We start from the raw sequence: 948,518 nt of genomic DNA on the forward strand, positions 1-948,518 counted from the left end.
TGGTGAGCTCGCTTCTCTCTAAAGTGAGATTCATACTTGTGCATCAGCTCTATGCAGAGCCTACACACGTGGCCTACGCCATTGTGAGTGTTTATACTTGTGTGGTAGTGTGTCTGTGTCACTCTGCGGATACACCTCCAAAACACTATTTGGCGTTGGGGTTTCTGTGAATTGCTGTAAAGTTTGGTTGATTTGAAACACACATTAAACACACATTAAACATGGCTTAATAGCAACAATGTCAACCACAAGTACACAAATCAGCTTCACTATAACTCACAGCATTCACAGACAAAGCACTTGTCTTTTGCTGGACACATTTTCCCCAAAAATATGCTAACGTTTTTTTTAATGTTTTTAGCACTAGTCTATGGCATTTTACATTGTATAAATTAGCCCAACAAAGGTAACGTTACAAAATTGGTCTCCATTACAACTCACAGTGTTTGCTGACAAAACAACTGTTTTATACTAAACAGGTTTTCCCAACAAATATAACAAACATTATTAGCACCAGCCTACGGTATTTTACATTGTATAAATTAGCCTAGCTACCAGAGATTTCCTCCACTCATATGAAGCCAGGATCACACACAAGACTTAAAATGCTATTTTGTTGGGGCTTCTGTGTCTTCACAATTTATTGTTTCTTACTTGTGAAATAAAAGTAAATAAAAGTTTTTCACTGAGAGAAATGGTTTGAGATTACAGAAATAAACAGGAGGTCTGTGCAACGTGTAGTTAGTTACCCTTCTGGGGTCATGGCGTAAGGTACAGCATAGGCTCTCTGTCCATGCAGAGTCTATGCCATAGGTACGGTATCGATTCAACGCAGAAGTAAAAATCCTGCTTAAATCCACACTCCTAGTCTTCAGCCTCAATTGACCCTGACTCAAGTGAACTTCACTTTAGGCAATTGACATATGGCTAAGTCCCGCCCTCAAACGCGACGAGCCAGTCATAGTGTGTGCCATTCCCATACACTCGGACATTCTCTGCCTGGACGTCCATTGAAATGCATTACAGAAAGTTTGTTCGGTTTTATGAGCTTTTTCGGAGATTTGAAGTTTAAAAAATGGTCAAACGGTGTGCATGGGGTACATGCAGCTCCGACACAAGGTATCCTGAGAGGCTGGGCGACGGGGTGTATTTTTTACACTTTAAACCACATCTCAACAGAGAAAAGTGTCTCCTTTGGATAAAGTTGTGTGGTAACGTTAGACCACAACATCAACTCAACGTGAATAAGATTAACAAGGATGTCTACATCTGTTTTAAGGTAAGTCAACATTGTGTTTGAGGCAACATATTGTCACTTTGCTGGAAAGAAATATAAAGTTATCTTTAACATCTCTAGCTAACGTTAGCTAAAGTTAGCCTAACATTAGCTCCTAGCTGCGTTGTTCATCATGTCAGCTTGTTTGCTGGGAGTTTATTAGCCTATTTTGTTCTAGTTTTGTACTTTGGTGATCGTACATCATTGTTAGCTGTTGTCCAAAGGGCTCTAGTTAAGCTAACGTTAACTTCTGGAGCTTAGCTTCATTAATTTATCTGTAATCGCAGAGATAACAAAGGTTGGCAAACGTTATGCTAAATGATTCAGTGTTAATACTGTAGCACCAAACTAACAGAGAGACACTCTTGGTAAAGATGGTAAAAAGGCCGTTATCCTTTTCTCATATTCTGAGCCAAAAACCTGAACTTCAGTGGCACTTAAATTTGTTGTCTTTGATGGCAACGGCACCGAGATGCGGTTCACAAGCGTACACGATGACCTATAAATTTTGACTTGTAATTTAAGCTTTTCATTGACCTTCTCAACAATAAAATGATTAATATATCCTTCCAGTGCATACAGTAGTTTAGGCCCTTTTAGTTACTTCTCAATGACATCTGATCGTTATGTCCCCAAAAATCAACAATTGCCTCCTGTGAAATGCTGTGTACTGTGACACCTGCCATAGCGCCCAGTCACTGAATGTAGATAGTTGGTCTGAGTGAGTGGAGGGGGGCGTGGCTTAGCCATAGGTCAATTCATAGAGAGCTTCTTCTAGAGCCATAAAAGGCTTTATACACCAAAAAAATGTTAGTTGCCTTAAGACTTCAGGGACAGTAGTTTACAGATCCGTTTCGAGTCATCTCGTTGCAACAATACCGTATATGATGCATCTTCTACATTTTGGCGGTGTATTTAGGGCACGTGTCTATAGTGTTTTTCTTTGGCAGAAAATGGTGGCAGGGCACTGGAGAGCATATCATAAAAAAAGTGTTCCCAGTGCTTTTTTTAATGACACAGTGCATGTGGGTTTTGTTTCTTGGACAAAATCTTTGTGTTAATGTTGCATGGCTAACGTAATGCCACGTTAGCAGAGGGCTGACTGCATAGCTAATAACAAGGTTACAACAATGTATACAGTGATAAAAATACAACATTCAGTGTCAAGCTGAAATGCTCCCACAAAGAGGCTTTTCCGTCTTTGTTGTGTTGGTTTCTGAATTACATCATACAGCTCAGGAGAGATGCTTTAGGAGTGACAGGGACGCCACCAGCTCCTTTCTGAAAAGTCTTGAGATTTTCACCTAGAAGCTCTAGGAGCTGCTGCACAAAAAAGCCAAAGCACTTTGAAAACAGACACTAGATACAGCCCCTTTTCTCTAGGCAGCTGCGTGCAGCCGCATACACTCTTCTTACTGGGAACAATTGAAAAAAAGACACTGATGCTCAGAAAAAAAAAAAACAAAACTAGCGGACACAGGTCCTTGGACTGTTACTGCCCTGCTCACTATTTTCTCGCCATGCTTGCTTATCTTACACGGCAGCTGGACTCTCATGTTATCACAAAATCACCCAATCATAAGATCACATGAAAATCCATCTTGTCAGGCTTCAAGTAATGTGCAGTGTCCCTCCAGGAGCTACTGGCAGCTAGGTACAGATGGCATGATGACACAAAGAGGCGACTGTTGGTTCAAAACAACAGTGGTGGCTCCTAAAGAGGTTAGCGTAGATGCTCCACTACATCAGAACTGGAGATTAGTTCTTCACTGAAAGAAGAGCAAAGAACGACACTGAAGGCTTTTCTTGATGGAAAAGATGTTTCCTTGTTTTCCATCTACTGGTTTCAGCTTCCACGAGAGACAGTGACAGATGGTTCCAATCACCTGCCAAGTACTTTTTGAAAGTGCCTGTCCTTTACCAAACATTTTCCAATGACAGCCTCTTAGATGGTTCTGTGTAACAAACCATCTGGCACATTAGGTCAATGTCGCTTTCAGGAAGAACCCACTTTCTCCTTAAGTTGTAACTGTTTTTCAGAAACCAATGCCACTGGTCACCTTTGGTGTCTTTATTTGGGTTCTACAAATATTTAACCAGTAAAAAGCATTAAAAAGAGTTTGCAACTAACTCCATTTGGGTTTTCAAACTGTTGGCAAAACCTCACAGCTTCATTGAGCCTCCACTTAATGAAGTGCGTAAAAGTGCATCTTCGGTGCCACACAGTGCAGCTGAAGTGGAGATGCAATTTTGTCTGACTTTTAAGTACAGAACTGGTTGTTTGAATAAGTACAGCGTTTTCTTTCCTCATGAAAACCTTGTAACTTCATTTGAGCTTGATTTTGGTAAAATAATAATATAATGACACAATACAAGTATCTGACCATTAATAAGACTAACATATAAGAATAACAGTACCGCTTGATGGTGCTGTGTTAAATTATCTTAAAAAATTGGGGGGGTTATTGTACAAAGTAGCAGTTTCGGACGTCACCCAACAGCGACATTAGGCTGCCCCACTACTCACCTGAATGCTAAGCTGCCATTTGCTGCAATTGCTGCTGCCACCACTGCACTTCACTGGCCCCACCTCCACCCTAAGATCCACCTGTTGGATCCAAGACAGCGGTCCCAGAGGGAGAACTCATTATCATCACTCCCCAGTCCCAGCTGTGTGAAGCTTGGTGTATCCTTGTGGGGAGCGACGAGGTCACAGCCTCGATGCCAAATATGAACTCTGCACATATTCTTCACTCACACACATTCCACATGAGTTGAATAAGTGAACTGGTGTAGTGGTGGCAGCTCTAAGGTTACAAAACTGGGGTGTGAACAAAAGGTCACAATTCCTTCAACCAACAAGGGAGAGGGCAGGAAAACAAAAAAGTGGGGCTCTACCTTCTTTCAGCAACTATTATGACACCCTTGAGCAAAGCAGGGTTGCCTGCTCCCACTGTGGCAGAATATAAAACTTTAAGTTGTTTTTTTTTTTTTTCAAATCTCACCTGTACCTTTTTGTTTAGTCAGTTGTGAATCACCAGCACCTTTCACATGTGGTCTCCTGCTCTGAGAGCTAATGGGGAAGTTGGCCCAATGTGGCCCCCAGATGTTCATTTGAAGGGTCATTTGCTGTTGATGTTGTATTAACACAAGTGTTTTAGTTGACCGACCCAACAGTGATTTATGATCTCCTGGGAATTCCAGGAAATTGTGGTGAACATGTAATTGCAGGGGAACATTTTTAGCTCCTCGCAGTTCACTGGACATTGTTGCCCGGTCAGAGGTCTGGCAACCAGCGTGGAACTTCTGTCAAAAAACAATTGTTGGATGCCTGTGGTGCCATGGCTTTGATTTCTTATTGATATAATCCTAATTAATTAGAGTGACCAATGTAGTTTCACATAATTAATGTTTACATACTGTTCAGTAGCTCATTCAGTCCAGGCGGAGCCATGAATCACACAGTAAATCATACAGAAAAGAAGGAGAAGTGGAGCCTTTGAACCACAGAGTAGTCCTGCCTCTGCACCACCTCCGTCCTCCTGCACTATTTCCTCCAGGTGTCCGTCACACAAAGAGCTGCTCTGTGAGTCAAACCATACCTGGGGTTATTACAAAACAGCACTCCCACAATGAAACTCTTTGTCCAGGTGCCGTATGTTTCGGCACATTCAAACAGAAAAAGTTTGAATAAAATAAGAAAGGATCACTCTACAATTCACTGCTTGTAAATTCAGTAGGCCGTCTCTGTTTCCTGTGGAGAAAAAACACCACTAAGGACACATCTACAATGAATCACACTGGCAATGTTTTTGCCCTGATTAATTTAGCGAGACTTTAACCTTTACACTTTTTGTTGACGTTGATGGTACCGTAGGTGCTGCAAACAATTGTGTTTCCACCTCTTGACAAACTGAAAGCTCATTGTAGAATTTCAACATAAAAGTATGACAATACACACCACACAGATAATGTAGTTTTGGGGCAGTTTGCAGCCGGTGGATTGCCCTCTCCGTGTTGGGGGAGAGTTACTGACTCAAGAGAGGGAGTTCAAGTATCTCGGGGTCTTGTTCACGAGTGAGGGTAGAATGGAGGATGTAGATGTGGGCACTGGGCCGGTCCATCGTGGTGAGGAGGGAGCTGAGCCAGAAGGCAAAGCTTTTGATTTACTGGTCCATCTAAGTCCCAACCCTCACCTATGGTCATGAGCTCTGGGTAGTGATTGAAAGAATGAGGTTGCGGATACAAGTTGTGGAAATGAGTTTCCTCCGTGGAGTGGTTGAGCTCAGCCTTAGAGATAGGGTGAGGAGCTCGGACATCCGTGGGGAGCTCAGAGTGGGGTCAGTTGAGGTAGTTCGGGCATCTGATCAGGATGCCTCCTGCTGGAGGTGTTCTCCCACTGGTGGGAGACCTCGGGGCAGACCTAGAACACGCTGGAGGGATTATATATCTCATCTGGCCTGGGAATGCCTTGGGGTCCCCCAGGAGGAGCTGGAAAGTGTTGCTGGGGAGAGGGATGTCTGGGGTGCTTTGGTCAGCCTGCTGCCCCCGCAACCCGGATAAGTGGATGAAAATGGATGGATGGATGAAGTATGACATTATCTGCAAAAGGTTACACTACAACTTGTAGCACAAAATTCTCCCTGGGGCCCCTCCCTGCATCCATAGCTATTCATTCTGATGTCTTTGTGGGTCGTCGTCGTCGTCACACGGGCACCCTGTTTACTTAGTTCATTCCCCTAGTTCAATACCTCGGTGTAGCTGTGTTACAAAAATGCACTGAATTTAGATATTAAAGATGTTGTGGTGTATGACGACAGAGAGCCTGAAAAGAACCATCCTTGATACATACTGCTGTTGTTAAAACATCATGGTTACTTTCTAAGGCTGGTCTGTTGTTGTTGTGGACAAGCTGGAAAAGATCCTGCTGAGGTGCAAACATGTTTCAGACTAACAGAGCACTCTGGCCTGGATATAATTTATTTACAAGCTGAATCAATTATTTTTTTAGTTCTAAAACAAATCAAAAGTCCTCAGAATGTCAGAATGTCTGAAACTAATCTGCTTTTGTTAGACTCTTAGTAAAGCAGTATTCACTCTTGTTTTTTTTAAGATCCTGTTGAGTGGTACAAAAGAGAAAACAGAACCTATTACTGCACAAACTGCGTGGAGAAAAAATAGAGAGACTAATGCATTTCAAGAATCACTTTCATCTTCACATCTTGCCTTTTTTTTCATTATTTAGACAACATTTTAATCAGCACTGGTTTCCAAAACAGAAGGCAACAACGGGGGTTTAACACAAGTCATATCTGACCTCTTGTGCGACCTAACAAGAACCAAGCAATTTATCTGTTTATTTTGCTAATCGAGAGGAAATCCATTTCCATGTGTGTGACCAGTAATGATTTGGCTGTGCATGCCCTTGGGGAGGTTGAATTCATCTAAATCCCTCTAATTAATTTCCTGAACATTTCTAACTCACATCACATCTGCTGGGACAAACAGCCAATCAGCAGAGACTTAATGGGATCTGTATTCGGCATGGAATTTAACATTAGTTTAATGAGTGATCGGTGTAAATCTGATTTCATTTGTTTTTTTTTACTTTGTCAGTCTTAATTAAACGTGGTGGTCCTGTTGCCCAAAGGCTTTTTGGGTCACACATGGCATTAAATAAATAACTTTCAGTGGTGAGAATAATGTGAAATTTTTCTTCAGAATTATTGCTCTTCACTGCTAAAACATGCTGTCCTTAACAAGGTGAGTCACGTCAGCTGTGACTAAACACCCCCATATCCAACCTCCTAATGTTGGCTGATAAGAAATAACAGAAAACTTTTTGCTTTGCCAAAAACATTATTATCTCCTATAATGCATTTTGCAGCCAAAAGGTGAAAATAGAAGGGCTCTTCTGTGTGGAGTTTGCATGTTCTGCCGGTTAATGATGGTATAAAACAGTCTTTCAGTTTTTCAAAGTATTGTGAGTCACTGCAACCATGAGAAATCCTTGAGCACACAGTCATAAATGTGCACACAAAATATTAGGCTGATTGGTCCAGTAGCTTTCGATTTACTGGTCCATCTACATCCCAAGTCTTACCTATGGTCATGAGCTATGGGTAATGACTGAAAGAGTAAGGTTGCGGATACAAGCAGCCAGTTTCCACTGAAGGATAGCTGGGCTCAGCCTTGGTGAGGAACTCGGACATCCAGAGGGAGCTCGGAGTAGAGCCGCTGCTCCTTTGCATCAAAAGGGGTCAGTGAAGGTGGTTTGGGCATCTGACTAGATCAGGATGCTTCCTGGACTCCTCCCATTAGAGGTTTTTCGGGCACGTCCCACTGGTAGGTGGCCCCAGGACAGACCCAGAGTACGCTGGAGGGATTATATAATTTGTCTGGCCTGGAAACTCCTTGCGATCCCCGAGAAGGAGCTGGAAAGCGTTGCTTAGGAGAGGGAAGTCTGGAGTACTTTGCTCAGCCTCCTGTCCCCGCAACCCAGCTTCGGAATTAAAATGGATGGATGGAAAGAATGGATGGTCCAGTCGTTTGTGAGATTAGATTAGCTGACAGATACACAGATTCACACACATATGCATGCACACACACAACCAAAGGCATGATCCCCAGGCTTAGGCCCGCAAAGATTATAAATCATTTGGGTATGAAAACACTACAGATTATGCTTCAGAGTTCTCATGGGGAACATCAGCAAAAAAATCATCTACACAGTGTCTCAGTGACTGTCTAATAATCCATAACATTTTGCATTCAGTTTGCTGAAAAAGCAGAAATTGGTTCATAAAACTACAGCGACAAATAAAACAGCCACTCTTGGATGTCTTATACCCACATACACTGTGTTCTATTGTGCTTAATACAAATACGGCACGCTTGCCATGCTACAGTGTAGGCTATTTCCTTTTAACTCAATGAACTCCATCTGTTCATGCTAGAACAGGAAAGAATAGAGAGGAAGAGACTCCCCTCAAAGAGCATGTTATTTTATGGTTAATTATTGTACATCACTGAGCCTCAGCACTTGTGTTGGACACAGAAACAGCACTCCAGATTACTGTAATCAGACTAACAGCTCACAACACGCCAACGAAGGATTCTCAAAAACTGAAAAACAAACTCAAATGAACACAAAACTAAATGCTTAAATCTCCAAGACAACTGTAAAATAAAGACCGTGAGAGGCTGGTCATGGTGCCGCACACATTCAGCATCATCATTAAAAGCCCTCAAAGCCTAGTAAAGCGCTGTGGTTCAAGATAATGAAGAAATATGACTGGTTTAAAACTGACAGCCTAATGGCGGCAATAGTAAGCAGTTAACCACCAGCTGCCTCAGTTCCATTTTATACTCAGCATTAAGTGAATATCGTTTTGCCAAATTTATAAACATCTTCTGATTGCTTCCAGAGCCCCTTTTTGCTCTTCCCACCAGCGTGGAATAACACGCCAAATTCACTCATTTGACGAATGATATGACGGATGAAAAACGTTTACTGTTTGGTACCTCTGGGCTGGTGACAGAGAAATATGAAATTACTCCAACAACAGCAGAGTCATAAACTCTCCACAAAACCTGTTAAATCTGATATGAATTTAATTTTAGAGGAATAACCCATTCATTATGTGTGATAGCTTTGAAAATAAGCAGTTGTGGATCAAGCACATTCAGCCCCTCAGGCAAGCTTTCCTGCCCCGCCAATTATTATCATATTATCTCACTATATAGTCTCGCTCTGAAGTTGTCGAAATCTGATGCTTTGGCAGTGACTTCCTTTTACGTCGGAATGATACGTGGCCTGTCGCTGTTATATTTTAACGGCACTCGGAGGTGTCATGTGGAAAGGCAGTGGGACAAAAATTAAAGTTAAAGTGGTGAAAGTCCAAGTGGGGCAGGTGGGAGGGGCAGTGGATGGGTCCAACAAACACTGACTTTCACCCGGAAGAGTGGTGTTTTCCTCCTGTAAGATTATAAAGCCAAACCCTGTTCTTTTTTCCCCAGACCCAATCACGTGCATTTGTTGTCTAAACCCAACCATGTGCGTTTGTTGTTGAAGGAAAAGAAACAATCAATTTGCGGTGTTTTGAAAGAGACTGTGTATAAACGGCATTTCCTGAGAAAACGGAAGTGTGTTTTGAAAGAAGACACTCCATGTAACAGGAAGAACTTGACATGGCATCCCAAAACGTCAACAACCAATGCGCTCTGAGTCGTCATAACTGGACGTGGAAAGTCCATGATCAAACGTCGATATGTGACGAGATCAGAATGAGAATGTGTTGGTTTTTCTACTGCGTCCTATATGGCTTTTGCCTTTTCATTTTCTCTTGCTCCATCGCTCTCCACATCCACCCCACTCCATCATTTCCCTTATGTTCAGGGGGATTTGGTGCCCCCTCCTTCTGGGTGTCGCACTATGCAGCCCATAGGAAGATCCACCTTTGGACATAAGTGACACTATACCATACATTTTACTGTGGGATTACAATTCAGATGCTTTTGATACAACTGTTCTACTATTCTACTACACTGCGTATGTTTGTTGAACACCTGGGAGGGTGTTTACAAGGTTCCCCCCCCCGTCAGTCTTACACTCTGCCATACATGAACAGCATCAACACTTTTCACTGTTGGTCTCAATGGAAACTTTGTTCTCTTTCTCCTCTGTCTGGTTTGATACACAACAGAGGCAGTTGTGCGTGCTGTTTTTGGGATTTCTCCTCGCATGACGAAGGTTTGTGGCCTCGAGCTAGTTGCATGGCTGTGGATGGCAGAGCTTGACACAATCAAAGGCATCAATTACAATCAGGCGTGTAATGGGGCTATCGCCATTGTTTGAAAAAGAGCTGATTTGCAACTTTGCCTTAAGAGAAAAAAAGGGAGGGGGGAGTTTGACAGAAGACACATTTTTCGTGTGAGTAGAGAGACTCCACACGTGTGTGTGAGGCTGGATATAAGTCGCCTAAGCAGATGAAAAACACAGACACGTACATCTTGGCAAACAATGAATCGCAATGTGGTCGTGTCTGTTAATTTTTTTAACAGCACTGAATGTATTCCAGCCAAACAAACACTTCATCATTACAACAAACTAAAAGTGAGGCAGTTATTTTACTTCATCAGCTAAAATATTTGAGCGTTAAATGGTCTGTGCATGCTCATACCTCTGAGGGGCCACATCCAAAGGCATTATCAAGAGTCTGTCATTTGAGCTGAATCCAAAAGAAAAAATGTTGATGGTAAAAACGAATGCACGAGAGATTGATTTCAGCTTTAAAAGCCATAAATAGCATAGCTGTGTAGAATTTCCTTAGATGCCTTAAAAGAAAACTTTCCCCCAATGACCATTTGTCAATTACTCACCCTGTGCTACCTTAAATTCCTGAAGAAAACTCGCATGCCTTGGGTGAAGAAAAATCCAGAAATAGGAGAAAATTCTTGATGAATTGAGGTCATAGGCGAATGTGTTTAACAACAGCAGAACATTATCAAAACATCCGTTCACAAACTCTCACACAACACATACAGTATAAGCCAAATCTCATTTATCCAGTCGTATGCTCAGTACTTCCCAAACAGGCGGAGAACTGAACAGAGACAGAAACTTTCTAATCTATGCTCCTGTCAAAGCCAGACTGCATTGTCAAAAACGGATGCTCTACTGCTGCCTCAGTCAGTTTGTACTATTGTGTTACTTTGTTTGAAAGTGTTAGTTTGGCTTCAACAAAGTCACAAAATGACACAAACAAACTAACTGATCAAGGCAGTGGAAGCATGCAGCTCTCATGTTCAGCAAGTTACTGTTTTTGTCAGTGAAGACTGGCTTTGATGAAAGTAAAGATAAGTTTCTTTCCCCCATCTGTTTGGGAAGTACTGAAGATTTGACTGCCCGAGTTGTGTGAGTATTTGCCCAAGACTTCAGCTCATTAAGAATTTCCTCTGTTTCTGGATTCTTCGTTCACCGTGGAGATGTGCAAGGACAATACAGTTTTCTTCACAAAGTCAATGTAACACTGTGTGAGCTATTATACAAAATGGTCATTTGGGGGGGGGGGGGTAAAGTAATACTTAATAACTTATTAAATTTTTGATATCAATGGACGGATTAGTGTATTTCTTAAATCACATTTGGAAAAGTATTAAAAGGGGAAACGTGCTGTCTTTATCAGAATAAACAGCCCCCAGGATTCATCTGGAGCTCAGTCAGACCCACTGGTAGATGTCCAAACCACAGCTTTGAGAGACTTTCCATTGGAATTCGTATCGGACTTGTCAGGGGGCCTCTAGGCTGGAACCTTGGTGCTGAGCGTCCTGAAGCCTATTTGCAAATTACCTCCTTCACCAGAGTGGAGGGTAGAATAACACACAGCAGCCTCCTGTCTGTCCAAGACCCAACTACCTGGGTCAGCTACCGCAGGGAGAAGAGATATGGAGCAGGACCAAGGGGGAGGACGGGGGGTGTCAAACTTGGCTAACCAAACCCTACTGATACGAGACCTGTTGCTCCTTCCGCGCTCACCTACTGGTGTCCCATTTCTGTTATTATGGGAGTTTTTTAAAGGAAGTGTCCAGAGTTGTTAGCAGCAGACGTTTTAGTGGTTTTTGACACGGGGGTATAATAAAGCAGACTGAGGTAGACTTGAGCATGGTGTTCGTGTTCTAGATTTGCATGATGGATGGTGGCAGTGGCTGAGTGGGACAGGTTGCCTGCTCTAATGGGTCTCTGAGGAACTTAATCAGCCATTCCCGCAGCGCTAAGGATAAATAACAAGCTGGACATTTCTGCTGCGGGGCGGTCCGGCCAAGAAAGAGCTGACTGATGGCACTCCTGCAAAAAATAGCCAGAGATCCCTTTAGCAAGATAATCAGCCTAATCAAGAATGACGGTTGAGAAACACACTCTTAAAATACATCTATCTGTGTGAATCAATCTGTGTGCCCTCACAAGGCATCCAAATCTGTAGTGAAGGACAGCGTAAGGTGTGTCGTTCCTGGTCAAACTACATTTTTAGGCTCTAGACAGCTTGCACAGCTACGTAATATCTGAAGAGCTCCACTGCAGTATGCTCAGTGGAAACTGGCCAGGGTGCAAAGAATTAAACTGACAAGAGCTCTCAGCATAAATATCTACTTAACACAGTGAAGTGCAGCCTTTTTAAACACTCAGACACACTGTTATCCAGGTTTCTCATGCACATGCTCTTATGGGTTAGTGCATTAACATGATTGGGAACAAGAGTATGGCTGTGGCTACTTGAAATAAATGGCAACAGCTGTCAAGAATATATTGATGGAGTGTTTAGAAATGATTCTACAACAGATGGTTGGAAACAGCAAAAGAGGAGAGCAGAGTAGCCTGAGTCCCCATGGCTAATGAACTCACAGTAGAGAGTAATATCTGCAGCATGAGCTGATGAACTGAGGAAAACATTATATATGGTCTACTTTAAATAGTGGCGCCCCCAGAAATTTTTCATAGTGGTAACAAGATGGGGTCACTGCAAATCTTGAGGTAGCACACAAAAAACCAAACTCATAACTTAATTTCAGGAATTTGCATTTGCTGTTGAAGTAGGCTAGTTTAAAACTATGTCAACATGGAGAGTTAAGGATGTACTTTGGTGTCTTATTTTACAAATAATATTACTTATCTGATGTGCATAGACTAATACCAGTGTAGTTTTATTGGGATCAATCGTCCTTCAAATAGGCCGGTTGTCCCTTTCTTTAAAAAGACAAATATACAGCTTTAATTTGAAGGAGTACATTGATTGTAAGGAACAAAACATGTAGGAAAAAGCCTTCTCGTATTTAGGGGAGACTCGTTGGTACCCATAGGACCTGTTTTCATTCAGATATCTTGAGGTGATAGTTTAGTAGCGGGATTTATATTTCTGCGTCGAATCAACAACATACCTATGGTGAAGACTCTACGTTCATGCACGTAGCCACAGGCTTGGACTAATAACATTAGCATGTTACATTTGTTTGGAAAATGTTTTTAATATAAGACAGTTGTTTTGTGAACCTTGTGAGTTGTAATGGAACTGAATTTTGTAACATTACCTTCGTTAAATGTTACTGTTGTCCCAGGCTTAATATATGTAGAGGAAAAGTCCACTGGCTGCTAAGCTAATTTATACAATGTAAAATGCCATGGTCTTGTGCTACAAACATTAGCATGTTGTATTTGTGGGGAAAATGTGTCCAGCAAAAGACAAATGCTTTGTCTATGAATTCTGTGAGTCATAGTAAAGCCAGTTTGTGTACTTGTGTTTGAAACTGTCTCTATTCAGCCATGTTTAATATGTGTGTTTGAATCAACTTAACTCCACAGTACGCGGATAAGTGTTTTGGAGGTGTAAGTGCAGAGTGACACAAAGACACACCACCGCACAAGTATAAATGCTCACAACAGCGTAGGCCATATGTGTAGATTTCGGCGTAGGGTCTGCAAAGAGCTGTCTCACAAGTATAAATCCTGCTTCAAAGGAACCCCTGTGGAAAAGTCCATGCCAGTTGTTCATTAGCATTATTTAGCCCCTTTTTTGACAAGCTATGCCTTCATGGCACCAATGGATGCTTTAGGTTGTCTAGTTTCACAAGACATCAATACCTTCACTTTAAAAATGAGTGTGCCAAGGCCTCTTGAAGACAGTAATATCAGCTTCCAATTGTAAAAGTGTGGTCCCCCCGTCCCCCTGGGGCCACCACTGACTTTAAAGCTTAAATAGAGTCAAAACTGTAGCAGATAAAACCACCTACTCAGATCATGCTAGCCTGTAGAGGATACAGTAAAGATATTACAGACCTTTTCCTTTTACCTGAAGTGAAATATGCAACTAGAGAAACACTGTTGTGAAAATGTCAAACTCAAGCTGTGTTTAAGAAATTACAGAAGCTCCAAGAGAGAAACTGTGTATTGCAATCTAATCGTAAACAGTAATTATTGTAAATACAAACACTTTGTGGGATGACAGTTTTCTGTTTAATTTGTTGTTCGGTATCCTGTAATAATAAGGTAGACAAGCTCCAACAGCTACTGCGCAGAAAGGGATTTGAAGACAAATCAGCTGTGTACAAATCCTAATTATTATTTCTTCTGACACACTTTGCCTCCGCAATGTAACACGCTCTAATGAAGTCAAACTCCAGTGGTACTAATTTTTCCTCTCTGTAGTTTCAGAGACTTCCCCTGAACATATTTTTTTTTGATGCTGTCATTTTCTGTTTCTGCAGTAGGGTCTTGTTGGACCCCTAGTATACCACCTTGTATGTCAATGTGCTCTCCAGTCCACCATCATCCAAGATACCAGGTTGAATGTAACATAAGCTTATAAGGAGATCATTTCCAAATGAGATGTGATAAGGAGAGCAAATTTGTTCTTCATGTTAGCCTCTCCTGACTGAAGCTGATGATCGTTGGCATTCAAATATTAAACTTACTTTGTAATGTTTGGCTCTCTGATCCATGTAGGCTAGAGGTTTAATACAGATTGTGTAACGGAGAGATGAAAGATGGGCAGGGCAGTGCTGTCTGTGTTTTAGGCGGGGGTGGCTGTGCTCCATCAACTTGGCCACAGCACCGCACAGATGGGAAACCTGCCCAGATGTAGAGGCTCTGCAGTTGCATCATAAATCTCTTGGCAACTGGTGTCATAATGGAGGTTCTGATGAAAAATTGGTGGTGTCCAAATATCTAAATAAAGCCACACAATGTCATGAACTTAGCACAAATTGAAAAGCAGATAAGAGTTGTGTACACTGATGTGACGCTGACGTTCCTCTGTCACAGTCTGAATGATACAATATGCTCATATCATTCTTTCCACTGCTGTATTTCAGTGTCAAAGAATTGTCTGTTTCCAGCCAAGTCTCCATGTCATCCCATCGTGTAGACACATTTCCCTCACCATCTCTCTTTGGACCACATCACCATTTTAGGCTTTGTATTTAAGTTATTGCGTGTTGAGAGAGCAGCCTGACAACAAGACCGATGACTGAAAAGATTGCTCTGACGTGGGTGTGAGTTAATTCAGTTCTGTCACAAACACTTACATCACATGGCAAATGGAGACGACAATACAATCTGACTTGGCGGTAGACTTCTCCTCGTGGGAAGACTCCCTGCTGCAGCAACACGGCAGAACAAAGTGAAAACACGACACATGATGAATAACATGCAAATAATCACCCAGTTGTTATTACTTAGAAGTTAACACCATCCAAGGTGCAGAGCTAAAGCAGGTGGAGGGTAAAGTGAGGAGCCTCCGGCAGCAGCTGCAGCTACAAGTAGGAAACACATCTGCAATCAGATTGGATGTGAGTGTGAAGACCTTAAATAGCCTCCAAGTCACTGCAATAAAATGTGATGGTTGAGACAGTGGTGAAGTAGCTGACAGCACACTGATGTGTGACTTCGACTGTCCTTCCAGAGCAAATTCATTCAGGTTATAAGTAAAAGTGACTGCTAAGCCCAGTCACAAAGTCTCATCACGCCCTCTTCATATCTGAATCTGTCTCTGTCTATGTGCTGCCTGTCAGCGCTGCCTCCAGTCAGACAAGTACAAGTTGCATTACACCCTCCTTGCCCTTCTGCTTCAATATAAAGTTTGGTAGATCAGCTGAACTAAGTTGCTCACAAAACATGGCAGGTAGTGTAGTTGTTGAATAGTACAGTGGCTGAAAGAGCTCAATGCACTGCAACACTCACCAATTTGACCATGTATATGCATATCAGAAAAATGCAATTAGAAGGGTATTGGTAGTTCATTATTAATGAATATTAATTAATTAATTTTCCTATTTTAAGTTGTTATGTGTTGAGCTCGCTCGCCATCCATACTAAAGAATGCCAATATCAACTAGGAAAGGAGGAAATAAAGAAGCCATGACAAGGCAATTAACATGTTAATAGCAGAGTATGAAGGTCCAACCACAGTAAATGTACCAGTTTGATTGTTCTATGCTAGTCAACTACATAGACAGACATCTGTGAATCTACTGGTTAAAAACTTGTTAGTTACCAACTCTACTGATCTGACTCGTTGAGATCAGTAGAGTTGATGATGATGATGATGATGACGTCGAATACTGCCGCTTTGTCACGCTCCTACTCTCTGTGATATTGATGCCAAGGCACCCTTTTGTGTCTTTATGATATGCACTGGGCTTTCAACTAACTCCAGTGGGAACCCATCCATGGCAGTATTTGACACTGAAAGCAACTGACGTGATGTGAAGTGCAAGAAAACCTGTGTAGGTTTAAGGAGGGGAGGTGGGTCAAACTAAACCGGACTTTCATCCAGGAGTCCACAGTTTGTGTCCAGTGCTACTATAATATACAGTTACAGTACAATATGCAATTTACATATGGTCAGCGTGCACTGATATCAGTACAAATGCACTTATTTTAAACTGTACAAAACTGTAATGTGTTGTTTTGTATCGCAATCAAAGAATGGACTATATCAGTATAACATAGAACCCTCATATGAGACACCTGCATATTTATGTAATATGTAACATATGAATCTTCTTTAAACTTCTTAGGCAACATGTTTTTTTCATGACAATTAAATTTGAATTAAAGATTAAATGATTAAATTAAAAAAATTCTAAATAGAAGTAGACATAAGAAATAACACATAGGTGCAAGTCATAGAATTCAATTCAACAGACATGGAACCTCAAAAGAATTTCTATCTAAGTTCACTACAAGAACAAATTCACTGTGAAGTAAGTGATGATGAGGCCAGGCACACACAAAATCCAACCGAGTGGAGAGTCCTCCTGGACATCAGGGAGGACTTGCTGGCCGACCTCCTCAACAAGTTCCAAGAGCAGTGGGAGAATGTCTGCGACCTGACCCCTCCAACCAGTGAAACAACACTGCAGTTGGAAAGGATCAGCATAATGCTCAGAGAAACCCAGAACGATCTTAAGCAGCAGGCAAGCAACAGTGAGGACCTGCATGCTGAGCTGGAGCAGGTCAAGGGAGAGAAAGACACCCTTCATAAAGACCTGGAGGAAATGAAGTTGGAGCTCACTGCTGAAAGGCAGTTGGAGAGAAAGACGTCTCAAGCTTCTAAAGAACTGCAGAAGCTCACCACCACTTTAACCTATCTGTATGCCAAATTGGAGCAGATGAAGGGCTAGAAAGAGGCCCTTGATAAAGAGGTAGAGGCAAAAAGGTTGGAGGCCTGTCGTCACATGGAATTCCTTGCAGTGGCTAAAACCAACACTAAGCTTCAGTTAGAAAGCCAACTGGAATTTGAGATGGCGCAAGCTCAGAAAAATCATGAGCAGCAGACCTCCATCATTAAGGTCCTGCAAGCTGAATTGGAGACGGTGAAGGGAGCTAAGGCAGCCCTTCAAATAGACATGAACGCTCTCTCCGGAGAAGGCTAAAAAGCCTCTGAAGAGATCCCAGACCCCTCATCGCTTACAGATGGAGCATCAGAGAGCAGAGAGCAGAGCACTAGCAGCAGCCTTAAAAAGGGCAGAGGAGCTGCTGGAAATTGAATGCCTCAGCTTCACGCAGGAGAGGGAAAAATCCAGAGCAAACAAAAAGAGGACAATAATAAGCTCACGGCTCCTCTAAAGGCCGCTGAGAGGAAACTTATTGTCCTACATCTCCAGTTGCAGAAGGAAAAGGCTTACCTCACTGCACCACTGGAGATGACTGAGAGCAACCACAAGAACTTTGTTGTTGCTCTCAAGAGAAAATATCAAGATAAGCTGCAGAGTGACTGTCTCCGATGGCAGCAGGAGAAAACCTCCCTGCTGGCTACATCCTGGCCGCAGTGGCTGCAGGTTTGATTTTAACCTGCAGCCCTTTGCTGCATGTCATCCCCTCTCTCTCTCCTTTCACACTTCCCAATAAGATAAGATAAGTTTAGCAGCTTCACTGCCTATCAATTATAACTCTAATTTGTGTGTGAACAACAGTGTCTAGGTTCCACCAAGACTTGAGCTTGGATTACTGGAGTCAGAGTCCAGAGTGCTGACCATTACACCATGGAACCAGAGTATTTTCTCAATCTACCTGAAGTTGGTTCTTTAGTGGACTTTAAATTAAGGATTAAATATTAAATCATTAACTTCAGATTTGAAACATTGTTCCAAACTTATAAAGTTAAAACCCTCACCCAGAAAACAAGTAACATTTTTGCCACTGGGGCTCGTCTGGGATTTGAACCCCAGCCCTCTCGCACCCAAAGCAAGAATCATACTCCTAGACCAACAAGCCATGTGAAAACAATTGTTTCTGCAAATTTTGCTGAAGGACATACAGCCCCAGTCTGTCCTCAAACTGCATAGCTGGCTTTGGGGCTGTCCCATCTTTCCACACTTGGCTGAGTGCGCTTGGTTGCGCACACACTTTGGTGACGTTTTGCCACGCAGAACATACATAGTGTTCAAGCACTTATTAAGTGGCCAAGTACACGGGGATATTTAAACAAAATTGGGACAGATTTGACAACACCCCTTACATTGCGCATTGGATGTTATTCTCCGTGAACAAAAACATGATCCAGTTTAGAAAAGGGTGTAAAGAAATCATTTTCATGTAGGGATGAGAAAAGGTGTGGATAATCAGCAGGGATTTGCAGCTGTGATTTATGTTGAGCTGATGTATGTATGTATATGGATATATGAATATATTTTCATGTTGGTACATGAACAATTCATGATATTTCTATTACATGCATTTAAGAAAGTCAATTAATATGCTGGCATATATAACACTACGTTGGATATCTAAAGGAACGTTAAAGGTTATTAATTAGTGAATAAAAGGGGAAGGATTAAATAAATTAACTACTCTTTTATAATATTTGTCATGTTCGAAATAAAGACATCAATCAAAAGAAATGACGGAGCAAACTACTCACCTGTATCCATCAGCTGCAGTATTTTTAGCCCCAGTAAACAGGTAATCGTTTTCCGAATTGGAACGTTTGTTCCGTGGTCCCTATTTCAGATAAATTCTGTGGTTAGTAAATAATTCCAGGGCAAAGCTTGATGTGAATTTCCTCACCACAGACACATTAACAAAGCTTCCTAACATGTACCATCATGATGCTATGATATGAACAGGACTATGATATAAAGTTAAATTTATAAAACATTTTTCTTACATTTAAATTTCTTCGGCGGCTTCTCAGTCGAAATCCCGATGATGGCAGACTCACTGAACTGTAGTGGGGAGAATTCACCAGCATTGATGCATTGTGGGATTTATATTTGGCCAAATACCGCTCAGGTGCGATCTTACCGTAAGTGTGGGTAAAGTACAAATCAAGCGCACTGCACTTTTGGTCGTTGTAGAAATGGGATACACTTGTGCAAGTGTCCAAGTGCATAAGTGTGATCATAATGGGACAGGCCCTAAGTCTCTTTCTATGGCGCCACTACTGAATTCAGCTTAGTGATACCATTGGACGATAGAACACATTTCACACAAAAGGTTCCACCATAGCTTGAGCTTGGATTTGTCAGTAATATCAGTCAAACATGACTGTTCTATTGTAGTAAAATTGCTAAATTATGTGACTTTGATATCATCAAGTTACATCAGCTTGAGGTTTAAATGACTGGTTTCCATAAGACATCAGGTAGCAAAGTTGTTTTACATCTCATAGGATAAACATACAATACAACACAAACTACACAGCCACTTTGGAACCCTGTGGGCTCGTCCAGGATTCGAACCCATCTTACACCCTAAGTGAGAATCATAGCCCTAGAGCAACGAGCCACATATAGTGTGCCCTCTGTAATTTTCACTCAACAAAAGACCTCTCCACTTTGTCCTTGGCTTGAAAGCAGTCTTTGGGATGCTTTGGGATGACTGGACACATTTCACACAAAAGGTTCCACCAAGACTTGAGCTTGGGTTTGTCAGTAAAATCAGTCAAACAAGACTGTTCTATCCTTATAAATCTGATTCAATTATGTGACTTCAGTTTCATCAAGTCACATCTGCTCGAAGTTTAAATGACTGGTTTCCATAAGGCATTACACCTATGACATCAGGTAGCAAAGTTGTTTTACATCACATGAGATAAACATACTACACAACACAAACTACGCAGCTACTTTGGAACCCTGTGGGCTCGTCCGGGATTTTTACCCGGGACCTCTCGTACCCAAAGCGAGAATCATACTCCTAGACCAACGAGCCACAAAAAGTGCTGCCTGGGATGGTGGTCAGTTAAGCACTTTTTCAGTTTATGCCGTGTACTCATCCGCTGAAGGACATACAGCCCCAGTCTGTCACTGAATTGAAAGCAATCCTCAAGCTGCATAGTTGGCTTTGTCTCTTTCTATGGCTCCATTGCAGAATTCAACTTTGTGATAACATTGGACCAAAGAACACATTTCACACAAAAGGTTCTACCATAACCACCATTCCACCATAACTTGACTGTTCTATCGTAATAAATTTGCTTAAATTATGTGATTCTGATTTCATCAAGTCACATAAGCTTTAGGTTAAAGATCTGCTTTTCCAAAGGCATCACACCTGCAACACAAGGGGGCATATCTGTGGCACATAACACTTGATAAACATAGCACATCACTTAAGCTACTTCTAAACAATGCAGGCTCGTCCGGGATTTGAACCCGGGACCTCTCGCACCCAAAGCGAGAATCATACTCCTAGACCAACGAGCCACAAAAAGGGGTGCCCGGGGGGTTGGGCAGTTGAGCGTTTTCCCAGTTTATGCCATGTACTCATCCATTCACACACCCATTTTCCTCCCCTGTCCTACCCAGGTTAGGTCTCAGTGGAAGCAAGCTTATCAAAGTCGCCCCCACACCACCTCTGCATTCTCCAGGTCTTCTTTAGGATCCAGAGGCATTCCTAGGCAAAATGGGATATGTCATGGTGTTGTCGACATGTAGGTGCAGCGGATATTTTCAGACTTCCTCTATCCACAGAGACATCCTGTGTAGGAAAGCCGTTTGGATGGCGTATGTGCATACATCATCTCATTATTATGGTTGCTACCCAAAACTTTGGCCATGTTTTACAATCGAACACGCATCGACTGCTAAGGCCCTGTCTTTCGTTTTCTGATAATATAGGAAAACTTTAGCAGCTTTACTGCCTATTAACCATTAGGCTAATTTGTGCTCATCCGGGATTCGAACCCCAGACCTCTCGCACCTGAAGCAAGAGTCATACTCCTAGACCAATGAACCACTCAAAGTGTGCTTTCTGCAGATTTTGCTGAAGGACATACAGCCCCAGTCTGTCACTGAATTGAAAGCAATCCTCAAGCTGCATAGCTGGCTCCGTCTCTTTCTATGGCTCCACTGCTAAATTCAGCTTTGTGATACTATTGGACAATAGAGCACATTTCACACAAATCGTTCCACCAAGACTTGTCAGTCAAATCAGTCATGCATGACTGTTCTATGGTAGTAAAGCTGCTTGAATTATTGAATTATTTCATCAGGTCACATCAGCTCTAAGTTTAAGTAACTGGTTTCCATTTGGCATTACACCTATGACATCAGGGAGCATAGTTGTTTTACATCACACTGTAATAAACACACCACATGACACAAACTATGCAGCCACTTCTGAGACCCTGTGGGCTCGTCCGGGATTTGAACCCAGGACCTCTCACACCCGAAGCGAGAATCATACCCCTAGACCAACGAGCCACGTTAAAAGTCTTTTTGGCAATTTTCCCTCACCGAAAGACCTCTCCACTTTGTCCTTGGCTTGAACGCAATCTGCAAGTTGTATGATTGGCTTTTTCTACGACTCCACTGCCGGATTCAGCTTTCGGATGCTTTTGGACGACTGGACACATTTCACACAAAAGGTTCCACCAAGGCTTGAGCTTGGATTTGTCTGTAAAATCAGTCAAACACAACTGTTCCATCCTAATGAAGTTGTTTGTGCGTAAAACCGAATCATGCTACTTTGATTTCATTAAGTCATATCAGCTTTAGGTTGAAAGATCTGCTTTCCTAAAGGAGTTACCTCTGCAACGATGGGGAGCATATCTGTTTCACATCACACTTGATAAAAATGGCACATTACCACAGCTACGCAGCTAACCCTTAAGGGCTCATTTATGCTCCCTTTACGTACGAAAATGTATACGTCCGTTTCAAACGATGTTACCGTCACTGCCCACATACTTCCATGCGCCCTTTACGTTGACATGGATGTTAACCAATATATCCACCAGGAGGCAGCCCAGCGTCAAAAGTTTATGACAACAACAAACTCAAAAACAAACATGGCGACTGTGGAGGAGATATTGATAATGTACCTCTTGCATAAAAGACAAAAAAAGAGGCAGCATTGTAGGAGGCGGTGGTCGGTGAGGCTGTTAAATACATCGTGACTGGAGGACGGAGAATTCTTTTCTCTAGTACTGCCGATGAGAGAAACTGAATTGTTATTTCTTCTTCATGTCTCACTAGAGCTACGTATTGGGTAGTGACAGCAACACTGCCCCACGGTTTCCGGTGGTACTGCTCCGTTTGGCCCGTATCTATAAGCTTTATGGAAATGTGCAGAAAAACAGACGAAATGAACGTGGAGCATGGACAGAAGGCTCCGTCCATATCCGGATCTGTATTTAACGTTGAGCATAAATGGGCCTTAACACTGAGGGCTCGTCCGGGATTTGAACCCGCCACCTCTCACACCCAAAGTGAGACTCATACTCCTTGACCAACAAGCCACAAAAGGTACTGCATGGGTGGGTGCTCACTCAAGTGTTTTCCTCAGTTTATGCTGTGTACTCAACCATTCACCCGTGCATTTTCCTACCCTATCCTATCCAGGTTAGGTCTCAGTGGAAGCAAGCTTATTAAAAGTCACCCACACATTTTTATCCTCTTGTGCATCCTCCAGGTGTTCATCAGGGATCCAGAGGCATTCCCAGGCAAAATGGGATATGTCGCGACATGTAGGTGCAGCGGTTCTTTTCAGACTTCCACCTTGGAATATATGAGCTGCCCAACTATCCATAGAAACATCCTGTGTAGGAAAGCAGTTTGGATGGCTTACGTTCATCCGCGATCTCATTGTTGTGGTTGCTACCCAAAAGTTCGGCCATGCCTTACGATTGAACACCCATCGACTGCTAGATCCAAGGCTGTGTCTTTGGTTGTCCGATAATAAGAGAGAAGTTTAGCGTCTTTACTGCCTAGTAACCACAACTCTAAATGGTGTGTGAACAACAGTGTCTAGGTTCCACCAAGACTTGAACTTATATTACTAGATTCAGAGTCCAGAGCGCTGACCATTACACCATGGAACCCAAGACAAGCATGCATGCTATTAATGGTCTCATGAAGACATGCTTCCCATTGCACCAAAGTCAATAAAAGAGTCATTTCTCTGTCTACGTGAAGCTGTTTTTTTTTAGCGGACTTTAAATTAAGGATTAAATATTAAACTATTGACTTCAGATTTGAAACATTGTTTGATGAAACTTTGCTTTGCTTAATGTCTGAATGCTACTTTTCACTTATCTTCAGTGGGTCCCACCCCACATTGGAATATATTTGATAAATGATGAAATCTCATAACTTCCCTGTCAAAACAGTGAAAGATTAACCACATATGTTAAAGTCTTTTGATGAAACCAAGTTGTACATTTAGATATGCAATCTGTTCACCCTCATTGTGGCTCCTACAGTTGAGGACCTCCGTTATGGCTGTCAGTGTGTGTTAAATCACCTGGAATCTCACCTCTCTGTAGGTCAAATGAATAATTCTTCTCTATCATTCTATTGCATGACATTGATCTTCTGGCAGCAGCAAGTACTGCCCAAAAGAGCTCTGAGCCCACACTGGATCACACACAACTCACCTATAAATAGTGTCCCACAGAGTCCTTCACCCCGAAGCATGCATGCAGACCATGTGATGGTCTGAATGGAAATCCAGCTGTCTGGAGAGGAGCCTGTTGTTTTGACAGTACGCTGCTGAATCTTCACATCTTGTCTCTGTCTCTGGAACTAATCAATCCTGACGCTGCGATACGCACAGGCCGCACCTGCGTCCTCTCAGGCTACCACACACACACACACACACACATAAGGTATATACACACTCGTGCATGCACGTAATTCTACACACACGACAGTTTTTCGGCTCAGAGACCGCTGCAGTACTGCCTCTCCACATCAGTGAGGGCAGACGGAAGACAAAGTACATTCTGTCAGATGTAAAAAAAAAAATTAAAAAAATAAAAAATTTCCTGAGATGTGTAGATCCCAGCTGCCAAAAAAACACACAAAACGGTGTGTTCAAAAGGTCTTGAGGGTTTGGCTGTTAATAGTACTCTGTAAATCCTCAGGGGTGGCCATTTTGAGGAGATGGGGATCTGGGTTGTGTCTCTGACTCCTTTTTTCATGCTAACACTGTACACCTGCACAAGCACACATGACCGCTCATGCAAGATCACACACACATGACTGTGGAAGCTGGTATATGTTGGAATAAAGTCCAAACAGGGAAATAGAACAGAGTGGTTCCTTGCCAACTATTAGTCAGAACCCATAATGGGTTTTGGAGGATTCCTACATGTCTGCACTGACATTTGGGTGAGCATTGGCACTGAAACTCTAAATTTGAGTTCTGGGAATCACATGCATCAGCAACTTCAGCTTCAAACTTTTCGAAACCAAACACATATTACTATGTACTCTTGTCAGTAGGCTGGTGTGAAGGCTACAAACCAAATATAGAGTGTTCTTGTGTTGAAGAGAAGATTTATGGCATGGATGACAGGGAACCACCCAATGTGTTCATTTCCTGCGGTGTGCCAGAGCTCTGTCTACACACACACACACACACACACACACACACACTAATTTCAATGATAATATCAAAAACTCATTCCAGTAGGGTTTTATTACACTGCATATCTACATGTACAAGTAGTCCTTAAAGCGAAGGATTTGACAGTGTGATTTTGATGAATGTGTTGTCATTTTACGGGACTAAAGTTAATGTGGCCAGGATTCATGAGAGGGGCTTTCAACTGTGTTAAGCTTTTATTAGGACTCTTAAATGCTATTAGTACATATACATTATATATGCATAAATGCGTATAAAATTGAGTTTCCAGAAGCATGTGAGGAGAATATTAATTTCATGTGTTACCACATATTACTGTAGTGGGATTAATGTGGCAAGGGGAGAGGGAAAATCAATCTAACTTTCATGTATCTGTTCATTTAACTTAAACATTGCACTACATTTAAGTAACACAGTGTCCCGTCATTGGTCAATGTTCTGTTATTATGTTTGGGTTGGTCACTTGAAGAGTCTACAGCATGGCTATATCCACCTTATTTTTCACGGAAACACGGAGGCAAAACAGAACGCAGCCAGCTTCCGTTTTTTTGTGCGACACTTCCGGTCCAGCACTCTTGACCACTGTGTAAATGGGAATCTTGTTGAGTTTAGCTATATATATATATACGTATATATATATGTATATATATCGCATTTTTCACATCACTATATCACCGTTTAGACTAATCTGGTGTTTGTAAATTCTATAAACACAATGATTGAACAAACATTACTATTTCTGTGTGTGTAATTAATAACATGGTTATCGTAGATTAGCTGGGCTAACCATTAGCTGTTAGCCGTTAGCCGTTAGCGGTGTCTGTAATAACTCAATAAACGGTCTGTGAAAAAAATATTTTTTTCCAGTGGATGTCTTAGTTACAACATGATTGAGCTAACTGGAGTAGTTTCATGTCGTATCCGACAATGGGAAGCTTTTAACAGATGACGTCCTGATGGTAGCTTTGCTGCTGCTATTAGCTGTCCCTGTCAGCTGCAGCCACTGATGCTTTCTAGACATTGTGATTTCCCAAAACTGAATAAATACCACGCATAGCAACACAAAACTGTTTTGCTAGCTCGATCATGTTGTAACAGCTGGATGGTTGATGCGTACATGCTGATTCAGGTGCTGTCAGAGCCGATCCGCGCATCACTATGGCTTAATATTCAACTCAGTCAATAAAAACTGAAACCCGTCCTGTGTTACTAGTGTATGTCGCTGACAGAAAGAAAGAAAGAAAAGGAAAAAAAGAGAGAAAAGCAGCGTACACCTCATATTTATTTCTCACAGTTGCGCACACGTTTGGCTGGCATGCAGAAGCACCGTCTGTGTGTCTGTGTGTCGAGGGTGCGAGCCGCAGTTTCAGCTGCTCAGGTAGAGAGGCTGTGTAGCCCGGTGTGTTTTTTCACTGATTCGGTTCTGCGGGTTCTCTGCTGGTACACTGGAGACGGGGATCAAGCAGTTTGTCTCACTTGGGATAGATTGTGCTTTTTTGGTTCATAGTTTTTGATTGACGTGCGATTTATTCGCGTTTAAAGGGAATTATTTTACCGGCAATTACCGGATAACGTAAATGTGGGCACAGTTATCTAAATACACAGACTAACTAACTAACTGATTGACTAACATAAACAATTGAAAACTGAAAAAATTAGCTTGCACCGTTAGCTCCGGTAAGGGAAAGCATGAGGGAAAGCAGCTGACCGGAAGTCACACACAAAAACATGGAAGTTGATCACTATTTACTTCCGTTTTTGAAAATAATGTGGATAAAATAATGGATGTAACTATTGTGATGTCACCCATTGGTTTGTGGACTCTGTTTTGAAACCTCGAGTTCAACATTTTGGCTGTGGACAGCTTGGTTTTTTGAAGCCAGAAGTGACCATTTTTGGACGAGAGGTTGGAGCGATGCCTCATAGAAACCCGTCACTCGAGCAACCCGCCCTTAATTATGCATAACTTTAAGCCTTAACAAAATGTAAATGGGTGAGTTATATAAAAATTCACTCCCTGTACAGTCTTGTGAATGTTGAAATAAGCCACAGAGACCAAAACGGTATTTTTGATGCCAGCTGGGAGACTACCTTAGACCTTGGTGTTTGACTAACCAGTCAATTTGCCAAGAAAAGTAGTGGGAGCCATAATAATGCCTCAGTGAGGCTGTAGTAAGGCACAACAGTTATTTGAGCTAAATGCTAACTTAAGCATGCTAACATGCTCACAATGACAAAACTTTGCGAATGTTTGGCAAGTAAAATGTTTACCTTGTTCAGTATTTTTATAGAACATGTTAGCATGCTATCATTTGTTAATTAACACTAAAAACAAAGTACAGCTGAGGCTGGATATTGGATAAATTAAAATTGTGATCCGACTGCAGCACTAGAGGAAAAGTCAAGTGATCCCCAAAGTCATTACTCGGCTGTGTTCTGGCTCCATGGTGCCAAATGTGAGGCAGCTTTGGCCTTTTTAATTTCTAACAAATTTGGCCCAGGTGTAGATATTACAGATACAGGTCTATTCCGGTTGACAAACGGCAAGTGGATAAAATGGCAACCAGCACCAAACACAGGCCCTGGCCTGTTTATGGCTGCTAAATCTGAGCCTGATTATGCATTGTAAACATGTGCCTATCCCAGCTGAGACACAGCTGATGGATGAAACAGCAGCCAGCACCAAAACAGAACTCTCAACCATTGGTGGTTGCCAAATCTGGTTCAACCCGATGTGGGCCTACTTATTTCTTCCAGCATGCCGAGTTTGGGCCGATGTTGGGCCAGTTCATTTTTGACAACAGCCCAGTGAAGGCGGTGTCTGCAACTGGAATTGGGCCAGCTGATTTGGCCCGATTCTGGGATGTCATTTATGCCAAATCTCAGCCAAATATGACAAATGAACGCAGCCCAATTAATTTCATCCGGCTTGCCGTGTTCAGGCTGATTCAGGGCCAGGTCATTTTGGCTATCTGGGTATGATTCATCGTCAGGGCACAATGGATATCTGTACCAAATGTTATGCCAATCCATCCAGTATTGGTTGACATATTTCAGTCTGAACCAAAAATTGTGGACCAAACAACAGACCAACATGACTATGCTTGTTAGCCACATAACCTAATAAGCTGAATTACCTACTGTGTTTTGAGGTCAGAGTGTTGACATTTGTTGAAAAAATCTGTCAAGAAAATTATTATACTCATAAAAATTCCGTCATTACATCTTATTTTGATAGTGGTGCACTAGGCTGACCCAATATTGGCAACATGTGTTTCTTTTCACACGATAATTACAAAATAGTTTGTGGCCCACAAATGTATCACAGCGTATTTACCCACAGTAAAATTTGACACAATAAAAGGCTCAGGAATCTCCGTCCTTAGTAACTAATGAACACCAAGATTGTATTTAAAAGACATACAGTAGCTTCTGTTACTGGGTAAAATAGTAGTAGATATTGCACAGCAACATAACACCAAAGAAAGACAATTTCCTTTCTGGACATCAAAACACTTCAATAATATGAAGCAGAGTCTCATCTTAATGCTTCTTCTATCAAGTAATAACAGTGGATATTGGGTCCAGAAGGGAGGACTTCTCAGCATCACGCACAGCTATCCACTCTGCAGTGCTGTGAGCGCACGGCTCAGGCTCTTCAGATCAAAGTGGTGATAGTTCATCAGCAAATACCACAAAATATTTGCTTGATAACAGCGGGCAGATTTATCAGATCAGAGTGTAATAAAACAAATTCCTTTCTCCAAGCCTGAACTCTCTTGGATGCAAGAGGTGCTAGGCACAGGGAATCCAGGGTTTATCAAATGCCATAAAAGAAATGTGAATATTTTGCAATAAGAACAGGGAATCAAGCTGCATGAGATGAGATTTTCTCCAAGGGAAGACAGTATATTTGTATCTCATTTTACTTTACAAACTCAATGCTTTTTTGGCTGTAAATTATAAACTTGAATAAATCCACACTATATCGCTTTGGGTGTGATGATGTCACTTCACATTTATTTATAATTCTTCAGATGATTTAATTAACAGGCTACTGCTGCACATAATAATGGTGTCAATGGGAAAGGATCCTTGACGTGATTTATCATTACCCCTCTAATTCAAGCTGCGCTCTACTAATAACAACTGACAAAATTAGATGCTTGCGTGAACACTCAAGTGCTGAGAGGTTTACAGGCAAATGAGGACATGAGAGGACGGAAACATCTCTGTTTGTTTAAAGGCCACTCTGACACTAGATCCAAATAAACTAATAAACTCAACATGTTTCTGTTAGGTTCGTTTTAGGAAAGCTTATACGAGTGTTAAAGCGGCAGTTACATCTTATAGCTAGACTTGATCAGAGAGAATTTGAACCGTATGTGGTGAAGCTTCATGGCCAAAAATTTGGTCCATTTACTGTATTTTGAAAATCCTTTAGGACAAGGCAAAGACCATGTCTGTGAAACTGCTTGAACTTTCAACATACTAATACCCCTCTCAGACAACAGACCCTTATGATGCAGGTCTACTGAAAGCATGCTTGTGCTTTGAGGTAGATGGTAACATCAGCATGCTAAAATCCTCACAATGACGTAGGTATGTTTACCTTGTTCACCATCTTAGTTTAGTTTGTTAGCATGCTAACATTTGCTATTCAGCAGTAAACAGCTTTAGAGTGCTGCAGTGATGATGTTTGTTTTGTAGGCTGATGCTGAAGTTAGCATCGCCCTGGTTCTCCCATTAAAAGCCAGTAAGATTTTCACATTGAATTTTGGATTCCTGCAGAAAATAAGCTCTATGGCAAACAAGAGTTTATGATACTGCAACATTTTGTTCAGCAAGATAATCTTCACAAATTGAGGCATATATTGCCATCGCCAGAGGTAAAAAGCTGAAGGCCAAAACACACCAGCAGTGAATGCCACACGTCAGAAAATTTGCCAATGTACAACGCCACAGCGGCAGCAGCTAGACATGCATAGGTGCCCCTGGATGCACTGCCCCATGGCACTTTGGGCCACTGTCCTATTTCCAGCCTGACCGCCCCAAGAATTAAATGCATTTTTCCCCCATTCGCTCTCTGCTTGTACTGTACATACTGGCTCCTGTAGCAGCTCTTTTTTTTCTGCTCCTCTCCTCACCATTATGTAGAAAGAGAATTCTGTAGCTGAGGAATAAATGAGGAGATACATGTTTTGCACTTTTTTCTCTTCTATGAGATGTGTGTCTATGATTACCAGGATTCTGCTTGGTGCTCTGGTGATTACCTAATGCTATGCAGCTGTGTGATTGGGAATGGAGGTTACTTCTGCATGTCTCACCCTGCTTTTCTGTCTTTTCACACACTGAGGAAGACACTTGTCGAAACCGGTCTGTGTGTTTAACCGTCTGTAACAGTGAGGTATTAAAAGTTGCCTACGAAGGACACCGAGTGTTGCTGGCTTTTTAAATGAGGAGAGACTTCTTGCGTGAGGTTCGAGAAATATCCCGAGCTAAATGACCCACAATGCTGTCATTATAAAGACAATGGGCAAAAAGATATTGGTTGGTGAGTCATAGCTCTGAAGACTGGCTTTTCAGGTGAGAAATCAAGTATAATGAGGGGGCTCTCTATGACTTTAAGCTAATGCAGAGGTGGAGGAAGTTCAGCTCTTTCAGTAAAAGTAGTGATAACTTTGCGTGGTCGTCTGTTGACAAGCTGTAGTGTGACGCCTCCAGTGTGTTACAGGCTTCACTGGAAGCATGTCACACGACACGAGGTAGCGCAGTGGCACTAGTTAGTTTTCAGCTAAACATTGGGTTATAGCCTATACAAACTGCATTACAGTTGCATGACTTGTTAACAACTGCCTTTTTTAAGACACCTAAGCCTCAAGATTCGTGAGGGGGGTATTTTTTGATGTATTTTATGTCGTAAACCAAACATGAAAGTGTCTTCAGCTTACTTTAACCACAGACCTTATTTAGGCATCTAACTAAAACCCATTTACTGAAAAAAAAAACATTGACTTTAAGACAAGGGAACCAGGAGTGCTGAAATACAAACTCATTTCCACATTTAATGACTCATTTCTGGACAACTCTATAGTACAGCTGATGGGAATGTCATAAGTTATGCTAGTATAATATTTAGTCATAAATTGGACAAATGAAATTACAACTTTGATAACAATCCCTCTAGTAGTTGAGAAATATTTCACTCAAAACCACAAATGTTAGCCTCGTGGTGCAAGAGGAAAAGTTAGGGGATCACCATGAACATCTACCAAAGTTTGGGCCGATCCATCTAGTAGATATCGCACAGGTTAAGTGACGTCTTTGCCTAGCTGATGAGAATTATTAAAGTGATTATGGTTAATCCTCTGGGGACCACAAATGTCTGTGCAAGGTTTCATGGAAAGTTTCAGATAGTTTGAGATATTTCAGTCCGTCCCAAAGTGGTGGACATACTGACGTTACTATCTTTGGAGCCCCTGCTGCTTGCATGCCTTGAAATCCTTTTGGATGGTGTAAAGGCTGTATCTGTGAAATCACTTGCAACAACTAAAACAGTACTCTCTGCTACTGCTGCAACCATCATGTCCAGTGTCATACAATTTCAAAGTCAGCAGGCTTTTAAATATCATATGGGAGGAAACCCAAAGCCTCCTGAGGCCTACAGCAAAAACTGAAAGCACGTTGCCTCGGTAGCGTGACTCCACAGCCCAACAAATCAGCAAGCTTCACTGTTTCATTATTTGTCAAGATAAGTGAGGCGCACCTGTGTTATGAGAAGAAGATTCAAACTGGACTAGACAGCGCAGGCGGCCTCTGTGCATTCCAGTCCAATAAGGAAAGCTGGGCACCATGGTGAGCTCCGATCATGGGAGCAGACCTTCCATGTAGACATGTGAGAAACATCACAAGGCAGGCTGCTTCGTTCTCAGGGAAGGGCCTTTTGCTTGTCAGCGGGGTCTGAATTGTGGGGGCGGCTGTAATCGAAACACACCAGCCATATGTAGACACTGTGCTACCCCTTCCATATGGGATTATTTACATGTCGTCTTTGTTGTTCACTGATCAAAGTGGAGGAGATCCATTTGAGTTGATTTTATGACACATTTTTGCAAATTTGCAGGGGGGAACTTTAAATGCCCTGTAAAACCTGTTCCACAGCATGCGAGACCACCCCATTAAGTCTGCTATCCCACATGAATACAAAGGAAATCTGACTAAGGTCTGTAGACGTTGCTACAGACTGTGAAAAGGAATGTGTGTTTCTGAATGGTGGTGAATGCTACAAATCCATATGATATCCATAAATTAATCTTAAACCAACATCTACTGTCAATGTAAAAAAAACAAAACAAAAAAAACAAAAAAAAAAACGGCTGCGCGGGAACCAAAACAAAAGCAGAACACCATAAATTTATTGTGGAAAAAAAAGCAACATTGGGAAGAAAAGAAGTCTATTCTGGCACATTGTTCATCTTTATATTACAAAAAGGAGAAAAAGGCTACAAATCTCGATAATTTATACAAATACAACAACTTTCAAAAATAAATCTTTAATTTAGTAAACGCTCTGTGAACAAGTTTCTGCAATAACCCACCGCTTGAGATCCCTGAGCAGAGACACAGAGTTTTTTACATCTTCACTCAAGCAATAACAATGATCAGTGTTTGTTCATAAACACTTTATATACACAGGAGAACTTAGCGAGCTCTTTGACTATAGGGTGTGTGAGGTGCGGGGGCAGGAATGAACTGTCATTATCTTACCGGACATATCACTAGTGACCATCACAGTCAAAAACAGAACAGTGTTGACACCATTGTGACATATATTCAATGTTTTATCCTCCACTGTACTCGTGTACATCACATCTGCCAACTTCCTTCATTTTACATGTAAAAAACACAGTGCCAGCTGGTTCTGTTGCTAAGGTAACACAAAGCAATAACTTACAATGTATAAACTAAGGACACAGATAGTTCAGGAGGTTTGTGGCCAATGACAAACAAATGATCACAAATACTGTACATATTCTTATTTCCCGCAAGGTGCTGTTTCACTTACCGTATGCTGGCAACAACAAACAAACAGATAGATGTTAATTACACAGAATATATACAAAATGAGACCTTAAGACTGAGCTTTGACATTATGGGAAATACTTCATGTGACGTACCAAACTTGCTCAGTATCTGAGCGTCTGCTTTAAGTCTGGCTACTTTTTTGCTGCAAGATTTTCTGTATACTATATATACAATGTAGGTATATATTAGGATTCATTTATACAAACACAATGAAATTAGTTTTATTCCAACAAAAAACATAGGCATTAAAACATTTCCCTCAGCCGTGCTATATCTGTGATGAAAAGGTGTGCATCGGCATAGCTTTTTGTATTTGGTTAGAAGAACTCTCATCGGTGTAAAAGCTCCAGACGTGTGGGGAGACGTGTACTCAAGACTTAAGTACCTGCCTCTTTGTTGTCTGTGACTTCCACAGGAAGGTTTTTTTTATATTTCCATTCATAGCTTTTTACTGTTGCCGACAAATGAGTTACCATGGTGACTTGGCTTCTTTGCCAGTGCAGAACAAGAGGCAGTGGTGGTAAAAATTGTCACCTGTATGCTACTGTACACTGCTAGAGAAGATTCACACCTTTTATAATAAGGCAGTACAATGTGAAAAGAGTCCCATTTCCTTTGCTTTTGAGTTTTCTTGCCAAGACATACTGTTTTTGGCAAAGTCCAGCCTTCGTGGAGCTTTTAGAGGATATTGTTGTGCTGTAATGGCTACCATATTAAATTCCCTTTTTCAAGCTTTCACCAAATATCAGGACATCTGCTACAAATGGTTTGCAATGATGGTGTGAATTTTCATGTCTTTATGATGAAGTGTGTGTAATCTCATGAGGAAAAAACAAAGTTTTAGATTGAGATTTTAGTAACCTAAAAACTTAATTTGGTGATTCTGGATGGTATCCAAGTCTTCATATTGCCTTTTTTCCTTCATTAACAAGATTGAACATCTGATAAAACTAAGAACTTCATTAAATGGTGATTGAAAATGCCCTCAGTGCAGTGCTCTGAGATTCTTTCCTTTCTTTTATATTTTATCTCACACTGCTCAGGGACAAATTTCACCCTTTTGAACTACAATTGCTTATTTAAAAAACCCTAATTCATCACAAATGTTGAAGAATGTACCTATGGTCTCGCTTCAAGTTCAAGTGCTCTAGTTATAAAACAAAAAAACAAGAAAACAAAAACGTGGTTCCTGTGAGAGCACTTATTTTGAACAAAGTTCTAAAGAGTCCAAATACCACGCAGCGCCTGCCAAACTGTGAGCAATGCTTCTGCTGCTGGCCTGAGGTGTATGCAGAGCTCAGGAGTTATTAGGAGGGCTGTGCTGCACAGTCATGGCCTCTCTGAGCAAACATCCTCCCTGAGTCTCTTCCGTCTTTCCTGGATGAGAAGAGCGAATGAGGAGCGTGTAGGCCGTCCTTTTTCCCCCCAGGTCTGGCGTACAGATGGCAGGTAGGCGGGCAGGGTGAGCTCAGGGGCTCATGGTCCTCAGGCCCTGTTTCTCCATGATGTTCCACAGCTTACGCAAGTTGGACTGGGTGATGGTGTCATCCGGTTTCAGTTGAAGTGCTCGGAGGTAATTGGCTTCAGCTTCTTGCAACTTCCCGTTGAGGTGGAGGATCGCCCCCAGATTCATCAAGGCGGCAGGATACTGAAACCAAAGGAAGAGAAAATCTTAGTATGAAACCGATCTTGTCCTAAAATGACTTAGTACACCTCAGGGTAGCTTTAAGCTTTGTTCTAAAGATACACCGTATTTTCTGTTCCAGAATAGTAACACAGGAGTCATACCATGTCACTGAGACATAGGTACAGTTACTATAAACACAGTGAGTCAGCTGCTCAGACATAGTAAGAGTGGGCTGACTTACTTACACTAACAGTTATTTACTCACTACTAATGGTCTGTTTAGAGAATTCATTTAATGAAAGTTTTAAATTTTACAACATCAAAGACGGGATACGATACGATACGATTAATAATGCAAGTGAAGTCTTAAGTATTCACACTATGGGGGTATACATAATTTAACAGGGAACTGAATTTGACCAGAGATGTTTTATATCACTGAGCCACAGCCAGTTAATTGTCTGGGCACTGGACACCAACACACACACACACTTTGAACAGATGTTATTTCTGAATGTTAGAGCTTTAAACACTTTAAAATGGGAATTTTATTACAAAACCAGGGAAAATGTCACAGTGGATGTCTACATTAGTTTATGGAATAAACAGTTATTTTGTCCTTTTAAATAAAAGTCACATAGGACGAACATTTGGTCATCCTGTGAAGCTATACAGCAGACCAGTACACGTTACTGGTTCCTGTTTGTCAGATCACACAGACTGCGGTGCAGTGTTTGGAGTTTGGTAACCATGCTGCTTTGCGTGTCCCTGTGTCTTCTCTGTGGCCACAGATGTCAGAGGGAGCAACCACCACTTTGAAGTGGGTCTAGATGAATATACTGTAAATTCCTTCTGGTGCCAAGGGGCACTGCGACAGGCGGATGAGTCATGACGACATAACTACAGGAAAAGTGTCCAGGGTGCAATCACGGTAAGACTGTTAAGTATCCTGGCCAAGGGAGGGGCCACATCTGATCTCCATTTTAGTCCGAAGTGTGGAAAAGATGTCTAATCCTGTAGCGAAGCTACTGTTTTACTGCTTGAGACTATTGTAATTTCTGTAATTGCAAGTCCTAGGAAACGAGGAATGTTTAAATAACACAATCTTGGTAAAAAATGGCCAATCATGTGGTTTTACTGCAGTGTTTGTGACTTTTTCTTATAATTATCACTCCATACATCATTGCCACATGGAGTGGCACATCATTATGTCATTCTGACATTTACTGATGTGCTGTACCACAAGAGCCTTAATTTATTTCTCATGGCTATTAACTAATCAAGACTAACTGCGGAGCAGTTGCATGAGAGAATGGTGTTTTCTATAAATGTTATGAGAAATCTGTGGAATGTTATGAGAAGTGTGTGGAAATGTGAATCATTCACAACAACAGCAGTGCTGCTGAAAAACAGAGACAGAGCTTATTAACAAAGACTAGAGTCTACAGCTGTGCTACGTGGCTCTGTGAAGTGGTGCTTTGAGCTGAATGTTACTGTAACAATGTCAGTGTTAACGTTGCTGATGTTTTAGCAGGTTATGATTTGAGATTAGCATGGTAGCATTTGCTATTTAGGACAAGACAGAGTACAGCTGAGGCTGATGGTATTGTCATTAGATGTGCCGGTTTTCATAAAAGTTGGACAAATTTACCTAAAAACAGCACTGAAAAACAAGTGAAGGGATTATTCAAGTAATTAAGATTCATCCTGGGGGGAACATGATTGTGTCCAATAGAATATTGTGGCAATCCACTAAATAGTTGTCAAGACATTTCAGTCTGAATCACAAATGTCAACCTTATGGTGGCACCATACAACAAGTCAAGGGATCACCAGAGTCATTACGGTTCATCCTCTGGGAACCATGAAAGTCTGTACCAAATTTTCTGCCAATGCATTCATTAGACCAGGGGTCGTCAACCTCTACTATCAAAAGAGCCTTTTTTTCCCCTTTTTTTTAAGACCACAAATAATAAAAATCTGTGTGGAGCTGCAAAACATATTTTTAATGAAGGTAAAACGACCTATTAAGTCTAAATTTGCCTAAACTAATAGTCTAAATGAGTATTCATTAATATGTTTTACCACAAGGTGGCTACTCTGCAGGGCACTATTTATGATTTTTGGTACTTTGCAGAGCTGGCAGCAAAAGCAAACAAATCTGTCCACACAGTACTAAATTCTCTATTTTATTCCGAGACTTATACTTTTTTGAATTTGGCTAACCAGCTAGGAAGACTCAAGATTAGCCACTGCTATCGAGGTTCGGTATCGAGGCAGTAGATGTATTACGCACATTTTAGTTGCTGAAATGTTAAAAAAAAAAAAAAATTATTTGGTACAGAGGCTTCACATTTTTACAACTGGAGAGTGTAATAATTTCTTAAGTCCTACAACTTTTTAAAGCACATAAGATTCATTTAATATCTTTTTCTACACAACAAAAATCATGTTTTCGAACCAAAAAGACAAACAACCACAAATGACTATTTGAACCTAAACACTTCCCATACAGTACATGTATTGTAGTTAGTTTGAAGTTTACTCTTTGTCATTAGTTTATCCATGCAGCGAGAATACCTTTTCAGAGAGGTTACCAAATGCAGACAGTTTCAGATCCTATGGCCATTTATCTTGCTTTGTCCACACCGTGGGTTGTGTGAACTGCCCTCCTTTGCTATACTGTTCCACTCTTGTCTCACAAAACTCTCAAAACATCTCTCTGTTTTTCCAATGTCAAGCCTGGATGAGTGATGCTCCATGCATGAGAATTTCAATGGGAACAATATGTCCAATAGTGCTGCTTTTCTCATAGGGAGAATTAAACTGATGAATAAATCAAAGGGACTCGGGGATAATCCTGTTGTCCCTTAGAGAGACGCCACTTTTCCCCTCCACACATATAAAACATGCAACACATGCCTTGGGTAAAGTAAAGGCTGGCATGACCAACACTTTAACTGTTACTCACTGACTCCAAATGTTGTATTACCTTTACATACACATATAATTATGTTAATCCCATAGCAAAACAAAACGTCTTCCCTGCATTTCAATTATTGTTCACAGGAGCAGCCAGAGTTCTTGACTTTAATGGTCGGGGTAATTCTGTGGCTGTTTGTGCAATAAATTACCTTCTGTTTGACCCACCATTTGAAGGTCAAACCACGAAATAACGCTGGGGGATCAATTTGCAAGTTGGGGGATTTTTACTGCTCAGAATAATCCTAGCCAAAATATATAACTGTTTATACATATGGACATAGTTGAAAGTGACAGTGAAGGGGCCACACACAAATACTGTATCCACAACATGTAGGTGACAAGTGGGTGTATATTGGCAAAAGAGTGCTAATGCTATTCTGTGGAGTTGGTGAGGATCCAGTGTTAAGTGAACTGCGATGATCTCAGTCAAGGGCGTAGGTTTGGTTTCAGAAGACTATGAATCATTTATTATTAATCATAATAAATTAGGATTAAATTTGTATTTGTTACTGGCCATAATAATTTTCATAATACCAAAACATTTCCACATTGCTCTAAACATCTACCTTATAATTTCCTTGATTGATTTTTTTAGATAAATATGTTATTTATAAAAATGCAAACTACCATTTCCAAAGTCAGCAATGGACCTTTGAACTCAATAAATAATCCTTTATTCATATATTTAACACAAAGAATGCTACCTTTTACTGCCTTATCCTTGATTGTGAATATTAGAGTAATTTTTAGGAAATTATCTGTAAATAAAAACAGCTAAAATCACCGTACTTAACACAAAAATGCAAAGGAGGTGGGGGAGCTTTTTCAGCTCTAAGAATAGCATCAATCAAACAATCACCACTATGAAGGTAGGACAGCTTGTACGTTGCCTGAGAAGCCAAATATCTCAGACACAAAACAGAGCCTGCAAATCACTCGTTACTGCTTGTAAAGCTTAACTGCTGTGAACGCACAGTAATAACTCAAGGCGATGATAGATGAAGATGACAATGTTAACATTTTGATCAACTCAGAGCCTCTCCCATCTGGATTTTTGTGGCTTGGTGTTTTTTTGGTTGATGAATCAAACTTAAGTTGTAAAAGTGATGGAGACTAAAAAAAAGGACTTTGAAAAGTGGGGGGAAGATGTACCCCCCCAACCCCAGAGAAAATTACGCCCTTGGCCTCAGTCTATTTCTACGAGGTCAGCTAGTTCATATGGTAACATGACACCACATAAATGTCACTAATTGATAGAATAACAAAGGTCAGCTAATACCCAGCTTGCCATGCGGAGAAACAACAACTGTACATCTAACTGCATGTGCTGATCTGATGGCCTGGAATGTTTCAGTGAGGATTCAAGCTTCTTGTATCTTCTCTTTAGCCTGAGGCAACAGACTGAATTTGTGTTCTCACAAAACACACAATGGAAAGTTTTCCCTTCAGCCCCCTTCATAGATGCACTTCAAACCTGAAATTATCTAGACATTACCCGGAGGAGCTATACGTGAGAGCACAAATGAGCTAATCAGTTGGACCGGGCATTAAACTGACTTTACCCTGCCAGCTTTCTAGTACAAAGTTCATGTAATGTGCAATTTGGCCCATGTTTGAATACAGCAGGTAATTGTCTGGAGAATTCACAGCAAGCGAGTGAGCATGTTAATGATGAGGCTCGCACAAAACTGGAAGAAACAAACTCTCGAGGGTGAGGAAGAAGGGTCATCTGCACAAAGATGACAACAAAAATGTCTAACTGGTGAGATTATGAGATTCTGGAACTTCTGTGGGTAAGGGCTAAAGCCTATATTGCAGACAGACAAAAGAAACGGCAAGAGACTCTGTTGTAAATGACCAAATTAAAAACCGGCTACGTGACAGCGATGTAATCTGTATCATGTCCTGCCTCTTGTATGCTTTACCCAGGTGCCACCCCTCGCCTACACGAAATGGAGTATTTCCAGTAGGCGAGAATGCTTCTGACACAGACAGTCCCTTGGACCTGATTCTCAGGACACTGTCTGCAGATGATACAGACTGTAGGAAAGGCCATTGGGGAGCAAACTTTTAACAAGATTTTTGCCAAGAATCAATGTCTGTCCAGAAAGGAGTAGGTTTTAGATGGATGAGAGATTGCCAAGATGGGTAAGAACAATTCTAAAATGTGCTTCAGACTGCTAGGTAGAAAGTCAACAGACTCCTGGTTTTCCTCTCAGTGCAGCTCAAAGGGGTCTTTTCTTCTCTGCTCTTGCAAGACTTATCAATTCCTGAGTTTAGTCTCCTTCCTTCACTCTCCCCTGTAGACTCCCCACCTTTCCTCACCAAAGCCTTTTCCCCTCTACTTCATATAGCTCTAAGACTTTTGTGATTTATACCCCTACTTCTGCATTCTTCCTCACACTTGCAACACTCTGCAAAACGTTCCCTTGTCAAAAGCTTTCATTTTTTCCTCATTTCCTGCTGCTCTGCAACCTCTCTGCCTGCATACCCTTCCCAAACCTGGCATGTAGCAGCAAAGGCACGGCCAGATGTGGAGTATATTAACCTAGACCGTAAAGCAACATATGCTGTAAAGGCTGAAAGAGTAAAAAGTGAAGTTAGGTTGGGGAATGAACAGACCATAATGACTTCAGATTGGGATTTAGGCACAGAGTATCTATACGGAATGAGGAAAGGTTGCACAGATCTAACAAAGCAACTGAAGCATCCCTTGGGATTTAGCTCGCTTAGATAGAGGGAATTGTAGGACTAAGGGACTAAATCCTTTGAATGGAGGGAATTGTCTTCTCTCACTCAGAGCGAGCAAACATATGTGCTTAATATAAAACACCAGTGTCTTTGGAGAGTGAAGAGTCATGCCGCAGTAAAGCATGACACGACAAATGAAGATGGACAGGGTACATGGCTTAAGTCAAGTCGCATCGGAAAGAACAAAGGATAATGGTAAAGAAGATGGATGAAGATGCTAAATTATAATTGTGCCTCAGCTGTAAGCAATACAAATGACAAGAGGCATCCAAGCAAAAGTGACCAAGTAGGGGCAAAAAAATTGCCTCTGTGTTTGGATGTGGACATCAAATGCGTGTTTGTACAATTACACATGCCAACAAACAGTCATGTGTGAATTGAATAGATATGGTCCCGTAGAATTGTAAGGAACACAAACATCCTCTGCACGTTTTTACAGAAGTACATATCCATCTGGAGGCGGCACAGCAGTGGTCTTCTCAATGGCCAAGCCTGTATCCTCACAATAACTCCAACGGTCATCTGTGTTAAGCTAGCAATAGTGTTAACCCAGACTGGTGACCTAAATTTACACTGACTCTCATTCATTGCATGTTGGATAGGATTCAGCCCCCATGACCCTTAAAGGTTTCCTGGGTCCAGACCTTTGAATCTGCCCATCCTACAAAGTTCATGTTGACCGATTTGTCTGGCATTGTAACATGATATTGTAAGTGAAAATAGAGAACAACCAATGAACACAACGGAGGGACTCAAAAAGCCAATCAGTGCCTTGGGTGGAGCTGCCACAGTTTTTGAGCTGTTTTCAAGCATTGTCTGAGGAATTATAACAACAATGGCGAAGGCTATAGCCAAGATAGGTTCTGCCGTGGCAATTTCAAATTGCCATATCTTCTCAATATTGCCCAACATCGTAATTTGTTTTACTTTGTTCCGTTCTGCTCTTAAAACCCCTGCTAAACAGGTATGTTAGCATTGCTACGCATCAGTGTGGACTTAGAATGACATTGGTTCCAGGCAGACACGTTGGCCTCTAGTGACTGGTTAGGGAAAATTTAATACTCCTCCTTCATGGATATAGGTTAGAGAGGACACAGTGTCAGACTGAGGATGGAAACGGATTTTAACAAGCTGACAATTTTGTCATCATTTAACCTTAAATGGACAAGCGGGTAAAGAAAATGACTGAACCATTAGAAAACCATCCAATACCTTTTGTTGTTGGACAAAACATATAAATCCTCCTACAAAAAGAAGCTTAAGCTCCTTCTCAAAGTGAGTTCCAATTTTTCAACAAAAATCCAACTTTTATGTATGAGGTTCTGCAAGCTTTGAGATAAAAACAAAGTGAGCAATAATTAGATGTGAGAACATCCTTACAGCACAAAGAGGAGTGTGTACCTCTTATGAAAGAGAATTCATGGAAACACTCCCACAACTCACCTTAAACTCTCTTACATTATTTATGTACGAGTTTGCACTGAAGCAATGTGGAGAATTATTTTTCTTACATCTGGGTTTAATTAGATGTTAAAAATATACAATTCTTTGGCAAAAGTTGAATGCTACACCGACACTGAGTACAACAAATGGGACAGCGGCTCAATTTCATGGTTTCTGTGAAAATCTTAAATTTTATCCCTTTGTTATACTCAACTTTTTTTGTTTTGTCTTTTTGTTTGTCCTTGTTTGTATATGTTACACTGGGGGTTGTGTGCATGCAAAGCCAAACTTTATTGTCTGTATAACACTGTCCAGATATAGTTTGATCATTAATCCTGAACTGATTTCTTCTAATCAAGCCGCAGGAACAAACAGGGTGACCACATGGCAAACATATTTTGCTTCCTCTGCGGCCCTCACTTAAACAACTCGACCCCTCCTGCCAAAGCTCTCAAAGACTGGACCCCACTCATTTTCAAGATGTCAGACTCCCCTCACTGAGTGTTGTTATCATTATTCTTTTCAACCTACGTACCCTGGCCTGTCCTTTGAAGCTGTGATGGATGCTATGCAAACAAACCTCTGAGCTCAGTGAAAACCTAGCTCTCATTTTTCTGAGACACACTGACAATGAAGGCCATTGTGACAAGGCAGACCAGGCAGTAATAATATTGGAAAGCCACCCACACTGTGATTGCACAGTGTCCATCAGGGTAAATAGTAATAGGGGTGATTAGCTAGTTGTGGTTGTACTCACATTGGGTCTGAGGCTTGCTGCTTGTCCGTAATACTTCTCGGCTGCCTCATTCAGGCTGGCTTGTCTGTGAAGGGAAAAAAGAGAGAGAGGCAATCATTACTCATCTTTATTGCTGCTGGCTCCGTATGAGGCCTTGAACCCTGCATGTTTACTGGCACTCAGGGGTCACTGAGAAAATAACAGAAGGGAAGAGTATGAGGGATGAGAAAAGCCGATCCAATCGCCTGTAGGTCTCTCGTTCGATAGCATCTTTTGCTTGATAACATCTGTGCTGAGCAGTGCAGAGCAACCGCTTTCTGTTTAAATTGAACCTTGAGGTCAGGACATTTGGCTTATGGGGCACTTGAAGAAAACTCATCATCAAACTGAGGCTGATCAGGAATATTCGCTGTACATTTCTGTTTAAAGCTGGTGGGGGAGGAGTGTGGTTTGAAATGCTGGATGTATACTGAGACAATGAAGGAATGCAAACAGCGTGGAAACACAAAGTAATTCAATCATACTATCATAACAACCGGGACAGCAGAGTAGATGGTGCAGATGCACCGAAACCTGCTGCATATGCCACACTGCGACAGAAAGGATTTTTGGAGCAGATGGCTTATCGGCATGAGTCCCTGGAACCAGAAATACTCCATTCCTGAGGACATAGAACCTGCAGTCAAGACAGGATGTCCTATATTATGCTTTTTTATTTTCTTTCATAAGCCCCTGCTCTGCCTACTGTTATACACAAACCTGTGGCTCCTCTGTCACAAGGCCTTCCTGTTATTAATACCCCCATATCTCAGAAATCACCTTTACCTTTATAGTACACTGATGCATGCTTTTCACTGATGGTAACAATTGTCTCATTGCAAACAGTTTAACTTTGACGAAGTCAAGGACAGAGTCAACGACGGCGGGCTGTGGAGCCCCTTAAGTCGTAATGATCAAAGGAAGAGAGGCCATTGGAACCACAGTTTCATTTAGGCTGTCGCGGTCTATTAAGGGATCATCATCCATGTGGTCCCAGATAAAAGGCAAAGCTTTTATTTTAGGATTGCTAGATCAGTGGCCCAGGTAAATACATAGGATTTATGTTCATTCTGAAAGACATAAGGCAATCTGTTCTAACGTTCTTTTTTTTAATTCTTTCTTCATTAATGAGTAGACAATGCATGTTTTTCAGTTGCATATAACAGGGTAAAGCTTTAACAGCTTAAATGTGGATTTTTCTTGGGTCTTATTTAAAAAGTAAAATATCACGTGCAGAAACTGTGACTCTTAAGTCCACCATAAGTTTTGAGTCAAGTGGTGACCCTAGAAACTGTCATTTAATACTGATTACTACAAAGGAATGCAATCTGATATCTTGTATCTTTAACCACTGGGCTAAGTGGAACAAAACACCAAGCGGCCACAGCCATGTTAACAACTCTTGAAGACCGAAGGCCTTTTTTTCTTCCGAATCGTTGCACGTCTAAAAATAAATACAACCTCAAATTGTGTCAATCGTATATGCAAACTGAGTCTGGCACTTTTGTCAGTCATCAAAATTTTCAGAACACATTAGATTTTCTGCATTTTTCTCATCCCTCAGAAGCCTTTAGAAAACTGTTTGACCAAACATCAGTGACGAAAATGTGGCGGCGGGACACAGCTGTGACAAGACAGAGGAACAAGGCTCACAGAATCATTTCATAACTTAGACAGCTCACTTTCAGCAGGTCAGATAGTTACACAACGAATAGAACAATGAAACACATCGAAATTAGTGTGCAAAGTTTGTTTGTTTTTGATGATGATGATGATGATGATGATGATGATGACGGGATTAAAAAAAGAATGCATCCGAAAAAGACTGACTCGGTGTGAAAAGGCCGAATGCTAGCATTCTCACAATGACAAAGCTACCATGCTGATGTTAAGCAGGTATAATTAAATGTTCACAATCTTAGCTTAGCATGCTAACATTGGCTAATATGCACTTTATCTCTATAAAAATAATAAACAAATAAAAATCTGCATATGTATGCAGAATCTCTAGGTGAAGGTCCAAGACTGGTATCATAAGCGTTTTGGTTTCTGTTAGTAGTCTGCTTGCAGCCAAAGTAGTATTGATCAATCACGTTTGAATGGCAGGCAAACAATCTGTGTGGAGAGGCGGAATGCATTGTCTGAAAATAGATTTTTGGAACCCACTGACTATCGTCCGACAATAAGTTTTGTATGGCTTTGTATTACATTTTTTTCCCGCAGATATCTGCTTATAGAGATGAGCCAGAATGGTCGGTGCACAGAAAAGGAAGTCTGGGTACAGTGGATCAGCCTGAAATATTGGCCCTTGGCAAACAACCAGTGGTTTGTGAGATTAATATGCACTAAACACAAATAGAGCTGAGACTCATGGAAATTGCTGGACTGATGGACATTTTACTTAAAACCACATATGTCACCTTCACAGTGCCTCTAAAGTCAAGGGATTACCAAAGTCAGTAGGATTCATCCTCTGGGAACTATGAATGTTTGTACAAAATTTCATGTTAATCCCTCAGATAGCTGTTGAGATCATTCAGTCTGTGACCAAAGTGATAAACCAACTGACACTGCCATCACTAGAGTCCTGCGAACATGACCTACAAACACAGTTTTGACCTTAAAGAAGTTATCCTACATATTATCCACTTGCATACTTCAGAATAACATAAGAACATGCCACTGCTGTTTATTTTTTTAGTACGACTGAATTTTTCCAGCTCTGTTTCAAAAAAGCATTTTACATTCCAAAGGCGATCCAGACATCGACTCGAGTTGCTGAATTTGTCCTGAGATTATAAATGTGGGTTTCACATCCAACCACAACCATATGTTTGTTTGCCAGCAAAATATTTAGAAAGCACAACCTTCAGAGGAAAAAAAAAAGTGCACAAATCTAATTATATAATATCATTATCACATTTATAAACACATTATCAGAGGAGAACTGGAGCGCTGCCACACCATGACCAAGAAGGCAGCGAGACCTCCTAAGGCTCCTCTGACTGTGGGTTCTGAGAGGGCTGAAGACAATGGAGGCCAAGTATGTAAACCACCGCCTGGGTTTAAACCCGAGGAAGAGTTACTGTGAGACTACAAGAGCGCAGGAATACAGAGAAGGATGGGAAAATGGAGTAGGAATGAACAAAAAAAAAAAAAAAAAAAAATCCCCGGAGGAAAGGAATTCTTGATCATATTTCAAATCATCAACCCAACCACTGATCCTTTTACCCTGACATCTTGTTGTCTGGAGATGGTCTATTAACCCCAGACATGCACAAATCACAGCACTGACAGTGAGCGTGACATTGTTGGATACTAATGACTGAATGAACAAATTGCATTTTCAGCAGCAGCCAGATATTTGTGCTTAAACTGCAGCCGTCCCATCTGTCTCGAGCACAGAATTATCTTTTTTTCTAAGAGTAAGATTCTCTTTGTTGCAAGACAGACATCTCCCCTAAGGGCACAATTGTATGTGAAATACCTAATGTAACTTGCCAAGCAATATATTCTTTATATTACCATTACAGGGTTATAAATTTAAACCAATTTATACACTTTATGGAAATTTGGACAGTCAAATATACACTGGCATACCTAACATCATGATATGCTTGTATTATACAAAGTTATCGTTCAGATATGGTTTATTATATTTTTATATGAGACACATGCTTTGAGTCAGAATCTATAAGGTGAACTATGAGTGCATAAACTGTTCTAGTGTGCGTTTTTTAGAGATTCGTTTTCCCATGACTGTCTGTGAATATACAGATTTAATGTTACTGTATTATGTAACTTTTGGCCCTGACTGAGATTTGACACATTAACAGGAAGTGCATCCCCACTGGCCTCACCATTAACCAACCTTTCCTGTCCTACATTCACACAATAAACAAGACTTTGTTTAAGAAAAATGTTCAAAGGAGGCAGAAGGAAATTATTAGTTTGGAAACTAAAAGGTCAAAACTCAAGGGCTCAGGAGGGCAGTAAAAGACATTTGCACGTCTGACAGCATCTGCCCCTCCTTTTAATCTCTTCCCTTCCCCCATTTAGATTCACTTGTGTCCCCACCAACTGAGGGCTTTTCCACGTCTGCGTCCAAGACAAACACATAAAGAACATGAGCTTTGGAGAAGTGAGACCCCATGCCAAGCAGGCAGAGAATAGTTCAGCCCGAGCACTGCTTGCTCCTCTTTAGCCGTCAGGGGTCTGGACCCTGGAAGAGGCTCTCAATACTGAAAACTGTTGGAGGTGAAGATCCTGCGTGATCAGACTGGTGGAGGAAGAGCTATGCATATAGCAGCTGGGTAACAGTCCTATATAGAGCTGTGCAGTAAGGCTGTGGTCTTGGGTAAAGCAGCACCAGACTCTGTTGATTCAAGATATGGGTAAATGATCTTAAAGGAATACTTGGACATTTTAGGAAACTCTTGCCAAGAGTTACATGTGAAGATCGACAGTACCACCTCAGGATAGTTGATAACAGTACCGGCGAATCTCAAAACCCAATTCAATGCCATTAAATTACGTTTAATTTAAATTTTATTATTAATCCCTGATGATGTGCCTCCAATGCAAAGCACTAGTCTATGCGGGTTCAGAAGATTTGTGGGCGGGGAAACTTATATCAATATATAGCCTACAGTATATTAACAGATTTCTCCTCCACTGTTGTTGTTATTTAGCACTTATACATGTAAGATGTGACAGTTGGTGTTTGTGGTGGTACCGCCCTTCCCCCACCGTGGACAGCTGGGTAGAAAGTAAAGGCCCAGACACACCAAACCAACATCAGAGAACCAACAGGGACGAGAGCCCCCTGCTGCATCACCTTAAGTCGCTGTGTCTCGGCCAAAAAGTTGCACATGAACACACCAAACTGATGGCCAACAAGTATGTATGTCCTGCGCCTGTGTGAGAGGACATACCCGTCCACACAAGCAGACAGCTGTAGTCCTCATTCAAAAAAGGAAACCGGAAGACTGTCTTGACGCTAGTTAGCCAGTTAGCATATTAACAACACAATCCAATGTTGGAAGAACAGAGCATATTTACTGTGCGCCAGTGAACAAAAACACAAACCATCAGGAAATGTTTCTTCTAAAGAGTTCAATGGCTAAAGAAAAATAATCTTACTTCATATAACAGGTTTGTTTCGACCTCACTCCCTCTTGACTTTAGCTCTTTGTTTACATACCTCACTTCTGTTTGTCCTTTCTGAGCTAAACTGCCATTCAGAGTGACTTCATTCTCCGACATGCATTCAAAATGCTGAATTAGCAGAAAAAAGGCCAACTAGCGCCAACAGTGCAGGACACATTGCACCAACAAGGGCCACAGACACTCACTAACAGCCCAACTTTGACGGATGGCTGACTGACGGCTTGGTGTGTCAGGGCATTTAGCCAAAGTTGAACATTTTTCAACTCTCTCAACCACAATGTGCAGTGCTTAGCACAGAATAGCAGGCATATATGCTGCCCTGTCAGGTCCAGAAGAACTGCCCAGTATCAACAGTACTGGAGAAAAATTAGTACTGTCATGTCTTCAGAATTTTGGCATCGACTTGGTGCCTAAGTATCAGTTCTTGTGACATCCCAAATTGTGACTGTGGGCTAAATACGAAGCTACAGCTAGAAGGTGATTAGTTTAGCTTAGCATTAGGACTGGAGACAGGGGTAAACAGCTACATGGCTCTGTCCAAAAGTTACCACAATCCACCCACCAGCTCTTTTAAAGCTCAATAATTAACATGCTACATTTCATTTGTTTAATCCATACCAGGACTGCAAAGTGTAGAAATGACACATTTGGTTTTATAAGCAGGGGCTGCTGTCATGCGATATCAGCAGAATGAGAAGAACAAGAAAATCCTCTGTTAGGGTATTCCAGCTTTGGAGTGCTGATGCAATATTGTACTTTGCTGTTACCAATTTGAATGAATTCAGTAACAACTGAGACCTGTTGAAAGCAGTGTATAGCTCCTGTGATATTAGCTGAGTTCATTGTATCAGTGGGATACTGGATTTTATTTAGATGTTACTGCTATGGTGTCTCTGCAGCAGTTTTGCTCTTTGCACCTCTGTAGTTCTTTTCACCACGAGGAAAATATTGTCAAAACTCCTGATTTCTCTGACTTGGAATTACAACTGCAAACATTTTTCTGACTTGATTGCTCATAATTAGGCTACTTTGTGAACAATGTGAATGTGGCATATATACTTGGCTGTTTCCTGGCTGAGCGCAGTAACCTGTACACATCCCAGCATGGCGTTTTTCCATATAGGTTTTTTTAACCTTCCAGGCAGTGCTGGTGGGCAAACTCTGCTACGTTTGGATAGAGCCAAGCTAGCTGTTTCCTTCTGCTTCCAGTCTTTAGGCTAGCTAAGCTAACCAGCTGCTGGTCTTGGCTTCATGAGTGTTTTTCACCTACCTCTCTGAAATAATAAGAATGTGCATATTTCATCAAAAATGTCAAACTATTCCTTTAAAGACAACTACTTCCTGTCAGCAGGTAGCAGTCATTTAAAAAGCCCCGCGTTACACATGATGTGTTAAAACAGGGAACTCTCTACACTGGGCCATACTGTATAATTTTATAGGTTTATTCAGTCAGTGGGGCAGCATACTGCAAGTTGGCACATGACTTTATTTACAATTTTCCACTCATGGCTTGTGTTCAGAAACACAACAGCTTGTGGGCTGCTGAGGCTTTGCCGCTCAGGCTCATCAGCTGAACCTTGCACTAATTTGGAAGCAGACTTTCAAGTATGAGCCAGGCCCAGCAGAGAAAAAGTGAGACAGAGTGAGAGGGAGCTATAGAGGGAGTGAGAGAGAGCATATGAAGATACATAGCTGCACAGCACGCTAAGACAAACCAGCAGCTCTTGGGCTGGCAGTGCAGCGAGAAAAGAGGATTACAAAGTACAGCCAAGTAAATCACACTGGCTGAGGAGTAGTGTAAGCCCCTGGATAAACCGTGCAGACAGTAGACCTCCCTCTTTCATACACAGCCTCCTTTCTCCTCAGCCATGGAAAACTGTGGGCCACCCAACTCATCTACAAATACATACAGTGTCTTTGTGCATGTGCTGGGGCTATGGAAATCATCAAAAACAGAATCGTTCCAATCAAACACTCACCTGAGCATGTGGGCTGCACTGAAGACCACATCAAACTCCCTGCTGTCGAGGCGCGCGGCTTTCTCTGCCATCTCCGCCGCCTCCAGCAGCCGCGACTCCTCCAACAAAAACTGACCTGGCAGGGCAGGAGAGAACAACACCACTGTTAAAACGCTAAGGGATCACCACGGAGGCACAGAGGGATACACAGTCTGCAAGTGTTGCCTTTGGCCCTGGTCGAGCAACAGCCTGGTCTGCCCCTGTAATAATATGCTGAAACTCTAGATATGAGTACAACGTACCATCACTCTTTGGCCATATCTCAGAGCCATTTGTTCAGACAAACCGACCTTGATATATCTGTTTCTTCAAGATGGAAATGTTTCTCCCAGGAGGTTTGTGTCTCATTACGGGTGCGGCTGCGTTTAGAGTCGACCTCTGTGGACCCACAGAATGAGATGGGAACACGGGAGCCTGACAGGGCCGTGAACTGAGGGTGGACTCCTCGGTCAGGGGCGGGGCTAGAGAGGAATTAATACCCTGTTGACATTGGTTAGCCCCGCTACTGTACCGGGATGCTAAACCACTATGTGAACCTAAGCATATTTTCCTTAATAACTGTGGATGAAACTGAAGCCGTGAGTACAAGCCTGAGGTGATGTAAACTGAGACTTCAGACCATGACTGAGTGTAAAACAGCTCCAGGTTGCAAACACCTCCACAGTTATATGGAGGGTTTATGATATATCAAAGCACATGTATGGGTAATAAAGGACAGACAGCCCCTGCATCAATAAATGTGGGAGCCCCCCTATATTTTACAAAGCTGTGTATACAGACTTTGATACTGTAATTCTTGTTATCATGTTACAGCATGACTTTTAAGGGAATAGTGGAAGATCTAGTTCTGAACACTGAACCGGTTCCAGGACAGTGGGAGACCTGGGCTTTGGGGTTTTTCTGATGATTTACATTCAGTTAGTATCGAAACCACATATCCAGCAATACATAACACCATTTTGGGTTTGTTTCTGTGCTAAATTGTGAACATGTGAAACTGTAAACTATTAGCAGCCACCCTAATCAGACTAAGGTGCTGTAAAATGTATGGTTTGTGCCTGAGTTTGCAGAATGTGAACGCACAACCTTTAATTACTTGTCAGTTGCACGTCCATCTTTATCCTGTTCTTCGCCTCTGTAATGACACTCTTTCCTTGTGTGGATCAATATGGTCCAACTCAATTTAGACAGAGTTCTTAACCTTTAAAGGCAACAACATGGACATACAGTACTTCCACAAAATGCAAAAATCCACCATTTATCTGGTGTATTGATCTCTTTAAATGTCACAAACAAGTTGGTGCAATAGTAACAAGCTGACTCATCACTTCGTCATAAACTTCTGTGTCAGACAAGGTTTTAAAGGCTTTTAAATGAAATATTTAATTAACTTCTCAGCTTATTCAAACTTAATCTTATATGACAGTAAATACAAGAGGTGACACTGCAACTTTAAATCATGTGTGAGTCACATGGAGATCATATAAAACAAGAGAGACGCTTAAATTGTCACGTTCCACATTTCCATCGAATAAAAGAGAACAATCTGAGGAAATCATCCCCTCTTGTTACGATCTTCCACTAATCACGTACGGACTGACACCGCAGCTGGATAGAGGAAGGGATGGCGAAGGGGTCAGACAACACTGTTGTCTGTACAACCCCTCAAAGTGCAGAAGTTCCTGCCTTTGTGCACACAAGTGCGGCGTGTTATGTGTTAAATCGACAAATAAAAGATTTGAGGATGTGAGAATAAAGTCGGGATATGTCAAATTAAAAGTAAAATAAGAAATAAAGTGATGCTTACCATAATGCATGTAGCAGTTGCCCTTTGTGGGATCCAGTTGGATGGCCTTCAGGAAGTACCTCTCCGCTTCTGTTTTCTGCCCCTGAGAGAGACGGATTAAACACAGTGTCATTATTGTTTCAACTGCTCCTCAAACCTACTCATTATAAAAATACCGCGCCCGGCTCAACGGCCAAAATACCTTTGTGTATACCTAATGTCCCTCTCCAAACCGCAGACCCACTTTAACAATAAATCTTAATAAATAGACATGAAACACATGAACCGCGAGTGTTATTCTTTCAAGCTCATGTGTCCTCCTGTCAAAGTACACACCGTCGTGCTTGGCACAGTGGACCAGACGGGGCAAAGGCTCATTCATTACACACTTTTATCTGTGCAAATAACACTTCCAGAGCATAACCGCAGGTTGCCGGTGTGTGTGGCCTGACCGCTATGAAACAAGACAGAGAGTAGTGTATAGAATAGAGTGAGAAGGTGGAAAGGAGAGAAGCGGAAAGGGACAGAATGTGAGCATGATCATATATCTATAGGGATCTTTAGGTTCACATAAGCACACAAAGGTGCATGGCACACACACGCTAATGGTTTTATAAGTGTGTACAGTGCTGCTCTAGCCTTTAGACAGATGAAAGAATCCATACTGGGAGCGTGAGCAAAGCATGATGAGGAGAGGCATCGCTAAAACCCCGTGGACCTCCAGGGCTCCCCTCAGGTCCTTTAGACTGTGACACGTAACCAATCACAGCACAAACAGAACAGAGCAGCTGGCCAATAGTTGTGCCAGCTGGGACTTTGACACATCCCTGCTCTCAGTTGGGCACCAGATGCCATCTGATCAACAATTAACAATGCGCACTCATCTATAAAAGCTGATTTTAGCATTAACAATGCAACCATTAGTGTGCATTTCAAGAAGCGATAATGCCTTTGCATGAATAAAACATATAATGTTAAACTGGAGTTGTGCCAAGTCTACAAGGGCTTGAGGTAAAATGCCAAAGCATCAGAAATAAAGATGAAGAAGGATTAAATTAAGATTGCATAAGCCAGGAAAAATAATGTATATGAACTGAGTGTGAAATACGGCAAATTGCTTCAGTTTAGTCAAATACAGGAACGGGCTCCAATCCAATCAGTACAGTGTAGCATTAATGACTGTATACTTAGTGGAGCGTATACGTTTTCAGTGAGCTGTAGATTCAATAAATACATAATTTTCTAATGTAAATATCTGAGTGGGGTTTCCCTTGATGCTGCGGAAAATCGAGCCCTTGCTAAGTATATGTTGAATAGAGCTGTTGGTGTCCAAGTACCGATCACAGCTCCAGCCTGAAAAGCATCATCTCTGTGTATTTTCATACTCGTATTCGCAGATGTAGGAATGTGTATTTTTGAGGGCCAGCTGGTTTTATAATAACACAGGTCTACGTCTGTTTTTTAAACCTCAGAATTAAGCTTTCACACATTGAAATGAGTTGCAGTTGTGAGTAGATGGAGGATTTATATTATGACAAGTCTAAGTATATTAATGGATGCCATGCCCGGAGTTAGATATACGGCAGTTAGGAGTAAAGAAACAGTAACAAGTTACTCATTTCTCATTAAACGTCTTAAAAGAAATGTTACTACACCTCTTATTAATCCCCTGAGAGGCAACACTACTTGTTATATGACTTTACCCCCTGAAACTGGCAACTGCATCCTCTTTCATTTTCAAATTTCTGGATTATAATGCATTTGGCTCACCTGTATGTCTCTATGACTAATCATGAAACCCAACCATTATTGTTTTTCTCTGGTAAGTCAATCATGGTGGTGCTTCCAACCCAGTGTGAGTTAACGCCGCCACCATCGAAGGTATGACCAGCACTGCTCAGGACAAGGAGAAAAATGATCAGGTTTCTCTTTATTCAACATTTTTTGAGCCAAAGTTCTGCGACCCAACCTTTGCTGTGTAAAGTTTTCAGCTTGGATCAGGAGAGGATAATGTCAAATGTAATTTAATAAGATCTCTGACAGTGCCAATCTTCTCTGTCCATATAGTATGTGTTGTGTGTTTGAACAAGATGCGTGTTGCCCAGTGGGGAAAAGGAAAAAGGGCATTGCCAATGTGTTGCACATGCCTGGCTAACTAACACTCTGCCATGAACAGACAAACTGAAACAAAAAAATATAGGTTCTGGATCTTGGGTTGGATCTTCAATGTTGAAATACCCATCAGGCTCAGTTGGATCAGGTGGTTAAGGCTCGGGTAAAGGTTGGGTTCAGGTTTCAGTTTTAGGCCTCTGCAAAACTCTAGCGTGTGCAAACAAGGCTAAAGCAGGATTTATACTGAGTCAGCTCTATGCAGAGCCTAAGCAAGTGGCTTACGCTGTTGTGAGCATTTATACTTGTGCCGTGGTGTGTCTGTGTCACTCTGCAGTTACACCTCCAAAACACTAGTTGGCAGTGGTGTTTCTGTGAAGCGCTGTAAAGTTTAGTCGATTCAAAACACACCCAGAATACACATTAAACATGGCTTAATAGCAACAATTTCACTATAACTCACGGTATTCACAGTATAAAGGCCATTTGCCATATTATGATTCATCCTGTCAACAAGGGATTAATGAGTACACTGTTATCTGTATCTGTTCAATCAGATAAATTATTTGTTGGCTTATCTGTACTCCTAGTGGGCAGGTTTAAATAGAAATGGGGTGGGGCTTGGCCGGAAGTGGGTTAGATCTGACGGTAAGTTTTGATTTTAAGTCTGAAACTGATACAGGTTGATCAGAAGCGGCTATATTATTTATTAGGAAACTATTTACAGAACAGACTAATGACACATTATACTTGGATGTTACTCGCACGTGTAAAAAATACATTATCAGTACTGGATACTCATTTCATCTGAGTGTTCGGCTCAACCCTACTTTCAACTCTTAATAATGTGGACGAATGAGATCGACTTTCAAGGGTAAGGGATCATAAAGGCAAACTAGATTTTCTCCAGTCAAGTGCCAGACTATAAGAATGGAAATGCATGTGTAGTAATTTGTTCGCAGGACAGGATTTTTCTTCGTAAAGTGGAACCTATATACTGGAAAGAAATAATAATAACTGTATGTGACATGAGTGCTAATGGAGAGCACATAGCTGAACTGACAAAGACAAGAATCAGCGGAACCCTAAGCCAGGCTGCTTGCTGTCACCCCATTTCTACATTTCCTGACATGACAACGCTTCCTCTTTGTTGAATTGAAAGCACCTTGAGGCCGCTAGCATGGGGGTGGGGGTGGAAAACACAAATACAATATAGGAAGTTAATAACGAAATGCCAACAACCTTTCAAACCACACTTTCCATTAAATATATCCACTTCTCATTCTAGTCAGCTCATCGTGCGGATACAATATCTTCCCTTTTGTCACACACATGCTGAGCTTATTGGTGCGTGCCTCACACTTCAAATCTCCTGATAACATCAGATAAACTGCAGATGTAGCTCCGGCTCTGCGGTCGCCGGGGTGATTATGAATGAAGCCTGCATCGTATTAGCTGCGGAAATGACGAGTAGATGACTGAATCCAATACTGCAAGCATCAGGGCGGCCGTGTCCATCTCTGACCTGCGGTGTGTACAGAGAGCCCGAATCACATTCTGATCCCTGGGGTGTCAGCGGAGGTGTGGAGGGGTCAACGCAGCCCGGGGGACGATACTGATCTTAGTTATTAACTCTCCCTTCCTCCCGTATTTTGTCTCCCCCTCATCCACACATCACAGCGACTCGTAACTCTCTGCCCCTCAGCTCAGCTACCAGCTCAGCTCCACTGTCTTCCTCTCACCGTTCTCTGACCCTGCTGCCATGCCTTATCTCGCTGTCTCTCCGCCTCTCCCACAGGGATCTGAACCTCAAAACCCCTGACAGTATCTGAAGCATCTTCATCACTCACAGTGGTGCCATGGGGAGAGTGGAGGTGGGGGATGAAAGGAGCAAGGGCGGGTGGGCAGGTCAACTTTATGCGCTGGTTTTGATCATGCTTAAATGCTGTTGTCATCATGCAAAGAGGCCACAGCTACAACAGGAAGAAAATACATAAGCCTAACTTCGAATTCATCGGTACAACTTTCCAGCACTTTTCAATATAAAAACTTATTTCTCTCACAGTTCTCTAATGGATAAAGAGGCTCTAAGCTTGTCTAAACAACTAAGTTCCCTCCTCTGATGGCATTGTTTGCACTCACAGGATCACGGGGGCTCAAACTCTTCTATCATCCATCACGGTCAGAGATCTACAGAGATTCATCCCTGCAGGTTTGAGCTCTACTTTTCCCCAAAATCAATAACACTTTCTTAAATAAAATGAGTTTCTCTTCACGGCCCACTGAATTCTTCCCTGAGTCCACTTCAACAAGTCTTAACAGTCTCCTCTAAAGGATTGTGTTGTTCCCGTTGACTGTCCTCGCTGACAGTGTTCGCTCTCAGACAGTTTCTGATGTCCAGTGGCTTTTGTACAGAGAGGAATTCATGTCAGCTTAACAAGAGACTTTTATTTGAGGTGTCAGTTGAATTACTCTTTAAGCTGACCATCAGTCTGACTACCGATAGCAAAATCAATCTAGTATAGTGCTGTGGCTCAATTTAATTTAGACATAAAATGATCTACAACCCTAAGAATACTTCACTGAAGACATGCTACCTAATGGCATTACTGAGCCCACGAAGAAGCATTAACGTAATTATCAGATTAATTGAGTAGTCTGACATTTTGCTTTGTTGCCGAGAGTTAGATGAAAAGACTGGTACCACTCTCATGTCTGTACCTTGAGGGAGCACAGGGTTGGTTGTGTCACTTTTTACTTTCATCTGAACCTCTCAAAAACCGTGTCCTTAATGAAATCCCTTTCAAAGTCTAATGAAAGCAAAAAATGTCAGGTAGGAATGAAGTGGCCTTACTCTCCTTAAGCTTATTCTGTTCAAAGGTATGGAGTGTCAAATATGGCTTATGCACATGTGACAACCATCGCCATTGTGGGGTTGGTTGTCACACAATATGGGTTTGGTATTTATAGGCAACAATATAACTTAAAGAAATCAGCTTAATACACTGTGTGAAAGCAGAAAGCCTATTACGCAAAATAATTCACATAAGATAATGACTGTCACTGAGCCATGATGCAAAGAATATGGCATTTAAAAATGTAGTTTGGTGGCTGCAAAGATACAGAGCTCATCTGACTTCTAAACTAGCGCATGCTGTACTCTGAGGGCTGTCTCAGGGTGGAAAGTACACGGAAAAGCTCTTAGACACTTTCGTCATGTAGCCGGCAAGGTAATGAAAACAAGCATACCCAGGAGCACTGTGAAAGAAGTCGAGGGGATGCTGAACTGTGGTCCATCTAATGTAAGTCTCTTGATACATCCATGGTTTGATGATAGAAATTGACATACACAGTTCACCATGGACTTCATACGCTAATATTCACAACTTGGATTAATTACCTCCGCCAAGGAGGTTATGTTTTCGCTGACATTTGTCAGCAAAATGACTTGAAAAGTTCTAAACGGATTTTGATGAAATTTTCAGGAAAGGTTGATAATGGGACAAGGAACAGATGATAAAATGTTGGCGGTGATCGGCTGAAGCGAAGTGGATAAAATAATAAAATGGTGGGGAATCCGAGCTGCCTGGCGGAGGTCTGCGCTCTCCGAGTGCTCTATTTTTTTTATGTAAACCTCCATGCATTCTTTGGATCGATGGACCCTTTAACAGTCTAAAGAATATAAATAGTTGAGGGACGAACGCATATTCAGATTTTAGGACCCAGCAGTTTCTTTTGTTCACTATGCCAGAGTTGTCCGGTAAATCTGAGGCCATTAAGCTATACTTTGGTGCTTATGGTTTCCGTTGATTGTACTGAACGATTGCATTGTGGAGAAGCTTCATATTTACCCTACAGACTCTACAGACAGTGGTGTCAATCTTCTCATCTAACTCTTGGCAAGACCACATACAAGCCTATTTCCCAAAATGTATTTTTCAAGCATATTCCTTTACTTTTCATATGCCAGAAGTTACCAAGCCTGTTCAAGAAATAGTGAAGCAAATAACCTTTGTTAAAAAACACAAAGTGTCATTTTTACACAGCTTTTTGTACACATTAAAGAAATCAGATACAGCATGTTAATAGTTGAGCTTTAGAGGTGCTGATAGATGGATTTTGTCATACACCGAGCCAAGCCAGTCCATGTGCTAAGCACTGACCAGCTGCTGGTTGAAGCTTTGCATTTGTTGCACAAATATGAGAATGGTATCAATCATCTGATCAAGCTCTCAGCAAGAATGCAAACACGCTTATTCCTAATCACACTATTTCTATCTAAGGGCTTAATGTAAAGATTTGATGGAAAAACTCACAAAAATAGTCAAGACATGCCGGAAAAAAAAAGTTTTTACCAGTATGCTGAGGTAAATTATGTGTGGGTAAAATTCTTCCACACATATCAGCTGTGAAACACAAAAACTCATAATTTTGGAAAGACTACAAATGAAAAAGAACTTGAAAAAGACTCTGTTTCCATCTGGGAAATGAAAAGGGACAGGGCCAGGAAGACTGCAGCCTTTCAGTGGAGATCCAGATCCCACCGCTTCAGGCTATTGAGCACACTTACTACATCCTTTCATTAGGGCCCAGACTGTGAGAGAGACGGTGGTGTCAGCTGAAGAGAAGGCCTCCACCCTTCTTTTGACCGTATGTGAAACTCTTCCTCTAATTTGTTTATTTCTCCTCTGACAGTCTCTAACTGCTCCTCTCGGTCAGCTCTACTCCAAACACGCCTATCTCACAGCGATCTGCAACGGATGACTGTATGACCCGACAACATGAGCACCTCCTCGTAAACTCTGCGACTATGGAAACTGCTTCTCTCCTGAGACCTCTCCACATAGACGGGAGCTTCTTTGGTCAGTGAAACACAGGTCAGCTGTGTGACCCTGCAAGGATATTGTCTCTGTCCTGGAAAATGCAGAGGTCGATTTCTTTCTTTACAGCGCTCAGAGATTTCAATTCCCTATTCCCCAGAGCAACGTTGCAAACACGCCAACTGCCTGATATCTGTTTTGCTGTTGGTTCAAAGTTACAAATGCAGTTTTTGAGCTACTTTTTAAGAGCTAGTAACAAGTTACATGGACCAAAAACGGGACAGCCAAGACAAGGTTTTTAATCAGGAAGTCCTTTTCCCATGACAGAGGGGAACATCTTGAGAAACACAACGTGACAACCTTCCTTCGTTCTCAAGCGCCACTCTCTTCCAATCTTTCCTCTCTCACCCGCACACTATTGATTAACTGTAGAGACCTCAGGAGGACATTACTGCCGTCAGTAAAGAGCTGGGGAGAGGTGATGAAATACGAGGGGAGATGAAAGAGAGTGCAATAAAAAAAGAAAGTGAAAAGAATTGAGAGAGTACAGGCAGAGTATGAGAACGGGTTCAGGGAGGCATTAAGTTAGACTGATGTCACCGATTTGGTAAAATGGACTTGCACTGGTATAGGGCCTTTCTAGTCTTTGACCACAAAAAGCACTTTCACACTACGTGTCATATTCACCTATTCACACACACATTCATGACAAAAGGCCCGTTTCCACCAAACACTTTCGGTATGGTACCTTTGGAACCAAAAGTAACCCTTCAGACATGGTACCTAGACCCTAGCGCTTAGACCGCAAATAGTACCCTTAAATGTGTCCGGGGTTGTTGTCACTCACTGCTCTGTCCAGCACTCACTGTATTTCCTCATTATCAGTGACACAGATGGAAGTCTGCGCCTTGTTTATCGTCCACAGAACGAGGCTGCACGCCGACATTTTCAGAACAGAATAAAACGGTCTGCAGTGAGAGTCTCTCTCAATGGGATATTTAAAAATAGTGGGTTTGTACATGTAGTCCTTCTCAGGCAAGCTCGGGGGTTTAGTGTTGCCGTAGCCCACAGGAACCACACTCCACAACTTTGTGAAATTTGAGGTGTGCTGATGGATTCACGTCATGAACTCATGCATTGAGTAACATTACAAGTCAACATTCCACCTTAAAAGTTGCCAGCAGTCTCCGACTCCAGCTGCTACGCGAGGCAGCATAACATTTTATTTCATAGTTACAGTTTACTAATAAAACTCTCCGCGGTATGAACAGTGGTTACATGAGCCTCAAAACCAGCCACAGTTCGGCCTTGAGCAGAGTGACTGTCAACGGCTTTCAGTGTTCACAGTTCCACCTTAGGTACCCCAACAGAGGGGTGACCAAAAATGGGGACGGTACAGAACAGTTCCATTGGTACCATCCACAACTTTTCACAGTGGAAACTGAAAAAAGTGTACCGAACTGAACTGAACCGTACCGTACTGCTCAGTGGAAACGGGTCTAAAATGATCAAAGTTTTACCGTCATAGCCAGGAGTTTGCCGTAGGTGAGGTGTGCTGGAATGTGGTCCGGCTTGGCTCGCAGGGACTCTCTGTACCAGTGTTCAGCATCAGACAGCTTGTTTAGTCTTATGTAGGCCTCTCCTGTGAAAGCAAAAGTGAGAGTCGAGTCAGGGGTCACGCTGTCAGAGGTTATGTCATCACACATCTTCCCTTTGTTCAGCTGACGGTTTCAATAACAGAGCTGCAGTGAGATTGGACCTCAATCCAGAAACCATTATATGTTTTGACATACTTGTGTAACAACTGGCACTGAGCTAAGAGAATGAAAATGTTAAGCTTTGTTTTAGAGCGGCACATTCATACTGCAGAGACAATTTATAGTCTACTTTCATTTTTAACTGCAAATCTTTGATACCCAATCAGAATACTTATTTCTTAAAAACTGAAATTGGCAGAGTTCAGTGTGGCTTAAAAAAACTATGGAATATTACTGAGTTTATAACACACTCCCTCGCTCTCGCTGATCTGTCAGACATCATCCAATACCTCCCCCACCGCCTGATCTGACCCTCTGCCTGCTAACACCTGAAACAACAATAACCTCCCTTTCATAGCCGTCCAACAACACGTGTATTATTGCAAGAATTTGACAACACCGTCTAGTAATGGGACACAACACAGTTTAAATCAACATTACAACATATTTAGGGAAAGAAACAGAACATATCCCAGTTGTTAAACTTTCACTTGAACTGGAGCGTCCATGTTGTTTAGACTGGAGTGGACTGACACTTTAATTGAGAGGATTAGGACTAATCACTTCCCTGATCGGTAACTGATAAGCAACAGGTGTCACACGACTAATCACAACTCTGGGACTTTCTTTTAATGATTTGAAAACACTCTTTCTCCTTTTACTGCGAATGAGTGATAACGCTGTATAATAATACCTCTAACACACACAGGCATGTTAAAAGCATCAAATTTAAGACGTGACTTCCTTTCATTGGGAAAAAAATTAGAGCTCCGAGCTTAAGGACTTTCCCCCTCGAGATGTAGAGTGATACATGAGAATATATTTTCAAGATGATATCCATCAGTGCAGCCTTATGTTTCAGATTTAAGTGTTGGAAATCCACAATATTGTAGACACATAATCACAAATGCTCTTGTCAGCAGTTTACATCAGCAAAGAGTGGATTAGAGGATGTCACAAATTTGGAGATAGTATTTAAAGATTGCCATATTCCCACAGCCAGCTTGTTGTGTTTTTCAGTCCAAACTGAGATTTATACTATTTGACAAGTGCAATGCTGATAACTTTAGTTTAACAAATCATCTGTGTATTCAATATACAGGATTATCTGGATTTCAGAGATTTACCACCATCCCTACTGGTGCATTAAACGACTTAAGAAAATGTACAGGTCTGTTTTGACGTGACTGTTTCATTAGTTAACAGATTTTAAAGCAGCCAAAATAGTTGTCTCGCCGCCCTGGCTGCAGACCTCTCTATGAGATTAGCACAAATATCAGCGCACAATTAGAAGTGACATCGAATCCAAGGAGCTGAAAAGCAGCCCCTCGGAGTGGAACATTCCTCGGCCCACCAGAGAGTGCTGGAGCGAGACCAGCAGGGTGCAGATTACCACCCAGGTCTGCCTCTGATGAAAGCTTCTGCTCCTTGGCGTCTGACAAACAGCATGAGAGCAGCGCACTGAGTGAAAACTGGAGATAGATATGAGCAGGTGTGCCAAATCAGTTCAGCGAGGAAACAATCGCTAAGCCGCAGAAATCGCAGATCTCTGGCACGGTGCCTCCGTTACAGACGCAGCGCTGCTCCTTAACGGTGACTGGAGCTTTCATCAACGTTTTGACATAATCTCGGTAGCTCTGTCAAATTGCATTTTGCCAGCACACAAGCGAACCTGTGGCACTACCAAGTCTGGATTACAGACATCCCAGGTTTCAAAATGTCTGTGTGTGTAAGTAGCAGCATGTGTGTGAGAAAGAGAAGGCAGGAGGGAGACGGAGAGAGAGAAAAAAGGTAAAAAAAAAAAAAAAAAAAAAAGCAAAGAGAAAGCAGCTATAATGAGCCTGAAAGCAGCTGTTCTACAGCTGTAATCTAACAAGCTGGCTTGTTCTTGAAGTGAAAAGCAAATTAACTCTGTTTAACATGATATTGTAAAGCTTACTCCTGTCTCAAAACACTGCTTAATAGCTTTAATTCAAGGCTCTTAAACAAGGATTTCACTGATATGAACTGATATAAGTGGTTGTTTGCTGTATCACTATCCAACACTCATTTTAAACATTTTTTGACAATTACTTGTATTCATACATTCATTTTCCGTAATTGCTTATCCTTGTGAGCATCATGGGGGGGTTGCTGGAGCCCATCCCAGCTGACACTGGGCGAGAGGCGGGGTACAGATCGCCAGACTATCACAGAGACATCCAGACAACCATTCACGCTCACATTCACGCCTACGGACAATTTATAGTCACCAATTAACCTGCATGTCTTTGGACACCCGAAGTACCAGGAAAAAACCCATGCTTTTGGGGGGAGAACATGCAAACTCCATACAGAAGGGCTCCCCCAAACTTTTTGGAGCATATCTTAGCCCTGGCTTAACCTAATAAAAGGTTGCAGAAGGCTAGATTGACCTTAACCTAGTTTCCATCTTCCTATCTAATAAGCTAGAGCTTACAGTAAGCCCCAGGTTTAAGATTCATGACTGGAAATATGAACCCGAGGTTAACATCTTCTGAATTCTCACAGCACTAGTGGTAGAACAAATGTTTGATTTCCTCTTTTTTGCTCATGAAAATACTGAATCATTAATACAGAGAAATCTGAAATCGTGACAGCAATCATTCTGTTGGTTATCTTCCAACTTTAACTTTCACAAGTGATTTTAACCTGTGTTTTTGTGGCAAATTCCCAAAAGGTCTGGGATACTCCTGCTCCACAATGAGTATTAGTCACAGACTGTATGAAATAAGGGATGTAGCTACCGTGACATTACCCACTGGTTTTAGGCCTCAAGTTCAGATGTCACCATCTTGGTTTGTTGGAGCCAGAAATGACCATAATTGGACAAGAGGGTGGAGCTGTGGGAGGAGCGAGGGGTGGATTTGACTCCTAGACAGTAGCGATACTTCACAGACTGCTTGTCAGCTCAGTTGGCCCTTAAATATGCATACCTTTGAGCCTTATTTAAGTATAAATGGGTGAGTTATATAATTCAACCCCCCTAGAGTTGAAATTAGCTGTAGAGACAAAAAACTCTTTTTTTACTTAGGCTGTAAAGATGTTATTTTTGCTGTAAAGTTGGGCATTTTCTTGCCTCTTGAGTCAGCTTCAACTGACCATTTGAGGAAATGCAGTTCTTGGCATTTCTGCGAAGGTTTTATTTTTCAACCTCGGATATTTCTGCTTTGTGCTAGCGAGCCCAAGACTATCCAACATTCAAAGCTGCACGTGTCAAACATCTAACCGGGCTGTAAGCACTGGCCTTACTCACAATTAGTAATCCACTAATGCTTACTGAAAGTTTGGTTCAGTTAAGATGCTGCCTGGCCAATAGAAACAAAAAAGGTTTGTTTTAACAGACCCAGCACAACAAAGTAAAACAAAAACATATGATGTAAAGCAGCCAATTGCTCCAAAATAACCCGTCCCGTCAGTTCCGCTGTCCGACATTCTTCATTAAAAACAACAGATTTTATGCTTGTGCTCTTGAAACAAAAGCAGCACTTACCCATCATGTTGTAGAGGCTCTGTGGTGCAAATTGTCTTGGCATTTTCTGTATTGCTTCTTTAAACACTGTGAGGGCCTCCTGTGAATGAAACAAACAAAAAAAAGAAGGTGGGGGATGTTTGCATTAGAGAGCGGAGAGACCCCACCAGAGAAGCTGGCGCTCTGGTAACTAGTCATTCCTCCCCTGCAGCCGAGGCCCTGACACTGTGAATACACAGCGTGGAATTGGGGGTCGCTGGGAGGCTGGTTCATACAGAGTCGAGCAGAAAGGGTCTATCCTCAGTGTCACGGCTGTTAAGACGACTAGAGCGGTGTCACATATTGACTCTGGTATGTATAGAGTGCAGGTCCAGTGATTCACCTCAGAGTCCCTCAGAATTTAAATGGTCGAAGGAGCTGGAACCTCTTTATTGCTGAAGCAAATGTTGCGGTTAGAGGTTGGAGGAAGTGGGACTGCTCCCTTTCTCCAGCATGCCAACAATTTATAAAAGCCCTTATTGAATCTGCAGCGCCGCTGCTTCAGTCCTGATTGAATCAGCAGCATCAGTGCTTATGTACATTATAAATGTGCAGCATTGGAAAACCAGTTCCTTTAGCCAGCACTGTAGGTCTTTAGGGGCGTGAAAGAAAGCAAATTTGTTAGAAACAGCCCGAGGATTATCTGCACAAAACATTGTGTCCCCTATGACACAAGCAATCCTGGAACATGTCCATATAAAACTGAACATTTTCTCAGTGTCCCAGAAGCTCCTCGGGCAACTGCCTGCATCTTATCTCAATTCACTATGGTTTTACATTTTCTAGCATGTACTGCACGTAAAGGAGCAGCCTCTGAGTGTGAGACAAAGGGTGTTTGCAGGCATGTTTCAAAATACATGAATGTGAGCCAAAAAAGATTTTTGCATGTAAACTACAGCAAATGAAGTCAAAACATTTTATATTTCATATACTGAGGGGCCAACATGTACATTATAAAGATAAAAAACAGGATTTTGAAGGAATGTCATCTCCACATAGCACATTTATTTCATATTGCAATGAACTTAACTGATAAATAACATTATGACTGTCTCAGCATATCTCTATTTACCAAATTACACATGTAAGTTAAGGAATTTAGTGTAACTTACGTGCTGAAATATGTATCTTTAAGGTTTTTTTTTTTCAAAGCAATATGTGAGCTGTATTATCTGGGGCCTGTCATGATGCCTATTTTTGCTCGATGATATATTATCCCAGAAATAAATGCGATAACCAATATTACTGTACTTTTTGCCACTGATATAATGATAACATAACAGCATAATAACGCAAGTACATCCTCTCAAAGAGCATTTAACTTTTAATTTTTAAGAATATTCAAACATTGGAAATGGAATATGAAAAAAAAACATTTAAAAGGGAGAACCTGCTAGGAAAGTATATAAAATAAAAGTATAGTACCTTTAAAGGAGCTGACTGAAATTACTCAGTTTGAGACTCGATACAAAATTTGGCCAACAAAACCAAGTGATGCCTCTTGGAACTAATAAAAAAAGCTTAGTGAAACTCCGGGAACACCGCAGTTACCTCCATAATCTAGCTGGCTCGTTGCCAGGGTTTTGGCAAATTAACGACCATCAGGACTGTGCCTTTTCCATTTCAAAAGTGCAGCTGCAGGCTATTGTTTTTACCTATGAGAACTTTGTTTGAGTGAAAAAAAGGGAGATTCATAACGCCAAAGTAATGGTCAGGAAAACCCTGTTATTTACTCTGTCATCATGCTGGCTGAAATGTTGGTGACATTCTTATGTAAAAAAAACAAGCATCTAAACACAATAGGCAGTACTGAGGTCAGCAAAATGATCCAAGGTCACGTCTATATATTGTGCAATAAGTTGATAACATAGTTATCGTGACAGGCCTAATTTTTCTACAGTTTGAATCCATACCTCCTGGTGTCCCTGCTCATGGAGCAGCTTGCCCAGGTTGTACAAGCAGCTGGTGACTGAGCTCTTGTGTGCGTGGGGATCCTTCAGGTTCTCATCTGAGATGTCGGCGCAGGTCAGGAAGGTGCGCTTGGACTCATCTAGGCGACCCTGATTCATCAGGATGATGCCCGTGTTCAAGTAGGCCGCTGTTGGAGAAACAAAACATGGAGAATCGTGACAGTTCTGGCTGAACACTTGAGGTTCCCTGCCTTACCTGATTGGATCAGCTGTTTCCTTCAACTGACTTATGTCAACATATTTATGCCAGTGTACAGTGTGGCCACTATAACCTGACTCTACTCAGTGTCACTCCACTGATATGTTCATGCTTACAATGTTAACTACTGCAGTTTCCTCCCTGACCCAAATGTCCTCTATATGTGGTCATTTTTTGAGTAAAGGTGTTCTTTAAGGGGAAACTGGGTCTCTGAACAGAATCCATGTTGATGACTGGATTCATTGAGTGCTTGCTCAAAGAGAAGAGCCTTTTTTGCCAAATCTGCAAGTGTCTCTTATACCCCTTTTCTACCAACATGGTTCTGTTCTGATTTGCGCACCTAATTTTGGACACTTCGGAGCATTTTGGAACCTGAAAAGTAAGTTCCAAGCTGGCGTGTAATATTCTTTTCTATTCTGACATAACTTGTTGGACCATGCTTGTTTTTTGGATAAAGACAAATATCTGTTTTAACAGAACAAAGCTTGCAGCTAATCAATGTGATTCAACATCCAGCTACTACTGTTTCATTCAGTTGTGCACTGTGCAACACCTTCCATTGTTGACGCCTCCTTGATTACAACAGTTTTGCTAAAACCTGATGGAAACATAGGCTAGTTCGCTAGATAGCACCAAGGTTTCAAGAATCCTGAACAGAACCGGTTAGCGAACCGGTCCAAATAGTTTTACTAGTTGTGCACTTTTCACTAAGTGGCTCACGTAGTCACTTTGTCTTTATGATTTCTTCTCTGTTGTATATTGCCTATGTTTGCGAAAATGGCTATATAAATACATTTTACTTGCTTACTTAAAAACCATTGCTAATTGGGTGGAAAAGTGGTGTCACTCATCTGAAGCCTCAGAGATCAATGCTGCTGAAGAGATGCATAATGATAATTTCTATATGTATAACCCCTCTGAGGCGGAATGATGAACCACTGTTGGCCTTATTAATGCTTTACTGTATATCCGACCTTTGCATGCATCCTGTGAGACACTCTGGATGCTTGTTAAACTTTTCTTTGAGTGGTCAAAGACAGCATCTAATAATCGATATGTGGCTGGAGAGTAATTAGTCTCTGTAGACCTGTCTCTCTAAACAACTCCCTATCAAGTCTGTCTGTTGGAATAAATTAACTTGATCCAGCAGATCAATCTGGAAGGCTCTTCTATAGGGTGTTGACGTGTAATCAAGTTAAGGCGGAGTGGATGAGAATCAAACAGTTGTTTTTCCATCAGACACGTTATCGTCTTCCTCTTCTGTCCTTGGAATTTGTTATCTTAAAAGCTCACATTATTTAATTCCACATCCTTGCACCTCACAGTTTCATCTGTGCTGCATTGTGTTGCATCAGATGGTCAAAATATAGGCTTTTTCTCCATTGCATAGATCTGCAATGACAGCAGAACAGATAAGAAAAACTACAGAGAGACAAAAGCAAGTTTTTTCCTATTTCGTCCGCCTTCTAAATTGATTTCCTGTATGCAAAAATGTGACAGAAATCAATAGCACTTTATCACAAAACAGCACAGCTCTGCATATTAAATCAAAAATGCTACAGTTTGCTCTCGTTTGCTCCCAGTTAGGCAGTGAGTAATGGTTCAACCTTGAAAAACGCTTTTAACTGTCACATTGTAATTCTGCCATCAACATGTCTGCTGCTTGAGGTAATTAATTAACCTTGTTATCGGCTATAACAGATTGGATAATTGCACGCTAAATGGAAATTTTCTAGTCTAACCGCGATCTTGATTAGGTCGATAATTAATCCAAGGGAAGAAAGGAAGAGACATTTAAGATTCTCTGTTTTTCTGTCATTGACTGATGCCTGGAACAATGGGGAGCTAATTTATTGCATGATCAGGTAAGATTGTGAGCGATTTGTTCTAATCAACCTGCTGACGATGGAAAATTTAATTCCAGCAAAAGCAGTTAAATTGTGGCTAATTCTCATGGTGGGGTGATGAAGTATAGGGAGCCAAAAACTGAGAGAAAGAAGAAGAAGCAGTGAACGTAGGAGGGATGAAATGAAATAGGAGCGTCATGGCCTGAATTCATAATAAATGACATCATGCAGCTGCCTGATCTGTTGACATGAGTCGGCTTTGAAAGCCAGTCAGACAGCTGCATTGAATGTTGAGTTCAGTTGTATACCCACTGCCCTTTGCCACCTATTCCTCTCCCTTCACATGACCACAGCCTGTATGCACTGTTGCCTGGACACAGCGCAGCCACAACCGCAAGAGCTGGAGATTGTCAATAAAAAAGAAGAGCTGTACTTACAAGCCAGAGTTGGCCGGCTCCCAATGGCCAGCTTATAGTAGTAGAGCGCCTCTGAGAACTTGTTGCTCTCCTGTAGCAGCAAACCACTGGAGCAGACAAAAGGAGACACAGTACAGGCAGTTTAGAGCTTTAAAGAACGTTTAAAAGTCAAAAAGCCTCTGTTAGGATTAGACGAGTACACGGGCAGCTGATAAAAGTGAGGAGGAAGATTTAGATCTTAGCAAACCACAGACATTTGAGCACACATTTGAGTGTGAGGCTGTGGATGTTTTGTGTTTCCCCCTCAGGCTAAAACAGCATCATTAATAACCTTGTCAGACAGACAGCACTCTGGGGAATACAAGACAAGACGGCACTTCCTCTGAGAGAAACGCTCTGATCAATGGACACACGCATGTAAAAGGAGAACTCTCACATTTGTCGCACATATTCCACAGTCACTCAGCTATGAATGAAGATGCACTTTAAAAGACAACCAAGTACACAAGCACAAAAGCGCATTGACAGCACTTAACAAAATCAAAAGGCAAACACACTTGAGCATTGAGAATAAGAAAATAAAAATTACAACACCAACTCACAGGTTATACAGCATGTCAGCCATGTTGCTGCGGTAATAGAGGGCATTTCTGTACGCCTGTTCAGCCTCCTCCATCTTGCCCTGGCTCTTCAGGACGTTTCCAAGGTTGCCCCATGCTGATAGCGGGTTACAAAAGAAAAGGTTAATCAAACAGAATTAACTGTGAACACCTTCTTTAATTATTTTTTCAGAATCTTAAAAGCTCTTGAATTAAAGCAGCAGGACAGAACATTTCTATGGCAAGTAATCATATTCTTTTGTTATTCTCAGCCACTTACTGACACGGGTTCAGTGGTTTTCTTTAAATTCTAAAGAGAAAAGCATTATGGGTAAAGAAAAATGACGCACCAGGGGAGGTGTGAGCCAAAAGCACCAGTCATTTCTATAACAGTGTGTCTGAAAAGAAGACCACCACAGTGCTTTTGCTAAGCTAATGGCATTAGTGTTGAATGGCAGGGTGAAGCAACTGACAGGTGAAAAAAGGTTGCTGAGAGCTTTTATACATTTTGCACAGAGACTGTGGAGTGTGAAATGAAATGTATGGGCAGAGTGATGGTGGCCAGTGTTGATTGCTTTGTAAAATAATACCATCACTGATCTGTTCTTAAGGTTTTTCTTTTTACAGTCTGCACAACAGAGATGTGGACTAGAGTCACATGACATGTATTTCAGTTAGACTCTGGTCTCAAATTTGATGACTTTAGACTCAACAAAGTCAAAAAAGACTTGCAACTTGACTTGGAGTTTAACACCAATGACTCGTGGCTTCATTTGGACTTGAGCCTTTTGACTTGAAAATACTTGATAGGCCAAAGATTAATTCAAAAGTGTGCCGTGAAACAATTCATTTACTCTTAATTCATTGCCCTTCATTTTCCTAATCTACTAACGCAACGCATCCTATTCCCAGCACCCCCAGGTGGTCCACTTAGCTTGAACCAATCCAACAACATCCAATCACATTGTAGTGGAGAACATGCAGACCTAACGTTATGTTACTGGCCGCCAATTGGAAAAAATAGCCCCTTTTACACTGCCAGATTTTCTGCGAATGTTGCTGGAAAGCTGCGAGCATTTAGACCCACAGAGCCAGATCGGCGAGTTGATCCGAGGTGCCCAATTTTCCGCCTCGTAGGGGAGACATATTGGCAAAACGCTTTTAGTTTAAAAAGTCCGAGGCGGCCTTCCGCAACAAGAGGGGCTGTTGATGACTCCGCACATGTGAGCCACTGCAGTGGATGAACAAGAAACAGCTGATAGCAGGAATTAGCGAGCATCTAGTAGCAAGAGGGAAATGCAAACCTGACAGACACTGTAACTGGGGAGACAAGGAATTGCGCGCCCTCATTGTCCTCGCAAACAAAGAGACCATCAACCGTCAGATGACGGGGACGGTGAAGGACGGGCCAACTTAGTATGAGAGAATTGCCGAAGGACTGACCAGACGCGGCTTCCCTCCCATGTCAGTGGTTACGTCACACGCTGAACTACACGTTTTGTTACTTGCTCACGCCCCCCATTGCCCTGAAAAAGGTACATTCTGTATAAACAAAAGTAGGAAGGCGGCATTTTGCTGCACTCCCCGATTTTGTTTTTATGCTGCCAATGCTGAAAGAAGACTGATCGGGCTTTCCTGCAAATTTGCATAATTCCTATTTAAAAAGAGCTAATGATACCAAGGATAATTTTGTTTGTGTACAAAAATTACACATTGGTCAAAAAAAATACATTTCGACGAGCAAAATGTGCAGGCTGAAAATTACAAATGGCAAGGCAACAACTTCCAACTTTGTTCGGCACTCAAAGTTGCACAAAGAACGGTAAGTTGAAGCTAATATTAGCATAGTAAGCAAGCTAATGCTTAGCTTATGTTAGCTTAAAAGCTAAATAACTTTTTAAAAACCTAATTTTAAGAAATAAATCCAATTTTTACAAAGCATTTATGATTTTTGTGAATTTAATACATCATTAGTCTACCGTTTTGGCATTACATTTGGTAAAGAGCACATTATGACTTTAGGACCTGGGATTTGATTCAGGACTTGACTGTCTTGAATTGAGACTTTAGTGCAAGGACTTGAGACTTGAGCAAAATCATGACTTGGTCCCACCTCTGCTGCACAAGCGTGACAATAATTATGATTAAACTGATTCAATGTGTCAAACAGTCATTAAATAAACATAGACAGGCCTAATGAAGTCATTGTTACATTATTTTGTTTCTTCTCGCACCTCACAGTGCTGGCTCTTGATGCTTTTGTTGACACGTGTTGAAAGTGCTAAAATATGCAGCGTGCTTTTAAGTGACGTAATTACAGTATTTAGCTGTGGAAAATCATCATCATTATGGATCCCTGAAGAATATTCAGTATATACTGAAACAAGCAGATAAAAACAACCCGAGCATCCCTCATTCGACTGTGCTTCCAGTTACGCACAGATGAATTTATAAAGCATCTTTGTCGGATAAGAGTTCCTTTGTGCATCCTGAAATTTCACAGCTCAAACAATCCAATGAGTGCGCCTGTGTTTGAGGTTGGGTTCTGCTCAAATCTCATATTAGCTATAATGAATGTGAGTCGGGACATTGCTGCTGCTCTGTTTCGGCTGATGGCCTGCCAAAACAAACAGCTGTCACGCCTCAGCTCCGCTCTGAATCTGAAAGGGAAATTAGCTAACACAACGTGTCCCCGCTGTTGCCTTGCGAGTACCCTGCCCTGCTCCCCTCCTCAGCAGCTCTGACAACTTTGCTTCGGGTGGGGATCTGTGTCTGATGACCTTGAATACGAAGGCTATTGAATATTTTATCTGCTGTTAAAGGTGCCAATCAGAGACGTGTGATGGTGCCCTTCCAAGTGAGATGGGGCATTGGTGTCATAAAACAGATTGCATGCTGGGTATAAGATGATGTGTGATAAAGAGGTACAGCTCTGCTGTATTCCTTGCAACAGTAAAATAAAGTGCTTTTTTGAAGGATAAATTTAGCCTTGAGTAGTACAACTAACTGACTTGTACTCGTGAGCACTTGTATATTCTGCGGTGAGGCTGAGTGATGAAGAGAAGTCATTTTGAAGCAGCTTGACTTTGAATTATTCAGGGCGGCAGTGGAGAGACAGCACACATTATCAAATTCAAAACCGTGCCTAAGAGCTTGCTCGCTATTCAGACAGCAAAATATGATGGGTGAAAGAGGTTTTGGTGTGGGAATGTGTAGTAAAAGTGTAAAAAAAAGTGTGTGTGTGTGCACATGTTGGAGCTGTCGCACCTCTGTGCATGCTGATTCAGAATGAAAGAGCCTTACCTTTAGCAGGATTGACATAAATCCCTGACTTGTAGAGCATCTCCTCATTCTGCCAGTCCCGGTTCCTCAATACAGTTTTGACACTGAAAAGAAGAACCATGGCAGCGCTGCAGTACACCAACATGGCCCTGGTGGACCTGCGCCGCAGACGAACGTACAGAGACCTCACCCCCACCGCCACCAGCAAGCAGAAGCCCATGCTGGGGATGTAGAGTACTCTCTCTGCTATCACAAACCCCACATAGAAAAACAAGTTTGTGGCAGGGAGGAAAGGGATAGCCAGCAGGCCCAGAGAGAATACCACGACATTTTCAGTGGTGGGCAGTGAAGTCCTGCTCTCATAGTGCTTTTTGGTACCATTCTGTGCACTGTTAATGCAAGCGTCTGTGTTGGAATTGTTCATATGTTCGTGATTGTTGTATTGGTAACTATGTCCGTTACTGTTCCCATTTCTGCCATTGGTGTAATGATGCGCTTTGCCATTACTCTCCTTGCCTTTACCGGTGTGGTGCATCCACAGGCTGAACCAAGCCAGCAGGAGCAATGCAAGGTAGAAGCCCACCGTGTGAATGTTCCTCCAATCAGCAAGGCTCCTGATCAAAGGCAGGGCGTCCATTGACCAATCAAAGCTGAGCATGTCCGGGCAAAGTAGAAGCCAGAAGTTGACAGCAGGAAGGTAGAAAAACGTCAGCGTCCTGGTGAGGAGCGAGGGGGAGTCGGCTGCCGGGTTGTCAGAGTTGGAGAAGTTGGGCGGTTTGTTACCCATCCAGTAGAATCGGCAGGCCAATAGGATGGCTCCCCAGGCTGCCAGCAAAAACACATTCAGCAGCAGGTGGACGTTCTTTCTCTGGAGGACAAAGAAAACACAGGAACAGCGATCAAACCCTCAATCTGGTAGAAAGGAAAAGGAACAACTGTTGAGGAAAATATACTGCACATATGAGAGCATCGAGCCAAACCTAGTTTTCTGGGTGGTTATAATATTTATGACTCGAGGACCCTTACATTTACTCTGACCAAGGCTACGGATTGGAAATTGATCAAAGGAAAGCCTGATCTTACATCACTTCAGCTCAAGAATAACATAGCTACTACATGGTCTCAACAGTATAGCTGGATAATGAACAAATCAGTTGACTCTTTAAACCACTTTTTAAGCCAACCAAGAATGACAAAAAAATCACTAGCTTTTATTAAAGCCAGAACATTCACACTGAGTCAATTCATTGATTGTTTATTAATGAAGGTGACCTTACATCGGGACTTTCCACTCATGCATACATTTTTCCTCGGCGGCCTCTATAGACATATCAAAACAAACACAACCATTTGAACTCCATTCATCATATTACAGACTTGATATTAAACACTTTCCCAAATGCTGTGTGGGAACGCTTATGAAATATTTATAGTGTGTTTGGTTGTTTAATACTTTGCTGGCGGAGCTTTGAAAAATGGCTGGACATATTTCGCCGCAAGCATGTTCCAGTGTTCGGACCAAGTGACCTTTCTTATTGTGCTCATGTTGGAAATTCAACTAAGAAAAACTTAGAGCTTTTCCTTAAATAAGCAGCTGGAGCACGTACAGGTCCTGCAGTTTTAACTTCGTATGTGCCTCAAAAACACATAAAAAATGGGAAATTCAGCACTACAGAGCCCAACAAAACGTAGATGATCAATACATGAACTACGCAGCAACGTCTTGTTCTATTAGTCTCAGCAGTCTGAATCTAAATCTCCAGGGCATCACAGTCAGAGATGTTTTCTCAGATGAATTCCTTTTCATTATTTAAAGCTAAACCCAAGGCTACAATGGCCTAACCTCACATTACTTTTATATCAGTGGATGTGATCTTTCTTCATCTCCACATACCAAAGGGAGCAAACATGTCCCATCTGTGATTATAAACTTCATACCACCACTGCTTTGGGGGTATACTATTGATTTCCTCGCCTGTCTGTTGTCATATACAGATTGTATCAGCGAAGAGAGGCTTCAATAACCTCTGGGGACATCTGACTGCGGGGGGAAAAGCTTTGTTGTCTGCTAATGATCGCTGCTAATGCAACGAGCTACAGCTCAACACCCAGGCAACAGGAAATGAGACTGGGTGCACAGATGACAACACCATGACAGCTAATTACAGTATTTGCTGTGGTGCAATGGAGGGGGTAAACACAGTAGGAACACCTAAAAATACAATGCAATCAAACATGTTTATATGTTCAGTATGTTTACTGAAGCTTGGTAGAAGAACTCCTCCTCAAAATGATTCCTTGTTTTTGCAGGCAAGGAAATTCAGTCACTCCAGACATACACTTAAGAGCTCGGTAGAGCACCAAGTGCGCTTGTGTGGCTGAAGTGGAACAATGTGGATGTGAATACTAGCATACTGTATTCACAGTGGTTATGGAAATATCACAAACTTGAAAAAAAACCTACTTGTATAAGGTCAGCTCTGTCAAAACCTTCAGGGGAGGCCTGACAACTACCCATGGTGCAGTATTTTATGATGATAAGCCACTGCTGAAGAAGTTACTCGGTCGCTTGGCAACAAAAGGTCATCATTTCAATCCACATCACCATTTCTCATTAATTTGAGCCACTGTCAAAGGTCAGCCCCCCGACACAGTGAAGAAATACATTTTATATAGTGAGAATATATCCATAGAATTATGAGAAATATTACCAAATGGAGCTTAATAACACTAAATTAAAAGTATAAATCCAAAGTGCCGTGCAGGGACCTAATGGGTGAACCATTTCATCCAGTCAACCATAATAAATGTGCTATAGCTGTAACCCCACTGTGACAGTGGATGCTGTAGCATATAAAGAAAAGACCACAGCTAGGCAACCGACTACAATACAATACAACAATGGAGAATAGGCCAAACTATCATCATTATCTCAATGCTATTAGAAATAAAAACAGGAAAATTACAAACATCTGTTTGGTGTGCACAGATACGACTGATAACATAATGCAAGGTTCCAAAAATGTGAGCAAAGTGGGGTTTTGTCATGTGAAAATTAAAGGGGTGACTGAAACTGTGCCAGTTCAAGTGAAAGGCTAGAGCAGAAAGTGCATGGGAGCAAAAAATTACGTTTAAATGTTCTGGTTAAAAAAGAAATAATAATTCCTGTTTCCTGTTGAACAAAGAATAATACCATGACTATCTATCTTTTTAATTAGCCCTCAGTGACACACAGGAATGCAGCATCTATGTTCCTGCTGACTGTGGGACTAACCACTGAGGCGTGCTTAAAACAAACACATGAACACATCCAAAAAGACTAGATGGGATGTGTCCTTTAACTCAAGTTCAAAGAATAGTTGACAAGCTTGATACCATTTTTCTGTACAATAAATATAAAGCTACAGCTAGCAGCTTTATCTTAACTTAGCATAAATAATTAGCATAACAAAGTATGCTATATATCCCCAATGTAAAATACACCATGTATTATTTTGTGTACTTAGATTTTTGTTCGGAGTTAACAAACATGCTATAATGTGTTCATTTGTGAGATTAAGAGATGTTGGTATGATGCATTTGGACAGAGCCAAGCTAGCCGTTTCCCAGTGGTCACTCTTTGTGCTAATCTAAGCTAACTGGCTGCTAGCTGTCGCCTTTTAACAAAATGTCACACTCCTTCAGTATTTGACAAGATGACCATATTTGATTGTCTTCTTTACTGTTATACCAATCCTGTCTCCAAGAACTTATTTCCATATGTTTCTTAATGATGTAGTTGCTGCAATGTAATTGCTGCCCTGCTACATTCATGTACCACGCAGGCTTCGGACAATGGTGGTTCTGGAGGATTGTGGGCGTACAAAGTGCAGGACCTTGACACTAGTACTTCAGGTTTGCCTCCTGACTCCTGTCTAAGGTTTAGGCAACAAAAATACTTTGGTTAACGTTAGGAAAAGATTGTGAATTTGGTTAGGCTACATTTTAATGAAAGACAAAATAACTAAGAGTCCTGTCTTAGGTTTCAGCAACCAGTGCACTTCAGTTAAGGTCTGGGATAGATTGTGATTTTGGTTAAATGTTAATAAAAAAGGTAAGAATAATGCTATAATCTCTACGAGTGGATACTGTTTGGGCGGAAAACATTTGAAATATGTTGTCAGTGAACATTTTGCTAAAAACTGAAAAAATATTTTTAGTGAACATTTTATTGATTCGTTCAGTATCAGCATTTTTGCGACTTGCAAGATATTTTAGTTTGAAAAATTTCTTCATAATGTTACTAGCAAACATAATTTGCTTGACATTACGTTTCTCTAAAAACACATTTGCTGTTTCAAATTAATTGTACATGAATATTATTTCTAGGGCCAGTTCGACGTAGCCTACATTTTACATATGAGGTCTAAGGGTGCTTTCACACCTGCCCTGTTTGATTCATTTCAACTGACCCCAAGTTCGTTTGACCCCTAAGTGTGGTTTGTTAGGGCAGTTTTTTTTTCAAAATTCTGAAAGCAACCAGACAGAGATCTTCTTGAAGAGGCGGCCTCTGTCTGGTTACAACCGAACTCTGGTGCGGTTCGTTTGTGGTGAGATCGTGTTCCGATCTTGATCCAAACCAACTGCAGTCACATTACACATTGTTTGGGTTAAAAAAGCATGAGCATGTTACAGTCCTGGAGGATTATTAATGTGCGGCTCCTCCTGTACTGCCTTAATATGCACATTCAGCTCATCCAATGCATCAACACATTGTTTTCTAGATGGAGCCGCGCCTTGTTTTCAAACTGTGCGGTTCGACTAAAATGAACAATGCAAGCAATATAGTCCACGATGACCAGCGCTAAAATCAACCCGCGTAGTCGTCGCTCCATTGTGACATTAAAAAGTGTTGCATTTATCTTGCAGTGTAACGTTTTGTTTACTTCCAGGATTTTTCCCGCATGGAAATTCTGACCAATCAAGAGCAGCGTTCTGACGCAGGCATTTGATCTGGTCCACTTGTAAATGCTGCCGTGAGAACACGAACCAACTCTAGGCAATTATGCAACTGAACAGAAAGTCAGTCCCTGATTCCGACCAAAGCAAGCGAAGTTTTGCACCCTAAAAGCTACCCTAAAATAACAATGAACATACACTGACCAAGTAATACAAAGTTCCAAACAAGCAGCTACAGCTGATTAGTAACGAGTGCACAAACATGCTCATCAAGTATACTGTAACAACTCCCCAAGGATATCAGTGACATTTAAATTGATCAATCCCCCAAAAGTACCACTCCCTACTACAAACTAAACTAAAAATCTGTCATGTGAACTTCATATGAACTTTTGGGATGGATTTAAGGATGGATGGAGGGGAGGAGATCATCCTCTTCAAATCTGACACACCAGGTTTCAATGTGCACTTTGAGTCAATCCCTAAAATCACCGGAGTGGAGTCCTGTGGCCACTTTTCAATCTGAGCAGGTGAGCAGAAACTCTACAAAGAGATGAAGTGGACTGAAGTGGTCCGTGAGGCCCAGGGGCTGTACTTTGTGCAGACTTTGCCAGTGAGGCTTGCTGAGCAGTGTTAATACATCTCAATCACTGCTTCAGGGAGATCCAGCTTGGATTTACGAGGCTCTTCTACAGGCTCTCAAGTCCCCTCTCCAGCCCAGGCACGGGCTTATGAGACACAACCTCAAAGTTAATTTAAAGCACTCTAGAGGAGAGAGTGGAAGAGAACTTTCCTCTATTTTTAGAGTGAACAGGTCATCCAAAATTGGGTGTTATATGCATGGGGCAGAATGCCAGCTTCCCAGCCAGACAACACCCTCCTCTGAGCTAATTTCTGTGCTGTTTATGGCCGATTTGTGCAGTACCTTTGATTCTGCAAAGCAGCTTTGTTCCTGCTGTGATGAGACCACCGTCCGTAGGGCAAGGAGCTGGCATGTGTGTTTCATGTTTTCGTGTATACACCTCTGAAGTGCTGACGACAACCTGGCACCGCTCCCATACATACTCATACCTGGCCCTGTGACAAACAGATATGTCATCCTGACTCTTCCCAGACGCAGCACAAACTCAGACACCACCACCTTAACCACATCCACATGTCGACGCTGAGGACCGAGGCGCTGTTTCATTTACATTCTTGTGCTGCACTTGCACATTGAGATTTCCCTCTTTCTATGCAGAATAAAGTCTTTGGGCAGTATTGAGAACATAAAACAATCCTTTGATTGCACCTCAGCACACATTTGTAACCCCACTGCTCCTCCTCTTGGCCTACTTTTCCAACTGCTCTGACTTTCTAAGGAAAATAAACGTGAAAGCAAAGACGTGTACAGGCAGCAAGCAAACAGGAAGTGCTCCAGAGATGATCTGGAGGACACATTACTGGGGGGACAACACAAACCCTAAGTCTATTATCTCTTGAATAAACAGACGTGGATCCTCCATAATATGCCTGCGGTTAAAATGTCTACCATTCAAAAGCATAAGTTCAGTTACCAGCCAGGCAACGGCTCCCCGGGTGCTGTAGCTCTATTATGCAGGAAAACCAAGGCATTCTAGCTTTGTGTCTTTTGTTTTTAATCCAGTTTAGTAAGAAATAAGTGATTTAGCAAAACCCCATAGGAGGCACGGGGGCAGTGTTTTTCTTTTTCTTCCCTTTTGTGTCTCAGGCGCAATCAGTTTAGAATTGAAACAATTTAGCTTTTATAAGCCAGGCATGTGAATAAAATATCCTTGGAGATGAAATGCAAAACAAGCCAATTACGGAATCCCTGTTTGTGCCTGTGCCTGCCTTTTTCCCCTCCACACTTTGATTAGGTTGAATTGACTGAGTAGAAATCTCGATCTAAAAAGTTTTTTTTTTTTTTTTTTAACATCCGCCAGGGTGTTGTGAAAGAGGGTTTGTGGCAAAATAAAATAGGGAGACCTGAGAGAGAAATTTAATTAATTAGTTTGGAGAAAGTACGCCATTCTCTGGCTACACAGCCCTGTTTTGCATAATTGGCTGATGCACACACCATACCATTTTTCAACAGCATTTTAAGAGCCATCCATCACACGACACATCTAACTAGCCCATCAAACTGCAGCTCCATGACTGGCTCACACTCCAGCGAGCACCTCCGAGAAAATCCTGTGAAAGAAGAAGTGGCATGTCTGACCTATCCCCTCCTCTTCATCATTACTGAGATCAATTGTCTGCAGAGGGCCTTTCATCAAGATCCGGCTTCACATTGATAGACTTGTAATGGAAGTGAAAATGAGCTCTGGGTACCAATCAGAGAATATAAGCACCTTCAAAGCCTTCAAACACACACACACCTACAGAGAGCTCAAATTCAGTAAGAGCGCCAGATCCCCTTAAAAAGTCTGCATAAATTTTTCTATGGGTTTGATGGATGGAAATACACTGTGTCCTTGTTCTTTGACCGCTGGTTCAACTAATCAAGCCCGTGGCTGATGGACCACAAATTCACCACCTATCTTTTCTCCCTCTTATCAGCTGCAGCTGGTGTGATCCCCTCCTCTGAGATGGTAAAGAACCTTTGGTTGTAAAAACCTGGTTGTACGCGGGAAAGACAAGATAAGAGCCCGACTATTGCACTTCCTAACAACGTGTTATGGATTGCCAACAGCTGGTGCATGTTTTTAAAATGTGATTAAGCTGATGTCTGATAATTTGCTCTCATGCACTGAATATGCAAGCTGTTGCATTTTGTTTTGGACAGTTTTATAGCCATATATGCTGCAGTGACAAATAAATTGGGGAAAATTTTCAGCCTAAAAATTTCTGACTTAATCTACGGACTGTTAAATGTGTTCAGTTAGAGTTAGAGATAGGAGTTAAATCAATATGAAGCTAAAGCCAGTAGCTAGTTAGCTTAGCTTAGCATAAAGACTGGGAACAGGGAGAAACAGCTAACCTGGCTCTGTCCGAAAGAAACAAAATCAGGTTACCAACACCTCTAAAACTCACTAAATAACATGTCATCCGTCTGGTCAGAAAAAAGTGGATATTTCTTTGCTGGGCAACATAACAACCTCTCAGGGATGACAAAACTCCATGTTAGCTGCAAGTTTTTTTTTTCTTTTGTTGAATTAACACTATAAGCGACAACGCAACAGCATGACCAGCTACACTGTTGCAGAATCATTGCTGAAGTGTTCATCATCATGGCCTTGTATGCATCTGCTACAAAGCGCCTCAACTGAATGTCATCTGAAGCTATTTATTCATTTTCTGTAACCGCTTATCCTGTTGGGGGTCATGGCGGGGGCTGGAGCCTATCCCAGCTGACACTGGGCGAGAGGCGGGTACACCCTGGACAGGTCGCCAGACTACCACAGGGCTGACACTTGGAGACAGACAACCATGCTCACATTCACACCTACGACCAATTTAGAGTCGTCAATTAACCTAGCCTTTAAGTTCTGGACTGTGGGAGGAAGCCAGAGGACCCACAATGACACACTGAGACTCCACACAGAGTCAGTGTGTCATTGAGTCTCTGTGTGGAGTCTCAATGACACACTGAGACTCCACACAGAGGGGCTTCCCACGCCGGGGTTTCGAACTGGGAACCCTCTTAATGTGAGGTGACAATGCTAACCACTGCATCTCTATGCCACCCTCAAGTTATTCAGTTAAGAAAAGAAAAAAAGTATGTTTGTGAAGAAAAATACCCACGCTTTTAATCAATGCCTAAGTCCAATTTTAACATCACATTTCGCTGCCCCATTCCACCAAAATGCACATAAAGCTAGCATAGCATCGGCTAATTACATTAATCAACACAGTGCCAAAGCTAAAAACAAAAACACATGATTCATTGACACTTCCTTGCATCATTGGAACACTGAAAAAAATCGACACCAGTTCAACTTATACGTGTAGCGCATCACGCTTAACTACAGTGACAAGTGTCGGGCGTCAGTTTATAGCTTCATGTCACTAGTGTGTCATTCTTAATGTGAACACAGCATTGGGATGGCGAAGGCATGACCCGCCCTACTCTGCCTCTGACTGGCTTACCCTGACATGCTTACCCTAAACAATCCCACTCCTCTTGCCTAAACCTTACCAACACAGGCAACAAGTATTAGCCAATCACAGGGAAAGTAGGGCAGGTCATGCCTTCGCCATCCAAGGAAATAAGAAATTAGCTTGCTAACTGTTCTCCCTGTTTCCAGTCTTTGTGCTATGCTAAGCTAACCGGCTAGCTTCATATTTACTATTCAGATATGAGAGTAGTATGAATCTTTTCTAAAACTAAAAACTAAAACCTCTAAAACTTGGCAAGAAGTGAATAAATATGCTAAACTTTATATTTAAATAAGCAGCACTGAGTTTTGCAAAATGTTAAGCTGAAAGGTGACAGGCGAACTTACTTGCCTCAGCAAGTGAACACCCAAGAAATGTCTCTTTTTTCTCTTAATTTTTCCACAAACTACTGTATGAAAAGAGGTTCTAGCAATTTAGATCTTAGGTCATTCCAAGGCACATGCAAAAGATTCATGTTCCTAAATTTGTCATGCAGCTAAGATAAGCTACAAGATAAGTGCTGTCATCACTTTAGGATAGATAACTCTATAAATGACTGTGTAGGTGCAGTACATAGTTTACTTAGAGGCAAGAGGACAGCTAGATTGCGGGCTGAGTGGTGTGAAAGGTCACGGAGTCAAACCCCACAGCGGACCTGCCTCACGCCGCTCATGATCAAAGCTTTTAACCCGTGTGAACCCATCAGAAAACCCACAGAGTCAGCTGGTCTGGCTGGCGGATACACTGAGCACAAAGATGGGAGAGGGAGAAAGAAGCAAAGCCCTGGAAAAAGGCCAGTGATGAGCAGGAATCCGTTGGAGATAAAAACAGACTTTTATTGACTGTGAAACCTTAAAGATAAGAGAATTTAAAACACGCTGCTTCCAGCAGTGAGGGGGATATGTGCGAGGCTACAAAGGAGGGAGGAGAAAGTGGGAAAGTGCGGTGCCTAAATCGGGATGAAAGCCACTGACAGGTGAAGTTTCTGTGCTAAATGTGAAAAAGAGAAACACTTTCTCTTTTACGTATTACTGCCCATCTCCAAAGACCTACCGTGAAAAAAGAGCTGGAATTTAAATGCACGTGGCGAAAGCAAATAAATCCAAGCAAGAAAATTTCCGACCAAGACGTCACAAAACACGCCAGCTCATGCTCCCTTGGTCAGCTTTTATTAACCATAATCATTGAACCAACACGGGATCCATTTCTTTTGAAACCTTCACTCAACATTCCAGCTCGACTCACTTTAAACACACTTATTTTAGATGTCCCAATCAGGCTACGAAATGTCTTCTTTTCATGCTGGAGCCAGATGATCCTTGTTTAGGGGTCACAAAGGGTCTCCTTCTCCCAGTGCCATAATCACAGTACATTTATTTTGTCATCAGTGGCAATCAGGCATCTATAGATTTATAACGGCATAGGAAAAACATATCTCATTCTGTCAACCAGACGGTGCCTCTGGGGGGGGATGAAATCTGAACTTCTGCTTGAGTTTAGATGAAGAAGCGTGTTATAGGTAGGCAGGAGGAAGATGAAGGAGTGCCCAGGGCAAAGAACATAAACAGCTAATCAATGCAAAATCCTCTACTTTGCCAACTTCTCAGTGGTTGCTGAAACTTGAGTTGATAAAACGTACGGAAAAGCAACAAAACTTCTCGCTATATTTTCCAAAAGTTACAACAGTTTGATCTCTTGAAGTTTACCACACGCACCAACTTGACCTGTTCGCTCGAAGCGGCAAGAAAAATTTTGTTTTCTGTTATTTTTCGAAGTGCATTTGCCGAGTCACACGGCCACATCAAGGTCACACATGGCGATTCGTTTAAAGTAAGTGAAAAGCCCAGAAAATGAAACAACTCTAAATTCATCTTCATTACTACTCAATACAAACTGAAGTCATATTCGGGAAAGGCAAAAGCGTCAGGCAGACCAAACAATAAGGACATAATGACAATGGAAAACCGAAGTCGACTCAAACCCTTAACATTTCATAGGAGATATTTATTGAGTGAAACCACAGTAATGGTTTGAAAAATAAACGGAGTGTTCCTTATTTCTGGTCCTTCGTTTCCCGTATTTATTTGTACTGCAAGGGCCAACTAGACTGTGTGACCACTACTGCAAATTTGCTGTGACAAGATGCTGATTCAAGCTCTACGGAGGGGAATGAAATGTGGGTTGGAGGGAAGTGCTTTATGCTCCGTGCTGCTCATGGACTCTCGACAAAATAAATAAATAAATAAATAAATAAGAATGTGCTGTTTCCGAGGCATGTTGTATCTAAATTAGATTAGTCCTGTCCATGCTTGGATTCCCGGTCATTACTATGCATTTGGGAGATCAGAGCCATTGTATTGCAGGGTTTAGGGAGGCGGTAAGCTCCTACAGAACATGCATAAATGAGGCGCACAAAGCCAGAGCGAGGGTCCAAAGCCAGGCAGATATACTGTCAGAGGGATGTCAGATGTCGAGAATTGCTCCGATTGCATTTTTTCCCTGAACCACTTTTTGAAAATAGCTCTCTGGTGTGTCATGTTACGGTTGACCACCATGTCTCAGTGACAGCATGCCATTTGTTGCTGTTTATACTGGCTGGTAACAAGCACGAGAGGAGCTCAGGAAACGTAAAAAGATGACTTGCGGTGTGGGATGATGACGAACAGCAGAAACAAGCTTCAACCATGAAGAAGCCAAGGTCAAGATTCATCATCAAATGATAGTGTTCCTCTTCTTACCAGTGGAACCTTGATTTTTTTTAGATAAATGAAAAGCAGTCCGATGATTTGTCTCTAAGGAACAAGTCCACACTTACACACATCAACTAACAACATGAAAACAATGTCACAATATGAAAGGAGTCACTTGTAATGTTGCACCTGCAGAAAATTATCACCCTAATCTGCACGTCTGATCCGCTGTATGTAGATTTACAGTGAGTTTCAGCTCATTGTTTAGCTCTCTGGCCACAACTTCTCTGTTTTGGTTCACTCTCACCGCTTTCACAGCATCATTTTTCAGCCACAGCGGGCAGCTATTTCCAGTGAAAAAGCTCCAAAACCCCACTGTACATTTTTTACTCAGCTCCAAACAGCAGACAGACAAAGTTTGGAATTAGCTGGTGAACATAATGGAGCATTTATCAGCTTAAGAGACAGATATTTACATAACTGTTGGATGTGTAAATAAGCTACCGTTGCTAACAATTTCTCAACTTTTAAGGTGATGATGTGTCAATTTTGTGTTCACAATTTGTTAATGCTGGCCACAAGTGGACAAATAAATCAGTTATTACATGTTTAAGTGAAACAGTGCATTGAAATAAATGCCAAATTTAACACGCTAACAAGCTAGCAATAACAATCAAATTGTTTAGCAGCTGTTCATGTTATTTTTCACCAAAATTAGCACATATATGCACACATACAAAGAGACAACAGACTGCTTTCACATTGCAGCAGATGAGTATGCCTTTCTGTTTTTCATTTCTTCTGGTGTGTAATGTTTAACGCCATGGAGGTGCCAGAAATCAGGTTAGTAAACAGGAGAAAGCAGCATGAAGGCCTATCAAAATGTTGTGTTACTCCTTTTTTACATTATCACTTACTTATTTAGTCTGTCTCTCGAAATCTATGCCGACTGAATTTTGAACATTGTTTGAGCTCTGCTGAGACGAAGATGGACAGTATTTTGTGGCGGCCTATTATTGCATCATGCCGGCAAATGAGTCAAAATTAGCGCATCTGCCCTGGTGTCATATTTCCATTACTGCCGATCAAAGCTGATGCTGGAGCCAATAAATACCCTTAACTACAGCCGAGTCATTTGACCATGGAGTAAAAGCAGATTGTAACCTTTTCCACAACAGACAAAAGTCAGATATTAGTGGGTGTTAATGGGTTTTTGTCAAGTGGAAAAGGGGCTGAGGTTTGTTGTGTTATGCTATTTTGGACTAAACACAAAGTACACCTTAGGCTAAAGGGGAATGTCATAATTTTACAGACATGTGGTCATACACCAGTGAGCATTGGACAAATAAAAGTTTTGACCTTTGAAAATTGAATTAAAAATGTAACGTTTAAGTTTTTACAGATCGTCCTGAGGGGAGCATAAATGTCTGCACAAAATTTTAATAGCAATCCATCCAATAATGGCAGATACATTTCAATCTGGACCAAAGTGGAGGACAAACAGACACTGTAATCCCTCGAGCACCTCAGCCAGCATGGCAAATTTAAAAGAGCAGGGTGGTTTAAATATAATAGGACGATCTTCCCTATCTGCTCACTGTGTTAAAATATAAATATGACATTTAGTCAATTTGCTACAAGAATAAAACTGAAGAGAACATAACAATAAAGGGTTATACAAGTAATAATAATGCATTATTTGCAGTTTAGACCGAGCCCTTTGTTGATAAGAAATACAAGGTGAATACACACATGCAGGTGGTGCTGCTCTTTTTCCAAAACTTAATTAAAAACCTGGAGCTTTCAGAGAATATCCGCCTGGTAGAATTAACTCAGAATCCCAAAAGGGCATTGCTTCATTTGTAAAGGAATGGAGCCATAGATCAAACTCATAAAATCATCCCAGAATCATAAAAGTCACTTAAGGACCATGAAATTACTTTAATTTGTAGTTTTCAGCAAAGATGTAAATCAAAACTGGCCAGAGACAGAGAGGAATATAAAGCGCACCCAGGAGAGACAAAGAGAAAGAGAGAAGGAGCCTGAGAGATCTGACAGAAAACCTTCAATGCTGTGAGAATACGCTGGCAAACATCTTTCTGTAGGTCTCAGAGTCTCCATATGCAGGATTGAACTCCCACAAGGGCATGATAACTCAATTCTACACCTGTACGCCTGGAGATTACCAATGAATCCTGGGATTGAGAGAAGAATTCCCAGACGTACTGGTGGAGAAATCAAGCACCTGCATGTCTCCTTTTGGTGCAATCTCTCTGTGACAGGATGGTGAAGGGTATTCACAGCCAGGATATTAATGCATTATTAATCCTGAGTTGGATATCATGCCAGAGGGAAAACAAACTGTTATGCAAATGTGTATACATAATATAACTTTGTAATATTATGAGTCTTGAAGGGAAGTTTTAAGCTGAGTTAATGTCGCAACATCAAGCATTGGTCACAAATAATGACAGGATTTAATCAATGTGACTCTCAACGCTACTGAACGTCTCTTCGCAGATCCCATTGTGGAGCAGGATTCTTTCCACAATTTGCATCCATGTTTACAACCGAAAGATTGTCCCGTGTGGCTTCGCTTTACCACTGCGATAATCATTCCAGTGTGTCACAGAGGAGAAATTAGAATTGGGCGTGGGCCAGAGTCCATTTAGTCCACACGGTTGACTGAATCTTTAAGGACAAAAACTGCAACTCAGCAGCTAAACAAGAAAGAATTTGAAAACAATTAGAGAGTAGTGCAAGAGCAGAAATGAGGGGAAAATAGCTAAAGAGCAGCACTCTGTCTTTCATGGCTGCATTAACATGCCAAAAGGGTTAGACTGATAAACTGGGATATAAAAAAGACAAGAAGAAGAACTCAGTGGAAGATTTTGGGAATAATTCTGGACCAAAGATGCACCAATCTTATCTCAGATTTATCATCAACAATTCACAATTCAATTCACAATGTCTGTCCCTCCCTACACCAGATGATAACATGAGTCTCACATGTTTTAGCTAGATAACATTATGATTTTGAATTAACAAGTTCTGAGATCCTATCACAATCTTCATGTGACAACAGAGCAAATCATTATGACTCCACATCCTCATCTTCCCAGAGCACAAGCCCATGGAGACATAATGCTGCCCATTATGTACGCTACACAGACTCATTTTTACTTTTCAGACCGGCAGATATCTCAGAATAAAAACCCCATCTTTAATACACACTGCCTACAGTTATATCTGTCGCAGCTACAGCATGTATCTCAGTCATTTTCAGAAATAAACAGAAATGTAAAACAACAGTAATGCAGTTACAACACACTAATAGGTGTAGCTCAGCCCATAGGGATCAGTGGGTCAAATCCCCGTCAGGACCAAATATAGAGCGTGGACTAGTAGCTGTAGAGGTGCCAGTTTGCCTCCATATAATGCATGTAATGGTCCTGTTTGTACATGTGTGTGTATGACAACAGAGTGAAAAAATAATAAAGTACATCATCTTTCTTCTTTATGAATAAGTATTTAAATGAGGAGAAGAGAAGAGAAGAAAAAACAAAATGTGTGAGGAAAATGAATGACTACACGTGTATACCTAAATGCCACAAAGCAGCCAAAGTGCTTGTCACAAGCAGCCCAAGGCAACACTCCCAAGCCACCTGCTCTGTCTAACCACAGTCTAAAGCCCCAGGCTCTTCAGTTTAACATCACACACGACAGAGAAAAGCAGCAAATCATCTCAAACAAGAAGATGGAGTTAGGGAAAACCTGGCACCCCTGCTGGAAAAATACGGGAATCCTTGAATCTAAGAAAGGTTGACGACATAATACCTAAACATTTTCCTGTATGTTCAGGAGAAGATTGCTGTTACTTTTTGTCCCAGCAAATAATATTGTATGTGTAAAGTAAATGTTGTTAAGAACATTATCATATCTTGCCTTTACTGCTGTGACCATATAGCTCGCTCTGTCGTTTGGTTTGCTGGCTGATTTGTGGGTCGGTCCATAAAAATTTCCCCACCCTCCCACAGCCACGGGTTTTGTGCTGTGGCTGAAACTTGGCATTGAGGTTTGTGAATTTACACTGCTTTAATTTAAGTTGTAATTGAGAGCTTTTTTTCCCCTGTCTGCTTGTATAAAGGTGTGAAACATTACCATTAAAACCAGCACTAATAGAGGCAAAAATTGTAGGCCCATATATAGTATATTTGTTTATTTATTTCAACAAACAAATTCGATTTTAATTGCCATTTTCATGTTAAAAAAAAATCCCCTAAATATATTTTTCCTAAGCCTTCATAAGCCTCTGAGCATAACCATATGTAGAACCCAATAACAGAGGTTTAGCAGCACTGTAAGGAAGGAGACGCACATCAACATGAAATATACTACACTTAAATAAAGAATAAATGTTGGAAACCATTACTAAACAAATAAATAAATAAATAAAAATGAAGGTTTCATATGTGCTCAGAGAACAACCTCTATGACTCACTGAAATCCCATGATTAATAAACAGCTACAGCACCAGCTTGGTTTATGAGTCCCCAGCCTGTGCATCCTAAAATAGAGCATCCAGCGTCTGATGGTTCATGGGGAGCGACAGGCCGTCTGACGGAGGAGCATCACACAGACTCTGCCTCCTCCTGAAAATGTCTCCAGCAGACTCTCTTTCCTTCCCTCTCTCTGTCCCCTGGCTGCCCCGTCCATTAACGTCTCTCCCCTCCTCTACAACACATTTTTTTTTCTGCGTGTCTTTCGCACGTGTCCCGCTTCTCTTCAGTTCTCGCCCCCTGTGCTGGGAGCGCCAGCGGTGATGATAGGACCTCTGCTGCAAAACGCAGCGGTCTTTTGTAGCAGCATGCAGAAGGGGAATTACTGCTGGGACTGAATCTATTCAGGTAATAGACTGGACCGCTCTGCCTTTAGGAGCCTTTGTGACTATTACAGGACGTGATGATAGAACTTGTAGATAGGCCTATATTTGTCTCCTTTGTTTGTTGAAAGTGGCAGTCTGCCTGTTCCACATCTGAATGATTTCATTTCTCTCGTCCACCGGAAAGATTTTGGCAGCAGTTTATAGTATCTGGTGGTGCTTGTTTTGATTGGGATTTCTAAAAGCCATATTTACAGTGAGAAGTACACAAACAACTAACATGAGAAAAATCCCAAGAGTACTGTAAATCTGTTATAAGGCTTTGAGCTGCTCCGGTTCTCATATTCATTGTTTCGTAAAGCTCAATAAAAAGATAACTCTAAAACTAATAGAGTTTGTGAACAACTCTGCACTGTGTAAAATTATGTACATAATCAAACTGTATTGTTTCGAACAAAACACTTCTTTCAGTTCAATTAGAGTAACAAAACTATGCAATTCAAAGAGAAAGAAAAAAGAATAAAATGTAGATTTATTCTGAAACTGCACTAAATGTCCACATGAGGCCTAACAAATGCTTTGACCCTTTTGTTTTTACTGGTATAGTAGCGGGAAGTCTCAGTAATGCAGCCCTGGCTGACTGATTTTACATGCCAGTTTATTTGCTGAGACCATAAAAAGGAGCCATAAATAGTAAGTATGGTCAGCAACTGAAACAAAGGCCCAAACTATATTTCACTTGTGTTGATGTACAAAACTATAGTTTGCAAATCTTTGAATATAAAATAACAGTTGAGTTAAGAACGTGTTGGAAGAGTTGGTCCAATGTGGTTCAGGGCTGTCCAGAGAGAGAAAATACACTGAAGCATGTCTCAGTTAATTAAAATGAGGTGAATTTCTTTACCCTGAGTTTGTTATTTGATGTAATATCTCTGCGTGAATCAATTATCTCTTGTAAGAGCTTAATGATGCTGGGAAAACAGACAAACCAGCAGATCTATACAGGCATCCATTAAGACAACCCAATGCTGCGGGACACTGGTGCTGCAGGACATTCCTCTCCAGGACTGAGGTCTTACATAACATGCCACTATCGACATGCTATAAAAAGAACAGGGTATGTGATCATTTTCAGTGAGAAGTTAAGCAAGGGGTGGTGTGCAATATTTCAAGCTGCACGCTGTATTTCACTTTTGTTTTTTATACTGACGCGAGGCTTTGTTTCAGGGTTTGTTCACCCTTTTTCTCTCCGCTCCCATCTTCTCACAGCAGGCACAGTCAGGGTCACTGTTCTGGCTGTCGCTGGCACCCTGCCTGTCAGGTTCACTTACGCCTGATGGACGGTAGGCTGAAGCAAACCCAGCTCGAGTCACTTTCTATCACTGTGGTTGCGCTCGCCTCATTTTACCCCACAGCGAAGACATTCAGGGGTCGAAAGACCTGTTCAGTCATCTGTGTTTAGAATGTCTTCACTATTACCCTGCTACTGTATGTCTTATTCTGCAGAGTGGGAGACTAAAGTAACAGCAGCTTTTTATTAAGGAATAGTTCGACATTTTGGTAAGCACACATATTCCCTTTTTTGCTGAGAATTAGATGAGCAGATACCACTCATATCAAATATGTAGCAATTATAAGCAGCTGGTTAGCTTAGCTTAGCATAAAGAGTGGACACAGGGTGAAACAGCTAGCCTGGCTCAGTCCAAAGGTAACAAAATCCTCCAGCTAGCACCTGCAAAGCTCACTGATAACAAGTTATATCTCGTTTGTTTAATCTATCCAATACCTGACGAATAAAGAATGATAAATGGTTGTACAAGACCATCCTCCCCCCAAAACACGGCTGTACAGGTCGTCTGTGCAGGACACTTCTTATGTCCTACATTTTTGTTTATTGTTAGGCGGCGACCTCTAGTGGCTGCAAAAATTATGACAGGAGCAAAGTAGGAAACCAAGTGACATAGTATAATCAGCAAGAAAGTCCGTGTAGGGAGGACGTCGAGATGGATGGATGGGTTAGAGAAGCACAGGACTTTCACCCAGTAGACTGATGTTCGTGTCCAAGTTGGCTTATTTTAATTTACCGATCAAACTTAAGTAATGTCCTTAACTTTTGTTTGTAGCTGAAGTTACGTAACAAATGCACTTATTTTAACCTGAAACATGATCTTTTTTACTAGACCTAACCAAGAATTTTTGTTACTGAACTGTGACAGTTTCACAAAGTTAACCACGTGTTTAAAACTGCAACTCTTACACCAAAAACACACCAGCGGCAAAAACTGCACGTAAAAAAATATGCCCCTATTATTTTTAATGCACAACCCCACACTGGCAGCAGCTAGACACGTCGGCGCTCCTGTACGTGCCACCCTGCAGCAAACTTACGCCACTGTCCTATTTCCAGCCTTGTCGTCCCTGGAACTGAAAGCATTTTTCCCTCACTTGCTCTGTAAATACCAGCTCGACACCTCTTGTCACAATGGATGTATAAAGAGAACTCTGTTGCTGTCTCGTGTGACAAAAAATGGATGACGAGAGACTCGTTGAGGTTAAGAAATATCCCGAGCTTAATGACGCACGATCCCGTAGTTATAAGGACAATGGCCAAAAAGATATTGCCTGGCAAGTCATATCTCAGGAAACTGGCTCTTCAGGTGAGAAATCAAGTTTAATTTAAGGGTCTCCAAACATGATTTTAAGCTAATGCAGAGGTGCAAGAAGTATAGATATTTCAGTAAAGGCAGCAATAACTTTGTGTGGTCATCTGTCAGTGAACTGCAGTGCAACGCCTCCGGTGTATGCTAGGGGTGGTACTTGACATGCATCAAACAATGTGCCACAGCAGCACCTGTGTTGTAAGCTTTAGGCTACAAGCATGTGACGCTGGTACATTCTAGCTGTCATATTTGTCATTTTGGGAGTCATTTGCAAACAACGTATTCTGTCATTCAGGTATGAGGACATGTTGGGTTCATGTGTGGGACTATTTCTTGAGCACAGTAATTTCCTGGATTCTCCACTGATTGCCTGGTGAGCTTACAGCAACAACAAGACTAATGTCTAGCTATTTCACCATGTTTCCACTCTGTGCTGAGCTAAGTGCTGGCTGTATCTTCATATTTACCATGCAGATATGAGAGTGGTATCAGTCTTCTCTTCTAACTCTGAGCAAGAAAGTGACTAAGCACGATACTGTCAAACTATTCCTTAGAGTTACACAACCAACAACATATACCTATATAACCTTTTGTTTTCTAGAAATGTGTTTCCATTATGCATGCCTCCCACTGCCCATCTCCATATCCAGACCAGAAGCGGTGGTGTATATCCCCAAGTGAGAGGCAGGTGGGTGAGGGCAGGGGGCACTAGCTGAGCCCACCAGGCCCAATCCATCACACGGTGACAGGAGCCATTAGAGCATGGAGGAGCATCTGTGGAGCCCCAGGTAAGAATGTATTGGCAGGGCTGTGTTTCCTTTTACCTCATCTAATACACAGCAAGGGTATGTATGGATGTCATATTTTTTATGTAGGGTCTATAGCTCACACACACCTCAGCACGTAAACATGCACTGCATTCATGCATATGTTCAGAGGGACCCCCCATCTCTCATCTGGCCTCCCTTAGGTCAGGCCTCACCGACCTCACCAGCACCACCACACCTGAGCTCCCAGGTAAACTCTGTCAACTCTGTCACCCTCCAGACACAAACACACACACAGCGTAAGCAGTGACCTTGCGCTAATGGCCTAAGTGTGAACAGAAGACGGGAGGTGTGAAGAGATAAAGTGCGTGAGCTTGACATTCACTAAGGGCCAGCTGGGTCTCGTCCCAGATTTGAAAATCATTTTCAAGCAGCCGCGTCGTCTGACGTTGGACTCAAACAAAAGCAATCGCAGAGGAATGTCTCCAGTTTCTCTGAAGACATATCTGAGCCTTTGTGTGCTCAGGAAGTCCTGATGGATGTACAGCGTTGACATGACATCAGCAAGATAATTCCTCTTTATCCAGCTTACACTTTCCAAGCATCAGATTTCTGGATAGTGTTTTCAAAGGGTTGCTGAGTGTCAGCCCCTCAGGGACTGTGGCTCATACTGTACCTGCATGTTCACAATCAGCATTGTCTGCCCAGCGTGAAAAGAACTCACTGACACTTTCTCTCTGGTTGAAAATGTGGACAGGGAGTGTAGCATTATGTGGGCAGGACTGTCAAACAAAAGAAGAATGGATCCTCATGACTAAACAGAGCCGCACTTCTAAAGAAAAGGAGTCAAATTGTAGAGAAGATGTTTACATTGAATTATAGGGCAAAACAGGTCCTGTTTTTCCCATCACCAGAGCCTGCGTTCAGGCCAATTACACGGTCTTCAATTGTCTAAACATTTATTTTATTGGTCAACTAACAAAGAAAGAACACCTCAGTCCTCAGGAAAGACAATTTACTGCATTATGCTATGGAATAAACACTGTGAGATCACATTAAAAAGCATTCCTTCCTAAACTAAATTAGGAGCCCTATTGTGTTTCAGTATCTCTCATTGAAAATGAGCCTATTAACTAATGCTGTGCAGGAAACGCTCTCGTAAAAAAGCACGTATTTTCCACATAAATTTGCGGTTTACGCGATTGCCAACACTGTTACATTTGAACGCTGTAAACTCATTGCCTGGGAGTAGCTCGATGCATAAGAACACATGGCCATAAATGCTTTAATCAGGCACAAAGGCAACTGGAGAATATCACCACTGTAAAGGTCAGATTGAGTAAACAATTTAATGACAGGGCTTTTTTTTCCACTTTTGAAGACAGCACATGTCTTGGAGAGAAGTAATTAGAGCACACAGTTAGCTGTGGATTTACACTGGCACGGTTATCAACGCTGTGAGTGCTGGTGGGTTCAACACTAAACATACAGGCTAATGACTGGAGGGAGGGAGAGGAAGGGGGGTAATGCTTGTTAAAAGGTATATCAGAGATTACGGGTCGCAGTAGGTTAAACTACATCCTAAAGGACAGGCCTATCTGTGTATTCTGTGTTTCAAATGGAATCTTCCACTTAGCCGTTATCAAAAAGCGGTCATGTAGGTTAAAGGCGCTGATAGCGCCGAAAGTCACACAATGACACCAACTAAGTAAATGATAAGAGGTGGTGGTTACTAGTAACTCATTGTGGCCTGCCAGGTAAAATTACTGATTTTATCAATGGAGTCTGGTGGCTGTGGATGGGAGCAGCAGCATATACTATCTAAGCCTCCTTAAAAAAAAGGAGCACCTAAAAAAATAACATTAGTTTAAGTGTTTCCTATATTAAGATTATTTTATCACCTTAACTTGCCTTCAGACAGCTCTTTCCGACGGGAACAGAAGCTTTTTCTGCGATCTCTTCGAAGCCACCAGACCATTGACAGAAATAGTAATTTTACCTCACAGCACATGGGAGTTGCTGGTCTACCACTGGCTCGATCATTTAGTTGAACTAAGGTGGCGTCCACAGCAGGAAGTGGGTTTATATGTTGCAACAACACTGTGCAGAAACCTATGTCTGGTGACGTCATAAAAAGTTCGTAGAATGGCTTGGGAAAATAGTACTTTTAGGCCAAAACATCCACATTTAGACCAAAAATTTAAGTTTTGAGTTTGAATACAGGATGATTAAAAAACCTCAAAGATAAAAAAACAAAAAAAAACCACCAAAGCCATCCCTTTAACACAGGCATATTCTGTAAGAAAGAATTGTTTTGACTATATCGTGCAGCACCAAGCCACCATATTTTTCTTGCAAAGGTTGCACTAGATCTCTTCTTAAAAGCTTTTCCCAAGGTTTGGATGCTAGAGAATGCCAAGAGCTTTGACTCCAGCGCCACCGTTAACCCAACATGTGCTTATTCAATTACTGTCTCAGCACTATTGTTTCTCTCTTGCCATCTCTCTCTGCTCTTTAATTCTTTCAGCTGGAGAAGTTCCTGTGCCGCTGACATGAACACGAGCAGAAGTAGTCAACTTGTATTAGCTTTTACGCTGAATGCACTGAATAATATTCACAGAATCTAGTGGAGATTATAAAGTTGGCATGCACTTGTCTAATCCCTTTAAGGATTTTGTATTGCCCAGGGACAATTAAATTTGATGAATGGAAGAACTGGATCCATGTAAGCTCTGAAGCTGACATCACACAGACAAAAGCCTGCGAGAGGGGACTCATGCACAGTACACAAAGTAATTATGGTGTATTCAAACTGACATTATATTCTGACCTAATTTGAACACAGCATGCTTTAATGTAAGATGCCTCTTTTTAAACAATTATTTATCCTTAAAGCGATTGTTTTCTGGGTTTATTTTTTACATATGGGTAATTGCAGCCCATGCTTCTCCTCTTCCAAGCTCCACTATGCAACATATAACCAATAAATCAAGATAATATCCATGTATTACCTCCTTCCCTCTGATTTGTATGCAGAGTGTCTACAGTTAAGGTCCCGATGAAATGAGTTATGAACCTACATGGAATTACAGTGAAGCTCCCCGTCTCGCCTGCCTACAACCTTCAAACCGCACACAGAAGCCGTAATGACACAATGGGAGATTTGCAGCAGATATAAAACTCTAATGTAATTGACTGCGTGCCACAATCAGATAAGAAGGCCCATTTCACCATTTCCAACGTTAAATGTCAAATGACTGCAGCTGAGCAGAGAGCTCGGTGATAAAAAGCAGCGCCGGCCCACCGTGGCCTGTCAGTCATGCGGCAAACTGGGCTCTTTAGTCCAACTGAAGAATGGGTTTCATGTACTCAAACAAGGAGAAAGTTGCGACATGGTGACAGTTACTTTGTCATGCTTTTATGCAATTCCCTCTTATCAGAGAACATTAATGTTACAGCGCTGCTTTTCCATTCATACACTTCAGCGTGGGTGACCAGGTTTGGAGCCGTAACTGGAGGTAGGGAGGTGTATTTATTGTCACTGTGATTTTCAGCTCCGTACACAACTAATGATCATGCAGGCGGCTGAAGGCACAACTCGCCCTGAGGAATAACTCCCTTTGCGTATCATCAGTCAAAGTGACCGCCTTCCTCCGCAGAGACAAAGAGAGACGAATGTGTACACTGCCGTAGTGGACACAATGCACACAACACTCATGCATATGAATCTATGATCACAGAGCGCCGTTACATTACAGGCGGACAAGAAACCTCCCAAGTTAACATGATTGACGTGATGATGACAGCTCTCTGTCCGTGCGTCCTTTTATGTTGTCTGCGGTGCGACTAAATGACACGCTAGGATAATGACAATTGTCAGCTTAAAGCTGCATGTCAGGAATTTGAAGCCATATGGAAAAATGTGCTGCTTTACAGTCTTTTCCAAACAGAATGAACAGTTTGTTGTTTTGCAGAGTGTTTCCAAAAGCGCCTGACAACCCACGCAGTTCCTTATTTGTTTCCTCAATGCAGAGTAACCCACTGTGAGTTTTCCTCTTAGCTGCAAAAGAAGACTATTTCTCTTTTCAGACTCTATCTAGTGTGTTAGTAGATTTGGTCATTATACCAGAGTTTGTTGCCGGTTCACTTTAAACTTGTTGAATATGATATTGGCTTTTTTCCCTCCACATTTAATTGTGCACAAGACTGGACTAGGATGGCTGCAGTTAGGGGTGGACCCATGATAGCGATATTATCACGATACTTAAGTCACTATACAATATTATTGCGATATTGCGATATGCTGAGTATTGCGATACAATATTTTGCAATTTATTACCTTTTTTCCCAACTGCAAATTATTTCCCCAAAGGAAAACTCTGTCAAGATCAATTTTACCTCATAAGAAAAAGTTTTCACTATGCTCATCTGACTTCAATCATCTTTATTGCAGCAAAAAGTGATGCAAAGCAGAGAGACTGACCAAAACCCTCATAAAACCACAATCCCCCATTCTTGTGCTGCATTTTTGCAAAAGGTCTGCAGTGTTTAATCCACTGTGACTTAGTGTTTGTAGTATTCCCAGAATATTCTCATAAGACACTGCTTGCAAATCGCATGTGTTATATCCAAGTCCTTCTATCCTCCCATGTTAACAAAATATCCAACATAAGTCCAGACGTTTGATTGAAATGCCGACGGCGTGTTTCTGATTTCTGTCTCATGTGCCTCCACCTTTGTTTTGATGAACTTCTTGCCAAATGCTGCTAAATAAGACCTCTGCCGACATCACCAGGAAAAAAAACATCAGCACCATCTAGTGGACTGAAAAAGCGATTGAATTTATTATTCTAGTACCAAAAGTTGTATTGATGATGATGATGTATATAATAAAAGATCGATACTTGGCGCCCATGTATTGATACAATATCGCCACGGAAAATATCGTGACACTATGCTGTATCCATTTCCCCCTACCCCTAGCTGCAGTGTACAATTTTAAAAAATAAGGGCGTATGCTAGCAGCCTTCTATGTTATCATTTTGTTAAAGGAAGGCAGGGGTTGGTGTCAAGGGTCATTCATCATTTACCTTAGTAAATAAATATAAATATATATATATATACATATATATATATATATATATATATATATGTATATATATATATATTTATATTTATATATATATACATATATACATATATATATATATATATATATATTTATATTTATATATATATATACATATATATACATATACACACACATATATATTTTTCTAACGTTTCAGCATCAACACTGAAATCATTATTACTGTGAATCTTACAAATGACTGAAGTGATGAAATCTTTTGTTACACTGCTTTGACTAGAAATGGCTGAAGAATTTCTAACATCACAGGGGGCTTAGGATAAAGGGTGTAAATCTTTGAGGCTAATTTCTGATTTGGGGCTATATGACTAAATTTAACTTAACTTGCTGTCGAAGAATTTTAAAAGGCTTTAAACATCTGGCAACACAGGTTCCATCAGTGGCAAATATTTTCCAACCTTGAAAATATATCAGATAATGCTATCTTGCACTTTGTGATGCACAGAGATTCATGCTTTAGTCTTCTCTTGTCTTGACTATTGCACTGCCCTTTTAACTGGACAACCCAAGAATTTAAAAAGATTTTAGCATCTTAACACTGGCTCCCTGTCTCCTTTAAATCTTATAACTAGTTCATACGGGTCTGAATGGTTTATCACATCTATACTTAACTTGCTCTACACTCCCAGCTCCTGTCTTCTCAGGGTAATTTAACACTAGAACATTAAATGCATACCAACAATGAAGACAAAGAAATATGGAGAGGAACCCTTGACTCACTACTGACCAAAACTGTGGATCAACTTTCCCGTAAATGTTTGCCATGAGACTTAGAATTTTAAATTCCTTCAAGAAACATCTTAAGACTTTTAAATCTTGCTTTTTGTGCCTCAATTATGACAATCAATAATATTGTTACACAAAAACTACACAGCATCAGAGAAAAAACCTTTATCAGCATTAGCACTCTGGAATTCAGAAGCTACACTGGATGTGCCGCGCTGTGCTGTAGCAGAACACATCTGCCCCCGGAGACACTGGCCAAGTTAGTTAACCACGATGGCAAGCCATGAAAGAAATCTGTAGGGCTCGCTCCATGCCAGAAGTGTAACTATCTGCCAGTCTGCGTGTATTTTTTTTCCCGAAGACAATTGGATCAGCAGGCTTTGTGGATTTTCGATCAAAAACTTGAAAAACTGTCAGCTATGAGGCATCATCTCCCTCGGCCCTCTTGGCCCTGTTTCCTCTCTAGTCTAGCCATGCCTGACAAGCCATTAGAAGGCCTGTCTGCCTGCGGCAATGGATGGGCCATACTCCAGAGGACACAGGGAGTCAGATAAGGCTTAAATCATGAGAGGACAGCGTGGAGAGGACAGCAGCAGAGGCCCTCACTCTTCATTTCCACACTGTGCTGAGCAATGAAAGGGAGGGGGTAGACTTGCTCTTCAATTAAAACATTTTTTTGCAGTCTTTCTATCTCTAAGTTTCTGCCTCTTCTCTAGCTGACCCCATCCCTCCTCTCCCCCGCGGCATATCTTTAAGTGTTGTTCTTTGCCGGGGCGTGTGAGAGAGCCACCCTCTCATTGGCTGCTCCGGAGCCCTTTTGTCACGTTTGTGCACACGTCTTGTTGAATTTGTTATGATGGGTTGAGAGTTGTGGATGTCACACTGACTAGACGGCAAACAGTAAATACTTCTGACAGGAGCTGTTGGCGAAAACGGGCTACTTGATAGCTGAATCCTTCAAAAGCAACAAGACAATATAAAATGGACATTACTTTTTGTTATCTCAGCTATTTCTTTTGAAAAATGTTTTCATTTTCTTCGCTTTGCCTTGCTGTACGCAATGTGAATATACAAGCAAACACACACACACACACACACACACACACACACACACACACACACACAGATACTAACACACACACAGTCTCATATATATATATATGAAAGAAGAAAGACCCTGAGACATAAAGTGATTTGTTCCAGTGCTGTAATGTGTATCGTGGCAAACAGCTCACTTCTCATCATTATGTTTTAGAAAGACATCATCTGTTTTAGAGTGATAAACACTAATGGGCCAATGAGCAGTTAGCTACTCATTGTCACTTCGGGTTTGGTTTAATTAACTTCTTATTGGTTAAACTGGATCTTAATTTTGATGTTTAGAATTTAGCCTATTAGAGTGAGTCTTCCCCCGAGGCAGAAAGAATTAAGCAATAAAACTCCCTCCTACCAATTACTATAATGATTTTTCTTTACCATAATGATCAATTACATTCCTCTCAGATTACCTATCAGTAGATGCATTAATAATCATTTATGGGTATAGCTATAAAACAGCAGTAGTGTTTGCGCCTTCTGCACAGACACAGAAAAATGACTCTGTTTGCTTTCCTTTCCCAACATGTGTTTCCTTGGATTTAATGGAAAACATGATAATCTGACCCGAATGACACAGCTGTGGATACATTCGCAAATGTTTTTCAAATTATTTTGCAAACAAAAAACACATATAGGGCACACAAAGCACACACCTATACGTATCAGCTTTCCAATTCTGTTTGGCAGATTCAGGGAGCGGGTGCAGGAAATGGGATACATGTGAAAAAGCAGCACTGTGGGGCGAGAACAAACTGTTTACCTTGTAGAGGAGCATGATGACCTGTCGCAGTTTGAGCTTGTGGAAAACACACACGTCGTACAGCGCCGACACGGCCAGGACGGTCACTCCGAGCTCCTTCCACAGCATGCTGCACGCAGCGCAGCCCAGGCTGCCCAGGAACCAGACCAGGAGCCTCCAGGGCCCGGCGTGGCCCCGCAGCTTGCAGTGACGCATGTAGCACAGCAGGGACAGCAAGAAGAACAGGGCAGCGCCTTCATCAGCCCGGCCCACGACGCCCGCCACCGCCTCGGTGTGGATGGGGTGAGAGGCGAAGAGAAGGCCCGCCAGCAGGCTCCACAGGCCTCCTCCGAGCAGCAGGCGAGCCAGGGAGGTGAACAGGCCTGTCACGGCTCCGTGGAGGGCCACGTTAACCAGGTGGTAACCCCAGGGCTCCAGCCCACCCACAGCATGGTTTAGGCGGAAGGAGAGGGTGCAGAGGGGCCGGTAAGACTTATGGCTGCCGCTGTGTGTGAGTAAGGTGCCCCAGAAGTCATCGTAGAAGATATTAGTCCATGGGGTCTCTGGAAGCAGGTCCTGATTAGTCTTGATTGCACGGCTGTAAAGAGAACAAATAAAGGTCAGAGAAGGACACAAAAAAACACAATGTACATACTTTAGATGGAAGGATCAAATCAATATTTGATACAGTACTGAACTCGGACATTTTTGTCAATTCAATTAATGTCACACTGCTTCACTGCCTGACCACTTTCCGCCCTGCCACATTCAATCAAAGTGCTACCTCTGAACCAGCGTTTATGGTATACACTATTTCTACTGGCAATGCACAGCGGATTCTCTGTGGAGGATGTAAAGCTATTCTTTACCAGTGCGGACTAAGCAGAAAATATAGGTTGCCATGAAATGAAACTTTGCATTTGCTTACAGCTTTACCCCGAGAGAGTGCGGTCATGTGGCATTCACAAACAGAAAATCAGAGGGCGAGCTCTGAGCTCTGGGCAGCTTTGCCACCGCAGCCACAGCTCTTACAGCTGTGGACTCGGGGGATTAAGCAAGAGCACCACGCCCTTTAACCACAAGCAAATACGGGCACGCAGTAGGGGAACGCCATGTTGGCAAAATGCAGCTCGGAGAGAAGGCATCCTGTGGTGACAATCGACATGGCAGCTCAGGGTTTGTCTGGGGACGACGCAGCAAAACAGAGAGATATGTCGACGGTTGAAAACATTTCTCAACAACAAATGTATGCTTTCAACCTGTCTTTGCAGGCTTAGTAAGGGGCTGGTTCGGCCTCCCCTCCGTCAGGGATGAACCTGCGTGACCTAACCTAATGCTGCTACATCAGCCACAAGCTGTGCGTGTCAGTGGCTGAGGAGGACGGCCAGCAGGGGTCAAGGGAGGGGGAAAAAGGGAAGACACGTTTCTCTCTACAGGAGTCCTTAAATGTTCAATGTTTTTCCCATCTTTTCTGTAACATTCTGAGGTGTCTGACAGAGTGACAGGCCTCTGCTGCATTCAACCCGGGAGAAGTCAGCGCAGATGATTTGAAGGCAACAGAATGAGCCTCCGCAGAGACGTGACGGTTGGCAATCGCAGAACAGAGGTGTTGTAATTAAAGGCGTGATAGATGGGACATGACACGTGATAACAAGACAAGAGCACCGGGTGGCAATGTGTCGTCACGGCAGTCACAATTAACACAGTCGGTTCAAAGAAATGGATGGAGGAGAGGTGGGAGGGAGCGACAGACAGCATGACGAGAAAATGATTCATTTGATCTGTGAGAAAAATGGAACAAAAAGGCAGTTGACTCAAGAGTAATGAACTGCCTCTTAAGCCGTTCTGAGGCTCTTAAGCATAACACTTCACCCTGGCAACTGAGTCTCTCAATATCAGAAAGCTCATGAGGAGTTTGGTGTAGCGCAGCGGGGATTGCAGCATTCATCAAATCACAAAATGAATCCTCCCTCTCTGAGAAGGGCGAGCAGAAATAGCCCATCTTATGATGGATCTAAGGGAAATAAATACTACCTGGCCTCAGGATGTTGAAAGGGGCATAGAAATAATCAGCTGGGATATAATAGAAATGCCTCAGATGTCAGCGAACAGATGATTGGGTTTCTCCAGCTTCTCCAGTCAGACCGACGCAGGCTCCAGTTCTCCACCGGCCGGCTTAAGAGTCCGTAGCCCAACTCTCCACTTCATGACTCAGATATGCCAGTTTATTTTCTCTGGCCCATTTGTCAAGTGAGATCTTCATTCCGCCGCAAGATGCTCACATAAGAGGCATTATGGTTCAATTACATCTCAAAGCCGTTTTGGAGACAAGTGCGCTCTTTTTCCACTGCACAGTGCGGTGGAGCCAGCGAGGCCAGATACATTATATATTGCCTCAAAACCACACCAGATTTTTCTGGCAGCGAAGCACACAGACAAAAGCCAGTGCCACTCACTCAGAAGCCCACTGCGTTTACAGCCTTGGCTTCCTGAGTCGCCGTGCACTGAGGTTTGACTCTCAGATGGTCTCCTGCCTATAGAAGCAGGCGGGTACCGAACGCACTGTGGTTGACAAGCAGAGAATCAAGGAACACAGAGAAAGAAGGAGGGGTGTAACCTCTTAACCCGCTCTGCAACAACTACTGCGAGCACATGAATGGGAAACACCTACAGCTGAATTAACACATTTGCATCATAGTCCAACTAGTCATGGGCGATCTTACCAATCTGTGCCAAATCATTACTCCATTGTTCTTCATCGTCATCACATCTTACTTCTCGACCAGCTATAAGAGGCCAGCTGGAGAGGTAGATTGAGTTTCTGTGGCTGCTTTTGCCCATTCCTTAGTAGAGCTGGAGGCCAGGAGGACCTCTCTGTGCTCTGCAAACCTTTTCCAGCCGGGAGCACATTCCTCCTACCGACCGCGCGCCGACTCCCAAAGGAACAAGAGGATCGTGTGGCCACTAACAAGAGGAGCCCCTGAAAAACTCTTCTACCTCCCATTACTCTGTCTGGATCATCTAATGCTTGCTGCCAGCCTCAAATCCCCCACAACTTGAGTGGATTTCAATCTGTCATCAAAGCTGGGTTTCCATCCAAATGTAGTGCAAATTTTAACCAAATTTTTCAGGAAATCGGCAAAGGAAAATGCAAATTTGTGCACCACTGTTGCGCAAATATTGAGAGTTGGTTTGTCGAGATCAACGGTGGCGGGGGCATATTGAACACATAATATTACAGCTATTCACTCTTGGAAGAGTTCTGGAATCAGTGCTGTGGGCATAAGCGTGATAAAAGCCATCTACTAGAGACACAAAAGAAAGCTTGCAGTGGCCTATGCAATGATAGTTCACCTTTTACCGATACATCAACTTTCTACCTCTCCCAGGCGCAAAAACGTTTTTGCGATACTTGGGAGACTTTTTTTTAACTTTTGCCATTCATATTCAGGTTTTTATTTTATGCACAGATTAAAAATGTGCATAAAAGAGGTGGATGGAAACAGTGGGTGGTGTCACAAAGTTCTATCCGTGTTTAGAAAGTCTTTGATTATTTAAGTAAGTGCTTGTTTACTTATCTAAATACAGTATGGAAAATGCAGGTGAGATAATGCTAAGTAAGCTTTCTGTGCCTACATACTGTGCACACTGCACTAATTGGAATAACTGCAGTGAACCCAGAGCCCCGACAAATCCTCAAAGCACTTCCTCATGCAAACATTTTTCGAAAAGTGTTTGATGACATCACCAAAACAACGACGTGTGATCACGCTGAAGAGAGGAAACAAAGGCAACATGATGTCTGTTGTTCATTTCAAAGGCCTGACTAACTCCTCTCACAGCTTCACAAAAAAAAAATCACTTTCACTCCAACACTTCAGAAAGCACACGCAGAACAATGAAAGCAGCCCATTTCTTGTACAGTGCAGTGACTGTTTCCAGGCTGTCAAAAAAGCTGTCAAATGTGTAAATGATTCTTTGTTTGGGCTCAAATGTTTCCTTTTTTTAAAGACAAAAACTGCCTTGCCTTGCCCCCAAAGAAAGCCTTGCTTTTGTTACTCTGCTATGTAATTTAGCATTTGCATAAATGAACATCTAATGAAGGACAATTGCTTACACAGAGCTGTAGACCATGTAATTATAAACCCAGAGTAAAACAATTTCCTACGTGGGCGTACCCAGAACCCTTTTTGCTGAGTTCAAAAGCATTTCCATGAAAAATGCTCCCGCTATCTCCTTAGCTGAGAAATAATCATACAAGAGCTAACCTCTTTACCCCTGGAACAGTTTCACTTATAATGTGAACACACCAGCAGGGTGGAGAAAACTGCAATCACTACAGGATCCCTTGAAAAGAGGCGATCTGAAGATTGATTGGAGTCTAAGCGGCAGGCGCACACACAGGAGATGAGGCTGGGATATTAGAAAGGAGATTGAAAACCAAGGACATGTCATCGGGATTTTCCCTTTACAACTACTCAATGAATTTTGAGATGAAGCCGTGAGTGAAATGGAGCTTGATGACCACAATAAAACCTTTTTAAAATCCTCCCAAGCCTGAAGGAAAAGCACATAAAAATAGGCAAACTATTCTCACCAAAGAATGCATATGCTGGGGCATCTGTCCGCAAATCACACAGGGGGGAAAGTATATGATTCATTTGGAAGTGAGAGACACTTGTGGCTGAAAATATCAGGGCAAACTGAAGGACATGCAACAAGTATGGCGGGTGACAGAAGTGCAGACTGACTTGTTTGGATAATGAAACACTGAAGCGAAAGTCGGCCCTTTCAAATACAAGGCAAATAAAGATTTCCATTTGCGACAGCATGTGAAAAGAACATCAACTCTGGTGGGAGTTTGGGGAAAGTGATCGAAGGTCTGCCAACTATATGTCATCACCCGGCTTCAATATCTGAAAGAGGCACAGTGGTATTTTTAGACTGCCCACAGAGACATCGGGGTAGCCCGCTTAGTGTTTCCGGCAAGCTCTTTTGTCTAATGTTTCTTCCCATGGGCATGCTAGCAGGTCATTAATGGCATACCTCCACTGCACTTATGGTACCTAATATAGAAAAAAAAGTATTTTTCTACAGCCAAGAATACATATTCAGTCCGTTTCTATACTAAAATGTTGTATAACTATGGGAATAATTAAAAAAATAACATCTTAAAGGTCCCATATTGTAAAAAGTAAAATACCCATGTCTTATTTAATACAAAGCAGGTAAAGGTGCTTTATAAATACTGTGAAAGTATCGAAACCCACAGTCCACAGAGAATTGCACACAGCTCGTTATCAGAAAACTGTGCATTGAAACAAGCCGTCAGGATTTCCATGAATTTGTGATGTAACAACTTTACAGACTGTTTCAAACTTAAACTTTCTAAATGGGCAACTTTTTATTTCCTGTTGGAATGTTTGCAGTGTACATGAATGACATCTGCTGACAGGAAGTAAACAGGGACCCAAGCTGTTGCCCAGGAATACAATTCCAGTCTAACCCTCTATAGAGACAGGGCGCATTTAAGTCCCGCCCCCACCAAAGGATCTCCCCTGACTTTGAATTGCATGAAGGTGTCTCCTTGTCATTAACATCTGCTAGCAAACAATACAAAAATACCTAAAAGCTGCTTTGTGGTGGGATACACTACCAACACGGCAAAGAATACGAGCAGCCAAACCGAAAAACTCAGCTTTTAAACAATAAGATGTAAGGCATCAGCAGGAAGATATTGGAAAACTGTGATATCCTTGCACTCGGTATGCCTACATGCAGCAAGCTTTTTGTTAATTTGGCCGGACAAACTGTCATGGTTGAAGCTTACTGAGCTATGTCAGGCTTGGTTTTGATCTCTGTTGGGATAAATGTTAGATGATGATGTTAAATGATGATCGTACCAAACATTTGTTAATATCGAAGTATTTCACTACCGGTCATTCAGTGGGATCATTTCTTTAAGATAAGCAAGACAAAGAGAAAAGGAAACTGAGAAAGACCAACAATATTGAGTTTGTTCATGTACGTTTTTCCTCTCTTGTAGACATAGGGTGTTAAAATAAACCTTTGACATGCTGATATCTAATGTTTTTAGCTAGCTAAAGGCATTTTGTTAGCATTTCAGCCATCAGTCGTATATTGTGGCACGGATAGATTTCCCCTCCAGTAGGCATGGCTTCCCGAGTTTGACGTGTTGGGCTGCTTCTCTATAGACGAAATCACAATGTTTGTTTACAAAACTTTCAAGGTAGAAAATCCCAGTGTCACGTACATAAAATGGAATGGCGCTGAGCAAACGCTGCTTAAATTAGTTAGTTTTTAGCCTCCTAAAGGAAGGTTTACGTGTACACAACATATAGAATGTTATTACCACATTACCTTGCCGTGAAACAGCCCTTTCTGAACTGAAGCCGATATCTCAAAGCATCAGACTCATTTGACAAAAACAGTAATCTCACTAAGCAGGATACAAAGTTGTTGGTCTACCACTGCCTCAATTGGTTTGAATTGCAAGGTAATGTGGAGAAAATATTCCAACTATGGATACATTTAAACTGATACTGATTTTTTTTTAGGTGGCGAAAATACATTTTGCTGCGCCCCCCCCATTCACAGCAGTACATTGTTTAGCTACTGTGGCAGCAGATTTGGTCTATCACACTTAGCAAAGCAACACGGTACATAAACTAGGCACAGCAGGAACATCACACAGACACACACAGTGTTTTACTATTTATCTTTAAACGTTACAGCTACAGCTGAAAATGACAACAGAAATTAAGAAGTCTGACGAATTCACGTATCTCTGCATTAAAATCATTTGTCAGTCGTCTACCTGGAAGTGATTATTGCTGTTAGTGTAACATCACGGTGATTCAATCTATAAAGATAGGAAGTGCAGCAACACTGTCATTGCAGTCATTACCCCGGCTGTAGTGACAGTGCAAGATTGCAGATGTGTACGACCTGGAAACTCTGACCAATCAGAGCAGTCTGACCTTTTTCAGGAGGGAGGCTAAAAGGCAGGTGCTAAAACAGAGTGTTTCAGAGAAAGGTTGAGGACAGGTACATACAGGCAAACAGTCTGAGAAAAATAAAGTGTTTTTTGAACATTAAAGCATGAAAACATGTTCTAGTTGAAACCTAAAATACAAGTATTAACCTGAAAATGAGCATAATATGGGACCATTAACATAATTTTAATAGCCTATTTAACAAAATATTTACGCTCTCAAATCTTTTCATGAATTAAACATAAATAATGTCCTATTTTGTGCCTTTAGGCTGCTGTGATTAATGAATTCAATGGCATCGGAAAAGCAATCCAACTCTCAATAAGCTCATTTGAATACATCAATTATTAATGCACGGGGTGATGGAGATGAAATGCACAAAGATGGGGGAAAATAATTTTCAAAATGAGAGAGGGGGAAATCACTATTTTGGGGCATAAAACAAATAGCTTCCTGAAGCGCTGGGATATGGATGAATCCCGCCAAACACTAGTAATGGACGCCAAACAAGATAAAGTGCAATCAAGCATTAACATTTTAAGACCAACTCAGCCAGGGAGGGAAAAAAGCACCTGGGTCCCGTTCAACATGGAGGAAAAAGTCCAAATTTGTTTTGGCTCACTCCTCCCATTACTGTATCTCCGGGCTAAAAGGTAATTAATAACTCCAGTATCAGAGCGTCGCCGACTGTTTTGATATTTTAGCTTGAACGAGCGGGAAGCGCAGTGAATGAAAGATTAGGAAGGCTACAGAGGACAAACAGAGAAAGCGGTTGTGGGGCAGCTCACTGTAGCCAACACACTACCACTGAGGCCTCCGTAAAATCCCTATTGTGAAGAATGAATGGCTGCTTTCTTCCTTTTGACATATGTGATTAGTAAGCCCATAATAAAAGCTCTTAATAAAAGAAAACAGCCTCAGGGAGCGTTGAAGAGCACACACAAGATGAATTTTTTTTGTATGGCAATTTTTTTTCCATCCAGGCAGACAGCTCACGCAATTTCATTTTAATTTACTGAGCTGAAAATGACCTTTAGAGTAACCTCTAACATTTTTCTTAATCTTTTTTTCTCGTCAAACTAATAATACATTACTTTATAGTACCAAAAAAAGAAAAAATCATGTCTTTTTTCTACAGCTAGTGACGGCAAATGAAGCTGGGGGTGTTGCACTATTATTCCAGGCTGTGGACACCTGATGCCTCCTCTCCATCATTGTAATTGATGAGGAGCAGGAGAGTAAAGACAGATGACATGGTGGCGATGGACATAAAGGACAAAGGTCATTAATTATGGGCGGATCTGGGCTGAATCTACTCAGTGGTCCTAATGGAACAATTCTTCCTTTCAACTGTCTTCATCATCAGTGTCAGCGTTATATAAGCTGATTTTTTCAGTGTACAGCAGCCTTTTTTTTTTTACCTCGAACCACTTCCTCCAAAGTTGTATCTCTATACAGTATGATGTGGTGTAATGTGGTGCAGGTTTCTCCAAGTTGGAACATATCCATTCGATCAAGATAGAAGCACTTCGTGAGTGTAAAATGGATGCACAAATACAGGACTTGTCGCCTCAAGCCCTGCTGAGAGTGTGTGTTTTTGTTACATTCTTTATCACACTGCAGACCTGCCTGCATGTACGCCGCACAAAAAGGGATCTCAGTAAAAGCTCACTAAAAAGGATCAAAGTGTTTTTCAGAGTGCAACATGCAACACTGTGTCCAATTCATCCAGCAGCATTCCCTAACTAAGTGGAATAAGTCCTTCCCTTTAGGGAGGGTATTTGCATTGCTCCACTGGCACAATCATACACACTCGCTCCATTTCATGGCACAGCAGACAAGCAAACACAAGGACACTGAGACACTGAGTCTGGAGCGGGGCAGGCTCGTCCAGCGCCGCAGCGTGTTTAAGCTTGGTGAATGCCCGTGCCTGCTGTCTAGCATCCCTGATCAGCCCTTTGTGCAGTATGGGATGGGCACAGTAGGGCATGACCTGAATGCTGATCCTCGGAGCTAACCAGCCAGCGAGCAAACCAACCAACCAGCGAGCCACACTTCTCTCCAGCCAACCGGGGCTGGCAGAGCAGGAATCCTGGCAGCCCGGCATTGAATCTCATGGTGTAAAGTTGCCAGGGGCACGCATGAGACCTGCTCAAGCCTCTGATGCCCAGCAGAGGCCTTAGGGCCACGACCCTGTGTGATAAAGCTGTCTGGAAGTCTGTCGCTATTACTTTCTGAGCAACTCAAAACATTACACCAACTTTTGCATCATATTCTATAGTCTAAAGAATTCAAAACTTAATTAAAACAATGGCTATGAATGTTGTTGCCTTCTTCATGTTAAAGCTGAGAAAAGTACCACTGTCCAAACCAGGAGCACTCTGAGCAAATCACCTCACTGTCAGAGTGTGAAGTTGTCTGATGTTTATGGCGGATTCCAGGTGTAAGATCCAATTACAGGAGCTGAATGTGCAGAGCGCAGCAGGGTGATATACACTCTGATTATTGTATCCAATAAATCTGTCAGCAGGTGCAGGGCTGTGGCGAGACAGCAGAGAGCTGCTGGGTCGCCCCTGCAGGCCTCTCTCTCACACACACCCCCTCTCTTTCTCAGGCACTAACTCTTCTCTTTTCTTCTGTCCAAATAGAAACTGTTGCTTTGTGTGCGTCACTACTTCTATTTTCAACAGGCTGCCTGGTTGGGAACGTGTGGTGGGCAGTCAGAGGAACTTTAGGCCAAATCGTTTTCATAAGAGTGGCATGAAATTCAGTTGGCACCCTGCACTTTTAAATACCAAAGTACAGACACCTGTATGAGTTCAGAGCAATTCATCAGGTGACTGTTGAGATACTTCAGCATGGACCAGATTTGAGGGACCATCCAACACACAACCTGACATTGCCATCTCCAGAGCCACACTAATGTAGCCAACAAAAACATTCAGATAACTGAAGACATATGGTTATGGAAAGCACAACAAGCTAACAAATCCCCACTTGATCATTCCTAGGAAAAAGGAATAAAATGCTTTAAAATTTGGGATCTGCCAAAAAATCAATCACTAGAAAAATACTCAACTTAGCAACATCTACTTCAGAAAACTGGAGTAATTGTGGAAGTAGTTAAAATAGAAAAGTTGACTTTTTCCTTGAGAATCCAAAAGAACAATTTTTTTCTTCTTATAAACTTTGATATTTTAATTAATTTACTTGACCGTCTTTAATTTGTTTGAATTCCTCTAATGGTCACATAATGGTCACCAAACTGAATAATCAAATTTCTCAGTGTCTTGTCAGGCTTTTTATCTACTTTAAAACCAAAGTGGAAAATTTAACCAAACAGGTTTTTATTAAATCAACGTCACAGCCCAACAAGAATCAAGAACAAGGTCTTTGTTCTCAAACTCGTTGTACCTCCATGTTTCCCCTCAGCCTGACCCATGTCTAATGCTGCGGTAGTCACCCAGGCTGTGTTCGGAGGGGGCCACTCCGAGGCACTCCTCCTCACAACAGGAGGGCTTTTGTCATGCTCTGACCTTTTCGGCCGCGTGGTAATAAATGCGTTTGATTTGTGCCTCCTCTCCTGTTTAGAGTGCCTCTCTTCCACACACAGAAGGAGATCAGCGCAGGGGAGGCTGCTCTTCCTCGGCTTGTTGCCGTGTTGCGTGCAAGACCCATCCGGCCTGGCCTGCCACTGGGCCGTTTAAGCATTCTGATTTGGGCTCTCCATGGATGTTGACCCATGGAGGGGTTCAGTGAGACCTGCGCCAGATGAAGGGGACCAGCAGAGTGGAATGGAAAAATCCTGTGCAAGCCAGAGCTCAACAAATGAGCGAACGGATGGCCTGTCCAACATTTTGCCATCCTTCTTCCCAAACTCTTTTTTGCATGGAGGGGCTTTACGAGGCAGAGCAGCCCTGAAGGATGAGCCTGAATCATGGCACATCACCGCAGAGGCCTCTGCTCACTGATGTTTATTGCATGGGGGCTTAAGTGCAGGAAGAGCCTTTGAGAATGCCAGCGGAGCAGAAAGGAGAAGACATCTTTAGTGCCCCGACCATCTTATATCTGCAGCATTTGAAACAGCTGCGTCTTGTCCCAGGTCTCCTCACAGCTATAAAGCTCTTGTGTTTAAATCTGAAGAGTGCGGGAGGACTCCAGGAGCTCATCCTCCTGCAGGCGTTGTGATTAGTGGCTATTTTCTAGAAGCCCTGTGCAATCAATCAAAAGCAAACAAATATAAGAGAACCAATCAGCTAAAGGCACTAACAGCACAGGAGAAAGACAGATGGAGCGCAGGAGAAAGAGAGCAATTGATTACTTTGCTCTTTGCTCAGATCACACCGTCATTAGCTTTGTATAAACCCCTAATGCAGACTTCTCTGCTCACCACAAGGCAGCAACCTAAACACAGCATGAAAGGTTATTTGGCGAATTAGGGCGCACGCACATACACAAAGAATCATTACATTAATGAATGGCAGCGTTCAAGGATGCAGCTCTGAGCGATCTCATTAGATACTATCACAACAGGCCAGTGTTCTCACACTGCTCTCAACCGAGCCTTTTTTTTTTTTAACTCCCCCATTCGAGCTCCAGTTCCAAGCCCTAATTGAAGGCACATGTAGACCGCTCACACAGAGATGGAGAGCCCCCATCGACAGCCACGTGAATGTGTGGATGTGTGGAGGCTGTCAGTGCTAACATGGAGAGACGAGGGGGTTGGTGCTCCATCAGGGATCAGCGAGGTCTTTCTGTGACAGACTGGACTGATGCAAAACTGATAACTGATATTGCCGCCTCATTAACTTTTGCTTGATCTCAGATAGTCAGGGCCAATGTGAGCTGGTGCACAGAGGGGAAATCAGGCTATGGCATGATGCTAATCTGGTATTTATTTCAACTTAAATTGGAAACGGAAATCTAGGCTTTAAGGGGTTGACACTTATATGTTGCAAAAATGGATGAAAGATCAGCTCTACTGTAGGCTACCACTTGGTAAACAGTGTTTACATGTACAACTGAACTATGATCAGAGAAAAACAGATTCATATAAAAGGAGAGAAAGAACGAGGACTATACATCAGGTCCGTTTCCATGGCCTAAAGCCTCCTATTAATGCAAAAAGAACCTAAATATCTCCAGCGCCGCCTGCCATTGCGTGAGACACTATCTTGTAAACCTATAAACATGTCCAAGAGGAACCCAAATAGCCTCTTACGTGTTTTTAAAATGCTTTGTCTTCCACATGGTGTCAATTTGCATTTTTGCGTAGGAGCTCATTTACTTATTTAAAATTTTATGGCCACCAAAATCACACAAACCGCACCGCCTCCGTAACCAGCGCCTGCACTTTTTTACAGACTTTGGATTTCCTTACTTGGTTTTCCCATTTAGAAAGTGCAGAATCTCTCAAATACATAAAAACAAGTAAACACAGAAGATTATCCCATGTGTTAGAATCATTACTGAAGAGCTTTTTATGTGTTCACCACGACACGCAGCTCCTCTTTTATAGCACGCAAACTGTCACATATAGATATACGATATCTTCCCAATATGGCGCAAAATAAAGTAACTCAAATGAAATGAAATGTTTCAACACCAGCGTAAAAATATATGAGACATTCTGCTGTTACAAATTCAGCGTACACGCATCTCATAATAGGTCTTTGTGCCCCGAAATGGACAAAAATGGAAAACCTCCTCCATTAACAGTAATGTTTCCTCCTGTGTCTCCATGTCTCCTCTCTATTGTATTGTCACTCCTGTCAGAGCTCCACAAAAGACTTTCCCCAGCTAATCTCCGTCTCTGAGTCAATAACATTCAGAGGCAATTTTCTTCACTTCCCATTGTCGGGCTAAATTGAATTCCAAACTAAGACACAACTTACACTGCGACCGTCAGCACTATTGGATTTTCTACAACCATTTTGTTCGGCACACCCAAAAGTTGGACTGAGAAAATTCCACACTGTACATATATACAACACTGGAAATAAAATATTAATAACAAACTCAGATATACTGCGAACACACTGATGAGGCTGTATCATAGCTTTGAATTACTGTGTGATGTAGTGAACAGTATCAATTGGATAAAGTGAGCAGTGATCAATGAGTTTGGCTGAGTCTCCTCTTCTGATAGCAGGTATCACACAGCAGCAATCTATAGTTTCTCTGTCCTGACTCCTGAGGGCAGGCCTGGTTGTTAGTCAGATAGCTGCTTGTTTTCTTGTTCCTAACTGGCTGGCGTAAAGGATCGGGGTCGTGTGACTCCACAGGGAGGGTTGCTTAATTTTTCCCTGAGAGGTTCGTGTTGAAAGTGAGAAACAGTCCCAGGTGTTCATGAAATACCCAGTGACATTCAGTCACTCATTTATTCAGTATCCTTATCCTGTTAGGGGTCGTGGGTGTGCTGGAGCCTATCCCAGCTGACATCGGGTGAGGCGGGGTACACCCTGGACAGGCTGCCAGACTATCACAGGGCTGACACATGGAGACAGACAACCATTCACGCTCACACTCACACTTACAGGCAATTTAAAGTCACCGATTAACCTGACCTGCATGGACTGTGGGCGTAAGCCAGAGAACCCAGGGAACATAAACCCACATTTCAAATTAAATCTGACTTATAAATAAAAAACCCTTCGACAAAGTTGGACGTATGGGCAGCACGCTGGCCTCAGAGGTTTTGAAGCTCGTATTTTTTTGATGAGAGGTTATAAAAGTTTGGCGTGACCGAGATCTGATGTTACAGAGAGTTTGTGGCAATAAAATGATGCTCTGTAAAGCGGGTTGAAAATTTTACATGGGACAGATAGATATTATGAAAAGAATCAAATCCAGATCTCTACATGGAAACTTTTCAAACCCACCAATACCTCAAAAACTTACTTTGTAAAAACTGTGTTAAATACTACAGGCAGCATGGTGACCTGAATGAGTGAAACAAGGGAGGAAAAACAGTGTTTTTTTTTTCTTCAAGGCCTCTGGTGAGGCTACCTAAGAGGTAGCTGTTCCCCTTTGATGTCTCCACATGCTGTATCCCTGGTTAGCGGCAAAACAACAAAGCACCATGTGGTGTGGAGGACTTATTACTTGAGTGGACCGGCATTAACGACTGTATGTTACGCTTCACTCTCGCAGGTCTGCGCAGGCAAGCACAGACAAATAAATGCCATCCGTTGGGTAAACCAGAGCAAACTACTGAATGATTTCACGAGGTACATGAAATGACATCCCTTTTACAGTTTCAAATGGTTACAATGAAATCCTAGTAGAAGAAGGATGGGGATTTCATTAAATTTACATCATTACCATCGTGCATGCCTCATGTTAATAAAGTGTCAGGGTGGTACCATCGCTACGGGCCTTGACAGAAGTTTTCTAAATTAGCGAGGCCTCTGGTTTAATGAAAGAAAGAAGAAAGAAAGCTCCCTGACATGTGTGTCAAACATCAAAAAGCTCCACTCTACAGATAAAAAGGGAAGTTAATAAGCCTCGAATATAAAGATTTATTGATGCAAAGTCAAACATGTTAGCGGACGTGGAGACAGAGGGACATATATTACGTTTTAAGCGTAGTATCCAGACTTCTGACGCCTGTTTTTTTGCCTCTTTAATTTGGTCAAGTATGATAAATATGTCTACAGGTCTGATTAAAAAAAGGCCCTTTCTGGGATTCATGTGGTCTGGATGGAGGTTACTCAACCGCCAGGGACCCCTGGGACTGAGGTCTGCTCTGTACGGCTGAGTTGTGTGCCATTAAAGCATGCATGAGGTTTTAATTTACTAATAACACTTGCATTTCATTTAGAGCAAATTTTAGAAACTGCACCACGTAAACAACAAACCCTCACTCAGGAAAAATGTTAATTAATTAACTCCTTCAAGCAAGAATCTCGTTTAATTTCCTCCAATCCAATGAATTTCTCCACATCATCAGTTCAGTTCAATAAACGGCCCAAATTGTCAGCAAAACCTCCTGAGCAACATGAAATCAAAAACCCCTTTTTCTCCTTCTTTACTTAGGCACATTCACGCTGACAGAAAGACTCGCATTCATCGCATTTCTGGAATACTTGTTGGTGGCATATTGTAGGTGGAGTGAACAAAGCTGAGGGAGTGAACGCTGAGGCGCTGGGCCCCAAGATAGAAGGACAAAGGGCCAGGCAGAGCTCAGGCTAAGTGAAAGGGCCCTGACAAAAGGCTGAGAAGAAGAGGGCCCGGGTTGGAGGGAAAGGAGGCAAAGCCGGGGGCCTGTGTGCCCACGCACCGAGGCCCCGAGTCTTGGAGAGCCGCTGGAGCACGACCATGTGTGGTCCATTATCGCAACCGGCAAGCACTGAACACCACGCCTCCCTCAATGGGAAGACGGATGCCCCCTTGCTGATTGCCCCAAAACCTGGTAAAAAAGGCTCCAGGGAACAAAGGCACCCGCCCTGTTGGGAGAGAGCCATTGAAAAAGGTCGCAGGAGCATGCCTGGATGGGTTTACTCTTCTGTGGGATGGACAATGGAGCTGACAGGTGCTGGAGGAAGACAGACAAGGGGACAGAGCGAGAGAAAGGAGACGGATGGGTTTGAGTGTGGAGGTGGATGACGAGGAGACACTTCTCAGAAGCAAATGGCTCCTGAGGAGAACACAACACGTATTTATGTCCTACATTTTGAGTTGGCTTGTTTATTGACGGAGCAAACAATGGATCCCTGCCGAGTAAACGCGGCGATGTTGAATTGGTAAACAGTTCTAGACCAAAATGTTGCCAGCGGAACTCTCTGCTGTTTGTGCTTATCTGTTTATAATGACGCCCGACACACAACCACACTCACAGTCATTTAACAAATATGTCAATATTTCCAGCCTCACGCACTCAAGCAGAAGGACTTGTCATAACATGAGAATAAAGCCGTGACTCATCCTTCCGTTTATTCATTTGTCTTCATCCGATCTGACTGCGAATGCCGCAGCCCTCGGGAGCAGGAAACAGATGGAGCCATGTCCTTCATCAGATCAAAAAACAAAAAAGCCAGGGAGGCAGTTCAGGCCCTTCAGCGCCTCATCTGAAGCCTCCACAAACACGCAGCCTCCGTCTGCGTCAGCTGCTCTCAGCACTGTTTCCAGGTCAGCCGCCAAAAGGGGGGGCAGGGGCCAGGCAGCGTTTCTTCTCAGGAAACCTTTCCTTAAGGAATTAGGGTCAGTGGCTCTGCTTCGATGACCTCCCGAGTACTCAGGATCAGAGATCAGGGGAGAATGGAAGGAAGAAGAGGAGGACACTTACGTCATTCCCTGTCCCCCTCCCGTCTCGCCTATGGTGACCAGGTCTCTTACACAAGAGGCTTTAGAGCTGCATTATCCGCCGCTAACAGCACATGAGAAGGGGGTTCAGAGAGCAGCGGGCTGGTGATGCCGCTCATCAGACACTACATTACAATCCCTGTCCTGGATGTCCAGCAGGCCATATCTCACAACTGTCACTACGTATCTGTCAGTGCAGAGCATGTACGGCATATAAACACGCACGCTTCAAACAGCACTCAGCAGCTTGTTACGCTCTGTGATGGATGCCTGGGAGTGGTCTGGATGTGCTGGAGAAGCTTAACAGTGCTCTCCTTTCCACGCAACAGGCCGTGTTTGAAATCAGCTCAGATAAGGTTAAATAAACTGCAACACGCAGAATGCTTTTTGCTCCAGGACAGAGCGGTGTGTCTCACTGTTGTGAAATATGATGCTTAATGTTATGCAGCTGTAAAAGCAACTCTTTTTTGCTCTCATGGTAGCATTTAAGTGATAAAATGAAAAAGTCAGTCTAACCGTACGTTCACACTGTGAGTAACAAGATCAACAAGTCACCAGAGGGCCATTGAGAACTGAGAGAGTAGAGTAACTCAAAATTGTCCAAGAAGCCTGCAGGCAGAGAAAAGCCACCATGTGTGAACCTTTCAGGGACATGAGCTATTAACAGCCCAGAGATTTGCACGCTGTCTTTGTTTCAATGTAATATTCATAACAAACAAGTTTACCTGACAAGTGGGAAAAAGACAGAAGAGAATAGCAAACTGATGTTTTCTGAAAAATACATACAAACAAGTGACTTTACCAGCTGCTACAAAATCGCAATGGCTGTTAGTGTTTTCATCTCGCATGTCTCTGTGTGTGTGTGTGTCATTGAGGCAAAACATGGTCCTGGAGACACCTTTTGTAGTGGGAATTACCACAGACGTCCTTCTGAATATTATGCTACTTGTTTATATGTCTGTCTGTCAGTGACCGTGCAAGATACAGCCACAAAACTTTGCAGGTATGTACCTGAGCAAGGGGGCTGGTAGAAGGGGACAGGAAGTGGGGAGGCGCCATTGCCTCTCCCTACTTTACACCCCTGATCAAATGGCAGCTCTGAAGAATTAAGCCAACATGGAAGTGCCAAAAACTGCAGTTCCTCTAATGGCCACTTGAGGCTGGCTCCACAAGTGAGTCGACATGTTTACAGCCTGGTACAAAAAACAGTTTTGGTGTGTAAAGTTACTAACAACATTCATGACAATGAATGATATACCTCACCTGTTTACATGTTATTAAGGCTTCAATTTACATATAATAAAGGAGGGCCTCTTGATTGACAGGCTGTCTGCCTATAGGGTCCTCAGCTTCTCAGTCAGATCTACCCTTCGCTCCTCCACAGCGCCAGTCTCATTCAAATTTGACACTTCAGGCTCCAAAAAACCAAAATGGTCTCAGCCAAAATGCCAAACTCGTGGCTTCAAAATGGGACTCCACAAACCAAAGAGTGAAGTCATGGTACCTAAGTTCATTATTTTTACAGTCTATGCCCCTGGCCCACCTTCATTTTAAGTCAATGATCGCATAAAGATCCTGCACAAAACGATGATCTCTGATTTTGGTTTATATTCAATTAAAGCTTCCTAATTGGAGTTTCCAGAAAGTTTTTACTACAGCTAAATTCACAAATCAGCAAAGTCAGTCTATCAGCTGATACTAGCTTTTTGCAGATGTATAAGTATCAGTGTCTGTGTCTACAAAAATTGCCAAACCAATTCATAATTCATTAGCTAATTCAGGAACAGGGTGTCCTTTACATAGTTTGTCCATTAGAAAGACCTGACAAATTGATCTTTACACTGTTAAATGACTCTTTTGTTGTGAATCTTGGTCACAATTCTTAAAAAACAACCGAGGGATCTGTATTATGATTATGTGATTGGTTGTATGTTTATCATATTGGATTATACACACACTGAAAGAGTCAAGCAGCAAAATAATGTAAAAACTAAACACATTAGCTCAAATAAAAGACAATGTATTTTTCTGTTAATTACGTTTAAAAGGTGGGGCCATATCATAGTTAAGAACTAGACATTATGTACTTAGGAAAGCAGATGTTTCTTTGTTTGTAGCCCTCCTGTTGCCAGGCTAGCTAGTTTGTTTAAGTCTGTCTTTTGGACCTACTCAGCCTTAAAGGTGCTAACCTACACGTAACAATTTAGGTGCTGTTTTAATGGTAACTAATGTTTCACTTTAGTGTTCAGTAGGAAAGATTCCCAAAAGTATTAGTCTGGTAGTCTTATTGTCAATAAGCCTATTTACAAAGATATATGTTGGAAAAGTAATAATTTCTTACGATAAAAATTGTCTTATATTAGAATCAGTATGATAATACAGCAAAATTCTGTTGGACCGGCTCCACCCTCATAGGAGAACAACCCATCTGGCTCACATTGTGAACACGCTGTGAAAACAGAGGTGGTGAGAGCTGATGAGACCATCATTAGAACATCTGGAAAGGAAATAGCACTATGACAGTTTAGTGGCTTTGTCTGTTAAACTGTGTGGTCAAGCAGTTAAACTCCCCTGATGTGTGGGGCGGATTCTTCTAAAACCAGCAAAACACAGAAACAACACTGGGTGAACAAACGAGAGGCAGCAAACAGGCGTTGTGCAACGTCGCTATGGGTGTGACCACCCAGGTCCAGCATCTGGGATTTAGTCTGGAAATGAGTCAAACACAATCCGGCACTGTGAAACACAAAGACTACCCACATGTTCTTCCTGTGGTGCGAAAATCAAAGCTCTTCCCTCTAAGATAAATATCACCGACAGAAATATCACACAATCTTTCATCATCAGGCCAAATTTGGAGAGGAAACAATCATTTTGCAGCGTGTGCAAACATGTAGGCTAATTTCCAAACATCTAGGGATGTCTGAGGAGGAACAATAATGTGATCACTGCCAACAGGCCTCTACTCTATCTGTTTCCAGTCACTCTAACCTTCACTGCAGAAAATCCTTTGGCTTATTTCTCCCTGGACTGTTTGAATTAGCCTGGGATACGGAGTATCACGCCATCACGACAGGAACATTCAAACAAGTGAAACAGAGCCAGCTACGTGGAAACCCTCCACCCGAAAGACAAGGTGATAAGTTCATCCTTATTCAGTCTTCTCCTCTCACCGTCACTCCGCTCCCACCTCAGCGCGAGATAAAGACACGACATCTAGATATAAACCGAAAGAAGAGATCAAAGATGTTTGAGTTGAGCCGGCCAGAAATACCATTCTGAGGTGAAAGTTGCTCTCCAAGCATTTGTCCAAGTAACAAACTGTCATTCCTAGTATGTGCTACTGAATATAATTGGCTGGGAAGCCCTTCACAAAGGTATATTTTTCATCTTGCAACACCTCCAGCTATATTTCAGGCACAGCCCTCAGGCATATGCAGAATATTAATAAATCAGGACAAAAAATCATCCAGAGTGCTGCTTTTGGATGTTTCCTACACACTGGGGAGTAATTTGTTATTGCAGGTGGCCCCTTACAAGCCCAGTGTTCCTTCTCAAGTATCCCAAATAAAGAAAACAAAGGCTCTCAGATTGGAAGTGCAGCGTTTTCTTTCTTTGCTCTGCACAGAGAGCAGAAAACACAAAAAGTGCAGCCCCGGATGATTAAGTAAATAAGGGTTTAAAAACAATCTTTCACAGTTTTTTGCTTTCTAAGATGAGGCTGATGCCAGGGCTTGTGTGGCAAACACTTTGCATTCGTAAATTCACAGATGTAGATTAGTCTTTTTCTCCCATAATCCCTTTGTTGCCCAGAGGAAGGGATTTGTGGGTCAAGTCTGAGGGGGTGGATGGGTTTAGTCTGAGTCCACCTACAGCAGTATGCAGGGAGAAGCTACGAAGCCTCGACCAGACAGGCAGGCAGGCGAAGCATCCGTGCCTCTGTGCCCCCTCCCCCACGTACACACACCCACACACACACACACACACACACATGCAAACACACGCAAACACACACATGCATACATCTTCCCTCAGACAGGCCAGGAACAAACCATAATGGCACAATGACCTACAAACCACAACCCCACGGGAATTATTCACAAGCTTTTAAATCAGATTCCATTAAAAGTCAGCTGCAGCAGCAGTGCAGGGGCGAGGGGGGCACGTACCCCACCCCCGACCCTGAACCCGTGCATTCTAACACACCATCCTTTAATGAGCTCAAAACAAAAGACGTTCGCTGGTCATGCTGAACACTGCTGCTTTGTTTCAGACATACTGTATACTGGTGGTCCAGTCAAGGGATTATAACACAGCTAAAAATATACTTTCAAAGTAAAAAGAGAAAACAGAAAAGTTTAAAGCAGAACAAATTAGAATAAGAAGAAAACTTTCTTTCTACTGTACATATCTTTTTAATTCTGGCTGAGTTATCATCATAAATGTAGATCTTATTATGATAAGATAAAAGTAAGATTTAAGTAATTAACCCAACTACACCCAATTAATCCTTAGTTTAATGGCATGTAACTTGAGATAAGAGAAAAAAAGCAGTCCCACATAATGCAGATGAGTCAGTAAACTGTAAAGACTTGTAAAATCTAAAGTTATTCATCATGACTCGGACATTTACCAAAGCAGCAACTACAGCTCAGACTAAAGCAAAACCTTTTTTCTTGTTTCTCGTCTCCTTTCAAGATTTGTAACTGAGAATTGAACCTGAGTGAAGTCAGCCAAAAAAATAAAGTGTTGCCTCGGTTTTACATGGTAGAAAATACCACTCTGCCTTCACACCTTTTAGTCATGGACATGTAATGGACTGTGAAAATAAGTGTTCATTTTTTGTTGTTGTTTCATGTCTTGTTTTTATTCCTCCTCTTTCTGAGTATGACTGTTTGATCAGTGATGGATCACTGGTGGTCAGTCCATCCATTCATCCATCCATTCATCCATCCATGCATGGACGATTTCAACTGAGCTCAAGCTGGGTGTAAGAAAGCATAAATACCCTTGAGTATTGCAATATTACATTTTGTAATACTGTGAAAATTCTCAAAACCACAATCGATTTTAAATTAATAGTTTACATGTGAAAAATCGTGACAGTTGGCGCTAGACCCTTCAGCGTAATCTACTGTCGACCATTTGACTCTTCCACTCCAATGTAACAACATATCGCCAGCATTAACAAAGTTTTTACAGTTTTTTCTAAACTTAGCTTTTAAAAAACTGCAATAAATCACCTTGCTTAAAGTATGGCAATGTATCAAAAAATACTGAATCGAAACACCTGTATCGTGATACGTATCATATCGCTAAATACTTGGCAATACACACCACTATAACATCAGCATGCTAACATGCTCACAAACAATACTGATATGCTAATTTTCAGCAGGTATAATGTTACAATGTCCACCTTCTTAGGTTAGTGTGTTAGCGTGCTAATATTTGCTAAATAGCCTCGAACACAAAGATCAGCTGCGGCTGATGGGAATCTCATTGGTATTTTGTGCATTAGACAAACTGAAGTTCTAACTTGCTGATAGTACAAGCTGTGTGTGACCTTTTATTCACAACTACAAATATGAACCTTGTAGTAATTAGGATTCATCCTCTGGGGAACATGAATGGTTGTAAAACGTGCCATAGCAAATAAAGAGTTGTCGAGATATTTCAGTCTGGACCAAAGTGGTAGACCAATCGACATCAGGGGCAGAGTAGGACAGGTCCTCACAAAATGTGTGTGGGATGATGCTGCATTTAAGACAACTCGGAAGTACAGTACGGGACAAACGCTGTCCCACATTGATTCAAAACAGGATGCACCATTTACTTGCCAAATATGGGACAATCCTATATCCTCAGTGGCAACACTGAGACCAATATTGCCACACTGATAAAACATAAAATCAAATATAGAATATACTGTAGTTTTATCATGGTAACTTTAATTAACAGTGTAGCAGCAAGGCGAGCTAGAGTCTGGTTGTAGCATGTATTACTTGCAAGTGATAATACTATAAATACAGCTCTCTGTATGTAAATAATTTGGCATTTAAGGGAAAAAATGTACATGAAAACATAAAAAAATACCTACACTGGCTGGCTGCCAATATTGTACATGCTTAACTGATAGACCACCGTGTTTCTGAATAACTCATTAAAGTAAATACTGCTTAATATCATACAAATGATTTTCACAAAATATGGTATTAAGCCCATGTTGTGTACATTACATAAACTGGAAGTGCAACTGGAAACAATTAACACTTTTACAGCTCTTTTCATTCCAGCTGTGTAAATTGCGCCTCTGTTTTATAGAGAGATTATGAAACAAAGCAGCTTGTTCACACAGTACACTTTAGGCAGCGTATGAAACGTCAGCAACCTTGAATCAGTCAATAAATGGTGACCACCTTCCAGGTTTTCTGAAATTGTTTGATCATTCACACCAAAAACCACACAGCATCTCAGGCTGCCAATCCCTGATCCAAGAAATACAGTGTTTATGATTCAATTTCCTCTCTGGATGGAGACAAAAGTAGCACTACTGGTGTAAGAAAAAAGCAACTTACATACAAACAGCCTAATTCCTCTTGCTCTCAGTGCTCTGATGGACCACCTGTTAGACCTGATGCTCATTAGGCTGGAGACTGGGAGGCCGCCATGGGGCTGTTCTATCAAACAGTCAGACTCATCCTGGAGGAATCCGGCTGTAAAATGCACTCTCACTGGGAAATCACTCAGACGGGCTCATAAAAAAAGCACACACAAGCGTTTACTCACACCAGCTAGCACACACAGCCCCACTACGCCCCAAACAAACACACATTACTGAACTGCTTTCCAATGAACGCAGAGGCAATCACTATCACCAGTCCTGAAGGACTCAAGGCCCATTATCCAGCAGGTTTGGATTTGATTTTCTCTTCGGGTGGCTCCAGCGTGACAAGTTGCTGGTGAAAATAGATTATCTCGCCAGGGAGTAAGAAATAACTTCCTTCAGCACAAAGTAGATGATGTCTTGTAAACATTTTGCACTCTCATTCTTCTGATGGAGGATATGTTGTCAGTGCTGACTGGTTTCCAGCACTTTCAGAATGTGTGACTTCCCTGTAGGTCTGGGTATTGTTTAAAAGGTTACAATACCAGTACCCTTAAAGTGATCGCATTACCAATAGAGATCATTCCATAACTTTTCTTTCTACTTCATTTGATACCCATTATGCAACACATTCTCACTCTGACCTTGTAACATATTGATGTGCTTGGTCATGGACTTTCCACGTCCACATGATCTGTAAGGTACCCTGGGTGCGTTGGTTGTTGACGTTCTGCCTGTTATATGCATTGTCTTCTTTCAAGATACACTTCCGTTTTCACAGGAAATTTAATGTTAACATACAGTCCCTTTCAAAATAAATGCAGTGCGCTAGTACAACACTGCGGACTGACGTTTTTTTTCCTTCAACAACAAACACACATGGTTGGGTTTAGTCAACAAGCACGTGGTTAGGTTTAGGAAAAAACGATCTTCAGGGACACGAACACTGCTCTCTTGGGTGAAAGTCGGTGTTTGTTGGACCCATCTACCACCACTCCCACCCATCCCCCTCAGACGTTTGCCGCCCTAATTTTCATTCTTTTCCCACCACATTTCCCCCTGACACAGCCTGGTGCCCTAAAACTATAACGGCAACCAGCTGTGTATCATGTCGATATTAAAGGACTTTTTTTTGTTGGTTTCTGACGCTGCAAGTCACTGCCCAAGCACCGGATTTCATCAACTTCAGAGTGAGACCGGGCTCCATCATCTGACTTTAAGCATTCAGTTGTGTAAAATGCCACCAGATGCCACAGGCGTGACGTATAGCCATACTTTCGACCATTCTGGTGGTGTCTCAGCACATTGAACTGCCCACTATGTCAAATACATCACGCCCAACTTCTCCACACCATTAGACTATGTGTGTTCTTGTTGCTGGGGTAGTGGGCTAATATCATTTCCCATTAAATCCAAGAATGATCACCTTGATTGGCTGCAAACAGAACTAATCAAATTGTCATTTTCGTTCTAGATCTGGATACAAAAAGGATCAATGGTATCTTTGACTGGAGATTTTTGTTAGCATGTGTCTGTACTGGGTTATTTTTGTCGATACCTTAAAGGGATCAAGTACTGATACCATACCTACTTCCCTGCATGGGCACATATCTATCAGACATCTCAGTAAATATCTGCTGCAGAAGAATGCTTTCCTAAAACCTAAAAATCTTTACAAAAATGTGTCTATTCAAAGACGTTTTCACTGTTTTAAATCTATAAGCTAAAGACATTACTTCTTAATATAATGGTTGTTAAGATCTCAGGTTTTTGACCTCCATAAATCATGCTTTACCCCACATTATTTAACTCCACTTGAAAAGGCCACAGCTTAAGAAAGAGGTCATACTCATATAAAAAATAGCTGAGATAGCACCACTCTGCAAGTCCCTTTGTCTCCTGTGATTACCCCTAATTCCTCTCACCAGAGCAACCAGATAACGTTAACCTCGCCTCAGATATTTATAGGTGTTAAATGTGCACATGCTAATTCTTTACATCATCTGGTGGGTCGTTCTCTATTTATGTGATTCTTCTTGGGGAGCCAGCATCTCTGCAGCCAGATTGTGGAGGATGTTAAGTCTCCCGCAAACTACTCTGAGTCTCGGGATCAGGTTACACTGTTTTACATGAACACGGGAAGTTTTTCCAGGGGTAATGAGAATCTGTGCCAGCCCAGAAAAGTGCAAAGCACACTCAGCGGGCCCCAGGGGCAGACAAAACAGCATTAAGTATTAAGGCTGCTTAAATGGAAAGAAATTCACTGTGTCAACCCAATTTCCTCATGACGGCGCGAGGAAGCCATAATCTCAAAAATAACATGTTGACAGAAGGTGTACATTCATCTCGCTACCAGTTCTGTGGTAATGACCAAAACGGTGAGGTGGAAAGAAATTACATTGGCTTCGGTGTGTGATTCTATGACTCACAGAGGCAGATTAGTAATGATGAAATATTCAAGACTACTGTGGGAATGAATAAACTGCCATTCCCATTCACCTGATGTGGCATCTTATTATAGTCCAGAATAGCAATATTTGGGATGAGATATGCTCTTTAGTGCTACAGAAATTATTTGTCAAATAAAAATTATCATTAGCTATTGTGATTGATTGATTTTCATTTAAGAGGCAAAATTGTGAAATATTTTCTTTTTTTAAGATTCTCAGATGTGAGGATTTGCAGCTTTTTCAATTTTAATATATTTATATTGCCTACATTTAAAATGTCGCCTTGAGCTCTGTGCAATTGTGAGAGGCTTTTTTTTTGTTTTTTGTTTTTTTACTATTTTCTGAGTAGGCAGTTAATCAATTAAACAACTCTTTAATCCAAAAGCAAATTAAATGATAAAGAAAATGATTAAATCAGCCTTGAAGCTATTTCAAACAAGCTAACAGTCAGTGTAAATGCTAATGTTGGCATGCTAATATGCTCTAAATGACAATAGTTACATGCTGATGTATGTTCACTATCTTGGCTTAATGGTTAGCATGTGACATATGCTAATTAGGTCTGAACACAAAGTACAGCTGAGGCTGATGGGAGTGTCACTGCTTTTGCTGGTGTTTAGTCATAAAATTTAGATCAGGTCATGGTGCCAGAGGTAAAGTTAAGAGATCGACAAATAAAATTATGACTCATTCTCTGGGGATCATGAATGTCTGAACAAAATTTCACAGCAAGCCACTGAGTAGTTGTTGAGATATTTCAGTCTGGACTAAAGTGGTAGACCAAACAAAATCAATATCCACAGAGCCATGAGGTTAGCATGGCTAAAAAGCATCAAAGCAGCTGATTTGTATGGTATTACCCAGCCTTAGAGATAAATACAGAACATTGCAAAACGTGGTGATATAAGCCGACATCAGGAAGTGTGATCAGCAAACCACAAACACAACACTGAAACACTGAAAGATCAAACATGAAACACAGACATAAAAAAAGGGAAATAATGCTGCTGGTAAACACAGCTTTCTCCTCTATGCAGTAGTCATAAAGCCTTATTAGTTCAATGTGACGTGAATTCTTCCAGAACAACACCTGCTGTGACGTCTCTACGGGCTATTTATGGCACAGTCCCTTAACTACACAAAGCTCAGGTGTTCTGCAAATCCTATGCCATCAGTCCAATCAGCCTCAGAAAGCTGCATGGGCGTGTGTTTTTGATTACATATCTGTGCATGAGCGAGAGACAGACTGTCATCTCCAGCGTACCGCCACAACAAATCAGCACCAGCGAGCCCTTAATGCACTGATGTGTGCAATTATGAGCAAACTGCCTGCTTAATGATGAAACGAGGAACACAGTGAGGGTCGAAACATGTTGAAGAGAAAAAGAGACAGAGACGGATCATGTGAGACACAGCTGCATGCAGATGTGAACAAAGCAGTGGGGTATTATTACATGAACCTGCTAGCATGTCAGATCCCTGATAAGAGAGTTCAGAGGAGGACGGCCTTCTCACAGGAGAGATTTACCGGCCTATCTGACCTAGAAGAAGTCAGTGAATTAAGAGTGGGAGGACGAACTCTTTTCAGCCTCCTGCTTACTGAGCCATATACAATCCAGAATTACTGTTGGGTCAATTTCTGGCTACACATTGCATCTCCCTTTTTAAACTTGACTTACGGTTCAGTAATACATTTGTCTTATTAATATAATTTTTTATTGGCCTCTTTTTTTCACGCTGGTACTGTAGATTAGCTCAATGGATGGCAATGTTGGTTACTGATCTGCTACATAAATCCAGATCGCAATATAACAACTAAATGGATTGCTAACTGCAATGACAGTTTTACATGCACGGCCCCCAGAGGATGAATCCTACATACTTTGGTGATCCCCTGACTCTATCTTAAGTGCCAAAAACTGTCAACATTTGTAATATAAAGTAAAATATCTTAACAAGTAGCGGATCGATTGATGTCACATGCTATATATTCAAAGGCCCTAGAGGATAAATTATAAGACTTCAGGGATTCTTCTGACAACCTAGGCAGCACTTTGTGTTACATGCTTATTAGCAAATATTAGCAGGCAAACAAGCTATAGACAGACAGACAGACAGACAGACAGACAGACAGATAGATAGATAGATAGATAGATAGATAGATAGATAGATAGATAGATAGATAGATAGATAGAGCATTATACTATTGTTAGCATAGTCACTGTGAGCATGTTAGCATGCTAACAGGCTAGACTAAGATAAAGGGGAACTTGGCAGATAGGTAGACAGATAGATATTTTTGCTAGCATTGTCACTGTGAGCATGTTAGCACGCTGATGTTAGCACTCAAAGCACAGCTGCCACATTCAATAAATTAGCAAAATTGCTGTCAACATTTTCTGTCAATCAATTAACTGACTAGCCATTTCAGCAATGAAGGCAAGATACTTCACAACAATGGGACTAAACCACGACCATAGAGGCTCATAAATCTGAGCTAATTCTAGTCTCTTATGTGTCAGTGCAAAGAGCCAAATAGAGGAGGACTCATTTCTTGGTTTTGTTTACCAGAGCTCAGATAATCAATACAGCTATTGTCCTCTGTCAGCTATTTCTGCCACTGTAATGAATGACTCTGACCACACAGCTCCAGCCAATACAGCAGGTACATATTTCCTGGGAGTGAGGTTGGAACAAAATGCTCATCTGTCAGTTTATCTACTGACGTTCAGTTCTGGCTCAGTATCTTATCGTTGCCCAAAAGTAATGGTGTGTGTTGGTGAACCATTGCAGAATAATGAAGTCACTTGCAGCGGATGCAATGGAGACCTCTGCTCTCTGCCATGCCTGTTATGCCAGTGCAACAGAGTGCATTCCTGGAGCTTGGCAGATATTAAAAATTCAAGTCACGCAAACTGGGTTAAAACGCCACACAGTGCACACATTTAGTTCGACTCAGTAGCCAAGGGTTCAGGCCAGACTCTTGCCTTTTGTGGCACAGAAATACACACTTTAGCACTTAAGAGTGTCGAGGAAGCTGTGGCCGTTGAGAGTTCCCAGCAGAAAAAGACTGCTCAAATCAAAAGATGAAGGCAAGAATGTATTCATGATGTCTTGTCATTCTTGAATGACACTTGGTGGTTTATGGTGAAGGACGTCGGGGAGAGGACTAAACACACACGTCAGTGGTGTGAAGGCAGACATCATCCTCTGTACTGCCCTCCTCATCACTTCTATAATCCTTAGGGACGGCTTTGAGGGTTGCAAGCAAAGGACCTTCGGTGAGAAGCCTTCAGCAGCAGCACTCGAGGTGTACTCACAGGTTTTTATGAGGTGCAAAGTGAGGTATTATTCTCTCCAACCCCTCAGCCGCCTTTCCTTACAGCGAGGAATTCTCTCTAAACCCCAAAGAAAAATACTTGTATATGGATTTTTATGACTTGAAAAGTGTACTTGCAATTGACCTATCCCCTCTTTTGGCTAGGGAAAAGCTGAGCTGGAACGGGATGCTGCCAAATCCTGCACTGCGTGGATTCTATACTGTACATGCAAACAGATGGATGAAGCGCTACGGCTGGTGTTCAAGTCGGAGCCACAATCCAGGAAGAAAAAACAGGCTCACAACATCTCTGCAATAGTGTCCTTCAATTGTATTATTCATGTTATCCCAACAAATTATTCAGGCCTTGCCCCAAGCAAGTGCCAGTATTTGGCTGAATTAATGGACACAGTTTTTCCCCACATATCGGGCATTGTAAGCCGCAATCAAGCTCACATCCCAAAGATGTGAGCTCATCTTTTTCCAATAGAACAGAATTGTGGTTATTAATCTTTGCAACGACGTCTAATGTGGGATTTGAACTACACACACCACAGCGCAAGTGAGTGATGTCTCCATTCCTTTGTAGTGGGACTTCATGTCATGGTATACCAAGAGACTTTGTTTGAGATCCACATTGCATTTTATGTCCTTGATATTACTTACAATGATGGGCAGTTAAAAAGAGTTATTATCTGCCTGTAGTATGGAAAACCACATGGTCAAACATATGGCCAGTAAAAACAAATGGCCTGTGTCACTGAGTTATGTTTTTTTTCTAATAACATCACAAGTGTAGAGTGGCAAAATGGCTGGTTTATAGCCGAGGCCTGAATGAGAACAAAGAGCTGCAGCACCATTTCCACAGCCTCATCATGTAGTATTGATCTTCCTGTGGGTCATGGACCCCTTTTTTCCCCTCATCCCTCCCTCCACTCAGCTACGCCTCAGGACTGTACTTGTCATCTCATTTCACCGAGCCAGCAGGGGGGCTTTAACAAATCAATTACCAGTCTCTTGCTGGTTAGCTCTATTAGAGGCCACCATCGGCCCTTGGTTTTGGGGCAAAACACTATGTCAGCCAATGCTGCTCTATGTTTGACTCATGGAAACCCGGGAAGCTCCGCCAGCGCTGGCTGACAAAGGACTTGTACAGTTCATATCATCTCACAGAGAAATAGCGGTTTTTAAGAATTAGGCTGGCAATATTCTTTATTGTTCTCATTTGTCGACAAATCCTCAAAACAGACCAAAACCAACAATAAACTGATCCAGCTAACAACTACTGTCTGTGTAGTCAAGACCGGGTATATCTCTGTGCCATAGAACGCCATTGTTGTCCAAACACTTGACATACTCCATCTTTACCATGAGAATGGGCACTGCAGTTTAGTTGATTTTCAGTCCCATGTGCACCGTCCTGCTGTTGTTTACACTCACGAGAGCACCACAAATGTGTATTAATTCTCGACTATGCAACAAGTACACTATTTCCTCCTGTAGCCAGACCACCTCCACAGTGCTGTGTCAGCACCAGAGAAAGGACTGGAATCATGGATTATAACTCTACCATAGAGGAAAAAAGTGCTTGGGCTTGTTTGTGTTTCTTTAAAACAATCACAGTCATCCACTGTGCCCAGGATGCAGTGACAATGCTCTTGCAAAATAGCGACAGGGGTGAACATGTTTTGGTGGAACATTTGTACATGGTGAAGAGGTGAAGGCCGACTATACTCAAGCTCTGGAAGAGCTCAGTGGACACACTAAAACCACAGACGATTTATTAGGACGATATCACAGAAGCTCATGTGAAGTGGAACGGATCAGTAGGTTTGTGAAGTCACTGTCACTGGCTCATGCCGCTGCCAGGGTAAAAGATGTGGTAAATCAACTTTGACTGGCTGTGTCAGAAAATGGATCAACACCTGGCATGACAGTCCTGCGAGATGGAGTCTCACAGAGTCGTTCACAAGTTGTTTTATTCGTCACAGATCTTTATAACAATTCACTGAAACAACACAGCAGGCATGCCTCATTGCATGATCCAAATCTCAGTCAAAACTTGCTGTTTTCAGTGTGTAAGTTTCTAGCCTGGAGGTTTATAGCCGCAGTTTACATCTGGTGAGTCAGACTACTGTATTTATGTAACCTTTACAAAAAAATACAGTGCCCAGCTGTTTAAGGAAATAACTAAAGGATACATTTGTTTTGTATATATTTATTTACATTTTCAATATTCAAAAATGGGCTTAGGGCTGAGTGCCACAGAGTTTTGAGGAGTGTAATGCCAGCCTTATTCTTTAAACTTCTAATATACCACAAAAGACAGGATCAGGGATGTAAACGATTAAAAAGATCATATTTATGACTTCAACGGATGAAAAAGTATGTAAGACATTAACTTGGATGCTTAGAATGAAGAAAATGGTAGACACTTTTACGTCTGAATAATATATGATACTGCACATAATTTGGTTCAGTTTCAGAAACAGCTCAGTGAAAAACAGCAACAGAATAATTCCTCTGCACTAGTCAATGTCAGCCAAACTTCCAGTTCCTCACAATCAGAGAGCATTCAGGGAAAAATGAACAGGTACTTTTTGTTCATTCTGAGCCAGGCGTAATCATTTCATGGCTTTCCGTAAAGTAGCAGATGATTTAGCTTTACCAAAACTCTTGAGGCAACTGAGCTGAACACTGAGCTGGTGTTTTTATCCAACTCATAAATCTCACAATTATCTGACTGGGCCTATACTGTATACTGCGGACGCTGGTCCCACATAAACAGCCTTAAATCCTGCTCAAATAAACACAGCCCCAACAGCCATAAACACATCAGCAACTTGAGCTAATAACCCAAACCGAAGCTGCTGAAAATAATGCAAGCGAGTACGTGCTGTCAATCCCAGCAGACATATACTGAATGAGGAAACAGTGTTTACTTTTGGCATTCAGTTGACTGCTGCTGGAGATATGCCGGGATGTTTGTCCATAGTACTGGGTCCAGTTATGAATGATTTATATAAGTTTCAGTACATGTTTGTGTATTGTTGGACTGCCTCACTAACCTGCATTATTTTCAGGCACCAGGTTTTTCTGCTTTCATTTTCCTGCTAATAAACTGTAGTTGACCATCTAAGTATCTGCTAATGAGGGTAATAGAAAGGAGCATTTGTATTCCATAAAAAACAATAAAAATGAGGAAAGCAGCTCAACATATCAAATGTTTATAAAGCCTTTCTGTGATAAGCAAAGGCGAGTGTTCCAGCAAAACTAATGTTGGCTACTGCACAAAGCTGGCAGGAAGATAGACTCATAGATCAGCCAAAGGTTGCACCACACACAGCTAAACTTGCATCAGAGCGGCTTTATATTGGATCGACAAGGTTAAAGCTCTCCCGCTCTACATCTTACATCGGGGTCTCGTCATACTGTATCCAGCATTTTGATGAATAGTGTTTACTTAGTGCTTTGAGACTAACAACTCTGGATTCATTATGACACATAAAGTACCGTGATGTATTTATGTAGCGAGCAGCTGCCCCTTATTTGGTTAGCGTTGCTGTTTGTCCTCAACAAGGCAACAACTGCTCTGCGTTATCTGCAGACATGAAAATATTTAGAGCTGAACATCCAGGTATACATCAGGTCAATGGCACAAAGGTTTATGAATATGCAAGTGACCTCTGCTTCAAGGTTTAGAGCTGTCAGAAAGCGTAACCGTGCTGAGGTAAAAACATTGTGCATGCACTATAGAGGAGAACTGGGTCTTATCTCCAGCTGGGGTCAGGACAAAATGTCAATTCTTTGATCAGTTTTTTAAATAACATCAAGATGTTTGACCAGTTTTGATGCACTTTGATCTCAATCATCAATTTTTTTTTGGATGAATTCTCTGATCAAGATCAAATGCACCTCACATTCAATGTTCTTTTGTCTTCTCATAACCTTCAGTCCCTGTCTAAACATATACAAATATTTTCCTCTTTGTATTAGCCTCCCATCTACAAGCACACAAAGTTTTACGTCACTAAAACAGATTATTTTTTAACACCCTTTCTAAGATGTAGGTTTTTCAAGAGTCCTGTTACTTTGAATCGGTGGAAACAAGCGGCAGCCTCCAAGGCCTAAAAATGAAGCCAACATGGAAGTGCCAAAAACTGCAGTTTCATGAATGGCCACTTGAGGCTGGCTCCAAAACAGAGTAAATCCCCTGGATCCCCCTGAATTTTGTCTTGAAGTTATATACATTTAAGGGCAGGACCACTTGTGTGACAGGCTGTCTGCGAGGTGTTGCCACAATACAAGCCAGATCCACCCCTCCCTCCTCCACAGCTCCACCCTCTCCTCCAAATTTGGTCACTTCTGGCTCCAAAAATCACAGATGGTAACAGCCAATATTCCAAACTTGAGGCTTCAAAATGGGAGTCCACAAAGTAATGAGTGATGTCATGGTAGCTACATCCATTATTTTATACTGTCGATGCATGTGTAAAACAGATCATATGGGAAACAATGACAACATCTCCTTAATTCACACATGCCCATTGTTGCTGTGTGTAATGAGCATGTGCCAGAAACAGTAAAAACAACGGTTTGTTTGCATTCTGTTAGCACTGCTTGGTCTTATGACCACTTTACACTCACTTAGGCCCAATCAAAAAAACCCCCCCCCCCCCCCCCCCCCCCCGTGTACACTACCCCTTAGCCCTTGCCCACTATCCCTTGGCCCTCGAAATGAAGCAACGAGGGGTAGAGGTTGAAATCTTTCCCTAGGAACTGGGACAACACTCACTACGTCACCGTGACGGTTACGTTCAAGTATACGTAACTATTTTAAACAGGAAGCCGTGAGACATCTACATTTCCAACCGGCATCTACAATGAAGTCTCCAGTTGAGTTCATCCTACCCATCACATTTGCAGCATTCATTAGAGGACTTCTGCTAGCTAGCTAATTAGCTAACCAGCTAACATTACGAGGCAGCTGGCGTGTTATCGTAATGTGAAAAATCCGACAATTTTGCAGAACAGGACAGATGATAGATGCCAGATAGTGCGAGCTAGCTAGCTAGCTAACAAGCAACCTGATGACAGTAATGTTAGCTAGGTGGCTAGCTTTCTGTCAACTCCAATCTAGACATTGTGAATAGCAATAAAAAATTGTTATACCATTATCTACACAAATACACAGTTATTTGAAAACGTTTTTACATAAGTTCCATGTTTATTTGGGAAATTATGCGTATATGTATGAACTTTTTTCCCCGTCTCCTGCTCACTGGTAGGCATGGCGACGTCTACCCCTCGCTGGCAAGTCAGCATCTGAAATCCCTCGCTCCGAAGGGCTAGTTTCATACCCACTACCCCTCGTTATGCCCCCTATGCCCCCAAGGGGTAGGGCTAAGGGGGGGTATTGGGACGGACCCCAAGTATTACTCCACCACGTAATGGACGAACAGAGGCATCTGCTGTGCCTGATGTTATTTGGTCCACCTCAGTGTCTCAGTTTTGGATCATCAGGACCAGTCGAACCAGCAGATGGTGGGACAATTTTGAGAATGGGATTGTTGGGATGGTGGAAGGTAAACGTTCTCGTGTCCAGAGCAGCACTCGTACCTTAGAGTAAACTCGTTCATCCTTATATTGAGGGGAATCAACGGTGACGAGATCTCAAGTGTTTTGAAAAATGTGGCCTGTACAATTTACTACCTTTGTGACGAGGGGAGAATGTGGGAGACAGCTAACACCTGCGAGTGTTTGGAGTCGTTTTTACATTCTTGTGTGTACAGAGATGTTTTGTAAAATAAAGGTCTGGTGGACAGATTCTTTTTTTTTTAATGAAGGAGAAAAGTATCAAACATATATACACATGTAGACAGGGCCTCAGTTTAGTCAGGTATCCTAAGCGACCATTATTTTTAATTTTTGCACATTGTCGCATGCAGAAAGAAAGGCATGGATCTAAATACAGAGAACTTTAACAGCCTCTCGAGCGGGGACTAAAAGGTTTAAACTCTTAATCTGGTTTAGACCGTGGGCGTCTACTGCTGCAGCAGCTGACTCACCCTTGGGAGTCCACTGACAGTTACACAGAAAGCCTCCTAAGTCAGACAAATCTGCAAATAATTAAAGCTTTTGGGGGGAATCCTGTTTTATTAATTAATATATCTCAAATCGTTTTTGAGGATGCAGCTGTTTAGATGAGAAAAGCATGCAGTATCATCCATCTGTTACACTGTTTGAGCTACCTCTGCCAATATTATTATTATTACAGTATTATCTGTGGGGTTCAGATGAGGGAACCTGAACGTAAGAATCTGTTTTTGATTATTGTGGACAACATTGGAACTGTGATGCATGTATAAAAACCTGGCAACGCAGACCTGTGGCTCTTCTTCAGCTCTGCTCGGGTTTCTACTCCCCACAGTGTACCACTCACAGCCATTCATTCTCAGGCCAAGGAGACAACGATTAAATATATTTGAATTCAGATGAATAGCTTAGATTGTAAACGGGAAATGCAATACTGTGAAAGAAATGAACACTGTTGGCTTCCAAAAATAAATAAGCAATATTTCATACAGCTATTATGTGCATCAATCCGATACTGGACATGATGTGAGCTGGTGTCTGGGAGACAAGGTCTTGAATATTTAAATGCCATGAGGTCATTCATAATGATGATTATGTGTTTATGGCAAAGCTATGAATGTGTCCTTTCCAACAATACACTCACACAGACAGTGTATTGTAAAACTATTAGGCCTTGGCACAATATTGCAGTATGACTGTCAGGACATGAGCCAGAGTAATGTATCGAGGAAGTGCTCCACAGCACATCATTTTAAATTTTAACATAAACTATTTCCACTTCAAATATTGATTTTTGGAACACAGCAGGGGGCCTCGCCTTGTGTGGAGCGAGTTGTGCAGACCAAGCATTGCTGAATCACAGCTCTAAGATGGGAAACAGTAATTGCAAAGGGAGAAAGCCAAGATTGCAATTTAGTGTAAAACACAAACTAGTCATGAAAACAACAGCCAATTACACTGGGAAAAACAAACGTGTTACTGTAGCCAAACTGAGAACGAGGGGTAATTGTGTGTGTTAAATGAATGAATACAGTAAAGATTAATAAAGTAGCCATGGATGCAGCTGTAACAAGTTGAGTGGTCTAATAATACCAGCAACAGGGCTGCACAATTAATCAGAGTATTAAAGGAATAATTCCAATTTTTTTGAAGTGGGGTTGTTTGGGCTACTAAGCCATAGACAGTATATTACATTTAGTGGATGTCAGTCAGCATGTTCCCAGTTTGGAGAAGCAGGCTGGAGTCTGACACGGATGCTAAGCAATCCACTGCTGTGGAGAGGTCCGCAAAAAACACTCACTTTAGCCACCTAAAAAAGTCCCACCTAAGATAATCAACATCAGTTTAAGTTTATGCTATATCAAGAGTATTTTTACTGCTGTACCTTACTGTCAGGCAGTGATTTCCAACTGGAAAATTAAGTCGTTCCATCATTCTCTTCAAAGCCAGACACAGGAGCTGCTGGTCTACTGCTGCTTCGATTAGTTTTTTGGTTTGTTTTATTGTGTGACCTTGGCGTTTAAAAGGGTTAGTTTGGATTCCACAAAGTCACACAATAACACAAACTGACTAACTGATCGATGCATGGTAGACCAGGAACTCCAACGTTTAGTGAGCTAAAATTACTGTTTTTGTAAATGGGGTCTGGTAGCTTTGATGAGAGCATAAACGGGGAACTGAAGCTGTTAACGACTCCCCTGTCGGAATGGGCTGTCTAAGAGGCTATATACATGGCATGTTTTTGCGCCATCATATTCATTGTTTTTGATGTAGACATGCGGCAGGCGCACTCAAACACCACAGTGGCGCTGTCGTGGCACGAACGCATTTTAGAATGCTTATTATTCAGAGTGCTAAGGGTGCACCTTGAGATGAAAAGTTAATCATTTCAGTGCAGGCTATAATACGGTGATAGTTATAGTCGCTTCACCGTAGATGCAACCTGCTCCGTGCCCTTGAAAGTTGGCACAGAGTAGCGCTCAGCACCCGACCTGGTGTTTTCCAGACAGTTAAAGACGCGGCATGTGTACAGCCCCTAATGGAAATGTAAAGCACTTAAAATACTCTCAATATAGCATACACCTAAACCGATGTTAATTTATTTAGGAGGGACTTTTTATAGGTAGCTAAAATATGTTTTGTTGCTGACCCCCATACACAACAGTACATTACTCAGCTTCCACATTGGACTCCTGCCTGCTTCTCCAAACGGGGGACATACCGACTGACATCTACTGTATGTAATATACCATCTATGGATACGAAACCTATACAACCGCACTTCAAAAAAACAAGATATCCCTTTAACAAACTTGCAATATCTAAATTGCAGGAGCTGCAATATGAAGGTAAAATGTGTCACAACATACCATTATAAATGAAGCACTGCTTCAGAGATGCCGCTGCCTTCGAAATGTATTCCAGACATATGGGAAAATGCTTCCCAGCAAAAATCACATCATCATTTTTTTTGTAATATTTTCTGTGAAAATGAAACACAAATATTACCACTAACTAAAACTGAAACTCAGTGGAATCACAATATCTGTCGAAATTAACTGTAATATGATTTTTTCCCAACATATTGTGCTCCCTAACTTGCACAACAGGGACAATCTCACTGACTAACTCAAAGAACTTTCTCTCAGATGCTTCTACATACTTTTGATCAATTTGTATGTATGTTTCTACTGCTCTGTTCTTTGCATGAAAAGTTGAGTTCCATAAATATTTCTGAAAATGTTTGCAAAAAATAACAATCTATGAAAGACACGAAATTTTGTCTTGAAAACAGGAAACAGATCCTTTATACATCCACAGAATTCAAATTTCCGGGTTTCCAAAGACCCTCCGTTTGCTGATGTCGAGCTGTTACCGCAAATTAAAAGCTCATTGAGCACGCAAACATGCCAGCGTGCTTCCTGCCAACTCATCTGTTCATTGTGACAACCTGTATCCATCATTCATCCGCATGATTTACAACCAACCGTCTCCAACAGTAGAGTGTGCGATACACCATAATCTCCTACATAAATCTGAACTGTACTTGTTGGCCACATGCAATACATCACATGCAAAACACTACACTTTTTGTGAGGTTTTACTTCCTCATGCACATACAAATGTGTGCTGCTGTGACACTGCAGGCAAGAGACACATAAGTCATTCATTTTCCGTTATGGATTTACACTTCATTGGATGAATGAATGAATGAATGAGCTCTGCAACGGCTGCAGGAAGATATTAATGAAATCCTTATTCACCTAATAAGAGCCAGCCATCTGTGTGCTCACTGGGAAACTATGGTGGATTGTTCCTTCCCTCAAAAATCAATAACCTGTGAATGAGCTGCTGGGGGTAGATGCTAGCTCCGGAGGAGAACGAGAGCATGAGCCGCTGGACATGCGGTTCAGGAGGTGACATATCCACAGCGCTGAGCAAGGTCTGTTGTCTCCCAGCCACAGGGCCAGGTCTCGAGGGAGCGAACGAGCCCACGTGGCAGGTACCCTGAGGCCTGCCTGCTTTACTCCAGCTGTCATGAGGGAGAGTCATCAGCTCCATCAATCAAGTGGAGAGATGGGCGCGCTGCATTCGCAAATGTTTCGTAGCAGTGCTAAATGAGAAGCGGAGGCAGGGAGAGCAAGTCATTTAATCTAGTGTTTAGTGCTGATAATGTATTTTTCTTTACCAAAGTCTTGGAAATCTGCCAGCAGGGTGAGATAATTTCACCTCTTCCCACACAGAAATCGACTCCTCACAGGAAGTTTCATGGTGTAAGTGTCATTCTCTTCATCGCGTAATTTGTCTTTTTCCCAGATAATGGCGCTTGTTTCTAGAAAATAAAAGATTAACCCCCAAGCATGAGGCTAAAACATTTGCTAAGGTGAACACTGTTTTGGCAGAAAAAGATGGTTTGAGTGACAGTTTATTTGAACAATCATGAGCCTCGTGTGTCTGAAAGTTCGGGTCTTCATCTGGGGGACTCCGGCAGTCACTCACACAAATGAAAACAAAGCTGGTGAGCCAGCAGGGCCCGTGGATGAATTCCCCTTTAACTGCTTCCTAATTAAAACAGCCGCTGATGTTTCTAACATGTGGCGGCGAGAAATGTGTCTACTACACAGGCTGGACACGTTTAGAAGAGCCGCTCGGGGGATCCGGTGTGGTTTGGGGCCCTCTTAACATCTCATCAGGTAAATTTTGTAAGACCCCAAGGCAGCCGGAGTTCACAGTCAGGACAACACATGCTCACCACAGACAGAAACAGATCAGCCTCGAGGCCTTCACAGTCACACTTAAACAATCAGGGATCAAACCTTCTATCTAACGCCATAATGCCCCATCAGTCATTCCTCCTCGCCAGCACCGCTCTTTTCTCCATTCTCTTTTGCATACCCTCAATCTCTCTCAGATTATAAATTTATTTTTCTAGAAAGTGCCTGTCTCATTATTCTGTCAGAGGAGCTGACAGCGCTTCTCTCCAGATCCTCAAACCTCAGGGGCTGGTAAAGGAAAAACAGTTGCGCACACTTTCTCCCAACCCAAACTTCCTCCCCGGCTCAAAAATAAACTCGGGCCAATTGTGTGTATCTCCCCGACGAAGAGGAAGACCTCACTTGGCAAAGCAGCCGGGAGGGGAAAGTCGCATATGCGGAAGGTCAAAGATGAAGAGACGCACCGTGGCCACAGATACTGAGGGTCAGCGCTAAGCCAAAATAAACCACTGAAATCAACCCTGTAAACCATCATGATTCTATCAATCTGTCACCAGCGTGATTTTATTCGCGATGACGGAGAGAGAGGGAGAGTGACTGAGAGAGAAAGAGAGTGCACGGGAGAGTTGGCTCTGTCTGTGAAATACAATACAACACAAGCTGTTCTCCATCTGGAGAGATGTCAGACTCGTCTGCCGCACCGAGCCATGACAAGCTACATTAGAACTAGTCAATTTACACCGCATTTGATTGGATTTGTTAATGCCGTACATATCCAATCACAAAAAAGATATGGCCCTTTACTTAACATGACTAATTAGAAATAAAAATCATTTACTTTCGCAGCTCTACAGGTGTAGCTCATGAGGAGAAACACAAGGAGAAACAGAAGCATAAAGCCAGCACCAACAGTAGGAACTTAACCTACATATATAACTGGCTTCATTCTTTCATAACCCACATAGCCATTTAGCGAAAAGCCCCCTAAGGCTGAGATTACAGCTCTGGATTGGATTCAACTCCTGCCCTCTCTCAGTGTAGCTATTTGATGAAAGGCTTGGCAAGGGTCACATCCAAGTGTGGTGGGTATTTTTTTTTTCTAAACTTACTTAAATGAAACTATACGAGGACCTGGGCCAGACTGGTCGTCTGGTTGTAAATAACCTGTGGTGTCCCAGAGGGTGGCATACTGCAGGCTGTTGTGCTTTGCACGCATTTTGCAGAGTACTAAAACCACGCACTGGGTTCCCAGGGTTCAACAGTATCAATTAGAGGCAGCTTGTGAAAAGATGTGCTTCCTCTGTTGCTGTGGTCTGGTCAGAGGTAGGAAGTGAGGGAAGAGAGAGGGAGGAGGTGACTCCTACAGCCGGGGCTGTTGGGGTCCACAAGAATTCAGTTTCCTCTGTCAGCTCGTACACAAGTCCACAAGAAAGAAAACAGTACCTCTACACACACTTCACCAGTCCCTTCCTGTTTCCTTACTCTTCTCTGAGGTGTACAACCTCTTTACAGGTACCTCAATTCAGTGACTTGAGAAAACACGCAGCCCCAAGAACAAAGGCCACCAGGGGCACTTGTTTCCGTGTGTCCCGGTGTTACAAGCCTGAGGGGAGCAGCAGGTTACCCACAGTGGCTGAACAGGCCAGACCACAGGCCCTTCTGTGCTGCATTTGACTCACTCACCACACTTAGGAAACACCAGATACTGTAATCATACTTGAAAACCACTTTAACCACAATAATCACACAACTGAGAGACACGCCAACACTCGTGTCCTTTAAGGAATGAACCTGAACTGGAGACGAAGGGCAAAATCACTAACAGATGATGATGTCAAATTGATAGGAAATTTAGCACAATATCTTGTTCCACTGATGGCCAGCTGTACAGTGCTATAAGACGGTGTTTGTTTCCAAAGGGATAAACAGTAGCATTTGCCAGGTTGATCCAGACAACAAGATTTAGCACACAGTAATCTCTGTCAGTGCCACTGTGTTAAAATAGACCCAACAAGTCTTTCCAACAAAACGATTAAATATGTTGTCTGTAACTGCCCTTTGTGTTTTCTGATCCACCACCCCTATTGGCATGATAACATATTGTCAACACCTTCCAAAACAGTTACAAATCAATCCTGAAAAATAAATACATTTTACAATGTGACATTTTATGATATGGTGAAAGGTTGGTTAGGTTTCAGCAAAAAAACGACTTGGTTAGGTTTAGGGGAATATCATGGTTTGTGTAAAAACTGCTTCGTCGTTAAGGTTAGGGGAGCTTCGTTGTCAGGGTTACAGTCATAAACACATGGTTACGGAATGGTCGCGGTTATGAAAATATATGTCATTTCAAGGCACTTGCTGAATCAACTCTTTCTGTCGTTCTTCTTGGGACGACAGTCTCAAAAGTCCTCAGTGGGGAATCTTCCATAGAGGAAAATGAGTGCTGCTGCTGCTGCACTGATTTGACCCACAAGCCTGCTGTCAACAGCTAAATGAAAATGAAAGAGAAACTGAGACAAACTCTGAGAGGCAACACATGGCTGATAAACAGGGAAGTACTGTAACAGAGTGGTAAGGGAGTATACCACCGCACTTCAGAATATGAAAGCAGCAAGTCAGGTTATTCTGAAAAGTTATAACTGTTAAATCCATTGCCAATAACACCAAACCCTCCACAGTGAGAGCACCAACATGTCAGTTTGCAATGTAAAATATGTTTAACCATTCTTGATTTTACTTTTTCATGACTAAAATATGGCGTATAATTAAAAAGCAACACCAATTATAAATGACAAAAATATGGCGAACATTCTGTCAGCTTTGGCAACCAAAAGCTGATGGCTGGTTTCCAGCTCTACAACTTGTCAGGCCGCATTTCCCAGAGTACACTGACTGGCTCATCATCTTTCCAAAGAAACATCCATGCCACCCAAAACTAACAAGTTGAGCTGGCATATTCATAACACAAAGAAGCTTCTGTTAGCTCAGAATCCTCTGCCCTCTTTCCTCTGTCTCGCCACTTGAAAACGCAAACCCGGAGCACGCACGACCGTAATGAGTTCACCCAATTGGTCCTGACAGGTTTGGTCCATGAAGCTGCAGCGGTTTTCTGCTCTGTCCAAACAGTGAACACTGAGGTCTTGCTTCTTTGTCCTTCATAAACAACAGAGCAACACAACCAGCGCTTAATTCCCCTCTATTTAGGGACAAATGGCCTCCTTCATTGGGTCCAGGGAGAACAGAGGGACCACACAGCCCCTTCTTCTTACAATGGACAAAGGCACTGCCCCCGGACCAGCCAACTTGTGTCATAACCTTATCGAAACGAGCCAGTGCTTCTTGTCAGAGAATAAGGCCACCGAGATGGAGAGGCCCGGTGAAGAGGGGTAGCCTTCTCCTCTTCCTTACTGAAAAGGGCAAACTATAGCATCCCTGTTGGATATGGGGGACAGGGGAGTTTTTGTTTCTAATGGCTTGGGGTTCTCTGCTTACACGTTGTGCCCCCTCTCATCCACAGTGCTGTTAATCCCATTAATATGAAGAGGGCCAAGAGCCTGAGAGTGGCCACGGCTTAAGAGCCATCAGCCAGCATTAGCCCTCGAAATCCAAACCCTTGTCTAGACCCATTAACAACTTAGCTCGGCAGAGTCAAATCATTTGAAACCCACGTCTAATGATGGGAGCATAACCTATAGCCCGCATTCACCCGTCAAAACACTGTTGTCACGAATGCGCGGACCTGACACACCAGATGCGCCCTGTTATTTGATTATAAATCCCACTAATCTCATGCTGTTGGTCAAACAGCACATTTGATCCATCATTTTTGACTTAGTGTATTCCTTGGCTGCTTTAATGCCTTTCACGCATTATTGAGTAGCTGTGCTGAACGGCTGCCATGCAATACTGACCATGTGAGGGATTTACTTATTGGATGATTCAGTCCGGTATTAAACATTATTCCCATTTAAGGCGATTATTATCGTGTGTGTGCAGGTCTGTCTGTGTGCAGTATACTGTATGTGTGTGTGTGCTACTATAACCACATGATGTATTAGGAGAGATAATCTGTTGGCTTTTAATTAAATAGCCAGGCAAGGAGCACTGAGAATACCCAAATAGGACTAAGGTTAACGTCTTGTGCAGTGCAGCAGAGACAATCTCTAATGCCTTGGTCCACCAATAGGCAGCTAACATCTACATATGGCTACATTTCTCATTCCACAGCATACCAGTCTGGTGATTATAAAGCATTAGAGCCTGATTAATGCAGCTTTGAAGCAGCTTGCCTTGACTGGGCTGGAGCACAGCAAGGGCTTTCAAGAGATGATGGCCATGGTGACTGCTCACGAGCAGCTTTCAATCACACAGTGAGAACAGTGACCGAGTGCTGGAGTATCGCACATGACAATCAACTGAAGCGAGCAATCAGGCGAGTGATTCAGCTCTCTACAACCTGCCACACCTATTTAGTTTCATCATCAGATAGCAGTTTGCTCCAGCAATCAAAGGGAGTTACCTTCAGCTCCATGCTGTGTAATCAACTCGTCAAGCCATCACAGGTAGTTAAGACTCAGGTGTGTATCAAGTTTCGAGTCTAGACATCATCTGGACCTGGAGGTTACAGGTTTTCAGTGGCGTCAAAGGAGCACGTTGGCTGTGTAAAGTGTCAACCAGGATTACTGTGAGTGAAAAACTTGGACTGCTACTCAGAGGTGCACCACAACCTGCTACTGTTCACACACTAATCAGATGTGGGCACTTAACAGTTGAACAAGTAGAGTCCACGGCCATTTGCTGTTTGCTGTTGTGCACTGCCTGTAGACCAAAACAAAGTGTTTCATGAGCCACACCTCCCTCTACCTCTGCTCTCCAACACCGCCCACCCCTCGCTCGCCTCATTACCTATCTGCGTGAGTAGCCGAGCACCGCAGCACCTCCACGGACTATTACATCCAGACGGTCCTGGTGTTTCCTCTGCAGGCTTCACTTCACTCAGCTGCCTGATAAACCTGCTGCTTCTTCCCACATTACCCTGAATAACAAACCAGGGCTCGGTCAGGGCTCGGTGCTCCGGTGGGTTCCAAACGGAGAGCCGGGACTAGCTGGGAAGCTAGCGGAGGCTAACTGGCTGTGCTTCCATCCGGTCATGCTGCGGCTAACGGTCTGCTAGCCGCTCCCAGCTAACTCCTGTTTGTTATTCAGGTTAAAGTGGGAAGAAGCACTCCATAGCTGTAAGTTACTCCAGTAGCAGGTGGCAGCCGACTAGTGGTAACTGCTAACACTAACGTTCCTACTCTTCTACATGAGCCCGCCAGGCACGGGCTCACGGGCTCGTGAGTTAGCACTAGTCGGCTGCCACCAGCTACTGGAGTAACTTACAGCTATGGAGCGTTTCTACCAGCTCTTCTAGTTATTACATTTATTACAGGTACCATCATGCCATCTGCCATTGCTCACTGGCTGTAGCCTTTTATAGGGAGGGAGGGCCAAGGTCTCTGAGAGGAGGGAGGAGGCGGCGATTCACATGAACGTATATGAACGTGCAGCCGGACCGGCTTGTAAACAATGGGCTGGAGATCAACACAGAGAGAGAGTGTGTAAGGTCATGCTAAACTCCAGAAGAAATTACACCTCTAGTTCTTCACATAGTGATTTTTTAATTCCTTCAGTCTAGAAATGATGAATTTCGCTTATTGCTCCTTTAAGTAAAGGGTGCTTTCAGCTACATGCAAATCTCACAATGACAATAACATGCTGAAATTAAACAAGTGTAATATTATAATAAGTGTCAATAGTTTTGCAGGAGTTTGGCCATAAACCAAAGTTTTGGGGAAACTGGAATTTTTGACTGGAACTGACTTTTTCTCACTAGAGAAACTGGCTGTAGCCTTTAGAGAGGGAGAAAAAGTCAGGGGATAACCAAAGTAATTAGGATTCATCCTCTGGGGACCATGAATGTCCTTAGAAAGTTTAATGGCAGCCCATCAGATAGCTGGTGGGATATTTTAGTCTGGACCAATGGCTGCATATAAAAATGGACAACACATCTCCACCTTCTTCCACACTACAAAAATGAAGCCAGAATATCCCAGATATGGCCACTGCCATCTTGCGCTGGCGATGTCATTTGGAGCTAGAATCTGCCCAGTATCACCCGTCCGACCAATCTTGAGCAGCGCCACTGATCACAGGTACCCTGACTAGCACAAACAGCTGTCAATCATGACATCGTACCTTTTTTTTTATAGCATCAAATAACTAATAAAAGCCAAACTTATCAGAAAAATGACCACCTGAACATACTGCGTGATATGAATTCCTTAAATGAATCTTTGAGAACTTTTCCTTTGGAGGGGGCGGGGGTTATGACCTTTACTGCAGCCTGCGGGGAGTGATCTAAATGTTTTGGCTCCACTTTGGGGGAGCTGTTACGTTGTCCATCTTTATCTTTGACTCTATGCAGTTGAGAGCCACAGAGCCATGTCGCTAGCATGGCTAAACTTATTAGCGCAATAACAATCACTGTTTAGGTTGACATGCATTGGCCTTGTTTTTAATCTTGTAGCTGGGATAACAGACTTCAATTTTTGTGTTTTAGTGAAGCAGTATGCTTGATTGAGGAACCACAAGATCCAGGTAGTGCCTTTTCCTGTGGTTTTTTATGTCTATTTATCTTTGGCATTTCTGTACTGTAATTATGACGTATTGGTCTCACCAAATCTCCAGAAAGTGATGCAAAATATTTCTTTAGTTTCTTGTGGAAAAAAGGCTTTTCAAACTTTTCACTGTAAGAGCAGTGAGGGAGCAGCTGGAAGGAGAAAGTTCACTCAAGCCTACCACAGATCACACAGTGGAAGCTGCCGTCCCATTCAGGGCCACACAGCAGTCCGAGCAGCTTATCTAACTGTTTTGACAGTCACTGAGAAACCTGGTGACCCAGAATGGAAAGGTAGGTAAAAGGAAGTCCACGGTTAGGCAACAGGATTGCAGTGTTCTGCTGCGATGTGTGCATTTCCCCACGTTTTACATGTTAGGAAGTGCACCAATAAAACACTTTCTCGAATTTAATCGCTGTTGCACATTTTCCAAATATGCAGGTATTTCAGATTTTTCCTTTCTGCCCTCACCACAGGGAATGCACTACAAAGTCCAGCATTTTTAAAACGAACTTTAGGAGCTGAAATTCAATAACCAAGATACAGTATAATGAAGTCTTATTCTGGGCCTGATGACAGTGAGGGAGAAAAGGGAGCATCATATCTAGTCAGCTGTTTCCTATTGACCTAAATATGAACTCAGTCCGTCCAAGGCTCCGAGGCTTCAAGTGATTCTGTAGGGTTTTGCGGGCAGGGGAAGCAACTCACAAACATATCAGAACCCCTCATTAATGGTATTTTTAGAAACAAATGAATTTCTGCCAGGACAGCTTATCTTGCAATTGTGGCGAGGGTGAAAATACAATTTCTACCCTCATCGGCTATCTGTTGGAAAATGAGAGCTTAGGAAAATGGAGATCCAATCTATCTGTGGTCAGACACTGAACTGATGTTTCCGGGCTGGTGTAGCTCAAGTAAAGAGGGCCACAGTATCGGCACATTCTAACGAGAGATTCATCCATTTGTGTGCAATGACTAGATGGCAGGAGATTAGTTACTGTTTCAGTGACGCTCTGGCATTTTGAGAGAAAAATGAGAAAAAGAATTGGAATGAAAAGAACGAAAAGAACTTTTTACTTTTACAAGTTTGTTGACAGCTACTGTGTCTGGAATGTGAACAGTCTGGAGTTGGAGCACGGTAACTGTGTATAATCTGTAAACGTTGGTCAGAAATCACAAACACTGTCTTCCCCTCATCTGAGAAAATCTATCAGAGAATAAGTGTGGGGCCAACAAGATTGGGCAGGATGCCTCCCACATATCTCCTTCCTCTCCTGCCAACAGATTGTACTCCCTGGTGATTTGAGAGAGGAAACGCAGGAACATCATAGTTTCCTCTCCTCCAGACAACACATCCATTGCACAATGAAAATAGCCAGTACCACAATGGTCATCAGTGATTTTTATCTTTTGTTTGAATTTTTATTTGTCATTTATCTGCAAAAACTGATTTTATTGACCAGAGACACTCTACTTACAGTGTCACCTTTAAAATTGCTATAGCCTTTAGAGTGTAAATCTAATATTCCAGCCTGGTCTCACTGCCAGCGCGTAAAAATACACCACTTGGGCAGTAGCTCTGGCGCCATTATTGTACTGTTTAGCATCTGTTTACCCCAATACATTGTCGACTCCAATGTAAACCTATCCGTGTCATCATTAGACACTCAGTGGACGTAGTTTAAAAAGCATGAAGGTTCACTCAAAGTGGGCGGGAGTGGAAGTGGATGGGTCCAACAAAGATTGGACTCTGACCCAAGAGACTGGAGTTCGAGACCAACAAACGTGTTATGGTGTTTGTGCCATTATAGCCATGTGTTTTTTTTATAGCAACACACAACTGCCTTTTCAAGTCGAGTGTTTCTTAGCGACATCTGTGATCTTTTCCTAAACATAACCAAGTAGTTCTGTAGCCTAAACCTAACCACAGACCCCGTTTGTGCCACGAGAAGTCAGGTGCTTCTTAGCAATATCCACAATCTTTTCCTAATCATAACTAAGTAGTTTTGTTGCATAAACCTATCCACCAACCGCTAACATGAGTCACCTCAGTTGACTAACATCAGCCACAATCTATGCCAAACCGCAGATCCCTACTTATCGCCGACCCTTCTACATCAAGAAACAATGCAAAAGGCTGCCCTGGCTTTGTTCAGTAACATTGGGGCTTCTGCCCAAGCAGCAAAATATGACAAGTATGGATGAGGTGACGGTGATATTCATTCTCCTTTCAGCTCTGTTTTGTCCTACATCAACTCTCGAAGGGAAAATGTGATCCTTTAGCTGCTAAATGTGACCTTATGTTCCCTAGCTAGTTGCTAAATTTATTTGTCTGCTGTTTGGTGCTGAGAAAGTAGAATAAAAGGCGCTTTTAGAGCTTTTATGCTGAAAACAGATGCTTGTTGTGTCCGCAAAACACTATGAGAGCAGTCAGAGTGAAGCAAAATGATAAATTTGGAACCTTAAAACCAAAACAATTAGCTGAAAGATGCTATAAAGCCAATGCCCTGTGGGTTCGTAACTATAAGCAACTCCTTTTATATTACTTATAGCCATTTGATCCACAGTTACTCTAAAAATATTGATTTTCGGCACAAATACAATAATATGACCACATGTGCTTTTTTCATGAGACCATCTTCACTGACTCTGTTACGTGCTGTCTGTGCCATTGGGCACTTTGATGTCTCCATCCTGGCAACTACAGGCAAACACAACATCCTCCATTTGAATCCACTTCAAACCTTCCCCTTCAAACTGCAGAAGGGAGAAAAACCCTAAACTGCTTACCAAACGGGACCATCTGGAGGCAGTCGCTGGATGATGGGAGCTGGAGGACTGAAAGGCTGGGGGGGGTTGTTTAAGGGAAGGCAGACAGAAAAAGAGAGCGAGAGAGAGGGAGAACTGAGCAGCTACGTCTACCAAACCATGTCGTGAGTCCCTCTCTGCAGGCAGGACAGTAATTACAGGGAGCAGACAGAGAGAGCCTGACTGGGAAAAAAAGCGGAGATACTCAAACTGCTGGGTTGCCGCCCTTGAACCCTCAACATAACCGCAACCAGCCCATCCTGCAGTATAGGCCATGAGAGTAGGGTTCCAGATCAGTGCACTGACATACAGAGCCAAGGAGGAGGCAGCCAAGGGCACAGACGGCGGCACAGCCTACGTCAGGCCAGGTAGGTCAACACAGGCTGGCTTCCACCTCACAAGGACCACACAGAGCCTTCAGAATGTTAACACAGGCACATAAGACTCGAAATTGAGCTGTGTTTGCCTGTGCATCTCTGAGGAAACTGCCTACAATACATGATAAATAAATAAATAAAATTACACACAAAAACCCACCAAAAATAAATGAATAAAGATTCACTACTGTTTTTTTTCCGTAACCCGGTTGGTATGATCATTAAACAACATGAGTCATCGCCCAAAGCACTGTGTGGCTTCTTTGCCGTCATCGACTCCAGAGCTCACATCAAACTGCATCAGCGTGAAACGTTCGGTTCTGCCCCCCCATCCTGACTTCTCTAATAAAGCTTTCAGGGCATGGAGCAGAGCGGCGTCTCGCCTTTACCAACTGTCTGAACATTATAAATCATCGGCCATGCCCAGGGAGGCAGCGTCCTTCAGCGTGACCCGCAACCTTCACACATCCTCACACAGTCAAACATCACACCAGGGCAGAAAAATGAGCTGGGTGCAGTTCATCACATCCGTCAAGCTCCTGACAGGGAACGATAATCCATAAAACCAGTGTGTGGGGAGGCTGAATATACCTTGAAAACAGCTCAATGTTTTCAGCTGTTAAAAGGAGAGAGTGGCTGCTTTTTTGACTTCACTGCTAGTGCGTTCACCTTGTTTAACCTGTGGCATAGTGAGGCTGACACCCTCTGGTCGGCTGATCGATTGGTTGGTCAATATGCTTTTGTGCGACCGAATTCTCATTGGTCCGACAATCACTGTTGTTACTTTCATAAAGCTGTGTCCACCAAAGCTTTTTAGCTTAAATGCCAAGCGCTCTTCCAAAACAACGCCCAGTTGGGAGCAATCGAGTGCTTTGGAGATGCAGCATTTTTTTCAGCTGACATGCATCTGGTTGCTACCTGTGAACTCAAAAATGCTGGCACAAGGTAGAGTACTTGCTCTGACCCTTCACTAAATCAGTGATTCTCAACCATGGATGTATAAAGAAAAAAGGATACAGCATTGGAGGCGGGGTCCCGTTCATTCCTATGGAAGCTGCTCAGTGGTGCATGAAGCCAAAAAAGCCAAATTACCTGATTGATCGCCATCACTTCAACACTTTGTGGCCCGTAGACCAAGCACACTAGAGACTTCCGCCAACCAAGCCAGCTGCTTCCGCTTTAACGCTTTGCTTTGCTATGTCATTACATGGGGGTTTTGACACTAAAAAAAATGTATCAGCTGATTTACCAACGTCACTTTCACAATTTAAGTCAACGGTCATCATCCAATGGATGTGATTACGCTGTATGGCCACTATGAAGATTGGCTTCAAAGCCCCGTGCACCTCCTCAACCAGAGGTCCGGGAGCTCCAGGGGTCCTCAAGGAAGTTCCAAGGTGTCTCCAGAAAAATGGGCAATAGTTTATTTTCAGTGTTTAATTCACTATTGAAGTGAGATCAATGTGGATAAGAGTCATAAGAGGGACTATTCTAATAATAGGTTTCACATCCCTTTACTGTTATCTCCTCCTGACAACCATAGAATTCTGGTCGTATCTGACCAACAAAGTCTTTTCAGATGTCTTATGAAATCTTATAAAATGGAGATCCATGACCTAATGTATATTAATTTAGGGGTCCTTGAAATGAAAAAGGTTGAGAATTTTTGCTTTAGATGAAGGGAGGGCTGATGCACGTATGGAGAGAGGACGGACCCGCCTGTCTGTGCTATAAGTACTAATTTTTCCTTGGGCATGTCACAGTTGGTCTTTGTGGTGTCTGTCCCACCCCTCTTCTACAGTGGATGACAGTGGCGAGAGCAGTTATTTACCAAAAGTTAAACCTTTTTCATCTTTCGGCAACCAGAGAGAAAAAAAGCAAACGTGCGGGATAGACACTTCACTCCTTGTCACACTGTTGGCATTTGTAGCATGTAAATATGCAGAACTCAAAAACTATGATGGCTTTAGGAAAAGAAAAGTTTTAGTAGAAACAAAGCTACCAGGTATTTTTTGAACAGTAGCTGACTAAGATTTTCTTTGGTTGAGTACAGCCCTTTGGCACAGAACCTGTGGCATACATTTTGCCACCTGCAATCAAGCTAATACCATGTGAATGCATTCACCAGACTTTGCTCTTATACTGCAGGTTCCTAGCGTGCAGGCTTACAGCAAGTCACACAAAATTGCACCAGTAATTCTCCTCTGACATTTATCTGGGCTCTACTATTCCTTCACTCAGCCCTAACTGTAGATTACAGCAGCAGCAGAGATATGAACTACATGACGTATGATTCCCATTTTCCAGTGCAGGTGTCAAAGCTGTGTATGTGTTAATGATGAGTGCGTCCAGGGGAGGGAGAGGAAATGCTCCCCAGGGTGATTTGGCACAGTGGAGCAGGCCACTCTTCTAGACTGTCGTTTTTATCGAGGGAGGGGCCATGACTGACTGCATGGTCAAAGACTGCATGCATGGGATTATGTTTTTACAGCCTGGAGGATAACATTTCGTAAAACACACATGTAAACCGTTTCTTCCCTTTTACTGTGACCTCCTGATGGCCTTGGTTACTATGTAGGGAATGCATAAAGTTTGCCCAAATGAATGTGTAACCAGTCAGCTCAGTGATAAGAAGTAGGCTGTGACTGAGAGTTTTTTGTTTTTCTCGGACACTGCCTTCACCATGATAAGAATACATAGAGAGAAAGCAACACATCATTACGTATTCCACCGCCGTACGAGACTACCAGCCAATCAATTAAAAACCCTCAGGTGTTTTTAATGCCAACTTTGTAGCTCCTAGACATTTTACATGCACCCATACACACGCCACAATTTTGGATCCTAACTTTTAATCACTTGCTGAGTTAAGTCAATGCATTAGTTTCACAGCCAGAAGCAAAGAAGTAGCACAATCTGTCTTCTCACAGAGAGAAATCAATGTTCCACTGTGACAAAATATCCATGTTTAATTCCTCTGCAACTATTTCTCATAAACATTCAATGGAAGCCACAGAGTTTTCTTTTTCTTTTAGATACACAACAAATAAAACATCAAATACGGATCTTTCTTTAGAGCTAGGGATGTCAACTGTTTGGCCTAACCATTTATCAATTGAAAAATGTTATGCATGTCTGTCTATTGGTCAAGTTTGCCTCAGTTTAACGCACTGCACACCACCAGGGTCTGGTGGGCGCTAATGTTAGCTAGCAGCACTACTCATTTGATGATTACTGCTTATAACACCGTCCTGACCCAACAGCATTGCTATGGAAACAAGGTGGCCACCCTCCAGTCTCCCCCAACATTGCTGCAGTCTAAGCGGCCCAATTCTGAGCTGCACATCCCTTTTAACATTGTTCACTACTGTTAGCTCTGTCAGTGCTGTTAGCAGCATTAGCACTGCTAGTGGTGCTAACATAGTAAACAGTGCTAAAGGGATTTTTCCATTGGGTTTTGGGTTATTAAAGAAAATATGCTCTGTCATCTCTGAAAAAAGCTAACGTTAGGCTAAAACCAAACTACACCACGGTTGCATAATGTCGCCAGTCATTTAACCAATCATTTAACCACTTGTTAGCAACCACCTTTTTTAAAACACCTAAAAGCTTCAAAATTCAAGAGGGGGTGCTTACTGATGTATTTTATTTTGTAGCCAAGGCTGACGTTAGCGAACTAGTAGAGACTAGATGGAAGGCAGAGGGTTAACACATCTAATGAGCTATCAGCAAAGCCAACAGAAAATAAAATAAAAGGCAAGACATTTTCATCACAGGACATTAACATTTCCCCAACTCTACATGGATAGCACTTTGAAATGTAGCGCTAAAGCTTACTTAGTCAATGAAGCACCAAAAAAAGATAAAGGCCTCTCGAATTTCACATAATTTTGCATTTTCTTCTTAAAATGAAATGGTTAGTTACCAGTTAATGAGTGTCGGGTTATTGAAAGCAAAATTAACAGAAAGTGACATCCCTATTTTGAGCACAAGACCTCACATTCTGAAATGCTGATGGCCTTTGAGTTTAAGAAAAAAACATTATCTGAATGATTCATAAATTACTGTCAGACTCACAGTTAAAATAAATCCTACCCACGAGCTGCAGGGTGTTGGGTAACGGCAAGCTCGCAGTTTGATTTATCGTCATTCACACATTCAGCATTTTCCATCATGACAGCTTCTTTACCATCACCGAGTCACATCAGCTTCTTTTCTGCTCCAGCAAAGCATTAGCATTAGTTAGATCACTCTGTGTGTCCAGGGCTGTTTTTCCTGAGCAAAATTACGTATCTCTGTCGCACCCACCCTTCCTCTATCTCCCCCCCTCCCCCCGGCTCAGCCCAGGGGGACAGGAGACGGCTGCTAATTGCGAGCCAGAACCAAACGCATGGTGTTAAAAACAGATAACGCTGGTTGACAGATAGCCTGCAATAAAAATCATGTCAGACACACAATACGTCAGAGAAAATCTTACAAAAAAAAAATCCCCAGCCAGGATTGGAGAACTCTGTCAATCTGTTTCACAAGAAGCCTGAAATAACTTGGATCCAAACTCGCATGATAATAAATAACATTATGTTAACATCTCCTCACAGAATATCAGGGTTGGGCTTTCTGTCTTATATTAAAACTTGGAGGCTGGAGGCTCCACGCAGCAGCAGCTGACTCTGCAGCAGCAGCAGCAGCAGCAGCGGTAGGTAGCCTCTCACCTCTGCACAGCATTGCCACTCCCTGACAGGTTTATGGACACAGAACACCATCTTTCTTGCACATGAGTTTGCCTGAATCACCTGACCATAACACAAAGTGCAGAGCGACTCTACCACACACAAAGAACTTCAGCGAAAAAGGCCTTTGGGGATGTGTTGAAGCAGGAAGTGTTCTCCACACACGGCTAAGTTGTAGAGGAAATACACCACCAGTTGCTATGGAGGGTGTTAATGTAGTGTTTGTTCAGTAAGCTGTGTCCTCTGGGTGTGTTTTAAAAGCTGCACCTGTTTAACAAACTGCCGGGGCAAAGCACACAGAGGATTACAAACTGCACAATAGTGTGGTGAAAACAGGTGTATTCCTTGTATCTATAAATATGAGCTCATTATGAGTAATCCTTAAAGTAAGCAGCAACACAGCGGTGGCAGGGAAACCATGGCTCTGACCTACATCAAGGCATGGATGGTGCATAAATGAGCCCGAGGCATTGACAACCATCCAGCCATCAAATATCAAACGGCCAGCTATGAGTAATGCATTACCCCCGCAGTTACAGCAGCAGCGGCTGAAGCCATGCACAAACTGATGGTCTTGAGTGGAGGAGGAGGAGGAGGATGACAACTTACTGCCTATTTTTAAGTAAATTTATAATAAAATACTTTGCTCAAAGTTTCAGCAGGCTGCACACTCGCAGCAGTTGGGCGAAGGGACTTCTGCTGTGAGGTGAGGAGACATATTCCTCCTCTAGAGATCAATTATTTCCTCGGCTCAACTCAAGACTTAGAGCAAGTCCAGAACCTGGAGACTGCAACACTTTGCTCTGAGGCACAGTGCCTATTTACTGCTGCTTTCACTGCTCATCCTATTAAGAACTGCAGGAAGATATTACTGAGAGAATGCTGCAGGAATGTCACTGGAAATGTGAAGATACTGTATGATCATGATGTCTCAACACACACACAAGTGTCTGCAGGAATGAAGCAGTGATTTCCAACTTGCTGACACACTGTAAGACACTACAGATAAACAAGGATAAACACAGCAGTTCGATCACTCTCCAGTAACAAACTCTATTGATAAATTGACACTTTCCTGAAGGCAGGCTGGTTGTGTTAATTGAAAAGCCCACATGAGTTGCTGCTGCAATAAAACGCTGCTCACTCAGAGTTACGGCAACATCATGAATGAAGCCTATCATCATTCATGTGCTGTTGCGTGGAGCTGATAAGGTCCAGGTGAGGACACACAGTGGGGACAGTGACGTTAGTAAAATGGGGCTGGATGTCATTCATTCACTCAAGTACCTGTCATCGTAGCAGAAATCGGCGCCCAGAGTGTTGACATACAGGACCAGAGCCACGGCGCCGCACAGCAATTCTGCAAACATTTCTCTGCCCCTCACGCACGTGGAGAAATTATTAAAAAAAAATAAGAAAAAATAATAAAAGAGACAAAGATGTAAATGCGAGACAGAGAGAAGCAGCGAATCCCGATCAGTTCCCTCTCAGTCCCCGTCTTTGTCAGGATGTCTCTGCGAAAACAAGTCCGTCTCTCCCCCCATCATCCTCGGCGAAGTGCACAAAGTGGATAATCCATAGGTGGCTTTCTCTCTAACCCATGTTGGGTCCGAGCTGCGGAGCTTTTTATCCTGCGGGGAGTTGGGGCAGAAAATAAAACACGAGCAGCGTTTGGTGAATCTGTGACAGCACGCCTTCCCGACACGGAGGAGGATCAGCGCTCTGATGCTCAGCGGCCGCTGCTGGGTAAACGTCGGGAGGGAGAGCGCTGTCAAGGCCGCCATTTTGATATATACAACTTCCGGTTGGCTTTTCAAAATGAAGCTCGCTGATTAAAGTTGCATTTTATCAGCAAAACTTGTGTCAAATTAAATAAGAGAAATTGTGATATTAGGACGCTTTCTTACAGTTTCATTAAAAATATCTTACAATCTTATTAGAACAGAAAAAAGAAAAAGTAATGCGTCACTAGCATACATTTTATGCAATGATAGCATGTAGTCTATATTTCACATTACTTACCACTGAACAAAATTCTGCCTTTTGTACATAAATACGTAATGCTGCCACCCATTTTAAATCACCGAATAATCAATTTCTGCTTTATCTATTTTTTTAAACTAATTTAATATATTGTTACATGCTAATCTCACCCAAAACAGCGATTAAAAAAATATATAAAATAAAGATTAATCATAGAAATGTATCTTTATTACAGTTTCCACACAAAGTCACGTTTCTAATACTTAATTTTCAATTTTTAATCGTTCCTATGCTTTAACACCGATTTAAATTTACTCCACTTCCGCTCCTGCTCGTGCTGTCTCTGTGCAATTGACGCAGTCGTGATCCAAACGCATGTGGTTAGGAGATCTCCCGCGCATGCGCACTGCCTCTCCTCCGGAGCTGGGGATAAATCACACTACATGATGCTGAGACCCGTTGGTAAGGGTCATTTACTACCACTAACAGTAGTCCATAATATGGAGGTGGTCCTCAGAGTGACGTTCAGGGACATTTAGGAGTTATTCAGGTGGGTCCTATGAATTCTCCGAACATAATCATGAATATTAAATTCCATTTGATTGTTATTTCCTTCCTCAGGGGTTCCCACCTTAATGAATGTATTATTATTCCAGCAGAGGTGCCACTCTCCTCCTCTACCAACAGCAGCGTGGAGTACCTGATGATAGAAACTATTAAGTATCTGTTCATGCTTAATTAGGATGCATAATAATTAAACCCTGAAGCTGTATAAAGTGAAGCAGCATTGATGTAAAATCATTTAGTGTGTTGTGAATGATTTTAGTGAATCCCAGAATTTTTATTCTGATGCTGATCTGGCTTCGATAATCTAAACATAAATGATCACAGCTGCAGAAGACAGCGGCTATAAAAGGAACATTGTGTGTGCTTTGACTTCTGTTCAGTGAAAAAAGGGAAAGGGATGATGTGCTTTTACTAGAGATCATAGTTTTGTAAGTGAACTACTGTCAGTCCGCTGACTAGATCCTGTCCGAGCGGAGGCCGCTTTGATCAAAAAGACTGGTTGTCTCATTAAATCATAAAAGGAAAAAAGTTTTCCTTCAGCTGATGTGAAGAATCTGTGACACGTTCATCACACTGGCTACTAAAAGTCTTGTCAGTGTCATTCCAGTAATTGCTTCCTATTGCTGTAGGTTTGATCAGGCTTTGAAAAAAAATGACTGCACACAGTATAGCTGGCCCCACGGTGACCAGTAGAGGGCTCACCGTGCATGATGTCTGTGGGGAGAACTACTCAGTCATTATTTCAGTCTGTGCTGAACAACTAAGTGCATTATCCTTAATTAAAATTGCATCAATTATCCAATTATGAGCTTATTGTTCCAAAGTGACCCATTTAAAACAGTGAGAGTGAAATAATACAACGAGAGGTAACTTCAGTGTCTGGTTATTATTATACTTTCCTAGATTGGATCTTGTGTCATCAATTTCAGGCTGAACAACATGCTTTAATTTCCAAAAACAATATGCAGCATATTAGATTCAAAGCCTTCCACTCTTCATGACTGTTAAAATGTTCTTGGACTCACCTTCACAGAGGACATTTTACACAGCAAGTAAGAGACGAGCAGCAAGGAGAGGAGGAAAAAAGAATAATTGTGAAAGTGCTCCGCAGACAAAGCATGAAGCCTTGCCCACAGCATATTGATTCAGGGTTGTTTCAATAGACAGACCCCATCTGTCAGCGCAGACTTCAATGTAGCCTTTCACAGGACAGCAGCAGGACACTACCATGTAACACATTTCAGGAATTAATTAGAGTGATCACAGCAACCGGCACAAGGTTTTTGCTTCTGGTCTACAACTCGCCGAGGACTGATTAAATATCCAAACATGGATGTTCCGACTGTGTTTTCACATCAGGCTCAGAGCATGTGAACATGTGTTTCAATGCCTCACTGTTTTTCTCTACAAAAGGATGATTTAATTGCTTGTGCTTTATTTTCCACAACTGGCAGCAGTGGCAAGTAATTTACTCCAGTGCTGCACTCAAGCACAATTTTGAGGTACTTTACTGGAGATAGAAATGTTCAGTTGATGCCACTTTGTGCTTCTACTCCACTACATTTCTGAGGGAAATGTACTTTTTACCCAACACATTAATTTACCAGATATTATTACATGGATGGAACAGGCCTACTGTGCACAGGCCAAGAGACCAGAGTTTCAGGGGGCCTTCACCTGCAAAATGTCACTTGAGGAGACACATACCAACCAGGAAGAGTCACAAAATGACCCCAAAGAAACATAAAATGACTACAAAGAGACACATAAAGATCAGACAGAGAAACAAAATGACTACAAAGAGATGCGAAACAACCACAAATAGGACACAGCAACAGAGTGCCCAGCTGCATTCTCGCTGAGTCGCTATTAAAGTGTTGTTCATGTACTCATTACCACGGTTATGTCACCACAGGCTTGTGTGTGTCTGCTACCTGCCACAGAGAACTAATAAACGTCATTAAAAGTTTGTGTTTGGACATAAAGTATCTGCTTGTGACTCCATTTTAACATTACATTTCACTGCCCCATAGCAGCACAACATACAGAAGCTAGCATGGCATCAGCTAACTATGCTAAATAACATAGTGCCATAGCTAAAAACAAACCATATGATTGGCTGACGTTTCACTGTGTCATTGGAGTGCTTAAAAAGTTGTGGCCAGCTCAACTTTTGTTTGTAGCGTGTCACATCCATCAGCAGCGACAAGCATAACTTTGTGACTTTGTGTCACCGGCTTCTATTGAAACTGAATTGTCGTCTGTTGCTGTGTCTCTCATAGTGTGAAAGAAGCAAAAGAGACAAAAAACTTCAACAGAAAGATGCAAATGGCTGCAAAGAGCCAAAAAAATGACCACAAAGAGACACATAATGACTACATAGAGATGCCAGACGACCACAAAAAGACACAAAAAAACAGGGAGATGGGTAAACATTACAAAGAGATGCAAAACAACAAAAAGACATAAACAATAATATAGTCTGAAGCAATTTTTACACAGAGATCCCACTAAAGGCCTCCGTTGGATTTTTACACAGAACTTAATGAGGGTGGCATCATTCCGCCCCGGTGTGTGACTATAAACTGCTTAGTGGCTTTATAGAATCAAAAGAGGCATGATGAACATGACATGTAACACAGCAGCGCGGGCCTCATAGTGTGACATAAAACATATGCATCGGCAGCAGTTTCTAAACAACAACAATGGCATCAATATGGCAATAACAATTATTTACCTTCCCTGTAATATGATGACTGATCTCGTCCTCTGCTCAGAGAGTAAGGAGCTCCTGAATCCCATTGTTTTCCCAATGAGCAGAAATGTACTGTTCTTCTTTTTTGAGTTAGCCGCTAACTGCTAACATCTACTTTCAAATCTCCCACGTAGGGTGCGCGCATAACACGTCATCAAAATGTTACACCCATTCTGCCCATGGTCCCATCCTGCAAGCTCTGTTTCAGTGTTGTTACTACCTCCCGTGGCAGCTTAAAGACCAGACCAATCTGTCCACTGTTTCACAATCATATTATGTACAGAACATCAAGGCACCATAATGTGCGATATTCCAGGCTGTGTAAAAGGGGCTTGCGTGTCTTGCTTAAATATAAAACATGAATACTTCTTACACCACTGACCCCTGAATCATGTGGAGAAGGGAATCATGTTTACATTATTTACCATTTCTACAGCAATGCAGTGAAATATTGCTAAGATTAAAATGCTATTTATATGATATCAAATTTAATGTATTTAAAGTATTTATACTGGAACCCCTGTGTGAGGGCATCACTGTGGCTGTACATTATGAAGATAAGTTCTCAGCTTCACACATGTAAAGTGTCCACTAAAGTGAAAACACGTGTAAGTGTGTGTGGGTGAAGGAGAGAGAAGAGGGGGTGCTGCGGGGTGCTTCAGCCTGATGTGTGTGACAGAGGAAGACCTCCCTGAATGTCTTTGGATCCTGGATGGTTTGAAAGAATTACAGGGACACTGCTTTGGCTGTCAGATAATTACAGGTTCAGACCCACGTCTGAGGGCCAAATCACTTCTGCATGGAAAAAAAAAAGAAACGAAGAAGAAACGCAAGTGTGGTAAAACAGAAAGTGATGCTTAACGCAGGCTCTCTTAAGTATGGCTTCGCACGAAGCCAAGAGGCTTAATCGACTTTGTGGGTGTTTTGGAGGGACTGACATTCAGCAGAATATCAAGCAAGATGTGATGTGTGATCTGGATCCCTTCACACTTCTGCTTTTCAACCTGTACTCCCAAACTCTCCGGCAATCAGGAAAAACACGAGATCATTAGTTTGAGGCTGCGAATACTCATCTCGACACAGCTTAGTCAGCAGTAAACCATCATCAGCAAATTGCTTTTCACTTCAGAGTTGATGGCGCAGTCGGAGAGAACGTAACGCTGACGGACAGATCGAGTGGAGGCGGAAGAAGCATGTGTCTGTCAAACAAGACGCAGTGGCATTTCCATTAATATAATTTGTCTCTTTTTCATTAGGGAGTTAGCAAGTCTATCCATGTGGCAGGTCCATTAACTGTGACGGGGCTGGAGCTGGAGGAGCAGGAAGTTTGGTGGACTTTGTGCTGCTAAGAGAAAGGTCTTGGGAGATTCAAACTGTTTGGTTGTGTGACATTAGGAAGATTACACTGAACCTGGTCCTACTGAATATACAATATATGGAGATAACTGCTTGCGTACACTCATACATACGTCCTCCACCACATCTCCGTGTGCGATGGTGCGTAGAGAACAACATTTCCAATTTAAAAAGCAATTAAATTCCGAGAAGAGAATCAACTGTATTATCAAAGCACCCAGCTGCAGCTTGCTATTATCTTTGGCATGAACCTGCTTAAATCAGTGGTACATAACCCAAGGTTCTTTGGCTGCACTATTTTTTTTTCTCCCTTCAAGTAACCACCACCATCTTAGGAGTCTATCAGCTCAGTCTGCGTCTTGCTTTGAACCCCAATGCCCCCTGCAGCAGCAGCCACGCTGCTGTGTCTCTCACAACTCTAAGCAGAGATGGGAAAGTCTTGATCTTTGGCGAGGAAGGGAACCCTGTCTTTTCTCTTTTAAGTCCTAAGTTCTGAGGCGGATTCTTGTTATTTGCCGAAATGAAAGCAAGCTGGAGAGAGTAAGCCACGGATGAACGACTTTGATTTTTTACCTTCTTTTACCCACACATCAGCCGCCACCTCAACTGATAAGTAGCAGAATTCAGCATTTGCAATGTTAAAACATTCACGTGCGATGAGAAGCTCCAAAGGATCAGTGCATGCATTTCACAGCGGCAGAAACGGTTCAGTTTTAATAGCCAGCAAGAGGCAGGAGGGTGATTATTTATGGCACCAAAACAGAAAGGAAGGAGAACAATAAAAACCGCCTGCAAGAACAGAAAACCAACCGATCATCCACAAAATGAACATTTTCCACGCTGCATTTCAACACTTTGTATGAAACCTGTTATATTAAATGTCCACTTTAATTTCTGTTATCATTAGCAACACAGGATTCAGTAACTTCCAATTCTCTTTTTGATTAAGCCCCAATTCTCCACAGGATGAAAATGCCAACACAGCAGCAGCCTGCTATAAATAAAAACAATGGATCTCAAAGTAAAGTAAAGTAAAGCTGGAGCTCAGCATAGCCAAGAACTCCCATCTGTTTATACTATACAGACATAAGCATTGTCAGAGGAATGCTGCGGCTTTTTTTTCAGCATGCCATTTTTTACTGTTAACCCAAAGAAAGGGGATAACTGCAACTGATCAGGAGATGGCTGTGGCCGTGTGGTGGTGGTGGTGGTGGCATGTTTCCCACAAGTGCATGTCTAACTGTGCCAGTCTATACGTGTCCTGCCAACCGCATGCCGCCTGTGTCCTTTTCAGCACGGTCGCAGACTACAGGAGCACTCATACTCATCTGCATAATGAAATTACCCGGAGCAAGGTCTTTCCACGGATGAATCAACGTCTCCACTCCAGAGACAATCGCTGAAACCTCTGTTATTCCTAACCTCTGCCTGTATAACCCATGCTCGCAACTGGCAGGTTCTACTGCACATTAGCGCTACATGGATTTGTACTGGATCCTTCTGTAACCTTTAAATAAACAAAAAGGACACTTCTTGGACAAAGGATGTTTGTGTGACCGCATTTCCATGGAGCACAATGACCCATTGCTGCAGCAAGTTTTGTTTTTGCCCCTGCAGATATTGGATGCAGCCAGACATCTTGGAAGTAGCCTTCCTGCTCTATCCCGCAACAAAGAGTCAATAAAGCTGCGCCGTGGTCTATAAATAAGTGACATAAAACGGAGAGATTGCTAAAACATATTGTAATAAAAGACTATTTTAAGTTGCACACAGAACGCAAGAGGTTGATGATTATCTATAAAAACTGTTTGATCTGTAGCAATAACCTAGAATATGAATGATCACTTTAATGAGGCTCAATGGACGTCTTAAGCTTAGGTAGCTCATCTCCTCTAAATCCTATAAATATGTTCAATAAGAGGATGTTTACAGCCATTTTAACGAACACACAGCTTCCCAAATCTGTCCCAGCAACCTGAGCAGGCTGTGATTCCCAGAGCAGTAGTTGTGTGGGTGTGTATGTGTGTTTAAAAAGTAGGATAGTGTACAGCATGTGTGCCAGAAAGACAGGTTGTGTGGGTCTGGATGTTTTGCACCCACACACACATACAAACCAGCGTGTCTGTTTATAAGAGCGTGTGTTTATACATCAATCCCAGTCGTTTTTGATGTGTAACATTTGGTCCTCAGCCCGCCTCTGATGAGAACCGCAGCTGATCGAGGTTAATGTGTTCTGCAGAGGATCGGAGCGGAGAGGCGAGCCGAGGGATCCTTTAAAACGTCAGCTCAGGTCTCCTCTGCCTGCTCCTCCTGCTCTCAGCCTCCACTCCTCTGTGTAAGTGCACACCAGAGGAGGACTTACTATGAATAAAGGTCTTGTTGATGTTAAGGAATTGTGTATTTTTTGATGTCATGTCTTGAGACAGAGTTAGACAGAATTACATGGTCACCGGGCCCCGTCATGAGTCTCTTGGCTCGGCTGCAGTTCGGCAGATGTTTGAAGGAGCGGCGTTCTCTGCAGATGACTTAGACAACCGGTGGATGGAAATAATGGAGCTTGTTCATAAAATGCCAGTTGCTAAATATACCTCCAAGAAAAAAACATGTACAGCTTTTTAATTTTTACAAGAGGCTTTTTTCACAGCAGACATTTTGACATATCATAGCAGGAAAAAGTCTCCACACACAGTTCTGGGAAGACGTGTGATCAATCAAATTATGAGAAAACACCTCTGTGGGTATACCACAAGTGTGTAGGGCATTTAAAGCAGCTATGATTAATATTTTTTTTACAAGAATATGTGATGAGAATTTGATGTCATAATGGCGATGAACCACAGAGCATTATCACCTGACTCTGCAGTTCCCTCTGCTCTCACCTGAGCTGTCAGAAAAAAATTGCTGTCATTTCACATTTTTGCAAACCACGAATATGTTACAGATGCATGTTAATACGTATCCTATCAATGTTACAAGTGATAATATATAAGCTGACTTTGTCATCGGGAGGTGGAGGGGATGGTGGGCAGTGTGTAACCTAGGTGAGATGCTTGCCAAGTTGCAGACGCCTGCAGACTACTGTTCGAAACCAGCAACAATTGTTTTTCTGCAATCCTTTGTCTCCATGTGGCATTGGTAGCACCAAACCTGGGTGTTTTTACCGACACTGGCAATGTTTCCCAGTGGTGCTTCCCAAAACAGTTTGAGCCACTAAACCTGGGTGTTTTTCACCAACCTGTCCCTGCTCTTCCAGCAGCCTTTGTCCCTCCAAACGTGGCTGTTTTAGCCAAAACAGGATCTTTTCCAAACCATTACCAAGCAATTTTTGTCCCCCAAGCTAACTACACCTTCACCACAGCATTGTTGAAAAACATAGAGCTTAAGTGTATTCACTACAAAATAATGTACCAAAGTAACGTATCTGTGTATGCACAAACACAAACATTTTTTTCCGGTGATTGGGTTGCAGCTCTAAAGAGTTTTTAAATGTCTTTCAGCTCATTGTTTTCATTTTCTGGTCCTGAACTTCACTGTTTTGGTTCACTTTCACCACTCACAGCGTCGTTTTAGACCACAGCAGGCAGCTGTTTTCAATGGAAAAACCTCTAAAATCCCACTGCGCAATACCTGCTCAGCACCAAGCAGCAGACAGACACAGTTAGTGAGTGGCTGATGAACATAGTGGAGCATTTAGCAGCTAAAGAGGCAGACATTTCTTGATAGATCTAAGATATAAGTGAATTTTACATGAGAGACATGACTCCAAATGAAGGATAAAGTTGTTGGCTAAAAAGGCAACTACCGACTAAGCTTGGCACATCAACTTCAAAAAGTCTGGTCTCACTGAAGTACATAAAATGACTATGACCCAACGGAATGCCAATGGAAAGTCACTGGGATCCTTTGAGGTGAACCCAACAAATTCCCTGTTTCAACAATGTCATGCAATGGGCGGTGGTTAATATTACGACCCTATAGGCAGTAGAAACAGCGACAAACTCCATGTAGGTAGGAGGCTGGGGTGGTGGAGGAGTCAAACAACTTAGGACCTTCCAGCCTGTTCTTATTTCAAACTCGTCAGGTACTGCTGTTTGTCAGTGATCTGGGTGTTTGATACTGAGGCTAGAATACCATTGCACAGGCATGGACTTCTGAGTCAGACACCAGTGAAGACAGCTGTACTTTCATGTCGGCATGAATCATGGCCTGGCACCATCTGTGTGTAACAATGGCATCAGGGGCAAACACAGCCAGACAACAACGCAAGTTATTGGACAAATAGTCCAAGTGGGGTGGGCAGGAGCGGTAGTGAAAGGGACCAACGATCACTGACCTTCAAAAGTCAGGGATGACTTATTTAACTTTAAGACTTCCGTACTTTATGTACTTAAGTCACGTGATGTTGCGTCCTGTACGTAACAATTGTACTTATTTAACTAAAGCCACAATCTTTTTTAAACCTCACCAAGATTTTTTCCCCTTTTAGACATAAGCAAGCAGTTTTGGTGCCCAAACCTAACAAAACTGCGAACGTGTAATTTAAACACATTATGTTCCACCGTCATGTGATGTGGTGTTAAGAGATCATGGTCATCTTACATATTTCTGAGAAATGAGTTTGACTTAAAAGGTGATAATATGTCAGTGTTGTGACGACAGCTAGTTTCTGCCACCCTCATGACCAACAAAGCAATTAATGGTAGTATTCAATTACTGTATACGTAGGGCTCTTTCACACCTACCTCATTTGGTCTGCACTTCTGGATTTTCCCATTCGATCCAAGCCAATATTTCAGGTGTTAAACCTCTTCATGAACCACAGTCTGGATCAAAAAGCTGAAACTTGGTCTGACGAAAAGAAGTGGTCTCAGCCTGGATCAAACTGAACCACGGTTTGGTAGGTTTCTGGTGTGAGAACATTTTTGGGACCGTTTAGACTTTCCGACCAATTACAGGAAGTTTTGGCAAGCTATAGTTAAGTGTAAAGGGTAGTGTCAAGCCTCAGTGCGTAGTGTGTGTGTATGTGTGGTTTAACGACAGAGAGAGTGACGGTGGCAGTGCTCAAAGCAGACAGATGTAGGCATTCAGAGCAGAGGAGAAATTAGCAGTAAAGTTGTCAAGTGGTTGTAAATTTACAGTGAAGGTTTTTAGTTTGTCCACGGATAACACAGTATAACAAAATGAGCCGTGGTAGCATATGGAAGAGGAGGAGATGACTTTTTAATAAGTGAGTTGGAAAAATTTCACAAAAACTGACACCTTTCAATCATTTTCCAAGAGGATGAGAGTAAAGGGATACTAGAGGACCAGAGAGCCCGTCTACACACAGGTGTGTCATGTATAATTCTTTGGTGTGCTTGCACAATTGCAATGTGAAACCAGAACTAACCTGATCAAATAAATGAACACTAGGGGTGGAAATCGCCGAGGACTTGTGATACAATATTATCATGATATTGCGATATGCTGAGTATTGTGATACAACATATTGCGATTCCCCAAAGGAAAACTTTATCACCATCAATTTTACCTCATAATATAAAGTTGTCAGTCTGTTCATCTGACTTTAATCATTCTTATTGCAGCAAAAAGTGATGCAAAACAGACAGACTGATCAACACCATCATAAAACCTGTCAGAAATACTGCTTACACCTGACAAACTTAATTGATGGCAGATTGTATGCCCTCTGTGAGGCCAGTGAGTGAAAACACTTAACATGCAGGTATCCCGCTAACTGAATGGCAACACCCATGTTAGAAGCGTTGTCTGTTGCAGGAACAGTCCCCCATTCTTGTGTTGCATTGTGCAGGAGGTCTGCACCAGCACCATCTAGTGGACTAAAAAAGCAATTGATTTGTTTATTCTAGTACCATAAGTTGTATTAAAATGTATGTTTGCAAAAATTAATGATGTATTCGTTGTCCGTGTATTGATACAATATCGCCATGCAAAATATTGCGATGCTATAATGCTATTGATTTTTTCCCCCACGTCTCATAAACACTGACAAAAATGCCAATCTTGGTTTGGACTTCAAGCACAACACCAGCCAGCTAATTCTACGCTAAACATTTAACTATATGGAATGACTCCCCAGTGTTTTGTCAGACTTCATACAGTGGCTTGCAGGAACAGTGGGACCGACTGGGAGCCTTCCCTAATTTTTTCCATGAATGAGTTGATAGCTAGGAGCAGCCATAGATGCTATCAGAGAGGACTCACAGAAAGTTGATTGAATTGAATGAATTACTGAAAGATGTTCCTGGCGAAAGAGGTTTTATTGTCTGTCTTTTGACAATTATCGGTCAAATCAATTTTTATCAAGATGTTCTCCTGAATGTCATTAGCATAGGGAACCAATTTAGACTGCAGGCTTTGCACATAAAATCAAAATCAAATGTGAAGTTCTCAGAGTGGTCTCATGGTGTGTCTTGCATCAGCAATAACTCCGTCAACGGTGCACTCCTACGCCGTAAACATGCTGTTTGATTTATGGTGGGGTGAGCACATAGTGGAGAGTGACTAGTCACTGAATGCTAATGTGCCAAAGTTAAGCCTTGCATACAAATGTCTTAAACCCCACCCCCCACCCCCACCCTCACCCCCACCCCACCTTTGCCAACACACTTCTAGCACTATTTCTCTTTCTGCCCTCTTCTCTTTCTCTCCTTTGTGCCCGCTCTCCTGCTCTCACTGTCGCTCCAACTTACTTTTCTGCTCTCTCTTGGGAGACAACACGCAAGTTGACAAATTGTTGTTGGGCCGCTCTCATGCTTTTCTACGTAGTGGAATAGTTTCAGCGGTGAAGACAACACGCAAGCAAGTGGCTCCAACGTTTTCCTTTGTTCTCCTTCTGCTTTCTTTTCCTCTCAGCTCCAATAGTGTTCAGAGCCAGATATTCACATGGTGCCTCAGTGTTGAAGTGGAGCCACACACCAGGATTTCAGGCTGGGTATATGTGAAGGAGACACACAGAAAACTCTGTTTGGGGCGAACAGAACTGCACTTAGGCTGTAATTTGTCCATATAATGTGGTCTGGGGGATTATGTGCTATTATACATCAGAGGAAACCGATGTCTTTTACACTGGTAATAATGTCATTACAAGTATGAAAGAACAGAGACGAGTGTCATCAGAGACAAACAAGCAGGATGAAGCACATCAGGCAGAACATGTTCCGAAATCAGCTGTTTTCCTGCTAAATACTTAATGAGTTTCATGTGTCACAGATTCAATTCTGGGATTTAGTGACATACTGCAATGATTTTGTCCTTTCCTGGTGTAATGCACACCACTCTGGGCCCTGATCAAACATAACATACTGTAATACCATTTCAATTTGTTGTTCAAAGATCAAAGGAAAAAGCAGTGCCAGATTCAACTGAGTGGAAGTGACACATGACAGTGTGCTCTACTAGTGCTGCTCTTAGTTATTGTGTAGCACGATGACAGATCTCAGCGACAGTTCTGGGCCGCTACCAGTGGCAGATCTTCCTGTACCCACAGGCACAGGTGCATAGGTGAGCAGTTGATGAGGTGGGTGTGGTAGACCGGCAGGAGTGGGAGATGTGTGGATAGGTGATAGGCTGGCAGGCAGGTGTGGAGGAGAGGCGGGGTTGGTGGAAATTTACTGGGTTAACTGAGAGAGTGGCATTTATGGCAGGTCGGAGGTGCACACTGTGACATTTAATTTGAAACAGGAAAGGTCGGCATATACTTTCACCATGACTTTTGCTTACAGCGCCAACCCTGCTGTTGCAGTCAAGCCCAAAATTTCACATAAATACATGTTAAAATGGAGAATTGTGAACTTAGACACAGTCACACAGCAGAAGGGAGCTGCTTTCTCTGGAGCTGTACCCACTGATCAAGTTCCTTTTTGCTCAATTCAGCACAACTCTTCCTGCATCAGCTCCAGTTGGCCTTCCAAAGGCTGCGCAGCCATTATTGGAGCGCCGATATTGATAGCTATTAAAATGTCCTATAAGCACCAATTACCAAAAGGGGAATTTTGTCATTGTGGTGGTACCTTTTCCGGCATCGCAACATGTAATATTCACCTTTCAATTAGTGTCTTATTTTCACCTTGTCATAATGGTGGCAGCACCCATTCTGACGGTGTAACACGTAATAGTCACTGACATTTTATAAATATAAGGCTTGTGTTATACAGATACGGCCTTTCCTTAAACAAACCGATGAGATTATCCTCTCTTTCCTCCGTCCTAAACTGCCATTTTGACCACAGCTTGCTTGTTAGCTAGCTAGCTTGCTAATTCCGCTATGCTTTTATGCTAACGTCACAGAAAATGAGCCAAACCAAGTTGTCACTCATCTGTTGATAGCAATGTGCTTTCCTATGCTGTGACAAGAGTGTGTGAAGGAAGCATTAACTTGTTACATTTAACTCATGTAGTGACTGGCTAGGTAGCTAGCTTGCCAATTCCACCATGTTATCATGCTATACGGGTGGGGAATACAGCACTTTTTTATTTCAAAAGAGCAATGGCCAATGGGGAAACACCAGAATTAAGTCATGACTCACTCTGACTAGTGGTGTAACTTCACTTTCTCACTCACTCATAGACAGACTTCCGCATTGATGTATTAAGAGACCTGGATGCAGCATTGGCTGCAGGCCCCATTCATTCCTATGAAAGTTGCTCAGTGGTGCATGAAGAGAATTGAGCTCTTTCCGCAGTATAAAATTACGTGGATGATCAGCGCTGCTTCCACATTATTGGGCCCATAGAGCAGGTGCACCGGAGACTTTGGGCCACAGGCCATGGCCGAGCATGCCCGAGCCTCTGACTTCCAGTTTAGTGCTCCGCTAACTTGAATCGGGATAAGATAATTTAATCTTGCAGCTCTTTTAGACTTTCCAAATGTTATTAGACTGAATGGATTAAATCTTAATAGTGGAATGAGTAATTTCACGGGGGTTGTGACGTTCAAAAAAATGTATCCATTGATTTATAGACTTCTCTTTTATAATGAAAGTCCATGGGAAAAAAAAAGTCTTTTTGGGCCAAATGGCATCATGTGACAGACCCCGGAAATTACATTACCACTGTTTGGCCACTAAAATATAAAAGATCATACTTAGGGATGCACCGAATATTCGGTAATCGAATATATTCAGCCGAATATTGCAAAAAAACACACATTCGGTATTCGGTGGAATAAGTGAAAAGCAAGGCTGAATAATAGCGGCGTGTTTTGATAATGCAATCAAACAGCGTGCGGTGACGGATGGAGTGAAATGTCGGCAGTTTGGCGATATTTTACTCCGTCCGTCACTGCACTCACATTTAAAAATAGCTTTGTTTGAGCAAAATAAATCATTCAGCACACTGTGCGAGTACAGATTTCAACCAGCAGCAGAAACGAAAGTCGAATCCCGCCGGTTGTGGGTTGAACGGGGGTCACAGACACAGACAGGAATGTATTCCTGTAAAATACAGCGGCCATAGGCTTACCGGCGACGGAGAAGTCCGGCTCCAATAATGTCCTCTTCTTGGCGTCATGACTGCCCAAAAGTACCTGGACAGCCGAGCCGTGGCAGCACACAGGTATGTGATGTGTCAGAGGAGAAACGAGCCGTTCGCATTTCTCTCTCTGTGGCAGGTAACGGTCCACAAACCTCACCGCACTTTAGGGACTGTTCTTTACTTATGAAGGGACTGTTCTTTACTTGTCAGGGGAGGAGGGTGGCTGGTTGATTTTTATTTTATTTATTTATTTTACTTTGATCCCCCATGTTAATCACTTATTGATGCTGTTTTTGAAGTATGAATAAGTCAATAAGTAATTTATTCCATTGAAATATCATTGATGTATTATAGAAAAGTGATTTATCTTTTTATAAATGACAAAAGGCGCATCGGCCTCATTTTCGCTGTGGTATCGTGATACTACTCAGAACCATGATATTTTCATTGGTATCGTACAGTGGGATCCAATTTTGGTACCGTGACAACACTAATCTGGAGGGGGTTCATCTGCAAAAACTAATGAAAAACTAAACAACGATATTCGGTATTCGGTACCCGTTTAATTTTATTCAGCTTCGGCCACAAATTTTCATTTCGGTGCATCCCTAATCATACGGGTCCATGTCATTGGTTGGCCAGCCCATTGGTTCGACATCCCATTAGTCCGACTGCTTGCGGCGGGCGTACGGTGCGCCGCGACCGGCTTGAGGCGGAGCAGGCTCACGGCTTATGTGTTTGTCACTTTCTTTTTCATTTTAACCCACACCATGATCTTTTCCTGACCACCTGAAGTGGTTTTTGTGCCTAAACCTAACAAGACCTTGACCACAGGGCATCATGATGATTTCAGAATGGACTTAGGAACAATGAGTTTGATATGTTCGGAACAATGGGATGTCGAACCAATGGGCAGTTCCCAATCATACTACTACTACTACTACTACTACTAATAATAATAATGATAATACTACTACTACTAATAATTAATATTATTAATTAGGGAGCTGCTTTCTCTGAAGCTGTTCCCACTGATCAAGGTTCTTTTTTTATTTATTTTTATTTTTATTCTATTCATATACACATTATTAGTTATTTATTTAGTTATTTAATTATTTATTGGAGAGGCTTGTCTGGGATGCAGAATGTCCTTGGTCTGGCACTGGCTGCTCCTCTGCAGCACACATACATATGAACAACAGCAGAATAAAGAAAATATGACCCCTGCAACTTGAGAGACTGGAAATGTGATCGAGCCTGAAAGTCTCAATGTATCAAGATGTACATAACCAGGGTCTGTGCATTCATTTGAGATGTCTTCAATGTCTAAAATCTTATCTGACAAGTCTGAGTTCCATGGCACATTTTGTAAAACAAGCTGAGGACAACAGCATATGGGCTCTCTGTGCAGTGGCGTTTGCCAGCTCACGCAATGCGAGACGAAGAGATGACAGATACTAAACAAAGAGCTCGAGCGCTTGAAATACCACAATACCACAAGCAGCCTCGACATATTTTCCGTCAAATGTAATGAAATTGGATTTAAATGTTGCATAGACACATGAGCATCTGCCAGGCCCAACGTACATGGACTCAGACTGGGAGACGATTTCATGTGATAGGTCAGCTAAAAAATAAATGTTTTTTCTTCTTTCAGAAAACTAAGAATGTGTTTTCAACTCCACTGCTATTTTGGCGTATCACAGAGCTCTAACTGAATGTTACAGCAGGCTATTTTCCACCATCATAATTTCTGGTTTTCAGTGAAAAAGAATGGGGTGCAGCAGATGTTGTTTGCCACTGATTGCCATTATTCCCACTGCCCAAAGCTGGCAAGCAGTCCATCTGGAGCACAATGTTTAAAAATGAAAATCAGCTCTATATGTGCCCCTAGAGCAGATATTAGACTGTACTGTGGTGTACTTCCAGCATACTGATGCGATAAGTGCAGTAGCCCATTATTGTTAATCAGAATTGAATCAGTGACAGGCAGGAACATTGTAAAAGAGAGAGCTTATTTAGAAGTGCACAGTCCATATACAGAATCCTTCATCGTCAAAGCCCTGGAGATAATATGCAGAGAGAAATGGCTCCAGCTCCCATCTGAAATTACAGAGAGTGCTCTGATACTGCAGCTCTGCAGCCTCATATCACAAATAATGACCATGAGTGAAATTCCTCCACACGCATAATGATGTCTTTTGTCCTCGCTGCGCTTCGGGCGCCGTGATATTTCAAACTGTTTATATCGTCAACTAGGATTACACAGACCCTTTGCTCTGCAATTCCACCACACTCCCCTGTGATATAGGATACAGTGTCACTGAGGCTCTAATGGGCCCTTTAATCTGCACATCCTTTCAACAGCCCAGCCAGGCGCAGCAGACATGGGTGGGGACAGATGTGGAGGATGTCGAGGAAAATATTTTGACTGGCGATAAACAGTGGCTTGATAATGTTTGGACATTTTTCTGCAACATTTCAATTTTGAAGGAGATTGTGTTGTGCAGGTCTATGTGTTTGTTTGAGTTTATTTTTGTCTCGGACATCTGGAAGTGATTCAATGAAGAATTTTAACCTTTTATGTACTGAGATCAACAGGTTGTTGTTTTCAGTTCCTTTTATTTAATTAGACGTTCTAATGTTTTTAATAAAGTGTGCAACTTTTACGCACAAACATCAACCCACAACTCTTTCATAAAGGTTACATCCCATGCAAACAATATGTGCAGCCCAATGTCATATAACGTGATGTTTTGACTCACCTAAGTGAGTTGCCCACTGAGGTTACACTGGGGAATTTCCCACAGGGAATTTCCCTGCCACTCAGAGGGACCCAACTTACCCTCTTCTGTCCAGGGGATTTTGTCCTTATTATAATCCACTAAAAAGTGTCTGATCTTATATCCATCACCTTACAGGCACACACGCACAGATGACAAAACTCTTCCTAACCTTGTCAACAGATCCTTGTCAGGTTAAAATCTGCCGATCAATCAAATGTTTTAGTTGCAAGCTTTGGACAGTTCGCAGCATCTGTCATGTATCATTTAGTACTTTTTCCAATGCACCTGTCCCTCAACCTCTCCTTAATGCTGGAAGCCATGCAAACAGCAACAAGTCCATTTAGCATATTTTATGATGGAGACTGATGAGGAACAATTTACCAGCCCGTTCTCTTTCCCAGGGCGTCAAATACAGCAGCTTTGTCAGTGGCCATCGGCGTCTGATTCCACCACACAAGGCACCCTTAAGCGTCTGTATAGGACGTACCAGGCTTTCAACGAACTCACCACAGGGCTGTGGGATACATAGGAGTCTTAAAACGTCTCTTGTTGTGTTATTGGGTTCCAAAACAGAAGGAGTCATGGCTCAAATGGCTGAAATTTTATGGCATACCAGCCACCACTGCTCATTAACGAAAAAAAGACAACTATGGTTTAATGTGATAAGATGAAAGAACTGGATGGGGGTGATCATCAAAAATGCTCACATGTGCAGCACATACTTCATATCAGGTTAGGGAAACAGTATTAACTGTTGTAGGGATGAATAAGGTTATGTGTATTAGGGGTTATCATGTCCACCTCATCAAATTGGGGAGTTACTAAGAGGAATATTGGATTTCTCCTTTTTAGAACATTAGCTAATATTAGGTTCGATAGCAAAACAAACGGGAGGACACAGTTCAAGTGTTGTCCTCCCTTGTAAGATTGGCATAGAAATCAACCACAAAGCCAGCCAACCCACCTTCAGCAATCCTGTTTAATCACGCTGCTCTGTTTCCCCAGACAGAACACCTAGAGTGCGCTCTGCCATTCCGAGAGTGCAGTGCTCTGGATCCAACAACACTCCAAAATTACGTACCGTCCTGTTTGTACCAGAGTACGCTCCAACACTCGGAATCAGTATTTCCAAACACACAACATTCAGAGAGACTCATACCATCTTTCTTCTTTGTCTAAAACAAGCCAACAGAACTTGCTAGCTAGCTAGCACTAGCTAATTAATGTCTGTGCCTAAATTCACAGTAAATTTGCGGTGTTGTACCAGAGTAAGCGTTCATTTTGATAGAGAATGTGTTGGGTAGATGGGTCAAACAAACACAGAACTTTCACCCAGGAATGTTCAAGTCCCATGTGAAACATTTAGTTTTGGCTACGTAATGTACTGTAGATAAATTTGCATGACATACATGTCACATGACAGTTGTTAAGTTACTTGAGTCATACTTTTCCTGTGAACATGGAAGTTTATTTTGAAAATGCACTATGCCTGTAATGAGCAGAAATGGATACACTGTCCCTGAGCATCCACAACTGACACTACAGGGGTACCTAGAGCATCATAGCTTGAAGCAAAGGGCCACTGACCAAGCTGCTGTATTTGATGAGCCAGGAGTGATTATGATGATGTCACCAGGATCTAATGAAAGACACCATTGAGCTGCATTATGGCATTCCAGAGTTTTTGACGCTTGGTCTATACCAGAGACTAAAAGCTAGGATAGCTCAGCCTCTGCTGCTCTATTTTGACCACTGTCTTGTTTTTCTCTCTCTCCTTTATCGAAGTGCAAAATTGCTCTACTATCCCTTTAACATAAATTTGTTTTCAGAACTTCGAAATCTGGAGAACAATTACATTCTCTCTAGTGTTTCTGAATATTAGACAGCTACCAGAGACTGTGATTATTTAGATTAGTAACAAAGGTCACAACGGTGATTAATGTGACTTAAACCATTAAACCAATGTCAACAAAGTGGACACACCTTATTAAATTGAACTATTATCACATCAAACACATTTATTGGTTCTCATTAAGTATATTCTGTCCATGGATAGATGGTAAATGTATTTTCCATGTGAAATTGGCCTGGTTTCATTTGCTATAAGAGTCTGAGTGTCGCCAATTCATCAGTGGGATTGTTGCTGTGAATACTAATGGCAGACTGTGTATTCCAGACTTTGCATGCGTGGAAGCATTATCAGGTTAATGATGATGATGATGATGATCAGTGGGTGGATCAGCCTTGAATTTTTCATTGATAATTACGCAACAAATCATCGAAGCAATTTTCCGTCCTTTCACAATCATTTAGAGCAGGTTAGGCAAAGTTCAGTTTAACAAATTGTTTTCATAAAGGGAGGAAGAATAATAGATAAACTTAATGAAAACACAACAGAACACTTTGTTCCACCTCTACTCAAAGTCATAACAGACATTATGTACACTTCTCTCCTTGAAGGATACCTGCAGTGTATGGCCAAAAGTATGAGGACACCCCTGTGTTGTTTTTTAAAATGGTTTGGGCTAGGCTTCTTACCTTTAGTTAAGTCTAAGGACAATACTGTAGGCGATGACCCTTTTGACTGAAATTAATGTAAGGAAAAATAGGTGCAGCTCCAGCAGATATGATGTGTGTATTACAATATATATAATAGTGTTTCATTGTGCAACACTAAAGCCAAATACTGGGTGGACTTGATGTATTGTTGCCCATATGCGATAAACACTACAGAGGCCAGAGTTCTGGATGTTGGAGATGCAGGAAACACACATACAAGTTAAAGTGTCCACATACTTATGGCTATATAGTCTAACGTTCCATTGGGAGAGGGCTTAATGTAGGTGGCCTTCACCCTGTGCTTCTCCCTGGCCTTTATTTTCCTCCCCAGTCCTCTCATCACTTCTACTTCCAGCTCTCTGTCAGCTGTGGTTGTTGTCCTGAACTCGCCACTCACAGCCTGTGAGTGTGTGTGGCTGAGCCTCGTGCTCTAAACACTGGTCATTTTCACTCTCAGCATGCAATAATGCCACGAGAGCAAAGCACAAAGAAGCCGTTCTAGCTGGTTTCTCCTTTTTTTTACTGGAACGGAGAGAGGGAATGAAATTTTGTACAGCGAGACGAAAACGCCTGCTATTTTAGAAATCTTTGGCAGCTTCAGAAATCGGGACACAAGGCCTTCCCTTAGGCTGTGTCAATATGTGTGTTGCTCTGCGTGCCTAAAATTAACTAGCCCATTTGTTTTGGACAATGACCCGTTGCTTTGAAACCATGAATGAATGTGAAAGTCCTGCCATGTACTAATATGATACGGAAACTTTTTATGCCTTTGGAGCAGGTAACTAATGTGTTTAAGATGTTGAAGAAGACCTCTGGCAGCCAATAAGACTCATTTTCCACTCTATTTGTGCAACAAGTTCTCCACTTTCCACTTCCCATAAAGAGTCTCTCTTTGGTTCCAGCAAAAGTTGTCAAGTGTATCTCTTCCAGTTTTCTGACTTCTTCTTTACTGCTGCGTCTGGAGGCAGTGATGGAGTTTGTTTACTACTGCCAGACACACAAGCACAGTGTTGCCATTGTATATCTGCGTGCTTTGCGTGAGTATCACAACGGGAGAGTGCACACTATTACAATCAACAGGATGTGACAATGCAATGCCCCAAGTGGCCCTCTCTCTCCCGGCTTTAAACCAACATGCGAACATCTTGAAGTGCTTAATCTCATCAAGGCTTCTTTTTTCTTTCTCTTCATGCAGCCGCTCTCCTTTAGAAGTGGCGGGCCGGCTGGACTGAACACACTCCACCCATATGCAGCATCCCAGAAAGTGTGGACTGAGGCCTGTGAGAAACCAATTAGCCTCTGGCTAAATCCTTTGATGATAAGGAGCAGAGGTTTATCCACACAGTAGGGACAGAGCAGAGATACTTTTGAAGCTGGAAAAACAGCACCTCCTGCAGGAGAGACTGAGTAAGGAAAAAGGGAAAATGAAGACTGAATACAGGTGTAGTGTTTTGGACGGATGAATTAGGACTGCAGAGAAGAAGTGCTCCGCGGTGACGCAGTAAAATTCACATCCAAATACTGAAGTGAGGCTGTAGAATATGGAGGAGTTATTTCTCACTGGATTCATAATCACTGCCAGAAGTGTTTCTTTTCCTGCTCCCAGCGTCCCAGAGAAGAGCTTAGGGGCAGGCAATCAAAAGGAGTCCCAGGCAGAGGAAACCTGGAGACAGGCTCGTCGCAGTGTGGAAGCTGCAGCACTGAGGTCACAGATCTCTCTCCCATCCCACACACTCGCATTACAAAGCCACTGTTCATCCATAAATCTCCACCGATCCAGCCATCTGGAGCCCATCCTCACACACACAAACCCCTCTCACAGGCATTGACCTCACTCGCACAAGTCCCATGTACAACAGCCCAAGCATGATATCACTCCGCTTTATCTCATTGTACAAACATAGGCTGATCTGGGCTCACACGTGGAATTTCTATGTTATAAAATACAAGTACAATGCACACATGCATGCACACGCCCTGCAGACAGTGAACCAGAGGCAAAGGGGGTTGTGCATCAAGCAGTGAAATGACTTAAGAGCGGAAAGTTCTGCAAAGCCGAGCATCACATTTCCACGCTTAAAAGAAAGGTTTGACTCCGTAAGCTCAGCTAGACACTGGCTGTTGGGTTTGAGTAACCCACAGCTCAGCGTGTGTCAGGCAGATATTGGTTTACCCCGGATTCAAAGTCTCCTGCTAGTGAGCTACATTTCACTCTGACAGTTCGCAGTTCCATGTTTCATAGTTTCAAGAAAAGCAAACAGGTGCAGGATCCTGGCTGTGCACCAAGACAGAACACATGCAGGAATGTTAGACTGTTGCTCAAAATAAAGCCTCTGAACCGTCATATAAATAAAACTACTATCCGAGGCAGGAGCTTTTGTGAAAGCAGAGCTGGTTTAACACATGAACATCAGAAGGAGCCCACAGTGTGACAAATGGATGTGGGGATGCTGGAGCTGGTACTGGAACGCTGCTCCAGGATGTTGTTGCAGCGCTTAGAGATGTACAAAACATTCCACGTTCACTTTCACCTGGCCTCCTAACACTACGGTATTTAAAGTGAAGGTTAATATTAATGGTCTCCATGGTGCAACTAAGCATTTCTACCACAACATAAAAAATGTACATTTTGACCAAATTATTTTAATGGAGCTTTAACTGTACAGTTACATAATTAGAGTGAAAAATATATACACTGCATTATCCTTCATATTCAACTTTGTCAAATTGCCCATTTTGAGCAGTTTAGCTGCCTCTGAAACTGCTTAAAGGGACAGTTCACCCCCAAATCAAAAATACATATTTTTCCTCTTACCTGTAGTGCTATTAATCAGTCTAAATTGTTTTGGTGTGAGTTGCCGAGTGTTGGAGATATCGGCTGTAGAGATGTCCGCCTTTTCTCCTATATTATGGAAATGGATGGCACTCGACTTCTGGTGCTTTAAGTGGCCAAAAAAATACATTTTAAAAACTCAACAGCAATGTTTTTGTCCAGAAATCATGGCCTGGTTACTCAAGAAAATGTGAACAAATCATGTAGGATCAATTTTCTTTGTACCGAACTACACCCACCAACTGTATCACTGCCCAGAAGGAAGCGTGCATACAGCTAGCTCACTGAACTAGCAAACACTACAGCTCAGGCACAGAGGACGCCATGAATGTTTATATTTTGTACTGTCGCAAGCATGAGCCTGTCATCCATTAGTAGATGCATGCTTCCTTTTGCACAGTGATACAGTTGGTGTAGTTTGGGTGTAATATGTATTTATTTATTTCATTTTTGGGTCAAATGTCCCTTTAATCATGAATGGCAACCCACAGAGACACCAGCTTTCATAGGTGCTTTCTATTTTAGAGCTATCTTCATATGAATGAACAATCTGTAGGCAAGGGTACAACAGTTCAGTATCGAAAGCATTCTCACTTGTTTGTAGTCTGTTTGTAGTCCAAGTTGGAACAAAACGATGGAGTAGCAAACAAGAGTGGCTGAAATGCAATTTTTAAATGGCTCTCATCAAATGATATTTTAGTTTTATAAATATGTATCTGCCTTTAATATACAGATATCTGTTTATAGAGATAAGCCAAATGTTATCTGGACTTGTCTCAAGTTGCTAATTAAACTGTTGGCACAGGAAAAACAAAATCTTGGCCAGCATATCCACTGGCTACACCAGAACCCTTTAAATATTGGCGGTTGCCTCCAGAGGCTTCATCATCATCAGACCAATAGCTGATGGGCTCTGAGGTTGTACTGAGTGTTACAGGGAGACATTTTGTAATTATGATGAACTGACCTTTTGAAAGACAAAGAAAAACATACACGTATGGACAAAGTTATACAACGACAGCATGTTAATGTTGCTCATTAAAAGCAAGCAGCAGCTCATGTGACACATTTGACAGACAGGTGCACCTTTTCTCTTTTATGTATACAGTACTATTATCATGAGAGAGCTATTGATCGAAGAGACCCAGTGAACGATGAATAAACACTGATGTAAATGGATGTAAATTAAATGCTAATGCCGTACACTGATGCCTCCTGAAGTGAGCTGACCTGTCTGATCTGCATTTGGAACAAACCCATCAGGATTCAGCACTTGAGGTTGTATCTCACACACAGAACAGACACAGTGACATTTAAAGGACACGCACAGATGAATGTCTTCTCTGCAGTAATTAAGCCTTCACAATGGGCTCTGTAATTACAGTAAATGTTACACTGACTGATGTATTATCTCTCCATTATGTCTGTATTTGCATGTGTGTGTTTTTATGTATTTGGGTGGATCTTTCTTTCTTTCTTTTTATTAGGATCCCCATTAGCACCAGCAACAGCATCGGCTATTCTTCCTGGGGTCCAACATACATACACATACACATAAACATTCTCACTTACACATAACAAACACATATCCAAACATACATTTACACATAACAAAACAAAACAAAGCAACGACAGCTCCCGTAGTAATAAACAAACCACGCAGGAAAATATAATGGTCATCATTTAACGGACATCACAGACTTACAAAATCCCTTAACTCATTTTCCACATTCAGATTTCATTCCGTACTTCAGTACTACCTTAAATAATGTAATATTAATACACCAAAAAAAGAAAATCAGTCTGAAATGACCTTATCCTCGTATTTTGCCCACATTTGACACACATTAATTCCAAAAAGGGTATACACTGACTGCATTTCCATTCAAACTAAAATTATTCCAATTTAACAATATGAAATATGTTAAATCATAATTCATTAAATACTAAGAGACACTGTTTTAACTGCATTTTGAACCGATCTGTATTACTTTCATGAGCAATATGAACTGGCAGAGAATTCCAGCCAGCCATAGCTCTGTACAGAACTGTTGTCTGTATTATACCTCTTCTCACTTTCTGCAATATGAACCTCCTTTCTGATGCACTTCTTGTTAGATAACTATGTTGAGCAAAATGAGACAGTAATCTTTCATACAATAATTTCGGTGCTCTTGTCACAAGTATATTTCATAAAAAAATTAATAAAGCATAGGTAAACCTTTGTCTTATAGATAACCAACCCAGACTATCATGCATGCTGGTCACATTGGTTCTATAAGAACACGACAGCACACAGATCAGCGTTCTAACTGGCGCCAAGCAGTTCTGGAAAAACCTGAGCTACTCAGGTCGATTATTACACACATCCGAAGCAGTTTAACATCATTTGTGTTCAGCTAAGTTTTGTCAAGCTGAGTCTTTTTACCTCTGTGTTTGGTCTCCACTAACTCTTGTTGATAATATCTGGCTCTTTAGCTGCTAAATGCTCCACTATATTCAGAAGCTAGCAGGGGTGGAGGAAGTTTTTTGGATCCTTTACTTACATTAAGAACTAATACAGCAATGTAGAAATTCTTCATGCCACCAAGTAAAAAGTCCTGCATGAGAAATCCTACTTACGTAAACATACTTGGAACCAAGCTTAAAGGTCCAGTGTGTAGGGTTAGGGATATATATTGGCAGCAAAAATATTATATTCATAACTATGTTTTCATTAGTTTAGAATCACCTTAAACTAAGACTCACACTGTTTTCATTACCTTAGAATGAGCTTTGCGGAGTCCGCCGTGTAGCCTAGAACAGAAAAAACCAAACACTGGCTCTTGATAGGGCCATTCGCATTTTCATGTTAACAACCAAAGTTCTCTAACACAAGACGTGGGAGAAGTTTCAGCTTGCTGCAATCTGGAATCGCCCCACTAAATGTCACTAATTCCTAGTTAGTTTTAACTTCTGTATACACAGTTGGGTAGCTCAGTCCAGTGGTTACCAACCTGGGGGTGAAGCCCACTCCAAAGGGTCACAACATAAATCTAGAGGGTCATAAGCTGTTAAACAGGAGAGGCAAGACGAAGAACAAAGTTCTGCTCTACACATTTTTGATTGGACACATCTGGATGGAATTTCCTTGTTTTTGGGAAATAATAGACAGTTTTACCCCTCCGGGCATTTGACAATTATCTGGGGATTGCAGTAGCTCAGCCCATAGGGACTTGGTTTGGGAACCAGAGGGTTCAAGTCTCTGTATGGACAAAGTATGGAGTGTGGACTGGTGGCTGGAGAGGTGCTAGTTTGCCGCCTGGGCACTGCCGAAATGTCCTTGAGCAAGGCACTGAACCCCCAACTGCTCAGGGCACCTGTCCAAGGCAGCCCCCTCGCTCTGACATCCCTCCATTTAATGCATGTATAGGTGCTGCTCTTGCATGCGCATTTCAGGCCTGTGTGTATATGACAGTAGAGTGGAAAAAACTGAATTTCCCCTTGGGGATTAATAAAGTATATCTTCTTCTTTTTTCAAAAAGACCATAACATGTTTAGACTAGAAATCACTCTTTGGAGCTGATATAGCTGAAATGTGACAAGGGGCCCTAACTTAGAACAAAGGAATACTTTGCACATGTATTTCCAAACAGGTACATAGGAGAGGGATGAGCAGAACACAACTTGTAGACAATCAGGCCTGAAGAAGGTCTAATTACTGAAATGTTGCAGCATTAAAATCGAAGGTGCGCTACCTTCACACTACTTTGGTACTACGGGTACAGCCGGACAGTTTCTCCCCTACTGTCAATCATTAGCTTTCTTTGACTTTTGGCAGTACAGTTTCTTTTCTGATGTAGCTACGTTGCCTTTTATTTTGATTCATGCACCTCTTTTGCCATGTGTAAAGGCAGATACTCCTCAGCATGTAAGTATGCAGTGTATTTTCCTCTAGTTGTCCCTCATCAGAACAGCTCAGACAGTGGGATATTTGTGGTCTCCTGCATTCGAGACTACTGTATTAAAAAACACAGTCATGGAGACAGTTACTGCTGAAATTAGACACTACTGCAGCTCCAGGAGGCTGGATATGTGGACGGACCGTTACTATTGCACTCACAGGACTCAGTTAAAGAGATATGTGGAAAAATCGATAAAAAAGAAAACACAAACGCATCTGTAATTCAGCTGTGTGTTTGAAAAGTTTGCTGCACTGTGCAAAGAAGTTCCTCTCTGTCAGGCTTTATTGCTGCTACAGAAAGATACATCTACAGCAGTGACCCATTGTAGTGGTGTAACATCTATCCAGAGAGAACCCGCAAAATCAATAACAGCTCCGCTGTCTTTATTTGTGATGAACCAATTCTCACAATATTCAAGCCTCAGGGGGATGAAGTCAACAAACCTCTAAGATTTCTATTTAGACCAACCCAGTGTTCATAGCCAAAACCACAATCCAGAGGAAGAGGATTATTTGACATGCAAACAATGCAGCAGACAGAGAAGGGACTTTAAATCAGAGGCCATGTGGGAGCCATCACCTCTCTCTATGGCATTGCCTCATGTCCATAACTCACCACTCATACTCCCATTCAGCAATCGGCTGTCTGTCTCAGAGAACATGAGATAATGTATCAACGGCCTGTATACACATGAGGACATTCAGCGTCTCTCCCAGCAGGTTTGGAAACACCAAGGCCCCAGGTGTGATTGTTTATGAAGCAATTATGTGACAAAGAGAATTCCCCCTCTGTCAGAGACACTGTCATCCGGTGGCCTCCAGAGCAGCAAGCTTTACACAGTAATGGGCCACTTGTGATGTCTGCGGTTCCCCTGTGATTTGGGCTGTAGTCAAGAAAAGTGTTCAGCTGTATTATGTATGCAGAAAACTGGCAGGTGGCTCTTTTGACTTGTCAAAACCATGAATCAACAATATATCTCTCCAGTATGAATATTTAGCCAAATTGGGTTATAAAAGGTCCAAACAGCAATTGATGAATCATGATTCAACCTAAACATCACATGCAACATTGGAAAAATACTGCCTATTAAAGCTTCAGCTGTAGAGTTGATTTGTTGCAGCTTAGCCTTTAATGCAATACAGGAAATTCCACACAATGAAATCTGTGAGCCCATCAGCCGTAAAAATGAAGGATAGATGCATGTTGAGAAACATCTGAGCTGACCTGCAAAAATGCAGTCTGGTCTGAATATACTGTACTGAGAAACAATAAAGGTTGTGATGGTCATGCTGATCCACATGAAAGAGCTTTAAAGGGCGATAACCATGAGCATCATTGTCCCAATAATAATGTTTTCTGTCACTTGCCTATCTTATGAGCCAAATACCAATATATCAGTGTATCATCCCACACTGACTCCGAGACAAACTTGCTGGATGCACATCACCTCAGGAAACTGACATTTTTTGCACTCCGAGTCAATTCTTTTTCCTCTGGCACTTTCAGTGATGCGTAATCTTCACACAGCTGTTAAAATCACACAGCTCTCCTGCTGTTTATATGTTGTGAACTCATTAACAGTATTGTAAATGTTTGATTAATGCTCCCAGAGTGTCTGTTAGCTTGTTGGTTCCACTATAGATCCCCCCTGCCCTTTACAGAGGGCTGAGAAATAAAATCATTGAATCATAAAACAGTGCTGTTTTCTTCTCGTGAAATCCTCATTCAGCCTTCTTGAAAACGATTTTTGTCCATTAAATTTCTAATATCTGTCAGCACGAAGACAGTTTAGCAGCCAATGCCAGCTCAGCTCATCGGGAGTTAACAGACAGACAGCTGGTTCTAACAGAGACAGATGGACAGAGGTAGGAGCTGTGTGGATTGAGTGAACTGAGCCTGTCGGTTGCATTTACACACCCCTCATAACTGGGTTTAAATGCGGATTCCAAGTTGACAGCAAGAATAGGGCTCTGTGAGGCTGCACAGCCAACACATTCTCACTCCAACCTCGTCAAATATCGACGTTTGATCATGGATCTTGCATGTCAAGATACAATGTGAAAGGTACCTTAGGTACATTTGTTGCTGACGTTCTGGGACGCTATGTCAAATTATGTCTGTTAAATGCATTGCCTTCTTTCAAAATACACACGTTTTCACAGGAACTATAACTTTTACATACAGTCTCTTTCAAAATAAATGCACTACGTCAGTTCAACAACTCAAATATTAACGCAACGCAATATTATCGTGATATACAGAAAATTTTAAGTAATAATAGTTATAAGTCAAATTCATCTTCATCTTCAGCTATGTTTATTTGTCTATTTTTTGGGGTGGGTGGGGGTGCTGGTAGGTGGAGAGGAAAACAAAGCGAGAACGAAACAAAACAGAAACAATTTCAGAGGTGCTTGATTATTTACACAATATCATATGTGTATTATTAACATGATATCAGTAATTAATTTTTATAAATATTACAGCTATTGCTGATGTTAGCTAGTTTACCAGGTATAATGTTTACATTGTTTACTCTCTAGGTTTGGTGTGTTTGTATGCTAACATTTGCAAGTTAGCGCTAAATACAAATATGGATCATGATATTAAAAAAAAAAAAAAAAAAAAAAAAATTGGACAAATTAGAATTTTGTCTAAAAGTGTTGTGATTAACCCAAGTTCCTTTCATTACCTGTGACTGCTTATCCTATTCAGGTCGACTGGGGGCTGGAGCTTATCCAAGCTGATACTGGGGATAGAGACAGACAACCATTCATGCTCACATTCACAATTTAGCCAACAGTTAAGCTAACTATGAGATGGAGCGGGGGAAAACCCATGCTGTCACATTGAGAACATGCAAACTCCAAGCCGGCCAGCAGGCTTAAACCCTCTTTCTGTGAGGCGACATCATGCCACCCATAAACCTGAGTTGAGTATAAGAACTAAACCTGAGGGGGACATGAATGCCTAAACCAAATTTAAGGTAAAGTCAGATCACCAAAGTCATCAAGAATGATTGTCTGAGAACCTTGACTGTGTGTGCCATGTATAGTGCCAATCCATCATAAAGCTAAATGTTGAGATATTTCACTGGAGAGGTGAAAACCAATGGTCACAGAAAAGGCAAATGAGTTTAACAGCTTCTCATATATAATTCACCACCAACAAACTTTGTAGGTGATTTGAGGAATGAAGAATCGAATGCACACATGCACATGCAAAGATAAAGAATCCCAGTGATGAATCTGTCCCATCTGCCGAACTGAAATTTATCTGACAATAACACGCAGATGTTAATTGGGAGCATTAAAAAACTCCAAGCTGCATAAATGAAAAATAAGTAGCTGTTCCTGTCCCTGGGCTACAATACCTCAGAACTGTTGGTGCAGATAATCATGTATTCTCTGTAGAGAACATAAACCTCATGACATAAATAACGATAACATAATCCAGATCCCCAGTTTCATTCGACACATTTTTGACAGCAGCCACCAAACCCTGGTGGAAAAGTATGTTTTAATAATCACTTCATGGAATCAAAGAACAACATCTGGTAGAGTACTGCCGGAGCCCCATCCACCATCATCTGCGAAACAAGCTAAATTACACAAAATCATCCACAATATGGGGCTCACGTGTTTCTGATTTGATTTGCTTGGATGCACATACAATTTGTCTCAAATTCCCCAATTAGAATTTATCTTCTAAAATGAAAAGGATTGCAGTTGTGTCTGTTTATGTCATGCAAAAGGCCAGCCTATCAGGTTAATTAACAATCTGCGGCTTAATAGCTTCCTACGAAAGACTGTTTCATACTACTCACACCATATACTCCCAGACCAGTTCTCTTCCTTCACTTGTCTGACAACTGGATTACTGTGAGCTCCCACAGCCTTCTCCCACAGCTCCCCATACACTCATCATCCAGGATACACTGGGTGTGGAGTTACAGGAACGACCGGAGGCCAAAGCAGCTTCAGGTCAGCAAAGTAATTTGTAAATTCCACCTGTGAATGCAAGGTGTAGCTAACGAAACTAGCAATAGCTTGTGACCCGTTTAGATTGTAGAAGAATTAATAGAATTAGTAGAACTGTAGAATTTCCTGTGTGTGTTGCCTCACGCTGATCTTCAGAGCAAAGATCAGGGCATTTTTGATGGATACAGTAGGTATCTCCTTTAAAGCCACATGTTTGCTGTCATAAACACACAACTGTTCTCCTTCAACACACAGTCCGCACAGCATTGTGAATGAGTCATTCACAGAGAAATAAATGAGCTGCTGCCAGCGGTTTCAACTTACGATACGACAAGGAGCATCAGCGGGGGATATGAGAAGAGCTGTTTTGCATTTCAAAAGCAGTTGTTTTGAGGAACCTTAACTTGAGAGTGACATTTTGGGGGTGAACCACATGTCGAAAGCGCTGTTATCCATAGAAAGAGGATGTCAGCATGGATTTGTCATGGCAGGAGGTTCTGGATGGGATATAGGCAAAACCCTTTCAACCTCGGTATGAAAAAACATATACAGTTTTTCAACCACCAACAACACATGAGTCATTGCATCACTTGTCACAATTATGAGTAGGCAGTGTGTTAAACCTAACATTTCGTCATGTACCACATTTTTGGACCATGTCTTTCCATGAAAAACGAGTGCACCAAAATAAAATATAAAACAAGAAGAAGTGTTTTTTCCAGAAAGAAGGCTCAAAAAAGCTGGCCCTATTTTGAAAGCCCATTTTGAAAGCGCCTATAGAATATGGTGACATCTTTCCTGACACTTGATAACATGCTGTGCTGTGTAATAATGAGAAAATGTTGAATTTTGACACAACACAATATTCGTCATATTACAAAATGTTACGCCAATATCCATGGATGACATGACCATCTTAATAGCGTTAGTCAGCTTAGCTTGGTTAGCTCAGTTTACATTCATGTCTATGAAAACTTGGATGATTCACACACATCTTCCCCACGGCAGCACAGAAGATCTGTGCAATCAGCACAGTTTCAAAGTGGAACCCTAAGATTCACCTTTCAGTATGCGGCCAAATGTCTCCCCTTCTGTTCCTGAGTTATAACGTTGAGTAATGGTCAGAAAAGTGTTTTTGCAGAACAGTATGATGTCACAGTAGAGCTGACCTTTGACTTTTTGATATAAAATGTCATAATTTCATCATTATATCCCATTAGACATTTGGGTGAAAATCTGTCATAATTACACATGAATTCTCGAGTTATAGCCAAAAATATGTTTTGTAAGGTCACAGTGACCTTGACCTCTGATCACCAAATTCTAATCAGTTCATTCTTGAGTCCAAGTGAACATTTGTGCCAAATTTGAAGAAATTCTCTCAAGGCATTCTTGAGATATTGCGTTTACAAGAATGAAAGGGATGCAAGGTCATAGTGACCTTGACCTTTGACCACCACATTCTAATAAGTTCGTTGTTAAGTGAACATTTGTGTCAAATTTAAAGAAATTCCCTCAGGGTCTTGAGGTATCGCATTCACAAGGAGGAGACTGATTCAGGTTCACAGTAATCTTGATCTTTGACCTTTAACCACCGAAATCTAATCAGTTGAGTCCACGAGTCCATGTGAACATTTGTGCAATATTTGAATTAACCACCACCAAATGTAACGTAGCTGTGGCTTACAGAAACATATAATGCAAACACTTTTTTCTGGCAAATGGGTTGACTAAGTGCAGGGAGTGTGTATTTTGGGAAAAACTGGACTTCGGGCATTTGTTGTTGGGAAAATGGGCTGTCAGCAAAATGGGACTTTTTTCATACTACTGGGGTTTCAGAAATTTGGGTTGTCCAAACAATGGACAGTTCATGCTATAGGTGGACAATGTTACATTTGTTTCCTAGAAACCAATTTATACATCACTCAAGTCTTTTAATATTCTTTTAATATCAAAACCCACTCCACAGGATGATTTATGCAGCCAGTCACAAAAGTAAAAATCTGTTCGGAGGCAGGGCGCTCAGTGTCTGACAAACAGATCAGAGCTCAGATGATTGCACATGCAGAGAGAAAGCAATGACTCATAATCAGTAGCCCCCTCGCTCATTAGCTGTATGTGCAATACATCACAAGTAGAGCTGTGTATATATTTAATCCAGCTCAAATGGTGCAATTTCCTGTGTTTAGGAGAATTTAATTTCACACTAAACCCTTTGCAAAGTAACAGCCTTGGGGGTTTATATTGTTTCTGTGTGTTTCTTCTCTTTTTCCTATACAGCTCCCTATACAGCTTTTGGTTGAAAGGCTGGCTGAAGACACAGAAAAGCCTCCAAACACACAACGTAGAATATTTTCTACCGAGCCTCCAGGAAATCATCCATATGTTTGGCAGACTAATGTGAAGGGAAAAAATAAAATAAAACCACAGAAAACCTTTGGGATGATTTAGCTAGACTATACCAGGTATCTTTAGTGTGAATCTCCATTGTGGGGCCTAGAGCGCCGTATTTATGTGCATTATTTGAAAAGCAAAGCCGACACCCAGACATGATTTACCTTCTCACCCCGTGTGTCTGTTTGTCTCAGAGTTCAGCAGATGAGCTTCTCGTGAGCCAAGTTTTATTTTACTACACACCCAGATGTAACACATATCAGCCCATCTCATCATTTATCTCTGTGTTTACACATAACAGTCCCCTTATCATAAACTTTGGCCATAAAACATAAAGAAACTGTTCACATGCGATGCATTATTAGACTGCACTCTGGCTTTGAGTTTTGAACAGATGACAGATAACCAACTTGAAAGAGCCCATATTTTCCCCTTTGCTTTGATATTGATGCATTCCACCCTCATCACTGTGGCAGGATGTTGAAGAAAAGGAAAATTAAAAAGATGCTTACTTACATGTTCAAATGTTGCAGTCAGGGCATAATAAATCAACTATAGGCTATAAATGCACGCTTTTCACAAAAATATGAATTCAGTACATAAAAAAAAATCACTTTTTATAATTTATGTTTTAGGTAATAAGATGCACATTTCATTATGGAAACATGTTTTTCTTTGATATAACCTCAAGCAAAACATTTGGAGCAAAGTATTAAATCCATGTGAAAGCAGCCTGTAACCACAACATTTGTCAAAGTTAAAGCTCCTCTCCAGACACGTTTTCAAGTATGTTGCTTATACTAAAACTAATATTTTGTCGAACATGGTTATCTCACATTTAAAAGCTGTGAAAATGGGCAGGAGGCAGATTTACTCTTCACCCCCACTGAGAAATTTGCTAGCCATAAGTTTCACTTTCAGCTTCAGCGCTGCTCTCACCACAGGTTAACCAGTGAAAAAGTAGTGTGTATCAAGATGGCTAACAGCATTACAGGACACACTGGAGAGTTTCAGCCATACTTGTTTGAGCCTGAGTTAGACGCAGACTAAAATTAGGAGTCTGTTGTGCACCAAAACTGGCAACTAGCAGACGTATCAGAATGCTAAGTCTAGTTAGCATCTGTTATTTGCTAGCTTGTAGCCTAACTAGCAGTGGCTGACATCGCGTTACGCCTCATTTCCACATACGGAAACGAGGCAACCGTAAGTCCATTCATTCCTATAAGAATCTCTGTGATATCAGATGTGCCTGTGAAACTCTTCTCCTCCGTAATATTTCAGTCCAGAAATTATGTTTAAAAAAAAAATCTAACTTTTGCAGTGGATTTTGAAGAGACCGTATGACAGTGTGCTAGCTTTGCTAACAGGCTATTTTCTTCAATCCAGTTGCCTGTTGATTGTCAGGTGAGTTTTTATGATTAAAAAGAACTTGTTCATCTAGTTTTAACACATTGTGAATCTGAGTAATGTTATTCTGCTAAAATATGGTTATGCATTATAGACAGTCAGATTGTCGTTATGACTTGTTCAGCCGATCATACGTCTTTTTAATGAAATATTTAACAAAACATGCCGATATCTGTCCTGTTTTTGTCCTGGTAATGTTCCAAGCGCATGTTCCAAACCAAGGGATGGCAAAAACAAATTAGCCTCTCCTCTACGATTACAGGTAGTTTCTATCGGGTTTCCATGTATCCATAAAGAAATGCACTTCCTTGCGTTGGACACTAGAGGCGTCATCTGTATATTTACGGATCTATGGACACCAGTCACAACTATGAGGATTTTGGTAGATATAGAGTAAGAATGCTCCAGGGTTCAGTTAACATCCAAAAACTGCAGACTCTACCAAGTTTGCTATCAATTCTTTCACTATGCTAATATTAACTGTCGCTCTCTGCTTTGACAGGTCCACTCTGTACTCAAGGTTTCAGTTTCTTTGCCAGTGTTGTGTCAAAGACTCTTATGTTACAATATGTGCTTCTTGTATAAGACTTCAATTGGCTTTGGTATTAGTGACGTACCTAATCTAGCTTGCCCGGCGTATGTTTAAATCTCAGATTTTAGGAAAGTGCACAGACATCGTGAAAACACCTCTCTAGTGACAAACTTTGTACAGACACATGTCAGTATAGTCAAGGTCAGACATTTTAGGGGACATAAACATAAGAAAAACACATAGAGGAGGGATTTAAATACACCCTATACACCCTATGGATCTTGGTTTATCAGACAAAAATGGCAACATGGTGGTGCAATGGTTACTCGTGGGGAGTTTAAGGCCTGGGAGGAGCCCTTCTGTGCAGAGTTTGTATGTTCTCCCCATGTCAGCGTGGGTTTCTCTGGGTACTCCCACAGTCCAAAGACATGCAGTTTAGTTTAAATAGTGACTCTTAATTGGCCATAGGTGTGAATCTGAGCGTGAATGTCTTTCTCTATGTGTCAGCCCTGCTGTATGCGATAGGCTCCAGTCCCCACGTGACCCCTAACAGGAAAAGCGGCTACGGAAAAGGAGCAAATGAATGTATCTCAAAATGTCTGACATAATGGCCATATGTCACAGTAACAACAACAAATAAATAAAAATCACCAGTTTATTTCTTATGTCTGTATTCAGAGAAACCAAAAACCCAACTGCAGTCCTACTTTAAAAAACAACTGAAACTGTTTTATGCATGTTCATCAGAAATCGTCACTATTCCTTTTCTGCTACTGGATTTATGTAACAGCATTTGAATTTCTTGAGAACAAGCTTTTTCCAATCTCCATGTCTGGAGCAGGGATCATACACGTTTACAGTCTGTCATAACAAAGTACATTCAGACTTAAAATGATCTACTCAGATGGTAATGACAGCTTCGAGTAAGACAACAACTGCTTGTCATATGTATGGTGAGCCCACACGAGCGTCACAGCGAGCCAAAACATCCCCTTCTCTGGGGACTTCATGAAAAGCCACATCGCCTTAGTGTTACCATCTGAAAGTCATTGGCTTCAAACTGACAGAGGTTTTGCTCTCAGTAACTGACATCTTAAAAGCCCCCCGAAACGTTTTTCTTTTAATGATCAACTCATGCATGGTAGCTGCAACACAATATCCCACACTGGTAAGAAATGATTTAGAAAAAAATTTGAGAGTATGGTCCCGAAATAAGAGCTAATGCGCCTATTAGAGCAGTGAAGAGTCTTTTTGAACATTTTCCTTTACTCAAAGCTCCCGCTAACCAAAGTTAGGCCTTTAATTATGTGTCTGTAAGGATGGTTGGCATGGAAAACATCAATATTGATTCTGTAATGTTGAGCTGGTGTCGCTGTAAGCATCTCTGCGAAGGGAACATGAGTGCTCTAATATGATTGATGTCTGGCTCTCAGATACTTTCAGTCTTCACTGCATGGCGAGAGCATGCTAAACAAAAAACATGAGCGTGTTTAGGTCAGTTAGAGTCTGGCAAATACTACACATAATGTTCCCACCACCATAATATTCATATTGATGTTTTCAATCTGGCACCGCTTCAGGACTAATGCAACAAACAGACTGCCATAGCACATATGTGTGTTTTTACTGTGACCAGAATTAAACTGAATACTGGCTGTGCAATGCAGTGTCCTCAGGGGGGGTTATTAGCCCCCAAGTTGCACTGTATGTTAATATTGTTGGAGAACAGTGACCCATGTGCACAACTCATCACATCGATTCAGAGGACATCTTTGGCCTATAAAACAACAGTAAGCCTGGAACAAATCACCAACACTAATTTGTGTACTGCAGAACAAAAGACGAACTTCCCATTAAGCAATTATGCTAGCATTAAAGAATGTCTTTTGTTGTTGTTGCTTGCACGGTATTATTGTAACAAATCTTCAATGCATCCTCATCTCGCTGACCCCTTACTGTAAAGAGCGAAACAGGGCTTGCATGCAGAACGCAGCCGGGCCTTTCCACCCAGGTACAGTCCGAGAGAATTTATCGACCATGTGGTGAGCACATTCATACAATACTTCATCATGTGCTGGAAAAGAGGAGGTTTGATTCATGGTTTCTTGCTCAGCTTGATGGCTCTTATCTTTTTTTTTCTGACAGCGGTCTTTGCTTTTCAAAACCAAAACAATAAAAACTGGAAACACATGGCGAGATGGAACAAAACCAAAATGACCTGCTGTGCTCTCCTCGTGCAGCCACAGAAGAGCATTTGTTTTCAAATGCCTTCTTAATTTATTTATTGAATCATCGTGTTCAGTGTATGTTTGAGGTGAGCAGAATGAGGTAATCTTCAACTGAAGACGTAGGGGTTATAACGTGATTGACGGAGGAATTTGTTTCAAAGGTTAGAAGATAGATTTGATTAGTGATGTATTTATTTAATTAAGTTGTGCCAACTTGGGGAAAACAACTGCAAGTGCCAGAGGCCCTAAGATCATCTGTATACAGTAAACTGAATGTAGAAATGCCTCCACTGTCTCTGAAACGAATAAAAATGAATATTCCACTAATGTTCCTGTTTACATGCAGCCATGCATACCCCCAATTAAAGCCCTGTTCAGACCAATGAGTCGCGGCAAGATGATACAGTTTTAGAACGTTGCAGAGAAAAGTTGCTGCGGTGTGAACTGGCCGGTCTGAGCTTGACTTAAGCTAGCTAATGGTGTCACCTACAACTCAGCTGGTCAAAATGCCAGCAGCTGGTTTTCGAATGTAAAGCTGGTCACCTGTTTCTATAGCCAGTCAACTTGTCCCCACCGAGCCCTCTGTTTCAGTGCCAGTGTTTGATGGTGGGTTCGCTATTGCTGCTGTATGTGCTCATGACCCCCCCACAAACATACATTTTCATTTACTGATTAATTGGCGCTGGTTGCTCATATTATTGTGGTGTATTTATAATGAATACAGTCCATCTGATGCTTGTTTTATGCTTTTCGCTGTTCACTGTAGCCAGTATGTCACTATCACTATCCTCATTCATATTTTAAGAAGCTACAATCAGCCACAACCGAAGCATGAAAAGCTGGAAATCATAACGGAAATACAGAGTGGCTGGAATGGTTGGAGTTGCTTGTACTATTGTGCTTCTTGACATCATAATAGGATGTTTTCATTTTTTCAGCAGTGTTAGACTTGTTCGACTATGCGAACAAAACCTCTCTCTTTCATTAGGTGTTGTGATATCTGTGCATATCCAAAAACCTATTGATATCCAAGTCTCTGATAGTGTCATCTTCTGAACTTCTGGGCATGAATCACTAACCCACAGCCTTGCAAACTGTTGACTTTGTTGGTTTGTGTACAACATATAGAGCTGACGTAAACAGACAAAAATACACGTGCTGCAAACTGCCATAACCCCATTCGAGATGCACTCTGAATGTGTTGTATACATGTCCAAACAATACTGCTAAAGCCTGAATAATACTGACCAATTCAACCAGGTCATACTAAGAAACTGTCAAAGCCTGGGACTTGGGCAGTGACTTGCGGCGTCAGACACTGACTAGCAAAGCCATCCTTTTTTTTTTTAAAGATATTTTTGGGGGCTTTTTAGCCTTTAATGGATAGGACAGACAAGTGTGAAAGGGGGAGAGACATGCAGCAAAGGGCCACAGGCTGGAGTCGAACCCGGACCGCTGTGGCAACAGCCTTGTACGTGGGGCGCCTGCTCTACCACTAAGCCACCGGCACCCCGCGAAGCTGTCCTTTAACGTTGGCATGATACTCAGCCGGTTGCCATTATAGTTTAACGGTGCACAGTGGCGTCAGGGGGAAATGCGGCGGGACAAAAACAAAAGTTAAAGCGGTGGAAGCCCAAGCGGGGCAGACGGGAGAAGTGGTGGATGGGACCAACTTTCACCCAAGAGAGCGTGTTCAACGTCCAACATGTTCAACGTCCAACGTGTTCAATGTCAATTTGTGGTGTTGTATTGATCTAGTACGTTCATTTTGAAAGAGTCTGAATGTGAACAGTAAATTTCCTGTGAAAATGCAAGTGTGTTTTGAAAGAACACAATGTATGTAACAGGCAGAACTTGACACTGCGGGTCAGAACGTCAACAACGAATGCACGCAGGGTACCTTGCACATCGTATCTGGACGTGGACTGAGTATGTGTCGGCAAATTCCATGTCTTCATCGGAAAATGTGTCATTCAGAAAAAGGCCTAACTCAGAATATCCAAACAGTATATGCTGTTAATATGACCTGTGTCAAATTCTGTATTTTGTCATGGTTGGAATAATAGTGGAATGTTAGTGTGCATGTAAACATAGTCATTACAACATGTCTGAATGTACATTAGCTTTCAAAAGTCAATGACTGAGGGCACATGTATACTGTGTTTATTCGGGTCCATGTCATTGGTTCGACAGCCCATTGGTTCGACATCCCATTAGTCCGACTGTCCGCGGTGCTGAACGGTTCGCGGTGGGCGTATGGTGCGCCGCGACCGGCTTGAGGCGGAGCAGGCTCACGGCTTATGTGTTTGTCACTTTCTTTTTCATTTTAACCCACACCATGATCTTTTCCTAACCCTAACCAAGTGGTTTTTGTGCCTAAACCTAACCAGACCTTAACCACAGGGCATCATGATGATTTCAGAACGGACTTAGGAACAATGAGTTTAATATGGTCGGAACAATGGGATGTCGAACCAATGGGCAGTTCCCGTTTATTCCTCAGAGCAGGAAACACATATCATTTATCCAGCTAATTTAGTCTTATGGCTATAAACTGTTGAAATATTGAATAAAAATGAAGAAATGCCATTTAATGTTTGCCAAAGTTGTTGCAATTATTAATTTCATGTCTCATTTTTAGGTATGTTTTGGGAGGTTAGTACTGTCATGACAAAAATGAGCCAGATGACAAACTGGCTTTAAACAGAGAAATACTTGAAAAAGAAGAATAATCTCATATAATGAAAAGATTCTTCTCAATTGTTCAAACATATTATTTCAGCATTAAGCTTTTATTGTTTCTGGGATGTTTTTTATTAGGATGCACCTCAAGGGAAGGATGATGGATGATAATCAGAGCAGCACTGTGGAAAATGTGCACGAAAAAGGTTTCAGGAAACAGAAAATACATCTCAACATCCAGAAACACTACGTTTATTTTTCCATTGTCGTTGTGTTTATGTGAACTCATGCTGGCTGTTGAAGGAAAAAAGAGATAAAAGTGAGTTGAACAATAACAATCACATTATTCAAAGGAATGAAGTAGTCCAGAGTAGAATGGACTGATGTACAACAAACTAACTTTCCATTGTACTACAGTCATCTGCAAATCTGGATTTGCCGGGTATGAATCATGGTGGATCTTTAGATTTTATTGTTTTGTTTTGTTTATAGATTTTTCTCTTTTTTTTTCTCTGAAACGGAGGATTTTTTTGTTGATTAAAGCCAAAACAGACTCCTCCACCATCAGATTATTGTTCCTCACAGTTTATTTCCTCGCACTTCCTCTGCCAGAACTGGAGCTTGTTTGAGGACAGGTCCAAAGTGCTCCCAGTACTAGCAACACTCAAACGTGATTAATATGGTGAGAGAGGCCAGCACAACTCCGCCATTAACAAAACGTAAGGAGCAGAAACTGAAGTCAAGAACGTGTCATCCATCATGGATTAAAAATGACTTCATTTTAGGTGATTACTTGGAGGGGTGTTGTGTGTGTGCTCCGCATAGCTGGACATATTTCTTTCCCAGCAGACATTTATTACATTCATTTCAATTGTTTTATTTCAAGGTCAAATGTAGAGTATGTTTAGAATATGTCACTGGATATGCTGGACCAGTGAAAGTACGAGTAAAGGAATGTAGCTCTGCTGTTTCCGAGGGTGAAAGCATGAAAAATCATGAACGTCAAATTAGCAACAGGTGATTTCTGTTACACAGTCATACATCAACTTAATTCTTTTAATGTAGCAATTCCTGGACACACTTCCCAGCTACATCATGCCCCATGGATATATTCAAGTTAAATTGGGTTATTTGTAATGACTGTAGCTGGACATCCATTCTCTGAGTCCAGAATATGAGTGGATTAATTTACAACTGGAATCAGAGTGTCACCAGACATTACATTAAATCAAAAACACATTCTTTGTACATAGTTTAGCACCTTAAAGAGGATTTAAAATCAATGATATACACATTTGTAAGGCAAAACCCCTAATTATTTTTTTCTATTGCCTGCAGGCTTCATTGCATTAGATTCTCTTCACATTACACTCTGTAGTAGAGGAAGAACAGCCCCTATAATTCTTAACTTGAGAAAGTCTAAAAGGCTCATTAATTGGAAAGTGGGAGCATTTCTCTTGATATTACATCATGGTCATGGGTGCTTTGTTATTGTTTTGAGACTGGCTCAATAATTGCGCACAGAACACCTCTTTGTCTGGGATTTCCCTGTAGAACGGAGGAGTTCACATTCATCATGACTCACACAACACCGTTTCAAATTGACTTTCCCATGAGCGAACTGTAAGAAGCCAGCCGAAACTTCCAGCTCTGTAAAGCCACGCGGACGTCTACATGGTAATCTAGTGAAATAATCCATAACAAGTACCAGGATACTTCACACGCGGTCTATTCATAGGAACATCTGCAACAGCTCCAGGATGTGGGCTAGAGAAAGGCACTATAGTTAGATTTATTTCAGGGCAGACTGGAATTGCAGCTAAGTGGCTTGGGTTTGAGATAGAGACTTGTGACAGCTCTCATTTCACTTCGCACTTTGACAGGCGTAAAACACATCAAACATTCAGCTTTAGTTGGACTGAATTTACTGTATAATGTTGACCAAGATCTATATCGTTCACTATATATCCCTTTTGGCTATGAATATAATACCCCGAGACAGTCCAGACCCCCTGAGGCTGAAAGGTCAAACCATATAAGTGTTATGTTTTTAAAATTGCTTTAACTGAAGTAAACAAGCCACTCATGGTGCACTTAATCCCTCACTGCGGCAGTACTTGGATGAGTCTCTTTCATGGCATGAATGTAGACATTTTTATTCACAGAATATTTTGTTCTGCCAACCGCCATCCTCTGCAGCCAACAGCAACTTTTCAGCACCTCCACAAAGGATCCCTGACGTTATGTCAGCGTAGCTAACTACTATAGCTAGCCAGCTGTCAAGGGTGTAAAATAAATTTACAGTGCCTCTTAAGACTTTGATGGAGCTGGCCAGTGTTTGGCAGTGAGGCCAAAGGTAGTAACATAGAACACTAAAGTGGTTACTTTTTTCAGTAACGAGTTGTATGAGGGATTACAATTTAAAATGTAATTGCATTAGAGTTTGAGGTCAGCTTCTTTGCCGTCTTACTGTTGGATGGTTATAGTGATCTCCCTGCGTTCAGTGGAGATACCATTGTGATACACGTTAGCTTGGCACAAGAGCTGAGGTGATGACAAAATCGTTCTCATTCCCAGGTTATCAAACATCAACACTTTGTTGTGGCATCTGATGATGATGCTCAAGGCACCCTTTAACGTCTTTATGTGGGCTTTCACCTAAAATGACATCCATTGCAAATCCGTGGAGAGTGGAGGTTCGTCATTTTTACCCAAACCATGATCTTTTCCTAAACCTAACCTTAAATATTTGGTTCCTAAACCTAACCAGAGGTTTATTTGAAAAGTGTATAAATGTAACACACAGAAACTGAGGGGTAGCCTACCCAGCGCGTCATAGTTTGAAGCATAAGCCAATGACCAAGCTGCTGTATTTGACAAGTGGAAAGTGAAAACGTCTGGTGGAGGCAGTTAGCCTCTACCAAAACATGAAAAATGCAACTCCAATAACTCCAAAACAGTCTTAATTACATGTCGTGTCTTATTAGCTAGCTTCCCCTATGTTAGCCACTATAAGCGTGGAGAGTTAGTCAGCTGGGTTTTGTTGGAAGGTGCGTGAACCCAGAGCTTAATTGTGAAAATAAGACAATTAATAAGAAAATAAGCTGCATCTAGTGACCAGAGCTGACATTAAGCTAGCTGTTCATAATCAGTTAATATCTCTAAACTGTGAGCAGCAGGCTGCATGTTAAGTCAGTGTCTCAAATAATGTTACTCATTGTACATTCCGTGTTTGGAGCCACTCAACACAGAGCAGAGGTGTGTAGGGTAATTCTTAGCCCCTGCGTCATCCATGAAAACATGGAGCATACAACTTGTCAAGTACTACCCCGTACTTTAGCAATTACTTTTGCTGTTATCAGTACCTTTTTTGCCTAATAGTGGACATAAGATATACAAAGTTAAAAAATAGACTTCATCTATCCATTTTTATTTGTTATACAGGGCTGGGTCATGGGGGCAGCAGGATGAACAAAGTAGTCAGGACATCCCTCTCCCCAGCAATGCTTTCCAACTCCTCCTGGGGGATCTCAATGCGTTCCCAGGCCAGATGAGATATATAATCCCTCTAGCGTGTTCTGGGTCTATTCCGAGGCCTCCTACCAGTTGGACGTGCCCAGAAAACCTCCAACGGGAGGTGTCCGGGAGGCATCCTGATCAGATGCCTGACCATGTCAACTGACCCCTTTCAACATGAAGGAGCAGCAGATGTGTCTAGATGTCTGAGCTCCTCATGCTATCCCTAAGGCTGGGCCTACCCTATGGAGGAATCTCATTTTGGCCACTTGTATGCACAATCTTATTCTTTCAGTCACTACCCAAAGCTCACGACCATAGGTGAGGGTTGGGACATAGATGAAATGATTAATCGAAGTTTGCAATCTGGAAAATGCTTCACCACAATGGTCCGACGCAATGCCCGGATCACTGTAGACGCCACGCCAAACTGCATGTCCATCTTATGCTCCATCGTACCCTCACTCGTGAACAAGACCCCAAAATACTTGAACTCCTCCACTTGGGGTAGTAGCTCTCTCCCAACCCAGAGGGGGCAATCCACTGCATCACTTTATCTAGTTTTTGAACATATCCATCCTCTGATCCCAATCCAAGCAAAATCAGTGACCCACTTAAATCCGATGAGTTAAAGTGTGGCACCATCTGCCACCCCTAAAAGCCTCTTGGTAACATTTTGTGTTGGCAGGAGACTGTCTCACTAAAGATTCAACAGGACAAGAACAAGACCTCTTCAGGGCTTCCGGTCGCAGCAAGAGAAGCAGAAACACTAACCAGGATTAATGGCAATGCTCTCTCATCTATAAAATGCTGCACATACCACTACACTGTTAAGCTCATCCAGAAAACATCTTTGAGTTATGGCTCACTGGTTGACATTTACAGTTATTATCTGAAGCCAAAAGTTAATATATCCAATTGTTTTATATTATCTTTTAGGTTCTCCTTTGGATGCATCCTAAATCATGACTCGTACGAATAACAGAATGTTTCTGGTGTAAAAGAGCACTCTGGAAAATAGACTGACTTTATATAATGCCTTGCTGTGATGTAGCCTGTAATATACGAGTTGGGAAATCTATCAAATCTAGTGCAGGAATAGGACATATAATGGATAACGTCAGTGAAATTCAGCTCTAGTTAGAATCATATCCATGAACTACAATTTTGAAGAGACCATTTGATCAGGTTTAAATCAACATTTACTAAAGTCTGGTGTGATTCTTGTGTTAATTCACATCTGACAGACCAATGAAAGTCATCCTGCACTCAGAAACCCAAGTATTTAAGTCTCCCACAGGACGGTTAAAATAACGACCTGCTGCACATCAGGTTGTGGAACCTTTCTTTTCTGGCCTGCCCGTCAGTCTGACTGATGCCATGGCCTTCAGAGGGCCTGGCAAAACACGTGGCTGGTACTTCTGTGGTATTTGCCTTCTGGTCGAAGCAGACATTTACAAGATGTGCCACCCAGTGAGAAGGCAGTGCCCATTCATCACAGTGATTATCAGTGGGAGGTCCAGTGTCTCCTTCTCTGTCTCTCTCACTGCATATCTTATCCAGCAGTGTCAAAAGACACATTCCTTATGACTCTCATGTTAAAATGTACAAGATATAATATGGCATTTGGTCCTCAGATCAGGTGTAACCATAATACACGACCTATGCACTCAATAATTCACCCTAAAACCAATCCCCCACCTTTAGAAGTCAGAGCTGTTTTACCCCCCTGCAGACAGCTGAAGGTCTCTGAGGCTTCTGAGCTATGTGTACCACACTCTCTGGTTTACTGACTCTCGCTATGCGAAAAAGATTGCGTTTTGGCAGGAGTGCTGACAGAGGGCCAAGGTGGAAAGAATCAGTAGGAGCCTGTCTGTGGAAAAGAAGCTGTAGCTCTAAACTGAAGCCCCCTGATCCCTTGAGGAGGATACAGTTCTCACCACACTCTTATTCTGCGGCGCTTCAGGGTGATATTAAACTTATTGAGAGAGCTTTAAAACCAGTTACATTATGGCAATTCTCACAGGGGAAAGTAAGTATGATGCTTCTCCACAGCTTTTAACAAAAACTGCAACTAAATGTAAATGAAATTCACCAGCAGAAACCTATAATATAATATGACATGATATTTGTAAGTGAGAAATCCAGCTGCATGCTCTCTGTAAACCAAGAGAAATAGAGATTTCTTTAGTAATCCGAATGAGGTAAATACTGTGTAATGCAGCTTCTCAAAAGCAGGAAAACATGCACTTCCATGTCAACAAAATTTAAGAGTTAGGATCTTTGTTTGTAGCTCTATCAAAATTGTTTGTTCAGCTGTACTAGTGTATAATTTCCTCTTGTCATTTGGCTTTATTTACTGATTGAAAAATGTCTGATAAGTAATATAAAAGACAGAATACTGGATTTCCTATCTTAGTGTTTGGAAACCACAGCTGGATTCGGCCACTGGACAAAGTATTTACTGTTCCAGAGAGAAGCAGGATTGATATATAAGTATCATTTACACTCGATAATGTTCTTTGCCTAACACAAACCAGAATGGAAGAAAACTTGCTTCTTACCATAAGGTACAAAGCTTTGTACTGTTTTTCTTGTGATTTTACAGTTGAATTTTAACACAAAATACCATCCATCCATTTTAATCTCCTTAACTGGGGCCAGGCTGCGGGGGCAGCAGGCCAAGCAAAGCACCCCAGACATCCCTCTACCCAGCAAACCTTTTCCAGCTCCTCCTGGAGGACCCAAAGGCGTTCCCAGGCCAGATGAGATATGTAATCCCTCCAGCATGTTCAGGTTCCTACCTCCTACCAGTGGGACGTGCTCAAAACACCTCTAACGGGAGGCACTCAGAGGGCATCTTAATCAGATGCCTCAATCACCTCAAGTAGCGGCTCCACTTTCAAGCTCCCTCTGGATCTCCAATCTCCTCACCCTATCTCTAGGCTGAGCCCAGCTTCCCCGTGGAGGAAACCCATTTTGGCCACTTGTATCTGCGATCTCATTCTTTCAGTCCCTACCCAGAGCTCATGACCATAGATGAGGGTTGGGACGTAGATGGACCAGTATATCAAAAGCTTCACCTTCCAGCTCAGCTCCATTTTCACCCCGATGGTCTGGTGCAGTGCCCGCATCATTGCAGATGCCGCACCAAACCGCCAATCCAGCTCACACTCCATTCTACAAAAACAGCAAAAACAGAGCAACATTAACATTAATTTTGAATCACGTCTCGCCAATTACTGAATATATCACTCTCTTTTAGCTCTGTTTTTGGTCTACACCACTTCCTGGAGGAAATATCTGGCTCTTAAAGGTGTAGTGTGTAGGATTTAGTGGCATCTAGCAGTGAGATTGCAGATTACAGCCACCTGAAACTTCTCCCATGTGCCAAGGGTGTAGGAGAACTGAAGTAGGTAACAGCAAAATGAAAATGGCCTTATCTAGAGCCAGTGTTTGGTTTGTCCGTTCTAGGCTACTGTAGAAAAACACGGTGGACTCTACGTAAACGGCTCATTCCAAGGTAACAAAAAAACACAGCAATTGTTTTTTTCAGGTGATTATAAACTAGTGAAAACATAGGTGTGAATATTATATTCTATTTATGCAATACATCCCCTTTAATCCAACAAACCAGACCTTTAAGTGGCCAATGCTACACTTTATTTACCCGCTAGTTGGCCACTTACAAGGCTGATGAAAGAGGGAAGATGAAACAATAATTGAGGGCTGGAAAGTCGTAAAAAAAAAATGAGCTCAATGTGGTTATAAAGCTCTGTAGAGCCAGGGATAATTCTCTGTGGGTCCATCATTACAAGCAACCTGTTTCACATACAAGTGGTCATGTGATCCACTGCTAATACAAAAATATTGATATAGTGGCTTTATTGTCATTAGACTGTCATTAAATGACATCTATTGGTTGCCATCTAAAGTCAACATTTTACAGATTATTATTATCACAATCATGACATGTCCAATATTTCTTTCATGTTATGTCTTTTAAAATCATTTAACTTGTTTATAGTCACTAATTCTTGCAAATGCTTTTATGCTTTTGCAGCAACAGTGACATGATGCCCGATGGCTCAGTTTTTTCTTTCACTCCCTGTACTGAGAGCAGCTCATAAACTATTTATTTTGGCGAAAAGTTGCCAAGCAATTCATCCCAAAAAACACTGAGACATACACAGAACTTCTGAGCAGCCTTTCATTTTTCTTTCTTGAACACAGAAAAAAACTGACAGATTTTTTAACACTGTACTCACAAACACCCTATTTTAAAGAGAGGGCTGTCACATCCTGGGTTTGTTGACCAAATACTGTGTGCCGATGCACACAGACACATGTGACACACTGCTGACTATTGGGGAACTTCTCAACCATTTCAAGATGTGCAGTGCAGTCTGAGGCATACTCTGTGTGCTACATTAACATGCACTTTACTTCATCGTGTTCACCTCTTTAAGGGTTTCCTTTTGACACATACTTAGTCTTTCAGCAGTGTGATTTTGATCTGATCACCCTCAAGACCCAATCAGATTCTTTGTTTGTTCGTGATAGACCCAAAGATCATTTACATTTTACTGAAACAGACAACAGAGGAATGAGACTCGTACATAAGAGACTGTCTGACCAAAGAGACCGGGCTCGCTACCAGCTTCAATCAATCATGTATTTATGGCCAGTTCTGAGAATATTATGGAGTTGGAAATATATTTTTACATATTTACCACCTTGCATATTTTTCTATATAACACTAGACTGGTTTGAAAAGTTTAAGAGACACCACAGTCTATGGGAGACACACAGGAGGCCCTCTATTCTCAGAGGTCAAAGGCTGATAGGAAGTTAAGGGGTGTTAAAATGTTGCAAGACATAGTATTCTGTTTTATTACCAGATACACATAAACTCAAGTCTCAGTGTGCTTGCAAATATGTGTTTAATTGCTTTATTGCAACATTGTATTCAGATTAAGTTATAAAGTGTGGTGCACTGCCAGCTAGTTCTGCCAGAGCATGTTTCATTTCACTTATCCACCTACTGCCTGTTCTAGGTCACCAGAACCAACAGGCACATGTGGGGGAACCTGTCAGGTTTCCGCTTTATGAAGGAAAACCTCTGATGTCATCTTACTCTCCGGCCCAAAACTATCACCTTTCAACACACAGCTGGGCAATGGACCAGAGATGAGGGGGAAATGGCTGGAAATCTGCTGCACGTAAGCGAGTGTAGCAGATGAGTCAGTGAAGACTGGATAATTGATTTCATGAGGTGAAGTCAGGTTGTTGAGGGAGTGAACAAACTGTACCATCAACCTTTTTAAAAAAGATTTTCTTTACTATGTTTCTACGATACTGAAAAATATACTCTATTCTGATAACTCAAAATAAAAGCACAACAAAAGCATAACTAAAAACAAAAATAGAAAATCCAGCTGTGATAAAATTCAAATTTATCATTGTTCTGGCAGGACGTGTGAACTACGACCTTTATGACATGACAGAGGGAGATGGTGCTTTATTCTGGTCTCTTCTGTGGTTAGACAGCAAAACAAGTCTTAGTTTGGCTTAACAACAATTTCAGATGATTTATCCTAAGACGGGGCCATGGCATGATTGAAATAACACCCACAACTCATTTCTGCAAGCAGCATTTATCTCGAAGCTGTGGAGGCCAGAAAATTGGCCTTTTTTCTTCCTCTGAGTACAAAATTTGACTCCTGTGGGTTGTAAAATGGGACTTGTGAAAAGCCTGAGCCAAATAAAAGATAAAAAGATAATGTTTTCACTCGCACAGGTTATGGAAGCTGCTGAGAATAAAGCAGCTGGGACACATTTTTCAAACACCACACTTGGTAAGTAACAGGGGAAATGATTCTGCAAGGCTCAAGTGTTCTTTTACAAAATAAAACGTGCTTTATTGTGGGTCTGAAAGTCAATTTGCTCCTTCAGATTACAGTTCATTATGCTGGAATCAGCGGTCGGTTCAAGGATAGAAAGTGACAATATTATAAGGTTGAAGTTCCGCTATACTCAAAAATGTGTTTTTCTTCTGGTTATGTCCTTTAAAATGTCTGACCTTAGATATTCTGACTTGAATCTGTGCACAGTTTGTCACCAAAGAGGTGTTTTCACATTCCTCTACAGAAGGGGTGATGTCTGTGCATTTCCCTAAAATCTGAGATTCAAACCAGGTGAGCCAAGTTAAGGTTAAGTTAAGTATGTCACCAATATGAAAGCCAATTGATGTCTAATATGGAATACACCTATCAACAAGGTGACCGACTTCAACACAACACCGGCAAATTAACCTGAAACCTCCAGCACAGAACGGACTTGTCAGTACAGAGAGCAGAGTTAGCATTAGCATGTACCCCTTTTCCACCAAAATTAGCATGTGTATGCAGGTTTTTTAACACCCACTATAGACACCACAGTAGATGAGTATACCTTTCTAGTTTTTTGCTGGTGTGTCACGTTCAGGCCAGAAAACAACTTAGTAAACAGTAAAGCAGCATGGAGGCCAGTGAAAATGTTACAATGGTTACTTATTTTTTTTAAAATATTTTTTCTCTTACTTAGTCAGTCTGCCTTTAAAATTCACTGCCAACTAATTCAAGATTGATGTTTGAGTGCTGCTTGGAATGAGAAAGACAATATTTTCTAGCAGCCCATCACTGCATTTCGCTAGAAGAGGGGCTAAAACTAGCTCGTCCATCCGTGTGTTGTATTTCCATCACTGCCAATTGGAGCCAATCAGTGTAAATCACTAGTTTCATCATGATAAGATGTTATAATGATTCTCTGGACAATGATATCACAAACACGATATCTGCTGATATAATTAAGCCTGCCGGTCAGGTGGTTACGTCATGTTTTCTGAGTATTTTCTCTTACAACAGCATTGTTTACATACGGCATGTGCTTTGTCTGTTGACCTGTATTTTCTCTAAAATCCAATCCTGAAAACCATCCTTGGTTGCTTGCCATTATCTTCCTGGTGCTCTTTGGTGATACAGAATTTCAACATTAAGGCGTATCCTAAAGATGATTATATGGATCAGTATTTTCACTATGCATCTAAGATATTGGATTGTTGAGTCATTTGTCCCAGGTTTGAATGTTAACTACAACCCTTCTCATTAAAGCTAGATGTTAGCGAGTGTTAGTGGTTTTTTATGCAGTGGGAAATAGGCTGTTTTGACAGCAAACATGGTGGAGTGTGTAGTTTTTGGATGTAAACTGGACCCTGGTGCGACCTTCCACAATCCATAAACTTCATAGTAACAGATATTATTGTATGTTTCACAAACACCGATGTGGTGTTAGCCACTGCCAGCTAGCCTACAAGTTCACAAAGAAAAAAAAAAAAAATGCTAACTACAATTCTGAAACATCTGCTAGTAGTCCATTTTGGTGTGCAAGAGACTCCCTTACCTGACTCTGGGTCTGACCGAGGCTCAAACATGTTTGTCTGAATTTCTGCAATATTTCCTCTAACACTAACACGCTATCTTGATGTGCACTGCTCTTTCACTGATCAAAATGGAAAGCAAAACTTACCACACACAAATTCCTCAGTGACAGAGAGAGAGAGTAGATCTACCACCAGCCCCTTTACAGACTGTTTTGACTGTTATGTGGGAAAAACAGGTTAGACAAAGTACAAGTAAGTATTACTTTACAACATGTCTGGAGAGGGACTTGAAAAAAATAGTTTGCACATAGGAATATATGGAATATTTGATACATTTGCCAATAGTTATGTATATGAGAAGAGCAATACCACTTCCATATGTAGCCTATAGGCCCTATACTTTAAGCTAGTGCTAGCAGGTGGGTAGCTTAGCTTAGCTTAGCATCGAGAGCAGAAGTGATAAAAGACAGTTAGCCAAAATGTTCTAGCACGTTTGACCAGTTAACTTGTTAGTGTATATCTAGTTTGTTTAATCTGCACAAACACCAGAGTAGCTCCGCCAGGTGATATTATCTACAGGCTAACTGCAAAGATGATAAAAGAGTCTGTAAAGGTACACAAGTGCAGTGAGATAATGGGAAAGTCAGTGTGGTCAGTGTGAACACATGAGAAAACCTGTGAAACAATGGGAAACACATGTTCCCATAGTCCCATGGGGAGGGGACTACGGCAAGTGGTACTTACATGCAATCATGTCTAATGGCATGAGTCCAGTTTTAAGAGGGAATGGAAATCCCTGATGCAAATGTACAGTAAGGCTGAGTGCAGATATTCAACACTGGTGACCAGAACAGTTCCTCTAATTAGTTTCAGGTAATGTGTTCATCATGATGGAATCCACAGAGAATAACTGGGGTGGATTGGTGACACAACAATGGCAGCTTTGGAAGCTTCCCATTATGTCACACATGAGGCAAAATATTCTGGCCCTCAGTGTATCAGCAGCCATCCTGTAAATGGAGCGTGTAATAGCTTGTCTCGCACAATAAGACTGCGTGTGATAAGAAGAGATCGCAGCAGTACGCTTGCTTTGCATGCACAATACCATGTTTCCAACTTGGCAGCGGTCAGGGGCCAGGTTGCCACATGAGTGCGCGCCAACCATCACCACATCCTTGGAAAATAAGTCAGATTGGTCAGATCTTTCATCGCTGTAATGTAAAAATACTTGGAAATAGTAGCATAGAGAGGGAGGACATGAGGGATGAAGTTGTTTGTGACAGAAGTATGCCACATGTGGTAACATCAAATTAAGCGTAGCTCCAGGACAACATCAGCAAAAAAACAAAATAAACATTTTCCACTTTATATTTACTCTCCCAAACCAATGTAGGAAGCATTTGCATTTCTGTCTGAATAAATTTCCTCTCACACACAATAGCATGAATGAACAGCACATTGGAGTATTTTCCCTCTTTTGCAGAAATATGTAGATAACAGAATGGAAGAACTTATCCATCATAAGATCATTTCTACCACTTAGCAGCGATAAATTAACCATGACACTTTATCTCCATATCCAGAGCTCATTAGGGTGAGCGTTTGGCTGCAAATGAAGTCCACAGGTGCAGAGCTTTAACAGCATTAACCTACTTTAGAGTGCCACCTACAGGTTTTAGTGAGAAAGTGAGGCTCCCATTCAAAGAAACCATATGAGAGAGATGAAAAAACTTAGATTACAGAAAGGTTCATTCATTAGGTTAGTTTTGTTAAATAATTTCTGATGGATGTTTAAAGTATATGCAAGGTTATTTATCATTGAATATAAAGTTAAGACGCTAAAGTCATCTTGAGGCTGCAACTGAACCATTGCCAGTGAACCTGAAGAAAAGGGACACAAATGAAGCCTGAGTGCCAGTTGGGAACCTCTAGGTGAGCATAAGAGCAAACACACTGTATCATAGCTGTCTGAAGTGGCCTAAATTTGGAGGCCTTGTAGGTGACAGCAACCCTTCGAAGTAGCTCTGACCTACATGAAAGTTTTCAATTGTTTACCCAGACTGCAGAGGTGCGATGACAAAAGTTCCCACTCTTCATAAAATCTCTCTGCTGTGACACAGAAATGTGAATGAGTTTTCCCCTGGCACCGAAACCCAAGACTGAAAGCACAAAAGAGCACGTATAGACAACCAAACCCCAAACCCAAAGCCACAGAGATACACAATGACACAGCAAATGCCACAGTTCTGAATGGAATAACTGTCCATATGCCCAGCCACTGGCATATCTCTGATCACCACCACATAGCGTGATCCCAGAGGCACTGAAAGACCTCTAAAGCAGTGCCACAGATGACTCCAGGCCCCCAACCACACACCCTCCCATACTCTGAAATGCAGAGCAGAATGAAACTCTCCAAGTGTGATGTCACTCCTTCCAAGGCCTTAAACCAGAGCAATGCGGTGACACTCTCCCTCTCCTCTCTGTCTTGCCACTCTGTTCTAGTTCTCCTCTCCGCTGGTTGAAATGGCTCCCAGAGGTCCTGTGCTAGTGGATCTTTGCTCGACTTTAAAGTCTGGCTGTACTTTCCTATACCCATGTGAGCCTCATGGATGATAGTGTTGAAAGAAAAGTGTCCCTCTTAAGAAAACTTGAGGAGGCAATCAATTATGTTCTTTAAAGCAAACACTGTACTGTGAGAAATATCATATTCGCTGACTATAGAATTTGAAACCAGTGAGATCAAACGGAGAATTAGCACAACAATTTTCTTGCTCTTGTCTGCTTCACTCATGCAAGAAATTAGTGCCATTCCAAAGACCATTCGTCAGTGTCTCAAAGTGTAAACACATCTGGCTCCAAAATCTCAACTGGAGCATCGCCTCGCGTGCATCTGTTTGCTGCAAATCAGCCTTTTAAAAACAACTTGAAGAGGAGACAGTCAAAGCTCAAGGGTCCTCATCACCGCCACACATGTGGAACATACATGTCGTTTCAGTCGGTGAAGTCGGGAAACTGGAACAGACGTGGCCTGGGAGAGTTTTTACACCGACTTGGCTGCTGTGCAATGGAGCAGACACTTTTTTTATGGTACATTATGAGACTGTTCCCCCTGTAGATTAGACCCACTTGTTATAAGACTGGGTCCAAGCTCATCTGTGCCATTTATTAGACTATATCTGTCCAGATGGACGGTATAAAAACCTGCTGCAGTATGTTGGAAGGTCAGTAAGTATAATATTAACTTCTTCAAAAGCAGCTGATTAAACATGAGTATCCTGGTTTATAGTGGGAAAAAACTGGTGTTGAAATGCTATTCATTTAATTTCACTGAATCCATTAGAGGTCCTTTACTGCCCTCATCCGAGGGTCATTGGTATTACAGCTGCACAACAATTTATTATCTCCTTAAAATCATGTAGTAACGTGAGAAGAAGAAATTGCCCAAGTTAACGCCAAGTCAACCAGCTACAACACTGAAAAGCTGCTTACACAATAAACCACAGACCCAGACTAATAAGACAATATCAATATAATGTTCATTCTGCCTGTATAGTACCTTTTTTTTTAGGAAACCTACAGATGTTGCATTAATGATGGGTCCTCTCTATTCAAGTGTCCCATTATGACATGACAGTGTTACAGTGAACCTGCTTGCACAACACCAGGACCCTGAAACTGAAGCAGCTACATGGAATTCATTCATTTTGTTATTTATGGTTTTCCAACTGTGACATGTTAAAATGTTTTCCACATTACAAGCCTATGAGTTCTTTTACTTTTTATAAGGGGGTAGGCAACCTGTGGCTCCGATGCTGCATGCGGCTCTTTAGTCCCTCTCCAATGGCTCCCTACGGCTTTACTGGGCTGCCAAAAATTGGGCTGCATGGAAATGAATCACGCTTATTTTTGAACATTTTATTTTTCGTAATTCTTACAATATCCAAAATGTGTAACCCATGAGCCTAGAAAAAAAATTAAAAATGTTTTAACATTTTGTCATAGCTATGTCTATGGCCTTACGCCTTTTCTCTAAATTTTGCAAAACATCAAGAGCGATGGCTTGTCTTGAGTCTCCTTAGCGAAGCTAGCTGTGGTTAGCTGTGGTTAGCTATGGATACCAAATCCAGAAAGGAAAAGACTTGGAAGCAGTCTTGGACAGATTTGCTCACTATCACAGGGCTGACATATAGAGACAGACAACAACAACCATTCACACCTACAGACAAGTTAGAGTCAACCTATCCCCAACCTGCATGTCTTTGGACTGTGGGAGGAAGCTGGAGTACCCAGGGAAAACCCCCGCTGACACAGGGAAAACATGCAAACTACACCACCATGCCGCCTTGCAAGGTACCAAACATTCATAAATACCTTACAGCAGAGTAGCCACATAATGGTAAAACATATCAATGATTAGACCTATTGGTAATGTTGATAAGCTAATTTTGACTTAATAAGGCTGTGTTACCTTTATTATAAGACTCAGATATATTTTGCAGTTCCAGACAGATAAATTTTTTTTTTTTTTTGACAAAAAATGGCTCTTCTGGTAGTAAAGGTTGTCGACTCCTGTTTTAATAGAATAAACTTTAACTTGAGTAACTTTTTTGATGCAGGCGCTTGTAATGGAGCACTGTCATATCAAAATGTTTGATATGTAGCCTGTCAGTGGGCTTATAATTTGATGTTTGTCTGTTTATCCTGCTCATCTGGTTTCATGCTTTGTTTAAGCAGACTATCCCAAATAACATTCTTACAAAATGTCTACATGTCAGTATACAGTAGAGTAGAGTATTGCATATTCCATACTGTAGGCTATGTTGAAATATGTTTTGGTAATTTCCCCATATTATAATAACAAAGATGATTATCACGGAAGACGTTCAACAAGTTTTACTCAACAGATAAAAAATATAGAAGTAGCCCCGATGCTTTCATGGGAAAAAAGTTACCGGCCTGTCGCAAAGAACTTCACAAATTAATTTTGAGTTATGAGACTAATAGGCTGTTAAAATCTGCATGAAAGAAAACATGTTATCATTTAAAGTGTTTCTTCTGTAACTTTCTGGAAGCATATCCAAATCAGACACGTGCTAGTCCTCGTTTTGGGGAAAGGTTTCCCACCTCAAAAGTCAAATCTTCTCTCTCAGATTATAAAGATAATGGGCTTGGGACATGACAGTTTCTGTATGTTAACTTGGAAAGCAGATCTGAACACTGATGTTACAGAAAAAGAATGGGATCATATTTGTGAAAATATTCCAAGGATATTAAGAGACAAGATACTTAATGGTTTTTATTGGATCCCCTCCAGACTGTTAAAGCTTTAGCTCAGGAATGCTTCTTCTCCTCCTCAGGGAATGTGATTCAGAACTATTATATAAGGGCTCATGAACGTATATAAAACAATACCTTGACTAACTTTGAGTTTTGCCCAGGGCTGTATGTTCTCAGTGGCCCATAAATGACACTTCACTGTGGAGCCAGGGACTTAATTCAGACCAATATGATGGTGGGGAAGTTAATTATAATGAGAAACTGGAGGAAACCAGGTGAGCCCTCTTTTAAGGAATGGTTCACAGAGTTGGTAAAAGTTGCATTTTATGAACAAATCTCTTTCAGTTGTAAGGACAGGACAAAATACACGTGGCTAAGTGGAGAAAGAACTTGGAGTACATTGCTGGTGTGGATGTACCTTGAAGTTAGAAAACTTTAATGAGGTGATGAGGCTAAATCGGGTTCATGTCAAATGTACATCATGTTCCCAAAACTGATTGCCTCTTTAATTGTGAACAGGGAAAAAAAAGACACAACCCTTGCAACAGTGGAAAAGAAATTGTATAATTAGAATTTGATGTGCATGCAACAGAAATGGAACCGAAGAAGGATGAATACTGAAGAGTTTCAGAAAAGAAATGATCAGGAAAGTCGATGTGAAACAACAATCTGTAACAAGCAATCAAACAGGGAAACAAAAGTGGACACTAACCTGTCCTCAAATGTATGTTCCTGGGTGAAACTAGCTTTTTTTAAGTTAAAATGTTGTTTGTGCATCTGTAAGGTACTGTCTGTTGTAATGCTGAAAAAGCAAAAAAATTAAATTATAAAAAAGGGGAAACTATCACAACTTTTTTTTAAAGGACTAACTATTTATGTATTGTTATTTACCCATTTTTATATTATTATTTTATTTAGTTATTGCGGGGTGTTTGTTTCCCTCTAGTGTATGTGCATATATTTGATTTGTTAACACTCTGTGACATTGTTTATGTAAAAAAATTAAATTAAAAAATATGCAAAAAGTTAAATAAAATATTAATGTAAAAAGGTGTTTCTTCTATGTTTGGCATGTGAGAAAAGTTGTCTTCTAACAAAGAGAAGAAAACTAAAAAGACAGAAGGAGGGAGGAAAGAAGCCTCTAACTTACTTCGCCTTACTTCCGTGTTGGTGTTGCTATGGTTACCAATGATGACTTTGCTAAAGTCCCTCCCTCAAAGTTTGCTCCGTCAGTTCTCAGTCAAATTCCTGCACTCACACCACTTCACTTGTAAACACTGAGGTCAACCAAAGCGGATAAAGCTGACACAAACCGAGTCAATGAATTCCTGCCACCTGAATTTCCACCTTTCATTCACCGGTATGTACAATTAACTTACTTTAACAGTTAACTAATTAGCACGTTAGCTAAACTAACTGACAGTCTGCGCTTTGCTTTGCTGTTAGCTATACGTCACAACTACTACTAGCTGTTAAAAGGAAGTCCTTCCTAGTTGACGTTAATTTAGTATATGTAGGCTGACGTTATAAAGCTATATGTACACAATATGCTACTATAGTGTGAAGGCTTTATCTGCCACAGGAAGTTTCACAGTGAAAGAAAGTGTGGGCACAGGGAAGGAAGTGGACGTTTTATCTTGTTACACGTGTGTTTTGTGAAACTGGAACCTGTTCTCTGTCCTTTACTGTTTATTGTTTTGCTTATCACAAGCCTCCCTTTCTTCTATCTGCATTATGTTTACATATTTCAAGCGTATACGTAGGTTTCTAGACGTTTCTGGTGTAATAGTTAAGCAGGCTTGACAGGTGTAACAGGGAAATTGCAGTCTTTGACAGACAACCGCCAGTAGCTACAGATGGCGATGGTTGTTGTGATATGTGGAAATAGTCGTGATCTCTCTCCAGGAAGTAACTTTTAATTTGGCGGCGTGAAGTTACTTGTTATACCTGAAATACCTCTAGGGTGTCAGACAAATTTGGGTATTCCATGAGTAACTTTGAAACACCATCCCTCGCCAGATTTGTTGTGCTGTGCAGGATTCTTTTGCGTCACAATCCATTACTGCAGGCTGTGAAAAGTAAAAACAAAAAAAATTCATTGAAGTTAGGGACCGTCAAAAAAGTGCAACAATATAGGTCCTAGCCTAGATAGAAGCTGTTCTACAACATGAACACAACGCATGACAGCTGTCAAAGCAGCTTCATCTTTTATTGTAGCTTTTGAAATATTAGGTAGGCTACTTTTTTGTATCATAGATACTTAAAACCATCTGTATCATCTGGGTACATTTAAACACAATGTTTATTTATGTATTTCTAATAAATCATGCCACATATTTCATCAAGATTTTACTCTGTAGTTTTGCAATTCACTATAAACAACCATTACATTTAATTGCAAAAGACATAGCTTTATTTGTGCCTCTTTAAGACCTGGGCTGGTCTACATCTGTTGTTCTCAAATGGTGTGCCATGATGCAAATCCAGGGTGCTGTGGGATTTTGCGATTACCATATATTATTATTGCAATATTCAACTTGGCCTTTACAAAAAGTTTTGAATGAATTCTTAATTGACTGCATCAGTATATTGTGTTTCCTAATAAAGCAAACTCTACCTAAATTGATTTGATTTAATTTAAAAAACCTTCACGGGGAACCTATTTGTTGCTGTTTGCACGTGGTAATTGTAAGTGTGTGACACATCACATTATCTTACATTATTTCCCATTCAATGAGGATGTCTTATTGGAGCTTTGACAAACATTTATGTTGTGGTAAGAGTGATAACACATGTTACAGAGGCTATTATGCACAGATATTAATACAGGTGTGCCTTGAGATTTTGGCTTGCCTTTTGGTTTGACTTGGGCAAAAAAAAGTTTGTAAACCACTGGTCTACATCATGTCATAGAAGGCTGACATTGTTAATTATGGTCTTTTTTTTTTTAAGTCAAGCCATTGTTGTTGGTAGTGACTTATGCAAGAGTGACTTTTTTTTTTTTTTTTTAAAGTCAGTGCAAAAGAAACAAAAGAAGCGTCTTGTGCAGAAACCTGTTGTGGTCACGACAGACCACAACCTACATTTGTCTCTCTGTAGTCCTGACCACAGTGTCAGTGTGTGCTTAAAATGTAGACAAGCATAACTCATGTCTATCAAACAGACTGAATCTCCTGTGCATCTATTCTGGTGAATGTAGTGACTATTTAAGACTGTAGCTGCACAGTCATCTGTCAGCCTGACAGATTGAACTGTTCCAGGAGTTGTCAGGCTTTTATTAGTTCCTTTGTGTTGCTTTAAACACAGTTTAAATTTCTGTTTGAACTTATATTGCTTCGTCAGCATTATGTGCTGTAGCTCTAACAGCTGTTCATGTCAAAGCCTAAACTAGATAAGGTAACTGTATGCAAAGCAGTAAGCTCCAGCCTTTAGAAGTTGGATCCTAGGAAAATGACAAATGGTACAAATATTTTTGTATTCCCTAGCTTTATAATTGAGTTATTGATTTATTTATTTAGTGAAGTGCGACAAGGCAGTCCAGTGTTAAATTAGGTGCCAGATGTGGTTAAAAGTCTTTCCATTTCATATCTGTGTGGAAGTATGTACACTGGCAAAAGCCCTCTGAGTGTTTATCTTGTCTGATATCCTTTTACTGTAGTCCTAGGTCACTGACCACCTGTCTAAATACACTTTACAAGTTTTAACAAAGGAGCTGTACACCTCTCTGTGGCTTCTGGCCAATAGAACAGTCTGTGAAGATTAGACAATATTATGTATAATTGTGTCCCAGAGCACAAAAACACTACATCACTCTTTCCAAACACCCATTCACCTTTAGTTCCCTTTCTTATTTCCTCTGTCATGCTTAAGCGTTGTTGCTCACTGTGGGTTGGTGCCTTTCCTCATGAGGGTTGTCATGCGTGGCAAGATGTTGCTCAATGTTTTAGCTCAAACTTACGAGCATGACATATTCAGAAATAGCAAGTATTTCTTAAAGAAAATTTGTAAAAGATAATAAGTTCTCACACTTTTTAAGTACCTCTTTGAAACCATGCTTTTTTTTTTAGAAACATTTAGATATTTTTAGATGTTTATTTTGTTATTAAGATCTGGTATATCTTCATATAAATAAACAGAAGATACAAACAGTAAAATCAATTTAAATTTAACTACTACTACTAGAATTGTAAGGTGTGTATGTCTTGTGTCTTTGACCCTGCCTCTCCTCTGCCCTTCTACCTGCCTACATACATGTCTCTTTACTTCCTGTCTGTCTGACTTATGCCAGTCCCTCGTGTCTACATTTGCGTGGGTCAACACACACACTCTCTGATGCTCTTGCTCACGAATCGACTGTGCCAACTCACGGCGCACAGCAGCCTCCAGAAGCCAGTCTTCCAAACCAGCGCACATGTTGTTTCCCCATGAAACCCACCGCTAAGTGAGTTCTATCAGTCAATATTTCCAGGAAGACAAGACCCTCCTCATCATACCACAACTTTCCTTTCAGTTTTGGGTTTACTTGTCAGATGACATTAGTCTCAACAAGGCCCATCGCCCCTGAAGTAAAGGACAAGAGCAGCAGATGTACAGCACACCGTGGGTCATGTTTAACATTGTGTGACTAAATGTAAATCAGACTGATAATGTGTGTGCGAGACGGCAAAAGGGCAAGACAGAACATTAATGAACATACAGGTTTACATAATGGCACTCACTGGCTGTTTTTGTAATGTGAAAGTACAATTACCAGGATAACTAATTAAAACTGAATTAAAGTGCCCTTCTTAGGCACAAATGCACTAATCAAATTCTCTTAAGTCTGTTTATTTAATGCATGTTTATTTGAGTTATTTATGTTTTTTAACAGTTATTAGAGCTCAAACTGAAGACTCTCTCTCCTGTCTCCCTCCTAGGTTTCATCGACTAATTAAAGAGGCGGTTGCTAAGAGATGACAATCTGTGACATTGGTTGGAGCCTCTGATGTAGAGCAGCCTGAAGCTCGACTTCTCCACCATCTCTTTTCTCCACACCTCTGTCTGTAACGTGGCTCATGTGAAGGACGCACTCATATCAACAGACTCACAGATACCATGGCAGCTTTTCCTGCTCCTTGTGCCACCAACAATGCCACGACCACCACGGTGGCCCGAACTGCATGGCAAAGGCAAGGCGGCAGCGACGAGGTGGATAAAAGTGAGAATGGGGACGTGGGACAAAACACTATCGTGGAGAAGACCCATGAGTTCTTCCAGATGTGCGACATCGAGAGCAAGGGCTTCATCACCCGACGTGACATGCAGGTGAGGATGACTGATGTTTTAAAGTATTGTAAGGACTCACCTTCTTGCATGAACTTAGTTAAAATGATTCAGTGATTTTAAGCTAGGGTTTTTTCTGCCACAGAAAATGATAAAAACACTTTGTTACTAACTTATAATTACTTTTGGAGACAAAGCCAGCGCTGCAATTTTTAACATCCACAGTTTACAGGGCATCGTAATACTTTTTAGAAAAAAAACTCCTCATTCATCCAGAATGAGCATTAAACACAGGGACACTGTGCACTCATTAATGATGCTAAACAGACGCAGAGAGGACACATGTACCTTATTCAAAGCGGCATAAAAGAGACTGAGACACGCGGAAGCTTTGTCATGACACTCCTACACTCACATTATTGTGCAGATTCACTTGCCCCTTGGATATTCATCCCTGCCATGGGTAATCCTTTGATGAAGCACTTGTAGCCTCTCGCTCTGAGGAGCATAAATACACAGAGAGGAAGGCTTTGATCCCGTGTTTATGATAATGGATTGGAAATTAGATGGCGAGCAGGACAGCAGTCCGGTCCTTCTCACTTCTGTTCTGTACTTAAAAGCAGCACTTGTTGCTGTTAGTTATATTTGATTTACACTTTCCACTACTCCTGTCAAAGGTTGCAGATGATCTGACAAGCTAAATAAGAGGTACTGATGACATTTATGTGCACTCTTGATCACTATTTTGTTTCACACTCTGACCATTGATGTGCTGTTCTACTGCTTGCTGACATAAGGGATATGTTCTGCCCAGATAACACACTTTACAAGAACAGCTGATGATCCTATGCAGATGCTACCCGTTCCCCGTCCCTCCCCTAGATTGTATGGGGTTGTCTCTGTCAACATTTGCAGCAGAGTAAACAGGGCATAAAAACCCAAGCTGCTTACAGAGGTGTGGCTGTGTTGGCTTTTGTTGGAAATGATCCAGTGGTTACTGTCATGGTCAGGAGGTTTTTTGTCACACTCTCACGTCCCTTCTTGGATTAACCCTTTGGTCGAGGGGCAGCTGCTACTCCTCCTCCTCCCCTTTCAAATAGTAGCTCAATCTACCTAGAATATTCCTTTAACAGTCTCACTTGGGCCAACATCTGTTCCTGTGGAGCTACCCAGTGGTCAATCATTGAAGACCGTAGCTGCTCTGAGAAGATCCCAGGTGTTCATGTGTTTAACTGTATGAGTGTGAAGCACTGAGTTGCTGAAAATGAAGTGTGTCCATTAGATGTTTTCTGGTTAGCAGAAGAATGAGAAAGAGGCTGTTTGGAATATAACTCACATCTGGTGCTATTAGGGCCAATTTAGTCTAATATTGACTGGTAAAAATATCTGGGAAGGAACCACCAACTGTTCCGTTACACACGACAGCCGCTGCACTAATGACTGTCCTTATAAATCTCAAGTAGCAGTTGTTATAGCTACAGAATTGTTAATGTCCTTGAGGCTTTGTTCATGCCAATAGCAGCTGTGTTTTGTGTCTTTTTAAATAGAGGCTGAACCGCGAGCTCCCTCTCAGTGCAGAGGAGTTGGAAAATGTATTTGATACCCTTGATTCCGACGGCAATGGATTCCTCACCCTGGACGAGTTCTCCTCTGGCTTTAGTACGTTTTCAGTCTGTTTCTACTTAAAATGATGCTACTATCAGTTGTAGGTGAAGTCTGGTGTTTTGAATGTGCGCTCAACCTCTTGATTTTTTTCTAGGTGAGTTTTTATTTGGTCAGAAGATTTCTGTAGAAGAGGGCATGGAGGAGAAGAACTCCTGTAAGAGCCCAGCTGAGGTCCTGTACCAGAGCCAGTGGGATGAGAGCCTGGCGAGAGGGGATGAGGAGGAAGAGGAGAAACACTTCAGCATGCTTATGGAGAGCCTCGGAGCCAACCATGTCTTTGAGGAGTGAGTACTGTACCGTGTGTTCTTGTGTTTACAGCATGTTGTCAGGTCTACGTCATATCTTTGCACACATTGTCGACGTCTGCTTTGAGTCTACACTACATTTTAAGTGACTTAGCCTGAGACTGTAATCAGCTGTGCAAACTAAACAAGAGTTGGAAGTTTCCACTCTGAAGCAAAGCTGTTCCTGAGCTCCCTCTCTGAGCAATCTGTGCTCCCCCTCTCTGACCAATTGAATGTTCAAATCTGTTTAATGTAATAAGATACGATATTTAAAAGCATTCACAAATGTATCTGAATCATTTGATACAATATTCAAAGGTCATTAATAACTCTTGTTGAGGTCTGTTTAGACATTGCTTAGCTAGACTGAGAGATATACTTGATAATGACAGGATCTTGTGAAATGCATGACTAGACTCACCTTTAGCAAACAACTCCAGCTCAATAAAAGTAAACAGTAGTGGAGGTGGATGCCAGATTTACACATCCTATTGGCTTCCGCCTAGCCGGTTAGCTCCAGTTGACATTTTATATTAGTTCAGTTTGTGCAGCGCTAACTGATATTGATGTTTGCAGGAGATTAAGTGTTTGTAACTGTTGAAAAGTCTTTCAAAGATTTGTTTGACTTTCTGTACCTTATCAGAGTTAACAGGCACATTACATTGTTGCGTATGGAAACATAATTATATACTTTTTACCTTTCTGTCATCACACAGTTTTGATTGTCTCACAGCTGATTTTAAGGCAAATGGCAATACATGAATCATTGTTTATACTCAGTATTTTGGTGTTTTGTCAGTGCATTAGCTGCAAAATCTGGAACACACAAAAGCATTCAAACCTTCCGACTTTTTGCTGCAATAATAAATTGATTTTTCTTTTTTTTTTTGAACATTTATTAGAACAAGTTCCTTGACAGAGTCTCACACATTATGACAAGTATCAATACTCATATTGGTATCAAACTGACAAAATACAAAATACAAGGACAATCAAATAGCAAAGAGGTGAAAGAATATTCTTTGTAGGTCTAATTAGTACATCTAACCCAGTTGAACAGAGACAGTATTCTCACCTTTCCAAATACATTATAACAGGTGACCATTTTTCAAGATACAATTCCGTCTGGAGTCGAAGGTTTGCCGTTATGTGTTCCATGCAATTTACATCCTTAAGCCTTTGAGACCACTGGTCCAGTGTGGGTGGATGGGGCTTAAGCCAATTTACTGTGATCATTTTATGTGCAATCAATAAAAGAACCCTGAGCATAAACACACTATTTTTCCCTAAATCCGTTAACGATACAGTACCCAAAATTAGTTGCTGTGGTTCAATTGGTCTGTTTAAATTCAAAATCTCACATATTTGTCGCTTCACATTCTCCCAGAATTTTTGCAATTTAGGGCAATCCCAGAAGATGTGGGAAAAGTCCCCTATTATACCGCAACCCCTCCAACACAGTGGGGAACAGTTATTATCATAACTAGCTATTACCAAAGGAGTTTTGAAATATCTTACTCTCAACTTCCAGCCAAATTCCCTCCAAACTGGGCTGCTTAAACATTTCTGCCAGGGCACCCAAGAACTCTCCCACTCCTCGTCAGCAATCATGGCATTAGCTTCCAATTCCCATTTAGCTTTCACATCAAGTGTATCCACTGATGTATCCATATGGATCCTGCCATATATACATGATATTGTGTTTTTAGTGTTCATCTTATTCTCAGCTATCTCAATCCAATATTGTTCAAAATTAGATGGAACTTTTTTAATTTTGTCCCACTCTTTGTGTGTCATCAGGTAATGCCGAATTTGAAAATATCAAAATAAATCCTTAGAATCAATGCCACACTTTGCTTGAAGTTGTGAGAAAGCCCTGAGAGTCATTCCTTCGAATAATTGATTTATTGTGATGAGGTCCTTCCCCGCCCATCTAATGAAACCACTGTCCATTTTTGCTGGCAGGAAGTCACAGGCAGTAGTTATTTTTACGCCTTACTTTTGAATTTAGAAAGGGAAGGATTGAGAGCGATATATTTTTTACTGAACCTTGCTCTATATGTACCCATTTTGTGTCCATATCTAATCTCATCCATGAAACCAATTTTCCAAGTTGTGCTGCCCAGTAGTAACTTCTGAAATGCGGCAAGGCTAATCCACCCTTCTCCTTGCGTGCACAGAGGACTTTGAGTCTCACTCTAGGCCTTTTGTTCTGCCATATGAATTTGGAAACAAGCTTATCCAGAAATGTAAAGGTAGATACAGGAACACTGATAGGTAACGCATTAAAAAGAAATAACAATCTTGGCAGGACATTCATCCTAATAGATTCTACCCTCCCAACTAAAGACAAAGGAAGCATCTCCCATCTTTCCAAGTCATTTTTGATTTGAGAAATAAGTTTATCATAGTTTGCTTTATATAACTGATTTGAGGTATGGGTCAGAATGACTCCCAGATACCTAAAGCCCCCTTTTGACCACCTGAATTTCACCTGTCTATCCAAGCACGTAGGCCAGCATCTTGTTATCATTATTGCTTCTGATTTCCCCTCATTAACCTTGTACCCTGAAACCTCCCCATAGTCCACCAGGCATTGCATAAGAGCCGGTATAGATGACTGTGGAATAAATTGATTTTTCAAGGCAAAAAACATCATGTCCTTTTAAAAACCACAATAATCTAGTAGCTGAGCTGCTGCCTGTATGTTGTTGTGTCGGATTGTTGCTCTGCTGGAATTTTAACCCACGTCCTTGAAACAGTTTTTCTATTAGCTTTCTAAAAAAGAATAATGAATTTCTCATGAAACCTCATGACAAACACTGCAAATGTTATTAAAGAAATTGACTTTGATGCTGTACCCTTAACCCAGGGGTGTCAAATATACAGCCCAGGGGCCAGAACCGGCCCGCCCAAGGGTCCAATCCGGCCCTCACGTTGACTTGGCACACCTAATGTTGGTGCACATGTGAAAGCTGAGAGGTTTCAGGAGATATTTAAAAAACAGTGAATACTTTCTGTGGTCATATTTAAAGATATTAAACATGGTACAAAATATTGTCAACCAGCAGCTTCAGTACAAAAGGATCTGTATCCAACTTCTGTCTTAAAACAATATGGGTGGAACCGTGCTGCTGAGGCACTGACAAAACTTCAGGTTGTAAATGATTTGTAGGGCAGCTCATGACTTAAGCTACCTCTTCAATAGCTTCCACTTTGATGGAAAATTATGAAAAACATCACATGTAATGAAAGTGAGTAGTAGACTGACTGAATGTGGAAAAACTGAGACATACTGTTGAATTTGCACATAATTTTTCTTATATCGTTGGCTGTTCATTTCTTTTGGAAATGGATCAACATTTTTAGAATGATTTTCTTTACACTAAAAAAAGGAAAAATCTGAACGGGATGTCTTTATAGGTTATTATGCAGTGATTTTACCAGTCCGGCCCACTTCAGATCAAATTGGGCTGTATGCAGCCCCTGCACTAAAATGAGTTTGACACCCCTGCTTTAACCCATGTTTCTCTTCTTTCTGTGCCATCAGTCGTGCTGAGGTACGCAGTTTGTGGGCGCAGCTGCGTCGGGATGAACCTCACCTTTTATCCAATTTTGAGGACTTCCTGGCCAGAGTGACATCCCAGATCAAAGACGCCAACCAAGAGAAGAGGGAGATGGAGAGCGCTCTCAAGAGGTCAGGGGCATCTTCATTTGGGCCTATCAACGCGGTCATTCAAAACTATACTAAACTTCATGAGTTAAGTATAGTATTACTGTAGTTCGGAGATGTAATATATTCACTTTAAAAAAACGACACTAATCACTCTTCTCGTTTAGTCACTTAGACACAAAAGCATGGGAAAATAGGGTTCAGGTTGAGAAATCCCAAAGTTCCCCTTTAAGTTTTAGAGCCTGCTATGGCTTTTAATGTTGTAAGAATCCCAAAATATTTACAAGTTGATTAGTCACATGCAATTTTTTTAATTAGATTACTATCTAGTACAGATTACTATCTCGGTAATTCAGAGAAACAAAGGCAGATTTTTTTTAAACTTTTTTTTTTCCAGAATCTTGAGATAATAATAATCTCGTTAATTAGAAAAAACAGAACAAATAATTCTATTTTTTAAGTGAATGCATCATGCTTTCCTTCTGAAGTATTTTAATCAAGGCAGTTGCTTCAGGTTAACTCTTTGAGGTACACACTGTACCAGCACGTCACTGCATCTGCATTTCATCCACACAGGAAAGCAGCAACACATGATGTTGAGATCAAGCGCCTATATGAGGAAATGGAGCAGCAAATAAAAAATGAAAAAGACAGGATTGTTCTGCAGGTACAAACCTATGATATAAAACAAGTTTTTCCTTTTTTGTTGCAAAATCTATCTTAAATACTGTACATCTTCTTCTTTCCTCATCACCCTGGCACTTTGTCCTCCTGCCCTCGTCTGTTATCCCTGCACTAAAGGACTATGAGCGCTATCTGTCTCGTAGTCACGACCTGGAGCTGCAGCTGTCTGCTAAGGAGAAAGAGCTGGAACAGATCTTTCAGAAACAGAGAAGGGTAAGTGAGAGATAGCAAAAATATTTCACATACATACACAGACACACACACGCACATATTTTCTCACTTTAATTATCCCATAGGGAAATTCAACTGACAGAGTAATAACACATATGAGACACATTAAGCAAGATGACAGATAACAGAATACTGTAAATAAGCTAATAAAGTGATTTAGTACCATAAACACGCCTATTAAAGTATCATCATATAACACAATGACAGATCTCTGTACCCAGTGCCTCACACAGTTTCTCACATGTTCATGCTCCATAACTCACAATTTTTCAAGTACCTAATATTCATAAGAACTGGAGGTATTTAGTGATGCTGAATTTTGCCATGTGAGGTTTATTCTCCAGACTGTGACCTAGGCTGGGTGGTATTTTAATACCATCAAAAATACAGAGCTCCTCTTTCTATTAAGCTGATTCAGAGACGCTGTTTTGAACCAATGTAGTTTAGTGCACAGTACCCACAACTAGAGGTCAGATTAAACTGGTGGAAGAGGCAGCTGAGCTGAGGAAGATGGTGACAGCGAGTGGTGGGGATACTGTTACAGGACTAATTTAAAAATAAAATATACATTTGCCCCAGTTTTGGAGTATTACCACCTATAACTTTATCTCGAGATATTTTTTCTTCCAGCTACAAAAACTTGATCTAGAAACAGAAAGGTATGAATGCCAAAACATACTCATTACCACAGTCCAACGGTTGCCATAGAGCAGATTTGCATAGCAGCATTAACCTCCTTTTAACACTCTTTTATGGAGTTGTTATGCTGTTGGTTTTATCGAACACAATTTAATCGATGCTCCTCTAGTGAGCCTCTCCCGCAGCAGCAACAGCAGCTTGTCTTGATAGAATACTGTTAGATGTTAACAGATTCTGTCACACCTCCGTTTACACTCTTGCACTCAGGCTCTTCACAGTAATTAGTGAACTTCAATTAATTCTGGTCACACCAACAAGGACTTTTCTTCTCCTCACAGCTTCTTATCACCTCTAATTAATAACTCAGCTGTTTCAAAGAACAGTCAAAGCATCTGTATCTGTTAGTGGAATTCATGGTACAAATGCAGTTTGTCGGACAATATTTAGCAGCTGTTTGAAGGTGTTGTGTCGTCACATCATGCTGTCTCCTCATGTTCATCCTGTGACTTTAGGCTAAAAAGGTCACTGTACATTTAACAGCCATGCATTTAGTTGGAGTAAATTGCGTGAGTTAATACCACTAGGAGGCACTAAAGTCACATATTTCTATCTTCCCACATACAGTACAGTGTTACAGATTGTATTTTTGTGGATGTGATCAAGGAGGGACTTCAACATGTCACATGTGAATAACACTGGCTGTATGGAATGATACACATGATTCAATTACATTTAATCAAAATCACTACTCCACCAATAAATGGGCCCACATGACACATGTTATCAAAAGCAAAAAGATCAAAGAATATCATTACTCTGCTCGTTTCTTCTTTGTGACCCATGATCTTTTACCAGTTGGAGCATCAGTGCCAGGAACTGCACAGTGAGCAACATGTGACCAAGGTGGAGAACGTGAAGCTGAAGCACACGAATGACGAGTTAGCACGGGAGCTGGACCACACCAGCCAGGAGCTGATCTTGGCACAGGAACAGCTGAGTCTGCTGCAGGAGCAGTCCACACGGCTTCACGAGGAGAAGGAGATGTGAGTTGTAGCTATTACTACTTACTCAGGCTTCTTTATAACTCCTGCCCTGATTATTTGGCCTTGCAATTTCTTATTTCTTGCTCATTGGTCAGAATAAAATCATGTGGCACAAGGTAGTAAAACACACCAACATGATACATACCTTATACACAATTCATACTGTCAATAGAGTCCACTGATGTTTATTCTTATACACTGCCCATCTGCTTTGTTTTATAAAGACGAGTTTTATTTTCCAAATGCTGTGATTCTGCATCTTGAAGAGAGTAGACAGGAAAAGACAAGATGTCACTGTCACACACTCTCTCGAGCCCATCAACTCATTTTGCCTTTCTGTGCTCTGGGTCATATTTTTTCCCTAGTTTTTAATAAAGTGTAGCCACAGCATACACTGTGTCTGTCTGCTCACAGAGTATTTGTAATAAAGGATGCATTGTTGTTCAACACAGTGAAATATACAGACTGACGGAGGGACTGCAGCGCGAGCGAGCGAGCCTCCTCAAACAACTGGACCTTTTGAGGTATGGATCTAGAAGGCGCAGCTGTACTGGTCCCACTTCAGACAACACAAAACCCAATACAGAGACATGATATGCATATTTATATTGTGTTTTGAAATCATTAGGCATTTAATAATTAAGCCTAATGATTTGAGCCATTGAGCAAAGGTCACTCTTGTAACCTTGTCTAGTCGACAACTGAGTCAGTGCTTATAAAAAAGTGTAAAAAGTGTTTATTTTTGTTTATTAATTTGTCTATTTGCACACCTGTTGTGTCGCTGTGCTCACTAGTGTAATGATCACAGTACACAGCAAGACTGATTGGTTTTTGAGCTTCAAAACATACCTAGGTTGAATCCTTGTGAAGCATGTTGGCTCCTTTTCACAAATTTCGAGCTAAACAGTGAATAAGTCACGGGGATTTCTACCTTGGAGCTGCTTGTTCTGCAACTTTCTGTCAGCCAGCAATTAAAGCTCCTGGTTCAAGGATTCAAGCTAGAGCCTGCTAGTCTTTCCTCAGCTGACATATTGTAATGAGCTAAGGGAAGACCTTTACAATATACCTTAGGGAAAGCAGGATGCTCCAGAACCATCATGGTTGACATATTGTCAATAGAAAACAGTATATTAAACAAGGCTAGGCATTCAAATTAACATTGACTTTGGAGAGTATTAAAAAGTTGAATCTTATGAAAAAACTTTAGATTATCACTCTCTTTTCAAAATATTCATTCATTCTTCCTTTGTTTTATGCATGCAGGGAAATGAACAAACATTTACGGGATGAAAAGGACATATCCTATCAGGTATGAGCTGCTGTTATTAAAGTGGAATTTATACCCTGTTTTATTGGTATGCCCCCTGTCAGTCCTCTTTTTAATGCTTAGAGGGTTAGAAAAAAACATGTGACAACCAGAGCCCAGAATAGCACCCTAAAATTTAGATGGAATCGTGAATCTCATGCTGAAAAATGAATGAAAACGTCATGTTTTATTTCTGCAGAGTTCTAAAAAAATACCAAGTCTGAAGCAGAGGCCTTCAATCAATGCTGTGAAACACACAAGTTCAAATATCTTCAGAAGGTAAACCATCACCAAGCGGTGCATTCTAATTTATTTAGTCTTTGTTGTGTCAAATGGATCACAAGCCACAGTTTGTACAGTATATGTTCTGTTGTTGTCATCAAGTGTTGGATCTGTGTTGTGTCCATTAGCACTCTGGTGTGGGCTGTAATGTTACCCTCTATCTGCAGTGAGGATGAAGAGGAGCTGACCACCGGCTCAGTGAGGCACAACCTCGCCAACGTATCACGCCAGTCCTCTTGCAAAGCAGCAGCAAGAGGGCATCTGCAGAGGATCATCTCCATCGAGGAGGACCACCTGCCACACTTACTCCAGACTGACTGTCAGGCTCAGACTCCACTCCAGGAGTGTAGTGAAGGAGAGGAGGCCTCAGATAATGAGGAAAATATAGACTTGGTGATGAGTGATATTTATCCAGGCGCATCTTCTGCCCACCAGCAACAGTTGAACGGAGACGTGGAGAAAAGGGAGGCCCCCACGTCTCCGAGGGGTCAGCCTGTTGGCAAGGAGACCAGCATGAATGTAAGTAAGAATTGACATATATTTCTTCTTTTCCATGCCAGGTAATACATACAGGGAGGAGATATATAAAATTTCTCTGTGATGTGGCACCATTATGTATGACCCTGTTGTAGCCTCCCTCACAAACCAATTGTTTGAAGTGAGATCCCATATCCTTTTTTAATCCTCTACTACTATACTTCCTGTTTCTCCAGGAGGAAGGTGGTCCCTTGGCTCCTGACCGCCTCTTCAAGATCGTCCTGGTTGGGAACTCTAGCGTAGGAAAGACCTCCCTCCTTCGGCGGTTTTGCGACGGGGCCTTCCACCCTGGCACTTCTGCCACTGTTGGTGCGTACTGTACAGTGCAAACACACCCTTGTTAGTTCCTGTGAGCAAAGGCAACAAAAACACCCAGCAATGTTGTTGACTTTAGGCTCTGTGTGTCTGTGCTTACAAAGCGCTTGAATGTCACACTGGTGATTTTTTTTCACAGTTAGACTGAGTACAGCAGTGTCGGCAGTGAAAGGACAGGCTGTAAGACAGAATATAGACCTGTGCTGTGGCTAGATAATCTGCTTAGCCTGTATGCTGTGGTCCCTTTATTATTACACAGTATGACACAATAATAAAATTGAAAGTATAAAACTGTGTATTTAATTATAACGATAATTTGTGTATAGTATGTTATGTTGTCCTATGCAGAGTCTCAGGGAACAGCTCACCAGCTGAGCTCTAATACATTGTTACCTGTCTAGGATCTAATAAAACGCGGAGGGAGACACTCTCTGGGTCAACGTAAGAAATCCTCTTGAACATAAAAGCATCAGGTTTTGGTCTTCCAAACTTCATCATAGTGAAATATTTGGTTTACAGCACATTTATTTGGTTTGGCCTGTGCAGAATATAAATCTTCAAACTTTATTCTCTAAAGCTGTCGGAGGATTTCATTCTGATAAAGATAAAATACAAGTGCTAGAGGGCTGCTGTCAAGGTGCCTCAGTTACGCCTCTGAAATTCTATTATGCGTTAATATTTATAAAATTTGGTAGTCGCACAGTAGAGAGAACCTCAGGGTTTTCTTCAAGTAAAAATGTCCAGCTTCAGTGTTACAGCTTCTACCATTAATCGGAGCATTATTTATCCTATATAAACATAACCACATTTAATGTTTTACCTTAAAATGCAGGTACATGTATAGATTTGCTCATAGGTACATATGGATACATTCATCTGTCCTGTGTTGTTGGAACAGTATACAGCAAACCATAATAAAACTCAATTTTTGTCTTGTCTGCATGTGCAGGTATAGATTACAGTGTAAAGACAATAGCTGTGGACAACAGCCAGGTGGCACTGCAGATGTGGGATACAGCAGGACAGGAGAGGTGAGGCATCCGCACATGAAGTGAAGGAAAAGAGATGATCACATTCAGCTGTGGCATTTTGATGAGGTCACTGTGTTCTTGAATTCTTAGACGTTACACTGAGTCAGTTTTCCTGTACAAATTGAAAAAAGTGTTTTGAACTTATTGCACTTCATCTAGTTGTCATTGTAAAACATTATTTCCTGTATATTTTGCAAGTTGTGCAAATGCAGGTGAAGCCAAGAGGGAGTTTTCAGGGATTTCTGAGGTACCAGAAAACACAACACTTCCTCTTTTCTTCTCCTCATTCCTCCTCCTGCAGGTATCGCAGCATCACCAAACAATTCTTTCGCAAGGCTGATGGTGTGGTTGTGATGTATGACATCACAGCCGAGCAGAGCTTCACAGCTGTCAGACAGTGGCTGACGAGCGTAAAGGTAAGACAGTAACGTTCACCCTGTGCTGCGTACAGTCTTCACAGAGACACCAGAAAGCAATGTTTTGGTTTTACTTTGTGTTTCTGTGCAGTTGTTGCTCTATTTGAAATCCGTACAGCACATTGAAAAGAAACACAGTGGGTATATATATTGAATATGTATTCCACTTTATAATAATGTAGAAGATAGAGGACAACGAAAGGTTAGCTGGTGAATTTGTTTTACAGCATTGCCTCTACAGTACACAGCACTGGCTGGTTTCTCACAAGGGAGCCAGCAGAAACCGGAAAGCTGGTGGCCAAGTCTTTAAACTGCAAAGCACTCTTTTAAGATTTGTCTCTTTGTTTCTGTATTCTTTGATTTTCCTCTTTCACAGGAAGGTGCAGGCGAGGACATCCCCATCATGCTCTTGGGAAACAAAACAGACAAGGAGATTGAGAGACAAGTTCAGAAAGGAGTGGGCGAAAGACTAGCCAAGGTCTGTTCATGTGTTTTGTCCCCTAAGCTCAAGGTCTTCAGTGGACAAATCGGTACTGGGTCGTCAGACAGCTGTAACAAAGTGGTGCTTTTTTTTTTAGCTTTGATAAATGAAAGAAACATGATGACAGAATAGAAGAGAGTTTCATGTGGAAGTGACTCCAGTGTGATTCCGAGGTTGTTTTTTTATTCCTCTAATCTCTGTTATGTCAAGTAGTTTGTATAGTGATAGGAAAGAACCATGTGAGCTAATAATGTTACATGAGAAATATTTTTTTTTCTTTGTGCTTTTTGCAGCTATTAGTACAGAATTGACTTAAAGGAATACTCCACCCCCAAAATGAACATTTGTTTATCAGTTACTCACCCCATGTTACTTTTAATTCATTAAGAAAACTTTGTTTTTCTTTCATGCCTCCACAGTGAACAAAGAATCCAAAAACAAAGAAAATTCAGTACAGTTTAAACTGTCATGATGTTTTCTGCTACCTTTTTTCACTATTATTAGCCCTTACCCTGGGCCATCACATGTTGATAATGAGCACCCCCATCTCAGGGCCGTTTGGTCTCAGGGGGCCCCCAAACCCCTTTTTTGGGACATATTTCTGGTGAAATTATTTAAATGCAAATATAAGGGCACTACGATGGCATAAATAGTCATACAAGTATGAAATTTGGCAAGGAGTATCCTGACACAAAGGGGTAAGTAGCCAAATAAGATTCTGGGGCTTGCTGCCATTTTATTTCAAAATATCACACAAAATATCCAAAAAAAACAAAACAAAAAAAAAACTGTCCGTTTGACAAATTCCCATCAAAAGTGATTATTTTTCATTACTTTGTGTTTAATATCACTGCTTCACTTGTACGTAGAAAACTTCCCAAGTTGACAAGCTTCAATTTGAGCCCATGTTGACCTTTTTCAAATCAAACCTCAAAGCACAGAAAACTGAATTTTCAGTCAATAGCCTACTTAACAGCAATGTGAACCCAGAGGTGTTGAGTTCACCAAACTTTTATGTTAAAAATGTACAGAATGGGACCCCAGCATTTAGAAAATGCGGGATGCTAACTTGAATATGTTGGGAAATTTGCATAATTAGCATAGATTAGGATAATCACCTAAATAGACTATATTTCAGCAACTGCTTGGCCGATTTGGACAGTATTGGAGTGGTTTTGGGGTTACTGGGGATGCTGAATCCATTTCTGACATTTTCAAAAATTCAAAAAAGCTGTTTCAACCAGATGTAGCCATATTTCAACTCCCGGGGGGCCAGTCATAGGCTCAGTACTTCCCAAACACATGCATTTTGGCTAAAACTTTACTGTTTAAAACACTTCCACATAAAAAGTGCAGGTGTGCTACTCGTCAATGTGGAAGACTGTTTATGTGGATTTGTTTTAAACCGTAAGGCTTAAGTGACAATGCATGTGTGTGGGAAGTTCTGAGGATATGGCTGGGTAAATTGGATTATACTGCACGAGTTGTGTGTTGCTTTTGTTGACTTCAATTCATCCTGAATTTTCTTTGTTTTTGGATTATTCGTCCACTGTGGAGGTATGCAAGACAAACAATGTTTATTCACAAACACAGATCATTTAAATGTTTTTGATCAGCTTACAGTGATCACTGTGCAACAAGTAAACAAGTAAAATAATGTCTGCCTCTATTTCAGGACTGCCAAATGATCTTCTACGAGTGCAGTGCATACTCTGGACACAACGTGGTGGAGTCTATGATCCATTTAGCCAGGTGAGCTCAAGTAAAGGCCTTTGTGTTTGAGTTTATGCAACAGGAAACAAAGACCATTTGTGTTTGACTAAATATGGAGCAACTGTCTGCTTGCACAGCTTCCACAGTGAGATTATCTCTGTACTGAAGTAAGGCCTGTGATAGAGAGCCAATTGTTTCATTTGTTCTGTGTTGGAGGCACAAAGGACTTTTTCTTATCAGCTGGTTCAGGAGAACAGAACACAAAGCAGCACTCACTCCTGAGTGAAAATACCTGGCATTGTTAGTTTCATTGGTGTGAAGTGTTATGTTCAAGTGTTCCTATCATTGTGTAAACCATATTCTGTCTCCTCTGTGTGAGAATGATTTTTTTTTTTCAAATCAATTAGAAGTGTACGGTAAACATGTGCTGCAGTTTGCTTCATTTAATCTCTATTACTGCTTGACATTATGGCTCTACTACTGGGGTTGCTCCATGCTGTGACAATACAGCAAAACAGCATTTATTACACATCAACATGACAAGTAAGCTGGCAGTGTTGCACCCAGGGAGAGCCTACATGCTTCATACAAATCTGAGAGGCAGAGCGGAACATGGATGTAGTAGCGATAACAGCTGCAAAGCACATGTACATTATCAGTGTGAATTTGAGCACAAAGGACACGTAGTAGTGTGTTCTGCCAGATCTGGTTCATTTGTTTCTGCGTCACTGTCTCCCTCAGAATTCTGAAAGAACAAGAGGACAGAGAGAAGGAGAAGACGGTCCAGCTGGCCGATAGCCCCTCCGAGAAGAAGAGAACCTGCTGCTAGCAGTTAAAGAGTTAACACATACACAGTAGCACTACCCTTTACTAAGATATACAATGTGATAGCGTGACCACATGTGCCACTGAATGTCAGCACAACTGTTTTTCTTGCGGTCTTCCACCCTGTGGCACCTTGTGGCACAACCCAACACCAGAATGAACTGTATATACGTTGTCATGTGTCACAGATGTTATTGCACTATTATAAACAGTCTACTCTTTATGTTTACCCAAGTTGTTTGCAGTTTGAAAATGACCTCAAATTGCAATTTTCTGACGAAAAGTTCGAAGGTTCCTTTTGAGGGTTTGAGAGATGAACAACAAATTTAAGTCAAACTGAGACTTTTTTATTTTTTAAATACACAATGTTGTACAGTCTAACTGTGGCACAAAATATTTATTTAGCTTCCAAAGATGCTTTATCTGTCCCATGTGGGCATTTTACTATATGTATTAATATATTCATTCAGTGTTATGTGTATATTCTTTTAGCTTTTTAGCTTCTTCACCTTTTGTAGACATACACTTGGACACAACACAAACAACTATAAAATTTAATGGGTTATCAAGCAGCCTTGCAGTAAACACTACCTTAGTGAAGCTATTTGTGGTGAGACTTTAGGGTGTTAATTTAACTATTTTAGTGACATGATGCATTACAGGATATTGCATGGGTGTTTCAGTTAATTCACCTGGTGAACAAAATAAAGGACAGAAGTGACGTGCTTCTGTCCTTTTCCCAGTGAATTAACGAAAATCACTGTGCAGTTTAAATAAGAAAAAAAAGGACAATTATAAGCTTTAAATGTAGTACTTGTTGCAGGGCTTTCATATGTAACAATATTTTATTTTATAGGCATTTGTGTTATTTTGGCCTCCACACATTATTATGGTTTTGGTGTTGTTTTTGTTGTAATTGTACTGAAGGTTGTTAGGCTACCTGAGCATTTAGCTCAGTTTAATACAGTTTTATTTCTCCCCTATAGACCACATGAAGTTTATGTGAAGAACTTATTTAATTCATATCACCTTATTATGCCTTGGTGCCAAGTGTTTTATGAAAATGGTGTTACGATAACATGTACAGTAAGTTATATAATCTACGTGTTATGGGGAAGTTCACATTTCAAAAGGTTGTGGTAAAAAGTTCCTACTTTACTCTTTTGATATTGCACTATGGTCACTAATAGCGCTCCACTACTGCCAGTGTCTTGCACATCACTTTAATGTACATATAAACATGTAAATACATAAAACAAACACATAAATAAATAATCGTTCATGTTGATATTGTTGTAAATGACCTGTTCTTCCTGGTACATTGAAACTAAAATAAGTTATACAGCATCACCCAGTGGACAAGTTTGGACATTGCTGTTTATTCAGTTATTAAATTGACATGACAATATGTGAAACAACATATTTATTATTTTTGTGGAATTAACATGCCAATTTATTATCATTGTTATAACTTATAAACTATATGGCAAACTAGGTCTGTGTGTAGTTTGAGCAGCTGACTGTCAGAATAAGTTTTCCATTAAGTTGCAACTGGACAGATTCCACAGGTGCGCTTTCAATATGAGTATCTTTATAAATAAATAATGTGACTTATCATGTATAGTTGGTTGTAAGCATAACATAACTTTATATTGCATAACTGTACCGGCCAGCATCTGGTAAAATATGCAGGATTAAAAGAACTGTGTGCTCTGAGGCGGCAGCAGTCAGTTGGACACCCCGCTATTTGTTGATTGTTACGAGCATTAGTTGCATGCTTTATAAATGTAGTTTCCTCCATGGTGCTCCCAGGTGCTCATACTGTGCGTTTGGTTACAGCCCTAAAGAGATTCATTAGGGCCTCTGCACATATAAGACGTGGGAATAGAGGCTGGTTCTTGGCTGTCACTGGACGCAATATCATATAACACATAATTACAGTCTGGGAAAGATAATATATTAGTAGATGGCTTTAAAAAAATAAACAACTTATTATATTTTGTATTGTTCTCTGTGGTTGCCGACCCCTGCACCAGGATTATTAAAGGAATACTTCTTCAAAACTTTGCTTTTCTCCGTGCCTCCAAACTGAACGAAGAATCCAAAGCAGAGAAATTTCTTGATGAATTGGAGTAACAGCAAAACTATATCAAAACTATATCAAAACAGCCATTTACATAATCCAAGTCTCATTTATCCAGTCATATGTGCAGTGCTTTCAAAACACATGATTTTGCCAAAAATCAAATCCCACCTTCACATAAACAGTCTCATGCACAGAAATGTAGTGCACTTCCAATATTTACGAGGAAGTGCTTTAAATAGTACAGTTTAAGTGAAGTGCATGTGTTTTCGTATAGTTTTGCTGTTGTTAAATGTGGACCCCTATTACTTCAATTCATCAAGAATTTTCTCAATTTTTGGATTCTTCGTTCACTGTGGGGACATGCGAGAAAAATAAAGTTTTCTTCCCTATTCCAATGTTAACACGGGGTGAATAATTCATATACAAATAGTCTTTTGTGGCTGGAGTATTCCTTTAATGTGACATAATGTTTGCCCAGATCAATGTGTGTCTTAATGAAGAACACCTACAGTATTCATTGACCTTAGTAAGAGCACAGGTGAAATGGAAAGATGGTTTTCATCAGCTTCAATGCACTGCTGCTGGAACTGTGTGCGATGCAATGCATTTTAGTCTGAGATACAGCCTGTAAACTCTGGTACCACATCGTGTGAGGGTACTCCAGAAACTAGCTTGTTACAAGAAATGTAATTCGTAGCCTCATGAGGGTCAAACCAAGATATTGGTACAGGGGTCCTGTGGGTGATCATGCATTATTAAAATACTTCTCTGATATCAGAGAGCTAGTTGCTATGTGGGCCTAGATTTCTTGACATGAATTGTGCCTGGATGCAGACCGAAGAAGCTTCATGGCTTAGGCCTGTGATTTAAGTGACATCTAACATTAATAAACCAATGAAAGGAGAGTGGCAAGCATCTACATATGACACTATCAAAATAAAACATAATCCAGCAGTGGAACTAGGAACACTTTGGCACTTGGTCAAGGCATTGAGGATGGGGGAAGGTATGTTATTGGCATGTCAACATCACTTTCTTAAACTGACAACACAGGCAGGGCACATCTGGAGTCCGAGCTGTGCAACAGTGTGACATCTTCTATTACACACACACACACACACACACACACACACAAAGCTACTAGTACACTGACTATGCAAACACGTGTTACCTTTCACGTTACACATACATATACGTATGCAGGGTTGTCCTTGGCTGTGGTGTTGATTGCTGTAAGTTTCCCAACATGGTTAAATTGATAGAACTATAAATGAAAAAAGTGTTTGTCTGGTAACCATTCCCTACAGTACAGAATATGACATAAGAACTACACCTTAAATTTATTGTCTACTCATAGCAGAATGTGGATGATACAGTAATTGATTACATGAGCTCTACTGTAATTTAAAAGATGGCGACTATCCCTCCATAAGGTCCGGGTTATTGTTAAAACAAATATTCAGCAAAACACACAGGTACATCACTCCATCTCACATATACGCACATCAATAATCAATAACATTCATCGAGACTAGGAAATATTCCTGACCTCTTTTTGTTGGCGTTACATTCAGAATTGTTTAACAGTCAGCATGAGTAACTTCCTGCCTTCGTCAAACGCTGGAGTGACAATAGTGATGTTGTCAACGGGGCCACCTCTGCTTGGTCTTGGGCCTGGTCTTTTCTCTTATTCTGTCCCCTCTTACATCACACTATGTGTCTGTCTGTGGTCATGGGAGTGTCTCTGTCTCCCTCTGCTGCTCAGGGGTTGTTCTCAGTGGACCAACAATGTCCCCCGGTCAAACTTTTAACGCATCTTGTAGTCGTGAGATATGGCCGCTTCACACAGCTGCCCTTTGAAATCCAGCTCGAAGGTAAAGTCCAAGTCGCGCTGCAGGTTGAAAGAAGAAGAAAAGAAAGGTAAAGGGAGAGGGGAGGTAATGATCAAGAGGAAACTGAGAAAGAGATGTAAGACCTGAGACTATCAGACTTTGCTTTTTGGCCTGACAGCAGAACATGGTGTCAAATAAGCACAGAGTATTTGTGTGAGACAACAGGAGGACGTGAGCCCTGCTTCTCCACCCCAGAGGGGGAGGAGAGGACAAGGTCAACAATAGAAGCTGTTGTTTGTCTGGAAGTCACTGCAGTGCTGCTGCCTACTTGACCGCTATCCAACACTGAGGAGAAAACAATCTGCCGTGGGCAGGCAGCGCAGGAAGTGAGTCATGTCTTAGCTGAAATATATAGGATATGAGAGGAGCTGAATCAAGGAAATGAAATGAAGGCAACAGCCAAGAACATAAATATAGAATGGGATTATTACAATAATAATAATAATAATATATGAAAAAGATTATAAATAACGACAACAAAACATTTACATAAAACAGCCTATAGCTGTTTTAGAATGAGAGATCTGTACAGTTTTGTGCAGGATGTTCAGAAATATTGATCAGGGGATGTACAAAAGTTCACACTATAGCAAATATGTTACAGTCAATAGATAATAATTATGTTAAGCACTGTATTATATTTTTATTCTAAATTTTCTTATACACAAACACACGATAATTCAGTGATTCACTTAATCACTTCAGGGTCCAGTGTGTGGGATTTAGAGGGATTTATTGGCAGAAATGGAGAAATGGAATAATATGCATAACTATGTTTTCATTCTATTCTTTCTATGTATTCATATAATCATCTGAAATTAAATCAGTGTGGTTTTTTATTTTGTTTTTTTTATCTTAAAATTGGCTGTTTATAGTAACATCCAGAGCATGTCCTCTTTTACAGAGTTTGTCATGTTCTTTATACAGAACAGACAAACCAAACACTTGCTCTTAATATGACCCTTTGTGTTTTTGCGTCAGCCACAGTAGCTCTCCCACACCAGGGGTCAGCAACCTTAACTACCAAGAGTCATTTTTGACAAAAAAAAAAAAAAAAAAATTAAAAATCTGCCTGGGGCCACAAAACATATTTAAGCCTTACTGTAACTTACTTACTATGTCTTAGTCTAAATTAAGCTATCAACATTAAAAGTAAGTCAAATCGAGCATTCATACACTCAGAGGCTCCTCTGTAGTGGGCTATTTATGATTTAAATTGAGTGTTAAGTTTGCAGAGGTGCCGGTGAAAGCAAATGAATCCATCTTTTTTTATCCATCTTTGTATTTGGAATCCATTGCTAGTCTAGCTGGGGATAGTGCTTTTACTCAGAGCACAAGCTACACATTTTTACAATTGGAGAATATAAGAATTTCTTGAATCAGTTGGTTAGTTGGTTGCAATCTGCAATCTCACCACTAGATGCCACTAAATCCCACACGCTACTGCTCTAAAGGCAGATATCATTAACATTGGTATGATAACTCCACAGACCACTCACACATTAGACTGGACAATACTCACAATGTTCTTCTCATTGGGCTTCATAGCAATACTGCCGACAATCTCCTCTCCTCTCCGCACAGTCAAGTAGTCCTCCAGGTAAAACACTGTCTGCTTCCAGTGGGTGTATTGAGCGTCTGGTGCTGAGACACACACACATACACAGAAACACACAGATCAAAGTGCACATCAGCCATTTTAATCTTAGAACAAAACAGCTTTTTGACTTTAGTAATGGTTAATGCATAATTTATTGGTGCTTTATAGATCAATTATAAGCTATTAATAAGAAATATTGACTTGTTGGGAGAAAAACCCTTTGGCTGGTGTTTAGCTCACACTGACTGATCTCTTGAAGAAAGGCCCGACCAAAATCAAGTTACTACAAATTATTAAGATTTAGAACTTCAAATACAACAAATCCTTAATTAATGACTGAGCCTAAAATCATAGATTCATGTTTGTTTTTCCAAAATCTGGCAACCCAAAGTTGTGCTTATTATTTATTTACTTATAAATGATACATAAAGCATTTGTAAATGATTCATGAGCCATTAAGAGAGCCATTAGTTACAGTTTAGCCTGTTATAAAGGCTGCCTGACAAGAAAGTTTCACCAACAAAGTTTAAAACTTTGGCAACACACCAAACATCTCAGATGCAAGGCAGCAGTCAATATGTCATCCCCCCATCATTCCTCCACCCAGTTAACCTTCTTCAGTATCACCAAGGATCTAATGTCTATATGCCAGCAGACACTGGACAGGAAGCAGAGAGACACCACGGACAGGTTGTTTGTCCATCATGGGGCTAACAGACATAGAAATACAGTCTTCTATCCTTCTGATGTGAATGTCAGGGAGGGAACAAACACAAAGAGCACAGAGAAAGAGCTGGGTACTGTCAGCATCCAGTTGTGGAGCAATGATGCAAAAAGAGCAGGTAGCTCAACCTGAGTTCAAAATGACAGCGCCGAAGTAAAAGGCAGGAAATGCATGACTGCTTTCTTGACCTCTCCACTGTTGCTGGAGTCAATGTGCTTTCATCGCTTTGTATATATTGCGCCACCTGATGTGCCCTTGTCTGTGTGTATGTGTTTGTGAGTGTGTATGGAAACAGACAGGTAATATCTGACACCCAAGCCCAAAAATAGGTGTGAGTATACCCTGGTGCTCTGACCATCACTGATCGCTTGACTGGAACTCAAAAGGTCAGTAGCTCTTAAATCGAATTTCTGCCAGCTGTCCCGGGGCAGCGTGGTACCTCTGCCTTTAAAGACGAGCTCTTTGTGTGTCCAAAGATGAAAGGGCTTGTCAATCAGCATGGCCGCTGCACAGGCCCCGCTCACATTTTCGGGCAGAGTTCAATAAAGACACTGACAAGCTAGCTGCGTTTCTTATGCTAATGCAGCAGATGAGATGGCATTTCTTCTGACCAGCATGAATTCTAATCTTTGACCTGTGCTTGCTTTTTTCTCCTTGGCTGAGAGTGTGTGTGTGGGTGGGTGTGATGCGGCTGTCGTATGGGGAATCAATTGCACACGCTGGCTCGCTATGTGCAAGTTTAGATCTGTATCTTAAAGTTTTGGCAGGCGAGAAGTCTTCTGGTCTGACATTGGAAAACTTGCTTGACAGACAATCTTGCAGAAAATCAATAGACAGGAAGTGAGTAGGGCGGCGAAAGCTAAGGTTAGGAAAGTATATATGTCCTCCTGAAAATTATACAAAGTACCGGTGATGCCAAAATTGAACTAAAAAAAAGAAAATCAGTGCCAGAAGGCTGACAGATCTAATGCTCACAATAATAGGCATCATTTCAATGTATGATATTTACCACCACCACTAGAGGTCAGTCACACACAGACTTTGACACAACATCCCCAGCTCACTCCAGCCCAGCACTGTTTGGATCATGTCAATCAGCCTGATCCGAACTGCTCTAATGTAAACTGACAATGACATTTACTATTGTGATGGATGCCTTTAAAGTCTCAGCACAGACCACATGAGAAACAAATGGTCTTTTATGAATGAGTGGAGGGCCACTGTGTAACCTGGGATGTTTTGAGCCTGTTACTCCCATTTGACTTCAGCTACATTAATACTGCTAGCTCCTCGTGAAGCTGTCCAACTGATGCTCTTGATTTCAGGCTCCTGGGAGTATTGGGTTCCACATAAAATGTTTGCTTGAGGATGTTTTCTGTCTGCACAATGCAGAGACATTCGCTTCCTGTTTGTATGAAACAGGTCCAGCAATATCCTCCCCTGCTCTCTATTTTTTCCTCCCTTGCAGTAGTGTATTAAGTGCTTGCTACCAGCATGAACTATACTCCCTCCAACCTTATGTCAGACACTCTTGGTGACCTCTGGCAAGGAAACCTGTCAAGAAACATACATTAAGTTGATGTAAACGGAAAGTTGAGGTTTGTGAATATTCAACTGGACATGTTGTAGTCAAAATAAATTAATTTGCTTTTATGCCAAGAAAAGGATAAGATCATCACAATTCACACACAGTCACAAATTTGATGTCTTTAGACTCAACTTGACAAAATCAGAAAAAGACTTGCTACTTGACTTGTATGTGAACACCAGGGACTCGTTACTTCACTTGGACTTGAGCCTTTTGACCTGAAAATACTTGATACCTTCCCCCGAGTCATTCTGGACAGAGAAATTTAGACATTCTTCAATATGAGATGAGTTAAATACAACAAGACATGAATAAAAAATATGAAAATATGAATACAACATTTATTTTGTTGCTGTAGTCTAGTTGATGGTGCTATATGTTATGAAAGTGCAATGTCAGTGCATTACCTGTTTTATGATAAAGTTTAGTTTAACTTTTTTTAACAAACTTGTTTTAACAAGTAAATACATTTTTAAAGCATTCAGTAATTTTGTAAATGTACTTTATTCTTACCCTGTTGGTAAAACAACGTTGTGAAAAGCACATTGTAGGACTTGAAACTCAAAGTTTAGGACTTGGGACTTGACTTGTTAGTTGTCGGTCTTGACTTGGGACTTGAGTGCAAAGACTTGATGCTTACTTTTGACTAGCAAAACACTGACTTTGTCTCACATGTTATGATTACCCTCTCATATCTGCTGTCTGCTACAACCAGGAAATGGCTAGCTTAGCTTAGCTTAGCTTAGCATAAAAACTTATGGCAGAGGGAAACAGCTAGCCCGGCTCTGTTTGAAGGTACACATTTTAACCTAACTAATTAACACATCACCACACAATATTCTGTTGTACACTTTTTATTCACTTGTTCGGCGGTGTGTGCTGCCATGCATTCAAACTGCGGGGTCCATGTCATTGGTTCGACATCCCATTAGTCCGACTGTCCGCGGTGCCGAACAGCTCGCAGCGGGCGTATGGTGCGCCGCGAACCAGCTTGAGGCGGAGCAGGCTCACGGCTTATGTGTTTGTCACTTTCTTTTTCATTTTAACCCACACCATGATCTTTTCCTGACCCTAACCAAGTGGTTTTTGTGCCTTAACCTAACCAGACCTTAACCACAGGGCATCATGATGATTTCGGAATGGACTTCGGAACAATGAGTTTAATATGGTTGGAACAATGGGATGTCGAACCAATGGGCAGTTCCCCAAACGGAGATCAGTTTGTTATTAGTCATAAGGGCGGTTTGATTTCAAGTTAAGGCCGTAACTTTCCCTTGTTCCCTCACTGCGAATCAGGAGGGCTTGCTTCTTTTACATTGCAAATTTCATCTCTAAGGGGCTCACTAAAGCCATCAAGGCAAGACAGTACATTAATGAGGAACCAAAAGCACCCACAGCATCAGCACTCTGCTGTGCTGTCAGTAGCCTTGAGGGAGATACTGAACCTGACCTCTGAGTAGAGCTGTTTTATTGCTGTGAGGGCTGGTAATAAGAAAAAGATTCTTTTTAAAATTTTAAGATTATCATTATAGTCACTGTAATATAATGCACACATACACCAAGATCCGTCTATGTATACTAAGAGAAAGGCATCTTACCAGTGGAGAAACCAGTTTTCTTATGACATTTGGTGAACTCGATGTTGAAGTAGGTGACCAGTGCATGGATGTAGTCGTTCCTCTGGATCTGCAGGCAGAACGCTGAGGTAAATGAGAGATCCTCAGCCTTCACTGTGTAGATGTCCACCTCCTGCAGGAGTAAAGAGACAGACTCTTCTCAAATATCTGGAGCACATAGTTCAAATAAACACAAGAAGTTTGTGCTCTAGAGAAACACAACAAGTCTGACACAACAAGTCATTGGCCACATCAAGCTCTCCCCAGTCCCATCTTATTCTTTTTAAGAAATATTTAGACATTTTGGGAAGTATGTGTATTTGTTTTCTAGTCAAGATTTAGGTGAGAAGATCCCACTCTTATGCCTGCCTGTTAAATATGAAGGAACTGCCCATTGGTTTGACAGCCCATTGGTTCGACATCCCATTGTTCCGACCACATTAAACTCATTGTTCCGAACTCCGTTCCGAAATCATCATGATGCCCTGTGGTTAAGGTCTGGTTAGGTTTAGGCACAAAAACCACTTGGTTAGGGTCAGGAAAAGATCATGGTGTGGGGTAAAATGAAAAAGAAAGTGACAAACTCATAAGCCGTGAGCATGCTCTGCCTCAAGCCGGTCGCGGAGCACCATACACCCGCCGCGAGCAGTCGGACTAATGGGATGTCGAACCAATGGGCTGTCGAACCATTGACATGGACCCAAATATGAAGCCACTGCTGCTAGCAGCTGGTTAGCTTAGCACAAAGACTGAAAATGTAGTGAAACAAATTGATATAGATTGGACAAACTACTTCATTTCAGTTCATATGGACAAATGCCAGGAATGTTCTCGATCCACATGACTTGAGCCTGAGTCAGACTCAAGTCTCACATTTGATGACTCGTCTTGAAAAAAAATCAAAGCTTGCTACTTGACTTGGACTTTAACACCAGTGACTCATAACTTTACTTTGACTTGAACCTTTTGACATGAAAATACTTGATACCTTCCCCCAGGTCCAAAGATTAAAAAGCATGTTATTTAAAAAGTGTGTCACCAATCAATTTGTTTCCCTTCATTTCCTGAAGCAACTAACTTTAATACTTTTCATTCACAGCAACACATAAATCCGCAGATCCACTTTGTTTGAACAAATACCACAGCATCTATCAAGCAGCAGGAAAGAACCATTAGGGACTAACATTATGTTACTGAGCACCAGCTGAAAAAAAGATCATTTTGTTTGTGTGCAAAACTATATGGTGAACAAAAAAAAATCAACATTTTAAGTTGCACAAAGAAAGGTAGGTCAAGGCTAATATTAACATACCAAAAAAACTTCATTTAAAAGCCTAGTCCTGATTAAACGCCCGGTCCCTTTTACTAGCCAGGTGTGGCTACACATTTTGACAAATAAACGCCTGTCTTTATGAGACGCCAGGTCCTTTGGATGTATAAAACCAGGTTGTTGGCTACCCACTTGAGCTAACGTTAGCTGCTTAGATTGCACATACAAATATAAATGCCTCAACCTTTTGTCAATATGGAGGTGTTACACAGCTTGGTTAGATTCTTCACAATTCAGCTGTTAAGTTCATTTTACCGAAACCATGAGCACCAAATAAGTAATTTATTCAGATTTACCAGCCTGGTAAACGAGAGGGACAACAGTGGCCTTAAAGTCACACTCTGTGTTCATTCTTAAATTACCTGGTGAGATATTCATATGCCCTTTGTCTGTAAGGGTCCAGCTATCAAAAGAATTAAAAGGGTTTTTCATGAAAATGAATCCAGTTTTGTGTGAAAGGAATTAAAGGCCTGTCCCACATAGACACCTGTCCCTAATATACACTGGTTAATTTAAGTGTTTCAACCAAATAATAGCCCGGTTCTATTAATTGAAGTTTTACAGTAGTCAGTGAGCTAATGCTTAGCTAACATTAGCTTAATAGCTAAGTGAATTTGTAACAAACTTGTTTTAACAAAAACATACAAAGTTTTAAAAGAATTCCTGTTTTTTTGTAAAATTAATGAATTATTGTACTGTTAAAATCCCATCACATTTGGTGAAGAGAGCATTATGAGTTGTTTAGGACTCAAAATTCAAAATTTAGGACTTGGGACTTGTCTCAGGACTTGCCTGTCTTGACCTGGGATTTGACTTGGAAGTTTGGTGCAAAGGCTTTAGACTTACTTGTGACTTGCAGAACAATGACCTGTTTCCACCCTTGACAAATACAGTATACATAGAGAATTACACAACAGGTCAATGCAATGTATCACTGACTAGACATAACCTTTTTAATAGTTAGCTTTAGATGTGCTGGTAGTGCAATGTTTATTCCTTGGACAGAGCCAAGCTAGCTGTTTTTCCAAACTCTGAACCCAAACCCCACTAGGACTGACTTGATTTTTAGAGTTCAGACACAAGAACAGTATTGTTCTTCTCATTCAACTCTTGGCAAAAGAGCGGACAGCCTACAACATATTTTCCAACTGCCAAACCACTCCTTTACATTGTACTGTAGTTTTATTCTGACCTCAACCAGATCCTTGTTTTTGTGCTGTAGTAAAAACAAAATCAGAAAATACAGCACAGCTTATATCTGCAGACATATAGAGTCACCATTAGACTCCACTGTGCCGAGATCCTAATAACCATCTAGAATGAGGCCAGTAACTCTCGTGTAGGCAGAACAAGGGTAATATGCCTGGGATCATCTGGGAGCTCTAACTATTGTGAGGCTCCAGGTGTTCATGCATGCTGCTAGCAACCCCAAATCTGTAAATGTCCCCTGGTTCCATTCAGTTTAACAGGGTATCTGATAACCCATCGTCCCACTGGGCCGTGTTTCAGAGAAGAACATGTTGTTCCAGATCCTGGTTTACTGTCGGCTGAACACCACTGCGCCGACGTATCATGTTAGCTTTGATCACTGAGTAACAGAGGGGAGTGCAGCTCACCTGAAACCCCTCAGTACCCTGCAGGGTAAACATGTAGGCAGAGGTGTGATAATCTTGTTTCATGTACCATTGACAATATTAGATATTCACTGCTAGCTTGCTGGCTTTGGTGCCAGATGCCACATTTACTGAGGAGGAATGAGCCCTATGTTTGCTGGCAATAAATACAATGCAGGTTTAATGTCAGATCCCCCCTGCTGTCTTTTGAAAATAATCACTCCCGTAAACACATTTACCACGTATTTGCTCTGGTCATGCATTATAAACTTCTCAAAGTCACATTTCAAAGTTTAAGACAGCAATATTTTTCACCCTTGCAATTACTCTAAAGGCAAAATAAAAATGTTAAGAGCAATATCATGCAGGTTGTGAAGGTAAATTAATTATTTTCTGCGAGATTATACTCTGCACTGATCCTCACTGAGTATTGCTACCAAAGCTTTGTGCAGCAGTTTAATAACATGAGGTCCTGTGTGTACTACTCCTTGGCTATACAACCTTAATGAGGTCAGTCAGTAATCCATTTAAAGACAATAAAGCTTGTCAGCAGGGTATCATTGTTGTAAGGCTTTTTTTTTAGATCCAGAGACAAGCAGCATTTCCATCAGCTTCATAGAGATTTTTATTAAACTCTCATGACTGATGTCTTTGCTGGGCTTTATGTAATATCTCACTGAATTTAAAATGAAATGCTGTCTGATGGCAAAGGACATAAAGAAAAAAAACTGGGTGCTTGACAATCAGCAACCTGAAGAAAGCAACGTTGATGTCAGGGTATGATCACACAACAATTTTCCAGCGGGACAGAGGTGAGACAGGGCAGAGCCGTCCAATCAATGAAGGTCACAACGACAAGGAGCACAATCAGGAAGACTAGACAGGCTGCTATTGACATGCATGGCACAGCAGTCTGATCAGTCTAATCCGCACAGTGAGAGGCGCAGACAGGGCAACAGCTACACGTCAAGGTCGTACTCATACCAGCAACAGCATGTCACACAATATGTTTACTAATCAATCAATGTCAATGAGTAGTTATGGCTAATGTATGTGTGTGTTCCACCACTGTAATTATGCATTATAGTTTATAATCGCCACCTTAATTAGCATTCTCTGCTAATGTGTTCACATTGTAGAGTTTAATCACTCCTTATCACAGACTGTATGGTCCATTTGTTTAGTTCTGACACGTTTCTTTTCAGCTGACAAATGAACCAGCATTAGAAAACAGTGGTAACTGTGTGTTGTACGGTACATACTTTGGTAATAATCAGGGATTTAAATGTTGAGAAAACAATGTCACCACAAGGTCCATTTAGTAGCTGCTCTTGGGCTTTTGATTATATCATATGATCTTTATCAGTAGATGGAATTTTCCCTGTTGTCATGGTGATGTGCATGTTCAGATTTCCATTTTTCTGAGCACTTACATCCAATCCACTTTATTTATAAAGTACATCTAAAAACAACAGTTGACCAAAGTGCTGTACAGTCAAAAATAACAAAAAAAAGAACACAATAACTTTGATGTACACGTTAGCTCAAAAAAGGTGGGGATATGGCTGAGAGCTCCAGAAAAGCCAGTAAGTGGACCTTGTTGCTCATTAGCGGATTGCAGCTTTCAGTCCACCATGGCTAAAAAGTCCTTAAAGCTACAGTAGATGGCCTGATTCTATGAAAAAAATAACTTATTATATTTGCTGTAATTATTACTATATCCAGACAATAGTACATGAGACTGATAATTTGTGCAAAAATCATGTCCCTCTGGCTCCTCCTAGTGCTCCAAGTAACTTTTGCAAGAATCTTCCGCGCCTGAACGAAACAACCGATCAGATCCAGAAGTCTGTATCCCAGGATCAATCATTGCTTCTGCCAGAGGATTTTTTCACCAAGTATTTGTCTGATGTACCACTGTCAGGATATAGTGACATTTTCAGCAAATATGACAAAAGGTTTTTTTTAATTTACCCACTGTGGCTTTAAAGTGCTCAGGAAAAATGGAAATCTGAACATCAACGATGAGCAGATTTCCTGTGGCTGTACCTTGACACAGTGGTGCTTTGAATGGAACAGTGGTGGATGAGGTACCTGAAAGCCCTACCTGAATAAAAGTACAGATTTTTAATGGAAAATAACTTTGGTAAAAGTTAAAGTCACCTTTAAGAATACTGAGCAAAAGTCTTTAAGTATCTGATATTTACAGCACTTAAAGGGAAATTTCGGTTTATTTCAACCTGTCTCCTATCGTCCTAAATTTGTTTCAAGTGACTAGTGACATAAAAATCATAGTTAGCGTGTTAGCCGTCAGCCTAGATACAGCCAGGGTGCATAGTAGCGTCAGACCTGTTAAAACGTAAGTGAACGGGTATACTTCAAGTGCAAAGTTAGTCTAGGAATAGAATATTGATCATGGCCGAAATAAAGATAAAGATAAATAATTATGTACAGTTAATGCGTTTCCCCGTTTGCTTATGGGTACAGGGAAACATGTATGAAAGACATAGTTTACATAGTTTAGTTTATTTAAAGCAGAATTTTTTTTAAAAAATAAAATTTGTCATTGAAATGAGTAAGGCATTTTTAAAAAATCTTTATATCTAATTATTCTTTTGTTTACGAACACTGGTAGATAATTATCTTGCCATCAGGTGGTCTTTGGCTGCTCCTGACGCTACCGTCATAAAAACAAGAGAGGAAGAAATCTGAGTATCTGATTGGTCGAAGGACCGAACTGAACAGGTGATGTCAACATCCGTGATCAACAACATAGACGCATTTGTTCTTATCACAAAACTAATAAATAATCATGGTGGATTTACTGAACAGAGTTCCAGAATAAACGCTGCACTTAACAGCTTATTTATCTTTATTTCGGCCATGATAATTGTTCTTTTCTTACCAGTTGGTCTTTGGCTGCTCGAAGAAATCTGCACTGACTGAAACACTGCATTTAACGGCTGGATTAAAAAACCTTCTGTAAAGGATATGATTGCCCAGATTGCCCACCATAGATCGCCCAAAGGGTAAGTTTCTGATTGTAATTTCTCCCTTTTATGCTCCATTGTGTGTGTTTAGAGATGTTAAAACAACATATTAATGCAACTGCTATGTTGTCTGCCATTTTTGGATAAGCGGGAAACATAGAGCCTTTTTTTAGTAAGAGGGAAACATAGAACCCGGGAAACGTAGAACCTTTTTTGTGTAAGCGGGGAACATAGAACCTTTTTTGCAGGGTTAAATGGGGAACATAGAACCCGGGGAACATAGATACACTCCCGTAAATACCCCCCAGGTCATTGCTGGCATGCGGCTACATGAGACTACAGAACGACATCACGCTACACCGGTTTAAAAGTCTTGATAGGGGCGTTGGTGGCTTAGTGGTAGAGCAGGCGCCCCATGTACAAGGCTGTTGCCGCAGCGGCCGGGGTTCGAGTCTCGCCCGTGGCCCTTTGCTGCATGTCACTCCCTCTCTCTCTCCCCCCCTTCACGCTAGACTGCCCTGTCAATTAAAGGCTAAAACACCCAGAAAAATATCTTTAAAACAAAAAAAAGTCTTGTTATAGTGGAGACGTTAGCTTCTTAGTGTAGTTTGTTTATACCCTGATGTTAGCATTTTACCCCTGGAGATTGCATTAAGGCTTCAATTATCTTTAAAGTGGTGTTAATTTGTGAGGATTATCTTGCTGAACAACATGTAGAAGTATAGTCATTTTTTGGCAATACCAATGGAAAAGTCCCATTGACTTTTGGACAAGGGAATCACTGCGATGCTAACTTCCGCAGTGGCCTACAGAAAAATGTTGTCCCTGGGGCACTCTATGTTGGACAAACTGAAATCTGGATCAAAAGAGGCAGCTAGATTCAAAGTGAAGGGATTGCAAAGTGAGGTTATTCAAGTTTTTATCCTGAGGGAGACATGAATGTATGCACCAAATTTAATGACAATACATGACGAAGTTGTTGAGAAATTTCACTCAAAACCACCAATGTTAATCTCATGGTGGCGCAAGAAGGAAGTCAGCAAATCACAAAAGTCACAGGCATTCATTCATCCTCTATATCTGTACCAAATTACATGCCAAGCCACCCAGTTGTTAAGAAATATTTCAGTAGACAGACTAATCGACCGACTAACATGCTGCCATGCCATCCCAAGAAAACTGTATACACCAATGTAAACTATCATCTGACCTGCACTGGGTCTACAGCTGACATTTAGTCAGGCTTTGTGGTGAACTGATCTGCCATTAACCAAAACACTGTCAGTATTTTACTCACCTTGATAAGGCAGGAGTTGGTCACCACCTGTTTGGGGTCCACTACGTCCACCAGTGGCTCCTTCATGGCCACATTTCGGATACAGGTCATATCGAAGCCATACACATTCTCCCACCCTGGTAGACACAGCATCACTGAGTTACTCCGCCAGCATGTTTTCAGTTACTCTTTATAAACTGCAAACACATGATATACTGTAGTTCTCTTCTTTTGATTCAGTTTACTCAATTTTCAAGGGTGGGGAAAGCCGCAGGGGATTCAAACAGTCGGGCTGCAGCTGTAAAACAACACCAGTCTGGGTCTTAGTCACAGAGCTTCCCAGAATACTGTGATGTACGACCCCGGAGTTAGACCTCCTGTCAGTTTGGAACAATTTTCATTTTGACGGATGAAAGTCACATTCTGTTCGGGGATAATTTGTAAACACAGGCCTCCCTGAACACAGCCTCCACTCTTGCATTGAATATCCCTGCAGCTTTAGCTAAACCATTCCATACATTATTCATTAAGCTCCTTAAGATAGAGTGTGAGCAAACATCTCTATCATGACCCAAAAGGAGAGAGCTACTTGAGAGCGTAGGAGAGTGGGTGATAATGAACAGGTCACAAACCCCAGGGGAATTGCAATGTACTGTATTTGCATTTTTTGCTGCCCACTTAACTAAGGCAGTGTGAAGCCCAGAGAAACACTAATGACCACAGGATGCTCTCAGAATACTGGAGTGCTTCAGCGGGCCACTTAGAACTCAGCCTAAAGGTCATATTTGGCCCAAAGAGAAAGAAGTTTGTGGTCAATATGTGCGCTCGTCAATTTGTGTAAACTTCACACACACTCAGAAACTTAAGTATCCTGACATCATTGGAAAGCATTGCGATGCAGCGAGCCAATGTGATTATGACTTTCCCATGGTGCAGTGTGGTTGTATAATTTCCCAGCTGTATGGGGGAGTGTGAGTAGGTGGCCTGTTGGCTATTGTTCTTTTTCTGTGCCTGTTGTCATCTAGGTTGTGCACTGGCTTAACACTGACTCTAATGCTTTGGGTCCAGCAGCAAAACATCGCCCACAGTCCTCCTGGCAGGTTCAGAGTGGGAAGATGCAGCGATGGAGAGCCTTGTTGACTTATAATATCAATTATCTCCCCCAGTGTTATGCCTGAGGAAAAGTTCAAAATCATTTGCAGAGCTGGATAGGCTGCGTATGAGTGCGCCCACAGTTGTGTGAGTACAACACGGTTCATTTACAATGTAAAGACATAATCCTGGTTGTGGCCTGCCAAGAGCTACGCAGAGTACACTGAGAGCAGTGCAAGTAAGTGCCATCCCACAGTCCAGGTTCAGGTGATACACACATACCCAGCCCCACACACTGAACTTACAGTGTATTTTGAAGTCTTTGTACTGTCTGTCCTCTATGGCCACCACGTACAGGGAGGCACGGTCAGGAAACATTAATCCACCGGGTTTCTGTTTGACAAATGAGGCAAGGAAATACATCTGCAATTAATCCTGAACACATTATAAAAGATCTACATTACAGCTTCAGTGACATTTCATTCCTCTGCCAAGTACAGCACAAGTTTAAATTATTGAGATGTTATTGCTCCCTCTGCGCACAGACTGGAATAGCAGAGCTGTTCATGATGTATAACTACAGGACTGACCATTATTTTCCAACAACATAAGATAATAAACAATAAACAATAGCCTAATATGAGTCGTGGTGGTTAATAATGTAACAATCCTGTTGTTGAAATTTCTTATTAATATAATATGTCTCCCCGATCCTTGCATTTTTTCCTGTTAATGTAATAAATACTGCATTATTATATTAACAATAAAGTTTTGTTTTGTTTTTTTTAAGATAGATTTTTGGGGCATTTTTGCCTTTATAGATAGGACTGTTAAGCGTGAAGGGGGGAGAGAAAGAGGGGTAATGACATGCAGCAAAGGGCCACAGGCTGGAGTCGAACCTGGGTCGCTGTGGCAACAGCCTTGTACATGGGGCGCCTGCTCTACCACTAAGCCACCAAAGCCCCATTTTAACAATAAAGTTAATGTATCTCTGGTTTCAGCTGTAGCAACATAGGTATTAAACTATCCCCCATCAGGGGAGTTGATATTGTACAGTACACATATATATAATTAAAGTAAAATTACAGTGTATTTCAACATGGTGGAGTTCCCATAAATGAGTTTATTATGACTCTATGGGTCACTCTATCTTTGCCAATAAATGTATGAGTTTATAGCATCTATTAAAGAAGCTCTACACAACATCAGAGTATTAATAAAGCAGCAAACAACTATTTACTATGCATAGTCACAGTGGAGTAATGGCATCCTGAGCTGCAAGTTTTTTTCTAAGATGGCGAAAGCATGTCCCGTCCTACGCTGCCTTACTCTGACTCTGACTGGCTTACCCTGATATTATTACCCTAACCCTAACCCAGGGGTCGGCAACCTTTACTAACAAAAGAGACATTATTATCCAAAAAATGGGAAAAAAATATTTGTGGGCATGTTTGAGCCTCCTAATAAAAGTAACATAGTCTTTTAAGATAAATTTACTGATGGATCTAAATGAGCATTCATTGATATGTTTTAGCACAAGGTGGCTCCTCTGCAGTGGGCTGTTTTTGGTTATTTGGTACTTTAACGTTGCAGCATGACTCATGACTACTGTAGCCATCGCTAGTTGTGTTTTTAGAGGAAAAGACGCCAGGCCACAAATGTAGGATGCACATTTTAGGTTAAAAAAAAAATTAGAATATTTTTTTTAATTGTTGTATAGCCATGCATTTTTACAGTTGAAGATTGTATGAATCACTTTAAGCCTACAACAATGAATTAAAACTAGAATGTTAAGAAAAAACAAGTTATTCACTTCTGTATAATTATCTGTCAAAGCCACAGGGAGCCACTGGAGAGGGGCTTCAGAGCCACATGTGGCACTGAAGCTGCAGGTTACCTACCCCTACCTTAACCAATTTTACTCCTTATGCCTAAACCTAAATAATCCAACCAATGAAAGCAACACGTACTAGCCAATCAGAGGGAGAGCAGGGCAGGTCATATTTTCAACATCCTAGGCAAAAAATTTGGCTTATTACTGAAGAGTAGAGCCCAACTTCCAGTTCCCAACTGATTTATATTGTTAGCTTTGTTAACACTGTTGCCATTGTTAGCACTGTTCACTCTGTTAGCATCTTTAGCTACTAGCCACCGGCTCAGCTACCTCCATGTTGAGAGCCATGTGCAGATATCCACTGAATCATAGATACGCTCTAAATATTGTATAGAGCTCCTTTAATTAGGACTTGTTACCTTATCATAAGAGACAGCATGCTTATTTTTCCCATACTAAGAATAAAGCTTAAAAATGACAAAACTAATAATTTTTAACTAACTTAATTATAATTTTTTAAACACAATTGTCAACCTATTTTAAGATCGGGATTTTTACAGTACTTGCTAGTAATATTACTACATTTGTGATTCACCTCATGGTCACAGTGATGGTTTATTTCATCCCAGGGCTATCAGTTCCTGATGTTACTGCAGATGACATCATGTCCACACACACACCAACATACACACACTCCACACATCCTACCAGCCACTTGTCCCTGGCAAAAATGACGGTGTTGAGCATGGATTCGTAGAAGAGGCAGTAGCCCATCCACTCAGATATTATGATGTCAACCTTCTCAACGGGAAGCTCCACCTCCTCCACCTTTCCTTTGAAGATGGTGATCACTGCAACACACAACATATCTATAAAGTCATAACCGGTGCTCATATTTTGATGTATAAAAAGTGTCTTACTCAAATGTTACAGGGTTTGTAAAAGGAGTGACGATGCTTTAAAGTGTATTTACAAGTATGTAGGACATGGTGAAAAGTAGATTTAAGTGTCCAATTAGACAACGTTATATCAATATGTGCAAGAAATCAACTGGCGTGTGATAAAGGCAAAAGAAAGATACAAAGAAACAAACTGAGAGCGGTGACATATCAGTTGGTACAGTATGTGCAGTCATGGTGTTCTTATGGAAATCACGCCAGCTGGGGTTTACAATAGATGACTGGATCTTTGCCCTCTGCGAGATTAGCTGACTTCAGCTTTGTTTGTTCTGCCTTGAGAAGAAGTTATTGAAGAGTTTCCCTGCTGATACAAAGTGTCTGTCAGGATGACATGCAAACCCTGTTACTCCCTACTGGTGATTGCTTCCTGCTTATTCACTGTCTGAGAATCAGAGCGAACATTAAACTCTCCTTTCAATTAATGGTGCGTACTTGATATTCATAGGTTCATAGACAGAACGCTGGCTGACGAGGTGGTTTATGGGGCTATCATTCGGTAGATGCACAGTCAGTAACTTGGGAGTAAATTTGCTCTCAAAGTTACAGAGGTGTTATGATTTAAACATATGCTTTGAAGTTACGTAAGTTGGCAGCATGTTTGTGCAAATGAATACAAATGAGGCGGCCTGGTGGCGTATGGACTGATGAATGCAGGATCAGAATGAGGCTGTCCGCGCAGATGAACGATCATTCAAAATCCTGAACAGTGGGACACCCATCACTGCCTCTCTTTCTCTCTTCTTGCCCCCCCCCCCCCCCCCCCTCCCCTGCCCCGCCCTCTCCTCATTCACTATGTATGTCACGACTATAAGCTAGTTTGTTGCTCTCCTCACTGCAGATGAAGTGCAGTGTCATCAGAACGGAGAGGAGGGGAACAGTTGCAGCTCTTACCGCTGTCGAGGTGGTTGGACTTGATGATCCTCTCTGAGTACTCTGATATACTGGAACACTCAATCTGGCAGGGGAAAAAAAAGACGGAAAAATATTAAATAACCATTCAATAACAAGCATGATTTGATGAAGGGCTGTGATGCTTTGGGAGGAATATCTGTAATGGGATGTTTACTTCACCTGCAATAACATGCCCTCAGAGTGCCTGTAATGCAGAGTCGGTAAACTTTAAATGTTTCTGCTGTACTGATGTTTACAGGAGCGCCTCAGATAAAAGCTCAATCAGCAGAAATAGACCAGCCCAGACGCCGGAATAAAATGTTGCTGTTGTACATTTCTGCAAACCACTGATACACTGATGATACATTACATGTGTCATCCGTCAAAATAAAAGCACCAAGCTGTGAAACTTTTTAATTTAAAGAATATAATTTACAAGAAAATCCCCAAGCCATTAAGTTAACCTTTTTCTTTTATTGTAAATCGATGGTGCGCCAGAATTTAAAGTTTTACTTTGGTGAACACTTTTACTTTGGTGAATTTGGTGAATTCCGGATCCGCTCTCTAGACCGGAACCAGAATGCCGACAAAATTCAGAGTGAATGGAAACCATTTCTCACCTGTTTCACTTTACCTCATCAGCCCTACAGTTTTGGGTTTTTTTTTTGCTCAAACCATCCCAGTTTGTTAAAGATTTGTTATTTGCTTGCTGTGTGCTTTGGGTTTCAAGCCTTATATCAGCCTAACGTGAACCTTGACCTGGGCCTGTATCAGTCTGATTTATGGACTTGGGATTCTCTGTCTAACCTTTTTGGATGTGTTTGCCTGTTTGGTCTGCCTCCTACTTTGGACCCTCGTGATCAGGTAAGGCCTTGTACCCTTTTATTTGATTAATAAAGCTCTGTATCAGTCTGCATAGTAGTCTGTATGTGGGTCCCATTCCAGTTCCCCTGCTTACTCTTACTGTGATTGCTTCATTACAAATTTAAGTCCTGCATGAGAATTCCAACTTAGGTATTGGTAGCAAACATCAAGTATTAAAATACTTGTTATGTCCCTGTGACCGATATATTGTTACACATGACATTATTCAACTGCTAATACTGATGCTTCAGTAAGTATTGGAAGTAGCATAGTTCCTGTTGTAGCTGATGAAGGTATAGCTTGTTTTAACTTCCTTATTGTGAAGTAGTTTAGTCCACTGATTCCTAACCAAGGGGTCGAGCTCCTCCAAAGGGTCACAAGATAATTTTGGGGGGACATAAGGTTATTAATGGAAGAGCAGCGGAGAAAAAAAACAAAGGTCTGCGAAATAAATATATATTCATTTTTTGACAGATGTTTTGCTTTAGGAAATAATAGATGATTTGGCCTCTTTGGCTGCTGAACATTTATTTGAAGACCATGTGACAAGTTAAAGTGGAAATGACCCGTAGGTGGAACTGTTAACAACTCATAATCATCTGAAATGTGACGAGGTGCTTCAACTTCACACTGCTTTGTTGTGAGAGGTCTAAAAGGTTGGAAACAACTGGCTTCATCTTTAACAATAAATAGTATTTTAAAGCTTATTATTTTCTTTATGTAATATCTTAATTTGAAAAGTAACTATAGCTGTTAAATAAATGCTCTGGAGTAATAAGTAGAAGATTTGCTCCTGAAATTGCAAATATTTTTATGTATAAATGTGTGCTTCAAAAGCACAGCTCACAATTTTCTCTTAATGAACTCTGATGTCCCTTCATGTCCAACAAAACAAGCAGAGGATATTTATTTTCCCTATTACCGCACAACACTTGGGCAATATGCTTTGAAACACAGAGGACCATTACTCTGGAACATCAGTCCTCACTTCATTAAAAGCTGCCCATCATTACTCTCATTTAAATCTAATATGAAAAGACATATTATGTGTTATGTGTATGTGTCTGTTTCATTTATGATTATTATATTATCTTGTTTTGTCTGTTATATTCTCATGTTCGGGAGAGAAATATTATTTGTAATAGAATAGATTGAAATTCTAGAGGGGAAGTTTGCACTCTATGCTACTTCGGGTTTCTTACCTCTCCTGCACAATCCCTGACATTTTATTTTTATATACTTGTTTTTAATCATATCTTTTGAGTAGAGGTATAAAGCAGCATAAAAAGTAAAGTCCAAGTCCCTCAAACTTGTACTCAGTAATTGAATAAATGCACTTTCCACCGCTGATAAAGACAGATGATGCTATTGTGTAGATATTATCAGGATGCTATTTTTTCTTCAGAGGGTTAATGGAAGAGTAATGTTCACTACTGTATGTCCCACGTGTGGTCCTTACAGGCGATGGCAATCCCGTCTCCTCTCGCTCTCCAGGGATTTATCACAGTGAGCACCAATTCCTGTGTAACTTGGAGTAAAGACAAGTCCGGAATTGAGTCTTTATTTTTGATTTATTGCTCCTGGCATAAACGTCTGTCCAACACTGCAGCCACCATAATGTGCTCTCTGGGGTAGAAAACAAGGTCATGTTTGTTATGTATCTCTCTGTGGATGGCTTCCAGCGCAGCGCTGCTGAATACAACCTCACTTGAAAAAGATTTCAAAATCAAAGACTGGGCAGATGGACCTTTGCCAGTTTTAAGAAAAGGGATGGGACGTGGGGATACAATAGCTCACCGGCTTTGTGTTTGTGAAGACATTTTGCTGAGGGATTTTTTTCCCCCCGTCTGCAGCATTTGATAGCAATAAGGAGCTTTTTATCACTTACAGTGTGTTTGTGACTTAGTGAGTTTGACAGCAGCAGGTGCACCGGGGTTAATTTTACATTGCAAGAAGCGTCCTGCAAAAAGCTGAAAATAGAAGAAGATAAAAGAATCCAAAGGGATAGAAATTACAAGGTGACCAGCATCAGTGCCTGTCTCTAAAACGCTGCCAGAGCATCTTACTTTAAGTAATTAAGGTGAAGATTAGTCGCTGCTCAACTGCAACCAGCCATTTAGCGCCAATGGGACCTTCAACTTCTAGTTTCATTAGTCTTTCGACATTTTAAATTCTTTTAAATTATCCTCACCCCACTGCTTTCTTTCCTTTCGTCTTATTGCTCTCCTCCTTCTCACTAAACCCACATCTCTGTCACATTTAACTCCGTGCCCTTTCTGTTATACCTTTTCTTTTCTGTCCTCTTTTTTTCCCCTCCAACTTCTGAGCTCTCCGCTTGACACACTGTGTACTTCCTGTTCTGCCCACCCATGCATGACTGATTTATTGAGGTGCCAGCAATAACAGAGTTATAACATCATAAAAGCTCCTCCATTCATCAGAATAAACTCAGGACACTTTTAGTAAACAGCTCCCAAACAAAATGAGAACATAATTCAGGAGGAGGCATTTGTCAATACCAACTTCTTACAGCATCAGTGAGCCTGAGAGTATAGATTTTCACCTGAGTGTTTGTACACTCTTTTCTACCTACCCTGGGACCCTGTTTGTCAGAGGTGTGTGGACTTATTCAGGCTGCAAGAGATCCATCTGGTCGTAATCAAGCAGGGGACTCGAAAGAACTCTGGGTGCTGTGGATTGTAGAAAAAAAACAAAAAATGGGCAAAGCCAGGCTGGGACCCTCGTGGAGAGAGAAGGCTGAAAAATAGGGGTGCTCAGCTGTTGCCTCGGACTGTCAGGGAAGAATAAGGTCTAGGAGGGCTTTTATTTGGAGGCAGAAATGGATTGGATATGCTGTATGAGCAATACACTAACGCTCAATCCAAATACACTCCTTGCCTCTACCATGTAACCCTTTCCCCTCTGTTTTCTGCATTCACGTCTAGGGTGATTCTTGTTGGGATAGAAGGGTAGGGTGAAGTTTTGGGGCTACATGGCCCTCCAAATGGAGACTTTTCAGAGGCACACTCCAAACTGAGAGTTATGAGAAAGGGTTAGGTTAAGTAACAGAAGAAACCTACAAACGTATTTCCTTTGTTAATAATATTTTTTTTTTTGAAGATATTTTTTGGGGCATTTTTGCCTTTAATGCACAGGACAGGCAAGTATGAAAGGGGGAGAGAGAGAGAGAGAGAGGGAATGACATGCAGCGAAGGGCCACGAGCTGGACTCGAGCCCGGGCCACTGCGGCAACAGCCCTGTACATGGGGCGCCCGCTCCACCACCAAGCTACTGACGCCCCGTTAATAACATTTTTTTGCTGATGCTCAGGTAGCTAACATTACATTGTTATTGCTGATATTTGCATAACAATCCCACATGTTGACATACTATGGCATGTGATGACTAAAATTGAACTTAAGTCGAGCAGCAAAGTTGCTGCATTGTAACCACTCCACTAATACCAGTGCAGACTGGCAGGGTATTTGGATGCTAGTTGCTCTTTTATCTGGTTGCCCTGTCTCAGCCAGAATACGCCCACATCTACCATGCCAAATTGGGCCCAGATTTCGCAAGCACCAATGGGCCAGAGCCTGTTTTGGTGCTGGTCGGCGATTCATACACCTGCTGTTTGTCAGCTGGAATAGGCCCGTAATTGCTGATACTGGTGAATGAGACGCATCTGTTCTACAGGCCAAAGCTGACTCACATTTGGCACCATGGAGCCGAAACACAGCCAAGTCACTCAGCTGGAATTGGGCTGAGTTCTATGACTACCTGGGTAGGAACGCAGGTTGCTAACGTTAGCTTACAGAGCACCGCTAGTTAGCGTTGGCCTAGTTCCCTCAACAATAAGCCAATGGGACTGTTCCATATGATTTGGATTATTGCAGAAAATAAGCTCTGTGGGAAACAAACATTTATAATACTTATACAGTTTGCTCAGGAGATAAGCTTCACAAATGAACACTATTTGTTTTTTTATTTCTGAAGCATAAATGCAATCACCAGAATTGAAAAGCTAATGTTAGGCTATAAACAAACTACACTACAGCCTCAGTCTTAACGTCACCATCACAACAAGGCTGTAGCCTGTGTTCAACATAGTGACTGTAGTCTTATTTAACCACTTGTTAGCAACCGCCTATTTAAAGACACCTGAAAATTCAGAATTCACAAGTTGGGGTTATTACTGATGTATTTTCTGTCGTAAAACAAAATGTGAAAGTCTCTTAAGTTTGTGTTAACCACAGACCTCTATTTCATCTAACCAAAAACCTATTCAAAAAAACCCGCTGACTTTGAGATGGAGGAACTGGGAGTGCTAAAATGCTACCTCATTTCTTGGTTTAAGCACTGATTCCTGCTCCACCCTATGAAGCTCATTTGATTGATAAAGTGAAACTTAAAATGTGAATGAATCATGATAAACACAATAAAAGATATCATCATGGATATATCCTTCTATTTTGCAGCAGAACATACATCCTGATATTAAATTCTGCCCTTCGCTTTCTAGCTGAGGACTCTCGTTTCCCCACTGAGCATACAGGGTGTATAGGACTTGACATTAGCACTGCTTCCCTGGAGCAGCCCTATTCTCTGCTGCCTATTAGTGGAGGACCGGTCAGGGGGCTGCTGGTGGCACCTGTCAACTGCTCACACACAACACCCATTCACCTGCCCATTAAAAACCAGGCTGTATCAACTGCGTAAACAAACAGGAATGCCTAACATTACACCAGGGGTATGCATGTGAACATGAGATAGGAGTGCATGTGTGTATTTCTGCGATAATAAGTGCTGCCAACATCAGCTGTCTAATTGGCAACGATTCCTCGTCATCACTCTCTGAATCTCTGTTGGAGGAGACAGCCATTAGCCATGTGTCCATCAGTGTCACGCTTCAGCCGGAGCACCGAGGCCTCGAGACGTGTTTAGAGTCAACACACCCTCACACGGTGCCTCTTGCACCTCTCACTAGTGTCAGGAAGAGTCATCGTCACCACAGTTGTCCCTGTGGGCTCCCACTAGTCCTTCTCTCCAGAGACACGGCAAATACAAGTTTCTAACTTTGCCCAGGTGTCGTGCACTTCTTCCCTCTGAGCTGTTAACCTGTGAGTCTTAAGTCGGAAATGAGTTATGAAAGACGAGAGCCATGCTTGTGAATGTAGTAGTCAATGTAAATTAAGTTCCAATTGGTCGTAATTCAGTTTGATTTTATTTTGATTTCTGTTGTTTTATATGATTTGAAAGCTTCTTAAAGCTGTCTTGTTTTTGATTGTAAATTCTACAACAAATATATAGGCTTTAAAGGGGAACTATGCCCATTTTTTAAAAGTCATACGTTAGTCCTATGGTCTAAAACAGTCCAAAGATATTAGTAAACATGAGCAACTCTCTTGCAAATCCAAAAACTAGAGGGCTAAAACTCAAATTTGTGATATCATAAATGTAAAGTCTGCATAGACAATGAATTGGGAAAGATGTTCTAGATCAGTGGTTATCAACTGGTGGGTCGCAGTCCAAAGTGGGTTGCGGGTCCATTCTGAATGGACCGAAAGTGATTCGCAAACGTGTCAGTTTTGTAAAAAACAAACTTGATTTTGAAGTACAGAAAATTTCTGGCACAGAGCTTTTATTCTGAAGAGCCATTTCCTACCATAGAGCGAGTGACTGATGTACAGCTACTTAACAGAGACAGCAAACTAGCTTGACGACATGGCCGAAACACAAGTGTGACGCTAAATATTTTAAACTGTGTGGACCTTGAACTAATGACTAAAGAGAAATCCGGAACCCATGGCTGGTCCAGCTGGGAACCATTGTTCTAGATGACACTGGGAGCACCCAGGGTAATGATCTGAATATATGAGTACAATTTCTGTTTCAGACCTGAGGACACTATAACAGACTAAAGCTCATTTGGGCATTAAAAAGAAAACAAACATTCTGTGGGTCCATAAAATCAGGCCACTATTCCTCGTCTATGGAGCAGCTCCAGACTTTATACCCTATGACATCACAAGTTTGAGACTTACTTCTCTGCTTTCTGGCTTTGAGAGAGAGTAGCTCATGTTCACAAATACTGTTTGAACTTTCCTGGACCATGAAAAAAACATATGCCGAGGGAGGCTCAGGTGAAGTTTTGGAGTCCTCACAACACTTTAGGAGATCCAAGGGGAGAGTGGGTAGCAACACAGCTCCACCTAATGCAGGCTTGCGCGAGACTGTGAGACATGGGCACCGTGTTCATGTGTGTTCACGTGCTTTCGCTGGTCTTGCACGCAAGCGTGCACACATGAATGCGGTCTACAGAGAGGCAGTCAGAGCTACAGGCTCTGAGTTCAAATGACGTTTTCAATGACGTCAGGCTCTGAGTTCAAATGACGTTTTTCCAAACAACTTTTTATGTTGGGGCTTCAGGACACTTGGATCGCTATGGACGAGCAGTATGTAGATACTTTGTGGTTTCAATTATGTGCTCTTGGATGTTTTAATCTGGGGCACCGTAAGCCTGCATTAGGTGGAACTGTGCTGCTACCCCCTCTCCCCTTGGATCTCTGCAAGTGTTGTAAGGACTCTAAAACTTCACCTGCGCCTCCATTGGCATGAGGGTGAGTAGATAATGGCTGTATTTTCTTTTATTTTTTCAGCTGATGAATGGGTCTGCAATGGAAGCACGTGGTGTAACTGAACACCATCACCGTATTTCTATTTAAAATGTTTATTTTTGACACAGACAGGGGGAAATAAGGTCCAGGATGAAAAATGCTGAAGTTATCCTTAAAATCAACACTCATGGTCTATCAAAATCTGAGAAAAGTATCAGCTATTTTTAATGGAAAGTAACTAAAGCCTGTTGGAAATGTCATGAGATTACATGTGTCCTGTATTTACACACAGTATATAATTTTTTTTTAAAGTTTGGAACAACTTAACTCTATCTGGCTTTATCATTATATCTAAGTATTTTAATATCAAAAACCTTCAATGAGGCTGTTTTGTAGACTACGAAACTGCATTGTAAAGAGTAGAGAGGATCTACTGGAATAAACTCACCAATATAACCTCTGTATATTTTGAGAAAAAAAAAAACTTGAATAGTCAAGGTGAATCATTTGAAACAAAAACTCAAGTCAGATTTGTTGCCAGGTATTGAAAAAGGAGCTTTCGGAGCCTTAAAAGTTGCAAAATGTAGAGTGAAAGTTGCCAAGTTGGCAACTTTCTTTGGCTTGCTACACACACAGCTTTATTCACCAACCACTTCTGTACTTTGGCTCTTTTATGTTTTAGGTTTTATGTGTATAGCAGAGAGCAGTCTTCTAAAGAGTCGTTGATACTCGTGAATGAGACGCAAAATGATTTACTGAGCTGTTGACGTCCAAGACTGGAGCAGATCCTGCCAATGTGCACTGTAAACAGGCCTCTGATCCTGCCCAACACGTATTAAACCACCTGTTTAAAATCTATTTTATGACGATTTGTTTTCAGAGTCGCTTTGGGTGTTTGCACCCTCATATACCTACCTGCAGATCAAGTTTACATTGGCCCTCTGCTGCTTCATGCTGGGCAGGCAGCGTGTGGAGTGAAGTTGTTGCCACATGGTTTTATATCAGGGGTTGATGAGAGCTGGAATACACACAGTTTATTTGCCATACCTGTTGGTGTTTATTTGAAATCCCACATACTGCTTTCCTGCTGGTAACCGTCCATGTTGTTTTAATGTACAATGCCTCTGCAAATAACATTATTAGATATTTTCTGTTATGTTATCAGGGAGCAAAAAACTTGAACAAACAAAAAATGAGTGCCTGGTAAGTGTTTTTAACAATATTTGAGTTTAATTTTCATTCTAATTATATATTGACAATGTAGAATAGATTATATTAAATGTGTGCTCATTTATGGCTCTGATACATATGGATTTCAGCGCCAGAGTTTTTTATGAGCTCTCTGTGGATCCACATTGGAGGTTATCACTTTTCCTTTTGTATGTAACGAGGTCCACATGACAGAGTGATGTTCTTGTTGGCCGGGAGCCCAGCCCTTCCACCTCACAGGCCCATCGCTCACATAGAGCTTTATGAGCTTCAGGTATGATTAAGGTATCGGGCAGAACTCAAACTGAGAGCATCGAAGTCAAAGGTGAACTAAATCCCTGAAATCGTAGCCCCATTTATGTGGATAAATCCTTTCCAGATGGACAGAAGGAACACAAGTGTGAGGTGAAGCACAAAGTGAAGCTGATAATTCAGTTTAAAGTACAAACAGAGGGATAGAGGACCTGAGCGAGAGACAGAGAAGCAAAGCAAACACGAGACACGCGGCAAAGTCACACACACATATATATAAACACATAATGTCAACCAGCAGCTCAGAATAAGTCTCTTGGCAATTCCAAGTTAATCATTCCTCCCCTGAAGCAAACACACGCTGTCTGGAGCAAAAATAAGTTCCACGTGGTTATACCAAACTGGTGCCGTGTGTCCAGCGTGTATCCTCAGACCTGCCCTGACTGGCAATTTCTTCTGCTCCAGTACACGATAACAGGAAGACCTCTTAAGCCGCTACGGCTCAGGCTGTCAACCTGCCTGAGAGGCCACACACTTTCATCACCTGCCTGTCACACAAGATATCCCTGGAATGATTATAGGGAGCCTGACGGAAATGGTTAACATGTATGTACAGAAAGACAGTCGCACACATACAGCACATGCACACAGGCTGGGCTCCGCAGTGATTGGACCCTAATGGTTCAGCATGATAACGCTCCACTGAGAGGAGACATATCTCACCCCATACACGTGCTTTGCCCCCGCCTTGGCCGCAAACATGGACAGGATCCCGGTCCCGCTTCCAACGTCCAGCACTATCTTGTCCTTGAAGACGTGCTTGTTGTGGTACATGGAGTTCCTGTAGGTGAGCGTCCTCACTTCGTCCTTCAGCATCTCCTGGTTGAGCACATGACAGAGAATATCAGGAAGATGTTGACACAGCTAACCCCTGTGGAGGGTGACAATTTGTTTTGTTGAATTAAAAACATTGGCTGGATTTTCTGTGATATGTGCAGTGGAGCGGTGACAAATAACACACAGCCTTCACTTAATCTCACTCTATTACGTCTCAGCCGTATGCTTCTATATTCAAATCCATAGTTGGTGTTTCTGAATAAGCTCCGTGAGCCTCCGGGCTCAGCCTGTCTGCATCTCTTACCGAGCGCATGCATGTGTGAGTGTGAAGAATATTCAGAAGTGACAAAAAAACACACCTGACCTACTTTCCAAAAATATAAAAAAAAATTCATCTCACAGGTCACACAAGGAACGTGCTCTCTTCATACAGCCTTTAACACACTCTGTCTCCTCTCCCTACAATGCAGCTGAACTCTGATGGAAAAGGTAACAATGTGGAAAAATTCACACATTCAATTTAAAAAAAGAATATATATATATATATATATATATATATATATATAGTTAATAATGGCTCATTGTTGTGCAGGATTAAAGTTATTTTAGTCAAAGTTACCTCATTCTCCATCAAGTCCAGACAGACTGTGTGCAGAGCTTAAGAAGTGCATGTGCCCTGAGTTAAGCCTCCCAGGCAGAAATTTTTCTCAGGCAGTGCTCAGACCTCATGTCCTTTGATGGGATTGGCTTGCTGTAACCCAAACCATGGTTCTAACCGTCTGTGACATATAGGATTTGGTTGTTATAGATTGTTGAGGCAGTCCAGAGCAGGAGGAGGCTGGGAGGCTCAGCTCAGGAAAAATGTCACACGATCATTTTGAAAGTGCCTTACCAACACACAGTAAGAAGCAAAGGAAAAACAACGTGGAGACCAGTGTCAGCAGAGAACAAAGGTAACTTTTAGTGCCAGTTTGTGGTTTCCTAATGGCCATGAGGACCCTCATGAAGTAAATTTTGTCATCTGCCCAAGTCTGAGAGAGTCTGCTCATCCTGCAGTATGATGAAGGCTTTAGTGTGGCCTTTTAAAGTTGGACTGCATCCAGATTTGACTCACTTTTGCCTGATTTTGTTTTATTTTCAAAACAAACATCGGGCAAAATCCATTGGAAAATGGTTTTAAGCTCCTTTTAAAGGAAAATTATTTTGTTTTTGTCATTTTATTACTACTTGGGACTTAACATTTGTAATTTAGCCATCACTTCTATTGGTTTTGATCATGTTTTATCCACAGACTTCATTGCTGAGATCTATGGGCAATAAAGCCACCGTCTTAGAGGTGCATGGAGAAACCAGACCACAGATAAAACAGGAAGTCTGCGGTTTAACTTTATTATCTGAGCCACTTATAGGGAAGTGATTAGGCGAACACAACTATCCATTTAAACGTCAACTTAGAGGGATATCTCCTGGTTCAACTGTGATCTGTTGCATCTCTAAATACTGAGTGGCATTACCTAACAACATCTTGTGCAGTTTGGATACACTGCAGTATAAATACGGGGACATTAATCATATAAGACTTTTATTCATGACTTAACATTGTTGCAAAAATTTGCAGATGTATGCAAAGCTACCATTATCTGATGATGAATTAGTGCTACAAGGAAGATGCATTATTCCACAGATCATGTATTAACTGGAGGGAGTACAAGAGTCAATGCTTGTCCTTGAGCTTGTGGTGGAAATGCACAAACTAGATTCTGATTCCCGACTTCAGTTCCTGACAGTAATTGGTGAAAAACAGTCAGCATGCATGTTTCACATCTGTCACATCTGAGAACAGACAACAGAAGATGTTTTTGATTCTCACTGTGAAAGGACATACAGGTGTACCTCATGAATGCCAAAGTGGGCGTAAGAGTCAAAGTAGTAGTCTCGTGAGGTCATCTCCTCCGGGCTAAGGAACTTGGACATCTTCCCCCGCCCAGGACAGCTAGGGAGGCTGGCAGCGTGGGGCGTGTGCGGTGGCAGAGGAGGCCGTGAGGCATGCTGTATGGAAGGCACCGGCTTGGGCAACGAGGTGGGCTGCGCCGATTGGGACGGAATTATGCGGACTGGCCGCGGCTGTGGCTGTGGTTGCTAGAAAGAGAGAGATAAAGAAGGGAGAAAAAAAAACACTTCATTGAGGCTGAGGACTCTGGGTGTTTGTTATTCAAATCACTTAAGAAACAGAACGAGGAAGTAACAGCAACTGGCGATTGGCTTAGACTCATCAGCCGTTTCCCCACTTTCATCTGCTGTCATGCCTCTCAGCTCATCTGTCAGTCTTCTGTTCCATGAAGCAGCATGGTGAGTTCACAGAGACCAAAGAGTCCATTGAGTCTGGAGAATACTCTGATTACTGGCATGAAGTCCGCCTGTCTGTCAACAGAAGGCAGAGATGGCAAGAAAGCTCTGCTCTGCACAGACGGTACACCCATAATGCCCTGATTATCACCTCTAAGGCCAGCTGGGAAGGTCTAGCCTTGGTGTGTGTGCATGTGTTGATATGTGTGTGTGAGAGACAGACAGATAGAGAGAGAGAAACAGACTCCCAGCATCTCAGCTTTGAGCCAGTAAGCCATTCTGGTGTTTATTCTCCGTCCAACTCTCAGCCTTCTAAAAATAAATGATAAATAATTGGCAAGGTGGACGAAAATAGATGGTGTTGACAGCGACGCTTTAGTATCATAACAGTATATTTAATTTTTAATCTGCAAGGAGAACACATTCAAAGGCTCATGTCTCAGGGAAGCTAATGAAAGTAAAGCAACAGTTCCATCTAAAACACATCATTTCTCAGGCACCTTATGTCCTGTAATTTTAGATATAAAGTATTTTCCACTATTTCTATTTCCTCTTCAGTTTGCATTTATACAGTCTGATCTCGCAGCACACTCTGACACAGGCTGCAGCTGGAATTTTATTTTGCTACTTTATATTTCAGAGCCTCCATTTATGTGCTGCATCTTCACCTCCAACTGAGGCCATTCAGCTCTTCAAAAAGCAGTTTTCCATTGTTGCCGTTGAGGCAATGAACAGCTGAGATAAGCTCATCTTAGCTGCTGAGATTACAACAATAACCTGTAGGAGCCAGTCCAACACTACAGCTATGATTTCAGGTATTTTCAGATCATTCTCCTACTTTAATCTTCACTTTGAAGTTTGTCCTTTATCCTTTAATTTAATCTAACAAGGAGGCCTTGTAACAGAGTGAACACAGTAGATAACCTTACCTATAGATGAAGTCACACTATTGTGATTTACAGCACCAGCGCTGTGTGGAACATGGATCTAGTGGACTTACAGTGGGATTTCTGTCAGCTGGATTGATTTTTCCTTGTTTGTGAGAGTCGATTCTCTCCCTCCCTCCCTCCCTTCTCCTCCTCCTACTGCATCTATCCCTTTAAGATGGCCATCATATTTATTTTTGTCCTCTTTTTTCCTGCTGGGCTTAAATGCCACAGACTGGGACACAGTGACCAAGAAATGATGTGAGATAATAACTGGTCACAGCATGGCGGGCTCACACTAAAGCTGACCTGGGCCAGTTACATCAGGTGTTCACTAATGACGCATTATGCAAGCTGCATGCAATTTCTGTCAGTCGGTGTGGCCAACACTTTGGTCCAGACTGAAATATGTTGACAGGTACTGGATGGATTCTCTTGCAAGTTTGTGCAGACATTCATGTTCACCAGAGGATGTATCCTACCGACTCCTCTGACTAAACCTCTTGTGCTATCATGAGGTAATTTAAAAATGTTCCCTGGGGTCACTGAGTTGAAATCACACACCTACAGCTTAGCCCACTGATGTTATACTCGTTGTAACCCTTGTCCTCAAATTTGTGGGCAGGACAGTTTTCTTGACTTGAGATATTGCTATCTCTGTGATGGCTAAACAAAGTTTTACTATTCAAATTGCATTTGAAACATCCATCTCCCTTTAGCCTTTTGCTGTTGAACTGAAAGGACAGCCCTTACCCATCTCTTGCGATGTTAGTTCATATCAAGAGACAGAGGACCCTGGGAACAGAGGGATGACCCAAACTAGGATGGGGATCATGGTTAATCTGTATCTGCCAATCATCAGCGTATTAGTATTGTCATTGTGAGCATGTTAGTACTGTATGCTGGTGTTAGCGCACCACTGTCGCTGTTTATGGAGCCACTAGCTCAGCTGTAGATTCTTAAGTCTCGTGAATGACATCTCATTTCATAGTTACCCAGATACTCCTGCTGCTATAGACGTCTATTAAATCACGCAAAACTTAAAGCTACATTTGTATGGAAACTCTAAAATGCTCTTGAATGAGCTCGAATTGCAATATTTATTTGGTCATTTTCCATAACGGCTTATCCTGTTGGGGGTTGCAGGGGGCGCTATCCCCGCTAACATTAGGCGAGAGGCGGGGTACACCCTGGACAGGTCGCCACACTATCGCAGGGCTGACACATAGAGACAGACAACCATTCACACTCACATTCACACCTACGGCCAATTCAGAGTCACCAAGTAACCTGCATGTCTTTGGATTGTTGGAGGCTGAAGCTGAAGCTGGAGCACCCAGAGAAAACCCATGCTGACATATACTCCACACAGGAGCGCTCCCCCACCCTGGGTTCAAACCACCAAACAGAGGGTTCGGACCAGGAAACCCTCTTGCTGTGAGGCGACAATGCTGACCACTGCACCACCATGCTGCCCAAGCTATAATAATTTGAGTACTGCCGTCTATTCTACAGTAAATTGATTTGAAGCTGATGGTACACATAATATTAGAGGTGAGGCAAAACTTTCTTTGAAAAGACAAATTCTGAGTAACAATAGCTTAAAAGTGCTGTGTTGGTTTTTGAAAGACCTGACAAAGACCTGCAGTAGTCGAAACATGTTGGTTCTTTTAATGATTTAACCACTACAATAAAGGCTTTTTAATATTTCCTTCATTGTTTTTTATATTTCTCAGAGTGCCTGGGTTGCCTTCCTGTCACTGCTGTGATGGTGAATACGGAAACAATAAAAACAAGTTGGGTGTGCCTACTTTACTTGTGTGGAACCTGTTGACAAACTAGAATAAGGTCAAACTAATTATATACATCACATGAAAATACAATGTTCTAGTTTACTGAACTCAAATTTATTAGTTAACTTTTACAAATGTAAATCATGTAGCCGGTAAGTATATTCTTTATATTCATACAACATAAATGTATAATTAGGGTAAGCTTAAATGTCTCTTATTGATCAAGTGCGTTTTTAAGTTAGATCAATTGCCCCTTCGCTAAGTCCGGCCCCTGCACACAGACTGGCCAATCATAATGTAGCATCTGGCAGCTCAAACCAGGGTCCAACAACAACACAGCTGTGCTCCATTGACTCTAATGCACTTGTTTCAGATTTCCTTCATTTTCAGGCTGGTTTTGTGGATTTGGAGCTAAATGTTGTGCCTGGAGCACGTCATGTGTTAATGATACTCGTTACGTTGAGAGGTTGGAAAAAGATATACGTTTCTTCCCTGTTCCAAAACTTGCCTTGTCTGCTTCTCTCTGGAATGACTATTTCATTTTTCCAAAAAAAAATGATAATATTTCACCAGGGAGTGCAGTTAGTTACAGTGTGGGCTCCATGCTTACTGCGACAGCTTGAGAGACCATCACAAAGGGACGGGGCTTAGTGAAAGGTCAATTATATACATCACATAAAAACCCAATGTCCTAGTTAACTGAACTCAAATGTATTAGTTTGCTTTTACAAATGTGAAACATGTAGCCAGTAAAAATGTGCTTTAAGTAATGTAAATGTCTAATTTGTGTAAGCTTAAATATCTATTATTGATCAGATGTGTTTTTAAGTTGGATCAATTCACAATCAGTGTGTTACCGTAATACAAGTTCATTTACTGAGATGAGCTTAACATTTTTGCTTTTAACTAACCTAAAACAATTTTGTGAAACCTGTTGGCAAATTAAATTTAATTAAAGTCACAACAAAGTACAAACAGTTGTTGTACAAGTTTGTCCTTACAGCAGTGAGCATGAGAACATTGAGAGGCATCAGTGTCTAAGCTGACTAAAGTTTACAGAGTTCTTGATTGCGAGAACATTGTGAGGAACTTGTAATTAAAAAAGGGAGACACCAACTGTTGAACTTCTCTTAATCCTTTAAGCCATGATGTTGATCTGAAAAGGGAGCACTTGAGTACAACACAACAAATGAACCTACTATTTCTGTTAAGGATATTCTCACAACATGCGAATCATCGAGGAGGCTTTACTGTAACTGCACAGAGATGTGTTTAAACTCATGCATTACTTCATTCATATTATCTGAAATGCCAAGCAGATGTTTCCATTTAGCAACTGACCTAAAGTTAAACTGAGCTCAGCTATGAGATGCCGACACTCTCAGGTGTAAAGACTGCAGATAAAATCTCAGCATCCTCTAAAAATAACTCACAACAGCACAAGCAAAAAACAGGATTTGATAAACAGCTGGCTCCCAGCCAACACTCAAAGAGTCAATAATTACAAGACAGGGCCACAGAAGGGGTGATTAAGACTGCCAAGATTAATACTGAATCGATGTGGGACTTTCTAAAAGTTGCAATGCAGAAAAAAGGGAAATCGCTGCGGGCCGTCATTAACAGGAAGATTAAAGTAGACTTGGGGCGCAGTGTGGTCAGAGGAGAGCAGCTGCAGAGAGTGTAACTGAGATCTCCTAAAACAGGAAGGAGAGGGTGGCACACGTCCTTGCCTCTGACCCATCCAGACAGATAAACACATTTGGGGTTGTGTTTCAGACTGGATCATCGTCCCTATATGGAGGTGAGAATAGTTATATGAGAAGGACATTCAATTGGCACCTGTATTTGTACCTGAAGATGACCCAGGTTTGGATACTGTTACTCCTGAAAGTCAGGGATGACATCAGTAGGTTGAACTTTGTCCACTTAAGTGTTTCAATGCATATCCGGAAACAAAATGTACCAGATAGATGACTTAAAGGCTATAATGGCCTACTGAGGAGCTTTTTACTGTGATACGGTCAAAGGAGATCAGCACTGCAGTCAAGAAAGAGAATCACTTTGGTTCTCTGCCATTACGCCACTTAGGTGCCTCTGAGAACACAAATATTCCAACACGGCAGAGAGCAGCGGAAGACAGAGATGCATCCGTCCAGGCAGTGTCTTCTTATCATAATGTATCAGGTGCCTGCTTCCCTCAGACGTGAGTGCATTGAGAAAACGCTGAGAGTTTGAGCAAGGCTTCTCCTGTGAATAAACTTGCTTTGAGGTAACTTTTCTCTCATGAATACTGTTAAATGCAGCGACATGAGGGCCGTCTCAACATCACAGGGTGCTTTTAAGCATTACTTATCAGCACTGCTCCTTCAGCATTCAGTCACACTGTGAATACAGATGTGCCACCGCACTCAATAAAACACTGGGCTCATGTTGTGCTGCTATGAATTTATAGCTCAGGATAAAAAAGCCACAGTAGGTGCGTTTGGGAAAATGCATTATCAGATTTTTTAGGGGGGGACTCAAACTGTTCCCTGCATCCTGGGGATCCCCATCCAGAGCCCTATAGGGAGCCATGAATATAGACTTTCACCTCGCTGACGCATTAAGTCTTGAGCTTATCCTACTTTCCTCAAACACTGCTCCACACATCAGGTCCCAGCGTTTCCTCTGCAAGGTGCTGCAGTACCTTGGACAGCGCAAGTGATTCTGCTCTCAGAGCAGCGTGAAGCAGCAGCAGCAGCAGCAGCATCCTCTGTCCCGTTCAGCCTCATCATGCTCACAGCATGCTTCTTATTAGATCTGGATCTTTTTTATGTAAAGAGATTAAAATATATATTTTGAGACGCTGTCTGAGTGAACGGGTGAGGAAGAGCAGATCTTCCTTGCAACATCCTGTCAGTGAAATCTCACACTGAACTGCAGAACGCACTAACAGTGGGAGCTACACGGTTAAAAAGAAAATGCATATTGCATCAAAATGCATGCATATTTTTCCCCATAAGTGTGCTCGGTGTTGGGAATGCTCTGCACAAAATGCCTGTTCCCCTGCAGACACTGAGCCTAACTGCTGTCTCACTATCCGGACAGCACCCTGCATTCAGTCCGAGCTGCAACTTCTACTGAAGCTAGGACCACATGCTCCAGGATGCATTCAAAGCACTGTCATTTTTTCTAACTTCTTAAAATCAAAGGTGTCTCTCACACTTACCTCAATGCTCTCAGACTCCGCCATTTTTCTCCTGAGGAGCATGCAGCGGGACGAGTGCTTAATTCCCATAGGAGCCAGCAGAAAATAATGTGCTCACACTTAATAGAAGTAACCAGAATATGAAAAACAGTATGCTTTTTTCCTCATTTAGTTCATTATCATTAAATAAATCTCACTCACATCCCCAAATTGCAATGTCCTTTATAAATTCTAAGACTGGAAAAAGACACAAAACTACAAGAGCACCCCAAAGCATTGCAGCAGCTGTTGCCATAAAGTGTAGTGGGTTCCATGGTGCAAAAGTTTGCAGTCCACCGGTGTGCTTTCCTGGAGAGCAGGAGAGGAAAAGGCATCATTTGGCATCAGCTGAGATGTTATAGATAGAAATGCACCGTCCTGTCCCCATGACCCGGCAGAGCGCAGAGAGGAGGCTCAGCAGATTGCAGCAGTGAAAAAGCAGCAGATTGTCATGAAAACACTGTTTTAGCCCCAGTTTGATTGATTCCTCTACCGCAACATTGTTTCTAAAAATAGACCCGCTGCTGCCTCGCAGGGTGGAAAGACACGCCGCCGAGTACACGCGCAGAAAACGTGCCCCGCCAATTTCTTATTACCACACGCCACCATTAATGCTTCCCCCTGCTTTTCATTTTTTAATGAAACTCCTGTGGAAATCCAGCTCCATTTATTATTCCGCTCTCCATCCTGGCAAAGTGCTGAACGCCTGCCTGCCTGCCTGCCTGCCCAGAGAAAGTTGGAGCCGGCTCTCACTCCCCCCTGTTGAAGAGCGAGGACGCTCTGTGCTCAGGTTGCACACACACACATGCACACACACGCACTGAGAGAGAGATAATGTGAGAAAATGACAACTCCTGTGTCAGAGAGCTGGCTGCTGTTTGTACTCCTGTTATATGCTTCACCTGCTCTGCTCACTCCACAGATGAACCAGGACAACCTCAACACACACATATTCACACACACACTTCTCCTTGATGCCTCCTCTCCCTGCTTTTAACATAAAACTGACTTTTTTTTAACTTCATTGTCACTAATAATTCCCACACCTTTGATTCAGCCCAAACTGCAGTGCTTTTCCAAAATGACTGCACACTGCCATTGCTGACAGGACTGTTTCATAACTAAGCGTGTGCTACTGTATCTCTTGTCTCTGAAGTCTTCTGCTTTAGCGCTGGAGTCTATTTTGAGGAGAGGCCATCCCTCTCTACCACCCACACCACTCACCACTTGTTACATTATTCAGCAGAGAGGGTAGGCAGACAGGCTCCAGGCAGTAGGCAGGCACCGGGATAGGGGACCTGCCTGGATGCTCTTTTTGTTGCCCACACCTCATGTCACCACACACATAAATATCCAGAGAGGCGAGGACCCCTCAACAAGCGAACCACCCAGAGGCAGAGGTTGACACCTATCAGAGGGGTCACTTCTACATCTGCCCAGTTAGCACAAGCTAACACAGTAGCAGTGGCAAACATCTAACACTGAAAGAGCTCGACTCTGTCAGCTCAGATTCCATCTATTTTCAATGGTAAAAAAACACTTCTCACTGAATGGTTCATGATTGCAAGCTATTTCTCTCCCTCAAAGACCTGCAGATAGTCACCCACACTATCTCCTCTCGTTTAGATGACTGTAACTCTCTATACACTGGTATTGGTCAGCCTTCTCTGTCCTGCCTCCAGCTGCTTCAAAACACTGATGCCAGACTCTTACAGGTACCCAGAGGTGAGACCATGTCACACTTGTTTTGGCCTCTCTCCACTGGCTCCTTTTTAAGAATTGACTTTAAGGTTCTCCTGTTTGTGTACAAAGCCCTTAACGGTCTGACCCCATCCTACATCGCAGACCCTCTAACCCCCTATTCTACGCCCACGGCCCTCAGGTCAGCTGACCAGGGGCTCCTGGCTGTCCCACGCTCCAGACTTAAGCTCAGGGGTGATCGTGCCTTTGCTGTGTCTGCCCCCAAACTGTGGAACAGCAGCCCCCTCCCAATTAAATCTGCCCCCACCACTGACTCATTGAAGTCCAGGCTCAAACCTACTTTTATTCATTAGCGTTTGAATCCCCCTGATGTGGTTTTCCCTGATGCATGCCTGTGTGTGTTATGTCTCTTATTCCTCTCTTATTCCTTTTGTACAGCACTTTGGTCAAGGTGAATTGTTTTTACATGATTTTAAATGTGCTTTATAAATAAATTTGAGTTGAGTTGAGTGAACAACGCTCGGCTCGTGACAAAAGAATTTCTAAATGAGCCTTCCTAATCCAGGCAATTACTGGGCATGTACATTGCATGCTAGCAAACAACAGTCTACAGTGATGCTAGTGTCTCTGTGAGGCTGTTCTTAGATACAGCTGTACTTGACCCTTTTGCTAACTTTAGCATGCTAACATACTCACAATGTCAGCACTAACATGTTTAGCAGGTCTAATGTTTACCATGTGTTAAGAGTATTAGCTTGCTACCGTGTTAATTTGCACTGATAAAGTAAAGCGACTGATGTCTTTAGTTTAGCAGGTAATTGGTCACTGAATTCCACTGACTGTCACATCAGCAAGGTTTTCAAAACAGTGCCAGGGCAGCTGTAATCAAACATGGCTTTGGATATTTGTAGCGTCTTTACCACTAATTCATCACATTTCTGCAAACAGTAAAATCTCAGTCATTATTAAACGTCAGATGGAAGTTGAAATTGACGGTGCAAAGTGTCACGACAATAAAATCAAATGATCACCAATGGAGAATAATGTTCGGATTTATCGCTCATAAATAATTTAAGATTAACTTTATAAAAGTGCCTTTGATTGACATTTTACAGAATGCTGTGCAAACTGTAAGAATAATAATACAATCAGTGAAATCAGCAAACAACTGAAGAAAAAAATGTTATCTGTCACTCAACCTATATTGAATCTCCTCCTTATCATATCAATATGTTAAAACCATGTGTACGCCTGGTCTGCAGAATATTCTTTGTTTATAAATACTGGTTTATGCATGGAAAAAGACACGTCCATGGTGTTTGTATGTACACATCTGGCCCCTGGAGCAACTTCAATACAATTCGTCCAATAGTTGTGAAGATATTTTACTCTAAAAAACAAATGTCAAACTAATGGTGGCACAAGTAGAAAAGTCAAGGGATCACTTAAGTCAGTAGGATTTATCCTCAGGGGACCATGAATGTCTGTACAAAATTAAATGGCAGTCAATCCAGTTGTTGTTGAGGTATTTCACTCTGGAACGACAGACAGTGCCATCTTTAGAGGCACGCTAAAAACACCTGACAAGGCTATAAATTCAGGGTCCTGCCAGAGCGTGAGGATCAATATTTCACCACACAGACAATTGATCATGCAGTCAAGCAGATCGCAGATAAGATGTTCTTTGATCTCGGTGTAATTACTCTCCTGTAATGTGCGGTATCATTTGTGACAATGGCAGCAGATGACTTGGCTTTCTCGCTGGGTCGTCGTTCCTCTTCAGTCTCACAGTGAGAGGATCAGATGCACTGAAATCACTTCAATTACCTCATTTTGTCTGCCTCTGATGTGTATCTTCTGGTCTTTTATCATCGCACGGCTGACTGCTGCCGAAAATACCTCAACTTTTTTTTTTTGGATAACAGAGCAATGCTAAGATCAATGGTAATAGTCCATTGTCCGGAGTTACAATAATTGCTTCCTCCTCTCTGATGTAGCCAGTGTGTGTGTGTGTGTGTGTGTGTGTGTGCATAAGGAGCCGGTCATTATCACAAGAGAACACTGCAGCCTTGTGAAGCTTAATCAGGCAATACTGCCTCTTTCATTTCAACATGAACTTTCTGGATTCCACTTATACACTTACAAACACGCAGAAGTAGCAGAAGGCTTGGACCTTATTAGCTTCGCTGTACAGTGAGAGCTACAGGAACAACTGTCAGATGTTGTTTAATTACGTGCTTACAGTTTACTATTCAGCCTGGGCAGCTGTACAAAGATTAGCACTCTTGTATCTGCTGCTTCACTTATTCATCCAGTTCAAATTTAATAAATATGCAGACTGTATTTCATTTGCCCAGCCGTCGTCTCTCCTGTGCCCCTGTTTGATTTTGGCTAAGCATTTGTTCATTTGGTGACTGTTTACTCAGAGATCACTGTGGGTTCGTCCTCAGCCGCCGAGTGAAGGAACTGTACCGACTGTTTTATAAAAAATTCTTGTCGGTTCACTGAGCAAATATGACTTTTCACACATGAATTCTGGTGCCAAAAAAAACACGGAAAAGATGTTCAGCACAGGCTTATATTTCTAGTGTAACTAAGGAGCTTTGAAAGAAAACAAGTGCTAACGTTTGCCTGCTTATGCAGGAAAATCCAAATGTGCAAAGTTTGATTGGTTGAAGGTTTTTATTTCTGGTTTCCTCACCCCAAACACCTCTCTTCTAACTAGAGTCCTATTTCTCTGATTCAAATACAAAAGCACAAACACCAGCCTTTGATGTCCGCACAATGCATGAGCACATCATTTACTAGCGAGCACAATGTAGCTGTTTGTAGGAGGTTTTCACACATGGACGAAAATAGGATTTTAACAAAGACACTGAGTGTTTTCCCCCGCTGCGCTGTTTTTCCAGCTTTGTGGACATCTCCATGTGTAGATTTCAAATAATTTTTTAAAACTCCCCCTATCTTGTTGACACGCTTTAATATCTTTACTGTAATACATTGGCCCATAATGATGACATTAAGATGTTACTGTTTATCTCATTAACAAGATAAGGAACATGGTGTCATGCCTGAATGAACATACTGTGACATAAATAGAGGAAATTAATAAGATACAGAGATGAAGCAAAAGTTAGGAGCAGGCTTTTCATAACAGATAGGACATAATAGAATACAAAAGAAATAAAGTCTTCCATGTGGCAACATAATGCAGCATTCAGGATATATCAGATTTATTGTACTTACTAGTTTCCAACTTGTAAATAGTGTTCATGAAAAACGAAGAAAACGTCAAAGCCAAAGTCTGTCGCCCAAGGTAATTAAACACAACTTTAGTTAACATAATGTTGTATTGTAAATGCACAATATTTAAACCCACATGTCCCCTCTGCAAAAATAATTGGAGGTCAACATTACTGCCATTAAGAGGCGGTGGCACGCTCATTTTTTAAGCTATGTAGTGGTGTCTTGTGAAACTAGACAACCAAAAGCGTCCATTGGTGCCATGTTGGCATACCTTGTCAAGAAGGGGTTAGATAATGCTCCAAAGGGAACAACCACAGCCATTTTCAAAGGGGTCCCTTGAACTCTCACCTCAAGATATTTAAATTTAAATACGTTTTATGAGTACCCACAAGTCTTCCCCTTAACTTGAGAAGGCTTGTACTTACATTTTTTGTTTCTTACAGTCAAAATACTCCTTCAAATTAAAGTTGTATATCCTCTTGAGACCTGAACTTCTGTTTGGTATGAATTTTTAATGTCTCCTAGCTATTTGAGATCAGTAGGACCCGATAAGTATAAAAATGAAACAATAACGATAATTAAGTTCCAGTGTCTTCAAACACGTACTCTCCAATTAACAGTGTAACAGGGTCTCAGGAGGATATTTGTCTTTTTCAGTAAAAGGACAGCCAGCCTATCACGTGTATGTACAGATACATGACAGAATTTTCGTGGAACTCAAAATGTTAACTGCACTGGTAATAGTCTATGCACATCAGACAATACGTAAAATTAACTGTGGAATGAGAATCCAAAATGTATCAATCACTCAGCATTAATAGAAGAAAACAAAAATAACCCCAGGTTTCTTTGACTCTCAGTCAGCACTGTAGCCAGGCTGACTGAGAGTCAAAGCTCTATTGAGCCCTGTATTCCTTTAGCCCTTAGCAGTAATGATTTTATGAGCTTTTTAATGACAAAATTCTAACTATTAGAGGCAAAATTCATGACCTCCTGTCCTCAGATAGTACCTATCTAACCTCAGACACAGCTGTAAGACCTAATATATATTTAGATTGCTTCTCCCCGATTTCTCTTCAAGAATTGACCGCAGTGATTTCTTCATCTAAATCATCAACGTGTCTCTTAGACCCCATCCCAACTAGGCTACTTTAGGGTGGTCTTACCTTTAGTTAACACTCATATATTAGATATGATCAATATATCCTTATTAACAGGCTATGTACCACAGTCTTTTAAGATAGCTGTAATTAAACCTCTACTAAAAAAGTCCACCCTGGATCCAGAGGTGTTAGCCAACTATAGAACAATATCTAATTGTCTCTTTATGTCAAAGATCCTTGAGAAAGTAGTCGCAGACCAGCTGTGTGATTTTCTCCATGATAATAATTTATTTGAGGAATTTCAGTCAGGGTTTAGAGTGCATCATAGCACTGAGACAGTACTAGTTAAAATTGCAAATGACCTTCTGATTGCTTCAGACAAAGGACTCGTCTCTGTACTTGTTTTATTAGATCTTAGTGCAGTGTTTGACACAATTGACCATCAAATTCTACTGCAGAGACTGGATCACTTAATTGGCCTTCAAGGTTCTGCACTAAGCTGGTTTAAATCTTATTTATCTGATCATTTTCAGTTTGTTCACGTTCATAATGAGTCATCCTTACGTACCAAAGTTTGTTTTGGAGTTCCGCAAGGTTCTGTGCTCGGACCAATCCTATTTACTCTATATATGCTTCCTTTAGGTAACATCATTAGAAATCACTCTGTAAATTTCCATTGTTATGCGGATGATACACAGTTGTATTTATCTATGAAGCCAGAAGAAAGTAATCAATTAACTAAACTCCATAACTGCCTTAAAGACATAAAAACCTGGATGAGCACCAATTTCCTGATGTTAAATTCAGACAAAACTGAAGTTATTGTTCTTGGCCCAAAACAACTCAGTTATCTGATAACATAGTTTCTCTAGATGGCATTGCTCTTGCCTCTAGCACTACCGTAAGAAACCTCGGTGTAACATTTGATCAAGATTTGTCTTTTAATTCTCATTTAAAACAAACCTGACGGACTGCATTTTTTCATCTGCATAATATTGCGAAAATTAGGCCTATCCTGGCCCGAAAGGATGCAGAAAAATTGGTCCACGCTTTTGTTACCTCAAGGCTGGATTACTGTAACTCTCTATTATCAGGTAGCTCTAGTAAGTCCTTAAACACTCTCCAGCTAATTCAGAATGCAGCAGCACATGTACCACCAGGAACTAAGAAACGTGATCATATCTCTCCTGTTTTAGCTTCTCTGCACTGGCTGTAAAATCCAGAATTGAATTTAAAATCCTACTGTTAACTTATAAAGCTCTAAATGGTCAAGCTCCGTCATATCTTAGAGAGCTCATAGTGCCATATTATGCCACCAGAACACTGCGCTCTGAGAATGCAGGGTTACTCGTGGTCCCTAAAGTCTCCAAAAGCAGATCAGGAGCCAGAGCCTTCAGCTATCAGGCTCCTCTCCAGTGGAATCATCTTCCTGTTGCGGTCCGGGAGGCAGACACCGTCTCCACATTTAAGACTAGACTTAAGACTTTCCTCTTTGATAAAGCTTATAGTTAGGGCTGGCTCAGGCTCGCCTTGTACCAGCCCCTAGTTAGGCTGACTTAGGCCTAGTCTGCCGGAGGACCCCCCTATAATACACCGGGCACCTTCTCTCCTTCTCTCTCTCTCTCTCGTGTCCTATTACTGCATCTTGCTAACTCGGCCATTCTGGATGTCACTAACTCGGCTTCTTCTCCGGAGCCTTTGCGCTCCACTGTCTCTCAGATTAACTTGTATTGCAGCGGTGCCTGGATAGTGTGACGTGTGTGGTTGTGCTGCTGCTGTGGTGCTGCCAGATGCCTCCTGCTGCTGCTGCCATCATTAGTCATTAGTCATACTTCTACTGTTATTATACACATATGATTATTGTCACACATGTATGCTATCAGATATTAATATATTATTATTAATTATAATATTATTACTTTCATTAATGTTGTTGTAAGCTACTGCCATTACCGTCTATCCTGCATCTCTCTCTGTCTCTATCTCTCTCTCTGTCTCATTGTGTCATATGGTTTACTGTTATTTTATTATGTTGATCTGTTCTGTACGACATCTATTGCTCGTCTGTCCGTCCTGGAAGAGGGATCCCTCCTCAGTTGCTCTTCCTGAGGTTTCTACCATTTTTTTTCCCCATTAAAGGGTTTTTTTTGGGGAGTTTTCCTTATCCGCTGTGAGGGTCCAAAGGACAGAGGGATGTCGTATGCTGTAAAGCCCTGTGAGGCAAATTGTGATTTGTGATATTGGGCTTTATAAATAAAATTGATTGATTGATTGATTGATTGATCAGTATGTGATTCCTTAACTCTCCATTGACATAGTTTTCAAGTGGCCTATACTGTATATGTCAACAGCATAATACATTTCCTTTAATTCAGTTATAGCTTTTGGTTTTGGTGTGCAACCCCAAGTTTTTCAGTGACCCCATCTGGCCATCCCTATGAAAAATTTCTGGGGGTGCCACTGCACACATGACCAGCTCTATAATCTGATAAATGTTGCCATTTGTTTGATGACGTGAATACTCTCAGGCAGTAAACACGGGAATCTTTTCACCTCTAATACCCATCCTGTAAGACATTAATGCAGCATATTGTCAGGACTTATTCAGCATAGCCAGTTTAACAAAAGGGCCTCATATTTCTCTCTCTGTCCAAAAGAAGGAGGGAGATATAGTGCTCCCTATGCTTCCCTCATATTAATTTAATATGGGTCGGCCTATTCATTCTCATGATAAGGAAAATCCTGGTCATCAAACTGCTGAAACCACTGCCTTCATTGAGGTTTTATTATTAACTGCTGGTTTGAATTATTCTGTAACCATTTCCTGGAAATATGACTTAATAACAAATCTGAGGTTTTAAATTAAAACCCAGTTGATTTCATGATGAAACATTGGTAGATATGCGTGACTTTGATGCTGCACTGCTGCCAGTTGATCTGACAGTGCCCTGTATTTCTGTGTTGCAGTATCAGGTGGCCAAACTTCAGACCCACCTGAATTAGTAATGCCAACATCAAAAGGTAGAGCAGCAGAGGAAAAGCTGCTGCCTTTATTAATCATTTGTAAAGGTGGCTGAGAGTGCTGCTCATTTATGACTGTCTGTGCAGTGTCAAGTGTGTGTCTACACACTGTCACAATCATTCTGCAGCAGTTGCAGTGAAGTGGGTCTTACATCTCCACCCACAGCATGTCACAGCAGTTCATTCATCATTCACCTCCAGATATCTATATTTTCACTTACAGACACCTTACCTACACAAGAAAAATATCTCTTTTAAAGATGCTGAAATGTTTAAAGTGTATCCCCATGACATCTGCAGACGTGTTCTCTGTATTTTGAACGTTTTCCAACCATTATCAGCTGCTCAGTCATTGTCACACTGTATACAAGTGCCCCATATGTCATCCAATTATATTTTCCATCCCTTGGCTTTCCTCCAACCGAATGCAGCTGATTTGATTTGGCTTGGGATTTGGATGCAAATAGCTTCCACAGTATCTTTACCATACTACTGTATCATTTCCACCATAGGAAGGTACCTTATTTTCCATGTAAAGCACTACAATAGACTTCATGAGTGTAAAGAAAAACATTGACATTGTGGGAAATACACTCATTCGCTGTCTTGCCAAGAAGTAGATAAGGAGATTGACACCATGCTCAGCTCTGTACAGCTAACGCTTTAGCTTAGCATAAAGACTGTAAATGTGAAAATACTACTTTAACAAAATGTAACAGCACCTCAAAATCTCAATAATTACAACATTATATCTTATTTGTTTCATGCACATAGCCACCTTGAAATGAGATTAGTGGGTTAGCAAGGTTTGTTCCATAAAGATGGCCCTCTTTTTATCTTGCTAAATCTCTATGGTAACCTATGCTTCACAGCTAATCTGGTTGGGACCATTTTTGTTCAGTTTTGTCATAAAATAATCTAAAAAGGCCTTTCTGCTTTTAATTTTTTTTAAATAGTTACATTATATAGTCAATAATCAATCTATGAGCGATAGTTTCTAAAATATTTCTTGTTTTTTGTGAAATTGTAGACTTTTTTTGCCAAGTGAAACTAATGTATATCAGTGATGCAGGAAATCTGAACAAGAATATTATTTCATTTTATTCACAAGGTTGTTCTTGCTCTCACTAAACTACTAAATATGTTTGTATTCTCTGATCCATCTGCCAACGCTGGCTCTAAAAGAAGCCTTCTATTAACCTCAGGTAGCATTATACATTAATAGTTCACTATATTATTTATCAGGATGGCATTTACTAACATATGAAAGGCTGTAAAATTCCATAAAACTATATGATAAAGGTTACCTCTTTGAATCATCGTTTTATGATTGGTCCTGATCTGCTGAAGTCTGTTTTATGCTGCTGGTATTTTACAGCTAATGCAGTTAGAAAATTGATGGGTCTGTTGGTATTTATCGCAGATAATATTCAATCAGTAACATTTATTTCACTTTGATTTGTCCAAAAACTAAAGGGATTTCCATGTATCCTTCAGTATGGGACAGGGATATAAATACAGTTCTTGACTAAACGTTAAAACTGCAGCAACAATCAGAGCTGTAGACTGGGCAGCCATCACTAATGAGAAAAACAGAGCAGTGTAATAAATGTATTAACTTGTGAATCAACACAAAAAGTCATTTTCTTTTTATATTTATCAAAGGTGGAAGTAGGAGAAGAATATGCAGGAAGCCTGTAGAAGAAAGTTGATAACCGCCTCCCGTTATCTCGCACTGGGGCTTCAGGGTTTGTGGAGCCAGCTAAGGCAAAGACAGCCTGGCACTGTCGAGCTTGCTTCGTGGTACACCCCTCAGGAGCAGTAACTTTTTGAAGCCTTGTCGTCACGATGAGGTTGCCAGGCAACCAGCAGAGACTTCAGGAAGTTACTGCTCTTGGCCAACAAATAGTCCAACATATAACCCCCACATAAAACAGAAACTTGTTGTTTTCACAGTTAAGGATTAAACAAACTGCTGGGCTACTGGAAAGAAAGACAAACTGCTAATTAGGCACCTTGTGGTGGTTTTAAAATGGAACAAAACTTCACACACAGATTCGCATCACAGTCATATAGTGCCTACGTGTCTTCATATCTAGTCAAAGTCAGATCTTGGGCAGTGGGTGTATCGTCTGAGATGTACCCTGGTGGATCATGGGCCTAAGTGAGGCAGGCAAGCCTTGGACTTCATTACTGCTACTCATCGGGGTGTTGTTTCACCATGAAGTCCAAAAACAGGCTTTGTTGCTAATGGCTTTCTTTCCACAATTCATTAATCCCTCCCTTACAGTTTACAAAACCTGCCTCATATATTCCCCCTCACTTTCCTCAAACACACCGATAAGACACGAAGCAACAATAGACCCGATAGCTCCCTTTCAAAACTTGCCTCTCTGTAAGGCCGCCGCTGCGATCATCTGCGGTGTTTGCTGTCAGTTGTGTCAGTGTAAGAACAGAACCAGAATGATTTCATATCAGTGGTCGGATACAAAACACTCACACACGCTACAGTTAAGCGCTGTTGCTGTTTTTAGCATGGTGGCTGTGTTGCTTGGCTCTCTTTTGTTCTGTGTTGATTAGACCTCAGTGTTGTGAAATGAGGCTGAGAATGTAGCCGTCATTCACGCCTACTGCAACACAGTGTACATGATGAGATGAGTGACAGATCAAAGGCTGACTGGGAACGTTATTAAGCTCTTTCCGTGTGTTGTGGTTAAATGTTGCCTGATTGTGTGAGGTTGTTTTTAGCCGGTTTATCAGATACCCTGCAGTCATGGATTGGTGACAGTGATTGGCTTCTGATGATAAACTGTGTTTACACTGGCATTTAAATGAGTCATGGTGATGATGAGGTTTGCAGCAGCACAATGCACGTTGCATTGTCTTAAAAGAATAGTCTTTGTTGGTGTAGTGAGTCAGCATAATTAACTTGGAAATTTTGATTAATGAAGCTGTGTAAGGTTACCATATCTGGTAGCATGATGGAAGTTAGATAACATTAAAATGCAACCTCCAGATTAACACTCCCACACCCATCCAACAAGTCAGAGATCAATCCAATGCCAGAAACCATAAGAGACTGATCAATAATGACAGAGAGGTCATTGATCACTGCTGGAGGCGCTGCAAGTATGAGCAGCATGCTGGTGTATTTTTATATCCCTGAAACAGAAAACTTGGCAAATTATGTGTATCATAGTTTCACAGACTTTTGCTCACATTAGAAGTGTTGTTTCAAAGACAAAGCCTTGTGTTTCCAACTCATTATCAGCTGCTCCACCGAGCGCTCTGTGGGTTCGGTCTCTGCATTGGAAATGGATCAAATGGAGCCGGCTGAATTAATTTACTGTCGCGTGTGTTTTGACTTTGATGAGGCAAGGTGGTAGTTTGAGTAGACTCACACGGGAGCAACAGGAAATTCGGGCACGTAGAATCCATGTTCACGCGCCGGTACACATGCTCTCACAAAGCACTCCTCATTCTCCAAATGGCTTTTGTCATTCCAGCATCTTTTTGATATCCTTTTGTTGTTGCCCGTTTGATAGGACTGGAAGAGACTTGGCAAACTGACAGGTTCATTGGTCCATGTTGCTTTGAGAGACTAAACAAGCAAACCTGCTGCTGTCAAATCCACCTGACTGACAATGGTTGAAAATATTCTGGTTAATGCAAAGTACAGTTGTTCTGATACTCATACCTGTGTCAGAAATACCTCCGATACTGCCTAAAATGCTGGGCAAGGTATCAGTTACCCCACATGAAAGCACAGGTGCTAATACACTCAAAACGCATTGAGGAGGGATTGTTCTCCGATCTGCCAAACCAGTTCTGAAGGTGGTCAAGGACACATTGTGACCACATCGAACAAAATTGCAAATGCAAATGCGTCTCCAATCCACATGCAACAACTCCGTGGGTGAAAATATGTAAGCGAGGTGCGCCAGCTGGACACAGGAAGAAGGAAGAAGACAACAACAACAACATCCCTCACCATGTAGCGACTGCCAAGAAAAAGGAAACACAGATGATAGCCGAGGATAGAGTCATGGTGAGACAAAGTGTCTGCTCTCCATTTGGTCTGACAAAAGTGTCCATACAATAACGCGACTTCACAGGCGGCTAACATCTTGTTGTTTTTCGCACAGGATATGACATTATAGTCTGCTGCTGGAAATGGTTGCAGAAGAAGAGGAGGAGGATGTGATGTCAGCGGAAGGAAGCGTGATTGAATAGCAAATGGTTCTGGATGTGGACACCAGAGACACATATTAATAGCAGGTATAAATCTATGTGGTGAAGCGCTATCCGATTGCAATCCGATCGCAAAAAACGCATGTTGATGACAGGTGTACAATAATGAGAGTAATCATTTATCATCCATACACTGTTAGTATACAGCTGTTAATTTTTGAATGAATGAATGCCTTTCTTGTCAATGCATATTCACATTCAATGAAATTTGCCGTCTCTCATAAGAGAAAAACTGTTCCATTCACTCACTTCCATTCATGAGTGTGTGCCCAAACACACACTCATATACCCACACATGAAAATAGCAACTGTCAGGTGTACTGGATCAGGGTGGAATTCCCAAAGTACTATCAAAAACAACAACCCTTTCGTTTATGAGAGCTCTCAACCGCTGCATCTGTGCGCGCTGCCATCTTGCCACTCAAACCGTTTATGCCTCTACAGCGGCGACAGCCTTGGCCCGAGCATTATGTCTGTGAGTTGTTCATCTATTTGTCTGTTCGTCTGTCCATATGTCCATATGTCCGTCCCATTCTCGTCAACCTTAAGATATTGTGCTAATGAGAATGGGGCGGACCCATTCTCATAAGCGCAATATCTCAAGAATGTCTGGGGGGAATTCTCTCAAATTTGGCACAAGCATCCATTGGACACAACGATGAACTGATTAGAATTTGGTTGTCAACAGTCAAAGGTTACTCTGACTTTACAAAACATATTTTTGGCTATACATCAAGAATTCCTATGCTAATTATGACAATTTCACAGGAATGTCTAACAGGATATAATCATGAGGTGGCGACATTTTACATCCAAAAGATCAAGGTTCAACTTCACTGTGACTTTAAAATAGTCTGCAAAAGCATGTTTCTGTCCATTACTCAACCCCATAACTCAGGAACAGAAGGGGAGACATTTGGTCAGATACTGAATTGGTGACATTAAACTTGGGTGTCCTCCTTGAAACTGTGCTGATTGTATAGATGTAGATTATTGTTTAGAAAATGTGCGTGTATGTTCAAACCAATTGACAAAAGGTGAGGTGGTGTTGGGGGGCTGCGGCCAATAGCAAAATGTGCATGCCTGGTAAACAGGTTATAATGGATGTGTGGATGGATGGATGTATGGATGTATGGATGGATGTACGGATGTATGGATGGATGGATGTATGGATGGATGGATGGATGGATGGATGGATGGATATATGGATGGATGGATGGATGGATGGATGGATAGAAGCACTGAAGCACTGAAGCAGATGTTTATTTGACAAAGATTATTGGGTAACAATACTGCTTTTCTCAAATTTTGACAGGTTGCTGTCCTAAAAGTAAAGATGAAGATGGGAGATACAGTAGGCAGATGGAAACATACACACACAATCACAGTATCTTTAAGTGAACACATAAAGAAATTTGGATAAATTGAGATTGAGTACCTCCGATGGCTACTGAGAATCAGACCAAGGTCTAAGCCTGGATGTGCTTCCAGTCTTTGCGCTAAACTCGACCCCATCAAGGGCTTATGTATCGAACGCTCAGTTATGACATTAGTCCAAAATTTCTGTCACATGACATTACTTCTGTTCTTTAATAGCTGCTTCTAAACAACTCTGATACCTCCATACACTCTAGAGGTATTTACTCACCAGCAGACTAGGTGAACATTAGTCCTGGCAACAACGCAGACATCAAACTTCTACAATCTTCTTTTTTTTCTAAAACTGAATGTATCTTTCTTCCATCAGAGTCTGATGATATCTCTTACAATCATTTACAAGACCTTTCTCCTTCAATTATAGCCTCTCACAGACTTGTGCCACGGTTACAATACTTGGGGATGTTGTGTCTCTGTTAACTGTGTGGTTAAGTGGGGGAGACAATTGAAATATACACCACCAGGCAATGCAATATCAGATTCAATCTGTGCACTCCCACCACAGAGGATGCGCAAGAACCTAAAACTTTTTAACAAAAAAATAAAACCAGCAAGAAGAAAAGGGACAGACTCTGCCAGAAATAGATGCTTAAAAGGCTGAGTCACAACCAGCAAAACTGCAGCAGTCACTGTTCCTGTCTTTCCTACAACCACACCCTGTGAGAAATTGAGGTCGTGCTGAGCGATCAGGTGAGTGATCTTACAGCCGCGTAGGAGGGCACTCGTGGCGTGACCTACATTGTTTGGCCTAGAATCAAACAGTTTCGGGGTCTTGAGGTATTATGAGGGAGAATCATCGTGTCACATCCTGAGGCTGCCAGTGTGAAGAAGATGAGGTGCTGCAGGTTATTTTTAATCACTACTGACTGAAATCGTAAGCATTCAGTTGTCAGCGATTTTAGGTTGACGCCGGGTTATCTGACACAAAGGAAAGGAAAACAGAGCCTAAAAGACTTAAATACTGTGTGACCACCTACGGCGAGACTACTGGCATATCTAGGCAGTGTGCACAAAGGCAGACTATGTATTTCTTAGGAATCTTATGAGATAGGTACACAAAATCCACAAAGCAGAGTTCATGCTGTATATAAATGACTGGGGAGACGAAAGTATATCATCTGTATCAAAATGTTGCCGGGGAACAAAGGGTTAAATGCGTTTGCCTTGTTGCAGTTTTCTTGCATTCAGCCCTTGCTCTCTTTCTTCCTCTCGCCTGTTTTCCTCTCTCCCGCTAGTTCCTGCAGTTGTGTGACACTCTCTGGGGAGAGGATCCATATTTAATGACCCAGCGGTAGCTGCATGGAAATGGGCCACTGTAGAACCCAGCAACAGGCCCACTGGCTCATTTTAATGCTGCACAGATATTTTAGGCAGACAGTGAACTTGTATTAATGAAAACCGCGTCATTTCCCGATGGGACAACCATGGTAGGGTGCTAACTAAACTTTTCAATGGGTCATTGACACAGAATGCCAAACAGCTGAGGCTCGCACAAGATTGGAGGGTTTTCAGATTATCTTTTTGGCTTGATATTCTTAAAGTGGAGGAAAAACTCAGAGCTATTGTAGCTCGAATTTTATTATTTCTAACTTGTTGATTGTGTGAGACGGGTAATTCAAAACATCGACTGCTCATTGGTCTTCATTTCTAAAATTTCTGAGAGCCTCTTCAATACTTATTTAGCTATTCAGGTCGAATAGCTGCCTCTCCACGCTGACCTGTTATTTATTGTGAGGCTTCATAATGAAGCCCTTATCGCTCACTCGTTTTCAATAAGAGCTGACCGTGTGTGAGTGTGTGTGGCTCTGTTGCAGCTGTTTGTTTTGTTTGCTCTATCATCACGATCTCCATCTCATTATAAAGAGACTAAAGCCCAGATTGATGTACAATGTGCCTTTTAAGCTCGTCTACTCAAGTAAAAGTGCGGTGGTTTAGATCACACTGCCAGGCAGCACGTTCGCAGAATATAAATCATCCAAATACAGCCCTGCAAAACATTTGGACACTGAACAGGTGTCTGTGTGGCAGCCTGCACCAAAGTTTAAAACTTTTAGTTTAGTTTTCGTCAAAGCTAAATATGGTACGCCAGTTCACAATGATTGATTAAGCTGTTTTAATTAGGACTTTCATGCTGTAACATAGTAAATCATTATGTGAAAATATTGTTTGACAAACTGGCCACATCTCACATATCACATCTGTCATGAGCTTGCCATGTATGCATACACTGTGTAGCCGGCAGAGTATAAACAAGAACTTAATGAGTATTTAAGCAGTGAGCAACTCTGTGTTTGCATGTTCCACCAGCCTCCATTGTGTGTGTGTGTGTGTGTGTGTGTGTGTGTGTGTGTGTGAGAGAGTTAATGTGTATCTGTGCGCATAAATCCCTCCAAACCCCAAAGCCAGGTTATGAAACCCATTTCATGTGTTCATCAGAGCTTGACGGGGCTCACCATGTTTGTTATGACTCCCCGTGGAGTCATTTAGCATTAGGGCCGTGGTGATTTAAACCTCAGTGTTGTGTCCCGAGGCCTAACACGTCCCTTTTAAGATTAAATGCAGCAACCTAAACATTTAGAAAGGCAGACATTTCTACAACTACCTTTCACTCAGCGACTCCATTTAACACTTGTCATTGCAAGTGCCTCTTGTCTGGGTAAAATCCAGATGAGATTTAAGACACTTTCATTTACATAACTGTGTAATAGAAGTGCCCGTCTCTGTTGGCCAGATTGCAAATCAGATTACAGTCTGTCTTTGTTTTCCCAGTTTACATGCAAATCAGGGTCGGCCCTTTCCTAGCCCAGAAGGAGAGGGGCATGCTCATGAAGCTGTTTGGTAATCGGCAAATGAAGAAGAAGTAGTAAAGTTAAACAAGAACATTTTTGTTAGCATTAGCTGACTTTCCATAACCTTTGTTGTTGTTGTTGCCTTGGGACAAAGAACAACAGCTAATTTTGGTGTAATTTCAGTGTAACTTTAGCTGCTGTTATCACAAGTCCAGAGGAGACGGATCATAGATGTATTAAGATAATTAGACATTGAGTGGATATTTCCACAGACTGCTTTCCGACCTGGTTAGACCCTTGGAGGAGAGGGTCCATGTCATTGGTCCGACAGCCCATTGGTCCGACGGTCCGCGGTGCTGAAGGGCTCCCGGCAGGCGTATTTCTGCCTTGATGGTGCGCCGCGACTGGCTCTGGGTCAGCTGGGAAAGGCTTGAGGCAGAGCAGGCTCACAGCTTATGTGTTTGCCACTTTCATTTTAACCCACACCATGATCTTTTCCCAGCCCTAACCAAGTGGTTTTTGTGCCTAAACCTAACCAGACCTTAACCACAGGGCATCATGATGATTTCGGAAGAACGGGACTTCGGAACAATGGGTTTGATATGGTCGGAACAATGGGATGTGGGACTAATGGGATGTCGGACCAATGTGCAGTTCCCGGAGGAGAAAAGATTACCTATGTGTCTTGGAGAAATGGATGCGTTTGGCCAGAATGCATCTTAAACTGCCTCCAGACTTGGTGACAATCAGATTTCACTACATCTTAAATGCTTTTTGGATGCAGGTATGCTCTGGATAGCTATTCGATCCAACCAAGACATATGAAGTGACTCAGTGTACATGGGGTCTGTATTTAGGCCACAAATGCCCAGCGAACTGCAGACAACATCACACGTGTCAGCAACATTGGGTGCCTTAGCTGGTGTAATAAAGCTAAGTTAATCACAATTAACTTAGACTGTGATTATCACCCTGTCAATATGACGTAAATCCTCACACAATGTATATGAACATCCATCAGGCCAATTGGCCCTGCTTGGTATGCAGGAGCAAGGAGGGCTATAAAACGGCTCATTGCAGGTGACATCCTCCTGAGGGCATCCTGCCAATATAAAGGCTGAAAACTCATTCTTTCTGGAGCACCAATTCATATTCATTACTTTCTCACATCTGTGGAACATGACAGATTGATTGAGACTGCCTGAAAATGCAGACCCATACTGTTTCTCTGTTAGCCAACTTTCCATCAGCAATAACCGCATTCCTGTGTGACTTGATTAATTATCGCTGGTGTCTCAGGAGCGCAGCGCCAACTGGAGAGGGCCTGGGTGGAGACAGGATAAGAATGAAGCGGCTGAACATCAGGGAGAGTAGGGCACTCTCAAAGAGGGTAACAGTAGCGTCCACGAGACCAGAGGAGGAAATCCTTGAAGGAGAAAGTGAGGATGATGCACACCAACTAGTTCACTTTACAGTAAGTTTCCAAAGGCAGGGATAGGGGAAGTAGTTACATCTACTCCCAAAGTGAAATAAGCCTTGCATTCAAAATGTTATTCATGTAAAAGCACAGACGTATCATGTATTTAAGAAGTACTATACATGATACGTCTGTGCTTTTACATGAATAATATTCATGTATAATATACAATATTATAGTATATTATACTATAATATAAACTTGTTTGACTATTATTATTGTGTGTAGCATTTTAATGTTGTGGTTGTAACTAATTTTAATTAGGCTACTTTACATACAGTAAGCCACACTCACTTTATTAGGTACACCTCAGCAGTCTAATGCAATACAACATATCTGTTCTACTATAAAGTTAATTAAATATATTTAATATACAAACTTATAAACTTTAATGTTTTTCGTAACTATGCACTCATTCTAGATTTGATGCCTACAACAGGTTTTAAAAAAGTTGGGACAGAGGCATGTTTACCACCGTGTTACATCATCTTTTCTTTTGGCAACACTCAGTAAGTGTTTGGGGACTGAGGACACTCATTGTTGAGGTTTTGAATGTGACATTCTTTCCCATTCTTGCTTGATTTACAGTTTTAGTAGATCAACAGTCTGGAGTCAATCTTATCATATTTTGCGCTTCGTTATGCTTCACAAATTTTCAGGTCTGGACTGCAGGCAGGTCAGTCTAGTACCCGCACTCTTTTACTACAAGGCTACGCTGTTGTAACGCAAAATGTGTCTCATTGTCTTGCTGGAATAAGCAAAGACGTCCCCAAAAAAGACATCATTTGGCAAATGTTGGTTCAAAACCTGTCTGTACCTTTCAGCATTCATGGTGCCTTCATAGCTGTGAAGGTTACCCATGATGCCATGGGCACTAACACAGCCCCATACCATTACAGATGCTGCATTTGAACTTTGAGCTGGTAACAGTCTGGATGGTCCTTTTCCTCTTTAGCCCTGAGGACACGACATCCATGATTTCCAGAAACAATGTGAAATGTAGAGTTGTCAGACCACAGCACACTTTACCACCTTTTGTCAGTCCATCTCAGATGAGCCTGGGTTCAGAGAAATCGACAGCGTTTCTGCATGTTGTTGATATATGGCTTTCACTTTGCATGGTAGAGTCTTAATTTACAGTTGTGGACGCAGTGTAAACTGACAATGGTTTTCCAAAGTGTTCCTGAGCCCATGTAGTAATATCCCTTGTACAGTCATTTCGGTTATATATGCAGTGCCACCTGAGGGGTTAATAGTCGCAGGCATTCAGAGCTGGTTTTCATCCTTGTCCCTTTCTGTGACTTCCCTGGATCCTTTGATGATAATATGGGTTTTAGATGATGAAATCACTCATTTCCCTGCAACTGTGCTTTGAGAAACTGTTTTTAATGACTATTTTCCCATGTGTTTTTTCTTGTGTTGTCTTTGCTTGTAAGCCACTAAGCCTTTTGAGGATGTCCCTTTCATATCCAATAATGATACATTAATCTGTCACTAATTAATCTGTTTACCTGTGAAATGTTCCAAACAGGTGTTTTCAGCATTTCACAACTTTCCCAGCCTTCTGTTGCCGCTGCCCCCACCTTTTTGGAACATGCTGCAGGCATCAGGTTTTGAATTAACATATATTTACCAGAAACATTAAAGTTCCTCAGTTTAAATAATATTAAATATCTTATCTTTGTAATGTGTTCAATTAAATATGGATCAAAAAGATTTACAGATCCATATATTCTGTTTTTATTTATGTTTTACACACAGTTTTTGGCATTGGTGTTGTATAAAAAAGCTAAAACATCAAACTTATATTATGTAAGGCCACCCTCTAGAGATTGACAACCAGTCAAAAAACACAAATCACAACCTGTGACCATGACACTCTGTCCAATTTATCCTTATAAAATGGTTCATATGATATCTCAAGAATGAGCACCCAAGGAATGACAGTAGTTAAAGTGTTACATGAGTTAGGGTTAAGGCAATAAAGTTACTTTGGTTAGATTTAGAAAAATAAATATGGTGACCTTACCACGAGTCAAAGTTCACTTGATTTCACATGGTTCCAAACACTGGTCTCCCAGGGGAAAGTCCTGTGTTTTGTGGCCCATCCACCCCCCCAACCTGCTTCATTAGGAAGACTACTTCCTTCTTATTCCCATCAGCACATTGGCCATGTGATCACAGCCTTCCAGATTATGTTAGCTATACACGCATAACTGGCTCATGATTATGTGGGATGTATACAAATTGTGCTGCATTACTTTTCGGAAGTATACATACAAACAATGCATGAGAAAAGCCTGTCTGTTGTAGTTTCCAGCTGAAGGAAATACTGAAGTCTTCAGCTTGGTCCATGCTTATCTGTTCACCAGCAAGCAGATAACTTTAACTGTGGGCCAATTTGTGCAGGGTAGTACAAAGTGGGTTTATCACAGCTTCTTTAGAAAAAGCTGCCTGCTGCGTCTGAAAAACAAGATTGGTGAGAGCAGCGAGAGTGAACCAAAACTTTTCATTTGCAGTGCAGAAAAACCAAAGCAAGCAGAAAAGGAAGATGTGAAAACCTTCTGCAGAGCTCAGAGGAACTTCAGAGTCAGGTGTAGGCTGTTTGTCGTAAGGTTCATAACTATGGGCAAAACCTTTCGCATTAGGCCTGCACATCACTGACCCATTGTTGATATAAAATATTGAGTATTGTGGCTTAAAGTTGCTTTAACACTGCAAAACTGTAATACTTGGGTCAGTGTAATTAATCTAAAACTGTCCAGAGGAAAAGCAAAAGCGTTGATTTATTATCAGACTGAGCATCTGATCGATGGCTCCAAAACCTATTCACCTTCATTTCCTCAAGAAAACAATTAGCCTACAGAAATCAATCAACCCCTGACATGAGTTAAAGCTGCAATTCATGATGTGGTGTAAACTCTCAAAACTCTGAATTCATGTTTTGACAGTATAGGGTTTATAAATCCCGGCTAGTGACAGCCCCGCTGATGTGTGTATTGATGGGTCTCTGTTCGCCTGTGGAGCAAGCGAAGATGGTGACTGTCTATCTGGGCCCAGCTGTGGCTCAGCAAGATAAGAGCTACCTGGTTGCTATCTCCCTGACTTTGATGACTACAGATGACAGGGGATGATGGACAGCAAACCTTATTATGGATTTGACATTCAGATCAGGGGGATCAGAAGTACAGAGGCAGGGCCTCAGAGGGCATTGATGAAGGCTGTCTGCAGTCTTGACTGTCTGCTGGAGCACTGCGTTTGTATAACAAGGCTCGGGACTTTGCTTCCGTCATTTTGCTGAGGTTCCACTGATTTAGATTTCAGTGATACAAGCCTAGATGGACAAAGTCAGTTGATTTAGGTATTTTAAAACTGTAGAAGTAGGAATCAGTTTCAAATGCATAAAGGCTCACTTTTCAGTTCAACATGCTCATTTACAATGCTTGTCTTGTAGTAACACAGACAGATGTTCTTTAGCATTGTTCAGAAGAATATCTCTCTTTTTGTTCTTTCTGATGAACAGCACAGACCTCAGACATATACAGGCTTTACATGAAAGATGATCATTTATCTTGGTGCATCAAGCTGCCACTCCATGACTCTTAAATGTGATCCTAGCTTCAACGATAAAGATCCTCCAAGATAAGTGTGCTCATAAAAGATGAGCCACACTCTGAGTCAATGGCGGTAGCTCCAAGGACACTTGACCTCAACCCAGCTAAAAATAAGTTGATATTTCTTCCTCCAGTGGCAGTTTAAGAGTTTCTTGGTCGCTCTCAGTGAGATACGTTTGGCGGGGATTTTGGAGGTTAAAAAGATAAGGATGGTGGAGATATTCAGTCTTCCTGACTTATAAAAGGAGGACAAGAACACCAAGCTGTCCCTGATGCATTTAACAGCAGTTTGTCATCAACCTTGTAGAAAAAGCCAAGACAGAAAAGACACAAATTCTTTTCTGTTGCCTTCCATAGTTTCAAATGTGCATCATTATTTCATCCAGCCAGTTCATGAAATGTTGATGGTGAAATAAAAATAACAGGCTACAGTCAAATATTACAGTATTCTTGCACTGAGCGTGGAAAACCGAAGCAATAACTGCTTGTCACTCCGCTTGCAACTAAAAATCAAGAGGAAGAACCTGTCAAGTGTGTGTCTTTTTTATTGCCTTTTCAAAACCAAAACCAAGACCACAACCGCAAAAAGGGATCATATGAAAAGTGTGTTTTTTTTCCTGCAAACATTAGCATGTTTGGCTAACTAGCTTAACACCTTAAGTAGAAATGATAATATAATGTTAACTATTAAAGGCATGGAGCACATTACTAACTTCCTTATTTTGTGGGGTTACAGGTTGTGTTAGAAAAAGCCAGTCTAGTCAACCAAACACCAAAACAGGGAACAAAAATAATAATAGCCTATGCTCAGTGGTGTAGGAATGGGTAGGTTACCAAAGAGGAAGTGGGTATACTCTCCTATGTATTCCAATGACTTTTTGGCTGATACATGGGTATACTGTAAAAAGCCAGAAAAAGAGGTGGGTATGCCCTGTATACCTACGTATACCCTCCACTACACCACTGATTATACTCTTAACTTTTTCCTTTTCAGACTATTCTTTAATCATTCTAACATGTTATACTCAACTTCAGCTTCAGTCTTTTAGCATGATATGTAGCCATCAAGAATGAGAATGTAAAAATATGTCACACACTGAAGAATGGGGGCGCCATCTTGTGAGGTACATTCTCTGTTAACTCTGTTACCAAAGCGTATGCACTCAGTACAAAAACAAGAAAGTTTACCGTTTCCAGGTATGTGAGTGGAGGAAGGGCTTTAATGTCTGTAATCCAGTCTTGGGTTGCCAAGTCTCATGTATCTATGTTGTTCATGATTAGGTTGTCCAAATACAGTCACTTGTCCACCTGAGCAGGCACAGATAACAGAGTGTGTTCCTCACAGTATGGTGCCCCCATCCTTAAAAATTTAACATGGCATGACGTCATCTTCACGTTCCCTATTACATATTCAAAACCTTTTAACAGGGTTCTTGTTTTAAAACGGATGGTCAGAGGCAGAATTTTCAACCACTCACTGATTTTTTTTTTTTTTTAAGTATCATACATCCAGCATGTAGGGTTTGAGCTGCGTTCACATGGAATCAGGCAGACGGTAGACGTCTTTCTGGACAGTGTGGGAAGAATAAACAGTGTGATGGAATGGCAGTAGGGTTCAATGGTGATGCTGTACTGTTCTGTTCTAGCAATGTCCAGATCATCATGTTGTATCTGGTTGTAAATTCCATAGTGAGGCATGGCAAAAAGTTCAAGTATTTCAGTTAGGAACACTTTAGTGAAAGAAAACTTAATTTCCATTTGTAGTATTATATTTTGTTGTATGGCTCTGTTCAGGGGCCTCTCTGCCTTTCCTAGGCCTACGCAGAGAGCCTCTTCCACACACCTAATTGGAAAGCCCTTCCACGTGCAAACAAGGAAAGCCTGAGGCACAGAGAGCACACCTCTCTGCCCTTCCATGTGCCTACATGGAAAACCTAAGGCAGGGAGAGCAGCAGCAAAGACCCCTGGGAACAGAACAGAACCAGCAACAATGTCAAACAGAAATGACATTGATAAGTCAGACTCAATATGAAAAGGAGGAGCTGGGGTGGAGGTGGGTTTGTCAATCGGTTGCATAGAAAGGGACCATGTGATCGATCAGCTGACTCCCCTCCATCAATCAGCATCAGGGTCATATATAGGCAGAAATGGAATATGATATTCATAACTATGTTTTTCTTTAGTGTGTAAAGCCTGAAACTGAGGATTGTTGTGCTTTCATTACCTTAGAATGAGCCATTAATATAAACATACAGAGTGGGTCCTCTTCCACGGAGTCAGCCATGTTGTTTCCATATAACCCAGAACAAACTAACTAAACACTGTCACCCTACAGGGCAAGTTTTGCTTTCGAGTTTTTGCATTTTCGCATCAGCTACTGTAGTTAGGAGAAGTTTCAGTTGGTTGCAATCACCAGCCTCATTGCTGTTGCCACTAAATCCTGAACACTGGACCTTTAATTAGCTTTCCATCTATCAACTGTTATTAACTGGAAATGAAAAGCTGCTTCTGTCCACCTTGCAAATTAAGAACCTGCAGTTTCTGATGTCCATAAAAAAACCTTGTCAACTTCAGACATTCATTGTTCTCCGAATGCAACCCACCACACAAAATACATACTGTATAAAAGAGGCATTCATAGCAAAACTGTGAAATGGCTTGCTCTGATGAATGCATGATTCATTTCTTATGTGCGTCACTGTATCTATTTTGTTTGAAGAGCAATCATACTTTGCTCTTTCTTTATATAAAAGGCCAGGTAAAGTGCTCCTCCATCTCCCTCATTTATTTAATCCAGGTCTTTCATGTGACAGCTGTATAGCAGGGTTTGGATCACATTATGCCTGTTTATTTGAGATGGTGATGAGAAAGTTAAACCATGAAAGGAACTGATCAACCTGTTCCTCCCCTCAGCACACGCAGGGACAGGCTGATATGAGGGCTTTTTTAAGGCTTTAAAGCAGTGCATTAACACACCCACAATCCTCCAAATGAACACCATCAAGAAGAAGCCAAGCCGGAACTATATTACAGGCCCACATATTTGGACACACACATACAATCATGGGACCTGCTTGGACTGAACATGCGCATACAAACACAAACAGGCGAAAGCCCACTTTGTAAATGTACTCTCCACCTAAGGATAATTCAGTGAAGTCTAGACTGAACGATCAGGCACGAATCAGCCTCAGAGCCCACTGTGCTGGTCTTACACACACACACACACACACACACACACACACACACACACACACACACACATACACACAAAGCCAGGTTCTTGCGAGTTAATTAGAAAGCAGTGCTGACGGGGAAGAGAAGAGCTCTGAGGGCTCTTTCTCCATCAGTGGCTCCTAACCAATCTTACCAATCTTCTCTAATCAGGTTTAACTCTATCTGACTGTGAGGGGAAAAAGAGGCGATGCAGGGTGAGCTTGAGATTTCTCAGTCAAAGCGCTCAGACTGAGTGCTTCCACTTCCCCCTTTTACCTGCACTTGGTTTGTAACGTGATTACAACTCAGGGTAAAAAGCTTTGAAGAGGCATCCAAATTCACTCTGTGGTTGGAAGGAATAGATCCTAATTCACACCAGGTGTAGAGTAGACCTTTGTGTTTGGGAAATGGGTATTGAATATTTCACAAATTGGTAACATTGTTTGAGCTCATCGCTGCGTTACACTGCACACTGTTGAAGATGTGAGGCATCTATTAGTGAGACTCAAGTGATTATTGTTTTAAATCTGGAAACAGTGCAGAACACACACTGGAATCATTCTTTATCTTCATATCATCTTTTATGCTCCAAGACACACTTAAATTCTCACAGATGACTAATAGATACAAGCTACATTGAACTTTTGGAATGAAATATGCACATTCACTTTCTCGCCAAGAATTAAAGTAGAAGTTTGACATTACTGTTGTTGCCTGCTTTGTAAATAGGAAAAGGGTTTCTGCAGAGTTCACTAAGCTATTTTCAAAACTTTTTTGACAATATTTTAGCAGCCAAAGTATAATAGATCTATCGTGGTGATATTTCTCAACGGTATACGATAATTCTTAGTGACAAATCAAATTAAATTGTGAGCTGGATAGGACCTCCTAGCAGCTGTAGCTAGTAATAGTAAATTTCAGCTTATCGATTATATACTCTGGTTTTTGCACCAATTAAAAACCAGATATAATCTTAATGACTGAGCTTTTATGGGGCTGGTAATCTGATTTTGTATATTTACCCATGTACTATACTTAAAGGTGCTACGGATATTAGCCACTAGATGTTACATTCACCTTCCCCCCTCCATTGCATTAACATCACTACACCGCTGTTGCCCGAAGCACAGGTGGTTGCCAGTTCGTTGCACAACCTGCATATTTCATGGTCAAGTGGAGTGAGACTCAGACAGACTCAGCCATGTTTAGTACTGAATCTTTTGTGGTAGAGTAATAAATTCATTTTTGCAACATGCGGCTATACATTAGCTTTATATTTAGGTTACACTGTGAAGTGGTGTTTCAAGATTCATGTAACTTTATATAATGTTACATTGCAATATGGCTCGCCAGCTTTAGGTAACAGCGCGTCATGACAAAAAAAGTTCCCCCCTATTGGTTTTATGCCTCAGTGTATTTAGAGAGGAGAAAGGCCACTGATTTAAATTGCAGGCAATGAAAGAACATGCATTTCATATATGCTCATATATCAGTAGGCTACAAAGAGACTGCTGCTGCAGAAGTAGAAGCTCCACACGGGGCTAACTTCTAGCATCACACAGCTAACACTACCCAGTAATTATTTACGTACTTAACGACAGAGTTGAACCATTTCGGTGACAGTGTGAGTTCACTGAGACCATTTAACAGCTCAGAGTCGGATGTTTCCTGCTGCTGCTGTCACCTTTTGCGAATGGGCAGATGTTGCACTGATCCCATGTGATACCAACGCCGTTATACTGTTGGCACACAAGTCTTTGTAGAATCTGACATCACATACAGACCAACCCGGTCTCATTCCAAAGTCAGTGAATACTGGCGCTTGGGCAATGACTTCCACATCAGTCTTTTGGCATGATATACAACCAGGCACTGTCAGTGTGTAACAGCACCTAATTCCCCTTCGGGGAAAATGTGGCTGGACAGCAATGCAAGTTAAGAGGCCAAAAAGTCTGATTAGGGTTGGGTGGTTGCCTAAACCTAACTATGTCCATTTGTTGTTGAAGGTGTTGTACCAACGTGGTACATTTATTTTGAAAGGGACTGCATGCAAACTGTACATCTCCTGTGAAAATGGATGTGTATTTTGAAAAGACACAATGGATGATAAAGGGTGAAGTTGACACTATGGCATTTATTCATTTTATTCCACACCTTTTAAAAGCTTTGTGGAGTGGGCTTATTTTTTAAATTACGCATCTACATAAAAATGTTATCAATTAAACCTTTAAGTAGGCTACTTGTTCTCTCCTTGAGTATGGTAATTTTTCGCTACTTTAGGTCCTCTACTCCACTACTTACAATACTTACAATACTCCAATACTTACCTGGCAGGGGAGATACCATGATCAAGAAGGTGGTTCACCCAGGGCGAGGCTCGCTCATTGCACTCCGATTGAGCTGACCTCTGCGAATTCCCCAAATGTGGGAATCTCGACTGCATAATTTCTGGTAGTGGGGACTGCGTTCGCGCTCTCCCCTGATATTTCTTTTTTTGGGGGGCGGCAGTAGCTCAGTCCATAGGGACTTGGGTTGGGAACCGGAGGGTCGCCTGTCCGGACCAAAATATGGAGCATGGACTGGTGGCTGGAGAGGGGCCAGTTCACCTCCTGGGCACTGCCGAGGTGCCCTTGAGCAAGGCACTGAACCCCCCAACTGCTCGGGGCGCCTCACCAAGGGCAGCCTCCTCCCTCTGACATCTCTCCACTTTGTGCATGTATAGGTCCTGTTTGTGCATGTGTGTGTCTTTCGGACCTGTGTGTAATTGACAAGCAAGAGTGAAAACATTGAATTTCTCCTCAGGGGGATTAATAAAGTAAATAAACTTAAACTACATTTCAGGAGCAAAAATTGTACTTCTTACTGCACTACATGTACTTGACAGCATTAGTTAAATTGCAGATGCAGTTAAAGGCGCTGTATGTAAGAATGTGGCCAAAACAGTTACTGCACTCAAATTCAAAATACTGCCGCGAGTCATGTCCCAGGCTGCATCACTGCGTCCCTGATCTTCTGTTTTCCGTTCGAGCAAGTCCGGCTTCTCTGCTGCTAACGCTGCTGCCGGGATACAGCTGAGGAGAAGCCGGCTGCTCATGCGGGGACACTGCTAATGACCTACACGAGCTACTGAGCTACAGCAGCACGGCAAGCAGCATCTGCTGTAGCTCAGTCGAAACTGTAACTGATGCTGAGATTCTACTGACTGTGTGACTGGTAGACGGCGGTGGGTGGCGCAACAGGCCAGAACACAAATTCAAAACATAAACATGACTTGCGGACCGTAAAAAATTTTTTAAATGCGAATATTCTGGCTGTACTATTGTTGTCGGTGAGATCAGTATGTTATATGAACGTTATGCCTTAGTCTCTGTGACATACTAGGAGGATTTTATGACTATTTGCTTTAGATTTCTTACATATAGCTCCTTCAAATAATACTATATATGCGTGGACATATGCCTACAAAGTTGTGTGGTGATCGGTGAAACCCTTGAGATGTTATACACCTTTATGTGATGAGCCACGCACTCCACAATATTCATTGCTTTATAGAAGCTCAGTTTTAGTAAGTTTTCCAACTTCTGCCAAGAGGGAACTTTAGATATTGGTCCCTAGATTATGTTCAACAAGATTCATGCAGATCGGTCAAACTTCCTAGGAAGAGATCGATTTTAAGTGTTCTTCAACAAATTCAAAATGGCGGAAAATCTATAAACCGGAAGTTATGGGTTCTTGAGGCAAATTTGTTCCTCATGAGGAGAGGCATCTCTGTGCATCATTCATTCACATTCTCCCATGACCCTCTATCACTGTGCCAAATTTCACATGGATTGACCAAGTCAGTGAGGAGAAAAACGTGGAACAGACACACAGACACACACACAGAGTTTTCGTCATTATATAGTTAGATAAAGACTAAACTTTACATATCCCTTGGTGAAATTCACAAGCTACCCAGCAGAATATAGTGTATAAATAGGTCTAGTAAAAAATTAACCCACTTTTGCTAGCTACAAAATTAAAATGAAGCTCACATTAATGCATTAATGATTATAATTTAATAACATATATTACCCTGAAATGGGACATTCTGCATAAGTGCTATGGAAGTATATTTAAATGCTAATACTTTTGTGCTTTTGCTTTACTGCTAGTTGTTCATATTTAGCGTATTAACATACCACAGTGGCATCAATCTTCTCATCTAACTCTGGCAAGAATATGCATCTCCCCAAAATGTTGAGCTATTTCTTTAAATAGCCTCTATTCTAAAGCCTTCAGGTTGAGCCCATAAATATCTTTCACTTCTTTTCATTACATCTGCTTGTGTGTTACTTGCTCTGCAGCAGTTTGGCCACTGCAGCATCTGCCAGGTGCCACCGGGTAAGAAGGAGGCAGGTGGCTCGGAAGGCCCGGTGGTGGTGAACGTAATGTTCGTCATGTCATCTCCATGTTGATGCATCGTTTCACAGGACGCAGCCGCCGTCTGCCGAGAGGAACAGTTAGGGCACTGCAGATGCTCTCTCATCTCCTCTAATGGTGAGGACCGCCTCACACACACACACACACAGACAGACACACACACACAATCACACACACACATCACGAACACACATGCACAGATTTCCCACTGCTTTCATGGCTGCTGCTCCAATTACTCTTGCTAAGTTGAACAAATCCATCAGAAGTAAGTGAAGGAGTGACAGTGGCTCATTTGCGATGACAGTCGTGTCTGTTTGGGCACCATCACAGGTTGATTTCACAGTGTAGTCAACAGGAGACAGTCAGTGATGCAGTCAATTTATTTAGGAAAACATTTGAGAGGACACCCTCAGCAACACTGTCTGAATACAAGATGAACAAATTGGGATGTTTTACAGCTAAATCCTCAAAATAAAACATAGGTAACATTTACAATAATCCCACAGTGCACACAGAAAACAAACAAGCTGTTTATTATTTAAAGAGATGGCGAAAGTCGACTTTAACAACCAGACTTACACTGTGGTTTTGCAATGACTGAGCGTTTGTCACATTACTGACAATAATGATCAACTCTTATCTTACGGAGTGCTTCGGAGTGCTTTTTAATGTTCGCCATCAAGAGGAGGAGGAGAAGAGGAAGGAATCCAATTTCCATCTTCTGCATGAAGCTATTTCCAGGAGTTCTCAATCCTTTACTCCTCTAATTAATCTGAATTTATTAAAATGTAAAAATAGACATTGCCTGCATGTGTGTGTGTGTCATGAACAGATTTGTTTAACCTCGTCTTATCGCCACGAGCGGCTACATGCTCCCATTGTAACGTATTGGATTTGTTTCTGCTCTGCTGTCGTGAGGTATTTGCTTGCAGTGTGGTCACAGCCACCAGAGGTTTATGCAGTAAAACAGAAAGTCTTTATCCTGCTGACCCAACACAGAAGTTAATGTGCCAGACTCTGCTGGAGTATTGCTACACCAGAAACCTAACTATTTGTGTGTGCTGTATGTGTGTACGCACAGCCATTTTTGTTTACACTGTGTGAATATATGAAGGGTGTAAGACACTCGCAGCATCATTAGAGACACTAGGGTGGCAGTTGTAATGAGTCAGGAATCACTCAGAGATTAGCATCATTAACCTCTGCTGCTGCTGCTGTCGATTCTCCAAGCTTCTGTTATTTCAGCCATGAATTTTTTGCATTGGAAAAAAGGGAGGGTTTCCACATGATATTTTCCTTCCATTTTTTTCATGTTATTATTATTTTTCTTGCAGTGGTTTTTTTTTTTTTTTTTTATTTTTTTTTTTTTTTTACATATTTTGGCACAACTTGTCGATAGGAAAAAACTGCTTGTTTTTATGAAGTCATACATTCTTGCTGCACACATAAGCTGCAGGGATATGGTCGGGGTTTTACAGGACTTTGACACTGAAAGTTTGAATTGGAGTTCTCTGTTCGGTTTGTGGTTTAGGCTACAAAAGTTCAGTTCAGTTAAGGTTAGGCATCAGTTGTAGTTTGTGTGTCTGTGTTGTGATTCAAGGCATCATTCGAAGCGTTGGGTTTTCCCAAATTTAACCAAGACAAGAGTTGCTCCCTAACCTCAGGGGTCCAGTGTTTAGGTTGAGGTGAAGGAAGCCCATAGATTATAAATGTCATCTGGCCTGGGAACGTCTCAGGATCTCCTAAGGGGGAGCTGGAAAGCATTTCTGTGGTGAGGGAAGTCTGGAGTACTTTACTCAGCCTGCTGCCCCCGCACCCAGGCCCCAGACAAGCGGATAAAAAATGAAAGATGGATGGATGGATGGAACATATTATTCCTAACTACGTTTTCATTAATGTATAATCACTTGAAAACACAGTTGTGTTTTCATTAGCTTAGAACGAGCCGTTCACAGTCACTGTCCACTTACCAGGTCGGACCCCCTTTAGCCTTCAGACTTGCCTTAATTCTTTGTGGCATAGATGCAACAAGGTGCTGGAAACATTCCTCAGAGATTTTGGTCCATATTGACATGATAGCATCACACAGTTGTTGCAGATTTGTCGGCTGCACATCCATGATGCGAATCTCCCGTTCCACCACATCCCAAAGGTGCTCTATTGGATTGAGATCTGGTGACTGTGGAGGCCATTGGAGTACAGTGAACTCATTGTCATGTTCAAGAAACCAGTTTGAGATGATTTGAGCTTTGTGACATGGTGCATTATCCTGCTGGAAGTAGCCATCAGAAGATGGGTACACTGTGGTCATAAAGGGATGGACACGGTCAGCGACAATACTCAGTTGGTACTAAGGGGCCCAAAGTGTGCCAAGAAAATATCCCCCACACCATTACACCACCACCACCAGCTTGAACTGTTGATACAAGGCAGGATGGATCCATGCTTTCATGTCGTTAACCCCAAATTCTGACCCTACCATCTAAATGTTGCAGCAGAAATCAAGACTCATCAGACCAGGCAACATTTTTCCAATCCTCTGTTGTCCAATTTTGATGAGCCTGTGTGAATTGTAGCCTCAGTTTCCTGTTGTTAGCTGACAGGAGTGGCACCTGGTGTGGTCTTCTGCTGCTGTAGCCCATCTGCTTCAAGGTTTGACGTGTTGTTCGTTCAGAGATGGTCTTCTGCATACCTTGCTTGTATCCAGTGGTTATTTGAGTTACTGTTGCCTTTATATCATCTTGTTACCTCAGCAGTTTCTGAAACACTCAGACCAGCCTGTCGGGCAATAACAACCATGCCATGTTCAGAGTAACTTAAATCACCTTTCATCCCCATCCTCATGCTCGTTTTTAACTTCAGCAGGTTGCCTTGACCATGTCTACATGCCTAAAAGCATTGAGTTGCTGCCATGTGATCGGCTGATTAGCTATTTGTGTTAATGAGCAGTTGAACGGGTGTATGTAATAAAGTGGCCGGTGAGTGTATATCTACATATGGATTAAGTCCTCTGCTATTTTGTGCCACCATGTTTCCACAGTAGCCACAGTAGTTCAAGTCGGCCACTGTAGTTCTCCTGCAAGGTTGGCCCACGGGAGAAGTTTCAGTTGCTTGCAATATAAATCTTTACTGCTAAATGCCATTAAATCCTATACCTTTAACCGAACACTTGGGTTTCTTAAATGTAACCATAAAATTTTAGTCACACTTCACTTTCCAGGAGTGGATACTGTAAGGAAAACAATTCAACTGACAGTGAAATGTTCGGTATAAACATTTTGCAACTTTGCAAATACAGTCATTAAAAAATGTTTGTCATTACTGTATGAAGCAATAAAGCTGCTACAGTTCCACTATATTATCTTTTGTAAACCATTTTATTTGGACACTAAACCAAAACAGAGTGCATCTGAGGCATGAAAACTGTGCACAAACTGCTACAGTTAATACAGTAGGTCAAATTTGAACCAGGAAGTTGGTCTGTGAGCTTTGATGGATGGTTACAACATGCGTGTGTTGTCTCAATGCCTAATCTGGTGCGTGCAAAGTTAATATTACCATCAGGAATGATGGCCAAAATTATAAACGTAGGATTTGAGTTTTAATAAAGCAGAATTATCCGTTAATACTTAACCTGCTTTTAAAGATCTAAATTTACTTTTTCATATTTTCCCAGAGGATAGGATAGATTTTATGTTATCTTTCCTTACTCATGCATCTGCCTCAGGCTTTTCTCCTCCACTGCGCCTCATCCATTCTCACCTCTTGATACCTTCAGTGTCTGCCGCCAGCTTTGCCTGAAGATTTAAGACCCCTGGCCTGACCAGCAGGTGATGTCCGCTGTGCCTACAGCTCCCCATAAACACTGACCACTCATTCATTTTCACTCTGTCCCCCAAGGTCCATGGCCATATAGCAAAAACCATGACAGCCAGGGGTCCGGTCCCAGGCCCTCGGCCCCACAGCCGCTCAGCCCTGATAGCATAGAGAGCTGCACATGGGCTGCCAGCTGATAAATGAGCTGACAAGCCTTCTCCCCGTTACTCATTTCCCTCCTGAGGGAGGTACAGAAAAGAGAAAAAATAGAAAGCATTAGAAAGGGAGAAAGAGAGGAAGACGGGAAGGGAAAAAAATGAATTGACTTTGCGGCAGGGCTATTTTTAGCAAGCCTGTAATGTGCTCCATTAGTTTGAGAGGGTACAAGAGGGAGGAGAGGGCTGAGGGGGGTTAAGGAGGGAGACAGGTGAGATAGAGGGGATTGAGTGGAAGATAAAAGGATGGAAAAGGTGAGGGGCAGCATGGAGTATGGGAAGAATGAGCTCGATGCAGAAAGGTAGGAGATAAAAGGAACAATGGCAGAAAAGAGAGATTAAGCAAACACACAGCACATCATTAAAAAGCAAAGACATATAAGACTGCACATGACAACAGAATACATTGTGTTTGCTTGCAATCATTTCTTGAACTAATTGCCTCTCTGCTGCTCCACAGTAACTCCATCTGAACATCCACAGTGGTTTTTTTTTTCTTCTCTCGTTAAAGCTGAATCTAATTTTACTCGGCATTGTGCTGCTGATGTATGTCTGAGGTGTGGTAAATAGATCTGACAAAAAAAGTTGTTGGGTCTGTTATCTTCCGTGACAGGTAATTACAAAAGACACTCTCTACAATGTCTTGTAAAGTGTTTTTGTGCATTTTTCTGTCAGTTCTTATTCCTATATTCGGTGTGTTTGGCTGCAAACACATTTTTCATCAGAAGAAAACCAGTCTCTGTCTGGCCGGGGCTCTGGGATCATGTTCAGCTTTAGTTAGGATAGGACTGGAGTGTATATGTAGATAAGACAACAGACAGTGTTTGGATAAAAGGTTTTCTGTATACCTTGGCTCATGCAGGCTCATTGTTCACATCCAAGACAATCTGCCTGATACCGCCGGTACTGCTTCACCATAATGAGCAACAAGGCCCCGGACGGCCATTTTGGCTCTGTGTGGCCTAGGTGGACTTAGATTTCCTGGCAACCCAGCGCTGCAGACACATTAGCAGTAAATAACGCAACATGCTCTTCATTCTGGATCTACGGTAGGTCTTAAAACTGGAGTCTTCCTTGTCTAGGACTCAGGGACATGGGTGAAACAATCCTTTTAAAGGGCTTCTTATGGAAATAAGGAGAGGTCGGGAGAAATTTACGCTGGTATCAAGTGGACTTTAATGCTTCCTCAACATCTATCACACCGGCTTTTACAACACAGCTCAGACCAATTCTTGTTTTCGAATTGTGGTGAGAAGAGAGAGCTTCAATCTGTTGACAGGAGACCCCTGCCCTCCCCAGCCACGCTTCATTACCATCATTCATCTTGCAATTACTTGATTTGGTTGGTCAGAGAAAGAGAGTCTGGAGCAGCAGATTTAGCGCCAGTTTTACCACCCGCGCCACATATCTGCAGCTCCGCTATGATCACATACGTGTTTGAATGCCTTTCTGCCATTTGTATTGTTTGCCTACAGCAGGGTGATAAGCTGTGAACAGAAAGGCAGTGGGCTGGAGGAGAGAGAAATAAGAGGGGGGGAAAAAGCTGTTTACATTAGATGTTCTCCCTTACAATCAGAGCACACAAAGCTGTGGTCTGCTGCCCACAAACACAATCCAGTAACCTGTCAAAGTGTCACAAGCTGGATCTACACAAACAATAAGCGGTCTCATGCTCTAATGGACCTGAATGAAACACAAACACATTTCTCTGAGCGTCTCTATCATCTCTGCAGCAGGGTTCATTTTGCAGCACAAGCAACATAGTTTGGGAAATAGCACTCATTTGTAGCCTATATATCAAACCTTGCAAGAAACATATGGATTCATACAAATGCATACTGCATATTCAAAGCTGCACTAATTTATATTTCTGTGTCACTCTGCAAGTCCCCTGAGCTCTACAGAACATTTAGCTCCTTTCAGCTCAGTGTTTTGGTTTTGCCTGTTCTGTTCTCAGATTGAAACTGTTTAAATCAATTTTGTCAACTGCGCTGCTCCCTCGTGGTTATTTGATAGCAATGATATGAGTGCAGGGAATGTGCCACAAGTGTTAATGAGGCAAAGTAGAAATCACAATCTGTTACATTGTTGCCTTGGATACTTAACTGTCTGTGAGTGTTTTATCAAGCATTTGGCACTGTCAGCAGAATAAACAGCATTGCATTTTTCTATTGCTGTAACCTGAGTCTCAAATGGAGTTAATTGTGATGGATTGCTACCATAGCTGTAGGATGGTAACTAGTATTTTTGGCTGTGTGACTTGTAATTTTTGTCTTTTTAAAGTTGGAATCATATGGTGTTAAATGAATAAGTTAAATGAATGTTGGTTTGATTGCTCAGTTTGTACATTTTGTTGCTGTTTTACACTTGTATATCTTGATTATCCATAAAACTTCAAATAATAGCCCCGGGCTATTATTTGCTTAAATCACTTAAAGCAACCCTTACCTTTCTTGCTTTTTCACACAGCACAAAATTTGAACATCCACAACTCCCGCCTCCCTCCAAAGTCCCATCCTCCTCCTCCTGCAACTCCACCTTCCAAAGGCCTACTCCCCCCTCCTCCATTACGTCCTCATAGACGTAGGCGTTGGCATGGTAACGTTAGATACACGGAAGAGGAAGGCAAGTGTAACGTTACAAATGCATCCCCGGAGTTTTAAAACTCAACCGGAGTCAGCGATGACTGATGAGTTTTAGAATAAGGTTACAGTGCTAACGTTAGATAGTAATGGTAACATTACTAGTAAGTGGAAACGCACAAAGAAGATAGCGTTAATGTTTCAGAGGCTACGCTACAGTAGGCTAACGTTAGCCATTAGCAACTGGATGCTGTGTTGTCAAATATAACGTTATGAACTGAACTGAACTTCTTTATTTGTCATTTTTATGCGCAGCACAAAAAACGAACTGACATTTCACATACCCCAAGTAAAAAGAAACAAAACATTTAAAAACAATTTGTGTAACGTAACAAGAAAGAACATATAGTGCAATAGTAAAATGAATAGGGTCGACATTTCACAGTCAAAAACTCCACATCCTGAGAGCAGAACTGGAAGATCCTCTTCACGTCACAGCACCATGAATTGCTAGTGTATACACCACGGAGCTTACCAGATGATGCTACTGTCCTGTCTGCTCTGTGTACTGTTAGCCTCATTAGCTCAACACCGGCGTCTTATATGTCACCATTCATCCATGTCTCAGTGAACACAAGAACACAGCAGTCCCTCACTCCTCAGTGAGTGGATCTCCATTGTCGGATGTAATCCATTTCGTGTCCAGCGAGCAGACGTTCGCCAGGAGGCCGCTGGGAACAGCTGGTTTGATGGGGTTAGCTGTTAGCATAGAGCTAACCCCTCCGCGCTTCCCCGGTTTGAACCGCATCCTGTCACAGTGCTGCCGGTGTCTTCCCTTTGGGACAGCTCCTGGCGAATTCATGGTCATCTCTAGTTTATATCAACAAGCGTCCCTGTTACTAGCATATTTGTTGTCTCACAGACTCAGGGGTGAAGGGTGTGGGGGGGGGGGGGGGGGATGTTACGCAAGCGGTTACATCTGATGGAGGCCTCCACGTGGGGAAGACAAACAGGACAGGAGAAAACTCCAACCAATCACTGCATTGGGTCTGAATGTAGTGATTGGTCAGAGTTTTCTTAGAACCATATGAGAATGGTATAATGATGAGTTTTTATCTCTGGTGGAATTCACTTACATTTCAGTGTGCCATCAGCTTATTAATAGCATTTTAACCTAAACAAAGAAAAGTGTACAACAGGCCTATAATTGGGACAGGAGTCTATATGGGACATATAGCCACATATGCCTTTTATTCCTTTCACACAAAACTGTTGCTCAGCAAAGATGGGACATACAATCAAATTGTTTAAAAATGAGGCTTCAGATGAATCAGTATGAATCATTGTTTTGATCTGGCTCTGGCAGCAGTTACAGAACATGAGGATAATGGCACCCGGCATACCAGTATTGTTAAAACAATACTTACAACTTGGACTAAAAGAATATGAATTACTTATAGAATAATCGAGAAATGAACACATAATTTGAGCCAACAACCTGCTTTTAAACATCGGAAGAACTTCTGTTGAAAAAAGAACTGCTTGGCAAACAGACGAGGCCTCTAATTGAGACAGGCCTTTATTTGACGAAATGTGTAGCCACACCAGGCTAGGAAAATGGACTGGGCGTTTAATTGGCTCCAGGCTTTTAACTGAAGTTTTACGGTAAATATCCAAAATTAGTTAAGTTCTGTATTCTTAACTCATACTTTAAGCTAGCTGTCTAGTTTGATCAAGATAACTCACTACGGGGATAGGGCCTGTGACTCAACTGTTGGTTGACTCTCACTGCTGTCATTTTTTTTTTTCTTAATTCTTAAATTAATTTAACCCACTGTATGCTATGGACCTAGCATCTAATGGCAGACAGACAAGCTGGTGAACACAGTTGAGCATTTAGTAGCTACAGAGCCGACATATTTTCATACAGGGGTTCATATATATTACAAAAACTGCACATACAATGGTTTATATGATATCAAAAGAATTTGCACCCCATGAGTGTCATTACATACATACATAATGTAAAGTTACATGGGTTAGGCTTAGGAAAACACTGGTCTCCTGGGGAAAAGTCCTGTGTTGTTTGACCCATCCACCACCCCAAGTAACCTCCTTTCAGGGACTTTTGGTCTTTATCCTATACGAATGTTTGCGCATTACTTTTCATAAGTATTTGCACAAACAGCGCATGAGAACAGCCTGACAGAGCCAGATATTTCCCTCAGGATTCAGTGGAGACCTAAACAGAACTTAAAGGACAGTAAATATTGTGCTTAACAAACATAACTCCAAATGAATGCTAATGTTACTGTGTATATGGGGGCATGTAAGCAACTGTTTGCTAATGCTTTTTTTCATGTCAACCTCATAATTTGGTGAGGAAACATCATTTTGTGCTGCCCCCAAGTGGCCAAAATATGATTGCTGAATTAATGTTTTTGGTACCACATCAGAATTTTGTCAACTCTCAACTTTGTTTCATTCTATTACACGACAGTAATACAGTTGCCTTTGATGCTTGGTGAAAATCCTAAGTGTATTTATTACAACATTGAGAAGGTGGGCTGTTACACCATTTTATATACAATCAATGTTGATTGTGAATTTTACTTGTAATAAATTATAATAATGTATCTGCTAGAACTTCCATAGCTTGACACATAGTGATGGAATAAGATCATTAAGAAGTGAAGCGTTACTATGTCAATATTTTAAAACGCAAGCTCTTTTTCCCTCTGGCCAGTCTGGGAGTCTCAATTCTCTCAATTTGTCATCAATTATTACAAACACGGCTGGTTTCAAAGAGTGTTTCAAACATTAACGCCTTGACTCATGTTCTTCCCCTGCCAAGAAACACTGACTTTCTTCATTTGTGGATTTTATGACAGCATGTGTGTTAGTCACATTACAATGGCTGTGGACATCTGTTTATCCCTCCTTTCTGTTACCATGGACTCTTCTTTATTTTGCCCATAATCAACCCACATCTGAAATGTGGTTGGCATAAAGATGGAGGTGTAAAGAGTAGTTTAAAACAGAAAAGAAAGGGTGGAAAAATCCTGTAAGTATGTCTCACTTGCTGGGTGGAACTCGTGAGGCTGTGCTGGAGTACAAAAAGATTAAAAGTAATTCGGGATCGTGGGTAAGCAGAGGCTTCTGCAGGCCATTTTTAAGCAAAAGCTGTTTGTACATCTCACCAGATGTTTTTTTCTGCTTTGCTTTAAGGTTGAAAGTAAAGAAAAAAGTCTCCTTTTCTGTTTGTTCTTTCAGGGTTGTTGTTTTTTTTGGATTTTCTAGATGCCCAAAGTTGCAAAAGTGTATTTTATAATTATGTTCTTCTCACCAGTGGCGATGATGCTGTTGACTGTTGGACTCTGACAAGCAGTGAGCCCTCCAGGTCGGTGCAGATGGTGCTGGCATCATGGTCAAACTGGGTTTAAATTGGATCGAGAGAATCACTGGCGTACACACAAACAGAGCACTGGAAAGACGGCGTTGAATGGAGGTCTGGAAGAACGGCGGACTCTTTGGTTGGCGTGGTGTAAAGCCAATTTGCAGGCAGCCAACTGAACAGTGGGTCACCACAATCTTAATCAGCCCAATGAAAAGCATATTTACAATCATTGGACTTAGAGGAATGACCTTTCCACAGATTTTTCCATTAAGACATTTCGGTAAACATGGAGTAAAGCAATGCTTCGGCATGCTCTTAGATGTAAGAGAAACCCTTGTCTGAGCATGAATTACTTTTGATGATTGGGTTTGACAGAAATTAACATGGAATAAGCATATTATTGTTCTCAAAATGAACACTAATCCAGGATAGGAGGAATACCTTCAAAACAAGAAATTATGAATCAGTAACAGACACAAATTTGCATCCTCCAGACGAGAATATAATAATTTTCTCAGTTTCCCTCACAGCCACTACAACATCATCATCATCATCAACCCATCCTTGTTCCCTTTGGCACCACCTGGTAGCCAAGTGGAAACACATTGTGATTAAATCTGTCCTTTATCCTCTCTGTTTCCACTCTCATTGCCACTCCTGTCTCCTGCTCTCTCTGTTTCTCTCTCCATTTGCTGTTTATTCAGACTGTCTTTTCTCTGTCTGGCACACGGGGCGAAATACTAATCCAGCCTTCTGGATCTCCGGTCCCATTCGCTTTTGTTAATGACAGTGCCATGTGTCACTTAGAGTGGCTGAGCCGAGGAGGGAGCAGGAAAATGTTGTTCTTTCAATGACAGACAATTTGTATATTACTCACATCTGTCACTGCGTATTTTGTAAATGGAAAATATCTGTACAAACTTCATGGCAATATATATGATAAATAGTGTCCTTTCTCGAGCTTGTACGTGGCATTTCACACATTTGTAATGAGCAGGACAAATGATGTTGAGCTGCTGCTTTAAAGGCTGTTTTCATTTTCTGCGTGTTGGCTGGCTGCCTCTCTGTGGTTTGCTCAAAGGTTATCTGAAGCGTTGTCTAATTGGTACGACGGAAACGAAAGTGATGTTGGAAATTTTATAAACAGCAAACAGTGGAAAATTCGACCATGTGCTTTGCATCTGCGTCTGCTCTGTTCTCAACTTGGTTTCACAGTTGATTGCAGATTCAAGTCTGCTGGTATTATCCACAAAATCCATTCAGAACAGTTCTCACAGTTTCTCAGACCACAGGGAAATATCCACAAAAGTTTTAAGAACTTCAAAGTAGGGCTGGGTATCATTAAAAAAATTACAATACCAATACCACTACCCATAAAATGAAACCGATACCAATAGAGAACATACCCATAATGCACAGTGGCTGACATTATGGGGTCATCCCTATGTTCCCTGGGTTCTATGTTCCCCATTTAACCCTGCAAAAAAGGCTCTATGTTCCCCACTTACACAAAAAAGGTTCTACGTTTCCCGGGTTCTATGTTTCCCTCTTACTAAAAAAAGGTTCTATGTTCCCCGCTTATCCAAAAAAGGCAGGAAACATAGCAGTTGCATTAATATGTTGTTTTAACATCTCTAAACACACACAACGGAACATAATGGGGAGAAATTACAATCAGAAACTTACCCTTTGGGCGATCTATGGTGGGCAATCTGGGCAATCATATCCTTTACAGAAGGTTTTTTAATCCAGCCATTAAATGCAGTGTTTAAGTCAGTGCAGATTTCTTTGAGCAGCCAAAGACCAACTGGTAAGAAAAGAACAATTATCATGGCCGAAATAAAGATAAAGGGGCGGCACAGTGGTGTGGTGGTTAGCACTCTCGCCTCACAGCAAGAGGGTTGCCGGTTCGATCCCAGGCGTGGGAGCCCTTCTGTGCGGAGTTTGCATGTTCTCCCCATGTCAGCGTGGGAGAACATCCAATCTGCAGTCCAAAGACATGCAGATTGGGGACTAGGTTAATTGGTAACTCTAAATTGTCCATAGGTGTGAATGTGAGCGTGAATGGTTGTTTGTCTCTATGTGTCAGCCCTGCGATAGTCTGGCGACCTGTCCAGGGTGTACCCCGCCTCTTGCCTGATGTCAGCTGGGATAGGCTCCAGCCCCCCCGCGACCCTCAAGAGGATGAAGCGGTTAGAAGATGAATGAATGAATGAATGAATGAATGAAATAAAGATAAAGATAAATAATTATGTACAGTTAATGCGTTTCCCCGTTTGCTTATGGGTACAGGGAAACATGTATGAAACACATAGTTTACATAGTTTAGTTTATTTAAAGCAGATTTTTTTTTAAAAAATAAAATTTGTCATTGAAATGAGTAAGGCATTTTTAAAAAATCTTTATATCTATTTATTCTTTTGTTTACGAACACTGGTAGATAACTATCTTGCCACCAGGTGGTCTTTGGCTGCTCCTGACGCTACCGTCATAAAAACAAGAGAGGAAGAAATCTGAGTATCTGATTGGTCGAAGGACCGAACTGAACAGGTGATGTCAACATCCGTGATCAACAACATAGACGCATTTGTTCTTATCACAAATCTAATAAATAATCATGGTGGATTTACTGAACAGAGTTCCAGAATAAACGCTGCACTTAACAGTTTATTTATCTTTATTTCGGCCATGATAATTGTTCTTTTCTTACCAGTTGGTCTTTGGCTGCTCGAAGAAATCTGTACTGACTGAAACACTGCATTTAACGGCTGGATTAAAAAACCTTCTGTAAAGGATGTGATTGCCCAGATTGCCCACCACAGATTGCCTAAAGGGTAAATTTCTGATTGTAATTTCTCCCCTTTATGCTCCATTGTGTGTGTTTAGAGATGTTAAAACAACATATTAATGCAACTGCTATGTTTCCTGCCTTTTTTGGATAAGCGGGGAATGTAGAACCTTTTTTTAGTAAGAGGGAAACATAGAACCTTTTTTGTGTAAGTGGGGAACATAGAACCTTTTTTGCAGGGTTAAATGGGGAACATAGAACCTGGGGAACATAGATACGCTCCTGACATTATAGTAGCAGCTTGACATGCTGAACTGCCAACTCCATCAAACACACCATGCTCGACTTCATTACAACACAGACTGTCCCTATGTATGGGTTGTAGCTGCTGCTGAGCGAGCTGTGACCATTTAATGGCTCAGTGTTGGATGTTAGCCGCTGTTGCCAATATTAGCTCATGCTAACTGGGCAGACAATGAACTGACCATTTGCCAAGGAGAACAGCTTCAAAGACGGCAGCAAAAGCAAGTTTGTTGGGCAGGTTTAACTGCTCAGTGTTGCTGCTGCTGCTGCTGCTGCTGTGTTAGCTTGTGCTAACCAGCCAAATGTTGAGCTGACTTTTCGCTGCGGAGAGTGGCTCCGAAGACTGCAACAAAAGAAAGCATGCTCATCCAGTAGACGGGATCAGACAGGATCAGACCGTTGATGCAGAAAGGATTGAATGCAGGATTCGCCCACTTGATACAACTTGCTATTGTTTTTGTTTTTTTGGTCGATCCCTTAAAGGTATCGAATACCCAGCCCTACGCCAAAGGTGAAATTACACTGGAGAGAGGATTTTAGATGCCCTGATGAAAGTTTGAGCCTAAATTAAAAAAAAAAAAGATTTTGTGAACTGATGAAGTGCAGGTCCAGTCTGCAGATATCGCTCATCATTTCAGAATCTACTTCATTTACAATATGTTATGCAGCTCCATCCATAGCTGCCCCTTGATATCAGTGCAGGAGAATTTCAAAGCAGTGATAAGAGCTGTAATCCAGAGCTGGGCAACACAGCCAGATTTGAATTTGCTGTTCTATGATGGCTTCTTTGGAGTCCATTGGAATAGCTGCATTATTTATAGCCATTCGTCAGCCATAGATGAAATGTTTTCTGTATTACAAAGAACTGTATGAATGAGTGCATGATTCTGGGAAGGGCAATGTGCCACCATGATGTCTCTGTCTGACAGCTGAGATAGAAATCCATTTCTGTTTGAATTTTAATAGTGAATTTAGCCATTTTTTGCGTAAAAAAGAGACAGAGAGAGAGAGATAAATGGATGAGTTAAAAAAAATTTCTGAGGTTGGGGGGGCATTAGTGGACCTGACAGGGAACATGTTTATTTCTGCCGTAAAGCATTTTAACATGGTGGTCTATGGGGATGGATTCAGCCAGCCTCAAGTGGCTACTCAAGGAACTGCAGGTTTCAGCACTTCTGCTTTGGCTTCATTTTTCAGCCCTGGAGGTTGCCACTTGAACTTATCAAGACCTAGGAGTCCACAGTCATGCCAGCAGCTCTGTGAAGCTGTACTTAGGCACAGTGTGTGCACAATTTCAGTGTTAACATGCTAATGGTTAGCAATGTCACCATCTCAGTTTAGCATGTTAGCATGCTACTATTTGCTAATTAGCACTAATACAAATAATCAATAAAAAGTATGGCTTTTTCAGGTATTTACTTATAAAGCATTGGACAGATTAAAATTTTGAGCTGGTTATGGTGCTAAATATAATATGAAAGGGACAGTTCACCCAAAAATCCAAAACACATGTAGGTAGGTAGTGCTATTTTTCAGTCTAGATTGTTTTAGTGTGAGTTCCAGAGTGCTGGAGGTATCCACTGTATAGATGTCTGTCTTTTCTTGAATATAATGGAACTTATGGAACTGGTGCTCAAAGCTCAAAAAAGCATTTGAAAAACTCAAAAAAGCAGTGTCTCTTTCCAGAAATCTTGACCCGGTTACTCAAGATAATTCAGACCTTGTTTTAAGTAGTTTCATGTAGGAACTGTTTTCCTTCTACCAAGCTACACCCGCCAACCAATGGAATCTACTCAAACTAAAGCCCAGTTCAGACCAGAAATTCACAACAAAATGAGCTGAAACATGCAACTACTTACAATGCGCCGTTCTGCAACATTCTAAAAACCTGCCAGTTCACACCAATGCAACTAGATGAGATGGTGTGTCATCTCTATGCAACAACTTTCTATACTCCCGTTCTGATTTACAGCTTTTCAGGCTTATTTTGTGGCCGAATATAATTTGTAGTTTCTTAAAATATGTATCAGGATAGTGATAGTGAGATACTGGCTACAGCTGCATTTGTAGTAGTGATGAAACGGCAAACAAAATTAGCATCAGGACTGTATTCATTATAAATATGCCACAGTAATATAAGTAAGCAGCACCAAATAATAAGTCACTGCGAATGTGTGCGTGAGGGGGCATAAGCACATACAGCAAGCAGTATCTGACATTGTGAAGACTGAAACAGAGGGCTTGGCAGAGACAGAGCACCTGCCGCAGCAGGCGAACAAGTCATCTGCGGCCATTTTGACTTAACCAGTGGACTTCTCTACAAGCCGATTGGCTGTAGAAACAGTTGACAAGCATTACATTATAAAACCAGCTGCCGGCGATTTGACCCACTGAGTTGCAGGTGACATCATCAGCCAGCTTGAGTCAAGCTCAGACTGGTCAGTTCACACCCCTGCAACTTTTCTCTGCAACATTCTAAAACGGTTTTGTTTCATCATGAATCATTGGTCCAAACTGGGCTTAATAATTCAATTCTGATAGTACCACTAAGCTAGCAAACAATACATCTTAGCTGAGGAGGACACCGTTAATAACATAGCTCACACTATCAAGAGCACAAACCCTTTGTCCATGAGTAGATGCACGCTTCCTTCTGTGTGGCTATACCGTTAGCTGGCGGAGCTTGGTAAAAGGTAAATAGTTCCTATATGAAACTGCTGACAACAAAGTCTGCGGATTATTCTGAGTAACCGGGTCATGGTTTCTGGAGAGGGACATTTCTGTTGAGTTTTTCAAATTTTATCTGTGGGTGCTTTAAGCATCACAAGCTGAGTGCCATCTAGTTCTAATATATTCAAGAGAAGGCAGACATCTCCACAGCCGATATCTCCAACACTTGGCAATTCACACTACAGGTAACGAGGAAAAAAAAGTAAATGTCTTGAATATGAGTTGAGCACAGCCTCTGTTCCTACAGAAAAAAAAAACAACCCACAAACATTTTACAGATATCTTTTAAGTCTACATGAAGGGACTCCAAAGGCTGATTCTGGGCAGAGTATCACTGTAAAAACTAGTACAGTGAATCTCATGAGCAGAAATTGAGATATCCATCTTTCTCACAAGTTTCCTGTGTGTCACACTGGTGCTGCTTGGTTTTCTGCAGACTCCAACATCATACAGCTGCTTGATAAATATAGCACTTGTGGCTCCAGTGGGTCACTGCAAGGGCAACTGCAGACAAGAGGCTGCAATGCCAAGCATCCCCCCAGCCTCTCCCTGCCTCTCCCTGTCTCTCCTGGTCCTCCGCTGTCTCCCCTTGTGCCCTCTGGTCTATAACTGTCTCCACCTGCCTCTTCCCTCCTCCCCTCCTCTTTCTGTTTCCTCTAGTCCATTGATGTCTACCCCCTGTCTGTCCTTGTTTCCATCCCTTCCCTCATATCCCTCTGGCACTTTTTGGGCACCAAAGGCCGGATGTCTGTTCTTGTTACTGCTTCTGTAGTGAATCTGCTGCAGCTTAAAATGCCATATTGGTGGCATCATTGCCATGTGATCCTGTTTTAACTGAGTTAGATTGAAATTTTGGTAATTTATTGTGATTTATAGTCTATTTGATAACAGTTTACTTGCAGCTTAAGGTTTAAAAGACTCGTATATCTCATTGGAACTCGTAGGATGGTAAATAATATAGTGGGTAGACGCCTAAGCCGGAAAACAACCAAGTCTCTAACACCCTTCTCTGTCAGGAGGACGACAGGAGGAAAACAGTAACTCTAAATCTGCAGTACACTTTATGATGAAACGCCATTCATGTGCCTCAAAAGCTAGAGCTCAATAAACGAGTTGAATGAAATATTTATCAGCACGATGATAGGCTGTAGACATCTCTGTAGCTCAAAGCTGTGCCTTTATCTGAAGCGCTATGATCCTTAAATGTATTCCACAGATTTTTCCATTTACTCTGTGGGGAGAGCAGTTCTTTTAAAGTGAATGACGTCTCTTTATTATGAAGGATGAAGCTGAAGAGCACTGACCGTAAAGGAACCTGTATCACATGTATCTTTAAGTTTAAGTCACCCTTTTCTCTAATGAGCTCCAGACTCACCACTTCACCTCCAACACTTTGTTGCCTCAAATTAACTTTGTGGTCCATCACATATTGACAGTGGAACTTGTACTTTTGAGATGAAACATATTGCTAATAATGTGGCATGTATCTATACAGTATGTTGAAACTATTGTTCACTGCAGTGAGATCAAATATTGTAGATCAGATGATGTTAATGAACTTAATGACTTTGTAATTTATTTACATTACGCCTCATCAGCAGTTGAGAAAAAGAGAGTCAATCTGGGAGGCACTATGTGTAAACAAGCCATGTGTGTGCATATAGAGCGCTGAGTGCTGAGTTATGAGCTTGTGTCTTTCCATTTGTGTGAGCAGCTTGTATGTTTGAACAGTCAAGTTCATTCGAAGCCTAATGGAGGGTGACTTTTTTCACTTTGTGCAGGAACTCCTGAGGCGTTGCGTACACATTGCAAATTGTTAGGGCAACTTCCTCTTCAGTAATGCACACTAATGAGGTGAATCCAGGTAAAATTCAGTAGCTCCCATTGATTTCCACCATTTAATATGTACGCTAAGTATCACAAAGTCATGTAAGAGGACATTAGAAGTGCATCATTGGCTCAGGTATTATGTCAAAAAGATTTTCCGCCATGGTCTGACGGTCTGCTGCTTTGGTCCAGATTAAAGTATCTCCACAACAATTAGATGAATATCCATGGTCTAGACATCCACAGTGCCCAGAGGATGCAGCTCAAGGACTTTGGTGGGACTTAAGGGGAGCCATGCCATCCCTCATACAATTGCTGCCCTCCCACTGGCGCCCCTGGTGGAAATAACTGGAGGCCAACATTACTGTCTCTAAGAGGCTGTGATGCACTAATTTTATAAGCCAGTGTGAAGCTATCTTGTGAAACTAGACAACCTAAGATATCCATAAGCATCAACCATGTTGGCATAGCTTGTTTAACGCTTAGGCAAAATTTTGAATAGGGAACAATTGGCGTGGCAAAATCTGGTTGGATTAATTTGACACCCATAGTCAGTTGATAGTGTAGAAACTGAGGCAGAAGTGAGGCAGAGAGATTTCTGAATGAAATGAGAGTGTAAAGAAAGTTTACCTGACTGAAGTTTCGCTATTCCTGCCTTGTATCAACAGTTCAGGCTGGTGGTGGTGGTGTAATGGTGTAGGAGATATTTTCTTGGCGCACTTTGGGTCCCTTAGTACCAACTGAGCATGGTTTAAACCCCACAGCCTACCTGAGTATTGTTGCTGACCGTGTCCATCCCTTTATGACCACAGTGTACCCATCTTCTGATGGCTACTTCCAGCAGGATAATGTGCCATGTCACAAAGCTCAGAACATCTCAAACCGGTTTCTTGAACATGACAATGAGTTCACTGTACTCCAATGGTCTCCACAGCCACCAGATCTCAATCCAATAGAGCACCTTTGGGATGTGGTGGAACAGGAGATTCATGTCATGGATGTGCAGCTGACAAATCTGCAGCAACTGTGTGATGCTATCATGTCAATATGGACCAAAATCTCTGAGGAATGTTTCCAGCACCTTGTTGAATCTATACCACCAAGAATGAAGGCAGTTCTGAAGGCAAAAGGGGGTCCAACCTGGAACTGGCACGGTGTACCTAATAAGTGGCCGGTGAGTATAACTCAGTATGTGATTCCTTGACTCTCCATATTGATATAGTTTTCAACCAGCCTACAGTTCGACAGCATAATCCAATTTCTGAAATTCAGTTGGTCTGGTTTTGGGATGCCACCCTCAAGATTTTCATTGGCCCCATCTGGCCACCCCTATGAAAAGCATCTGGGGACGCCACTGGTCTATAAATCTATTCTTTTCAAACCAAATCACAATCTTTTTCCAAACTTCAACCAAGAAAACCCTTTCTGGCAGAAAGCTCTGTAGGAAAACTTCTCCCAACAGCCCACAGTACTGCCCAACAAATCTATTAGCATGACTGTGGACTCTTCTTGTTCTGTTATTTTGTACTTACAGGGAAATAGTGAAAAAAACTCACCCAACTGCACCCAAAAGAATCATTATATGTCATACGAGTAACAGTATCATGTTCCATAATGCTGATTATGACAGTAGGAATCTAATTACAAGCCTCACAGTGTATTCTTGACAGTATCATATGGGTTACACAGATGCAATAACAAAACAAAAATATATGTAAACTGGAGTGAACACTGTGCTGTACATGTATTCACACACAGGGACACATATTCAAACATGCATATACACAAGAACACGTACATGGTAAAACTGCAGCAGTGGCTAGCTGGCCACAAGCTGAGCCGCACAGTCCCTCACATCTCCTCAGGAGACTCCTGTCATGCTGTTTTTTCCTTTCAGAAAAGAGGCTTTGCCAGAGGTTATAGCACTATTTCGTTCTCTACCAGACCTGAACTTCTGTTCAGCTCTTATTAGGCCCTTAAGGATCTTTCCCTTGTAGTTCTTTTATGTTTTGTCAGGTGATATGTCACTGAAACTAAGTACGATTACTTTTGCATTTCAAGTGCTCTATTTTTGCACCCGGAGCTGCCTTTATCTCATTGTAGCCTGCACTGTTTCATTAAAGTGACATGATGCAGTGGTGTTCAGTAAAGAGTGGTGAAGAAAGACAGATTTTCTTTTACTATGGTTTCTGGATTCTTTCTGTTTATGTCCTAAGGGATTTGTATTATATTGAATCACTTTTAAGTGCTGTATATTGTTATAGCTGGAGTCCCATGGAAACATTAAATATGCATGCCTATGACACTACAGGATTATATACTTCGGCAATATTGTAGAGAAAAAACAAGACTTCCATGTCTCAGTTTTGAACTTAGACCCTCCTGGCTGATGTTACAACGGTCTCACAGAAAAGACGTCTGCTTATACTGGGGCAAAGGCCCCTGCCCCAGATTTCAGAAACACTTGAGTCTCTAAGCAGCCATTTTGCCTCATAGCCTGTGTTATTACCCAGGTGATATGAGTCAGACCACTTGAAATTGAGGAGATTTAACCTCGCCCTCTCTCCCTGGCAAAGTCACACACCGCCTGCCAGTAACACTTTTTAATTTCAGGTCCTGATGACAATAGAAAGTGATGTGATTTCTGGAAGCATGGGCTGTTTCAAGGTTGTTTTCCTGCAGCCTGGTGTGTTTCTGCACACAGCAGTCATCAGCATTCATGTCAGGAAATTAGAAAACTGGGGCTGTCTGGCAGCGTTATGACTGAGAGAGAGCAGATTTGTCTCCGGTTGATGCTGTGTAGGGGAACCATAAATGTTGCAGGGAAGAAAAAGAGGAAAACAGAGAGGGAAGAACGAAAGGCTGCTGCAAGAGAGACAGAGTGGCTGATAACCAGCGCAAGGACCGAAGGGCAAGATGGTGTTGGGGAGATAACAGACCGAGTGAGGGAGAGTAAAACAAACATGGACCCGGAGAGCAGACGAAGCGAGAAACGGCAGACGTCTCTGTTACGAGAGACTCGTAGAGCCGTAGTTCTGTCAGCACAGGCGGTCCAACCTGCTGGCCCACCAGCAGTTATAGCCCACACAGGGGTGGTAGCCCTCAACACAGCCAGGTTTTACTGCCACTCACACACTCACACAGCTGAACCCATAGGGTCAGGCAGGGAGAATAGGCTTTCCTCATAAAGGAACATTCCTCCCCTTTATATGCCATGTGTTAAATATTTAAAGGCAAGTGGCTATTTCTTTGATCACAGAAGTCATTAGTGAGGTAACACTGAGTTCACCTGCGCTGTTCTGATGCTGCCTCATGACAGCGTGTTGGAAGACGCTAACACTGTGAGGAATCTGAAGGTCTAATCTGTAATATCTGTCTACAAATACATGCAGTAGAATGTAGACACCATGTAAGAATGGTTTATGATTGTGATCAAGTGAGAATAGCTCAGCATTTTGACAGATCGGCTTACTGGCTTTCTTGTTGTGAGTTAGACAAGAAGATTGATACTACTTTTATTCGTACAGTCAGTATAAAGCAATTGCCAGTGTCCCGTTAGCTTAGCTTAGCACACAGACTGGAGTCAAACGCACCACTGTCATGGTTCTAGGGTTTTGTTGTAGTTTAATTCCTGTTTTGTTTTGAAGGTCACTCTCCTTATGTGTCATGGTTTGTTTTACTCTCTACCTCTGGTTGTCAATACCTCACCTGTTTCCTTTAGACCAGGTCAGACCAAAGGTTTGCGACGAGACAAAACTGTTTTAGAATGCAGCAGTGTGAACTCAAGCCGGATGATGGTGCCAGCTCCAACTCAGCTGGTCAAATCTCCAGCGGCTGTGTTTGAGAACATAAGGCTGGTCACCTGTTTCAACAGCCAATAAGCTTGTAGTGAAGGCCACTGGTCAAGTTAAAATGTCCGAAGACGGCATGTTCGGCAGGTGCTTCATCCCCGCCCAGCCCTCTGTTTCCATCCTCACGGTGTGCCGGTGTCGGATGGTGGGTTGCTGCTGCTTCTCCCTGTATTGTGCTTATTCCCCCTCACACACAAGCATTCTCATTTACTGATTAATTGGCGCTGGTTATTTATATTACTGTGGCAAATCTACATGAATACAGTCTATCTGATGCTTGTTTTGTTTCTGTTTTTCACCATTTCATCACTACTACAAATGCAACTGTAGCCAGAATCTCACGATCGCTATCCTCATTCACATTTTAAGAAGCTACAAATTATATTCAGCCACAAAATAAGCCTGAAAAGCTGAAAATCAGAGCAGAAGTACAGAGTTGTTGCATGGAAATGATACACCATCTCATCTAGTTGCACTGGTGTGAACCAGCAGGTTTTTAGAATGTTGCAGAATGGCACATTGCAAATTGTTGCCTGTTTAACCTTGTCACATTGTGAATCTTTGGTCTGAATTGGCCATTACACCCCTGCTTTGCATTGGTCCTGTTTGTCCTTCCTTGTTCCAGAGTTTTTCCTGCTCACCTGTATTGTATTAGTCTCATATGAGCCACCCCAGTGTTACCTACCACATCCTTGTTGTCTCCATTGTTTGCCAGTCCTTGTCCTTTTGCCATCCCCCGCCTACTCCAGCTGTGTCCTGTTCTTGTGATCAGTTCTTTGTGTATACACACCTGCATGTTTCTCTTTTGTTCCTCATGTTTTCCCTTCCAGCCAGGTCTGTTTTCCTTGGTATGCTGTAACCTGGGTTTGGTAAAATAGATGCTTAAGTTCTTCAAGTTCCTGTTGCCTTTGTATTGCATCTGAAATGTCTTTAATACAGTCAATAGGATTGTAGTCACATCACAATGAATTTATAATCAGAGTAGATCCATTAAGGTCAATAAATGTAAGAAGTCCAAAGTTAGTAAAATTTATTTGTACAGTGCTTTTCAAGGACATAGGTCACAAAGTGCTTTACAAGGGAGTTACACATTATACAAGAAAGAAACTACGGAGATAAAGTGACTACCCGAGCCACGTTTTTAAAAAAGTGCAACATTAAAAACACAATACACAATGAAAAAAACACACACAACACAAAAAGAATACACAAAATATGAATAAAATACAGACCCAGTGCATGAAGGTTATGCAAACGCCTGTCGAAACAGGTAAAAGAAACAGCAGAGTCAGCAGAGCGTAAGGGTACAGGTAGAGCATTTCATAATTTATCTGCCGTGGCTTCACAGCTCGATCCCCATGTGTATTAAAGCAGGTACACGAGACAGACAGCAACTTTAGCATATTTGACTCAGGGGAGCGAGCTGAAGAGTAAGGTTGAAGTAGTTCAGTCACATAAGCCGGAGCCTGACTGTGTAATGCTCTGTAAGTAAGGATGAGAACTTTAAACGGGATCCTATACACATCATGGAGCCAGTCAAGAGATCTAAGTATAGGAGTAATGTGAGATTGTCTATTTGACGTACCGAGTAGTCTTACAGCAGCATTCTGGATTGTCTGTAGATGATCAAGTTCATTCATGTGTTTGAACAGAGGGAGTTTGTAACATGCATGCTATTAACCAGCTCAGCAGAAAAAGGATGTTTTTGGTACATGCGCCCACTGTGCAAATTTCATAGGAATGACAGGGACACCATTTTGGAACAAGGAATCAAGATTTTTAATACATCCATGCTGGAAACGTGGGGAGGAAGACAATCCTGGTTTTGACTAAAGCAGTGGTTCAAAACTGGCGGGTTGCAAACATGTCAAGCTTGTAAAAAAAACCACTCTTTTTTTAAGTACAGTGTATTTTTGGCACAGAGCTTTTACTTTGAAGTGCTGTTTCCTGCTGTAGAGTCAGTAAATAACAGACAGATACTTGACAGAGACAACAAACTAGCCCAGTGACATGGCCAAACACAGATATGTTGCTGAATATATTAAACTGTGTGGACCTTGAACTAATGACTAAGAAGAAATCTGGACCCTGTGGCTGGACCAGTTGGAAACCACTGGTCTAAAGGTACCAAAATCTGCCTACCAGCATCTCTAAAGTAATTAACACGTTGGATCTTGTTTGTTGAATCCATGGTGGTGCAGTGGTTAGCATTGTTGCCTCACAGCTAGACTGTTCCTGGTTTGAACCCAAGGAGAGGAAGTCCTTAAGTGTTTGCATGTTCTCCCCATGTCAGTATGGGTTTTCTCTGGGTACTCCAGCTTCCTCCCACAGTCCAATGACATGCAGGTTAATTGGTGACTCTAAACTGTCCGTAGGTGTGAATGTGAGTGTGAATGGTTGTCTGTCTGTATGTGTTAGCTCTGTGATAGTCGAACCTGTCCAGGGTGTACCCCGCCGCTTGCTATATGTCAGTAGGGATAGGCTGACCCCAACAGGATAAGCAGTTATGTAAAATGAATCTGTGCTAAATTAAGCTAACTGGCTGCTGACCGTAGCTTCATATTTACCATACAGACATGACAGTGGGGATGCATTTTCGGGATTAGGGATGCAACTAACAATTATTTTCTTTACAGATTCTCAGTTAGTTGATGCATTGCTTTGCCAATAAACTGTCAGAAAACTGTAATTTCCCAGAGCCCAAGGTGACATCTTAAAAAAGTATGTTTTAGTCAACCAACAGTACAAAGATTATATTATGGAGATATTTAGTTAATTATTGTGTATGACAAATACAAGCATCAAATTCTCACATTTAGGAGGCAGGAGACGTTTGGCTTTTTTTTTTTTTAATTATTAAAATGATTATTTGATGATCAAAATAGTTGCCAATTCATTTTCTGTCATTCAGCTTATTGATTAATCGACTAATGATTGCAGCTGTAGTGTCAGTCTTCTTATGTAACTCTTAACAAGAAAGCAATTTGCTATGTGTGGTATACTGTATATCAGGATGGATGGGTTTATGGTCAAATGTTTGGATATGAGTGCACAACAAACAATAGGATGGACACAGTAACTGGAAGCTGTTATAATAGCATCAAATATAATTGCTTATATTTTTGTACCCATTCATTATGTATTTATATTATTTACGGGAAAATGACAATAATGGACTTTCTCTTTTTTCTCCCTGTCAAGGACAATCCAATACAGTGAAACCTTCAGCCATCTGGACTTCAGTGCTTAGCTGCGGGGCAGCGGCTGTAGAGGCGTAACAGGGCAGGTACAGTCCATCACACCGCACTGCTGGATACCACAGGCTGGTTAGCAAAACCAACACACAGACACTGACACAGATACTTTGTATCTCTGCAATCATCACACCTTTCACCAAGAAGTCTTCTGCATGCAAACAGTGACATCAGTCAGTGTTTAAAGTGCCCACAGGGAGAGCAGTGAGAGCCCGCAGTGTAGCAGAAACAAGCGAGTCTCATTCTAGCTGTTAAAAAGGATTATTTACTGCACACTCCAATTATGCAGATGCTCTCTTACTTGTAAACTCTGGCTGTGGTCAGATGCTCCTTCTTGCATAGTTTTACAATTCCACTACTGTACGTACATGATTAAATGTATTGTTCAGCAGACAGAAAAAAAAACTGAGTGAACCATAAAATACTTTTACTGGGGAACATTTGCATCCAGACATGGCATTTAGTTTCTTTCCACTAAGCTGGCAGCGTTTACTGAATTGTTATTTGTAATTTATTTTATTTTATGTCGTTAAAATGCCATTTTATGGCAATTGCTTTAATTATTGAATTTTTGCTTTTGGTTCTTAGTCATTAGAAAGCTGCTGAACAAGGTGCCAATGACCATTTTACATTGTGGAGGTAATACTACAACTGCGTCCTTGATATAAGACCTAAAATGAAAACACAGCGGTACTTTTTGCTTCTAATACTACTATGTGGAGGCCTATTACCTGTTTCACTGGATAACAGCCTTCGGCCAAACAGCTAAGTGAACAAAAACAGAAGAAAAACTGTTACAGGGGTGAGTCATGTCTTTGATTCCTGTTTCAACAGTTTGGCCATTTGACCCTATTCAAGTCTACCGCAGGCGTTTAACAAGGCAAGGTCAGAAACTCTTGCTGTTTCCCTCACTGGATCGACCTACAAGCTCTGCCCAGTTAAATCAAATTACACTCCACAGGTTTAAAGAAAAGTGAACAAGCTGATTTTACAGTAAAGCTGTTCTGTACATCAACACATTGATGTTGACTGAAGATACAGTGCTCCTCCTTGTTGTCTGTTTGCCCTCTAAAATAAATAAATGTTTGCTTCTGAAGATGGATTGCAGAGATTTATCCGAGGTGTAGGGTCACATCATCATTCACATCGACTGAAACATCACAGACACAGCTAACCAAGTCAAGAAAAATGGACTACAGTCACATTCTCGGTTGCCAGCAGAGCAGCTGACATTGTTCTTGATGTTTATTGTCACTGGCAAAAAAAGGAAAAAAAAAAGCATCACAGTACTATGTCTTTTGATAAACAGGAGCATTTCTGTTTTGTTCCACACAACACAGGAGGATCCAATCAGTCACGGACAGAAAGAAGACATGATTAAAAGGACACTGGTTTTGGTATGGTGGTATTTCACTTTGAAATCCTGCCTCAGTGCTCCTACTAAGATCAGATAAAGCATTAGAATAAGAAAAAACAGTGGGACTGCTGATAAGATCTTTAGTTGGTTACTCCTTCAGCCCAAATAAACCTGTAGTCAATCACTGTGGCTGTAAGGCAGTCAGGTTATATTAAATAGACTGTCTTTGTAAATAAGCCCTTGCAAACTAATGTCCGGGGATAAAGTACTGAGGTAAGTTTAATGTTTGGCTTAAAGAATAATTTAACACCAGGTTGAAAAACAGTGTTTTACTGCACTACCTGTAGTGACATCACTGAGTGCTGGAGTCCACCTGTACATCGCTGCAGCAAAATGAAAACTTAAACCACTGGAGGTATAATAGTGGGGTGGCATAGCTCAATATTTAATTTTGTGATAAAAGTGGCGCTTTTATCGCAAAAATGAACATTTTTTTAGCTATGCTGCCCAATTTATTAGTTTGTTAGCAGAATTATACAAAAACTGCCTCACTGATTTTCACAAAATTTCGGTTGAGGGATGTTACACATGACAACTTAGAATACTTTAAATTTTGGTGTTGATCCAACGTAGGGGGCTTGTCCAGGGGCCGCCCACACGTGGCCGCCCATTCACTTCCATTAATTTTTTGGATGAGGATTACGTGAAAACTGTCCACCGATTTTCACAAAACTTACATTTTGGAGTGGATCCAACTAACGGGACGGGTCCATGGGCAGGTAGGATTCAATTGCCTGTTCTGACCACCAGGGGGCAAGTTTCTGATGCCCCAGTATCCAGATTTGTTCTAAATATATAGTCAACACATCTTTCAAATTTGGTGCTTTTATCACATAAATGAACGATTTTATAGCTGTGCCGCCCCACTATAAGCAAAGGGGGTGTTAAATTCACACAGATCACACAGAACGTGTTTTATCAGCTGGTATCGGCTTTTTGTAATTGTTTTTAATGAGAAGCTTTTTGCTTACGGTTTTGCATTGCGATGTGCCTCACATTTCTTCACTCTAGGCACCTGGCGATTTTGCTGGAACGCTCAGAACTCAACTTGTTGAAAAAACTTCAACTCAGAGAGGAAAAGCGCCCAACGTCATTTCAATCAAGAGAGACAGAAGAATGAAGAATGATTGACTACAGGGAAAGGTTAGTGTAAGGAGGTGATGGGGTGGTTACCTAGCAACAATAAAAGGGTGCAGCAAGCGTTTTGTTTTTGTTTTTTTTCTTCATTTTTTTCTAGTGGCATTCAATTTTATTAAAAAGGCAGTGTGGTGTGCTTCACATTTTATAACCTGGAAAAAACACTTTCTGTGTGATCAGGGCCAAAGTGGTCGAACAATGTGTTAGCCTATCCACTCTACATCATCAATTAAAGGAATACTCTGATTTCTTGGGAAATGTACTCGTGCTTTTTTGCAGAGAGCTAGATGAGAAGATTGATACCACTTTCGTGTCTGTACTAAATCTGAAGATGGAGTGAGCAGGTGGTTGGATTACAGCATAAAGACTGGAAACAAGGGGAAACAGCTAGCCTGGCACTGTCCAGAGTTTAAAAATTCTGCCAACCAAAACCTTCAAGGATCACCAGTTAACACATTATGTCGTGCTTGATTATGTGTAGAATCTTTTATTTTTATTTTTTTGTTTATGTGCAGATTAATAAGACAAGATGCAATAGGAAGTTAATGAGATTGTGAGCTTAAGAGATGCTGGCAGGCTGAGTTTTTTTTTTTTTACATTTCACACTCTTTATTTGTCAAAATTATAGTCTCCTACTTCTCATACAAACAGAAGAAAAAAAAAAGTGTCAATCCGAACAAAAGCTACTGTACGTTAAGTGCGGCGACTCTTAAAGTTCTAAAAGATACTTATCAGTTTGTTAAGAGAGTAACTGTGGTGTTTGGTGAAGTGATAATTGCTCTGGCCCCAAAATTAGTAAGCGCTGAAAAATGCTCTCTATCGCTTCCTTTATTTCTGTCCAGTATTGCTGCAAAACCGGACAGGAATAGAATATGTGGGTATAGTTGGCTTCTACCTCCCCACATTATCGCCAACAGCTTGGTGTTCTCTCTCCAGAGTACTTTGCTTGGATAGCAGGCATTAAAGAGAAGTGCATTTGAATCTTCCAAAAATATTCTCTCTAAATTAAAGAACTTGTAGTCTTACATGCATTATTACTTATGTCCTCCCGTATGTCTGGAGATATACCTACTTTTAATTCCTTCTCCCAGCCAGTGATTGCTTAATTTCCTGACTTCTAGATTCTTGTTCCAAAGTTTGATAAATCTGACCTTATATGTTTTTTGTGTTAGCTCTAGCAGATGGATTTATTACGTAAGCTATTTAAGGGTGTATCTCTGTCGCTATTTGTTTATTCCCATTTCTTTAACAAGGTAATTTCTAATTTATAGGTATTTATAAAAGTGCGATTTTGGTAGATTGTATTTTAATAAGTTGTCAGAAGTATCTATTCCTTTGTCTGAAACTATATGATTATATTTAGTCAAGCCATTACTTTCCCAGATTTTAAAATTTTTGTCATTCAGAGTTGGTTTAAATTCCTTATCCATTGTAATCTCACTCATAAAAATTAGATCTCTTTAAACAAGCTTTGGTTTCGTAACTTCTTTCCAGGCCAGTGAGTCAATTTTTCTATTGTCCTTAATAGGCATTTTGGCAGATTTGCAAATGTTCCAGTATTTACCCATTTGAATTTCCATTTCTTTCTACTTTGCTGTTGAGTAATTACATAACCAAACAGCAATTGATTTGATTAAAGCAACATAATAGTTAATTAAATTTGGGAGAGCCAGTCCCCCATAAAATTCAGATTTCCTTAATCAGCTTAGGTTTTATAGGCTGTTTTCCTTTTTCCCAAATTAATTTATTAAAAAGTTTATCTCACTGGTTGAAATTAATTTTTTCTGGTATGTGAATTGGCAGGTTTTGAAATTAAAAAATAAAGCTTGATAAAATTGTTCTTTTAATAATCTCATTTCTCCCTGTTATTGTTAAAGGGATTAATATCCATTTTTTAAAATCATGTTTCAGATGTTCAGATGGTCACCCCTTAATATTTCCGTTTATTCTGGAACCACTTGAAATTATATTTAGATTTAATAAAATGCAATATTGACTGCACAACAACCATTGCTTCTGATTTACTCATATTTAGTTTGTTATCTGTTATCTGATCTGAATCGCCTATCGGACCAATCAGGTCAGGCTCTGGGCGGGCATAATATGACGACAACAGCGCTGCGCTGTAGGAGTCGAAAAGTAAACAGCCAAGATGGTGGCAGCTACCGAAGGTCCATGTCCATTCAGTTTAGCTTTAGAAGAAATGCTAAGCCAACTACACTTATCTTTTTCCTTGAGAGAGGAACAGAAGACTGCCCTAGAAGCCTTCACTTCCAGGAAGGACGTTTTTGCCGTTTTACCGATGGGATACGGCAAAAGCATAATATATCAGTTAGCCCCACTGGTCGGCAAACAAATGGGGCTTAGTGTAATGAATACGTCACTTTGATTTTTGCTCTGATTGGCTATCGTGCTCTCCAGTTGCGTGCAGTGGCATTTAATATGCCTCAGTTAGTGCCGCCCCTTGGGTAGGAAGGGTGTATCGGTGAGGGCCAGACTCAAAATCTTTCTAGGTTTGAGTCTGGATTTCCAGTCTTGCTGACTGTGGCTCAAGCTTAATATTGGTACAAGAAGCTAAGGTGACCAGTGAGGTAACGCTTTGAACTGCCATATCAGAGGCTACACTTTAAGACGTTCTGAGTGACGATGATTGGCACTTCCTGCAGAGTACAGCGACCTCACATTTCGCTTCATATATTAAGAAATATGAGTATGTGGCAGGTAAATCCAAGCATTTTGTATCTTGAATCTCAGCTCTGATCATAAAAAAAGGAATAAGATTATGTCCCAAAATGTCAAACTACTCCTTTAACAAAGGTGACCTTTTTAAGCACTGACCCATTCCTATTTTTTTATATTCAGCACTCTGAACTTTCTGTGACAACTTCATGTTTTGTTCCACTAAGGTGAGCCATGCAGCCTTTTTTTGGGGGGGCTGAAGATCCATAAATAAAAGTCTATCCTTGGGGAATCGTTCCCATATGGCTCCATCCACACGGATTAATCAGGTTGATGTAGATAGCGTGCACTTTGGCTGGGGTCCCTGTTGTTTGCTATCAAAACTCTTCAGCTCACATGGATCCATTTAAAGGCCACTCTGTTGCTCAGCAGAGCTTAATGCTCTATTTAAACCTTTAACAAGCGACTCTGTGGATATGAAACAGCTTGTCAATCAGATCACTTTCCTCAGAGGGGGGCCAGTAGCTGATGACAGCGAGAGAGTGGAACAGATTTATTGATGATAAAGCTGCGTTTGCAATCCGGTTCAAGGTCTTGCTACTTTGCTTGTAGGCCTTGCCGATAATCTTAAAATGTTTCTCATGTCATTTTAGTTTATGTTTGTATTTTTCTGTTGATGGTTTCCACATGTAAGAGAACATGTGGGATGACTAGAGCTGTTGGGGGAAGGGCAGCCTGCTACTTTTGCCTCTTCTCTGCTTGGCTCTGTCTTCCCAATAGCAACCTTTATCGCACACAAACCTGTGTACAAACACACACACACACACACACACACACACACACACACACACACACACACAGCATCAGTGTCATCAGCAGATGGGCGCTGAGCAGCTTCATTAATCCTACTCCAGAAGGATCAGATAATTAGACACCTTAATTGGAATTTAAAGACTTTAATAAGTAAAATGCCACTTTTCCTCTCTCACACAAGCAGTTCATGTGCTCCATCTTACGCTCACAGTGAATGAAACCATGCAGAGAATAAAAAATTAGCTTTTAAGTTCCACTTAACCAGTGGAGCATGAGAGCTTTATTGTTTTTGTGTTGTATTTTATTGTTGTTAAAACTGTAATGTTCCACCATAACAGTAACCAGTTCCCAAAACGCGATTTATGAGATTTAACAGGATTTTAATTGGATTCATTTAAGTGCTTGTTGTCGTGGGTGTTGGCATTGCATTGATAGAGACCCATAATCTGGCCTGGCTCTTTTTTCTGTCAATCGGGGTATTGTCATCTTTGATAGTAATGAGTAAAAAAATAATAGAAGGATCTGCTGTACTTGCATGCTCCGGGACAGAGATACAAAAAATTAAATGAAAAGAAAATGTAATAGGCAACCAGAAAAAAACAAGCTTATTAAACTTTCTTCCCTGTAGGTTGATGTCAGTGCAAAACAAAGTGCATGTGGGCTCTATGTCTCAGCCGGCTATTGTCCCCGCTGTATTGGCATGAGACCTGGAGGGACCTCATTCTGCTTTCTGAGAATACCACAGCCTCTCTGCATATAATTCCATTAAAATACCTTGAACAACAGCAACAGCAAGGACAACAAATATAAAATTGGAGAACAGAGGTTATATGGTACGTGCATAATGATGCATGATTGATATAAATATTATGTATTGATATATCAATATTATGCTTTATTTATGTATTTCTGATACTGTGTGCATGTATTTATAACTGTTTGATGAATGAGATCCATTTACTCACACCGCTGATTGATGGTATTGTCACTTGAGAGGACATAAAAAGCGATCTTAGTTAGACAGTGAAAAATAGCAACTCACATGCCTGTCATGTTGCTCCTCTTTACTAATCACTCCTGTTTACACACTGAGAGATTGTTTTAGAGTATTACACTATCGTTAGTCATGTTCATTTAAGATCTGTATCATAATAACAGTTAAAAATGGCTCAACTGAGCTATCTTTAGACCTGGATTAGACTTGAGCCACTCTTACATTGCTTCTTCAAGGCGGGAATATCATGCCGTTGTGCCAACTCACTGTGTTGTATGTAAGGTGCGATGGTGGAGTGTGTGGACAGAGTCGTCTTGTCTTTCAGTCGGATACATAAGGTAGTTACAGTGCTGAACCAGCATCTGTATAAAAAGGACATTGGTAGGATGGGGTGTGATGTTTTGATGATGTGTTATGTGCGTGGCCGCACCGCAGGAGGAGCTGTTAGCAGTTAGCAGCTAACTCAAAGAGGAAGAACAGAGGCTGTGAATATCCTAGCAATGATGTGGGGGCACCTTACCCTCCAAGCAGAGTACGAGATCAGTTGCCATAATACAGTGATGGTAAACAATTGTTCGGGACCACTATAGTCAAGGAAAACCTTATTTCTATTTGCAGTATTATATTTGGTGGTATGGCTCTGTTCTGGGGCCTCTCTGACTTTCCTCGGCCTTCAAAGAAAGCCCAAGGTGACGAAAGCACACCTCTCCACCCCTCTGCGTGCCTACATGGAGAGCCTTAAGACAAAAAGAGCACACTTCTCTGCCCTTCCATGTGCCTACATAGAAAGAGTAAGGCAGGGTGAGCAGGAGAACATACCCTCCAGGAACAGAACAGAGCCAGCATCATTGACAAACAGAAATGACACTGATAAGTCAGACACAGCTTGAAAAGAGAGGAGCTGGGTTGGAGGCAGGTTGCAGAAGAAGCAGGCAGGCCAGAGCTGTTTAAATAGGGCGCCCTGAATGAGATTTGCCAATCAGTTGCATAGAAGGGAATCATGTGATCTATCAGCTGACTCCTTTTCATCAATCAACTGCTCCATCAGTTGACTGGACTGTTAAAAATCAGATGATGTAGCTGGGATGTGAGCTGAGCTTGTCCTGCCTGAACTATGCTCAAATTATTACCATGTTATGCCATTGTTACTGTTTAGAAAGTGCTGCAGATGCAAATGCCATATGTCACGCTAGAGGCTGATGCTGTTGTGTGACATGTCACACCCATCACACCTCTTTTGGTTGTGCAATGCCAGAATCCAGTGTATAGTCAAGTATCATGTATTTATTACCATCAAGAACAAGAGCTAATGGGGAATTAACACAAATAAACAAGTTAGCTAACAAACTAAGAATAACTAACACACAATAAGAGAATAAGATATGTCCAAATGTGCAGATTTTGTCTTCCTTTTGTTTCTGTTCTGCAGCCCACATGGCTTTTACCTTTTCATTTTCTCTTACTCTTATGCTCTACGCATACACTTCACTCCATTCCCCTTATGCTTAATTCTTTCATATGCCAAAAAAAAAAAAAAAAAAAAAATTGAGTGTGGGGGGCAATTTTAGGCTCCAGGAAGCGCCGCTACCAATTGATTGCAGTACCATTTGGTTTTGATCAGAACACTGTATCTGAATGTGAATTTGGCTTTCTGCTTGATTACTCTGACAGTCCTTCGCTATTAATAGCAAACAGTGGGTCCAATTTCTACATCTGATTATGCTGGCTAGCTTAGCGGCACACTGTGGTGCATCCTTTATAAAGTAAATTCTCAGTGTGAATCAGAATCCAACCAGTTTAATTCCAGGTCCGCTCACAGGTTCTTGCTTGTGAGCCAGAAGCATCTCGGTTTAAATCCAGCTGACATCTGTTGTGTCCTGGGGTGAAAACTGCACTCATGCAGTTGTGTAGTGTAAATTAACCTCAGTGTTCTGCTTATACAAATGTTATTGCTCATTTTTCTGTTCTGCACTAATTAGCAGTGGGGTGAGGTTAACAGATACCAGAACAAAACCAGGTTTCCTGAATGGTTACGCCTTTGTATAACATATACGCACAAACTTCCCTATCTGTTATTTGTTAAAACAGCAGTGTGCACTTGTCTGTCTTCTTAGCCTCACATGTATCATACCAACAGATTTGACAGTTACATGTGATTACAGTGTCTTACACTGGTGTCCAGTTGTGCTCCAACATCAATATACAGTTTACTCTAGCAGGAGCAGAAAATGTGCCGACATGACAGGCAAATATAAGTAATTGTTAATGATGTGTGTAATCAACCAATCACTCAGTGTTGATATTACTGATGACAGTGAGCAAAGGAGTCTGGGAGATGATTAGTGCATGTGATCATGCAGGTAATCACTAGCATTCATTGTACTGTACCAGCGAGGTTTGTATCGAGCCATGTGTCAATATTTAGAATCTAGGTTGATGAAGCTTTCAGGCAAATATCAATTTACATAGAATTTCACATCCTTTTTTTTTTTTTTACAAAAAAAAAAGTGCACTTTCAAGTTAACTTTTGCAATAAATAGAAATAACATGCAGGTTTATGAGGCATGACAGCCACAGAAACGTTCCTCTGGATAATCAAAATGTAAACAGGATTTCTGTAATATGACGAGCTGTCAGTGGATACAGTCGTCTGAAAAGCTCAAACAGACAAAAATAATGAAAACATACTTTATTCTGCTACAACTTATTGTAGCTGTAATGTAACTTCACAAAAAAAAAACATCTTTATGCATTTGCATGGAAAACAACGACAGGGATTTCACTACAGCCTGAAATTAATTCAACTTCAAAAGAGACATCATCCACGCTTGCCAACATTTCTGAGTGCAGTGTATTTGCATTTGGGGCTCTGTATATTTGTGCCTTAGGACTCTACGTGCCTCTTGTAGGAGAAACCAGCCCCTGGGCTCTGCTGCCAGCCCATTACAAAACTGTCAGTTTGTTATTATGTGGAGGTGGACTGTTTTTAGAGGGGGTGAGAGGAGATGATTGGATTGGCCATTACTGAAGCCCACTGCGACTCCACCTGCTGATGGTGTATTGCTCCTACTAACAGCGTATTCATCCCGCTCCGGTCCCATTTTCTGATTGCTCTGACATGCAGCAGAAGTACTCCCACCTGAGTTTGTGCTTGTTGTTTGTTGCAGAGCTTTTTCTGTATATATAAATTGTGGTCTGCTGTGATTTAATCTCTGCCTCAGACAGAGAGGAAGCGGGAAAGAATTAAGCCTCAGAAAAATGTCATTATAGAGGAGGACTGAAGGAACTTTGACATTATTGTTGGTTGTGACAGATTATCTGTATGTTTTGTTGTCTTCGTTCAAAATTCTGCTAATGAAGAGTTGGGAAGGTCAACTCTACACATAGGATGCTGTATAGCACTCACATTGGTGTTTTTTTGTTAAATTGGTTCAGCCTCATTAAAAGTTCATACTTTGGTCAAGTTATGAAGAAACTTTCCCACTTTATGTCAAAAAGGTCTAAAGGCCTGGTCACACTAGATTTAAAATAGTTACATTTTGTAGCGACTACAGTTCATCCCAATAAAATCTTCAAGGCCAAAGGAAAATTTATGTGACACTCTAGTTTTACACCATCCACTTGAATTTAACCTCTTCTGTTGAATTGTTAATCGCTTCATGAGGGACAGGAGTAAATTGTGTAAAATTGAGCTAAGCTAACAAGCTAACGACCTTGCAAATTGATCACAAGCTTGTTAACTCAGAGAGATATACACTGCTCAAAAATACCAGAGAACGCAATTTCTGAAGAAATTGCATGTGTGAATGCTGTATTCTGAATGGTTGGCTTTAATGTGAAAGAATGTCACTGAATAGTTGAATGGTACCAATACTGTGGAATATTTAAAAGCTGATGCTACACTGCATTGCTGGCTTAAATATGTAAAAAGATGTGGAATTATAAGGAATAGATAGAAAGGTGGGAATGGGCTTAATCAGTATGAATGTTATTGAAAACTTGAATGATACCAAAAATTTCAAGGTTCTGTGTGAAACATTTTAAGTTTTTTTGAAAAGCTGACGCTACACTGCAATGCTAGTTTTAAACATTAAATAATACCATAAATGATGTGAAATATTAAAAAAAAAAAAAATGACAAGCTGACACTACACTGCAGTGCTGGCTTAAATGTGCATGGATGTCATTGAATAGTTGAATGATACCAATATACCAATATATCAAGGTTTTTGAAAAGCTGATGCTACACTACAGTGCTGACTTAAATATCTAAGAAAAAGGTGAAGTAATAGGAATAGTTGGAGAAGTGGTATGGCGTTTAATATGTATGAACTACCAGTACTGAGCACTAATTTGTATAATATTACAATATGTATTTAACATTTATAATCCTAAAAGTAGCGACAGTAGTATTAGTAGTTAAGGCTGTAGTAGTTTATGAAAGATGCAAAACACTGATATAAAACGTTTACATGTCCTTTAAAATGGAGCTTCTGCTGCTTTTATCTCTGCATTTGAGATTCAGAAACATGCACACACCTACCCGTCTGTGTTTGTGTGCCTTGAATAACTTGAATAAATCATTCATCAATATCTGATGTGTGATTTAAGCGTTCTCTCAATATTTTTGAGCAGTGCGTTTTCCCTCTTTCATGAGTCTTTAGTGAATGAAATGATGTAAGAGAGAACACCACCTGACAAGCATGTTAACGCTAAGCTTGCCAGCTATAGCAGCTTGTCAACTGGCTGTGGGAGTACTTGTCACTATGTCAACATACTTCTAGAACCAAATATATATCACAAAGAAACAGATATACATTTCTGGCCTTAAAAAATGTAGCATTAAAGAATTTTTTCAAGTTATCTATGACTGCATATTTCAAGCTATTTTATCCCTCTCTAACAAGTTTTCAGTGAATGAAATGGTGTACTATGGATTAGTGCTAGCTTGGCTTAACTATGTCACCAAACTGCTCGAACCTTTTACAAGGAAACACAGATTAATTTATGGCCTTAAAAATGTATGAAACTACTAAAACTATTAACTTACTTGTGACTGCATAGTTTGAGTTTTATTGTCGGATATTTATGTTTTCATTCTGGACATCATGAAGCAGGATTGAGAGTGTTTTGTAAAAACTTATCATTATGTGAACACCTGTTATGCAGCCTAGTGAAGCAAACAGCTTTGGTCCATATTAAAAAAGTTGGCCCCTAAGTTTGCATGAACCGCAATTGGAAGTTGTACTTTTCCATTTCAGTCCGTTAATGCAGTGCTGGCACAGAACAGACAGAAACCCAGATGCATACGGTCAATTACAAGCTGTTCAGATCCCAAATACCATTTCAAAAACATTTATCCTTTTTAGAAATCTGTCTAAAACAGGAACAGACCTTAAATTTCTTCAGCTCACTCTGATGGGAGACTGTAAAGGGCTTCATAGGTGGCATGTCAGTGGCTTCAGAGCTGATTTTGGCATCAGAATAAACATGCCAGGAATGATGACTGACAAGATGGCCTGTTCTAAGGAATATCTTACCTGTTCATCCATGTCAGAGTAAGGCTGAAATGCAGCTGTGATCCCTCTGCTGCCAGCTGTGAATGAGATGAGCTTCATAACCTCAATCCCTTGACTTGACCTAAAGAATTACTCTTTTATTCCTCAGTTCTGCTCTCATTAAACCTTATAAGATCTAGAGTTGAGCACCCCACATTTGTTATGTGTTGCACTAAATCAATATCTCTTCAGATCATATTGTAGTGTATTACCACGTACAGTACCATGTAATGTATTTCTACCATTATAATGCTATTAGGAGTCTGTCTGTGCTCTAATATGATTAACTGCGACGTCTTGGCTCAACTGGGGGTTCTGCAGTGTAACGGCCAATGGCCAACCTTGTCCTGTGACAGAAGTTTGGAGCAGATCATTTGTTACAGCCTGCAAACCTGGGCCTTTAATCATCAAGTTCCTAACTACTGATCTGGACAAGTCATATATTACGTAATTCTTCCCTAAAAGTCTCAGGCCATTGCTCTTGTTTTTTTTGTTGTTTTTTTTGGTCCACTGAGAAGCTTTATGGCTGTGGCCTTCCAAGTACATGGCTATGCAAGACCTTAATCTAAACAGTTGAGGCCCTCGGGCCAGCTCTGACAACTTTTTATCTAGCCATGCCATCTGTACCAAAAGACAAGGAGAATGTATGCTGCCATCCTCAGGCTGCAGCAAAAGACTCATTACAGCTTACATATACACTACTGTATGTTTAGAGAGGGTGATTAGTGGAGCATGGCTGCCAAGGTACACCCCAGTGCTCCAGATGGCTGGCTTTCAGATGCTCCTTATCGTGCACACTCAGACACTCGTCACAGGGGCCTCGCAGACAGACGGACAGACTGAGAGACATCCAGGCAGCACTTTGATGATGTCAGCCGCGAGGGACCTTTGAGAATGCTCCGTAGATGTATTTGCATTATCCCTCAATTTGCAGCACAAAGAGAGGGTGGCGTGGTGATAATGTAAATAATTATCGGGAGCGTAAAAATTATGCCTGTGAGCTTATTTTGAATACGGTATTATAATTATGGTGATCACAGCTTTAGTGCCTGGTCAGTATTAAAAATACAGTTTTGGTTTGTTTAATTCGCTGGCTCTGCAGCATTTCAGGGCATATTTTTGTAACTGTTCTATGAGGAAAAAAACAATTTCCTCTCATTACCACAACAGACAGATGTTGCCTTGCATACAGATGCAAGATGTGTGTTTATGCTCTGCTGTCATTCTCAGATTCCCTGTGGTTAGATTAACCTGTTTGCAGGCATTTAGGAGTGAAGACAGAGCTGTGATGATCAGATGAGTCATGAGAACGCAGCAAATGAACAGTGGAGTGTAAACTGCAATCAATCCGTCATGACTCCTAATTAGCCCCACAGTGGGGGAAAAAGGCAGGTTCACCCTTCAACCCGACCTCGCGCTCGTAATTGTTCTAACACATGAACATATACGCACCGTACGGCTCACTTCTTCTTGTCTGTGTGTTCACTGCTCTTTCTTTTCCCTCTAGTTTCTCTTTCTTACAACTAATTACTGCTCTACTGGAATAACTGCAGAGTCCCAGTTCCCATAGTAACTATAATGTGCAAGCTTTCACACCATAAAAAGTCTCCCCGGACACCCACCCACCTCATTTTATGGAGAATACCGGTTTTCACTGCGCTGTGACAGAGATCAGATTTTACATGGGTTTTCTGGTGTGTTCTGCAGAAATACATGGAAATATTTTTACAGTAGATGAGGCTTAAAAAAGAAAACCTGCTGGGCTCAGAATGGGGAGCTGACCAAACCTTGTCAGCCTTACACTGTGGCTCTTTTGGAATTTGACAGAGTGCAGAAGTTAACTAAATCTCAATCATGTGGTGTCTGTGATCTATTAGACACTCAATCAGCTTAGTCAACATCCTCAGGGTGGCCACATGCACACACAGCCACCTTGCCAAGTCATCTGTTGTACAACATCAGAAACCATGTCCACGGATGATTGATGCGGATGACGCAGTGTAATTACATCAGCATCAGTCCATCGCCACATGGTCCCACACACAGAGAGCACAACCCCTGCTCTAATTGCACAAAGATGGTTAGAGAGGATGTTTGTTTATTTGAAGGCTGGCTGTTGGTGGACTGTGATGTGTTTATTTGTTTTCAGTCGACCTGTGTTTATGTGTCTGCAGTGCCATGTGGCAGAAAAGCTGTAACTGATAAAATGTGGATCATTCCTCCGTTCATTACTCTGCCTTTGATGGCATTAACTTGCAGCGGCAGCAAAAACTTTGCTTGAGTCATTTCACATCAGAAAGTAGTAAAGCAACTATTCAATGTCAAAATTCAGTATCATAATTAAGTCGTTCTTAATGATTTTAATCCTGGTTGATTTGGCGATAACATGTTTAATTTTATACTAAGGAAACACTCCTTCAGCTGCGACTTTGCCAGAAATATAAGGGATGGGCAGCTTATGTATCATTTTACAGTGCAGTCAAACAAACTGCCATTGTTTTACTAAAGAAGTCAGCCAATAGACACATTTTAATGAACAATTGTAATCAGTGCTAACTGGTTAATACAGTACATTGTGGTTCCTGTGACTGCTTTGCAATTAAAGTCACTCTCTGTATGGCCAATAGTGGGAATGGATTAGTGACAGCAACTTGAACATCTCAGTGTCTATCATTGAAATCCTAAAAGAGGAACACCGCCCTGAGCACTTGCAAGTTTTAAAAACATTCACGACAGCGTTACGGGACAAGGTATACAGAGATGCCGTTGAGAGGAAGGCGTTCTCAAGCTTTCTGAAAGTCTTGTCCCGACTGTGTGATGAACTTCAGGCTGCCAGCTGTGAGAATCAGGACCTGCGGACTGTCACCCAGTTGCAGCTGACCGCTGAGTGCTTCAGGGTTCAGAGGAATGCTTATGTCTTATCTAGCTAATAAATACATCATGGAGAAATTTCAGTCAGGTTTTAGGGCTCGTCACAGCAGAGAATCTGCCCTTCTCAAAGGGTCAAATAACCCACTGCTGTTTTTAGATAGTGGTAAATGTGACTTTTTAATCCTATTAGACCTTAGTGCGGCCTTTGACACTGTCGATCATTGTATTTTATTAAACCATCTCAAGCACTGGGTGGCATCCAGGGCACCACCCTCAAGTGGTTTGCCTCCTATTTATTGGACAGGTCTTTTGCTGTTAAGATTGGTGGTCTCTCCTCTTCTGCTGCCTGTATCACTTGTGGTGTACCTCAAGGTTCTATCTTTGGGCCCATTTTATTTGCACTGTACATGCTTCCATTAGGCTCCATTTTCCATCAGCACAATGTCTCCTTTCACTGTTATGCCGACGACAAACGTATGTACCTTTCCTTTAACCCATCCGGTTCCAGCTCCATCATATTAAATTATAACAAAACAGACTTTATTGTTTTTGGCTCCCTCAACACCACAGGCAGCATAGTCAGTCACTAAGGACCACTCACATCATACTTTCATACCCATGCCAGGAGTCCTGGTGTCAAATTTGACAATCAAATCAACTCTTGGGTGAAAGGCTGTTATTTTCAACTAAGAAACACTGCAAAACCCAAATCTATCATCTCTCACAATGACATGACAACTGTAACCACTGCATTAATCTCCCTAAGGCTGGACTATTGCAACTCTCTGTAACTGGGTGTCTGCCAGTCATCTTTGTCTCATCTGCAGTTCGTGCAAAATGCTACAGCAAGACTCCTCACTGGTGCCAGAAAAAGAGACAGCTTTACACCAGAGCTAGCATCCTTTCACTGGCTACCTATCAAATACATGATTGATTTTAAGATTCTTTTATTTGTGTTTAAAGACAAATATGGGCTGGCACCCCCAGTATATTGCTGAACTTCTCTGCCCCTACTCCAACTCCCGACATCTTAAATCCTCAGAACAATGTCTTTTAACTGTCCCACAATCGAGGCTAGAGGGTAAGGGAGATCGTGGCTTTGTGGTAGCTGCTTCAAAGCTTTGGATTAGCCTTCCACTCTCAATCAAATCCTCCCCCTCCACTGACACTTTTAAGACAGATCTTAAAATGTACAGTATATATTTTCAATGGCCTTTGGTTGTTTGTAGTGGCTTTAATATCTTAGTATTTTATAATCTTTTTTACGTATGTAATTGTTCTTACCAGGGTTACCAGATAATACTGGTAACCCTGATTAAAGGAGTAAAAACAGAATTTAAACGTTAATCTCAACAAAAGCCAGCATGTAATATTCACCCAGGGTGTGTAAAAAGGCATTTCAATCCAGCATGAGAATGGCAACCGCCACTAACAATGAAAGATCTTAGAGGTAATTAAAGAATGTAATACATTCAATAACTTTTGCTGAAAAGAATTTTTGAAAATAAATGGCATCAAAATGTGGCTTTGATTCCTTGAAAATCTCAAGGATTACAACTTTATGCCATCTGTTTTATACTAAAAGTTTCAAGCCAAAACATCTTTAACATATTTGAAGCTTGTGGGATTGTATCTCATTTGACAACCTTCCATTTGTCATAAATTGGAGTGTGAGACCTTACTGCTGGCAAATTGCTTTTGATGATCACAGCGGTACAACTGGAAATTGGCTCATCATCTTTGTCGCTTACACTAACAGAAAATTCTTGCTCTTTGTTCACAGGGCTATTGTTGAGAAAAAGAAATCTTGAGAAGCGGCCTCTCCTTCTGTCTAATCTCACTCACAGTCAGTCAATCACTCTTCTGTGTTTCGTTGTGCCAATAACCCACGAAACACACGCCACCGCGGAATCAACTCAGTAATAAGCAGAAGAAAAGCCATGGGTGTTTTGTGACACTGTCAGAAAATCGCAAAGGAAGCGTCCACGGAGGTCTTAACTCTGCTATTGCAGTGTGCAGAGTAGTGTCTTACCACTCTATGATAGCCTGCAGTGGATTACTGTTAAACAAACTCAGCTTCCTGCTTCCTACTTGCAGGTGTTTATTGGTGGCTTATGTCTCCTTCTCTGGTGGGAAAAGCCTGTTATCCCTAATCAAACCTCCGAATACGCATTTCAATCAGCCTGAAATTTTCAAGAAAGTACAGTTCAGATTTTTCAGTTTAAAGGGTTTTAAGTGGAAGTGATCAGTAGATGTTTAAAGAAGGTACATTGTTTTTCTTCTGCTGCATTCCCAAAGCTGCATTAAGGGATTTTCGTCTGGTAGAGGACAGAAAGCAAACTTCCATAATATGTCCACTTGTGAACTTTTGTCCTGAAAATATTTTTACTGAGCAGTTCACTTCAAACACAGATATTGGTTTAACAATTATAAAGTCAATAGATGTGCTATACCACTCAGTATTTAATCATTGTGTAAAAAAACAAACTCACAGTAACCACAACAACACAGTTACAATAAACTCAGGAGATGACCACACCCTGTCATTTTAACCCACCCCAACTGACTGTAAAACCTCACTCATTTTTCCAGGTTTGTGTGATACTATGAAATGTTGAAGATGTAGAATATAGACTGACGGCTGGGATGAATCAACCACTGACAAACCAAAGTCAAAATAATGACCTGAAAGCAGTAGCATTCCATAGCATTGCAAGTGTTGATTCTCAGTGGGATTAGTAGTACAAGAAACCCTATCACATTAAAAGGGAACCCTTTGGCTAGACAAGAACGTTACCATTGTATGATTCTGTACTATGGTATGGCTAAAATTAGGGAAAGATCATGGTTATAGAAAGTAATCTACAGTAAGGGCAAGGCAAGTAAAATATGATTAAGATTGGGGAAAAATCTTTATTATTCCTAGTTAATAAAAAGGCACTAATTAATTGCAGTTATGTGACCTCCAGTCTCCTACACAATAGTTTGACCTGAGGCCTGTACTACCAAGCTAGTTCAATTTACCCAGGATTTCTTTCCGTTATCTGGCTCAGCTAAACCTAACATTGGGTTGATGGGTCAACAAACACCAGACTTTCACCCAGGAGGCTACTGTTTGTGTCCCATGTGTAACTAAAATTCAACGCGGGCTTCTTTAACTTAACATACTTATATCCTTTGCATAGTTATGTCATGTTCATTGATGCACTTATTTGACATACAATGTAATTATGTCCCTTACATAACAAGAACAGGTAATTGACCGAAACACAATCTTTCTCTAAACCTAACCAAGTAGTTTTGCTGCCTAAACCCAACGGTGCCGCCCACCACCACATAATTTCAACACGAGATGTACCACTACCACGTAATACAGCGTTCAGAGGTCATGGTCATTTCACATATTTTTGATCAGAAACTGCTGTGAAAGTTTGTACTGCTACACACTCATCCATTCACCCGACTTTCACACTTATACTTTTTGCTACATTAAGGACAATCTGCTTCCCACATTGGCATGATACACTGGAAGTGGACATAAATCATTATGTGCTGCATTAGGAAGGAAATTAATTGATAAATTGATTCAGCTTGTATTTCCACATGGAACTGAGCACGGCTGCTGAAAATCAGCAGCTCTCATCCTTGGATGCTGCCTCTCATATTTTTATATTCAGTCTGCACAGCTAAGTTGGCATCCTAATGCAGAGCAGGCGGCTGGTGCGATGATGAAAACCAAACAGCGAATGGAACGGGTCGATGGCAGGGGGAGACCAGAAGCAGCTGCAGCAAATCTTTTTGGCTTAATCATGCGGCTGGTGAGGAATTTATCAGCAGTTTGCCCCTTTGGGATCCAAGTCCTTGACCTCTCAGCTGGTCTTCATGGATGGCTATTACTGCAGCAAAAATCAGGGAAGTAGACACTCACTGTGAAAGGTGTTATAGTTTTAGGAGAATGTCTTCAGGAGGTATAGGGAAAACTGTTTGTTCTTGTTCTACTTACTGTTGATCTGTCAGCTGCTGTGTGTCAGCCTTTACTGCCCGTATTAAAAACATTGGTTTGGTGAACGCCAATTACACGTTTTGAAGCCCAAAGGCATTTAAAGGACCACAATTTTCACTTACCTCAGGGTTCATTTGTGACAAAGATGAATGATGTGTATTACTGTAATAGCTTTTAAAGTAGCTTCCCACAGGGGTAGTGTCAACTGCAAGCATATAGAGCCCCGTTGTTCACTAACTGCTCGATGTTAAAACCAGCGAAATGCAGCATGTAATCTAATACGAGCAAAGCTATTTAGGATATTATATGAGCTGCCATGGTGAGGTCCCTGCTGAGATTTTGAGTCATAAAACCAAAGCCCTTTTCCACCCTGCAATCAACAGTTAGTGTGAAGGTTTAACTACTGAGGGAAAGCCTTGGGCCTTTGGTCCCTAGGACACTCCCAGAGAGGGAGCGCTTTGACATATGGACACGGAGGAAACCAAGCATCTGCAGGAAAAAAGAAAAAGTATGAACGAAAACCCATCTCCTCTATTTTTATGAATTGACATTTTATATTTCTCTGTGTGAGATCTGCATAGCTAGTTGAGAGAGCCATGTCTGTCCTGTTATTTGTTCCAGAGTTCATTTCTCAGACAATGACACTGCTGGGATGCTCATTACCACACACTGTGTTGGAGAATGAAGTGTGTCCAGAGCCCAGCTGTGAGTCTGAGTCCATCTCCTATTGGTCACTGCAGGAAATCTTCTGCACCGAAGGAGCTCATTGACTATCGACCCATTGATTTGCATGCCACCCTGCAGTGACCGGTGAGGGCTGACCGTTCTTTTCTTGTCCAGCTCTGCAGTGTGTGGTGTATGATACTGAGCTGCAAATACAGCCGTGTTGTTTGAAGGCCATTGGTTTAGACAGCAGAGGTGTAACAGTAGCGGGAGGCTCTGTGAATAATTAATAACAAGGTTTCACTGCCACTTTGATCCTTTGCCAGTCACACACTGTCGTGTCAAATAACTGTTATTTGGAAATGGTGTGGTGTTTATTGGAGTCTATTGTCATACTGTGCCATCTCACACATTGCACCATTATTACACATCAAATTTTCTTTACAGGTCCAGAGGAGTACCACTGCGTATGTGAAAAAGTTGTATGAAGCCTTTTGCGGCTCCAGAGGGAGCAGTGTGAAGTCTAATAAATTGCCTCAAATGATGTCACTTGAATCAGCATCAGCTTGGGGTTAAAGATTGAAAAAGAAAAAAACCTGGTTGTGAAGTGAGATAGACGTGAGCTTGCTGGACCTCCGTACCTCTTCATCTCTGCTTGAGGCCAGCAGCTTGAGGTTTCCTTAACAGCTACTAGCATAACACACCCAAATCTCTGATGAAATTGTTGGCATGCTGGGTAATTGAAGCCTAGTTCATACATAAACCGTTCTAGAGAAAAGCAGAGAAAAGTTCAAGCTGGCTGATGGTGTCATCTGTGACTTAGCTTGTCAAGTCTCCAGCAACACATTCTCACTCTGACCTTGTCACATTTTGACGTTTGGTCATGGACTTTCCACGTCCTGATAAGACGTGAAAGGTACCCTGGGTGCTTTATTTGTTAATGTTCTGGGACGCCATGTCAAGTTCTGCCTGTTACATGCATTGTATCCTCTAAAAATACACTTCCTTTTTCACAGGAAATTTGTCATTTACATACAGTCATTTACACCATTTTCCCAGGTGAAAGTCGGTGTTTGTTGGACCCATCCACCACCCCTCCCAGTGGGACCTTTGGCGCCTTAACTTTTGTTCTTCTCCCAAAGTGTTTCCCCCATGACGCCGCCAAGAGCCGTTAAACTATAACGGCGACCGGCCACATATCACACCAACGTTGAAGGACGGCTTTTTTCGTCAGTGTCTGGCATCGCAAGTCACTGACCAAGCACTGGATTTTGACGACTTCAGAGTGAGACCTGGTTGCTCCAGCACCATGTTGTAGGACATAATGCATGTCACCTTTTTCAACAGCCAATCGGCTTGTAGCAAGGTCCACTAGCCAAGTCGGTTACAAACTGTTCGCATGCTCTGGCATTTGCTGACAACAGTCCTCTGTCCCTGCCGAGCCTGAGTCTGATTACATCCCCACAACACGTATGCTGGTCCACATTCTCATGGTTTGGTTGGACGATGGGCCACCGCTGCTGCTTGCTTTATGTACACGTCCCACAAACACACTCATTGACTAATTTATCAACGCAGGTATCTCTCTATTACTATCTTCATTCATATTTTAAATGCTACAAATTATATTCAGCTACAAAACAAGCCAGAGAGGCTGGAAATCAGAACAAAAGTACAGAGATTTAGTGCTATGAAGTCAATATGCCAACTTGTCTAGTCACATTGGTGTAAATTGCCAGGTTTTTAGAATGTTGCAAACAAGCACATTGGAAGTAGTTGCAAGTTTCACCTGTCTCATTGTGAATCTGGTCTGTACTGGGCTGTAGGCACCACATTTTGGCAAGGAAGAAAAATGTGTGGTAAAAAAGGTGATATGTCTCTTTCTGCTGCATGAATTTTGATTGTTTGCAAATCCTTCACTTTATGTAGTTCTTGCTGCTCTCCACACTGAAGCCATGAATAATTTGTTTTTTGACCTTTAAAAAAAATCAAGGGTTCAGTCCTCCAGTCTATAGTCTCGAGTACTCCAGGCACACACAGCATTAATCTACTACATAACCTTCACAGCCATGATTCAGAAAGACCTAATGTTTTTTAGCCTATTAGAAATCAGCCTGGTGTCCCTGTAGAAAGGCAAATAGTGGAGCATTAAGACGTGAGTGAAGACTGATTGAGAACTCGAGCATCTCGGCTCAGTTTGTTCAAGGTCGTCGCTCCTGTCTGTGCTCTGACAAAGCTGGGACGCACATCTTACACCTGTGCCAGAGACCAGTCCGCACAGAGGGCCCTGCAGCTACAACAACAAACACACGCTGATTGGACTTTAAATTAATGAGCTACACCTAATTGGGTCTGATTAAGACCATTAAAGTGTATTTGCAGAATTAGTCAGTGTCCTTCGTCAGCTGAAGATTAGCTGTGGTCTGTGAGTCACAAACATATCAGGGATGTACAGTAAGAGACAAGATGAAGACGAAGGAACGACTATGGAAACATCTCATATCTGTGAGACACAATTCAGGGACTTAGTAGGGATTTGTATGGATGCAAGTTTACGCTGTGATATGTATATTATTTATTGAGTTCTCTGGCTTTTATCTACATATGGTAATGTATTGGTATTTATGCAACTGTATTACAATTCTAAAGTAACACAGAGGGCAAATTACAACAGTTCAGCCCTCTTTAGGAAAATGTAAATATTTTATACTTGAATATGTCTAGTATAAACAAACCAGGTACCCTTAACCAGTGGTGGAAGAAGGATTCACTTTCTTTACTTAAATAAAAGTAGCAATACCACACTGCGAAAATACTTCAGTACAAGTCAAAGTTCTGCACTCAGATCCTCACTGTAGTAAAAGTATTTAAATATTATCAGCAAATTTTACCTACGTATCAAATCAGAACTACTCATTATGTAGTGATGATGATATACATGATGTTTTTGGATTAATATTACCGATCATCAATATGTATGTCACATTTTACTGCTATGGATGTTTATGGTTGTGCTAATTTAAACTCTTTATTCTGTTTGGTGATTTTATCTACAGCGATACTCAACTTGCTTTGCCCGGGGGCCACTTTTGCAAAATAACAGGAGGCAAGGGACCAGTTCATAAACAACAATAATCTTTATCATATATAAGTGAATTGCCAGTTGCCTGGTTGCCTGGGTGCGTTGGTTGTTGACGTTCTGGGATGTTACATGCTTCGTCTTCTTTTAAAATTCACTTTAACATTTACATACAGTCTCTTTCAAAATAAACGCACTACTTCAGTACAACAAACGCGAATAGATGTGTTTTTTTTTTCATCTAACAACAATCTAACAACAACACATGTGGCTGGGTTTAGGCAACAAAAGTGCGTGGTTAGGTTTAGGAAAAAAGTACAGGGTTTGGCTTTAGAATCTCAGGGGATGCAAACACCGCCCTCCCAGGTGAAAGTTGGTCCCATACACCACCCCTCCCACCTGCCCTACCTGCACGGACTTTTGCTGCCTTAACTTTCATTCTTGTCCCACCACGTTTCCCTGACACCGCAGACTGCTGTGAAACTATAACGACGACCAGCCGTGTATCGTGCCAACGTTAAAGAATGCTTTTTTTTTGTCAGTGTCTGACACAGCAAGTCACTGCCCAAGTGCTGGATTTCAATGACGAAGAGTGAGACCAGGTTGCCCTGGCACTATTTGTTAAACAAGCTTTTTTATGCTTTTTTATGCACTCTGGGACCTAATTTACATTAAAAGTACAAAAAACATTCCCAATACAAATCAATTTGTTTAAGTTATCTTTTTCAAAAAAAGTCAGCAAGCCATCCAGCACCCTATCATGGGCCAGATTGGCCTGCGGGCCTTAAGTTGAGTATCATTGTTATAGATGCTTGTAGCATTGCTGTCTTGTGAGAACCACTCTCTCTAAAGAGTCACTAAGAGCCTCTATGAATATTTACCAGCTGATTAAAGATAGTTTTTAAATAGTTTATTTAGCTTAAAATTGAATTTTCTCAGCACATTAAGAAACACTTTGTCCTCCACCTAATCAGAAAAATACAAATCACCAAATCTGAAGATGCATGGTTTTTACTGGACAGGAGGGATGAAAAATTGTAATCTGAAAAGTAAACCTGTCAGACAGATGGAGATGATGAAAGTTGCTTAAAATGGAAGACTTCAAGTTAAGTCTAAGTATCTCAAATTTCAACTTAAGTATAGTTTTTAGGTAAATTTCCTTTGTTAAATACCACCACGCCCTTAACACTAACAGATTGATGATGTAATTTAGGGGCTTTTTTCAGCTGAGGCCACATAAACTAATCCTGCCTGCAGTCAAGATGTTTTGGAGAAAAGTACTCTCTAAATTGGCAGCTGCTGAGTATAAAATCTGTCACTCATCATCTAATCATGGTGATAAGATTCATAATGGTAATAACACCTTACAACTGCTGTCCCTGCTGTTCAATTCTCCACCTGTCTATTTCTCCACACTTTATAATTAATACACTATGATGCTAGGCTTCATATTTGGAAAACTACACTATAATTTTTCTCATAATTGCAGTGATTAATGACTCGTGCCACTTGCCAGACTCTCAAATGATGCCTAAAGAGAAAACATAAAGTGAGCAGAGCAGAACACACGTCAGTTTTCCCAGAAGTCCAAATCTATTTTTTTCCCAGCATGCTGTGCTGTGCACATTCATCTTTGTTCTAGGTGAGAGTGAAAATGCACGACAGGCTTCACTGATTCTCATGGGCGTGCAGGTACTGTGCAAGTCTGGCTCTCCTCCAGGTGCTTCCCAAACTGGCTATTCAGTCATCAGCGCAGCATGCCCCACCTGGACTGCTCTCTCATATATACTTCTGCTGCTGAGAGGAGAGGTGAAATCAGACTCCTATTATGACCCCTGCTGTGATACAAATTAGTCGTCATATGAAGATGTACAGTTTGGGAAGTTGGTGGGTTCTTCATGACAGCCATGCGAGACACACTGCCATGTGACCGTCACAGAGCATCCCCCTCACTCACTAAAGGAAACTGACTGGGGAATGCATGACATTTCGCTCTGAGTATTGTCATTCCTGACTCAGAAGGACTCCTGACCAAACCCTGGCTGGGACTGTTCGTAAGCTGCACTGATTTCCAATTCATTAGATGTCAGCTTGTGAATTCCCATGCCAGCGGGAGAGAAGCAATAATGGTGGATAAAACCTATTAGAATAAAAATCTCTGTATTTAAAGGACTCTATGCCAAGTGTTAGTTTGAAGAACCTGCAAAAAATGGGGGCATAAATCCTTTTTTGGTACCGAGGACAGCAGGGAAAAATATTTTTTTAGAAATTGACAAGGGATACAACTTTAACGCTATCCCAGAGGTCAAGTCTTTGCACCTGAGTCCTGAGTCCCAAATCTAGACAACTTAAGTCCTTAACTTTGAGTTTCGTCACCTAAACAAGTCATAATGCGCTCTTTGCCAAACTTAATGCCATTTAAAAACAGAAAAATAATATAATACATTTACAAAAATCATGAATACTTTTTTAAAAATTGTATTCATTTGTTAAAACAAGATTGTTAAAACAAGTGCCACTGAATTTAATCAGAAAAAAGGAATGTTGACATTGCACTTCCATATAGTAGTATTCCATATAGTAGTGCCACAACAGAATGAATTCTGTATGTTTCTCTCCTGGCTTGCATCTCGTATTACAAAAGTTAATTAATTTTCCATTATTGCTTATCCTGTTAGGGGTCGTGGGGGGGCTGCAGCCTATCCCAGGTGACACTGGGTGAGAGGTGGGGTTCACCCTGGACAGGATGCCAGACTATCACAGGGCTGACACATAGAGACAGACAACCATTCATGCTCACATTCACAACTACAGCCATTTTAGAGTTATTAATTAACCTAACCTGCATGTCTTTGGACTGTGGGAGGAAGCCAGAGTACCCTGAGAAAACCCATGCTGACACTTGGAGAACATGAAAACCCAGGGGCTCCCCCACCCCAGGTTTCAACCAGGAACTGTCTTGCTGTTAGGCGCAATGCTAGCCACTGCACCATCGTGCTGTCCTTTTGGCAAAATGTCTATCACTTTTCCTTCCGAAAAGGATTTGGGGGAAGGTATCAAGTATTTTAAGTTAAAATACTCAAAATGCGAGGTACTGATTCGAGTCAGACACAACTTCAACTTATACGACTTGACTCCACACCTCTGCTGTAATATCATATATATTTATAACAAATAATCTATTTTGGTACAGAGGATGGATACCAAAACAGGAAGGAATGGTCTGACTTGCATTTTGTGACATAGCCTCGTTCAGTTTCTTGCTGAGAATTACATGAGCAGACTGATACCACTGTCATGTGTATCTATTGAATATGAAGCTATAGCCAACAGCTGGTTAGTCTGTCTTCAAATAAGCATAAAATATAAAATTACTGCCTTAACATTGTGATACCACTACTGCACTTAAACAACACTAATAGGAAAGGCCGAGCCGAGCTTTTAAGTGCACATTCATAACATTCACTTTAAACACATCAGGTTTTTTTCTCTGTTCAAATGATCCCATCCATCAAGGGACCAGCATGTGCAGTCTAATGATTATGTCTTTTAAATTTGTCTCAGTAATACTCTGTTAATGGCAGTGTAACCATGACAGCAGGGGAATCTACAGACACTCATGATGAGTGATGAGTTCAAGTTTTCCCACCCGTATAGCAGACTTTCTCCTACTGTCCAACCAAGAAAACCAACATAAGATGATAATATTTTGAAAAGCACCTGAAGGTACCTTTAATTAGAAGAATTTATTGCAATTTTATTTCAGGGTTTCTGTTCTGCTTCTGATAATAATGACAACTTAGGGACTACAGCACCTCCAACAGACACAACTAACAGGATTTTAATGGTTGGAAATTCAAAATAATGTGCATGTGTGCGGGCAAATTTACTTTATGTATTTCTCATATACTCACACTTTTTAATGACAAACAGTATTTCATAATTCCTCATGTTTTGTTCTCCTGTACTCAACTACAAAAATAAATTTGCTTAAACAGTGTGTTTATGTGCGTTTCCTCTCCCTAGTTGCAGCATGTTCCCAAAGGAACAGTGTGGGATAACATGTTGGCTTTGATGCCTTTAAATTTCCTCTCCATACTCTTTACTCACTTTAATCTGTTAATTACACACATGGCAGAAGAAAAGCCTGATGCTGGCTAAACACCATGCATGTTTGTGATTTGGACATTTGAACACTGTATGGTCTTGTTTACTGGCTGCTTTTGCATTGATTCATAAAGTAATTAAATCCAAATCAGGGACTGAAAAAAAGCCAAAATGATGGATTTGAAGCTCATCAACTCTTTTTTAAGATTAATCCAACAGCCAAACACTGACAGCTTGTATCCAAAACAAGGAAAGAAAACAAAAAGTTGATGTACTTTAATTCACAATATTTATTTGAGGAAATGGTATATTGCCCATCTGGAAAAAAGTGTCTTTCTCTCCAAAGGCTATGCTGTGGCGGTTGCAGTCACCAGATCTCAACCCAATTGAACACCTATGGGAGATTTTGAACCAACCGAACCCTGATCGTCAAAACACCAAATGAGGGAATATCTTTTGGAAGGACGGTGTTCATTTCTCCAGTAGAGTTCCAGAGATGGTAGTCCAATGTTTATGTTTACCTTGTTCAGTTGTTTCCTACTTAAAAGACAGGGACAATTTGCGTCAATAGGTAGGCTAAATATGGAGCTCCCCAAGGCTCCATTCTGGGGCCTTTTGGATACCAATAAAATATGTTTCCATGATTATGCAGATTTACATAATCATGTCACCAAGGGACTATAGCCCAATACAATCTGACTAACTTTATTAAAAACCTCATCGTTTGGATGTGCCACAAATTTCCTCAATCAAAAAAGACAAAACTGAGGTAATTCTTTTTGTGAGCCAAGGAGGACTGATTGAAAGTCAGTGCTCACCTTCAGTTGCCAATGAATTTGACCTGAATTTTAACAGCCACATTAAAACAATTACAAAATCAGCCTACTATCACTTTAAGAACACATCAAGGACAAAAGCACTATGTCTCAGCAGCTTGGAAAACTTGTCAGTGCATTTATCTTCAGTAAACTTGACTACTGTTACAGTGTCTTTACAGGTGTCACCAGGAGATGATCAGACAACTCCAGCTGATTCAGAACACTGCTGATGGAGTCCTCACTAAGACTAAGAAAAGTAGATCACATCACTCCAGTTCTGAGATTTTTGGCTTCCTGTCAGTCAGAGAATTGACTTAAAAAAACCTCTGTCAACAGGGTCTCATTTCCAAGTCCTTGAATATGACACTTGGGCGGTGACTTCCGGCGTCAGACACCAACGAAAAAAGCTGTCCTTTCACATCAGCATGACACGTGGCCGGTCGCTGTTATTGTGTAATGGTGCCCAGCGCTGTCAGGGGGAAATGCAGCCAGACAACAACATAAGTTAAAGGGCCGAAAAGTCTGAGTAGGGTGGGTGGATGGGACCGACAACCACTAATTTTCACCTGGGAAGCTGGTGTTGGCTTCCTAGATCAATGTAAAGACAAACCCTGTCATTTTTTCCCAAACCTAACCACATGCTTTAGTTGCCTAAACCTAACCATGTGCGAATATTGGCTAAAAACAAATTTCAATTAAAAAGGCTAAGAATATGCAAACTGTACATTCCAAGTGAAAACTGGAGTGTTTTGAAAACACACAATGTATGTATCAGGCTGAAGTTGACATGGTGCCCCAGAATGTCAATAGCAGTAGCACCCAGGGTAGTCTCGCTCACCAGACCTTTCTCAAGAAAGGCCACAGCAACGGTGCGCTTGCAAAAATATTGCCGGGGGGAAACAGGTTTTGGTGTAACACGCAAACAAAAATATTGCTTACAGGACGTGAACCATGGCAGAAAAATGGCTACATCCCCACAAGACCAAACACCACAAAAGTTAGTAAAGGACGTATTGAAAACGGTTGAAAACTGCTACACAACCGGAGGTGGTAGGGCAGGACTTCAGTTGCTGGCTCGTTCCGCCCAATGAGAGGCTGATATATGCAGCGAACTTCCGCCCACTCAGGCTACATCCAGGGTACCTTGCACGTCATATGTAGTGTTAGGGACCCCCTTGAAAAGGAGATGCTGCATCTCAAGGGGCTAACCTTTAATAATAAATTTCAAACATATCGACATGAAAAGTCCATTACCAATCATCGATGTGTGACGAAGTGAGAATGTGTTGGAACAGTTAAGGGCCAAAATACATTTCTGACCTTCTGCTGCAGTATGAACCATGAAGACCTCTCAGGTCTTCTGGGACAGGTCAGCTTTGTGTCCTTAGAGTCAAGACTAAACATAGAGAAGCAGAGTTAAGTATTTTTAGTGTTTTCTATTTTTTGCACCACTTATCTGGAACAGACTCCTAGAAAATTGCACGTCCACTGCAAGTTTTTTTAAATTGAGGCTTATGATTTTCAGTTTGCCACTTACTTATATTTTTCTTATACTGCTCTGTAACTTTTATTCTACTGTTGTCTTAGGATGTTCAAGCTCGTTTTATTTATTTTATTCTCTTGCTTTTTAATGGTGTTTTAATTGTATTCAGATGTTGTTTTATGATGTGTTTCTCTTGCATTTTTGTCTGAATGCTTTGGATGTTTTTGGTAGAGAAATTAAAATAGCCTTGTTACTGAAACTTGCCTTGCTTTGTCTTTTTGTGCCTGTTTTTAGCTGTGTATTGTGTGTATTTACATTACCGTGGTCTCTTTGCTCAGCTGTCAAGACTCACTTTTTCACAACCGCCAAATTAATATTGTCTAATAGGCTATAGTTCTACCTCTGAGACTATAATCTCAATAAATCAAACCGGTTAGAGTTTTTATGGGCTCCCCAGCCCCTGTAATTCTCATATAAAGCTCCGGAGCTCTGGCACGCCTGTAGGAGTCACTAACAGCCCCCTTCTCCTTCCTCAAACTTCATTTCCTCCTTGACCAACCAGAAAACTCTGCTCCCAATTCATCATCAAACAGAGACACATAGCGGGCACCGAAAGTTGTCAGGAAGAGAGGTCTGACTTTTTTGGGGGGGAAATAGCGCATTCATAGATTTCTTTGGCAGGACAGAAGCGGAATAAAGTACTAAAGAGGTCCGAGTGGAAAGTTTGGGCTGAAGTCGCGTGGCGGTGACTTGTCTTGACCAACGTCTGCTCCTCTTTCCCTGGCGCGCGACAGGTTGCGGCGGTAACTTCACAGGAAGTTTAACAGGTAAGAGACTGTTTACTTTTCGGTTGTTTACTGACACTGTTTGTTTATGTGGCATATAGTCAGCGTAACGTGGTGACAACGCAGTCTAGTGTGGCGTCAAACTTTATTGTGTGGTGTTAAGTTACCTTTTTACTGTCCCAGCTCCAGCATGTCACCTACATGATTTAAAAACATCCACAATATGACGTCGTCAAAATGTTAAGTCGAATTACATGTGGCAGGCTGTAAGGACTTTATGATATATTTAACTACTGTGTGAATATTCCTATAATGTTGCACTGTAAGTTGTTTCAGAGTGTCTATAGAAAAGACTTTTGAGTATTTAGTGGTTTCAAAACCCTGTTAAGACCATAATAACACCCTTACTGTTATTATTTTTGGCAGGGCGTCATGAGTTTGCCACATGCCAAGAAGCTTTGAATGTGAGCTTGCATAGTGACAAAACTTAGGCCTCACACACACCAAACAAAAATCTGTTTACCTGTTAAATCAATCTATTTAAAAAATAGTTATGACTGCATGAAAGTCCGTTTATTAATGAAGCTCATCTGCCTCTGCTATATGTGGTATTAATGATTGGAGCACATTCTCAGCCAGCACATTTTGGTATGAGTTACATTATAAGTTGACACACGTAAGCCTTGAGGAATGTCAGGAATCAAAGCATAAATTCTGAGTCCTTTCAGAAGCAACAGCTGAATGAGATGCTGCTCATTCAACAATAGGCTCATCACTGGAGTTCCTCTCTGATTGTGCCTTCTTTTCAGCCTTGTGTGTTTGAGCACAGACACTCCGATGAGCCTAATCACTATGCTTGTGTTTGGCCATGTCTCAGCATCACCAAAGGTGGCTGGAAATGTGAGTTTAAACTTGATCACTGAGGAGGAAAAGCCTTCAGTGCTGCCAGTGAGGCTGTTTCTATCCTTGGCTTCTGGGGTTAAGAGCTCCTGTGGTAGTGACTGATAGTGAGAGGTGAATATCCCATTCACTGAGGGATCTACCAGATGTGGAGACAGCTCTGCATACTTTGATGCACCTCCGCATCTTTTGTTTTCCACTTTATAGCTTTTTGACCACTATTAGTTGTGGTTCTTGGCTTATTTTATTAATCATTATTGCTTAAAGGGGGGGGGGGGGTTGTTTTTGATTTATCCCATGCTTTAGTTAATCTCTCACTCCGTCAGGGGAAGTGTTGGATTCACAGTGACACATTATGAAGTATACCTCCGAGACCCAATACCGAAGTCAAGTGGGGCTGTATCAAAACAGGAGCCCTTTTTTTTACTTCACGTGCCATGGTGGTATGCTGTGTATCATGTCTATTCTGGTGTATGGGAGGGGAGAGAGAGGTCTTCCACCGTCTGACCCCACATTCCTGCGTCGCGCATGGCGAGGGTTCAGCGCCCTCCCGGCCCATGACCCCCTGTTGAGAAAAAAAATACATTTTCTACTGAATTTTGCTCTTGTGTTTAATTATTTTCACCAAGTTTTTGGAGGCTGAATCTTGTTGGCTGCCCTCTAACCATGTAAATCTAGCGTAACCCATTTAATTACAAACAAGGGCTCACAGTGGATTAGATATTAACTGTTGGATTCATTTCCCAGTCATATCTACTGCCATACCCACCAGCAACATACTCAAAGGAGGAACAAAATAAGCGGCTTGAGCACTCAGCTGCATCTCATTGTATTCAGCTCGGTTTACATAATGAAACCAACATACTTGCTGACATCAAAGGTTGCTAACTTTTCTCTATGACTATTTTGCATCACTAACAATCATAACCTTTGTCAAGAGTTTTTTTTTCCTCTGGGACCCACTGGCTGATTCTCTGCAGTGGTAAAACAAAAGCAGCAATGTGAGCCTCCGACTGTGTTTACTTCCTCAGCTTTCTCTGTCACCACAGAGCTCGGCTCTCTGTTCTGTTCTGTCCCTTCATGAAAGTTCCTATTCTGTGGGACGAGGGGGGTAGGACCATCCGTGCTGGGCAGATCTCATTCCACCAGGCCTCACAATGGACAAGCTGTGTTGCTATATCAACATTTATTTCTCTTATCTATCCCTCCCTTTTTTTTCTCTGCCGCTTTAATCACTTCCCTCTGGGCCAATCAGCAACAGGAAGAGCAAGGCCGTGCACCGCAGTCTTTGTCTGTGTGAGATATCTCTGGTTCTGTGCTGCTGACTGGCTGCCATGACTCACTGTGACTTTGCATCTTGTGCCAGAGAAGCCTTTACTATAGTCCATATTTCAGGCTCGAGTCTAACCATTTTTATTTGTGCCCTACTCAAGCTGCACATTCATGAGATGCAGCTCGGATATCTAACTCCGAGCCATATATACACTGCGAGCAGCACATTCTGTGCCTATATTTTGACCTCGCTATGTGAATGGCAAGTGGTTGTTTACAGTCAAGTCTATTTCCGAGGCAGGATCCTGCCTTGTTGGCCTGAAGGTGCACCAGATTTGTGTTTGCAACAGAATTCTTGGCTGAGTCAGTGTGACCAGCGGAAAGAGACACATTGTGTTTCAAATTAATTTCCATAGGAAACTTTTTTTTAATTTCCTCTGTCAAATTCACGTTTTGCCAAATCATTACACTATAATTAAGTTGGTCTGCAAAACTTTATCAAGACCATAAGAGCCACAGACAAAGTGCAGCATGCCATTCTCCTAGTTTGAACCCATGACACTGTATCTTGTGTAGCTGTTGGAATTTATCACCATTACACGTGGAAGTGAAGTCTCAACTGCTGCTGTCTGCTCTACTTTCATGCCATACGTATCATGCAGTTTTGTTTCAGTGCAGAGCGGGATTTGTAATGTCAGACTTGTTGACTTTAGCAAGCAGGGCTTCCTCTTCTGACGGCCTGTGTAGATATAGCCTGTGTCGGTTGCTTTTGTTCGTGTTGGCAAGCTGACGTGTGGAATTTTTTTTCCTATTTGATCTCAAAGTCAGGAGCCACCAGTAGCGGAGACATAGAGAGCTTCGCATGCCAAATATTTCTAAGATGATGTACCTAGAGTAATGTGCGAGAATACAAATTTAGTTATGTGAGAAGAAATGGTGAAACATAGCAACAAATTATAATGTAAATTACATAAAATATCCCATTATACTGCAACAGATAACTTAACCTTCCTATTATTTTGAAGAAACATAACATCCAATATGTCGTGGGTCAAGTTGATCCACAAATACACTAAAAAACAGGTATGCATAGGCATTCTGCAACACATCAGTGTATCCACATGACCCTAGATGAGGAAAAGTTAAAGAATATCTGGAAGGAATAGGGAAGGTGATCAATATTTAAGACAACTCACAATCAAAAATGGGTCGATCTGACCTGCAACATACTATTAATTAAAATAAGGTAATATTTGTTATATATTGTAGTGTTCATTTGAGTTTTTATGATAAAATGTGAGCTTGTCTTTGCGATGAGTCTTTCTCTTCCTATCTTGTCAAATGATGTTGCACTGCATCATTTATATAAGAAAAGCATACACATTTCTCTTCACTGCTTACTTACTTATGCAAATAATGAGCATTAGTGGAGCTCAGACTGTCACCCCAGCTCTCCTCCCACTGTATACTTTTCTGTTGCTTTGTATCGTTTAGATTATTTTTCATTTTTTAGGACTGGTTTTCAGAGGAGAAAGCAGGCACCTGGGTTGTATTTAATGGTATTTTTATGTTAATGAAACACAGACATTCCTTTATGCAGAGTCCATGCCCATACCCATTAATCAATTTCAAGTCAAAGCCAGTGTTGTAAGTCATAGTGTGACTGTCACAGCTGAGCTGAGCTGAGAGCTCTGGCTTAGTGTTTCCTTTTGGAGGGACTGGGTCACATTACTGTAGCCATATTTTATGTGTGATGGGACGGTGTTGATTTTATTTGTCATTGGTTACTCTCGGTTTGGAAGGGATTTCTGTTTTACTTGACTCTCCATATCCTGTTTGGACTCTGGTAGCCTGTTAAAGATATTATTGATGATTGTAGCCAGTCCAGGAATGGATGGATCTCGTTATCCAGCTCCAGACCATATTTGACCAATATGTGTGAGAGATGGCTCCAGTGACTATAAAGATGACTTTGATCATGCAGTATCTGAGTAACACTGAACATGTAACGTCTCGGCTTTCAGCATTTTAGCTGTATAACTGCACTGTATAAAATGTAACAGCTTATTTAGCGCAAGAGCTCTTGGAAAAGGGACAAAGCACAGGGAGTGTCAGCTGTAAACGATTCAGACTTTTTTAGGCGTTAAGAATATGTTCAACTACATCAGATTACACTGTTATGTTTGGAGATTTCTCTGGTGTCACATAGAGGGAAGAAACATAATAATGCAATGCAATTTAGTGTCTGAAAATGTACATTGCCACCAGCCTCCACACATTTAAACCAAATTGCGAAACAATAAGTTTTATAACCTGTAACTGCAAGCCTTAACTCTCTAATGGCCGGTATACACTGTGCGATTTTGGGCTGTCCCAGACGAAAGATGGCCATCGCGGGAGAAATGTGGCGATATCTTTAGTCATGGCTCTGAAACGGTGGTCTTATGTCGCACTGTGAGACAGGTTCAAGGACGGCCAATGTCAACGTCTTGCGACCAAAGATAACCTGAGATAAAATTGTGACGGTGTTAGATATTTAGGATGACTATCTCACAGTGTGACAGCTGCTATGACCTACGTCTACTAATCAACCAATAGACATGCAGCACGAAATGACACAATGGTCACCGCGAGGACTGGCGCTAAACCCAAACACAGTTCTGTGGAACTCCCAGAAAGAGGAAAGTTTGGTGGAGCACTGGCAGCAGAAGCCTTGTTTATTTGATGTTTCCTCCAGCTGCTATCATGACCATCATGAAAAGACGCTGCATGGAAGGAAATTGCAGAGGAACTGCAACTTCCAGGTGAGCAAGCTACCTATGGTGGCGCAGATGGATGACGTACGCTGATGCGGTGCACGCTGATGACGTTGCATATTGATGTATGTCGTAACCTGCGATTCAGTAGTTAACGGCCATCGTAAAATCTACACACATTAAACTTGACGTCGTACAAAAGTTTATTAGATCCACGTCTCACAGTGTGTCATGCAATGGTCTTATAAGATTGCTAAAATCGCACAGTGCATAGGGCATAAGAGAAGGCATAAGATGACAGACAGTGTTGTAGTCAAAACTACCTAAACTGAGACCAAGTCATGACCAAGACCAGAGTATATTGAGACTGAGACAAGACCAAGACTTTGAATGGTTGGGACTAGGGCTGGGTGGTATGTCCTGAAAATTATATCACGGTATCTTTAGGCTATATCTCAATACACAATATATATCTTGATATTTTTTTAAATCTCCTTAAGCACTTCATCAATGTTGGGACTGAGAGACTAAATCAAACAAAACAATATTTCTGACCAAATTCCCCCTCTGATGCGACAAAGTTGTACGGACGACTTTTTTCCCCCCAGAAAATATTAACACATTAAGATGTTTGATCAATAATCATCAATAATGTGGATATAAGTGGGTTAATGCAAGCGTTAAAACAAATGTATAAGTCTGGGAACGTGATACATTTACAAGCCTTTCAATATACTTACCAATATAATATAATCAAAAACAACTTTCTGACGAAGGTCCACAATTCATGAAGATAGCATTTATTACAGGATTTTTGTTTTGTCATTGTTTACTTTTACATTAAACTTGTGTCCCTCACATCCCCTTTTTTGACTCAGTGTTGAGGATTAGGGACGACGGCTCATTTGAAATTGAAAACTGAATTTTTTTTAATTAATCTTTTTTGAAATTTCCATTTGCAGTTTTGGACGGCTTACACTATTATCAGGTGTGACAGAGGCTGGCATCAATCATAACCATTCAAATCTGCTCCTCTAATCCTCTTTGAAGGCGGTGCTCTCCTGTATACAACAGACTGTTTTGTAATGGGAATTCAAGGCTGGCGTCTCACAATAGGAACTCCTTTTCGTCTATGTTGACTTGATATTTGTGTAGATGGCCAGCATCTGTTATGCGTGTAACAATTCACATTGACAAGCCAAACATTTGGCAGCACTTTATCATGTTGGCACTATGAATTATAGGGCTCTTTCTGTCGCTGTACAAAATGCAGTGCTTGAGGTGGAATATTAAGGCTGTCACAACCTGTTGCAGGAGATATTCATTTGTTGTGTCCCCAACAACCTGACATTTCTTGAAGAATGTGTGATAATGGTAGCTCTGAATGAGTCAAGAAATATACAGTGACGTGGAGAAATAACTAACTCCTGGAACTCCTCTTTCTCTTCTGCTCCTATTCTGATGATTAGCAATGTGGCTGTTTTGCATGGTGCTGCGTGGGGCACAAAAATGATGGACATTTGTAGGTATTTGTTTGTAAGAAAAGGGTGCACACTTTAAATTAAAAACAAAAATAGCAAGCTAAACTTTACCCATTGAATTAAAGGCTACAGATGAAAGACCTACCTGTCTGGCCACCCATCAACACCGGTCATCACTTTGATGGTTAGTCACCAAAATGCAAAAAGTGCAAGAGTGGGAATGTGCCTGTGCCTGTTTGATGAACACAACAACTTTTGACAGTACACATTGCCATGTACAATGTACCATTCTGGAAAATACATTTAAAAAAGAGTGAGTGGAGTTCATGTAAATATGAACCATTATTACCAATATGTTACATTTATTTTGCTAAACAAATGATCCCATCCCAGTTGTTATAAAGTGTCAAACATATTAGGATTTCAAGCACTCTCAGTTGCAACAACCTAAGCAACCTCTGAAAGAAAACCAGAGAGAAAAGGAAAAAAATCAATAGCACATTTCCCACTCTGCCACCTTTGTTGGCACAACTTCAGCAGGCGGCCCCTCCTGTCCTGTCTTGTCTGCTCTTAAATGCTTGTTGGTGCAATAAAAAAGATCCTCAAAAGAGTAATTCGTTACCAGCTTTGAACCTGCTGTGATAAACCTTACACAAGAGAGCCTCATTGGCAAGGCAGAGCCAGCTCTCCTCCTGCTTCATGCCAGTACTCTAATCAAAAGCACCTTTGTGAGCCACTACAGAGCCCGCTGCCTCTTGGATTGAGCCCTCACCATGGCAGTTGAACCCTTTAAACATGATCTGCTCTGCTTTAGATGCTTATTGGCCACTTCATCTGTAACTGTTTTCAAACCTCGCTCAACCTTTCATCGCTTGTGAATCCTAATTTAGGGAAGAGGTCAGCCATAAGTGATGCATCCACTTGTTACCAAACATGTCTGGAGCTGATTACATTTATACAGCTTGTTTGTGGGAACACTGCCCCTTTCTGTCCCACATGTGACGAATTTAGAAAGGATGGCAGATTGCATTGGCTTCATTTATTGTCCATTCATCAAGCTATTGCCAAAATAAGTACAGACTCGTAAGTTGAAATGATTTAAAAACATGTCTGATTCCTAAAAGTTTTGCAGTAGAGTATATGTTGCTTTTAATGAACAGTGTGTAGGATTTAGGGGGATTAGTTGCATCTAGTGGTGAGGATTGCAGATTGTAACCAGCTGAAATGTCTCACGGTTAGAATTCCTTCAGTGTTCGTTGTTCAGGAGGTTCTTACTGGGAGTTGAATTATCTGCGGAGGTCTTTTCCTCTCCAAAACAAAACAACCCAGTGATTTAAACTGGTAAAAACACTGAATAAAGCAGTTTCAAGTTAAAAACCTGGGTTTTCCCGATGCTGCATGTTGGGGAGGGGCTGCTTACTGTGGTGTCTGACACCAAAATGCAAATGGTTCTTTCTGGAGCTAGTGTTTGGTTTGTCCATTTTGGGCCATGGTAGTAACATGGCGATGTAACGTGGTGGTGGACAATTATATTATATTCCATTCCTGCCGATATGTCCTCCTAAACCCTACACACCCAGTTGTTTATGCACAATGCCCTAAACAGAACACATTTGGTTTATTAAAATAAAGAAACCACAATTTCCCAAAATGCAATGAAGCTCTGTGCTTGCACAAACTTTAAGTGGGCTGCTAAATAATGGCCACAGTGAACATTGAACATAACATAAGGACCAGGGTGATTTTCTTTGGTAAATACCTGGTTTGAATTCAAGTTTGTGGTAAAAACTTTTGCCTTTCCTTCTCTGCATTAACCTGCCAACACGCTGAACGCAGAGGAAAACATTTTGCTTTGCTGCCAAATGTTCTGTTTTAATGATACATTTAAAGATCCCAGAAGGACATAAAATATATTGGACGTAGTTATTTCAGAGCATCTGGAGCCACACATCATTGAAGGGTGCAGTTTTTGCTGGCCACTCTATACAATCAGTGGAATATAGGCCTCTGTCTCACAGGTCATTTGCTTTTCAATTTCACTCTGATTTGTATTCCTGTCATGTTATGGCAAGGTAAACGTGTTGAAATCATACATATTTCTGCACCTTTTTGCTGGTTGACTGCCACTGACAAGTTGGTGGAGTGGTGCAATCATCCATCCGCTTACCGAGGCTCTTCAGATCTGATCTTAAATTGGCTTTTTCAGTGTTTCCCACAGAATTAGAGTGCATGTGTGGTGGCAGCTGGAGCTGGGAGGCAACAACAAAGTTTATTTTATTTTTCTTTTAAATGTCTGTGTGTTCCTTTGTATCATTCTGTTTTTGATCATGAAATTTTGAGGTTTTTTTAAGGTCTGTGAATTCATGGCAGGCAGAGCTCTCCGTAAGTTCTTTTTTTCCTCAGCAGCTGATTATGACTTGTGAAGTGGATAAGTCGAGCCGTTCACAGTCGATCCATTCACGGCTGATGTGATCTGATCAGATCGATGGATGAGAGGAGCATCTGCTGTGAGTGAATGCAAACTTTTAGACCCAGCAGAATTAACTGTGAAGTTTCTTTGAACCTTCAATGCGCCTGATGTTTTGCTGCTCCACTTATACCTCAAGTATGCCCTGCACTCCGACAGCATGGTGCTATAAATAACAGAATGGTATATAAATATATTCCAGTAGCACTCCACTGAACAATCTAGCTCCAAGTCCTCCATTAGTCCTCCACTTTGGTCCAGACCAAAATATTTGTTCAGCTACTGAGGGGATTGCCATGAAATTTAGTACAGACAATCCTGGTCACCCGAGGATGAATCATAAGAAACCATAAGAAAATTTGGTACATATATCCATGGTGCCAAGAAGATAAATATTAATGGCTTTGGTAATTCTCTGACTTTTCATAAAGTGCCACCATGAGGTCAGAATTTCAGTGTGTCCAGTGGTTTATGGTTACATGCCTGCAAAACTAGTGTTAGCATGCTAACATGGTCAATTAAGACATGGTAAGAGTTTACCAGAATAATAGTATGATAGCATTGTCACTGTAAGCATGTTAGCATTACAGTATTAGCATTTAGCTTAAGGCACTGCTGTATAAAACTCTAACAGAGCTACTTTTTCTCCTGCTTGCTCAGCTGAAAATGGATGTCCTTGTGTGAACCCTTAAAACAGATGACAGAGTGGACTCAGTGTGTCTTCAAAAGATTCCCTGCAAGAACAGAGAACAGAGTGTATGTCTTTTTGTCTACATGTATATGTCTTTGATAAAGAGACACAAAGACATTGCCAACATAAAACAAAGAATCTGAGCCCAATATTCAGTGGAAGTGTAAGAATGTGAGAGTTTGATGAGTGACGTGTTTATTTACCCAGTGGAGGGCTGCAAGCAGATCCTTTGGCAAAGCTATTCCTGAGCTCGTCCTATAACCTCTGACCTTAGAGACAGGAGACACAGTTTGACAAGTGTGACGCTCAGGCGACAGTTTAACCTTTTGATGTCAAAAATCGGGGATGTTTGATAGGTGTGATATTTTCATCTTGTCATTATATTTGATATGTTTTGACATTTTCTGGAAAAAAAGAAAAACACCAAGGAATGAATACATTTCCTTAAGATTAACATCAGTTTATATTCATCTAGGTCCTGTTTTTTCTTACAATGGTTTCCCAATTTCCTGCCATGTTGTTTGTGTTTACACAGCAGCAAAAGCAAAGCATTTTATGTTTATTCAAGAGGAGTGGAATTTCTTTTGCTGTGGTCCACTAACTGCATAGTAGGCCAAACAGGCAATTTTGGGTTTTTCTAGGTCTTGGCCTTCGGATGCTTAGGAAAATTCAGTGAAAGTGCAAGCATACACTTCAGCCATGCAGCTTAATTAGTGTATTTCCCAACTAAGTTTTTGATTCATCTGTAAATATTCTGGTGTGTGGATATTGACGGTGGAGCCATTAAATGTTCTTACAACAGTTTGAACTCAGTGACAGTAACCAGCCTTTGAAAAGAAGCAATTAATTCAATTTAATTGAATGTCAAGAAGATTATTTTTAACCTCCACCAAGCCTAACCATTTTTTTGTAAAATTAAGATTTAATAGACTATATCCTCCAGCTACCACTTGACTGAATGTATCCATAGCCTGCAAAAACTGACTCGTCTTTGTTCTCATAGATTAACTTATTGTATGAACTTTGAATCAGCCAGCCATAAGTCTAAACCCTGAGGCATGGACATCTGCTTAACGCTTGATTTATCCATAGCTGTTTCATGCATTATTAAATAGCAATAGTGTTAGAAAAGCTCAAAGCTTCCAATAGCCACATGTTTTGGGGTATACATTGCAGCTTTTTCAGTTGTTTACAGGCTATGTTGTTGATTTCTGAGTGTTCAAAATGGAGAAGTGGATGTCTGTTTTTTTTTTATTTGTGGGAATGCAATCAAATTTCAATATGAGTGCTGTTTTGCGAAGTGGGGATGCTGTTCGATCGAGGGCAATGAACCGGAGTATTGTGGTAAATGACTGGCAGTTTCTTTACATTGTTGTTACAAAATGAGTTCCTTCAGCCAAGCATACAGGGATACCACATACAAAAACCAGATATAGCATGGTAAATTTCACTTATAATGCTTATGCTAGACAAGCTTTTAGTGTGTTGTTGTGTTGAGGGGAATGGGAATGAATATCGGGGCACTCAAAATAGTCAACCTGTTAAAATCTGGCTGAGCCTTTTTCCCTCTTGCCAAGGGCATTTAGAACATCTTCAGGCCATGCTCAGTTACCCAGGATGGTTATAAATGGCCGGCTCACCAAACAATTTAACTCTCTCTCTCTCTCTCTCTCTCTCTCTCTCTCTGTGTCTGTCACTCTCTCTTTCTCTCTGCATACTGTTGAAATCTGTACTGAGCATCTTTGCACACTCTTTATTGCAAATGGCAGTCACTGCCACTGTTGAGAAAGCTGATCCTGAATAAACTGCACACAGCTCACTCATGTTAATCATTGTTACAGTCTGTGATTTAAAGGATCTGATGCTGATGATTCAAGCATTCTTAGCTGCAGTCTTAAGGCAGTAATTTTAATTCTTTTAAATTGAGAGACCAGCGACTTTGGGTAAACTGAGAGATGTATTTTTTCTACAAAAGGTTTCCTACCACAGCTAGGAAACCTAGCAGGTGTGACAATTACCAGGGGGGGAAGCGTCCTCTTGTGTGGGGTGTATCTTCTTATTTGCTATCAATCTGATGAATAGTTTATTCTTTATGCCTTCATACTTGACATGCATCAAATGAACCAGTCTCATACTGTATGTATTATTCAGTGAAGTTTGCCTCATTTTCCAAGCTTAAGAGGTAAAACTACCCCATACTGTGCCACTCAGTTTGACTTCTCATTTTCATCAAGCCAAAGGGGATAGGCCTATTTGTTCTGCATTCTGACAAAGAGGCACCCCGCTTATATCAAAGTATGAACGTGCACTCAGGGCCTAGACGGTCACGGAGCTCGCCAAAGCGTGCACTGCTACTTCCTGCCAAACCACGCCCATCTAAGTGAATGCCAAGTTTATAGGGAATCCCAGTGAATGAACTCTCCCACACAGGGCTATGTCACCTTACTATTACCTAACCAAGCAAGAGTAAGCAGAGTAGTGTCTGTTTTCAAGTTTGATTTTGTTCTGTTGCTACCTCCTGGAATTTATTTGAATGGCAGACATTTTGAGTTACCATAGTTGGAGAAACAATGTAATAAACAACATTAGTGATGACTCCATTCCATTAGGTGCCCTAGTAAGCCATATTAGTTAGCAAGTATGTATAATAGCAGTGATGTTATTTTTCACGCCTGTGCTTGTTCTGCTGTGGCATGTCAAAATGCTGCAAAAAATGCTGTTGGCTACAGCTGATAAAATCTGCCAGTAACACCCGTCATTTCAGCTGATAGCTGGTGGCTAAAATTTTTCTTCAGCCACTTTGTTTCTGTTGAAGGGGACAAAAGCCAAACTGTTGCATGGAAAATGTTAAGGAAAATGACACTGAAATTATTGTGAAGCTTCAGACTACACCAATTATGACTTTGACTTCTTTATCTATCTATCTATCGACTATCTTTAATTTAGCATGAAAAGTAGGTTCCCTATAGACACATATTGTAGCAGCAACTACCACAGAATTGCTTTTGAGTATTTTGCCAGGTGTCTGTCTGTCTGTCTTTGGACAGATTTTGTCAATGCAATAACATCACAACTATGCAAGATGCAGTCATGACACTTTACAGGTGTGTAACTGCGATCACTATGAAGCCTGAGTTTGACGATGGAAGTAGTCCGAGCAAGGGCACCAGTAGCTGGGGGGTAAGAAATAGGGAACTGGTCATTGGTCCCCCCCACTTTGCCCTCCCCAGCCCACCTTTGTTTTAAGTCACGGATGGCTGTATCACAGCTGGAGTACAAGATGATCTCTAGTTTGCAACTATTTTGATAAACAATCCCTTTTTTCAATCAAAATGACCAAAATGTGCTTATCTATTATGAAAATGTTCTGCTTTTCTTTGCCATGTGTGATGGTAATCTAAGTATCTCGGTTCCGGACATACTGAATTAATCCATGAAAAATTCTGCATGATAAGAAAGGCTAGAGTAACGCATGCTTGAAGACAGGCGTGCAAAACACACAGGAGGTTCTTGTTTCTTCAGTCCTGGCCCATGAACTGCTTGGCATTTGTTGAAATGGTGCAGTCCGCTTGACCCGTGAACCTCTTCCCTCCTTCTCTTTTTGCCTTCTCTCCAAACACCGCTGGAGGGCGGTAACAGGGGACCTCTCCGCCCCTGCTCTGAGCCTGTTTGACACATGCATTCACATATTTTGAGAGATCCCATTTAACATGCAAATGAGATGGACCCAGAGCTTGAATGTTGAATAGTCTGGCGTATACTCAGCTCACTCAGAAAGCAGTTTTCAGGTCCACGATTGGGGCTACAAATGGGACACCAGTGAACTGTGTGAATGTGCTCATTGTGGGTGTGAGGACACTTGAAGTGTATTTTCCCTCTCTTTCGGAGAGAGGACAAAATGGTAGCCACAGCAGGTCACGCCGGGTGGCACAGGTTTCTGCCTGAACTGTGTGAAAGTTCTGGATGGAGAGATTTCACAGACATGTTTCCACAAGTATTGTTCTTCTTTTAGACACTGTGGTTGGAAGTGATGTCCCATGTTCCTCTGTGACCACACTGACTAGACTGACGAAGCCCTCAGCTGTGGGAGTCCTGCGGGTTCAAGTTTGGATGGTTACAGTCCATGTTGGATAAGATCTAGTTAGTGTTTCAGTGCAGAACAGAGAAACACTGGAAGTTGTAACTTAAGATATATCTCACAATGGGTTATTTAAGTTTCTTCCCAGGCAGATGTAAACGTAACCAGCCTAATATAACACTCCAAAGAATCCAGACTGCTGCTCTCTGTTTGGGTTTTTGGGGATTGCCCGAAAGCATGAAATTGGCTCGATGGCAGGCAGCCCTGTCTAATTGTGAATCAGAGGTATTTGATTTCCATTATGACCGTGAAGCCTGAGAAGAGCTAACAATTACAGGAGAGTGTGCAGTAATTTGTTTGACTGAAACACATAAGAAACTCCTCTTGAATGTTTCTGTCCGTGTCTCAGAGAGTTTCCATGCTAATTATGTACAGAGCACACATTGATCCTTCCCAAGTAATAAGTTCATACGAAAAAAATGTTTTCTCCTTGTGTTCAATGGCAAATCCAGCTTTGGGAAGGTCATTTGTGAGGTTTGACAGTAGCATTATTCTCACCTCTTACTCATATATTGTTCACAAGTTCATCCATAAGTGGATGTATGATGTTTATAGATGTTTACATTACCTCTGTTGCACAATCAAACTGTAATAACTCCCATAAACAGTCAAAGGACAGAACTGGTATAATGAAAGACGCAGCACTCTGCTGAATCATGTCCAGGGTTTGCACAATAGTTCCAGTGTCAAACCCAGTTTCCACTGCTGACTGAGGTTTGTTCTGATGATTTGGTTTGTGGTAGGGTCGGGCTGCTACCAGCGTCACAGCTCTGGTGTAGGCCTGAGTGAAGGATGTGGTCGAGGCGTAATACTGAGACACATGCTTGTTAGTGTGAGCTTTTCAACAACTTCCCCATCCCTCCTGGGTAATCAGAGCACTTTGATAATCCCTTCAGGAGGACTTCACTCAAGACAGGGCTCCTCCTGACTCAGTGCAGCTGTTGATGCTCTGTGAAACCAGTTGCCGTTCTCATCGCTGTGTGCATGCATGTGCATTTGGCAGCTTCATATGCCTGGTGCATTCAGAGTTACGTGATTTATAGCGCTGTGTGAGTACATCCAGTCAAGATGCACTGAACTCCGAGGCATCTTCAGTTCCAGTCAATGTGATAGTCTCAGCAACTGAAATTTAAATTTCATTTATATGCCTCTGTGCCGGTGTTAGCTGGAGGCATTGTGTTTTTGGGTTGACCGTCTGTTCATCTGTCCCATGTGTCCCATGTATCTGTCTGTTGTGAACAAGATATTGCAAGAATGCCTTGAGGAATTTTTTTAGAGTTTGGCACAGATGTTCACTTGGACTGAATGATGAACTGATTAGAATTTAGTGGTCAGAGGTCAAGGTCACTGTGACCTTGCATCCATCTCATTCTTGTGAATGCGATATCTGAAGAACATCTTGAGGGAATTTCTTCACATTTGGCAAAAAAACGTTCACTTTAACTCAACAATAAACTGATTTGAATTTGGTTGTCAGAGGTCAAGGTCACTGTGACCATGCATCCGTCTCATTCTTGTGAATGAGTTATCTGAAGAACGCCGTGAGGGAATTTCTTAAAATTTGGCACAGACTTTCCCATAGGCTGGATAATGAACTGACCAGAATTTGGTAGTCAGAGGTCAAAGTCACTGTGATCTTGCATTTGTCTCAAAGCAGTATCTCAAGAATGCCTTGAGGAGATTTCTTTAAATTTGGCAAAAATGTTCACTTGGATTCGAGAATTAAGTGATTAGAATTTAGTGATCAAAGGTCAAGAGAATTCATATCTAATTATGACAGAATTTCACCCAATATCTAATAAGATGAAATGATGAAGTGATGGAATTTTATATCCAAAAGTTCAATGGTCAGCTTCACTGTGACATCATAATGTTCTGGAAAAACACTTTTCTGGCCTTTACACTACATCATATCTCAGGAACAGAAGGAAAAACATTTGGTCAGATACTGAATTGGTGACACCAATCTTGGATGTCCACCTTGAAACTGTGCTGATTGTGTAGATTTTTGTGCTGCCAGAGGGGAGGGGTGTGTGAAGCATCCATGTTGTCACAGACATGGATGTAAACCGTATCTGCAACTTGACTGTGTGCAGAGGCATACAACCCAGAGGTGGTTATTGTAGTTTTTAATGTTTTATGTTAAAAATTGCAAGTTCAAAATGACGCTTCATATACTTCACGTACACCAAGCTTATGAAATTTTTGACAGCCTTCATGTCCAAGAAGATCCTAAATCAACATTCAGAATCTTTGATGAATCAAGAAAAAGAAAACCTACTGCATTTAGATGCAATGATCTTACTATACGGCAGGGCTGCCCCTGACTTAAAATATTCCTAGTTGACCAATAGTCTTCATTTGGGGCCATTAGTCGACTAGTCGCCTGCATCTTTACAATATTATTTAATTATTAAATGATATATTTTGGGTGGGGCAACACAATGGTTTGAGCTCAAGGTGTGAGAAAGGATAGCATCAGTAACATTGTTAACACTGTACTACATTACTGAGAAATACAAACCGTACTAATGAACCTTCGTTAATACAGGCCTATATTTTATCTACAAGTGCACGTCACACACTGAGCGAGCCGCCTGTTAATGACGCTGTCGGCAAAGCAGTAATGATTGTGCTAAATGGCTAACGGGCATGTAGCTACTTACATGTTTCAAATGATACATCATGTTTGTAGTCGACAAATGATAGGCAAATGTTTGCCTGCAGAGTTTACATATCACCTTGGGTTCATCCTTCACCTTCTCAAAATGATCCCACACTTTGGATTTCCTGCCCGACATGTTATTAACTAGCCTGTGGAATAACTGCAGGTACCAGCCCTGGAAATTAGATGCCGTACACATGCCGCGTCTTTAACTGCCTGGAAAACACGAGGTCGGGCACTGGGTGCTACTCTTGTGACTTTTTTGTGCCAGCGTTCAAGAGCGATGGCGTCCTGGATTGCTAAGCAACCTTACCAAGCATCGTATCATAGCCTATTTACCTGAAATACCTGAGTGCAGAGCTGATTTTCTTTCAGATGCTGTTTATAAATCTGTAGGCCTATCGTCCGTGGGACAGATGTAAAGCTTTGGGTAGCCCTGCACTAACATGATCAACTTTTCCATATTTATCAGACTGAATATTTTCAGATGAAGGGAAAGATATCTGTCGGCTGTGATTGGTTTGTAACGTGACTCCAGTCCGACTGCTGAGTGTGCGTGGCCTCTTGCTGCGTCTGTCCTGTAAATTAAATTCCCACATGGTCCAGTCATATAGGTTTTCATTTATTTTGACAAGGCGCAGCTCCTAATAGATTTTCACTTTTTTTTTTCCTTCAACTAAGCGACCAGTGAAATATTGCTGACTAATGACCTTTCTGGTCAACTAACATTTGGTGGACTATAGCGGGCAGCCCTACTATACAATACGTATATCAGTCAGGTTCTTGCTGGGACTTTTTTTTCAACTAACAAACTGCAGCTGCTGTTCATGAAGTGCGTCTCCAAACGATTATATGAAATGGTGTGTTTTTTATTTGCTGTATTATTTCAGCCAAAAAACACATTATTCTCATTTGGCCTTGTTGCTGTTTCAAATCTGGCCAATATTGTTTTCAATATGATTAATTTTTTTGTTTGTTCCAATACAGCAGCTGTTACTTTATGATATTGGTGATATTGAGAATTACCCATATGACCATAATACTGAACAATAGCAATAAGGACATTGAAAATCTCCTTTCTTATACACCAAAACAAATCATCAATCAGTCAAATATGATTATTCCACTTAGTATCAAAGGTTATCCACATAATAGAGTCTTTTTGGCATGTCAGTGGGTTATAACATATAGCAACAAGAGAACAGCGTCATCACATCTTTTTGCTTTGCTATGAAATATATAACTTTGCACATGTGGCAAATCTGAGAAGCAGTTAATGATTATCATAAGCCACAAGAATCTTTACACATAGAGTTTTGAACACTTGAAACAAATGTGTGGTCACATTTCACATTTTTAGGGTGTAGAGTCACAAAGTTGTTTCGTTCATGACAATAAGGCGGCAGTTAATAAAAAGCTCATTAACAACCGGCAGCAGGGTCAGACAGAAAGATGCATAACACTCACACGATGCACAAAACGTTCTTGTCATTCTTGCTCCCGTTTGAACATAGTCTGCCACAAAGGTGATTTTAAATTGATGGTATGTTACTGTGCAGATGTTACCATGCAGCCAGTTAGCTTCAGGATGTGTGTTGATTGATAGCAGCTGTGTGAATATTCTCTTTGTGCCTGTTGAACAAATGTTGGATCCTGAAGGCCTTATAATTGTACTATCACAGCAGGCCAATATAATGCTGAGTGACGCACCAGTTTGACAGGGGGCTTTTACAGTGAGAAGTTCAGATGGACTAATCAGGTCACTTTAATGTCAGTCTGCCTGGAGGCAGACAGGTCTGTTGTTTCTTACAGAGGTCACGAGTAGCTCCGGGCATCTATTAGGTATTTCCTGTTCAACGGCCTGACATGCTGCAACCCCATCTTGTGTTTTTTCTCCTCCTTCACATACCCATGGCTGCATTGGACAAGCCGAGTGTGGAAGTCAAGCAGCTGCAGCATGTGATCCAAAAGGCCATATGTTCAGAGATGCAAGCGCAGTTGCTAAAGTTAGTAATCTTATTTCTCTGGTTGCACTCTCGGCATCATGATCAATTATTTATGGAGAGAAAGTTCCCAGTAATTGATGTAAGTTGTATGCCGGTCGTGTGAGTGCTTAAAGCTGCCAAATCCTTTCAGTGATTGATCACCACCACATTTGCGTTGGTGTTTATCCAAAGCTGCGTGTGTGTGTCCAAGCAGCTTCTCTTGGCATTGACTGCGTGTCATTAAAATGGAATGCCTTGCTACTTGAAAAAAAACCTTAACTGCTGCTTGAGTGTAAATCAATGTTTTGTGCTTCCTTTAGAGCTCTCCATCTTGTATGGAAGAACACACACACACACTGATTCATGTTATTGAGAATGCACTCATCAAAAAAATATTTAGCTGTGTGTTCATACTGTAAGTATTTCATGTATCACATTTATGGCATAACATCACACCCCCACACAGTCGCTCTTCATGTGATCGTATTTGACGATCTGATCAGGACGCCTCCCTGGGAGAATATAAATAGAGTTTTATCTCACCAGATTCAGTCTTCCTGTTTGGAACGTGGACTGCTCCCGAGGCTACAGAGCTGTCTGGCTCAGCCTGGCCGCACTGCAGTACTTTCTCAGGGTAAAATTTCAGTCCTAACAACCTCAGACGTGCAGGCAGGCCGGGGACACACAGGGATTCAGGCAGGCTTAGATGCAGATAGTTTGGTAGATAGAAAAAAATAAACTCAGTGGCTATAGAGCAGTGGCTAAGCAGGGGGAAAGAAAGGCAGATGTCTCCTCCTCTGATCCGTTGTGACCACAAGACCGCATTACACAATGGCCAGATTTACTCTAATTGCAGTCGGCTAAATGGAGGGAAGGGAATAGTGGTTAAAGGGAGATAACAATATATTGCCACATCATGTGGCAATATATTGTTATCTCCCTTTAACCACTATTCATGGTTACCAGTTTCCTGTTACCACATACCAGTTACCACATGGTTACCACTTTCCTGTCAATATCACTATATTACTATTCTGATTAATTAATGTATGTATTAGGGTTGCAGCTAAGGATTGGGCTCCATTCAGACTGCAGGCAAATCAGATTTGTTTGTCAAATCACATCCTTAGGTCAAACTGTTATTTGCAAGTGATCAGATTAGATTTGTGTGTCCATATGTCACCATCCTATCTGTGTGGATTACCGGGGTAACAAAGTAGGCGTCAATAACAACAACTACCACTGCACTTTCCGTGAAATTGAGGTATAGCCTATCATTTTGTCATTCTCCATGTTGTCCTCCGTAGCACTCCTCTAGTAGAAGCATAGATTCTGTTCAGCACCTCTGTCACTCTGTATTTGGTGTCGACCTTGTGTGTCATGTTGCAACTGATGCAAAATTCACTTTGGCATCGGATTACAGCAGCCAGAGCGTCTAGACTGAGATGCGCATTGCCGTTGCAACTGGATTTCAAACCACCTCCAAATTTGGTTTTGCAAAAATTGTATTCCTTGTGTATTTTTGCTGTCCAGACTTTCTAAAATCAATGTGTATACAATTTGGATATGTCAAAGAACAGAGTAGGTCTGGCAGTCTGTTTATTGATTAATCTGCCAATTTTTTAAACTTCATTTAGAAAATAGGAGAATGCCCATAACAAGCTCAAAATGATGTCATCAAATGTCCTGTTTTGTCCAACTAACTGTCCAAACAAATTTTATTCACTTTACTATTACTACTATTATATAAGACAAATAAAAACAAAGACTATTTAAAAAAATGGACATAGCCACCGTGACATCACCCACTGGTTTGAGAACTCGTGTTTTGAAGCTTCAGCATTGTGGTCATCGCATCTTGAATTTCTGGAGACAGAAGTGAACATATTTAGACAAGAGGGTGGAGATAACCCTAATGCTAGCTGCTAACCTGGTTAGTATGGAGCATTTACTATTCATCTGTGGTTAACTGTGATAATGCTAATGCAATGCTGAGTTTGCAAAGCGGGCTTAAAACCATAAAAACAAAAGGTAGCCTACGTAGCAGAAAAACTGAACATCTGACTCCTAAGCGGGTCTTTTGGCACAACCAAATGCTCAGCAAGACTTTTGTACGCAACCAAACGTTACAATCAACTGTCATGAACTGAAAACTAAAATAGTGACAGCTGTGAATCTGGGTTACACCGTAGTTACGTTATCTATCTAACATTGTCATAGCAACTTGTGATAGCAACTTGTCAACGGACAACACCCATTTATCGCTCAAAACCACCACATATAAAGTGTTAAATAACATTTTAACAGGTAAGTTATGTGAAAAAGTAACCCTCTGCAAAGGGCTCATGAATGAAGAAAGATTTTTTTATGTACCAGGCTGTAAACATGTTTATTTCTGTCTATGACTCACTTTTGGAGCCAGCCTCAAGTGGCCATTCCAGGAACTTCAGTTTTTTGGCACTTGCACATTAGCTTCAATTTTTTTAGCCCCAGCAGTTTCACCTTGATAAAAATAGCGAATTCTCACATTAGTGAAGCTGGAATCCATCAACTAATCATTTCATCTTTAGGGTGTGTCTCCCACAGAATTTAACTGAATGAATAAGCAACATAAATAACCTTTTAGTTCCTTCCTTGCATCTGCATGTTGTTGTGTTTGGATATAAAGATGTCACAGAAAAATAAAGTGATTTTCAGTTTCATACTCTTTTCAGTTCTTTATGTAACCAAAGTGTTTTGAAGTCTTGCTAGCAGATAGCAGTGTCACAGAGAAATTGAAAAATAAAAGATTGATGGGCAAAGCCTTAAAACGAGGCCTTCCCTTGGGATCTAGAGAAGGAAGAACGGGAAGGCAAAAAGGGAGAGGCAGAACTAAGAATATACTGGAGGAGCTTCTCACGCTCTTGCCTTTATCACAAGCAGCTGAAACCTCGGGGGGATATCCCACAGACCTGCCAACTGTACCCATTTATACTGAGAGCTAGCAGATCCAACTTTCATCCAGAGTGGTGCTAGTACTATGGAATCAACCCAACTTTACAAACATGTTGAACTCCTTGAAATTATCAGCAGTAGTATGTAAAGGTGCATCTGAGAGTCAGGCATTGATATCCAGGTGGCTCTTCTGATGTGTGATTTGCAGATGGTGTAACAATAGCAAGCTTTGACATGACTCATAGTGAACCTTGAGTCGAGATGTACTGTCACATAGCAGACAAACTGTCAGGGTTGTTCTTAACACATCATACATTTCAATGTAAATGGAAAACTTGCATCAAGAGAACATTTACAGTGCACAGCCCAAGGGCAGGTTATTTCTCCTTTTTTATGTCATTATCTGAAGTGTCTGCTTCAGATGTTTGACTTCAGACATGTTTTCCTTTGATACTTCAGTCCTCAATGTCAGATTTCCAACAAGGATGACTTTTAAAAGAGAAAAATATCAGTGCGGTGCTGTGTGTTGTGTAGTAACATTTGGTAATTCAGATCTTAGATCAATTTTTGCCCCGCAGCCCCTAATGAATCAGCTCAGACTAGATTAGATGTTGTCCTCAGAGGTCTGCTAAGTACTGGCTCCAAAAACAAAAGCAGTGGGGTGTAATTCCCCTTTTGTTCTTTGTGGAAAAGAAAACAATTTTTGTCACACATGGAAGATTGAAAACGTGGAGGGGAAATGTCAGTGCCTGGCCTTATTACTTGTACCACACAAGATTATAATTTTGAAGCCACAACAGAAAGTTTAAATAGATGACTTGTTTATTTTGTTTCTGGCAAAAGCAAGTGGAAAACTTATGAAATAGATGCCATGTCTCCAGCTAACATTTGCTTCCTTCTTTCCCTGCCTTCGCCCTTATATTTAGCGTACCTCTTTCATCCTCTGCATCCCCTCCTGCTTCCCTCTTCTTCCATTTTATTCTATATTTTGTCCCCCCCATAATTCTTTCCAGTCATCCATCTTATAGCAGAACTAGACGGCATAAATGTTAAGTGGAGCACCTACCCTGATTCTGTGGTGGCATGCCTGCATGACCAGAAACTCAATGAGTACTGCAAGTGGAAAGCCTGCAGGTTGTAGACACGCTCTGCACCATCAGAGGCCACTGGTTCTGGTGTTTGGACCAGGCTGACATCGTGTGGGAGAGAGTTCCACAAGAAAGCAGACTGAGTGGCTGTCTGGTGCAGATTCCTGTCACAGCACACAGTGGCCCCCGTGGTCTGTGGTTTGATGTGAGCTCATAGGGCAGTCTCTGGTCTTGTCTACACTGTCAACCTGCAGTTCCAAGATAGACAGTGATTCATGAAGACAGCATTCTGCTATGCTCATTATAGGTCACCTAATGTATGAAACACATTGATTTACTCATCTCAGCATGTTTAAAATAGTTGTCTGTGACTATGATTATCAGGTAGTTGGACTATTTAATGTTGTGACAGTTAGTTATATGTATAGTGGTCAGAAATAGAATCAGTGGCATGCTTGGCGAGTGCTTTGGCATGGTCTATAATTTTCCTGACAGTTCGGTGTATACTGTCTTCTCCGATGGCAAAGATTTGTCCAGATGCTACATTTGTGGTCAGCAGTAATGACCCTACCTCATGAGGAAGAAGGCTGCATATGTCATCTGGATTTGTGTGTTATTTCTATGTGTTATTGTAGTGTTTAACAGAAATATTTTTAATATCCATGTCAACCGCTGACAGTTGTTTGGGCGACTCTGGCACGCCGTCCTTCACAAGCTCACATAGCTGTATATAACTGTCGCGTGGCTCTGTCATTCCTCCAAACATCCACCTTTTTAACAGCCCCCTTTTTAGCTGTACGTGCCATCATGTGAATTTTTTACAATTAGCAGTTGATTTAATCTGAGGAGTCGTTTTCAGTCCCTGTTTTTCTTCCTCTGTTTGACAGGCTGTCACAGGCGAGCCGGAGAGCCCACTGCCTCTGTTTCCGACCACATCTGAGCCGGTGAGAAATTACGCCATGTTCCACCCCGCTTGGTTTGTAGTTCCAGCCTCAGGATGGCCTAATTCTGTCTTTACCCTCTTACATTGCAATCACTGCACAAGTGATTGTTTGTTTGCAAAAGATTTCTCTCAAGTGATGCTGATGAACCTTCCCCCCCTTGGGTCGCTTCGATTAAAACAAATTTTTGAGAATGAAGAGAGGATGTGCTCATGATTGAAGTCAGAAAACTCAGGAAATGAAGATGTATTAAAGAATGAGATAGAATGGGCCAAGTCACACAGTCATGGTTACTTAGAGTGGGTAGTTATTGGTAATTCCCAGTTTGCTTGAGGGTGTTGTAACAGAAAGGACAATAGACCCTCCAGGAAGCAGGCTCGTGGGACTTAATTCCAGATTGTTCAGGGCTGACTTGCTGCTCTGGTATGGGTGTGCTTCCTGTCCAACTACCTCCAAACGTCAAGGCGGGTGACTGCAGGAAATAGCCCCTTAAGCACACACACACACACACACACGCTCACACAAGCCCTAAGCTTTAAATTTCAGGTACATAAACCTGCATGACCTCCAGTATAGCCTGTAGCAGTAATTGGCTCTAGGCATAAATTATTTTGGACCATAAGGGCGGGCACACATGGAAAAGAAGCCAGAATTTTCTTACAATATATGGTCACTAAGGTCACAAAGTGTCAGCAAGAATAGGGATCGCCAGCAATCATTTACCTTCTTTCTCAAGGGATTGTTCACCCCCAATTCAAATATCCATATTTTATCTTTTACCTGTAGTGATTTTTATCAATGTAGATTGTTTTGGTGTGAGTTGGAGATATCAACCATAAGTTGATAACAACAATAAGATGCCACTCGGCTTGTGATACTTAAATTGCCAAAGCAATACATTTGAAAAACTCAACAGCAATGTCTCTTTCCAGAAATAATGACCTGGTTTCTCAAGATAATCCACAGACCTTGTTGTGAGCAGTTTCATGCAGGAACTATTTTCGTTTTACCGAACTACACCCGCCAACCATGTCACCCCACAGAAGGAAGCGTGCATCTACTGCTAGCTCACTTAGCACCACAGAGCTAGCAAATGTTACGGCCCAGCTGAAGAGGACGCCATTAATGTTGACATCTCGTGCGTTCACAAACACATATGCAATGCAGTATGGTTGTGCAGGTGTAGTTCGGTAGAGAGACAGAAAGTAGTTCCTACATGAAACTGCTCACAACAAGGTCTGTAGATTATCTTGAGTATGCAGGTCAGTATTTCTGGAAAGAGACATTGCTGTTGAGTTTTTCAAATGTATTGCTTTGGCAGTTTAAGCACCACAAGCCGAGTGCCATCTTGTTCCATTACTTTGAAGAGAAGGCAGACACCTCTACAGCCAATATCTCCAACACTCAGCAACTCACACCAAAACAATCTAGACTGATAAACAGCTCTACAGGTGAGAGAAAAAATATATATTTTTATTTCGGAGTGAGCTGTCCCTTTAACTGTGCATCTTAAAGACCCATTTTGCTGTTATATCTGTTGAAGTTATGTTAAAAAAAGACTTTCAGACATGCCTCTTATTGGTCATGACAGTGTATTTTTACAGTAACTCTGCACTGCATCTCAGAATGTTAATGTGTGTTTCAAAGTTTGTGGAGTTAGTGTTGTGAAATGAGGATAACATTGCGTGGAGCCCACTGTCTGTTTTTTCTGATTGACACAAGTGTTTGAACAACAGACCACTGTTAGACTGTTTTTTTTTTTTACTGAAATACATGTTTTTTTATATACAATGCAATCTTGTCAGTCCAGTTCAGCCCCAAGCTATGTTGTGCCTGCAGGGACACATACTTGAGTTTGATTGGAAGCACAGATCATCGATACAAAAATAAAACAACAGTAGCGTCAGTGTTTTGATGCAGACCAGCAGCAGCCATTTTGTATGTTATCTTCACATTGATTTGGCCTTGAACTTAAGCTAAGACAGCCTCTGGTGTAAAAACTAGTAAGGATCAACACTGACTGGCTCATGGTTTAACTTCCAGAGCTGGGAAATATGTTTTTCTGTCAGTAGTGGCATTTATTTGATGCCATGGCAAGTAACAAAGAGTGCATTAATAAAGGGTGGTGCTAAGGGAACACATTGAATATAGTAAACATCAGTCAGGCTACAACTAAAATTAGAGATAGATAAATTTGATACATTCCAATATAACAAATCCACAAAATACATCACAGACCTGAATTGACATAAAAACAGCTGGAGCAGTCACTGCATTGCGTGATGTTGTACAGGTGCCTCCATTTTTCTGGTAACTCAGAGCAGATTCACACTTCACATATGAATGCTAAAGAGGGGTAAATGACATAAGTTGCTAACCTCTCCAATCTTGAGGCTGAATGAGGTGTGCACACATGAATAAGGCAGCACTCTGGATCATGACTCTCCATGTAAAACAGCGAACACAGCAGCAAGTGTGAAAGCTGGCTGCTGCTTTTCATTCTGGGTCACGCTGTTCGGGACGAAGTAACCCATCAGCAGTAAGCAGCGCTGAAGCCTCTAAGGGTCCCTTGCTCCAAAAACTCTGTGTTCCTTAAATGCACCGAGCTCAGGTCAAACACTTTGATTATAATCAGGTTCAGCAGCTTCGGCTTCACTTGGCCGGTGATGTTACCGGAGTGTGCAGTGTGGCAGCGACCTCTAGCAAGCACTGCGGGTTCTGCAGGCAGAAGCATGACATCTGCCAAGGTCCAGATGCATTTAAAAACAATGGTGGTATAGTTGCAGAAGTGTCAACAGTTTTATCTGTTTCTAAGGGAGGCATAAAGACAGCTCACATCGACCATCCACAATGCAGAGAAAAGCTTCATAGACAGCTGCAACTGTAGAATGTTGGTCCTTTCTATTTCAGTTCAATGGCAGTAACATCTGGGCCCTCAGTTAGCTCTGAGTAATAAAGGAGGTCGTCCATGGAGACAAGCTGGTCTGGACAGGCTTTCTCTGGAGGGAAAAGAGGGAAATTAATAGCCCCCGTTGTCTCTATAAATCCCTGTGCGGCAGGGTCGATGCTCCGCTTTGGGAGAAGCTTTTTTTTTTTTTTTTGCCACGCTTATTCACTTTGCTTTTTAAATTCTGCTCACCATTTCCTCCTGTGGAGAGGTTCAACAAGGATAAGAGTTAATAGTCCTTTACATTCAGGCTGAATTCTTCAGTCTGCTGTTTAAATTGGCTCACATTCTCAATTTGTCTAATAAGGGAATTCATTTCTTAACTTATTCTGCCAATGAAATGCTTTACTGAAATTATGTCTGATACTTTAGCTGGAATCTGAAGTGTTCAGTGGTGAATGTGTGTGTTTATACTGCCAGCTGGTGTTATAGTGTGTCCCTTTATGTGAAAGTGTCCTTGTGATTGCAGCAGGTTTCAATTTGAGCATGTGTTATTTCAGAGCTGGGAACTGCAATATTGATTGACTGAGGGTCAAAAAAATGGGATGAATTTTGTAGTGTGGCTTGTGGCTTTTCTTGTATTAGTGACAGGTGGTTGCTTCACCTATTTTATGCTTGTTGTTTTTTTTTTCTGGCAATGACTGATTAAATCATTTGTGAAGAACATGATGATACAGATCGGAACCACACTGATTGGAGCATCTCTGTGGTGCGTCAACACAGTTGCTAGGAAAATGTTGGCATTCAATGTTTGTGTAAACCATGGATATGCTACTTTGCACATTATTGTGTAGCAGATACACTGAAACTTTACTTTTCAACAACACTGTGCGTAACGTGTGGTTAGGCTTGGGCACGAAAACCATTTGGTTATGGTTAGGAAAAGATCGTGTTTTGGCTTAAAATAACCCGTTTAAGGGCCACAATCCTGGTTGGAACAGCAGATGTCTCTTAAAAAAAAAAAAAAAGAAATACTCATACACAACATCCACATTTGGTGCTCAAAAGCCGCTGGGAACATAGCAATGACTTGGTCTGTAATTTGGCAGTCTAGATGACAACCATCAACCATCCCATCCACCTCCCAATGACAAAGACAGCTTATATATTACGTCACTTTAGAAATGTTGACATGACTCATATGAAACGTGCAAATGTAATGATTTCATGGTTTGCAGAAATGCACTATGCCATCATTTTCTTCTGGACACTGGGCCGAGTGCACAGCTGGTTATGGTCAGCTGCACGTCTTCACATTCTGCTGTACTCTCATCGCTCTGATTCAACATCAGTTTTTGCCTGTATTCCATCTGGTTCAGCTGTACTTTGTCAGCTTCAATTGTTCAGTTCTTTGTCATAACATTGTTAATAAAGTTGAGAAATGAGCACTTAAAAGGACCAATCACAGCTAAACAGCCAAAAATGTAAGAAAGTGCAGCTGAACTTAATGAAGAACAGCTAACAGTGATTATCACAGAGCTGAAGGCAGCTGGCCCGAGTTGCTCGGCGGTGTGAAAGTTCATAACGACTGGCTGCTATCTGTTATCCCTGCTTTTATTCTAACATGAGCTGACTGTAGTCTTCTCAGTCTGTGACCTTGGCGAGGATGTTTTCTGGCTTTCAGTTTGAGGAGTAACAGGTTCGGCTGAAATGAAAAGTGTTAAGGGGTTTCAGGCAACACCGCTTAGTACACAGTAAACCCAGAGAGAGGAAAGGTGGGATGGGGGGAGGGGAGGATGAAGGAAGCGGAGGTTGAAGGAGAGGGAAAAGGGCACTGTATTTCACAACCCCAGTTATGTTCTTTCTGTAAAAACATCAAGGCTTTGCTTCACTGCGCTTCACAGCACGGCTCCCCCAGCCTTTGTGTTTGATGGCTGTGTTAGCAGACCACAACACAACACCCTCACTTTGGCAGGGTCAGATGGGTTCAAACAGGATCCTGGCCTATAATCAAAATATAAGGCATGTGGCTCACTGTTGACTTGTCTTAATAAAAAGGTGGGTTTTTTTGTTTGTTTTGTCGTACAAAAAAAAAAAAAAATCAGTCTGTTTGTGATATCTGAGTTTGATCTTTAACAGCTCTTGGAATCTATTATGGTTCAATGTCATAGCTGTTACTGTGATTTTTAGATTGGCCATCAGAAGTAATTGTTTGTCTATTGAACTACCAAGAGGAATATTTTTGGCCTGTAGAAGCTCTTTGAGTGTGTCGACCTTGAGTTGAAGGGTGTCTCTGTATTTTTGTTTTGGTTCTTAGTTGTGAGGAATTCGGCATATTTAAATGTCTCTCTAGAAAAATAAGGATTTCTTTACATACATGGAGAAGTAAAATTGAGTTTGTGGCCTGCTTAAATGGTCCAGCGTGTTGGATTTGGAAGGATATATTGGTAGAAATGGTATGTTATATACATAATTATGTTTTTATTAGTTTATATTCACCTAAAACTAAGAATTGTTGTGTTTTCATCTGCTTAGATGTAGCTGTTTATATCTACATACAGAGTGGGTCCTCTTCCACAGAGTCTGCCATGTTGCTCTACTGCAGCCTAGAAAGAACAAACCAAACACCAGCTCTAGACAGGGACATTAGAATTGTCACGTTTTCATGTTTTTACCATGGTTCTCCTACATGCTTGGCACACAGGGAAAGTTTCAGTTGGTTGCAGTCTGCAAACTCACCGCTAGATGGCACTAAATCCTGCACACTATACCTTTAACGTAGAAATAGACACATTTTTTGCATTAACTTAACATTCATTCATTTTCTATAACCGCTTATCCTGTTGGGGGTTGTGTGGGGGCTGTTGCCTATCCCAGCTGACACTGGGCAAGAGGTGGGTACACTGTGGACAGGTTGCCGGACTATCACAGGGCTGACACATAGAGACAGACAACCATTCACACTCACATTCACACCTACGGCCAATTTAGAGCCACCAGTTAACCTGGACCTGTTAACCTGTTAACCTGAACTGTGGGAGGAAGCTGGAAAACCCATGCTGACACGGGGACAACATGCAAACTCCAAACTGGCTGTAGAATAATGACACCATAGTTTTTAGATTGCTGACTTACAGTATAAGCCTCACTTTCACAATGCAGATGTCAGGTCTATATCTGCCAATGGGTCGATCTCCCAGTAAAATAAAGGCTTGAGTTGCAGCCCAAAGGAAGTGCGTCAACCACTGCGCAACCAAATAGGAAGAAGAGAGCAAAACGGAAACTGATCCGGTTGTCTTTGCAGCAGTGGTGCCAACAATAATAGCACTTGGAAACACAAGGTGGGAAAGTTGAAAAGTTGTCCTTTTCCTCTTTATAAAGCTCATTTTCCCATACAGTTAAAGTTTATGTGTACATATCAAATTGTGTTGATGTTATGAAGAAAAACAAGCCACCCCCCCTCCTTTTACGAGACTGATGTTGGTTTTAGGACATCCTGAGCGTCTAACTGGGAACAAGCAAGATTTCTTTGCACTATTAGCATTTCCTAATTTTACAACTTCTTAGTGTCCCGTCTCAACACCTTCCTTTCTTTCCTTTGAGATATTTACAGTGGCTGTCTACCAGCAACTCTAGATGACGATATAATATATGTATGTTATATTTCCATATCTTGAAGCGTGTCTAATGAGCTCTCAGAATGGACACAGATGAGCAGGTATTAATCTCGCGCAACTGCTCCGGCTAATTTTGGTCTCATCAAATGACTGATTATCTTTCTCTGCCTCTGCAGCAGAAATGCGTTGCCCTTGATGTGCCCTCTGCTGCTTTGACTCCATTTGGAAAGACTTTTTGTGGTCATGTGTTTCGGAAAACAAAATGTAGGGGACAAGCCAGAGAAATGAAATAAAAAGATATGTAAGAACGATAAATGGGATGTATTAAAATTGAATATACTTGCTAAGTTTATTACAGTCAATGACGTCCCTGCTTGTAAATGAGTGCTACACTATACCTTCCGTTCTCTAAAACTTCTCCAAAACTTTTTTTTTTTTTTTAAATTTGTTATTGCTTGCATGAACTCTCTGCAGCACCAGCTGGCCCACATTGTAATGACTCGGCTTCAGTCATTCTCTGTTGAGCTAAAAGTGGTACCTCATCCATACTTTCTCTCACCGCTTGTGTGCCAGTTGTGGTTGTTCAACATTTAGGCTCGGTCTCCTGGGAGGACCTGTACAGCATACAAAAGCCCAGAGTCACTGATGAGTGACGTTTTAGTGGCTAGTGGAGAGCTCTTAACAATGCCTGAGCGTTTCTCTCCCGCTCTCTCTCTCTCTGTCTCACCGTGGAGGAGGATTAATATTCATGCTGACTGTGTCACAGAGCCTCCTGTGCACTGCCTGTCATTGTTACTACTGTGAGTTTTAACCATGACCTAATGGCTCTACTGTCTTGCACTGTGTGGTGTCTCGTGATTGTCTGTGATGTCTTGTGATTAAAGATATACTACGCTGGATTTTCCTTAAAAAACAAAAAACAATGTATAGACTAGAAGTGTGTGGCGGTGTATTTTTTCTGCTGAGGCTCTGCCCTCTGCTTGTATTTTCTTACCTTCTTATTTTGTGCGCTCTTAATGTTGATAGCCATGAACTCCCACAGAGCCCGGGTGAGGTCAGGGCTTTATAAAAAGGTAGGTGCCAGACCATAAGCAGCAGGCATCCAAGAGATACACGACGGAAACAATGCAAACATAGCGAGGCAAAATGCCAAGCGAGAGTGAATCTGGGATTGGCTTTTACTTTCACCTTTGCTGGCGAGCGTATTTACAGACATTACCTGATAATCCTGCATAGTACCCTTAAACCCACACACATTAAAGCCACTACATACCTGTCAAATGCTTAACACAACATGGTGTAACAGCAGGAGACGCATAGCTCGTTGACAAACTTTTGAAAGGCCTAACTAAAGCTAACATTGGAAAACGTGCGGAACAAAAACCTCATAAGTCCTATGTCACATGCTGCTCCTCCCAGACGTATAGAGAAACTGCCAAACTAAATAAATAACAGTCCAGCTTAAATTACATATGGATGCTGAAGAAGCAACTCTCTTTAAGCAGGGGCAAGCATAGTCATGCAGCCTCTCATGCACAGAGTTAGTGCTCCAAATCATCTGACAAATCACTATAACTTTGCCCTCAGATCAGCTCTCCCATTCGAACATAATTATGCCCTCATTTTCTGGCAGCTTTGATAGTAATAGGGCTGCAAGCTGAGTCTGGGAGACAGCCCTTCAGCCAGAGTACCATGACAACCCTATCACATATTCTGTGGTATCCATGTCGACGTGTACCAGTCAGAAGACCTTTATAAAAGGGCCAATCTAAATGAAGTAGACCAACCCTGCTAATAATCATGTATGTCATAGAAATTCTGGACACTGCATACTCTGTATTTTAGGTATTGTGCTGTTCAAGTCTATATGAACTGATTACTTTAATATTGCATATTAGTATAGTATGTTAAAGGAGCAACAGTGCTGATGAGCATGTTTCCTTGCAGTGAGCGCCATCTAGTGAATTGTAAGCAATACAACATGTTTTTTTCTAGCCTTACTATCAGCCTATAGTGCTGCTTTACAGTGTGCATCTTTTGCATGATTAATGTGTGCTTGCAGCTTTTAAAACATCATGCTTTACTTGTGATTAAACAAGGAGCAGCACTGCACCAGGATGAAGGCATAATTGTGAAGTTAAATAACAAAACTCTTATCTCACAAGCAGTGTCCCTGAAGAAAGTCGATTTAAGATGTTATCCAACCCTCAAGGCTCTTAAGTTGTTGTTTAAAAATATCTAGTAACTCACTCGGCATCGCACCTCTAACTTCATTAAACTGCTCCAAGCAAAGGTCGCACTTTGATCCCTCTCCAACTGAATAGAGCGGTTTTAAGTTCTGTCAGGGTTTTGTGGTAGGTGTAACCCACAAAATCAATAGTGTTCAAATCGAAATTTTCCAAAGGTGTCTTAGAAGAGAGAAGGAGAGGGGGAGGGAGAGAAATAAAGAGAGGGATGGTGAGAGTGAAAGAGTTAGAGAGAGAGGAGGCGGGGATAGTTCACTAGTGGATAATTGGAAAGCGGGGAGGTTGAGACTCTGGTTCACACGGTGTTGAAACATGTTGTTCCCGGCGGCCATTTATCTGTATCACTTGAGAGGTATTAGAGCAGTGTTACTGACTTGAAATCAATGTTCTGATAAAATTACCTCAAGAACAAATTATCTCTCAGTCATGGCCAGCTGTCATGAGCCATATGTTCTTTCTGACACCACTAGAGGTCAGTGTGACCCTGACGTGTGTGCATGAAGGGAGTGAAGATGTCATGCACTGCTTGGATGGGTAGGAGGGGAGCATGCTTTCTGGTCATGTCTGCAGAATGACTGCATGGTGCAAAGCTTTGGCTGTTTCCTCCTTCAAACAAAATCTCTCTATTTTGTCTCCCCCCTTGCTCTGTTTCTTTATCTGTTCCTTCCCTTGCAAATTTCAACCTGGGATAGGTTCAACCTGTTCGTGAAATTTGCATAAGCTGGCTTCAGAAATCTGTGCTTACCCCTGTGTATTGCTCAGTCAGAGTGAGCAAGCTGTTCAAAAGGAATAGCTAATGACTCCATTGCCCTCATTGACGCATGTCAGTCTATTTCAGGCTCAACGACTAACACTCTCATACATGGCCAAGTAAGAACTGATGATCTGCGTGCTGGATCGACGCTGCGACGTCAGTCTACCACTTGGTTAGTCAGGAGAGTGGCTTTCTGCGGGGCAGGGCACTTTATCCTCATGCCTATGAACCATCACCGAAGTGTCTAGCCTCATGTCACTCTGCTGACAGCTCTCCGCTGATGGAGGAGACATACTGGGATATCAAACGTGTGATCTGACCTGATGTGGCAGCAGTGGCTTTTCTTCACACCCAGCCTCCAGCACCTCTCTGCCCATAAGAGGAGCCATCCTTCAGCCCCGTCTCCTTATTGATCCCCATTTGGCTGGGGTTCATTCTCCCCTGTCCGTTACCAGTCATCAGTCTCAGCCCTAAAGCTTGTCCACCGCTGACCCCTGCTCTCACGATGAGACGAGCTGTAATTGGAGGGGAGCAAGGTTGGGGGGGGGGGAGGGGTTTGAGAGTCGAGCCATAGAAGGGGCGAGAACGAGTGAGGAAGAACGGAGATAACGAGACAGAGAGAGCGATTGGGCAGCTGGGTAGAGACGAATAGCATTAACTGGACTGAGTGCTGAATGCAGGGGCAGGAAGGGCACTGCCAGCCTCGGAGGCCTGTGGCCGCCTTTCACATGACTATCTGTATGATGGGACGCGAGAGAGTAATAGAATCCCAACGTGATGTGCTGGGATGCTTGGGGAGGAGGGGGGGGAGTAAATTTAGCCACAGCCACAGGCAGTCAGGCAGGCAGCTCCGCAAGCTTGAGGGGGGGATGTTCGCAGCTCTGGGGCCTTCTCTGCCTACCCCTCTCTGGTCCTCTCACCCTTCTAGAAGAGTCACGGAGGGCAGTTCTGCAATCACAATATGAATCACCTCCTTTCCATACCTTAGCAGGCTTAATCGCCAAATGGTGAGATGTATCGTATTGCAATGTGATGGCAGTACTGGGGGGATGTAGGAGGGGGGAGATAAGTCAGCCACACTTTATTTCCAGGCTCTGTTAAGGGAGCATCTGTTGGCTTGTGCAGCTATTGGATTTCAAAAGCAATAGCGCATGTCATAAACTGATGTTCTATGATATAATAGATTCCTCATGATTGATACACAGATGTTACTGTGATGTTCGTGATTCAGCCAGTTAGGCTGCGATAGAGCCGTATTTTGCTGGCAAACATGCAGCAGGATACGGCGCCTCTCAATGTCAGTGGTTTTGTCCTTACGTCTCTGTGAGCCCTATCTGAGCCCTGCTCCCTCCCCCCATCCAGTCTCTGTAGTTATACCTCCTTAAGCAATATCAGGTGCAGATCAAAAGAAGGCGTCATGACTTTGGGCTGTTTGTATCCAGGTCCATGCAAATCTTTTGTTCTGCTCTTTTAAGCATCACCTCCTCTCTACAGAAGAATCCAGTGGGTTGACAGCCTCTCTAAAGTTGTTATTGATAAAGGAAGCTGTTTTGATAGGTTTGATACTAAGCGTGAAGAGGAAACAAATATGAAGCTATTGTTTTTATTTTTAGGATGACTGTTTAGTTCGCTTGTTCAGGCGTGACATGCCAAAATAAAAGCCCATTGTCATATTCTTTCTTTCTTTATAGAAGTGCTAGACCAGATTAAGGTGCGCTTGTAAACATCACGTCAGGTTATAGAAGAAGTCTTGTTTTTTTAATCCATTCAAACACTAGGGAAGTGAAAAACATCTTTTGTGCAACTCTTTAAGGGAGTCAAAGCATGTACCTACCTTGCTGATGCAGTAAACTAAAAAACAAAAGGACTCATAATTAGCTTGGAGAGGTTTGCTCCTTACTGGTTTGTATTTTTTTTTTTTTATGATCATTTATCTTCGCGATTTAGCTTTAATTACTTTGCTGAAGATCAAATAGCATGGGAGGCAGTAACATTTCCCTCCGTGATAGTTCTTATCACATAAAGCTGGCATTTAAACCCCCAAACATTTATCATGTCTTGCCATTTACTCCAGAAAAAACGGATCACTTGGATCTATAGAACATCTGACCATGGTATCATCAAGCCCTATAAGCCAATTACCTTTGTGTTCATACTCGAATAAGTCGAAACTGTTTCCATTTGTGGTCAATCATCCACATGGCAATCTTTTTCACTAACCATTGGCAGACTGTAATGCCTGTTGTTGATAATTGCGGGTTTATGGTATAGCTGTATTATCTCAGATGAGGGCTGCCGTCCTGAATAACAAAGACTGTCCCATCTGTGCAGATTGTCAAACTACGGCACAAATGATTTAGCCATTCGCCGCGCATAGTACTTGGGCCATAAAAAATAATTCAGTGTTAACCAAATGTTCCCCACTCTTGTGTTGTTGAAAGAGCCGAGGAAATGACTGGAGGTTTAGATGAAACACTGTGTGCGTGTTGTGTGAGTGAATGCAGTGTCAACAGCATGCTTTATTTCTTTTTCCTTGGTTCTTATTTGTCTTTGGCAGGGGCGGGTATTTGCCTGCTTGGCCTGAGTCTTCATCTCAAATCTTTGTGACAGCCCTGAACAATAGTTGAGCGTGGCTGTTGGCAATCTCATTTCCTTGGAATAATGGCAAATTCTTGCCGGAATTAAGTGATCATGATTTTTGTTTTTAAGAAATAATGGTTGAGCTCAAAAGTAGAAAGTAAACCTGGCTTCCATCTGCATTTTGTAGTAATGCAGGGCCCTGAATATTTTGTTTGTGTGCTGTCCAGTAATCCTGTTTTATGATGAACAGATGATGCTAACACTTGGCTTTTTTTTCCCTTCATTGTAAGTGGATTTAAGTATCTGGGTGGGCTAAACTAAGCCCCAAATTCACAAAGAACACGTTTTTGGCAGTAGGAAAACAAATTGATGGGTTGTATTACTGCTAATCTACAATATGTTCACTCACCAGTTGTCTGCTGTAATTTTCTTTGTTGTTATATTTGCCTTTAGAGGGGAGGATCAAAGTAATGCTGAAAATCTTTCTTTTTTTTTAATTATTTGTGTTTTGTAATAATCCACAACAAAAAAAAAGTAATCAGTAATAAATCTAATCCTGCCTTCCCCTGACAAGAGTAAACGGAAATTGAGCGAAAATAATGCATTACATATGAAATAAATAAGTGATTGTTGCATAGTCTTCAGAGCAAATATGGGGTCTTTTTGGTGTGGCCAAAGTCATTTTAGGTTATACTGACATGGAGCATCAAACAGCAACTTTAAAATGAATGTTTTCACTTTTATGCACAATTACACGGATACCTGTACAGAGCAAATATACTGTTATTACTGGCAACACATAAGTCCCCATGTCATTAATTTTCTGCTAGCCTTGGCAGCCCAGAGTACTAAAGGTAGTTTTTATTGTATTCATTGAATCTGGGCTTTTAGTCTTTTTCCTAATGCTCATCAACATTGCTCTGTACTATTCAACACTGAATCTTTTATCCATCTCTTTGCATCAGGGACCTGAAATGCCTTTTGGTAACGGCAGTTCCAAACCTTAATGTGTTTTTTCAACATACTGGAGGATTTCTGCCAGGTCTATTAGGACTAATCAGCTCTCGGTACAAATTATGTACCGAGAGCTGATTAGATTGTTTGTGTTCAGACAACAATACAAGAACATCATCGTGACACTTAGAACTCATACTTTTCAAGTGTGATGAACCATCTAATTGAAAGTAACACTGTAATTTTTCACTTGATTTTTGTATCATGTCAGTGAGAATCTAAAACTTGAATTTTATATTGAAGCATATAAATTGTAGCACTCTGAGTGATCCCAATAACTTGTGGGGGGGCAGTCTTAAACCCAGATAAAGATGCTGTGAGCTCATCACCAGCTGCTATGTTCCTGCTTTTGTTCCTGCCATCACGACATAAGACTAGCCTGTAATAACTCATTGTCTAGACTGACTCATCCAGACTGTGGATTCAGGCCCCTGTACAGCACTTTGAGCCACAGGTGTCGTAGACTCCTTTTTTAGATGTCTCCAGCCCTATTGTCTTACTGCTCAGTGCCTGGGTGGTCAGCGGTGGTCGGTCAGACTGCAGCACTTAATGTGTAGCATCTGAATTTTGAGTGAAGTACACAAAGCCAGCATGTGAACTGTCCTCAGGTATAAAGCAGTGGGCGGCCAACAGTGAATTCAGTAAATGAACAAAAATAGATCAAAACAAACTTTCTTTGTTTGCAAGCTTAGAAATATACTAAAGGGGGCCTGTTCTGCTCTGCCATATTTTCTTTAATATATAATGTTACAGTGTCTGATGTTCATATTGGATATGGCCAGAGTTTCAAATAATGAGGTAAATGTATGTAAAAGTAACCAGTGTGAGCTAAAACCTTAGGCTTCAGACTGTTCTGAATACTATGTTCCCAACGTTTTTTAAGCTGATTTCACCTTACTAAAGATTTCTTTATATGGTGATTTGCTGCAGGCACACTACTGCAAGTGTTCACATTATGTACCCGGCACTGCTACAGAAACTTAAAATCTTGGTTGCCGATGGTAATTTCTTTAAGTTTTCGGAGCATATTCCTGCTGGCACGTGTCCAGTTGGGAAAATTTTGTTTTAGAAGTATTTATTGGTGATTTTTCCACAGTAAAAAGCTGCTTTACTCCATTACAGTCATTGCCCGGCTGCACAGTGTTACACGGAGCTACATGCTAACATCAAGGCAAGCATACAATCTTGGTTGCTAATGTTAATTTCTCCCCAGTTTTGGATTATATTCCTGCTGGAACATGTCCGGTTGTGAAGATTTTGGGTTATAAGCTTTTATTTGTGATTTTTTGCAGTAGAAAGTGCTGCCATACACTGTTAAAGTCATTCCCCAGCTGCAAGTACACCGCTACATGTAGCAACTTGCTAACTTCAGCAAAAACCAGTCCTCTTGGTTGCAGATGTTAATTTCTCCTGAGTTTCAGATCGAGGGTAAATACAATTGGGTAAATAAAGGGGTTTTTTTTCCATTAAAGCATGTAAGCATATGTTTTTGTAGAAACCCAAATACAAGTATGAACCCGAAAATGAGCACAATAGGTTCCCTTTAAGGTTAATGAACAAATAAAAAAAAAATACAGGACTGAAGGATAAAAGATGCCCCAAAATTAAGCAAACAGTTTAGACATTTTGGTGCAACCTCTGTTAGCTTGTTTGACAAATCACTTGGTTCCATTATAAGGACGATTGATCATAAAAATTCTGTACCTGAAAGTAACCCAGCCAGCATTTTAAATTTGACGTTCTTATCAGCGTGCAAGTGTAAGCCTGTTTTACACGCGGATGAGGCTTTTCATGCAAACCTCCCTCTTATTTTTAACAGTTTGGTGCTCAATCTCTTCCTGGGTGTCAGTGCCAGACAGTGAATTAATATGCATTAAAGCTAAGCACTCAGGTGTGGAAGAAGAGACCTGGCATTTAGCGGAGAGCAGCGTTGAGAAAGTGGGCCATGAGTGATGAGGGATCGGGCCAGTCCTGACACTTTGAGTCAGCCTTTATTCAGTGTGCACCTTCCGTCATCATGCACCCGCCACTACTTTCATCTCTGTCACGCACGGGATGCCATAACTCTGTATGTGACACCCACAACAAATTCAGACCAGTCCTTTTTAAAAACACGCACAGGTTCTGTACTGTGTGTACATTTCAATACAATTGCCTACCATCTGGGGCCACTATTGTGTGGCGTTTTAATGGATATTTATAACACTGTGATTTATGCTCCGAGTTCTGTACTGAATTGCCATTCAGGAGATCCTCTAATAGGTTGTTCCAGGCCAAACTCTAAACCTCCGAGAAGATTTCCTGTCTCCATAAGTCATCTTTGCATTAATTTATTTCTTCTTCTTAATAGCTCCAACAGGTATTTTTGCCCAAGGCTTTCTTTTACTGTCACCCCAGAGAGACTGCGATACAAGACAGAATGATGAAGGTGATACTTGGCTGAGGAATTAATCTTTTTACAATGAGAAAAACAGTCCTACACACACACACACCTGGTGACCAAGGATAGGGAGGGTCTACAGATAGAGGGTGTGTATGTGGTATAGACTGTAAAGCCCCTCAAGGCACATTCGTAATTCATGATATTGGGCTATATAAATAAAATTGACTTGACACATGTACACAAACACGCACATCTGGTGAAAGAATAGTTACCCCAATAAGGTACAGTACTGTGCAGCATAGAGTGTCTGGATCCCCCTGAAGAGCCCCTGATGAGCTCAGAGGGACATTTTGGTCACCAGGACACCTAAAGGACAAATAGTGGCCAGGTGCCAGGGAGACGGCAAGGCGCCTAATTTATCACTACCCCTTGCTGAACCAGAGACTGGAATGACACTCACACACAGTGTGCCATACCCATGTCTCTCCTCCTCTGTCTCTCCATCTCACCCTCTCATTACATGGAATAGCTCAGAAAAGGCCAACATGGCAATATCATAATTAGCGGGGCGCATTAAAATTGCAGCCATGAAGCGTATCATTAAAAATCCTCTGCTGCAAGCCACCTCCATCTTTCCAGACTCCCACATGCGGAAACTAAAACTGCTTACAGTCCCGCTGTGGATTTATCATTGCATCGCTGCAATCCCCTATCTGTTTTTCGGCCTGCTTCTTCTCTATCTCCCGTTTTCCTCCCCTTGCAGGGAGATGAATAGGCAGCAGGACTGACTTGGGCACATCAGTCACTCTGTCAATCCTCGAGGGGTGATCAAAGCCGCTGGAGACGACCTGTCCCATGCACAACATGATTTAGCCATAAGAGGAGAGGATCCAGACATCTCTGTTCTTCACCCTGTCTGTCAGTGCGCTGATAAATAAGAACCACAGAGATGGTGGCGTGAAGAAAGGGGGCTTGAAATGTGTCGTCTCTGTGCAATTGTCTTATCCTGTTATTCCCATTGCGAATGGATAGTGAAAAGATGAGGGCAGGAGCGAGGGAGAGGGAGAAGGTGAGCGCGGGGCAGGTTGTGTGATGATGTGCAGACGTGCCTGTGAACTGGATTTCCCCCAGTCACACGGCAGCTGCAGAGGTGGATGGATCTGCCTCTACTCTCTGGCTGCCTGCTCAACACTCCTCATCAAATGATGTCGCACTCAATCACCTGACCTTGTACAGGCAGGAATCTCCAATTTGCTGTTATCTACCGAGCTTACTACAGTGAGTTTCTCTCTTATCCTCTTGTATCCCCTTCCCCTCCATCTTGTTCGATGACTCACACCGCACATATCTATATTTTTTTCCAATTTCCAATTTTATGAAGTGTACCATCACACCACCCTTGTATCCATCCAGCAGTGAGCTCCTGTATTAATGTCCCTGCCAAGATGCGCTTCCTCAAGCTGTATCTCATTTCAGCCCTTATCAACTGCAAGCCTAAATAATGCCAGAATACTTTGAGAGTCTTGAGGGAGATGAAAAAAAATGGCTGAAAGCTGATGTTACATGTGCATCTGCTATTTATCACACAGAACTTGTCCCTTTGATTCGCACAAATACACAGCTACAAATAACAATGCCGGAAAGAGTTGTTCCCATGTGTCTAACCAACGCAATCCGACTCCAGATTCTCTTATTTTGTGTACCCTGCTGGTGCTCTGTGAATTTAGATGAAGTCCAGTTATCCATTTGTAAGGGAGGACATACAGACCTGTGGTCCCTGTGGAGGGTTCAGTGTTTGTTTTTGAGAGGGCAGACTTAAGATGTCTGACCAGACCTGTTAAAACCCTCTGAAGGTGGCTTCAGTGCATAGTGCAAGCCCATTACATGTCAGAGGTCACATATACTTTTCTCCTTTGTAGACTGCTAATACACTCCTCTCTTTATTTCCTCTGCCTTAGCACCACTTGCCCTCAATTTCCTCTCTCCCTTAAATCTCTCTCTTTGAGTGCATTTCTCACCTTCCTCCTGGTTTGTACGGTTTTTACCTCTGTTTTCACACACTTTTCTCTCACTCCTAAATCCTTCACTCTTGTCTGCATGCACCCCATCTTTTCTCTCACATTCTCCCATGTCTGCTGACACAGTGCCGGGCGGATGCCTGACACCTGGGGCTGGCAGTGATTTCTTCCCTGCCTAGTGTGGCCCGCGGAATGAAAGGGGAGAAGAAAAGGGGAGGGCGAGGGCAAGCCTCGTGCCCCTCCCCAGGGGGCTTTGCCAAGAGCACTGCCGAGATGTGAACATACAGACAAACATGCACAAACATGGGGGTCGACAACATCATACATACATTAGATCCTACAGCACTACCACATCAAAGACCCTTCATTATGCTGGCCTGGATTATTTATTCAGAACCAAAAACACCAGATTAATGCCGCTCCAGTGTGTGATTTAAGATAGCATGCTGGAGTTATGTAAACAAATTTGCAGACATTTTATGTTGCAGTTCTTCTTTGAGTTAGCTGCTAACTGCTTTTAGCTGCTTTTTAAGTCTCCCGGTGGTGGGTTGCACACATAAAACGTCGTCAAAACGTCACATTCATCCCACCCTGCCGGCTCAAACATCTTTCACAGATGTCGATTTGGCTCCGTTACTGCATCTGCTCCTATCTTAAAGGCGGGAAAACTCTCCCCCCATTCTGTGCTCGTACCTTTTATGAGGAATGGCGAAGCAGAATAACTGAAATGTTCTCACCTTGAACATGCTGTGGAAAGAGGGCTATTGTCAAACCTTGGCATTTCTCTGCATCTGCTCATACCCACACAGACAAGATGTCCATGACAGGAAAAGATATTTATACTGTTTGTCTCTTCTGCATGTTGACGCCTGCTGTCAGTGGGGAGATGGTGAAGGTTATTAGACCCTTTCTTGTAATGCCCCCTGGTGTGTGGATGCCGGCTTCTATAATTTGTTTACATGTAACTCAGGTTGCTCATTAACCCAAACCAAGGTCTATATCATGCAAATGAAAAGACATTTCAGCAACATATAACTTTTCTTTCACCACCAAAACAAATTCTGTATGCTCGAAATAAGATTTTTATGTGTGAATAAACAATGTTTACCTGCTGACCAAAACCCCCTTGAAATATGGAATAAATACGAAACCCTTTCCTCATTTAAAGGCCAAAGTTGTCCAGCTGATTCTGTGAAATGGAGATTGAGGGCAGAGAGGGACCCGGAGGCAGGATTGCTTAATGTAGTGGTAAGTTTCAAGGGAAGAAGGGGTAAAAAAGAAAGTCGATCCGCTAAAGCTAACAAAAATCATTGGAGGGCAAGTTGAAGAGGTGAACTGTGGGAAAGTTCTGGGAGATGGAAACTTGCTAATAGGGTGTAATACTGAAGTGCAGATGGAGAAGGCAAAGCAAATGATTAATTCTGGGAAAAGTCTTAAGTAGCCAAAGCAGTAATAGTTGGGGAGCGGAGGTCCGGCGATTGCAAAAGGGTTATTCTCAGAGTGGTGCTTAGCGGAAATATGAAGAAAAGGGTTTGTAATAGTTTAGTAAGAAGAGCAACGACAAGGGAAGGCGAGGAAAAGCAGACAAACTGTTTTTGTAGATATGGAGACAAAGGTTCTCCCAAAGGAGCTATACTGGATTTGTGAAATACAGCAAAAGTGAGTATATACCAAAGCCTATGTGTTTTCATTGCCAGGAATTTAGGCATGTGGCTAAGGTATGCCAAAAAAAAGAGATGTGCTGGGTGTGAATATTTTATTATATTTTTTTAATGTATCCTTTGTTTTGCCAGGAAGGTCCCATTGAGACACAGCATCTCTTCTTCCAGGGAGTCCTGGTCAAGACGGCAGCATAATCAGTTCCACATAAAAAACAATATCACATAATGGAACAAATACAATACATAAAAGCAACTCGAGGGAAATGGTAAAAGAAGAGAGTCATGCAGACCAAACCAGTGACATCCATAACACATTCCACCCAAGTGAAGGATTATGTAAAACAGCAACATGTTTCCTTCAGGGCAGTTCATAAAAGACCTTCGAAAGTATTCGAAGAAGGACGTACTTCTAAGGTAATCACATTTAGGAGCTCATCCCCCGCCCAGGATGCATAAAAAGAGAAAGCATTTTTACCAAGCTGTAAGCGCACCCTTGGGATCATTTAAAAGTATCTGATTTATAGATTGAGTGCAGTGGTTGCTGGTATGAAATAAAAAAAGGCTGGATATGTAAGTAGGTGGTTAACCTAATAATGCCTTCGCAATAAAAAGTAACGTGCATTTTTCTCCTGTGGTACAGAGAGGGCCGTCCTAAAGATTCATATAAAATGCAATTGTGAGTGTGAAAGCCTGCATTTGTAACAAAACATAATGCAGCGTGATATGCAGAATCCAGTTTAAGTGTGGGGAGGAAGTGAGGCCAAACTGTCATACCTGTGTAGGTTATCACAGTGTTGTGTATTGGGGCTGTGAAGTGTTGACAGGAGAGATGGAGGTGCAACAAAGGAAAATGTTCATTATGCAGAGGCAATTAAGATGGCAGGATGGAAAAAACAGATTGAGGGCGGAGGATGTAACAAAGATAAAATTGCAGCGAAAAAGCAGGAAGATTGGAGGAAGACGCATAGATAGAGAAGAAGAAAATGGTGACCTTTATAGTAGGGGTGATAAATACAACATCTGGTGTTAAATCTAAAAACGAAACGATGCAGATGACTGTTAAAGCTGCAGTGCACACTTGGATCTGAAGGGTTTGTAATGGGAAGATGTGAGAGATGAACTCAGCAATACAATACAGTCAAAAACTAGCATGTTAATCGTAAATTCTTTTGGTGCAGGACACAGTTCCAGTAATTTCTCCGAGGAGGGAATAAGAGACAGAGAGAAAACTAAATCTGAAAGAAAAAAATAGCATTGACGGTGAACAAATAGTCCCATTTAGCATGGGAGAATTAAGGCAGTGGTTAAAACTGAGAAGACTGCACCAAGAAAAGATGAAATATGTTAATAAAAGTGTTTGAGGAAGGAAGAATCCCACTGAGCTGGAACCAAGTGATAATTATTCTGATAAGGAAACGTGGGAAAGATGCTAATAAGCCACAAACTATAGGCCTATTGCCTCGACAACACACGTCTGTTAACTGATGGAACGGATGGTTAATGAGACGCTAATGTACATCTAGGAGAAAAAAGGTATAGCAGATGCATACCAAGGCAGATTTAGGAGAGGAAGGGGCATGTGGATCCAGTGTTGTGTCTGGAGGATGAGATAAGGAAAGCTTAAGTAAATGAAGAGACAGTGGTGGTGGTGTTTTGGGATGTTCAAAAAGCAAATGCAGAGAGGATCAAATTATACTTAATGGTAGTCGGAGGGAAAGTTTTCAACTGGGTTATTATGGTCTTGCTAAGTGGAAGAGCTATTCAGGTTAAAAAGGGTCAGAGTTACCAGATAAACATGTTGTAGAAAATGGAACATCTTAGGGAGTGTTGAAATGGAACATCTTAGGGAGTGTTGAACATTATTTTCTAATATACACTATGATATATGATATATATATATACCGATCAGCCAGAACACTGACAGGTGAAGTGAATAACATTGATCATCTTGTTACAATGCAATATTCTGCTGGGAAACTTGGGGTCCTAGCATTCATGTGGATGCCACTTGACACGCACCACCCACCTAAACACCACTGCGGACAAAGCAAACCCCCTCATGGCAACATCACTCCCCAATGGCAGGACAATGTGTCATGCTCAGGCATGGCCCGAGGAACATGACAAAGAGCTTAAGGCCTTGACTTGGCCTCCAAATTCCCAAGATCCAAATCTGATCGAGTGTCCTTGGGACATGCTGGTACGTCATCTCGCAACCCACAGATCTCAAAGGATCTGCCGTGAAACCCTGGTGCCAGACACCACAGGGCATCTCCAGACCTCCTGTGTCCATGCCTTGACATGTCAGAGCTATGTCAAATCCGTAGGGGCTCCGCCATGCATGGACAGTACGTCTGGGGTATTGGCATATCTCACAGATGCTCAGCTGAATTCGGAACTGGGGAATTTTGAGGCCAGGTCAATGCCTTGAGCTCTTTGTCACGTTCCTTGGAGCATTCTTGAGCAGTTTTTGCAGTGTGGCATGGCGCATTGTCCTATTGGTGGAGCCACTGTCATCGGGGAGTGTTGTTGCCATGAGAGGGTTTTCTTGGTCTGCAGCGGTGTTTGGGTGAGTGGAGCACGTCAAGTAGTATCCACATATATGCCAGGACCCAAAGTTTTCCAGCAGAAAACTGCATTGAAACAAAACAATCAGTGTTATTCATTTTGCCTGTCAGTGGTTTTAATGTTTTGGCTGATTGGTGTGTACTGCAATGGTAGATCGATGGAAAGATCATTATTGGCAGATTACGAAGTTTGGTGGGAAACCTCTCCTGTATGTTCTTAGTTTAAAGGAAGTCTAATGTAAGACAGCAGCACACGTTGTGTGTGTAGTAAACCCAAGTGGTTATTACCTAGTCTGAAAGGGAAGCCAATATGGCAGTGCCTTAAACCTGCATTCTTTCCTATGGCCAGCAGGAGGCGACTCCACTGGTTGCAGAAAGAAGTCGATTGTATTGAAGTCGATGAGAAAATTACCTTACTTATCACTTGATATATTACTTTACTTAACATTTTCCTAATGCGTTTATGGTCTCAATGTCTAGTTTCAAATCTTCCTCAATACAGCATGATGTTCATTTCTTGAATTATGTTCCCATTCAGGATAAAATAGATGATAAAGCAGGGTATGCTTCAGGATGTGGCTACCTTGTGTTTGACAGGTTGCGTTGTTCAATGGTTCTCAGTCAGCTTTACCCTCTCGCTCAAATGTATTCACTCTTGGCTCCAAAGAATAGGCCAAACTCGAGGCTTCAGAGCAATAGTGGGTAACATTATGGTAGTAATAGTAGTGTGTTGTAGCTGTGAGTGAGCTCTCAGCATTGTTAGCACGTTATGCCCTGTCTGTGCAGTCACAAGCTGAGGCACAGTGATTCATAAATAAGGGTTAAGCACCATCCATTAAGTATGGCAATCTCACAGAGCACATTTCATTTCATATTAGTTGCATTTGTCAGCGTTCTGTCTTGTGTTGGTCACGGTGCTGCAATGTGCCTGTGTCATTAAGTGCCACACAGGAAGGCTGCTGAAAAGATGATGGATATTTTCCTGTGTCTGTTAGTCATGTTAGCTCCACAGATCTCAGACAAGACAACAACAGGCAGGAAGGACGGTGTCCCCTGCTTTGCCCTTAAGATGAAGAACCAAATGATCTCTAAGTGCAAGTTGTGGCCTCTTGGCCTTTACCTGGACAATAGTCCTGTTTCCACCGCAGGAACTTCGGGGTAAATTTACGGGGCCGGGGCCGGGGCCGGGGCCGTTGGTGCGTGTCTCCACAGCAGGAACCACCCCCGAAGGTCAGAGTTCTGGAACTTTTACAGGGGCTAAACAAGTCCCTGCCTCGGAGTAGGTACTCAGAATGGCCCTGAAAAACTCCTGGCTGGAGCATGGGGATTACTTGGTGCTGATTGGATATACTCAAGGCGGAATGTGACGTCAACAGATACCAAAATTGGTATTTATTCAGTTTTGGGAAATCACGATGTCTAGAAAGCATCAAGTGACAGGGACAGCTAACAGCAGCAGCAAAGCTAACATCAGGACGTCATCTGTTAAAAGCCTCCTGTTGTCGGATACGACATGAAACTACTCCAGTTAGCTCAGTCATGTTGTAACTAAGACATCTGCTGGAAAAAAAAATTTTTTCACGGGCCACTTTGTGAGTTTAGTGAGTTATTACAGACACCGCTGCCGGCTAACAGCTAACAGCGTCCCTACGCCACTATGTCGCCCCGGTCAAAATGGTCGCACAACGATTACATCACATCCAGAGCCCAGTAACTTTATAGGAACCTTCCTCCTACTCCGCTCTCTCAGTGGAGACACAGCGGTTGAGAGGGCTGAGCGAGAGGACGTTCCTGTAGTAGTTCCTGCCCCCCAAATAGTACCAGGAACTTCTTCAGTGGAAACGGGCCTAATGTCACTGTAATTAACGTGTACTGACCATGAAGAGACTCAAAATAACCACAAAGAGATGAAAAGGAACTGCAAAGAGAAAAATAACTACAAAAAGGGGCAAAGCGACCTCAAATAGACACAAAATGACCAAATAAGCCACTGAATTACTAAAATACATGGCTCAGGTCCATGTAGGCTTTCTTGTTTTTCATATCTGTTTTGTTTTTCATGTCTCTTGCAAAGCTTTGCCCAGGGACTCATTGTCTGATAATCCACCCCTGTCCATATCAACCTTAAATTTGGTACACTTGTACCAGTCTGGGAGCCAGTTTTATAATTAGTATTATAGTTGGTTCACTTTAAAACTAACAAAATGAAATCATTTTATTTTTTCATTTAATATTCTATGACCCACATTTTAATGTAGACAAATAACTTAATTTATGCTTGAACAGTTAATGGTACAATGGTGTAAGTGTTGTCTTCAATTGAAGCGTGTGGCAGGAAGGGGTTAAATGACAGCACAATGACAGACCTACTCCAAGGAATAAAAAGATGTGATCACTGTGACTTGTCTTCTCCTGCGACTGCTTTGTGCGTGCCCTGTAGTGCTAGAAACTGTGTAAAAGGTCTTCCTGTGGACATAATCCCCTCTCAAGATGTATAGAGCAGTAAAATGAGAAATGTTGTATTGCTTTACTCTGCTATATCCATGTCTGACAGTCAGTAGTGGGGTTTTGTTCTCTGCACTGCAGAGGGATAGGAGTGTATGACAGCCATTTTTGCTAATTATGTTTTCCAAGCACATATTTCATCTGCTGCTCACTGTTCCCTGTCCGCACTTATCATACTCCCCTCCTCCCTGTTCATTCGGCCCCTGCTTTAATTCTCTAAGACTGTGCCACCAGCTTGTCTATTACCTTCATTTAAAACTCTGGGAGAGAAATGAAATAATAGAGGTTTTATCAGCTATAAATCCAGTATGGCATTACTTAGAGCAAACTGACTCTCTGGAAATTAGCATGAAGGATATGTGCGGCTAATACCACGTCTCGTGTCAGACTGACGTTGTTCATCCAGGATCTGATCATCTATTTTCCACTTACTTTGTCGTCCTGTCAGGGAAGGCAGGGCACAGAGGTTGAGGCTTCGCACGTTAAGCAGAGGAGGAACAAGATGCTTCTTCTTGTCTTTTGGTTTCACATTAAAACAGATATGCTTTTAAACCTCAGTAAGTGAATAGGCTCTTTCAGAAGTGTAAAATCTCCTCTCTGTGACAAAAGGAATCAATCATACCTCAAATATCTCAGATCCTTTTGGAATCTCAGGCAGTGTTTGAAGTCCACTGCTGAGCAGAACAGAAGACTGTGAACCCTGCCAACTGGTGATGATATGCCTTTGTCAATGACAAGGTGGATTTCGTTAGGTCACGGGGTGGTGACAGCTCACCCAGTAGCATTGGAACACTTGCTCACTTCCCAATCCCCCAGTGCGCAGTGATCTGCGTTGAGTGTGTTTCCAAAATATGTGTGTCTGGGTTGATGGGTGCACAGCTGCACCTCTCCCTGGCATGAGTGTGTCTCTAACAGATGCTGTAGCATGTCTGTGTGCCTTTGGAGGGGAGACGGAAGAATTCTGGCAAAGTGGACACTGCAGATGCCTCTGATTGCACGCTGGATCAGGAAGGAAATTCCTCTAGGATGAGGACAGAGGATCAACAGCTAGAGCCCACTGGGCCAACTTGGCATGACTACTGCGGAGAGGCAAACCGTATCCACGTGGGTAACCTAGGCACGTAGGGACTCACACACACAAGGGACATCAGACCTGGATCCAATCCAAACCCCTGGTGATGACTGTACACGATGGCCACTGTTTATCTACTGGCTGAGGTGATAATCTGCTCTCATGACTCCCCTGGGACTCTAAACCTTCTCTTGTGCATTAAAGTCACGGTTGGCCAGGGCCACGGGGGGATAGTGGTATGGGCGGTGTGCAAAGTGGAAAACTGAGAGATTATTTGTTGAGGCAAGGCCTCAGGGGAAGGTTGAGTACCTCGGGATATATCCAGCTTTTAGAAGATGTGCAGCCCTCAATCTCTAAATGCATTTGGGTGTGAGGAGTGAAAAGATCAAGGAATTTTCAGGTGTTTTTCTTTTATAGATTGCAAAAGTGTTTTGATCCACACTGAACAAAAAACTTTAACAGCACTCATTGCTCCCATTTTCCACAGGTTTAAAATAAAGTCAAATACTTTTTATGCATTCTACAGAAATGTTTCTCTCAAACTTTGGTTGCCAAGTTGTTAAAATCCATGTTAGTGAGCACTTCCTTTCCAAGATAATCCATCCACCTGACAAAGTAGTTGCCCACAGACACCATAATGGGAGATATAATGAACTCACTGTCTTTGGTTTAGTGTTACTCACTGTTTGACGATCCAGCTGCTTCAGTAGGTTATAGAGTCGTCTGATTTGCAGTATGTATGAAGAAAAGTTCAAATCAATGGGTACTAGACAACTTCATCAAACAATAAAAACTAAGATTAACACAGAACACACGGTGGTTAAAGACTGTAACCCTGTGGCATCTTCCACGCTCCACACTTGCTTGAGCACACCTGCTTTTAATTAAAGGTTCCCAAGATGCCAGGTCAGGTAGCACATTGAAGTGACTCAAAAAATAATAGTAAACTAGGACTTGCTAGAAGTGGCTCTGACACCTTAAGATGGTCACAATAAAAGACATTCATTTGGATTGCGCATGACTAGTGCTACAGATATGCATTGTTTGATCACAGATACCCCAAAGAATCAGTCAATATCTGGTGTGACCACCATTTGCCTTATGCAGTGCGACACATCTCATTCACATTACGTTGATGAGGTTGTTGACTGTGTTCTGTGGAATGCTGGCCCACTCCTCTTCAGTGGCTGTGAAGTTGTTAGCTATTGGCAGGAATTAGAGCACGCTGTCGTACACGCTAATCCAGAGCATCCCAAACATGCTCAATGGGCAACAGTTTTGTTGAGGATGCCAGCTATCCAAAAACTGGGATGTTTTCAGTTTCCTGGAGATGTGTGCAGATCCTTGCAACATAGGGTCGTGCATTGTCATGCTGCAACATGAGGTCATTGCGGCGGATGAACGGCATATCAGTGGGTCTCAGGATCTCGTCCCGGTGTCTCTGTGCATTCAAACTGCCATAAATAAAAAGCACCTGTGTTCATTGTCCTTAGCTTATGCCGGCCTATACCTTAACCCCACTGCCACCATGGAGCACTCTGTTCACATTGTTGGCATTAGCAAACCGCTCGCCTGCAAGCCGCCATGCACAGCTATGTAGTAATCATGCTGTTTAATCAGCTTCTTGACATACCACATCTGCTCACTGCTCAGGGGATATGCTCACTAACACAGATTTAAGAAATTTGCTACCAAAATTAGAGAAAAATATGTCGATTAAGTGCATAAAAAAGTCTTGAATCTTTAGTTCAAACCTGTGAAAAATGGGCACAAAAGCAAATCGTGTGTTTAAATTCTTCAGTGAACCTTCATCAATGCAGGCAAACTAAAGTAGTGCAAATGTTTGTCGTGGAACTTGGAACATGAAACTAACAACCGCTGGATGGGACAAGAGTTTGGTGGTGGTGGGGGGGTGGATGCTGGGTCTACAGGATGTTTGGTGCTTCACAGTTGGCACTTAATATGTGCAAATAAAAGCAAAGTATCAGCGATGCCAGCTAACATTGCGTAGGATAAACTGGCATTTGACACTGAAAACCTGGCAGTGGGATGGCGGTTAAAAAAAAACAGAGGGTTTGGATTCTGCAGCTGTAGTCAGGCTAACATGGATGAATGGTTACAATCCGTCATTGGCAGTCTGCAGGCTTGACCCCCCACACATAGACATGAACACGCACACCCTCCCCTGCCTATCGTCTTGTGAAAGGTCTGCAATTATAATACACAGTTAATAATGTATGATTAACTTAATTGATGACTCATAGTGCATGTGGAATGAGCGTTTTATATCTGCCGTGTACAGCGTGCATGCGTTTCCATACAGATGACTCCTCCAGAGAATGGGATTTATGCATCTGGACATCACCTCATTAAGCTGCATATTTCTATTGATATGACTTCTTCTTTTTCACTTGTCATAACTCTGTATCTTTTTTTTTTGTGCCTCATTGTGATTTCATTCTGCATTATTTTGCATTCTGTGTCCGTCCTCAGAGTCCATCTGTTTATTTACCTCCCACACACAAACTCATCTCAGACACTGAGACCATGGAGAATTAAGAAGGAGGAGGATGAAACCTGCATGAAAACAAAAATATTTATCTCACAAGATATCATTATTGTAAATATTCCTATCACAGTTTTGACACCGACCCTGAGTTATGTAGGGGTCAATCTGTACGGTGCACTTAATGTTTTACTCCCCCAAATGTGGAGATGCAGATAAAAAAAAACAAACACAGACTATAATATCAACATATCTGACGTCATCTAAACACAATTCTGCGACTGTAAGCTTCAGGAGGTGGTATTGTTGCAGGACAATTGAATTGGATTGCTCACCCCAAGTGTCAAAAAAATGGAGAATGGAAAGCATTTAGCACTGAAGCGGCTCTCGCGGTGTTGATGACAAAGCAGAAGCTTGCTGCAGGGTGTACAGGCCAGTTTTAATGGTTGGAGATTAGTTTTCCTTTCTTTGCCCAATGAGAGGCTAATCGTCGATAATCACAACAAGTCTGCCTGAGGGCTCTTCATACACTGAGTCCCTCTTCTTCAAACATTGTTTGCTCCGTGCCACATGTTTCCCAGTGAGACAGCCATCTGCGCTACCGTACACATCCTGCTGGAAACGTAAACTTAAAGGCAGTTTTGAAGGGCGAGCATTCTCCTATAAACAAAAGGTTATTGTTTCTTTATAAGGAGAATGTAGCTGTAAAATGGTTTTAACCAATTTGTCAGGCCAGTTAACCATAAAAATCTGCGTTCAATTAAGTTTTATTCCCTGTCCTTGTTTGTGTCTTGTGCCTTTTTTTTTGTGGGAGTCTAGTTAGAGGAGGAGTCTTTAATTGGCTCATTTTAATTTTAATCTTGCTCCTATGGTCCCATCCATCCCCAGTTCTGTTTGAGTGAGCCCACATTGATTCTGCAATGGCACACACACAGACACGCGTTTAACATACAGAAAAAGACCGACCTCATTAATATTACCCTGACCAGCTATGTTATGAGCATTCGACGGTGGCCTGTACTTCATGTCGGCTCAATTTGAAGCCTTTTCCACAGTCATCTCTTTGAAGTGTGAGTGGGAAAGTGGCGCGGCGCTAGTGATGATTTGCCCACCCATGGCGTTGTGTGTTGAACTGCAAGGCTTTCACAGATAAATGATGCTGTGTGAGTTGACAGTTGGGCTGATGAGATGGAGCAGAGCTGTCATAACTCTTCTACACCAGCGCACCATGAACCTTGGCCCACATCTGACCCCTGAACCCTCTCTAAGAGCAAATATGTATGTGTGTGTGTGTGTGTGTGTGTGGGTCCCTTTGCAGCAATGTAGTCGCCATCACAATACACAAGGAATGAAAGTGTAGAGGTGGCTATTGTCATCTAAATTGTCTATTAAAGAGGAGCTGATAAATAGTGTCCAAAGGTAAAATAATGAGCATTTGAAGTCGATGATTGCTTCTTTCATATGTGAAAACAGAGAATGGAAATTTGAGGATGTACCAGCAAGCTAAATGGAAACAAACTCATTATTAAAATCGCAACCCATTGATGGCTCAAACTCAATTTCCGCTCTGTTCTCTTTGCAATTGAAGATGCGCTCCGCACTGTAGCTATGCTGACAGTTTTTTTTTTATCTCTCCATGTAGGAAGTAATTGCATGGTTAAAGCTGTCCATTGAATTCTGTCTCGACTCATATGATTCAGCTTCTGCAGGAACCTCCAGGCATGTATCTCATCACTCAGCAATGCCACACAGTTTGGCTCACTGCCAGCGTCTACAGTAACCCCCCCCCCCCCCCCCCCAACTTGACTTCCACACACATCAGCCTGCAATCTGAGCTCGGCCGAGCCGCCCACTGTCTTGAATTACACAGCAATTCACTCTGATAAGTACCTGCGCCTTAGTCATGCAGATTTCTGATAGGAGTCGTGTGGTTTCCATCCAGGCCTGGGAGTACAGTGGAGTAAAGAAAAGTATAGCCCAAAGTTAAGCTGTCTGCTTCAGCCTAAGATCCCCTCGTTTTCCGTTTTTCATTTTCACATCCTCATGGTGCCAGGAGAACGGTGTGTATGTGTGTGTTGCATGGGCCGCGTGTTTGCTCAAGCAATCCATGCTGCTTGTCCACTCCATGGAAGCAGATCTGTTTTGGCTTCTTTCCAGCATTCCTCAGCGGAGGCGTCATGTGCCCCCCATCCCACTGTGAGCAATGGCGTGGAGGAGCGAAACTGGGCGAGACCGAAGCACTACGACAATGCGAAGACACGAGGGACTTGAGAGTCCCCATCTTACTAGTGCAGCTGTCGTGGATTTGGAAAGTCAAGTTTTCTCCCCTTCAGCGCTGTAGGGCCAGATTAAGCCAGGACAGCAGTTACTGTGGGGAAGGCTTTGGCCTGAGAAACCTTGGTCATGGGCAAAGGAGAGGATACAGGGAGGGGAAGGATGGTGGGAAGACATTGATCTGAACAGACAGATATGGAGGGACAGCTGTTGGGTGCAAATGTCCTATGGAGGAAAAGAGAGAAGGGATGGAGAGTGATGGAAGGAGGGGGGAAGGTATGCAGAGTCATTTTTACAGATGATGGTCCTCTTCTAGATTACCCTCAGGGCTGTGTTAACCCAGCAGAGTCAGCGGTATGGCAGTTTCTTCCTCCTGCCTTCACACACATATGCACATGCAGGGCTGCACGGCTATGGTTAGAACCTCAAGGCTTAGGGAAGAAACAATCAATAGCCTGTCAGCCCCGTTAGAAGTGATACCTTCATTTTACCGGGATGTGCCTGTCATTGCAATTCCGCTGTCACCTACACAGACTGCACATGGAACAGAGATTAAGTATTGCAGTGTCTCGGTTTATGCAAGAAAAGCAGATTGAGTGTGGAATGGATGGCACGCTTTTTGCAGCATGTTGTTCATAATCCTTACCGGGTGTTAAACCTAGGATGGCATGAATCATGGAGGCACAGTAAAGCTCACAAAAATATCCCAAACAGCCTGCTTCGCACTAATTTTAGTAAGTGCTTCGCAACCGGACTTTTGGCATCCTCGCCTAAAGAATGACTGAAATTAATCAAATCAGGCAAGTGCACCATAGCCTGCGGGGCTATTGTCAGCCAACTGTCCGTGTTATCACTGTATAAAATCTTTTAATAGATGCCTTTCATGCTAACATTTCATCGTGATAGTCGTGTTATCCAGAGCTGTTGTGCACAATCAGTTTTACCTCCAGTCTTGTCCGGCTGGCAGCGCTGCGTTTCCTAAACACTTGTCCTCCTCAGTTAGAGGAAGGCCAGACGTTCTCAGCTGACTTTGCCGATGTGTGCCAGTGCTGGCTGACGCCGCTTCATTCACAGCTGTGTGAGCTCTGTATGCGCCACAGCTGCAGGGCTCCGCTCTCTCCCATGAGACAAATGATACCCCATTACCACACACAGCACAGCAGCCACTTCTCAACGCCTCTCCCTTCGCTTTCTTATTAATACAAGGTTATTTGTTTCCGTGCTCCTCGTTGCAAGGCCACATATTGTACTTTCAGTCTGTAAAAAAAAAAAATGACACCTTGAGAGCCTAACGTGCTCCTCTGAGTGTAAAATCTGATTTTTTTTCTTTACATTCTTGATTCGTCTCGAGAACAGAGCATTTCAGAATGCCAAGGTCATCTCTTCCTCTCTTGGCGGATCTTGAGGAATCGTGTTTGAACGCTACCATGCAAACACCCACAAAGCTGTGAGAAGACTCTGTGTCCACAGTGTATAACAGAATGTATGTCTCTCATGATAACCATCAGCTGCAGGATCTCACAGATTCGAACACATTCACCCGTACACACATGCCTCGCATGCTGTATACGCACACGAGCAGGCTAAAGGGCCACAGATGGTAAATATAGCTCATAGGGAGTGAGTGATCACATCTCAAGCCAAATCACAGTCTGTTTATAACTATAGGAACATTACTAATTCTGCCGTCTGATGCCTGATGACCAGAAACCAACATCCATCTCTGGAGCGTGACTTACTGTGGAAATGTTGCTCCAGCGTTGTGCTAAATGAATGCTGACAGCCATCTTGTTTTTTTCCCCACATTGCTGCTGTTAAGAGTTGGCTGTCCAGTTGGCTGTCCGCAACCCCCCCGCTGGGGAGCAGGAAGGAGGCGAGCTCGTAATGATGAGGAGTAATGATGTAACGTAATTATATTTGTCTTGTTACACAGTGTGCCAATGGAGCGCTAATTAATTTTGCCCGCTAATGGGAGGAACAAACTGTCTTGTTTTTGCCTGCTGTGTCACTCTTTGGTTCGTTCGGTACAGCGGTTGGCGGGTTCTCGCTCTATTGATCACCGTGGTTTTTTTTCCTCTCCCTCTCTTCCTCTTGTTATCTCCCTGTTTCCTTATTATCTATCAGTCTTCACCTCCTGCCATGCTCACACACAAACAGTATGCTCATTCTCCTCTCGCTACTTACCTCCTTTCTGTTCCTCTCTTCTGTTCTGTTGTGCCTGCCCACCCAGCCACACAGTGCTTTTCACTCTCTCCTGACCTTAGGTCTTTTGACGTCGTATCTTTTGATAGAAATTGAAAACCCTGAAGCCAATTCATTCAGTCTTGTCGTCACCTTTTACAGAATAAATGTGTTTGTAATGAAAAGAGGCTCTGAAAAGATGGGGGAAATCATAGAGTAAGACAATTCTGACTGACATATTAAGGGTTCACACCTGACTGGTAGAGTACAGTGTGTGCACTCATTGCTCCCTATCAGTCAAGCTCAGAAAGAAGCCCCAGATATTGTGCTTGAATGGACATTGACTTTGCCATGTCCCCTGGCCTGAACCTCCTCCTGCATACCTACAAGCAGTGCAGCTCTTCTCAACTCTCAGAAAGATAAACCTTGAATAGATTGTCCTGGAAATTGAAGAAGTACCACTGCTATCCTTGTAGAGAACATGACATTGCCATACAGAAATAGCCCCCTTGGCATTGGTGGCGGCCTTTGTCCTTCCGTGAGCTTCTGCAACAGCTTTTACAACAGATAGAGGGAAACTTTAGCCACCATTCCTCAAAATAAAATGGAAATGAAAGCAGCGGCTGTGCCCTCGTAAGTCATCCTGTGGGGAGAAAAGTGACCCCTCTTGTATGAGATTGAGGCGCTAAATCAGCCCGCAGACACCTCCTGCTCCTCTCATCTGAAGGTGCTCCTGGAGAACCATCATTCACGCTGGAGAGCAAGAGCAGTGCTTTGATATTCCGTGTAGCCTTCCTTGGCTGCATGGTTCTGTATGCCTGTGTGGTTTTTTTTTTTTTTTTGCACAACTGCGTGTGTTTGATCTCAGTAGTGTGCTTGACAAAGACAGTACTGAAAGATAAAGAAAGAGAATTGCATATGCGCGCTGCTGCATAGGTGCGAAACGGACAGGTGTATTTGCTTTCAAGGCTCGCCCTTTCACCTCGAAATGTTGCCTCCGTGCTCGTGTTGTGATTTGGCTTTCTGCTGGAGCATGCAAGGTCACAGTCTAAGAGCTTTATTGTCTTGAGTGAGGCTCAGACCAGCTGGCCGACCGTTCTGTAAAATCACAGGGAGACAACTTAAGTGTACTGCTGTGCAACCTGCTGTAAACACAGTCTGCCCGAGGTTGCGCTGTGGACACTGTTCAAATTTTAATAACAACTCCAGGCTGTTCGGATACAAGCCTAAGTTTTTATATTCCTGTTTTATTGTTTGAATAAGACTTTTTTCTCCGGGATATTATAATTCATTGGGTGTAGTGGAGGTAGGGAATACCAGCTTGTAGGAGAATGCCCACTGGTTGACTGATTTAATAAATGAAACTCTAAATAAATAAAAAGAATTGAACATACAGATGATATTTCAAGCTCAAAGTTTCACTGACTGTAAGACCAAAAGCTGACTGACTCTCTGTTTGTTTTTGCAGACTTTTGACCTCCCCAGCCTGAGGTGCAGACAGTCTCTCCTCCTCTTTCTCTTCCTCTTAGGAAAGGTAAGATTTCTGCTTTCACCTGCCACACCCCTCCTCCATCTGCCATGACAATCTGTTAACATCGCAGCAAAATGAAACTGTGAGCCTCTAATTACCCGAGAGGATTCAGTCGCACTCCCTCTTAAACACCTTGTGTATTTCTCTGTTTATTTAACAAGCCCCTTTGGATGGAAAAACACTTTGGCACAAACATTTCTTTATTTTCAGCCCACACTGTTGCACCTGGGATCGCTCCGTGCACAGAGTTGATTAAGATAGAGATGTAGCAGGGTGGATAATCTTGTCCAGATTACAGTAGACCTTCGTAGACAGAGGGGTGAATCCCTCTCCCTCAGAGTGTAGGGGCCACACTGATAACCACCCAGAACTCCCTGCTTCATGGTACCTGCTCTTCAAAGAGACGCGAAGCTTAAAGGGGCTAACTAAAATTAGCCAGGCAACAGATAACCTGTGCCTTGAGATCAAAGCGGGGCTGAACTGTCAGGCTCTTCGACGGCGCCTGTGGTGGCAGAGCCAGTGGAAGGAGGAATGTAGAGCGGGAGAGAGACACAGAGATGGGCAGAGAGTGAGAGAGGCTGCAATGCTATTCATGCAAGGGGATGAGTGTTCAAGAGGCCCCGTATCGAGGTGTAAAGTTCCACGGCAGGAGATTATTCACGGGGGGTTTGGATTGAAGGGGGGTCAAGGTTTTGTGTGTTGCACATCACGCTCTCACTCCCACAGTACATCTCTGCCAGGCCCTACAGTCTGCAGGGTGTTAGATCACTATATGTTTGTGTGCATGTGTATGAGAGACAGATGGCTAATTTCCTTTATGATGCTTCTCTCTGTGTTGTGTCGCACCCTCAAACCAAGTTTCACTCTTTCTGGTGGAGTTTCCGTCACCAGAGGGATCGGTTTTTAGTTCATAAATTTAAATTTAGTCCCAGCTCATAAATACATCCTCTTCATAAATAATGCCAGGTTCAGACTACATGATATCAGCCTGATTACAGCCAGACACGACCACCGTATGGTGTCAGCTCAGATCATGAACACCAATGAGTGTCGTGCGTGATAATCCATCATTTCATCCTGTGCAGTGTGTCATGATGACGCAACATCATGACGGACACCTCACGATGTCGTGACAGTAAGTCTAGCATGTTTAATCTTCCCCCTTGACTCATTCCATCACAGCTGTCACTTTGACAGGACACAGAGTGACCTGTTGCCATGCACAACTGTATGGCAACAACACCTCAGCCAGTAGAGTAAAAAATGAAAAAAGCTGGTGTGAAATAGCAGTAGCACTTCAGCAATCTGTTGAGTTGACTGCTGCCATTAGCATAAAGCGGGCAAATACTGTTAATTCTTCATAACGTGGAAGGATTGAGACACTGGGTAGACAAACATACCATAGGTCTCAGAACTAGTGGCTGGGTCTTTCTCATTCCCTCTGTATTTTTCTGTTTTTATTTTTAATCCACCCCGTTCGCCCTGTTAAATTTAATGCTTCACATCATCATTTCAAACTTAACATCTCCTGTATCTGTTTGAAATTAAAAGCCTCTTATCATTTCAGTGAAGAGAATCCTTCCATTTTCAAGGAAGGTTTTCATTTTGAAACATTTGCAGGAACTTTTTGTGGAAAATTCAGTGACTTGCACAGTTTTTCCATAACACTTCAAATGTCGCTCCTGCCGTCTGATGGCACTTCTTACTCTTCTCCGAAGTATAAGAAGAAGAAGAAGAAGAAGAGACGTGACTAATCCGATGACATTTTACACATCATGACAGACAACCGGCAATGATTAGTTGTGGAACAATGGGTTGACTGTCATGTCTGTTGGCCAACACCACAACAAGAATTTATGACTCCATAATCCGCTAATGTGACATAGTGACGGTCCGCACATGTCATGTAGTCTGAACCTGGCATAACAGCAACTTCTTGCTAGATCTTCCTGACTGTCATTGCTCTGTTTGGTCCTGGCTATAAAAGACGTCCTATAAGATAAACTCAAGTACTCCTCCTTTGATGGCCCCTGTGATGTTAAACTGGATATTATTTAACACTACTAATTAAGTTCAATACAATTGAGTGATTGGTGTTAATACTAGTTTGGTCAAGTTTGTATTTGTATTACCAGTGGCAGAATCTAGATGTTCCAACCATTTATCCATTACTTTTAGTTAACTGTTTCAACTGTGAGCTTTTTGCCAGTGGTGGAAATTAAGTGCATTTCGTCAAGTGCTGCATTTTATGTAACTTTCTACTCCACTCATTTCAGAGGCTAATATTATACTTCCTACTCCTCTACATTTGTCTGACAGCTTTAGTTGCTTTTCAAATTACACTTTTTCACACCCCTCCTGTCCAGTGAAATCCATTTATTTCCAAATTTGGTGATTCTGAATTTTGACTGTTTCTGCAAAATTGAAGGATGAAGTGTTCCTTCTACTTCTTAAGCCATATAAACAATTTAGAAACCCTCTGAAAAATGCATCGTCACAAAGCTGAACTTGGGGCTGTTTTTCTCAGCTCGTGAAAAGTTGATTTTTTTTTTTATTAGAGATTCATGGTTCTCGCAGGACAGTGTCGCTACAAACATATCTTGCAATATGACAAACTGCTGTAGATGAGACTACATAGCAGTATTTATAGAGTTTAAATTAGCCCAACCGTGAGCATCTACAGCAGTAAAAAGCAGCCAAAGAGGAACCTCCAGGGCTGAAAAATGAAGCCGGTGCGAAAGTGCCAAAACTGCAATTCCTTTAATAGCCATTTGAGGCCCCAAAAGTGTGTCGATCCCCATAGAACCCCATGTGAAAGTGCCCAACTTTGCTGCAGAAATGAAAATATAATTTCAAGTTTGGGGTGGGATTTCCTGCACATGACTTTTATAGCAGCAACAGTGCTAACTCTATAAACAGTACTGACAGAGCTAACATTGTTACCAGGCAGGAAACTGGAGGGTGGGCACTACGCTTTGGGGACGACGCCATCTTGATATCAGCAGTAACGGCTGTATGGGTGCAGTGTAAAGCTGCAGCGTTGAGCTGGCCAAAGGAACACGCTCACAGGGACTCACATTCACTAACATGCATGCACAGCTGGCACAGATACCACGACACACAACAGGAAGGCTCAGGTTACAACCCACATAAAGGGAGCCTGACTTTATTCTCCTCTCAGGATGCCATTGCTCCACTATAGCAGATAGTGTTTTGCTGCTATATTAACACTCTGAATGTCATATACAGCTCCTTTAAGAAAAAGTAGAAGTATCCAAAGTTCTCATAACGCAGTGTGACGTCTGTGTGATACTTTGCAACAAAAAGATAAATGTAGTGGAGTAAAAGACACATAAAATTGTACTTCACGACAGTACTTGAGGAAATACACACTGTTATATCCCTCTACTGTCCCAGCTGCTCAAGGCATCTGCGCTCCACCAACACTTTTATGGTTTTAAGTAGCCTTAATTTCACTAAATCCTTTTTCATAAGTGAATTTCTCCTTGAAGGATCAATATACTGTTAATCCTGCCATCTTGTTATTGATTTCCTGCTTTAATTAAGGATTGGCAGCAGATTACAGACACCCTTTTACAGCAGATCAAACAACGTCTTTAATTAAATTAGTCCACCAAATTGCGAAAATATGGCAATATGATAATGTCAATTCCATATTATTTTAAGCTTTGACTAAGATTCATTTTGTGAATAAAGGATAAAAAAGTACTTATTTTTATGATTATTTGTATTTAATTGAAGGGGCACTTCCTGCCTCTGTTTGTATATCAAAGCGTATATTGTTTACATACTGTGGCAACACGTAATAATGCAAACTCAGATGGCAGCTTCAGCATCCTCCATGTTTGCAGTGTTGTCTACAGGGAAACCATTGTATTTTCACTTGTCTGTCGCTGCTCTGGCTTTGACGTCTCCAGCCTTACTCTGGCTTTTTTCACATCTCTTTCGGATTGTCAGGGATTGAATCTATATCTGCATCTCTGGAGCCAGCTGTATCCGGCTTGTCCCTTTTCTCTCCATGAAAGGGTTGAGAGTTTCTGTGCAGCAGGACTGAGAGAGCAAGAGAGGAACCTCGGGGCCTGTGGTTAGTGTTCAGTGTGATTAAATGTGCAATTAGACACAAAAACAACAACAGAGCATTTAGAAACAGGGCTGTTTAGCAGTGTGTATGTCGGTTTACATTGTAAGTGCTTCAACCTGCATATCATTTGTTATATTGACAGACAAGGACACGCTCAAGCACCTCTCACAACCCCTCAGCCTGGGGTTACAGCCCCTTTGGGCCTCTCTGACCACGAGAGGCCTTGCAACACAGTACGGGGAGGTTAACATACTGGGAGGGGAACGTATGTGTGTGGGGACTGTTATTGATATCCCTCCTGTTGTGCTCGCTGAAAGATACTGACTGATGATATTCCACCAGTGAGCCATTTACATATTTATTTCCCCGGCCAAACAGCACCACATGCACTGGTGGCCACTGGAGACCTTATATGCCTGTCTTTAATTGGCTATTGATTGACTCTGCTATGGCAGTTGGAGACAATAAATTACTGCCTGCTTGAGAGAGGGAGGTGGCAGACAAGTTGAGTACGGGGGGTGCCAGTGTAATTTTGAGTGTCAAATCCATGGTTGCATTATTTATACATCTCTCATTTTTATTTATGTAGCGAAGATCAGTGACGCAATACACAGTGGAACAATGGCAATACAGGCTCCCTTTTGGACAGAGTATATTTGCATAGGTCAATGCACATCGGCTCTGTTTGGAAAGATGGTGTGAGTGTGCAGACAGAGGCATTGCATATTTGGAATTGATGAGCGATTCAGTGTGGGTCTCCGAGAGCGTCCATTTGACATGAGATTGGTTCCTCCGCAACACCCTTCATTGTCAAAATAAATAATGCAGCAACATGCATGTGTGTGCAACTGTTTGCATGTGTGCTTGCATTGCAGACGTGTATGAATTGGTTGTCTCATAACAATGCAATATGATGATTCTGCTCCTCTGCATGAATATAAATGGGAAATAAAACATATAAATATGAGCAACCTTCTCTTAAGGTTGCACCTAATATTTTCATAACATTTGCATGCCGCAGCTGTCTAATAACACGCGCGAGAGTGATGTTTGGGAGGGAGAGACATTTCTAATTCCTCCAGCCAGGAGGGTAATTACTCAGCCTATTTGTGCGTGAGTGGAGCCTGATGTTGTGGAGCTCATCAGAGCTGTATGGTGAAAAAAGTCCATCCTTAACCTTTTATTCAGTCTTGGTATTAAATCCTCAGATCGTATTCTCTGAAAATAAAAAAAAAAAAGTTATCATAACAGTTATCAAAGAATACTGACTTGACTTGATAAAATGAACCCTCTGTTAGTGTTGTCACAATTCTATTATTTTGACTTTATTATAAATCAAGTTAAGTATCACAATACTTGACACCGAAATCATACTTGAGACTGAAACAATACTGATTTGATACCCGATACCGAACAGAGTAAAAACAGAAGATCCATAAGGGCTGATCACATTTTGATGTAAAACCAGAGTCTCCAACATACTGTTTCATTTTAATTTCATACATATCAGAGAAATAGCTAATCTATGGTTATATTTATTGGGTTAGATGTTAATATATTATGTATTCTAGACTTGCCATGCACAGTGCCCATGTATTATTCAATGAAGAGCTTCAAAATGACAAACTATAATTCTACCAACAGGCCGTTTCCAATTAAAATTAGAAAATTAAAATTTACTCCAGCAACGCAATCACATTTTTGTAGCAAGGGACATTATGTGGATGGTAGGCAGTGCAGTTGCACCGGGGCCCTTGAGGTGGGGGGCCCATAGAAATAGTGGGCCTTCCAACAATGTGTTGGAGGGCCTTGAAAATATGTCTGTGTTGAAAGAAGAACTCATTACATTAAAACCATTTTGTTGCTACATATGCCCTTGAAAAAGGCCAACCCATTTCTGTCATGTTTCTTTTTTCTTTTCTTTTTTTGTGTAAAATAGTCAGTAGCATCTATAACAATATCATATGTTTATTCTATAACTATAAATCATTCATTCATTCATTTTCTGTAACTGCTTATCCCTGTTAAGGCTTTGACACACCAACCCTATGGTCGGCCATCGACCAAAGTCGGGCCATCGGTAAGCGTCTGTCACTCTAGTTTTTGCGGTGTGTCCCACGCTGTCGGCATTTTGGCGTCTGTGGCTTTTCGGCCGATTGAGCATGTTGAATCGCTGGTTGAGCTTGTCGGTGAAAGAGATCACTCTGATTGGCTGTTCAGGTTTTATTCCCTCGCCCCTGTAGTGAGTGAATCTGCCTGTAGTCAAACTGGGGCTAACCGGTGCTTCCTCCTCAGGTTCCACTACACTCAGCTGCCCGACAGATCTGCTGCCTCTTCCCACTTTTAACCTGAATAACAAACCGGAGCTAGCTGGGAGCGGCTAGCGGAGCGTTAGCCGCAGCATGACCAGAGGGAAGCACAGCCAGTTAGCCTCCGCTAGTCTCTGATCTAGCCCCGGCTCTCCATTTGGATTCAAACAGAGAGCCGTGGCTAGCTGGGAGCAGCTAGCAGAGCGTTAGCCCTAGCATGACCCGAGGGAACCAAATAACCAAATAATCCCCAAGCCCCAGCCAGGAGTTTCTCAGGGCCGTTCTGAGTACCTGCTCCGAGGCAGGGACTTATTTAGCCTCTCTAAAAGTTCCGGAACTCTGTCCTTCGGGGGTGGTTCCAGCAGTGGAGACACGCACCAACGCCCCCGGCCCCATAAAATTACCCCGAAGTTCCTGCGGTGGAAACGGGCCTATAGAGACAGACAACCATTCGTGCTCACATTCACACCTATGGGCAATTCAGAGTCACCAATTAACCTATCCTCATCCTGCATGTCTTTGGACTGTGGGAGGAAGCCGGGGTACCTGGAGAAAAACCCACGCTAGCCCAGGGAGAAAATCCACACAAAAGGGCTACCCAACCCTGGGGTTGGAGCCCCCCACCCTGGATTCGAACCGGGCACCCTGTTGCTGTGAAGTGACAATGCTAACAACTGCACCACGATGCAGCTACTCTAGATATGTACTATTCTATACATTAACTTTCCTATAACAATAAATCAAGTATTGAATTGGTTGAATTAATATTTTCTTTTTGGTATTTTTTGTTATGTACAGATATGCAGTGAGAATCGCTGGGTAATATAAATGTTGTTATTCAGGGTCAAATCTCTGATCATGTGACGAGACGATATGGCAACAATAATGGGCACTTATCATCTTACTTTTTGTAACACAAAAAAGCCATCATAGTTTATAAGTGACATATAGCTAGTGGTAACATTAGCCCTGTGCTATTTTGCAAAATGACACCCCCGAATAACTATAGCTTTTGATATATTTGTAGTTTTGAAACTCATGCTTTCTAATATGTTTGTCATGCTATTTACGATACAGGGAAGGCCTAACATTGAAACATGATGCCACTAATATCCGACGTATCTCATGTAATATAGCAGCTGATTACAGTCCTACGAGTCCTAGCCAGCTAGATTATTCGCTAACCTGTTGTGTTTTGTACTCCGTAGCGAGGTCATGGTGTCTGTCACTGACTGAGATGCTTGGCATGGTTTGAAGTGTTCTCCCTTGCACACCACTGTTTTATAGCAACTTTTGTACACAGGCCTTGTTATATAAGTGGGTTCGACGTCAGCACCGATTCAGTGGGCAAAGCAATTCCACTGTTGATTTCGGCCACTGTTGTCAGTAGTAGATGTGGTAAGACATAGCTCCTTTCTCTCAATCAAAACTGAGGCTTGCGCTGTATCAACAGAGATGAATGTACAGCTGCATGTCCCCTGATCATTTGACCAACAAGTACTGAACATTGGGAAATTCAAATATCGATCTTTTTTTCATGTGAATAAAGTACATAAGTTTTGGTATAGTGTGCTACACTACCCACTGTTACACACATACTGTACATATGATTAAAACGTTTTACACACAGTTCAAGTGAGTGAACCTAAACCTCTAAATTGGACTGCTCATCCTCAGCTGATGGAGCCACACCAACAGCACAAGTAGCACCCACAGCACAATGAGGTGTCACTCACAAGTGACCACACACACATTCCCCCAGAAAGGTTAAACGGCCACACACACACCTCGCAAACATTTCAACCTCTTGATTATTTCTTCAACCTGTTGCTTTGTTCGCTCAGTCAGCCAGTCCGTCCATCCAAACCGCTTAATTTAACCAGCTGCCGGAGCCAGAGGAATCTCTGAGCAGGATTCCTCGGCTCCGTCATCCTCCAAACACGCTGCTTCTCTAGGCTGGGAACTATCCCGAGAATGTCCCCTCCTGCCGTGTTGCACACATCCAGGTCCTGTTCCGGTAAATGCCAGCCGGCTCAGATGAGCTTTGATGCTGTCCTAGCACGTGAAAGCCTTGTGTGGGTGTGTGTGCGTGCGTGCATGTGCTGTGTGCAAGCGTGCATGTTTATGTGAATGCTGACAGGCAGCCAGCTCGGGTATTGATCTGTAGCCATTCCGACTGGAGCCCAAAGGGCAGGCTGGATCATCTGTCAGTCTACTGAGAAGGGCATTAAGGCCGTACTGATCTTAGATCACAAATCCCGCTCAGAGAGGTAGAGAGGAGGGGGCGAGGCAGTTACAGAGGTGGAGAGAAAGATAGAAAGATGCTGAAAGCATGAAATAAGAGTTGTGAAAGATATAGCTTGTGCTGATGTATCTGTGTGAACATGAGTGCGGCTGTGCTCTGCCTCTTGAGTGGTAAAGCTGCCCCGCATTCACTTCTCCACGGTCTTTGTTGATTGAGACAAACAGATACTCTTTTAGGGCCCATGGGTGAAGACCACTCTCGGCGCTAACCTTTTCACCTCCATGACCACCCACATGCTTTAGCCCTCCCACTCCTCTTTGTGTCTCTGTCTCTCCCAGCAGCTCTCTTCACACCTCAGTGACAACACAATTATACACCACTCAGACAGCATACAGCACTGATACACATCAACTATATCACACTCACATAAACAGCCGCGTATATGCTCTCCACACACACATGTGCATAGCCCTAGGAACAAGTAATAACTCCTAATCATGTGTGGAACATATCGCCACTCTTGTCATAATGACTGTAAAATGACTTCAAAGGTTACAATATCTCTCGCTTAGATAGGGATGTGAATTAAGCTGATTTCAATGCTTTTTTTTTTTCTTTCATAAGTCGTGAAGTCACTCTGCTATTTTGATCTTTGTCTAAATTTTATTTCTTCAAGCTCCCACACTGTTATTGTCTTCATTCACTGGCCCCTGGTATAAAATCTATCCATTGTAATCAGAACTGAGATTGGGTTTGATTTTGAGTCGTCTGCAAGGCAACAAGCCCCCCATGTTGTTTTGTAAGAGATAGACACAGCTGATTGTATCGATAGAATCCAAGGTCGCCACAACTAGTCTTGCGTGACTCCGCTCCGCCGTGCTCCTTCACAGTGATTATTCCATTACCCTAAATCTTCTAAATCTGTTCCCACCACACATTTAACACGCTGATGGGTCTCCGCGTGGTTGCAGTTTAAACGTTACATGACACCCAGCCTCAGAGTGTGGGAGCTGTCGAGATCTGCAAAGTAGGAGTGCTGATAATGGATAGGCAGAGGCCCATTTGTGTTTGTTTGTCTGTTACCTTTCTATCCCTGCTAATGGATGAATGACCTGTTTTTGACTGACACGTGTGCTTTTTGTGCTCAACCTGGAAAACCACTGATATTGATCGACTGAAACTCACGTGTTGCTTTGGTTACCTGTCCTGAAATGGCCTTACAAGAAATCACTTATACAACAGATAAAAATTGTTCTTAGTTGGCACAAAAAAAGAAATGATTTTAATCTAGAAATCTTCATTTAATTGGTTGCCATGACAGACACCACATCCAGAGATCCATTTCCTGGATAAAAACAAGGAAACTACAAAAGAGGGAAGGATCATTACATCACTGTAGTATGTGAATGCGTGTTAGCATTTGTTTAGCTAACTTTAGCCAGCAATATCTCTTTTGAGCTGTCCTACATAAATTTGAAGATAAAATGTCAGAAAGAAAATAATCCTTGTGCTTTATTTTTCCATCTAAGGAGCTGCGGTGTTGATTAGTGACAATGTTACAGCACCTCTTGCCTAATTGTTGTCATGACTTCTGTGTGTGCTAAATCATTGATACAAACTGTGAGGCAGTGTAACATATAGTCTAGTCTCTATATACAGACTCTATGTTCAGTGAATGAATCTAGATTATTAGGGGGCCAAGCCCGAGGGGCCGAGGGAACACGTATGCAAGTTTCCTAGGACCAGCAGTGCTAGGAATCCTATTGTTTTTGTAAAGATTTTTATTTTTATTCTTCCGTAGGTAAAAAGTGGTGCTGCAGGCTAAACCGTGCAAGGGAGGGCGGTGCAATTTAGAGGGGTGGTCCAGACCCCTGCACGTACCTCAGACGCAAAAATCTATGTATATCTGGCTGCAGGGGCCGCTATAACCTAGGCCAATGCGTTTTTGCCTATAGCTCCCACACCGTATGTCGCACATTCAAAAATCTTGTATCGCCAGCTTCCGTGAATAGAGCTGAATCACTTTGCCATAGGCCATGCCCACTTGCGCCTAGGAAGTTTTTTTGTAAAATCGCAAAAACTGGAAAACCTACTTTTTCGAACTTCTCCTTGGGATTTTGTCCAATCTGCGTGAAACTTGACATATACACTCTTCTACTGGACCTGATCTAAAGTTATCAAAAGAATTTTATTCGGTCAAAAAATGAGCAAATTATTAACAAACAAACTTCTATAGCTAGCTATAAAAATGCAAACTGTTGGATATCTCCGTCAAACTAAATGCTATTAACACCAAATTTGAGATCATTGGTTGGCATAAGACTGTGAGGGTATGAGCCAAATTTGGCAAATTTTGGCAACTAGGGGGCGCTACAAATATAGTAAGTTTATATCTCTTGAACAGCTGCACCGATTTCTATGAAATTCGGTTGGTATGATGTAGGGCCAATTCTGAGGTCATATCTTGAAGGGGGTCATGACTGGTCAATGTGGGAGTGGCTTGTTACAAGATAAACAACAAACATTAATTTCAGCCAAACTATTATGCTGAGGGCTTTGAAATTTTAAGGGTACATATAGAATAGGACACAGATCTTCCGTACCAAAAATTGCACATGTACTCCACTAGGTGGCGCTATAACGGATGCAAACGCGTTTTTGCCTGCAACTTACACATTTTAAATGACACTTTCACAAACATTATATCCATGTATTCCCTGGATAGAGTTGGGTTTTCTGACACAGGCCCCGCCCACTTCTGCTGCACATTCTCTTTGCTAATTCGCCACATGTCCAAAACCTACTTTTTCGAACTTTTCCTACATTTTAAGTGCCACCTGCCTGAAAATATCCAGATGTGTCTGATGAAAAGTTATCAAAAGAATTTTGGCACTCCAATAAATGCTCTTGTTACAACCAACACGCTTCCTTCTGGGCAGTGATTCGGTTTGCATTTAGTAGAAGAAAATAGTTCCTACACGAAACTGCTAACACTAAGGTCTGTAATAGGGTCATGATTTCTGGAAAGAGACATTGCTGTTGAGTGTTTCAAATATTTTTGCACATTAAGCACCACAAGCAGAGTGCCATCTAGGACCATTATATTGGAGAGAAGGCTGATATCTGGAGTGACAAGGGGTGGACTGTCCCTTAAAGGATATTTGCCTAACTCTAGTCAGTTATTATCAGAGCCATTAATACATTGATCTGGTTATAATTGCAGTCTGGTCAGTGACAATAGGTCAGACCTGCCGTGTGTCATAATGTAGCAGCTATCTCGGACACACCAGGGGCTTGAGTTGAGCTGTGTGCAGCTGACAGCAGAGTCGTGATCTGTGTCAAGACCAATAACAAGGAAAACTGGCACTCACATTTAGAAAAAAACATCAGTCGGCATCATGTACTGTGATTTTTTTATTTTTATTTTGTGGAAGCATTTTTCAGTCAAAGATGAAACCACATAGTAAGGGTTATAGTGGGACTTGGCATGCCTGCCCCATTAACTTCAATTGGAAGTGGCACCAATACAGAATTCAAATGCTGTCAGGATTTTGTAATGACCCTTATTCTTGTAAAGTTTCCTTTGATATCCCCATTCCCCCCCCCCGAAAATCACTCAGTGCCTCTAAATTATTAGAAGCCCACTCTGTACCACTGTGGATAATTTCAGCAGAAAAAGATTCTGGTTGCCTAGCATCCTGTACTTAATGTTGCGGTATCAATCATTTATAAGGCTGGACTTTTTTAAAAATGAATTCTGGATGAAAACTCAATAAGGTTCAATTCCGCCTCAGTTAGGTTTGAAGAATTAAGGTGTTTCTTATGAGTCATTGTTTTCTCTCATGTAAGTGATTTATCCACGACATTCCCAGAGATGGATTTGTCTCTATACTGTAACACAATCAATTCCCACAGCATGCTCGCCACTTAATAACACTTGATGTGATTACAGCTGTATACATATTAGCCTGCATGCCTTTTAATCACACACAGGCTGTATGTTACATGTTTATATTCCCACCTTTGTCAATTTACTTGTCATCTCTGCCAGTGTGGTGGGATCTAATAATTCACGCTCCCTAGTGTTTTAGCAAATCATCTAATTAGCTGACTTTTAAAAAAAACATGTCGTGATGCTATCTGTCTGCTAATAACACACTCTGTGGTTTTGTGAAGCAAACACTGATCACAAAAGGTTACTTCCTTTTGAGGCAGAAAACACATTTTACACGCAGGGTTACCGAATCAAAACCATCTCTTGCAGGGAGGTATCGACCGTAAACAAGGCTGAGATGAGCAAGAGCCTTTTGTCAGAGCTTCAATAACCGCTAAGGGATCAACAAAGATGGCACTGATAATCTTGTTTGTCACAGAATCGCATGAATATTGATTGAAGAACACAATATAACTTATAACATATCTTTTAAACCTCCCTCAGTTCACCTTTGCACAGGCTTCGATTCGGCGCTATGTGGGATAAAAAAGATTGGTATAACCCTCAAATCCCTCTGTGTGCTTCACCTTGAAAATGTTCATTTTAACACATCATTTAGCTTAATGATGTCTTTGTTCGTAAAACTATGCTTTGTTGTTTAAAAAAATAGGCATGTGGGCGGATTGCAGACCAGTGTTTCTAATGCAGCTTCACTTCTTTAAAGGAATTTCAGAGGCAATCAGTAATGTCTGGAGGCAGAATAAAGCACAACAGTCCATTAGTATGGAGAAAATGACAATACAAAGCGCTTGCTGACAGAAAGTGCAATTCATTTGAATTGAGAGTGAAGTTCTTTCACCTCAATTTTAATATTTGCTCAACTTCTCTTGTAAAAAAAAAAAAATAAATAAAAAAAAAAACATATCAAGACCCAGCCTCTGCAGTGTTTCCACAGCCTGAGACTGAAAGATTATAAGTGGTATCTAATCAGACACACTATGCCTAATATCAGCCAACAGCACCATCTAAAACAGCCTGCGCTACGAACCTAAGGGGGGAAAAAATCCTCTGATCCTCCGAATGTAAACATCGCACTCCTCTATGTTGTGCTGCAACCTGTCTGCCACACCACTGAGAGTGTTTTCTCCCCATGTAACCCACTTGTGTGTCGATCCTGCTCATGATTCTGGAGTGGAGATAATAGAGAAACAGCGCTTTCAGACGGTAACAGTGAAGTAGGTGGTGATGAAGCGGAGTGCAGTGCCAAGCATGCAGTCTGTATATCTGTGTGTGTCTGTGCATACATGTGGTGGTGGTGGTGGTTGGGGGATATGATGTGGCAGGGTGTCTAAACAAATCTGTGTCGCCATGGTGAGGTGATAGGGTGTGTGTGTGTGTGTGTGTGTGTGTGTGTTTAATAGAGTGTTGTTTAATGTGCAAGGCTGGAAGGGTGAATAAGGATTAATGTGAGATTTCAACCCCCAATGATCCAGGGTATTTTTCTGTAGAGGTGCCCTCTATCAAGCCCTAATGGTGTATGAGTGAGAGTGTGTGTGTGTGTGTGTGTGTGTGTGTGTCTATGCTTCCTGGTGTATATCTGAATATGTGACAGTTCCAAACATCTTACATCTGGTTACTGTAAGTTGTGTAGCCGTCAGCCCTGAAAAGCTTTACACATGTCCCTTTTTCCGTCACTATTGATTGCACCCCCACCGTCACAATAATCCTCAAACAATAGAGACCATATTCATATTTTTATCTTATTGCTGCCAAAGCTTACCTGCATCACCGTTGTATATCTAAATGTAATATTCTGTGCTGAATAATAACCGATGTAATCTCTTGGCTTCTTTTTCACAAAATGCCGTCCTGGAGAGGATGTTGACACTGTCGTGATTTGAGATGCTGAAATTCTTTTAAACAAAGGATTATGTAGTGATATAGGTCTGTGGCAGCTTTAATCTCTCACCGGGTTGGGATTGTGTGTATGTGTATGTTAGGGTAAAAGTGGGGGGCTGGTAGATTGGAAGTGATAACGCTCTGAATCCCAGAGGTCTGCGTATGGACTATATAGACAGACAGATGGGTTGTTTTTAGTGATGCTGTTGAATATTGCCACTAATGCCATGGATCAAAGGAGATCAGAGGCAACCTTTCACCTCACAGGCAAAGTCTGTGACAAAAGGAGGCTGACCTGGTTGCTGTATGTGTTAGATTGCCATGCCTTTTTATTTAAAATCAAATAGGCAATTGAGAAATCTGCATACCTTGACTGACGTTACAGGCTGAGGGGAAGAGGAGCGCATCCTGCAATCTCCATATTAGTATTTAAAGCTCTAGCACCCGTCAACTCTGTCGCCAAACAAGAGCATTGGTATTGGGCGATTCCGCAACACTGCCTGGTTTTTTTTTGTTTTTTTTGTTTTTTTTTTTTACAAGGTAAGGGAAAGACTGTGGTTACAGCAGAGAAGTTTACAGTTGAGGTGTTCAGACAGAATGAAAGAAGGTCAGTGGTTTCTAGCCAGTTTACAGCTGATGTCTTCACAGTTTGTACATTGGCTGTCTGGGGTGAATTAACGTGGACTGCACAAATGGTCCAGCTGTCAAAACTGTGCAAATGGATGATGTTCTGTCTGAGAACACTGTGAGCATTATGCCTAGTTAATACTTACGCAGAAAAGCCTGTGCAGAGCCTCCAAAGATATGGTGTAAGGGGCTCGAACAGAGCCACAGAGTTGCGCTGCACATCTCTTGAAAAGTGTGATTACGTGCCAGACGCCACAGAAGTTTGATTGGACATCAGAGCCAGGAGGTGTGATTTTCAGACAGCTTTGTTCCCAACAAGCACGTGTGAAATAACAACTTATGCACAACCTGCTGCAGTACTAAATATACCTGGAACGTGCTAGAGGTCCAAGCACAAGCCCGTACAGAATGCACACAGTAGGCGCACAGCCAAATTATAAATTAAAGCCGTTAGGCAACATATGACCCGCTAAAGGTTAGAGAAAGATTGTAGTTATCATAAAAAGGCAAATATCACTTGGCAGGACAACTCTAGTGTCCTCCATCATTCATTCACCACCCTTCACACTCTTACTGTTGCCTAAATAAAATGGCACAATACTTCCTGCATTGGCTCTGAAAATAAACCTAACATGCCAGATTGTTATTTACACAAAACCATCTGAGAAGTCGTCACTGGGAACTGTTTGGAAAAGGGCAGACACTTGCAAAGCATACTTGGCAGGTGATTGGACGAACCATCTGTCTATCACCGTCCATCATAAAAGCAGAAGCCAGTTGGGAGAAGAGTGGAAACATCTTTTCCATCGAGAAAAGCCTTCAGTGCTGTTCTCTTTGCTCTCTTATTGATGAAGATAGCTTTACCAGCCACTTGATTAGGTACATCTGTTCAACTGCTCATTAACACAAATAGCTAATCAGTCAATCATGTGGCAGCAACTTGACGCATTTAAGCATGTAGACATGGTCAAGTTCAAACTGAGCATGAGAATGGGGACGAAAGGTGATTTAGGTGACTCTGAACGTGGCATGGTTGTTGGTGCCAGACAGGCTGGTCTGAGTGTTTCAGAAACTGCTGATCTACTGGGATTTTCAAGGACAACCACTGCTGGCCAGACTGGTTCAAGATGCTAGAAAGGGAACAGTCCCTCAAATAATCACTGGTTACAACCAAGGTATGCAGAAGATCATCTCTGGACGAACACATCGAACCTTGAAGCAGATGGGCTACAGCAGCAGAAGACCACACCGGGTGCCACACTCTGTCAGCTAAAAACAAGAAACTGAGGCTACAATTCACATGGGCTCATCAAAATTGGACAACAGAAGATTGGAAAACTGGAAGACTGATGAGTCTAGATTTCTGCTGCTTCATTCAGATGGTAGGGTCAGAGTTTGGCGTAAACAACATGAAAGCATGGATCCATCCCGCCTTGTATCAACAGTTCAGGCTGGTGGTGGTGGTGTAATGGTGTGGGGATATTTTCTGGGCACACTTTGGGCCACAGCCTACCTGAGTATTGTTGCTGACTGTGTCCATCCCCTTATGACCACAGTGTACCCATCTTCTGATGGCTACTTTCAGCAGGATAACACACCATGTCACAAAGCTCAAACCATCTCAAACTGATCCCTAACCACTCTTGAACATGACAATGAGTTCACTGTACTCCAATGGCCTCCACAGTCACCAGATCTCAATCCAATAGAGCACCTTTGGGATGTGGTGGAACAGGAGATTCATGTCATGGATGTGCAGCTGACAAATCTGCAGCAACTGTGTGATGCTATCATGTCAATATGGACCAAAATTTCTGAGGAATGTTTCCAGCACCTTGTTGAATCTATGCCACCAAGAATTAAGGCAATTCTAAAGGCAAAAGGGGGTCCATTGTGGTACTAGCAAGGTGGCAAGTGAATGTATACTCTCCAGTTCTGATTTAACTGATGCTAATGCAGCATCTATGCTAACCTTTGTTGGAGTCACCAGTGTTGTTTTGAATGGGCCGTTGCTTCTCCAAATTATCACACACACCTATTTCAAACCTTTAGCTGCCAGAAGTGTTTCACAGGATCCTGATTGGTACAATCCACTGGTGGTTTGGAAATAAACACATTACTTGTGACAAGATGAGTTCTTGTGAAGCAGGTGGTAGTTTTCCTAAACGGCTTTCTGCCAGAATGATATTCCTTAGTTAAGGTTATGACAAAAGGCTGTTTTTGATTCAAGTGAATAGATTTCCTTGAGAAAGAGCTTTCTGGAATAGAGTCTACAAGGAAAACTCTTGTGATCCCATGATTTCACTAGAATGCAGCTGCCATTCAAGGTAAATTGGACACTGGCATTTGGCGTAAATTGTGAGATGGGAAGTCATCTAACAAAATACCTTGGAATACAGGGCTGCACCTGTGCACTTCACATACATATAAAGACATTTCCATATACTTCCTTTTTCTACTCTAAGTCAAAATAAATAAGCTGACCTGCATATAGACAGTTTCATTGGAATTGCATTGCCAGGCCATGTTTGCTTTCTGTCAGCTGATGTCATTCACAGTCACTGCAAAACATTCCGACAGGAAATATAAAGGGGCCCATTTACAATGTTTATGTTGTCAAGTTTGAAACGGTCTATAACTGGCATGAGATGCTCGACATCTGAGAAGGTAACAGAGATGTGACATAGTTATGTATGAGCACACTGAGTGCTTTTTGACTGTCAGTCTGAGGCCAGATGTCAGTCCAAATAGTGAGACTCTCACTCAGACCCGACCTATAGGTGGCCCTTTCAGCACCTCGAGGGATTTAGTCTGTCTGTGAATAGGGAGATTATGCTTGACTGATGTCTCCCATCGCTGCACATTACCTGCTACATATGTGCACATGCTTATGTATGTATTAATGTTTTGTGTGTCATGTTATTTCTGTGTTGAGCGAGCAGCTGTCCCAATCTAGGGGGAGGAGTCAGAGTGATGGGGATAAGGTATGGCTTGTCCCTTGCAAGGCTGTCTTTGTCTGGAGATCATCTACTATCCCAGCCTTAAGAGGATTACCACGTGTTATGATATTAAACTGGAAGCACAGTTATCATCTCCTTCTGACAACAAGCCTTCCGCCACATAAGCGGACTATAAGCAGCTATGCATTACCAAGCACATACATCAGAAGAAGTGGGTGCTTACGGCTCGCTGCAGCCTCGCTTTACTTGTGATGTTTGATTTATGATATTATATAAACAGATTTCTGCGCAGCACAATCAGTGTCAGTCGTGTGTTCAGCATTCCTTATGCATGCATACCTTCTAAAGTAGGACTGTTTAGTTATTTAGATTTATGATGTGTATCTGCCGCTCTGTCTCTCCGGTGCGCAACACATCAAGGTTCTTCCCTCGCCTCCTGCGCCTGGTCATAACGCCATGCATGCCATCACATTTGTTTGTGTTCATATCCCCTTAGAGCTGATGGAGAAGGAGAGATGAAAGTGGGGAGTGTGGGGAAAAAAAGTGAGATGAGGAGTGAAAGAGAAGCAGAAGAGGGACAATCAGTTGGCATTTTTTTTTTTAGTTTGGAGTGTGCGTGCTTCGTATTGCTGTGAGCCACCACATTCATTGGAATTGAAACCCCAGCTGTCCTCGAGACATCCATTGTGATTTTTTTTCGTTAGACTCCAGCCTTTCTCAAATCATGTATTCCTGTCTTCCAGGTGGACTTATTATTTTCTTCCATCATATTACACTACTATAAAAAAAAACCCTCCCCCTTTGCCCTTTTTGAAAGATGGGTGAATGTTTGACTTGTGAGTTGCTGAAGAATGAATTAAAAACAAAAAAAACAGCCCTGGTATTTCTATAAATAATGGTTTGGCTTTTCCTTGGCAACCTTCGAGGCTGAGCGCCTGGCACACAGCACCCCCTAAAGTGTCTTCAGAATTTATCTGGTCCTGCACCCAACAGTATTCATCACAATGTAAAATGCCGCGCCTCTGCAATACATCACAATCCGGCCACAGGGCCACCGTAAATCAAAACTACAATGCCCTTGACGTCTGCATTAGGCCCATAAACTACTTTTTTTTTTCCTCTCCAGGCCCAGTGGACGGTGCAAGATCCTTGTTGACCACAGAGTCCTGTATGTGTGTGAGTGTAGCCCACTGCACATGTGCGTGTGTGTGTTGTAGCATGCGTGTATAGCTGTAGGCAGTTGTAAGCGTACTTCTAGGTAGTGTGACAGCAGGCGGAGACTGTCTGTGTCTACGTCTGTCCCTGGCCTGACTGAGACGTGATTTATGGCCTCTACCTGCTCGATGGCTTTGGTCCAGGCTTGGTGTGGTCTCTGCGCTGTGCAGCCAGACATCTTGATGAGAGTCATATCTCCTCTGTTGCAGTGTTCTACCAGGCCCTTATATACATGCAAGCAATAACACGCGGTGACGGCCACACCTGTGTATGCAGTGATTTGTGCTGTATTTAAACAGCTCAGGCACGTGCACAGACGCGTGCAAAGTGCATTGAGGATGCAGCGCGGGGGGAATAGTTTCAGCAGAGGGCATGTGCTTTATTAGTATTTAAGAGTGAGGAGTGAGTGTGTTTGACTTTTAGATTGACTTAGCAGCCAGAGATCAGTTGTGGCGAGGCTCAGATGTGTCCAGCTGGTTTCCACATATGCACTAGCTCCGCGTCTGTGGCACGTCCGAGAGCGCTTTGTTCTCGTCTCCTCTGGTCTCCTATACCGTTGAGAAATCTTGACTGAAACTGATGTTTTATGAATTGATGTTTTAACACAGCAAGTCCTTCACCTCCCAAGGAGAATGGAGGCTTTTTTGTACTGTTTCAAAAGCAATGAGCACGGGTTCTTTACAACATAAAGATTATTCCCACCCTCTCATGTCATTTTTGTATGCTTGATGGGAGTTTGCTCTCGCTCTGGGATTACAGAATAATGTCCAAAACACTCCTGTGGCTGTCGTTAGCCCGCTGAATAGCCCACAGAGGTACAAGCAGCTGAAAACCCGCAACAAGCACAGGGTGAGGCAGCTTTGGCAGTGGATTAAATACAGAGCCTTGGGCAAGTAGCACAGTAAAAAAAAGTTTCAGTCATTTCATTTTCAGTAATTACAAGGGAAAAAAAGAATAGGTTGTTTACATTTGGTCTGGCATTGCTCAGTTGAATTAGAAAATAAATAAAGTTGATGAATACAAGAAAACCAAGCAGCATTGAGGACAACATGCAAGAATAGTGACCAAGGTGAACCAGAGACCTGTGTGTTGCGGGTTAATTACTCCTTTTGTAATGTCTTGGTGAGTCACACATCCTCTGTGTGTGACAGCCAGCATGTAAATACAGCTGAAATGTGAGAGCTACACTCATTTTATTGTTATGAGATATGAAATGATGTTAAAGCTAAAGGTCAAAGAATATTTCAGCATTATTTACGCTGAATAAAACAATCAAAATATAAATTGGACCTCATTTGCTTTTAATTTTCTGCTAATTTAGTACTTTTGAAAACATATTATTTCTAGAGTGATGTTAAAATCTGTGCACAGCAGCCTGGTATTTGTGCCTTAAAGAAAGATGAACACAGTTTATGTTTAACCCATTTAAAGTCACTAGAATCCGTATTCTTGATTATTAAAAGTTAGTAATGCTGGCGTACTCCTCAACCCTTCCTTACAAGCTGAGACAGTGCTCTGATATTCCTCTCACTGCCCTGTGAGTGACCACTAAGCAGGCTACAGAGGGTACAGGCATATGGAATAAAAATGCTCTAAATTGATTCGGCTTGTGCTGTTTAAATGGAGAATGCTGCTAATAGCTTTTCATTAACACAGGTCCATTGCCTGCATATGTGGTGATTGTTCTGTAGACCCCCATTAGACAGAGGGCACATTCATTCACTTTAAAAGGTGGTAATATTGATACAAGCTAACAGGAGTTGTGTAAATACTTTATTTGTGTTGCTTTCAGTAATTCCAAGTTTGAAATTGTTTTGCTGATTGCTCTTATGTACTTGGATGGCTTTATCCCTTTAATGTAGTCCAGAATCTCAGCAACATTTGAGGATCAACTTTGCTGTTGGAAGTCAGCAGATGAAAACATAGCAGGGTCAGTTTCCATATGGGACCTGAAAGATTTAAAATATATATCAATACAGCTGCCAACACTGAAGTGAGATGCTGAAAAAGTCATCAGCAGAGTGGCCCACGGCTCAGATCGGAAGCGATCAAGAGGATATGACCTTCATGGAGATGAATGACAGAACATTATCCAGCATTCTCATTTACACCCTCAGGTGCAATACAGAATGATCACCTGCAGCGACTTTTATGAAGACCCTGAGGCAGCTGCTGGATTGAGAACATTTTCATAGCAACAGCTGAACTGTTGAGGTCAGCATGTCAAAATATGTTTAAATAAAAAAGGTAATTTGTTATATCATAAAGATGGTGTCATGAAGTTTATATTAATTATATATACTTATTTGAGTTAATTTTAGTAACTCAAAATTCATTTAAAGGGGTACTTCAGTACGTCATCTTTAAAGTTGAAGACGTCTTGCAGTCTAAAGCCATGCGTTAGCAGCTCTGTGAAACTACACTTAGGTACAAGCAGTGCCTTGAGCTAAATGCTAACATGAGCATGCCAACGTAATGACAGTACTAATATGTTGTTGCTAAGTTGGTATAATGTTTACCATTTGTTCATCATCTTGGCGAAATGTGTGTTTGCATGCAAGGAATTTGCTAATTAGGACTAAACACAAAGGACAGTCGAGACTGATTGGAGTGTCATTAGCTTTAGCCGGCTCATATTTAAATTTTGATCCAGTGGTGGCACAACATTAAAAAGAAAATCGATCACTAAAGTTTTAACAGTTAACTTTGAGGGGGGATGTGGAATGGATATCTTGACCAGATTTCATGGTGATCCATCCAATAGTTGTTAAGGCATTTCACTCAAAACCTAATGGCTGGCACTAAAGGGAGAGCCATGGGAGCCAGCAAAAAAAAACCACTCACACCATACTGAGCTGTAATTCAGCAGTAAATAATCAGCTGTGTGTGTCTGACTGTGGATAATGGAGCTGCTGAATGGATTTGTGAGGTTTGCTAGTTACAACGATGGCTGTTACCAGTTAGCTCCACTCGATGGCCGCTGAACAGCAGCGGAGCAAGCGGCCACCTGTTGCCAGACTTCACAGCTGATCCCCGCAGGACCCCACTTTGTCTGGACTGGACAAGGTTTATGGGTTGATGGTGTTTGACAGGCAGGTAGGAGGCTCAGTTATCTGTGAGTGTAGCTGTGTTGTAAGTCAACAGTCTGAAATCAGCTGAGTTTTATCTGACAGCTGAAAGTTTAGTTTTAATTACCAACTCTGTGAGACATGAGTTTAAAGCCTCAGACTAACATGTTGCAAGTTATTTTTCTGCTTCTTACCAGTGAGACCAACAAGTCAAGAGTTTACAATGAACCTGGGAACAAATCCTAGTTGTCTCATATTAGTTATTTGTGGTGTCAAAGTTTTTGAGAGCATAAATAGAGATATGTCTGGCTTTTCAAATAATGATCAGTCAGTGAGTGTGCCCGTAAATCACCCCATTAAACCTGCCAAAAACTGCTGGAGAAATGGAAGCTTGTGAATGAGCAGAAATGATTTGTAGTTGTAGAAAAAAATGTCTTAATTAATTTTTGTACAACCTGTCAGCTTGATTCTACACTGAACAATAATATAAACACAACACTTTTGTTTTTGCTCCCATTTTTCATGAGCTGAACTCAAAGATCTAAAACATTTTCTATATACACAAAAGACCATTTCCCTCAAATATTGTTCACAAATCTGTCTAAATCTGTGTTAGTGAGCACTTCTCCTTTGCCAAGATAATCCATCCCACCTCACAGGTGTGGCATATCAAGATGCTGATTAGACAGAATGATTATTGCACAGGTGTGCCTTAGGCTGGCCACAATAAAAGGCCACTCCAAAATGTTTTATTATACAGCACAGTGCCACAAATGTCGCAAAGTTTTAAGGGAGCGTGCAATTGGCATGCTGACTGCAGGAATGTCCACCAGAGCCCGTGAATTGAATGTTCATTTCTCTACCATAAGCCGTCTCCAAAGGCGTTTCAGACAATTTGGCAGTACATCCAACCGGCCTCACAACCACGGACCACATGTGACCACACCAGCCCAGGACCTCCACATCCAGCATGTTCACCTCCAAGATCGTCTGAGAACAGTGACCCGGACAGCTGCTGCAACAATCAGTTTACATAACCAAAGAATTTCTGCACAAACTGTCAGAAACCGTCTCAGGGAAGCTCATCTGCATGCTCGTCGTCCTCATCGGGGTCTCGACCTGACTGCAGTTCGTCGTAACCGACTTGAGTGGACAAATGCTCACATTCTATGGCGTCTGGCACGTTGGAGAGGTGTTCTCTTCACGGATGAATCCCTGTTTTCACTGTTCAGGGCAGATGGCAGACAGCATGTGTGGCGTCGTGTGGGTGAGCGGTTTGCTGATGTCAACGTTGTGGATCGAGTGGCCCATGGTGGAGGTGGGGTTATGGTATGGGCAGGCGCATGTTATGGACAATGAACACAGGTGCATTTTATTGATGGCATTTTGAATGCACAGAGATACCGTGATGAGATCCTGAGGCCCATTGTTGTGCCATTCATCCACGACCATCACCTCATGTTGCAGCATGATAATGCACGGCCCCATCTTGCAAGGATCTGTACACAATTCCTGGAAGCTGAAATCATCCCAGTTCTTGCATGGCCTGCATACTCACCGGACATGTCACCCATTGAGCATGTTTGGGATGCTCTGGATCGGCGTATACGACAGCGTGTTCCAGTTCCTGCCAATATCCAACAACTTCGCACAGCCATTGAAGAGGAGTGGACCAACATTCCACAGGCCACAATCAACAACCTGATCAACTCTATGCAAAGGAGATGTGTTGCACTGCGTGAGGCAAATGGTGGTCACACCAGATACTGACTGGTTTTCTGACCCCCTCAGACAGCAAAACTGAACATTTTAGAGTGGCCTTTTATTGTGGCCAGCCTAAGGCACACCTGTGCAATAATCATGCTGTCTAATCAGCATCTTGATATGCCACACCTGTGAGGTGGGATGGATTATCTCGGCAAAGGAGAAGTGTTCACTAACACAGATTTAGACAGATTCGTGAATAATATTTGTGAGAAATGGTCTTTTGTGTGTATAGAAAATGTTTTAGATCTTTGAGTTCAGTTCATGAAAAATGGGAGCAAAAACAAAAGTGTTGTGTTTATATTTTTGTTCAGTGTATTTTCTGATACATTATTAACTAACTGGATTAGTTTAATATATATTTTAAAATATTTAAAATGTATTTTCATTGACTAATACTATGAAGGATGAAAATGACTTAAATGTGACTAAAACTAATAAGCATTTTCATCTCAAGACTAAATCTAAAATAGCTGTCAAAATTGACACTAGTACACATTTTCATGGCAGTCCATCCAATAGCTTAAATGTATCAGCACCAAAGTCATCTCTATAACTTTATATATCTGCATATGTGTGCAGAATCTGGAGGAAACATGACAAGATTTTGGTAACAGAAGAGTTCTGGTTTACATTTGTAGTCTGAATACAATCGCCCAGTCAGCTTTGAGTGGGCTTTGGTTGCATGCAGAGAGCAAAAGTAAACAACTGTAAACGGTGACCAACACACTAAAGAGGAAATCCGAGCCTAGATATTGACTGGCTGCACTGGAGCCCCCAAAAATTGGCTGTTGCTCCTGAGGCTATGAGTTCCGAGTTTGGGACCAAAGTGACTGACAGAGTGAACAACATGTCGGATGGATAAAGCAGACCAACAGAGCAAACAACATTGCTATACTTGAAGGAAGACGTCAAAATCAGAGCAGCAGACGCTGAGATATCCTGACTTTTAGTTCCTGGTATGAATGAATTTTGAAGGAGTTATGAAGTTTCAAGATAACGTTACATTTTCTCCTCCAGAGCCAAGAACCATAATTGTACCACTTGTGAATTTTGTTCATATCTTACGGAGGCATTTTCACTGTCACATCTCATGCAACAGATAGGCTCTCATTTTTATCTATGCAGCTGCGTGCACCGGCTCCATTAAGGACTGCGTCTCAGCTTTGTCTCACGGGCGCAAATGCGTTTATTTATGCTTCAATTTTTTCTCGACAATATGCACATAAACACAAGGTTGATACCTAATAAAAAAGGCACTAGATGAATATATTCATCTAAATTTTGCAGTCGAGGCAGAGCAGTGCTGCTCTCTGGACAGAGCCAGAGAGCAGCACACCCTGCTCCAGTTTTCCACAGACTCTCCCTTCAGTTGCCCGGCAGCTGGGAAGCAAGACATGGGAACTTTAGTGGGTATTGAGGAGCTGCAGTGTTTATTCATGGGCAAACTGTAACCTACACTGCATATTAAATGCCACTATAGAAATGCACTGCATACAAAATTTGGCTGCTCCTTTGCTGCTTAATGCTTTGAAATGCATCTACAAGAGGAGCTGATACAGGAAGTCACTTCAGTGTCTCATGAATGCTGCTGTGAGGCAAGTGTGATGCTGATGTGATGTTTGGGGGCTAGACACAAGGTAGGTATAAAAAAGAACTTAGGATTGCGGCAAGTTGTCTTAAATCACTCGTGCGTTCCAACATAGAGCAAATCTGTTTACACCACCATTTCTTGCACGATACCCAATGTGTGTATTTTTCTGCCATTAGAGTATGTGCTAAGTACCACACAAACACCAAGGCTTGGTGTTCAGCCTAAGCTCTTATGATTCCACACTGTTTTTTTTCATCTCGACCACCTACCAGCACCCCACACGTACTGAACTCACACACCCGCCGCACACACCTGCTCTCCTCTCAGCGCTCTCAGCAGGCCTGCCGCCAGTCTCCTCAGCAGTCAGCCAATCAGTCACTGCTCTGTAGTTTAGATCAGACAATGCTCCCCTCATTGGCTGGCTCAGAAGCAGACAGCCAGGCTCGCGGCAACGTTTTTGGGAGAGCTGCTTTCGATTGTTTTGTTGCAAAATAAGACATGTCATATTCAGGGCAGGGCCGTTTCATTAGTGTAATGCTTCACCAGGTTGGAGGTTTCATTAGCTAAATGCACCCTTTCTTCTCTAATCAGATCAGCAGACTCAGATCAGTCTGAATCATCAGCTACCCTTTTCACACGAGGGGATCTCCCGCTGTACCAAATATTGGAAGTAAATTGTTGTCCCGTGAGATTTTTTGCCTCTCAGGCTCCATTTTTCCTCCCTCCCTCTCACTTCTTCTCATTCAAACACAGTTATTGCTTTCCCCCACAAAGACTGTGCATGGCAAATATGTCAAAAAATGGCTTTTTTTTGTGCCTCTGTTCACTTTGCATTCTGTACGCTGCTCTTTCTGCCTGTGTGTTTCCCTTTTTCTGTTTTCTCATTCATACTTACCTTATGCTGCAGTCATGGCGAGGGATGGAATCCACAATTGGCCCACAGTATTTCTCAGAGGACTAACTCCAAGGAGAAAACTCAATCTTCTAAAATGCTTTATTCTAAAAAGGCGGCTCGGGGCTGACATGAATGTAGCCTGCAAAAGTCAGGCCTTGAATTCAGCAAATGGAAATAACTTTTACGCTGATATAGTTGGGAGCCTTTTTCTGCATAGCCATGGAGTTTGGACAGCGCTGTAGGTGCAGGGGTGGCTCCTGATAGGTGGACATTGTGCGGCAAAAATGAAAGAAATTACTCAATACTGTCACCAAAGAATCAAATGTCTGACTGGTTGAAAAGCACCAGCAGCTGAAGCTCATTTTGGCCGCTCTTTATCTCTCTAATGTGGAGCCCATGGGTATTCTTGAACCTGTGACCTCACTTCCCTGGGTCTGTGCTTTCCTTTTCACACGCCGCCTTCCTCCTCTGGGGAAAATGGAGGTGAAGCAAACTGATGAGATGTCCTGATAGATAATTTTTGTAATGTTGCTACCTCTTCATTTTCTCTCCCCAAGCAGGAGCAGATGTCGGAGACTTTTTATCACTTGCCTCTCTGTCTTTGTCATCAGGCTCGCAGATGTGATGCAGTGCAGATTGCGTGTTATTCATGTGTGTAGGTGCATTTTTGTGACCATGAGGATATTTCAAAACTTCTCAAAGTCAGCATTCAGCATCAGCATTTTTTTTCTCAGCCAAGACTTATTTGACAACAGCAACACATTTATAAGGCTCAGTATGTACTCCGTCCTTTGATCAGTCTACAAATTAAATTGTCTTCTGTATTTCTTGCTGTCCCAGGAATGGTGAACTGTTTTTTAGGCCAGTGATTACCCAGAGTAATTGATACACATGAGAGAGTGGACTCTAAGCTTTCAAAGTGGATATGGTACAGTTACATAAACACCCAAGTAAACTACATAAAAAAGGAGGAAACATTGCATTCAATTTGCATAGTAATTCATTTTTTGGCCCTCTTATGTGTTCATAAACCTCACATGAGTGCGTCTGCAAAAGCAGAGAGTGATAAATAAGTAATATGAACTAAGCCTGCTTTCCTCTGCTCTTTCGGGAGCTGGTGTGTTTTTGTTTGTTTCATGAAGACATGTGAGATTGTGGTCAGGGGCTCTTATGTACCTTTTCAAACACAAACACACCTCTAATGATCATAAGAATAATTAGTTTTAATTACTGGACATTGTCATCAGGCTCACACAACATTTCTTTTGCTAACTTGAAAATGCTTCAAAATAAAAACAACAAATCTTTTACCTCGACACATCCAGTGCATTTACATACAGTGCAGTCAGAAAGTGTTAGGACAGTGATGTGTTTATCATTGTTTTGGCGCCACTCCACCACATTGGCTTCACAATGAAACTATAACTATGAAGTTAAAGTGCTGACTTTTAGCTTTATAAGTGTTTGAGCTTGTTGTCATTGCCTTTAAATACTGTATACAGTCCCCTAACTTTATGGCAATGCAGCAGAACACTTACTGTAAACATGCAGATTAAGCAGCCAAGGAGCCGTGTTATGGCCAAACAGTGAAATGTTCTTGACTGGCCACATTAGTCATCTGACTTCAGCTCAGTTCATAATGTGTTTTGCTTGCTAAAGACCATGACTCTAGGCCAGAGGTCTCTGAAACGAGCAAGAAATGAAGGTGAATTTAGTCACAAGCCAGGCAGAGCATGATCATGAGGAATACCAAGTTTCTGTGGATGTCTGTAGGTGGAATACATAAGCTAGTCATTGACTGCAAGTTATATTCATCAATATATTCATCAAGATTGAATATGACGAAAGTTTAAAGGAGCTCTATGTGAAATTCAGAGCATATGAGCTGTCTGGACACAGTTCTCAACATGGAGGTGGCTGAGACGGCGACTAGCAGCTAACGGTGCTAACTCCACAAACAACGCTAAACAGCAGCAACAGTGCTGACAGAGCTAACGATGTTAACCGGGGGAAACACAACACTGTTCCGATATCAGCGATAACTGCCATTTGAGGGCAGTGCAAAGCTGAGCCACACACACTAAAGCCCCTTTACCATCAGACAAAAACACCCACAACACTTGCCAACATCTGGCTTTTGTGTTTAATGGGAAGGGTCACAATTGGCTCTCACTTCCAGGTCAAATGGCTCTGCAGTTGTCACAGGTATGTATCAGCTCCAGCTCTGATCAGCAGTGATGGACATATAATACCTGGGTTGACATGCTAATTTTAGCCCATTTCCCAGCGCGATGCAATGACAGCCTGCCAAAAGATAGAATCTGTCTCCATCCAAGCAGCGCTTGAACATCCTTCTTGGTGTAGACGACACCCAGTTTGACAGAGAGAATGAATAAGTAAGCTGGCTTCCATGCATCTTTCTACTTTTTACTAACCATGTCCAGCCTTTCGGCGACGTCAAAAGTGACACACCCGGAAAAAAGGACAAGAAAAAGGGCATACTTGTCTGATCTACTGGCAATGGGAAAGCACACTATTACCTATTGACAGCGGGTTTTCCCATGTTAAAAAACCTACATACATGCGCTAATTTTGGTGGAAAATGGGTATTAGATGCAAGTACAAACATGCATAACTGGCTTACCACAACAAAGAATAGAGATATTGGATTTCAGCACACACAGGGGGCTTCATTCTCTGCTTAGAACACCATTACTCCACTATATAGCCTATCTCTACATGGCAAACAGTTGTTTGCTGCTATAATAATGCTCTAAATGTCACATACAGAACCTTAAGGTTTAAGTCCCATGAGCTCAGCCTGACCACTTTGTATGGTGTTGCTAAGCCTGAGAAACTTTCCACTGTCACACAGTAAATATGCACTTTAAAATTGTGACATTTCCTATACTGTCTGCATTGTGTAAACATCATCAAAACTATGGCTGGAAATCAGCACATCCACAGTTATTGTTTGATTTCCAAGCGTCACATTGATGTACAGATCAAACAACAATGGAAAATGCATCACTATCCTTACACTCTGCAATTGTAATGTACATTGTTAAACACAACATTGTTTGCATGATGATTGAACATCAGTATGCCTGTACAGCAGCACAACTTACAGCATGCCATGTTTGTAACTCCAGTAGACTTTCCTTGACTGATAATTTTGCTTCAGGTTTTAACATTTACAGCGCAGACACCAGCATCTAGTAGTAGAATAATCTGTTGTAGTTCTAAGGAGAGTTTGTCTGCTGGATAAACAACAATGAGCCCAAGTCATTTGGCGGTGGTTAATTACAGGAAATACACGACAGTTTACCCAGAAACCACAGAATTAGGAAGAGCAGAACAGCATTATGTTTCTGGCATCCCTCAGTCAGATTCTAATCAATATAAATGAACTGACAGATGGTTCTGTTTTCTGTGACAATAGCGGGTCACTTTTTGTATTTACAACATAGATTTTACTGTGTCGAACTTCTTTCCGGATTCTTCCAAAATGAGAGCACATGCACATAACAATAAGACTGTAAGGTGTTATGTTTCAGAGGGGATTAATTCCTGGCAATGACTTGCACTCTCTCCCCGTGGGTGTCAGGTGACTGACAGCAGCACAGTGTAATGTAATGCACGCACTGATGTGAGACCACTCCATTCTGGGAACAGCGATGAAACTAAAACTTTGACAAATCCAAATGAAGGCTGCATGTTTGGGGCAATAGACTGTCAAACAGGCAATTTGCAAGTCTGTGTATGTTGTTTTTCATGCTTTACAAAAAATGAATGGAGCCAAATCAACGGGCCTGTAATTTCCAAATATGTTGACTGTGCAGATACATTGCAGACTGGGACAAAAACTTTTGTCTCAGACTCACCTGAGCTGGCATTGCTCCCATTAGATCCGGCTAATTAATTGCCAGACCTCATGAGACAGCATTTTTTGCAAATAATGTCAACCTTATGCTACTGTAGCATCTTAAATCCTCAAACAATCCCATTATCCTTTGAAAAAATCAATATTTAAACTGCTGGTACAAAAGTATTTTGGTAAGATATACAGTGGTTAATGTTTATATGATTATAACACGTGAAAGTTTGTAGAAAGAATTGTGTACATGGAGGCATTCTGCTTTTAAAAAATGGTTTCAGCAGTAAATTTACATTGCTTGACCCCAACTGCACCAGTCCAAAGGGATGTAAATGCCACTTGTTGAACTCCAAGGTCTGGTCCCTAAGCTCCACTGCAGACTCCAAGTTAGTGGAAACAGTTGAAACACAGAAATCCTGTTTTGTCCCCTGTGAGTCTAGTTCTCAACACATGGCTAATGGGGGAAAATTATCCTCCTCACTACTGTTGACATTTCAAGATCCAGGTCATGGCCATTTTCCAGAGTGAAATAACAATGGTTGCATTGCCTTTAATGTTGCCAAAGCTAACCTGGAGAGCTATTTAAATACAGAGACATCAGAGTGGGTCACTTTGAGTGGCACTATTGAAGCAATGAAGCAGAGCTTGTTCTCTTATGTGGTAGTTACCTTTCGAGCACAAGGTGAAACAGCCTGCCAATCTGACTGAGTCACCGCAGGACAAACGAGAGAACTTCGCAGTGAGGCATAATGTTAGGATTGTAGGGGTGCCAAAGTGCCCAGAGAGCTCATCCACAGCCTCTGTTTATGCACTGCTGGAGAGAGTATTCAACCTGGATGGGGTCCCACTACTGGGTAGCCAAGCAGGAAGACCCTCTGTGTGCCACTGGGATGGGGGCTGTAGCACCGCCTCGGGAGGAAAAAACAATCCATCAAAGTGAACTCAGTGACTGTTTATTCTGAGCACTCTGCACATGTGGACTGAGTGCAGGAGACATTTAACAAGCAGCAGTTTTAAAGAGGAAGAGGGGGTCGAGTATCATAAAGGGGCCATTATAATACTTGACTTTGGTACAAACACTCAAGCTATATCTGTTTTAATACTTCAGCTCAGAAAATACAAACATGTAATTCTTTTTCCAATTTTTAATGCATCTATATTATATAAAGATGTTCAAAAATTTAAAGTTTAAAATGTAATCAGGGTTAAGGGTACGGTCGCACATGAGCGCAGTAAACACTGGCGAATATTCACCTCTCATTTACTTCCATTCAGTGCAGCAAGGGGGCAAAAAAATTTGCATCTTCACTTCACGTTGAGTTCAACTTTGGTGAACTTTGACCAGCAAAATCAAAGCCTCAGCCAGTAGCTGTGTGTAGGAGGCAATGATTGTTGCCTTGTCTTGAGGGTCGATATTGTAAGATACTGACAATGAAAGATACAAACTGCGCTGCATTAGAGATGCGGCCTGGTTTACAGTCAGTCAGGAGAAGGTGATTCAAGGCATGGAATGTAGGCAAATGGAAAATGTACCAAAAGCATCATATTTCATTGTATTTATCTGCAAGTAGGGGTCTAAATCAACAGTTTCACTGCAATACAATATTATATGGATTCACTACAATACAATACAATATTATGTGGAAATATCAATACCATATTTGCCGATATTACAAAGTTTGCCAGGATACAATTTCAATTTGATGCAATTTCAGGGCCTGCGATCGATGTGAGATGATATCATGTGCCCATTTAACACAGTCTGTTACAGAGGAAGCTGCCACCCCTTTAGTTTACTTTATACTGACTCCACTAACACACATAAAATCAGCACATGGGATAAGTTAACCTTCAGGGCTTTCTGCCAGAAAGACCTTTCTGGAAGAAATGTTTTCATTTAAGCCCAAACCATGACCTTTTTCCAAAAATTTCAGGTCTATCTGTCTAAGAACCCCGAAGGCAAACTTCTCCCAATCATTTCACAAAGGTATCAAATTCAGCCCAGTAATAACTGTCAAGGTTCATGGGCAAAACAGTTAACAGTTTTTTGCTAGTCACACAATATTAGCTTTAGCATGTTTACATAGCATAAGTTAGCTTTGCGGCTAGCAGACTTTTTTTCCTCTACTCATAGCTTAACAAATTACATGTAACGTTATTATTTTTCTTACTCACCGTTGGTTTAAGTCACTGCATCTCCCAACAGAACAGCACGGTTGAATTTCAGCCTGCATATACGCTTTTTCAGCCGAACATTGTTGAAACAGAGCAGCTACTGTAATGTTGCTGTAGTGAGGATTTAGCGGAATGAGATGCTCATCCAGGCGTGACGTTGTGTTTTTTCTCATAATGGTATTGTTTACATAAGCCATGTGGTTTGTCTGTTAACCTATATTTACTCCAAAATTGAAAATATTTCCACACTGCTGATTCAACCCAAGTAAATAACGTTATCCTCATCGTCTCTCTCTTCGCTGCTTGCAGTTTGCCTACCGCTGCTTGCCGGTGACACAGACTTTCAAAATAAAAGCATATCCCAAAGATGATGATATGGATCGATGTTTTCACTTTGCATTGATAATATTGGATTGTTGATCATTGAATTGATATATTGATGCAGATTGATAGATTGTTACACCCCTATTAGCAAGCTAGCTAACATTAGCTACCAAGGAAGGTGTCTGTGTCTGTCATTTCAGGCATCACCCAAATTCAGCAGGAATATCGCTTAACAGGTGATACTCACTCGGCTGCAGTCGCTCATGTGTGACCGTACCTAACAAACTAAAGTATTCAATGTCATATTTTGATAGGTTTGATACCCAGCCCTGTGCCGACTGCAGTGCTACACTCGCTCACTTTTTCATGTAATTCCTTTAGAAATTTTACAGCAGGGCGAGATGGAAAGGCAATTGATGTCATCCCTTAGCACAGATGGTAAATGGTCTGTCTGTTTTCCCCTCGGGTTACTAAGCTAAATGTAAGATTTGTGTGCCAATCTTTGAATAACATTTAGAACTTTTACCAAACAGGGCGAACAGTATACAGGCAGGCAGGGGAACAACTGACTGTACAGCAGATAAAAAATCTATCAAAGTTTTTACAAAAGGGTCACATAAATATATCTATTTTAGGGTAATCCATCCAATACATGAGGAGAAACTCAACTCACTCAAAACCATTAATGTCAACATGATGGTGGCGAAAAGTCAGGGGATCACCACAGTCATTAGGATTCATCTTCTTGAGACCATGAATTTCAGTGCAAAGTTTGGTGCCGATTCATTTGCAGATGTTGAGATATTTCATGTGAAAAGTGAAACCCCAATGTAGATGGCATGGCTAGGGATCACCAAAGGATTCATCCTCTGGGCAGCATGGATATCTACACCAAATTTTATGACATTCCATACAATGGTTGTTGAGATGTTTAACCAAAAATGTCAACCTCAGGGTGGTGCTTGAGAAAAAGAAGCCATGAATGTCTACATTTAATAGCAATCCATCCAAATGTGGTTGAGATATTTTATTCTGTCCAAAGTTGTGAACCAGTCTAACATTTCCATCCTTAGAGCCACACTGCTAGTGTGGGTAGAAAATCTGGAAAATGTTCTACCCAGAAGTTTTGGCTGTTTCCAGTTCTCTTCAAACATCCAAATTTAAAACAGGAAAAAAACTAACAATGATACCATGTCACTAATCCAGTGTGTCTGGAGGCAGATGGGGTCCCATCCAAATAAACCGCTAATAACCATAAATAATTGCTAAATATGGGTTTCAATAAATAATGGATCTTTGCTGTCAGCATGCATGAGAGGAAGAAGATTTTCTAGCTAGTTAGTAAGCAAAGTGAGGGAAAGTTCATGTCCCTCCGCCATGAAAACACTAACAAGCTGCTGGTTTTATGGCTGCCAGACTTTTCCAGCCACGCCGACGTGCAAACTGATTAAGACAGTTGATGTTTTAGCTCATTTTTTGCTGAAAATTCTTAATCCAGGGCTGTTTGCAAATCCAAAGAACTCCAGTCTGTTTCTTTGTAGAACTTTTGCTGTGGTGCAGCCATGCGTTGAACCCACTGTGCACTCAACTTTGTCTGGTTCTTAATTAGCCAGTATCTTGACACCCTGCATAATTGAACTTGTAAACACTTGGTTTGGGGCTGTTTTCAAATTAAGTCATGATATATCTATTAATACAATGTGGAACTGTAGGAAATGTTTACTTTAATCTTACCTGAGCTAAGATGTTTTAATTTAGAGCTGGGATTGGATACTGCACTCCAGGCAGTTACAGTGTGTACTGATGCTGTACTGTGAAGTATTTTAGGGTCTAGGTCATCTTTTTGCTACAAAGGCACACTGATTGTTGATAACAGTGTACAAGTCTGTCATTTTTATGTTGGTGGCAAAAAAAATCCAAGAAATAACATATAATTAGATCAGTTTTGCACATGTTTTTGGTGTTTAACTTCAGTCTAATGCTGCGGAAAATGCACCTTAAGGATGGAAACAAGAATGGAGGGACCAAGAGAAAGACTTCCAAACAAAGTCTGTGCTCTCAGATATTGGCTGCATCTTATCAACTTGTTTAATTAGGGACAGTGATTGATTCAGCAGGAGCTAAATCCGCATTTGTCTCCTTTTTCAATTGAAAAGATTGACAAGATGTCTACCAATTACTCTGTCTGCATGACAGCCCCAAGGTTTTTTTTTTTTTTTTTTTAAAGGTTCCAATCTTTATTTTTTCTCCACACTGGAGTCTAACTTTTTTCAGAGTGCATGTCCAAAGTTTTCCCCAGGGTCCATTTGTACTGCCTCCTGAAAGGACTGAGCCAAGAGGAGAGCTAGGAAGATGTTTGCCCTTTGAACAGAGTCTCACCTTAAAGTCACTTAGAAGTGGAGTGTATAGCCAACTGTAGTTAACTCAGTGTTTTAAAGCTTAAAGATTTTTTTGACTCCAGGTAGAACTTTGCCATCACCCTTTTCTTTAAGGGGAATGTCCAATCTTTTTTTTATCATTTCACTGTAGCTCAGATCCATAATTGTCTCATGTTGCGGGCAATGTCATTTCATAAATTGCTGATTCAACCTTCTAATATGGTAGCAATTACAGAACATGTGGACTCTGTTTTAGCCTGGGTTGCCCTCGCTGATTGTGGGGCTTATTTTACATTGCGGCTCACATCTTTCAGAGTAATGGCCCTGTAGATGAGATTTGGCACTTGGACAGAACGGCAGTGAATCCATCCGTCCACCCAACCCTGCCCCTGCGAGCATGAAGCAATGTGAAGGGGGGTGGAGGGGAGCAATGAGAGAGGGAGGGAGGGGAGAAATGTGTAATAGTGATGAAAGCACATTTCTTTTACCTAAAAGCTCCATCCCAAGTTACTCCATGTCTCACCCTGTGATTGTGCCAGCTCGATGAAGAGGATCAGCCTCTGCCCCGGGATGACATAGAAGATATTTTAGCACCAGTGCCACCAGGCCTCCCCAACTCTGAGATACAAAGTGTCACAATTACACGGCCCCTTATGTTACAAGCTATCAGCCGTTATGTTATATAAAAGCATTTTGCCATCAGGGAGAATACATGTCCCTGCTCTTTTACCTTGTAAAAAAAATCTCAGTCCCAGCTGAGCACACATGCATATTTGTACATGTGCATGGGCATAAATGGATGTGTGTACGTCTCCTTCTGAGTTTGTAAATGCACATGCACTCAGGTAACCTTTCCAGCTGATAAGCTTTGGGGAAGACGTGCTGCAGAATTTCCTGTCTCTTCAGCTCTATGTCCCGGTGTTGCACCAGCCCTAAAGACGACTGTCGCCTCTCATTTGTCAGCGCCTAAATAAGAACATGATTATCCTTCACATTGACTTTTCCTACTCTATTGACTACCCACCCTTCAGCTGCTGCCCACATCCTATAAAAAGTACATCTTATGACAAGCAGGTGTCACGTCTTTGGCTTTCATCGGGATGTCACACAGCTGGTATGGCGCTATATGTCTGCTGTTATGGTAACCGCGACAGTGCAGGTGCCCACCTACCTGCTTGCCGGGCTTTTGCAACTCTTCCTCACAACCCGAGTTGAACTCGGCTGTGGTGTACAGACATTTGTTTCTATTCAGGGATGTGATTTTAATTTAATGCTGTGGTCTTATAACAACATTTGCTGTCCAACTTGTCTAAAAAAAGAGTCAGAGGGAGACAGCGACAGAGAGAGCAAGACAGAGAGATAGCGAGAGCGAGCTGTTGTGCAGACAGCTGAGAGAAACTTCATTTGATACTGATATAATGTAATTCTGTGTAATTCTGTGGTTTAGCAGTGATGTGTTTGGGACTGCAAAGTCAGATTGGAGTCTGTGTGAACGCTGACTGCAGTCTCATATGAAAGAGTCCAGGCTTCAGTGGACCCGTATCATATGCGCACATACGCACACACACACACACACACACACACACGCACACTGGCATGCATACAGCATCCTAGCTTTTCGGGATTGCATTTTATTGCTGCATTTGTAATGAAGACACTGGGGAAGTGGAAGAAGACTACATTAAATGCTAGTAGTGTGTGCAATAGAGGGGAAAAAAGGAGACTTAGCCATAAGCCCTTTCACTGTATCAAATTCGCCAAGCCTAGTAGATCCCTTGTCAAGTGAGCTTAGTTCTTAACCCAGATATTGAAATGCATTTCTATTCAGAGCACGTGTGTGATATGGTCATTGTTGAATGGAAATATAGAAATGCAAATGTGAGAAAATGGCATTTTGGCAAAAAAAAGAAAGCCTCTGTGTGTATGTCTGTGCATGTGTGGAGGCTCAGAGTTTTGTGTGCTCTGCACCCTCTCCAGTGACATGATGCAGGAGGAAAGTATGACCAGTCATTTTTCAGTAGTGCAGGGTGCTCATGTGCAGACCATGCAGGCCAGGGCACAGGTACTGTTATAAATGTTTGCAGGTGCTCGGGGTCGGGTTTGGTGTGTGTTTACCGTATGTGCACACATCTCAGGAGTATTTTCTCACTTCCCTCCTCACACCTATGTCTCTTTGACAAATAACACTTCCACAGGAGCTCCTGAGTGTTAAAATGTTTCAGTGTTAAAGAAAATGTCAGGCACTTGACAGTCTCATAGGTTAGCAATGCGCAGATGAGTGTTGGAGGAGTGAAGCCAAGTTAATGCAGCATATGCTAAACATTTAAATACCAGGATGTCAAGATGAAATGTTTTTAAATTAGTCATCGCTGATAATTTCCTCATTTTTAAACCAGCTTGTAAATTACAGTGTTTATCTCCCCTGCAAGACATTTCCACTTGACACGATGCCATCTCCAAACCGTCAGAAGAAAATTTGCCTAATTAAATCACAACGACCAAACATGTCTGCACCGGCAATGCGAGAAACGTTGATGTTGCAGCCCTGTGAAAACTAACATTTGGCTCTGACGGGGAGCGAGCAGTGCCAGCAACACCTTAAAGCCAATAGCTGTAAATCACAGGAGGGATGAGGAGGAGGCTGCTTCCTCCTCATCTTCCTACCCTCTAACCCTTAGGGCTTCATTGTTCCCAGGGAATCATGTGGAGGTGTCGGAGTCCTAGGATCTGCCAAATGTTTTTTTGTCGTCTTCCTCTTTCTCTGGCTGCAAATTTATTGTAATTGTTATTCTCTGTCTGCAGAGATGGCAGAAAGCATGCGTGACTTGCTGCGGTGAAGGGAAATGCAAGAGTTTTTGTGTACAGAGTACACAGGAGGCAGGCAAAGTGAGCCTTCCAAATGTGACAGTATGGGACCTTCCAGGCACAGACAGACAAAAAAGGAAAATCCACATGGATGCACATGCAAATCCATGAACGCACAGAGATTCAACAAAAAAGGGGAAAAAATACAGTATACACAGCAGTCACAAACAGACCCACGTTTCTCATCCTCTCCGACATGCTCTTTTATATAAACACACAGCGTGACATACCGTTTGTTTAGCAAGCAATTCACATAAGTGTAATTAAAATGAGTGGAGTTATGGCAACACGGAACGATGAATCATTAAGTGTAAGCCGAAGTGACTTACATCTTGCAGTGTTGTGCACTCACTTTTCACATTAGCAGCTTTTTACAAGCTGTCAGACAGCAGGACCTCCATCTTTCATCTCCTAACAGAGAGGACACCAACAGAGCTGGCTGGAGGGGAAAAGAGGGAGGAATTGGGGTCCTGAGAAGCACTTGGAGGAGATGAGAAAAAGGCAAGATGTGGATGATGTATTCTGGGGGAGAAACTGGGTTATACAAAAAAGTTAAAGGGATGGGAAAAAGGACAGGACAGAGAAGACGGAATTAGCAGAGGAGGGCACAGACACAGATGGAGGGATCGGGGTAGTGATTTAGGAAGCAATGATTTGTTTAGCTTGCTGCAACCGAATGCCAGCGAAGGCGGCTGCCGCATTGGCCTCGGCGAGCATGTCCAACAGCCATCCACTTAGCTCGGTGACCTGCATCGCAGGGCGGGGTCGCACGACACAGTCCTTAAATCGGACCACAAAAAAGTTGCCCATCAGCAGGAGCACTGTACCTCATCCAACACACTTGCAGCACTTCCTCACTGGCCTAAATCTGCAGTGTGGCTGATCATAATCAGGCCATTCCTGTTATGAAGCAATACTGCAGCCTCACAGCTTTTGAAACGAAAAAGATGGCTTTTTCATTTTTTAAAAGACCAGTGACATGTTTAACTGTCTGGAAAACATATTGGCCAATCTGGAAGTCAGATAATAATCCTTAATGGCCCTGACACACCAAGCCAACTGTCAATATTGGGCTGCTTGTGAGCGTCTGTTAACCCAGTTTTGACAGTGTATCCTGCACCATTGGCACTAGTCAGCCTTTGTTGGCTGTTTTTGGCCAATTCACTGTGATCAATATGGGAATTGGACTCACTGGAGGACATCAGTTGAGTGAAATCACTCTGATTGGCAGCTCAGAGCACAAGAAGAGAAACAAAAGGAAAGCAAACAAACAGCTCAAATCAAGAGGATGTGATATCAAAACTAACTTGTTATTTTTGGTAAGATTTCGTATTTGTTTGCTCATGTTTGCTAGGGCACTGTAAATGTGCTTTGTTCTTTTAGCATCAGGTTGTGTTGTTACTGTGCTAACTAGCATCTAGAATCCGTCCTGTTGGCCATCTGGTTTCCATTTTTTAATCACAAATTCAGACTACCTCTGCCTGAACATATATGCAGAGTTATTGCCTCTCATGCAAGCGCAGTATGTACATGCTAGTTGGCGGTTAGCTGACGTCTTTGCAGTGTCTTCAAACACAAGAAACAGGTGACGCAACGTGAGGTAACAGTCGGCCTTTGTCACCACTAGTTCTTTAGTGTCTGTTCGGTAAGTCTGTGCCTTTATGGATGGACAGGTTTATATTGGTCTGTAGATCAAACAGGATGGAACCTAACAAGGTGGAGTATTTTGAGCTAAGTTAGCCTAAGCTCTTTGAGTGATCTAGATTTAGCAAGCTAACATTCTACAGTATTTTTTTGTTTGTTTTTTCTTGCTTTTTTTTTTTTTTTGATCGCATAAACTTTCTTCATAAATTAGCCTAAGAGGGTGGAACTTGTGACAAACAAGTAACAAACACATGAAATGTGAGCAAAGCAGCGCATCACACATCACAACACAAACAGCCTCAAAGTACTTTGGAATGTTATTTATCAACTTGGGGAAAATCTGCTCAATTTAATTTCATGTTTTTACCACAAATATGCTGGTCAGTATTTGTTATGGATACTTCACCAGTCAACATTGATATATTAGTTTTAATTGTGCAGTTGTGCAATGAAGTAGTTAACTGTGAAGAATAAATCAGTGTTTGTTAATGTTGCAGATGGGATCACTACATAGTGCTCTACATAGAACTCCCTACATTGTGAGAAGGGAGTAGTGAATGAGTGAATCATTACGTCACTTCCTGAAAATGGAGTTTAACATGGCCTATAAAATAATTAAAGAATATTTTGAGTATGGGTTTTTGAAGAAGTTAGTTATGTTGCACTGGTGACATGGCAAAATAGTCAACATCAATAAAATCTCAGTAAAAGAATAGAAAAATGAATGCATTATACTGTGTTAATATGATCAGCAAGACTTTGATCTATAATTTGTTATGAATATTTGACACATTGAAAAGACAATGGTGTGATTCATGGGGACAGGCATGTTGCTGCATAACAAGACTGACCCAATCACGAGGTTATACCCTTGTTTGTCTCATCCCTGAGTGGCGAGCACGAGGAGAGTGTTACAGTAAATGGAAGGGTACAAAACAACAAACAAAATAATTATGCAGATGTAGTTGTATCTGGTGTCATAGTAACAGAGAGAGCATGTCAGGTTTGCTTTTTTAAGAGTCTCAGCATTTCAACAGTTGAGTCTTTCATCATTACATTTTACCAAAATTGTAGCATCAACAGTTAGTCTACTCTGCGGAGAGTTCAGCCTGCCTGCTTCTTCTTTTTTAAGCATTTTAAGGCTTCATAAATAAGAGTAATTTTCTTGCCTGGCTGTAACTCATTATCAGATGTGAATTTACTGGTTAGTTTCAAAAGATTGCCGCTGCTTTTCCTTTGTACTTTGCTGTTTTAAAGTAAGTAGTCTTTTGAAGTAGGTGCTGTTTCCAGCGCTGCTCTTGTTGTGGGCTGTAAATGGCAGTAGACGCCATTGACACAGCGTTCTCTTCAGCTTTTTCTTTTTGGTGATGATCAAGGCATTGCAAATTTTATTTCCTTATTTTCTATTCCCCACCCAAGCCATCATAAATTTATGAAGCTCATATCATTCGTTCTGTGAAGGGCTACCTCACATGACCCTTGTTGTGAACCTCATTTCACCAAAGCCACTATCACATGGCAAGGCGAGAGAGGCAGCACTTCAGGAACCCATGGGTAACAGACGGAAGTCACAAAATTGTTGTGTCCATCTCAGACACATATTGAAGCACAGTTGTCTATTTTAACCGGCAGTATGATGCTTTATTGAGAGAGTCACTGAGGGTATTGGAAGGAAGGAAGAAAATGGAGAGGCTAAGTGACAGAGCGGTGCAGCTGGATGTGAACTATTAGGCCACTCTAAAAATCTGCTAGCAGTAGGCCACTTAACAGATGCCCTTCTCTTGTCAGGAGACGATTTTTGAAGTGAAGAAGTGTTCAAATCTGTTGCCAGAGAGCATACATCAAGACAGCTACAACACCTAGAAGTGTTCAGAATTTATGAAAGCCTTTGTGTTTCAAATAGATAGATGAAACCCCTGACTTTTACACCATCAGGGCTTTGTAAATGTAAAAAAAAATGTTTAAACTGTGTTCAGTAGAAAAAAGGAATATATATATATATATATATATATATATATATATATATATATATATATAAACAATTAAAAAATAGACAAAAATATTTACAGAGAATTTAAAAGACAAATTGCAGAGAGAATTAGAAAATTTGAATACTGATTCATTTTACAAGCAGGTAAAGAGTAATGAAGCCTTGTTGTGCTTTTTGGAGGATTTGTTGATTGCAAAGACTGGTCAAGTCCCATTGTGTCACTCACAAATTTTAACAGTGCTATTTAGACTAATTCTGTCTTTCAGCTTGAGGCTATGAAACCATTAGATAAATGAAAAACACAGGCGGCTCTCAATAAAAGACTGATAAAAATGGCAGAGGATGACGGGATTGACTAAAAAGGAATTTAGTTTACGGAAGAAGGTGAAGTCTGTGTTCCCCTCGCTTCACAATATCTGTAGTGTTCACATCAAATTTAAGATGTTCATCTAAAAATGTACCTAAATATTTATATTATATATTGAGCATAGGGATTGTTCAGGCAGGACACAATGACAAGCTCAGCTCACATCCCAGCTACATCAGCTGATCAGGGAGGTTTGCTCTCTCTGCCCTAAGGCTTTTTGCACAGGCATGTGAAAGGGCAGAAAGGATTGCTCTCTCTGCCTTAAGGCTTTCTGCTCAGGTGTGTGGAAGGGCAGAGAGAGGAATCCTCTCTGCCCTTCCACACGCCTGCGCAAAAAGCCTTAGGAGAGCAAACCTCCCTGATCAGCTGATGTAGCTGGGATGTGAGCTTGTGAGCTTGTCATTGTGTCCTGCCTGAACAATAAGGCTTTCTGTGCAGGTGTGTGGAAGGGCAGAGAGGTGTGCTCTCTCCATCTTAGGCTTTCCAGGCGCGTCAATGAGGATTTCTGCGTAGGCCCGAGAAAAGGCAGAGAGGCCTCAGAAGAGAGCCATCCCATGAAACTGTTTTACTTCAAGCGGAAAAAAGTTTTCTTTGATTAAAGTGTTCCTGAATGCATTATGTTTGTATTTATATAACTACAATTGTAGATTGTAGATTGCATTCCCCCACTGTTTTAACAGTCTGATCTCACTTTTTTTTACTTGCTTACTTTACTTTTATCACTGTATAATACAAGAACTATTTATCTACCATTGTAATAGAAGAATCCTGCTGTTTTTTCATTTACATGTCCCCTACATGGATCATCAAATGGTGAGGATGTTGCCTTTTGGCTTTGGACCTGTTGGCTTTGACCTCATATCAGACATACTTATAATTTGCATATTGAAGACCCTTTTACAGGGTATTCACTTAAAAAATGAATCACCTGGAGACAAGTTTTTAACTAACAGAGTTAACGTTCATTAGCTCATGCTAGATATCTACAGCTGAACAAATCTGCGGACTTGTCCAACCCCGAGCTAAATTTCAAGGAAAAATTAGATTGCCGTAAGGAAGGGAATCACTATCTGAACTGGATGCCTGCTGATAGCTGCCTTCAACCCATCAGTAATCCGTGGCCACACAGACTCCCCTCTGGTAGGTAGGCGAAGAAATCTCCTTTGGAATGAAGCAACAGCTGCTGCATACCCACTGCCTAATATCATATGGTGCTGGGTTCAACCATCAAACGAGTATTTAAGAGGTAAATTGTCAAAGAAATGAAGCCACCGCAGGGCAATATACCCTCTTCACATGCTGCACAATCCTCTCTGCCTTGTCAGCTGTGACTGAAGGAGAAGATTATGTATATCCTCAGCCATAGTGTATTTAAGACAACAACATCAAAATTTAATAAAATGGGACCTTGAATTGAAAATGGCATCTTTCCGTTCTGTCTGAAAGATTTTCTTGACACGCTGTCACTGCCTAAATTGAGATATTTTGCAGCATTCAGTTGTCTTCCTTTAATGCTATTACAAAAACTACACAATTAGATTATTATACTTCACATCATCAGTGTATTGCTTATGTAACTGTATAGAAAACTGCATTGCAGTATTATGGCACAAGAGCGGGGGTATATTATTCTGTCATCTTGCATTTGACCTGCTGAAGTTGTCGATACCTGGGTCTTGGCGGGGCTTGAGATCTGCATGCCAGCCATGTAATGAGTATCCCTTGGGCCTGGACCTGAGCCTGCACTCAAGGCTGCTTTAAACATGGATGCATGAATAGGGAGGGCCAGCAAAGTGAGGTCCTGGCAGAGAGCTCTCGTCCACACTGTAATCACAACTCTATCTGGCTCTGCACGCGCAGAGTGCTGAGCTCAGATTTCTCTTATCAGGGAAAGGCATAGTGCAGAGGGCAGTCAGCTCTAACCCGTGCATTAATCCTCTCATGTGGACGAGGGCTCAATCTACAGAGATGACACTTGTACACTGTGATCCCGCTTCGTTTGCTGTGATCATTTTGGCTTATCCTGCTTCAAACGCTTACCTTTAACCACAATGTCCTCATAGACAAACGTCAGATGTCAAAGTGCTGCTAAATGTTAAATAATCAGGTCTTCTAGCATTCATTTGTAGTTCATGCACTTTTCAGTCCTGGCAAACAAGTGTGTATCGACAGGTAGGGCTGGGCGATGAGGAGAAAATCAAATACCACAATATTTTTGACGAAAAAAATTCAACTTTTGGTACTTGGACAGTTATTTACACAATGAGATTTTTGATAAATCATCAGTAAAGTGCATATAATGACTAATGTTGGCCTTACACCAAACAACTTTCAAGCACTATCACTGTTGCAAACATATTTCTAATTTTGGAATAAAATCAGAAGAGATCTCGATCGTTTTGTGTAAGGTGGCCATAGAACTCCATCCAAGCTGTCTTAAGTCTTTCTTGTTTTGCTGTTACGACAAAATCAAACAGCTTTTAGTCTTGGCTCATGCAAGTACTGTAGAATAGGTACGCTCTCTCCAGCACCAAACAAGAAGCAGCAAATCAGGTAGATGGTAGACATGGAGGGGACTCTGGGGAGGCAAGAATGTGAACAAGGCTTGATTCTCTTTGCACTGCGGAACAGGAGGAGAAACTAGTAAGGTTGTAGAGCGCACAAGAGTCGGAGTTTAATTTGACATATATCTGATCCACCAAGCGCCACTTATTTTAGTAAGAAGGCTTCAATTTTGAAAAGGTTCGCCTCTCATTTCTACAGTCTCCTCCCACTGAAATCGCACATCTCTTCAACAGAGGCTGGTGGAGAGCTGATGCAACCAAGTCTAAAATGTGAAGTTTGTAAGGAAATACAGTTTATCTTTATGGGTTGTACTGACGCCAAATTGACAAGAATGCTAATGTCTTTTATCTTGTGTTAGGTGTTTTGCAGACACGTAAGGAATTGCTAGTATGTCATATTTCTTCAAGGGAGTTTGATGTAATATTTTCAACCAGAAGCAAGATGGGAAATTATCTAAAAAGGAATCTAATTGTAGTCTTCAAAATAGTGACCCTGCAAAATCCGCAGTCTGCAAAATCTTATAGTGTGTGACTAAAAAAGTCACACTGTCTGTACATGTGAGAGGGTGTCAGACTTTATTCTTAAAAAAAAAAAAAAAAAAAAAAAACAACTTTTTGAAGTGTTCCAGTGTATGGTCGAATACAGGAGTGACTTTAACTCCCAACCTCTTAGATCCTCAGAACAATGTCTTTTAACTGTCCGATGATCGAGGCTGGTTGGAAAGGAAGATTGTGCCTTTGCCGTAGCTGCTCCAAAGCTTTGGAATAGCCTTCCACTCTCAATCAAATGCTACCACTCCTGACACTTTGAAAAAATATCTTGAAACCTAGTATTTTATAATCTTTTTAACATATGTAATTGCTCTTACTGGTGTTTTTCAGTTTTATATTTGTGTACATTTTATATTGGTACATATTAATGTGTCGTTCTTTTATTTTGTACAGCACTTTGTTAACTGCATTTGTTTTTAAATGTGCTATATAAATAAACTTAATTTGATTTGGTAGGCACAAGTAGGTAAAAGCAAAAAATACAACTGTTAAATCATTCTGGCAAGTTCAGAAAATTAACATCACTCTAATGCAATGCAGCCTTTAAAGCCAGGAAAAGACAACACTTAAAATACTACAGTGTCGCACATTATAATATTGATATTATACTGATATATTGCTCAACCCTACCGACAGGTTGTAGCAAATTTAGTTGCACTAAAAGTTAAGTAATGCTATTTGTATGTGAAGCACAAAATATACTAAAACTTTATACTTAAGTACAAATAAATTGTTATATCTGTCCATAATTATATTGCATGAAGAATGACCAGCATCAGACATCTTCATCCAGCAGTGACTTTCAAGTAAGCTTATTTTGCTCATTTACTGCTGCAACTGTCATTACAGATCAAAAGGCTTTCTCCCTCAGTTTACTGTGGATTACTTAAGAGCTGTTGTCTTTTCTAACAGCTGTTAAAGTCTGAACTAATAAATCATTCCTTAGCTTGCCAAATGCCCCGCATCTGTGCTGTGGATAACCGGCCCCAAAGCACAAACAACTATCAGCACAGAGAGATTTATTCACAGCTCTGCTCTTGACTTGTGCTGTAAATGTGAGCAAATATATATGCTATATATCTGGCTTTTAAATAGGTAGTTGATGTGTTTACAGTGTTATAGTTGTACACATTGTCAGCTTAGTTGTTGAAGTGATGATCTCAACCTGTTTTGATTTGTTTTTTGTTTTACTTTTTTTTTTACAGTGTGTCTCAAATCAGTTATTATTCCTAACAGGATGCCTGAGTATTCCCAGTATAAGCCATATCAAATCAGTGTCACATTGCCTACCTTTCACATTTGTTTTACTAAGCAAAATAACCATGCCCTGCAGCTATGTTTGTCCCTCCGGAAGCACTGTATAGAAGAAATCGAGTGAGAGGAAAATAAATTTGTATGAGAACACTTACTAATTACCCATGCTGCATCTTACTACATACAGAAGATGAGTCTGGATTCCCGCAATGCACTTGGTTATTTCAGCAGCTACTTCTGAAAACAAAAAAAAAATAAAAATAAAAAACCCACACAAGAGCACTCGATAAAGACGTTTCATTATCAGAGATGCTGTCAACATGGCGTGATTTCCTTGTTGCGGATGCTTCTAGCATAGCAGTGCTCATTTCTCTCTCATCACATGGCTCTGTTTTTGTCTCTCCATGTTATCTGTTGTGATTGGTGTGTCAAACCCACTACAGATAGCGAATATTGTAAGGCTCTAATCCTGTTTCAAATTCCTTGTCAGCACAATTTAAAGCTAATTCAATTTGCTCTATTTGGTATGTGCCTCATACTCCATACTACACCCCCTCAAATACAGTCAACGCTTGAAAAGGTGCGAAATAAGCGGAAATATGGGGGTGATATTTGGGGTCAGAGGGGTGGAGGCCGGGCAAGAGGCCTGTCAGAATACAAAATTGAGTTGTGAGATGTAAAGCTGCAGACATTTGTGGACCAGATGGGGAAGAACTCTCACCCTGATTTCCCGTCTGTCACAGATGTTGACACTCCTACGGATTCAGTTTGTCATTATAATGCCGACATTCAACCCCTCAATGTCAGCCCGTCTTTCCTGCAGCCTAGGATGCACCTGAAATCTAGACGCAGATCAGAAGTGAATTAAATATCTTACAGTGCAGCTAAAATGGTCACGTGACCCAAACAGTGATCCCAGATCAGTTCTGCTATTCCTAGAAGCTTCATGAATGCGAGCCCGGAGGCTCGTTTAATAGCCTGTATCACGTATCCATTAAAGCTCCCCGTCTGAGTGTGTCAGCTTTGCTGTGATTTGTGGAGACAATCACAGCTCGCAGAGGCTGCCTTTTGATGATTTCTCGGAAATAGCAGAAACCATTACGACAACAACAACAGCAAAAAAAAAAGCTGAGGACAATGGTGATTGAAGGCAAAAATAGCATCTATTAATGAGGCAACTAATGATAGACAAATCATAATTAGAATGCATGGCAGTAATACTCTTCCCAGTGCAGCTGTAAAGCCATTTCCTGCTTTTCTCAGTTCCTTGGTTTAGCGGTTAGGGATACATAAAGTATGAAGCATTATGTTTACCAGCATGAGCTATTACAGCATATTAAATTTCATTTAGCCCTACATTGTAGCAGAAGGTTGAAAGTGTCGTGTTGTGAATATTTGCACAAACATTATCCTCAAATATATGTTTCCCTTCCCTCAGTCACCTTGAGTAACAAAATGCTTGGGTGTAATGAATTGCGGTATGAAATTTGAGCTGATATTATGAATATTAATGTGGATGCAGCACAGAGCCAGAGAGAGTTGTTGAACCTGAGAGTCAGATACACTATGTGCCGTCCCTGGGACCAAAAAAGTCGTTTAGATAAAGGGCAGTGAGACCTTTAACTCCAGTCCTATTTGTTGTGCTCCTTCTTTATAAACTGGCATGAGTCATAATGCCAGGGCTGCTTCGTTATGTGTGCGAACAGCCCTGACGTCTCACCCTGTGGCATTATCAGGAACACCAGATTATTATGTGTGTGGTGCCTTATCATAGAAATCTGGACAATTCATAAATGTCTTTCACTGCCTCTGAATGCCTTAACAATTTGTTAATCTGTTGTACTCTTCAGTCGTCACAAACTGCACTTCACTTGTCACTGTGTGAGTTGTGCGCTTGTTAAAATGGATGATGACTGTGTGTTGAAAAAGTGCAAAAAAAAAGACAGTCCCTCTCCCTCCTAATGCTTTATTCTGCTTTAACATTCTGTGCAGTGTGCAGTTGCTCTTTGCCTCCACCTGTGATGTGGTAGGAATACCACAGTGGAGACAGACTGGAGCCGAGCACACTCTGAACAGGAAATAAAACTCCTGACCAACTGAATTAGGAACGGCTGACCCAGCTCGCACAAATTCCACGTTTTACTCCGACACATGGACAGGCAGACAAACCCACATGCAGAAAAAGACCACACACGGACACAGAGACAGAGTGACGTTAAGTGCTCTTTGACAGTGCACTGATATGAAGGTCACAGTGTGACAATAGTGTGTTATGTCACGAGGAATGTAAGTCGTTGAATCATGATGAATTTACTTAAACTTAGCTGTCTTTGTCCCAGGGTATCTCTTGACTGTTATTTCCCCTCATCCTGCCATTTTATATTCTGCCATTGAGCTTTCAGATGCAGTATTAATGGCTTTACAGGTATGCATGATGATTAGCTTACTATTGCTATGGAGTGAAAAGAGCGTCTTGTCCCTGGAAGGACAACATAGAATTTCATTATTTATATGTGAATGTGAATCAGTAGAGAAACGAAGTCACTGAGTCTGTTTTCTCACTCAGCTGAAGGTCAGTGTGTGAATTGGGAACGACAGGAGAGAGTGAGTGTGTAAGGGAGAGAAAGGGCTTCATAAAGTATATAGTTGTGTGTGTGCTTGTGCTTGTGTGTGTGTGTGTGCACAGAAGAGAGAGAAAGAGGAGGGATACTGCATTAAATTTAGTGTTACTCTGCAGGCAGACAGGCTGTGCCTTAGCCCCATATCTAGTTTCTTATGTGGGGACATAGAGTTAAAGATCTTCTCTGTTCCTGACGTGCTGTGAGTGTAACAGTACAGCTGTGCTTTGGGAGTGACGGAGCCTTTACAGTATATGAGGTCCACTGTCACCCTCCTGCAACAGCTGCAGGATATTGGTTCCTACCTGACTAAGTGTGCGAAAGAACATCATCACATGTAGCTTGGCTCAGGCTTGCTTAACAAGCAACTATTTAAGGTGTCTCGCAGAAGTGTTAAATCTGTGAGTGTGTCATATGTTCATGTTGTGAGGGTACTTTAAAAGGAAACTATTATGCTTTTCTTTATTTTCTGTCATATTTATAATGTCACAGTGTCGGGTGTTCATAATAAATGGGGCCGAAGTGTCAAATATTGAAATATATTTATGTGGAAGCAATCCCTGTGAGCAAAACCTCAGGCGTCAGACCATCCTGAATACTCTGTTTTCCACATTAAATAAACTGCTACATCTAGCTACTTGCTAATGTCAGGAAAACATGTAGTCTCGGTTGCTAATGTTGGTAATTTCTTTCTACTTTTGGAGCATATTCCTGCTACAATGTGTCCAGTTGTGAAGATTTTGGTTTAGAAGAATTTTTAATTATGTTTATTGGTAGAAAGTGTTGTCTACTCTGTTACAGTCATTCCCTGGCTGTACACTGCTACAAGTAGCTACGCGCTAACTTTAGGGAAACATAGAATCTAAATTACAGTGTTGGTCATTTTTCACCACTTTGGATGATGTTCCTGTTAGAACATGTCCGGTTGTGAATATTTAGAAGCTTTTTTGGTATTTTTTTATTTTTATTTTTTTACTGTAAAAAGTCTCAGATACTCTGTTGCAGTCATCACCTGTTGCCAGTACATTGCTACATGTAGCGGCATGCTAACGTCAGGGACGCATGTAATCTTAGTTATGAATGTTGGTCATTTTCCCCCAATTTTGGATCATATTCCCGCTAGAACATGTCCGGTGGTGAAGATTTAACAGCTTTTATTGGTAATTTTTTTTACAGTAGAAAGTGTCACATGCTCTGTTACAGTCATTCCTCGATTGCAGTAACATTGCTGCTAGAATGCATCTGCTTATGAAGATTTTAATTTAGAAGCGTTTATTGGTAGAAAGTGTCATACTCTGTTACAGTCATTCCCCAGCTGCAAGTACACTGCTATATGTAGCTACATTCTAACTTCAGGGAAACGTGTAATTTTAGCTGCCAATGTTGGTAATTTTTCCCCAATTTTTGAGCATATTCCTGCAATAATGTGTCCTGTTGTAAATATTTAGAAGCCTTTTTGGTGGTGTTGTTTTTTTTTAACAGTAAAAAGTCTCAGAGACTCTATTATAGTCATTAACTACCTGCTAATGTCAGGGAAACTTGTTATCTTGATTGCTAATGTTGGTAATTAACCCAGTTTTGGATCATATTCCTACTAGAACACATCCTGTTGTAAAGATTTGGTTTAGAAACATTTGATGGTAATGTTTATTGGTAGAGGTATCGTATATCTATACTGGTAGGTATCTATACTGGAGGTATCTATACTGCTACAAATAGCTACAAAAATCTTAGCTGCCAGTGTTGGTGATTTTTCCCCAGTTTTGGATCATATTCCTGCTAGAATGTGTCTGGTTGTGAAGACTTAGAAATGTTGCATACTCTGTTACAGTCATTCCCCAATTGCAAGTACATTGCTACATGTATCTATATGCTAAGGTCAGAGAAACACGTAATCTTGGTTGCTGATGTTAATTTCTCCTCAGTTTTCTATCATATTACTGCTGGAACATGTCAGATTGTCAAGATTAGACCTGAGAAGCACAGACTGCATGAGGAAAATACGTGTTTGTTTAACATTAAAGCATTTAAAATGTTCTAGTAAAAGCCTAGAATACACCTATGAACCTGAGAATGGCATAGTAGGTCCCCTTCAATATACCTTTGCAAGTATTTGCAATTGTGGCTACGTCTCTCTTGCCTCAGAAAACGAGATGACTGTCAAACTTATGATGTATGCCCTCCTGCCATGGCATAAGCAGTCGCCCTCAGCAAGCTGTTTTCCATGCAAAACTTTCCATCACATGAAGTAAGCGTTGCTGTTTGATGTGTGCAGATTAGGATTTCAACACTCGGAAGGAGAAGCGGATATTATATTCCATTGCCACGGGTGATAGGTCAGAGGAAAGCTATTTTCTGGCCTTAAATCATTTTTTGAGGGAGACCTTGTGCTCTTGAAAGTGATGTAAAATTGATGACTGAGTGGCAGAGTGGCTCACATTTCCCTCCCTGTCGCCCCCCCACCCCCACCCCCACCTTCTCCCTCTGAAGTTTTTGGAGCATGTCATGGCTAATCTTGTTAGAATTCATATTCAATCATTTCCACAGAGAAAATACATTCATTTACGCCGCTTATTTACATAGTATATTTTTATATGTATAAGCAGACAATGAATAATGTTCAACTCATTAGCGCTCTGCACAAATTGCTTTTGCCTTCTTCATCATGTTTTGGGATTTGTGGCGAAAACAAAATGATTTTCATTTAAATCATCTACAAGCAATTTTGTTCCAGTATCAAGCTGCCAAAAGCATGACATGGGGTGCAAGAATATTGAGTTAATTTATAATCATCTGTCCTCAAAGGGAATGTGCAAAATTGGGAGCCATCAGCACGAAATGTGTAAGTAGGTGAAATCAGAAAAGTAGCCGCAGCCAATTTCAGCTCGGACTCTGGAGACACTTACTGTCTGCAGACTTTAATTAAGAAGATTTGGCAGCTAAGCAAATGCTCTGTTTCTATGTGTATAACAGATGTTTGGGTAGGCTGCAAATACTCAGAGTAATCGATTACTTTTTTCATGAGGTAAGCATTTAAGTTAAACTTTTTTATTAGTGCTGTCTACATCCTGTTGCTGGAGGGCTGTAAATTTCATTTTGTGCTCGAGGAACCTATAACCTCATGTGGGATTTTACAGGGATTCTGCTACTCTACTTGTATATGTATGTTTACAGCATGGCTGGTGTTTGTGTCCGTCTTTGCAACCTTGTGTTTTTGTGTGTCTGTATGTCCTCACGGTGGATATTTCGGGGATTTTTGTGTTTATCCACTAAATTATTTGCACTGTAGAATGTGCTCATTCAGGAACTTACAGATGGATATTGTTTTGGCAAGTAGCATGATGTTTTTAAGATGATCAGACAATGTGTTTTCAGTATTTAGTAGGATGTGAAAGAGACTCCTCTTGCCTTGTTCCACACCATTTATGCAGCTCTGTAGACATCTGCTGTTTTCATTCCCCCAGCCATGGAGGTGAAGAGGCTATGTCCATTGCTTTGTGCTGTTTACATAAAACATCCATCAGCTCTAGTTTGTTCTCCACTGCTTCCTGCATCATATTCTCGTCTGCTTCAATGGGAGCTATCGCCAAGATGCTTTTAGATTGCAGCGGGGGTACATTTTTATGGGAGAAAAAAAAAACAAGACGTGCAGACATTGGTGTGTCTTACAAGTGTTGTGATTTTATGCGGCGCAAGGCTTTATCTGTTGCTTTATCAGTAGTTGTTGATTCATATCTGGAGATTGCCCTGCAAACACAATGACATGGCAGCTGCTTCTTTAGAGGAGGGCATTAATCCGCGGCAGGGCAGTTCCTGTAAATATGAAGGGATCCAGGGCATTTTGCCACAGTCTGCTACCTTTATCCCTCCTCTCCCCTTCTCTCCTCTCCTCTCCTGTGAGGATGGGACTCTTTGCTGGTCTGTTGCCCCAGCTCTCTGGATGGCAGTGACAGAGCGGCTGCTCATGAATGGCCTCAGCCATATTGACGGTGTCTGCGCCAGGGGCCAGACCCCATGTCCCTAGTTCAAACACACACACACACATACACACTCACACATGGACCAGTCAGGGCTCGCCATATTGTGGGGAGGTGCTACCCAGCTGGTGGGATTGGATCTGAACTGTTGCGGGCCATCTTCTGCTCTCAGCAGATTTCCACCATACTTGGTTGGATCTTTTAGGGGATTTTTTAGATTCTGTTTCTCTCCTCGCCCACCTCTCTCTGTTTCTCTATCTCTCTTTCTTTCTTGTGGGTGTGCAAATATTGTTTTATGATGAGATTATGTTAATGGGAAGATGGTATATGTCAGAGCCAGCTCAAGATGATGCCGTCATCAATACCCCAAACAACAGTCTGGAAGAGGGAGATGAGATGTCTTTGTGCTGCGCACAATGGGAAAGCTCCTCAGGCATTCTGTTGTGCCTTTAATCCATCCTCGCCTTTGAATCCTCAGCCAGGAGCCGTAGCGCAGTAGCACGAATAGCAGAGAGATGCTCCGTCTTCCCTCTCTCATCTTGTATCTTGCGCTCCCTCTTGTCCAACTCCATTTCTCTCCATCTCCGCCTCAGCACAGCAGAGCAGCCTGCCCCTCCTTTGTTTTCATTTCAGCAACAGCCAACTAAAATATTGATGAACCCCATCTGACCCCCCCATCGCTGTGTCAGCAGCGTCTTTAATGTTCCTTCGGAAAGGCACCATGCTCATCTGCTTATTGACTTGTACTCATGTTGGACAGGCTTCACATGATGCAGACATGTGCTGTGTGTGGCACCAGCTGTTTCCACCCTCTTGTGAGTTAGGAACCAGAGATGAAACCGTGATGTTGACCCGGCTCCCTGCTGAAACTGACCCTTTAATCCCCCTATATGGGCAGACAGAGATCATACACTGATTTGAGCTGGTGACTGATCTGCCACAGACAACATACAGTCATACCCTTCAAAGCCATGCTGACAGCACATGGAGAGAAAGGGCATTTCTTACTGCCACATAAAAGAAGCTGAGGGACTTGTATAAGTTCAGAAAACACCACATACTGCATGGCTGTTTGTCTCTAATGGTCCATATTTGTCTCCCTCCTACTCCTTCCTGTTTGTACATCTCATCTCACCCTGTCCAACCCCTTCAGTACCCAGAGGACATTTTTGTCTTTAAGCTCTCCAGCCTGCCCTGTAACATGTTTCCCTGCAGCTCAGGAAGAGATTTAAGAATGCGTTAGATTACTTATGAGGCGCCACACAAACACAGCTCACCCACAGGGCTTTGGGGTTCCACAGCACAGAGAGATCAGACCACCATATATTCTTGTTCCTCTACAGACGTAAATAGTTTTTATGTTGCGCCAGCGGCATCCGCAGGTTATGGAAACTTGAGCTCTGAGTGGCATCGCTTCCGTTGTGGTTGCCATTTTTTCCATATGAGGCAGACTCAGAGTGATAACTACATCCTCTTTACCCCATCTCTCTTTCACTCCATATAGCACATAAAAGCCTGCTTCCTTTTTCTCTCCTGGCCCAGGGGGTCAGTAACCTAACATAGAGCAAAAGAACTGCTAATATGTGCAGCGACGGAAGTAACAATAGCGGGGACAACTACAGAAATATCTTGACATTTTCCACTTGTGTCAGATTTTAAATAGCGTATATCTTTGCTAATAATGTGCAATCTCACCTAACCCTAAAAACGAGCTCTCTTGCACCTTGAATGTGTTGTTCCTCGCGACAGAAGGCAAAAACTGTGAACGTGATTGACACCTTTGATTGTGTGACTCTACTTTCCTGCTTCTCTGTGAAGTTTTTCTGCATAAGCTAGCAATTTTTGTGTTCATAACAAGTCAGTAGTGATATTTTATGATAGCAGCATATGTCATGTTTAAGCAAATGTATTCAAAGTTACATAAAATGTCACCAAAGTGAAAGTAACAGACTGGGCTTAACTGTTATGCATTACACGTGACCAAACTTTTCTTTCGTATAAAACAATAATTAAAGTACAGTAATAGGTTTTCTCACAACTTCTTCTAATTTACTAATTCCAACAGTCTAAGTTCATATCATTAAAATATGCAAGGTATCCTCATACAGCGGTTTGTATATCTTAAGAAAATGCACATACAATGGTTTGCATGATATTTAAAAAATCATTGCCCCACCAATGGCATCATCACGTTACCTACTTAACATAAAGTTGCATAGGTTTGGTTTAGGAAAGTAAAGTTACACTGTTTTTGTTTTAGGAAAAGAAAAAGGGTAATGATGTACCTAAAATCATTAGAGTTTACTTGGTTCCTTGTTGGTTCTTTGCTCCTGTCAGCGCATTGGTCACGTGATTGCAGCCTTCCAGATTATGTTGGTTATATACAAATTACTGGTTAATGATCACAAGGGTTATATACAGTATATATTCTGGTGTGTTTTTATACACTTTTTATATGAACAGCGCATGAGACATTTTTGACACACGAATGTTATAAAAAGTGGTTATTTTTTAACCATTCTCATTCCGAAGTCATCAAATACCACCACTTTGTCAGTGATTTTGGCATCAGACCTAACCTAATGCCCAAGGCCACCTTTGGCAGCAGTATGATGCACAGCCGGGCGGCATCAGTATGTAACGCTCACAGATGTAACTGTTTGCGATGTTATAATATGGCGCCAATGAGCCTGATGGGCAGACGGCACCTGTTGCAGCAGTATGATGCACGGACAGACCGCCTAAGTTCATAATTGGTAACCTGCACTTGTAGTTGCGCCCTTCGAGTCATCCGAGGCTACCATACAAGGTGCCACCTGCTGCTCAGTTTTTAACACAGTCACACACTGATGGAACTGCCATCAGGAGCAATCTAGGGTTCAGTGTCTTGCTCAACTTCAACATGTAGGCTGGAGGAGCAGATCTTCCAATTGGCGGACAGCCTGCGCTACCTCTGAGCCAAAGCCGGACAGCACCTGTTTGATACTTACGTGGACTGCGTCAGGTTGAAATGCTGCCAGTAACGATGCTAGATAAGAAGCTGGAAATTCTGTATAGGGTAGGTGGGAGGGGTGGATGGGTCTGTAACCCAGGAGTCCGATGTTCACTTCCTGTATGAATGTAGAGACAGACCATGTTTTATTCTTAACCTTGGTAGCAGCTTAACCTAGCAGCTAATGCCGTCCTGGAATGTCAACAGCAGACGCAGAAGGATCCCTAGTGCGTGATATATAGATGTGAAAGGCCACTGACAAAGCGGTTACATGTGATGGCATGTGATGAGAACATGTTGTTATTTTTGCCTTCATATCTGCTTGAGATTATATAATTATAGCTTTATTCCCATGTTAATGTATCAGCCTCTGTATATGTATATTTCATTTACAATTTCAGAACAACCGCTGCCATCCTACAATATTTTAAAATATCTGAAATGTACCATATGAAATCTAGCAGTGAAGAAATTCAGCATACTTTTCAAAGACCCCCCAGTCAAGTTTAATTAACTTGGAGCCAGTAAATCGATAACCGAGCCCTGAATTCAGTGGCTCGCTCCACACGTTCCCAGTGAACTGGATAAGATTCATATTGCTGACGTTCCAGCTTTATTGCACAGTTATGGCTCTCTTAAATATTATATAAGGCTAAGGACACTGGTGGACTTAGCTATTCCACTCCTTTGATCAACATTATCAGAACACTATGTCACTCCTGATTCATCTGCGAGGCTATTCTGGGATTCATGTATCGTACTGCTACAGACATCACAGGCATTTGACCTCTCTGCAACGGCCCTTATTGAACTGGACTTTACTGCACCGTGATACTACGTTGCATTTCAATGGCGAGAGACACTTTCTGATCTAAATGCTAATGTAGTATGCTGTAGTCGGAGTATACTTACTTTGCTTGTAAAACCCTGCCTGTCTCTCGTGTCCAACCTTATCTCTCACAGCACTGATGGACGTGCCTGCAGGAATTAAGTTTAGATTGGGGCTTGGCTGCAGGACTGGCTGCCGGGGCTTTGGGGCTTTACGTGTATTTAATTTTATATGGGTGTGTGAGTGTGTGTGGGCGCCCTCTGTGCACCTGTGTCTGTCTGTAGGTTTATAGATGTGTCATATCTGCTGCTTTTTCACTCAAATCCTGACAAGAGCCACAAACATCCGTCTCCGGTTCTCAGCTGTTGTTTCTCACGATGTGACTGTCAGGGGTTTTTCCACATGAGAGGGCGATAAACAAACACAAAACTGTTTATGTGTGTGAAATAAGTCTGACAGAACGGTGTCTAGCTTTGTAAATGGTCAGTCAACACCAACTTGATACTCCCAGATGTGATCAGTGTTTAGTGCAGAGATACTCAACTTTGCCGGGGGCCACTTTTGCAAAATGATTGGAGGCCAGGGGCCAGCTTTAGGTCCAGTGTGTAGGATTTAGGGGCATCTGTTGTCTGAAATGGAATATAATATCCATAACTGTGTTTTCATGAGTGTATAATCAATTGAAAATAAGAATCTCTGTGTGTTCGTTACCTTAGAATGAGCCGTGTTTATCCACATATGGAGTCAGTCCTCTCCCACACAGTCTGCCATGTTGTTTCTACAGTACAACAGACAAACCAAACACTGGCTTTAGATAGGTCTATTCACATTTTCACATCAGCCACCATAGTTCTCCGACATGCTTAGCACACTGAAAGTTTCACCTTTCAATCTTTAATTATCTAATAGTAATTATAAGTTGGTATGATAAATGAATTAGGGCTGCCCCTGACTAAGAATTTTCCTAGTCGACCAATAGTCTTCATTTGGGGCCATTAGTCAACTAGTCGCCTGCATGTTTACAATATTATTTAATTATTGAATTATATATTTTTGGCGGGGCAACACAATGGTTTGAGCTCAAGGTCTGAGAAAGAAGAGTATCAGTAACATTGTTAACACTGTGCTACATTACAGAGAAATACAAACCATACTAATGAACCTTCATTAATACAGGCCTATATTTTATCTACAAGTGCATGTCACACACTGAGCGAGCCGCCTGTTAATGACTCTGTCGGCAAAGCAGTAATGATTGTGCTAAGTGGCTAATGGGCATGTAGCTACTTACATGTTTCAGATGATACGTCATGTTTGTAGTTGACGAGTTTACATATCACCTTGGGTTCGTCCTTCACCTTCTCAAAATGATCCCACACTTTGGATTTCCTGCCCGACATGTTATTAACAAGCCTGTGTAATAACCACAGGTACCAGCCCTGGAAATTAGCCATACACATGATGTTTTGATAAACAAGCTCTACTTTGCTGTTTTTAAATGCACCCTGGCATCTTATTTACATTAAAGGCACAAAAACAATTCCCTGTGTAAATCAGTTTATTTTCACTGTTAATTACAAAATTGTCAGCGGGCCACCCAGCACCCTGTTTGGCCCATGGGCCCTGAGCTGAGTACTCTGGTTTCAAGCATTTGACTTTAAGAATCGGTGCTTGATCCTTTCCAGCTTTAGTGCCGTTATCTGGAGTCCTCACATGCTATCACAATTGGATCTTCAGGGGAGCGTGATGTCATAAATTCCTAATTAACACCCTTTCCAGACACCTTTTATTGACTTTTTGGCTGCAAATCAGCCAAGAATGACTGAAGAATGGCGGTTCTGTCTGGCCAGCCTCATCTCAGAGGGTAATATTCAGAGCGTCATAAAAGGGCACGATAGAACCATAAATATCAAAGCAGATTGACATCTGATTTTAATTTGATTTGGGAGACGAGGCAGATGTCAGAATGAATGGCTTGTTAGCACATTTCTACTCCGCTGCATATTCATTGACTAGAAGTCAAGGCTAACATCTTCCTGTTTGTTTAGTTTGTTCTGTTACTGTTTGTGTATGGTCCACATATGACATGACATGCTGTCAGTCGCGTCTGCCTGCGTCCACGGGGACGGACTTGGCCAAACGTTTTGAGGATCTAAGGGCCACTGGCAGTGACATATTGTGTGGGAGGAAACCCTTTGTAGTTTTAATCCTCTCCTTATGCCCAGGCCTTGATCATACATTCACACCAGGATCATGTGCTGTCGCATGTCATATAGTGTGTGTCTGCAGGTCAGATATGGTTTCAGATTGACCAGTCAAAGGTATGCAGCACTAATTCCTTGTGTAACGTGAGGAAAGACATATAGCAAGTAATTATCTAGCAGACATTCTTTGTTACATAGTTAAAAAGCAGCAGTCGCCATTTTGTGTGCTTAAATCACTTTACTTCAGACATCATCAGTTACATTCCTCCACAGTTACAACCCTTGTACTGTCATTAAAACAAGCATCAATTTTCTTAAAGTCTCCCCGATTGACATTTTAATGGAGCCAGTGTTTTATTTTTGGGATGCTGTCATGTGTGAGGTGGCCTTGTGACTGTGGCTGTGATTGTCATGATTCAATTCCAGTCAGTAAATCAGAGACGTTCGTTGGCAAGATATCAAAGCCATAAAGAAGAAGGGAAAAAAAACACACCTGACATTTTCCCCGTGAAAGACGTGATTCTCTTCATTTGGCTAAAAATAGTGGGCCTAAATTTTAATTTATCCTCGAGGCATCAACAAATTCACAACTTGATTGAATTTTTGTTCTACGAAAAACAAACTTAAGAGGTCACGGACACTGATTCAGCTACCGAAACGCCACAACATGTGAAGCAGGAGATAAATACTTTGGAAATTTCTGTATCATATTAGCCAAATTTAAAAACTTATTTTGTGTAATTTACTGTCGATCACTTCCAGTCCTCAAGCTTTACATATTTCCATAAGTAGAACACTCTCTCATCTCATACGCGTAATTATCTGAGGCAACCATGGTCTTTTATCCAGTGACATTTTGTGGAAAATGAGCTTCATAGATGAGTAGGGCTGCATTTTATGATTTCACAAAAGATAAATCCACCAATTATTCTTTGATTAATACACTAAATAGGCATGTAGTCAGTACAATTTTAGAAATAATGACAAGCAATTATCACAAGTAACAAGAGTCTATGTAAGTGTTGAAATAACCCAAACAAACTGAAGAAAAATATTCATTTAAGATTGTATAAAATCTGGGAGAAGCAAGAATCAAGGAATAAAATCTAGCAAAACAAACTTCTGAAGTAATGACCAAAGGCCTTCAAAAAGACACACACTCACACATATACACACAGCGACACACACGGTCTCCGCAGACACTCTCATATATAATGTTATGGTATCAAATAACATTCTCTCAAGCAAACTCTGCTTTCACACAAACAAACCGCTCTGTCATTTTGCTGCAGACGTCACAGATAAAGTGCACCAAGAAGGCACTTTATCAAAAGCAGATTTCAAAGAACTTTATAACATGAGTGGGTTTCTTTTTTCCTTTCTTTTTTCTGTGTCTTTGCCCATTCATATTCTGTCTTTCTACCTTCCTCCGCTGTGCATACTAACCAAAGCGTCCTCTGGCTGTAACGAATGGTGCGTAGACTTTGTTTGGATTCTGAGATTTACTATGTTGTTTTAGTGTTTTCTGAAAAGGATTGAGTTGCTGTTAATATGCTCGGTATCACACTGCAGTGGATTTCAGTAAACTAGACTTTGATGAGGATGAAGGGTTCCAGCTGCGGCCTCTGGTTTAACAGTGGTAAACTGGTAAAATCAGTCAATAAAACCACACAGTGTTCAGGCTGTAACTAAATGCTCTGTTGGTGCCAAACTCTACAGACGTGTTGGATGCCGTGTTCCTGATATAGGTCTCTCATTAAAGGGACACTCCATCAGTTTCACACATAAATATCAGTGTACTTGTTATGAGGAACGGTACTAGAGTGAAAACAGTCGTACAGTGACTTCTGTGGCTCTGCAGGGAACTTTATAAAGTCTGAAAAATAAACCTTATGATGTAACTGTGATGCCATCATTGTCAAGTAAATGAATATGAATGTATGAATGAATATATGACAGGGAGGCATCATTAGAGGTGAGAAGTGTAGTTTGAAGGATATGGTTCTTAACTAATCTAAAAGGATCTCGGAAAACCTGTAGTTTAGCTGCATTATGGAAAATGTAGGATACATTTTTCCTGGATAGGAGGAACTTCAGGATATCTTGCCCACTGCCGCTTCAGTTCCTACCATTTCTTTATTTTAAAATCTGTCCTTTGTCTGACCACATACTTAAAGAAAAGTATGATACTAAATTATTGAATATTTCCCTGACAGTGTGTAGCTTTGACAGCACAAAAGCTGACAGGTTATGCAACTCTGCAGTCCCCTACAGTTACAACAGTCCCTTTAAATATTACATTTATATTACAGTATACACGCACCGGCCACTTTATTTGGTACACCGTGCTAGTACCAGGTTGGACCCCCTTTTGCCTTCATACTTGCCTTAATTCTTTGTGGCATAGATTCACCAAGGTGCTGGAAACATTCCTCAGAGATTTTGGTCCATATTGACATGATAGCATCACACAGTGGCTGCAGATTTGTCAGCTGCACATCCATGACATGAATCTCCCGTTCCACCACATCCCAAAGGTGCTCTATTGGATTGAGATCTGGTGACTGTGGAGGCCATTGGAGTACAGTGAACTTATTGTCATGTTCAAGAAACCAGTTTGAGATGATTTGAGCTTTGTGACATGGTGCGTTATCCTGCTGAAAGTAGCCATCAGAAGATGGGTACACTGTGGTCATAAAGGGATGGACACGGTCAGCAACAATACGCATTTAAACAATGCTAGTTGTGTGTTTGTGTTTTCATGTATATCTGATTGAATTGAAAGCTGAAAATAAAATATTCTAAAAAAAACAATGCTCAGTTGGTATTTAGGAGCCCAAACTGTGCCAAGAAAATATCCCCACACCATTACACCACCACCACCAGCCTGAACCGTTGATACAAGGCAGGATGGATTCATGCTTTCATGCTATTTAAACCAAATTCTGACCCTACCATGTGAATGTCAGAGCAGAAATTGAGATTCAGCAGAGCAGGCAATGTTTTTCTACTCATTTGTTGTCCAATTTTGGTGAGCCTGTGTGGATTGTAGCCTCAGTTTCCTGTTGTTAGCTGACAGGAGTGGCACCTGGTGCGGTCTTCTGCTGCTGTAGCCCATCTGCTTCAAGGTTCGATGTGCTGTTCATTCAGAGATGGTCTTCTGCAGACCTTGGTTGTAACCAGTGGTTATTTGAGTTACTGTTGCCTTTCTATCATCTTGAACCAGTCTGGCCATTCTCCTCTGACCTCTAGCATCAACAAGGCATTTTCACCCAGAGAACTGCTGCTCACTGGATATTTTCTCTTTTTCAGACCATCCTCTGTAAACCCTAGAGATGGTTGTGTGTGAAAATCCCAGTAGTCGCTTAAATCACTTTTCTTCCTCATTCTGATGCTCGGTTTGGACTTCAGCAGGTTGCCTCAACCATGTCTACATGCCTAAATGCATTGAGTTGCTGCCATGTGATTGGCTGATTAGCTATTTGTGTTAATGAGCAGTTGAACAGGTGTACCTAATAAAGCGGCTGGTGAGTGTATACACAGTATAGATACATACATACATACATACATACATAGATTGTAGGAGGACTTGAAATGATAATTTAAATGAACACAGTGCTCTGAAAGATATACATAAATTTTCTTCTGTTGCAATACTTGTTTATCACATTTTCCAGCAGCATAATGCCCGTCTTACACAAACTGAACCAGCAAGTCATGATGTTTATTTATCAAGTGTAGCTTCTTTATTTGATTTGCATAAAAACCTTTATTTATACCCTTGATGTATAATGCCACTCAAATAACAGAGACGGCATTACTGAGGTTAGTGATGGTAAGTAAAATTACAATTTTCATCTAGTCGTGATGAATAATAGAATGCATCTTCTGCTCTAGCAGAGAAATGTAATCATCTATAAAACATTTACCATTCAGTTATTATTTGTATACACAAAAAACTGGAATTGGTTACATTTTATAGATTAAACATCATTAGAAACAATGTGAAGACGACGGAGAAGCTTTTATGATGTTGGAGTTATTCAACTGTAGTTTAAATCTATGTTTGTAATGAAGGATTTTATTGCACATGTCTTTTATTGTCTAATTAAACAGCAGCAAACCTTAGTAAATTTCACTTTACCCCCTACTGTTTGTAGGCTGGAATATCTTTGTTGACGAGACCACATACTGCTGTTCTTGCATAATACTGCCCACCATAAAACATAATAAATAAACCCTATACTGTATTTCTTTAAGTGTATCTTAACCTTTCCTGTAATGGAGGCATTGGTTGACACCCACACCTCTCTTAAATGCCACTCATGTCATTATTTGTTCATAGTAGCATTGTAGTGGCAATGGGACTATGAAGTGTTTGCATCCTGTTACCTTTTGTAAAGCATTTTCTGAAGAGCTCTGGGAGCATTCCTTTTTTTTGGCTCTGAGCTCTCATTTCTTCAGCCCTGTCTATCTTTGCACCATATACATATGTCGAAGAGAGCTGCCAGATTTACTCAGCATCATAGAGAATGTTTGAATACAATCTCATCCCACTCACACCCTCCATCTCAGCCCAGGCTCCCAGCTCTGGCCTTGCTCTGCTTTGCTCCGCATATTTTTCATCTTCTCTCCAAGCCTGTACTCCTCTGTGTCATCCTACAGACGTCCATTTCTCCCGAGCCTCGCTTGGTGTCTTTCTCTCTTGCTTTACCCCCTTCAACCTAATGCAGAGACGCAGAGCCCCGTAGCTCCTGAGTCGATGGATGGATCTGTGCGTGGAGGGAACAGGCTCGGATGTGTCCTTCAGGCTACTTGAGGAATCAGTAGCATGCACACTAAGGGCCCCACTGAGCTCTGATAAATGTGTGTAACTCTCAGAGAGAGCAGCACTGACGTAGATTGTATTGAATTTGGAGTTAAGGACCTGAAATTCACTGGATGGAAAGCGTTTGGATTCTGACAGTCCTAGCAGCTTTTCACATATATTCAAAGGTGCTGATGGGAAACGTTGTCACCTATAACTTCTGTGCAGCTATTTTAATCATATGATGTCTACCTTTGGCAGCCGAATCACCGATTTGTCTTAATGATTTGGAGTTGCTACCTTTCCTCGATAATAGACCTGTCTCTTGAACTGCAAACGCGTGGTTGAGGCTTTGTTGAGGCTAAAGCAAATGATCTGCTGAAATACTGGTGTCAGATCAAAGTCTCATAACTTCAGTGTGTGGGATTCTGACAGTTAATAGAAGCTTTTCAGAGCTACATGAAAACCTCCAAAAATGCATGGTCAAGGAGGAAAAATAGGCGTAACTTCTTTTTGTTCCTGTAAATGTGAAAATATGTGATGTCCTTCTGACAGCAGCCATAATGCACTAACTGTGAGAGATCTGAGAGATATACTGTATATTAAACTATCTGCTTTTCCTCTTTATAACCAGTCACAAACTGGCTCAGAGTATGTGACAAGAAGGGAGTTCACACAAAAGATTTACTTAAAACAAGCCAAATTTATAAAACTAAAATTAACTTAAATAATCAGTCGAGTGTGTAGATCAGCAAAGTCAGTCATGAAAGCCATGTATGAGCGAGTGTCAGGCGTGCTGCGGAGGTCTTGAAGGTGCAAACCAAAACCAATGATGCTCAGTAGATGTCAGCTGAAAGGAAGGGAGAGACCACTGCAGTGTCAGCATTCTCATACCCGAACGACAGAAGAGGTCATTTGCCGGTGACTCCCAAAATAAAATAAAAGACCACTGGAAAGTACTGGTGACTTACAGTCACACGCAGTTGAAGTTGTGAAATGGTCGCAGTTATGCACCAAAACTACATGGTTAGGTTTGGCAAAAAGTTCAGTGTTTGGGTTTTTGTTATGTAATTCAAGCAACGTGTGTACACTACCTTAGGGCATGCGTAAACATAGAATTTTTCTTCGGCAGACAAGAGCAGGGCACTAGGAAGTGCTTCATCCCAGCACTCCCAACACTTTTTTTAAATGACGTGCTGCACATGGGGTTTGTTTCTGTAACAATATCATGAAAATTATGTTAGCTAGGTAGTTAACGCAGAGTTGTATGTTAAGAGAGGGTTGGCTACCTAGTTAACAACAAGCGTAGACAATGTAGAGTGATAAAAGCACAACATTCAACAGCTGTGTTCAGTGTTCGGCCGACCTGCTCCCACAAATGGGCTTTTAAGTCTTTGTTGTGACGGCAGGCAATAGCCTAGCTAAATAAGCGGCAGTGATGTCACCAGCGTGTTTCTGAAAAGTTCTCTTGGCAGCCACATGATGGAGCCCAGAATTAATGCACTGGGGATGTTCCTGGCAACTAATTTCCCAGTTGACTAAACAAAATTTTTAATTAAGACTAGTCCATACCCTTTGAGTGTACAGTTGCCCACGTACAGTTTCACATGGTGTGTGTTTGGGATACAGGTTATAGAAAATTGCAGACTAAATAGTCAACTGAACCCATTAAGAAGAATAATGTATTCAGACAGTTTTTGTGAATTTGATAGTACGATTGCTTTATTGAAAGTACAGTAGTACCATTGCCAATAGTGGGATAGTTAGTGGGCTAAAACTGTACATTAGTAGTTGAGATAGCACATTGAAAGGCAGATAGTCAAAGTGTTTTGTATCGACTTAAAAGTCTGGCGCACTGGTAGTTCACATGGGAAAGGTGTGGCTAGCCCGTGTTGCAGCAGCATACCATACCATGACTTAGTCATACCAAAAAAAAAAAAAAAACATTCGGCCACAGGGGGAGCCACAGCGATCAGTCGCATTTTAGCCATTTTTAAGTATTTTTCTGTTGTTATAATGCCACCCAGTTGCCAATTAGAGTTAAATTTCTCCAGTCACCTTGAGGCGTCGTGTTCTACATATCTACCAAGTTTAGTAAAAATTGATATGGCCGTTAGGCCCAGATAAGAAATTAGCTCTTTAGCGCCTCCATTTTGTTTGATGGGGTCAATAATGGAGGGGTCCCCTCAGATTATGTGTGGTCATATGCCTACAAAGTAGCGTGGTGTTTGGTGAAACCCTTGAGATGTTATACACCTTTATGTGATGAGCCACGCCCTCCACAATATTCATTGCCTTATAGAAGCTCAGTTTTAGTAAGTTTTCCAACTTTTGCCAAGAGGGAACTTTAGATATTGGTCCCTAGATTATGTTCACTGAGTTTCATGCAGATCGGTCAAACTTCCTAGGAAGAGATCGATTTTAAGTGTTTTTCAAAAAATTTAAAATGGTGGAAAATCTATATAACCAGAGGCAAATTTGTTCCTCATGAGGAGAGGCATCTCTGTGCAAAGTTTCATGTCTCTACGACATACAGGGCATGAGATATGCCTATTCAAAGTTTGCAATTTCAATCGCTTGCTATAGCACCCCCTTTGGCCAATTGATGTAATATTGCTTCATTTGCATCCTCCCATGACCCTCTACCACTGTGCCAAATTTCACATGGACTGACCAAGTCAGTGAGGAGAAAAACATGGAACAGACACACAGACACACACAGTTTTCGTCATTATATAGTAAGATTAGTCGACTAGTCTAAAAAGTGGAAAAACTGTCAAAATTTAGCACAATTTATTGTTAAGTATTTGAAACATATATCAACATATATTGTGTGCATCAAGAGTCCTTTGAAGCCTTCAATCACAATCTTCAACAACCATGTCGGATTTTAAATGCCACTCAAGTACGAGACATTTTGCGCCATTCAGGCTCCACGTATTCCATTAACTTCCTGAAGCCTTTACCTTCAACAAAGTTAGGTGGAAGCAGTCAGTGTCGTGATGAGCTGTGTTATCTTCTCAGACCAGGCGGGATCACAGCGTCTCCAGGTGAACGATGTCAATTTGGGCTTTGTGTGGCTAGCACCGCTAGCAGTGGCAGCTGTTGTCCTGTGCAGGTTAACATCCAAATGCACATGTTGAATGTGGTTGCGCATTGCTCCAATTGACTGAATATGTTCCAGTTTTTTTCTGACACAACCTACATTGTTTTCATTTTCTAGGTCAATGTACTGCCAAACCGCGCTGGCTACTGCAGGGAGGGGAACAGCTGTCTGACAGCTCTATAGCACCCACTAGTGGTGGGTGGTTGCATTACAATTAAGTGGCCTTGCACATGAATAAAACACTAATTAGGTTAACCAACTATTATTTCTGGTGCCGACTAGCGAGGGGGTGGATGTTTAATCATTTAGACGGCTGATCGCACGCATCTCTATTACGCACGTGACTTTATGTACATGACATCACTGATGTGCTTTACATATGTGACATCAGTAAAGTACAGCGCATGTTTAAAATAAGTCACATTGACTTTAGCTCTCGCACAGGACACACACAGCAGCCTCTTGGGTCCTGTAAGTCCTGTATTTCTTGACCCATACATCCACCCTGACCTCCTCCCTACATGGACTTCCTCCTCTGCTCCCTTCATAATTACTATAAAATACTACGTAATTACTACAAGAAGTTTCTTATACAGACAACCTATATGGCTGTTTTTTGGTGAGGGTGGGTTGAAGATATGATAGAAGTTACAACTTGTACTTGAAGTGAATGGTTCATTAGATGGTGCAGCCACATTATATGCAACCAGAAATTCTCTGGCATTCATTTTGTATAAGAAGCGACTCATTTGTTGCACAAAGCATGCTTGGACACTTCTGATGCTTACCAAAGTGGTGGTGTAGCAAGAGAGTGTGACAATTTGAAAAACTCAGATGGTGCTCACATCAAGATAACCGATCAAGCTGCAGTCGCAAGCGACCATAGTGGGGCTACAGCGTAAAGCAGTAGTTTGACAGTTTGGGAAATACGCTTGTGGCTTTCTTGTGGAGAGTGTAGAAGAGAAGATTGATTGCAGCTAATGTTTGGACAGACTCTGTCCAAAGTAAACAACATCTGCCCACAGGCTCCTTTAAAGCTCACTTATTAGCTTGTTGTATCTCATTTGTTTGATCCCTATGAAAACCAAGGACTAAAAAGAAAATGTGGTTTTGTGGGAGTTATGTGTTGTAATGTGTCTTGGCTGGGACCTGCTGTTGGTAGATGGTTTTTCTTTTTTCTTTATCCTCTTCTTTTTATTTTTTTGTACCTTGTGACTAAACCAGTCTAGCCATGCCCCATTTTTTTAGCCTTGATTCTAACCTAAGCTTACTGGCTGCTGGCTGTAGCCTTATATTTAATGTATGGTATCAACAATTCCTTTAAATCATTACTGCAGAACCCAGGTGTAAATATTATTTCACATGCAAAGGTTTTAGTATATATTTGTTTTATATTTTTAAGCCATCATACTAAATTCTGCTGTTAAGTTGCATCATTAACAAATTGCCAAATCCTGATTTATTTATTTATATATATATATTTTTATTATTACAACCACAATACCTGCACTTCCTCAAAGCTGTTTGTTACTCTACAATAGTGAAACAACAGGGCTGGATTAGCTTGTCTATGTCGATTGGGTATTACTGGATTTACCTTTAAGACCATTCAGTGGAAACTCTCTCTCCATCTGTCTGGAGGCTGAGCCATCACCGGCACTCAGCTGACAGAAGACCATTACCAAAGCAGAACAGTGTGCGGTCTGGTGGTAGACCTGATTTAGCTTGACAGTCGAGGAGAAAAAGTTGATTCTGGGAGTCAATAAGGGCATTTGTATTGCTATTCCAATTCTTTCTGTCACCTGAACTTTAAATTAAACTCAGGTGAGCTCACACAGATGGACACAAGGTGAATACAGCAGTAATTATCCTTTTAATTGAAATTTGACACTTTCCACCCTCACAATCCCTCTCTTAAGGATCCTTTACAAGTTAGCCTTTGTTCTCTGATGCATAGGTGGTTATTTGGGGAGCTAGGTAAGTTGTAAAGTCAGAGCTCTGTGCTATCTTGTCTGCTTGGTGTGTGAATCAGAGGCACTGTTTAGCATTTGACCCTAGCTTTTCCTTGGAGAGTGCTCAGCATCTTAAAGCCACTATCCCCTTTCCGTGCTTCAGATGGTGCCATAATTCCAGAGCCTGGACACTGCCAGTTAATTGGGTCCCCCCTTACATGGATGTGGGCAGTGCAGTGATGAATAACGCAGAGCAACAGCGTGACCAAACTGCAGCTCAGTGCTGTCGCCACCACCCACATCAGATGCAGTAATCACTCCAGTGATAGTCCCCACATGTTTCCGGCTGGCTTTAAAAAACACTGTCAAATGTGGTTTATTTATGGCAAGATTAATCAATGAAATTACATATTGCCAATGAAAACAGCGCGAGCAGCTTCACTGGCATGTGTGAAATCGCAGGTGCAGGTGTCAGCTGCAGACTGACTGACTCTGTGCATGCAAAAGAGCCTGCCCACAATTTCCATCACACATACACACACACACACACACACACACACACACACACCCCAATCCTGCTACTCCACACACAACCCTTACTCATCTACAATTACCTTCACACCTCATTTTTTGTTTGTTTGTTTGATATTCCTAAACTCATCTGTGGCCTCTCAGTTCCCCTGACAGCAAGGATGAAATTGCTGAACATGTATAGTCAAAGCAAACACAGTGATGGGCTTATTAAAGACACGGGGAGCGGAGAGGAGGAGCTCGGGTCGGGCTGCAGCTGCTGCATTGGCTGTCTGCTCAGCAGTGGGGAGGGGCTGAGGGAGAGGGCGAGAGAGAGAGGGGAAAGAGAGAGAGAGGGAGAGAGTTGGGGGAGGAGGGCAGTGCTCTTGTCGGGAGATAGGGAATGCCCGTTAGTTGCGTCTGCTGATAATAGCACATCAGCCGGAGTGCTGCTATTGGGAGAGCAGAGCGCAGGCAGTGCGGAGGACTGAGCCTCTGAGCACAGAATGGCACACTAGAGAAGACAGGCACACTCAGAGACAGAGACAGAGAGAGAGACAGAGTAAAGGAGGAGAGAGTGCATCAGAGCACGCTGAGAAGAGGAGGACAGGGAAGGAGCAGAGCAGTGGAGAGAGGACGGGGAGAAAAGTTACCAGAACGTGGGAGTGGAGCAGCTGAGACTCACGGGGGTCTCACTCCCACTGGAGCACAGCAGTGAGCAGCACAGGAGGGGAGCACTGTAACTTCTTCCTGGAAGGACAGTCCTGTCATAAGGCGAGGGTAATGCTCCTCACAGGACTCTTCTGCACAGCTTCAGGACTATCACAGGAAGACAGCAGCAGCAGTCAGAAGACAGAGGTGCCTGAGCAGTGCAGTTCTATTCACTTCTGTACTGAGGACTTTCTTCCTCAACTGTGTGCTCTGAGGTGGATGTAGTTGTGTGTCTGTGAGGCTTTTATCTTTTTTTTATTTTTGCTTCAAAGCCTGAAGCAGCCGAGACTTGGAGGTCGAGTTGTTCTGTCCTGTCATTCCTGAGACTATGGTAGACTGTGCGTCAGGGAGCCCTTCATCAGCAGCTGCAGCCCTAGAGCATGGAGAAGTCCAGCAGTGAGGAGTCAGCCATTCACCGTAGCCCCTCAGTAGATAGCCGTGACTCAGATTTTGCCCAGGCGTCCACGTCTGGCCGCCCGTTTGGCGGCCGCGGCTTCACTGCCGGCGCATTCTACGGCTCCACGGGGCCACGCAAAAACGCACAGCAGGGGCAGGCTGGAGCGGCAGCAGACGCCAGCGCAGGAGACAAGACCAACAACAAGTACAGCTCACCCAAAGGCAGCAAATACGTAGTCTTTTACCTGGATCTATCATTTGTGTTCCTTTTAGAATTCAAGAAGTGCAACATGGCAAGGGGCTGCCTCTGCTGCTTGAAGTATATGATGTTCATCTTCAATCTCATCTTCTGGGTAAGTGGCTCATCTTTTCCTTAATGCTTTCCCTCCTCACAGTTGTTAACATCGATCTAGCTGATGATAATGATACAAATGTGTGGATGTGGCTCAAGAAATGATGCTGACTGAGTAAATCTGGCTTTGGCAACTCTAATCATTATCCATATCTGTGTTCGAGAGTGTAACGGCTCAGTTTGTAATAAGATTTTTAAAAAGAGTTCATCGGAAACATGGCAAATTGATGGTTTTCAGTGCAATCATGCGTTTCTAATTATTACATCAGGCTGTTTATTCCTGTTCCTCCCTGTGCAGTGCATGTTGCTATTCCTGGATATCATGACAGAGTCAGTGGCATTGCACCAGGTCTTCTTTTGTATGTGACTAGCAGTGGGGGGGGTTGGATTGTAGGGAGTTCATTAGGGTCACTCATTCAGATGGTTATATGATTTACAGGGAACATGAGGTTGAAATGCAAGTGGAGCTGCACACCTCTAGAGCACAGTTATATTGATGAGCAACACAGTATGCACCGAGCAGATATGAGTCGAGGTGGTCTGCAAGCAGTTGATTCTGGAGGAGATGATCTGATTTGTATGTTTCATTTTAATATTGTCCTTGCTCTTGGGTAAAGCTGTGATCAATTATGGAGAGAAGTATAGGCAGAGTTCAGAATTGCTGCACCAGGGCATTTGGCTCCATCGGTGTGATTTAAAATTTGTTGTAATTATCAATATTTGTAGTAATACGCAGTAATAATTGAGGTTAAAAAGAATCATTTTGTGATAGTGCTCTCTGTGCCAAGTTAACTCACAAATAGATTTCACTCAGAGAAACCTGGCCAGCGTGTGGCAAGCTCTGCTGTGTACCCATGCATGGGCATTTGTTGTAAAAGTGGGCATCCCTTAGTGTTTACAGAATGGATTAGAGAGCTTATAGGTTATGAGGCCAAGTCTTTTGTGTGGATGCAGCGAAGCGTGAAGCGTAAAAACACCCCAACACTAGGGACTCTACCAACCCCTGCCCACCATGTCACTGGGTTGTGAGCTGTGCTAACTGGGGCACATTGGAGGCAACAGAGTGGGCTTTAGCTCGAGCCCAGCTGTGCACAGGCCACCATTGAAAACACACACACGTACACTTGCACCACACAAGTCCGACATCTATCCCGTTGTCCGCTCCATATACTTAAATGAACAGCACTGCTAGTGGCCAGCCTCTGTGGCCTGAAGCTGTGGACGCCTCTGCTGCTTCAGGGCGGTATCACCATATCATTCGTCTATCATTACCCAGTCAACAGAGATGAGGGCAATGGGCAAAGGCTTACAAACAGCTAAGGGGCTCTACAGCGTGGCTCGCCTTCATGTAATGTTTGCTTAAGGGAATGAAAGGGTCAGAAAAGATGATGATGGGTTCATTAATGCAAACATCGACTTACCTTGATGTGGGCGCCTCTTTAGAAGTGATTCAGTATGTGTACAGTGCAAGTGCGTGCTGCTCGTGCATTGGCATAACTACTGTTTAACATGGGAAGGAAATTTTAAGTAACTTCCTTAATCGATTGCTAGCATCATAAATGATCAATCAGCGGTTAATAATTTATTACAAAATGCATGTTTTCTGTTCCTGAGAACTCCCTTCAGACAGATGAGATGGACTGCTTTTACAGCACTGCCTAAGTGAATGAGATATTTGAGATGAAATTTAAGTAAGCATGAGTAAGATTTAATAAGATGCACCATTTGCGTATGATTGTAATTAATGGCTTTGCAAAATTCAAATGATTTAACACAATAATTTGGCAGAAGTTAAAGGTTTTTCTGGAGGACACAGATTAGATAAGACTGAACATTAAACCCAATTCTTGTATTAACAAAAACGGCAATAACCTGCAAAAGCCTATCAAAATGGGCTGCCCTGAAGATAAAGAGCTGTGGGGGACAGGTGCTCCCTAGTTAAAAGTCTAAAGAAGTGAAGCCAGACTTCCAACACAGCATCAATGTACTGAAGTGACACTTATTCCCATACTGTCAAATAGAAAATCACACGTACTGTGCTGTCACAGGTTCTCATCCTGGTTGCTTTAGGAGATCTGGCAAGTCCAGCCGCTAAAAACATCCTCCTGGAATCGTACAATCTGGCGCTCCAGCTTTAATCACTCATATATCCTTGACCCATACAATTTATAATGTTGATTTAATCATCACTATATGAATTAAGACTTTCCATCATTACTCATTCTCTGAGCTGTGAGACAGGTATGATAGCTCAAACCTATACTACACTCTCCATTAACAGCGTGACACCATCAGTTACCTGTGTGTCAGCTCTGGCCTGCGTGGCTCGTTTAATAGCCCAGAAGCTGCTTCAGTGCACTGTTATAGGTCAACCTCAGGCAGAGGTCATGAGGTCATTATTATCCGCTATCTCCTTGAGGGGCCGTTGCAGGGGGATTTGTGTGAAGGCGTTTACTTCGCAGGTTCTCTCCTGGCTCAATTTGTGCTTAACCCTTTTCAGTGGCAAAACCCCGCCACTAATAACCGGTTGCTGCACACCACTAATAGGGAGGTGGAAAAGAGGCTTTGGATTTCAAGGATGGTGGCCTCCGATTCATGTGGAGCCTCGCTTGTTGGCCTCCATGGAATTGCATTACAACCATCCTGAAAGTGTGCAGAAGCTCTCCTTTTAGTGTGAGGTTTGAAGACTCTCTCTGTTATCGTGTGAGTGTGTTTGTGTTTGTGTGCGTGCATAGGGGCACTGGGACCTTAAGTGGCTATGGACGTTTCCCAGCGTAGTGCATCCCCTGCTGTGAAATAATTGAATTTTTACTCTGTTAATGTTCATTTAATGAACACCCACTATGCATTTTCCCTTCTGTTCCCGCAGATTGATACTCTTGTTTTCCTCCCACCACTAGATCATTTTAATGACAGTTTAATCAGTGTCCCATGGGAAGAGAGTCGGGTGATGCGGGGGTTAGGATTCAGCATGTGGCTGGTGGGTCTGTCCATCAGCATGTGACAGCTCGAAACTCATCGGCGGCTGGCTGACTGGCTTTCTGGATCCTGGGGCTGCCCAGTTGAAGGTTAGCAGAGCTGGGAATGAAGGGTTCGCTCGTCAGTGAGGGGTCGGGGCGGGGTGCCTGAGCACTCCGGGATACAGGCAGGGGAGGGCAAGAGTTATGTTGTATCTTGACACCCCTGGGACTGCACTGCTCTAATTCTGACACTCCAGGAATCACAAGGTTACTGCAGCTGGTAGGAGGTTTGCCTCTGAAGCTCTGACATCTCATCTCACAACTGAGGGGGGAATGGTGCGCTGCGGCAACCTGACACCAGGTACAGCGGGGGTCTCTTCTTTCTGACTGTGCGCACATGCATGAGCACACTCGCTGTATCCACACACAAACATACAGTCATTCTTGAAAGTACGCTCGCCACCCCGAACACCATCCACTCCAAGGGGCTTACAGTGGTAACTTGAAGCACAAGGTAAACAGTGGCAGGCACTCCAGGCATCTCCATACATGTGCTCATCCTTAGGCCCCCCCAGCAGTTGTTCATGACCATCTGGCTCCTCTTTCTTATAAAGGATTAGAAGAGTCTGAGCTGCAGGGGGAGTTTCGGGCAGATTAGAGCAGTATTGGGTGATGCATTTCGGATTGAGAGCACGACTCCTCAGGACAGCTCAATGCTAAAGCCAACAATCATCAAAGCAAATGGCCTTTGTGCTGTGACAGTGCGTTGTTTAGGAGGGAGGGGGGGGATCTGTTGTGCTCTCACACACAAACAGCGACTGTTTGACCAGCCCGATAGGGTGATTGATGTTAAGTCCTGTTGGTGTCAGCCTTGTGAGCATATCAGTGTTGGTGTTCTTGCTGGGAGCAAGGATTTCAGCCTCTTACTCTGCAGTATGTCCTCTGTACCCACAGCCTCCCCTGTTAATCTCTTCCATTCAAGATTCAATTTACTGTCCACTGCTGCACTTATTTATCTTTTCCAGTGATACTGAACACCTTTGAAAAGTAAAAAGATAAAAAAAAAAAAGGCCTGAAACACAACACAGGGATTTATTCTGCCAAATCACGAGCAACATCACACACAGGCCTGTTCCCTTTGTTAGAGATAGGATGTACAGTAGCTAAATGGGCTCGGCCCAGCTTTGCCATTATCGTGCCATATCAAAAGCGAAAGCCTCATTTGATATTCATATTTAAAAGAAAAGTGTCAGCTCAGCAGTCTTGTCCTACAAGTACATGAGGGGTGGTAGTATCAAAGCCGCTGCTTTGTTAGAGCAGAGAAAACCAAATGTGTTTAGCATTCATGAATTCCTCTGCTTACTTGGGGGATTGCTGCGGGATTTATAAACCATTTGGTCCGAGGCAACAGAAGATTAGTTCCCCTATCGATCTAATCACTGTATTTGACATTTAAGGTTTCAAATGTACCCGCGCTCTGATGCTACAAAGAGCGGAGCTATTGACAGACTCAAGGTGGCTTGTAAGGAGTGTGTGTGTGAACGTCCGTATCTGGGTGGAGTGGAATTCCATAAAGTATTTCACACAAGCCGTCCCCCCTCTCCCCCGTGGGATTTTTCGATCCGAGGTGCCGAAGCAATCTGACTGTTTTTCATTCTCCATATCGGCACATGAAAAGTTCAGTCATCTTTTATGGCTCAAGAGAGCGTGTATTGTAACAAACTTTACCTCCTTTTTTCCCCCTTCTCTTCTCCTTTTTTTTCACCAGAGGCACAGCTGAACTCCATCAGTCACTGCCAGGTGAAACAAGGATTGGGGCACAGGAAAATAGATGAGGGTTGAGTGCGCTCTGCGAGATGATGAAACAAGCTGTATATGCTGCGCTGTCAGATGCATTTAATTCCGTCAATCCACCGTGAAAGGCTGGCTCTTGAATTGGCTCTGAATTTGAAATGGCAGATTGAAGCATCAACCTCAGCCAGTCTGTCCACCGAAATTTTACGCCTCCAACTATAATGCGATAGGCAGTCAGTGGATTTAATCAATGGTCAATACAAGCAGTCACAGATGATGTCTTTAGAATCATCCATATCCAGCATTCATACTCTAATTTCATTGACTGTGTCATTACCATACTGTCCAGCCTCAAAGCTGGTCTTTAAGTTTTTCTGCAACATTTACATAAGAACATAAACATATGTATATGCATTTAAATCATCTGAAGTCTTGTAATTAGCATCCCCTATAGATCCCTGGGCCTTGATTCAGATTGGCCGACCTGCTTTGCAAGTATCTCCATATGCCTGCCTTTGTCCGGCAGATCGTCCTGGGAGATCACTCTAATTCACACGTCTCTCTGGTTGTTTCGATTTCCCAACCGTGTTGTGCGGCCCGCCGCTGAGCTCATTAGCTTGTGTTGCAGATCAACTGGGATATGGAGCTGCTGTGTTTCACTCTATGGGGCTGAGGTAATAGAGCAGGAGAACTGGAGGTGGGTTTTTTCGCTCGGGCGCAGTAGGTAGGTGGTGCTTTTTGCAGAGGAAATTAAGTCTCCCACCCCATCACTCATCGCTTTTTGAATGAGGTGGGCTTAAGATTTGATGAGCTGTAGCTTGGTTTTGTGAAAGGCTGATTATGACACACACGAGAGGCCGAAAACTGCAGCGAGTTAATGAATTACAAAGGCGAGAATTAGATAAATCTCCCTCGCAAAACATGCAAAAAGTACAAGTGTACAGATACGACTAGCCATATGAGGATTTCTGACATTAAATGTCTCCCACCACAGTAAGCAAGCATGAATCAACATGGCTGCAGGTGCAGTTTTAGCCTGGCTGCTTTTGTGTCAGCTGTGTGGCACTGACTTGTCATGACAGGTGAACAACATGAGCACAGATGAAACAGTACCTGACAAGTACAAGAATTACAGTACGCAGAAAACCTTCATCTTTGGTACATGCCAGTCATTCTTTGAATATTTTGTTGAATTACTATACAGTACATCTTTTTCTTTGCTCCAGCGTGTGAAATACAGAGATCTTTCTTTTCTAAATATAGGCCAGAGGAGTTCGGAGTAGAGAGAATGGGAGAAAAAAACGACGGGGGGAAAAAACCGAGCGTCATTAGTTCTGCATACATAAGCAGGATCTTTTTTAGTGACTATGTGCCAAATCGTGTACCTCAGGCAATAGAGAAGGCAGCATCAGTGTTGTGCGGTCAATAATGTGTTTATACGGCTGAACTGAATAGCAGAAATATGCTCTTCGGTCTTGTATTGGGTTCTTAAAAAATGGTCTTATTCCATTCTTTTTGATATATTTTTTATATGTATTTGAAAACAACCCAAGCAAGGCATCCAGTCAGAGGCTTTTGAGAAAAATGTCCACCAAAACAAGCTTTTCTATGCAGCCTCACAGTTGAGGGTGATTTTTTATAATGGAATTCAATTTGGTGCAAATTGATTGGTATTATCAAGTAAACGGTTGTACAGAAATACAGTCATCTGGCTAAATCCATGTTACAAAATGAGTGCGATCGTTGTAGCTTTTCATCTGGCTTTGAACGCTTCACACATCATGTAGTGACATTTTGTAGTGCCTGTGGACTTTTAGGGATTGAATGTAGCTGCAAGCCAATAAAACAGACACACTGAGCTCTGTGATTTGGTCAGCTCGGGCTTTTTGAAGTGCTGTCGCAGTCTCTGTCTGTGACAAATATATCTGAATGTGATATGAATTTCTCTAAGTATCTCTCAGTGATGCAGGGGAAAAAAATCACATTTTATATCAGTTTGTGGTCCCACAAAACATGTTAGGGCTTTCACGCGACTCGTACATGAAAAATGTTCCAGCGCTGCTTTTGCCATGTGCTGAAGGAGTGACTACTAACTGCTATCTCCTCCTCTTCTTCTCTTTTCACCCCAGGAAGAGCAATCAATGCTAATCTGCACCTAAGCAGTGAATTAATGTAGAATGTTAGAACAGCTTGCTAGTTCAACTACTCAGCATTTTTTCTGACACCTAAAGGCAAATTACAGTGAAATCAATGTTTCCCAGTCAGTATCCACCTCCGGCTCTGCTGAGGAGGCTCAGAGAATATCATTTTCTTGGTCTTCTGAGAGCAAAGAAATTCCTTTTAGATTACCCTGCTCATGTTTAATTAACAATATATTGGGTGTATATATGAACTAACTGCAGATCCATAAGCTGTGTACATACTGCGGTTTAAATAGTAGTTTTAGCAATGCACAGCCAGGTTTTAATTGTCACGTGGAAAGGCTGTTGAAATACTAGACGCCTTTTAAAGCTGCAGTTAAGTCCATCAGAAGAGTGCCCTAGGGTGGTATCACGTTATCACAGTATACTGGGGTACTTAGAAATCCCAATGGTATAATTTTATGTCAAGAGGCAACCTGCGAGGCTGAAAAATGAAGCCATTGCGGCAATGCCAAGGACTGCACTTCACTGAATGGCCACTTGAGGCTGGCTCCAGAAGCCAGTGAGTCCCCATAGACCGCCATATTAAAATGTGCAACTTTGCAGCAGACATCAACATGTTTACAGCCTGGTACAAGAAGCAGTTTTAGTCTCTATAGCTAATTTCAACATTCGAGACAACTGTACAGGGGGTGAATTTTTATGTAACTCACCAATTTATATTTTATTAAGGCCCAAAGTTATGCATATTTAAGGGCGAGCCCCTTTGAGTGAAAGGCTGCCTGTGAGCTGTTGCCACAGTCAGTGAGTCAGATCCACCTCTCACTCTCCCACAGCTCTACCTTCACATCTAAATATGGTCACTTCTCACTCCAAAAAAACAAGGTGGCGACGGCGGAAATGTCGAACTGAAGGATTCAGAACAGCAGTCCACAAACCAAAGGTTACCTCCAGCCATTATTTTATACTATGATTTCGATTCTGTCAAAAATTCTCTTTCTGTTCTGCTGATATGGAGCTGCTGTATTGAGGAGGTATTTTAGTGCACAACACAGGCCACCTAAGGTCCGTTTTGGTGGAGTAGGCAGCTGTGCTGAGAAAGATTGCAACTGCAGGTGGGACATTACAGGACTAGTTAAAAAGAAGCTTCATTGGTCTCCTGTAAGATAAATATGACTAGATATTAAACCATGAAAATATTGCCACATATAACTTTATCTTCAGATGACTTTTTCCAACTACAAAAGCAGTTTATTAGACATATGATTTTATTCAACTGCCAGCCTGCCACCAGTGGCACATCATTTCTGTTCAGCCCACTGATGAGTCAGTACCCACCACAGCAAGTGTCATCAGGTCCTCCACAAAGAATCGATGGAAGAAGGGCGCTTATTTCCTATAATGTTTCCATGCTAGGGTTGCAGTGATTTACCAGTTTCAAGGTATTCTGTGATGTAAAAGTTGACAGTCATCATACTGTGTGCATTTAGCTTTTCCACAATATCTCGGCTCTATTTTAGTAATTTTCAAAGCAAAGACTTTTTATACATACTGTCGTTAACAAAATGGGTTCAGTTTTCGATTATAGTAATATATCGTTTGTTCAACCAAAAAAAATCCTTCCATTTTCATTCCTTTAAGGGTTTGACTAATAATAATATAAACTCCATGAAATCGTGTTTTTTGTTTAAGACAGTTATCGTACAATGAAACTCTCATGCCATTACAGCCCTCTAACATGCACACCAAAGCCCCGTTTCCACCAAACGCTTTCGGTATGGTACCTTTGGGTTTGTGCATTTAGTCCTGCTCAGTCCACAAGAACAATGCACCACAGCACTTTCTTTTTTTCTCAGACTACAGCCGCTACAAGAGGCAGCCAAACATCCTTTCATTTTATATTTATAGTTTACTTAATGTATAACATTTGCCACGGTATGAACAGTGGTTACATGAGCCTCAAAACCAGCCACAACTCAGCCCTGAGTAAGAGTGACGGTTCTCTATTGACCAATCAACAGACTGCAGTGTTCACAGCTCCACTTTTTAGAACCAGATCTGTGTGCTAGGTATCCCAACAGAGGGGTGACCAAAATAGGGACAGTACAGAACGGTTCCATTGTTACCATGCACAACTTTTCACAGTGGAAATGAAAAAAGCGTGTACCAAACTAAACTGAACCGTACCATACTGCTCGGTGGAAACAGGTCTTAAAATTCCACTATGATGACAATATTCTGGATTTGATGCAGGTCATGTACACAGCACGGCCATTGTGTTTGGATTTTTTTCTTTCCTTTTTCTGAATGAAACATTTTCTGACTAAGACATGTGGGATATGTCTGTATAATTCAAGTTTAAGGAGCATTCTTTGACATGTATACAGCACATTCGGAGTATACGTCTCAGTTGGAGTTTTTACAGCAGTTTGTGACACACGGCCTCTTGCTTGTTTATGGCCAGCTCTGTGCGATGTCATGGATCATTGTACACAAATCAACAGTCCAGCAGTTTGCAAGACTGAGCTAGAGATGCATACCCAGCAGAGAAGGCCACATTTCTGTCAGACAGAAAACAAACACACTTTAAAACATTACAAAAGACTTGAATATCACCAGGTTCTTGGATATGCGCACATATTACATCCCCCACCTTTACAAGAAGGTAATTAAAGGAATAAAAGAGGGAGGCTGTGGTCACATGGTTTAACAAGTCCGCCACTGATGGAAAACTGAAGAAATTCTATTTTGGTGCAAAGAAGCAAATGGCACAAGTGGTTCCAGCTGTTCAACTTGACATATTTTGACATGATAAACAACATGTTAGGGTGCGTTAATCAGAGTATGCACAGCTGCATGTGAACTGGAATATTAGTGGAATATTCATTTTCATTAGACATGTAACGAGCGTAGTAGGAATATTGTATCTTTGGAATAAGGTCAGAAAGCAGAATCTGTTGTGCATCTAAATGTAGTAGATAGTAGTAGATAGTGACATAAGCGCTACTTCTATCACCAGCAGCTAAGCCTAGCCACTTTTTTTTTTTTTTTGTACACAAATATTGTCATATACCATATACCCTGGTGTAATGTCAGGAAAGTATGAAGGTATGAAAAAAAAAAATAGATACCACCCAGGGCTAATGTCATGGGTCTAGCTCCTTAAGTTCTCCAGAGGTTATCAGCTGTAGGCTCAGGATGCATCAATGACTGACTTTAAGACCTATTTCCCCAGGGCCCCTCCCTCGATTGATTCAATTCTTTTCCCACCATAAACCCACTCAAACAACCCACATAGCATCCTCGAGAGCTTGATTCCACTCATCTATCGCCTTCCCCTTCTAAACAACATTTAGAGACCCAGGACACAGCAGGCAGCAGCACCACAACACATTGAAAAATATGAGCAGCAGATTGACTTGGAATCTGTGTATTTTACAAGTGTCATCTTGAATTTGGGTCAGGGACTCAGGCATTCACTGCTTGAATGGTAATGAGCCCAGGACACATCTCCAGCACGGCTCCAACATGCAATGAGGCGCACTCTTGTCCACGTTGTTAGCCATGACAAATGAGAGACAGATTTATGCCTTTAACGTTGGAGCGAATATTGATTTATTTAGCTGAACCGCCGCAGATTACTGCCGCGTTATAACTCTGCCATAAAATGCAACATATTGTCACTTTTTAGATGGAATCACATTAGTACATGCGCTGAATGGATGATCGTCTGAATGCCTGACATGTTTTTATCACTATTTTTTAATGGGGCAATTCCACATATAATATGCAATATGCTGCACATCTCAGCCCATCAGCCCATGTATTAGACTGTTTGTTGTGATTTGAAATGGAGGCCTATCTTGTTGTTTTCAGAGTGAAGCCCAGATCTTCATCAGAGCAGGTTGTTGCAGTGCTCTCGTTACGTCTGATCCAATTTGAGGTCGACTCTTATTTGATGTGCATGAGGTGTGCTCACAACCTGGCTCTGATATTCTCCCTGAAGACGAAGATGCAGTAACTAGTCGAGATCCTTCACTGCTACAGTGGCGAGATAACTGACAGACTGTGTAAACCTAATAGGGATTATTGCCCTTCTCCCTGCATGCAGATCCATCCCCTTCCTTAACACAGAGTTTTAAACTGTCCCCTTGACTTTGCCCGAGTCTTATCACACAACTAAAGCAAATGGTTCCGCTTGTTTATTTTACGCCAATTTGCAATTACCAGTCGTATTGCCAGACATGAAAGAGCATTTGCTTTGTGTGTCTGTTCTGTTTCAGAAGATATCAGGGTTTTATGTGTCCTGAAAATTGGAAATCTGAAGCAGTCTGGTTGCCTGCAGCTTGCAAAGTCTTAAATGAAAAAAAAAGGAAGCATGCAAAACCAGCCTCCTTCCATCGCTTTGGTATTCTATCTGGGGCATAGAGGGATGTCTCAGATCTTATTTTTTAGAGAGGATTTGACAGTTTTATTGCATGGGAGAAATGCAAGAGCCGTATGGTGTGGTTGTCAGTAATTGCAGATATTCACCTGGAATGACGAATGATCGGGTTGAGGGTGTTCTAGTCTGTGTTAGAACTGCCTCCTGTCAGAGAATATGAGTCTTTTAAATAATGCAGAATACAAAAAAATGCCTGTATTTGCCTTGAGCCCACATTCATTAACCTTTAATGCCATTTAATTAAATACACGTCAAATAATTGACTGTAATAATTTCAGTTTTAATTGAATGCATGGAACATGTTTTTTTAACTTGCCGTGGGTAAAATTGAAAAGATTTTTCAATAAATTGTATGTACACAATTTGTCCATTTGCTATTGTAGGGAATTTTAATTAATGATCAGATACAGTGAGAAATTGGTGTACAGACCCCCCTCACTGGCCATGTGTTGTTTGCAGTCCCCGTCAGTAGTCATTATTTCTGCACAGATGTCTCCATTTCTCTTATTAAGCTACCCAGGCTTCAGTAATAGGAGACTTGGATGGCGGTGGAATACAAAAGAGTGAGAGCCTGGTGTGGGCAGAGTGAGGTTAGGGAAAGGAGTCTAATTTGAGAGGTCGATTATGGGGTCAACGCCACCCTCAGTGAATGATCTCATTCATCCATAGTGAGCCAGAGTAATGATTAACACGGACCTTTTGCCTGTGTATACACTCATCAGTGCAGTGCTGTGAGACAAATCCCCATCACTGTGATAATCTCAGCAAAGGACACGGCGGCATGTTTGGGGTCAGCCCATTAATGCCCTCTTCCATTTCATACACATTTCAACTGTTTTAGGGTTGTCATCAGTTTCAGTCTGCCATCATGATGGCGTTTTGAGTTCGCTCGCTGGTTGCTGGTTGCACGACAAGTGAGCGGGGACAGATGGGGCGGGCCAGATTTTTCTCCCCTGTCCCCTTCTGAGAGGACAGACTGGCAGACCCAAAATTGCTGTCCTTTCCCTGGGTGGGAAGAAGCGAAGCATGAAGGCAGGAAAAGGGAGGAAAGGAGGGGAGGGACCCTCTTCCCAAGAGCAAGAGAGGTGAACACATTGATGTTTGATGACAGCTCCCCGAGAGATGAGTCAACGTCACTCTCACATCCTTCTCTCTGTCTCTTCCCCTGGCATCCACATCATGTCACTTTTTGTTTTTCCCCTGGGGAAAAACTTGAAAATCACTTTGTCTATTTCAGGAAAGGAAATATAGGAATCAAATTCAGTGTAAATGAGTGAAAATTGTGACTGAAGTGTTTGATCAGAACCAAAGAATCGCAGCAGTGTATTTCCTGACTTTGTTGCTCAGCTAGGAGACATGTTTGTGATGAATCGCACTATTAGCCCTTAATTTGCCGCACACCATTAATTATGTGTTTTCATCAGGTAAATGCTCACACTTGATTAAAGAGCCGCTCCACGGTAAATCTTTTATGAGCACTGTTGAACTCACCTCTACGGATCAGTTACACCTCTGACATATGCAACATCACAGATGAGGTGTGATCAGATACGGTGTGCCGTACTCGTGATCACAGCTACATTTGTACTTTTAGCTAGAGCTCTGCACAGGCCTAAAATCGATACCTGAACTTTGCTTGTACCCGCGGCATTTAGACCTGATCCGATTGAACCTACTCAATTTCAGACCTCAACCTGACCTGAGACTAAGGCTGTGGTTTTGTTTTTTCTTCAAAGACAATATGCATGATTTGAAGACTTGAAGACTTTCTAACAAATAGTGAATAACTGATCTGACAACAGCAGAAGGGCAACACAGAACATGGCAAACACCTCACTTCCACTAACCAAAAAGTGATAGCCAATGCACAGATTGTAGTATCTCAAAACAGTAAGTTTTAGCACTTAGTAGATCAGCTGGGCCTCATCCCAGTATCAGACAAACCAGTGTGGCTGCGATCCTGGCACAGGCACGATCGCAATGTACTTTAAGAGTAGGAGTGTTAGAGGACAGTTGGAGGTTTTCAACTGTTGTCACAAGGTCCCGCTGTTTCCACAATGCAGTGGCCTCCTTCAAATCATTGGTGATTTTTTGTCAGTCTATTTCATTCATTACTGACTGCTACCTCTCTAGGGTAATGCTCAAAATACATGGAACATGGCACAACATATCTTCCGCAGCATACCTGCAGCAGAGTGCTTCCATTGTTATCAAGTGAAGCTGCTACTGACCATGGAAGCCACATGGGTGGTGTATTTTTTGTCTCCACGCACAGCCACGGGGCCCTCCAACAGGTAAAAACTAGGGGTTGAGGAAAAAAGCGATACAGCATAGTATTGTGATATTTGTGTGTGGTAATATGGTATTGTTAAACGGACACCAAGTATCAATTTGTTTAATTATATAAACTATTAATTTTCCAAATACAAATTAAACATTAAGCCTACTAGAATAATATAACCAGTTGCTTTTTTTGCTGCAATAAAAGGTAATAATATATTTCATCACAATATATCACAATACTACACAACAAGTTTAAAATTGGGCGGCATGGTGGTGTGGTGGTTAGTACTGTCGCCTCACAGGGTTCCTGGTTTGATCCCAGGTGTGGGAGCCCTTCTGTGTGGAGTTTGCATGTTCTCCCCGTGTCAGATTGGGGATAGGTTAATTGGTGCCTCTAAACTGTCCGTAGGTGTGAATGTGAACGTGAATGGTCATCTGTCTCTACATGTCAGCCCTGCAATAGTCTGGTGACCTGTCCAGGGTGTACCCCGCCTCTCGCCCACTGTCAGCTGGGATAGGCTCCAGCCCCCCCACGACCCTCAAGAGGATAAGCGGTTAGAAAATGGATGGATGGATGAATTGCAATAATATTGTATCGTGACTGAAGTATCATGATAATATCGTATCGTGGGGCCTCTGGTGATTCTCACACTTTGTAAAAACTACATAAAACTGTGTAAAAAACAAGTACAGTCCTTTCACAAATGATTAAAATCAACACTTAATTGTACCAGAGGCGATGTGATGCAGCAGAGCAACTTTGTGGATGTTTTTACATTTCACAGTAAACTTAATCAATCACATTAATGGATCCTGTAGTTAAACAATTCAGTGAATTAATTCAGCACCAGTTAATATACCATACATTTCCAAACCCTGCAGAACCACCTGCAATATGACTTGGCATAACTCTATATGTATACAGTGAGGCTGACACCCCACCTTGGTGACACGTAGCTTCTGTGCTGTTTTGCATTGCATTGGCTTTGCTCCATCTCTCTCCCTGCCTCCCAGTGGGCATTGCGTATCTACTTGCAACACATGACACACATCAACGCAGACAATTGGCAGAGCCAGAGAGAGACAACAGAGACAATTTTCTTCGTAAATTACATTTGAAAGTAATCCATTCTCAGCCCGAGCTTGAAACTGAAGCTTTACCAAAAAAAAAAAAAAAAAAAAAAGCCTGAGAAGCCCGTCCCAGCACACAACTTGTTGTCAGAACCCGTCACGTTGCTGAATGCTACTTTACACAGTGTGGACAGAGAGCTGCTGCTGCTGCTAACAGGATTTCTCAGCCTGTGTGTTCTTACTCTTTAACAACATCAGTTCTGGAGTAATTGGCATTAGTGAAATGCCCAGTGGCCGTATAATATAGCTGCAGTAATATTTATTATTCAGCAAAAAAAGCAGAGAGATAAGTAAGCATTAGATGAGCAGATGAAATTCCAACGCAGGTGTACCCAGAGAGAGGCATTCAGACAGTAGAATTAAACTCTCACTAAATAAGTAAGTTGCTTTTTTCCTTTCCGACAGCTCTGAACTCCCCAGCCTGATTAGCTGTGCTAAGAACTATACAGTTCATTTTCTGCATTATTCATCTATAACGCATGGGCTTTAAAATCCTGTAATTCTGCGCTGGGTTTTATGAGACTAATTAGCCACAATCACAATGGAATTAGCGGACCTCCTTCACTTATTCATTCATTTATTCAATATACATCAAGCTCTGTCTGTGGCACCCGTGTGTACACATAAAATACACGTGCAGCCAGAGTGGGCCTGTAAATATCCTGCAGTATATGAGGTCTCCATAGATGCACTGTAGCAGTACTGTAATTTATGGCTGTGCATGATTTAGCAAACCTGTCCTTGATGTCAGCAGCAGAGTCAAACAACAGTGATTTCAGACCTGGCGACAGCAGTCTAATTGCACTGCAAATGCAGATTTTGACGATCTTGAAATCTCCATGTGATAAAGACAGTGGCAGCCCTCATCTCACATGCAGAGGCTGACATGTCTGTTTGCAGGCCTCTCGTCGATATTATTGAGAGTCCGGTAATTGGCACATAAAAGCATGCCTCTGTTTGCTTCACTTGGAAAGCGTTCTCCCATCTTCAAAAAGCAACCCCCACACACCTTCCTCCCCCCACCCTACAGTTCATTTTTCATTGAAGTGCTTACCTTGCAAAAGAGATGAGAGCGGAGAAAATATTGTGCTGCAGCATGTTCTCACTCTGTCTTTAATTCTTTCATAGTCTGTTGGAGAGATGAAGGTATTTCTCTGTAGTCTTGCCATTTTTTATCCGAAATTGTCTCGCAGGGTCCGTGCGTCTTCTCTAATGGATCATCATAGACACCTGTGACAGGTATAAAACAACAAGTAAATAATTGTAACATTGAGGACAAATGCGCCAGATAGACCATTTCTTGGACAAATCACCTCGTCTGAAATTTTTTTAACATCCAAATAAGCTAAATTTTAATGTGGATGAGTCACTGGAGGGCCTTGTTCGTCATTATGGTGAGAAATCCTCCACAAAAGCAATCACATTTCACGCTGGCCTACATCGGAGTGGCTTTATTAGCCTGGTTTAGCTGCTGATCCAATATCGTCTTGTAACGCATCCTGGCTGAGGAATCTGGCTGTTTTTCATATTAACTGTGGTGGGCGGTCAGCTTTATCGCCCATACAATTCCTCCGCGATCAGCACTTTCCATTTTCATGGTGAGACGAGAATAACTTCATTCAAAGACACATTTATTTGCAGAGGATGCGCTCTGGTTAGAAAGCAAAAACAAAACATCAATATGCTTTCGAAACAGTTTCACTCTGCATCAGAGCTGGTTACAGGGAGATGGAGAGTGCAGCTGCAGGGATCCTAGATCCTCATTATACCAGAGTCCATCTCAGATGCCGGCTGTTGTGCCTGTAGAGATTCACAGTGCGTTTGCTCACGAAGATGGTGAGCGCGCAGGCACTGCAGGAGAGTATAAGCACAGAGCTGCCTGCAGTTTGCTGTCAACATGTTTTTGTGTGTCTGCATAATGCATCCACTTGACTTCCAGTGTACTAAGACTGCAGCCAAGGTCAAGGAAGTGTACATGTATATTCATACCCGTGGCTTTACATTCATGTACATTTAAATGCTGCATTTGCTGTTTGCTCTTGCCAACATGAACCGAACTTTCCGTTAATGGCTGCGCTTTAGTGCTGTCAGTCAGTGACAGATCTCACCTGCGCTGACTGTGCACCTAACCATTTATTATAGTCATCCTGATAATAGTACATCTCAGCTGGTTTGCTGATCTCCCATTGTTCTTTTAAGTGCATGATCCTCAGTGCAGCACGCCAAACAAAAGCTTCTTTTTTCTTTAAGGGAGGATGTGCGATGGGAGGAAGAGGGAAAAAGTAGGCTGCCTTTAAATAGGGACCTTTACTGAGGTGCAATGCTTTTTTTTTCTTATACAATTTAGACCTTTGTCTCAACCTTACCGGTAAGGTGACCTGTACTTTCTCAACACAGGAAACATAAAGAGGTCATAGCTCAGACACATAGAGAAATGGAGCTGAGTCCTACAAAATGGGTTGAGTCCAGTCAGACTTTGTGTGTTTTTATCTTCTCTGTAAAACCAATGGGTTTTGCATTTTTTACATTCTGGCTTCAAGCCTGCATTTCTAAAGGAAATCCACCCGCTATTGAGTTGCTTTTTTTCCCTTAGTAGTTGTAACTAATTAATTTCCTGTCGTCTTTCAGTTAGCATAAGTTGACATCTTGCTTTTTTTGGGGGGGCTGCTCCAAGTAAAATGTGATTAAAGCTGGCAGGTGCTAGGTAATGTGAGGTAAGATAAAGTTCAGGGTAGAGTGAGATAATAAAATTGTTGACAGAGATTTGAATGCAGTTGAGACCTTGAATTTTTACATACGTGGCATTTAATTTGCCTATCAGAGACTCATCTTTAACCCTGTCACCTCTATCGACCTGACTGCCCTAATCTTATTCTGCCCCCCTTGTCGGGTTGATAACCCAGGAGGTTTTCCTGTTTCTGGCAGACCAATTGCTACACAATAGAGAGATTAGGTTGTGGCATCTACCACCACACTCTTCCTGAGCCAGCTTTTTCCATGTCATAAACACTAACTCATTAAACAGCAGATACCCAATCACACACGGGTCGTGCAGTGCACACCAGGGGTAACTCAAGCAGCTCAAGAGGAACAAATGGCTCCTATCAGCAGCTGTACTAATAATACCCTCTCCTCGTGTTCTCTGATATTAACTCATAGAAAGAGACAGAAACCAGAGTCGAAACCGATGCCTTCATTACATGCAACATTCAGGAAATGTGTTCTTTTTATATAATAGGAAAGTAAACATTTCAACATGTACACATGAGGCACAAATATTGCCACAGAATCAGCTAATGTAATCAGCAGACGTCAGTTTGAAATGGCCTCTGGACACAGCGATAAGTCAGGATGGCATGGATCAGCTTTAGCACTATCTTCTGCCTCATTTGTTCCTGTCTAAACGAGATAGGCCTGCTATCTGCTGGCAGCCATCCCGCGGTGACACAGTGACAATGCGACAGGCTCTTTTAGAAGCATCACCTGTGTGGTGCGTGTGGAGTACAGCAGACTTGTCACTCCACTGTTATCCAGCCCAAACTCCCAGGATGGAGGACAATTAGAGGACAAAGCAGACTGGAGATGGGCATGCTAGAAGCATGTCAAGACAGCGGGGAGCCACAGAGCGAATTAACTGAGCCGACACCTCTGATGTTGTTTCCGGGGTTCGACAGGTGGACAGGCACATAGTCTTCCTCTTGAAAATGTCCCTGTCACTTTGACAATCACAGGGGAAGTGCATGAGATGGAGCAGAATGTTTATCACTGCCACCTTCCAGGGAAGAGTGCTCTCTAAACGCTCATTGTATCTGCATCCATCTGAGGTGGCCTACTTGAGAGACGCCCCGCACAACACTTGTTTAAATGTGTGCGTAATCTAGAGACATTCCTTGGTAAACAAGCCCACTCCAAGGAGGATTATTTGCATGCTAAAGCAGAAGAAAGGGAGGAGCAAGGAGGGAGGAGCGAGGGACCTGTTGCAACAGTGGCTGGTGGATGTCTATGATGTTCTTTGATTTGTGAAGGAAAGCAGTCTGGCTCAATCTCTCCGCGCTCCTCCTGAGATTTGAGTGTTTTTCATCGACTTTCAAAGGACTTTTTACTCTTTCCTTTCTTTCACATTGTCTGGGTGTAGCGCCTGCAACAAAGCACAGATAAAGCTGAGTCTGTGCAGCTAACGAGTCCAGGTATAATTAAGACAAAGTGTGCACTCTCAGTGCATCCGTACTTTCCAATAAATTCACACCACTTTAATATACTTTCACTCTGCCAGTCCCGTCCTCATTTTTCCAACCATTAGGCAGAGCTTTTGCCAAAACCCCTTCTGTTCTGATTATCTGGTGAAAAAGGAACTTTACAGGTAAGAACTTCAAATGTCATGTCACAGTCAGAACATCTGTGCTAAACACCAGCTTCACACTGTAATTTCTTGTAAAGATCGACCTTTTCCGCAGACTTTAGAGCTTTTAAAAGCCACTTTGTCGTTGTGGCTCAAAGTAGACTGTTTCTTAATCTGTCAAATTCGACTGGAGTGCAGGTTGGTGGTTGAGTATTAATAGCACGAAGAGCAAACTGACATTTTCTGCTGCCGCCCTGCGTGCATCAGCCCAGGTTATCAGCCCCAGTGACCGTGCGCTGCAGCAGGACCAGACTCAGCGGTAGTGGCAAATCTTCTGATATTATCCGCATCTCTGTACAATCTTCTCACCGCAGGCTGTTCCATTACACTGGAAATGAAGAGTGAGAGAGGTCAGGGCAGTCAAATAAACAATTTTAGGTGGAGAATTTCATTATGTGTAGACTGAAGAATGGTTTGCTGAGAGATTTGTTTCCTCAATTAACTGCTGCCTGCGGCTGCAGATGGGATCTTTGTGTTTCCCGACCGCAGTGATTAGTACGTAGGAGAACATTCTTTGCTATCAGGAAACCTCTGCTTTGTTCTTCAACTTTAAACCTCACTTTCTCTGCTCAGTAGGCCTACTGCTCCAAGACCAAGGATTAAGCAAAACAAAGTATTCATTAGTTTATTTCTACTATGGCTTGTGCTGCAGTTTTCCTCCTTCCTTCTCTTGTTCACTCTTGCAGTTTTGCCACCATGGTTCTTCCTCAGTGTATGTTTCTGTGCATTGTGATTGCTTTCTTGTATGTCTTTCAACAATGTTCTGCGGGTGAGAGATCACACTGCTCCTTCTCAGATCTAGTTCTGCTTGACTCTAAATAGGTGTGGAAATTTCAGCAGCAAGCTACACAAGCTCTAACAAGGAGACAGATGTGGACATATACTGTACACACACACACACACACACACACACACACAAAGGCATATCCAAGTGTTGTATAGCCTGCAGGCTTAGTGAAGGCAGAAATAGCCTCTTTTTTTCTCTTTTTATTTTAATCTCATCTCATGCTGTAAAAATGCAATATTCAAATAGCCATGGCGTGTTTAAGAGACATGTTTGAACTAAGAGCATCCATCTAAATGCTAATTTCATCCATGCATTTCGCGTCAACTGTATGTTTTCTAAACATCCTCATCAATTATCTCAAGAAATCTTTAAATTAGGGTTGCATAATTAATCAGACAAACAAAAATCAGCCGATGGATTATTGCATTAAATCACAAGAGGCTCATCAGCTCAATATATATCTCAACAACCATTAAATGGATTGCCATGAAATTGGGTACACACATTCACAACCCCCCTCAGGATCAACTGTAATAACTTTGGTGTTTCCTAATAAACATTTGATCACAAAAAAAAAAAAAAACTTTGGTGTTACCATCAAAACTAATGATGTTCCCAACAACTTCAGCTGTACTTTTCATTAACTGCCAATTAGCAAATGTTAGCATTCTAATATGCTTAACTGATTTGAATGATAAATGTTGTACTAAAAGCTGCTAAACATCAGCTTGGTAGCATTACACCTGTGAGCATGTCAGCATGCTAAAGTTAGCATTTAGCTCAGAGCTGCTAGCGTGATTAGAGCTCATTGAAATTGAAGAGCGGATGAGGAGAGAGAGGGAGCAGTGTTACTTCGGTAGCACATGTACTAAAATGGCAACAGGCAGAAAAACACGTCCGAATCCAGCTAAAGGTAAACACAGACGTTCATTTCTCCTTTCCGTTATGTTGTCGGATAATTATACTAACAATCCGAGCCTATCTGTGTGGAAAAATGCACTTTTAGTGGACGTATTTTGGGGTTGTTTGACGCTGTCCGAGTGCCCTATTATTTAATATAGAGTGCGCTCACGGGCTAGCCTGGAAATCCAGACCCAAATCTAGAAAGATTTAGGATCTGGCTATGAGTAATGCAAATGGCCCAACTCGAGGGGCAACACCAAGCATGCATTTGAAAATATCACTGCACTCAATTGGATAACACTAACGAACAATCAGAACAATACACGGGGTGATGTATCCAGAGCGCTACCAGCGGAGCTAACTGGTAGATTAGACTCTTGCCGTATCCAGTCGGCAAAACAGCAAAAACGTCCTTCTTGCAAAGGAAAGATTCGAGCGCCGTCTTCTGTTGCTCTTTTAGAGAAAAAGCCAAGTCTAACTCGTACATTGTAGCGGCCAAAGCCGTCTCAAACAACTGGTGTTCATCCGTAGCCATCTTGCAGTGTTTACTGACTGATTCCAGACTTCGTCATCGCAGCGCTGTCGTCATCTGTTTAGCTCGCCTCTGGCCCGCCTATATCAGATACACCAATGTGATTGGTGCAGCTCGGCTACAACGCCATGGGTAATGAGCATCATTACTGATTGCCAGAGTGACTCACTGAGCAAATTCAAATTGTGCTCTCACGAGAACTCTGGATTTCCAGGGTACTCACGGGCTGTAGGCAGGTCAGAAATAAAAACACACCTGGAAGAAAACACAAATGATTTTAGTCCTGTGTAGAACATGGAGGAATAGTTAAGTGAATATTACAACAAACACCGAACAAGAAACATGTTTCACCTTTTCAACTTTTTTTTTTCCAACCTTGTTCACAGGTGATTTTTTTGGAACTTTGAAACATTATCCTGGCAAAAATAAAAATAGTCAATGGGACTTGGAAAATGTTTGTTTTGTCCTCACTCATCAGGACTTCCATAGTTTCAATCAGTTATTCCCATCTGGTGGGTCGTGGTCCAAAAGTGGGTCCCAGGTCCATTCTGAATGGACCACAAATGACCTGCAAACGTGTCATGTTTGGAAAAAAAAACACAAACAGGCACAGAGCTGTAGAGTGAGTGACTAACAGACAGCTACTTGACTGAGAGAGCAAACTAGCTCTAGGGCATAGCCAAACACAACAATGACGCTGAATCTATTAAACTGTGTGGACCTTGATCTAATGACTAAGGAGAAATCTGGACCCCATGGCTGGACCAGAGGGGAACCACTGGACTAATCCACAGCACTGGTTCATTTTTTTAAGTCATTTTCTCTCAAAAATCCTTGCTGCTGCTTTTTTTGCCTTCCATAGCAGTAAACTTATTATTTTAGACTATTGATCGGTCAAAACAAGACATTCGGTGATATCACTTTGTGCTCTAGGATATTGTGACTGGCATTTTTCTCAGTTTTCTGATGATTTAAAGACCAAAATAATCATTAGTTGCAGCCCTGGCTGTTTTTTCAATTAAGCAGAACCACAAACAGTGCCACCCCAAAAAGGTTAAAAGATTTGGCAGCACATTTAATCAAATCTGTGCAGTGTTTAATTAAAAACAATGAGTCCCAGTGCCTTGTCATCTTCCTGCATTTGATCGGAGATCGAGCCACAATGTCAGATGTTGTTTACCCAGGCCAGTCACATGAAGCCTGGGTTTACTCTCTGTCTGAATGGAATATGAGATGTAGCCAGAACTGATAGCTTGTGTAGCAGAGAAGCCTGCCCTGGATGATGAGCTGTCCCCGTGTGGAGCGAGTGGAGGGAGGAGTAGACTGGAGAAGAGACAGGTGTTTACAATATAAATGTGGAGGGGAAGCAAAAGAGCAGCCATTGGGAAATAGTGTTTACAGCAGCCTCCTTCTCGGTCAAATCTATTACCAGTCATCCCTCTGCTTTGTATGTCTCTGTATTCCTCTCTGATGTGCACCACATTATTGGTTAAACACTATTTACCCCGTCGTGATGGAGCACGGAGAGCCTGGACTGGATTAGTGTCTGCTTACAATTCGACAAACATGGGAATAATATTTGTTACAATTATTATTATTACCTCCGTGTGACTTTTCCCACCCCCGTTTGTTAGTCAGATTGGAGCTGAGTGATTGCGCATGATGGAAAAAATGTATTAATCCAGAAAACCACCATCAATGCTTTCTCTATAAGCCAAATGTGGATTTGTTTTGAAATAACTTTGGCAGCTGTGTGTTCCACTTTGATGTTGGTTTATACATCTTTTTCATCAGGCACACCCTCGTGTGTTATTCCCATGAGAGCATTTCCCAACAGGGTGACACATATTAAAGAAAGATTAGCTCTAAATCATTTTAAAACTCTTTAAACATCTATCTGCCGTTGTACATCGCATATCTGCTTTCATTTTCTCATCTGGTGGTCGGTCAAAGTTGACACGAGCTCACACTGAGAGAGCTGCAGCGTCAAATGAGTTTATTAGAAATTTGTAAATATATTATATAACACCAATTCATCAGATTTTTGTGACAGTATTTCAGAATCAAAAGAAGATTGTTAAGATTTAACCTTTAGCACTCATCGTGAAAAAATATATTTTCCGCATGAAGCAGAGATACCAGTTTCTTCACTAACCTTGAAAAATCATAATACAGCACTAGCACAAGAGGTTATGTAATTTATATGACAAGGATTCACCAACAGTAGCATTACACACGATAATTAGACATTTTTCGATTTGGTTATTCACTTTCTTGCCAAGACTATAGGAAGATTGCTGCCCCGCTCATGTCTGTACGGTAAATATGAAGCTAATGGCAAAAGCTTAGCTAAGCTTAGCAAAAAGACACACCCACTCCAATCGTAACAAAGTTTGTCCATCAGCACCTCTAAAGGTTACTAATTCACACGTTAAACTGTATGTAGTTTATTTGGATCAGACCAGGCTGTATGCTTGTGTGTTTCCAGCCTGTATGCAAAGCTAAGCTAACCATAGCTGGCTGTAGCTTCACATTTACTGTACAGAGTGGTATCAGTGTTGCCAACTTGGCAACTTTCTCATTATATTTTAGCGACTATTTCCAAAACACAACTACCGACAATTTAGCAACCTATTCAGACCACTGGGAAAAAGAAAGAACTGTATTACATTGTCATTCGTTCCCATGCATGCTGCCCAGTGTAATACTAGTCACACCTTGTTTCCACTTGTGTACTTGTATGGAGACTACGCATCCGCAAATCTGTTCATTCCTACGGGAATTCTCCATGATATCCAGTGTGCCTGAGAAATTCCTCCCCTCTGTAATATTTTGGTCCAGAATTTGCCTCGAGTATGTTAAAAGAACTCTTGCGGTGGATTTCGGTGAGAACGTGTGGCAGTGTGCTCCCTTAGCAACAGGCTGCTAACTGGCTAACAGCCAATTTTCTTCAATTCAGTTGCCTGTTCATTGTCAAGTGAGTTTGTATGATTAAAAAGAACTTGTTTATCTTGTTTCAACACTTTGTGAATCTGAGCATTGTAGCCTTACAGCAAGAGGGTTCCTGGTTAGAACCGAGGGTGGGGGAGCCCTTCTGTGCGGAGTTTGCAGGTTCTCAACATGGGTTGTTGTAGGCGTGAATGTGAGTGTGAATGGTTGTCTGTCTCTATGTGTCAGCCCTACAATAGTCTGGCGCCTTGTCCAGTGTGTACCCTGCCTCTCACCCAATGTCAGCTGGGATAAGCTCCAGCCCCAGTAGAATAAGCAATTATGGAAAATTAATAAATAAACGAATTATATACAGTCAGATTGTCATTATGACTCGTTCAGCTGTTCATACGTCTATTTGATTGAATATTTCACAATCATGCCATGTACCTGGCAGGTCCTGTTTCTGGTCTGGTAATGTTCTGAGTGCATATTTCAAACTACTGGATGGCATAAAATGGATAAAATTAGCCTCTCCCCCATGGCTACAGGTAGATTTATCATGTTTCTGTCCATCCGTAAAGAAATGCATGTCCTTGGCTGGACACTAGAGGCATCATCTGTATATTTACAGATCTACCGACACCAGTCACACATGCGAGTGCAAACAAGGTGTAAGCGCCATAGCACTCAAGCCATTCAGTGTTTTGTTGAGGATTTTTCTACTTAAGCTAATTCAGGAATGTTTTTAATGCTCTCATGTTGCCAATGTACAGATGAGCATATGACATCATCTGCAGACTTTTAGCATCTTTTGGAGCTAGTGCTAGCTACTTTCAGCGGGAAAGAGTTAGGGGTGGGGGAAATATTAAAACAGCAAAGTATCACAGTATTTTTCCTTGACAATGTGGTATGAGTGCACCGAGGCCAAGTATCGATTTTTTTATTACATAAATCAATAATATTACAAATACAAGTAAAACTTTTGGTAGCCAACTAGCATAACAAAATCAGTTGCTTTTTTTCAGTCTACTAGATATAGTTTGCAGCAATAAAAATGACTAAAGTGAGATGAACAAATTAACAACTTTATCTTATTGGATAAAACAGATGTTTTCCCTGGGGGACATAATAAGCAGTTAAAAAATAGTTAATAAATGACAATATATGTTATCACAACACTCAGTACATTGCAAAACATTTAAAAACACAACAATATTGTATTATCACCTAAGTATCGTGATAATATTATATCGTGGTTCCTGTGGTGATTCGCCCCTAGAGAAAGTTGGCAACACTGATTGTAACAATCTTCTCATCAAACTCTCAGCAAGAAAGCAAATAAGTTGTATGTATGTATTTTTGAACTATCTCTTCGTCTCAAATTTCTGTGGCTTATTTCACATATCGGCTGTTGTATAATGTTGAATAAGGACAGAAATTTTAAACTGTTCAGCCTCCTGCGGTGAGTAAACATTACTCACATCATAATTCCATCTAACAGGACTGACATTCATTCCGATTTCACAATCATTTGTCCAAGGGCATTCTGAGAAATTAGAAAATCATTTTATTAAAAGCACAAAGACAAGAAAGACAGTAGGGAAATGGTTGTACCAGGAAAGTAAATTACAGCTTTTTATCAAAAAGAACATGCATTACACATTGATTTTCAGAGATTTATGATTACGGTTTACGAGAAAAGATTATCCCTCGTTTTCTGAAATGCCATAAATCAAGGCACTGAGTTCCCACCAGCTCATGATGATTTAACTTGTCTTTTTGTGCAAGTGACTTGGACCATACCATTCCTACCACTAGAAAGATTTTTAGAAATGTTTTTAGACTTATTTAATGTTGGATAATGAACGCCTAAAGTTTGCCTGTGTCAAGAATTTCATGACGGGGACACAGATTCTGTGGCGTGTCACCAAGTCAAACTTCTGTCTCTGTGACTCAGACATTCCGTGGTTTCAACCAACATACCTTACCCTCCCTGCTTTCACTGCATCCGCCGTTATCACACAGCGCAGCCCTCCATGTCATTCAGTGACTCAGACAAGCACACAAAAAGACCTAAGTGGATTCATATATTCAAAAGATGATGTCTCCATCCATGTATCCTATTAACCCTCCACAGAAATTAGCATTGTCGACGTTTTACAGCCCCTTGAAATTTAGATTTTGACATCCATTTAATTCAAACCGTATCAAAAATAGTTCAATACCAGTATATATTCAACGGAAATGGCTTTTGATAAAGGTGATGATATGTAATTGAGACTCCAAAAATATTTAAAGCAATCCAAAGTATTTGGCATTTCTTTTTCCAAGGGATTTTGCAGGCTGTCTAGAATGGAAAATGTGCTCTGACAGAAGGATAATTGAATTGACCACATTCGCCGCCCACTGCTATCCGCCTTCGCTTCACACCTCCTCTGTGTCGGTGCGGCGGATAGTGATTTCTTTGAGCTTCAGAGAGAAAATAGTAAGATGGGAGTGTATTGATCATTCTTCTCGGGAGCTTCACAGATCACTGAGTTTCCTAGGCAGCCAACATTTTTGTACTGGAAGGGATGCTCTTCACATCCAGCCTCTGGTTATCTCTTCAGCGAGAGCAGGGGGCTGCTAAGAGGCTTTACCTTATCATTGTCCGGAATATAAATCACCTTTTATATGCCCATCCGCCTTCTGAATAAACAAAAACGAGGGAGATATCAGTTACCAGCCGTCTGCTTCTCATTTTCTTGCAGCCTCATCACTCCGCCGAGAACAAGCATAATGAAATATTATGACAGACGTAAAGTTTAAAAACAAAAAATGGAGCACTCCAGGCAGTCATCAGTTTCCTGCAGTCCGCATAGTGGTAGTTATCCTGCAGTGGAATATAACTAGGCAGGGGCAGAGGCGCAATCATTACTTATTGATACCCATGCAGGCAGATAGGGAGAGAAAGCGAGAACACTGTTGGTGAAGGTGAGATCTGTGCGAAAAGTTGTGGTGAACGGATATTTTTCACACCCTTTCAGAGCCCATTTTTCATGGTGTGGCCTCTTTTTACAGGAGCAGCCTGAGGTTTATTAAGAATGACCTGTTCATTCCAAGATGAGACTGATCTGGCAGAACGACAAGGAAATGTTTAGAGTTCAGACATTTAAGATTGTGCAGCAATCAGACAGCTGGTGTAACTCGCCTGCGGGGCTTCGATATATCACATAATTTAAATGAAAGACCTGCAGCCCACACTCTGGCCCACAGTTTGTTTACAGGCTCTGGCCATTCGCTGACATTTACAGTACAGTATGACTTCATGCATTTCAGAATATGTAAATGTGTGTGCAGTCATGTTTACTGAGGCAAACTCATTTTCTTTTTTGCCCCCGTTCAGGCAGGATAATCAGACTTTGGATGCGATGTGGCAGTTTTGTGTGTTTTATCTAATCTCAGTAATGATGTATGTTTCTGTGCACAGATGAAAGAGGGAGAGTGTGCAAAAACACGGCCACATAATTCTTACCTTCCATTTCTGTCCCCTTTTTCAGCACTTTCTCGAATTAGCAACATACAATGGGTTTTAGCCTTAATATTTCAGAGGAGAGCAGCTTGGCAAGGCGCCATCTCCCTCAGGGCAGAATGTGGAAACCAAATGCAGTGATGTGTCAAAGCGAGTTCTTCTAACAGCCCGCAAACAGGAGGATCTGTTTAAGTGTGCGTGCGTGCACGCATGTATGCATACATCTGCGTATGTTTTTGGTGTGTTTCATATGACTATCCTTAATAGGCAGCCATGCAGAACGGGTACAGTGCGGCGCTTTTTCTCGTAGCCCATTTCCAGCGGCAATACGCCAACTTCAACACCACATGACCTCCTGTGGTGTATTCTCGTCTAATTACAACCCAATTATCTACACTGTGCAGCTGTGATCAGGATGCCACAGAGGGGAATAGAGTCTTGACATGTTGACACAGATTATTTTATTTGTATCCTCTGAAGTTTGTGTGTGTGTGCGTTTTTTTTATAAATGCCTTCTTGACAGTAATGGCTTAGTAGAAGAAGAGATCCAAGCGGGGTTGCTGGGTCAGATGTACAGATTAGCAGAAGACGGGGGTGTTGGTGTGTTTTAATTTTCAATCAAGTCTAACAAATGCACAACAGGGGTGCTGGCCGCCTGTTGATTAGTCAGCTGTAATTTCCATTTTCATGCTCCATGGCCAGTCCAACCATTTAATTCTCATTGTTGTGTCCCAGAGGAGCTGCTTTGCTACTGATTACAGGGGATCTCATTATAACAAAAGACAAACCACCACGGTAATGATGAGTTCGCAACCCACCCCACACCCTCAGCATCAAGCTAATTATTTATATGTTGCGACAATTTCTTCCTTTCTTGCGCTCTATACGCTACAGCAGCCTGCATCATCTTCAGCTTCGGTCCTGCCTACAGACTCACAGATCAGCTCTGTTACACTGAATCTTCATCCAGGAATCTAAATTACAACACCTCTCAGCCTGGCATGATAAAGAGATAGGAGAAATGCGGGAACATTGCGAGGCTGGGCATCAGAAAAGAGCCCAAAGATGCCAATTTAGATGTCAATTTGTCTTGAAGTCCAGCTCGTATAATAGTAGCAGAGAGAGGAGATGTAGCAGAAAGCGGTTATTGCCTCCAGTGCGTTATCATTCACCAGTATCTAACAGCTGAAATGTGGCGGATCCGGGGATTGGAGGGATTGTTAGGTAACAGCAGGTGATTTGTCATCGGGCCACACTGTCTGCTCGGCGTCTGGCACACGGGCAGACGAGTTTCTGGATCGCGACCTGCAGTTATCCAGCAGAATCCTTGTGCAGGATGTGCATGCATCTGCAGCACAGATAAATGAAACAAGAGCTGCATCTTGCAGCACCACTTGGCCTCACTCAGTCCTCACGTAATCATGACAAGGTACACTGCATGTTTTATTCATAACCATAAAGTTTTCTTCCCACAAAGAGACCAAAAAATACTAACCAAAATCATTTCAAACATCCTGTTAATTAACTGCGAGCCGGAGTGTGTGCCCGGCCCCAGAGGCTCGGCTGGCTGCTGTCGTGCGATCTTATTTTTTTTCATACATTTTCCTCAGCAATCCTCGGTCCCTGGTGTGCCGTTGTGAGGTTGGAAGGCACTAATAGGCAGGTTCAATCAAGAGGAAAATTAAGTGTGCACAACAATGCCAAATGGAGTGTTTCACTCCTGTAATGACTATATAAGTCAAGATGAAATGACGAGGCATGCGACTAATGGACAGTGTGATAGTCACAATGAATTTCAATATTCTTCTTACCCTGAATTGGATTTTGCCTTTATTGCATTTTTCTAAATTTTCAGGGTGCGATTGCCTGTTCAGACCTGATCACATCTGTGGAAAAAATCCATTTTTCTATCTCTTTATGCATTTATCAGCATTCCTGTCATAATATATTAAAACCAAAAACACTTCAGTTTGAACACATGCCAAATCAACGAGGGCTAAAGGCCTCGTGAAATAGAAATGAGCGAAATAAAAAATGCCTTATTAGTTTGAGAGCGCGTCGGCGACATTGTTAGCCAAATTCCACCCAGCACACTAAGTGTTTACACATTGAGATGGAGGAGCCGTAATTTTGTTTTATTCAAACTGATTTTTCACGGCCTGTTTGTTTCACCTGTCTCCCAAGAAGTATTGACAGTCATTCATTATTCATCAGCCAAATTGCTGCCTCAACTGTCTGTTGGGTAGATGAATGGAAAGAAAGAAAACATGCAGTGATGTTCAGGAGACAGAGAGTGACGTGGCCATCTGAGGAGTTTTCCTGACAGAAGTCACAAGGTTTAATTTATCCCATGTGGTGTCTGGAAACTAAGAGTCTTTATTTTTATCCGGCCCTTCATCTCCCCTTGCTGGATCATAATTGCTCCTCCTTTTCTCTGAGCAGTCAGTGTGTGAGCTACGACCCAAACACTGAGCCCAAGATGCCATCTCAAATTGGATTTGGAAAAACCCTAAGAGAATATATTGTTCGGGTGGTGACGAATACAGAGGGAGCTTTCTGTATATACAGCAGGAGCTTTTAAGCAGGGGTCATTTGAGGGTAGAGATATGTTAAAAGCTCTCTCTTTCACTCTCTCTCTCTGCACACCTCACTCACTCTCCCTCTGCTCCTCCAATGGGAGACTGACTCTGCAGATTTTCAATTAGCCAGGGCAAAGTTGTCCTCATTAATTACACTACATTAAGATGATGCAGGAGGATTTTAACAGGGAAATTATGCAAAAGAATTATGCAAGGTTCCCCGGAGTGGACCTTTTTCCTGTTGCTTGGCTGAATGTCTCCATGTTGCACTTAGCCAAAGCTTTCACTAAAAATTGGAAGTGTGAGCATGTCTAAGCCCGGTTTTATAGCTGTCTGTTTCTTAATGTCAATCTATAAAACATCACTTAAGACCTCCCTGCTCAGACCAGTGCATAACATTGCTTACTCTGCCATGATGTCTGAATTCATGGTGTAAGCTTTTCTGGATTTTTGTGAGCCTAGCTGTGCATTTGGATATATTTAAAAGTCCAGTGTGAAGAATTTAGGGGGGGAATATGTTAATAAAAACGGATGATAATATAATGAGTATGTTTTCAGGGTGGCACGGTGGTGCAGTGGTTAGCATTGTTAAACCATGGGGTGGGGGATTGCATGAGAGTTTGCATGTTTCCCTCGCATGGGTTTTCTGCGGGTACTCCAGCTTCCTCCCACAGTCCAAAGACCTGCAGATTAGGTTAATTGGTGACTTGAAATTGCCCATTGGTGTGAATGTGAGCGTGAATGGTTGTCTGTCTATGTGTCAGCCCTGTGATAGTCTCGTGGCCTGTCTGGGTTGTACCCCGCCTCTCCCCCAAAGTCAGCTGGGATAGGCTCCAGCCCTCTCGTGACACCCAACAGGACAAGTGGTTACAGAAAATGAATAAATGAAGTGTGTTTTCTTCAGTGTATGATCACCTGAAAATAAGAATCGTGTTTTCATACCTTAGAATGAGCTGTTTATATCTAGAGAACGGGTCCTCATCCATGGACTCCACCATGTTGTACCGACATGTTTCTACAGTAGCCCAAAAGGGCAAACCAAACACTGGCTCTAGAAAGGGCCCTTCAAGTTTTCATATCTGACACCCTAATTAGCGACACCTCCACAACAAGAGCATCAAAAAACACTTTTTGATGTTAAACTTTTTTTATTCAGTGTTTTTACTGGTTTAAATCTGATTGTTTTGGAAAGGAAGAGACCTCTACAGATAATTCAGCTCCAGGCTCTTGAACATGTGGATCTTAAGCTACCAGAGAAACAAAAGTGAGCACACATTAGCAGCCTGTCTTTGACATGCCAAACAGCATTGGAGAAACAATTAATTTTAGCTTGAAACTGTTTTATTCAGTGTTTTTACCAGTTTTAATCACCTGGTCTGTTTGTTTTGGAGAGGAAGAGACCCCTGCGTATAATTCAGCTCTCTGTAAAAGCTTCCTGAACAATGATCACTGAAGGAATTCTAACCAGGAAAAGTTTCAGCTGGTTGCAATCTGTAATCCTCACCATTAAATCCCCCTAAATCTTACACACTGTTCCTTTAAGTGTATTTAGTATTGTATAGTAATCTGTGAATTACTAGCGAATGTTTGCTGACCTGAGATTCTTGTGCTACTTGAGCGCACTTAGCCCTTGTGATGTAAATAATTGCAGGCTCAAGGTGAGCTGCGCACACTGCAGCTTTTTTTCAGTCCTGACCTGAATGTAGAGCAGCATCCTCCCCTCCCCTGTTATTCATGAATCCCCACTGTGAAGAAGCTCTTTCGCCTCTCTAGACTCCTCAGTTTAAAAATAATAATAAAAAAAAAACATGGGGAAAAAACTCTTTCAACAGCCGAGCTGCTCTCTGCCTTGCTTACTTATGAGTTTTAATTAAAATTACAGCATGGATCAACAGCCAAGTACACTTTAATGAAGACACAGACGGGACGGGGAAGTAAACAGGCGAGACAGCTCTCATCAGACGAATAACGACTCCCATAAAACAACGTCCACGGCTCCGGCATTATGGGCATCTCTCCCCTCTGTATTTGTCTATCTTTCACTCTCTCTCTCTGGAGAACATTTTATCAGCGCTCTTTTATTTTTAGGTTTTCATCAATAACCCCAAAAAAATCCCAGTGGCTGCTTTATTTCTGTTTTGCAGAGTTAATTACCTTTTGTAGAAAAATTACAGTATCTCTCGTTAAAGAGCACCACAAATAAAAGATCTGAAAAGGGAATTGCCACATTAGAAATGTAAAATGTTTGACTCTTAATATCCTCTGCATAATGTCAGCGAAATTATTTTATCACAGGATATCAAATTATGGTGGAGACTCAGCAGCTTCAGCGCCTATATATTAGATATGCTCTTGTGCACATGTATCACTTTGCAAATGTGCTCTATGTGCATGATGTATGGAAACCTGGAGGCTATAGAAGTGTGAGGAACCATAGATGTATGTGCATTAAATTGCTTTTACTTCCTAGAATTGGGGAAGTCATCAGATGCTGTAACATAGAAGCCGCTGTAATGAAGTAGCACAGGATAGGGTGGCCATAGATTTGCAGCGTCATGGAAGAAGAGGGAGACAGACAGAGAGGGAGGCTTAGATAGTCGGTGAGGAGCAAGGCATTAATGTCAGCTAGCAAATATAGCTCAGGGTTGTAGCGGCCTGGGCCACATGGGAGGGATATGGCAGTGTCAGGCCTCTGTGCGCCAGGCCTGATGGATGAAGTGGAGCAACTCGTCAATCATGAGGGCTCCGGTTTCCCCTAATAGATTGGGCCTCGCGTTGGGAGAACCTGCCCTCCATCGCCACAGCCCTGCTGATATCCACCGTGAGGCAAAAAATCATTTAACCTGCAGCACAAGTTGGCTGCCTCTCTGACTTCAGAGCCAGGATTCCACCTCTGACAACAACTAGCTCTGACACAGGATCAGTATTTTGACTGTCAACTGCATTTCCTTAAGGTCATGTGCATATTTTAATGCACTCCTAACTTCTCATATGCCTATTTCTGACCAGCTCTGGTTGCATAGTTATCAGCCACAGAGTACAGCTCCACTTACGGTAGCATTTGACATTATAGCAAAGGCCAGAGCAATTAACCCATTTCCAAAGGGTAATGAGAGTCTGTTTCTTAGTTCAGATCAGCTGTCATATTGTTAGCGTCTGTCCAATGAATGATACAAGACCACACGTCAGACGACGGTGTTAATTCTGCTTTCAAAGCAAATATCACGGCTCATTCGATGTCCAACACTACAAAATTAATCCTCCATGTCTACACCACATAATTAAAGTCGCTCCCTCATCACCTTAAGTGGCTCATTCTGATGCTAGGGGGCATTTGTAAGCGTATTTAACATTTCTTTTTTGGGATTTTGGGTGTTTTTGGCACACAGAAAGCTGGCAAATCTTCAGCCGCAAAAGAAATTTCAACTTGTAATTCGCTTCAATAGTTCAAAGTGTTTCCTAAGCTTGATATTGTTTACCGTCTCTAGTGGTGCTTCCATAAAGTGGCCTGTTATTGACTGGCGATGTCAAATAAGATGAGACCCAGAGGACCTCGCCAACTGACAGCTCGGGGCAGAGTCCTCGCCCTGGAGTGCGCTCCAAATACCTGGACGACTCGCTGTAATACACACAAAATTATCTTCTCTGAGCAGGAATCTGTGTTGAGTCCACAAGCAGTAACTTCCCGCCTGGTTTGCCCAAGCTGCTGTATTAAGCTTCGTCATCCACACACACAGCGAAATGCCACAACAGTGCTCAGGTTCCACAGTAATTGCACATGTTAAGTACTTCTCCCTGTGTAATCTCTGTCCTCTGCCCTCAGCACTTGCACCACACAAATCCAATTTTGAAACCGCTTTCTTGTAATGGAGATTTTGGGTTTTTATAGCTTTTTTTGGTCACAGGAGGAACTAGTTTCTTCAGGAGGGTGCACATTTGCAAATGAGTTTTCCTTACTTTTATCTATAGTCTCCAGAAATGGAGATTGACTATAGTTAAAGGCATTACGTAAAAAGAAAAACACTTTTTAGCACTCTTCTGTCCTCTGCGTCACTGTCTTCACCCAAATAAGCTTGTGGGTTAACACCTCTTTGCCAGGCTGACTCAGTGATAGCTCCTCCGGAAATCTTTGTTTTAATGGAGCTGAAGAGAGCACGTGTCGGGGGGGTTAAATTCCACTCGCACTTACAAAACATCAGAGCATCCACTCATTCAGCAGCACAGCGGGAATAAGAGCAAAAGCGTATGTGTTCTGCACACAGATCTGCTCTTTATTCCCTTTAAACTTTTTGCGCTCTGTGCTGCATTAGATCCCTGCATGCTTAATGTATTTATGTATTGATTCGAAACACAAAAACATGATTCATATCACGGATGTGTTCACCTTGAAGGAACTGAGTGAAGCAGCTTAAAAGTCAGTGCCAGCATTCTTCAAGTATGACGTGTGTGCTTTGAATTATTCAACCACATCTGTCATGCTGCAGATGTTGACGATGTTTCTCGTTAATATGTTATTACAGTTATTGTATTAGCAGAGGCTGTAGCGGCTGCATGTGTTTTGACAGGTAGAAAACAAATTGTTTGGAGAACTTTAACAGGACCTGTGCTGGTGTGGTAGAAATGCCCCGCTTAGTGACGACAATTTAATTTCCTGGCAGCAAAAAACCTTAGATGGCAGTATTTGCTTTGCATTTTCTGTCTTGTTGTGTTCTTGGTGAACAAACAAACACCCAGTCCCCTATTGATCTGATTTAATGAGAATCCTCTCTGACATCACTCTAAACCTCAGGGACTTACAGAGCGAGGAATGCTTCACTAATCACCATCTGATATTCTTACAGTTGTATTTCAACACACCGTATGCACTCTCTCTTCTATTGTCTCCGACTCTGTGCTTCTGTCTCTCTCTGTCTCTCTCTCTGTGGGTCAGCGGGGAGCTCATCACACTACTATTTAACAGCTTTTCTGCCAGTGTTGAGTTAAGATTACATGGGATGTGCCACATGAAGAGTACGGAGACGATCAGATAATTTGAAAGGCCTGCGCCGCCATAATAGCAGCTCTCTTGCGAGGTGGCACAGGGGATGCAGCTTAACCTTTCAAGGAGGATCGTAATGGAGAGCACTGCAAAATGAAGTGATTATTGCCTTTGGAGGAGTAATTCTTCGACTTGGGGGAAAGGAAAGCAGGGCACGACTGTTGGAGAAAATAGTGTGGAACAGCTTGACTTAATTGAGCATTATTTCTTCTTAATTTAGCAAAGAGGTCAAATCAGTCGTTTCCTCATGTGGTGCAGTCTTTTAGCTCCAGTTTTTATGTCTCTTACTGATGACAAGAAGTAGGTTCAGCAGAAAACCAGCTTTCTCATCCTCATTGTGGCATTTTTGAGATTCTCACAAGCATATTACCTTTTTTGGTCCAGGGCTCTGGCTTGTTGGGAAGGTTTTTACTCTTTAACTCCAAATAATGAGACATGTCTGTTTCCATGGAGAGAGCAGATTAGTGTTTGGGTGGAAAAGATAAGCTAGAAGGTCTTTCATCACACCCGGCCGCCCACCAATATCTTTATCAGTGACATTTTGAATTTAGGAAAAGAACCAAAGGCCTTCTTTTGATCATGGCAAAATGATGTTTTGATCTGAGTATTAAAGGTCTAGGGTTTAGGGGAATATATTTGTAGAAATATAATACAGTAAATATGTTTTCTTTAGTGTATAATCACCTTAAAAAATTAGAATTGTGTTTTTGTTACCTTAGAAAGAGCTATTTACATCTATCTTGGGAGCAGATCCCCATTTATGGAGATCACCATGTTTCTAAAGAAGCCTAGAACAGACAATCTGAATACTGGCTCCAGATGGGCCACTGATGTCACATTCACGTCGTACACTATAAGTAGAAGCCCATTTACGACAAGCAGCATCGGAAAATCACTGATTTGTAACATGAACCTGCTTTATTCTGTGTCTTCGCTGGTTTAAATCACCAGGTCTGTTTGTTTCTGAGAGGAGGAGACCTCTGCAGATGATTCAGCTCCAAGTGACAACCCTCAAACAATGAACACTGAAGGAATTCTAACAAGGAGAAGTTTCAGCTGATTTCCATGTGCATAAATCCCCCTAAATTGTACACACTGAACATTTACTAAGAAGGTAATCTTGATGTGCTCATGAGAAACCAATAGAAAAAGACTAATGACTAAAAAAATATCTCTGGTCTTCATACAAATGGGAGATAGATGCAGCAAAACAAAACCATCTTCCCTCCTTCTCACCTAAACGTTGCCCCCCTTTCTCACTTTTTATTCTAAAAAGAGTCCATCAGCCACGTATGAAACCTTCACAACATGAAAGACTAACTTTTGCCCTCCCAGTCCACTGACATATAAAAGCAGAAATTCGTGGAAGGTTTTCAGCTGCTTGGTCATGTCCAGTAATGCCCTTATATGCCCTCCAGTCCAGCAGTCACAGCAAAGGACTTATCCAAGGAGCATGTAGAGTCGGACACGAAGCCTGCATGCTGACCACTCTGCTGAAAGAAATAAAAAGGTCTTTTTCAGCTGTACAATACCTTTTATTCAGGTAGTCTGCCCATTCATACTCAATCCAGATCACAAAAATCAGCCTTTAAGCTAACATCTTTGATTTTATTCAGTGGCACTCCGTATCATTCAGTCCATTCAGTCGGTCTCTCTTAACTCCCAAGTCAGATTTAATCTTTTGGCTGGTTGCCGAGAAGGTCTTCATTTCCTCAATCCATCCTATTTGTGATCAGCTAACGGGGATTATCGCTGTTAAAGTCTGCTAACTATGAGCAGCATGGATGACAGATGCAGCTTAAGTTAATTAATAAGCCCTGACATTTAGAGAGATACACCTCTGCTCCACCTCCTCTGCTGCTCTGCCAGTCCTTGTATACAGTATACACCGCGCAAATACTCACACACATTCATTATCTAATTAATGTATTGATTAATTAGATAGATATTCATTTATTTATTCCGCACCCCCGACAAAGGATTGTGTGTAATTAATGTTCGAGGCGGATGGTGCCTTTTCATCCCCAGCTGATTTTTGCTTCATTTGGATGTCAGAGAGAAAAAAAATATTACAGCCTGTCTAAAATCTTCATTGGTTATGCACTGCAGTTTCCCTCTGTTTCTACTTTCATTTTCATTTATGAGTCGTGCATGAATGGAATTTCTTTTCGGCACTCACTCAAGAGTGATGAGAGTGTGTCCAGAGTGTGAAGATCAAGCTTAATGAATGTCTTTCCATTTTTATTATAAGAAAGCCCATCAATCAAAGAATAGCCTTGTAATGTAAAGTGGCAAGGAAGAATGAGATGAGACTTAAGTGCAGTAAAAAAAAAAAAAAAAATACCCTGCACTTACTTCCATCTACACGAAAAAAGTCATTTTCTATCAAAATATATGTCTATAGTCTTTACACTATAGTGTCTCCATTCATCTTGTCCCCTTTCAAATAGCTTAAAAAGTGCATGTTTTTCAGAAAAAGTATTTCTTCTTTAAGAAAGTTATGTAGTCTAGCTTTAAAGCTACGGTACATAACTTTTATGAATATAGCTGTGTCGTATTTGCCAAAACTGTCACTGTGTTGTGAAATAAGTACATGAGACACAAAATCTGTAAAAAAACAAAACAAAACAAAAAAAGACATACTTCTCTGCCTACTGTATTGCTCTGTAAAGCTTCTGTTGGCCTTACTGCATGTGAACAAAAACAACCAATCAGAGCCAAGGAGTCTCAAACACACCTGTCCATTGTGTCAGTAACAACTAGGCAGCACTGATGAAATATAAAACAAAATTCTGTCAGTGCATTGCCTATTTCGCATCTGAAATGTTTTCAGAACCAAATTTTAGTGTACTGTTTAGCTGTGAAATAAAAAGGTTTGTGACCCTGCTGTCATGTTTTAAACAGACGACCAAAGCACAAAGCACTGCCGACCAGCCGTACCAACTTTCTCATTTTACAAATAAACAGTACACTAAAACTGAGCATAATGTTAGTTCGGGCAGGACACAATGTCAAGCTCAGCTCACATCCCAGCTACATCAGCTGATCTCAAACAGCCCAATCAACTGATTGAGCAACTGATTGATGGAAGGGAGTCAGCTGATAGATCACATGATTCCTTTCTATGCAACCAATTGGCGAATCTCATTCAGGACGCCCTATTTAAATTGATCTTGCCTGACTACTGTTGCTGTTTCTTCTGCTAGCCTCCAAGGCAACCAGGGTGGAGGCGGGTTTTCATGGTGTATCTAACTTATCAGTGTCATTTCTGTTTGTCATTGATGCTGCTCTGTTCTGTCCCCGGGGGGTCTTTGCTGCTGCTCTCCCTGCCTTAGGCTTTCCATGTAGGCGCATGGAAGGGCAGGGAGGTTTGCTTTCTCTCCGCCTTAAGGCTTTCCACATAGGCGCATGGAGAAGGCTTTCTGCATAGGCCCAATGAAAGGCAGAGAGGCCCCAGAAGAGAGCCACACTTCCAAATATAATACTGCAAATGGAAGTAAAGTTTTCTTTGACTAAAGTGTTCCTGACTGAAAAGTGTCTCTGAAAACATACGTGAAATAGGCAATGCAGTAACAGAATCTTGATTAATATTTGATCAGCGCTGCCTAGTTTGTCAGTTTGACAGCAGTTTACGAGCAGTGATTGACATGTTTGATAGCTGTGTTCGAGACTCCTTGGCTCTGATTGGTTGTCATGTGTGGTCATTTGAAGAGCTATAAGGCAATAGAGTAGGCAGAGGAGTATGATATTTCTTTTCCCACAGATTATCTGTGTTCGCATATAGTGCTAGTGCGTTTCAGCAAATATGAAAAAAGTTATTTTTACTATCTGTTACCAAGTTAATCTGTAGCTGTAGTGAATAAGTTTGAAAAGAAACTCCAATTCTTTCTGTTAGTTTCCACCAGTCTCTCTGCTTTGTCCTCCCATCTCTGTTTGTTTATGAAGCAGATTCATAAAGCTCCGAGGTAAGCACAAATGTTTTGCTCAAGTCAGACATTTTGAATTCTTGTTGAAGCTTCTTTGCGTGGATGCGTGCAGCCCCGGGATGACATCTTGTATGCAATCCTGCCACTTCTTCGCCTTGTCTGAACAAACAGTTACAGTTGAAAAGTTTAATTCATAAATAATAAAGCTCACCCTTGCTTCATTTCACTCAAGGGTGTCGTTGCTACAGCCTTCTGCAGTCTGGTATGACCCTCAGTATATGGTGGCTAACGTTAACTAAAGTTGAGCTACTTTGCTCACTTGATTAATTTTTGTCTACGTGTGCTTTTACTACATTGCACTTTAGCATTTACCATCATCTTGTGGCTCTCTTGCAGCCCAGTGGCTGCTGCTCAGAAATTACAGTTAAACTTCATTAATTTTAACTTTTAGAAATAATGTGTCCGACAAGAATAAGAGGCTGTGTGTGCAAACCCACAATGTCACTTTGCTGTCTTGGTGGGAGGGATATTTGCTTTGTCTGTGACATTGAAAAGATGGTCACGCAGCAAACCCTCTGCTCACATACGCTGCATAGCCCGACTCACATTAACATCTTCCAAAATACTGAGCTATTCAGATCATGTACCCTGAATCCCACAGGCATGTTCCCTTTGAGTCATAGAGGTAAATGGTTGACCCCCCTCACCGTGCCCCCCGCTGCCCTGCTTCTGAGATCTGCCTCTCAGACTCTCTGCTGCCCTCCTCTATTGCACCCACAATTAATGTCTCATCATCCTCCATTTATTTTGAATTGATTCACTTCATCTCCTTAACCCACGGGGGAAATATTGTTCTGGTTTGTGTCATGGAAAACAGTCTGGCTCCATTACGCCATTGGCTGATTTTAGATTAAAGATCTTGCACTAAATCACAGCAGGCCTTGTGACAGAGCCCCGGCCCGGTCCCCTGTACGAGTTAGCCTGCCAGTGCTATCTATATATAACCACCTCTATCAGCTCAGCGGCTGGTTGGACTTCAGCTGACCTTACTGCATTATATGGGCCAGAGGGACTCATGGTTTTACTGCCCCTCTAGAATCACGACCGAAGCAATGTAGAAACTGAGATAATGAGGGTCAAGTGACACATGGAGACAGTCGAAGGCGTCAGGAGGCTGCTATTTAGTGGCATATGTACTTGCAGTTTAATAAGGTAGTTAGTGAAGAAGCGCATAAAATAACTGTCCTGGAAAATGTAAAATTCTCCACTGCAAAATGCGATTTGGTATTCTTTCACTTCATCTCATCACTGTGATTTCAATGTAATAAATACTACAAGTTTTTAAACGCAGAAGCAGTGATTATGAGATTAATAAACTACTTGCAGCAAGCCAACCTCCCTCCAAATGTGACATATCCTCTTCATGAATATTCACACAAACATAATCTCTAATTAATTCGATCTTTAAAGACACATTACACAGAAGGGATACCTTCAATATAAGTTACTTTATATATTAAATTTTTATTGTACAGTTTTATTCAAAGGTATGCTATGCAGAAAGTGTCGGTTACTGTTTGTTAACAGTATCGCCAGCAAATGTGAACTTCAACCCTACCTTTACTTAGCTGCCGATTCACCTCGCTACAGCTGCTTTCTCATATGAACTCTGAAAAACATCCAGACAATCAGGTCCAGGCATTATGTGGGGTTTCCGTTTCACATATCTAGCACACAACAAGAGCTTGTCCGTGCCAGAAGAGTTCTCACCTGCAGGAAATACTCCATTTGGTTTAGGCAAGGTGCGGTGCCCGGGAGGCAGGACATGACAGGGATTGCACCGCGGTCATGTAGCCAGTTTTTTGTCGTTCCTTGAATTCATCTGATGATTTTGGATTCAGCTTTTACAGAGAAAAGTTCCTGAGTCTCGTCAGCTCTCCAGTTAGACATTTTCATTGCCATCTTCATGTAAACAGCCCTTCTTCTTCACCCTTGGATTCTTTTTTTGGGTTTCCCCAACCTCATGATAGAAGCATCGACACATCAACACACCCGCTTGCTTGGTGTGAATTCATCAGACAGTTACCTGTTCTATTCACACATGGGCTCAAACTTCAAACTAGGTAGCTGTCAGGATTAAGTCCAGTCCAACTGATTGGGACATTTGCAATCTTACATACAGTTCCTGCAGGTAATGTCCAGATTTGTGGTTCCCAACTGGTTGGTTGCTGTCCCAAAATGGGTCGCTGGTCCACTCTGAATAGACTGCAAATGATTACTAAACGTTTCAAGTTTGTAGACGACACAGTGAATTTCTGGCACAGAGCTTTTATTTTGAATTGCTGTTTCCTGCTGTAGAGTGACTTACTTAATAGACAGCTACTTGACAGAAACAGCAAACTAGCTCAACGACGTGGCCAAACACAAGCATGACCCTGAATGTATTAAACTGTGTGGACCTTGAACTGATGACCTGTGGCTGAACCAGTTGGGAACCAATTTTCATAGCTTTGTCATGAATGCCTCCTGCTTCCAGTCTGGGACCTTTTTGCTACCTTTTTGTAAAGCCCTGACCTCCCCTGCATTGTGCCCAGGAATGTTCTAAACACGGTAAAATAAGAAGAAAATAAGAAAGGCAGAGGGCAGGGTCTCTGCAGAAAAATACACCACCACACACTTCTAGTGGGTCATAAGTCATGATTGAGAGGGATTAATTTTGTATGAGTACATATATTGCTTTTTTTGGAAATCCTGCATAGTATACCTTTGAGAAACTTACCTCTAAGAGGTCTCTCACCCAACAAAAGACTTCCACCAACTCTGTTCAGATTTTCTGGCCTTTAGAATATCAAATAATGGAGAGCGCACAGCTCTCCATTGTACTAATAATACAACAAACCTTATTTTCCTTTATCAATCTCTACTAAAAACCTATTGTAACATTATGAGTAAATGTTGAGTTTGCCATTTTTAAAATACGAAATCCCTGTCAAGTTGATGTCAGGGAAGAAGACCTGATCTGATTTATTTTTCTATGTAGTTTTCCAGGTGTGCGGTATAGGTTTACAAATCTGCACAAAAACACGAGCAACCTGACTAAAAGGCAAATAAAGCACTTCCTTTGATCATTGCTAATGCCTTTATACAGGGCTGTGTCCTTGCTACATGGCCTTGGTGGAGAAAGATTCACCGTTAAGGAATCTTTGAAAGTAATTCCTTTTTGAAATTCAAGTTGGACTGTCCCTGAGACATCCCACGCCAACACTGCAATCCTTTAACAAATCTGCCTAACCTCTCTGCCCGACTTGGTATAATAACTTAGGTCAGCATCTCTTAGAACTTGGTGTACCTTTTTTTGGTTGTAAGGAGAAAACAACATAGTTTTCTGACTCTTCCAAACTTACAGGCTGTACTCCAGGTATTTATTTATAACTGCTATTCTGAGGGGACTCTCTACAAATGATGAACCCTTCAGCTGTCAACTCCCACATAAAACCTACAGCCTGCAGCTTCTCCTCCTCCCCGTTCACTTTGCATTTAAATGACTTCTTGTCACTGCGCAAAGAGCTTGGCGTGCCAGGAAATAATATGGAGGGTTTTTGCTTACTTGTGTCATTTTCCTTCCGGGGACCTGACCTAGGTTGGCCTCCCTGACACCGACCTGGACCACAGGCGTGCTTGACAGGTCTCTAAATCAGCCGGGGGGCCAACGTATTCCCACGAGGACACTGTTAACAAAAGCAACTGGAGAGGCGTGAAACGTGCTCTGATAGATACATACACCTCTCTATTCTGGGAAGCAGGAAGGGCCCGAGGGGATTTTTACACATTCAGACACACACATTCAGAAAGCGTAGAGAATAAACAGTAAATGAATCTCAAGATTAGCTGCCCTGCTACTACATGTGAGGTAAGAGTTAAATGTTACCTGCAAATCTCCCACATGAACCCTAACCCTGTACTTACACTACTGGCTTGTTACCAGAGAGTGAGAGTGACTGAGGTTGAGAGAGCATGAGAAATGCAGCAGTTACTGGCACCATACATGAAGCTTTATCTGGTTGTGTTTATGCAAAGATTACATCGATAATCCATAGAAAAGACTCACCAATAGAACTTCCAAATTTATGCTTGCTTGCATTTTCTGCTGGCGTTGTACTGTTTGTTCCTCACATGCAGGCAGGGAGCTGCGAGCTGATCGCTGAAGATACAGTAGCGACGGGCGTTTGTAAAGGATTTGTATCTCGCAGTGTTACTTTGTAATTGTGTGTCTTTTGGGATGCAGTATAGGTTTGTCCGCCTGTATGAAATCCCCTGTTTCCCAGCAAAGAGTTTACCCACATGAGAGCCGCTCAGCCTGCCTCAAATACATCATCACAACATTTTGGGGCAGGATAAACAGAATCATCTCATTTTATCTCATCCCGTGACATCTTATCTGGAGAAACCCCCCCTTGGATTGAATAATCAACCTTCAACCAATAAATGAAAGTGAATTTGCCCTGCTTTGCAGTTTGTGCAGTAAATACAGAAAAGTGAATTTGGCCAACCAAAAATTGGATTCCAGGGTTTTTGGACTTAATTGAAACTTTTACATATTTGATGACTTTGATGTTGAAAAGGCTTCGTCCCACTTCTGGCTTTTTAGTGTCCCTGCTTTGAGCCTCTTGGCTGTCCTGATTTGAAATAGCTGGATCTGTGATCATGTGAGTTATTTTAAGCAATGTTTGTGCACAGTTCCGCTGAGTGAAAAAAAAGGGAAAGGTTAAACTCTTTTAGGATCTCCATATTTCATATTCGAGAGCCCTTGACAAAATGTTACACTCTGCCGGCATGACTCATGCTTTGGCTCAACACCAAGCTAACAGCCAGTGTGGCAGTGTGGCGATCACGTACAGAAATTACACACAATATTCTGTTGAAACTAATCCCCCTGTTAGCTTTGTCTTTGAACTCGTGTCTGATGACAGACTGGCCTCCACTGCAGGCGCGAGAATTCTTCAAGTTATGACCGGAGGTCATTGGTGGCAACTGGAAAGTGAAATACGCATACATGCAATCAACACATGGGCACACACGTGGCCTTGTGCACATCAGGCTGTGTAATTTGTTTGATTATGCAGTCCAGAGTATACATTGTGTAGCTTGATTCTAACAATATGCTCTGCAGTGATTGAGCCTGTGATTTTCTAAGAGGTGAACAAAAAATCTGGTGACCTCCGCTATTTTGCTATGTGAGGTCACATATAAAATTACTGCAATTCACTGAACTCTCTCAATCTCCCACAGTTTTTTTTTTCTTTCCCGGGAATGCAGCTACACTTCACAAGTCCTGCGTATACCTTAGTAACTCATTCAGACACTTTATTCAAAGCGTGGCCATGCATTAACAAAGTGAACTGTGCCTTTGTTGAATAGAAATGTCTAATCTAATATAGTGGTTCAAAGCCAGTGATAAAGCCAGAGCACACCTCGGTTTTTTAAAGGTAGCAGATAGTAAAAGAATCTCAAGCAAAAAAATATGAAAGATTCAATGGAATGTCATAAATGTATAGAACAACTCTTAAAATAAGAAATCAGTACTTACATCATAAAATAAGATGATAGACGATGTCATTAAAATGAATTACTGTGGTATTTTTCATGCAGATATTAACTGTCCCTGCAGGGCGTTTTGAAGCCATACATAGATAAGTGGGATAAAATATGCACACTTGTGGGGCGTGGGGAGGTGGATGAGAGTATGACTTTACTGCAGTTGCACATACTGAAGGGTACTGTATGATGAAGCACCAACTGAAACAACTGAAACCCCACCCTACTCTGCACCAGCTGACCGAGAGCACTCAGATTTCTCCAGCATGAAACCGGCTCCTTATCTTTCACACGCTCATTGGGGAGTAACATATATGGTGTTGAAAGGGTTAGTATGACAAGCTCGAGGCAAGTTCATAGAGTCCACAGAATTTGTTTTCTGACGGACTTTAATGCAGATCTAATGAGTATTGATTTATTCCAATACAGTGAGTGAGCAGGTATTGATCCATTCCTTTTCAGCCTGTCATCCGAGCTAGTTAGCCCGTCGCCTGAAAACAGGAATACTCTGTTGTTTCTAAGGAGGAGTAACGCTGCTTAACCTTTATTTTATTGATGCTTACAACCACATATCTTGTATGTACTGACCCAGCATTTACTCAAAGTAGGAAGTGGAGTCGTGGGAGTTGATGTGGGTTGACGACTGCCCAGCGGAGGTCACAGATGGAGTCGTATTACAGCGTCCTCCATGCAACATTACAGCCTGAATGAAGCCTCATTTCTTCCCCCTCTCCCTGATTTCTCTCTCCCCCTCGTCTCCTTCTCTTACAGCCCGAGGTGGGTGAATACGGTGAATAATACAGCTACTATTATATCACAACATTAATACAGGGATTGATGCCCTACTATTATTTAGTGATACATCTCTTTGTGCGGTCCAGTGCATTGAGATGAGGGGCTGATGGGGATTCAGGGCTGGCTGACCAGAAGAAGTGTAGTTACACAGCCCATTTCCTCTTCTGCGCTAATTAGCATGTCAACTGTAAAGCCGCCTCCAGTGAGCCATTCAGGGGGTGGATAGGAAAGGAGAGGAACAGTGGCGGCAGAGGCAGTCAAGGTAGCTTTTCTGTGCCATCAAACTGCCACTAAAGTCTGACCTTTACACTGGTCAAAAAGGGAAGACAGCATTTATTAGCACTGTGTGTTTGGTGGCAGGGTGTTGTCATGTTGTTGCTCAGACCTCTACACTGGTTTGCAGCATGAGTGCAGAGCGAGTGTGAGTATTGAGCGGGGGGACAAAAAGATTTTGCGACTCTCAAGTGCTGACTGAAGGTCATTTCTTTAGGGAGCCCTCCATGAAAACTTTAATATCTTCACAGAGCCTGAGACGCACACAATACCTCCTAATTCTCAGCCAGTCATCCCACTTGAGCTGTTTTTGAATGAATAAAAACAAGCGGTAGGATTCTGAGGGAGCAGAGGTATAAAGGGAGATAGCTTCTGCAACAACCACAGGGAACACTGATTATGGCTTCACCATATGGCAATACAATGTCATTCGAGGCACATTAAAAGTTAGAAGTTTGAGAGTGTTTTTTTCTTTTCAGTTTATGCTGAAGAGCACTTCACCTGTGTCATTTTTTGTTAATGTTACAGCTGTCAAGGCTTTATCTTGCGTCAATACCTCACAGTCTTGTCTAAATCAAGAATAGGTTTTCAAAATGATGGATGAGCAGAGCTTTTTGGCCTTTAGACAAGACTCAGGCGGTGTGGCTGTCATGCCAAAGGTGAAATAGAATAACTCCCCTCCACCACCCCGCTTCCCCCGGTCCCCCTCCGGATGAGGAGCAGATGCAGACAGAGCGCCATCAACATTCAAACAGCGCCTACAGACACACCGCACCTCCATGAATACAGATTGGCTCTCCACATTGGTTAATGTAAGGTCTTGTTTTCATCCCGTGTTCTCTCAACACTCTAAGTTTATTATCTCCAAAATGAAGTCAGTTTGGCACACATTCGTAGAATAAGGTCAATTTTCCAGGATTTGCGCCGCTGCAAACTCATGACTAAAAGAGAGGGAACAGAGGGAGGGAGAGGCTTTGTTCTGCAGAATTCCCTTATTCCGGCAGGTCTGCAAATATTCCCAAAGCTCTTTTTCTTTGGTCGTAATACAGCATGAATTATGGCATGAATTATAGGATACAGTGCTGAAACATGCTCGGGTAAAAAATGAGTGGGTAAAGAACTGTTCCCCGCAGCATGATAAGACACAACAGGGGGACAAATAAGATGTAAGAGTACAGGGAGCAGAGCCAATAATAAAAGTCTCAGTTGAACACCATCAGGCTACTTAATCACTTTATAGGAAAGGGTGTAATAACATTAGCAAACCTTTCTCACCACCACAATATCTTTCCTTTGCCCTGCCTTTAAAAAGTGTGGTGAATAATTTACTGTATGAAGAGAAATGGGTATTAAAAAGCCCTTTATACAGTAAGTGCAGGGAAATAGTCATTTACCCTGTAGCATGGCATGCAGAGTGACTATTGATTATATGTCTTTCAATCTGAATATCCTCTTTTCTCGCTAGGCATCCGCCTGGTGCTTTGGTTTTCACTTAAGCTGATGTGCATATTTTGCATCTTCATCTTCCTTCTGTCCCTCCAGGGATGCATAATGCCTTGCATTGCATAACAGGAGTGTTTCCATTCACAGTACCGCTGCTCCAGGAATAAACATATGCCTAGATGTTCACAGTTTTACTCTTATGCATTTGTTAAAAATTTGTTCCAGCCCCCCCTCTGCACACCATCTGAAAGCACAAATAGTGAATAGACACAGCTACAGTTAGGCTTCACTTCACCCCCTCATATTTGTTTTGGGTTCCAGCCACCACACCCGTTGGCAAACGAAATCCTTCCTGTTCATTAAGAGTGTGGGCAAGCCTTCATCACGTTGTGGTGAAATGTTAGGCCATGTGCTTGTGCCAGTGTCTCTAATGGATATTGTGTTCCAGCAGCAGCGGCAGCAGCAGGTCAGATCTTGGTGGGCTGTGCAGTACTCAGACCATCCCTGCAGCAAGGCCACGCGCCCACACCATGCTTTTTCCAAGTGAATTGAAATAATAAACCAAATAATACACACACATCTGCATGCACACACACACACAGGCACGCAAACTCATGCACGCTCGGTATCACCTTTCTCCCTTATCAGCTCACAGTAAACCCAGCAGCCTGTCTGTTTTTGCACAAGGTCAGGCACACTGACCCTGTAGATAAAACCATAACAATGCTCTTCTGTTGCCCAAGTGCTTTGCTCATTTCCAGGGAGAAATCCCAAGGCTGCTTTTCACCTCATTTTAGGCCAGCAATTGTCAAACACTTGAAATACATTTGTAACGACATGTTTTGCTCTTCTGGCAATCTCAAACATAGCCAGCCAAGGTCACCTCAGTTCATCCCACAAGTCCCCGTGCCTATTAGGGAAAATAAATTAAGCTGCAGTTGTTGATGTTGCTGGTGGAGGTTATTATTTTTGGTCGTGATTTTCTGAGACGGGGCCACAAGTGGAGAGATGTGGGTGTATTAAGCATATGGGCAGCTCTGTCGGGGAACTCTCTGTAACAGATGCCCCCATACAAGTCCATTTAGCTGCTGCCCTCCACAGTGACATTGAGTCTCAGGCTCATTTTGATACTGCAAGGGGTGAAAAGCAGCAGAGAAATGTGCTGAGTGTAACACTTTGGCTCCCTCTCTTACTTACAGCATGCTACAGCTGCCATATAGTGCATTAGGGATTTCCCATTTCCTTGAGCCCTTTTGGTCCTCTGCTCCAGGTGCTATGAGGGGAAACAGGTCGAGTGCCCAACCTGTCTAATACACAAGTCTCTGGCCATGCTCTACCTCTGCTGAGCCAGCATACTCATTAAGCCCTTCAACTAGTGAAACTCAATGGGAGACCGTCCAACCGTCTGCCTGCCTCTGAGGATTTTCGGCATGGCTGCACTGGCAGACCAGAGTGAGATATTTATACGGGCCAAATGTTTGTGTGCCTCTACAGGCAAGGCAGTTTATGTTGAGGAAAACAGGCACTCATAAAAAGGCACTGCCTTCACATAAATAGATATTTATTTTTCTTAACGCATTGACTTTTTATTGTATGCAAATGCCTCGTAAGATATCTTCATAAGCACATTTGATGTCAACAGCAAGCGGCAATATTCACATTTAATTAGCGCCTTGTGGAGGAACGTCTCCCTCTGTAATCAGCTCAGTTTATGTATTTATATCTCGTTGTCCTCATTAGAACATCACTGGGATTTTTATGGTCCTTCATCTCCTTTAAAGGACTGAGTGTGCTGGGTTTCTAAGCACTGGTTCTGAGCTGACTAGGAAAAGATAGCAGCAAGACAGGACAGCTGCCATCCCTGCAGCCACCCTGCATCCCCAGCATGAAGACGAAAAGGAGCTTTGCTCTCCTGTGGCAGTGTTTGTCTGTATTTGGACCAGGGCTGTGGTCTTTGGCACTTTGTACTCTGTGCTTGGCTTGCAGGCCCCATTTCCCTGTGCATGTCTCAGAGTCTTCATCCCTGCTCTCACTTCCTCTGACTGACTGTGGAGAGCAGAGCTTCCCCGCTCCCTACCTCCAATCATGGGATGACTTTCCTCTTCCTGGTGCGCTCCTACTTGTCCTCAATGCATAATTGAAGTGCCTGCGGGTTCTTGGGCTGATTGAAGAGTCTTGTTGGAATGGTAGAGATCTAACAGCAGAATTAGTCAGGGATGTCTAATAGCGTTTCTTCTGCCATTGTCCCGGCTTTCTTTCTTTTTCCGTCTTGTCCTCTAAGGGTAGATGCTGCTGTCAGGTGTGAAAGAGTGTGGATGTGTCAGCACAGACAGCAGGGATGGCTCTGGACAGGCAGAGAAAGGCTTGTCTGTCTTTAATCCTTCCTAGCTCGATTGATTTGGAGTCACTTTGCGGTGAATAGGCCTTTCAGCTCTTCTCGGGAGATAGAGAGAGAGAGGGAGGGAGACATGGCAAGCCCTGCATCATTGATAGGTGCATCACTGAAGACCCTAAACAGGGTAATTTAGGCTCTCTCTTCAAAGTGCCCAGCTGAGTCATCCAACCAGAACCGCCACAGAATTGCACCATTCTTGATACTTGACTGAGCATGTGAGGGATGGGGAGGACTCTTCCTGTATGGAAACACATCAGCGAGCAAAGACTTTTTTGTCCAAATGTTTAGAGCACTCTGACAGATGCTGAAATACTATTGAGATGTGTAGACAATATGTACTTGACCCTGTAAAAGCTCAATTGTCCCCAAATTAAGGCGTGTGCGTTCATAGAAAGCGGCAATGCTGTGCTGTCAGTCAGCCCGTCAGTCAGCGTGATGTTCCAGGTAGTCTCTCGCATTGTGTGAATCCACCAGGACTCCAATGGGTGAATGAAACTTTAACCAGGCAGATAATCCTGCGCTCCACATCTGTCCCAGCTCTCTGAATTCATAGTGTTTATTCTGAGCCTGAAAGCACTGTTCCACTCAGCCACCATCGAAGACCTATAAATTAATTGTTATACAACTCACGTCGGCTATACGCTATTCACTGGGGAGTGACTGGGATGTCCCTAGGAAGCCTGGGGAGACAGGGATGGGGAGATTCACTGGAAAGCTGTATATTGCCTACAGCTTAGCGTGTGTACCATCAACAAGATAAATACTGTATAAATGGATGTAGTGAAACACATGGGCCTCATAATGGAAGGGTTAGAGATTCATTTCAGTATACTGTAAGTACCGATGCGTCGCTGAGAGAAGTCTGTCTTCACCAGTCAGTTTTAGTTTATGAATGTATTTTTGAAGTAGCGTCTCTTCCCCTAAGTGTTTCATACATCTAGTTATTTTTATTAACATGTTTCACTGGAGGAAAACAAGATTTGAAAGAGAGCCAATAGGAATACTCAACTGAAAGCCTTGTAGGCTTGAAAACAAGGAGTTATCTCTCGTTCTGGAAAGCGTAGCCAATGTAGAAGTGCCGTGAACCTGCATTCTTTCTAATGGCCAGCAGGGGGCAACTGCACTGGTTGCACAGAAGTCTGATTGCATACAAGTCTATGAGAAAATAACCCTACTCCTCGCTTGATTTATTACCTTAGTAAACGTTTTCCTTATGAGTTTATGGTCTCAATTGCAAGTGTTAAGTCTTCTCAGTACAGCATGATGTTGACTTTGTAAATTATTTCCCCATTAAAAGTAAAATAGATGATATAGCAGGGTGCTGGTGAAGATTCTCAGTCATCCAGGTCATGGTAATCTTAAGTGCTATATTGTAGGCAATTGGACTTGCTTGAGTGTCATGCAGCCAAAAATGCACAGATTTGTACATGTGGGAAACCAAACAACCACTCTACAAGCAAATGGCACAACACAGGAGAGCCAGCTCCTCAGGTCAAGACTCAGCTGTCCATTCACATCTAAAGGACAAGGGACATTCTTTCAAAGACAGCAACGTTCATATCTTGGCCAGAGAAAACAGATGGTATGAAAGAGGTGTGAAAGAAGCCATCTACGTCAAACTGAAACAACCATTGTTAAACAGAGGTGGTGGCCTGCGATGCCACTTATCACCCACTTACATTGCAGTCTTAGAATCCCTCCCCAGACGACTTAATACCCATTCACACCTGGACCCATCTAACCCTAACAACTCACATGATGGCCAAGTAACTCACACCCACACATAGTATAAAGCCTGCAGCTCCGCACCAGTCTGTTAGAACTGAAGATGCCTCTTGGATGAGAGGTCATACATCTAGAAACTCAAGCAAGTCCATTTGCCTACAATAAAGCACTTAAGAATGCAGAGCTGTATGCTCTGGGCATGGCTACCTTGTGACTGACATGTCACTACAACGACGGTGTCCCCAGGTTCTTAGTCAGCTCCACCCCCTCATCCAAATATGGCCACTCTTGGCACCACAAAACCAAGATGGTGACAGCCAAAATGCCAAACTTCAGAACAATAGTCCACAAACCAATGGTTGGTCACAGTGGCTATGTCCACTACAGTCTATGCTAACAACAAAGGAAAGCTGTGGATTTAGATATATTTTGAAGTATTTTACATGCAAATGGTCAATACCTGTTAAGTGGCTTGCTGAAATGAAGATATTTTTGGTGTTATTATTATGATTATACGTTTGCACTGGAGTCCAAATAATAACCATAATAGCAGGTGTCAGAAGTGAGGTACGGTTGCTGCTATTGACACATATATCGACATTGAATAACTGCTTTTAATGCAGTCTGTTTAGTCGGATACAGCTGTGTATTGAGGCTGAGCTTTGATGAGGAAAAAAGGGGATCAAATAGCCTTATTCCTTATTGACCAAACTCTTGTGTACTAACGACAAAGGAATTAAAAACAAGAAGGTTTCGGAAGGCTTGTCAAGAAGGACAAAGTGAGTCAAAGAATAAATTGAGAGTGATAATATGAAAAACAATATACTGTGTCACTTGGGATTTTTCTCACATGGAGGATAAATACAGTAAAAGCACTTATTTATATGGTATAAATCTTTTCTCAAAAAAAAAAAAAAACGAACCTTTTTGACAGGCACACACAAATACTCTCTTGAGAGTGTTCTCTCAGAATGACTCCCTTATTCTTTCACAGCATGCCTCAAAGACCTTTTTCCACTTGCTGGGTAGAAAATACAAATAGCCCGTCTTTACTTTTAGACTTTTTTTTCCCTCCTATTTGATGTTTACGGTTGCATTATTATGTTTGCTGTTCTGTGATTCTGTTTCCCTCTCGCAGTTGGCAGGCCATTTAGTACTTATATAGTAACATGAATCACAGGCTTGCAGGATCACATGGCGAGAAATGAAAAATCTTCCTTTATCTGAGGTGAATATCCTCAGTCTTCATTTCAGTGCAAAATCAATGGCGGCTAAAGCTGAAGATGTTGTGTGCCGCAAGAAAGGAATTTTTTTTTTTTTCCCAGTAAAAAGAAAGATGAGAGTTGCAGTAAAGGGCAGAGGGGGTCGTAAAGTGATGAAGTGGCTCCATGTTAAAGCAGTGCAGTAACGCTGGCATTTCCCCCAGTTCTAAGGTTTATTGTGCTGTAATGGTAGAAGTGCTCTCTAATTACTTAAAATGTTAGTTTTCAGTATGTCTCAGCAGATGTCTATAGAAGATTATTATGTCTGTGTAAAAGACGGCTTTTTTTTTTGTCTGCCATTTATGTACTCTCAGCTTTAAAGCCTTTTGTAAACCGAAGTAAGAGGACTCAACACACATTCTCAGTGCACTCACAGCCACACACACACATCACTCGCTCAATCAAACTTTACAAACTCACTCACAGGAGCACTGAGCCCGTGTGATGAGAGCAGCCACTGAGGACAGCAGTAATTTGACAAAAGCTGCCATTCTCTGTGACAGGATGTGACCTCTCTGAGCGCTCAGGGTTTGAAAAGGTCAGAATCATCTAACTTCCACATACACACACACACACACACACACTGCACACACCCGGCTCACAGACCCCTTTCCTCTGGGGGGAGATTGAAGCTGAGGTCCTGTGTGGAGCAGCTCCGTGTCACTGCGCCAGTTACTGCAGCAACTGATAATTCTCAGAGCCAGCCATTCGGATGAAGGGTCAGCCTCTATTTTCTTCTTCTTTCCCTCTAAACTCAATCTCTCTCCCTCTCACGCACATCTCATGTGTGCGTCCAATCTTTCTGGCTTTAATACTTTTTATTCCTCTTTCACACATCCCATGGTTTGACCCCCCGTCACCTCTGCTTCCTGTTTGAAAAGTTGCCTCACTGTTGATTCACACGGTATTATTGCAATTATTTTTTTCCTCCCTGAGCTTGTTAAAGGGCCACAAACAGCAGGGCCCAATTCATCTAGCTAGATTTACACCTCATGTCCTCCAATTTCATCCACCAGAAAGTTGATGTTGCTCCTCACTACCCGGCTCCCTGTCACTTCTTCCACAAATGACATTTAGAAACCGGACTCCATTCGGTCTTGGAGGTGCTCTCAAAATATTGCCTAACACGTGTGAAAAGGTCATGCGGTTCGCTCTTAGTCTTCTTCATTGATTTTTTTTTAAAAAACAACGTATCAAGCACATTACACTCGCCCAGCTGTCATAGGTGCTGTTAACTTTCCAAACTCAATTTAGATTTTAGAGCAGCGAATTTTTTTGTTCCAGACTGCAAATGATGTTTCATTATCACGGCCGGAAGATGTTTCTATCAGCCTCAAACATCTCTGCACTGCATGTGAGCATGGGAATGTCGACAAGACAGAACAGAACATTGATGAGACGAAACTGCCAAGTTGTTTTTACAGTGTTTTCCAGTAACTTAACCAGAAATACATATTGAAACTACAGAATACTAAGTGACTCAGTGAAGCTTGTTAAAACTGAAATAATCATGAACCTGGTAAGCTGACATGTTTCACCCTCAGTTGTTTAATGATAAGTCTATAACTCTGCTAAGCTGCATACATGGATTGTGAAAGCAATCATAACCTACAGCAACCATGCAAGCTGCAGATTTTATTTATTTTCTATTGAACTGTAGAATCACCTGGGTCGCAATCTTATGAGAACAGTGGTGAGGTTAGGAGCACTGTGGGATTTTTGTATCAAGTAACTGATCATATATTTAAGAAGTATTTTACTTCTGGAAAGATGGTCTTTTCATAAAACTAGGCTGTCTGTGCAGTAGAGAGATGCAAACATGGAATTGGTGCCATATAACCAGAGAAAACAAAGTTGAAAGACTGTGGCATTTGCTTTTGTTCAAGAGGTATAAAACCTACAACCACCAGAATGCACTGTGCCGCACAAGACCAATAAGTGCTCCCACTGGTGACGTAATGCGAGCATGTCTGTTTTGACACGGGAAATGATATAGTGACTGGCTGGTAACAAACCATCTTGAAATTACAGTTGAACAGAAAGCTAAAATATGGCTCTGAAAACATTTTAGGCAAGAAATAGGTAACGCAGTAATAGAATAATGGTTCATATTTTATCAGCATTGCTTAGTTTTACCGGTTAATCCGAGCTTTTTTAGCCTCTGTTTTAACAAAACAGTATAGCACCCACATCCTGCTCACAAATTCTCGCATTACAGCCAAACAGTGCACTGAAATATGTTTATGAAGATATTTTAGGCAAGAAATAGGTAATACAGTGGCAGAATCATGGTTCATATTTTTTCAGCAATTCATAGTTTTACTGTTTGATCTCAGCTTTCTTAACCTCCATTTTTACAAAACAGGAAACAGTATGGCACCCACTTCCTGTACACTGATTCTCATATAACAGCCAAACAGTACACTAAAACATATTTCTGGAGATATTTTAGGTGAGAAATTGACAAAACAGTAACAGAATAGTGGTTTATATTTGAACAGCACTGCCTAGTTTTTCTCTCTTTCGATCCGCTTCTATACTCTGTGTGTCCGTGGCGGAGAGCATATATAAAATAAGGAAGTACAATCTGTAGCTTGAGCAACAGCCCTAGAGCCGATGAAAATCTGCAGATTTGAGCTGAGAGATGAGCAGGGAGATCAGGGCGTAGATAAGATGGGGGGAAATCACCCGCATTGTAAGGATACGAAGCTGGTTGAAAATCAGCAAAGTATGCCTTTAAGTGTGAGCACTGGTCTTGGATCAGAAAAGTTATTGCATCAGCCGGTGTACTGACTTACATCACATTGTTCAGACCGCAAGCGAGTTGACACATTATGGCATAAAGTGTTATTTTTGTATTTTCATGTCCCTAGAAAATATGGTAATAGGCCAATTTATTCCTCCAACCCAAATGTTAATCACAACCCTGCAGCATCTAGCGCTCTGATTGATGTAATAACAATGACTGCTTTAATAGTAAGCCTTCTCCGTGACTGTTTACAAGCCTCTCCAGTATTTGGGGATTCCTTGATCCCTCCCCCGCAGATGGGATATCAAAACATGACCGACTCACAATTAAAGCAGATAAGGAGCTCAGCGGAGAGGCTCGAGGTCAAGCTCAGACGCACAAGCCAAGGTCAGATAGCCAAAGAGATCAGAGCTTATAGTGGAGGTATTTCCTGTGGCAGCGACACAAAGGTCTGATGACAGCCTGTTGTTGCCGTAGTAGTAGTAGAGGTAGTAGAAGCAGGGCAGAGATTACTCCCAGTAGGCTCAGATCAGACAGATTGAGCGGGGGGCTGGGGTGGTTTCACAGTCACTTAAGAGAATGACACACTTGGACGAACTCCCTTCACTGGGCATTAAACACAATTAAGTGAAGGCACTGTATCCCTCCCCACCTGGACTCTTAAACCTCCTTGTGCTCCCATCGCGAGCTTTAAATCCTACTCCATCTATCTGGCATCTTAAACGTACTGTTCCTCCCCTGCTTCCTACCTCACGCTCTACATAATCTGGCCTTCTGAAGAGTGTCAGCTGTGATTCCGTATATTAGCCGCTCTGCGTGGGGACTCGACCTTTACCAGCCTTTTCAATTGACGTTTTCATTCTCTCTTTTTTAATCAGGGAAGCACAAAGGGCCAGCGGGTGCCTCCCAGCGAATATAGACGCCCCTGAATTATTTAGACGATAGATGATTGAAAGTCTTTCCAGTACCAATGTGCCTCTCTCATTGCCTCTCTCACTGGGTATGACCTCTCTCACGAGTGGTCATACCCAGGCCACTCATTCATTCTTGGTGAGAAATCCAATGCGACTTTACTGTCGTCTATATGTGACTAAACGAGTGTCCTTTCTCTCATAGTCTGCTGGGCGGGCTCTTTTCTTCGACCTTGACAGCAGTACTCAGACTTTGTTTGTTAGAGCGCCGACTCCAGTCTTTCACAAAATCACACCCTGGGCAGCACAGTCAATCAGCACTGGAATTTTAGCACTCTCAAACAGCCTTTATCTATTATGAGTCATTTATGCATATTCCTGATTCTTTCTCTCAGTGTCCTCCCTTTAAATTGCATCTAGTCATTTCTAAGTCCTTGGGAGTGCACGTGTATTAATAATTCGCTGCCGTACACGTTCTGAAGCACACTCATCATCAGAGGTCAGTGTGCACAAAGGCAAACCTCCCTGCTCAAAAGTCACAGGTTAATGAGAGTGACAATGCACTCATCTGACACTTGAGAGGGGAAACTCAGTTTATGTATCTACAGATCCTATAGGGCTCATTAGACCTGGAGCGTCTCTCACCACCTCATGAGGCTCACATTTGGAACACAAAGTTTCTCTTACAACTCATCACCTAAGAGCCACTTGTGAGTTTAGTGAACTTGTAATGTGCTTTAAATCACTTTTGTTTGCCTGCGGTGCGACATCGCTGATCAACAGACTTGTGTCATCAGTCACACTGTTGTACTTGTTTGTTGTGAAAGAGCTGCGGCAAATTTCCAGGTTTGTTATCTGCCATTTATCAGTTAAGCATTGTCAGATAAAGAAAATTAGCGCTGCGTGTGGCAGATTAATTAATTTATTCTGAAATAGAAAAAGCAAACAGAGGTTTATCCATAACTCCTACCTGACGAGGACTGCGTGTGTACACTGTATATGAATGGGTGCCGCGGTGTGTGTTTGTTTGCATGCACAGCAGGTTTGTTGAACATATTGCTGACGGGCATTTAAAATGTTCTGGAGCAGCGGTACAAAGATGAGAAAGGAAGAGGGGAGCGGTGTGAATAGAAGGGTAGAAAGGGCGGCGGTACGATGATTTACCATGGTGCCGTTCCATATTTTAACTCATTTGGGAATTTCGTTTTTTTTTTTTTATTCATGGCAAGACCGCCTTGGGTATTTCACTCTATTAGGTGCAGGCAAAAATGTCACCGCTTACCTCCTGGGCTATATTTCACAGAGTGGTGGGGAATGCTGCATGGCTCTTATCTCTGATAGATGGACCAACACATCAGCAGGTGGGACACTTTGCCAATCAAAGCCTTCCATAAACACTTCCTTGCATTAATGGACTCATATTGCAGACCTCACACACACATCAGCAGGGGCCTGGCAGGGTGACAGAGGGGAATTAGGGAATTGCTCCCTCTAGGTGAAGTTTAAGTCTACTACAGGTAGTTTTAGGAGGCTTAGTTTGGTTTTCATTTTAGAGGGTGGCAGTAATCACATCTCTGTTTGTTCTGGATTTAACATAATCAGCTCAAATGTGTAAAATCAGCCCGGCCCAAGTCCAATTTTTTGCTCTAATCTCTTGCAGAGCTGTTGTTGGCTTATCACAGTTTTAATTGGGGTAAACCCTCTTGTTTTTTTGAGCAGTTTGGTGATGGATGACTGTGTGGGCTATTCCCAAGGCAGCTAGAGGGAAATTGAGCCTGTTGCACTGAGCTTTTTGAAGTTAGATTTGTGTTCGCTTAGAACTAACCTTGCTCTTTGGATTACTGTATTGTTCAGGTCTGTCATTGTGAACGAAATCTTTCAAGAGAGAGCTGAAAAACCTGATTGTTGATAACTTTCTGTAGCTAACCCTCAACACTGACTGTTTGTGTTCTAACCTTGTCGCCTGTCTTATCTCTCGCCTTGCAGTTATGCGGCTGTGGGCTGCTCGGCGTGGGCATCTGGCTCTCTGTGTCACAGGGCAGCTTCGCCACCTTCTCGCCCTCATTCCCATCACTGTCGGCTGCCAACATGGTCATCGCCATCGGCGCCATCGTCATGGTAACGGGCTTCCTCGGTTGCCTGGGTGCCATCAAGGAGAACAAGTGCCTGCTTCTGAGCGTGAGTTCAATCTACATACCTACGCAATGCCCCCATTATAAACAAGACACTTAGAGATGACTGCCTTAGTACACATTGACACACTGCAGCTCCTCTCCCCACTCTTTCTCTCCTCCTTAAAATATTCTTACCATATTACCCGTGCAAATATTGACAGAAATGTCTCGTTGAGACAGCTTCTTACATATGTGACTAAACTCCTACGCACATTGGTCACAGGCCAGCGAGAACTCGGCGGTGTATCCGCATTTGTTTTCCAGCGGGAACCTCAGCAGAGGTAGACAGCCAACAGGAAGAGTTCAGTGTGCATTGTATCAAACCTCAGGGGCTCTCAAAGGAAAATTAGAGCTGAGCAGTGAGATTCTTCCTTTCTGCAAATTAACACCAACACTATTCATGTCAATTCCATGGTTTTGGTCACATCACCGAAAAAAAGCTGTCACTCAGGAGGCCTTTTGTGTCACCAACGTGGTTGGTGCACCAAAAGCACGCAATATTTTTGTGCCCAATAATTGAGAATGTTCCATTATTCATTACAAAGACTCCCACTGTCTTGACGTTTGCCCAAAGTTGTAAAAGTGTTTTATCTTAAGCATAAGTTAATTACGAAAGTTCACCCAATGGAATGAGGTCTGCGTGGATCCACTGCAAAAAGGGGGAAAAAAAAACTTTCATGTATAGAAACTTTAAATGAGAAGTGGAGTTGGGGCTCTGGGTACTTAACATCACAAACAGCTCAATCCCTTGAAGCTCTTGCATCAGTCAAAAGCCCCACCAAATCCTCAGTGTTCGACATGGCTTCCTTCACCTGCCTAACAACTGTGAAGCCGAGAGTAGAAGAGAGCGGAGTGCGGGGAGGAGGAGGAGGAGGAGGAGGTGGGGGGGGCGAGAAAGAGAAATTTGAAAATGAGGAAAAAAAGAGCGACTTAATGGAAAAAGTATAAGTTCTGATGTTTCTCATTAAGTCTCTCGCAAAATCTTTGTGTGGCAGCGTTTATTCGCCCACAATAATTCTGTTTAGTGCAGAGGTGTCTGCTTGTCATCATCATTGTTGTTTATTTTTTAAGTCTGTCCGGCTTAGCACACCCAGGGGTGTGTGCGGAGGGGGGGTTGCAGGACGAAGAAACATCAGAGTGGGTTTAGATCTCCCGCAGCAAACAGATCTGAGCGTCTACCTTGACATATTATCTCTGAAGTTACTTTGCGGACAACTCTCTCAGGATTAGAAATATTCAAAGCCCAGACATCCTTTGCAGTAAATTTCCAGTCTCTCTTCTTTGCTGCCAAAAAGTGTTTACTGAGACAAATTTGAAAAAAAGCAGAGAAAAGACAAAGTGGGAGAGAAAACACTGATACATCCGGCTGAAATGTCAACTCTTAAAAACCTTGAAAGTGTGAATTGCTAGCAAATGAGAACATACGCCCACAAAGCTGTGCGCGCATGTGAATGCATACACACATTTTCTCACGCGCTGCCATCAGAGCACTGCCAATTTAGTGTACAGAGGCTGTTCCTTTAACTTGCAGCACCAGGCAAATGTGACAAACCAACTGTGAAGGCAAAACAGTGATACGCTAAACTGGCAACCCAGATACTCAGCCAACAACGAGTCGTCGTTACTATTTCATTTGGGCCTTGACACAAATAATAGCCTACCCCCTTCCTCCCAAATGAGTTTGGAATTAATGGGGTTTTCTAGAATCTAGGTTCGCGTGCCTCCTCCCATGCTGTGCAGAAAAGCTTGGTAAATATTGAGCTGAAGGGGAGTCAAGTATAGAGAGGAGAATAGTAGATGAGACGCAAGGCTATGTTGTAAATTAATCTAGAGAGGTATTAAACCTTCTTTCCCTCCTCTCACACATTCACAAGCCCTCCAGCACTTCCTTTTTTCCTCCCTCTGTCACTCCCACCTCCTACTTCATCTCTGTTTTTCTGTCTTTTCTCATTTTATTTGAGTGTTTTTGTGTGTGTGTGTTGCTTTGTTTTATTATTGAGGAATCTGAGCTACCGTGCATTACAAACAAAACCACTGACTGTAACCTTTAAGAGATGGTTCAACACGTTGCAAAGTATGTCATTTGCTTTCTTGCCAAGAGTAGGATGAGAAGATCGATACCACTGTCTTGTTTGTATAATAAATATGATGCTAGCAGTCAGTTAGCTTAGCTTAGCACAAACACTGGAATCAGAGGGAAACAGCTAGCCTGGCTCTGTCCAAGGGAAAGCAAAGTCTGCCTACCAGTAACTCCAAAACTCACTAATTACCACATGATATCTTGTTTATTTAAGCGCTGGGCTATTTCTTGGCTGAGGGCAAAGTTACATCCTTGAGTCTTGTTGCCAGGCAACCAGCAGAGACTCCTGTCCAGCATATTGCCCCACATAAAATATGTGCTTTTACACTTTATATATATTAAACAAGATATAATGTGGTAATTAGTGGACTATAGAGGTGTTGGTATCTACCCAAATAACTCAGTACCAAGTAGTATCAAAACTTCTCCAGGCAAACAATACATGCATTTGAGCCTTTTGCACCCAGATATAGAAAAAAACGACTATTTGTATGGTTTTCTTCGCAGCCAATCACCGTAAGTGTTGTGTGATTTAATGCAACATTTGATTGGCCCACTACTGCAGCAGCTACAACCCATACAGTCAGTGATTTGGCAATGTCGACCACAAGCACATGCATTTGACAGAGTGCCAAAATGCCACCAGTACTTCCAAAAGTATGGCTAGGTGTTGAAATAGTAAAAAAAGAAAGGTATCAAATGAAGTACTCTAATGGTATCAAGTTAAGGGAACTGGTATTGTAATTTTATTCAACAGTATTCAGCCAGAGCAAGGCTAGCAGTTTTCCTCTTTTTCCAGCTTTAATGCTAAGCTAACATAGTTTCATATTTACCATAGAGACCCAGATATGAGGGTCTTATTTAATTCTTGGCAAGAGAACAAAAAAGTATATTTCACAAAATGTTGAACTATTCCTTTAACTTACATCGATCAATGTTTCTATGCATAGATATAGAAGAATCCCACATATCATGGAGTATGAATCAAAAGCACAATAAATCACAGATGCAGAGCTCATTGAACATGTGTGTATGCTGTAAACTGTCATGATGTATGTAATCTACAGCCATATTTTAGCTGTTTTCCCTCACATTTTGTAGCACTCAAGAGACACAAATGACAGCAATAGAAGCCTCTTGGATTTATATTCAACATGTTTTCATCGGCATGACAAGCTAGATTAACAATGCTGCCAAAGCGACTGTTAAAACAAGGCTCTCCCTCCTCTCTCTGACAGTTCTTCATTGTCCTGCTGATAATTCTCCTGGCAGAGCTGATATTGCTCATCCTGTTCTTTGTGTACTCAGATAAGGTAAGTTAATTTTGCTTCCCATGTTATGTCTGAATGTCGAAGCTAACGTCTGTAACTGTTCCAGTTAACTCGCTAATATTTTCCTCACGCGGACTAACACTTCACCACGGCTTATCCATAGTGTGTACATGCAATGCCACGGCTGTCAGGCATGCATCACCCCCAGCCTTGGAAAGTTAATGTCTTGCACACACAAACAGCCACACGCAACTACACAAAGCAATAAAAGGTGTTAGTGTGATGAACATATCTATCCCCAGTTGCTTCCGGGTATCGGAGTTCCCTCTTTTATTTGGTTGTTTCTCAGGCAGGAGGTTGCATATCTTCATTCTGCCATTAACCCAGCAGGCAAAGGTTAGGCCACAAAATGCAGCCCAATCCCCACCAGTTGGCACCCTGTAATTGGCCCCGAGCACATTTCCCATGACCTCCACATACGCTCAAGTCAGGTGTGCGTCTGTGAGGCGATGACAGATGACGATTTGTAAAGCTCTGGGGATTATTGACATCCATAAACAGACCAGATTCTTCTCTGTGCTTAATCAAATCGTCCCCCAAATGTTTCATTCTGAACATGACAAATGTTCCGAGCAGGGAAAGAAATGAAGACTTCTATCAGTTTTCAAGGACACATCATTGATAGATCCGTCTATTTATATATTCAAAGTCTCTATGTCGCCCGGCCCCCTGTGCGTCGGCTAATTCTCCGTCTTTGTTCTGAGGTTATTGCTCAAACTTAGTCTCTCAGGCAGATAAAGGAATTCATTTAGCAGCCAATCCATTCTCAGATTTGGATCAGGTCTCGGAGGCACACCCTGTCAGGAGTAAATATGTCTGTTGCCTTATCTCCAAAATATTACCGGCTTAACTTTCCCAAAAAAAAACTGATCCCTCTGGAGGAATTTAAATGGAGACTCTTGACTTCACAGAAGCGCCTTCCCATCACCTGCAAAGTCGGGGAAAGATAGCCAAGCAGGGCTGAGGATTTGGTAAATGTGAAATCAAATGAGTCTGTGTTAGTAAAGGATCGGGCATTAGTCAGGGAGAGCTGCCTCATTCACACCAGTTCCAATGAATAGCAACCGTATTTTGTGTTTCTCCTATCTTGCCAAATTACAGTGTGTTTACCCTGGCTTAGAGCTAATGGGATGTGAAACCACGATGGTGCTGATCGCTACCCAATATATTTCTCTTTATTGGTCTTCAAATGCCATTGTAAAACCAAGGTCATTACAGCAAATTATATGTTATTGGAGATGTCACCCCCTGACTGTTTCCAAATAAGACGTCCTGCAAATTTGAGGAAATTGTGTGGCGCTGGGACGCCAGACGGCAGAGAGAGAGTCAGGATTGGATGAATGACAATCGCTGTCCATCACACAAGGCCCTTCAGATATTGCCCTGGTTTTCTCTCTCCTCTTGACTTGCCTCTCTCCAGTGAGATCTGGTATGCTGTGTGAGGCTCTCCTCATCCTCTGCTACAGGCTGTGATCAGAGGAATCACTAATTCACTTCTCCTATTTGATCTCCTAATCACAAGGCATTTATTAACAAGTCTGGAAGACATACAGTAGTTGGCAGCTTTTGAATGTGTATCGGCAGAGGCCCCGCAAAACAGATATTTTAGTCTTTCAAATAGGTCATCTTTAAGTCATGAGTGACGCCTCTGCAAACTGTGATCCTTCAGGGTGACAAGCTGTCGACGAGATGTGGGGAAGAAACGAACATATAGTATCTGGTTTTGCTGGAGGAACACATTTTTTTCACCGCTTTCATTTAGTCACACTGTTTCCCCCCCTTATTTCAGCATTTCCACCAGTTTAATCCTGCTTAAGAGGTTCTGCTCCTCTTCTTAATGGAGAATTTCTCTCTCTTCTTCCTCACCTCAGCAGGCTTGCTTCCAGGTATGGCTTATGCGTAGGTACCCCCTCTTTTCCCTTCCACAGCCCAGTGGTGTTAAGCTCTCTGATTAAATGCCATGTAGAGGCTGTAGTATAATAAAGGCTGGCCCTGCAGTTAGCAACCAGCTGACTACAGCAGATGGCTGGGCCACAAACCAGATTACAGCCATCCGTCTTTAATGCTGTGACCTCATTGTGCCTCCGTCGACCCAACACGCTGGGCCGAATACCAGTGAAGGTTTACTAGCTCAGAATTAGGAAGCAGAACCTGGCATGCAGAGAAGGGAAGCACCAAGGCATTTGCATTGCAGTGTAGGGAGAAGGGGAAAGAATAAAATGCAAATAGAGAGAAGGAATGGAGGGGAAGCAGGTGGACAAAGGTGGGGGGGGGGGGGGTACCCAAGACAGGGAGGGGAATGAAGATGAATGGGTTGCAGGTTAAGTGTTGCAGAAGGGGGTAGAAGTGCATGAATGTAGCCTAAAGGGAGGATCAAAAGAGGACAAATGTGACAGAGGTGAGGTGTTAAGTGTTAACTTTTATAAAGGGAGTCAGGAGAAAGGCAATGATGTCATGAGGAGTACAAAAGGTTGATCACATATAACAATGTGATTTTATCCCTGCTCATTATATTTAGGCTTAGGCAGAAGCTTTGTATTGCATTGTATCTTGCTTTATGGGGTCAGCAGCTGGACTAAATAGAGGTACTCATTAAGGTATTGAAATTACCCAGTACAAAGTAGTATTTAACCATCTCCAGTCAAACGATACCTGCATTCAATCCTACATGTGCCAGGGGTGTGATTACGCGCTGTCTCGACTTCCACTGGATCAGCAAACTTTTTGTTGCAGCTCCAAAGCTGCTCTCCTCAGTGAACAGTCAATTCACCGTCTGCTCAGTATCTCAAGCTAACACAGCAGCAGTAGCGAACACCCAACGCAGAGCCATTAGACAGTCTCAACAAACTCATGCTGACACTGAAACTGCTCAATTCTGTCATTAAACCCATTACTAACTGTTTGGTAATGGCAGCCATGTGATGCTGAAAGTTAGTCCTGTCACTGTGTGCGCAGCAGGTGGACTTTAATATCTGTCCCCGGTGCAGAGCTCACATTCCCTCAGCAGCAGCTCCAACCCTTATTATCTATGGTGAAGTCAAACATGGTATATTTGACAGATCTGGCAGTTCAGCATTCCAAGATACCCCTAAAATGTTCAAATGACTTTACTACACATCACTGCATTCACATAATGGGTATCAAATGAAGTTCTCTATCGGTATTGGTATCACTTTAAGGGTACTGGTATTTTTACTAGTATTGCTCATTTTTTAAATGGTACCCAGCCCTGGTCGGAGGTTAGGTCTAGGCGGCATAGGTACTCGGTTAGGGTTAGGAAAAGATCATGGCTGCCATTAGTCACATGAATTGACTGATGCGATTAACCACTTGTGACAAAATAACGTTTTTTTGAGTTTCACAAGGGACACAAACACTCATGTCTTGGGTTAAAGTCCTATGCTTGTTGGACCCATTCACCTTCCTTCCCACCTAACCTGAGTGGACTATGTCACTCTTTATACTACATCTGTTGCGCTGAACATCGAATAATGATGCAGATGGGGTTACACTGAAGTTGTTTGCATGCCTGGCAGGTTTCAGATGGATGCATTGTGTATCCACAGCTGATGCCGAGGGCCACTGCCCATGTAACATGTTTTGACGCCCTGGAAATGCGACCAGGCTTGGAAGGCTATGCCAAATCCATGATTTGTCTTACTAACAATCAAACAAACCATCACACATGTCTAGTCATGAGTTGCATTTGTTGCAGGCAGAATTATGCTCAATCCTTGGCCATGCTTTATTTTTTTCCAGACCAATTACAGAGAAGTAGTGGGGGTCTTACCCTCGCTCTGTTGAGTGCCCCAGCTACAGGCTACTCGGCACAGGCTTGCAAAGCAACTGAGGGAATTAAGTATCCTTTTTAATGATGTGCTGTTGGGGACCTCTGGCTGTGATGCTGTTTCCCTCCACATCATTTATTACGTTTTCCGGGCAGTTAGCTAACGCACTTGTCCAGAGCTGAGAAATGAGAGGAACAGTAAAATATTGTTAACTTCGGTTCTTAGGGTCCTCTTAGGAGTCAAAGGATGTGACGATTGGAGCCATTGTGCCCTGACGATGTATATGTGACCCAAGAATGTCTGTGGAACAGAGTGTAAGAGAACTGAACTCTTTGGAAAGAGGTGCCTTAGTGTGAATGTAGCAAATTAGATGTGAAAAAGGAAGATGTTGTGGGTTCGCATGAGTTTATCCTTCAAAAGCTAACGATGGAAGATGGGGTGTGTGGCTGTCACTTTAGTGTTTGGTTATGAGGTAACACTCTTTCAATACTGTTGTACAGCTGACTGGAGATAAGCCAGCGGAGTCTCTGTGATCTGACAACACAGAAAAAGACCTGCTTTCTTTCACTTGAAGAAACAGTGAAATAAGTGACAATTTATTCTGAAATGTGTAGCTGCTTAAGACTTCACAGAATGAATCATGTTTAAAGACTGAAGACGAGATGAGAGGGGGGAAGTGAGGTGAGAAGAACAGGGAGTAAAAATTTGAAGAATAGTCCTGCAAAGTGGAAATTTGCTGTGTCAAGTGTCCTCTCTTTTACAGTAAAGTCCCGCAGGATTGGTGTCCATTTCCGCTTCTGCTCTCAGCATGATTCTGAGGCCTACTTTAACAGAAAATTTCAAGTTATAGTTTCCACCTTTTTTCCCCCCATTTATCATCCTCAAACTTATCTCGACCATAACCAGAATAACTTGTCCTAAATGTTATTGTTCAAATGAGCCAACGTTTTTCATACCAAATGTGCTTTCTGTGTGATTTTACACAAACCATCATGGCAATCCATGATCCATCATTGGTTTTCCAGAGTGATAATAGTCAGTATGTTGTGTTACAATGTGTATGTGTCATGAATTTGCCCTGGTATTGCTGCAGGGTGAATGTTTAAGTATAGTAAAAAGTGGCTAAAATCAATATTTTTATATTAATAATGTATAAAGTGACGTGACGAGAGAGTTAGCCACAGTGATAAACACACAGAGAAACAACACCCAATTCTGCAGTTCCCCAGCTTACTTTTTTAATGTCTTGGTCCACTCTCACATCGTTTCCAGCCACAGCAAGCAGCTGGTTTTTAGCAAAAAGCTCTAAACACCCATTTTATGCTACCTTCCAGCACCGAACAGGCACACAGATAAAGTAACCAACCAGCTGTGGAGCACAATGGGACATTTAGCAACTTAAAGGGGAACAACACTCATTTTGAAAGTTCATACATGTTATCCCTATGATCTAAGATAAAAAAAAAATAGAAGTAAACATGAACAACTCTCCCAAATCCAGAAACTAGAATGCTAAAACTAAAAGCTAATCAAATATAAACCACAAAATCAGGCACCCGTTCATTTGCTATAGAGCAGCTCCAGACGTTATAGCCTATGACATCACAAGTATGAGACTTACCTCTCTTGTTTCTGGCTTTGACAGACAGTAGCTTATGTTCACAAATATTGATTGACCTTTTCCAGGCCATGGAAATAATTTATTGGAAATCTTAATTTAGGTGGTGTTCCCCATTAAGAGCCAGTTAATTCCTGTGGGAGTTGGTGGAGACCAAACAAGAGCTCAAAGGAGAGTGAATATTGGTATTACATCGCTTTGTGGCCAGAAACACATCCCTAATTGAAAGATAATGTTGCTTTGTATCTGCTGCATGTTTAAATAGGTGATTTTGCTCACAATATTGATAACATGTTCTCAGCTTGTGTCTGCTGCCCCAGTTTGACCCAAAAAAAATGAGATATTACAGGTTAGGTTTAGAGATTTTTCAGTGAGAAAGTAGTGTTCTGGACTTTTTTTCTTTTACTTATGCCTTGGCTCTCCCTCAATTATGTATGTCAGGCTCCTGTGTAGCTCCGAGCTCTGTTCTCCTGTCAGCACGCACAGAAGGTGGCAGACTACTAAAATTTAATCTGGCTATATTTCTACATACTGAATGTACCATTTGTTTCATTTCACAGATGGGTTGTGTTTTCATTTAGTTGGCTTCCTTCTCAGAGTGGTAATATGTTTACTGAACCTCCCGCATAGTCTGTTGATATTCTTTTTCTTTGGTGAAATTGTACTGCAGAGACTGTGATTCGTTTGGAATTAAACGCTGTAACATCGTTTGAAGATTGCAATCGCTCAAAGTGATAAATAGCAGTTGGGTAAAAGTGAATAAAACTCACACAATACACTAATTGCTCTTCTATACAGCCATTACACCACCTACTGTAAACAAGCAGTACTTTCTGGTGTTCTGAGAGGAACTTGAACCGCCCTCCGAGACACTAGTCATCCTCAGAGGCCAAACTAATGAGAAAGAAATACAAGGGAATCAACACTGGAGTACAATAACATATCTTAAAGTGTGCTCCTCCATGGCAGAATTTGTCACCTGCATCGCACAGATGTGACCTTGCTGTCTGAACGGGAAAATTGGATTGGAGGTGCATATTCAACATCGAAACACCGACGAGAAAATCAGGTCTTTTTGAAAATGGAAGCAGTCAGCTCAGTCATGGCAATGCATTCTAGTAATGAATAAGCAGTGTGGCTCCATGTCTGCACTGTGACAAGTCCCAGTGTACCTGGTCCCCAGGTGTTTACATGTCACCAGATCTGGGGCCCGAATCTGACAGTTGGGAGTCTTTGCGCTGGGATTATTAATGTCTCTGTGCCTGCGGGATAAAACCAAAAAAATATGCTTTTGAGATTTTGGTAAAATTGAAGAATAGTATTGTTTAAAGCATAAAAGAAAGAGTAAATTAAATAAAGAATAGCTTTAATACCTTACTGTTTGGTAATTTCAGTACTGGCTGGCTTTATTGTATTATTACAGCGTCTCAAGTGACAGGCCGACAGGTGTTTATCAGACAATCCACCACCCACTCTCTGTTCTCCGCTTTTGTGCACAGTGACAGAAAACACACGGCAATTTGGATAGCAAGCCTATTCCTTCCTCCGCCCTGTCAACTTGTGTATCTGCACGTCTCCCTCTGTTTTCCCCCTCTCTGTGACTCCTGTGTGTTCGCCTGGCCGGCTGGACGAGGTGAACCAGCTACATTTCTGTGATGAAAGTGCTCTCCTGTATTGCTGAGCAGGACTTGGTCAGCCCAGAGGAAACCACAAGCTTATCTGTGTAATGAGAGGTATGAGCTGTGTCTGAGGGCTTTGTCAATATGCCATGTCTGAGGGATTGCACCGACGCCCCATGGCAACTTGAAGAGAAAAGTTAGCAGGATACGAGGTGTTGCCAAAGTATGGTGTTATTTGTGAAAAATTTCCAGCAGCAGCAACATGAGCCTCAGTCAAGAAGTTAGTTTTCCTCATCAGAAAAAAAATAGGCTAATACAACAAAGAGTGTGTTTGTATCTGCTTCTTTTGCAAGGAGAAAATGGGTCAGAGTGTTGCATGATCAAATCCCTGTTTGTTCTGCAGTCATTTGTCTGCCTCTTGTTAGCGGTAAATCTGGATCATTAAGTTTCATTTCAGGCTGTACCAAAGACTTCCACACATGAAATAGAAGATATGCAAAGACTTATTGGCGACTCAGAAGATGATTTTTATTGTAGTGGGGAGGGGTGGGGGCACCCCCTGCTCTCTAGTGACTGTGTTAGTGCGAGGAGTCAGTAATGAGCGAGCAGCATCACATATAGCCTAGATGGAGAGGAGAAGATAGAGGAAAGAAACAAAGTACGAGACAGAGATTGATGATGCTGCTCTTCATCTCATTTTCCTGCACAAGGACAGATATGGTAGGGCCTGCAGCCCGAGGTGCAATACACAGATACGCTCCTCTGCATCAGCAAAGTTACTGAGCGAGGAAGAAAAATGTGATTTGAAATGATACTAATCTTATTTCAAAGGTTTTAGAGGCTTTTTTTTAAATGGGTTTTGCATGATTAATGATTACTAAAGCATTTTATTGCCAGGGAAACTTTAATTACTCTGTAAAGAAAAATGTGACTTTTATGTTTAATTCAGCAAATACATTTCTTAAGCCATTCAGCTCAGAAAACAAGGGGTTTTTTTTCCTGCCAATAAATTGCTGAACCACTTAATTTAAAGCTTAATCTAGTTTTGTGTAGAATCAAAGGAAGGTTTTGTCTGTCTCTCACATACAGTGCAGCATACCTAATACAAGTCTTTGCTGAGCTACACTGCTAATTAGTCAAGTGACATTAAAATTATATTTCTCTAATAAAAGCACGCTGACATTATCTACCCAGCTGTTTCAATTTTCCTGCTTCTATTACTTTTTAAACGGAGGGATTTACTGAGCAGCCTCCAAACAGTGTCTAGCTGAACACCAGTCCTCCCTCTCTGAGCGAAGAAACTGAAGAATAGCTGAAAGCACCTTGTTGTGTCAGGCGGTGACAGCCATGATGCCGCTTCTCTTCTTGTGTGCAGATTTTTTTTTTTTCCTGGGCACAGTCTGAGGCCTTAAGCTTCAAGTATTAAAGCAAAAGCGTTCTTTCTGTTGCGATATAACTTGTAGTGTCTGTGAAGATGTACAGCGTGGTTCTGGCAGTGCATGTCATTTTTCCAGTAATAATTACCCCATATCTGAAGCGCCTCTCAATCTGTCGTGGCAGTTAGCAAATCCCCACGGGCAAAGCGAACTGCAGGAGAACTAAAGCTCTGATTTTGTATCTCATTAACACATCGAATGAGATATTAATCTCCATCAGACATGGCACAACCCTGAGCATATTGTTGGGGTTCAGTCAAGAGGAAAATGATTTGCTAGCGCTGCTGAAGGGCATGTTGAAGCTGTGTGTGTATGGAGCGAAGCGCCACATGACACGTGTCAGAACTGCAGTCGTCATGCAAAAGTCCAAGTCACCGTAGTATGGTTATTTTTAGACGACAAGAAAAAAGGGTTACCTGTAACTAAGCTGCTGTCACTTTGCACTCATATGTTGGTACTCAGCTTTCTGTGTCTCCTTTTCATCATCACAAAGAGTAAAAAACTTGATCAATCATACACAATCCCAGAAAAACACTAAAAGCACTTTACTGCATGCCACAGACACCACTATCGTATACGTCTGTGCGAAAAAGACATCATCAGTGAATGCACCCTTAAAAACACTCAAGCTACAACTGCCTACTCAAATACAAAGGCTATAATTAATAAATAACTCACTGAACAGTCTTTCAACCAAGTCTTTCAAAACAAGGTCTCTAACCAAGGCTGCTGTTTTTTTGTCTCCAGGTGAGCGAGAACGCCAAGCGGGATCTGAAGGATGGGCTGGCTCTCTACAACTCAGAAAACAACATAGGCCTGCGAAATGCCTGGAACATCATCCAGGCAGAGGTAGGCAGACCTCACACCGTGCATTACATCCAGTATTAGACACATTAGCATAAATGTTCATTCACAACGCTAGACGTGATACATAAATGCAAAGTTTGACTGAAATATTCCAGCTAATGCGTTTCCAGGCTCGGCTGTGGCTTTAATGCAACATTAAAAGTCAAAGCTAGCCAGTGAAGTACGCTTCATTCCATTATTGCACTCCTCCAAAGCAAAGGGACTAATTACAATACATGTTACATTAAAGTTAGTTTGAGGTCTCCCTGGACTGACAGGAAGCGTTAACTAATCTTGTGTCCAACGTGTGTGTGTGTGTGTCTGTGGTATTCACAGTGGAAGTGCTGTGGTGTGATAGCATACACCGACTGGCATGATGCCCTCAAGGAGAAGGTAGTTCCTGACCGCTGCTGCCAGGAGCATTACCAGAACTGTGGGCGAAATTCCACAAACATGTTCTGGAACAGGGTGAGTATACATTGGCTGTAATGTAAATGTATTTTGTTATACACACACTATGTTATTTAACTATGGAAGGATTACTCTATTTACTCTGTTTACTCAAACTGACTATAAAGAAGCTAAAAACGGCTACAAAGAGATGCAAAATGACCACAAAGAGACACATTTTAACTACAAAGAGACTTGAAAGAACCTTAAATATGCACAAAATTACTACAAAGAATTGGTGTTTGGTGTCTTTTGTTCTAGGTGTGGGGAGCCTTTTGCAAATGCCTCATATAAGCGAATAATTATTCTACAGATTTTCTTTTTCTTTATTTCTCATGCAGATAACAATCTAATCAACATATGTATATATATTACATGAAATTAAAGTAATGAAATAAACAGCTCTACTGTTTATTACCTGCTAGAGTAGCAGCAGTCTCCCTGTGCAGATTCTTAAACACAATATTCTCTCTCCTTCTAAATCGCTCGAACCAGCCCATGGAAACATTGATATTGTTGTCCTCCAGGCTCGCTGCCCATCCCTCTGCCTTTTCTGTCACCAAGGCCCAGCTCAAGGGGGCATTACATGACCGGACATTATCAATCCACTTAATGAGGGCAGCGTCAACACAATGCTTTCCCGCTGCACATTTGTTTTCTGTCTTCATCACTAGGAGCTTTAAGCTTCAAGAAAACTAGGTTTTTCACTGTGGAAATGTCTTGTTTCCATCATGATATCAATGTGCACGTGGCACCAGCCTCAGGTAGCCAGCTGTAAGCACACGGGTTACTGCAAGGCAAAGTATTATCGTGGCAGTAAAGTAAAAATTTAAGCTAAAATTACCGTAGTTTTAATTTTTATAAAGAATTATGCTTTCAGGTTGTCCGTCTGCTCGTCTGCACGTACATCCCATTCTCGTGAAGACGATAATTTAAGAAAACCTTCAGTGCCTTCAAATTTGGCTCAAACATCGACTTGGACTCAACTGATCAGATTTTGGTTGTCAAAGGTCAAGATCAGCGTGACCTTGCATCAATCTCATTCTCGTGAATGCGATATCTCAAGAACACCTTGAAGAAAATTCTTCAAATTGGGCTCAAACGTCCACTTGGACTCAACGCTGAACTGATCAGATTTTGGTTATCAGTGGTCAAAGATCAAATCACTATGACTTCGTCCATCTCATTCTTGTGAACACAATAGAAGACCTCGAGGGAATTTCTTGACACAAATGTCAACTTGGACTAAACAATAAACTCATTAGAATTTGGTGGTGGAAGGTCAAAGGTCAGGGTCAGAGTGAGGTCAACTTTACATCGTAATGTTTTGCATAAAACACTTATCTGGCCATTACTCAGCATCATATCTCAGGAACAGAAGGAGAGGCATCTGGCCTGTACTGGACTGCTGACACTAATCTTGGGTGTCCATCTTGAGATTGTGCTGATTGTATAGATCTTTTGTGTTGCCGGGGGGAAGGTGTGTGTGAAGAATCCATGTTTTCACAGACATGGCTGTAAACTGTGAAAGAAATTTTATGTTGTCATGTATCAAGAACCTAAAATGAACTCATATAAAGTATATTAAGGGTGGGGTAAAATCACTACAGCATAGTATTGCATTATTTTGTGTGGCAGTAATGATATTGCAACTATAAATTACACTTAATTCAGGAACACTTAAGTCAAATAAACTTTCCATTTGCAGTATTATATTTGGCGGTATGGCTCCGTTCTGGGGCCTCGCTGCCTTTCCTCGGGCCCATGCAAAAAGCCTTTTCCACGCGCCTACGTGGAAAGCCTTAAGGCCTCTCTGCCCTTCTGCGTGCCTACATGGAAAGCCATAAGGCAAAGAGCACACCTCCCTGCCCTTCTGTGTGCCTACATGGATAGCCTAAAGCAGGGAGAGTAGCAGCAAAGACCCCCTGGGAACAGAACAGAGCAGCATCAATGACAAACAGAAATGACATTGATAAATCATACACACCAAAAAAAAAAAAGAGGAGCTGGGGCAGAGGGAGGTTGCCTCGGAGGCTTGCAGAGGAAGCAGCAACAGTAGGCAGCCAGAGCAGTTTAAACAGGGCGTCCTGAATGAGATTCGCCAATTGGTTGCATAGAAAGGAAACATGTGATCTATCAATCAGCTGCTCCATCAGTTGACTGGGCTGTTTGAGATCAGCTGATGTAGCTGGGATGTGAGCTGAGCTTGGCATCATATCCTGCCTGAACTAACGCTATGCTCAATTTTTGGTAGCCTACTAGAATTCATAAATAATGCAGACACATGGATACGTTTTGCTGCAATAAAAATTATTCGAGTGAGATGAGCAGACTGACAACATTATCTTATCACACGGTTTTAAATAATAATAATGTTGATCTAGGACACAGACTCATAAGTACCAGAATCACAGGGGACCTAAAAATCATAGAACTTATACATTTTTAATCTTCAGTCCATCTGTTCAGTAGTTTTTTTCTTCACCCTCTTTGTGTATTTAAAGTAGCCATAAAGTTTTTGTCTTATTGCTGAATTCTGATCACGCTGAATTTGTTTCCATTATGCATGAGACAACAGCTCTTTTTTTTCTCAGAGAGCTCACAGCACAATGTTCACCAATCTCCCCCCATTACAAGTCTAATCTGCTATTGGTCTGGCATGTGGTTTGTTAGCAGGTCCAAAGTAGGGGATTAAAAGCTGTAATATAATTGCCAAAATGAGAATAGGCAGACATTGAGCCGGCCCATTGGGAAACCGCAGCACTAAAAGCTTGTGTGTAATCCTGCCCAGAGGAGACGGCCACACACTGTATAGTTAAGTCTTACATGCTGCCTCAGCACCCGCGCTCAAGAATGGGCACCACTCTGCAGCTGAAACCACCATTAAGTCCTTCACCAGTGAGTGACCTATGAATGAACCCAGGTGGGAATACATTTAAGAGGTAGTATGCACATCTGTCCATATGGCCTCTAAGTCTGCACATAAAAGGAATCACTCATGGGTAATTCACTTGTTGTAACACCTTACCTGGTGGTTCATTCATCCGAGGATATATCTCATATGTAAGAGATGCATTCTTTGTTGAAAAGCATGAACTGGATGGATTTTCTAGGTGACCAAACAGACTGCGACTGATGTGACAAGACTCCTCTGCCACAGTGAAAATGCACATTTCTTTAGTGGTTTCTTTACAAGCTTTTGTTCCATTTCAGGGTTGCTTCGAGAAAGTGGAGGAATGGCTGGATGACAACAAACACCTGCTGGGAACCATAGGCATGGTCATCTTGGTAGTGCAGGTACGAGGCTTAGTGATAAATTGTTCTTTCCTTCTCCATTTGTTTTTGGTTTTTTGCTTCTCCCCCATTTATTTTCTCCCGATTTTTCTTCTTGTTTTGTGTCTGGGTGCATTTGTTTGTGTCTGGCAACATGTTTTGAAAAGGGGGAAAAAAAAAAAACATCTGCATCCAGTGGCCTCTGCGCCACCATCTTCTACTGAGACAGTTTGTAGGCTTGTGCTCAGTGGGCGTTCTGGGCACCCACGCACATTGAAATATTGAAGTCACTGTATTCTGCACCCTGATCTTGTCTGGGAGAATCAAAGCCACCTGGATTTGTGCCAAGCAGGCTGTAGTCATGTATACAAAGCCATCAGAAGATAGGGCAGCAGAGATACTGAATATGGAGGAGCAGGTATAGAGTCGCAGATTAAAGGCACAGTTGGGAAGTGTGATAGATTTTCCTCCTAAGACACCGTTTTTCTTTTTGTCCTAAAATCAGCTTTACATTTATCCCTCTTTGTAGAGTGAGAGTCTTGCTGCATTTTGCAGTACATTTTCTGCTTTCGTGAAGGGTGCGTCCTAAAAGTGTCTGCAGACTGAACAAAGCAAAGTGTACTTTTCCCTAGCGCTTGCACAAATTTGACTGCTGTGTTTTGCAGTTTGTGCTTATTCGCTCTAGACAGCCAAAGTACCAACTTTATTGATGTTAGCTGTAGCTAGCTAGCAATGCACCAACTGCATGTGTGCAGAGAGAGTTTGTGCTGTGTTTGTGGGACAGCTCAGACTCAGACTGATTTCAGAACTCATCAGAAACCCTAGTACTTCCTGCATCTTCAACCAGTCTCACTCCTTCTTCCTTTAGTCTCTGTATGTCTATAAAATGGAGTCATAAAGCCCTGCGATAAGCGTGAAGTTTTCACTCAAACATTTTTAGGTCTTGGGGGCTGACAGTTTTTGTCACCCCAGTAACAGACTGGCAAAATGTTCAGGGTAATGTAAACTGAGTGATGTCCTGCCCCCCAAGAGATGGATGCATGGACAGGTCATTGCTGCACAAACCTCTATGAACAGATATCTGCGTATGTATGCAGAATCTGTAGGCAACGGGACAATATTTTGGTATCAAAAGCATGCTGGTCCCTTTTTTTGGTCCAAGTTGTATTGATCAGTCACATGTGAGCAAGCTTTGGTTGCATGCAGTTGAACAGTCTGAATGCATAGGCCAAAATGCAGTCTCAGAACCTATCCACTATCGTCTGACAATGATTTACGTTTTTCCTTATTTAGCTGCAGTCATATGCAGATATCTGTTCATAGAGATTAGCCAAAATGTTGACGCAAGGAAGAAGTCTTGCCTCAGATATCTGCTGGCTACAGTGGAGCCCTCGAAACATTGGCTGTTGCCCTCAGAGGCTTATGGTTTTCAGTCAATGGGTTCCTTTGCTATTGCTGCACTGCCTTGAGCACATCTTTTCACACCTAGTTGCCTTTGTATGCAGTCACATTCTGTCTAAAACTCACTTTGCAGTCAGTCTAAACACATCTTAAGAGTTATGCTCTGACCTTTCAGACACAAAACCTATCTGTGCTGCATGTATTTCTCAGGTTCATGTTATCTTTTCTTGCACCGACCGAATAGTCCTGGCTACATTTAGCCTTGCAATTCTTATATTTTACTCATTGAGCTCCTACTCTCGCACATACAAATTAAGAGACAGTTCATTATCAGTTTAACGTTCCCCTGCTGGCCTTGCAACTTTATAAATCAGAATATGTCATTCATTCATTTCTCAATAGTCAACTTTCCATCCAAATGTAGAAAATTGAGAACTTTCAGAAAATATAAGAAGTTGGTCATTCCCAGATAAACAGCTGGTGGCGCTAATTCTTTAGTCAAGGCCCATTAAACCGTTGCAGTTAAAGAGGGCACGAGATATGTTCAGACCTTAAACAAAAACAATGCAGAAAGCTTGACGGAAACGAGGTAATATGGTTGTTTAACATTAATTTAAGGAAAGTTACAGTCTCAGTAGTCCATACATATCCGATGTTTTCGTCTGCTTGAGTAACGCTTAAGTGTCATGCTTCACATACTCCATGATTTATTCGTTAAAGCCACAGTGTGTAGGAATTTCTCCCATCTAACGTTGAAATCATATATTGTATTCAAACAGATGGTGCACTCTAGCGCCTCACTGTTTCAAACATGTATTGCAGCAACGGTAGCCGCTGTGTACCAAAAAGCTATGATAACATTGATGAAACCATGTCATCCGATACTTCATGGAGTATTCATTCAGGCTCCTACACAGACACAGACCTGGCTCTCAGCGAAAACGCCGAAGGCGGGGCTGTATGTCCCTTGCTGGCAGATGTGTTCTCAAGATGGCGAAACGTTATGGAACCCCCCCAGACAACTTACCCGCACAATGTACAAACAAATCCAAAATTCTTTTTTTTATGAGAATAAGTCAGGTTATTGGTGGAGGTAATAATACACCAATGATGACATATTTATGAATGCAGACATCGATTTTTGCCAATAAACAACTGAAATGTTACACAATGTTTTTGTTTGTATCAGTACATCAGCTTTACCGCATCAGCCAAGCATAAAAACTTTAATAGGTCATGTTGACTGTTTTATAACATTTTCTACTCTGGTTTTTGTTTCGCACAAATGAGCATTACAGCAGGTGAATGGATGCACTTGAAATTTGTTTACATGCAATACACCCCCCTGCCATTTGCTTGTTTCATTTCACTGCTCATACCTTCTTCCTTTATGTTCCTACCCTCGCACGTCTGTATGTAAATTGATTCATTCATTCAGAGGATGGTGGCCTCACTATGAAATCTCCTGTGTTGAGTTTTGCAAAAATCCACACATTTCAAATATCCTCATGTCAAGATGGTGCTTGAGTTTGTTAAAGTTCACAGCCGCACGGCAAGAAAGTCAACATTATTTATCGGCCAGCTTCAGATCACTATGTATTCATGACAAGATCACACTCTTCTTACATGCTCGTGTGCATTTATTCTAACTCACCGGCTCTCTTCTCTCTGTCTGACACTATCTCCTCTCTGTCATTTCATTCCTCTGAAAACACACACACACACACACACGCACACGCACAGTACGCACATGCAGAACAGTGACAAATATTGGCGCTGTTCGGAGACTGATAAAGTCTTCGTGCAGAATTAAACCCCACAACACCGACTTGGCTGACATTAATTTTAATGATCTGTCTCCCTCTTCATCCACACACACACACCCCTCACACTGAGTCAGGTGAGGGGTGGGGCGTAGCAGAACAGACCTTGAGCTGTCAGATTAGCAGACTCAAAGGCAAGCAGGGGGACATGATGGAGATAAGCATCATGAAAAAGCTGATGCCCCACATGTCTGCACTGTTACATAATGGCCAGAGGCGTGGAGAAGTGGCTTATGAATGATTTAGACCAGCAGCATATATGACAGACTTGGAAAAAGCCTATATGTATAACTTCATCCACAATGGTTTTAGAAATCTCAGCTGTATTTATATATTCTTAAGCAGGGACGGATGATGGAGCTTTGAAGAGTCCTGCAGGAGCGACTGTCATGTTGTCTCACTCAGAATGAATGAAGCAGACAGCAAAAACGCTCAGTGAATGTCAGAGCTGCACAGATGAGCCCCATGTAAATAATTGGGGTTGGTTTTTCATTGGTCCTAACTCCCTCTTAGCTGGATGTTTACCCCAAATGACACTTCAGGTTTTGATTGACAGCGGCTTAAGGTAGCATTTTCTCTGAAGCGGCCCCACGAATTAGGCTTTGACTGAAACTAAAGGAAGAGAATCAGCAGCTTTCCCAGGCTAATCACATCCCGTAGGAATCCCCAGCGGAGGCTGTTTTGCAGGAAGTCCACGTTGCCTTTTTAGTAAAGACTATGCACCAAACAGCACTTTGCCGTTTCCCTGCCACCCTAACTTTGCCAGATAATGGTTTTAGGATCAGCCTTGTGACTGTGTTTGATGTAGAAGTATCAGGGGTAATGGAAACTTCAAAGAGATCACTGGCTACTTTGATTCAGTGGCATCTCAATTTACTTCATTGACTTAATGCTTGAGCATGCTGTATATATATTTTTCCTCCATCATAAAGATTCCAGAGCTCTCGTTTGAAGGCCTTCTGCGGGAAAAAAAAGGGGCGAACGAAAATGTGCCTCTGCTTCACCACAGGATTTACTGTGCATCAGAACTCATTGTAGCCGAGGGCATCAACATCAAAAAGACCACACAGCGACACACATAAACATACATATACGCGCAGACACAAATTCACTATCTGCTTCTTCTCTCCTCCACAGCTCCTGGGCATGGCGTTCTCCATGACGCTGTTCCACCACATCCACAGAACAGGGAAGAAGTACGACGCTTAGCCTTGGGGGGGAGGCATCCACTGGAGAGGAGCCCCACTGCCTGATGGGATAAGACTCTGATTTAAACACCCCTGCTCCCCCCTCCTCACTTTACAATCTCTTTAGAGCATCCTTTGCCCCCCCCCCCGTTCCCATCCCAGACCCTCTGTACAGATTCCAGCTGTGTCCCCGCTCTGTTCTGCTCTCTCCTCTCACCATTCATTTTGCCAAAGAGTAACACAACTGGAAGAGAAGGGACACCTACTTTTGGCAAGGAAGAGAATCCCATTGGTTGTCACTCCTCTTGAGTACATTTCTATTTTATTGTCTTTTTTCTTTGCTTGGACTAACAATTTGCTGGAAGGAAGGATGGATTTTGAGACAATGAAGACTTTACTAATGCCCACGCACACCACTCCGAGGCAAAGAGAACACATGAAACTGATGTTACCCTCCAGATCTTGTGGAGTGTCTTTTTTCCTTATGTTGAAGTCAAGCCCTCTTTTCACTTGTAAATGGAAAAAGTTCCAACATGGCATGCTAGTTTTCTACTTATCTGATTTACCTTTGTCATCAGAATGTCAAACATCTTCATTTCTTTCTTTTTTTCTTTTTGTTGTAAGTATGTCATCGATGCTCCTGTGGAATGTAAGTGTTGAACAGATCAGTGCAATGAGTTTTCAGATGCGTGTGTGTGTGGGGGGTTGGATTTGATGTGACGCTGCTGCAGAGGGGCACAGACACGTGGGGACGGTGTTTTAATGCACGCCATGATTCATATATTTTTCATCTGGCTGTGGAGATTTTTGGTAGAGTGAGCGTGATAGAGGGACGTCATGATGAGCATGAGAAATCATCAGTGGGTTTATTTTACACCAAATTCTGCAGGATCCTCTGAATAATAAATTGTAATGCATAAATCTGCCTGTGAAAACACACACACACACACACACACGCACGTTGTGCTGCCACACAGCAGCAGTATTCCCCTTCCCTATGAGACAGTATAAATGGTGTAAAATGGCTGTTTATTAGGGCTCCACCAGGACTGTCAAGTGAAGAGATCTGGGTGATGTAGTTCCTCCTTCGAGAATACCGAAGAAGTGTGTGTGTGTGTATGTGTGGCTTTACGGATGTGTTTTATCACATTGTCCAAGCTGCAGAGGAGAGAAAAAAAACAGCACACAGAAACACGAAGCAAAGCAAGGGCACAAGGGGCAAAAACAGAGCAGACATGTTGTCTCCCTGCTACCATCAATTGTGTTAGCGGAGGCGGCTAGAGACTTTCTCTTCTATATTCTTGAGATCTCATCCATTTGCTCTGCCCTCCTCACTCTTCCTCTCTTTAGCTGTCAGCTCCTCCTGCCTCCATTTTTCTCTTTCTTTTTTCACCCCAATTTTCTTCCCACGCGTCAGAAAGCAAGGAGCTTTATGATCCATATGTACACACAGTATCTCTGCTGACATTCCTGCTCATCACACAGTCTAGTTTGCAACTTCACTGATTTTACATAAACTTCCTTTTCTCCCAGTCACAGCAGAGAGGGTGGCGGGAGTGTAGGCAGATCAAAGCTTAGACCGATAGGTATGGCAACATGCCCTATAGAACTGTTTGTCTGTTTACTGCTGATTCGCAGCTGGAAGCCTGAGCATTAGCCTGCTTCTTCAAGACTGAAAATACTCTCTATCTGCTGTGGTGACTTAAAGAAAATGCCCTCCAGTGTGTCTGCTCTATAGGCTTCAAAGTTTCTGTGAGCATGTGAGAGGAGGTAGTGTAAAAGACTGGCCTATTGTTAAAGGATCATTTCAGTTTAGGGAGTCATTTGGTTATGAATGGTTGTCATCAGTTATGCCAACACTGTACTCACTGAAGTAAACAGTGAGGACGTGGCTACAACATTTAGGTGATCAGATCAGGTTGTGAACAGGCCAACAGTTTGACCAGATTAATAGGTAATAATCAATAATAATTCCTCAGTACACAGGAAAACCATGCCCGCACAGCTACAGTAAGTACAACAGGTCAAAGCTGAACTGATGGATTTTTTAGACAGCTTAAGCGCTCATTTATATTCCCTTAAATGTACGAAATAGATCTGTTCATTTAAAACGAAGCTGTCACTGCCTACATACCTACATGCATCCAAATGTTGACATACATACATTCACTAGATGGCTCTAAGAGGCAGAGTGAAAACTCCCCCACAATAACAAACAGGCGACAGTGGAGGAGGTTGTAGTAATGTACCTTTTAACAAAGGCAGAATTGTTGAACACAGTGTTCTGTGAGGCCATTAAAAACATCGCAACATATGGACGCCATTTGTAAAATGACTTTGACGTGTCCCATGGTCATGTCCCGCTTGAAATACGCTACATTGCCACCATGATTTCAGGAGGTACCACTCCATCTTCTGATCAAATTCAGGAGTACGGACAGAAGGCGCTGTCAGAGTTAAGCATTAATTACCCTTAAGTAATCATTTCACAGCTCACCTTTGTTTACTCCTACAAATAAATTTGGCCAATCTGGAAGTTTGTTTAAAACCTTTATGATCGTCTGACTGCTCATGTTCCTTATCCCTGGGACACACCGCCTGCATGAGCAGCACATGTGAGTCGAGGAACATCTTGTATTGTTTTTCGGTGCCTGTATTAACAGGTTATAGCAGCCACACTGCCTGTGTGAGCATCACTGCTCAGCTGCTGCTAAGTTGAGGAACATTGAGAAAATAGGAGGCTAGCCAATTTTTTTTCCGTGTGACTTTTTTCCGTTGCAAAAATAGACTGACAGTGGTCTTTTATTGATCATACTGATATTATACCACCTTTCACTACAGTTTAATCGCTATATCTGTCACAGACATGAAAAAAATATAGTGAGCTGCAACAGTTCAGCAAGGTTGCCGTCACATTTAACGGAAGACATTTGGCCTTGTGTCACTGTAGGAGAAGCACAGTGAAAATAATGAAATAAATGATGGCTGAGTTCCATTTAGCTGCTTCAGGTTCTTGGTGTTGTCAGTGCTTATTCACCGTCACTCTCACTGGAACACTTGAATAAAACAAAGCCAGCATTGGTGTTGTGCTGCACTTTTCCTACTGTGACAAGTCAAAATATCTGCTGTGAGAAAGGCTTATTGCCATGTTGCTTCATTTCAATACTCAAGACGTTGTGTTCATATGGCTGTTATCTGTGTGGGAGGGGGTCTTGTTTTGCCTTCAAACAACAGCAACTTGTCTTCTGATGTAACAATGCCATTTCCACACAAACACGGTTACAAGCAGCTGTTGGCATCTCTCGCAGTGGGCGACAAAATATGCTGATACAGACGCAAGGCTCACCATTTCTTTAGATTCGAATCCGAAACTTTGCCATACTGGTGCAGTTTTGGTTTTCTTTGAGACAAACTCTGTCATGTCTTGTTTCGTCACCCCAAAAAACACAAACTTTCTGGTAAACAAACACAACGTGCACTGTGCGCATCTTCCCGTCCTCCACCTCTACTGAAATTTTACCCCTCCATGTTGCCGGCCTTGACTTGGCAGATAATTGCACATGGCCTGTCAGACACTAGTCTGTTTATGAACATCACGATGTCACGTTGCTAATGCAATACAAGTTGAATTTAGCACCGTGGTGCCGTCTGCACAAGTTGCTGTCTTTTAGTTTGCCACAACGTGTTATAATGACTAACGCCAGTACAGCCAGTTTGCTTAAAATCAAACCAGTTTAAGCTGGTACACTGTACAAACTCAGAAGTTGACCCAGCTCTACTGCACACCCACACAGGTGTTTTCAAGCACTCTGGCTGATCACACCTGTCCATGGTGGGAATTTTGGAGGACACCGTGTGGTGATTAAATTTCACAGTTAGAATTCGGCCACTGAAAATGCAGAGCAGTAAAAATAGTGCACTATATTGCAGACAGGGAGTGATTTTGGACACAGCCAGTTTTTCTGTCTTGAGCACAGTAAGGCGTCCTCAGTGCTTTGATTAGCTCATTTGTTCCTTTAACGACCAAAAGAAGAAAAACAGCCATCAGTGCAGGACTTGTGTAGAAGCCACAGTCACACAACTCTATGAAGAACTTACACTTACTGATAGGAAGGATGGCCAGAACTACTACGTTGTATGAAAGCATGTAATAAACTGGATCAGGAGAGGATAGGTGATCATTTGTTTGCTGCTGTTGGAAGCTGAGTAGAGAAATCATTGGGACCATTAGTGGATGCGTTCTAAATTGTATCCAAGGTAATCGCTGACGGGAGAGTTTGTTGCTTTGGATGAAGCCTTGGAACTCAGACACTGTATTGCTGCTACGTGGGCTAACAAGTGACACAGCATTACCCACCAAGATTCACTCATTAGACATTCTTCCAGTCTGGCAGCCTGTATGCATCAGAGTATCGCCTGAAGTCATTCTTAAGGTGTTTTTTTTTTTTTAATAGTTTGATAATGACTTAATCTGAGAGACAGTTTTAGGAGGAGATTTGTGCATCAGGAAGCAACAGATTTGGGCTGTGATGTGCGGCGACCCTGCTGGCTGTGATTCACTGCCTGCCCCCATATGCTCCGACTCCTCTTGTTGTGTCCACGGGGGGAACATGACAGCTGCTGATGTACAGCGCAGGCACGAGTGGTCACATCTCCTCTGCTTGGCTGCCTCCACAAACTCTCTACACATCCCTTATTTACTGCCTCGCTCTGCAGACACCCGGCACTACATATACAGTAGCTGGCAGCACTGACACTGTGGAAATACAGCTGTGCTCTGTAGACGCCTGGAAGCAGCTGTGAGGTATACTCTGCATCCGGCAGGGTTTATAGGAGGAATAGCTGTAACTGGTTCTGTAAATCAGACTGCATTGTAACACTATCTGCAGGCAAAAACTTAAGAAAAAAAACCCGAGATAAATATTTTGTTTTGGTGCTTTGTCTTGCACGGGGGTGGAAAGTGTTTAAACGCGGATGTCACTGAAAATGTGAGAATGAAGAATAGAGGAAATAAAACAAATCCAGTGTCTGTTTCCGAATCTGACGTCATACTTCAGAGAGCCAGCCTGCAAACTCTGCAACTCTTTGCCCCCGACTGATCTGACTGTACTGACATTTTCTCCTCCGTGTGAACTCCCTTTTAGCTCTGCCACTGTCACCTAGATTTCATGGTCTTGTCAGAAAAACTGTTCCTTCGTGTTTTTTTGTTTTTTTTTTGAATGCAGGGATGAATGCCGTTTTAACAAAAGCTGTTTAATGATGTTATTTTTGTACATTGGTTGTCGCTGTTTTAATGTTTGTTTTTATACGATATACTGTTGTTTTTTCCTGTTGTAGGCTGTTTTTACTGGCTTTTTAAAAAAAAAAAGAAAAAATCATTCATGACAGAGGCTCTTTGTCGCTCATTGTGAGTACATGACACCATTAAGCATTTGTTTCATAGAGGATTAGTCTTTGCGATGTTCCTCTACAAGGTGCAAAAATGCCTTTCTGTCTTAACATTGCTACGGGCAGTTGAAGCAATTAAGTCAGAACTGATAGGGAAAAATTTGGCATACAGCATCGGGTAAAGCCCACAAAAGACATAGTGCACGCTTGTCGTGGTGCTTCTCTGTATTAAGACCTAGTTTAATTAAATTAGGACGTGCTGGTGTAATCTGCAGTATGTCTTTTAAAACTGCCAGTGTAAGAGCCATTATGTGTTTCTAGAGCATGATCTATTAGATGACACTGTACGACACAGAGCTCATGTCACTACAGTATATCAGCCCTGTGCGTTAGTCCCGGATGTAAATATGCTCATTTTACAACTGATGTAACTTACTGTTATACTTTACCTCCGCCACTTGTAATCAAATTTACATTGACAGTTTAATTGCCATTCTCAATTGCCTAACAACTCATGCTCTTTTACGCTCATTTACGGACACGTCTTCCACCCATATGTTATCATGTTTGATAGTTTGTTTCTGCCTCTGTGACGTACAGGAGCGGTGTAAATTTGATGTAAATTTGTGTTTTCGTCAGTATGGTTTTCATATTTTATTTGCATCTTGTAGTAAGACACGTTTTTCCGTTCTGTTTTTTTTTTGTTTGTTTGTTTGTTTGTTTGTTTTGTTTTGGATGGAGTATGAAGTATTCCCTCTTATCCATGGAAGCACTCCCAGTAAGCCACTGGGCTGGTAAAGGAAGAACGCACACGCAGTAATTGGGTTTTGTCTGCTGTGAAGAATTTTGAGACATAGGAGCTATTTTTTATTTTATTTTATTTGCCACCTTCGACATATTATTTCTGTAATCTCCTCCTAATCCTTCCCCACCCGTGCTACAGCTGAATATCTGAGCAGTGGAAATGTATGCTCTAGAAATGGTGTGTTTGATGTTGTGTTCTGCTGGGTGGCACTATCTGATACCTGCCAGCCTTGTCCTGTGGAGTTTTTTCTGCTACATGTGAAAGCACTCTGAATATCTATACTAGGTGGTGCACTACCTTCTCTTTATTCTCCAAATCAACTATTTTTTAAATAAAGGAAAGAGTGTCACAAAAATCCCACGATACCGTACGCTCATTGCCTTTCATGTTTAATGACTCGATGCTCCTGATGTATTCCCTTTTTATGTCACTGTCAATTATATAGGCAGTGTTTAAACAGTGTTTGATGCTGAATTCTTTTTTTGGTGGGGGGTTGGACGACAGGACTTGGCATGAAGAGCAAAGTGAAGCGGTGTCACAGCAGATCCCATGGTGTACTGAATGAGAGAGAGTGGCGTCGCCGCCTTAAAATGGCCTCTTCTTTTAAAAAAAGAATAACAAAACCTGGGGGACTGCTGTCCTAAAGACGCTGAGATGAGCTAATGGTAGTCAGCCAGCCGAGCAGAGGGGTTTTTTAAAAGAACAAAAGGGAGATGATGAAAGTGGGAACCATCGCCAATTTGTCTCTCGTTTCCACAGCTTGGAGTGAGCAGCAGAGTATTTTTGTACGGAGCTTTATCCCTTTTTTTAACCTAATTGTTATCAGGCCCATGTGTGATAGTGAGTGGAGTTTATTGTGCCATTCCATCCTGGCTTTTTGTTTTTCATCACTGTTCCTTCTATGCAAAAATATGACCTATTTTAGCCTTTGTACAGATTATTTTGTATGAGTAACATGTACTGAAATAAAGTAAACAGAATCAACCGTGGATACTTTTTTTTCCCCCTAATTGTTATAACAGCGTTTCACTTTTTTCCATCCTCATCCTCAGCACAACTCATTACATTAACCTGAATTGGGGAAGGCTTTCATTCTGATGAGAGCATTCGTTTGTCCTCACACAGCATTATTCAGCTTGTTAACCTGCAGTGAAGCTGATCTCTGCAGGTTGTTTCTGCTGCTATCTGTTCTCAATCTGTCGTGTCTTTACATGGAAACTCGCTATCTTTTTAACTGCACGGCAGCGAGGCTTTTTAGTCTTTGTCATGCTGTTTTGACATGACTTCGCATGCAAAAGCAGCATGACTAATGGTGCTGCAGGCTTACTGTAGCTTCCTTCTGTTTGTCCTTAAAAACTTTAGTTAGCTTAAAAGATCTGAAGACACTGAAGTACACTTGGTTTCAGTTTTACACTGTTTATATAAATGTCACCTCTATAAACAGATACCTGCCTCTGTATGCAGAATCTGTCCGCAACGGGACAAGATTTCGGTATTGGAAGAGTTTTGGTTTCCATTTATAGTCTGAGTAGTATTGACCAGTGAAATCTGAACAATAGGTAAACAGTCCATGAGGACAGGCAGGCCAGAATGGCCAGAATGCAATCTCAGAGCCCATCAGCCATGGTCTGAGAACGATTTAGCTTTTAATTAGCTTTTTTATGTATTTGACTATATTCACATGCCATTGTCTGTTCAAGAGATTAACCAAAATGACTGACGTACAAGAGAAAGTCTCAGCTTGGGTATCTGCTGGTTCCACCAGATTTCCCAAAATATTGGCAGATGCCAACATAGACAATAGCTGATGATTTCCAAGATTTGTATAAACGTAATTACAGTTAAATTAAAGAGTCTTTCAAGTTTAAGCGGGAGAGCTGCGTGTGTGTGTGTGTGTGTGTGTGTTTTTTAAGGAACGGGTTCACATTTTGGGAAAAACTCTGATTTGCTTTTTTGCCAAGAGTTTGATGAGAAGATTGATACCACTCTAATGTATGTATTATAGACCACACATAGCTGTGAAACCCCCTTTCCATAGCATCAAATAACTAAGACATACACCAGTGAGTTAAGAACTACCTAAATGACTAAAGCTATCTTTGGGAAAAATATATTGGATATGCACGGTGGTGGGGTGGTTAGCACTCTCGCCTCACAGCAAGAGGGTTGCCGGTTCGATCCCAGGCGTGGGAGCCCTTCTGTGTGGAGTTTGCATGTTCTCCCCGTGTCAGCGTGGGTTCTCTCCGGGCACTCTGGCTTCCTCCCACAGTCCAAAGACATGCAGATTGGGGACTAGGTTAATTGGTGCCTCTAAATTGTCCGTAGGTGTGAATGTGAGCGTGAATGGTTGTTTGTCTCTATGTGTCAGCCCTGCGATAGTCTGGCGACCTGTCCAGGGTGTACCCTGCCTCTCGCCCGATGTCAGCTGGGATAGGCTCCAGCCCCCCCGCGACCCTCAAGAGGATGAAGCGGTTAGAAGATGAATGAATGAATATTGGATGTGTACTTGAGTTTTTAGTTTGGACCATGTCCCATGCACTACCAGAGGATGGGCAGGGCTTATTACTGATACTGCAGCCAGCCACCAGGGGGCAATCAAGATGTCTCACTTTTAGGGAGCTTTGATTGGTCTGTTTGATAAAGATGAAGCTACAGCTAGCAGCCTAGTCTCGCTCACCAGACCTTTCTCAAGAAAAGAAAGGTCTTGCTGCGCCGACTCTCACTTTAAGATTGGAGGAAAAAACGCCCCGGCTGCTTGTATTTCTTTCAACCAATCACAACCGTTCTGGGCGGTGCCACAGCAATGGGGCGCTTGCAAAAATATTGCCGGGGGAAAACAGGTTTTGGTGTAACACGCCCACAAAAATATCGCCTACAGGACGCGAACCATGGCAGAAAAATGGCTACATCCCCGCAAGATCAAACACCGCAAAAGTTAGTAAAGGACGTGTTGAAAACGGTTGAAAACTGCTACACAACCAGAGGTAGTAGGGCGGGACTTCAGCGGGTGGCTCGTTCCGCCCAATGAGAGGCTGATATATGCAGCGAACTTCCGCCCACTCAGACTACTAGCAGCCAGGTAGGTTAGTTTAGCTTAGCTTTACAACTGGAAAAAGCTAACCTGACTGTTTAATGATAACAAAATGCACCTAACAATGCCTCTAAAGCTCACCAATGAATGTGTTATATTGTATTTGTTGAATCTGTACAAAAACATAAGTGTTATGTGCAAGGCTACTTCCCAGTAAAACCACGTCAGTTTTAGACTTCCAAATGTTTCCAGTTTTTATGCTAAGTGAAGCAAACCACCCGCTGACAGCATGGATATAAAGAGAACTGGATACGAAGTTGGAGGCGAGACCCCCCTTCATGAAAGTTGCTCTGTGATGCTTGAAGCCAAAAACATTCAACTGACCCTTATAAAATAACACAAAAGATTCTGCATTGTTGGGCTCACAGACTGGAAAAATAATGGACGTAGCTACCGTGACATCACCCACTGGTTTGTGGACTGCCTTTCTGAAGCCTCGCGTTTGGCATTTTGACCGCCGTCATCTTGGTTTTTGGAGCCAGAAGTGACCATATTTGGGCAAGAGGCTGGCGCTGTGGAGGAGCAAGGGGTGGATCTGACTGAGACTGAGGACACTATTGTTAGACAGCCTGTCACTCTAGCTGCCTCGCCCTTAAATATGGGCCTTACTAACATTAAACAGGTAAGTAATAAAAAAAAAATCACCCCCCATACAGTTGTCATAAATGTTGAAATTAGCTAACTAGACCAAAACCATTTTTGGTACCAGGCTGTGAAGATGTTTATTTCTGCTATAAATTTGGGCATTTTAACACAGGAGTCTACGGGGATTTACTGTTTTGGAGCTAGCCTCAAGTGGCCATTAGAGGAACTGCAGTTTTTGGCACTTCCACATTGGCTTTTTTTTTTAATCAGCCTCAGAAGATGCCCCTTGGTTGGTCCCGTAGAGCAAGCACATTAGAAACTTCTGGTTTAGCTCTCCGCTAACTTACATGGGAATAGTAATTTGATCATGCAGCTTTTCTAGACTTTCCAGATGTTATTAGACCACATGGATCCAATCCTGATAGTGAAGGAAATCATTCTGTGGCAGATACGACACTAAAAAAATGTATCCACTGATTTACAGATGTCTCTTTCCCAATGTTAATCTATGGGAAAAGGTCTTTTGGGCCCAGTGTTATCCTGTGATGGGCTCGGAAGTTAGTATTCCACTGTTTGGCAACCACAAAATTGGCTTCTAAGTCTGGCGCGCTTTCTGGGGGTCTGGCTGACAGTAGCTTAATATTCAGAGTACATACATGAGCAGTTTAGTTTTTCTTAATGAACAGGTCAGTATTTTAGGAAATACTTTGTTGCTGAGAGTAAGATGACACGATTCATAATACTAACATGTTTGTAGGTAAATATGTAGTTACAATCAGCAGGCAGTTAGCATAAAACAAAAGCCGGAAACCACTGGCTCTGTCCAAACTCTGCCACCAGCACCTCTAAAGCTCACCAATTAACACTGTATTTGTTTTTCATGTGCCAATATGTCACATTCGTAAAACTACAACATGACACTTTTCTACACTTCGGTTTCCACTCGTTTCCAGTCAACCAGATGCTGGCAGTAATTTCATATGTAGTGTACAAACATGACTGTCACTTAACTCTTGGCAGAAATCCAAAATTTAGAAGTTGAACGATTAAATCAAACAATACAAAAGGTAAAGTAAAAATGATGCTTAGTAAGAGCAAACTCTCCTGGTTAAGTGTTTGTGGGATTAAAAACAAAGATGTATTCTGTCTAAAAAAAGGATCAATCTCATTAAGTCTAGTCTCATAAGCTCTAGCTCTGGCAAGGTACTGAGGTACCTGAGGGACCTTATGTCCTTCTGTCACTCCACAGGAGACACTTGATGTAATGATAAAAAAAAATCTTGTGATTAAGTATTCACATACAGTATTCCCAATGCCAAGGACAGACTACATCTCTGAGCTATGAGCTAGAGTTCGAAGGGAGCCAGTAGCATCCTTCATATTTCACATTAACTTTATAGTTGTGTGATATATTTTATTTCTGTTCTGTGTCCTCAGATGATCTTGTCAGTCAGACAGATGATCCATTTTGCCATTCGATTATCAATTGAATATTACATCTAAATTTCATTACAGAATTGGTGCCCTGACATTTTAGCTTCTTGATTTATTTGAAGGATATTTGGCTGAAGTTTAGCAGATTCACTCTCAAGCATAAACAGACACAGCACACTGGCGCAAACTGCCCAATATTATTTAATTACATTAGATGTCCTTCCTCTCAAAGACGTCATTGCCGAGCCTTTGTCAACTGTGATTCTGCTCCAGTCTTTTGCAGGAAAACATCTGTCTTTGAGGCTGTAATTTGTAAACTAGAACACAAGCCTTACAGAAGCAATTAACATCAATATTGAAACAAGTGGACAATATGCTTGTGGGCCCATTATACAGCATCTAGGAACTTTGAAGTAACAGGGAAAGACAGGAAGACAGAGAGTGCACGGAGGTGAAAGAAGTTCTACAGTCTGGCAGCTGGCTGACAATACTCCAAAGCTCGTAAGCCATTCAGCTGCAGTCAGCCAGAGATATTTTTTGTGTAATCTGACCTGCCTGCCTACATAGACAGTTCTGGGCCCTACCAGCATGGCGGAGCAGCGTCACACCCTCATGTCCCCTTTTTTAGACAGCCTGACACCCCCACAGCCAGCAAACGACCCCCCTTCCTCACAGATTCACATGGCGGCTGAGTATCTGCGGGGTGGGGCTCGGGTTGAGGACTGTTTTGAAGTAAAACTCACAGTGGCTCTATGTGACAGCAAAAACACCATCAAACAATGGACAGGAAACAGAATCTAAACCGAGCCGAGACGTTCAGTTTCGTCAACCCCTGGATCAGATATTTTCTCTTCTTCTTCAGCTTCCTTTTTTGGGTGAGTAGAGTTATGCTGTTGAAGGATTTGTCTTTGTGCAGCACACGCCAAAACTGACAAAAACACAGCTGTTATGGTGTCCTGGGACACTATATATTCTTAATATTTCTGGGGATACAAATCACCAGCTATCAGGGAGTTGTAGCTTTCCAAAAAAGTCAGATCTGCTAGAAAAGGAGGCCAAACTAAAAACAGCAAAGTAAAAAAGCTTATGAATAATAAATGAAGAAATATAATTCAGATAGTATCCGTTGCTGCAAACAGCAGGAGCACCCAGCCATCCTGCTGCTACCTATTTTAAGTTTACTACAGTTATATATGGACACTGAGATTGCTCATACATCACTGTAGCAAATGTTGAGTGGTGCATTCTTATCAAATCAGTCGAGCACTGACTCATAGTGAAATAACAAAATACCTGGAAACTGTGTACGCCTGCTGGTATACTGTATCTGAATGTTTCTATATATTTTCTGTCACGTACTGTTACTTAAATGTGTTGTAGGCTGCACTGTTTCACAACAAGACTGCACAAATTTCAAGTCCATATGATATATTATATTACTGGGCTCTTACCCAAGGGGGTCCTTGTGCAGGTGCCAGGGGTATGTGAGGGGACTGTTGAGTAGCTAGATTAATTTGGAAGAAAGTAATTTGGCTGAAAGTAACATTACATAGCTGAAAAAGTTAGCTTCAATGTATTGGATAAATGTTTAAAATAAAGAGATAATAGTCATCATAAATGATCAAAATAGATAGCTAAAAGTATTGAACTAATGACAAGATAGCTGAGTGATTGATAAACAGTTGAAATTTGGCCTGCTGTAATTGATAAATGGTCAAAACAGACTACAAGCAACGTTTTTACTGAAGTAGCCTAAAAGTACTGGAAAAAAAACTGTTTAATAAACAAAAAGGTAATGGATAAAATGTTATACCAGTTAGCTAAAGTGAAGCATAAATAAGTTAAATAGTTAAAAGCATCTGATAAATGGTTTAAATAGACAGCTAAGGGTAACTGATAAACAGTTGAAATTTAGCCGAATCTAAGCTAACAGCTAAATGATTAAAAGAGCTAGCTTAAAGTAAGCTAATGTTTAAATTTTGGAAATACCTACCTAAACTATTGGGAAAGTGACTGAAAAACCTAGAAGGTAATGAATAGAATAATATAAATTTTAATTTTTAAATGTCTATCTAGCTAAAAATTCATAGTAAGCTAAAAGTCAAATACACTGAATGAGATGGTTTAAAGGTCCAGTCTGTAGGATTTAGGGATTAAAGGTGACTAGTTACATATAATTATATAAAACAAACGTAACCAAAGACACTGCCTGGGAAAAATATGTAAATTAATTACTGTTACTAACTCATTGACAGTGATTTCAAAAGGGTAACTTCCAAATATATTATTGTCGGTAAAAGGATAAAACATAGAATATAACAATTATTCTGTTGCAGGAACACGTTTGACATTTTTCAGTTTTATTGCCCTGTTCAAAATCATTGTTAGAAAGGTAACAATAATTTACATTACTTTGATGAAGTAATTAAAATTGTTGCATTATTACATTTTCAGTGACTAATATTCTGTAACCCTGTGGTTCTCAAATGGTGTGCCATGATTGAAATCCAGGTGTGCCGTGGGATTTTGTGATAACCACACAATATTATTGTAATATTCAACTATACAAAAGTTATGAATTAATTTTTAATTGACTGTAACAGTATGTTATGTGCACCCATTTCCTAATAAAGAGGCAAACTCTAACTAAAAATTGTAATTTAGTTTAATTTGATTTTTAAAAAAAAAAATTCATGAGGAATTTATTTGTCGCCATTCGTGCAAAGGAGTTGTAAGTGTGTGACATATCACATTATCTTACATTATTTCCAGTTTAAATGGATGTGTTATTGGTGGTTTGATGTAATAATTATTTCATGAGTAAGAGGTGGTTGTCAATCGTTATTTGATATTAGTAAATAAAAACAAACGTGTCGTGAGAAGTGTGATAACACACGTTATGGAGGCTGTTGTGAACAGATATATATACAGGTGTGCCTTGGGCACAAAAAGTTTGAAAACCACTGTAACCTATGACATTTCAAGAGTCACCTTCCCAACACTGGAAATGGTATATAATATTTGTAATGCTGCTTATATCTACATATGGAGTGGGGCTTCTCCCACAGAGTCGACCATATTGTTCTACAGTAGCCCAGAATGGATAAAGCAAACACTGAGTCTAAATAGGGTCATTCACATTTTTATGCCTTCTTGTCTGCCACCATAGTTTTCCTACAACTTTCAGTTCTGCAACCTCTCCATTAGAAGCCATTAAATCCCACAACTGAACCTTTAAAGCACTGGATAATTGGTTAAAGTAGACCAGATTAACAAACAAGAGTGATTAATACAAGGTTAAAATTTGAAATGTTTATCCATTACTTGTAGCTGACTGTTGTTAAGCTAAATGGTTGAGGCATAAACGTTCTGTCACTGCAAGTGGACACTGACATTTCAACTGTTAGAATTATTACTGTATTACATATATCCACTTTTATATGACTGAATACCAAGAGTACACACTGTAAAATAATACAAGCTCCTCTGCTGGTTGTAAGTGCACCTAGGAGGCGTGGAGACAACTGCAACTGTTAGAGAAAAAGAGAAGGAGACACTTAGCTGCAGCCATTAGACCGTGCACCAGGCCTTTTGTCCCTCATCAGCACACAAATACACACACAACACGCACATCGTTAAATCTCTCTCCGACTCCCTCGCTTCCCTGCCACATTACTACTTTGAGCACAAGGATCACATATTGTAGCACTACGGAGTCCCTGCACCTCCATCATATCCCTGTTCATCCATTCCTACACTAACACAGCGAGGGGGCAAACACTGTACCGCACTCTTACTGCGTTTAGAGCCAATCAGCAGTAACTGCAGCCACAGCAGCCACACAGCCCGGCCCGTGTTGACTTTGTTTATCAGACACGGGCTCAGAAGTGAACACTGCAGCCCTAATCCATCAGGTCTTTGTCCCCGTGTCCCCGCGGCTCAGTTCAGCTGGCTTTCACCTCCGCACACAATCCACCGGGAGAAGCCTGATTCATCCCTTTGAAAAGCCTGAAAACAGAGCTGGAATACATTCACTGTGTGTGTGTGTGTGTGTGTGTGTGTGTGTGTGTGTGTGTGTGTGTGTGTGTGTGTGTGTGTGCGCGCGAGAATGTGTGTGTGTCTCCTGTTGCAAATACGCTCTGCCACCCGTATTCACATAAGCACACACAGTGGCGAACTGACAAATGGAGCTGCAGGTGCAAACACTCCTACACAACAGAGAATATCCTTTAAAAAAACAAACTGTGCTTTCAAAACTCTTGAAAACACTGCACAGAAATCGTGCACCATCGATGTCTTGTGTTCTGTCAGCTATTGTCTTGTCAAGTCAAATTATTGATTCACAAATGTGAGGGAGATTAAAAAAGAACCATACAGTTTCAAAGTGACAATTTACTTCTCCGGAGCACCTTTTCAAAAAAAATTGAGTTGGACGTGAGTGGTTGCCAAATAAAAATTACACCTCTTTCAAAGCAAGTTATGCCACGGATCCTCCTCCAGAGATCCAATACAGCCTTTTCAGATAGAAACAAAAAAGAAATCCATGTTCTTACAGACCAAACAAAAGAAGTTCTGTATACAAACGGAGACACACATTGACACGTACACAATCAGTAATCAGGAGACTGTGTGTGAAGCTGGGGGCTGGAAATGACATGCAGACTGTTATTCAAGGTGAAAAAAACAATCAAGGAAAGGAGAGAAATTAGTGTTGACAATGCAATCAACAGGAAGCTCTAATTCCACCTACATTCCACCTTCTTTGCGGTTTTTATTGTGTCAGTACGAGATCACGTCCTCAGCAGCTTTACAACACATCCTCCAGCAACACCATTACTTACAGCACACACACACTCAGCTGTCTGTGCCTGGATGCTGTCACTGTTTTGAGACCTCATTAAAAGGAGGTATTCTTCCCTTTATCCAATGCGTGCACGTCGTGGGCTGCCGATGTCTCTGTTGTGTTCAATATTTTATACAGTATGAGCTTTTTTTCTTTGCTACTGTAATGTTTTCTTCTGTATTTTTACAAAAGAACATCGCAGGTTTCACCCAGATCAAAACCCCGAACTCCACACAAAACCCATCTGTTGCTTTCTCACCCCTTTTCACCTTCTTTCCGATTGTTCCTCTCTGTCTCTGCTGTTCATGCCACTGAAGAAAAATAATAATGATCTTTTGTCCACATACAATAGTCAAGGCACTGCTCAGTGAAGCCTGGGGCGGATAATAATCATAATTTTCTTACTAAGGTCAAGTTCCACTCGACAGGGAGATTCTTACAGAAATACTCCTATGTACAAACTGTGGAAAGAGGCTCTGAAGGATTTCCTTTAAAATCACAGGCAGACCCAGTTTGCCAGAAAAACTAATTCTCCACTCCAAACTCAGATGATTAAAGCCAAGCTCCATATGTTTTGTCATTTTTTCCCCCACTGACGTCCATCTGTCTGTTTATGGGAAACACATAAACTGGCGCTGTTGCCATGACTACTACAGCCAGCACCTGAGGAAAGACACACTGTCACTAATCTGATCACACCTGTCCTGGTTGACCGTGCAAATAGAGTCTGCTCAAAACAAAGGCAGCTCACTAGCAGCACCATATTGTCCTCGCAAGTTTTTCACATATTGAAATAAGAGGAGTTACACATCAATGACTGGTGCGGTTTTCAAATCTTGCATTAGATAATTAAGAAAGATAATGGATCCCAAATTCTCATCTAAACTCTTCAAGAGTAGTGCAAGATTTGGGGAATTTAGCTTATTTCTCTACCTGTTAAGAGTTAGCTGAGAAGATCGATGCCACCCTCATGTTTTGAGAGTGGGTTTATCTTCTCATGAAACTTTCTATTAGAAAGGGAATAAGTGTTTTTCCCAAAAATGTCTAACTGTTTATCTAACCAGGCCGAACCCTCGCCGATGCCCATGTTTCATTTTCCCATTATCATAATAAATTACTGCAGCACTATTTTACAGCCACTGCGTGGAACTACCAGATACTAAAATCATCTTGAAGCAAAACATGAAGCAACATCAGATCTGAGCGACTATAAGAGAAAAGAGAAAAGAAGTCATCTGCTCATTTGCTAATTGATTCAAGTCTTTGTGATTTACAATGTCCCTCTTTCCCCCAGGTTTTCTCCTTGTTGATTGTAGCCATCGGGGTGTACGCTAAAGTCCAGAAGGCTACAGGTACGTCCCTGACACACTATTTCCACATTCAGGTACACACAAAGGCATTTTTTCACACTTCTAAAGTTCTGCAGAAATTGTTTATTAGGGCCTTTGCACACCAGGGAGCATGACAAATAAACAACACAAAAATGCCAAACACTCGCCTGCAAATATTTGTATTCAATTGGAATACTTGTTCAATTAAAGGTTGGAACAGCAGCTCCTCCAGGATGTTGTGATTGCAACAATTACCACAGGCTCAACCAATGCCTGTGAATTTTGCACATTTTCAACAAATCTGACCAATCATCATAGTTTCCTGCGAGTTTCACCAATCACTGCAGTACCCTGCACAACGTCGCTAAATTCCTCGTCTCTGGTTGTGAGAACGCAGACATGTGCGACACAGCCGTATCACATCTGCCAACAAAAATGACAGCTAAAGACAGTGCGAGGCAATTCTCTGATGTTGCTCCAAAGCGGGGATAAACTGTTCTGCACCGTGTGCAACGTTGTGGTTGAGCACAAACATAAGTCACTAGTTGACAAACAGTTTTCTAAGTACAAGACACACCCAGAATATGGCTGAAACATGTGGACAACAGACAAGACCGATGACAATAACAGAGGCTGTTATATCCAGATATATTGCAAGTGCTTGACGAATCTGGGGCATGCATTAAACATGCATGGTTAATGGTGACATTAGTGCGCCTAAAAACACTGTAGTATGCACTGCATTTTTTTTTGGAAAAGCTGCCATGAAATCAGGCATTTTAGGCCGCGATAATCCGAAAAGACGACCACCCAGTAGTAGGAATGAAATAGATTCGCCCTAGTTGAATCGACATAAAGTATATGTCTAAGGCTTTTATTGTGAAAGGTAAAAGTGAAAGGAGTAGATCTGGAATGCGCTGCCTTTGTCAAGGTTGAAAGGAGTGATTAAGTTTGCCATCTTGGTTCAGACTGCAGAGCATCTGTGTTGCTGTTCACCAGTGCTACTCATGTTGTCCTTGTCTTTATAATGTCCTCTGTCATGTAATACAAGGTGCTGAGAAACTCAAACAATCAGCACGCCCGCCACTGTCATGATGTTGTGACACGATGTCTTGTCCGCCCAGTGTCATTGGTTGATTCCTTTATTCTCTGCGTCAAAACTCAGACAACTCGACCTTGTTCTAGAAAGAAAAATGTCTTTTTTTTCCACTGCGTAGTAATTATGTTCTGCGTAAAAGTGCTCATGACAAAAATAACGCCCCTGGTGTGTAAAGGCCTTTTTCTGTGTTTTACCTGTAGAATGTGCACATTTGTTATATTGAGTTATGTCCATCAAGCTCCTGTTGTCTCTCGAGCTGTGCTGGTGTGAGATGGTGGCCTCTTTTAGCTGCACACCTATTGAGCCACCCCAACACAAAACAATCGCTTGTCACGTTTAGTGGGTTGGCAAGGTTTAGCTTTGTCCTAATTTTACCTTGTGTCATTATTTTCACATTCAATTTGTAATATGCAGTAGATGGACACTGAAAATGATTAACCTGAGCTCATCCCACTGATTACGCCTCTTCACCCTGTATAATCCACAACAGCTCACTGATATTTTACGAGAATGAATGCAGCCAGTGTTGGAAGAGAGGATGAGAAAACAAAAAGAAATGGGTGTGGGGTCGAGGAATGCATTTTAACAATGGTTGGATAAATAGAAATAGAAGCAGGGAGGAAAAGAAGTGAAGGTAGGACAGATATCTAAACAGGGGCTGTTCCTGTCTTTCTGCCAGACACGGTGCGGGACACGTTCCTGATCGACCCGGCTGTCATCCTAATTGTGGTGGGGGTGGTCATGTTCTTCATCACTTTCTGTGGCTGCATCGGAGCCCTTCGAGAGAACATTCGCCTCCTCAAGACAGTAATAGACATAACAGACACATTACTAATACTGGCGCTGTGCTTTGCTTCCGATACGGTAGCTCAAATTATATTTAATCCAAAGCCAAGCCTTACATCTCGTGTGTAACAACAAATCTGACAGTTTTGATTCTGCCTTAGTCAGACTGTGCTTTAATACTTGTGTCTTCTCTCACTCTAGTTCTCCTTCAGCCTGACATTGGTCTTCCTCACCCAGCTGGCCATAGCAATCCTGGGCTTCTTCTACTCCGATCAGGTACTCTGTCTCCATACTGACAATACTGTGCGCAGGCTGAGTTATTCTATAACATAAAGTCTCTATAAAGGTCACATTTGGTCTCCAGTTCCCTTCCACAGTGACACTGCCATCGACCATGAATGCCCCTGTGTGCCATTGATCTAGCGTGTTCTTCGGGCATTCTGTGCATTTGTGAACTACAGTGTATAAAACTTAATAAGGCATAGCATCTGAACCCACAGATGGGCCGCCTGAGCCCACAGGGGGAATGTCTTGTTGATGTTTGAGCCACACCGCTTACACAGAGAGAGAAACACACATACAGTATACACCAGTACAACAATGGAAATCAGTGTTTGTGTCGCTGTCTATGAGCCCTGAGAATGTGTGTCTCAGGTTTGTGTTGCCGACTGCCAGAAAGGAGAGGAGAGCATCCTTATTCTCTCTGGATGCACCAACTTACACTGACTTAACTGGAAAATACTTTAAGTATAATTCTAGTTTATTACACCTTGGGTCTTCATACCTATTTGTAATGAGACCAGTGAACTAAGAGACGAGGCAAGAAACATAGTCAGATGATCAGACCTCCAGTTTAGACAGACTTATTTGGTGCACAAAATGAAGGGGAATGATGCCCAGGGATCCTACGACTTAAGACAAGTGGTTTTTAAGACTTCTAATGAGTTTAATGCGAATAAAAAAGATAGAAACAATAGAAACATGAACCCACATCAATTACTTAGGGTTGGCGATAATTTTGCCCAAATTTTTATATATATATATATATATATATATATATATATAAACTTTTTTTTAAATGAACAATTACTTTGAGATTTTCTGATGCAAAGTCCAGAAAAAATAGCGATTGATAAAATTCTACCTCCCATATCTTATCATTTTTAAGACCTTTGAAAGCTTGATTTAAGACATTTAAATATCAGTTAAGGCCTGGTTTTTATTTCTTAATGAATTCAATGCCTTTTAAGACTTTTTAAGGATCAGAGGGACCCCTGGGTATCTATACTGTTCGTTGATAACATCCATCACGGTTTACACACTTCTGATTCAGCGTTGACCTACTGCACTTGCCGTAGCTGTGCACACATAGTTTTTTCTCGGATACAAATCTGACTGCACGTTGTACTGAGTATTAGTAGTGAATTAATTTGTTATTAAGGATTATTACATACTTTTTGAGTGTGTTCACTTTCAGTTTTACCTCCAACCGAAGCAGTTTTTAAGTACTGAATAACAATGGCAAATGGCAAGTATTATAACCAAAGTTGGTGTCATGATGATAATATTCAAGTTGTAAGAAGCCAGAAGTGGTTCCTAACCTTTTCTAATTAATACAATGTGACCTGTCACAACAGGTTGCATGTATATTACTGTGCATGACTACACCTGGACAAAAGTAACTTAATTAAGTATTCTGGAAAAAATATATATATACTGTGCGTTCCGGAAGTATTACCATGATATGTAGTGGTGATGCGCATGTCTACCTACAACCCATGGGTCAGGCAGTTCAGGTAAGCTTGTTAGAAAATATCTCAGGTTCAGGCAAGTGGGTCATAGAGTAACAAATCAGCATTCTGAGTTTAGTTTCAGAAACACTGTGCAAAAGTCCACTGTCCACTTTCTCCTCCCCTTTCTCCAAATCTCTCTTGTCTCCGTCACACAGTAAGCAGCTTTATCATTGCACTGCTGTGCTAAGGCTTTCTGTTATTTGATTTTGACAAGGGAAATCTGTTGAAGTCCCACATATTTAAATCTCGCAAATTATTATCTCCAATAAAAATATTTCCCTCTGCAAATATGTAGGTAGTACACCAGGTAGTAAGCCTCTCCATCCACACTGAATCCATTACATATTCTGGAATGTCATTAAGCAAACCACTGCACCTATCAACAGCGCTAAACATACCAGGCAGGATATCTGCTGTGCACTCAAGATAATACATAAAATGTAAACAATTAAAAGATGCTTGCTGTCTCCCTACGTTTGTACTTTAAAACAGAAAACACGTTTTACAATGTGATATTTACTGAAAATGACCTACAATACAGCCAACGGCACACAGGTTGTCAGTGATTGTCATTACCAGAAACTTTCAGCTCCAGTTTGCAGATTGGGTTCAGGTCACTGATTAATGCATAATGTTAATGAGTTGAGCAGGGCGGATTCTCAAATCAGCCCCAGATGTTGCGGGCTTGAAGAAACCCTAACCCGTGTATAACTACTATTTAATGTGCCAGAAAAAGATTTGCATACATAGTATGTTAAATGCAGTAGGCCAGAGACACCAGGATGTCCTACTGCATCCAGTCACATTCCACAGTACACAAGCCTGCATGCTTTTCTGGCTGTTCTTACCCACAGTCCTTTGCGCAGCGGAAGAGCTTCTTCCGAAGAGGCGTCACATAAACTGAGCCACAGACAGATGACAGCTTGACAACTTTTTGACATCTTATTTTGACAGCTGTCAGAAGCCACAATGACGAATGACACAGATGACAGCCCATTCCGGTGACTGGTTACCAGTCAAACTAAGAGAAATAATAGGAAGAGGAATTTAAGTAAACAAAATAATAATCTTAAGGATAACCAACAGCTGAAGGACATAACTATGACAAAGAAATGCTAATTAAATTTTACTGCTGTGAATATAATGTTAGAATCTACAATGTATGCAGACAATACTGAAAAGTTAAAACTACATCAGTGGTTTTCAAACTTTATATGCCCAAGGCACACCTAAGGGCAAGCTAAAATCTCAAGGCACCTGTATTTATATCTGTGCACAATAGCTTCTATGACGTGTGTTATCACTCTTATCACGACATAAGACAATAAAAATAAGACAAAAATAAGACAGGTAGCTTTCGTGATAGCATCTCCTGACATTTCTCTTTTCTTTCAGTGGTAGGTCGTCTTTGCTGGTGCAAACAATCCATCGTCCCACTCACGGCTTTCTCCTTTTATCATTTATTTTATCATCCCTCACACTGGCAGCCAATCAGGGCTTTTGATGTGTCACAAACGTAGAATTCCTGCACGCAAACAGCGAGAAAAACCTTTTTTTTTTTTTTTTTTTTTTAAATTAAATTACATTTCTAGTTAGCCTCTTTATTAGGAAACGGGTGCACACAACATACTGATTCAGTCAATCAACAGGCCCAGTTGAATTTTGCAAAATAATATGTGGTTATCACAAAATCCAACGGCACACCCGGATTAGCATCACGACACACCATTTAAGAACAACTGAACTACATTCACTGCAACATAGCAACAGCAGAGCTCTCAGGGTTGACCTTCGTCCCCAGCGACCTTAGTGAATGGCTTTTGTTGTGTCACCACGGTAACAACAAGTGATACCATTAAGATCTGCTTTTCTTACTTCAAATTTTGCATAATGGACTCCGACAAATGTACAAGCAAGAGGGTCAAAGTTCAGGGCGCAATGTTAGGATGGGGTAGTATGTCCCAATTGTATGCATACTCCATGTAACAGTGCGTACTTTGTAAAGGCAGCTACAGTGAGTACCAAAAGTAAAAAGAAAAAATATGCCATTTGGAGCACAATGATATATTCTTTTTGAAGTTTACTGTTAACGACATTATCTTCCTCACGAATTCAAACAAGACTAAAGCTGTGACCCAAATTCAGACTACTTCAGAATGTAATGGACAAGTGACAAACTAAGTGTACTCAAAAAAGAACCCTTTATTTCTGAGTGTACTGTTGATGCACACTATTTTCCAAAAGTGAAGTGTGTGAAGGAAATGGAGGAGCTATTCACAGCTGCAAAAAGACAGCGGAGAGACAGCTACTGAAATATCCTAGAAACCAAAAAAATAAAAAATACCAGTAAACAGTAAATCCTCAGAGACGTTTTGTTTTGGCTCAAATAAAGTTTAAAGCTCCAGCAAAAAATCTTAAGATTGACGTACCCACAGCTTAGTATTGATTGGTGAACAGCACAACACTACTGTATAATTTCCTGCAGATAAAATGGTGAAGTGTGTTGATGTCTGGTACACTTACTGCAAAAACAGTACACTATATAGATTTGTATTAAGTCTGTGCACAATTAGTGTGTGTGGTTTGGAATTGGGACGTAAAAAGCAATATCGCATTTTCAGATTGTTTCATCTGAATGAGTTTTAGAAGCCTCCAGAGGTACAATTATACAGTATTTAACAAGGAAAAAGTAAAGAAAGTCTGAAGAACAAACATAATTTTGTCTGGAGGATGCTTTTTTCTATCCATTTAGAAAACAATAATCATTTTGAAACTCGTTGTGTGGGGTTCTGAGCGCTGAATAAAAGTGTCTGTATGAGAACAGGCAATCTACTTAATGGCTGCATAAATGTACATATATGTATGTGCATTCCTGTGTAGGCAACAGAACCCCGCAAATGACCCCAGTGATTAATCTGAAGGCTACAGGGAAAGGAAGGATCCCCCTGCTAGCATCCACTTATCTCCTACAGTAACATCCCATTAGGGCTCCGCTGAGAATAAAAACACAACAGCCAGCAGTGGCAGCGTTCCCTGACATCAGTGTGTGGCGAGGTGCCTGGTGCCTGATGATACCTCTCCTCTCCCTTGTGTTCTCTGTCAGCGCTCGGACTGCCTGCTGCTAAACAGAGCAGTTTAACAACCCTCCCAGCATCCTTCCCCGCTAAATGATTCAAATGCTTCGGCACTTCAAAGTGGAACCAAATGTTCCATTTCAACAGATCCCTTGAAGGAGACTTTGCCACTAATGACATGGGGAGGTGTGACGGTGGGCTGTGAGGCCCACGAGCGTACCGCACCACGTGGGACGAGGGGAGGGGAGGCGGGAGAATGCTGTTAAAATCCTAACAATTTAGCAAAACTACTTCGGGATAAAACATTTTGGGCTATTTTGATAGAGCTCACAGTATTTATCAACATAACCTGTTCCAACGTCGGCTGCAATAAGAACAATTCAGAGAGCCTTCAGCAAACCGCTCACAGAAGTTCATTCCAGGCTTAATGAAATTTTAAAGTTCAGCAGCTTATTAGCATACAGCGCTCATATTAGCATATATTACATCTGAACTCAGCCTGTGTAACCGTGGCCCCTCCTTGTTTTCAGAATTTTTAAAGGATGGAGATTTGCATTAAATACCTTTTCAAACACTCAATTTATATGTGAGAATAGAGGAGCTATATAACAGACATATTAAACCACAGACAATGAAGGCGGACAAAATAATGTAGCACAGTATTTTAATGTCTGAATCAGCCTCATCGAGTTTGAAACCCTCATTACAGATTATTAAAAAAAAAAATCAATGTATTTCATTTATATTTCATCTGGGTTTTGTTTATTCAGCTCGAGTGGAGATGATGAAAATCACCACATTATAATAGCAAATGGGTAAATTCAAGCAATTATCCACTGCATGTGTGCGCTCTGTATTTGGCATGCACTGTATACATTGATGTCGAAGGCATGAATGATTTTATTATCATTGTGCTGCACTCCTGCAGCCTTCTCTGCAGCGGTTCCTGCTCCGCTGCCGCCTTGTCGAGATACATCCCACAGGATGCTCATACAATGCAAACAAGAGGATGTTATGTGTTCCCCTCAGACATCAGCCATCATTATTTATGTTTATTCTTACATGGGCAGATACATGAGCGTAGAATATTCAGTGAAGAGACTAGTGCTGCATAGCGTATCGTTTATAGCCTGAAAGCTAATTTGTTACACGTGTCCCTTGGTGGCCTTTTATAAAAGATGCATTTACACTGCACTGTATATGCAATTTACAATAAAAGGTAGATCAAATCCAAAGAAAGCCACCGGATTAACCGTGAATATACGTCTGCTCACTCATGAGAAATGGTTTTATCTTAGATTTAAAATGATCCCAGAAATGATCCATTTTGAGTCGTGTAAGGATTTCCACAGTGTCTGTCCAAAGGAGGTTTCACAAAAGGCACTTTGCAGTCCTCTATAGATGCAGCCTGAGTAATTAACTGAGTCACAAAGCCAGAGAGGTTTCACCACTGAGCACCTTAGGAGCCTGCTTATATAGACATTTGTAGATAAGTTCACCTCTGGTAATTTTAATGAAGTTATTAAAACTTAACAGAATTAATTTCTTACCTACATGGCTATGTTTATATTAAAGCTATTATTCTATCCTCTCTCTTAGACTCGGGACGCTTTGGGAAAGTTTGTGAAGAAAGCCATCGTGCACTACAGGGATGACCTGGATCTGCAGAACCTGATGGATTACATCCAGAAAGAGGTGTTGTGGCTAGTTCCACTTAGCTTGAGTGCCTGTAGCTATTCACATCACACACGTCTTCAAATTGATCACAGCTAGTGGTTTATTGAATATGTCTGAGCACTAAACCAGGAAACCGCAACCAGAGACCACAGGGCTGTGTGTTTTACGTTTGTTATCTTGGCCTCGGTGAGGGATTTCCACATGAGAGGCTCCATGTTACATACAGTTCCTGTGCTCTGTGGGTCTCCTCATGTGATATTCCTCTTCCATCTGCACATACTGGCACACTTGCGAGCCTGGGTTTTCCCATGGGAGAAGCCCAGACTGGCAGGATGTACAGTGCAGAGCAGGGCCACGTTTCTAAATATAAACCTGTGCTGTGCTCTCCCCTCTATTTCTCTCTTCGTCTCTCTCTCTCTCAGTTCAAATGTTGTGGGTGGAACAACTACACAGACTGGTCCTGGAACCTGTACTTTAATTGCACACATGAGAACCCCAGCTCCGAGCGCTGTGCCGTGCCTTACTCCTGCTGCACTCCTGTTCCTGGAGAGGTGCGTGCTTTTCTCTGTCGCCTCTTGACTTACACTGTGTGGACAAACTACTATAAAAGCTTAATGGAAAACTAAAGTAACTTCAACTTAAAAACACTGTTTCAAGGAAGACTTGGGTTGATTTCCAGTTAGCAGCATTTGTAAGAGATAAAAGGAGATTTCAGAGTAGTGTCAAGCAATTAATTGCATTTCAAGGCGCTCTGGGTGATAAATGTGTAGATGTATCAGTCACCAAGGACACAGTGTGCAAAAGTTTCAGACTCTCTGGACCTGCACTTATGAGTTCAACCTTCGCCACTTACATGCAGGAAAGGAATATAACAGCAACAGTTTAAAACTGGGTTACCTGCTAAAACTCGGCTCTCTGAGTAAAGTGAGTGAGACGTTAAGATGCTATAAAAGAGAAGTGGAAATGTGGGTGTGCTGATGTGCAGCGTCTACAGGTGAGGAAAGTAATAACTTCTTAACCAGGGGTGTCTAATATATGGCCTTGGGCAAGAACCGGGCAGCTAAAGGGTACAATCTGACCCACTGGATGACTGTGCACACCTAATATTGACAACTTCGAGCCACCAGGTTTCAGGAGCAAGTTAAACACTAAGTAGCCTACTTCAAGTAAAGTGCCACTTCAGAAGCTGACCAGAGTTGCCTGGGAACCAGATCTTTGTATCTCCACACGCCACCGAGTATGAGTCGAATGATTCATCTGACATTGTGACATAAAACAGTGGCTTCTCAGTTAAAATAAAAAACAATAATGAATGCCACAGGGGGGAGTTGATTAGCAAACCCACGCCACATGCAGGACTAAAGCCATTGTCAAGCTGTTGTCAAGTGGTGTGCCGGAACCAATGAGGACTAAAAATAACAACAGCAAGCACCACAGACAAGATTGACGCCTCTATAAAAGCTCTTTTAAATCAACATGTCTTCTCGATATCGCCTGATGTCACAGTTTGTTTTTGGCTACCCTTAAAATGACGTTAGACTCAGGCCAGGACATTGATCTCTGGTGATTGGTTAAGGAAAATCAAATTTCCCAGCCCCACAGAAATTGGCTAGATTGGAAGTAATGTAAGACCAAAGATAGAAACAGAATGTCACGAGTTATGTCTGTCTGATATCTGGCAATGACCAGAGTACAGTTCTCGGAAAAAAACAATGAATACTTACTGTGGTCATATGATGTCAAGATGTCATACACTGGGCGAAATACTGTGAATCAGCAGTTTCAGTACAAAAGAATCTGTATCAGACTTTTATCTTTAAACATAATTGGTGGAGCCGTGTTGCTATGGCACTGCCAAAACTTTAAACTTGTAAGTGGCTTGCAAGAATAAGTTATCCCCTGCCTTTTTAATAGCTTCCACTCAGCGTGGTACGGTGAAGCCAGTGTTAGTATACAGGAGTAAAAATGTGTGGGAAAATGCACATGTAATGACAGTGAGAAGCAGACTGGTAGAATGTGGAAAAACTGTGACACATCGTTGAAAATGCACTTATTTTTCTTACCACATCTCAAGCTGTTTGTCATCTTTTTTGTAAATGAATATTCCCAGAATGTGCTTCTATGTCTGTACCCTAAAAGAATCGGAACATTTTGGAGGTGTTGTTATTTACAGCTTATTCTGAAATGGATTTACTGGTCTGGGCCACCTGAGATCATTTTGGGCTCTATGTGGCCCATGAACTAAAATGAGTTTGACACCCCTGTTCTAAACAGATCCGCTTCCTGCAAGTTTAACAGGTTGAGAGCATTATCCTGGTCCCAGACTTCCGAATTGCTGCCCACACTGTCAGATTTGTTCAGAGATTCATACAGGTCTGGCGCTGCGCCCATTGACAGCTGTTTTGTCCCAATTTCAGAGACGATTGACCAACGAAAGCTTGTTACGCTAACATTTGAGACTGGGGACATCGTCTTTTTTACATTGCTAGGTACAGTAGCAACATTTTTCTTTGTTTCATGTAGAAAACAGAAAAATGTAAACTGCTCCTCGCAACCACTACCATAGCGTCTGCGTCAAATGAATTGGCTGGCTATAGGGACAGATATGTCACTGTTGAATGGTTAGGGCAGCCAAATAAATTCCCCTCCCAAGACAACTACCAGAACCTTTATGTAAAGCTAAAAGAATGGGGTAAAAATGAAACTGCAATGCCAGTTTCCTGATTATCAGGCTTAATAAGGGTTACAATAGCAGCTGTTTTTCTCTGTACTGATGTCATGTTTTCAGGTGTTAGAACACTTCATCTCACACTCTCTGCCTGATGGCCACTAATTAGATAAGATGATACAAAACAAATATTTTTTAAGCTTTAGAATCCAGATTTCTCTGTGTTCTTGACAATGACACTACAAACACTATTTACGTTACTTTGACGTTGGATAAGTGCACATACAAGTGTGTCAAAAGTGCAGAAGCTATTCAATTCCTTGCCTGGAGGTGACATCAGCAGGTCTACATCTTCAGGTCTAAATTGCCGCTGATATTACCTTCCTTTGGGTGAAGTTAGTTGTCATGCATAGAACTGGTCTGCCACTTTCTCCCTTATGAAGAGTCTGTAGCTTGCATGAATGATTGCTGTGTGACTGTGAGTGTCTCGGTAAGTCAGGAGCCAGCTCCATGAGGTGATTTGCAACTAAAAAACATTTCAGAATGATAAAATAATCAAGGGAAAAGTCTCTAAAATCAAGCAGCACAACCTGCATCGACAAAGAGTCACTGCAGACAAAAGCTGGGGCTAACCAACTGGGACGTTTACACTCATATCCAACATATAGAGCGCTGATATGTGGTCTGATATGCAGACTACAGAAACATGTTGTGCGTGTGCAGGCAGTGTTGGCAGCGGTGATTTACCTCTTTCAAAATTTAAACCCTTTTCCATGAAGATTTTAAGGCATTTTGTCTACACAGAATCAACACACGCAGCTACCTGCACATGCATAACAAATGAAATGTGTGCAGATAAGGACGCATGCTGGCACACAAGCAGTATATATGTAAATAGTGTTCTCGTGCATGCATGAATACACACATTTGCACTTGCACAAAGACACATCCAAATTGCCTGTCTAACCTCTGTGCAGATACACAGCAACACAGCTTACAAGCCACCAATGACAATTCCTTCTCGTTTGTGTGGAGACAGAAAACTAAAGAGTGCATGTAGATCCATCACACTAATATTGATTATACATCATGCTACACGGAAAACAGATCGCAGCAACCTTTTTCTACATGGGTGAACAATCAATTAATTAAACATCAGAGGAGCTGATGCAGTGCTGCAACCTGCTGTTCACAGCCTGTAACTGCATGGCTACTTTAGGGACTGAACAGCCTTCCATGTCACATCAAATGCATGTGGTTGTATCATACTTTTGCTCTTTTCCTTCCTCTTCTTTATTCAAAGTCTTTACAGTTAACAGGCTTCTGCAAAACTCTCCCTTGGCTGTCATAATAGTTAAAAGATTTGTCAATGCAAAATAATACAAAACTTGAAACAGCAGCCTGTGAAAGCATTCTCTGAAAACTATTTTCAGTGTTTCACGTTTCATCAACAAGACAAAAAGAAAGATTATCTCTCCAACTATTGCATTTTCTGTCTTTGCCTTTCCCATCTGCCTTACAGACAGTGATCAACACTATGTGCGGTTTTGGGGTTCAAACCCAGAACTACCTAGAGGCAAACAAGTCGATCTACCCGGTAGGCTGTGCGGACAAAGCAGTGATGTGGATCGAGTCTCATCTGTTGCTGGTGGGCGCTCTCGCACTGGGTCTGGCCTTGCCGCAGGTAACCACACACATGCACTTACTTTAAGGTATACTTCACCCCAAAAATGATCTTTTGTGAATCAATTATTCACCCAGTGTTAAGCTGACGTGGGGGAAGAAAACTTTGTTTTTCTCGCATGTCTCCGGTGAATGAAGAATCCAAAAAAACAGAAAATTCATAATAAACTGAAGTCAAAGGGGTCACATTAAACTAAAGCAAAACTATAGCAAAACATTCATTTACACACTCACACAACTTCTGTAATATAAACCTTCACCTGCGTACTGCACGAGCCGTGTGAGAGTTCAGTAACAGATGTTTTGATATCATTGTGCCGTTGTTAAACACACTCCTCTTTTACTCCAATTCATCAACAGTTTTTCTGTTTTTGGATTCTTCACTCACCATTGAGGCATACAAGAAAAACAAACGTTTTCTTCACAAATTAATCGTAACACTGGGTGAGTAATTAATAAACAAATGCTCACTGGGGGGATGAAATACAGAAAAATATAGAGAAATGTTGGTTCAGTGGTTCTTTGGCATGGGTTGTGATGTCATAGAACTACTGCTGCACTTATTAAACCTCTGTAATGTTCTTTAGAGGTTCTCCACTGGTTCTTCAGCTTAGTTTAGTTAGTTTTAGTTTACTGGGGAAAGAATAAAAACATTAAAACAGCCTACAAACAATGTAATTCCAGAGGATAACACAGTTAAGCAGTGACTCTCTATCTTTTTGCCCCCATGAGCACAGAAATATTTCAGCTTTGAAAAAGTATCAAGTAGCAAAACGTATTGTGTTTCTCAGTAAAGATTTAGTAAATGATTCTTCTGAGGCAACATTTCAGAAGACATCATTAATAATCATTCATATTTTAGGTAATAGGCTCATTAAAAAGCACATTGGCTCATCCATAGTATAATAAGGTATGGTTCAAGGCCCCCCTAGGCACTATATGGCACCTCTAATGATTCTATACATCACTATTTGACAAAGGCACTGTACAGTTCCTTTAAAAGATGGGTGCCATATAGCACATATTGTAAACATGTTCCCCTATGATTACAAGCCAAAGAACCTCTTTTGGGTACTGTTTAGCCCCATTTTTGTTTGGAGTGTATTCCTTTAATTCAGGCTGTGCACTAATTGGCAACAGTCATTGGCCATCAGTAACGTCAGACAATTCTGGGCTGAAATGGCTCTAGTCTTGTCTTAAATAAGTTCACACACGCACACGAGTCAATATAGGCATCAACTGGGGGCTCACTGGATTGAGCGTGTAGCGATCAACATATCGACGGACCCGGCTCGCTCAAAGGCAGACTGGCATGGTGCATTTGGACGAGGCTGCGAAATAGTCCGAGCAGCACTTAATCAATCAGAACCCAGCACCTTTCCTGAAGTAACACACGTACAAATATCAAGAGAGCTTCCACCAACTTCCCTGCTCAAGTGGAGATTGTCTCACATAGAATTAGCCTGTTTAAGCACAGATGAAAAAAAATCTAATAAAAATCTTATTCTAAAAGAAACCAACAGGGTGTAAGGTTAATGTGAGGCTACTGGGATAGAAGTGATTTAAAATGGAGGGTTATACCTAGACAGCAATAACTAGGCGCAATGGGACAATGAATTTTTAACTGCACATTATTCATTTATTACTCTACTCTAGACCGCAAGCTCGGGTTAATGTGCAACCGCAGTAGAAGTCTGCGTGTGATAATGTAAGATTATGGGCCAAAGAAAGAAGCATAGTAACGATTCCCCTCCTACTCACTGAGCACCACTGCACAACACACCTCAAATCCCACAGCATTAAGTGCTGTTAATAAGTCAAGTCAATATGTTAGATTTGCCATGAAATCTAATTACTGTAGTACTTATCAAAAGCTGCCTCTAAATAATTAGTACGCTTACTTATCAAGATGATTCAGCTACTGTCACAATGCATTCTGCCACAGCGTGCAGCTTTGCCACCGGATCTTTAGCCTGATCTCACTCGCTCTCGTATCTGGCTGATTGGGTCCCCAAAGATCCTGCTAAGAGGGAAGCGTGTGAATTACCCATGAGTCCTGTCAGAACAATTGCACCAGTATTCCAGTTGCTTTGATGTGCAGGAAATCTGATGATGAAGTTCTCTTTTTTGTCTTGCACACCCTAACTAAACACCATTACTGGATTTGTCGGCTTAACAAGCCACTGTTAAATCAAACTGTTAATTATTGAAAAGCTCTGTTAAAAGCTGTGTTTGCCGCTGAATATGTGCGTCCTCCCTGTGAGGAACACTTTGTCATCAGCTCTATAGGAAGTGATATGTATAAGTGTTAGAATCCTCGTAAAATGGGTGTACAGTAATTTCAAGTGACACAATCCAAACAGTCTTATCTCATTTTGAACATTTCCTCCCTGCGCCAAATGAGCTCGGGGGACCTTGAGACGCTCGGCACAGGCTGTAAAGTTACAGAGAATCTGCTCTGTAATCTAAAGTGGCTGCTACTGTCCTCTAGATTGCAGGCATCGTGCTGTCCCAGATCCTGATCTCTCAGATCCAAGATGAGATTACCTCAGTGTTGTGAGAGCGGGCCAACGCAGGAGGAGAGGAGGAAAGAAAAGAACTTACAGTGCTCCATTTGGCTCGTCTGACATGTGCAAGGACATCTTTTTTTTTACCGCAACTGTATCACTGCGACATTTGAGTACATATTCTTCCTGTGCTGCTGCTAACAGGCATCAAACTGTGGTACACACGGAGTCATCACATGCAAAATGCAAAGTGTATATTTATTGGTTTTGAACATGGTTTTTGTATTGATTATTGACATGAGGATTTTATTTCTGAAAAGTATTTATATTTAAATGTGAAGTTTGCTAATAAAATCTAAGAGACGAAATTTACATTGCTCTGCAATATATTGATTATGAGGTATCAGTTTTGTCAGCTAAAATAATCAGCTTACATTATGTGATTTAAAGCTGTTTACCGTGCAAATTGATCCTTCCTTAGCCCCTCCTTACTGTTGCTAGGTCAGACAAGCTTGACAAAATGAAACATGGCGACACCAGTTCCACTTGGCTGGATGCAATAGCATTTATTAGATCGTTTTTGAGCGTCAGGAAAGAAACCTTCAAGAGGCGACAGCAAGGATTACAGTATGTGATGGACGGATGTATTCACGATGTTAACTTTATTTTAGGAATAAAAATGCGAATTGAGGCTTCCAGTCTCAACGTAAAAGGGAGAAGTAGAGACTAAGGATGAAAAGACGATCGGTCAATATTGCTCCTGCGCTGCCAGATACATATCCCAATGATCCCCTCCTGGGGATTAGTAAAGTACTCTACATATTTTTTTACTGACTAATGACTACAGACCATGGTGCTGAGCTATCGTTATTCTCTCTTTACTGTAGAAAGTTACATTAGTTACTTCAGGGCTGCATTTGGCCATGCAAAGATAACGTAAGCAAAGGAAACATTAGCATTTATCTTTTCTAGCTAACAACAATTCATGTGATCTTAAATATTTGTCAGCAACTACCTCATCTGTCCTTTTCCAAATCTCTTTAACGTTAAGGAGGAAGCAAATTTGGCTGAAGTTGGTGTTCTGACATTATGCTAACTCCTCTTGTAGAATTAAAAGACTCAAAACACAGGATTGGACGTCCAATTTGTAGTGTCTGACCAACAAGCAACATCAGTTGACACACCTGCTGCTTTCCAATACACATTAAAAGGTATTTCCTGTCACTTAAGCTACTGTTTTCCTGTTATTCAGACAACCAGCTTTGAGAACAATTGCTTCTCTTCACATAACCAAATTAGGCCAGAATCATGCCAGATCCTTTGGCTCCAGTCATGTCAGGATAATGAGTTTATGTCAGGTCACGTACACCAAATATTCACACAATAAGAGTTTATGCCAGGTCATCTACACTATATTAGCTAGCTAAAGTATACATAAAGAGTTATACTAACATTAGCTAACTTGTGTTTCATGGTGAATAAGGACTAGTGTGACGGTGGGAACGTGAGGTGCTGCCATTCCTGCTGTGGATTACAGCTAACGCCATTCAAAGGCTACTGGGGTCGGGATGTGTGGACAGTTAATTCATCCACAACCAGAAACTATGGATTACCAGAACCATCCGGAAACACAAACAATTATAAAGCAGCAGCCAACAATGTAAGACGACGCAAAATAGGATTAAATTATAGTGCACAAGTTAAAGGAGCTGATGGGATCACATTTGACTGGAGTTGTACTGTGTATAATTCCATGTGCCGAATAAATGATATATTGATTGACTTAAAATGTGACTCTATATATAATGTAGTGTGTCATGAAAATTCTGACAGCCCCCCAGTCACATCTTTTAACCATCTTCACAATTTGTTTTCTTTTCAATATAGACGACGTTAGCATGTAGCATATTGAAGTCTAACAGGAAAGAGGAAAGTTGCATGGTTCCAAGCTCGCTCAACTCTTTTTGGAGCACAGTGTGAAAAGGGGCAGGGCTTAGGAAGGATCAACTGGCAACCTGTGCTTACTATTAGCTCATAATCTTGAGAAATGTGCAAATGTGTTTACATAAAAGCTTAAAAGGTCTGCAGTAGAAAAGGCGGAGCTCTTCATTGAAAAGAAAGCTGTACAAAAAGTTTCAGATGTCTTGAAAACAGTGCTGTGTTTCCTGCCGGTTGGTAAAGGAATCTCCTCAAGCCAAACACCGGCACATCAGATTATGGCTTCTCTTGATGTTTTTTGCATGGGAACTGCTCTGCGCACCTTGCAACCCGTCTAGGTGTGAAGAGCCAGCGCTGTCTGCATCAGACGATCCGTCAGAGGGGAGTTTGGCCTCATGGCATCACGCTCCACCAGAAGACATCTGCAGGAATTCAGCACAACACAGAACAGTTCAGAGATATGAACACAGATTTAGAGAGACAAGCTGAGAGGCTAGCCTGATCAATAATGAAAGGATAACACGGTGTACGGACAGGGGATGTTGGTTACATAATGGGAGCGTAGAGCTTGTGTTCTATATGGACATGGAGCAACAGCAACTAAAGAACACTTGAGTGGACAGCAGCCCCAGCAGCAACTACACTGTATCATGATGAAATCCAGTGCTTGAAATAGTGTAAGATCTCTCTTTTTCTCTTATAATCTCTCAGCAGACTTTCACATAAAAACGAGATGGCAAGGACGCACAGCACTGAAGCTGCTGAAGCTGAAATCGATTGCTAGTGTGCATTACCTTCCCAGTTTCTGGTGGTGCTTATTCTCTGATTTCAAGGCTGCATGAATGAGCAGTTGACTGAAGAGATCCCTCTGTGAACAACAGTGGACAGACCCATTAGTAAACACAACCCTGCTCCAACTCTGTACATAGTCTTTCTAGCCTTTTGTGCTTTGCTGTATGTATATATACTCTTGCACCTTGGGGAACAGTTTTCTGAACACAAAGAACATAAAATGCATGAAGTCCATCAGCATCCATCACAGATTCATTATTCATACGTTGGTGCACTGTGCTCCACATTCTCACACTATGTGGTGTGTTTATGGACTGAAAGGCTTTGGCTCTTATGCAGAGTGTTCTTCACCTCTGGCCTAGTTCACAACAACAGGGATTCCGGTTTGACTCCAGAAAACAAATTACAGTATAATCAATGATATCCAAAGAGTAAAAAGTGAAGCCTCAAGGCTGAATGCTTTTCAACTGTGCATAAGAGAACTACACTTCAGTCTGGTCTTGACTTTTTTCTTGTTCGCTTTGAGTTTACCACAGTCTCCAAGAACCTTACCTGTGCATCACTGCCACCTATATCCACTATGCTGTAGCGTAAAGGTTGCAGCAGCTCCACAGTTCGGTTGTAGTTGCCTTTGTCGTACTCCATCATGGCCTGGCACATTGGTATACCTATAGTCTCTGCCAGCTGATGTTGCGTATTGTCCCCTGGCTCTCTGCAAGGGAAAGGAGTGGTTTATAACTACAGAAAAAAACATTTATTGGTACAGCTGGAAGGTTCAGAAGCTAGTACTACAGGAGGAATGTTTTTTGGGGTGATTTTTTAAGAATGGCAAGCATATGGTGTTTGTTATATTTAGTAATTTCCATCTGTATACCACTCACCTAACCTTTTCACCAATGAGAAAAAGAAACAAAGCAAAAGATTTATTAAATTCATGAGAGACAATTATTTAACAATTGTTGAGTGTAGTTTTTGCTAGAAAACAATCAGGGAGCAATTTAACTTAACAGAACCTTTACAAACTGATTTTCAAACATTAAAGGACTCAGAAGATAAAAGTTAGTTTCCCACAACTATGCTCGTGTCACTTTTAGAATGGAAACTCTAAAATTCAACGAAATGAAAGCTGTGAATGACGGTAACCAACACATGTAATATCCTTCATTAAATCAGAATTACCGCCTTGCGGTTGTATGCCTCCGCCAACCAATAAAGTTGCAGTTACAGTTTACATCCATGTCTGTGAAAACAATGAATGCTTCACACACATCTCCCCCCTGGCAGCACAGAAGATCTATAAAATCAGCACAGCGTCAAGTTGGGCACCCAAGATTAGTGTCATCAATTCAGTATCTGACCAAATGTCTCCCCTTCTGTTCTTGAGTTATGGCGTTAAATAATGGCCAGAAAAGTGTTTTGCAGAACATTATGATATCACAGTGAAGCTGACCTTTAACCTTTTGGATATAAAATGTCATCACTTTATTATTTTCTATCAGGCACAGTCCGTTTGTTCCACCAATTCAGTTCATTTTTTCAAACTCTTGTACATGTTGTACTCCTATTGTTACCCTGTTAGGCACTGGTTTTTGCTTTTGCTCCTTGAAAACAATTCTATCTTGCATATTTGTATATTTTGCCAGGTATTTAATACTCTACTGTTCTAAAACTGGGCCCAGTGAGTGACCCTGACCTGGGGAAGCCACTGGTTGCCTGTTTGTTACTGTTTGTGAATCATCAAAATTGTGGTTACTGTATGTAGTGTTACTGTATCTTGAAGCATTCTATGGCACAAGAATTTTCTTCAACAGTTCTGTTGAATTGAATTGAATCAGGATAGAAATTCTTGAGTTATAGCCAAAAACATGGTTTGTGAGGTCAAACCGACCTTGACATTTGTCCGGTGACCACCAAATTCTAATCAGTTCATAGTTGAATCCAAGTGGACGTTTGTGCCAAATTTGTGGAAATTCTCTCAAGGTGTTCTTGAGAGATCACGTTCAAGAGATTGGAACAGATGGACAGCCTGACAGACTGGCAACCCCAAAACAACTGGGTTGGTTTATTTCTATTACAGACTGTCTGAGGTATAGATTATTATGATCTATGAAAGGCATCAACATCTGAGGAGGATTCACTTCATCGTTACGCCAAAGGTGCAATACCTTTGTGGGGCTTTCTTGGATTAGCTAATGATTAAAGTCGCTGCCTCTGACTGTAAAAGACGTTTGTGAAATTATATTATGGCAAAAAATGGATTATGTAAAGCCGTACAATCCTTCCATACCAAGGTAATAAAAGTGACATGGTATATACAGTATACATACGAGCGATGGAGTTAAATAAATGCAAAGCTCAAATACGTCTTCACTGATAACTCAAAAGTAGAGCTGTGTTCAGGAGAACATTTCTGTTTCTTACTTGGGAATTCTCTTTCAAGAGCTGCTTTCCCCCTGAAGGTGCATCATTCCCAAACACTTGTGACTTGCATTATATTACATAACACTGAAAAACATGACAATCTTAAAAGCAGTGGTTTAAGTGGCAGCTTTTCTGTGGGTTGTGCGCCGGACAAAATGGAGAGCACAGGATGTCCGTGGTCGGGTGTGCCAGAATACATTGTAACCACAAAACTCCACAGAGGCAGCAGCTGCTGGTACATCTGCTACAGAGGGAAGACCCTGTTCTCTGAGATGGACGGCAGCTCTGAATTCTCTTTCTGACTGCATCCGCTCTCTATCTCACCATCCTACGCTCTGCCTTGTTTCTGTCTTCATTTTACATAAGGCTTGTGTGGCTCTTATGTAAGGCTGAAAGAGTGTTGAGGTGTGCAGTGAAGGGGAGAAATGGTGTGGAACTTACTTAGCCAATTCCTGAAGGCCCTCCAGCAGACGCTGAGAAGTCTTGCTCTCTTTAGCTCCCAGCGACACCATGAGGAAGTGGAGGTCGTTGAACAATGTCACGTGATCATCGGTGTGAGGCTCCGTTACCTGGAGCAGCTCTCGCCAGCGGTCCTTCACGCACACACCTGACACATGCACCAACATAAACACAGAAGTATTTCTACAAGGCTGCACAAAGGTAACAAATCATAAGACAAAACAGAGTTTTGAAATCTCAGCAGGTCATTTAGTCTGTTTTGGTTTGACTAGAGTAAAAAGAAGCAGTCAGAGGTTGTGCTAATTACAGTTGTTACCTTTACTCAGATTAATGAGGTATGATAACTGACATTATCTCACCTCATTAGCAGTTTCACTTAAGACCATAGTATCTTAAATTCTCTTAAATTAGACCCTGTAGTCGCCCTTCAGCCAATTAGCAACACATTAACAAATGTTGCAGCACCTTCATCAAGCCAATCTGTGTAAATTTGGGAAAAAAAGGCCATGCATCATTTCCAGAATTTTAATCAAACCCTTATAAGTGGCATCCAAGATATCCTCTGTGATAGATGGACCGTAACATTAAAACTCCCTTTCCAATTTCCTTAATGCAGACAGTGATTACATTGCCAGCACTACCTTGTAAATTCCCATATCAGCTTGCATCTTACCCTCCATTTCCAGCCTGTAGAGCATTGAACAGGCATCAACAGTGTCCAACATGGATCCTGTGGCTTTACACCGTCTGAATACCTAAACATAGGACACATTTTACTGTTCACCTTGAACATGTAACTACCTCCACACAATGACATTTGTCAGAGAAATACAACTTTTAAAACAGGCACATTTATGTCTTTCTGGATTCCCTTAATACGAGTGTTTAAACATTCATGAAACTTGTCTGACTTGATGTGAGAGCTCCTGTTGTGCTCAGACTTATGGCCAGCAGCAAGTAACATTATGAAATGTTCTTGTATAGGACAGGACAGTAAAAGGCTTTACTTCCAAACTGTCTAACTATTTTTAGACTGGATGAAAAAATAATCAGTGTTGGCAGCTGACACTGAAATGTGTTATCACATTGACTTGACTTCCATTTGCACACAGTTGACTTTTTGACTCACAACAAGCACAACACATTGCTTTTAGCGTGCATCCCCTGTGTGTTGCTACATGTGTGGCTCATGAAAGGAGGATGTATGCACTCTGACAGGTATGTGCCACTTAGGTTTTGATGAAAACCCGACATAAACCAACCTGAGAGTCGTATATTTGTAGAGCGGCATCGTACTGCCCCTGTGGAGGAGGAAGAGGTGAGAAAGATGAATCTGAATAACTCCAGACTTGAGAGATAAGCGGGGTTGATAGATTGTGTTGCACAAATGCAAACACAAATTAATCTCACAATATAATCAACTCCAGACTTCAAATTACCCAGGGGAAAGGATATCATAAATACGAGTTCCACAAACACTCCTACTGCCAACTACTCGCTTGACTGAGAAAACTCATTACAATCTTTACCTTCTCGATGAAGTATAGAGCCCAGTGCCAATAGTTATGACTGGCCAGCACGTCAGATACCTAGAATTTAACAATACATATTAGAAATATTTTTCCTTAGGCTATTGCAAAGTGTGATTTGATTTATTGGACAAACTATTCAGAACTGTACAAGGTTGCTGAGATGAAATTCATCAGAAAAACACAGTGCTGAGGAGCAGTCAATGCTTGTACCTGCCAGTCTTTCTCTCGACTCTCCATGAACTTCAAGCCTTTGTCCACCTCTGCTTTCATCTCACAAACATGGGCTACAGAGTGGACAGCCCAAGCATCGTCTGGAGTCAGAGCGAGGCCCTGCACAAGAGAGTTACTCAGTTTGAGGTGAGGAGAGGTAATACAGATGCAGAAAAATGCTACATTTCTTACACCACAATAAAATGACTATTCAAACGTAATGGCATGCTCAAGTCTCAATTTCTATCTTTCGTCTGGTCTAAGATGTTCCTCAATCTTCTTCTCAAGTGACCCTCATGTCAGGACTATTATGTATGCATTACGCATTCAGCACAGCAGAGTCGGCCCGCTGAGGGCTGGATGAGCTGCTTATTATCGGTGTTCGACAGCAAATTACTTGGCGAATTGAACTGACACAAGCAGCACAGGCACAGACTGCCTGGACCGCCTAGTTACAGTAATGGCAACAACGTGTACAGCAGACTATAACGGAGAAGAAAATCTCACCTCCATGGCTTCTTTCTCAGCCTGGTCATAGAGACGAGTCTCAAGGAGACCAAAGGAGTACAGTCCCTTTAGATAGCTGAGGGCACACACACACACACACACACACACACACACACACACACAAAACTCTCATTACGAAATCCAGGATGGAGAGAACTTTTCAGTTTATCCAGGATGATGAAAAGCAAACACTGGTTTTGTGAGCAAACAAGCCTTGAGCAATAACAATGACAGCTTTGAGAGTGATTTGAAGTGACCCCAATTTGCTTTTTAAAAAAGTCAACATGATATTCGGTGTCAACTTTTGTGCACCATCCTTTACTTTTGATCATGCTGGTAACTGCTTTCACATTATTGCCATGTAGGAATACGGGCTTTTATTTTCACTGTGGTAATGTTGTTGGATTTGTCTCCATAACACAGACATAGCTCGAAGAAATCATTGTTGTGAGGCATGAATGTTATCATCAAATGTTAAAATATGAAAAGGATTTTGTTTGGTCTGACTCATCTATATACTTCGACTATGTGCTGTTAAAAGAAAGATGTGAAAGAAAACAATAATTCACCTACTTCAAGTTGTCACCCATAAAGGGCAAACATGATTGTAGGGTGAAGACCGAGGCTACCCCCCCGTGTCTGAGAGATTACCCTCTGCAGGACAGTATGGTTCAATCACCACAACACTCTTCTTGAAACACCTTCTACCTTCCCAGAACCACTTTCCTGACAACCACCAGCTAACCAGCCATCTCACTGCACTGTATCTACACTATCTGTATTTGAACATCTTTGTGTGATTTTGATGATCCTGTATCTGCATACGGTCTTATTTTTCTTTTTTGCCTTTTTTTTTTTTTTGCATTTATGCACATATTTAGTTCATATATCCATAATTTTGGGCCATGTTCTGTGTCTTCATAGAATTTGCACACATTTAATGAGCTACTCCAGAAAAATGCCAAATCTGCATCAACTGATTTTCAACTTGGACGCAGAAGAAACAAGTTGTGAACACAACATTAATATGATTAGCCATATTCAAACCATCAGCACCTCATTATAATGCTTGGTGGGTAATTGTGCAATCACTTTCTGTTGCCTCAAAATGGCGCCTGACCACACCTCATGTTAAAGGGGAACTAATGTTTTTTTCAATCTGGGCCCTATTTTCCATCTACTTTCGTCTAAATAAGTGATAGAATGTTCAATTTTTGACATTTCTCCAGTATGAAGCTAGGGCTGACCTGTCTGCGTCCCGTGAGCGCACGCTATATTAAATAATAGGGCACTCAGACAGTGTCAAACAACGTCAAAATATGTCCACTAAAAGTACATTTTTTCACACAGATAGGCTCGGATTGTTAGTATAATTATCCGACAACATAACAGAAAGGAAAAATGAACGTGTTTACCTTTAGCTGGATTCGGACATGTTTTTCTGCCTGTTGCTGCTCCCTCTCTCTGCTCGTCCGCTCTTAAGTTTCAATGAGCGCTGCCTCCATGTACGTCCGTGTACTCCGTGTTCAAATAAATACGGGCGGTCATCAAATTTAAATGGTTCATCCAGATACAGTTGGTCAAAACTGGGTAAAAATTCGGACATGTTTGTTGTGGCAAGTCAAAACACTGAAAGTGAAAGTCTGGCTCTGAAATCTCACGTCTCGCAAGATTCTTCTTCTTTGGTGTTTTACGGCAGCTGGTCTCACGAGCCATCTGAATTTGATGACCACCTGTATTTATTTGAACACGGAGTACACGGGCGTACATGGAGACAGAGCTCATTGAAACTGAAGAGCGGACGAGCAGAGAGAAGGAGCAGCAACAGGCAGAAAAACATGTCCGAATACATTTGCTAGGACAGTTGCACTGCACTGTAAGCCACTTTGTGCCGGATGTAAGGTAGTGCCCTACATGTCTATTTTGCATGCATTAAAATTTGTCTTTTATATATTTTAAAGCCCCCCTTCACTCGCATTACATATATCTATAAACTAACTAACCACTATATAGCCACTGAGTTTCTACATGTGATTATAAATTTATTCAAAATACTTCTCTTGTAATGTGTGCTGTCTTTTTTACCCGTAAAATGGCATATGTGGTTTCCAGTGGGGCAGCACCCTGGCAACAGAGTCCCTCATCTGAACTTGGGCTCCCAAGTAGAAGTAAGAGTCGTGAGCAAACTTGAGAGCCACCATATCAGTGGGGTGATCGACCAGAATGTCTTCCCATACGTTGCAGGCCTTGAGAAAATTTCTACAACAAACATGAGTCATTGTTAAAGACAATAAAGCAACGACGGACAACAGAATGAGTGTACCAGGAGAATCACAAAGACGTCAATATGCTTTGTGCTGAATGCAGGGAATTAGAGGCCCTTGAATAACAAAAGTATCCTCCAAGACAATATTGAGAATAAAATGTTCTCTCAATATTATAGTATATCATACTTTACCGTAGGGAAATAAGACGCTGCAGACAGAATACAAATATTACTTACTAGCCTGTGAATGAAATATACAGAAGAGTCTTTGGCACACAATATAAGAGATGAATGTGGATCTGAAGCATGTGACTGCATCACATGGGGACAGACAAAAGGAGCTTGGGGATGAATGCATATTGCCTGGTAGATAAAACATTTTTGTAGTCTTGTGCTGTCTAAAAGACTTCTTTCACAGGCAAACTATCTCCTCTGGCATGACGATAAACAAAACTGATCTCTTCTCTATTTGGATCTAATGCTGACTGACTGCGCTGCACCCCTCACTTCAAAACATGTTATATTAAATCAGTTAAAACGCCTCTCTTCTGGTCAGATTTATAATACTGGCACTTGTTAAAAAGGGGGTAAAAATTAACTCAATAGCTCAATTATAATCAACAATCTGTCTTGGACTATTTTATAGAATATATTTCACATTAAATCCACAACAGGATGACTTCCTATGTGATTGTGACAGTGTTTATAGAAAAAAGCAGTTGTATGCAAGTGTTTTTGATATGACCACCAGTGAGCACCTGAGTCTCAAACTGTCAAATTTACTCATAAATTTTATGTTTTCAGGCATTAGCACTTTGACCTTTCAGTTCCTTCTAATTTAATTTACCATAACTTAAACTGAAGAACATTTAAATGATAAAAATTTCGTCCTGTCAGTCATATGTCGAATGTATTAACTGAGATCTTGGATCTACTTAGCAAACCTTTTTCTGTTGGGCAGCTTTGGGTTGTCCATTTCCAAATAAGCATGTAACTATTTGTTTGAAGTTTGAAAATGTATTCAGTAGAGCTGATCTAAATGCTTCAACTGTTGCCATGGTAATCAATGTCCAGATCAGTATTCAAATGCTGAGTTTTCCATTTGTTTTGTTTTTTGAGTGAACTGGTGGAGGAGATTGCAAGAAGGGGGCCAGTGTCAGACATGACTGAAGTCAGTGTCCTCAGCACAGTCAGTGACTTCCACGCCATACAATTAAACTGGCTGTCTGATGAGGCGAAGGAACAGGTGAAACACAATGCAGACCCTTATCCGTGGCTTGCAATTGTAGTGAAGCGCTGGCTTTGCATCTAATGATGTGGCCCAACCCACAGCATTCAAGTTGTTAATAAGTTACAGAAACATTGCTTGCAAAAGTCCACCTTCCAACTTCTCTTCCCGCTCTCTATTGCTCTGTCACGCACATGCAGCGGTGCCAAGTTCTTCTAAAGTCAGGTTAGGTTGGGTTGGTGTTGGCGCTTCCCATCAAGGCTTTGAATATTTGCAGGTAATTATCACTGAAGCTTCGAAGGCCCAAAAATGGAATTCAAGACAGCCTTGGTATTCCATTTCTATGCCATAAGACCTTATCTCATAATTAAATAATCTGCTTTTAAATTAATATTTTAAATAATGACAGTGTTTAATTTGTTGTTTACATGATGACTAACAGTTTTTATCAATATTTACAACTTTGATCCATCATGATTTCGTAGCTTATCAATGCATGTTTGGACCCAATGTTACAACGACAAAGAGCACTTGTAGTCTTGAGATGCCTCTTTCATAACCACTGACCGCTGTAGGGGCTGAATTATTTTTCTTGCCTCTGTTCTGACTGTATTTCCTTTGACCACCTGGCTCTGGATCTTACCCATGTGAAAAGAGCTCCATGGCCTTGACATGGAGCCTCTCTCTGGGATAAATGTCCTGGCTGTTGGCCAGCTCCACTGTTCGCTTCACAGCACTGGCCAGACGCTCATTGAGACGGGTGGAGGTTGCTGTTGACACCAGCTCCAGCCCCGTACTGATCACATGGCCCATAACTGCAAGGAAAATAGATAACACTGGTATTTTCTTCTGGACTTTCTCACTGCAATTCAACATGATAAAAATAATTAGAGGCACTTTTCTTTTCAAGCAGAGCCAGATATGTAAAGGGGCACATTAAAGTAAGTGCAATTTTTGTTCATGGTTAATGAAAACAGGAGTCAAAGTCCGAACATGATTGCACATACTTGGCCAAAAAAGATGATTCTGATAAAGTGTTAATTTTAAGGGATACTATGCAGGATTTTCCTTAACAAAAAAAGACCACCGGCTGAGATGACATGAGACAGTTTGCTCCAGTCACAAACTTTCTCATTTTACAGCTAAACAGTACACTAAAACCCATTTCTGATAACACCTGAGGTGAGACACAGGCAATGCAGTAACAAAATTCTTGATTCATATTTGATTAGCGCTGCCTAGTTTGACAGTTTGACTGCAAATCATGAGCAGTGACTGAAATAACTGACTCCTCGTCTCTGATTAGTTGTTTTTATTCATGTGTAGCATTAGGGGCTCTGAGAGGCAATAGAGTAGGCAGACGAGTATGTTTTTTTTCCACAGATTATCTATCTCAAGTGGATGTGACAGTTTCAGCAATTATGACACGGTTATTTTTACAAAACCTTCCAATTACAGCTTAAAACAATCTCTGTAAGGCCAACTGTCCAACATCTTAATTAATCTGCAACAACAACAACAACAACAGCTACAATAAACATTTAGGTGGTTACAAAGTTACTAATAGTTCCAAATATTGTTTGACAAATGCATGGTTTTCCAATGTCTTGATACTTGGCCAACTTTCAACACGCTTTGTATCATAATAATGTTGGAAGTATGTGTGAATGAACTATAGTAAACTTCCTTCCATCTACCCAGTGCCTGGATCTCCCTGCTCCCACTCCCGGCTAAACTCTGCTTATTGACAGGTTTTTCTGGCTTTCAGACTGTTGTTCAAACTACAGGCTATACTTCCCCATTTTTGCATTTTAGCTTACCATTGAAGTGTAATATGAGCTCATTTGTTATCACCCTGCAGCCATTGTGTCAAACAGGCGAGTTCACTTTACATCACCTACTAGCTGGAGCATTTATTGGTCTGGTGCAGTGCATTCTGGAAGTTGCAGGTTTTCTATCTCTTGAGCAAAAAGAAATGCCACAGTCTTTTTCCTCTGTTTCCTCTGGTCATATGGCACCAAATTCAAAAGTATGTGTGTCTTTATACTGCACAGACAGTCCAGCAGTGAAATACTTTTTAAAAAATATTCAGTTCTTTTAACTATGATTCATGATAATATTGTTGTTCATCTTAAACCTAAATGACCTCAATTTGTTTTCTTTATGTAACCATAACAGACAACACTTAAACGGTCTGATCCTGTATTTTCAGTTATAGTCAAAAGCAGCCTCTAAGTCCTCGGGAGCATCAATAATTGTTGAACCCACACAACAACAGCTTGATTCATTTGCATGAACAACCATCAAACATTTAAAACACTTGATGAGAGCTCAAACTCAACACACGGTGATAAACAGCAGCATCTATAACATCAATTACAAGTCACACAGATGCTTCGTTTAACAGACAGGTACTGATAAACTGCTTCACAAGGCCAACAGGTCAATGCTTTTGCCAAATAAATGACAGCACAGAGTCACTGCTAAATATCCAAGGCTTCATCATGTTATACAGGCACAGCAGACATGCTGACTCGTTAGAGCAGGAAAAGCACAGGTCTAACTATAACATTAATTATACAACAGCTCCGAAATTGTATGTCATTCCACTGAATACCTGGAGCCGGTTCCCCAAAATGGATTGAGGTCGTTAGTAATGTATAAATCACACCTGTGCTTTATGTGCACCTAGGGTTTTTTTTTTAACATATCAGAAATCATGTCGTTAAAAAGGTGTATTTGGAAAGTGTCTGTTGAGCTGAGTGTGAACTTTGCCTTCACAGGTCATGGTCGCTTCTGTTTATGTGCTGAGATGACTCATTATGACTAGCCAAATTTTCCTTTGTTCAATGACCCGAAAGCACGAGAGATGATAAGCTTTTATGATTATTGCTCCCTCTAACTAGATCTAGGACTTTGAGGAACTGACCTCGTCTGTGTTTATTTATAGTGTAGGGGGTCAAAGTCATATTTAATTAGGCTATTTTAGCAGTGGATAAATTTAGCACTGTTACCTTCATCCCTTCCTTGTGTTCTTACTCTGAACTTTAACACTGATTCACTGTTGCCTCGTTATATATAATTTTAACTGTGCTGCTGCCTGAGGTTCCATGTCTCATTTGGACCTGGTAAAGTAAAAGGTTAAATCAAAACAATGAATAATGTTTGACCACAAATCTATTTACCAAAGTTAGGGTCAGCTGCCTTGATTGCAGTAAAGCATCCTTCCAGTCCTCCCAAGGTTTCATCATTCCGCCATTTCACAAACTAGGAGACAGACAAAACTGAGATGTTAAGTGGAATTTTCTTTTCACTGACATATACAGTAGTCTACAGACAACATCACAGTGTGTATACTGTATGTGTATGTGGAGGGCAGAGGGTTTCTTTTTGTTTGTTTGTTTGTTTGTTTAGTGAAAGCTATGTGGGCTTTACCTGAGAGAGAATGGCGTCAAATAGTTTGCAAGCCTCATTGCTGCTGGTGGACAATGGAAGACCTTCAGCACTCCACGCCTATAAGAAACAGAAGCATCACGATCAGTGTTGGAGAAGCTAGTTTAAAAGAATAGCTTTGCAAGCTACTATTTACTTCACACTGAAGAAGGTTGAACCACAGCAAAGCTACCCTAGGATGAAATGTACACTGCTCAAAAAAATTAAGGGAACACTTAATGGTCACAGTATAACACCAAGTCAGTTAAACTTCAGGGATATCAGTCTGTCCATTTAGGAAGGTGGATCAGTTTCACCTGCTTTGGTGCAAATCAAAGTGACAACAGGTGCAATGGAGAGGCAAAAGCAAGACAACCCGAAAAAGGGAATGATTTACATGTGGTGCCCATAGACTGAATGACTGATTCTCCTCTAGTTTTGCTGTTGTCCTTGTCACTACTGGTAGCATGAGACGGTACCTGCAGCCCAATCGGGTTGCACGGGTCCTCCAGCTCCTCCAGGATGGTACATCCATACGTGTGGTTGCAAGAAGGTTTGCTGTGCTTCCCAGCAGTCTAAAGAGCATGCAGAAGATACCGGGAGACTGGCCCTTATACAAGGAAAGCTGGACAGGGCCATAGAAGGGCATCAACCCAGCAGCAGGACCGGTATCTATGCTATCTGCAAGGAGGAACAGGAGGAGCACTGCCAGAGCCCAACAAAATGACCTCCAGCAGGCTACTGGTGTGTGCATGTTTCTGACCAAACTGTCAGAAACAGACTACATAAGGGTTACATGAGGGCCCAACGTCCTCTAGTAGGACCTGTGCTCACAGCCCAGCACTGTGCAGCTTGATTGGCTTTCGCCAGAGAACACCAGAATTGGCAGGTCTGCCAATAGCATCCTGTTCTCTCCACAGGTGACAGCAGTTTCACACTGAGCACGTGACAGGCGTCAAAGAGTCTGCAGACGCCGTGGAGAACGTTAAGCTGCCTGTAACATCATCCAGCATGACCAGGTTGGTGGTGGGCCAGTGATGGCCTGGGGAAGAATATCCTTGAAGGATGTCATAGCCAATGGTACCTTGACTGCTGTTAGGTACTGGGATGAAATCCTCAGAGGTCCTACACACAAGAGAAACCCGGATTCAAGGTGTGAGGTGTGAATCTTTGTCAGGTATGACGAGAACAGCCCAGCCTACATGGTCTACTGTCCTGACAATGGGAAAGTGCAGAAGCTCAGACAGGTGCACTGGAGCATAGACATACACAGACTGACGTGACATCAGATAATAATAGCCTTGAGGTGAAGAACCAAGCTAGCAAGACCAAGCAAAACCTGTTGTGAGTCTGGGACGTACTCGGGACCAAGTTCCTGTTACTATGCCTGAAGTGAACAGCCAAGCTCAGACATGACCATGAGTTTATATCCCTCCAGAGTGAGGAAGAAGCCAGGTTATTTAAGTGCATAGGTATCTGGTGAGGAGAACGATCAGGTACTGACTAACACAGATTATTGTGACAGATTAACGGGTAACGTACCCCTAATATTCAGAGAGGCTGTAACATCATGTCACTAAAAGGAATGGATTAATGCGATGAATGACGAAATGCAATCACTGAGAGAAAGTGACACATTTACCCTCACCAATTTGCCTGAGGGTAAGAAAGCAGTAGAGGTAGGAGGTACAGTAGAAGGGTATGCTCTTAAGAACAATGCTGATGGATCTGACAATACAAGGCACAACATGTGGCCAAAGAATACACTTAAAAGATGGATGCAGACTATAAGGAAACCAGTTCTCCTACTTCTAACCTGAGCACCGGAGCAATATCTGAGTGTTGATGCAAAAAGCAGCACAGGAAAATCCCGTTTTACAACAGATGGATGTCAAAACTGCCTAACTACATGCACCGATAGGTTGCGATATTTACATGAACGACCAGGGGTTTATGAGGGGGGGTCCAAGGTTCCAACAGGCATTGAAAATCTGGAAAAGTCATGGAAATTTTACAGTGACATTTTGGCTGACAATAAACTCACCTCTAGTATGTGTCTATGTGTGGCAAGGTTTTGTGTACCATCACATATGTTTCTTCATTCTCTGTGTTCTGTCTCTCCCTACATGTATGCCCACTAGATGAAATTGTGTTTGAATATGATATGTTTGAAAAACACTGGGTAAGTGGGGTAAAAAAATGATTATGGGTCCTTAAAATGTCATGAAAAAGTTTTTACATTTTGTCCATAAAATGTGCGGGAACCCTGGCATAAACAAAAAGTTGGTGTATATAAAGTCCCTATATCGCAATACAGGGGAGGAATTGGAACAAGATGCTGCACTTCATACAATATCCAACTGATCACTGTGTTTAGACCAGGGAAACAGAAAAAGAAAGTGATCATGTTAATATGTGTTGATGACTTGATCATTGTTGCCAGTGATGAAAATGCACTTAAGATTGTAAAGAAAATGCTCTTAGCGAAAAATTCAAGATGAAAGACTTTGGTAAAGTGAAACATTTTCTCAGTATTGATTTTCACCAGAGTGATGAATGTCTGAAAATTTCACAGAGGAGATATGTTGAGAAAATACTAGAAAGGTTTGACAAGCAAGATTGTAAACCCAGAGCGACGCCTTGTGAACAGAAGTTAAATAACAGAAAAACACAGAGATACAGTGGGTAACCTAATCTATCTGGCTACATGTACAAGTCCTGGTGTGAGTTTAGCAGTGAGTTAACTGTCATAGCTTTTAACTGAGCCAACAGAGGATAAATGCACTACTGTAATACATGTACTGAGACACCTGAAAGGCACAAGTGAGAAAGAGGTGTGTATCAGAAAATGTGACTATGAGAAACTATGGTTACAGGCGAACAGTCAGTGATGCATAATGGGCAGCAGATGTAACTCACCGATAAAGCACAACTGGTTATTGTGTGAGCCTAAATGAGAAAGATACTGATTTCACAGTTCATACCGTCACCTTGTGAGGCTGAGTGTATGGTGTTAGCTGCAACCACAAAAGAGTGACATGGACCTAGTAGCCTAATAATTAGGGGTGGGAATCACCAGAGGATCCATGACACGATATTATCACAATACAATATCAATTTAAAGGAGAAGTCCAGTATAAGACCAAAATTGTGACAACTGCTCCTTTTCGGAGAATTTGGCTTTCCCCTGCCTGGCTTAACAGGCAGATTTACACATGTCTATGGCCGTGTGTATATCTCCTTTACGTGGGTGTCGCCAACTGGCAGGAAACCATTGCAAAGATGGGACACAGAAAAGAAGTACAAGAAGAAGGTTGGCGTTGTGTTCAAAGACATCGTACTGCGAAGGTTGTTTACAACAAGTAATCCAATGTGCAGTTGTTTAAACTCATTACAAAACTTTTTTGTTCATTCTCGTAGCACTGTCGAGCCGGCACTTTCACTGGGCTAAAAGACTACAATGACTACAACCTTGTCGTAAACAACCCCCTTTCCATTTCCGGTGGCGTATTACTACCAACGGACATTGAGGCTTCCTATAGAAAATCAATGGATTAGACAAAATGTCGAATAAATCATCAGAGAAACCACAGTTTGCTACTATTTTTATGTCAGAACATCACCAAACACCGCTGACCACTCGGTGAGTTTTGGCTCCGAAAAGGAGCAATCGTCACAATTTTGGTCTTAACCACTCTATTTCATCATAAACAACCCAGAAATGGGGCTCAAAGTGCAAAATACCGGACTTCTCCTTTAAATATGTTGCGATATACTGAGTATTGTGATTGAATATACTGCGATATACTGCAATTTATTACCTTTTTTTTTTTTTTTTTTTTAAAACTGTAAGTGATGTCCCCAAAGGAAAACTTTGTCAACATCTGTTTTATCTAGTAAGATAAAGTTTTCAGTCTGTTCCTCTCACTTAAGCCATTTTTTTTCCAGCAGCAAAATGTATGTAGTGGACTGAAAAAGCATTTAATTATATTATTCTAAAGTTTAATTTGTATTTGTCATATAAATAATTTATACAATACAAAAATACTTGACACTGTGTGACAGTACAACACTGCCACACATATATATGTTTGTGTGGCAGTGTATATGCTATATCGATTTTTTCCTCCCACCCCTAATAATAATAGATACTCCTGACTAATCAAGACCTATAATATTCACGTTTAAGTTTACAAAGTCTGATAAATGCATTGCCTGAGCATACCTTCACAGCATTAGGGCAAAAGGGGTGGGGCTGGTCGAAGGACACTGAATTACAGTAGAGAAGCAATATAGAAATAATATAAAAAATAATTACTTTCCTTTTATGCCCCAATATTGTTTGTAGTTCCATTTTTTAACTACCAACAAATTACAAAAAAATAACTACTTGAATCACTGTGCACATGTGAATGCAGCTTAACTACCAGACAGCTCCTGCAAAATGAAGTGCAATGACTGGTTTAGATGCATGTACTTCACTATTCCCTGTTGGGATGCAGATATTAATAGTATATATGTAGTGTGTAAGTTGTGTATTTTTACACAAATGTTGCCACCATATTACTGATTTTCAAATCCGCCTGAGAAAACTGTGCACACGTCACCAACCTTCAATGTAAACGGGTTTAACACTGATAAAGCCTCAGTTTTCAAGGGCAGATAAGCCCGTCCTGACAGAAGTTCGTAGTTGAGACAGTTATGAAGGACATTATTGAATGAGTGACTTAGCTGTATGTACATTTTGTGTCAACTCAGAAGGCGAACACAGTTAAAACCAACCCACCCCACAACGTCCTCTCACGCTTATGTTTAACTTTACTGTTACTTTCACTGATGCGAACATTAACTGCGACACTATAGCTCGTGATTTTTAACCCTTATACTGCGAGTGTCGGGTCCTCTCTTGTGCTAACTCTTTGCCGATATATTTATCTTGTTAAAGATGTAGCTACTTTTTCTGAAGCCCCAACACTGACCTTACAGTCCCTGAAACTTGAAGCCAGCATGATTCAGGTGGAGCTTTCACTTCCCAAAACTCTCAAACTCACACTCCAGCTGCTGCTTCAAGCTAATAAAACGAAATGAAGCCGGAAGTCATCTTTAGCTTACTTGCTCGCTTTCAAAATAAGTGCATGAACAAAGCGTGTAAAACATATTTGTGTCAAAATAACGTATACTGTCAATAATACACTTTTAAAGTTTACATTTTACTAATTTATTGGGGAGCATGGAAAAAAATCAAGCTGTTACCCCCTAGTTTTATTTGCTTATTTTATTTTGTTAATTTCCGAGTGCCATGGGGATGACATTTTTTTTGTATGCGGAAGTTAGCATACTCTCAAAAAGCATTTGGAATATTTCCATTGGACCTTGGTTTACTGCCGATAATGAACTCTGTGGCAAACAAACATTAACCATACTTACACATTGAGCAAGATAATCTTCACAAATAAACACTTCTTTTATAATTGCTGAAGCCTGAATGCAATCGCCAGAAGAACAAAAGCTAAGCTATAAACAAACCATACTACAGCAGCATGACCCAAGGTTTTGTTTGTTTGTTTGGGTTTTTTCTTAGGAAAAAGTATATTTACAAAACAGCAGGTTCCCAATATTCAGCATGTGACTTGGAGAATTTCTGTTTGTTAATAAAAATTTTTGCATGACTTAATATCACCACCATGACAAGACTCTAAAGGCACGGCGCAGCGTGATGACTTTCTGTAGTCTCATAAAACCACTTGTTTGCAACCGCCTTTTTTAAGACACATACAAGCTTCTAAGTTCACCAGTGGGGTAATTACTGATGGATTTTCTGAAAGTGTCTTAAGCTTGTGTTAACCACACACCTAACCAAAATCCCCTTGACTTCAAGACAAGGGAACTGGGAGTGCAAAATTGCCAAGTCATTTCCAGGTTTTAGGACTCTCTAGTGGGGCCTCTCTATTGCTTTTTCAACGTTAGAGCTATTCCACTGATTAGACACATAAACGCTAGTTTACTTGTCCTAAGGAGGACTATTCAGCCAACATCTGTGGCCCTGAAGGAGCTCTGTCAAGTCTGAGGAAATTAGCCTTGGTGACATAATGATAGCAGAGGATTTGAATAACCCCCTTAATGAGGCAATCAGAGTTATCCCAGTCTGTTTGAAGACTTAAAGTTGTCAACAGAGAGGGTCTGACACAGGGTTCCTACTTTTAACTTTGCAGCACTGGCTGTGAAAGCAAACAAATTTGTCCACACACTATAAAATTTTTTATTTTCCTCTGAGACTATTCTTATTTTTTGGGATTTGAAACATAAAATTAACCTAAAATTAACAATTTATTCAGTGTATAGGCTACACATTTTTTACAATTGGTGAATTTAAGTATCAATATAGCCCGACAAGAACGATAAATGAAAATTAAAATGTTAAAAAAAAAAAAAACTGTTATTCATTTCCATATAATTATTGTCGAAGTGACAGGGAGCCATTGAAGAGGGGATAAAGAACCGCACGCACCTCTGGAGTCACAGGTGCCTACCCCTGGTCTAAAGAGCAGTTGCTCTTGGTTGCATTATGGGAAATGTAGGACACTTTTTTTATGCTTGACATGAGGGCCTCAAAGTCAGTGTTCTCTGCCTCTGCAATTTGATCCATGCTGTATTCTGTTGAGTCCGCAGCTTTACAGAGGTACAACACTACATTGCCAGACTACTACCTCAGTGGCTCCGTCACAGAGACAGCCTAACTTTGTCCCATATGTAGCTATGGTTTATTGAGTATTTATCAAAATATATATATGCTACTTTACATATACCATGTCTCAAAACCCATGTAGCCTGTAGGGCTGGAAATTGGCACCAGCCACTGACCAAATGCTGGTAACATATGCAAGTTGCTGCTATATTGCTTCATTCACCAGCCAACATAACATTGATAATCTATGGAGTGGCTGGTCAGTTTTGGAACTCAGCAGCCACAGTGACAGGCAGACAAAAACTTGATTTCCAACCCATGTAGCTTGACTGTAATACGTAATACACATATACATTTGGGTTTACAGCTCATTTTCGCTGCAGTATCTCATGTTCTCTGCAGAAATAAACAGGTTTTAGCCTAAATCAGCCAAAAATTGCGTCACTTCTATCCTGTAATTGTCACTCATAGCTGTAACACATTGAAAAGAGAGGCTTTAGCAGACAAACACTTAAAAGACCAACTGCATTGTTTTATTGCCGTTTTCAGCATACATCCAACACCCCTATGCATTTTAGCTACATGAAGCATTTACATTACAAGTCATGTGTCAACGGAACAGTTTAAAAATTAGGATTCATTTTCTTTACATATAATACAGTTTTGCACACATGTTAATAAATATCAATACAATCATGTCAAACTTATCACACGCCATCTAAAACAACAACCTTTAAAATTATGTCACTTTTTTCATTTTATTCACAGCTCATACCATGTCATAAATATAGCCTCTATGTTTCTGTGCTGTAAAACAGTGACCACCTGGATTTTTTTTTTTTTACAGTCATCAAAAAGGCTATTCGATTTGACTGCCCACCAGATAAACCGCGACGTTCCCGTTTGATGCAAGTTGCTCGTAAAGCACTTTGCATGTCTTCAGCGCCCCATTTAAAATCATCTGCGTGGTTGTTTGGGGACCTGCTGTAGAAAAGTGTTTGAAAAAGAAAAGTAAAAATCTTGAGATCCAGTGGGATACACATATGTGACTACCTCAAAAACAAGTCAGCTCAGGAAAATAAAATATAACTTAATAGAGAATGAAAATGAAAAAGGCATCTTGTTCAAGGGTAAAGTGATAACACTGCCATATACTGATGTGAGTGGTGTGTAGTGTGTAAGTCCTCGCGGTGTACTCCTCCGACACTGCAGCATATCCACTAACAGTCAGAGACAGTCCTGTGGCACAAAATGAGTGAGCTATGCTAATCTCCTAACGACAACAGTGAAACAACGGCTTCATTAATGATAACGTCTCGATGTTGACACACACGGTAGGAAACTTATCTGAATTTAAAGACACAGTTCCTTCAAAGATGAATCCTTTCAACAGTTGGTTTAACTCACTACTGACTACCATAGTAGGAAACATGAACATCCGATCTCGAATATGGACAGGATTTGTAAACGTGAACTGTCAGTGTGATATACAGTGAATGGCATGCCAAGGAGAGGCCCATCATTATCCAGTCGTGAAATGCTTCAATATCCATATACAGTATAGCATAACTCTGTATTCTATGTCCCAGCTATCAAGGACAAGGTAAAGTTCTTCTATGTGCCTGCAGCCTTCATTCCTGACATGCAATGGCTTATGGGTGCATCTGAGTCATGCACAAGTGCAAGATAATGAGATTCTGGGCACTCTCCTGTGAATGCATAACAAAAAATGTTTATCTGTTAAAAGCAAACAAAGATAATAAATACATAAAAGAAAAAAAAACATGGCCATATTTAATGGATTCTTGCTGTTGAATCACTAAAACACTCTGTGAGGGGAGAGAGAAAAGAGCCTTTTATGGTGTCTTTATGGTTCCTAAGGAAGTCAGTTTGTCACTGGGTAGAAAGGCAGCTTCAGCAGAGGATGTCCGTCCTGCAGTCAGACTAAAGAGGAGAATCTGAGATTGAGGCTGGAGGCGTCAATTCAGCATGTGAACGCACCTCTGTAGCAGTCCTTTTCAGAAAAGAGAGGGCCCTTATCCATCAAAAAATGTGACTTGTTCTACACAGCTATACACAAAAACACGATTCTTTACAATTCCTTTACATCAGCAGGACCGAACTGCATTCTTCCCTTTAGATAATCGAGAATAAAACAAGTCTTTAAACATTCTCCCAAAGGTCCCCCCCTATGTTTGAGAGGATCCACTTCAAGGCTGGGATGATAAAGCTGTAAATGTACTCGCCTCTCCGCCCTCAGAGAGTCAGAGCAAGCAGAACTGCAAAGTGATGAACTGGGACTGCCTTTGGGCAGAGGATATGTAAACGTTGCGGACCGCTTCAATGTCAGAGGCAGTCGTAGTGTTTGTGTGTGTGTGGGGGGGGAATCTTTACACATTCACTGCTGCGGGTGTTCAGCAGATTATTCTGATCAAAGATGACCTATCAAAAGTCAACTCGCAATTGTTTCGCTCCTGTTAAGCCCAGTTGAGGTTGAAGCCTTTGGAGAGCATAACGGCCTCCAGGTCCTTGTCCTCCTCCTTCTCCCGAAGCCTCTGCTCCTCCAGGAGGGCCACCAGGGCATCACGCTGCTCCACCACCTCCAACATCTCATTCAGGATCTGCTTCTCTTGAGCGAGCTCCTTTTCCGTCTTGAGGTGGTCTGAGAGAGGCACAGGGAAACGAGGAGTTAAAGACAGTGAGCAGATCTAAAAATTCAGAGCTAAAGTGACACTCCCGTGTTTACCTTCAACAGCCATTCGCTCCCTGAGTTCCTGCTGCAGTCGGCTCTGTCGGTCCTCCAGCTCCAACTCTCTGGCACTTGGGGACAGAAATAAAAAAAGGTGCTTAGTTTGTTTCAGAGATGAATCACAGCGTTCAGCGTTTATGTTTTTTGGCTGCACCTTCATTTATCGAGGCGGGATTTGTTTGTAATTATTAGTTGTTCCAAAAAATGATGAATAGTTCATCTAAAAGCTTTTAGTAAGTGACAGTGAGATGATAACGCCGGACAATTTAATGACTTGTCAGGGTGTGATAAAGTTGTTGCTCTAAATGGATTGTGAATGTGATCACGCATCATATCGTAATGTTGAGAAATGATTATGACTTCATACGGGCTAACAACCTTTTTAAACTCACGATGTAATAATAATCATCATAAAAATAAGGGGGTAATGAGTCAGCATTATTTTATCTCCTGTGTACTCTCTATTAGGTTATAATTGCCTTGTACTTAAATGATGGAATATTATTACATCATCGGGCTGTTTATCACAGGTATTACGGTTTGCATTACATTTGTAGGGATGACAATATCCTTTATTGGTCGCTTCATTGCTTTGTTTGGTTCAAGATTAAATATCTCAACAACTATTGCAGACAATCATGCTCCCAGGAATCAATCCTCATAACTTTGATAATCCCACGCTATGTCCCTGCAGCGCCACTCCCAGGTTAAATTTTCCGCTTGACAGACTTGAGTTGATGGAAGGTTAGCTCTTAAATTAACTTCCAAATTCCCATCAGCCCCAGCTGTACTTTGAGAATAATGTTAAAACAGCTTGCTGTATATATATTATCAAGACAATCTTAGGACTAGGCTCAAACCAGAGCTGAGCCTGACGAATTGCATCTGAAGGTGATGAGTGTTAATCTGTGTTTAGAAAGTCCAGTTTAGTGTGACATTAGATGCTGGTCTTGTTTACCGTTTACAGCCATTGTATTGTTATAAACCAAATAAAAATTCTGAAAGTATTATTTGACACATACATGTGTAACTATGTGACTATTAGGGCTGTGCCATGTCATCTTGTTCACGATAATACTGGTATAATTTTTAATATGACATGAAAAATTTGTATCATGATACTTGTGATATTTCGGCTTGCTGACATATTGACGTCATACTGTTATCCACGGCAACAACAAGCATGACTGAAAGCGGAATTATTAGCTACTCCGCAGTGGTTCCAAAAAGACGAGCAGCTTCAGTAGTGTGGAATAAACTGTGGCGTCCTGAATGTCTTATAAACAGCCCCGGACTTCTCAGACTCCTTTAGGGAGTCACTGCTCAGAGGGAACTCATTCAGCGGCTCCTCTGGCAGCAGCACAGCATCTCTCCCTCTCCTCTCTTGCCATGCACACACAAGAGTTGGTGTCATCGAGTGATTTTGTCATAAACCTTTGGTAATGTAAACCTACGTGATGCTCCCGGCTCCTCAAAAAACGACATGTATGTGAATGTGCAACAGTTAGTGTCATAACATTACTATTACTACTATACTATACTACTATACTACTACTATTAATACTACTACTATTATTACTATTACTCTCAAATATCGTGATATTATTGTAGGGCCATATCGCCTACCCTAGTGACTATATATTCATATTCTCACCCACCCCCTTACTCAAGTAGTTTAAAATGAGTAGCCCTATACTGTATTGTGATTTAGCCATACATTATTAAACCATCACTTTCCAGGTATTTGCAAAAACGCAAACTGCCAGCACTTGGTAACTTTACTTGCTCATGAGACATTCCCACTGCCAACTTGCTGCACATGCCAGCAGACCAGACCGACACATAGGGATACCTCATAAAACATGAAGTCTGCACCCTTTTTTGGAGGATATAAAAACCAAAATCATATAAATGTCAATTTAATTTGACACGCGAGGATTATAATTTTGAGTAGTAGAAGTTTGTATGCAATCATTTTTAAGCAAAGACCTGTTTTATAGACATATCTAATAATTGTTTTGCAACCTTGCCTGAACCTGAGTGCTCACAATACTTCAACAAATTAAAGTTGTTCCCTCTGGGTTCTCCCATCCAAGTGGATAAATGACCCAACACAGCGGCCAGATATTACTATCACAATATCTGGTAATTCATTTTAATTTGATTGAATCACCAGGTATCATTATGCTAAGTGTTGTCTGTAAATAAGCAACCTGTTAATAGCCAACACGTTATCAGGCTGGGGTTTAGCTAGGGTCAGACAGTCTGATGCTGCTGTACTGTATGACTGTACTGCAGCAGCCTCCCACTCAACATTAGCTATTCATCAGTAGTGTAACTAGATGTTGTCTTAGACTTTGGATACTATATTATTGCATGTGTTGTAAATTTTTCCTGGTTTCACAACATTCTGTTAATGCCAAACCATTTTCAGGCCTGGAAAACGTTTTTCTAATCATAACTTTTCCAGAAATTCCATGACCTTGGGAACCCTGATAAATATATAAGGAAGGCATTTCAGACTAGATGCTTGGTTACTACAAGAGCTGACATAGCAACCAATATATCACAGCTTATCTATGCTTCCTGGAGATGAAAAGCCCCTTTGATGAATCAATCCACTGATAAGCTAATCCATCTCAACAGTTTAGTAATGTACTTACAATATCATGAGCTCTGACTCATAGCGGACCAGGGCATTTTTCTCCTGCACCAGCTTGAACCACTCTTGCATTAGCTTGGGATCGTCTTTCTTGCCCATGCCTGGAGGGAAGGAGGAAGCACAGAGTGGGAGTAAGATGCCAGATGGCCCGGGAGATGACACTGATGTCACACAGACAAGGACTGACACAGGCAATGCAATGACAGCCAAGCCAGGATGTCCTCGCTGAGGGGGTGGGGGTGGGGCGGTGAGGTGGAAGGATGGACTTGACACCAACGTGGTCAGTCACGCCATACTCAAAGATGGCGCACAGAAGATGGCGTGGAGCTACAGGTTTCAATTTTTGTGAATACATACATACATACACGCACACACAACCCACACACACACACACACACACACACACACACACACACACACACACACACACACACTCGGACAATACCTGTTGTTGTAAAGTTGAGAGTTTGTGTTACCCAGTTTGGACTTAAGTGTCAGACGTAGCTGCTCTTTGGGAGCAACTACCTCCTCCTATCAGTTTGTTTTTTTCAGAATGGGTGGGTAGTAAGAAAAGAAAAAACACACAAACACACCAATCAGCAGCTACAACATTACAGAGAAGTAAACCCAAGGACCCAATGGAAATTCTTCATCCTCCCCTGCCCACATATTGACCCACCAGCAATAAGAAAATCCTTTTACATCCCATTCATGCTGAGCGTTTTGAGGGTGGAAAAAAAATGCATGAATTATTCCGCTGTCTTTACATATTCAATTACAAGGTCAAATGTTCATGGGATGGCTTATCATTGAGACCAATAGAGGAGCGCTCACACTGCTCTATTAAGTCTGCCTCAGGGTAAAGCATGTTTGGTGCTGCTGGCATCATGCAGAACAGCTGCACACGTCTCCTGCAGTCCCGCCGAATGCACAGAAGACCAGTCTACATGGCATGCTTAGAAAGGTCTGCTGCTGCTGGGACGATGCATCCTTTTTCATTTATCTGACAGCAGCAGGTGGAGCCAAGCGGTTTCAATGAAACACGAGGAGGCGAACCTCGATGCAGCGTGACATACTTAGCTGGGGAAGAGGAGGCTCTTGCAAAACGAAAAGGAAAAACACTGTACACACATAAATCGCATGGTTGTGGTCTCGGGGGGGTGGCTTTCGCTAATTAACAGACAAGGGATAGAGAGAGGCAAAGCTGGAGAAGAGCTGCTCACACTGGAGAGGAATACAGCATGTGGGGACAAAGGAGGAATTATAAAAGCAAGGCTGAGTTTCCAAACCTGTCCTACGAATGGATTTCTTTTCCTCGTCTCTTAAACTATTTCAACCTGCTCCACTGTTACCACCCCTCAGCCCAAGGCTCCCAACACAAAGAAGAGCCACCGGTACCAGGCGATAAAGGAACAAAACACCAGATCACACACAGACACAAAAGCATGTTTCTTAGAAGCTCAGGCAAAAATTTCCACCGACAGGTGTTAGATACGGGAACAAACCAGATGATCCATTAATTTTTTAGGACCCTGTTTTGTGTAAGACTTGAATATTTATAACAAATCACCGACAGGTGTTAGATCTGAGAACCCAGATGATCCATTAATTTTTTTAGGACCCTGTTTTTAGTCAAGACTTGAATATTATAACAAATCATGCAAACCATGCAAGTTTTAAGGCTACACAGAAAACAGAACACATGCTGCTGATTAAAGACACACTACAGCAGAGTAGTTTCCCCTTCATGCGAATGGAGGTAGAGAAAAGATCTTTTTTCCTATTATTCAATTTCCTGAGACACTATGCTTGTGTGCATTACATCTACAACGCACAGTATAAGTATAATGAATTCTGCTGCTCAAACGTGTGTGTTGCTGGGCTACAACTGACCTCCAATCACAGCTCAGTAACTGCAACTAGACATATGGCAGTGTCTCCTGATTTGACTCACAAAAAGTAGCCCAATCATCATAGAAGTAGTCCAATGTTAAATTTTCATTAGGATTTTTTGTTGTTGACAGTTACTCAGTAACAATGATGACACTTTTTTTTTTACAGTCTTTTGGATAATGTAACATTAAATATTAAAAATCATCAATTATATATGTAGCTTTGACAAGTCTTTGATCACAGAGCTATGAGGAGTAATAACTGAATAAGAAAATAAGTTTCAACCTGGTTGCAATAAACTGAAGACATTTGGATGGCAGTGTCTCCTGATTTGACTCACAAAAAGTAGCCCAATCATCATAGAAGTAGTCCAATGTTAAATTTTCATTAGGATTTTTTGTTGTTGACAGTTACTCAGTAACAATGATGACACTTTTTTTTTTACAGTCTTTTGGATAATGTAACATTAAATATTAAAAATCATCAATTATATATGTAGCTTTGACAAGTCTTTGATCACAGAGCTATGAGGAGTAATAACTGAATAAGAAAATAAGTTTCAACCTGGTTGCAATAAACTGAAATGACATTTGGTTTTGATGGCCACTATCTGTAATATTTAGCCGCCTAATTAAATAAAAAGTAGCCAAATCTGGCAACGCTGCACAACATGCCTGTCGAGCTTTGGATTTCACAGTTCAGAGTGAGAAGTGTGAATTATGTTTACGTAAGAGCTACACTGGCGTATTAAAAGTTTCAAGTATCAAAAGTTTGGATGGTAGTGTCTTTTTTTGCAACACCAAGAGCCAAAGTGCAAAGACCTTTACACACCGGGGGTGTTTTTTCATGTGATTCATTCGCACATCGGTTTATTTTTTCCGATTTTTTGTCGTGTACTTTGACACAGAATATGAATAAGTTATTTTTTTTCATAACAAGGTCGAACATTCTGAGCTCTCTCACCTCATGTTAAGGCATCAACTAGTCACATTGTGCGAAGCAGATGTCACGTCACAATGTCACGGCAATGGCTGACTTGTTGATCACTTGTGTAGCAGACAGACTTATGATTAATCAAGTGGGTCCTGAGTTTAGTAGTTAATTGCAATTTTTTTTCAAGCCAAAGAAACACACGGGACCATTTCCAATACATTAAAAATATAATTTTTGTAAAATGGGTCATAACCTGCCTCTTCTTTTTGTCAAGTGAGGAGGAGGAGGGCAATGTCATCATCATTTTTTCTGAATAATGAGCTTGTGCCAATCTGTTCCAACCTGATACTGAACAAGTGTAGCAACTGTCGCAAAGTCTAATCACTGCCGGTATAAAGAGTTTTAATGCACAATATTTGCAGGTGAGTATTTTGCATCTTTATTTTAATTATTCGTCACATCCCCGGCATGTAAAGGCCTTAAAGGCTTAATGCACCCAGAAATAAAAATTCAGCCATTATCTACTAACCCCCATGCCGAGGGAGGCTCAGGTGAAGTTTTAGAGTCCTCACAACACTTGCAGAGATCCCAGGGGAGAGGGGGTAGCAACACAACTCCACCTAATGCAGGCTGACTACGCCCAGATTCAAACGTCCAAAAACACATAATTGAAACCACAAAATATCTCCATACTGCTCGTCCGTAGTGATCCAAGTGTCCTGAAGCCCCGACATAAAAAGTTGTTTGGAAAAACGTCACTTGAACTCTGTTATTAGCCTCATTGTAGCCTGTAGCTCTAACTGCCTCTCTGTGCACCGCGCTCACGTGTGTGCGCTTGCGCGAGAGGGCTTCAGGACACTTGGATCACTACGGACGAGCAATATGGAGATATTTTGTGGTTTCAATTATGTGTTTTGGACGTTTTAATCTGGGGCGCCCAGCCTCCATTAGGTGGAGTTGTGCTGCTACCCCCTCTCCCCTTGGATCTCCGCAAGGGATGTGAGGACTCTAAAACTTCACCTGAGCCTCCCTCGGCATATGGGTGAGTAGATAATGGCTGAATTTTCATTTTTGGGTGTACTATCGTTTTAAGGAATGTATTCAATTTTATTCTATTTTCCTGCTTTAAAGTAAGCTGCAAACGTCGCTTACTACCAACAGAAGTGACTAACTCCATAATTTTGATAGGTTTCAGGTTAGATAACCCTAAAAATAATGCTTAGACCTGGAACATACTATGTGGAAGCCAATGAGCAAGGACTGTACATTAGAGTTTCCAGTATTGACAGAGACTCTGTCCTGCTCCTTACTTGGTTTGGGGAAGATGACAATCGATCTAAAATAACTCTGTGTATTGTCATGGTGGTCAAAGAAAAGACCATCTGACCAATACCTCTAACAGTGTAAAGTCTAATGCAGTTTCTTTCTAATAAATGCCTGAATACTTCACTGAGTTTTGGGACCAATCTGGGGAAATCTACTGAGCCTGATCACACACAAAAGGTGAGGACAGGAAAAGGAGGAGGACCGGTTGGGAGGATGATGGGGGAGGGGCTCGAGAGGGGGGTAGCCCGGCTCTGGAGATCCTTACGGTTGCCATGGTAACCCGCCAAAACCGTCAGCAGAGGCGGCGGGGTTACGTTACCTTCAGGGGAACAGCAGGGGCAGAAGGAGAGAGGTCTTCGGCGTGGCATCCCCACAAAGGGCTCAACTTCCACAAGACAGAGGGGGGGGAAAGAGCATGAGGGAGTGACGTAGACGGGCGCATGGGCGAGAGAGAGAGAGAGCGGTGGAGATAATGTGGGAGGGAGAGCAGAGACGTAACAGAGAGAGAGAAAGAGCAGAAGACACAGAGCGTGGGTGGAGAGGGGGGCGAGGAGGGGAAAGAGGGGTGTGATGAGGGAGAAAGAAAATTGAGGAGAAAATCAAAAGAGGGCAGGAGCACTGTGATAGGGAGAAGACAAATCACCTAGAGAGAGGAGGTGGGAGAGATCAGCTGTGTGGTGTGAGGGATGAAAAAAGGGATAAAAATAGGAAACGGAAACAAGAGAAGACAGAAAAACTTGGAAGGGAAATAATCCCTCTGTTTGATCTTTCATCTGTGGTTCCTCAGATAATCTTCAGTTAGGCATCAGCCCCCTGTGACGGTTATGAAATGGGACTAGCCTACACATATGGCCAGTGTGCATCACAGCACACATAATGATTTAATCCCATTATTAAAGTCATTACTGATCATCAGGAGATCCATCTCCTTCACAGACACAGATAATTGCTTCTGCTTTAAAGATGTTTCACCCTCTCCTTGGAAACACTACTTGAATGTTTAGACCGCCTGGCTCAATTTGTTGCCAGCGTGGTGACTTTTGAAGTGTAGCTACTATTGAAGTGCAAATTAGGACAGTTTCTAATATGGACCTATTAAACTAAAATTCTCACAAAAGGTAGATCACAGCTAGTGGATGCTGCCTTAATAAACCCCAAAATTAAGGCTGCAGAATAAGTGCAAAGGGAGTGTATGTGCAGATAACTGGGGGAAACAGATATTTGATATTGACACAGACATATGGGCCATTACATGACACATATGGGAGGCAGACAAAGTGTTCTCAGGCTGGTGGGTAAAGGAGCCATGAGAGTGAGAAGGGACTATCACAGAGAGAAATATAAAAATATGTGGGGGGAAAACTGCAGTTTAGAAAATCTATTTTGGACAGATTGGAGTCCTAATAAAATTTTTATGGCTCCGCCAAATCATGCAAATATAGCTGTGAAATGCATCGTTGGAACTTTATGCTCAGTAAATCCTTAATTGTATAATCATTAAAGTAGAAGATTAAAATTATAAGGAAAATAATATAACTTATCAGCTTCAGACGTATTGATCCTGGCTTTAGTTTTGGTGCCCCCTGCAGGACTCAAATATAACCACGCTGACAGAGCAGCTGTGTACCTTACAGTCAAAATACAACAATTTCCCATCACACCATCAAACATAGTACAGTAAGACAAAAAGGAATTCAGACACCATTTTCAGTCACAAAGATTCAAAGTGAGACACCAACTGTTTAGCATTCACACACTGCATGGAAGGAGCTGAAGAAACGTCATGTCTCCGTGCAAGTACCCTGGTCAACCAGTTGAGTTAGAGGTATATTCATCTTTATGAGAAAACTCCACGCAATCTCCTGTCTGATGATTGACAACAACCAGCAGGACAAAACCAACAGAGAAGCGCAGGCCTTGCTCATATATGTGTAAATGCACCTGTATTCCTCAATCCTGCTGCGGGATTTCACTAACACTGAAAAACTATAAAGTCTGCTGACTTCCCAGCAGACCTGAGGAGGAATAGATGCATTCTACTCATATTCAGAAAGGCCACAGTCTACAGGATAACAACAGATACCACGAGACATCTCACCCAGACACGGCCGACACGGTTACTATTGGTCAATCACAGCTTAGACACAGCAGCTACGGGTCAGTGGTTGCAACATTACCTATTAGCACACACTACACACACACAAACTCGGGGAGTTATGCAACTGAGCAGGTATGAGAAAGTCAGGAGAGCCATTGCTGGGACTATAGGACAGGGCTACAGCAGCGCAGAGCTCCGAGGGGAAGCTAAGAGCCATGCCAGCAGTTTAGCATGAGTCAGTCCAGGGTAGGTTATACAATACTTTCATAGTGTTTGCATGTGTGTGAGGAGGGGTTTATGTGTTTGTAAATGTGAGCGCATTGCAACATGTGTCTCTTTTCTAAGTGCATGTTGGTACAGAAACAAAAAACAGCTGGGTGCTGTAGTTTTTAAAAAAACATAACTACAAGAGGAGCAAACAGGATTTGTCGGGGACTATTTTCAGCTGTGGAATAATACATATGTGATGCACTAGTTTATGTCAGTGGGACAGAGTGCGTGCTTGATTCAAAATAAACTATAATGCTTGTATTGTGCAACAGTGCAGCTCGGTGACTACGTTTCCATGCACACTAACATTCCACTTTTATTCCGAACATGATGATATTCTGAATTTTATACGGCATGTATTGTTTGGCAATTCTGAATTAGGCCTTTTTACAAATAAGATATAGGATATGTTGTTATTATTAGGCTTCAGGCGCATTCTTAGATATGTATACAACGCATTCAGAATATGTGTCTCAAATGGGGTTTTTACTGCAGTTTGCAACACAGGGCCTCTGGCCTTTTCACTGTCTGCTCTCTGTGTTGTACACAATCCAACTAGCCAACAGTTTGCAAGGCTGTGGGGGACAGATGCATGCCTAAAAATAGCCCACATTTCCGTTTGGAAGAAGAAACACATCTACTTATAAACATTAGAAAGACTATGATATTAAGAGGTTTTTGGATATGCAATTAAATATTGCAAGCCCGACCTTTCATAGAAGTTGGCTGAAGAAATGGAAGAGGGAGGCAATGTAGGCGTGGTCGAAGAAGTTCGCCACCAGTGGAGAACTCTGAAGGATCCTATTTTGACGCACAGAAGCAAAACAGCACGAGAGGCTCCTGCTGCTCCATGTTTCCATATTTTGATGTGATAAACAGCATGTTAGGACACTTTTATCATGGCTGCATGTCAACAGGAATATTAGCCACGTACACAGCTTAAAGGGAATATTGTCTTTTTTGGAGTAACGGCAGAAAAAAAATAATTATTTTGTGCATTTAAACGTAGTCATTGATGTGTTTTTAATAGATTTTAGGTAACAGTTGAGTTCTACGGCAAAGAGGAATAAGTGCTAGTAGCATCAATATTGTTTATTTTTCTCTTTACATGGGATGACAAGAGATATTTTTTGCTGACAATATGAAAAATATAGAATATCAGCAACATTCAACTTCAAATCAGAATCCCAAAGTACCATCATGCTGCTACAACCTGATTTTGGTTTACAATTTTTTGGGCTGTTATGTGAGGCAATCTTTAAAAAGCATGTTCTATATGTAGTATGAAACTGCACAGTCATCAGTGTCATTGCATTATTTACTTTCATTTCATTGTGTTACTATTTATTTGTTGACTGTCCTGGAGTGGACCGCATATTTCTTTGAACGCAAGAATCTATTTTGCTGTTTTTTATTATTTTATTTGTGACTCTGCAATATGTCTCTGTTTGTGTCTCTGCTGCAGTCCGTATTATACAGTCTGCGCACTGAGGACTGACAAATAAAAGTTACTTATTCATTCATGCATTCATCTTTCATGAGTTCATCGAGATCAAAGATGATCTTAAGAGGACAGCATGAGGCCAAGTGTCTGATCTCTGTTTGATGTAAAGAGTGTCTGAACTAGAAACCCCAGTGAGGGTGGAGGGATGGGGGCCGAGGGGAGGGGGGTTACAGGAGCATAACGTATTGCAATGAGGCTGAAAGCCAGCCAGCCATTCAGCCAGCCAGCCAGTCAGCCAATCAAGGTAGATATGAGGGGTACAAAGCTCAAGTTGTAAAAGAAAAAGGGGGGGAGGAGGACAGATTGGGTTAGCCATTAGGTTAGTTTAAAGCGACAGATTTGAAATACATACCGCCCAGATGCAAGTCCAGGATTTCACTGTAATTAGAATCTCCCCAATAGTCTACAATGACAGGGATATATTAGAGATAGGAGTTATTTCACACGGCCCCAAACTGGGCACACAAACACACACACGAAATTCTCCAACAACGGCAAGTCATGCATGTTCTTGCACACGGACACACGCATACACACCGCAGTGACACTCAGAACAAAGAGAGTCCGACAGTACTCACCACAGTGCAGAACGCAAGTCAGGTTGAGCAATGCTACATGGCATTTTCCAAAATAATAAGAGGCTGCAACATAGATTTGCTGTATTGCTGTTTACTGGCTCAGTCTGCTTAATATCACACAAAGCCTCTTGTAATGTGTTGAGGGCATTATTTTTTTTGTATGGTGTTCATTTAATTTGACAAATTGTAGCTGATTCAAACAGCGAGAAAAGCTCTAATATTCAATCCAATTGCACCAATGTTCGATGAAAATAATTTCTGATTTAATACTTAATTATTTCAGACTGGAAGAGTGGCTGAGTGTTAAGTGTGATCTTTAAGTATGACAGACAAAGTCACAAACAACTCTGGATTGCTATTACCACAATAAAAAAAATATACATAATAGATAAAATCTCAACCAACGTCTGCATCAAGTCACTCAGCCACAGCAAGCATTTGCGGAAAATATTCTAATAAATAAGTTGTCAGCCTGCAAACCCAATTTATATTAGATTTCTTACATTTTGATTGCATTTACGAAAATGTGACGTGATCTGAGTCTTGATCAGAGTACAGAAACTCTCCTCATTGAGAGGCGGTGAAGGACAAAACACATCCAGAATGAGCAAACACAAATCTATGTCGGGGACACACATTCTCCCGGTCGCATGCAGCTCGGACTGACGATGGCGGACACGTTATGGACGGACAGAGACCGACAATGTTCAGAGATGGAGAACTGTTGCAGTGTGTCACCACAGATGGAGCCTACATAACAGTGTCACATGTCATTAATAAGGGGGGGAAAAAAAACATTGGTAGATCTAATACCTGATCTTCTTTTGTGCTGTTTGGGTAATGTATAAGTACCTTTATACAATCCTTTAAGAGAGTAGAGTAGTAAACAAGTTAAAACATACTCAAACAATTAACTGGAGACACAGCTGATGGGAAAAGTAAATAGTCATTTAGTTCGGTGAGAGAGCGGTCAGATTTACGTGCGTACATTTGTATGATAAAAGCTTCTGTTGCCATCACCATTAAGTAAATTAGGATGGAACACTCTGTCAGCTCTGTAAAGGACAATCTCAGTGTCTTAATCGCATTCAAAACTCACATCACGTAGATAATGTGTTACTGCTACTGAGCGCTATCCATGCTTCACACTTATAAAACTGCACCAAGTAATGAACTGCGCTGCCCGCTAACAAATAATGTATTCTTCATCTCGGAAATATATTGTCTGTGATAGTCCCTTGTCAAGACCAATTTGGCTTTATTACTTTGGAGAAACAAATACGTCTTTCTGCACACAAATCTACAGGCAGGAAAACGTTTCAGCAAGACTGAATAAGTGTAATTTTAATACAATCGAAATGATCGCGGAGGGACAGCTTTTCTGAGGTAATGCATCGTCTTGGTTACATCATCCTAATTATCGATATTATTATTATTCCCTTTAGAGCTCTAGAGAAGACTGAACTGATATATAAAGATAAAACATGGCCTTGTGGAGCCAGTGCTGACACAAAAACAAGCTTTAATTGCCTTACATACAGTAAATCACTTGTAAAATGTTAATAATAAGAGAGTTAAACGTGTTATGAAACGTACAACACCCCTCAGTTCATTTAATGTGGGCATTCGTCTATCTGCAGTAGCATTACCGATACACCACGACGCGGGAGATGGCCAGATTCATCTAAGAAACAAATGTCTGACGGTGTAGGTGACGAGTCTTTACCTGCTTCTCCTCTCAAAGCTTTCTCCACAGCTACGCCCCTTTCCTCCAGCTGCCTCTGCTTTTCCTCCACCTGCTCCAACTGCCTCTGGATGATCTGAACAAACAGGCAGGTTAGAGTTATTAATGAAATGCACAAATACATAAACACAGTTACATCGCAGACAAGTTATGTCACATGGGTGCACAAAATAACAACATCTCCCACTAATTACGGCTGATTTGTGTCACAGGTTTCTGAGGGACGTGGCTGCAGAGGTTACCTCTAACACTCGACTGATGCAACAGTTTACCCTCATTAAAAATAAATGGCTGGAGGCACAGCGGGAGCACCGCTAATTGGAAGTGTATTGATGTCTACAAGTACGTGAGCCTGTTCTGACAGGCAAATATTATTTCATGAATTTTACCAAAAACTATTAATATTTCATAGTTCTCAGCTTTTTGGCCAGCGCCACACTCTCACTGGTTATTGGCAGTGAAGGGGGGGGCAATTATAGAGGGGATGCAGCCTCTTAGGATGTCTGAGAGGAGCATTCAGCCTCAACACCCATATTAAACTCAGTCGTACCCATTTACAAATACAGCTCTGGGCAGCCAAGGTGTTCAGCCTTTTGACACAAAACATTTTAAAGTGAAATCAATTCCCGGTGGAGAGTACTCAATCTTAATCACCAGTTGAGCGGAAAGTATCAAAGGAGGTGAAGGACCTGTCAATGAATAACTCTTTTTAAGGGCTCTGTAATTGGAGGCCAAGGCCACAGAGCCAGGTGAAACAGCACGTACAAAATTTCATTACCACAACTTTTACCTACTTTAAAACTACTAATGCTATGAGAAAAAAGTAAACCAGTGTTGAAGGGCACCTATTATGCTTATTTTTACATTCATATTTGTATTTTAGTTGTTTTTTTAACCAGAACATGTTTATATGCTTTGATGTTCAACTCTTTATTTTCTTCATACTGTCTGTGCTGGAACAACTTCACCCTCTGTCTGAAAGCCTCCGGTTTAGCACCTGTTTCTTTAAGCCCCCTCTCCCGAAAAAAACAAAACAAACAAACAAAAAAAATTTCTGCTCTGATTGGTCAGCCTTTCTGGGTCTTCAGTATCTGTGCTCTCCGCATTCCTGCACTATTATTTGCAGTCAGGGGAAGACTGTAACAGATTATAGCAGCATTTTTACCACAAAAAAAAAAAAAAAACACCAATAAAAGGCTTTTAAAAAAAATCTAAACAGCGAGACATCTTCCAGCGGCAATACGATCCGATATCAGGAAGAAATAATCAACACTGGCAACCACGTTTACATGTAGCAGCGTACTTGCAGCTGGAGAATGACTGTTAACAGAGTACAGCAGCATTTTCTACTGTGAAAAATCATAAATAAAAGCTTCTAAACACAACTAGATATGTTCCAACAGTAATGTGATCCAAAATCAGGGAAAAATTAACAACCAAGATCACTTTTTTTTCTCAACATTTGCATGTAGCTACATGTAGCAGTGTAGGCTACCTAATATTAACACTTGCAGTGACGTGCCTGGAGCAGATGACCATATAAAGAAATCCATCACGATCTGATGTTAACGTGTAATTTAAGTAGGAAAACAGTTGGAACGAGAATTCAGAACGGTCTGAAGCCTGAGGTTTTTGCTCACAATGATCACTTTTACATGTTTACGCCATTATTTTAAACTTTGACCACATCTAATATGAACGTCCAACATTGTAACATAACATATATAACAGAAAATGAATTAAGCATATTTGGTCCCTTTCGATATCAAGGACATATTTTTTTTTTTTTATTTAAACCCTTAAAGTACCATAGCCACTGTACAAAGAATCCTTTCATGTTTTCATTTAATTCAGTAATTTAAATGCTGACTTATTGCACTTATTCAGTGTCATCTTCACAAGTACTATTGGCTTTTATCTGCCAGGAATACTAAGTGGGCAATAATTGAAGATAATTTCTTTGAATGGCCCGTGTAAACCAGTTCAAACTACTTCAAATGGGTTTTGCATGTCTTCAAAAGCCTGACTGGCAAATTGAGCCCACAGAGCCCCCTCTGGTGAAATGGAGAATTGCCTTTTGTATCTTAGTGGTGCGTGATATACAGTAGATACAAGAGAAGTGGTCCGGTTTAATGATATTTGAGATGATTATGATTGTGTAAGATTTCATTTATTGGTTTGATTTAGGTAAAGTGATGTATGGGTGGAACGATTAAATGAGCAGAAACATCAATTTAAGTCGTCGTCCCCCCCCCCCCCCCCGCCTTGGACTTTAACTTCCTCTGACAGTGCTCAACTTTATCAGTGCCACACAGAAAGAGGAGCTAAACAAGAAGCACAGTTTGGGTTCTGCAAATAGCCACTAAAAGGAAGCAAAATTTAGGCCAGCTAACCACGGCTCCGGGAGCAGAGACTTTAGCTGTGGCTTAGTGCTGAGTCAGTGGACTGGAAGCCTGACTGCAGAGTTACAACATCAATCACAGTGGATTTCCAAACCGAAGGATGAATCTGGCCGCACTCCAAGAAGGCTGAGTCACATTAGAGTGACCATATGGTTTGTGGAAAAAAAAAACAAAACAATAAATAAATAAAACAGTGACAACAATACTAATGTAGCCTTCCTCTTGTACAACACAAACACTACTGGCATACACATAACCCAGTTAATGTTTCAAGTGTTTGACATGCATGACGTTAATAATGGTTTGATGGAAAACACCCTCGTCTGACTGAAAGCTGTTCAGCACACAAACATCATAAGTAAACCAACACATGCATTAAACCTACTTTCAATGTCAAAACAAGACTAAGAGCCTGACTGTTTGAAAGCTATTCAGCACCCAAACGTCATATTTAAACCAACATATATGCATTAAACCTACTTTCAACGTCAAAACAAGACTAAGAGCCTGCAGTCATGCTGGCAGCTCTCTGAGGCTGTACTTAGGCACAGTGGTGCTTCAACATACTAACGTGCTCTCAATGACAACTTGCATGTATGTTTATTAAGTTCAATGTACAGGTTTAGCATGTTAGCTTGCTACCATTTAGGGATGGGTCACGATTTTCGAATTTCGAATAGTCGTTTTATTTGTGAAAAATTGATTTTTTAATGCGACTATTACTATTCGCCATCTTATTTCCCCCCTTTATTTGACATACAATTCAGCTCCTAACCGCACGAGGGCAGTATAAGATTTCTACAGCGGTGTGAGATGGGACTACCAGCTAGTCTGACGCTCTTCTACAAACAGGAGAAACATGCAGAGACTACTACTCCACGAGGAATGTCCGCAGTCATTCGGGGTTTCATAGTCGAGCGCACTTCTGCGTTGTAGTTTCCTAACACTGTTGCCAACTCCTCAGTCAGAAAAGTAGCTATTGGCTGTCCTAAAAGTGGCTAGAAGTCGCTAAATGACATCATCGCCTAATTTGCATAATTGTCCATATGCATGTAATTGTAATGCCTGCTGTAGGAGAGAGGGATAACGTCGTGGGAGAGACCAAAACTGAGTAAAAAAAACACTCTGAATACGTTTATAACTACAAATGAACCTTCTTTCAGTGATTTATATTAGACAAAGAAAATTTTACATTTACATCCCGCCCTGACTGTAAACCAGATCAGCCAGCGGCGGTTCCACGCATGCGCAATTCACTTGCAGTCTTGATGTGGAGGGGTTAACATCTCCTGCTCTGACTGCAGCTGGGAGGGAGGACTGGGCTGTCTGTGAGTGCTTTGGAGCGAGAGAGGAGCAATTTTTCAAAAAACTGTTGAATAGTTGCCACGATTTTCAAATCGTGTTTTTGCTTGTGCTGCCCATCCCTACTACCATTTGCTTATTCGCACTAAACACAAAGTACAGTTAAAGCCTCAGTCGGTAACTTTTATGAATGTAACTTTTGTCATATTTGGTGGAACTGTCACTACATCCACACGGAAGTACATAAGACAGATAACCATATGAAAAATGCATGTCCCTCATTCTACTCGTTTTGCTGCTAATGGCATATGCTAGAATCTAAAGCAGCTGAAGGAAAACAACCAATCAGAGCCGAGGAGTCTTTGAAGATGCTGTCAATCATGGCTCACAAACTGCAGTCAAACTAGGCAGTGCTGATCAAATATGAATCAAGATTGTGTTTATACATTGCCTGTTCCTCGCCTCATATGTTTTCAGAAACCTATTTTCTGTTTAGCTATAAAATAACATGATTGCCAGGTCACAAACTTTCTCATTTTACAGCTAAACAGTACACTAAAACATGTTTCTGAAAACATCTAAGGTGAGCAATAGGATATGCAGTAGCAGAATCTGAATATATATTTCATCAGCGCTGCCTAGTTCAGAGGGCGAGGGTCACAGGCTGACAGCTGATCACTGACAACCAGCTGTTGCTGTCACCGGAAGGAGCGCTGAAGTGCCATCTCCATGAGCCATTCTCCTCTTTAACAGTTTGACCGAAGTCCAAAGGCAGTGATTGACATGACTGATACTTTAGAGACTCCTCGGCTCTGATGGGTTATTTTCTTTCACATGCACACACTGCACACTACAAGGAGGCAGGGGAATATGATTTTTTTTTTCATGTTCCAGCCATAATCTAAAATCGAGAAGAAATAATCAACATCGGCAAACAAAATTACATTGTTACCTGACATTAGCATGTAGCTACATGTAGCAGCGTACGTGCAGCTGGGGAATGACTGTAACAGAGTACAGCAGCACTTTCTTCCGTGGGAAAAACCATAAATAAAATCTTTTAAAACACAACTTCACATGTTCCAGCAGTAATTTGATCCAAATTCTGGGAAAAATTAACATCATCAGCATAAGAGATTACATTTTTCCTTGAGATTAGCATGTAGCTACATGTAGCAGCGTACGTGCAGCTGGGGAATGACTGTAACAGAGTACAGCAGCACTTTCTTCCGTGGGAAAAACCATAAATAAAATCTTTTAAAACACAACTTCACATGTTCCAGCAGTAATTTGATCCAAATTCTGGGAAAAATTAACATCATCAGCATAAGAGATTACATTTTTCCTTGAGATTAGCATGTAGCAGCATAGGCGTCTCTGACAGTTTGACCGCAGTCCACGCGCAGTGATTGACATGACTGACAGCTGCGTTACAGACTCCTTGGCTCTGATTGGTTATTTTCTTTCACGTGCACACACTATACACTACGAGGAGGAAGGGGAATATGATTTTTTTCAAAGATTATCGGTCTAATGTGCTTTTGTGTGGCCAATGTCAAGTATTCTGCCATAAACCAAAGTATTAGACAAACTGAAATTTTGTCCCAACAATGGTGCTCATCCAGACGATGATTTGAGGTTTTGTTTTGTTCTACTTCCTTTACTTATCTTTATCTTTTTTTGGTGTGGTTGTTACAGAGGGATAAGTGGACAACAATGCCACTTCGGAAATAATTATTGGTAATAATCTAACATATCGTTTTGTTTTTGTTTTTGAGTTTATTAAGTGAGAGATGATGATGTTGATGATGATCAGATATGAATATACAGATGCTGAGCTTGTACGTTTCTGTGATGTGTGTTACTATAAGTCTTTTTTTGTATTGTTTTCTTTTCTTTGTTGTTGTTTTTGTTTGTTTTGTTAAGATTGTATGTCGTAGTTTTTAAAATCTTAGCTTTTAAAATCATGTTTCATGGCTTTCACTCAAAACTACAAACGTCCACCTCACAATTGCGATGGAGGAGAGGTCAGAGGATCACCAAAGGTCAGTTACCTGAGCTCTGTGCAGTCTCTTGAGTTCCTCCTGCTTGGCTTGTCGTCGTGCTGCTTTCTGGACCCTCCGTGTCAGCTTGGCATTCAGCTCCTCCTCTGTGTAGGTTTTCTGGGGTAATAACGAAAAAACATGGGTCAGAGAGGTCTCACCCACAAGCAGCTAATTTGTGGAGTTGACTCCATGGGGCCCTGGCCCTTTAGAAAAACTGAACAGGAGAGGAGGGGGAAACTGATTAGGTCTCGTAGAAGGTGAAGGACAACACTGACTAGCACAATGTAATCTATCTTGGGATACTTCAAACTTTACTACACAGCATCTACAGAGTAAACACTATCTACAGGCTTTTTTACGCCTTTAAACTGCAATCTGAAGGTATGTTAACATGAAATAATAAACGTCACTGCAGCTCTCACATTTATAATCCTTCACATTATGAAAACTTATAATTATAGGCATTAATACAGTGTGTGAATAAGCAGGGGTGTTTCCCCTTTTAGCTGACTTGTGAGGACATAAAAAGCTGGCATGAGTCAGGAGCAAGAGAGAACAGCACTGAAGGAAAACGTCAAAGTTATCCCAGCATCCAGACTGGAGTAAAAACAGTGCCACAGTGACAGATAGGCAGGTTAATATCAAACCAGATCCTCAGAGAGGAACCAACCCTGATATCAAGAGATGCAGAGGTGTCATTGTGACCAGAAAAGTGCGATTGGAAAAAGTCGCATTTTAACAGAGTGGAGATCCAGCAGTGAGTGAGCGCGCGCTGCGGCCCCGCCTTGTCACATGCATCCAGAGAGGACAGTTAGTTTGAGGCCAGATGCACATGAGGTGTTATGACAGCAAACTGGCACATGCGCTGAGGGGTGGGGGGGTCAGGGGTGGTGGTGGTGGGGGTAATCAATGGGAATGTATGTAATACTACCTTTGTGGCGTACGATCTCTTGAACGCCAGTGCGTGAGGGACATAAACAGACTTGGGGAAAACAAAAAAAAACAGGGAGGGAACAAACATGATACAGATGATGTGATTAAATGGGTTAATGATTATGTTAAAATTGGTCAAAATAAAACAAAACAAGGTCATAATTTAGCTGGTACACTCAAAAACAGGCAATGTTAATATCCCACACCGACACAAAAATGGCAAGGTGCAGCGACATTTGATACGTCTATGTTAATCAGAAATTAGTCAACGACAAATCACATTGTAGGACAACCATCTCACGTCATAAAGCAGTAACGCAGGTCTGTTATTTTTAACATTATGTCTACGAGAATATATCTAATACACTCACAGATCTGGGAAACTATAAACACCACAACAGTCACTAGAGACTATTCTACTTGATTCCCGGAGGCTCTGATTGAATTACGCAAGGCCTGGCAGGCATGACACAGCGCTGACCTCCCGTTACTGGAGCCACACAAAGTTCAAATTCAGATCGATATTACTGAAGAATAACAAAATGTCAAATCTTCATAGATGTCGTCGAAATGAAGAAAACAAAGAGCTTTATTTAAATGCTTTTACAGCGGTTAATGAATTCATGCCTCTGGCCCTGAACTCGACTGCGTCTATCTAAACCACCAAAAACACACACACACAGACTGAGCAGCAGTGGAGACAATCGTTTCCGAATTTCAAGCCAACGTAATGAATGCAAATGGGTTCAAATAAAAGGACTCATATGATGGAAATGTGAATATTGTGTGCTGAATTCCTGCACAGTCCTAATGTGCCACCTGCATATGTAATGAATCCGGGCTTTTGAATTCACTCATTTAGTAATTTTGTTGGCTAATTATGGTGGCGTGCATATGACATGTCACATTGTGGTGCTGAAGACCTTGGAAATGTGTTTTTAAATCATGATTTGGTTGTATGAACTGCTCTGGGATCACCCGAAGGCACAAATGCAAACATTTGCAAATCTAACATCACTTAAAAAGAGATGAATAAAGTATTTAATGTTAATTTGAGGTGAGTCTGAAAGCCAGTTGCAAGCTTTGTGGACTTAACATTAGTAGAAATTTACATATATTATGTTTACCAATTTCCAAACTTATGTTTAGATGAAATTCAAAATCATTTGACCCCCTGCTGCACAATACCTCCTCATCGTCTTTCTTCTTTTCTCGATCAACCTCTTTCTCCCGCTCCCTTTCTTTATGCCTTTCTTTCACCCTCTTTCTCTCCTTTAACTCCCTCCTTCTCTCCTTCTCCAGTTTCTCCTCCTTAATCGCTTCCTTCTGCATGCCTGATACTAGGTCAAAGATGTCCATGTGCTGCTGCTGCTGCTGCTGCTGCTGCTGCGAAGTGGAAGAAATTATTTAAAGGAAAGTGCTTTTTTAAAAGACAGTGAAACTGAAATGAATGCTATAGATTTGACGCATAGCCTTTGCTAAGCCTTTCCGCAGATTACCTTTTATTCACTTGGGTCTGGAGAGGCTAAACAGGCATATCTGTGAGGGATACACACGCTTGTGTTGTTGTGCTTTACACTTAACAGGATGAACGCATCACCTGAGAGTCACCTGTGTTTGCTTCCAATTTTTAAAAACTGGAAAAAATCAGGGTGCACTGAATGATTTCGTCCAAATTATCCACCAAAATTAGCTTTGGAATTAAACCTGAGACAATATCATATAATAGAGCATCAAGTTTCAGAATCATGCTTCATTTTATCGGCAACACCAAGACCAAAAACTGTTCAGAAGGTTAAGAACTTCCGAGGCCAGTCCGGCTCTGGTCTGTGCTCATCGTCATCAGACTAAAATGTCTTCTCCAAAATGAGCTCAGACTGGCTTTGCAACGCTACACATGTCTAAATACCTCATGACAAAGATGTGACATGTCTAACTGTGTCTATTGTGACTTACATCTGCCTTTGACTTCTGGGAGGATCTCTCCAGAACATCATCGCAGGACAGGTCGGAGTCCTCGGAGAAGCTCAAGTTTCTGCGGGATTTCAAGTCTGTAGCAAATAATAAGCAAAAAATTTTTTAATAGAAATTTTACAAGTATTGAATTAAAAACCTGCCCTGGATCAGCTTTCCTACCTGATGATCTCCCAAGAGGTGACGTTCTCTTCTTCCCAGAGTCCTGAGTGGTGGAGCTCGAGGATGGCGTGCTTGGACATGATTTATCGTCCTTCTTCTTTTTGTCCTTCTTGTACCCTGAGAAGACGGCCTTCCACAGCGACTTATGTTTGGGCGGTGTCTCTTCTGTGCCGGAGAGCCTGCTGCTGTCGTTCTTGGCTTTCTTCTCCTTCTTATTCTTCCGCGGCGAGAAGAGGGAACTTCGTTTCTTGCTCTTGCTGGACGAGGAGCCATCTGATGAAGCCACTGAGCTGTCCAGACTTTTGTTGCTGCTGAAGAAACGCTCTGGTATTGTCTCCGCCTTCTTTGACTCCAGAGCCTTCACGGCTGATGTCTTCGGAGAGACGGCTGACTTTTTACTTTTTCCGGCAGCATCTGGGGCGACGCTCCAGGCCACTTTAGGTGAGGCACCCTTGTCTATGTCAGATTCTTTCATTTTGTTTAGCTGTTTGGCCATGGCATCTTTCAGAGCCTGGCTCTTTACAGACTTTTCTCTGGCCTTCATTCTCTCCTCAGCGATCTCCTTGGCCTCTGGGGAGAACTGAGTTGCCCTCTGGGTCTTAAGGGCTTGGCTGACAGGGATATTGGGTTTACCGTTTTCCATTGCCAGAGCCAGATGCAGAGGTGGTCTCTCCTTGCTGGGCTTGCTGGTGGGTGGAGTATAGAACCTGTTCATGCTCGCGTCTGGTGTCCGCTCATCGTAAGACTCCTCCACGTCATCTGCAAACGGAATCTCCTCCACTGTCTCCACAAACGACTTCCTCACCTCCTGCGGTCGTGGCTTCTTCTCCCTCATGACAACCACTGGAGCTGTTTCTGGTTCTGCCTGAGGTGAAATTTTCCTAGGTGCAGGTTTGGGTGCAGACACAGGGCTCGGCTGGGTCCTCGGTGCAGGAACGGGACTCTTGGTTTTCTCTGGCTGTTTGGCACGCTCAGGTGGAGGTTTTTCCGTCCCGTTGCTCCAGGACACCTGGTGTCTCTGCTGCCTGAGCACGGCTGGAGACTGATTAGCAGGCACGGGTGGTGGTGGGCTGGAGGGCGGGGTGAGCATAGTAGAGTCAGACGTGTTGTAGCTGTCACTGTTCGCCGTCTGGCTCGTGACCATGCTCCCGTTTAACCCCAGGCCAGAGCTGCTGCTGAGGTCCCTCTTGTCAGAGCCATTACTCTTGGGCTCTGCAGGAGCAATGGGTGTGATGACCTGACCCTCAAGGGTGATGTTGAGTCTGCGAATGACAGCGCGGCCAGTGAAGGCAGGCTTCTGTTCCTCCGGTACATCTGGAGTCTGTGTCTTGATAGGGGTGGAGTCCTGCACTGGAGCTGTGACAACACTCTTCTCTATGATTTTACTACTGCGGTCCAAAGGAGTCAAACCAAGGCTCTTTCTGATCTCAGCACTCTTTAACCAAAATTCCTCAATGATATCTGTCTTTTTAGATGATTCTTCCTCCGTTGAAGAATCTATGGACATTGAGGGCTCAGGCGTGCCTTTGTCTGTTTTGGTCATAGGCGTTGAAGTGACTGCGGGGACAGGCTGAGTTCTGACGGGAGAGTCAGAGGTGAGGGGTGATGAGGGTTCCTGGCAGGGCAAAGGCTGAGCACACATAGGGGAGAGGGGGTTGCCCGTGAGAGGGCAAATAGAACGATGAGGGTAGACAGGAGATATTGGTGTCCGAGTCTCTGGCAGTGGAGTGGGCTGAGAGCGGATTGGGGAGCTAACAGGTGCCTTGACAGGGGTTCTGACAGGTGGCTCGACAGCTGGCTCAACTGGAGAGCTGATGGGTGATTTGGTGAATGAGGTTAGGGGAGATGAGGCAGGGACATTGACAGGGGAAGCAGCAGCAGCAACAGCAAGTGTCGGAGAAGGGACAGAGGAAGGTTCCTGGACTGGAGCAGGTGAAGTGGACAGTGGGCTCTTGGTGGCTGGAGAGGGAGATGGAGTTGACCTCTGTGGCTTTATTTCCTCAGGTAGGAACGGTTCTGAGAAAAAGCGGGCACCCGGAGACCTCACCAGATTTATCTGAAAATGAAAGAGCAGATAATATTCAGTAAAAACTAACATCACATACCTTCAATCTTAAAAAGTGCAGACTGATCTAAACCTGTGATTCTGGCTCTTCAGGAGAGGGTTCGAGTGGGGAAAGAACGACATCTTCTTTCTGCACGGGGCTGGTGCTGGATGGCTCTGAACGAAAATAACGAAAATATTAGCTTTAATCATGTGAAAATATTTCAGAGAGATCAATTCAGATTAATTATTAGGGGCATGTACCAATACTGGGGGTCATCCTCAGACTTTCTGATTCCTTTTCTTCCTCAGGAAGCACTTCAGCATGCTGCAGCTGATGCAACCGAGCCTCGGCTTCTGCATCTGAAGGGATGTCGTCTGTAATTTAAGCAAAACATCGTGAAATATTAAACTATTACACTGTTTATAATGTTAATTATTTATATCTTTTTATTGCAGTGGAGTACAATTCTTTTGAAATTATGGCTTCATTATTATTTGTATTATTCAAACCGCTCACCCTGATCCATCTCTGTACCAGGCTCCACATCAGGACTGTCTGCCTCTGCTTCCAGATCTTCATCTTCACAGAGCTCTGGCATGACAAAAGAAGACGGCAAGAAGTAAGTCAGCCGGGTAACACATTCTCGCCTCAGACAATAACAAGAGCGAGAACTTTTTTCAACTTCCTAACCTTAACTGAGCTGTTCTCAGAAAGTCTAGCTTCAGGCTAAATGTTTTTTTCCCTCTTAAAAAAAAGAGAGCACCGGGGTTCAAAGATTGCTTAATGAAAAAATCTATCAAAAGCAGTTTTGAAGAGCGGGGTGGAAAATTAAAGGTTGAAAAAGGATGAAAAGGCTTCACAGCCCAAATCCATTTTTTTTCTGAGGACAGCTTTAAGGAAAGTTTTCTGGCAACGAAATCAAACATTAGTACTGCCTACAAATGAACTCGTACGAGTCGAGTCAGTAAATATGAACAAAGGTTGGGCGCGGAGCAGCATTAGTGAACAGACACATGCATCTATCCATTTTCAGATGAGCAATGGATGACATTTAAATCAAGCAAAAGCACAACCAAAAAATGTTAATGACATCAGTTAAGAGACGAGCAATAATCCATCATTTAAACTAAATTAAGTGGGAGACACTGTGTTTCTAACAAAATCTGAAATGGAGAAATAACCCACACAGTTAATGTATGCAGGTTTAGGATATAATTACAGCATTAACCTTCACTTCTGCTAACTGCACTATAGGCCTTTGTCCATGTGGGTGCACAGGCACACACTAAAGGAACCATCTAATTCTGGTGGATCTGAACACAAGAAGATCTTTACCAAGCTTTTAACCCAGAAGAGTGTTGCCTGTGAATCCAAATATGTGTGCAGCACTCTTATTACATTCAGTCAAGCTATTAAAAAGTTGATATAATCCCTTTAACAGCCTCCATATCTGAACTTTATGCAAGTTCTTGTGCCAGTTAAGGGCTAGTCCATAAATGTAATAACAGTAATGGCAGATTACAGATGAAATACTTCACACATTACCCATCAGGGCAAGAAACACTGTGGTGTTAAGTGTTTTCAAGCCGTGATGGCTCTTCTGTCTCTGGGGTACATTACATGGCAGCACAATACGCTATGTGAGTAAAGAGAAAATACATGTTTTGAAAGTTGGAAGGGTGGGGTGAGAGGTTGGGGAGTGAACTCTGACCCCAAGAGAGCAGAACTCTTGTGAGCGACAGCTTTTCAGCATGCATGCTTGTGAGTGTAATGGTCTCTGTTCGTGTTTCTGCATGCTCCAGGAAAAAAGGCCAGCCGACAGATAGATAGAGTACGAGTCTAAGGCGGGATGTCGTGATCCCTTTTAAGTCTGTGCTACCTCCGGACATGGACTCCAACCAGACTCTCACTGCCTCGTGTCGGGCGGATGTGTGGGCAGGGGCTACGTTCAAACCAGATGGTACGGAACAACGAGGGATAGGTGGCAGGGAAATAACAGTAAAGTAATTAGACACATGAGAAAGAACACAGCAGAACACAAAAGAACAAAGCGGAACAAAATCAAAAAGAATTGACAAGGGGAGGGAGGGTTATGAGGTGCACTGGGATGCTGAAGAACGTTCACCCCAGAGGACCAACAGCGACTCTGAATGACAAATTAAAAGATTGAACACAAAATTAGACATTCCAAGAAAAAAAAAAAAAAAAAAGCAATGAGACAAAAAAAAATGTACAAAACCAGAGATGATTATAAACAACAGGTGGGTTAGTCAGGGGGGAGTTTGCTCCTCCTGTCACAGACACAACAGAACAGCAGCAGCCACACTGGTGAAACGAGACGCCCCTGATCTTTAACCCTGGGACTCGCCCTGCAATGCCTCCCCAGGTGTTCAGCTCCTCTGGGTGGGTTACCTGTGGAGGAGGGCTGCGTGAGCTCAGAGGGTTGGGAGAGTTGAGAGGCCGAGGCTGGCTGGCCCTCCTTGTCTCCCTCAGAGTCCAGGTGTGTTCTCACCAAACCTGGAATGGTCTGGGGATCCACAGGCTGCAGGACTTGTTGGATCTGCAGGTTCCTGGCTACATGAGGGTGTCGGCATGTGGTGCAGTGTTTTTAGTGTGGTGAAGTTGTGTGTGCACCAAGAAATCAGAGACAGATAAAGAGGGAAGAAGGCAGTTGTGCAGGGAAGATGAAAGCAAAAGAAGAAGAGAGAAGGGAAAAGACAGGACAACAATGAAAGAGAGAAGGCAGAGACAGTTAGAATATAGCAGCAATAAAACATCATCAGAGAGGCCGGGTTGAGGGAGGCTGCATGCACTAGACTGCAACAAAAAGTCAAACAATAGAAGTGAGCTTCAAAGATACGAGGTTACAGAAAGAAATAATACCCATTTGTTGAACAGAACAATTCTGCCACTCAATACCAAAACACAGCTGCAGTGCCTAGAGGGAAAACACAAACATCTCTGACATTTATCAGATTAGTGGATTAAAGCCGAATACAAAAACTGAGGTATTAAACAGGTTAACAGCAGGTTAATATAGGATGAGACTCACAGTAAGGAAACACACTTAGCAACACAAAAAACACAAACAACAAGACAGCAAAAAAAAAAAAAAAAAAAAAAAAAAAAAAAAAAAAGTTAAAGCCACACTCTTATTGTAGAAATCCTTTCAAAAGAAACCCAAACCGGCCAGGATTATGTATCACGCTCAAAGTTACTGCAAACGCATCCACAGGCAGTTCTGCTGCTACCTTTAAATGTACCAACATCCTCTTCATCTGTGAGGTGCTTCTCCAGCCAAAGGCCTGACTGGAGCTCTCTATCCCAGGGACAGTAATCCCCCTCTGCCAGCAGGGGGAGACAGAGGCCCAATAAAATAAAACACAAAACACAGATACACACGCGCACACACACACACAAACACCGTGGACATGGGGGAAGTGATGAAGAGGGGGGTTGGAAAAGAGGGAAAGAAGCAGAGAGGATGAGGAGAACAATGTTTGAGACAGTGACACACCGAAGGAGACACACTAACATTTACAGTCTTCACCGAGAGTGAAAAACAAATTTACCATCACTCGACTCCTCATCGTCTTCATCCTCATCTTCCTCCTCTTCCTCCTCCTCCTCCTCCTCCTCGTCTTCATCTATCTCCCCGTCTCTGCTGACTGCGTCTGCCAGAGCCTCACCCTCCTCCCCCTCCTCGCCCCGCAGTTTGGCGTGGAGCTCCACCGCCTCCTTCCAGGGAACCCCGCCGAGGTCTGAGGGACTATGAGGTTGTTGTTCCACCTCCTCCTGATCCTGATCCTGATCCTCCTGCTCATCCTCCTCCTCCATGTCTGACTCTGAGCTACTGTTGAAAGACAGAGGAGGAGTCAAAGTGAAGTGTTGGAACAAGTGGGAGGGAAAAACAGACAGCATGCAATATGCAACATGAAGGGATACATCTTAACTTGTTCTTGCTGTACAGTTTATTTCACTGCCAGTCTCACCTTCTGTTTACTGAGGGACTTTACTGAGAATATGTATATTATATAAGTTCTCCTGCAGCATTTTCTTATGTCAGGCAGTGAAGCCAAAATGTACACAAGGGCCACAACGAACAACTGTTTTCATTATTATTGTTTTGACTTATTTATTGAATCCGTAAAATGTCAAAAAATAGTAAAGAAATGTGCATCACAAATTCAGCCAACAGTCCTAAACAATATACGATAAGAAAAGTTTCACACTTTTAACTTATTGCTTATTAATACAGACGGACGTGGAGGGTACAGTTAAAATGATTAGTCGTTTAATCAGTCTAAAAATTAAGCGCCACTTATTTCCAAGTGTATTTTTTTTGGCAAACATGGGAAAAATTCATCAGTGTGGACAGGAAGTGAAATTCGTACACCTTTATACAGATAGGTGGGTAAGAGATACCGTGATGGTTCAAAATTTAAAATAACAATAATAATAACTCCAGCACACTGTCAACGCAGCTATTAAATATATTACACAGATAACAGGAGCTGATTTTATATTTAGAAAAAAAATCACTGGTTTCAGCTTCTCAAATGTGAATATTTTCTGGTTTTTGTCATTTTCTATGAGTGAGTCAGAAACAATGAGACATTTTAAGACATCACCATGGGCTCTGGGAACTTACGATGGGCAGTTTTGCTATGCATTCAATAGAGCTAATGATTAATAAATTATTCAATAAAAATAATCAGTATTGAAAATGTTGGTTTGTTGCAGACCTAATGGAGGGAGTTCTTCATGTCACTGCATGTAAGTTTGTCACTCAACCTCATGCCTCATGTAAGGAAATGCAGCATTCATTTGGATGTGAGACATATCACTCATGCTGAGAACCGGGGTTACGCAAGTAACCTAAAGTTTTTGTGAATTTGCCATCACTTTAATTCGGCCCACTAGAAACAATCCAACAAATAATCAGCTGCAACAAACAATACCATAATTTCAGCCAATTAGAAATCAAAAAAATTTGTTGAATGTCTAAAGTGCATATCTCAGTCATTTTTTATGCTTATACCTGGAGCCCAGGTCAGCGTCCGTAGCCTTGTCGAGCACACTGCTGAGGTTGTGCTCTGCCAGAGTCTCCTCAGGTACCTCCTCCAGCTCTTCCTCCCTCTGCATGGACAGACGGTAGTTCTCCAACTCGATGCGCTCTGGAGTTCCCCGCAGACGTTTAGCTAGGCTGGGCTCCTGCAGGCCGTTGACCTCTGGCACTGGGATTGATGATTGAGTGTAAGGTGGAGATCACGGGTGAAATGATGACATCAGGGTGGGCAGCGAGTTGGAGGTGAGAAGGCAGAGGGGAAAAAAGCACAGAAAATTCGACTGAGAATCAGGTAGGTGCATCAGTAGAGAAGAACATAACCCTCTGCAGTGCAGGAGCCAGGCAGGGCTGATTGTATTCATCCCTCTGTGGAGATGAACTGGACCAAAACAAATCTGCTGTGTCATTATTTGCGGAAACTACTACTGTGATTACTGTGTTTGTGTGAACATATGAGCCTAATAGCATCAAATCCATCACACATCCAACAATGTAACTAGTGCATTTCCATACACATTTGTTGTGACATTACTTATTTACCCCCCCACTATACCGAAGTATTTTCAGGACAAACTGACAAGGACACACCAATTGCAGATCTATAACTTAATTTATTGCATTAGATTATATTCCTACAGCAAATAGTATCAACAAACACACATAAGTTTAACACTCTAAAATAGTTCTGTCACACTACAGTTAGAAGTACCAGGTTGGTGCCTTGCCTTTTTCCCATCCTGAGAAGCAAATCTTAAAACTGTATCGGAATTTATCTCCAAAATTTACTTGGATATTGATTAATACGTGTGGAATGGATCAGAGTAAGCATTTAAAACTTTATACTACACTAAATTGCTCCCCAATTAGGACAAAATGCCAAGGAGCCCTGTGTAAATCCCATTACCAAAGGATAGGTGTGGTAATGAATGTGTGAGATTTGATACTGTATATTAATCTGTGTAGATGAAAAGAGTGGTGAAACACACAAAGTGATTTTCCAAGTAGGACATGCTCCTGGATCAACATCCCACATGGCATTCCTGGACCAACGTTACAATCAATCAATCACAGCCCTCTGACATCATCAGTGTGCTGCACCTGTGTTTCGTCTGAGCTAAGCTAGTTTTCCAAAATGAAGTTTTTACAAAAATTTACAAAACCCTCAGAAATATTAAACGAAAACCTTAAAGCTACTGCAGGGCTAGTGAATTAGCTTGCTAAGCAGGTTGGTTATGCTAACGAGTGAGCTTGCCAATAGATTAGAATATTGGCGAGTTAGCTTGCTAAGTAGGTTGGCTATGCTAACGAGTTAACTTGCCACAAGACTAGAATATAAGCGAGTTAGCTTGCTAACTAGGTAGGTTATGCTAATGAGTAAGCTTGCCAATAGGTTAAAATATTTCGCTAACATTAAGAGTAAGGATAATGTCATTTTGCAGTTGCAAAGACCTGGACACATGTTCCCTCCCTACTGGCAAGCATACTTGTTAACAAAGCCTTCTTAGTTAGCAAGCTAACTCGCTAATATTCTAGCCTATTGGCAAGTTTACTCATCATTATAGCTAACCTACTTAGCAAGCTAACTCTTAAACCCCACAGTAGCTTATAAGGTTTTCGTTTATGTTACAATAGATTGTGTTCTATTTTACTAACTTCATTTTGGAAAACTAGCTTAGCTCTGAAGAAGCGAATGTGATGTGGGATGTTGATCCAGGAGCACATTCTACTTGGCAAAATCACGCTGTGCATGGTCAATCAGCTGCAGTGGTTTCCTTTTTGTCCTCTAAACAAGGCAACGCGCCTGTAAATGCAAAACAGCTGTGAAGAAAATTAGTTTCAATTTTAAGGTTCACCTTTCCACCAAAACAAACCGGAAATTAAAGGTTAAAGCGACCCATGACCTAACAAATGCTGTTGGCACTGTTATCGGCTCTCCAATATATACATGCATATCTTAAATATTTAAAACACTTAACATTATTAATTGTATAATGGGAATTACTAAAATATTAGAAATAGTGAAAAAGAAATTCTGGATTTATCCCTCTACTATCTGTGGCTTAACACATATTCTGATGTGCATCTTCTGGTTATCATAACACTATTTTTCCATGTCAGCTATCTTTTGTAATTTTATATTTCACTACCTTATCTAAAATGAATGTTACATATGTTTATAGTATTACTGCAGTTACTATTTTAATGTATAATACTACACTTGCCACACGATGCAGCAGGCCTACACTTAACTTACTTAAATTCCAATTAATCCTTATTAACTCAGCCTGTTCTGTCAAGCTCTTTCTAGTCTTGTTGATTATATTAAACAATAATATACTATCCAATTAATGTAGCAAAGGTGCACTATATTAAGCAAACACAAGTGGGTCTTAGCAGCAATCTACTGGGAGGGGGGAGTAAGAGGCTGGGGGATGCAGGAGGAGAGAGAGCAGCTGAGAAGGTCTGACAGAGGAGTGGAAATCACAAGAGAACCAATCACAGGCACGAATTCAAGCACTAGTAGAGCGCTCAGTTTTAAGCTGCTCTGATAGGAGGGGGAAAGGTAAAGCTCACAAAAGCACTGATACAGGCACTTCATCACAGATATGGTGAGTTTCAGTAAGAGGGATACCGTAGGTGCAAAACAGCTTACAGAGAGAAAGGAACACATCACAAAGCAGGCTCTAAAAGAAACACAACACAACAGGAGGAGGTAGAGCTAAAAAGTCACAGGCCACTAGAGGTTACAGTCACAACAGAATAAAGCTTGGCTCTTCATTAAAACGCAGGCAGGCAAAAATCACATTTAGGTTATTAACTCAGATTGTATAAATGTATTGCTGTTAGGGATGGGACGATATAAGATTTAATCACGGATAGCGATAAAAAACACTCACAATAAGATGATCATGGTGAATTTCCATTATCAGGATAATAATATAGTGTACAGCAGCAGGGCCAGCGACCATAAAAAAGCCTTGCATCAGCATCAAAAAACGCAAAAGATCTTCATAAATCATTAGGATATATCATATCAAAAGATATAATGCCATTTCAAGTAGTTATAAAAGTCTGTCTTTGTAAGAATGTTTGTTTTTCACGAAAAACAATTCTTAAAAATGAGTCTTAAGCATATTTTGGTGACAATCCAGGCCCAAAAAATTGCAATTCACAACATTATCCTGATAATCGTGATATTAAATTTTCATATCGTCCCATGCCTAGTTGCTGTACGCCAAAATTTAACTGATATTTCGAGTAAGAAAGCTGGCACATTACTGCCACATCTCATAATAAAATCAGAACAGGAAGAGACTTAGAAATAGTTAATATTGCTGCCTGGAGAGCTGATCAGAAAGAACTCTGTCCAACTCTTTTTTAATCACCAAGCCAAGGAAAATAAATAAATAAATTTAAGATGCATCATTCACTTCAAAAATTATGCTGCCAGAGGGGCTGCTTAACTGCCTCGACCAATCACAAGTCATTAAATGCAAAGAGATACAGAAAGAATGCTGCATCTTCAAGAAATAAATCAACCACTGAGACGAAGAATCACAAGATTTACTGTACATGAACACTCTGCAGGCTCAGTGAATCGATACAGTTGGCTAAATCTATACAATCCCAGTGACATTAGTTAGCAAAGGAAGTAAAGAAGGGGGAAAAAAGAAGGAGGGACAAGAGAGTCATGCTAGAGGAGGTCGAGCAGGACATTGATGGTGAGACAGCAGAAGAGGTAGATGCAGTAGGTGCACAGGAAGGGAGAGTCTAGGGGGTTGTGTGCCACCTGGTGGCAGGTCCAGGAGAACGTGCGGCGGAGGGTACGCAGCGGGACTCCCACGCCCTTGACCAGACGGCAGGGCGCAGCCACCACAGCAAGAGAGGAAAGTGGGGTACCTGAGGGCTGGAGCTCGGCCGAGGGGGCTGCCGCTGCCATGGCCCTTCCTGGTGCATCCACGGTTGCTGTAGGAGTTTGGGGCGCCTGGTTCTCCTGCAAAGACAAATTATGTTAACAACAGCTCCCTACAGAATATCTTAACTCTACTTCCCACATGTTCGCCCCTGTGGCTCTACCTCAACACTGCATTTTGAAGATAAAACAATTTCTTCATTGTTATGCCAGCCACTTCTGATTTCCACCAGGATTTTAACTAGTAAACAGAAACATGTACCTTAGCAGTGATTGGAGTGGGGGAGGGAGCAGGCCTCTTTCTCTGAGCATAGCCAGACAGACGGTAACAGTAGTGGGGCTTGCAGTAAAATTTCCCTGCAGGATGAAAGCAGACAGACAGCACAAAAGCAAATAAACTCCATGCATAAATAAATACACACTGCACATATTGCAAACTTCACCTCACAGAGTCCATAGGCTTTATCTCCTCTGCAGAAGTAGACTATGTGTTTGTTTGTGTTTAGAATAAAAAGATCTTCCTTTCTGCCTCGGTTCAGACCGTCAGTGGGTTTCTTAGTCCCACGGCTAACGCTGAAAAACAGCTACTCTGTCTCAATGAACAATCTGCTGCCTGTCCTTGAACACAATAGACACCTCCCAGAGAGGGAAAACATGGAGTCATGAGACTGCACTCGGATCTGGGGTCAAGTTGAGATTTATATGATTAAAACCGAGAGGTGCTGAAATTTCATGTGGTTACAGTGTCTTTCAAATTATTCTGGTGGCATACATGTGAAACTTGACACAGTCTATGTGTTGCTTTCAGCTCATTCATCCCAGTGTCACTGGGACACAATCACACAGGAAGGAAAGAAAAGTTATCTTAAAGTTAGCCTCACCATCCTCCACGTCAAAGGCGTAGGAGGACAGGCGTAGCGTTGTGCCACAGTAGTCACACTTGAAGCAGCTGCGATGGAAAAACTTCCCCTCTGCACTCAGCCTCTCCATCACATACACACGCTTTCGGCAGAAGAAGCACACATCACTGCCACCAATGTTGACGGGGAACTCTTTTCGGAGAGAGCCCTGTGGAAGGAAAGAGCGCTGATCAGTTTTTAAGAAAAAAAAAAAGGAGAGAGGAGAGGAGAGGAGAGGTTCAAACACATCAAAGCTTTAGTGGACATCACACAGCAGGCCCCTGTAGACGTATGCTGGGCACTGAGCTACTGTATAACCCAATGACGAAACCCCGACAGAGCAAGTCAGTGGTTATCTACAAACACAACAGCATCCTTAACAGCAGTTACTTGTGGAGCAAACACACACACTGCAGCTACAGGGAGACGGAGCAATGTTAAACTGTGACAACACATCAACGTATCAACGACACATCAGTGTATGAAACACCACTCTGTGGCAAGTGAGGCTTTGATCTGTGCAGCCACATGCCTTCCACCCCCGGGGGCAGCATGCTTACCGAATCCCTCTTTTCAGGTAGGGGCTTAGGTTCTTCCTGAAGCTGATTGGCTAGCTGCTCAGCCAATGAGCTAACTCCGCCTGTGTACATCCTTACATAGCGCTATGAACAGCGTTAGGGAGGGAGAAAAGAAGAGACAGGTGGACAAACATTAGAAAATGATGGATGAAAAAGGAAAATAACAGATGGGAGAAGTGCGAGGAGGAGAGCTTAAACACAGAGGGTGCTCACACACTATAGCGTCTGACAGGACTTTAAGACGTGACAAAGCGATGTTTCCATGCTCGACTGATCAAGCGTTCAGATGTGCCGGCAGTCCCACCGAACTGCTGAAGCAAATATAGCTCAGATAACTAAAAAAAGTTTCACTGTGCATTTTATTGCCGACAAAGAGAATAACTGGATTTGGGACATGAGAAAAAGAGATCAACAATCCCAGCGGTATGAAAGACAACAGCTACGAAGTGGTGCTTCTGTAACATCACTGCACGTATACATGCTCACACACTCAAATAAAGCAGTCGTGCATTTTTAATTCCATGCACACACACACACACACACACACACACACAGGGGCATTCACACTGTGCTGTTCTGTCACTGATCAAACAATAAATACGTAATCGAGCTGTCAGCATATGAAACCGTCACCATTAGTTTAAATAAATCTGCATCAACATTAAGTTTAAATCCATTTAAACCCAAAAAAGCCAGAATTGAGGTCAGTATGTAGCACAGAGCAAACATAAGCCGTGCAAACTATTACTCTGGATGAGATCTGAGCACGCTTTGCAGTCCCACCGCACTGCAGAGTTGTTACCCCTCCACAGTTGGAACTGTGCTCGTCAACATGGGAATTAAATGAGATGAGATTTTTCGCTGCCAAGCTGCTCTTCCAATCCAAAACAACTACTAGGGACTCCCTTGGCAAAATAGCTAGGAATTATAATTGAGTTCAAACGCATGCCAGCTAAGAGTATTCTGATATTTGTCCAGATAGAGTCACAGTCAAAAGGACTAATTACTCGCCCACGCAGTAATCACAGCAACTACAGGAAACAATTTACAAGGTGCAAATGAGTTCCTTCATATTTCACAACAAGCAGCCAGCTTCTGGAGCCAGTCTCAGGTGAGCTTAAGTCGTGTTACGCAACTCGTGTAACCAAGTGAGACGATGCAGCTTTGTGAAAGACCAAGTGCAGGTGCAGTGTGTTAGTGTTGCCACACTCCATTTATTCCAGGCGTGAAACGACTACCTGTCGCAAGGTGTCGGAGGTCGAGGGGGGAGAACCAGGGGGAGACTGGGCTCGGGCCAGGTGCCATTGTTCCATAAAAAAACGTGAGGGTTTCTTAGGGAGGTTCTTAGGTTCCAAAAATAGGAGCAAGAGAGGACAGTAGTTAAAAACTTTAAAAATGTTGATTTCACAATTTAAAAAACCGAATATGAACTTTTCTGTTTCACACAATTTCTGAAATAAAATTATGAAACCAATGTTTATTGTTTGGAGAGTAGCCTGTTGGTCAGCTTTACTCCCTCAGGGGCTCTATGCTAACACGCTAAAATCATGTCCTTAGTAGAGCAGCTTAGACTTGCAGCAAAGTTTTCCCAGTGGCCACTTGCAGTATTGCAGCAAAAAAATCCCCTGCGGCCCAAAAGAAGATTTTCCCTCAAAGACCACCATTATAAAAGAGTTATCTATAAAACTGTCAATATGTATTTATGATCCACAGAGGTTTTATACATGTAAAACTTTCTTCAAGCTGAGAAAAGCATTTTTAAAACCAGCCACGTCACTGCAACGTAAAGTCTACAAGGTAAGTGGGAACTCGTGGAAAAAGAAAGAGAAAGAAACACTACTACGCATATTCAGTGGGCTACATACCGTGAAGTAAACCCAGAAGGTAGAAACGTTTTTGGCATATGTGCAAGGTGAGTAACGCCATTGGAATGCAGGCGCCATCTTGTCATCCGGTATCTATATATATTATCAATCTATGGCTAGCACATATTGGCGAGTTTAGCTAATTTTTATTCAAAGTAACCTCCATGTTCTTTATATATGTCCTTTTTAATAACATTCCTATCTCAGCACCTGTGCCACCGACAAATAAAGTTACTTGAACTTGACTCAAACATTAACAAAATTAGTTGTGTATTTAACTTAAGCCATTCCCTCTCGTGTTTTACGCTGTTAAATGTAGCCTCCATGTTCTTTAACGTAGACTCACTGTATTTCAGACATCACCGTATGTGTGTGTGTGTGTATATATATATATATATATATATATATAATTTAAAAAATATAAAGCTTTTAGAGCATTAAAAATGCCTGCTGTCCAGAATAGTTGACATGTCCAGGCGCATCCCCAGAGACGCAGCAAGCAATCAAGCTAATAGTATTCCTATCTTAGCATCTGTGCCAATGACAAATATAGAAACTTGAATGTGACTAATCTCTGCGGTCGAGGTAAGCCACACAGGTCACTAAATAAAAAGAGATGCTTGTATTGTTTTGAGTTGAATTTCCTTCATCCCAAATAATTTTTTCATTCGATTACGATTTCATTTTACTGCTATGCTACTGCTAGTTTTACCATTATGAGTTCTCATTGACATGCTGCCCTCTTACAATCACTAGTTTGGCCTAATGATGTATGTTGACCCAGTAAACTAATGGCACCAACAATGTACTGGCAATACATGGATGATTTTGGTTGTCCAATCTCAAAAAGGTAAAGTTGACCAACAGCCCAAGTCTCCCAAATATCAACATAATATATATAAATATTAGACTGATAATTAGCTCTCTGTGTTAATAGAGAAATTTCACCTCTGGTTTAGGAGGCTTGCCCTCAAACTGAGAGGCAAGCTGCTCAGCCCTCTCCTGAATGCTAAGCACAAATATGGGCATTTCATCATCAGACTGCAGACGCCCTGCTGGCTCCTGCAGAGAAATAGATGATTCAATCACAAAAGGGATGTACAAAGAGGAAAATGTACTTATTCTTTGCCTTTTTAGTAGTTTCCAAAACAACCCCCTTTTTTCAAATAGCTTGTCATTGCGGTAAAGACCACAGATGGTTTGTAAGCCATTGTTTTCATAGTTCCAGCTGTCAGCCTTTAGTTCAAGCAGTATTGTAAGCCTGTGTGGGTAAACGATGAAAGCGATGCCCTGCAGTTAGTGACGCTATCTAGCAGACATACCTAGCGAAACAACAGACTACACTTGAGATAAATAAACAGGAACTGAACGAGCCTTCAAGTAAGGTTTTGCTCTCAAAAGTAAAAAACCCCCATAACAAGCTGTTTTCACAGAGGGCGATGTGTTAGAGTTTCAGTCCACAGCACCAAAACCTAACCTTTCTGGAGGAGTCAGGGGAGGACAGTGGTGAACCAGGACCTTCAGTTAGACCGCGAGCCAAGTGCCACTGCTCTAAAAAGAAACGGGATGGCTTTTTCTTAGGCTCCAGGGGGGGGCAGAGGAACAGTTGAAAGAGGGAATTAGACTTAGGACGATGTGCATACATACACCAAACAGCCTGACCTTTCCATGCAGCACACGCCCAGAAATGTACCACACAAAACATGATGACTCAACACTGGAGACCATGATCCCACAAAATGTCCATGCATAGTGTTCACCTTTGGTGGCCTGTCAGGTTTGCCTTTAAATCTGGAGATTAGGCGTTCAGCCCTCTCCTGTATACCAGGTATGTGAATGGGTCTTGGGTCTGTCATGCGCGACTCCTGCGAAGGAAGCTCTATTGAGACCTGATGATGATTTTGGGTGTAGCTTACAGAAAGAAATGCCTGATTTGTTCCATAAAGAAAAACCAATCACAAACAGTCATGACAAGCTGCACACATATCCATGCAATCACTCATTTACCCCGTATGTCAGAGGCATCTCGTAGTATTCGAGCTCCTCTTCCTCTGGACTTCTACGCAAATGCTTGAAGGCAGAGATGAGCACACACATACTGTATTAACACTTTGGTTTCGCATCAGGCACAAACAGACTCTTGCAAAAGGAGCTGTTGACTATCATGTTGGTGAACAGCTTGTTACGCTGAATCTCTGACAGCGCCTGACAATAAGTTACAACTACCCATGGTCCCCTGAGTCTACATTTATTTACATGCCTTCACATCCCAACAACATACCCTTCAGCAGGAAAACAAGCAGCTCCTCTGATAATGACACACACACTACCCACTCGCGGGGAAGTAAACAAGACTGTAACCTCTGTAGGAAGTTTATTTGGGGAAATACAGCATTTTGTTTCGTTGAAATCAAATCACAGGTACGGCAGACTTAATTAGAGAGGATGCGTTCAGAGGACAAAAAGCAGAGAGAGGGGTAAAGGGACACTAGATGGGTTTGCTGTGGATTTGTGGCAGAGATAGACAGACACAGACAAACAGATACAGCAGACTGTGTGTCACCTCTGAGTGAAGAGAGAGCGAGGAAGTGGAGGAGGAAGAAGGGAGCAGAATGGTTTTCTTTGGGCAGCTCCGAGAGCCCGAGGTGGACAGTTGGTCCGCAACGCTTCTGGCCTTCAGAGATGAGCGACAGGGAGAGCAGATTCAGCAGAAGATGAGGAGAATGATGATGAAAATGATGAGCTATTGCTAAGAGTGAATGTGCATCCTACTCCTTATTGCTGTCAATCACAGCAGCATGATACATTTTAATGCTTTCAAAAGCTTTTAACACTAAGCAGTGACATTACATCTAAAAATATATATGCATGAATACAAATTTAGTAATGCATTTGGTTATAGAGTTAATGTGGTGTCCTACTGCACTGTTAGCAATGCCTCACACTAGCGCACACACTTCCGTAAGCATACCCCCAATGAACAGACCACCCACAAAGTGTATATGGCAAAATAAAACTCTTATGAACAGTCAAATGGCTGTCAGCTAAAATAAATCCCCAAAGGGTGCTGCAATTTTGATAAAAAGTTTCAAGACTAGTGTATAAGAAGTTTTCTAATGTAAAAAAAATGACCGCTGACTACAAGAGTGGCTGAAAAAGTTCTACCCCAAACACTTTGTGTAGAGAAGTGCTTCGGATTATCAAGATTATTTCCAGTCTTAACAACTGACTAAGCTAATTTACTCAGCAGCGAGAGACTTAACTGTGCAGCGAGAGGACATTTAAGAACAGCAGTGAATTAAATCCATTTAAAGAGGAGAGTTTGAAGCTTTAAATCAATGTCTGTGAGGTGAATGCTTAATCTAGTGACAAGACAAAAAAAAGACAACTTTCTAAGCATCAGCAGGAGAAAACTGGCACTGTGCAGAGTCTCATTATTCGCATGAGGGAACAGTAAAGCAGGATGACGACCAGGCGGGCCAGCTGGCCACAGCTGGTCTTCTACTGAGGCTGGGGGAGTGGATGTAGCGCTGGATTGTATGTCAGAGAAAACTACATTTCGATACACCTACAAGTTGGGTTGGTGGCTAACGGAAAAGCAAGATGAAAGGGAAACTTGGTGTTTTAAACCTGGACTCTATTTTACCATGTTTTGTGTCTAAGTGACTAATGGAGACAACAATTTTTGGTACAGTATTAAGCATCGTAATCACAACAGGAAATTGTGCATTGTCAATTTACGTCCATTACAAATGTCAGTCGTCTCTGCCTACAAATTTGAATCTGTTTCCATTACAGAATCATTTTACTTTTATATTTGTAACACCTGGTTTACACACTGTCTTTAACATCAAGTTCAAGGACTTTTCCAGGCCCAATTCCCTCAAATTCAAGAATCCGTCACGGCATAGTCTGAGACGTGGATCAAAGTTAATTACTACACTGAGAATTTTAAAATGCAAACTAGCAGGCTTTACAGAAGCTCCCAGACAACAATTAAAAAGAGAGAGAGGCTTCAATGTGTGAACATTTCTCAATTGAGCAGTGTAGGTGGTGACAGGTAGAGCGCAAACAACGACACAACTGTGGGAGACACAAATGCAGACAGTGGAGTGCTGCGTTTTTACTAATGTTAAGTAAGAAAAATATCAAAGGAACTTCAACCTCTATTTTGCACAAAAATTCTATACATTTAAGTGCTTTACACAATGACCCATGTCTATTAATGTCTTTTTTAAGAAGCTTTCAAGGTCTTTATTGTCTTTTCCTCGAATTTACAAACTTTCAAGGGTTTCAAGGACTTGTGGGAACCTTGTGACAAGGTTTAGGAGTGATGAACACACCCCATTATTCCCATTTTTGATTGATCTGCTCGGTGCTTATTGTATAATGAGCTGTTGTCTGTCTGGCTCGGTGAGGCTACCTTCCCTTCCCCTTGCTTCTGAAGCCGATCCATTCCATCTGTAGAGGGCGTGTATCTGGACCTAATGGGATGTGAAAGGAGTTGGAGGACTACCAGGCCAGCCTAGCTACCCATACCTGCTCCCCTCTGTTGGGCAACGTCTGACACTTGATCATTTCTTTGTAGCGAATGCTCAGCTGCTCCTGCTGCTGTGTGCGTCTCTGAACCAGACGGGAGAAGCAAGTAGGAGAGACCATGAAGGTGGCGCACACTTATGTGTCTCTCACACAAACAGACACACACACACAAAGCTAGCCTATTTAATTGAGAAGCTATGAAGAAATCAAGTAGTTAGTTAACCACACAACCAGATCTGCATGCTAACTAACAGAAATGGTGAAGCTCAGGCTAGTACAGGTCAGCAGCACAAAGCAGCTTTCCCCACTACGGCACACCACAGGGACATACGGTTAGAAGGTCAGCCTAGTCGTTAGTCTCTATAGGGATGAGCTGGGGCGGTTCCACTCTTTACCTTTCTCCATGCTGGGACAGGCGCCAGCTGCACTGGCTCATTCACAGGGGTCTGGGGCAGGCTAAGGGGCAAAAGTTGGTCCAGATTGGGCAGAGAGTCCCCCTTTATGGTCAGATAAAGACAAGGGTGGCCAGTAAAAGGCCCAAATAACCATGCAAGGCATCATGAAACAAGGAGAGAGAGAAAAAGAAAGAAGGAAGTGAATCATGAGAGGATGGAGTCACGATGGTTGGAAAATGTGTGATCATAACTAATAAGGAAGTGACAGAGAGTCATAAGGAGATCGTGCTGAGAGAGCTGTATCGTTTTCATAATAGCACTTAGAGATATTAAACAGTAAATCAGGCATGCAGAATGTACATGAATAATAGATGGAAGGAGAGGAAATATACAATTGTGTGCATAAAGTATCTTTAGCCAAGCAACTGCTCCGCTATTCAGCCTACATAAATCCCCACAAAGCTTCAAGTTTTGTAAGTCAAGTTTTGTAATAACATAATCAGCTAATTTCATAGATGTGTGATGGCCAAGCGATACACAAACAGAAGCTTTACATTAAAAAAAAAACACATCAAATAAGAAGCCGCTTTCCAAGACACACAGTAACAAGACATTTTCTCAAACAGCAACAGCTGAGAGTTGTCTTTCATTCTATCAACAATACTGTCTAGTGTTCCCGTTGCCCACTCCTCCCTCCCACTCTCAGCGGCAAGCAAACCAAAGCTCTGCGAACCAATTCACCCGAGCCCCCCGAGCTCAGTCAGCACTGTGAGGCCGGCCTACATGACCCAGGAACAATACCCGGCCTGACCAATATTAGCATTCTGGACCTGGACTCATTAATACAGTGGCCTACAGCTCGTCAATCACGAGACTAGAGGCCCTGTCACACAGCAGGAACTCTATATGATCATCAAAGTATTCAATGTAAGGAAAAACAAACCACAATGCAAAAATAATCTAAACTCCCACGACTTCCAGAAAGTCTGACCATCTATTCCTTGTTACTCAGTCTTTCCTTAGTGGCAAGCTTTTTTTTTTCCAGTTGTGATACCACAAAATGAACCACGTGACTTCCCCGTACCTGTCGTTTAAGTCCCGTAGGCTGCGGAGCGTTCTCCTCGAACTTGGCGAGCAGCTGGGTGGCCATGACTTTGACTTTGTTGTGGTTCCCTGCAGCACTGGAGTCCATTTTTCTCTCCGACAGGATGGCTGGGACAGACGGCCTGTCGTCACGGCCGATCCTGGATACCTCCTCCTGTGAGAAAGTAGAAAAACAGTCAGACCTGTCTGCCTGCTGCTGTCAGTCCAGAGGGAGTAATTAGTCTTTTCTGGTCGGATAGGCTGCTCAAACAATACTGAAAAACCCAACATCCGAGACGCTCTGTTGTCAGAACTACTCACATCCTCAGACTGGCTGGTTTTCCTTCTCTTCCCCAAACCGTCTACGTCCTTCTCTTTTTTGTCCTGTTGATGACATATCATGACCTTTTTTTACTCCTACTATGACAATGAAGTGACAAAGTGCTATAACTGATGTATAAAGATGGATCAATGGATCCCAACAGACAGACACTAACCTTCGGATTTCGTTTCCTGGATATTGCTATGCTCTGACCAAGTTTGCTGAGGAAGGAGATGGGAGATTTGGTGCTGGATATCAGCGCTGCCTTCTCCTCAGGACTCAAGTTGTGGTTGTCTGAACAGAAATCCACAAAAAAGGAGGATTAAGAGGATAAAGAAGCACTTTAAATCCTCTTAGTATTATGGGTAATCATGATTTCAAAACATCTGTCAAAAGACAACCCTTCTGTAATTACAGACACCTCCCAAACACAGATTACAGAGCCAGCAGCTCTACTGTAACACCGGCTCTCACCTCCAGGTGGCACTGTGTCCTTAAACATCTCATAGAACTGGCTGAGGTACATGACCATAGAGAGCTTGTCTGGCTCTACCACAGAAGACATCTCCTTGCCAGTCATGCAGGGCGAGATGCCAAATTCCCTCTCCGCCACGTCGAAGCCCAACTGGTTGTTCTTCTCGTGGTCTCGTTCATCCAGGGAATCAAAGTCACTGAGGGCAGGAGGGATACGGAGACAGAGGGCAAAGGAGAGAATGAGATGGGACAGATAGATGGAGTGAATGTTATGAAGAAAAGGGTGCTCATACACATTAATCTCAAAAATCTTATATCTATGCTGCTACTGTAAATGTAACACAAACACACACACACACACACACACACAGGCTACACTCTCACTACTAAATTTTGCATATTTTTGACATCAAATTGAGCTGTGATTTTTGGTTTCATCAGTGGAATCTGAAGGATGAAGTTATATTAACATCTTACAGTATGAAAAAAATACCAGTGGCTGTCATATTAAAAAATGACCTTCTTTGTGTATTGTGATTGAGAGGTGATTATAGTTAATTCAAACCCCAATACTGTATTACACACCATATAAAATGTGCTTGAATATTCTTACAAAGTACAGTAAGAGCAACTGAGGTGGACTTAAGGTGTACCAAGGTGTGACTTTTTTGGCCACTTGGGGGCAGCAGAAACAAGCTGGTGTCACCCAGGTGGCAAATAGGTAGCAAACAGCTGCTTATTTACAAATCACAGGGAAATATTGTTGGTCATTATTCATTTTGAGTCATGTGTCTGGCCAAAGAAAATGGTGAGAACTGTCGAACAGCATTTTCCAAAGCCTAAATGAATGTCCTCAACTAAAGAAAACAGAAAATATTCACATTTAAGAAGCTGCAATAAGAGAATTTTGACTGTTTTTTCTCTTAAAAATCTTTTAATTACTCACCAAATTACTTGGGGATTAATTTAATAGTTGACAACTCATTGACACCTGGCAATGTAAGTGCAATACACACTCCCCTTTCAGCTCAATTGTTCTCTCTACCAACTCCAAAATGGAATATCGAGATCTTGAGATGCTAAATGCTCCACTGTGTTCACTAGCTAATCGCTAACTTTTGTCTGTTGTGGTTGTGGGGTCAAACAAACAGTTACAGTGCAGACTGTGAAACAAAAACAATGAGCTGACAGATGATTTAAAAGCTCAACAGAGCTGAGGGAAACTGCCAAGTCGGGGCGGCAACTGTGGGTCTGCCACTATAAGCAACCCTTATCACATTACACATTCATTTACCTATTGTTAATATAAAATTAATGATTAGTGCAGCTTTGAATTCCTTTAATAGAATCAGAATATTATGACTGGTGATCTCCTATTGTGTGTTGTGATGACTCAGCAAAAAACAGGGAGCAAATCTATACTTTCTGACCACAACTAACCAGCAGCTTTGAAAATAATGGAAATTAACTGACACTGAGTATGCCTGCATTAAACACTAATGAAGAAGCATTTCTGTACAGCAGGCTACTGCTCAAGTTGTGGAAAACATTACCGTAAATGTCATTATACTGCAGCTGAAAATACCATTAAGGCGAGTCATCAATACATCTCAACTGCACATGCAGTCCATTTAAAAGCATTAGCACTAGAACATCACATCAGGCACAGAATGGACCCCTCACTCAACCTCTCTTTACCATCCGTCTTCTACATGTGTACACGTGAAGGCGGTTTTCCCCAAGGTATCTCCACTCATCACTCTCCCTCCCCTCCTCCCATCATCTGGCCTCTTAAAGGCAGCCGAGCACAACTGCTGCACTACTTGGTAAAGGTCAGGCAGAGCACAGACACTAATAGCTTATAATGTTAATTGCCACGTTGCCTCCAGAGGGTAACAAACTACATTAGGCAATGCGGATGGAGACTGTGTTGTTTATCGTGTGTGTAAGTGTAAGGAGAGTGTTTATGTGTGTGTGTGGGAGGGTAAGCCGGGATATGAGGAGGGACCCAGAGAGGCCATTACGACTGGTAGCTGTCACCTCATTTACAGTGATGTACTGCTCAATAGCATGGTCCCAACCACACAGTAAACATCATTTGCAACCAACAAACTCACATAAACACAGCAGGCCAGTCATTCCAGGCACAGCAGCTGTTTTAACCCTTTCACTCGAACCATAAAGGGACACACTTGGCGAAACATGTTTTCTTGCAGACAAAATTTGCCATCTGTATTAATCTGGCCTTCCTGTGGCATGTGCTGTGTGTGTATTCCTCTCAGATACTTACATCAGGTCCGGCCTGTAGCGGTCAATTAGGGCGCACAAGGCCAGACCGCTCTTCCAGGACATTGTAAGGTCCGTTACATTGACATTCCTGTATCCCTCTGTTTGTCTCTGGCACCAGTTCAGCAGCTTACTGGATCGAGCTATGGATTCTGGTGCGGCAGGAAGAGGAAAATTAAAGGCTTGATGGTAAAGCAGCAGGTTGAGCAGTATGTGAATTCCACATGGAAAGAAATATAAACCGTTTCTGGGCAGCACTACACATCTCTTGCTGAGCAATCTCATGGCCTTGGTCAGGCAAGGCTGAGCATAGCATCATAAAGTTTTGTCATCCATGGCATCATCATCCATGTTAGTACCGCTTTTAACCAGCCAACGTGAAAGTATTATAAACTGTGAGCAAATTTGTAAAGAAGGAAAAGGATGCAAATGAGGGGTTAGGAGAGGATGCAGAACTCACAGGAAACCTTTACAACAGCTAGAGTGGATATTAAACGTTGAATAAAACCAGGGAGTTTGAATGAGAGTATCATACCTAGTTAGTACACGCAGAATAATGTCAGAGGCTGCAATCAGTCCATTAACACTTCCATCATTCCATTATTTATTATTGTGTAGCAGCTTGACTTTCAAACTGTTAAAACTATTAGGGGTCCCTGAAAAGCAACACCATGCATTCGGACTTTGTTACCTTGCAACTGCTTGTCAAGCAGGCAGTTGTCTAGAGTGGAAATAGTTCATTGTTACATTTCAGCAACAGTGATTGCAGCAAAATCCTACACTGATCAATCTGCACATCAAAGAATTTTCCATTACTAACAGTTTATACTGTCCTTATGAAGCATGTGAAAGATACAAACCATTCCTGCCCAACTTGGGTGTCGACGAGTTGATCACATTTTCGATTTCAATGCGCATTTCCCTGGTTTCCCCTGTGTCACAGAGGTGCCTCACCTGCAACGTACACATAACTGTTACACATGTGAACTTCTAGAGATGTTCTGATACCATTTTTTTCCTTCCCAAAATGATTCTGATACTTGATCTTACAAAGTTGTACCACTGCCTTAAAAAAATAACTAACGGCAGTGCACTATTAATCCTGTATAGATGTGAAATGATTGCTATTCTTTTAGAGCAGTAAAGAAGAACTGATGTCTGGGAATACTGTTTTATTTGGGTGTGCAACTACTTACAAGTTTATTAATAAATTACATGGTATTGGTTCGCTACATAGGCTCACATACTCGCCAATACCCAATCAGACATTTTAGGTAGTCTGGGAGGTATATTCTGGTACTAGTGTCAGAACAACTCTATGAAATTCCAAACAAACTGTGTTACATGCTTATCAAAGATGGCAGCTGAGGTGTGTTAGCTCCCATACTCACCTGGCTGGGCTTGAGGAAGTTAAGGCTAATGTTGGGGTAACGTGTGGTTGGGTCCACGCTGTACTGACTGAAGTTCTTACTGACGTTCTCTGGTGTGGTTTGAGGCAAGAGACGGTATATACTCTCCCTAAAGTGAAGATGAACACATTCAATATATTCCTATGTAGAATATAAGCAGAGTCTTAAGGTCTTAACACATCTGGGGCATTTTTTTGTGTGCCATTAATTTGAACATGAGTATATGTTTTCAAACTGTTTTTTTCATAAGTACCTTCACAAAGAATGGAGTATTACACAGCAAAAAAGCAACTTAGGTCAATTTTTCTATGCTCTAGTACCATGAATAGAGGCACAGGGTGTCTACAGGTATAACCAAGTTAAATTTAAGACTGTTAAAGACCTTTTTAATACCACCTTATATGAAATTTAAGACCAAACCTGCAATGGAAATACACATAATACATGTGTGCATGTGTGCGACACACGTGTAGATACCCAAATAAACCCACTGATGTCAGTTCAAAATGAACAGTAAGGAAAAATGACAACAATTGGGTGAGTTTAAGTTTAATATAAAAAGGGAAATAGAAAATCTCATTGCTGTCACAGATGCTATTTGTTATTGCAATATTCAGAGAAATACCGCAGGAAAAAAATCTTCTTCTTAAGTCTGTCCAGTCGGGTCATTGGGTCTGTCAGGCTGGAGAAATTTTCATGGTAATGTAACCAAAGATATTTAAGACTCATTGAATCTGAATTTAAGACAATTTAAGACTTTTAAAGCCTTATATTAAGAATTAAAGGACGTGTGACACCCTGAGGCATCAGGTGTCAAACAGACGTAGCATGTCACATAGTCACATCGCCGCCAGTATAAATAGTTTTGAAGCAGGCGAGTATTTTGCATTTTTGTGTTGTTTATTTGTGTGTTGGGAGGAAAATATATGGAGAATAAATGGCAACAGATTAAGAGAACACATTATCACTGATATCAAAACAGCACAGAGAGTTACAGCAGAACAGAGGAGTCACATTCCATCCTGTTCTTATGAGAACCTCTTATCCTATTAGTACAAGCAGAGGTGGGACTGATGCTTGCAATCACATACAGGCACATTTCCTAGTAAAGCACTTAGAGATAAAAGGGTGTGTTTGAAGAGAGAGAATATGTGCGTGTGTGTGTGTGCGTGTGCGTGTGCGTGTGTGTGTGTGTGTGTGTGTGTGTGGCTGTGTGCACGTGTGTTTGCAAATGTAAGTACAAGAGAAGGGTGAGTCTCTGCATTTCAGTGTTTCAACACCCTCACCTCTCAGCCAGAACCTCAAGAGGAGTTTTTCCCTGAGCCCAGCTCCTCACCATCCAGCCTGAGTCCATTGCTGCCAGGAAACCTCGGGCGATGCCGGTGCCCATGGGCCAGAAGGGCTGGAGACAACAGCGAACACCACATTAAACCACCAAATATGGCCACATAACAGCCATGGATATGACAAAAATGGGTAAAACAAAAAAAAAGTTTTTCTTTAAAAAGATTTAAAGAACAACTTCAGGTGTACAGTAAAGCGTAGTCTTTATGGACAACTTCAAAAACTTCTGCCGTCTCGCTCACCTCCAACAGGCTGTCGCCCACGAGCGCCACCAGGAGCTTGTGGCCATTGCGTTGGCGCACCATGGCTGCGTTCTCTGAGGCATACATGCAGGTGAAGTCGAACATGGCTACGTCTGGCTGGCCGTAGTGGTTGATGGCAAAGTCCAGCGTGGGCAGCTGGTGGTTTGTGGAGAAATCGGCAGCCTCGCGGGCGTAAGACAGCAGGGCAGCCTGGTCCACATTAGCCCTGGACAGCAGCATCTCTGTGTCTGCATAGTCCTGCAGGAGAGATAAGAGAGATGAGATTAGAAGTGGCATTTATACAAAAACTGATAAAAGCAGAGATTTCCAGGGAAATGTGATGAAACAGTTACAACAATCAGCAGTTCAGGCAGTAGCAACAGAGTCTCCAAACTAAACCTAGGCATGATGCAAGACTTACTCAGCATATAAAAACATTGGGCGGCAGCTACATACCAAAACTATAGACAAGGAACAGCCAAGTCTGTTGCACTTAAGCCAAGGCATGGTCTTATACTTAAGTCCCATTTTACAGGAAAAAAAAAAAACTTGCACTGGATATAAAAAGACTATTTACACCTGGTATCAGCGTGCAATCTGCATCTAGGCAAGTTATGTGATTAAGGGAAAGCACATTATTAAAAAGGTGCAGAACATGCAGAACACTTTGCAGTCACACTGACCACACCCCATTTGGAGTTGGTTTGGCTCTTACTGTGATCTTATCTCAGCCAGCAGTTTATGCATCTGTAAACCTTGGCCACATAAAGGTCACCTAAATACACCCATTCCTGACATCCCAAGTAAACCCTGCAAAAATCTGCATACTGAATACATGAAGATATCAAACTATAAAGCAGCATCGCTACCCTCAACCTGGCACGGTCCATGTTTGTAAAATACAGTTGTTCTGAAAACAATATCATTATCGTAAATACCTTTGATACTGACAGTTTATGCACTGCTCTTACACCATTAAATTTAAAAAATCTTTAGTAGTGTGGAGAAACTTCAGATTTATACAGGTGCTCTAAAACAGTAGCACGTTGCCCTGTACAGTCTTTTAGAAAGGCAGACAAGAACTGATTTCTGGTAATTAATGTAATGTTAGCCATTAGCGAAATGTCAGAAATTTGGCAATATATGCTGAATCATAGAAGGTTCTATGTATATGTATATGTTAAACAAGGTTTTAACCTGAATAATACTGTACAACAACAACAGCCATCATTTCACATTAATACAAAGTTAGTAGTATATGTATAATTCTCAAACGCAATGGTATCGGATCAGTCCTTGGTATCAGCCAAAATGCATGTTCAGGTATCAGAATTGGTATTAGGAAGAAACAAATGGTTTTGGAACATCTCCATTGTAAAAATCTGTCTGCTCAACCAAACTTGGTTGCATATTCATTTCTAAATCTCAATGCCAGCACAATCATGACACTGCAAATACATGTTAATAAGGTGTGAATACAAAGGCATGTAAGCAGATATTATTTAGATTCAGATCATATGTTAATAACTGTTGGAAAGTAGAGCCAAAGTGACACTAACATAAGGGATGGGAATCTCTGAGCACCTCACGACTCCATTCACCTCCGATTCAGAGGGCCACGATGTAACTAGCAATTCTCAATGCATCGTGATGCATCAAATTTTTGATTTTATGATTTTTTTTTTTTTTTACTGTGTAACTACTTGCTTCTGGGGCGGCACGGTGGTGTGGTGGTTAGCACTCTCGCCTCACAGCAAGAGGGTTGCCGGTTCGATCCCGGGCGTGGGAGCCCTTCTGTGCGGAGTTTGCATGTTCTCCCCGTGTCAGCGTGGGTTCTCTCCGGGCACTCTGGCTTCCTCCCACAGTCCAAAGACATGCAGATTGGGGACTAGGTTAATTGGTAACTCTAAATTGTCCATAGGTGTGAATGTGAGCGAGAATGGTTGTTTGTCTCTATGTGTCAGCCCTGCGATAGTCTGGCGACCTGTCCAGGGTGTACCCTGCCTCTCGCCCGATGTCAGCTGGGATAGGCTCCAGCCCCCCCGCGACCCTCAAGAGGATGAAGCGGTTAGAAGATGAAGACTACTTGCTTCTGTGAAATCATAGAATATTTGTAACGACCAATAATTTAAATAAACAGATTAACTTTCTTCCAGTATCTTTTATCAATACAATTGTAGTGAGGTATAATATAAACACCATGCACATGTTTATGGCCGTTATGTTTCACCATCCAGTTGGTTCAGCCGTAAGGAACATACAGCTGAGTCTTACAAAATTGTCACATATTGACTTCTCTGCATCGAGACATAATCTTTCAAGGGAGAATGACATTTCCTCGATCTGTGAAGCTATTCAGACTATCTTAGATATTCTACTGTATGTAGGAGGGCAAATAAAACCTCACAAAATTACTAATAACATTAAAAACAGCTGTGTAATAATTTATTGTGACAGTGGTATGTGTCATTTGGCAGTAGTGACATTGTGTAAACTTAGGAACAATTCAAAGTTGACAGCCCCTTTGAAACTTCACGGTGACACAAAGAGCTACGAACACTTGTAGTGGAATGAACTGTGCAGTTCACAAGTCTCTCCAACATGTAGCATCAAATCACTGCATGCTTTCAAAGTGACATGTTTTCACAGAGGGCGGTGAGAGGCACATTCTTCCATCTTCGGGCTCCCTGGCTATGCAGTGCCAGGCTGGCGGTGGAGGTGATTTTGGGTGAGGGGAAGGGCAGGGTAGTGGAAGATATGAATGAGGGCTGTTTTCTGATCTGCAGCGCTGCCTTGATCTGTGTGGACCCGGCGCTCTCCTACCATCGCTACCACCCTTCCTCTATCCCCTTTCCAAGAGGGCAGGACAAAGTCAATTACATTGCTATAAAAGGATCTGTCTAGGACTCTGTATTAAAAGGGAACTTCCAGAAGTTACTACACCAGTAAGTTATGACTTTTCATTAACACATGCCTTCATACTCCAAATCCCCTCAGGCCTCAGTTTATACCAAAACCTCATTAATGTCATCAGCTCACCATGAAAACATACACAGACTTGTACTCACATCTAAAAGGATCTGAAGAACAATTATGACTGTGATGAGGGTTGCAGAAATGCTAATTCAAGGGACGTTTAAGGCCATTTACAATCCAGAAAGCCACCACACAAACACAGCATACCTTCAGTTATATTTGTACATGAAGACAGACATGCAAAAAAGCCTTTCCTGTTTCCTGTGGAAAGTGGCCAGGGAAAGGAAACTACCTTGTAAAGCGAGGACACAAACACTCAATAAGTGTGCTTGAGTTGGCAGTTTGTTCCTGAACACTGTTGGCTTGGTTAGACCATTAGGCTGATACTGGGCAAAAACAGAAAGAGCATAAAAAGACTCAAAGAATGAAAGAGGGTGAGACGAAAAGAAAAGAGAGAAACAGACTTTTGATTTTGTCAGCCTGTGCGTGCATATAGCCTTTATGTCTACTACAGAGAGACAGAATGAGATGCAACAGTTTTTAAACGCACACAGACACCCAACACGTCGAGCTGAGATCCAGTCTTTGATCACTCACATTCAGAATGACTCCTTTCTCCAGCAGGCTCTGTTTTTTGGCAGTCATCACAAAGTAGTGCGTGTCATCCTTGTAGTAGACAATGTTTTCCAGGTCAATACCTAAAAAGCCCAAGAGAAGAGATGTACTGTTATATAGCAAACGCAATTGGTTTCCTTATGCCATGGTTGGCTGTCATGTCGTCATTAGAGGAGCAATTACCCGACTCAGAGCACATAACCAAAGCCCCAGGGACATTGTCGTGTCAGCAATAAACTGTGGCAGGCTTGGCATCGGACCTAATGTTAAGCATTTTAATTGGATGAGCTGAAAAAATTCAGAAATGTGTCCAAGGACAGGATGATTTCTCTTGTTTACCTCCACTACTCCCAGGAATTGCTATTGCTTTTTTGAAGCTGTATCCTGAGGTGTTGTGTCTTACAGTTACCTCAAAAAAAAAAAAAAAAGCAGTAAAACAGATCCGTAACATACCTGTTGCTTCTCTGAGGTCTTGAAAGAACTTCTGGTTAAAGATGAAGGCCACGCCGCTGATCTCCTCAACCTTTGCCTCCGCTGTCGTGTTCCTGTTAATGAAGTTTGCAGTGATGGCAATGGCAAGCTTGCCCCTGAACTCCTTACGCCGAAACCCTAGAGGAAATTACAAGAGGAAGAGGAAGCCTTTCAAGGTCAGGAATCAGAGGGCACAGACCTGCGACACCATAAATCCAAAAACAAAGAGTAAACCCAACCACTTATGTGCTCATGTTTGCTTTTACGTCAAACTGCACACTGCACAATATAAATGCAACCAGATGTTCTGCATCATGACAATGTAAACAGATTTCTAGTTTTTCAAGCCGTGTGATTACAGTTCATAGCCGTCCCAGAGGGAACCTGATGCTTCCCTTCATTGATGCTGCAGTCAGTAGTACAGAGAGGGGTCATGGTACTTTACTCCACAGGGGTTCCTGTTGCCAGTGTGGCTGTGTGTGAGGCCCTAACACTCATAGAGGAAACAGACAGCCAATTCAACAATTCCCTTTTTGCTCCACCAGGACAGCCGTCAGAAATGCTCTTTGGACATAGCAGCCAGACACAAACAAACACACACATACACAGATGTGCACAAATGTTCATTCATTCACACGAGGCACGGAGTGAGGTCAGGCACTCGACCACAGCTGTACACAAGTGAGATCATAATCGTTGTGACTAACCTCCAAGTCGGCTTAGAAAAAACAAATAGTGCTGTTTGTGCTTCGCCTTGTTCAGTCAAGGGGAAAAACGGCATTGCAAATGCATTTCTCCCAGTCAGTGCATGTGGACTTGCCTGGTAGCGTGTTTCTCCTTCCATCTGCTCCAATGATGACATCAAACTCCAGCTCATTGACAGGGTGCGTCCTGGGGTGGACCTCAGCCCTCCAGCCTATCCCTGAGAAAACATAGCATGTGTAATCAGACAGAAATGTATCAACAGAGCCAGCTTAGAGACTTAGTGACAGACCAAACACATGTTCTGTTTCCATTCATTTTTCTTCGGCTTGTCTTCTAGTAGTTTGACTCACTTACTTTCAGTCTCTTGATCTTCAGGGGGCTCAATAAGACCCTTGAACTCTACGTTGACATGGATCTCAATGCCCAGCAGGAGAGCCACTTTGAGCAGCATCAATTGAAGCTGACGAATACCTATAATACAATACAAAGAAGGAAAGAAAATGTGAATGAACTGCAAAACCCACAAATGCATCTTCCAAGTACATACAATACATAAAAATCGCTTCCTACAAGCAAATATGCTATGTGCAGTATGTTAGTAGTGTATGCACAGGAGGGCAAAACATGTCAAGTGTACTCACTGATATGATCAATAGCACCAGCACAGAACTTTCCATAGAACTTCTTGGCCCCGAGGCCCCTGAGGTCCTGGATGGTGAAGGGCCAGAGGTGCAGCACATTGTTCCTGGAGAAGGCATCTCTCTTCTCCAGCAGCACCACTCTGGCCCCTAGGAAAGCCAGCTCGATGGCCGTACGTAAGCCGCATGGTCCCGCACCAATGATGAGACACTAAATACAGAGAGATGCAGATATTGTAGACAAGCTATGAGAAAGATGTCAACCATACACATGGATAACCAAAGTCAGGACAACAAAACCACTGCTAATCTTTCACCACAGACTAAAAATCTATCTAGTCAGACTGTGTCTCTGCTTGCACTTGGATCTCACCTCTTAAAAAAGCACTAGCTCACCAACATGCTTAAGTTGTTTATTTGAGTTTAAATGCACCTATTGTAAGTCACTTTAGAGAAAAGCATCTGCCAAATAATACGAGGCAAATAATGGGATGCAACCCACGAAGAGAGTAAAAACCTACAAAGGCAATGGCTGATGAACTAAAACACGCTAACAAAAATGATCATTTTAGCCATGTTTCCTTATTTTAGCTTGACCCCTAAGCTAAAAAAAAAAAAAAAAAAAAACACGACATAAAAAATAAGCTAACATAAAAGCATTGGCTAAATAATATGAGGTAAATAATGGAACGCAACACATGAAGAGAAAAAATCTAAGGCAATAGTTGACGAGCTAAGATAAGCTAAGCTAACTCAAGCGAGGATAAGTTAAGCTAAAATAAGCTAACATAGTTAAGTATTTTAGCCATGTTTCCTTATTATAGTTAGACTTCATGATAACATAAGACATAACATAACATAAGCTAACATAGTTACTTATTTTAGCTAGCTTGATTTAGCTTGACTTCCAAACTAAAACCAGCCAACTTAAGAAACATCATGAGCCACATAACTTAGGCTAGGATAACATAAACTAAGATAACATAACATAAGTTAACATGAACTAAGATAAGACGACATAGGCTAAGCTAAGCTAAGTCATCTTGGAACTTCAACTAATTATATTTTTTGAGATAAATGCTTAGTATTTCACTGCTGGAAATTTGGTCTTTTATTAAAACTAAGCTGTCTATGCAGTAAAAAGATTGGTGCTATATGACCAGAGACAACAGAGTAAAACGACTGTGGCATTTGCTTTTGCTGAAGAGGTAGAAAACCTACAACTACCAGAATGCACTGTGCTGCATTGAACCAGTAAATGCTCCTGTTGGTGGGTGATATAATCGTCAGTTTGACATGATGGCGGCCGGCTGTTAGCAAACAATCTCGTGTTACAGGTAACGGTAAGCTAGCTAAATTAACGGTAATGGTATGATAATTTGGAGGCATGGAAATATACAAGTCAGTAACAGCATCTTGGTTTATGTTTGATCAGCCCTGCTTACTTTTACCATTTGATTTCAGTTTTTTCGGCCTTCATTTTCACTATACAGGAAGCAATATGGCACCCGCTTCCTGTTCAGAAACTCTCATATTACTGCCGAACAGGGCACAAATATAATCTTAGATGGAAGGAAGTTTACCACAGTTGAGCTGGTTGAAAAATTGGTGCAGTATTCCTTTTAATTTAACTTTATTTACAAAACCTAGTCTTTTAATTCAACTATTCAACTTTTCAACAAAAATAATACAGCCACTTTATCAGCCTCAAACCTTATTTTGCAGTTGTATACACTGCAAACCAGAGGAGGTGCTGAATCAGGTATCTGAGAGTGAACTGAAATGAACTCAACTGAGATTAAAAAGTATCCCTGCAGTGTCCTTTCACATAAAGCAATCACACACCAGCCTGGCTGGTAAACACAGGCATCACATTACATGATTCTTAACATCCAGGATTAAATTTTAGCTCTCACTGAACTGAAGCCACGAAGAAGTAAAGCTGCCCTTAAATGAACTATTCAATTGGTCATGATTCAGGCTTACCTTTGAGTTGGCACAGACACGGCCCTTCTTGTACTCCTTCTGGCAGGCCCTCTTGTCTAACTTTGCCCAGAGTGCCTTGGCCTTCCAGTAGTTGAGCTTGGACTTGAGCTTGTGATAGAAGATCCTGTACTCGCCGGGCTTGACTTCCAGGTAGTCACACAGCTCCTGGAAGGCCTTGAGCGTCCCCTTGCATGTGGTCCCCTGGACGAAGTTGTCGAACAGGACATGGGCCTTATTCACCCCATCTCCTCCAGTTGCACTGGTGCCTCCATCCCCCATAGTCCAGACTCACACAGGGCTGTGAGGGCCCTTCACCCCCTAGGCAGGGGTCTCTGGGTCCAGCCCCAGCCCTGGAACACACTCTCTGGTGGAGAGCTCTAACTTCCAGCCTCAGGCATCTTTATTCTGTAAGAGGGAGAGACAGAAAACTCAGTGAATCATAGAATGTAGTGCAGAAAAACAAACTTACAAGACAACAGCTTTCGAATACTTGACTGATATCAACGCTGCCCAATCCAACGTAAACAGAAGCATTAATTAGACACAAGTCATCGAGTTGAGTTCCCCCTCTTAATGAACAGCCCCCAATCTTCTCTAACTAGACAATCACAAGCATGACAGCTGGTCAGACATGCATCAAAGCAACTGAGGATAAAGACCAGGTCATTTAAGGTCTCGCTGTCATTATTCTGCAGTTACATGACCTAAAAAACACTCTTATCTGTCCAGGAATGAGGCTGCTGGACACAAGACGGGCACTGAACCCACACAAAGCCAAACAGGAAACACAAGTGTGTTGTGTCTGTGTGGCACAAATTACTCCAGATGCAGGAAATGGTCAAAACAAAATTAAACTCATTCAAGAAAATGATTTGGCATTGGAACAATGTTTCAAGAAACCAGAGATGCAGGTTTGCTATAGCTTCCTAAGTACATACTGAGTGAAAGTTGACCTTTCTGCTGGTGATTTACCTGCTATGACTTGCAGCAGTGCTACTTTATGTGCTGGGCGTTTTCACCCCCAGGGGGACCAGATCATTCATGTTGTCTGGCGTCTGTGGCTCAGCTGTCATGAGTGGAGTGTCTGATAAGCTCTCAGACTTTAACTCTAACTGTATTTAATAGCATAGGTAGCCTTTACAAGGTAAGCATTACTCAACATCAGCAACAAAAAAAATAAGAGATAGATAATGGAGAAGAAAAGGATGAAAGAAATGCCACAAAGCCCGAAGACAAAAGTGGCGATGGTGGCTGAGAAAAAAAAGGGCTCTGGTTTGCATTAGCTCCCCAGGGCAACGGTGCAGAAACTTGCTTTGCTTGTTAGAGGTTCACAGTGGCTCAGCAATTTGAATGCGTAACCAAGGTATGAAATTAACAAAATATTTTGGGGGCAATTTTGGCCCCCACGGTCTAAAAAATGGGGGCATTTTCAAAATGTTTGGGGGCCATCAAAAAATTGTAATTATGTTCTAACAATAAGCACATGAAAAGCAAAACCAACTAAGATAGTGTCTTCACTCTTCAGTAGAAACCACTATAAATGAAATAAATAATGGGTTACATAAAGTTATGTTGCAAAATATCACTCAGATTTCCTATAATTCAACCAGTTTAAATGTGATGATTTAACCATTAATCTACTGATAGCAGTACTAATGTTTCACCACATTACAGTTACTTTTACTGTTAAAAAGGCCAAATTACTATAAATTCCTTAGATGCCATCCTGGAAGTAAGTAAGAAATGGTTAATTTATACTTATGATACAGCAAAGTCCCCTCCCCTTTTCTGTCGGATTACTCTCACGTAATCAGTGCAATCTCATTGATTATGTCTGGAAAATGAGTTGTAGACGTTACGGTAAATTAATTTAATGAAAATAAAATTATACTTTAATGTCAGATTGTAATACTGTTAAAAATATAAATACATACAGTTGTTTCGAAAACTTGGGGGCAATTTTGGCCCCCGGAACATGGCTTTTGGGGGCATTCTTGGATAAATTGCGGGCCAAATAACCCGTGGCCCTTGCTAATTTCTGACACTGTGCGTAACTCTCTGACATTAAGCACACAGAAAGGCTCTTCTAAGAATAAGCATCAATTAGTAAAAGAAAACTTTAAAGAAATGATTTGACATGTTGGAAAACCTGTTTACACTTTCATATCGTATTAGTTACTGCCAGGAGACTGTTAACTTCGTAAAAAGACTAGAAACAAGCAACAAAATCTGCCAACCAGTGCCTCTAAAGCTCACTAATTAACATGTTATCATGTCAGTTTTTGTACAGAATAAACAAACAAGATGCAACATATTAGTTTGAGAGCTTTAGAGGTGCTGTTGGGGAGATTGTGTTAACATGCAGAGCCAAGCTAGCTGTTTCCAGTTTGTACAACAGATGATAAAGAGAACTAGATACAGCATTGGAGGTGGGGCCCCTTTCAGTCCGATAAAAACTGCTCATTGGCACAGAAGGCAAAAAGGTCAACTTCCCAGATGTGATAGTATCTGGATTTTCTGCATCATTGGGCCAAAATAGCAAACACACCAGAGACTTTGCTACTCAAACAGCTAACTTTCACCGACCGAGCCAGCCACTTTCGGTCAAGCACACCACTAACTTGGGTGGGGATAAAATGATTTACTCGTCAGCTCTTTTAGACTTTCCAAATGATACTGGACTAAATGGATAAAATTCTTCAGCTCAGACCAAAGATTTGCAACAAGATGAGTTGAAACAGGCAACAACTACTACTACTGTCAGTTCAGACCAATGCAACTAGATGAGACGGTGTATCATCTCTATGCAACAAATCCCTGTACTTCTGTTCTGATTTCCAGCTTTTCAGGCTTATTTTGTGGCTGAATAATTTGTAGCTTCCCAAAATATGAATAAGAATAGTGATAGTGAGATACTGGCTACAGTTGCATTTGTAGTCGTGATGAAACAGCAAAAAATTAAACAAAACAAGCATCAGATGGACTGTATTTGTAATAAATATGCCACAGAAACATGAATAACCGCTACCAATTAATCAGTCAATCATTATGTGGGGAGGAGATAAGCACATACAGCAAGCAGAAGTAGTGACCCACCACACACTGTGAGAGCAGAAATGGAGGGCACAGCAAGGATGACTGGCTGTTGAAACGGGTGACATGTTTTACGTTCTAAAACCAGCCAATGGCAATTTAACCAGCTGAGTTGCAGGTGCCACAATCAGCCGGCTTGAGTCGAGCTCAGACCGGCCAGTTCACACTGCAGCAACTTTTCTCTGCAAATGCAAACTATGTCAAATTGGCTTCAAAGTCTGGCGCCCTCCTGGGCACCTGGTCTTTACACCAAGCAAAGCTAAGCTTGACTAAGCTAAGATAATGGTCTCTTGGCTCTAGCTTCATATATACTGTGCAAATATAACAGTGAAAATCTTTGCAGGAAAGTAAATGTGTGTTTCCCAAAATATCAAACAATTCCTTTGGGATACACAGTCCGTGTGTGTAAAAAAAAAATCATCTGTTGTATTGTTTATTGTCGTTTACAGTACAGATTAATGTAAGACATTAAAGAGTTAAACATTTATGTTTAGGACCTAATCTTTTGCTCCAAGGACAGAGTCAACATTCGGGTGAAGACAGGTCTCAGTTACTGAAATCCCGAGCAACACACAGTGATATTTACACTGTCAGCCTCTTTCTCTGTGAACTCTCGAGCTTTGTACTGGGCTGTCCAGGATGTTGAGCTAGTTCATGAAGACCAGTGTCGTCCCAGCCGGTCCCAGTGGCAACACATGATGAAAGGGAGGCAGGTACAGAGGTCAGCTGGCCTCCTTTTCACACACTGCCAACTCCTCAGTGTAGTGAAAACAGCAGGCTCTGGGGTTTGGCTCTGCCTCAGTCAGTCAGGATCAGGGCTGAACGCTGCACTGCCAGCACGGACGGAAAGGGCCTCTTCCAACACAAGCAGTTAGGTAACCTGTTAAATTATTTCATCTGTGAGTAAATACGAGGCTTGACAAGCACTTAAAAAAATATTTTTTAAAAATCTGCACCTGCAGCGGTTGCGGTTTGTGGTAACGTATGTGCGTCACATCATTTTAGTAGCTTATATGCAAAATACTGTCCAACACTGGACCCTCTGTTTAACAGTCAGCATCAACAACACTGATCACACAAACATAACAGGGATCCTCTGATCGACTGGGTGTCATCGAAACAGCCAATGTTTATTACAAATGACTGAATCGATCGTCCTTAATTCTCTAGTCAATAATAATGACTGTGGAAACAGGCAGGGCAAATACATAAACGTCACTCAAATAGTCATCAGGCATCTGAGGCCTGTTCCTGTTCATTTCCACAAAGACTTGAGATGCTGCGGTTGACTTCAGAGCAGATGGAGATTCAGTCAGGCTTGCAGTTTCTTTAGTGTGTAGCAAGTGCTGGTGGGGCCTGTGATAGCACGCCACTAACGAACTGAGATAACAGACAGTTTCAAGGTTATGTTCTACACAAAAATAGGCCACAGTCAGACTCTCAGTAGGTATGTAAATTGTAATCTTATCAATCCAATAAGCCCGACAGGAGCATCTTAAAACAAAACAGGTCCTCTGCCCTAAGTTCTTACACTCTGCTCTTTGACCCTGCTAATGGTTTTCAACATAATGTCAGGAGACAAGCAAAGAGATCACAATTCATCAGCACCAAGGCTGTTTTATGAGGCAGAGCAGAAGAAAGCAGGTCACCTCAAACTCCTCGCTCAAAGCCTCATAGTTAAAAAGAAGATACATCAAACAGAGCAGGAGCTTGGGAGAACAGTTTCAGAGGGGCAATAAATCACTTCACGATGAAATCAAATCTTTTTTGCAAGATCCAACTTGAACCTCTTGCTTTGCTACTTCCTCCGTTCATAGCAGGGATCGAAGGGGTTCCCTCTGCGGGCTTTTCGTTTTACTGTGAGGACACACAGTTTATGGCAACGCATGGGAGATGAGAGGGTACTATAACCTTTATGACACACATCTAGCGGTAAACATCCAACGCAGTTTGAGCTCTTTGAAGGAAATGCAACTTACTGACATGCTGTGTCACAGTGTGTGTTTGTGTGATGTCAAAAGATAGTGCGGCTCAGGCAGGTCTGTTGTGACATGCTACACCCTGACTCAGCTTAATGCCAACAATAAACCTGGCCTATAATTTGAATAATAGTAGCCTCCTGCAGAGACCCATACGCTCACTCAAAAATAAATGCTGCAGCATGTGTTTCTGTTGGGCAGAGCATGGTGACGGATTATCACATTTACATTACTGGCCACAGTAGCAGCAATGTGACATTAATAGCATCAAGCAAGGGGGGGGGGTATGAAAAAGACAACTGTTTCTTTAGTTTTTCTACGATTCAAAAATTCCAACAAAACTATGTGGATAATAAATGCAGCACGCACTCAAAATCTCCTGACATCTGGATGAGCCACCGCCAGGATTTCACGCATTCACAGAATTCACACAAGAATTTACACACACAGCATCAACCCCCCCCCCCCCTCTCAGTATACACACACACACTCGCACACACAGCATGCCTTTGCTTTATACTGGCTGCATTACATCATCCTCTAATCTAAAAATAGAGCCAGAGATTAGGCCACTAGGCTACACGTTTGACAGCACTGCATTTACACACTGTTATCACTGCCACTATTCCCAGTAGTAACAAATAACAGACTATATATTAGAGTAGATTTCAAAGCTAAGCATATTGTAAATTAATGTTAATCACAATTTGTGGTATTTTTGCTAGTTTGATCACTGTAGAAATAAAAAAACAACCTGGAATACTACATTATTCCCTTTTTTTGTCTGCACCTAAACAGGATCAAAGCCACAGTCTTAATAAAAAAAACATAGATAACAGTGAAAAATACTGGCTCCAAAAACATGTCATTTTCTCTGTCTATCATTTAACAGAGAGCAGAATACTAAGCACAATGTGCTGCTCTCTTACAGCTGACACGGTCAGTTAAAAAACAACACAGAGGCTTTGAGGTAAACAGGTTAAGTTAATTGCTTATCCGCCATAATGACGCTGAATAACTGGGCTGACTGTAAGCTGTGTCTGTGTCAGTGTTTGTCCTTAAATAACATTTCATCCCTTGTCAGTGTCCAGCTCAGGCATGACTGATGCTTGGAGGACACCCTGGAGATGAAAGCGATATCCCGACTCATCTCCTCCTCTCATCCATCAGGATACTTGGCAGAGAGCAGGAGAGATTGCAGGATGCAATGTGATCTTTCTCCCTGAGCAGCAGAGGTCTTCACAATAATGGATGTACAATGCAGAACATTTAGTCCATCAAACCTTATTCACCAGTTGCAAAAAACCTGTAATGACTGCTGGATCTGACTGTTTTGTGTCTCTGCTTATTTCTTCCTGTTCGCCTTATGACAGCTGCCATTTTGTCTTTGTTCTCTGCAGTTAACGATCACCTTAACATCCCTCTTGTGCTCATTATGATAAGTCACTGGAGATGGCTACATTATAGTTTGACTATGATGCTAATTACAGAGAAATACAGCAGCAGGTGTGGTCTATTCAGAGGCTGCCTGCAGGCTGTAAATAGATCACAATGACAACAAAGGTTGAGTAGTTAACTCTTTATTGTCCATTATATTCAGGCTAGCAACTAGGGAAAGTTCACCACCATTATTATGTAAAAGAAAATGTATAAAAACCTCAACTTTGGATTTTGTAGCTATGAAACAAACAGGATATATCTTCGTTTACCTAGATTCTGGTTAGCTGTTTCCCCTGCTTTCAGTCTGTATGCTAAGCTAAGCTAAGCTAAACTAACTGTGTCCTGGCTGTGGCTTCACATTTTATTTCTTTAACCTTTATTTAACCACAAAGTCCCATTGAGATTGAGTCAAACTATTTTTTGGATAATAAAAAAATAATCATCACTGGCAGCTAGGCTTGGGCAGTATCAAGGTTTTAAATGGTAAATGGACCTGCACTTGTATAGCGCCTTTCTAGTCATCCAACCACTCAAAGCACTTTTTACACTATGAGTCACATTCACACATTCACACACTGCTGGCTGAGGCTACCCTACAAGGTGCCATCTGCTACTCAGTTTTTAACACCCTCACTACATGATGAAACAGCCATCAGGAGCAATTTGGGGTTCAGTAGACTGTCAATTGCAGACTGGAGGAGCCGGGGATCGAACTGCTGATCTTCCAATTGGTGGATGACCCACTCTACCCCTGAGCCACAGCTTCCCCATCTCAAGGCATAGCGGGGTATTCAGTAATCCAACAATATCATTTTCAAAACCGTCAAAAATACATATGCTCCTCTTTTTATCAAACTGATACGGAGATGCTGTAATAAGGCGATGCAGTGCACAGTATGGGCCACCAGAGGTCAGTCTATTTGTGGAACAGGCAGCTGAGCTGAGAAAGATGGCGACTGCAGAAGTGGGTAAAATGTTACAGGACTATTAAAAAGCAGGCCAGCAACAAGAGAGAAGGCGGGGGAAAAAAGAACAGCTGTAGAGCCTGCATAAATCTGTCAGGAGGCGCCAGCTGTTTGATTTTTTTTTGTACAAATATGGTCATATACTGTACAACCTAGTGAAGTGTCAGGCGGTTATGAAGGTATGAAAGAACAGATACTGCCCACGCCTACCCACTGCTCTAGTTATCTTGTAATCAAATAGCTTAAAATCTGACAAAAAATCTTACATGATAAATCCTTCTTAGCATTTTCACCATACCTGCTTCTTTATCCTCTTTTTACTCATTTTTCTAGTTTACTCTGAACACAACTGTCTGACATCATGCCATACGTCCAACATGTGTGATTATTTATTCTGAAATCAAAAAGCAGACTTTCAAATGTTATGAATATGTGGGTAACCCAGTAAGGATATAAATACTGAGCCATACATGGCAATCCCAAAGTCCCACATTGATTTGGTACCCTCACAGTGATGCCTCCAGCTACTATTTACTCATCAAAGGAGTTTGAGAGTGTGTGTGAATATGTGCGTGTCTGCCCCTTTGCACAGCTGTGCATACCAACTAAGGTGTAAGCAAGATGCAGGAAAAACAAGTCCATTCATAAAATTAGGCTGTTTGCCCACAAAGTTAAGAGCACCAGCCTGTCATTTCTTCCAAGTGTATTCTTTTATTCATATTTCAAAAGAAGTGGAGCTTTGTCAGGGATGCTCATCGTCACTGTGTCTGCCTGTAAACCCTCACTGTAAACAAAAGAAGGGAATTCAAAGCCTCGGGGTAAATGCCGCAAGCTAAGTCTGAGGGTATCATTCAGACTCAAGTCTATAAACAGTGGTGTAGAGAGTGTTTGTGGAAATCAGAAGATCAAAAACTGGTAGAAACATAAATACCTAAAATGAGGGTTATAATGGATCGTCACTCCAAACATTATCACAGCGTGCCAACAGAATGATAATACACGTGAAGCTTAAGTCAACAAGGTGACTGAATAGCTGTGTTACACCCTTTGATATCTGTTATTGTCCATATATATTCATTATGCCTCTACGCAAACACTAAGCTCAGTGTTGCTATTCATATACACAGGACCAGCCAACAGGAGCGCAGACAGTTGTGTCTCTATTCACAACTTCACATCAGCAGACAAAGCCTCCGAGCTCACAGAGCACACAAACATTTGTTGACTGAAACTCAACTCACTTCTGGCAGAGGCGGTCTCCAAACCATCTGGCTTTTGAATCACTTCTGCTTCTGACAGGCACTGCACAGCTGAGCACTTCATTTTTAGCTTCCATAGCTGACGCAGATTTTCACCGACACCAACAAACAGATCAACCCCTGAGCCGATAAACATATGATTTCCATGTTGCCATCTCCTAAACGCTAAGCAGACTGATACATTAATGCTTAGTGCAGGGGAAAAACATCATGTTCTCGGTCACATTCATCACGTCTGGGACTTAAAGGACAACGAGTACGTGCAGCATCCTGCGTTTGTGCCAGCCTCATCACTGGAAGCATGTGCCATCTTCTCTCTTTCCTGTCAAACCACTGCGTGCTTCCCTTCAAACGGATCCTCTTCATTGTTTTATGAGAGGCAATTAAAAAATGCAGTGCAAGTATTTCATGTCCTTTTCATCTGAAATTCTTTTCATTTAATAAGAAAAGTACAGTCCTTCAGAAGTGAGAACTTTAAGCTATCTATGCAAATATGGATATGTGCTTGACTTTGCAGTACAGAAATGGTAGTAAAAACTGTTCATACCACCTACCAGCGTTGTCCCAACACTGGAATTTTGAACACTAGTACATAATTAACAATAAGAGAGAGCATGAAAGTGCAGTTGGTAATTAGAGTTGTACCGATACCAGTATCGGAAATGCCTCCAATACTGCCTAAAATGCGGCATCGGGTATCAGCGAGTACAGCCTATGACCAATCCGATACCATGTAATGCCACATGTCATTACGCATACGTACGCTACAGGCAAACGAAACAGAAACGGAGCGGAGTTTAAAAAGCATTCTACTGTAGCCTTTAAAATGTCTTTTTTACCAAATTGTGTGGCTGCACTTTAACAGGTGTCTTGACCTGTGTCAACACTGAATAAAAATAATTTAAAAAAGTTTTATGGCATTCAATCTACAATTATGTATTTATTTCCTAATATTTTACATAGAGTTTTAGGAGTTGAGACATAAAACAATTCATATCCCATCCATTTTTATTTTATGCGCTGGTATTGGATCGGTACTCAGTATCGGCAGATACCTAAGGTTCAGGGATCGGAATCGGTATCGGGAAGGAAAAAGTGGTATCAGTACATCTCTACTGGTAATGGTCTATCAGTACTGTGGAAAATAAGCATTGAAACCATTTCAGATATTCAGAATTGATAGGTATAAATAAATCAATACTTCTGACAACATTACAACCTACTTTTTGTCTAGCTTTAAACTGTAATAGAACAGCTAAGAAGTTAGGGTGTACAACACATTGTTTTTTTGTCATCACAATGTCAACTTGCATGATAAAGACTACAATATAAGACTAAAAAGACAACAATATTGCACTCAGGTTTAATATCAAGTTCAAGGGGGACTTCTGTTGCTGCAAATTAGACCCAGCTGGCACCACAGAGTGTGCAGTTTCCATAGAAATGCAGCCAACCAAGAAGGCTGGGAAAGTGATAGACAACACTTAAATGAGACCGCTGTTGTTCTAAGAAAAAGAGCATTCTATTACTATATGGATTAACCAACAGTTTAGTTTCATTTTCGTTGTACCCTTGCATTCTGCTGCTCTGTCTGTGCCCAGAGTATGCTCCGCGCTCCAAGAGCACGGCACTCTGAATAACTGAAAAGCATATAAAACTTCAACTGAGAGCCTAGTCCTAGTCCCTTTCACTAGCCCGGTGAGCCTACACATTTTGATAAATAAAGGCCTGTCTCAATTAGACGCCTGGTCTGGTTGCCAAGCAGTGCATTTTTTATATATATATATATATAAGTTCCTACGGATGTATAAAACCAGGTTGCTGGCTACCTCAAATTATGTGTCCATTCCTTGATTACCCTGTAAGTTTTTCATATTCCTTTAGTCTTTATATTATCTGAACCCTATTTTTTAAACAAGTAATATTCATACTGGTTTCAATAAATGATTTGATTGTCTTTCCCGATCTTTGCTGATTAACAGTTTTGTGTTAACAGAATCAAAGGCCTGTCCCATATAGATGTTTGTCCCAAATATAGGCCTGTTGATATCAGTGATTTTAGCAAATAATAGCCCGGGCTATTAACTGAAGTTTTACAGTATTCCAACAGTGCCCCGAATTAACGGCCCACCTCCAAAAACAGAAAATGAATGCTGATTTTGTGGCAAATGAATTTGTGGGAAACCCTGGGTAGTACTCCAAGATTTATACTGGTCCCAGTCTGCTCAGTTGCATTATCATGGAAATTCCTCAATTCTGTGCTAAAAACGAGAGAAGGTTTAACTGAATCTGAGCCCCATTACATTTCCATATCTACTGGCCTATATCACACCCATTCCAACCATGACAGGGGATTTCAAATGGATTGGTTTCAAGTGCAAAAAAAGCATAGCCAATGGAAAAATTAACATCAAATCTCTGTCTGAGACGACTCAGGGGAGTATTTACCAATGACAAAGGTCTTATGAAATTCATATTAGCAACGGATTCAGGGGAATGTGAGCCTGTGCCTAGACATACTGCTTAAGGGTGGGTGTCAAACATGGCCGATTAGAGCTGCCTGCCAGCACTTGCCGCAGCTATTTGATTTAGGAAACATGTCAAATCCCAACTCAAATGCCACTTTTCCCACCTTCATACCTTTCATAACAAGAGCAGAGCCGGCACCGCAGCTATGTAACCATAAACACAGACAACCACAAGAGGGTACTGAGGGGAAAAATGCAAGAACGCTGTAAAGCACAGTTATCAATAGCACCGCTCATAAAAATCTCCATGGATTTTAACATTTGGCTATCTCTGTTGTTGATTTGCATACTTCACACCAGAGCGTGGAGTGAGATGGAGGCATGTATCTGGTTACTCATATCCTCACATCCATCCTTCCCTGCAAACTAGGAAGTGTAACCTGAGAGCGGTGGGCAAACACAGTCAACACAGACTAGTCTCCAAGGCTTAGTCATGACCGTTGTGGAATGGAGGTATGCAGGAGAGAAAGAGAGGATGCCTCAGACTGGCTACAGGACCCGTTAAACTGAACTGAGAAACTGTAAGAGGAAAAAAAAGGCAATCTAAATAATCCAAAGACTGATAAGAATTAGGCTCTAGTACATCCAATAATATCTAACACGTCAATCAGAGTTCCATTTTTTCCTGACAAACCAAACATCTCGACTAGACTCCTTTTTCTCTCTGTGTGTTCGGACGTGAAAGGATGATGGACAGGAATATAAACAGCCGGGCCGAGACACAAAAACTAACCTTCGAAGGCCGCATAACTAGATCACACATTTAATATACAAAGGCTACCCCATGGTATGTTTCTTATTCTGGCAGGCCATGGGAAACTACAGTAGCTCTCCTCTCTTCACCATATTAATTACAAAGCCAACACTTCGAAGACGCTCAGCAAACGGACAGAGTTCTAGTGTGCGTAGGTGGGTGTTGAATGTGACAACCACGCAGGCTGGAAACTAGCAAAGAAAAAATGGGAAATGGACTGATACTCCCGCTGTTGACATTGTGTGATTTCTTGCCAGGATTGACTGAACTGATAGAGTGAATGATACTATGAATAGTTTTTATAATAGTGGAGATTTGTCCTCATTTGTCGTAAGGGGAAAACTTGAAATACTGATTCTGACACCTGTCAGAGGAGAAATGTGATAATGAAGTCACAGATGTCAGTGAGCGTATGTCTCTTCTTTTATTTTAGAAACTGATTTACAAGTGTGGGGTTTATACACACACATGTAGAACTAGGCACTATATCTATATCAAATTGATTTTGTGATATGAGATTAGATATAATCTCATATCTGATGAGATTAAATATAATGATGAGATTAGATATAATCTCATATCTGGTATACCGTAACATAAGTGTTGTTTTTTTCTGGTTTTAAAGTGATGAAATTTTCTGTAACTACCAAACTGTTCTACTTGTTCTCTTATTTGCCTTTACACACTTTGTCATTATATCCACAGGGGCTGCCTAGGGCTGATACGTTCCGAAAATTATATCACAATATTTTTGGCTGTATCTTGATACACAGTATATATCTCGATATTTTTAATTCTCCTATAAAGCACTGCGTTAATGTTAGGACCGGGTAGACAAAATCGAACATAATATTTCTGACCTTTTATTTCTGATTCTCATTCAGAATGAAATAAATCTGAATGAATGAAAGTCTTTCCAGGTAGTTTACATGGGAAATATTCATTCCGATATTCGGGTCCGCACAAGGTTTGGGGCAGGGAAAGTTTCTGATTGGATAGGGGGCGGGGCGGATGTTACATGTTTACATTTACCAGAAGAAAACACTGTAGTCCTCGTTCCAGATAACAAGATGCTTGACGACGCCATTTTTAAAGCCTTTTTCAGGCTTGTTTTGCTTATATTATTGAAGCAGCAGTACGACAACATCCCTGTTTTGCTGATGCTTCATCTGTTGAGGAGGAGAAGGGAGGTAGAAGGTCAAAAAGGGGAGATAGAAGACCGTGCTGTGGCGAATGGAAACCAGTGAGTGCAACAAGTCCAACTGCTGTATCTCAGCCTATTGCTATGCACGCTATATACGTCATCGTGCGAGAAGGGCAAGGAAACGAGGATGCGCAGAAAGACCGGAATGAACTTAAAGAGGAATGAGTGTACACAAGTGTGAGAAATTCTTTCATTTGGAATTAGAAACAGAAAATTCCAGCCCCTTACATCAGATTGAATTTTCAATCGCATTGGCCTTTTTCATTCTGAATTAGGTGTTCACAAGATCACTTTTAATAGGAATGAACTTTCATTCCGAATGAAAAGGGAATTAAACTGTCCATGAGAGATTCTAATCATCATTTGGAGACCCCTAAGATGACTGAGACTGTCAATTTTTTTTGGGCCAATCAATGTGCTGTGCAGTGTACTTCTTGGGGGGGTTTGGTGCCCAGATTTTGCAGAGGAATGAGAACTGAGCCTGTTCAAATCTTAAAACCTTATATGAAAAAAAAATTGCTGAATTATCGTATTGAACAGTCAAATCTGATTCAACTGACATTATTCCTATTTGGGTACAGCCCTAATATCCACATAACTGATTTGAGGTATTTGGTCAAAAAACTGTTATTTGATTTTCTCCATATTGCCCGGCCCTACATACAAAGTGTAAACTGATGTCAACATGCAAAAACAATACAAACAGCAAGAAAAGCTGTAATATTCTCATTATAAAAAAAAGTTAATGAAAATAAGCAGTGGAACAGCAAGAACAAACTACATTTCATTGAGGAAAAACACATTACCAAAACACTTCCAAAACAACAGCGCCAACAACAACAACAACAACATCCCAGGCGCAGTCTGCCATGTGGACATACTTTATTCAACATTCTGACATTTATTTCTTCCAGATTTATCATCATTAGTGCATCATTTGAAGATGATCAATATCGTCAGGCAAGACCAAAGACACTGATAGCTGCCATGCAAAGCTTTGACAAGACATGCAACGGTGACACAGCCAGCACAAGCCGTAATCCTGTCACATCCACACTTGCTTTCTCTAATCTCTGTGCGTGGGCGCGACCGTGAGCAGTTTAGATGGTAAACAAGCTGCGGGATGTGTAGGGATTGGAAGATGAGGGAATTGGCAGAATGAGCTACTGGCAGTGCTCTCTGCATCAACAATGACTCGCTAAGAACTCCCTATCGCCTATCTAGACCTGCGGATGCCTTGACCTTTCTCCACCACTCTCAGCTCCTCAGATTCAGACTTGTGACAGCCTGTCAGAGTGTGGCAAAGCAGCTGCAGGGACCTCGCAATCCTGAAGGCTCCAGTTGCAATTGAGAACTAGGTTATAGTCTCACTAAATAAACAACCGGAGCTGGATACCCAATAGGTTGACTGTAAACTGAGGACTGTGGAGAGCAGGTACACAAATATCAGCTATCCTTATTGGTATGAGGTTTAGCAAGTGAGTACGTACTCAGCTCGTTATCTGATTCTTGATTTTGCTCAGACAGTAACCGAAATCCCATGTTTGCATTGTTGCATTACTGCTGCATTTGATTCTTTGACTCACTTTGCAGTTGCATAATCAATAATATGAAGGTATGAAGTTTGGGCACATTTTTGTTTAAAAAGAAGCTACACCTGTATTTTCAGCTGAGCTAACTTGCAAAAGCTCCAAAAAGTTTATTTCCCCCATCTGCACGTCAAACCCATCAAGAAAACTTGTAAATATGTCCCAAAGTGACAACGCAAAATAAAGTCTGGATTACACACACATGCACATCAAACAGACAGTAGCGTGAGAATATGCGCTGTAAGAGTGGCTTTCTTCCCAGCCTCACATTGCTCAATCATTTCATCTCCCTCATGCCAGATCCACTAAATAGTTCAGCACACCCAGGACCAGAGGAAGGTCGGCTTTCCTGCGCAGAGCTGCAGGCTGATCCAGTAGGAAGGTAACTGAACACCCACACGGAGCCATGAAGGACGACAGTGATAGCTTTACAGAAGAAAGCATGAAAACAGATTCCTCCCAAATTACTCTTTAGTCCCTGGCTGTCACAAATTACAAGATGCAGGTGGGAGTCGAATCGAGTGTTTGACAGGTGCAGCACTGATTTAAACACTAGATGAAAAGTACTTGGCTTTAAGTCATGTTTCTACATCTAAACAGACAGTGGGGGGGTGGATTAACATGGAAGGAGGTGGAGTAGATACACCATACAAGCAGCACCCCAATGAATTTAATTCCAATGTGAGAAGTCACAAGCTTTGATAAATGCCAACAGGAAATTCTCGCTGCTGTTGTAGAACCAAAAGAAACACAAAGTTGAGACTAATTTATGAAATTAGGGCTACATTTCTTCAAAAAATGGCCCATTCTTTTTCCAAAAAATGTCATGCCTTGTTATACTTATACTTACTAATTACTTACTTAGATTTTCCAAGACACTGCTTTGCCTTCATTTCTAGCTATTGGCTATAACTACATGTGTATCCTTAAAAAACATTTCTGTATCACTTTGTCAGTCTTAATTATCTATTCAAAATCACTTTTTTGATACTGTAACAACAACCTGAAAAACTGGTCAAGCATAGCCACAGACCTACCAAAAAGCTTAAGTTTAAGTAATCATGTTTTATTTTTCTGTAACAGAAAATAAAAAAGTACTACATTTAAGGGGGAATTGCATGTTGTAAAGACAAACACCTGATCGGGTTTGGCATCACCCTACCTACAGAGAGACCAAACCAACACCTGTGTTCACCGATCATACCTGGCAACCTCCTCACCTAAGACACTGCACACAAAAAACTAGCCATGTAGATGTGAAGAATCCGTTTTTGTTGATGTACAGGTTAAACAAATTCAATACAGTACAATGTACAATAAGAGGTTAACCACAGTGGATATTTTTGAACGGTTACTCATGTCTGTATATAGGTTAATTTTGCAACTGCTTTGTTTGTTGCACTGTGCACCACCTGGGTCTGGTCAGAGCTAGCTAGCAACACCATTTAGTTGGTGATTACCGTTAGTCATGCTGTCCCAACCCAACAGCATTGCTGCAGAAAAATTGTGTACACCCTCTGGCGTCACTTTAGTCGCCCCAGCAAGTAAACAGCTCAATTTTGAGCTGTAGACTTCCTTCAGCATTGTTAACTATGTCACCACTGTTAGCTATGTTAGCACCGTTAGCAGTGTCAGGGCAGTGGTGCTGACGTCGAAGTTAACAATGCGAAATGGGTTTTGCGCCTCAAAACAAAGCCTCACACTCATTGGGGCTACCTGTTGGCAAACCAGAGGGTGGCCACCATATTTCTGCAATAACATCATCTCACCAAATGAGCGGCACCACTAGCTAGCTCAAATCCAAACAAGTGGTGTGCAGTGCAGAGCGACTACCGTTAGCTAACCAGCAGAGACTCGAGAGCAGACAGCGGGCTCCATCTTTCCATGTTAACACAGCTAGCTGGCTGGCTGTCAGCAAAGCCAAAATAAAATAAAAAAACAAGACATTTACATAACAAAACATAAAAAATGTCACCACCAGCTCTTTTAAATGCAGCACTACAGCTAACTGAATCATTAACCAAAACTGACATCCCTACCTATAAGTAGAGGTGTTGGTGGGTATATTTTTGGACTTCGGACAGAGCCAGTCAAGGTGTTTCCCTCTGTCTCCAGCCTTTATGCTAGGCTAAGCTAACCACATCACATCTACAGCTCTGTACTCAATGCACAGACATGACACCAGTCAATCTTATCATCTTAGTCTAGGAGAAAAAAAACACTTAATAAGCATATTTTACAACATACTAAACTGTTGCTTTAAATACTACATTAACTAAACTCTCATTTCACCTTGTGTTTGGGAAAGTGGTTCAGACAGCTGTGGCAGCGTCCCTGAAGCAGGTGTAAGCTAAGCATCTTTCTGTATAATTAAGCAGGTATAACCTCATGGGGGCACGAATACAAGTCCTCCAATTACCTACCCATACTAATATCACAGCGACAAGACTCAGATTCACAGGTTGTTACAGTTAAAGGGGTAGAAGCGTAGCTATGTTCAACCCACAGACAGATCTCCAGCCCGAATCTGACAGAAAAAAAGACCAGGAGACAAGGCCTGTGTAGGTTTGTTCACCTTCTTCTAGGAAAGAACATTTAGTGGGCTTGTTTCTCCATCAGGCCTGCCAGACAAGAATTCATCTCTTGTCCAGATAGACCGATAACAAGGCTCCAGGGCTCCTCCACACACAACCAGAGAGTGAATGTGAAATATGATGTGGTCTCCAGGGGGAAGGACGGTTTACTGGAGTGAAAGGGCCTTACATTAGAGGGCGGTTCACGGCTATATGCTGAGCAGCTGTTAGATGCTTCCTGAAGCCTGATAGCTGAAGAGGAAGCTGTTATGTACGTTACAGAATATAAAGCTGCTGTGTCAAAATAAGACCCGACAACAGGCTGCACCAGCCTGATGCTTGTTACCACCCACGGGTCTTGATGCTCTCTTTTGTCTATTAGAGAACGGAGACACGAGGATCCCAGAGTTCGGACCTCAGCAGGTCAGGTGGTGGCAAAGGCAGACTGATCATCTGTTCTATAATAACTATCAGCCAGTGCTAACACTTTGAACAATTATATTAAACAGTAGAAACAGCCTTAAAAGGACAGTCCACTGCAAAATTATAAATACAGATTTTTCCTGAACTGTCCCTTAAGGCTATAATAACTTCTGCAATGCTGCGTAATAGTCAGCGAAATTATCCCTGACTGTCAGGAGTCTCCACCCATGTGATATCCGTATAATATTCAAATCAGTATAATATCACTTGTTGTCAACAAGCAACATTTCAGAGGACCAAAACAAAAGCTGACCTCCATGTTATTTATCATTCACTAAGCAAGATTGTCAGCAGTTTGCACACACATAGCTGAGACAGATGTCACGTGACCATGGTTCTATTTGAGCAGTAGCTCCCTGTTTGCAGAGTTGAATGCTTAGATAATACTTTAGTGATTTTGAAGTTGACATATGGGGTAAAAGGTTTGTGTTTAAGTAACATGTTTAGGAATAAGCTTGGGGTGTCTTACTTTAGGTTCAGGTTTGGTGTGGTAAAGGTGGGAGTAAGGACCAGAGGTAACAGTCACACAGAAACAAAGGAGTGAAAACATGAGGAGCCTTTGTATTCTAGTGGTTAAGACACCTCACACGTAACAGGTTGCTACAGTTGGCTGGGCATGTAGTGCACAGTTTTTGACCTTGTTTAGGAAACAGTGAGCTAAAAAATGACAGAAAACCTCCACAGAGCTGAGAACTGCAGAGCTGGGTATGTCTCTGGTGGTATATCACTATAAGCAGCACCTTGCTTTATGAAACAGGCATGAGTCAAGGCAAGTTCCAGTTAACAAGACCATTAACCTGCAATATGTAGGTAGGAGTTCACTGGAATTTTGATGGGAATGATTGGACACATGACAGATATCACGTACAAGATGCAATTTATGAGTCACCATGAGTTGTGTTTTTCTACAACACAGTTTTATTGCCATGCTAAAAAACCTGTTTGATAGAGCTAAACTTTACACAATGACTTTGTATGGGGCCTGCTTCTTAAATATATTTATGCCTAAACAATCAGTGTCATTCATCACACACACACACACACACACACACACACACACACAGGGGGAAAGCGAGATTGCATGGCTCTGCTATAGTGTTCAAGGGTCAGCAGGCTGGCAAAATGTAAACAGTCCCATTCACTTCAGGAATGCGTTTGTCACACTGGCCTACTTCTGACCTGCAAGGTACTACTAAAAAGTAAGTATATAATCCAGAGCTGTGAGAAATCCTCAAAGCAAATAGACCGGGTGGGTCATACTTGTAAGCCATACACACAATTCAGCCAGTGGCTTTGCTGTAAGCCCTCCAAATCTGACCTGCATGATGCCAAGTTTAAGAATGAGTAAGTAGTGAGGATGGAGAGTGGTGTCAGATTGATGCCAATTCATCAGTGATCTCATATGTCCTTACAGGGCCTCAAAACTGTAGGGAATGGGAAGGAAATTCTTGACATAGGTCTTCAGATATATTTCACCCTGACAACAGTAACCTGCTAACCTTAATGGTATCTTAATGGCTTTTACCAGGCTGTTTGGTTTTACAACGTCTGTCTGACTCAGCTCTCAGGAATACACTAATCATCCCATGACCGTACTCAGTAAAGGACACAGTTGAAGGGGGGGTTCTGGTAATTGTCTTTCAAAACACTTATTTCCTTACAGTGAGTGCTTGCTGCAGGACACAACCCTCAAACAGTTAACACCATGCCATTAGCATCTAGTTACTGAGTCCTTTTAAGGACTTTCTGCAGACAACAGTATGCACGTTGGTTTGACATCAATGGAAGCCCAGCGAGCTTCTGATGAGTCAACCACAACAACAGACCTCCCGGCTAAACCCTGACAGTTGAGGTACATCCAGCCGCTCGTGACGCAGCAGGAGCTGCCTTTGGAGGACTTCCTTCCATCTGTACCTTTCATCTAGCAGTGTGTTTCCAAATCCGCTATGCTTTGTGAGGTTGTGGGGGGTCAGCGTTAGACAGGAACACACTCTCTCTCTCGGAGACAGTCAGCAAGAGGTCAGGGTGACTCAGCTTCACTTTTTCCTCTACACATCCACAGTGCCTGACATGAATACAGCGGATGCTACTGATATTCAAAAATCGTGCTTTAAAGTCAAATCAGCCTCATGCATTTCATGCAGGGAAGTTTCAGGGTATTTAGGATAGTGCCTGAGTCCACGTCACACAAAAACTGCATTTTTCTGTCTCCATACAGGATGAAAGGGCGGGACAAAATACAAGGGGGTGTTTGACTATACTGAACATGGGCTAATACAGAAAGCAAAATGGCTGAGGTAAGACGAACAGACTGAAAACGTTATCTTATTAAATAAAACAGATGTTGACAAAGGTTTTCTTTAGGAACATAATTCGCAGTTTTAAAAAAAGGTAATAAATGATCACAATACTCAGCATATCGATACAAATTTAAAATCACGATAGTATTGTATCATGACTTAAATACTGCGATAATATCGTATTGTAGACCCTCTGGTGATTCCCACCCCTAAAAGAAAGAGACCTGACACTTAAAACTGCAGCATCCATAACTGCGTCTACATCTGTGTTTAGAGGAAAAACATTAGGACAAATAATAGGCGTGGATACTGACAGTTATCTAGCTTTTCATCACAATGTCGATATGTATTTTGATATAGTACATTTTGTGAAAATTTAATTCAGAAATGGAATAGGAAGGTCTGTTTCGGGCTTAATAATTAAAGCTGTAGTTGGTAACTTTAATACAAAATAGCTGATACTCACACAGCACTAACTGAGTGAGATAAACTGTAAAAAAAAAAAAAAATAAAAAAAATTCTTCTGCTTACTCTATTGCCTTGTAGCACTTCTAGTGGCATTACCGCATGTGAACAAAAACAACCAATCAGAGTGGAGGAGTCTGTAATACAGCCGTATCACATGAGAAATATGGTCAAACTGTCAAACTAGGCAGCGCTTATGAATCAAGAATCTGTTACTGCATTGCCTATTTATTGCCTCAAATGTTTTTAGAAACATATTTTAGTGTACTGTTTAGCTGTAAATTGAGAAAGTTGATCCGACTGTATACAACATGGCGGCCAGGTCACAAGCTTTTTCATTTTACAGCTAAAAAGTAAACTGAATTTTTTTTTGTTTCTGAAAACATTTAAAGCGAGAAATAGGCAATGCAGTAACAGAATCTTGAGTCATATTTGATTAGCGCTGCCTAGTTTGACCACAATTCTCAAGCCTGTTTGACAGCAGCATTAAAGGCTCCTTGGCTCTGATTGTTGTTTTCTGTGCACCTCGGTCAATTCTAGCAAATGCCATTAGAGGCAGTAGGAAGAGGAGGAGGGACACAGACTATTTGTCACATCTACTTCTTTCAGAATATAGTCACAGTTTGAGCAAACATGACACAGTTATTTTCATTGAGGTTACCAACTGCAGCTTTAATGTAAAATCAAGATACATCATCACATTGGTATAAAAGTCCCATAAATCCCATACTGTCACAAAGTAGTCCTTACTATTGATTTTGTAGCATTGTCCACAATTGTCTAAAGCGCCTAGAGTTATCAGTGTAAACAGTGGAGCAACATCTCTGATGGTACTGTACACACTTCTATTTATTGTCATATCACCTACCCCATGTTGTACCATGTTGTGATCATTTCATTTAAAAATGTAGTTTTCAGCCTCTTGTATACACTTCATCGGTACTGAAGGACATAAAAAGTAATGAGATTTTTTAACAGAGATTTTACAGTTTAATTTATATTCAATTCAATAAATTAGATTCAATGCTGTAGTGAAGCCCGTTCACAAAACTGCAAATGTCAGACCAACGCAAAACTGTCCTTGCATCTAAGTTAACAACCAGACCACAGCCTTCTCCAATTCTTTCTTGTGCTGAGTCAGCCACCAAGCAAACATCCTCCTCCTTCTCTGCTCCACATCCTGATCTCTTAAAGAGGGAAACTGTGAGTTATGATAACACATGTGGCTCTACGGAGGCAGCACGTCCCAATTAACGTCTGCCTGGGCTGCAACACCCTGTAACCTCAGAGAAGATGTCTAAAATCTGGACGGGTGAAACGCAACAAGGGTCAATATCAGTGATCAATAGAACAAATGCTCCATCAGTCTACAGAGACAAGATAAGAGTCTTGGTCCTGTCAGGTCAGGACCTTACCGCTCCACTAAGCCACAGACGGACTCTTGCTGCTGTGTGTTGATATACGGTTCAATCTGGGTCAGCTGGAAAAATACGGTATTGTTACTGCTGTTGAAGTCAGCGCACAAGTCACTCAACACCAAAAACAGACCCATCAAATGAAGGCATGCATCAGTAAGCCTGAGACAGCCTGAGCGTGACTCATGACATGATGCCAAACTTGTACAACACAAAGGACCTCCGGGCACAAATCAGGTGCATCACAACAACATCCCTCAGACTCTTAAAGCAGCAGCAGCATCATCACAGATTGTCTACTTTCTTGCCTGGAACATAATGCATAATTCAGTTTCTGACTCAGATGACAGTATGAAAACAAGATGCTAAATTAAATACTCACACACCAGAGAGAGAAGACATCCAAAAACTGAAAGCAGACATTGTCAAGGTCACAACTGGAGACTTTGCCACATTGCTTCTAATAGATACAGAGCCCAGACAAATATATTGTACTGTAGTGGCTTCTAAATACTTTTGTGGTAGTACATTATTATGCAAAGTATATTTTGTAAAATATCATGTTAAAAGCAATGTATGGGGTTGCAGAAATGTTCCATACAAAGAGAAGACATAACTTAACCCATAACAACAGGTTTTCTCTCATGAGAGTCGAATTATGTACATATGATTAACATATTTCCAGTTCAGTTGTGACTGTGTTATTACAAAAAACATGTTGTCAAAGGTGCTCTTGACTAATTTAGACGTCAAGCTGTTTGAATGAGGCATATCTGTGTCATATGTGCCTATGCCTATTCAATCAAAGGCACCTGGTATTGCCAATAAAATAAAGCCAGCCTTCAGGGGGAGGGAAAGGTTTTAAACTACACTATATGCCCAAGATATTTCAATATGACTGATTGGTGGTAAACATTGCCACCATGCACCACATTCCACAGGCTAAGTTATCCCTTCCGATCTCTAACAGGCTGATAGCTAAACTGAATTAAAACCAGGATTGGCACAGAGGACCACTGATGCATCATCACAGCAACGTGCATGTACAATGCAGATAAAAAAAATGTCAGATTTATTACAGGACCTCGCAGTTAAATCGTTAGCTGCTCTGTTAAAACCAGCAGACCGTGACATTCCCAAACGTGCAGAGGTGCAGTCCGCGGATCCCAGGGTAACGTTACAAAATGCACCGTGTTTGTCAGGCGATCGGGAGCAACGTCTCCTCTTACCTCTGAATCCTGTGTGTTTATAATCCACTCGTTTACAGCGGGGATGAATCCATGTCCGTGTGTAAATCCAGATTTCTCAGTAAAATCCACAGCAGCGGTGTGTTTTTTGAGTGGGTAATGCTGGGTAAGGCCACAGCAAGGAGCTACACAGCAGAGGAGAAGGCGCAACTTGAAACTGACAGAGAGGGATCGGTCGGAACCATAACCGCGACAACGAGGGGGAAGAGAGCGAGTCTAAAAATAACAACACGTCGCCGAAACATCGCAAGTTTATTAATTTCACTGTAACTCGTTGTAAAAAACAATTTTAGTACGTTATGAGGTGGTATATCAAGAGGAAACTGTGTTACACCAGAATGTATCCGGATTTATTTCACATTTCAAGGTGAGAGCCCCCCCACTACCCGTTAAAGTGAGCCTGCGTGTTTTAACTCAGTTTAATCCGATTGGTCTCTTCCAACGTGACGCAGCAGCGCCGCTGCCTTCACATGGTGTCAGAAACATTAGAACTGGTTTACACAACAGGGAAAGGCGGGCGGGATTTTACATGATAGCTGAATTATTGATAAATTTACATTAATTCCAAAGTGCTCCTTGATACCTTGTGTGTGACTGTGCACCCTTTGTAAATATGCCTTGACATGAAACATTCAGACAGGTTAATATCAACAACTTATGGCTTTATAACAAGCTCTCTGATAAATTATTAGGCTATTAGTGATAACAATAACTGCACAGAACAATTAATCAGTAAGAACATAAACGCTACAAAAATAGTGTTTACTTAAAGGGGGACTACACCCAGTCCAAAACTAGTGGTAAACATGGGCAACTCTCTCCCAAATCCCAACACTAGGGTGCTAAAACTCAAATGTGTGATGTCATAGGGTATAAAGCCTGGAGCTGCTCCATAAACGACGAACTGGGAAATATATTCTAGATGACACTGAGAGCACTCGGGGGAATGCTCTGGATAAATGGCTGCATTTTCTGTCTCACAACTGAGAACACTTCAATAGAATAAAGCTCATTGGGATATAAAATAGAAATCAAACACTATGTAAGTGTACAAAGTCTCCCATTCATTGTCTGTGGAGCAGCTCCAGACTTTATACCTGATGACATCACAAGTTTGAGACTTACTTCTCTGTTTTCTGGCTTTGACAGAGTAGCCCATGTGCATTAATACTGATCGAACTTTCCAAGGCCGTAGAAATAACATATTGGAATTTTAAGTTTAGGCGGAGTTACCCTTTAAATGTACAAATCTCTTATCTTTAGTCATGTTGGGATTAAAAACAATGCATGGGTTCCAAAGTCTACAGTGTTGCTGATTTGCAAAGTTGTCAGAGTAATTAAAGAAGCACAGTGTTTTTGGCACCCATCAATATGACATGGCCTCAGAAAAACAAGTATAGGCAGCATTGAGAAAGAGGATAAGTCATTTTATTATTTGCGTGACATAAAGTCATGGACGTAATTCCCCAGTCTAAATCAGTCCGTTATGCCTGTCTTCATGCATCTCTTCCACCGTATGGAATCTTGAAAAATATAATTGCCGTTGAATTCCAAAGCCCATTTGTTTATTTTCTAACAAAGCATAGACATGGATTGTGCCGTGGTTTCAGAGCGGCTGAAGTTTGCCTTAGTGGAAAACCACTTAAGACTGCAACTTGGGAAAATTATAAGTTTTAAACAATCGCTTTCAAATGGCAGGACATCACATGGAAAACAGTATGGTGAGTCTCTGGCTGCTTCCCACAGACAGAACTATGCATCACTGATACGCTGCTTTGTTCTGTCTCAATCACAACACAATCCAAGACTTATGCTCATAATGAAGACCCATATTGTACACATCAGTGACGGAGCAATGCGCACAGCAAATCCAAAGAACCTATTAAAAGCTGTAATGATTATCCTAAGCGCCTTGGCTGATTCAAAGGAAAGGTCAATGACATGCAGGCCCTTTGTAAAACCCATTCAACTATCAAAGTCACTGCTTGATTCACAGGCTAGCAAACACAGACATCTCAAAACGTGACCACTTAAGACACAAGTCACCCACTTTGATCAGACGCAGACTTTAATCTATACTCTCTACTGACTATCCCTTTACTATCAGCTCCCTGCATATTACAGACACGGTCTCTCCCTCTTGAGCATCCAGCAAGGCAGACACCCTCCTGTCACCTTCTGTCACTGGACAGATAGGCCTGTGTGGCTGGTTTTTCAGAGACACACAGCGTTTGTAATCCCTCAGAAAGATGTTGTGCAAACTTCAACTTGAGGACAGCCACGTGGAGGGATCAGTGTTACTTTATTTTTGTTCATTCAACATTTGACAAGGGATTTACAAAGTCTGTGCTGCCTGTATTTGTATGATGGATGAGGCAAAAGGAATATTTAATGATAAGATGTAGATAAGATAGAGTTACAGGAATATGAATTGAATTAGGCACAACATAAAGTGGATAGGTCATACAGTGCTGTGCTGCCCTTTCACAGGCTTTGGTAGAGAATGAAATAATCATTAGTGCAGCTCAAGACCTGCTTATTACGAGGGTTATGTAATGCTGTCTTTTAGAGCGGTAAAAACACGTTCAACTTCTCATGTCGTCATGTAGCATACATGAATTTCAACTCTGTGCTGCTGCATACCTGTAGAAGTGCATTTTTTGCAACTCAAAACAAGGATTTCATAACCTTATTAAAGAAATGAATGAGTCATTGAGTTGAAAGTTGGAAAACAATTTCTGCGGCTCAGGTTATGTGTGTTTTAAAAATGTAGCTCTTATGTAATTGCAAACACTAACATTGCGTCATGTCTCTCACTGTGATACTAATATGAGGTTTAAACTTAACCTAATTAAGAACAGCAACATTTTGACTGCAAGAGAACTCGCAGCCAGGAAAGCTTACTGTCTCCACCACCATAAGGATGTTCCATATATGAAGTCTCCAATCAGAACAAGCTGTCCTAGTTGGATTTGCACCGATTTGCTAATTAAACAAACCACAGGGGGACGCAGGATGTCAGCCAGGTCTGCTTGTGTGAAAATGAGAGTGAAAAGACGGAAGAGTAGCACTGAAGGGAGGGGAAAAAAGGGACTGGGATCAGGAGTCAGGAGCAGGATGGCTCAATGCCGGATCACAATACATCAGAGAGAGTTTCGCCACATCATGAAACCGCCTCTAATTACGCTGAGCACCTCGGTTCCCACCACGCCTCTGTTCACCAACAGAGGTTTGTCATCAGCCATTGACTGAGGATCAGTGGACGCTGGCTGAGGCATGCAGACAAAGGGCTGTCTACCTAAGGTGAGGCAGGCTGAGTACATTCCAAACATAACAAAGGACTTACACATGATGTCATGCCTGAAATCTTCAAAGGCATCTGCCATAGCACATTATCAAATACAGATGACAATAGCCTGCAGCAAATCTCCACTCATCCACCTGTGATGGAGCTGATGAGGGAGGATAATAAAGGAGAAGCACTTACTGTACAGAGGGAAGACAGGCACAAGGTATTCCTCTGGCTGGGATTTGTTCTCTTTCTGTTTTCCTCCCTCCCTTTTTCCCCGTCTCTCCTCCCGCCTTCTCCCCCCTTTCTTCTCACCACAGCAAGATGCTGCCTGGACCACTGCTCGTTGTCATGGCAACCGAGACTGGGGGGGATTCTCACGTGACCGTCTCTCCCTGGGCGCTGATTGGTCTGATGCATAAAGAGGAAGGAGGGAGGGAGGGATGGGGGCTGGTGGGGAGGTGATGTCACACGCCCACCGGTTCACAAATGGGAGGGATCCTCACTCAGGCCGCCTGCAAGCAGACACAGACACAATGGGCGTCTTTTTAAAGGTGGGGCTGAGCTGAAGTGGAGCTATCAGATGCTCAAGGATGATTCTACTTGACTGAGCAACTTATAGGACTTTTGTCTTGACCTCAGATTGCGCTCATCTGCAGTGCTGCCAGAAAAGCGCACTCCAAACTACCAGGGGCCCAGAATGCAAAAATAACACAAGTGCTACAGGACATACGGGAGCACCCATATGTGGCAGCTTGACCTGCTGGCCCACCACACTTCAACGTCTCCTACAGTGGCTGCAGAGAGCTATTTATAGCACTGCAGAAACCAGACAGATGCATAACTGCTACTATTCACTCAGTAACATGCAAAGGCAAACATTCAGTGAAACAATGGAAGCTTCGGTCACCGAGACCTACAATCTAGACGACTGCTGTTTCTGCTCCTGCTGATAACAAGTAAATGACCTAAATGTATTTCCTGTATTAAGAAATTACATAAATACCGCATGCTTAGATTTGCTTGTAGCTTGGAATGCGATAAAAATACAAAAACTAACACACCACCATGAGCATGTGCTGAACAAGCCTATGTGCCGTAATGACATAATGATACGCGCCCTGCTGTCATACATTTTACAAGCATTTTACAGACTTGAAAGCTGAGGAAAAACTTGGCACCAGAGCTGCAGCAATAAAAGCAGCGTTTAGCTGTTGAGTGAAAGGAGGAAAAAAAAAAGCTTTCCATGTTCATCAAGGCAGGAAAAGATTTCAAAAAGAGAACTGGGTGTTTTACATCCCATTTAAGGGAAAGTAGGTCTCTGTCAATTTCACGCTCATTCCCAACGCTGACATGAGTAATCATGGTCCAGGCTTGTTGTCCAGACTGTTGTGTAACGGGCTGGGATTGGTCCAGTTCTGCCAGAGATGAGAAATGATCTTGTTCTGGTGGAATCTGATGTTGGTTTTCCTAAGCCGATGTAATGTATTGCCTTTGCGAGGTATTGAGCAACTCAAAAATATTTCTCACTAATCCCGAGTAGACACACTTCTAAATGATGACGGCCATCTGGGTTGTTGTTTTGGGTTTTTTTTGTCTTTATTTTTGCCCATTTTGTTTTTACAGTGTGAATTTAGAGAGGTGTTTTTGTGTGTGAAACTGTAATTTCCTTAAGGATAAAAATAGATATGACATTTGGGCACTTTGCTCAGTAGGACATGGTCAAAGATCCAGACACCTGCCACCTATGGGTGTGTCATCACACTCAGCTCACACCTTTCTCTGGCCTGTATTTTTACACATTTTTTAACACAATAAACCAAAAATACAGAATTATATGAAATTAAATGGGAAACTAAACCAAAAATTCTCCTTCTAAATAACATTTTTAAAATTTTAAAACCTACAAAGTGTGTCAAATGCCTATGTCCACTGTGCATATAAAACAAGTAACAGTATCTTTAACATCCAGAATTCCATTTGCTTTTGATTATTCTTTCATCCCTTACTACTGTGGTACAGACACTGTCTGACCTGATCAGAAATGTAGCTCAGACACTGCACTCCAAAGGAGACCAGACCTATGCATTATGCAGCCATTTTTTTTCTAATGCTATAACTGGACAGTGAGCGTCATTAATAAAACATGTGCCGCTGTCTCCAAAGCCATCTGTTTCTTTACACCCGGCAGGAAGTGCACACATAAAGGTGTTATTCACGCTAATTAGGAAATATATATTTAATAAAACTCAATAATGCTAGACTTTCTGAGGTCACATGCTGTCCTCATTCCCATGTAGGACACTTTATAGTGTCTATGTCTTTTGCTCAGTGTGATAAGAGGGAGACAGATATTTGTATGTATGCTTGTATGTAAAGCTCTGTAAAACCTCGCTGAACTGACAAACTCAACCAAACTCAGCTAAACTAAAAAATAATATGATCTTACACAGTTTTATACACACATTTCCCATGCAGTAAATACTACATTAAGTCTTGCTGGATAGAACAGTGTCTACATGTTTGTGCCTGCATATGTACATGGTGCTGAGTTATGACACACTGTCGGTTTAAGCAGATCTCTGACAGGACTGACTCACCATGTAAGCACATAGGTCACAGTTAATGAATCCCAGACACAGAGAATATTGTGTCAGTGAGTATTTTATATTGCGGCTGTCACTTTTTTCCCCCCCAATTCTGTCAAATCTTATGCACATATTCTCTCTCTGCCCTCTCACTCCTCCTTTGAGCACGACTAGGTGGAGGGGATGATGGGAGCACTGATACTAATAGCTGGTATCATCATGTTCATAGCCTGCCATCAGGAACCTGTTACGGGCCAGTGAGCACTGGGCTGCAGAGGAGGAAAGAGAGACAGAGCAGGGGTGCTGCAGAGCAGCATTACTCCTTGAGCATGTAACACTTTCCATTTGTGAATATTATTCCTGCTAAAAAATGTAAGAGAATGAGAATGAGATAAATAAATGCTAACACCAGCAACTTGCACACAGTGACAGTGCTAACATGCTGATGTCAGTGGCATATTTTTAATAGGGGTGGCTAAATGGGGACACTAAATGTCTTTAGGTGGCACAAAAAATCTTTCCATAAGTGAATTTCTTGTGAATGCTTATGTAATGCGATTTATTGTTCTTAAATTAGGCTGGTTGTCGTTTCACTTAAACGGACATACAGCTTTAATTTGAAGGAGTATAGTGATTGTAAATAACAAAACATTTACTGGGAACAAGCCTTCTCAAGATTAAAGGCAGATTTATACATTCACAGACAAAGCACTTGTCTTTTGCTGGAAACACTTTCCCCACAAATACAACATGCTAATGTTTTTAGCACCACCCTATGGCATTTCACATTGTATAAATTAGCCTAGCGGCTAGCAGACTTTTCCTCTACTTACATGAAGCCACGGACAACAGTAACATTTAACAAAGCTAACGTTGTAAAACACGGCTCCAGTACAACTCACAAGATTCACTGACAAAACAACTGTCTTATACTAAACAGGTTTTCCAAACAAATACAACCTGCTAATGTTATTAGCACAAGCCTATGGCATTTTACATTGTATAAATTAGCCTAGTGACTAGCAGAGATTTCCTCTACTCATTTGAAGCCAGGATAAATCACACACGCGTTAAAATGCTATTTTGTGGAGGCTTTATTGTCTTCACAATTTATTGTTTCTTATCTGTGAAATTAATGGCTTTTAGCTTACAAACATTGACAGGAAGTTTGCATCACTGCGATGTGCAGTTACATTTCTGGGAAGGTGCACATCATGCTACGGTGAAGGTTACACTGTAGCCATAGGTACGTCATCAATTCGATGCAAAAGTGTAAATCCCACTTAATTAAGGAGACTCGTGGGTACCCATTAGACCCATTTTCATACAAATATCTTGATGTGAGAGTTTAAGAAACCCCATTGAAAATGGCTATGCCAGTTGTTTCCTTGCCAAAATTTTGCCTGACTTTGGAGCATTCTTTATCCCCCTTTTCGACAAACTATGCTGACAGGATTGGTATTGATGAATGACTTAGGTTGTCCAGTTTCACAAGATACCACTCCCTTCAATCTTCTAGCAAAACAATTAGCACACCACAGCCTTATAACCCCTCCCCTTTCTTGGAGGCACCACCGGCTGATGTTACATAATATAATGTTTATCTCAAACATTGTATGGTGAGTTAGCATGCTAACATTTGTTAATTAGCACCAAATAAAAAGCACAGCTGAGGCTTATGGATATTTCGCAGGGCAAGAGAAAACTTTGGGGTTGAAAAAAGTCAATAGTATTGATACTATGGGGATTATAAATGTCAACTCATCCCGCTGGTGTTAAGACATTTCAGTCTGGAGCAAGGTGGTTTTCTTGCTGCTTAGTCATTAGTGTAAGACACAGGATTAGTGGATGATGCAAGGCAACCATCTCGCACTGAAACACACGTATAATGGAAAACACACACAACAGCAGCACTTGCTGAGGAAGCTAGCTGCTCACGAGTATATAAATATGACATCTGAATTTCCAGTAAACCTACAGCAAAGCCAGATCACTGAGGCAGGCAGAATATGTGCAACTTTTATATAAACACAAACACAACATGAACCCGCTCAGTCCAAATAAGTGATATTTGGAAAAGGTCTTCCCAGAATCACATCAGTATTTTGGGTAACATGAATCCAGCCAGTGCTGTAACTTGAACATTTAATTTCCTCCAGAACGATGAGTGCTAACCCTGTGCAAACACCAAGTAAATCAGCTCCAGTCAGCTGCCCCTGAGCGTGATGGATAGAGGGAGGAAAGAGGAGAAGGAGAGGTGTTATGTGTGTGTGTTGGTAGGGGGGTCCAACAGAGGAATCAAAGCCAGTAAATAAAAGCAACTGAGTGAAAACTAAAGACAGAGGAGAGAAAGGGCAGACAGTGAGGTCAGATTTCAGGAGGTCTGGCTGTGTCTGTGGTCAGTCTGAGCCAGTCTAAATTTAACTGTATGTGTTTAGGAGACCTCAAACCAGGGCTGTGTGAGGACTGAAACAGCAGCAGTGGTCAGGGTGCGGCCACACACTGGACTCATTTCTCACACTGCTTGCCGTTAACTGTGTCCATGAACTGCCAGCATGGTAGGCTGTAAATTCAACCTTCCTTAGAAGCTAAAAGGGTCAAAAGTCAAGGCTGTGACCCGTTGTCCCCGACCTTTTCATGAGCCATAGCAACACAGGCGCTACTGGCCTACATATAGCTGTGACCGTAATGACTCGGGTATTAAAGGGTTAAAGGTAAACTATGTCTGTATTGGATTGACTCTGAGTGGTTCTCATGTTGATCAGCAAAGGTATCCAAATAAAATATTCCTTTTCCTTTCCACATTATTTCTTATGAGTGAGGTTGCTAGTTACTTTATCTTTGAACCCAAAAGGGAAAAAAAGAAAAAGAAAAAAAAAGAGAATATTTTAAAGGGTAATTTCACCCAATTACAAAACAAATCTCACTTTGTAAATAGGCATGCAGAAAGGTTGCAAAGTGTTTAGGATATCTGCACATTTTTACTGCTTCCACTCTCAATACAAAAGGGGTAAACAAATTTTTTTTCGTGTGTTCGAAGCACTGAAAAAGTAAGTTAATTTAAACAAGATTAAGGGTCATCAAGCTAGCAGCTCTGTAAGGCTGTACTTAGGCTAGGTTCTTTGAGCAAACTGCTAAACATCTGCAGGTAATTGTCTACCATTGTCACAATCTCGGTTTAGCATGCTAACATGCTAATATTTGACACTTAGCTCTACTTAACACTAGCTATGTTTCCATCCAAAAGTGATTCGAAACATTGGGAAATGCACATTAAAAGAAATACGAATCCTGTGTGTTTCCATTAAATGTACGGACTTTGGTGAAAACTACAAACTCGCGAGTTTTCCGCAGAACCGGAAAGAAAACAAGTCTCGCATTCTCCTTCTTCTACATTTTCTGGCTGTTGGCAACCAGCTTGTAAATGGAAGTAAGGAAGGCGCAATTGCCTCCACTCAACATACTGTACGCCCCTTGGCCAACGTTCAGTTTCAGTCGCAGATCAGTGTTCCAAAGATGGAGTGATCCCATTGCAAGATGGTCTCTATTTCAAACTGTCTCAACAACTACAGTATTCCTGTTCATTAATAGGCCAAACCTTAAAACTACGCTGCTAGTGTGGCTTAAAAATCAACAGCAACGTACACTATCTGTCCAGAATCTGTGTCCCTGATACTCTGTTTAATCCAGACTTGGCTGTTGCCATCTTGATAGGGAATTCTTCTTCGTGTGCATCAATAATTAAATTCTATTTGCATCCTTTAGCAGCAATAAAGCTGAGAGACGTATGTATTAAACAGACAAAAAACAATAATCTGCATGGCATAATACCACCATCACAGGACTGTACAGTAGCAACTCTAAGAGCTGTAGTTCTGCACCCGGAGAACACAGACATGTTTTTGGCAGTCATTCACTGCAGTGCACTCATCAGGAGAATGGGTCTTTCCATAGATCAGCGGGGCAACAAACAGGATGTACAGACACTAATTCACTTAGCAAATCTCTGTCTCACAATGTACACAGTATGAGAAGGAAAGCCTTGAGTGTCTTCATAGGATGTCTGCTAAACAGTAGTTTAGTGTGTAACATACTAAATAATAATTAATTTTCCTATTAATAAATCAGTGCATACCTGTCAGCAGTTGTGCACTGAGTTTAGTTTATGTCTGCGACTTTGTCTTTTTGAAATTTACACAAGTCTTCATGACTACAACACTCCAAGGTCTCAACTTAACTAACCAATCTCTGACCGGCAGCCTGCTTCAGATCACTGCACTTACCCTTGGGCTGGCACAAACACGGCTTTAAACATGATCAGTTACCATGGCAACCAGAGTCTCTTCCTGTCCTGGCCAATATGAGAATCCAGAGCCCTGTTAGCGAAGATATTGCCAAGCATGTCACTTGTTTAGGTGGGAGAACAACACAGCTTTGTGGGAGAACACACTATATTATACATACAAAAAAGTTTGGGTTTCCACTGTCTGTTCGGAGACCATCTTCAGTTAAGTTCTGTGTTTATGTATACACCCAAATGTGCATACAAATAACAGACCATAAACAATTTCTGCCTTTACAGGGCACCCAACAGCCCATAATGTCTTGTCACACATGCACAGGAAAAAGCAGTTAGTGAAGGTGTTAGCTCTGCTCATTTAGACCTTCATTAAAGATTAAACACATACTGTTCCAGTCACTCTAATGGCTGGTAAAGTATGCTGGATTCCCATTTTACTCACAATGTTTACCCCTTTTACACACAGTAATCTTAATATAACTTAATCTTAATTTAATAGGATCAACCATCCAGTCTGTCCCACTGAAGCTGATATGCTGGCAGAGTAAAACATGCCAGACACAACACAGCATGGAAATGAGTAATTGCACCTAAATCTGAGGAATCAGATGGTTTAATAAGATGAATTACGTCGTACCACAAGGTTCGACTCTATCCAGGCATAAATGTTTACTTGATGGTTCAGTTCATTTCCTTTATCTTCATCACAAAAAGTCTCATGATGGCAGGGGGGAATTAAAATGCCGTGCAGCAGAGAACACACTCCACATGAACCATATGCCGCACGTTGACCTCATCGCAAAACTTAATTGGTTATGATAATGGACTTGTTTTGGACATGTCACAGGTCCAATTATGTAATAGTAACACTGAGCTGATTAAAGTCACACTCACATGCCTTTGTTAAGGAAAATTTGTACTATAATATTCGTTTATCTGGCAGATTACATCCTCACAGGCCACCACCAGAGAAACTCCAGTGTACAGAATATATACATAATTGTTTTCAAAGTGTTGGGTACATATGTAAATTCTTATACAGTACATTTGTTGTATTTTCCATCTAGCACCAAAGAAATAATTGATATTAGTTGAAACAACCCACTGGTACTGGGTAATTGTGTCTGTGCTATTTTGACTGACACTGTCTCAATTTTAATTGTGTTTTTTACATGTGAGATCATTTTCTTATTATTAAAGGAGCTGTATAAGACATTCAGAGCATATCTATGATTCCCAGTCTGATTCAGGTTTTCTGCACATGGCTAACATGAAGGTGGCTGAGCCAGTGGCTTGGTGATAACAGTGCGAGCAGTGCCAACAATTGCAAAAGCGTGACAGAGCTAATGGTGTTAGCAAGAATTGGAAGGTCGGTGCTATGTTTCTGTGACGACTCTGTCCCCATATCAGTACAATGAGCTGCCGTTATTAGCTTGTCAGTGGGATAAACACAAGGACTCAGATGCACTAATATGCATATGCAAACAGACCTTCTACAACAACAACAACAACAACAACAACAGTAACAAAGTAGAGAGAGGTGCAGATTACGACACTCACAGAGGAAGCATGCCATAATTCTTTGGTCAGGATGCCATTAATTTTCTATATCTTTACATAGCAAGTAATTGTTTGCTGCTATATTAATGCCCTGAACGTTGTATAGAGCTCCTTTAAAGGTCTAGTATGTTAGATCTAGTGACATCTAGTCTCGCTCACCAGACCTTTCTCAAGAAAAGAAAGGTCTGGCTGCGCCGTCTCTCACTTTGAGATTGGAGAAAAAACGCCCCGGCTGCTTGTATTTCTTTCAACCAATCACAATCGTTCTTGGCGGTGCCACAACAACGGTGCGCTTGCAAAAATATTGCCGGGGGGAAACAGGTTTTGGTGTAACATGCCCACAAAAATATCGCCTACAGGACGCAAACCATGGCAGAAAAATGGCTACATCTCCGCAAGATCAAACACCGCAAAAGTTAGTAAAGGATGTGTTGAAAACAGTTGAAAACTGCTACACAACCAGAGGTGGTAGGGCGGGACTTCAGCGGGTGGCTCGTTCCCCCCCAATGAGAGGCTGATCTCTGCAGCGAACTTCCGCCCACTCAGACTAAGTGACATCTAGCAGTGATGCAGATCAACCTTGCAGATTGCAACCAGGTGAAACTTCTCCCATGTGCCAAGTGTGTAGCAGAACTATGGTGACTGACAAAAATCAGATGAGCCCTATCTAAAACCAGTGTTTGATTTGTCCATTTCGACTGTAGTTACATCGCAGAGCAACATTGCAAACGCAGGCCCCTAGGAATGCTGCTCAGTTAACCTCACAAGGTTGATTATGACTCTTTCTATTTTAAATTTTTGAGCCGTGGTGGTTTCATATTTGTAAAACTTTGCCTAAGCTGAAAAAGTGATCAGCGAAATCAGCGACATCATCACAATGTAAAGTCAATGAGGGAACTTGTAGATCGGGCCAGTGGGAGAAACACTACTGCACATATTTAGTGAACCTCATACCACTGAAGTAAACTCAGAAGCTAGAAAACTTTTTTGATGTATGCACCAGGCGAAAACCTCCATTGTGTTGTACATTGTAGCACAAGGCACATATTTTTTATATTTTTTGCACATCTTACATACCCAGCATTTTACACATATTTTTAAATATTATACATACTGGTGTGAAAACTATACTTCTTAATTTTATACTTCTTATTCCTACTTTCTGTAATTCTCTATTGACATCAGAGTGACTGTAACAAATCACAATTTCCCCCCAGGATCATTTAAGTATTTCTGATTCTGATCTGATTCTGATTTCTGCCAATGTATCCCACTAAATCCTTCACACTGGAGCTCAATAGACTCAAGCAGTGACTTAACTCACCGTCAGCTCAGTTATAATTCCATATTTATGTCATATCCTTGATTTTGCAACAATAGCTAATACCTATTGAAATAACTGCATCACAAATTTGACTGCCATCAGCGTTACCTGCCATGCATGGCAAAGAGGGCAATTATTCAGTGTGTATCATAACAAATATCTGACTCCAAACACTTGTGAAGACCATATTTTAATTGTACTCTGCATATATTGCCAAGGTATATCTCTTATTCTTATGGATCTTGTGTTGTACATTTCTATGCACTCCATATTTTTATATCTTCCCACAGTAACTATGAAGCTGCTGTACACTTCCTTGCCTGAGCAGCCTACCAGCTGTAATCAGCAGTCAGTAAACACAGTCCTGAGCAAAGATTTCTCATTAAAGCCAGAGACAATGCAGAGCTCAGCTGCGGTTTACACAATGACCAAAAAGCTCAATACAAGCCACTGCACATAAAACAGCACAGACAGCCACACTGATTCTGATTTCTGCCAATGTATCCCACTAAATCCTTCACACTGGAGCTGCAAGTCAAGCAGTGTTTAGTTTATGCATGCTCGTTTCCTCATTCTGCATCAGAGCTGAATTGTGCTTGACCCCACAACATGACCTTGACTTGTAATGGGAAAACAGATCCACCCTGTGCTGTTTATCTAGCATTATGTTTTGGGGCTTTTCAGCTCCCACTTTGCATTTTAATTGCGACTCATATGGGCAGATTTCCACTCAGTAATTCCACAACAGGCTGAGGTCATGGTTTCAGTTGAGTCTTGAACTGCCAAGTGCCCTGATTGGTCTCTCTTCTGCCCTCTTTCAAAATGAGTCCATTCCTCCTCTCTCTTCCACAGTAACAGAAACCAAATCTGTCTTTACATTGAGACCTTAGACAAACACCCGAGGATACACACACACACACACACACACACACACACACACACACACACACACACACACACACACAGATGCATTCATGCACAACCAAAACCTCAGCCCAAAAAACATTCCCATACTTAGTGTCCACTATTATCAGTGATCACTGTTCTTGTAAGAGGCCAACTATCACAACAATAGCAGCTCTTGCTTTGTAGCTTTTAAGAGGCGGACACAGTATCTTACCTACATTAAAGTCAAGCCCAACAGTTGTACAGTGTTCAGATGCTTGAACAACAGTGGGATTATGCCAGCATTAGTTCCTGTAATAATGATTTTCTTTCTCAGATCCCTCTGTGCTGCATGTCTACAGAACAGCTCCCTGCTGTCAGCCCTCAGGCTCTGAGTCACTTTCTGGGAGTTAATAACACAACAGGACATGTCTGCAAGCTGGAGGTCATGGTTTCAGTTGAGTCTTGAACTTGATACAAAGTGGCCATGATTGGTCACGTTCTGGAGACAAAATGAGACCTTCTTTCTGCCAAGACGAAACCAAATCTGTCTGTATGTGAGACCTTAGACATTTAACACTTTTCCTGATGGATAAAACACACACACACACACACACACACACACACACACACACACACACACACACACACAGATGCATTCACTGAGTCACTTTCTGGGAGTTAATAACACAACAGGACATGTCTGCAAGCTGGAGGTGGCTGCAAGGCTGGAGTTATTAAAAAGCTGAAGTAGACGTGGAGACAAAAACTGGGGACTTCTTTCTGCCTTGGGTAGACTGTACACTGAATATCCTGCCCTGTATGTGTTAGTATTGCACATTTAACTGCTTTTCCTGATGCCTAAGATAAAATGAAAAGACTGAAGTTCTACTGGTGCCCCATACACAACCAACACAGTAAGAACACGAAGTAGATGTGCAAGTGTCATGCTCCCAGCTCTGATATTGATGGGTTTAGGTTAATGGAGCAAGTGAGACGAGACAACATGAATGGAGTTGTCATTGACTCTCCCAACAGGGCTTCCAACACCATCCATTACTGCTGCCTTTGATCTTGCTTGTAATCTGTCCTACAACACTCCATCTCGTTCTCTGCCTCATATTGCTCAGCTCTCCAAATTCTCACACTCCAGCTTATCAACCCAGATCTCTGCCCTCCGTGTCGACAGAAAAGAGCAAGCACACAACTATCGTCTGCAGCTGTTCAAATATTGTGACATGTGATCTCTGGGCTGGCACAAAAACCGCTTGTAATGAACGACCGGGACACAAAGAACTGGGAGAGCGGGGAGCTCATCTCTAGCGGCCTGTCCCTACCTCTTGACCAAACACACACACACATACAAACACACAGCTTTGCAGTTATTGTGCATTCTGGTCTACTTCATGCAGCACTCCTGTATCTGAAGAACAGCCACACATGCAGGAACTTAATGAACTAAGCGTCTACTACTGTCGCCACTTTACCGCCCACAATCACGTAAAGCAAACACGGCAATCAGGAAATCTGAGGAGAAGCATTATCTCTGTAAACCATGTGTTGAATAAACATGACATTGAGCGGTGGTTTTTAAACAGAAATCTTATCAAAGGAAGACAGAGTAATTGAATTCCTTATCTTATGAAAGAACAGAACAGCTTTTGTTCCGCTGTTTGCCCTGCTTTGTCACTCCTCAACAAGGCGTTCAGAGCCATTCGTTCATCCCACTGCCAACACTTGTGTTTTGTGCGCTTTGTAGCTTCTATCACAACCATAGATGGGGATCAAACGAACAAAGCCTCGGCCTCTAAGCTTTCCTGACGCTTCTTTTTTTTAAAATCAGACATTAAGTCCTTCCCTTCTTCAACTACAACTGATACTGAGATCTAATGGGATTATCTGGGGCTATACGATAGAAACATACAGCTAACCACTGAGAGCGGTGGTTATCATGATGAGCAATTAGCCTACAGTTATTACAATTTTTACCAAAGAAAGACCCCCACATAAAGTAACAGCAGTGGTGACTGGGCGGCAGTAGCTCAGTCCATAGGGACTTGAGTTGGGAACCAGAGGGTTTCCTGTTCGAGTCCCTGTCCGGACCAGATATGGAGCATGGACTGGTGGCTGGAGAGGTGCCAGTTCACCTCCTGGGCACTGCCGAGGTGCCCTTGAGCAAGACACCCCAACCGCTCGGGGCGCTTCACCAAGGGCAGCCCCCTCACTCTGACATTTCTCTACTTTGTGCATGTATAGGTCCTGTTTGTGCGTGTGTGTGTCTTCAGACATGTGTGCAATTGACAAGCAAGAGTGAAAACATTGAATTTCCCCTCAGGGGGATTAATAAAGTAAAACAAACTTAAAATAAACCTCTGGGAGGTGTCTTTCACCATGCCAGTGGCTCTATGAGACTGTTAAGGCCCAGCTGTGCTTTGAGCTAAATGCTAACCTCAGCATGCTAACATGCTCACATGCTGATGTTTAGCAGGTCACTTATAATGCTTATCATGTTCGCCATCTTAGTTGAGAATGCTAGCATGCTAGCATTTGCTAATTAGCATTAAACATGTGGTTCACTCACAAGATGGCAGTGTCATAAGTTTTGCAGGTGTGTTTTAAGCTAAATGCTAGTATCAGCATACTAACATGGTCACATGCTCGTATGCTGATGTTTAGCAGGTCACTGATCATGTTCACCACCTCAGTTAAGGTTAAGAGTGTTAGCATGTGAACATTTGCTAATTAGCATTATACACATAGTACACTTGCAAGATGGGAGTGTCATAAATTTGGAGGTATGTTTTAAGCTAGATGCTAACATGAACATGCTAACATGCTCACATGCTAGCATGCTGATTTTTAGCAGGTTGCTTATCATGTTCACCTCAGTTAAGAGTGTAAGCATATTAACATTTGCTAATTAGCACTGAACAAGTACACTTGCAAGATGGGAGTGTTATGCAGGTGAGCTTTAAGCTAAATGCTAAAATCAGAATGCTAGCATGATAATGCTAATACATACTGATTTTAAGCAGGCATGTTCATCTTCACCTTTAGCATGTTAGTATGCTAGCATTTGCTAATTGGCACTAAAAGCAAAGTATATGGAGTGTCATACGTTAGATGTTCTAGGCTGACCAAACGTCCTCTTTTGCCCTGACATGTCCACTTTTCACGTCCCATCCGGGGCGTCTGGGGTTTTTTTTTTTTTATAAATTGATGATAATGTCTGGTTTTCCGTGTGTGTGTGTGTGTGTGTGTTAGAGTGCGGCACGGGCCGCATATTTCTGTCAAAACCCGAACCAAGCCCGACATTATTTAATGACTAAAGCACTGAGTTTGTGTCACACAGTTGTTACGGTTACAGGCTATTTAACAGGCCGGGCGTGCTCAGCAGAGAGGGAGACCTCCATGTTTGAGATGGGAGCGGGAGGCGGGAGGTCCGATGCTTCCAGCAAAGGGAGAGGGAGAAATAAAACAAAATAAGATAAAATAGGAAAAACCTGTCTCCCTCTTTTATTTTATTTTCAGCGTTTAATCAAGGCGGAGGCGGGCGGCTGGAGGTCCGAGACTTCCAGCGTGGGGAGAGGTAGAAAGAAACTGCCAGTGTGTGTCTGTGTGTGTTATGTTCAGGTGTTGTCACGTAAATAACAGTGCCCAAGCAATAAACAGGACAGACAATAGGATTTTATTTATTTTACACTACATTTTCACTGAAAGCTGACCGAACCCGACCCGAGCCTGAATACAATTTATACATTTTTGACCAAACCCGGCCCGACCCATTGAGTACCGTCAGGCTCGGATTGCCACACTCTAGTGTGTGTAGGGGCCTATCTGAATTTCTGTCTTTGAGAGATATTATTTTGTAATATAACTGAATTTTCTATCCATACATATAAACTTTAAATAGGCTATAGGCCTATTAAAGTTATAAGGCATCTTTGAGTAAACTGCGAGTATCATTTAAGTAGGCTATGTCGTGGCCGGCCCGAGTGTCCTCTTTTTTGGAAATCAAAATATGGTCACGCTATCATAAACCAAATTAAATGTTTGACTTGATGAAAAGCCAAGGGATCACTGAGGTCAGTAAAATGCTTTCTGAGAGCAATGTGAATGTCGGTGCCACATTTCACGTCAATCTATCCAGGCTAGTTGTTGAAATCATTTCACTTGCAAACCACATATGTCATCCTCAAAGTGGTGCCAGACATAAAGTCAAGGGATCACCAAAATCATTACGATCCATCCTCTGGGAACCACAAATTTCTGCACAAAGTAACTGGCAAACCAACAGAGCCATTCCTAGAGCCAGAAACACCACAGTCATGACCATTTATCACCAAAGATGCCACTTAAATCAAGAGGAATCTAGATTAACACTTCAAGTAAAGAGTCTGAAACCTGCCTAGGTGTTAAATACACAACTTAATTCAGTCAATTTAAATGAGGTCATGGAGAAAATTATGTGTGAAATTTCTATTGACAGCCTGAGGCCTTTGAGAGGCCTCTATTTGTTTCTCCATTTAAAGTGCTTAAAAAGAAAAGCATGTTCTAAATTAAGATAAATGCTATTTACACATCTATATTTTGGTTAAAAACCTTGTGGCAGGATTACAACACAATATAGAAAATGAGGCTACTGAACTGTAACATTTCAGAATTTGCTTCAGTAAATGTGTGATACAACTTAAATAGCTTTGTTCGGAGTTATGAGATCCATTAAACTTGCAACAGCTTTTTATGCAGCCTAGGTGATATGCACGCATGACGTGAATACCCTTGAAGCCAAATGTATTTATTTGTGTAAATGAAAAACAGATCGGAAGAGAATGTGACTTTTTAATTACAGCAAAAGAGGAGAGAGAATCACGTCAGAGTCCAGCTATTCTGATAATCCCAGGGTTGAGGCATGACCTCACTGAAGGGGCCTTGTATGGTGTATGTCATGTCCGCTTTTCTTCTTGGCTTGATGAAGCACTACAGACTTGGCTCCTCATGAGGCACAGAGGTATGAAATAATACTTTGATCTGAGGGGCCTCTGGCACAGTTGCTGCAGTGTGCCTGGTTACATTAACACTGAACATGGCTCAGTGAGCCTATAAAACAAGTGAGAAAAGGCCTCTTAAAACCACATAGAAATAATATGTTAGATAACATGAAGATTTTTTTCTTTTTTTCACCCTGAAAACCACAAGACGATCATATTCATCATCTCCACATGAAAGAGGATACTTCAGAAGATGATTCATAGATTGTCATTTCTGTCAGTAATCTTCTAGTTGTTTAGGCCAGTGATACATCCCCTTGTCAAACTGCATTTCTGCAGCTAGTATGTGCTTGAAAGCAGGATACTTCCCAGACAGTGGACAAATAACACAAAACAAAAGTAGTTTCATAAATGAGCTATTCTGAATTGAGGCGGATTTAATTTGAAATAAAAGATTCCTTGTCTTCCTCAATGATTGCTGGCATGGACATAAAGCAAATGAGGAGTCATAATTACAGTTATGAGTCATCTTGAAATATGGTCTTTGGGGATTGTCTCATTTTAGCTTTTGAAATAATGACCGATAAAGTTTTGGTAACAGATCCACAGTACAGTGATTCTTTACTGTTCTACTAAGGCAGAGAGCGGAAGTACAAAAGCAGTGAAGTTGAGCGAACGTTTTAAAGTGGGTCAGTAGATAGTAAAAGAATAATGCATTCACTCTGTGCATTTTTTACTCCGATTACTTTACTGAAATAAATCAAACAGTGGTGCAGGGATGACATTTATTTGTAGGCCAACATGGAAGTTAACATTGCCTATGTTCCCTCGACAAAAAGCCAATATGATTTTTCCATTTTATTTTAGATCAGTCTGCATTTGTCTAAGATGTCAGCTGTTTCAAAACATGCACCTGCAGTTTGGCCTAATTATCAGTCAGAAATGTATTTTTTTCTGCATGAGAAAATAAATGTGTTGCATGCAACATGTGAAAAGTGTCAATTACGTAAGTCTCAGTCAATGTTTAAGAGTTGGTAGCACTGCAGTTGAAAACTGGGACATTTCCAGGGCAAGCTCCGGCCAAAAATGGGGACTGTCCCTGGAAAATGGGACGTCTGGTCACCATATACTATGATAACTGAAGCTTAAATTTGATATAAAATAAATAAGATAAAAATATTTGATTTAAAGGTAACTTACCGTTAGTCAAAAGTGCTTCTCTCCTAACTAGTTATGTTAGCTTTAGCAGGAGTTTAGCTGCGACAATCTTATCAGCTAGCTTTCTCTTGCTTTTGGCTGACTCTGAGTACAATGTGATGGTGGCTTTTAGTGCAGATTGCACATCCTGTTTTTTTATGAAAATTATACATTTCTATGGCATAATGATTTCCAGAAGCCAAAGAACATATGTAGTTACTGTATTTTGGCTTCATAGGCCAGTATACTTTATGTTGAGTCAAACTCATGCAGCAGAAATGAAACAGCATCTGGCCCTGCAATCAAATGCAAATGAACAACTCAAGGCAACCTGATGGACTGTCATCTCTTTATCATATGAATTTACTAAGAATATTATTTTAGCGCACATTTTTAGTGGGTGGACAGTATATTGGCTCGAATACAGAGCCTTGCTGCTTCCCTGGGCTGTGAATTTGTGTTTAATAAGGGCTGTGCTTTTGTAAGCCCCTGAAGATATGCTTGTGTGTATGTGTGTGTGTGTGTGTGTGTGTGTGTGCGTGCGTGTGTGTGTGTGTGTGTGTGTGTGTGTGTGTGTACGTGTGTGTGAATCAAATTTGGTTTGCAGCTCTCGGCCTGACATCAGCTCTGATCTGTGACCTCATGTCTTGTTTTCTCTCCCTCAGCCCCTTTGTCCCGATGAACCACAGAGCTTATCGTCGAGAGAGGAAAGGAAAGGTTGCTATTATCAGCTCTTAAAAAAAAATACACCTGAGTCAACATTCACTGTGTGTATCGGTCTGTGGACAAACCAAAGTAACATAACAGTAACAGTTTAGCTGCATTTATTATACTTCACCTATCAAACAGAGGCTGTGCTGGCATGCAGCTAGACTGAATGCGAGAACATAATTACAGTGCATCTGTCCTGTGTACAAGCTGGATGTCACCCAAAAGAACAACACTCATCTCAGCTGGAGCAGGCATCCCATAATTTTTCATCCTGCGAGGGTGTGGAGCAGCAAGTTGGGTAACTTCAAATCCTCTAGTCAGCCTTTCTGTGGTGTGATTTAATGGGTTACCGTGGTAACCCTGCACTCTCGGACAGTGGACCTGTCAGCAGCTCGTCTCTGTGTGGCTGTTTTTACAAGAGCTGAGGCTGCGTGGATCTCACTGTAACGTGTGATACCATGTCTGCTCTTCTTCTCTGACCTTTAGAGAGACAAAGAGCGGATTCTAGTGAGGAAGTGTGACACCCTGTTATAACTTAAAGGTCGAGTGTGTAGGATTTAGGGGATATACTGACAGAAATGGAATATGATAGAATACAGATGTTTTCCTTGATGTGTAATCACCTGACAAAAAGAACTGTGGTGTTTTCGTTACCTTAGAATGAGCTGACTCATCATGCTTCTACAGTAGCCTAGAATGGACAAACCAAGCACTGGCTCTAGATGGGGCCCCTTCGCAACAAGAGCGTCAGAAAAACACTGCTTATTTAGACAGGAAACTGCTTTATTCAGTATTTTTACCGATTTAAATCAATGGGTACATTTGGTTTGGAGAGGAGTAGACCTCTGTGGACACTTTGACTCCTGGTAAAAACCTCCCGATTGTCTGCATTAGAAAAAAGGAGTGTGCACATTAGGGCATTAACGACTTTTTTTTTTCAGGTCGTCTTATCTGTCAATAAAGTCGAAGTCGAGTCGACAAGTCATTTGATGACCTCATCACATTGACATGGCGGAGGAAAGTGAAGTATCTCCACACATGTAATGTGTGTCTGTCAAGGCCCGAACATACTCGGGCGGAACGTAAGCGGGACGGACATTGCAGAGGTCCGCTCGGACTCAAAGCGGACGTCCGCAAGCCCTGTGCGCGCAAAGCTCAGATTTTATGACAGCGCAGACTCCGCTCCGCACCAGAGTCCTGCACTGGGGTACCCACAAAAACAGCTGATTTGTGGGTGTTTTTTTTTTTTTTTTAAAAAAAGAAAAAATTCCCGGGTTCGGATCTGGGTGGAAAAAATAACACGCGGGTCGGATCACGGGTTTTAGTTAAACACGTCAGTCATTAGTTCGGTAAACTACAGGTAACTATCTTGGTCATTATTTACTCTCTGAGGATCACCGCCGCTATTTTGCAACGGTCATTGGTTCAGCTGTTTACACACGTTTCACCATCTAATAACACAATTTGTGATTGGATGACAGAATCAACATGGCTGCCACCGTCTAACAAGTGCAGCTTCCAAAACAGTTTATAATTATTTAGGTATTTGAGAAATAAGTGGATAAAACGTACAACTATCACTTTATAATGTTTCTCAAGTGTTTCCCTGATGGATTACTTCTCTCCTCGATGGATTCTAAAAACACGTGACGGCTCGTAACTGCTGAACGTCGCTCTGGACAGAAAGTAAGTCTATTATTACACATGTAAAGTTCCTTTACATAGATTAAAAGTTTAAAAGCATTAAACGTAACAAACGAGTGCTTTTACACTCGTATGGGAGAAGAACACAGAGGGTTGATGATGGAGCTGAAGTCAGGTTTTTATTGTGAGAGCTGCTTGATTCAGGTCGTTGCTTACTTACTGGCACCTTAACTGTGGCGATATGCTGTTCAATATTCAGCCAATATGACCCAAAATGATTACTTTAAATCCGGGTTACGGTTCAGGCTGCGGGTCGTGTTTCAACGGGTTGGACCGGGTTGCGGTACTAATTGGCCTGATGCGTGGGTTTGCAGTTCGGGTGCGGGTTTGTACGTCCCCGGGTCGGGTCGGGGCGGACCTTGAAAACCGGACCCGTGCAGGACTCTGCTCCGCGCACCAGTGACTGCTCGCCATGTATTTTTCACATTGCGGGGATTTTTCACGGACATTTTTACAGGAAACTACAACACGGAAGTGCGCTCGACTGTGAAAGCCCGAATGACTGCGGACATTCCTCGCGGAGTCTAGTATCAGTGTAAGCCAATCAGAGGCAGCGATTGCATTCCGTACACAAGCACACACACAGAGAGAGAGAGAGAGGGAAAAAACACACGACTTGTCGACTCCTCCTGGGGGGTGTCGACTTGTGCCACTGACGTCGACACGTCAACAAATCGACTTTTCTGTTAATGCCCCAATGCACATCATGTTATCAAAGAAAAAAAGGTGGGCACACTGTAGCAGGTGCTGTGATGTAACATGAAACTGCTTTTTGTAGTGCTTTTACTGGTTTTAATCCCCTGGTCCATTTATTTTGGAGAGGAAGAGACCTCTGTGGATAATTCGGCTCCCAGTAAACACCTCCTGAATAATGAACAGTGAAGGAATTCTAACCAGGAGAAGTTTCAGCTGGTTACAATTTGCAGTCTTCACCAATAGATGCCACTAAATCCCCCTAAATCTTAAACACTGGACCTTTAAAGAGCAACATGGGACAAGCAGAAGCAGATAAGGTTGTCGTGGTGTAGTGGTGCAGACAGCTAAGTGCTGTAGCCTGAAATGAACCCATTGTCCCCTCGCTGAGGAAAAAATCCACTGAAGCCAAGAATAAAACACAGCCCAACCACACCCTGAGTGCTCAACCACACTCAATAGGACTTTACACAGAATACATCTGGGGAGAAGAAGATTCCCACAATCCATGTGGCAGGTTGGCCGGAGCTCAACCAGTTCAAGGGAGTATAGAGATGCAGATTATGAAAATGGCATGAACATTATTCTCCGCACAATCCCTGCTGTTTTCCCCGCCAAGGGCAGCTCACGCTCAGCTCTCCGCCTGTCCCTCGGGTGTTCAACCTGCATGAGTGCCCAGCTGGAATCCCCACCCTTGTCAGAGCAGGCTTTCTTTAATCCAGTATTCAAATGGGACTCTTCATCACTACAGTCTACATTTTTACAGCAGCTCTGTCCACCAGTCAGTCGTGTCATTTTAGATGGTTACTAGGTTACATGAGTGTTTGTTTGGGGCTGTTTTCATGAGGAAGCCCAGTCCAAGATGAGAAAAGCAAACTTCTCAGGCCGAAGGACACAAAAGTCAGCCAATAGTGGAAATAAAAATTGATCTTTAATAAAAATTTGGATAAAAGGTCACTTTAGAGATACATGTTTGAAGAACATAGAATGTATAATACAAAAACAACGACAACAAAACTATATAACGGTTGACCATTTTTAAAAGGCAACTGCCATTTTTGTTGTCATTTGGGTGGCAATTATGTTCTCACGATTTCAACCATGGACTGTACATAAAGAACCACTTGTACTATATGTCATGTAAAATTCCCACATCAAAAATAAGACCTCACAAGCTGCATGTGTAGGCAGCCTCGGTGACATTCATCTTTAACGTTCACCAATCATCAAATGTGAATGTGCCAATACATGGTGTTATACAATAGTGTCAACACCACTGATATTAACCCTCAATGGCTCTTCGACAGCTCTCTGAAGTTGGTTTCATAACTTGGTGACACTGGTTGTTGTGACTGACACACCGCCTGTCTGAAAGCTGATCCCAATGGGATTGGGAAGAAGAACCAGGGAGACAGCTGCAGTGAAGACTTAAGTCCAGTTGGGACTCTCTGCCCTCTCTGTTGTGTGGACATGAATCATATGTCCAAATGTGTGTCGCATCTATTTATGAACTTCTGACCCCGCATCTGACCTCATGCCAACAGCCCCTGCCCTGTGTATATGTTGAGGCGTGTAACTCGGCCCTGATAGCTCTTCTCAAACTTCAGCGCTGCCGTATCTTGTTTTCTGTCTCTCTTCCCTGTGAACCTCTGATCTTTACTCCCTGCTGACACACACACGATCACACGCTCATGCACAGTATATTCACTTGTACTCACTATTAAGTACGTGTATATATTATTGCAACACAGAGGCAGTAATATACATGCAGACACACATGGTGCTTCATGCTAATACCGCTTTGCAACCCACCTCCACCCCAGCTCCTCCTTGTCATGCTGTGTCTAACTTATCAATGTCATTTCATTTGTCATTGATGCTGGCTCTGTTCTGTTCCCAGGAGGTCTATGCTGCTGCTCTCACTGCCTTAGGCTTTCTATGTAAGCGCATGGAAGGGCAGAGGGGTGTGCTCTCTCTGCCTCAGGCTTTCCTTGTTTGCAGGTGGAAGGGCAGAGAGGTGTGCTCTCTCTGCCTTACTGTGCATTCCCACCAAATGCGTCACGAGTGTCATAAGTGGCCAGCAGCCATTCATTTTCAATGCATGCTGGCGACGAAGGGCGACGAAGGGGGTCAGGGGCGTCGGCTGCAGCGAGCGGCGCAATGCCAGTGACCAGAACGTCAAGTAGATGTTGAGAGAAGCTGAACTTTATGCAAATGAGCAGCGCAGCCGGCGAAGCAGCAGCCAATTGCAGACCGGGATTCGGATATGGAGGAGAAACTTATCAGCATGGTCTGGGGTCTCCCAGAGCTGTACGAGCCAGTGAAATCCCCCGTAGAGTTGCCGGGTTTGCAGGACTCTGTGGACCCAGCCCTGCCCCTTTGGCCACTGCAAGCGCCTGCTGGAGCTGGCAGTGTGAGCGATGTTAGAGCGACCAGAGTGCCCGCATGGAGGAGGCTTTCTGTGTAGGCCTGAGGAAAGGCAGCAAGGCCCCAGAACAGAGCCATACCGCCAAATATAATACTGCAATTGGAAATAAAATTTCTTTGACTAAAGTGTTCCTGACTGAAATTCCTTTAAGTAATGAAAACTGCATTCACTGTATTTTGTGAGTGTGTTGTTTTTCTGGCCACTTGGGGGCAGCGGAACAAGCTGTAAATACAACTCTGACATACTGTCTTCTTATGAAGCAAAGCAGTTCCTATTAAGCAGACACGAGGCAAAGAGCATTCATTTGGAGTCGTGTTTCTGGACAAATCAAGTACAAAATTTGCTCTCCTTTTAGCTCTGTTTTTCCACCATCACTTGCAAAAATACCCAGCTCTTTAGCTAGTAAATGCTTACTCTGTTTTATGCTTTTTTTAAAAACCAAAAACAGCTGCCTTTTGTATCCAAAACAGTTAATTTAGGGGCTGTGAATGTCATTAAAATGCTCAATCGAGCTGAGGAAAACAGCTGAGTTTGTGAGTTTGTTGCTATGAGTGACCCCATCATATAGTCACTGATCTTTTGTTAATATAAAAACATCAATTAGTGCAGCTTTAATGTGAACAGTCAAGCATGTAATTTCAATAATTCATTGTAGCCTGATTAATTTGGCTTTGTGCTGAGTAACCACATATTTACTTCATACTAATTTAATTTCATGCACAGTTTCATCATTGCCAACAAATTTACTTCCTAAATAAACAAGAAAAGCACTCTGCAGAAGTTAAGTGCAGAGTTATAATAAATTAATGTAACCCAGTTAGCTGATTTGGACCAACTACTGCTAAATGTTGGTGTAGTTGGCTGTGTTTTAGCACCAAAAGGACCAAATGTGAGCTGTCAGTCTGTCTGTCTTCTCCTTGTAGGTTGTGGATCACAGGCAGAATTGATTGGGGTAAGGGCAGGGTTGGGTTGAGGGTAAGTATCGCAGAAGACAACTGGTTGGGGTTGGGGCAAAGGTTGGGCACTTGAAAAAATCAATGACGATGCAGACTTTGAAACATCACTGTCTCAACTTGCACAGCTGCCAGGTTTGGTAGTGTGGCTGACGTTGGTAGGGAATCAACCACAGTTATAGAAACAGGACTTAGGCCAGCTTTGGACAACAGGTGTCCCTTGGCTCGACATTCATGGAGCATCTTGCCAAAGTCTGGGAGCAAGGTGTGGAGGATTTGGGCTGCTGTTGAGCCGAGCAGTTTTGAATAGCTGTCAGATTTGGGCAAACTAAATAAGGTCCACTGAGAGCGGCTTGTTCTCATCACACTGTGGAACAAAGTTTATGTTATCGAGTTAGAGGTCAGATGAAATGATCTATGACTTTGTCAATGTTGTCATTACTTAATAGATACACAGACAAATGTGACCAAACCTGCCAAGCCGTACTGCCCTATGACCTCCTTCTCACCATTTGTCACCCACATCTGACACAGGTTAGTGGGATCACGTGTAAACAAACAACATGAGTGCAGCAGACAACACATCTGACAAGTAGGAGATCAGTTGGAACTGTGTAACTCCAACAGACTGCAATCTAAACTACAACAGATGTGTCTTTGTCTATTAGAAACACCACAGCCTCTGAGAGTAAAGCTCTAACCGGCTTAGTATGTTGTCTTTGTTGACTCTGTTTACTGACCACACAATCGTTCTCACATGAGGCATTGTATAGTCACAGTCATGGCTAATGGTTTCTGCTCACGTGTGTCATTGTTTTAAATCAAAAAATGTTTGGCATATCAAAAATGTTTCAGTGGATGTCCCATGTGTCTTTAAACAGAAATCTGATACAGAAGTCGGCAGTGTAATCGCATGTGGTGCCCATATGTTTCCTGTGCAGCCCGATGAGTTTACAGCTCGTCATGAAACATCGGGCCACTATTTTGTTTTAATCACAAGACGCTGTTTCTGAGACTGAGAAAAAAAATCATTTTCTTAAAATTAGAAGCTTATTCTCAAAGTGTCCCCAGTAGTTACGGTTCCTCTGTTTTGCCCTTGACTAGACTACATAACTCAGTTGTGTAAAAGTCTCCGTCCCCCTTCAGCATGTCCTTGAGTGTCAATTCCCCAAAGACTAACAACACTTATCCACACTTAAGCATGAGAACACCCAACTCAAGTCACGTAGAGTCGAATAAACATCTGACAAGAGTCATGGCTGACCCAGTGGGGGAGGGTTTGACAACAACAATGACGGACAGTCCCTATAGTGATGAGATCATGGACATTTCAGCTGTTACACTGACGAAATCTGTACATCTGTTTACAGGGAAAATGCAAACTACAAACAAAGAAAATTAAATCACTGTATTGAGTTAATATTTGTGTTTTATGGAACCCTAATTTTATACTATCTATCATATACAAACTGAAGACAGGGGAGAGCACTGTGTTGTGGTTGCTAAATTTATTAAAGGGGAACTACGCCCATTTTCACAGGTCATACATGTTATTTCTATGGTCTCAGACACTCCAGAAATATTAGTAGACATGAACAACTAACTCCCAACCCCAAAACTAGAGTGCTGAAACACAAATTTGGGATGTCATAGGGTATAAAGTCTGGAGCTGCTCCATAGACAATGAACTGGGAAATATGTTCTAGATGACCCTGAGAGCACCACAAGAATGTTCTGACTGTATGAATACATTTTCTGTTTCAGACCTGCGAACGCTACAATAGAATAAAAATCATTTGGTATAAAGAAAGAAAACAAGGATTCTGTGGTTCCACAAAATCAGACTCCCAGTCTATGGAGAAGCTCCAGACTTCAGGATATCTCAAGTTTGAGACTTATTCCCCTTTCCCACCAAAGTTAGCACATGTACTCTGTGTTTTTTCAACACAGGTCAAGCTGCTAAAAACAGTTAATTGACTCCTTTTCCATTACCAGTAGACAAGAGCTGTGTAAAAGGCTCTGAAGCAGATGAGTGTGGGGTTTTTTTTGGTGTCACGTTTGATGTCACAGGCAAGTCAAGTTAGTAAACGGTAGAGAAGAACACAGAGGCCAGTGAAAATGTTTCAGTAGTTACTTCCCTTTATGTATCTTCAACATATTCATCTCTCTCAAGATTGGTGCAGACTAATCTGGATTGATGTTTGAGTGCTTGCTTGGACGGAAATGGACAGTATTTTGTGGTGGCACGTCATTGCATCTCGCTGGTGTAGGAGATAAAATTAGTACAATTGCTCAAATGTTGTGTTCCCATCAATGCCAATCAGAGCCGGAGGCGCTAATTACCCATAGATACAGCAACATCATTTGACCTGGGTACGAATGCTGATTCCACTTTTTCCGATTCCATTAAAAAGCCAGATATTAGCAGGTGTCAGTGGGTTTTGGTGCAGTGGAAAAGGGGCTTTACTTTATGGGTTTCTGGCTTTGAGAGAGAGCAGCTCATGTTCACAAATATTGAACTTTCGCGGGCCATGGAAATAAGATTTTGGAATTCTTTTTCTTTTAGTTTCGAGAGTTTTTAAGGGTCAAAGATCAGTTTTATTTGCATATCCTTTGAAGCTGTACAATTAGTTTTAAAAGGCCTAATTTGAATGGCATTCTTAATTTGGTGGTGTTCCCCTTTAAGGTAGGGTTTAGTGGTATCTAACGATGATTGCAATCAAATGAAACTTCTTTCTTGTGCCAAGCGTGTGGGGGAACTACAGTGGCTGACCAAAAAACGCCATCGGTCTGATCTAGAGCCACCATTTGGTTTGTCTGATATGGGCCACTGTAGAAACAACATGGTGGAGTCTGTGGTAGAGGACCCGCTCCCTATGAAGATATAACCAGCTGATTCTAAGGTAACAAAATCAAAACGATTTTTTTTAAACTCATAAAAATATAGTTAGAAATATATATTCCGCTTCCGCCACAAATTCCTCCTTAACCCTGTACACTGGACCTTTAAATTAATTGAGGTCGTCTTGACCACAGTTCTGGCTGCTGAGAGCCCAGCAACTGTTTTGACTGCCAAATACCGGAAAGCAACCTAAGAAAGACCTGTTTCCAACTGTGAATAGTTTTTTTAAAAAATGGCCTCATATCCAAAATCAAACCACACAGTGATATTTTCTCACAGAAAAGCAGGAGAAATGAAACAAATCCAGCATAAAAGAAATGTTAAATGAGCCAAGGAAGTGTTGAATCTGGGCTCCAGGCACAGAAAGCTCAGTCCAAAGACTTCCACCCTTTCAGTTTTCCCTTCTCTTCCGCCAGTGGTCCTTCACTGTCTGCTGACCACAGCGCACTGCGTTTCGCTGATGTCTGCTGATGAGGTTAGCTAAACTCCCAGCTCAGGAGGAAGTTGAAGGCCAGAAACAAGCTGTTAAACTGGATGGATTTCATAAATCATGCACAGACCAAAACTCATCTGCTTTAGATGAGAATGAAACGCTCAGTTTTATATTCCAGCTGTGGCTAGTGCAGATGTTTATGATGGGTAGCGAGTTGTGTGATGAAAATGAAAAAAGATGGAGGGAGATGCTGAGAATGGTTCTGACTATGTTTCAAAGTTGACTCCCAGTGGTGTTCAGAAAGTCTTGGATCCTGTGGTCGCTCCGTAATTAATATCATCAGTTACAGACACAAGATCTGAGATTATTTATAGAGCAATGTTTAGTCACGGCCCGTCCTCATCGGGTCTACAGGGATCACAGTAATGATGTGAATCCCTTCCATCTACTTCCACAAGCATCCACATCTTCAACAAAAGCTTTGTTTTTAGAACACGGACTAAAAGGCAAATTACATGTGATAACCAATACTGTGTTGGTTACAACAGAACAGCCAGAGGACACAAACACACCCCTGCAGTGTCCATCTGCTGACCAAAACAATGCTATTAGAGAAATAATAGCTTAACAGGATTATCTGCTGATTATCGTGCGAACAGTTCACAAAAAAACAGAACTGAGGCTTTTAGAAATGTAAAAGAGGCACAGATGACTGCACATGAATAAAATCAACATGTATAGGTGATGCCCTTTCATATTCTGTGACAAACTTTCTAACGTCTGTCTGTGCAGCTGGTGCACTTGTGGACACCTTTAAAAGGCAATTCATTAAGAAATGTACTGCCCTGGTGCAGTAAACAAGTAAAATACACTTATAGTCCTCTCTCCCATGTACTCTCTAACACTAGCAGATGCCTGGCCGGTGCTGCCAGAGCTGCATTCTGCTGCTGCTGACTGCTCTGAAAACGTCCAGAGGCTGCAGGACAGCAGTGCAGAGAGATCCAGTGTCTGCCAGCAGGGATTAGCACTGTCAGATGATCAGCTGTGGCAAGGGTTAGGGTTAGGGTTAGCTAACCCTAACCCTAACCGGGCAGCTTTGTAAAGTTTAACAAAATACCTCTGCCCCTGAGGTACATATAGTACACCATATTGGACAACTCATTACCATATATATTTTTACTTTTAGTAGTACATTTTAATAAATAAGAGTGTAATAGTGTAATAACTTCCCCCATCTTTACTTTCACACATGTCTTCAGATACCGAAACTTTTCTGTTTGCTGAATAAATAAATGCTAAAATAAAAATGTATAAAATAAAATAAAAATCAGTAATTGATCAAAAACTGTGATTTTAATAAGATATTTTGAACCAGTCATGGATGAATGGAAATAAAAAAATGTATAAATATAACTTAGTTAAGGGCAACATTATTTGAATCCAGTTAATATCTTAAATAAATGGGAAGACTCTATTAATATGATAATTCCATGGTAAGATGTATTTAATATCATCCATAAACTACCCAAGATGTATCTAAACGTATCATACAACTACAGATATTATTAAAAAAAATTACCCACTAAAACTTAATTATCTCATTCACTGTATGTGCTGTTTTAGTAGTGCTGCAATTACCTTTGAGCTGTAAAATCCTTATTGTTATTATCCTTATTATCATTATTATTATTATTGTTATTTTCTGACTGCTTTTTGGTTAATCTATTGGTTGTGTCTGTTTTTGTTTCGTTTTTTAATTTTTATTTTGTAGTTTTCTCGTTTTTTGGTTGTATTTTGTTCCTTTTTCCTTGATTTCTTAATTATATATGTTGTTTTACTCTATGATATAATGTTTGCTTGTATGGACCCGAGAGTAGTTGCTACCTTGGAGGTGACTAATGGGGATCCAAATAAATGAATAAATAAATAAATAAAAGATGCTATCTATTTAGGGTCTTGAGCAAACTTGTTTGTGTATGTTTTGCACTAATGGAGGGGAATCAATCTTGCATCTCATGTGGTATTGTCCTGCTGTCGCCTCATTTTGGGATAAAGCCCAAAGGTGGATAATGATCTACAACAACAAATATACAATCAACTTCCAGTCAGTAATTTTCAGGGACTTAAGTAGCAACAAAACAGAGATCAGTGACATTGTAATATTGTTTGGCAAAGCTTTTATAACAAAGCTAGTCAGAATTTAAAACTTATCTTTAAACACACTGGGTGACAGAAAGATCAACATCTAAAAGAAAACTACAGACCTTGAAATTCCTCAAGGGAAGGAAACAACTCAGCTTTTGGGAAGGATGGGAATAGACAAAGAGAGAAAGGGGTATGTGTGGGATAGGCAGAGTGGATCTGTGCCCCACCCCCTCAAGAAAGATTTTTTGAATTATAACAGTGATCAGCATCCCTCCACCACACCTCTCACCACAGCACAATGAGCATGCTTAACGTGTCAAACCCTGCGGTCGAGGAGACAACAGCCCGGCTGTGGAAGAAGGCCGGCGGCAGCTGACTGGCAGGATCGGTGTCTGAAGTCAGCTGCCGAGCAAACGGGCACCCCCTATGAATGACAGCTATTCACCCCCCACCCCCCTGAACATCACATGAGCGCTGACTCCTACTCAGCAGAGCACAACACAATATCTCACTGTGTCTTCTGATACAGTAGAGCCTGGTGGGGAGTGAGGGAGGGAGACAGAGATAACCTGCACTGTGACCTTGAGGACACAGATCGTCCACTGGTGACAGGAGGCGAGGGGAGTAGAGTTACCTGACCTGACACACCACAGTGTGATGGTGCAGCTACAGCAGCTAATTTTGGGTCTAACCTCAGAGAAAATAAAGTTCTGTGTCATGTAGCAGCAGCAGCAGCAAGTAGGGCAGCACCAGCCACTGGCATGATGTGCTTTCTTTACCCTTCTTTAACCTTCACTCCTGTCTCCCACTGCTGCTTGTTCATCTGTTATGAAAACAGACGACGCCGGGGGTCCACTCCTCCTCTCTCTTACGTCAGATGTGCTTTGCTCAGGGCGCACACACATATGATGTGCGCAAAATGTAACCTTTACCTCACATCCCTTTTGTTTCTGCACTTCTAGCTCGGAAATCAAGCTCAGCCTCCCCCTCTTGCTGTGTTTCCTGACGCCAACGTCAGACGGAGAAATGAGAAAATGACCCAATTACAGTGCAAAGATAACCTGCACTGGGAGGGCTGGTGGAGTGGGAGCAGGGGAGATGATGATGGGAGAGAGGAGAGGGAGGAGGGGGGGTCAGTGTTTAGACAGTAAAAGGAGCTGCAGTGACATCATCAGAGCTGGACTTCTTGTCATCACAAAAAGAAGAAACAGATGAAACTGATTAAGAAATGTGTTGTGTTTAGGTAACCTGCAGCTGCTCCCTTCTCCCTGTTAGAATACACACACACACACACACACACACACACACACACACACACACACACACACACAAGTGAGGCTCTGAAAGTGAGAACAGTGACATCCCTCGGTGACAGCGGTGCCAGTTGGCACATGGCTGGATGCTGCAGAAGATGCCTGGCTGCTGCAGTGTCTCTGTTAGCCAACCTGTCCTGCTGCCATCGACTCAAAGGCAGCAACTCTGATGCTGTGCAACGACGCGGCATGCAGAGTGTTGCATAATAAAGAAGCCATGCTGGTAAACAAGAAGGGCGAGGACCACATCCTCCCACTGCAACGAGGCTTCACAGCTGCAGTGGACGCCGTCGTAGCATGTCGCTAACATACTTGCAGGAATGTCTTCTGACAGGCAGCTTGAGGAACAACATGTGCTCCGGTGGCCTGGCACATGCGCAGACAGATACAGTACATACAACACACACTCTGTGAATACACTGCATCAAGCTCAGTCACCCCTATGGAGGAAACAAACACACACCTTGGTTGCAATAACAAAAAGTGTGGAAAGACATCCTGCCTGATCCTGTTGAGAAACTCTGCCTATTGCATCCATGAATTCCTGAGATGTAACACACACACACACACACACACACACACACACACACACATATGCACACTCAGTAAATGTCAAGCTGAAAGCAGTCTACTCACAGGTGGCTTCTGAAAAGGCAGATATCCTCTCTTCTCATCTGTCACAGGGACTTGTTACACACTCCTCCCCTGCTCTCCTCGTCCTCCTGTCTTTCACCGGCAGACTAGAAAGCGAGAGTGGCTAAAGACAGAGAGAGATCTGCAGTGCTGGAACTCTGTCAGTATGCTAATGCTTGGATCTGCTCTGCCTCCCTCTCTGTTTCTCTCTCCTCCCTCCCATAGTTTCCTCCAAGGTCAGTGGGTAGAACTGCCTATTTGACTCCTCCCTTAGCGGACAAGTGCTTTCCCCCCCTCCTGCACCCTCCTACAGCCTTGGACACCCGGGCAGTAATTACCGTCATGATCCAGATTAACTCCTGGGTGTGCTCTTGTTGTGCTACGCTGGGCCGGACTGGACAACACACAGACAGGATTACTGTGTGTGTGTGTGTGTGTGTGTGTGAGTGTGTGTGTGTGTGGGAGAGGGTTTTAGACCCCACAAGGAGGGCCAGGGGCAGCCAGACAGGATGGGATGGGACAGTCTTAAGCCCTGCTGGAGACAAGAGGGAGACAGAAAAGGACACTGAGCTAACAGCGTGACTTTAACAGCAAAAAATGCATCTACAAGGACAGAAACTTTCAAGCGTTTCAAAGCTGGGAAAACACTTTAGGAATGCAGAACACGATAAATCAGTGGAATGTAGATTATAAATAGTAGAAGAAAGCCTTAAACTGACTGTGAGTTTACACCAATCTTCATCCCAAAACACATGAAAACTACGTTGAAGGTCATCTCTAGCTGCAGCAGTGCTCTCCTCTCTGCATGGTCACAACAAGCGCCGGAGTCTCACAGAGTCATGGAAGAAACCAGACTTAAATAGCTTAGGACTGGCAGGAGATCAGGCTCAAGGAGACACAGCTGCAGCAGGAAGCGCTCGCCTGAATAGTCAACAATTCTCGCCATTTAAATGTTCTCTGATTCAAGTGCTACATTAACACAATCAGGCTGTGAAAAGATCAATGTGGTGACTATCTGAGTGAGCGCACTGGCTGATACTTGCTGTAGAGCGAGCTCAGGAGCATTGCTGACTGTTTAGCTGCTTCACTCAGTGGCTTTGGATCCTGTGATGGGATTAGAGGGGAGAAGAGTCTGATGGGATGAGACAGAACTCAATGTATGTGCAGGAGTACTCCTTCACCACAAGGGAACTGTGAACCCACAATAAGACTTGTAGATAATCACACTGATTGACACCAAAGTGACATCAGTTTGGGGAAAATGCTGCTTTGTCCCAGTAACTGAGCAAATTTTACTACTGTGCACATGCTGGTTTCCATTCCCATTGTATTGCTTTGTGTTATTGCCTTCTAAATGTTTCTACTTACTTTGAAACAGAATAAATCAAACCCTGCGTAAACCAGAAAATATCAAAAATCAACATGGTCTCACTCATCCTCCACAGACACTGCTTCACCAGTAATTAGACAGTGCCTGATCACACATATTCCCCTTCATTCTTTCCTGACAAGTTCACAGTTCCTCCATTGACAGTGAAGAGCACATGAAACAACCTCTTTTCAAAGACTCCCAGAAACATCCTAGGGAGTTGGTTACATCATCCACAGCCAAAGGAGCAGTCTTTGTTGCGATCAGAGCAGGGTTGGTTTTCTTGTAATGTGCTGACACCCTGTGGTTGTTTGTGGTAAGTACAACACCTGCAGGAGAGCTTTGATACTGAATGAATGAGATGATACATGATGGTATTTGTATATGTTTTGGCTCCTCAACTCCAAATCAAAATGTGCCTCACCATTCCTATGGATTTTAATACAATATACGGCTGCCACTGTGGGTGCAAATGCAATGGTGATAATGTGTGACAACTCAAAAGACGATTCAAAGAAGTTTCACACAGTGTGTCGACACATCATATCGTGCTCACTTAAAATTCGAGGACAAGTCAAGTGACAGTTTCTTTTGTATTTCAAGACTTTTGGAACAGCATGCGAAAAAACAAACAAAAGAAACACAATAATTAAAACATGCAACATCAATAAATCATAAAGTTGGGCCAGCCAACACATCATTTTCCCAAAATACAAGATGTAGAAATAGATGAGAAAAACAACACACCAAAAAAATAATAATTATAAAAAGGAGCTGAAGATAAACACAGGTGGATGGGCTGTTGTTACAGTACATGACCAGCAGATGGAGGCATACAGTGTGACATTGGTAACACCAAACATGACCATAAGAGGTGAAATGGAAAACCAGACAGTAACCTGTCTCCCTGTATATCAAAGGAGACTCCACACAATGACGATGTTTGATTAGCTGGATTAAATTTCATCATGTCGTGATGTAGCATCTTTAATTGGACAAAATATTATAATTTCAGCTGGTAATCACAACCTTCGATACCGTGTGATGGAATGATGGTAAAACAGGACAAACAGAGAGCTTCTGTCGTCTGTTCAGGTGAGTCCAAAAGGCACGTCACATTGCAAACAAAACAAGATGGGAGGGATGCTCGCTCTGGTAACATCTGTACAATACTTCTACTCATTGCCAAAAGGTTTATAACCCACCAAATAATACTGGTGCACACATATTCTCAAGTCCTGCTTTTAAAATCCATAATTTTCCATTTTATTTCATTTAAATAAAATATCACTTCAGGCCCCAAAACATCACAACATGTCGGGGGGAGGGTCATGTCAAAAAAAGGTAACCTAGATTTCCAACCAGTATGATGACTAAAAGAGACATTTCAGATGAACAAAATTACATGAGGCAAGATAAATCCAAAGAAAGCACATTAACATGACCGGTTGAAGTAAACCATAAATGACGCCACAAATACAGTACACATTTTGTCTTCCTGTTCTACCAAAAAAGGCAAAGTAAAAACAGAATACTGCATGAAACAGAGATGGTGCTTCAGTACATAGTTAATACAGGTTAATGTTAAAAAAAAGAATACTGGTCTCTGTGACTTTCCCTCATTCAACAGTTCAATCAAACTCTCTCATCGCTGATTTGTCCGCACGTGAATCTCTTTCTAAATGACCTGAGCTGTACCAAGTAGTCTGCATACAGTGCATCGAACTACACCCTAATACAATACACCCTAATTGTCAAGTACTTACTGAAAGTCTTCATCTGTGACTTGTAACACGTGTGTGTAACGCCTGCCTCTGAAGTCACGTTTGAAGATTAGTGTGATTTTCAAGGCCATTCTTTTAGGTCCGTCTAGCCGCCTGTCAGCTGCTAAACATGAATTAAAAACACGGGACATGAACGCAAGTTGTCCACAAAAAACAAGCATGTACTGTAAGTCACAAAGGATCAACTCAGACTAAGTGTGCTACTGCAGTAAGTACGGAAATACTAGGTAGTGTTAACAAGTGTTATCAGTTTGTATGGATGGCCCTTTGTGCCTACTGTCTGTGAGCTATGACCTTACTGTAGGCTCGTACAGTAGATTGGGTCGGGTGAACTACATCACAGTGTCAAGGCATAGCATGGCTCATCATGGCAGAAAACATGAAGTAGCACCTGATGGTGATAAAAGGGTTAAGGGCCTGCATCGGAAAACAACAAACACCTGTATGGTAGTCGGTAAAAAATTAAAGGAAATGTCTTAAAATGACATGTCTTAGGGAGTATACTTGTTCAGTGAAGGCAGCATGAGAAGGAAACCATGACACAGAATACTGAGTCTGAAGAAATGCAGCAAAATCTCAAATAAGTCCAGGATGTGGATCCACAGTGGCCAGGACTTGGCGTGATCACACCCTGATCCACAATGAAGTGCAGGACAGACGCATGGGCAGGACGAGTCCAGACATGTCATCTCAGTTTCAAGGTCCGACATATACTGCTCATACTGTTCTTCATTTTATAACACTGTCTCTGATCGGACATACTGCAGTTGATCTGATTCTGTACTTGGAGCTGTATCAACCATCCTGTCGTTCAGTCCTGCAGCTTCCTCAGTTAGAAATCTCTATCAGCCACCTCTTCTCTTCAGTTTAGCAGGACTATCTCTCTGCTGTACACCCTCGGGGGACTTCCATGGGAAGTATTGTCAGATTAGGCGAAGCAGGCAGGCAGGGTCAGTGGCATGACTGGTTCGAGCCTGGGGGCCCGGGGCTTCAGCTGTGGTAGCTGGGCACAGCTGCCTGTTTCTGGGAGAGACGCAACAGCTCCTCCCTGATGGCCTTGATCAGGGAGGCGGAGGAGTGGGTCGGAGGAGATGTGTCCAGGGGCGGTGGGGCTGACAGATAGCCCACCCCCGGGGTGTCTAGGTGGACAGGGGGTGCTGAAGGCTCCCTGATACCACTCCTGGGCGTCTGGAAGATAGAGGAGGACGAGTAGTCAGGACAGTCCAGGAACTGAAGGCAGAGAGGAAGGACAAACAAGAGGAGACGGAGGAGGAGACAAGGGGTGAAGAAAATAGAGGAAAAATATCAAGTGACAGAACTGTAGAGTGTGAGATAAGAGAGAACTAGCATAGACTTTCAGAGCAGCACAACACTATGAGACAACTAAACATGAACTGTATAGCAGTGGCTCCCAAGTGTTGGGTCGCAGTCCAAAAGTGGGTTGTGAGTCCATTCTGAATGGATGGCAAGTGACTCACCAAGAAACACTTTTTATCTTAAAGTACAGTGAATATTCCGGCACAGAGCTTTTATTTTGAAGTGCTGTTTCCTGCTGTAGAGTGAGTGACTAACATACAGCTATCTAACAGAGACAGCAAACTAGCTGGATGACATGACCAAACGCAAGTATGACACTGAATATATCAAACTGTGTGGACCTTGAACTAATGACAAAGGAGTTAGTGAAATTATCAGTGTCTTCCGAGAGCTGATGGTAACTGAAGTGCACTGATAGACTGGGATATTAAATCTCAAATATGTTTTGTCTTTATCACATTTAAATTCCTTGCCTGAAGTTTTGAGGAATGCCTCTGCACCTCACTGGCCAGGACCTGTTTATCGGGCAGACAAGTGATTCTCTCTATCTCTTTTTTTAATATGCCTGACAGAGAGCTTAAAGGATAAGGCAGGTATTATTCTATATTCCCCAGAAAAGATCAAAACCAGAAACGTCTCTTAATACATTCTGCTGTCTCTAGCCCGTGAGCCGCTCTCAATCCTAAACCCATTTGTTCCTACTGTAAATGTTTTTATCTTTAACACTGGGTCAAATATGTAGTTTCATTTTTATAAAAAGCTCCATAAATCTCTAAAACTGATTGGCACTGTCTTTTTTAGTAAACAATACTCAAACAGGTTTAAATAGCGCATTTGTTGGGACTATTTTCAGCCACAGATTGATACATTTGGAGCTTTAGCAAGAATTTACAGCAGCAGGGCGATGTGTATGGGACTGGCTCAAAATAAACTACAGTACCCATGTTCATGGTAATTAAAGAAAACATCACCCAGAGCAACACTGTGGCTCGCTGGTGTGTTTTTATAAGTTTCTGGACAAACATGGAGCTCCCTGAGACACCAACAGTGAGCTAGATTTGTTCTTAGGTTCAGTTCATTGTTGATTTTTGGTCTTTTCGTGTGGATTGTTGACATGAAACATTTACAATCCTATTTCAGGTTTAAACAGATAAAAGACCTCCTTGGTCTTAAAAACATTCAATTTGTGATTCACTCACTGCATCTTTTTCAGGTTCTGCCCTGGAGAAGTTGTCACCATGGTAGTGGTTCCACCCGATGCCTCCATTCTGCCCTGGGGCAGCTCTGACCCCTGCTGGGTAACCATTCATCCGACTGGACAATCCCACCTGTGTAAGATGATGGAGCTGGGCGCCTACACACACACACACACACACACACACACACACAAACCACATCAGAGCTACAGTACCTGAAACTCAATCCTCAACAGCCTCTCCTTTAATATGCTTTGATGCAATCGCCACAGCCTAAAAAGCACTCTGCTGCACTCTATATGGTAAATGCCAGAATCCATTTCTATTAGTGTAAGTCACATGACAGCAGCAGCATCACGCCAGCTCCTTTAATAATTTAAGAGAGAGACAGGGCTCTCTCAGTTTAACAGGTTTATAGAGTGGAGGTGTGTATCTGTTTGAAGGACCGGAGCTGTGGCCCACATCCAGAAATGATCTCACCTAAACCATATCCACAAACAACCTCTGAGTGTTAATTGCTAATGTGAAAATATTTTGTATTCAAATCAAGCTGTGAGAAGTGGAAATGAGATTAAGACATATGCACACCTTTGGCCCTGTTTACATCTGAATCCAGCAGTATTAATGGCCATAAAACACATCTAAGGCTGTTTGTATGTGTCTGCATGTGTGCAGTCTCCACTTGTACCTGTAGTTCCCCCTACTGGTCGCGGCCTGGCAGATGAGGGCAGCTCATCAGAGTAGAGGCCCCTGCTGGAATACAGGCTGTCTGGCTGGAGCTGCTCACACTGCCCTGCTGTTTCTCCTGGTGGCAGGTAGCTCGAGCCAAGGCCCTGCCTGAAACACAAACAAATGTATCTTTCATTCTTAATGAAAAACATATTGTGGCAAATTTCCTGGAATTCTTGTCAGCTGCAGTCTCTATAAAAATCTCACATCAACAGATTTATTAGAACAGAAACATATGTGGCATTTCCTACAAAAGCAGTGACATCATGGACATCTTCAGGTGTGGATGCTCAAAGATTTCATTGTGGAGACTAATCACCTCCATTATGGTGAAGCCAACTAATGAAACTTAAACACTTGTGTATCTGTGAAGGTGTTTGCATGCTTGACAACAGGGTCATCGCTCACTCTGATTCTGCAGTGTCTTCTACTGTATGTGGTACAAAATGTAACTTAAAAATTGATCTCATGTGGTTCATACTGTCTTCAACATTTCACAATTTAAAACCACTACAACTAATTGGTTGACTGATACTCAAGTTTCACAGTCACAACTTCTTTGACCAGAAACACATCAGTTGTGTGTTCTTTGGCTGTTTTGCTGTCTAGAAAATAAACTGATATCATGAAAAAACCTGCTAAATGTGTATGTGTATCTGTGTTAGGACATGAATGGGTGAGTGTGTTCGGGTATATTTCTGGAGCCCGTCCAGAGAGCATTGCTTGGACCTGATCCATTAAACCAGTAAAATAAAGATGACTCTTGTTTCATTAGTCATGAGGCCCAACTCACCAGATGCACCTAAGGGAAAACATTCCCACTGGTAACGTGGTGGAAATTAGGCTGTACTGATCAATAAGAAATCACTTTGGTGTTTGGAAGAAGTGAACATCAAATAAGCACATTATTTATTAATTTATAAGTGAACACTCGATTTTTATAGACTACTACTAACCTTGGTATCAGGCCTTGGACAGGAGGAGGGGACAAGCTCAGCTCAGTAAACCTCTGGGGAAGACAAGAAAAGACACACACAGTGTTTAGGAGAAAGTGTGTAACAATTTCTTATATATGCAAAGCCTATTGCTATGTACAGAATATTTGGACAATGGGGCTCACTTCAAACACTGTAGTTAACCTTTTGTTGGATATCCGTCTTTTTTACAGCTGACCTTTTACAGCCTATTAAAGCACCGAACCTGCAAAAGCAGAACCTGCAAATGGCTTTTTATGGCTCCACTGCTCACTGTTAAGTCACTCTCTATATTTGTCACCTGGGGTGAACACTGGCGTTGGACTTTAGGGGACAGAGTCATGATTAATGTACGCTGATAGCTGTGAAATGCATTTAAGTATTTATTTTAATTTGATTATCAAAGTGATAATTAAGCTATACGCAAGATAGGAATATGTTTTATTTTGGTGCCATAAAACATCCTATCATAAAAATGAAATACTGTTTAGCAGTCCTAATACTGATGTCTCAGTGCTAATCTAATCTGAGTGATTTCATGGGCGAAAAACCTCTACAGCTTCCTGTAACGCTACGATGATGCTTTTCCATCTCTAAACAACTCCTGTTCTTTTCCGTACATATTGCCCATGGGCACTGAAAAGCTTTTTTTATTTTAGCTCAGCTCTACCCTTAAGCATGAACATCAAAGAAAGGGATATGCTATAGATAACTTTTATTCTGTCTCTTGGCAGCTCCACCCATAACATGAAACACTATGAACACAGTGTGGAGCACAAGCACAGTATTATACAAAATCCAAGCTTAACGTGTTATCAAACTGCAGCGCTGCATAAACTGACCTTTGTATGGTGCTGCTTTGCATAGACCTCCCTTAAACAGCCCTAAATACTGTATAAGTACAAAAACAAATACATTGAGCTTATTATTCCAGCAGTCCTTAGGGCAATTATATGACTGTACCGTCTTTGAATCCAGCCTACAGTGACAGGAGCTAATGCAGATCGGGCATATGCAGGGTATATTCCTGTACAGTCTTAGGAGTTGGAGATAGCTGACAAGGGTTGTGAGGTCGCAGCTTCATGGGGGTGACAGATGGAGGAATACTTAACTGATTAGTTTGCTAAGAGGACGCGATTAAACTTGAAGCTATAGGCTTCGTGCTGTGAATGAGCTGGAAAAACCTTGAGAAAGGGAGGAGATAGTGAATAGAAAGGATTTTGTGTGTTTCTATTTAGTGGTTTGCTGCCCTTCCATTACAGGTTTGAACAGGGAGCCTATTCCTCTCAGTGTGTCCCCAGATTAGTGACAGAGAACAGCTTACAGGAACAAACTAGCAAAAGCTTAGATGCAATGGAGAACCACTTGTTGCTAACGCATTGCATTTCTTCAGTTCAGTGTATATCCTGTAGATATAAGTGTCATTGATGGCTACTTACACTGGGGAAAGGGCCAAGAGCTTGGTAGGAGGGACCCCAAGGTCTGGGGCCACGGCCTGGAGGGCTGGAGGCAGGGGGGTTGGTGTTGACCCCAGGGAGAGTGATCCCCGCCGTGCTGCCCTGAGAAGTGGGCGACACTAGGGCAAAAGCATCGTCCAGCAGGGAGTGCATCTGCTGCCGCGCCTCCTCAATGGAGGGCTGTGGAGGCATGTAGGGGGGTGGGGGAGGGGCGTGGCCTGGAGGAGAGGAAGCGGGGCCGAGGAAAACGTCATCGGTGGGGGAGGGGCTCCTGTGAGGGGATCCTGGGCCTTGGTCTGGGTCCGACTGGAGTAAACATATTTACAGTTAGAGACGTACAGGTCATACAGTCAGTGTCAGATTATAAAACCATGACTCCCCTGTACTACTCACTACGTAGGCCACGTTGTTGACTCCAGGGCATTTTCTGTAATTAGCATCACTGTCATCAGTGATGAGGTGGTCTTTGTCTGCCTCCATCATGCCTCCATTCAGCTGCTCCTTCATCCTCTGTTTGGGAGAACGCCTCCCTCGACCACTGAGGAAAAAGAGGGAGAAATTATAATTAAAAGCTGCACTTTTTGTCAAAGTCAGCAAATATTTCCTCACAGTCCATTATGTGCGTGTGTGCTTGGACTAAGTCACACAAAACTTTTCCAGCCAATCAGCGGCAGTGTTCATACACAGTGGAAAGGCCATAGATGTACAAAGAGAAAGGCAGTGGGAGTGAGAGGGAGGCTAACAGGTGTATTTGTTTGGGTGTTAAGCTCAAATATTAACAACCTTTCTCCAGAATTATTGACTCCGCCTTAAAGCTGCTTTTAAGTATTTTTCATTTACACAAGCCAGAACAGATGTAAAACATAGACCTACAGACCCCCACAAAACCAAACAAGTGCAATGACCCAAACCTCTTCTTGGACTCCATGAAGATGGAGGGCATCTGGGCATCTGGGTCCAGGATCTTATCAATCTGTATCTGTGCTTTTTGATAGATGCGATCGTGGTCCTTCGCATCATTAAGGCCACTCGTCATGTCATCCATGGCAGGAAAGTCGTAGTGGCCCTTCCTCTTGGCCCGCAGACGTATCTTGTTACGATGGTGCTCGATCTCTGACTTGTGCCTCAAAGCTACCTGAATCTGAACAGTCAACAGTAGACAGAATCTTTAAAGTATGCACAGATTAGTCTAACAGTAAGTTCAGACTTCAACTAGCAGATGACAATTTTTTATTTACATGCATTACACACTGTCAGTGACACACTATATCAGCATCTGAGAAAAAATAATAGTATGTTTGTTTTAACCAGTAAATTACCAAATTATAAATTCCAAAGGACTCGCAAAACTATGCTGCTATTAGGCCTTCTTTATTCCTCTGATAAAATTAATTCAAGTCATGGATTCCTGTGTACCTGAGCAAATTTGAGCTTGAACGACTGTAATTTTCTTTTGTAATAAAGAAGGAAATTTAACAGGCAGGAACAGTGTGTGAGCATTCACTCTGGTTAAACACCTACATTTGTCATTCTTTTAATCCAAACTAATTTTTCTGCAGCTTTCCAATGTGGTTGCATGAGTTGGATGAATTTTCTAGCAACAACTATCTTTCGTGCCCTCATGCTCCACAAGCATCAATAAAAAATCACTCAACTACAGAACACTCAAATGGCCCCTCCACATCAGCAGATTGTCTTTTATATATTAGCAAAAAACACATTTTACACTTTTGGATTAATTTATATGCTTAAAAAAACCATCAGTTTTTGCCAAGAAGAACAAACCTCTTTGTTGATTTGGTTTGTGTCGGACAGTTTGCCGTTGATGGGCGGGCTGTGCAGCGGTGGGACAGGCATCGGCTGCATGGCAATAAGCTGGATTTTGTTGGGGAGTCTCTTGCTCGCGTCTGTGGCGCGAGACATGCGATCGACATGTTCAAAGATGGCAGCTGAGGACAGCTGCTCATTTGTATCAGTCATAGGAGGAGGACCTGAGGAACATGTGGAATAAAACATGACAGTCATAACTCAGTCAGCTCAGTGTAGTCACTGCAAGTCTAAACTGCTATTGTGGAATTAAACTAGGGGACAGAGCAGAGATGACTACTGTGTAAGGATCTGAGATACGGCCCATAACAAAAGCGTGACGTAAATGTTTCCGACAGTGACATGAAATGAACACTCATTTTCGAAAGCTTAACTTCATTTCAAACAAATGTCTCGGCCTTTGTTTGTGAAGCTGATTGTCTCTACGCTGTGACTGGCAGCTCAGCGGACAGTGATGGATGGTGAGTGCAAGCCAAGCACAAAACTACAACAGAGACAAACGGATGACACACAGACACAGCTGCTGGAGGTCAAGCCTGAGGTCTACAGAGACACAGATAGAGAGAGGACAAACTCTTACCAATTCTATTCTTGCCTGCAAACAGCAACAGAAAGGAAAAAAAGAGTTTCACCACAGAGAAGGAGATAATATAGAAGTGGTTACTGTATATTGTCAATAAAATAAGAAAAAGCCTTGTGAATTGAAGTCTGGCCACCGTGAGTGCTGTTTAAAAGTAAAAAAAAATAAATGAAAGAAACAAAAAGGGAGGGAAAGGCAAGTGAGTCATCTAGGAGGTTGGATTTCTGCAGCTGATAAAAGCGTCTCCCTACGTTCAATTATCAGACAGAAGAAAGAAAGGAGCTGCTTCTGATGAGCAGACAACACACTGATCAAAACAGGCTGAGAGAGCAGAAAGAAAGACGGCACCTTACATAACACTGAGTGTGTCTTATATACAACCTTCTTATAAACATTGTGGCAGAGCATATACAGTCCCAGGCTGAGATTTATCAATAACAAAACAGAGACCATTCCTCTGTGGGTGAGTCAGGCTGTAGTCTGTGTGCCTGACTGCCTCTGGCTCCAGCACGTAGTCACTGACTGGCATTGCAGGCTTGAATCTATCAACAAGCTGTCAGATGGAGTAACTTCAGCTATTTCTTCCTGTCTCCCTCCTCTCTCTCTGGACTTCTTTCCACCACTGAATACACTTCCCACCAGGTGTTTCTTTTACCTTCACTGTTCCCCTCTGTAATTTTGATGTTGTTGCTTGGTTTGACGCTGCACTTTTCCTCAGTCCTCCTCTGTTTTCTCCTCTTTCACCCCTTCACACTCGCCCCTGCCCTCAGTCTGCCCTTCTTGTCAATCAAATCATGCCAGCTTGAGTTGCTCTCTTTATGTCTGCCTCAGTCCCTTCAGTTCCCTCCTCCCCCTCTCTGTGTTTGGAGGAGTAATGTTAGTGTTGCCTAGGCTACTTGCCATTTAAAACATTGATGGGGACCTTACGGGTCTGCTTGCTGTCGCTGGGCGTGGCGTGAGCTCTCAGGTTCTCCTCGGTTGATTCCCGCTCACTGGAGTGGTCACTTACCACCGAGTCACCGTCAGACGGCGAGATCCTACCCAGAAAACACACACACACACATACATAAATAATACAAGTCCAAGAACACACTAACATGCTGAAATGCCATGCATAATCGAAAATAGTGCTTTTCCACAAAGATAAAAGCTGAGGAGACTTCTGAGAAATGCTAATATGATTTGAAGCTTGTAGTGCCACATGCTAGACAGTATTTCCACTGACAGAATTATTCAGCTCCTGATGAATTTGTCCTGGCTGGCTGTCGAGTGAGGAGAAACAATCCCATACTTCACGAAAACACTGGTGTAATGGACTCTATTAGTGACACGAGTTCATAAAAGCATGAAGCAATAACTGTTGTGCTACTGTGCTGGTGTCACACAGGAATAGTTAGTAATGGTGCATATGTATACATTTAAATTACCACTACAATGAAAAAAATCCTAGTACATACAGCATGTGTACATGAATTTAAAACTATTTAATATTGGTCTAAAAATCTGCAAATAATCAGACAAAGATATTTAACTTAACATACTGTGAAATACACATTCTGCAAGAGCAAATGAAAGCCCTCAATGTCTAGTGCATAAATAATTAATCAGAGGATCTGTCAAAAGCTTTTTTTGTCTGGTTGACTGACTGTCCCAAATGAGTTGGGGGGGTCGGAGTGATGGGGTAAAAAACAACCTCTGTTAAATGTCTAGATAACTGTCTTTATAGGGTGGAGGATTCAAAGTTAAACACATTTTGGTGATGAAAACCAGAGAAAAATAATAATCTTTTGACTATAACTCTTTTTGGTCCCTTTTTGTTATGCAACCTACAGACATAACCTGATGTAATTTAATTATCTGATTTCCTCATATTTATTTTGACTCTATGAACTGTTTTCTTAGTCAAAGTTGCTCCTCCTGCTCTGCACTACCAGCAGCACTGACCTTCCTCGCCTTCCTCGACCGCTGCGGGACGCCTTGGTGGAGGTTTTGGATATGGGCGTGGGGATCTCCCCGTTCTCAGATGGACTGAGGCCATCTTTAAGGGACAGGGGGAGGGGCCCAGGGCCGGGGCCTTGCGGGCCAGGCTCCTGGATCACCATGACATCATCCTTACTCTGCTGGCCAAGGTGCAGCTTGGCAAAGTCGAAGCCTTTCACACTGGGAGCCTGCAACTGAGGACGGGGACAGAAGAGACGGAGAGAGAGGAGGGGAAAAGCGTTTTAGGAAACATGGAATGGAAATAAACTGTAGAGAGCCATTTAGCAGATGTGACAGAGGCCAGATAGAGTGTGTGAAGTAATTAACAATACTGTTAGTGTTTACTTTATGACTGGGACATATTCGGTAATGTTGTGTGGAGGAGGAATCATATTTCAAGATGAAGCTGTTGCATCTTGACATTCATTTTTTAAGTGTGTGATTTTACAACACATTGGTCAAATCATGGTATACTACAGCAGTTCTCAACCAAGGGACTTCCAGGGGGCCTTAGGGGGTATGTGTGTGTTGGGTGGAGAATGGGCCCCTTTGAGTGACTGCCACCTTGGAAATATTTTCCAAAGAAGAACTCATTAATTTAAAAACAGTGCCATTTGCTATATATGTCAAATCCATCTTTGACATGGTTTTTTTTTTCTTTGATGTAAAATAGTCAACAGCATCTATTACAAAATTATATGCTTATTCCACATAAAATATAATAAACTATTTTTTTTAATTAAATTAATAATTTCTCATTTTCTTTGGTATTTTTTGTGATATAGATATATAATGATGACTGCTGGGTAATATGCATGTTAATGTTTTCCGGTGTCAGGTCTCTGATCATATGACGAGACGATATGTGCACCTAGCATACAGTATTGGGCCCGTCGTAAAAGCCTGCACCAGGGCCTGTTGTAACTACCTTACGCCACTGGGTCTTAATCATATCTAACAACCAAAATCCTTTCAGATGGAAGGCCCTGAAGAAAACTCTTATTAAATGGGGGTTATTGACTAATGTGTATTAATTTAGAGGTGCTTGACATGAAAAAGGTTGATAACAAACCACTGATAGACTGTATATCATTACAGAAACCGTTCTTATGACACCTTATATTGTCACCCAGCCCTACTTCAGTGGCAAATGTGCAGCGAACACAAGTTCACAGACGTGTTTTGTAAGGTACATAATTACGCTGAATGACTGATGAATGGATGTCCAAGAGGGAGACTCAGACAGGCAGACATTAATGAGTAAAGAGAAGGAGGAGTATGAGGAATAGGGACAGGAAGAGATGGAGGTTGGGGGGGGGGGCACTGAGTTGCTTGCTTTCCTTTGAGGAGGTGGGGGGATGGATGCTCAGGATGGAAGCAGTGCCACTATTTGAGTGCAAAGCCCTCGGGACTTTCCAACAGCAAAAGAGTAAACAGAGGATGTCAGATCTTAGTGTGTGTGTGTGCAGCTTGTGTAACTCTGGTCCTGTGATGTGTATAGAAGAGAGGAAAAGTGACGTGACATGTTCCCGTTAATTCTCCGAATTATACGTACACTCGCTCAGTTTATTGGTGCTAAATGTCTGGCTTAGAAGAGGCTTGTTGGTATAAACCTGCTAATCTAGCGCGACGCTTGCCAGTATGAAACTGCTAATCCTGAGAGAGAGGAAAAGAGAGGGAGAGTGTGCGTGTATATGTTTGCGCTCTCCACGGCATATAAACAAGGCCTGCCTTTGAAAGGGAAAGCATTCACATGGCTGCAGCTGATATAGCAAAAGCTGTTTCATTATAATTAGCGCTGATGCTTAATGAGAGAAAACAGCGAGTGATATCTCCCATACGCGCTAATTACTACTCGGCCTGCTCTAATGGTAAATTGGGAAATCACTCACAACAAACAGACGATACATACCTCTATTAATCTACTACTTCACAACACAGTGATGCTGTATATCCCTCAGGATCTATACACTACAGAGACACCGACACAACGTCTACAGTAAAATCCACTAAAATCTGCAACACCGGATTTTCTGTGTCTGGACATCACAGCCGGGTAAAATAGGATCCTAAAATCTATTCACGCAAACAAACACTAGTATCTACTGCACAATATACCTCCTCCTTGGCTCTCCTCCCTTTAGTTAACACTTTCATTTTGCCTTCTTTCTTCATCTCTGCTGCTTTCTTTATCACTGCTTTGCTTTCTTGTCGTCTTAACTCTTCTGGTTTGACTCCTTTCTTTTTAATCTTCTCCTTTTCCTCATCTTTGTCTTCTTCTTCTTCCTCCTCCTCTTCTTCACCTTCTTCTTCTTCTTCTTCCTCCTCCTCCTCCTCTTCTTCCTCCTCACTGCTCGTAGTCTGTTTGCTCTTAGGAAGAGGTACTGGTGTCTAAGCAGAATTAAAATATTTGTAATGGTGATGCCTTTGTCTCGGTCTGACACATCCCAAGTTTCAAAAGCTGGACTATCAACAAACACACACATAAACTAGGTCTCTTCTACATCGTCTAAAGCACCACAAGACACTGCTCTGTACCTTCCCTCTTTTAACCTTCTCCTCTTCCTCCTCTTCATATTCCTCTTCTTCTTCCTCATACTCCTCCTCTTCCTCCTCACTAAAGTCCTTGTCCTTTTTACTTGGAGAGAGTGTCTGCTGAAGAGAGGCCCCTGATTCTCTGAACGAGGTTGTAGACTGGGAGAAGGGGAGTTGCGTTAAGTGACAGATGAGTGTTATAAGCAGAGAAGGCAGGCTAAGTGATAGTTACTTGTGCACATTAGATTAATCACATTAAACCAGTGTGTAGGGTTTAGATCACAGCTCAGCTCAGCCTAGAAAAAAAGCAAGTGGAGGGGAAATGAAAGCCAGACACAGACAGAATGATCAACCAGTGAGACAGGAAGCTAAAAAATCCCCCCCCCCCCCCAACAGGCTGGTTCTAACTCAGCATAAAAGAAAAAATCTATTTTAGGACTGGAGTGATATTAATGATGAAAGAGTCATGACAGCACCACAGGTGTTTGCTACTCACACAGATTTTCAGTTACCGTGGTACCACAGAGATTACGGGGCTCTCAGGGTTTGTTGTTTGTCAGTGCAGCAGAGTAAAGATGCCAAATATCTGCGCGTTAGTCCTACATTAATGTAACTATCAAAAAAGACAGTCATCTTTAAATAGCTTCTCACATGATGAGCTTGGAACAAAAGTTTGTAACTGGTCTTTACACCCAAACAAAAACAAACACAGCATGACAGCTGGGCTTTTGGAACTTGCTTTGAGCATTAGTATTGTGTTCAAGTGTCAAAATAAATTAGTACCAAGTTAGTTTCCAAGTGGTGTTATTGTTCGCACCACTGTCGAAAACTAAGACAACCAGAGGCCTGTACTATGAAGCAGAATTTGAAGTTAGCGAGGTTACTTCGGGGTTAACTCAGCCAGGTTTTCAGTACTACGAAGCTGGTTCTCTTTTCAGTGGGAGAAATCACCATGGCAACTTATGGTTCTTCTAACTTCTAACAAACACAGAGATCATTTACAGTACAACACCAAACAAAATTTTAGCAGCATTTTAACTTATCTAAAGTTTATTTTTGTCTGCAGTGCAATTTTAGTAGTAAAATAATCCACACACTGTTAATTAGCTCCTGCTATTATAAACGCCACATTTTGGTCGGATAGACCTCATCAGTAATTAACTAGGCTACTTGTCCATCCTTTTCTGCAGGAGCAGAAACAGTGTGGCATTACTTTTAAGTTTCATCATCATCCAACTAAATACGAAAAAAATACTCTATGCTGATGACACATATGTATCACATACATATACTTTAAGTCTCAGCCGACGGCGAATTTTTGGATAGTTTGGATACTGACATTTTACCATCTCGTAGTCCTAGGCACTGTCAGTACCGTTTCATCATATATCATATGAAGCAGCCTACTTCATTCATGGTTCTGATGATGTTGCTTGTAATTAACACCCCCGCCTCCTTCGCATTAATGTGCTTGTTGCTGGATAGAGAAATTCAGAGTTGACTGAACTAGCTGATAACCAGCTTTGTAGTACCGGTTATCCAGACGGCAAATTTTAGGGTTAGTCAAACCAGATAATGAAAAGATACCCTGAGTAAGTTGAACTGGCTTCGTAGTACAGGCCTTTCCATTTCCCTGAGAGCCAAGCAACTACCAAAGTTTCCAAAGTTACTGTGGTTGTTTCACTATCCACTTTTCTGATGCTGACACTGATATTTCTTTCTGGGCATAGCTATTGATAGCTACCAGGGAAAACAAAAGCTCTATCCTCTTCCTGTTTTGGTTGCGCAATGACTGGCACACTTCCTTTGTGCCGTGAATCAAGCCTTCATTTTCCTGGGAGATTGTACTCAGTGGGAGACAGAGTAGCAAAGTAAAGGCTTAAAGGGAACCAATCTGAATGCCAATACTGTTATTACATTATGCAATCGACATTTACTTTATCATAAGCATGTTATTCAGTGTCTTTGATTCTCTAGTAAACTTTACCTTGTTTCTCTCAAAGTGATGTGTTTTTTTAGCAAAGACTATACAGTTCGTCATCTCATTCTTGTATAAAAGCATCTGTTTATCTGGATAATCCCTATGAGAGACATCAAAGAACAGAGGAAATCTGTCTTGTGTCAATTAACTCTAGGGCAAAAGTGACTTTTAAGTATGAGAGATGCAACGCTCAGACAAGAAACAGCCTCTGCGCAGCCAAACTGCATTACTTCTATTTCAAGTGAAGTTTTTAAATTGTCACGAACTGAGAAGGAAAATGGGACAAAGGGGAACTGAAGGGCAGGGTTGTTGGTGCTTTCAGTAAAAGACTATGTAAGAAAACATCAAAAAAAGTTTTAAATAAAATAGAAGAGCAGCACAGGCCCAATACGTGCACTGGCAGCATCATGTCTTCTAATCCTGCTTGTGTCCTCTAATAAGTCTCTCCACTCATTAAAGTTTTACTAATCCCGTCTAAAAGAAGAAATGATGAGGTCCAGACTCTGCACGGTCCTGCAGCACACTCATGGCAATGACAGATACACCTCATTAATTAGCAGTTCATTTGAATTTAAAAGCGGTCTCGTCTTTCTGGCTCGCTACATTAGCTGCATTGAAACCTTTCTGTGCAGAATCAGTTGTCGTAACATAACAGCATAACAAACGTGTTCTTCTTTAAATACATACATTAGCGTTTTATGCACAACTGTGAGGTGATTATATCTTTCCATCAACTAGAAAAGTGACTGTGGTGCCAACTACTGTCAACGTACTCATCAAACATGACATTAAAAGAATGAACTGTGGATCTGAAATGACTTTGAATCACTGACACAAGGAAGTCGTATGGAAGTCAGACACTGTGCAACACTGATCAGACTTTACCTTCTGCCTCTGCTGGATGGAGGTCATGGCGTCTGGCTGGAACTCCAGCTTGTCCGTCCGACACAGTTTCCAGTACAGGATGGTGATGATGACGATGACTACGAGGAGGGGAATCACGACTCCAATGACGATCCACGTGTTGGTGTTCTCGCCGTCAGAGGGTAAGGACGCTATCTTCTCTACAGCTATAGACAAAGAGATGAAGTCAGAGAGAGGTTTTAGTTCTAAGTTTGAGCTTCAGACACAAACACTCACCACAGAGTTGTTTTATCTGTGTACGTGGTTCAATATTTCAAGAATTCTTTTGTTCCCTTCAAGCCTGTACACAAACACCTAAGCTAAACACGCAGTATCGTTGCTGGCTCTTGTCTCACTGCTGTGTTCTTTAATGCAGACTTTCATTAGCTTTAATTAACACTCATTTCATCCCCAGGGGAAAGTACCGTAAGAGAACACAGTCAGCACAGAGACACAACTCACTTGAGGGGCTCTCATTAGGCCTTCATCCCTTGTTTAGATTCTTAATGAGGAAGACAGGCTTTTGGTACAGTGTGTACAAGGGGAGGTAATTAGCTCAAATGCTACTATAAACATACAAAGGAACACATTGAGCCAGCAGTTAGCTTGTATTCCTTTTTTATTTCTTATTAGGAGCTTGTGAACAATCATGTCCTTTCTCTTTCTTTCCGCTTTACTCTGTTCCAACACCTATTTAGCTCTACCCAGTTAAGTACAACTAGACCCTGAAAAGTTTCTTTCCACTGTGCAGTTCACATAAAAAAAGCAAAACAGTCAATGTAGTACACTGTATTTCAAGTCATACACCAGCAAAACAACGTCTGTTCTTTTTTTGTTTATATCCACAGGCCAAAAACAGTATTTCAACTTTATACCAGCAACTGGGAAAACAGCAGTGACTCAGTGTCTTGCTCTTCAACCCCTTTGGCAATGTGGGTGCTTGCAGATGTGGGAGCTTTAATTTACTTTGTCCATTTCAAAGGCTATCTTATTTATCACTACATCACTCTGCTGCCCTTGAACGTCTGTTATCTGCTATGCAAGAGGTACTCACGCTGTGCCAAAACGCCTTGGACACGATATCCTAAAACAATGGCAGCCCTTTGAACGTCCAGGCTGTTGAGTATGTTGGCTGTTTGAGCTGCAGGCATCCTCTGACCATTGGGACCCTCCACAAAATAAACTACCTCCAAGGGATGGTCTGCACCCACCAGCCGGGTTGCACTTACAACCTTGAAGGGGAAAAAGCAGAGAGATGCAGTTTGTCGTTTGTCCAGATGAGCTGAGAGTCAGCCAGAAGTACAAATGCTCATATACAAAATAAACATTAATAAATTAACAGGCTTTTGAACAAATATCTGATATCTAATAAAATGTAAGACCACCATTTGACATCAGAGCAACTTTAATCCATCTCTGAATACCATAATCCAAGTCCTGAGTTGTTTGTATTGAGCTACTGGAGTAGGAATGAGTGATGAAAGTGATAACAGAGACAGGAATCTGTTTCCCATAATACTTCAGGAGGATCTGGCAGTAGGTGAGGTCATGGGAGATTTCAACTCCTTCCCAGACTCTAAGAAAACTCACTTGGTTCAGCATGACGTTTGAAGGAATTAAGTCTGTTGGATTAATGTGGAAAAAAAAATCCTTTCAGGACACATTGTCCTGTATGTGGAAAGGCTCCTTTATACCTTGGCTATTATATAATTACACAAAGCAGTCATTGGGGCTACTGACTACTACAAGATGGCTGCCACTGCTGTCCACCACTCTTTTAAACAGCTGGCAGACCTCATGGCATCTTATGTCTTTTTCCAAACATAAACTTGTCCAGATGTAGGAAAAACACTGACGGACACTCAATAAACCTTATTACTCATTAGCACTGCTCAGGGACCCGGGCTTGGGTTCCTCAGTTTGGTGGTTTTTAGCAATCATGTTGTTAGCAGACTTTATATATCTATTGATGAACTTTTACAATGAGACAACTGTTCCTTCTGTGTTTGTCTCCATTTCATTTGTATCCAACTTTGAGAACACACCAGCGTGAACTTCATAAAATGTTCGTCAACAACTTTTTTCCATGACCGAAACGAGACGCTGACGAGTTAAAAATAGATCTTTGACCATAAAAACCGTGAAGAATTGTATGTTTTGTTTCATTGATGAGACAAGATGGGACTAAAATGCTAGTGGCGAGCTATCAGTCATTCAAAAATAAGAGGAAATGAGAACAGAATGATAAATTATTTTATGAAACGTATCTATAAGATGCTTTAAACCAGGAAGCCAAGAACAGCTGTGCAATTATTTTCTAATGGCTTATGAGCGGTATGTGATCAGGGGGCCGACAGGTTGGTAAATGCCAGTAAATAGTCAGTGCCAGGATGCATTACTAGCCTGTAAAATACTCATGTCAGCGTCAGCCATTCGTGTGAGCTGTGAGTTGTAAATCGGCAGTAAGCAATGTGTGTCTGACTGTGGATAATCGATACAACCTGTCATCTTGATTGCAATTCCCGATACCTGTTTTGGCTTAATTGAATTCAAGAGAAAAACCATTGTGACTAAATGACTAAACATTGACTGAAATGTAATGATTTTTGTCAACTAAAACATTTTGTGTTGTTGTGGACTAAAACTAGACTTAAACTATGAATGATAAAATAATTAATAATATGTCACTACAGCTAAAAGCATTTTTGTGTACACACTGAGACTAAATCTAAAATAGCTGCCAAAATTAATAACAGAACACACAAACACTGAGGTGCAGACTAGTGTGAACTTCAATTCAAGTCCATTAAAATGACCATTAGGTGCACAACGTGTTTTAATTTTGCTGTTGTCATAATGTGTAAATATTTTCCCTCTGCATCATATGCGGCCTAATAGACAGTGCTCAAGCAACTGGAAAAAGTGCTTCCAAAAATGAACACAGGGTCCACAGAAGATGAGGCGCTGCACTCTCCACATTAAAAATGGAATGTCTGACGAAGGCCCTAATGAGCAAAGTGTCACAATTTCAAAAATAAAAATGACTTTTTAATGGAGAGTGTGGTGCCTCACTTTTTATGGCACTGTGTAACATTAATCATATTGGAGTTTTTGTGACTGTGGAAACCAAAGTTCAGGCACCATGCTGTATTGAAACTTGCAATCCTCAGATAAAACATGCCTGGGAAACTACATATTCAAAGATTCTCTCTCTGATCTGTCGCTTATTTTGTAAAAGCAGTGCACATTCACTAAAAGTCTTCAGGCAAAGGAATTACATAACAAATATTTTCATACAATATATATTTGTATGTATTGTACACCACTTTAACTTAACATGACATCTGTGTAGCTGTACTTGTCATTGCTGCAAGTACTTTTACATGAGACATATTTTCACACACAAAAATATATATAGAAATAGCACACTCATGATATATCAGCTCACGTTCTGTTTCATTGTTTAAATATTTCTCCATGTTGTCTAATATGTCTGTCTGTGTGTGTGTGTGTGTGAGTGCAGTCTCCCTCTGGGTGCCCTCAGGCACAGCACAGTCTGCTGTCTGCATTACTGGAAAGAGTAAAGCACAGGTCATGCCTGGGCTGACACAGAAAAACGGCTGGGCAGGCTCTCTCATCCAGGGTCTAATCCAGTCCATGCATGGTTATTAGAGTGGAAAGACGGCAGCGTGAATGTGTGTGTTATTGCACGACCCCGATTCAACCTCCTCTTTTATCTGTCTAGGCAGACTCATAAAGTAGTCTCATAGGTGACAACACCACACTGATTCTGTCATGACAGTCTAGAGCATCTGTTTGAAATATGTGTGTGTGTGTGTGTGTGTGCAAGAGAGCGAGACAAAGGATTCTTCTGAAGTTCAGACGCTCAGCCTGAGTCACCTCACTCTCATTAAATCCAACAGACACTCAATGATCATGAGTGTCTTTGAAATGTAAAAACAACGCTGAAAGAAACACAAACACATAATAAGGCTTCTATGGATAACACATATTTATGTTTGCGGCTGTGAAAAATATCATTTTAGAGGATAGAAAGGATGCCACAGACTAAAATTAGAGATCTAATCTTAGCACAGAGACGCTAAGGGTTCACCACCAATGTGGTTCTCTGTCTTCATAAATTACTGTGCGGGTTTTATGGAGACAGTGATGCAGGAGGCAGAAAGGTCAGAAAGAGTGAGGCTGCTACTCAGCCAAGGATGATAGTGATCACTCTGACAGCCCCCCTGTTTAAAGACCACCACATGTGCTCAGACTTCATGAGGTCAGATCAAATATGCATCGCTCGTCTCCCATAACAAGTCTCTTTTATCTGAGTGTTTGGCTCTCCCTGTTCCTGCCTCTGTAGCTCTCCCTCCATAATGCCTCCCCTCTCAACAGCAGAGACACACTCTTAATCATGCCAACTGCAGGATACAGATGGAGAAAGAGAAACAATTAATAATTGATCCGCTCTTAGCAGCTCTGTGGCGCACAGGAGCCATCAAGTAACAGGACCGGAGAAATGAGGGAGAGGAGAACGAACAAGGACTTGTGAGGTTGTGGTCTTTGAGTGGCTTGCCCCTGGGCTGAATGAGATGCTGTTGCCATGGAGACAGAGCCCTATCCTGTCCCCTTAGAGATGAGCAGAGCAGGTGCGGAGTGAACCCACAAAAGCTAGTGCCTGATTAGTAAAGCAGTAGGCTTTCAGGCTTTCAGTGGTTGCAAACACTGCAACACTCACATAATGAGCCCTCAGTGCTCAGGCAAGGTAGCTGGAGAGCGCTTGCATCAGGAAATAATGATATAAATGGCACGAGGAAGGAAGCTTTTCCAAGACTTAGTGAGTAATCCATTAACAAACTTCCTGTTAAAGAGTTTTGAAAGTTTTGTTGTGCAATGAACAACAACTTAAACTAGTAATTCTACTGTATATTTTCCAGAAAAACACAAGTTTCCAATCTTTATTTCTTTTGAAACAAGCAAAAATTGTATTTATCTGCAGAGACCCTTCCCTCTGCCTGTATTTTCTTATTATTTTGCTGTGGTTGGGACGTTTCTGGGCGTGTACCCTCACAGGATTTTATAAGGTGAGGTCAGGATTTTATAAAAACGTAGCCACCAGGTGTCAGACCATACGCAGCACATCCAAGAAGAAAATACAAAAATCACAGACACGGTGCCGAAAAGACGTAAATATAACAAGGTGAAACTCAACAGAGCTGTTTCCATCTAACAATTTCGGCATCGTACCTTTGGAACCAAAAGTAACCCTTCCAGTACAAACAGTACTCTCAAATGTGGCCAGGGTAGTTGACGCTCACTGCTCCTTCCAGCACTCACTGTGTTTTCTCCTTATCAGTCGGCCCAGTGAATTAAGTTATTTTTTCTCAGACTACAGCTGCCACAAGAGGCCTCAAAACCAGCCACAACTCAGCCCGGAGCAGAGTGACCATCCGCTATTGACCAATTGTTGGACTGTAGTGTTCACAGCTCCACCTTTTAGTACCAGATCTGTGTGCTAGGTACCCCAATAGAGGGGTGACCAAAAATGGGGACGGTACGGAGCGGTTTCATTGGTACCATCCACAACTTGTCACAGTGGAAACTGAAAAAAGCATACCGGACTGAATTGAACCATACTGTACTGACTGACTGTAATGACTTACAGTATGTGGACAAAGCTTATTTCAAAACAAAAATGATTCTGGGGTTGGCTTTCACTTTCTTACTTCCACTGGTGAGTGTGTTTACAAACAGTAACCTACTACGTATGCTTACTTTACCTTTAAGGCAACAAATTCTGCAAATTTCTATTTCATACAAGAGAAATTATCTTCCCTGGTTGCCTTCCCCGTCCAAAAAAAAAAAAACTTAAGTGAAATGTGTCCACAGTATTTAAATTTCTACTGAGCCTTGGTAGATTTTGCACTGTATATATTATTTTCTTCCAAGGCTGTTATACACCCACTGAGTATTGTACTGAATAAATCTATACATGGATACAGTACCTGAACACTGCTGTTGCCTACAAGGGTGGCTCTCTTAACACGTCTCATTAATCCTGTAGCCTCTCCGAACAACATGGCCACCCGGCGCTCCATGTTGGCTTGGAAGGTCCTCTCACCCACTTTCTTGTCCAAGACTCCCAGGAGCACTGTACACAGAGAACATAAAAAAACATTCAGAGTATCAGTACAAAGGGTCTCAAATTTAAGTAGCTTTAGCAGTTTTTCACCATGCCAAGAACTGAAACCATGATACCTGTTCTAACCCAGGAGGAGCGAAGCAACTGGCTGGTGTTCAACTCTGGATAATGGAAAGCTGTTGGAAAAAGTACAAGATGATGTTTTAGCAAAGTAAGGTTTAACTTAAGGTCATGGTTGGTGATAAGAATCAAAAAACACTCAGAAAGCACCAGCTGTAACAGTCAAGGTGACATATGAGGATGTGGACATAGCTAAAATATGGAGAAAAACCTTGTGGTACTCACGCTCAGCAATCTGCAGCACAGGAAAGCCCATGTAATAGCTGAATTCCACCATTGTGAGCTTCATCAGAGCATTGCTGACCTCTGACCCCATCAGATAGCCCCTTGAACTACGCACAGTGAAGGTGATGTCCACTGGCTGCCTCACCAGCCGCTGATCCTGATATTTAGGAGCAGCCATGGTGATGTTTACAATCTAAAACAGAATTAAACAGAGACACACTGTTTAGCTGATGGACGATTATGCAACGCACTGTACAAAACATTTTCCATTCTGCTATTGATGGAGTTTCTGGGAAGGCTTGTTTGTCTCTTAAAGAGTTACAATAAAATTCCCAATCTGAAAATCACTGGCTTCTGTGATTGGAAAGTAGAACAGAAAATTGAGATGGTGTGGCCAGGGGCACAGTTTGCTAGCTGTTCATAAAACATTTCCATGCTGCAAAAAAAAAAAAAAAAAAAAGAAATGCTTGATTTAATCCTTACATTTATTCCAACTAAGAGACGATAATACAGGCATCAGTGTACTGTAATAGGATTACACAAAACTCTACTGAAGCCAACTAACCACATAGCCAAATAAGCTCTTTATTAACAAACAGTAAGCTTCTTTAATGCTCGACAACTAGAGCATGAACCCCTTCAAATACAAGTATCCAAGTGAGTGTCCCGGGGTCTTGTTCATGAATGATAGTAAGATGGAGAATGAGGGTGAAAGGAGGACTGCTGTGGTGTCACAGTGGCAGTCATAGTAAGGAAAGAGCTGATTTCTGTCTGTCTTTAAATACTGAACCTTCACCTATGGTCATACCCCGTGTTGGGGGTAATGCTTCTGTTCCTTAATTCAGTAATCACATAACAGTGCTTATCAAACAATTATGTCATCACTTGCGTTACATAAGAACTTAAATTATCTGCATAATGGATTTATAGTAAAAACTATCAAATGTGCCGACAACAGCAACGCTGCCTAGTGCACATGTGGAGAAGCTCTTCAACCTGTGCTGACTTTGGGGAGGGACAGGTTGTGTGACAAAGGATTTGAGGATCTCCTCCTCATGTGGTATAACCAACGCTTTAGTGGTAAACACGTCAAATAAGATGGACTAGTTGACCATAAAACCATAGTTTGGTGAGCGAGAGTCTTGAGTGAGTTTGTCTATGTGTGTTTGTACCTGGTAATGTTGTTCATATGCCATTTAAACACGCGTTTCCTTCTAAGTATGTCATCATTAAATGGTGGTAGTAAGGCACCTTAAGGTAAGGGCACCTTATCAGGATGAGATCCAACAGTAAGAACTGGATGTTAAAGATGGAGAGAGTGATGTCTGGGCTACTATGCTTACCATGCTGATATCGCCACCCAGACCATATCAATTACGGAAAATGGATCAAACTAAAACCAAACTAGTCATTTAAGTTTTACAGTGAACAGTGAACTAGCTCTCTCCGACTCCCAAGGCAACCACTTCTGCCATCTTTTTAATTACTGAAATTCAAAAGCCTTAACTATTTTGATTGAATATAACAGCAATATCTCAAACAAATTCAGCCTACACTGCAGCAATCATAGTTATCCACTGGTGAAGTGACTGGAGGCAGCTGAGGTCAGCTCAGTCAGCAAATATGCAAAATATCTTGCACACATAGTGCAAAAATCATTTTTAAACTTTCTTTGTGTGACAAAAAAAAAAAAACTCCTTCCTTTTTCAGAATAATGCGATATGTTTGGTTAAGCTATAGCTTTTGCTGAAGGTAAGCAGCTGTGGAGGACATGGGAAATTATTCAGAAGGCTCAAGATATCCTCACTGGGTCATTCAGTATTGAGGTGTGAAACCACATTGAAAATCCTAATGAAAACATCTCAGTTGAAATGCAAGTACTCATGCTTCCCTGCCTTTTTGTTACACTCACATGCACTGTGAAGTTGGTTGACTCCTTTGAGCGCCGACGCACTTCCGCAAAGGCCATGGTCAAACCTTTCTCAATGCTCTCACTGAAGTTGCAGTACCGCACATCTATGTGACTGGGAACAAACTGCAGCACTGCGCAGAGTGAATACAAGAAGAGTGTTAGCACAAACAATTTAAATGCTGACAACAAGGCAGCTTGTCGAAACGTCATTTACCTGTGTGGACTTGATATTTATTGTCTGGTGTTGTCCAGTTGGGAGACACAGACAGGAAGCGGCGCCCAGACCTCCGCAGAGCATTGATGACAGATATGGCTGTGTACACAACAGGACCAGACACCACCCGAAACACAAACTTTGGTGGGGGGTCCACAACCTTTAGACAAAGCAGGGATATATAACATAGACCATTCACTCATTAGAGTCATTTATTCAGTTAAATAAGCTGTGTTAAATAAGCAGCTGATGTCTTATGAGGGCATTGTGGTCTTGATGATCTTGATATGATTACTCTTGTGGTTTGTTTATCACAGAACTGCTGATAAAATACTCAGGAAGCAGTCTGGCCTTTATGGTTCATCTGCACTGTAATGTACACACACTTACACAAATATAGTACATATATACGCATGCGCACACACACACACACACACACACACACACACACAAAACCCACATACACAGGGCCATTATACTACAGTCCAACCACCCAAGAATGACTTTATATGCTAATAGCATTTCCTTTACATCATAATGTGCCTATGCTGCTGTTGCATGTCCTACTTAATTGCCAAAAGAAGGCATAATATTACCTTAAAATTAATGTTCAAAAATACTTGCTAAAAACATCTGAAAAGACTGGGAACTACATATACTACATTGTGGAGTTAACCTGTTAAACAGTTTCTCACTGTTTTTGGGTCCAGGATTTTTTGGGCTGGCCTGAAATCATGGCTTGATTACGCATCGGAGACATCCTTATCATGACCACTCCCCCACTACAAAAAAACGAATGAGCGCATGAGTGTCGTCTTGTTCATCCCCTGTGTGTTTGCTACCTTCAACACACTTTCTTAGCTCTTTCAGCTCAATTATTACATGACTAAACAACTCTATTAAATGCCAGAATCACATAAACACAAGCAAATTAGCCGTCACTAAGGGGGTGATCACACAGAAATGAGACGCTAGACACATAGACGCTTCAAAGACGCTTAAACGCTTATTCAATGCGCGCTAGCTACTGGCGTCTGACACCCAAAAAGTTGAAAATATTTGAACTTTTCAGCATCGACGCACATCTAAAAACGCGCGTCTAAAAAGAAGCATCTACAAAAACGCGCGTCTAAAAAGACGCCGGAAAAATGCCCATCTAAAAAGATGCTTGAACACCGGTCAGACTCGCCGTATCATAGGAAAACAATGGTTTTACTGGCGTTGCGTTTCTAGCGTTTCATCTTGGTGTTATCGCTCCCTAATGTACTTTTCAGCTGTTTAGTCCAAATCGGTTACCAGGCCCAGCAGTTACTGCTCAGTGCTGTGGATGTGTGCTTTGTCCTAAGGTTAGCTGCTAACGAGAGTCTGAGAGTTTCAACTTCCTTCAGTGGACGTGCTGAAGGAGCATGTCAGTTTTTCAGAGCAGAGAATACTGCTTGTTATGTCATGATTTTGAAACCTAATTTTATATGCTTGGCGATATTTTTATTTATTCACATTTGGCTGGGTGTTTAGTGACGTATTTTTCTGTGCCACGACACATGCATAACACATATTTACTTTTGCTTTACCTGGACTTTAACAGATATTCTGAACCCCTGTTGAGATATTTACCTGCAGCTCCACAGACTTGTTGAATTCGGCTTTCAGTATGTCTCTCACTTGAGATTTGGCATATCCAATGGTGGCCCCGGAAGGAAAACCTTCAGATGGAAGCATATGCATTGTATTATAGCTTATTCCATTATAATTCTCATATATTCCAAATTCAAATTGTAGTTTTCAGTCATAATTGCATTCATCATACATCTGGATTACATTAAAAATATTTATAATAAAACACAAAGCATGATCAAATGTCAAATGTACCAATTTTTACTAAATAAGCAGGCCTCTCAAGGTTGCAGAGGTACTGTTTTGATGGTGGTGCTGTAGTTGTAGTCTTTCCGCTGGTGGTAGGGATTATGTTGACACTAGTTGAGGCCTCTGTGGTGGCAGTAGCTCTAGTTGTGGCTTGATGAGAAGTAGTGGTGGCAGCTGTAGCTGTGGGTACAGCGGAGACTGTATTAGCTTCACTGCTAGATGGGATCAAGGTCATTGTGGCTGGGATGTCAACTCCATCCTCAGTCACCCCCTGATCACCCAACACGACCGGAGGGACCAAAGTGACATTAGATGATGGTTCAGTTGAAACTAAAGTGATATTGTGAGTGTGTTCAGCTGTAAAAGTGGAGTCTTGGGGAGTTAATTCTGTCGTACCAGCCGTGGTGTTGGCAGCAGTTTCAGTGGGAACAGGGGAGAAGGCGGTGGTTGCAGTTAAGACAGGAGTGGTGTGTATGGTACTTGATGGGAATGACTCTGTAACAAACCAGTGGACATCTGTCAGAGAAGAGGAAGACACTACATCGTCTGGCAGTAAAGGCGTGGCACTGGGTAGCATAGCCTCTGTTAATACAGTGCTGTCCAGGCCGCCAGTTAGAGTGTGTGCAGGCCAATCTGTGGTGGACACCTGACTACTCCAGACAGAAGAAGAGGGATCATAAAAGTGGGTTGGGACGATGGAAGGATCCAAAAAAGGCTCAGAGGCATTGACGAGCTGAGGACTCTCCTCTGTGGTTGCTACCGAGGTTGGTTCATCTTGAGGCTCAAACCCTGACAGATCACTGGAGGACTCTTCCTCAGTCAGTTTGGTATCATTGGTGAAGCTGCTTGTGGGTGCGATGTCTGTAGTACTGATGGACACCACAGTAATGTTCCCCCTCTGCTCAGCTCCAGTGTCTGAATTGTTGTTATCCCTGGTCAACTGAGTGGTGTAATACTCCAAGCTGTTCATGTCAGGTAAGAGGACATCCGTCGGTTGGATTGTGAAAGCATCGGGCCAATCGATGTCTGATGTGTCGGGTATCTCACTGTTAGCTGAGGGAGTAGGGTCCAGTGTGTAGTGAATTGTAGAGGACAAAGAGGAAGGATAAATAGATTTAAGTGGGACAACGGTGCCGTATGCTGTTGTGAGGCTGGGAGAAGGTGAGACATAAAGAGGATGCGAGGATGAAGGTGATATGCCTACTCTGGAAGGGAAGGATGTGTCATAGCTTTCTGTATAGTCTTCCAGCTCATATGAGTCAGAGGGCACCTTGGTGACCAGAGAGTAGTCCTCTCCATCTGCATTTAAGAATGACATTGTCTCCAAGTAGTCCCCAGACCCCCAGTCCACTTCCATGGTGTTGGTGGGGTAGAAGTCCTCTAAAGAGATGTCAGTGGGTTCAGATGAAGGTGATGTAGGGTGAGGGGCGATGAAAGGCACATTGTAGCCAGGGGCCAGAAGCTCTTCTGGGTTGGGGAGCATGTTAATGTCACGTGCTGGTTTGCTCTCCTCCAAGGGGGCACTGCTGGGAGATAGCTGGTTCACATCCAGGATCGTACCATAAGATTCATCTGCCGCAGAGTCAGTGAAAGCCAGGTTAGGGGGCTCGAGAGGCTGAGAGGGTGGTAAGGTCATGATTGCCACTGTTTGATTGGACGCACTATCGTGCTGCTTGTTGAAAGTTGCTTTCTGCTCAGAAAGGTGCTGAGGTGTTGTTGACCTTGTAAACGCAGAGGGGCTTAATGATGCTGTGGATATATTTGACTGAGGCTGCAGCTGGGATCTTGTAGGAGTTGGAGGGAGAGAGGAAGACTGCTTAACAGACTTGGTCCTGGCCTGCTTCCAGTCCGTGGAAAGTTTAGCTGGTGCCTCTAATTGTGCACCAGACCTCAATACAGGTTCTGAAGGGCTTAATGATGGAGTGGAAAGAGGCTGTGGTTCATCTGCAAGGAGGTCACTTGCTGTGAAGGATTTGGAGTTTTCAGAAGCAACATGTCCCCACTGGTAATGCGTGAAGCCAGCAGTCCTAACATCATGGTTTGGTTCAGAAATGGATGGCAGGGCACCAGGTGAGTCTGGGCTCTCAAAGGCAGTATAATGTGACGCTGGTAAGGCTGATGGTTTGTACCCTGTTGAACTTGGACCATGTCCAAGAAATCCCATGGGGTGGAGCGTGGAGTCCGACAGAGACTCATCTGCAGAGAAACAAAGAGAAAGCTTTAGTTTGAAAGAACATTTAATGGCTGACTTCAAACAAAGTAAATAACAGGGATGAGCGCTAGACTGTGATTAAAATGCTGCTTCTATTAACAGTTATCACTCACACACTTAATCTGATATCAGTCTTTAGATTCAATCAACTCTAATGTCATCACTTTTTAGAAAAAATGGTGTGACCCAATTGTTCAAAAGAAAGGCAGGATGAAACATGACTTTGCATGGCAGACAGACAGGCACCCTACTGTAAGCTATGTGGTGTAACTAGACATGGACGACAATGGAATTTCATCAATGGGATAGCTTGAGTTTGAAAAAACTGAGTTAAGCTCCCCAGGCCTTGAATGACCAAAATAAACATTGATCTGTGAGGCAATAACAGCGAGTATTGGACCTGCTCACAAGGGCCTTTTATAGGATTACCATTCATCATGAAAGTAGTCATTCTGACACTAGTCACCTCTGGAGCAAAGGTCACAGAATGATAAATAGACTGTAAGTACAGTAAGACACTTCAATGAATCTTAGGATGTTATCCGTAACCTTTACCTATTTTTAGATAAACCAATATCATATTGACATATAATCTCTAAACTAATATTACTGATACAAAGTGGAATTTGAGATCTATGAAACAGTGAGGTCAGTTTACCAGAAAACACTAATTATAAAGCCAGCTCATTTTACCATACAGTAAAAAAAATCATTAGACCTCTAGTTACTAGTCACACTAATGCCCCTTTTGCTAAAGTGGCTACAAAATGGAGCCATTAATCCTGAGGAAAATGTCAATAAGTGCATAAAGTGTAAGGAAATACTCACAGGCCAATAAACTGATATGATGAAAAGACTACGCTAGGCTACAATGTTGAATCATAATAAAAGCTGACATTGACTGTTTTCCTCATTTACAGTTTTAAACTTAGGGAATATGCTGACACGCATGCACTGACCATATGTTCCAAAGCCAATGAGTGGTCGTTCTGGCTCAGCACCTCGATGACCTTAGCTTTTTAGTGATACACTCCTGGGAGAACAACTTCTATCCCTTTTTTATGGTTCCTGACCTTGGAGTGATGGATGGTGCAGTTTTCAGCTCATCAGGAGGGAACTCTACCTCTTACACACAACATTAAAAACCTTAAGGGTGACATTAGACCTGCCAAAATGTAGAAATGGCAAATGTGGCTTATGCAATACATTTCCGACTTAATTTGAGTGCCAAAGGCCCTCCTCTCCATATTGCATAACACAGTGCATCATGCATGATTTAATTTGGGAAGTGCCTTGATTACATGGGTCTACATGAGCTAAAGGGAAAGAAACAGAACAATTCTTCAATAAATCATGGTAAAATACTTTTTAACAGTTTCAAGTAGCTGTATGAGTTTGCCTCTATTATATGCTTAAATGTGTTTCATACAATAATATTCAAAGCCCAAACAGAAGTTTCATGGTTCTGCTAAAAGAAACCTTTACCTTATAAAAAGCTGAAATTGGTAACATTTGTAAAAGGTTTTTTTCTTTTGCGGCACGTTGGAGCAGTGGTTAGCATTGTTGCCTCACAGCAAGAGGGTTCCTCGTTTGATCCCAGGGTGGGGGTTTGTCAGCTGGGATAGGCTCCAGTCCCCCGCGACCCCCAACAGCATAAGTTATAATAACCAGTTTAGTTACGGAAAATGAATGAATGTAAAAAGTTTTTGTGATTTTTGATGAAACTGTCATTATATTCTGACAGTCGTGCATGAGACAGTGCTTCTAATGGCACTTGCAAGAATCCATTGCAGCTGAACAGAAACAACCAATCCGAATCTAGGAAGTCTCTAACACAGCTGTCAATAATGTCAGCGGTCAAACTATCAAACTAGGCAGCGCTGATCAAATATGAATCAAGATTCTGGTAATGCATTGTCTATTTCTCACCTCAGATGTTTTCAGAAACATTTTACTGTACTGTTTAGCTGTAAAATGAGAATATTTTGTCCAGCTGGTGGGCAGTGCTTTCTAATTTTACAGCTAAACAGTACACTGAAATATGTTCCTAAATGCAGCGAGAAATAGGTAATGCAGTAACAGAATCTTCATTCATATTTGATCAGCGCTGCCTAGTTTGAACTGAAATTCACGAGCAGTGATTGACGGCTGAGTTGCAGACTCCTCGGCTCTGATCACTTTTCGTTCAGCTGTGGTGGATTAGATGTACTACTAGGAGGCAAAGGAACATTCTTATCTGTCTCATGTACTACTTTTGGGACATTGAGAGATTTTCATTAAATATGACAAAGACTTATTTTTATGACAGTTATCAACTCTAGCTTCAAAGGAATACTTAACCCACAAAATTACCATTTGTAATTCAATTAGTCATGCAATGTTTCCTTGAATTCATGAAGAAAACCTTGCTTTTCTTGCATGTCTCCATAGAAAACAGCCAAGATATTGATTCACTTTTGACTGGGTACCACATTGAACAACAGCAAAACTATATCAAAACATCTGCTTACAAACTCCCATACAACTGCAGTATAATCGAAGTCTCATTTATCCAGCCGTATGCTCAGTGCTTCCAAAACACATGCTATTCACTAAAAACCTCAGTATTGGAGTCTGGCTTTGAAGAGAGCAGAGATACATTTCACTTTCAGCTTAGTTTTAAATAGTAAGGTTTTTAGTGAAAATGCATGTGTTTGTGAAGACTTGGATTATACTGCACGAGTTGTGTGGGAGTTTGTAAGCAGATGTTTTGATATAGTTTTGCTGTTGTTAAATGTGGTCCCCAATTAATCAACAAGTTTTCCACGGAGGCATGCGAGAAAAACAAAGTTTTCTTCATAATTCAAGGTAACATGCCATGACAAATTGATATACAAATTATCATTCTGCAGGTTAAGTATTCCTATAGGCAAGGCAATGCCATCTTATGGTGCTTGGGGTTATAGATAATCAAAATGAACCATAATGTATGCATAGAGAGTTTACAAGCATAACCAGACCACATCAACACAAAAACATACAATAATTCTGTCAAGTGAGCTCAACGCAGACCACATGTCCTGAATTTCTTCTTGAAAGTAGGTCTTGAGCAGAGCAAAACTTTAAAGGCACCATTATTGCCATTGCCAGAAGCAAGCCACCAGCAGCCGCTACATAGTGACTCAGCAGCTGCTGGTAATGTTGCTGCTCTTTGTAGTGTACAGACACTCTGCAGAATCATACACACTTGAAAATAGCCACAGAATCAGCTGAGGGACATGATTATTTTTAAGGCTGGGAGCAGAGAACAGATCGCTTATAAAAAGCATCAACAAAAAAGAATATACTTCTGGAGCGTCATCTTAAATTTACTGCATCGCTTCATACAACAAGGCTGCCTCTGGCTTGGCCCAGGAGAAAACTCCCAACTTAATTATAACCTACACTGGTACCTTAATTGAGTCAACATGCTATTATAACAGAGCCCATTGGAAAGGATTTAGAAAGAGAAAGCCAAGACTTTCTTCTCTGAAGGCTAGTCTGTTCTGCACATTCTCAAAACTGCCACACAGCTCTATTACTTGCTGTGCCAAGTGTTCGAACCCCCAGGGGGTATATCACACAGCTGGGCAGATGCACACACACGCGCACACACTCTAAGCTCACTATGAGCAGTGTAAATAATATTCTTAACCGTTAATAGAAGGATGTAGTTGCCTGTTCTTTTGAGGCTGTTTATTGATGGCCTCATTTCTCAGTTTTGTGAGGAAGTTATGAATAATCACAGAGCATGGAGAGGCAGAAGCTGCAGCCTTCGGTGTGCTTCGCTCTGTCAAGTCTCCTACAGTTAACTATGAGAAAAAAACTGTATGAACTGGAATCATGATCTCAGCTGTGTCAGTCCAGTCAGTCACAGTATGGAACAAATAGTGAGTGATCAGTGTGAGTGTGTGTGGTTCTCTGATTACTGAAACTTTGCACTTGACCTTCCATTTGGCTGCAAATAAACATGCATTTTACTTGCCACAGATATATAAAAGGACAGACAAAGACTACACACAGACAAGCTCTGTGAGAGACAACGTTTGTCGGAAAAACGTGCTGATGTTTGAGGTCGTACTGTGGTACATGACCCCAAAATGTCACCTCATCTCAGCAGCACCCTACAGTGACGAACTAATTCATTTGCAGTCACATTTAGGACAATTAAACATGCATGAATGGAGGACAGAACATCTAGCTATTTAAGACAAAGACTATTATTGGCAGGTGATTGGTGGAATAACTAGTAATTGTACTCATGATGACAACTGTGAGAATGATAATGATAGTAGTTTAGGACAAGGACAAAAAACACAGACAGAATACACAGTAGAACCACAAATAAATGCTCTTTTCACAATGACGTATGTTATGAACCCTTGCTGTCATTTGAGCTCAGCTTCATTAGGTTAAAAATATAGTTATGATAGTAACCTACAAAATAAAATCCAAAACTATGCAAAGCCAATGCTGAATTTATGACTGCAGAAACACCTGCCTGATTATTCTTAATAATTAAGCAGGCATGGTCTTAATACTCGATGGCTAATTTTCAGTAATGACAGTGAAAGCTCAGCATGACAGACAACAGCCAGGCACGGAGCAAGTGAGACCGGACTGCATTAGGGCTGACATTACAGTAAGCAGAAACTGACAAAGGCCTTCAAGACTGAGCAGCGCTGCCACCTGTCCCCCGAAACTCGAGTGTGTCACACTTGGCTGGCCACGCATTGTCAGACCTGTCCATGAAACCAAGCAATGAGACCCTTGTAGTCGGACATCTTTAAATACCAGGTCACGAGAGCATAAATGTCAAGTGCTTAGCACACGTAAATGACCGTGTCCCAGTACGTTTTTTCTTCTCTCTTTCTAATCTCACTCTCCCAGTCAGTCAGTTTCTCTCTTTCGAGAATCATTTTCACAACAGATCCTCATTTCACTGCCAATAAAAACTCAACACAGAAACAGAGTCATGCTGTTATAGCATCAGCAATATCAATAAAAGTGATTAATAAACTATATTTCTAGTTTATAAAAACTCATACAAGCAGTTTAAATAAAAAATATTATCCTGTTTCCACCCTAAAAGTTACAATACCCTGTGTCATTTCCTCGTAAAACACATGAATGAAGAAATATGGCACGGTCTCATTACTCCGACAACACTGAGGAATTAATGCAGTGCGATCTTCATTTATTCATTACATGAAAAATCCCAGGCTAATGAGATTCCATTTCCATTCATCAGCCCTCCGTGTGTCTTTTAGCCTCTACTCGGTCTAATGAATAGCTGCCTTGTACATGCACTGCACTAAATTTGCATTTGGCTAAATTGACAGGTTGACGAATCCTGCAAGTCTGTGGTTGTTTTACACCGGATCTTCTACTATATGTGGCTTATAAACTGGTAGTTATTTTATTGTGTTATTACCTCCATTAATTAATCAGTCACATGATGCACAGCAGCAAATGTGGAAACAAGTGGGTATACTTTTACCTTTGCTGTTTACTAGTGTAGGGTATCTTTTTGCTGTAAACTTTAGGACATATCTTTTAGTACCTGAATTGATATAATTCAAATCTAATTGCTTCGATTCAGTCTACCTGGAGGTGCAAAGACATTAGAGTCACATTTATTGTTGTAATTTATGAGTAACTTGACCTCATATCCCTTTTTTAAGAAATACAAAGCCAAAGCGAGAAAGCAGAAAATGGCGGACGGTCTGAGATGTACCGGAATACGATCTACACCCTCACATTTTAATTCCAAAGTATGGAAACACTTTGGGTTTCACATATTGCCAGGAAAAGCAGAGCTAGGCTGCATGTAAACTCTGTCATGGGCAGGCATCGTACTGTACAGTGTAGGTGCCCAGCTTGCTAAACACCATCCAGAGCTTAATGTGGACTTAGCTAAACAACCTGCAGCAAGCCAACCGACCCTGGAATGAATACTGAATAAACTACTCAGCAGTTCAGGAAAAGCAAACTGCATCATAAAGTCAATTGCTTATTTTATCTGCAAAGACTTTAGTCCATATAACGTCCCAACCCTCACCTACGGTCATGAGCTCTGGGTAGTGACCGAAAGAATGAGATCGTGAATACCAGCAGCCGAAATGAGTTTCCTCTGTGGTGTGCCTGGGCCCAGCCTTAGAGATAGGGTGAGGAGCTCGGACATCTGTAGGGAGCTCGAAGTAAAGCCGTTGCTCCTTCGCTCGAAAGGGGTCAGTTGAGGTGGTTCGGGCATCTGACCAGGATGCCTCCTGGGCACGTCCCGTTAGAGGTGCTCTGGGCACCTTCCACTGGTAGGAGGCCCCGGGGCAGACCCAGGACATGCTGGTGGGATTACATATCTCATCTGGCCAAGAAAGTCCTTGGGGTCCCGCAGGAGGAGCTGGAAAGTGTTGCTGGGGAGAGGGACATCTGGGGTGCTTTGGCCTGCTGCCGGTCATGGATAAGTGGATGTAAATGGGTGGGTGGATGGATGGAGTCGCAATGCTTGTAGAATTGCAATATATATTGAATCAGTACCCAAATATCATGATAGTATCAGATCAGGAGATATGCATATCCTCCCAGCCCTAGTAAAGTTTTGATACATTTCCACCTATGGCAGTCGATTCAGTGAAAAACCCATTTGTCCATATTTAAGGAGATGATTACGCAAGTATAAAGCTCTTCTTGTGGCTGGGTTGATTTGCTCTGCTTCCATTTATACATCTGGTTGCAGGCCTGGATCACTGCCAGCAATCATATAAAAAGGATTCCGACGAGGGGGATTATTACTGCTGTTGGCTGATCTGATGTTCCTTTACAAAAAACCCCACAATAAAATAAAAGAGATGGAATGGGGCAGAGAGACTGTGCTGAAGGCAGACACAACTTCAGGCATCTGAAATAGCACTAACCCATTTACCCGCGATGGATATTGGCAAAATGTAATGAGATCATATATTGGATCATCACATCTCTGCACTAACCTATATATGTGTCTGACTGTTTAGAATAACTCTACAGAGGCCCAGTATGTCTGAATAACCCGGTTAGTACATATGTAAATTAAGATGTCAGAAAAACATGTTTTTTCTTATTTGTGCAGTGTTCTTATCAGCGGCACATTTTTGTTTTGCTTAATTTTACTTTGGTTTTGTTTAATCTAACCTTTGCAAAATGCTAACAGTCCGCTTCTGAAAGGGCAGTCACAGTGGAGGGACTAAATTGTATAGCTTCCTTCAACAGTCAACCAAGTAAGAATATGCTCAGATACATCTCATAATAAAGCGGGGAAGAAATGTTTCACTTCAACTACTGCTTTTATCGCAGTGCAGCTCTTTTATCTATATTCTTATCATTAGCTAAACCATATTGCTTTGGGACATGGATGAACATGACATATGCTAGGTATCAATTCTTGGATGTTTGAACTGCACCTGTATAGCACTTCTCTATTCTCGTGACCACTCAAAGCATCTTTAAACTATATGTCACACTGACCCATTCACACACTGGTGGCCAAGGTTACCAAACAAGGTGTCATACACTGATGAAACAGCCATCTGAGCAATTTGGGGTTCAGTATCTTGCTCAAGGATATTTTGAGATGCAGACTGAAGGAGCTGGGGATTGAACCGCTGATCTTCTGATTAGTGGAAGACCTGCTCTACCTCCTGAGCCTGTATTAAAATTATATGCAAGAATTTAGAATTATATTCCCAAAACTGACACTTTTTTTGAATATATTGTTTGATATAGTTTTGAAAATTTGGGGGAAAAAGTGTTTTGAATGTTAAATCTACAGAGTAAACTGTAAAAGACAGTGAAACCAGAGAATGAATAACAGTCATAGAAATACAATGAGTGTAGATCAGACACTCCCATTCAAATCAGCGTAGCAGGATGGTCAGAGTAGTGGCCATTCTTGGTGTGTACCGTTGTACCACTGTAGTGGGATTACTTCTGTATAAACTTCCACATAAGCAAACTAACTTGGAGCAAGTCGAGAATTCGCTGAGTTGAGGTTTGCAGTAACAACCAAACGTGCAGTGGAATACATTTTTGAATAAGCAAAACGTTACTTTAAAATGTTACCGTAACGTTTTTTCCCTGTTTCTTTTGTAGCTAATAATTACATGTTTTTTTAAACATGATGTTACGTTACTGTAGCTGCCTCTAAAGCGTGAGAGCTGCTGCTCAGTGGACAGCTAAAACAGAGAGAGAGACAGCAGGGATAAGCAGTTGGCAGATCAGCATTTTTTCACATCTCACTTGGCAATTAGGGGTTGATTTTGACCACACCAGAGTTGGTGATTGTTGGTACAGAGGACTAACTAACTAACTAGATGACCCACAAGACTCATTAAGACGGTCTGAGTTAGTTTTATTTTATCATAACAACTGATAACAATCACCATATTCTTGTGTACTAGTGAAATGATCATTGCAAACAGTTTCTATTCATTCTATTTCTATGAAAACAACACACAAGAACTACTTTATGCAGATAACAGTGACTAAAGCCTGCAACAATGAACACAAACAGATGTAAATCCCCCAAGTAAGATAAAATGTGATTTAGGCTTTGCTGTCCTCCCATGACTACTGATCCCAAGGCTGAAAAAGACCTGATAACGCCTGTCTGCAGACAGCACTTTGTTGATGTCTGGAATTGAATCATAGAAAATACTTTCCCCTGGTTGCATTTACTCAACCAGACATATACAGAAAAAGGCAACAAGGCAATATCCCAAACAGAATCTGTGTCCTCTAATACAGTGAAATGTTTGTGCGTGCGAGAGTTGACAGACACAACAGTAATGTTCACAGCAGCATTTGCAGAACACGAAAAGGGCAACGAATGTGTTTCTGTCTCCGTCTGCTTCACTGCGACTGGCTGGGTGAAGCCCAAATATGATTTGCCTGATGAATGGATGAGTGTGCTATTTTTTGAGTGGAAGAGACCAGAGCTTCCAAGCTACAGGCGGGCTGTATTGATCTTAGTACAAACAAATTACACATGACTAAGATACGAGGTCCAGCTGAGCTGTTCAATACTAATTTTCAAGGCATATTATAAGAACCAACCTACCTTTGATGATCAGAATACGGTTTCTATAGCAGCCAAACAATCAGCCAAGCAGCTGTGAAACACAGACGGTGCTCGTGTGTGCACACATGCACCCACCACACAGAATAATGCACATGAGCACACATACATTCCTGTGTGTGCCGAGAAACCTGAGATACCAATTACAGGGCCCTCTAATGATATCATTTCCTATGTTTGCCAGACTGCTTATTGCAAAAAAAAAAGTTATTTAATGGTTGTCTAATTTGAAAAAAAAAGGAAGAGAGAGAAGAAAGGGTCTTTTGGTATTAATGCTAGCTAACTACAACCCCACACATGGTTCTGTTTTCAGCTAAGCCCCTTGCGTGACTGGCTCTTTTCAGTTGGCAGGAGCTGCGTATGCTGAGTGCAGTCGAACAATCAAGATACGGCTGTGTTGACATTTGGTTTATCGGGGAAGCTTTTAAGATGGGAAAGATTCCATTGTTTTTATCAGTGGAGTTCAATTAGATCAAGCTCTCCTCCAAAGCTCAAGCAGGCCCCCCACAAAAAAAAAAAAAAAAAAAAAAAAACTTTATAAGGGGTGCGTTTATTACAAACCTATACCAGTTGCTTTCCGGTGCGCATACTTGTCATATTTAACCTACATCAAATATATATATAAGTAAAAGATGAAAGAACAATTTAAATCAATGAAGCGATGGTTAAAATACTAATCCAGCTTCTGCCATGATCTGATAGGTCAGTAAAGTTAAAGCACAACTAAAAGTTTTGTAGTTGGAGAGGCTGCATGCATCTACGGTAAATTAATTCAGTGGTCTGATGTGGCCAAAAATGAGCATGAGGATGGAGACCTGACTGAGGTCATGCCTGCACTTCATCAAATATTCATGTGACCCTTCTTGTGTTTTCCTGAGGGAATATTTTTAAAGATAAGAGAAAGGGGAGAGCAAAAAGAGGGGGAGCAGGATAAGGGGGAGGGGAGTAGTACAAGAGTACAATTGAGGAAAGAGGAAGAGAGGAAACACAGGGAGCATGAGGGAATCTGAGTTAGCTGTAAGGAAAGTTGACTTTTCTAAACATTTTTAGTGAGTCTTTGGGGATTTGTAGCATGTCAGGCTCCTGTATAACAAATTTAAGGACTTAAGAAGTTTATAATAGTTCCACAAAAGACATACAAACTCACAGGAGTCTCCCTAGAATTCATGGCTATGATATTACCAATTTCAAAGTGGATTTTGATGGTGCAATGCCAAAGTGTCATTCTTTGAGAAAAGCCCTGCACTGTGCACACAAGGACAAGCACACACACAGACACACACTGGGAACACTCCTTTACTCTCTGCAGTCCTGATTTTCTTCGAAAGACAGGAAGGCAAAGAGTTGTAACCAGAGAGGCCCAGAGGACTGTGTCACTCAGCACCCTCCTCTACTTTGCCTCAACCCTCCCAGCACAGGCCACTCTCAGGCTTTAGGTCCTGGGAGAACAAACACTGTCTACTGAGTTAGGTTAAGCTCTCTCATATACATGTGAGCAGAGAAGGAGAATATCTGTGCAGGATTAAGCCAAATACTTAACTGTTAGGTCTCAGAGTAGTTGCTGTGATGTTGAAAGATCCAAAACAAAATGATTTAGCCTGGAGAAGCTCAAAAGAGGCCGTGCTGAACCGCACCATCTGCTCTGATAAATATATAAATAATCAGCTGCAGTTCATCAGAGCACATATAATAGTGATTTGGGCTCGGCACAATATGGCCTCAATGTTGCCTTCTGTCAAACCGTGAACTTCGCATTGCACACTTCAAGCTCTCAACACTGACAGGCTGTTAGCACGAGAAACTGTGCACACAGTTAGAGCAATCTATTTGTAATAAACAGAGGAGAACTGTTTCCATTCAGATCACAGGCTCAGTTTTAAAGCTGTGATTACAGACACACACAGAATCACTTTAACAAGGAATAGCTTGCATTTGGTGACTCTCTAACAATACAGATCAGTGCCAAAATGTGAAATGAGTGTTACAAAACTTATTTTTGTTATTTGAAACCTAAATAAACAGCTATTCTATGACTTAAGATAATGAATTTAAAATGAAAAAAATATATATAATGTTAGCTGTGATCCTTGTATCCTTTACATGCTTTGCAATGCATCACATAATGCAAAGCAAATTAATATAAAACAATATGCACTAAATATCAAATACTCACAAGCATCCTAAAAACTTGTATACATACTTATATTGTGCCTTCATATTTATTTTTATTTGCTAATTAAAAAATCCAAACAGCATGGTTGAAGCAGTTAAGACATCATAACCAGGTAATTTATGTATAACTACTGATTAAATCTGGCAAATAAATAAAAAACAAAAAAATACTGATGAGTTGTTTGAGTCTTTGATTAAATGAGACTGTTGTTCACAATATTCATACAATGTTCGGACACTTGTAGGATGCTGAAACTGCAGTGGAAAATTGCCTTGGTAAAACACACAAAAAAAAGTTACTCAAAATCACTAACAGATGTACACACTCAGGCCCCCACTATGGTACCTTCACATCACAACCTACCACTATGATGCAGGTAATAGCGGACAACTGGAAAAAATTAGATAAATGAGATTAAAGCCATCCTCAGAAAAGCTGACTATGTAAAGTATAATAAATATATATACTATAATAATTTTGATGTGAGAATGTATCAGAAAAGATAACTATGGACACTGATTATGAAGTGGAAGAATAACATTATAAAGGAGTTATCAAAATGTGTCTGTCTATCACTGACCCACCCTTGACCAGCAGACCAGCTTCCACTGCTCTCCATGCAGCCAAATAACACTGGGAGAAGCCAGCGGGACAGAAATGCAGGGTCAGCCACCAGCTGATTTCCAATAGATCTTTCTGGTCAAGCTGCAGGCCTGGTGAGAGCAAAAGTACCCACTGTTTGACTTTTGATAGGTTCTACCCATTGATCTGCAACTGGCTCCCAGCTCTAATGAATAATGAATGGCCATATTGTCATCCCACACAGATCACATTTCACATGGCAACGGACTGCACTGGTAATTAGCCAGGACTTTGCTGGCCTGCAGCTTGCTGTGTTGAACTTGCCAGCCACTGCAGTGCAGAGAGGGAGAGACCGTTGAAATGAAATTGTGATGGCACTTTATAGTATCGCATATAAAGTGTCTGATTATATCCTATACGTTTGCAAAGATCTTTCATTTCAGATCTAGGGTTTAGATATGGAACTACTTCTTTCACAGAAATTGAGCAGAGGACCAGAAAGACAAGAGAAGCAGGGAAGTAAGAAAGAGGGAAATTACTGTATGATGTCGGGTCTGGAGGAACAATTACATGTAGGTTGGCTATGCTCTATTTGACCTAGAAACTATAAAGTGTGCTTTTCTGGAGTCTGGAAGAGAAAAGCTGTGCGGCTGGTGATTTCACTGTTGAATTACACAATGGAAACACAGTTGTCATCACGAGCATGAATTCAGTGAACTGTATAGTGATGGTAACAATGATGAGCACCTGCTGTCAGGAAATAATTAGGGTTATTCAAACAAATTTAGGGCAAAAAGTTGACCGTACTCTTTAGGGGTTTATAGTTAGATCTTTAGCTATGACACACAATATTTTTTCAAAAAACTGTAAATATTACACTAATTAAACAGTCCGAAAGAGGGTACACTTCTTGCCAGTACCACACCTTAATCGAATCCCTATTGAACAAATCTTTCACAGTCATATAAAGTCATATTAGAACTTGATTTCTCAACATAAAATACCTAAAATATTTTTGTTCTTAATATAATAATTGGCAAAGGAAAGTAAAAGCTGAGATTCCTAAACATCAAAGGAATGCTATTTAAAGGATTAGGCAAAATTAAACCCAGAGCAGTGATGTTTTTGCCCTTGAACGTTTCAACAGTATGGGCCAAAGATGGTCCAGTAAATCTGATGTCAAAGCCCCTGTCATGATCAGTGAATGACAACAGATGGCAATTTCTACACTTTTTAAACAAAGGAGCCATTCACCATAAAAACATACAAACAATTAGCTGTCACAGAGCTGATAATAGTGCTGTTATTTAGTGATGTAAGCTAAGCCTGTGCAAACAATTTGTTTACATCTAAAGGACATTAGACAAGCTTGAAGGAAAAACGTTTTTTCCTGATTCAGCTTCTGCACACTTGAATTATGTTACGGATTTCCACAACTCTTACATAACAGTTGTATTTTCTTTTTACAATTACTATTGTTAGAATTAAAAATGCTCGAGGCCCATCCCTTGATCTTCCGTGTATGCATCAGTAATTTAGAGTGCTTAAAACAGACAGGCTAATTCAGAACAGCATGCAATTGTCTAAAATCGGTCCAAACCATTACTGATAAATGTATTCTCTTAGGAGGCTGTGGTTTGCAGTCTGCCACAGGAAAACTGCCTATGAGATGCTGCTCAAAGTGTTTAGTATTTAGCTTATCATGATCATGCAATCATTACAAAATATCAATAAAGCCAGCCTATCTGCTTTGGCAGAAGATTCATTCCCATCAGAGATGAGGCAACCCTGATAAAACCTTTGTGCAAACGAAGTAATTATGCTGAAATACAGATCATAAAGGGCGGTTAAACACTAGAGCTTACTTTTAATATTGCCCCATTCTTTTACACAGATTGAGTCACTTGCTAAGTGAATGAGAACCAGTAAAGTATACAGTATGTCACACCAGCCCACTTTTTAGACACCAACTAAATGAGCAAGACACCAAGAAGAGAAGGAAACTGGTTATCCTATATCTCATGGAAGTTTCGGATAAAAAACTGAAAACTTCCCTCTGCAAGCTTTGTTGAACAGCTATCATTGACACATAAAGTCAAAATGTTTTGGTGTGAGTCACAGAGTGTTGGAGATATTGGCTGTAAAGACGTCTATCTACTTTCAATATAATGGAATTAGATAGCTCTCAGCTTGTGGTACTCAAAGTGCCAAAAAAATTAATTTGGAAAACTCAATAGCAGTGTCTCTATCCAGAAATCATGACCCAGTTACTCAAGATAATCCACAGACCTTGCTGTGAGCAGTTTCATGTAGGCACTATTTTCTTAGTCCTGAACAACACCCAAGGGAGAAATGAAGCCACCACAAAAAACTGCAGTTCTTTGAACGGCCACTTGAGGCTGGCTCCTGAAGCGAGTCAGTCCCCATAGACACCCACGTTAAAATGTCTAACTTTAAGGCAGAAATAAACATGTTCACAGTCTGGTACATAAAACAGTTTCAGTCTCTATAGCAAATTTTAACAGTCATGACAACCATACATGGGTAAATTTTTATATAACTTATCTGTTAACATTTTATTAAGGCTTAAAAATTAGGCACAATAAAGGGACGGCTGCTTTGAGTGACAGGCTGTCTGCTGATCGTGTCCTCAGCTTCTCAGTCAGATCTACCTCTCGCTCCTCAACAGCGCCAGCCTCTTGGCCAAATATGGTCATTTTGGACTCCCAAAAACCAAGATGCAGCGGTTGTAATGTTGAAATCAAGGCTTCAAAACAGGATTCCACCAAACAATTGGTGACATCACCATAGCCAAGTCCATTATTTTTATAGTTTATAAACTACACCTGCCAACTGTATCACTGTGCATAAGGAAGCATGCATCTACTGCTAGTTCACCCAGCAGCACTGAGTTAGCTAACATTACAGCTCAGCTGAAGAGGACGCCATTCATGTTTACATCTTGCGCTGTCACAGACACGAGCCTCTCATCCATGAGTAGATGCACACTTCCTTCTGTGCTGTGATATGGTTGGTGGGTGTAGTTCGGTAGAAAGAAAATAGTTCCTATATGAAACTGCTCACACGGTCTGTGGATTATCTTGAGTAACAGGGTCATGACTTCTGGAAAGACACATTGCTGTTGAGTTTTTCAAATGCATTTTTTTGGCGCTCCAACACCACAAGCCGAGTGCCATCTAGTTCCATTATAGTTGAAAGAAGGCAGATACTTCTATGGCCGATATCGCCAACACTCAGTGACTCACACCAAAACAATCTAGATTGATAAATAGTGCTACAGATAAAAGGAAGAATATATTTTTGATTTTGGGGTGAACTGTCCCTTTAAAGTAAATGTGCGATGAGCAAAAACAGCAATAGAAACTTCTTTGTGGTTTCTAGGTATAGAGTTGTGGCGTTACAGTTGTTATACCATAACAGCCCATCCTAGCTTTAGGAGAACCATCTCCACAGGAGGACTAAATGCAAACTAGTCAGCAAACACACAGCTGATTAAGTATTAGCAAAAGCAAAATGGTGGAATTTTGTCTCCACCACGTCACTAGTCTGACAAAATCTGAGATATGACTTGGGTTATCTCTTCCAAGGGCCTCACAAATGCATTAGCAGTGAACTGACGACAGCTGGTAACCTACATTACTGGTCATCACATTAAAAATGCTGTACATGGAGGTGTTCATCACAAGAGTTTACAATTTACTAATTCCTGTATTCCTGCACAAGGCTTTCACCCCGGCACTTACTACATAATCCTATTACAACCTAATATCGTGGGTTTTTGGCTGCTCTTAAAAACGTGCTCCTTTAACTGGGCAATGTGTAGGGGGAGGGGTGTCGCTGGGATCATGTCACTATCTATAAAAGTAAGCCTGAGGAAAACACCCATCAAGTGGATGGATTTAGACCCTTTCTCTTTCCCTAATTACTGGAAAGTGGTTTAACTCTACAGTCTGTGTACTTTAGGGATAGAGCCACTTCAGCTATTGTGAAAATCCTGCATCAAATATATGACTGCCTTCATTATGAATATCACAACTACCCAAGGTCACACAGCAACCTTGAGTTTGTTTTCAAGAAAATCAAGACATTGGGAAGTGCATAATGAGGTCAACTACCAGACATAGACTTATTTTGTTGCATATGCCACAGAACTAAGGGCAAAACAAACAGCAGTAGCTCTGTTAGGGCTATATGTCATCTATCACCTCATTTCTTTGTATTATGGGGCTGACAAGCTTTAAGCGAAAGAGCTGGTAACAGCATAAAGGTTAAGATAGTGAGCTTATGACTGGAAGGTCGCTGGCTAAGTTGGCCTTGAGCAAGGCACATAATAAACCCAACTGTACCAGTGCAGCTGCTCAGCGGCCCACAAACAAGACTGTGGTTGTACTAAGCATCTGCTAGATGTGTAAAAGCATTGCTGAAAATAACAACTCATGCTTACCAAACCTATCCTTAGTCAATTCAGTCCTTAGACATTCAGGTTTACTTTCAGACTAGTTCAATTTATAGAGGTATTTAGACAGATTAAGTGATACACCCTAAAAATGCTGGGTTCTGTTCCACAAATACCACCTTCACTGTTTTCGTTTGTTGATTTGCCACCTCTTACTCTAAAATAGGAAACGGTAGTGGGTATTTTTGTCCTTCAAAATGATCTCAGTAGCTATTTCTGGTTTGCATTTATCACCTCACAATTCCAACTTGAGCTGAACTTGGTGTCTGTTACTTGTCGATGTTCTTCAAAGCTAACTGATGTTGTACACAGTGCTGTGGCAGTTACACAACACAATGTACAAATGAGGAGATCATGTTGTGTGAGTAAGCGAAAGGTGTTCTCTTACCTGCAACAGGTGAGTCAGCTGCGATCACTGTTACTAACACCGTCATCCCCAGAAACACTGCACGCAGGCCATGGGCTTGCATGAGAGCCTTGAACATCACCACCAAACCCACAGAGGAGACTAAACCTGCCATGGTACGGCGGGGGGGAGGTCAAGGCATTTCATCCAGTTATGAAGAGAAGATTCATGCCGAAGGGATAACGAAGGTTTGGGTTATTTCAGGGTGCCTGGTTTGGACTCCTTTAGTTTAAGGCTCCTCCTTCCATAACATGTGTTCGTAATGAAGAATGGCTGAAAACAAAGAGCGACAGTGTGACACTCAAAACACAGCAACCATATTTTCTCTTAGTACTTGAGAATCAATTGATTCATCAGTGATTTTCTGAAAACAACCATTGCAACAGAGACTTTATTATTCAAAACCTTCATTTGATTTTAGTTAAATTCTGTAAGCACAAAATTATGGCAATACCCGTAAATCCTGCAATAACAGAGCCAGATAGTTTAAGTTTACTCTTCTTGAACTGATTTTTTTCCAGAGGTAATAAGTCATTCTATTTCTTTAGTTTATTTAAAGTTATTACCTACATTTTTCTTAATTTATGTGCTGGGCCTTTCATAAACTATAAGTTAATGGTAGGTTTAATTTGGATTCTAATAATAATTATAATACATTTTATTTATAAGCGCCTTTCAAGTCACCTAAAGACACACATAAAACCAGATATGGCAGTCATCACATAAGAGACAACAACAAACTAATGATAATAGCAAAGAACAAACAACAGCAATAATGACAGGCAGATACAGATACATTCTCACATTATGAAATCTTGTAATATGTTAATGTTGTTGTTGTATTGTTGTTGCTGTTGTTATTGTTGCAATGACTTGATGTTGTGTTGTCTTGCTATTGTTATTACTAAAGCTCTTGTGTCATGAATATGTTCTTTCCTGTAAATTTTTCTTTAAATATATAATAGTGTCTTAGAAATTATTCCATTTCCTGTCCAGGGCCTACAGATGAAAATGAGCTTATAGCTAACACTGGTGCAGCTAAGTAGCTGTGCACTGTCCCAGTTTAATTAAAATAACATAACATAATATAAAAAATAAAAATAAATTAGATAACATATTCATAAACCACAAATTATGTATGTTTGCTATGGATGTCCTCACTTTCACACAAAAATGCAATGCATCACTCTAAAGAAGTACAATAAAACACAAAATGTTAAAATAAATAAAATTTGGAGGGTCTGTTTTGTGTCTTTACACAAAATATGCAATGCATCTTTCCACATCAGCAGTAATAATATAAAAGACCCATGTTGCAATAAATAACAAAAAATGGGGGTTTGTGTTTGTACAGTGAAAGAAAAGGGACACATTTCATGCACATGGCCAACCAACCAGGTCAATCTAAGGCAATGTTAATCATATTAGTTAAATAAACATAAATGAGGAGTTATTATACCATTAGATAGACTAAACTATGTCTACATGGGCTGATAACCGTCTAGCGTGGCGACCAAGGCAGATAGGGACCTCTCACAGCCCCAGCTCAGACTTCATCCCCCGGCTATGTGGCTAGCTCTCAGCGGGTCTCATCATGATACAGTCTCTTGTCCTACATCCCGTCCCGTTACTTCCAAGTTTAACGGTCATGTGGCTCCTCATACGGCCAGACAAAGCAGGTTACATCCTTCATTTCAGTGTCACAGCAACATGCTAAAACGGGTTAGCTAACATACTTTGGTCATATTTCCCTGAGCTAGCTTTGAGTGCAGATAACACGAATTTTTTCCTCCTTTCCCCCAGCCATTCCTGTCAGCCTGCTCATAGCTGCGCATTCAGACTTACCAAAAAAAGGGAGCTCCAGCTCTGTCAATTCCTTTGTCTGGGTCACGAGAAATATCCCTGTTTGAAATAAAAATGCGTCGTCATTAACCTTCATGTAACCACCTGCCTGCGTGTGGAGTTATTTCAGTGTAGACCGTGCAGGAGCTGGTAGCTGGCTTTCATCTGACACTCTTTTGATAACAATTACCTTCTCCCGTCCTGAGGATTGGGTTAGCCCCGCCCCCTGTCTGATCTGATTGGTTTATAATTTACCCAATCCGGCTCTCATTGGCTGCAGCTCGCTTCTGTCATAAGGGGGTTTTAAAATTAGGTTGGTCCTTCTCGACTGGCGTCTGCGGCTTCCACGGCAACGTTGCCTCATGCGATGATGCACTTATATCCACGGATGGATATATCAACGTCAGCCTTTTTATTGGCTGAGTAGAGTTTACCGTGTCATGCTGAAAGAAAGCATCAAGAGTTATCAAACAGACACCGTCTCTTTTGCTGCACGGATTTTGGTGTAGCCTTCATGTTGCACATCTGAGCCTGGTAATTTACAATCCCATCAACATTTATAAGCCAACTCATGCACAGTGTTGACAGGTTTCTGTTGGCGAGACACAACATGAATGCACACTTCGTTTCTATTGTACTGCATGAGTCAGTCAGGAAGCATAAATGCTCCAAATAACAAAGGGCGTGTACGGCCTGAGACATGCCCCCTCGGTGCATGCTGTAATCACCTTGCTTAGCAAGGTTTTGTGGTTGAAAATAAATGGAGATGATCAGCATAACCTAATCACGTCAGTGCCAGTTTGCAGACGCTAACATTTTGGTGCACACCTCCACCTAGTGGCAGAATAGTATGACTCATGTTGCTGATACCAGATCAGCTTTCTTTCTCAGTCAAATCCAGTGACCCATTTCTGTACATGTAGCAGCAGGTATTGTCTGTGCCATGGTATCATAAAATGCTTATGTCTGTTTTTTAAACATGATTTGAAATTGTTGAGATAAAAATTATTGACATATTGTGCTTTTTACCTTACTACCTTTATTTGACAGCAATCGTTACAGCTACTAGTAACTTTCCAGATTTAGATTTTAAGATACAAAATAGATAGATAGATAGATAGATAGATAGAAACTCCTAGACTTCCAACCTGCCGTCGCTGGAAGGAGCTGAATAGCCTTATTGCCTGGCGGTCAAAAGACTTCCTCAGTTTGTCTGCTGAGCAGAACTGGAAGCAAAGCCTGCCACTGAACCAACCCCTCTGCTTAGTGAGAGGCATTGTCCATGATGGACAGCAGTTTGTTTAGGGTCCCTCTCTCTATAAACAACACAAGGAAGTCCAGCTCTGTGCCAACTACAGAGCCTGCTCTTCTCACCAGCCTGTCCAGTCGAATAGTGTCCCCTTTGATAATGCTGCCACCCCAGCACACCACAGCATGGAACAGAATGCTGGCGACAACTGACTGGTAGAACATCTGCAGAAGTTTTCTACAGATGTTGAAAAACCCTAGCCTCCTCAGGAAATAGAGCCCTCTCTGTACTTTCCTGTGGAGAGTGTCAGTGTTTGCTGACCAGTCCAGTTTGTTATCCAGCTGCAGCCCCAGGTATTTATAGGTCTTGACCACCTCCACATCAACCCCCTCGATGGAGACTGGTTACAGATGGGGTCTGGTCCTCCTGAAGTCCACCACCATCTCTTTGGTCTTAAAGGTGTTCAGCTGTAGATGGTTTGACCTGCACCATTTCACAAAGTCCTCCACCTGTCTTGTGGTTGTGGTTGTTTGTAATCATATTGTGTCTCTTTGAGATTAGTCTGTGTCTCTTCGCGGTATATTAGCATCTTTTGTTGGTCATTCTGTCTGTCTTTGTAGTTTTTCTGTATCTTTTTGTAGTTCCTTTGCATCTTTTCGTGGTCATTTTGTGTCCTTTTGAAGTCTTTATCTGTCTCTTTGATGTATATTTGTGTCTTTTTGCATCACTGTTTCTCTTGGTAGTCATTTTGTGTCTCTTTATAGCACCTTTGCATGCCTTTGTTGTCGTTTTGTGTTTTTTTAAGGGTCAACTTGTGTCTTTTGAGGTATGTTTGTGTCTTTTTGGTCATTTTTGTCTCTTTGTAGTAATTTTGTGTCTCTTTTAAGTTCCTTTGCACCTCTTTGTAGTTGTTATGTGTCTTTTTGAAGTCATTATGTGTCTCTTGAACATATATTTGTCATTTTTTGTCATTTTGTGTCTCTTTATAGCACCTTTGCATGCCTTTGTTGTTGTTTTGTGGTTCTTTAAAGGTCAGTTTGTGTCTTTTTGAGAAGTGTCTGTCTTTTTTGGTCATTTTGTGTCTCTTTGTGGTGATTCTGTGTCTCTTGGTAGTTTCTTTGCATCTCTTCATAGTCATTGTGAGTCTCTTCCTGGTCGATATGTGTTAATATGAGTGACATTCTGCAGGGGAATGCCAGGGGGCCCGTGAAACTTTGGGCAGTTGTACATACATGTATTAATATAACACGCACAGTGGCCATGTGTCTGTAGAATGAGGACTTTTACTTTTGATGCTTTACAAACAAGTACTTCTAGACATTTTCGTGTAATGTAGTATTTCTAAATAGTAATATTTCTACTTTTACTCGCGTAAGAGGACAGAATTTTCTTCCACTGCTGTATTAAATGCCTCATTTTGGGGTCACTTTAGCATGGTGCAAAAGTGACATAAGTGACAACAGCTGTATACATGGCCTTTAAATAAAAAAAAAAAAACAAAAAACATTTTGAAGTACTCATGTGTAGTTTGCTTATTATTGTATATACATTTTTTTTAAAGAGTTAATATGCTCAAGCAGTCACAACAAACCTGAAACACTGACACACACACACACACACACACACACACACACACACACACACACACACTACAGTAGGAAACAGGAAACAGGTGCCGTGACTTAACAGTTTAATGTAAATCCAAGACAAAGTGTGATTACATTTCTACACATATACAATATGCATATGTGAGCATACAAATTCTCATTAATAACTCGATTCACCTCGGAGACCGAAAAAATGATCAAAAGTAACAGTGAATAACAAGCTATAACATAGTTCACCACAACGCGAGCCCCTTCTCACCCTACAGTTAGTAAAGAGGACAATTAAAATAACTATATTCTTCTATTTGACGAAGCTGTTTGTCTGTTAAAATCCTCCTGTGAAATTTACAATGCTATCATTAGTTTTTTCGAAGCCTAATATAAATTCACTCCATTTTTCTACAACGAAAATGATTAAGAGAAGCACACAACATCATAATGGTAACACAAGCGCTTAGTAGCAAGTACTCAACTTGTTAGGAGGTTTAATTAATCCTTCTTCTTATTGTCATTATTATATTTATTTAAACATTCTATAAAGCCAGTAAAATATCCATTCTCATAACATACTTAATAATATTAGGCTAAGGAACAGGGTATACATAGAACGCTACGTCAACAGATTGAAATAATGAGACATCACACCCCAATAAACAAAAGTAAATAAGAAAAAGACAATTAACAGAGAAGTATACTAGGAAATACTGCAGCACACATTAGCTTTATCGACAAAGAATGAGATTTTACACCATTGAGAAACCATACAGCAATGGACACAAAAGGGGGTCAGGGTTTGATGCACTCTTAGGTCTTTAGAAAATGTAAAAATTATTGAGCTACTCTGATTTACAATTTTGAGAATGTACCAAAAGGGATTTTGACTTTGACATGACCTCTAGCTTTAGATGAATTATTTTGCAGCGTAAACAGGCTTTGAATGCAGCTTTGGTCTACCACTCCTAGATTCCATTTATTAACACCACAAAAATAACTATCTTTGGCTAGAAATCTCTCTCTGAAAGTTAAGACGGGGGAAAGCTACATTTTCGTTTTAGTTATGTAAAGTAGGATCTTACAACCCAGCAATCTGGGGATTTAAAGTGGTTAATATTAATCCACATCCTTGCCTGGTTTTACACAAATTAGAATAAATGAAGATGGTAGGAACACAATTGTATTTCAATCAGTTTTGGTTTTTATAATCCACACATGGTAATCATCTGACACCCTCTATCAGCGATGGCATCAAACCTTGACCACCTCACCCTGAATTCCCCCGAGGAATAACCAGCAAAAGGAGCAGATCTCCTCAACGAAAAGTTAAAAAAAAACAAAAAAAAAAAGACATACACTCTCATCCGTAAGGGCTTTAAGAATGCTTGTGTAGATTATGAATTTCCTGGTGACAGAGACTACATCAGCTCATGATTAAACCACCTATCACCTGTTCCTAACCCCTTTGTACTTTGGGAGGCAGCTGCGACTTTGCCAAACAGTTTACACCGTACGAGTGCACAGGTGGATGTTTCGGGGTTGTCTGTTTGTCTGTCTGAAGACTAATGTTGCACTGTGCGCCATCACGCTCTCAGGAATGTTTCTCAGTGTTTGCAAAGCTCCCGGAGGAGCAGTATTCACGATATGAGCAACGCTGGAAGTTTGGGTGTATTTTATGGGAGAACGCCAGGCCCCATAGAGAGTGAGACACTGCCTTGTTGAGTTTCGTCTAATTCAAATGTCACCTTAAAACCTTTAGAGGTATTGTTGGTTATTTGGAAGGCAGTACTCTAACAGTAAAGTTGCTAGCTGGGAAGGCTACACTCACCTGGACAACACAAAACATCTTTAACACTCTACTTAAGCACATTTTGGTAATTGTAAGGTCACTCGATCTACGTTAATGCTCACATTTCTGATTCCCCTTTTTTTATAAAACACAAAACATTGGTTATGTGAAACAGAGTAATAGACAAAGGTATCATACACATCAAGTCTTTTTCCACACAATTGCGCATACAGGGCTTCTCTTAATTGTCATTTGAGAAAATAGCGATTATTTGATTACCCCTAATCGTGAGGACAGTGGTAATTTTACATTACGTCTCTTGTATGGACTTTTGCTGGAGATCATATAATTATTGCATCATGCATGGCCACAAATGGTGTAGAAATTAAATGAGCGGTCACCCACTGAGAAAGATCTAAAGCCATTTCAGATGCCGCAGGTCACACATTACATTCATTTTGTGCGGGTGACCATGGTTTTTAAAGGTATAGTTGGTACTTTTTTTTCTTTCTTTTTGTTTTTTGATTAATTCATCTTTACAGGTCATTCTATTCCATGGCACGCTAATGTAAAACAAACTTTTCTTGAAGTTTACAAATTTCATACAACACCAATAAAGCTACAACATCAACAACGTTAAAAAAAAAAAAAAAAAACTGGCTTAACAATTTGGAGAGAGGTTAGATAATTATTGATCATTCAACCATGACTGGGCGTGAGTGTGAGGAGTAATGAAAGTAAAACAAACCAAAAAAAAAAAAAAAACCACAGACTGCAGCTCTTCTCATAGTTTAACATTCTGATTCTAAACAAATTAATGAGTGTGCTGTATGCGTTAAGTGTTTTAAATCCTGCTTGTGTACTTGTAAGTCATACGCACACATGCATTTGCTTGTCCTCACAAAAAAAAAGAAAAAGCACTTGTAAAGCATTTAAATATGAGACCAGAAGTTATTGCCTGTCTTCTCTAGCAACGCTGCGGAGGATTGCTTGTACTGTACTGTGCTGTGCTGTACATGATCGATCTGTTGAATTCTTTGGTGGGAGGAGCGAGGAAAAAAAGAAACAGTCCTAGTGTGGCAATGCTATCCCCGTGCTGACAGGAGAGGGGGACAGGACAGCAGTGTAGCATGGGTAACGCCAAATTCCCTCAAACAGTGGAATGTTTCAGTAGTCTGTCTCGTAACAGAGGAGCTAAAAGACTTCAATGGAAAATCATCTCCCTTATGCGTGCGTGTGCTTAGGCCCCAGTGACCTAGTGGAAATTAAGTCGATAAAATAAAAGAAACAACAGAACAAAGAAGAATGATGTAACCAGCAACGTAGTATGTAATCACATCTTTAACTACCCGGACCCTGGGCTTGCATGCTGGAGCTGACTGGGAGTGGAGAGTTGTGGGGGGAAAAGTACCAGGATGACAAACAACTCCGGGGCCCGCTGAGGGATTTTTTTTTCAAGAGATTGTTGTTTTTCTGGATGTGGCACCCTCGAGCCAAAACGTCTATCTATAAGGGCCTCATTGGATTATCATCGACTCAACACTTACTACCATCAGCAGTGTCGCAACACTTTACACCGGTGCACCCACCTCCACGGAATACTAAATATTACTGTACATCAACCCCCAGGTTACAAAATAGAAATGAGCCTGACATATAATAAAAACACACGCACACACTCTGATAAAACATCCACAAGAATTATTGCAACAATCTCTAAAAAATAAACACAACATGTACTACAGCCATGTCAAAAAAAAGTTCAAGATAATGTTAAGTTAAAAAAAAAAAAAAACACTTCAAATGCAAGTACTATGGCATACCATGAAGGAGAGGGGGGAAGGCTTTCACTAAAACCACCAGCAGTACTGATGTGCCTACGTTCAAGAGGACAAAATGAACAGAGGAGACTATTTGTATCATTGGCTACAAGGAGAAAATAAAAGATGTTAAATCAAGCAGCAAACACACAAAGCAACAGCCCTATTGGTTCTCTAAGTGTTCAGGTATCCCGTTCGGCTGGCGTGGCGATGTCTGTGGTGTACCCGGTTCGAAGACAAATGGACAGTGGCGACAAATCGTCCACAAGGTGCCCTTCCAGGTGTACGCTGCGGCTTTTCCCTTCTGTTCTGCTCTGTTCTAGAGGTGCTACCCAAAGCTCAAGCGTGACAACTTTCTATTATCTTTGCTGGAGAAACAAACGACAAATGACGACAGCAAAAGGATTTCACGTCAGAATTATAAGTGTCCATTCAGGTAAGGTAGTGCACCCTCGGCTCCTACCGACCACCCGGGCTCAGTGTTACTATCAACCTGCTCAGTGCCAACTTGCTACCATTTTAGTCCCGTTTAAGATAGAGAGATCCACCCTGTGCTCCGCAGTCCCTACCTAAACTGACCCTACGCTTTCAAATAGCCCCCTCGCTCGCGCCTACGCAGTATCTCCCTCGAACAACCCTCGATACTCTGCCTCTTCTCCGCAGCCTTCACAGAACCACCCTCATGGCAACAATCACTTTCTGTCAGGCCCTTCTCTCGGACTAGCTTTTAACCTTGAAAAAACGACCTCTGCTGTGTCTCAAACATTGTACTGTAACTGCAACTCATTCCCTGTTCATGAAAACTGAGCTAATATCGCCGCTCCGTGATCACAATGCATGAATTCCCTTGTGTGATTTTAAAAAAACAAATATATTCCGACCTAAAGCCACATTTTGGGTGCCACTGTGATAGAGGTTTACAGCTACAGCTATACTGTACAATTTCATATTTACATTTAATATCCAGAGCAAAATGTAACAAGAATTTATCTATGACTTTGGTAAGTACCCCAGGCAAGTTATCTCATGCACACATAATAAAACAGCTCAGCTTGATATCGACTCTGACATTAATCTTCACCATCTATAGGATGCTGTCGTTACGGACGAGGAACAGCGAGGGCTGAGCCTACACCTGGAAGAGAGCTACAACTGCCCCGAATAGGATGTCAAACCAGGGAAACATGTCTCTCTAAGTATAGCTATAGTCTCTTGTGGCTTTCAGGATCCAAGCCAAGTAAACTGTGTCGTTATATCTGTAAGGCACTACGAGGGAACAATGGTCAAAACCTAAAGACTGAAGAGAGTTTTTTAAGGAGGTGGACTACACACGCATGGCTGACAGTAGCACACACAGACAATCACGTTGTACATGCCTATGTTATTATAACCACTTTGTGCAATCACATTGAAAAAGAGGAACAAATAAATCTATTGGTATCAGGGAAAAAAAAACAAAAAAAAAACGTCTTAAAACAAACAGGTGCAGACTGCTACATTCTAAGAACGGGGCCCAGCTAAGACACCTAGCTAAAACTGAAGTATCGTCATAAAGGTGAAACATAAAGGAAAAATATCTGTAAATACACTAAAAAGTTTGTTGTCTTCTGTTGGTTATATTTCCAGAAGCCTCCTCGGCTGGAGAAGGTGGAGTGGGGGGGGCGGGGAGTTGCCTCTCTTTTCTCCCCACGCCATGAATGATTTGGAAATATTAAGACAGTTCAAGGCCATCAATATTTTTTTTCTTTGAAGAGCAGCAGGTTTCCGTATTTCACCTTCTCCCAAATTCTCCTTGGGATTCCGAACTTCCAGTCAGTAACCCCTGTTCAACAGTCACTTCCCAAATTTAAGAGGGGAAAATAAAAGAAAACAAAGCAGAAAACCTCCACTGTCCCAAAAGGCCTGTTCATACTTCCCTGTAAAACTAATGAGGCGTTACTTTCCTTGTAAAGTAAAGCGAAGAATCGACAAATAAAAGCAAAAACTGGCCCTTTCAGGAGAAAACAAAAATGTGAAAGAAAACATCTTCAACTGTACCCCTCTGAAACTCAACCCCATCTTTCCCTTCTAGAGAGGCTGTGTATCTTTTTTTTTTCGTATTCTCTCTGTCGTTATATCTTCAAGTTATATGTGACAGTTTCATGAGGATTGCATGTTCCTCTGTCTCTGTTTATGTCTGAGGTCGAGGAGAGGATGTTCAGGATGTCGACGGGGCTCAGGGCGGGTGGGTTCGGGGGCAGCAGCAGCGCTGGGTTAGGCTCTCCAGTGTCAGTCAGTGTCTTCTCTAGAGGTAAGGGTACTGGTTGACCTTGGTGGGGCTCAGCGGGTATCCAGTGTAGACAGTGGAGGCAGGCGAAGCGCTGATGTAGGCCTGGTGGGCGAACTGGGCCTGGTACTGGCTGTGGTGCAGGGTGGGTGAGGGCAGCACGCGGTGGCCCATGCTGACTGGGACCTGGTGAACGATGCTTGGTGGGTAGCTCCCGTGCTGGACTGCGTGGCGCGCCGAGCCTTGTGACGCCACCAGATGGGCCACAGTGCCGGTGGAGCCCAGAGCAGCAGGGGCTGTGTAGGTGTAGAGGTGGGGCTGGCTGGGTAGGTGTGTGGCAGCCAGATGTGGGTGGACGTTGCCCGTGTGAGAGGGACTATTGTGATGGAAGGAGTACGGGGCCTGAGTGGCGATGGTGGGGGTGATGTAGGCCTGCTGGCGCCGATGACCATTTCGCTCGGCTACCATATGCTGCTGGGCCTGGAAGAGGAGATGATAGAGGGCCTGTCAGTGTTATTGCTCCTTAACTGTTGATTTCCGAGAGGATATTGCAAATTGTTGTTCATGGAAATGCTTGAAGCCTCAAATATTATTTTCTTAAAGGGACAGTACACCCCAAAATCAAAAGTACAAATTTTTCCTCTTACCTCTTACCTGTAGTGCTATTTATCAGTCTAGAGTGTGGTGTGAGTTACAGTGTTGGAGATGGCCTGGTTACTCAAGACAATCCACAGACCTTGTTGTGAGCAGTTTCATAAAGGAACTATTTCCTTTCAACCAAACTGCACCCACCAACCATATCACTGTGCAGACAAAGTGTGCATCTATTGCTAGCTCACCTAGCACCGCTGAGCTAGCTAGTGTTACAGCTCAGCTGAGGAGGATGCTTTAAATCTCGCGCTGTCACGAGCACGAGGCTCTCATCCATGAGTAGATGCACACTTCCTTCTGCACAGTGATATGGTTAATAGTTCCTGCATTAAACTGCTCACAACAAGGTCTGTGGATTATCTTGAGTAACTGAGTCATGATTTCTGGAAAGAGACATTGCTGTTGAGTTTTTAAAATGTATTTTTTTAGTACCACAAGCCAAGTGCCATCTAATTTGATTATATTGGAGAAAAGGCAGACATCTTTACAGCTGACATCTCCAACACTCAGTGACTCACACAAAAACAATTTAGACTGATAAATAGCACAACAGGTTTGAGGAAAAATATATATATTTTTTTGTGGTGAACTATCCCCTTAATTTTCTGAAACAGTTTCAAAAATCTTCTGACATATGTCAAAAATTAATTCTCACCCTTAAAGGAATAGTCATTTTGAGAAATGAACTTAATTGCTTTCTTGCAGAAAGTTATAAACAAGGATCAATAACACTCTCACCTTTCTCTTTTGTTACCTTTGGACAGAGCCAGGCTACAGTTCTAATCTTTGTGCTAAGCTAAGCTAACTGGTAGCTGCATATTTACCATACAGACATCAGACATAAGGGTGGTATCAATCTTCTCATCTAACAGAGCACAAAAAAGCTTATTTCCCAAAATAAGCTGTGTACACACACACACACACACACACACACACACACATATATACACACACGTATTCACATGCATACAATGACAAGACATGGCTCACCTGGCTGAGATTTAGAGGCTGTTGCTGGAGGGGGTGTGGCCCTGAGCGCTGCTGACGGTAGGACCCACCTCCAGCCACACCCCCTGGTAAGTGATTATTGCCAGACACCACTCCATTGGAGGATTTGAACTTGTAAGCTGAATTCTGATGGTTCATAGCATCTGCACAGGAGAGGATACAAGTTTAGTTAACTGGGAAGCAGCAATTTTAGTATTGAACAGTAACTAACTTACTAGCTATGCATGAGTTTTTAGGTTAGGAAAGAACCTGTGACAGTCCTTTACCTGGCATCAGGCGCTCACACTCACTCGGGACCTCACTGTTCTGGGTTTTGAGAGGGGGAATGATGATGGTGCGGGGGTTCCCATTGTTGTAGTTGTCCAGGATGGTGGTCTTTGTGTCGTAGCTGTTGTTGTTGGGGGCCCTGGACTCCACAGTGTAGGGGCTGTTGTTGCTGGAACAGTCCGAGTCGGGTGAATCGTGGACCGTCACGCAACTGATGACATTCTTCCGCTGCTTTGAAGATGAACTAGGGGAAACAGAAGAAGACATAAAAATGAATTCCAGTGACTGAGGTAAACTCAAGGCCACCAGTATTAGAACGACGTGTTTTGGCTTATTGGTAATATCAGATTTGATTTTGCACCCTTTCTTTATCATATACTGTATCCTGCATCCCAGTAAAGACCCTGAACCATACAATGGGTGTCAAAACATACTTCTGAGTTGTTTTCTCAGCTTGTAAATCTGTGGCTTTTTCTTTTTCTTTCTACTCTGTGATTACTGACTTTCAGTACAGCACATCACGGCATATAGAAGTTGTCTTTGGTGCATCTTTTCTTTTCTGTTGTCAAGTGACTGCATGGTTATTAAATTGATTTGATCAATGGTCGCAAAATGCCACTGGCCTTGGGTGGCCCCGTTAGCATTTCACGGCTCCAGATCAAATTACTTTTACAATCTCACAGTCACGATCACAGAAAAAACAGAAAGTCGGCTTCTTAGATTTGCTGGTAATGGTGAAAAAACGTCTCAGTGCTGCTAGGTCAAGGCTCTTGAAATGAAGGTCAGACTACATGTTGAAGTGTCCTTGGGCGAGATACTGAACCTCAGATTTGCCGTGTAAGTGCGTGTGTGAATGTTCTGTCGAGCAGGTGGCACCTTGCACAGTCGCCACCAGTGTATGAGTGTGTGTGTGAATGGGTCAGTGGTGCTTGTGTTGTAAAGGGCTTTGAGTGATCACTAAGACTTGAAAAGCGCTTCATAAATGCAGCCTATTAAATGTAGTCCATGTCTTGGGGACAATAAAAATAGCACCTGCGACACAAAGACACAGTGTCTGGGACAATTCTGGGACAGTGGAGAAACGAATCGTTACAAATAAATTATAAGGGTTATGAATGATGGGATATAAATCATTTTAATTGTTGGGTTCTAAAGATGTGAGGTTGCACTGTCTGGCAAGAGCTTCACGCTGCGTCACACGTACTCGGACACTGAGGAAAAACGAGAATTCAAGCTCTGGACACATTGCATGTTTCTCTGCCCCAGACCTTTGTGATGTGTCTGCTGTGAAATCCCATATTGCAATAACAAACCTGCAAACCTTTAACTTTAGTGGTGATTCACAGTGACATGACAAGCACTGGTTACCCCAGTGATAAACAAACTACTTAGCCTGTATCGACTGAGCTAAACAGAACCACATTAATCCCTTCAAACCCGGAACTGACCTGTTGTTTTGTTTGTGGTCATCTTCCTCATCTGTGTCACTACTGATGGTGATGATGCTGACTGCAGGGCTGGGCGTGTCGGGGATGATGATGGTCTGTCTGGGGACGTGGTGCTGGTGCTGATGGTCGCGGGTAGTGCTGGAAGCCTGCTCTGCCTCGTTAGCCCCCCACCCGCCTCCCCCACAGCCCTGCGGGGGTGGGCAGTTGGAGGCCGAGCCGTTCTGTAGCACAGCGCAACGTGGGGGTGTGTTCTCCTTCACCCGCTTCGAGCGCTGCGGGGATAGCACCGCCTGAGAGGACGACACCTCATAGGCTGACATGTTCCTGATAGAAAGACAGAGTAGATGTAAGTGTCATGCAGATGCTGAGGATCAGAATCCAAACCTGTGAGACATCAGGATCTTTTGATGATGACTTACAATAAGTCTATGAGTCATGTGTTGTGTTAGACTACCTGGCAGACATCTGGTGCTGTTTGTTCTTTTTGGAAGAGGAGTTGTTATTGGTCGAGGGCTGCCTCATAACGTGTGCCACTCCCACATTGAGCGTCTGGTTGGATGGGAGCGTGACGTGGCCAGCCAACAAGGCCGGCTGCTGCATGATGGGATTATAATGGCTGCCATGAGGATGGGAATTCCTGTAACATCAGACAGTTTTATGTTACCACAACAATAAGAAGCCAGCAAAGCAAGAAATGCTGAAAATACAAGATAATCAAAGCCACTGTTTGTGAGGAAGAAGACAGGAGAAGTATTTCCAACAGAAGCCAGCGGGTGGCAGCAGCTTACTTTCCTAAAGAGCACCTATGGAGGAGAGGGAACAAGTGAGGGAGAGAGCAAAGAGGGAGGGCAGAGGAGCTGACACCAGCAGCTGTGGAGCGATAGCTCTGCAGAGGAAGTGCGACACTTTCCCGATCGTCTCTCTGAGGACAACAGAGCTGCCACTGGACAGGAAGGGAGGGAGGAGACGGGGAGGTGGGTGTCTGGTCACAGATGGACAGCTCCGAATGGATCCGTGCATACATGGCCCCAGCAGTCCTTTCGCATACACATTATGTACCTGCATCTTCCTTATCTCCCTGCAGATCGCCCTTCTCCCATCTATCCATCCATTTATCGAGTCATCACAGTGACAGGCTATACCAGACATGATGTCTCTACATGTACACATATCCCATCTCCCCGAGGTAAATCTGCTCTTATAAAAGCACCAGTGTCCATGTGGGGACCGTGATTCATTGAAGATAAAGGACAGGCTGTCAGTGCGGTACAGTCTCGTCGGTCAATCAGTCTTATACCATACCATCTTCCTATAGCACATTTTGACCTATAAAAGCCATAAAACCACTGCTGGCCTTTGAAATCAATTTATCTATCCTGACTTACAGACTTGCCCCCGATGCTATGCGTATAAACTTGATTTCTCAAAGTGCTTTGTTTTTGAAGCTTTAAAGTGCGGCACATCAACCTGTAAGATTTATTTATCCAGCCAAATCCACGTTTGAAGAAGGGTGGATTCGGGAAACTATAGGCCACAACATTCAGACATCAATAAAAGGTTAAGACTGTCTGGGAGCGCTTAAAAGAAAGAAAGAAAGAAAGCAGTGTTGCTCACCTCCAGTTGGCGAGGGGCTGTGTGCTGCTCATGGAGTCGGGGATGACGGTGGCATGCTGGACCGAGGTGTGGGTGAGCTGCTGCCAGGCTGGAGGCAGCAGGATCTGCTGGGTGCCGCTGGGCCAGGCCTGCTGAGGTAGGGGGAAAAACAAAGACGGGGGGTGGAGGACAAGAAGTGGAGAATGAAAAGACAGAGAGAGGAGATACAGAAAAACAGTCAGCTGCCATGTAGCAAAACATCCAGACTATAAATTGTATTAATTTGTTTTATAAAGTCTGTCATGGGACTGTGAAGATACCCATGATTGAGTCTTTTCATTTAAACATTATAAATGTATGAACAAAGGGAGCTTGTTGAACTTGGCTGATTAGTTTTAGGGTGTTGTGATAAATTACAGTATCTTTTCAAAAGTGCATGACAGCTGGTTTAAACCAGCTACTTGGCGTGCAAAATGAACTCCGCCGGCGTCAAGGAGACATCCATCGACAAAAGAGATAAGACCAGGACTTAATAAAGATGTACAGCAGCTCCTTTCTATGTCTGCACGCATATGAGTGAGTGCATGCGCGTGTTTAGAGTGATTATGTGTTTGACTTGAGTCAAATATCAACCTATGTTCTAATTAAATTCGTAGGCCTATTGAAGCCGCTGTGAAAGAGGCTACTTTGTATGTCTGATGCAGAACAGGAGGAGCATCCGGCATAATATGCCCCAAGATGTGCCAAGATGTGTGTGCGTGTGTGTGTACATGCATGCCCGAGCATGTTTGTGTGTTACTGTGTGTGTAACCCTAATAGTTTAATGCAGTTCTATTGATTAGCACTTTAATGTCAGGGCTAATGAATTGTTCCTTTAATACCATTTGCACATCTATTTACAACGGCATCAGTATGTGCCGCAGCACACACACGTTTAAATAGAGGAAGAGAAAGACGCGAGAGGAGAGGGAGAGGAGAGAAAGAGGAGAGAGAGGCACCATACAAAATGCAAAGCAGATAATCTGTGCATACGCTACGGTGACTTTATTTTTACCTTTATCTTTTAACTTTATCTTAACCTTTATCTTTGTATTCACATATTTGCTTTGCTCTGTCTGTTTTCATTATATTCTGACACAAAGTAGCTGTTCTCTTCTGTTCTGGCTGCAGGCTTGTGGAAGTTGAATTGTTGTTTTTTTTTTTGTTTTTTTTTTGAGGCAGGTTGCAAAGTCCAAACCAACCAGCCTGTGGTTGAAGTGCTGCAGGGGGCATCTGCAGGCCAACACAGCTGCCTTGTCTGTGCACTGATGACTGACATCTCTAATGGAACATTTTGGAGCTGGAGATGGTCTTTACATCCAAGACCACATCCAAGGCCTTTTATCAACATGCCATTAAGAGACTGTAATACATCCATCCATCTCCCGCTCCTCCTCCTCCTGCTCACTCTATCTCCATTCCCGGCACTCTACATGCCTCTCTCACTAGGCGTCTGCGTTGTGTAACCAGCCTGTCTGCCCTGAAATGGTAACCCAGTTAAGAGGCCGTTTTCTTTCTTCTCAGAGTATACCATCACTATCAGTGGCCCACCGCCTCCCACCTCGACCTACACTCCCCGGGTGAAAACCCTTTGTCACCTCGGGGCTTTGAAAGCCCCAGCTCTCACTCCCCAATTGTTTCCACATTTTCTGCATTCCTGCTCCAGATAAAGGCCCTGCTGGTTTCCCTGCCTCCCTGCTTAGAGCCTCCTTCACTCTGCTCCTTCTCAGCACACCCGGGGAGCTCGGGGGGTGAACGTGCATGGGTCCGAGGTGGGCAAAGGGTGCATGGGCAACAGTGAGCAGTGGGTGGGTAAAGGCGCAGGTGGGGAGAATGCAACCAAGAGGCAAACAACAACTCAGCCAAGCCTGCAAGACCTCCCACCGTAAAAGAATAAACACACACGCACACCACACACCCAGTTATTAGGTGTGCTGCTCGCTGGCCTATATAAACCATCTGCTTGCGTTAACTATTGCCTGTCTTTGTTAACATGTGTGCAGACAGAGGTGAATACCTGCAGAGCATGGCAGCAATGTGCGATCCACACTTGATCCATCGTGTCATTTACATCTTCCTTAATGAGACAGTGATGTTTTATTTCACGATGCCTCCGATAGATCCATCATATCCATGGATCTAGTGATGCTGTGAATTTTCTGGTCATGCAGAGCCTCATCCAAGCTTCCCCCTGACCTCCCAGGATCCTCTGAGGCCTGTAATTTGGAGCGCCTGACTTGGAAGCAGCCCTGGAGCTAATCACCATTTGGTATCTGACAGATTAACCCACCATAGAAACACAGGCGTGCACACACACACAGAAGCTTTGCTGCCTGTCTGCCTGCCTACTGCATGATTAACTGGAGATAAGGGAGCGCTTCAAACTCCCTGGATTCACAGGGATATTTAAAGCCTTCATGGAAATTTCCATAGGGAAAGAGGTGGTGTGGTGATGGAAGTGGTCTACAGTGTGTGTGTGTGTGTGTGTGTGTGTGTGTGTGTGCAGAGAGAGTGATGCACAGTCACTCTCTGTTACTTCCAACAACTGTATATTAGCAGCTAAAGCTCCGGCTCCACTGTGCAGGCTCCAGTGAAGGCCTTCTCTGTGTGAAAGGCTCCTGCCTTTGTGTGCATCAGACCGTGGCAGCCTCCAGGAGAGTGGGACAGCAGAGAGAGAGCGAGAGCGAGCAAAAGAGCGAGGGGGAGAGAATAAGAGGAGAGAGCGAGAAAGAGGCAGGGAGCAATGCACAGGAGAGCTTGGCCTGAATGCGCTCAGGAAAAAAAAAACAGCTGCCAGCAGGGGCAGGGTCACGAACATTGAGTGATTTCCAGCCTCCATCGATAGATACTATTCTTAGTGAAGGCTTATGAAAAAAAGGGATGCAGAGAGCTTTGTTTGAATGTGAGCAGCTCCAAGTCTGACAGGCACTGTTATTCTTCAGACCCCCAAAAAACTCTATTAGTTTCTTTCTCTGTGATACTCTTCCTACCTGTGTAAGCAGGCCGGGTTGGATCTGCAGAGGCTGGGCACCAGGGGCCTGCGTCACTATGGGAACAGCATTCTCCATCCGCACAGAGTAACTGGTGTGCTTGGAAGGGGACGCCTGCAGCCCTGTGCACACATAAAGCACACGTATGGAGGATGTCAACAAATAAGTACAGCAACAGCGTCACTCACAAACAACATGCCATCTGCAAAATTAAGAGCGAGGGATCACATAATGTGTTATATATGCACGCTGATTTATGTGCATTCAACAGATGTCAAAACCCTTCTGCTACGTTCCAATATAGCAACAGTGCTGAGAAAAACAAAAACAGTAGTCATAGCAATAGTATAAAACCAGTTTCTAATAACGGATTTTTTTTTATCACCCATTCCATAAAGAGAATAAACAAACAGAATAATGCCTTAGAGCTCTTCTGCCCTCCCAGTGCAAACACAAAGGAGACAAACAAAGGGTGAGTAAGCATTACGCAAAGATATTAAATTTTCTTTCAAGTGATTAATTGCATCAAGTTCTCACTGAATCCCTGTTTGTATGGTAGGATTGACTCTACCTGTGGGGTGCAAGGCTACAGCCGCAAAACAAAACGACAATAAGCCAGCAAAACATGGAGGACTGTGTGTGTGCGCACAGAGATAGAACTAAAACAGCACTGTGGTGTGTTCAAGTGCAGGGGGCTGGGATCTTATCTACTCACACACTAACGCACACTGACTGGTCCTTACCTTGGAAGCCAGGTGGGCAGACGATGAGCGCCTGCTGGAAGGGGTCCGGCCGGGCAGCGCAGAGCTGAGGGGCCCCAGGCTGCAGGGGCATGCTCCTCTGGGCCACGGCTGCCATGGAGGCAGCGGAGGGCTGGTAGAGTGCAGATTGGTAGTTTAGTATGGAGACATCAGGACTTGCAAAGGAAAGGGTGGCATTGTTGGTGGAGGAGGGAACCAGGTTGGTGGCCTAAAGGAATGATGGGACCAAAATAAAAATCATGAGAGTGGAGGCACTAATGGGAATAACAGGGAAGTGGAAGTGCTCCGAGGAGGCAGGGTTGAACAGCAGGCATGGTATAAACAGAAAGATAACAATATCCTAACAAAAACAACACGCACATAAAGATGCAAAACAAGCGGCGGATCAAGATAAGATGGATGGCGGGGGCATCCATCATTGATGAGAGCCGATGGAAGAATAAGGAAATTGGACGACTGATTTGAACGCATCTTAAAATATGCGGACTGTTGATTTGATTAATTGGAGGGAGGGAAAGAATGTGAGGAGAGATGCAATCAATGCTACAATTCTTAGAATAATCAACCATCAATGAGTGAAATGCCACCAGAGCACATTTAGACTCAGATTTTAATAATTTTGAATCAAACTAACAAATAAACCTTACTTCTTTAGACTATAATAATGCGCTGCTGGTGACAGTATACTGAACATGAATTTATTATATGTCTCAGCAAATAATTTAGCAAATTTAACAAACCACACAGCAACATAAACATCTCCCTTATTATGCAGCCTAAATGATGAGCGTTAAAGTCGCGAGGAGATCATATTATAGGACTGTTTAAATGTAAATGCTACAGAATCATAATGAGCCAATATAACGAGCTGCAGCAAAACTTGACATTTCATGTCACAGCTTCACTATCTAGCCTCCAAATCAATATGCCTGACAGGAGTAATATTTCACAGCCAACAGGCATTCTATGATTATGTAAGCTTAGGTAACTCCTGCACGTCTTGACCATTAATAAGACATGTGGAACACTCAGAGTGCCTGGGAACATCCGAGATACAAACAAATGCTTTTAAGAGACATCGTTTGCTCAGCTCGTAAGTAGTATTTGCTCCACGAGACACAGTCTAATTTTAGCCCTTTCATTAAGCGTACACAGGGGCGGAGGGAAATACAGAGACAGCTCTTTCATTTTTCATTTGCTCTCTTTAGCGTGTTCGATGAACACCAGGGGAGGGAACATAATCAATACGGCACTGTGGCATTCATCATAAACAAGCACGGAAGCAGCAAAAAAAAAAAAAAAAAAAAAATGCGAGTCAAAGATGCATTTCAGCCTTGCAAATGAATCGAGCTGAATAAATCACTAACTTAAGTCTGTCTATATGCCCTGAGAGCCAGGCGCAGAAAAGACAAGCTGAGGGAATGTTAATCCATTTAAATCACAGCAAGATGGGGTTTTTGTCGCATGCTACACAGTGTGAGCTGGCTCGATATAGTTGGTGATAAAGAACTCTGTTTACTAAAGAGAGGGGCGGGGAGGGGAGAGAGAGCAGGAGTTGTAACTAAGCACAATCTGGAAAACCTTGCAACACGACGCTCGATGATTCCGGCATAAGCCAAAAGTCAGCAGTTTCGATTCACAGAGCGTACGGGAACGAAAGCGGTAAAGCACCACAGGCTCAACCCCGGGAAACGGGAGGAAAGAGGAGAAGACAGAGGAGGACAGGAGTGAGAGGAGGGGAAAAAGAGAGAGGAAGCCTGGTAAAGGGATTCTTAAGGCCTGAAAGACCCAGAATGCAAGGCAAGCAGGAAGTGGGGCTTGTCATGTGTGTAATCAGCACTTTGTGACAATCCCACAGGACCTGGGGCACAGACAGAAATGCAGGCAGACAGATATACATGCACCAAGGCAGAAAGGCAGGCAAGTAAGCATGGAAACGTGCAGATAGACAGGAAGAACGGACAGAGGGAAAAAAATAGAACAAAGAGACAAACAGCCGCTCATGGGCTGCTGAGCTGTTAAACCACTGACAGCTGGGCGTTTAAAATACGATTATTTGGTTAAGACAGCACTCGACTGGGTATGTAAGGAAGATGCATCTTTGCTATTGTTGCTTGAGGGTTTCAACTCTGCTTTGTGATACATTTAAGTGATACATATTCCACAGTTGCATTTCTGACATCCTTTTTTTCAATGGAAATGAAGTAAACCGTAACTAGGACAATTTACATACTCGCATCTGACAGCAGAAACGTTCTCTATCAGTGGTTGCTGATAAACCAGTGTGTTTTATTCAGTCTTACCTGGCTGTGCACAGTGTTCAGCTGGTTGTTGAAGGTCATGGTGAGGTTGGTGGAGGTGCTGGGGGCCACGTGGGTGATAAAGGGCGTCTTGCTCTGGTTGACTGTGTCGTACATGTTGACACGACGCTTGCAGATCTCCATGTTTTGGAAGCACGACTTCACACTGCATGCACAGAGAGAGAGAGAGACAGGGGAGGGATGAGTGTGTCTTCTGACAGTGGCAGAAGTTATTTTACTGTTTGAAATGATAATTATATAAACAACAACAACAAGAGGGTTGTTCGGCACGCACTGTGTGCTGTGTGGGAAATCGAGGAGATGCGACATGGTGACAAAGGGGTGGTTGAGCGTTTCGATAGGGGTGATCCTCTTGTCTGCGTCGATGGTCAGCATCTTTGTTAACAAGTCGATGAACTCCCTCCTGTCAGCCTTCTCTGCCAGCATGTCGCTCCCCTCCAGATCTGACGTCATGTTCACCTGGAGGCACAGAAACAGACACATCTTAGCATGACGGCTGATTAAGTATTCAAGGTCTCTAATTCTCCTGCAGATGACACAGAATAAAAATCTCTCCCACAATTTTATTCCCATAGAGAGGCCTATTAATACACACGAGGCTCCATGAGTTAGGGTGTCAGTGTGAGTGTCACAGGGCCCGGCGATAACCTTGCACCTTAGTGACATTATAAACATTCGCACTGGTATTTATAGCACCACTTGAAATATCTCCTGGCGCCTTCACTGAGATTTTTATCTATTCCTGAGATGTGAAAACAAACAAAAAACATGAACCCAATAAATGCTGCCGTTGGCTAGTCGTTAAAAAAAAAAAAAAAAAAAAAAAGCTTTCACAAAGGACACCATTTTGTGAGAGCTTCTGAGAAAGCTGACACAAGACAACTTAACCTAAATATGTTCTGAAGCAATTCTGGGAAGCTCGTTCTTGGAACATCATGCTGCTTCATCTGTATTAAACATTGCGGCTTAGGTTGTGGATAAATACTGGGCAAAGCTGCAGATTTCTGCATATTTTCTGCTCTGATAAAAAGCTACACAACTCGCAGGGATTGATTTGTTAGGCTGGGGACTAATTCTGGGGACTGGGTTCATTTTTTACACGGGGGGTGAGGAATGAAGGAAGTGGGACAAGGTCGCGATATAGCTCGTCTGGGTTTAAGCGAACATGCAGATTGTCAGGCAGCGCGAGGACGGAGACGGGGACAGTGGCAACAGACAGGCAGCCTTGTTTATTGTGACTGCCATGCAGAGGTAGCAGGCCTGTTTTTAATAAAGACGCAGCGCTTATCTGTAGGCCTGCTCCAGGGGCTATCAGATGTGCTGCCAGTCAACACCGCAAATCTGATTCAATTCTCTTTCTCTATGCAGGTTATTCAGGCTCTGTAACCATCCCTCTCTGCTTGCCACCTCCGCTGGCTGTGATAAAGGAATAATCTGCAGAATGAGGTGAGAAATAATCACATCGTCCTCTGCTAGTGGAAGAGATGACTTTGGGAAAATGTACACAGTTTGGTTGCACGTGCACAGCAGGTGGGACTTGGCTGAGGTGTGCCAACAATAATCAGACTGGATAAGAAGAAGCCCAAAGAGCAAAAACGAATTTTCCTATCATCCGTTAAATTAAGATATGTGAATTTACAAGGTAGATATTTTCATTCCATTTCCTTTCAATAACACCAAAAGGCAGCATTTGACATTTTCTAATCTTTAATTAAAACTAAAACAAAACAAAAAAAAAAAAGACATAAAGACAAGGGGCTTCAGCTAACATGGTCAGCCTTGCGTGCCTTGCATGTCAACGGCTGTTTATGGAGCCACATCTGTGCCGTGGGGAGCGCTGACATGCCACTCTGGAGTAAGGGCAGGGACGGCAGATGTCGAGCAGTGAGACAGATCGGGCTACGCCTCAGGAGATGTGGAGCTGGGCATGCAGGATGCATGGCCAGTCTTCTGCACACAGCACCACGGCACGTGCAGATTTACCCATAAACTTTATTTCTCCCTGCAAGACTAGTAGAGGAAAAAGTGCATTTGTAAGTGAATGTAATAAAAGAAAGATAAGGTGAAGGCCGTGCTGCTCCTCCTGCCGTGGCTCCACTCCTATCGACAGACATATTGAAGGATTGCAGATCAAAGTGAATCCATTTTTTGAGCGGGGCCTTCCTTCCATCTACATCAGGCCTCAAGCGGGGTCCTGCATTTGCTCTAAGTTGGTCTCTGATTTACTCAAATTAGATATACTTGTGACTAAAGCCTCCCCGCATTTCCCACGACTGAGAGAAGGTTCATTATCTCGTCCTGGCACCCAGCCTCTCTGTCTTTCAGGGCCTTCAGCTACATCATCCATTATACACGCGGAGACAGATGTCCACAATGCTGACTTGTTTATACGGTCGGGGTAGTGAGATGGGGCAAAATAGGCAGTTTTCTCCCACATTAAGTGCGTGCAGCTCTGCTGTATCTCCGCTGTGTTTTTGTAGTAAGCTCGGCTGCAGCAGCAAGAGGAAGATGGGACACAGAGCTTGAAGCGTAGGAGACAGAGATGACCCAGGGGATATCATACCAGTGCAGGTTGGTTTCATTAAACTCTTTGCTACGTGTGTGTGTGTGTGTGTGTGTATGTGTGCACTAACTGTAAACTCAACAAGCCCAGGCAGCGATACTATCTTGTCCCAGCCAACAGCATGTTATTCCAGACAGGCCTGACAGCGGCCCTGGGCGCTACTGGACAACCATAATTGTCTCCATCACTTAAGTCACAACTTGTGCTGTGTATCCACACGGACAGAGGCTGCTGCTGCTTGTTGCGCACCAGGATGGCTATATTCCAAACGAAACAATTCACCTGCTTATCTCTTATCTTTGAGCTCGTCATTATCAGAGGCAGTATCGAGGTGCATGATGACAAGAGAGTACTGTCACAGATTCGTAGGGCCCTGGGAAAAAAACATTGTAATTTTCCATCATCGCTGTCATATCTGCCAGCAGAACCAGTATTTGGCCGAGCGAGGATGAACAAAACAACACTCACTATCATCTCCCTGTCAGGCACGTCCTATCAAAATGTCATGGCTGCATGTGAACTTTCCCACCATGAGATGAATTCACTCTGAGTCATAGAGGAAAGCGTTAGATGTTCAGTGGCAGTGCTTTTCCATATAGAAGTCTGCTTTATAAGTCACTTCCTGGGGTTACGTAAGATCTTCTAAACAAGCCGATTCCTGCAGGTGACGTGCAGGGCTGCAGGAGAGAAGGGCTAACCAGCTGAGCCATGCAGACACAATATGGTGCGGGTCCCACTGAGCTGCTCTGAAACACCAGCGGGGACCTTCTGGAACGTGTTCGTGTGTGTGTTGAGAAAGAGGGAGCGGAGAAAGTAAAACATTTTGTACCATTGCCCTCGACATGCTTACATGTTCTATAGACATGCAAAGTGAAGACATAGCCACAACATTCACTCTGGCTTAAATAAGAAAGCAAACTGTACATATCAAACACGTTAACCAGCCTCACCACATGTTCGGCTCAAATGTCGGCCTGTAACTTATTAGATAGCGGTTAAGCGAAATGAAGAGCAGAGGCAGAGTTGAGGAGGGGGTTCAGTGAACAGCTGCTTTCATTTCACTCTGTAAAACTCTATATAGAAGCAGAGCTACACACACCGCATCTGGAGATCAGGCCTTGGCAGGATAAATATTTTAAAGGGGTTTCAAATATTTGATAGATAATTCTCGGGGATGTGATGGATCAAACTTGGCCAGGACCTGAGTGGACCCATCAGTGGAAGCTTCAAATGCGAGACAGGCGGATGTGAATCAAGCAAAAGGCAATGCACCTATTGTACGATCCGCGGGTGAAGAGTCATGCTTTGTGTTACCGAAACAACATACCTGCGCCATATCATCCAAGCAGTTGAAGATGTACTTGCGAGCCTCCTTGGACTTGATCCCCGTTTCACCCTCGTGGTCCTCTGGAGTCTGCGGGAGACAAGAAGCAGATGTTCCTCTCAAATCCCATCACACTTCCCCTCTGGAAACGCACTATTTACATTTGGCTCATTACAGCCTCTTGTTGTTGATGTGCAGCAGGACTCGGCTTGCCCTCTGAGCAACCCTGGGGTAGCACACAAACACTCATCTAACAGCCAGGCAAGACTGGGGAGACTTCATGTGGAGGCACACACTATATCACCAGGACGATATGCAGAATAGGAACTGCACTGCGTACACATGTTTTATACAAGTTTACACAAAGTGTATGAAAATGCGCAGACAAGCATAAACACGTGATCATTCTTTTTCAGAGGATTTAATAAAATGTACACAAAACTAATCTGTGTTGACTATAGAAACCTCCTTACTGAACACATGATATTTTTTAATTACAGTCAGCAAAGCGATGCAGCTGCTGTTACGTGGAAACACATGGCAAGGTCAAATTAAAGCTGAGCTATCACAGAGTGGAAAAAAAAAGTGGTCAGGATGTCTTGACGTTTGATTTTCCACATACCAAAGACACTCATGAGAAGTTACAGCAGTGGTGTCAAGTGCAAGCTAATAATCTATCTGTCTACAATGCTGCTGTCAACTCTTATCTGCAGGACCTCAGAAACCCCCTTCTTTAACAAGTGTGTTTTTAAAAAGGCCTGTGGGTCATACGGTTTTTCAGAGAGGGCTGAGAAATGTGAAAAAGTTGTGCAACTTTTACCTAACAACTGCTCAAAGCCCATGGGCAGCTGCCTTGAGAGCATGAACGTTACGCTATGTTGCTATGTGTCTTCATTTAAAAGCCAGTTATCATCATCGTTGTCAGTGTGGCATGTTACTGAGATTCATACTGGTATACCCAAAATTAGCACATGTATGCAGGAAAAGGGGCTAAAGTCAGAGTGTCTACCCAGATGTCAAATTCCCATCACTGCCAATCAGAGCTGATTGAAGCCGGAGCCGATAAACACCCGTGACTTCTGCATTCGTCCCAGAAGCTAATGTCGATTGTAACCTTTGCTATTACATACAAAGGCCAAATGTTAGTGGGTGTTAGTGTTTTTTTTGTCAAGTGGGCAAAGGGTTTAATTATAAAATGCACTCAGCTCTTTTAAAAAAGGTCAATCGTAGGCACAGGTGGGGCAGACATGGCGAAAATATTGCTGTACCCTGCAGAGCTGTATTTGCAGTTTGATACAATCAAGAACTCAATGAGTAAAGCTCAAAAAAACTAAGGGACTTCCCTACATGGAGAGACAGTGGGAGAAGTTGGAGCAGACACCCTGTGAGCTGCCCATTTGCAGATTCCTCTCAAACAGATCTATTCTGCTCTCATTACCCCCCAGACCTTGTTTATAGCTACTGAAAGGAATTGTGTGTGTTTGTGTGCATGCATCTGCATCATTCCTGCTGTACCTTAAGTCTCCAGAGAGGATAGGTGGAGTCGGGGTCTCTGTTGAAGAACCTGGTGGTCTTTGTCCCCGCACTCAACAGATACTCTGCAGGCAGACCTTGTGTCTGTGAGATGTACCGGATCTGCAAGGAAGAAGATGAAAAATTTGCATTTAAGACTTTTTACATCATATGCATGACTGAATCATAAGTTGCACTGAATTGGGGAGCATGGCAAATTGCTCTGATGAAAAAAAAAAAAAAAAGGCCAAAACTTTAGGATTGATGTTCTTTTTGGAAGTATGAAAATCTGGGCTGACATTAACTACTCCAGACTTATCTGGCTGCAATATGCATAGGGGCCCGAACACGACCTCAGCTCAAGAGTCTAAGATTGATTTGAGACTTGTAAATGAGACACTTTGCTAAGTTTTTTCGGGCTTGTGAAAAATCAGGCGAGCTTGTTCAGTGATGGAGCACAACTTGCTCAAGGTTTTCCCACTGAGCCTCGTCTGACTGATAGAGAAGGGGGAACGCGGCAATGTCTTGCTCTGGAGCACAGGGGCTGCGCTAATTGGACAAGTGGCTCTGTGGCATCTGTTCAGATAAACAGGGAGGCTGCGCAAGAATCATCAGGGGCTGTCAGGGGGATTGGAGGAGCATCCCACCCTCCCAAACACACTCACGAGCGCACACTCGTGGAGAGAGAACACACACAAATGCATGAGCGTAACTGCACATGAAATTCAGATCCATGGGTATGCTAGCAACCGACCGCACACAATCACGAGCCACTAAGAGGTCAGGATGCAGTTTGAAGGTCCGTGCAGCCATTATTTGTTACCTGATCGTACTCTGAGGCTCCAGGGTAGAGGGGCCATCCCAGGAAGAGCTCGGCTATCACACAGCCCAAGGACCACATGTCTATGGCCTCACAGAACGGCAGGCCCAGGATGATCTCCGGAGCCCTGCGGATAGAGAACACACACAGTCAGACATAAATGTATAAAACCATACAGAGCAGAGCAGGTGCTGTAACAGGATTCTGCTGTGACTGACAAAGACTCAGAAAAAAAGTGAGACATACTATAACTGTGCCATGCCATTTTCATTTTCATAAAGTCATATCTGCAAAGGCATCGTGAGGAGTTTCTTTTCACACTTGCTATGAGCTCATGGAGAGCAGCCCGGTGTAGTACGCACAGGTCAGAAGAGGAAATAATCTACGCTGCATACGTAGGAGTGAGCTGGAGACTGTCCACAAATATTCTGCTACATTCCTAAAGCCAATGCGATCTAATTAGACAGCGTACACACAGAAGCGCACGCTTTGTTTTGCACCCTGAACACAAACGCTTTCCTACAGACAGTCGAGACAGACAATTAATTTTCAGTGTCTGAAGGCTTTTATATCTTAACATTGATCCCTCAACGTAGCCTTGAAAAAACTTCTCATTTATTCTCCACTAAAATTAAAGTCGGTAAGGTGCTCCTTTTTCCTATCACTTGTTCAGGCAGTTTCCAAGGTGCCACCTTGCAAATACCTGATTGATATGCGTGCAGGAGCCCCAGTCACCGAGGACCCCTCTCTGGTACTCAGACATAGGGGCTGTGTAGAGGTAGAGGGGTATGTTTACTGAGTATCACAGTCCACAGCCACAAAGAAATGTGGAAGCAATTACGCCATAAAAATAAAACCAACATAAATATTCTGTAGAGCATGCAATGAGCTTCATCCGGGCTTTTAGTAGGCTGCATTTGAGTTAATAATGCCAGTGCTTAGTTCCCAGACACTGGCTTTTCCCAGTCATGCACACACAGCGATACACAGAGAAACCATTTCAGTGGTAGAAGAGATAAATATCTATGATTTGATAAAAAAGAAGAAATATTGCTTCGGTTATTTGAGCAGCACTGCAGTCTGAAATAATTGCCAACTTTCATTCAACATGTTTTATTTCCTGTCAGAAAGACTAATACACTTCTTGTGAGCTCACGTCTCTGATGGGGCTTAAAATAAACCGAGAACACAGTGACTCTGCTCTCTAACAATCCGAGGCACTTTCAAGAGGTTTTGTGCCTGTCATCAACATATGCGGCATGTTTGTGGTCTAACATGCTACCTATAGGTAGGTTATGCTTCAACACGAGGGGCGCCATGTATGAAACAGGAGGTTTAGGGGTCCTCTGCCAGAAAATTTGAGCATCAAACACTTAATATCCTGCAATCAGGTGAGTTTTTCTGCCTTTAATTTTGTCAAAATAATACGCATGTTCTAAATACTGAGGAGGATGTGTCCCCTCCATCCTCCCCAAAATCTACATCTATGCTCAGCGCTAAAAAAACTTGGCCACAGCTCTCGTCTTATCAGTGACTCCAATCTAGACTCAACTACTGGAACTGAAACACGTCTCTATCTATTAATAACATATTAACAGCATGACAGACAGATCACAGGATCTTGAGGCCGATCTTGGAAAGTTTCTCATTCATGGCCCGAGTTCACAATGCTGATTGCCGTGACCATGGTAACTAGGCTAGCGCTCCCCCCTAAGCCTAGGCGGGCTCTGGCAGGGTTTCGGTCGCAGAGAGAGAATCGAGGGGGCCTGGCCTCGGTCCCGCTGGAACTGTAGGTACCAGGGAAACAGAGAATGTGGAAAACAGCATGGGGGGACGCTATAGGACTTTATATGCCTGTAGGGGGGTTGATGGGTGAACGGTCCGAGGGCAGCTGGGGGGGAGTTGGAGGAGAATGAATGAACATACCTCACATACTTAAAGGCTAATTTCCAACTGTAGCTCCCTGCCCTCTATTCACTGCTCGCTGACAAAAACAGCAAAATGAAAAAAGGGCACAGGCGATTCATTGTATACTGAGATTTTGTCTAATATAGAAAGGCAGAGGATGCCACGAGGATAGACGATGAGATACTGCGTCAGAGCGGCGAAAAGCAGAACGAGAGGCAGAGAGTTCAAGAGAGGCAGAGGCACACATAAAGCAAATGAGGGGGAGCGGTGAAGAGCTGCTGTCACAGAAGGTGGTTATTGGGGTCTCGAGGGCAGCAGAGGAACAGACACCAAGACAACACTCTGGCAACAGTATCTTAGGGCACCATTACACACCAATACAAAGACACCTTCACACACAATGAGCCGAGACGTCTATCAAGAGGCTGCCAAAGAGGCATAAAGGAGCCTGCTAGGAGGCGATAGCGGAGGGAAAAAGCGAGGTCTGCTGAGGGTAGGAAAGAGAAGAGATGGACACCAGGACAGGGGTCAGCATGATCCTCTTCTAACAGCCTGTTAGAATAGCTGGAGTTTCACTGTGGACATAAAGACCCAGACATCGAAGAACTAGTGGTGATGGAGGCAGTCAAAAAGCTGCACTTGAACACATCGTAAAGACTACAGCCAATTCCCAACTAGCACGTATGTCTGCACCTATGTGAGAGAAAATACCTCTCCATACACACCGGCAGTGGTAGTCTGTATACGCAACCCAAGTTTTAAGCATAGGTGTAGAATTGATGGGGAAACAACATGTGCATGTGAAGTAGCAGAGGCCTTTTATTTTGGTGACATTTCCAGCATAAAGTGATGCAGAACAGAATGCAGGAAATTAAGTGTTAACATTCAAAACACACTATGAGGAAGGTTGTGTGTCTCTTTTATCTTCAGCAGGAGATGTGTTTAATCAAACTTGAGAAATCCAAAACCACATGTTCACAAACACACTTAACCATCTTGTTACATTGCTTTGGAGTCTAGGTCAATTTAAAGTCTTCAGAAGCTAAAGTCAAATAAACACTTTAATGACAAAATCTCCTTGACATACACAGAGCAACACCAAACTTTACGTTCTGTTTATGTATTCAAATATCATTGTTTGCACTTCTTTGCTCATCACTCTGTCTGTGCAGAAGTTGATAATAGAAACAGGCAGCGCTCCATCATCATCGCATATATTGTGTTTTCTACCTCTGCAATACTTTTTAGGATATAATGAAAACAATACAGTGCAGCAACCCAGACGTTCTGCAGTGCATTTGTCATCTAAATAGGATTCCTTCCTCGACAAAAACACTACACATATACCCCCTTATTTGGACGAGTTCTCCAAAAATCTCATTTGACTTTGAGAAACCCCAAAATATGTATGAGCCATCGCGAGCTGCAAAAAAACCGAGACTGTTCTCACAACATGAGGCCGTTTTTTTTCTGCTCAGCTGCAAGGAAATTCTCCCCATCAGAACGCATTGTGGAGATGAAAGCCACAGGAAACCCTTTCATCAGATGGTCCTCCACATCACTGTGACTCCAGTGGACACATGCAGACCACAGGACCTTCAACTTTCCCTCTTTATTTTACCAAGACACTGAACCAAGTCACTTCAAACAGCAGTCGAGATCATGGTATGTAATTCATACGCGCTTGCAAACAGGCACAAACTGACCCAGAGACGCATTTGATGTGGAAGAAAGGTGGCTTTCATAACAGGCATTTGGACAAAATGTGCTTTCATTAGAGCAGAATTAGTGCGAGGTCTTTAGCTTTACAATGTCTCTATGCATGTGTGTATAGCTGTGTGCCATGACCACATGGACTTTGCCCCTGTGTGTGATGGAGAGATTTGCTAGTGTTGATGTTATGCTTGGATCCGTTTCAGCCTGAACCTTCCTGGGTTATGCTCCAGTGCTCTACTTAGGCTGTTCTCATGGCTCCTCTGCCTCTCACACAGAGCTCCTCCCGTTCAGCGAAAGACAGAGAGAGAGAGAAAGAGAGAGCGAGAGCAAATGAAGGGAGGAAGGAAGAGAGAGGGAGTAACATCGTTGCTCATGATATGAAACCACAAATGCAAATCTGCCCCTACCAACGCACCGCTGCCATCGCATGCAAAGCGCCCCGCAGCTGCTGCTGATGCAGGCCTTTCACTGGCAGTGATAAACAGCACACACATCTGCGCAGCTCACAAACCTTGCTCCTTTCCTGTCCCCCTTTCCTTTCCAAAGTAGCAGCGCACATGAGATTGACAATTTATGCAGATAGGACCATTTCAGTATTTGATGCTAAATAGGATGCCATAGTTAATCTCTGTTAAAGTAAAAACAGCAACACAAGCAGCCAGGTGTTCGGTGGTCACAAACAGAATTCTGGGGTATTTCGAGACTTAACGAAAGTGCTCCAAAAAACCAAAAGGACACCCTAAGAATAATGTGTTACTCTAAACCTATAGGAAATTACTGTTTTGTCTGTCAGTGGCTTTTTCTGGGTCAAAGACCAAACCAGACTACAGCAGTGATTATCAACGTACAGCCCACAGGCCAAATCTGGCCCGTGACCCGGGTGACCCAAACAACCCTTATGTAGGCAAGGCAAGGCAAGGCAAGTTTATTTGTAGAGCACAATTCGTACACAAAGCAATTCAAAGTGCTTTACAGAACAAGAAAATGCATTAAAATCACAATACAAAATAAAAACATAAATAATCATTATAAAATGAACTTTAAAAGAGAAGAGTGCAGATAAGATCCTTTCAGTCATATGCACAGTGAAATAGAGCTGTTTTGAGCCTAGATTTGAACATTGTCAGAGTAGAGGCCTGTCTCACATCTTCAGAAAGACTGTTCCAGATTTTAGCTGCATAAAACTGGAATCCCGATTCCCCATGTTTAGTCCTGACTCTGGGCATCAGCAGGAGGCCGGTCCCTGAGGTCCTCAGAGTCCGAGATGGTTCGTATGGCACTAACATGTCAGAGATGTACTTTGGTGCTAGGCCGTGGATAGACTTGTACACAAGCAGAGCTGCTTTAAAGTCTATTCTCTGAGCCACAGGAAGCCAGTGTAGAGACCTGAGCACAGGACTAATGTGCTCTTTCCTGGTTCTGGTCAGGACCCGAGCAGCAGCATTCTGGATGTACTGCAGCTGTCTTACGGCCCGTTTGGAGAGGCCAGTGAGCAGGCCGTTACAGTAGTCTAACCTACTAGAGACAAATGCATGGATAAGTCTCTCCAAGTCAGGTTTAGAAACTATACCTTTAATTTTGGCAATGTTTTTTAGATGGTAAAAAGCCGCTGATGTTATTGATTTGATGTGGCTGTTAAAGTTCAAGTCTGAGTCCATTATTACCCCAAGATTTCTAACCTGATTTGTAGGTTTTAGAGAGAGAGACTGGAGGTGACTGCTGACACTTTCTCTTTGTTTCTGTGGACCAAATACGATGACTTCGGTCTTGTCTGAATTTAGCTGGAGAAAGTTGTTTTGCATCCACACACTGACCTGTTGGATGCAGTGACAGAGTGAATCCACTGGTCCATATTCACCTGCTGTCAGTGAGACATAGATCTGAGTGTTGACTGCATAATTGTGGTAGGACACATTATTACTTTGTATTAACTGGCCTAAAGGCAGCATGTAGAGATTGAACAGAAGGGGTCCCAGGATTGACCCTTGGGGCACCCCACAGGTCAAGGCCATGTGGTCTGAGACACAGTTACCAATTTCAACAAAGTACTTCCTGTCTTCTAGATAGGACTTCAACCAATTTAGGGCAGTGCCAGAGATGCCCACCCAGTCCTATAGTCTCTGTGAAAGGATCTCATGATCGACAGTGTCAAAAGCAGCACTCAGATCTAGCAGGACTAAAACTGAGACTTTGCCTGCGTCAGTGTTCAGGCGGATGTCATTTGTCACCTTAATAAGAGCGGTCTCAGTGCTGTGATGGGGTCTAAAACCTGACTTGTAATTCACAATGTCAATAAACTAAAATGTAAACTTGCACTTTGGATGTAAATAAGGTGCTTGTGTGCATATGAATCACAACAGAGCTTGTTTATCAGAAAAGTGACAGGGGAACATCCCCTGAACGCCCAACAGAGGTCTGGGCTTAACCCCAAATGTCATCAAATCCTAGAACCTCCCCTTCATACACCTGCCCTGCGCCGGGCTGCTGCGACTGGATTTACCTCTTGTCAAAAATGAGTGAGAACAGCACAGTTTTCATTACATGTACTGTTAAATTATACTGTTATGTTCGTTTATTAACTGGCCCCTGGCCTCTTGTCATTTTGCAAAAAAGATCCTTGGTCAAAGCAAGTTGAATATCCCAGATCTATAGATATATACAGCTGAACACAGCATAGGCACAGCTCTACCCTGCATAGAGGATGTTTACACCAGATGCTGCAAAAACAAGGCCAGGAGAATCATAAAAGATCCCAGCCACCCGGATAACTGCCTTTTCACCCTGCTGAGGTCAGGGAAGAAGGTACGGGTTACACTAGGCCAGCACTGAGAGGCTCGGGAGGAGCTTCTACCCTCAAGCCACAAGGATACTGAATGATGACCATGCCTTATTCTAATGCTGACATTTATTTATTGCTACTATATTAAGGGAGCTGACAACTATTCATTTCACCGAAATCATATTTATGATTTCATGTAACAAGTAAATTGAATTGAATATAGCCATGCGAGTGGCTCTGTGAGGCTGTACTTATGCACAGCGTTTTTCTAGGTTAATTTTATTTTGAAGGCTTTGGTCCAAAATAACTGATTAAAACTTTGACCAACTGATGGTGGTAAAGTGAGATAAACATTGAAGTTACTACAGTTCATCCTGAGGTGGGCATGAATGTCTGTGCCAAATCTCATGGCAATCCATCCAGCAGTCACCCAGGAAAATCAGGGGATCTACTCTTGCCACCTGGTAATCTTTCGAATGGAGGTGCTTGGATACACCATCTGAGCGTGCTACATTTAGCTGACACTGCCAATTTATCACCCTTTAAGCTGCACCCCACCTAGCTCATCTCCAGTTGGCATGGCTACCACAGACAGTGCCTCTCGGAGGGTGGTGGTGAGCTCCTCGCTACAGACCATAGATGTCAAATACAGTGCAGACGGTGTGCAAACCACTGGCCAGCCAGAGGCTTTCTCTGGGTCTCAATAGGGACCCAACTGCATGAGAGGCCTCAGTGTTCGGGCTAGTGGCTCTGACAGCACTGGCCCTTGACAAAAGAAAGAGGGAGGGTGAGATGGAGAGAGAGAAAGAAAGAGAGGGAGAGAGAGGGAGAGAGTCTGCATGCTGACATCCTCCCAGCTGGCCTGGTCATTGATGAGCCCCAGTCCCCTTGGGAGCCAGAGATGGCACGACTCATGAATGGAGCCTTTCTTCTGCCACTCCAGCCCACCCCTACACCTCAGCCCTGCCACCCACCCCCTCTGCCAGTGCGGCCAACCCCTACACCTCACCCAGCCTCACCATCCACCCCCTCCACCCCCCGTCCCCCCTTCTTAGAACTCCTCTGCCAGCAAAACCCCCTTCAAACCCCTCGAACTAGGGCGCCGAGGCCAGGCTATGGCGCTCCCTCCCCGCTCGCCTGTCCGCCCTCTGCTCTGTTGAACCGTGCCTGCGCTTGGCTGGCCTGCCAGCCCACACACACACATAGACACACATGCAGGCACGCTCGCACAGACACACACACAGCTGACATCACAGGCTGTGTGCATGTCAGGATGTATCCATCAGGCTGACCTTCCCTTAGCTTGGCTCCAGACGGAAGACTGATGGATCTCTGGAACCCCGCAGCATTTACACACATAGAAATGCACAACACGTGCGCACACACACACACACACACACACTCAGGGGTCAGCCAGTGTATGGTAATGGGTTTGATCTCTTTCCTTTCTGTTTCTAAGACTTCATAACTAGCCTTTATGCAACTATGTTTTATTCAATAGCCAGGCAGCTCTATGTAAAGAACAGCACATATACTGGAGGTAAATAAGACCTTATACTGGGTACGCTGAGAGCACTGTTATGACACAGTGTCGGTTAGGGAGAGAGATAGCGGTACAGTGCTAAAAGGAAAAAGCACTTCATGAGAAAAGAGCATGCCATTAACTTTTCTCCCCTCTATCCCCTTCTCTTCTTTCCCTTTCCTCCCTTCTCTTTGCCTCTTCCCCTCTCTCCATCCACGCTTTGCCCTTGCCTAATGTAAAAGGCTCGGGCTGGATGCTGTGAATGACTCCCTTCCTTCCCTGGGGTGCTCATCTACATATTCATGCCCTCAAAAGTTCCTCCACAGCCTCTTTGAAGACGCACCATAGAGAAACACTTTTCTAGATATATTGCATGGTGGTCGCTGGCTGTGAAATCAATGTGCAGAGCTACATCCCCTACCGTGCACCTGTGGCTCGCAGGAGCCCGCCCCAATCCAAGACTCACACACTCACACACACCCACATGCATATACACTATACCTCTCCAGCCGCTCCACCTGCTCTCATCACATCAGAAATTGCCGCACGGCGCACAAGCCAGGCATAGCCGCACTCATGTAAATGCACATTTATGTAGGCAGAGAGTGTAGATTGCATTTAAATTTAGAGACTGGCTGTTCCAGGTGGTTCAGGGGGTGGAAAGTGGGGGAGGGGGATATCTGGACAAGGTAAACTTTTTCACAGAGTCCTTGAGAAATGTTGTCTCACTCCCTTAGCAGGGGCGACATTCCTGGTGTTCAAGGTCCTGAAAACAGGCCTCCTACTCTCTTTTTTTTCCTCTCGCTCTAAGAGAAAAACGCAGAGCGAAAGCGCTGACGAGGCTGTCACTGTTTTACCTGTTAAAGTATTAGCATTCCCTGTGACTCCAGCAATGCATAACAACAAGGTACACGGAAGCATATGGATGGGAAGAAAGAGGGAGGATGTTTCATACAAATGGAGGGGTCAGCATCTGAAGCATTGGTCACTGGAACTGAATGATGATGGAAAAGCAAACAGGGGAAGTTGCAGACATACATTAGCGACTCAACTTCAACAGAACTTGTGATTGCAGCGACTCAAATGCATCACAGCGAGCTAATGTAAAATATGGGTGACAGCTGCGTGCGTGCTCATGCTGATTCAACACAACCTGAAGTACAGTTCAGCTCAGCAGCCTCACAGGGAGTAAACTGTAACTGAGAGCTAACACAGATAGCATTTGCACGCTCAAAGCTTGCCCCTGTTCCATCTCACGTTTAACTCCTCCCTCCTCTTTGAGGCATTTTATTTAATGAAATATTCAGCGGGCACAGGGCCACCCCTGTCACCGTGGCACACATGGCACATGGGGGCCCTGTCATCGCAGCGCAGCACGGTCAATATTAGCACACAGGATATGCCACATTCCCTCACATGGCATCACCCTATGTCATTACAGACAAGCTGTTTTTCAAATGGGGCTGTGTTCATAGCAGTGTTAGATAACATATCAGATTTACTGTTAGGTAACATGGAACATCAAACACATATTGTATTAGCCAGGCGATACATTTGCAGCCATGGAGCCTTTCTCCTCCTCCCTTGGAGAAGCACTGTAGTGCCCACCTTCCATTAGCAACGCTAACAACTACAAAAACCTAACAATGAGCGCAGATACAGCACAGCTCAGTTGATCATTTAGACTTCCATGCAACACTTTAACGCTCCCTGTTGGTAATCACCTCTTTCCTGTGGTTATTATTCGCCTCCAGCATGCAGCTGATCCTATAAGTTATACATCTCATTTCCACCTGCAACCAGCAGGCTGCCCTCAGCTCCCTGCAGTACCCTCTGTATCCCCAATCCCCATCGGCTGGTGCAGGGGTCAAAGGGACAGACCTCTTTCAACTGGGCTGGAGGTGAAGGGAAAGACAACAGAAGAGGAGATGAGGCAGGAAAAGATGGAGAAGGTGAGGCACAACAGTGGAAGATGCCATCTTGATCAACACCCACCTACACACACATATATTCTGTCCCTTCTGCTTCTCTTGTCAAAGGAAAGAGTGCAGGGAAGGATTTGCAATGATGGGTATCTGTCATACAGTGATGCCTGGAGAGATGATGCAGGGGATGGAAAGAGGGATCCTCACGTCTCCTCAGCCTTATTAGGGCAGTAGACTGACAATCAGACAGTATTAGGCCAGTCTACCAGCTATTGGCCAGACACTGACCCAGCCCTCAAGCATGTCCAGCTCTGCTCCATGTAAATACAGAGGAATCTCTAAATAACAACTTGAAAATGGTTAATTGATTTCACATCATGGTGAAAAAAGTGCATTTCACAAGACAAAAGAGGGAAAGTATTAAATTGCCACTGCTGACCGCCAGAATCATGCCATCGCACCCTCTTTTGTTAGTCTCAACTCCTGAGTGTCAACAAGCCCAGAGGAAATATGTGGGTCACACAGAGAGCTGGCTTGGAGTGAGTGAAGCTAAACTAAAGACAGAAATGCAGACAGACGATAACACATTCTAGCACGTAGTCACTCAGTCAACCAGCTTAACCAGCTGGCAAGCCTGTCACTGTGGCGGAGACGTTCACCAAAACAGACAGCAAAGCAGCATAGCGGGCAGCGAGACATGCTCCGGAGACGGGTCAGTCAGGCAGATGAGATTGTGTCTGCTTGTGGCGGAGGGGATGCTTAAACCAAAAGCCTTGATCACTTCAGCAAATTAGAGTGCACGAGGGATTCAGTGAGCTAGACTTGAACCTTTTTCGCTCGGCTCCAATCCGTCGGGCACGGCGCAAGCCACAGCAGGGCGGCCCAGAGCTCGGCCAAACCTGCAAAATAGACTGTATATCATATCGTAATATTCTATCACAGCCTTTCAGTCGGAAAGACCGGTATGACAGTTATGTAAACTGCAGGCCAAACCAATCACAATCTCATCTGCTTGCTTGACTGACTGTCTGTCTGCCTCCCTCTCTTGCAGGTCCGTCTGTATTTTCTGCTGTCTGCTTGATGGGGCATTATTGTCGTTTTATTGTCGAGTTTCCTCCAGCAGTTGCTTTAGTCCGCTACAGTCCAGAGCAAGAAATCGCAAAGGCTCTGCAGTGATACGTCCCATTCTGTTGATTTAGGGTGACTAAGACAGAGATCAAGTGATATAGGGGAAAGAAAGAAGGGGGTACAATCAATGTGGTTGGCTGGCGTACATACTGGATATGTGGTAAAACAACAGACGCTGAAAATCCATTTGAAATGTGGCGCCTGAGAACATATAGCCAGGAGCCACGGGGGCGCCGGCCTACCGTTGTAATGACATACGTCTCCCTGCCATTCAATACACACACGCAAAACACACATACACAGTTTCAATCATAAATGCCGCTCTGGTTGACTAGTTCCTTATTTCTGGGGCAAGTGAAAGAGCACATGGGGGGGGAGACATTTGCGAGGCAGACTGAAAAATTCCCCTCCACCTCATCCCCACACCACCACCACCCTAGCATTCGCTGACATACAGTACATGCGTTACATTTCTCTACCTCCACCCATCCCCCCCTCCCTCCCTCTCTCTATCACTATCCCTTGTTTGACTACCGTCTTCCTTCCTCCCACCCAGTCGGGCAGTAATACCATCTCCTGCCTAATCAAATTCTGCTGTGTGTGACATGAATTCTCGGTGCCCAAGGCTGCGCTGCCTCACGACAAGCTACGGGGCCGCAGAGAGCTGTAACTAAACCTCACACAGGTCCTATAGAGCAGCTCCCCATCTCTCTCTAAAATTTAACACAAGGAAAGTCCTCCTGGATGTGAATCCCCAGCCTTCTTTCTATCTTCCTCTGCTTGCCTCAGTGTCTCACCGTCTGTACAGTGCTACTCTTTGTGGTGTATATGTGTGTTTCAGTGAGTCCCTGGAGAGCAGCAGGCTCATGGTTTATTAGAGAATGGATAGGACAGAGTGACAGGTTGATCCAGACTGTCACCCAGATGTGGTCAGATCTTAATACAACGCAACACGTGACCCTGTCCCTTTGTTGCAATTAACATCATGACAGTAATCACATAAGCATACAGGAAACACACACACACCCTCCACAGTGTCCTTCGGGAAAGGTGAAGCCTCCACCGATCACAAGTCTTCCCTCCTCAGACTCGTGTCCCTCTATCTGCCCCAGCATGCCGCCTGCCCGCTGTGCCTTCAGACACTCTTAACGCCGTTTGTCACGCTGCATTCTTTCCTGACAAGAATTAGAAATGTCATCACGTAGAGAAACAACAGCAGGATTATTACGGCTTTAGGGAGGAATTTGGACGAATAGGCCATTCCCTTGTAGCCTCATCAGAAGACAGTCGTCTCGCTAAGACAAACGAAGACGGATTGTTGTTGTGTGTGGGGTGTTTTTTTTTTTGGACTGCAGAGCCTCTGTTTCTCATGTCGGTACCAGTCGTGGAAGAGACAAAAACATGTCATGTGCTTTTGTGTTTATGCTTTCTTTCTCAAAGTTTCAGCCACATTAATACACATGGCCTGGGCTGAGAAACTACTGCTGGTAATTTTCACACGCATTCATGGATATGCATGGTTTCCATAAAATAACAGCCAGATGATGTTTCTCATGTTGGTTTAATGTAAGCCACACTCCTTTAAAGGTCCAGTACGCAGGATTTAGGATTGTCAGAAATGGAATACAGTGTAATAACCATGTTTCCTTTAATGTCTAAACACCTGCTGTTTATATCTACATAGAGAGGAGGATCTCTTCCACTGAGACCACCATGTTGCACCACCATGTTTCAACAGTGGCACAGACTAGACAAACCAAACCGGCTCTAGATAGGGCCCTTTTTGTTCTCGCATCGGCAGCCCCTCCATGATGAGTCAAACACTGTCAGAAAAACATAGATTTTTTTTAACGTGACACTGCTTTATTAAGTTTTTTAACAGGTTTAAATCGCTGGGGCTATTTGTTTTGGCGAGGAAGAGGCATCTGCAAATAATTTGACTCCAGGTAAAACCTCCTGAAGGTGGGGATCTTAAATTATCAGGTAAAAAGGTGAGCACACATTAGCAGGTGCTGGGCTAGCCCGTCTGTGACAAGCCGAACAGCATCATGAAACTCCTTTATTCAGTGTTTTGAAGGGTTTTAATCACCTGGTCTGTTTGTTTTGGAGAGGAAGACACCTGGGATAAACCTCCTGAACAATGAACACTGAAGGAATCCTAACCAGGAGTTCAAGCTTTGCAAACAGGAGAAGATTCAGCTGGCTGCAGTCTACAATCCTCACTGCTAGATGCCACTAAATCCAACACACTTCTCCTTTAAGAACAGCACAAGCTGACACTAAAAGCAAATTTCCATCTCAGCCACACATGAATCAGGCACACGATATGTAATTTAGCCTTTATTTGTGTTATGTTCCCAGTGCATGGTGAAATGCAGTGAACTCCTTCCTCAGAGCAGGCAATAATAATAAGAGATGTCTTCAAAAACAATCAGTCACAATGACAGGTAATTAATTTGGCCAAGCAACAGTGCCCTGCAGTCATTTGTAAGTATAGTCACAGTTAATCACCTCTCAATGACAATACCCCTGTATTGTTTTTCCTTCCCTCTGTCATATAGAGAGTTGTAATTTTCTCCCATCCCCTATACAGCCTACCATGACAAACAGCGAAGGCACGCTCGGCGTTTAATATGCCATACCTCGTCTATTGAGGGAAAACAATTACTGTACAGCAACAATCAATATGGCATTATCCTTTCCATGTAGCCATACTTGAACATTCAATTATTATGGACAAAATGACATTGTTATTTCTGCTGCCGTGGCCTCACTCAAGGAGAAAGCAGACGGCTTTGATTCCATCTAAATAGTAATTTGAGCAAAAGTCAGATTGCAGCATTTATTCTGGTTATCGCATTGCTATGTCCACCATGTCCACATCGGGTCGTCGGGACTGAGATGCATTTGTGTCTGAGTGAAGGAAGGGAGTGACATGAATTTATTATCTTAATTAGTCCTTGCCTTGTAAGTATCACTGTGATGGACTTACCAAGAGGGGGAAATCAATGTGCAATTGTAAAGAGAAGTGACAGTGAGGGTTAAAGGTGACCTATTATGCTTTTCCTTTTTTTATCTCATATATATATATTCATTCATTCATTTTCTAACCGCTTCATCCTCTTGAGGGTCGCGGGGGGGCTGGAGCCTATCCCAGCTGACATCGGGCGAGAGGCAGGGTACACCCTGGACAGGTTGCCAGACTATCGCAGGGCTGACACATAGAGACAGACAACCATTCACGCTCACATTCACACCTACGGACAATTTAGAGTTATCAATTAACCTAGTCCCCAATCTGCATGTCTTTGGACTGTGGGAGGAAGCCGGAGTGCCCGGAGAGAACCCACGCTGACACGGGGAGAACATGCAAACTCCACACAGAAGGGCTCCCATGCCCGGGATCGAACTGGCAACCCTCTTGCTGTGAGGTGAAAGTGCTAACCACCACACCACCGTGCCGCCCCCTCATATACATATATATATATATATATATATATATATATATAATGTAACAATGTTACGTTCCAGTAGATAGTCACCTACTTTGTGCATGCCTCTGCAAGTGCTTATATACCAAGCAGCAACCTCCAGGGATGACAAGTGAAGCCAATGTGGAAGTGCCAAAAACTGCAGTTCGTTGAATGGCCACTTGAGGCGGGCTCCAAGAGCGAGTCAATCTCCATAGACCGCCACGTTAAAATGCTCAACTTTACAGCAGAAATAAACATATTTACAGCCTGGTACAAAAAATGGTTTCTGTCTCTATAGCTAATTTCCTCTTTCATGAGAACTGTACGGGGGTGATTTTTTTTAATAACTCATCTGTTTCCATTTTATTAAGACTTAAAGTTGCGCATAATTAAGGGCGTGGTCACTTTGAGTGATAGATGGCACCATCACAGGTGGCTAACTAGCCGCTGGCTGTCTGCTAGGCGTCATCTCAGCTAATTCGCAAGTCATTGAACCTGACCTATCTTGTTAGCCTTAGCTAACTTAGCAGCTTCGAGCGAGGTGGGCATGTTTAAGCAACCAGGCATCATTTGGCCTGCCTCTTTGCCCATTTTTGATTGGCCGGGAGTTGGCGGAGTCAGGCACTGCCAAGATGGCGACGGCCAGAGCCGCCTACTTTGAGCTCCAAACCAGCTCCTCAGAAACCAATGGGTGACGTCACGGCGACTACATCCATATTTTTATACAGTTTGTGTTATATACAGTACAGGCCAAAAGTTTGGACACACCTTCTCATTCAATGCGTTTTCTTTATTTTCATGACTATTTACATTGTAGGTTCTCACTGAAGGCATCAAAACTATGAATGAACACATGTGGAGTTATGTACTTAACAAAAAAAGGTGAAATAACTGAAAACATGTTTTATATTCTAGTTTCTTCAAAATAGCCACCCTTTGCTCTGATTACTGCTTTGCACACTCTTGGCATTCTCTCCATGAGCTTCAAGAGGTAGTCACCTGAAATGGTTTCCACTTCACAGGTGTGCCTTATCAGGGTTAATTAGTGGAATTTCTTGCTTTATCAATGGGGTTGGGACCATCAGTTGTGTTGTGCAGAAGTCAGGTTAATACACAGCCGACAGCCCTATTGGACAACTGTTAAAATTCATATTATGGCAAGAACCAATCAGCTAACTAAAGAAAACGAGTGGCCATCATTACTTTAAGAAATGAAGGTCAGTCAGTCCGGAAAATTGCAAAAACTTTAAATGTGTCCCCAAGTGGAGTCGCAAAAACCATCAAGCGCTACATGAAACTGGCACACATGAGGACCGACCCAGGAAAGGAAGACCAAGAGTCACCTCTGCTTCTGAGGATAAGTTCATCCGAGTCACCAGCCTCAGAAATCGCAAGTTAACAGCAGCTCAGATCAGAGACCAGATGAATGCCACACAGAGTTCTAGCAGCAGACCCATCTCTAGAACAACTGTTAAGAGGAGACTGCGCGAATCAGGCCTTCATGGTCAAATAGCTGCTAGGAAACCACTGCTAAGGAGAGGCAACAAGCAGAAGAGATTTGTTTGGGCCAAGAAACACAAGGAATGGACATTAGACCAGTGGAAATCTGTGCTTTGGTCTGATGAGTCCAAATTTGAGATCTTTGGTTCCAACCGCCGTGTCTTTGTGAGACGCAGAAAAGGTGAACGGATGGATTCCACATGCCTGGTTCCCACTGTGAAGCATGGAGGAGGAGGTGTGATGGTGTGGGGGTGTTTTGCTGGTGACACTGTTGGGGATTTATTCAAAATTGAAGGCACACTGAACCAGCATGGCTACCACAGCATCCTGCAGCGACATGCCATCCCATCCGGTTTGCGTTTAGTTGGACGATCATTTATTTTTCAACAGGACAATGACCCCAAACACACCTCCAGGCTGTGTAAGGGCTATTTGACCAAGAAGGAGAGTGATGAAGTGCTGCGGCAGATGACCTGGCCTCCACAGTCACCGGACCTGAACCCAATCGAGATGGTTTGGGGTGAGCTGGACCGCAGAGTGAAGGCAAAGGGGCCAACAAGTGCTAAACACCTCTGGGAACTCCTTCAAGACTGTTGGAAAACCATTTCAGGTGACTACCTCTTGAAGCTCATGGAGAGAATGCCAAGAGTGTGCAAAGCAGTAATCAGAGCAAAGGGTGGCTATTTTGAAGAAACTAGAATATAAAACATGTTTTCAGTTATTTCACCTTTTTTTGTTAAGTACATAACTCCACATGTGTTCATTCATAGTTTTGATGCCTTCAGTGAGAATCTACAATGTAAATAGTCATGAAAATAAAGAAAACGCATTGAATGAGAAGGTGTGTCCAAACTTTTGGCCTGTACTGTACATAAACTGCTACATGAAGCTACATGCTAACATCATGTTAGAAAGTGCCACTATACTTTGTTACAGTCATTCCCTGGCTGCAGTGACCTGGAGATGCCGACCAATCAGAGCAGACCGTGCTTTTTTAGGTGGGAGGCTTAAAGAGACAGGCCCTAAAATGGAGCATTTCAGACAGAGGGTGATTCCAGGTGTTCCTGCACTGACAGTATGAGGAAAATAAAGTCTTTTCTGACCATCAAAGGGTGTAAACATGTTGTTGAAGAAACCCAAAATACAAGTATGAACCTGAAAATGAGCATAATAGGTCCCCTTTATTATCCAAGACGATGCAAATCAGGGTCTTTGCTGCATGCTAAGAATTAGAGCTAAAATTAACTCTTTCCATTAGTAATTTCCATTAAATTAATTGTTGTTGTTGTTTTTTATTTTTTTTTAATTACCTTATATTTTAGTTTATAAAATGCCATCAAATAGTTAAACATACCCATCACAGTTTCCCAAGGGGACGTGTTTAAATTGCTTTTGTTGTCAGATGAACTTTGGCTTGTTAATAATAAAGATACCTGATTATTAACTTCCATTAAACATGAATAGAAACACTGCACGTGAGACATAATGAACGTGCCCTTTCACGTGATAGCCTCTGGTTTCTTTTACGCCCTCAAGTTAAAAATCTATAAACAAAGATACAGGCATGAGGAAAGGTCATGTTTACAAGCTAAATGATAAAGTGTAAAAAGAAGTCATAGCACCACCTGAGACTGGAAACCGTTGCTCATGGGAGACTAATGACAGACAAGATTGTTCAGCGCAGGAATATTTTACCACATACCAGGGAGCGGATGACAAATATGCTTTCATCATGGTTTGCATGTGATAAAAAAAAACATTCCACGCAGATATGTATGTCCTGTGACAGTTTTGTAACTGATGGTTGCCTTCCTTAACCAGGTGTTTTCCTGTCTTAGCTTATACCTTGCCCAGAGGGAAGACCGTCCCCTCTCAGTGAACACACACACAACAAAGGCATTCTGGCTCTGAACATTTCTTTTTGTTGTCGAGTCGGAGGCAACAGACAGTTTTACAGTGTGAGCACAGACTGTTGGAGCAGCAGCACTGGAGGTGCCTGCTGCAGTCAATGTGAATTTTAAACCAGTTCTAAACATGACACATTTACGATTTCTCAGGCAAGAAATCATATCGCACTGAAGGCGGTGTACAGAGGAATTCTCTCTTTCTCCTCTATTTGTCTCCCCTCTTTCCTCCTTTTCTTCCCCTCTCTCTACTTTTCTTCCTCTGCTGTCTGTGCGAGCGCTCTGAGGGTGCTGCTGGAGGGAGTCCAAAAGGACACAGTGTGAAATGAACACAGCTCTGACCTCCCAGACACCCCCGACACAGCCAATCAGATCACTTCTCCCCGACACATAGGGCACTATAATTGGTTGGTGGGTGGGAAATATGACCAGTGGGGATTCAAGTGGCGGGAAAAAAAGAGGAGGGAGTGAAGAGGGGGGCGGGGGAGTAAGGGAGTGGTGCTACGGCTCCTCAATGCACTTTAACCGACCCTTTGCCCAGGACAGGACAGGAAATCTCCAGAACAAAAGCGAGCTGTCATCTCCGCCTGACAGGCTCGCTCTGAACAAAGCTGCTCTCAGCTGACTGGCAAACCGACCAATCCTTGAGGGAGGTAGCTTGTTGTAATCTGGTTCTGTCTCACATTCCAGACGTCTCTGGTGAGCGAGGCGAAAGAGCGTGCCCTGAACCCTCAAACAGGAAATGAGTCCGAATGTCGTTCCCTTCCCTGAGACAGGGCCTCAGCTGTGGCCAATGGAGGGTTCCGAACAGCGCTGCATGTATACAAACGTGCCCATGAGCTGGTAAACACACAGAGGCCAGCAACACATAAATGCATCCACACATTGTCTCTCCTCTCCTTCTTTTATCACACAGGTATGGATGTGCACACACCCTTCTCCCAGACATCAATGCTCACAGCTGCATGCCCCAGGCCCTCGCTATCTCCAGCCCAAACCCAGACTCACATCAGCCACATTCCACAGCCTCCCAAAGCCCCAGGGGCAGCTTCACAGCTGGGCACCGAGCTGGGCTGTTCCCTGCCTCCCTGCGCTCGACTTTCACCATAACCCCCCTCCTCCTCCCCCCGTTCTGCTCTCCATCTCACACACATCCTACAACAGAACATCATCTTTCTTTCACCCCGGCATCCATGTTTCAAATTGTTCTGGAGGAGAAATCGTCTCTCTCTCGCTCCCATCGGCTCATTCACAGTTTACATGATGAGGTTAGACAGAAGTGGCTGAGGCCACACCAACAGTGGATAAAGATGACAGAGAGCTGCCAGAGTGTTAATGAGATCTTTCAGATTCGGCTGCTATTGAATATCGTTTCATTCTCTCGCAGCAGCGATTTCTTTTAAGGTCTGCCATGTTGACGGGGGTAAAAAGGCATGTCAGCAAACAGACTACATAATCAAATAACTTCATCTGCGACTGCGAGGCTATCTCGTTGCCAGCAAACAGCAAAAGCAGTCGATATGTGAAACTGACCTCATAATGCAATAAATAAAGGTATGACACAAGTTGCGAGGGCCCGCAGAAACAACAAGTTCTTTTTCTTTTTTTGTACCTGCTCAGCAGTGACATTAAGACGGTGTGTGCCAGAGGTGTGGACTGGAGTCACAAATTCAATGACTTAATACTTGACAAAAAAGATGTGCAACTTGACCTGGACTTGAACCCGATATCTTCAGATCCACTTTGTTAAAACCAACCCAACAGCATCCAGTCAAGTTGCAAGAGAGAAACATGAAGAACTAACTTTACATTACTAAACATCGGTTGACGAAATGATACCAAAGATAATTTGCTATCACAGTTTGGTTTAAAAGAAAACGACTCAGTGGTCAACAAAAACAAATTATGCAAAACGTGCAAGTTGAAAACTTACAGAGACCCAACAACTTCCAATGAACTTTATAAAGCATTCATGATCATCCGTTTAATATATTATTTCACTGTCATTAAAATGATATTACATCCGCTGATGAGGGCATTATGAACTGTTCAGGACTCAAAACTCAAAGTTTAGGACTAAGGACTTGACTTGTGACTTGGAAATTAATGACTTGGTCCCAACTCTGGTGTGTGCTAGCACTTACCAAACTATCAATAAAAGATGAGAAAGAGTTAAGTGATATATATATAAGTCGGGCCTGATTGGATATCAGCATCAGAATATACTTCGATATTCCAAAACATTCCCACAGCAACTCTCAGATCCAGATGCACAGGGCGAAAAGGCACATTTCCCACAGCTTTGACCACAAGGAATGTGCAAAGCTGCATTTTGGAGAAAAAAACTCATGAAGAAGCCTCAGTGGCATGTGTCCTTCCTGTCCATGAGGTTCTCACCGGCTTCAGAAATCCAAAAAATTGGACAGAAAAGCTGAATCCACACACCTGACAATCACAGCAAAATACCCCAAATCAGCAGTACATTTACATGTCTCTGAATGTGAGTGCACATGTGGGTGTGTATTAGTGTTAGTGGATGCATGTGTGTGTCTGTGAATAGTTAAGGCCGGGCTCTGTTTCATCATTTCAGTAAATGCCACGCAGTATATCAGTCTAACTGCATACGTCTCGGGCCATTTCCATATCTGTAATAGAGAAAGCCCATCTCCCATCAGAGCCGCTCCTCCACTGCGCTCAGAGAGCCCAAATAACACACACATGTCCGCACAAATGCGCGCACACACACACACACTGCATCTCTGATGAGCTGACACAGAAAACTAGATTTATTAAGGGGAGGAAGAGAAGGAGAGATGCGGAATGCGTGTGTGGGTGTAATTTCAGCAATGGACACAGGTTGTTGTAGACAAAAACGCTCACAATCACACACACACAGGAAAAAAAAACACAACGCCACCCACAATTGCAGCCGTAAAGTGCATCACTCTCCTCTAAGAGACCTGTTTATTTCAGACCTGTGACACAAAAGCCACGGCAGCGTGCAGGGCTTATCTCTCCACATCCCTTGAAACGCGGCACAGCCCCCAAAGAGCTCCCCAGCGCTCCACATGCCACTTTCAATTAGTTCCACAAAGAGAGTCTTCCTCTACCAAAAGGAAGATGGGAGCTCATTACTGAATTCCTCTCTACTCTCGGCTTTGAAATATAGATCAGGAGGCTATGTCTGACTGCTGGGGCCCTGGATGTGCCACTCGCCGACCATGCCACACCAGTCCGGAGCAGATGAGCACAGAGTGCCGTCTCCTGGATTAGCCACTCCTCAGGTTTAACAGCCCCTACAGCTTACCCTCTATCTCGCCATTAGCTCGCTGCCTGCCCCTCTTTCTCTCATTTGCTTTCTATCTCTCTCTCTCTCTCTCTCTCTCTCTCTCTCTCCACTAAACAGGCTCCCTGAAGCCACAGCTCTCAGCACTAAAACCCACAAATGGGAAAATACCAGTTCTAATAATCTGATGAGAGCGCAAGAAAGAAGCAGCGGAGCAAATGTGGATATCATATCGCACAGCGGTACTATTATAGTAAGCGTAGATGCAGAGGCAGGCGCTGATAAGGCGATGCAAATTCATTCAGGTATTCTAATGAAACTAAAGCTTAGCAAAGCTGCTAAGGTGGAGTTCATTAAGGTTAGGTTCGACACATTTAAATGCAGAAATCCAAAAGGTACTCAGTGAGAACAAATACGACACGACTGCTAATAAAATAATGCATGCCAACAGTGACAATGCTGTCATAAAGCATGGCAGCCGCATTCACCCTGAGATTAAACAGTCAGTGGGAATCTATTTCTTATCTGGCCAGAGCAGAGAACACAATAGCCGCGGCGATGCTGCAACGCTAGTTAATGGTTTCCCCCTCAGGACCAAGAAAAACAGCACGTTCACCAACATCTAGCTGTTTACTTTTTGACTGATAATCTCATTAACTACACATGGGCCTCCACGCTGCTGCACCACATTCAAAACACTGCGTGCATGTGTGTGTCCGGTATGCACGTAGCTGGCGTGACATCTTTATCTATGCGCGGTATGTTTATACCTTCAATTAACAGCATCTATTAACACTATCCTCAGTGGAATGCCACCAGCTAGGTTACGGACAGGCAGTTAATGAGAAACTAGAGGATGACCATTAGGGATGGTGCAGGAAAGACACACATGACCCTGACACTTGAAAAAAACAAATCAGTATGTTGTGCCCTCCAGTTAGTCAATTCCTCCCCTGTCAATCAGCTACAGCGTACAGAGGTATCAGACACAGGGGTTGAAGTTTCGGTTGCTAGGCCACTGATGGAGATTCAGTGTAGCGCGGGGGGATAGAGGGAGGGGAGGAAGTGGAAGAGGTAGGAAAGGAGGAGTGGGTGGCTGTAATGGCAGCGAGAGAAGAGGGGTATAGGGTCTTGATACTCTCTCTGATTCGCTCTCTATGCAAATCACAACAATCACAGGAAATGCCTGGGCCTTGGCTCCAGCTAATTGCCACGGCAATAACAAAGGAGGGCTTCCTTTGAGCGGAGAGGCAAATTAAACATTAGTTTAGAGTTTTCTTGGAGACCGAGGGATGTTATAATTACCCAGAAACCAACACATCAGCACTTTGCACGCCACGCGTCCCACTCTCGTAGCCTGGTGGAGGAAAACAAATGTATCTAATATTCTGGGAGAGAGGCGTTTGGGGGGGGCGTGGAGGGAAGGAGGGGAGGAGTACCAGGAGGGAGATGGAGCAGGAGGGGGGCGAGGAATGGAGGAGAGAAGATGGTGAAGGGCATGGAGAGAGATGAGAGCAGAAAGCAGGGGATGGGGGAGGACAGAGATGGAGAGAGACGCGGGGGGATAATGAGGGGAAAGGAGGTGGAGAATGATAGCCCGTCTCTCCAAACCACTCCATGCTGCTAGTGAGGCATCAAAATGTACACCCACTATTAGCATATTGACCCCACCCCTCTCCTCTGGCCTTTTTCCCTCTCATTATCATCAGGCATAGTGCATGGGACACAGGAAAACACAAACCGAGCTCATTTCCCATCACATGTTAGCCTAAATGTCAGCGACGAAATGAGAACACAGAACAAATGGCACGTCTGTGCCGTGCAAATGTGTGCTAGTATGGCCGTCTAGCTGGCCACCCAAGGGTTAAGTCTGCGAGCGCTTCATTAATGTGGGTCGGTGCAGCGGAGCATGTTGCAGGCGAAACAAACAAGGCTGGATCTCGCTGAGATATGCAACCATGGAAACTTCAGGAGACGTCCTTGGATCTCCTTCCCTCCAGGGGAGGGAGGCAGAGTCCCTGCCCCAGTCGCGAGGGCCGACACTGGGCCTTGAGCGATGTGATGTGTCCTGGTTGGCTGGTTCTATGTTTGATCTGTGTCTGAGGGCGGCCGCAAAGTCTGACACATTCACCCAGTCTGTCTAACCTAAATGTTCATTCAAAGGGCCTGTCTCTCCCTGCAGCCAGACCCTGCCCTCTATCTGTCTGTAGGTCTGTTTGTCTATTTCTTACCGATGCGCTAGATTGCCAGCCTGTCTCTCTGTCCTCCTGCTGGTCTATCAGGCTTTAGCTATCTGTCTATATGTCTGTCTGACTGTTTGTGGGTCAGGTCTGCTTTCCTGCCAGAACGTCTGCCGTTCCCTCACACTGTATGGATGCAAGAGCTCACACGAGCCACTGACCGTGCCCTGGAAATCTAATCATCCAGCACAGTTGGATGTTTGTTTGTGCTTGTACACACAGATGTGCATACAGGAGTGCAAACAGCCAGCCATGTACACAAACAAAAGGAGTCCCACCCAGCGATCATAGGAGTTTTCTTTTTTTGCAAAGCAGAGCCTGGCTGTTATGTGCTCTTGTTAGTATTTGTGCTCTAAAAGCACAGGTTGTGTGTTGTATTAGTCACACAATGCTAACCTCTTTCTCACTCCACACACGCATGCACTCACATGCACACACAAATCCCTCTACGTCAGCAAGCCAAACTCATAAAACACACACCCTCTAATTGGCATGTAGTAATTTCGCTAGGTCTTATAATAAAAGAAACTTTTTTCTACCCCAATTACGTCTCCATGTTTATGTAATGGGGCTTGTTATTTTCTGCCTTTTAATATCCCCCCTCATATAACTGTAAGCTATGTGAATAACAGCCTTAATAGACCACAGGTCCACAAGGATTTGTTACTTTTAGGGAAATCAGAGCTGCAGTGATACTGTGTTTGCAAGCAATCCAGAGCAGTGACATCAGTTAATTACATAAATTGGACGGGGATCAGGCCAGGCATGAGAGAGATTATGACACGAGGGCAGTCTGAACGGCTAGAGGGACACAGCCCTATGTTTCTGACACCAGCATTCAGGGGGAGAAGGAATTACATCACTGTGTCGGGGTTATGTAAAACACCAGACCTGCTGTGAGACTCAAACCCCCTCTGAGAAAAACATTTAGAGGGAAATAACTCCTTAAGAGAGACGGAGAAAGAGATGGCCTATTTAGCTTAACCAGTTTCTCTTTGTGCTCGGGAAAGCTATCAAGACGAAGAATCAAGAAAAGCAGACTGAGTGAACTTTTGGATTACTCTATATTTATGTGGATGAAGTAAATTGCAAACAAATCCACCAATGCTACTAAGAAATAAAATATCACCCAGGCTGAAGATACAGTATGCTCTGTGTGGTGAAAAAAAAAAGAGAGAGACCTGCAAGCGAGCCAGCACTAGAGGGGGTGTGAGATCTCCACCTCCTCATCAGTAGGCCTAAAGTCTATCCCATAGACACTCTGGAACCCAGTGGGGAGATCAAAGCCTGTGTGATCCAGTGGCTGTTATATCACCCCCGGCCTGCTCTCCCACTGCGGGGCCTCCTGTTACGGCGAAGGCAACAGGGAAGAGAGGGAATACAAAACAACTGACCTGGTCCCGTCTATGCATGCAACCTTCCAGGATCTTTACAGAGGATTTAATTCCTACCCCGCCGCCGCCTCCCCTCCCCTGCAACTACATTTACATTCCATTTTGCATTCCATTAATTTCCATTTGACCACACTTGCATGTTTTTGCAGGCAGCATGAATAGTCATGAGCTGCACATGCACAAAAAAATTTATGTAGTCTCAAGAACAAAAATGGGTTGAATCTTTTTTCAGTTATTGTTAAGCCTCTGCGGGACCCAATTTGCTATATGTATTCTTAATTCAACATTTATTTCACGAGGCTTGTCAATTAGGACAAAATAGCAGCCTGCTGTCCCCGCTCCATTGTTCACCTTGTTATAAATTTGAAAATCAGCGCTCCCTCCCTCTGACCGTCCTTTCCTGCGCGCTTCGAGACGAGGCGAGGAGACAGGCATGATTGGACCCTGTTTTCTTGCCTCAGTGGAAAGGCATCTCAACAGGCCCGCTATTGACCACATCCACCAGGGGAGGGAGCGGGTCAATGTAACAGAGAGCAGGGGACCATTTTGGACCACTTAACTATAATCAGTAAATGCACCCCAGTTGCAATTAGCGCAGGGCCACCCTGAGAGTGTTCGTTTTGCTCACAGCTCTGTCTGTGTTTTATTCTGCTCCACAGGAACCTTGTAATGCAAATAGCGCTCCTCACTCCCGGCTTAACAACGGGAAAGGAGGCGGGAGGTGTGTCGGAGCATGCTGCTGTACTTACTTGGAGGGTGTTTCAGAGAGCACAGTTGCTGTATTGTGTTTCAGGCAGAATGTATCTATAAATCTTTATATATTCGTCTGTATAGTTCTGCTACAGCACAAAGTTACTGCAAAATAAACTTTTCAAACACAGGGATCATGTGGTGAGAGCAAACTGAGGGTCATCATCTGTTGTAAGCAGGCTCAGCATTCGTGACCGATGATTTGCTCTGGTTCAGGGTCTGCCCTGTGTCAGCTGTCTGCAGTATATCTAACAGGGCTGTTATGACTTGTCCTCAGATGCTTCAGCAGCCAGCTTTGTGCAATTAGCCCCACAAACGAAATGGCTCCTTTTCATAAATCAAGACTCTGCGGAGCTTGAGAAAGAGAGGCTTTATTTAAGGCTGAAAAACAAAGAGGAGACAGAAATGTGACAGGTAGCTGGTGCTATCACACTGAGCCTCTCCAATGCACCAACTCTCTCCTCGACTCGTTTATGATTCACTGCACTTAGTCATCCCCTTCTCCCCCCCACCCCCCTACTCCTGCGAAGAAATGGCAAACAAAACAGACAGACGGACAAACAAACAAACAAACACACACACAGGGCGCCTTTTTAACTGACGCTGGCATTTCTGCAGAACAGGTGCTGTAGTTATGATTGATTCGAGCTGCAGTGTGCACTGACGATTCAAAGAGAAGAGAGACCTGAGCACACAGACGTGCACACGAGTTCAAGGAGTTTGTTAAACTCTTTCCTCCTGCGGTAACGTCTGCCTTTGACTGATCTGAGAGCAGAAGAGTTAACTCAGGCACAGCAAGGGTGTCTGTGATGATTGTGGGTACAGATATTCGACTGCGGGACACCTGTTAGTGCACACACACCCGCACTAAGGAAGGCACAATAAAGTACCTGACCTCCTTTTCCTCTAACCACCTGTTTACTGTGCTTAAAGGAAGGAACAGTACCCATATTTACACTTTTACCACAACTCCTCTGTGCCTCATCATGCACCTCACCTCAACATGCACATATTCAGTACGCGTAGATGAAAAGATATCAGCTCGACATTTCTTTATTTTCACCTCACTAGCCGAGGATGTGAAAAATGCAAAGCTCCTGCTCAGACGCCGAACAACCGTAAGAAGAAATACAACACTGGCACCTATACATCTGAGCTCTGAGCCCTTATGGCCAGCTGAGAAGGATGACGCTTTGTGATCCTATATGTCCTCTGGATGTGATGATTGAAATGCCAGGCAGATTTGCGTGAGGGACAGAGGTCAGGATAAAGGAAATGGAGGGAGGGAGAGAGGGAGGGAGGGATGGAGAGAGACAGGAGGACATCGGGGAGAAGGGAGGGTGGGAGGTTAAGATGACAGAAGATGTTAAAAAAGAAGCAAAGAGGGGAAAAGGGGAGAAGGGGCAGGGATCACTAATGAAAGTTCCCTGCTGTTTTCTCAGCTGTTCTTCTTGGTGCCCAGAGCAGTGCTGAGTACGAGGCCAGAAAGTCCGGGTATGTTAAATGGGCCATCTCTCCCTCTTCCTCCCTCTCTCAGACACACACTCAGTGAGAATGGGGAACACACCTCAAAAACCACATCTTTGTGTCTGACTTGAAGCCTCATTGTCACCATGGTGACACTGTGAGCAACAGGGTTGGCGTGGACCTTTGGGGTTTCTGTGCTCCTCCAGCACCTACTTGTCAAGAGCTTGGCACACATATTGACCCAGGATGGAAGCGGAGAATGAGCTTCTCGGCATCACCTTATTTTTGCATTTAAAACCTGCTTCAAAACTGGAAAAGATGCAAGCACATTCAGTAGCAGCAAAGTCATGCCAAAGACTTTTTTAAGAAATTAAAAAATTTACTGCGGAGCTGCAAGAGAAGAAAGTGTTTCTGCAAGGTGAGCCATGACTCAAAGCCAATAATAATAACATTGTCATGAGTAAAATCTATACTTTTTTTCTGCGCTGAGAGGGAGCACAGACGCACAATGCACACAGCTGGTAACAGGCTGCAGATGAAAGCCAATTTGGTTTCTTTGTGTAACCGAGAGCTTCAGTTGGACCACAGGTCCCTGTGGAACAAAGACGGAGAGAAGCGAGGGAGAAAGAGGAAGAGATCGAGAGCGAGAGAGCGAGAGGGAATGAGATAGTGAAAGGGAGGAGAAGGAGAGGTGGGCAGAGCGGAGAGAGAGTGAGTGAGTGGGGGGAGGGAGAAAGACGGGGCGTCCTGGCCCACCTGGGCAAACAATAGCAGCGAGATGAGAGTGTGGCTCAAGGGCCCTCCCTGTCCCTAAAGTACACAGCTGTTGGTTGGGGCAGGCAGGCAGATCAAAACAGCCCCGGTCTAATTCAGGTGTTGCACCTTCAGAGGCACACGGACCAATTTTGGAACAAGAGCCTTGGTTGCTATGGCGACGGCCGCAACAGAGAGACTCCTTTTTTGAACTCGTGTGAAATGATGCACGTTAATGTTCTTCATTCATTTCCACAAATACACACAGTGCAGAAAACAGGCAGAAAAGATTTGTGTGCACTTTTTAAAAAGACACAAGGACGTTTTATTTAAGTCATTGATGTTAAATGCGTTTCCTGCTTAAATGAGAGCATTATGCTGTTGTTTATTTGCGTGCTGAAAGCAGCCTGTGAAAAATCCAGGGTTGCGTGTTAATGGATTTGTGTAATATGTCTACTGGGTGTACTGAGCCTTGATTTTTGCTTGAGGTGTTCAAGCCTTCAGTGGAATACATACAGTACAGGAAACATTCTGTATGCACTTTAATGTCAGCATTTGTTGCTGTTGATTAATGTGAGAAGTGAAGTGCTGGTGAATGACCTGTGAAACTCAAGGATGGTACGTACATTGATGGCAAACAGAGTCTGCTTGAAGCCAGTGTGTATATGTAAATGTGGCATAAATAGAACCTCAGAGGGGGGGAAATGCATGTAATTCCCTTTTGCGGGGTACAAGGACAACACTGTAGCAGGAGATGGAAAGATGAGACCTGCAGTTATAGTGAGAGCTTTTAATATGGTGCAGCAAGATCTCATCTTTCCAGACCCTGCCTCAGTTTCGTCCTGTCGGTTGAAGCTTTAAGTTGGCTGATGTGCAAAGACTTCTTCACCTTTAGACAACGGCACTGTCCTTGTTTAAAGAGAAGCCATCTGTTTGATGATATATAGATTCTGGCTGTAATGAAAGACTGTGCGGTGCGCTTTTGCTGCCTCCCCTGACGTGCCTGCTGTGTTTAAAGGGGCAATGTGAGTTATGCCCGTTTCATGCTGATAACACTAACAGACATGGCGTGTTCGCTCAGGACAGCGATAGCTGGCCCGGGTGCAAACCCAGTGCAGCATTGCATGTGCTTACTGTAAGGCTATTGAGGTTTTTGAATGAAGCTTTGAATGTCATATTTTAAGATGTTATCACCTTACAAATATTTCTTTATCCTTGAGAAAAATCCTTCATTTGAATGAAGTGATTCGTCACATTAAATGAGTTAGTCTTTTTTATTATTCATCAACTTTCTTTAATGAATAAAAGTAATTTATGGTGCTGTTAGATTGCTGCTAGACCGCGCTGTTAATACAGGTGCATGCCTCCCTTTGTGTGCAGCAAGCAGGAGCAGAAAGTTCTTTGTCCGCAAATTAAAGCAGAATAATTTGTGAGATAGCAATGTTTGGAATATTGGAGATGATCACGTCTGACTTCTAGACTTTATAACACTCTGGAGTTATTGGAAATATTTGGATCACACTGGAAGTCTGGAATCTAGTTATACAAATACTATAATATTAATAGTACTAATGTAACCTAATCTTTACCTGCAACAGACATGCAAAAAAAGCTGCAAATGTTGATTTGGAATTCGAATGTCAATGTTATGAATAAAGCTTGAAGCTTCAAACTATCCAGTAAAGCCCTAGTTTACTGTATATGTGTGTGTATATGCACAAAACGCTTCCTATACGCCGTAAATGAGTCGATCCTGCGGGGCCATTTGGTGGTTTGAGGATGTGAACATTGAACAGGTTGTGTGTAGCAGGACAGGACATAACCTCTGTGTTTAATCAGCCAGTCACACACACACACACACACACACACACACACACACACACACACACACACACACACACACCAAATTGCCTGGTACGGTTGAGCAGCTACTGTTCACATTTAGAGTGACTGATTTGCCTATTGTTCTTTTGTTTTTTCTTCTTCTTCTTTTTTTATTCTAGCATTTCTGCGTTTTCTGCTATCTACAATCTGACTGGAACATGTTCTTTTGGTTTCCTCTGTGGGCTGATATATAGCGTCTTAATGCTCTTTGGTGTCTCCCAGCTTGTGCACTCAATAACCAGCTGAACTCAACAGACAATCCGACGCTCCTCGCTCATAAAACACTGGGATTAGTCTTCAAAGCTTGTTGGCAAAGCACACAGGAGAAGTTCATTAGTTTGCATTGCTCTTTTTTTTTGTCAAATTTAGCAATGCAGCGGTTTGAATATGGCAATAAACTATAACAGTTTTTTTCCAGCCTGTCTGCAGCACTGGTGTCTAAAGCAAGGAGTTTGCACAGAAGTAGAAGACTCAAACACCCTTGGATGCCGCCCCATTCCTAATGCTAACCCTTTTAATATTTAACCAGGATCCAATACAGGAGTAATTATTTTTCCAAACAAATTATGCCTCAGGCCCAAACCGCCGCAATCTGATACACCATAGCGATACATTCTCTGTCACAAGGCGCTATTAGTCATTTTAAATTATTTATCAAGCTTGGGTGAAATAGGATTTGCTTCAGACCTGTTTTATGACTAGCATACTGCTTGAACAGAATCTTGAGTGGCCTTTATATTCCAAAAAAGCAATTTCTATGAAAAGCTCCTCCAGCTCATCCTCAGAAGAAAAAACCCCGGAGACGTCCATATGTGAGGAGTTCACTGAGACACAAGGTCAATAAAAGAATGACGATGCTGACATACACTCTGTGGAAACAGCCTTTTCTTAGGAACAAGATTGCTATGAAAGATTCAGACTACTGCGCAATGGTAACAGAAAGCTACATCTGATCCTTTGTGTTGATAAATGTCATGTCATAAACTTCCCTTACCCTTTCACCCTTTTGTTGACCCGTTCAGTTCATAAACTTCCTCTAAATCAGGACTGTGCTGCGTGTCTTTAAACCTGAGATACTGTTGTGTTGTTGCCTGAGTTTCATTTCATACCTTTTTCTTTTCATGGATATAAAAATTCCCTCTTAACTAAAGCGAAATGTCTTTTGCAAAACACCCCTGATCCTATCTGAAATTGACTACTATGAATGTGAACAAAGCGAGGCGTTAATAATTGGAATCTAAAAGTCACATGGCGATGTCGCTTTATGACTTTATGAGCGCTGCTGAAAATAGCCTGTGTGGTAAGAACAGAGCCCCATTTAATTCTGCCATCTGCAATGAAAAATAGCAACATTTTTATAGAGCGACAACTGTCACCATGAATATGAGCTATGTTTAACTGGGCTGTCGAACATCTTCTATCAAACACGATGAACACGTTTAGGAAAAAAAAAGGAAAAAGGGGAGGGAGAGGCGGGACATAAAAGCAAGCGGATAAAATCGTTAAAATGGCAGTTAGAGGAAAATCAAGTTATTGTGTTGAGCCAGGGATGATACTAAATGAAAAGAGAGAGACAGAGAGATGTGAAGAGAGAGGGGGGGGGGGGGGTCATCAAAGCCTCTTTTTCTTTCTATACAGGGGCCCCAGCTGGCTGGCTGAGCGACGGAGAGCTCTGCCCACTTGCCTGCCGCAAATTAGCCAAACTATTTACCCTCGTATATGCACATTAGCAAATTCCTCCAATTGAGAAAACAAATGCATCTGTTTTGTTCTGTTGAAAACTTCATGGGAGCCTGCATGGGCCTCTGCACACCAGGCATTCTCTGTCAAAGTGGCAGTCAGTCCGAACAGACACACACACTCGCGCACATACATACACAGCCAGCATGGAGCCAATTGGAGGTCCCTGCCGGGCCTCCCCAATCCCCCCCAATCCTCTCCCCAGCTGGACAGCTATAGCTTGGATCAGTCTCTCTCAGTGTCTCCCTGCCCTGTGCCTGTCTCTTTCTCTGACTGTTGTTGACAGTCTCTGTTTTTTTGTCTTCATAACTCTCTCTCTGTAATAAGACCATTCTCAAATTCAGCAATACTCCCATGACCCGCTTTTAAAAAAAACGAGGAAAACCAGGGTCCCAAAACGAACATTTTTTTTTTCTTTAGCAAGTCTTCATTGCCCTTGCTGCATATTTTCCATCCTGGTGCTAGCTTTTAAATATTCATGCAAGTGGATGGAAGAGGTGAGAGGGGGGTGAAGGGAAGGTGAGGGGAGGTGGGAAAGAAGAGAAAGGGAAGGAGGGCGGGAAGGAGCCGAGGCAGCGCGGCGGTGGGGGCTACCCCCTTTCTGGAGCTCCCTGCGGAGGGATGGCGGGCATACAGGAATGGTGGGAGGGGGGGATCGGCAGGAGGCCTCATGATTTATTTAGACCCGGGGGCACCTGTGCCAGTCAGCCGCTGATGGCAGCCATCACCCTGCCAACCCACCGGCGCTTGACTCCAGAAAAGAAAGACAAATCTGTGGCAAGCAGGAAAATTAATATACGACTACCGCTGAGAGAAATTTCACCTGTCCAGTTAATGATTTTCAGACTTTAAGTGAGAAGAAAATTCCATTGTTCCGTGGTCGTAACCCTACAGTCGAGCCTGGACATTTTAATGACCTTCCACTTTACGATTTTCCTCCGTTAGCCCGCGGTGTTGTGTGCAGCAACTCTACAAACACCTGTAAGGTTGGACAAGCTCCTACTTGTGTGCTGCCAACATTTACTAACCACCCCAAAAGCTTAGGTGAGAGGAGAAAAAAAAAATCCTATGTTTCAAATAAGCCAATCAATATAGAGCAGACAGATTGCAGCCTCAGTGAGCTTAAGTGGGCGGCTCGCTGCGTTTTATCAAGGCAGCTTAATTTCCGTCAGCTTAATATCCTGGGAAATGTATGGAAATTGAACTGCGAGGGAGAACAAAGACAAGTAGCCAGGATGAAACGATGTGGTGAAACTCAGAAAGCTCTGTCTTATCGTAGGAACACACAGTCCCACACTAGCAGGGGTGCGCAAACACACACATGCGCCACACACACACACCCGGGGCAGCCTGTCAGAGGGTATTGATAGGCGTATCCATCAGCTAGGTGGCCAAGTTCACTTTTTCCTTAAGAGTTAAATAATTCTCATTCATTATTTGCCAAAATGACTGTGAGCGCTTGACTACTGTATATGTTCCGATGCATATGCTTGACTACCGGTAGTTAATTAGCTTAGCTGCTACATGTCTCCTGCTTGCCGGCTGCTCTGTGGAGACACATGGAAGAGCTGCCCAGAGGCAAATTATAAATGAGAAACAGGTTATTAGGATTCTGTCATGCATACTAAGGTATTATGACTGTCATAAAAAGCACAGTAGTGAATACAGGGAGCAGTAATTATCATTTTAGGGGTCTCTCTTTTATGTGCTGCTTCCTGATAATGGCTGATGATTTTCAGCCTCTACTGTCAACAACAACAGGATATGGCTCGGGCCCTGAGTGGTCACAAGTGAGGAAATATGAAGCTAAATAAAAAGTCAGCAAAAAAAAGTCACAACGTGCCACAGCAGCCACCCAGTCAGGCTGAACCTAATGAAAGCTCATCTGCATTAGTAATAATCTGCCACTGCTTGGGGGAAAAAGAGCGCTGTTCCAGGTGCTGGTGAGGAATGCAAAACAACGACCTTCTACACACACACCCGCCTCCGTCCCTCTACCCTCTTCTCCCCCATTCTCCTTCCCGTTCAAGACACTTTCCCGAGGATCTTCACACAAACAACACCTGCACTATTAACAGCGCCTGCTGCCATCGCGCGAATCTGCCTCTCCGTCCTCTTCTAATCCATCTTTCCTCCGTGGCAACCCGATCCTGGCGTTTACCTACCTTTCTCTCCCTTCCTGGCACACACACACATGCACACTTTAACACACGCTTCACAGAACAGTAACTAATAGCAACCTCATTCATTAAAACACCCCTTGATGTTTCGCACGGAGGCAGAGTAAATGTGCTGGAACGCCTGCCCTGTCTGTCTGGTTGTGCAACGCCAACAACAGATAGAGAGACAGATAGACAGGTAGGGCAGGGGCTCGTCTTACACTCAGCCGCCTCAGCCCGAGCAGCGACTGCATCACCCCTGATGGAGACAGATACATATTTCATTAAGGCTTCAACATAAGCCCGGTGGTGTCAGAGATCCCACTGTAGCATCAGCTGCGCCCCATCTTTACTGCCAACATGAATGAAAAGATACCGGCTCTAAAATTAGAAAATGCAGAGAGTTCCATAATGTGAGCTTTTTGTGAAGTTTCCATCTGGATGCATTAAGATCTCTTCTGCCAGAGGCCTTTTTCTTCAAAGTGATAAGCACCGAGATTACACAGACAGTGACCACTTCAGATCACTGGTGACACCAACAAGCTCTTTCCTCCCTCTAACACACTGTTGACTCACTTTCCCTTCACCCACAATGTCTAATAGGCTAATTCCTCAGGCACTACTGATGTATCGTATGCACCATACAGGCCTCTCATGCATGTGTGAAGCATAAAGTCTGTGATGTGTGCAGGTACGAGCTGGCAGGTGCTGACATGTGTGCAATATACAGCTTCAGGCGTCTGACTTGTTAATATAAAGATGTTTAATTACTAGAGGAAATGGCTCTGTCCTTTTCTCTTTCTCTCTGTCTCGTGGCAATTAGGCAAGCCTCTGTAAAACTGCCACTGCGAGAGAGCCTCTCTGTATGCGCACGGAAAGAGAAAAGAGAACTATGGAAATTAAGGTGAAAACTGTTTACAGCTGTTTCTGAATGGCCACACTCAAAGGTGGGGTGAAAAGAGAGGGGCTGACGCAATAATGAATTATTTAAATATTGGGGATAATGGTGTGCACTTTTTAGGCGGTCTCTCCGGGAAGCCACTCGTGGTGTTGCACGCATTCACACACACACACACACACACACACACACACAAAAGTAAGAATGAAAAGAGAGCTCGGGAGAGAAGTTTAAGCTCTGCATGATTTCTCACCTCCACCTTGGCCTGTTGTTGCATGAAGTGGGTTTGTCGGTTTGCTTAAGTTTCCCCCCGAATCCTGACATTGGGAATATGTGTTGGGAGGGGGTTTCAGACTATCTAACCACTTCCATGGATGTATACTGATCCCTTAGGTGTATACTAAGGCGTTAGCGATGCAGTTGAGACCGGTTCCAAATTGAAATCGGAATTGTATGCCTCTAAGCTTATCAATTCCTTTCATCAACGCTGGCATGCAAAACAATGACATCAAACTCATGTATCTATACGCTGCTGGAAACTGGAAACACACAGGAGTCATGGCGGAGTGAAAGAAATGGCCCAAAGCTTGGCTTCACTTCACGAAGTAAGATGACAAATGTCTATAAAATGATCATTTCAAGTTTCAAACAATGTGCCGAAACATCTTTCTACGCACTATGGGTTTAAATTCCAGGAATGTCGTGTATTTGACACTGCACACTAGTGCCACCGCTTTCTAACAAAGCAGCAAGTCCGTTACTGAGGGTAAATGTCCTCTGTTATGGGAACATTAACGCCACGGAAGCAGGCTTTTTCTTTGACTAACACTTAAACAGTGGAGCTTTTGCACACCCAAGTCTACTCTGTTTCTACACCATGTTCAGACTCAGAGATAATAAACAGTTGCACTGATGCTTAAACCTGTGACGGCCTCCTTTTTTCACACAGGCGTTAGGCGTTCTGTGATGAGGAGTTTTATAAAATTTAATATGAGTTTGGATTCAGGTTTCAAATTTTGTCAAACTCTGTTGTGTTTGAGAGTCAGACATTAGACTCAGCTCCGTGCAGACCTCCACATAAAGGCAAACACTGCAGTCCTTTGGAGACATCAGAATCCCATTACCTAAATGACGAGCCCTTTGGACAGTCCGGCAGACAGTCACGTAAGGTGAAAGAGTGTGTTCTCCTAACATCCCTGCCACTGTCTGCACATTACACCTCCCTCCCTCTACCAGCAGCCACCACAAGGCCGGCTCCTGCCAGCTGCACTGCCTCGGGAAACTTAACATAAACTTAAATAATGTCTTGCTGCATTCCACCCATCTCATGGCCTTTACCCGATGAGATAAATAGCACCAACATGCCCAACTGGGACAAGACAATAATCCCTTTATCTGGCACAGGGTAGGCTTGACTAGCCGGCTTACCTGTTACATCATTAGCTTTAGGCAAGAGGGGAGAAGGGTAACAGGAAAGGAGAGGAGGATAAAGAAAGTAGGACCAGGGTTAGGTCACATGTTGATGTAATGAGGACGTAAACGCCACACAATAATTAAGAACAGGACAGAAAGACGCCGTAGCAGTACACACAGAGCTTAAGGTAATAATATATTTAAATAACAGTGGGGAGACTCTATTCAAGTACAGTAGCACCGAGTATAAGAGTGCTACAGACAGGCCTCTTTGACAAGGACAGATGAGCTCAGCTACATGAGCCTGTACTCGCTAAGCACTGAAGCGAACAAAGTTGAAACTCTAAGCACCCCAAGAGCTGTTCTTGCAAATACAACATCACTTGTTTACCTTGAACACTGGTGTTTTATTTGCATGAGTCAACCTTGTGGAAAATCCATAAGTCATTTGCAAGGCTCTTACAGCACATGTGACGCTATCTATGGCATCCAAATTGCAAACAGCCATGTGTGAGGGATATGAAATTCCCACCAAATGGATGTAAGCAAAAGCGAGTGATTATGGCTTTGTGTGTATAATGTCTGCAAATGGGCATAAAATGACTCTCATCTAGATGAAAAAATTGAGAAAAAAAAGAAGAAAGAAGAAGAACGTTGCTCTCACGATTCCTCCTCATGTCATCTCACCTCATCAACCAAAAAAAGAGGAAAACTTAAGTGCACGAAGACACAAAATATTTTATTTAACAAGAATCAAAGAAGACGTCGGGGGGATGTTTTCGCTATTGTGGAGGATATAGAGTAACACAGAGCCGGCAGGTTGGAGCTGGCAAATCCCACCTGTATGTAATCTCTACCCAGTAAAGGTACCGTCTGCACAACAGAAACAGAAACTATCCTGCAATCTTCTCATCTGAAATCATCAAAGATGGTTTGATGTTCTCCTCTAAGCTTTTGAACTCACCATGAACTCCACCCGCAGCCCAAGTTTGTTTGCTGCCCAAACAGCATGTGATGCCGAGACACCCGTAGTGCTCATCTCCCATGAGCTCATTCTTTGAATTGAATTGTAAGACTTGCCTCATTCCTCACAATGAGAAAGCAAACACACTCTCGCTGTTGACATATTGTACGCGGATGACATTATGCAGTACAGACAGCGCTGTCACACACACATACCACTCCCAATGCCTCAAACCAGGGTCACCAAGTCCCTGGTTTGGGGTTTTTGGTGGCTGGTGGGTAATTTTCTGGTCAATGTCAGCCTTTCTTTCCCCTCCTCCGCTGCCAAGAGGAAATGAAGGGATGATCTCTTCGCTCTCCTCCACTCGTCACTCCCCGAAAAAACAAACAGGAACATTTTATGGCCCTGCTTGTTGACCTACAGCCTAGGAGCAACAACAACAGGCTACTAGCAGTGTTTACTTCAGGATGAGCTACTTAAACTGATATAACAGCACTGCCCTGTTGACAGCACATACAATCCAATTCCCATACAGGGATCTTAATATGTTGTAGGTTTAGGAGACGGTAACACAGTTCAATAAACACTATAGCTCAGATAAAATAATAAGCCTGTCAGATGTAATGAAAGGTCAGGATCTGAGGGGTTTTTTTTATCTTCTGAATGCAGCAGTTTGAATCCAATTACCAAGCACAAGTCCTCTATATTGTAAGCCTTGTCACCTTCCTGTTTTAACAGGAAACAATAATCCTCACTGTAGCACATTTAAAAAGCCAATGATCAACTGTAAAGATAATAAAACCAAACTCTGAATCCACTGAGTGGAGGCCACAAACTTCTCTACACAGAATCTACATTATGCTCAGTTGCAGAGCCACCACCTGGCATGTGTCTACGGGTACATGTGTGTGTTTATGCGTGTGGTACCACGGCTCACACACACCTGTTCTTCCCTCAGCCCCTGGCCCCGGCACCAGAGCCTGAGCCCCAAACAAAGCTTCTCTCTGTACGGACATGGACACTGTTTGATTCCTTGCACAGTTCCCCCCCAACACTGCCTCCGCTGAAACCTAAACACTGTTTGCTATGGGTGAAAAAGACTGTTTAAGAAGTACTGGGAGAAGAAAGAAAGGCCTTCCAGAGACTCATCTGGTTCTAATGCAGGGCCCGCTGGTGTGGATTACAGGCACATATTACAGGAGAACTCAGGCTGACCCCTCATCCCTATCCCGGGGGAAATGGGAGCCAGCTATGGTGATGGGGGGCTGAGGGTCCAGGGTCCTGGGGAGCAGAGGGGTGAATAGAAGCCTGTGGGCACGCTGCCACCCCACGTGATTGGTGTCCTGCTTCAATGAGGGAGTTTCTCTGAGATATTAAAAAAAACACTGTTGCAAAACAGGAAAAAAAAAACACTTTCGTTCACTGAACCTTTCAATGACACTAAAAAATGTCATCACTTCAAATATTTGCTGCGGTCTGTCGCGTCTTTACCAGAGTTTCACCAAGTTTTGGAGGGACTAAAGAGGCCTTTGATAATCTTCAAAGTAACACTACAACATGCTTGTTTTATCACACGAAACACAATAAGCAGCTGGCTACTCAGCAAGCATTTCGAGTTTTACTGTTCTATCCCACACTGAAAAGGGGGGTTAACTATGAGAGTAAACAAGCTAACAGGAAAGCCAGAATCGGAGCGAAGAGAGAGAACTTCAGCAGCAGCTCATAAGGCTGGCAGCAGATCTGGGTGTTTGGCCAAATAATCAGCCCGACTAGGAAAACATTCCTATTAAAGCTGGGATAAATCAAACAAGATGCAGAAAGCACAATGATCATCCAAACAAAACGTGCAGGAACAAACAGAGGGACATGTCTCCTTTTGCTTTGTACCAGATCCTCTTTGCATCTGCCATGTTACATAAAATGCCTAAATTAAGCCTTTCATATCCGCCAAATGTATTATCAAAGTTGCAGCTCTTACCTGTAGTATCTGGACTGTAGATAAGTGGAGCAGACTGCTTTGGAGACATGGCTGGCTGAACCAAAGTCAATGACTTTGACCCTGTAGGGCTGTCGAGACGGGTCCACAAGCATGATGTTCTCTGGCTTCAGGTCAGCGTGGATCAGCCCCAGACTCTTCAGTTTCATTAGCGCTGTGGCCACCTGCTGCAGCACGGGTCTGATGTATTTGAGTGGCAGGGGGCTGAACTTGTTCTGCTTCAGGAAGTCGTACAAGTTCTGCTCCAGCATCTCAAATACCAGGCACGTGTGGTTCTTGTGCTGGAAGCACTCGTATGCTCTCACAAAGTTGTAGTCATCTGCACTCTCCGTGCTGAGACGCGCCAGGATGCTGACCTCGATCTGACCCTGCCGTGCATACGACGGGTGGTTTTTTAAGATCTTGATCGCAACTATCTCATTGGTGCCCCGCTTCCAGCACTTCACCACCTGTCCGAAGGTTCCTCGTCCCAAGAACTCCAGCACTTCGTACGTGTTGGTCATGGAGCAGAGCACCTCGTGTTGCACCAGCTGGTAGTCCCCCTCGCTGTTGGAGCCGCTGTTCTTGGACGTGGCGGTGGAGGTGGCGGTGGCCACTGTGGCCACTGTGGCTCCACTGGCTGCTCCGTTCTGGATCATTGGTGGGCCGTGCTCCTCAATGATCTGCACACTGCTGTTGTTGTCAAGCTCCTCACTTTTGCGTTTAAGCCCGCATCGCTGGTAGGTATCGAGGAGACTGACCGTGCTGCGGCGTGTCAGGTTATGAACACCGACTCCACCACCCACACCACTGCCGCCGCCGCCACCTCCACCACCACTGCTGTTGCTGCTGCTGCCTCCACCCCCGCTGCCCAGCAGAGACCCCACGGCCCCTGAAGTGCTGCTGGCTGAGGCGACCACAATGTGGCCCGCGCTGGCTGGGAAGATGAGTGCCTGCTCGTAGGGCAGGGTGGAGCTGGCGACCTGCAGGGAGCTGTTGATGCCGAGGGGGCCACTGGCGGCCGACAAGTTCTTGCTGCTGTTGTGGCTGTAGACTTTGCTGTGTGTGCCGTACCCTGTCATATCCCAGTTACAGCTCTGCTCCACCTTCAGTTTCTTCACGCTAAAGAAGGCACTTGATTGGAGAGTGTGAGGGGAGAACACTTGCACTTGCGAGGCCATACCTGTGACAAGAGGGGAGCGGGGGGAGGAGCAAAGAGGACAGGAGGGGAATGAAAGTGAGAGGTTAGGAAATTGAGAGTGTCTGAAACACGAGAGGTAGCCAGTAGCTTTAAATAAAGACAGCTTGGGTCAGAGCAGGTCATTAAAACACCAAGCGTAAATGCTGATGTGTCAGCATGTTAACCTCTTCAACTCTTTAACGTCATAGTAAAGAACAAGCATCAAATAACCTTCAGAATGTCATTAAGCAGTTGTTGTTTTGGCATTAAATAGTTTCTCTGAACTATCAGCTACAATTTTTTTATTCAGAAACTGCGTCATTAAATCTCGTGGGAAAGAGGCTGCTGTTTTAATACAATTCACTGTTATTTTTAATATTGTTATATAGCATAAATAAAAGCCAGAGTGTTTAGCTGAAAGATAAGCAGGTTTAGATGGAGTAGTGCTTATGCAAACCACTGGTTCATGCAGAGGAAATGCCATTTCCCCACTGTTCCCATCTGCAGCAAAGTAAATAGGCTGAGTGAATACTAAAAGAATACCCTTTCATGGGACACTCCACAGAGACAGTGGAGCAACACAAAACCGTACACAAAAACAGTCCCGCAAAAAAAAAAAAAAAAGTCTCCAGGAATGATTGCGATTTCCTTCCCCACTACACAACCCAGCCCCTCGCATTTATTGGTACACAATTACTCACTTTAGGGAAGGTGGTGGAAGAGATTGCGTTCAAGTAACTATGAGAACAGGAGAGGGGCACTGAACTCCCTCTCAACTACAGATCCCGAAGACAACAAAACAAAAGCAAAACTGCAGCGAGGCTGTGCTCTGAACTCCTGGGAACAAGCTGCCTCAGAATAAGCAAAAGCTTCTCCAAGCAAACAACTGCCCAAAAATAGTCCCTTTCTTTATCTCTCGCTTTGCAAACAGGCTTGTTTGTAACATTGAAATGATTATTACGGCGCATAGAAGATTATACGAGACTTGTCGTAACGCTATGTTTAAACAGTTTCCAGTAAACCCAAAATTAGTTTACTGCTAACAAAGTAAGAGCTTCCACCTGGCCGTACCAACACCCGCACAATTAGGCCCTCGCTGTTGATCAACTGATGCAGGAATCAAAGAACGCTCTGGTCGCACACAAACACTAACAAAATCCACTCTTGCAAAACAGCCTTTCAACTTTGTTTGCTGCTGGAAAAAAAATGTTGCTTTTGTGCATTTAATAGACAACTTGAAAGATGGGAAGTGTTGCTGTGTTCAAAGATAATTAGAGGAGCATTTCCCTCCGAGATGAGAAGACTTACATAATTGTGGGCTCTCTTCTGCGGACAGAGAGCGAGAGAGGAGGGTACATGCCTGGTCACTTTGTCATTATTAGCCCTTTGAGTGCTGATGATGATTAATTCAGTAGGAAGTTGGCAGCCCTCCACTATACTTTGCCTCATTTGTTTTTTTCTCTCTCTTAACCTCTCTTCCTCCTCCTTTTAAGAATTGTTTTAGTTACTCTGTAGCCTTGCTCAGACTTACTAGTTATCTGCGTAGTCATCTGGTCTTAGCCCTAATGCTGCAGGATTGAAGCTGCAGTGCACATTAGAGGGCTCACTGTAAGCTTGGCGAGTGTTGTGCAGTAGCTGATGAAGCATTGCACGTCCATGCTTCCTGTCATACTTATTTAAGCCTCAGCCATGATATCTGCACATACGGTGTCTGAAAACTCTTTTGTCTTTAGTGACCCCACCTAGCCACTTCATGGCCTCTCCTGTGGGCTAGTCCAGAGAGGTAATGAAGATCGTCCGCTCGGCTATTAGGGGCAAGGCTCTCTGCTAATCACATAAGCCCTGAAGGCCAGATGTCACTCCTTGGATTACCAATTCCTGTGCCTGGACTTTACACTAAAAATAATTTGAATGATGGGTTGCGTCACACAGCAGCATCAACAGCGTGTCACTGAGAGCCTGACAGGATAATCACAGGCACAGACCGACAGACACAACGATGGATGGACAGACACAGAGCCGGCTTGTTCCTCTTATGGAAAATTCCAGCATTACATATCTGCCAGCATGATTACGGATAGCTTGGGGTTTTACAAGGCCAGATCGAGGCTTGCTGCTCTTTGCATTAGCATCACATGAATTCCTCCTCAACCTTGATCTTAGTCACTCATTGACTCTGTCACTTTTAACATTGTGGTCAAAGAGTTCACTTGACATTGCCTGCACGGTGCAATGAACTGAGGGCCACACAGTGTTCCCCCTAAACTGAGGGAAGCCTCTTAAATAAGGCAGACAAAAATATTTAGGAATGCATTGGATGGTTCTTGAAATTTAGCGTAAGAAATTCAGCACAGCTGGTTTTTGCCACAAAAGTCAAAGCTGTACAAACAGTGCTGCAGTTAGGAGCCTTGTGCGAAACACAGATAAGTAATTAAATGGACCAAAAGTAAGAGGTCAAATGGTTGGAATGTTATCTCATGACAACATACACAGGCAACAATGTGACCAATTATACTTCATTGGGAAAGCTGCCCCAGTCCTCATGAATCACTCTTCATCCAAACAGAGGTTCAAACATGTTTATGATCTAGAATCTGAACGACCAAACCCTCTATACTGTTGTCAGAAACAACACAGCGCAAAAGACCTTGCCTTGAAAATGTCCTCGTGAAGTTTATTTGAATTTCTGAACCCTATGCCAAGCGCAAAACTGTAAAGGTCCATTGTTGCACATTTACAATGTTGGAATGCCTTCAGTAGCCAAGGCTTTCCATTTAGCATACCTAAAGGAGCACTGTGTGTCCCACATACTGCAATTAAGCATACCAGAGAGGCATTTTCCACTGTTTAGAGGCAGCATGTTGAAATGGTAGGAGTCAATGTTTTCAGAGAGATTACTTCTCTGTCAGAGGTTTGTTAATCTTCTTTTTGGGAGGATCAGGGCCATTCTGCATGCCATGCGAGGGCGAGAGATGGACTGAAAGGGAGGGAAGGAGAATAGAGCGTGGAGAGCGGGGCCACAAGTGGCCCTCACATTCTAGCCTGTGACCTGCTTCTGTTTACTCTCTTTTATTAAACCCGTCATTTATACTCCGCTGACAACCTGACAGAGAGTATTGATGAGGACGCCTTTAGACACCACCAAACCTGCCAAGTAGTCCTTTGTAATTACAAATAGTCTTTTAATATAATAGCTGCTTATCATTCAACTCATCTGTGCCTCTCCTCGAAGTTCTGCGCTATATACGAACCATGATTTAAAACCATTTGAGGCTGAGATAAAAAGAAATGGAACGGCAAAAATGCATAAGATCAGGGTTGTAAATAAATATATCCCTGCCATCACCTAGGAGACAATCCAGAGAAAGCAGTCAGGTCTGTCTGTTCGATGTTCCCTGGCTTGGATATATTTGGTCCACTTCCTGAGGCCTAATGGCTACTGACACCGACAGAGACGCTCTGATGACCCTGTCTCTTTACTGGACATCCTAGTGCCTGCTGGACTGGGGGTTGAAAGGTTGAAGGGGGGGAGCATGGGCAAATCGTTGGCTAATGAAACGACTGTCTAGACATAGCATTATCTCACCCTTCGCTGCCGTTTGCATGTGGGTGTTGGAGAACTACTTGCAGCACCTCCATCCCTTTTCTGAACACACTGACACATACAGACAGGAGACAAACTAAAGGAAAGACCAACCTAATATGTTTTAGGAAAGAAGTGGGCCACCAGAACAGCTTTAATTCACCCTGTAATAGTTTTCTTCTGGAGTCTTCTTCAAAAAGACATTCCCTCATCTAGACGTTTGATGATAGTGATGTCTAAGGGCCCTGACACACCAAGCCAACGGACAACTGTCGGTAAATGTAGGGCCCTAGTTTCTCTAGTTTTTGTGGTGTGTTCCACATGGTTGGCACTAGTGGGCCTTTGCCAGCTGTTTTTCGGCCGATTCAGCATGTTGAATCTGCAACAGCGACGGCGGAGTCTGTTACTGAGTAATATCCCTGCGATTAGCAGTTCAGCTCTGTGCATGAGAAGAGAAACAGAAGTGAGGAAAGCAAACAGATGAGTAATGTCAAGAGGGCATGCTATCAAAACAAACTTTTTATATTAGGTTAGATAATTTTTTTAGCCATTGAGCTCTCCGGCAGAAATGGTTGTAATTGCTTGTGTTTTTGTTCACTAGTGCATGATAGATATCATCTTTTCTTTCAACATCGGTTTGTCTTGTTAATGTTCTAACAGGCTAAATAGCTTCTTTATTCCATCCTGTCGGTCTTCCCTTTTTTGAATGAGGAACATAGACTACCACTGCCTGCTGTTATGGAAGTTATTTTCTTTCACTAAGGCGCAGGGCATACGTGCTAGTTAGCCGTTGGCTGTTGTCTTTGTGCTGTGTTCAAGAGCAAGGTTTGGGTCAAGACATGTGACGTGAGGCTACTACTTTATTTTTGTTGCCTTTATTACAGTAGAAAGGACAGAATGAGCGTGAAAGGGGAAAAGAGATGGGACTACATGTAGCAAAGGGCCACAGGTCAGAATCGAGCCCATGGCTGCTGCATCAAGGACAGAGACTTTGTACATGGGGTGCCCACTCTACCAGGTGAGCTACTGGGCGCCCCAATTACCACTAGCTTAGTCTACTTGGTGTATCTGAACCTGAGCATGTCGGTCCAAACTCTCCCATAGTTCTACAATTGGGTCAGCTGTAAAGGCCATAGCATTTGACTAACATCTACTTTGCACTCAAAGCATTCAGTGAGCCCCTGATCTCTGTATGGAAGCTCCATGGCCAACAGAACCACTGATGGAAAACCTGCAGTGAGGACAGTGACTTTGGGGTTAAACGCAACATTGAACGCACCACTGAAGAGGAACATATTGTCCACACAGAGAAGCCTAGCCTTCCTGCCTCCTGCTCGAGTTCTGCCCTCAGTAGGGGAGCTGGAGCTTGACACTGCATAGTCTCTCTCCCTCTCTCTCACCCGCGGCCACTATTGACCATCCTGTCTGCCTTTTTAGCTCTCTCATCTCTGCTTATTTATAGAATAATGCATCAGACGAGCTCGCGGGGAGATACTGTCATGCAGGCTGCTGCTCCATCAGCCTTTATGCTCATCCTGACCACACTATTTGACCAGTTGGAATTGGCTCGCCATGTCTCCGTCCGCTCTCTTACAAACGCACAAAAGAGGGCAAATATCCATCGAGCATATTGACAGCGTAAGAGGAAAATGTGAATGCCGTCTGACAGACACATACTGGACTTCTCGGCTCGTAAATCAGCAGCATGCCTGCTGTAAATGTGACACTCCCTCAACTCTCCCCTTCCTGGAAGCAAACAGCCAAAGATACAGCATGTTGTGTTAGCTGTGAGATAACATGTTGGGACGGCACTTGTTCAAATGCATAGATAAATAAGTAAACTCACAAGCACACAGGAGCACCAACACAAGTATGCTTACAGCTGCACACATTCACATCAGCTGTTGAGTTGGTTATAAACTTTCTTAGACTCTACCTGAGCTACAACAACTTGTGTAGCTGAAGTTAAAATATTAACACTTTTAATCTAAAGTAAAGCTGCAAAACCTGCTTCCCCCCGGGTAACTGTCAGCAGATAAGGAGCCCGCCATTAACGTTGTAAGTGTGGTCATAAAACGGCTGGCGTGAGAAAAACATTTGCCTTGTTTATACTGCCAGGTCAGCCTAACCAGGCGCTGAACCAAGGCGCGGGGTGGAGGAGAGGAGCGGGAGACGAGGAGGGAGCGCGAGGGGGGGGTGGCAGAGTGGCTCGGCTTGAGCTGGATTTCTTATTAATCAAATCACGAGTGTAGCAAGTGTACAAAGCACAGCACCAAACTTCCTCCCCACCGAGACAAGAGAGAAAGAAAGAAAGAAAAAAGAAAGCTTTGTAATAAATGCCCATTAAATGTTGAATGTGGAAAAGAAAAGAAGAAACTATTTGTTCTGTGCAGAAGTCTCGTGTGTGGCGGCATAAATGAGGAGACGGGGGTTAAAAAACATGACCAGCCATAAAGCAGTGGCACCTGTTAAGCATAGGTGTGGGCTCAAGTCACTTGACTGGAGTCACAACTTTGATGACTTTAGAATCGACCTGACAAAATCAAAGAAGACTTACGACTTGGACTTTAACACCAATGACTTGTGACTTCACTTTGACTTGAGCCTTTTGACTTGAAAATATTTGATACCTTTTCCCAAGCCTAAAGATTTAAAAAGTGTGTCACGGATCAATGCATTTACCTTCATTTCCTGAATCAACTAACAAGTCGACTTTTATTTTCCCCATGATCTACTTGGTTTGAACCAATCTGAAAGCATCTTATCAAGTCAAAGAGAGAACCATGCAAAATTAATGTGACGATACTGGGCACCATTTGGAAAAAATGATATCAAAGACCATTTTGTTTGTGTACAAAAACTATGCAGTGGTCAACAAAATACAACTGTAGAATGCAAAACGTGTGGGTCGTAAAATTACAGATGGAGACGCAGAAACTTTAAGCAAACTTGTTTTAACAAATAAGCAATAAACAGCAACAAAAATGAGTGACTTGTTTACTCTAATGTTTAGGAGTCGGGACTTGAGTGCAAAGACTTGAGATTTACAAGTGACTTGCAAAACAGTGACTTGGCTCCACCTCTGCTATCAGCTCATGGCTCGAATGCACTACCATTGACATCCATCATGCTGTGTTGCTTTGACTACGGCTGCAAACGCCGTTGCAGGGCCACGCAGGGACACACCTGATAAGCAGCCGTTCTCTAGAATGCTTATCATGTACACACAGTAAGAAACGCCCCACTCCACCACACTTCCTCTTATGTCATTGGGATCAACAATGACAGCTGGACACAATGTACTGTAATGAGATCAACATACGAGAACTGCAGGCAAGAAACAGTAACCCAACACAGACAACAATGGGGGAGGACACACAGATGAGCACAATGTGGGAAGAAAACATCGGACAATGGCAAATTGATTCGAGAGGGGCCGGTGCAGTATGGATTTTGTTGCGTGCCGACCGTGCTGTGCTATAATCTACAGACAAAGTAGAGGGTTTTAGTGTGAATGTGAATGACGGCCTTATTTGCTGTCCTTGCAACATACCGCAACCTGAGGTTTTGAAAGGATGGCGTCTCAGTAAGTGAAGGACAAAAGGCGGTGATATGCAAACACAAAATGAAATACAATGATGCCGATGTTCGCACAGCGACACATGCCTGCATACACACATACACACACACACACACACACACACACACACACACAAGGAGCTGGGGCTCCTTTTAGCAACAGGAGCAGAATTAGGTTTGTGAAGGAACCTTTCAGAGATGGAGACCTTAATTTTATTTCTAAAGGGTCCGACCTCTTCCTGGACACACAAATATAATTATATTCTCAGACAAAAATGATCAACTAAACAAAGGAATTAACAGAAAAACCCACCATGATTTTCATTTATGCACGGGCTGCTTAATATATTCCAAACAGGTTTTCACTTTGTGAAGTTCAAATTTGTATTAACCCCACTAATATGACATCCAAAGTGTTATGTGAGTTAATAGTCTTTACTCTTTACTACATTTCTGGAGCACTATTTGCAGTTGGTAAGCTATTGATTTGGAGAGCAAAGTAAGAGAAGTGAAGCAGCGGGAGATGTTAAAACCTAAAACCACAGGCAGAGAGAGTCTCAAGGAAAGATGTGAGTTGGAGGGAGCACTGCCTTGGACGGTGTTTTGAGGAGACGGCATCATTGCCCCACCCTGCCACCCTGCCCTGTCCCATGGTACAGACCACTAAGTACTGATTTTGGGTGTGTTCTTGAACTGAGGGGTCAAAGTCTGCATCTGCATTAATATCCGACACAGACAGCTGCAATAATGTCGATCCTGCTCCACCAAGGATGCACCCAACGCTGCTCTCTGCATGTGTGCAGAGTATGTGTACGCACGTGTTAGTAGGCATGTACCCACAGACATGCCTCTCTGCATATCTGAGACTCCACGTGTATGAGTGTGTGTGTTAATGTGTGTGCAACTTTATGACTATTGCTGTTTCTTTTCCCTCAACTATTTGTCAGAGCTCGACAGTCTAAGCTGTGTAGTAACAACATGCATTAAACCACCACCCCAAAACACACACACACACACCCAGAGGGATTTTTCTAACGTCCCACCCCTTTAAAACCCTGCAATGAACCCCGACAACAGAGGAACCAGTCCAACCTGACTAGGCACCTGGGGACCAATCACACCCAGGCAGGGCCACAACTTCCTGTATTTCCAAAACACAGCTGTATTCAAACAGCAAACTGATAGGGCTGTCTGGTTTATTAATAATACAACAACAGAGGAATGCGTTGCTTGGAAAAGATATTCATGAATGACAAGGCTTTGCAGAATTCTTATTTTTACCTCCAGGCGTGTATGTGTGTGTGTGTGTGTGGGTGTGGGTGTGTGTGTGTGTGTATGTGTGTTTCTCTCAGTCCAAACTCAAACTACTGGACCAATCAGACTAATATTTTGTGTGCATATTTATGACTGTATGCTTCAGAACATCTCTTATTTTGGGGGTTCACAATTGATGTAAAACCTGCTTAATTATCTGTTTTATACCGTCATTACCTGCTGACTCCTCACTCCTCTTAACAATAAGGGGCTGCAAGTTTTCCAGAAATCAGCTCGGCTAAAACAACACGCCTCACCGAGTCCGTTGCGGGCCACATTTTTGCCTTCATCATGGCTCAAAAACTGACATCCATAAAAACCTCTGGCCTCATTTTGAACCGTTGGAATCTGCAGATTGATTCTATACTGGATATGTTATGATCCAGTGAAGGTATGCACGTTATGAGATGATTAAAGGCCCAGTTTTCACAGCCATCTTAACTGTAAGGGAGCCTAGAGGGAAAATTCAACTAGCTGCAGTTTTTGCCTGCCTGATTTTGTAGAATTGCAAACAAGCTATGTATTCAAATGGTTTTGTGTTTGTCTGTTTTAATTGTGTTTATTGTTGTTATTTCCTACTGTGTTGTGCTGTGTCTTAGTTATCAATAATTTAATCATACTCATAATTACATGAGAGGCTATCTATATTTCATATACAGTGTCTGTTAGCAGGATAAATCGATTTGCTCTGTGCACTGCACTCCGTCAGAAATAGAGGAGTGTATTTTTATTAATTTCTGGGATTTCGCTTCTGAAATTTGCTGCAACGCGTCTGCTGGAATGCAAGAATTGTCTAGCATGGGTGCGATCAGATCTGGCAGCCGCCTGGCGGAGAGCTGCGCACTACTAAGTACACTATTCTAGTTTCTTGTTTGTTTTCTGAAACACTGCATTAAAAAAAAAAAAGTACCAATGCCTGGCTACTTTCAGGTCTTGCAAGTTGCTAGCTCAAAACCAGGGTGGCTGGGGTGTTTTTGAATGACAGGTTCTGACACACAGGCTGGTCAGTGTGGTTGATAATGATTAACACTGATGTTGCCACATGAAGCCCACTTCTTGCCTCACAGAGGAGAAAACAGGGTAACTTCTATCCATTTCACATCAGAGCTCCTAATAACCTCCACATGCGGTTGGCCTCCTGCTCCCCTGACTACCCCAGCATACTCCACCTCCCAATGCTATCAAATACAAGCTGGAGATGGTGCACATGCCTCCCCAGGCGACAGGAGTGTGTGGTATTTCAGAAGGGTGTGTGAAGCTGCTGCTCAGGGCCTATTAAAGCCACAGATCAGACTAATTTAGACTACAGATGCCTTTTTCTCCCTCGAAAATGCCTCAACATCCACTCCAGCCTTCATACTGCAGGTGACTCATCCATATACATGCTTGATAAACTGTGTTAATCTCCTAATCTCTCTTCATCGTCTTCTCTTTAACCCTCTCTCCTTCTGTGGCTTCTCCCATTCTGTCCCGTCTTTTCTTTAACATTGTAAGTAGGCCCACCATGCTATATAGTCAAACAGCTTTTAAAAGATTATAACACGCACACAAACACATGCTCACATACCAATTTAGCATGGCATATGTGTCCTTAATCCAACTGACAGGGTGTCGTAAACATGGCTGTTGAGTCTTTTTGGCCACAGAGCTGAGGTAATAAATACAGCGAGCCAACTCAGCCCTCTGCGTCTGATTCAGCGTGAAAATCGTGGCTTTAGCCGATTATATTTACAGTGTCCTCGCAGTCGCAAATAGCAGCCAAAACCACGGGCAGGAAATGGCTATTCTGACCATCAGTTTAACACCCACACACTGAGTGTATGAGAAGTACACATTTGGATTGGCCTGCATGAAAGGTAAACACCTTCAAAAAGGAGAAGAAGAGTTGTTGGTTTTACAATTATAACCATTATGACAAACTTTGTTTAGTGAATTACAAGAAACAAGATCCGTCTACTGTAAGAATTTGCCAGTTTGGGTTTGTTCCTGCGGTCGGAGCTGCTTCTGGACTCCCAGCTGAGTAGTAGCTGAGAGGGATTTTAACAGATGGAAAAGATGACCTGTGGGACGCCAGTAAATAATGATTCATCATACCGTAAGATGCTTTACTGTGAGTAAAGATAGAAATGCTAATAGTGTGTTAGCCTAGCTGAGGTGTTTTTGTCAGGGTTATTCAAATGCTGGATGAGGTTAATGTTACTGAGGTGGATGCCATGTTTGTGTCCAAATGTCTTCAAGTTTAGTGCTTATGAAACTCCTCACACACTGTCTCTGTCTCCCCTAATGAGGTTAAAAAAAACAACTTCCCTGGCCTAGACCTGCTCTGGAGCAGTAAAGGGAAGAGAACAGGTCTACTAAGCTAAAGGTCAACTTTTGGCCTTTCTCTGGGCCAGCTTCTCTAAAAGTGATGGAGGGGTTGGAGCGTGTTTGTGTGTGTTAGCAGCTGCTGGGCTTTATCAGGGGAGCTGTGAGGAGATGGGCGCCTTGCCGGGCCGATGCTGATCCCAGATGTAAGGAGGAGACAGGTTAACGGGGACAAGGGGTGAGATCTGCAACCCCCAACGCCACCACCACCACCACCAAAATCCCTCTCAGACCAGTGACCCCCACACCCCTCGAGCTACCCTGACCTCTGGTAGTGCCCCTGAGGCCCATGGGCCCCCCACAAGAGGGTATTCATCTCCCCCCCCAGCTCCACTGCCCTCCCTCCCTCCATTTTCTACCTTACTTTTTTCAATCTCTGTCACTCCCTGTCTCACTGCCATTCTCCCTCTCCCTCTCTGTCTCTCAGGCTGAATGGAGGGGTCAGTTCAAAAGGCTTCCAGGCAGAGCTGCTGGCTGGCCATGATGGTGCCTGAGGCTTTGAAGTGAGGAGTGGATCTAAAAGGTGTGCAGCCTGTTTTTTATGCTGCAACACACTTGGGTAAAGAAACATAAACAGGTATCTCTCTTCCTGAATTTTGTTTAGTTTACTTAACCATGAAACTTTATATGATTAGGCCATATGAGGATAAGTTTCAGTAATAAATGTCACTATTGTTTCTGTTTTGTGAGCTCCTCAAAGCTGAGCAAACAGTGCATGCTCCTACTGTGAATCTATTAAAATAAAAGAGCTGAAATAAGCAGCTTTCAGAATAAAATAATAGAAATTGCAAAGGCATAACCATTCCTTCAAACCTTTCTGGGGATCCTAAATATTGCATTTTTTAATAAAAAGGGTTCAAACTGTCATTAAACAACCATAATCATTCACTTATGCCGCAGCTGAATGTTTCCAAACGTCTTCCGAGATGTACGTGCAGCTATGAGGAGATATTTTTTACAGTTAAGACATTCAGCGTTTTCTCATGTCAGTACTGGAGTGGTATTAGAGGAGCCACGGGATAGTCTAATTGAATAAATTACTTTTTAACATCTCTCTCTCCCTCCCTCTCTCTCTACATTATCCCTTAAAAGCTAATAACAGCTTGGTTTCCAGCCCTCAGTGCTAACAAAGAAATCATTTTTTGCTGTATATGTGAATATCAAACAGATATAGAAACCGTTTTTTACTACATTGCAGGAGAATTCATGAAACCTCTGAGTGATTTCTATCAGTGTTGTCACTTCCACCTCCTGCGTCTTTCTGATGTGTGACTTGTTAGTTTACTATGTCGTGGAGCTCATTTTTCACAGGGAAGTACAGGATTCCTAAGAGAATATCCGGTCTGAACCAAATTAAGTAAAACTTAAGAGGGAGGGGCAGTGACCCCACTTTTTTTTCCCATTTCAGGCTAGTGTGGGGATGTGTCATAACAACTGCTTTCACAGTAATAGAATAATGAGAATCACAAGGCGTGTAGAAAAAGAAAAAAAATGATAAGATTCAATAAGAAGATAAGAAGTGACTTTGTGAGACGGAACACGAGAGCAAATATTGCACAAAAAGCACGTGGGGGGAAAAGGAAAGGGCTAAAGCTGCTCATTTCCATGCCTGTTGACTCCTTTGACTACCCCGGCCCTCGTCTATTGCCGTCTCCTTTCTCTGTTCTATGCCTTTTTGCCTCCTGGCTCTGGACAGAAATGGGCTTGAGCGCTCGTCTGAGCTTTGAAGTCCTTTGGTTATCAGCCAAGCGTAGCGCTGTACCTGCAGCCATCTGTGAAGGGGCCGCCAGCAGCCACCCATCGCTCCACTTCCCTTCCATGACCGAGAGGGGCCGGAGCCAGGAGTGGAGATGGGGCTGGCACTAAGACCACGTTGGCTGGACATGGCAGAGCCCATAGCTGCGTCTATAGTGTCACATACCATAAAAAACAGCAACCTCAGTGCCTGTGTAATTCAGTCCTTTGCTGCTCATTTCAATATCTGCTTGTAAACACTCCCCCCTCTCCCTCGCTATCCTCACCCCGTCTCCTTCACTCTGAAGATGAGGAAAAATGTAGAGGTTATGAAAGGCTTGATTAAAAACTGCAAGCCATTTTTCACTCCACGCTTCGAGTAATATGAAGAGACGGTTAGGATCTTTTGTCTAAATGAAGTGGCTGCGAGCTTGGTAGTTGCCCTCACCATCCAGCTGTAGTACCTTACATCATCTGTTGTCTTCGCACCACATTCGAGGCTTTGTTCAACTTTTTTTTTAGCAGCTTCACGTGTGCATGTGCAATGTGACGTGTCGAGTTGAAAAGCCAAATTAGATAATGATAAACACAGCCAGCGAACGGCAGCTCTCTTCCAGAGAGTGCGATGTCAAATGGACTGGTATGGAGAGGGGGACATTATCACAAACAATAGGATTAAGACCTGGGACAATGTGCGCCACAAACAAGCTGGTGGTTTGGTTTTGGGGGGTTAGTGATGGCAATAAGACAAGCCAGAGGGGGGACGGAGTGAGGCGGGAAGCAATGGGGGAGTCTGAGGGCTTTTGGGTGGGAGGGGAGGGGGTCATGATTAGGGAGAACAAAAAAGCTACAGTAGTTAGACCTCTTCTCAAAAGCAGCCTCCAATTACACGCACACACATACATGGGGGCTTCCAATCTGGCCATCAGGCTGTTGCTGAAGTGTCACATGGGCACCATGTGTGCTGGCCAATGGCCTCTCGGCTTATCAACAAACAGAGCGGGATGGAAAGACAGATAAGAGATAGATGTGGGGGTGGGGCGGAGAAGCGCGGGGTGGGAGTTGGAGGGGTCATTGGCGGATGATGATTGCAAAGTGAGCATGCAATACATGGCATGTGAGCAAAATGCAGATCACGCTGCACTGCGCGGTATTATTCGCTTAAATATATTTTTTAAGAAACGATTTGACACCTTCAGTGTATAAAGTGCCCTTTATGCTCCAGGAATCTCTGTGTAATTATTGCTTAGCAGGGCCCAAGTTAACAAAAGGCCTCATTCACTCTGTGCGCTGCGTTGAGAAGCAGTAAAATGTGAACCTTTGTTTGAACTGTGGCTCTCGTAGCAGATCAAAGCAATGGATGTGTCGTAAGGTGCAGGGGCTCTCACCACTTTTGAACAGATCCTACTCTCATCCTCGCTGTGGAGCGCTTATTACATTACTTTTAGCAAGAGGAGGTTATCTAGATTTAAGAGGGACGTTCGTCAAGTTTTTCTCTGTCACGCTGATCCTCAAATACACGGAGGTGAACATTTTTCGGTAATGTGGAACCCCACTGAAAAGCAGAGAATTGCTTATAAAATGCTCCAAATCCATTTAGAGAATAAAAGCATTCAAAGAATTAAAATATCATGGGTCGTGTTTACAGTTTTAATTCCAGCAATCAAGGGACTGTGAGGTGTTCTCAATTTCCTAAACGCAGATATCACATATTTGCAACTTTTATTACAGACCAGAGAGCAACTCTAAGATGCCTGTTACACTAGTTTCCTCTTTAACAGAACCCAGAGTCGTTCCGCTGCTAGTCAGAGCCAGAGGCAGCTGTTCCACACAAGCTGACACCATACACAGTGTGAAACAACAGTGCAGGGGGAAAAAAGGGCCTTCACACATGCATGACAACCAACACGGAAATGCCTTGTGTAAGCAGTCGACAGGGTTGAGGCTCCATCCCAGGCAGCCCCCCCCCCCCTTCCCCTTCGATAAAAACCAACTAATGTCAGCAATTGATGTGGTCTCCCGCTTCAAGGACCTCGGAGCCTGGCTTTCAGAGTCGTTTCCGAGAGAGGTCTGAAACATATGGCAGAAGCACTAAAACAGGAGGCTTACTGACTGAGGAGAAAATGAGAATCGCAAAGTCCCCTTGCATCTCAATTGAATTTCTTCCAAAGAAAAAAAAAAAAAAGAGGACCAGAAGAATGATGTGCGCGAGTACTGGAGGCAGTTTTACTCCAGAGAAATTTGCTGAAAAGAGTATATGAAGAGTTGAGCTTGTTGAAAGAGCCAGAAGTACTCTGCTCATATTCAAGGCCGGGCCTCCTGTGTCAGACTGGCCTCTACTAACCTGTCATTTCAGTTCAGGCTGATGCCCCCCCCCCACCCCCCACCCTACCCCTCATCTGTTTCCAAAAACCCTCAGATCACACCTGTGAACTATTTCAGCACATCAGAGAGAGCTCACATATTCCCTTGTCTTCTACCGAGAGCTACACACACACCTCATCACACACGAAACTCACATTCTATCTCCCTCCAAAACCTCAGCTCCTTCTACTAAATGCTCCAACAAATCAATAGCACAAAGAATCCCCGAACACTGGATTTCTCTTCCTTTTTCAGATAGGAAGCTTTGAATAATGCAAAAGCGATACTTGTAAAGACAGCTTATCCATTTTCATAACCCTTTCTGAGCAAGCCGCCTTCCAAACAAGTCATGAGGTGATGCATCAGGTCAACAAACAGATCAAAACAGCCTGCTGAGTGACAGTGAAAAACAAGAAATAAACATTCACAATGGCACCTATAAGGATTTGCCTAGTGATGACTGCTCCTTCCTGCCAGCTATTTAACTACTAACTGTTTGGCTATCCTCCTTCCCCAGGCCTTTCTCTTCCTCCACTGTGGACAGTAAAGAGCTAAACACACCACCCTGCTTGTCATAACAGTCAGGAAGAGAGACCCTCCTCGGTTCCCCCCTGACTCTGCCACGGGGCGCGGCCCTGCCGTGGCCCCCGAAGGCCCCCAGGGTTCTTCCTGCAATTCTAATCAAAGTTTAAAAACGCTGCAACCTTGGAGTCTAAGCCTGGGTCGCGGCCTGTGAGGAAGATATCAATCAAGCGGGTCCAAACAAGCGTGAGGGGAAGAGGGAGGGAGACAGAGAGAGTTGAGGGGAGTTTCGGAGAAAGTCTGTCCTCTCTGTCCTCAGAGGAGGAACTTCCCCTGAACGAGGTCAGGGTACGTTCCCTATACCTGGAAAACCACGAGGTAATTCAAAGTCACATTAACACGTAATGCCTGCGTGGATGGATAAAACATTAATCTGCCTGTGATGCTGCAGCGCCTGTCATCACTATCATCATCATCAGCCTCTGAGTCATACACCCTGTCCATTTTTCCGGGTGTGAATGAACGAATGCTCTCTGGAATAGTACTGGTTGACCTGTGAGAGGCAGATCTGCAAATGAAGTCGTGTCCCTGCCTGGTGCCCAGCTCTGCAGCTGTCTTAATCCTCTCGCTGGCCTGCCCTACAAATGGGTGACGGCACATGTGTGCGAAGGCATACACAGATAGAGACAAATGCGCATGCAGGCGTAAGCGCGCCACAACGCCAATATCCAGCCAGGGAAGAGGGCAGACAGGGTTTGGCGGTGTGTGAATATTAGCTTTTTCCACAGCTGGGGGCTGCTGGACCTGCCTCGTTCATCAGACATCCATCAAGGTGTCAGTTTGGGTTATGAGACCAGGCTCCCAGGGTGATCAGACCGCTGCCCTGCCTGCCAGCAGGCCTGCCTGATGGCCTTCTGTCTGGGCCAAGAAGGACCAAAGGCAAACATGGACGCACATTCACTAAGGACAGTGACCACTCTCACCATTTCATACACCTTCCTGAAAACTTCAACCATGTTTAGACAATTAATCCCAAAGAAGTGATTATAAATGTTAAATCAAGTTCAGCAAACAAAGCACATGTCTCAAGTGTTTTTTCCTCCACACGCTCAAGTTTGAACTATCAAAGGAAGCAGTCCATCACGTAGATTTAAGTTATTAGTTGCCTTGTAGCCGAGGGTGAGCAATCACCATAATAGCCGGTCCCAGTCTACGTAAAAGGGCCCCCCAAACCTATATTCTACCGGAGACTTTGGTCATTTCCATGACTGCACTACATAACAGGCCTCTCCAACACTGAGGGGGACAGGCAAGGTAATTAATTCCCCCTGCCGCCTCTTTCTCTTCCCTTCTCCTCCTCTCCGTGGTGAAGGGAAAAGCCGGGGAATGTAATTTACACTAATTACCTTTTGCATAGGAGTCTCATTTTCAACTTTCCTTTTCATGTTGGAACGCCGTCGTCTCAGGCTTTGCCTGTAAGCTTCAACACCCCTAATGAAAAATCACTACAATATTCCCATAGTGACATAACAGCACTTAGTGGGGAGTTTGTAGCAGCCTTATTGTTGCTCCTGATACTGTCATCTTCTGTAGCAGCCCTTTTAATACCCTACATATTCGTATTAGACACCACTTTTGCTTGTGATAATTTGGAAAAACCTCACTCTAAAATGTGTAGTGTTACTTTTCAATACTTCTTTTTCTCAATGGTAGTTTTGACTAGGAAAAAAAGGGGTTCCCTTTAGCACCAGCAGAGGGACTATAGAGTAGGGAAAGAAGATAGCAAACATGAGGCTGCTCAAAAATAAATATTGGAAACATCAAGGGTCATCATTTGCTTTGTGCTCCGATTCAGTTTGCACAAGCTTCTGATCTACATGTAAGCCTCTGTTTCCTTTGTAAATACTGTTAAAGGTTATTAATGTAGTCAGAGAAGCATCTCCACAGGCTACTGTAAGTATACTAGGCTATTTCTGAATGATGCACTACTACAGCAGAATTAAAGCAAAATCTAATATAAAATGACATGCAATCTTATCATAATAAAGCCTCTGCTTTAAAATCTATTTAATCTGGTGGCATTATTTGTGCAGTTGCAGTTGTGCATGCATAGATCCCGGATCCTGCACGGATTATAATGGGCCGCTTGCACTGTTTAACATCTATAACCCACCTTGCAACGACATTGCAAAGCAAACACATTGTCTGTGTGTGTGCATTACTCTCTTAGAATAAAAAAAATAAACTGTATGACAGCAAACAATTTGGAGAAGCATGCGGGGTAGCATTCTCTCAATTGGATTAGTCACAGCTACAATGCTGCAGCGATAGCGAATATACGCTGTATTCAAAGCTTGCCTTTGGTTTCCGGAAGATAGAATAAGATATTTGAATCAATTCCCAGAGGCAATGAAAGATCTAAAGTCAGTCGGTGTTAAAGATTGCTGTGGAATAATTGGAGATAGGGAAAAGGAGAGTGGATACAGAGAGGCGAGACTCGCACCGATCGGTCTCCGACCTTCTTTCATTCCTTCTTTAAGGCATGAGCTGTAATTTCTACCAGGAACAAACATTTACAACACGCAGACTGCTGTGTGTTAAACACATGTTCGTCTTTGACCTTTTTCAGGAGGGTTTGCTGCTTCATCAGCGCTATTTCAGCTCGGACTGGCAGCTCAATCTGACTATTTACTCCTATTCTGTAACTGTGACCAGCAGCAGTACGCACACAGCTGCAGGGACATTTGACAGCATACTTGCGCTGGGGTTAGATATAATAATGTGCATATATGTTGGATGGTTTTGACTGAAAGAGGAGAGGGTGCAACGCATCTGTCTCCGTATCAGCCGCAATTCAATTGTATCCCAATTGATACAGTAGGCTCAGTGACAGAGCTCCGCACAGGGGGGAGAAAACAGCACATTTCCAAAAAGCATCTTACCTTCGTATACAGGGGCCATCGGTGCAAGGATTTCTGTTATTCATGGCAAAAAATAAAGCGAGATTTCTGCTCAAAACTCAATGAAAATCTGCCATCTTGAAACACTGATGAGAGAGTCGCGGCGGTCTCCTGCATTACTGGCCCAGTTCATTAGTGAGGAAAATGCTCATAATTCATATCCAGGCGTTTCCAAACGGAGGGTCCGACGCGAAGGGGAAGCGACAGAGGAGGTGGCCGTGCGGTTTGAAATCCCTCCTGACCTGCGGTGTATTTCTGGAGGCTCCGATGATGAGCCGCGGTGACAGGTTTACTTCAGCTATTGTGCGACATGTCTGTGGAGTGAGGAGTCTCTGCAAAAGTTGCAGTGGTCAGAGCGCAGCGAGTTTGGTGTACAGTGAGCGAGTCGAGTGTCGAGCGAGTCGATGGAGCCGACGAGGAGACGCATCACTCTGGGCTCCCAAAATAAATATCATCATCGTTCCCATGATCATATAACAACAATTATATATATATATATATATATATATATATATATATATAGCCTAATTAAAACATATAGTTATTAAAAAACGGTGCAAAGAGAAGAATAAAGACAGCATTTAAGTGTTAACCTGCAAGTTTATTTTATAACACCTTTCCAACAAAGAAGCAGCTCAAAGTGCTTTACATAGGGCAAATAGAATATATTGGTGCAACATTTAAAACGCAATTAAAAAGGAGAATGTAATATTAGAATGTAATAAAGTAGACTAGAAAAGATAAAAGAAAAGAAAATACAAATGAAATTGACTAGAAATACAGTTATGGTGTACTTAAAGTAGCCTACTATAGACCTACCTAACCCACCATTTACTACTTACAAGGATGGATGTATTACTGAATGGGCCTACCGGGTACAGGTCCAGGGGCCCCCAAGTGTCAGTGTCTTCATTTGCACAATTTCATTCAAACTAACATATACCAATGTGGAATAGACACACTAAATAACTACAAATATGGGGAAAACAATCAAAAGCAGACACTAAACAAATACAAAGCAACAATAAATGACCATGAAAGACACACAATTCCCTCATTAAGATTCAAACTTACCCCAAAGACACCCACATGACTGCAAAATGACACAAAACAACCACAAGGAGACACAAATTGAATACAAAAACAACAGAAAAACAACCAAAAAAGACACACACTTCCCCCAAATAGGCACATAATTACCCCAAAGACACACACATGACTACAAAAGGACAAAACAACCACAAACAGACACAAAATGATCACAAAAGAAAACAAAAAGCACAAAAAAGATGCACAACAACTTCAAAGGGACACAAAACCAGCACAAAGTCTTCATGCCTTGCTCCTGTGTAGAGAAGGTGGTGAGGCCCTTGGCACAATGTCTCATAATCCGTCCACTCTTATAAAGTACGTTAAGTTATTTATTCACTTTGAGAAGGTATTATAAAATTTCCCTTGGATGTGTACACCAATTCGAACAAAAATGAAGTGATGTAATAGGATAGCCTTCTACTACTTATTGGAGTATATTTGTATATTTTGCCAGATGTTTAATACTCTATTATTTCGAACTGGGCCCAGTGAGTGACCCTGACCTCTGGAACCCACTGGCTGTTCTGGTTGTTACTGGTGGTGAACGTTAAATTGTGGTTACTGTACTTAGTGTTACTGTAATTTGAAGCATTCTCTGGCACAAGAATTTCCTTTGGGATAAATAAAGTTCAGTTGAATTATTATTATCATTATTATAATTATTATTATTATCTAGAGACATTTATACAATTCCAGTAAACAGGCTTCTCATAATTACATCATTGCATGATATAATTACTTGGACACGATGTGACCGTGTCGTCCAACAGCTGTCGACATTATTCACAGCCGTGCAAAGTGCATCTGGGTCGGATGATTCTGCGGGTGATTGGTCAGGCCTGCGCGAGGCTGAAGCGCTCCTACAGTAGGCTACAGTATGACGACATGAGGTCTGCACAGAATGAACTGGAGCGGAATCGGATTACATAGGCTCACACAAATGTGAGTAATCTGTCATTTAGCAGCGACCCTAAAAAATGCACTCACAGCAATATGCGCACCAAAACCTCTAAATTAAACATGTCGGTTCAGACATGTGGGCTGCTGTTATATAGCAGTACATTAGAGCAGAGCTATCTGACTCTATAGCCTACCAAAGTACACTAAGCATTTAAAAGCTATGTATGTCTCTGCAGAAGTGCTTTGATCTCACCATTGTGAGCGAAAAATAATCATCACAAAGTTCCTTTGTCTCTCACAGCGGAAACCAATCAGTGATGCTCCATCCTCAGCAGATAACTGTGCATGTTCTGAGCCATGCAGCTTTGCAAGGAGTTATGCAATTACTCATTCAGATTAAGTATGTCACACGGCCCTCAGCCTGCACACACACCATATAGAGCTGACCACTGCATGTCCAAGTGGTGATGTAACTGCAGGACAGGGCATTAAATGAGGCCTTACAGGCCCACAGGGGGGGTGTGAGGACCTGTATTTGTTTGGCATTAAAACACCCAAGTAACGCAATTCTCCCATCAGCAGTGCATTGTTTATTCATGCTACTTCCTCAACAAAAAAACCACTAGAATGTTCCTGAGGGGACTTACTGTGTACCGTGCTGTGGTGAACTGCTCGATAACCAGAGTGTGCTGAGCATGTGAGAATTATTGGAACAATGCGACAGCCTGTTCAAGACTGAGAAACTGAAATATAAAGCATAAAATACACAACATTATATTAAGGTCTGTAATTACTCTAAAACTGCCTCACAGTATGTGAGTGTCTAGGTTTACTGTAATCATCTTTGTTGTTAATTTTTCGTCGTTGCATTGAGGCTTAAGTGTAAACAGGTCAACAGGTTGTGCAGAGCTGTGGATTTTGGCAGTAAGGAAAAATGCTAACTTATGCTTCCTAATTGCTGGTTTTACAGCTGGGAAAGAGCAGGTGCCAGCCTTTCTTGCTAAGAACTGTGTGTGTAGCATAAAGGTGCTTAACACTACGGGGCCCCCCTCAGGACAATCAGCAAATTTGAAATCCCCAAAATAGAGAAGTTCATTCTCCAGTTTCCTGCAAATCTGATCAGAAACAACTGATTTACAGTGTATGACCAAGTAAATGTTGTAGCTACTGTGGCACCCTTAGGCCCTTTAGTCCAATTATTTAAAGAAAGAAAGGGCAAAATGGAGTAGTGACATATCCTTCCCTTCTTCTCACTTCCTGTGTTTCCTAAAAATCCAATAATCCAAATCAAATTTTCAAAAGATCAGTTGTCATTGTTTAAATTAACCATTCATTAATCATACTTAACTTACTATGTTAATTGTGAGGACTCTAAATGCGGTGACACATGTTGATCTCATTATTGAAACTTATTTGTGGGAAACACACACACACTGTAGTCACACACCCACGTTCATTACAGTCATTCATTGCAAAACTGTCTTCATTCTCAGCTACTAGGCCGAGGTTGAACCAGGATGTAGCTCTGCAAAAGGCATTTCCCAACTGCTTGGGAAATAACTTAAAAGTTTGATTTCACATTTCACTTCCCAACAAGTGTTTTATGTGAAACTATAAACTTATATAAAATCTTTCTCACTGCTCGTGTTGCTTTTTGAAATGGGTCACCTCTTTCTCAACCAAAAAAAAAAAGAAGTTTTTAACTCTAAAATGTTACCAGAAAAGATTGATTTCATTAGCAAGATGTGCAACAGGTAATAAACCAGTGCTGTAACACCCCACTTAAGCCAATCAGCGTAATTTTCAAAATGTCCAAATGCAGCAATCATGCCCTGAAGTTTCATTAAAATCCAGTCTGGGGGTATTGCAGACATTGTGCATGACAGAACAACAGATGATGACATACTGAACAACAGACAAACAGACAGACAGACAGATGGTCTGGGGCAATTATGTGGGATTAATGCATCCCCCTTCCCCCAGGTTCATCATGGAGGACAAATATGAGTCACAAGACAGAGCTAGAAATCCCAGTGAGTGAAGATAAGGCAGGTCGATGTGGTCCATGTGGATGCATCCAACTCAATAGTAAATCAGGTAGATGAATAATTAATAAAGGGTGGGAGCTTGGTTGTTCAAAGCTAATTAGAGATAATTAGAGTACTACTGAAAAGCTGAGGATATTCTATCAACTAAAAGTTGATAAAAGTTACAAAGTTTTCATTTCATTTAAGAAAGAAGACACAGTTATGTTATGCTGACAACATACTTTGAGACCAAACGGTCTCTTGCTATTACCCAGTACTTCTTTTACTGTGCCTCTTACCTGTACGTTGTGCTTATGGTTTTGAAGTGTATTGACATTGACTTTACATTACACATTCAGCACATCTTACACACTCACTATAAGGGGTTTAATTGAATTATTGAACACATTTGAATGTAATAAAACTTGGTTGGATATATAACAGTATATACACAGTGTTGCAGTGGTAGTTGATGTGGATGGGTAAGTTAACAAGGAGGAAGTGGGACTACTCTCTTATGTATTCCAATGGCTTTCTGACGAGGTGGGTATACTCTAAACCAGTGGTTCCCAACTGGTGGGTTGCGGTCCAAAAGTGGGTTGTGGGTCCATTCTGAATGGACCACAAGTGACTCGGGATCGTGTCAAGTTTGTAAAAAATACTAAATAATTATTTTCAAGTACAGTGAATTTCCAGCACAGAACACAGGAGCCCGGTCTCACGCCGAAGTCATCGAAATCCAGCGCTTGGGCAGTGACTCGCAGCGACAGACAAACACCAGCAAACACCGACTTACACCCGAGAGAGCGGTGTTCACAAAGCCAAACCCTGTTCTTTTTTCCTAAACCTATCTGTGTGCTTTTGTTGCCTAAACCCAACCATGTGTGTTTGTTGTTGAAGGGGAGAAAAAAAAGTCGATTTGTGATGTTGTTCTGACGTAGTGCATTTATTTTGAAAGAGACTGTATGTAAATGTTAAATTTCCTGTGAAAACGGAAGTGTATTTTGAGAGAAGACAGTTCATGTAACAGGCAGAACTTGACACGGTGTCCCAGAACTTCAACAACCACCGCACCCAGCAGGGTACCTTGCATGTTGTATGTGGATGTGGAAAGTCCATGACCAAACATCAATATGTGCAAGGTTGAAGTGTAAATGTGTTGGAAAAAGAGGTGGGTATACCCCTTATAATTCAGTATAACTGCCACTACACCACTTTGTGTGCAGCATTTAGGCACTGAACATCCAAACCAGGTGAGTGAACAGTATAAAGCTGTTTTTATGATCAGTCTGCGTCTGTACCTGTTTCATGTTGTTGGTAACACATGTCTTCCCAGTCCACCTGTTTGTTTCCAGTCTCTGTTATATAATACCACCTTCTCTGAGTGAGTAATGACTATAAACTGTCATTAAGCGTGAAAAATACTGAACAGACGCAGCAGATAGAATTAAAACCACTGTAATTACAGAGACTTACAGAGCGTATTTACTCACTACTGAGTTCTGACTGAGTATTGGATGCTCCTGTTTGTGTTGACACAGGATGGAGCACAGCCTGCAGAGTCAGAGGACACACACATTTTTACCACATGGCCTGAGTTTAAACAGAAGTTAAGTCTGGTTAGAGTGTGGTTGTGTCACGGTTACACGAAAAACTGCCTGAACTTTGATGAGACTTTAAACACCATATGAAAATATTTCAGCTCTATTATTACACAGCGATTGCCTCTCCTTGTGCTTCATATACTGTTGGCTACCACTCTTTCATTATCTTCCACTGCCGCGTACTTGTTCAGGTGTATCTTATATGCAAAAGTTATGTAGGTGGGCGTATATAAATAAAAATATCTTGCAGTCTCTCATTATGAAAAAACTGATTTTAAGGGAAGTCAAGGAACCTAAACATCTTGTGTTTTCCCTCTGCCCCTCCTGTGCTCAGCTGACCTCTGACCCCTCGTACAGCACCGAAATAGCCTCTGTGCTGATTCAGACCCCTAACACTGTTTAGTCCCGCAGGTCCAATTATTACCTCATACAAGTTAGAATCAGGGCTGTTTCTTGGCTTGCTGACATGGATGACATCATTGACTTTTTAAATTGATATTTCCATGGGAAAATCACTTTCACCCAGCTAGTTTGGTTAAAGGAGAGAAAAAAGGCATGCCTGAATAACAACATGGAGGATTTTGGAGGACGATTTTGTCCCAGAGTGAAGGGTACACACACATTCAAAAAACTTTTACAGGTGCTGGATCAAAATAATCAAACTGAGGCGAGACTCACACAGGAGATCCATACACTGTATTAAAAGCTCCCAGCAATCTTAATTGATCTTCGTCAGGCATTGTCAAACCACCATCATAAAACAGATATATATAGACACAAACACATTCATCACTCAGGTGATTGTAATCTGTATGATTGAGAGTCAATCCATTCACAGGCTGAAACAATCAGGTTGGACCAATCTGAGCAGAGCTGAATGACGCTGTCTGATACTCCCACACGGGGGAACAGAACATGCCTTAATGATGAGGAACTGGGAACATAAAAATCAATATTACACAGACATATATTGGATACAACACATTAGAAATTATTAAGCCATATATAAATTATACATCACAAAAGAAAAAAATGCTTATGATAAAAATTACTATATAAAAAATACATAAATGTAGTAAAATAGAAAACAATAATATGTTACTCATCCAGAAAAATATTTTTTAGGAATACAGGCATGTTCAGCTTAGCAATTGATAAGAATTTGTACCAGTACCTACATATTAAATTCTATTCACCAAATGTTAAGTCGAATATATACCATAAGTCAGTGGTTCTTAACTGGTGGGTCACAGTCCAAAAGTGGGCTGTGGGTCCATTCTAAATGGACCTCAAGTGACTTGGGAAAGTTTGTAAAAAACACACTTTATTTTCAAGTACAGTGAATTTCCAGCACAGAGCACAGGAGCCCGGTCTCACGCCGAAGTCATCGAAATCCAGCGCTTGGGCAGTGACTCGCAGCGACAGACAAACACCAACAAACACCGACTTACACCCGAGAGAGTGGTGTTCACAAAGCCAAACCCTGTTCTTTTTTCCTAAAAGTGTCATTTCCTGCTGTAGAATAAACTAGCTTGACGACATAGCCAAACAAATGTATGACACTGAATATATTTAACTGTGTGGACCTTGAGCTAATGGCCGAGGAGAAATCTGGACCCTGTGGCTGGACCACTTGGGAACCACTGCCATAAATCACATAAATCTTCCAGCATATGAATGATTTTTTATGATGATTTACGGTATAGAAAAATACACAGGTAAAAGTAGAAAAATAAAAAAAAATGGTGATATATTACCCTAAGACCATAATACTTTTAAAAGATTAAAATAAAGACATGCAAGAGTAACATTTGCAAGTTAACGACTTTCAGAGGTAATTACAGTCAGTCAACATCCAGGGAAAAAAGTGGATATATCGATATCTGTATCGGTTATCGGTCAAATGAGTTGTTACATATCAGCATATCGGCAAAAAATCAATCAGTCAATGAATTTAAGGGCATCATAAAGAATGTGGTGACAGAGACATGTGCTTGGTTTTCTTGAGAGGCCACTATGTTTGAATAGTTGTTGTTTTATTGTTGATTTTTGTACTGCATGTTGTATTTGTTGCATTTGAAATGTGTTCTGCTTGGCTGCTACCTTGTCCAGGTCTCTCTTGTAAAAGAGATTTTCAATCTCAATGGGACTTCCTGGTTAAATAAAGGTTAAATAAAAAGAATAAATTAATAAAAACAAAAGCTAGTATCGTGCCTCCCTAATCCAGTCACAAACACTGCAGCCCTGAAATCCTTCATGTTAACTGTTTCATGAATAGTTTTTATATCTTCAGCATTAAAACTTAGATGAGTTTCCTCTCAAGGACAATTAAGTTTCACAATGAACTCAGTAAGAGGTGCCCACTTATACACCATAGTATTCATCAAACTATCTAAAACACTTGGTAAACACTTAGTGAGGATTTTTTTTTCTAAAAAGAGGAAATAAAACAGTGACAATAAAATCCTGCCTATCTGAGATGCTAAATGAATGACAACTCTCCTACTCAAAAGCTCTGTTTCCTTTTTGTGCAAAAGCTGTATTGTGGTTTTTTGCTGGTATGTACGAGTGTGATGTTTTTCCTGCGTGTGAGAAATGGTGGTTTACCAGGCATCTCAGCAGAGTAAACAGAATTTAGATCTGCCTGACAATGATTTTGGCATTGACTACCTTTTTGATTGAGCTACGGTATTTCTTTAACAACAAACAAGCCGCGTGAATTACAACCCAAAGCTGTAAATGATTATCCCATATGCTTCACATGCACCAGTGCATGCGGTTCTGTTTTCAACAATCAAGCAATTTGTCATGCCTTATAAAATCTAGAGCGCACTCAATAGCTTCTCCTTCTCTCTGTCTCTCTCTTTTTTTGATTTATTTTTTGAGCGTTCAGCAATATGTTTCTCAAAATGTTCTTTTTGTGCGGCTGTGTGTGTGTGTGTGTGTGTGTGTGTGTGTGTGTGTGTGTGTGTGTGTGTGTGCCTCCCTGGTGCTGCTTGTTCTTTCTGCGGCTCAGCTTGTGATGGTCTTTGGATGTTCCTGAGAGGTTTATCATTGACACAATGTTACTGAGGACGGGACAGACGCGGCCTCCTGGGTCACAGTGGAGGGGAAGGGTGAGAGCTCTGCCGGGCTTCAGACAAAGCTGTTGGAACAAATAATTGACAGGTTGCCTTGGAAACCAACCCAACTAATCTGCATGAGACAAATCAGCGTCGTAGCACGGTCCAAAGAGATTTAGAAGAAAGTACAATTTACTTCATTTCAAGTAGTGAGAGGTTGTTCCTTAGATATGGCACACATTATGACTAATACACTTCAAATATAATAGCCCAGTCATCACATAATCATTACAGAGTCATCCTTCAAAATGTTGACACATCACGTACAAAGAGTTCTTTCTGTTTCAGACCCTTTCTTCTTCTTTCATCCAGATGCTATCTATCTCCAGTTACATGTAGTGTCATTCACATGCATGCAACTGCATTGTCACAGTAATGCTTCTCCACTTCTTCCCCTCTCCGAGCCTTGATCAAGTGCTGGTTGTGTGCCACTAAGGGGTGTTTCCTCCATTACCGAGGCTGTAATTGATTTCTAAATGTATTCCATGTCGAGGCCAGTGGGCTGTCCACGTCAATCAAATCCGTCCTCATCTTTCTGGCACTTTCTATCGCAGAGTAAATAAGTTTGGCCTTGAGCTTGCTGACAAAAATCCAGCCAACACCAGCTAAAAGTGGTTACTGCTTTCTCGACGGTCTGAGTTGGATTTTAATAGGCACTGCTGGTCAGATGCTGTTTAAATCAGATCGCTGATGCTGGGAAGACCAGACAAAAACAGCTTAACTATCATTAGCTTGTCAAAAGGGTGCAGCTTCATGACCAGATGTGACTTCATTACATCATGAATTATGTTGTAGACATGAGTGGAAGTCCCACTCAATGATGAAACACAAGCATCACAGTGGAAATCAGCAGCTACTCTGGGTTTGAGCTACAGGAGAAATAGATACAAGTGTTAGCAGACATATTACTGTTAACCAAAGCATTTACAACATCTGGTGGACGATTAAGTGGCCAGAGGGTTGATGTGATTAATGTAGAAAATGCAGAGTGGTCAGACACATAATAAAGAGCTGGTGTCTGTTAAAATTAAAGGGGCATTCCACTGATTTTACACTCAACTGTTAGATGACAACGGCTCAAGGCCTGGGCATGCAAAGATCTATGGTTGACCCTTAAATGAGATGAAGTACAATTTACATACTGACTTATATCACTAACAATAACACAGTTAATCTTTTCTATCTCCCTTAACTGTAGCGTGTGAAATAGGGTATGGTGAATGTGCTAGGAAAGGTAGTATCGGCACGGTCACTACCTGGAGCTCGCATCAACGGAGCCTGGGTTTGTGCAAGATGGCAGTGGTGTTTGGGCTGAGAAAGCCATGCGTAAGTAAGGTAAAGGAGGTTGTTGCATTGGTGTGGGGAGCAGTGACAGCTGGCATTAGGGGAGTGTCTCTGGGACGCCAGAGATCACTGTCTAGCCTCCTGGAGGTGTAGTGGGACCAACTAGACGAAACACTGGTGAAAGGAGGTTCCCACCCGATGACCCCAAAGACATGTTAGTTATCACTGCTCTTTGATCTGTATAGTTATGCCTTGCCGTAATAGCTTATCATAGGGCTTAGGAGGTTATTCACTGAGTGCTGATCCTTTATCTAGAGCAAAATTTCTTGTGTTTATTTGAACTAACAATAAAAGTTTTGTTGTATTTACATGCTAAATAAATTATTTGTTATAATTAAAACTACATACACCATCCGCCGCAGTTATTGTGAAAATAGTGCAATCGACGGGGTCCGAGTGCAGAACACACGTGCTGCTAATGTTAAAGTGTAAAGTGAAGTGGAGCCTGATCAGCTAAGTCACAATTACTCTTTGAAATAAGGGACTCAGAAGAGAAAAGCCAGGGTATAGAGAAAATAAAAAAATGAAGGGAGCAGAGAGGCAATGGCCAAATTTTTGCCCCCCTAAAAAAAAAGCGTGAAGAAGCACCAGGTATGATGGTCAAAGCTAAACGTAGCAAAGGTGAGGAGCTAGGCAGGCTGACAAATAAAACTCACTGAAGCAGCCTAAGTCTAAAAACTAGAGTGAAGATACTGGCAAACTGGACGCCCTAAGGCATTGATATAATCCTTCAAAGTTTGGCTGAAAATTTCCATTTTTCAAAATGTTTTTTAATTTTTATTTTTTTTTAATAAATATTTCTGTTTACTGGGGTCCGTCACTCCTCTTGCATGAACTGGGTTTGACTGGAAAGCCGAGACTCTTGGGGAATTCAGTGAGCCCAATTGCATGTGTGTTGATGTTAGTCCCCATAGCAGTTATTTTATTGTTGAGACCTTTTTGGATGGACCAGAGGATGAATGGTTTTTCTTGGTATATAAACAATAAGGAGGGTTTTTGAGCAATTTCCAGACCAAATCACCATCCAAATTGCCAAAAATGCAGTTCAAGCGGATGTGTAAAATTTGAAAAATGTTTTCCCCCTGTCTATAATTCCTAATGACTGCCCTGACTGTGAAAACAGTTGTATAATGTCTTCTGTGGCTCAGGAGGGAACTCTCTAAAATCTGGAAAAACAAACCTGATAATGTCATTGGGGTCATCGACTTGAGCTAGAGTCAGAGTCGGACTTGAGAGACAGAAAGCCTGTGCCATAAACAGGGAGCATTGGATTGGAGAGAGGAAGGCGTTTATTAGGCAGGGAAGGTTTAATGAAACGTGGTAGAGTTGCAATAGGGGGATTGTAGGATCCAGCATTTTTAAGCATATGGGACTAAAAGTCAGAATATCTTGGCCTTTTCTAAATGTGTTCCATGCAGTCCCAAAATCACTGCAGTACTCTTCTAAGCTATTGAATTTAAAATGCCCAAAATAGCACGATTGCTAATCAAATGATGAAGTTAAATAGCTATTAAGTAGGGGGAAGTCTATCAGCTGTGAGATTGGACCCACTGACTATCACCTCACTGTCCCATCACAGCCGCTGTCCACCATGTTAAACACAGGCCAGCAAAAAGTGCAGACAACACATATGGACATGCCATCTGTGCCACTCATTGGCTCCTGTCCCAGTGCACAATATACAGTATATTCACTGTGCACACTGTGTTGGTTTATCTTGCCTATCTGGTTTTAACCCCTGTAATGAAATGGAACCTGCATGCCAGCAGGGGTTTCAAATGTCAGACAAAACCTTCAAGGGGAATTCAAGGCTTTGAGTCTGAGGTGTAATCAGTATGGACTGACCAAAAACCAACACCATTGCATCTGAGAAAAGTCTGTACAAAGTTAACTAGGCTTCTACACACATTAGCTAGAATTAGCATGTAACCCAGCTTTGCACGATTGATCATACAACTGAAAAAAGGGAAAGAGCAAATGCTGCCCTTCCTCTTCTCTCTCTCTGTTTAGAGCTACAACAAACATTATTTGCAAGCAGAGTGCATGCCATGTATGGTGTACCTTAAAGAGACACATCAGGTTTCAGCTCCTCTATTGTGGGATGAGCATTAACCACTTAAGATGTCACACTTTTCTTTATTTGGCAAGAAGCTGTGCGCAAGTGTGAGTGTGCTTTTGAACCAATTTATGCTACTGCTGAAGGTAGTGTTTTTATTTCACCTTTGCACTGCCATTATGTGCTAAGGCATATCGACATGGGCATTAAAAACACATGCACAGGCACACATATGCATGCAGCAGAGTGGGGAAAGAGAAACTGTGTCCAGAACATGTAAATTCCTGTCTGTTTGTAAAGCTGCAGCTGCTGTGGAAGTTATGTAACCTGCTATCAATATAAATGAAGATTTACATGCTATAGAAGGCTGAAGATATGAGCTTGCATTGTGTGAAACCACTGTGTATAAAAGCAACTGTGCCCCCAAGATTAGAAATGACAGGGTTCAGGGAAGTCGAAGTCCAGAGACAAATAGAGAATTACGCCCACACTTTCAACTTCGCTCTTCGGCAAAACAAACTAAAGGTTGTGTCCTTGAAACGCAGCCTGTCAGTGGTTTCTCAAGTGCTGTAGGCCCATGAACTACCATTTCTTTCCTGTCTGACATGCTGAACAACACAAGCAGTGCGTGGCTTGGGAAATAAAAAAAAAAAAACTTTCCTCTTTTTAACAGAAAGAATGTCTCCCCTCTTCCATTTCCTTGAGATGAATGCTCTCACGGTCTCCACGCCAAAGAGCGTTAATGATCATTATCTCGGAATGGCTTAAATGCTGAGCTAAAGCAGTTTAGCACACACAAACAGAAGAGGTAGGGGCGTTTTTCAGCAGCGAGGAGAAAACATTTCCTCCCCCTGGGGCCGTGGGTTCAGCAGAGTGTGTTCCAGAGTGTGGCAGGCAGACTGGGTTTCACACTGCTGTGCTGGGCAGGGTTGAACCTCTGGTGAACTCTTCCGTGGTGAAGGCAGAGCAATGACTGAATGACTGATTGACTGACCCCTCCTCTCGCAGCCTCAGAGAGTCCCAGTCAGGTTTGGTTGATGGCTGCAGCTCTTTAGTCTGTATTAGACATCACAGGTTAGAGTGACACCTGCTGGAGTCTGCTGAAAAATGATTGGGCAATCTTCCTACAAAATAATGGCTTTATGATTTATGATTCTTGAGGCCTATCACCACATGTGTTGAATGCTGAATGATGATGAGGGATCTGAAAGATTTCAAATATTCGTTTTTTGTCTGTAACTGAGACACCTAGGGTGTAAAGAGAGTTCTAGCCAGCCACTGTGCCCTCCAAAGAAACCTTACATACAACTACATGCAATGAAAATAGAGAAGGGAGGTAAGCTTTCACAGATCACTGCTGTGTGTGGTTTGGGCCAGCGTGCCACATGTGCCCACACCGAGTTCTCATAACAAGGAAGCTGATGGCATTATGAATGTTGTCTGAAGTACAATGCCTCATGGCACAGTGACTACCACTGTAATCCTCCTCTCCTCTCCTCTCCTCTCCTCTCCTCTCAAATGATCTAATGGTAGCTAATCACTTAAGCTCTGCAGTATGCTGTGTAACTAAAGCGGGGTCCATTCAGGGTCTCGTGGTTGCGAGTGGAACTGATGACATATTCTCAGATGATCTCACAAGTGAGCTTTAAACAGTTTTGCTAATCCAAATGGCTCCTTTCGCTCATGGACAGAGTGACTCATGGGTCAGGAAAGACAAAGATGATGATCATCTTTTTTTTAAAGTTCATCTTTTTTTGCTTTATTAAATTAGTTATCATCAGAGCTATTGAAGAGTGGCAACAAGCTCAATGCAGTCACGAAGTTGTGTTTTGGCAGAACAACCCGCCGGAGTTTCCAGAGTTTAAATTAGATCATGTAATCCTCTCCAAACTATATGACAAAGAGTCTCCAACTATGATTTAGATAAAGTTACAAAACATGACCTCATGGTAGCAATGTGCAAGAGGTCTTTTCCTGTTTTTCCCCAACACAGATAGGACGCTTATCCCGCTGGGAACAAGCAGCTGGATGCCTCCGCAGTGCAACTGCTGAGTCCTTGGTGGTGATAAAACGCCCAATGTCCTGTCCAGATTGTTCAGGAATGTTGGAGAGGAGCTCAATGATCCATATGTTCTTTTCCACATGGCGCAGCTATCTGGACTCTTCAGATCACATCCAAACCAATGTGTTTCATTAGAGCTGGCTGTACACGCTGCCTGTGGGGGATTAAGTCTATAAATCACGGCTGAGTTACTTATTGAAATCAGCAGCAGGCCTGTGCAGATATATTCCCCTGCAAATCTGAATCGACTGATTGCTGACGTGAGTAGTTGCACGGTTTTGTTGTCCACCAGTCTGCAGGAGGGGTTTATCGATGGGGACAGCAGCTTGTTAGGGGATGTGTGTTTCTATCTGCGTGTGCGTCATACGTGGAGTAGACGTTCGGGTACAAAGGGTACAACCAGGCACCTTTACAGAAATACAAAGCAGATTGCCCAAGCTTTTCATCATGTGATTCCAATCTTAGTCAATCTCCCCAGTGGCAAGAAAGAAGTGTCACTCACTCACACTCAAACATCCACACATCACACCAGATACTCATCTTCATTTGTAGAGATGACGCTTTTTTCAAATGTTTAGCTAGCAATGGGAAAGCCATTTAGTAAAACAGTAAATAGACTTTCACTGTATTTGTATTGATTGCTAATCATCAGTAGCCAATCACATATTATATAAAGTATATTTAAATGTCCAGTGTGTAGGATTCAGGGGCATCTGTTGGCAGAAAAGTATATAATATTCATAAGTATCTTTCCATTAGTTTATTTACACCTAAAAATAAGAATTGTTGTGTTTTCATAATCTTAGAATGAGCTGTTTATGTCTACATACAGAGACATACAGGGAGTCTGCCATGTTTCTACAGTAGCCCAGAATGGGCAAACCAAACACTGGCTCTAGATTTGTGTTTTAGCGTCAGCCACCGTAGTTCCAGTTCTGCAACCTCACCTCGCTAGATGCCACTAAATGCTGAACACAAGACCAGTAAATATGAGTACTGAAAACTTCGGTGTATCATATTGCTAATAAAAAGCTTAGGAACAAAGGTCGGAGGATGCAGAAATGACCATGAGAAACAGACACATAATACTGGTCAATTGTTAGCTTGCCACAATTAGCTTGGTTTAGTCTTTAATCAGTCACTCAATTTTAATCATTTATTTGTCACATGGATTTAAACAGTGGGTGGCACGGTGGTTTAGTGGTTAGCACTGTCGCCTCAAAGCAAGAGGGTTCCTGGTTTGAATCCCAGGAGGGAGCCCTTCTGTGTAGAGTTTGCATGTTCTCCCCGTGTCAGCGTGGGTTTTCTCCGGGTACTCTGGCTTCCTCCCACAGTCCAAAGCCATGCAGGATGGGGATAGGTTCATTGATGACTCTAAATTGTCCGTAGGTGTGAATGCGAGTGTGAATGGTTGTCTGTCTCTATGTGTCAGCCCTGCGATAGTCGGGTGTACCCTGCCTCTCTCCCAATGTCGGCTGGGATTGGCTCCAGCCCCCCCACGACCCTCAAGAGGATAGGCAGTTACAAAAATGGATGGATGGATGGATGGATGGATTTATACAAGGTACAGCTCCAGTGAAATAGGGTCTCATCAGCTCCTTTAACTTGTGCACTGTAATTTAGTCCTTTTTTTGGGTCATCTTACATTTTTGGCTACTGCTTTATAGTTGTCCATGTTTCCGGATGGTTCTGGTAATTCATGGTTTTTGGTTGTGAAATGATTTAACAGTCCACACATCACGACCCTAACAAGATTGCTGCATGGTTGCTCCTCCTGAACACAAGCAGCGTTGCTCTGCTGATGCAGCACAAAGGTCATCCATTTTATTTTCCAAAGCCTGTACAATGCTGGCGGGATGCTAGTTCAGCTGGTGCCCATCCTCTCCATCTTTTCCTCAATGTTTACTGATGTTTACATTTGAAAACCTCGACCTGGCTAGCTAGCAGAAGTCGGCAGGAGGAGATTTTACAGACTGGTGAGTTGATTTCCTCACCCCGATGAGTGAATCACAGCCTCATGCCACCACCATCCAACACCTACCAAAAAAAGCACCACCAACACTTGCAAAATAAACATAAGATGATAAATTTAGCACAATTTGGTGGAGCTGACAGAGATGTGACTAGAAACATCTGCACCTACGTCATCAACTAGCTTGTTGATTGTTAATTTAATGCCTAAGCACTGTTGAACTTTTATGTATTCAGAATGGTAAACTTTGCTTTACATGTCTTTCTGTACCTACAGGCAAGGATTATATGATTGCCCTGTTAGCTCCTGTTTAATATTTACAACATAATGAAATGAAATCTAAATTTCTCCAAAACACACAACACTTTCTGGTCTGCTGCCAGTTGAAACTGCAGGAATAATCAGTCCACTTTATCTCCTATGAATAATTATAACATCATGTCAGCAAAATTTATTTTTCGTCCAAATTAAGATTTCTAGTGTGTGTCAGAGTGTATCAGATGAAACATTCAGAGGCTCTAGGTTGCTCTGAACATTGCAGAAAATGGTGCATTTTTCAAATTTCAACATTCTTTAATTGAGTATTAGTAAGGTGTCTCTGCATGCCAACAAAATTAGGCTTTTAAACCACTTCTTTGGGGGTTAACATAAATTTTATGTTTAAATAATAAAAAAATGAGTCTGTATAGGCTTGCACTGCCAGAGGCGAGCAACCGCAGTAGCTCCATCGGCACTAAAGTTGCCATTGAACATAAATCACTGCTGCAGTGATTGTAGGAGACAGGGTTGCTATAGAATGACAGCATCTGATATTCTGCTGTCTATTTTATAAGTACAGACAGGCTTCATACAATCAGCCGGCTGATGATCAAGGAATCCTTTTAGAATAATAGCTTGAGTACTTCCTCTGATTATCCCTTTACGTCACATTTGCAGTACTGTTTTCTGGTGCAGTTAGGAGGTTACAGGAAGAGACCTACCCAGGCCTACGTGTTACTCCTTCTAAACGTATGGCATAAAAGCATCTATTTTTTATCTTGGGTTCAAGACACATTTGAAAAATCTAATTAAACAAGATCTTGTGAGGCTGTGCTTTGCAGCAAGTCTGTCCGCTTCATGCCTTTAATAATACCTTTGCCCCTGCATACACACGTGAGTTCATCTGTGCATCTGTTTTTTCAGTTACGTGTGCTAAGAAGGAGGAGCTGCTGGTCTTTACAGCCTTTGTTACAATCAGGATTTCTCTTTGCTCTCAAAGGGTGAAGCCCTGACAAGGGAGTCAGCAGCTTCTGCTAAGGTGTTAAAAGACTGTGTGCATCATAAAGCAACCCACTGCTTCCACCCTTTACACACACACACACACACACACACACACACACACACACACACACACACACACACACATTCCTGCACACACAAAGACACACGTGTGGATCATCGAGATGGTGGACATTAGACAGGTCTGCTGACTAGGCAGCCCCATTGACCTTCCACTCTCTACATGCAGTTTGACTTGTGTTGTCATTGCCCGACAGGGTGGGTGCTTACTGTTTAATTGCTCACTGGATGGCTCCCATCTATCACAGCGTCTAATCATGTCACACAAATCAATTTCTTAAATTTTCTATTTACATGATAAGCAAATATCACAACTAAATATGATGAGTTAATTTGATAATCAACCATAAGAGGAGTAGGTCCTCAGAGATTAGTTTCTTGTATCGTCAAGGTAGAGGCACATCCATTGCTTTCTTTTGACATTTTCAGTTCGGTCCACTGTTGATCCCACTGATGCCACAGTGTGACTTTGGAGCTTTGTGGAGTTTCACAGATGATATCTCAATCCACAGCTGCCTTATAAACCACTGGATCGATGCAACTAAAGGGTGAAGTGTTTGAAGCTTACCACTACCACAGATCACGTGATTACTGTTACATACAATTTTAATTCTTCCCAGTTTACAGTGTAATTTTTTGTATGGTTTACCAGTACAGTATGTACAGATACATAAAAAAGGAACTAGGGAACAAGATGTGAGATAATAATGTGGGAACTTAAAGATAATCCTATTTTGTAGGTGTCTGTTCCATTTTTATGGGGTATAGTATGACCCACTGAGCAGCAGTCTGGCATGTCTGAGAGGAAATTTAACAGAACTTCTACTTTAAATATTTTAACTAATGGGTACCCACACAAATAAGGGTTACAAAAGGGTTATACCTGCAGGGTGGAGGTTTAACCCATACCCATTTGCTTTTTTAAAAGAAAGGGTTCATCAAGGGTTCTTTGTAAGTCTATGGGTTTCAGTAAGAACCTTTTTGGAAGAAAGAGTTTTTCAAGAATTGTTGAGAGCATAGGTGTTAATAGATCCTCACCCTCAAATATTCAAATGTGTATCCATGTTCACATGATATTGTTTAATGTAGATGTACAGTGCCCTCCAAAAGTATTGGAACAGTGAGGCCAATTCCTTTATTTTTGTTGTAGACTGAAAATATTTGGGTTTGACATCAAAAGATGAATATGGGACAAGAGATCAACATTTCAGCTTTTATTTCCAGATATTTACATCTGGATCTGATACACAACTTAGAAGATAGCACCTTTTGTTTGAACCCACCCATTTTTCATGAGAGCAAAAGTATTGGAACATGTCACTGACAGGTGTGTTTTGTTGCCCAGGTGTCTCCCAATTACATTGATTATTCAAACAATAAATAGCACTGAATGTCTGAGCTCAGTTTCAGATTGGGTACGATAGATTTTGCCTGTGCAGACTGCATTTAGAGGTGGGACCAACATGAAAACCAGAGAGCTGTCTATGGGTGAAAAAGAAGCAATTGTGAATCTGAGAGAAGATGGACAATCAATCAGAGCCATTGCACAAACACTGGCCATAGCTAGTACAACCATTTGGAATGTCCTGAAGAAGAAAGAAACCACTGGTGTACTAAGCAACAGACGTCGAACAGGTAGACCAAGGAAAACATCAGCAGTTGATGACAGAAACATTGTGAGAGCTGTAAAGAAAGACCCTAAAACAACTGTTAGTGACATCAGCAACAACCTCCAGAGGGCAGAAGTGAAGGTATCACAATCTACTGTTCACAGAAGACTTCATGAACAAAAGTACAGAGGCTACACCAGAAGATGCAAACCACTCATTAGCAAGAAGAATAGGAAGGCCAGGCTGGAATTTGCCAAAAGGTACAGAGATGAACCTCAAAAATTCTGGGAAAAAGTTTTATGGACTGATGAGACAAAGATTAACTTTTTCCAAAGTGACGGAAAGGCAAAAGTTTGGAGAAAGAAAGGATCTGCTCATGATCCCAAACATACAAGCTCATCTGTGAAACACAGTGGAGGTAATGTCATGGCTTGGGCTTGCATGGCTTCTTCTGGGACGGGCTCTTTCATCTTCATTGATGATGTAACACATGATGGCAGCAGCAAAATGAACTCAGAAGTCTACAGAAACATTTTGTCTGCTAATTTAAAGAAAGATGCAACCAAACTGATTGGGAGATCCTTCATCATGCAGCAAGATTACGACCCAAAACACACTGCCAAAACAACAAAGGAGTTCATCAGGGGCAAGAAGTGGAAGGTTTTAGACTTAGCCAAGTCAGTCTCCAGACTTAAACCCAATAGAGCATGCATTTTACCTGCTGAAGAGGAGACTGAAGGGAGTAACCCCCCAAAACAAACAACAACTGAAAGAGGCTGCGGTGAAAGCCTGGAAAAGCATCACAAAAGAAGAATGCAAAAGTTTGGTGATGTCAGTGGGTCACAGGCTTGATGCAGTTATTGAAAGCAAAGGATTTGCAACTAAATATTAAGTCTCATTCACTTTAATGTATTTTAAGTTTGTGTTCCAATACTTTTGCTCACCTAAAATTTTGTGTTCCATTACAAATAATGCTATCGTCTAAGTTGTGTATCAGATCCAGATGTAAATACCTGGAAATAAAAGCTGAAATGTTGATCTCTTGTCTCATATTAATCTTCTGATGTCAAACCCAAATGTTTTCAGTCTACAACAAAAGTAAACGAATTGGACTCACTGTTCCAATACTTTTGGAGGGCACTGTATCTGAATCCCCTTAATCAAGTCATTTTATTTGTGTTCTGCCATAATTGATATCTTTACCATCATTTAATGCCATACAATACCACATGGTATGCCGAAATGATTATTTTTTCAATAGGTACCCAGTACTTGGCATCTTGTATTCAGCTCTTATTTAGAACAGTTTTTTTTGCCAACCCTATTGAAATAGTACAGGCTTTAGGAATAATGATTTCACATATCCTCCTCCTAAAACTGTGATTGTGACCTGTGAGTGTTGTGGGTTGCGTTGGACCACATCAGCCCGGACCTCATGAAGCCCAAGGCTGCTGGACGTGATTCCCTTAGTCTCAAGCTAATCTTTAAAACTAAAACCATGATTAGTGGGAGAGAGATCTATGGGTAATGTAGTCCGTCACTATTTATAGAGCCCCTGGGTGGGTTCTAGATGAAACCCTTGGAATATAAAAGAGTTCTCAGTAGAGACCCCTGGGTGGGTTCTTGTTAGCTCCCTTAGAGGATGAGAAGGTTTTGGATATAACCCATAGATGGCGGTCTGAGTGGAACAATGAAACCATAGCAGGGCTCTCTGTAGAGATTTTAATAGGGGATCCTGGGAAGAACCTTTCACAGATGGTTCAAGGTGTAATCCTTTATGTTGGGTTTCAGGTAGAATCTCTAATACATTTCAGGTGAAACCTTTTTAAAAGGTTTTGCCAGGAACCATATACGGTTCTCCTATGGGGACAAGCTGAAAACCCTATATGATTCTAGTTAATACCTTTATTTCTAAAAGTGTATTCTAATATTTTAGAATAGGTCATTTACTCTGTAAATTGAGAAATATTACGCTGTATGTTGCCGCCCGGTCAAAATGCAGCGCTTGGGCAGTGACTTGCGGTGTCAGACACTGACGAAAAAAGCTATCCTTTAATGTAGCATAAAATGCAACCAGTTGCTGTTATAGTTTAACAGCACTCGTGGCGTCAGTGAAACACGGCAGGGCAAGAACCAAAGTTAAGGTGGCGAAAGTCTGACAAGTGCAGGTGGAAGGGGTAGTGGATGGGTCCAACAAACACTGACCTTCACCTGGGGGAGCGGAGTGCCTGTCCCTTAAGATACTAAAGCCACACCCTGTTTCTTTTTCCTAAACCTAAACACTTGCTTTTTTGCCTAAACCCAACCATGTGTCAGAAACCGTCGATTTGCGTTGTTGTACTGATGTGGTGCATTTACTTCATAAGAGACAGTATGTAAACGGTAAATTTCCTGTGAAAACCAAAGTGTATTTGAAAGAAGACACCGATGTAACAAGCATAACTTGACACGGCATCCCAAAACTTCAACAACCAATGCACCAAGGGTACCTTTCATGTCATGTCTTGATGTGGAAGGTCCATGATCAAGCGTCGATATGTGATGAGGCTGGAGTGAGAATGTGTTGTTTTAGCAGTAAAACATATTGTCCCTGATGATGATGATGATGATGTAAAGGCCTTACTGGCGTAGATAGATTGTAGCTTGCGTCGACTGTCACACCTGATATGGTAGAAAGAACAATGGATCCTCTTAAAGTGAACCTTTAAAGAACAATCTGACCTGACAGGGAGCAATCCATTATCAGTTCACTCTATTTCTGTCTTTCTCTTCCCCTCCCTCTAAATATTTCTCTCCTTAAAGACATTCAAGCATCAAAAGATGAGACACTCAGCGCCTCCTAGCAACAGGAAGAGGGTCTGACCCCCCCCTCAGATAGCTCCTGTTAATCTCTACCCTCGTCTCTGCCTTTACGACCACGCTGACGTCAAAAGCCAGGCCTCTGTTATTGTTTCTTGAGGATTGAAGTGCCTCAGACACGGGATTCACACCAGCGCTGTGCTTCCTGTCAGAGTCTAGAATAGCCGTCCTCTCTCCCAGACTGGTGGCGATCGTTGAAGTCACCTACAGTTCTGTATGTGCTGAAAGGGCCGGCTTCGTGACAAGAAACCCGGCCTCCCTCGGGGGGGTCTGGCTGTAAATATCGCTGTTGTTGTTGAGGTGGATGATGTGCTCTGTGGGGAGGGAATGCACAGGGCTGTGTACATGTGTGTGTGCGCGTGTGTGCTTGTGGGCAACAGCATTAGAGATGGCACAGGTAGGGGGTATCCATGTGACTCACAGCAAGTGGAAAGGCTATGGATTAAGGGTCACATGCATCTTTTGTGCTGCTATAGGAGGGTAGACAGGCAGGTATGGCATGTCTTTCTGACGCATTTGCCTCCATAGTGCTTATGTCTTACATATGACTTCATAAAGCATAACCTTTCTGTGTTCTCATATTTTTCCTTTGCATTCTCTTTTCTATTGTCTCTTTCTCTGTCCGTTCCTCCCTCTCTTCTATGCTTTGTCATCCATCTTCTTTCTGTTGGAGGGAAAACATTCCCCCTTTTCTCCTGCCTCAGTGGTTCATTTCTGTCTTGTGTTGTTTGTGGAGGCTCAATGGAGCGTCACTTACTGGCCCCTCGACAGATTCCAGACTACACACTGCAGCTGCGGCTATAGAATAGACGTTAGAGCTGGCACTGCGTCGCTCCAAATTACTCGCTCTGCTTTCAGTGTTTAAATAATGGTCTTAGCACAGAGTTAATGGCAGTAGTGGGAGGCCAAGTGATGAACACACTGTTTTCGGTGCAAAGTGTTCCAGCTAGTGCAAGCTCAGGATGGCCCGGGTCCCCGGGTTAATAGGGAGCGGGGAGCGATATGTTGTTTTAATGGAAATGAAGGCTGCTAGAGGGAGGACATTACTGTGATTCTTCCATGTGTGATGTTTTGAAGAAGTGAATGTGGCCATTATTTCCTCCCATCGCTTTCTCTTGTTGCATCTTTGGGGGATGGGTATTAGAGTGAATGGGTTACAGTCAGCTAGTGCCCTTTTGTTAACAGCGTTAGCTTACATGCAAAAGGACAAAAAGCAGCACATTGATCAATGTGCGCATGTGTTCCTTTCTTTCTTTCAAATTTTCCATTTTCTTTCTCCACCGTGTGCTCCTCATTGTAATTGTACATAATTGAGAGACAGAAGGAACCAAAGTACGGACATTCCTGTCACCGTGCACGCTCTTTTTTTTCTCCTCTGACTTCCAGGCCTGTGTTGCGGTAAGAGATTGTTTCATTAGGGGAATATTCATGGGTGGGGAGTGCAGGCTCAGTTATTGATGCAGCTCATTGGCTTTTTGTGAGGCACAATGGGCTCTCTTGATTGATTGCGCTAGACGGCCGATGATGTGACACAGAGGAACGCCAGACATGTAGAACTATGAGCTATCGTTGGAGATAAACCCCCACTGAGTGTGCGCACACACACACACACACACACACACACACACACACACACACACACACACTTGTTCACATAAGCATACTGTAAGAACATGTCTCTGTAATGAAGACAGCTCTGTGACGGTAATGAACAACATCTAGTCCTTTATGGTGAGGAGATTGGCCCTTGCTCAAGACAAAACAATTAATATTAATGCTTGGCTGGCAATTGAATAATAGCTGAGATTCTCGCTCGAGCCCCAGTAGGTTTCCATGATAAAGGATTGGGAGCAGCGGAGGGGTTTCTGGGTGAGCTGATTTTGGAACTCAACTTTTACAGACTGGATTGGCCCAACTCGGCTGGTCTGTGCTGGTCCCGGTTTCCCAAAAGCTTATCAGGACTTATATCATCTTCAATTTGTGATGAGCAAGATCAGTGTTCTGTGTAGTTTTTGTTCATTTTTGGGAAGGATTGGAGCCTGGAGCGTACCAGATTTGGTTAGAGCGGATTCTTTTTGGCTTGTGACTCTGCAGTGCCATAGCTTATTAATCAGAGGAGTGTTCTGCTCTCTCTGATAAGCCTGCGTATTGTGCCTGTGTGTGCATGTGTGTGTATGTGTATGTGTGTGTGTGTGTGTGTGTGTGTGTGTGGTGGTGGTGCAACTGTGTGACCACCAGCCAGGATGTGGGAACCGGGCCTGAGCTAACACAGACAATGCTCCACAGTGCAAACACTGACACACACACACACACTCACGCACACATTCACTCGTGACAAGAAGCTACATTTCAAAGTGAGCACCAGCGGCACAGGGGGGCTTGTGCCTCTCTCCCTTCAGTCCTCCTTCTCTCCTGCCCATCTGGACACATCCATTTATTCAGCCTTGTGTCTCAGTGGGCCAGTGTTGGGGTCTCAGGCAGGCAGATCTGATGCTGGCATCCTCTTGTCCATGTGACTGCCTATTTTTTTTTCCTCTTCCATGTGTGTGTGCATGCTTGCGGATCATGTATGCCCACCATCTGGGGAGCTTACCCGTCCATGCACAAATCAATGGTCATGTATCGATGCCGTTTTTATGAGGCACTTAACAATAAAAAAGCAATAAGCTATGACATGGATAATGCGGTGGGGCATCACAGGCATTGCAAAGCAATTATAACAGCTCTGCTCCTCTCTGTGTGATTTACAGACATGCCTGCAGTCTTAAAAAGCTCTTTGATACCAACAACATTTCCAGGAAGTGAAAGGAGGATTTATAGAACTGTTTGCCTCGCTCATCCCGCGCTACCTCGTATCCATTTTCAGGGTTTTAACTGATATGGAGCTGAAGTGATATCATTAATAAATGGAGTGACTTTGCTTCTCCCTAGAGCCTGAAGTGCATTACACTCTGCTGCTGGGTGTGTAGGTGTTTTTAAATTGTCACATATCACTCTTCACAGTCCATCAAAGCAGATATCCTGTATGTTCACCACTAATATTCTAAAACCCGGCGATTGCATGATTGCGTGTGGGTTGATAATATTGTTTGTGGATTTGCCCACAGCTTGCCTACCCGCCGATCATAATGCCGGATTATTCATGAAGTGAAACTGCAGAGAATTACTGTGAACTGAGTGTAATTATACAGCACCTCAAATCAGCCTTATGTGGGCGACTGAGATACAAAACTCACATGACAGCAACAAAATTCCATCTGATTAAAACTTTTGTTTGCACAACGTTTGCGAGGTCATCCATTCTGATCACAGCATGCTGTCAATCTTAACTTGTTTTATTTATTGTCTCATATATATCATTGTTTTCGTGTGTAGGTGTGTTTTTCATAATTTTGCACTTCAATTGTATCTTAATAATAAGTTTTTTTGCTTTAACTTTTAATGATTAAATAAATGATTGCACAGTGCAATGGCTATAATGACAGAAAAACACCAAGTGTTTGCATATTCAGGAAAAAATAATCCAGTGCAAGACAAAAACATACTGCACTGCAGGACACAAAGGAGGTTTGTACACTGTTTGACTTCCTGAAGAACATCTTGCAGATTGAAACATTGCTTTAAAGGAGAAAAAAAAAGAAAAACACTGTTTAACTGGAGCCTAACAGTGTGCAGACCTCCTTTGTGCCCTATAGAATAATGACACTGGCAATTAAAGTGGTTCTCTATAAGCCCCACTCTTCACTGTGCAATTCTGTCTGCCACTAGGTACGATCTCCCATGAAAATGAAGGCTCGATTTACAGCACAAAGAAAGGGCGTCAAACATCGCAACTAAAAGAGGAAGAGGACAGCAGTTTTGTTTTCCACAGTAGCTAACAGTAGCTATCCCCAGTTACTAAAGAATATCAGTGTAAGTTCTTACTATCCCCAGTAGAGAAAATAGTGGACAGTGGAACAACCAAAGTAACTGAGGAAACTGTGCCAATTGGCTCTGAGGAAAACAGAAAGTGAGCCAGTTGTCTTTGCAACAGAGGCAATTAAACAATACGACTTGGAAACACTGGGGGGAGTTAAAAAGTTGTCTATTTCCACTTTAACAAACTGAATTTATCCAGTGAACTGTTGCATGAATCCATATATTTATAGATATGTAGCCATTATAGGTGTGATGAAATATTTCAAAATATACCCATCAGAAGCTGGCTTTACCAAAATTGTGCGCTGCCACTGTTGTGTTGTTCAGGGTGTTCTCATCCAACTATTACAAAAATGGACATAAAACGGTTTGTATAATGTCTAACAAAAAGACCCTTTTAGAGCTGACGTCGCAACGACGTCAGTTTGTTAACTGGAGGCAAAACACGACTCCACCACAGGGCTGTAGGCTACATAGGAGTCTTAAAATGTTGTCTTGTTGTGTTACTGGGAGCCAGAAAAGAAGGACTCATGGCTCTAAACATAAATTTTTCCATCAACAAAAACAAAGACATCTTTGGTTAAATGCAAAAAGACGAAAGGACTGGGCGGAGGGGATCACCAAAAATTCTTGCGCATGCAGCGCACACTTAAAATCAGGTTAGGGAAAATGTATTTCCTGTTAGGGATGAATAACGTTATGTATATTAAGGGTTATCATGTCCACCTAATCAGAAATTGGGGAGGTATTAAGAGGAATATTGGATTTCTCCATGACGCTATCTTATTAACTTATTCAAGTTACACTCACAGTCCCGGAGAGTGAGTGACCTAGTGCATTCGGTGCGTTGGTGCTCTGCTGCTCCGTCTCCGTAGACGCCTAGAGTGGGCTCTGCCACTCTGAGAGTATGGCGCTCTGGATAATCGAATGGTATATTCGGAGAGTACTCAAAATTTATGAATGGTCCAGTTTGTGCCAGAGTGTGCTCCAACACTCTGCATAAATATTTCTGAATGCACCACTCGCATGTGGTCTCAATTGTCTAAAACAAGTCAACAGAACTTGCTAGCACTAGCTAGCTAAAGACTGTGGAGAATTGTTTTGCCTCCAGCTAAGCCCCGCCCACCAACAATCGTGATACTGTTTACTAACAGTAAAAGGGTCTAAAAGCCCCTCATTAATGATGATACCTACTTAACATAAAGTTTCGTACTTTAGGTTTAGGAAAGTTGTGATGTACCCTAAAATAACTCAAAGTTCACTTGGTTCTGAACTTCCTAGGGGAAGTCCTGTGTTTGTTTGACCTATCCACCACCCCGGTCTGCCTCCTTACAGGGGCTTTCAGTCTTTACTACTTTCTTCTTTACTCTCATCAGTGCATTGGTCATGTGATTGCAGCCTTCCTCACATTTTCACATAAATCATTGTGACAGAATGAGGGAGGTTTAGGAGGCTTTCGAGCACAGTATCATAAAGTAAGTTACAGTTTTCAGGTCTTACATACAGTTAAGTAGAGTTCAATGAGTTATTTGCCTAAATCTACCAAGTGTCAAATATAACTTACTGTTAGTATTTTTGTTTTATTGAAGTTTTAGTCTCTTTCTTCACTTGTTCAAATGCCCTGCATGAATTCTGCCAGCAGCTCAACCATCTATCCCAGGAGGAAGTGTGATTTATGATGAAGCTGTGTACTCAGAACTCGGTTAATTGACATTAGCGATCGAAATGTGATCCTAAATTACTGGCTGGCTTTTAGGGAGAAAATCCAGCCCCATCCCCAAGCGCTTCTTCACCCAGGCGTGCAAAGATTAGACTTTCTTCCACAGGTTCTCTCACATGTCCTGTGCCAGTGTTTTACAGCGCGGTGCATGTGTGTCACACATTCTGCATTGAGGAACATTTATCTGGACGTGCACGCAGTCTAGTGTGTCAAATATACTCAGGTACCTTTCAGAGCTCAGTAAACTTAATGTATTGTCTGACTCACTGTGGCTTAAATAATGTTGCACACCCTACAGTGTATGGTGTAACAGAGCTCCTCACCACTGACTGTAACTCACAGTTTAAGCAACAGCGTGGTTCATTTCCAGCTTAAGACTCCAGTGAACTGCAAAGACACATTTGATCTGCTAAATCTGAAGTGTCTGTGCTAATGTTATCTTTAAATCCAAGAGCAACCCGTCTGTCATGATCTAATCTAAGAGCCCTTCACACAATCTGAGCTCCCTCATCAAGGGGACACTGCATGATTACTGCGATGTATATGCTTGGCATCTTATATGCAAGCTCTTATATTGCAAGATCTTGATTTAATTAAATTTACTGTGATGATTACTGTGATTACAACTTAGAGCTATGTGACTAAAATGCTCTCAAATTGGTGTTCGCCTGAAGGAATAATAGTTGATTTTCATGCTTTATCAAAAAACTAAAATGTAGAAATGCTTTAATTTTGTGGTTCTAAAAGGCATCATTTGGCAATGGTTTGGGGTCCAGTGTGTGGATACTCTTCATTTTTTCTCTAAGGACATAAGTGTTACATCCACTCAGGAAAAAATATATTGAGAGCCCTCTTTCCATCAGACTCCATTAGACAGTATTACCAACAGCTGGCATGTCTGGACTTGGTATGCTTTATATACACCCTGCATCCATCAGACCTCAGCTGCAGTCTGATAAAAAGAAACACTTATCAGCTATGGTTTTATTTATCCCTGACCACCAAATTACCCGTGGTCACTTCTCACAAACATCTTCTTTCAGCTCAGTTTTAGCTCAAGCATGTGTGTGTCTAAATGTGTAGGTGTGACGTCTGCAGAAGAACCAGTGACGTCATGCAGTCCGTCCTCACGCAGCATGTAACAACACCACCTCATCTTTCTTTCCCTCCCTCCTCTGCTAACCCCATCTATCCTCTGTCTCCTCTGTCTCTTCATGAGACATCTGCCCTCCACACTCTCTTTTCACTGTCCTCTTCACATTTGTTCTTCATCTTTATACTCACCTTTTGCGTGCATATCCATAACACAGTTTCTCTGACCTTTTTATCATTTCACACACCTCCCATGTGTTACACTTACCCTTCTCTGATGTAGTGCTTAAACATAAGGAACATTGCTGAGTCTGATTAAAGATCAAAATTTGCTCTGAATCCTTTATAATCTATGAGTTTTAGTCAAGACATAGGCAGTAGATTTACAGTAGATGCTCCGCTTGTTTCTGGAGCCTCCACTGCCTCACTTGAATTGCAGCCAGCAAGTGAGTCCTCTGATTTGTAGAGATGGATACAAGCTGACGCAAAGTTGTGATTAGGAAATTTTGGATCTTTTGTACTCTGTACAAGTTTCTCCTTGCAGCAAACCAATATTCTCCTAAACTATAGGGGGCAGTGTAGCAAAACTCTCGTCTACATCATGGTTTCTCCGTTTTCTCCATTCATTCCCATCTGCTTAATCAGAAAGTGCGCAGGTGCACGGATAGGCAAAAACCTGCCCCACGGGAAGCTAATTTTTTTTCACAGACACTCACAACCCTTGCAAATGCATCAAGTATAAAGATTGAGTCACACATGAGCAAATGCAGGTGACAAATATCACCTGCCGTGACAATATTTGTGCTGAATATGGGGAGTGCCAGTTGTGACTCCCAGGGAAGCTAGCTTGCTTGCTAATTTTAGCTAGCTTGCTAATTAATAAAGCAAAATTGGATTTTATTGGTATATTTTCCATTTTCCCGACTCACTGCCAGCCAGACAGCATCTCTTGAATGGGCAGTTTGCATTTTTCATAGTTAATGGCAAAAAAATACAGCTCTGAATATGCGTTTCCACTTAAAGTGAATGTTTTATTTGCCCCTTGGCGCATTGGAAGGGAAGTGAATGGGAGGCGAATATTAGCAAGTGTTAATTTTGCTCACGTGTGACCGTGCCCTAAAGCAAGCATGAGGCAGCTCATTTACGTTAACAAAGACTAATCTTTGTTGGTAATTTTGCCATCCATGCAGGGGCGTAAATATAGAAAGTGCAGGCAGTGGGGCCCATAGTGGGGTGGGGGGACCTGTTGAAAATTTGGAGAAGAACAGGCACTTGAAAGTGATTCCGATTGCCTCCTTAGAAATACAACTGATTAAATAAGAACTCACGGTAAATTGATAGAAGTGCCATTTACTATTTATGCCTTAAAAAGGCAAACTCGGCTCTGTCATGGTTTTCTTTTTCTTTTCTTTCTTTAAGTGAAATAGTCAGTAGCAACAAAATCACATGCCTATTCTACATAAAGTATAAAAACTATAAATAAACAATTAAAAAAAATCCAACAAATATTTTTTTTTATTTTCTATTGTATTTTTTGTCATGTATAGATAATAAACTGTAAAAATAACAGACATAGCTACCGTGATGTCACCAATTGGTTTGTGGACTCGTTTTGGAGCCTCGAGTTCAGTATCTCAGCCATCACCATCTTGGTTTTTTGTTGCCAGAAGTGACCAATTTGGGTGAGAGGGTGGAGCTGTGGAGGAGCGAGGAGCTGAGGACCCTATCAGCAGACAGCCTGTCACTCAAAGCAGCCCGACCTTATTAATGCCTAGCTTTAAGACTTAATAAAATGTAAACCTTGTATGTTACATATAAAAACTCATGTCTCGTACAGTTGTCATGAACAGGGTAATTGGCTATAAAGACCAAAACAGTTTTTTGTACCATGCTGTAAACATGTTTATTTCTACATTTGAATATGGGGGTCTGTGGGGACTGACTGGCTGCTGGAGGCATCCTCAAGTAGACATTAGAGGAACAACAGTTTTTGGCACTTCTCCATTGGCTTCATTTTTCCGCTTGGTATAGCTATGCAAAGATGATTGCTGGGTAATATGTATATTGACGCTGTCCAGTGTAGTCTCTATTTGACCATGTAATGACATGATCAGACGCTTTGCTCGCTAGTGTCCCCCTCCATTTTTATTTATCAGCGAAGATTACCGGTCAGAAGGGCATGCCACAAGTCAAGCTGAATCTCAAAGCAATCTACTTAAAATGATTCGTTGTGCTCATAGACTACATTTTGAACTCACACAGATCATTACAGTTTGAATATTTACTTTTTTTGTACATTTAAAAAAAAGGGTTAAATTTTGAATAAACGGCCCAGTTGTGATTATGAAAAACTATGACCAGGAATTATGGACCTACAGCTGTGTCCAAACTCTATTCTGAAAAAAGGTAATTAACCTGGGTTTACAGACATATATGCCAGCAACCTCAACCCCCCCCCTCCCTCCTCCCCATCCCACTCCAAGTGTATTGTGCTAAAGGAGAAGATGCAGCTCCCAGAGGCTTGTTCTTCATCCCTCCCTTCGTCCTTCCACCCCCACTCCTCTCCTCCTGCTTTGTGCGAGTGCAGGAGATGCATCTCCCGGAGAGGTTTGTTGTTCATCTCCCCCTCTCTCGTCTCTCTCGTCTCTCTCTCCCCCTCTCCGTCCCTCCCAATATTCTTCAGTCTCTCCACCCCCACCCCTGTTGCCTTGTTTTGAGGGAGAGAGAGAGCAAGATGCTGGCTCCCAGAGGCAGGCTGCTCATCCCTCAATAACTCCAGCTGGCTCCCTGCGGTGCTGAGCCCTGTCCTCCACCACTCAATTACTCCCCTCCATAAAGACGTACAGATGGGCTGGGATGCATACGTGCATGCACACACACACACACACACACACATGCACACACACACACACACACACACACTCAGGCAGACCAGTGCACATAGCTATGCCAATTTCCACACATTCTGCAGTGCATGCAGTCAGAAAAGCACATATCTGTCCGTGCACACACGTGAATCAATGCACACATGCACACATACACACATACACACACACACACACACACACACACACACACACACATCCTGATTAACCAGCGAAGCTCCCTTCGCAGGTTGTTCGCTGCCCTTACCCCTCTCACAGGCTCCCAAATGCAGAGGAAGACAAACCTTTTCTCCTTTTCCTTGTTTACAGGATTTGGAGCTAAAATCTTTCATATTGTTTTTCCCCCCCTTTCCTCCTCTCTCTCTCTCTCTCTCTCTCTCTCTCTCTCTCTCTCTCTTACAGCAGCTTTCTCCCAGTCTTTTCCCCTCACTCACTGTGCATCCACAGGCGGTTAATGAGAACACAGCACAGATTGGCTTACCTGCCTGCCTTCCTGCCTCTGTTCAGCAGTAAACAGCTCAGAGTCTAGCAATGACTCACACACAAAACATCAAAATCACCAATAAAGGCTGTACAAGTTAAATACAGATGCACACGCAGACACAGGTTAATACGGGGGCAGCACCCCAGCTAATGGTAATCTCCACAGGTTGTAATGACACACTGTCCTGTCTGTGTGTGACATTTCAGGTAGTGTTGTACAGGCAAAAGACCTTTGTAGTGCTACAGGCGTAATGGTGTTCTTGATATGGCCTGTTGCCACATGCTGTCTACAATCATTTTTTTCTATCCCTGCTTTTATTTCTTGACCTATGTACTAGTATATTACACAGGAAAAAAGATTTCCTTTGTCTGGCATAAATTTGAATTAGTAATGCTCATGCTGGATTGCTGAATTTTAAAATGTAAGATATTGAATAAGCTAATTCCAAATTTAAAATTTCAATAGAAAAAAAGTACAAAAATTAGAAGAAGCCAGCAAATTAAAGTTAACTGTGGTATCAGAGTGTGCTGTGATTGCATCTTTGCATGTCACAAAAGGCTCGACCTCACACAAGTCTTAATTAGAAAACTGATCATATTTGAACCTTCCGAGAGAAACGTTTGTCCCCCCCCTCTGGCAGTGAGAGTAATTACACATGCCTTATTGACGCGTTCTTATGAGGCATGCCTGCAGGTGAGCTCGCCACATCTCGCCCGCCCCCAGGAGTGCTCTCTTCAAGTCTTCCTGTGCAAATAATGGCCCGATGAGGTAATTTTTTATCTACCAATCCGCTGCTCCATCGCTATGGTCTCTCTCCCCTTCCTGCCCCCTTCAGCTCTGGCTGGTTGACATAAAACAAATCACTTACAGTGCGCCAGTGCAGGAGTCACCACAGACGACACACCCATGGTATACTGTGAAATACAGACAGCTTTCCCTGGCGACAAAAGGCTTAAACAGCATTGTGTGAATTCGCTTGGCAGGGCTTGAATGTAATGGAAGTGTAAGTAAAGTCCCACACTACAGCTTTAAATATGGCTAGAAGTTAAATTTAGTGATCAGGAAGCACTTAGCGGGGCATTGACCCTAACCAACGCAATGATAAGTCTTGTATCAATCTCATTCTTTGACCCAAGGCCTCTCTGATCAACTGGATTACATGTGATCCAGTTTCCACTCTTTGAAATACTCTTGTAAACACATTTTTAAATGTTTAGCATTAGCATTAAAATCTCATTCATGCATTTGAAATAAATGTCTACAGGCATATTTTCCATATTCATTATATTGTTTCTCAGTTTTTTCTCTCCTTTTACCTTTTGTAATTTCTCTGTACTCTCTGTTGATAATGAAGATGAATATTTATGGTTTACAATGACGTATTAATAATTTGTTACATAAAAAAGAGCAAAACATTCATAAAACTGTATGCATACTTACACTCACCAGTCTTGGATCTTGTCATTCAAAATCTTGCAGTGCTGGTCTCAACCACATGCTGCACACAGAGGCCTCCACTTAGACAGCCTTGACTACAACACTACCATCTGCTCTGATCAGCCCGAGATGCAGTCAAGCACATACAAACATCACTGCACAGGGCTCTTTTCATTACCTCATGTCTGCTGAGTCTGTGAGCTCTGTGTGTGTGTGTGTGTGTGTGTGTGTGTGTGTGTGTGTGTGTGTGTGTGTTTGTCACTGGGGGAACCGTAATGTGTGTTTTGACCTAATCTGACTTGAACTTGCCGTGTGTATTAAATAATGTGTTTCAGTGTCTGAGCACTACTTGTTTCTCCTCTACTACTGCTGATATTTTTAAGTCACGTACAAACTCGAGCTCATGTTTTTTAGCTGTAGCTGTTTGTACAGCCTCACGTTTGTTGATTTTCTCAAATCCGAGTCAAGCGTGGCACATGTGTACAGTTGAAATCAAGAAAACAAAGCATCTCTCTCACACATAAACGCACACACACACACACACACACACACACTTCTCCGCCGCGGCAACAAGGGAAACAAACATCGTTTCTCACCCAGTCTGCGGCGCTTACACTCACATTAGACGCCAACCGCTGTGTCACTCAAAGCCACAGAATACAATCTATTGAACACAATAGCAGCTTAGTGTCAGACACAGAGCAACAGTAAACTGCGTATGCAATATTATATGTGGGGTTTTTACAGCTTAATAATGAGCACTCCTGCTGAGATTATCCCATACCAAATGCTGTTTATATCAACACATCATTCTACAGATGTTTTTTTTTTTAAATATACATTATTCAGGCCATTTTGTTTACTATTCCTCACAGGGTCTGGGGTTATTTGTTCCACTCGGGAATGCGAGAGACGCAGGAAATAGCAAATACGCAATTTATCTGTAATTATTTGGGGATTTTGACAAATCTTTTTGCCTCCAAGTCAGGAGAATGACCAGTGGTGCCCCAAAGAGGGGTAAGGGTAGATGCAGTAGATGTACAGCAGATGCTCCGCTTGTTTCTGGAGCCTTCACTGCCTTCACTGAACTGAATTGTGGAGTTAGATCATTTAACTGTTATTCACCATTTCGATGTCCAGGATTTTTTTGGCAGAGCTAAAAGCCTGCTCAATGACACAAAGGAGCGCCCCTTAGCATAAGCCTCGTCCCTACACTTTCTAAAAATTAGAGTCATTGAGTTCTGTTGTTGTTGTTACCATTTTGTTGCAGACTGAGAAGAACAAGCTTGATTTTGGGACAGGTTAGTGTCCACTGGCTCCGAATTTGATTCTGCCTCTGGTGGCCCAAACATGTTTGGCTGTACAAGTCCAAAAACTATGCTAGACTGATGTATTGGACAACAGCACAAGAGCATTTCTGAAATTCAGTTATGATTTGGTTTTGGTGACCCACCCCAAGATTTTCACTGGCCCCATCAGGATACCCACATGAAAAAATTCTGGGGGCGCCACTGAACATGAGAAGGAAACGCTGTGTCCAAATGTGTTCGCAACAGATGTAATCTGCTACCAATTCCATCTACATCACCCTCCTCTTGTTCTGGCCCTTGTCTCAGTGCCAGTTAGCAGGTGAATAAGCCAATTTGTCATATTCAAGCCTATTTATAATGCAGGCAAGTTGATTAAGGCCAAAGCCTATGTTTAACACATGGAAGAGGACAGAGTTGGTGTGTGTGTGTGTGTGTGTGTGTGTGTGTGTGTGTGTGTGTGTGTGTGTATGATGTATGCAGGGAGCCCTGTCTGTCAATTCTGACACATGCAGTTATAATTATCCCACTGTCATTAAAATGACTCAGTGTGAGTGCCTGGCAGGCTGCTTTATTGCCGAGTTTAATCTATGACCGGTTCACATCTCATTATTAATATGGTAATGGATCTCCTTGAAGAGATTAAGGGATGGAGTGGTCGGTGGTGACAGTAAAAGCTATTTTAGATTTTAGAATCAGAGAGGGCTGCTGCTGCCGCTGCAGATGAGTACCGTCGTTAAATGTAGAGTGGCTTTTTCATAGCTGCTGTGCTCTTTTTTTGTGTGTGTGTTTTTTTTGTTTTTTTTTTGTAAGTTGTGATATGTGAAAATACACTCTTTGTTGATGAGTATAATCTGATTCAACATTTTTGCTGTTGGTTGTTGTGAGTGCCTTTTTATGTGCTCATGTGTACAACCTGGGGCCTCAGTCTAACAGCTTTATTTGCTGTCTGTAAATGCCATCAGCGCACCAGTCCTCCCAGCACTCAGTGAGGAAACCCATCCAGTAATTGGCCTTTCATCGGTCAAGGCATCCACTGCCGCTGCCGCTGCTCTTTCTGTCTTTCTCTCCCTCTGTGGAATTCATAAGAAAGCGGCAGAGCAGACACCAGACAGACGAGGCCCATTACATGACTGAATAACGTCCTGCCACATCCCATAATGCCCCTCAAACAAAGTCCTGTACAGAAGTCCTTTGCGCACGTCCAAGGACTTGCACGTCAGCAAAAGCTGTGCCGATGTACATGAATAATGCATGGCGGAGGTTTTAGGAGTCTTGTGTGTGGAGGGTTGGTGGGGGGGGGTTTACATTCCCTTGAGCAAATAAATCAGTCAAGTGTCATGATGTTGTGTGTTTATGTGAGGAGATGCTTATGTAGTATATCCGGGAGATTAGACGCGGTAATGTTGGTCGGAATTTCTCCCTTTATTGGCTTTCATGCACCACTCATCAGGACACCTCTGCACTCTTTCTTGCAGGTATTCCCTCCTTTTTTCCCCCGCCCCTCTCACGATATGGAATTAAAAATCCAAAGCCGTCGCCTTTCCATGGCAACACATCCATGTTTCGGCAGGTAAGATTAGACTGAGGAAGGGTTGATATAATCTCTAACATCTGCTTCACATTTCCATCCAACTTTTTTTCTCCTCTGGCTGTCTTTTCTTTTGTCTTTAGCAAAGCATTTCACCCGTGTCAAAACTACTTAAGACCTTGAGTCAAAGCCACCCACACACACATACAGACACACACACACACATACACATCACCCCCTAAGGTGAGAGAAATCTTGCTTCTAACATATTACTGCACTTCATTAGATTTGTTCATTAAAGAAGGCTCACTAGTAATGACTTTTTTGCACCATGTGACCGTCAAATAGATTACAGTATTGATAATTGCATTAGTTTTATGATGAATATGTAAAAAGTGGAAAGGGAGAGTGGGCGTGTTTAATATCGCAGAATTAATAACGTTTTATTTCGTCTCAGCCTCAATTCCTCCACGGTGACTGAGACACTGAGATTTTTTTTTTTTCTTACAGAAGGGATTATCAGGAAATATGTCTCTGCTGGATGAATAATATTCAGGCTGTTATGAAAGACGGCAATAACAGAGAAAGATAAACAGATAAGACGGATGTACACTCTTACATATATGCATGTATATTTTTCATTACATTTAAGTGCGGCAGGATTTGATGGCTTGTGGATGTGTCCCTGCAGAGCAAATCCTGATGTGATTCAGGGATCAATTCTCACCGGGCCAGACTGAGTGGACATGGTCCTCCTGGAGACATTTAATCCTGCTTTGTCATGACACGTATGAATTTTCCCTTCACCCTCGGCCTTTTATCCCTTCTCACCGTGCCTCGCTCTCTTTCCGTCAGTCTAAGTCCAGAATAACCACTATAGATAATGTAAAGTACATGATGCAACCTGGTTATTAAAGAATCTTGTGCACCTTTTCCTTATGTCATTTGTTTATTCGGTCTGATTGTCCGCATTCAGTCAAATCCAAAGCCCCTTTATTAATTTCATACATTACATTTTTAAATTGCATCATTAAAGACAAATTTCTGTTTCTATGTCAAGCTGACAGTCGTCACAGATACTTTCCTCCACTGGTTTCCATGATTTCATAAAGCCACCTCTTTCAATATCCAGTCTTCAGTCACTCAGTTTTTCTCTTTGCCTGATATCAGACACAATTGTCAACTCATTACACTCCATTTCCATCTTCAGTCTGACATTGCGTCAACCCTAAGTGATTTCACTGGAGTACGGGGATTCGATTTTCCCTACCAATCACGACAGACCCACTTATTCACCTAAATCTAATGTCATTTTAAGTCCACACTGATGTGTAGCCATGCCAACATACCTGATTTGCTGGGGTTTTAAGGGTGGAGCGGAGTGAAGTAAAAGCAAACTACAGTGGTGGGTGATATTGAGAATATACGTTGGTTCAGAGCAGCCTCGCAGGCAGTGTCTATCTTGTCTGAAGTGCTGCCATTGTTGTTATTGCTTCTTATTGGTTCCGAGACAGTGCTTGACAACAGCCTGACAACAGCTTGACATTGGCATTAGTGCCGTTTGTGGCAGTGATTGGCCGACTGTAGTCCCCCCATGGTGTTCATTGGTTGTTTTTTATTTCATCTGAGAAACCGCTGTTTCGTGTCACGATGCCAGATGAATCAGTCAACTTTTGTGGAGTGGGCGGACTCAAAGGTCAGAGAACCCAGGCGATTTTTGTCTGTGATAAAATAAATTCAAGGCTCACTCAAATGCAAACTTGCATGGAAAATTTACAGCTGTTTTTTAATCTCTATTCTGGATATAACATAGCCAATTCTGCACGCAGTTCACGGCCAGCACCTTAACCCAAAGGCCAACAGGGTGCCCCATTATTCCTCATTTACTGCAGCTTTAATCTTTATTTATCTTCAGATGTTTTCTTGTACTTATTTTCTTTTATTTCTTTTTCTAAAAAACAGTTTTCATACAAACACAACCTAAATAAATTCTGCATTTCTTATGTTCAGGTTCCATTTCAACCTGCGCCTGCCCCCACACAGAAGGTGTTTGCTTTGTCTCTGCGACATGCCCCAGCATGGGCGCATGCAAATAGAAAACCTAAATAAGAAGCAAAGATGTGGAGTCCAGAACAAACTGAAGAAAAGGCGATGAATGGAGGAGTTGTGTTGGCAGTGGGTTTGGCAAAACACAGCAGTGGAGCCCTCTTGCTGTGTGATGGCAGGGAAAGCTGTGGCTGTGACAGACTGAGAAGGTGTTACTGCTGCTCCTCTACAATTTCTAAGTCTATCACTCAGAGGAAGAAAATACAACCCATCCATCTGGCCTTTATGGAATGTGATTCAATTTGACCAGTCTTGAAACATCTCAGACTGCCTTCCTGTGATTCTTTATGTTCATCAGACAAAACAGGGGTGATGGAGGATAACAAAACACTCTAATTTGACTGAGGTTGGACTTGTTTCCAATGCAAATCAAGCAACGTCAGCTGTAAACCACAACCAGATATTGTTTCGTGTAGATTCAGGCATCAGAAACAAGTGGATTTACAGAATGTCACTCCATTTAGCAGCATAATGACATGTTCAGACTCATTACAGGACTAAATGACTTATCAAGATTTTTTTGGACTGTGGACTCACTCAGCCTCTAACCCGCTACCACCCCCTCTGGTCCCTGAATACCCAGCAGTACATTAGCTAGAGAGCTACTATTACAGTTCCAGAGAGCAGCTATGGAGAGCTGAGTGTTACAATAGGCCCCCACAGGTTGAATGGCGTAGACTTCTCTCACCACCTCGCCAGTTCATAGCCAGCTCTCTCCAGGAGCACCAAGGTCACATTAAAATGGAGGACACAGCAGCCTCCACGTGTGTGTGAGTGTTTGTGCATGTGTGTGTACCTCCGACTACAAAGGCAGAGGAGAGTCATTAGCAGGGAAACAGCAAAAAAAGGGGGGTGAGGTTTTCTCTCTGAACCTCGCTCCCGTGTTTTTTCTCTCACCCTAAACGTGGCTGAGAGCGAGGTCTCGCCATCCTCAGACACGAATGGAAGTGTCTAATACCCCTCGGTAAAAGAAATTCCAATAGGACAAACTTCAGATCATTCTGCGTTGCGCAGAGTCAAGAGTGCCGTATTGATCCGCTCTGTCTGTGATGAATCTACAATTAGAGCCATGGCAGGCCGCTGGGGAGTCTGTCCTCTGTTTGATTGAGCCTGCCCTCTTTGCCTTCACAGCTATACAGTATGTGGATGAAACATTAAGCAGGACGGAGAGAGCAGTAAGTGTGTGCGTGCGTGTGTGTTTGTGTGACAGCTGCAGCAGGCAGCAGCTACTTCTGGCGTGACAGCAGCAAAGACAGAAAGAAGCAAGGAAGGAGAAGAAATGAAGATGGAGGCGATAGATTGTCAAGATGCTCACTGACATTACCCTCAAGGAGGAGCCGGACAAGGAGACCTTCCTTATGGCTGATGGAGTGCTACAGTGTGACGGGATGTGGGCAGTGGGTGCACACATCTTGGGAATCAGCAGAAGAAGACAGTGGAGACCAGGACATGCAGAAGAAGATGGAGAAGAATGATAAAAGATTATTTTAGATAATGTGCTGCAGTGTGAAGCTATATGTGACTCGTGGTAGTTGAGGGTGCACCCCTTATGAATCGTGGGTGAGATGGTTGAGGGGTTCAGCCTGTAGGAATGCCAGTGTCAGAGCTCAACAGTGCAGAGAGAGAGGACATGGAGGGGGGGAATGGGGGGGGCATCCTGCCAACTGGGTCTGCAGCTTAATTAACTCTAAAGCAGGCGAGCTGCGGGCTGCCCCGTCGCCTTGCATATCAACGACCTGAGCGCTTTCTAAGCACCTTAGCAGACAGGCCCTCCTTTGTGAGGCGGAGGAGTCTATTCAGCCGGGGCCGGCGGAGCCCAAGGAGCTCCTCTCTTGTCTCCCCTCTGCATGATGGGCATGTACTGGGCTTTTGCTCACATAAACATTTGAATGGAACTGCGGTTCGAGTCTGCTGAGAGCCGAGGCCTAAATGAGAGCTATGGCGGCCTGTTTTCTGTGTCAAAACACAGGAGAGAGTCTTATTTAGGAGACCTATTTGTAGCACAAAAAACTCACATAAAGACTTTATTCTCTCTGTGCATATGTGCGCAATAAAACAGTTTTGCCTCAGGTTGTCAGATTTGAAGTTATTAGATTTTTGATGTAATCAGATTCGAGCAGGATCTGTTTGCAGCCACAGTGTATGATCAGTTTCTGTTCTTATCTTAGAGAAGGTCAAACCTGTGCTTCCTCAGACAAAGCTTTCTGTTCCAAAGCGCAGCAATTCAACACTAGCACCAGCTCGACTAGCCACTGACCTCTAGTGGCCTGGGATGGAATTAATCACTGCTCTAAAATTAATTAAGCCTTCTCTAATTAAGATGAAAACGAAGGTGATGGTCAAGGGGACTCAAGTTTCCCATTTCAGGGAAGCCATGCTGCCTTATCATTTGTTTTATCTTTTAAATGCACACACCTCTGCATCCATGAGCAAGAGCATCACACTTGGCTAAAAGTGCAGTTAGTAGATTTGTCTTTTCTTCTTCTGTTATTTGCATATTTGTGTTTGTATCTCAGGGCTCTGTGCTGTTGATGATGAGAGATAATGTGATGCACCACACACACACACACACACACACACACACACACACACACACACACACAATCACTTTAAAACACACACACCTCTCATAGAGCAGCAGTGCAGAGGTCAGGCCTGATATATTCTGCTGAGAGCTCACCGTGATCTGTGATGAGAGCAAGTGGGATTATTAAATTTGGACCTGCTGGCTCCTTCAGGCTGGTTGGCTGGCTGACCTTGAGTTGCTGGCTGGCGGCTAGCATGATGACGGACCCGGTTTGTGGTGGTTGGCCAGTCAGCAGACTTATTGACTGCATGCAGGTCTGCGGGGAGGTCTGGCAGGCTGGCTGGATGCCTGTTTTATTACTTTTTCACAGACTGACTGACTCGGAGGCTGATTGTTAAGCTTCTGGATTGTTAGTGGTTGACTGACTGACTGACTGACTGACTGACAAGCTGGCTGGCTGGCTGGCTGTGTAGAGGGCTTTCTGCTGTTTCATTAGAGGCCATCAATTCCATGGCACCTCTACTTATACACAGCTAACACTTCACACATCTGCTATTGCCAACGCACCTTTATCGCCCAGCAGAGCGCTGCAAGTGCGCAGATGGACAAACCAGCCTTTTGGTCAATTATGTCTTAATTTATTAATCATATCTCACCTCGAGCCTAGTGCTTCATTCAGTCTGAAAACATACAAAAACATGTTAATTGCTTTTTTTATAAGTCAAGAGGTTTCACTGTGTATCTCGTTTGCCACTGTGCGTTTTATATGCATCTTTTCCTATCAAACACATCATGAGAAACAAACAAGAAACAAAATTAATCAATGCATTAATTAGAGACGTGACCTGAGAGACTGAACTGATTTAGATTTTAGTGAATGCGTGGAAAAGGAAAATGCTTTTAGTTTGTTTTATCAAGCCGAAGCCTGAAACTCTTCTGAGTGGCATTCACTCAAGTGTTGTGTTTATTTGATCTTTATTAGTTTATCTGTTTGTTTGGGTTTTTTTTTTACACAAGTTGTTTGAGGCTGTGATGAAAAGGAAGGATGGAAGAAAATAGAACAACACTTTCATTTAATTCAGTTAGAGGGACGAATGAAAAGCATGTATTTGTGAAAATGCACCATCCTCACAAAGCTGTGTGTACATCTCTCAAGCATATATATATACATATATATATATATATATATATATATATATATATGTATATAGGCATTGCAAGGCCATAACTATCTGTTCGATGTTGTACAGTATTCATATTTACTGTAATAGTACGTACATGCAAAATATTAGTAGGACCCACCTTAAGGCTCGTATCATGCTTACTGATGTTGTGCTTCAGTAGTGCTTCCTCCCAAACAAAGTTACAATGACTTATATCACCAGAAACCACAACATGCAGACATACATGTGTATTGTGCATATCTGTGAATGTACATGGAACAAATAAACAAACATACTCTCTGTCATTCATTTTTCTGTGGGCTCAGGTTTGGTGAGCAGTGAGTGGGTTTACATGGACATGAATAACCTATTTATGAGCATGTCCATCCATCCATCCATCCATCCATCCATTTTCATCCACTTATCCAGGGCTGGGCCGCAGGGGCAGCAGGCTGAGCAAAGCACCCCAGACATCCCTCTCCCCAGCAACGCTTCCCAGCTCCTCCTGCGTGACCCTAAGGCGTTCCCAGGACAGATGAGATATGTAATCCCTCCCGTGTGTTCTGGGTCTGCCCCCGGGCTTCCTACCAGTGGGACGTGCCCAGAACACCTCCAACGGGAGACGTCCAGGAGGCATCCTGATCAGATGCCCAAACCACCTCAACTGACCACTTTCGACACAAAGGAGTAGCGGCTCTACTACCTTATTTCTAGGGTAAGCCCACCATGTAAACATCATATAACGTTTATTACAAAAAAACAAATATGCTAGCTGGAGTATTCAGCACGAAACCCGGATGTATACGGGGAGCATGAATAACCCAGTTTCTCTGTGCTCATGTAAAAGCCATAACCTGAATATGATCATAACCAACATAAGCTTCATAAATGGGTTGTTCAGGTCCATGTATGTGCACTCAGTTGAGTTTCAGTGCTGCTTATGATATCATTATGTTGTCAGCTGCCTGTTATGTGCAGCTCTCGTAGATATAAGTAAAAGAACCTGGACCTATAAAGACATTTAATGCTGATCATTTCAGCTGCCGCTTTGTTTCATGCTCTGTGTTTTTACATTAAAACAATACGCTGCGTCTGTGATGAATCTATCTCTCACAGGAAATTATCTCATTCTTTGAAAAACACTATGACTCACACATCCCATTCTCAGGTTTCTGTTTGATCTTGTGTCTTTATCTTGTTTTTCTTCTCTTTCAGGGTTATGCTGCTGTTGCTCATTAACTGAATTTTCGGGGGGGGTGGGGGGGGGGGTGAGTGTGTGTGTGTGTAACTAAATGAGATCTCGATACAATATCAATCTGCTGCCAAACACAGCACTGCAATGATTTTATTTTTGTCACAATATGAGGTGAGATGAAGATATGCAAGGTGAGAAACTGTTGTATGTTGTCAGGATATCGATTCATTTAAACACTTTCAAACAGTGAGACTTTTTATTCCCAATCACGTCAGGTGAGAATCTCCCCTATCCTAACAAATAAGATGTCACTAGTGACGTCAGTTTGATTTGTATAGCACAATATCATAAATCACAAATTTGCCCCAGAGTGCTTTACAATTTGTGCAGCATACAGTACCCTTTGTCCTCTTCAACCCTTGAAGCCTTTAACGGGAAAAAAAAGAAAGAAAACACAGGAAGAGCAAATGATAAGTTATTATTATAAGTTACTGGCAAACGGGAGAAGTTCATTTCTGCAACCTCATCTCCCGATAGCACTAAATCCCACACTGGACCATTTAATAAACGTTTTGATAAATTTTGTCTGAGCTGAACGCACCCCTGTTGCTAGATCAGGAGAAGGACAAGTGAGAGAATGACTGTGACCGCAGCCACATTGGGCCTCATGCAGGAAACAATTTTTCTCTTTTCTCTAATTTTTGTTCATATCTATAATTTGTTAATATTGTATTAGTACCAATTGATTTTTAGGATTCACCAGTGTTTTCTTAATTTAGCTTTTTTGGGTAGAGAAAGTGGTTGAGAGCACTTTTTGTACAACACAAGGAAACAGAAGTATCAATTTTTTTTCACAATTTGAGGTACTGTTACTTCACTTGAGTACTTTAATGTCATACCATTTTCTACTTCTACTCCATTTCACTTCAGAAAGAAATGATTAGGGGTGTCCCATGAGCCACATACAGCCCAATCTGACCAGTAACACCATTGCATAATAATCTAAATATAACACCTCCAAATTGGAACTTGGAATTGGAATATGATTTTTTTTTAAGTAATTAATACTTGTTAATATATACAAGAAAGTATATAAATAAATATAGTGTCTTTAAAAGAGTCATCCAAAATTACTCAGTTTGAGACTTAATACAAAATTTTACCAACAAAAACAAAATCATGTGATGCCTTTTGTGACCAATAGACAAGCTTAGCAAAGCTTCAAGAACACTGCTGTTACCTCCATAATCTGAGCCAGCCAGATTGTGTGGCGAGCAAGGTAAGAAAGAGAGACAGTAAGTTTACATGACATTAGAGAAAAATGATTTGTTGAGTTGGTCCAACTAAAACCGGACTTTTAAAACACATGTAAACATGTTCATCCGACCGAAATCGTACTAAACTGAATTTCTCAAAGTTGGACTAACACACCCAGATAATGGGAGTCAAATTATTCTTCCATGTATACAGTCAATTGGACCCAAACTGGCCTTGGCTCTGCACATGCTCCCCAGCTTTCACCCTGGACTTTGACCCAGGAGTCGAATAGCATTAAATGCATAAGAGGAGAAGAAGTAGGAAACAATATGGTGAAATCTATGTACATCCATAGCCGTGCATTTTTGGATGGACAAGCAGACGCAGTTCATGCTGTGTCAGCTGAAAGAGTAAAATATTTTAAAATACACTGATGGGAGGAAAACATGGAATGGCGACCTGTTGAAAAAAGTGGCGGAACAGCTGGACGACGCTCAGTTGTTTGGTCTGTGACGTTAACAGGTCAACCAGAAAAAGGTCCAATACTAACAAGCTGAAAGGGGGCATATCACCACCTATCCTAGTGGAGGTGGACATACTTCGGTCAATAAATCGATTCCCCTCCCGTGCTTGTATTGCCGGGACAAGGACAGTATTCCAGTTAACCATAGCTTGACTTAACTGTGCATGTAAACGTACTGAGTGTGTCTGGTTAGCAATAAACCATGAATTTAACCGTGAATGTTCAGTGTGGGTTACAGTGTCAGAACCGCCAGCGTGCAGAGAAATTGTATTGCGTGTTTAGCAGCATCTGATCGACTCCTATGATCGGCCTTCAAACTATTTAGGATGAATCAGCCCATCAGCCGATAACGATCGGTGGCCGATCGATCAAAGCACCTTTATCTGGTGTTCAATTTATACTCCTTGCTCATCCTGACTCTGTCTGTTTTAAGTAGAGATAGCAAGTTAATTGTGTTTGGGGAGATTTTTATATAGGAGCATTGCTAATCATTTAGCAGCGCTTCCAGGGTGGAAACACCTCTAAAGCAGCATTTTAAATTAAATAGGCTACTCACTGTTTAACTTGCTCCTGACATCTGGCACCTCATTCACAAGAGCATTAGGTGTGCAAAGTAATTCAGTGCGCAAAATTGGACTCTGTCATGGGCTGATTCTGGCCCACGGGCCATATGTTTGACACCCCTGGGCCACACAATCACACAAGATGCAATACTGAAACACATCGTTGGCATCAACACAGAAGAATGAAACAAACACACAGTGGTAGAGAGACAGATGAGAGGAGAGGCTTAATCTCTTGGAGGACGGAGATCCAGATCAAACATGTGGAATGAGGCACCGATAGCCGAGAGAGAGAGAAAGAGAGAAGTCCCAGGACGGCCAATGGTCCAACACAGAGAAGCCTGACTTAAAAGAAAGACAGAGAGACATTGCAGTGCTTGTGGGACACAACAACAGAGGGTTACTGAGAAGCAGTGGCTTTCAGAAAGTTAATGTTATTCTTGTCGGCAGGAAGATAGGCTTAAATTATACATTGAAACCAAGACAGACCAGATAAGACCAGATTCAGATAAGAAAGAAATAAGCAACTAATTGATGGTTAAGGCAAAAAGATGAGTTTTGAGTTGGGATTTAAAGGCCTCAACTCGATTTTTCCAGGGGAAGGGTGCATGATAGGAAAAGGCCCCATGGCCTGCTGACTTCTTTTTAAGTCTGGAGACAGACAGGAGTCCTGTATTCTGAGCGCGGAGAGTCCTGATTGGAGTATAAGGTTTAAGGAGATCACACAGGTAGGATGGGGCATTCTGTAGGTCATCAGAAGCCCCTTAAAGTCTGATCTGGCACCAATGAAGGCAAGCTGAAACTGGTGTAATTTTTCTAGTTTTAAGATTTTTGCTGCAGTGCTCTGAACCAATTGAAGACCTCTAAGCGAGGAGGACTATAATGCATGTACACACAGTCTTCTGTTTGCTTTCAGAATACTTGTCAGGTAGCAGGATGTATCATGAGTAGCTCCCCACCGTGACAGCCTCCCAGTGGGGACACCGGTATTAAAGTGCCACACTCTCCGATGCCTCGCCTGATCAGTCTGGGTTGATAAGACCGGGGCGCTTATGAAAGGCAGATTTCTTTCTTAAGAACACATCAAAGCGACCGGGCCCGCTCACTTCCCTCCTTCCACACTCTGCCGAGGCTGAAGAAAGAAAACAAGGAAGAAAGCAAGGTTGGGAGGAATAGGCGCAGCAAATTGGGTTCGCCATGGCTGGATTTGATGCCAAGGCCGGACGAACTAAGTCAGAATTCAGGGATATATGCCAAAAGAAATTACTACAGCTTTCAGTGAGCGTAATCCACCACTTCAGTGTGTGTTTCCTTTTCTTTTCACGGCGAGGGAAACTCATAGCATCTTTATTGAACTTCTGCTGTGTACAGTATCAGCTGTCAAAGCATGAGACAATTTTTTTAACAACTCTTTCAAAAAGTTTATGTTTCTCTCTGAAGGATTTATAATTTATAAGTGCTGAGGTGAAATTTGCTTTGATTCAAACATAGCTGGTGCAGGCAGTCTCAGCTTTTACAACTCCTCATGCAGGAAACTACTGAATAAGAAAATCTAGCCTGTCTGGTATAACTCTCCTTGAGGTTTGTCCCTGCAATTACAATATATAACATTACCATTAACTTCTGCAACATAAGCAAAAAGGAGGTAGAATATTACTTGTAATCATAAATGGAGGCATACATTGTTAATGACCTTGGATGGCATTTAATAAAGGCTCAATTCCCTGTGGAAACTAATAGCCTATTAAGGCCACACTGTTTTAAAGCTGCTGACTTGGGTGCATCCATCATGTTTCTGTGTCCACAGGACCCAAAAGGATAACCTGTAACTGTAACACGAACATGATGCTCTGAGAACTGTCAGTTCTGTGCCGAAGTGAAGCTTCTGATTCATAATTTGTGTGGGTGTGTGTGTGGCCCACTAGCAGTTAGAGGGCAGCGTCTGCAGGGGGCCCATGGATGAGCACGGTTGTCTAAATCAGTACTGACAGCCTCGCTGCTCTTCTGTAAGTGTGAATACAAACCATGCTCAGGCAGCTGAAGATCGGCTTAGCCTGTGAAGGATTCTTCAATGTATCCATTTCTGAGCATCTCCTCCAAACATTTTTTAAAGTCTCTGGAGTATAGTCGCAGGCTGCCTTCACACCTTGGCTATGGAAATTAAGCTTTTTAACACCGTTGGGCTCAATTGATTGTTTCCCCACTTTGCTCAGAAGATTCTATGTCCAATTACCACTTCAGCAATAAAAGGGCTTAAATTACCTACACATTTTTTATTCTTACTCTCTACTCAATTTTCCACGTGAGATTGATTCTCATTTAAAAGGCTACCGAGAGTTAATACAGTCTTGCGTTACCTTTTAACCTCCATTTTTATACTTAACACTCTCAACACTCACAGTAAAATGTTTTAATATTAATTTCAGCTGGAACAAATTGTGCAATATCTCAGATATCCAACATTATTTTATACTTTTCTCTAAAATATAATCTAAAAACGTACAAACACAACACAAACGCACCCATTATATTGACAACTTGTTTTGGTTCCTCTCCCTCAGGAATTCCAGGATCCCTTATGTTCTAGCTGAGAGAGCGTCTTTATCAGAATGGCTCTACTAAATGAAGCGCAGCGTTAGTTCAGGCAGATGCTCGTGCCAACACTATTTGCTGTCACACCCCACCAACCAACCCATGGGCGGATTATGAGATAACGGGCCCCTGGGCACATACATGCAGAAGGCCCCACCACCTCTCCTACATAAGCAAGACACACAGACTTTGTGGTTTTACTGCTTTTTTGTCGTAGTTTTGCATCTCTATGTTATAATAATAGTAATAGTAATAAACTTTATTTATATAGCAAGTGCTTTACAAAAAGGACATTATAAGCACTGAGTGCTTCTCATGAAACTATACTTAATAAACATAAAACAGACAAACAAGGCAATTCAATGTAAAAGGACACTTAAAAACAGGGACTAACTGATTAAAACCATAAATCTTAAAATCATAAAGAAATCATGATGAATCATGATGATGAGTAAGTCATAAAAAGTCAGTTTCATCATAAAATCGGAAAATCATAGTATCAAGTAAGATACAACATTTTAAAAGAGTTGCAGCAGCATGAAACGTGAAAAGACAAAGTTTCAGACCTGTATTAGGAAAGTCAGAGCTAGTTAAAGGTACAGATATGTTTTTAGCTTTCTTTTAAAAAATATTTAGCGAGCTGGCTGTAAGTAGTGTGCCATAGCTAACTAGGGCTGTCAAAAAAAATTCAAAATTCGAAATATATTCAAATATATATATTTTTTATAAGTTCAAACCTAAATTTGAGAATTCAAATACCATTAATAATTAATTAATACTATTAATAACGTTGTATGTCACGGTGAATCCCGTTCAGGCGGAGATGACTCGTGCACAAGCCGGGCCAGAGAGGGACGCAGCGATGGAGGGAGAGGCGCCGACGGAGGAGCCCGCTGCGCCAACACCACCCACTGCACTGTCCGCGATGTGTGACCTGTTTGGGGAGACATGCAGGGAGAGTGGTGCACCTGCTGCCTCCATGCCTACCCTTTTTGAAGAAGAGATTAAATGTTACCAGAAAGAGACACCACTATGAGCCGACCAGGATCCACTCTTGTGGTGGAAAACTACAGACGCACGCAGTGTCATGTTCATATTGCGTCAGCAATAAGCATCTTATTTTTTGTGTTGTTTTTTTTTTGTAAAATAAATAAATAAATTAATAATAATAATAATAATAATAATAATAATAAATTTGAATATTATTTGAACTCTACTAAATTAATTCGAAAACATTCAAACTCAGTTTCATGGTGCTTTGACAGCCCTATAGCTAACTGGCAAAGGTTGAATCCCTGATCGCAGTGTTCTTGGAGTTAGCAATGTAGTTTAGTCCCAGCCCATAGGGCTTTGTATACATGGAGGAGGACTTTAAAGTCAGTTCTAAATGTAATAGGAAGCCAGTGCAGGAGGGGAGGTAGATGGGTCAAACAAACACTGGACTTTCATCTGGGAGCCTGCTATTCATTTCCTGTGTCAAACTGAAAGTCAGTGGAGCTAATTTAATGACACCGTAGTGTGCTAGTACATGAAGCATGGTACAGTACATGTATTTCGCGTGACTTGTCATTTTTCCAAACCTAACCACATGTTTTTGTTGCCTAAACCTAAGGAAATAAACAGAACAAAAACGTATTTTACTTGTACATCTGTCTTTTTACATTATCTTGAAAAAGACTGCATGCATTTAACAAGCAGAAACTGTACATATCCTGTGAAAACGGAATTCTAGTTTGAGAAGATACAATGCGTGTATAAGTGTCAATTGAGACACCATCTGTTAATGTCCAAAGCTGATGCAGGAGGCTACCTAGTGCTTCATATGTTAGGGTTTAGGTCTATTGAAAAAGCGTCAGTATTTGATAAGTTGGGATGAGAATGAACTGGTTTCTTTGAGGTTGGGTATTTTTTTAGTTGTGTTGGGTCTCTTTGAGGTAATTTTTTGTCTTTTTTGGTCATTTTGTGTCTGAAGTTGTGTCCCCTCTGTTTTCCTTTGCATCTCTTTATTGTCATTTTGTGTCTCTTTGCTGTCTTTTTGTGTCCTTTGAAGTTGGTTGGTATATCATACTCTGAGTGATATTTTGCTGGTAAAAGCCAGGGGGCACCTGACACTTTGAGCCCCTTGGCCTGTGCCTGGTAGGCCCATTCAGTAATCCTTCCATGCCCCAGCCTCCTCCTTCTTCAGTATTCCTTGTTTTTGATTTAACTAATATTTAATGTTCATGTATGTGTTTATTAAGGGAGATTAACAGACTCTCTCAGCAGAGTCCTCGTTGCTGCTCAGGTTCACTGAGAGCTTCCTCTAACAGCAGAGCCTTTTCTGCCAAATCTAACAGTGTGATCTTTCACTATAAAATGTTAGTTCCTCGACATGACATCACTGAATTACTTTCTGTTATTCATTCATGCTTGCCCTGCAGGTTTCTCTGCACATGACCACCTACATGTGTATTCATGTATTTCTGTATGTTCCTGTGGGTTGGATCAATACATCAGCAACTGAGATTTGGCTTTAATTTATCAAATTCTAGTTTGATTATTTTGTTATGAAGGTAAAAACTCCGATTTATTTCAACCCTGCCTTAAAGAGTGGCTTGTCTATAATAATTTCAGATTTTTGTCTCTCACCAAAAAGTCCAGCAAAGGTCAAAATGCTGTTTCAGAAACTTGTCACCCTGACCAGAAACAGTTGAAGGCTTGAAATTTCTTGCTCACAAAATTGTCAGAGTTACAGAAACTGAATATCAGCACAAAATATCTGCTCTCAGCAGTTTCAGTATAAAATGATTTATTCTAAGGCACCACATACAGTAGGTCAGACCAGCATGGGTTTCTAATGTCCTCAGACTCTACTTGTTATTTATATTTCAGGAAGGCTCCTATTCGGTCCAGCAGTGCTAAGCCGTGACACACTCAGACAGATACTGGTCGAGGTGTTCACTGGTTTTCCTATCAGATTAGATACATACACACCAACACACACACAAAGGACACTGACATGCTTTTATATAAACAGTGGCCATATATAAACAAAAAAGACAGCTAAGCTAGCAGCTCTGTGAAGCTGTATTTAAGCACGGTGGAGTGCAAACAAAAACAAAAAAATAAAATGGTTTCACCACAAAACCTATTTCAAAGTTTCTCTCTTGCAATTTCTATGTAGATATATGTAGATATTAAGTGATAGTCTCTAAATGATCCATGAAGAAACAACTCATTGAACAGAATCTTAAACTACATAAAGCCATCTGATTCAAAAGCTCCTAAAATGTATTTCTCTTCAAATTGATTTTTAGTCAAAAGCCCTACAGCAAACATGTATCACTGCCTTACTTTCTCATACAATCCCAAATGAAACTGTCTCCAACTTTTCCATCAAAGCCAGGGAGGGTTCAGCCTTATGTGTGTGAGTGTGTTTGTGTGTGTATGTGTGTGTGTGTGTGTGTGTGTGTGTGTGTGTGAGACCCTGTATTGTGAATGGATGATGTGTGTTTTCTGTACAAGTTCACGCTCTGTGATTTCAGAACAGTCTTTGGGGCTTTGGTGTCCTCATCCTCAGATCCCACAGCTGAACCTAATACAGGGGAGCAGTGTATGGAGGAAGGAGGGCAGGGAACAGAGCGTGAAGGAGCAAAGTAGGGGCGGTGCAGGGTGGAGGAGAGCAGGACGGAAGAAGAGGAGAGTCTGAGTAAAGCAGAGCAGAATCAATAAAGGAAAACTGAAAAGACGAGAGAGTGATACAGAATCTTCTATATGAAACACCGTAGTGGAGAATTGATTGCAAATTAAGGTGACAGCAACAAATATGGAAAATGCAAACTAGTAGAGAAGATCTCAGCAGAGTAAAAGAGAGATCAGGATGAATCTGTATATGGCAGTATCCCAGGATGCTGCAGTCACAGCTGATGACAGGCTGAGACACACATCAGACAGGGTTCAGAGGTCACAAGGCCACCGTGGCTTTCATCATCCTGTATATTGGCTGTGGGTTGTACAGTGCCTGTGAAATGTCAAAGGGGGATGAAGCTGGCTGGAGGAAAAATCAATGCACTTTGGAAACACTGCTTGGCTCCTGCGCTTTGTTTTCAGTGCACACACGCTCACAAAAAAAAAGCATGACGCAGACCTGTTTTGACATTTTACCTGAAATAAATCAGTCTGAACTGCGCTTTCAGTCGGTATTGTGAGAGGCATCTGCTTTAATTTGCTTTATCACTTTCCTGTAAATGAAACGCTCCAGGAGATGGGAGCTGCAGGGGTGAATTTTCATGTAAAGTGCAGAAAATTTAGGCTGCTCTTTCGATGTGTGTGTGGAGTGAACATCAGAACAGTCTGTGTAATAATTACTAAAAATATTAAATTCCCCAGTGACTGTTGTGTACACAGTCACTTTGAGCTGAATAACATTGATTTAGTCAAGTCAAGTGAGTGGATTCACTGTACTGTGGAAATAAAACGCGCCTTGTCCGTAATTTACTTCTGCAGCTGTCAACGTCAAGTTGAGTCACACGGCTCGAGAACGTAGCTGACAGACAGCTTTATTTGATATTGTGCTGTTGATAGCTTCTCCTGTGTATCTATTCTGTGTTTCTAAGAGAAGTTACTACAGAACCATACGCAGTTATGAGTGTCATACAAGAGTGTATCGACATAAAGTTAGGATTCAAATGTAATCTTTCAGAATTCACAGGGGTCAAAGGACAACACCTAGAATGTTAATTATTTACGGGACACAACTAAACTTTGAGGCTCATGTTGATTGGACTGCCATAACAACACACTAGATGATAGCTCATTTTACTTATAAGGGTTAGGGCTATTGATATGTTGATTGGCATTAGGTTACAATATTATAACCCTAGTTCTATTAGCACAGGCTCCGCCCTTTACTGGGCTCGCCAATCACAGTGTTTAAGGAGGCAAATGACACCATCAGACATCCTGCACCCTCTTCGATGAGTTGTGTAGGAGCATCAAGTCCCTTAGGTAGAGGGCTCCGCCTGTGCTAATAGAACTAGGGGTACAATATCATAACCTTCGTTCTATCTCACACAGGCTCTGCCCTCTACTGGACTTTATGGGTACAGTGGGTGGAGCCTGATGAATGAACGCCCTGTCTCGACATAACATTGACCCAGCAACACTGATCCTGACCCGCTCAAGGGTTAGTTGTAGCAGCCTGCCTACTTCTTTATAACCCAGGCTGCCTCAGCGGGGAAGTAAAGGGCCCCAGCCAACGCAGGTAGTATGTACCAGAAGTGGCTGTCGCTGAATAGAAAAAGAATATCTGACGGCGTCATATGCCTCCATACCTATTCAGGTAGGTATATCCTGATTGGCCGGCTGCTTTTATACAAATCTCAGTGGGCGAATGCATGCTCGTGATCGGAGAGAGATTACAGTCCAGTAGAGGGCAGAGTCTGTTTGAGACAGAGCCAGGATAACAAAAGAAATCGATTAAAGCCAGGAAAGAAGCATGCATGTAAACACACTCATTGTTGTAATAGTTTATGGATCCATACTGAAGCCAAAAAGCTGCTAAAGTCCGTGAGGCAGCAGTTTACTTTGTATTCCTCCAGAGTTCTGCTCTCCTGTCGTATTTCTGTCTCCGAGGCCTGGCGATGGAGGGATTGAGGATTTAGCGATGATCAAACTCACTGGACTGGACAGGAATAACACAACAGGACAGGCTCTCTGACTCCTCCATCTATTGTTGAGATGATTTGACCGTCTGGGGGTGCTGGGGCCGTGGAATGAAATAATGACCCGGAGAATTGCCGATGGGAGGATGGGGATGACAGCGGGGGCAACAGAGGTGTGATGGGTGGGTGGAGGTGTATACAGGACGGCCGTTTTCCTATTTCTCAGGCATCTGATTCCCTCGTGTAATGTGGACGCAATTAGGAAGGGAAAGAGTGTCCCGCAGCAGCCTTATCCCACCCTCTGCTGGGATGAAAGGGATGAGAGTGACTTCTGCCTTCCTCAGCCAGCTATCTAACCTTTACCTTTTCTCCACCTTTCTCCTTTTCTATCAAGCCTTTATTTTTCCCCAGCTTCCTCTGTCTGAATCCTCTGTCTTCATCTCTCCCATCTGCTTTGGCTCTGACACCCATAAATATTCATCCATCCAGTATTTATTTTAATAATGTGACTCTTATATGCATGTTCACGTTCACATGCTCATCACATGCTCATCTTTCACGCCCATTTACATCTCTGGCAGCTGTTTCTCGTCAGCGCTCGTGGTTTGATTGTACCCCACTTGATGTACCGCGTCCTGATTCTGAATTTAAAATCTTTGCTGTGCGGAGGTCGTCGACCCACAAGTCTCTGTCACGCTGGGTCTGGATCTGCATCGCTATACGAGACTTTAAACAAGTGGAGCGATCTTGCAAACAAACTCCCTGTGGGACTGTGTGTGTGTGTGTGTGTGTGTGTGTGTGTGTATGTGTGTGAGACAATCGCATTCCCTTGTTCCATCTCCGAGCTAAAGCCCGAGCATATTCTTGATGTAAATCCACAAAACAAGAGTCAGTGGACCGGAGCTGCACAGTAGATTCACAGGTTGTAAATGTGTCAAAAATGATACCTTGTCACTTTTCATTTGGTGGTCTAGTTAATGCTTTTTAAACTCCAGCCCAGGTAAACCAAAAACCACTTAATTTCTTTTGCCACTCTGTTGTGTCTCACCCTCTCTCCTCATTGCCACTGTATCACTCTTGTTCTCAGGTCTCCTTGACCACTGCATGTGTTCTGACACCGATGACAGAGTGCCATTTGACAAGGCTCCTTTTCAGCCTGGAACATAACAGTGAGGGTCTATTGCTCTCTGTGCTTTTGTAGCACTCATAATCTTCCCTCTTCACTCCTTTCTTCTCTCTCTCTCTGTCCTTCTACGATAGAGAGATAAGTGGAGGTGACACCGCACACCTTTGTAACTCAGCCTTCTAACTGCTCTTTCATTTTGCAAGTACAATACACTGCATTTTTTCGGTTAATATTTATGCAGCAGGAGCTCATGTTAATATAATGTAGCGCCTGCACATAGAGCAATATCCTTTCAGCAGTTTTCCGCTGCTTGCATGAATACGGAAGTTGTTTTCATGACCAGTTCACTGCACAAATGTGCGGCGCATATTGATTTTAATGCTGATGATAACACTGGAACACTAATGTAATGAAACAGCAAACAGCCTTTTAGCCTTGAAATATTTTTTTTTTTGACTCTATTGTTTTCAGACAGGATTATTTAGCTGTAAAATAAAAAGAGGCCAACCACAGTGCTTGGGTGAGCTGAGCTGAAGTCTATAATTACCCAAGAGACGCAGGGGGAGAGGAGAAAGAGGTGGTCATTTAGAAGGGATGTTAATTGTAATTACCGTTCTGGTGGGATGTCGCCATAGCAACCTTAGCCACCGTTGGCCTCGGCCTGACCATGAAGACCGTGTGCGTGTGTGTGTGTGTGTATGAGTGCGTGCGTGTGACAAAGAAGGCATCTCAGGTGTCCACAACATCCCTCTTTTACTCCTCCATCCTCGTCTTCCCTGTCCCTCACCCCTTATTTTTTTTCCAGCCCTCTTTAACGCTTTCATCTTGGACCTCCCCCCTCTTTTACTCGTGTATCTCCTTAACCTCCTCCTCACATCCGTTTCTTGCCTTTTCCTCCCATCGTCACTCCCTCATCCACACTGACCCGATGTTTTGCTTTCTGCTCCGCTGCTTCCTCCTCTCATGTCAGTCGTTAATCATACGCAAGTAGTTCATGGACAGAGTGTACTTACTTGGTTTCTGTTTACAGCACATCAACCAAAGGCTCTTTTATTTTCCAGAGAGCTGTGTGTGTACAGAGGGCTTTGGTTGAGAGCTGAACTGTACCTGTGATTCATGCCATGCAAAATATAGCTCATGAAAGATACAAGGCATGCTGGGAGCTCAGCCCACCACCAGGACTGTGGTCAGTTCAATATGACTTAATGACTATTTACTGATTTTGTTTTGCATTAGGGATATTGCATTTCTTCTTTGCACAAACATGTTTTTCTGGGGCTGATGTTGGAGGTCGGTGGTGAGTGTATCCATTTGTATGTAGCTGTAATGCTGTGTTGTGAGTGGCACTGCATTATCTATGTTCATTTTACACTCAGCAGATTAATGAGACCACCAATTACAACTTGGTCTATGACATCAGACTCTGAACCACACACACAAGCACAAACACTCACACATACACTTATGTCTGCATCTCTCTTTCATTCCCACGCACACACATGAAGCACTGATCCAAGTTTAAGCATGGGAGACTGATCTCAGTGGCAATGATCTTGTGTGTTTATAAAAAACATCTTAAACGGACCCTATAAAGCCGGCCAAACAAGCATATTTGACTCTCGCAAATGTTATCTTGTTGCCCAGCACAGTTTCTGTTTACTGCTTCATGCCTGCTTGCTGTGTTTGTGGTTGCGACATGAAGCAGCCAGTGGTTAGGACTGTGTGCTGCTCAAGTGTACACAAGATAGCCTGGTCATTGAGGTTTCCACTGACACACATATTTACTTTACCAGTGCTGGCTGTAGCTAAATATTTTGTCTCTACGCTGGCATATTTTTACTATTAAAAAATAAGACACAAAACGTCAGACAGCTAAGAGGCAGAAAAGACAAATTAAACTCAAATGTTCAAATCACTTTGTTGCCAGCTTAGTGACACCCAGTCAATTAAAATTGACGACTACATTTTTTAAAAATATTACATCACACAATGCTCTAAAATGCAATTTCTGAGTCAAAACTATTTTCAACCACTATTCATTACTACAGTGGAGCAGATGGATAAATTTAAGTGCAGTTCAGACCAAAGATTTGTGACAAGAGAAACCTGTTTTCGAATGTTGCAGAGAAAAGTTGCAGCAGTGTGAACTGGCCCGCAACTCAGCTTGTCAAGTTGCCAGCAGCCAGTTTTCGACGTCACTTGTTTCAGCAGCCAATCGGCTTGTAGCTAGCAAAGTCCGCTAGCCAAGTCGTTTACAAACTGTCCGCAGTCTGCGTGTTTGCTGTGGTATTCTATGACAACAGCCCAGTCCTTTGTCTCCACCAAGCCTGAGTCCGTATCATTTACCTTCCCGCAGCTGTTGACACACGTCTGTTTCAGTCCTTACGCTGTATCGGTGTCGGGTCGCTACTGCTGCTCGTTGTATGTGCATGTCACACACACATAGTCATACTTAATTCTAAGAAGCTACAAATTATATTCAGCTACAGCATCAGCCGGAAAAGCTGGAAATCAGAGGGGAAGTACAGAGAGTTGTTACTATAGAGACAATATGCTATATTGTCTCGTGGCATGGGTGTAAACTTGCAGGTTTTCAGAACAATACAAACTGGCACACTGCAAGTAGTTGCAAGTTTCAACTTGTCCTGCCACCAACCTTTGGTCTGACCTGGGCTTAAGATGGCACCCTTGGTTTACTCAATAATACGAACTGGGAGACGAAAGTCTTCCTGAAAGACCTAAATGGGGCCCTACTGTAATCTAAATGTGTGCCTCGAATGTAGTTCAGCTAGCAAACAGCTACCAGGGCAGCTATTAGAGGAAGGACAGCTGACTAATACAGGGTACTAATATTTGCTTATTTTACCCCTCAAACCACAAGTGATTGGTGAGTTAATCATGAATGTGGTTCTGCATTGTGGCTGAAAAGTAAACACACAGGACGAGAAAAGAGACCAGCTCTCCAATAATTAGTGCTGTTAGATAAAGGCCATTAAGCAGCAGCTGAGAAACAAAGTATCACCTAATAAAAAATAAAAATTATAAGTTAAGTGGCAGCTTTATAATAAACACCATGATATGCACTCTGAAGAAAGCAATATTAGGCACGCATTATTGCTGAGGGACCAGTGGAATAAAAGAAGAGGACTAGTGTCTCACTTCCAGAAGCCAGATGGAAGAAGCTTCATGTGTTAATCCTAAATTAACATTAATAATACTCCTCAACGGAGAGGTTTTTCCACAACCAGTTTACAATGCAGGGGAAACCAGTTGTAAGATGAAAGCTGGATAAGGTTGGGAAAAGAGCAGAAGACGGGCTAACACAAGGTTTGACCTCAAGATATTGAAGCTTGGACCTGGAGGGGCAATGTGAGATTGGATGCAACTACAGAGCAAGCACAGAAAGAAAAGAGAGGCTGTGGAGGGATTAGAATAAAACATGATCTCAATACATATTTGAGTAGAATCCCTATGTCGGAAAAATACTTTGTCTAAAAGAGGTCAGTGTGTTTTTAGTGGTACAATATGGTGCATGTATAATATAAAAATAGTAAATGTTTAATTAAACTGGCTAATCATACTCTTCATTTTGGAGTAAATTTTGATAAATTTTCATTTCATTTATTTATTAATTTTGTACATTAATCGTTACTGCATTGAGCATCAATGTAAATACGTCGAACTTAGCACAGATACTAAAATTAAATGTGTTAGAGTGAAGTAAAAAGCACCAGAAAGTCATACCAGATAATCTACACTTATAACCTGTGTAAAACTACCACAGAAGAAGAATGAGTCCTTCAGAAAGTGAGTTTTCTCTTTATCAAAGGTTCTTCCTCACACTGCTCTTTGACTGTGGTGACACCATCATGGTGTATTTGAAATGATTTATCTTTCACCCATCCAAAAGAAAGTGAGCAACATTGGCTTCATTGGAAAACCCTTTGTTCATTATCAGAGATGCCAATCTTGAAAAAGGCCACTCCAGTGTTCACCCAGATTTTCTTTTATTTTTTGTCTTTACTTTTGTTTTGTGTTTTAGGTCTAGGTCTAGGTTTTCAGACTCTTCATTTCTGTTTGCCAATTGGCTATAACTATGATTGTCCATGCCAGCCTTGTTGGAAACAGCTTTCCTTCCCCCAGAGAACAATGCCCCAGCAACCTCTACCATAAGGCTATGGTTGGGGTCATAGTGGGATTATGGGGTATGAATCTAAGCAAAAAAAAAAAAAACTGTACATCCTCAGAGGAGAGTCAGAAACAGGACTTACAGCATAGGGGAACTGAATACATTTTGAATCTATGAAACAACCTAAAACTTTATGAAATGTAGCCTGCCATACATAAAAAATCTATTATTTTACATTTACCTTCCAGATGGATATATGGTTATGGAAACTTATTGCTGTTATGCCAAAAACTACTAATATCTTTCAGTTACAGCCAATATCCCCCCAGGAATGTCTTGGTCAGTGACTTGTGGCATCGCACGCTGACGAAAAAAGCCGTCCTTTAATGTCGTAATGATATGCAGCTGGTCGCCGTCATAGTTTAACAGAACTCGAGGGCATCATGGGGAAACACAGCGAGAATGAAAGAATGAAAGTTAAGGTGCCAAAAGTCTGAGTAAGGCACATCAAAGATTATAAAGTCAAACCCTGTTCTTTTTTCCTAAACCCAACCATGTGCTTTAGTTGTCTAAAGGGAAAAAGGTCAATTCGCGGTGTACTGTCATAGTGTGTTTATTCTGAATCAGACTATATGTAAACGATAAACTTCCTGTGAAAACAAAAGTGTATTTTGCAGGAAGACGATGCATGTAACAGGCATAACTTGATACAGCATCCCAGAACGTCAACAACAAGCACACCCAGGGTACCTTTCACGACGTATCTGGACATGGAAAGTCCATGACCAAAAGTTGAAATGTGACAAGGTCGGGAAGACAATGTGTTGCTCCATAATGCTTTGTGAAAGTCATGTAATCAGAATGTCTATCACAAATACCCAACACAGCAACTCTGGTGAAGAATTAAACTGACTGCAAAACCCAAAAGTAAATGTGACCTCTAAATTCAGAGTTCCATCTTATGCAAATACCCCAGCTGAAACTGTGACATCATCTTCAATGTAACACTCGCTGAATCCTTTCATCAGCAACCAAACAGAGACACTTGGCCAATTGGACAATGTAGTGTACTGTATAGTTTTGCCATTTTCTAAAATTGAGGGAATACGAAAAGTTTTAGTTGCTATTGACGGTCTAGCAAAAGTTGAGTCAGGAGGAAAATACTGTTCATGCTCAGGCTTTAAGTTTTTTTTCTCACCCTGCCATTCACTCCTTGAATGCATGCTCACACGCTATCTCTAGATGTCACTGTCTGGGTCTATCAATTGAGTCATCAGCTGTTCTAAGGCTGATTGACAGTTAACCAATGGCACAGCAACACATCTTCTCTGTCAGCCGATCATCTTACTGCTCCTCATTTTAAATATGGTTCTTTTGTGCTGCAGTCTGGTGAGCCCTCCACCTCCCAATCACCACCTAGTCTTTACAGAGTCATCAGCCTCATCCACATAAGCAGTCATCAGCCTCAGAGTCAGCACCACCACCACCATCAATGCCTGGACACTATGGGGGGATTTATCTTGCTGCTGCTCAGATGTCCCTCGATCACAAAATATCTCCCTCTAAATCTTAATCAGCAAAAATCATCTGTTATGATCTGTTGTACACTCATATTCTGTGTTAAATATTATCTTGACTTCACCCTTCTGTCTCTCCTGATAGTAATAAAAAAAAGTTTTAACCTAGTGACTGTACCAGGCTTTCAAGAGGTGCACCAGACATTGACATTGTGACCACGCATCATGTCACTACAACTTCTGGGACTGTCAAGTAATACAATTGGGCCCAAAAAGACTTTCTTCTACAGACTTACATGGCGAAAGAGATGTCTGTAAATCAGTGGATACATTTTTTGAGCTTCACAGCCCCGAAATTATTTAATCCATTCAGTCTGATAACATTTTGAAAATCTAGAAAAGTCACCTAATTAAATCATTTTATCCCTGTTCAAGTAAGTGGAGCACTAAACCAGAAGTAGTCAGCACGGCCGGTGAAAATCTCTAGTGTATTTGTTCCCAATGATGTGAAAGATCTGGATAATTTTACACCAAAGGAAGTCAATGCCAACTTTCATAGACATGAATGGAGTCCCACCTCCAACACTGTATCCATTTCTCTTTCTACTGTACATCCGTAAAATATATGCATATATGCATACGAGCAGAGACTGTACATTTTCTGTAAAAATGGAAGTTTATATTGGAAAGACACAACACATGTAACAAACATAAATTGAAACAACATCCCTGAGCATCTGAAACGGATGCTGAAGGGGAACCTAGAGTGTCATAGTTTGACCAAGTGTCAGAATATGACAAATTGGGAGTGAGAATATGTTGTTTATGTCAGTATTAGTATGCATGTGTTTGGTGTTGTCATCACTGTATTTGAGAATCAGCATAGTGGCAGGTAATGCATCAGATCAAGGTTATAATTTGTAGAAAGCAGGACTTTTTCTGTCATTTGTATTTTCTACTTTAAAACAGACACACATACAGTGTATGTATGTGTGTACTTGCATAAGTTTGTGCACGTATTTATGTGTGTGCATAATGGTCCACCAACGTTCGACTGACCAGTGGCCTCTTCTAGCCTGTGAAGGTCTGCTGCAGCGTCATGCCTTATAGATTTTCATTTGGGGCACTCGGTGCTGCAGAGGAGGAGGACACTGCTCCTGTCACATCCAATCAGCTCGTCTGTTCTTCTTCATCTAACCCCTCTTTCTGTCTGACCTGGCATCCACCCTCCACCCAGCTGCACTCAAACCCTTGCATCTCTGCTTTACTTTGAGTGAAATCCTGCTTAACGTCAAGGTGTTGTTTCAGATCACAGCGATGAAACATGACTGCGGCCAGTGCAGACTCCTGAACTAAACACGCTATCCTAACTTGCCCACCAATGTAAAAATCTCATCTTTCATCTGACCCAGCATGTATTGATTGCAGGGCAGTGCGGTGTGCCAAAGTGGAGAAGAGGAGGAGATAGAGAGAGATGGTGAGGGGAGACAGGACTGACATGTGTAAATGTCTTCCGGTTTTTATCTTCATTTCAAGTTCTTGCGTGCAAAAAGGAAAAACAACACACCTGCAAACACATATGCAAACTCTTTCTGTCTGTTCTTCTCTTCTTTCTTTATCTCTCTGTCTCTCTTCTGCTCTCCAGTACCCCACCTATACGTACACACCCCTCCACCAGCCCAACATCTCCAGGCTGAGGAAGCAACATAGCATGTTTCTGTCATTTTCTTGGCCTCTGGTCCCAGAGCCATCTGAGAAGGGATCAATACCAAACGTTAATGTCTGCTGCTCCCCAATCACGGCCCCACTGGTGGGAGATGAAGCAGAGAAACAGACTGTGAAGCTTCCCCTCTTTTTTTGCTTTCTTTTCTCTGTCTTACTTGCACTCTTACTTTCACTCCTCGTCTTTCTCCGCAACCAGACTGACACCTAGTGTGTGTGTGCGCGCTTAACCCAGTGGAAAGCAGCTGTTCTTTGTAGCACCAGAAAATGTTCATGTGTTTTAGTGTCCTTTGAAAAGCAGCCAATACCCTACACTGGCAATAAGTTGCCTTTGATGTTGTGTTCACGTTTCATATTCATATTTTCCGTCTCATGTCAGATTTGATGTTTCTGCAGAGACGCTGCACTTGATGTCTGACTCTCTCCTTCCACATTCATTACATTGCACTAACCATGCTTGCACGAGAGCTGCGCGTTAATGAATAAATGAATTAATTAGATCTTGTTTGATCCACCATCATCATCAGGCGGCTCTCCCCCTTGGTAATGACCTCAATAATGGTGCTGACTTTAATGGGATTTTAATTGATTTAGCTGCTTTGGTTTCTGGCATGCATGTATCCTGCACTCGTCAAACAGAGGTGAGCAGAGGAGCTGATCCTTAGCTGCTCAAAACATTTTCTGTCGTGTCCTCTTTTTTCAACGAGGCTCTAAACTGTAAAACATCAAATTGAATCACATCAAACCAATTTTTTAATATAGCACCATTCAGGTAAAACTGCATCACAAAATAACTCTGAATTAATTATCTATATAAACAGTAAAGACAGGAGGTTTTATTTGAAACTCTAAAGCTCTGGCAGGCTGCTCCAGAGCTCCAAAGACTCTTAACCTGCCTCTCCATAGGTCTTGCAGGCCAGTGTAACAGTAATGGAGGGATAATCATACATGTATTCAGGCAGCAATCCACTAAGGGATCAGGAAACCAAGAGCAGGATCTCAAAAACTGTTATAAAACTAAAACTCATCCATTTATTATTTACTTGTAATTTCCCTCACCTCACTCTTTGTTTCTGTGCAAAGAAATAGATAATTTATAAGACATGCAACAGGAGCACAGTCCTAAAGAAACAATCCTTGAATGCATCCTAGAGGAGTAACATACTGTACTGTGCCGAGTTACATCAACTACTTCATGCATCAACCCCTATTTTTGTACCATTCAACAGCTGAAAAATAAAACATGAGGAAACTTCTTTAAAATCTCTCTCGGGGAGCAAGCAAGAGGTTAGTGCAAACAGGAAATGCGTTTAAATGTAAATAAATTTGACTTCTGTTATATACTGAACCAACAACTTTTTACAGTAAATTAGGGAATTTAGAAATGTAATAAATCTCTCTGGTAGAAATTTGTCAGTTCCTTCATCCAGTTAGGGTGGAAGCCAGCAGATTACTACATTTTTCCACCATTAAACATGAGCAACACAAATTTAATGTTGTGAAACTATCTGGCGAGATAGGTCAAAGACACATCCAATAGTTCAAATATTTGACCATTAAAACATTTACTGTGAAAATCCTGAATTTCTGTTGATGTGCTATAACACTAAAATAAGCTGTAAGTGTGGATAAGCACCCAGACTCACCTGGAATGGAAAACTCAGTTCCTCATTATACTCGCAACTCCTTCCTTTATAATTGCCTGTGACAGTTTTGTGGTTGTTGTCCATGTGTCATTAGTCCAGGCGCCTCCGCTGATAAGCCTCTGAGTGCAGATAGCTAGCAATGTTCCAGCGCCTGTCATAAATAAAGTACATTACCACTGCAGCTGCACTGTAATAACCTCCTCTCTGCTGTGCTCCCCTGCTCTCATCACCCTGCTGACCATGGAGGTGAAGTGGGTTACAGAGTTTTGTGTTGTGTGTGTGTGTGTGTGTGTGTGTGTGTGCCTGCATCCTCGTCTTAGAATTCAATTTGTGCAAGTAGAAAGTTAAAAATGGAACCTTACTGTTGGTTCTACTGTTGGTACTTGGTTGTGTTATAGACTATTCTCATTATCAGTCAGTCTCTCGTCTTTCAATTTGATGTTCAGATTACCAGCGAAATGGTCACGTGTTACATTTGCCTCTTTAAATACCAGAATATTTATTTTCAAAATGGTTACTGTGTATTTCACTGAAAAAACTATTGTGGATTTTATGTTTTACAGTGCAAGTGACAGTTACACTGAAGGTCAGTTGATCCAAATTTTGAAAAAATATTTCTTTTTCCTTAAATCTTAAAGGTCTAGTCCAGGGGTCGGCAACCTTTACTATCAAAAGAGCCATTTTTGACCTCTTGAAGAGGTGGTCTCGGTCTGTTTAAAAACAAACTCTGGTGCAGTTTGTTTGTAGTGAGAACGTGTTCCGATCTTGATCCGAACCAACTGCAGTCGCATTACGCATTGTTTGGGTTGAACAAGCATGAGCATGTTACAGTCCTGGAGGATTATTAATGTCCGCCTCCTCCTGTGCTGCCTTGATATGTGCATTTGGCACATCCAAAGCATCAAACCACTGTTTGCTAGTTTTCAAACTGCATGGTTTGGTTTGGAACAATGCAAGCAATATAGTCCACGATGGCCAGCACTAAAATCAACCTGCGTAGTTGTGCCTTCATTGTGACATTAGAAGGTGTCGCATTTATCTTGCAAGTGTACTCCTCTTCAACGTTTTGTTTACTTCCTGGATTTGTTCCGGATGGAAATTCGGACCAATCAAGAGCAGCTTTCTTGCACAAGGCATTAGATCTGGTCTGCTTGTAAATGCTGCCACGAACCAAATCTAGGCAATTATGCAACTTTGTAACAAAATTAGTCCCTGATTCAGACCAAAGCAAGCGGGCTCTAGGTCTGAAAGCACCTTTAATCTAAATCAGCATTCATTAATGTTTTACCACAAGGTAGCTACTCTGCAGGGCACTGTTTATGATTGTTTGGTACAGAGCTGGCAGCGAAAGCAAACAAATCTCTCCACACACTATCAAATTCCCTGTTTTATTTCAAGACTTTTACTTTTTTGGATTTCTAAAGAGCCACATGTGGCTCCAGAGCTGCAAGTTGCCCAAATCGGGTCTAATCTGTAGTATTTAATGGCATTGAGCGGTGAGGATGCAGATTGTAACCAACTGAGACTCCTCCTATGTACCAAACGTGGGAAAACTATGGTGGCGAAAACTCAAAACATTTCGAAAGTCTAGAAGAGCCACATGATTAAATCATTTTATCTCCATTCAAGTTAGTGGAGGGCTCGGCTGGCAGAAGTCTCTAGTATGCCTGCTCAATGGGGCCCAACGTTGCAGAAGATCCAGGTAATTTTACACTCAGGAAGTCAAACTTTTTTTTGCCTTCATGCACAACTGAGCAACTTTAATAGGAATGAACAGGTCCCCCCCCCCCCTTTGACTGCTGTGTCCAGTAGCTTGCACAGCTTTTCTGTTCCATCATGAAATTTTTTAGGGCACTATACAAAGCATTCAAATAATAAAGACGCTGAAATAAAATGGCAGACAGTAAATAGTATATAGTAATTAAGGGTTATTTTGGAAACAGCCTTTGAAAGCTCTGGGTGAAAGAGTTGAATTTATGTTTTGCATGTGTCAGTTGTTCACTGTAATTAGACTGTATTAGATTAAAAGACTGTAATTATCTGGTTCACTGAAAGTACTGAACTGCACTGAACGTCCTGCACCGACTGGTTTGGACTGAGCACATGTACCACTACTGCCCTTGTATGTCTGAGTGATTGTGTGTTTCTGCATGCGTGTGCACCTTCGGGGATACGTTTGTAGCTTATGAAAGCCATTCTGTCCTCTCCTCCATGCTAATGCCCTGACCATGGCCTTGGCTCTCTGCGCTGTTCTTGGGCAGCCAGCCGACCGGAAGACAGGATCAAAAGCAGGAGGAGGAGATCTCAGTGACTGGAGTCAGACGCTCTTTCATCTCTCCTCTGCCATGCCAGCACACACTCTAATGCTTCATTTTCCCCCACGCACAGGGGAGGGAGTCTCCACAAAGAGAGCTTTCCGAGTGAACTCTCTCTGTGTCTGTCTCTCTTTTTCAATTCTGCTTTAACTGATTCATGCCTGATAGAAAAACAGATCAAGATAAGCTTAGTTATGTGCTTCAATTTTATATGCATCCCTTTTCCCTGATGTAGGAAAAAGTAAATATGTGTGTTTATTTCCGCTTTTCCTCGGGAATATTTTTCAGAGCTCTTGCAGACTGTGTTTGCACAGTGCCGGAATCCTGGATTAGTAAACTAATTTTACAGAAAGACCAAACAACGATGTCAGTCAAACCAGCCTCCAGAGGTGGCCCGTTTCACAGATTCATATGAAAACCCAAATGCTACTTACTACAACGCATACTATTCATTTACATCATATCAATTTACATCAGACTAACGAGGCAAGTAAAGTCCCTGATATCAAATTGCCTTGAGTAAATTTAGTCTGAGCCCACTATTTTAGATCTGCAGACATGCAGGATTTAATTATGCTGAATTAGCAGCCTAGAAGATGTGTAAAATTTGAATATTCTCATTAACAAAGAAATAGGAAAAGCCTCTTTCAGCAAGAGAAACTTGGCAAAGGAAATGACAGAATAAATGATATAGTAGACAGAAAGAGAGAGGACATATTTCTGGCTATGAAGCGGCATCGCCACACAGCTACATCTCAACTCTTCTGTTTAAATTATGATGGGTTAGAGTTGAGGAGAGACTGGGAACTCTTACTGATATCCCGTGAACACAAATATAACAACTCTTTTTCCGTAATGTAATTCAAGGAGCCTCCAGTGAATCTGGCAGGATGTTGAGCACCTCTCAGCACCAGTCCTTGACCTCTGACCTGTAACTGTGCTCTGGGTTTGAAAAGATGCTTCTTTTCATTCTTTTTAGCTTCTATTTCTGGCACTGATTTGCCAAATGTGAAAAGAAAGACAGGATTTACTGGAAAATGTAAACTAGATGTCCCCACGTTTTGTTGTGTGTCTGATATTATTATGCGAGCTTATCTTTTGGACAAAATCTGAGAATATCTGACAATCAAAGTGTATTAGTTGAGACCATGGCCAGGCTGTAGATAGGTTTACTAATAATCCTTCTAAAATGGGTTTTTTCTTCTGTCATTCGATAATTCATGAATAAATATTTGATTTGTTGTCTCCGCATTTGAGTGAGATAAAAGCCAGCTGGCTGACTAGTTACACTGGTGGGAGGCTGGACGACTGATTTGTTAGCTGACCAGCTGGTTAGCATGCTGGTATTGTCTGCTGGTATGTGGTTGGCTGAATGGCCTTGCAATGTGACTGTGGGCTTACAGTGCTATATATGAAAGAGGAGTGCAGAGGTTGGTACAGAGGGTAGCAGAGCAGAGAACTCCCTGAGGGGTTTTCTGCAGAAATCTCCGCGAAGCTGAGGCTCTTCTGAAAATCTGCACAGAAGGCTGAATTAGTGAGCCTCTAATTGTAGACCTCCTACATCGACACCCCATGACCCCAGAGCACACAATAACCTCACCCTGATAGAGAGGAAAGACAGGGGAAAGGGTGGAAACCATGTTATAAAGAAAGGAAACTGGTGAGGAGACAGATGGAGGTGGAGGAAAAATAATCCGTGGGATAAATTATCTGAGCCCTCTATTTTATAATTGGCTGAAATCTTACACGAGATTGAAATATGACAAGATAGGAATGCAAAAGACTTATTGGTAGGAAATGCACTTGTGTGTGCGAGCACATGCAGACGTGGCAAAAATATCTCTCTGCAGTCCCATTTCATCCCGGCGAGTGGCCTCTCCTCTCTGCTCCCTGCCGTTCACAGATGCCTGTCACGTCACCATGAAAAGACAAGGGAGAGGGAGAGCCTGACACAGATGCATCCCCCCTGACGGAGAGACAGGCGGATTGAGAGGTGTAGCTGATCCCTGAGAAGCACTGCAGGCTTAATATCCCCCACTATATCCTCTCTCCGTGCTGCCTAGTACCACGAGGCTCGTGGGCTGACGTCAGTGTTATTTCTGTCCATCTCTTGGTCAGAGAGGGGTCATCATGTCTAATGCATTATTCACACGAGCAGCGTCAACCGAGACAGATCTTATCTCGACAGGGCAAAGCCACTATCACCCCTGGCTCAGTGGATGAATAAACTCGAAAAGCATGGAGTAGCTGTGGCTTCACCCTTTTTGATTAATACTGCTGATTTGGGTTGCATGGTGACTTGCTTGTCCTGGTTATTATTCTGAAATATAAACCTGTTCCTTGCTGAAATACACGTCATTGTAATCTCTCTGAGGCAAAACTAGTATAAAACATACCATAAGTATTTAGTTCACATGATTTTGTGGCTTTGTGTATTAAATTTTGGATTGTGCACTATCCAATCAAATGATGGACAACAGAGATGAAGATGGCTCTTTGTGGGAAGGCTTTAATATGCCTGTCTTGAATGGTCCTAAACATCATGTGGAGTTATTCAGTGGTGGATTTCGGACTGATGTTTTGAATGTCAACAACTGTCATGTGGCGCATATTGTTAGATAAGCCGTCTTTTCGACTGAACCCATGGGAAGTTAAACCACACACACACACACACACACACACACACACACACTTATTGAATACAGAATAAAACACATTCTCTTCCTCTCTATCACTGAATACAATACTCAGTTAGGGCAATAAAGGAAAGAGATCCCTCATCTCTCAATTAGTGTTTTACCTCATGCATGGTTAACTGTGCCAAAGCTCTTGTTCTATCTCTTCTCCCTGCCCCTGATGACAATGATAGTGAGCTGCAGTCCTTCACTATAAGGCTATTTGTTCTCTTCATCACAACAGCTTACACAGACAATAGACCTACTCCCAAAAAGCCTTGTAGATGATTCATATGTTACAGATGCCTGCCACATCAGTGCAATCATGAAACAGGAATATGTAGAATAAAAACAAGCCCTTAAAAAAATATTTCCTGACTGCTGGCATGTAAAGTGTACATTTGGAAAAGCAGGCATGCTGCCCTTCATTTTTTACACTTTAAACATCATTGGAAACGTGGTAAAGATGCCAAGATCACTATTTGACAAGAAAAACCCAGACTGCTAAAATAAGATTGTGGTTAACAACCAGTGTTTTGATACAAAAACACATTACAAAACTGCTTACACAAACTCCAACCTTAAGGGTACGGTCACGCATGAACAAAATCAACACAGGCGAATATTCGCCTCCTGTTCACTTCAATTCAGTGCCAGCAGAGGGGCGGATAAAACATTTGCTTGAGGTGGCACAGCAAATTCACATCTCCGCATTGTGTGGAGTTCAACTTTGGTGAACTCTGACTGCTGAAATTGCAGCTACAACCAAAAAATGATGTGTGGAGGAGACATTGATTGTTGCCGTGTTTTGCAGCTGATATTGTAAGATATTGGCCATGAAAAATACAAACTGCCCCACATGAGAGATTCTGCCTGGCAGTGAGTTGGGAGACAGGGATGCAATGTAAGAAAATGGACAATGTACCAAAAACATCATATTTTGCTATATTTATCATAGATTTTAATAATAACTACATACCAGATGCCAAGAAGGCGCCTATTCATTCCAATGGAGTTGCTCGCCTGGCACATATGCCAAAAATGTCTCTAGCTTCCGGGTATACAATCGCAATGTACAGACCACTGAATATGCGCAGTAGTGTTTCTCCTGCTGGCCAGTGAGTTTCTGCTCGGCTCATAGAATTACATTGTTTTGACATCATGGATTTTTACAAATATAAAAACACCATCGCTCAAAAATATAAAATAGAAAGATTCATAAAAGGACCTTGTTTGTGGTTCGAGGTGTCCTGTCAACAGTTTTACAGATGTCTCTTTTCTAATGGTGGCCACTGGGTTTTTTTCTGCAAAGGAGGGGGCCTAGTATTTATTAGCAAGCTAGCTAACATTAGCTAGCAAGCTAGCTTTCTGTGGGGAGCGTATCTATGTTTCCCGGGTTCTATGTTCCCTGGGTTCTATGTTCCCCACCTAACCCTGCAAAAAAGGTTCTACGTTCCCTGCTTACACAAAAAAGGTTCTATGTTTCCCAGGTTCTATGTTGCCCGCTCAACCAAGCAGGAAACATAGAACCCTTTTTGTGTAGAAGCTTTTTTGCAGGGTTAAGTGGGGAACATAGAACCCGGGAAACATAGAACCCTGGAAACATAGGGATGACCCCCTTTCGGTGTCCATCGCATCAAGCATTGCCCACATTCAGAGTATTTCCTCGGCAGGCGATCGTCACTTCCCTGCAGTTACTGATGTGTGACCGTGCCCTAACTGAAAAACTCCCTCAATTTTTTTGCATCTGAATGCATCGCAGTACAAACATTTACCAACGCAAACTTTAAGGAACAACAGCAAGAATGTCGCTGAAGAAAAGACTGATTCATTCCACCATAACGCCATGATAAACATCGCAAGCCTGAGTTTAATCACCACTGCCATCTCTACTAGTTTTGTGCAACAGATTTTCATACAGCCAAAATGCAAATCAGCATTAAAAACTGCAGCTGCAGCTGCAGCTACAGCTACACCGCTGGACTCGCCAGAGGAGCTGTAGATGAGAGGGCTTGGTGTGGAATCTTTTTTGGTGGTTCACTGACAGTTACACCTGATTCCCAATGAAGTGATGACAGTGTTGGCGCTCAACTTTATCTGTCCTCCAGTTCCAAGTTGGACGTAGGCCTATCTTTCTATCTATCACTATGATGACCAACCATACATTAAGCCTACTGTTTGACAATGCTAGCTAAGCTCCCAAAATTTGCATGCAATGCGCTTTACCCTTGATTGTGAAGGTCATCCTTAATCTCACAGTCATGTGCAAGATTTAATGGTTGACCATTTTCCTCCTTACATAGATTGCAAAATCCCCAACATATGTGTGCCCCAAAGCAGGTTTCATCTATCTCAAATCTAAACACAAATGCAAAAACACAAGCTACTTTTTTCATTTAAACACACCAAAGGATGCTTCTAATTTAGTAACTGGATTCATGATATGTCATGTAAAGACACCTTTGATTTGTGAGTACAGTATATGTTGATGTTGATGTAGACATGATTTACATTCCAGCTGGATCCTGAGATGTAGAGGATGAGAGTGAAGCCCCTCTTCACTCTGTCTCTCTGTCTGTATCAGATTCAGCTATTAGGAGTAAATGTTGCTCTTCCTTCCCATACACAGCAGATATTACCCCTAGAGGTCCTCTGTGATCCTTTCAGAGAGGGCGAGCTCAATTTAAGTTAAATGAGAGTGGCTCGTGTCAGTTTTGCCTTTGATCTAAAGTTTTAGCTATCTCAGCATTCAAAGATTTACAAAAACGATACAATGATTACATGAATTGCATAAATTTCTGTCAGTGTCTTGAAGCTACAGAGGAGATTTGTTCTTCAACTATGAAGGTAATCATTTTGACCCCCTTTTATGTTTATTTGTTTGAATATAAGCAGGGATGAAGAACTCTGAAGCAAATAAGACACATATTTATGTGATCTACATTAGATTTTACTGGTAATCAAAACCTGCCATTCTGTCCATTGTAACAAAAGCCAACTAGGGTTTTTGTTCTGGGTTTGCTCAGCAGTGAATCTCAGGGATGTCTTTCCATTCCCAAACCCAAGTACATGTCAGGTGTAGTAGTGAATGATACATTAGCTGTGTTGCCATGCCTGGTTATTGCTCCATAAAAGCAGTTGATCTAGATTATGTGACTATTTTGATTTCACCTGGTCAAGATGCCAGACATATTGTGATTTCATGGTGAGAGGATCCATGATACCCCTGAGTGAACTCATCTGTGTCAAATACAGCATACAGATTTTTTTCTTTTTAAAGCAGTTTGGACAGTAATGAGACAGCTAAAGACACGAGACGTCTTTTCCCTGTTAAAGGGGTTTTTTCCCCGTTAAAGGGGTTTTTTTGGGGAGTTTTTCCTTATCCGCTGCGAGGGTCATAAGGACAGAGGGATGTCGTATGCTGTAAAGCCCTGTGAGGCAAATTGTGATTTGTGATATTGGGCTTTATAAATAAAATTGAATTGAAAAATTGAATTGAATTTCACAGGTGATAATATACCTCTAAATATTCGTTTAAAAAAAAATGTCTTGCATACTCAATTTCCACCTCTGTAGTGTCTCCCAAAAGTGAGTGGAGGATCCAATTTATCTAACAAGACCAGAAAAGCATCATCATGAGCAACAGATTTGTCTGTGTTGGGTGAGCAGTTGGAAGACAGACACACAAAATGTGTTTGTAGCAGCTTACAGCCCAAGCAGCGAGACAAATGTCAGTGTCTTGGCAGCCTCTCCTAGTGGCTGTTGTCTCTGCACTTCTTTTAAAGTATGGCAGCCCAGATGCATCTTGTGGGCACTATCCTCTGTACCGTCACCAGAAGTGACAGACTCTAGAGAGTGGACAGGATATGGACAGGTCCAGCCCACAACAGCCTGAACACACATCATTACCATCACTGCTGAAGAAACCAACCTTTCTGTAGTTTCTGTTTGAATTAAACCGAAGATGATCATATGTTTTTTGTCCACATGGGGGCAGCACAACAAACTGTACAGAAACACTAACTTAAAGCTCCAGTAGGCAACATTGTTTTGGTATAATTGAGTAAAAATGTTATAATATCCTCTAAGCATAATGTAAATCAAGTGGTCTGAGACAAACAATAGGTTTCTGCACCTCACCATGGCTCTGTGTTGAGCCTCTAAAGAATCAGTATCGTGCCGATCAGTGTTGGGTAAGGGTTACTTTAAAAGTAATCAAAGTACGTTACTGCATTACTTTTTTAAAAAAGTAACCAGTTACTTTATTGCGTTACTCCCTGAGTAAAGTAAATCAATTACTTTAAAAGTACTTCCAATGCTACTCCATGAGAAAAGTAACTCAAGCACTTTTAAAGTGCTTTTGAGTATTCTACATTTCCTTTTGGGCAATGGACCACTGGGCGCTAAGCCTACATTTTTTTTGTCTCCAAAATTAAAGTTATGAACCACTTGCCCTTCACTGAGATCCAATTCTCCCATCACAGCCATCACTTTGACCAGTAGAAACACAGAACGATCTGCTGCCGTAGACAACTGTATGACAACAACACCCCAGCGTTTTTAATATTTCCTCTAGGGATGTTACCACACAGAGTAAAAGGGGGAAATGATGGTGTGAAACAGCAGAGGCACTTTGTCAACCCGCTGAGTTAACGTTACTGTCATTAGCATCAAGCTAGCAAACAATGGTACATCTTCACAGTCGGACATAAAGTAATAACATTAACAAATAGCGGCAGGGCTTTTACTCACCACAACTGCAGAGGCTCCCAGCTTCATTTGAAACAAACTACATTATAGACGGTCCGTTATTTATTAATCCCTCTGTGTGTTTATATACTTTTTATCTGCTCTGTTGTCTTTGTAAAGTTAACATATCTCACCATCATTTCAAACTCAACACTTGTTTCAAATTAAAAGCCCCTTATAACCTCAGCTAGAGAATCCCTCCATTTTCTAAATAGGCTTTTATTCTGAAACATTTGTCAGAACTTCCTGTGGAAGATACAGTAACTTGATCGTTTACTTATGGCACTTCAAATGTAGCTCCTGCCATCTGCTGACACTTTTAGGTGACTACAACAACATGTCGGCTGGCACATGAACAGACACACAGTGACTCAAATATAGTGAAAGTAATAAAAATAGGACAAGAATAACCCGATGACATCACACACGCCTTGAAAGACAACCGGGGATAATTGGTGAGTACCAGCGTGTAGTATGTACCAGGCATAATGCAAGTCCTGAGTCTGAAATATGTCTGTCAGCGAGTCTTACTCCACCTATTTAGACTCTTCATAGCTTAGTGCCACAAAAGGGTGTAAGCTTTTTATGAAGACTGATGCACTGTTAATCTTGCAGTCAAGTATTTTATACCCATACTGTGCGTGGTTGTGACCATCACCCACCCTCCCTGGAGACTAGCCTATCAGCCTTTACTGGAAAAACTTCCTAATACGAGCCAGAGAGGGCCGAGATACACCGTAGTGTGTCAAGGGGAAAGTAAGGGACAGACAAAGGGGATTGAGGGACAGGTGCTTAAGTCCTGAATTATATAGCGACAGTGCATGCGGAGAAGAAGGAGAAAATAAACAAACAAGCAAATAAACAAACATACAAACAAAACAAACAAAAAAAACAGAGGAGAAACAGGCAGTGTAGCTGATGTATTGTGGCCTTGAGGTTGTTGTGCTCCATACAGATTACCAAAAATAAACAAATAAATGTATAATAAAGAAAAAAAAAAAGAGAGAGAAGTCTATACTGAACACCAGAAATGTGAGAGTGGTGGTGGAGGAAAGCCCGATTGTGGAGAAGAGTTGCCAGCACAGTGTGGTAGGTTTGAGAAGCAACTGAGCCCCTTTTGAGTGATCCCATCGGTTCTTTGCGATGCGTCACGGAGCTGAAGTATCGAACATGCATGCGTGTATTTGAACCCTCCCAATGTGTTTATGAAAACCATCACCAGGGACCGGGGCAGGAAGGTCCGCCCACCCACCACCCAACGCAGGTGCTCCTTCACAGCGCAGCTCACTGAACCACCACCAGGGGGCAACCTGTCATCAGCCAGCACAGAGGAGAACAAAGAGTCAGACAAAGTGTCATCCTCGGCCTGCTTACAGGCCTGAGCTCGGGTCAGTACACAAGCAGTAAACACGTTTGGATGAGATTTGGCAAGGTTAGCATGGTCAGGCCCTGAAACTGGGACATCTACAACCTCAGCAACAGGATACACCTTACCACCAGCGATGTCGTTACCCATGATGAAGTCGACACCGTCGATGGGAAAACATGCACGGACAGCTACTGGGAAGAAACCAGTTACCAGCTTTGATCGCACATGAACATTGTGAAGAGGTGCAGGCATGAAACCCATTTCAATACCTCTCACCACTGCGCTTGCCTGGCAGGCAGACTCCTTACGCCGGATTTCCACTGGATGCGTGTCCGTTGTGGAACGGCAGCGCTGGTTATCCGCTGCATGCTCCGCCGTCCGTCAATACCCACTGGCTGCGTTTGCTGTGCGGTGTGGTGCAGCTCCGCTGGAAGACATCTCGGTGCACTGCCATGATTAATATCTCCTCGTCCATGGTGTTCACGGGGTGAAATGACGTCTGAAAACCTCTGACCTGTTGACTTCAGGCCTGCCTCCGCCCATTATGTAGTTTTTAAGGTGTAGTGCAGGGAAATATGATCTGTCGTGAACACTATGTATTTTATTTTGAAAATTAACCGGATGTTTTATTGTGTTTCTGTGCACGACATCCTGCCCCGCATGATCTGCTCTGTGTTGAATTGCTGCGTAGTGCTCTGGCGTCCGGCAAAAATAGAAGTCCTGCGTATCTGTTGCGGAGGGCTCCGGAGTGCCGGAACGCAGCACAGCCGCAGCCAGTGGAAACACACACATTGACTAGAATTGAATCCTATTGGCTCCGCTGCCGTGCCGGAGCGGAGACGCAACCAACACACATCTGGTGGAAATTGGCTTTTATTCAATGCCAGGACACTGGAGAGGATGAGAGATTGAGAGCACGCTGTATCTCGCAACACAGTGACCGGACGTTGATCCTCAGCTTTTCCTGAGAGAGAGAGACACAAAGCTGTTAAAAATGAAAGGCTTGAAACATTCATCTAGCTCTCTTGGAGCTGGGAATGGACTGCTGGGAGCCACAGTCTTAATCAAACCCACACGCTTAGGCTGTTTAAGACCCGCCCCCTGTTGCTTTTTCTTCAAGGCTATACATTTGGCAACAAGATGACCAGGCTTACAACAGAAAAAACACAGCTTTTCATTCTTACCAGGAGATGGCACAAGAGGAGCACTTGTGACAGGCATTTCATCAGTTTTTAAACTGCGAGCAGGGAAATCGCGCCTAAACGTGGCCTTATGGGTGAGCGCAAACTCATCTGCTAAAGCAGCGGCCTGTTGCAGATTGCTTACCTTCTTTCGTTTAAATAAACGACAATGCGCTCAGACAAGCATTTTTTAAACTCCTCCAACATCAACTCACATAGTGAGGACCGATCTTTAGCCCTGCATGCTGCACACCATCTGTCAAATAAAACGCCTTTCTCTCTGGCAAAATAAGCATATGTCTGATCTGACATTTTTCTGAGGCCACGGAAACGCTGCCGATATGCCTTGGGGACCAGCTCATACACATGCAAAATGGCACCTTTAACCTTGTCATAATTTAAGCTGTCCTCCACCGACAGAGAAGCACAAGTCTCCTGAGCCTTACCTGTTAACTTGCATTACAAAAGAATTGCCCACACATGTCTTGGCCAATGCAAAGCCACGGCAATACGTTCAAATGCACTAAAATATGACTCAACCTCTGCCTCACGGAACACAGTGACCAAAAAACATGTTTTTACTCACATCAAACGCAGATGACCCTGACGTTGACTGTGTGTCAGTTGCAGCACGAACTGAGCCGGCCTGGATCTCATTTTGATGGCTGTCTCTGCCTCCAGCTTTTTGAGCTCCAACTCCCTCCGAAGTTGGAACTCACGCTCACGTTCCTCTTTCTCCATCTGAAGACAAGCTAGGCGGACCTTTAACCGGGCATCTACCCTGGAGCCAGGAGATGACTCTGCAGAGTAAGGCATGAACTGCGGCAGTGTGAGCGGCTTTTCCTCCATTCCACCACCCTGCACAGCAGGCGTGGTACTGACAGGCTGATGCTCGGCTTCCTCCCTCACCGGAGATTCAGAGCAATCAACCGCTGCCCCGTCCTCCACACTAGGAGACTTCGGTGATGCCGGTAACCTCAGAACCCCTTTATCAGTTAAGCCATTTAAGACCACTGCTTTAAGCTCTGCCTTCAACAGGGAACTCACAACAGACACACCATAATATTCAGACATATGCAGACTTAGGAGCAGAAGCTGAGCAGCGAGGATGGAAGACTAGGATTTGTCCAGTGGAAGTGGGGTGTAGGGGATTCATAGCAAGATCAGCTGTCTCACTCCTGGGGGAACTTGGAGTGCGGGGACCGAGTTTGAGGAAGACAGTGAGGGAAATGTCAGATGAAGCAGCCAGAGCCAGCCAGTTTATCTACAAGAGAAGAAATAATGTCAGTTGGGGGCCAGCAGGGGGAACTACTAAGCAGGGTACATAACTCCTTGAGATCAGGTGGAGAGATCCACCAATCAGTCCTCTCAGGAGGAAATCCAGGAAGAGGAAGGTTATTTAAGTGTGGGAGTGGCCTATTTGAATCCCTTTTGTTTGAGACCATGCTGCAAGGTGAGTGTGTTTGCTGATCCTGTTAGTTTATTTATCTCCTTTAACTTTAGCTTATATGCTATGTAGTGTGTGAAATAGAATATGGTGAATGTGCTAGGAAAGGTAGTATCAGCATTGCTTCTACCTGGAGCTCGCATGTACGGAGCCTGGGTTTGGTTGAAGGTGGCGGTGCTGTTTGGGCTGAGAAAGCCATGTGTAAGTAAGGTTAAGGAGGTTATTAGGTTGGTGTGAGGAGCAGTGAGACCTCGCATTAGGGGAGTGTCTCTGGGACGCCAGAGATCACTGTCTAGCCTCCTGGAGGTGTCGTGGGACCAAGTAGACGAAACACTGGTGAAAGGAGGTTCCCACCCGATGACCCCAAAGACATGTTAGTTATCGCTGCTCACTGGTCTGTATAGTTAAGCCTTGCCATAATAGCTCATCATAAGGCTTAGGAGGTTATTCACTGAGTGCTGATCCTTTTCCAGAGCACAAACTTCTTGTGTTTATTTGAATTCAGAACTAGCCCAGCTAGTGACTGCTGTGAATAGGGCAGCTGACAACAAGGGAAAGACCATGTGACCGCTTGGAAAGACAGCTGACAGGAGGGAAAAGACCCCAAAGTTGCTGGCATGGGTTAGCAACCCATGGTAGCAGTGGTGAGGCCTAGCAGCCTTACTACAACCAAAATTAGCTACAGCCAACATAGGGAAAATACCCCAAGAGTCAGCGAGAGCAGGGGTGGAAGATGACTCACAGGTGGATTACACGGTAACATTGGAACAGACACAACTAAGACTGTGACTGTGATTCAGTGAAGGATAGGGGCATGGACCTATCCACCAGGGCTAGAATTAGCAGCACTCAGGGCAAGGCGAGCGCATCTGTAGAGGATAAAAGTAGCACAGTTGAGAACAAGATGCTTCAGGTTTGTCCTTGCGGCTGGCAGAAAGTAACATCAGTGAAAGGCCTCAGAACTCATCAAGGAAAGAAGAAGTGTGTGGCAAAGAAAGGGCAGAGTAGCCGCATTGATCAGTACTTCCTAAGAAGTCAGTTGAGTCAGTCAGCAGGTAGAAAACCACAGTTCGCAGGATATCAGTAACGCTGCCACTGAGGAGGAGGAGGGGGTAGTAAGAGAGGATGCAGGTGACACTGAGGCCAGTATGCCAGTCAGAGAGAGAACCATGGAGCAAAAGGTTAGAGTTAGATGGCCTAGGGCAAATGACAGTAAAGAATGGGAGATAGTTAATAGAGATTTGTCAGTAATCTTAAGTAGGCTTAGAGGAAATGCAATAGAAAGGTTAGAAAAGATGGGAGATATAATTTACTCATATGGTGCAGGTTTCACAACAGGTTGGCAGAAGCTAGAAATAGGCATTATGGCAGGGTGTACAATTTCTCCATTAGCATTTACTATGGCGATGGAAGTAATAATCAGGGCTTCTAAGTGGGTGGTAGGTGGAGAGAGACAGCAGAACGGGTTGCATCTTCCACCAGTTAGGACTTACATGGATGACATGACACTGGTGACCACAGCAATGCTATGTACAAAGAGGCTACTAGAGAAGGTAAATCAGAACCTCAAGTGGGCCAGCATGAAGATCAAGCCTAGTAAATCTAGAAGCATCTCCATACGTAGAGGGAAGTTAAGTGATAGGAAGTTTGTCATAGATGATGAGGAAATCCCAACAATTAGGGAAAAGTCAGTAAAGAGCTTAGGTAGGTGGTACAATGTAGAGTTGAATGATAAGGAACAGGTGGTGAAATTTAGAAAAGATGTGGCTGAATGATTGGATAGAATAGATAAATCAGAACTTCCAGGAAAGTTGAAGTTGTGGTTTTTGCAATTTGGGCTACATCCTAGGTTAATGTGGCCATTGTCAGTTTATGAAATTCCAATATCTGTTGTGGAGAGAACTGAAAGGTCGTTAGCTCCTA

General features: G+C 42.0%; 9 protein-coding genes, 1 long non-coding RNA gene and 4 other non-coding genes across 31 annotated transcripts; 5 read left to right on the top strand and 9 right to left on the bottom strand.

The window, feature by feature from the left end:
• Positions 1-18,249: 18,249 nt before the first annotated feature.
• Positions 18,250-18,321, bottom strand: trnaq-cug (transfer RNA glutamine (anticodon CUG)). Its single transcript has one exon. It is a non-coding gene; the product is annotated as a tRNA-Gln (tRNA).
• A 2,584-nt stretch (positions 18,322-20,905) lies between these two features.
• Positions 20,906-20,977, bottom strand: trnap-ugg (transfer RNA proline (anticodon UGG)). The gene has a single exon. It is a non-coding gene; the product is annotated as a tRNA-Pro (tRNA).
• Positions 20,978-21,904: 927 nt separating this feature from the next.
• trnap-cgg (transfer RNA proline (anticodon CGG)) lies at positions 21,905-21,976 on the bottom strand. Its single transcript has one exon. It is a non-coding gene; the product is annotated as a tRNA-Pro (tRNA).
• Positions 21,977-32,679: 10,703 nt separating this feature from the next.
• tmtc2b (transmembrane O-mannosyltransferase targeting cadherins 2b) lies at positions 32,680-155,351 on the bottom strand. Its single transcript, XM_049573579.1, has 12 exons — positions 154,929-155,351; positions 100,081-100,657; positions 72,331-73,177; positions 69,031-69,145; positions 68,450-68,535; positions 65,910-66,094; positions 63,979-64,057; positions 60,231-60,352; positions 51,803-51,884; positions 49,957-50,071; positions 42,791-42,854; positions 32,680-34,875 (listed from the first exon to the last, which is right to left on the bottom strand). The coding sequence occupies exons 1-12, from the start codon at positions 155,009-155,011 to the stop codon at positions 34,696-34,698; spliced, it is 2,535 nt and encodes an 844-aa protein (XP_049429536.1). The 5' UTR covers positions 155,012-155,351; the 3' UTR covers positions 32,680-34,695.
• Positions 155,352-212,587: 57,236 nt separating this feature from the next.
• Positions 212,588-233,030, top strand: cracr2aa (calcium release activated channel regulator 2Aa). Its single transcript, XM_049573580.1, has 18 exons — positions 212,588-212,715; positions 216,272-216,659; positions 218,165-218,276; positions 218,377-218,566; positions 222,117-222,263; positions 222,816-222,906; positions 223,041-223,136; positions 224,649-224,836; positions 225,289-225,360; positions 226,100-226,145; positions 226,342-226,421; positions 226,592-226,943; positions 227,138-227,270; positions 228,226-228,307; positions 228,609-228,723; positions 229,100-229,201; positions 230,880-230,956; positions 231,659-233,030. Exons 2-18 carry the CDS (start codon positions 216,450-216,452, stop codon positions 231,744-231,746), a joined length of 2,181 nt encoding a protein of 726 aa, XP_049429537.1. The 5' UTR covers positions 212,588-212,715; positions 216,272-216,449; the 3' UTR covers positions 231,747-233,030.
• A 150-nt stretch (positions 233,031-233,180) lies between these two features.
• Positions 233,181-272,102, bottom strand: LOC125887071 (protein arginine N-methyltransferase 8-B). The gene is made up of 10 exons (XM_049573582.1): positions 271,283-272,102; positions 264,903-265,148; positions 262,896-263,051; positions 253,234-253,297; positions 252,092-252,234; positions 249,855-249,942; positions 248,479-248,594; positions 241,231-241,381; positions 237,243-237,364; positions 233,181-235,719 (listed from the first exon to the last, which is right to left on the bottom strand). The coding sequence occupies exons 1-10, from the start codon at positions 271,349-271,351 to the stop codon at positions 235,636-235,638; spliced, it is 1,239 nt and encodes a 412-aa protein (XP_049429539.1). The 5' UTR covers positions 271,352-272,102; the 3' UTR covers positions 233,181-235,635.
• A 27,372-nt stretch (positions 272,103-299,474) lies between these two features.
• Positions 299,475-299,636, top strand: LOC125888169 (U1 spliceosomal RNA). The gene has a single exon (XR_007449302.1). It is a non-coding gene; the product is annotated as a U1 spliceosomal RNA (small nuclear RNA).
• A 56,870-nt stretch (positions 299,637-356,506) lies between these two features.
• Positions 356,507-571,634, top strand: tspan9a (tetraspanin 9a). Of its 3 annotated transcripts, XM_049574030.1 has the most exons (10): positions 356,507-356,789; positions 380,012-380,068; positions 413,799-413,864; positions 484,839-484,918; positions 543,411-543,602; positions 546,917-546,991; positions 556,218-556,319; positions 556,653-556,784; positions 559,980-560,063; positions 564,401-571,633. In XM_049574030.1, the coding sequence occupies exons 4-10, from the start codon at positions 484,856-484,858 to the stop codon at positions 564,470-564,472; spliced, it is 720 nt and encodes a 239-aa protein (XP_049429987.1). In that variant the 5' UTR covers positions 356,507-356,789; positions 380,012-380,068; positions 413,799-413,864; positions 484,839-484,855; the 3' UTR covers positions 564,473-571,633. The 3 variants fall into 3 exon arrangements, with proteins under 3 accessions (XP_049429987.1, XP_049429988.1, XP_049429986.1); XM_049574031.1 differs by lacking the exon at positions 380,012-380,068; XM_049574029.1 differs by lacking the exons at positions 356,507-356,789; positions 380,012-380,068; positions 413,799-413,864 and having other exon boundaries at positions 483,830-484,918; positions 564,401-571,634.
• Positions 571,635-572,794: 1,160 nt separating this feature from the next.
• Positions 572,795-597,556, top strand: tspan33b (tetraspanin 33b). Of its 3 annotated transcripts, XM_049574612.1 has the most exons (9): positions 572,795-573,722; positions 573,927-574,356; positions 581,891-581,948; positions 583,706-583,833; positions 584,014-584,088; positions 590,279-590,374; positions 590,779-590,907; positions 594,547-594,708; positions 597,199-597,556. In XM_049574612.1, the coding sequence occupies exons 2-9, from the start codon at positions 574,333-574,335 to the stop codon at positions 597,265-597,267; spliced, it is 741 nt and encodes a 246-aa protein (XP_049430569.1). In that variant the 5' UTR covers positions 572,795-573,722; positions 573,927-574,332; the 3' UTR covers positions 597,268-597,556. The 3 variants fall into 3 exon arrangements, with proteins under 3 accessions (XP_049430569.1, XP_049430568.1, XP_049430567.1); XM_049574611.1 differs by lacking the exon at positions 572,795-573,722 and having other exon boundaries at positions 573,732-574,356; XM_049574610.1 differs by lacking the exons at positions 572,795-573,722; positions 573,927-574,356 and adding an exon at positions 576,413-576,628.
• An 18-nt stretch (positions 597,557-597,574) lies between these two features.
• Positions 597,575-617,089, bottom strand: ttc38 (tetratricopeptide repeat domain 38). Its single transcript, XM_049574609.1, has 14 exons — positions 616,979-617,089; positions 612,003-612,080; positions 611,753-611,834; positions 609,211-609,382; positions 607,159-607,332; positions 605,074-605,149; positions 604,567-604,686; positions 604,354-604,413; positions 604,087-604,125; positions 603,498-603,579; positions 602,807-602,972; positions 600,497-600,656; positions 599,947-600,020; positions 597,575-599,574 (listed from the first exon to the last, which is right to left on the bottom strand). The coding sequence occupies exons 1-14, from the start codon at positions 617,006-617,008 to the stop codon at positions 599,487-599,489; spliced, it is 1,401 nt and encodes a 466-aa protein (XP_049430566.1). The 5' UTR covers positions 617,009-617,089; the 3' UTR covers positions 597,575-599,486.
• Positions 617,090-619,195: 2,106 nt separating this feature from the next.
• On the bottom strand, positions 619,196-734,660 carry mical3a (microtubule associated monooxygenase, calponin and LIM domain containing 3a). Of its 9 annotated transcripts, XM_049575351.1 has the most exons (48): positions 734,462-734,659; positions 703,897-704,213; positions 677,116-677,520; positions 675,133-675,340; positions 674,846-674,962; positions 674,607-674,708; positions 673,769-673,924; positions 673,298-673,398; positions 669,725-669,982; positions 669,425-669,540; positions 668,121-668,247; positions 667,590-667,683; positions 667,421-667,450; positions 666,734-666,881; positions 664,444-664,640; positions 664,145-664,263; positions 663,969-664,031; positions 663,649-663,822; positions 662,565-662,666; positions 660,194-660,304; positions 659,638-659,700; positions 659,391-659,495; positions 659,108-659,212; positions 658,579-658,692; positions 657,004-657,108; positions 655,748-655,849; positions 655,170-655,356; positions 654,551-654,645; positions 654,276-654,369; positions 650,349-650,544; positions 648,880-649,160; positions 648,559-648,651; positions 647,720-647,881; positions 647,187-647,249; positions 645,824-645,898; positions 645,568-645,681; positions 645,398-645,480; positions 643,260-645,315; positions 643,080-643,174; positions 641,122-641,172; positions 640,200-640,307; positions 634,424-634,517; positions 633,511-633,561; positions 632,472-632,522; positions 628,567-628,632; positions 624,097-624,196; positions 621,431-621,504; positions 619,196-621,346 (listed from the first exon to the last, which is right to left on the bottom strand). In XM_049575351.1, exons 3-48 carry the CDS (start codon positions 677,392-677,394, stop codon positions 621,162-621,164), a joined length of 7,470 nt encoding a protein of 2,489 aa, XP_049431308.1. In that variant the 5' UTR covers positions 677,395-677,520; positions 703,897-704,213; positions 734,462-734,659; the 3' UTR covers positions 619,196-621,161. The 9 variants fall into 9 exon arrangements, with proteins under 9 accessions (XP_049431308.1, XP_049431309.1, XP_049431315.1 ...); XM_049575352.1 differs by lacking the exon at positions 633,511-633,561; XM_049575358.1 differs by lacking the exons at positions 633,511-633,561; positions 647,187-647,249.
• On the top strand, positions 634,436-649,158 carry LOC125888127 (uncharacterized). The gene is made up of 4 exons (XR_007449281.1): positions 634,436-634,533; positions 634,654-634,783; positions 645,845-645,926; positions 649,022-649,158. It is a non-coding gene; the product is annotated as an uncharacterized LOC125888127 (long non-coding RNA).
• Positions 734,661-736,438: 1,778 nt separating the features above from the next.
• si:ch211-1e14.1 (UPF0606 protein KIAA1549) lies at positions 736,439-784,582 on the bottom strand. Of its 6 annotated transcripts, none has more exons than XM_049574768.1 (22): positions 784,395-784,582; positions 782,532-782,822; positions 763,579-765,768; positions 763,324-763,412; positions 761,710-761,869; positions 761,496-761,626; positions 759,584-759,776; positions 759,355-759,414; positions 759,102-759,247; positions 754,145-754,322; positions 753,073-753,257; positions 747,636-747,865; positions 746,619-746,728; positions 745,692-745,706; positions 745,070-745,275; positions 744,196-744,425; positions 743,678-743,822; positions 743,267-743,590; positions 741,810-741,862; positions 740,813-740,961; positions 740,128-740,282; positions 736,439-738,841 (listed from the first exon to the last, which is right to left on the bottom strand). In XM_049574768.1, exons 2-22 carry the CDS (start codon positions 782,662-782,664, stop codon positions 738,602-738,604), a joined length of 5,322 nt encoding a protein of 1,773 aa, XP_049430725.1. In that variant the 5' UTR covers positions 782,665-782,822; positions 784,395-784,582; the 3' UTR covers positions 736,439-738,601. The 6 variants fall into 6 exon arrangements, with proteins under 6 accessions (XP_049430725.1, XP_049430726.1, XP_049430723.1 ...); XM_049574769.1 differs by having other exon boundaries at positions 736,439-738,799; positions 746,592-746,728; XM_049574766.1 differs by having other exon boundaries at positions 746,592-746,728.
• An 8,486-nt stretch (positions 784,583-793,068) lies between these two features.
• hipk2 (homeodomain interacting protein kinase 2) lies at positions 793,069-869,118 on the bottom strand. Its single transcript, XM_049573398.1, has 15 exons — positions 868,774-869,118; positions 849,195-850,374; positions 810,417-810,540; positions 809,597-809,716; positions 808,085-808,171; positions 804,469-804,653; positions 804,177-804,339; positions 801,856-802,081; positions 801,113-801,234; positions 798,105-798,235; positions 796,945-797,127; positions 796,491-796,814; positions 795,042-795,286; positions 794,758-794,918; positions 793,069-793,596 (listed from the first exon to the last, which is right to left on the bottom strand). Exons 1-15 carry the CDS (start codon positions 868,790-868,792, stop codon positions 793,135-793,137), a joined length of 3,732 nt encoding a protein of 1,243 aa, XP_049429355.1. The 5' UTR covers positions 868,793-869,118; the 3' UTR covers positions 793,069-793,134.
• Positions 869,119-948,518: the final 79,400 nt, after the last annotated feature.

This window comes from Epinephelus fuscoguttatus, linkage group LG4 (assembly GCF_011397635.1).
Source record: "Epinephelus fuscoguttatus linkage group LG4, E.fuscoguttatus.final_Chr_v1".
In the NCBI taxonomy this organism is placed as follows: domain Eukaryota; kingdom Metazoa; phylum Chordata; class Actinopteri; order Perciformes; family Serranidae; genus Epinephelus; species Epinephelus fuscoguttatus.

Coding starts and splice junctions, on each gene's coding strand:
- tmtc2b (XM_049573579.1), bottom strand. CDS start 155,011: ATGTTTGCAGAATTGCTGTGCGGCGCCGTGGCTCTGGTCCTGTATGTC. Junction 69,146..72,330: donor TTATGTCAATCCTGCTAAAG/GTAAGGCTCTTT, acceptor ACCCGCTATCAG/CATGGGGCAACCTTGGAAAC. Junction 66,095..68,449: donor GAGCCGGCCAACTCTGGCTT/GTAAGTACAGCT, acceptor TTTCTCCAACAG/CGGCCTACTTGAACACGGGC.
- cracr2aa (XM_049573580.1), top strand. CDS start 216,450: ATGGCAGCTTTTCCTGCTCCTTGTGCCACCAACAATGCCACGACCACC. Junction 223,137..224,648: donor TCTTTCAGAAACAGAGAAGG/GTAAGTGAGAGA, acceptor ATCTTTTACCAG/TTGGAGCATCAGTGCCAGGA. Junction 226,422..226,591: donor AGTTCAAATATCTTCAGAAG/GTAAACCATCAC, acceptor CTCTATCTGCAG/TGAGGATGAAGAGGAGCTGA.
- LOC125887071 (XM_049573582.1), bottom strand. CDS start 271,351: ATGGGAATTAAGCACTCGTCCCGCTGCATGCTCCTCAGGAGAAAAATG. Junction 253,298..262,895: donor GGGCAAAGCACGTGTATGGG/GTGAGATATGTC, acceptor TTCCCCTGCCAG/ATTGAGTGTTCCAGTATATC. Junction 248,595..249,854: donor CAAAGACTTCAAAATACACT/GTAAGTTCAGTG, acceptor TGTGTCTACCAG/GGTGGGAGAATGTGTATGGC.
- tspan9a (XM_049574029.1), top strand. CDS start 484,550: ATGGAGAAGTCCAGCAGTGAGGAGTCAGCCATTCACCGTAGCCCCTCA. Junction 546,992..556,217: donor TCTTTGTGTACTCAGATAAG/GTAAGTTAATTT, acceptor TTTTGTCTCCAG/GTGAGCGAGAACGCCAAGCG. Junction 556,320..556,652: donor GGAACATCATCCAGGCAGAG/GTAGGCAGACCT, acceptor TGGTATTCACAG/TGGAAGTGCTGTGGTGTGAT.
- tspan33b (XM_049574610.1), top strand. CDS start 576,533: ATGGACAGGAAACAGAATCTAAACCGAGCCGAGACGTTCAGTTTCGTC. Junction 581,949..583,705: donor TAAAGTCCAGAAGGCTACAG/GTACGTCCCTGA, acceptor TCTTTCTGCCAG/ACACGGTGCGGGACACGTTC. Junction 583,834..584,013: donor ACATTCGCCTCCTCAAGACA/GTAATAGACATA, acceptor CTCTCACTCTAG/TTCTCCTTCAGCCTGACATT.
- ttc38 (XM_049574609.1), bottom strand. CDS start 617,008: ATGCTGGCTTCAAGTTTCAGGGACTGTAAG. Junction 611,835..612,002: donor TTGACGCCATTCTCTCTCAG/GTAAAGCCCACA, acceptor TCTGTCTCCTAG/TTTGTGAAATGGCGGAATGA. Junction 607,333..609,210: donor ATGGAGCTCTTTTCACATGG/GTAAGATCCAGA, acceptor TGTTTGTTGTAG/AAATTTTCTCAAGGCCTGCA.
- mical3a (XM_049575351.1), bottom strand. CDS start 677,394: ATGGGGGATGGAGGCACCAGTGCAACTGGAGGAGATGGGGTGAATAAG. Junction 664,264..664,443: donor GGACACAGTGCCACCTGGAG/GTGAGAGCCGGT, acceptor ATTTCTGTTCAG/ACAACCACAACTTGAGTCCT. Junction 634,518..640,199: donor AGAGACTGCACAGAGCTCAG/GTAACTGACCTT, acceptor CTGTTTGTTCAG/ATCATCCAGAGGCAGTTGGA.
- si:ch211-1e14.1 (XM_049574766.1), bottom strand. CDS start 782,664: ATGGCAGGTTTAGTCTCCTCTGTGGGTTTGGTGGTGATGTTCAAGGCT. Junction 743,823..744,195: donor TTCATGGAGTCCAAGAAGAG/GTTTGGGTCATT, acceptor CTTTTTCCTCAG/TGGTCGAGGGAGGCGTTCTC. Junction 743,591..743,677: donor TCAACAACGTGGCCTACGTA/GTGAGTAGTACA, acceptor TGTTTACTCCAG/TCGGACCCAGACCAAGGCCC.
- hipk2 (XM_049573398.1), bottom strand. Junction 801,235..801,855: donor CTGCCCACCTGGCTTCCAAG/GTAAGGACCAGT, acceptor ATGTGTGCACAG/GGCTGCAGGCGTCCCCTTCC. Junction 795,287..796,490: donor GACCACAAACAAAACAACAG/GTCAGTTCCGGG, acceptor TGTTTCCCCTAG/TTCATCTTCAAAGCAGCGGA.